This window comes from Linepithema humile, chromosome 1, assembly GCF_040581485.1.
Source record: "Linepithema humile isolate Giens D197 chromosome 1, Lhum_UNIL_v1.0, whole genome shotgun sequence".
Classification (NCBI taxonomy): Eukaryota; Metazoa; Arthropoda; class Insecta; order Hymenoptera; family Formicidae; genus Linepithema; species Linepithema humile.
In genome coordinates, this window is record NC_090128.1 from 29,214,854 (window position 1) to 30,197,596 (window position 982,743).

The following is a 982,743-nucleotide window of genomic DNA, read 5'->3' on the forward strand; positions in this document are numbered from 1 at the left end:
ATTTGTACATGCCTATTCTGGACAATGATGAGGATAAGTTACGGAATATGATACTAGCATACGTGAACCAAATTCAAGCTTTGTTCCATCATCCAAGTTTCGGTGCTTCTGTTGATATATCGTTGGTACGATGGAAAATTATGGAAAAACAACTGTCAATTTTGTCAAATTTTGTCAGCAAAGAAGATGGATTGTTCTCTTCGTTCTGCGAATACGCGACAAATCAAAATCCTCTAAAAGACAATAATCCCCATCACTGGGACATTGGCCTTTACCTAACCGGAATAGATCTTTATGACATAAAAAACGCACAAAAGTATTATGACACCATAGGAAGAGCTTATGTCAATGACTCGTGTACCCGCTATTTGTCGTGCGCCGTAGTAGAAATCGGTACTACAAATAAGAACACACTCTCGGGTTTTGCGACGTCTCTTACTGCTGCTCACACATGAAATCGGCCATCTGTATGTTTATGTATATTACTTTTACATATAAATTAAGTACATAATATTTATTTAAAAAATTTTCTTGTTAGTGCAACTAAAAGATAAAAACTATATAAGAAATTTTTAAGATTTTTATTTTTTAAGTATAAAACTTCTTAGAAACTACAATGTTTATAACATTATTGTAAATGAAGCATATTTCTCTGTAAAAATAATTTATTTGTTCTAAAGATTAGGAATGGATCACGATAATGACTCTTTTGATTCGACGTGTGCGAAAGGCAAATACATGATGGCAGATTTGCAATACCGTCGGGGCCAGATAGCATGGTCCGAGTGTAGTCGTAACATTGCGAAAGAACTGTGGAAAGTACAATCGTGTCTTCGCGATCACACAAGACAAGAAAGTCTCGAAGATGGATTGGACCATTCACGTTATCACAATTTACCCGGAAGAGACTGGACTGCCAAAGCACAATGTCAATTATTTTTGCGAGACAAAGATGCAAACGTAGTCACGTTGCATGATATTTGTCAAGTCTTACAATGCGAAACGCCTCACGAGAATAAATATTTTTTCGCAGGACCAGCGCTAGATGGTATGTTTTTTTATCAAATTAGATACTTTAGTTTTTAATTTATTGAATTTTTCAGGAACTAATTGTGCACTCGAGAAAGAATGTCGCAGCGGAGAATGCGTGCCCGTAATCGAACCACCTCTCCCATATTGTGAAGAAGATAACTGGAGTGAATGGAAGGAAGACTCCTATAAAAGCGATTGCTTGACAAAATCGAAAGGCGTGGTAATCAAACGACGTTCTTGCAAACATGGTTTTAATAAAACGGCTAGTTGTAATGGGCCATATTACGACGTGGTTCTGTGCAATGACTCCAGACTTTGCACTGAAGAACGCAAAACGATTGACGAATATACTGCTTCAAAATGCACTGAGTTCAGCTTGAAATTGAAAACAAAGTACAAAGTATATTTTAACTACATACCGGAAATTGGGCCAGGACAGCAAAACTCTCATGACGCTGGGAAACCGTGGATAGCCTGCACCATATACTGTCAACGAGAAGAAAAAATATCTGCTAAATATAGTATATTCTATTTCTACACACCACGTCAGGAATTGCTCGAATTAGGTGTCGATCCATACTTTCCAGATGGAACGTGGTGTCACGAGAAGAATGGGCAAGATTATTACTGCCGTCAGCATTATTGTCTGCCGGAAAATTACTCAATCGAAGAATAATTACCGAAAACTTCTTGATTTGTGAGAACAAGGATTTAAGAGAAAATAAAATTGCAAAACGCGCATAAGTCAATTTAAATCTGATTACTATTTGTTTAGTATGAAACCAAGGATCCATTGAGTTATCATTGTTACTTTTTATTTTACGCAGTAAATAAATTTTTTGTTAGCAAAAGACAAATTTATATGTGGAAAAATACGTAGAATTATCGACATTAGAAACAAATTCCATTCAAAATTCAGAAAGTTGTTAGTAACTGTAGAGAGAAAAAGAAATTAATATTACATAATTGACATGGATCTGAAAAAAGAACATAATTAAATTAAATTAGTGCTCAGAATTAATTCAGCATCTCAATCGACTTTTGTCATTTGTAACCTGCTTTTCTTTCTTCATCACGCGCGCCGTTACAGCTATAACCAATGCATTAAAAGTTGCGCTATCGAAGTAATAAGTGGGTTCTTCTGCAATAAGAATATCGATTACTTAATGTTCAAATGAATTTTATAATGAACTATTGAAATATATATTTATTACTTATACAAAATATTTTTTTCTCTATATTTATGGGTATTGTATTGAATTACGTATCACATGATTGGATATTTCTCAAATTATTTATTGCCAATAAAATATTTCTTGCTGAATTTACGAGCGTGTCACATAGCAAGATTTGCATTACGTTAGAATGATGTTAGAAGTGAATGATTTCTTATATATTTATTAACTCAATGTTTCTACTCAATATATATTTTTTAATAACAAATTTTATTTGACAGAATAAAGGTGAATGAAATAATAATTTAATGTCTGTCACATATGTATAATTTTTTTTAACTGTTCTTTTTCTTCGTTTAATTTCTATTGACTCTGAATTTTATTGCAACTCACAAGACATAACAGATATGCATAAACGACAAATTTTCATACTAACTTCAATTATCAACTTTTAGAAATCAAATTATTCACAATAAAACTTTTACGTTTTCGAATAATGTTACATATTATACATATTAGTGATAAATTACATTTGATAAATCTATTCCCAATCGTTAATATCGCAAATATTACTTCTGAACTTTAGGTTTCAAAAATATAAATATTTATACATATACATATAGCAAGGAGAGAATATACAATAGGTGTCGCACCACACGAAAGATATTCCTCATACGCCAGTTCGTGTTTCTTTCGTGATCATAACAAATATAACGAACGCGACAGTGCTTGTGCGTGTATATAAATTATTTGATTAATAGTTTATTAGTTTGAAATTGAACAAAAACTTAAAAAAATAAAATGTTTTCTTTATTGAAATTGATGATAATAATCTTACTGAATGAAACGTACGCGCATATTACACATAATATTGAAACAATATTACTGTCGGCATTGAATCCGACGGGCGCAATAAAGGTACGTGCGTTTTACAGTATAATTCTATTTGTTGCTCGTTATTCGAGAATTATCAAGTTTTTTCTCTAAATTGTCATACAATTTACAGATACCAATAACACTGAAAGTTTTCGGACGATTGATTCAACTGAATCTGCGTAGAAGTGATCGAATTGTATTGCCTGCGTTCGGAAAATGGAAATATAATGCGAAAAGCGTTACAGAGAAATTGTTTGAATTGAACGTATCAAGTCATTGCTTTTATTATCATGAAGATCACATCAGCTCTGCGGTTATCAACTTTTGTCATGAACATGGATTGGTCAGTAATATTACATGAAAAACAAACAGTTTTAAAATTTTCATGTGTTTACTTGTGACCTGTATTATTTTTCGTCTTATATACAATGACACATAAAAATTAAATATATCTTTTTAAAATCAGGAAGGATTAGTTTTTGTGGAAAACAACACGTTAGAGATACAGCCTTTGCGGAACGATTTCACGCCTATGTGTTTATTCTACGATTTTAAAAGACAATCTAATCTTTCATTTGGCAAACCTCATGTTATTAAAAAATCAATGGAATATTTTGCTGATTCAAATTTTAATCACTGGGACATGTTTAAACTAAAGCGACGTCACGTACGCAATGCGCAACAAAATTTAACTGTGGAACTTGCCGTTTTCTATGACGAAGCAGCATATAATACGTCCATGTCAATTTTGAACAATGATAAGGATAAGTTACACAATATGATATTAGACTATGTGAATCGTATCCAAAATGCTTTCAGTCGTCCGAGTTTGGATGCCTTTTTCAATATTACGTTAATAAGTTTAATATATCTGAAAGAACAGCAGTTAAATTTGCCAATTTCTGATGGCGACGCTAAAGAATTGCTCAATTCTTTTTGCACATACGTGAATTTTCTTAATCCTTCGGACGATAATGATCCGCGTCACTGGGACATTGGCCTTTACTTAACCGGAATAAATCTTTATGAATATATTAACCAGTGGCGTAGCTAGGAAAGAGTTTCGGGGAGGGCTATAGCTTTAATTTGTTACAAATTATCACTATTAATTAGACACATCTGCACGGTATATTACCCACACTTAGCGCGACCCAGAGCCAACGACGGGGACGTGATGGGTTCTGGCTCCATTTTACTTTTTTTTTGTTTTTGAGTAATTTTATTTTTTTTAATTTTTTATTTATTATTTTTATCTTTTTTTTGTTTTATATTTATATATATATATATATATATATATATATATATTTTTTTTTATATAATTTTTATGCTATGTTCACGACTTTATTCATTTGAGTTTGATTTTAAAAACCAAATTTTATATTTAAATTAAAACAAAATTGTAATAGAACTGTGAATGTTTTTTAACATTGAAATTTTTAACATTTAACAAAAAAATTTAAACGTAGAATGCCAATTTTTATATATTATACTCGTGTGAAGTTAATGTTATTACAATCTATAATTGTATTCGACGATTCTTTTTAGTTAAAAATTTATTAAGCAAAATGTCATCATCGACATGTAGTTCCCGATGAATGCTCATTAAAGCAAGACCAGTAAGTCTCGTTTGTCCAGTACTATTTCTTAAATAGGTTTTTAATCTTTTTAATGTTGAGAAGCTGCGTTCGACTGTTGCTGTAGAAATCGCTAAAGTTGCTAATATTTGCAGTAGTGTGTGCAAATTGGGCAAAAGTCATTGTCGGATCTTTATTGTATAAAAATATTAGATTTTATTTCCACGGAAATAAAATAACTATAATAAATAATAGTCGGAAACTATATTAAACTATAATAAAATAAGTCGGAAAAAATATAAACTCGATGAACTGTAAAGGTAGTAAAAGATTTTGACGACTGGACTACGAAGGAAAGCGAGGCATACGTTTCTGAGTGAAGCATATTAAATGCGTGAAACAGCATATATGACAGAAATTCACTTTTGTGATCAGCTATGAAATTATTAAAATTATTAAGAATTTCGGGGGGGGCTGCAGCCCCCACAGCCCCCCCCCCCTGGCTACGCCACTGATATTAACGTATTGCAACCGTATTACAGAACCGAAAAGAATTATGATATTAAAGGAAGAACCTACCAAGATGGCGCATGCAATCCGCTTTTATCTTGCGCAATAGTAGAATTCTATGATTCATCTGAAATCACATAGGGCGGTATTCATAGTCCGTTCTTATATTCAAGATCGTCTTAAGCACGAACTTATATTCGCTCTCTTCGTCAGACACAATCTATGTGTGACGAAGAGAGCGAATATAAGTCCGTGCTTAAGACAATCTTAAATATAAGAACGGACTATGAATACCGACCATAATCTCTTGAAGCTATTTATAAAATCGGAAATCTGTAAGTTTTCGTATATTAGTTTTACATATAAATAAAGAATAAAATACATTTTGTAATAAAATTTATTTAATTGTACAATTGCACAATAAAATCAACAAGTAAACAGTCATTATTAAAAAAAATTTATTCCTTAATTGTTTACCATGTTAACTATTACTAAATCATAAGATAAATAAGAATATTTCAATCAAATAATATAAAATAAAACATATATTTAAGATTAATAATTTATCTGATCAACAGTTTAGGATTAACACAAGAGCGAAGTTCTAGCGATTCGCAAAAGTACGTAACATGGTCCAAGAATAGTAACAAAATTGAAAAACTCTGGGAAACAAAAATGTGTCTTAGAGATCAAGCAAAAACAATGATTTCCAAACCGGAAAACATCGATAATGACAATGCGGGACAGAACTTAACCATAGAACTTGTTTTTTTCGACGAAGCAGCATATAATAAGTCCATGTCTATTTTGGACAATGATGAGGATAAGTTACACAATATTATATTAGCGTACGTGAATCGCATCCAGGCTGCCTTTAATCGTCCGAGTTTGGATGTTTTTATGAATATTACGTTAATACGTTTAATTATGCTGAGAGAACAGCCGTCAAATTTGCCAATTTCTGACGGCAATGCTGGCGAATTGCTCTTTTCGTTCTGCACATACGCGAATTCTCTAAATTCTCCGGACGATAATGATCCGCATCACTAGGATATTGCCCTTTACTTAACCGGAGTAAAACTTTATGAAAATGTTCTGGTAAAATTTAAAACGCATGACAGAGATGAGAAGAATTTTCAAATTACAGGATATACTTACTTCGATAGCGTATGTAAGCCGCTTCTCTCATGCGCGATAGCAGAACTCCGTGACCAATTTGAAGTCGAATACCCTTTTACTGCTATTCAGATAATCGGTGAACTGTAAGTTTTTAAGAACTAGTTTTACGTACAAAGTAAGAATACATAATATTTTATAAAATTTATTTAAATGTACAATTGTATAATTAGTCAACAAGTAAAAAGTCATTTTTTTTTAAATTTTATTCTTTAATTGTTTGTTATGTGAACAATTAATAAATAAAAAAATATTTAAAAATATTTCGATTAAACAATGCAAAGTAAGGCATACATTTAAGATTAATAATTTATCTGTTTTACAGTTTAGGATGAATACCAGAGCGAAATTCTAACGATTTGGAAAGGAATATTACATGGTCCGAGTATAGTCGTCAAATTTCTAAAAAACACTGGAAAAATAAAACGTGTCTTAGAGATGAAGCAAAAACGATGATCTCTAGAAAAGAAAACGTCGATAATACGCAAAAGAAATTAATCATAGAACTTGTCGTTTTCTTCGATGAAGCAGCATATCATATGTACATGCCTATTCTGGACAATGATGAAGATAAGTTACGCAATATGATATTAGCATATGTGAACCAAATTCAAGCTTGCATCATTCAAGTTTGGGTGTTTCTGTTGATATTTCATTAATAAAGTTGGTAATAATGGATAAACAGCTGTCAAATTTGTCTACTTTCGACGATGACCATAAAAAAATGATCAATTCATTCTGCGATTACGTAAATTTTCTGTATCCTAAATACGGGATTGATTCGCTTCAGTGGGACATTGGTCTTTACCTAATCGGAATAAATCTATATGAGTCAGAAAAGGAACGAAAGCATTACAGTGTTGTAGGAAGTTCTTTCGTTAATTTCTCGTGTACCCAGATTTCATCGTGCGCCTTAGTAGAAATCGGTTCTACCGGTCCTAACGCAGTCTCGGGTTTTGCAACGTCTCGTGCTGCTGTTCATGAGATCGGTCATCTGTAAGTTTATGTATACTTTTTTATATAAATTAAGTATATAATATTTATTAGAAGAATTTTCATATTTGTGCAATTAAAAAATAAAACTTCTCAGAGTTTTTAAGAGATTTAGTTTTTTAAAAAGTAAAACTTCTTAGTAAGTACAAAGTATTTAAAAATATTGTAAATAAGGCATATTTTCGAAAGTAATAATTTAATTGTTCAGAAAATTAGGAATGGAACACGATAATGGCTTTATTGATTTGACGTGTCCAAATGGCAAATACATAATGACAGATCTGCTATATCCGCGGGGACAAGTAACATGATCCGAGTGTAGTCGTAACATTACAAAAAATCTCTGGAAAAGAAAACCGTGTCTTCTTGATCACACGAGACGAGAAGAGATCGAAAATCAATATGCATTGGACCATTCGCGTTATCACGATTTGCCGGGAAGAGAATGAACCGCCAAAGCACAATATAAATTATTTTTACGCGACAAAGATGCAAACGTTGTCACATTGCATGATATATGTCAAGTCTTACAATGCGAAACGCCTCACAGGAATAAAAATTTCTTCGCGGGACTTGCGTTGGATTGTATGTATTTTTTGTAATTAAGAAGTTCAATTTAAAATTTTGAACTAAATTTTTTTCAGGAACTGGTTGTGCGCTTGGAAAAGAATGTCGCGGCGGAGAATGCGTGGCCGTTATCAAACCACCACACATTTTTCCATATTGTGAAAACAATAATTGGAGTGAATGGAAAGAAGACTCCTGTAAAAGCGATTGCTTAAAGGTTTCCAAAGGTGCGCGAGTCGAACGACGTTTTTGCAGACATCGGATTCACAAAACAGCAAATTGCAAAGGGCCATATTACGACGTGGTCCTGTGTAATGACTCCAGCCTTTGCACTGAAGAACGCAAAACGGTTTCCGAATATACTGCTTTAAAATGCACTCAACTTAGCGTAAAAGTAAAAAGACAGGGCAAAGAATATTTTAAGTACGAACCGTAAAATGAGCCAGGAAAGCAGGCCTCCCATGTCGTTGAGGAACCGTGGAGAGCCTGTACCATACACTGCCTACGAGAAGAAAAAATATCTGCTCAATACAGTCTATTGCTTTTCTATGCACCACGCCAGGACATGCTCGACTTAAATATCTATCCATACTTTCCAGATGGAACGTGGTGCCACGAGAAAGATGGGCAGGATTATTATTGCCGCCAGCATTATTGTCTGCCGGAAAACTACTCAATCGAAGAATAATTGTCGAGAGATTCTCGACATTATGTACAAAAATCTAACGATAAGATAAAATAAAATTGCAAAACGTGCATAAGTCAATTTAAAACTATTTACGATTTATTTAGTAGCCAACCTAAGTCCTGTTAAATTATCATTATTACTTTTTATTTTATTATGTAGTAAATCCATGTTTTGTTAATAAAGACAAATTTATGAAAAGATACGTAGAATTACCGACATCAAAAACTAATTTCATCGATTAATTAGATAAAAAAATTAATAATTATTAATTGTGATACTTGTGAAAAAAAAAGTATAATGCGGGGTAAGTATAATCGAATTAAATCAGTCCTGAGAGAGAGAGAAAATCAGTTGACCATCTCTCTTGATTTTTATGTTGCTTGCTTTCCTCTCTTTATTGCGCGCACTGTTACAACTAGAGTCAATACAGTCAAACGTTAGAAGTAGTGCTATGAATTAATAAATATAAATTCTTCTCTTCTAAAAACACCGATTATTTAAAGTTAAAAATCCTTGAAATTTTCAAAGAATTGTTGAAATATATTGCTTAAAAAAAAATTTATATTGTATATATATATCAAGTGAGCAACAGTTATGCTCAATTTGATTATTTCGAATAATTCATTCCAAAATAAAATTATTCTATCTTAACAATATGTATAATAAGCCTTCTAGTATTTAAAAGTAACAAATTAAATAAATAAATTAAATATTTTATTAATTTTTTTTAATTTATATATTTTGCGTCATAAATAGATTTTGAAGAAAATAAAAATATACGATTAAGTTTCTAACGTAGACGTCGAATAATTGTAACAGAAATATATTGTTAAATAAAATTTTAGAATAAATTTATCAAAATGTAGCCTTGATGAATGATAGTGACACATTTAATATTATAAATGTTTTAAACAAACAAAAACATTTTCCAACCTAAAACTAATTTTGAAATTGAAGAAAAATTTTTCTTGGAAAAAAACAAAGATTTAGTCTATTTACCTGATACAAAGCATGCGCTTTGCTATTCAAGGAGCGGGTGGGGTTGATCGACTAAAGCGAGACTGCAGGCTGCAGTGGCGCTTCCTTGGCTCAGTTCACTCGCGACGTTCGAGTCGTTCGTGTCGTGGTGTTGTTCGTCGTGATTTGTCTCCTTTCTTTCAAACGTATGGTGCTTTGACTGAAATGTCGAAGGATAGCTTTATTTTGCATGTTGTACGTGTAAAATTATAACCTTACTACGCGAGATACGTATCATAAAGTGTAGTGTTTTTTTTGTCATTTGCACGTAAAGAGCAAAGTGAATATGTGCCGATGAAAGATTCAATCTCACCTGTTGTCAAGAGCAACAAGTGAACGCGTGGTCACATGGAAAATTGCATCATCGAAACGGATTTCGATTTTGTGTACGAACACACGCTGCGGATTCCAATGCGATCACGTGATCAATTCGAGACGCTTACTTCAGATAGTACATATTCTCGTGCGGCAAAAAATAGTGTTGCAGCTCATAAAATATTTACGGAGTGTATTTCGTGAAAAATTCATATTGTGAGATGGTTGCGGCCGAGAAATAATCGCGATTTCGAATTTCCGTGTGAATCGCCTGTATCAATAGTAAACAAATTTACACATGCATGACGCCGGTGTAATGAAAATGTACGTGACATTGTTCTCAGAAAAGCAAAATATCGAAATCGAATATCGAAATAAAAATCGATCGAAATATTGTTTAGGCACTTACAATAATTAGTGACAAATTGTTATCGCGGTGTTCAAGACTTAGTCGATTGCTAACGGTGAAACAAAACAGCGATAAGTACTGCTTTTTACGTGCATCACAAAACAACAACGTGCGACATGGTGTAAACACCATGGTGTATCAGTGAATGACGACGGCTAAAGCGGAGACAATAACGTGCGAAACAATACGGAGTTTTGCTCTGTTTTCCTATTGATGATTTATGGACTGTGTGAGTGTTTTTGTCAATGGTCGCTTTTATTCGCTGGTATCAAGATATTGCGAGAACTCTCGTGGACCATGGCTATGAAGAAGGGGCTCGCGCGCAATGTGACGCCACGACGCCTTCTCATTGTCGTTTTTTCGTTGATCCTGTGCAACCTCAAAAGTATTCAAGCAGCTCACGGATTTAGACACAGCCTCGGTGAGTTTTTTTTTAGCTGCTTTTTCCTGGTTTAGTGTTCTTTTTAATTATGATATCTAAAATGTAGAAACACTATAGAGAGAGAAAATTTGTAGGAAAAGTACGGAAAAATTTGTAGGTTAGTTTGACAAACTCCGACAAATTTTGAAACGACAGATTTTGGAATTTCTTTTATAAATTTAAACTGCAAAATACTAATTTGAGAAAGTATAAATTTTTATTTTATATTAATTTCGGAAACTATTAATTTATATCATTATATGTCAACGAAAAACTTTTTAAAGAATTAAAAAAAACTGATTAAATATCTTATTAAATTTTAATACTATTAAATAATCAATTGATATTTTAATCACATCTAAGAGAGAGAGGGAGGGGGAGAGAGAGGGAGAGAGAGAGAGAAAAAGAAAGAAAGAAAGAAAGAAAGAAAGAGAGTTTCGAAATTAATTACTATAACAATCTTAATTAAATAATAACTAATAATTACTATTATAACAATCTCAAAACTACAAAATAATATTTATATTGTTGTTAAAATGACAATATCTTCAGTAGTTTTCTTGATAATATATTCATTGCTTTTAACATGCCATATCGCTTAGAAGAAAATTTCATTAAAAATTAATTTTATATAATATTTACATTAACTTAAAAATTGAGATATTCTATATATTACAAATCACAAATCACTATTTACGAAGTTATTTTGCTTTTATCTGAAACGAATATGTTCTCTATTATTATGTGAGACAATTCATAGTGTTCTCATTGTGTCTTCTGCTGTTTTGAATTTTTGTAATAGAAGTTGTGTATGTTGAGCAACATCTTTACTTTTTTTTTTAAAATGCAAATTACGGTACCTATATCATCGGTTATTGACGGCACAGATTTGCATAAGATGTAAATATTTTCACGCATACACGCGGAATACAGTCGTTTATCGATAACGTATTGAATATTATGTAAACCGTATGATGTGACAAAGCTTTTCAAAGATATCGCGGCTAAATTTCACTACTGAAAACACATTATCTGCTCTGGATTTTTCGAAAAATTAATTGTCCTATCAGTTGTAATAAAAGTTAATCTTTTTTACGATATATAAATAAATACGAGTAATTACTTTTAATATTATTGTGATATTTATAAACATTTTGCAGTTTGTATTTATTATTTGCGATTGAATCTGTAACTGATATTAGTATCTCACACAATTTTGTAGGCACAGAAATTATTTATCGATATCGCATTATTAATTCTTACACTGCATTGCACTGTCAAGATTACTCATGCGATCCACGAGTATAGCGACGCCCACGCAATGCTGCACAATATACTTATTCTCGACAATATTTCCCCAAGATTAAATCTCATGTGTGCTGCTTCTCGAGTTACCTCTCATGATAACGCGTAATCCTGTTTCTTAAATCTCAACGATGATTTCTGGCGCGATGCGAGACGAAAGCAATGTCGCGTCTCCAGCGTTGTGCGTGTGGTCTTTTAAAATATTGTTAAAAATTCCGACGGATCCCAAGCGACCTCGTAAAATGCGCGTCTGCTCCGAGAATATAAGTGTCAGGACATTCCGTAGCCTCCTCCCTCGGGGGAGGGCACTCGTTGCTTTATATTTAGCGGCACGGCGGCGACCGCGTCGAATCTACGGTACGTAGGGCTCATCGTGAGTGTGAACGCACCCTTTTACTCGTTACTCCAGGACGATCAAAGGCATTTTCCCGGGGATATCGATTCTTTCAAACGGCGATATCGCGTGAAACGTACGCGCTTGAACAGGAAGCAACAAAAATGCCGAGGGATAGGAGAAACGCATGGAAAGAAAGAGAGAGAGAGAGAGAGAGAGAAAACGCGCGAAGAGGGTACTTTTAAAGCGTTTCCGGCCGGAGTAATTTAATATAATTTATGTGCGGTTGTATTTTTCCTGTGGAGTGTTCATTTGCAAACGCGTATAAATAAAGAAAATTAGTACATAATGCGCGATTACATAGCATTATTGAAATATTTTATTTAAACATTTAAAAGCATCATTTAATTGCAGTTAAAGATTTTTAAAGATATAATAACAATTTCTTTCTTAAAAATAATATTTTAACAATTTCAAAAACTTTAAAGAAAGCATAATTTTCTTTTAATTTTTCTGTGAATAATTTTATATCAAATTTTGCAAGTGCTAGTAAAAAAAGTATATCAATCTTCAAAATAATATTGATTATTTGAATTATACAAATTTATAATTGGATTACAGATATATAATTTTTCTTTAAACAAAACATCTCGAAATTATATTAAACAACTTTGACTTTATTATTATAAATATGTATTATTATCAATTTTTTATATAGAAAGAATTCCAGGCATCAAAAACATCATTCATATTAAACTTTTTTGTTTTTTATTGTAACTTTTACTGACTGTATCATTTAAACGAAAATTTAAAAGGCACATTTGAGGTTTCTCGCGACAATGTATCACTCCATTCTAGATCGTCGCGTTTCGATGATGTTCTCTTCGACACTTCGACCGTTCAATAGTTCGTTTACGAGGTAATTAACAGCCGGTTAACGCCCGCGCGCGCGCGACCACAATTTGATCACCGAGAATAATTAACTTCAACGGATGCTTTTGTGTCATTTGTGTCCTCACTCTTTATTTTTCTTGCTGATTTTTCCCTGAACTTTTCCTTTCTCTTTTCGTCCTGCAATTTTCATCCTTTTAGGTTCTTTCCCGAGAGGTAAAGAACCGCATGAGAAACACATTTTTAATGACGCTTACGCGATGACTGCGCGGCTCTCTCGCGGCATCGATAAATAAAAATAACGCGCGATAATTAACGTTTGCCGTCGGCCGCCTCTCCGATACGAGATCGATCGATCGCACACGTAGCCGAGCTCGCCTGCGAGCCGCCTCCGATCCGATCTTCGCGATATCGAGCGGAGCGCTCACACCAATCCGCTCGTGTATCGCTTCCTGTTTCTGCAATCCCGCCGATCGACTCGCTTACCGAGCTAAACGGCAAAAGCAAAATTCCGTTCCGGAATATTATGAAATGTATCTTTGTGTCGCTTATATCAAGCTAGCCATCGCAAAAAAATTTGAATTTACTTCCGCTATTTCCTGCTAAACAGGACAAGAAAATTCAAAATGGAGCAACAAATTAGCACATAAATAGCATTAAATTTTTCCATGAGTCCAAATTTTTTTTGCGATGGTGGGGAGGCTAGCTTGATATTGGGTCTCCTTCTGTCTCGCCACGCGTATAGTATACAATATATAGCATGTAGTGTTTAATGTAAGAGCTATCACGTTACATTTTGTTTTACACTCATACTTAATTGGTGAGCTAAATAAATAAGTTTGTCTTATTTATATTCTTCCATGGGAACAAATTAGACGCGTAAAATATATCTGATAAAAATATAAGGTTTAAAATTTCTCAACAAAGCTTGATAGACAAATATACAAATTATAAAATTGCTACAAATATCATTCTCTTTTGTGTTTTATTTCATATATTCAAAATTTCACATAATCAATCTTTTATCGACATTTTTGTGCAATATATTTTTTTAGGCAAAAAAAGTTATTAAAATAATTAATAATTGGTGGGTAAAATAATTTTTGTTTTAAATTTATTTTGCGATATTTACATCAGTTATTTATTGAATATAATTTACTGATTATTTATATGCGTCCCACTGACAATAGGTAATATCTGTCAGAAAGATGCAATTTTTAACGTGGAAATTAATGCTCACTTTGTCATGTGTTTCTTTATGGGTCTTATATCCTGTTTTTGCGATTCAATCTGACTAATGATTAAACCTCCTGAAGCGATATTGCGTACGCAATCGTTACGAAACTTCCACTTGCGAAAATGCATTTTATTCTACGCACACACCCTATGCACATGTCTAGAACTTTACCTAGAAACCTTTATAATATTGTAATAGTATTATGTATCTATGCAGAAGATCTTACACAATACTTTATAAACTCTTATTTAATTTTTTATTTTTTAAAATATTTTTATAATATCCCAAACAAGCAAAATTTCTTATATCTATCTTTCACAACAAATATTAATTAATATCTTATTACAAGGACATCTTCTATATTGTTATTTCATAAATATCGGAAACAATACTTTGTGCAATCCGTCAGATCCAATTCCGCAATTATATAGCGTGTTCGTGCCATTAATATTGATGACTCAGATACGCGAAATAATGCAATTACTTCTCGTGCGATTTTCGGACAATATTGAGCCACGCGAGAGAAACGATAATGAAGCAACTGGCTGAATCGAATGAAGATAAAGGGATAAAGACGCCGTTGCGGTACCCTCGAGTGTCGAGGCGTGGAAGGCGGTACCCGGACTCTATCTAAACGGCGAAGATTCGCCTGAGGGGGGATCATTAATTTAATTAGTTTCGGGGAACGAGCGGAGTTTAATCGTTCGCTCTGATGGATCGACGTGAATGCTCGTTGTTCGCGAGACTCGAAGAAGCGGGCGTTTCTGCTTTAAGAGCCGCTACATCCGATCAGCGGTTATCTTAAAGAGCAGTTAACGAGGAAGTTTAAAGGAAAATCGATAGAACCTGATCGCATCAAAAATTTGTCTCGATACGTTGCTTCTCCGTGATCATCGGCATGACTCTTTAGAGCTTACAAAGAACAATTTTCTTCATTTAATCTACATTTGCATCTAATTGTTTGCAAAAGATATACGACATTTTTATTTATTTATTAAGCGTATCTCTTCGAAAGCTGTTGTGTTTTGATCAAAATTTCTAAACAATTCAGTTCTTTCGTTCTTTATGCTTGCATTTAGTATCGATCTTTAAAATTGATTTCGAACAACAGGTGTCAATTACTCCGGTGCATTGAGATACGCCAGTAACGACATAAACGATTCGCGATTGACGTTACGCAGCGCACCTGGCGCTTTTTGGGGCCGACACGACGCCCGTCCGAAATCACTGCGCCGTTCTCGAAATAATCTCATTCTCGTTCCGCGCGTGCTTCTCGTTTTGTTCCTGTTTAAATGCCAGACCGAGCTGGGCACGCAAAGTAACACTGTCGGCGTGTACGTGCCCGGAGTACCGAGGGTTTTGTAGGACCACGTGGGCGCACAGTCGAGCCCTTAAGGCAATGCGAGGCCCCGATCGTGACAAGGGCGATCCCCTTGAACCATGAACCGTGACCTTCGGGACTACCAAGATCCGTCGCTATTAATTGCTTGCTCTACATTTCTCAATGAAAGACAATCTCTTTGTCCTTGACAACGAATGACAACTTCAGTCTGTTTGAGAAACTGTTGTGTGAATTATATCTGTCAGAGCTATATTTTTCATTTACAAGAAGAAGCACTTGTTGGAGAAGAGAAATTATTCTATAAAATAGAAAAAATCGGTATTTTTTTATTAATGAAAGATTTTTATATTTAATTAAATCTAATTCAAGTGATATCATCTTTTCACGAGCATCGCAACGTTATTTCTTCGAATATTAATTGAATATCTATATTTTACTGCGAATACTTTAAGATGCTTCCGGCTTCGCGTTGGATATGCTAGACATTTAAGAGATATATCAATTATCAATGATGAGTCGTTGACGTGTTTTGCTGCTCTTAATTAGTCTGGACGAAATTAGTTCAAACGTGTCCGCCGGCAATTCTCTTTCGGTCGTTCGCTACCTAATCGAACGGCGATCGTTTCGAGACGACGAAATTAGCTTGTTTGCACATCTTCTCTTCCGCGATTTAACAAGAGAATATAATAATAATTTCCATATTGATGGCAATTATATTGCGCGAGAATTGATTCTCAAAATGTGGTAAACCAAGCCAAGTAGAATTATTTTTGCGAAGATTTTTAAATAATAATTGTACGAAGAAACTTTGAGAGAGCGAATAATATCCTGATTTGATATGTAATACATGACGCGGTCTTTAATTTAAAAAAGCAGCGGTCTTAAATTTATATTTAAATTATAAGGATGTGTCCAAAGAAAAGTGAAACAAAAGTAATCTAAATTTGGATAATATTGCGATTTTACAATATAAATTTTTCTATACATTAAAAATCCCTATGTTTAACGCAACAGTGATTGATTAAGTTGAAATACCAGTTTAATAAATAAATTGCGAGTAGTCGTATATCGCGATGCGATAAAAATGCAAAGCGAATATGAAATTGCGATCATTACTAATACAACATGATCGTGCCCACGCAGATAAGAATATGAATGGACGTCTACAATGATATAGTATGACTCCGTGCGCTGTGATGTGCAGCATGCATCTAGGAAAACCACGAACTCGTGAAAGACGCCGTTCTATTTTGAACTGCATTCAGCGAATTGATCATTCATTCGGTGGTAATGACCGATGTTCAGAAAAAGCTCACAAATCGATCATTTGAAAAGCCACTTTTATTATTGTAACATTAACGTTTTAATTTAAATTTCATAATATTATTAATACTGAATATAATATTGAATAATTAATAATGTATTATAATAATACGAGGGCACGTAATATTACCAATTTTAATTTCATTAAATATTATTAATAATACCGCGTAGTTTTAATCTTACAGCATTTAAATAGGGAATAATGAGTAAGCGCGAAACAGCTTGTGATAGGTCTTCGCACTCGACGGTATCGACATTTTCACCTACGTCAATCGCGCGCGCGTATTCACATGTATCCCCGGCTGTATTTCAATCAAGCCTTATAGCGCGCATTATGTCGCTTATCGAACCGCGGAGGCGACGCGACCATGAATAAACATGATTAATGAAAAACATTAAAGCGCCGAACGACCACTGGTGATAGTACGGTCTAGCGAGAGACAGAGCGGTTTGTGCGCCTTCGGATGAATGATTAAGTAACACAATACGTTACAAGACGAAGCATTAATGTTGCGTCGGCATGAATGAACGTAGATTTCCTTAGCGCTCTTTTTTTTCTAAAAATATCTTCCGAAGATAAAAAGAAGATGCATAAGTTATCGTTATTCACGACATTCTTTTGTTCACAAACACGTGATAATGTAAAATACATGTTTAGATGGAGTTACAGTTGCTCTCTTGCTTGTCCTTCATACAATATATTAATATCAATATTAAATTTCCGAAATTTTTCAAAAATTGCTGACATATGCATTATAATATGCACATTTATATCGCAAATAAAATATAAAAAGTTACGCAAGAATAAAAGCTAATTTAATCGATAAACGCTTTTATAAAAAATATACAAAGATATAAAACGTAAACAGGCTTTTACTGATATAGCAAAAGAAGTTGTAAAGTATATATACGTCGAGTTCAGGCCGATGGAATACAGTCTTTATATCCTCAGATGATGTATAGAGCGTGTGACCCCCTGGCGAGCTTGTGGGTCGTGTAATTCCTCTTTATAGTGACGAGCGTGACATCTTATTTTTTCCGATCGCAACGCGCGCGGTCGCCTAATGGATTTTATCTCGCCCGCACTTCAAAAGCGAATCGATTTAGAAGCTCGAGGATTATTTCGAGGATCGGTCTCGGTTTGCTGACCATCACGATGCCTCCTATCGTTTTATGATGAGCGTGGTCTTTGTTTATGAGTATAACCGTGATATCTCCATCCATTCTACCACCCGAATTCTTAATCGGGACTTTTATACTCGAGATAACCTTGGAAGTCCTTTTTCAATTTAAGTCATTTCAATATTTAACAAAAATGGTATTCGATTTGCAATAAATTTATATATTTAACTATGTTTATTGTACAAATTAAATTACGATTTTCGTCATTACAGTAAACATATTAATTTATTAATAAAAATACAAAAATTTACATTAATCTTTTAGCTTATAATTTGATTGCAGTTTTGAGTTCAAGTAAAGAATAAGAAATACTGTTTAATATGAAATGTTCATGCATTACAAAAGAGGAATATTGAAAAATACGTAATGATTTGTTGCATCGATTAATTCGATCATCATTCATGGATTAATGTCATGAGTTTCACTTGTCCTATCGGGTTTCATGAAGTCATTTGTCGTCCATCCCTCCGGCAACACAAATATTTTACTTCAAATGATTAACACTTCGTCGAGTATGATTATTTTTGTGAGATTACTAGGTTAATTTCGAATCGTTACACACAGTCATCGCCCAAAAATTGACTTGCGAGTGCCGCAGTAAGATACTTAAAATTTCTTTTTCCAAAATACTGTGATATCATAGTTCTGTTTACTTTATCTACAGTTTGACATTTACGCATTTTTATCGCGCAGTTGAATTTCAGATCTGAATTCATCACACATGAAATTTGTTTTATTTTTGAGAACTTAATATATTTGTGAACTTAAAATTCAAAATTTATTATTAACCTTTTGTTATAATTTTTTTTAATGAAAAGCATCTTCAATTAAAATTAAATTGAGTATTTTTAATTAGCAACAAATCAATTATTAAGTTAATTGTTCTAAAAAGTCGATGCTTTAATGCGAAGGAAAAGTAAGGATTGATTATCTTTGTAATTTTAGAGATTCCGAGATTTGCAGACTTGATCCAGAAATTCATAAAGTATCTTAAAATGGGAGTAGTAATAGGCATGATTCATAGCGCTGGGACTTGACAGCTTCGTCCGGCGACTGCCTCTGATTGCAATGTCGCATTAAGCCGGCAAAATCCGGGTTCGTAAGGAGAGCTATTTATATCTATTCACGACGAGCACAGTGCCGTATACTTATTTACTTCCTACACCATCTGGCTCCGGTAGCATCTTTCGAGTGCGTTTCTAGAAAGAATTAAAATTTGGTATACACAAAGCAGTATTCTCGAAGAATATTTCAGTGATAAATATTCAATTATCAGGACAGATGATTAATATTTATCATCTAAGCTATGTGTATATAGATAAAAGTATTTGTAAACTCTTAGAAAGATCTATTTTCAAAATTCTCAGCGTGTCAATTGCAGTGAAATATACTCCAATGATGATTCGAAATCACGTGTTTTGTTTACTGCACGTCGGAAATGTAAAGTAGTCGAATAATAAAGAGGAGCATCCTTGCACGTAAAATCCTCGCGCGCTGACCCGTTTCGTAAATAAGCTCATATGGCAGGAAGTCAGATAGAGTGCAAGTGACGCCCGTTTCTGCGTCTATATAACATAAAAACTCATTCGTATCTAAATTATTTCGCAATCATTAACGATTCTGTTTGTTTAACCAAATACGAATAAAGCAGTTGCATAATGCATCGCGTATTATCTTTAAACTACGGAATTTTAGAACACAAGCCTCGTGCAATTTTGACGTTAATATGCGAACGATAACAGCCAATAGCAATGGTGGCAATGATGAGGTGAGATAGTTATCTGCTCGTATCCCTCGCAAAACAGCAGTCGCGCTTTGACGGAATACAAATCGTCCCGAGGACACGCGGCAAGCTTGTCGATAGCGATCTACAAGATGCAGGTAACTGGGCGAGTAATCGCTCAAGAATCACCGTAAAAGGATACCCGCGCGTTATTGACGCGAATCGCTCGGAATATAAATTTAGCATCCACGAGATAATAATCACAATTACGATAAGAATGCTAATTTCAAACCAAATTTCCTTATATCTGGCAAATATTGCAGGACAATGTGGCAGGATATTAATTTTGTTGCACACACATAGCTCTCTGCATATAAATGTAAACTTTGCAATGAATAAATTTGCAATTTACTATAAATTTAAGTTTCTTTTGTGATAAATTAAAGTTTTGTGGTAGAAAATTTTTAGGCATAACGTATCTAGTACAATTTTTTTATAGTCAACATTTCCAAAGTTTCTCATGACGAGGTTTATTTTTCATCATTTATCTCTCCAATTGTTTTTCCGTATCGATAAATTTCGCAAAGATGCGTTTTCTGAATTAGCGACATAAACACCGCGAGAACGAACACAGGAATCTCACCAAAGTTCACGTGCGAGGACGCGTAAAATCGATAACCTGAGATGCTAAATTGGATGTTACACACGGCGGTAATAACCATCGAATTATACGAAACGACCGGCAATGGCGGTCGGTGCTCCTTCTCTCGGCTACGAAATTTCTTGCATCTGCAACACGGTCGAGTCTGCTGTGTGTTAACAGACGCGTATTTCACACGCCTTAAGCATTCCGTGCGTATAAATGTTAACTTCCGTGTGCGGCGAGCGCGTAATCGGCTCTCCCGAATCCAACGCGAAATGATCACAAAGCGCGCCAGCCAAAGAATATAATTACATCGTCGTTATAGCAGAAATGTATTTGCATCGCGTATTTTACCGGCGTGAAAAATTTAAGTAGTAGATGTTGAAACGTTTACTAGTTAAATACGTGCTTCGTAAACTCAGCTGGAATTGCGTTTAGATCGATGTTTTGTTACAAAATTATTTATAATTTGTAGAAAAAATTCTTTTTCATGTTCCATTACTTTTTCTCAGATGGAAAAATTTACTATAAATTTACTATAAATTTAAGTTTCTTTTGTGATAAATTAAAGTTTTGTGGTAGAAAATTTTTAGGCATAACGTATCTAGTACAATTTTTTTATAGTCAACATTTCCAAAGTTTCTCATGACGAGGTTTATTTTTCATCATTTATCTGCGAGATGAAATAAGAGTTTGTATTATTCTGATACATAAAAAGATGATAGAAGAAAGGGAATAATTTTCCTCACATTTTAATTAAATAATGTAAGTTGGAAATTTCTCAGAAATATAAGAAGCATAACAAAAGAAATCTTTTTCGCCTTTTTGCTTTTGTGTAATGAAATCCAGTCAATCAACGGTTGTGGAGTCAAACGCGCAAAGGCGAAGCACCTTCTCGCGTGACCATTCGCTCGCTCGCACGATCCTCGAACGAGGAGTCGACGGCGGTAGAATAAAAATGTCCATTCGGTGTGCGTTTCGATCTCTCGTCTCGGTCGTTCAACTTGCTCCTCCGTTTCGCCTTCTTACAGTCTCGCGCACGCGACCGCCCATTCGTCCGAAAATTGCACCTTTCAGATCGAGGGCGCCTACTCGCTCGCGCTCGCCTTTATCGTCCTGTTTTTTCCGCTGCCTCGAGGCGCCGCCGAGAACCGGAAACACGCCGCCGAAAGATAACTATAATAAGAATTGCTTGCACAATACTTCGGAGTACATTGCGGTGGATATCGAAATATCCTGCGTGACTCAACGTTTTATAATTTTATTTTCTTCGAGAGATCCGTTTTTCTCATAGGAAAACAAATAAATTGTCTCGAAACGTGAATTTGAGAAGTAAAAAGATGTAGCTCTGAAAACTTTTTTTTTTCAAAAGAAATTTACAAGACTTTAGAATTATAAATACTTACGGATTTTGAAAATAAATTAAATTTTTTTCGAATATAAGAATGACGATTTGCATTGCGTGGTAAAAGAAACAGATTTCTCACATCTTAAATTCGAAACTTTGAACGTACAAATCTGTATGTAATCTGACCTAACCCACGAAATATAGTCGGGTTTAATCGAAAGCATATTCGGCAGTGTTTTTCATCCTTCGCGTGAGGAATCTCGGCAGGATCTCGCGGACGCATTCTTGCGCACACGGTGATTAATCCAGTACTCTCTTATTAGCGCCACCATGTGCACTCGTTTCATCCCGCTCCGTTACTTGCAAATCGCTTTTTGTCGTTTCGCCAGAAGCGCCGACGTGCTTGCGCGAGTGCCGGCTTGTGTTAAGACGATAGCAGCTGTTTTAAGGCTAAAGCCAAGGTTGTTTAAGGCAGCCACTAGACAGATTAGAGCCTCCTCTCCTGCGTGCCGACTATGCGGTTAGAGAACCGCGATATCTTTTCTCCAATTACTCTTCTACGGTACGCGAGCCAGAAGAACTTTATAAAGAAACTTAATGAGATAAATTTTATTTCTACGAAACTGCGAAGATTAGAACGGATATGCAGGAATATAAAAACGAATCTATAAAAAAAGATTTAACAATCGCGAAGTTAAAAGATTCACACACCGGCGCGCACGCAATGCTACAACACTCAAAAAAATATTTCGCTGATGTAGTTAGATTTCTAGATATCGCAACAAGAATGTATCGCTATTTTTCGTATCTGTGAAAACATTGTTTGTCACATATAGAATTTATAGCAGTAATGTTCTAGCAATAGCTTCTGAAAAATTTAGGTACCATTGCTAAATGTTATTCATTGCATGATCTAACACGTGATTGATCTTATATAGATAGGCGCTTTAGAGAAACTTTCTTTTTAAAGTTCACAAACAATACAGATATATATTCTGTTTCTGTCATCTAAACTGATTAAGTAATTACATATGCAATATCACAACAGTTGCTAATCATTTATCTGTTTTAGTTAATTTTTTACACCTAGAAAATTTTAGCTATTATTGCAAGATCATTTTTTTGAGTGAAGATATATTTTTCTTCAATGTTTTTTATTTATTTTTTGCAAAGTTATTGATTTATTAATAATTAGCACCGAATTCTGATTTTCAGTATTTAACGTTAGTCATACACGTTAAGCAGATAACTGCTAATTTATAATCAATTAATTTTTGTATCCGATAAAATGATTGATGAGGAACAGTGAAATGTTCCAAGTGATTGTGTCAAGTAGAATGTTTGCGCGCCGTCAAGATGCATTCTGGGTACATTTAATGAGTTGACGTACGTCTTGAGTGTAACATCATCAAGACGCAAACCTGCAACTCTTGCCAGAAGCAACATTGTATCGCAAATACATGACGGTTATGCATTTTGAGCAATCAATGCTGCAATAATTATAATTTATTACACTTTAATAGTGAATAGTGCTAATATATACATATTGTAGAGATGTAGTTTATTAAAAAGAAAAGGTTATAATAATGGTTGTAACTCTCGTACTCTTTTGCAGTCTACAGCTCTGGACAGACTGAACTCCTGCGCTTTCGAGTCTTAGGCTTTTATACTAAAATCACACGCATACACACATTCATTCCTCTTTTCGGCAATTCTCAATCATACCGCACTCATGCCGACAATCACGCCGCGCGCTTTTTTCATACGCCGAACGCTTCGGTTATCCGCCGCAGTCGAACCGACAGTCACACCGCACACTTTTGATACATGCCGCAGTTTTGCTCTGATACTATCCGCTCAAACTTCTCGCTCACTCGTTCATTCGCACACATACACTCTTACATACACGCTCACACTCCTACAATATTTATTGGTAACATCATTACCAGAGAGTTTGATCGTAAATTACTCGAAATTACAATTCTTCAGCACGTTATAATCATTGCAAAAGTATAATAAACAGAATAGATAATCATCCTCTCATTTTGATTTAATTATTTTATTGATTGCATTTTTTTTACAAATAACCGTGTTCTGTTTGTATGACAGTTTTGTTTGATAGTAAGCAAAACTGTTATTATAATTCTTCATATTTGAATAATAGAAATCGTTTTATACGCAATAGAGTATGCACGCACCAACTTTGCCATACGATTTGATCTCTGTAGCAAGATATCCTCGAAAAGTATGTTTCCGCTCGATTAGGCTCTTGTTAGATATTGCTACGGTTAATTAGTAGTATCAGTTGTATCGGCCAATGTAAATACGGTGGCAATGATCGTGCAGATAAAATCGATCGTGCAATGTATAACGTAGAATTAGCTCATAAATTGGACACCATTGCTGCAATAAAATCTATTTAGAAATAAGTAAATCGAATGGAAGGAAATTTCAACTTGAGGTCTAAAGACAAAACGAAGACGAAACGAATTTTATTTCTTTCAGTTAGTTTACCTCAAATTTATTTTCTTATATTATATTAGATAAATATCTGGCCTATATGAAGTTAGCCCCCCATTTTTCGATTTTGAATATTTTTTTAGTTGTTCCAGGTTGTTCTACGTTTGTTCTATATTGTTCCAAAGTTATGAGCAAAAAAATCGAAAAACATGACGGGAAAAGCAAAAAAACGATTTATTTTTGTGGCCACCCATTTTTTAAAAAATTCAAATTTTTTTGCTGTTCTGGATTGTTCTAATTGTTCTAAACATTGTTCTAAAATATTAATCCCCCTAAAAAAGAATTTAAAAAGATATAGCAAAAAATAGCATTAAGCGTCCAAATAGTATTTTTACATTTATCGCTATTATTATATTATGTTTTGACACCAAATTACATATTTAAGCTAAAAACGAATAGAACAACCCAGAACAACTCTCAGTTTCACCAGAACAAACATATAAAAGGCACTTTACTCTTGAAGGTAGAGAATTATTTTGTCTTTTTCGACCAATAATGTTACATCAGCGACACTAAAACCTAGAACAATGAGAAATAGACACAGAACAATCCGGAACAACTCTCAGTTTTGTCAGAACAAACGTTTAAAGAGCACTTTACTCTTGAAGGTAGAGAATTATTTTGTCTTTTTCGACCGATAATGTTACATCAGCGACACTAAAACCTAGAACAATGAGAAATAGACACAGAACAATCCGGAACAACTCTTAGTTTTGTCAGAACAAACGTTTAAAGAGCACTTTACTCTTGAAGGTAGAGAATTATTTTGTCTTTTTCGACCGATAATGTTACATCAGCGACACTAAAACCTAGAACAATGAGAAATAGACACAGAACAATCCGGAACAACTCTTAGTTTTGTCAGAACAAACGTTTAAAGAGCACTTTACTCTTGAAGGTAGAGAATTATTTTGTCTTTTTCGACCGATAATGTTACATCAGCGACACTAAAACCTAGAACAATGAGAAATAGACACAGAACAATCCGGAACAACTCTGTTTTGTCAGAACAAACGTATAAGGAGCACTTTACTCTTGGAGATAGTTTTTTTTTTTTTTACTGATAACGTCGCATTAACGACACTAGAAATATATAAAAGACATTCTTGAATATAAATATTTATGACTTTTTTTTTTTTTGTTTTAAAAAACGTATAGTTTCCAAGATATTTTACTTTACATTACTTTAAATTAAATATTTAACTTTTAATTTTATGCGTCTTTAGATCAATGATCCAGATTCTTTTTGGAATGCTTGATTAAAGTGAGTTTTCTTACCTCTCACGCTTAAGGTCTTGTACGTGTATATATAATTAAATTCCAATTCCAATTTTTCTACAATTGATTAAAATTGTAAGATTTTTTTTCTATAAAAATTGTTTTTGTAATTTTTTTGAGTTTTAATATTTTTTATTTTTTTAAATGTTTTTTAATTGTTTTTAATGTTTTCAAACTAAAAAAAATTTTTTTATAGTTTTAAGTTTTATAGTTTTTATAATTTTAAGGTTTTGAAGTTTATATTATCTATAACCGCAAAATTATTATATATATATATTGTATAAATTTTTAAGTTTTTATTTATATACATATACTTCTAGGTTTATTTCTATATTATTCATAATATGTACTGGTTTTTTTACACATAAAAATTTTTTTTGAATTTTTTTATTTTTTTAAATATAAGAGTAAAGTGCTCCTTATACGTTTGTTCTGACAAAACTGAGAGTTGTTCCGGATTGTTCTGTGTCTATTTCTCATTGTTCTAGGTTTTAGTGTCGCTGATGTAACATTATCGGTCAAAAAAGACAAAATAATTCTCTACCTTCAAGAGTAAAGTGCTCTTTAAACGTTTGTTCTGACAAAACTAAGAGTTGTTCCGGATTGTTCTGTGTCTATTTCTCATTGTTCTAGGTTTTAATGTCGCTGATGTAACATTATCGGTCGAAAAAGACAAAATAATTCTCTACCTTCAAGAGTAAAGTGCTCTTTAAACGTTTGTTCTGACAAAACTGAGAGTTGTTCCGGATTGTTCTGTGTCTATTTCTCATTGTTCTAGGTTTTAGTGTCGCTGATGTAACATTATCGGTCGAAAAAGACAAAATAATTCTCTACCTTCAAGAGTAAAGTGCTCTTTAAACGTTTGTTCTGACAAAACTAAGAGTTGTTCCGGATTGTTCTGTGTCTATTTCTCATTGTTCTAGGTTTTAGTGTCGCTGATGTAACATTATCGGTCGAAAAAGACAAAATAATTCTCTACCTTCAAGAGTAAAGTGCTCTTTAAACGTTTGTTCTGACAAAACTGAGAGTTGTTCCGGATTGTTCTGTGTCTATTTCTCATTGTTCTAGGTTTTAGTGTCGCTGATGTAACATTATTGGTCGAAAAAGACAAAATAATTCTCTACCTTCAAGAGTAAAGTGCCTTTTATATGTTTGTTCTGGTGAAACTGAGAGTTGTTCTGGGTTGTTCTATTCGTTTTTAGCTTAAATATGTAATTTGGTGTCAAAACATAATATAATAATAGCGATAAATGTAAAAATACTATTTGGACGCTTAATGCTATTTTTTGCTATATCTTTTTAAATTCTTTTTTAGGGGGATTAATATTTTAGAACAATGTTTAGAACAATTAGAACAATCCAGAACAGCAAAAAAATTTGAATTTTTTAAAAAATGGGTGGCCACAAAAATAAATCGTTTTTTTGCTTTTCCCGTCATGTTTTTCGATTTTTTTGCTCATAACTTTGGAACAATATAGAACAAACGTAGAACAACCTAGAACAACTAAAAAAATATTCAAAATCGAAAAATGGGGGGCTAACTTCATATAGGCAAATATCTGACATGTTTTAAAATAATTACTCGTCTTCTATAATATTTCAGTAATTCTAATAAAATTATATTATAATTGTAATTTTTTTTAGAGATATAATTAAAAAAATATAATATTTATAATAAATATAATTTTTTAAATCATTAATACTAATCAAAACTTTATTTGTTAATAATAATCTAAATTGATTATCAATAAAAGTTTGAGAGTAAGATTTGCGTGGAGGCTGCATTGCGGAATAGGGAATATTTTGTATCGTCGCGCTTGATGCATTCGCAAATCAAAGAGCCTAGGAAGGAGCCTAGACGATTTATCGATCAAGTTGAGCTTGCTGACGCTGCTTCGTTACGTCGCGCTGATAAGATCGACACGCCGCATTCGTGAAATGAATCGTTTGCATTTTCAGAAAGATTTCTCGCTGAAACCGATGAAATATCGTCTCTGAGAACACTCATTTTCATGGAAGACGTAAATTTGCTGCCGCGTAACAAATATTGCAGCGATCTAATTAATCGCAAATTTCACTATTACGAGAAATAGGGAAAATTAGGATGATTTAAAAGATGACTTACGAATCGTAAGTTACGATGAATGTATTCAACGAAATTGTGATTAATCAAATGACAGAACCAATCAAAAGTAATTAATTCAATTGCACTTCACTGTCTATACGCGCGAAAAATGACTATCTACCAACTCTTTTTAACATATTATAATATTATTATTAACATATTATAATATGTTAAAAACTTATATTTACTTATATTTTAATAAATCACATAATGTTAAGGCTCTTAAAAAAAAATTATATAATTTCTTGTTTCAGAGCCTTAACATTACGTGATTTATTACAATGATTTGAATTATGTAGTTTCTTATCTATTTATTGTCCTTTTACTGCTAAGTGAGTTCGGATTTTGTACATTTTTTCTATGTAATAACTGCGCGAAAAGCGTTACGCCTTGATTGGGATCCTAAATAGTTTTACTGTTCAATTACTAGGAAGAAGCTAATATAACTGCTCAATAACCAATCGAAAACTGCATTAAATTTCTACCAGGGAAAATTCCCATCGTTTCATTCATATTTATGAATGCTGAAATCAATATTCGAAAGCCATATAACTCTGTGCGGTGCAAAAATAATGAAATCTGCTGCTTTAATGAGTGCGTGAATTTTATGTAACGCTAGTTTTATTTCACAAAAATAGGATTGTCAGCAATTCCCATTACTTCTGCATCAGAATTAATCTTCTAGTTAATATTCTATTTATTCGATACACATTCTGTGAAGTGTGCTCGATAGCTCGTAACATAGCTCGTTGATAAACAGCGCTTCGAGCCGTGTTTTTCCCATAATGGCTGATTCCGGATAAAATTTATCTGGTGCTTTAACTCACAAACCTGTTCGTTCCGCACTAATCACCATATTGAACATAAATATGATATATCGACTTCACGCCATAAGTTACACTTTAAAAATAAATTTTTTAACGATACGAACACAGCACTTTCACGACGGTAAATGTGAGAACACATTTAACGATTTTATATCAAATATTATTATATATCGGACCTAGATATGAGATTTTCCGGTTATGCTATCTGTTTTCGTCACAAATGTGTATTAGTTAATATATCACATCCGGCTTTTATAATGTAATTATGTGATTTTGAAAATCTGATTGCATAAAAATTATGTAACAGAGTTAAACGTTGAATAATTAATGTCAATTGAAATTAATTGATATTAATGCATAAATTAGAACACGTGTTAATTCTTTTTCGCGTTAAATCATATCGCAATGACACGCAGCCGCATTGTACGAAATCACAGTAAAATGCTGCGCGGTGAGATTTATATCACTTAGAAAGTCAGCGGCGCACTTTTCGCAGAGAATCGGCATTTTCGCCATATAAATCACCCTCGCGAATATGTCGCTTTAGAAAGCGGTAGTAATCACTTAACTTTTTGACAGCGGGTTAAAAGATTCCTTTTTGCACGGGTTAACCTACATTTGCGTGAAACATATACGCGTAAAACACGATTGTATCTCTTGATTGCGTTATTTCATTTGCTTAGATAAAAAAAGATTAGTGATTTACAATTATTCTATTATCATAAAAAATGTTATAAATTAAGTAATACAAGAAACTTGAATGAATTATTAAATTATAAGTGTTTAGCTAATAAATAATACTTGTTAATAATATTTAATTAATAATATTTTATAATTATAATGAAGTAAATAATATTTTTTTAAATAATTATTTCTCACATTAAACAATATTCTTCAAATTTACATTATGAATAATAGAAATAAATTTGAGTAATGTTTTCTTGCATCTCTTGTGATGATTTGGGTGGTCGAAGCATTGTTTAATTGTTGGTCGTTTTTTTCCGTTATATTCAGGGACAAAGGTATTAATTTACAAACAGTTATTTATTAGTACAGTTAGCTGTGTGATGCGGTACGCTATATCATGACGAAAGCCGTCGACGCGGAAGTGGCCGGACGTGAAAATGCGCAGTCGACGGCGAGTTTAATTCAACGATTTGCAACGTGTCTTCTCCGCGTGCGCTTTATATAGTTTGTTGTAAAGACGTCAGCGAGCTGACAGCGCACCAGACACTTGAAAGGGACGAGCCAGTCACGCTCGCAGATCAGATCCTTTGTCGGCCGTGCAATTAAGATAAGGACTCGCAGGAAGAGAGAACGTTTCCTGTCACGGGGTGGCAATGTCGCCTCGCTCCGAGAGAGCCGCGATTATTTGAAAGAAGTCAACGCTTCCAAGAAAGGGATTGATTGGCCGAAGCGCTGTTCAATTTGCATAGCTATCATTCTAAATTGCGGCTTGGGAGGTCCGAATGTGGTTATTAGCGGCGTGAAACTCCGAGCGAAATGATTCAGCGCAATAATACAAAAGTTATTCGAGCATTCGCGAACCTTCCGGAATCGGAAGTCGTGAAGTCTGTTTACAGAGCAAATTTTTAATGAAATTTTAATTTTTAAATTAATTAAGTTAATTTTAAAATATACAATATGAGGGCGTAAAGTGATTACTTTTCTGAAATATGAAGATATTTGTATGATTATTTTTTTTTTTTTTTTTGAAATATGACATTATTTATGTTGATTAGCTAGTTCCTGATTCTTTTTGAAAAACTTGAATGCCAAGAGACGTGGATGAAATCATCTTAAATTCTAACGACTACCTACAGATCTCGACAATGAATAGCAAAAGTTAAGAAGCACTTAGCTCACGTGGGTAGTCGCAAATCGAGTTAATCCCACTCCGTATATGCATGATGCATCTTGTTTAAACTTCGTCATCTGGTACGTCGCGGTAGTTATCAATAACTTATTAACGTGTCGTATCAGAGAAGATTGAATTAAAAGGCTTGTTGGTTGGAATGACGGGATGATTAATAATCCGAACGCGGACGAATATATATTGTGTAGGCGCCGCTGTCACGATTCGATCCATTGAAGGAGAATGCGATCATCCGAGTAGAACATAATGTAAGTCGGCCACCGTTGTGGGCAGCACGTGTCCATTTAATTCGTTGCTACATACGTTTACGAATGAGAGATCGAATCCCGCTGAATTTAATAATCTGATAGACCACATTTAATGCTTACTGCTTACTCATGTTAATTATCTTCGCGATTAACAAATCGCGATCGAGGATAAATGTGATCATTTGCGTTACCTTTTTGTTTTCGTGAGAAATCGTAGAGATGTATCGATCCAAATATCGATCCAGAATCAATTTTGCAGTTATACATTTCTTGCTTAGAAAAAGTTTGTATCTTCATAATTTATTACAGCAATTCTAATTTTCAGTATTACCAATACTTTTCGTCGCGCGAGATAAATTATTAAATTAATATTAAAATTTCAGTTTTCATAAATTTTTATTAAAATGATAGCTATGATATATTTATTTTGCTTTTTATAATCACATACTCCATTACACACTTTGTTATCATCGCTTGTGTTATATGGAATACCAGAATTTACAAGTTCTAGAAGGATCACTTTAATGTGTATCAAAAATATCGCTTCTTAAGTAGCGTATAGTGTTTCGATTTCGGTGGAGACTTGCGCGACACAAAGATTATCGTCCTCTATAACTCTCTCATGGAAAAATCACGGCTTTCGGATAGCTTATCTGTCTGAGAAGCACTTGTTATACTAGTAGAGTGAAACCCACTCTCCTAAGATCCACTGATTCTCAGCTTCGAGCGCGGCACGCATGCACACTTGGACGCACTTCGTGACTGTCGCACAATGCACGTACTCGATTATCTCAGGAATGCAATTACCGTGCGGATTACCTTTTTGTCTCGCCACTTTTCTCATATTATATGTACACTCCGTCTCTTCCTCTGTATCTCTTTGCGCCATAATATCGGGGTATTAACACCGTAACTATGTAATTTCTTTTAAAAATAACCATCGAGGCGTTAGATAAATATTCATAATTTGACGAAGACGCACAAACGCGCATAATTGAAGAAAATAGACACTATTAATATACATAGACGGTAGATTGTTTTATTATTTTATACGACGTAATAATTCAATTTTACTTAATTAAAATTAAAGAACTTATTTTGATTAATTAGAATCAAATTAATTTAATGTTATGTAGTCGTTTGAAACCGCTAAAACACTTCGATTAATTTCCATCGAAGTGTGAAAATCACTGTTGTGCAAACAATAGCACATCGTTTTTATTATTATCGAAGGATATAATGTCCATTTACGAGTGCGCACTATTGTCTGATAGGCGGCAGGGATACGCCCGTCGCAGCAGGAAGCGATTATTGTAGGACGATTCACAATCACTATTATTGTCATCGACGTTCCATTGTGGGGATATTTTACGCGAAGACACAGTTGCACCGTTTAGGAAGAGATTTTACGCGAGACGGTCGCACCGTTTCGAGTTTATTATCGGGCACGGTGGCCACGTGGTAACACGCCGTCCGTCAGTCAGGCATTTAAATTGCACGCGCCACGAAAGCAACTCGCGTGGTCGGTTATTCGCGAGACGGCAGCGATTTACCGCACCCGCAATTGCAGCCCGCTTTGACGTTTACCACGCCAGGTGCGCCGGACGCGTATAAACAGAGAATTGTATCGTGTGTGTGCGCGCGCGCACGCGCGCGTATGACGGTAGTCACTACTTGCACTCTTTCATTGTACTATTTGCATTCTTTGTTACATTCGTAATTGTATTCCTCGCGATGAAGAGCTCACACCGGTGCGTGGGAGAGTTTCTAGGGAACTACTGTATAATTCCCATCACGCGATCGCATATTTTCAGGCAATTGTAAAGGACAAACTTTTGTGTGGAAACAATCATACTTACAGATTTAAAAGTACATTTGAAATTTCACGTATTGTAGAGAAATATAAAGGTGTAGAATTGTAGGAAGCCGAAAAAGTTTTCAGAAACTTCAGAAATTCTTAAAATAATTATATAAAATAAAGATTAAAATTCTATCAGTCCATCGATTAAATTATGATGCAACAATTATAATGGGCTTGACATGCGTTAAGACAATTCGGATCACGTTTAATTACGGCGACTTCAGCGCGGACGAGTGCCAATCGTAATTTCTATTAATCTTATCCCGGCGACGTATCAAATTTTTGACTGGCGCATTCGAGTGGTGTGACCATTAATAATACGTCTCGTTAATCCCACAGAAAGCGAGTCTGATTAATCGATTGAGCCGCATGGCGACCGGCGGACATCAATTACGGCTGCGCCAACAGGTTTTTCGTTTTCAGCCCGATATTCGCCACGGGACGTCACTTATACGATAGCCGGATCGATAATCGATTTCTCGCGGCGCGTAAAACACACCTGTAATTTTCGGCATCCGTGTAAATCAAGTAAACTGCGGCGTTGAAATGTGATGTATAAATAACACAACATCATATGCACATATGATTTCTCGCGATTAATTAATTGGCGCGACATACGTGTTTTTTGATAATAGCGATGATAATCTTGGAAATCAGAAAAAGAAAGAGAAATAATCCGTTATATTCTTGTTTTTAATTAATTTTACAACTAATATAGAGTATTGAAGTTTTGTTAATCTTCGAAATTTTAAAAGTAAGGAATGTTTCTTTTATCACACATTACACATTCTGTTATTAATTTTCGCAAAATTTAAGATTAATTGTATAAATTACGCAGATTAAGAATGACGAAAACAATGCCGCGAGTCGGCCTCGAAACATTAGAGCATTTATCAAACACTTATCGAATTTAAACTCGAATTTCAACAAATGCTTTAATCTGGTACATCCTGTATAAGGTTTAAAGTCCAATCTACAATGTGTTTTTTTTTTATTTTTTTTTTTTTCTTTTTGCCTTTATGTAAAGGCAAAATTTTTCTTCGGAAATTCAGAAAGAAGAAATCACGGTTTCTTGACCCCATGTGACAAATACATAAAGAGAAAAAATACGAAAGGCAGAGAGCAAGAAACACACGCAAGAAGCACGTTGTAAATCAGACCTAAAGCTTATAAACTCAACATTAAAAACTGCTCGGAACATTACCGCATGCAGACGCACTTCAGCTCACTGACAGTATACAACTCCAGGCTGTGCTTTGAATGAAGAAAATCGACATTGTCAGTTTGAAGTGCGGTCACGGGTACTTCTTTTCACCGTTTCAATAGTGTCTACAAAAATACACGGGCCGCCTGAAATGCTCATAATACTTCCTCTCTAATGGCAAGCTCACAATGAAAGGTCAAAAATCCGAATAAGATATTCTGAAACTCGTCACACAATAATACAATGATACACGTGCGATATCTGGGTATTGAAGGACCTAAAATCACAAGAAACCTTTGACATACCATTGTAACTACGCCCTTAGAATTTTATCTTATATTCATTTTCCTTCTTGGAAAAGCCTTTCTTCTAAATTTATCTGAACGGATGTTGTAAATTATGTTAAAAAGCAATTAATCTGAAATATTTTTGAAACTCCGACACTTGTAACAACTGTTTCCTCACTTTCTACCATATACGCGCGCGATGAGTCGCGTTTTACACGCCGATATGTTAATGGAGATGTAGAATAACATGATTCTGATACGCCTTATTGGATAATATATTATAATTATTATCGAGCATCAAATTTCCACTACGTCAAGTGCTAACTCATTGCACGTGTTGCCAACGGGACCTCCGCAATTTCCATTCATATTTCACACATACACTTGAGCACACTTGACGTGTCGTGCCAATCCTTAAAAGCGAGTAGGTCCCACAACGACGTGGAACAATATAACGTCGACCCACCGATTTCTCTCCGCTGAATATTTTATTGCCGATGTAGTCGATACTTGTTTCTGATTTGTAACCTATTGCAGAAACGATAAAATTTGCTAGCTCGTATTATTTCTTTGTAAATACCGTCAACGATCGCGTCAACGATTTACTACATGCATTTTAATAATTATAAAAATGTCGTTGATACATGCATGTTTTTTTTTTTTTTAGTAATAATACATGAGGAATTAAAGTAAAAATTAAGAAATTTAGAATATTAATTTAAGAATGTGTGAAACGAAAATGAAGAACAGTTATATTATTTTTATAGAAATAATTATTCAGAATTAATTTACGATTTCTTTAACAATATTGCACTATCAATAATTATCAATTAATTAAAGCAGAATACATTATCGCTAATAAATTTTACTTTTCTTCAATATTGTTGGAATAATTAATTTTTAATAACTTTTAAATCCGACTCGAGATTGCACGGAACGATTCCATAATTAGTTATCACAATCGTAAAAAAAGAATTCTTGAAAGCCACTTCGGCAGCTCAGGTTACCTCACTTTACATCACGGAGTGAGAGTAGGACTTGAATCCGGCGAGTGGCTCGCTTCGTGGGTACATACGTATTTTTCTTTTGTGCTCTCACGGGAGGATACGATCTTCGAAACATAAGTGAAACACACGGTGGCTGGCTGAACTATTAGTCATAAGGACCACCAAACGCGTTCCTGATGCGGTTCAGTTGCACATGGGCCAAACTACATCGGGATATTTTGTAAACATGTTATCGTGAATACAAGAGTAACGGCCGCCCCTTAAGTGCAGCCTTTCTCGAATTCTCCAAAGGGATACTTTAGATCTGTTAACGGAATGGAAAATTTCTTTCCAGAGAAATTGCTTAGAAGATTCTCGTTCTCAGAGGAAGAAGGAATCGTTCTTCGCGAGACAATGAGCTTGTAATATGTGTAACGAGCCGGAACGAACGAACGACGGTACGCTGTCATTGTTTTTGTGTAACAGTAAATCTGCACTCTATTTGTATAGTTAGCTTTTGACGAGTCATGCGTATCGCTCGAAAGATTGATAATTCTATTATAATAGATCTTTCTATCACATATAGGAAGCAGATGTTATATATATATATACTTTACGTTATATTATATATTATCATATATTATATGATAATTGCTAAAAACATGTGCTACAAGATTTAGTGAGATATTTTTGTCAAATATCCAAGTGGCAGGCAACAAATTTAAACAAATCTATTAATTTTGTTTTTTCTAATTTTTTATTCTAAACTTTAAGCGTGTTTTTATATATATTTTTTTATCACTTAAAATAATTGATTGAACGACAAATCATAAATGGCATTGAGCAGTTATACTTACGGTGCTGTAATTCCAATAATAACAACTTTTTTGCTGATAATTATCTAAAGTCTTTACCGTAATGCCACAAAACTCCGTGGAGCAATGCACCGGCACTGCATCGTTCTCTACACTCCATGCATCTCTCAGTATTGCCGCATGCAAATCACGCGGCGTCTTCCCTCTCGCGCGTGAAGTTGCGTAGGTTTACACACGCACGTGTCCACGTGCATGTCGCCTCGCCGGCCGGCGGAAAGATGGAACAGGGGTTATTTCTGTCGTCATCAGTCACTCGTAGCGGGTTTAAGTCGCACGGTAGTGTGAGAGGAGAAGAGAAAGAGAGGAACACAGAGCAGGAAAGGAGACTCTGATTTTGTGTGCAGACATGATACAATGCCGCGGTCTCTGCTCCTTTTCTGGAATCGTGCAAGGACCCTCGCTCTTGCCATGCTGCGCGATGACTATTACAGAAAAATAATATGTGCGTAAAAGAAAGAATAAAGTATTAAAAGTACTTATTAAAAAAAGAAGAATATAAAATATCACATTGTTGTTCAAAAGCTGGAAATTGATGGAAAAGTATTTTTAAATATTTCAATATTTTTTTGATAAATGTATTTTTGATAAGTACTTGGAAATAAACGGACAACTAATTATAGAATTATTTAAGTTAATTAACTTAGACGAAACAAGTTTCAAGAATGTGAGTGAAAAATATTAAAACGCAAGTTTTTGGCTACGAATATTTGAATAAATGTAATGGATATTCACACATATTAATGTTTTCCAATCTTTTTATATTTACAATTGTTTCTATAATCCCACGGTAACAGATTGTTGTGTTTACAATCGCGTTTCGCTTGAGCTACGCAATTCGATTATGGGACGCGCGCGCTTTGTAACATTAGCGGGTAAGCCAATTCAAGAACGGAAGGATACATCGCTCACGACAAATAGCCGCGCAGTAAACGTTCTCGAACCAAGCCTCGGCCAATTTCCTGATCACTCGTGTCTCCTGTTCCGTGTCAAGGCGGACCACGCCCGCGTTCAACGCTTCGCGCTTACTTATGCGTTGGAGATGCATGTATCGAGTGCTTTAACACAAACACACCTCCTTAGAATTCGCTGAATGATCGTTACAGCAGTAGTTGCAAGGTGTATCGGGAGTGCAATCGACGAGGGGGAGGGAGAAACAGTCGCGATTCACGATAATCGATCGATGCTTCGAGGACAGGGAAGATAGTACGCTCTACCTTGAACTCGATCGTTAGGGTTTAAATCGTTCCTTGAATTTCGAAGAGGGAATGAAGATGGAATGTAGAAATTCTGTGATAGATAAAAATTATTGTCGATAGAAGATGTGCAATGTTAATTAATGTTTTTCGTTAATGTGAAAAATATTGCATTAAAATTTCAGCATAAAAGTATTAATATTTTTTCACAAGCAAAGAACAAACCTAAAAACATTCAATTTATCTCATAAAATGTATTATGTTAAAAAAATTGCATTTTTTGTCAATGATTTTGTCATAGAACATTTGTTTACTTATGTATCTAAAATTAACAATAATTTTTATCTATCACAGATTGTAAAAGATATTTGCATATTGCTTTGAATATACAATATTTAGGACAAGATTATCGTTTCTCTCTATTCAAGCAAGGTTTGGCAGACTGCAGCCCGACACGCGCACAATACGTGTCTGCTCGTTTTCCGACGAACGTCCAGTTGCTTTCTTTCTACGCGCGCATAATGCGCGCAGTTTGGCTCAAGCAGCACGTCCAGCAGATTTCTGCCACGTTGTTCTTGAAATAGGGAGCTACGTGAGCGCGCATGGGGGTTTAGTGGGACTTGTACAGATTCGTCACCGGGCCCAGAACGGCGAGCGAAGCCTTCGCCTTTTACATACGAGCATTTGTTTTGTTAGGGATTTTCTCGTGCGAAGGACGAGACAACTCGGGCGTGGGATGCTTTCGCGCGCTATTTGCATATAACATTGCTTTTGTACAGAGAGAGAGAATGATTTATTAATTTTAAGAATAAAACTGACGCAAAGATGAAATTAAAAATTCTTTTAAAACTAATAAATTAATATTGTACATTGAAATTTCAACAATACTGTTTCTGTTAGAATCTGCCAGAGTTAGATTCTGTTAGCATCAATTTGCTTTTACGCGAGATTGAATCCCAACCAACACATATTTATTAACACTGACAACTGTGCATTCAACAAAGCAAGCCAATCGAAAAAAAAGCAGAAGGCTCGTTGGCGACGTGAAATATTATAGCGCGATTAGTATAGTCTGATTAGCGCATTCCATGTAACGCTCGGTACGTCCTTAACGATCTTTTTTTCGCGATAGCGCCTGTACGAGCGTTAACAGGACTGTTATTAAATACTGTTTAAGTGAACGATACCGAAGGATCATTATTTCCTGCCATACGTTCACGTGACGGCGTATAATCCGCGCAAAGCAAACATTAATCAGCAGTGATGGATTACGAGTCTTTCATCCGCAGCAATAATACTGATTAATAACAGTAACTTTTGGTATAACGCATAATTTCTAACACACATTTTAAATTTCAGACAAACTAAAGTTTAAAAATTTCGATATGTTTTCTACTTAGAAACTTAAAAAAAAGTTACGATATATATTAAATCATAAGGAATTAAATCGAATTATACAAAATCAATTAAATTCAGTAGGAGCGTAAAGAGCCACAATGCTAGTTCTTCGTGCGAAGGTTATGATATATTCGTTAAAATTGTTTACATCAAATCAAACATTTCTGCCTGCCATCAGGCCTTCTTCAGTGTACATTAATAAAAATAAAAATACAAATAAAAGGAAAATTCGCTCGCAAAATTTAACATAAAGTAAAAGATGTGGAAGACGTGTAAATAATCCTTTCCTCCAAATTGTTGTTCGGTAACAAATAAGTTAGGACTGCAATAAATGCAGTAGAATACATTGAGAGTTCAGATTAAAATAAAAGTAAGTGGACCGGAGTGCGTAAACAATTTTAACGAATATATCATAACCTTCGCACGAAGAACTAGCATTGTAGCTCTTTACGCTCCTACTGAATTTAACTGATTTTGTTAATCACTAGAGCCTTATATATTTATTAATTCGAATTATACAACATTGACATTTTTTTATAGTAATGAATTGAGAATTAAAAATAATTGATATATGACATCAATAAAAGAATTCGTCACAACAAATTATTAAAGTCAATCGTCTCTTGAATGAGTCGCGTCGGAAAAAGCTGATGCGGCCGATCATTTCTTCCACTCTGCAATTTCCGCGACACGATGATCAATTCATTATCACCGGCGTGGCGCAAAGTGTCTTTTATCTCTCTGCTTTCTCTCTCTCTCCCTCTTTCTTTCATTCCATCTCTCTTTTGCGGATAGCTCGTCACGTTTCTTACGTGCCGTACGATGTGCACGCGTGTAACCTGTTCAGGTGCTGCGAACAGGAGAACCGGCGCGACGGCGAACCTGTTCGCCGCATCTCCGCACTGACGCAACCTGTTCGCGCGCGTACGACTGGTTTCGCGCTACGCTCTGTCAAAACCTGTCGATGGATGCGTCGTCTAGCAGAAAATGATCGGCCGTATCGTTTTGATTACACATTTCTTTTTTTCTTCTTACTTCTGTGTCCGCAGTTTCCCTTATCGGAAATGTTGCGTCGATCGGATGTTGCATCGTTTGTACACGAAAAATAGTGACTTTTTGGTATTGTAATTACGGCCGTCGATCGTTCTGACGATCAACGATTGTAATTACAATTACACGCGTGCATTTGTAATTGACATCTCTGATCGATCGGAGCTTATATATTCCGGAACGCTGCATGCAACTTGTAAGAGGTTCTTGTAAAACTGGATAATTCAGAAGTCAGAAGTTTATGACATGTGTAAAATTATAATGTGTTAAACGGGAAAATTTATAATATACAGATATTACATATCAGTTTGTAATATTTCATTCAGTTAACAGATTTTTACAATTATTGTCGTAGTTTATAATTTAAAGTAAAACTTCTAATTATTAATGAGAAAGAATGCAGAATTATTTCTCGATAATTATTGATCTGTTATTCATATTACAAATTATAAGTATCGTAATTATGTATGCAGAAATAGAAAACAGTGATTAATGTACCGGTTGTGAGTTTATGAACCTGTCTAATAAAAATCTGAAGAAGAGAGAAACATCTCGGAAGACTAATGTAAAATTAGCTTGTCCTTCGTGAATTTCCCACATCAAACGAATTTATGAGACACTAATATACACCTCCGACCCCACACAGACATTTAGCGAATAAACATAGGAAACGGCTGGAAACTAAGACTCGCGATGATTTATCGACGCTGCGCACCGATTCGTCCAATAAAAGGCACCAGTAATCTCGTAAAACGAATCTAAAAAAAATCAACGGCTAGAACCAAGTTTTAACGACGCGCAGTTTTATTTCGGATTCTGACAGTAGTTTAAATAATAACAAGGTTTTTAGAAAATTAACATTGTGTTTTGACAATAAATCGTAATGACAATTATAGCACTATTTAAGTCTCACACAACTCATAGTATGATATTTAAGATATAAAAATATTTCAAACAAATTATATGGCATGTTATTATGCGGCATATTTTCTTTACTATTATCTCTATCTAATAAGAATTTCTTTTTTTTTTATTCCAGCTCAGAGAGAACAGTACAGTCTGAGCAGAAATTTAAAAAATAGCGGTCTCTTTCCGTCAGTATTCAACGTCGCCGCAAAAGCGGACGTTTCCGTAAACGCGACGTGCGGCGAGGATGGTCCGGAGACTTTTTGCAAGCCCTCGGAGTCATCGAGATGCGCTGTTTGCGATTCTCGAAGTCCAGATCCTGGCAAGAGGCACAACATCAGCAACATTCTCAACTCGAGTCCTGGCAGATGGTGGCAGAGCCCGACATTAGCCAGAAGTGATCACTACGAATACGTGACTATTCTTCTGGATCTCAAGCAGGTAAAACTTTAATTGTTAATAAAAGCCGAAAATTTTTAAACAAGTTTGCCGTAGAAATTACACACGACAATGTGGACACACTGCGAACGCAATTGAACCGTTTTGTGATATGAAACTTTTGTGACCATAATTTAAAGAGATAAGTAAGAAGATGGATATGAAGGTAACAAGATAATAGATAGGAATAAGGGCGTTTTGCAATTATTCTTTCTGTTCACACCTACATTTTGTCTTTGCTGCCTCTCCTGGATGCATCTAGTCGCTTAGATCTTTTTTCAAAATTTCGACTCGCATTACATCACATTAAAGAGCCTTTGTCCTGGTGCATCGAAAAATCGTAAAACCTTTTTCCTCGCGCTAGACTCGTTTCTCTCATTGTGTTTTGATTTCAATTTATGTCGTCCGTTCTGTGCCGACAGAGGCAAAACCGACGGAAAAAGATACGAGAAGTAAGAGAATCAGAGAAAACCGGCAGATTTGCGTAAAATGAGACAGAGAGAGACAACGATAGAACCTGAAGGTTCCAAATAGAGAATCTGGATCCCTTTGGAGGATCCCTTTCCGGAAATTTACGTGTCGGCTCGCAGGTATGCTCCATGACCCTTCGTCCTTTAACAAATTGGTGGAGAAAAACGTTTTAACGAGGCGGCTCTTTTTTTGAGGGTCGTCAGTAATGAGGACGTAGTTCAAGAGCACCGCGAAATCGTTTTGTGGAATGAAGTGCCGACACGACAAGCGCGAGCTAAAAATTTTGACAAGAGGAAATTTTATTATACGTTTATTATACTGAAATATTTCCAAGTAAATTATCGTTGGTAAATTAATTCTTGTGAAAGAATTTTTTCGACTGAAACAAATTCATGGAATCGAATATTTGCAATATCACGAAATTTTGTAAGAAAATTAAAATGAAAATTTAGCAATAATACATTTTTTACGTGTAAAAATCGAAAATTAATGTCCCAAAGCGCCATTTAATGAATTTATTAAAGTTTTTCAATATCTTTTATTTTTCTATTAAAATTCTAATATATACATTTCGAAATTTAATATAATTGTCTGGATTAGAAATTATATTTGTCTATTGAAATATCTTGGAAATACTGGATTTCAACTAAGTATCGAATGTTTTATAGTGAACATGCATGGGCAGTTCGCTAATTGATTCCCCACGGCATACAAAAGCCGTGAAATCTCGAGCATAATTGATACATTCATAATTATATTGGTACCGCAATAGCGAACACGTTGAGATAGGCAAAATCTTGCTGCGTAATTAGGGGTTGGGAACCGCGCAACTTTGCTTCTTAATTGGATGTTGATTGTGAGCCTAATCTTTTCTCCCCCGTGCAGGATATCTTTGGTGCGCGATCGCAGCGTGGGTGCATTGTTCACAAGAGCTGATTCTTCTTTCCATAATGAAAAGGCTTGATTAAGGGGTAGATTAATAACACGTACACATCGTATTTTTTATCTTCTGAAAAATAAACATTTCTAAAGAGATGATCGTTTTTTGATGATTATTGCCGATAAGCTTATAATTGCAATTCCGCGTCGCGACTGTGTAATTATGGCGGTGGCATTTAACTACGAGAGTTTAATATCCATCGAGAAACCGTATTATTAAATACACAATATTGACGACAGAGTATCTTATCAGTGTATAATTAATTAGAGGGCATGGCCAATAAAAAAACACGTGGCTTTAACGTTAAAGACGATAAAGTTAATTTTTATTATTTTGCAATCGGTCTTTACAATTTTGTGATGCGTAGCAATGGACTTAATTACAATATATTACACGAAGAGAGGTATAATTATTTTGAAAGAAAAATAATATACAGTACTTCTTCGCAACATTGAATTTTTAGGATCCATAGTGCGGGATATTTCCTCGGAGTGTTCTTCTTTGTAATAATAATTCTATGGTACCCCGAATCGTGGTACTCTTCATAAAGAGAAGATTCATTGTGACATTTTTAAATTACGGTCTGAGGATATCAAGAATGATTATGCTAATCGGCGAATAAGCGGGACGCACGGGAGAGCGTATTTATGATCCTCGTTAACGTTCATTGCGCTTATTAATTTTACGGCCAGCCGGTACTGCTCGTGATTCTTTAATTTGGCGAACCCGTGTTATATTGATACGCCGCATCGATGTTGTTATTGCCATTATCTTCGCAGTTGCGATTATTGAAATCGGAAGAAGTTTGACAGTTTCTTCGATATCCGTAAAAATTGTGCTGCTTTAATATTAACGTTACATTAATATTTTTAACACTTTAATAATTTTATCAATACTCCTTATTTCTCCAAAATTAATTATAACAATACAAATTGTTTATTAGTTTAATATCTTTTTATAAAAAACAAAAGTTGATAAAATAAGCGAAAGCAAGTTTTATCGCACAATATCAGTACATAAGAAAATTGGAATTTATTTTCTGGTATTTAAACACAAAAATTCCCACGCTTTGATTGATGCCGTTAGCTTATCCCGCGTATAGTGTTTGTGCTACTGATTGACACGACCGGGTGTCAGAATCCTCCCACGCGAAAGCCTTCGGTGAAATAAATTAATTTGTTCATGCCTAAAAAGACGGCTTGATGGACAACTTTTATCTCTGTACATGGCGAAAGGGTCGACACCATGTTGCGCAATAATTAGTAGACAGCTACAAACGATCATCAAACACTATGAAGGAAGCGATCGCCGTCATAATTCTTGCGAGACTTTCTCGCCGACGTGCCTTTCATATTGCAACGGAAGAGGAGGAGTTTGGATGGTTAGTGACTACGGTTGCAGGAAATTCATTTGTATCTTTAATGAAGTCTTGAAAATACATTTAATGTATTTTGCATGCGAAAGAAAATAGAGAATCGATTATCTTGAAAGACGTGATTATCAACAAAGTATCTTCGATTGTAGGATAATAATTCTTGAAAGTTAAATACAAGAAGAGGAGCTAGAATTATCAGTTTTCGTCGTAGCGGAAAACTTATTAACATTTTCAATGAAATCTCAAAGAAGAAGATTAATTTAATATAAATCTTGTATGTAAAAAATTATACATATAAGATAAATTACACAGAAGGATGTGATTGCTAATAAGAATTTTTTGTATATAATTCGAGTAATTATATTCGACAAAAAGTTTGAAGTTGTGTTGAGAGATTTTTTATATGATGAAATATTTGTTAATATTCGTTGCAAAGCAGAATAATTCTTAAAAATTGAACCAGTACATTTTAATAATACAATCAGATATCTATATTTGAATATCAGAATCAGCATATGCGTGATATCATATACCATGCCACCAGCATGGCATCGCCAAAAAAGAAATAATCCTGTCAAAGGATCAGAGTGCGCATCAAACTGGCTTCCTCGAATAGCATCAAGATGAAACGAGCAAGTTATCATCCGTAGATCGACACCACCTCTAACCAGGGGATCGAACGTGAAAAGGAGCAGCAAATGATGCTCAAGTCAAGTGACTGAAGCCAGCCGAATCCTTTATTGTTCACGGATTAACAAGTCGAGTCGCTCGTCGTCCCTCGAACGCTTGTCCGAGGCTCTCGAAATCTGCGCGCGCATGCCATCTTCTGCAGTCCGGTGAATGAATCATCTTTCTTGATCGAGGAGGGCAATTTTTTTTGGCAATGCTTGCATACTTCCAATTAAGTTGATACATTTTCACTTTAGTTCTGATCCTTGAAGATAATTCAACATATTTTTAATCTCGTTTCTACATTTTTGCAAAATATAAGATGATTGCTGTTTTATCGTTTTCTTCGGAGTGTTTTAGTAGTGCATAAATTTTCACATAGTTTTAATTACATTTTTACGATAATTTAAAAAAATATTTGTTTTTTTTTTTCGTGGTCTTAAGTCTTGCAAGACAAAAATGTATATATGTTTTACAACGGAGCGATTGTCACTTTTTGTTTCAATTTTATCGGAGTTATTGAATTATTACAAATCGATTACAAAGTGCTTTTGAACGAAGTTCAATGCAATGTGACATGCCAGACTTTTTTATCCATAAAAATATAAGATAGTAGAAGGAGAAATGCACAAAAAAAAATTTTTTATTTATACTTAAAATTTATTATGAGTATAAATAATCCAAATTTTGGTAGAGTTTTTTTTTGTTCTTATTAATGTCTGCAATCAAATTGACGAGGAGAAGAGAAAAGAAATTAATAATTGGTATTTTTTTTATCTCATGTCTGATAATAAAGAGATATGCATTATGTGTGAATTATGATAATCTCGATCAAGAGGCCATCAAATCTTTTTAAAACGCTCTCTAGACGGCTTTATGGCTTTTGTCGGAACAGCCACCGTTGTGGCATGTCACGAATTTACCTCGTAATTCAATTCCCACGGCCAGTGGCGATAATTACAGGCCGCGGCGCGCGGCCCTTACGTACATTCAAGCCGCGGCCGGCCATCTTTTTGCCTTCTGCTCACAACACACCGTTGATCGTCCGCGCTATACAAGTTTCTCTCGATATAAATCTCGGAGCGATAATCGCATCATCAATCCATGGCCGTCGATAAAAAAAGATTAACAAAATCCATTAGCTAATATAGATCATAATCAAAACTCTTATTAATGATATTACGCATAGTTTAGATAAAATCTTATATCAAAGTGAGAAATCTTCCGAGAGAGAGAGAGAGAGACTCTTACATCCAAATGAAATATTATTATTAAAATAATTATTTGATAATCGAACGCATTACTTCGTATCGTGTATATATTGCAAGTCTTTTAGTTCTCTCTTTGTTCTTCTATTATTATCTCTTGCAATTTTCCACATCAGTTTTATGCAGTTGCGGCCTTATATCGGTCTCAGCAATTCTCAATTCAATAACGTATAATCGCATATACTTTACGCGATCGATCAATTAAGTGCAGCGCTGTATGTAAGATCGTTCCCTCATCTCTTTTCTTGCTCCCATACTTTTTTTTTGTTCCTCCCCGTGGAATCGGCTTACCTGCCGAGTGAATGGCGTGAATTATTATCCGGGGCCGCGTTTCGAACCGACAGGGTCCTGCTTATTAAGATATTTCGGGGTCCGATAATATTATTCCCGGCCTCATTGAAACTTCCTTAGCAACAGAAATGCGCGGCACACGACAGAACTCGCGGCACTCGCGGCGCAAATTGGTTTTCTTTGATTCGCTGAACCCGGCCGATAATTAAAACGTCTTTTTATTTATGACGGAATGAAAGTTTTACAGGATGTTATCTCTACGAGCAAACTCGCGCAGTAAGCGGCTCGCGAGGCGAGAAGATATACGCGCGAATGGCACTCGTGGCGGAAATTGACTTTCGTTAAGTTAAGAAGCGGAAAGAAATTTAAAACGACACTTTATTTATCGAACTGAGAATCTTATTCTACACGATCTTATCGCTAAGCCGCTTGGAAAGATCCGCGGCGGAAGGACTGCGAAATAAAAAGATACACGCACCTTCACACCTTTCGAAAGCGAACGAAGTAAGAACATAATTGAATTACCTACCGATTTGTTTACCGACAAAAGTGTTAGCGTTTCTGGTTTCTTCGAAACGTTATCGGCAATACGTAAATGTGCATATTTACAATTATGTATACAGAAAATTTGCATCACAATTCGTATTTGTTGAAAAAAGATCAACGTGCTCCGTTAAAAGCGCTTGGGTGAAAAAGGAAAAATCAATTTTTGCACTCTCATAAATGTGCAAAACACCTTTAAGGCCCGCAATCAAGACGCCAGTCGTCGCTGATGGAAACTTATGAGCCAACACTCAAACGCGACGACGGCGCGTCGTGGCCGGTCGAGCCGGAACGAAATGTGAGAAAATCGAGGTATAAAAGGAACTGACGATAAATCAATCGAGCCTTATCTTGCTCGCTAACCGAAAGTTGAATGAACGCGGAAGACCGCGACATTTTAGCGAAAGAAAGTTATAGCGCGACGTTCAAATATTAAATGTTCTCTTTAGCCAAATTAACATATCTTAAAACCTTAACAGCGCGCAAGTAGAATTATCTGGTTGTATCTCTTGATTCTAAATTAATATACTTGAAAAGATTGATATTAAAAAAATATTACTCTATCCGCGCATGCTGAAATCATCTAATGAAACTTTATCTTATCTTTATCTTATGTCGACTGCTGATTGAAATGTGCGCAGCACTGTATTTGAAAAAATGTAGCACGTCTCGTTATAAAGAATATCGAGAATCGCCTGCGCGACTCGAACACGGACGGGATGGAGAGCGAGAATAAATCGAGTGCATTTCTTACTTCTGCACCTCGTATCGAAAGCGCGTTAATTGCGTGGTGAAATTTAATTATTCGGAATTATATCTGAAGCGGCAACATCACACGTCCGAGCGAAATATGCGGATCGTTTACATTCGCGCATTACTTCCATTCACTTGGCGCTTCTCGTGCGAGCAACACGTCTCCGTAATTGCGATTGCGCAATTTTATCTCGACGATCGATCGAGCGTACCGAGAGCTCAGGACTGAAAACAATTATTGTCACGACGCCAGATATTTATCACGTAACAGAATGGCGATATCAATTTCGACGACACGAATTTATGCGATTCTTGTAGCGCGCAATGAAAAATTCATCGCGCCATTCATAATTCTGCATTTAGAAGTGACAGCGTTTTCCTCGGGCCACCCTGTATTTAAAGTGATCTCTTGCCGCCACGTCGTTACAGTCTGACAACTTCACGGCAATTAAGCTCGTGCCATACGATGCGCTTTCGGGTTATTTTTAAGCTGTAGAAAGCCTCCCTCCGCGAGGGAGCAGGACGGAAAACGGATATAGACGGATGCGCTTGAATCACCGCGGCACACGCGGGAACTCGTGTGTGGCGAAGGGTTAACGATCGGAAGCTCTCGAGGATTTTTCGTCTGTTTCCTCCCGCCTCACTTTTCTCTCTCGGCGAGGAGACTCACGCTCTCTCTCTCTCTCTCGCAGCCGCGGAAAGAATAAACGCGGCAGACTGGGCCGTTTATGAAAGTCTTGTGTCGCGCCGCAGGTATATCGGAGCGGGTATTTACCCGCGTGCAGATTGTATATGTTACCTGCATACTTTCGGCTTCTCCGGCACCGAGCCAGACGTACGTACAAGTATCGTGGCGCGGTTCTTTAGCCGAGGGAAGAACACGGTAAGAAGGAAAAAAAAAAAAAAAAAGAGGAGACCACGACCGAGAAGGAGAGAACGAGGCCCGCAACTCGAAACTCAGTGGGCTTTTGCCTCGTACCGTACCGCCGATTGGACTGCTTGCGAAATCGAATTACTCGGCCCGATTAACCATCGGTGTTTGTGAACCGAGGGGATTGCGGCTTCGGCTTCGATTCATCGATCCCGATCAATTATCTCTGTTGGTGCGTGTGAGGTTTCTTCCTCATTCGTTCGGCGCCCGAGGAAAGTATTTTTATCATCTAAAATTTGAGCGCGCTACAATATTCGTTAACTCGGCGAGATTCATAAATATTAAAGCCGCTCGAAGTCGAAGTTATTTTATTGATCAAGTTTTTCGTCAACACTGATGTTAATATTGATTCTACACTACAGTTTGTTGCAATACAAAAATTAAAACTGTAGATTTAGGAAAGGTTTCTTGAGACAGAAAACATTTTGTAACAAGGTTTTTATATCCGCTCTAAATTGTAAGAGATTTTCAGAACTCTAAAGATTGTTTATCGGATCGAGGACGAAGGTTATTTAGGAAAATCGTGTTTCTCATGATTTCTAACATTGTTCCTGCGCGCTGATAACCGCGAGACGAAGCATTGGGCGATAAAGGATGTGTGTAGCGTTGCAAAGGGTCTTCCATCACGGCTGACCTCCTTTTTAAAGAAGACTGAGCAATTCTCTCTGAGAGACCGAATCGAGTCGTAAAATCGACGGTCTTGGACCACCCAGGGCCCGCAATAATACGTTTCCTCGAACTTTCTCGGGTAATGAAGGCGATTCTCGCTCGTAACGAGCAGCAGAGTGTCTCGAAAGATGTTATGCCCGCGCTACGCGCATTGGTATAAGTTACCGCGTTCCCTAACGTCACTCTCACAATCACGTTTTTCCCTTTTACGATGGCCCACTTTGCAATTCAGCCGACGGATTGCGGTATGACGCATCTCATTTACGGCTGCATCCTTTGTGTCCTCGCATTCTCGCTTAATGGACGGTTTGGATTTCATGTACATAAATGTCACAATGCACATGTTAAAATTCTATTTAAAATATTACGAAAATCAATTGAGCCATATTAAAAAAGAAGACGTGGCATCTCCTGAAATCGCGTCGTATTAGAACGCTATGCGCGCACTAATTTCGCCGGCGCACCGATAAACGCGCGACGAAAGTAGTCCTCGCACACCGATACTCGCGTGTCCGTCGCACGTGCGCAAATGGCTTTTGGCAACCATCGCGGGGAGTTGAACCGAGATCGGATTGGCAAGAGACCAGGACGTGGAATCCTTCGCAGCAGACCGCGCGGTGTCCACTCGTCTTGTCTCTTTCAACCGCGTCCGAAAATGCGATTCTCCCGCGTAAATTCTCACGTCGAGAACGGAAAAGCGTCGTAATAGTCGTAACTCGCCACACAAATAATTCGCTGCACAAATAATACGGCGTGCGTGTACTCGCTATTACTTCGAGAAGTACGTAAATATACAATATATTATACCAGACTGTGTAAAGACCAAGGCAAGTGTCCAATTAGGTTTAACGAAACAAGAATATGTTATCTTATTACAAATTTAATATGCGCTTTCATCTGACGTTAATGTGAGACTTTTTATAGCGCTTTTAGAAATAATTACAAAATTGCACAGTTCTTCGTACCTTTTTGTCGCTTCATTTTCCATTTACAATATCTCGTGATATAATTACAAAATTTCTCTACAACGGGCAACCAAATTGCAGCTATTTCTTTTATTATAGTCCAGGGATGAGGCTATAGATCGTGAAATTGCTGCTTCGGTAACGATATAAATTGCTGTAACGTAATGTCGCGCGAGGGGTCATTGCACCAACGTACACTTACATGTCTAAATCCAATTTTGCTCAGCTTCCCTCTGTACAGACTTCGACATGCGCGCAATCGAATTTCGGTCTTCGTCAAATAATCATTTCCCCCGACGACGTTTCCCGTAATTCGATTCCGCTCGCGCCGACCGGCCTAAGAACTCAATTTCTAAACGCTGTCATCTGCGGAAATCGTATATTCCTTCTTTGTGTCAATTTTAATTTGCCTCGCATATTAGCAGCAATGAATAATAAACGAGTACGAGAGACAGAGCAAAAAAAAAAGAACAAAGAAATTTTCTTATATCATAGATTTCTTATAAAGCAAAAATTTGCACCAATATTATAAACACATACGGATAATTATAAATGTTATTCTTTATTCGTTTAATTTGATTTTGTAAATAATCATATTGTCCGAGTTTCAATGATACAATGTATGGTTACGTAAACGATAATCGATTATCAATGTTGGCAATCTCGGTTGAAAAATATCAGTTTACGTATGCGCGCGACAGAGAATCATCATCGCGGAAAGGCGCGGAATCCTTCGTTTCCAGACTTTCGTAATCTTATATTCAGCGGAAGAATTTCAGGTCGCCGACGAATCTTCCGCGACGCGAGTCCCGTAATCGGATTATGTCGTCTCGCGTTACCTCAAATCCATCCGCAATTAATACGTCCACCTTCTAGCGGTGGTAACGCGATACTTCCCCGATAAATCTGCCCGTTTCATGCATATATTGCCGGTGCATCGGACCGAGACGTGGTAGCCAGCGACATGACGTGTCATCAAAATACGTCCGTCGGGAATAAGCCGCTAGAGAGATAGGACGAACATACGCGCGGCTATATTTTACACTCCGTACATTGATGGACAGAGCGAAAACACAGTTTGCAGACTGATGAATAATTGACATATTTACGTAAATTGTTGCATGCGATTGCAGAATATTAATACATGATTTTAACGTATGGAAAATTCTGGAATGAAAGTCGGTTATCATTGAGATCATTTTTTGCGTTACTTTTGAATTAAAGATTCGTTAATACCGTTAGGTGTGATTTTTCAACAGTAAATAGTGACGTAAAAGGCAGCACTAGAAGCGCGCGAAACACTGTGAACTGTTATTAATCAAAATACAAATAGCATTTCAACCACAATTCAAGTCCAGTATCGTATCGATCGGTGCTGCTACGGTCAGTAAATCCAGCCTTTGTTCTGTCATTTCTCCGAGTCTTCAACTTTTCGCTCTAGGTTTTCTGTGTAATCTGAACCCTTTTTTCTTTGTCTTTTCTCAGACTGAAGAAGGTTCGAAATTGGAGTCGAAATATTGTTTTTGTATCTTGATTAGTGATAGTTCATAGTTCTTGCGCTCCGATAACCGTGCTTTTGGTTCTCCTTGCTTTCTATATCACTATTATTTTTTATTTTTTAAATTTGCAATTATATTTTCAGCCATAACATTATATCTATTATTATGAGATTATTAACTTCGTATTTTATTTTTCCCCCCAAAAAAGCTGAACAAGTTACACTTCTCAAACGCTTTATTAGCTACCGTGTAAGATTATGTCGAAGATAATTTGTAATAATACCGTTTTCAGTGTGAAAATCCCCCGAAGCTGGAATCCATTAGTCGGTTCGATTCATGTCGACGGATTTGTCGAGTCAATCGAGCCTCTAATTATTATTTCTGCAGAGATTTCTTTTTTAATCGCGCAACTTCCCGCCTGTGTATTATGTTAGCGACCTGATTTGCGCATTCGATCGCGAACGAGTATTAAAATAATAAAAGAATTTTATCCGTCAGACACTCCCCGATTATTTTTACCGGCGTGTTGTTTCTAAGAAAGGTAGCAATAAGCGCCTGATTTAATAACATATCGCGCGCGCATTTGCCACGCAACGCTTTCCCGCGCAATCGATGATAACATGTTAGGGCGACTTATCCGCAGCGACATTTAATTGATTCGTTTATTTAATTATTCTAAGCAATACCTTGAATGAATAATACCGGGCGCTAGCCGTTTAATTGGATATTGCGCGCACCGGTTTTCTATGATGCCTTATCACACTGCCATTAGAATGTGCAGTTTCACCGCAACAATTTTGAATAATTAGCGATGCATGTTTATAAGGCACGCAGAATAAAACATCGCCATCCATCGATAAATAGGAGTAGCTGTTAAGAAATATGTTTTACGTGTTTTACTTAAATTGTATTAACAATTATTTTGTTTATTAATTTTTTATTAACACAGTGATGGACTTTTATTTATATGAAGCTGGTGTTGATACAATAATTAATGATAATGTGGTCTTTGTAATATAATTTAATAATATTTTGTCTTCTTATTTGTTATTCAAATTAATTTTGGCAAATTGTACTTCCTGCAATGGGTGTTTTTGGGGAATTTGCAGCAGTTGTATCAATTTTCGGGTTAGTTCGGTAAGATCAGTATGCTAGCAATGCTAATTAAAACAATGTTTACAACTGTTTATGTTGTCTCGATCGATCGACTCGCGCGGTAGGCGCATTTTGAAGTCTGTCCACGTGGGAGTGGAAAGGCGCCGTCCAGTCCTCCAAGAGAATCGCTTTTGTTCCACATCCATGCTTTACCCTCCTGCTTACTCTTCTACCGGCGCGGGCTCCGTTTGCGTGGGTCGACAATGAAGCGAAACATTAACGACACACGGCGATGCGAAATCGCCTGATAATGCGGCTCTTGCGGCCATTCACGAATCTGTCGGAATTTTTGTACGCTTATCCTTAACGACGTGTTTTATGATACGCCATAAAATTCAATGCACTACGAGATATTTTGGACAAGTGACAATATAAAAATGCAAGAATATAATTTATCAACGTCTATATATGAGTTCATGCATATTCCACAATCTCCATGCATTTGTGTATTTTTTATAAATCTTTACGATGTTTTGCTAAGCCTGTGAAATAATTTGCGTACGTGTCAACGTTTAACACGTCATCCGTTATGCTGTGCTAAACGGCCACGGCTCTTTCGCTTCCTCATTATCTCACTTAACTCGCTGAACAAGGCGAGGTGTGGTTAACAATCGCGTGTGTAAATCATTATTATCGGCGCGCGGTGCTTCCACAAGGAGGGGGGAGGGGGGGACAGAGAAACGGAGAAAGAGTTAGGATTTTCTAATAACAACGGGCCGCTTCTTCGGCTGGCTGCTCACCGGCCCTGAAGAACGAGCCTGTGGATGTCGCGAGGTATCGGGCACTTCGAGCCTTAACTGCTACGGGAACCGGCCGTCCGGTTAAAACTTTCTTGTCGGCGGACTCCACTCTCGGTGCACCCCATTTACGGACCTGGCAAGATAGCGTGCAATGCCAATTTATTAGTGATGCCCCTTAGCCTCGGTCAAGAAGGGGGTCCAAGCGTCGGTCCCCGCGTCGCGCCCATAAAGGGGGAGCTCTTTACTTCGTGAGAATCTTCGCGACGACGACTTTTGTCCGCCACGCTGCAGCGATTCTCTTTGTTCGCCGCTGGATTTACCACGCGCGTAAACTTCCTCGGTGGAAGTTACACCTCTCCCCGACGTATCGCGTATCATATGCCGATCCTGTTTGCAGATAGAGTTCAGCTTACCGCTTAATTTGTTAATATCAAAATTTATATCCGACTGCTTTATCTTTCAGCATCCCTGACGGACGTGCGCGCGCTCGGCCCGTTATCCGCGGTAACAGGACAGGATATCGATAGCTGTTTAGATAAAATCAACGATAAATCACCGGCAATCGCGATCGCGGACTTTCACATTCCCGTTGTCGCTCGTCCGCCGCCGCCGCCGCCGCCTTTAAACGCGATCGATATCGCGAGTCGCTCTTCTGAAACGCGCAGTCATCGGCGCCCGTTCATTATCGCGAATCGCGCGGACCGACGGTTGGCGTGCGCTCATTGTTGCCGGCGAGCGTGAAACTGTAAAACGCGGCTGTAAACGCGCGGCAACGCGCGCACGCGCGTAAGCGCTGAGCATTACTGGCGGAGGTGTCGCTTCTTCTTCGAGATCCTGTCGCGGATAAGAGCCACGAGACGCGAGAGATCTGTTTACGATACCGACTTCCTAGTCTCTTCTGCCGCCGCTTCTTCGCCCTGCCGCTTCCACACCTCGACGAGTTTCTCGCTGCCTCGCGTCCGATGATATCTGTTCTCTCTCGTCCGAGTTAACTGGTCTGGTTAGCAATTCTGGTAAAAGGCTTTCCTTGCGAAGCGAACGAAATTGATCGACGGCACGATTGTGTGAAAGCGTTTCATTCAATCCGGCTGATTTTACAGAAATTGATATTTGAAAGCCTAAATTAAAAAGCATAGCTTTTGTAAAATGATGAAGATTGACGTGCCCTCATTTATTAATTAAATTTTATAATTAAAACAATAATGCAACTTATTTGATGGAATATATAAATAATTAGTTTCTGTCTCAGTATTTTCGAATTTACTAATTGTAAGTACAAATACACGCAAATCTACGCAAAGCATTGCTGTATTAAAAAATTAATGTTTTTTATATTTTTTATATATACAGGGTGATTCAGAACAACCCAGGTGTCCTTGCACAGACGTATTCCTGAGTTAATTCTGAGACGATTTTTCCTTTACAAAAATTTTGTCCGCGGCTTATTTTTCAAGTTATAAAAGAAAAGTTATCAAATCACGGGACGAATACAGAAGATAAGCAGGAGCGGCGCAACTGGGCGCAACTCCATTCGACACGGATGATTACAGGACGCACGTTGCGATCAAACACACGTGATGAAACACGCGCCACACACACACACACACACACACACACACACACACACACACACACACACACACACACACACACACACAACTCTCTCTCGCTTTCTTTCTCTCTCTCGCTCGCTTACTTACTTTTACAAATTCGACGTCTTCATTCTGTTTGACGGATGAATAATTTTACCGGGGATAAGCAATAAAAATTTACACAGCACTTGACATGCAACAAATCCATACCGAGATTTATAAGACATACATTTTTTTTTCGTATCACGTATCGAATTTACTCACGTAAATGAATGATTTATAAATCGATTCATTACTATTAATCACTGCCGAATAATCATATACCGCTTACTTTTATTAAGAAAAAAGTACACACTACATGCAATTACAGTAATCAATACTTTTACAGATTTACACACACTCACACACGAATCTATCGGTTTGTTATTACTACCGATTAATTATTCGGTGACTAAAAATTATTCGAAGGATACGCCTAACGTTTACACAACGCACGTAGCTCGATGCGGAGACAGTACTCGATGTAAACAATGAACCAGATTATGTTTTTATTGAAAAGTATTGTTACGCCTGTGCTTTTCGCCACTGATGCTGTGTGTTACAGCTGACGGACCGATCGATAATATCGATCGGTCACTATAAGTTCAAGCCGTATGGCATTTGTAAATAAACAAGTTGTTGCTAAGAGAATGTAAACAATCGATATTATCGATCGGTCCGTCAGCTGTAACACACAGCATCAGCGGCGAAAAGCACAGGCGTAACAATACTTTTCAATAAAAACATAATCTGGTTCATTGTTTACATCGAGTACTGTCTTCGCATCGAGCTACGTGCGTTGTGTAAACGTTAGGCGTATCCTTCGAATAATTTTTAGTCACCGAATAATTAATCGGTAGTAATAACAAACCGATAGATTCGTGTGTGAGTGTGTGTAAATCTGTAAAAGTATTGATTACTGTAATTGCATGTAGTGTGTACTTTTTTCTTAATAAAAGTAAGCGGTATATGATTATTCGGCAGTGATTAATAGTAATGAATCGATTTATAAATCATTCATTTACGTGAGTAAATTCGATACGTGATACGAAAAAAAAATGTATGTCTTATAAATCTCGGTATGGATTTGTTGCATGTCAAGTGCTGTGTAAATTTTTATTGCTTATCCCCGGTAAAATTATTCATCCGTCAAACAGAATGAAGACGTCGAATTTGTAAAAGTAAGTGAGCGAGCGAGAGAGAGAAAGAGAGCGAGAGAGAGTTGTGTGTGTGTGTGTGCGCGCGCGCGCGCGCGCGCGCGTGTGTGTGTGTGTGTGTGTGGCGCGTGTTTCATCACGTGTGTTTGATCGCAACGTGCGTCCCGTAATCACCCGTGTCGAATAAAGTTGCACCCAGTTGCGCCGCTCTTGCCTATCTTCTGTATTCGTCCCGTGATTTGATAACTTTTTTCTTTTATAACTTGAAAAATAAGCCGCGGACAAAATTTTTGTAAAGGAAAAATCGTCTCAGAATTAACTCAGGAATACGTTTGTGCAAGGACACCTGGGTTGTTCTGAATCACCCTGTATATAATGATAAATTACTCGTGAAAATTAAATACAAGTTTTTTCTGATCGCGCGATAATATTTGTTTCGGTTTAAATATCTGATTGATCTACTAGGTGCGCAATTAAGTTTCCGGGTTTTTTTTTATCAATGCAAAATGGAAAATTTCAAGAGAAATACAAAAAACGGTTTATTCAAAGTATCGTCCCTCGCTAGCTACACATTTTTGCCATCTCTCTGGCAATACATGAATACCGCGACGATAAAACGACGCGTCTTTGCATCGAAACCATTTATCCAATCAGTTTTGCACTTCTTCGAAATTGGCCAAGTGTAGCCCAGCTAAGCCATGTGCCATCGACCGGAACAAGTGATAATTGGAAGGGGCCAGGTCTGGTGAATACAGCGGGTGCGGTAGCAGATCCCATTTCAGCGTTTTCATGGTGTCCTGGACGATGGAAGTGCGATGGCACGGAACGTTGTCGTGCTGCAATATCACTCGTTCGTGTCTCGTGTCCCATTCTGGCCGTTTTTCGAGCAATGCATGGTTCAAATTTATCAGTTGTTGTTGTCTTGTGTTTGCGTATCATTTTCATCCAATAACGCTTGCAGATCGGCGTCCTCAAATGTTTTTGGTCTTCCGGAGCGCTCCTTGTCCTCAGTGTCGAAATCGCCATTTCTAAAGCGTTTAAACCAATCTTCACAAGTAGTTTTCGATTGTGCATGTTCGCCGTAGGCTTTCTCAAGCAAACGGCGTGCTTCAGCTGCATTTTCTTTCAAGTTGAAGCAGAAAAGCAAAGCTTCCCGCAAATGCTGTTTATTTGGCACAAAACTCGACATCTTTATTGTTAGAAAAAATATTTTTGCGTTGCAATATGTGTTGGTATTATGACTGGTTATTGTTGACAGATGTCCAAGTTAATAAAAAAACACAACTTTAGACATGTATATCGACTACATGTATCGTTAGCGCCATTCATGTGTGAAACCCGGAAACTTAGTTGCGCACCTAGTATATCGAGTCGCAGGATGCATCGTCGAAAAAACAGGACAACGATCCTTCAGGCTATCGACTTTTTTCATCTATGCTGTAAAACCATTTTTGTCATCCGATGCTAATATCAGGCGCATCCTTACAAGGCTGTAGATGCATTTAGCGTCGAAAGAAGGCGGCTAGCCGTCGAGTCGTCCAGGATCGTGGGAGCCGTTCGTTGAGTCTCTCTCTCTCTCTCTCGCGCGCGTCGTGTCACGTGGCTGGTGCTTCGAGAATTCCCCGGCTGCTCATTGAGGCAAAACACAATCGTGTTTCTCGAATAACGAGTGCGAGATCGAGCGCGACTCCTCTCCGACCACTTTTCATTTTCGCGGAAGAAATGACGCTGCCTCGCCTAAAATGGCAAACTAAACGCTCCCAGCTTCCACGGTGGTTTTATAGGGAAGAACATGGGAACACACCGTGATTCGATTTAATAGATGGCCAAAGCGAAGTGACAAATATAAAGCATGAACGATTCCGCTGGGGAGAATTTTTATTGAAATATGTGAATGTAAAAGTTTTGCAATTGCGGACGAATTTTCAATTATAAACGATACGAGTCTCTCAGTTATTATTACATACATAATGTTATTGTTATACTGTCTACGCCACTGACACGTCAGAAAGTCGAGCCAGGGCGCGTCAAGCACGGCCCTTGACGTGCCTTCGTACGAGACTATCCAATCCCGTCTAGTATTTACACGCGTTAACTCCACCGAACGTAAACTCTTAAACTAAGTGGTCCACCCTGGAACACCTTAACACTATCGGCCAAGTATCGACACGCTCTCACGCGTAATGTAAGCTCGCAGTAGTACGCAGTAGTGTGCGCTCTCGAAAATAAAATCGTGATTAAAAACTAATTACATCTTATTTGAATACAAATAGTTTCGTGAAACATAAATTTATAGAAAACTGCGAAATAATGCTCTGTGATTTTATCTCCCTCTTCATCTTTCAACGGAAACTTGTGCAGTAGAAAAAGAGAAATGATATCTTCATTAAACATACATTACAGAAGATATCAAAATTCATATTTGTCGATTTTTAGATTTGAAAAAATGTGAGAAAACTCAAGAAGTGTGTAAATACAAGAACACACAGACTGGCGTGTACTCATATTTCCAGAGATAGAAATCTAAACTTTCGATCCTTATTCATTCTCCTGTAATAGCTTGAACGACGTTTGTTTTGCAGTCAAGCGTAGTCACGCCGTCGTTCGTTTAAACACGCAGCTTCACCCTTCGTCGATAATTCTGTCGTGTGCTGGCGATAAACTCTAAACTTCTCGCGTACATCATCCAGATACGGCACACATAACACCCTCGGGGGTCGGAAGGGGGGGGGGGGGGGGACAACCTTGAGCCACTAAATGTATTCGTGGTTTACTTACGACCTACCCCATACGACGAGGCACGCGATGCCGATGGAGCGACTGGAAGCCGGGAGGAGAGCAACGTGCCGGCCAATGTAAATATTTAGCCGGTGTAAAAGGCGTGCACAGCCTCGGGTGGAGGCAGCCTCGTAACGCTTTCCCTTTTCCCTTGCTCCTGTCATAGCTATGTCGATGCGCAAATATATTCTCCTGCAGCCGCCGCCGCCGTGCCGTCGTATATATACACTCGCATGCACGCCCGTGGCGCGTGCATCACGCGCTGATGCAACCGACTGAAAGCGGGTATTCTCTCGTTAATGCTCCGCTGTCATGTCAATATGTCACTATAATGCACAGAGAGGTATCGATCGTGCAAATTGTAGATTACTTATCGACACGTTATCGCCGATATAACGATTTCCCGATGCCCGGAGCTAACTGCGATCGCGCTCCCCGCGCCTTACACTTTGCCGGCCGTGCACGCACGCGTGCTCGTCTACGAGGCAAAGGGCTGGATAATTGAAGTCGGCTTCTCCGCGGACTCGAATCGGTCGTTCCGGACGAAGTCCTTAGAAGGAAACGGAGCCGGTATCGTGGACATGCGATCTGTCTTTATGGTCCGAAAGTGGGCGTCGGTCCGGCCTCACAATGCCGGCGTAACGACGACACAACGAGGACAACGACAGCGACAACGACAAAGACGCGGCCCGACAGCAGGATGAAGGATTCCCGTCTTGTTAAATCGTGACTGTAGCCGGAGATGCATGCGACTGCACATTCTCCGACTTGTGGAACCTTCGGAGAATCTGGTGTTTCGATCAATAAATAGGATGGGAATATTTCTTTAATAAAAAATGAGAGAGAGAAGAAGAATTTGATTTTAATAATCGAATTCATCATTTCATATCTATATTTTTCTTATTTAAATCATCTAAGAAATTGAATTTTACTTAAAGCGACTGAAATAATACCGATATATTGATTACGTTGCAACACGTTTAAAATCATGCACAAGTATTTATCCGAAGAAGTACCCATCTAAAATATCACGTAACGTGTATTACGTGAGATAATAATACACGATATATATACAGTATCTCCCGTTCACATGCCTAGTATTCAACGAAGCGTCCTGTAATGCAATATTCGCCTACGAGAATGGAATAACTCGCCAACGTGCGCGCCGCGTTTACGATTTGTTACGCCAGACTGTATTTGAAAATCCGCATTTGCGCCATTTGCGTCCGATAGCGCGCCTTATGTACTAACTATTTACATAGTTTAGGCGTAGAACGTATCTAACTATCAATTCATAAGCAATTTTAAGAAAACGAACAATGAGGGAGATAATAATGCGACAAGAAGAGAAAGGCGACTAACAGGAAGTAGCAGCTGATTTTCATCACTTGTCCACACGAACTGCGAAATCGCACGTCGCGCATTTCACGCGCAGATATCTAACGGAGGCCTCAACATATTCGCCATTCAACGGAGCGCGGATCCTTTTCTCAGGACGATTGATGATCAAGGGGAGAAGATAGAGAGATTGACACAGTAGCGCATTACAGTGATACCGTGTTCGCCTATTCGTCGCGTCGGCGCGACGGGACACGAGCTAAACGGGCACCAGGTAGTCTCTGCGCGATCTGCGGCTGCTCGGAATTAATTATCCGTCGCGAGATCCCGAACTCGGCGGGGTTCCCAGCGAGCCGCGGGAGATCTGCAAATCCGGGCCCCCGTCATTGACCTCGCGATTTTTATCTCGCTTTATTGCTACAAGATAGATACACAGTCGCGCGTACTAGAGAGAATATCCTTCGCTCATTTTATTTCAAATTTCAAAAATTTTAGATCACTAATCTAATGAAGCAATTGAAGTATCGATCACGTTTAAGCGTATCGTCGCGCTATAATGCTATTTATAATTTTATAATCAATAACTGGACGCGTAAGGTTGTGCTATCGATACCGCATCCAACTAATCTTTTTGCGCTTTGTGTTTCCAGATTTACCAAATAGAGTACGTGATAGTGAAAGCCGCGAATTCGCCGAGACCCGCGGCCTGGATCCTGGAGAAGTCCTTGAACGGGGAGAACTTCCAGCAGTGGCAGTATTACGCGCCGAGCGATGAGGAATGCTGGGCAAGGTATTCGGCACCGCCTGTTGCAGGCAAACCCGTCTACATTGCCGACGACGAAGTCATATGCACCAGCCAGCACTCCAAACAAACCCCCATGGAGAACGGCGAGGTGAGGACGTATTTCTCATTTCGTGAAGCTCAAAAAATGCGGTCGGTCAGCATTGGTTCCTTCCTTCAACGCGTAATTTTTATCGGTTTTTACGACCGCTCTTAAAATTCACAATATCTCGCATTGTGAACTTTATTTTATTTTAGTCATTTCTTTTTTTGCTTCTTTCAAATATTTTACTACGCTCTCTCTCTCTCTCTCTCTCTCTCTCTCTCTCTCTCTCTCTCTCTAATAATAGACGTATAATTAAACCAATCAAGCACACTTTCAAGTTATTACAGCAATTATATCACACTCGGTAACTATAGCTTGCCTTAACTTTGCACAAAGTCGATTAACGTCGTGCAGATCCAGGAAACGCGAGAAAGAAATTATGCAACTGAAACGTAAAAAACTCACTGCCATTAGGTTCCAAATACGCTGGCGCGTACAAATAACATTTCAACGCCCGAGCGTTGCGAGCGCTGAGCGCGCTGAAAACGCGGACAATTAACTCGCACTAAAAACACCTCCGAGATGCATTTTTCGCACAAGCTCTTTAACTGCCAACCATAAACTCGCATAACGACCTATCTCTAATAACCTTGTGCGTACAAATGTCAGGCTGCCTATCGACACACCTCCGTGCTGCCCGATCGACGCTGAAACAAAAAGTCTTCACCTTTTCGCTTATTACAATGATTTAATATTCAAATGTCAGACATCGCCAACATAACTCTTCTAGTTCATCTCTATATTTCATCATATGATAAAACAATTTTATTAGGGCATATTTTGCTTTTTAAATAAAATTAAGTAGAAAGAAATTTATTTTAAAAACATTCTATTAATTTTTTTGGAAAATTTTATTTAAGCGGATATCAACATTATGCTAATCAGACGCGCGATGCAATGAGAAACAGCATTTATGCTCACCGCTGTATTTTTTGCGGAGCTCGTGAGCGTGTCATTATCAATAATCCTTGCGAAAATTCTCGTGGCTGCACTCAGTGCCATTAATTATTGTCGGATTTATGTGGCCAGGCGTATGCAATTATGCAATTGGATGATTAGCGAGCGCGGATTTTACAGGTCGGGTTGTCGGCCCGCTCTTGCTTCCGGTAGATCCCGTTTTTCTCTCTTCATGTTTTTACTTTTTATCGTGAAGCAGTAATACGAAAGTATCATAAGGTCATTAATAAGCAACAACTGTTCCTTGATATGAGACCATATATAGGGTGTCCCGAAATTATTATTCCAACTTTGGCATATTTTCTAAGTTTTTTGTGTTATTTAAAATCATTTTTTTAAATAAAAATACGCTTTACTTACTTTAGTTTTCTTAACGTTAAATATTCAAATAAGTTTAAAATTAAAATGTACTTTTATTATAGACTTTCATTAAACTTTTCCACACTTTAAATTGAATTCATTAATATTTTCAATTGTTAAATTTTATTCTCAAATCACATATAATTTAAATATTATATTAATACTCGAATGCATTTAATTCAAGTTAAAAGCCGATAAGTTGAGGTAAATAAAAGTTCTGAAACATCCTGTATAATTACCGCGGCACGTATGCCGTTAGTTCTCAATTAATTTCTTTTGATGAACCGTTACGGTGAACCGCGACACGCAACGATATCGGAAACATTAAGAGCGAGACTCCTATTATATTAGCGTATTCTGAAGCATTAATGCGCAGGACGTGCGATTCGCACTGTTTTGCGGTGATAACTTTAGATTTGCTTCACAACGCTGCCTCATGCATGACGATAATTTAGCATTCGCCTCGTTATCACCGTGTCGGGAATAAGTTTGCCGCGAGTAATGCGTTTCTTTATCATAGAAATTTGTTAGTCACTTCCTTTATGTTTTTCCGAGCATATCGATTTGCTTTTTCATCAACATGCACTTCTAGCTTTCCGGATGATATTTGCGTGTAATTATGTCTATAAATAACTAACATCATATTTTGCACTTATTCTTAGTGCTATTGTTAGATACTTGGCAGATTAGACGGATAAATCATAATTTATTTACCGATAAAGTAAATTTACCTTGTTTCTAGTTTTAATTTACAAAAATCTAATAATTTATATGTCTTTGCCTATAAGTATATATTATTTGTTTATATATTCTGCTGTTTTTTTTCTTGTTGCAGAAACATAACAACTATATTGTTAACATTATTAACATTATTCAATGCATTCAGCATCTGTATTTTAAGAAATGCAGGCACATCCGACATTATCTGCTCGTTATTCCAACTACTTCTACTTGTCTGAATCTAAAAATGACACTTCTGCGGTCAGGTCAGGGTATAAAAGGTGATCATCACGTGGCGAGAATTGTTTCTCGGGAAGGGGAGAATCTCGCGGCGGAGACCTTTCTTGCGAAATCGTTGCGGATGCAACGAGTTTGCTGGAAGATGCGCTGCGATCCTGCGCCGCCGCCGATCCTTTCCTCCTCCCCGCGTGTACAGCTCGCGTGCAGAAGTGTAAAACTGCCAGGGTTCTCTCCTATGGAAGGTGTGCGTACGCGATACTCCCTTATACGGCCAGGTAGCGCCGTACATGGCCGGAATGTAGGGATCGCCGTTCTTGTATCATCGATTCCCGCTCTCGGTTTCTCTCTCTTTTGTTTCGCTCGTTTTTCCTCGTCGCCGCTTGCACGAAACCGATCGCGCGTGCTGCCATGCTCTCGGGGCATGAGCTTTAATTATTATCAGCCGAGTTACCAAGAATTCGGAGGAAGCTGGTGTCGGCCAACTGTGTATGCGCTCATTGCTGAATCCCTCCGACTCGGCGATTTCCACTGAACGTGTCATTATTTTGGAATCCGCGAATTGCGCACTTGTACGATGCCGCAGTTATGCCGCAGAAATAGAATCCCTCGATGGTAAATGGAAAAATGAAAGATAAATGTTGAAGATAACGAGAAGCGAGGCAAGCTCGGCCGTGTTTATGCGAAAAAGGATCGATATGTGCATAAATAACATTGTTGATTCGTTGGAAGCCCCGAACAAACAATTAAAAACGAACGTTTGGCAATCAGTGAAAGGTTGCGAGGTATCTTAAGTACAAACGATTGTCCCTTATTAGGTACCGCGTGCTCACCATTTACGGAACCCGCCGTTCCCTTCTCAGCACGCGGCGCCATTCGCGGATGATTTACTTCTTTGCCCGCGTCTCTGGAATTTAATAGCTTCGCCCGCCGACGCTAATTGACCGTTGCTGATTGTTCAACAGCCACAAAGTTACGGATATTACATATGATTTTAGTCGATTTCGCATATATCAGCATCCTTGTTTATTTTTACTAGTAAGATAAAATTATTTTTAGAATATTATTTTCTCCTTATTATTGGAAGAATAAAATTACAATATTTTTCACTGGAAATATATCTTTAGGCGATGATCATGTTCTCCCGATGCGGCTTAAAATAATTTTCATGAATAATATTTCTTTAAAAAATCATTTAAGATAGATATATTTATACTGTGCTATAAACCACTCGACGGGAGACAGTTGGGACTAACAGGAATTTTAATTTTGTTGAAAGATCCACACACACCTGGTGAACGGTCGACCCGGGGCTCTAAACCACAGCGCGACTCTACAGGAATTCACTCAGGCCAGATACGTGCGGCTCCGCTTTCAGGGTCTTCGACGCAATGGCGAGGTTTTGACTGACAAAAGACGTGCCTTTTATTCGATAAAAGAAATCAACATCGGAGGACGGTGCTTGTGTTCCGGACACGCGGCTCGATGTCGGTACAGCGTTTCTCACAGGGTAAGTGCGAACAAATTAGCACAAATAAATTGGAACTCAAATTTATTTATTTAATAAATAATGTACCATTGGCAATATATATTTATCGATGATACATTTGCGGCAAATAAAACATATTTTGCTTAATATGGTAAAATAAATCTATATTAATATGCATTTATAGATTTTGCATATTTTAAAAATTAATATAACATTTTGTTATTATGTTAATAGTCGTTAATTTGCGATTGAAATTATACAAATTGATAGCCATCTCGATCTAAAAATTGAGCTAAAATTGTTTTGCAAATCTTTCCGCGTAAAATCATCGAAACTCATTATTTAAAATGTTACTTCTCGTGCAATTCGTAAACAGCATATAATGTTGCGACTTCCGCGACTTCCGAAGTTGCTCGCTCTCGGAAATGGACATCCGGATATTCGACTGCTCGAGAGATAAATCTCTCAAAAGTGCCATAAACTTGTCAGATCTTTGTCCGCCGAATGGCAAAACGATCCTTTTTACTCGAGTCACTGTCTGCTACAAAGCCGCAGAAACCGCTAAGAATTAAGGCCCAGCCACGATCGCTTTGAGTGGGCGCTTTCGAAGACGCCGTTAGTTTTTTCGTCACTATCAATATTGTGGTTTCTAAAGTACGTGTTTGGAGTTCTTTTCGCGAGAATCTTGAAATTGATGGTAGAGCGATGAATCATGATTAGAACCGTGAGAATTTCCTGTTCACGTAACAAAGAGTGACCCAAATCGTACTGCTCGATTGTTATAGGCGTCATTGAGATTCATATTATGTTTACTTATGCCGCATATTATTATGAAACGATCTTGTTTAGAATCAATTTCTCTGTCAATATTCTACTTAATCGATTGAATCATCTGTCCCGCGACTTGGAATTAATTAATTGCAAAAATAACTTATTCAGCTACAATGACTGTCTCCAATATTAAAAATTTTTAACAATATTTTCACTATGATAAAAATAATTTTTAATGTACTCACACATTTTGCCGTAAATGTTACTTAAACATAACACGAAGCGGCTACATTCACCGCTAAACGTGCGGCGCGAATGCGGGTCAATAGCGCACGAGCAGCACGGACTGAATTTACGGCAGTCACGAGACGGAGTGCAAATGCAAGCCCCACCTTTTTTATTCCGCGAGAGGGTGATTCACGTTTAATTACGGACGCCGTGCTGTAGTTTCTCTGGCGGCACAATACGCGGAAAAACAATAGTCAACGCGGGTGATTAATTACTCTCGTCTGCAGTATGTTTCCTCGCGAGGCTGAGATGCTTTCTCTCTTTTTCTCTCGCAGCTGCAGAAACGCGAATCACAACGCATGCTGTTACAAACCGAGAGTGGATATTCGCGGAGTGTATGCAGCTGGCTTTAACAGAAAATAATAGTTCATGGTGTCCCCCAATGCTGTCGCTTGGAATTGCGAAACTCCTCGAGCGGCATTCATTGCGATTACGATTGCCTTATTCCGCAGACAGAATGCAAATTTTTAAAAATTTTCTCTGATGTTCTTGAAGTAGCACCTATTTTCTCACGTTCCACATATCGTTATATTGTTAGAATCATCACTTGTTATATCATGTTAGCCAAATGACAGAATTTTATATTAAAAATAAATAAAAAATAGTATATTGAGTGGAAAAACGCGATTAAAACTTGGTTTGTATAGGTTTTTCTTAATTTTTTTAGTTATTGGATTTGTGCAACAGTGAAAAACGTTACAGTTTGCCTTTTATATTATTGCCATTGCGTTCAACGATCCAAGAATTGAATAAGATTTTCATGAAATGACAACATGTAATGCGATAGAATATTTATCGTGTGCATTTATGATGCAACGCCACGTTCTGCTGCATCCCGTATCACTGCACCACCGTAGAATGGACATTGACCTATGCGTAGTATTTTGCTCGCGGAATTTTCACAGCATTTGTTCACTCAATGCAAGTCGCGTACTTACATGTTCATTCAGCGTACGTTGTTATGAATCGAGGCGAGAATTATCGAGAAAAGTGCAACGATAGGGATACAATGAAACGCAAAAAACGCGCACAGTGATTGAGAATCTACGGGATGTTGATGATTTCCTGTCTCTTTGTAATGTCTCCAGAAGAAAACAGTGTGGAGCATTGTGCTATTATCAATCCCGTTTACAATGTTACGGTCACTTTCGATAGGAACAATTAATTTCAACGCTTTGTCACATCATTTAATTGCGGCAATTACGATTAATTAATTAATCTCTTCACGAATCTTCTTTGAATCTTTATAAAAATGAAAAATAAATAGTAGCAGCAACGCTTTGAGATTATTGAAATTGAGAAGATATTTTTCATAAAATTTTTACTCTTCCTTTTCTATGTAGAAGATTCAGATATTTTTTTATATGTATATAAGCCGAATGCAGTTGAGCGATTAATTTAAATATATTCAGAATTATATCTCTGAATATTTGTTAATTAACTATCTATTTTATTCAATTTTAGGTTTTTTTATTAAGAATATGTGAAAAATATATTGATTTCTCGTAAGAAATATTTTATATACTTTGCCTGCAAAATATTATATTTTATAAATATATCCCGTCTAATGTTTCTTATTGATAGAATTTGCGGATAATTAAAATAAAGTATTTTATAATAGAGATTGACACTCTTTTTACATTTTTATCAAAAATAGAGATAAAAAAATGGATGGAATTGATGTCAAAAAACTTATTTTAGCCGTTAATTTATGAAATAAATATTGTGAATTAGTATTTTAATTTTAATTGATTAAAATTTTGACATATTTCTGGATATATTAATCTTTTAAGTGCACATTTAATACAAATTAGGCTTAATACATATTTTATTAATTGGATATTAAAAGTCTTTGTGTAGATTTTTAATATTCTGAAACGTTAAATATATTATTTATAAAAACTTGAACTATTTGCTCCAACTATTCAAAAAATATTTGCTGCACGCTTTGAAATTTTTATTCATCTTTTAAACAACTCTTTTTATTTAAAACTTTTACTTAATTTTTAAGCAAAATTTTTTATACTTATAAACTTTAAAATATTTGATTAATCAGGATCGAATTTTTTTACAATTATTAAAAGTAATTGTAAATCTTAAACACGGTGTGTTTAGATCGACTTAATTTGTTTATAATTTACATTAATAATAAAATTGTGACATCTAGCAATTTGATATTTTTCACAGTTTAAGATTTAAAATTCATTAGTTATATTATTCGTTGTCCAAGTCGTTTTGTTTAGTATTTATCTTATCTCGTTGTATGTAACATTATTATTGCCGTTGACTTTACCAAAACCTTGATACGCGGCCTCGATTGTTAACATCGTATGTTGCTCGTTTCGAAAACTCGAAATTTCTTTCTGGAAGCTTCGACCTAAAAGGGAATATAAACTGAAACGTGACCCAAACGTCGCGCAGTCTTGTTACAGCTCTTGCTCTGTCTCGATCGCCGTACGCATCATTGTCTAACGTTGGCCGTTATTCGTGATATAATCTTTGCGTTTGAGATCGCGTTTCTAAAGTCTTTGCCGCGCGCGTTCGATAATGTGATGAATCAACTTGTACGGTTGACAAAATTCGTATTTCATCAATTGTACAAGTCAATTTATCGCATTATCAAACGCTTCGAGACAATCGGTGGAACATTACGAAAAGCGCATCCGCGAAATACAGTTATGTTGTAATAGACGAGACATTGGACAGAGCATTATCCGAGTGGACGCTAGTGTGACTAAGGTAACTGATTTTTCATTTATTTATTATTTGTCATTTGTGAAATATATTTTATTCCTACAAAACCCTTCGAATCTTCTGTCTGAGCTCTAATTGAAACAACTGTTTTTTTATACGTAGTATTCACTTATAATCGAAAACTATCAGTTCTAAAATCGTGATATTTTAAATGAGAGATAAAGATGTAATCTAAGAACCTGTCGTTAAAATTAAGATCAGATCCGGAGCACAATGTGAAAGCGAGGATTTTTATTTTTCGGACAGCTCATCGTGATTCGAGAATAACGGTTTTGCAGTGAGAGAGAAAGAGAGAGAGAGAACATTATGACTTTCATGCTTCTGCTGAAATATAATTCAGGTTTGTTAAATGCTTCCGCGGTGAAGAATAATTGTAGAAACTGGGGTTTGATTGCTGATCGCGAACGGGGTAGCCAGTTTATCACTGGCAATAAATAATATCGAGCGTGTGTTAACGGGCGGATATTGCAATTGACCGAACTGATCCATTTGTTTGTCACATCAATGATAAGGCCACACGCATCGCGTTGACCCTTGGCTCTTTCGTGTGCGTTTCTTAATTATTGCGCACGCAATTTGATATTTACGGTGAAATTGAAGCTCATTAATCCCAATTTATTTTCGGCGATTTAATTTTTTGTGCGATTTCTTCGACCCAATTTAATGTGTGCTGCGATAATTGCCGGATCAATCGAAGCGATTCTAATAAAAATGTGTTAATGTGTTAATTGACAATACTAACGCTCATTTTTTATGACTTTACGATAATTGTTAATTTTATTATAGCAAGCTTTTAGCAGTGTGATAATTAATTATGAAATTTTTCTTGCGTTGGATATGTTAGTTTTGATTTTAGTTTAAATTACATTACATTTTAATTTAAATATTTTTATTATATATATATATATATATATATATATATATATATATATATATATTTTATTATCATATATATTTTTATTTAAAGAACTGTGGGAAAAAATACAATTGTGTAGAATTGATATGATGTGAATCGATTGGAAATAATAATTTGAGAGTTTTTGTTACAGTATTTAATTGAGAAAAGAAAGAAATAACGATTAATTAATATAATAAAGATATAATATTTCGATAAATGTATCATGTAACCGCGATGACTTTCCGGACTCTCGCTCGTCTACCAAATTTTACTTGTTTATTTTTGCCCGAATCAAACCTTGAGTTCCGTTCGATGGTTACAATTGATCTATTTACAATCGAAAGAAGAATATATATAACACTTATTGAAATTTCTGGCTAACGGAAAACGCGCTCCTACAATTGCTGCGTTAAATTTTTAGTTTTTAAGGATTTCAAGAAGAAGATTTTATGAATTAGCTGAAGCTTGCTTAAATATATAAATATACTGCGATTGCAATTGTTACGTATCGTAAAATATATATTTATATTAGATGTGAATAATACACTAAAATTATTAATAGTAGAATTAATTATGTTTATTACTAATAATTAAATTGTTTCTCCAAATTTGTTAATAACATTAATAAAAAATAAACACAATATTAAAACTTAAGAAGACAAGTTGTATTGCAGAGTAAAAATTATACAGAATTTAAAAAGCAATAATATAAATATTAAGTTATTCTGCTAAGAAAATGTTCAAAAATTTTTTTTTCAAAAATGAATAAAATTTTACAAAATTTTTGTAGCGCATCTGGCAAATGTCTCTTCATGTGGTTTTATCCGCACTAGATTACGCACATTTGCCGTACGATTTAACATACACGCGATTCAAGAGTACGGACCTTTTGCGGCATCTGATAAGCGTATTCCTTGTTATCCTTCAGCATCAGGAATGCGAATGCGAGCGCCACACGTGCGGCGAAAGATGCGAAAAATGCTGCCCCATGTACAATCAGATCCCGTGGAAGCCTGGCACAGCTGGCAAGGGCTTTCACTGCGAGAGGTGCAACTGCAATGGACATGCAACGTCCTGCATATACGATCAGGAAATGGCCGAGAGAAGAATGTCCATGGATATTCGTGGGAAATACAGAGGCGGTGGCGTGTGCGTCAATTGTACGGTAAGATAATGACAAATGAAATGAAGCATGAATTATTTATTTTGAATACGTCTTCCAATTATCGCATGTGCCTTGGAATAATGGTTTCTCTACTTATGAAAATAATTACATAAAAATTAATTGTATATTGTTCTTTTCTTCTGTTCATTTTTAAAATCTAGTATTTTTCTAAGAAAACTATAACATGTAAAAATAATTCAGATTCTAATTATAATAATAATATATAGATCTAAATAATTATACAGGTGTATTTAATCTACATTTTTAAGAAGACATCCGTAATTACTTTAAGTATTGCCTGTAAAATTCTCACTATTTGGTACTGAAATTACTAGATACAGGAACAACGAAATCTTGTAAAAATATTGAAAATATATCGACATTCTGGAATAATAATTAGTTGCAAAATAATTGCAGGAGCATACAGCTGGTATTAACTGCGAGAAATGTCAGATCGGCTACTACAGGCCGAACGGCATTGCACCTGATGCGTCAGAACCCTGTCTGCCCTGCGACTGTAACGTTCGTGGTAGTACAGGCTATTGCACTCCCGACGATTCCTTCACTCGCATGGGAAAGGTAAGAGGTTTTTTACTAACATTATCTGATAAATAATTTATCTAAAATAAATCTAAATAAAAAAGAAAAATTTTTAAACAGATTTGTGAAAATAAAATTTCTCCTTCTGTAAAAGCGTTTGCTTCTTTTTTTATTTTTTTATTCAAATTATTTCATCAATAATATGAATTTTTAGAATTACTCTTAATACCATAAATCTTATAAATAAAAACACCCCTCTTTTATTTATCTATTTAAGATTGATAATTAAACTAAAAATTCTCTCATTTCAATTTTGAATGCCTTTAATATCAATATATTTATTTTGAGGTATATTATTCTTCTTATTAACATTCCATCTTTTGAATAAACGAAAAAATCTTCAAGACGTAAAAACATTTTAAGCATCATTTATTTTCTTATCGTTCAACATAAATTTACCGCTGCTACTTTCGCTAAATCTCGGATCTCCATCGGCCGCGCGTGATAATCGCTTGCGCGAGCATGATTTACGCGCGCATCGATTATCCGTCCCGGTGATTTCCGTGATCGGCTACGGTGAGGCCGTTCTCACGATCGATCTTCTAATCGATCGGTTTAAATGATGATTTAGGTAGCAGGTGCCTGCGAATGCAAGCCCGGATATTCAGGATACAAGTGTGACCAGTGTGCCGCCGGTTATCGACAGTTTCCCGATTGCATGCCGTGTCCCTGCGATTCCCGCGGGATTCTACCATCCCACGATTGCGAGGGCGATTGTTTGTGCAAGGCGAACGTCGCTGGGGATTTCTGCGATCGATGCAAACCGGGATACTTCGCGCTCACGAAGGACAATCTAGATGGATGTTTGCCGTGCTATTGCTTCGGCACGACGAATAGCTGCACCACTGCAAGATTATCGTACAGCATGGTAAACTTTTTTTTTATATATAGAAAAAAAGCTTTTTTAACATGTGACAGTTTTGTTAAAATTCGAAAATTTTTGTAATGCTGGATTTTTAATTCTGTTGTTTGTATTTAAAGCTTTTGCAATCTGTTTCAATCTTTTTTTTGCGTAATTTTCTTATTATTGTTTATTGTAATTTATTTGTGAATTGTGTTATGTATCTAATTTTAAAATTGAATTAACGAAGTTATAAAAATTGAATAATTATTATAAAGAAGGATACAGTAAAATTATTTTACAATCATTTATCGCTTATTGAGACATTTTGTTGCCAGTTAGTCTTAAGTAATTCTATCTATATTGGAAAAGATTTATCCTCATTTATGAAGGAAAACCTCGTTTGTCACGCGTGGTTGACAGGTGCAACCTGATTGGAACATTGACGTTTTCCTGCGGGCATGTTCGTTCTATGACGTTAGTCTTAGGCGACGTCCTTGTCGCGCGATAAATTGGATAAAGGGACAATTATAGTTTATCGGTCCCGCAATTACGTTGACGCAGACCCGCAATTACGTTGACGGTAATAGCGTTGAAGTGGAACGAGCAAAAACGTAAACTATGCTGTAATAAGCATAAGACTTATTGACGCGTAACTTCAAATCAAAACAAATTTAATCACTAACAAAATATATTTTATTAATATTATAATATAATATTAATTCTTGCAAATTTAATAAAATATATTAAATTAAAAACAAAACAAGATTACTATTTTCAATTAAATTTATATTAATATCTGCATGAATAACCGTTAATCATGTGTTTAACTTATATTAAAAAATTTACTGCGGTTCGACAAATTAAAATAAAAGTAACAGAATAAATATATATGTAGAAATAACGATAAATCATGTGACTTATTTTGATCTCAGATTTCTACGCTGGAGGACTGGTTAGTGACCGACGTGAACGCATCTCGAGCAATCGTTCCCACTGTGGACACGGACAGCGGATGGTTAACCGTGGCGGCATTCGAGGTCGAGTACGACAGCCCTTTCTGGTTGGCGCCACAGATCTACACGGGGAATCGCGTATCCTCGTACGGCAGCAATCTCACATTCTCCGTTACGTGGGTTGTCATGCGAGGCGACACCAGTGGCAAACCGACCACGGAACCCAACATCATCTTAGTTGTAAATATCTTGGCACATTTCTGTACATTGATTCAACAGCAGAAAATAAATGTGTATAATGATATCTAATTTATCTCTTACTAAGGGTAACAATGGAATGCGCATAGCGTATGGCGAAGAACAGTACAATGGCCAAGAAGCTGAAATCGTGGTGCCTCTACGAGAACACGGCTGGTATCACATAAGGAGCGAAATTCGAGACATCGCGGTTAGATTGAGAAGGACAGAGTTTCGCGGTGATCCTGTGACGAGGTCGCAAATGATGCGCGTTCTTGCTGATCTCAAGTACCTGCTGATAAGAGCGCGATATCATTCGGAGCAAATCGAAGGAAGGTACGTAAATTTTTTTCTAACATACAGTTTGAAAAAAAATTTTAATTTTATGAAATAAAGTAAGTTTTATTTATTTCTAGTCTTCAATCTGCCATATTGACGGTGAGCGAATTATCATCGAATGGCGAAACGGACAATCTAGTCGAATTGTGCGAGTGTCCCGAGGGATATACGGGAACATCCTGCGAAAAATGCGCTTGGGGATACGTGAAGATAGCCGCTAACGGTTCCAATCATCAGGATCATCATATATGCGTGAAATGCGATTGTAACGGCCATGCGGGCTCCTGCGATCTCGTGATGGGTGAATGTAAGGTATGATCAATTTATCATAATTTTTAAAATTAAAACAAAAATATTACATAATATGTGAAAGAAATATTTACTTGATTATTTTGTTATCCACAATTAAAATATTGAAATATTATAAATATTATAAATATTATAAATAAAATATTAATCAATGTAGGTAATAGCTTTATGAGAAAATGGTTACAATAAGTGTAAATTATTTTCTAGTATTTTAAATAGATTAATTTATATTAAAACAGAAAGTATTATAAGTAAAATTTTTTATGATAAAAATCTGTTCTAATGTATAACTTGGCTTTAGCACGGACATAAATTTTGAAAGAAAATAAATCTTATTATCTTTCTAAAGTTATCTTCAGCCGATATAGCAGAATACTTAGTATGCGATTGCAGATTATAAGGATCTCAAACTATTTTATCGACTCAACATTCTAAAAAATCTTTACTTACCTGTTAATACTTGCATTGTACCAATAGAGAGCGCAACAAATATTACAGTAAAGGTGGCAGATTGACTATATTTGATTAAATGTTGCTGTCAATTTACCAAACATTTTTAATGCTTAATGTTCTAATTTTGTGGTGTATTGTTTGTATAATTTCTAGACTTGCGAACATCACACAGTCGGCCCAAAGTGCGATCGCTGCAATACGGGATATTATGGTATTGCAACGAGAGGCACCAGTGAAGATTGTAAAAAATGCGCTTGTCCACTTTCAGTCGACTCCAATAACTTCAGTCCGAGTTGTCAGCTTGATGATCCTATTGATATTAGCAGCGGATATGTGTGTACGCAATGTCCCGAAGGATACACAGGAGATCATTGCGAAAGGTAAAGAGAAGATATATGCTGAATAAAGATTTTTAAAGTTTTGAAACACAGCTACTGCATTGAACATTAATTCGCTTTTAATTTGCTTTAATTAAATTACTCGAATCTTAAATCTTAAAAAAAAAGACATAATTTTAAAAAATAACACAGTACTGATTATAACAATTTTTTTTTTAAACTAGTTGTAGTTTTTCAAAATATAGTAAATAAATATAGTAATAAATAATAAATGTAAATAGATAAATGTAATTTAATTAACAATTATTAGTAAGATGTTAATGAATCGAAAAGCTTTAATTTCAATTTCTCTTGGTCAAAAGTTGTGATATAGGCTTCTACGGCAATCCTCTGACACTTGGTGGCACGTGCCAGCGATGTTCTTGCAACGGCGGTGCCTGCGATCAGGAAACGGGTCGCTGTCTTGAATGTCGCGGCAATACCGAAGGTTGGAAGTGTGAAAGATGCAAAGAAGCGCATTTTGGAAATCCTCTGGAACAGAATTGCACGCGTGAGTACACAAGGAATTATACATACATGTTTTATACTTTACAACGGTGCATATATGTATTACAATGTGAATCACATGTTATGAAAATTCAAGAATCTGTAGACTTTAGTATTTTGTTGTTAATAATCATTGGCTCTTTAATATAAAAGATAAAATTTAGATGTTAAGTTCACTAGAAAATATTATAATCTTTTTTGTTTCTCTAATAACAAATTTGAATATTAATTATTATAAATCTAATTTGAATTTTTGTTTACATTTCAGCATGCAACTGCTCTCCTCTCGGTAGCAATGCAATCCAATGCGAACCGACGACCGGTCAGTGTCCCTGCGGATCTTTGTTCACCGGTCGTGACTGTTCCTCCTGTATCGAGGGATACGGGAACGTGACCGCAGGTTGTCAAGAATGCGACTGCGACGTGGGTGCCATCAACGGACTCTGCGATCCTGTAAGCGGTGTATGCAGGTGCGCATCGGGTGTCATCGGCTTTCGATGCGACCACTGTGAGGTGGACCACTACGGTTTGTCGGCGGTTGGCTGCAAAGGTAAGTACTCCATGTATATTCTATTATCGGGACTCGACGCTCTTTTGTCGTGATACAAAGTAAACCTGCCAAGTTTCATCGCACATTGTAATGAGGATCGGGAAAACATACAATTGTAGGAAGCTTATTTTTCTCGTCTGAAAGAGAGTTGGAAAGAAAATAATTTATTTATATTTATGAATAATAATACAATATTTCTGCGTGTAATTTTTATTGATTATAATTAGAAGATAGACTGCGCATTCTTTAAAAATATTTTAGAAAGATTTTATTTTGAGAATTAATCATACGTTTACTGAGAAAAAAATGTGTGATATCTGAGACTATAATTATAGTTAGAACACTCACTTTTATAGGAATTGTTACTATAATGTTGGGAATAATAACCCTAAGTATAGTACTGCCAATCATATAACCAACCATATAGTTAGACTACCTACAAAAATATATGGTAGGCGCCAAAAAACATTATAAATTACGGTTACTGCAATTATTCTTTTCTCTCAGTGTCTAATTTACACTGTTATTAAAATAAAAAGTTGCGTGAAAACTTATTGAAATTAAAATAATCGTTCACGTTTCTCGTTGGCCATCAAGCCACAAATAACAATTACGGACACGTCTAATTCCGACTTTTAAGTGAAAATTATATTATGTTTGCACAACTTGTGCATTTGTTTAGCCGCAAATTTTGCCGTAAATTAAGAAGGTACCCTGTTTTTAGAGTTGTATTAATAGTCAAAACGAAAATACGGGCGCAAGTTAACTAAATATATAATAAATTAATAAATTCTCATAAAATAATTAAGTTATCAATTTAAAAAAGTGCCATCCAATACTTTAATACAGCGCTCGGAATTAGTTGCACATTTCGGGCCGATTTCCGAGACGACGCCTTCTGTTCCCCCACTACCGCCCGGCCGCTGGCGGCCGAGCCGCCGATAGCTCTGGCGCAGAAGCGTTTTATATAAGAAATAGGCTGGGTTGTTGAGGTACCTCTTAGAAAATAGTAATATTTTCTTTGTTACATAAATAATGTTTATTTTCATTAATAATTAAATATATATATATTATGTATTAATAAAAATAAACATTATTTAGGTAGTGAAGAAAATGTTACGATTTCCTGAAAGATGCCTAAACAATCCAGCCTATTTTTAATATAAAACGCTCCTGAGCCAGAGCTATCGGCGGCTCGGCCGCCAGCGGCCGGGCGGTAGTGGGGAAACAGTAGGCGTCGTCTCGGAAATCGGCCCGAAATGTGCAACTAATTCCGAGCGCTGCTTTAATAAAACAATCGAATATCTGATTATATTTTCATAATTATCTTAATCAATCATATTATACAATTATTAATTTAAATTATTTAAAATGATAGTAAAAATTAACTTTGAACCGTATACACATGCTCAATATACATAAAGATCTCGATATTATTGGAGGTTCTAAGAAAGGCTTTGCGTGTGTACAGTATAAAGGCAACCTTATGCTTACCTACGTTCCAAGATGCGAGCATCAAAAGTAATGCGCGGCTCTTCGTCTTGCTCTAACTGCAAACTCAAGATATTTATCCCAAGCACTCTAAGTACGCTGTACTTATCCGACATGACAAGAGCCATGAGTTCAGAACATTGTCTGTGATTTATGGGTGCTTTTTTCATTGCGCAAACACGGTTCGCGTAATCGACTTAGGCTAATTTTATTTTACAGTCACATTTGCGAAAGTGTACAGTTTCGCGCTCATCTTTCTCGTGTCGAACATTTTCTCTCGGATTATTAAAGAAAATGTAAAATTTCAAAAGAAACTGCTATTGATATTTGTTTATTATAATTATATTTATTTACAAGATTTATAAAATAGTACTGAATACAAGAACCTAACAATAATTGACATCGCGCTCTACTGATTCCACAAATTACTTTTTAACACATTTATTTTTAACATGAAAAATAAGCGATTCCGATCGAATTGAATATGCACGGCTTAGACAGATGCGGGCGATTAAACGAAGTGTCGAACAACTTTAGCTTCGAACTGGCCGCAAAGGCGAGGCAAAAAGCGACACTACCGTGTAAATTAGATTCAACAGACAGAAACGATGAGGAGCACCAAAAGCAAAGCTCATCGTGCAAGATAACTCGAGCGTAACACGGCGTAATAGTCTGGTCGTATTAAAGCGTTATGAAGACGTTTACAAACAGGTAAGAGCGGCGACGAGATGCCGTGGCGAGCCGAGAAAACTTCGATATGATGTCAGAATTTAATGTCCCCGAAGAACGAGGCGAACGGGAGAGAATGATCCTGTAAAAGCCACGCGTAAAATCCAGATACGCTTCGTTGTGGCGGCACCTTTACGATCGGCCAGCAAATTCCGCGAGAACTATTGAGATCGATCCACCGAATCGCCGTTTGCTGCGAGAAATCCCATAAATCGCAATCATCGTCAATATCTCGCGCACTCGAGACGCGCTTTCGTCATCGTGCAGACAATCGAGGTCAGCGCTAAAATGACCGATTTGCGTGTCATGATTTTCTCAGCAGTAACATTTATAATTCTTTCTGTAATTTATTATTTTCAAGCTACTTGAAACAAAAAAACTATTAAGAAATATTTATATTAAGAAATATTTAATTTTTCATATCGTCTCTTTTCTTCGACATTCCGTGTAGAATACATAATTCTTAATTCGGGTGAATTCCAAAAAACTTTGTTTTGATTAACGTACACTCGCAGCGGAATTTTCGCGTGGAATTATTTGCACAGTGCGAAGATTCGAATGTTATTTTCTCGCAGCAAGGACGACGTAAAGGAATGATGAATTTTACCAGTAATGAGGATTGACTGGAAGATCGACTATTCGTAAGCAATGAGCGTTCGTTTAAGCATACGTCATAAGTGCCTTCAGACACGTAGACAGATACACCGCGAGATACGGCGCGCCGTTCACGAGTTTCTGGTTTATTTAGATCTAGTTCGCTTCACCTGAGGCTCGAGAGGCCTGTCCGTGATGTTAATTAACTTCCTGCGGTGGGACGCCACCTACTTCTTTCTCTCGTCCGCGAATGATACGCTTCGTTTAACGTGGACCGCCTTAACCGGCGGCACAAACGACGTTGATGCACCTGCCAGATTATTGCTATCAGTCGCGGAAACTTGGCCACTTCAAACATTGCATTTGCACATACTGCACTTACGCACGGATTTTATCTCGTGTGATATTTTAAGGTAACACGCAAAAAAACATTCAATGTTTTAACTGTGCAAAGAGTTTTAGTTTGAAAGATATTCTTATTTAATAATATTTGATAATGTTTTTCAAGATTTGAATTATTTTAAAAATATTATTTTTTTCCTAGTAATATAATTATTTATATATATAAGATAAAGTTTTAGTGGTAATATATCTTTTTTTAATTCCTCAATTTTTTTTGCTCTTTTTCTATCAATATAATTTGTTTCCGAGAGGTTTTAAAGCAAGTCTTATCGTGTACATTTCAATGAGTGATATTAACAACGAGAAACAGCATTACATATTCGCGATTTCGATATCGCGATATTGCGAGATAAACTGAGGCCGGGTATGTGTGTTTTTCCACGCTGACCGGGAAATTAATTCGATGTGCATAGGACTATCGATAATGGCTCGTAAAGGTTGCGTCGCGGATGTTCATGATTAAACGGCGGCGGAATCGCCAAGATAGTTTCGCGATCGCAGTCAGCGAAAGTTTAGAAATATGCAAATCGAACGCGAGCTGTCAGAGCGAGACCGTAAAGTACAAGATGCATCGTATTGAATGCTAATCAGGAAGTCGAAGCTCGTGAAAAAGCATTAATCAATTATTATAATCTTAGTTGTGTTTGTTGGATTTAATTAAATTTCATCACATTTTAGTATTTACGCTCTTTCTTTTCTTTTAAATAGATTTAGCAGCGATATTAATATAGCTACTAATTGGAACCTTCCGTTAATAACCTTATAATCTTGTTCAAGAAGCTAAATATATCTTCCACTATCACTATTTTTCTACTCTCTTATCCTTAGTTGCGCAAAAGGGGACTGCTCATGCGTAAATAACGTAGGCGGGCGGCCGAGACGCGAATTATAAATTTTAAGTCGTGCCAGCGTCGCCTGCGTCAAAGAACTCGAGACTTCCGAGAGGTATCGGTCGGTCGAACAATTCTGCGATATTTGCAAAATCATCTCAACCGTATTGTTGCACCAGAAAAGAAGGCGGGTGTCAAATGGCAGTGACCCGGAATAAATTACATAGCGTCGAAGAATTGCATATCTACGTTCGACGCATACATTTTTACACACTCAAAGAATCAAAAAAGATATATATTATCACTAATAATTTATTTTAAATAATTGTGTTACCAACTACTGATTTATAAGTGTAATAAGTAATGATTATTTTTTTACTACTGATAAAAATGAAATTTTTTTTTAATAATTAAATCATTTATTGTATCACTCAATTCAATTACTCAAATTTCACAAACTTAGAGTTACTCTAAATTTAATAAACAGATTTTAATTATCATGCTAATTTGCATTAGCAAACTAATGATTAGTCATTATTAATTATAAAAATATTTTTTTTAAACATAAAGAAACATAATAAAAAGTTGTGTGTACATTCGAATTTACGATTTACCGCGGATATAAATTATTTCGAGAGATTTTCATACGCAACAGAAAGAAATGTGTATTTAGATGTTTTTTTGGCGATTATTCGCTGTATTCTTTCTATTCGAAACTACTAATATTACAACACATTTATTGCAACTACGAGATTCCCTGAGAACTTCTCGACAACTCTAAACTCCGGATTGCTAGCTTGTTAGTAACTTTCGATGTTATTAAGTTTCGTTAATAATACTTACGCAATCAAATCCAACGCACTAATTTAATGCACATGTCTCGAGGTAGAATTGAATGGGCATGCGAATATTAAACGGCGCCGTTAGGTAAATCAAGTAGTCGGCGCAAAAAAGAAAAAGAGAAAAGTTATGTGCTTATGCGCAGCGAATCCTTCCGAAGGCAAAGGCAGCCTTATTCTAACTTAAACGGTATAATCAACGTAGCTGTCTTGCTTAAAGCGCGACTCTACGCGATACTCTACGATAGAGCACCTTAATAAGGTCGTATTTTCCATCGAAGACTGGAATCGTGTCTCCAGCGCAGCTTCTCACATGCGTGCCTCGCAAAGTCGCTCCACTCGTCGCATTCAAACACATTGCGATGCAATGTAATCTCGCTTATCAGACGACAAATAAGGCGGTTTATAGATTTTTTAGATTGAGAAATAGCGGGGGGGGGGATATATTTATCTACGTCAGCGCTCGGAATTAGTTGCACATTTCGGGCCGATTTCCGAGACGACGCCTACTGTTTCCCCACTACCGCCCGGCCGCTGGCGGCCGAGCCGCCGATAGCTCTGGCTCAGGAGCGTTTTATATTAAAAATAGGCTGGATTGTTTAGGCATCTTTCAGGAAATCGTAACATTTTCTTCACTACCTAAATAATGTTTATTTTTATTAATACATAATATATATATATTTAATTATTAATGAAAATAAACATTATTTATGTAACAAAGAAAATATTACTATTTTCTAAGAGGTACCTCAACAACCCAGCCTATTTCTTATATAAAACGCTTCTGCGCCAGAGCTATCGGCGGCTCGGCCGCCAGCGGCCGGGCGGTAGTGGGGGAACAGAAGGCGTCGTCTCGGAAATCGGCCCGAAATGTGCAACTAATTCCGAGCGCTGATCTACGTTAAGAAAAATTGTTTACCTGAGTATTTTTTAATAAAAACTGGGACATACATGCGCGCGCTACACGCGCGCCTTTTTTATAATCAGAAATTCCGTAAAAATTAGTAATATAATCAAATATTTGTAGAAATAAGCATCAAGGTGATTAAGCAAAAAATATTCTAGAATTTATAAAAAATTTATAAAATTAGAATTTGCCACATGGAACACTTGGTTTAGGATTAACAATTTATGAAAAATTTATAAATCTTAAGTCAGACTGAGAGAGAAAGACTCGAAATTACAATGCAATCCAGAGTTTATCTTTTATTGACAACTTTGAGTTCGAAACTACTGTAACACAGGATAGTCAGATAAATAGTGTCGTACCGTTCATCTGGACGTACCGAAATAACTGCTGCCACGCAGGCTGCTGATGCGGCCGGGACACAATTAGCGGCACAATCTTAATCGAGACACATGCCAAAATGAACTACCGTCTTTATTTAAGCAAGCGAGAAGGTCGGCAAAAAGGAAGGATTGCGAATGCCACGTAGGCGAGTCATTGCTGGTGTCGCTTAGCAGATGTGTTTCCGAATTTGTCATATTTTATTTTAGCTTTTAAAATGACAATATATTTTATATTTTTGAGGCACTCAAGTTCAAAAATTATTAGAGCATTGTATACAACATTGCACTAATTATTGTTTCCAATATTAAATTTTTAAACTGTCTTTGTGCGATTACTCATCTAAGAAATATTACTGAAATTATAGGAAAATATATCTTGCCAAATATTCTAAGTAAATTCGAAAGTTATTTCACGAATTATTGTCCACATAAATCTTTCCAGTTGCGCGTAATTGCTGACAATAAAACGTAACAGCACGTAAGATATTTTCTCGGCGATCATCCTTTCATTACTTGGCAAATTGTAGACCATTTTCAAGACCGTTTTGCACTCTTCACGCCGCAATATATCCGGCTGTTTGCAATAATGGACGGACATTTTCCTCGTCCATTGTTGCGGACGCGTTCGACAATAGAATTCGTGCGTTTTAATCATTGCTGCTTTTACCAAAGTTTCGCTTCGTGAAACGCCGGAGTACCCCTTTTTTTCCCTCTTTTCGCTACCGGGACGGCAGTTCCTCTCGCGAGAGCATTCTCGGCTGCGCCTCCACCTGCCTACAATACCCAACAATGACAATGTAACACGCATACCCCGGCCAGATAATATATACGCATTACGCGTGAATAATGATCGGTAAACGGAAGTTGGCAGGCATAATTTTAAGCGTTAATTTCTATCTGTGCGATGCGTTTGTTATCATGAAAAAAATTCGCAAATTGCTTGCTTGAATTTTTCATCCAATTCTACAGCTCTGATAATGAGATTTATACATCTTTCATATTTTATTTTATTTTTCAAAGATTTTTTCTTGTTAATTAAATTTAGTGCTTTTTACGTGGAATTTTAGGCTGTGGTCTGACATTTTTGTACAATATCTCAATGCACTTAAGTGACACTTTATTATTATGTTATATGAGATTATTTTTCCGCGAAACATCCGTGAATTTTATTTTTACAGAAACCAAAGCTAATTGTAAGTCGATTAGACCGGCGCGTCGGTTTTGCATACAGCTATACGGCCGTCTCGCATTTCACGTAAAATGCTTTGCCCGTTTACGGTGGTAACGATAAGTACACAATACGTCTCGCACGAATATTACGATGGCGTAACGCGGCGTAATATTGTACGGCACGTAAATGTAAAACGACTCGCAGAAGAAACGTTCTTAGCGCGCATTAGTATTCGTGTGAATGAGCAGAATTGGCGTCGTTCGTGTCGCTAACTACACGTAGATCGCATCGGGAAACGCTGCATACTACGCAGCGCATACGCATGCAGCAGCTATGAGATATTGGACGACCGTTTCTGCAAAGTACTGTTACCTCGGAGACATCTGCATTTTTAGGAAAGAAATTTATGCCAACACAATCTGTGTTTTGCATAGATAAGTCGCTGGTACTTTATTGTCCACTTTCTTCTAGGCCGCCAGTGACATTTTATCTTCGCTTGAACGAATGACTGAATGTATTGTAGAGAAAAACAACTTGTTGTCGAAACGGATCGCGCTATTTTTTTCCTAACTGATTAATATTTTTAATTAAGCGACTGCCCGACCAAAACAGTTACGTCACATCCATGTCGAATCCACGTAATTTACGCGGACTACGCGGATGTAGATTTATCCACGAATTATTTATATGGATGCAACGTTCTTTTTTCACTATATCGAAATGCTTTATTATATCAATAATAAAACAACGTTTATTATTCACTCAAATATCCACGATACTGATCCACGTGGCAATAACGTGGATTTCACGTACTGTTTTTGCCGAGTGTCGTCTTAATTAGCTCTTTAATTATTACTTTAGTAAGTTTTAAGATATGTGAAGTTAGTCAAATGGAAAATTAGGAGACAAATATTCTTTGTCTTTTAAAGAAGTTTAATATCTTTTGATTGCCTATTTTGCAGTGTTATCTATGTCACCATTTCTTTTGTTTTTTTTCATATCCAATATTTAGTGTGAAGTCGTGGAAAGTTTAATCATTAATAAATGAAATTTATACCGCGGCACTCGCTGCTCGGTTCACGTGAACTATTACGATCGCAACCAGAAATAATTATTTCGCCGCATTTCCCGGAGGCCCTCGTTCGGCATTTTTCGCCGGTCGCCAGAAGCAATCCTCGACGTGTATATACGTCGCTCGCGGTTCTCGGGTTTCCGTTCGGATAAGCCGATCTCCCAGGGCGAGAGACTCGCAGTCCGCCCACGTGTGCGCGATATCGCGGCCGCGGATCTGCATAAGCAGATATAGATGCACGTCCGCGGATAGCGTTGAAAAATAAAGAGCGCGGTTTTACAGCCAAAGCCGGACGGACTTGAAGAATCGAGGCTGGAGCGGCTCGTTAGATTCCTTCCGCGTCTTAAAAACGACGTAAATGCGAGTACCGCGATTTCTCGGGAGCCATCCCGATCCCGCATAAGACGTAATTTCTTCTGGCTTGTGGCTTCAAAATAAGGTGCTCGGCTATTTATTAAAGCTATTCAGAAGAGAGTAACAGAAGAGAGTGATGAAAATAAAAGCCGTAGAAATTTAAGAAGGAATAATAAAAAAAAGGAACAGATAAAACGAATTCTAAAGCAAATCCTTATCGTACATAAATTCTGCCGTTTATCTTGTTCCGTTTAAAGAGATTAGTTTTCCATAAAATATTTTTTTAGATATTTTACTGTGAAGGAAACACAGAATTTCCTTCAATTTCACGTCTCTATTGGCAAAAAAAATTTAGAACCTATTGTTGGAATACTAAAATATCGAATCGAGACAAACACAATTTACATGAATTTGATTTACATTTGAATTACATTGATAAGAAACGGTGCCTATCTCTATGCCCATCTTCTGCAGCACATATCACAGAAATTTATGTTTTATCTTCAGTTTGTGTCAAAGCATTATTCGATAACTGAAAATTCATGAGTATGGAGTTTTACTGCCGAACTTAAAAAAATAGAACTCTTATTTTTTTAACGCATTCTATAGCTTCGTTTTTATTAACACATGCACAGATTGCTCTGCAATCTTTTCTTTATTTTAGCGATAAATACTTTGATTAAATCTAATATATTTTAAATGTAATAATTACATATTAAATAAGGTAAATGTGTGAATAAATCGAATTGGCAGACAAATTGCTTTTAAATATTCGATAACTTTAGAAATTAATCTTATTTATTCGCACTTAATTTATTAAAAAATAAAATAAGCGTTGATGAATCAAATCGATTCTCGAAAATGTTATAAAATATTTAAAAACGATTTTCATCGCCTGTAAATTCGATTCATCCGCATTTCTCTTATATTTCTGGAGAATAATTTTAAAAAATCTTCAATCTTTTGATTGTTTAATTTTTTCCGCAGCTATTAAGACTTTATGAAGCAAGATATTTATTTAAATCTTTCGTATTGAAACATAAACTATTATCGCGTGTATAAGCCGAAGTGGTTAAAGCTCACATACTCGTCTTTTAAATCCGCTCAATCCCTTACGCCGGAATGCGCCGTTTATCAGCGCCTGGCACGATATAACATAGAGATGTTAGATCACCGCGACACATACGTACTTACGACCACCTCTTGATAGCTTGGTCATTCAGTATGAGTGACGCTTAATATCTCGTCGGGCACGGCGCTCCATTTCTTACGCGCCGAGCCGTGAAGAGCAAACCTGCAGCCTCCATTCCGGAATAATGCCTTATCGATCACGCGGCGCGATAAGACGTCGTTTCCTTTTTAAATCGCCGCGGATATACGAAGTGCGGCCGATCCGTAGGTCCGATAAGACCCCGCCGTGTACGCAGGCTTGCCACCGGGTGACACGAACGGAAACATTTCGCGAGCCTCCCTTCCTCCGTCTCTTCTTCTTCTTCTTTGTCGTCGTCGTGTGGTTTCCCTCGCCGTCTCTCTCCTTTCCTTTCAGCGCGCAAAAACTCGACGAAACCGCGGAATGCTGTTCCATTGTGATCCCATCGGGTATTTTTGATAGCGGGAAACCATCTTGTTTACCATTGTTGCTATGATCGTTTTATCGAGATATTTGCATTTTACTATTTTTATCATCATTTGTTCAAATTGACTTTGTACGAAAGGTTTGGTATCGGTATTTTGCATTTTCAGTAGAAGGATTAAGTTAATGTTTACGTTAATCCCGTCGCAAATACACCCGCCGCGTGTAATAACACGCATTAAAGACCACCAACAGCTGCCTATCGACGAGCATTCGCCTACGTGGCTCATTACCGAGGCACGGAGGATCGACACCCCGCGGATCCTTCGATTTCTGTTGATTCCGCGCGGAATCGAAGTTCTACATCATTTCCGTCGAATGTCGAAAAGTCACCGCTATCAGATTTAATTGGTGCTCGCCGATCGGCCGGCTAGCTCTGCCCGGCCGGCTTCCCTAGCGAGCACGTACGCTCGCTAATGATGCAATCGGCCCATCAGATACTCCTGCACAGCCAGCTCCTGCTTCTTCTTCTTCTTCCACTCACCTCCTTATTCCGTCCCTCTCGCGCGCGCCTGGTCCTTAACTCCTTATATACCCACCTGACCATACAACGAGTCTGCACGTCTCGTCCAGCGCGCGTGGGCCGCACCTCTAACGGGTGACCATTTGCTCCCGCTGTATGTCGCCCGTTGGTTTTAATTATCATGAGATAAAGTGAGCATTCACTGTATACGTATCGTCGAGTTGGTGTCTCTAATTACCGCAGCGATCGCCGTTTACTGCCGGGTGCTCGAATAAATTCGAGATGTCCTCGTTTTAGCGCGGAGCGGCGCGGATATTGCTACATTCGCGGCGCGATATGTAGTCGCGATAAATTGAAAAACAAATTGCTAAGAAATTGGAAAATATTTGAATTCCGAGATATATGATTAAAAAGTAATGTTATATTTTTCAGTCTACGTGAATTACATTAGCAAAGTTTCTTCTGGAAATAGTGCACATATTATGAACGCTATCTCCCGATATTGAAATTATATTTACAATTGTTAAGAATGCGATAACTAACAAACGAGCAACATCGCGAAACATGACGTTCAAAACGTGAAGATGCAGAACTATTTTCGGAATTTAACAAGCTCTTTCGCACTTGCTAACGCAATATAACGCAAAGGAATGTGATGGGTTATGAGTAAGTTCGACGTGTCTTTTATCCACCCGTTAGATAAGCAGTATCTCAACACCTGGCTGCAGCATGTCCAGGATTCCTGGTAAAGAACTCGGGTCTGGCCGGTAACGCTAATGTATCGCTGCACGTCGGACGATCTCGAGATTTCATTCATGAAACCGCCGAGGCTGCTGCACGCCGTTACAGAATCCGTCGGCGATGAAATATCAGAAGCATGAAACCTCTAGTTTGCGCGCGCTCACGAATTTTTATCCACATCGGCGGGCGGTCACCTGTTCCTTAATTAATTTTATAAGTAATGGAGAGTAATTAAAGATTAAGTTGCACGTCGAATTTCTTGCTTTGCATACTTCCAGCTTTGCAGCGATTTTCAATTACATTGATTGAATATATAAGTAGCACGCAAATGAACATTTATATCTATCGTGCTGAAGACCAGCGTAATTTAAACTATCTTCAAGCTTCTTTTATGTTATTCATGCAAGAGAAATCAGAATTATCACTCGCGTTAAGTAAGTTTTTAAATAGTTTTTATTGTTAAACAAAACCGAAATAATATTCATTTAAATAAGTACATTTACTAGGATCGAAGCAAGGAAGGTTTTAGATTTTTAATGGGAAAGAATTCGTTCTTTTCGTTCTGTCGAGTAGATTTTGAGGAGAACTAGAACGCGTTTCGAGAAAGAGTGCGCGAATCGAGGCCTCGATTGCACTCGACGATAGGCGAGCAATTGCGATTGTGCCAAGGGCTAAGATCACGAGCTTCGCTCGGCGAGTCCATATATCTCTTCTATCTCGATCGGGACAACGTATACTCTGCGGCCCTCGTCTAGGGTCTATCCACTCTCGGGCTGGAGCAACCGGTGCTTTTCATCCGCGAGACTTCGATTGAGGCCTTCGTGGAATGCTATGCGGAACGCACATTTTCTCGACATCCGCAAACATGCTGCTCTTACGTTACTTTGTTCGTGCATCGTAATCAGCGAACCACTTATCAAACAAATTTGCTATCATCAGTCGTTTTAAAAATGATTGTTATTGCAATAGCCGCGCGGAGACTGTTTATTTCTTTCACTTTAAAATCGCCAAACAAGCCTGCCCAAGTTTTTTTCAAACTTGTCTATATCTTGTCAAAGATATTATTCATCGAGCGAAAGAGCCCGTATGTTCGCTCGCGCAATTATTTAACACAGCCCTCAGCGCGTTTATTCTCTTTTATTTAATAATTCTATAAAGAAAGTGTCGTTGGATTTATATTGCCTAAACTTGGACAAACCTGCGTTAATAAAGTAAACTGATGATAATTTATTTTTTTGAGTTAAAGTATATCGATTACAATATTTAATAATTATATATTTCATAATATCTTTGAATGAGAACTTATTTAATTATTTCACGATAATTGTTTCTAAGAATGTAAGAATAACGATTCTTCAAAGACTAGTAGAAGCACACGTTAAATTATTTCCGAGTTAAATGTCGTGCAGAGCTATCAGGCTTAATGCGATCAAATAAACAGCTTGTAATGCAGCGAGCTATATTACAGAGCATTCCGAGATGCATCGTGCAGGTGTACATTGAAGATGCCGCGTGCGTCATACATCCTGCACTTAACCTCTCGAGACCTCGAGGGAGTGGTTGAGATATCTCGACGAGCTACGAAATATAATCAATATCGCATCCCGGCAAAATAAATCACGAGAAACAATGCGATAATTAACTCCCTCGCTCGTTTATCTCCAACTTTCGCGCGAGGTTTGTTGATTTACCCCTCTCTCCCTTTTTCTTCTTTGTTGATTTATTCGTCCCCTATTCTCTCTCTCTCTCTCTCTCTCTCTCTCTCTCTCTCACTCTCACTCTCACTCTCTCTCTCTTTGGCTTGTTTGATCGACATTGCCGCGCGTGAGAAAATTAAGAAACGCTCTGATTTTTTGCGATCATATCTTTCAGACATCAACGCGAATAATCATAAAAAATTCATAAAACGTCACACATTGAAATTAACATAAACGATTTTAAATAATACAATTATTTAACTTAATTCTGCTTTTCGAATCTTTTCATTATTTAAATTTGAGAAGTTGATATCTTGCAAAATTCCAAAGAGTTACGTAATTTGACGAGAGAAAGATAGAGAAATCGCGACGGAATCCCAGCATGTTATTAGTCTCTTGATTATCGGAACGTCCAAGGACGAATACTTGTCTATCAGTTTTCTGTAAGATATCGTCACGAAGTTGGCGATGCACTCTGTATCTCTAGCATAATTTGTCCCTATGAAAACCCAGCCCCGTGCTGCCCCATTAGCAATTACTTACCCGAAGATTTAAACTCCATTAGCGAGTTATCTGCCTGGCGTCGTTCAAGTGACTTTGCCACCCGTGCGTGCACGCAACTAATATGCATTTACGCGCAGGTTCAATCGAGTTCAATCTTTGTAGCGCATCTTTGCTTTCCCCAATTAAATCGCTATTATTGAGTATAAGTGCGCCACCAGCATATTATTTAGTAATTAAAAGATAATTATAGCCGCTGTAGCACATTTTTGCATTTAATATCAAGCAAATGAAAAATTATTAAACTTCTGAAAAAAAAAAGTTGCAGTTTCGATGTGTAATCTAAATAACTTAACGGCATAGAATTGCGCGAAGTTTGAATATGCCCCGTTAAAGATTGTCTGCGTAATATAAGTATCTATTTGCTCTTACATTAGTCACATTTCATTTACGTTGTTGCTCGCAGGCACATATCTACGTGTTCAATTTCTAACGTGTAATCCTAATTCATTTGCATAATATGAAATCAGAAAATACACATCTCATATTATCTATCGAACTATGCAGTCTCGTCACCAAATAATCAAATTGTTTGAAAATTATGAAAAGTAATTCATTGAGATGTTAATCTTTTGAATCTTCTAATATTAAAATTTTCCAATCCTGTATTCTTATCAAACAATTTCAGCGAGTTTCTCAGTGAGTTTCCAACTTTTCTTGTCAGAAAATCAATACGATGATTTTTTTGTTTTCCGAATTAAATTATACCTCCGCAGATTACAGCTATAGCTCACAATGCTTGCGAAACATGTGTCATCATGAGCCACACGCTAGACCACCATCGTTCGCAATTTTCTCGCTCTAATGTCGCAATTACTCGGCCGGCGCGTGTTCCGGCGCGTAAGTAAAATAATTTCGCCGAATAAATCATTCTTGGGAAATAACTCCGCGAGATCCCCAACCTGCGAGGTCGAACGAGCACGCCGCGGCGATGCATCGCACCCTTCATCATGCATCGGAACTATTCTGACGACTGCGGGAGGTCTCCCGCATGCGTCGCGAGCTTGTAGGCAATCAATTTCCATGCATCGCGTTAATTTCCATAAGATAGCCGCGGGCTTTTACGACGAAGGAGAACTCGCCGGACTGCATGCGATTCGACATCTTGCATGTATCGTCGGGTAGGGGATGCTCGAGTATGGTTTGTAAATGTAAATATACGTGCATACGTAAGCGCGATAATACGCATTTTCCTACTTTTATATTAGATATAATCATGTATTCTAATGGCTTAAGAAAAATTTACGCTTCATTTTGAGCAACATCTTGACGATAAAATTCCGAATTTGATTAAACCGAAATATCGAGAATAATATATTATTTTTTTTCAAAATAGATTTTAAAATGAAATTTTTATTATATTATATTATATAAGCAATGCATATCTCCAGCATTGTTCCCAGACTTTCCTACTAGATTGTTTGTATGTATATCGAATTTATATGCAACGGCCTAGCAACTAGCCGATGAACACCTGGCCACAAATAAATATGAGTCTTTCCTTGGTTTAACACGACAAACGCCGACACGAGAAGATGCGCTTTACATAATGAGCATTTAAAAACATTCGAACAACTGAAGTTAAGACTGAAGACTATCTTGAAAAAACTTAGGCGCGATCTTTAACGTAAATACGTGAAGTCAGGTATCATCAAAGTGAAATCTTTGCTACTAATTCGTGGAAGTACCGTATCCGATACTTGACGCTCAGTAGTTATGCGCCTTTAAGCCGCACCACGTCACATTTATAATCGCGTAGAACGATTGAAAGCCCAACGGCGTTCCAGCGAGATTATCACGAATAAAATAGTATTTACGCGGCGGTCGGCAAAATATTATCCACTCTCCAGCCCGATAGCATACTGATGCGATTTCGCATGCTGATATTCGACTTGTCACTGCATAAAGCTCGTCTCATATTTCCGTGGATTTATTTACACTGGTTGTGGAGCTTATAAGCAACCAGTTCGCGCTCTTACAGACTCTTCGTGAATAAAGTCATTGAGCAGCGCAACAAAATCTTATATATTTGTAGGGAGAACAAATGTACGTTAGAAATTCACACGCTTTAAATCGAATAAAGATATCATTTTATTTTTGCAAACTAGAATAAATTTGTAGATTGTGTAAAAATTACACTAACATAATTTGCAAAGAAATTTATGTGGAATCAGTAGGATGTGAATTGATTGGATAAATAACGTGAGAGCTGTTTGGTATAATATTTAATTGAAGAAAGAAATATTAATACAATATATTAATAAGAATTTAATAGTTCCGATAAAGATATTATACGCAATAGCGCGCCATGTCTGTTTCATTCGTTCACTTGCGATGACTTTCAGACTGTCATTCTGTCGATCGACTAACAATTACACGGCTTGTTCGTGACTTTTTGCCCGATCGAACCTTGAGTTCAATACGATGATCTGCCCGTAGTCTATGAAAATAAAAATATATAGACACTAGTGGCGCCCCATGAGGGGAGGGGGTTAACCTTCCCCCCCCCCCAAATTTAATTAATATACCTTATTTTTTTATTAACTTAAGAGCAAAAAGTTTTTTCTATTTTCTTATGCATATTTAATGTATATTTATATTTGATAGCTTGGCTCAATTATTTCTCTTATTATTTGCAATATGAAATACGTATTTTAATATTACATACATGCTTTTAAACGCTTTTCCACAACATCTTCGTCCCGTTAACAATTCCGAGAATCGCATTATAAAGTAGAGCGAAACGTTGCTGTATAATATCTATTCAAGCATGATAAAAGCTTCTTACCGTCAGCACAAATCGACAATCAATTATAAATTGACATAAGATATACGATTTATTGCACATGTCAAGCAAGAGCTATCGCTTTCTCGAGTCCGTTAACGGGAAAACGATCTATCCATCGATGAAATGAACGACGACTCACGGTGCGTCGATGGGCTGCGAGAAATAGTATTGCCTTCTAAATCGATACCATCCCCGCGAAAGATACCGCTCGATCTGTTACTCTGATTGGCCAGTTTATCGTACAAGAGCCACGCTGTGGTGTGGCTAATGAGAGATAAGTTTGATAGCGTGAGTAATAAGCGATCAGGGCATAGCGAGGTTAATAATTTAACGGGCGCGTCGATTGGCGTAAACTACAGATCGACGGTAAGATTACTCGCGTTACGGTAATTCCACCGCCGCCGCAATAAGATCAATTTGTTTTTTTAACAATTAGTGTGAATGTCGTTTACGCGCTAGTCGGGCGTAAACAGATGTGACAATTCACGATAAATAGATACGCTTAAACATGCATATGAATTAATATTGATTTATCAATGAAAAAAAAAGCACTAATCAGAGTTTGATTATGAAAGATAAAAATTACTTTAACACGAATAACAGCGCACGCAGTTTTGATAGATTTATTTTAAATATTCTATAAAATAGTAATGCTAGAACTGCAGAGCTAACATTATTGTATAACAACGTGTTAAACAAATGTATGCAAAGTAGAGATAAAACGGTTATCGAAAATTGATGAAAATTGATAGTTTCAATTATGTTAAAATTCTGAATGTAGGTAATATAAATGTGTAATATTTTTTTTATTTTCTATAGCTCTGATGTTTTTCATTTCTTTTTCTAGATATTCACATCAATTTTTTAATGATTGTTTTATTTCTATTTTACACATTATACATTTGTTTAACATGTTGGTATACGATAATGTTGGCTATATAGTTCTAGCATTACTATTTTATGGAATATTTAAAATAAGTCTATCAAAACTGCGTGCGCTGTTATTCGTGTTAAAGTAATTTTTATTTTTTTCAATAGGTTTATATGTGGTGAACTTTATTGAACTATTACTTTCGCATTAAGGCGATTTCAACATGACTCGTGATAGGCACGTTGGCATTAACGTAAATTCGTCGGCGCGCCTGTTATCTTTATTACGATAATTTTACTATTCCCATAAGTACATAGTTTCCGATGATTTCGTTAATAAGAAAATCGTACGAACGATTGGGGTCGTTTCAGTCAATACTTTCACTAATTTCGATTACGTGAACGATCGAAGGAAAAATTATTTTTTCGCTTTTCAACGATCTCAAATTTGAAAAAAAAAACAAAATTATTTATCTATAAGTTATAATTTTTCATTTGTTATGTTTGTATATGATAAAATAATATTCATGTAGTATTGGAGGCACATTATTCTTAATGCATTGTGTTTCGATTATGTTACTACATTAAAATATAACACTAACAGATTTATACCCTAAAAATGCAAATCTCATGAAATTTCGAGCTCGTTCGATAATTAAATCGATCAATAACACGATAAAAGCGATAAATCACAAGGTACACGTACACCGGAGCGGAAAATAAAACCCACGGAAATAGAACGCATCGATCGAAACCAGTATCGCGAATCGAACAACGATAAATGTACTGGACCATCGATCCGCCTGATTTAATATCATTAGACTCATAAATTTTATATAGATTTACATATTATTATCCAATATATTGTGTAATACTTTACATGTGCCACATTTATTGTGTAAATGCTTTAATATTTAAGTGAACTTAAAAATAATATTAGCACTTGTAAGATACAAAAATTGAGGTAAAAAAGGTTATTTTGTCCAAAATAAGACAATTGAGTGGTTCCAATTTTTTTAATGCAAAAAACAATTACGTAATTTTGTACACAGAAAAAACTACTGTTTCAGATCCTGCACATGGCATCTTACTTTTGAGTATTTCACAGTCAAAAGATTAAATACTCAAAGCATCAAAAATATGGAATCGGAGTTAATGATTGATACGTAAATTGAATATTATTTATTAAGTCCGAAAAAACAGAAAAAAGTGCCCGCTAACTATACTTACCAAAAATTTATGAAAGACTGTCCTCATTGTTAGCACATGGCGGTCGATTTCCTAGAAGACAGAATTCGAACTGTAATCAGTTGATTGATTAAATGGAGTTATTAAAATGATAGGTATTGCGGTGCGTGAGATGAGCGACAAACGAAAGCCACAAACAAAATGTAAACATGTCAGTGAAAGAGTTTTTGCAAAACTGATAAACAAGTTCGGGAAAAATATTAATGCTTACATATATTTTTTTCGTATCCTCTAAAAAGCGTTAATTATTTTGATTAAAATGTAAGTTTATACATTAATGTAAAGTGTTAAAATATGTAAGCATTGATTGATTTTTCAGCTATCATTTGCATCTCTCTTGTTCCTATAAATAGACTTTACCTCTCAGTTACCTGAAATAAATGTCATAATAATCCTTACTCGGTGATTAGAATACCGAGTAAAATTACCTCTTGGTAATAACAATTTAACCCGTACGTAAATTTTATCAAGATAGAACAGCAGTTACCGATATTTACTGATATTTAATTTAGGTAACTGAGAGGTAAAGTCTATCAAATAGTTGAAACACAACCGACCCTCAGTGGTCGCGCTATCGATACAAAGACAAATAAAAGAAAGAATGGAACATCGGCGACGCATTCTCTCTTAGCTACTTGATATACGCTTATAGCCCGGAACCGGAGTTTTGCATTACGCGATCGCCGCGTCGGCAAGACGCGCGTGGGCGGAATTATTTTCCAGTACAACGTTAACGCGGTACGTTACCACCCTGTAAATTAACTATATCGCCTGCCTATACGCACCGCGTCCCGAGCAGCGCGTTGCTACCCGGGCGTGGGCGACGCCGTCCGTTCACGTTATTATATTTCGCAGTTATAAATCAGACAAAACAGCATAGTTAATATTTCCTTCGAGTCCACGCTCAATCGGTCCGCGATACCTACTGGTTCCAGTCTTAACATGTTCTTAACATGTTCTTTACTGCACTGTTTGCTTGTCGATTACGGAAATTGGTGGAGAATTCGGGGGGATTCCACGTGCTACGCATACCTAATCTAATTGAAAAAAAAAAAAAATACGATCACGAAGTTATCCAATTTTGGTTGTCAGTTTATCGACAATTCGTTTATCAGCTTTGCGACACAGGGCGCAGTATGAATGCGGCTTAAACAGCCTGAGGCAGCCCAAGGCACTCGCAACGCGGCAGTGCAAAATCGAAGAATGCTCGATTTTCTCGGCAGAGATTCTCATTAATCACACGCATGGGGCCCTCACATAGGAATGTTTATAAAAACACTGGTAGGGGATGAGGCTAGATCGATTTCTTAATTTTTTTTTGTCGGTCGAATCTTTTGACAGCCATTGCATCGCGTCTTTTTTTTCACTCTCATAGCTTTGTCGACACCTTAATGGGATACGACGAGATTTAGAGCAGCGTCAGAAATATGATGATAATATGCAGATCCGCGCATCACCTCGTAATCATTGCCACCGTGCGTGTAACGTTCATCTTATTTTGACGATAGGCCTTACAACACGACATGTAATTTATTGGCAATAATTTTCAGAAGCGAAGCGATTATAAGACCCTAGTGTTATCGTCATAATTTAATAATAATATCCAATTAATAATCAGATAGATTTTTACGTTTTTATGAAATATCAGAAACAATTGAAAAGTTTACCTTTTAATTAAAAGGTGGAGCGAAACCTCTGGTTTGATTTACTATGAAACTTTAAGCATTGAAGAATTTTTTTAAAATTTTTTTTATTGGCACTATTGAGACATTACTAGTCTCGCGAACGAGGATTGAATCTGTCTCTAAAGCCCGCGGCACACGGTATTATTTTCTCTGCTGGATTGCTAACTAGATACAATTAAAAATATATAAACAGTATAAAAAATAAATAATTGCTCGTTTTTAAATAAAAGCATTTGAATAAAATTTTAATAGTTTAGACAAAAATTTGTAATAATTCGTAAATTATTTAACTTTTAATTTAAAAAATCATTACATTTTACCTGAGTGGAAGTCAATAGATTTTTTGCAGAATTTTTCTCTATAGAATTCCTGCTTTTCCGAGGTGTAAAATAATTTGCTAAGTATTTCAAATGATTAAAGTACCAGAGATTTGGTTTGTATACCTGTAAATATTTTTTAAAAAATCTTGCACATAAAACAATAAAAAATATTTATACAAAATAATTATACAAAATATTAGAAAAGGTTAAAGTTGCTAAAGGTTAAAATTTCATATTTACATCATCAGTGCCAGTTCCAGATTTCATTGATGCTTTCACTTTAGTATTTTCAATATTGAATTGGTTTCGTAAATTATAAAATTTTGCTGCACATTCATTTTCTGTAATTCCGGGTCTAAACACTGAGACAGCGGCACACACTTTTTTCAATGCTTCATTTCGGACAGGTTTATTATGATAATTGGGCGTATTTACCGCATATAAGCATATTTCTTCTTTATAGGCCTCTATTAGGCTTACAATAGTATCCTTTGTCCATTTTTGTTTATTTTTTGCTTTGCAATTTGCTATGGACATCATAGTTAATGTATAACAATACTAATATCAATCAAGAAAATACTTTCATGTTTAACTTAACCTAACTAATGAGGTTGTGTCGTGATTGGCTGTTGCAATGAGACAGCACAGAACCACGCAAGAAAAATAGCACCTGTTCTATTATGGAAATCCAGCATATCAATCAGTAGGGTGACCAGTAGACACACAATTTTCAGTCTAGCAGACAGCAAGATTGCCAGCACAAGCGCACGTAAGCAATCCAGCAGAGAAAATAGTATCGTGTGCCGCGGGTTTAAGACTTGCTTTCGGTTCTCGGAAATCGGCTACTTCTCCGAAATCCATGAGTCATAATCCCTCTCTCTATGATTAGTGTCCCCATCTTTAGAGTATTGATATCAATATCAGCAATGACAGGTGCTTACAATATCTTCAATACTAGGTATTTTATGAATATTTTTAAGAAAGGGCGACGTACTAAGCTTGACGATGCCGCGATCGAGAAGATCGTCTATAATCTGACGGATTTGAATCCGTTCCGACCAGGCAAAACGTCTAGGAGCAAACGCGTGCGTGGAGTCGTCCTTTAATGCCACCTTGACGAGGTAGTCATCCTCGTTGGCTGGCTCGAATGGCGTATCAGCTACCCTCTGCAAGAACCTGTGCTAAAGCTAGTGTAATAGTAGTAGTAGTATTTTATTGTTTTCCCTTGGGGTTAACTCTCATACATTTTACTTACAAGTAACTTACGTCTATTCTTAAGATTATCCTTAAAACTAACTAACTTAAATCTATCCTTATACTAGCTTATATCTACGCTTAATCTATATTGCCCTAACTGAGGGATTCGGGTTCATAAAAGCTAGTTTATGTTTGAGGTCAAAATCAATGTCGATTTCTGATAAGGAGATTTCGGAATCCTTAGTGAAAGATTCGACGACTTCGGTTGAATCTTTGCGCAGGATATGTAGCTTCAAGATACGAATTAGTTTTATGTTGAATCTTAAGATCTCTTCTTGATGAATCGTTATGGACTATTTGTAGAAATTTAGCTTTGTTTTCTATTGTCTCTTCTGTTTCTGTATAAATATATTTTTCTGGTATAGATAGAAATATAGATTTTCGGCAAATCCACGCGGTTTCCGCACTACAGAGAGGCGGACAAGAGCTTCGCCCTTTATAGGTTTAATAGTCTAATATAATATAATATAATATAGGTCTAATGGTCTTAAAATAGGTCTTAAACCACCCCTCACGGTTTTTGGCGAGGATCTTAGTTAGATTCATTCTTTGCTTTCATTAAATTTTCCTTTGCGGTTAGATAGTTGCGGTTAGATCTTTAGATAATTTAATTTGTCCATAAGATCTACGAGAAACTCTTTATGAGTAATTTCTTGCCGTGATTCTATGAATACAGAAGGTAATTGCGGTCTTTTTCCGAATATTAATTCATATGGAGATATTTCAGTTCCTTTATGATACACGGTATTGTACGAAAACATGGCGGCTAGAAACGAATCCCAATGTCTTGATTGGTTTTGATTGATATACGGTTTTAAATATTCAGCCGATACGTGGATGTGAACGTTCCAATGCCCCGTTTGATTGAAGATGGTAAACGCTCGTTTTTATTTGTTTTATTTTGAAAATTTTTGCAACTTTTTTCATTAATTCTTCCGAAATGTTACTACCCTAGTAGTACAGCAATTCTTTAGGAGAGCCAAAAGTGTATTTATTGGCGATTGTGTCAGAGCTATTGTTGTACTATTATTGCAGCCATTGCATAAATAGTTTAATAAAGCAAAAGAACTTGAAGTTCACAATAACGGTATGTCCGTTATTAAACTTGCAAATTTATTTCTTACTGCAATAAAAAATGGGTAAAGAATTACTTACTGTAATAGGAAATTTCTAGCGTTATTTATTATATTCATGATATAAATTCGGTGATTAGCGAATTTGTTGGAAAATAACGTTGAGCAGTGTGCCTTCTTTATATAGATTAAACGCAGGCAGGGAACTGGAGAACACAAATAATGAGAACAGAAATACAATTATAATTATTTAATATGAAGCGAAAAGACAACGTGGATACAGCGTTCGTTTCCTCTCTTCTTATATATACATATATATATGAATGTTTTCGGTGTTCAGCGCCACACAGCGCCACGTAGCTCCGTGAATCGCCAATCACAATGCTCCAACACTCCTTCTCACCGACAACATTATTTACTCCAATCCTTTAAACCGCTGAGTTCTGCAAGCTTTTTCAATTTGATACCATGTAATGGTTTCGTTAGCATATCTGCTAACATCTCTGATGTCTGACAGTATACAAAATCTATTATGTTCCTTTCCTTTAGTTGTCTTACAAAACAAAAATTTTCTTCTGTTATTAAAACTTTTTGCGGATAGTAATTTTAAGCAACTCTGATTATCTTCATAGATTTTTATTGGTACCGCCGCGATTATTCTAAATTCTTCTAATAATCTTTTAATTCAAATTGCTTCTTGACAAGCCTCGGCAAGTGCGATGTACTCAGCTTCTGTTGTAGAGAGCGCAACGCAAGTCTGCTTTTGTCATGCCCAGCTTATTGCACCTTTATTTAACATAAGGATAAATTCGCTGTTAGATTTGCGGTCCATCTTGCTCTGTGCTCAATCAGCATCTGCATATCCAACTAGTGTTGTTTCATCTTCTTCCACATCACTTCCGAGTTTGAGTTTTCAGTTAATTGTTCTCTTTAAGTATCTTACTATTCTTTTAGCTTCTGTCCAATCTGAATATTTGGCGCATTTTATTCTTCGACTTAAAATTGAAACACTCGCTGCTATATCTGGTCGTGAATGTATAGCAATGTAAAGTAATTCTCCAATTAGCTTTTGATATTTTGTACTATCCTTCATTGTTTCATTTGGGTTTTCTGTTTTTTCATATCCCGGATCTAATGGATAGCTCGAAGTCTTTGCATCTTGAAGCCCAACTGAATCCACTATTTTTCTTATATACTTTGGTTGACTTATATAAAATATTCCTTTATTATCTCGTTCAATCAACATTCCTATCGCATTTTCTTGGTGTAAAAATGTAGATGATTTTGGTACTACCCGTAACGGTTATGTGGCGAGTTATATATGGTGAGATAAATGGTTGAATGATATTTTGTTCTAATAGTTTATCGACTTGATTTTTAATTTTATTTTTATAAATGAAGATTCTACCATTTAATGTCGAAATAATTGGTATCTGTATTTCTTCTTATTATTTCTGATAACTAAACTTTCTTTAGCTTGTTGTAAATTATTTCAAATGTGCACAAACACGGTGATTAAGCACATATATGTAAGATTAATTAATATATGTATTAAGGGGTTAGGCCACCCCTGAGGCCTTAAAATCATGCATAAGTTTAGGAATTTTTTTTGGGTAAATGAATGACTTTATTAAAAATCTGTTTAAAGGGCTTTATTGTACATATAAAACATAGTAAAAAAATATTTTTTTAATATTTTTAATATTGAAAATGGCGGTACACTAGCTCACTTGCAAAATCCTGTTTTTCTGCAACTTGAAATCGGTGTACAGGATTTCAGACACACGGTTTGACCTGGAACAAAAAACGAAAGATTTTCATAATCTACATATCAAAAACTAAAGAAGTACGTAGGGATTTTTCAAAATATTGATTTTTCTCAAAATGGCAACTATTTTACTAAAAACTTGCATTTTTGTCCTAAAATTTACATATAAAAATGTTAATTGCAAAAAGAGTTTTCAATATTTTGGAAAAAGCCTACGTACTTCTTTGCAGAATACATTGAAGAATATACTATTAAAATTTCAAGTAAATCGGATAAAAACTGTAAAAGTTATATTGTACACCGATTTTAAAAATGCTGTTTTGAGAAAAACACGTTTAAAGTTTTTCAAGAGGATTTTTTGTCTATAAAAATAAAAATTTTAATTTTACCTTTAGTCTGCGATGCCTGCCCCATAAAGCTGCCCTTCCACCTCTGTATCAGCTTCATCAGCTTTCTTTTTAGTGGATAATAACGATTTTCTGGCCTCTTTTGCTGCGTCGGTCAGACTGTGCTCAGCCGCTTTAATGCGCCGCGCGTCCGCTTCCTCACAAAAATTGTAACAATTGGGGCCCACACAAAGATTTAAAACTTCCATAATTTCCATTATGCTCCTGAATCCATCGTTGAAATTACAAACAGCAATATTTGTTGCAATGTCAATTATTTTTTTTCCACTTGCATAAGATTTTGGTGCCAGTGCCCACACAGTCGCGTTAAAACTTTCATTGCTGTTTTGCGTGAAGCCTCCTAAACATCTTAATAAAAGTTCGTCTTTACTTAATTCTTCATAAATCGGTTTAACAGCATCGAAAACAACATATTTCATTGGTGTTTTATGCTTGTATTCTGAAAGTTTGTTAGTTGCCTTCGCTTTTTGGTAGGAACACCAAGAGTTTTCGCCGGCAGAGCAAAAGTCGTGCTGTGGTTTTTCGTCAGTCGATATTTTATGATACAATGTTGCCCAGATTTCTTTCTTCATTTTTTCGACTGAATCGACATTACGCCTGATTGCCAAGCCATAATAAATTGTCAATTCATCTATTAATTTACCGGTAAGCTTACCCTTTCCACCCAGACCTTTACTGTTTTTTTTTAAATTTCTAAGCCGAGTACCCATGCGTTTTTGCACATGGCCTACACACTCCTTTTTGCACACAGTAAAATTGTCGTAAGGCTCACAATCTAATATGCCTTTAAATGTTTTGCTGTCTCCGTCACCCACGTAGTTAGAATATTTAACACCATGTAATTCTTCAGATCGGCAAAACATTTCCACAATAGCGTCCACTTCCATCTTAACGGACGAACCTTCGTGGTTTGCTTGGCATTGATTATGATGATTTTTTGCCCACTCTTCGTATTCAGCAGAGTCTGTTTTCTTCTCCCAGAACTCACACATTTTGCAATATTTGGATTTCACAATAATATCTAACTTTATTAATTTTAATTCTTTTTTGGCTTTTTCTAAGTTTAATTGTAAAATTTCTTTTTGAAGATTCTTATTTTCTTCTTTTGCTTGGATGTCTATTTTTAATTGCGTTATTTGTAATGTTAATTTTTATAGTTCTATTAAGTCTTTGTTTGCTTTAGGAATTTTTTCATTACTTTCAAAAGATAATCGCTTTCTATTTGAAGTACTTGGAGATTTACTTATAGCGATTTCGGCTGGTCGAGTGCAGTCCCTCACTGGAGCTTCGTCTGGGCTCAGTACACCGCACAGGTGCAAGTTGGGTGTACACAAAGTGTTGGAGCCAGTTGGTGTAATCGGTATTATATTCTCCTCTTCTATCCTCATCTCCGCCGAAGAAATTTTGCTGACGTTTTGTTCGTCTAAAACATATTAATATAAAATATATATTAACATTATAATAATAACAAAAGCTATAAATTATTAAAAATTATATACATAAATTAATTTGTACGCACAATCAAAAACAGAAGGGTATCCTTGTATGGGTGAAGTCAAAAAAGATACAAGAATTTCTTCCGCAGGAGTAAATATTTTTGTAGGTACTCCGTCAATTGTTTTTATTTTATTTTTAATTTTTTCCTTTATATTTTTTTTTATATCTTTATATTTTGACTTTAAGTGTTCTTTTTTTAACGACTTTTCACGAACAACAGTAGTAGCGGTAAATATATTTTTAATAACAGTGTCGTAGAAAGAATGAAAAATTGGGTGTGGTAAATCCATAAAAGCGCAGAATTTTGTTATGCCATGAAGACCGATGCCGAGCAATCTCATGGCAAAAATAATACGGCAATTTATATCGTATGCATTTTTTTCAATAACTGGAACAGCATTGATGACAGTTGGTTCGCATTTGTCACATTTCACCACGATTTTGTAACCTAAGCCTCGCTTACTTTTGTCATTAATATATGTAAGATTAATTAATCGAAATATAACTTGTGTTGATGTCAAAGAAGACAAGTTACGTGCACGAACAATAGTAACAAGTGTTCCTGAGGGGTCAGTTTCTGCTGGTATCTATATTGCTTTACGCATATTGGAATATATTTAGTTGTGTTTATGGAATGTGCAATTTTGTTTGTTCCTTTCAGTTTATTTCCCGGTAAATAAAATATGTCATTAAAGTTTTCAATTTCGGTTGTATTGGTTGTCTGTCTTTTTTATTTAGATGGTCTAGCCTTAAGTTTTATTTTAATAAATCTTTGCGTTAGGTTTTTTGAAATTACCGAATCTATTTGATATGTAGGACTGTTCCTCGGGCTTGTGGTAATATCCATTGGTTTTACATCGATTATAGGTATTGTATTCTTTAATTTGAATCACCACGGCGCAAATGCTTCGGCAACGCTACCCGATTACTAAGTTCCAAAGAAAATTATTTGTTATTACTAATCGTTACCGTTCACATTTCAAATTCAATTTTCGCATTTTCTTGGTGTAAAAATGTAGATGATTTCGGTACTACCCGTAACGGTTATGTAGCGAGTTATATATGGTGAGATAAATGGTTGAATGATATTTTGTTCTAATAGTTTATCGACTTGATTTTTAATTTTATTTTTATAAATGAAGATTCTACCATTTAATGTTGAAATAATTGGTATCTGTATTTCTTCTTATTATTTTTGATAACTAAACTTTCTTTAGCTTGTTGTAAATTATTTCAAATGTGCACAAACACACGGTGATTAAGCACATATATGTAAGATTAATTAATTGAAATATAACTTGTGTTGATGTCAAAGAAGACAAGTTATGTGCACGAACACTAGTAACAAGTGTTCCTGGGGTGCGTTCATAAAGTTTACTCTTTAACTTAGAGTTAACTAGAGTTAACTCTATAGCGTTTAGAAACTACGAATATGACCGGAAGTACGTTCAGAGTAAAGTGTTCATAAATTTGACAGAGTTAACTCTAGAGTTAACTTTTTTAACTCATGTCAAGAAGGTGGGTCAAAATAACTCGACATGCGCAATAATGATCTACTTATTTTAAAAGGTTATAATCAAGTGATAATGGTGTGGTGGAACCTACATAACCTAAACGCTGTCTACGCTAAACATACTTTTGGGGGCATTTTTTCTATTTTTAAAATTATTAAATATTATTTCAAAAATGGAAAACTATATAATATTAACAGACGAAACAGGAAAAAGAATTATGAACGAAAATGGTCTTACATTAGTACAAAATGTTGCAGGTAATTTATTTTCAATTATTTATTATTTTTTATTATTTTTTTTAATGCAAAAATTTGTAATCAATTGTTATTTTACCTTTCATAGTTTGTAGATAAATAAATTAAAGATTAATAATAATTTTAGATAGATGCAATTAGAAACAGAAAAAACCGTGACAAAAACATACAATATAGATAGAATCTCTCTGTATCATATGTATTCTTCTCTATTTCTAATTCTATCCATAGTTTTTGTAATTTTTATTAGGACGATGGTAGCACACAATGTAAAGCGTAAATGTAACGCGTGCAATGTAAAATTGTGCCAATGACGTATTTTATTTAATTTTATTTTTAATGTTGTTGAAACTCTTTATTTGTATAGTTTGCTACAACATTTTCTATGTATCCAACAATACGATTAGGCTTTTCTTTTAAATGTGTTTCAATTAATAACATTGCATAGTCTTCATCGTCAGATTCTTCCTAAAAATACGTATAGAATATAAGTGTTACGTCCTAACCTGGAGGGAAAGGGGTAGAGTCAGGCATACGGGCGGACGCAACCATAAAAGTATTTTATGGTGTTTGCTCGCTGGTCGGTATGAGGAGAGGCGACCGCGCGAGCCGAACGATTTTCTTTGGCTGAGAACAGGTCAACGATCGTAATGATCGATATTACCATGATGTAAGAAGATAGGTGTACCATTGCGCATAATGGCAGCCGTATGACGTCAGCATGATAGGACAGCCAATCAAACGTGGTCCAAAATGCATCCGCGAAATTCTAATATAGAATTATCATATTATTAAAATGTAATTAAAATTTATAAAAATATCTTATGAAAATAATAAATTTGCAATATAAAATACAGTAGCAATAAATGACAATTACCCACAATAATAAATAATATCAATTAATAAATATTATATAGAAAATTAAGTGTTTCCAACACAAATGTGTGAATACATATATTTAATATCTCTTATGATATCTCGTATGATCAGTACGACTTATACAATTCTTTACACAACACGTTGGCATAGTTTTTAAATATCTTTTAATATTATTATATTTAATAACCTTCGGTGTCAACCGTGTCAACATATTTTGGCAGCCATATTACTTTTTAGCATTTTGGACCAATTCCTGATTGGTCGAAGAGCGATCATTACTTTGGACGACTGCGCATTCACGGCAATGGTACACCTATCTTCTTACATCATGGATATTACCCTGTTAGAGGCCTCAACCAATCGTTTGTGGTTCCCTTTTCTGGTCAAGAGAATTAACTCCTTTTACCAAGGGCGGAACCTCGTGCAAATTTTCAAAAGGAGAGGGGGGGTAGAAGAGGAAGGCGAGAGGTCTTACAACTAATTTAATTATGAAGGTTTTGACTTACTACTTGGATGTCCTGGAAATATATCTGGATCCTCTTGGGTCGTTCAGTGGTCCGTATTCACGTCGATGTATAATGAATATTGCTCGGAGGTTGGTTTAATATGTTGGAGAAGCAATTGCCGCGCGCGGTACTTCACTCCTCCGCGACGAGTTTTGGATTTCGGGATAAGAAAGAAATTTTATGTTAGTCCAGAAATTCCAGGCGTAAAGCGTGCGGTGGGCCGCACCACGATACGCGGGGATACAGAAATCGATACCACGTGCGGTGGTCCGCACCGAAAATATCGATACTGAGTGCTGATCTGAAGAAACAATTAGGAATAAGGCGGGGGTAGGTTGAATGTGTGAGAAATGGTTTTAGTCGAAATATTGTTTAACAAACACGTTTACTATAATTATTGATATACAAGCACTTTGAGATACAATCGGTTTTTCTAATATTTTAAGGTATGAACTAAGATTCGATTGAGCTGGATTCAGAGATGTTGAGAGAACTATATTAACTGCTTAACTGCTGCCTTCACGGGTGGGTGTCTTCTTTTTTATACTCGAAATTTTGGGTTTTGGAAGGGAGACATTCCTTCCGAGGGGTTGTTAATAAAAATAAGATAAAAAAGGTTGTTTGAAGATTAATAGATGGATTGCTCGAATGACATGTATATCGTTCCGTCGGCTTTTCTGTCGGCGAAAATTCAAAGTCTACTATCGCGGTCGCGTGTCTTATCTCGACAAATTTTCGATTGAAGGCCTAAAAGATTATTATGGTACATTCAGGATCTTAAATCATTAAAATAATATTCTCGGAACGTTTTTTTGAATTTTCCCGACTGGTCGTGAGAAACTTGTGCAAAGGAAAGGTCCGTACAGGACGTAACATAAATATAAACAATATTTTTAAATAAGTTAAGATATTTATGGAACATTTTGTAAAGATTCTTGTTAATAATAATGACTAATTGTATAAATAACTAGATATACATGCAACTTTTTTTGAAAGGTTTTTTATTTAAACTTGGCGTCATTTGTAGTTCAGTGTTGCAAAATAGTTGTAATTTGGCGGTACATTATTAAAATATATATTTGAAACGGAAGTGGCGTTGGATGTTACTCACATCGATGACTGCGTTGTATTGTTTAATTGGTGGGCAGTGTTCAAAGCGTAAGGCGGTGTTGTCATAATGCTGGATTCGGCCGATCTGGTAGTAGATTGATCTTTTCCAGCTTCTTTCCTCTGCTTTGTTCGTCGGTTTTGAAACCAGACTTTAATTATTTATAAACATTATTTATAAAACATTATTTATATAAACATTATTTAATTTTAAAATTTAAACAATACTGGCGCGTGGTATCAACATTTAAATGTTGATTATTTGCATTATTATTATGTCGATAATAAGATTAATTAGGTTGATTATTAGGTTGGTAATTTGCTTTATTAAAAAAATTTTTGTTATTAAATCTATTTCTGCTTGAATTATTATTATAGTTTCGTGAAAAATTTTGCTCGCGTCCAGCGTCGCGATATTGATTATTTTGTCGAAAATTTGAATTATCATAGGAGGTATTTTGATTTTATGCTTGGAAGCAAATTGGATATTTTTTTCTTTCTAATTTTAAAATGCAATCCTTACAACAGCATAAGTAATCACATGGTATAAATCTATAATTAGCTTCTTGTGCTAGGCACACAGTGCAGCAGCCAAATGTATGTTCGTCAGATATAAGATGGACTGGAATATCCTCGGTTTCAGGAATATAGTTATCAGCAGGAATCGAATCAATGTTGTCATTATCTGCGATAACAGAAAATAATGATTTTAAGATACAATATATGTGTATTTTTTAAAAATTAATAGGTTTCAAGCTTTCTTTACTGATTTGAACAATTAGCTGTAGCAGACGATTCATTTGCTTCTTTCGTAGCTGCTGCACTGCTGCACTGTCGCACTATAGGTATATTTGCAGGCCGCTCAGGTGGATGATTATGCTCGCATAATAAATTGTATATACCGTTGCCTGTTTTTTGCAGCCTTCCGGAGCATTGAAAATTTCGTCTTTTCTTACATCTGTATATATTGTTACACCGTTTATCTTTATGATAAATAAATTCTTGGTATATATATATATTGTAGTATTTGCCCTTTTAGATTGTTTTTGTATTTTAAGTGCAAAGATTTCACTTTGCAACAACTTAACTGTTGTTTCAAGATTCTTCCTTGCATTTTCTGATTGGAACCACGCATTGTACAATGCTTGTTCATTTTGAGATCTCTGTGCATTTTCAGCAAAGAGGTTTTGGTCGGCATGGTCAGAAGTTCGTCTGCGAATCTTTTTTTTTCTTCTTTGCTAAATATTGTACGTTTCAAGCCAAACAGTTGTTTACAGGTGTAATCGAGAGGCATCAAACTTTCGAGCGTATCCCGCTGCATCGTGAAAAACCCAAACCAACCGTCGACGGTCATCGCGATCGCTGTCGCTTTCGCCCTCGAAAGACGACAAACGACGGCAACAATGACGACACGATCGCGCGCGGATACAAATCGAAACGCTTGTTTGCCTTCGTTTTGGTGCATTAGCTCAACTAAAGTTGTCGATGTCAAGAACTGCGTCATCCTTTTTTGAGATGTTGTCTTACCGTTAACATTGTCCATAACACGTATTAATTTACACCACACGCTGTACGTAAGATACACATACACACGCGGTGTGAATGTTTTCCTTTTTACTCTGTTATTTACTTTTAATGATGTTATCTATCATTACGCACTTATTATATGATGCAAAATATCTGGGCAGTGATACATAATAACATCATTCAAAATTACAGAAGCCCTTTAGTTAGTTGTAAGTCTAATTGCAAGAGGAATCCCAAGGGAAACAATAAAGGAATACTACCATTATTACATAAAGAAAGAGATAATTATTGTCGTTTTCAAGAGAGATATTTTGTCTTATGAGACTCTTGTTACGCTGCTCTAGCTCTAGGATAATCTGCCGCTTTTTCATGATAAATTTTCTTGATTCTCTCAGGATATCTGTCTGACTTGCAACTTTTTTTGCTGTCAGCGTTGGTACGGTCCTCCTGTTATCTAGCGGAACAGAGCGGAGCACGTCCTTACTCGACAATATCCAAACGAGTACATTTTCTTATATGTGGAGTTAAAATTTTTATTTGTTTCACACAAAACCTTATAATTTTGTTTTCAGTAGGTCAAAAATATGCTTCTATCTCCAATTAGAGGTATTAAATCTCTCTCTCTTTAATTAGTTGTTCATCCACATGTTGCAGTATTTCTTTGGTAATTTTATGTCTTTTGAAGACATCCTCAAGATGTTCTAGATGTAGGTTCCTTAATATATTCTTAATTTCATCGTCTGCCACGTTGTCCGTGTGTGTTTCTTGTCGAGCAAGAATAAAACGATACTTTCTGCGCAGATACTTCTTTCACTAATAACTAATACTTTTTTCATTAATATTTCTTCGAATACTGGTTAACCAAGGACTTTTTTCCAATAAAAAAATTGCTATTTATAAAAGGCAAGCATAAAAGGCAAGCATAAAAAACAAGCATAAAAGACAAGCATAGCATTGACTACGAAGGCAGTGACGCTGAGGATTAGAACAAATGACGATCACAGTAATGCGATGTTTTCGGAGCGGACTCCCGATTTTAGAGTCCCACACAAGTAATGTTAAAAAAGGTAAAAATGTTTTGGTTGTTGAATTAATGATCCATAATCAAACTGTTTGCTTTTTACAATGAATGATGCTGGATAAAAATACTAGACTTGAAAATGTCTTCAAATTTGATATTTGTAAATATATACGATCTTTATTCGTCATGATATAATTTTTGTTATGAAGTATATACTACCTCCACTCCGATTTTGATTTAATTACGTTTATTCGACACGTCAATATGTACGTATAATTGTCAGATGAAAACTGGAATTTTATAACTCACGCAAAAGCTTAATTTAATTTTTAAAGCCTTGCACTTCTTTTAGGCTTTGTTACTTTTTATTCGCGTCGGAAGTTGTTTAATCTACAATCTGATCCCTGATTAATAATCCTTGTAAAACGGAATATTGTTTTTTTTCCCGCGCGATTGTGTTATAACCAAATTTTACATACATTTCAAAATACAAAGGAAAATTGTTTTGATTAAAAAAGGAGAAAAGGGGTTGGTTTTTAATATAAAATTTCTTCAGTTGTGACGGTGAATCAGAGAAATATAGTTTCAAAAATGGTCACTGGGCCCAGGAAAGGGTAGGGGTGATCTGGGACATAAACGATGACGTGGGAAAGGTGGGGAAACCGGGAGAGGGTTTGACGGACTTCTTCGGGAATGAACGGGCCCGGCTCGATAGTAAAATAATTAGGGATGACCGTGCCCCTGATTTTGAAAATTGGTTAAAAAATTCTAAATAATCGAAACGAGAAAATTTATTTGGATGTTATTCTGAATCATTGGTTTCTGGTGGGAGGAAGGGGGCGGCTTTCTGAAGGGTACTCAGCTATTAATTCTATTGAGGGGGCAGGAGATGGAGAGGAACTGTCTTCGGATTCATAAATAGGAAAATAACTAGGGGAGGTAATTGGTCTCATGCGCCATTCGAAGGAAGGGGAAGGGAGAGGGTTAGGATATAAATGAAGAGAGATCAAATTTTTATCGAACACGTTGCCATCGTTATTATTATTAATAGGCGAAGGAGTGGGAGGTTGCGGAAGAGTGGTGGTTGAAGTGGACGCAATTGGTTGTTGAAAATAATTATTGAAGGTCTATTGGAAAATTTCTGAGCTAGGATTTTGAAACAGTGGAGATTCTGGGCGGAGAGGAATAGGAGAATAATTAGGAGGAGATTGGTTTGTATCAGCATTACTGGTATTGTTCTGATCTAATGTACTGCCGTTATTCTTTCCGGCTACCTTTCACAAACGCTGATTTTGCCCATTTTGCGACCAACGCGCAGCCCGACGCGATTTCAAATGAAGGGGGGTCAGTTCAGCAGAGCCGGTGCATTGCGGCAATTCCCCCTGTCTCCTAAGTTGTCTATTCCAGCGGTTCCGGCGATAGGCGGTCGTTCATTTCGACGATTTGCAGGTTTGTTGGATAGATCCATACTTATTGAGATTGAAGGTGTAGGAGTTGCGACACTTTTTCCCGTCTCGGTAAATGCACAAAATCCGGGAAGCGTGCAAAACTTCGTTGCTCTCGTTACTCACTAATAATCACACGACACTAGAAAGAATTGAACGCCAGGCGCGGAGTTACGCGCCACACAAATGAATACGCCAGAACACATACATAAATAATAAAGAACAACGGCGATAACTTTGACTAGTCCGCTCACACCAAATAGCAGAGGAGCGGAGTTCTTTGGAGATTCTAAAAGATGTGATTCTAAAACTGTTTAGAGAGATACGCGAAATTCCGGCACTGGCGACGTCGAAATATCCCGAGATAGGAAGGTGATTAGAGGGGAACTTTTCGTGTAAATTGATTTATTTCGTTCGAACGCTGAGAGGCGACTGCTTCCGTCTGCAGACGGCAAGCCGTGAATTTTGACAAAACAGATATAAGGAGGGGGAACAGTTTCGATAGATTTATGATATCTCAAGTACAGATCAAGCGAGAGTATACATATAAATATAGAGGACATCTGAGTCCTTTGTAATGCGAACTCGAAGTCGGCGCGAAAACAACAAAAAAAGCGCGCAAATAAATACGCGAGAACGATGTTTATTGAATTTAGCGCGATAACATTTACAAATAATGCTTGCTAGTGATTCGACTTTTCACACCGACCGTTCTCGATGAATTTAAGAAAATTTACCAAGAATATTATTAACTATGATTTTATTACTTTATTTTGTCGAAACATTCCGCCCGCCTTGTCTACTCGTAGTAGACGAAATATCGAGATAATATATGAGAGCGGGTAGCGTAAAGTCCCCCCCCCCCCTTTTTTTTTATTTATTGATTTTTGATCGGCAGCAAACACAACTTCACTATTGGTCTCTGGAAACTGGAGGTAGCTGTCTTCACTGTGGCGACTCGAATAAGTCCGTCGACTCCAGGGTGCACGTCAGTAATGCGTGCTAGAGGCCACTTAGATGGAGGGAACCGTTCGTCCTTGATTAGAACGAGCGCGCCTTTCTGAAAGGCATCTTGAGGTCGATATTGTTTCGAGGTAGTCTGTAGCTGTTGCAGATATTCTGTCGACCATCGTTGCCAGAATGATTCCTTCATGCGTTGCAATAGTTGCCAACGCGACAACCGATTTTGAGGCACTTCTTGAAGTGATGGTTCCGGCACGGTGGCGAGAGTTGAGCCGACGAGAAAGTGTCCAGGCGTTAGAGCGGTAGGGTCCGACGGATCATCTGAGAGAGCAGTTAGCGGGCGCGAATTCAGAATCGCCTCGATTTGCACCAAGAGCGTTGTGAGTTCCTCGTAGGTGAGGAGAGCGTCGCCGAGAACGCGCCGCAAGTGAAATTTTACGGATTTTACCCCAGCTTCCCACTTTCCTCCAAAATGGGGGGCGGAGGGTGGATTGAATTTCCGCCTCACTCCGTCATTGGCGAGAACGTTAGCGATGTGAGCCCACTCGCGAGAAGAGGCCGTGAACATTCGTTTAAGTTCTGCGTCGGCCCCGATCAAGTTCGTGCCGCAATCACTAGTCAGAGTAGAGCAGATGCCTCGTCGTCCGGTGAATCGCCTGAATGCCGCCAGAAAACCGTCTGTAGAATAGTCTGTAGCGACTTCTAGATGTATCGCAGACGAGCTGAAACAAACGAAAATGACGAAATATCCCTTGTACGTTTTGCAGCCTCGTCCGCGAAAGGTTTTGAGAGTAAATGGGCCGGCATAATCGACTCCAGAGTTTAAGAACGGTCGGCACGGGACGACACGTGATGCTGGGAGCTGTCCGACAGCTTGTTGACCAGTAGTAGCACGATGACGAGCACAGATTACGCACTTGTGGATGAAAGCTCTGACAGGAACGCGACCTCCGATGATCCAGAACTTTTGACGAATCGATGATAACGTTAATTGCGGTCCGCCATGTAGAGTCTTTCGATGATGATGATCCATCACGAGAATTGATAATCGACATTCTCGAGGTAGGATCAGAGGATGTTTTTCTGCTGGATTGAGTTGTGACCGGAGTAAACGTCCGCGTAAACGCAAAAGTCCATCGTTGTCGAGGAATGGCGTTAGACGATGGAGAGAGCTCGAGGTTGAGAGTGATCGTTGGTTCTTCAAGGTTTTGATTTCGGCTGAGAAGTAAATTTTTTGCGTGAGTTTGACCCACAGCATTAGAGCTGATTCTAGCTCTTCGACAGTGAGAGGCTCGAGAGATGAGCGTGATGCGACAGATTTCCGGAAGAGTTGAAGAGCACGCTGGACCCATGCGGTAATTCTGAGGAGGGTCGTCAATGATGAATATCGATCGAGCATCGAGAGATTATGTTCATGATTTTCAATTGCGGTTGTACACTGCGGAGACCGTTCTTCGAGGTTATCCGTAGACTCGAGAATCGGAGTTGAAGACGGCCAAGATGTCGAATGCCTTTGAAGCCAATGAGGGCCGGCCCACCAGAGTTCTTCTTGTTGAAGACGTTGAGGAGTCACGCCTCGTGATGCGAGATCGGCGGGATTCTCCTTCCCGGAGACGTGATGCCATCTAGAGTTTGAGAGCTCTTGAATAAAAGAGACGCGATTCCGTACGAAGTCTTTCCACCGGGATGGATGACTTTTGATCCACGTAAGAGCGACCGTCGAATCGGTCCAGAGATGGATCGGTGCGGTTTGTAGTTCGAGCACTTCGCGAATTTTGAGGGCTTGACGCACGAGCAGCACGGCAGCTGAGAGTTCGAGACGCGGTATTGTCATTCGTTTAAGAGGAGCAACTTTAGTCTTTGAGCAAATGAGTTGAATTTGAGCGTCGTCAATGTCACTATGAACGCGGAGATAAACGACAGCGGCGATTGCACTTTGAGATGCGTCCGCGAAACCGTGCACTTCCACTGCGAGATTCGAAGCACTTGTTCCAAACCAACGTGGAATAGAGAGATGAGAGACGTATTCGAGTTGAGCGACGTAGTTTGTCCATCGTGACTTTAAGTTTTCCGGGAGCTCGTCATCCCAGTCGAGCCGTATAGCCCACAGCTCTTGCATGAGCATCTTCGCGGTAACTGTGACAGGTGTAATCCACCCGAGTGGATCAAACATGCGCGCAATGAGCGATAGCACTGAGCGTTTTGTAATGCAATTTTTCGAGATCGTGAGCGACGGCGGAGAAAACACGAAACTGTCTGATTGGCGTTCCCAAAGCACACCGAGAGTATGATGTATCGCACTGTCGTTGACCGAGAGCGTCGAAGATGTTTCGCGATCACAAGCAGGAATATCGTCGAGCAGATTAGAGTCGTTAGCGATCCATTTTCTGAGAGTAAATCCGCCCGCCGTGAGGGTATCTTTTAGTTGCGAGATTTTTTTCTTCACCCGAGAGATGCTTTCTTCGCCGGAGAGAACATCGTCGACGTATGTGTCGCGACGAAGAATTTCGGCAGCGTGCGGGCGAGTCGAGTCGGAATCGAGAGCGAGTTGCCGTAAACAGCGTAGCGCGAGATATGGAGCACACGCGAGACCGTACGTTACGGTACACAATGCATAGTCTTGAGGCTTTTCATCGAGAGTGTCTCGCCAAAGAATTTTTTGTAACGGCCAATCTTCTTCGTGTACGCGGATCTGCCGATACATTTTCTCGATATCGGCCGCGAACACGTATCGATGCCGTCGCCAACGGAGGAGAATGTCCGCGAGGTCCGTTTGCAGTTTCGGCCCGATAAGGAGACACTCATTTAACGAAAAACCGCGATTTGTTTTTTGCGATCCGTTAAACACAACGCGCAGTTTTGTGGTTGTGCTGGTTTCACGCGTAACACCGTGATGCGGGAGAAAAAACTCGCGAGATTGAGCGCGGTCTGATGCGATGGGACGCATGTGATCGAGAGAACGATACTCACGTAAGAAGTCGATATACTGTTTTTTGAGCGATGGAATCGATTCGAATCGTCTTTCCATGCGATGCCACGCTTTGAGTGCGATAGAGCGAGAGTCACCAAAATCGCTCACATCTTTTTTGAGCGGCAAGCGTACAACAAATCGTCCGTTGACGTCGCGAGAATGAGTCACTTTGAAATGTTCTTCGCACTGAGATTCTTCTGGAGACATCGAGACTTGAGAGACAGGCGTGATTTCTTCTTGTGTCCAGAAGCGTTGGAGGAGCTCAAGGAGCTCAGAGTCGAGAGAGCACTGAAGACCGCTGATTGAGTTTCGTTCCATGGCGTTGGTCTTCGGATTATCGTTTGAGAGGGGCCCTGATAGCACCCATCCGAGAGTCGTGTTTTGAGCGATGGGTTCGCCGATATTTCCTCGACGAATGCCGTCTTTGAGTATTAGAGCGTGCACATTCACTCCGAGTATTAGATCGATTTTTCCGGGCGTGGCAAAGTTTGGATCCGCGAGATTGAGACCTTGAATGTGCGGCCATTGAGTATATTCGACACGCGCGGGAGGTAGATAGGACGTTAATTTTGGCAGTACAAGAGCATCGATTTCGAAAGAGATTTCTTTATGCACTTGAGAGATAACTTTGAGAGAAACGAGTCCGTTTGATACGCTTGAGCTTTGAGCACCGATGCCGAGAATCGGAATAGCCGCGGCGCGACGCGAGAGTTTTAATAATTGCGCGACTGATTCCGAGAGAAACGAGACTTCCGATCCTTGGTCGAGAAGCGCTCGCACTTGATAATGATCTCCGGTTGATGAAACGACGTTCACGAGAGCTGTCGCTAAGAGACCCGGAGTGCGACGGATTACCCGCGATTGAGCGATGTGACTTGATGTCGCGGAGTTTGAGATTTGTTCGGTATTCCGTTGAGGAGCAGCTGATTCTGGGAGATGAATACCTGCTGTATGAGTGGCCGGCGGAGATGATGTGATCGGCTTGGCGACTGACGTCGACGAGGCTGAGGGTGCAGCTGATGCACCGATCGATGTGTTACTAGCCTGATAATGTAACGTGGAGTGATGTTGCTTGTGGCAGAGACGACAGCGCTTTGTTGAACGGCATGATTTCATTTGATGAGGTCCAAGACAATTAAAGCAGAAATTTTTCGAGATGATAACTTCTTTTCGTTGCGCTGGTGTCTTTTCGAGATACTTTGGACACGAGGAGATGTAATGAGTCGATGAGCACAACGCACACTTTTGCTCGATCACAGCAGCGGTATATGCACGAGCGTTAGCTGAAGATCGTGACGAATTTGCGTGCTGCTTCCGAGAATTCGTTGTTCGTTCGAAGGCTTCGAGAGTGAGAATACGACCGAGAAGAAATTTCTCGAAGTCGGCGAACGATGGTGCTTGTGATGTGGCTTCGAGTGACTTTTCCCACTCCTTTACAGATTCGACATCTAATTTGCGAACTGTCATAAAGATGAGAATAGTATCCCAGTGATGAACTGGGCAGCCCAATGTTTCGAGGGCTCCGATTGATTCCTTCAGCTCGCAGAGAAGGCGTTTTACTTCCGATGCACATTCGGATTTTGCTTTGCGAATCGAAAACAGAGCGGAGAGCTGAGCATCCATGAGGATACGCGTATTGTCATATCGAGCGACGAGGGTATCCCATGCGCGATTAAATCCTTCACTCGAGATTTCTACGCTTTTCAGGAGAGTAGCCGGTTCATCCGATAAGCTCATCTTCAAATAATGAAGTTTCTCGACCGCTGAGAGATCAGTATTCGCGTTGATCATTGAAGCAAAGAGATCTCGAAAATGATTCCACTGCGAATAATCACCGTTGAATTTCGGTAGATCAATGCGAGGCAAACGTCGAGAATGCGATGCGGACGATGAGTTCATGGAAGTTTCGGCTGTATTTTGTTGAGCTGGCGGTTCAAAACTGTCGAGGATAGTGAGCATAGTGCCCTGAGCTTCGGCAAATTTTTCTTCACATTGCTCGTAGATGTGATCGACAATGTAATCCAGCTTTTTCAATTCTGGCGATTTCAGCTTGTATAGGTTTTCGTGTTGGGCCTGAAATTTCTCCCAGTTTGATTTTAAAATCGCTAGGCGACTTTGAACAGCACCGCGAGTGGTCTTCGAAGGACCGAGCTTTTGTAGATTCTCGCAAGCGTGAGCGATGAGGCCGAAAAGTTCATACTGGCGATCGAGAAGGGCTTCGAGAGTCATTCTGCCGATTCTTGATAATGAGAAGTTCGAGAGTCAATACACACAATCACATTTGAACGATGAACGAAATGGAGATGTCACTTATTTTGACCGCGGTGAGAGATGTTCAACACTATTTTCACACGCGGGATAGAGAGATGCGATTAGCCTTGAGATATAGATGAATCGATAAACTAGACAAGCACTTTCCGAGAAATACGTAAATCTCGAGAATTTCGGTAACGAGAGAGCGCGAACTACGCTCGCGATCCGCGAATCCGGCTCGAAGGACCAAAAAATGTTTAGAGAGATACGCGAAATTCCGGCACTGGCGACGTCGAAATATCCCGAGATAGGAAGGTGATTAGAGGAGAACTTTTCGTGTAAATTGATTTATTTCGTTCGAACGCTGAGAGGCGACTGCTTCCGTCTGCAGACGGCAAGCCGTGAATTTTGACAAAACAGATATAAGGAGGGGGAACAGTTTCGATAGATTTATGATATCTCAAGTACAGATCAAGCGAGAGTATACATATAAATATAGAGGACATCTGAGTCCTTTGTAATGCGAACTCGAAGTCGGCGCGAAAACAACAAAAAAAGCGCGCAAATAAATACGCGAGAACGATGTTTATTGAATTTAGCGCGATAACATTTACAAATAATGCTTGCTAGTGATTCGACTTTTCACACCGACCGTTCTCGATGAATTTAAGAAAATTTACCAAGAATATTATTAACTATGATTTTATTACTTTATTTTGTCGAAACAAAAACATGTGCGTAGAAATTTACATTATAAAGAGCGTACTTACGACATTGGAGTAATCATTGTCGTCAATATTTTCAAAAGTATCCATCTCTGTTAGGGATGAAATTGGAAGGATGCCTGGTTTCCGTGGTACACGCTGTTTATCTTATACGCATTTTAATATATTTTCCAACAGCGGATGCATTCTTCTGTAAATGAAAAGTGTGTAAGTAAAAAAATTAATATTATGGAAATATTGTGTATCAATAAATACGGCACATTTAAAACTTACTTCAGCTCTGTCTCCAAACGATCTATACGTTTGTGTATTCTTCAACAAAAATAATTAATATTTAGTAAGAAGTAATATTTTTATTGCTCTGATAAATATATTTCCACAAGTACATTTCTCTATCGATATAACATTTTTTATTAGGTACATACGTGTGAACTTACCGATTGTCTGTCTTCCCTGATTGTGTTGGAATGTCCTGTCGACATGAAATAGTGACCAATCTAGTTTCTTCAGCAGGGCGATTGAAATTTTCCTTGGTACATCTTGCTCCAGAAATACTCTGAAACTCGGTACTTTTATTAATATTTTTATATATACATATTGTGTATATATATATATGTATAATTTGTAGAAATAAATAAAGGTATAATTAAATGGCCTTTTAAATACCAATTTGGCCGAACTGCAAGTCTTGCTCGGTTTTTGCTCTCATTTTGCTGTCGGACTGTGTCGCGCAGATCTTGCTTTGTATTTGGCATCTATTTGGCATCAGATTATTACTTTTCAGCAGTATATTTTAACTTTTTTTATATTTCGCAGCAATACATTAAATTTTCATACAAAAAATTATGATTTATTTTGAAATAGATTCTCAGTAATTTTTCAAAAACTTTACTTTACTTTTCCATGACTTTGAACATTGCTCGTAACTAACAAATAACTTAGCTGAGCCGCGTAATAATCGTTTAGCATATACGACTTTTTGAATCTCGGTCCAATCGCATAAAGTACTCATCTCTTCAAATTCGTCGGCCCATTTGATAACATTCGTCTTGTCATCCCCGCTGAACGTGGACATCGATTCCTCTACATCTTTAAAAGTTAATACCGACGTAGCGCGTCGTTGATCGCGTTGATCCGTGTGTCGCGCGCCCCGATATACGTCTCCGTTCTCGGCATCACTTACGTCATTCGCGTTTTCCTCGTCGTTTTCGCTTTCGCTATCATTTTCAACGTCAGTTGTTTCGTCTTCTTCGCCGTCTTCTTTGTCGTCCTCAAATCTTAATGCAATCCTGAGTCGTTCCGCCAGTTCGTCTTTATTTCCCGTTGTTTTGAGCTTTCGTCTTTTCAATTCTTCTCTCAACTCGGACAATTTCATTCTTTCGACTTCCGGCTTGCTCGTCTTTCCGTCGTTTTTGGCACTATTACCCGTCTTTTCTCTCGTTCCAATAGTGTCGTCTTTTTGATTAGCACGTTTGCTCGCCAGATTCTCGGTCGAATGACACAATCTCGTCAACATCGTCACAATTCACAATTACTCGCGTATGACACCTTTGTTACTCTATTATCTTACTATCCTATTATCTTATTATCCTATTATTCTATTATCTTATAATCGCGGACGAGCCCCCAAAATTTGTAGGATGTTAAAATGATAATATAAGTTTAATAGATAAAAGACTAAGAATACAAAGATAACGTGCGCTTCGATACTTCTTTTCAATTCGGCGGTTACGTGGCTAATGCTCAACGGCTAATAATGTGCCGCGCCGCTCTCGGCAAGGACAGAACGCGTATACAAGTCGCTCAAGGCGGACACGCACAATATATTTACCTTAAACCTAATGAATCGTTACTACATTGATTTTATAGTACTTTTAGCAAAATATTTCCATCAGGGTAATTACAAGTTTTCATTTAATAATCTTTTAAATTCGAGTTTTTTTTCTAATTCTAATTCCTTTAATTGTACATCTAACTTTATTAATTTTAATTCTTTTTTGGCTTTTTCTAAGTTTAATTGTAAAATTTCTTTTTGAAGATTCTTATTTTCTTCTTTTGTTTGGATGTCTATTTTTAATTGCGTTATTCGTAATGTTAATTTTTGTAGTTCTATTAAGTCTTTGTTTGCTTTAGGAATTTTTTCATTACTTTCAAAAGATAATCGCTTTCTATTTGAAGTACTTGGAGATTTTCTTATAGCGATTTCGGCTGGTCGAGTGCAGTCCCTCACTGGAGCTTTGTCTGGGCTCAGTACACCGCACAGGTGCAAGTTGGGTGTACACAAAGTGTTGGAGCCAGTTGGTGTAATCGGTATTATATTCTCCTCTTCTACCCTCATCTCCGCCGAAGAAATTTTGCTGACGTTTTGTTCGTCTAAAACATATTAATATAAAATATATATTAACATTATAATAATAACAAAAGCTATAAATTATTAAAAATTATATTGTTACGTCCTAACCTGGAGAGAAAGGAGCGGGTCAGGTATACGGATGGACGCAACAATAAAAGTATAAATTTGTGGTGTTTGCTCGCTGGTCGGTATGAGGAGAGGCGACCGCGCGAGCCGAACGATTTTTCTTGGCTGAGAACAGGTCAACGATCGTAAAGACCGATATTACCCTGTTAGAGGCCTCAACCAATCGTTCGTGGTTCTTTTTCTGGTCAAGAGAATTAACTCCTTTTACCAAGGGCGGAACCTCGTGCAATTTTCAAAAGGAGAGGTGTTTGAGAGAGAGAGAGGTGAGAGAGAGAGAGAGATGATTGTGAAAATTAGACTTACTACTTGGATGTCTTCGAAATGTATTTAGATCTCCAATCCTAAAGTCTAGGTGTAGTCGGCCTTGAGGTGTACTTGATCCTCCTGGGGTCAGTTAGTGGTATCCGCACTGGGTCGATCGGAGACTGATTGCAGCTGAGGGGGATGAGAGTGAAGGGCCACGGCCGATGAGCGTTATATCCTTCGCGCCGGGAAAACTGATCAGAGGCGTTGCACAGATCCTCGTATTCGTAGTCAAAATAATTTCTTTGAACACCGATGTATTCTGAATTGTCTTCCGTAACCGGTCTCGTGTACTGGAGAAGTAATTGGCGCGCACGGTATTTTACTTTCCCACGTCGCGTCTTAGATTTGGGCATGAAGAATAATGTCGTCAATCTGAAAATTCCAGGCTAAAAGCGTGCGGTGGTCCGCACCACGATTAGCGGGGATACAGAAACCAAGTACAACGTGCGGTGGTCCGCACCGGAGCAAATAGTTCTGAGTGCTGATTCAGAGAGATAACTGGGTGGTTGGGTGTTAGGTAGGGTGTAGGTTGTACACGAGAAAAGAGATCGAATAGTTTTAACAGACACTTTACTGAATCTATTTTATTACAAACTCTTACAGTCACTTAAAAATGTTGCGAATTGTTTCTAAGTCCCAATATTCAAACTGTTCGGGTAATACTAAAAGCCTCTCTCTACTAACTGGCTGACTCTCTAACTAAAAACTGCTGCTTTCACGGGTGGGTGTCTTCCTTTTATACTCGAAATTTTTGGTTCTGGAAGGGAGACATTCCTTCCGAGGGATTGTTAATAAAAATAAGATAAAAAAGGTTGTTTGAAGATTAATAAATGGATTGCTCGAATGACATGTATATCGTTCCGTCGGCTTTTCTGTCGGCGAAAATTCAAAGTCTACTATCGCGGTCGCGTGTCTTATCTCGACAAATTTTCGATTGAAGGCCTAAAAGATTATTATGGTACATTCGGGATCTTAAATCATTAAAATAATATTTTCGGAACGTTTCTTTGAATTTTCCCGACTGGTCGTGAGAAACTTGTGCAAGGGAAAGGTCCGTACAGGACGTAACAATATACATAAATTAATTTGTACGCACAATCAAAAACAGAAGGGTATCCTTGTATGGGTGAAGTCAAAAAAGATACAAGAATTTCTTCCGCAGGAGTAAATATTTTTGTAGGTATTCCGTCAATTGTTTTTATTTTATTTTTAATTTTTCCCTTTATATTTTTTTTCATATCTTTATATTTTGACTTTAAGTGTTCTTTTTTTTCGGTGAGTCACTCCACAGCGAGAATTAAACTCATTAGTTATTTTACTCCAACACTCGTCTTTTTTTTGCCATGTAGGTTCATTGGTTATTTTACATTCTACGATGTCTTTGTATTTTTTTATTATTTCTATTAAAATTAATATTTCCTCCGAAGTAAAATTAATATTTCTTTCCCTTTGCAATCCTGCCATTTTTAGTATAACTGCAAAGATAATTATTATTATACTTGAAGTTCAGGCTCGCAAATTTTTAATCGATGAAATAGCAGGAGGATCTCAAGCCAAGAAGATAGTAGTTCTTAAAATCTTTTATTGTACCAATGTATTTCGTAAGTAGCAAACTTTTCGGCTAATTATTTAGCTATCTTCAGTGCTACCTTAACAAATCTAAATAATTATATATAAATCTAAATAATTATATATGTTAGAAATTTGTTTCCCGTAATTGAGGTCAAGTTAATAAAAATTTTTATTTTTTTATAATTTATGTACTTAACAAATAACTAAATTTCTTAGTCGCATACCTGTTAATCAGATGTCTGCTGAATCGAAGCGAATTCACATTGAGAGAAATTCTTACATACGTAGGTGTTATTCAAATGTCACCATGTTCTCTACTGTGAGTTAATGATAATTCTCAAATACCCAGAAGGCATGTAGGAAGGAAGGAAATAAGGAAGGGGGAAAGGGAATTTAAGGAGAAGGAGTAATGTACGGACAGCAAGGAGAAAAATATTATTTTCCTACATCTATAACATAGGCAATAATTTGAGAATCGGAATATAAGAATCAGAGAGCAACTCAGTGTCACTTTGTTTGTTTAATCCGTGTGACTGTCTTTTTATGTTTATCATTTCAGAGGTTAGTCTTCTGAAGTAAGATCTTTCATTATCAACAATACTAACTCCTTTCGAATTCATTTGGTGATTTAATTCCAATCGATGTTGAGAGATAACCGAAGAAGAAGCGCTTTTTTAAAATCGTTTTTATGCTCCCTGATCCTCGTTTTCAACCTTCTCTTAGTCTGGCCTATGTAAGTTGCCTCACAATTAGCACAATCAATCTTGTATACTACACCACTATGCAAAAATTTTTCTAATTTGTCTTTATACCTCTTTATGAAATACCTTAAGTCACATTTCCTTGTAAAAGACAACTTATACCCATGTTTTTTATTTTAAGTAAACAAAATAAACATTACCTTACAACCCGGTCAAAACACTACAACGTTAATAGCAAACAATTAAATTTAAACTCAGTGAAAGTGAAAGAAACATCTGTGGTAATTTTTTTGGAACATATAATAGTTCAATCATAAGAACGTTCTATATGTTCCAAAAAATTATCGCAGATACTTTTTAAATATATTTACAGATATTTCTTATCCGGAAGTAGTTTTGTGTCCTTTTTAATTTGCTATAGGAAAGTACATTCTAAATTTTGCAAAAGTAGAATTAAAAACGATATTTCAAATTAAAATATTTTAATACAAATGTTGGAATGTATTGAGCTATGATTCCTATGTAAGTTAAACAAAAAAATTATTAATGTTACAAATATCCACTCAATAAAATATATATATATATGAATGTGTGTGTGTGTTGTGTATATGTGAGTGTGTGTGTGTGTGCGCGCGCGCGTGTGTGTGTGTGTTGTGTGTGTGTAAATTATATTTGATAAAATCTTTCTATAAACAAGAAATGAATGAACTTTTTAAACATTTAGTTGTGAATTGTTTTGTGTGAATTGAATTGTTCATAAGAATTAAATACAACTCCTTAATATAATCTCCTTTAAAACTTAATTTATTATTATTATGTTTTCAGAATCTCCAGCATTTGTATAAATCTAATATAATCTTATAACAATATATTAATTTTCTTTGGCTTCAATTACGTATATAATTGAAAACAAATGAAACAAGATAATTTCGCTATTCCAACATATATCCAGGGGGTCGATTGTGTATCTTTGTCGACTTTCCTCGCCTCTCGTATTTTCATCTCACATGAAAAAATACGCGCGATTGGCTATAAGCGTAGTGAAAATGCGATATCCCTAGGCTCACGAGAGTGAAAATCACAGATGTGAGATGTGAGTGCGAGCAATAGTCGAATGTTTGTATATCATATTGTATTATCATATATAACCAAGTACAATCGGCTGTGTTCCAATATTATTTTTATCATTATAATTCATTATAATTTGAAAATAATGAACGTTACTGAGAAACAAAGACTTAATGATCCGTTTCATGCAACAACACCCCGATTTTGGACGGATAATGTAGATACAAATAAGATATAAAATATAAATGTGTCATATGAATTTATATCCATTGTGCGTTACGTTTGATATCTATATATACCAACTTTTTTTATTTCTCTAAAATATTTAATATTTATTTTGTTCATAATATTTTTTTATATTGTCTAATTCTAAATCGAAAATAAAATATAATTTATTTGTATCTATATATCTGTACAATTTGAGAAATGTATTATCCGAGATATCAAATGGATCTTGTGTATCCCTCAATCTTCTCCTTATTATATTTAAATTTCTTTGCTGCCTTTTATTCCTATCTCTCTCATTTTCTTCTATCATCAGCAACATAACCAAATCCATTTTTTATACGCTGGCTCCGTGAGACTGCACAATACGATGCAAATTCGACACAATTTGACTGAATTCGACATCTAAATACTTGTCGAATAATCTCACGTGAAATAATTCGCATTTTCACTATAGTGAAATTTACATAATCAAGTGAATGTTCACTTTTGTTATTTTCACTAGGTTTTGAAATACACAATCGACCCCCAGATTCATATTAATATTTATAAAAGAAAATTTAAAACATGTAAATTTTAATTAATTTATCACAAAATATCTAAAATTATTTTAATGTATACTCATCAAAATTCAAATTAGCAATGATTATATTAATAAAATATTGGAAATTTTAGTTTTTCTTCAAAAATTGTTTCATATTTCTTCAAATGTGTTTCATATTTTCACTACTTAAAGTATTTTCTTGAAAAATTATCTCTAAGATGTCGAATTTGTTTCTAGCATAATTCGCTTACTTTCTTCATTCCAATCTGTCTATCTCATCAATATTTTCAGTTTTCATTCGAAATTTCAACCTACAGTGTTCTTACACGTCTTAGAGCCGCAACGTCTAACAACTTCTCCATTTTAGATGAGTGCTAACATGTGTTTAAATCCACCACAGGCTACCTTAACTGTGACGTCCATTTGTTTAACAACTTTTTGATTAACATTAAATTCTTAAATTAATTAATAACAAAATTTAAGAAGACTTTAGAAGAGACAAATACCTATTGTTGCCAAGATAATAATTCTTTGCATGCAATAGTCACTCGAATATTGTGTGAAGGTAATTCTATTCATTTCTAAATTGGAGTTACAATTAACATCGTTATTCGAATGTTGCTGTTTTGATATATCGTCTAATGTGAACAACTTAACTGTATACTTTGCCATGCACTGTGACTATTATACTATTAGACATGCCACAAGCAATGCAGACCATTTTCTCTAATTGGCAGTTTACTTCTTTTGGTGTTTGCTTTTCAATGATGAGATTACCAGTCAAATCGAAGACGTCCATTCTCCAAGTATATACCTGAATCAAAGAAATGTCTCACTTGTAATAATATCATTACAATAATATCGTTGTCTCATCTCAACAATTACTTACTATTCCATTAGCAGTCAGAGCAAGAATATGTTTTTTACCACACACAATGTCCACAATGTTCCTATCGTGTAAGTGTAATCTAGTCACAATATCTCTGAAACTTGACTTAGGATATTCATCATTATGTTCATCTATATAGTATTTATAGTCACCCCATAACATACTTTTAAAAAATATTTTTTATATATTTTAATATATTATTTCTCATTACGCACGAATATTAGCAAGTTTGAATATAAAAACGCTAAAATTTAGACAAAAAGTAAACTAAATGTATCTTAACATTACCACTATTATATTTATATCAGACATTAAATACTTTGAAATTACTAATTACTTATATATAAAATAAATATATAATACTAGAGCACTAAAGATACAGGTATTTTCGCCATTTTTCTCCCATTCCCCCACTCTTTGCCCTCTTGTCTGCTAATCTGCTTAGAAGACATAAATTAATAATCGTCATAAACTTCTCAGCTCAGCGAAAAAGGGGTGAGAGTAATTATATATTTGGTTTTCAAATAATTTTGCACGTAGACTTGACATCAACTTTTGTTCCGGATTTAATTTTACCGAAGTAGTCGGATGGTCCTAAACGGCCAATTTCCGCGGGCTCATCCTTCCGAGGACCACCGCCGTTCTTTCAACGATTATATAAAAGTCTTCGCCCGGTTCACCCTGTCGGACTATCGTTTCTCCGTCGTCGAATGCTACAGGTTCTAGAGCGTCCGCCACCGTGAGTCTTTCCCATTTATCCAATGACTCTGTAAAAAAGATGCGTCGAAAAAATTTACTTTTTCTCTTTTTCTGTAAGTGTTAACTGGTTATCTATTAATTAGAAATCCATTTGTAAAAGTTACAAATTCTTATGCAACACGACTTCTTTAATTAGGATAATTAATTCAGGGTATCAATCACAAGGTACTGAAAGTAAGTTCAGGGGCAGTCGTGAGAATTCTTTTTACAATGCATTATTTTGGTGATATTATTTGTTTCTCGAATACACAATTCTTGATTAAATAATCTGACAGTCCTACATTTACTTTCACCTCTTAATGAATTGTATTGCAATGATCTCGATGAGTATATAATTATATTATACTTTTTATTAATACAATTTTTTTTCGCATATCTTCATAAAAATTATTTTTTTTTTATTATTCTAGCAAAAATCTTATGTACAAAATGAGAGAACAGTTGTCTTCAGAAGTTTTATAAAAGCTACTTTATTTGCAAGGAAACGACAAATGGAGAGAAAGTGAACTCACCCAATATTGAGACTCTGGAGAGAAATTCTTCGTACATTTTCCGCTTTCTTATGGTGGAGCTTATGAGAATTCTGCGATAGGAGTTTCTGTCGATGCCCCAGAGCTTCACATCGGTTTTCGCTCTGACCGTCGCGGAGGAGCCATAGCTCCTTGTTGTGCAATGTTGGCTTGTGCGGATAGTCGTGTTGGCTTGTTAATAGTAGCCGGCAGTCTTCTCTTGACTCGAGGAACTGGTTTATCTGCAGGTGATCCAGCCGGAGCTGGGGGTTTACCATCTGCTACAGCCTGATTCGGAAGAAAAGTGCAGTACACCCACGCAAATGATGTACTTACAGCCTTTCAGTCTTCACAAATATACAATATTTACGCGAGTTGAGGAGGGCGAATTAGCTTTTCACTAAATTATAATATAAGGGGCTATAACAACGATATAATAATCATATAATAATCAAAGAGAAAGAACTGCATTTGGATCCTTTTGATTTTGAGGTTTACCTAAGTGAATCTTCTTACCATTCATCGCTGTTGTTGTTGTTTATTAGATAAAATATATTGAAGATAATCTAACAATATACTATCTGTAAATTTTCCTGTATATAGTGCGAACTTCGCTCCACAGTAAAATTGGGGCACGCGGAGTTCCGTAAATTAACGCGAGCTCACCGAAGCTGCCACCTTCGCCGATCGTCGTCGCCAGCTCGCCGTTGACAAATATCTTCACTTCTCTTTGGTCGATCACGTAGAAGTTGTCACTCTCGTTGCCTTGAAGCAAACGTGCGGCTCATTCATTCTGCGCGCTAATTGCAAATCGATAAAGTAGAAATGCAAACCGCTGGCACGTACCTTGACGAATAATCGCCTCGCCAGGCAGAAAGGTCACAGGGAACATCGCGTCGAATATGTCGAAACGTTCGTTCTCGTCCAGATGCGCGAACAGCACGTTCTTGGCGATGGCCTTGCTTAGGGCAGCCATCGTTTTGTAATCTTTGGGTACGATTTTCTTCACGTAGCTGGTGGCGTCTTCCTCGGAGACCGGCTCCGCCGAGATTCCGCCCCGCCGTCGCGGCACCTGCGGGCCCTGCTGGCCCGCAGGCATGTCCTCTGTATCCTCGGGACTTGTGGCGATCTGCTGTTTGGTATCGTGAGCTTGTTCCTGTTGAGCATGAATGAGACAGAGCTTTTAGCCGAGAGCGCAAATCGCTGCAGGATTAAATGCTTTAATGCAATGAGTCAGAGTCAGAACTCTCGAATTATCTGTTTTATAATTTTACTGGCAAAGATTCTCAGTCGAAATACCAACGTTAATTCCAATTACTAAATTTAACATTAATAGTTTCCGAGCCAAGTAATTGAAAAGTGAGAATTAATAAGCAACCGATTAAAGCAATTAAAGTTTCAATTCTTTATTATTTACTCAAATTCAAGGTTTAATTAGGAAATATTTAGCGGTGGAAAAATTGAAAATTATAAAATTTGGTCATCTTGACGAATAAAATGTAATTCATTCGAAAAAGCGCTATTTATTTTTATGGCAATTTTTATGCGATATTTTTTTTTTCTTTTTTTTTTTTTTAATGTGGCGTGTTCGGGCGTACCATTAATAATTTATATCATCCTACATTACTTACTACTGCGTATCATTACTTAATTTGAATTTAATGTGGCTGATTATAAAGAAAGGAAATTTTAAGCCTGAAAAAAGAACCTAAAAAAAATCTAAAATTTAGAAATGTTAAGGATCGTATTGCATTATAAAAATAAAAGCAAAATGAACCTAATACATAGTTTTGGTTAGTAGGACTGCCTAATACAATAGTGCAAATTTATTCAATTCTTTCATTGAAAAAAAAAAAAGAAACTACTCTTACGAAATACTATTATATAACAATTGTGGTCACTAATATACGCATTTAGCGTACTAGTTTCCTTAGTCTAATTCGTTTCGGTCTAATTAATCTAAGAGGTTCCTCAAATCTGATACATGAATCCTATGGAAAGTTCCTCTGTTCTGATTATTATAGCTGATCAACTTACAAAAAATGGTGTTTCACAAGAATCGTTTATCGATCTGAATAAAAATTTATCTCGACAGCGTGGAATACTATAATAAATCACTGCTACGTGCATTCTAAAAATCGTTTAGAGGTCATGACGGGTATTTTTCAAGTGTTTTTTAATGTATGCAGCGCATACTTTTAACCACGTGCAAAAAAATTAATTGCAGAAGAGCTGTCGCTGTCACGCAAGAATCGGAGCAATGCGTGGCAGCAGCATGTTAAGGTCATCGTGTTAACGCACACTCGAGTTTCGCTGATGCTCGCGCTGAAGCGGTAATTGTTAAAAAAGAACGTAAATTAATAATTCACTGATTTTATACGCGCAATTTCCAAACTTGCCTCGTGTTTGTCCCGCAAAATTACCGTGAAATTATAAATTATGTAGGTCTTTACATAAAATCTCATTTTGTACGAGCGATGCACATGTACGCACTTCTTGCTTGTGTGGGGCTCGGAAGCCGGAAGCCCGATAGGAAATATCGCATCCCTGGCCCGAAATGTGCAACTAATTCCGAGCGCTGGTCAAGAATAATAAAATTTCTTTAACTAAAATTCAAAGTACATAACTATAAGATATTACCGAAATTGGCCGACAGTCGGCGCCGGTTTCTGGTTGCCCGAAATACGATAAAATCGATTACTATTGATTATGCGCGAGGATCTGCGTGATCCGCGCAACGTATGCGAATACTTCTTGAGAACAGGCTAGAACGTTCGCTCGAAGCACATTCCGACGGACCGTTTGAACAGATACACTCTAACGAGCCATCTTGCGAGACAGTCCAAATTCTAAACCAGGGAGTCAGTATCGTCGAATCGTGTGCCGAGTGATTGAGTAAAGCAAATCTTGTATCAAGTATAAACCAGTATCGATATTATACATAGTCATTACTTTCTAACGAGGTTTACCATATTAATTATTCTCAAGCTATCGATCCTATCAATAATTCCAGTCGAGATTATTGTCGATTATACACGGGTACATGTGGAAAGTCGTGTCGAGGACATTATTTATTTATTATTATTTATTTATTTATTTATTTATTTATTATTTGATCGAATAATATCTGTAACTACACTTTCCAGAAGGATTCTAGTATCACACAACACGTGATTTTAAAATGCATATAATATCGTACTCAATTTTGAATTGCATTAAATTTTGACAATAATACAAAATAAATATCGTTTTGAAAAGATCAAGTAAAAAATAAAATTTTATAAAATTTTGAAGAGAATAAGATCGATGATCAGAAAAAAATCTATTCTTTGACAATACATACATTTTTTGGAATCTAGTAAATGTAACTTTACAAGAACGTAAGTTTAATTTCTTGCCAAAACAATATTATTACATTATCTTCAAGAGATTATATTTTTCAGAAATTATTATAATATGTCGTGAATACTACTCAGGCTGTATGGGAATGGTTAGAGCAAGCTCTTATAAGAAGCAATTTAAAATCATTTAATAATGCATTATCATGTTGCACTATCTACTTACTTAGATATTATTTATTTATTTATTTATTTATTTATTTATTTATTTATTTATTTATTTATTTATTTATTTATTTCTAGTCGTCATTTCGGGAATCGGCCCGAAATGTACAACTAATTCCGAACACTGTATTAATGAATAGTTAATATCATAATTAATATCTACATAAATAATGTTTATGTTCATTAATATATAATATATGTATTTAATTATTAATGAAAATAAACATTATTTATGTAGCGAAGAAAATGTTACAATTTTCTGAAAGATGTCTAAACAACTCAGCCTATTCCTTATATAAAACTTTCCTGAGCCAGAGCTATCGGCGGCTCGGCCGCCAGCGGCCGGGTGGTAGTGGGAGAACAGGAGGCGTCATCTCGGGAATCCCGAAGGAGACCCGAAATATGCAACTAATTCCGAGCGCTGTTCTAAATTAGCGCTCGGAATTAGTTGCACATTTCGGGTAATTATAATAATTAAATATATATATATATATTATGTATTAATAAAAATAAACATTATTTATGTAGTGAAGAAAATGTTACGATTTCCCGAAAGATGCCTAAACAATCCAGCCTATTTCTAATATAAAACACTCTTGAGCCAGAGCTATCGGCGGCTCGGCCGCCAGCGGCCGGGTGGTAGTGAGAGAACAGGAGGCGTCATCTCGGGAATCCCGAAGGAGGCCCGAAATGTGCAACTAATTCCGAGCGCTGTTCTAAATCATTGGTTTCTGGGGGCGGGGGGGGGGGGAGATGACTTTCTGAAGGGAACTCAGCTATTAATTTTATTGAGGGGGCAGGAATAGGAGAGAGACTGTCTTCGAGTTCATAAATAGGAAAATAACTAGGGGAGATAATTGGTTTCATGCGTCATTTAAAAGAAGGGGGGGGGGGGGTAAGGATATAAATGAAGAGGGATCAAATTCTTATCGAACACGTTGCCATCGTTATTATTAATAGGCGGCGGAGTGGGAGGTTGCGGAAGAGTGGAGGTTGAAGTGGGCGCAATTAATTGTTGAAAATAATTACTGAAGGTCTGTTGGAAAATTTCTGAGCTAGGATTTTGAAACGGTGGAGATTCTGGGGGCGGAAAGGAATAGGAGAATAATTAGGAGGAGATTGGTTTGTATCAGCGCTACTGGTATTGTTCTGATCCAATGCTCTTAAGTGTTCTTTCCGTGTACATTTTTGACATGCGTGAAGAAACTTTTTCTAATACAGCGGTATTCAATTAAATGCGATAACAACGCTCATTAACAATTTAGATATTATTTCAGATCCGCGTGCTATCTAAAGCACACCTTTCTGCGTATCGCGCTACCACCCACGTTTGATCGCTGCGTTTCGTGTTCTGTACGCATTCGCCCCGCATGTACTAAATATTACCGCACATACGCTTTTTGTAACTCTCGCATCTATCATACACTATCGCTCGCACAAAATGTAACTCGCACACTCACTGCACACTGTACGCTTTTACACATTGTAACTCACGCATCCGCTATACATTAAACACGCACTTTGCAACTCACATATCTGTTGTTATTACCGCACATACATATACATTGTAACACATCCGTGCACACGCACATTGTGACTCGCAAATTTGCTGTATATAATTACACACACACACACACGCGCGCGCGCGCGCGCGCACACACATCACACAATAAAGTCATCTTTGACATTCACAACAGTTTACACTTATTTTACACCTGCATTTTCTTTTACACCTGCATGCTTTTTCTTTCTTTTCGTCCAAATCCTTGCTTGTCCTTCAACAAGCTAATCCAGAACAAGAAAGACCGATCTTGATTGATATTTATATAATAAATATTTTTTTAAAATAAATTTTTATTGTAATTATTATAATTATTTAAACAATAAGTAACTTGATTAAAACGTTAAATCTCATTTTTTTAAAAGAAATATTTTTCTATAAAATTTTTTGATTACAAATACAATAATAAAATACAAATAAAAAATATATTAATTTAATCTTTTAGTGATTTATTTTACTCGAAAAGTAAATTTGTGGAACGTAAAATAAATAGTTATTTGCAAATATTTTTTTATGAAAATAAAAATTTAATCTTGGCTCGTTCTCGCTAAACGACAACATCGCAATATTATAGGTATATTAGAAAAAAAGAAAAACTGTTATTTTTAAATGCCACAGATATCACTGTTAATGACTGATCGTAAAGACTTACGAGTTTTACAATTTATGACAATAGTTTTTAAATAGTTTTAGTTAAAAAGTTCTAATTATTTACCAAAGTCAAAACATTATTTTATGAATACCATTTTCTTTCTTGCTTCTTCAAACAACAATCGAAGATAAATTTCAGGCGAAATCTGCACAGGATCTATTAGGTGAAAGTTTCCTACTAGCAGGACAATCTAGGAATGCGGCATACAAAGCCGGCAGTATTAAACACAAATAGGAACAGGTAGAGCAAGCTGTAGATAGATCCTCTCCACGGTAATCACCTTCTGGGTGGTCTTGCGATCGCCATAGGCCATCGCTAGCGTTCTTATAACTTCATATTAAGTCATTTCCCCGCGCGCGTTCCCCTGCCCACCCTCGCGGTAATCTTCCGCTACGTCAATGAATCCCCGAGGGTGGAACCTGTTCCATCAACGGTATCCAGCCACCGGCTGTACTGGACGTGTCAACATACTCGCGGATTTCTCCTCCTGTTTATGGTGGACGTATGGTGGTACGAGCAAACATGAGCGACGTGCTGGCTGGCAGGTGACGAAGAGCTAGTCATCGAGTTAGCGACATAAAGAGAGATAACTACGCGTCTTCTTAACTGAATAATAATGTGAAAGATAGTATCACACGATCGAGGCTGTTATGATTGAGAAAAGATCATCAAGATAGCAATTTTACTATGAATCGGAAGTAGGGAAAGTATAATTTGCGATAACCCGAGTTATCTTATTTCAAGAATATTTGTAATCTTAATAATTATTAATTATCTCAAACGTTTGATAATTCTATTAGCTCTTAAATATATTCAATATACTCGATTGAGTGATTTTGCGCGTACACGAAACTAATTTTATTTTTTACAATTATATCTATTGTGTAATTGTTATAACTGGAAATAAATGGACATTTGCAATACCTTACGCGCAAAAACCAGAGGATACAGAAGCGCGGAGTTCTTTAATGGAGTCATATACGTGAGTATTCGCTAACAGGCTATATTTTATCTAAACTCGCCACAGATAAGGGCGAGTGGTATTTTTCGATATCGAATGGACAGTATTTACGAGATATTAGACCGGGTACCGCGCTCTGCCGAGTTATGATTTAGCGAACGACTGCAGGGCATAAGGGTGTCAGACGCTATGTAATGGAGTCAAATGCGTGCTTTTAGAGCCTGTCTGATGAAAAAGCGGAGCTGATTTAATATTGACTTCGGTGTTCGGGATCATCGACGGCTTGTTAACGAAAGGGAAGCGTAACCCGGCGTGACGGACAGAAAAAGGAGGTAGTCCTAAAAAACGGTATCTAAGAATCGCCATCACTTCTCGATCACTTCATCATTGTGAGCCGTGAAAGCGGTGGTCAATTTTCAGAAAATAATGCATCTCGGAGCATTCAATCGCGCTTGACCTCGATCGATGAAATCCAAATCAACTTAAAATATCTTGATCTCATTTCAGATACTCTTGAAAGATTATCAAAATTTTTATATTGCCAAACAAACATTTTCGTGTGTAAACGTAAAAGCAATAATCTGTAATTTTCTCATAAATATGAATATCTTGCGAGAAATTATTTTTCAATTTATCAGTATGCGCATCTGAAGAATAATTGTTGGTAACAGAAACAAATTTAGCATTACATAACAATCAAGGACCGAATATTTCAATTTTGCCGTAATCTCGTTGAAAAGCATTTTCATTGTCGACCCACGTGAATTATAACAGAACAGGATGAAACTAGAAATGTCCGTACGTGTCTAGAGACAAAAGCGCGTCAAAACCGATTATCGATTATCGATCGTCGATTTATGCAAACGTCTCTGTTAATAATGATGACGTTTAGTCGGGGTAATTACTTGCATTATCGTTGGTACATTCGGTTGTACGCAGCGGCGCAACGGGAATGCAGACGCACGTGGGCGACGAACAGGCACATGAACGAAGCGGGAATGGAGAAAAGACAAGCAGAAAACGAAAGAGACGATACAGATAAGCGCATGACGTACTTATCAATAAGTTCTTATTAACGACGCCGCAAGCGCGATACAAATTTATTGCTTATTCGGACAAATTCTGCAAAACTAACTGATTTGATGCACCGATCACTTACATCTAACATTTCAAAAACCGTGTTGTTTTTGATACGTGTTTAAAAATTTTTCTTAAACTCTAACTCCTTTTAAAGTAATCATTTTTAAACTATTTAGCTTTCGATTCTTTCACCCAAACAACAATAGTGATCTAAAGAAAAGAGATATCTGGAAAGATTTTAGTAAATTTTATTATGTATTTAATCAGATATATATGACACTTAAATATTAATCAGTTTTTACTTTACTATGACGACGGTTTCTTTTATTGCAAGCGAGATTAAAGGCATTATTTTCTGTTTATTGTTAAACCGGTACTTTTAACAAATTAGATGGATAATGAATCGTTAAAACCATTCACGCCGCAAGCCGCATGCGACTGTGTTGCCACTCAATTGAAAACTGGGCAACCTACAGTATGCGATCGTGCCGCATGCGGCATGATTGCATATGGTTGTCTCAGTGTAAAACCAGCTTAAGAACCTGTAAGCGATTGTTAGGGTTAATCTCAGATAAAATACTTTAAAGTAATATCATTTAAATCTTAATCACAATTGTTATAATGGATTTCTCGGCGAAAAATATTTTTCAACAAAATTGCTCGCTACGAATTCAAAAAGTCGCCGATTGCAAATTGGCCGTATATTTTCCGCGATGACGGTTGGGAAGATAAGGATGTCAGGCGGCAACATATATATTCGCCGTAATATGAGTCCAGACCGCATGTACAGTAGGAGAGAAGAAGGCATGACCGTTACGATTGGAGCAGAGACCCGTTAGAGAGGTCGAAGCCAATGAATTCGATCGTAAATCTTTTCCTCGTGGATCCTCATTACGTACCGCGGACACGATTTACACACTCGCGCGCGGGATTTAAGAACAGTTGCGAACTGAATTCGCGAATGCGAAAATGAAAGTTAAGCGTACCAAGCCTCCGTTTGTTCGTGTGTCTAACAGAGAACCATCCAGGAATAATCTTGTCTCTAAATCAATCAGCGTCGTCAATCCACCAACCATTAAAAAGTTACGAAGAGCTAGATAGCTTAAGCTTAAGCTACCGAAGTAAAAATAGCGTATACGTACGTCAGAACAAGCGATTAATAATACTCAAATTTTTTGCTATTTTTTGCTACATTTTACTTACAAGAATATTCTTTTTGCTCCAACCATTAAGTTAGGAAGAGCTAGATAGCTTGAGCTTAAGCTACCGAAGCCATTATAAAAATAGCGTATCTCCTGCCGAAAGAGCAGTCCGGAAGTTGCCTCGTGTTTCGAAATCGTCCTCGTCGATGCTCGCAGAACCTGTTAGTGGCCCTTGGGTGCATCCGATCGTCAATCATCGCGTCGCGCCTCTCATTATGTTTTACGAGCCGGATTTATATTTATATCAGAGTGATGTTTGGGCGCTTCCGACACGGACGGGCCGCACCTGGCCGCCGGTGAAGCGATCGCGACGCTTATGCATGCACCTACCACGAGCGCGATTTATTGAGGGATTTGCGAATCGTCACTCGGGAAGGCTCGTTCATCACTGTGTCAAACGTGATGTATCTTACTGCTGCTTACATCGGGATCGTTGCGTTGGCCTCGTAAAATTATGTCTACGAGATGTTACGTCTTGTTGATGTGATGTTTACACGGACTCTGCTTCGTGTAGACCGCAAAACACGTAAACCGTGTACAAAATAAATTATTTCCTGTTTCCGTAATTTATCGTTCTTTAAGTGAGAAAACATGCGTCAAAATTAATAACGGAACGGATATTTCGAGTAAAATAAAGGAGGATAAAATTGTCATATTTGACGTTAAAATAATTGCATATGTTAACTCATTTTTTTACTTCTGAAAAAAATGGCACAACAGAAAAATGGCAAATATTGATTGTATAAATTAATAGTTAAATTTTTAGATTTGATACTTTATTAAATAATAATATATTCATCTTAATAAATATTTTATTATAAAAAAGATAGTTTGTAACTGTTGAAGACTACGATAATGTAACACGAAGCATATGAGATCTTTTTTTGCCAATACTGCGGCATTGCAATAAATCCCTCAGCACAATTATGTAGCAGATCGAGAGGAGAGGACGAGAGAGGTCTATCTGCGTGCCATGTGTGAAGACTTTGTTTGAAAAAATTTGCAGAAAGTTGGCTAATATTTAATACCGATCGTAAGCACTGCTTCAGGATATCCATTGCGTCGCATGAGTGTGCGAAAAACACGACATTTTACATGAGAATGAAACGCTACCAGCGATTATTGTTTTATTATTAATCGTTACACGTTGATTAAACGGAGTCGCCGCGCCGCACCGACCCAGACCGCTAATCTCCGGATCGCGTGAGATTAATCTTACTGTGAGTGAAAATGAAAAAGCGAAATTGCGATATCAAGTGAGTTATCTTTTTCGAATAGTCGGTATGATCACTGAACTTGTCATTATGATTATGAAGAGGTATGTTCCTGTCTCGTTGATGGCGAAGATTATCAATCATTACGATGGCGTGGTAAAGGGAATTTAGAATTTTTACTGTCGGCAGTTATTATGAAAGGGCATGTGATACAGCAATAATTTATAGATAAATGTTGCGCGTTTGCAGTTAGAATTTATTTATAAAATTGCACGATCATTAAGGGTATTTAACGTATTACTGCTGAACATATTTTTCGTTCTAAACTAAATTTAAGCATAACAATGACATAACTCATTTACATTTATTATGACTACAATTTTTTTAACGGACTCGATCAAAGAACTTGCTAGCTTACTTATTCTTAAATTCGATAAATTCCTTTCTTGTGCATCGAAATACGCGTGACGTTCAATTCCGTTGGAAACGTGCGAGATCGCTCGCACGTTTACACGTGTGGAAACAGTGCTAGTTAACGCCGTGAGAAGAGAGTCGAGTTTGTCGTGAGCAAACTGAGATCGATGACATCGTGCTCTGAAGGACTCTCGCGACAGTGAGACTCACGAAAGAATCCGTTTCCTATAAAGGCACCGTGAATTCACGACTCACGATTCGACACGATTGCGCGCGTGTGCGGGCACAAACACACACATTCTGTGATCGCATACCTCTCTCTAATCCACCGTAAAAATAGCTTTCTCATAATAAAGCGACGTTGCGCAACGTCGGGCGTGTGATAGCGAGCATCATACGAGGCTACGAAAGAACATGTATGTTCGGCGAGTGGCCTAAATCATTTTCATATGTTCGAACAGCAATAAAATAAAAGAAACATTAGGTGTGGTAACACGTAGTTATTAATAGTTGCGCAAGAAATAAGAAGGTGTAAATATGGAAATGACGCGAAAGATACTCGAGACATTGAACACAAATATTGTATAATGCAACGGATCAGTTGTTTTAATTTTAATAAAGTGAATATTGACAGCAGGCGTAAAAACTTAAGCTAATCATTTTTATACACTATTCGGACATCTAGTGTTTAAACTTACATTACATACATTTCTTAAATTATTTACTTTTTAAATACTTTTGAACTATCTATCTATTTTACATATAATATACTTTCACTTTAAAAAGCTTTTAATCTATCTATCTAGGTCATTCAATTCTAAACTTTTTTATCTCAAGTTTGTTTAATGATTTTGATCGAATATGATGAACTAATCTTTGCAAGCTTCATCGAGGCACGTGCCTCATAAGTATCTGCTTATAAATACACTTGGGACGGACATGCGTGCCGAAGGGGCCACCCGTGATAAGTTCATAAAGCTCGTACTCACAATGAAACATCTACGGCGTACTTGTATGCACGGCGCGCGGCTTTCCGTATTCAATCAACGAGAAGAGCGGCCGCTTTGTATCACCCGCGATGTGCAGGGAAATGACAGGTGCATGGCACGTGTGCGGCCCGGAAAGGGCCTGTTTATATATCGTACAGGGTGGCCATTGTGGCAAGTAAATATCTGGTTGAATTAATCGCATTGTTACCGTAATCTGTGGCCGATGCGATAAACCACAATCTTTATTATTAATTATTTAAGTTTTATATTAGCACATATAGAAATTTTATACGAAATTGACTAAAATGTGATTTTTTTATAATTTTAATTAATATTTTATTTACATATTTGTGTTATTACGACGTTTATATATTTTAATGACTTAATTTACATATAAGATTTAATGCATTTAATTTGACTAAGCAAATATTGCGAGTATACATATTTCTGGACTTATTTGGCTTCGTAAAATAAAATACCTTTGGCAATCTTCGACTATTGCGTCATGCAATAGTCGCAATTTGCATGCATTTTTAATGCTATTTACTATTTGTTATTTACTAAAAGGGTAATGCTAATAGACGTTTCTCAGTCTGTAAAATTGCATAACACAAATGACATATTCGATTATAAAACATGTGCAATCTTTATAGATACCAAGCATGAATGTGTTACAACTTTTAACAAAAGTTATTTTTCTTCGACTAGTTTTTCAGCTTATAAATAAAAAAAAAGGATATTTTTATCCTTAAAGCATCTTTTAAATCTTGCGTATGTCCGATGGATTATAAATTTTCGCGATATTTGCATAATCCTGTAACATCGAGAATTTGACATTTTAATTTTTTTTTTGTCGCGAACATATATTACAGTGTCATCAAAATTGCGCATTGTTTCCTTAGCGATAATGCGTATATTGTCATCTTTCTTGCAACAAGAAACGCAGCAGCTCCCGTCATTTAAATCACTCGAATATAAGCATATAAATATTTTAAACATCGCTAGCTCGTAATTGTCCAATTCTTTTGTAAAATTAATTTATGCATATTCTAACTGTGTCTTCGTGAGAATTATGTAGCAATTTCCAGGTGGGAAAAACCTGCGAATATTAATCGTGCGAGATATTCGAACGGCAAAGAGGACAGATGATAATAGCGAGATATTCTTATCGATGTGGGTCTAGATAACGCATATGGCACTAATGAAAAAAACGTTATCACTTGTGCGCTCAGCGGTTTTGTGCAAAACTATCCAAACTATGTAGTGTCGAAGAATTCCTTGAATCGATTGACGTTTGCGGCGAACATTCTGAATCAATCGAATTTATCAGAAAAACTGCAGTTAAAAGAATTATCCACAGTTGCGGGACGTGCTATAAAATATTCGTAGAATTTTACGTTATCGAAAAGTTATTTGAACGATGCGAAGTCGCAGTGTCACTCATATAGCACTTATATCAATGAACTGAAGGATCCGATGAGGAGCTCTCTGCCGGTATCAGCGCTTCGAACCCGCTCGAATGTCCGCACACCCACGTGCGCGGCATAGTAAACACGGAGATTCGGCCCTCCCCTCCCGGGGAGGAGGACGTGAATGCCGGCATGGAAGAAGAAGTAGAAGAAGAAGAGGCCGCGGAGAGAAGCGCGGGGAGAGAGAGAGAGCCACAGACTGCTAATGGTAATGGTATCAAGCCAGTGTCTCGCGAGCCGCGCTCGGGGCCGGTACACGTTCCCTCTTTGTGGTCCACGTGCGATCGTTCTCCGGTCCTCTCTTTCAGCTAGGTTCGGCGAAATAAGAAAACCGCGAAGTAGATCCTTGGGAAAATTTTCCACGATCGCAGAAAAGTTTCACAAATAGGTTTCTTCGAAGTTTCGTGATTGTTTTTCTTATTGTCAGGCAATTGAAATTTATGATTTGCGACAAGCAAATTGTTTAGTGAATATTTTTAGTGACGTGACCTTGAAGATTTAAGAGAATTGTTCGCAAATTGGAGGCGAAGAGATTAGACAAATGTTTTCTGAGAGCGTTCGATTTTCAGTTGACGAGAGTGATATAGCGAGGAAAGAGTCTGCGAAATTTTTTGGACATTGCGGTACGCAAAATACATTGGCGAGACCAAGTGTCTGTCAATAATGTGGATGATTCATTGAAAGTTTCGCGAGTTTTGTCACCGACTTTCTCCAAAGACGAATCGCAAACTCGAACAGTCTGCTTCAAAGTTTGCTTATTCTCGTGCAAATAATTTGCGATTAATCATTGCTCTGATTGCCAAGTTTAAACTATTTAAATTTGATGCTGACAAATCTGACCGTAAATAAGTCTCTTATCTGAAAACCTAAAAAAAATTCTAATATTTTACAATTCAAAGTGTAAAAATAATACAAAAATATTATTAGAGTCTTGACGACATGAGTCATAAAAAGTTACGTCGTTATTACGTCGCATGAGAAATATTTAAGAATCATCCTGGGCGGTACCAGTGCTCCAATTCTTTCAGTGCTCCATCTTTCAGTCTTAAGAATCGAGATTACATAACAGCAAACTTTTAAAACGTCGTAAAAATTACACTGCTACATTTCAGCGACGCTAAAATTAGCCGATCTTTCATCTCCTTTGAACCGTCAACATTTGGAGTTAGTAAAAGTCTGTTAAAAATAATTAACATTAATTGCCAACTGGAATGAAAGGATCGCAAAGGAAGAATATGCGATTATCATGACAGGTGTCGTTGTGAGGCAAGACGCGGTTTTCTTTCTGACTATGGGGTAGAAATGTACCCCGGAAGATCAATCTGGGTCCGGGGCGTGCTGGCCCTCGGGGCGGGGACTCTTGTACTGTCGGGTCTGCAATGGTGGATCGAGCCGACGATCTGGACGGAAGGCGACAGCGACAGCGCGAGATCAGCTCGGACCGACAGATCGAAAAGCGACGGGTCTTACGTCCTCAAGCGATCGGGAACGAAGGAAGGTGCAAGTTTCACTGCGGCGGATGTCGACGAGATCTTCCTCGGATCGCGGGCGATCGGAAGTGACAGGCGATGGAAACAGAGTGCGCGATCGGATCGACGCAACAGCGGATCAATGATCGAGGACATGTCGATCGAGGACATGAGTGTGATCTATAACGGACAGCGTGTGTCGCCATCGATCGGCGTCGGCGGGCGGGAAATCGACGACGACCGACTGTCACGACGGAGCTTCCGCATGAACGAAGACGACGGTGCGTTGGGTGAATCCTCGGTGCGGGATCAACACCCTGTTGTTATGCGAACCGACGCGTTCTCGAATATCGAAACACGGATATCGTACGAAAATAAACTGAGGAAACTCACCGAACAGGAAGAAGGATCGCGCGATAAAAAGGATGATCGGGCAGTGATCGACGTCGTGGCTACTTCGACATTACGTAACGATAGATCCGACGAAGATATCGTAGAAGAGACGGAATCGAGATCAAAGATCCGATCGTCTGATCAACGGGAATCAAAGATCGATGCCGTGAGTTGGTATGCGCGAGTTCTTAGATCGCAGGAGCTGAGTATCAATGCCGATAACGATGTTCGGTCTTCAAGCCTTCGTCATATCCAGGACTCGAAGGATGCTGATAATAATCACGATGTTTTAAACAGTCCTCCGGCAACATCGAAATCAGATGATCTGAAGGCCGGAATCGTCGATACTGACGGAAAAAGTGCGCAATCGGATCATCGATACGAATCAACGTTTCTCAATCAAGATCCGCGTATCTTGCAGGCTGCGGGCGCAGTTGTGGAAAATGAAGAAGGAATTTCTATCGCGCTTTCTCGATCAGCAATAGATAGAGAAGTCCGAGAGTCGAACGATGAAGCTGAAGAAAGCTACAGATCTTCGGCCGAAAAGCGAGCGGAGGTCTTTAAATCTGTGGAACGAAATACCGCGGAAGGACATGCGCAACGATTCGCTGCAGGAATGCAGGAGGACCAGCTCCTTTTTTTTCGCACTGATCGCGAGCGAGCTCAATCTTCCGCGACGAGCACCGCGGAGGCGATCGATGATCATAAAGGTCGACCAGAAGAACGGGATCCTGAACGATGGCGCGAAACGAGCCATGATTGGTTTACGCGATTTTCGAATCAATTGCAAAATTTTCGAGATTATGATGATAGTATTCGTCATAAAAAAGTTCTTGAAGAATCTGCAAGAATTGCAGAAAGCGAAGAGACAGAAGGATTCAAGGACCCAATTATCAATCGAGATGAACAAAACGATGAAAATAATAATAAATATAACGATCGAAAAACTGCTCTTCCGATTAATAAGAAAGGCAGATTACGGGATACTTTCTCACAGGATTTAAATAACAGTGTTGAGACTCGAGATCAGAATAACAATGAGGAATCTCCGGACAACGCAAACGCCTTCCAAATTTTGGATTCCATTATTCCGCCAGATAACAAAAGACGTAAAGTGACACGCGGCGAGGATTCGAAAGATCTGATGGTTTCGAGCAATTTCGTGTGGACGAGTCAGGATCGAGGAATCAATAATAGAGCTCTAATTTCGGAATATCGGCCAATTTTCTCGGCGAACAGACGTAAAACATCACGCAACAGTTTATTGAAAAAGAGAAAATCATCGATCGATCGGCAGAAGAGCGTGCGGGAATATAAAAAAGGGACCGAACAGGCGGGATCCGCGATTCAGAAAGCGAATCGACACGAGACGGTAATCGGTGATCGGCGAAAGCGATACGCGAATTATTATTCCGCGCAATCGGCCACCCCCATGGCCTACGTGCACATTCAACCGGCGCATCCGGTGACTCCACCCACGAATCGGAAGTGCGTACGGTGCATGGTTGTTTACAAGCCGTGTCCTTCGCAGCCACGGCCGCCGCCCAGGATCGTGCTTCCTAGTTACAGATACCACGAGCCGGCCACCAAATGGCGAGGACTCAAGTACGGTGAGTGACGTGCTTTGCAACGCAGCGTCGCCGATTTTCTTGGCAAGCAGTTTTAATTAGCTCTGAGCAATTGAACGAATTGTTTCTGAAATTTATCAGATCATTTTCAGCCGAATACAGAAGCTTTCTGTTCGCGCGCTAATCGACAACAGAACGGTTATTAAATTCTTGATCGCGGTTTAATAAATATTTTAAAGGAAATGAATGAGCGGACCTTTCGACGTTCGTAAGAAGAATCGATTCTGTAATAGCTAAGCTTTGCCGCCATAAATAACCGACAGCATCGCAGCATAGAGATTCTCTGACTAATTTCCCGGTAGAGCACATTAATCATTTGCATCGTAATGCAATATCGTTAAGCGTTTCCACGCCCCTGATTCGTCATTCAGTTCGGACTATCTCGCGCCGAGGTCATCGCAATTAACAGAATCGATCGGGATTCATCGATGAAGCATAAGAGAGCAAAATCCGTGAGTGATTCAACTTTCCGAAAGTGTAATATTACAATTCTCTTCAATTATTCAGTCGTATGATTTGCAATGCGAACTTGTTGGCAGCCACATTAGTTATCCGTTCCGACTTCCGAGTGCGGAATGTTTCCTCCTTCGCTGTTGCCTCTTCAGACACTTGACCTTCGACCTTCAATGAGATCAGGAACTCGAAGAGCACGGATGTGGCTCATTAACTGAGCATCGCTCGAAGTTTCGCGCGGCATAAACAGCGACGTAATAAATCGTAATCAACGCAAGAGGAAAGATAGGTTGGGAAGAGATGGTGATATACTAGTGCAATGCATTGCTACAACACTGGGACGCCGTGTCTCTATTTGCGATCGCAAATCTGGAAACGTGTATTGATCAATAATACAAAATTTTGTAGAAATTATACGTAAAATCCGATCGTATGTATTTGTGCATCAAAGTAACAATAAAGGATTTGTAAAATGTCATTATATTTGCATGTAGAAAAATGTGCACTGTCGGCACAAAAGTTCTCCAACGCGAGAGAAGATCTCTTCTGTTTGGAGACTTATCAGGACAGATATCTCGTAAGAAAGGCATTTTACAGTTTACACAAACGTTTCGTGTTAACATTTACACTGATAAATACTGCAAATATTGAATCACGTAGGAAGACATTTCCATGCGGAGTGTATTTGCGCGTTTTACTTTTGCACATTTCTGCTCCATTTTAGCAATCTTACAAGCGAACTCGTAACTATAACTTTCGAGATAACTATTCCTTCCGAGGGCTATCCGAGAGAAGACATTTGCAAGTCAACGGTTCATATTTAACATTTATCTTTTTGTTACGTAATAAAAAAATACAATAACTTTTACATTTAAAAAAACATTGGTAAAACTTTTCTTGTGCATGCGGCAAAAATTTATTGATCATTTAAAAGATATCTACAGATGTAGAGCTCTATGCGAAATGCATCTCCCCTTCCAAAATGTACAAACTGATTAATTTCAGATTGACACGGTAAATTGCTCGATATAAACGCGCATGAATAAATATCCGCGGGGTGACGCTCGATAATCAAGCTCGATTACACACATGCGAGATTAATCAATTTTATTACGGAAGGCATGAATCGTGTCCTGTGACATTGGGCGTCGTTACAAAGTTACGAGCCACGTTCAACTCCGGGGTTCGACGCATCCCGGCGACGGTGCAAAAACGATGGTGCTTAAACCGGCCCCGATGCTCTCGCGACGATCCTGTAATCGCGCGTGGAAATGCTCGCTCGCAGGGTGGCCTGAACGTAGATCTCGGTGTCGACGCGCGCCAGATCGCGCGGTGCGCGCGTTTTAATCACCGTCATCCTCGTCCAATATCCATTAAATTTCTCGGTCGAATTGCACGATCCCACCGTCGTATCGCGTGAATATTTCATCGGACGACGCGGCGACTTTTCCCGCGATTTTATTGCTCAGAATACAAAACGCTGAAGGAGCACAATTAAGGCGGTTGAATCTAAAATCTTTATATTTATCGGTACTATATATTTATAAATTTTTATTACACTTCATAAATTGTAGAATTTTTTTATTTACGGAATAGACAATGTTTTATCGCAAAAGTTAAAATTTTATATGTACATACAATCCATGTAGAAAATATGAGTAACGAATTTTTGCATAACACTGTCAAAGAATTAATAAATTCATTAATGTCATTTTATTCCACATTAACAGCCACGTCGGAGACAGAAAAAAGAACTGTCGTGCGCGTAGCTGCGAATTTTTTATCATGGCGTGAAATTTCAATTTTACTCTGTCGTTCACCTTAGATTAGCGATTTTGCTCGCAGTTCGTCTGCGCAAATCTGGGGCGTGTGTGCGTGAAGATCGGTAATCGTGCGTGGAAAAGTGCGCCAGGGTGGGCGCGAGAGCACACCAACGCGATCGGCCTTCGTGTGACGGCGCCATAAACGCACACTTCCTCGCGCGAACATGTTCGCACATTTTATTAGCATTCTGATTAATATTCTGAATCGGAATCTCTTTCCATTATGTATGTGCATTTAATACGGCGATTCAGAAAATTCTCGGAAATCACAAGAAATAACATGTTTTTAGAAAACAAAATTGATTTCTTTAATCTAATCTGTACATAGAAATTCTAAAAAATTAATAAAAAAGTGCCGTTTAGTTTTATTATATATTTATTTATCGAAATAATATTAAGATACGACAAGGATTTCAGATTAAATTCTAACATACAATTAATTTTTAAATAATAACGCTCGAGAGCTCGTGGTTTGTAGAGCGTTTCGTACGTAAATCAATCGGCGAAAAATGTTTCCTCTTATTGAGTCCCATAAGAATGATTACGTAACACCACAGGAACACTAAGCCTGTAACACATATCGGCACCGCTCAAGCAGATTAATGTCATTGCAATGTGTCAACTACACCCGTTCGCCCTCGAGCAAAAATAAGACGGTTTTAATGCGACAATCGCGAAGGTGTTCTCTCTCTCTCGGTCTAATCTCTTTCGTCACGGGGATTACATTTAATTAACAGGAGTTACATTGCATCTTTACGAACGTAAAATCACGTAACTATCGTATATGCAAATCTAACATTATGTCGCAAGGTACAGTTTCATAGAGTCGATCAATTATTTTTAAGGATCAAATAAGCAGAGTGCAGAACACACACATGTTATACAAACACTTTTGACTGACGTAACGCGCGCAACACTTCATGAATTCTGTCTCTTTCTTTGCTGAAGAAAATTACCGAGCAAATTTCCTGAGGGAGATTGAGAAGATTTATCAACCCCCCCCCCGCCGCCGCTCCCCCCTCTTCGTCTTTCTCTTTATCTAGAAATATCATCTCACATATCGACCGGAACTCATACAAATCGCCATAGCTGCGATAAAGAAGCGTAAGGGACGTTTCAATCCGGCGGCACCGCGTTCCTTCTCTCGTTGCCCGGCCGTCAGGACGTCAACCGCGCGAGACGCGCGCGATAAGAGTAATTTACAACGAGATATAGCAACCCCCTGCAGCTCCCCGCCGAGAAGTTGCTTCTCGCCCTTATTTACTCTTATTTTCGTGCGCTGTAACTCATCGCATGGGTTTACTTAAACGCGCGCGCGCAGCACGCATGCACGCACGCATGCATGCATGCATGCACGCACGCACGCGGATCAAAGGTCTGAAGACGCGTCTTACTCCTGCTCGTTCCCGCGATGATCCTTCGTGGTGATGCTTCGCCTAAGCGAGATTGCCTTTGTACCCTTTCGAGCGAAACGACTCGCGCGATACAGTGCTTCCCAGTGGAGATAAAATTTTTCGAGTAGAGCAGTGCTTCGGGTTATATATATGCGGAATGCACATTCGGGAAAGAAACGTATAACAATGACGCCGTTGTGTTCGCGAAAGGATTCGCATCGCCGACTCACCTTTAAGGATGGTTTAGTTACTAAGAATTATTGAAAAGAGATTGTATAAAGGGACCACGTTTCTAAAATTATAATAGGAAATTTAAATTCAATGCTGTGTGCCAGTTTTTATTCGATAAATATTTCTCTTGGAAATTTTCTGACAAAGAGAATTTCATGTATTCTTTGACATCCATCAAGAGTGAGCCGTCCACGTTCTACATTTTCGTGTGCGCTTGTGCACATCTTCAACTTCATCATCGTCATCTTCGTACTGCAGACAACGGTTTTTGCTTTGCAGCGATCTCATCCCTTTATGTCATAATACAATATCGTTTGGTAACATCATTTTTGTTACCGTTCGATCTCGCATAAAAAAATTGCGGAAGAGTTTGCAATTAGTCGCAGATGTTTTTACCTGGCCAAGAATTTCAGCGAAAAGTTTTACGGGATCACCGTAAATGGGTGGTCCAACTCGAAACTTTTAAATCGAAGTCGATAAAAATAAAAATTTTTAAAAAACAAGAAAACTAAAAATTAAAGTCTGTAAATTACAAGCCGATATTCTGAGAAACCAAAATTCTACAAATTGATAGATTGAATGTCTATAAACTTGTGAGATTATAAGTAATCGGCTAACTATAAAATAGAATTCACGGGATTCACAAAGAATTTATATGATTAAACATTGATAAATTCGTATAAAAAACCGATAATATATTTTATTATCAGTTTATACGCGAAAAGTCAATCGTCACGATGGCTCTCAGTCCTGGCGAACACTTGGTGTAAATTCAATTCGGTACTCCAGTAAAGTAGCGTGCTAAACCGCATTTTCCTCGGATTAATCATCTATTACCGTATCTCGCGTATCGAAGTCTGCTCATCGCGGCTCGTAAATCCTCTTTCTCTCGATTCATTTTTAACTCATTACAACACCCTCTAATCTCGTTCCGAACACGAGACAAGAATAAAGCGAATTAAGACAAGCGTCGTTAAATACTTTAAGCCGGGCAAGTGCGACATCTTAATAATCGTTATTATGACGCCGATATTTGATCGAATCTAATTAACCTTGCAAGATTGGATGTGTGTGTGTGTGTGTGTGTGTGTGATACCGTGTTTCTACCACGCTGTTAGGATAACAATTGCTGACGTCAAACATCGTATTGAATCTCGAAATTGACATTAATAAAAACACCAAATTAAAAATTTACACATTTTGCACGTTTTGTAAGACAAATATTAAGTCGCGATAATATTAATTAGCCGAGTATCTGGCGATATCCTCGAAGGCTTGAAACCCTTGGCGAGGAAGAACAATCGAATCACATGCACGAAAGTCGTGCGAAGAGGCAAGAAAAGAGGCGGGATGTGTCTTCTCGTTTTCTGTCTCTTCCTCCCCTCGCCGGCACCGAGATACAATGCATCGCGAGTAGGGTGATGCAGCGCGCCCGCGGCGATGCACCGCGCGCTCGGCTCGGTCGCGCGCGCGCACGCGGCAGCTTTGAACTGTATCCCGCGCGCCGGCCGGAGCGTGTAGGCATATATCTCGCGATATCTCGCCGGCAGTCGTGTCCGGCCAAACACGAGAAGGCGAACTTCCTTCCTGCTCGAGCCGGCCTCCGCCGCGTGGCATTCTGCATCGTGCTCGTTACAGCGCGCTGTTTGCGCTACGTGATTCCTGATCGACTCGTTTACAAGACCTCGTAGTCTATACAATTTTACATCGTACCACCCCCCCGCCCGCCCTATGTTTATCAGATCGCAACGTGACTGACGTTGAGCGACGTAATTATAAATAATAGTCGCATTGCTTATCGCGTCTTGCAGATAGCTTCGTGTGCAAACGCGCGAAAGGGCGATTTTTAACCGATATTGGAAAGGAATTTAGATCACAATCGTACACATCGAAAACTACATGATACACTAGGAAAAACAGAAATATGTCGCACAACTTATCAAATAGTAGATGCTCGTCCCAGAAGTATATTTATATCGTCATATATGTAAATCTAATATTAAATTATCATTAAATTAATTCAAATTTTGTTATTTTAGTATTATGTACATTTCTGAAAGCTAGCTAAAATTTCAAAAATAACAAAGAAGAGTTTGTAACTATTACTGTACGTATTTGTAATTATTATTCGGTTATTATATCTAAATGAAAGGGTGAGAAATTTTAATTCTGTCAACTGAGATAGCGCACTAAAGGTTAACGATTCTGTACAGTTAAAGTGCGTGCGTGAAATTGTTTTCGCGAGCGGAAGCAATTTTACTAGCCGTCGGCGAAATGCGAATTGATATGTTTAACGCGGAATAAAAAATACCATTATCTCGTGAATTATACGTATTGCTTTAAATTCTGCGGTGAAACTGATACCGATATCAACAAAACGGCGTCGTGCTCTAATCGCCGTATCGTATTTTGCTTGTGATGTCCATGATAGTTGACAAGTAAATTACGGTTTTACTTGGGGTTTATAATAATTGATGAGGCAAGAGCTAATAAAGACGCTGTCATGTTTTTTTCGATCTTCGCGGAAACTGTAATAAGTAACAGCGTTGAGCGTAAAATTGCCGACAGTAGCGTGTCCTACGGCAACAGCTCGTGTTACCGCAGCGCTAAATTCCTTCGCTTTATTACTATATTTGCGCGGAACGATTAATTGTATCATTTCCATTTTCGTACTGTTACACACTATTCCGGTGGTCATTGCAATTTTCTATACGCGCAAAACAGGAAGCGCATCCGAACAAATCATTTTTATTTTGAATACAAATAAACGCGTGTCCAGAGAACGAGTGCTTCCGGTATTATTGTCTCAATTTTTTCGTCATTTTCCGTCGATATGCGATAATTATATCTCGGCGTAGCGGCAGCGGCGAAGAACTCGCTTCGCTCCGCGTAGCGATTTTCTACAACGAGCGCAGTAATCCGTCTGTGTACATAACGACCGATCAGCAGGTTCGTGCGCATCCCTACGTGATGCCTCGTCGGTTGGGTCCCGATCGGAGGATCCGCTGGCCATACGTGGTTATTATTCAATAACAGGTGTAGCGCGAAAGGGCCGATGGGGTCTCTAATCCGCCTGCGCGCGAAGCAAACAAAACGGATAGATGCACCACCGGATACTGCGCGGCCGGGTATTACCGGGTTTGATACATACGTGAGCTCGTAACTACGTCGTTATGCGGCTTGAGTTGTACTCGCTATTGCGCCCGCGAGAGAGACGCATGTCGGGCGTAGGCGCACGATCGGACCGGACTTGGCGTGTGATAACGAATGGCTAAGGTGCGCGTGCATTCGCGCCAACTCCTCTTGCATCATTGTTCGCGATAAGGCAGAACCTTATCGGAGAATAATTGCGTGCGCGACGATAAATAAGTAGTGGATTAAAAAAGTGCTAACGAAAAGAGGAATAATTGTACTCGCTACAATCTATTTAAAGGATTAATTCGCGTTCCTTTTACTAATAGCCACGTGAATGCGATTAAAATTATTCGCCCTTCTACATTTATAATAATTTCTTTGCCACAACTAAAAATAAATTCTAGGGTGGGATAATTATAACTTAAAGCGGCTGTTTCGTACGTATAAATAATGTCTCCGGAATATATAGACGCGGACTTATAATTCCTACGAGCTTCCTACTGCGTTTGAACGCAGCAAATCGCCGTGAGTAAACGTAATTAAACGTTCGCGATTAAATAATATTGCGTACGAGCGCAGCGTGAACGCGTTAAAGTAATTTCGAAATGGCGCGGATAGACAGCGAACTAGTGGTCGCCAATTAATTATCTTATCGGCGATTCACACGTTGATGGAAAATCGAGCCAGCTCGCGCAGCCGCGCGATATCTGATCGCGACGACTGTCATTAGGTGAGTGCGTTCCTCATTTATAAGAAAACCGCACCGACTCAGCGCGCTCGCTCGTCCCTTTTCTCTCCCGTTAACGTAATTTTTGTTGACGCGCACGTAAGATAAGATATACTGCGACATTTAATGAAGCGCATTCAATGCGAATTTACTCCGCGACTTCGACATTCACAGATTAATCGTACCGGAATTTTTTTTTTTATTATCGTAAACGTGACTGATTTCGAAACTGATATCATCGGCGCGAGAGACACGGGCCTCCTTCCGAGAAGAACGGAAGTAGATTGCAATATTATCTTTAGACGGAAGAAAATTGTAATATTATCTTATCTTTTGGTTCAACGTTACACACCGCGGAATTGATATCAGTGCTAAATTTATCTCTTTTCCAGCATTTAATATGATTGCACGGCACTTTTCAAATCTTCCCAACTCATTAAAATCGCTCCTTCGTGCCGCATTCCTCGGCGTGCGGCCGCGGCGTAGACAAACGGATCGCGCAATTGCCTTGCGGTATTTAATCGGCCCGAGCGAAGCGGCGAACCTTGACCCTTCACAATGCAGAAAGTCGGGAAGGGAAGCCCCTCTGGTCGCGCGAAGCGAGAGAAGAGACCGGGCTTCGCGATGGGAAACGGCGAGCGTCTCTTTACGCTCGTCGGGCTACCCACGCGGCGGTGTTTTCTCATAAATCGCAATTTAGGCAGCGGTCTCGTGGAAACCCGCACGTCCGGTTAGGCGTATAATGCGAAACGGTGACTCTCCGGTAATAACACGGTGCGGACAGGTGTGCGGTGCATTATGAGATTATGAGAAATTACATTTGTACCTGAGCGCGCGCACCCTCGACCGTGTAATTATCGAGGAATGCTATTTCGAGGAGGCACCGCCGCGATAAGCGCGCGCGCGGATGTTCTCTCCTCCAATTGACATTATAATAAGCATTCTGCAAAGCGCGCCTCCGATCCAACACTTTTTCTTAAACTAAGTTCGTGATTAATTTGCGGGCGGATGTGCGGTTGTAAAATTATTCTGCGTTTATGCGCAATCATTCGCAAGGATATTTGCGAGTGCACTTTTTGAAGAAATATCGTAACACTTATTGCTTGTGTAATGTAATAATTCGATACCTCTCGTACTATCTTAATCGATCTGTTTAAAAATGTGTGTAATAATGCATTTCAAGATAATGCTATTGCAAAATCATAATGATCAGATTATACAGATACGTATAAGTATCCAAATCCAACTCTTTAATTACACACAATCGCGGCATATATACACATGCCGATCTCATGCAAATCAATAAATGTTACGGGACGTAACTTTCCCTGATTACGCGTGTCTACGAGATCCATTATCGATACTCGGCAACCCGCGTTTAACCCGCGCTGACGAAACCATCACACGAATTCTTACTCACGCTTTCAATTTTCCGCGTCTATATTTTAGTAGGGGAAAAGTCACGACCTGTGATCCGCCGTGACTTCCAATAGGCCGTAATTATTTTTCCTGAATACACTTTTGAATAATCTAGAAACATTCACTGATGCAATTAACTGCGAAGAAGTTGAACATTCCGTCGTAAATAGAACCGTAATCGCCCTAATGTGGCATATGTAATACACTGCCCTCGCACGGCGAGTGTAGTAACGCAATTATCTCTCGTTTTCGCACATTACGAATATTCGTAGCGCACGTGCAACGTTTACATACCGGCCATTTTTTCGGAGCCCGCTTATCCGCGATCTTCGCCGTGCGCCCTGCGTACATCGATCGCCGTAATTCGAAATTACAGGCGGTTAAAATACCTACATGCAGCGCGCGCATGCATAATCACGGCAGCGGTCGTCGGGATGCAATCCGCCGCGGGTACGAGTAGAGAGCGCACCTCTGCCGCACACCTTCATTAAATCTCTCGTTGCACGAATTTCGGGGATTTCCGTTTCCACAGGCGGTTCCCCCAATTCACGTATCTGCTCTGCGGATAATCGTCCCTTCTCGAAGGGTATTCGGTGTAAATCAAATTGAACACGCGGCGCTCATAAATTATACTCGGAATGTCGATTAAATAATCTCCCGTTCGGCCGATTATCTCTTGCCATTCTCATGTATTATCACGTTTAACGGCAAGTCGAACAATTTGCACCCGATATAAGTTTTCGCCGTTGTTTATTCCGGGAGATGCACTGATAACGTTGCGCGATCATTGCGTTGTCGATTGTAAATTGTCTAAAGTGGTCTTGACGATAATTGACACGTAGAAGTCGTATTTAACGCCGTTACAAAATACAAAGGCAGAACGTAAATATAGAAGGATAACTGGACTGAGCGAAATTAACGATCAAATACTTTGTTAGCGCAATGATAAGTAATGATCTTTTTCCGCGAAAGCACGTCGATTATATCGCTAAGATGGTGTCTTGGCACTTCGAGGCTAAATGGATTCGCGGTAGTTTGCCGAAGCGTAACACCATAGCTGTCAGTTCGACCGAATATAAATTTAATAAAGTTGTATATTAACGAGATGCAGAAAGAGGTGGAGGAGGAGGAGGAGGGGAAGTTATTGGGATTGCGAACTTAAATTACGGGCGGAACCACAGCGGCTTAAAGTTACAACAGCGTCTCGTAAATCGACCGCGACCACGAGGAATTAAATTACCCATTACGACTAGAGTCGTAATTTCTTCTCGCTCGGTGAAATTGATCCGATTGCGAGCAAGCGTGACCATTTCTGTTTGCGAAGTGACGAAGGATGTGTGGAAATGTATTGTATAATTAATGAGAACCCGAGACTTGTCAATTTCCGTCGTTCTTTATCGCGAAATTGCATCTGCGAAAGGCAAGTATACTTTTCAGCGCATTAATCGGCGCTAAGAATAAAAATATCGCTCGACAAATGTAGCGCAGATTAAAATTACACCTCACCAAGATGATAAATCACACTTCAATCCGAATATGTAAAATTTGCGCGATTTTGTTGAATGAAACCTACTATTTTTAGCAACAGTTTGCGATGTCTGTCCTTCGTGGAATTCCATTTTACCTGGAATCCCGGTTCTCTACGCGGCGACATTCCAGAACACGTCGCGTATAAAGTTTACGCTGACGCGCGACGAAGCTTATCGGCGGTTACGTGACTTTTTCGCGAAACGCAGGCGACGACCACCCTTAAATCGCGCGGCGCCGGCAAATGTCGCGCTTTTAAATTGATTAAGGAGTCGGCACGCGCTCGATCGCGGTGCATCTATCACGTCGTCAAAGTGCACGCGCATGAGTCACGAGTTCAAACGGTTCGCGAGGATCTCCGATTCTCGCAATTGGGTCATCAGATGCAATTACATGCGATAAACAACGGCAAGAGACGGGCGGCGCGCGGCGCACATTTGCGCCAACTGCGAGAGATGCATCTTTCGCGTATTCGAGATGCAATTATTCATCGCGTATCGTAAATCCCGACGACGCGAGCGCGTATGTACATACGCGAGAGCGAAAGCGGTACGCTTTTGATGAATATTGACGCCGACAGTTGATTATGATGAAACACGTCGGTAGCAAATTACGTCTCAATGTATAAACATAAAACTGGCAAACACTTTATGAAAATGTTTCCTTCTAAACAAAATGATTTATTTGCGAATCGTAAAAAACGAATCAATTAATATCTGACAGAGAGCTTGAGTCTAAAATAAAAATTGGAAATATATGATATCTGGAAAATTTTAATAAATTTTTGTGAATTTTTTCTGCGATTTTTTACGAATAAGAACTGAATTCTGTAATTTGAAAGTAAAAAAGTAAATATTCTAAACTATAAAAATCTGCATAATAAATATTTGAAAAGAAAATTTGAGTTCAAAAATGTTCTCCTAAAAATCGAAGTAGTAATAAATACACAGCACACCTTTGCCTTTCCACGTATTATTCTAGCGCTTTGAGGATTGCGTCATCAAAGAGTCCAACATTCAAATCTCCTTGCTTAATCTTCTATTTCAAACGGTGCGGATTAGCTCGGTAGGCCGTTAAATCAGATTCTCTTTGGACAGTTATGTTTATCAACACAGATTTATCAAACAGATTTATCGCAGAGCCCCACAGGCGTAAAAAGAGCTCACAATTAACCGTGCATGAGGGGATTTTTGAAATCTTGTTGCGAGAACGTCCAAATAAATAAATAATCATTACGAAAATATTACTTTCATTCATACTTTTTGCTGTATCAACAGCACAGCGCCGCTGGAAGGAATTCTGCTTAAGAAATCAGCGACATTTGAAGCGTGTCTTAATTAGAACCGCGCGGTGTCCTTCTGCGAGCACAGAATAGCACCGCGTTCTTTTTTAATCGCACTCCGGCTAAATAGCTGATTCACGGCCGACCATCCTTATCCCGACGTAAGACGCAAGCGCTCGCTAAAAGAGTGAGGCCGGCCTGTGGCTAATAAGCGGCTGAAATTAATTAAGATTAGAGGAAGGGATAAAAGTGCGGCACGGCAAATCGCTAAGAATTACTGCGCGCGAGGATCACGTATATAAACTACGCGTACGTATATCGCATGAAAACGATGCCACGTAACGATACGGTGAGCGTAGGATAGCAGGCGGGGGGGGGGGGGTGCAGTATCGGACGGGCGCGAGAAAGGATCTCCGCGTCATTCCCGCAGGATAAATGCAGGGAATCGGCCAATTAGGAATGATGTATTACAGCCAACTCCGATAATTATGGCGCCACGGCTCAGATCGCGCGATTCATTTTAATTCAATCATATCGAGAGCGCGCTTCCAGACGCCTCGAGGTATATTTAACGCGTGCGCGAGCCTATGTCGAAGAGGCTAGTTTCATTCGAGCTGTATGAAACTATTTGTTCAAGGCCGCGGACACGGAACGTTCTCAGTAATAGCATTAAGACATTTGAATTCATGATCTCAGCTCTATATATATATATATATATATATCTCTTCGCGAGCAATAAAAATATACGTATTATTAAAATTATTTTGATCATTAATTATAAGATGTAGATGTGAAATTATTATTTAAGCACAAGATTACAAGATATGAAATAATAAAGTGGAATAGTTTTCAGAAAAATTAGTGTTTCTTGTTTTGAGATCGTTTGCATGTTTTTCTGGATTTATACTTTCCACATTTGCATCTTTCACTTCAATCTTATTTCGGAGAATCCAATCTGCATTCGAAAATCGTAAACCATGTATGTTTACTCGCATCGAAATTATCCCACACTCGAGAATGTTTTCCAAAGTGCTCGAATATCGATTGAGTTATAGCATGCGAGCCGGAGATACAACCAGATCGGACGGGAGTGATAGCGACCAATCATACAACGCGCGTCGATAGATGACAGTCGATAGAAATAATTGTCATCAATTCGAAGATTTCAGCTAAGTCGATCTAACATTTACGAGCACGAATGATACGGATTATGTCTCTCGTCCTCGACATGATTGTTACAATTTTCTGATTTGATTTTTCATCAAATACTTCGAAACACTATGAATCTCGGCTGTGCTCCAATTTATTTCTTCAATTTTTTATATTATTACGTACAAAGATTTTGAACTCAATTATATAAGCATTGTTTTATTTAAAAAAATAATAATAAATTGCAAATATAGATTAGTATGTCACTGAAGTGGGAGCGTGATTTATTTAACGACATTTCAGTCGTCAAAAATTGATAAATGTGAAATAGTCTTTTAATCAACTACCGTTACAGAGATTGCAATCGAGAGTTACGACATTACAATCAATTCTCTCCGTATAGCTTCGGTCCGATAAGCGATGAAAGCGAATGCGACCTATATCGCATAAAGGCGCGTAACACGAGGGGTGAAATCCTTTCAAGTATCGAATTACCAAGAATTGCGGGCAAAGAATTCGCTACACCTTGTGCTGCACAGCGAAGTGTTAGATACCTAAACCAGTTAGAGGAACCCGTAATCGCTGGCGAATTGCACTCGTCGTAAACATTCATCGCGCACCTTTGAGATAGCCCATCGAAAACGCCATTCGCTAACCGCTTGTTAAGGCGTTTTCCGCGTTACGAGCGTGTAAAATACGCTTGTGGCATTATTGCCCCGACGACGAATGCATTTTGAGCCGCGCGAGGATAGTCGACTCGCATGTAAGCGCGAGTAGGATTGATACACTGATTACTCGCCCCGTTTACAGCTAGTACGGCTATAACGGCGCTATAACTCGCCGGAATTCTCGTTCGAGTGTAATTTACGCCACAAATTTGTCCTGCAAGAAAGTCAGCTCGTGCTTGTTGAACAATTAAAATTTTATGTGACGTTTTATGGATCAAAAATTGGAAGCACGTAAGTATCTATAAACTCTACTTACGTTAAAAATTATAATCTTGAGAAAAATACTCGGTCCGCTTATCAATTAATTATCCACATTGCAATATCTAATATTTCGAATATTTGTTACTCAGATAAAAGCACATGTTCCATTTGCAGTATGGAAAACAGGCAGTACAGACTATTAAGATAACAGATCGCATACAAATAGAGACTAACGCGGCCACCCACATAGTAATTATTATCAATCGCTGCATTCGGTCTCGATGTAACATGCGCATGCATAAGCATTCAACTATCAATGAAAGCCGATCGCGAGAACACGATCTACGATCGTTCGTTTTCCAGGATAAATTGTGTTTCTTCGATACTATCTCAGCGTGGAACACGTTCGTTCCACGCCGCCTCGATACAGAATGCAATTGCAGTGATATTCGATGGAAAAGAGACAGAAATTTATGAGCGCACTGTGCAAAATTGTTTGCCGATTTACCGGCCAGAGAGAAATGTCTGAAATTTGTAAACAAAAGATCGCATTAAAATATCATTGCGATATCATTTCTTAAACAGAAACTAATATATTTTCGCTACTTTTATAGTGACTTAACAAATTGTTGTTTAAGCAATCACAATAATATTATTTAAAGAAAAAATATTAAATGTATAATATATCATCTTGACTATCTTAACAAATATAATTCAATTAGAAAGAACGATAGAATTAATATCAGTCGACTCTCATAAATATCTTCGTAGAAATCTGTTATCCTTTTCAGCTTAGCGAGCAATCTAGGGACAGGATCAAGAGGGTTCAATCACTCGCCTTTCTCAATTGTCAGCTGTAGTTGAACGTGACTGCTTGTTCTCTCTCCGATCTGATTGTTACCGAGGCAAAATACACACAAACTATAAGTGTCTGAAACAAAAGGTCAGGATTTAACGGCCAGCACGAGGCGTAAATATGAGCGCAGAACGGGTTCGAAAGTGCGATATGCAATTCACCGTTGAAATCGCATCGGGTATTAAGTTACCCGTGAATCGATGGAAAAAAGGATCGCGATACTTGTGCGAGCCCGCACAGCGGAAATTACGTGTGCATAAGGTGTTCCATAACATGTGGGACCTACTTCAGAGATAGGCCCATCGAAGCCGATTATTCCTTGGCAAAAAAATTTCATCAAACATTATTTCTGCCTTCTTTGCACACTTTTTAACCTTTAATATGAAAATTGTCATTTTCCTTAAGATTCTTTTAAAATTAAAAAAAAATTTTACGGAATAAAATTTTGTCAGTTATTTGTTAAAAATTATTTATTTATTATAATAAAAAAATGATCGATGTCATGTGGCATTTTTGTTGTAGAAAAATTACTCACAAATTTATCCAGAAATCCATTTCTGAAGTGGATGTTGCGATGCAGCTCGTACACATTTGAACCAATTGCGCATAGACCATTTTCGTAATCAACACGCGTTCGCACTTTTACCCGATAAATCGTTATCCGTCGGAATGAGGGATGCCGCCGGACGACAAACACGCTGGCACGGAAGCATCCCAGTTGCTAACTGATATACCATGCATTAATATCCGTTTTAATTGATACGTCAGAGTGACGAGTAGTCAAGGCGGCAAAAGGAAAGAAAAGCTCAAATTAAAGTTACACATGTTGGAGAGAAATCTATTTACAGTGAAATTTGATTATGTAAAACATTGATCAATCTCGCGCATAATTCTTTGCGGACGGCAATAAATATTTATCAGATTTTAATGTTATCAATTTGTCATTATTTTCAATTGAATTTATTATTTGGAACTAAATTATACAAATATCGATTGTTTGTAGTCGGAAAAGTGCTTTTATAAATTTACAGCGACATACGTACGCTTCGAAACGTATGTCTTGCGAGCAGTCCGGCACTGCGATATACTATCTTGATTATTTCACTATGATTACTTAACCATATATTATTTTAATTATAGCGATCATTTACTGGAAAATCTTACAATTAGTAGCACATGTAATGACTTTGCAACTCTCTCTAAAAAATTAACCGCTTGCTTTTCACAAAATAACAAACTCGTTCCACTCTCTGCGGATTTAACTACTTGTGTATTTTATAAAAGCGCACTGTTATCGTCCAACAATCTCCACGCAGATATCAAAGTGCATACCTGCGAAGGCGGCCGAGCCAGCAGAGACCAAAAAGTGCGATCGGAGTACTGCTCTCTTCACTATGCAGTAAACAGATCAGTCTTGCGAAGATATCCGCGAGTGCATAGAGTGGTACGCGGACTCATTAAGGTTGAAAGAGATCAACGCGCGCGAAACGGCAACGTTCCGGTTTTCTTTCGCGATCGAGGAGGCAGGCGGCCGCGAGAGAGATGCGGTATCCGTGATTAATCGCGCGCGTCAATTTGCCGCCAACGACAGACGAGTTCTCAAACGAACGTGACTCTCGAGCGAGCGCGCAGCGTTTGCAAATGAAATGCAAACTGCGCCTGGCGATTTCAAGACGCCGACGATTGCAATTGTAAATCTACAGAATGCTCTATGCCTACCAGATAAAATTTTTCTTTTATTATTTTTAATGTGCCTGAAATCAATTTTATGTCGGTGAAAATTAAAAAAAAAATGATCAGAAAAAATAATTTTCTATAGATATTATATCAGTGTTCTATTTTTAGTATTATTAGTTTTTTTAATTGTTTTATTGTTAATTAATTAAGTCTTTGAATGACGTGTTTGTTAAAGATATCTGTGAGGATAATTAAATTACAAAGTTAGCGCGCACACTCTGTGTGTTTCGTGCTTTTTTCCGACGCTGCGAACTTACGATCATCTATAGGGTTGTATATTTAGCGCGATTGATAGATAATGATAGACAGTAAAACATGCACATGATGTGGTCGAAAGGCATCACACCAGTATGATAATATTAATAAGATTTCTTATCGTCGAGAAATTTTAATTGATATGTCAAGGTGACAAGTAGCTAATGCATATCAGCAGATTCTATTTATCGCTGCCGGGAACAGCGATAGTTTCTCAGAAGTGGATTTCTATTATCAAAAAATTCTGACGAATCTCGCGATATGTCAGAAGACACTAGAATTGATGAAACGATACGAAATCTTGTAGTAGAATCACTTTTTTCTTTCACTTTCTTTTAAATCGATTGACAATTATCGAGAATGATACAACATAAAATTTAGAAAGTTAGATAAAGTAGCTTTTATGTAATACTTAAAGTTGTAATATGGATTTTCGGGCTACATTGAATTTTGAATTAAAATTTATTCCAAATGTTTTTACTAATTATTCTCATAAAACATATTTTTCTTATCTTCGATCGCTATTTTATTCTGAAACGTAAATTACTACGTGTAATGCATTGTAATGCTGTGTACAGCCCCATTCATCGGCCGCTATAATTACTCTACTGGCTAATAAGAATAGAATAATAACAACACAGTTAGTTCATTGCACTCATGCCATTCATTTTACTGCGAGTGCTTCGCCAGGTAGAACACTTGACGGCGATTCTTATTGGCAGAATCGCGCCTAAGGCTAACGATCGCCAGGCTTAGAAGTCTTCGGGGTGTTCTTCGTGGTGTTGCCAAACTTAAATTACGAGCGTATAATTCTTCTGCATCGCCTTTTCCGCTCGTCGTGCTTCGCTCGACTGCGAGTTATTATCTAGCTCGCAGAGTACAGCGATGTGCAGAGACGCAGATGAGAGAGAAAAAAAAATAAAAGTTGCGGATTTATGCCGAAAACTAGAGGATCGGAGAAATGAATTCGTTAAAAATAATCTGATAATGAGTGAAGCGCGACTAGTTGATGCTATTGAACAAAAAATAAAAAAACGAAAATTGGAATACAGTAGATAAGTCAATATTTACGGGATGCACTTAACATATAAACATGTAATGCAATATAAAAAGTAAAACGCTAAACATTTGAATTGAAGGAAGATAATAATTTTACTTGTTGCTCACATGCATTCATATATTAATCATTTTTATAATTCTTTTGTTATTATTGTATTAAATATTACTTCTCAATTTGTTCTATTTTGGTTTCAATTATTTTTCATATTTTATTTATCTAATATTTAACATTAATTAATATTTATATATATAACTGTAAGTATTTTATTTATTTATTATCTCTAGTATTGTAAATTTTTGTTATATTTATTATTCCTTTATTTGGCTCTTTCTTTATACATTAAAATTTTATAATATTTTATTTTTTTAAACATTTTATAACATCTTTTATAATAAAACTTAATAACTAATTTTTTGACGATTAATTCTCTCCTTTTATTTAAAGCAATACATAAAAATTTATATCAATAAATTTATAATTTAATACAATTTGATTATGTCCGAAAAATTATTAAATTTGTGTTTCGACATTTGTGTTAAAAATATAATAATATAAGGATGATCGAACAAATGACATTCTTTATTACATTTGTAGTACAGACATAAATTAGTTAACATTAATTCATTTAATTTATAATATGAGTAAATTAATTGTGGTATGTAAACGAGTGTAATTATTACGCTTGAACTATAAATCTTCGGACGAGTCTGGAAAACTTGAAGGATTTTTTTATCCAATAACAAATTGCCGTTAAATTTTCCGGGCCGGATGGAGGCTTTTTTTCTCACGATAGCGTATTACTCCATTAATATATCGGCAGTGAAAAATTAATTAAAGCTTAATTGTGGACGAGAAAGTAGCGCGCGAGACACGGAAGATCGATCGACCGATCGTGACTTAATCGAAACATAGCGAGGCCACCTAGTTGCGCTGTTCTTTAGATAAGGATCGACCATCAACGATGATATCATCTTAATCGATCCAGATCTTTACGCATTTTCTTCCCTCGCATAATTTCGCCCCGATTATTCGCTCTGGCCACGCCTCTAGTCGTGAGAGATTATTCATAGACCTCACGTTTGCGAAACATTTTTCACAGCGTACATTTTTAACTTCACTAATTCCTATAGTTTTACGTAATTATAGCTTTTACGTAATTATTAAATTACGACACAACGTGTTTATTCACTTACTTTGTGTATCAACGATTTTTACAGCTTTTCGCGGTATGAAAGATTGAATTTTTTTTTTTAAATAATGCAACATACAGAATGTCGAGAACATTCTATTCGAAAACTGGAAATGAAGGACAAATGAGTTGTGAAGCATGAGACGGATCGGTTTTTCAAGTCGATCTTGTAACTGCTGCTCTGAGGCATACCTATCGTTATCGGATAATGAGCTGTCAGCAAAGATAAATTCGCAGAAAGCACTAGTGCTCACTTTGTTACGTCGTGTAGGACACGCCTTAAGCACGCACGTCTCTATTTGTAATGCACGAACGTGCCTGCGCGTGCAGTACGAAAAATACAGCAATGCCGCGCGCGATAAATTCCGACGAATCAGTCGTGCAAACGAAGAAATTATTCTCATGCAATTAGCATACGTTCTTTACTTTGTTTCAAACTCGTATATTGATATGCACTTGATCTTTTCTCATTTTAAACTTGATGAATATAGAGAGGTTGACTTTCTTGAAGAAAATTTAACTCTTTAAAGTAGCAGTTCTGCGGGTCAATCTTCCAATTTCTGTTAATTGCGGATGAAAAATTTCTTCTCTCTCATAAGGATTTAATACAATTTGGTGAGTACGATAATCACGATGCAACGACAACCGATCCGATCGATAATGGTGATGAGGATAATCACATACGAGCCGAGCGATGTCGGCAATGCGGCAATCCTGCCAATTATGACACGCCTTTATTAACCGCGCTCGCTTCTCGGAATAGAGCGTAGTACTTCGTTTATTTCGTAATTGCCTCTCGCGATAATCATTCTTTGGCGTATAACAGTCCTCTTGAATGTCCTCATCATTATGTACGGACAGACATGCCCACAAAGTATTCATTTTAATTTCCGTAAACTAAATGTATTTAATAAAACTTGCTGAATAATTTAATGCCACTTACGCGTGCACGTCGTTCTCTCATTCATTCTCTTCGCATCGCGCGCATATTTAATGAGATTAAAAATGGCAGTGCCCATTGACTATTCAGCGCTTTCACGACCGCCATCTCAAATCGACCTCGGAATTTATTATCACGTCACAGTGTCGTAGTTTTCAACACTTCGCAGACGCGCGATGACGCAACCGCAGCGTAATCGCACAAAGCGGTCTAATAAATTAAGCGAGCCACGTGCGAAGGGATTGGCGAAGCGATCTCCTTCGACATTACAATTACGAAACGTACGCCAGATAGAGACTAACGATCTCCCCTGCGGGGACTCAACGCCCTCGCTCGCAAAAGGACCCCCGGAGGCCCTCGCGCGCGAATAAAAAGAGCGAGGAGAGAGTCGTATTAGTTAACGCCCGCTCGTAAATATATTCGTGTGACTGTTAATTCTGCACGCGCGCTAAGATATGAAATAAAGACAGCGGGATCGCTAATTTAGTCGTAAACGTACATTCGCAATTAACGCGTGTTTCGCCGGATGCAGTAAATCCCGCGGCTACGCTGACGATCCATCGATATCTCCTCATTTGCGCTTGCGGAATATTAACGCGAAATGAATTAAAAGGTGTTGAAACTCCTTTTGCATTTGTTAGCTCTTCATTTTGCTTATAACTTTTCGTTCCCACAGAATGCAGCGCAAACGGGGTGCAAATTGCAAGACAAATTCTTAAAATAATATAATAAATTTAAAAAATTACGTAAAACGGTAAGAAAAATGTAAAGCAGAAAAACAAGATGAAGTGATTATTTATTTAACACTGTATATCGAATCAAATGCACATATCGATTCACTAGAATAAGCGTAGCAAGTTATTCTACTATTGTTATATTTTTAAAAGGTATCTACTGAACAAAATCTTAGCTCATTGAAATGAACGAAGTAGAAGATTTCAAATCACTCGTGGCCGTCGACAGGACGAAGGAAAGATTTATGTTCGCATCGATGCAGCGGTCGTATTTCTGCGAGGAGCACCCACTGCGGTGCTTCGACAGTCAAATGGAGAACGACTGCATCACTGGTGAACCATGATGGTTAGAGCGTAAGGTCCGACCACAGGCTTTAACGGCGCGATTCTTCGCGGCGTGTTATTCTTCTGAGTGCGTGGGCGTACCGGAAGTCTTACTCCGCCAGACTCCCTCTTCGGTCCCGATGATAAGAAGCACTTCTTCGCGGATATCCGAGTTGTCTATGCATCCTGGCTCTTTGCCGGAATAATCCAGCAGTTTTCGCCGAGATAGCCGAGGCGTGATTACAACAATAATATATCGCTGTAATATGAAAAATGTTACAATAATCACGATCGTGCGAAATTATTATATAGATAGAAGTGTACTGATGAGATTAATAATTAATGGTTACGATGTTTTCCGAAGAAAGCGCTGCAATTATAATATACACAAAGATATGATTACTAACGCAGTGTTTGATAAATGCGTGTGTTTTCCTACTTAAAAAGGCTCGTGAGATTTATTGAAGCCACATTTCATTAAAGCCATTAGCGTTTCGATAAAACGCTATTTTTTAAAATTGATTTTCTATAGCAAAACTACGGCTTATGAATTCATTAAATCCGATCGTACGTTTTTTTGCATCCCGGACTCGATAGTGGAGCTAATGAGCGTAGGTGGTGCGGAAAACATTTTTTCGGCCGCTCGGAACCCACACGGATAGATTGCCCAATCGAAAGTAGCGCAACAAAGTTTTTCAGGGTGAAACGAACGATTTTGCGCGATTCGAACGACACGTTCGCGATACCATGCCGACGCGTGGGCGTACGCATGGGCGTGCGAGAGGAAGTCTTCCTCCGCAGGGATCCTCAATCAGCTCCTTCAACACCGTGTGAAAATTCACACACGATGCGGCCTAGCAAATTATTATCACATTTCTCACATTTTTCGAGAGGGGAAAAAGACAATTAAAACAGCACTGCTTAAAATATTTAGGAAAATAATCATTAAGTTTTATAGTATTATTGATTTTTACGCTTAGACCACTGCTTCTATTCTGCTTTTGACATTTTAAATGTGAAATATGAACTGTACTTAATAGATACGCACAGGCGTTTTTAATGAAAAATGATTTTCCGAAAATGCATACGTCACTTTCAGTACTTTATATGCTAAACTTTCAATTCCATGTCATTTATCAAAGTTACGCGTATATGTTCTCTTGCGCAAATAGTTTCGAATATTTTTATACTGTCCGGCTGTTTATTATCATAGCTTTGCTGCGCGCGTGCTAGGATTGATGAATCAAATTTACTACGCGACATCTTGCATTTTGCACGCATAGATCATACGCAATAACGTGTACGTGTATTTCTCGACTCGCCAGTTGGAATCACCAGGATCCATAGATCACCTTAATGCTGTCGCTACGGCGGCTCGTAAATCATGATGATCCACCCACGCGATCAAATCGATAAGAAATCTTCGCGAGAGTGGTAGACGATCTGAAACACGGCTACCTAGCCATGTCGTCGGGAATAATAGCGCCTTGAGATTTCTTATAACGTTTCTACGCAATGTATTAACCTTATAAATCCCCGCTTTATTCATTCGAAATGTTGCTTTAAACTTTGTCAATTGGGAAATCGTTTGGAAAAAGGTATAAGAATATCTTTTTCCATATTATTTTTATCTGTCAGTCTTTACCTATTTTATAATAGCTGTTAATTCTCGATATATCGTCAATTCGCGTCAAATGATACTAAGCGTTCTCGCTCCGTCGCGTAATGTTAAACACAAACATTTACGCAACAGCATTATGTAAACCGACTACTTGAAAGCTATTCGTAGTATATTTTTTCGGCGCGCGCTCTGAAGAGACTCGAGAGCGAGTCTGGAGACCACCGATCTGGTCCATCGACCGGGCCGATTTTTTTCTTGTAATCGAAACACTTGCGTCACAACCGTTTAGGCTCTCTCGCGCGCGTCGAAAGGCTGTCATTAAAAACAAATTTTCGACACCCTTGCTCGGGTGGCTCGGACTAAAATAGAAGAATTTTCTGTTTGATCATTGAACATGCGCGAACATCTGCCAGTGTGACTCGAGGTGATGTGCCGATAGAACTTGCGCAGACAACGATCATGTCATAAATTAATTCATCGGCGATAAAAAGACGGCACTCAACTGTTTGCAATCATTCGTGAGTAATTCTCGAATCCAGCGGAACAATTGATTAAACGTCAATTCGAAGAACTGTATTTTGACAAACAAAATTGTAAAACATGAATGGTATATTAATTTATTAAACAAGATAAAAAATAAAGAAAAATATTTTCATTTCTTATCTACTGACTAGAAATTATTTGAATATCACATTTTTTTTAAGATTCTTTCAATTTTGTCAGATATGTTGGCATTGGAATATAAAAAAAGTTCTTAAATCGGAAATTTTTAGACGTCCTATATATTACTTATTGCATTATTATTACAAATAAAAAATCTGAAGTGGCAAATAAAATATCAAAAACTTGAAAAATTTAAAGGTTTCTCTTCAATTTCCCACATTTATGTGGGAAAAATAAGAGCGCGCAGCCCGAGGACACACTTTGTCCGTAATGGTACCGACGGTAATCATTGCGTTCGTTATGTCGCATGTGTATAATTTCGCCGACTGTGCATCCTATGAGCATGTTTTTGCGGAGGAGTCCTACCTGCCTCTCTTAACAAAGCTATATGCTGTCCTGCACGCAGCGCATCCTATTGCTTCTTGCCTCGCAACGTTCGTGACATCTTTTGCAAATCGATCCTATTAACGTTATGTCAATCATGCCATACAAGCCATGCAGATTGAAGAGAGAGGATCTGTGTAACATAATAAATTTTCTGTCGATATTATTATTCAGAAATGAAGAAACACGTACAAATTATCAATATTGTGAATAGAAAATCTACACGATATTAAAGATTTACTCCAATCAATGATTGAGAAAAATATTGGTGTAATAAAAGATGCCATTCTGTTATTCATCATTTTTATATCAATTATTTATTCGATTTTATTATTATATAAATTTGCGATATTTTGTGTAGCACTGACTTCAGAAATTTAAATATGTAAAGTATAAGGAAAAGAGAAAAATCGTCTACTACGATTGTAATGAATTCTATCTACTGAACACGCGAAAAGCATATTCTGTCGACTAGCGAGATACGTATGTATGTCGATTGGTCTAATCGCAGCGAAATGCTTCGTTATAAATAATTAGTGCTTTTAGCGACGACCGCAATGCCGGTAGCGCAGATTGGCGAAAGGAGATAGAAAGAGAAAAGTCCTGCCGAGAAGATCGATTAGTGGGTGGCTGACTGGTCCGGGAAGAAGGAGGATGAAAGGAGAGTGAGCTGAAATTGTGTGTGTGTGTGTGTGTGTGTGTGTGTGTGTGTGTGTGTGTGTATCGCCATGAAATTATCTGCCAGTTAACCGCGGGCTCGTTTTACCGAGCCGATATCCTCTCGATGAGAGGCCAATACACGCTGTCCGAGCCTCTCGGGTTTCAGCACGTAATGCACGCAAGATCCATGTCGACGTTTCCTTTACGTAACTAGCAAATTGCGAAGCCATTCCAGGAATGCGATACATTTTTTTTAGGATCGATCGCGCGAGTCGACAACTCGAGAATATGACGGCAGAAAGCGTGTAAGTGCAAAGTGCAATTGCGAGATCGCCGATCTCGGCCGGAAATGTACGCGATTCATTTTGCATCTTCAAAGAGGAAAAACAAGCATATGTTTTTTATATCTATTTATGGTGCAAATAACAGAAAAAACTTATTCCGGAAAGAAGAAAAAATATCCTAATATTTGCAAAAATTTACAAAAGAGATCAAACATTTATATTTCACATCAAACAAAGTTTGGCTTTACTTAACCGTCTGGAATTAATGAGTTAATTAGAGAAATTCGGATTCAGGAAGAACCTTGGGAACAGTAAACGATGAGAAGGATTATCAAGTTAAACGCTCAGATAAACGGCATTCTCAAGAGGGACTTTATATCGGCATTAAAGGCGATGCCGATGGAGTTCAAGTGGATGGATTTGGGTCGAGAAGGTATCTTCTACGCGGCGCGCCAAAGAATAAACATTGGAGTGGCACAAAAAGGATACTTGTGATGTCTCAAGATTAATATAATCTGACCAATCTTTTAATATAGCGATTATTATCGAAATTTATCCTACACAAATTATTTTAATTAATGGTAAAAACAAATTTGGGATTGTTATTACGTACAAAATGAAAAAAGATATAACGAAACACTGATGTAAACTTTTGGCGATGAATGAGCAAATGAAATACGATTGAAACAATATTCGATTCGATTGATGTAAACCGAAATACGCCATTAATTCTGCGATAAACAAGCAATTCCTTCGCAGTGTATCTTATCCGTTATAATCGATCAAACTGTAAAGCGCGATAAACACGTGACAGTGCTGATGTGACACGAAAAGCTGTGCCAATCATCGGCGTGTGACGCCTCATAAATCATTCAGCACCGTTGCTGCACTATCACGTCGATTATCCCGCCATGTCCTCGTCGCGTCGGCATCCTTTGTAGCATTCGCCGATTATTTCTCCGCGCGTTTATTACGAATGACTGAATTAATATCCCCCATTCATATTTTACTTTTGATTCTAATTAATATTCCCAATTGAATTAATATTCCACGTTGCTCTTTTATGAATGCGTAATTTCCGATCCTGTCTGCGATTGTACGGGGATCCTCGAGATCCCGAGGATTGCTTCTTCCGCAGGCAGGTATCTAATTCCATAAATCCTTCACTCTCTCCGGGGATTCCGGGGATCCCATCGTACCAGCGCTCAGATTCCAAAGAACCTCGTAATGTATGAGCCGTCCATAGTGTTGCGAGGATCTCAAGATCTCTCTCCGCGTTCGAGGATCGTCGTATACGCAGCAGCCGGTTTTATTCGCGCCTTAACCGTCGCGGCTGCGATATGATGGGTATGCATTTTCGAGCACTACCGCGCACTTATAGGAGGACGCGCCTCGAACGCGCGTTACTTCGCCACTCGCAATATCTTTACGAGTCGAAGTGAAACGACAGCCGGGGAAAAAAAAAAAAGAGATTCTCGCGCGCGATCGAATTCTGTCCGCTCGTTTCGCCATCGCGATACACTTTCGCGAGAATAGCGTGGGTCATATCTGTCGGCGCGCAGAAAAAGCGTCTTCGAGACGCGCCTTGCGAAATGCGCCTCGCGACAAACGCCACTTTCTCGCGGCGCTTATTTTTTCCTCGCGCATTCGCGCTTTTCGACAATGGTCGCGTTCATAAAACGCGACGCGTTCAAAAGGCGGCGCGAGTCCCTTTCTCGCGCGATGACGTTTCATTCGCTTTGCACATTGTGCATTGCCGCATTGCCGGCTATATTTTGCAACACAATCAATTCGATTGTTATATGATGGTTCGAAGATTTAGATAAATGTCCGCGGAGTGTACTCAATGCTGCGGAGTTGCTTTCGAATGCACATTTTTGTTTCTCTTTTCAGGTCGAGAATAAATTTTCTAACACAGTGCATATTTTAGACTAAGCAAGCCACGCACTCTCTGATGGCTTAAGAGTTTTGAATACAGATTTATTATGCGGTGAAACAAGGGGAACATTGACGTATCGAGAAAATTCTTCTCCTTTTATCACGGGCAGCTATCGCGAAAAAGATATACGCAAGATAAAAGGCCGCGTCACGGATGAATCGATGAATAAAATTTGCATTAGCGAGCATGAAATAGATTCCGTATAAATTTACCGCACTAAGATTGATAAACCTGACTGAACTTTAAAAGAACACATTGAAAATTAAGCATAGCTTTATAGTGGATTAACATTTATCCGCAGGAAGCGAGATTTCTTGCGCGGAATTGTTGCACAAACGTGCTCATTATCATCATTGGTGAAGGTGTAACGAGACACACATTGATGCCGCCGTCAGTGATTAAAATCTGACTCCGTTGATTGCGTTGAAAGTGCACGTGGATGGAAAGAAATCTATCGCGCAACGATTCAGGCGCGGTAACATTGCGGGTAAAAACGCTTTATTATGTCGTTTCAATGATTGTAATTGCCGTAATAATCGCGCGATTACCTCTCACGATAATCATCGAAGATCATAAACTGCATCTTTCGCGAAATCTGCAATATTTCCATGTTGCAATCCTAGTAGACTCTTGCACAATAATGTCACGCTGAACGAATACTTTACGCCGCGTTAAAATTTTTATTGATATTCATTAAACTGCCAATGCGATGGAAAATGATATAAAAATTGCGCGGTAATTTATTTTCGAGAAAAATTTTTAATGATGCTGCGGGAAAAATTTATTTATTTTGCTTGAAAGTGTCAGACGTATTGCTCGTAACATATTTTATTCATAATAATATAAAAATTTTTTATTTGGTTTAAGATTTTTAAAAAATCGACGAATACACGACTTGTCTCGTGTCTGGCATCCCTCCAAGTATTCGTTTATGCTCGGTATTTTCTCGGGGATTGTTTAAAAAGGCGCTGCGCCGCAATATAAAACACCTTTTACAACGCCGCCAACATCAGGGCACTTTCAGCAGCCGCAGTAAAATCGCCGCGGGCAACGCGTCAGAGTATGTACAAATGGCTACTTAAATTCTAAAGCAGATTTACCGTCGATCACCGTAAAGATTGCCCCGATTTGCATGAGAAGTGACGTGTAAACGGCGCGCACTGTTGCATGGCATTTCTGGCCGAACGTAATTGCGGCTGTCCACAGTATACACATATAAACATGATTCTTGATGCATGCTTTTAGGCACGCAATATTATTGCGATTCTTATCACTGCCTCTGTAAAATTGTATATCATTTTTCGTAGCGTTTCAAAATTTATTTCATCAAACGTTTTATGAACTTTGAGTGTGCAGCGTAATGTTTCGATTATTAATATTTACATATAATTATCTAAATATAATATAATAATAATGTAGACGTCTGTAGAAAATAATGCGGCGACCACGTGCAACAATTCCACACGTAAGTTTAATGAATAAATAAAAAACTTTTTATTATTTTACATATTTTCCTGCTTTGTTTATATAGAAATAGCGGTGATTACGCGCACTATTTGTTTATTTTAAATTCGACAAAAGTGCAACGCGCTCGTCTTCTAAAGTTCTGCTATTCCAAATTGCGGCGATCTACATAACAAGATGCAGAGATGCCACTGCACATGAGTAAAAATCGCATGAGATATACAAACAGGTACTTAAATACTAAAACGCCGTTTATTATGGATCGCCGCATAAGCTTCCTCGATTTGCATGACAAGTATCCCAATAAAAGCACACCGACAGGCGAACCGAAAGCGACAAGTTGACAAGCGAGACTTGTTCGCTATGACATTATCACACTTGTTCGCGGCAAAATTATGCTATGCTGCGCCTTAGAAACGCCAAAGAGCGTAAAATAACGAGTACTAAAATTTTGTTCCACGTCAAACGGGAACATTTATATATCCGCATCAAGAACGGAGCGCATTTAATAATCTAGATGCCGCGGCAATTAAAGAGAAAAGCGCGCTCGCTTGATGGCTCTCGAGTGATCCTGATTTGATAATTCGTTCTAAAGTTGAAGTGCTGAAAATCTTTTCTGTTTACAATTTAAATACGTTCTACGTGACATAAATTTACGATATCTCAGGAATTTTTTCACGATTTTCTCTCTTGCCGAAATATTGACTTTAAATTCGGCAGAATGTATCGTTAAAATTACGATCGGAAACGGCCTGTGTATCAGCCTCAGCCTCTCAATTATAATGTTAATGCTGAGATCTTTTTCTCGCGGTAGATACGAGAAATTCCATTAAAATTGAAAAGCACGTTTCCCGCGTTTCGCGAATCGGCAGCGCGACGACCGCGATCTTTAACGAGCGTCCACGCCGGTAATAGCGTGCAATTTATTGGCCAATAAATCGGCAACTGGTCAAGTATCACTTACTGCGTAATGCTACCTTCGAAACGGGACGCGCGGTCGTAGCTCAAAGAAAGAGAGCTCAAACGTTTCGTTTATAAACGGCGAGATTACAGGCTCGATGGCAGTGCGTTGCTCATTACCGCGGCGATAGCGATTGCTATTGCCACCGCAATTTCTGCGCGATCATGCTCGCGATCTTACGCATATCATCAGCTACCGCATCTCGCGAGATGCGGAACATCGCGAACCGAACGATCGTCTCATTCTTATTATCCACACGAATCATAGAAATTCGAATCGTCAAAAACATTCGATTACATACTTTGCAAAAGCTCTGTAAGAATTTTTTTTTATTTTTACAGCGACTTGTAAATTATCATATTCTCCTTCTCACATTTGGTCAAATAAAATATATTCTACAGACTCTTTGAAAATTGTGAATTTTTTATAATTGGAAGCAGAACTTTACTTGATTCGTTATTAATAACGAATTATAAATCTCTTTGCAATTTACTAATTGCTAATGTCACTCTTAATGCATCTTTAAGAGCATTAGTCTATCATTTATGTCGCGCTTCGCATATATATATAATTATCTACATGATTGTAGGGATGTACCTTTGCCTTGATAATCGGATAAATTTACTTCTCACGCGCAGATTTCATTCTTGAATCGCGAATAAAGCCGAGCCGACATTACGACTTGAATCGGTTCGCTACAATTAATAAACCTTATTGCAGCCGCAACTCTCGACGGCATTAAAGAATGACGCGTATTTGTCACGATTAGCGATCGCCCTCCCACTCGATCTCGCCGCTTTTGTACAACGAGAACGGATATTTATTGACCCGCGAATGCGATTCTGAATGCCTGGCGGGATTAGAGACGCGAAATCATTATTTATGCGCGCGATAGCCGTCGCTCGCGCTTTACGGCTGCCTGAATTAATCATGCGTCACGCCGCCACTATATTTGCGCTAACGAGCCTTTAATCCCTGCCAGCGTGAATTTGTTTCTATTATAAACGAAAATTTCTCTCGTCGCGAAGATTGTATATATATCTTATATCATGAAAAAGACTTTGAAAATACCTTGACAAGGATAAGAAAAGTGTGTTAGATAAAATAATATGTAGATTAATAACGTAGCAAAAAGTACATGTTTCATAATATAAAAAAAATTAATTATTTATTGATATTGATTATTATTAACTCTTGAAATTGAAAACCTTTTTGCGGAATGTCGAGTAATGAATGGAATGCCACTATAATTTTAATAATTTATATGGTAATATATGATAATCATAATAGTATAAATGTTATTTTTAGAACGTTATGGAACTTTTTTTTAGCACGGCTATTAAATTCTAAACACGCGGAATAACTCGATGCTAATGTAATCATATCTGATTAAAGCGGCTCGTTAGTGCCACTACCGCTATTTTTCTAATGTGCAACGCGCGGTGTGAAAGTCCACGATGACACGCGTGTAATGTAACTTAGTACGCAAAATTAATACGTGCCACGTATGACAGCTCCCAACACGTTCGCGGTGAACACTTGGCGTCTTATTAAATAACATAAATCTACGTTACACTTATATATACATGGGATAATAATTATTTAAATCGTACCCCATTTGAGGTGGGATGTTAATAGATAATTCCGCGAATAATAACATCGCCGCTCGTTAAACTAATACACTTAGTGTGCGTGATGCGACGAGATGCGCTGTAATTACGGATACTTGTCACCTCGTCATCACACCTAAGCATAAAATGCTAAAATTTTCATATCAAGTAATCGTATCAAGTAACCATGCCTGGTGAAATGGTAAATTTAAATTCTTACTAGAACAATACAGGCGCGCGCTACGCGCGCGCACTTATTATGATAATTTAATAATTATGTAATCTAAATAATTTAATAAAATTTTTTTTATTTTAAATACCGTCAAAATAACCTTCGCTCTCAAACTATCAAACTGTTAGAATAATCGAAATAACTAATCAGCGTCGCGAAAAAGCGTTAACAATAGTCACTTCGAGACTTTCGATACATTATATATCATGTACATATTTTTCAAACAAATACAATTTTAAAATTTAAATTGATATATTTCGTCGACAATTAATATGTATATTACATTTGGGAGATTTTCACAGAAGTTATAATAACAAATTTGTTTTATATGAAGCATAAAAAGTAATGAAAATACATAAAAACATAAAAACATAACATATAAACATAAAAATATATTGTAAATTATGTAAAAATTAAATATATGAAATTAAATTGTTGTATTAATTATTTATTATTTTGCCTTTAGAGAGAAGTGGATGATTATTTTACTAAAATCGTTTTAGTTTACAAATTTAAGACACAGTACATAAGTAAAGTTTTTAATTATAATTATAATATATAAAAATTAAATTTACTAAATTTGTAAAATTAAATTTATAAAGTAGAATTTCTCAAATTATAAAAATTATAATTATAATTAATAAATTTAAAAAATGTAATTTTGTTTTCTATAACATAGGTCATATAACATTATACTCTTAACTTTATAAACATAAAACAAAAAATTATAGATCAGATATATGTATGCCACTTTTCTTGTGTATATCTTATAGTAAATTATAATTGTCAAAATCAAGACTGTCATTATTGCTGGTTGTGATGCTACTTGGATCATCATTTCCATTGTCAACTTCTGGATAAATCTGTACAGATAATTATAATATTTACATGATAAATAATCATTTTGTTTTTGGTACGATCGTTATATTGTATATTTTTAATAAATTAAACACGATTTGAAAAAGATGAAAAATTATTTACTTGTAATGATGTTAATAATAATATCAATAAAACTTACTGTTTTTTTTTTATTTAGTTTAGTTGGCTTGCTAAATGATGTTCATCTTTAAAATGGTGATTTAAATGAGTTGTAATAGCAATAGATATGTTTCTGTGTAACAAATGTTATGTTCTACTTCAAAATCATCACTTTTGGTGCATATTCCCATAGCCAACTCTGAGATGTATGTCTTTTTAATTGCTGTTAGAATTGAAGCGTAAATATTCTTCTAATCTTTTAGATAAAAATAAAACGTTCTCATTACAAATAATGCATTTCAGGCCAATGGGTTGAATGATTTAAAATAATCTTTTAGTGATCCAGACATTGTGTCCGTTTCAAGTGATGAAACGCGTTCTGACGAACAAGCTGTGTTGTATGCTTCTTGCGTATTTTTTAATTTCTCCGGATGATTCCGCGTTAGATGAAGTTTCAGAGAAGCGGGCACAAAAAGAGATATATTTTTATGACAAATATTACACTCAACCACAAAATCATCTCTTTTTGTCCAATATTTCTGTGCCCAACCTTGATATTTACATTGACATATATATTTCTCATGCTTTTCATAATGCCAATTTAAGTGTATTTCTACAGATTCCAATGTAGACAGAACATTTACATCATAAATAATACATTGTGAATTTAATTCGTCTGAATACTTGAAATACATCCATGGCAATTTTGTTGATTCTTTCTCTTCTTCGTATTGGCAAATTTCTTTGTGACATTTTGTAATATGTTGTTTGAAGTCTGAAACTTTTATATAAGTATATTCAATTTTGCAAGACATGCACTTCGCTTTAAAATCCGGCAATTTTATATAATATTTCCACAGATTCTTTTTAGATAGTGACATTGTGTCCGTTTGAAGTGATGAAACGCGTTCTGACGAACCAACTGTATCGTATGCTTCTTGCGTATTTTTCAATTTATCCAAATGTTTCGTTATTGTATGATAATTCAAATACTTGGAAATAGAAAGAGATATATCTTTATGACAAATATTACATTTCACTACATTATCATTTTTTTCTGTCCAAAATCTCCATGCCCAATCTGTTACATATGTATAATTCTTTTGTTGTTCTTCAGAATGCAAATTTAAATGATGTTTTACAGATTCAGTTGTAGACGGAACATTTGTATTACAGATAACACATTGTGAAGAGTATTTGTTTAAATATTTGAAATACTTCCATCGTATTAGTTTCTTCTTTTCTTCGTCTTCCGAAATTTCTTTATGTCGTCGTTGAATATGTCTTTTGAAGCTTATTGAGTCTTTATAATTATATGTATTTTTGCAAGACTTGCATTTTACTTCGTAATCCGACACTTTTGTATAATATTCCCACACAGACTTATTAGTTATAATTTTTGGAGACATTCTGTCCGTTTAAAGTGACTGGTAACTAAATACAATACACAGTAATGGCAGAAGTGTACACTGCGGTTTCTACACACCAACAGAGAGAACCGTTTACATGTATAGCGCAGAGCGTTTCGGTCAAACCTAGTTAACAATTATCAAAACAGGCGGTAATATCTCATCCCAAGTATTATTGTCAGTAAAAGAGACGTTACAATGTATTTTTTACACGAATATATTTTGTGAAAAATAATGCACAAATAATATATTATATATGTATTTTTATTATGCATTTTATTATGCAATTTTTATTATGCATCGAGTAAAATTTCTCAAATTAGGAGGGCTATGTATATAAAAAAAATCTATGTATTTTTTCGAACTTATATATACTGTTCTAAATGCAATTGTTATATCGATTGCAGAAATAAATAAATATAATTGACTGATTGCATTAAAAAATTATTATTACAATACATTTATCCATTTGATTTATTTTCAAATATGGCATTATCAATGTCGATGTTTTTTGTTCAAGAGGCCCCGGATTATTGGTTTGCATTTTGTATTACATCGCTCTATTAATTGCTCAATAACAACAGTTTTTAATGTTTTAAATTTAATCTTGATGGTTCGTAAAATAGAGAATATTTTAATATTTTATAATATTTTTGTTAAAAAGCACACTTTAACAGTTATTTGTCTGCGTGTAAAAATAATTTTGGCATTTTTTAACAATACTAAAACAATACAGGTTTGCGCTACGCGCGCGTACTTATTATGGTAATTTAATAATTATAAAATCTAGATATTTTAATAAAATTTTTTTTATTTTACTTAACTTTGGCTGTCATACTATCAAACTGTCAGAATAATCGAGACACTCAATCAGCGTCGCGGAAAAACGTCATACACTTCCAGATTTTCGAGACTTCGATACATTTGAGTATCGACTTCTCTTGCATTTATACATATACTAGAACAATAGCGCACTTGTTATATTTGTTTAATAAGTATGAAATCTAAATATTTTAATAAAATTTTTTTTATTTTAAATAACCATCAAAATAACCCTCGCTCTCAAACTATCAAACTGTCAGAATAATCGAGATAACCAATCAGCGGAAAAGCGTCAACAGTACACTTCGAGACTTTCAAGACTTCGATGCATTCGAGTTTCGACTTCTCATGCCTTTATAAAAAATTTACGCCATCAGACACGACGCATATTGATTTTTATATTTCTACCATATGAGAAATCTCAAAAATTTACTAATAATGGTAAAGATATAAAACGCAAATTTGCGACGTGTCTGAGCGCGTAAATTTTTGACAATCTATTCCAAATCTAAAAAGTTGTCAACTTTAAACACTTCCCATTTAAAAATTATTTTATTTTTTAAATTTTTGTATAGACTTTTTTTCGTCTCTAAGTAACTTCAGAGATTTACTATTAATGAGTGATGCGATAATGATACACCTTGCTATTTTACGTTATTTTTAAATCTATTCTCTGAATGATATTATAATATAACAAATTGGATTGACTTATCGGCACAATGCACAGCAGCGGAGTTTACAAGTTGATCTGCGACATACAAAATACATTCAAATTATAGCAGCGTTTAAAATAATTCCTTCTCAAAGAGAGAATTATTGCGTACATTTAACTTTTTCTTATTTTTTATGCTAATATTTAATACAAGATTAATGTGTTTATATCTGATAATTAAAATCTTTAACTATTAAAAATTGCAAATAGTTTATTGAATATGTGCGTTACATTGCATAATATTTTACGTGCAATATTTTGTAAATAATAGATAACAAACAAATGATTACTTATTTTAAAGTTGCTCCGCCGGAGTTGCATCCAATGTTTTTTCTGAATTCCTCGCTTTACTCTGTTCTTTTTGCAAGTCCTTCAAGACATTCACACGTGTACGCAACTCGAATTCGAAAATTGCACGATGCTTTAAACAGCACTTTCGACTACTTTGTCACGTTAGGTCGAAGTTAAAATTTGCATGAATTACACGTTTGACACTTTGCTGCATCCGGAACAAGTAACGACAAAAAAGGTGAGATCAAAACTGCAGAAAATAATAAGAATGGCACTATTGAAGAGGATAACGTGTTGATATGGAACGATCTGCTCTGCATGAAGTAGGGGAAGGTGGGGTAAGACGGACCCCCTAAGCGAAAATGGCTATATTTTTTATATTAATGACAAAAAATAACTGAAATTTAGCATGAAGAAACTGTAGAATGTTTATTATAAGATTATAATGTTAAATTTTCAAAATTTGCAAAAGTTTGAATTATTATTAAGATTTTTAAAAACTTAACTTTTGTCCGTTTTACCCCATGGGTGGGGTAAAATGGACCATCCCATGGGGTAAAACGGACCAAGCCGAGATAATATGGATCAAGAAATAATTTAACTGATTAACTCAAAATCAAAACTATATATTATTTATTAAATATTTTTGAATAAGAATAGAAATTAATTTAACATTAATCATTTTATTATACACACAAATCTTTAAAATAATTATAATCTTTATAATTTTTAACGTTTATATTAAATATAACATTAAATATAACATTTTAAAATAAAGCATGTAAATAAAATAAATAATTATTATAAAATCTGTTTTTATTTGGAGACATTATTTTCAATAAATTTCAAGTTTCTTCTACTTTTAACAGTGCGTTTTTTATTTTTCATAGCTTTTTCCAGTAAAAAAAAATGAAATATAAAATATTTCTCAAATCAGAGCAAATATATAAGCAGAAAACTATAAGTAGAAAGTATAAGTAGAAAATATAAGTAGAACAAATATATAAATTGGTCCGTTTTACCCCATTTAAATTGGTCCATTTTACCCCACATAACAACATTAATATTATTTTATTTTTATTTACCTGTATCAAAATTATTTTTTAAATGTAACTGATGAAATATTACTTCTAAATAACCAGAAATATGGAACTTGTAAAAAAATTTAAAAATTTTAAGTTTTGCAATTTTAGTCACTTAAAATGTAATACTAAAATGTAATAAGAAATTAGATCACGAGATCTATTTGCAAGAATTTGACGTTTCTTTATAAATAACTTACGATAGTCTTATGATATAATGCCGTAATTTTTAAACAGTTAAAAAGCATCAAAAAGGAAATTAATTTTATGTTTATCCAGCAGATAGAGGTACGTACTGCGACGACTTTTCCGTCGGGCAGAAGTACACCCGCCGGTAAGCGTGTCAAACCTCGTTGCTCTATTTTATAGATCTTAGTAATTATCGCGAAACTTATAGTTGGGCGCCAGGCGCGGATTAACGCGCCACACGAACAAATTACGTTAGAGTCAAATTTTTGCTTTAAAGAGCAACGGCAATAAGCGCGACTAGCCCACTCTACAAATGGCAGAGGGGCGAGGTTCTTTAGAGATGCTAACCTGGTTTGGAGAGAGGAGTCTGAAATAAACGGTTATTAAGAACACACTAATCAGTAACAAATAACATTTAATTATAAATTAGATTAAGTGAGATTGACGCCGGGTGACGGGCGTCTTAACAATTCCGCGGAGTGGAGACATGTTTTATTTCAGTGAGAGGCGTTATGATTTCACTGTTCAACTCGCGGAAATCCGCGTACTTCCGCCTCACGCGGTATAAGATTCGGCGTACAAATTCAGTAACTTTCATTCGGTGCGGTTGTTACAATTAGCTCTACTTCAATCTTTCTTCATAACGGTTAGCCTACAATACGAACTCTATCTCAGTATTATTCTGACGGTTCTGAATGTAAACGCTCGACCGAAGGCCGAGGCGAGAGATACGCGATAGGCTAACTCCACAATTCTAACACTCGGTACAGCAATACATCAATAGACGCGAAATTATCATTCATGAACGAGAGACATTAATTAATGCAAAACGACTGTCGGCTCGGCAGCCCCGAGGGGGATAGCATGGTGAAATCTTATTCTATAGAAGCGGTAGTCAGCGGGGCCCGGCCTAAATCTAACCTCGCAACATATCGCGAGACATTTCGGTACTCTTAATACACTTTCACGAAAACCAGGCGGGTTCTTATTTCCGCGAGGCTCGGGCCGCCTACTGATACCGCTCTTACCGCGAAGTCGAAGTGGTGGCTTTACAAATCGCTGGTACGCCCGTGGTAGTCCTCGAGGTTTCGCCCAGGTTGCCGACTCGCCGAACAGTGACGACAGCGAGGCTCGCCGGACAGCGGTGACCTTCCGCGCATCGTCCTGCGCATGTAGATCCGCGCTATCGATTAGCGCTACTTGATCCTTCGATATCTCTAGCGATCTCGATCCTCGCGTCGCTCCTCGATTTTTCGGTCCTCGGTGACGCTTTTCCGAGGTGACCCCGGTCTCTCTCTTTTGGCAGCTGCCGTTAACGCCCTTCGTGGCCTTCTCCGTTTCCAGATCCGAGCCTTCTTTGAATCGGTCGTGAACTGGCCAGGTTCCGACCGGATTCCTCTTTTCTGGCTCGTTACAACAGCTCCTTGTTCGGGTACTCCACCCCGGGTCTTCGGCGTGTGAGAGCGCGCTTCCCTCTCGGGCGTCATCTCTCTCGGTGCGTTCACCGGCCTCGATATGCTCCGTATCTGAAATCGTAACTGCGGTAGCGACTGTGTCTGGAATCGAATGATATTGGCAAGGGTGTTTTTACTTGCCCTTATCCTGGATCCGTCTGCACGCCGTCCGGGCCTCCGTCGTCCTGCCTGCTGAGTCCCTCGCAGGTCCCACGAAGGCTGCTCCACGGTAATTCACAATATGGGAGTTTGGCCACTCACCACGACTCGCTTAATTCGCTACAACGCAAAATCTAAAATCTCCAAAAAAAGGAATTAAGAGGGAGAGGTCGTCGCCCCCCCCCCCCCCGCGGTGGGGTCTCCGACCTCAAATTTCCCTCCTCGATCGGGCTTTCTCGCCCTTGTGACGGACGTCAAAAAAAGTCACGTCACAACTCCCCCTTCCCAGGAGAGGACCGAGGAGGTCTTGGACATCGACGGGCGTCGATGACCACCAATCCGACACACTAAATGCATTACGAGAAAGTCACCAAAGTCTTATGATCCTTAAAAGGACCCACAAACAGATTCCACCAGCCTGGGGGGTTTTAAAGCCACCCTCTCTCGGGTTTTGCCGCCTTGTCGTTTTTCTTATTGGATTTCTATCGAATGTGGATCGAAGGAGGATTGAAAAGGGGAAGTATTCGTAATGACTGTCTTTCGGTCATACCCTTTATTTTTGGGGCTCTTTCCCCCTTCCTCTTTAATCTTATAGTGGTACAAGAAAAAAACAATAACAAAAGAAAACGAAATCAACAGACAAAACAACAAAACAAAAAAAAAACTCCATATTCGGTACATACAAAAAAAAACGTCGGTAAGACTAGAAACTTGTACGAAAAGAAATTAACGGCTCTCGGTATTATGGCCGAGCCGGCACCAGGATAGAAAAAAAACATTAGGGGGGGGGGGGAAAGGAGACGTCGAATCTCCATGGCGGGGTTCTTCGGCCTCGGAGTGAGGTCTCTCAGGCCCTTCCGATGCTCCTCATCTGGGCTGAGACTCGGCCTCGGCCTCTTCCCCTCCTCGGGAGATCGATGTCTCGGGCTGGAACCCTGCCCCGGCCTCTGCCTCTCCTCGGGAGATCGCCGTTCCTCTTGCCCGGCGTCTCTTCTTCCGAGCTTGGCGGCTCCCAGTCCTCCATGACAAAGTAGACGGTCTCGGCTTCGGAGTCACTGATGGAGTCGCTGGTGGAGGCCGTTGCGGTCGTCGCCTCGACGGTGGGGCCCCGGGTGGCTCTGCGTGGCCCCTTCTGTGATTGGTGCGGGGCCTCCGGATCGTAAGTAGGGCCGCAGTTTTCGCAGGTTCTTACTGTTGCGCCCCTTGTCCCACAACCGTAACAGAACCTGGGTTTCCCAACAGCGGGCGCACCTATGGGGGCCCCCGCAGTTCCAACACCCGGTTGGAAATCGGGGTTCCACCCCTGCCCTCGGTATGGGCTGTTGCCGGCTTCGTTCCTCCGTCTCGACCGTCTGGCCGGTTCGAGTTTCCGGGACGTCCGGCTCCCTTGCCTCTGGTGCGGTGGTGTTCGGCGTGACCGGCCTCCCCAAAGCCGCGGCCAGATCATCCCAGAAGTCCGGGAATCGGCGGGAGATCCAGGCCGCCAGGTTCCAATACCTGTCTATGAATTGCTTCGTTGCTTCCTCCATTCTGCCTCTTCTCGGTACCCCAAGATGTTCGGGTTTCTTCTCTTGAGCGTTGAGCTATATAGGGTCAGGAGGGTGATAAGGTTTTAATTCCTGTACATGTATTTTTCCGACAGAGGATCCGTCAAGACGGGTTAATTCATAAACTACGGAGGATAATTTCCTCCCAATCCGGAAGGGACCGTGGAATTTTGGTGCCAACTTAGCTGCGAAATTCTGTGCGGCGGACGACAATGTGTGTTGTCGTTTTAATACAAGTTCCCCGGGGCTGAAGGCACGGTGTCTTCGCCGTAGGTTGTACCCGGTCGCCTGCTTCTGATAGGCTTTTTCCAAATTCTCCGTTACCCATGCCCTGATCGTTTCTAACTTTTTCATCCGATTTGACCAGCTGTTTCGGTCTCCCGGTTCTACCTCGGTAACCTTACCTCCCTTCTCTTTTAAGGATCTTGTCGATCTTAGTTCCCGACCTAAATTTAGGAAAGCCGGTGAGGTGCCTAACGACGAATGGGCCGCGGTATTATAAGCTAATCGGAAATCCGCGAGATGCTTATCCCAGTCTCTATGATCTTTACCAATATACGCGATAATCATTGTTTTGAGAATCCTATTTACGCGTTCGACCGGGTTAGCCTGTGGATGATACGGTGGCACGGTAGTATGAGTGATTTTATTTTCCTCCGCGAAGTCCGTCATCACGCGATTCACGAACTCGGTACCATTGTCGGTGAGGAGGAATTTGGGTGTGCCCCAACGCGTTATGACTAGATCTTCCAATGCTTCCTTGATTTTTGGACCTTTAGCCGCTCGAAGGGCCTTACATTCGATCCATTTCGTAAATAAGTCTTGTATGACTAATAAGTATTGGAAGCCATTTTTGCTACGCGGCAACGGACCGACAATGTCCGCGGCGACCACCGTCCACGGGCCCTCCACTACGCGGCGACCCATTAATCCTGCCGGACTTGCTTGTTCTACCTTCGTCCTCTGGCAGATATCGCACGACTTCAAATATTTCACAACATCTCTAAACATATTAGGCCAAAAATACGTGACAGCTAATCTCTGATAAGTCTTATCTATTCCTAAATGACCGGCCTGCGGCTCGTCGTGTGATTCGCGCAGGGCCTCTTTACGTAATTCGTACGGTAACACTAATTTCCATCTATCCAAATCTTCTACTATCTCGGATATGATCGGTTTCGGCCTTAAAAAATACATCTGTCCCTCTATTATTTTCCAATGGGCGTACCGTTTCGGGTCCGTTTCGACTTGCGCGTATCGTTTCCTATACCATAGATCTGTGGTATCAATGTCGACGGTATCTCGATTATCTGTCCCAGCGGCAGCCATTATAGTCGTATCCGTATCTTTCTCGAACATACGCGACAACGCGTCGGGAACGTGGTGTAAGGCCCCTTTTCTATGTATTACCTTGTAGTCGTATTCGAGTAACTCTAGGGCCCACCGGGCTAATCTACCGGTCGGATTCTTTAAATTGTGTAACCACCTCAGACTACTATGATCGGTAATCACCGTAAATTGATAGCCCTCCAGATACGGTCGAAATTTCTTTATGGCCCATACCACCGCCAGACATTCTTGCTCGGTAACCGAGTACCGTTTTTCCGGATCCGTTAAAGCACGTGACGCGAACGCGATCACTCTCTCCTCCCCCCCTAAGAATTGTGTTAACACAGCGCCTAACCCTACCGAACTAGCGTCCGTCTGTAAGGCAAATGGCTGCTCGAAATTAGGGCATGCTAATGTTGGGGCGGTGGTGAGGTGTTCCTTGATGCGTTCAAAGGCTAATTCCTGCTCTTCTCCCCAATCCCATCGCTTATTCTTTTTCAAGAGTCTCGTTAGTGGTTCACTCAAAGTTGCGAATTGGGGAATGAAACGACGGTACCACGACGCCATACCTAACAATCGACGCAGCTGCTTAATGTTTCGCGGAGCCGGATATTCCATAATAGGTTGTGTTTTCTCTGGATCGACGGCGAGTCCTTCTTTTTGTACTACAAAACCTAAATATCTTACTTGCTTTTTACAAAACTCGCATTTTTCCGGGTTAATTGTAAGCCCTGCGGTGGTGATTTTTGCGAGGACTCGTTCTAACCACTGTAGGTGCTCCTCAAAAGTGGGTGTCGCTATAACAATGTCGTCCAAATACGCAAACGCGAACGGTTCCATTTCCGGTCCGATTAATTTATCTAATAGCCGTTGAAAGGTAGCTGGGGCTCCGGTTAATCCGTATGGCATGCGGGTAAAATGATATAGCCCTTTTCCTGGTACGCTGAAGGCGGTAATTTCTCGGCTTTCTCTCGCTAGCGGTATCTGAAAGTAAGCTTGACTTAGGTCGATCGTTGATATGTAACTAGCCGAACGTAATTTATCCAAGATATTGTTCATATTAGGCAGTGGATACGCGTCCTTTTTCGAGATACTATTCACTTTACGGAAATCTAGACAGAACCGATATTTTCCCGTAGGTTTCTTTACCATTACAATGGGGTTCGACCATTCACTGTAGGAAGGTTCGATTACCCCCGCGGCTAACATTTTGTCTACCTCCTCTCTGATCGCTTCCTGTACTCGCGGCGAAACCACGTAGCAACGCTGTTTTATGGGCCGGTTTTGTCCTACGTCTATACGATGTTCCGTAAGGGACGTGACTCCCGGGTTCTCGGTAGCTTTCGGTACCTTATTCAAAAAGAAATTCTCAAGCCTTTGTTGCTGTTTATCTGTAAGCTCCGGTAGCCCGCTACATATGCGCTTTGCGTCATCCGCGGCATCAAAACAAGACCTAATTTCCGGCCTATCTGCGAAGTACCACTCAGAGGTAGCAAAATCCATGCCTAATCTAAATTCGTGGAGAAAGTCCACTCCAACGATGCACGGGACAGCTAATTCCTTAAGGAGTCCGACGGAAAGAGTACGTGTAGCGCCCCTAAGTCGAAGCGGTAGGTCGGCCCTTTGGCCGATTGTCGCGATTTGTCCGTTCGCCGTCCTGATATGGCTTGTTTCGTCCCGTACTATCGGTATTCCTAAGGCGCGAATTATCTTAATACCTTCGTTTCCCATTAAGGTACGGCTCGATCCGGAATCCACTAACGCAGCTAAAGGTCGCCCCTGAATATAAATAGTAAGATATTGTAAAGAGGGTTTCTTTATTGGGTTTAAGGTAACGTACGAGTGGGCGGTATGCGTGAAAAAATTTTTCTCGCGGGTCTCGGTAGCGGTGTTCAGAGTCGCTAGTGCCCGCCCTACCGACTCTCGGTCTCGTTTCCCGAACACGTGGGACACGTCCGAACCGTATGTTTCGGTTTTCCGCAACGGTAACAGTGCATTCTCCGCTCCTCCGTGCAATCTCGCGAGCGATGTCCCTTTTTCTCGCAATTCCAACATTTAAGGTCGGACTCTCTACTCGGGTATTCAGCGGCGTCCTTGGATCTTGACGAGCTTCCCGTTTTGTCTCTAGTTCCCGCCGCCTTTGGCGATTTTGCTCTATCTTTTACCGGGGCTTCTCGCGTTCACGCCTTTCCTCCTTACCGCTTCTCCCGGTAAGGTAAGTCCCGCGGCACTGACCGAGGTTGCCGATTTAGAGACGCCTTTAGGCGGGCGGTAAGCTAACTCGGGAAACATGGAGCGATCCGGAGCCGAAGGGGCTCTAAAATTCTTCGCTACGCTATAACTACGCTCTACTCGCGCTGCCCAGTTTTCTAAGGACGGAAAATCGTCAATAGTTTCGCGGTGCACTGCCACCTGCAACCGCGGCAACATATTCCTATGCGCGTAATTGAGCTGCTCTTGTAGAGGCCATTGCGGGTCTAAACGATTAAACAAAGCCTGTAAGCACGTGAGATAGTCGGCTACCGATTCATTCTCACCCTGCGTTCTTCGCAATATCTCATCCCTAAGCGCAAACTGGAAATCCGGGTCGCCGAATCGAGAACGCCATGCCTCTTCGAAGGCCTTCCACGTCCGCCACCTACCCCTATTCGTTCGGAACCAGTGGAGGGCGATTCCCGTTAGGAAGAAGGGCAGACACTTAAAAATATCTTCGTCCCCTACGGGGACTAATTCACGCCCTTCCTCTATACGGATCAGAAATGCTTCCGCGTCGCCCCCGCGGGCCCCTGAGAAACTGAGGTTCCATCTCCTCATTATATTATAGACGTCGGTAGCGGAGTTATTATTATTACGGTTTCTAGTCCCGCGACTAGCTATTGGTCCTAAGCGTGACGTAGGCGGAAGTGAGATTAGGCTTTCCTTCATCTCGGTAGCCTCCTCCGCTTCGTCCCCGGACGAGGCGGTGAGTTCTGGTGTCCGGATGGGATCACGCCCGATTCGTACCGCCTCCTCGTAACGGAGCAAACGTTCGCGAAGCGTGGGCACTATTCCCTTAATCGACAGACCCCTTTCTTTAAGCTGTTCTTTAAGAGCGTCCTGAGTAAGCGCATTAATCCAACTAAAGGAGGTATTGGGTTCGGTCATCTTGCCGATATAGTTTTATGCAACACGGAAAAAAAACTATTCTTTACACACAACAAAAAAAAATTCCGACTGTATCGCTATAATTACTGAAGAGCACCACAGAGCTCACGGTACGGGGAAGGTAGATTAGGCCCAACGCAAAAAAAAAATCCTCACGAACGCAAGAGAGATTCCAGCAAAAGCAAAAAAATCCTCACAAAGTAGAAGAAAGAAAAAAAAAAAATTTTCTCTCACTAAGCGAACGAATCCTACGCGAGAAGAGATCTGGTCAATTTAAAAGTTTATTTGCCTTTATTAAGGTAACTATTATCTAGACTCTTCACGAAGGCCAAACAATATAGGAACGAAACGGTAAACACGCGCTCTAATGTACTCAATCACAACTTACTAATAAGCGTGTTATCGTATCGCGAACTTCCCGAATATTTATTTTGAGGCTTATACGCGGCTACTAAGAAGCCATCAAGGTCTCGCTCGGAATATCGGCCCTTATTTAGCGCGATTATTACTGGCGAACCCTCAAGCTACTCTATTCACCGCGAAAAACGCACAAAACGTCGTCGATAAGGAGAATATACACGAAATCACCAAAAAGCTACACCAAAAGTTCCCCCCCTATCTATTCGACGTACTTCGGTAAGGATCGCGACACGTTACTCGTAATCTCTATTCAATGGTCATAACACGAACGAACTCAGATTCGCGTCGTCTTATTATGAACGGACTTTATTCATCCGCGCGCGATGTTTACATCAGCGCGCCGCTACACACGCACAACACAATAGCGCGGCAGAAAAACAGCTGTGTGGAATTCCGACGCGAGCGGCTACCCCGCGCGACGCGCTATACACACGGTAGCACCAAAATTCACGATTCCCTCGGGATCGCGCTCATTCACTAGGGGTCGGTGGAAATGCGTTAATTTCGGACCGCTGTATACGTTATCTTAATATTTTTCCCACCCACAATACACAAATAAATCAATCAGAAAAAAAAACAATAAATAAAAAGAATATATCCTGAAAGAAACGGATTACACAAAATAGCGACATACAGCAATATACATATAACACAAATATCCACATATAATCATTGATATTCAATATTATTCTTTATTTCAACTCATTTTCTTTCTCTCTCTCTCCAAAATCTCAAAATTATCTTTAAATTTATTACGACTTCTTAATCTCGGGCCCCACGTTGGGCGCCAAAAATTTGCGACGACTTTTCCGTCGGGCAGAAGTACACCCGCCGGTAAGCGTGTCAAACCTCGTTGCTCTATTTTATAGATCTTAGTAATTATCGCGAAACTTATAGTTGGGCGCCAGGCGCGGATTAACGCGCCACACGAACAAATTACGTTAGAGTCAAATTTTTGCTTTAAAGAGCAACGGCAATAAGCGCGACTAGCCCACTCTACAAATGGCAGAGGGGCGAGGTTCTTTAGAGATGCTAACCTGGTTTGGAGAGAGGAGTCTGAAATAAACGGTTATTAAGAACACACTAATCAGTAACAAATAACATTTAATTATAAATTAGATTAAATGAGATTGACGCCGGGTGACGGGCGTCTTAACAATTCCGCGGAGTGGAGACATGTTTTATTTCAGTGAGAGGCGTTATGATTTCACTGTTCAACTCGCGGAAATCCGCGTACTTCCGCCTCACGCGGTATAAGATTCGGCGTACAAATTCAGTAACTTTCATTCGGTGCGGTTGTTACAATTAGCTCTACTTCAATCTTTCTTCATAACGGTTAGCCTACAATACGAACTCTATCTCAGTATTATTCTGACGGTTCTGAATGTAAACGCTCGACCGAAAGCCGAGGCGAGAGATACGCGATAGGCTAACTCCACAATTCTAACACTCGGTACAGCAATACATCAATAGACGCGAAATTATCATTCATGAACGAGAGACATTAATTAATGCAAAACGACTGTCGGCTCGGCAGCCCCGAGGGGGATAGCATGGTGAAATCTTATTCTATAGAAGCGGTAGTCAGCGGGGCCCGGCCTAAATCTAACCTCGCAACATATCGCGAGACATTTCGGTACTCTTAATACACTTTCACGCAACGCAGGCGGGTTCTTATTTCCGCGAGGCTCGGGCCGCCTACTGATACCGCTCTTACCGCGAAGTCGAAGTGGTGGCCTTACAAATCGCTGGTACGCCCGTGGTAGTCCTCGAGGTTTCGCCCAGGTTGCCGACTCGCCGAACAGTGACGACAGCGAGGCTCGCCGGACAGCGGTGACCTTCCGCGCATCGTCCTGCGCATGTAGATCCGCGCTATCGATTAGCGCTACTTGATCCTTCGATATCTCTAGCGATCTCGATCCTCGCGTCGCTCCTCGATTTTTCGGTCCTCGGTGACGCTTTTCCGAGGTGACCCCGGTCTCTCTCTTTTGGCAGCTGCCGTTAACGCCCTTCGTGGCCTTCTCCGTTTCCAGATCCGAGCCTTCTTTGAATCGGTCGTGAACTGGCCAGGTTCCGACCGGATTCCTCTTTTCTGGCTCGTTACAACAGCTCCTTGTTCGGGTACTCCACCCCGGGTCTTCGGCGTGTGAGAGCGCGCTTCCCTCTCGGGCGTCATCTCTCTCGGTGCGTTCACCGGCCTCGATATGCTCCGTATCTGAAATCGTAACTGCGGTAGCGACTGTGTCTGGAATCGAATGATATTGGCAAGGGTGTTTTTACTTGCCCTTATCCTGGATCCGTCTGCACGCCGTCCGGGCCTCCGTCGTCCTGCCTGCTGAGTCCCTCGCAGGTCCCACGAAGGCTGCTCCACGGTAATTCACAATATGGGAGTTTGGCCACTCACCACGACTCGCTTAATTCGCTACAACGCAAAATCTAAAATCTCCAAAAAAAGGAATTAAGAGGGAGAGGTCGTCGCCCCCCCCCCCCGCGGTGGGGTCTCCGACCTCAAATTTCCCTCCTCGATCGGGCTTTCTCGCCCTTGTGACGGACGTCAAAAAAAGTCACGTCACAGTACTAATAAGATCTAGCAAATGGACCATTTTACCCCGCGGTCCGTCTTACCCCACCTTCCCCTATCGTCGTGCACTTAATAAGAGATAAACATATCAAGAACAATTCGACTTTATCTCTAATATGTTCATTGCACTCTTATTATTCGTACGGTAGTACTTCGTACAAGATACATCATTCTGCATCGGCACGTTGTCCTCTTCAAAAGTGCTCTGCTTATTATTTTCCGTAGTTTTCAATCTTACTCTTTCCGTCGTTACTTGTTACGGAAGAGGCAGAATGTCGAAAGTGCAATCAGTGTGACAATATTTCGTGCGAGTTAGTTTTGTTCTATTATGAGAAAGTACAAGTCGTGAGTGCTGTTTAAAACATTGTGCGATTTTTGTATTTGCGTTGTTAATGCGTGTGAGTGCCTTGAAGGCCTTTAAAAAGAACAGAAAGAAGAGGGAGATTCAGAAAGAGCATTGGACACAGGTGGAGCAACTTTGCGGTAAGTATATATACAATCATTTATTTGTTATCTATTATTTATAAGATATTGCACGTAAAGTGATACGTAATGTAAACGCACATAGTAACTTTGAAATATTTAGTAAAAAACTTGCAATTTTAAATATTTTGATTATTGGACAAAAATATATAATTCTGTTATTAGATATTTGCATTAAAGAAAGATGAGTAAAAGTTTAGTGTGTATAATAATTATTTGTCAAATAATTATTTTAAACGCTGTTATAATTTAGATGCACTTTTGTATATTATAGATCCACTTGTATACGACTCCGCTGCCGCTCATTGTGAATTATAAAAATGATGCAAAATGCCATGATTGATGCAAGAATAAACAATTCCTACAGTATTCTATCTCCAAATAATGAAATGACACTTTTTTATAATGAATTTATTTGTAATTATGATGAATACATTATATTTCATATAAACATTTTTGAATAAATACAATTTTGAAATTTAAATTGATATATTTTATCGACAATTAATATGTATATTATGATACATTTGGGAGATTTTCACAGAAGTTATAATAATAAATTTATTTTATATAAAGCATAAAAAGTAATGAAAATACATAAACATAAAAATATATTGAAAATGATGTTAAAATTAAATATTTGAAATTAAATTGTTATATTAATTATTGATAATTTTGTCTTTACAGAGAAGTCGATGATTATTTTACTAAAATTGTTTCAGTTTACAAATTTAAAACAGAGCACATAAGTAAAATTTTTAATTATAATTATAATACATAAAATTAAATTTACTAAATTTATAAAATTAAATTTATAAAGTAGAATTTCTGAAATTATAAAAATTATAATTATAATTATAATTAATAAATTTAAAAAATGTAATTTTGTTTTCTATAACATAGGTCATTATACTCTTAACTTTATAAACATAAAACAAAAAATTATAGGTCAGATATATGTATGCCACTTTTCTTGTGTATATCTTATAGTAAATTATAATTGTCAAAATCAAGAATGTCATTATTGCTGGTTGTGATGCTACTTGGATCATCATTTCCATTGTCAACTTCTGGATAAATCTGTACAGATAATTATAATATTTACATGATAAATAATCATTTTGTTTTTGGTACGATCGTTATATTGTATATTTTTAATAAATTAAGCGCGATTTGAAAAAGATGAAAAATTATTTACTTATAATGATGTTAATAATAATATCAATAAAACTTACTGTTTTTTTTTTATTTAGTTTAGTTGGCTTGCTAAATGATGTTCATCTTTAATATGGTGATTGAAATGAGTTGTAATAGCAATAGATATGTTTCTGTGTAACAAATGTTATGTTTTACTTCAAAATCATCACTTTTGGTGCATATTTTTATAGCCAACTCTGAGATGTATGTCTTTTTAATTGCTGTCAGATTTGAAGCGTAAATATTCTTCTAATCTTTTAGATAAAAATAAAACGTTCTCATTACAAATAATGCATTTTACGTCAATGAGTGGAATGATTTAAAATAATTTTTTAGTGACTCAAACATTGTGTCCGTTTCAAGCGATGTAACACGTTCTGACGAACAAGCTGTGTCGTATGCTTTTTGCGTATATTTCACTTCGTCCAAATGGTTCATTCTTGTATGATCATCCAAAGAATTGGAAAGAGAAAGAGATACATCTTTATAACAGATATGACATTCCACTACATTATCATTTTTTTCTGTCCAAAATCTCCATGTCCAATCTGTTCCATATATATAATTGTTTCGTTGTTCTTCAGAATGCAACTTTAAATGATGTTCTACGCATTCGTATGTAGGTATAACATATGTATTACAGATAACACAATGTAAAGAGTATCTCTCTAAATTTTTGCAATACTTCCATCGTACTAGTTTCTTCTTTTCTATGTCTTCCGAAATTTCTTGGTCTTCCGAAATTTCTTTATGTTGACTTTTTATATGTGCTTTGAAGTTTTCCGTGTTTTTATAATAATATCTTTGTTCGCAAAATGTGCATTTTGCTATATAATCCGTCTCTTTTGTATAATATTTCTACACAGTCTTATCAGTTATAATTGGTAGAGACATTCTGTCCGTTTAAAGTGACTGGACTAGTGTAACTAAATACAATACTCAGTGATGGCAGAAGTGTACACTGCGGTTTCTACACACCAACAGAGAGAACCGTTTACATGTATAGCGCAGAACGTTTCGGTCAAACCTAGCTAACAATTATCAAAACACGTGGTAATATCTCATCCCAAGTATTATTGTCAGTAAAAGAGACGTTACAATGTATTCTTTACACGAATATATTTTATGAGAAATAATGCACAAATAATATATTTATGTATTTTTATTATGCATCGAGTAAAATTTCTCAAATTAGGAGGGCTATGTATATAAAAAAAATCTATGTATTTTTTCGAATTTATATATCTGTCCTAAATGCAATTGTTATACCGATTGCAAAAAGAAATAGATTTAATTGACTGATTGCATTAAAAAATTATTATTACAGTGCACTTATCCATCTGATTTATTTTCAAATATGGCATAATCAATGTCGATTTTTTTTGTTTAAGAGACCCCGGATTATTGGTTTGCATTTTGTATTGCTCAATAACAACAGTTTTTAATGTTTTAAATTTAATCTTGAAGATTCGTAAAATAGAGAATATTTTAATATTTTATAATATTTTTGTAAACATTATTTTTAAAAGCACACTTTAACAGTTATTTGTCTGCGTATAAAAATAATTTCGGCATTTTTTAACAATACTAGAACAATACAGGCTCGCGCCACGCGCATGTACTTATTATAATAATTTAATAATTATGAAATCTAGATATTTTAATAAAATATTTTTTATTTTAAATAACTTTTACTGTTAAACTATTAAACTGTCAGAATAATCGAGATAACCAATCAGCGTCGCGGAAAACAATACACTTCGAGACTTTCGATACATTCAAGTATTGACTTCTCATGCTTTTTTTAATGAATTGGATAGAGATATCACATATTTGCAATTGACACGAATAAATAAAACACAACACAAAAATTTCTACCACGCATGTATGCAAAAAGGTTTTTTCATTTTTGTATTAAATTATTATAATTTTTATATTGTACACGAATAAATATAGAAAGTGAGAATTATTTTAGAAAGTTAGATAATAAGAATTTAATCGTATATCAAATAAAATATTTTGCTTCTTAGCACTGATGGTCTTATAAGTATTTCTATTTGCACCTCAAAGTGCATTTTAATTAGAAACTTGTGATATCTTCTCTAAAGTAATTGATAAGATGGCAGTATAATCTTGAAATTTACAATATATAATGTGCAGCAAAGAAGTCTTTGCAACATCTTAACTGGCTTCTTGATTATTGAATCATTAATTAATTGTCAGAATTGCTAATTTTATTCAACTCTCGATCAAGAGTGAGTCAATGAAATATTGTATGTTATCAACGCATTACTGCATGTAATGCGTTTGCACATGTTTTCATATGATATCAACAATAGCTACCAGTCTTTGGTCTTATGTGCACTTTGATTGACGAATTTCTTTCATATAATTTACTTATTTACTTAAAAATTATTTACATATAAATTGAATTTCATAATATAAAAATTTTTGTTTGCACATAATCGTGCGAATAATTATTTTTATTTAATATTTGATGACTTGTAATTTGATTGGATTTAATGATGCGGTATTATAATATTGTCGAGACTTTGATTTTTTTTTCTCGTACAAGATAATTATTATTCAATTATGCAACAGAATTATTCACACAACAGAATTGTGCACATAATCATTTAGGAATAATGCTTTATGTGACATGATTAATAGAGAAACAAACGTGAATTATTCATTTCACTCGAATATTTATGTTGTAGATACATTGTATAATGTCTTGTAACAAGATTGATAGAGTCCTCAGTGTTAAATGCGTGAATTAATAACATTTATAATCATTAAAAGCCATATTTGCATTCTTCAAAGAACTTAATTGAATTCGTGACAACTTTTTTGAATTCTTAAAAAAGGATTTAATTCTTTGAGAAATATTATACAGATAAATAACTTGTATTTTTCACTGTATACATCGTACGGCTCTTACAGGTATTATTCATTTTTTATTATTCATGATAATCACGTATGAATGTCTCTCGGCATTCAATCAAACTACAGCGGCGTGTAAACATGCAATTGCGTCATCGAATCAATTCTCGCGCGCAATCCCTTTGCAAGGGCCATCGTTAATAGGAAATCAATAGGAGGCAACCACGATACTCGATGCGACCATGCATAATTTATAATTTCCGCGGCATTACGGGGCGACAGTCCCTCTTGTGCGAGAACGACAGCCGTCGTCTGCGGCATTTGAATACAATGCGGCGCTCGCAGCGACGGCATCGCTAATTGCAAAATCCGCTCGATACTGCATAAACAAGCCGCTCACGCGTGACCACGCGCCGAACGAAATCGACGAGCCGCGCGTATACGCGCGAGCATCGTCGATCATGCCGCGGATTTATTACACGGCACCCGAAAAAGAATTCGTGCCGCATAAATCGATTGGAAACGGCATAAGCGTTCATCAGTTATGCGCAATTAGCGCGAAAGCGAGAATAATGCTGTATGAATTATTGATGAGACCGCTGTCGACGCTTGTCAATGCCTGCTCGGTGATCGTCTAATTAAGGCTTTCGTCGCTTCAAAAATTTTGCAGCTCCTTTATCATCCCTTCTATTGAAAAATCTCATATTGAGAGTGAAACAATAGAAATCATTGACACTTGAAAATTATTAGCGTTGTCGTCTTCGAATAAATGCAGTCATTTTAACTTAATATCATTCATTTTTAAAAGAGCAATATTTTAAATGTCTGCGTATTTTTATATTTGCTTAGAGTTTATTAATTATTAAGATACGGCCGTTTTTAAAATTAATAAATTATTATTTTTAAGACGTAATTTTCGTATGATTGCAGGATGTGGTTGCAACAACTTGGGTTCCATGAGCTCTGTCTGCGATATTGTGTCCGGACAATGTCAATGCAAACCCCAGGTAGTCGGCAGGCAGTGCAACGAATGCATGGTAAGACTTTTTTTTATCGTATAATGTAATATATACATTCCACAACAAAATAAAGGGATTTTTTTGCTTCCCAAATCAATTAAAAACAAATCAATTAAAAAGTTTCTTTACTTTTCTTCGCACTTTTATCTCTATAAATTACGATAGATTTATATGTTTAAGTCAAGCGAGACAATTGGTGATAGTAAGATGCAGGTCGGAAAGAGAGAGTCAAGTTTACGATACAATATTAAATGTCGATTGAGATAAACTCAGTCATCTGTAACGTTGCTACATTATCTAGGCAGGTATCTAATAACGAAGACAAATGTACTACTCCATAACTGCACACAACCACGGATATAAAATATCGGGAAAGAAAAAAAACTCAGTAATGCAACAGTGATACCGCCACGCATAAGTCAGCCGTAATAAATCATATTGTCTGTCGTAATCGGTGGTCACGTCAAATCGCAGAATTGATACATTCTTTGCGATAATCGTAGATACTATATTTTAACCTGACTTGTGATATAAGACAGTTTTGTTCTCCAACTTACGATCGACATTTAGAATGTTCCATTTATTATTTATTAATAGTGTAACTTTTAGAAGAATATTAATCAATTCTGCGATGATCTGTACATCTTGCATTTGTATTTCGAATGCGATGAGTGTTCACTAAGTTTAATAAAATTTATTTAGAGTGGTTACTGGGGATTGGCATCGGGAGCAGGTTGTGCGCCTTGCGGCTGCGATCCTATGGGATCCTACAACGCATCCTGCCTCGGCGACACAGGACAATGCCATTGCAAGCCGGGTGTAGGCGGTTCACGTTGTGACATTTGTCTGTCTGGATATTACGGATTTTCATCGCATGGTTGTCAAGGTGAGCTAAATCACTATCTTACAGACATTTATAATACTTGATAATGTTATTAAATATTTTGCAATTCTTTTCATTCACGCAACAAATTTTATGTACAAATCATATTTTCTTTATTAAATTTCACATTAGACAATAAGTAGTACTTTGCTATTTTTACTCGCGCATCTTCGAGACTTTGCAAATAATTTGTTTTTTTAATAATGAGCTGCTATATTATATTTTGCGAATTGTTTTAAAATTGTACAAAGAGCGATATTGGACGATTCATTCCTTTCAATCAATTTTCAACCTGCGTTCTTTATTACCTCCATAAAATCTCGACGAACTGAGCAGCAAACGAGAGAACTTTCATTCATTCCCCGCAGTGTGCGATTCATGTGTGCGACCCGGTCACGTGTGTGACCCCGACACCGGTCGTTGCGTGTGTCCCCGCTTGACCTACGGCGAGCACTGCGACCGATGCATGCCTGATGCGTGGGACCTCGTGCCGCGTGTCGGCTGCAAACCCTGCGCCTGTACTCTGGGTGCCACACGGACTCAGTGCGACCGTCAAGGCCAGTGTCCGTGCAGAATCGGCTACGACGGGCTCAGGTGCGAGAGATGTGCCAAGGGTTACTACGGATATCCACGGTGTCGACCCTGCGGTTGCAATATCGCCGGCACAACGCAGTGCCGAGACGGTGTCTGCGAATGCAACGACAAAGGACAGTGTCCTTGCAAGGTGAGACGGAGATAACTTGTTGAAAATGTATTAATATAAAAAAAAAAAAAATATGAAAAATTCATGAAGAAGTAAGAAATGAAATTAAGAGAGAAGCTTTTAATCCGTTATAATTGTACAATAAATTATGAAAGATGTAAAATGAATTTTTCAAATCGATACTTTTCTCTGCATAAGATTTTGATTAAAAATTATACAACCGAAGAATTTGTGGGAATTATTTTCGAATTTGCGACTTTTCTTCGAAAATTGATATAGTTAACTTTTGAAATTATATGTCTATTTACTTTTTGGCATTAACTGAAAAATAATTTTTGAGGAATTGGTGCTCGGACGACAGTGCAATCAATGCAAGGAAGGTACATTCGGTCTCGCGGCGGATAACATCAAAGGATGTACTGAGTGCTTCTGCTTCGGTAGAAGTACACTGTGTCAGCAGGCTGGACTCAGTTGGGGTCAACACAGATTGACACGTCCTCGTGTTCTTTATATCAATGATACAGCCAGAGATGTAACGGTAAGATCTGTTTCAGCTGACAAATTTTAACGAAAATTGATGAATTTTATCGAGCAATATTTAATACACGTTACCATCATCTAATTGCCATATTATTAAGCAGATAATGAACTTTAACTCCACGATTATACTATCAACGGTGAACGGTGGCTTGAACGTGACAAACGGGCTCTCCGTAATCTCCGAGTCCGATGGTGACGTCACATTGCCCTTCAACCTTTATTACAATTATCCTTTATATTGGAAACTGCCAGATTCTTTTCTGGGCGATAAGGTAATTTTTCAGTTTGATCGGCACAAATGTTCTAAATATTCTTTAAAAAGTAACTCTAGATGCATTTTAATATAACATTACATTTAAGTTTAATATTAAAACATTATTTATGTACATGAATCTTTTAAGGTCGTCTCTTATGGAGGATTCTTACGCTTTAAAACCTTAACGGAAGGTGGAATACCTCTGAGATCGAATCTTCGATATCCCGTGGTGCAGTTACAAGGCAACAATAAGATTGTCTTGGAATATTATTTGCATCTGCCGGTGAACGATAATCGCTACGAAGTCAGGTATTCGTAGTTTCGAAATAGTTAATAATTGTAGTGGTTTATATAATGCAATTAATTGAAAACAGAGAAAAGAAGTATGCAGTTCTATATCACATAAGAATTAAATAAACTTAATGAATGATTTGTTGCATTACAGAATTTTTGAAACAATTTATTGAAACTTTTCTCGTTACACTGTGCAATTAAAATATACGCTTAACATAATTTTAGGTTCCACGAGTCACTGTGGCAATTACAAAATAGGCCAGATTACAAAGTTTCCAGGGAAGTACTGATGGTGGCATTGCAGAATCTGCAGTACATTCTTGTGAAAGCCTCGGACAACGCCGAGTTTACGAAAACCACGTATGTGACGAATACATCGTACAAAATAAAATTGATTCGAATATATTTATTTTTTAATATTCACTTTTACACACACAATTTTTGATAAAGAAATAATTTGCGAAAATAAAAATTTCTCTCATTCGACGTGCAAATCTATATAAATCTTATCAAAAATAGACACTTTTAACAATATTTTGCTCAATTGATGCGTCTTGTCTAGGCTTCTGGAGGCATCTCTCGACGCCGCCGTCCTGACGCCCACGCACTCACCATCGCTGGCGACTGGAGTGGAGATCTGCCAATGTCCGCAGGAATACAACGGCACGTCCTGCCAGGACCCCAGTGTCGGCTTCTACAGGTGGTACAAGAACACCACCGCCACGTCCACCATCGTGATCGATCTTGTCGGACAAGCTAAGCGCTGCCAGTGCAACAGCAGATCCGAGGTGTGCGACAGGGAGACAGGATATTGCTTGGTAAGCATTACGCAAACATTTTCTTACAAGTGTACACTATTCATGCAGATGATAACGCGACAGGAAGTGTGCTAGGAGACAAGTGTGCAAGATGGGTTGAAGTTGAAACAAGATAAATTTTTTTACTTTGAATCTGCATTATGCAGATTTATACATTTTTTTATTTACAATATGCAATTTTTAGGAATAACTGTTGCAGAAATGATAACTGAAACATTTTTTAATAGAAGTTAAAGAAAAGAAATAAATTAGTTTTGTAAATAATTTTTTTTAGTAGTGTAAAGATAAAACAAAATAATATAGATTTATTGGAAAAAGTGTTAATGTTTGAACAATTTTTAATATCGAAAACCGATGTGTTGCAGAACTGCAGAGAGAACTCGATTGGTGCACACTGCAACGTTTGCGCTGAAAGTTTCTACGGTCATCCGGATTTCGGAGGCTGTAAGCCGTGTCCTTGCCCGCAAGTCGATAAAAGGTTTTCCAGTACTTGCGTGGTTCGCGCGGACAATGAACCCATTTGTCATTGCAAGCCAGGTATATGAAAAGAGATAATACAAAATTTACAAAAGAAACATATACTTTATTAATTTCTTTTAATATCCTAAATCTTAATTTATCTCTCAACAATTCTTCATAGATAATAGAAACATTAAATTTTTAATTTGTATGTGATTTCTAATTTTATGATATATATACATTCCATGTAATTTACTTGAATATTTTTTGATCTTAGAATATCGAAAATATCCAACAAATAGCAATACGTCAATTTCGTTTGTAATATCGAAATTGTATGTTATTTAAAATTCTCGACATTAATTGCCCGCATCCGTTTATTTTATTTTTTTTTTTTATTTTTTCTGTACATCCGCCGTCTACTTGCCGCAGGTTACGTCGGTGGAAAATGCGAACACTGCGCCTACGGTTATTACGGCTCTCCTGGTCTTCCGGACGGTAAATGCGTTCCGTGCAACTGCAACTTGGCAGGAAGTTTGAGCGACGCTTGCGACAGCAAAACGGGACAGTGCAAATGCAGGCCTAACTCTACCGGCAGGGATTGCTCTCAGTGCACAGCGTATCGTCATGTTTACATAAACGATGTTTGCACTTGTAAGTTTATTCGCATATTTAACTTGTATGCCATATTGATTCAAATTATGTTGGATTTCCATGTCAACACGTTTATAATTTTAAGTGTATTCACAATTAATTTAATTCCCTATTTGTTACATAAATATTATTTTATATAATTGTTTATTTTTTTACTTATAAAATTAAAGAATTTAATAACAAAATTGACTTTCTTAATTGACATAGCATCTAGCACGTTGTTTATTTTATTAATCTTTGATTGTAACTGCTGCAAACTGTTTTATCATATTATTCGACGTTATTTGTTAGCGTGCAATGACAATTGCACGGGGATTCTACTCGACACCACCGCAATGCTGTCTGAGGATTTGGCCGCGAGAACCAGCCATATAGCAGACGGATACATTCCACCTCCGTGGCAAGAACTGACGTATATCGACACCAATGCGACTTTATATTTCGAGGAGTTGGAGCTGCGAACTCGTCTACAGCAAAGAATGAAGAAAGTACCTTGGCACGAATACAGGAAATTCATGGAAGATGTCGAAGTTATGTTGAGAAGTGTATGTTATTCTAATATAAATGCTAAATATTATAATATAAATTAATATTCAAGAAAATTAACGAATTATATGGTTTTTTTAAACAATTCTTTTTTATCTTTTGTTTTATTTTAATTTGTAGGTAAACCAGCATGCGAAGTATGCCGATACGTCGAGAATCAAGAGCAACGACTTGAAAAATAATATTTTTACCGCAAAAATCGAGTTGAATAAATTGAGAAGAGATATAGACGGTATTGCGATGCTCTTTGTCAAAATAATTATATAACAGTATAAATCTTTTACTTTACATTATCTTTGAATTTCAGATACGATTTCGCAACTCAATCAATACACCAATAACAATAGAAAAATAGAAATCAAGAAAGCTTTAAAAACTGCGAAAATAATCTTAAATCATTTGAAGTCTGTCGACATAACTAAAAAGACCATGGAAGTCGAAGACTTTCTTGAGTGAGTATTTCCTCAATTAAAGAGAAACTTTTAATAAAAATTGGAACACCGGGAAAAACATTTCTTTTAAATCTAATAAGTTTTTAGTGAACATATAATTTTTCCTAAATCATTGTTTATAAATAATTCTTCTGAATTAACCAGTGAATTTGCCAAGTATACATCATGGCTGAACTCGCTTTACAACGCGACCGAGCCGTTGGCAGCTGCCCAAGATGACGCTGAAGATTATGCGGTAAAGCTAAAGGATATGAGAAGAATCATAGAAAACACCATGGAAACGCTGTTCAACTATGACAATTTATACAACAATATCAACAGCACACTTGCCGAGACCAAAAATCAATGTGTTCGTATCGAGATGTTGCGCGACGAGACGAACGAATCACTCACCGACGGAGAAAAACTTGTTGACGAGGCTCGCGGTTTGCTCATAGATGCGGAAAATAATATTCAAGTATGATATTTTTATATCTTAAAAAAGATACACTTTTATAGCTTGAAAATAATAATTGTAAATGAATAATATAGAAGAAATAAAATTAATTATCACTCCTAATATAGTAATAAATGGCTATAAATGCTTAATCTGTATCTGTTCTTAATTACGAATTTCCAGGACCTTCCGGACTCACGAAACAAACTGGCGCATTGGACCGAGAAGCTGAGTATGAAGGAGGAGCATTTGGAACGACTGAATTATGAATATACTGAGAAATATGTTATGCCGGCAGTGCAACATGCGAAAAATCTGGCCAGTGCTGTCGACCAATATGTTGGGTGAGATTAGCATAATTAATTAAATCGGCAATCGCGTTAAGTTCAAAACGGCTGATAACGTTATTGTCGCTATGAATAATGTCATTATCAAAACCAAACACAACTTGTCATTTTTATTAAACAGTCTATTCGCTGAGACACGCGATATCGCAGCCAGTCCTCTAAAAGCCAGCCAGGTCTACAAGAACATCGTCGATGACCTACAATCGGCGAAGATTATTGCGCAGGCAGCCAACGAAATTGTTGAAGAAGTGCACGGAAAGGTAAAAAATGATCATATTTCCTTAGAATTCTAGCTGTAGTTTTTTATAATACTTTACAATGTAATATTATAACATTTGGTAGGCCTAAAACATTAGAATGTACATTTTCTTTAGTGCGATGCGTTATGAAAAGCAATTTAAAAAATAATATAAATAATTCTTTCTCAAGGTTTTTCCTCCATCTGGAGAAAAATCCCTGTTGGATGACGCCAAGGAAGCATTGACAAAGTCTTCGCAGCAGTGGGAAACAGCGAAAGAGCACGATAAACTAGTCAAAAACGCGAACACCGAATTAGAGGCTCAGAAGCAAGCTGTATTCAAGCTGAAGAACACCTTAAACAGCACTGGAATAAGAGACAATGAGATAAACGTGAAATTGCGAGAACTGCAAAACAATAATAAAAAACGTAAGTTTATGTTACAAACTATGCAGCACTCCCAGTAAGCAAAATGTTAGCAATATTGACAGATTGACAGCAATTTTGATCAAATTGATCAAATGTAATCAACACTGTTAACGTTTGGTTATCAGGGATTGTTAAAAATTTTAAACGATGCGTCCACAGAATAAATAAAACATTAGATAGCAATATTGACATATTCTTTTTTATCAGTACATGAAGATCTGTTGGATATCCTGGACGAAAACAATGAAGTGTCAGAATCAGTAAGCAACACGCAACGACTGATCGACGATTACAAGCAAGGCATTACCGATAGGCTAAAGTCAAAGTTAAACGAATTGAAACGTGATGGCGATTCAAAGATCGGACTGGCCAGCGAAAAATGTAACATTTTTTATTGATATTTAACATTTAGCAACGATTATTAAAGAGTTCCAGATTAAAGCGATGAGATGATATTAAGATTATCAGCGCTTAATAGAAATATGTTGATTTCAGTGTCAGAAGCGCTAAGCAATATTAAGAAAGCAGACACGAAGCTAATAAGTTTGTCAAACATTGCGATGAAGCGGAAGGCTGCTTTTGACAAGTGGAATGACACATTAGCCGCAAAGCTGCAAAGTCTTAAAGATAAAATCGCCGAGGCACGCAATACCGCCGACGGGGTAACGACAATTCAAATTCCAATATTCTGACATAAATTTTTGAATAAAATTGATTCCATATAAATTCTTTATTGCCAAGAATCAATTACTAGAAATGATGCTTGCATTGCGTCTTTAATTTGTCAACTATTAAATCTAATAACAAATAATTCCACCTGAAATTCTCTAGATTCGCGTTTCTGTGAGATCGGTGGAGGGTAAGGAATGCATACGTTCGTACAGACCGGCGACACTGCAGTCCTCTTCGACGACTTCAATTGTGATGACATTTGCGCTTCCGACATCGCGCAAAGATGGTTCCTTATTTTATCTGCCAAGTGGAATTAATGTATGTTCTGTAATAATAATATGAATTTAAAAAATACAATGAGTTGCTTATAAGTAAAGTAATATTTTGACTTTTAGGACGATTTTGTTGCATTAGAGATAATCGACAGAAAAGTGCGATTTCTGTGGAATGTCGGCGGTGGTACGGGCGTCCTGACGCATCCTGAAATCCTCGAAAGTGGCGATCTGCAGAACGACAAATTCTGGTATCGGGTCGAAGCTGAAAGGTAAGATAATATTGTGGGCTTGCAAACAAAAAGCACTAAGTCTAAAAATTAGATTCAGAGTTATTTGCAATTTAAGGTTTAAACAGATTTTTAATTTTTCTATAAATTATATTTGGCTTTTCAGATACTTTCAAATAAAAATACATCTCTTAAGCTAATCATGCTTTGTTTATACGTAATGATACGTAAAAACAGTTTTTTAAACAATTAAAATTCAATAAAAAGGACGACTTAGTGCTTGTAAGTTCACGATATGTGAATATAGAATGTGAATCTCATTAATTAATATAAATAAATTGTCAATTGAAATGTAACATTAAGAAAAAAAATATTTTTACAAAATCTTTAATGTGTTAAATATGTCTTGATTAATTTCAAATAATCGATATTTCTGGAAAACCTCAGAACTCGACACACAGGCAAGCTGAGCGTGCGCAAGCAGACTTCCACATCCGGGAAGTATCTCCCTGTCATTAATTCGACGAACTCCGAGTATGGTCGCTTCGACGTTCTGCCTACAGACCGAGTATGGATAGGAGGTATTCCCAAGTCGCAAAGAAGGCCGCCGGAATTGATAGCGACTAATGGCCTTCCGGGCTGCATTCATCAAGTGGTCCTCGACGGAAGTCAGATCGGCCTTTGGAATTTTATCACAACCGCGCCGGATATGGCTTGCAAAGCCTGCGTGGAAGGGTAATTTGCTAAGAGCTATTAACTAAATTTTTCTTCAACGTTGCGCTTATCTCTAGTGCAGTAAATCTTGCGTTATTATTTCAAGATTCCTGATAATTTAATGCAAACGCATCGCATGTATTTTATTTATTTATTTAATTTCAATAATATCAATTCTACAGAGCGGAAGATGCCAGAGATGACATAGCTTACAGTTTCAACGGCGAGGGCTATGCTGTAAGGAACAGAGTCTCGTCGGGTCCATACAATAAATATATGTTTGGAGTCTCGATCAATTTTCGAACATACGACGAGAACGCATTGCTATTTTTGGCCATCAACAAAGATAATGTACGAATTTATTTAAATCTTCTCTCAATATTTTCTCAATACTTTTTTCATATTTATTAAACTTCTTTCATAGTAAACATTTTACGTTATATTTTGAATAATAATTCACGCTTAAAAAACAATAACATAGTTTTATATACAGTTCACATTTAAATCAAAATATCAAATTAACTTGATAATTATACATTTTAATACAACTTCCTCATTTTTACAATAATTGTATTATTTATGACAAACAGAACCAGCATATCATGATCTTCCTACGAGAGGGCAAAGTGATTCTCCATGTCGGTTATGGCGGAAACGTCAGTATGGAGATGTCCTCGACTCACAAGTACAATACCGGTAACTGGACAAAGGTAGACGCTTTCCGGCAATATCAAGTTCGCAAGAACATTGAGAAGTGCAGCCTGAGCATCGGCGGGGACAACGACAAGCGGATCGGTGCGCCTACGCCGCAGCCTAAGAAAGAAGACATTCCGGATTTGGCGCAGGCCAAATATTATATCGGCGGACTGCCACCAAGCTTCCGTGCCGAGAAGTTGATGTTACCTTCGCAAGTGTCGTTCCTCGGATGCATGGCCAATATCATAGTGCAAGAAGGCTACGACCCGATGGCCGAGCAATATTACGGGGTGGAACCCAGTTGTGGCAATAAGGTGAGTCGTCAAACTATTCTTCTATCGGTGTAAAAATAAAATTAAAAGAAATCGGTATTCGTAATCTGTCAAAAGTAATAAATTAAATTTTTAATTAAATTTTTTAAGATATAATATTTTCTAAATGATAAACTGCATCTTGCAAATGATTATAACATATTGTGGCGTCACATAGATTAGTTATTAATTTAGCCAATAAAGTAAAAAGTAAATTTACTTGTGAAAGTATCTCTATTGTGTAAAGCATCAAATATTTGGAAATCGATATCGAGTTCTTATGCGATGTCATGAATTACGCGAAGAGTCGTGAAGAAGCTCCGAGAAAGTATAGACGTGACGAGAGATTGCTAAGTAATTATTTAGAGTAAATTGGCCTTAGTATGAATCGAAAAGAATTTGCAATAAACTATACCGAATTTTTATAACTTAACGATTTGATTCTGATAAAGTCGATTTTTTCTATACCGTAAGAATTCTAACATTTATTTTGTTTTGTATTCTTGTTTTATTTTTAATAAACAGTTAGATATTTCTCAAATTATTCTATATATTCTTCTGCCGCAGCCGTTGAGGATAATCGGATTTTACGGCGACGGATATCTCGAACATCCTGCGTATACTTTGCGAAAGATCCATTCCGTTCTCAGCTTCTCCTTCAGAACCATGCAAGAAGTAGCTATGCTACTTCTCTCCACATTCGAGGGTCAAGAAGACAGACTGAGCGGGACTACGAATGCAGAAACAAATGTAAGGATATTAATAAACAAAATATTAAGAATTAAATAATAGAACTAAAAGTAGATCGAAAAAAAAGAGAACTTTTACATCAAAATATTATTCGCATATATATGATTTATTTATTATACGATAAAATTTATTTGCGTGTTACAATTATCAAGAAACCATTAAACTTTTTTTTTTTTTTTTCAGAAAAACAGCTATTATTCCGTGTGCATTTTTAACGGACAAGTGCAAGTCCGCTTGAGCGCCGGCAAAGGCGAGCTGCTTCTCCAATCGAACAACACCTTCAACGACGGCAGATATCATTCGATTACTGTTATTAAGAAAAGAAAAGAGGTGGAACTGAGGATTGATGATGCGTATCAAGCCACGGGAAAATTGCCTACAAGCGTCGCAATCAAAGCTCCTGATTCGAACGGAGGGTTGTTCTTCGGTGGATTGCCAGCTCTCATCAATAACACGAAGATGATCTCCACTAATACACCGCTGTACGGCGCTATCAAAGATGTGATTTTCAATGACGAGTAAGTAGGAAGCTTAATCCTCAAAACTAATTGTCTTTTCCGTCAACGTAAACCGGACTCACGGCTCTATTTTATCAAATGACGTTAATGTACTCAAAAATTCTCAAAAGATTCGCACAAGTTCATCGAAGCGTTAATTAAATGTCTAAGGCCGGTATTCATAGTCCGTTCTTATATTCCAAATCGTCTTAAGCACGGACTTATATTCGCTCTCTTCGTCACACATAGATTGTGTCTGACGAAGAGAGCGAATATAAGTTCGTGCTTAAGACGATCTTGAATATAAGAACAGACTATGAATACCGGCCTAAATTATAAAATTAGATAATAATTTATTTTGAATATTTATAATTGTCTCAAGATCTCAATCGAAGTCTCGATGCAGTTTTAATAATTACAGCAAACGTGATTTTATTGTTTTCCAGAATCATTCGATTCGACGATGTCGTTAACTTCGATCACGCTTTAATCGGTCGTTCCGGACCAAGCATGGGAAAAGAGGCGCCGAGCCTCGCGCCCTCAGCATCGCTGTCACGAGGAATGTCCACGCAGCCTGAAGGATGCCAAAAGGTGCCTTATTACTCGCTGGAACCGGGCGCGCTGAAATTCGGCGACAAGCCGCACAGTCACACGCAGCTCTATCTCAACTTTAAAAAATTTTGGGAGAAAAAGTACGCGATAGAGTTCGATTTTAGGACCTACTATCCTAATGGACTACTCTTCATCACTCCGGTGAGAAAATTGCATCGCTATTCGATCACGTTTTCATTAATCAACAAATTCGTTAAAAAATTGTATTGAAGTATGATTTATGAATTCTCCGAATTTGACAAGTTTGCTTCATTAACGTTATAATTATTGTTACTAATGCACATCTTACAGGGTCTCAGATTGAAGCACTATCTAATGGTGGTCATCCGCGACGGGCAGCTTCTTCTGCTGGTGAAGAGCAAACAGAGGAAAGAGATATTGTTTAAGACGCCGTTCAACGACGGCAATTGGCATCACGTCGTCATCAGCCACGACGAGAGGAGGCTCACTTTGCTGGTGGACACGCAGACACCGCGCACCCTTAAAGTGCCGAAGAGAATAGGTCTGGCATCCATGATGTACATCGGCGGTCTTCCGGAGAGCGGAACGCCCATCCCGGAACAAGTGGTCGTTAAACTTGAAACGCTCAAAGGATGTATCAGAGGCCTGAAGGTCAACGGAAACATCTACGACATGGTGGGCTCCACCAGCAGAGCCTACAACGTCGGCCAGTGCTTCCCGAGCGTAGAGAGCGGAGCTTACTTCCAGGACGAGGCGTACGCTGTTTATCGTAAGTAACAGAATTATCGCCAAACGCGCGGCAAAACTTATGAAGGGTTGACACTTATCTCTTAGATATTAAAAAATTATTTTAATCAAGTTAAATTTCAACTTTAGATCAACGCGATGTTTCGATTGTTACAAAAAAATTCACTTTTTATCTTCTGAAACTTTTGCCTCGAGTTTTACGAGAACCAAGACGTCACGTTCTTTCAGAGAAGAACTTCGAGCTGGGTGCCGTACTTGAGCTCCAACTGGAGTTCAGAACATCGGAATTGTCCGGCGTGCTGCTGTCGATCAGTGCACCCGGTGGGTCGCCGTCTCTGTCGCTGGAGCTCAACAACGGCAGGGTGATCATGTCGGGCGATCTGGGCGATAACAATCCGCTGTACGTGGAGCAGCGGTTTGCTAGTCCGTACGCGATCTGCGACAATCGATGGCACAGGATCCAGGCCGTGTATAATGACGAGGAGCTGGCGCTCAAGGTGGACGAACTAGACCAGAAATACGGCTTGCCCACGAACGTCAATTATCACATCATGGGTTCCACTGCTTCCGGTCCGTTGTACATAGGCGGTATACCAGGTAAACAATATGGATGAACAATTTAATACGAATTATATTATTCAAAATCTCACGCTTAATTAAAACTAATTGAGTTTTGTTTTGCATGTAAGAGAATGTACGACGGAATTTCTTAATATTAAAACGAAAATGCGTACAATTTAAGAACAAGTGCTAATAGAATCTTTCCTTCCGACATTTTTGTACGTTAAATTTCGAAAAATGATGTCCACATTTCATAAAACACTTTATATAATAAAGAAAAGAAGAAAATACGGGAGAATCTTGAACGTTGATTCGTTGCTTTCAGCGACAGCGCAAAAAGGCTCGCTGATAACGCGGGACCACTTCAACGGGTGCATCAGGAACGTGATGATAGCAGGGGAGAGGCGAGACTGGACTGACATGGCGGAGCTGCACAACATCCACCTGAGCTCCTGCCCGGTTCAATGACGACGGAGTGCGGAAAAAGACTATTACTATGGCACAGCGGAAGGCCGAGCGCCCGGTTCGCTCGACAAGATCACCCTGCCTCTTAGTTCCAAAGACTGTTCGCGTTAGGTTCGCAATCGCACTAGGATTAACGTGCCATATATTTGCAGGCGACGAGTTTTTTCTTTTCTCTTCTTCTTTCGTTTTCTAACACGTAAGACTTAACAAAGCCAAAAGATGCTAAAACCGTAGACCGTTTTGTTAGTCGTGACTCTCGGAGAGAGAGAAAAAGAGAGACCGTGCGCGTCGGTCTCGCCGCGATGAATGATGGCACGGACAAATATTCGTCATACACGTCGCCACGTACGTAGACACGGTGACTACTTACGCGGACGCGTAAGTAACGATACCACTGCCATATAGTTTAATTGCTCGCCGGAAGACTCAGACAATTTGTACATCAGTATTTAAAAGCCATTATTTATTATCGTTAATCGTAGAATCGATCTTGCGATCGTCGCGTCAACGAGACGACGAGTAGAGTAGAACACGCGCGCGCAATCACGTTTTGTACTTTTATAGCAGTAGACTTCTAGTAAAGTATGTACATTTCGAAAATCGACTTCCCAATCGAGAGACGTCGAGAAATGCGTGCAAGTGCCCTATAAAAGTGAAGTGTCCCTTAATCGCGCGCACAGAAAGATGATCTGCGGAAGATATTTTTAATATTTATATGTACTCTCGATACTCTCGTTGAACTGTAATATATTATAAATATGCAAAAAAAAAAAATTAACAAATAACGCATCCGCTGTTATGCATAAAACACATATAATAAAAGAAAGCACGTCTGTTGCTCTTTCTTCACCCCATTTTGATTTCTCTACAAAACATTTATCTCATTCCTTTGTTTACCTTACGCGACGTTAACGAATTTGTAATTTGAGGACTGTTTATAGTTATTTTACGTTAAAATTTTAAATATCTGGCAAGAGAAGAATCTATATATTTCTCAGAAAACATTTCATTGAGATTCAATCGATGATAGGCCACGCTGCGTACATCCGTTCGCGGAAGAATAAAAGTCCATTACAAATGGGTTATTAAATTTTATTCATGACATTCGCTGCGAAGATGCTAACAGTAAATTATGACCCAAATCTTACATGACGTACTGAATAAATATACATATTCGTCGAGTAGGTATACGTTTTTCGTTTACGTGTATATAAAAACATAATATTTACAGAGACACGGATAAAGTCCGAGAAATGATTTCGCCCTGATGTTGAAATTTTTGCGACAATAAAAATCGGCAATTATTACGTAACGAATAATCGTTTATTATTATTATTATTATTATTATCATTATCATTATCATTATCATTATCATTATCATTATCATTATCATTATTATTATCATTATTATTATTATTATTATTATTATTATTATTATTATTAGTAAGCGCGATTCCACTGCGGCGTGTGAATTGCGTCGCGCCGCAATTATTTTCAAATTGTATTTCTCAATTTTCTATTTCCCTTCCACTCTGTTTTCTCCTCATCACGGCTCACTCGCTTTTGTCTTCGCTCAGTTATCGTATTTATCGCCTCACGTTTTTCCTCTGCTCATTAATAACATCTATTTTTCAAAAAATATAAATATCAAGCATAAGCGACCACCATCGAGAGATTTCTCTTAACGTCATAACTTTGTAATCAATCCCATCTCCATAAGCCATAATTCTCGCTGGTTCTTAACATTAGTGACTATGTATATATTTATATATATATATATAGATATATATATGTATATATAACCGCAATCAATCTATCTCTTTCTCTCCCTCCCTTTCTCTCAAACCATGGACTTACCGCGACTTGCACTTTACCTCAAGGATTTCGTATTCTCTTTTTCTTTTTTATGGCGCATACCTTACGTTCGATATTGTCAACTCGGACTGTTTCTGTACTTAAGAGTCTCTATTTTATCGTTCTCGCTTTCTCTCTCTCTCTCTCTCTCTCTCTCTCTCTCTCTCTCTCTCTCTCTCTCTCTCTCTCTCTCTCTCTCTCTCTCTCTCTCTCTCTCTCTCTCTCTCTCTCTCTCTCTCTCTCTCTCTCTCTCTCTCTCTCTCTCTCTCTCTCTCTCTCTCTCTCTCTCTCTCTCTCTCTCTCTCTCTCTCTCTCTCTCTCTCTCTCTCTCTCTCTCTCTCTCTCTCTCTCTCTCTCTCTCTCTCTCTCTCTCTCTCTCTCTCTCTCTCTCTCTCTCTCTCTCTCTCTCTCTCTCTCTCTCTCTCTCTCTCTCTCTCTCTCTCTCTCTCTCTCTCTCTCTCTCTCTCTCTCTCTCTCTCTCTCTCTCTCTCTCTCTCTCTCTCTCTCTCTCTCTCTCTCTCTCTCTCTCTCTCTCTCTCTCTCTCTCTCTCTCTCTCTCTCTCTCTCTCTCTCTCTCTCTCTCTCTCTCTCTCTCTCTCTCTCTCTCTCTCTCTCTCTCTCTCTCTCTCTCTCTCTCTCTCTCTCTCTCTCTCTCACCACATTAAAGTATTCGGATAGATTTACAATAGACAGGAATATAGAGCAGTGAACTTCTTTCTCGGTTATCTGTATAATCTCGACGGAGCTTTTAATCTCTCAAATCCCTCATTACACGTGATTAAACGACGAAACGTGGTACGATAAAGTCACGTTGATCGACAATCCCATGCGAATTGAAAATATATACTCTTCCGCGTTTTTACTGCTGGAGAACATTGAAGTTCGATATGTCGGGTAATTGTGTCCTGTGTACGTTTGTGTTATGTCGTCGCGCAATATGGAGGGTCTACCTATGCTATCGCGGGACGACTGCCAAAGTCGAAGACTTATCGTACAAAAATGATCGGAGAATGACTTATCGTACAAAAATGATCGGAGAATGATCCTCGAGAGAACGTCGCTTATCGACGATCGTCATCGCGGATAAGACCCAGGATCGGAGAGAGAAAATAAATCGTGGAAACGATAAACCCTCAATATTGTCGTATAAAATGTCTATTTTAAGTCTACCTATCCTTAGCCCCCTCTCTTATCTCGTGTTTCTACAAACAATGTCGTGACGAAGGAAATACATGCAGTCGAAAGACCTATTCAGCGAAACAGGAAGCCGATGTCAGCCCCGCGCAAAAAGCGAACGTCGAATTTATGGCACAATAAATATAATTAGTTACCCCGATAAATTACATTATCCGCATACACACAGGTCGCCACGCTCTGTTCGCTTGGACTGACTGAGGGTTTCGCTGAGAAAACGTACGGCCGAATGTGCCGTTTCACTGGTGAATCGGGAAAAAGCAATATATATATATATATATATATATATGCGATAGAAAAAGCAATGTGCAAGAAAAGTCAGACTGTCAATTCGTTAAATGTTTTTACGCACTCAATCCAATATTACACAGTTTCTCAACATAATGCTTCATTTTTGTTCTCTTCTTCTCGTTTTTATTTCTGGTAAACAGAATGTAATCCAGAGACGATGAACTTTCGCGGGATGACGTAGAGTTTCATTCGAAAAAGCGCAAGTTTCTATTGTTTAAAGTTCGCAGTTTCAACGGCGTCCGTCCTCCACCTTCCTTTCGCACGTAAAAGCACGGACGATATGAAGAACGGTCGAAGCGCGCTCGGAAGGAAGCGTCGCGGAACGCTCGCGTTTTCCGAGGGCACTTCGATCCTGTCCGGCGAGGCAACGATATTCACGCAAACATCCACTTTCTGTACACAATGATAACTATCTAATCTCCCAATCAGAATTCACGCATCGCTCGCGGTAAGATGGCAATTTTCGCGTCTAGTGCATGCGTGCCTTCCAACGTTCGTTGGTTATAGATCGAAAGGATATCGTCGTAAATCAAACAATCGTCACTAGCGTCCCAAGGAAACAGATTCGCGTGCAACATACGCAAGTGGCGCCTTGATCGTAAGGCTGGTTTTTTACTCTTGCTTCGCTAATCGCGCAATAAACTTATTTATTTATTTACAACATGAGCTGTCGTCCGGCACTCGCCGCCACCCGGTGTCGTGAATCTCTTCTCAAAAGGGAGGCACCGCAAAAATCGTGCTGCGCGTCACAATTGTCAACAGCCACGAAAAACATACGCGCTAGGTATGAGAAATCATTGACTCAATTCCGTCCGTTCGAACCGCGACGAACACTCTGCCGATGCGTATCTCAAGCGATAAAATATAATGAGCGAGTATCAAAAAACAACGTTTCCCGATAAAAAAAAAGGGCTGATATATAAAAAGAAAAAGAAACGACATTCTTCGGCGAGATTGCATTACATGCTATTTATACAAAAGGGCGGGAAAAAAATAAAAACGAGTTTAAAGTCAACGATTTGGGCACGAGACACATCTAAAATTAATGATCCCTCACATTCGCGTTGTTACCTTACAATCTTTAAAAACTTTCAATCGCTCTACAGAATAATCGTTCAAAAATTTAGATCCCTAGTATACAAAGAACGGAGAAAGACCTGCGCGAATCGCGTACATGAACAGATTACACCGTCGCCATCGTCTTCTCCTCTTTGAAGAGTGAATTTAAGAAAAATCAACCTTTCGCGCACACATCCACACAGCCGCGCGCGTTCACGTAGTCGTAACACAGCGATTTACACGATTACAAGGCGGTTACATGTCGAGAGTTAGTCCGCAAAAAAGAGGGAAGGGTGTATTTAAGGGGGGAACCCCAATCGACGGGACCCAAAAATCGAAATTCCAATGAATCGACAGTTTAGCATTTCGAAAATATGTTTCCAAAGCTTTAATTCGGAACTCGAACGTTAAATGGAGCTACAGTCCGTTAGAATGTAGCGCGTCTCTCTCTCAAAATCACTTTTTTTTCAAATTGGCGTGCAACATAACTAGAAAAATATTTAACCGACCCATTTCTACTAATGCACACATTTACATAAATATTTTCTTCAGGTAATAAATCTCCAAAAATAATAAAATTGTTTAATTTAATTTGTTTAATTGTATAATAAAATGACGAAAAAAAATACCTTTTTTCAAACTGCCACCATTTTGTCAATTTTGCACTTTTTCCATCGAATCAAGGTTCACTACCTGCGCAATTTCTTAAAAAAGAAAAATCTTCTTTGTTTTTTCACTTCAAATAAGTAGAACAGTCGCTATGCTGGACGTCGCACGGCAACTTTTGAAACAGAGAACCTCACAATTGTTTAAATAATTTCTTCAATAATTTTTTTTTTTTTTTTGTTAACTAATGATTTTTTCTTTTGTTCATAAGTATATAAAAATACCCTCAAAATTGAAATTAATTCCAGTGCATAATTCTCGAAAAAAAGAAAAGGTTACAAAGTTACATATGAATTTGCGCTCGTCGATTGGGATTCCCCCCTCAAGAGAGTGTATTGACAACAAACCATTCCTATAAATAGATACTGGTAATCTTATGACACAGTGATTGATGCTGACGCTCTCAACGAAAAATGGAAAACGCAAGAAAAAAAAAATGAAAAAAACATACTTCCTGGTAACAACGCTTCTCTCTTCCGGTTTTCACCCCTTTCGAAAGCCGCGAGAATCGCGCACCAGCACTAATTATCCCATAACGGGGGTCAGCACCGATCAGTTTGTCCTTATAAAATTGACTAAGAACGCAACGTACTCGCATTAATTTAATATGGGCCTGTATTAAAATAGTAACTATGAACAACAGAGGGCACGGTAGCGTAATGTTAAGTGTGTGACCACTTGTGTAAAACTATATGACGAGCGGTATGTCCTTCTTGTTCGGTAAGTTCACCTTTTTACCTTGCCAGAGGCTGTTGTGTATCGTAAAGGCATCTATGGTCACAGTCAGATGCTTCGTGTGAACTTGCGAAAAGCACTTCCCGCTGGAATTGTATCTGGAAAAAGGAGGATAAAGAGAATTTCAAGCGTCGTGACGTCGAGCGGTTCGTAAACGCAGAATTAAGCTCGATAGGTAACGATCGATATAAATATTTGGAGAATTCCCATTTCTGATTTTGCTCACTTGAAAAACTTGTCGAACATATTATCGATGACTTGCTTGGGCCCAGTACCGTAGAGCTTGGCTACTTCCTCCCTCTCGGGACAGTACGAGTAGAGAGCGCGAAATTGGCAGCCGGCGTCCCGGAACAGGATGAGGAAGTGTTTGCTTTCGGACCGACCAATCTCCTCCAGGACCCTCGACTTGGCCTCCCTGTTCACCGTGCCGGGGAAGACGCAGTACTCCACCGCGTTTAGCATAATATTGCGGTTCGACTTGGCTATCGGCAGTTTATACAGTCTCGGTCCTGTCGCACAAGACATTCCACTGAATCAATTCTTCAATTTCTTCTTTTCGATCCAAACATTCGAATTTTAAAGTAGAACATTATTATCATATACTGACACTTTCGCGACCGTGTGTTCGGCTCTACTTCAACGCCCGCTTTATTATATTGAACTGATGGAAAATCCGAGATTTCATATTACACGACGTTATACAATCATGCAAAAAACAGTAAACGTAAAAATACGCGAGCGGCCGCGAAAATTGTTAATATTGTAGTCAAGAGCCTGACATTTTCTATTCTTTATCAATATAAAGATATATTTTACATCTTAAAAATATATCTGATATTTATTTAATCAAATTTCTTTTCCTCTCTTAGAGTGTTTTCTCTTTTTGCGTATATCACAAGAACCGTTCCGTGTTACATTTTTTATTTTAATTGGCTGATCTTGAATGCCGAATTGAAAAAAAAGATATATTAAAAAATTGTTCATGCTTTAGAATCTTATATCATAACATTCGGTAGACCTAGCATTTTAGAACTCACATTTTCTTTCTTGCTTAACTTTGGAAACTTACATTTTAAACAAAAAAGTGGTCTAGAATGTTAGAATGCATATTTCATTAATTTTTATGCTTTAGAATCTTGTATCACATTATTTGGCCTGGAATTGCGATTATTCAAGAATTCTAAACCATTTCTTTCTTCAAAATATAGAATGTCAATGCATCGCAGTAAAGTTCTAAGGCGTAAACATAATGTTAAAATTCAAGATAATCTTTCATTTAAAGCTGATGAAATAGTGAGCGCCTTTTGCAAGATTCGCCGCCGTCACTCACCATTGTAGTCCATCATAGAACTGGGCGTGCTGCTGATGTCGCTGCTGCCGTCGTCGTAGACTCTCTTCTTCGACGTCATTAGAGCGGGTGGTAGCGAGCCGGGGCCCGAGGGTGACGTCAGGTGCCTCATGCTGCCTATACCCGGACTGGCAGCTCGTCTCGGCGGCGTTGATCTGCCCAGGCCGCTGTCCGAATCTGTATGTCGACACACCATACCATCTCGATCACTATTCACACCTGCGAGCGCACGCTCCGCACATAGAAGATAGAAATCTCAACGGAGAGGCGATCGTGTACCCGTTTTATTAAAACAATGAGAATTTCCTCGCGATTGTGTATACCTTTTCCCTTTCCTCGTCCAAACAATAATAAATCGCCGAATAAACACCGATTTATTATTATTTTTCGATTGTTAACAATGGTTAGCCAGAATGAAAGATATTAGTCACTTGTTATAGGTGCACAAGGCATCTCGCTTGCTCTTTAAGAAATGTCTCGTATGAATGTAAAAATATAATTTTGCATTTCCTCTACAAAATTTTTCATCCAAACAATTCTTTCCAGTGCGTTTGATGCATTTTATCGTTCGACATTTCTATCTATCGACTCGTTAAACTGCTGACTCTATATATGTATACTAAAAATGATCTAATAAATGTGACAATTCTCTAGCATGTCATCGAAATTGGAAACAATATTAATGCAATAATTCAACTGACTATTCATTCTAATGATTCAACTCCGCGCAATACGAAATATTCGATATTACTGATATTAAATAACGGACATATAGCAAGTTCATCTACACAGAGCGTAAGAGACGGGACGTCGCGGATTGCACATTGCGCGGCCACGTGTTCACGATGAACTTGCTACATCTCGTCGCCGTAATACCTGGAAATAAAAAACAGTGAGGGGATACAGAGCGGGGGTGATGGGATAAAAACCGGGACACACCTAGGGACACGAGTCGGTAAATCGGGAGGGTTATTCATAAGTGGATACCACAGCCACCGACATAATAAATCTGAAAGAAACACCGATTGACAAGATATACCTTGTACCCACAACCAGTGCTGTACAACAACAAGCCCAAACAAGCCTTGAAAATCCAGCTTTCTCTACGCAGCAGCGACAGCAGCGGAAATGAGTCGCCCTAAGAGAGTGACAGGACAAAGTTCCGCCTCGACGTAGCTGTCAGGAAACGGGGAAGCGAATCGCTTGCAAATCATAAAGAATTGTGCATCGCTCGCGAGAGACAGCGAAAATAAAAGGAAAACAAGACAAAAGAAAAAGAGAAATCCTCACGTCGTGAAGCCGCGTCGGGGGGAACTTTGCGCTAAAGTACACAAAAGGAAAAAATGCGTATACAGTTTCGACGTGCGTATGTATGAGTTGTTAGGTACCACTGCCACCTGTGCTGTCCAAACTTGCCACCATGCCACTACGTATGTGTGTGCGTGTGAGTGCGCATATACGTGTGCTATTCTGGCTACAAAAAATATCCGGACGGTGAGAGATGAGACATATCATATATAATAAATATATATACACGGGACACATTGAGATTGCTTGTACGAGATAGAAGGGGAAATCGAACGTATTTCCAAGTCACTGTGGTGCTTCTTACCGCACAAATTCATCAGGGAATTAGACTTTCTCCCCTTAAAGTTTTGGTAAGTCTGGTATTTAGGCCTGCCTCTAACTTGTTGCTGAGACTCCTGCGCATCTGCAATAACGCAACGTTTGCCTTGTTACACTCAAAACGCCATGTACGATCAGAGAGATTAAATAAATTGGGCGGGAAAGAGATGCTTCAATCGTATGCATCATCAGGGAGGGGGGAGGGGGAACGAGCGGGTGTGGTCGAGCAGGAAAGACTTGGGGAAAACAAAAGGGGGGGGGGGCGGCCGAATCTAACTACGAGCTATGTCCGGGGATACATCGAGAACTGAGGTGACCGGTGCAGTTTCTGGTGCAGAACAACGTTGCGTTCCAACCGAAAAATGTCCACTACGAGGCGCTACTTAAATTCAAAAAGAAAAGTTTAAAAAAAATCGCAATAAAACCTAAAGGGAAAACACAGTCATGTCCGCAAAGTGCCGTGACCTCGCTCGGTCGCTCGCACGGGAATAATCAAAGACTAATGCTCGTGACATTCGTAAAATTCTGATAAGATTATATAGCTGCCCATACCAGTGTGATAACATCCTGCAACGAGTCTACTTTCGTCAAGCCAAACGTTTAAAAAACGAACAATCGTACAGAATCTGCGGCATTCCCGCGATAATTATAAGCAACATCGAACCCACCTCTTGAGGTCTTGTAGGAGCCGCGTCGACCGAGCTGGTTCACGCTGCGACAAGGTGAAGAGCCCCTGCCGTCGTCGGGCGAATCTACGGAAGATACTAAAAAAAGGGGGTATTTCTATTACAATCAATTTGAATACAATGCAGGTTTTATGTTACTTAAATATAGTACACATAGATATATATATATATATATATCAAGTGATTCAGCTGCCATACATTATACATCGAGTTACAAGGTATCGAAAATCAAGTTACATGGCATGCCAAATCGAACGGAAAGAAGTGCAATACAATTAATATGTCACAAGCTGTGAGAAAACATTAAAAACTATATAAATATAAATTTGAAAAGTTTACTCATAAATAACCACTTCCCTTCTGCAAAAAAGTTTTGTAGTAAATTTATAGATTGAACTTTGTACAAGCTACTTTGATACAAATTAATACCTTTCAGTTCTTTTCTGTATTCTAATATTTTATTATTTGCAATTAGTTCTGCATTTATATTTATTCACAAAATATTCTTGTCTTTTCTTATAAAGTGTGGAAACATTGGAGCTCAAATTAATGCACCGATATTGCTCTGCCTAGAAATTTGGAGAAAAAAAAAGAGAAAAAAAAAACTTGCAAACGTGTATTGTATTGGATATAAACGTGATGAGAGAGTGTGTGTAGTGCATACCCCTGAGACTGCCGCCCCGATAAAGAGGGCCGGAACAACGTCGGTCGTCGAGATGGGCAGTAGTGAGACTGTCCTGCGAGCCCCGGTAGTAGTCTCGCCTCATCGTCGGAGAAGTCAGCGACGCTACAGTAAGTGTGTTAGTGCAAAACAATCGGCTCGGCATTTTCTGTGCTACTCTAGTTTCGCGTCAAGTATCGCGATCGGCGATCGGCGCACATCGAGCGATCTACAAATTTAGCCGTTGACGCGGCGATAAACTAGCATAGACGAGAAAATCTGGAGCTTCGTGAACATGTGGTTGGGTGAGAATTCATTAAAAAAAAAAAAAAAAAAAAAAAAAAAAAAAAAAAACCAATTGTAACAAAAAGAAAGAACAATACAGAAAGAGTGGTGTCGAACTAAGATTACGACGGAAAAAAACGGCTCTGATCGTAAATATCTTCGCCATGCAATGAATAAGTGCAAATTACGGTACAACATCGAGAAGACTGTTGCTATTAGAGTATTATAACTGGGGAATGCGATTGTGACACAACAACTTGTAAAAAGATCTATCTTTTTGGAGATTAATCTAGAGATACGAATTCATGAACGAGAGTACTTGTAATATTTTTTCCACGCTATTCCTTTTTTTTTTTTCGTGAAAAAATTCTATCAATGTAGAGAATCTTAATTTTTTCGACAAATTTGATCCCCAAAAAGTATCGATCGTTGCAACAGATCATTTGCAAGTGCAATGGAATGGAAGTCTTACCTGTACTCAAGTTGGAAGAAGAACCCTTCTTCCCGCGACTAGGTGTAAGAGCTCCGGAATCCAACACTGCGCCAGCGTCGCCGTGAATCGTTTTCGGCCGTGGTCGAGCGGTTGCAGTCTTGTTTCGTAATTTTGCTGGATTTATCGCATTCAGGAGCTCCTTATCGATTACTTTACCCTAGAGAGAAAGAGAGAGAGAGAGAGCGATAGAGACATTTATATTATACAATAATATTATAATAATAGTACACAATGAATTTATGTATAATTTGCGTGTGTATAGATTTCTAAAATATAGTTTAATGAAATATAGAATATAATTATGTAATTAGAAACATCAGTTAAAAACATTAAATTTAATAATAATGCTATTATTTAAAGACAATTTATATTTCTATAATATTTATTTTAGAATTTACTTCTCTCTCCGCTTCTTCTATCGCCTTCTTCACTTTGTGATGTTCCAAGATTGCGGCTCTTCTTTGTCGTTCCTCCTCTTTCTTGCGAGCTCTTTCCTCCGCTTTCAATTTCTCTTTTTCTCTTTGCGCCTGGGCCTCAGCTTCCTTCCTTTCCTTCATTTCTTCCTGCCTCTGTCTTCTCTGCAGCGACATCAGCATTATCCTCTCCTTCTTCTTCTCCATTTCATCCATAGAATTCTGCAAAAAATTTAATTAAAATATCTGATATACGATTTAATTTGAAATCTATTTTAAATAAATCTGCAATTTGAGAAACTTATTTCGAATAAAATTAACATGGAAACAAACGACGCGCAATTAGACACAGAGTTTACTTTACTGTCGTCTGAACAGTCAATATTATTAGGACCTTGAATAAGTTCTCGCTGTTTTTTTTGTTAAAAAAAAACATTAATTTAAAATATAAGGCTTACAATAACTTTACTCAAAGTATTGTCCATCATTAGAGACCACTTTCTCCCATCTTTCTGGCAGTAATTGAATCCCCCGTCGAAAAAACGATTCATCTTTTGACGCAATCCATGAATCGACCCATTTTTCGGTTTCTTCGAAAGAATGGAAGCGCTGCTCGCTCAAACCATGCGCCATCGACCGAAACAAGTGGTAATCCGAGGGGGCTATGTCCGGTGAATACAGCGGGTGAGGTAGAACTTCCCATTGAAGCGTTTCCAGGTAAGTTTTGACTGGTTTTGCCACATGTGGCCGAGCATTGTCATGTAACAAAATGACTTTGTCGTGTCTCTGCCCGTATAGTGGCCGCTTTTCTTTTAGAGCTCGACTCAAACGCATCATCTGAAGTCGATAGCGAGCTCCCGTGATAGTTTCATTAGGTTTAAGCAGCTCATAATAAATTACGCCCTGCTGATCCCACCAAATGCAGAGCAGAAGTTTCGAACCATGGATATTCGGCTTTGCCGACGATGTTGATGCATGGCCGGGCTTACCCCACGATTTTCTACGCTTAGGATTATCGTAGTGTATCCACTTTTCATCTCCAGTGATGATACGGTGCAGAAAACCTTTTCTTTTATGCCGTTGAAGCAGCAATTCACACATGAGAAAACGTCGTTCAACGTCTCTCGGCTTCAACTCATACGGCACCCAATGTCCTTGCTTTTGGATCATTCCTAACGCTTTTAAACGTTTTGAAACTGTTGACGCATCTACTTGCAATGTTTTCCCGAGCTCTACTAGCGTCTGACATGGATCTAGATCAAGCAATGCCTCCAATTCTTCGTCTTCAAACTTTGTCGGTGCTCCAGAACGTTCTTTATCTTCAAGGTCAAAGTCATTATTTTTAAAGCGCCTAAACCAGTCTCTGCATGTCGTATTCGACAGAGCATTGTCACCATATGTTTCAACAAGAATTCTGTGTGCTTCAGCTGCAGATTTCTTTTGAATAAAGCAGTGCAATAAAATTCCCCGCAAAAACACTTTATTTGGCACAAAAGTAGACATTTTCGCAATAGGTAATTAAACACGTGGTTGACACTGTGGTAAACTGTATCTACTAGAATTTGAGGTTACATATAGTACTACTTAGCTGATGCGTTTCCGTACGAAATTCCATGCACAGAGTGCCGCTACGCCATCTTTTAAGAAACAGCGAGAACTTATTCAAGGACCTAATACTACTTACTGGATCAGGATTCGTGAGTTGGTTCCCAATCATCAAACCAACTCCGGAAGCGTGTCGGCTGTCCGTGCTGCCGTCGCGCTGTTTTTCCCTCTGCCGTTCCCTCTCCATTTCTCTCTTGAGTTCTCTATCCCTCATTTCTTGCCTCTGCTGTTCTCTCTCCTCAGCTTGTCGCAATCTCTCCCGCTCCAATTCTCTCTGAGCTTCCATTTGTTTCTGCCTTTCAATTGTGTTAGCAGGAGGCGATTCAGGACGCACCGTAAAGTCTTCATGCTCGATATAAGATGATACACTCCGTTCCTGAAGAATCAATTGTTTTTAAATATATATATATTTAACACACAGCACGATATACTACTCTTTTGCATCAAAGTTTAACTGTAAACTTTTTGAAAAATTGCAATTTTTCATGAGAACGGAAGCATTTACCTTCTTCGGGGACGTCCTCTTCACTCTGAGAGTCGGTTTTGGCTTCTTAGGAGCGTCATTGTCGAAGGAGATGTAGAACCCTTTCTCACCCGCATCTGTATGATCAAGAGGCGTGACATCCGGAGTGGCCGAACGCGACGAAGCCGTCTCTCTCAACGACGGATGAGGTTGGAAGGAATTTTGTGATATCGTAGGTCTGGTTGGCGAAGGTATTCTATACGTACGACTGCCCGACGTGATGTTCAAGTTGCGAATACCTTGCGCGAGATCGTCATCGTTACCTTCGTAGAATAAAAGAACAAGTTTAAGAAAAGACATCTCTGTAATTCTTTATACCTTAGATTAATATAAAAAAATTTTTCATTTAACATTAACAAGTCTAAGTACTAATTTCCTCGTCATATGTCGTATATAATTCGTAATAATCGTAAGAAATAATGTTACGAAATAGTTAAATTACCAATGAAAGATATATTTTGGGGCTTCATATCATCGACAGGCGGAGCTGGCACTGGAGTGTGCAAAGCGACCTGCCTCTTTTCCGTCGGACTTTCACATGAGATCGGGATATGATGTACAGTTGTTCTTTTAGGCTCGGGGCTTTCGCTAATTAACTGACTTATTCGATGAACCTGAAAAAACAAAATGTAGTCGTAAGAAATAGGGTAAATATATATTCTATTTCTTCATGAATTATATAAAATAAATGAGAAAGTGATAAATCCAGTGATTTGATTTTTCCAAACATCTCCTCTTATTAAATACTAGAATAAATCCCGCACGACTGAGTTACGTTGTTTGTCAATTTACGAGATTTTTCGTTAAAACACTTATTTAAAAAAAACTGATAATAATGAAACTCAAATTTAGACACAGATCTAAAATAGCGTTGATAAAAACACTATCACAATATCACTATAAAATGAATTTCTCGCGCACGATCCAACGATCGTCTCCTTCCGCGTGTCAAGAGCGAGACGCAAACACATAAAAATAAACGAATCAAGGCAAACCTCAGCGAAGTAATCGCGCGAAGTCGCAACGGTCGACGACGAGCAGAGGAAATACATGTTATTCAAATTAACAAATCACTTGGAGAAGACTAAAGGTGTGAATCCGAGCCGGAGCGCGACCGCCCAGGCGCCTAGTCTCTGCCAGTGTGGGCAGTGTCTGCCATGTTGGGTGTCAAGAACGGGTGTCTATAAACGTGCATTACATCACCAACTGGTTCCCATGCATATACGTACGCACTCGTGCCGATCCTTCGTATTGAAGTGACCAAATCGAGTTGATGATCAGCACACACATCAGCGCAAACACTCGGCTATACCTTTTCACTCACACACCAGCTGCCGCTGGGCGCAGCATTCGGTCTCGCCCGTCTTTTTGTCTTTCGTAACAAAGTGATGCAGTCATGTGTGTGCGTATTGTGTGCAGAAAAGCTATTAGTGTAAGACAGTATGAATAAAAGTGTGACGTGTGAGTGAGAAAGAGAGGGACGATGGAGCTTATGATAAAAGGCGATGCAACATTTATGCCCGGTCTGCGTTTCGTACTAGCGAGCGTGTAAAGAAAACACGGATGAAACGGGAATGAATGCGGAAATAAAATTACGGGAACACTTACGGCGTTACGATGCTGTGGACTAGCAGACGGGGCTTGTGTTTGGTTGAAAATCGACGAAGACGCTGGATACGTGGGGCCGGGATGGCTCATTTGATTATTACAAAGACTATGATCCCCACCGTTGAGGTACCTTGGTTCCTGAGTATCGTGCAGGACAAATCCTTTTTGCGCCGGGTGCGGCGCGGCCCAAGTCCTCGTGGGATCCGCATACATGCGCATGTCCTGCTGATAAGCTAAGGAAAGACATTCGAGAAATAATCTACTGAAGCATGTGTATCGAAATTAAAGCGCGAAAGAAAAATATATCGTTAATCGTTATCACGATTTCTGAGAACTAATTTTGCGAGCAAGCTTTCTGAGTGGCTGGTCGAGGGAAGTCACTCTCGAGATACGTGCAGTTTTTCCGTATAAGACGTCGATAATATTGGCTGTAAAATATTCTTCCCTTTTTAGACACTTTATTCCGCAAAAACGAATTAATCGCGAAGTTTATCACAGTATTGCGGGGCGCTTGTTCTAAATAAACTCGATGATGTACCGGCGGGTTGAGGGCTAAACCGTGAATCCATCGGCTGCTGGTAGCCCACCGCGGCCATTTCGTTAGCCAGACTCTGAGCGGGCGCCGGCTGACCCCACATTCTCCTCTGCACCTGCGGCTGGTCGTGCAAATAGAACTGCGACTCCTGCAGTCTGGGCGTTAGCGGATTCATCGGCGGCATTCCATAAGTCTGCAAGATGAGAATGATTGAGATGCAATTAAAAGTATAACGTGCCCGCGGCTGCGCGATATACTTCTAAGAACGCACTTGCATATGCTGCTGACTAAGACTATGCAGTTGCTGAAGCTGCTGCTGCATCTGTTTCTGATGTTGTATCAGGTGTTGCTGCTGAATCTGATTCTGCTGGTCCGACAGACGCTGTATGTCCGCTTGAATCTCGCTCAAGCTATTATTCATTCTGCGACAAACGACGAGTTTTACATGCACGCGTAACTCGAAAAGCGCTCGCACATCGCGAAAATATATAATCGCATTCGCCGATGCTATCTTCCTCGTTTTTTTTTTTTTTTTTTTATATATATAAGCGTGAAGGCGGATACTAACTGCGATATAGATTGACGATACTGCTCGGGATCCATGTTCTCGATATCTGGAGTGCGTCTGGTTTCGATGAATGGCGCATTGCCGTCGTGCTCCAACCACTTGTGCTCGACATCCCGCACATCCTCACTAATTTCCTATATTCGTTATCACAGAAACGGAATGCCTCAGAAAGAGATTATGGAGCTATAAGTGTACTTGTGTATAATAACTGTACCGTAGCATAACCGTCCGATATTTTTGTTTTTCAATAAAGCTTATGCGTGACAGTGTGAATTGTACATTTTAGATTGTGAAAAAAAAAGAAAATGTTCGAGATATACGGGCGCGTGCTTTGTTGACTCGCAGTGTGTTCTGCACAAATGAAAAGTAATCCAAAAAGAGTTATAGTGAACAAAATATATGAACCATGTCACTGGTCTGCACTTGCGCTTTCAAATGATGCAAAATATCATGTTGTTTATGAATAACGCTACGCGAATATTTACCCGAGGTAAATACGAGTAAAACATCGACGAAGCGCGAATTTAATTCCTCGCACACACTTGAAATAATTGAGAATTCAACGGATAGATTACGCTTGATCCAGTTATAATCCGGAAACTTGGTGACACGATCTATAGACGGCATTTATCCGCCTGTTTGATCAATATCTTATGTGACTGCGAATGATGTCAAGGCCCGCTTCTCAAATTTCTACAAGTTCGCAGTGTAAGTTTAATTGAAGGAGCGTGGTAATTATACGTGTCGCATTTGCACGACTCGCCACCGAATTCGTAATTAATAACATAATTAGAGATGGAAACTTAAATTAAATTTTCAAAACAGCTAATTAGCTAATTAGAAACTTATTAGAAAAACATACATATATACATATTAAAATATAAAGTTTATTTCTGTTAATGCGTGTAAGAGAGATCGTATGAAGTATTGAATCGTTTGAGCAACCATCACCCGATAATAAATGCAAGTAAATAGATCGCTACTCTTTTCCAGGGAGTGTTTAGTATCGTATCCATGCATGCCAGGGACATTGTAGCTCAAGTGGATGTGCACATCATTTCAAAATAATTATACAATTATCTTGGTAATATTCCGTTTTTCTCTACAAAAAGCACCAAGAAGCATGAGAATAATTGTCTGTTGTCGAAAATATATTCTACTAAAAGGGTAAAGCGGTTGTTCACACGTAGTGCTTTTAAAACTGCCCGTTTCGAAATCTGTAAAAACATCAAGAGGGAAAATAATCACGTTAAATTCTTTACTTTGTTCTCTCGCTGCACATCAAAAATGAAGGGGGAAAAAAACAAATTTAACCGACGTTCAAAAGCCATTCATAGAAGCGCGTATAATAACGTTCTATAAAGAATATTAAAAATAATTAGTTTCGGAATCTCTTGTCTACGTAGAACGCTTGCACTGCTCGTAATATCGTACCTTGAGCGAGAAGGGTCTCTGTGGTTTTTCTTGAGGGGGTTGTTGGGGTACAGAGGACGCCTCGGAAACGCTCGTCGGGGTCGCCCCGGAAGATCCGGAGGTTACAGGAGTGGGGGGACCGATTGTCTCGGCCGGACTGTCCCCCCCGGACGTTGACGAAGAAGGAGATTTAACCTTACCCTGCAACCAGCCCAACCAGCGTGCCTTGTTAAGTACTCAGAGTCCGCCACCAAATCACCATCAAACACCATGGTGTCGAATGTCTGCTCACGGCCAAAGTTCAAGTTACACTCAAGCGAAATTAAGTGCCAAAGCCCATCCAGAGAGCTCGCAAAATCATATTTAATTCAACAACTGACTCTTAAACTAGGAGCACGCAATATTTATATCTTACTCGAAATGGTAGAAGAAATTAATCATGTATGTGCATAGAAATATATAAAAAATTAAAATCAGAGATTTGTATCTCGATTCTAAATATTAATATAAACGATGATATGTGTATACTCTAAATTCTAAACATAATAATATGATAATTGTACGAGATTAGTACTTTGACTAATAGATTAGGTACATCTAAAACTTTTCGATTTCAACTCTTCTGTTGTATCTCATACGTAAACTCTCCACTTTCATAAAAAATTATAAATATATGTTGTTTATAAAACAGCATGCAGTGCTTTAAACACGACAAAATTTGTCTACTTGTTTTCAAACATTACATGCTTTCACGATTCTATCAATACGTTGGAACTAAAACACGAATTGAGAAACTAAAATCACATACATATAATCATTTATAGTAATTAAAGAAAAAAGTATTATAATTAAAGAAGAAAAAAGACGCAAACGAGTGTATTCTGAAATATTAATTGCTCTAGTTCCAAAACATTGAGGCCGTTTTCAGTAAGAAAAAATCTGTCAAGCGCTAAGTTAAAATCTGTCAAACTCACACGATTTCTGCTTCAACAGAAACGTATTTTCATTAGAAATATATTCAACCCTGTTGTAAATACAGAAATTTAGTGCATTAGCATGCGCTTACCATCAAGTATAGCTGAAATGTCAGAAAGAGAATTATGTTAGGACAGTATGGCTGGCAACCGAGATTATTTACGGCGCAAACAAAGAGGAGATTATGTACAACCAAAGCGAACCAATAACCAATCTACATGGAGCTATTAAAATAAAAAGAAGACGAGTTATAAACTAAAATTCAATTATAACTTGAAATATGAGGACAGTCATATATTTTACATCTACTTTGCAAATAATACTGTAACTTTAACTGATACTTTTATGCCTTTGAACAAGCGATATCGAACAATCGAGATGTATTTTTGCACAACTAACGATATACGATGTAGAACATATGAATAAAAAGCGGGAGAAAAGAAACACTTTGTACTTTCTGAGATAGATTTTTACGTTACTCTATACTAAACACCCGTGCCCAGATTCGAAAAGTAGCTGTCACACAGCATGGCAGACCTTAATGTTGCGTTTCGACGAAACACTCAATATTCCGCAATTCGTACCGATTTATATCGATTTTACTTATTTTATGCCTGCATTTTTTTCTATCAAAGAAACAAACCATTTTTTAATTTTGATCGTGACAAAAATCAGTGAAAAACTGATACGTACAATTAATCATGATAACGACGTGGTACGTAAACATTTTGTAGTGTGTATTAGTTTTTTTTTTTTCTAAAAAAATTATGGTTGATATAATCCCGTGTTTTACCTTCGTGACCGCTTGCAGGAACGCCGCCTTGCCCACTTTCTGCCGTTGCTTCGACATAACAACCTCCATCCTTCGCTTCTCATTCTCTATATGCCGTCGTTTCTCTTCAAGCTTCAGTCGTATATTATTCAACTGCGAGGCCATTATGGTATTACCGCCATTCTCGTCTAACATCACAGAGACATTTTTAGAAACAAGAATAGCAAGTAATGTCCATAAAATTAAGTGACTCATCCTCGTACTGCAAAATCTTCATTCACTTTTACATTAATAAACGAGATTTGTTCTTGGTATCATAATCAACTTTCTTGATAAGTTTATATTTGACATTTATATAAATAAAAATATAAAATATAAAAAAATCTAAATAAGAAAGTTTATAAAAACACTTCTGCTTTTACAAAAATTTGTATCATTCAAAATGAAATAAATGTCTAAATCTTTCCAAAAATACGTCTGAATCCAATGCGTTTGAATATCTTTTACCGATAGAATGTTGCTCCATTTGTTGCGACTGCTGACTGCTCTGCTGTTGCCACGTGGTAGTGTTGGGCAGAGTGGCGAACGTCGTTTTCTTCTCGCCGTTTCCGTTGCCGTTGCTCTGACCGTGCTTTCTGTTCAACTTAGCGTCGTCCAATCGCTCCTGTTCCATGTACGTAAAATTGATCCCTTTCTCAGAGCTCTGCCTGCTCAGATTCGCAAAACTAGCAAACTTCGTGGCCGAAATAGCGTCGCCGCCACCGCCGCCAATATCCGCACCGCCGTCGTTCTCTGCGCTGGAATGTAAGATGTGCCGAAGAGCAACGGTGTCCAGGCTGGAGTTGGACGCCTGTCGCCGCAACCTCGGCGGCTCCTCGCCGCCGCCGTAGCCGTTGTCCGCAATTATATGCTGAACACCGCTGCCGTATACATCCTGAACACTGGATCGCGCCGGCAACGTCGGCTCGGTCGTGCTGCGCTTACCGATGTGCGCGCCTACCTCTTTATCCGGATTTCTACCAAAATTGTGTAAATTATCCTGGATAAAAGAAATCACTCGATTATATCGCTTGTCCTCTCGAGACAATCCCCTTATCTTTTTTCACGCAACGAATGAATGAACACAAGACGCGTCGTACGTCCATCACGTACCTGAGAACCGCCAAAGTTCTCGATGGTCAGCTGAGAATCGTCCGTGATGCTGTTCCGTCTCGACCGACGTCCGGCATAAGAGCTTCGTCGTTGGTCCTCCCAGTTGCTCGGCCGACCAGCGGCTTCGGTTCTGGCTGCGGATTTGTCATCGGCTACGGAGCTTAGCGTGGGAATGCCCTTGCCACGGTGCACTACGAAGCTTTCCTCGCTGCCTGCGCGCCTACAAGAATGATTAAAGTAAATTAGATATAATCGTGTGTGTGACAAGTTTTATGGAAATACACTTTTATAAATATGTAAGTATATAGCCAACAATTTAATTATTTAAGCTTGTTTCATTTTTACATGATATTAAATACGATAGCATACCTGTCGTCGTATGGATGACTCTCGGTAGTTTGTTGCAAAGATTGTGACTTTTTCACAGAAGTGCTTGAAGTCGACTTCGTAACTAGAAAGATATTTTAACGATCGATCGGTCGCTTTTCTACGTTTATATTTAATTGAATGAAAAAGTTCATTCATCACTCAAACTATATTCAAGAAGAAATAGTAAAATGCTCAACAGATAATAAATTTACATTTTTTGTCACATTAAATAAAGCTTACGCAACAGATCACTTAAGAACACAATGTGAAATTCCCGTGCTTTATTTTGTACTGTCAACAAGCTAGATATTGATATAAAAGTACACAACGACGGAAGCCGACAAAATAAAGCACGGGAATTTCCATTTTGTGCAAATTCCAAGGGCCGAAACGGAAAAGCTTCATGTCAAACATTTTGAGAGAAAACACCGTACAAATGTACACATCGAGTCACGCTACAAACTAATGTCTAGCGCTCTAATTCTCATCGCAGAGTGTCAGACAAATCTGAAAATGAACATAATACGAAACGAACAGCCCGGTACGTGATAACCCATAAACCAAACGAGACACCATAAACAATACGAATAAATACATCGTCGCAACGTAATCGTACTAACTAAACATGGAGTGGACCTTAATGAACGACGTAGTCCTCATCTTTCTCGTTGCACCGTGACAATGACTGATAGCAGCGCTGATAGACTCAAATCGCATGCAAAAGAAACGTAATGTGAAGCCAATGTCCAATGCAAGCGTCAAGCAGCCAGTGATCGTGTACGCAAAAGTACGCGACTCGCATGCAAATCTATATTCTCGGGAGATGTATTTATCACTCTATGTTCTCACGATAAATGATCAGATGAAATGCAAACAATATGTGATTAGTAACAAGCAAGTGCTCCTCACAATTCACGAACTTCACTAAGAGATTAGTCCAACGGGATCATGATCACTTTAAATACAGATCGTACGCAAATTATTGCCAAAACACATGGTCTTTTTCTTGTTCTAGAAGGAATTTTACATTTCAAAACTTTAGCAATACTAAAAAATTATTTTTCATTATTTATAGCGACATTGTTGCAGACTTGAAACGTCAAAATTGAAGCACCGCGTAACTGTACTTTATCATTATGTTATTAAATAACTAGTATTAAGTTTATTGTCTAAAGCAATTTATAAAATGCTGTAATATTGAAATACTATAACACATTTTATTCGACTGTAACGGCTATGACCAGACAAGTGTGCGTTGCATTTAAATGTGGATGACCTGGCACATCTACACATACGAGGATAAAATGACAGATATAACCGCTGATCCCTTTGAGACACTCTGAAAAACGGTAATCCGTGAAAACGCGACTCGTAAGGGCAAGACGACCACCTAGTAGAGAGTTCATGAGATTGGCTTTTTCTGTGGTAACGTGTGGATACCTGTGAAGCCTGGCGCGGATACGGAGAGGTTGCTTCTCAGATCAGGTATCGGAGCTATAGACTGTGGCAGGCTTCTCTTATGAGCTACGCCATGACTATTGCGCGGGCAGGCTGCACGCCGTCGCCACGCCGTATCATGTGGTTCACGGGCAACCGGAAGTTGACGAAAGAAGAAGGCGAGGATAGCGTTGTCGTGTCAAGCGTCAAGAAGAGGTTACGCCATAGAAATATATGGAAATATTACAGTTGTAGATTAAGTGCTTCGTGTAGAGATGGTGAGTTTCGTAGTAGGTACAATCATATCTCTCTTTGCCCGTTTCCAACGGCGATCTCACTGTCCGTATTTCGCAAAGGCCAATTCATATCAAACAGAGATAGCGTAGTTAAATCGCTGCTCTCGGCAAGAATCTGGATCGAGAGGCTGGGATATCGAGTGTGTGTATCGACACTGATAAAAAGCGTGATACCATTACAATTGCAGGCAACATTCACTCCTCGCCTCATTCTTGCTGATTTATTTATCTCTATTATATAGATTAATTTAGAGTATATATATATATTTAATCAGAGGTAAGACTCGACATTGCCTGCAATAGCAGTGGGATTTTATGGAGAAAATATATAATAAAATAAATCATAGAACGGGTATAAAGTCCAATACAGCGTACGGCCTCCACCAATCACATTTATCCACCACCAATTTTCACGATTCCTCTCTCTCTCTCTCTCTTTCTCTCCCTCTCTCTCTCATCGAGATATTAAAGTGCCACAAGTCGTCGCACAAGTCTGTTTCTAATCGACAAACTTGTTCTCGATCAAAGAACGTCTACGTACCATCTAAGTATTGCATCGCCCGTTCCTCTCCGGGATAACGCACGCATTTCGCCGGATGAATTTCTAGAACGTTGTACATATCCGCCAGGAAAACAACTAGATTCTGCTTCATGGACCTAAAAATTAAAATGAAAGTTATTAAAAGAGCTTTCTTTGGTTAATTGGCCTTTTCTTCTAAAAGTACGATACATAAAAAGTTCCCGACTCAAATTAGGCTAACACACACCCTCTCATATACGTGACATCCTCGGGCTGCATGTGGAAAATCGAGTAGGGCAAGCATTTGATGCAAAACGCGTGCACCAAAGAAAGATTGTGCAGCGCGTCGGCCACCGATGGTCTCTTTGACACTCTGATCTCCATCCAGCTGAGCTCGCCGGGACAGTAGAACGCGACGACAGCTGCCAGACCGACGCCGTCGCACAGGGACTGGAAGTCCTTGGCGGCGGGCAATTCGGGTAGCCGCGTTTTATCGCCGGCGCCCTCCTCGCTCTGTATCTTGGCGATTAATGCACGCGACGCGTGATTGATCCAGAGCAGGAGGCCCTTCTCGTGATCCGATGGTACGTCAACTTCGGCCTGTGGGTCGAATCGCCGTATCGCCGAGACCACCCGGTCCCCCGTCACCACCTCCTTCGCGTACAAGACCATCAGGCCTTCTATCACAGCCATATGCGCAGACTGCAACGAGATTAAAAGTCATTAAAATAATTTCGAGCCTGGAAAAAACCAGTTGTCGTCAAATTTTTGCGACTTCCAAAGGAATCGTGATGGGGTTACACTAATAAGTTCCAATCACTTAAGATTGCCATTTCTATGAATTCTGAAGGCATTCGAACGAGAAAGCATGACTACAAGTTGCCTTCTGCACCGGCAACAGAGAGCTTACCATCTTGAGTGGTGAATTTTGAATGAGGATCGTTTCGGTGAGTTGAGTATTGTTTTGCTCCGTGACGTAGACGCCTTTCCTGGCCAGGGCTTGCAAGATCCCGTAGTGATTCTGATTGTGATAGTTGGGATCCGAGTATATGTTGGCCAGGGCGAGACAATAGAGCTCCGCATTTGAAAGCGCGTGCACGATCTGCGGTTTAAGGTGTTCTTGCTCCTGTAAACATTAAGATCGTCTTTGATTAAAATCACCTTTCAAATAAAGATAGTGAATTATTATACTATGTATAACTCGGCCCAACATCATTATACACACTTCGGTAGCTTAAGCTATCTAGCTCTTCGTAACTTTTTAATGGTTGGAGCGAAAAAAATATTCTTGTAGGTAAAACGTAACAAAAAAATAGCACAAAATTTTGGTATTATTGATCGTTTGTTCTGACATACATATACGCTATTTTTACTTCGGTAGCTTGAGATAGCTAGAACTCTTCGGGGGACATCCAGAACTCTAATCATTTTGTTCAGATTTAAAAAATGGGGGGCCAACTTCAGAGAAATATTATACACTTCCGCTCGAATAATTAATACGAATTAGAACTAAATTATTCTGCTACACTTCGGCATATTTTACGAGTTTTTTTTATATGCGTCCAAGCAAAACAAATTTTCGTTCAATAAATTTTTCAAATTTACGCCGTAATAATTTCGTTTTTCAGTCATTCAAACGATTATTTTAAAAATGACATTATTTAGATGATAGATTATATGAGATTTTCCTCTCTAAAGATCTAAGCATAGTGAAAGTGCCATAGATGATTCAGGGGGGGGGGGGCGGTCTTGTCTTCACAAGAATGTTCTGCACGTTTCCCTACGCCGACTTCATGATTGGTCGTGTCGAAGGACACGGAAGCTTTGTTTCGACGAGTATCCGAGGTGATACAAGATAGCCGACAAGGTCGAACAGCTCGAGTAACCACGGAAACCATTTATAAATGCTACCGATACATATCATGTATAACATGTCCTGTAAGGTTTCTTTGGAAGACGAATGGTTTAGAGCAAGAGCAAAAAAGCAAATAATCAGTGCCAAACTGATTCAATCAAAGCAATTTGTCAAACAAAATTGTAGATTTCTAATCTTGATACAAAAGACTGATTGTTTTATTGTTAACTGTTATCTATTATATTAACAAAATAGGGAAGATATTCTTATAAAAGATAATTTACCTTTATAGTTTAATATTCATCATTATATATTACAATATATCTAAAACGTAATCGGTATTTCCTTTGTTAAATTGATTTCATGCCCTGTCTAGACCGGAGGATGATCCTATTTGTGACTCGTCCGAGTAAATAGTTTGACGGCTGAAAATTATACTGAAGCTTTCAATCGTACCAACCTAAATCATTTTTTTATGATCAACTTTTTATCATAATAGCCTGACATCTCCGTACAATAGTAGATTCGTGCTACGGAAATTCATGCCAGACTATTATTGACAACAATGACAACTTACTGATGTGGTTGCATATTCATTTGTAAGTAAATGTGTAACTTTTTTCAATTTATTGAAATAAATTTTATAAAAGAAATGCCGGTCACGTTTTTTAGATACATTGTATACAGTATTATAATTTATAATTGCAGTAATGTTAATCAAAACAACATAACACTGATAAAAATAGACATCGCAATATTTTATATCCTGAAGATTGGAAAAAGAAATAAGATTCTATTGCGTATTTCTCTCCTTAAGTTTGTTCAATTAAAATTAATTAACTTTCAAGATTACGTAAATCTAAAATTAAATCCTCGATCAAATCGATTTCGACTTTGTGAAATATTGCCATCGATATAATAGTTGAACTCTACATCGAAGTACGGAGAATGGTCTCTTCGTTAAAGTTTCGTGCAGCAGACTGTAATGTGGGCGAAATATCAAAGGTAGAATCTCGAAAAGTTTTTACGTAAAGTTGTTGGGTGAACGTTATAGAATAGGCGAAGCAGAGATAATTGAAAGATAATAAGTGAAATAGAATTACTAGTGTAGAGTAATGGTATAAATAGAATTATATATGGGTTTTATATAAAAAAAAAGAAACAATAACAAAAATATTCGGTGCTGTCGGTGATTGTTAGTCACTATGTAAAAGGAAACATTGCTCTTCGAAAGTAAACGCATGATCTACACAAGTTTCTTAGCTACTTCTGACAAGTTTTCTTTCTGAATCATTTAATATTTATGATCTGTAAACTATATAACTGTATAAATTCGCATCTACTTATCTTCCTCGTCTTTATTTCAAGCTTCCTCATTTTGTGAACACACATATTCTCGAAAAATACTTTTATAACTTCGATTTCAACCATTGTTCTTGGAAATTACATCATCGTTTTGTAATAATTTTTTAGCTGTCTCACGTAAAAAAAACACATTTTCTCTTTTGTCAGAATACAGAAGAATAAAAATAAAGTTATGTAAAAATATAAGCAAAAAATAAAATTATACGAGAAGATTCTAACTCGGCGTATCTGCCAGAAGAACATATTTTTAGTAGAAAATATTTCAATGTAATTCTCGCGTGTGCATTTCGAGGTAAAAGAGAGCTTTTTCATAAATCGTCTCGGCACTTACTCTACGAGGACATTCGACCTCTTTCGTTTCACGCTGACCCATATTCTCAAAAAGCAAGTCCTTAGCAAATCCTGACCGAATCGAAAGGAAGAGAAACGAACGTCCGATAGGCAAGTTTCTCGGTTCACTGACGACTTATAAGGGAGAATCGTATAGTAGGACAGCAGTCCGGTAATGTAATTACTTTAATTGGATCGATGGTGATGACGAATTGCGATAATACGAAGAATGCGGGAAATTTAGTCTCGATTACGTCAAATGTTCATTGCATAAATACTTCTAGTAAATGCGGAAGTTTACAGTGTTAAATGTATTACATACATTAAGTCATTTTAACATTTGTTTCTCATTAAAATGTATTAAAAATGTTTTGCTCGAGTAAACTTACAAATAATGAGTAAAAGCAAAAAGCTTACATCATATTTTTTACAAATAAGATACTCTTTTATTTCCGAGCATGTTTCATATAAAGAGATACTATTAGATTCTGTTCGCGAAGGAAGCACATAGTGAAATTTCTGTAAAGTTTCCTGAAACTTTGTGAAAATCTTGGTTACATTTTCTCGTAGACTTCTGGGACAGCATAAAGCCTATCGACAACATAATTTGTGACGCAACTTTTGTTTCCCTCATCACAGAGTTCGATACGAGATTATATTTGAAGAACATTATTAGCGTCTCTCACTGCATAGATGCTTCGGCATCTTTACAGCACCGCCTTTCTCGACGGAGACCCGTTTTCTCCGGAATAATGACATGTCCCACAAAAAAGAGATTTTCAGGACACCCTCAAAGCTTGGAAAGACGGCGACTTTTAATGAGGAAACATTCATCTCACATTATAGAAAGAAGCTATCGATGACAAGAAGTCAATGAGAATAAAAAGAACCGTAATACATTTTGAAAAATAATCCATTTTCTCAAATAAAATAGTATAAAAAGATTCTGTTAAAAATACAGGTGGTTTGTGAAACTATTAATTTTTTAAAAGTAATATTTAATTACAATTTTATTAATTAAAATTATTTTTAATTTTTAGTAATTGCAGCAAGATTAAATTTCGTTAATTATAGATTACATCTCCGTGACACCTTTGAAGGTCGTAAAAGCTAATTACTTAGACGAAGCTGTTAATAAAAAAATCATTAAATTCAAGCTCACCTCATGATCACGATAATACGGCTCGCGGAGCTTTTCTGGCACTCGATTGTTGTATGCCTTCGATAAGAGCCATTTTACGGAGGCACGTTGTTTGGCCTGAAACACAAAAAGAATAGGATATAAGATAAGATATTCTTAAAGCATCGATTTCGCGATAGGTAAGACTAGCATTTTAATGAATGTCCCAATTATTTTTCTTTGATTGATATTTCTCTTTCACGCAAGAAGAAAATTTTATATAAAAAATTACTGTGTACGACAATAGCCGCGGACCATAAAAAAATTATAAAAATGTTCACTACGTTTTTTACATAATGGCCGTAGTATTTAAACTTATAATTCCTTTTATGGTCCTCAACTCTACTGCTGTATAGTAATTTTTGATATAAAATTTTCTCCATGCAGAAACCAGAGATCAAAGTATCATATTTTTTATTTCCTAAACAAAATGGATATATATGTGCGTAAAATATAAATTAAAATTTATTAATACTAAGTTATAGTGTTAAGTCAGTTTCAATCATGAATCTGTGTCATATTAATATTTCTTTCTCATCAAAGGCCTTGTGATAATTAGACTAAGAGAAGATCGTTAATGATTACTTTCTAGTCACCGCGGAAGTTTTATCTTGGGAGATCGACAAGATGGTGAATTTCAACATCGCACAAGGCCTTAGTGTGAAAAATATCACTTACTAAAACATTAAATATTGCAATGTATTGTGTTTGCAACGGAAGTAAAATAATTGATAATCGATTATTGAGTATGACGGTATCTTCATACTCCACGCCTATATGAAGTTAGCCCCCCATTTTTCGATTTTGAATATTTTTTTAGTTGTTCCAGGTTGTTCTATATTGTTCCAAAGTTATGAACAAAAAAATCGAAAAACATGACGGGAAAAGCAAAAAAACGATTTATTTTTGTGGCCACCCATTTTTTTTTAAATTCAAATTTTTTTGCTGTTCTGGATTGTTCTAATTGTTCTAAACATTGTTCTAAAATATTAATCCCCCTAAAAAAGAATTTAAAAAGATATAGCAAAAAATAGCATTAAGCGTCCAAATAGTATTTTTACATTTATCGCTATTATTATATTATGTTTTGACACCAAATTACATATTTAAGCTAAAAACGAATAGAACAACCCAGAACAACTCTCAGTTTCACCAGAACAAACATATAAAAGGCACTTTACTCTTGAAGGTAGAGAATTATTTTGTCTTTTTCGACCGATAATGTTACATCAGCGACACTAAAACCTGGAACAATGAGAAATAGACACAGAACAATCCGGAACAACTCTCAGTTTTGTCAGAACAAACGTTTAAAGAGCACTTTACTCTTGAAGGTAGAGAATTATTTTGTCTTTTTCGACCGATAATGTTACACCAGCGACACTAAAACCTGGAACAATGAGAAATAGACACAGAACAATCCGGAACAACTCTCAGTTTTGTCAGAACAAACGTTTAAAGAGCACTTTACTCTTGAAGGTAGAGAATTATTTTGTCTTTTTCGACCGATAATGTTACACCAGCGACACTAAAACCTAGAACAATGAGAAATAGACACAGAACAATCCGGAACAATTCTCAGTTTTGTCAGAACAAACGTATAAGGAGCACTTTACTCTTATATTTAAAAAAATAAAAAAATTCAAAAAAAATTTTTATGTGTAAAAAAACCAGTACATATTATGAATAATATAGAAATAAACCTAAAAGTATATGTATATAAATAAAAACTTAAAAATTTATACAATATATATATATATATAATAATTTTGTGGTTATAGATAATATAAACTCCAAAACCTTAAAATTATAAAAACTATAAAACTTAAAACTATAAAAAAATTTTTTTTAATTTGAAAACATTAAAAACAATTAAAAAACATTTTAAAAAATAAAAAATATTAAAACTCAAAAAAATTACAAAAACAATTTTTATAGAAAAAAAATCTTACAATTTTAATCAATTGTAGAAAGATTGGAATTGGAATTTAATTATATATACACGTACAAGACCTTAAGCGTGAGAGGTAAGAAAACTCACTTTAATCAAGCATTCCAAAAAGAATCTGGATCATTGATCTAAAGACGCATAAAATTAAAAGTTAAATATTTAATTTAAAGTAATGTAAAGTAAAATATCTTGGAAACTATACGTTTTTTAAAACAAAAAAAAGAAAAAATGTCATAAATATTTATATTCAAGAATGTCTTTTATATATTTTTAGTGTCGTTAATGCGACGTTATCAGTAAAAAAAAAAAAACTATCTCTAAGAGTAAAGTGCTCCTTATACGTTTGTTCTGACAAAACTGAGAGTTGTTCCGGATTGTTCTGTGTCTATTTCTCATTGTTCTAGGTTTTAGTGTCGCTGATGTAACATTATCGGTCGAAAAAGACAAAATAATTCTCTATCTTCAAGAGTAAAGTGCTCTTTAAACGTTTGTTCTGACAAAACTGAGAGTTGTTCCGGATTGTTCTGTGTCTATTTCTCATTGTTCTAGGTTTTAGTGTCGCTGATGTAACATTATCGGTCGAAAAAGACAAAATAATTCTCTACTTTCAAGAGTAAAGTGCCTTTTATATGTTTGTTCTGGTGAAACTGAGAGTTGTTCTGGGTTGTTCTATTCGTTTTTAGCTTAAATATGTAATTTGGTGTCAAAACATAATATAATAATAGCGATAACTGTAAAAATACTATTTGGACGCTTAATGCTATTTTTTGCTATATCTTTTTAAATTCTTTTTTAGGGGGATTAATATTTTAGAACAATGTTTAGAACAATTAGAACAATCCAGAACAGCAAAAAAATTTGAATTTAAAAAAAAATGGGTGGCCACAAAAATAAACTGTTTTTTTGCTTTTCCCGTCATGTTTTTCGATTTTTTTGTTCATAACTTTGGAACAATATAGAACAAACGTAGAACAACCTGGAACAACTAAAAAAATATTCAAAATCGAAAAATGGGGGGCTAACTTCATATAGGCAAGTTTAATATGTGTGAAAAATTAAATACATAATGTTAAAATATTAACAATAAGTTAAGCGATTATATTAGGAATAATCCATACTAGTAAAGTAAATCACTGACGGAAAGCTCATTTTCTAGAATAATATTTTCTTGAATAGATTTTTCGGTTCCATTAGTCTTATAAATTCTTGGTGCCTTTTTATTAAAAAAACTTTTCACCTCATAATGGTCCAAGTTTGCAAATTATAGTTTCATAAATTGGTGTCATAAGGTCCAACGTAATTATAATTACTGTACATTCTTCAGTTTAAAAATCCTCAACTTCTTTAACTGAAAAATATCCAAGTTCAAAGAAGTTTCTAAATTTATATTTCCTCATATTCATTATCTCTACAACATTTTTAAACTTTTTCCGCCTGTAAAATTATCTGCAGTCTCGTGTTTTCAATAGACGAATTTCCTTTTCTCCTTTTAATTATCTGACATTTACGCTGCTGCATTCTATTACGCATTACGAGAGCTGTTTTGCGAATGTAAGCTTCTTTTCATTTAATTATGCCACAGCAAACTGTTGGAGCAAGTATTTACAAATTAAGTGCAAACGCATCCGCGGAATACATTACGTTGTCGCATTATTTCAGATACGTGAAAAAAGTACGCCGTATGTTTATGAAATGTAAGTTTTTGTCTTGTGTTTTCAGATTTCACACTGATTTCGCTAGACGCGAGATAATCTTGCGTTTTTTACTTCCCATAATGTACGGTTGAATGAGAAGAAAAGCCAAAAACGGTATTAATGCTTTCGACTTTTGAAAAACTTTTAAGCTTTCACGTCACATTAGCTTCGAATTTCAAAATTCACATAAACATCATTATTTAACACAACTCAAAACATTTTAATTCGTGTAAAATAAAAAGTTGTCTACTTCATTACATAAATGTACGTGAAAAAACAATCTATATAGGATTTACGTATCAATAAGCACTAAAATTGCCAGCGGTTGTATCATAATTTTCGTCTCGCACGACCCGCTAAATTCCTTGCCGAAAATTTTCCTGGGTAGGCTGGGACGCGAAATTGCACGCCTAATCAATTTGTCGAGTAGCTTCGAACGAAGAAGAGGAACGAAGAGAGCGCCGGGGAAACCTGGAAGGTTAAGGAGGATGGGAGTGGCCGTCATATGAGGTCACGCCACACGGCTATGTGTTATGAAGATTAAAGTGGCACGAAGAAGTTTCCGACGCTCCTGTAAAAACGCTGCTGCGTTAAGTGATGATTGTTCAACCGTCAGATTGATAAGCGATTGAAATTATTTGATCTGCGCCCACATGAAACAGTTTTCGAAAACTTTATTCTTTTTCTCTGTCAATCATTTCAACGGAGCAATTTTTTTTAGCAGGTAAATACGTTTCTAATTAATTTGAGTGCTTGATGGTGTACAGTAAGCATGAAAGAAATTTTAGAACGCTCTTTCTGCAGACTAGAAATAGCAGCAAAACAAAAATATATCTATTTGAAAATGTATTACGAATGTTACGTAAAAATAAATTCTGCAAAAGTATCTATAAAGTTTATTTTGTTTTTTGTTTGTACGGTGTATGTAATAACATACGTAATCGCGCAATTTTACATGTAATTATTGAAACATATTTTTGTTGCGTAATTAAGATACAAACGTCAAAACAGAATTCATAGCAAAATAAAAATATTTTCTATTGCACAGAGTAAACGAAATTAATTCTGCTATCACTGATATCTGCATCAGACGAACGCGACTCACGAATGACACACTGTATCTCATTAATCCATTTTAATAATAATAATAATAATAATAATAATAATAATAATAATAAAAAAAAAAAAAAAAAAGAAGAAGAAGAAGAAGAAGAAGAAGAGCAGGTCACCGTACCGGGACATCGATTATCGATTGCTACCTCGGTAATAGTGTCATCCTAATGCGTTATCTACAGTCCACATGGGAGCGGCACGACCGTTCGCCGCCATGAGATAATTTCGCACGTTTCGCGGAAAATATTTAACTATCAATTTCCAGTTTGATGCAACGAGCTGTATTTCTGAACGTAAACAGCGCCGAAGGGATGAAAAGGCGCATCACTTCGACGAATTTCACGAGCCGTGAAATTGAAATAAGATAGGGATTGCGGTGATATATGCGAAAGGAGATGAAACGGAGATGTTATCTGACCCGCGGAAAATTCGATAAATAAGATTTCCACGAGGCGCCGTTAAATTTCAGGAAGTAGACGGCTGCAGTTTCGCAAATAAAGATGTCAGCAAAGTTTTAACTACTTTAAAAATAAAGAAAGTTGTAAAAATAGAATAAAAAGTATTGTTTAAAAAAATTTGTTTTTAATTTTCAAACGTTGCAAAAAAATGATTTATTGTTTCAGTATTTGCAATCCGCTTTTACAAGCATAAATTACATTCTTTGTTCGTTATGCGACAGACAAACAGTTTCATAAACAAAATTGTTTAGGAAACAAGAAGGAATTTCATCAGATTAGCTTAATAATAATGTGTCCTATTATAATGTAGAAAATATTTTATAGAAAATATAAAAAATATTCAAAGTGTGTTCTTCAAATCTTGATACATTTCCGAATTCTTTGTTCAAATCCTTCTCTGTCAAAGACGCAACTCTGTTGATTTAATATACATAAATGCGTGTCGCGCGCCGGTGTATCTAGTATTTAATTAAAGGTTTGTGTAATACTAATTTCACGACGGTAGCGTGAATGCTACCTGATGGAATCTTTCGTTTCTTGTTACATAATCCAATCCAGTGTTTGATGGACAATCGATTGGAATAATGATCCGCGTAATCGTCCCTTGTAGATCAACGCCGCGAATGGATTATTCCGCTCTCTGTCTACCAACGGTCGCTCGGTCCAATAACGAATCATAATTACCAGCTATTAACATGATTCTAGCTTTCACTCAACATCATGAGCGCAACTTGCGAAGAGATAAAGAAATCATTTTGGAATCGATCATCGTGATCGGCAAGTCGTCTAACAAAATTCTAACGCACTACATTTTTGTCACAGTTTAATTGCGTTGCATTTTCTCTTCGACAATAATGTGTTGCAATCCGGTTGATGTTGCATGTAACGTAAATGTGTTGCGTAATTTCTTTTAATTATAGATGTGTCCTTAACTCAAATTAAAAATATATATATATTTTTAATTTTGATGCATGCTATTTTCTCTGTCGTAACTTTTCAAATTAAAATCCTATTAAAGTTTATTCAAAATTAAACAAATATTACAATGTTTGTATCTGTTTATATTCTCAAAAATAAATTTCTGGAAAAAAAATTATCTTTACAAATTTCTGCGAAACTTTGGATACCTCGAGAGATTCCTTTGTTATTAAAAAGTCGACTTTGAAGTTGACTTGGTCAAAGTGTCACTACTTCGGGTCACCCTGTATACGGCTTCGCCGTATGTAAACTATACACACGTGTCTGACAGGGAACCGACTCACCGAAGCAATACACGCACGCACGTGCGCGTGCATGACGTTTACGTTCGTCTATAAAAAGAAGTCGTCTCATCACTAACAACTGGTTGCGATGACACGACACGGAATGCTACACTATGGACACAGAAGGCGATTCAGATTCGATCGATTCGATCGATTCGATCAACCGTAGGGAAGAGAGAACGGACAATCTCGGCTCAGTGATCCACAACCGTCAGCCGCGTCATCGATCTTTATTAACTCGTTCAAGAACCGGCGCCGATACTAGTTGCGATTCAAATTCGTGTTCCGCGATAAAAACGAAAGAAAAATAGTTGTCGGTTTCCATTTAACGGTAAATGAATTGTGTTTCGGGATAATGGTACACTGGTTCCTTACGAAGCAAGTACAAGAAGAGTTATTGTTGGAAAATGTATCATTTATCTCAAGAAATGTAGCTGACATTGAGCCACTCTGTTATTCATTCAAGTTGTACGCCAACTTTTCGTTGTACGAATAATGCAGCTTATTAATTCAATTATATGCTAAACTTTCGTTTTACGTTTTACGTAATTCATAAATTCAAAATAGATTTATTGTTACCTTTCGACTGCGAGATTTAATTAAAGATGTAAATAAAATAGTAATAATTATCTTTGTTATTAAAATCTTTGTCGGAATAATGTATTGTGTCAAAAGCCTGAAGTAAAACATCATGAAATTAATGTATCATTTCTCGACAAAATAATAATGAGACCGCTATTTTTGGAAAACGAGCAAAAATGTTAGAAACAGAGACACAATAATGTGAATCAAGAAGATAGTAATCGTTGTCCAGAAATAATCCACAGTCTAGTAATCAGGTAGCAGAAAGTTTAAGCTTTGTTGGCTAAGTATTTCAGTCATATGAATCCGCTCGTTAGCCACTTGAATTATTCTTAAATCATACTGCGTTTACTGCCTTCCTTTTCAGGATTAATTGCTAATACATGGCGTGCAAATTAAATATTGTATTAACGTACTCTATAGCTAGCATAGATATACTACAAAATAATATTCTATAAATTTCTATCAATATAGTACAAAGTTCCAAAATTTCAAGAATACACGTAATGCAAAAAAAATTATAGATTATTTAAAATGTATTTTTCGCAACGTCGAGTACCGCATTGAATAAATTATGTTATATATGAATTATAAAATTTTTGCCCAACAGATTTGTAAATCTGGTGTTTAAATTAATACAGTTATTGTCAAAGAAATAACAGAGTGAAAGTGGTAATATTGGAAGTTTTTAATATGGATTCCGGCCATGGGCATTGCCCACGCGATGTCGCATGCCCAAGGAAAATACATATCTTACCGCACTCAAACGCGAGAGAAATATAAAGTGGACGAATATAATTGTGTAATGGATAAACGTGTAAGGCACCGTAAATACGGAATGATAAGGTAAATAACAAATAAATTTTTTTGTTACGCAACAACAAACTCTACTCGGTTAATAAAATGTACAAAAAAATATTGCTTTTTAACATCAGTAATTGCCAATCTTTTAACGAAAACATTTTGCAACAAAAATACAAATTTGTAGAAAAATAATAAACAAAAAGATCGATCAAAATAAAACCAGTGTAGTGCTTCTTCTATATTTTAAAAATTATTAATTAATGCTAAACAATTTTTAGGCACTAATATTGCATATTCTATTATATATTCTTCATTTTTTTAGCGCAATAAAAATTACAAAATCGCCAGAAATACTAGAATGCAAGATTTAATAATGCTTTAAATTTTCTCTCTCCTTGTTATTTCCGAAAATAAAAGCGTTCATAGAGCGTGATTGCTCGTGCCGATAAGCTTTAAATATCCGATCGAATCTACCAGTCATCCTGGCATGCGTTGACTGCAGTTTGCTGCAGCCACCTGCAACGGCCTTTCTTTCGATGTATTTCTCGAGTGTGTGTATTCCGTGGAATTTATCGGACTACTTGCGTGGCGCGTGAACGCGCGCCTAGGTGCGGTTTAGGTCGGGCAATAAGGCCGCGGCAGATATATACATAACTCTACCCGCGATGCGAGCACACAGTGAAAGACGACGGGCCCGGATTACCGGCGGCATCATGTTTCGCGATTAGAAACCAATGGCGTAACCAACGTGTATGCCAAGGAAAATCGAATATTCAATGCGTCAGAAGGATTATTAAAAACCCCAGGAAAAATAAATACCACGTAAAGATGCCGGCATAAATAAGTAGATAAAAAAAGTTCAAAAACTATATAATATTATAGTTTATGCGGGAATAGAAATTTTTTCTTCTCAAGCTTTTTCTAGCATCCACGATTTTCAAGTTACGAAAAATGCAATGTATTCATAGATCCTTAAATTGCCATAGATTAATCATAATAAAAATTATAATATCAAAATGACTGAAAGTTAACTGAAATTATATTGATCTCAAGTGTCGTTATAAATCCGTTAGTTAATTAGAATGCGTCCTAACTTTGCGTGAAGGATATTCTGCTTTACAGAAGTGCGAATTAAAATGCTCCGTTAATACACTGTAATCGTGTAAGCGGAATGCACCGCGTATGCCGGCAGTTGCCTTATTCATTAGGGTCACTTCGCGAAAGGAGATGCAGAGGCGAGGAAATAGGTTCCCGCGCGGCTTCTTCCTCCGGTTAAGACGGCATTCTGTTTACCAATGCATAATTAGACGCTTCCCGTCGATCATTGTAAAATTGTTAAACCGGTATCTACCAATTTACTGTTATATAAAAGCGTTGGAAAGGTAAGAAATCTTAATGTCATCAAATATTTCAAATAATCTTGCACTATAATTTTTTTCCTCTTTCGTTAGGCAACGTTTTCGTGCACTTGAAAGTGTTTCAAAGAATTTAGCTTATCTGATTTTAGAAAAAAATTAATCGCATTACAATGCCGATGTTATTTATACGATAAAGTGAGATGCGTTTTCCTAGCCTCAAACGACTTCCAATCCTGTCTGCAGTTACGAGTAGGTTGGTAGGTTCGCAGCAAGTGGTAAGATAAGGTGGTACCCACACGACCAGATAAACGCTCAGAGCTATTATAGAAACCCACGGGTCTCTCCATCTTTGGAAACTGCTTGTTCGAGACGAGTATGAGCCTTTCGACGATGTCATCGAGATTTCTCCGAAGATATCGAATTCCCCGTGTCATTCAGAAGGAAAAAATATCGTGGTAAAATTAAATGAATTGACTAAATCAACTAAATCGACAGCTTTGTTCGAAATATTGCTCATCTGTTTTTCTTTTCTCCAAGAGAAGATCGTATTCGTCCGCTTGAAATACTTTAAAAACAAGCGAGTGGAAGAAGTTGGAGCTCTTTACCTTAAAAATACATAGGTTAATCGTAGATTAAGATAAAATCGTTGGACAATTCATAAACTGTTATTCAGCAGCTGCAATAATTTTGCTTCTGCAAAATATTCCAACGCGTATAAGAAAATAAAAGTTAATGAGGAAGTAAAAACAAACAGTAGCTCTGTCTCATTTGATTCTTTCCCCTCTCTATCTATTCGAGAATTATTTTCAGTTTACGTTAAAATCTTGTATTAAAAATCCAGAGAATTGAAGAAAAAATTTACTAACAACGAAAACGTAAATTGATATTAAAAGAAAAATTTAAAAAAATTATTGCAAAGACAAACAAAATTAATCTATGTATGCATCCGTAAAACATTTGTACTTTTATGTGACGTATTTATATGCTTTTGTTGCGTTATAAAAGTTTATATAGTAATTTATTACATTTGTTTATTGCAAAATCGTTTAATTGCAAAAGGATATTATGTTAGAAAAACGAAGCAGGATTCAGTGGCGAAGAATATGAAAACATATGTTCATTGCTATTGCATATGAACTTTATGATCCTATATATTCATTCATCAGATCAGTATATAAAGAAAAAGGTGTCTACGACATTGGCGTCGGCTATGAGACAAAAAGAGATATCCGCGAATTGTTCGTATACGCGTTCAGATTTTCACAATCGCGGATTTGTCGAGAGAAGCATCGCGAAGAAAGAAAAGCAAAAGAAAATAGAACCGCCGCCGGATGCTGTGCTTCTAGTAAAGTGCTTGCCGTGCAGTCAAACAAACCGTTTCCGGCTTTCCGTTTTCAGCGACGTCTACATTTCTTTTTTTCTTTTTTTTTTTTCTTTTTTTGAATAAAATTTCAAGCCAAAGTAAATCCCGCATTTATACAAATCATCTGCAAAAATAAAGGAACTAATATTTGGACTAATATTTGTTTTTACCACAAAAATTTTAAATTGCTTAATTATATTTAATGTAATAAGTAGTTTTAATTCGCAGCAAAATAAACAATTTGAGCGTATTTATTATAAAATTTTATTTTTGCGCTAATTTTTTATATTTCCTATATTTAATCAAATTTTTTATATTACGAAATTAAATGTAATATAATTAAATTAAATGCATTGTTGTTACATCTGTAACTTTATTAATAATATTGCTAATTATTAAAACCACTATTATTTCGGCAAATAAGTTACGCTGCGTTTTAATGAAACACTAATATGCTTCAATAAATCGTAGCAAAGCTATGTTTCAACTCTTTGAATATAATATAATTTATTCGCTTCGTTAACTTTCGAGAGAGAGAGAGGGAGAGAGAGAAGAAGACAAGCTTGGCTCGTGTTCATATTATCTCGCACGAAATACTCCCTTGATAACAACGTTTCGTGCATAAAATACTGCGTTTATTTGCTCGCTAAATGGCTTAAAACCACATTTCAAATAGCACACACTGTTAAATTCATCTGCTACATCTCGGTATAAATACATATAGAGTTTTATGAAAATGTGCTAGCCAAGAGTTCCCACGTGATACTGAAAAAGAAATAGGGGAAGCGTTATCGATTTTTCGATAGTGTCGTCGACGATTCGCTCAACCGTGTCGTTCGCTTCTCACCGCGAAGAATGGAGCAGATGCTGTTCGAAATGAAACACGTCATTGACGCAGTATATGGTCAGAAGTTATTTATTTATACGCTCCATTTCAACGGATAGGAAGAATAAAATGTTGATAATCGCATAGAAATAGTTAAAATAATATTTATCTTTAATTAATATGTTCAATTATGTCTCAAGTTATTATTTTCAATATTTAAAATTTTCATTGTATAACTATCGCTATATTCTTGTAAAGTTGTTTTTATATTTAAGGTTGAAAATAAGAAAACATGATATTGTATCGTTAATGTTTGAATCTGAGCTTAGAATCTGGCCCGCACTGACATCGAAATTACAACTACACATCGCGTGTCAGTCAATCGAAAAAAGCGACAGCTACTCTTTGTTTCCTTTAACGCGATTTCTCAGCTCTAGCATGCTGGGATGAGTTATCGGCCGGAATCAAAAGCCGTGAGAAATCGAACGTGGCAGACAATTGTGCGAAAGCTGATAAGGCCAACTCGAAGGAACGAAGTTCGATCAGCGAAAGTAAGCTTGAGAAGTTTCTCAAATGCAAGATGCTAATAGTAAGATATGTGAGAATAAAAAATATATATAAATTCTTAAAAAATAAAATACTTGGATAATAATTATACTTATATTTTTTTTTGCACTTTTAACACATCGATTTATATAATCTTCTAAATCAGATACTAATTATCACAATGATTAAATGTAAATTAACTCGATTTGAAGGAGCGCTTTCACTTCCTGCGCCGCCATTAACCAAGCCATTGACTAGTCAATGGTATGGTTCGATTGTCCGTGCAGGTGCGATAATTCACTCTCGTGGTTTGACCCATTTTCATCCTGTGTCTATCTATTATGAAAACATGATTCCGCATCGAGTCCCAGTACTACACCAATAAATTCCCACAACGCACGTCTAAGCTGCTACATAATTCAATCAGGTTTAGTGAAATCTCAGTTTATTTTTCAAAAAAATCAGATAATGATCTTAAAATAATATATGTATTTGAAATGCAATTTATATTTATCTTGAGATAAATAAATTATGGATCAAATAATTTAATGATCTATAAATGAGCCGCTCATTTCAATCAAGCCAAATTGATTAACCTTACTTTTTGCAATTTTTCCAATTTGAGTACCAAAGCACACGTTTGGTATTTAACTTTATATAAATAAAATAAGGTGATAAGGTTTTGTTTGATGGAATTAGTCAGTTTAGCTTTAGAGCGGCTTAAATGTTGCGCAAAAAAAATACAAATATATCGTACAACAATATCTATTTTATCAGTAAAATGAAAAAAATTTTAATTCTATGTGAAAAAAATTAATAGAAATTCTAATAAAAAATTACTATATATATATATCCGCTCTTTTATCACAAAGGAAAAGAATTTATATTTAGAGAAATGCATCATAGACCTCCGACAAATAAGAAACAAAGGCGACGAACGATCCAATCGCATTCGAGCTCATAACAGCGGCAGCTGGAGAAAGATCGATGTCTAAAACGAAGAAGCGGAGTCTACGAGCAAATATAAAACAGCATCCATTTGCAAACTGCAAACTCAGAAAAACACGAATACAAAAAAAACTTTAGAAAAATATTCTACTATAATAAAAGAACGATTCAAATTGACCGTAAAACCCAATTTCTAAAAATATCACGAGATAAATAACAAATATTAATTCAACGTTGTGTTTTTGTTGATCGACTTTTTTGCAAAAACAACGGATTAAAAGGAATTTAAATATTTTAAAACTATTACGGTTTCCGCGGATGCTTTTTTCCGCTCCGCCCTTCCGAACCACACTACGTTACGAAGCACGATAAAAATCGCTCGGTAAATCGTCTGGATAGATAGATTGAGAGTCGGTGCAATTTTCTCGTAATTCTCTCGGGGCACTATTTCGCAAATGTGCACATGTATAAATATGTGAGAAAAATGCCACGAATGTCGAATATAAATATATCGGATTAATCAATAAACATGATTCTTTATTTTAGACACACTTATTGACAAGTTATACAGGAAACGAAATGACAATGTTGAAATACATTATTTCGGATTATTTTTCAAGACAGCTTCCATAGCACTTATGCATTTGTCGCGTCTTGATATGACTTATCCCTTATCTTGATAACAGATAAGTCCCTTGTCCCTTATCTTGATAAGGGATTAAAAATTTCTGTGTGATACTGGCTCTTATGAAACACTGAATCTTCTGCCGTCTTTTCAATGGCAAATTCTAAATTATCTCTCTTGCAGCTCAAATCCCGCTCTTTCAAATTTTCACTTATTGTGATCATTCAAGAAAAATTTTAAAGAACGACAACTGCTATAACAAATGCTATCTACGAATAATTAAACAAATCAAAAGAGCTAGATTTATGTTACAAAGAAATTTTTAATCCCTTATCAAGATAAGACAAATGCATAAACGTTCAAAAAACTATGTTATAAAATAATTAGACTTACCTATTTATCATTTTAATTGTTATTAAACTTATATATAAAAGTGTGTATAAAATAGAGAACCTTACTTATTGATCAATCGAGTGTATATTAAACAACATATAATACAAAAAAGAATGTATTTCGTAACAAACCATTGAAATTATTGAGATATAGTATTTAAAGTTGACCATTTAGCAACCGGAAATGGTGCGGACAACTATAATTTTCCTGCAATAGGAAAACCACGAGTACATACGTATGTTGACCGCGCATAGCTCTCGCGCTGTAATATAGCGAGTCCGTTACACCAGCTTTCCATGTTACACGCACTAACCGGTACAAGCAGCATGTATCTAATGCGAAGGTATTGCGGACGTACATCGATCCTTCCAATGTATTCCTGCTCTTATTGCATAATAATCTTACAGTTAAGAATAATTCATAATGCCGACCTTATTGCATGCTATTACACGAAATAGCTTTTATCCGCACATTACTTCCGAAATTAATAAAACTTTGCTTTTATAATATGCAGGATGACCGTTGGAAAGATGTCTAAAGTAAATTGCTAATATAACTTTGCAACAAATAGACAGAATAATATGAACTAAATGTCATTTTGTAGAGAAAACTTGTCAATTTTATTACATATAGTATAATAATTAAGTAACTAAAATAAACATTAGAAAAAAATGTCACAAATCTGTCTGGGCGTTCAGTGATAAACATTTTCGAAGTGTTGTCTATTGGAATCGGCACTAAAACTCAATAAATTTTTTAAAACTGTTAGATATACTTTTTAACAACTAAGAAAATATCCTGAATGCATTTTCGAATACTCTGTTTCAGCTTATCATTGTTTTTCAATGGACAACATTTTAAAAATATCACTGAGCGCCCAAACAAATTTGTAGCATTTTTTATCTTGTTTATTTTAATTACTTCTTTCATATTATATGAAATAAAATTGGGTTTCCTCTAGAAAATAATGCTCAATTAATTTTATTTTGTCCATTATCGTTGCAAAGTAATAACAATTCACTTTAGACATCTTTCCAATAATCATCCTGTACTGCTGTAATATCTTTCACTGTTTAGATAAATAATTAAAGTAAATTGTCAACGGCCATTTGGAAAAATATCTTTGACAATATCGTGCATCAATCGTTGACAGTTCGAGTCGATCACTTATTCGCACACATTAAAAAAAAAAGAAACAGCAAATTTGTATTTCTGAATCATTCTATATATAAACGAATGTATCCTTAATTTATTTTTTATGAAGGAGAGAATTTGGCAGGATTTTGTAGCATTCATGATAACATGTTCATAACAGGGGGACGCGCGAGCCGAATTTTAATCGCAAATGCGGCTATACATCGACGGGCACCAAATGTTCCAACGAATCGCGCTGATTTGAGGATGCGGACGTCGGTAAAATGCGATAGCGCAATTTGCATAAGGACCTGATTCTGTTGCCAAAATCGATGGCTGGACGAGTCCGTCGAAAAATCGTCCTGCGAAGCACGTCATCGCTCCTTTTACGTAGTGCGCACAATGTGTTGCCGAAGGAGAGAAAAAAAAAGGAACAGTATGAGTGGGAAAGTACAGCCGTTGAATATTAATTATTCCCGTGAAAAGCATGCGGGATCTGTAATCGACAGCGAAACAAGTTGGAACATTGTCGACATCGTCGCGACTGATTGTTCAATTCTATTGCGTAATGAGATTTAGCTGCATTGTCTGCTTTACAACAAGATCCGCGATTAATGTCGGAAATGTCAACGATAGCATCTTCCTTTATGCAAATGTAAGAGAATAAGGTTTATGAAAGAGAAGCAAAGCATCAATAGTTTTTGAGGTGCGAGAGTATTCGTGAGAAGAATAAATACTTTCGTAAAGTTTAAATAGTTTCTATTTTAATATCAAAATTTTAAACTTTAATAGAATTTTAATGACTCCCCCGAAGTTTGTCCGTAAAAACTTTCGCCTTAAGTTTAAGCATAAAAATTTCGGCCGCACAATAAAGAAGTAGATTGCCAAAATATGTTCCTTCAGTCACTCCAAATTTGGGATCAAGGCGATCGCCCGAGTTCACGCATGTGCGTTGACGGTGCGACAACGAGTTCTTACCGAAAACAACCGCGGTATCCAGATCATTCAGACGAGAGATCTTCCCGCGTACGAAGAGTCTTATCCCGAATGACTCCCGTGCTCATTATCTCCGCACTCTTTCTTATACTTCCATTATGTTCGGAACGGAAGCGCGCGCGCGAACGTCGCGAGGAAAGATCGCGAAAGAACTGTCTGCCGGCTTCGTCTGGCGCTTAGCGGAGGCAAAAGAGAGAACTTCGCACTGTTTCGTATGTGGATCGCGGTCCACGCGCCGATGGTCACGTTAACTGTTTCGAGCTTGACCAACGTGCAATGCAGTCACCGGGCGTCGACGTTACACAACCGAGGAAACGCGCTCGAGGCGAACGGCTTGGCCGGTCGCGACTAGGATGCATCGATACTGCAGCAGAAGCGTTGATATTCCACCTTCGATATATAATGCATTTTTTAGACACGATAACACAACTGATCAGCCAATAATATAAACTGTGTTATTTTAAGAAATTATATAAAAGAAAATATATAAAATAAAGTACAATACGCATAAAAGTCGCGATAAAACATATATAAAAAATTATGTAAACTTGTTACATTTATAATAATTTAATTATAATCGCATAAAAATAACTGCATAAAAATTTGCATTATTATTTGCTAAACCACGCACTGTCAATCATTTAATATAGAATTGTGATGGGCATTGCGGAAAAAGAATTGAAAGAATTAAAAACATTAATTAATTTAAAAGCGATGAATGAGCTATTTCTTTATACATTTTATATTCTACATTAATATATTTTGTATTCTACAAATATATATGTATATCATTGTATCATAATATATTCGAGCTGCATGTACAGTTGCTATCCCGCTTAAGTTAACTGTACCGCGACGTACTTATGTAATCATCATTTTCGTCCGTAATTAACGCGGCAAATTATGATGGACTTCGTTAGACTTTGCGCGCGGGCGTTGCATTAAAAATTTCCAGCTGATGATTTCTGCGCATCGACAATCCATTTTTCTTTATTTCAGCCTCGCGCTCGCGGAAGAGAAAAATCGTCGGCGATCGCGCCACGCATCGAGGATGCCGATCGACCTGAATTCCGGTGACGGCCGATTTGACCGAAGAAGGTTGAACGGAGTAGGGAAGTTATTACCGATTGATCATTCCGCGACGCGAGAAAGGCGAGCCTCCAGTCGCCACGGTCACGATCATTCTATCAAGACTATATATTGCACGGTGCGGCGAGTTTTTGCCTTGTCGATTTCATGCGTGGAAATAATTAACGAGTAATACGTAATTAACGGTATTACGTAACTACATTACTCCGGGAAATTTTTCTCATCCTCGTGATTCCTTCTTTCGTGAGAAGAACGCGATCTCAGACTCTTAGCCGCGAGTTTATTGAAACTGAAACAATCCGCGGCTTGTTAATTTTACGAATTTCTCCATTTCGAAAATTAATGCCGCGGAATGTAACATATAAAATTGAACTTAATAAGAGATTTGTAAAAGATTAAGAATTATTCTGCAAGCGCAAATTCACTTTCACGCCTGACATGCGCCGATGAATTTATAATAAGTAGCGACATTAAAGGGTCCAACTATCCTTGCGAAAACAACTGTAATGTTTGATTCATGCGGCTAATTACGAACGAGCGCGGTGGCAACTCTCGCGAGAACGCCCACGCGTCGCAAAAGTCATTTGTAGTCGTCGTGGGTATCGTCGACGATAAACTCGTGCAACAATCGCGTCTACGAGAGCGCATCTCATCCCACGAAACTCGTTAAAGCCACTTCGCGTTTAGGCGCGATATCTCTCATGTTTGACTTTGCTAAACGTAAAAGTGATTATTCGCGCCCGCTGGCGATACTTGCACGATCAAAGATATATTGATTCCAGCATGAACATTCAATTTTTTTCTGTATATTTATCGGATCGAGAAAAACAATCAATTAAAATATACATTCGTGCAAAGAAAGCAATATATTCGTTCTAGAATATAAATGTTTTTGTCAAATATATGCAATAATATATGCAATTCATCTGGTATGCTCTATATATGCCCGAAATGGAATTCGTTTTATTGAATGAAAGTACATTCATCGTAACTTTTTCACACTGAGCTTAACAAAAAGGGCGGGGTCAGCTGTAAGCTTGTTCCAGTATAAGTAGGTCACAGTTTAACGGCAGACTCTTTGTTTAACTTATAATCAGACGTTGTAAATTGCAAAATTACATATTATCGCGCGCGTTATTTTCCTAGAATATTTATTACTTAATACGTCTAAAACATCTTTTCAAAAATTTATCAGTATGATTACACAACTTTGCATTCTGTGTAATTGCATTTTATTAAACAGATAATTTATAATAGCCAATAAAATACAAGCTTTAAATTTATTAATTAACTAAATAAAATTTATATTAACAAAATAAAATTGATATTAATTAGCTAAATAAAATTTATATATTTATAATTCGAGTAAACGAAATATGGAAAGAGCAATTCCGAGCAGAGACAGCGGATTATGTCACAAACGAGATATCGGGTGCGAGAAAATTACTCGATGTCACTTGTAAAGGGAGCAGAAGGCGTGTGCTCTAACTTTGTAACGAGATCACGAGGAATATCGGAATCACCGTGAGATCCAACTAATTCTATAATACAATAATGACTAATTAACAAAGTGCGTTGAATGATAATTTGTTAACAAGTGCAAACTGCATTGTATGCTGATTGGACTAATTTCAGAAAACAAAGTTAATACAATAATAACAATTTAGTTACAAAAAATACAATAAATGTACACTGTTGTATTTTTATAGTTTTATAATTATCATTAAATTGCAATCATTTATTAATTATATAATGTCCTCTTCGTAACTTTGTCATGAAAAAAATATATTACTTTAGAAATTGTTATCTTGATATCCAACGATAGGAAAACAAATATTTAAAACTTGTATGTACTTCTTTTACACGGATTTTCAAAATATCTTATCTATATTTAGATGCAATCGTACACACTTGTACATCTAAATTTCCACGACTTGTATGATGTCAGTTGCAAATATACAACGAATAACTTTCTAAATTCCACGATGATCGTATAAAGCGCACGCTATCTAATCGCGACAGCGTTGCTTACGATCGATAAGATGTTTATAAGCGTCTGGATCGAATTCATTCCGAGCAATACTCAAAACCGTGATGAAATAAGACGCCGCGGCCGATAATAACAGTGCTACTGTTGATGATCAAGTTCGTGGATGCGGGCTTCTCAGGAATCAAAGCGGAGGAACTATCATCTTACGGATAAATTGATAAAATCGGCGCTACTACAATCTTGTCTGGATGATACGCCAATGTTTAGACACTAGTTTGATAAACGCATAAAATACGTTAATAGAAATTCCGGCCAAAACGCTTTCCACGAAATGCGCACACCGGCTAAATTGGAAATGATGACATTTCACGCCGCAGTGCTGCAGCTGTGTTCTGCAAAGCTTATTTATCTCGGAACCACTAATCGCGAATTTAATTCAAGTGCCATATAATTGAGATATATGTATAAAGTTGAAGAGAAATTTATTATTTTTTCAATGTAAAAAATTATTTATATTACTTTAGCATTTCTTTATTCCATTTTCACGAAACTTTGAACAATACAACCGCAATACTTCTTTAAATTCATTTACCGATCACCGTTATTTAATAAACTCGGTTTAATCGTGCAAATTATTGTAACGCGGCGAAAACATTGTAGCAAAGCGAAAAAATTCTAGCAGTCTTAAATTTCCCAGATTTTCTCCGACTCGTTTATTCAAATTGCAGCGAAGAATGTTTTCGTGAAGTGAAGAATCTCGTGTTTAAGGAGGGCCGTTAACGAAGGCCTCATTCGGAACGATCGACTTTTCGCGAAATAAGCGCGTGAATCGCGTGTATGCCCATGCGTTTCACGTCCGATTAACGCGAATACAGGTAAAACCTGTAAACATGTGCGACTTTCTACTTTCCTCCGGCAGCAAGATTGTCGAACGACTGGCATACATCCCGCCGATTGTACGTCGCAGCTGCGCCGGAGTGACTTTCGATGCAACGATATATCGCCGAGGAGGAACAAGGCGGTTCATTAAAACCAGGCAAAAGTGACAGCGCGTAACCAGTCGATGCTCTTTTGCGCCGATTAATCCTTTCAACCTCCGTACTGCTTATGAAGACGTTCATACATCCGAGGCTCGGATGCAATAAAAGCAGCTAAACGACATCTTTTGTACAACAGTGATACGCAAAAGAGCGCGATGCTTACGGAAACGCTTGTCAAAAATTACGCTGAGTCAAGAATCGCAAATTTATTCTCATAAAACTCACTGCAAGGGCGGAATAAAAATTATCATGTTTAAACCTCTTAAAGAAAACTCCAAGAAAAATTCATAAAAATGTTTATAAAAATAAATACTTTTTATTTGTTTTATTTTCTTCTCGCGGACATGCAAATTGATTCAACCCTTCTATTTTACACAGACATAAAATTATAATTTTATAATTTTAGAAAATTGGCATAGGACGTAAAAAATGTTCACAAAAAATGCGGCACTTTAATCCAAATCAGAAACGTAAAAAAGCACAACAAATAAAAACAGAAAGAGCGAAGATCATTTTCAAAGATAAATGCTCGATTGATATACAAAAAAAAAAAAATTGAAGATGCGATTCGAATGGTGATTCCAGAAGGAAGACCAGGATGTGAAGAAGAAAAAAATAGCAAGCGATCGCGCAGACGTGCGGCCGGAAATTCTAGTCGATCTTATCTGTGATTCTCATTTTCCTTCTTCTTCGTTGAACGCAATGATCGTTTAAAGCCAGGACCGTCTGAGCATGTCCACTTCGTTAATTGCGTGGGGGTTAACGACCCGAATACTGTGCGATGTGCACGCCACAATATCGAGGCAGAAGTATCGAATACGAAATGTCGTCTTTTATAATCAGTTCTTTTTTTTTTCCGCATGGCTCGGGCTCGAAAACTGCTCAGCCTTCTTTGATGTTTATCGTCCGCGCGTAAACGGTGACGCAACGTGACTACCTGACAAGATGCTATCATCATTAAATATAAAATGAGCCGATAAATTTAACAGGAGGAGAATTAGGCGCATTATATTAAACGGAGAGAATATATCTGAGAAACTCTGAGAAATTTTAAAGTAACTTTCTTCTCAATTTTTCGTACAAATTTACATATTTGCTTTTCAAGATCGTATTCATAAGTCGCTCATAAGGCATTGAGATGATTAATTACAAGAACTATTTAATTATCTATTTGTCTTCCCAAAAATTAACCTGTCGCATTAATTTCTCTTAATCTTCAGTGTTAAGTAACTTTTTAATCAACTCTTCATTTTAATTACCACCACTTTCTGAAATGCTTACACCATCGTTTGGCCTACTTGACCTGAAACAAGACTAATTTATCTCCCTCTCTCTCTCTCTCTCACTCCACCTTAATAGCGCCACTTTACTATCATACAGATATTCTGGCAAGTGTGCTCCGTTATTTGTCGCACCTTCTCGAAAAATACAGGCAATTTATTTCTCAATTCCAAGAATGTGCTACTTTACTATTGTTCTGAACCAATTTCTGCGTTGTACCTTCCCAAAATACAAATGTAACAAATTTGTTTCTCTCTCCCACACCCTCTCTCGACGACGTCCAACAAATATTCTCGTCGATGAGTCAATGACCTGAATTGCCGCTCGGCGAAATGAAACTGCACTTCTTCCCGTGCGTGCGTGCGTGCGTGCGTGCGTGCGTGCGTGCGTGCGTGCGTGCGTGCGTGCGTGCGTGCGTGCGTGCGTGCGTGCGCGCTTACGATATAAACGGCATATACGCCTCGCGCATATATCTCTCTCTCTTTCTCATTATGCATACACCGCACGAATATTTCTACATTGTGCACCATAAAGATTTGTTACGCCCAGCGCATGACTTCCTTTCCTCGCAGGACGATAATTAGCAGCGTCCAGTCGCTCGTTCGCTCGCATTCTTGCTCGATAATGATTATGCTGGACGCGAAAAGCGTCTTCGCAGGTATCGTATCAGAGGTAAACCCGACAGTACTTTCAGGTACGTTCAAATGTGTCCTCAATTGAGGTTCTTAAGCGACATTCTACGCTATTATTAATTTTTAACTATATCTCTATATTAATCTGTGCCATTTTGAATTGCTTAAAATAGAAATAAAATTAATACTCTCTGCTATATTTATCTGAGGAATATTTTCCTTGAATGTTCAACAGTGATTAATTATTCAGTATCAAGTTACTGGCTAGCAATTTAACTTCCTCAACAATATAAATGCGGCATCTTACTAAATAAATTGCAAGTTTAAGTTTTTATAGAACATGATTACACTCTGCTTTGTATATTTTTCAACCATGTAACAGTATCGCACAAAAACTGAATATACGAAAGTCTGTGATTATATTTTTGATTTAAAAAGATGCGAAAAACATTGAATATGTCACGTGTAATAAAAATCGTGTTTACAAATATAATCGCGCGCCAATGACAATCGAAATGCCGAAAGAGGAAAAAGAGAAGGACGCACACCGCCATTCATTTCGTGGTAAAATCTCCACACCGTTTTGTGTGCTATATTTACGCTTCAAAGAGTTAGTTCGACGATGACTATTCGCGCCGCGTAAAGTAGACCTCGCATTTGCACGCGACGTGTGGTATATTTAAGGTTTGTTTGGACTGCTTCCGCAATTTCTGCGACGACGGCCAGCACGTTGTTTTGCTTACTGAATACTGGGAAGTACTCGATTGCCTAGTTAACCCTTCAATAAATATATATATATATACATAGTATCCCAGAATGCACGTGACGTTTTAATTAAAAATGTTGTTGACGGATTTAAAGATAATTACTAAAATGCCAAAATATTAGTAATTCAATTTTCAAGTTAAAAAATGACTGACAATGAAAATGTTTTCAAGAACCGAACTTCTCTACAATAAACTAACAAGAAATTTGTATCAAATATGAAGAGACTTTAGTTTTTTTATAAATATTTAATAAAAAAATTATAATATATTGATATATAAAATTAAGTAAATAATATTAACCTTAAAAAATTCTATAATCATAATATTTGTCGCTGTTAATAAAAGAAGATGAAATCGCAATCGTTCGAAATTAACCGATTATTTTCCATACTCTTACACGTAAATTTCGCTATTGTAGCAAATTTCACAAACAAATTAGATTCACTTGTGATTTCACAAATTAAGCCCGGCCTCTTTATGATTTATGTGAGATCTCTGCTACTTTCACGCTCGCAACATTCACGGGTATTCCTTGTAAACTAATTATAGGGTACTGACCGAAATCTGTCGAGTCATTCAGCAGCCGATTAATCTACAATGCGATTCTAATCAATCTCGCGGCGTAGCAACCATAACTCTCACAAAAATTTAACATGGTGTATTTAACTTGCGGGTGCAAAATGCGTGTGCAATCACGAGAGTATATAAACACGAGTCAACAAGAAAAGCAAACTAACATGATTATTATGCTCTGCGCAAGCGCAAATATTTCTGTTGAATCAAAAACCAAAGCAACAAAACTTATCAGACATTGTACATTTAAATTCAACATTTTATTTATTCACCTTTTCTGACTATACGTTTCATCCTTTTGTTCGCATTGAGTGTAGATCCTAGGAATTGTTTAAATACAAATTCAAACAGAGACGCGATGTCTGAAGATGTTTTGAAAATTTACTGAATAGTATCTCATTGCCGACGTTGAGTCACGGAACACCTTGTACTTCCGTCGTCGTACGGTTGCACCTATTTACATTTGCATCACGTTTTCTGCGGAGTTCTCTCTTCCTGCTGCAGTGCAGCTGCATTGATCGTACTTTTGTTAATTATTTTTGTCAAAAATGTACATATACAAACGCACAAGTATTGCTCTTTTATAGGATCAATTAACTGCGTCGAGTTATACTTCCTTTTTATTTTTTCAAAACGGAATTCTATATGTTTATATTTAGTGGAATATTATTTATAAAAATCATTATTTGCTTCAAACGGTAAAAATCCAGAGAGCAAAGTGTGCATTACACGATAAAATATCACATTTCATGCGAGACAATAGCGTGGTCGGTGTTATAATCACGCCGCCCTCTGAAAGGATATGCAAATCCACTGTGACGTGGCCTGCTTTGGAACACTCGCTGCAGACGACAGTGATAAGCCCGTGCAAACACCGCAACACGCGGTAGATAGACGTGGTCTCGCTTTCGGGACGATTTATACACTTCTTCTAGACACGACAGGACAGAGATAAGATTATCTCGCAGACGATTAACTAAACTTCCGAAACTATGCATTTCACGCACTTTGTTCATCACGTGTCGATAAGATATCTCTCTCGAATATTTTCCAAATGTTCTAAGCGCGTGAAAGATACGATGCAGAAATTATTCTCAGCTGTTAAGTGTAAAAAATTTTACACAATTGAATATAAATCTTTTACAAACGTCTCTAATCTCTGGAGAATGCAAGCTTACTTCGTATCTCGGGGACTGTCGATCATGCGGAAAAATCATTTCTCTGCATTATACACCTTAAGCTAAATGCAAACGTGATCAGAATCAAATGTTACGATAATGTTATTAGAAGCGGAAAGACTAGAGTGCTGAGAAATAACCTAGACGCCCCCTCAGAAAATTCACCGTCTTCACAAGGATAAAAACAGCATGCTGAGCCGATCGCGAACCGGTGTTGCACACCCACACGCACCCACGCGTGCGCAGGTATGCGCAACATGCAGGCAAACTTAAAAGCAGATATTAAACGTTCACCCCATTGCAATCGACAAACTGCCGGCGGATAAACACGCCGCTTTAAACTCATTCGAAAAGAGATTATATAAAAAATAACATCTTGAATGGAAGTTTGATATGCCGTGTAATATAGAAAACCTTTGTGAATTCAGGCAAAATTGAAATATATTTTTTCTTTATACGGACGAAAACTGCGCAGTTACAAAAAAGTGTCGTCTAAATGGGATCTATGTAGGATTATGCAATTCATCGTGTCGAGGTAGAAACCGTTCCGCGTGAAATGCAGCGCATTTATTTCTGTCACAGTTATTTCCTGACCGAGTGTCAGAAAGCGCTATCAATTGGTGAATGATGATACTGTATAACCGACGAATTATTCCAAAACGATGTCAATCGCAGCTGATTTTTGTTGTTTCAAATAAGACGCGAAAGCTCAATTTGTGACTTTTATTAACGGAAGTTTCACAATACGTTTTCAATCATTTCTTTCGCCAAAATGACAAAATGTCAAATTAATTAAAATAACTCCGATAGAAATTAAAGAGTTGCTGGTCTTTTCACGAGAAAATAATTCCGACAACCTTCGCACCGACTGCACTGACAATTGCAGTATCTTAACGGTTTCCACGTGCACAACTTGCAGGTACATTAACGGGCTCGGGAAATGATTTAACGCGCTGCTGAATTACTGATTACTTTTCGAGTGAAGCACTACTGTACGTTCACGTCGCCGTGCAAAGTGGCGTTGTCAAGGGGAACACAAGAGTGTGACTCGAGCAAAGTTAGAAGTTTTAAGAACCCAATGGAGGTGCCGGAAAAAGATCTCTCATGCCGCTGAAGTGTGCGCCGACGAGATGGAAATTGCGCCTGATTTATTTCTTTTTTTCTTCTCTCTTTTTCGACTCCCAGCCGAAGCACTTTCTCTTTGATCCGTCGGTCGTAACATTACGTTTGCTACATTTGCTAACGATAATCGTGCACGTTGATTTGACATTTGATTTTCGCGAATTCCAAGGAATTTCCGCACGAACAAAACATGATGCGATATATATCGAAGAATCACACAACAGCACTATCACCAAATATGGAATCGTTCGCTTTTCATGTTTCGGCCCGCCCACAATGTCATAAAGCCGACAGAGAGGATAAGAGAAAGGCACTTTTTGTGCAGTCCGTTTTTTGCTAATCACCATGTCGTCTTTAACGTTTGGAAATTCTGTTTCTAATATATGTATCTCTGTAAATATTTTAATTTTTTAATTTAACTCTTTTACTTCATTCTTTTATTAAATTGCACAAGTCATTTGTATTCGTTACCATCGCATAAATTGTACTAGAAAAATGAGAAAGCATTCCAATTTGCGAGAAGAGCAATTTTCTATGGTAATTTCTGCGCCGAGTTCTGAGTGGGAATCTTAAACTGCAGTAAGAAACTTTGAAAGGGAATTAAAAGTTCACGTTAATGCGACTTGACACACGAAAACGCATGCAAAGCCGACCTCGTCGATAGGAACTTGATATACTTTGACCTCAACAAGTTATATCTACGATGTGCAATCGCAATCGCAATCGCAATCGCGATCTAATTTCGAACAACAAATATTTAGTCGGCAGAAGCACTTAAAAGAATTGCCCCACTTATATACATTACACAGAACCCGCGTACATCATTTCATCTCACCGTATTGCATATAAAAATTTTGATAAGTATAAAACTCATATTCCATTGAAAAATAAAATCTCCTTTAAAATAACAGAGGAATAAAATCTGTTGATTTAATCATTTGCGGTTTGAATTAATTTTAAGGAATATTAAATATTTTGTCCTTATTTTAAGAAGAAAATTTTGTAAGTGAAATAATAATTGTTCTTATTTTAAGGTTCTTATTTTAATAACGATTGTTCTTATTTTAAGGACTTTTTAATTATTACGTTAGAATAAATATATGACGAAAACATAGTTTTTATTCAACATATAGTATTTCAATAAAATAATTAAATTAAATTCTGTATATTTGAAGGCTCTTGAAATTTAAAAATGTATTAATCTTCGAAGATTCAAAGCCAGATGTCGTTTGCTTGTTAATATCGTTTATTCTTAACTTGTAATTGTAATACAAGTTAAGAATAAATGATATTAACAAGCAAACGACATCTGGCTTTGGATCCTCGAAGATTAATACATTTTTTAAATAATTTAATATATTTAATAGTTGCAATCTGAAGAATTATCGTTCGCAATGTCGCAAAGCACCAAGTCCAGTTCATAGGATCGCGAAAGATTAAAATTAATGAAAGAATTGGGGACAAAGCAATTTATATACACGCTATATATTACAATTTACGCAAACATGAGACAGTTTCACGACCAGAGATCGATTCAGAACATCGCAATCGCTCGCTGTTTCAAACAGCGAGTATTACGAGTGGGCAGCCGAGTGTCATTCCATGGCAGCCTACGCGATTTCGACAATCCACGCCCGACACGAATCGAAAGTGTGAATCGAACGGAAGGACGTCTATTTGGTTCACAAATTAGGCTTTTAGCCTAATAAGGCAAAATTTGTTAAATTCCCAGAAAAAAAATAATAAACAGAAAATTATTCGACACTATCTACAAATTAACAAATTACGAATTTTATACGAATAATTTCCTACAAATTACAAGTTACATCCTGCAATAACAGCAATTATGAATGCGACATAAGCAAAATGGCATCCGAAAAACATGTTTAAAAAAATTTTGCACAATTGTAAATTGCTGTTAGCGATCGACTCGCACGATTTTAACACTTGCATGTAAATATATTACTATAAAATCTGATCTGGCGCGCGAGCGAACGGCTTCGCATACGCGATCGACTTATTAATTAGTTGCGCAACGAGTCGACAACACTTCCAGCGTGTTAAAAAGTCGCCGAAGCGTATCACAAATTGCGATCCGCGGAAGCCGCATCGGTATAACACCATCATTCTTCCGCAATTCGATTGGAGAAATGGACAGGATACACGATATTCATAAAGGAGCGGCGCTTTGCTGTTGATATAATTACGCGCCGCATTTTTTCTAAACAAAAATGTAATCCGTTCAACCTGTACACGAAAGAGATTAAAATCGGGACGATGTTTCGTCCCAGGAATTGAAAGTCCGCCGCGGATTCCGAGCGACGGCTCGTTTTTCCTCTCCGTCGCTGTTCACCGGCCGTGACGATCATTGGATAATTCGAGAGTGAAATCTTGTCCCTGGCACTATTATCCTTTGTCACGCCGAAAGCGTATAATGATGCGTGATGCCGAATCAAGCGGATTATTGCCGTCTTGTGTTTAACTCAACGTGAATTGCTTGTGATATTCCTGCACACGTGCTGCTACAAGACCGTAAATCTTCGATAAAGCAGCATGTGAAAAGTCAAGTTTTCTAACGGCACGTTCAGAAATGGAAAGCGATGCAATGCTGTGAAAATGCATCGTCGAATCGCAAAGTCTAGCATTTCCAATGCTTCTACAAAAATGGATTCAGAAAAGACAGATCGCCTGTTAAATAAAATTCTAATTTTTCACGCGTAATATTTATTTTACCGGATAAAAGTTTTGAACGTTTAATATAAAAACTCCATTAGAATTTAACCACAATTTGCATCGTAAATTGAGAAAAATCGAACAGCACTATTCTCGATAATCTCGCGCATGAGACAACACGACGCAATACATATGCAAAGAGCGACTTACGTAAATCGTGGTGACGGTTGCATTTCTAACCATATCCCTGACATCGTCCATCTCCCGAATGGACGCCGGCGTAGGCGCCAGCATCACCTCACTCGCCATCCTCGCGTTTTTGCCGCGATTGTCTTCTACTCAAGAACGCGCGTCGCGATTCTTGTACGCCAAATTCGGTCTGCGCCCGGAATTCGAAATGTAAAAAGGCCACGACAAGCTGCACCGCCAATTTTTAATGCAGAAATATCGATCTGAACTCAGTGCAGAATTAATCATTCAAATTCAATCCGAATAATGCGGCGCTTTCTAATGAAGCATTCCGTACAAGTGGCACAGATCGCGGCGCTTTGTGTATCGTCACATTTTCAGGGATTATTTGCTCGCTTAATTGACGCAACCTCGAAGTAGTCTCGCACGTTACTCCTCGCGGCGTCCTTTCTCGCGAAACCTCGTCTTCGGTATGCACGGCGTCCGCTTCCGGGAGAGAGGCGGCGCGCGTCCAACGGAGAGAAGAGCGGCGACCGAATTTAATTTCGGCGACCGACTTCGCGGAGCGACATTATTAACTAAACACACTCGCGTCGCGACGCCTGGCGAGTTTCGCTACATGTTACGCGCGTTTTCACCCCGTTCCTCGATATTTCCCTCTTCCTCGTGAATAATCCAGAACGCAGGAGAGACAACGATCAGCGACTGCATGGCAGCAGCCGCATGTATCACGATCTTCTTCCCGAAAACGCGGATTCTCTCGTGGCACGGAGCCAACATCTGTCTTCGATCGGCTCAGCGATGCAATCCCAATCACGTTCGTGGCGAGTTTGAGTCTTTTTGTTTTCGGGTAATCTAGTCGAACCTTTTCAGAACGTTGTGGAGAAATTGTAGCGTCGATGCAGTGCAGCGCATTCAGTGCAGCGGACGTTTTGTGACTTGCACTATGCGTTGCGACTATAGAGATAGCATAAGAATCGCGATCGATACGCACTTCCGAGATGATGAATCACTTCGCGAACGTGTACACGATAACTCAAGTGAAAAAAAAGATAATACGCAATCATCTGAGTGTGTCAACAAATCTGTCGACACGGAAAACTATTAATTGTTGCGTTTAAATATAATTGATTTTCCCACCATCTTTGAAAATATATTTTCAAACCACTACTTTTCACGATTTATATCTCGGTAAAAAATGATTTGTCTACTCAGACTTCACTCGAAATAACTCGTGTTGGTCGATTTTTTTCCGACGCCGCACGTCACCGTCAATCACTTCGCCACCGCGTCTCCGAATTCGGGGAACAATACGGGCCGCGGTGCGCCAAGTGTGATTGCGGTAATTGATTTTGATGTCCACTCTTCGGGGAACACAGTTACAGCAACACACACTGCCAGTTCCGAGCGCGAAACCGCACTACGAGCGAATCGCGCGCGGGCTTTTGATTCCGCCGAGCGCGGAGACGGCACTCTGCGGCCGCGTGAGTGAGTCAGTGCTGTTTCATACCCACGACGCCTACACACACACACGCACGCAGTGGCGAATCAAGATGTATCGAGGCCCTAAGCGTAATATAATTAGCTCTCACCCCGCGCATCACAGAGGGTTCCGCAGATAAAAGAAGATATTTTTCCCCTCCAAATAATTATATAGCTTTCAAGCAGATGCAACATAAAATTATATTCCAATTGTGGAGATAATATTTCGCTAATTTCATTAATTTTAAATAATAAATTCAACACGACGCAAAAACAAAAATTATTTATGCTTTATCATTGCGTTACTTTTGAGATTTTTTAAATTCTGAATGAACCTGATATATCATTGACTGTTCCGATGGAAAGAATGGCTTATGTTGGTGTGAATAATTACTTTCGCCTTGGAAACCGCGCTCTCAACGAAACAATAACCACGATAATTAGAAATATTTACATCTTCAACAAAAGATGCGCTGTAAAAGCAGCGAGCATAAATACCTCGTGTAAAGTAGCACGTTGTGAATACAGCGGAATCTATCGTTGCATTTTTAAAAAATTGCACAAAGCAGTTTAATTAAATAAACAATTACCTAGATAACATTTGGACAAGTGTAACTTGAGAAAGGCGTAGAAATTTTCATAAATACGTAAATTGAATCGCAAAACTTTCCAGATCCTCCAGACAGTTTTCCGAAAACGGTGCAATGAGAGCTAGTTAAGAACAAGAATTGATCGTGGAAAGTGACCAACAAACGTTTCCTTTCGTGAAAAGCATCTAACAATGAAACGCCAAACAATGCACCACTGTCGCATAACGCGGATTCATTTTCTCACGCTATATTGGATTACTCGCGAAGGACGTTGCAAGTGTGTAAAAGCAGAGACGCAGTGACAACCTATCTCATGCTCCCGGGACGCCTCCGCTTTTTGCGGGTCTCTTGCGGCCAGGGCCGGTTAACCAGCAGACAGTCCTGTGCACGCACAGGATGCTCTAAAGTTACAGAAAAAAACCCCACGAGATTTGCTGATATTTAAGAAATTTTTGCAATAATGACATAAATTTGCGGAATGTGCTGAAATTTTACAGAATTATTTAACGATAAGATAAAAAGCATTAAATTTCTGTAATGATCAAATAATGAGTACGTTTTACTTGTAAATGATCTTATTTACAAGGTCAAAATTATCACTTTTAATTAGCCACCCACACCAGCTATTTCCTTATTCGCACGGTTTCGAAACTTTAAACGATTTCGATTATCTGCTTCGAGAAGCCAGGTGCAAACGTGACTTTCACCGATTAACTTTTTAAAAGTGAGCGTTTGAACATGGAATATCCTACATTATTATTACATAAAATGCATGCAAGTCATACTGTTTTTTCTTTTCACGAGAAATAAAAACTAAAAAAAATGGTGATGCTATAGAAATTATAATTTTTAACAATTTTCATTAAATATAATAATCAGTTTAATAGTTTAGTTAGTAAATTAAACAATTTGATAATTAATAGTTACGTTTATAACTAATAATTTTATATATTTAACCATTTGTATACCAATTTATTAAAGATATTAATAGATTTCGCATTCAAATTAAACACTTAAGATTCCAATCGTTAAGTTTTGAAGTATAAATAACCTTTTAAATTTATTAAAAATATTTTTATGCGACAAAACAGTAAATTACTGACTCGTGAAAAACAAAAATAATTTTAGAGTAAAGTGAGATGTTTATCTAAAACGATAATATATGTACATAAGAAAACATTCGAGTTATCTTACGCGCGGAATGCATAAGCGAGACTCCACTAAACACACTTTGTTCGCAACATTAATCGTTTCCGAGTATGTGTCATGGTCGTCTTAATTACTTTAAAAGGAGTCATCAAGGCTCGCGTAGTGAGAGCTGAGTCCTCGTCTTTTCTCATCGCAAAGTTAATGCAGGTGTAGCGGAAAATCCTCGAGCTATGTCGTCTTAATCAAACACGATCAATCGATCGATATTTCAAGAGCAGTAGTACGAGTGGTTTAATTATATGTAAAGAGTATCGATGATAATTTTATATAAAAATAGTGCACAGATACATTATTTTTAAACCTTTGTAAATAAAAGTTACTTTATTCCTATTAAATTACTTCATTGAAATTATTCGCACAAACTAATGATTATTTGATATGAATATTAAACACTCATCATTCTTTTACAATTAAATTTAAATCTAGTTATCAGAAATGCTACAGGCAGAGCCGTTACTTTTATGGCGAGATCGTGACACGTGTAAAATCTTAGAAGCTCACATTTTTGTGAACGTTTTTGAGATTCAAAGAAGACATAGAAATCAGAGCACGTAATGCACGAGAAATCACGGCGGCTAATTGCACGGCTTGCACGCGCGTTGCATAGCTTTTCAATGCACGTTTGATAATTGCGCCGCTTATTACATGCGGAATGCACTCGTCCGTTCCTGCGCGCTAGAAAAGGAGGAGCTCCAAACGACACGCCTTAAATTAGGCGCTTAGTTTCCAGTACATTAATCGACGGAAACGATCGAGACAAGATCCTTCGCGAACACGCACGATAGAATCGCTTTTTTTTTTTTTTAACCAGGCATTGTTTTACCAAGCAACGTAGGTAAGTAAACACCGCCAATGTATTTACTTTCAGTACGATCGGTCTTCAGTGATGTCGATGACTTCAAAAATAAATAAGTAATGACGGCATAAATAAAGCCGCTTGCACGCAATAAGAATAACCTTGCTTTCCAGTAACGAGAAAACGAAACCAGTTTACACGGTATAGTGCGTTGTAGCAATAAATCTGTCTTTAGGCTAGTCTTAGGCTATCATCCTACAATCAAATTCTTATAAGCTTTATAGCAATAATCATACACTATTATCATAAAAACTTGAAAATTATAAAGTTAATCGAAAACGTGAAAAGTAACGAATTGCAATAATGAGATAAGTGCAGAATGATTGATACATTTTTCATATTAAAGTTAAAATAAGTAATCAAATATGTAACGCTGAACAGATTAAAGAAATAAACGCCGCGATAAAGAGAATCCATATAATTAGATTCTCGACTTTGAAAATAAAATCACGCGAGTTTTGTGCTTCAAGAAGTAACTAATGTTATTTACGTGTTAGAAATGTTTTCGTTGAATTTTTGTGGAAAGAAAACTACTTGACGGGTTTACGCCTGCTACTCGTAAATGCACAGCTTACGTACTTTCTTATTGTTAGTGGCTTTCTTGCAATACTATCGACAATGCGTTTTTCTCTAAGAGGCCAAACCGACCGAATGACACTCGTTGGACGTGTGCCAAATGTGATCGTCGATAACGAGGACTCTAGCGTGTCCGCATATCGATTGTTCATCGGTGCAGATTTGCGCAAGCCACTGGATTGTAAAGGAAAACAATGTTAAATGGCATGACAACAAGAGATTAACAATAAATATGCAATTTGCACGAGAATGTGCAAAAGTTTTACGATATCCTGCACGATGTTAATATCGAGGAGTTTTAAACACGCGATAGACAGATTAAATTGTTAATGCAGAAAAATAATTCCACTCTGTTTAATAAGAATACAATATCGAAGGGCAAAGAGAGTGAATACATTCCTGCGTTTTTCAGAAATAATAGGAGAATAAAAGAGTCTTTTTATAAACCATCAAAATATAGATAATACTGATCGATTCAGACTTAAAAATTGATCAAAATAGAATTATTAATCGCAGAATAAGAGAGCCTTTCATGCAGAACGGGTCAATAAACGAAGGGGTATTAATAGACGATCGATATAATTCCTTGAAAGCCGATATGATTCGGGCAAAACCTCAGCCGGGCGAATTTACGAGCGTCGGTAGTGGAGTTCTCGAGACGCGCGGCTCATTCGGAATTAGCAGCGCAATTAAAGGGATAATTAAGGTGAGAGTGTACGATTCGCCGAAGACGCGAGGGAGGCAGCCGCATTCGGTGATCCGCGTCCGTGGGCGCGCGGGCAAGGCAAGTTTACGCGGCGCGTTTTATCGTGCAATAAATAACCTTGTGCACAGGAAACGAACGCCATATTCGTCATAGCGTCAGAGCTCGGGAACAGCCTTACTGCTTGGACAGCTATCCATCTACAACGTGTCTCGCAAGTACGTGTGACAAATATCTCCATTCGCTAACGAGGATACGAATAGAGAAGTGTCCTACTGCAAATATCTCCCTAAAGAGAAACATATTTATCGCAGACGTCAAGTTCTTCATTCGATTCAGCGCTAAAGTATTCCTTCATCTTTCTCGAACATCCAGCATATAATTATTTGTACCTAAAATCTCCTTCCTAATTTTGATATTCTAACTTTCACGTGTTTCGTAAAGTCTAAACAAGAATCCCTTTTCCCGGAGAATTGATTTCAGAACAGAATAAGCTTCTCTTTAGGTCTCAACTTTCATCAGTGTCACATTCCTTCTATCGCCCGACTTCGCGCTGATCCCGGCGAAGGAGAAGAGAAACGACTTACCTGGCGGGAGTCGTAGGCGTCGGGGAAGTGCTCGGAGTCGCCCCCGCCGGACTGCTGATCGGCTGCTGTCGCCGCGGCACCGGCTGCGACGGCGGAGGCGGCGGCAGGCCTGCGTCGATCGTCTGCACTCGCGCCGCGATCCATCGTCGCGTCGTAGAACACATGTGCGGCGTTCGTACCGTCGCCGGGCGCGTCGTCGTCGGCGACGCCGTTGCACAAGCGCTGCTGCTGCTGCTGCTGCTCGTCCTTTGCCGCTGTCGTTGTCGTCGTCGATGGCGGCAGCGGCGGCGCGGCTGTTTCCTGCACCACCGCGGTCTTGTTGCCCTTAGCGAAGAGCCGCGAGATCGTGTTCCACATTCAACGGGATGATAGCGATCGCGCCGGCACCCGTGGTTTCAATCAACGACGACCGATCCGCGCGACTTCCTGTCCTCGTCATAGCCAAGACGACTTCGCGAAGGATCCTGCCTGTTGTCCGTTGCTTCCTTTCGACCTGCCTTTTTTTTGCCGAGGAAAAGGTCCTCTATGGTTGTCCTTTTAAGCTCACTTTTGCTCGTGTCGTTTCAGAATCCTTCGGAAAAAAAGATTATTCTCTTAATCTCCAGCCGCGTCGGGTGCGTTCCGTTTTCTTCCGTTTATCCTTGTCCTTCGCACACATACACCACACATATGCACTGTACACACTTCAATAATACGTACTCTTCCGTCGACACGCGAGATTGGTTTCTGCAACGATAAACGGAGCACGGGATTAGAGAAGGATACACTCTGAGGAGCTCGTATTCGCAGAATTTCATTCTCCCATGCCATGCGCACGTGCGCCGAGAAAACGTGTGTCTCCGCCGTCGACACGAGAAGAATGCACGTACCTGCGTCCTGAATAACTCTAAACCCTCAACATTAGTATATGAAACCGCCGATCAGTTAACTTTACGCAATTTCTGCCCTACTATCGGTCTCTAAGAATTAAAAAGCGATTACTGTAAGTTAAAAGTAAAGATGACAAATTTGGACATGTTGTCTTTCGACGAATATGACGCACGGATGCCGATATGGTTGCGAAGCTCGACGAGACTTTCTCGAGGTAAAGTTAGACTTTATTTTTGCAGCAAGTTCTACGAAAAGTAGATCTGGTATTCGTTTGAGAATATAAGGATGACGTAGCAGTGTAATTATGGATTTCAACAATAATAACTCACTAATAAATGTATATCAATAATTATGATTTTCACAAAATGCATCAGGAATAAACTTTCGACATAAATGTTCGTCAATTTAAGAGATTGCAGTAAAAATAATTCGTAAATGAACATTTATTTGAAACAAGATCACTGTCAGTTGATATTTAAACATCCTTATCAAAGAGCTTTGAATTAAACAATCACAACAGTTGGAGCTAACCATAAATAATTATATTTCACTCTTGTTACACAATAAAGTATTCAAAAATAAATTAAGTTTGCGAAAATATTAATATATTTTAAATGGATAAACAAACTAATTTTGTGTGATATTGAAAATATAATTAAAATTATACTGAGAATAGATTTAAAATATAGATTTAAATTATACATTTTCTTCACATACATCAAAGTTGAACTTTGTGCAAAATGTACTTAGATAACCTCAAAATCAATGAAAACAAAACCTGGCACGCCAGGCGATCAGGTGGAATGTGTTGTCAAAGTTTACACCGCTACCTATCCCAGCCAACGCTTGCTCGACATCGCGAATGTCGTGGACGGCGAGAATCCGTTCCCAAGATCCTTGCCGATGATGCTATCGGCCCGCGAAACGTCCTCGATCGAACGCACCTCGCTCCCTCCCTCTCGTTCCGTTTCGCGGCGCCCGCGACTTGTCAGCGTAAAATAATGCCGGACGAAACACAGCCAAAGGACATCGTCGCGAAAGAGCGAGTCGGGAGGACTCGTCCGCTATTTTGGTCGGACAGCGGTGAGCTGTTCTCGGAAGAGCCTCGACGACGCGACGCGTATCGATCTTCGCGCGGGGAACAACCAGACGACGACGGGGAACGACGAGAGCGAGAGGAAGCGACACGATCGAAACCGTCGACCGACCGTCGTCGTCGTCGCCCTACGGTTGATTCACGTATCATTCACACAGTAGTTTCTCGAGTTATATAGATCCCATTACACACATGTGCGCGTAATAAAGACCTCGCATTCATACCCGTATGCGTGTTTGTAATCTGGATCGCGTGTATGAATAAGAGATTCAGGTAGGGATCCGAACGTGTATACGAACGCGACCCTAAACCCATCGGCGGAGAGGCGTACCTCTTGCTTCTGCTGTTCCTCTCACGAGTTTGGCTCGGCCCTCGTCTCTCTCGCTCCGTCCGTCTTTCCGTCTCCTTCTCTCTCACGGGACCTTCCGAGGCCTCGCGGCAAACGAACTCCTCGAGTGTATCCGGCTGTCGCGTACGTTGACAGCCGTCTCTAGGTTCCGGCACGCGAGAACAAAGCACACACACCACACGCGCGAGATATTCGCCGAGACTTCACGTAGCACAGAGATCACACGAGCCAAGATTCTCCACCGCGCGCGAAGTCCCGATTATTCGCACTCACTCGGCCCCCGAACCGTTCAATCGACCGACCGACCGTTGCGGAGCGATCGCGCCCGACTTCGCTCCGCTTCGCCTAGAAGTTCGTCGCGAGGCGAGGCGACGAGGCACACCAACAAGATCCGCGAGTTTCCGTGTACACCACACAGCCTCTCTCCCTCTCAGCGCGGAGATTCGCCCGTTCGCAGGCAGCAGTACGCCGCACGCAGCACCTTGCCGTCCATCGCGATATGCGAGAGCGAGAGGGTCGCTGCGCGAGATATATCGCGAGACAACTAATCGCGATAGGCGCGGCTGCTCGACTAATCGCGATTCGATTTATCGCGCTAGAGATATCGAAACTTGAGAATTGATCTATGCGCACGCGCACTCATAGTGCAAAGATTTTTATACGTGATTATTAAATTCAGATAAATATTTCTAACCTAATATTTTCTTAATTTATTTTATCTAAATTATCTTTACTTGATATATTTATGTAAATTACAAGATTATAATTTATTCCTAATTAAATTATTATTTTTCTTTTTCAGGATTATTGTACCTTGTGATTTACACAGATTAATTTATATAAATTATAATAAACCGATTATACCTAACATAAATTTAATTTCAGTTAAATAAATTTTTAAACTTTACAAGAATGTATTATTAATACATTCAATTTTTCATGCAATTTTTTGCATGCAATAAAAATTCTATGCGATTAATACGTAATGTAGGAATCTTTGCGCATCAATAGTATTAGAATTTAAGGTTACAAAAATGATATCGGAAACTGAATATCCGCTTAGCTTTGAACGATATATTCCACAATATTAAATTTAAATTAGTTTTGATATTTAGAACACACAAAAAAATCTCACGCTGATCGTCGTGTGCGCCTTGCAATGAATAAACGCAGTAGTAGGCCTCGGCATCGAAATCTCATCGGTCCCACTCCTTATTTCCAAAACAAGATTGTGCTGTCGCGCGCGAACGAGCGAGTCGGTAGGGTTGCCTCGCATTCTCCGCGCGTTGGAAGCACATATATCGCCGATAAAGCGGCGCGCCGTGCATCATCAATATGGCGGCGAATCTCGAGGAGGAGCAGAGCTTACGCGAGTGCGAGGAATACGTGCAGAGACACAATATCCAACAAGTCCTAAAAGACTGTATAGTGCAGCTGTGCGTGGGCCGGCCCGAGAACCCTATCTCCTTCCTGCGGGAGTACTTCCAGAAGCTGGAAAGGGTACGTACACCGAGTAACCTCGATGAGCGTTCGCCTCCAATTAACCTGACTCCGAAGAATCCGACTTATTCCCGCGATTCTCTTCGTCTGAAAGAAAATCGCGATCCTGCGCCGCATTCCTTCGATCTCGGCGGAATTCCGAAATGCTTAACATTGCCAATGACAGCTATGAGCATTCGTGTCAACACGACATGACAACTGTATCAATCGTGTGCTCGATAACAGATGCAGATAAGACGCATTTTAGTTTTCTATTCGTTACTCGACGCATGCATCAGCTTTGCTCTTTACGATTTAATCATATACATTTACACGCTGTAAAAATTTATTTAACTACCCACGTACTATCCACGGTGTGAACATATTCTGAAGGAAATATCGTTATCAGGACTACGCTTCTTGCTTAGGTAAACATTGTAGTTTACAGAAACATTTTTCTCCGTGGAGAACATCGCGTTATCTCAACGTCATATAGATAACAATTGTGATAAAAACAGAGGAGAGTTCTTTCATAACATTTTAGCGAATCAATCGTGAAAAATTTGGTTATTATTTTGCAAGAGTTTGACATATTAAAGAATGCTAGTTTAACGACAGGCGATAATATAATACAAAATATTTACATGACAAGTGCTGCCATCGCTAACTACTAACAATTGCTTGTAATCGTGTGATAGTACAGATACCTGATATGCGTATGCGACAAATTAAGTTCACGATTGTCCAATTTATACTTTTTTTCTCGTTTCCCCAAAGTATTTTTTTAATGGAATTATTGAAGCGAAAACTATTTTAAGTTAAGAAAGAAAAGTTAAAATTTATACGAGAATTGCTGCTGTAAACATTTTTAGGCAGTTTTTTTAGGCAAGAAACAAAACTGAATACAATACACGTGTTTAAACAGTTTTAAGAAATCCAAGATTGATTGCTATATTAATCATATATTATCGTATATTATTTAAAAAAATTCTAGACTCTAAAAAATCAGTCTTCAAGTTTCTGCTCGTAATTTAAACGACGTTAATCATCCTACACGCATTAGTGTATTCTGAGCTCATCTGTGACTAGATAAACGCAATTGCAATGCAATGCAGATACAATTACAAAAGTTCACGAAAGTTTGCGAATGCTGGACGTTATATGTCAATCAATTTTAGAAATATATTTGGAACTGCAACCTTCTCCTTCTCTAATGCGGTGTTGTGATCCTTGATTTAATTTCCGTAGGCCTCGAGACCTTTCGCAGCCGCTACCTTTCCCATTTAATGTTACGTAGTGACGGCAGTTTACCGCGGCGTTCCACCACCCACGCGAGAGTGCTGCGCGTGTACTCGCGGAAATCGAAGGCTTTCCAAGCGGCCAAAATCGACGCGCGCGTGCGAAGAAGAGACGGCAGCCAAAAATAAGCGACACTTGACAGTCACTGACGCAAAACTTTCGCCATTAAAAGCGCGCAAAAATGAATCCGATAGTCCGCGTATATGTAACAAGTTGCAAATTAGCTTGGCTGATCGGATCGCCGCGCAGAGCTCATCACTTCCGCAAGGAAAGAAAAAAAAATTGGTGTTTTAATTAGCGAAAATTGATCTTGGAGCTAGCAACATTATATGCCTTGTAAATTTTTTTGCTAAACATTTATTTATTGAAAGTAATTAAGATAAAAAATAGTTATCTATCTTTTAACCTACGGAAAATCGATTAAATACAGCATAATAATGTATTCCATATTTGCTCTTTGCAAAGTAATGATTTACCAGCCCATGTATATACATAATTGCGTAGGCTGAAGGCCATTTCGGAGGCAAGAAGAAAAACAACATACGAGATATATTGCCTTTGCGAAAAGAATCAATAAAGGATCCAAAGTTATTCATCAAACTAACATTAATTTTCTTTAGTCTCAATTTTGTCGATACCAAACACGCATTTCGTGAAAAATATTTTATTTTTCACTTATTTTTATTCGTATATTTCTTTCTTCTCTCTATAACAAGAAATAAAGATTTATCGATCTGCTTTGGAAAACTTGCAGATGCCCTAGTTTCCTCCGTAAAAAATGTTGCTTGTTCCGTCTCCGTCCAAATATATACGCTCGGGAATGACTATTTTCATTTATATAATGCGGAGGAGATTTAGGATTGCATGAGGTCTTGTCTTGAACTGTTATCGCGCGCGTCCATACGTGTGTCAGTCAGTGTCAGTACGTTAGCGGCGTGGTGCATCGAGCGAAAGACGACGTGAATATAAGATATGAAATATGTATATCCATCAAAGGAAAGAGAATGAGAAGTAAACAAGCGCACAAAAACCGACTTGCGACGTTAAATGTCCTTATAATTAATTCGCGGATAAGAAACATGATTGAGCAAAATCTATATCTCATTATCCGCATGCAAAAGTCTCTCTTGCAAAAACGTTTAAAGAAATATTATTTTAGTAAAGAGAAGATCGATTTCTTCTCCAGAATTTATCAATATTTCACAATTGAGATGATAACGATGCATTCTACGGTAAAAATTATTTTACCCGAAATAAAACCACACACGAATTTTTTGCATGAGGTTTGCGTGCTCATAATCCTCCACTTTATTGTGCCTCGGCTCTAGGAAGGGCGTAATAAGAGAAAGAGCGGGCAGAAAAGAAGGAGAAAGATCCCACGCGGCGGGAATGAAAGAGTGCTTGTATCGTGCGTGTGTGCGCAAAAGAGAGAGAGAAAGAGAGCGCGATGTAGGGGCAGTAGATCTAAACATAGAGTACGCTCGAAATATAACAAGGCGCAACCTTATAGTCGAGAAAGAGAGAGAGGGAGAGAAAGAACACGAGAGTGACGCGTTAAAAGCAGTCCACAAAAATGTGGAAGGCCGCGACCGAGTAAATCCAGTCGTTCTTCCTACGTGACTCGACGTTCGCGCCAGGAGTTGGCCGCCGAAAATAATGATAGTAAAATATGCGAGCCTCCATTTGATAATACTGCCAGGCTCGTAAATGTTATGCGCGCGAGGCGCAAATTGATGTTCCACGTCAATACAAATGGTAATAACGGAAATAAGTTCTAAAATTCAGTAATATGAACAATAAAATAATACTGAAAGTAAAAAATAATCTTTAATTAAATCAACGAATTAACACTAATACGAAGAAAGAGATGATCGACTTGATAAAAAATATTTTAATCTCCAGTTTTTTTTAATTACAGCTATAAACGACACATCCATAAATTAAATAAGTAATAATATGAAGTGAAAACTTATGCTAAACATGTTTTCTACTAGTCTATATTACAAATCGTCTATAGCAGAAGTCTTGAAAAATGCCGTCGCCGCAGATCGATTTGCCATCGCCGCCGCCACCGCCGCCGCCGTCGCCGCCGGCGCCGCCGCCGCCGCTGCCGCCGCCGCTGCCGCCGCCGCTGCGCGTCAACGCAAACGGAAGACCTTACTTACCGACCATCACGAGACAACATCTCGGCAGCACATCCATCCCATCCAGGGATCCTCGAGCGCGCGCCGAGTCCGACAGTGAGGCGAGCGCGAGCGGCGGCAGTAAGAGTACCGACGCTGTCGCGCCGACGAACGGATGGACGAAGTCGCGCGCGCGTGCTAGATCGTTTCCGACCTCTAATTGGATTCCGTCCGAGGCCTTATAAAATCACGAAGCGCGGTTGAGAGGAGGAAGAAACGACGGTGGAGACGGAGAAGGACAACGACGACGGAGACGCGAAATCGCGAGTGCGACAGCGACGACGGCGACGAATCTCCTTTTCCGTGCATTCGCGAGATCGCCGACCTACGACACGCGCTGCTGTGAAAGGCGGCCGTTTCATAAGTGCTAGCACATTCGTGGAAAGTAGAAGACGGGAGGACCGAGAAAGAGATAGAAAGTGTGAGAAGAAGGGAGAGAAATCGAGGAGGATCGAGAGGAATGATGAACGAGGTACGCGAGAGGATGTGTGCGCCGGCCATAATCGCTTAAGTTATGCGCGCGTATAATTGATCTCGACCAATAGATCGTGTTGATTGTCGGTGGAGTTTTGTGTTTGAAAATCCTCTCGACAACTCCCTTACGCGAATCTCATTCTTGCAATTGCGTTTTAAGAAAGTTACGTGATTGCGATTTCGAAGAATCTGTGATTTCAAAGTGAAATGAACAAGATTCTCACAATCTCGTGAAATTTTTGCTAGCACTCCCATTTCAAATTGGAAAGCTTTTTACTTTTTCAATCGTAAAAGGGGATTATGTGATCGGATTCTCTATTGAAAGTCGATTGTACAATTGTTGGTAAACTTTTTTACTTTTCATCTTTTCAATTTTCGGCGTGGATTTTATCCAATATTCTACTGTTTTGTGATAAGAACAATAGGATATTGTTCTGTATGTGTTCGACAAATTCTTGTAAAAATTACTACATTTATACTTCTACAAAAGAATTATATGATTGATTCTGCTCGTTTATTATTCAAAAAAAAGGTGAAAGCCTTGACACTAAAGAATTGTAGATAAAAACACAAAATGGCAAAATATCAAGGAAAACTACTTTTATTTTAAAAATTTGCATATTCTTTAATTTCGTTTCGTGTCTTAAACAGATTCTCACAAATGCTATTTAACGTTTCATAATGTTGTTTGCTTTGGTACAATCTTTTTCAACGAAAAGTAATTTTCTAAAAATATCTGGTATTTACAGTCCTTTAGATCATTTTTAAATAAAGAACTACAGAAAAAGAAAAGCACAAAAAAATTGTAAAACACTTTAAAGAGAAAAGAAAAATCGATGTGAAAAATGTTCGTCAATCAGACGCGCGTGTAACTTATGTTAGAGATTATCACGGTACAATTATCTCTCATTACTTTTGCAAAACTTTAGATTCCATCTAAATCTTTTCAAGTTTGAAGATTAAAACGTGAATAAATAACGTATCTCAGACCTGAAATTTACTCAATTTACTGTAAGAGAAAAAAAAAAACATTCTGCGAATCCAAAATATGCTTCATACTAAATTTTCAAAAAAATATTTATTTATTATATAAATACTTTTCTTTATACTTTACTCATCTCGGATTGTATTCGCGCGGCGTGCGCCGCGTGAAAAAGATCTAAGCTTGAAAAACACTACTTGCACCGAGATGAGAACCGAGATTCTATGTCACGAGTGTGCTCAAGGATGTGGGACGTGTGTATGTGTAACGCTTATGGGTCGCAGCCGGTAGCTATATATCATCATTGACTACAGAGATTGTATAAGAGCGTACGTCTTCGTTAATTCCGTCGACTTCGAACTGGAATCTAATACAATGTGTTGCATGTAGCCGTGTGTGCACGGCTACGCACGGTTCACACGGTTGTTTACACCCGCAAGCACGCATCTCCGATTGTTCATCACTGCGAGATTTCAATTTCATTTTAAAACTGATTTTAAACAGTCAATAATTCGTGACAGCTGTGGGGCGAAGAATCTAGCGCGATTTTGATAGCTCGTAATACGCGGAATAAAATTGGAACGTGTTCTATTTTCGTGTGCCGAAAGCGCGCGGGCCAGGTATGCGTAGTAAACTGACAGATTTAATAATCACGATCCACGATTCAAAGCTTCACTTATACATGTTGTTTGCGATAGCAATGTGACATAATGCACCTTTATTAAATTACTGCGTACAAACGCACGTAGTCCAAGAATAATAAGCTGCGACAGTGGTAATTGGTGATCGGTATACGATATAATTGCGCATTTATGTAGTTATAATTTGGATTTGCAAGTAAAATAATATTAATACACCTTTATCCGTAATGATATTTTCAATTGAATGAATAAAGATGTATATAGAATTCCGTTTCGAATTATCGATCGTCAAAATAAACTTGAACGCAGCAATTACAAATGTCCGATAGCAATTTTGAAAAATAGGTATTTATTTAGCGTATTTGCTGGATAATTCCGATAAATAGACTTCTGGCCTTCTATTTTTAATGCATAACAAGCGCATGTCAGGCGCCTAGACGCGTCTTTGCAAGCAGAGAGAGACGATTTATCGGATCGTTAACTTTTATCGACTCATTAAGAGCCACATTTCATTATGTCGGACGATCATTAACGAATCGTGATCTGGAGTGTCCTGTGTCAATAATTGCCATTCGCGAAGTGAACTGAATCTCTCGGTAAATAATTTATTTAGACATTTAGTGTAGAAGCTTAATCGGATGTATCGATTTTTCTTTAACGAAATACTATCTAAATATTTTAATACTGATTCTTTTGCAAAAAAGTAAATAGACCAAAAGAAATTGAAGACAATTTATTTCAAAGAAAATTTATCTTCTTAAAGTCGGAGATAGATTTCAAAATATAGCAACTTTCTATTTTGCTTTGTTCTCGATTCTAACATTACTTCGCATATCTTCCAAGCGACTGAATAATCGTAACAAATAACAGGCGATTATTTTCAGTTAAATTATATTTTAACCGCGATATAACTTAGTTTTTATCAACCAAAGAGATTCTGTTGAAAAAAGTAAAGAGAAACGCGAAAAAAGATCCCAAACGCAATAAATTAAATATGTCTGTGAAAATTAGGAATTCACAGCGTTGCGAGATGAAGCTTCATTAATCTCTTTAATTCATCTATTTATTACAATGTCAAATATAGTCAGCGGCGATTTGCGTGATTTATAAATGTCGCGCTCGGAATATTCCGGAATCTTCCGAATAAGTGATCGTGATACTAACTCGTCATTAGCATGTATGCAGGCAATTAAAATAGAGAATACGCGCTGATTTGAATATCTGTTAGCGCGGTGTAAGCCGACGACGACGACGCCGACGACGCCCGGCGTCGTTGTCGCCGCGAGGAGAGGAGGGGGGCGTTCGTGCGTGAAAACGCCAACTGACCTATGGCATTATTCGCTCACCTCTCTTGCCCCGACGATGTGCATCGCTCGTACAAAGCGATGGTAATATGAGATTTTATGTAAAGACCTACATAATTTATAATTTCACGGTAATTTTGCGGGACAAACACGAGGCAAGTTTGGAAGTTGCGCGTATAAAATTAGTGAATTATTAATTTACGTTCTTTTTTAACAATTACCGCTTCAGCGCGAGCATCAGCGAAACTCGAGTGTGCGTTAACACGATGACCTTAACACGCTGCTGCCACGCATTGCTCCGATTCTTGCGTGACAGCGACAGCTCTTCTGCAATTAATTTTTTTGCACGTGGTTAAAAGTATGCGCTGCATACATTAAAGAACACTTGAAAAATACCCGTTATGACCTCTAAACGATTTTTAGAATGCACGTAGCAGTGATTTATTATAGTATTCCACGCTGTCGAGATAAATTTTTATTCAGATCGATAAACGATTCTTATGAAACACCATTTTTTGTAAGTTGATCAGCTGTATTAATCAGAACAGAGGAACTTTCCATAGGATTCATGTATCAGATTTGAGGAACCTCTTAAATTAATTAGACCGAAACGAATTAGACTAAGGAAACTAATGTACGCTAAATGCGTATATTAGTGACCACAATTGTTATATAATTGTATTTCGTGAGAGTAGTTTCTGTACGGTACCACATTGAATTCAAATTAAGTAATGATACACGGTAGTAAGTAATGTAGGATGATATAAATTATTAATGGTACGCCCGAACACGCCACATTTAAAAAAAAAAAAAAAAAAATATCGCATAAAAATTGCCATAAAAATAAATAGCGCTTTTCCGAATGAATTACATTTTATTCATCAAGATGACCTAATTTTATGATTTTCAACTTTTTCGCCGCTAAATATTTCCTAATTAAACCTTGAATTTGAGTAAATAATAAAGAATTGAAACTTTAATTGCTTTAATCGGCTTATTAATTCTCACTTTTCAATTACTTGGCTCGGAAACTATTGATGTTAAATTTAGTAATTGGAATTAACGTTGGTATTTCGATTGAGAATCTTTGCCAGTAAAATTATAAAACAGATAATTCGAGAGTTCCGACTCTGACTCATCGCATTAAAGCATTTAATCCTGCAACGATTTGCGCTCTCGACTAAAAGCTCTGTCTCATTCATGCTCAACAGGAACAAGCTCACGATGCCAAACAGCAGATCGCCACAAGTCCCGAGGATACAGAGGACATGCCTGCGGGCCAGCAGGGCCCGCAGGTGCCGCGACGGCGGGGCGGAATCTCGGCGGAGCCGGTCTCCGAGGAAGACGCCACCAGCTACGTGAAGAAAGTCGTACCCAAAGATTACAAAACGATGGCTGCCCTGAGCAAGGCCATCGCCAAGAACGTGCTGTTCGCGCATCTGGACGAGAACGAACGTTCCGACATATTCGACGCGATGTTTCCTGTGACCTTTCTGCCTGGCGAGGCGATTATTCGTCAAGGTACGTGCCAGCGGTTTGCATTTCTACTTTATCGATTTGCAATTAGCGCGCAGAATGAATGAGCCGCGCGTTTTCTTCAAGGCGACGAGGGTGACAACTTCTACGTGATCGACCAAGGAGAAGTGGAGATATTTGTCAACGGCGAGCTGGCGACGACGATCGGCGAAGGTGGCAGCTTCGGTGAGCTCGCGTTAATTTACGGAACTCCGCGTGCCGCGACGGTCAGAGCGAAGACCGATGTGAAGCTCTGGGGCATCGACAGGGACTCCTATCGCAGAATTCTTATGGGCTCCACCATAAGAAAGCGGAAAATGTACGAAGAATTTCTCTCCAGAGTCTCAATATTGGGTGAGTTTACTTTCTCTCCATTTGTCGTTTCCTTTTGCAAATAAAGTAGCTTTTAGAAAACTTCTGAAGACAACTGTCCTCCCATTTTGCACATAGGATCTTTGCTAGAATAATAAAAAAAAGTGATTTTTACGAAGATGTGCGAAAAAAAATTGTATTAAGGATTTTTTCGACGCATCTTTTTTACAGAATCATTGGATAAATGGGAAAGACTCACGGTGGCGGACGCTCTAGAACCTGTAGCATTCGACGACGGAGAAACGATAGTCCGACAGGGTGAACCGGGCGAAGACTTTTATATAATCGTTGAAGGAACGGCGGTGGTCCTTCAACAACGCTCGGAAGGAGATGAGCCCGCGGAAGTTGGCCGTTTAGGACCATCCGACTACTTCGGTAAGATCAAATCCGGAGCAAAAGTTGATGTCAAGTCTACGTGCAAAATTACTTGAAAGCCAAACATATAATTACTCCAACAAAGTTAATATCTATCCACACAGAAAAATATCCATTTATCAACATTTACACTTTTTCCAATAATTAAAGAATAGTAAATTAATATTGAATATGTCAAAATATCAAATAGCAAATTTTTACTATTTAAAATTTCAATTCAATATAAATAGTATAATAATTGGTGAAGGCAGAATTATATCATATTTAAAGCCGCAATTTAATTAACCGTAGAATGTAAATAATTTTGTACGAGTTTATACGATCCGCTGCATAATTAATGTTTCACGAAAGTAAATTGAAACAGCTCGTTCATTGATTGCTTTTCTGATGCAGGGGAAATAGCGCTATTGTTGGACAGGCCCCGAGCAGCGACTGTGGTGGCAAGAGGTCCGTTGAAGTGCGTGAAACTGGATCGGGCACGGTTCGAGCGGGTCTTAGGCCCGTGCGCCGATATCCTGAAACGCAACATCACCCAGTATAACAGCTTCGTGTCCCTCTCCGTTTAAACGGACTCTACCTCTCCTCCTCCCTCTCCGATCCCGTCATCGCGGTCAGCGCCTGCCGATCATCCCCCCAACTTCATTTCCACCAGGAGCTACGTTATTTCGCCGTACCATAGTTAACACTTTTTTTATTTTATTAATATTTAAGTGAATTAATGTATTACGTCAGCTATCAATCAGATGTGTACACACATACACACGGTATCGTTAGAGACGCTGTTAATAATACTACGGTAAGGCTATTTACGCACTGTGTAGCTCGCGACTCGACGCCGATGCGCACGTAAATTTATATTGACGTTGATCTCTTCCGCGCGATCTGTTCCTATTCGTGTGAGAATTGTCACGTGTACGAAAATTTATTAATCGAGCGTGAACGTGTTCCGAATTTCTCAAAGTGAAAATTTCATTTTTTAACTGATTTGCAATGGAATCTCTTGGGCAGATAAAGCCGCCAAACGCACACATCAAAGCCTTAACGAACACTGGTAGTGCGTAATTGGATTGCCCGACTTGGAGAATGAATTTCTTGTCAGAATATGTCCCTTCTCGTTTGAGGACGCTGAGCGTTAACGAGTTAACCCGATTAATGGCACATCGTGTCTCGAGTGTATTATAAAGATCTTTGAGTAAAGCTGGTCATGTATCGACGTGATTTGTAATTGTTTCAATATAAAATTGCAGTTCTGCGTCGAAGACGCATATGTTATACATATATATATATATATATATGCAGGGTCGTGCAAAGAGTTTTTGGGGCCCCCTACCTGTTCATAAATTTCGTATTAAAAAAGCTTTAAGGAGTTTAGAAAATATAAAAAAACAGTATAATTAAAATTATATTTATTTATAAACGTGTACATTAAAAAAAAAGTAGAATTTAATCAAATTGTACAAAACATAAACAGTTCTATAAAATGTAAATATATACAACATGTATAAATTTATAATTTATAAATATAAATGAATATCATTTGCATGTGCAAATTAAATTGGATAGAGATTAATTGGGTAGAAACAATAAAAAATAGATATATTTAAGTGAAACTTTGGGGCTCCTTAGCACTGGGGGCCCTGGTGCGGTGCATGCTGTGCACCCCCTCCCCCCTTTCTTTGCACGGCCCTGTATATATGTATAACAGTAAACAAGAAAACATTACTTTCAATGTCGATCGAATATTTAAGGCTTTTGGCTCGTCGCTGCAGCCGCATATTACTATGTCAGAAGCGAGAATTCTTCCATGTGATTTATACTTGCAGTATGTATTGAAATAAATTGATCTTTACACCACTGCCTATATTTTACAAAATAGGTTTATAAAATACGTAGATCGTTTTGGTTCATAAATAGATCAGGCTACGGATCTTGATCAAGTGAGATTCATCTGCACTTAGAATATTTAAGTGTAAAATGTATGAACCAACATACCACCATTCATGAATGCGGAAAAACCAACAAGAAAGTCTTTGATTTATTTTTTTATGATCTATCGAATGGAGATAATGGATAATGGAACATGAATGAAGATAATCTGTGCAATTTTTCGCTTCTGACATCATAAGAGCCTTAGTTTTCGAATAATTTAACGTCACGGATACGGATTTATTCGCTTCATCTAATAATGCAAGTATAACGTTTTTTGTTTTGATTACTACTTGTGCGTCTTCGTGGATTGTTAAATTATTTATAACATTTAACTTATTTTATCGACCAATAGCGAATCGATGTATAATTAGCAATGACAGTGCAAATGTCGCGGTTTGTAATTGCAGAATATGGAGAATCTGTCAAACGAGATAATTACTAAGCAAAGCATCGTCGAGGCAAAATCGAAGCAAAACGAGTCGCAATCTATGTCTCCTCTAAAAGTGCGCTAGGTTTATAGAGTACGACGCGACAAAAAATGAGGTACAACGTCAGAAAATTAAATAATTTATTATGCACAACATCGTAAGAGTAAATATTGTACAATGGATTTATCCCCCTTTCCAAATTCGTATGATAACGCAATGATGCATCATTTCCATGCGCGCACGGAAATGAAGAACGGCCACCTGGAAAGTCCAACGAGAAAAAGACGACTCCAAAGTGGACGAGTATCTACAGCTCGCGCATGGATATTTAATAAAAAAAAAATTACGCGAATAAAATTAATTACAAAATTAATCACTCAACACGTGTTGGAGAACTAACGATGAAGCGCCGCTCATCGCGTCCGGCAGAAATAATGCTCTCCCAAATCTTCGGTCTTCCTGCCTTCGTTCCCAACCCAGAGACGCTTTCTCTTAAATTGACACGTAGTTCAGCACCAAATAACGATGTTCCGATAAAACGAGCCGAAAAACGATGTCCCGGGAAACAAGTCTGCTACTTTTTCTTCCTCCTCTCAGTCTGATTTCCTACCGGTTTTCTTCGGGTTGTCCAAGAAATAGCATTTTGTCACTTAACCGGAAATCCTGTGTTCCTCATTGACTAAGAAGAGAGTCTCTCACGAATACAAGTTGCGTGTCGTATAGTCATCTCGCTATCTTCCTCTCAGACGCGAATCGAATCTCCGAATCCGTGGAACAAAATCCTCATTAGAGTCCTCTTCTCTTCAAAGGGAAAAAGATTTGTGTTGTAGATCAGTCGGGATATTAGCTACAGCTTGTTCGTGTGGTAATACTTAAAAGAATACTTGGAACATCGATAGATCACTGTGGCAGTGATGCGTGTGTGCGCGCGTCACGCTAACAATGATTGGAAAGAAGAGAGAGGTTCGTTTCTCCTGTCGACAATCGGTCCTGTCGACAAATCGTCCCGAGAATATACGAAAAATGGCCTTTGTTTTTCTTTTGCAAAGACTGCAGGTTCTACCATTTGCGTTATGATAATCCTTATAAGGAGTTTTTTTTTTCATTTAATCTTTTTACTGAGGTAGCGCCGGATGAATGGAAATTAATCCATCCCAATTTTTGTACAATTCCACGGCCCCCCGACGAAGAATCCAATATATAAGTCCTCTTGCGAGTACAAGTGTGCGCGGGGAAACCGAACGAAGGGTGGTTTATGTACAAATGCACGATCGGAGTTGCGAAGACGAAGTTCCAGGCTTTCGACTTTGTGCCTGACAGTTGTAAAATTGTGGCACCGCCGTGGGATGATGACGATCGTTTGCGAGAGACGGAATCAACACCGTGCGGCTTCCGAGAGCGAGGAGAATTTATAGTGACACGCGTAACAGTGAAATAGAATATCCGTCAAATATATATATGCATATGCGTCGTACACGCGCACGTAACATGCCGGAAACATATGCATATAAACATATGATGCACATTTATTGTGCATGTATATGCATGTGTATGTGTGAAGGACTTTTTTTTCTTTCGCGTGTTACGTTATTTTTCGCCACGAGGGGTAAAGGTAGGAGAGTAGAGCGGCGTTGCCTTCTACCAACCACCTAGACTACCACTGCTCGCCTTGCAGTCGATTTGCTGTCGAATGAGATCAGCGTAAACCAAGCCGAACTCACTGACAAATTCATAAAACTTGTCTGAAGACTCAAAGGCCAATTCCGCTACGACGAAATGAACCGCCAAATTTTGCCGGTAGCTAAACAGCACAAGAAATGCAAGCGTTAGATAACGGCCGCAGATATTGTTGCGGTGAGTACATAAAACAGACAAAAACAATTAAATACAATTATCATAAACATTCCGCTACGATGTCCTGTAACAGAAATCTGCAATTATAATTCATGGACCATGTTCATGAATCACAGATATCATTAAAATATGGCGCTGAAATTTAATTAAATGTTTAGAGAAATTAATATCAAATTAATAATATACAAGTATATCAATTAAGATTCGATATACTTTTCAATTACATCTTTTGATAAATTATCCATATAATAAAACACGAAAAAAATTTTGTTATAAAACGAAAATATTGAAAAAAATCTTAATCTTAGCATTTGTTAATAAAAAACACAAAACATTATGTTTTTAAACATGTAAAAACAAGATTTCTGAAAATTAATTAAGGAATATTGTACAATTTCTATTAAATTATTTTTATAAAATATAATTAGATATTACAACTCTACTCTTTTAATGTCTTTATAAATGGATAGTAAAATTGAAATTGGAATACTGTTATTTTGCAAATTATTTCCTAATTGAAAAAAAAAATGAAAAAAATCTAGAAATTTATAAAAAATCGCATTATATAAAATTTAATCCAAAATTAAAATAATTAAAATAATTTTAAAAAATTTGTACCAAATTTGAAAGTAATTTTTACAAAAAAAATAATTAAATTTAAACATACTTGGACAATTGTTCAATAATAAAATATAAATAAGATTTAATACGTACGACTTTATCATGAATTTCAATGCCTTCTTCCGTTCTCTCGCGACAAACCAATCCATTAAAAAGGCGGACATTCGTGGTGCCGTTCTATATAGTTTGAAGAAAGCATGGAAGTTACCCAACCACCACGCCGAGCGTATTTTCAATGCATGCTTTATACACTCATCGTTCTTGTCCTCTGCCGTAAGTGCTGCTAAAATTGTCGTCATGTCTAAAATGAAAAACATTACCGCAACATTAACAGAAAATTTAATAATTATATCGCGCCGTTGGATTTTAGCTACTAATTTAGGACTTTTTTTTGTTTTTACATTGTCAATTTCATTACCAACCTTGAGTATTTTTTGTGAAGATGTAATAGAGTATGCGATACGCGACGAACTCGCATCGGTTTTCGCCCCCAAGATCCTGATACAACATCTTCAGCTGTGTTTGACATTGATTGAATTCTTCATGATCGCCGCGTTCTAAAGCTACACGAGCGTGAGTTTCGTATACATGAACTGTAAACGCGTCCCGGATACCTTGCACGGTAAGATCTTGCCGAATGGATTTCAGTTGATCGCAAGCATATCTGTAGTCCTGGTCGGCTAACCAACGTTTCTTGACATGGGCCAAAGAATTTTGAAGTACACTTACCGGTCGAACTGCAGAAGGAGCAGGAGCCTGTAATGATATCATAAAAGTGTAAAATTATGCACTGCAGTAAAATTCAATGTGTTGCAAATACAGCATAATAAAATTTTATCGAAATTTTGTAAATTACAGAATAAAATTTATATTATTTTATGGAATAAAATATTTTAAATATATGTTTTTAGGCTCTTATATTAACGATAAATTGTGAAATGAGGATTTCGTGCCGATGCCGGATGTCGTTATGCAATTAACAACTTCTTAAATTCATACAAAAATTATATAAACGTTTCGGTTCTGTATCTGATCATCTTCAGTATAATATTGAGTGCGCAATTATGTATTTTAATGATTGAGGTCAAAAACTTTGAGATTGTGAAAATGAAAATATTGAGTATGACATTGCGTGTGTAAATTAGTTGTATTCCATTCAATAGACAGTGAGCGACTGAATAAAATATTTCATATTTACTATAAAGATAGGACAATATAAATAAAGTGTTTACGTACCGATGTGAGACGCAAATAAGGCTTCTCTAGATCCTTGCACGTGCCGACGATGTGGAGTCCGGTAAAGTCGAAGTCGACCGAGTTCGGATCGTCTCTAACGCTGACACTGCTGGCCACCGTCCTGGAAACGCCGTCGTTGAATCTGGCAGCGCGTTGCTGCAGCTTCTCCTTGGTGCCCAACTCGTCCGCATTGCCTGTAGCTAAACCAAACTCGGAATAGAAATGTGACTTATTCTGCTTAATCTTCTTTGTCTTCTTGTTGTTGTGATTCGCTTTGTTGTTGTTGCGCGCGGATTTTTTCACTTTGACTGCCTTGTAATCGTGTTCCCGATCGCTAATGTTCGACGACGAAGATGTGCTGCGCCTGTTGTATCTGCGCGATGGCGGGCTACGTGTGCGCGAACGCGTCGACCTTGATCTCGAGCGTGACCGCGAACGGGATCGCGACCTCGACTTGGATCTTGATCTTGACCTCGACCTAGATCTCGACCTCGACCTCGACCGCCTGCTGTGTGTCACAGAGAGACGCGCGCCAAGCCGAGCCCCGAGAGAGCTGGAGAGGCCGGGCTTGCGCAGGCCTCCCTGTGCATTGACCAGTGGGCTGGCCAGAGGATTCGCCAACTTTAACGCCGGCTTCTGAGGTTTGATTATCATAGTCATGCGTTCGCTGTGGATGCTGGGCAGAGGTTCCTTATCCCAGTCTTTCACCCAGAGCGAACCGTCGTTCGCAGCGCGCGTGATTTTTCCCTTCAATATGATCTCGACTTGATCCTTATCGACCGCCGTCTTACATTTCTCGTAACATCGGTTCACGTAATTCTTCAAACTGTCAGGCCAGTCTCCCACCGGACTGGGAGTGGTCGTGATAGAAGAAGCGACGCTGGCACTGGAAACCGCGTTCTTGGACGCCTTGGTGACAGGCACGACGGCACTAGGCGGTGGTTCCTCACTCGGAGGCGGAGGAGCTGCCACCTCACACTGCGCGGGCGGCAACGGCGGCAGTTCCACTGACTTCGCGTTGGGCCCATTAGGCATGAAGGGGCCGATTGTTGGAGTGTTTTCCTGAAAGCTATTGTTGAATTGAGCTGCTAAATTTTTGTTCCGCTTACGCTTTTTCTTCGCGGCACCACTATTGCCGGATGGCGTATATCCAAGACCTGTTTTCTTGTTCGGCAGATTGAAACGGATCTGTCCGTTGTATTCTGTAAAGTATACCTCATATTAATTACATGCTCGAACAAATATGTTATGGGCAAAGTATGAATTTCATGAAAAATAAACGATTCTTTCGTGTTATAAAAGTACATAATTTTCACAAAAAAAGTAAACTCAGAAAGATTTATCACTTTCTAATAACAGTAAATATTCAGAAGTCACATTTCAGACAAAGGTAATTCTTCAGAAATTTTTTAGTTATAAGCGCATCATTCGTCGGTACTTAATTTATGAATCCAAATTTTCTGAATAATTTCTTTCCTAAAAATCATATAGAATCTCAGTTACTTTTACTAAAAAAGATTAGCATGTTACACACAATAACAATTTTTTTCAATAAAATTATTTGACATAATTAACTTTTTTCTTGTTAATGTAAATTGCCAATTTTAACAGTCATTCCTTCGTCCATTTGAATTTATCGTCAAAAAGAAAAAAAATGAGTAATAATACTAACGAGAAGTATTGTGCATTGCATTCCAATTATTGTAGGGGAACGAGTTGTACATAAGTCCCGGATAAGACATCTGCTGTTGTTGCATGTGATTGTTATGTTGTGGAGTCTGTTGAACCGCTGGCGGTGGACCTGGTGGCAGCGGAGGAAGATCTGAATCCTCATCCAGTGCCATCGGAGTTCCAGGTATAGGAGGTTGTTGATGTAACTGCTGTTTTGTTTGATTGTTCCCCTGCTGTTGCTGCTGCTGCTGCTGCTGTTGCTGCTGCTGCTGCTGCTGTTGTTGTTGCTGCTGCTGCTGTTGCTGTTGTTGTTGCTGCTGCATTTGCTGTGGATTAAAAGTCTGACCATATCCAGGCATCATCGTTTGATAATAGTTAAACATCTGTCCCTGGTGCGGCACACCTTGATATCCTGGGCCTGCATACATTTGCCTGAAAAAAATTTACATTTTATAACATTAATTTCTCTCCAAATACAACTCTGAGATTTATAATCAATTTTATAGCAAATTCTGTCTACTTTTAAACTTTGAAATACTATGAAATAATATTGAATACAAAATTCCCGAAATAATTGTAAGTACCCTTCAAATAACATCAACAAAAGCAGTCGATGAAGCATAATAATGTGATAACAATCAAACTTTCAGGCAAGGACACGAGCTCGGATTGAGTATATGTATATATGTATATAAACACTACATATATATAGTATCAGATTTCTTATTTCTATGTTATATTCGCCGTAAATACTGATGTATAAAATCCAATTAGAAAATTTCCAGTTAACAAAGTTTTAAAAGAAAATCCAATATTTTGCTCATTATTCTACTTCTACGCTCGTTACGCGACACTCTACATCTTTTTTTTTTTTTTTTTTTATTACTTTTGGAGCGCCTTCAACTTAGCTCCTTTTTTAAAGCAAGGTAAGGTTTTTTTAGCACGATATTCTACATCTGCGCAGCAAACGCAAATTTTGACATTAACGGTCAGGGGGCTGTCATATCGACGAAATGGTCGATTCATTGCCGAATCCCCTGAATACGCAACACTGTCGACCGACGCAGTGTTTAACGTCGTAACTCACCCTGGGAAAGGAGGAAACATGTTGTGCATATTATTCGTAGGATATTGCCACGCCATATTCGCCATCGGGCCTGCTCCGATTTGCTGCTGTTGCTGCGAGTGAAATGGTTGCTGCTTCTTCTGCGACAAAGCCTCGCCCTCTGACATACCGTGGAAGAAAAAATATCAGAATCGCTTATGAAAATGGCCGCCCCCCCCCCTTCCCACGCGAGACGCGTTGCTGTCGAATTACCGCGAGTAGAGCCGTGCGTGAAACTCGATAACAATATGATTAATTTCTGATAGAATCCGTCACTTCTATTTTCAACTTTGACACTGCGCTCTATATACATATATATGTATAACAATGCACGACATAACGCACACAACTTCACCCGTCAAAAGCACAAAAGCTAATGGCGAAAGATGACGACTAGGGAGATATCGTTTCCTTTCCAGAATAGCCAATACACAATTCAAAGTGAAGTGTAGTTAAACTGCCTACACTGTTTACCGAAGAGCGCATGCGCGTCGTATTCACCGCAAATTTTAAAATACGTAATTGATTTGTCACAATCAGACGAAGATTGCAACATTTCTTCTTTCGGTAAGTTATGAGAATGCACAAAAATCATTAATTTATTCTTGAAAATTTTGTATATTTCAAAACTCATCGAAAGAAAGCATTTTTAGTTAAATCCATTAATAATATTTAAATTGTAAACTCTTAAAAATAAAGATTTGGTGGTAATAATTGAATTAATATAAAAGTTATCAATTATATTGTTAAATAATAATTGTATTAACTGACAAAAATTCATGTCTTTACTTTATAAATTATAAGTACATCTACATTAATATTATGCAATAAAAGATTCTCCTTCCCTTTATAGGCAATTAAGGATGCATCAGATTTGTAACTTCTAACAATGATATATTTTGGAACATATTGTCAATGGGGGGATAGACATTATAACAGATAAACTATATTTCGAAATGTAAGATTCCGATATCAATGTTAGCCGGCGTCGCAAGTTCGCTCTTGCATCTCATTTCTTATACCATCCAGTATAAGCATACGAACCGCAAAGAGAAGAAGATGAATCTAACGAGTAAATTTGAATACAAAACATAAAGACAGAATTTAGAATCTTGTTAAAATTAATCAGTTGAATATCTTCAACTGAATTAGTAGGCAAAGTATCGTATGCTATTTACAATTATTCTATTACACAACTTATGGAATGAGCTGAATTTGGAAAATCATACGAGCACATAGATTTGAGGAAAAATGTACTTTCAAGTTTATAAATACAAACAAAATTCACAATATTTACTTATATGCAGGGATCGGCATCAACAAATATATTTAATGTGAATGAAAAAGTCTGCGTTTATTTAAAAAAATATTTCGCAAGATTCGGTAATTGCTTCTCTCAATGCAATATCTAAAGTAAATATTTAATAAATGATATATAAAGAAATATTACCAAATTGATGATTATTACGCTGATTATTAATTAACTGAAATAATCAAGAAATATCAGACCTTGATTATTGAGTAATCAAGTAATTACAATTATTTCATTCTGATTACCGATTAATCAACTAACGAAAATTTTTTCAATTCTGATTAATGATTGATAAAGTAATTTAAATTATTTTATTTGCTTTGATTATTAGTTAATTGAGTAATCAAATAATTTTTCATTTTGATTACTGATTAATCGATTAAACGGAAAATATTCTTCTGTGATAATTAATTAAATAATTAAATAATATTAATTTATTATAAATTTTTTGCCGCTCCCTGCTTATATGTATAATGTATAATGTAATACAAATTAAACCATTTTTAGTTTGATAAATATAAAATGTTCAATTTATAAATAAATTTAATCAATTCGTGAAGTTAGTAAAATATACAAAATGTTAGATATTCTTCAACAATACACTACGTAGAACAATATTTGTAGTTTTAATAAATAACTATAATCTAGACCTAATTGTTTTAGATTTTTCCAGCTTCATTCCATTCTTCTTAACTTACTTATATAATTGTGCAGTTCTTGATTCTCTTGATTTTGAGTACAAAGAATATGCAATGAGTTTAACAAAATATTTAAGAAAAATTAATAATACAAAACATCTTAGAATAAAGAATGATCGAAAAAAATAACGCGAACTGTTCAACGTTAAAACTAAAAATTAATTAAAAATAAAATTTAAAATAAAATAAAACACTCGAAATAAAAATAATATTAAATAATAAAAATTTTAATATATTAAATATCGAGAATATTAAAACAATTAAACTTCGCTTTTCAATTAATTTTAATATTATTTTAATAGAAATTTAAATTAAATCAACTTTTAAAATATTGCTATCTCTCTGTACTTAAATTCAAGATCACATATTGTTTAATTCTTATACTATTATAATATATATACCTAATATGTCCATCATGAATAATGTTCAGAAATATGTAGATGAAAGTACCCTTTTATATGATAAATGTCTGTACGACGACGAAAAAAAATGATGATATTCTTTTTCCCAATGCTTCTGAATTTCGAGAAATAAACAATATTAAAAACATATTGTATGTGTGACTACGAGTACCGCACCCTGACATTTTACAGACTAGAAAAGTACAGTCGGCATTAAAGAGATATGCTATGATATAACAGAAGTGGACTTTCTTACATTTTCTCTATGTTACTTTGTAGGCACTTTCTACGAGTAACCGGAGACACCCAAAACACGTGATGGAAATAAAAATCCACGACAGTCTCCTGAATATTAAAAGTAGTTTTACATCATGTATGATGTAATGTACGTGATCGCTTACACGTAAAAAAACTAAAACATGATTAGGCGTATAATGGAAAATGTGCAACAATCTCGCAGATGCTATTGATAATGATACTTTTTTTTCTTGCATTATAATTATTATGCAGTTTTCTTATCATATATACAGAATATATCCGAAATTATAGTACAACCAAAGAAAATAATTTCTCTTATAAAAATAAAAATAAAAAAAAGAAAAAGAAAATGCAGAACAAAATTTTATAAGACTTCGTTTTTGAAAATTGAAAAAATTGGTCTTTATATATATTATTAATAATATAATGAAGAAGGAAGATCAATTTTCTCAAAAATAAAGCGTAAAAAAATTTTATTCTAAATTTTCGACTTATTTTTGCATAAGAGATCACTGCTTTCTCGATTATACCACGATTTTGGATACATTTTGCACGTGATATATATCCTACTCTCTATCGTATATTTCTCTAATTGTTCGTTTGTTATAGATTTATTGCTTTAAATATAATTGCGAACTGATAAGATACTCACATAATATACAATATTAACTCTATATCGCTATAGCTAGTGATATTGGAAAGAGATAATTGATATATTTAAAGACACTATAGATCTGTCGAGTTGTTTAAACATGACATTCATATATTTATTACGTATCAAATAAGCTTTCAGCACGTACGACATTCTTTCACAATTGAGAATTATGGATATAGACGAATTTTCGTGAATTGTAAGTTAAACGATTAGTAAAACGTAATTATTGCGCTTAGTATAGAGAAATACAATTACAAGTGTGTTAATAACTCGATGATATTCATGCTTAATTTGTAGAACTTATTGCCCCCATCGATAATACTGCATCGATAAATAAACTATTCCAATATTCGACATTCGAGTGTGAGCCATCTAATAATAGATTATAATTTATTGCTATAGGGCTGTAATAGAGTTACTTTGACGTTTTATTGTATTGGACGAATCAATACTGTTTATCAATTCAATCACACTCTTCAAAGCATTTTTTTAAGATTGCAAATTATTTGCAAAACTTTCTCTACTGTCAAATGCAACAATTTTTGTTTTTTGTCAATACCCTAAATATATGAATGCGTGGTGAATCTTCTCATTGACGAGAAACGAAAATTTGATGCCTCCTTTAATTTAGCTACTCCTTGTTCATGGTTTTTAAGGCACCTGATATATGTATGGTATGCAATATAATCTATAAATGTATGAGTAATCTATTATAAGTAAAGAAATATTATATTCTCGCCATTGTAACTCTTAAAAATCATGAACCGGTGTGTTGGTATCTGTAAATTTTAATTTAACGCCGTTCCGATAATTTTAGACATATAACATCAACGAAAGCAACGTTTACAAACAACACGTTTACAAAAAGAGCATTTCGTATTAAAATATAATAAAAACGTATTCGTAAAAATGCTATCTAAAAAATATATATAGTCATGTATATATAAGATTATTTTTCAAAAAATTCCAAGCACGTTAAATGTGTGCCACAAAAGCAGATAACATAAATCGCATCGTAGTCGAACAATCATTCGTAAATGCTAGAAATGTACGGATACTCGAAAATAACAGATTATATAGTATCGGGAATCTTTTTCAAGATTAGATCTTAAAGATTTCTTGTCATGTATTCTTGAGAGTTCAAGAACCCGATAGAATTCGATATACAGATGTTAGAAAGTCGAATCAGATTGAAACAAGATCCCAAGAGTTATTTACTGCATAAATGTACCATACTTATTTTTATAAAAAATATTTAAAATGTAGAAGAAAAAAATATCTAAAATTTAATGAAATATATTAATATTTATTAAAGAATATCTAAGTTACCTAAATATTTGTCGAAATCTTTTATAGATTTTTAAAAACACTCGTTGTAATCCGACAGAAATAAATTTATATTACATTACAGCAAGTATTATCAGAGTTTTTAAAAAATTTCGATAGATATCAAAATAGTTTTAAAAGATAATCAAAGACATTAATTTCTCATATTTTAGTCTCAATTATATTACTGAGCTATTTAATAAACACAATAACTTTTTTTTTCAGATCTGACAAATTTATTGTATTTAACTTAGATTTACATGACACACTGACATCCAAAATAAACTTATTTAAAAATTCTCTTTTTTTTTCAAAACATATACTTTTCATTCTAGTAGATTTCTTGTGTTTAAGATAGATTTGCTTAAAAAAATTTTGTTTTAAGAAAAGATATATTTTCCAGTTTGTCAAATTAATTGTGTGTAAGATACATTTGCATAAAAAATTATAAAATACTATGCAAATAACAATTAAATACGTTATTATACATTTGTCCGATCTGTCTCGATTCGATACACAATGTCTACATTCGAATATTCGAAATTATAGTTATCAAGTATACAATAAGAAACTTTCAAAATCTCTTGATCAAAAGTTTCGACCCAATTCGAGCAATTTCGGAACCTGTGATTTCGGATATCCAAACACCCTTAGTAAATATATGCTGTCGCTCCTGGACACGCACGGGAATTCTTATCTAGATGCGTACAATACTGTAATAGCCGTTAGGTTCATATACGTACTAGTGAAATTGGCTTGGTAGGATGAGTAGTAGTAGTACCGCTTTGTGATCTTTATACGTGAACAATAAAAATACCTTTTGGATATATTGACTAGTTTCTGTCGCTTTCCTTTTCCTTCTCTTCTTTTTTTTTCTCTCTTTTTTTCCTCTTCTTCCCAGTAAATTTTCAGCGCATACGCTCTATCTAATCCGTTTAACGACAACAGAACACAAAAGTGATCCACTTGGTGATTCGTCGGCAATAACGTTTAATATTATATTTATATTACATCTCTTTACGGAGTGGTCGACGTTAAAAATGTGGGGTCTACCGCGGCTACCTTCGCGGTAAGAAACGCATGCATACAGAACAACAAGTTTTGCAACTGGGAACACTCCAATTCCTGTCGAAACGTACGCAAAACGTAAATACACAGCTCCTTATACATGTAGGAGAAAGAAAAATTGAAGGGTTGTATGCAACACAGATTTTTAATATACCTTTTTAAGAATTCGATAAAACCAATCTTTAATGTCAACGTTGAAGACATTGAAAATCAATTTCTCGCGATAGAAAAAAATTATATTTAATTTAAAAAGCTTGAAAAAAAGATTGAATTGGAACACTGTGTTGCAACACACCTTTTCAGTTTTACTACAAGATTTGCATTTACCTTTGTTTCGATAGCAATACTATCCGGTTCTTGGAAGTGCAATTTGAGCCTACTCTTGCCATCATCGCTTGATCCTCTTAATTGAGAAAATTTGTAACGCCACGCGATCTCACCGATTCCTTCATATGACAACGTGAATCCTTGAGTCCACTCTAACGTTAGGCCCGCGCTTCTACTATTGAAGGTTACCGGAAAAGTTTTACTCTGCAATAAGGAGAGAAACAATGTGAGACGGGGCAACGGCGTTAAAAATATTTCGTAAAAATATACGCGAATGCGTTCACCTTTAAATACGTAACAGCTGAACATATAGCGGTATGCCATGCTGCCTCGACTCGCAGGAGTTCTTGCCTGGTCTCGACGCTCAAATAACGCGGCGGTTTTCCTGGACTCTGCGCCAAGAAGCAATGCTGCCGCTCGTCCACGTTCTCCGACTCGCGCATCACGCGGAACATTGTCTGGTAGACTTTGAAAGTCAATGCGCAGCGTGACCAATCGCCAATATTGCACTGAAAACAATAAGAATTTGATTTGAACACACGTGATATGTGGAACAAATCCATAATGACTTTAAAAATCCAAAATGAGACGAAAAGCACAGACTAATACGTACAGGAGGCGTTTCGAATAACAATAGGTCTGGTCCTTTTAAAGCTAGGAATCTCGGTCTGTAGCTCTGCCACGGTTGATTGCTATTGCTCACTGCCTCGTTCACCCAACCCATATACTCTATTCGCTCGCCGACTCCAAAATTACGATTGTACAGTTTCATCTGAAATTGAATTCAAGCTTAATCTATTTATATAACGAGCGCGTAATTAATGAATAATAGAATTACTGAAGCAATTTGAAATGCGATAAATAGAAAGATATGCCAATATTATGATCAACTGCGTTATTAGTATCACCTGCAAATGCGTCAATCCCGTGATATTATCGGTTATATATTTCAACCACTGACTGAGAATAGCGCTGTCATCGCAATGTATCACTCCTGTGCGCGCCCCGTTAAGTCCTCTCACTTCAAACGCGTTTCTCCTTAATTTATCGGTACCGAATATATACCTCGTCACGTATGCCATCATTAACGGGACTGAAAAAGTGTCGCATTAATTATCATGTGCCGCAAGCAACGCTCACGTATTCATATTTCGCTTCAACTGCAAACGCTCGGATTTTCCATCCGAGAAATAATATAAACTGTTGCATATAAATTACGTGTCTATTTATACATGTCACATATGGTAATGCTTTATTAAAAATAACTTCCTAGACAATGGCAATCTTTTTTTACCGTCGCACTGAAACGCTTTGTGTACATGAGATAAAAATAGAATCGGATTCAAATGGCGCATTCGGCGCTAAATGCGGAATATAAAAATAGATGGAATTTTAAATATTAAAACTTGATCGGAAGTACAGTTACCCGTAATGACGTCCACCCATCTTTTGTATTGCATTGAACTGGAAGATGCGTTGGAGCTTTGTCGACTGTGGCTGCATCTGGGACTGCTACTCTGTCTGTTAGGCGATATCCATCCGTCCTCCGCTGTACCATTGGCAACATTATCCAACCTCTCTTCTTTCTCTGTCGATGCAGATTAAATTTAAACGTCAATGTACAAAATGTCATATCGATTGCGTTAATTTTGTTGCCAGTTGTTATCGCGATAATATTTAACGTTACAGTACCGTTCTTCTGCAGAAATGGCTTGGCCGCTCGATAATGCTTGACCGTTAGAACCACTATATCACCGGCGTTCCTCAAAATATTCACCGCATCATCGTGATTACAGGCCGTAATATATTCTCCGTTCACTGTAGAATCATAGAGCACGAATTATGTAATTCAATAAATTCTCAACATTGTCGTATACAAAGAGCTGTAACGCAAGCAGAGCTTGATTCGGGTGTAACACGGAATCGTGTCGATGTCAACTCTCTGTTTCAATAGGAGCGAGCATTGACAGAAGTAAGAATCAAAATCAATACTCATTAATTGTATACGCTACTGCTCAACTATTGCTGAACTGTCAACGTCATATCATTACAACCGGTGCGAATAAAGAGAAAATGAATATTATCGAAATATCAGAGTTTTAAATTGAAATAATTTAATTTAAATAGCATTAAATGCAAAGCTGAATGTAATATTAATGTTGCAACAGCATAGAGTGTCATTAATAATTTTCATTAAATACTTATTGTTATTATAAATTGAAAAAGACATATTTTACGCAATTTATAGAAAAAAAATGTAAAATACATATTACAATGTATAAAATATACTCCCATTGTATTAATAATTTCGATATAATTTATACATGATATTAATGTTGAAGCGTGTGTACAATTTTCGATACCTTTAATAATTGCGTCTCCTACAAAGAGCTGGCCGCACTGATCGGCGGCCTGACCCTTATAGATTCTCGATATGAGTACTGGAAGTTTGTGTTCCGCGCCACCCTTTATGCTCAGCCCCAAACCACCGACCTTTTGCCTGGTGATTTGCACCATGCGCTCTTTAGCGTCCAGAGGTGGCTTATTGTGATTCGCTGCCTGCTAAAATACATCCTTGTCTTTAACATATCTCACCGTGCTTGTGTTCGATAAGGCGCCAGATTGGTGCGACGGTCGAGCATCATTCATTCAAAGAACAAACAGTGTGATTATCGAAAGGCACTTTACCTCGAGATCCTCTCGCTGAAGCTTCAATACCTCCATAGACAAGTGCAAACGCATCGGCACGGGCTTGCTTTTCCCATCGCTAACCGTCACCATCCCCGTCCGTACCTATCAATAATAAATTCAAATTGATAAAAAGTATTCTCTATCCAAGTGTCATTTTATTCGCTCGAAATAAGCGAAATATATTCACGCGCGTGTCGAAATGAAGATAAAGAGCTCGAAAACTTCGATAAATCCATAAACTGACGGTCTCAAATAATAAACCGAATAATTCGACTTATCACAATTCGTTAAAGACGCTCCATATTTTTATGATTTGCGCCGCATCTAATATCCGCTATTTTCTATGTTTTCACAACCAACACAAAGTAGTTTGCATTCGCTACTCGGAATTGAGATAGGAAAGGCAAGATAAAAGCCCGCGGGGGATTGAAGAGAGGGAATAAAAGTTATTTTAGTTCTCAAAAGCGATGCTCTTCAAAGGCACGGAAGTAAGCGAAAGATTAAAAGAGAAGAGAAGACGCGCTGCCGTTAGACTGATGCGGATACAAATGAGCTCTGCATATTGATTGATTGAACCGAACAAAGTCGTTGCATGAATTTATGCATAAGGCTTCGGAGTCGTTTCGCTACATTCTTAATTGAATGTCAGCGTTCTATTGCGTTACAGCGATCGCTCCTAATTATTTTAAACGGAATCGTTATTGCATTACTTCCCGTTCGTTGGCGGCCGGCGATACGACACGAATCCACCCGTTACATTTAACCAGCGAGAGACCGCAATAGGTCGGTTCAAATTAATTCATATCTGTTAATTTGTCACGCGGCTTGACGACGGCCACGTTATCCACACGATTTGCAAATATCCATTATATCATTTTTTCGGCGTAAAGGCGGAGGGGGCGTGCAGGGGTTGGTGTAGTTTCGTTTAATTAATCGATCGTTCTCCTTCTCAATATGAAGACTCTCTAAATTATTCGACAATGGTCTAATTCTGGCATTTCTTTCTCGGCGATGACAGCTCTAAGTGCGCAGTAATAGAGAAAAATAAGTAAATAATAAAATAATAACCATTCGGTAATTAGAGATTGTGAGCTGTTTTTCATCAATTTTTTTATCTATTTTTTTGTCAATAAAAATGAGAGATAATTTATCATGAAAGTTGTTCATTTTCCACATTAAGCGGAAAACTGTTGCAGTGCACTTTAGGTAAAAATTGGGATACAGCAAATCAAATATAAAATATCAAAGAGATTTATAGAGTGAATTCATTTTTACGCCCATTCAATTTATATGCCACGCATATGAAAATCTGATCTCGACATTCATAAAAAAAAAATTAATCTATGTCCGCTTCTATGCAGTGGCGAACAAATCGATTCCGCGTGTGTCAAAGAAAATTACACTCGATTGGTCGCGAAAGCCGCTAAATTGGTCGGTTCGACATACATAATATACGTATATATTAATTGCAAGTGACAATCAAAACTGTGCTCGATAAATGAGATTTTCGGGTCGTTAAATCGGTAAAATGGGACACGGCGAATTTTCCAGAATGCACTCCGTACACATTTAACACTATATTTTTAGTAAACCAACCGGCAGTACTCTCATTTGTACGCGTCGCCATCCATCCGCGTTCCAATTAATTCGATATCAATTAATTATTATTAGAACGTTGAACTGCTCTCGAAGTTCTCTCCAAATATGCAAACCAGTTTTCAAAGTATCGATTAACGTCACGCCAAATTGGGATCAATTTGCCTCAAACGAAATATATCTTTTCTGAAATTTTCTAGGATAAATTGTAATTATATATTTTATAGTTTTAAAGCATCCGCTAACTTCGTTTAGACGTTCGACTATTTATATATTTCATATTTGGAAAATAAATGTACGTTTAAATGCTGGTCGAAAATGACAGCTCGATGCTTTTCTAATCTCGCAACAATACTCTTTCATTCTTTTTGTATTGGTTATCATTGCACGTATTAATTTTCCGGGACGTCCCGCAAATTTGCAGAATATTATCGAGTTACGCGGTTTTCTCATTTTTTGCAGCTTTTTTCATAATAATCCTCAATGTCCGGGAAGCGCAACGCGGAAATGATCGATGTCGTTCGCACCCTTTCTGTTTTTGCACAGAAAAGCGAACATAGAGCAGCCGTTACGCGGTTACGGGATGAGAACTTTATTGCGCCGTAACAAACTATTGTTGTGCTCATAAAACCGTGTGCGCGATAACATCACAAATTTTACGGCGACGTAAAAATGAACTCTGCAACGCTGTTTAACATCGTTGGATGTACCAATTCGTCAGTGTAATATTACACGTTATTAATAAAAAGATAATCAAATATTGCCCGTGCTGCTCTACGCGAATATATATATTGATTTTTCCATAGTTATAATAGCAGATACTAAACCCATCGATTTGGAGCACAAACAGACATTTGTCAACGCAAATAATACGGCTTGTTTCCGCGGAGGCATCAATTAGATGCTGTTTGTGCTGTTTTCAAGGCTGCAAAGCTTGGCGCATCCAGCGGCAAATAGGTAATTTCAACATGTAAAAGCTCCTTCTTACAAGCATTCAAAATTAGTCAAGATTTATAATTGATTTTCCTATTTTCAATCGTATGTCTAAAAAGGAGGACGCAGAAAATCGCTGAAACTTCGATTATCTTTAACTGACGTTTATGGGAACGGTCGATTCTACCGATATCGGTCAGAGTTGATCCTACTGTACTATAGTTCACTCGCTATCTGTTCGTTATCGTGGCCAGTGCTACGATTTGCAAGGAAACAAGAAATCGATTAGGTTACGATTGATTCGAAAGAGGACATCGCGAAAACAAGGCGGCGAAACGTGGCGCCGAAAACTTTTCTCACTAGTTTCCGACTATCGGCGAATTGTCGGTCGTTTACGGGAAATTAATGACGTTACCGTTGTTCGATCGAAAAGCTACACCTGTCGCGCCGAGTATTTTATCGGGATTATAAAACGCGCCAACGAATCGGAATGCGCATGCAAAGAGAACAATTGCACGTGATGCATCGACTGAAGATGAGTGCTGATCCAGAAAATTTCACATCCGAGGTGTAAAATCCCGATTGTGCGTTGATTAAATTTTCTAAACGCACCCAAAGGGCGCCCTATTATTTACTTTTACTTCAAATTACTAGAGGCACCTTTTCCCGCTTGTATATAGAATGACAGACAAGAAAAGCTGCACAACAAAAGAGAATAATTTTATTTTAACAATTAATTTCGTTTTAGAAAACGGCTCGAAATAATGCAGCCAGCGTGTCTTTCAAATATTCATCAAATTCTTCTGTGTTTTTTAACGTCAATAAAAGTTAACGAGCTTAAATGTATCTTTTCTAACGATGAAGCATTCTCCCAACGTTACTTCATCTGTATATCTATTCGGAGCGGACGGTAGTAATGAGTAGACCGTCGCAAATTACGTGCAACGCGACCCGGCTAAAATGCACCCACAGTCGCATACACGGCTCTTTTGACCTTTCATTCGTTCTTATCGTATGCAAAAACACGAGGCCGTATTCACATACCGTATCTAGCGGTAAATGCTGCCGTGACTTAATTTATGATTACGATACGTTGAATGAAACGTTAATGTTGGACAAACGTGACTCGAAAGGAGACACCTTGTATTCAGGATTGAATAGAACAAAACCGCATTATTTGATTAGTGATAGATAATAACAATATAATAATTGCAGTATCTTCTTCCTAAACACTATAGTGTCCGATCACATTATTTATTTTGAAAACAATATTTTCACAATAAAATATTCAGATTAATGCTAAATATTCGATCGTTATTCCATCCATTATATAAAATAGTATTTTAAACGCGTTTTCTAATGAATTAATGAACAACTTTGCCTTGTCACGACATTTTTTAAATATCAGTTTAAGAGATCTTAAATTAACCTTCAAAGGTGGTTTTTAATTCCCAAATTCAAATTTTAATCGGGACTCGGCTCAAAGCACCAAACGGACACCCAGGAATATCTGCCGCATATCTGTGCTACATAGCAAATTCATCGAGACGCGTGCCAGGATTATTGCACGCACGCTGCATCGCGAGTATCCCAAGCACGTAACTAAGTGCGAGTACAAGTACAGGTGCATTATTGATTACCGAAGATTGACGGGCAACAAAAGAGATCGGTCTTGGCCCTTTTTTTCTAACCTTTCGGGTACGTGTACGTGTATGTGTGTGTGTGTATATGTGTAATATGTGTATATGTACACGTACCTTCAGCTTCTGGTCAATCTTCTCCTCGATCGGAGTGCTCATCTTCGTCGCGTTGATTCTCATTATTCTCGTGAACGATTAGTGAGGTGACAGCACCCTAGCGTATTCTCGAGAGCTCGCGCTGTTGCTGCTGCTGCTGCTGCTAGCCTCGGCGACGAGGCACGCGACGATCACCACCGCTGGCGACATTGGTGGATATCACACTATCACGGCTCCCACGATCCCGGCAGCGGGCTGTTTCTCGCAACGGCGACGGCAGCGCGGTGACCGCGATGGCCCTTCATAGCACTCTCCCTGCGCGAAAAGCAGTCGCACCAAGTTAGATTCGAGAAAGAGAGAGAGAGAGAAAGAGGGAGATGGCAATCGCGACGAAATCGCGCGGCTAAATTCGCGGCGATGCGCTACTGGAAGGGAGATTGATGCCGGTGCGTTTTCAATTTCTGCAACGCAAATAATGCTTATATTCGTAACAATGGATCCTAATTGCAAGGACTTTTTTTTGTGTATTTAAAGCGGTTTATGAATTCAAGTTGCAACACGATATTCATCCGTGACAATTCGCGTTAAGTGAATAAAGTGCTTTTTACAATCGTCTTCCCTCGAAAGACTTGAATACAAACTTGTACTTGCTTCAACGCGAAAAGTCCTTTTCACGATGCTCAGTGTAAAGTAGTTTTTTTTTTTAACATGTTCACACGATTTAGGGACAGAACTCACCAAAATTGAGACCACCGGTTTCAATCCCTCAACTAGACTCGAAGCGAACTTGAAGGAAAATCGAAGCGAAGCAAAGCAAGATTCTGGATCAGAAATTGTCATGCTCGATCAAATTATAACCCTACCTATGTAGTCGTAGGATGGTAAATTCGATTAGACTAAATTGGCGTTGAACAACGACGTCAGTACGATTGTAAAGACGCGACAAAACGCTTCCAGGCGCCGGAAAGCAAGACAACAGGAACGAGCCGAGTATCACTGGCTATGTAAGTCGACCGGCGTATGACATGTATTGTACGGTCTGAAAGCCACGGCGCATCGATTTACGGCAAGCGTCGCGCATAAGCGGCGTTTGCTCAGGTGTGGATCGAAAGACCGTCGCCCCCGTGACCGATTTGATACGCCATTTTACCTATTTTTACGTTGACCCTCTACAAAGTGCAACATTGTTAAAATTAAGTTTGCCTTAATATTTTTAAATAATTTAATTCTACAATAAATTATAATTTTTCCGTTACTTTGTGTAAACTGATTTATTAAATAATACAATTAACAATATATTCCTTGTGACATCTCATTGAATGCTTTTTACATGTCGTAAAATCTTACATATTTTTCACTAAATAAAAATTAATTCCTATACATATATTACAATGATACATAAATTTCACAAGTCATTTAAATAATGAACTTTTTCCTATATTATTTTATACAAAAGAAGTCTTTGTAACATTTTGTATTACACAATATCACAATGAAAATTGTATTTATATCAAATATTTTCTATTTTTTTATTATACGAATATTTTCTAATAATGCGACAATGATTATAAGCCATGTCATTGAATTTCAATGATCATTTCAATGATATATTTTTCCAATTATTGAATATAGAAAATTTTCATGCAGCATTTTAGCATAATTTGGTTATATATAATTTTTGAAGAATAAATAGATGACTTTGATCAACCATATGATGATTAAGTAGTACTTTGTATTTATAATTCAGAGTAAACTCTGTTTATCTAAATTTATTCATTTATAATTTGTTCATTTATTTATAATTGTTTCGTTAAATATGTATATTGAAAATATTTACATTTAAAATCATACAATTTTCACAGATTTGAAAAAATGAAATTATCAAAAACTTGTATAAAATTATTAATTATATATGTTAGAAATTACAATATATAATATGTATCTGATTATATGTATAAATCATACAATCTCTATAAAAAAATTGTTTTAATTCTGGTTAATCCTGAAAAATATGCTAATTAGTGATTGGTATTTGCAAATATTTTTAGAGCTTTATATATATATATATATATATATGTATATATATATATATATATAAAGCTATATGTATATATATGCTTTTATACACAATACATTTTTTTCCTATGTGCAATCCTGCATATTTATAACAGGAAGAATGTGCGATTGCAATATTCATCACTTATAAAAAATACAATTTCCTATTATCATCTAAAATACCTAGTATATACAACAGAGTATTAAACGCAAGTCTTAAATAAATCCCTATTAAAAAATTTAAAAAAGAATGCTTTTCAAGAAATCATACGCCGCGTTTATCACACCCCAACTAATAAAGGATCTCATATAATTCAAGTGCACACCCTTGTAAAAAGAAGTTATACTTTGATTTCTGGAGATGTATACTTCGCGAGTCACAGCCAGAAATTTCTCAAAATTGCCGCCTATCTTTGTCTGCATGTGTATCTTGATCACGTTCATTGGATAAAATATTGTGCTGGTAAAGCCACCGATCAAGGCACCGCAAACGAAATTCGTCAGCAGCGATTCATGCTCACCCATCAATATCTTTGATTGATCGCGTAATGTAAAGAACATCAGATTGGACAAGCCATTTCTGTATATAATAGGAACCATGCCACGATAACACTCAGTTATTCCGTGATTCGCCAACAGATATCTGAATGCATGGGACGTGTTCTTGAACTTCCCATGATATCGCCAATCTTGCAACAATGTTTGCACTCTTTCAAGGGGCATCAGAAGAGCTTCCGACGTACCAGCTATATTCGCTGCCAGTACCTTACCCAGTACATCGCTTCCAGTTAACAGATAGATCCTTTGCTTGCTTCCTTCATATACACTGAACATTAGGCTCAAAGACAAAGTCTTCTGGCACAGAGGTGGCAAAATTCCACGATACAGCAATCGTATTCCCTCTCGTGATATCTGTCCAACTGCAGCACCCACTGGTATTCCTTCCAAAATCTGTGACAAAAATCATTTTCACACCGACATTTAAATATTGTCATACTGTAAAAATATTTATTAATGTTACTTATGTTGCATATATACCTGTCTGAATATGACTTTATTAATCGGAAAAGTAACAGTGACATTGATGACAGCAGCCCCCCAACCGCAAATAAATTCCTTGAAGTCATTGCTGTTGAGTTTCAGAACTGATTGTAATGGAAACTTCTGTGATGTAATGTTACTCATATTAGTATAATTTTTAGCAGTACTAGATCCAGTATCCAAGCAGAAAAGTGTTCAATTGTTCTAATTTTAAATATATTTTAATCTTCAAAAACATATGTGGCTGTTGCATAGTGAATTATGTATCTTCTATCTGAAAGATAAAAAATAAAGATAAGTTGATCTAATTTTCATATTTGTAATTATGCATTATCATGCAAGATGGAATACATTATAATAAATCCATTTAATTTTGCTCTTATCGTTTTATAAATCCATTTATTCATACCATCTTACACCTCATATATTAACATTATCTCACGCAAATGATATCACATGACAATTTTACTCAAATAAATTTATGATCAATCGATATGCGATTCGCATGTAGAGGCTCAAAAATAAGTGTTTAACGTCCAAAATAAAAAAAAGCCGCGAAAATTGCAATTACATTACATAACCTAATCTAATCATATCACGTGTGGAAATTTCTGTGCCTTTTCTCGACTTACGTATTTATGCTCGTTTTTCTTTATTCAACCCATAGCTGTGGGGTACCTGCGTCAACCGGAACTTCAGGTATCGTCGTAACGATACCGAAGATTATCCTCGGCACTCGTTACTTTACACGATTATTGTTACTTGCAATGTCAATCGTCGCCATATTATTTACAGCTGATTGATGATTGATCATGATTGATGTTCACCATGTATACCTATTCTTTTATTGAATTTTATTGTACTTTCTATACGTAGAATCCATAGAAAAAAATATATATATAAATTTAAAAAAAATATTTTCATAAACTTAAAAACTTAAAATAAAAAACATATAATTAAAAAATACGCTTTTTATTTTTTATATCTTTTTATTTTTGTTTGCATTATATTTTATTGCACGCTAATTTTGATTTAATGTAATCTTATAAAAGATTCATACTGTTGTATCCAATTAAAATTTTTCATTTTATCAACAAATATGACATTAATAAAATCTCTAAAGAATACATTTTTCTATTGGATCAGAATATTGAACTCTATAACATGCTGAACATCGATTATGTAATTTTTCCCTAGAAACGGAAACATGAAAAATGAAAACTTTTATGTGAATTTGACAATTTTATTCGGCGAATTCAAAAAATGAAATAAAATTTCGTGAAATTTTCACTTTTCACTTTTCAGTGTGCGGTCGGTTACTCGTTGCTCGTGTCTTGAATCTGGCAACTCTGACTTGAAATCGTTGATATGCGTTGGTCAACATGTGCGTTCGACGATGTGTCGCTCTTTCGCGCCAGTTTCAACCAATTTCATATTTTACTGATATTAGTTTTTATTTTTAATAATATTAGTATAAAAAATATACGATTTAATTAAAAATGAAGTTCAAATGCAGAATGATGGACGCAGGTGTCATGCGGGATTTTACAAGTAAAATTAGAATTTTATGTTCTAACCTTTTTAGATATTTTGGAAATGTTGATCTTGATATTTTGTTTATTATCTATTTAGCTTCATTAAATATAATCTGTTATTTTAGATATTGTTAACACTATATCACAAATGGCGAAATATTGTGTTCTGCGATTGACACCAGATGAATTATGTTTCAATGTCGGTGACGAACGAACACCTGTGCTATGGGCTGTATTTTCTCAACAATATTTCTTCACAGAGTATGTTATGAGTGGAGTGTCGGAGGAAGAAAATGTAATTTACCTGGAATTTGAGGCTTCAATGTTTGCTAGAAGTTTAAACAGCCTAAAAGCGACAGCAAAAAGTGTTAAAATTAAGTTAACAAATAAGCGGCAACCTTGCCTGACATTTGATATTGATTTATCTTCCCTGTCTATTGACTCTCGACAATGTACACACGACGTGCCTGTGAAACTCATATCGCGCAAGGAATGGCCAGAACACAAAATGCCAGATATTTTAGAGTTTGATGTATATATATGATAATAATATACTTCATAAATATGTGTACCCAATGTAGTAATTATCTAATAAGACTAAAATTTTATTTTAGATATCAATAGAAATACCACAGCTAAAGCGTCTACGACATATTGTAGATAGAATGAAAAATATGAGTTCACAATTGATTATAAGTGCCAATAAACGTGGTGAATTGACATTAAAGATTGAAGTGGATTTTGCTACTGTAACTACTTACTTTAAAAACTTACAAGTGTTGGAAAACAGACTAGAAGAGGCTAGTGATATCTGTGCGATTGTAAGTGTAAAGAAATTGGCAATGTTTTTGAATTGGGACATTCTCCATCCAGACAGTGTTAAATGTAATATACTGCAAGAGAAGATGGTAAAATTAACTTTGGATGCAGGAGATTATATTAAGATACATTACTTTATACCAGCCATTATTTCTTAAGCAATGAGAAAAATGTGTCAATCATGTATAATATTATTTAATTACAAAATATATGTACATATTTTTCACCTTTTCATTCGTACATTTATCAATTCACACTTTCTACTTTTTGTTAAATATTTAATTTTATTATACATTCACAAAAAATAATTCCTACAGTTTACATATAAAATAATTATAAGCTAAATGTAAATTCTGTTCACTCTCTTGCTCAAATGCTCTATTATTTCCTTCAAATCCTCCTACATACATTTTAATTGCATATCGAGATTCTCTGACAAACAACACGCGTATTCTCGATCAGAATCCGAGACAGAAAGAGACGCTAAATTCTTTTTCTAATGTACTAGACATTCTTGTATATCTTTTTGCTGCGCAATCTGAACAGTATATTTCATATAATTAAAATGGGCTAATTAATGTTATGTTAATTAAGATAATTTATTAATTTATACGCTATCAATAAAACTTACGACATAGTTTAAGTCATAATTTCATAGTCTAATTGTTGTTGTTCAATTTTCACTCTTTCAATCTCTCACCTCTTGATTCAATGTCACTATTTTCTCTCCGTTTGTTATCAACAATTTATCCCAAGCATTAACCTATGTTGCTTGATTCACAAATCCTTTTTCTTGTTCCTCTAAAGTCCATTTATTAATCGATTCCTCCAGTTGATTGAAATTAGTCCCTGGTTGAATGCCAGTTGCAGAACTAACACTGCAATACAATATAGCAAAAGTTTCATAATTTTTAAATTAATGATAAATAATAACGGTTGGAAATCTTAACAGATTAATTGTAATCAGCATATTAAAAATTAAAAAAAAATTAAAATTTTTTTTTTAATTTGTATAATTAAACTTATTGTTACTTGAAAATGTTAAGAACTATTATTGCAAAAATTTTATGATCAAGTAAATTTTTACTTACGTAGTTGTGGTTTTCAATGAAGTACGAGTAGAGGGTGCTATTAAACTTGCTGAAGTAGTAACCGAAGTTGTTTTGCTCAAAGAAAATCCTGTAGTAGTACTAGTAGTAGTTGTTCCACCTCCAAAACTACAATCTGGCGTTGTGGTTGTTGCAAGAGAAAATCCCATAGTTGCAGGTGTAGATATTTTTGCAAGATCAAAAGAGAGTCTTGAAACTGTTGCACTGTTTGTCAGAGTTGTAAAACTTGCCAGACTATTTGCTGTAGATATGGATGTTGTTGTCGCTGTTATGCTAGTGCCAAGACTAAATCCAGTTCCAGTAGTCATGATAGTTGGAGTACCAAATATCAAACCAGTAAGTCCTTGCAGATATAAAAGTTATATCACTATATTAAAATGCAGATGGGTAAAGACTAAAAAAGGGCGATTTCGACTAAATTAATTTAACCAACAAAACTGCCAATAACAAAATTTTTAACCAATTATAATTCATTGTTTCTAATAAAAATCCTCTCTCCATTGTGCAATGCTAAGTGAAGCAACATACATACATTAATTATTGATCAAGTTAATTTTGGTCATAATCACGTAAAATCGAGACACAACCAAGTAATTCGATTCAACAAGTGATTCGACGAGGAAAAAATGCAGAGACTCAACTCTACTGAATAATTTCTTCTGAATTAAAAGTGTGAAAAAGGGAAATGTTTCCTATTTTTTAACGTACCCTGTTGTAGATTTTAGGATTCCAGATAGTCCAGTATCTTACTACATCGTATACTCGACGTTATTATTGGTATTCACCCATTGAACTCTAGATGGCGTTGTTTCGCTTTTTTTAATAATAGCGTTTTCGATTATACAGGATTTGAACGACCCAGGGTTGGTTAATGACGTCATTGCAACCTCTCCACCAATGAGGGTACCGTCACATACAGCCCGTAATCCGTAATCCGCACCGGAAGTCCGCAAAAGTTACTAGGTATTTCGTCCGTAACACGGACTAAGGCCGGCGTCACATAGAACCCGTAATCCGTAATCCGCACCGGAAGTCCGCAAAAGTTACTAAGGATTGCGTCCGTAACGTTACGTGTGTTTTTTCTCCTTGTGTCCCATGGAGCCGTAAATACACACGTAACGGTATTACTATTTTTTATTTAACAGATTATAAGTATTTATTTGTATTTTATTCATAAGAAAACTACAGAATATATTATAATTTTAACAAAAATTTTAATTAAATCGTCAAATTTAGTTAAATAAATAAAATTAAAAAAAGCATTACTAGTAATAACTAGTAACTTTTAGTAACTTTTACGGAAATTTCATGGAATTACGGCTCCATGGGACACAAGGAGATAAAACACACGTAACGTTACGGACGCAATTCTTAGTAACTTTTGCGGACTTCCGGTGCGGATTACGGATTACGGGTTCTATGTGACGCCGGCCTAAGGGTGCCGTCACATACAGCCCGTAATCCGTAATCCGCACCGAAAGTCTGCAAAAGTTACTAGGTATTTCGTCCGTAACGTTACGTGTGTTTTTATCTCCTTGTGTCCCATGGAGCCGTAATTCCATGAAATTTCCGTAAAAGTTACTACAAGTTACTAGTTATTACTAGTAATGCTTTTTCTAATTTTATTTATTTAACTAAATTTGACGATTTAATTAAAACTTTTGTTAAAATCATAATATATTCTGTAGTTTTCTTATGAATAAAATACAAATAAACAATTATAATCTGTTAAATAAAAAATAGTACTACCGTTACGTCTGTATTTACGGCTCCATGGGACACAAGGAGATAAAAACACACGTAACGTTACGGACGAAATACCTAGTAACTTTTGCGGACTTCCGGTGCGGATTACGGATTACGGACTATATGTGACGGCACCCTAAGGCCGGCGTCACATAGAACCCGTAATCCGTAATCCGCACCGAAAGTCCGCAAAAGTTACTAGGGATTGCGTCCGTAACGTTACGTGTGTTTTATCTCCTTGTGTCCCATGGAGCCGTAATTCCATGAAATTTCCGTAAAAGTTACTAAAAGTTACTAGTTATTACTAGTAATGCTTTTTTTAATTTTATTTATTTAACTAAATTTGACGATTTAATTAAAATTTTTGTTAAAATTATAATATATTCTGTAGTTTTCTTATGAATAAAATACAAATAAACAATTATAATTTGTTAAATAAAAAATAGTAATACCGTTACGTGTGTATTTACGGCTCCATGGGACACAAGGAGAAAAAACACACGTAACGTTACGCCTTAGGCCTTAGGCCGGCGTCACATAGAACCCGTAATCCGTAATCCGCACCGGAAGTCCGCAAAAGTTACTAGGGATTGCGTCCGTAACGTTACGTGTGTTTTATCTCCTTGTGTCCCATGGAGCCGTAATTCCATGAAATTTCCGTAAAAGTTACTAAAAGTTACTAGTTATTACTAGTAATGCTTTTTTTAATTTTATTTATTTAACTAAATTTGACGATTTAATTAAAATTTTTGTTAAAATTATAATATATTCTGTAGTTTTCTTATGAATAAAATACAAATAAACAATTATAATTTGTTAAATAAAAAATAGTAATACCGTTACGTGTGTATTTACGGCTCCATGGGACACAAGGAGAAAAAACACACGTAACGTTACGGACGCAATCCCTAGTAACTTTTGCGGACTTCCGGTGCGGATTACGGATTATGGGTTCTATGTGACGCCAGCCTAATAGCGTTTTCGATTATACAGGATTTGAACGACCCAGGGTTGATTAATCACTATTTTACTATAAATGCAAGTCTTTCATTGGTGGAGAGGTTGCAATGACGTCATTAACCAACCCTGGGTCGTTCAAATCCTGTATAATCGAAAACGCTATGGGTGCATTTGTTTATGCAGCGGTTAGCGCATTCACTGCGTTTATCATCTGCTAGTCACGTTACTTAATTTACCGAACGCACACCTGCGTGAATGGCTGCGTGAATGGATTTAAAAGCATTGGCGAAGTTGCATTACGTTGTGTATGTACAAAATTTTGCGAAAATAATAAAGACTGAATCAAAACATTCTTAAATTGAGAGTTCTCTGATCCTTTTTCTATATCAGCTGTAGACGAAGTCATTACATGGTTAGGAACTATTGCAGCAGAACTTGTACCTGAGATACATTTATAAAAACAAATCCCAAAACATTACAAAATTTGTTTATAGAAAATTCAGACAGTTTAGAATTTTATGTGTTTAGATTTTCAATCTACATTCAATACGTGTGCATTTTTAGGTTAATTTGATTGTAAATACGAATATTGTAAACTTTAAAAAATTTTTCCATTATATAATACTTACCTTGGATTATTTTTACTTTTGCGGGATCGATTTCGAGGAGTTGTTCTACCCCTTTTTGATTTTTTACTTTAATAAAATTTATTTTCACATTTTAATTAATCAATGTGGATGCGGATAATTAAGCTAGATTTGCAATGGGTGTATTCGTTTACGCAGTACTGCAAGCAGAGCATCCAGAGCAGGACCTCCGAAGTACCTGCGCAGATGAGATACATCCCTGCGTAAACGAACGACAAACTGCGCTGCAGTCGTTTTTGCAGGCGGAGTAAACAAACGACATCTGCGGCAGTAACTGCATAAACGAATGCACCCTATAAGAGTTTTCACTTCTAATAGCGTTTTCGATTATACAGGATTTGAACGACCCAGGGTTGATCAATCACTATTTTACTATAAATGCAAGTCTTTCATTGGTGGAGAGGTTGCAATGACGTCATTAACCAACCCTGGGTCGTTCAAATCCTGTATAATTGAAAACGCTATAAGTTTGTTTCAATTCAGTTCCACGACGACAGACGGCGTTACGGTGCACAAGTGTCCACTTACAACTGTATCCAACTTTCTGTGTCTTGTATTTTAATATTTGTGTTTGATATCTGAAAGATTAAACGTAAGGTTAAAAAAATAGATAACATGTTATAATGATATTAAACGGAGCGCCAGCTAAGTTCTTTTCTAGGAAATCAGTATATAACACTAATTATACGATAATATAACTCGAGTATACCAATGCCTATGAAAACTATGCACCAGACGTAAATAGAACCAACGTTCGTTACTTGAATGACGAACTTATGCATTTTGCACCTCAGAATACTTGCTGAGTAAAAAGAGAGGATTACAAGGATGTCAAGTGCGGCAGAGAGATTACAAGATACTTATTTTAATGTAATTTTGCTCTGAATCAAGTAGTCCAGTTTTGACGCGCACAGAAATGGCGGATGCTATATTTGTCACGCATTTTGTACTCTTGTTGATATTCGAATCATGTCCAGGTATGAAGATGAACTATTGTAAATTATAAGCTATATTCTTCATATAATGTGTAATTCTAAATGGGATATTTATCTCTTCTCTTGCTCGAATATATGGTTTTAGATATTTGTGTTGTCTACTTCTGACAAAGATTGATAAAGTTTTTGCCACGTAAATTTATGACACGTAAAAATCTGAATAGTTTAGAGTGTGTTTTAAAACTGATTCGTGATTCTTTTTATCAATTTCTGTTATTATTTTTATTATTAGTATAAATATATTGTACGTTATTTTTTTATATTTTTTACTTACACTATCATTCATATTTTTTAGCACAAATTGCAGTAGAGGAAGAAGATGTTACTCTTTTTCCGGAAAAATCCTCTTTATCTGAGCCATTAGATAGTTTTGATAGCCATGTACTTGGCCAAAAACATTTAAAGTGCTATATATGTGAAGATGCCGAGTGTTCATCGTCTAACGATGTCTGCTATAATGCAATTACTGTAAGAATTTTTATATTGTTTTATACTTTATTTTTTTAAATTTAAATTAAATTTTCTTTATATAATATACGTACAAATTTGCATTTTGATTGTATTCTATAGTGCTGGAAATCCAGGGTGAAACAAATCGATGGAAAAGAGTACGTTAGCCGTGGCTGTTTTAAATCAGAGGAGCATAAGTTGTTTATGTGCAATAAACGAGGAGTTCAAAATGGAACCTCTAAAGAAAATTATATTAGAGGAGAATCGGGTATTGTTCAATATTCTATACAATGTTGTCAAGAAGATTTTTGTAATATTGGACCATATCCTACACTGCAAGATTATTCAACCAGTAAGATGTTTATATTTTAGGAGGGAATAGATATAAATCTTAGAGATAAATAAATATCTCGTGAGAAATTTTATATTTATATAAATGTTTATATATAAAATATGTAAGTTGATTTATAATAAAATGATAGATTTTATTAAAAGCAATTTACATTTCTAAATTATTTTTAGATGCCGACAAGGGAAATTATATAGTAAAATTAACATTTGCAATTCTTGGACCAATAATTGGGCTGCTCATCATAGGAGGAATTCTATTCCGTCTGTTGGTGCATCGAACTCTGAAAAAACGGTCAATGGCGCCACGTCGGAATAAACTTATTTTAGATTCTGAAGTTGAACCTTCTGTGCTACATTTCTCTTTCTCTTCGCCTACATCATCCGCCACTTATCATTCACACGAGCTTAGAGCGACGGCTGCTGGTGACAGTACACTCAAAGTACATAAAACTACTTTTTTATATCTATCATATAATAATTATATGTCTTATGTATGTTAATTAACGCTGAAAATGTTTTGTAGGAATATTTAGACGGCCGAAGCTTGACTAGTGGATCCGGCTCTGGATTACCCTTATTAGTACAAAGAACTTTAGCTAAGCAAGTAGCTTTAGTAGAATGTCTCGGCAATGGAAGTGGAGGATTTGGCGGAGAAGTGTGGAGGGGAGTCTGGCATGGCGAGAATGTAGCAGTAAAAATTTATTTCTCACGTGACGAAGCCGCATGGGCTCGAGAGACTGAGGTTTATTCCCAGCTGTTGCCATCCAGACACGACAATATTCTAGGATATGTTGGCAGCGATATGACCAGTAGAGCCAGTTGCACCCAACTCTGGCTGGTGACGCAGTACCATCCGCTCGGTTCGCTCTTTGATCATCTCAACCGATCACCGCATCCATTGACACATCATCAAACACTCAATATATGTCTGAGCATCGCCAACGGCTTGCTTTATCTGCATACGGAGATTCACGGCACTAGAGGCAAACCAGCTATGGCCCATCGCAATCTCAAATCGAAGAATATCCTGGTCAAAACTAATGGCGGTTGCGTTATTGCCGATTTTGCATTAGCAGCTACACAAGATCGTCTTACGGCAGACAGAATTGACTTGCGACAAGGAACAAAACGTTATATGAGCCCTGAAATTCTCGAACAAATGTTAGTAAAATGCTTCTCTTATATTTGCTACAAATTAACCGAATCTCAACGTCTATTCTACATTTTCAGGTTAAACATTGAATGTTTAGAGAGCTTCAGACAAGCTGATATCTATAGTTTAGGACTGATATTATGGGAAGTCTGTCGCAGATGCATAAGCAATGGTGTAGCCCTAGAATATACAATGCCATACAGTGAATGGTTACCAAGCAGTAATCAAGAACCTTCTGTAGAAGAAATGCGTAAATTAGTTTCGCTTGACCAGCGACGGCCGCCACTTCCTAATAGGTGGCATTCTGATCCGGTAAATCATTTTTTTTAAATATTAACATCTATCAAAACTTAACTTAACTCACATGTAGATTACTATTTTGTCTATTTATTTGTGTCATATATTAATATGTGAATAATTGAAATCATTACTCCTTTGACAGACATTGGCTGGGATGGGAAAGTTAATGCGAGAGTGCTGGCATGGGAAACCAGCAGCCAGATTGCCTATTCTTAGGGTAAAGAAGACACTCGTTAAATTAGCAGCTAATGATTCTCGTGTTCATTTACCCCTTGACTGACCAGCGTTCACTTTACTGAGCTCTCTTTCATCTATATATTTATTACTGTTGCTGCGTCAACCTATCATGCACATAATAAGTTCAATCATTGTCATTAGCATTCATGCGTTATCAAACCGTTATATCAAAAAGATAACAAAATATCGTATATTGACATATCGAAGTAACTTTGTTAATGTTTGGCGTATGGGTTTTGTCATTTTATGTTCTATTACTGTTATCATCTCGGAACAATGATAATTAAGTCGAATCCCTCTAATCTTAATACTTCGCAATCGCTCGTTACATCTAACAAGGGAATATGCAGATATCTCCCTCCGATTTTGACGGGCTTTGAATATGTTGTAAAAATAAGAGATACGTATTTTTTATCTGCGTTTTCGCACGTTTAAAAGTTGAAACAACCCCGCACAAATTCAGTGGCCTAGTTTATATTTTACGTCTTATCCATACTATATCGTTTACATTACCATATTAAGCTGTTTAATACGAATTTAGTACGAATATAGTTTTTTACGCGTATCGAGTGATCGGTATAAATTAGTAATCAATAACACGTATTTTCAATTCAGAAAATTACTAATTAAAAATTAATTAATATTCTAAATAATCTCACGCTTTATCGATGCAAGTTCTTTTAAATTGGAAGTTTTTTATTTCAAATATAAAGAAGTAGATCTGTTTATTCAGTTATTTAGTGATACATCATGAAATGTGTAAATCTATCCCATCAATCGGCAATTAATGCATCGAGACTGCAAATTCTTTATTCTAAATTTTTTATATTGCAGAACGAAAAATCTTGTATTTGCAATCATTTAAGAGCGAAAAAAGATATTATTAAGATATTATTAAGATATTATTAAGATATTCTTTAGATATTCTTTCACATGCTTTCTCATTCTGACATGATCACACAATCGCCATGCAAATGTGAGAAACAATAGAAAAATACCTAACATAAGAAATTAAGATTATTATAAGATACACTAGCCTATTCAAAATAAAAAGGAGTTAAATATAGAGGGATTCGACTGTATTAAATATATAAACTTCGTCAAACCAAATCACTAGAGAAATATCGTAAATTCTACAGAGAAACAATTGTTCGAAATTATTTATTAAGATAAATATAGAAATTTTATTCTGTTCACAATCTGTAGCGAACGATCATAGCCATATAACTTTTTTAACCATGATTAATTTTAATAATTAATTTTAATAATGATTGAATGAAATCACATTATTTTAAGTGCTTTTCTAAGTAATTTTAAACAAGATTAGCTCGGCTGGCTTTTCTATACTAAGCCCTATTTGTAATAACGCCAAAAGTATGAACTTATTTCCACATAAATTTTGCGGAAAATTCTTTTATATTAAAAATCTTTTGAATATTGGGCCTAGTATCAACAACTCAAACAAATAATCAAAAGATATTTGTAAATAATATGTATTGATAATTATCATTACATGTCTTTCTTATCATAGAATCATAATCATCAGTGAATTATAAATGAAAATAAGTGGTACGAAAGTAAGCAGATTGTCATGGCAAACATTTCTGTACAATACTTTGAACATAATTTCATGAACTGCTTTCGTACTCGATGTTTATATATAAATAGTTAATGCACTACTAAAAACATATAGTAGTACGTAGTATAATTAGATGTAATACAATTATTGTACAAAGATTTTTATGTAACAAACACTATACATTGACTTAACACGAATATGTCAACATGATGTGATAGACTGTCTCAAAATCAATTATTCCTTAAGAGGTAATAATAGTAATCTTTTTAACAATGTGCTGTTATTTGAACTATGACTACCTATGCATTGCTCTAAGAATTGACGGAGATGTGATGATTCATTCGTGTGCAATAAGATTATAAATACGTATCTCCATATTAAAGGCTCTAATTCAACAGGGCATTCAAGAAGTTTAGGAAATAAGTGTGTTGCGTGTCTCCAATCTTGACGAGCAATATAAGATTGCATCTCCGACAATACTAAACTCTTTGAGAAAACCGTTCTATTTTTCTTATCACCTTCGCAATTTTTGCAATAATGAGCAATCTTGTCCTTTGGAATTTCCTTATTCCCGCTTCTTTTTCTCTCAATGTTATGTTGCTGTATAAGCTTTACAGCTTTATCCTAAACAGATATAATATTTGATATAGCATTTGATTATGTTATTTAAAATATATTATCAGCATTGCTGTAATAAATTACATACCACACTAGATTTTGTAATTTTGCGGGGCGATGTTAAATCTTGTGACATGGTTTCAATGTATGCAGTACATAAATATCGTTTCTTCTTATCCTTGTTCGATATCTTGGTATGTATACGATAATTACATTAGCGTGAATAATTTAAATAGTATGTATGTAATTCTGCGTATATAATTCGGACGTATGATCACATGTCCTTCAAACAACGTTAGTAAAACAAACACTGTAATTTAAAATTAGGTTAGGTATAATTATGTTTGAGAATATTGATTCATCTTTTCCCTTCTTTTTAAAATATTACATACATTACGTGTAGAAAAATTCACATTTTTAATGACTTAAAAACACTTTTTTAATATACTATCGTTTCCGTACTTTATGATTTTAATTTTCTCATTTCACGCATCTTACAGAAGTTTGTTCTTTGTCGCTACACTTTTTGTACTAGTGCAAGAAGTGTACACTGATAAATTCATATTTATTTTAGCTTCGAAATATCCTTTTTAAAAAATATAGGTTTTTAAATCTTTTTAAAATAAAATAGTAAATTATTAATCAAAATTAAAACTCTGAACGCCAAAGAATATCTTATAATGTGGAAAATATATATCATATTTGGAATTTCTTTCACTCACGGCAAGGGAAGGTTTAGGGCCACTTTGGGCCACTTTTTCCAACGTCGGTTAAGCCTAACCGTCCGTTAACTTTTCAGAATAGCCAACTTCGAAACTTGTAACTAAAATACACGTCATCGATTCTAACTGATCCTAACCTGTAATCTTTTAGCACGGTGACGGCACGTTAAATACACAATAAAAAGAAAGTGATATAAAAGTGAAAGAGTATATAAATATATTAACAATTAAAAATAGATAACAATGCAACGATCAAGAAACTTCACAACTAGTGATAAAAATAGTTTATTAGACATTATTTTTTTATATCGACACATAATAGAAAATAAAGAATGCAATAATAATGGGCTTGTTCGTTTTAGCTACACTGGGGCTGCTCTGGGTCTGCTCTACACAGGATAATACAGAACAGATAAATAGTTTGTCCTGTATTATCTTGTTTAGAGCAGACCCAGAGCTGCCCCAGTGCAGCTAAAACGAACAAGCCCAATATAATTTTAAAAAAAGATGAAACGTGGGCAAATGTTACAAAGGAATTTAATGCACGTAATACGATACAACGAACAGAAAAAAATTTAAAATATTTATGGGATAATATAAAAAAAGAAACAAGAAAATATTGCGCTACATTTAAGCGAGAAATTTATAAAACAGGTATAAATGTTATATCGTGCCTTTTATGTCAAAACCACGAATGTGCAAATTTTAATCTCAAACGACAAATGCATTATATTAAAAAAATAATATAAAGGTGCTGTATTTTTTATTGTATTTAATGTTATTACTATTATAAATACATCTAAAATGTCATTATTTTTTGTAAAAGGTTATTAATAATAACAATTTCTTTCTTTAAGTTGATAATCTGTTTTTATTTATTTATATTTAAAAAATTAATAAAATATATTATTGTTGCCTTTAATGTTTTTTTGAAGTTTCTTTGACATGCTTCAAAGTAACCTGCAATTATTAAATTTGTAGATACATAATTTCATATTATATCTTATTTGTAATAATTTCATATATATATATATATATATATATATATATAATATATATAATTCATTTCAATATTACCTTTTAAAATATTCTAAAATTAATTTTTCTCGTTCATTATTATTATTTCTAGAATTTAAATCAGCATTTTGTATTTGTATAATAGTATTATCACATTGTTCAGAATTACTAATTAAGTTTGAATTATGTTCCTGTTGGGCAATATTATGCAAAACGGCTGTTGCTATTATAATAGGAAATGTATTTTCAACTGTGCGACATCGCATTCCAATTGATAAAATAGCAAATCTTCTTTTCCAAATGCCAAAACATCTTTCAATTCTTGTACGTGTTCGAATTTGAGCTTCATTATATAAATGTTCTTCTGGTGTTGTGGGATGTAACAACGGTGTCATTAAATATGGTAGATTTGGATACCCAGAATCTGCAAGAAGTAAACTGTCACCAAATGTATGTGCATCAAATAAGGTTTTAATTCTAGAATGATTAAAAATTGTAGAATCATGTGTTGATCCTGGCCAACGTGCTACAATATCAATTATTTCTAATTTGGCATTTATTATGACTTGCACATTTATAGAAAAAAAGCCTTTTCTATTGCGATATAATTCGCAATTTTCTCCTCCTAAAATACAAATATATTATTTGTTAATTACAAATATATAATTTTGTAAGCTAAGAATAAGTTCAAGTATTACATACCAAATGATTCCACTTTAATATGTGTGCAATCCATACAACCAATAACACGAATAAATTTGGCTACTTTGAAAAATTTTTGTTCATTTTCTCGAATTTCCTCAGATAAAAGAGGTAATTTTATAAAATCGTTTCGTAATGCAGCAATCTCAGGAGATACTCTATGAATAATTTTGTGAGCGCTTGTTTCACTAATTCCACAAAAATCAGCAGCTGTTATTAAAAAGCATCCAGTTGCATAAAATCTGAGTGCAACCAATAATTGAATGACTGGTGGAATAGCAGCATTACTGAAATAACACATAAAATGATATTAAAATATTGTTCATAGAAACGTAATTGTGTACACTTCTTTTTTGGAAAATTTATTTTATACTACTTGGTTTTGTATTTATAAATATTATTATTTATACCGATTAGTATTATATTGTATTTTATTTTCGATTTTTTGTAATAACATTTCAAAACTTTTTTTTGATATTACAAATCTTCTTTGAAAATCTTTTTCTTCACAAATATTAAAATAATTGTTGCGTAATTTTATAATATGTAATTTTTTGAAATTTTTTTTATTTAAATTATCACACTCATCACTTTCATCATTATAAAAATTGTCATATTCCGAAAACCAATTATCATTAATAATATCCATGACAGCAGCTCAACAGTTGTTTAGGTTATGAGAGAAATTTTCTCTTTCTACTACAATATTTTGTTCTTCATGTTGGCAATCCTGTAACAGTCGGTTAAAGTTAACCGACGTTGGAAAAAGTGGCCCTAAGGGCCACTTTTTCCAACGTCGGTTAACTTTAACCGACTGGTAACTTTTCAGAATAGCCAACTAAAAACTCGAAATTTGTATATGTATATGTATATACAAGTTTCGAGTTTTTAGTTGGCTATTCTGAAAAGTTACCAGTCGGTTAAAGTTAACCGATGTTGGAAAAAGTGGCCCTTAGGGCCACTTTTTCCAACGTCGGTTAACTTTAACCGACTGTTACAGGATTGCCAACATGAAGAACAAAATATTGTAGTAGAAAGAGAAAATTTCTCTCATAACCTAAACAACTGTTGAGCTGCTGTCATGGATATTATTAATGATAATTGGTTTTCGGAATATGACAATTTTTATAATGATGAAAGTGATGAGTGTGATAATTTAAATAAAAAAAATTTCAAAAAATTACATATTATAAAATTACGCAACAATTATTTTAATATTTGTGAAGAAAAAGATTTTCAAAGAAGATTTGTAATATCAAAAAAAAGTTTTGAAATGTTATTACAAAAAATCGAAAATAAAATACAATATAATACTAATCGGTATAAATAATAATATTTATAAATACAAAACCAAGTAGTATAAAATAAATTTTCCAAAAAAGAAGTGTACACAATTACGTTTCTATGAACAATATTTTAATATCATTTTATGTGTTATTTCAGTAATGCTGCTATTCCACCAGTCATTCAATTATTGGTTGCACTCAGATTTTATGCAACTGGATGCTTTTTAATAACAGCTGCTGATTTTTGTGGAATTAGTGAAACAAGCGCTCACAAAATTATTCATAGAGTATCTCCTGAGATTGCTGCATTACGAAACGATTTTATAAAATTACCTCTTTTATCTGAGGAAATTCGAGAAAATGAACAAAAATTTTTCAAAGTAGCCAAATTTATTCGTGTTATTGGTTGTATGGATTGCACACATATTAAAGTGGAATCATTTGGTATGTAATACTTGAACTTATTCTTAGCTTACAAAATTATATATTTGTAATTAACAAATAATATATTTGTATTTTAGGAGGAGAAAATTGCGAATTATATCGCAATAGAAAAGGCTTTTTTTCTATAAATGTGCAAGTCATAATAAATGCCAAATTAGAAATAATTGATATTGTAGCACGTTGGCCAGGATCAACACATGATTCTACAATTTTTAATCATTCTAGAATTAAAACCTTATTTGATGCACATACATTTGGTGACAGTTTACTTCTTGCAGATTCTGGGTATCCAAATCTACCATATTTAATGACACCGTTGTTACATCCCACAACACCAGAAGAACATTTATATAATGAAGCTCAAATTCGAACACGTACAAGAATTGAAAGATGTTTTGGCATTTGGAAAAGAAGATTTGCTATTTTATCAATTGGAATGCGATGTCGCACAGTTGAAAATACATTTCCTATTATAATAGCAACAGCCGTTTTGCATAATATTGCCCAACAGGAACATAATTCAAACTTAATTAGTAATTCTGAACAATGTGATAATACTATTATACAAATACAAAATGCTGATTTAAATTCTAGAAATAATAATAATGAACGAGAAAAATTAATTTTAGAATATTTTAAAAGGTAATATTGAAATGAATTATATATATATATATATATATATATATATATATATATATATGAAATTATTACAAATAAGATATAATATGAAATTATGTATCTACAAATTTAATAATTGCAGGTTACTTTGAAGCATGTCAAAGAAACTTCAAAAAAACATTAAAGGCAACAATAATATATTTTATTAATTTTTTAAATATAAATAAATAAAAACAGATTATCAACTTAAAGAAAGAAATTGTTATTATTAATAACCTTTTACAAAAAATAATGACATTTTAGATGTATTTATAATAGTAATAACATTAAATACAATAAAAAATACAGCACCTTTATATTATTTTTTTAATATAATGCATTTGTCGTTTGAGATTAAAATTTGCACATTCGTGGTTTTGACATAAAAGGCACGATATAACATTTATACCTGTTTTATAAATTTCTCGCTTAAATGTAGCGCAATATTTTCTTGTTTCTTTTTTTATATTATCCCATAAATATTTTAAATTTTTTTCTGTTTGTTGTATCGTATTACGTGCATTAAATTCCTTTGTAACATTTGCCCACGTTTCATCTTTTTTTAAAATTATATTATTATTGCATTCTTTATTTTCTATTATGTGTCGATATAAAAAAATAATGTCTAATAAACTATTTTTATCACTAGTTGTGAAGTTTCTTGATCGTTGCATTGTTATCTATTTTTAATTGTTAATATATTTATATACTCTTTCACTTTTATATCACTTTCTTTTTATTGTGTATTTAACGTGCCGTCACCGTGCTAAAAGATTACAGGTTAGGATCAGTTAGAATCGATGACGTGTATTTTAGTTACAAGTTTCGAAGTTGGCTATTCTGAAAAGTTAACGGACGGTTAGGCTTAACCGACGTTGGAAAAAGTGGCCCTTAGTGGGGTTGTTTACATACGCTTTGTAGCCTACGTGCTCTATGTCCTCTCTCCCTCACTTCCACGCTTTCTCTCTCGCACGCGTTATCGGCACGCACATTCCTTTCCCCTACTCCTAAATCACACTTGAATCCTTCGACACGACCAGTGATGCCAATTCGAGCTCGCTGGTACCATGGGTACCGTAGTGGAGGGGATACCCACCGTGTGCTCGCCGAGCCACACGTACGTGTGACGTAAGCGATTCTCGCTTGTGTGCACGCTTCCCCTACCACGGAGCTCTGGTGCTGGCCGGCTCGAGTTTGCATCACTGCTCCTGAGTTGTTACTATTCGCACGGCGGCACTTGAGCGAGACAGACCGTTCGCGTATCGGCGCGTTATTCCCCTCCCCCTAACTACCCCCAATTCTTATTACTTCTCAGTTTTTCACCTTCCTTCCCCTTTCTACCATTACCTGTTGCGTACATGGCAGCGTGTCGAACGCGTATTCCGTGCGATGAGCGATATTCGAGTTTAACTTTCATTCTAATATGAGAAAATACGCGTCGGGAGTGTCGGCTAAAATATCGTATGATTATTGTAACATCGTTCCGCTGTAATTTCACAGTAATATAAAACGCGGAGTGCCGTTTAAAGTGCCGTGCGCTTTTCATATTTGCGTCGCGATCGCGTGTAAATACTTTATAGACAACTGAGAGGAGGAGGAGTTATACCGAGAGTTATAGCGAATCTATAGATGAACGTATTTTTGCTGTATAACAAATATTGGGACACGATTTTTTTTTACTTTAGGCTTGGCTCGGGGGAGGGAAAGGTCGGTTTCAATCATAAAATCTCCACTACGGCAGGGCAATCTTCGGTTCTACGTGCAGCGCGCTAGTTGTACAGATAGCCGGACTGTCGAAGGTAGTCGAGGACGGCTACCGGAGTTAGTCAAACGCTACCGATTGCTTTTCAGATGTCTTGTATCTAGTCGGTTGATTGGATGACTAATCACCTCATCTTCTTCGAGCTTATCTTTGCCTTCTGTTTTGAGAGAATCGTGCCCCAATTGGTAAATGTGGTCGTCTGAAACGCGGACGGAATTCGCGCGTAACGTCACAGCTTGGACAATTCGATTCGATTCGCCTGTGATGTCGGGAGTGCCGTTTTAAGTATCGCGCGATTTTCGTATTCAGGTACGCATGCGAGCAATGCATGCGCCGCGAACGCGTGAGATTCAATGTGAGTGCTTCGAAGGACCACTGAAAGGAGGAGGAGGCTCAGGAGGAGCATCGGGCGCCGGCGGAGCAACTTTACGGTAAGCAGTAATTCATTTATTTGTTGAAAATATTGTACATTAAAATATTTGAAAGACAAAATATTTACATTAGTTAATATTTATCATTATTAGAATTTATTCGCATATTTTTTACTTTTTATTTAAATAATTAAACTTTTTTAATAATTCTTTTATTACATATGTTGTGTGTCGAAAGACCACAACGTAATAATTATAGGTTAATTAGGCAATAACAATAATAAACATTTAGAAGGCCATTAATCGAGGCCACTTCTCGAGAATCCTGTGACAAAAGTTATTTAATTATTAAACAATTAGGCGCTGACGCGAGCACTCGTTCTTAGAAGCCCGAGTGTCACTTGCGTCTAAAGTAGGTTAAACAGATCAGCATTTTGGTAACACAATGGATCGATATAGTTCAAGTCTCATTGTGTTCCGAATACTGATCCGTATAAATTAAGGCGGCACACAAGGCGCCGCGGGGTTTTTATCAGCAAAGTTCCGGACGAAGCACGACACGTCGCGTACACGCGTAACCACGGTAGTACGGTCGCCGAATAAGTGAGGTGACAAGTGTAATAAGAAGATACCAAATAAAAGCTATTCTATATATATTCAGAAGTGCCTAATTATTCTACACTCTCCGAGCCAAAGCCCCCTTGACCAGCACGGCGAATCCCGAATCTTTACGCAGCGCCTACCGCCACCAAAGTAGGCGCAACAAATTGGTGGCAGCGGTGGGATTCGCCATCTTTACCGTTTACCTGGATGTTCTGAATACCCTGATGACCTGGGCACGGCTGCAGCTGGACCAAGAAGCCTAACTCGAAGAGTTAGAAGCGCAGGCGCCAGAGCTAAAAACAACGCAAAACGAAAGTTAAAGTGTTGAAACTGGTGACCAAGAAAGTGACAAGGCCGAAGCAACCCGCAGCAGCAAACAGCAGAGGGACAGCGTGAGCCTAGCAGAACGCCGCAGGAGCTGAATCAGCGCAACCTGAGCAGAGCGGCCTTATCGCAGAGACGAACCGCGACCTGCCTCAACAGCCGACAGCCGGACGCAGAAGACAGCCCGACGCAACGGCACGAGCAGCGATTCAACATGCGAGCGATAATAATTCTGTAAGTTACTGACAAAAAAATTGTACACCAAAAAGTAAGCGGCGTTAATGTCCGAAGAACGCGATAACCCCAACGTGCAACTTAATCGATCCTGGCTATTCAGCAGCCAAGGCCAACGAGCGATAAGCGCACTTATAAACCCGAGTCAGGGAACACAGCGTGCGACACACGGAAATCGCGAACTCGAAACACAGAGTTCTAGTACCGAAAACGCGAGCGAGAATCCGGAAGTCCACGAGAATATAGAAGTAAATCGACACTACTCTTTCGGGGAAATAGATACTAGTCTAATACCCAAAAGCGAGGATAGGGAAACGCGTCGAAACAGACAAATAGGCAGTAGAACACCGAGTCGCGCGTCAGCAAATAGCGAGTCCGAACTGACCTCATACGATAGCAGTATATTCGATCCGCGCGAGATAAGATACCGGAGCACGATGGCCCAAGCACCGCGCAACATAACTGCCAGCGAGGTAGACGAGGATATAGAATCGTTACGCGAACAACTAAGTAACGAGGGCGAAGAGACCGTAATAGAGGCTGGAACGCATAGAAATCGCGAAACTGAGCAGATGGAAATAATGGTCGAATTTATGAGCGACATGCGAGTTCAACTACAAGGGATACAGGAACACTTCCACACGCAAATACTACGCTTACAAGAGCAGTTCGTCGATCTACAAGAACAGCAACGCGATATAAGAAACACGATCCGACCAGTCGCGTTCGGGCCTGATAATAGGGCACAGGTTTCACCACGACGTGTAACAGAGACGAACGTGACATACGGACGTGGCCCATCCGATATACGAAGTAGGTCCCTACCCGCGACCAGCTACATGCAATTAAAAGAGGCGCGGAGTATAATACCGGAAATTGACGGTACCTCGCAGCACAAAATTCAAGAATTTTTAAGCGCAAGCACATATGCAATGGAAAGCATAAATCCTACAGAAGAGTCACAGTTACTCAAGGCCATATTGTGCACTAAGCTAAAGGGAAAGGTCATGCTCGATTTCCAGACGCGAAACATACAAACGTTCGCGGAACTGAAGCAAGAACTCGAGGTATGCTATACGACCCGTAAAAGCATTGCTCACCTGCAGTTAGAGTTTAACACACTCAAGCAAAAGCAGGGGGAGGGCGCTCAAGCATATGGCCTGCGAGTGGATCAGCTCGCAATGAAACTCTATGAGTCAACGATTGAAGGCAAGGGACACACCGTGGCCGAAAAGAACACGATTAAGGGAACAATACAAGGCCAGGCCCTGCAAAATTTTCAATTAGGATTGCAGGAGGACATAAAAATAATAGTCCGATCGCGGAACTACAGCAATCTGCAAGAGGCGATAGCAGTGGCTGCCTCAGAAGAAAAAATGAGAGGCCCAAACGCAATGAATAAGCCTAATTACAAAGCGGTAGGTACCACGCGAGAAAAACCACCGCAATGTGCAAAATGTGGCAAATGGGGCCACCACGGACGCGAATGCCGCACAAGTCGCTTCGCTAACCGATTCAACTTACCCAAGGCGGATGGACAAAGAGTAAACGCTCTTGAAAAATATTGCAAGCATTGCAAAAAGACAGGACACTTGCGCGACGAGTGTTGGCTGCTAAACGGCCGACCCGAAAAGGGGGCCAACTCAAACGATAATGTACGCCCAAGAGCCATTAAATACACTAAAAGTGATAAGGGCAAGGGCGACGATAGCGACAACGAGAGCGAGGTCACTGCCAAGAGAACAGCTCGACCAGCAAAAACTCTACAAGTCGCACATACTGATAAAATAGCGCAAACAAACACGGATTTGGATCTAATTAAAATCCCTGTTAAAGAAATAAAAGGAGAAATATCTACCATGCTAGTGGATACCGGCGCTACATTAACATTAATAAAGTTAAAACATCTGAAGGGAGAAACGCTAATCTATGACGAAAAAATTACATTAATTGGCGCCACCGGAAGAAAAACGGAAACTTTGGGGATAATTGAAGCCAATATACCCATGCGCAACAAGCGCATAAGACACAAGATACATGTAGTGGGAGATGATTTCCCCATAACACATGAAGGAATTCTGGGCGCAGATTTTTTGAAACGGCATGTGACGCATTGGGAGTACCCCACTAAGCGATTAACCATAGGAGAAACTACATTCAAGCTGTTTCCTTATAAGAAAATAACATTGGCACCACGAAGTGAAACAGTCGTGCAGGCCACGACAAGCGAAAACGCTCTAGGAGTCGTGCACGTATTGGAGACACGACCAGGGGTGATCATCGGCGGTTGTTTAGTAAACGCCAGTGACTATAGCTGTCCCATAAGCGTAATAAACACCACCGACGAAGAGATCGAAATACAAGCCCCACACGTCGATATTGAGCCCATAGAAAATAAGGTGGAAGCACAAATCTTAACCACCGGAAAATGCAAAGAGGAAGATACAGTACCTTTATCGCGTATTGGAAAAATAAAGAAGTCAATAAGGACCGAGCATATGAATTGCGAAGAAGAAAAAGCAATATTGGCAATCTGCGAAAAATACAGTGACATATTTCATTTGGACGGAGAACCCCTGACCTGCACCGAGGCACTGCAACACGAGATCGTAACTCGAGCCGGTACGGCACCCGCGAATACGCGACCGTATAGATTACCGGAGAAGCATAAGGCCGAAGTAAATAGACAGGTACAGGAAATGCTAAGAAACGATATCGTACGTCCAAGCTCGAGTCAATGGAACGCACCACTTTTGGTGGTACCGAAGAAAACAGACGCTTCGGGAAAACCTAAAATGCGAGTCGTGGTCGATTTCCGAAAATTAAACGACTTAACAGTCGAAGACTCTTTTCCACTGCCAAATATAACAGATATTTTGGACCAACTAGGGAATTCGAAATATTTTACAACATTAGATCTGGCATCGGGCTATCATCAAATACCCATGGCAGACGGAGATAAGCAAAAAACGGCTTTTTCAACGCCCTACGGGCATTATGAATTTAATCGGATGCCGTTCGGGCTAAAGAATGCCCCGGCAACGTTTCAAAGATTAATGAATACTATTCTGGCGGGCATACAAGGAATACGGTGTCTGGTCTATTTAGACGACATCGTGATATACGGCGCTAGTTTAGAAGACCACAACCGACGACTATTAGAAGTATTACAAAAAATACGCGACAATAATCTGAAATTACAGCCGGACAAGTGTGAATTTCTTAGAAAAGAAGTGGCATATTTAGGACACATAATTACCGAACACGGAATTATGCCTGACCCTGGAAAAATCCAGGCAGTAAAGAATTTCCCTACGCCAAAACGAGTCAAGGATGTGCAATCATTCATAGGACTGGCGGGCTATTATAGACGATTTATCGAAAATTTTTCGAAAATAGTCAAACCACTCACGAAATTGATTAGAAAGGGAGTAAAATTCGAGTGGACACAAGAGCAGCAAGGAGCTTTTGACAATCTAAAGGAGAAATTAATTACCGCTCCCGTCTTGCAGTATCCAAATTTTAACGATGAATTTATACTGACTACCGACGCATCGGATTTCGCGATAGGAGGTATCTTGTCACAAGGAGTGATAGGACAAGACCGACCAATAGCTTATGCTAGTAGAATTCTTTCTCGTGCAGAACAAAATTATAACACGACGGAAAAAGAATTACTCGCGATTGTGTGGGCGGTCAAACATTTTCGACCGTACCTATACGGGACCAAATTTAAAATTGTCACCGACCATAAACCGCTAATTTGGTTGTTTAACGTGACAGATCCAGGATCTCGTCTAATTAGATGGAGACTGAAATTGGAAGAGTACGACTATGAAATCGTACACAAAGCCGGAAAGTACAATACAAATGCTGACGCACTAAGTCGCAACGTCGCTCACGATATACATATAATCGACAAGGAGAAAGAGAGTGACGAAGAGGAAGAAGAAAGAGATAGCGAAAAAGAGATAAAAAGGTACACGGAGGAAGAGAAACAGCAAATATTGTATGAGTATCATGATGCACCGATAGGCGGGCATCAAGGCGTGCAACGCACCATAAATCGAATCCGTTTGACTCACAATTGGAGAGGGTTAACAAAAGACGTAGAACGATACATTGCCAAATGCGAGCATTGCCAAAAGAATAAATTAAAACGGCGAAGTAAAGCGCCAATGATTATTACCGATACTCCGGATAGGCCATTCGAAAAATGCGCACTAGATATAGTAGGACCGTTAACCGTAACTCTAACCGGAAACAAATACGTACTAACATTCCAAGATCATTTCACGAAACTGAGCAAGGCAATGCCCATCGAAAATCAGGAAGCTGGTACAGTAGCGAAGGCATTCGTTACAAAAATAATTTTGGAATACGGAGTGCCTGATAAAATTCTCACCGACCAAGGAACGAATTTTATGAGCGAAGTGTTTAAGAGCACTTGCAAACTGTTAAAAATTGAGAAGATTCGTACAAGCGCGTACCACCCGGAAAGTAACGGCGCGCTCGAAAGATCGCACAGGACACTAGCAGAGTACTTGCGACACTACATAAACGGAGATCAGACCGATTGGGACGAATGGCTGCCCTACGCGATGTTCACATACAATACTACACCACATACAGCGACAGGCTATACGCCATTTGAACTGTTGTACGGACACCAAGTTACGCTCCCTACGGCCCTGACATGTCCTCCGAAATTAACGTATACGTATGATGACTACGTATCCGAGTTCAAAGAAAGATTGCGCGCAGCACACCAGGTAGCGAAAGCGAACATGCAAGAGGAGAAAGCAAAATCAAAAGAATGCTACGACAAAAAGGCTAATATAAGCACGTTTAGAGCAGGCGACAAGGTATTGCTATACGATGAAACACTGCGCCGTGGACGCTCTAAGAAATTAGAATCTTTATGGAGAGGACCGCATACAATAATTAAACAAAATTCTGACGTGAATTACACTATAAAAGCGGGGAGGAAAAGCATGGTCGTTCATGCGAATCGTTTAAAATTATTTGTGGAACAATAAACACTTACCTCTCCGCCTCTCCTTGTTTCTCCATGCACTTTATCATATGCGCTACCGGCACGCCAAACCGGAAAAACCCCCGGAGAAAACTTGGGGGCAACTCTCCCTCGAACTTCGCCGTCACGTCTATTAAATCCTTGCGAAGCGGGAAAGGCTTCCGCGGTAGACGGAGGCGAAACACGCGCCGCGTTCCCGCGATCGTATCAGACTCAACGATTATACTAATATTATACGAATATTATACTATTATTAATAAAATGTTAACCGATTTACAACGTGACGTACAGAACGTATATGACTACTTGTCCTACGCTACACACGGAATTATACACCCTAGGTTAGTTCCGGTAGAGCAAATTTTTAGCGAATTGCGAGCGATAACGCCACACTTGCCTCAAGGGACGCACTTCCCCTTTGCCCTCGAAAATAGTGGATGGCCGTTACTAGAGAAATTGACCACTGTTAACGCATATTATGCGAACGACACTGTGTACACTATATTAAGATTTCCACTTGTATCTTATCCTAAATATAAGTTAATAAAGATAATTCCTCTACCTGTCCATAACCATGGCGAACTATTTACCTTTACGGAAATAAACCAACATGTAATTGCCGTTAATCTGGAATTACCCTCCTATGTAACCATGACGGTAGAAAATTTAAGTCGTAAATCAGTATATTTGTAAACCAGACAGTCCAGTATATTCTATAAATCCGAGAGCACTCTGTGAAGTACAGTTGTACGCGGGACTAGCGAAAGAATGCGTGCGACGTTAGATATATTAAATCTAACCAAACGATTTGGATAGCTCTAAGCAAAGAAAATTCATGGCTGTATTCGACTAATAAAGAACAGGAAATAATTATACAGTGCAAAAATAAAAGAGATATGCGAATCAAAATCGAACGCACCGGTAGAATTACATTAGTAAATAATTGTAAAATAATTACGACGGACATGACCATCAGGACTTTAACGTCAACAAGTGACACTAGCATTCAAGCCTTTTTGCCGAAATTTAATTTAACTCTAATAAAAGAGACGGTCATAAATAAGCCAGAGGAGGCAATCAGACCAATAAAATTAAAGAAAATCATCCAGAGCCCTAAGGAACTCATGGATTTAGGAAGAGAAATAAAAGAAATTAACAAGGAATTAGAAGAAAGTAATGTTGTGCAATTCAAAAAGCCAATATTTATTTATCCTATGGTCACTAGTTCTGTAGCCATCGTAGTTATTGTGTTAACTCTATTAATAGGAATGGTAATTGTTCTAGCAAAAAGAAAAAGGGAAACTCGAGAACTCTCGCAACCCCGGAATGCGTAAAATTGTAAATCATTATAACATGCACTACTCAGGCTACTACTGTGAGACAACTGCACTAAACAAACGAAAACTTCGTACCTCCGTTTTCTTCTTTTAACGGGGGAGGGATGTTGTGTGTCGAAAGACCACAACGTAATAATTATAGGTTAATTAGGCAATAACAATAATAAACATTTAGAAGGCCATTAATCGAGGCCACTTCTCGAGAATCCTGTGACAAAAGTTATTTAATTATTAAACAATTAGGCGCTGACGCGAGCACTCGTTCTTAGAAGCCCGAGTGTCACTTGCGTCTAAAGTAGGTTAAACAGATCAGCATTTTGGTAACACAATGGATCGATATAGTTCAAGTCTCATTGTGTTCCGAATACTGATCCGTATAAATTAAGGCGGCACACAAGGCGCCGCGGGGTTTTTATCAGCAAAGTTCCGGACGAAGCACGACACGTCGCGTACACGCGTAACCACGATAGTACGGTCGCCGAATAAGTGAGGTGACAAGTGTAATAAGAAGATACCAAATAAAAGCTATTCTATATATATTCAGAAGTGCCTAATTATTCTACACTCTCCGAGCCAAAGCCCCCTTGACCAGCACGGCGAATCCCGAATCTTTACGCAGCGCCTACCGCCACCAAAGTAGGCGCAACACATATTTGCTTAGAAAACGAATTAAAAGTTCAATGTACTCTCAATATTTTTTATGATTTCACAAATATTTCACATATTGTGAACGCTGCTATAATTTTGATTTATTTCGTGTTTTACAGATCAACTATGCAGATCAACAGAACGACAACTCCGCTGCTGCGCATCGATCGGTGAGTTAGTTTAATTTGTTTTTTATTATTAAGATAATGGATCGAATAATAGTGTGAAAATATATAGACGCTTGCAGGTCGTATAATTTTTATTGTCTTATAGTAATTCTATCAAAATTTTATTCTCTCGTATTTTTTAAAAGTGTTTTGAGTTGTACGTGCATTTGTTTTTAAAAGAACGAAGTACTTATTTTTTTAGTTAATTTATATTAAATTTAATTATGTGTTACCAATATTATTATATATATCTAGAAAAGATACATGTTATATATATTAGATTATAATTATAAAAATTATTAAAAAATATGTAACCTGCAAAATGCGTTGTACATTAAAAAAAAGCAAAGTGTTTCTAATTTTGATTTTGATTAAGCCCGAAGTTGAAACAACTTTCATCAGCCTAATTGAATCCATATATTTGAATGCATATATATTAAATATTAATCATATAATATTAAAAATATAATTATACACCAGAATACTTTGAATAAAATTATGTAAAGTACATTATTTTTTCGATTCATTATCTTAAAATGGATAGGCTAGGACTTAGATGCGTTGATGAATATTTAATCCTGGAATATTTCCTAAATGTATTTCATGATTGACAGATCAGAACAAAATATATTGAATAATTAACAGAGAGTTTGTAGAATTTTTTTATGACAATTGAAAACAATTTTTATATGTTTATATATCTTTATTTAATAATGTATGCACAAGTTGTTAAAGATGGCCAAAAATTGTCGAAAACAACGGTGCATATATAATATTACTGAACAAAGATGACTCTAAGCATATAAAAATTGTTTTTAATTTTATTATAAAAATTATTACAAATTGTCTAAATAATCCAATACATTTTTATTCTAAATAATGTACTTATGTTTGTTTATATATTTATTTATATTTTTTTTATATGAGAAAAAATATAAGAAAAAAATATTGAAAAAAAGATTATATATAAAATAAAAGAAAAAACTTGTTAATACATGGAAAAAAAGTATTTGCTGCCGCAGTAAATTTTATATAAGCTATCGTAGCAAAATTTCTTACAGTTAATTATTATTTGAACAGCAAAAAGATTTGTTATAGATAATAATTTTATTTATCGAAATTAGTTTTGTTAAATCTGCAAATTATATTGCTAATATATAATAAGAAATTTATTTTTATCTTATTATTAAAGTTTGTATTAATGGCGACAATTCATTGCAATAGTAAAATAAATTTATTAAAAATAATTTATTTTGTTGTAACAGCGAATTTTAACTTGTTTTCTCATCTCAAAATTTGTCGATTTTTTGAACAAACCAGATTTGTTGCATATTGAATAACCTGTAAAAGTAGTTACAATAGCGAAATTTTATCGCTAACATATTTAACATGCAATAGCAACGATTATTTTATTGCGGCTAGCAAAATTCCTTTTCTGTGTGTAAATGTGTACTCTTTCATTTCTTCCTTCCCTACGGTAAGTGGTTTATTTTTTTATATCTTTCCAGGATTAAATATTATAAATTGGCGTTGAAAAGCAAAAGTAAGAAAATTTTTAAATACATATGTACCATAAATGTATCACAGATGTAAATTAAAAATGAAAAAGAAAATTCTTTTACACAAACGTAAATTTATTAATGAATTATGATATATTTGAAATAATTTATTTAATAAAAAAGGAGTGCATTTTTTATTAACAATTTATTTACAATTTTGAAATATATATTTATTCTTGCTGTACGTTAATTTCTTCGCAATCTTTCGTAGCCTACCCATGCATCCGTGGTCCTATGGCTTAACACTAAAACTACCAAAGCGGTCAAAATGACCGGTTTATTCTTTTTAGAATAATTATTTAAATTTATAATGTATTTGTTGTGAGATTTTTTTCTGTGACTTGTTGCATTGTGTTAAATAATTTAATTGATTAATGTACTTTTTCTCTTTATCACTTTTTATAAAAAAAAAAAAAGAAATAGAAGTTGGTATATGTTAATCGTCGGTAGTTCCAGTGTTGATCCCATGGTTGAGCATGGACTTTCGAAATTCGTGGTCCCATTGATGATGGTCGAGCACGGATCTCGAAACATTGATATGATCGAACATTGAACAATGGTCGACTATCAATACAAATTTCGGACGCAACTAGCGGAAACTGAGCCGAGCTCTGCGCTAGCGTCCTGCGAGAAACATCGAGACAATCGCTCTCGAATTTTCGATGCAAATAGCGGAAACTGAGCCGAGCTCTGCGCTAGCGTCCTGCGAGAAACATCGAGACAATCGCTCTCGAATTTTCGATGCAAATAGCGGTAACTGAGCTGAGCTCTGCGCTAAGCATCACTCGAAAAACGCCGAGGTCGTTATTCTCGGAATTCTCTCAAGTGAGAGATGTCATTTGCGTACACGAAAATGCGTATAACGTGATATTAAATCGATACTTATAAATTAAATCGTTAATCGTTAAATCATTATCTCTATCCGCGTTTCTCGGTTTATCAAGAGACACGGTAGTGTCTCGCGCCAAGTTCACGCGTAGCGCATAAAACGCAAAGCGACATGACGCGAGACCGAAAGTTGAGACGAGCCGAGATTATTGGATCTCAATAATGACTGGGCCGATTGATTTTAAAGTAGGCTCAATCGATAGCGCGTACCCGAATTATGTTATTAAAGTGTGCTTGTTTTTGCTGTGCGTGGTGTACATAAAAAGATATTAATTTTTAAAGTTGAAAAGTCTAAATTTTCATCTATTTTCATGTCAGTCGTCGTCGACGGATGTACGGCTGAAGCGTACAGTTTGGAATTTTTGGCGTTAGGTGCGCTGGTGGCGGTGATAGATATAGTGGCGGTGTATTCAATTCAATGTCAACAAGACACACACACGATGTCTCGCCTCGCGCTATTATTTTATTATATTTAATCAAGTATGTATATATGTATGATGAAAATATATATACTAGAATAAGTAATAATATGAAAATAAATCTTGATGTTATAAGTGAAAGGTTATGAGTGAATTGTGTTTGTGATTTCGCTTCTTCGCAACATCGTTTTGATATTTTGATTGCGTTAAACTTTAATCAGTAAACTTTGGATCCTACGGAGATCATACATTTTCTATAAATTCAAAGCTATAATATTAGGTCCTTGAATAAGTTCTCGCTGTTTCTTAAAAGATGGCGTAGCGGCACTCTGTGCATGGAATTTCGTACGGAAACGCATCAGCTAAGTAGTACTATATGTAACCTCAAATTCTAGTAGATACAGTTTACCACAGTGTCAACCACGTGTTTAATTACCTATTGCGAAAATGTCTACTTTTGTGCCAAATAAAGTGTTTTTGCGGGGAATTTTATTGCACTGCTTTATTCAAAAGAAATCTGCAGCTGAAGCACACAGAATTCTTGTTGAAACATATGGTGACAATGCTCTGTCGAATACGACATGCAGAGACTGGTTTAGGCGCTTTAAAAATAATGACTTTGACCTTGAAGATAAAGAACGTTCTGGAGCACCGACAAAGTTTGAAGACGAAGAATTGGAGGCATTGCTTGATCTAGATCCATGTCAGACGCTAGTAGAGCTCGGGAAAACATTGCAAGTAGATGCGTCAACAGTTTCAAAACGTTTAAAAGCGTTAGGAATGATCCAAAAGCAAGGACATTGGGTGCCGTATGAGTTGAAGCCGAGAGACGTTGAACGACGTTTTCTCATGTGTGAATTGCTGCTTCAACGGCATAAAAGAAAAGGTTTTCTGCACCGTATCATCACTGGAAATGAAAAGTGGATACACTACGATAATCCTAAGCGTAGAAAATCGTGGGGTAAGCCCGGCCATGCATCAACATCGTCGGCAAAGCCGAATATCCATGGTTCGAAACTTCTGCTCTGCATTTGGTGGGATCAGCAGGGCGTAATTTATTATGAGCTGCTTAAACCTAATGAAACTATCACGGGAGCTCGCTATCGACTTCAGATGATGCGTTTGAGTCGAGCTCTAAAAGAAAAGCGGCCACTATACGGGCAGAGACACGACAAAGTCATTTTGTTACATGACAATGCTCGGCCACATGTGGCAAAACCAGTCAAAACTTACCTGGAAACGCTTCAATGGGAAGTTCTACCTCACCCGCCGTATTCACCGGACATAGCCCCCTCGGATTACCACTTGTTTCGGTCGATGGCGCATGGTTTGAGCGAGCAGCGCTTCCATTCTTTCGAAGAAACCGAAAAATGGGTCGATTCATGGATTGCGTCAAAAGATGAATCGTTTTTTCGACGGGGGATTCAATTACTGCCAGAAAGATGGGAGAAAGTGGTCTCTAATGATGGACAATACTTTGAGTAAAGTTATTGTAAGCCTTATATTTTAAATTAATGTTTTTTTTTAACAAAAAAAACAGCGAGAACTTATTCAAGGTCCTAATACAATTGTTTATTTTTAACTGTTATTTATTGAAAATGTATGATTTCCGTAGGATCCAAAGAGAGAATTGAGAGAAAATATCTGTTAATGACAACGACACTTGTAACTTGTGGTATGTAATGTAATTTCAAATAAGGTTAGAAAAATACAAAGTATTTATTATCTATTTATTCAAATTATAATTTGCTTTTCTGTGATAAATTACAATTTTGTTTACAGAAGCAATACCATATTCTGCTAGCAACAACGGGATAATGGTTTCAAAAGAGCGACCAGAGATTGATTTAAATGCTATTAGAAAACAAATATTTGATTATGATAAATCAAATGTCTTAGATACATTAATGCATCAATATGAAAACAAATTGCCTAATTTAAATATATACGTAATACGGCAATGTTTAGGAGATTTTTTTTCAAAAAGCGTTAAACGGGATGCATGTGAATTTCTTACAGCTCTTTGTACAAAATATGATTATATAAAAAGTTTAATCGAGCATCAAGTCACTTCTGTTAAACGATGCAAAAGTTGTAATAATACAACGACTATTGTTAAAAATAATATCCTTCTTTCAATTCCTGTAAATAAATGAAAGAAAAAAAGTTTAGATCTTAATGAATTATTTAATGCAACGTTTTCTCATTATCAATTACAGAACGAATCATGCAAAAATTGCACAGGAAATGACATATTATGTAAAAGTGAATTTACATTAATCGGAGATATAATGGTCATTCATTTAATATCAGTTCAAGACGGTATACAATCAAAAACAGATAAATTTACTTTGCGTGCTGTCCCAACAACTAAAATAAACATTGTTGGACAATTCTACAAAGTAATGAGTGCTATATTCCATCATGGATCATGTATCGAAAAAGGTCACTACACAAGTATATGTAGAGAAGCAATATCTAACACTTGGATTGAAGCTGACGATGCGCAAATTAGAAATAGACAATGGCCTAGAGGCGCTAAAGATATCTGTATTATTTTCTTACAGAAGATTGATAAGTAATTGTTGATATTTCTTGTTGAATTGAAATTGATGATTAAATTAGAAAAACGCAATGGCCTTAAAACGATATAACTTTTATATAATTTTGTATTTATTTTTATAACATAATCAATCAAAGAAGACCGTCGTATCTTGCATACTGAAAATACGACGGGGGTGGTGGTGGGCTCTTTGCAGCAAAATCTAATTAATATTGTATTAGATAAACTTTTCAAAGAAAGCTGATTATTTTAAAAAAAACAAGTGATATCTAGGAAAAATTACCTTTTTAAAAAAAGGTAAAAAAATGGCGCCAAGTACACGTCCTTTTAAAAAAAAACCTGTCCTATATTAAAATAAACTTTTCAAAAAAAGCTGATTATTTAAAAAAAAACAAGTGATATCTAGGAAAAATTACCTTTTTAAAAAAAGGTAAAAAAATGGCGCCAAGTACACGTCCTTTCAAAAAAACCTGTCCTATATTAAAAAACCTATTAAAAAAATGTCGAATATGTTAAAAACCTTTCCAAAAAAATGTCGTATATATTAGTAAAAACCTTTCAAAAAAACTGTCTTATATATTAACCCTTTCAAAAAAACCTATCCTACATTAAAAAAATCTTTCAAAAAAAAGATGTTATAAATATTTAAACTTTTCAAAAAAAGCTAACTACAAATATGAAAAATACAAAATATGAAACTTTTTACAAAAAAATGTGATATCAGAAAATGACGCCAAGTAGGACTAAAGAACTATAGAAAAAGTTGTAAACTATTTTTATAAAGACTCTTGTATATAAAGCTGTCATATATATTAATGTTAAATAACTAAATATTTAATTTACTTCTTTGATTAGAGTGTAGATTTTATCCTAAATAGTTTAAACCAATCGGAGAAGCAGATTTAGTTTTCTGATTAATATTAGATAACTTTTGTTTAGTACGCGTACCAAATATTTAATCTACTTCCTTGATTGGTGTACATTTTACCCTAAACAGTTTAAACCAATCGGAGAAGCAGATTTAGTTCTGGTTAACGTTAGATAGCTTAAACCAATCGGAGAAGTAGATTTAGTTCTGGTTAACATTAAATAGTTTAAATCAATCGGAGATTATAAAAATAAATAAGTTAATACGTAAAAAACAAAAAAATAGAAAATAAAAATATTTAATTAAGAAATGAAAAAAATATATTAAAAAAATTAAAATAAAAAGATTTTTTTCAAAATGCAAAAAAAAACTTGGCGCTGCTACATTGAACTAGATTGTTAACTTACATGATGTCAACTTATTATTACATGATGTCAGTACACTGAATTACGTTGCTAACTTACATGATTAACTTATTTGTCAATTACATGTGTCAATTACATGATGTCAATTTATTACATTATTATTCCTTTTTATTCCTTTATAATATTTTGAGGTTGTAGCAGAGAGCGCCAAGTTTTTTTTTGCATTTTGAAAAAAATCTTTTTATTTTAATTTTTTTAATATATTTTTTTCATTTCTTAATTAAATATTTTTATTTTCTATTTTTTTGTTTTTTACGTATTAACTTATTTATTTTTATAATCTCCGATTGATTTAAACTATTTAATGTTAACCAGAACTAAATCTGCTTCTCCGATTGGTTTAAGCTATCTAACGTTAACCAGAACTAAATCTGCTTCTCCGATTGGTTTAAACTATTTAGGATAAAATCTACACTCTAATCAAAGAAGTAAATTAAATATTTAGTTATTTAACATTAATATATATGACAGCTTTATATACAAGAGTCTTTATAAAAATAGTTTACAACTTTTTCTATAGTTCTTTAGTCCTACTTGGCGTCATTTTCTGATATCACATTTTTTTGTAAAAAGTTTCATATTTTGTATTTTTCATATTTGTAGTTAGCTTTTTTTGAAAAGTTTAAATATTTATAACATCTTTTTTTTGAAAGATTTTTTTAATGTAGGATAGGTTTTTTTGAAAGGGTTAATATATAAGACAGTTTTTTTGAAAGGTTTTTACTAATATATACGACATTTTTTTGGAAAGGTTTTTAACATATTCGACATTTTTTTTATAGGTTTTTTAATATTTGATTTACACGAGCTTTCAGATATCTACATCTTTTATTATGTAGGATTTTCTATTAGATAAAATTGTTTTATTAGGTAGGATTTTTGTTAGGCAGGATTAAACAATTTTGTATAAATTTTGTATTTTTTTTATTTCTGTGCATCGATAAATATTGAAACTTCTGCTTTGACAGTGAGTTTGCAGTTTGTCGATGACAAAGAAAATGACAAAACTTTGGGTGGGCAAACAGCAAGATTTTCTTTCGAAAAACGAAAGAAATTTCTTCCGCAAATAAAGCATTATATTGAAAGTAAGGCGTTTAGATGTTTAAATATATAGAAAATAACTTTCACGATAGGAAAGTTTTCTACAGTTTTATAAGATACTTTGCTCTTTTCAAATAAAATTTTTTAAATTTTCCATAAATCTTTTAACGTTTAAACGTCTTTATTGACATCTTGATAGCAAATAAACTATTATATTAATTTTTATAATTGAAATATCGAGTTCAAAGGAATGATGAGGGTACATCTTCCTTTTATTTAATATTATTTCTGTTTTATGTTATTTTGTGTATTATTTCGGTGAAAAATTAAGAGGGCAATATATATAAGAAAATATATAAAAAGGTAATATAAAACAAATTATTGTTAATTCTATTTTAAATTATTTTGTTATATATTGTTACATATATTTTTCTCTATTTATTTTTCGATAAAAAAATGTTTTGTTTATTTGAAAATTTCATTTGTATTCTTTTGCGATTATCTACTTATCACTTAAGAGATATGAATGTTTTTTCAATTTCTTACATAATTGCGATTACCGTCATAGTCGATCTCTTATATGTAAAACGATGCAAATGGAATCTTCAATGAATGTACAACATAAATATAAACGTACAAAATAAAATTTTCAATTCGACAATATTCACGTTTATTTGTTTTAGGTTATCGAACAATGATATATTATGACAATGAAAAATTTTTATTCGTATATTTATTCATTTGTGTTACAATACGAAATAGAAAAACGCTCAAAGAGCTTTAAAACGTGGAATTTTAATCAAGTAAAATTAATTTTTATATTGGATTACGTTGACAAATCTACAGATAAAAATTTTAAAAATACGATACGATACAAAATACGATAGAAGGCAAAAAATAAAATAGTAAATTATTAATCAAAATTAAAACTCTGAACGCCAAAGAATATCTTATAATGTGGAAAATATATATCATATTAGGAATTTCTTTCACTCACGGCAAGGGAAGGTTTGGTAGGGTTGTTTACATACGCTCTGTAGCCTACGTGCTCTATGTCCTCTCTCCCTCACTTCCACGCTTTCTCTCTCGCACGCGTTATCGGTACGCACATTCTTTTCCCCTACTCCTAAATCACACTTGAATCCTTCGACACGACCAGTGATGCCAATTCGAGCTCGCTGGTACCATGGGTTCCGTAGTGGAGGGGATACTCACACAAGCGAAATCGCTGACGTCACATGTTTGTGTGTGCTGGCCGAGTCTACATGATAATGCAGACAATCGCGATTATCGAGAAAGGTTCAGGAAGAGATCTCCAACTGCGATCTCGATCGCGTTCAAGATCAATTGAGCGGGAAAAGATTGATTATATATTATGAATGCGTATGTAATTATGTATTAACTTTTTAATAAAAAATGAGATAACCATATTCGTAAAAAATAAAAAAAATTTTGTTTATTCCGACGTCGAAGACAGTCGCAATCAGGTGTTGAAACATTTAACACACATTATATGAAATGTCATGGTAACATAATAAATATTATAACAAATAACATCAATACCGAAACGAAGACGGACAAGAAGTTATATAAAGGCAAAAATAAATCGAGATAACATATTTTCAAATTTATCAACGTCAGACAGAGGCAGAATAGTGGGATTACATCAAGCAGGACACAACAAATCAGAAATTGCACGCGTTGTGGGATGCAGCTGTCAAACAGTTGCTTTATGAATAAAAAAGCATGAAGAAGAAAAAATGGAAAATCTTCAAGATCATCGAAAAAATAATAGAAATCCACAGAAAACTACTCCGGAACAAAAATGAAGAAATAATAAGAGCTGTCGATGAAAATCCTTTTGATCCAGTTGCAAACATTTTAAGGAACAGGGAATTAAATATTTCTGCAGGAACAGTTAGACGTCGGCCACGTGCTGCAGGTATACACTCACATCCTGCAGCAAAGAAAAGAGCTCAAGCCAGAACATAGGATGGAAAGAATACAATTCGCGAGAGTATTTGAATACACCTCAAGAAGAATGAAATGCCGTCATTTGGATGGACGAAAAAGTCTTCTCATCCGCAGAAGAAGGGCGACGTAAAGTCCGGCGATCAAATTGATTGCAATTAAATCCAAAATACGTTTTCTCATCAGAAAATACCTGCAGAACCACAATAGGATTCTGGGGAAGCATGACTTCAAGTGGATTGGCAAATCTTCAAGAGATATCTCCAAGAATGTATGCTGGAGAATACGTGGAAATTCTGCAAGAAGTGTTGAAACTTGGCATCAGAAGAATTTATCTAGAAGAACAGCATCCAGTTGTTGAAGTAATGCAACACAATAGTGCCATCCATATTTCAAGATTAGTGCAAGCATGGTTTGATGAAAATCCAAATATTCAACAAATTCGATAGCCAGCAAAGTTTCCTGTACATATTGAAAATGTTTGAAGTCAAATAACATTATCATGGAGAGCTGGCGAACAAGAGAAGCCTTACGGAACCATGTGCATCAAGTTTGGCAGCAATTATCACAGCGACAAGAGTACATGCAAAATTTAATCAATTTGATGCGGAGAAGATCGCAACAAGTTATAAAAAATGAAGAATACTGGATACCTAGTGCTCTCTATACTTCTGGTGCGAACTGAATTCAGTCACGTGAGAATAAAAAGTTCGCGCTACATTGTAAATGGCTCTATTTTAAACAAAAACATAAATTGTAAATACCATCTGTATACTGAGGGTTGATATTTAAACAATTAAAATTTTATAAAAATTTAATTCTTTATTTATAGAGAGATCACATATTTATCACATCAAATATTTAAGATAGTTATAATATTTTAGAAAATAAGAATGACACATCAAACTTGATTTCGAGTTTAAAAATATTTCTATTATATCATTCTTGTTATTATAACAATCTTAAATACATAAACGCAGATGTACAATATATACACATTTTTATAACATTTTCTCGAGTAAAGAAAGCAAAATTTGACATCTCTCTTTCACCTAAAACAGGATTTCATCATTATAAATATATATTATATATAAAATGTATGAATTTCCAGAGGTAATAAAAAAATTACCTGATTAACCGTGCGATTTTTTAATTGTTCACTAATGAGTAGAAATGAATTTTCAGAATATTCCTTCTTGATACTTTGTAGTAGAAACATATCTTCCTGACGTGTCCATGGTTTACTGTTCATTAAATGAGACTTTGATTGCACGCTATCTTCGATTGCCGTTGTCGTAACTACCGTTTCTATACCTGCATTTCTATTATCTAAAGTAAAATATATAACCTCTGAATTACAATTACTTCTGCTTGCATTAATAATAGCCTTTTATTAAAAATAATATTTAAATGACTTACTTGGATTACGATCTGTGCTGTTGTTTACACCTAAAGCAACTTGTGTATTGATTTCGGAATCTAATGTATTATCTTGCATTGATAATTGCGTACAATTCTTGGTTTCTATTTCAGTAAACTCATTTGGTTTTTCTTGCTCCGTAATATCAAGTTCATTGCTTTCTGTTTCTAACAAAGTGTCTGTTTCTTCAGTCTTCTTTTCTCGTTTATTCTTGCATTGAGTCATACGCATTTTTTTATTCGCAATTGCATCATCCGCAGTGCTCCTCCTTTTTAAAACTTTTCTTTGATCTTGATCTACTTTAAGTGCAAATTTGACATTCTTCTTAGATTTTGCTATTGTTTTTTCATTATCTTCATTTTCTTTTAGTGGCAAGTACTTTGTCACGCATTGCTTCTGGCAAATATCTTCGTGATTAGGATTATTTTTGGATGGTTTTCGTCGTTTTTTAGATGAAATTGGCGGAACACCTTTGTCAGCAACTTTCAACGATACGCGTGCGATATTTTCCAATTTTTCCTGATCTTCGCCAGGAAACGTAATTTTCGCTGGTCGTAATCCTTCAGGAGTTTGGAGATAAATCCTTCCATTAAGAAACTGTATATTAAGAAAGAAAAAAATATAAATATAAATTAGATTAAATCTTTGTAACGGAAAAAAAACACATGCGTGAGTAATGCGCATGTTGAAGAAATAAAAAAGTTTTTAATTAAATATTGGTCGAGCGAATACATACCCGTGTACCACAGGAGACACAATGCTCTGAATTATTTTTAAGATTTGCATCGTCCATGTGACAATCACACTTACAATTCTCCCCACCGTATGGATCATCCTGATAAGCTATTGTAGGTAATTCTATATTCTCATATAACTCTGGTGCGTTTTCAGTATAAGTTATATTTTTATCATAAGGTCCTAATGGACATGTCAAGTTTTCAAACATGTGAGGTGCAAATAAGCTGGTAAATATCAAATACATTATGTTGATAATATTATGATTCTATGATTTATAAATAATATTAATAGACTTAATTAATTAGCATTTTATTTTAAAATGTTATTTTTATATAAATATTGTATATGTAAACGATATATATTTTCAAATATCGAATAAGTGCACTGACACGAGAAAAAATCGATTCAGAGAATCTTTTACTAAAATTATAATTACAAGTTTATGTCATATGCCATGCTATATAATACTTGCAAAATTAATTTTGTTTAATGTTATTTATGTCAAAATAATTCTTATTCTTACCTTTCAGGAGGTTTTGCAGTCGGCAGGACTTGCAAGAATAAATCCATAACGAATGGATGGCCTTTAAAAACAGGACTCATAACAGCATGAACATTTTCCAAAGTTGTGTGCGGATCAGATGAAAGTTGTGTAATGGCTTGCATCATTTTTGCTATCCGTGACGGTTGTTTAGCAAAATATATTTGTGCAACATGAACAAAATCTTTCATTTTTTGTAACATCATATATTCTATGGATTTACCAATCATTGCGGCTTGATGTGGCTTTAAAAATAACAGAAAATCTGAACACATTTCTGGATAATTCTGCAACTTTTTGCAGATATCTTGATACAATTGAACTGTTAGTATGTCTTTTTTTATTGCATTATTTTGTGACGTTTCCGTTGAAAGTTCTTCAGGAAACGATGCATCAACAACTGCTTGGTTAATATTTTCTAATTTCTCACTGTAGTCTAAATACAATTGTATCACGGCTTTAAATGTTTCTGGATTATTAGATTGAACTGTCAAATGCAGTTTTTGAAGATACGATGCTGCAAATTCTATAAAGATAAATAATAGATTAGAAAAGTAAGCAAGTTTTATTTTATATTATTTATCTAATCATTATAATTGCTCACTCACTTGCTTCACGTTCTTCTTCAGTTAATGGGTCTTCAGCTTTCAGTAATCTTTTAATAATTTCCAATTCTCTAGTTTGTTTAGCCTTTTTCCTACTCACAGGATCTTTTATTATTGTGGTACTGGCCAGCATTAATTCTGCTATTTCTTCTTCATTGTCCTGTATAAAAGAATCATGATTTAGCTAGATATTATTCAAAAGTATTTTTTCTAATCTAACAAACTAAAACTTACAACTTTTGACACAGCACAATGTTCATCGTTGTTTTTATCAGCGTTATCCTTTTCTTTAGATTTTAAGGTACCAGAAGTAGATGAACTTTTTGAACCTAAAGCTTGTGCCATCAGTTTCATATTTTGAGCACTTTTCATTTTTGCTAATCGGGGCGTAGTCTTACGTATTTGTGGTGACGCTGCTGACATTTGTGATAAATTTTCAGATACTTTTGAGCTTCTAGTTACTATAGTATCATTTTTGTCTAGCAATTTATCTGTCTGCTTTGCCTTTACATCTGCATTATTCCTTTTTGAAGAGCTACGGAGACTTATGTGCGTTTTATTCGTTTCTACATGCACCTCAGGGCTCTGAACATTATCAAATGTGTTTTTCTCGTTGCCATCGTTGTTATCGTTGAGTTTAGAATTTCTTTTAATGGAAGTATCAACCTTATCCGAAGTTGAAGTAGCTCTGGGGTTTAAAGTTGCAGGTAATATTTTTGGCAACATATTTACAACTGGATTTCGCAAGGGATGATTATTAGAAACACTGGGATATGATCTCACGATTGAATTCATGTTTATCGCTTTCCCAAGATTACCATTTGAATCAAGTATATATGTACTTTTTACCAAATTGTTTTTATAATTGTTTTGCTGCAATAATAAATAGATAGCTAATATTATTAATAAATATTGTGCAAAGTAAATTACTGTTACAATTATTGCATATATCTTACAAAAAGCATAAGTAAACTTGTTATATAATTTCTTTCAGTTAGATATACGTAATATTTTAATATTGCTATACTTACATTACTGAGATATGTTTGCCATCTTAGAGGTAGAAACTCCATTGGTTGATCTTTTGGAGCTTTTGGAGTATTTTCCGTTGTTATGTAATGTATTATAGTAGGAGCGCGTGTTTTTTCAAAATAATGCTGTAATAAAATTTTAATTACAATTATAAAACATTACAAAAATTTCGCATACTGTCGTGCATACTATGAAATCCCTCCAATCTTGCTCAGAAAATTAATTTAGAATGCAAAAACAAGCAAGAGATAGAACTATCATGCATATTCTTAGCGTCACCTATCAATGAAAGAGAATTACAAGAAAAAAATTAAGTCTGTCGGATTTCAGCTTGTTATGAATAAAATGTAAATAAAAATAGAAATATTAAATTTCCAGAAATTAAATTATATACATACTTTAATTGGATTGGAATCTTTAGCAACACGACGTTTTTTAATATGATATAATACTCCTTGCGCATCTCTGCATGGTAACATATAATGGCAAATAAGTTGAACTGCATCACTTAATTGCATTTGTTTACTTTTAAATTTTTTTGGTTTAGATGCAACAAACGGTAAAAACTGTTCTATACCCAACGCAATTAAGCTGAAAATATCAAAAATATGAAATATAATAAAATAATATGCTTTAATATTAAGTTTGAGATTTGAAGCTTCAGTTTGAACATACTTACGTTTCTTCCGATTTGAAATATTTGGCACTTTTGACATGACTTTTAAATCCATTTATAAAAGGCATATGTGGTAGAAGTTGCGGGTACATAAGAGCCTTACTTTCAACAAATAATTTCTCTAACTCAGGATGAAATGGATCAATATCTCTGTACTTATTTACACGATACGATTTAGTTTTATGAATGTCCATTGTTGTATTCTTTTTCAAGTTTATATAGAATTTAACATCAGAAAAGTTGTGCTCCCAAGTTGACACTAGTTTTAAAGCTTCTTCTAAATTTTCCACGTTAAATGCAGAATTAGGCCCAGTACCTAAATGTCTAATGAGTTTCAATAATAATTCTGATTAGAATTCATTATTCTGATTAGATTCATTATTTCCTAACACATTATCTTTATCTTTATCATACCTCAAGCCAATTAAGTTCTGCTTGCATATTTCTGATAGGTAATGATATTCCGGATGCATAAAAGTCATAGCAAAGTGTTGTGTCATTAATTGTACATGTTGCCGAAATTGTGTAGCTAATAAAAGATGCTGTTCAGGTTTCATTAAGTATGGCTGTTCAGGTTCTGCAAGTGCTGGTAACAGTTCCGCCATAGAACAATCCTTAAAATATGAAAATAAGAGTATGAGCATTGCTATTCTGACATGATAAATTATTTTTTCTTACCATAGTATTATTATCAATTGGCGGAGTTATGTTATATGGAGTTTTCTTTTTTCTAGATATTTCTTGCTCTTCTTCTTGTGTTAAAAACATAGGAGTTAATTCGAGCAATTCTGCAATTAAATCATATGGTTCTTCACGAGGAACTTCTACTGCTTTATCTGTCCTGAGCTCTTCCTTGTCCACTAATAATAATTTATTAAGGTTAAAAACATATTTCGTACACAGGTTATATCAAGAAAAGCTAAAAAATAATTTTAAAAATCATATATTATAGAAATACACACATAAATCTGTTTCCTCATCCTCCAAGATGTTATATTCTGGATCTGCTTCTGGATCATCTTCTATAATTGGTTCTTGTCTCAAGGGTTTAGTAAATTCTTTTAAGAAATTATCCCAGTCTTCATCAAGATCGCAATCCCAATCAGTCATATCAGCAGTTATATCAGGTGGTATAAATGCTTGTTCTATTTCCTCTAAAGAAGTTTCGCTTAAGGATAATTTAGAACGTGTTCTTTGACCAATACTCTCTTCTACCGTCGAAACAGGTGGTACACTGGAAAAAAATATTTGGCAATTATTATTAAAATAAATTACAATATTAAAAAGTTTCATAATTAAAGAACATTAAAAAAAAATCAGTTATAATCACAGAAAGTTGCATTACAATTAAACATTGCAATAGATGTGAATAAATCTGTCTCACATACACTGGTATCTTGAAAATTCCTTCAGGATCATATTGTACGTGTGATGATGTTTGTGATTCAGAAGTTGTATCTTTATTATTCTTTGACATTGATGTTTGTGACTCTACATCGCTACTTGATGTATTCTCTACATGTTCTATATATTCTTCTCTATCATCATCACTCTGTTTATCATGCTCAGGATTATATTCTTCATCAGACGAATCTTCTGGTAATTCCTCTTGAATTAACACTTGTACTTCTGAAGAAGTTTTTTGTGCTGTAGTAATAGGCCATGGTATATTGAGTTTTTCAGCTGCTAATTTTCTATAACAAGTTAATAACATATTATATGCACATTGTAAATTAACATTATACATATAAATAATAAAATTAACAATTTGTACAATATAACAACACATACTTGGCTTTAGCTCTTGTCAGTTTAGGTCCAAAGTTGTCGTTCACTGTATCTTGAAGCCATTTTTGTATCATTGTCATTAAATGCTCATAAGGGATTACATGTTTCAATATATTCTTAACATTAGTGGCAGTTAAATTAGTTTTGGCAGCTTTAGCATCAAGTTGTCTTTCAATCTCTTCTTCCATTTCATTAAGTACCGATGCTTCGTCAATAGCTTCTCTTTTATGCTTGCTAGATAAATCATAGTTATCTACTTCAGATATATCTATTTGTAAATCGGCATTTTCGGAATCAGTAGAATTTTCGCTATTGACATCATTAAAGTCAAAGTTGATTGAAAAAGACAAATTGCAAATTGATTTTTTAACAATGTATTTCGATTCCTCCGATTCGATATGAATACGTGAAAGAGACGAATACATGGGAGTTGTCAACGTATCAGTTTCATTTTGCGTAGATTTACTCGTGGATTTCTCCATTTTAAAGAAAATAAGATTTGTCAAATTTGCAGATAACTATAAACTCCGACTCCGATTTTACTCTCTTAAAAAATCTCGCTATTTTGATTGTACATACCAAAATAGTATAACATAATTTTAATTCTCATCATATAACTGTTGCCACACATTGTTGATCAGTATATAAAGGTTATGTTTGTGTATCTTGTGCATCGTAATAGCGCAAGCGCCAGCAGACGCTTTTATTGGCTTTTAAGGCCATCACACACAAAATGACATAACTGCATATGCATAGCATAATGGCCGGAGCACAGACTTTTGCATAAAGCATAACGCATAAGCATAAGGAAATTGATTGGTCCATTTCCTTATGCATTTGCTTATGCTTATATATAGACCAATCAATTTCCTTATGCTTATGCGTTATGCTTTATGTAAAAGCTTGTGCTCTCGGCTTAAGACCGTCTCGATCAATGAGCATGCTATGTAAATCAATATGGCGCCTTTATGCTAGATGTTCATTGGTCGAGACGGTCTTATGCTATGCATATGCAGTTATGTCATTTTTATGGCCGGAGCACAGACTTTTGCATAAAGCATAACGCATAAGCATAAGGAAATTGATTGGTCCATTTCCTTATGCATTTGCTTATGCTTATATATAGACCAATCAATTTCCTTATGCTTATGCGTTATGCTTTATGTAAAAGCTTGTGCTCTCGGCTTTAGCGTTTTCGATTATACAGGATTTGAACGACCCAGGGTTGATCAATCACTATTTTACTATAAATGCAAGTCTTTCATTGGTGGAGAGGTTGCAATGACGTCATTAACCAACCCTGGGTCGTTCAAATCCTGTATAATCGAAAACGCTATTTGTGTGTGATGGCCTTTAGGGCCATTCTACGTTTTACTAGAAATAACTAGAAATAGCACTTTTTAATTATAGTAGTTGCCATCCTAAGCGACTGGTGGCCGGTTTATGCTTCGGTCTTAATCTTATAGCGTTTTCGATTATACAGGATTTGAACGACCCAGGGTTGATCAATCACTATTTTACTATAAATGCAAGTCTTTCATTGGTGGAGAGGTTGCAATGACGTCATTAACCAACCCTGGGTCGTTCAAATCCTGTATAATCGAAAACGCTATTAATCTTAAGAGTTGATAACGTAGAATGCCATAAGGGCGTTTATACTTCCCTAGTCTTAATCTTATAGCGTTTTCGATTATACAGGATTTGAACGACCCAGGGTTGATCAATCACTATTTTACTATAAATGCAAGTCTTTCATTGGTGGAGAGGTTGCAATGACGTCATTAACCAACCCTGGGTCGTTCAAATCCTGTATAATCGAAAACGCTATTAGTCTTAATCTTAATCTTGGAAAGATCCCATCTTTTAACTTTAGTCCCTAATGTCCTAAGGCCGGGCCAATGAGGTCTGACGTCCGACGCAGCACGAAACCGCGCGAAATAATGGTTTTCGATTCTTGTAAAATGAGTGATGCTGATTTAATTGAATGTGTCCAACAATTCGATGTTGTTTGGAATAAAAAAAATCCAAATTATAAAAATAAATTAGTGGTGAAGAATAGTTGGAACGCTATTGGAGAAGCGCTAAATTTAAGTGGTAAGTTAGTATGTAGAATCTAACCTCTTAAATTGAAAGAACAAAAACTGTGTAAGAGTTTTTATAGTTTTTCGGAATTATTTTACATTTCTCTTGAGATTGTAATAAAACGTGGGTATTTTTATTGATTTTCAGCTGAAGTGTGTGAACAACGATTTGCAAATATTAGACACCGATATGCAAAAGAGCGTCGAACATTACTCGACAATACACACTCTGGTGCTGGAGCTTATGTGTCCAAATGGCCACATTTTGAAGCATGCAGCTTTTTAAATAACGTTATTGCAACAAGGTATATATGTACAATTATTATCAAAAAAATATTTACATTAAGTATAATCAAAATTCGTTTTATATACTGCTTATTATTTTTCAGAGCGACAAGAACCAATTTTCAAAAAGCCACTTCAACTGATTCAAGTGCGAATAATTTGAGAGTCAGCGCAACTGCAAAGTTCTCTATGAGAAGTTGTGAAACTCGTGAAGCAGCTAGTAAGTGCTCTAACGAAGCAACAATGGACGTCATGCCAGAAGATGCTTTGCAATCAAAATATGACAAAGTAATAAGCGTGCCAAACACAGAGAACACATTTTTGGATGTTGACCTAGATGATTCCGAGCTTACTTTACATGATGTATTCCTAATGCGACATAGCGGTAACTATGAAACGGAATCGCGTTCAACATCGCGCATGTCATCCGCATCACAGGCAACATCTACTTCTCAACATACAGAACACAAAAAAAGGAATTCGAAAGGAGCAGATCAAGATCTGATTGAACTGACAAATACGATATCTGGTACATTCAATAAATTTGAAAACTTGATGAAATCCAGTCAACAGTGTGACGAACTTCCTGCAGAGCTGTCTGATGAGGATTTTGCTTTCGGTAGGACAGTCGCTTTAGCATTGAAAAATATTTCTTCTAATAAGAAAAAACTAATCTTAAAAGCTAAGATTTTAAATGACATCGCAAATGCGACAGATGATTAATTAACAATTTTTTTAAATAATGCATTTTTAAACTTTTTGTTCATTTTATTATTATTATAAAAATCTATCTTAAAAAACGTACAGATTTATATATATATACATAGATAATATATATATTATATAAATATATATATGTATATATGTATTTTATTACATATTTGCATGTGCTTTAAATAATTGCAAAAATAATTTTATTTGTAGTTTTGTATTTAATATAATCTGTCATTTATACCTATGTAATGTATAAAGCTAATGTACAATGAAAAAGAGTGTAAAGAATTTTACATCGAGTTTTAGAATACTTCTTAAATAAGAACGTTAAAATGAAACTGTCATTGTTTTCATTCTTATCACAATCCATTTCCTTCCTTCTTTTTCTTTCATTCCTGACATACAATTGATTTCTTAGATTTTGATAATGCATTTCGTGTATGTGGATGATTTGTTTTGAGTTTTTGTAATGTATGCTTGTCCATTGTACAAAGTATACTTCTACATTTAATATAATTGTATTTGCTCTTTAAATTTCAGTAATAAAATATTTTGTATATATATTTAACGATCGGGAGAATCATTAGTATGATAGCGGAGATTACAATAAAATTCTTCAGAATGTATAAGATTAAAAAGTGCTTCAAGTTGATCGAAACTCAAGCAAGTTACAATCATCTATGATAGTAACAATTTGTTCCACAGCAAAAGAAGAGTTGATATGATGGTGAATATAAAATTAAATATTCTGATGGACATGCACATTTATATTCGAGAACATGAATTTGTTGATGTGGATTTGACATGTTAAATATAATTAAAGACTCGTTGCTATTATTGTCAAGAAGGAATTTATGTGCTAATTGATTTTCCAAAACCTGGACAGCCTAATCAAGTTGATTCACCGAAATCTGGACAGCCACGTTACGTTGATTCACCAAAGTCTGAATGGCGACATCGACCTGTTGATTGTCTATCAGGCCAGCTTGAACAACCATGTCAACATCTGATTCGTCTGACATTGTTCACACCTGTATGATACATATTTCTTTAAAAACATAATTTAAGTTATATGATTATAGATAGATTATTATAAAAACCATTTTATTTAAAATACATACGGTTATGGTACATTTCCTTGTCTGACATATTCCCACTGCCAAGGCACGGAACCTTCTACGCTTATGAGGTAGTCAGCTAATTTATCTCGGGCCTCTTTAGCAGTTCTTGATGGATTGTTTGATCCCAATCGACCAACGGAACGTAAATCACATGGTATTTTGTTGCACAGATCTGATTGAAATACTCCATTTTCATTTATATATTCACGAACTCCCGTTTCAACATATCTTCTTTCATGTTCTGGAATATCCTTTGCACTTTTTTGTAGAAAATTATGTAGGACAATTGCTGCCATAACTATTTCTTCGCAAGTTTCTACAGAACTGATTATTTCCTTCCGCAGAATTCTCCATCGTTGCACTAAAATGCCAAATGCATTTTCAATCGTTCGCCTAGCTCTTGAGAGTCTATAATTAAAAATATTTTTTTCTTCTCCCAAGTTATTGCCTGGGTATGGTCGCATTATGTGCTTGTCAAGGGGAAATGCTTGATCTGCTACTATGTAATGATTAAATTTAATATTTGATCCAGGGAGATCGCATGGTTCTGGAATTTGCAAAGTGCGATTTTGTAAGGCTTTACCAAATGTACATTCCTTGAATATTATAGAATCGTGATTAGAACCAGCTGCTCCAATGTCGACAAATATAAATCGATAATAAGCATCGCAAATGGCCATTAATACAATGCTGAAAGACTTCTTATAGTTGAAGAATTCCGTTCCAGTGTTCTTTGGAGCTATAACATTGATGTGTTTACCATCTATAGCTCCAATGCAATTAGGCATATTCCATCGACGATAAAACTCCTGAGCGATGTTCTTCCAATCATCAGCTTCCGGGCGTTTTAACACACTTGGCTGCAAAACATTCCATAGAATTTGACATGTTTCTTTAATAATAACATGTGCAGTTGTTTTTCCGATACGAAAATTCCTTGCAATCTCTTGCATTGAACAGCCTTCGGCTAGGTAGCTGTAAGCGAAAAAGAGTATAAAAATGGATTTCAATATTTTCATAATACAATCAAATTAAAATATTGTACTTTACTATATATGTATGACTTACTGCAATGTTAACGTCAATCGATGTGCAGGTGATAATGTAAAAGGATTTCTTCGAATATCCTTCTGCAGTTTAGGTCCAACTAATTGGAGTAACTCATTGAACTGGCTCGGAGAACACCGTGTATATTTAAAAAATTGTTCCTGATCGTATTCAATATTCAGCATATCTTTCATTAAAGAAAAGAAATGACCAGTTTCGTGTCTTTTTCGATTCAGTGGCCGAACAGCGTATCTCCGTGGTTTTCTTTTATTTTTTTTTTTATTTCTTAATAATACACATGCTGCATAGGCATTTGATAACAAAAGTGCCATTCCAAACATTAAAGTTTTTTGCCGCTGACGATTCATTTTAACATTCACTATAATCTGCAGCACCGGGGTCTATTACAATTTGTGGTTAGGTTTTGTTACATTTGCACATGCGTAGTTCGAATTTCCAGGGAAGCATAAACGAGTCCTTAAGATTAAGTTAAGATTAAAGGCCGGAGCACAGACTTTTACATAAAGCATAACGCATAAGCATAAGGAAATTGATTGGTCTATATATAAGCATAAGCAAATGCATAAGGAAACGGACCAATCAATTTCCTTATGCTTATGCGTTATGCTTTATGCAAAAGTCTGTGCTCCCGCCTTAAGACTAAGATTAATGGCCGGAGCACAGACTTTTGCATAAAGCATAACGCATAAGCATAAGGAAATTGATTGGTCCATTTCCTTATGCATTTGCTTATGCTTATATATAGACCAATCAATTTCCTTATGCTTATGCGTTATGCTTTATGTAAAAGCTTGTGCTCTCGGCTTAAGATTAAGACCGAAGCATAAACCAGCCATGGGACATTTGCGAAGCATTGTAAAATGATCCTTAAGCCGAGAGCACAAGCTTTTACATAAAGCATAACGCATAAGCATAAGGAAATTGATTGGTCTATATATAAGCATAAGCAAATGCATAAGGAAATGGACCAATCAATTTCCTTATGTTTATGCGTTATGCTTTATGCAAAAGTCTGTGCTCCGGCCATATGCCTCAATCGCATATATATGAAAATATATATGGAGCATCTTTAGGCACAATAGAGAAAATATTAGGAGTAAGAATAAATATTAGAAAGAGCAATTTGGAATTATTTTACTTTAAACAAGGGAATGGAATGGATGAATTATTTTTTATTTCTTAATTCATGATACGTTAATCCATTCCATTTTCTTCTTTTGAAATGAAATAATATCAATTTCCTACTTCTAATATTTAATACTTATATTCCTATTTATTTCGTAATATTAATTTTTATATTAATATTTCTTATTTATATTAATTTATATTAAAAATTACCCAAAAGTAGTACGTCTCTATCTACTCTGTTACACAGCAATGTTTATTATAGAAAATGGATTTCTCTTTTATACAAATAATATTCTAGCACGCATATATATTAGTATGCAATTATGATACATTTAATCTCAATAAAGATTATCAATAAATCGAGAAAACACTATTGATACAACTTATTTACAACAACAAAAATTACATTTTCCAAGAATTACTGTTGAGTATCAGTCTTTTTTTGTTTAATTGCATGAAGTGCATAATTAATTGCTGTACATGATGTCCAAGACCATCGATTTGTAAGTAGATTAATCATTGCTCCATGAATTAATTTTGTTTTGCATCCATCTATAAAAAGAAAAGATTAAATCAAAATTTTTATAGAATATAAGAACATTCACATAGCAATTTTTATAAACTTATTTATTCAAATAATTTTTATGCAAAATGCAAAATGTAATTTTTTTAACTGACATACATAAAACTTACATTTCTCTAATATACGTTGTACTTCATGTGGAGCAATAAATTTATCCCATGTATGAGTACCACGAGGTACAATATTAATAATATATTCAGCTACTATAATACCACCGAACCAAGATGCTGGAGTTTTATTTATTGTTGTTATAAAAATTGATCCTCCAGGTTTTAAAATTTTCACAGATTCCTGTACAGAATAGTTATAGAGCAATTTGTTTAGCGTTTATATTTAATTATTATAACTTTTCTTATAATATAATACCTTTAAAAATAATTCCGGATTTACTAGATGCTCTAAGACCTCAGAAGCCACAACAACATCATATAATTCCTCATTTTTTTCGGAAAACTCTTCTATAGTTGTTTGAATGTAATTCACTCTATCTGATATATCAGAATCCAATTGTACATGCTGCTTAGCAATATCTATCAATTCTACTGATGGGTCAATTCCAGTTACTTGTGCTCCTATTCTAGCCAAACGTTCAGTCAATATACCTCCACCACAGCCAATATCTGCAATCTTTACTCCTTCCAATGGAAGAGTTAGACTTTTTGTTTTAAGTCCAGTATTAGCCAAACCTTTTCTTATAAACTGTACTCTCAATGGTGCAAATATATGAAGACCGCTCATCTTGCCATTCAAATCCCACCAGTCATTTTTAAAACTAGAATGATGTTCAATCTGTTTGTGATCTATTGTTGACATTGGTCTAGCTATTCTATTGGTATATTGTATCATTCTGTAAAAAAAAGACAAAGATTATATCAATTCTTATTTGTAACAGACACTTTTTTCAATAACTTGTATAACTAATAAAAATAAGGTCAATCAAGATAAATAAGGCTCAAGTATAAAGAATAAATATAGATTAAATTTACATAAGAATGAAGAAATAAAATTGCTTGTTGTGGTTATAATACAAAATATTAAAAAGACTAAATATACCTGTTCCAAAGAATGAGTTTTAACAGTTTATTTGGATACGTGAGAACTTTTAAGGCACTCATTTTATTCAATCGCAATTGTGTTTACAATTATAACTTAAAATATTGCTGGAATAACACATCATTAGAATGACACTCCACACTCAATATGCCGCAAGTCGCGATTGTATTATCGATACGGTTAAAGTTGGTTATAAATATTTTTAAATCACTTATAATTTATAGATATTTAATTTTTTATTTTAGTCATAATATTAATGAAGATATACATTATAAGTTATACATTTTTTTAAAAATATACACGCAAGAAACGAAATATTGTGGAATAATTATCTCAGGTTACGTTAGGTACAGTTAGGTACATCTCTGCCGCTGATAGAGAGTTTCGCATATATTGTTATTAAAATTTTACTGAGTGCTTTCGTGTTGCCGAGAAAAACAAAAGTACGAAAATGAGTAATTCAACTATTTCGGATCAATCGCTAATGGACAAGTCCATGCGAAGTGTTTTTGGTGAGTAATTTAGCATACAAGTTGTGACATTATATTTTACTACCAGCGTTGTAATGATGATGCTTTCGATTGTCCTTTTAGTCGGGAATATCCCGTACGAGGCTACAGAGGAGAATCTGAAGGATATTTTCAGTGAAGTTGGACCAGTGCTTTCCTTCAAGTAAGTCTATATTTTTTGTTGGTTGAATTTCTAAGTCAAATTAAAATCCATAACCTTTGAATTTTCACATATGCAATTCTCCAAATGTTTTAAACAGATTGGTATTTGATCGCGAGACAGGCAAACCTAAAGGATATGGGTTCTGTGAATACAAAGATCAGGAAACAGCCTTAAGTGCAATGAGAAACTTAAATGGATATGAAATTGGTGGAAGAACATTGCGCGTGGACAATGCGTGCACAGAAAAAAGTCGAATGGAGATGCAGAGTCTCCTACAAGGACAAAACACTGAGAATCCATATGGGGAGGCTGTTCAATCGGATAAAGCGCCAGAAGCAATAAGCAAAGCTGTAGCATCTCTACCGCCAGAGCAAATGTTTGAGTTAATGAAGCAAATGAAGCTTTGTGTACAAAATAATCCAAATGAAGCACGTCAAATGCTTCTGCAAAATCCTCAGTTGGCTTATGCATTGCTTCAAGCACAAGTGGTTATGAGAATAGTAGATCCTCATACAGCAGTCAGTATGTTACACAAAGCTAATCCTATCCCGAATGTATTGACATCATCAGAGAAACCAATTCAGCAAGTCCAACCACGAATCGAGGAACCATGGGCTCCTCCGCGGCCTGCACCGGCTGTTAATGCTCCAGCGCCCATTTTCGCAAGTACGAGAAAGAAATAATCTCGTTTTTACGTTAATTGTTATTTTAATTATTAAAATTAAATTAAAACTTCAAAGAATTTATCAAAATTTCATACAATTTATTCACACATGCATTCAGAAGTAAATCATTAATAAATTAACTTATTTTTGTTTGATTTATTATTTGCTTTACTGTATATATCACATGAACTCACAACCATTGTATTAGAAGGGACAAGAAATATCTAAAATTCAATGCAAACAGGTCAAGATGTAGATCTTCGATTGGATAGGCAAATAGATCCACGTTTAGCAAGGATGGATCAGGATTTGAGAGGACCCCCTCAAACGCAACCCACGTCAGTTGCCGCACCAGTGATACCAGCTACCACTGATCCGAGAGGGTCCAATACATTTAATATTACAGACAAGTAAGTGCATTTTGCATCGTTAAAAGATTGATTGTAAATTGCGTAATTGAAAATATTGCTCTTTTTTACAGCACTCTTCCTGTGGAAGGAGTCGAGAGGTCTCATATATATATATCTCTCTCTCTCTCAAATAAGCTTTAATCGCTTTTTATTCTTGTACTAAATAAATATTATTTTCAGCTTTTGTCGTGATCCGAGGGCTGATAGATTTGGTAGAGATCCAAGAGACCCGAGAGATCCAAGAATGCCCATTGATCCTAGGATTACCAAAGCTAATCGTATGTTTTTATATTGCATATATGCATTTGACATAAATCAATTGTTCATAAAAAAAATATCTAGTTTTTTGCAAGAATTAGATATCTTAATGAACTAATGATATCTCTGAACGTTAATGGTCCTTTATTTTCTAATCTTATGATGAAATTTGGTCATTCGCCATTAGCGGTTCCTGTTGCACCGCCAATTGTACCAAGACCAGTTGCTGCACCAACAGTGCCAGTACCAAGCGCCGTAACTAGTAACGCAACTAGCTCTACCGCTGCGCTTTCGCAATCGGCAAGTTCCGCGACCTCAAGACTTATGGCCGGAATGTCTCCGGCGGGAAATATTCCTAGCGGCGCATCTGACCAGGAAAAGGTATGTTACATTAAAATATTTCTAGCATGTTTATTTCACAAAATATATTTTTATTTTTAATCATTCTCTTGCGAACAATAAGATATAAAAAGAGTACAAAAATTCAATACAAAACCTATGTTAGTAATAATAGTATGTAATAATGACTACAAATCATCCGTCTTTTGACAAAATAAAACATAATAAAAACTTGAAGAGTTGTGAAAAGTTATAATGAATTTGACTGAGTGCAATGCGTAATAGTAATTTAATTGAATTCTATAATACTGATAAGCAGATAAAATATTATTTTAAGTAAATTGTATATCATTATTTTGTTTTGTTCACAGGCGGCTTTAATAATGCAAGTGTTGCAATTATCAGATGAGCAAATTGCAATGCTTCCACCTGAGCAGAGGCAAAGTATTTTAGTGCTAAAGGAACAAATCGCAAAGAGTACTCAACGCTAATATAAGTCAACTTAAATTCGAATGTCTCAACAATCCAAAATGTGTGATATACAATCAATACATTTTTACTAAATATAATATTTGTTTTTATTTTTTAAACAGTAACTAAATTTATACCTATTTATACATCAAAAAGAAACATTCTTTGGTCAACTTCCTTATTTTTTAATTGACTTATTATTTATTCATTAATAATTCATTAATAATTCATTAATATTAAAGATTTATCATCGGAAAGCTGTTTTTCAATCTTCTTTAGATTTTTTAAATTGATATAAACCTTCTTTTATCAAGTGAGCGTAAAGTAGTTCTTTACATGTTTTGTCCTTGAACATGTCCACCACCAAATCAGTTTCATTGTTAATTTCCTACGATAATTCATATAAATTTTAGAATTTTTATATAAACTTTAAATAAATGTATTCTAAAAAGATTTACCTTAATTCGAGCCACAACTGGCTGATTGAATATTTGATTTAATTTTGATGCTAATAATTTTATGTCATTAGCGATGAAGTTTAGTCCCCAAAATGTGCATTTAATAGCCATGGCAGGTAATTCCAGCCATTCTTGTTTCGGTACACGTAAATCGTGGTTCCTGAAACACATTTTATGAAACGTTATAAATGGCTCATGATTCTACTAGTAGTTTATCAAAAGATCTTAATATTTTGCTCACTTGGAGAATACATCTACATCTCTGCATTCATTATTGCCATAATCAACAAAAACTAATAAAATCCGTATACATTGAGTGTCTGGAATTTTTTCACTATCTGTGATGATGCACCTATACCACATGTTGTCAGAAAACTTTGTTATGCATGGAGTATCTGAAAAAAAAAATTAATAAACATGTGTTATTAACAATTTTGCTGAGCGTTTGCTGATATTTTTGTATATTAATGCCATCTTTTGTATGTGTAATTATTTATTTTATCAAAGATTACAACTTACTTTTTTCAAAAGACTCGATTAACGGTTGATGACAAGCATCGCTTTGCAAATCAGACATCATGGATTTATACTGCAGATAATACTCATGAAATATCTGAAAGAATACAAATTCAAGAGACTGATGCTTCACATATATTAATTTAAAAATACATTCGCGTATGCTCACATTAGGGAATATAGCGTCCTTGTTTTCTGCCAATTGTGCGAATGAGGTAATAGGATTGTCGTTACAACATAATATTAATTCGATATATTTCGTCTCTTGCGGAATGGTCAACTGTTTATATACGCCAAAAAACTCCTCCAATTCTTGTTGCGGCGTTGAGCATTTAAGTTGGTCGTCCAAAAAAAGCGCCTCTAACGAGATATCTGACATACTTTCAATATCGGATATCTCTTTATCATTATTGTATTTAGATAATTTATCATTATTGTATTTAGATGACTCCGCTAAATTGCCACTGATCACATGCTCATTAAACGTAGCATCTTGGGGAAGTATTTCGAAAGTTCTCTCTGAAGGGATTTTCTCCACCTCTTCGATATCAATGTCCTGAATAGCGTCCAAAGTTCCATCTTTGCTTACATCGTTCCAATCCTTACGTTCAATCTTGATATTCATGTCCATATGATTTGCCAAGTACAATAGGAGGTCGCATTTCCATGGTTGTAACAATGTTATTGATACCTGCAAATACCAAGGATATCGCTATTGCGCGAGTGCAAAAAATTTACAACGATAATTTTCATAAGAAATTTCACAGACTAAAGTTTATAATCATAAATTGCTCTCTCGCATGGATATAACTTACGATCAAGTGCGTAGGTAGTCGCTCTAAAACGGACACTTTGCATACTTTATCAACAAGTAGCGCATGTATTCGATCTAAATCGTGCAAAAGCCATTTACCACTCTCAGTCGCCTGTTGTACGTACAAAAGAAGAGAGATTTATAAAATCATTACAAACGCAAATATCAATAACAAAATCATTATAAATTAGCATCGCCCAAAATATGATTCAATGAAGATAAGATTACCGGTCCCAAGCCACTGATGACGCATTTTGTGCATTGAATAGGAATGTAATTCAATCTGATGTAATCCGTCACATGTTCTATTTCGCATTCTTCCACATTGCCATAATCAACAAATTCCACCTAGATACAAAACACATGATGATTAAAATGATACTGTGAAGATGATAATTATAAATAATAAGAAGACAATTATTATTTACCTTCAGTATATTACCTAAAATTCGAACAATTCTACCTCTGTACCATTTCATATCATGATGATATTGAGCAATACACAAATCTCCCTCTTTCCATTTCTTGTCTTTCTTTATATGCCGCTTTGCTTTTTTGTAACAAACTTGCAACTCAGATTCGATATAATTAATTACGTCAGCACCTACAGCGAAACAAACATGTAATAAGAGATAAAATCTAAATAGTATCATTCTTTAAATATTATATCGTAACAATCTATATGATAATATAAATATAAATTATCGAAGATTATCGAAATTACGTAGATTATCGAAAAATTGATTATTCGTAAGATTTTTGTATTTCTCTTAAGTATACTATTTCTATCACTTCTACTTATTGTTAGAGGATTATGTAAATAGAAAAGAAATTAATATGATAAGTAGAGGAGTGACAAATTTAAGAAAAATACAGAAGTAAGTTGTATAAAGACTCGATCATATTTAAGCCAAGGCAACATACTACTTTTTTTAGGATGCAAGTACACAGCGCAGTTGTTATCCACGTATGTCGGTATGGCGTGGAATACTTCCTCCGTTATTTCAGACGGCGGTAGCCACTGGGATATCTCCGTTGCACAATCTTGATTTGTCTTATCGCAAACCTGATATTTGTTGATTAAATCATTAAAGGTATCAACGCTAGAGATGCGGCTTGATGAATCAAGTGACAGTATCGTGTCATTTATTTCCTTGCAATCAGTGCTAACTTTGTTAAGCCATTTCACTTCTTCTTCCTCTTTTTCTTCAATTAGCATAGACTGATGATTAGACTCTAATTGTCGTTTAAATTCTGTAGCAAGCGTTACATCTGCTTTTGCAAAATAGCTGTTGAATTAAAAATCATGATTCAAAATTACATGGAAACTTTTTGTTTCGTAAAAATAAAATTAAATAATGAATTGTGATTTTTAACATACTTTTTAATAGGTAACGCAACTCCCTTATCCACCAACATTCTGTTGATAGAATTAATCTCTATTTGAGATGGAGCTAACGGTCCTGGTATTTTAGTCTGCTTTACCCAAAGTTCGACAGGTACTACATCATCGCCAACTTCTTCTTGAACCTAACAAATATACAAATATAAAAACATTTACATCTTTAGATTTTCGTGATCTTTATTGCATTTTTTTTGCATTCGATTATTGTAATTAATAGCATTTCTGATCCAGAAAATTTTCAAATATCTCAAAACTTTTGCATGGAAATACTTCACATTTCATTACATAATTTAAGATTATTAAAATTGACTACGTGATTATTTTATTGTAATTTTAAAAATATCGTTAAGAGAGTATTATTGTCAACATTTAAATATTAATTAAGACTTATATCGTAAAGATTATTATATAACATATGTATATTATTATACAAGTCAAATTAAAATAATTATTATCCATCAATGTCAGATAATCGTTAAGGTATCAATCACAATTTATCGAATGCATAAGTTGACGCAAATATTCATAAAAAGGACAAACACTCACGGGTTTAGTGATGTAAAATTTGCAGAACGCATTTTCTCGTATAATATCAGACAGCGTTATGCAAGACAGAGATGGCCACGTGTATGATCCGCCGCACGGCCAGATGCCAGCCAGTTTGATTTTAAAGCAATACGCCGCTTCCTTTGCGAATTGCTGATGCAAAATCTGTATGTCCTTTAACATTACTGTCTCTTCAATGCCCATGTCGTAGAAAAACACCAGCACCTCCTTCAGGGATTTTATTTTTAAAATTTTCGCACGGAAATAAGATTTATCTTTTGCGGAGTATACAACGCATAGCGCACCCTCGCTCCAATTATCTCGCAATTCGGAGCAATAGGAATTGTAGAATTTTTGCATCGCCGACATCATTTCTCCGTTGGATTTCTCGCGCTCCGTTTGCGCAACGTAGATGCAGTCCGGTGTGATCACCTGTTGTACACGCACTTCCATTTTGAAAGGATCCTTAGTTATTTCATTCTTTTCAACGGGTTTGTCCGCATTCGTCGTATTGTTCGATGAATCGTCTTTGACGATACTATTCACATTCTTCAATGACGGAAGAGTATGGTCAAGAGACAATTGGAGACGTTGTTTTCTTTTTGGAAATTTCCTGTTTTAGAAGAGGGAGAATAATAATTTTGATAAGTTAAGCCTTTCGAACATAAAGTCTTTACATAAAAAGTTTTGCATAAAACACTTACACTGCATTTCTATTGACGACACCTGCACTTTTTAATAACCGACTTATATCTGAATTATCGCAGAAAATTAAACCTTTATATATATTCTCTACTTTTGCTTGAGGAAACGCTGAAACATGTTTTGCACGGGAGAAGATACTCTTCAACATTGAGAAAGCGTTTGATTTCCAGCTTCCATCGACTTCAGGATATATATACATTAATGACATTCTGATGGCCTAAATTAAAAAAATAAAACGACAAATTTATAGTCATCTCTACAATTTGCTATCATTTCGAGGCTCTTTTTCGACCTGTTCTTACATTGAAACATGATCGACTTACTTGTGCGTTATACATAGTGTATTTATGTGGAATTTCTCTTAAGCAATCACGATTTAAAATCAAATTACAGCCCCAGTCCACACAAAACACTTGAACTGTATCTGCACTAATTACATTAATGATTTCACCACGTTGCCAAGTACCATCTTCTAATTGCACAGCACATGGTAAACCTATAAATGTAATTTTTCAGACTGAAACTTTTCCAAGTAAAATATTTTAGTAGAGGATTTACATTAGATATGACATTTATAACAGTAGAAAACAAATTATTAAATATTTTTATTCTAGATTTTTAATAACCTTTTTTTCTAATATTCAATATTTAACATATTTTTTTAATATTTAATAAAACTTTTTCCAATTTTGATCATCAAATAGAAGTTTGGACACATTATTTAAAGTACCTTTTTTTTCAAAGTTTCTTTTATAATACAATAAGTATTAATAAACATTGCGACCATAGCAATGCCTATATATTATTAAAAAAATATTTGCATTGTAGATCGGCTACATACGCAAATATCATATCTATTTCGTCAATATATATTTGTAATTTGGTAACCAACCTTTCTGAAGGGTATCAATCGTTTTCGTTGAAGTGTCTTTTTCATAATGCTCCTTTAACTGGCCGATAACTTTTGATAACTTATCTTTCCGTTGTCCTAACTGTACACAAACAGAGAGAAAGAGAGAAAGAGAGAAAGGGAGAGGGAGAGAGAGAGAGAGAGAGAGAGAGAGAGAGAGAGAGAGAGAGAGAGAAAGGAGGGGAGGGGAGGAAGAGATTTATAAAAATAAAATAATAAAAAAATAATCCATTTTATAAAATGTTTTTCTTTCTGAAGAGATCATAGTAATATGAAAAATTTTGTGATAATATATAATTGTAATCGCTTTACCTTCGTGACATAAATTTCATCTGGTGATTCAATCCAGCTAATAGCAACCGATGTTCCCTTATTTAACGGAAGTTCTTCTTTGGTGTACATAAAAGTGGTGTTCAATATCTAAGACAAGAAATATATGATTAATTATATTGCTAACATACATTGCGAATAGATTAAATTAGATTATTTCATGTATTACAAAATCGAACTCTACAATGATAAAGGGCTTAGATCAATACTAGATAATCGTGCTAATATTTATATTTGGAGTTGGCATACATTTCGGTTACAAACATGGCCCTTTTTAGTGCACATGATATTCAAAGGTGAAATCTTTTCAAGGATAAGGTTAGAAGATACGTAAAACAAGTGATAGCAATATCTCTTTGGTATAAATACTAGACATTAGTGTTTATTGTTATGTTATTTTCTGATTAAATACTTTCAAACATTCCTGCATCATGGCTCATAATAGATTCTTGATAGTCTTACACATCTATCTGAGATACAAGATTCAAAATTCAACAACGGATTATACAACATTAAATTAACAAAAATAGAATTTATTTTTTAATTAATAGAACATGATAAACTGCGCGCGCGTAGCGCGCAATTTAATATTTAAAAAATATAAAATGTAATATAAAAAAATACGACTAATTAAAATAAAATTTAAAATTTACATTTCCTTATATTTAATTTAATAAAATAATTTGATTAAAATATTTAGACGTGATGTGATCAATCGAAACATATCAAGTTTGGCGATGAAAGGCTTTAATGAGGCTTAGTATATATGTAATTGTGATTAAGTAAAAAATAAAAATGTGACAGAACAAAATTATTGAAGTAAAAAAACCTTTGAAAAAAAATATAAAGTAAAAATCTTTATATCTTATAATGATCGTAAAAATCTGAATTAAAGGATTCCCATACAATTTAAATACAGAAAAAAATATTATAATTGAACGACACACGCAAAACGTATATAATTTTAATAACAGTTTGCATACCGTTTGCGAATTGTCCAAACGTGCGTAATCCATGACTTTCATTGTGTTACACATCGATTGCGGACCCATTTTATTATCCTTTGAAGAAACACAAAGATCTACATACAGCATGTCAGGAGTAGACTCAATTACAAACATAGTAACCGTACTGAAACATAAAATGTTTATGAACATAAGTAGATGAGATAGTTAAGTTTCTCTCAAATACGATAAGAATGATATTCATAAGATCAGTTAATTACTTACGATTCTCTCGTCAGCTTCAAAAAATCATTAATGCTTTTATTCGTCCAACGATTATTTTTGGACACTATACCGTGTAAACAGCATTTAATCGCGTACGGTGGTGATTCCCGCAAATGTTCAGCGATGCCTCGTACGTGCGAAGATGGTATATTGCGTTCCTCGTAGCCGTAATCAATATAAAATACACAGTACTTTGTTTCATTGTCAATCTTCAACGTCGAAGTCACGCGTCCTCGACGCCATTTTATCTCTTTCTTTTTTTCTTTCTTGACGATGCACATGTCGTCTACAATACAAATTTGGTGAATATGTGCACGAATAATGTTGAGAGTGATTAACTTGTTTTTACCCTTTTCGATAGTGATCGGCGATTCTACGCTTTCTTTTCCGTACTTTATCAAATCTGTTTCCAATTTCATAAATTCCGATTTTGACGCCACTTTTTGAACATAGAAAAGTGATGGATTAATAACGCAAGTCACCTCTACCAAGTTCGCCAAAGTATCTTAAAAAAAAGAACTCGTTAAATTAAAAATTAAGACAAAATTATCGAGGTCCAATCAAAGGTCTCAATGTATAAAAATCACAAAATTAAGTAAATAGCCAAAAGCCAATGCTGGGTGGTCGTGCGTATATATTAGATAAACATTTATAAAACAAACCAACACTTCAATCTGTTATCAGGTTTTTTTCAACGTTACCATCAATATAAGTCATACATTACAAATTTTTAAAACTGCATTTGAACCAATTTACAATTTTTATCATCACTAGGATTATTACATTTGAGATGTTAATTGTCGCACGCAATTTTTTTATTTAAGTCGCATACTGATTTAAGATGTAGTTGACAGGAAACAATTTTGATATCTTAAAGCTCGCGAGTCACTCTCATAGTTAACACACAACGGTGTGTTAAAATGCAACTGACTGTATGATTAAAATACAATGGAGTTGAATTTAATGACTTAAATAAATAAAATAGAAGACCTCCACGATTACTTCAAATACAAAAATAAAATAAACTAAATATAGTACATACATTTTTTGGAAATGCTCGTTGATTCGCAAAGAGAGAAAGATAAGCCTTTTGAAGAAGTCGGAAATACAGAGTCCATGTTTAAAATAATGAAACTTTTTTGTTGTGTCTGCGGTTAAAATGCAACTGACCGTATGACGAGCGAAATTCAATCCAGAACGTTAAAATGAAGTAAGGGAAGGGGAAGTGTGGATGTAAAGGAGAGGGAAAAATGGAAAAGAGAGGAACTGTCATACGGGAGAAAATGGATTTAAGACAGGAAGGTATTTATTAGGTAACGACTCCGCGTCATTTTGTAGATTTAACCCTTTCTTTTTGTTTTTAATATAAAGCATTTTTGAAATAAAATTGTTCCTCATCTAGTATTTGAATATTATCCCAATCGACTTCATGCGAAGAATCTAAATCTGTGTAGTGAAATGACAGAAGGAGATCCGCTTATTTTTATTTATGTCAGATCTATGTTCCTTAATCCTAGTAATAAGTTTTCTCTTTGTTTGGCCCACATAGGTAGCCTCACAATCGCGACATGAAATCTTATATACTATTCCGCAATGAGAAAGTGCATCCAATTGATCTCTACCTGTTTTAATAAACCGTTTGAGTCATTTTACTACATAGATTAGATTCTTCGCATGAAGATTGGGATAATATTCAAATACTAGATGAGGAACAATCATATAGTAAGAGGCTAATTTCAGAAATGCTTTATATTAAGACACAAAAAGGAAGATTAAATCTACAAAATAACGCGAAGTTACCTAATGAATACCTTCCTGCCTTAAATCTATCTTCCTCCTGTATGACAGTTCCTCTCTTTTCCATTTTTTCTTCTCCTTTACATCCAGACTTCCCCTTCTTTTATCTTATCTTAGCACTCCGGATTAAATTTCGCTATCGCTCGTCATACGATCACTTGTGTATTTTAAGCGCAGACATAATAAAAAAGTTTCATTATTTTAAACATGGACTCTGCATCTCCGACTTCTTCAAAAGGCTTATCTTTCTCTCTTTGCGAATCAACGAGTATTTCCAAAAAATGTATGTACTTTATTTAGTTTATTTTATTTTTGTATTTGAAGTAATCGTAGAGGTCTTCTATTTTATTTATTTAAGTCATTAAATTCAATGCCATCGTATTTTAGTATTAATCATGAGAATGACTCACGAGCTTTAAAATATCAAAATTGTTTCCTGTCAACTACATCTCAAATCAGTATGCGGCTTATATATAAAAAAATTACGTACGACAATTAACATCTCAAATGTAATAATCTAGCAATGATAAAAATTGTAAATTGGTTCGAATGCGGTTTTAAAAATTTGTAATGTATATTGATGTAATTGAAGAAAACTTGATAGCAGGTTGAAACGTTTGTTTGTTTTATAAATGTTTATCTAATATACAGGGTGTTTCATAATGTCCGTGCCAACGCTCGTGTGCGAATAAAGTGCGGTAAACTGAATAGAAAAGTCCTTCACTGTTTTGCAATTTTTGCAATAGTAATTGAGATATTAATTAAAAGGGATTGACGAATAATCGCGCGTTGCGCGTAGCTAGATCGTGGGCTGTACACTCTAAATGTGATAACAACGAGGATCGCATGGCAACGAAAAATAAGACGTAGCGAGAGCAGGAGTGATATGCGTTGTTATTTTTCGTTGCCATGCGATTCTCATTGCTGTCACGCCTAGAGCGTACAGCCTACGATCTAGCCGCGATCAACGCGCGATTATTCGTCAATCCCTTTTAATTAATATCTCAATTACTATTGCGAAAATTGCAAAACGGTAAAGAACTTTTCTATTCAGTTTACCGCACTCTATTCGCATACGAGCGTTGGCGCGGACATTATGAAACACCCTGTATACGCACGGCCACCCAACATTGGCTTTCGGCCATTTACTTGTGAAAATTAAGAATTAGAAAGATTAACTTACCTTCTTGTTCTTTATTTTCTTTATTTTCTTTATTTTCTGTATTTTCTGATTTGATCGATGCTGTCGATGCATTACTTATTTTCGTTACTGGTGGAATCAATAATTCGCTTAAGATCTCTGTCAGGAACATTTTATGATTAAAATTAATTGTCGATTTAATTTTTTATTAATCAATAAAGATAGTCAAAATAATAAAAATGTATCACAAATATTGGCTTTTATTAATTAAATATGAAAACTGAAGATTTTTCAAGAAAAATTATTCAAACCGCAATTATATAATAAGATTAATGTTCTTACTTGAGACTTCCGGCTTTTTCTTTAAAGGCGATATTATGTAATTCTTCGGTAACTCATCCGTTGCCACGAGACTGTAGGATTTTGCGGGTGGTACTTGAATTGTACAGTGATTTTTTATGTACGTAACTATCGAATTATCGACGGTGAACCTATTAACAAAAACACTTTATTGCACTAGCAAATAAAATCATTTAATGATTGTGTTTTGAACGTTTATATAAGAGTAACGTTTCAGAAAAAATATTAAAGAATGGGCTGCAGTTTAGATATTAGTCATGAATTTCAATACTGATTGAGAGGCATTCAGAAAAGATGAAAATAACAAAGTGCGATATACGAAAAATTTCGACTTGTGTCACTTTTCTTGCGGGTGTGCGATATGTATTTATATCGATACTCGCCATGTAAACATTTTCTTGATCATTTGCGTAAACAGCGTTGACTGTTGATTACTTACATTGCTTTATCGTTATCGCCTGTATCCTTGTGCAGCAAGTGACAAGGGAGATCCGTACTTTCTTTCAAAATCTGTATTGTATTTTGTACGTCCACCTTATCGTAGATCTGTTTTGCGTAAGAGGCCATCTAAACAAGACAATATCATCAAATTTGAATAAGTTATAATAAAAATATGCGATCAATGTGAAATGAGAAAAGTTGCCGTAATATATTTAAATATTGTATCGTTTCAGCTCACTCTCTCTTTCTCTTTCTCTCTTCTAATCTGTTTATTAAATTATTACTAATCACTTCTGGCAATAGTCACTTATTTTCCTATACTTTATTATTCCGAGAAGAATTAATTATTAATCACCGAAGCAAACAGATAAAGTAGAATTATTGTAAGCGTAAATGTGTTAATTTTCGATAAGGCAAGTAGGCAAATTTATTAATGACTGTGCTTTTGAGGGCAAACGAGACTGGAGAATGGGTCCCAAGGAAATGTATACCAATGCTTAATGACAGTATAGAGACAGAGTTCACTAAATCTCGAGAAATATTCTCCTGCGAAGCAAGCTCTGTCAGCAAATCTGAATTCCTACTTTCTCGTGGTGACCCTTGGGTGCGCTTCATGGTGACAAGGAATGTAGCAGACGGAAATGAGATAGAGAGCGAGTGCACGACGTCCTAAAACACAGCTTTTTCTCTCTTTCTTTCCTTCTTCTCTTTGACTAACGTAAGAGAATAAATCCCCTGACAGAAAATCTCCCAGCATTTTGACTCGTACTGAGCATGAGAGATTAAGAATATCATTCTGCAAAGATAGTTTGTGCCGAGACATTTCTAAAATGCCTTTGATAATGCGAATTCGTAAATAGCGACGGTTACGGAAAAACAACGAAAAACAAAATAAGTCAAAACAACAAAGCAAGCAAAAATAAAGGCAAACCGTTTGCACATGTGTTCAGCTTGTGAGGTCCGTTTCAGAATTGCTTGACTGAAATTTTCAAGCATAATCGCTATTTATAACGTGAATACCTTCAACATCACTCCCAACGATTCTTCCTGCGATTGAAGTTGTGTTTGAATGTCTTTTAAATTATTCTTGATATTTTCAGTCCGCTGATGCAGCTGGCTCATCAATCTCATTTCCATGCTTTGAAGAACGCCGTGTAGATATGCGAAATGTTGGCTGATTTTCGCCTCCACGGCATCGCTATTTTCCAGTTCGTGTACATTAGACGTCAAGGCTGATTTTACTTTCTGAAACATACAACATTGCACACAATTGAATGACAATACATTATTATAAGACCGAGATTTAATTAGTAAATTTTGCAAGAAAGCCAATAAAAAAAAGTGTAAATCTGCTAGCTATTAAAAAAAATCCAAGTTTTGTTTTGCTACAAATAAGACAATGTATTTTTCCGTTTTAAAAAGCATGTGAGAAAGAAAGATCGGACACGTGAACGTTATACTCGCCAATACATACGTACGTCCATTTGCGCAAATGGTTCGACATAGAAAAATATTATTACGTGGCTAGATTGCAGAATCGCGAAAGAGCTTCGTCGCCGATTCCATTTGCCTCGCAAGTTTCATTCAAATTCGTGCAAGTCGTGTTGCCTCAGCAACTTTTAGGTTGCTGCTCCGCTCTCACGTGGATGCAAAATAAATCGGAAATTTCGCGTTCACGAAATCAACAAAATGTACAATATTACGCATTATTGCGTCGCTTTGTAATTTGTCTCTGAAAAATCTCCACTCGCCATTGCGAAAATTCGCGATCTCTTCGCCACCTAATCGCTTATTTTTGCCTGACATTTGCACAATTTTTCAATGATAAAATAATTGATTCCTCGAATAACTGCATTTTCGTATATATATATTTCAATACAAAATGTTTACACGAGCAAACCACCTTCCATTCGTAAATTCTGCTAATTTTAAATCGAATTTCCTTTATAGAAAGTGTAATGACTTGAGTATCTCGTATGCAAAAGCAGCCATATCCAAAAATATAAAAAAAATTAGATATCGGTACCTTTAGCTTCTTGGTTACGAATTGAACGTTTTAAAAATGTAAAAACAATTACAAACTCTATAAAATCGAGGGAAAAAAATGGGTCAAGTTGCAAAAGAAGTTAAATCTCTACTCCGTACTGTTGCAAATGCAATTATGTTCATCAGTCATATTTCCAATTGCAAAAGCAATTAAATCATTATGGCAAAATGGCAACCTCAAACTTCAAGTTGCAAAAGTAGATATGTACATTTCTTTCTGTACAAGGAACTATTTTTATCAATAATTTATTTTAAAAAATTAGACTAAAAGATGAAAAGACATTCTCTTCTTCAAGATGTGATTAGATGTAGGGTGATGAATACCAACAAGCTACAGAAAGCTAAAAGAAAGTCATGTCAAAATTCTTTGCCATAAAAATTATGACTAGGTTTACTAATTTTTTAAATTTTATTTATTATTATTTTTTTATGAAATTTGATTTATCAATTTTTCCTCTATGTTTAGTACTTTATTTTTATTTGAATTTGACATGAAGATAAAAGAGGAAAATATTGTATTTTTCCAATAAATAACTAAATGTGGTATTTTGTAATATAGAATGTGATCTTTTTTATATTATTAGAGTAATAAAAATGCTTCAAAATTAGAAAAATACTGTTTAATTTTTAATAATCTATACTAAAACTTTAACTGTTTTTGCACTGTTTCTGTACAGAAAATAAAAATAGCGGACACTTTAGTTCCAAAATCAGCTAAATCCTTTGTCCAGCTGCAAAACCAGTCAAGTGAATTGTATTTTAATAAATAGAAATTGTATTTTTCATGCCGTATTATATACGTTTTGTTAACTAATTCTTTTAGTTAACAAAACAGATCTTGTTTATAGCTTGAATAAAAAATAGTATGCAAGTTTTTTCGCTCTCGCCAAAAAAAAATTTCAAATAAATTTGAAATTGATTTATTTTATTTATTTCGCCAATCTACTCACTTCGTAGATTTGAAATATGTATTTTGCATAGCGCGATGAATTTACAGTCGATTGTTACATCAATATAATATTAAGCGAATTATCTCGACGTCAAAAAACCGATTTATACACTTTCAAGTTGTATGCACTACCAAAAGAAGCACCGTCGAATCTGTTTTTTCGATCACTATGTATGTGAAAATTGAGTGTTATTGAGTGACGAGAGTGTAACTCGGTCCGATGGCAATTGAACTGAACGACTAGACAAAGAGACACGCTCGAAATCGGTAGAGAAAGCGCGAATCTTTGTCCCATAAATGCGCGACACAATTGATTCGCTCGCAGCGATCTGCACCGTCAGGACCGGCTATTCACACGGAGACTGTTAAGTTTAAGCTTTGCACAGCAGCAAAATTGTTCAGATAATGTAATTTTGTGAAGAAATATTCGACAACTTTTAAAGTTACACATTGCGTAAAATTGGAGCCGAGTTTTCCTTTAAAACTTTTCGATATAATTATGCTCTCAAAAATAATAACCTGCAAATTTTGAATAATTAAAATTTATACCCTATATGCAATTTTCTGTAAGATAATTATCGTTCTAGGACGATTGTTAATTAAATGGAAAAGTAATATAATACATATCTTTGTCGTAAATATTTTATAGTACAAAAAATAAAATAAGACAACTATTCCTTGACAAAAGGATTACGAAAAAAAGAAAACTAATCTGCATAAGATTTGTCATTCGCGACTCGCATCGTTGTTTCGCTGAACGAAATTCGCTCGTCCGTTTATCGGACGAGGACGATCTCGTTTCGACGTGTCAAAAAAGGTTTAGCATTCAGCGAATGCGAGGACATCGCACACCGTCCATCGTTATTGCGAATCGACTGAAGCATAAGGTCGCCTCGCGAGTCGCCTCGAGGAGGATTCCACACCGCAGAGGGAAAGAGACTGGCATCTCTCTCGCCGGAGATTGGGGACGGCAGGGAGCGTACACGAGGTGGGCTGCCGAGGTTGATACTACTCGGCCACGAGTGAACGAGCCTTTCTTCAGTCTTTCACATCCCGAGCGACCGGTCGCACAGTCGACAAAAGACGCACGTTTCGTTCGCCGGCGCGAGTGTAGACGCGTTATCGTGCCTTTTTCCCGTTTCGCCTCGAAGCGAGTTGACTTGGGGTACTCGCGCTTCGACGATGCCACCGCGATCGTAGGTTTCTCCCCGGTGCTAGCACGGAGGCGCAGGTCGTGGGTGGCGCGCTGACCCGCCGAGGAAGAGGGTAGAAGCGGACGAGCGGAGGAGAAGAGGAATAATATGAGGCTCCTCTGCGTGGCGTTTGTCATCGCGAGTGCAGCGTTTCTCTTGACAATCGTCGGTGAGTCTTCCGCTTGTGGCCGCTCCCGAACTCCCAAGTAACATTGTGGTATGAAAGGCGACGAAAGACCAACCGAGCGTCGGAACTTCAGGACTGTTCGGAATTGTTCATGTCATTTGACTCTTTTCACTTTACAGCGTTATTTATTTTCTTCTCTTCGGCCATTTAATTTTCCTTTTAATTCATCGCCGATGCAAGGCTCACGTCCGTGTGAATCGTTTGAATTCCGCATCGTAGTCTGCGTGCTTGTATTCCTTTGAGCGTGAATTATTACAGCGCTGCTCGAGTGAATGGAGCGCACGCGATATCGAAGACGCTCGCGAAGGCCATCGGGCCCCTCTGGCTCTAATTAAATGCGCGTAAACTGTTGATCGATTCATAGACGACGATTCACGCATGCGTTTTCATCCAGCCAACCTAATTTGCCTACGTTCGAGCAAACCATAGCAACATCCGCTCGTTTAACCGCCTTCCTTCCGGACCATACTTTGACTATTTACGCAGTATAATTAACGCTGCACCGCGTTAAAGGGAGTTTCTCCACGGCTGATTTATCGGGTTAAACTATATCGCGTCGACTCTTCGTGCCAGGTGGTTTGGGTGGGGCAACGAATTATAGATCGCGGTAAACCGAGGATGGTTTTCTTGTTTGCTTCCGTTATATATTTTTTGGTCTATTTATCGTGCGATTCTCTTAACCAAAAAAGTAAAGCGAATAAAATAATTCAACTTTTCAATACATTTGAAAGTGAATATCCCGTTAAAGATTAACATTTAAGATAAAAATAAATGAACCTAGATTATTTAGAGAAAAACATTCAAACTACTATTATAAATAATAATAAGTTTATAACTTTTTTTTCTATGAAAATTAGCTTTTCTGTTTTAATAAACTAGACGCACTATGCGCGCTATTTACTCTTTTATATCTTTAATAAAAATAATAATATAATATCGATAATAATAGCATAAAATAATATTACTATGTTATTAAATCACTATTATTATCGCAATTTATAACACTATACACAACATTATTCAACACAAGTCCTGTTATTCACGTGTAAAAATATGTAAAAATTAATTAAATTTATGATTAAGTTATTACATAAATGTAATAGAAGAGAATAATTCGAAAATAAATAATTGAGCCGCCCTTCAAGCGAGCATTTCTATTAAACCAATAGAGTCTTTGACATACTTCAGAAAAGATTTAAATAAAGAATTCGAAAATGTATCAAGATTCAAAGAAGACACTTTGAATATTTTCTATAAAACAATATCTGCGCTAACCGCAAGCCGAGAAGATATCAGAAATACATATAAATTATATGTAAAAATTAATATTTAAGCAAAAGGATCTACGTCGTTTGCTTTCTCTTTTAAATGTAATTTAACTACTAATCTTCTCAAGGTATGAACTGTCAAGCTATGCAACTTTCGCAATGACAACCGCTCGATAGTACGAAAGTAACGCATAGCGCGCATCGAGATAACCAATTAATATCGCGGAAAAAAGGCAACAATGGAAATCTTCCATTTTTTTCAGATAGAATTCATATCGTTTCAATTATTGTTAAAGGAATAAAATTATCTGTAAAAGATTTAAAATAATTAAAAATTGACTTCAATTATGGATTTATCATTTTTAGAAGATTATATTTGTGGGAAAAGAAGAGAGAATCGATGATAAATAATAATCGACGATAAAAATAGTGGATTCAATCAATAGCGAGTCAGAAGTTGCCTACGAGAGCACTGTCACTCTTCAATCTCTTTGTCGCTTTTATTTCCGTTATTCGCGACGGAAATGTCTATGTATCGCGATCTCTTTCTGCCTCCTTCGCTCAGATCTATTTATTTGTCTATCCAACTAACTCATCCTTTTCTCGATATTCCACTACAATGAACAATGAAACATGCCGCGCGCTGAAAAACAACAGCTGCAGAAGGCGCGTATCGCAAAAAAATCGGCGGGTTGGCGGGAAAGGTAATGCGTGGTTTTACGCGCAGCTTCTTCCTATTTTTCCCCTCTGTCTCGCTCTCTTTATTTTTGTCATCCGTCGAGCACGACATCGATCGTACGAACGACGCAAAAGGACGGCAAAAGGAAAAAGGGAAGAGTCGCGCGAATAAGACCGAAACATATCGACGGATAGGGGATGGATGGGAAAATAACACGGCGGGCTTTTTCTGAAAACCCCCGCCGGACATAGTCTCAATTACCGCTCGAACATCCCTCTTCAAAAGTGAATCTGAAGAATTTTCTTCTCCCTCTGTTTCGCGAGCGCGTTGTGCTCGTTTTCGTGCGTTTTTGACAAGAATCAGACGAGATGGAGAAACTGATAGCGATATCGATTGCCAATTGTCAAATTTTCTATCGAAATATTTAGACCTTGGACGAGATATTATTCAAAGTTTCCAAGGAGTCCAAATAAAAAGAATGGAAAATAAAGTTGTTTGTCTCATATTTATTTTGTTGTTTACGGAAAGTGTAACACTCAGACACGACTCTGCCTAGTTTGCTTCGTTAGACGAGGCAATGGATGCAGCTACTTTTGCGATAAAGAAAGGGCGGGAGATTCGCCTCATAATCAATTCGAAAGGCGTTCCGCCTCGAACTATTTACGCAGACGATCTAGATAAAGAAGTGCCATTCAAGGATCTCCCAGCCTCGTTCCCTTTAAGGATGATTAAGCAAATTCTGCGTGCGTTGCAGGATTATCGAGAGGATAATAATTAATTAAAGCTCGCAGCACGTGCGCAAAAAAGGTTTTCGACCGTCGTCGACTTCCAGCCACATCTATAAATCTCTCGGAATCGCAGCCGCGTTGTCGTCGCGCAACTGCGCACCATTTGCATTCTCACTTCGCGCTACTAGCTCGCGCTCGTTAGCTCGCACGTGGCTCGCTATAAAATATAATTTTTGAGCCTTTCCGGTCGAGTAAATCTGCGCGCTTTAAATCACCACGTTATATAGCGTAAACCATAGCGTAAACCATAGCGTTAAAAGCGTGCGCGACGTAATACGACTGAATTTTTCGGGTGTACAAATATAGTGTACAGCTTTGACTCGGCTATGAACGTTTACCGGCGAAACCGGCTTTAGAATATATCAAGGTATGTCCTCATTTATCTGGTTCGCATCGCTTTGTTTGTCTCGTTGATAACGGGTTGCGTTTTCGCGCGAACACCGGCAGGATTAACTTCTCACGGAAATATTTTGCCGATGCGGAAGAAGCCGATCGTACACTCCGAGAAAGCGGACTTGGCGATTATCCGATTCGTACAATTTCCTTTGTGATAATGACACGTTTGTATCCAGCACTAGCTGGAAACTTTAGCAAAACTTGGATCAAAAATAATTTGCCGAATGATCATTTTTCCTTTTCGTTCATTGTATATTTCAGCATCTGTTTATATGAGCACCTCAGCGATGTACTATGTTGAGTCACATTGTTTCGAAAATTGAGCTATTATCATCACAAGACTGTAGTCTAATTTTTACCCAACAACAAATGTTTTCAATAAAAATAGAGACGTTGACTGTACAAAGTTAAGTCAAAATGTGATGACACATTCACCAATTCAACATTATTAAATCACATTAAAATTATATTTCGTAATTACACAACTTTATTTTCCGAAACATAAAGTTTGATATTATATCTACAAATACAAAAAAAAATCTGCAAAGCATTGTAAGTATTTTACTGAAAGCGTATCAAAATCTCTAGATTTTTTTCCTGAAAAGTTATGTTTATGCGACTCGTATAGTTTGTTGGTCGCGTGAGTTTTGGAATGTCTATGAATCTCTCTGTTTTGTCGTCATTTAATCCAAATTAGTATATAAAATTACTCAACTGTTTATTATGTATGTCTGTATAATAATCGTGCTGCTCTGCATAATGCGAGCTCCGCATAGCGAAAACGTAATGTCTTCCGCTGCGTGAAATACCCGCTGACGATAATGAATAGGTGCACACCGCGTAAGAATAATGTATTCGGCGAATGCGACTCACATTTCGCTTATAAATTATTCATCTGCCGAACACGATCAACGGAAAATGATTAAATTTCGACAAATAATCGTGTATTTTCAAGAAAGTTCTCAATATTTTTTCAACAAACAAGAAATCCAAGTTTTCCCTGGACAAACTGTGGAAAGTTAGTGCTCGTTGCAATGCTTCAATTAACTTCCGTGATATATATATATATATATATATATATATATATATATATATATATATATATATATATAGCTGACAGTAAATTGGCGTAAAACGTATCGTGGTTAAATAAGTCGCTCGTCCAAGTAATTCCACTGGCACGATATATCGCGACCATCAATTACATTTCGACATCGTTAGCGATGACAATAACGTGCGTAGACGCATAATCTAGGACCCGCTTATTCAGCACGCGAGCGCAATACGTGCGTATGTGAACGTATACCTACGTATTAATGACGACGTCGCTCGCTTGCGTCACGCCCTGGTCGCGAGATCGAGCATGACAATAAACCCGCGGGGAAACTCGAAGTCGTGAGTCGAGTTATGAATTAAGTTCCCCCTCCACGTTTTACGGCACGCAGGTGGAAAAAAAAGGCGACCGCAGCCTCCTTGCCGCGGACTCGTGAGAGAGTTTTCTACTCTACGTACGAGCACGACGCAGAATCCGTGCCCCGTGTCGGTGTGTTTACAAGTCGGTTGTGTCACGGTAATAGCCGTGTAATTTCATCGAGAAAACACAAACGGAACATTATGTTTAAAGAATCCCTTTCTCGTTAAATTATATCTTTTTTTTCGCAGCGCGTCTCTTTTTTCTTTACAAAGGTAAACAAATTTTTAATTCATCTCCACCGAAACGCACACGCGCACAGAGCGGACTCACGTACGAAACATAAAGAGCGGGTATCGCTTTGATTTTTTTTTTTTTTTCCCCGGTGTTACTTTTTCTCGCCCGCGAATTTCATTATAGTAATTCGTAACGTGGTATTAACGTGCTGGTACGTAAAAAGAATGCGCTCCAATTATATCGCCGGGATCTCCGTTTGTCGACGCCGCAAAGAGAAATCTATTTCCATTACACACAGTCCTACTACATACATATTTCATCTTCTCGTCTATCACAGTGAATGCAGAGCAGTCTTTTGAGGTGTGCGTATGTGTGTATGCATATACATGTATTTTATATATATATACATATAAAACGGTCGATGACGCTGTTGCAAATATTATTTTATGGGCGTCGACCGGGACGCGCGCGCGCGCGCGCGGTAGCGAGCAGTTTTCCCGAGGCGTCAATTGACGAGATCGATGCCGGGCTCGTGATTGCTGTCGAAATCAGTTAGAGCAGTTATTTATATTATGCCAGAGCACGCCTAATCAACATATTCACGACGACTTGCCGGCCACCATTGTGAATATGAATAAGTGACTCCCCGCGCGCGACGTGTATTATTCATGATAATTATTAGCAATAATTAATCTGTAATCATAATAGATAATGTTGGGCATTATTATTACCGATAACCAATTCAGAATTTATAATTATAAACTTTTTCAGCGACGCACACATTCGTGTCACGCTTCCGACGGGCCGGGAATGATTAATTGGAATCATGTTGGGCGTCATTTGATGACGATGATGACGATAATGAATAAATTTTGAAATGTTTCCACCGCGAAAGATTAGCACCGTGCTCGACGAAGTAATCTACGGTTTGCTACACCCCATTATTTGTAATCCCGCATTTTGTTCGGCCGGAGAAGTACGAGGTGGTTTGCTTAAATCCCGCTTACGTACCGCGGAAATAGCTAGCTTTCCTAAAGACGACGCAGGCGCCCGAGCAACAATTCACGGATGCAGAACAAATGGAATTAGTAAAAATGCCGCAGTTCTCATCCGCTGAATTGCATTACAAAATTACATTGTTATAATTGGAGCTATCAAGTCGGAGTGTGCAAAAATTATATAATTACTATACTACTTATAAACGAACGTATCTACGCAACGGCATATTTTTTAAGAATAAAATTCTGAAAAAATTAAACATTTAAATCATATTAATATTGTCATTCTTACTGCATTGATTTCGTCTGAAAATAATAAAATGCTCGATTCAATATAATAAATTTGATATTAATATTGTTGAACAAAATTTCACGTTTTCGAATTCAATGGCGAACTTGCTTTATTACATCGCGAAATGTTATTATTTTATGAAACGTTTATAGCAACGAAAAGCGATGTTTGGTCTTTCCAATCAACCGGATTCAGGAAGGATCGGAAAAATCTCGTAGAAACGAAGTTTTCTTTTTTCATTACTGTCTTCATCTTGTCTGTCTAGCGTCCAATTTTGGTTGTCGGTCACGTAACCATAAAAAAAAACCCTTGTCCTGGCTGTCAATGACCTTGCTTTCTGCATTGTGATTTGCATTGGAAAATGTCTGTGCGAAGGTCACGCGTTCCGGAAAATCAGGTTTGCGCGACGGGCATCGGCAAAAGTCTCCCGGCATTGACAAATCCGCGAAAGTGTCTAGTTCCTGGAGGATCTTAATCGCAATACCCGCGGCACAAAGCGAAGTAAATTACGCGTGCATAAACGGAATGAGTCGGCGAAGGAGCACAACCTCTCGAACTGCACGAGAGAACTTAACAACTCTTGCGGCGAGCGAGCCCGAGGAGCGTCGATCGACATTCTGAGTCATAATTTTAATGGAGCAGCGCAGCGGGCAGAGGCAAATAACGCTGTAATAATAACCCGAGGCTGTGGTGAGCTTTGCCTTTTTAAAATTTCGCCTTGCAACTAGCCTAGATACCGGGGAGACACGCCGCGCCGTTTTCCACATCTTAGATCGCGCGCCACGGATGAACGCGCGCTTTAGCCGGGGCTCGCGATCACGCGTTATACACGGTGAAAGGAAAAATGCATTATTTCCCCTCCCACACGGGCGGCATATTTTTCTGATTACATCAAGAGGTCGCGCGCGTTACATTACACTATGCAGATACGGTGCATTTTTAGCAGCGGGAGCAGTCGAAGAGAGGAAAAACATCCGCGGACAAAGAAACACATCCGGTCAGCTGCAATGAAAAGCGATCACGCCGAGAGCATTAAAAGAGCGGGTCGTTCGTTCGGCCAAGCTTCTAATCACTTTTATTAATCTGTCAATCGCATCGGATCGATCAAAGCTCGTCGAGGAAATGCTCACACAAATGTACGAGACTTCAGGCAAGTGAAATCAGGCAGTGCGCGCAGAAAAGTTAAATTTTCCGTTTCCCGTATTTTGGATTCTGTCCAGCCAACAGGATGCATGAGAGCTAGATATTGTCTGCTTTTCAAGTTCTGCGAATCAACTCGCTCTCACTAGTCATTGTTCATTGTTTTATGATGTTATTTACCACGATCGCGTCTGCGCAACTTCCCTTTCATCTCTTTCGTCTGACTTTGCTGGCTCTTACTACTCAACACGGCCAAATGCAACAACGCCGTGTTGCTCCAAAAGTAACACAAGACCGATTTGCGGCTGCAGTTGTACATTAATTATCCAAACTTAAGAACCGTTTATCAATAACTCGGCAAATATTCTTACCCAACTGTTCCTCGCTCCTTTTTTTTTCACAAGTTCCGTAATTGCGAATGTTTACGAGTGCAAAATGTTCCAAATTAATGGTAATTACTTTTTTTTTTGCAATTTCCGGTATTTCTTGCGACATATTGCCACGGGAACTGTTAATAAAGGTAATTAAAGATTGGGTTTACCCTACAATGTAGAAGGTGTCTAAAACTCGTTTGCTAAGCCTGTGAAAGTTCGCCATGACTCACGACTATCCTGGATTATTTGTTATGTGACATTCTTTGCCACAAGCTTCGTCGCAGAGATCAAGTTTTAAGAAAGTTTCGGCGTTACACAATTTTCTTGTTGCGGGCGAGTCTCAGAAACGCGTCGCGGACTCTCGCGCGAAAATTCACCATACGCGCCGCTGATTTTCGCAAAACTATACTCGCGGGAGGTGACTCACGCCCGCAGGTTGAGGATACGAGAATTTATCCTCGCATTCGCGGTCTTAACGCGATGCGAAAGCACGTCGAGTCACTTTACATCGCGTCCCCGCGCAGAAAAGGCAAAGGGTTAACGTACGCGCAAGAGCCCAGGCTCTTTCGTTAACTCGCTTCCAGTCCCGCAGGGCTTGCCGCGCTCGTCCCTTCTTTTCGCTTCTTTCCATTTCCTGGCCCATCCAGGTGTATCTTTTCCTTCTTCCGTATTTTCCGGCGTTCCTCCGCGCTTTCTTTCCAACCCGCGCGTTCGCTTCCTCTTGTCCCCTTTGTCTCCTTCTCCGCTTCGTTTCGAACATAGTAAGCTCTGACAAATTTCATAAAAGACAGAGCCGTTCTCGCGCCAAGACTCGACGAGATTATCCACCGTAGAACGTGCACTCGCAAAATTATCCCTGGCACCGGGCGCGCCAGTCTCACCTTCATCACGCGCTGTTCTTTATCATTGGATTTTCAAAATCTTGATTTCGTAAATTCATCAACTCGCGAAATTTCTTTAAAGCCTTGAAAGGCATAAATAAAATTGGACACTTTTGAAAGGACAAGGACATTATCACCGCTATAATTATGAATCGTTCGGAGAATAAACCACGGCAATTGGGGATTTTAAAAGTTGTTCAACTAAGGCTAATTCTATAACAAACTTGCAGGTATGAAATGTTATTTCTGCAAGGCTGGCATCCGTGTCAAGTTTCCGCGATGATACACTCAGATTACCAAGGCGACCGGGGAGTGTATTTCTGTTTGTAAGTAATCCGATTAAAGCTCCTTTCAGGTAGCCTGCCCCGCGGATGTTCTTAATAATCTTATAAAACTGAAACACGTGTAACGAGCGCGCAAACTTGGAGAAATTAATATTACTGACGAGGGGACGCGCAATAAATCAACTTTTATGAGAGAACTCAAATAAACGTCGGGTAAACTTAAAATTAAAACTTGTGTAACTGTGGGTCGCCTCGAGAGCTGTTTCTCTCCTCGCGCGACGGCTTTGCTTTTTGCAAATGTTAATCGATACTTTTTTCATCCTTTAATTGAGCCTCGACAGATTGTCTTGTCCTCGCGGAGCGTAAAAAGAAAGACTGGTATCGTTGCGGGAATAAATCGAGAATAAAAAAGCGGAATAGCATACCAGCGTCCCGATGTTCCCGAAGACGCATTAAGAGATTCAGGCGGTATAACGAAGACGTCGTCCTTGATTGCGCGATCTGCCCATCCTCGGACTCATCTCGCGGCTAACCGTGAAAGAAATCGCGCCATGGCCTTTGAAGCACGCTCTCGTCGACAAAAATTGATCGTTACCAAACTTCGCAAGGCGATTACTCAATGCCGCGGCACTCAAGATACGCGGCCAAGAAAGTCGATTTGTTCGATTACGATCTACACGCTGAGCGATCGCACTCATTGTACGGAGCCAGCTAGTTCCGCTAGAAATAAGTATCGCGCCTTAAAGAGCCATAAATACATCCGGACTGGGCCAATTTAATATCTAGAGCGTGTAAACTGCACATTCGCGTCGGGCATAAAGTTGCGCTGGAACCTCGCCCGTGCACAGACTTTTCGTTTCAAACTAAAACTGCAAACAATCACAAATTCTTCACGCCGCGCGGGCCTAAAATGCAAAGATAAATTGGAAACTTGACGGATGAAGCAAGTCAAAGCGCCAGTGCAAGAAGCTCATTTAGAATTGGCTCAATTAATGACTTAATTCATTTTAATGAGCACGATTAATTCACACTTTAATTTTCACGTTGCCCTTTTTCAAATTTTCAACGCGTCACCGCGCGTGAATTATTTAATGTATGTATTGGCAAACTGTTGTCGCGGAAGGGTACACGTCCATTATTATTTCGCGAACGTGCTCAAACAGAGGCAACAACATATTGTGTGTTAGCGGCCAATTATAGAGTTGGAGTATCGTTCGATAATATCCTCCGTATCGACGAAGCGCTGCGCATTATGCGGCTGACGTACGGCCAGTAACTTGTAAGTAGTAACTGTCAAAGTTATAACGCCAAAATTTACAATTCTCATGGTATGCGGCTCATATGTGCAGCGGTACGTAACATGTATTATTATTAATTGGCAAGCTCGATTGCGCGCTCTTATAATTTCTGTTGCGCAACTGTACACATTTTCATTTGCAGAAACGTTTCTGTTTAGATAGATAGATAATTTCTTTAAAAAAGTGCATTATAATTAGCTTTTAATTTATATGTGCAGCATCGTTTTGAAAGCATTCTCTAATTCCTACCATTTTCTTCTTAATTCCTTCATTTCGCAATCGAGTATCTTAGAATTCTCTTAACGCTTTTTTAGGCGTATATACATTTGTGTTTGTGCTGTTCTTAAAGTCATTTGTATTTTATAAAATCGCACCCTCGCAAAAAAAGTGACGCAAGTCGAAATTTTCCGAATTATCTGCGAATTGTGTTCTAAATATATCGGCCTTCAATCAGGAAAAGTTATACAAGTTGAATTCAAATACTTTCCGCGTGAGTCCGTTATGTTTAATATAAAAATTATTGTTTAACCAAACATAGACACGTGAAATTATCTTCCGTAAGATCAAGCTTGCTTCAGACGATTTATAATTTGTGACAAAATTTGAGATAAAACTCTATTTATAATTATTATTAATAGGAAACGTTATTATTAGCGCAATTTTCTTTCCTTTTCCCCGAACAATTTTATATTTTTGACTTGTGTCACTTTTCTTGCGCCGGTGCGAAATGTTGGTCGTAAATTTTCCTCGGTTTTTAACACAATTTCGGCGAGCGTGCGGATTACAGATATTGCGAAAGCGATCAACCTTATCCTACGTACGCCACGAAAGGAGCATTGCGCTTGAATCGATCAGCAAGAATCGAGAGATCGTGAGATCGGAGAGCGCTGGTATCCCCCAATTCGCCTTGAATCGCAGAGACAAGCCTTAATGATTTCAAACGACAGACCCCGCTAATCGAAACGATTCGTTTCGCTGATTCGGATTGCGAGAGCCAATACGAGAAACCGTGCAACGATCCTTCGTTGGATTGATTTATACGAGAACTAAAATTAATAACGATATATTTCCCTCCGAAAAAAGAAACTAAAGAAATTTGCATCGGCTTCTCCGAGCATCTCCACCGTCGCTTCATTCCGTCTGTCCTTATTTACAAAATCACTTTAAGAGTCACGTCGTAGAAAGCTCGGCGCATCAGCTAGGAAATATATTAGCCATCGTATCGACGTGTATCGAAAGTCGATAAACGAATTTCGCAGTGCGCGGATGCGCGAATCGAAAATTTCCCGTTCGAAACACAACGTCCGCCGTCCCAATCCGCGCCGTCATCCCTGTCTGAACACCCCCGCGGCTACTTCGTAGCCTTTCTCGATCGTGTTGATTCCGACGTGGAGCAACATCCTCTATAAATATATAGCGCCCGCGCGAAGCCGGATGATGGAGCGGGCGCGATAAGCGCGGCAGGCAGAGAACCTCGTGCATTCGTTGAAATAACGTTAATTCCGGCACCGACTGACCAGGCACGTGCAACTAGGCAAAGCTCGGGAATCGGCGTTTTTCACACCGGGAAACGCGAAGGTGCAAACACACTTCTTTCTGTCTCAATTTACCCCTCCCCCCTCCCCCCTCCTCCCATATCCACCGCTTCGATCGCGCCACTCCGTCCGGCTGTACATTGCCACCCTTCCTTCCTTTCACGCGATTTCTTTTGCTCTCTCTCTCTCTCTCTCTCTCTCTCTCTCTCTCTCTCTCTCTCTCTGATCGCTTCAATACTTGAATGCTAAGAAAACATTTAAAAAGAATTTAATCTGCCAGCATCAAAATTGTTAACAATTCACGAGTCTTCCGCGCACTTAATTGAAATTAGGCAAATGGTTAGCGATTTAGCATTTTAGTGATTTAGTGAAGCGCGATTTAAAATCAGCGGTGATGCATTTTGAAACGTCACGCGATAATCCGCGAGATCGCAATGACTTGTAAATTTCAGGACGCTGGATATTGCGTAACATCCTGCTACATTAATCTATAATTCTGCTAAATTTAATCTATTATTTTACGCGATACGCCTGACAGAACCGGTTTATTTCAGGTCACTTGCCTTTACGATACAAGCGAGCAAAAATGATCCGCATGGCGAGTGACGGACGCGATTAAACGCGTGATTCATTTTTACGTCCAGGCAACAAGGAAATACGCATAGGCTAGAAGCAAACGGGTTAACGAGATTGTGCAAGTCGCAAGACTGCTTATCGATGAATTTTAAAAGTATCAACGCCTTTGTCTTTTGCTTCATCAGCTCGGACAATACTGTACAAAATTGAACAATCTAACGTATTAAAAAATAAATATCAAAATCAAGATTTATAAACTTTTACCTTGAAATTATACTCCTATTATACGTCGTAAATTTGCCTGTTTCACATGTTGCCCTGAAGCGACATGTGGTAATTTTTTTTTTATATTATGTTTGGTCGTGCAATTATATTAACCAATAATGTGCAAGCAAATAGATAAAGTATCGGAATGTAAAGGAAGGCAATTTAAGCCGATAAGCGCGATCGAGTTGTCTAATAAAATATCAACGAGCGTAGTTAGCGAACGCAGTTAAAAAGAAAATTCTAGAAAAGCTGGACAAAAATCCCATTTCACTGAAGCGATCGTTCCACTTCATATCGTAAATGCAAAACGTCGTTCAACATAGTCAATATCCGCGAGCATAGAGAATGCGTTGCATCTGCATAGCCGGAATATTTTCCGCCAATCGGTTTCTCATTCGCCGCCTCGCCCATTATCGTGAAAACTTGATTCCGTAGTGCGTAAAGTTCGATAAATTTCTTGTCTATGCAAACTGACATATTTCCTCTTAATTGCTCGACGTTGGATATTATTAGCTCCTCTCTTATCTCATATCCACATCTTACAATTTCAATTTACATTTCGCAGACGATCATGTCTGCGAAGTATTTTGCCCGAGGAGACTCGAACACTGCAAAAAGTAAGAAGATTAAACCTTGCACAATCGTCTTTCAATTATAAAATAAATTTCTATCACTCGAATTATCAAGTACGGAATTTACGTCGAGTGCCTATATCGCGCCGGCTATATAATACATTGAGATTATTAAACTGCGATTATTACAGTCTTCAATTTCAGCGGATTCCGCGCGCTTCTATGCAACACGATGGGGCGTATTACGTATCGCAGCCCGGCTAGCTGGCGGAGGAGCTCTCTTCTCGCTCTCTTCGCAGACTGCAGTACTTTCGCGTCGGTATAAACGAAAGGCCATAAAGCGAAGCTTTCCATCGGCAACTTCGAGTCCAGGGGCGTACCTCGTCTGTCTCTCTTGGCGTTCGGAAATAACGTGTGCCCCTCCTGGACGTACTTTCATACTCTGAGACTGGCGCAGGCATTGTACGTGCACCGATGGTTTTATAGTATTAACTGAAATTGCAACAGTCCCCGTAAAGTAGGAGGCTTTAGTAGGACGGCCAGGGATACGTGTGCACGTGTATATACAAGGTGGCCCGAAAAGTAAAGGCGCCTCCTCCGCATTTCGATGAGAAAATCGATGACTTTCTCTTCACCGCTCAGCATCTGCTAGTTGCGACCTTTGTCGCGATTGCTCTGGTAATTGTTTCGTGTATGATATCTCGAAATTATCTTCTTCATTTCTAAAATCGATCGTTATAACGATTAATTCAGAAGCGTTTTAAGTGATTAAAATTTAAGATTGCAAGACCCGAAAAATTTGAGAAATAAAATATCGAAGAAAATTTTTTTCACAATTTCGTTCAGTGTTACACAAATTTTGACTTCGCGTTTTATTTAATTTGTCCGCTAAAGTTTTCTTGGTTCTCCGAGAAAAAGGTGGTAATTCGACTGTGATAAGATCACAGTCGGCACACGAAATCCGCTTCTCGCTTATTATCGAATAAACGTAATCGATTTTTCGATCGCGCAAGTAAACACTTATCTGTTTACATCTCGCCTATTTCGCCGCCGCTCACCAGCGACGATTGAATGCGAATGAGCCACCCTGAACATGAGTATCCACGTCGCTGGCGAGGCGTCCGAGCTTTTTCCAAGTGACGAGAGGGGATCAGGGACGCGCGACAGTAAAATCGAAATTGTCAGAGCTGCCGCTTTAGTTTTAGAGCCCTGGGTTACTGCCGTCGAATCCCGCCGCTTCCAAGCCCCCGCGCGCTCGTCCCGCCACCCTTCACGCCCTTTTCGCTCTCCTCACGGAAGTAATAAGTATCGCCGGGACGTATAACTTCCTCGGACCTGCCGGAATTCAATCAGGAACTTTCGACGTCGAGAGCAGGGGAACTCGATCGTGCGAAAACGCGGGATGACTTATTCTCAATCCGCATTGATCTAATTTTTATGCCGGAGGGCGGCGTCGCAAGGGGGGGGGGGAAGGGCGCGGTAAGATTCAGCGGGGTAACCCGGGCTCTCGAGCGCGCTTCTTCTTATAACTGCGTTTTATTGGGCCGTTACGTTTCACGAACGGGAAATTTAAATGCGACGTTTAAACTCGCGCACGGAAAATCCCGAAGAGTGATCTGCCGCTACCTGATCTCCGCTCCGCGCGTACTTCCGGCGAAACCGGGAGCGACGGCGCAGCGAATCTCTCTCGAACTTGCCGGCGATTAAAGCGACGTGTGTTACGTCGAGAGTTAAAGACGGATCTCGCCGTTTCTATTTCGAGGCCGTCGTTTTTCCTTTCGTTTCATCGGACTATTCGGAGTTTTTCAAACTTTCGTGAGCTGAATAAAATTTCGCCCATCTTCCGGACGATCTCTCGATAATACGCCGGTAATGAGCAATACGGGGGAGCTCGTTAGAAGGTGAAAAAAATAGAACGACTCATCTAGCTCCGGGGGAAATCAAGCAATTAATTTGCATTAATTAAACTGCAGCGAGCGTCGATCGTTAACACAATGCGTACTGGGAGGGCCACTAAAAATTAATATAATTGAACGTCCCAAAGCAGGTACAGGTGTAGATCGCTCCCGAAGTGTTAAATCCGATTATGTCGCACGGTTAACAAAACTGGAAATCTTTTGTCACGATTCGGTAAGCCGATTAAAACTTAATGCGCGAAAAGTACTTGTGTAATCAATCTCCTCGAGTACGACAAATTATCCGGGAAATGCGACGATGGATTTATCTACTCGCGCATTCCATCCGCGACTTAATGAAAATTGTAAGCTTACGCAACATTGTCGGCCGTGTGGTGTTCGGCCGGTGTGCGAACAACTCACTTTGTTATCGCTCTATTACTGCGGTCTTGGCAATCACGCTAATAACAGTAAACACTATGATTTCGATTAATTTACGAAATTTTCTCAGCGGTTTTCTAACAATTTATCGCGCGTAATTTGCCATTTTCCATAGTATCATTACATCGTTCCAGCCGCGTAAATTTGCATCCAAATTGCAATCTATTTACAAGCGCGTCGAGTGCGTCGGATCAATTTTTGATTTCTCTCCTCTTTACTCATCTATTACTGAAAAAATAACATCATTATGCTCGTGCAAACAATTTCCATTGTCGTTTCACGTATTGATCGCTCATCATTGTGACCGGTTTATTTTATCAGAAAATATTTCTGAACATAACGATCGGCCATTACTGTTCGAATACTTTCACAATAAATTTAATCAACCGTATTTTTCTAATGCGATCCTATCGCACGCATTTTCCTAATAAATTAAAGATCAATATCGATGGCTGGCTGACTCGTCAGGTGTGCATATTGAATTGTAACGAGAGCGACAGGTACGAGAGCGAGCTCCTCTCGCGCTGTAGCGTATCCTGATTGCGTAATTTCTGAATGCCTTCAGTGTTCGAGTAGAAAGAACGAGAAAACGCTCGAGCGACATTGACCTCGTTGCCGAATGCTTTGAGCCGCCGGCATGTAGATGCTATCGCCGTCGGATTTGTTCATTCATACAAGTCGACGTATATATAAGAGATGAAGGCGTGGGCGTGCGATATTTCGCGCTTGCACGCCACGACGCGATATAAAAGATGGATTATTAGGGCTCCTTCTCATCAGCCGAGTACGCTCGCCGATGTCTAGCGCGGGCTTCGCAAATTACGAGTATACTTCACTTTCATTCCGAATCCTTTGGACGAAACAATACTCGAGCACGACTCAAGTCGCGTTGAAGGCAAAGTAATAATATGATTACAGGTATTTACAAGGCCTACAAATGCGTCGAGAGGCAGAATGTCGCACGCTCAACCGAGCACCCGACACAGATAACTCGGAGTACGAAGAACTAGACGGCGCGCCGATTATTTCGCAAGGAGAGACTTTCGTGCGCATTATACGCGAAGACGAGCGACGAGGGATTTTCGAGTGCACTTGAAACGCCGAGATAAAAATCCACCGCGTTCCCCTTGGCGATTAAGCGTGGCGAATGGTACGGATTTACGCGAGTGGGTGCTCACGCGCAAACGCGCCGGCGTGCAGCTACACGGCCGCGCTGCTGCTACACGCCTGTTTGACGCTCCTCGACATTATGAGAGCGCGATATCGTTCATCAGCCTCGAACTTTCACTTCTGCATGCGCGGCCGGCGACGTGATGTATATGTACATGAGGACTTTTGCCGGCGTTCGCCTCCTCGTCGCTTTGAGATCTCGTTTCACCGAGAAGAAACACGGCCAATTATGCCGCGGCAGAAGTGGTTGAACGTCACGCGCTGCGCCGTTTCATTTTGAGAGCAATCGACTTGCTCAATTAGCGACTCGATTTCTTTCTCTCTCTCTCTCTCTCTCTCTCTCTCTCTCTCTCTTTTATCTTCTACTTGTAAGAAACTTGTAAGTGCTTTTTATATCTATTCTCTGAATCAGTCGTCGCACATCGTTAACTTGTGGCCTAATTGCATCTTAATTTTTTTAGCATATAACTTTTTTTTTATACTATTCTACAAATGCTTGTCATATATTTTAAAATTCTACGCGGGGAAAAGAATAAAATTATTATATTATAATATAAAAGATAATTAAAAGGATTGAGCCTCCGTGCAATTAGTTTGCGAATGACTTTCAATAAGATCCAATTTGCTTTTTCGCGCAATTTTTTTCATTAATATTGTCTGCTATTGCCTGCGCTGTGCATCCGAAGAAATCTTGCGGGGCATTCCATTTGCAGTTTGCACGCAAATCCCGTTTTCCATTTGGAGTCGCAAGGCGCAAACTCAGGAAACAAATTATAAATAGCTAAATTGCAAAAGTAGTAATGCGGGAAGCTGAGGACGCGGGAACAAATTAAAGATAGAAACACGGATAATGACGACACGGAATATGCGAGCACGCTCGACACATCGTTATCAGAGTTACCGCATTATAAAGTTAACGAACTAAACGTGTCTTTCGTCTAAACTTGTTAATTTCAAATGCACTGTTTGTTTCAATGCCGGAACCTCTACGTCGTTTGCGATATACGCAACAATAGAATGTATCAACCAGACCTTATCGAAACGGTGGAAAATGTCAATATTGATCAAACCATTTGAAATTACTAAAATCTGAGAAAAATCAGCCGTCACAGATAGAATAGCGACAATATTGGAAGAAAATAAAATAATATTACACACTAAAATAAATAATAAAATACGACGGCAAAGCAGAACAGTGCGATACTCACTCAACTCGCGCAACGTCAGACAGATCGAAGAACGCAGATCGCAATCTGATGGCTTTTACGCAAGTTTCTCCGTAGCGATTCATTTTTCACAGCGAAACTGATCGTCCGTTCTCTTTTTGGCTCCCCCCTTATTTTCCATTCCACTATGTTTATCCCGTCCGAATAAAAGATCGCGGAGGCAGTGCGCCAAACAAATATAGGAGAGACGTCGACGACAACGACATCAGAGGCCACGTCCTCGTCACCGCCCTCCTCCTCGACGTCCGCAATGAACATTTCTCTCGCAGAACGGCTGTGCCTGTAACCTGTTGCTCCGTTCTTGAATTTGTCTATGTTAAGCCTCTCATCGGCGACGTACACAGGCCACGTACGCGTATATAAGTTCCTCACTAATTCATTTCCAAGGATTCGGAAATCACCGGGAATCCGATTAGCGCCGCAATCGCGACCGCGCGCACCTCAAGCTCTCCTTCACCATCCCCCCCCCCCCACCCACCCGCAACTCCGCTTTATATTCTCCTCCCATCCGCAAATGCGTCTTGGCGGTTTTGCGCTATTGTGTACTCGATACCGCACCGTCGCACAAAGACCGAAGAACGAACAATATGAAAATCGCGTGGCGGGTCGTCCTGGCCGCCAGTGTCCGCGTAAACTTCTCGAAATTCGCGACACTCGTGAAAGAGATTGGGAATTACCGTTGCGGAATCCGATTGGCATTGTGGACCAATCTCCCTCGGTCCTCTTCCTTCCTTTTCAACTCCCCTTTAGACGCTTGATTCTCTCTTGAAGTCGTCTTCGCGAATCGCACGGCTCAATTATTCCGTAAGTAATGCGCAGAGTATAAAAATATATATAAGAAATATATATATAAAAAAAAGCGTTTTTGCAACTGCGGCTAATTTTTCATAATTTAGCGAAATAGATATTTACGTAATGTCGTGCGTTTCGTCGTAATTTCGAAAGCAGAGCGCGGCTTAAATTGCGACTTCAATATGCAAAGGAGGTCCTGACTTTAATAGCGCAGCCAGCCGCCGCCGCAAAAAGGTTTCCGTCGCGTTTCGCAGGGCCGTATTGCGTGTTTTTCGCTCGTCAGCCTTTTTGGGATATTAGTCGGCGCGCGCGTTGCAGCGCAACGCGAAATTTCGTCGGAAGCAAAGTCGACTGTGCAAGAAGCCGCCGGATAACATTGTGAAACGCGGTGTCATGTCAAGCAGGAATTTCGATGCGCGGCAACTCTCTCTCTCTCTCTCTCTCTCTCTCTCTCTCTCTCTCTCTCTCTCTCTCTCTCTCTCTCTCTCTCCGCGTGAGTACGCTTCGTAAACGTAGTCGAACGAGTCACGCTTCTTGTCGCCTTCGAGAAAGAAGACGAAAGAGCAGAAGAGATGCCGGAAAGCCGGAGAGTTACGAGCCGAACGCTTCGTCCGCAGCTGTATGTTTCGATCAAGACTTATTGGAATTGAATTTATGTCTTCCCATATCGATTGCGCGGATTACCAGTTTAATGTTGAACCCCTCTCGTTATTGAAAAATATCGACATAAATTTATAACGATACATCGCAACGATGCCAAGCGAATAAAATTATTAAGCATTTTTTGATCATGTCGATAAATCTTGCGTTCTCCGAAACCACTGAAATGTCGCAAAAATTATAGTTGGCTAAAAAAATATAAAAGGATTTTAAATCACCAGCTGCTCGCATTTAGTAAGAGGAATATTTTCTTACGTCAGACAGCGAGAGCGGGATCACAAGTCAGGCGGTAATTGGTTAAACAATCCCAATCTTACGTGCGTCTACGAAAAGAGGTTCTTATTAGTAGATTTCTACCCGAGTCCCCATAAATCACCCGCGTGATTACTCTCAGTCCGGCGGGAGGAACGATGCGCAGTTTGACCAGTACGTAGAGTTCCGGGCGTTGAACTAAAAACTCTGGCAATTTATCACTTACGCGACAAAATAACTAATCGCTCTTCACTCTCGCCCGACGCGGCGCAAAATCTTATCTCCACAGTGTGATTAGGCTCCAATCTACAGACGCATCTCCGTCGTAATGCATAAATCAGGGAAACCGGATACTAGAAAGATAATGCAGACATTTTCTCAAATAAATATTCTTCCCGCAGTTTCGTTATTCAAGCGAATGAAGAACCGAGCGAATCGCTCTCGCCGGGCGCCGAAGCAAAAATCTAGAATCGAAAGCACACCTTACGTTTATCGCACGACATTTCCGTCCGCTGCTCGTTTCATTGTAGCGTAAGACTCCGGAGAAACTCTTTAGTCGCCGTCAATGCTAGAATTTCAAACACGCTCGCAGCATGATCCGCGCCGGAGGCTATTGGGAATCGACACCTTTACCGCGGACAGACGGCAATTATGTGGCTCGCGTTTGCCCGGGTGGTCTCGAGACGAGAATGTCCGGCAACGTTCCGACCGTATCTACTCTACGTGGCGGTTAGCGATGCAGCGACGCGTTGCACGTGCATGCACATCGTTTCACGGTGCCATGCGGTGACTTCGAAATCTCCTTTTTAGCCCAGAAAGTCATTAAAGGCCGGCTACGTGCGCGGAAGGGAAGGGGCGTTACGACTCTTATATCATCTCGCGATTCTTATGACTTCCACGAACTTACGTCGTTTCCTTCGTGGCTGCGGGGGATTAGGAGAGCTCGCGCGCGGCCGATTGTATGTACAACGGGTGTTCGGAAAGTGCCGAGCGATAATGAAACTTGGCGAATGTCCGATAATAAAATGACGCGGAAACTTGGGTCGTTTGCGAGACAGACTGATCTTTGGTGATGCATGCTTCGGAAAATTATATTTTTTTCCCCGGTATATTTCTTATGCAGATTCGGACGTGCGTTTCAGTTAAAACAATATATACCGCGATATTTTGTACAGTCATCCGAATTTACGTTCGACAAATATCTTGCGCAAATCCCTTGGTAAAGACAAACGAGGTCGATATCTCTCGACACCGCTATTCGATATTTAACAAACGCGCGTTTCCTGCGGAGGTTGCCCTTCGCGTAACTTGTTTCCATCAAGGCTGACAAATTGTTATCCGATCGCGGGAAATTCACGAACAAATTACTCGCGTCTCGGTTGGGATAATCAGTACGCCTATTAAATGCAACAATAGGACCATGGTCCGAATAATTATCCTCCCGTCACTATCCGCAGTTTTGTGACTGCTACCGATTATCAGTCGATAATTCAAGCCATTACCGTTGCCTTTATGCGTCTAATTAAAATGTCAGAAAAAAAAGGATCCGGCAATTAATCCGTCGTAATTGCTCAGGCTGCCCTCATGCCTGGATAATATCCGGTTACTATTTGGCTAGCTATTTACATAATACCTGCTAAATTCGGCCGAATAGCCGACCCGCTGCAGTCTCTAATTGGCGGTGTAAGCGAAAGTACTTAATGCAGCTGAAGTACTCGAGACTATTACCCTCGTTAACATTCATCGTTTGCGAGCCGAACGCGCAGCTAAGTCGGTGTAAACGTGTAATAAACGCCCATTATGATTCGCGAAAATCACTGCCACGCGTTTGTTTGCTCGGAGTTTGAGAAAAAAAAAAAAAAAGTTAGAAAGCGTAGCTGAAAGCGCAATTCTTTGCGCAAATTCCTTCGCACACCTTTTTTTACGATATATTTTTCTATTAAAAAATTGAAGATTAATGGCGTTTATAAGAACGTTGTGGCGAAACGTAAGATAAACAAAACTTCGCCCGCATTAAAATTTCGCGCGCGCCAACTGCAGCGGATCATTTGAAGCGCCGTATAACGCGAAAATACATTCCCGGCGAACGTGGCGTCGTCCACTCGAAGTTTTTCTTTGTTATGCACATAGAGATATAAGACTAGAGAGAGCGAGTCGTATGCTAGCACGTAAGAGGCCGCGATATAGCGATAGAAAGAGAACGCTGCATAAGGGCCCCTCTGTCTTTGTCTATACGCGCATGCGCTTTTGCGCTGCTCATTGTCTATATGAAGCATTTTTTTGTCATCTTAGTAATCAATCAAGAGACACTAGTGTCTCGCGCTAATTGTAAAAGTTATGTAATTATCTAGAAAATAACATACAGAACCAAATACAAGCAGAGATACACAATTTTCCACGATCTACTACATATGCGCACGCTCCGCACGCATATATTCCATGATCTGCACATGCGCACATAAACAAAGACAGAGGGGCCCTTTTGCAGCGTTCTCTTTCTATCGCTATATCGCTCTTTCAGCTCGTTCGCTCCCTCTAGTCTTATATCTATATGGTTATGCATATACGGCATAATAAGCACGTCAACTAGCGGTGCGCGAGCGTGGTTGCATTATGCACATATCGCATGTAAGATAAAAAAAATACCGGAGTGCCCTGCAATTAAATAAAGTCGTGACCTCGGCTCGTAACCGGGTCGTTTCTCTCTCTCTCTCTCTTTCTCGGCCCTTTCCTCTAATCTGCACAATTGCCATGCCACACAGGTTCTCGGTTTCCGTAGCTTGCATACCGCTCGCACGGAAAGCACTCTTATGTGTACCATTTCGCTTACGTCGCGACTCTTTCGCCCGGCAATTCGAGAGAAACCTCATAGAGAAACCCGCCTTGAAGTCTTTCGCGAGAAGCTGCCAACGCGAGATCCCGTTTCGTTTGCTCCACGTGTTATCATCTGAATACGAAACGTGAGAGAAAGAAAGGAAAGCAGTTATATGTGTAATAAGCAGCGGTCGGAGCCGTAATAGAAAAAATAAAACAATAAAATAGAATATCGTTGCGCGATATGATCTGCGGTTTTCATCTTCTTCTTTCATACTATTTTTAAAGTAAAAAATTACTCTTTCAATTTTTAGCGCATTTACATGAAACACGTATATTGTTATCGAAATCTTCTATACAATTTATGCGTGTGAACGAGTTAACCTTTCTTGCCAACGCCTATCTTGATGCGAGCAAGTCGCACCGGTAAATAACAATTGCTGTTTAAAGTACCTTATTAACGCGCAAAGAGTAATTAGACGGAAATCTCTACAGAATGCTACAATTTAATTTTATGGCAAATAACTTCAGGAAGCTTCGATAGACGCGATAGCAATTAATCACAGAGTTGCGCGTTAATGAAACGAATAAAACGGGCGGGAAGAATCAAATTTTAATGGACAAAAGGTAGAGGAATGTTCTCATTGAGAGAGAAAGAGAACGAGAGAGAGAGAGAGAGAGAGAGAGAGAGAGAGAGAGAGAGAGAGAGAGAGAGAGAGAGAGAGAGAGAGAGAGAGAGAGAGAGAGAGAGAGAGAGAGAGACGCCGCAGTTGCGCTCTTGCTATGTTAAGATCTTTCACCGCCGCGTCTAACTCCAACGTAGATCGCGGATTACGTAACACGTCTGCGGGTTTATGTAAGGTCTTACTCGCGCTGTTCTCTGTCAATATACTGGCTCATCTGCCTCTCCTCACGCGTGTAGGTACCCGGATCTGTTGATCGCAAAGCAAAAATCACGTATTACGGAAATACGTTCCGAGGAACTTGTCGAAAAAAGCGATGCGTCCTCTATGCGTCGATTTTATTTACGAGATCTGCAAATTTTGTTCTTCAAACAACGCTTTAAAGGTCATCTTCAGCTTAGCAGCGGCAGCTTGACATAACGCAGCGCTGATATTATTAATTATTATTAACTTTTGGAATTTATATCTTATTGTCCTCTAATTTCACACGCTAGTTGCGTGAAACGTTGATTGAGTCGGTGCTCTCGCCTATCGCCTACAGTTGCCGGCAACGTATGTTTGGAACTCTTCCGGGAATAAGACTAAATAGCGAGAAGCTATTTCCCGTGTTGCTGCTACCGAGCTTCATTTCCCCGGGTGCCATTTGGCCCCCAAAACGGCGGTTAACGTCCTGTTTAGAACGACTGTTGCCGAAACGAGCTTACAGCGCGTTCTCTCAGCCGAGAGAAATACTTGTTCGCGCGCACTTAGATAATGCGGTCTAAGAGTTGCAGCGCGATGTTTACATCAGCACAAACTTGACAGACAAAATTTGAAAATTGAAGAACAAAACACGCGCGAGCTCGTCAAAGAAACGGCGCATTTTTCAATGGAAATTTTAACGACCAACTTTTTGTAACGTATGATCAAACAATGCAAACGTGTCAACAAATGTTGAATATGTGCGTGTCGTCGCATGACTATGTATGCATCGCTGGAGGATAAATCGAGATAGTTTGCATTTCTACAAAAACAGGAAAAAAAAGGGGGAAAAAATTCAGCATGCGAGAGAATGTGCGGTGGCGAAAACGAAAAACAGAGATTTGCATTACACCTCGTTACCGCGTGACGAGCTACCTTTGAATTCCGCAGCGCAATTCCATTTGGGACGTCGGTCGCCCTGTTTTTTTTTTTCCTCTTTTTTTTCCCCTCCCGGCGAGGGCACGCGCGCTTCGCTAATGCACCTCGCGCGCGGCATTGCATTCGATGCGTCGCACGCCGTCTGGCCGCATTGTTTCTTTTATGACACTCATTATACTGTGTATATGCGTAAGCCGCGCTACATCATGTACTTAATAACGGCGAGCGAAGTACATTATACAAAACAGCGGCGGCTATAAGGGAACAGTCTGCCTCTTTAAATAATTTATACGCGGCCTTTAGAAATTTATCACCGCTTGACAAATAGATATTTCTCGCTTGCAAAAAAACACGGTGCTTTATTTCAGTGTGCCGTGCGAGCGTTTAGAATCGATTATTTACTTACAAATATTATAAAATCGGCAAGAGGAACGTTTTAACGCTTTCGAGGTGACATTTTGCAAGCTTTACATCCTCTGTGAGCGGTGGTAAATTTTTCGTGGCAAAACTTCTAAAGGCTTGGTTTATTCGTCGCCGCGCCGAATTGTGCCGATAATCGATTTGATAAATTAGATTAATGTCGCGATCCGATCACATCGGGCTAAATAAAAATGCTATTATCGCGGAACCTATCTCCCCCCCCCCTCCCCCTCCGATCGACAAAAGCCACGTGAGATCTTTTACAGCGAGTTTTCGAGCTCCATTACCCGACGGCGAGGCACGAGCCGGGCATTTCCTGCACTCGAGAATGGAACCGTTTCCACCCGTAAGCGAGAGACGCATTTCCGTCGCGGCGTGTCCTTTGTCCACTCGTTCTCATTTCGCGGATACGTGGTGGACTCCGTATATCGCGCGTTACCCCTCACGATTGCGCGACACTAGTGGAAAATTTGCCGGCTTCGATTCCGCAGTAATGACAATTACTCTCGCCGGATGCTGGCGACGGCATGCGTCTCTATCGACTCTGTCTCCCTTGGCGCTGCCGCGGGAGAAAGTGCCATAATTCGGCAGCCGATATTAGGTCTCATTGTTACCGAATTCGATACGCGCGCAAACGGATTCGCGCACACAAGCTGATGAAACGTGTCGATAGAGCGAGGAACATCCGATACGGGGAGAACGTAGTTGAATCGCACGCCGGAGAAAGGAAGGAAGGAAGGAAGGAAGGAAGAGAGGGAGAAAGGAAGGAAAGAAGGAAGGAAGGAAGGAAGGAAGGAAGGAAGGAAGGAAGGAAGAAAGAAAGGAAGGAAGGAAAGAAGGAAGGAAGGAAGCTGAGAAGGAGAGTAGCGGCTCGAGAGGTGGAAATGACATTTGTATGCATTGCGGCTCGTATTACAGTACGATCAACTCGATCCAGCACCTCCTCTGTCGCTGTGCCTCGAGTTCTCACCTTCGAGTTATTCCATGATTACTGTTTTCCTATGCCGCGGCGCGCTGCCTCGGCTGCTCCCACAGGAGAAACCGCACACGCCGCGCCGCGTCCTCGTTCACGTCCGCGCGGAGGATGACGGACACGTGGAGCTGACCTCGCAACCATCAACCAGTTCGATGAACATTGTGCAAAAGAGATAGCTAAGACGAAACGCGAGCCACCTTTTTTCACGAAGAGTCTTGATTCAAGACAAGAAAAAAGCTGTTCTCTCTGCCGCGCAATTATTTTTTTTCCCTCCCCCTTAATTAATAGATATTTACGCAGTCCATTTGTGTCAGAATAAAGTGAAGTCGAGTAATTGCGTCGGTTATAAATTTTAGAGAGCACATTTAGTGTTTTAGAAAGCTCGCACAAGTTTGTATCATCAGAGAGTCGATAATATCTGGATTCAGTACTCTGTCGCATCTATAAAATGGCATTGAAGTATCGGTTTCCACGGTATCGCATCTAATACATCACTCGCTTTCGCCACTACGTACTTTCCTCGTTTTCCACGTCGCGAGCTCTCGTCGGAGCTCCAAAAGGTCCGCGGAGGCGCCAAAAGAGACGCACGAGAGTGTTTGATCCTTAAACTTCTCTCCAAGGCACGCAAGAAGGAAACCGTCGGGACAAATAAGTATGCCGTATTCACGCGAGCTTATGTGCGTCCTCCAAAAGATCTGAGTTCTAGATCCTAAGATTCTGCGGAAACTTGTGAAAACCCACACAGCGGATACAAAAATAAAGTTCTCAAGTAAAAAAAAAAAAAAAGAAAGCAGTAATGTTTTTCATAAATTAGCAATTTGTAAAAATGTTTTTAAAGAGACGTTGCCTCCGCAAAGTGTCAAACTGTAATTAAAAGAAATAGCTTGAAATGATAAAAAATTAACGGGAAGTAGAACGAGATAATCAACACGCATTAGTTAGGGTATAAATTTTCGCGGGAGATAAATGGATATTCTTTTGCTAGCTGACTTTCCGCAAAAACGACGCCGCGTTATGAATCAATTTCTTTTTTTACCGAAGAGTGTCAAGAAGAAAAACTTGCAATTTGCTGCGAAAGGAACTACGGCGTGTTGCCGGTTGTATTACAAGCGCGAACTCGTTACAGGAATATCATCCATCACACGATGATGTCCAGCTTGCAAAGATTCTCTCGATTATCCGAGGATAAATCTTCGTTACCTTCGTTTTCGCGGCGCCAAGGTAGCCAGACACCCCAAGGCTAGGCGCCGCGCTTATTTTCGTTTCCTTTTCGGCGTCTTCGTTCTTGCTGCGTGTACGAGATAGGATAGATTTTAGAAAGGTGACGCAGCTCGGAATTAATGACCCGACGTGCCGAGTCACCGACAATCGTTAGGAGAGTTGCCGGCCATTATTCGCGAGAGATCGTTCTTGCGGGAGATTGAGGTACGCCCGTAACAGCTCTAAGATTGCAGGAGTGGAATCGATTTCACGAAGAAGTTCTCTATCTATTTATTTAGCTCACGATTAAGCGCGAGGTCATGCGTATAAACGCAATACAGTCCGCGTGAAGCCCACGTAATCATCGATGAAGTGAGTACGTGAAGAGACTGATGACGTCTCTGGCAATCGACGTTTCTAAATAGCATGAGGCTATTTATAAATCTAAGTATGAAGAATACTCGAGTGAAATTGCTGTATAAATACACGTGTCAACGTTACTGAATAATAATTAGACTAAGATTGAACCAACTATTGGAATTTTTTGAGACATTTATACTACGTTACGTCACATTTTTTCAAAAATTGAGTAACTATCATCACAAGTCTCTATATTCCAATTTTTATCCAGTGGCAAATGTTTTCAATGAAAATAAAGATGTTGACTGTATAAAGTTAAGTCACAATGTGATGACACATTCATCAGGCAAACAATATTAAGTCACATGAAAATCATATTCCGTAATCACACGACTTCATTTTCTGAAACATCGAAGTTTGATATCTGCGAATGCAAAACATTATAAGTACTTTACTGAAAGTATATCAAAAAATTAACTTAACATAGTATGCTTGCGAGGTGCTCATTTATAAAGTTCACATCTAAACAATGATTTTCAGAGAACGTTATGCAATTGATCGAAGAACGACATATTTTGTGCTTAAAATCCACATTTGAAATATATATGTCTATCCGGAAAATTGCGATAAAAATTAAATTTCGCTTTTTCACCATCGGAATTCGTTTATAGCGATAGCAAACATTCATAGCACGTCCGCCTGTGGCGTGATGCCGAAGAAGACGCCGTGCCTAAGCGTTCATGTTTTTAACGATGCCACTCTTAACGAATCGAACGGCGATACTCTTGCGAAACTGTGCGAGTAGTGTCTGCAATTCGCCCGGATGACGCTCGTCATTATAAATGGATTCTTGCTGTTGCCTGCGAGCGCTGTCTTAAAATGTAATCTTCTTTATATAATAGATAGAATTTTTATTGGAATATAATTGGATGACGTTGTTCGTACGGGACGTTCTGCCTAAACAAATAATTACTATCGTAGAATGTTTGCACTACTCTCTCTCTTCATATTCGCGAGCCTAACGAAAGTAATATAAATACACAGCCAAATCTTCGCGTTTATCGATCCTAATCTCGACGAATCCAAGCTCTAACGAATTTGCACACCATTCTGAAATTGTTCAAGGTTTGATTTTCGTATACTCGCGATCGGTTTTGAATGCCGTCGAAAGTTGGCGTCACGATCGCGTTATACATCTTGTAACAGAAAATAGGTCAGATGTGTAGATAAATCGTTAAAGAGAAAACAAGGGCTGTACTGGCTCCGCCGAAGCTTTGTGCAAAACCGCTCGTACATGTGTGTGAATATGTGTGGGCGGCTTTGCGCGAGATGACTCGTCACTGGCAATGTAAATCAAGCTCCCGACGTTGGCACTCTTCATTTCGTTTTATTTTCGCCGTTTTCGCCAGACATTTCGCTTTCGCGCGCGCGCACATCTGGGCGTGTTCACATCTCTATCTCATTCTCTCTATCTCTTCCTTTTTTTTTTTACAAATTCGGCCTTATTGATTTCTACATCAAACGGCTTATTCTCTCTTTTTATCATCTCTCGTTCCGCGCGCGTGCGTCCCTGCTCACCGCATGCACTCGCAGACTCGTTGCATCTCCATGGAAACTGCAAATTAAGCGTGTGGCGTAGAGTAACGACAGGTGAATCGGTCCAAAGAGTGAATCGGATTTTAAATTAAAAGCTCGCACGCCGCTAACTCCTGCCAGCTTAACATACCGCGTTCGCCGATAACAAAATGCTAACTCTTTCTCATGTATCATCATTTTGTCAACCTTACGTGCAGCCCGATTCACCTTAATTATTAGGCAATTGCTTCCTGTAATAGACAGCCCTATTTTCAATTACGCAAATTTGCCGCTGCACCTTGAAGTATCGTTTAAAGACATTATTAAGCGTGGATCTAATCCCAGCGCGGACTATCCCGCAGTTTCTAACTGACTGACGAAAAATGAGACGAGGCCGCGCGTTACAAGTTCATCGCGACAGAAATTATGCGCGAATTTACAGGGAATAAAATTTCTTACCCGGAATTTTCGTGTATTTATGATGCAAAATAAAAATGTTAAATGTAATTATTAAAAAAAAGTAATCTATATATATATATTTTGTTAATTATATCAAGTTTTTATTAAAAATAAACAATACATAAACAATAATTACGTATAAAAGTGAACGATCTAGAATGAATAAAAAATGATAGAGAACACCAAAAAGTTTCTGAAGATAAACGACGCGTCGTACGTACGAAATTGTTCAAACAGTCGCACTTTAACGTCCGCTATTTTTTTACAAAAATTTCACTAATTATGGTGGCACCGCGAAAACTTTTTCCCCATAGAAAGTGGCGTATCCGCGCTCCTGTGTACGCAAGTTAGAGTTCGAAATCGTTGAATTGACGTAACTCGGAAACTCCGCGAGCAACCTCAAGTCACGACGCGTCACTCTTTTCTTTGTGGAATAATTAGCGAAACTTTCGAAGCTTTCCTGCGCCCGACAGGGCATCCACCTTGTCATGTTTAGCCGACATGTACGTTTTTGCTGTCCACGTCGGGTCTACATATTCCTCACTGAAAATCAGAGCACCAGACGTCGAGATATTTTCAGCAAAAATGTTAAATTCGCGCGGAGGCCAGGATTTACGGAAAGATGTGCTAATTTTAAAAATGCAACGAAAGTATTACGCGAATCTGCTTAATGCGAAAAAAAGCACGATTTACTTATTCAAATCATCGCAATAATTATTAAGACATCAAATATTACATGTTAAAGTTATTTAAAAGTATAGAATATTATCAATTACACGTTACAGGTGCATTTTCTTTACTGAAAATTCAGCAAAGATTTTTCTAGTATCGTACAAGTTCATATTTCTCGGTATTTGTACAAACAAGATTATGCAGCTGCACGTATGTTTGTAAAATACTGCAGCCAAATAACGACTGCAATTACGCTGAGCAATACATTTTTATTCAGAAATTTTTGGGAAAAAAGAACTGCGAAAGAAGAATTTTCACTTGTGAATTCGACACGTGGACTTACAACGGCGCATGCGAGATGCGCTTGTTTTAGAAATGCAGCGCGCGCTCACTTATTTATCGCGTCGGGCGATTAATTATACGGCGCATAATACACAACAGCAATTAAAAATTAAAATATTGTAATAACTCCTAGAGAGCGCAATGGATGTCGACACAAACCGCGGAACGTGCCTATTGCGTTATTCACGATACGCTTGTACATGCAGTTAATGCGGTTCGGTCATATTATGCTACCGGCTACCGTCGTGTATTTTAGCGAGTTTAATGAGTCCAAAATATGAAAGTTATTAATATCAGATAGACTATGTGCGCGATACCACAGTTAAGCGATTTTTTTCTCCCTAGCATATCCATAAACGTCATTACGTATTTATTATAATAGTAACGCATCATCATTGTGATGTATCATACGTCGTAAACCGTCCGCGCCGAGCAAAATTAATGCAAGAGTGAAGAGGACCGGAAGAAGCTAAATGTCAACTGTAATCACTCGAAGGTCCAAAAGTTCTACAGTTTTAATTATAAGAATCAAAAAATTCCTAATAACACGCGAAAAAATCCAACTTTTCATGATTATGACGTAAGGATACAAAAATATAAAAATTCGCAATCTGAGAGAGCCGACAAACCATTAGTCATCTCTTTGATCGCTATTCTTCCGTTATATTTCACTCGGCGGAAAAATGCATTCAGCGAATTCGATGCATAAAAGCCACCCACTCGCGCCCGTCGTCCCGCTCGGCCGGAAAACCTCAGAAAACGCATCGTTTGTGCGGAACCAGGAAGAGGAAGGAATCCTCGGCAGTCGGGCGGTTCGGATCGATTAATTATTTAACGAAGCCCCTTCCTCCGCACAGCCCCCTTCCCCCTCTCGCCCGCGCCTCCCGCCGCTCCGCCGGCGTGTTTAGCCCCGAAGCATCGCCCGCTCGTTCCGTCTATGTTTCCATCCCCCTGCAAAATCCACCCCCCCCCCCCCCCCCCCCGCTTGCCTTTCTCCTTCTGTGCGTCGGCCCCGCCGCTCCCGCCTGCCGCACCCCGGTCTGAAATTTCATCGTGAACGCGAGAATCGTAACTTCGATCGCGCGCAGAGCGACTGCCCTGGACTGCCGGTGCGCCCGGGGTGTTGGTACAACGGATACCTGCGTAATTACTTCCCCTTTGATGGGAAAACTCGCGATGTTATGTACGTGCGTACGCAAACGTGCCGCGCGTAGAAGATGACGGGCCGCGACGTGGAAGTAAGGAGTAGAATCAAGGAGAGAGATCGCGGCCACACAGCCTGCGTTTGGGCTTAAGCCGAGCGATGCGAGTTTTGAAAACGTAGCCGAAGGTGCGTCTGGTGAAGAAAAATTGAAATTATTGATACAAGAAACTTGTTCACGAAGCGCGCCGCCGATATCTCGGGTAGTCTCCGAGCACGGGTGTGCCGGAAGCACCGTTGTTGCACGGAAATATACGAAACGCGCGAAGGGTCAGATGCGCGGAGGAACGACGGAGAACGCGAGGGCAGTCAACGAAGGGTGGGAGGGGGGATGGTCGAGCGCGATAAAGTAGGGGCGCAGGATGCACAGACGCACACAGTTAAATGGCTCGACGGCTGGTGGACGAAGCGAGGGAGCACAAAGGCGGCGGATCGTTCTTTGCGTCGTTAAAAGGCCCTCCTTCTAAACGACCATAGCGAAAAGGTTCTTCTTCCTCGTCGTCGTAAACACCGCGTGGCGATCTCACTCGCTCATTCTCGTTCTCTCTCTCTCTCTCTCTCTCTCTCTCTCTCTCTCTCTCTCTCTCTCTCTCTCTTCATCTTTCCTTCTCATCCCTTTATCGCCCGGCTGCACGTCGCTCCAGCTCGCTCGCTCGCGCCCGTTCGCTAGGTAGAGCGAGAGAAAAAGAGGAAGCGACTCCCCCCCCCCCCCACGGCTGCCTCTCTTCTTCTATCGAGCTCGTCGCCTCGACCGCCCCGTGAATTTCTTTGCGTACCGGGGAAACGGCGCTCCACCTTTCACGGTGTCTCGTTTCCGGGGTGACGTCTTTTAGCGGAGTCAGCGGCGAAGTTGCGCCCGACGACGCGAACGCCTACGCCGATACACGCGGGATCATTTCTTCGGTCAGGCCGAGGATACCAGAGGTTTCACGGCGCGCCCGATCGCCGGGAAGATTGGATCGAGCTTTGAGGATACTTAAAGAGACGCGAAAGGGCGGACGGGCACGTCGGTGGCACACGACTATCGGTTAAACGATACCCCCCCCCCCTCCTTCCTCCTATCCACGGCTCCTCCACCTCCTCGTATTTCCTTTGCAGGTTTACCGCCGCTTACTCTGTTTACCGCGGTATCATATTTATCGCGATTTATTTTCGGGCGTTATTACACCTGTGGTTCCATCCTCCTTCCGAGTAGCAACTAGATATCTTATGATAACGATTTTTCATCCCGGCTAATGCGAAGAGAGAGAAATAGAGTACAAATAAATTGGCTTTGGCTTACTGATAAACATTCATTAAAATGATTGTAATATGAAATATAGAAAAATTGTTGCGATTCAGAATTTGAATTGAAATAACAAAACTATCGAATTTCGTGTTTATTTATCTCGTTTAAATAGATATTTGAACATTTTCTATGTAATGTAAAGAAATGATTATAAAGATCTTTATTTAAATCGTTCAATTTACGTGCGCAGGTAATTCTCGTCTCTATCGTCAATCACAATTTGCGAAAACCATGGTCGATCATTTTTATCGCGTAGGCAAAAGCCTCTAAGAAGCGAAATGTTCTCTCTTGATCCGCGCTGATGTACAAGAATTTGTGCAAGAACTCTTTTTTCGTCGTTATCGAAACAAGATCTCGCCAACGAATCCTTTTTTCCCCGACATTATTAAACTAAAATATAAACTATAATTATGAAAATATCGTAAATTAAAAAAATCTTGTAACAAACGAATGCAGCTTTGAGATTTTCGTAGAAATGTTTGCGATGCAGTTGTCGGTCCACAACTTCGTTTTTAATTGCGTCGATCGCAGAGTCTCCTCCGGCGCGAGAGAACAAGGGAATAATTAGGCCACCGAAAATGCGGCAACTAATGGAGAAGCGGGCCCGATCGATAGTTAATTATCACACGCAGACAGCTGGACTGCGTTGTACCGGCGCAGCGGCAGCATCATATCCCGATTTGTCTTTCGGAAATAGAAACTTTTTTGTATTCGTGTCGGCTGTCCTCGGGGCAGCGCCGGCAAATCGATTCGCGGTGTCCGTCCATGCGTTATTACACACCCCGCCGCAGTAATTTAGTTCAGGTCGAATACGTTTAATACCTACTTTTGCCGCCGGTGCGCATTTAATAATTATTCGGCATTCGAGCAGATCGGGTCGAATAATTACACCTGTTTGTACATGGAATTTAATATAACAAATGTTATTTGATCCCGCGGTCCTATATTTCTATGGGCGCGCGTGTTTTATCGCTATACTAACTGCACTAACGCTCATCCGATATCAGGCAGCGCGGCGCGTTACTGTCATAAATTCGCAAAAATCCAAAAAAATTGTGTATTTTAAAAGTGGAAAATGGTTCGTTCACTTTTATTCGCGAGTATTTTTTTTTATTTTTTTTTTTTTTTAACTGCAACAATGCTTTCGGCTCCTCGCACTTGCATGCGCGTGATAACTGTATGTCGGAGAAATTGTACATTCTTCTGCACATATCTGCAGGATAAAATTACCTGCCTCGGACTCTGGCATTTCGACAGTTCTCAGAGCTGCGTGTGACGTTGTCGAAACTATTGTGTAAAAGTAAACGCGATGAGCCTCGCCGGCAGGTAACAAATTAATGGAAAGATTCGCGAGCCGACATTATTCGACTGTCATGCATATTTAACGTCCTGGCGAGCTTCATTTCCCGTGCAAGAAAATACGGCGTTCGGATAATAGGCATGCATCTCGCCGCATCGCATCGCGCGCACAAATCGCTTGACCCATTCCGAGAGCTGCGTTTCGATGCACGCTCATGCATAATCGCGCATCACGCGCGGATAAATACGAATTAGCGAGATCGTATTTGTACATCGGCACTTTTTCTGTCGCCGGCCATGAATGATCCGCGATATGCGACTAGCGTTTTCCCACGCGGGGCACATACGAACGCACCGGAAGAGCGCGGTTGTACTTTATCCATCCCTCTTTCCCTCCCGCCTCCATCTTTTTTGTCAATCCTTTTGCAGCTCCAACCTATCTATTTCCGTATATATCTCTTTCTTTGTACTTTCTCTCTCTCTCTCTCTCTCTCCTCCTTTCGCCCGTCCGTTAGTGAATTTTCATGCAGCAGTGCGATATTAAAGCGCCGTTTCCTTGGGATATTTGCGCGTCGTGAAATGCAGAAAATAGTTACGTCGCGCGCGACTCTTTTTCTTTCGCGTTCCTCTCTGCTACTTTAATGGAAAACGGCGGACGGATGGATAGACAATATTTATTATACTCCGGAACTCGAACCGCCTTTGGGAGCGGCATAACGTAAATACGTAGCGGAATAAAGCTATGGACGACACGGGAGCAATTGTAAAACTAGCTGAAGAAGTAACGATAGCTCAAACGCGAAATATTCTCGACGCGGATATCGCAATAATTTCAGCGACCCCGCAATAAAGAATATCGAATAAACGCTTGAAGGAAGCGGAAAAAAATGGCCAAATTAACGTTACCGTGCCATTCGTCAAACTATGTGGAGACAGTATTTCAGTGCAGCATTTAGTAAACAACGAATACGATAAAGAATGGGCTGTCACTTTTGGCGCGTAAATTTCCACCATCGTGACGATTATTCAGCATTATAGACGTAAGCGCGGTATTATTCGGGGGAAAAAAAGGGGGCTTCCTCCCCCCTCCCAAAAAAAACGAGAATATTTTATTACAAACGCTGAAGCGCATTAAACAGCATTCAACTAGCGCGTGCGCGGTAATATTTTGTGATATTTAATAGTATTTGCTGCGAGCGTTTTCGGATCCCGCACGTAACATTAAAATCGCGTTTCACGCGCGAACAGCGGCGAGATTCACGAGGTGGGAAAAAACAACAACAGCAACACACACCGGGCCCCGCGTCACGTCAGTGTGTCTGATTGCAAATCCCGCGTGCGGATGCATTGTCCCCGCGCGAATTAATCCGCGGCGTTTTGACGCATAAAGTTCGCTTCGTCGATGAGCCATTAATTAGCTTCCGCGGCACGGACGCAGCAGCCAGCATCAAATAGGATGAATATGGGATTCCGCTCAGCTTTCGTAAACCGGAGTAACACAGGCTTCGACGTAAATACACCCTACTAAGGATTCATAGCGTGATTACGCGTGATCGAATTTACCGCGCTGATCACCCTCATACGTCGATTCTCCCGTACGTTTCACACAATTGCTAGGCTCGACTATTTTTCGCATCTGTAAAAATCACTATGATACTGTGAAACACTGGACTTCTTTCGGCCTAATTTCCGCGCCGTCGGAAAAAATTTCTCCAATTTTTCCAGGAAGGTTTCTTACCTTCTCTGATTGCTACAATCATATTTTCTTATTTACCTTACGTTTGAAGAAGCTGCCTGCAATACTTTCTCTTCGACCACTTCAGCGAAGCTGTTACAAGCAGATGTATGTGTATGTTGTATGGCTGGATGTGCGGATGAGCAAATGTGGCGAGCAAAATCCATTTTTGTTGCGCGGTTAAGATTTAAGTAAAACAATTTATCAGCGAAACGAAACAGTTTACTGTTCTCGTATATCACGTTATTTAGAGATCAAATGCTTACGAAAGTTATCGCACACACCAATGTAATACTACATTATTTTACTAACACAAGCTTTGCACACGTTTAAATATGTCACCAGGCGGTAGATTAAAATAAACGGAACGCTGTCATTTCCTAATCGTTGTTAAGCTCGCCGATCTAATCTTTTTCCGCCGACTTTCACAAAAATAACGATTGCGAATTGAAAGAACAATAAGACCGTATTTTGCAATCGTGTTCTCAGAATTCAATTCGAAACATTTTCATGTTCGACTACCACTTTGTTTCTCCCTGAAGGGAATCAGCATGAAGCGTGGACAACATTGATTAAACGTTTCCGCGCGTTTATTAAAAGGACTGTAAAATGTGTTCACCTTTGGGAGTCACTCGACGATCGCATTTTCAAATCTTATTTTTAAAAAAGCATGTAAAATCGATACTCGCATTCATTGATGCTGCTTTCCCGCGACGCCGACTGGCCGATTATCTCGATGCGCATTGTGCGTCACTTCGAGCGGTTACCATTGCGAAAGTTGTTATTTTGAGGTTAGCGCGGGTATTATTTTTGTTTTATAGAAAATATTCAAAGTGTCTTCTTAGATAGAATTATGATACATATTTCGTTGTAATTAAATGAATAAATAGCGCACGTGCAGCGCGCGCTTGTGTACGTTGAGCGATTTAAATTTCAGATTGCTCAATTGACCCTGAAGTCCCTGAAGGCTGCAGAATACTTCCTTCGTCTCTCTTTTCTGATCAACCATTTTCCTCCTCGCGGACGGACAAAATTCATCAGGAGAGAAATAACAGTAGAAACGCGATGGAACTTCAATCATGCGTATTATTAGAAGGGAAGAAGCGCGCGGACAGCGCAATTAAAAGAATAATGGAACCATTACTCTCATAGCACAACAGAGTGACTCGGGTCTCTATGAATTAAACGCTGAGTGTTTAAATATTCGGAATCCAGACTGCTCTTTAATTACCCAAAGAATCTTTAACCACGAGAAAAATTAATCTTCGAAAACTTTGGAGTTCTGCAAATTTAATCGCAGAAGCTTCTAGCGCGCCACGTGCTGCGAATTGTCTGAAATATTAGAATAATATTCAAATCAATTTCGAAATCTTTCAGATTTTCACCGATCACTGGGCGCATTTCACGGCTGGAAGTTGCTTTTACAGGTGGTGCGCGCGGCGGCCGAGGCAGCAAGGTGTCGAAGCGGGCGAAGCCGCTCGATCCCGACGAGGACGACTATTACTACGATGATCCGGTGGACGAAAGGAACAATCCGACGAACGAGGCACCGTCCGTGCCGCCTGGATTCCTGAGCCCGTCTGTGCGGGAGTACCTCGATCTCGGTAAATCGATACCCGGTACGTAAACAAGATCATCTCGCGCAAAGTTGTCGCTTTGTGAGCTGCTTGCCCGACCGGCTTGATCCGGTCAACGCAACAGCGCCTTTCTCCACCCTCCTTTCTCCAACCGCCCACAGCTTCTGGAGTCCGTCCCCACCCTTCTTCCCCATTTTATCCACCCTCTTTCCCCATTTCTCGTCGGACCGACGCCTCTCTTCGTTCTCCTCGCCGAGCGTCATTCTTTTGAAATCGAGTGGATCGTGTGACGTGAAAGCCGGTCGATCGTGTTGTGTGCGAGAAATAAACAAAACGGAGGACAAGGACTTTGCGAGAGACGGGTTAGGCTTGCGGGGGGGGGGGGGGGGGGAAATAATGAGGAAATGGAGAAAGCCGGAGATGACGAAACAGGCAGAGGAGACAAGTCGATTGCGTAGACTCTCCGCCGAACGCGTCTTCCGTATTCTCAAACAGAAAATATTTCACGCTCGACGGTGCCAGACTGTGAGAAACGCCAGGAACGCGGAAGCTATGCGAACTGATCCTTTTCCTTAAAACACCATCTACGGCTACCATCCCTTTATCCGTGCGGATGAAAAATGCTGCCGAATCCACGAAAAATATGTTTAATTACATTCGTGGTATCTTTGAGTAAAATTTCACGCGGAAAGATGCGTATCGCGTACAGAAGATTTCATTAATCCCAATCTCGCGCAACAATCTTGATGTAAGTCTACAGAGTGTTTCGAAATATGCGAATAGTATTTTAAAAAATAGATTCTTCAACAACTGTGAAGCCAATTTTTTCTTTAATAAAAATATTCAGACACTAATAGCTCTTTTCACCATCAACAATTGATTTTACTTTAACAAAACTTAATTTACCTTCTTTATCTATAAAGATCAATTACAAAAGCATCCAACGTTAAAAAACGAAAAAAAAACGGGGTTTAACTTTGCTAAAAAAGATTGCAATTTTAACGTTGATCATTTCAAATCTTTCCGTGCAGCTTAACGCAGTCCTAAAGTAGCGACCGCTCGGACATGTGTGTGTACATACAAAGGTGTCTTATGCGAATGAAACGTCAGGTCGGGTGATATGTTTTACCGGTTGCGATTATATAAGATTCGCCGGTCGTAAATAGATGAGATTTAAACCTAGACGGACGACGCAATATCGTCGCATTCATGAACACCCTTTAGCAGGTAATTCTGCCGACAATAGGAGCCGGGAATGAGGAGGAAGATGCCGGGCGCTGGCGGAAGTATAAGGAAATATACATAGCCGCATACCTCGGCGAGCAATAACTTATCTTCTATCCACTTCTTACCTTTTTCCTCCTCGTTTCCGCAATCGCATAAAGCGCGCTCAAACCGAGGAACTCTCGTCGAATACGCCCCGTCGGAGATTCCAACAATTTCACTGATACTCCGCAGCTTTCTTCCCGCATGAAACAAGAATGGACCACGTAACGCATGTTTGTTAGGTTCTGTCAATTTCTCCAACGCGTGTCTCCTAGAAAATACCTTTCGGTTGATTTACGCGCTTATCGATGCGAGATTTTCGATGTCTGGTGAAAGTCCATCAGTATTTTTATAGTCTCTCGTCTCTGCTCTCGACAGATCAACCTGTTAAAACTCGCAGACTTTAACTTTATTATTTTTGCCGCTAGTGGCTCCGTTCAAAAAATATTGTCGGGATTAATTGTTATTATCACTATTCGGAGTACTTGTGAGTTAGGACAACATAATCTCGTCAACAAGTTTCAGGAGATTAGCAGATTTAATGGGTTAACTTTGAATTAGGCAAAAAACAGGTGGATTAAAGCCGATAAGCGCTTTAAGAAGTTGCTTGGAGCCTCAAAATTGTTCCACAAATTTATAATTTTATCTTCAAAGTTTTTATTAAACTGTACATTGACGTAATAATTGTTTAAAAAATATTTTGCTGCGAGAATAATTTGAATTGTTTAAAAGATAATGTGACATTTTTGACTGATATTTTTTGCAATTAATAATCTTAAACGATAACGTGCTTGCGAATGAAACTTGAGCGTCGCGTGAATTGAATAATCGCGCAATGAACAGCTCTGTTATCTTTTATTAATTTTCAGTATGCAACGAGGAACGATCGCGTCTCTTTGGTTTTAAAAATCATTACTTTAAAGTAACTACATTAGCAGCCCCGTAAATTCACGTCAGAATAATTGAACGCGAAACGCTATTAATCTCGACTTTGCCTGTGATACTAGCTTCTTCCGTTGTTCTCCTTTTTTGGAAAAAAAAAAAACATTGCAAAATCATGAAAAATAAATAGGCTCGATGGATGCGCAGTAAACAATTCTCTTCTGATCAATCAAAAAAAGCAACTTGAAAAATATGTCATGCAAATAAAGCACGCAAAATTCACGGCGTTCAGTTGAAAAATAATAAAAAGCTCCTCATAAATCACAAAGCAGATACGCTCGACAAGGAATGGCTAAAATTAACGGCGCATTTTTAAGTGGAGCTTATTTTTCAAGTTACCGCGATAACCTTGTTGCCATTAAATGCGCGCGGTCATACCGCATTAAACGGGATTTATGTCACTTTGTGCCTGGCTAATGGGTTCTTTGAAGGTTCGCAGTTTCAACACTGACCTATCGTAATGCGAGCGGGCAGGCGGCATCCGCTTCGATTTTCCTCGGTCGCCTTTCGAAGGGCGACGTCGGTCGACGAGAGTCTCTCTCTCCCTTTAGTCGATCGATCGTAAAATATTTGCAGCCTTCACGTTCGGAGGGAAAATTTCTATAATAGATTTGCACATCGCGCCATCGGAGGGTAGAAGACTGCACACGGTAGCCCCTGCGTATGCACGTTACACGCGATAGAAAATGTCGGCCGAGCTGATTTATACAAGTGCGCGTATAATGCGGGGGGTGCGCATAAAATTCATGCACTAAATTAAATACGATCGTAAGTATCCTCGTGCAGGACTCGTGAAACTTTACGGGACGGAGGGCTCATTATTTATCTTCGGCTCCGCCGAGGATTTGCGCCGTGGAAACGCGAATAATATATGCGGTTAATCCATCGACCATTGTTCCGCGAGATCTGATTATTTGATAATGCATTAAACGTATTCCGTCGCGCGATTAAATCGATCGGCCGCCTAAAACGCGCTTTCGTGTAACGTTGCGTTTAAATTATAAGCTCGAGAACCGACAGTGATAATCGCTGCGCGACGATAAATATGCTGATTTTAAATTAAGTCACATCAACTTAAATTATAATGTATGCAAATATTGCAATATAAATCAAGGATTTGGTATTTTAAAAAATTGCTTTCGAAATATATGATCTAGCTTTAACACGAAGAGAGGATCTAGTGAAATTCCTCCGATATTAGAAAGTAAATTAGGGATAGATTATCGGCAGGTTATAGAAGTTCGTCGAGTGATCCGATAAATGTGCAGCTTGACGATCGGCCGCGAATTTGAGAAATTTGCCAAAGCGCCAGAAATTCCGTGAATATCTATCGAGGGACGGGACCTTCGTCGACATTGACGTCAATCTTGAAGCGGTGAGCGACAACGAGATGACGGCGACGACGTCGACGACGCGCCTTTCGTCGATGTGACGAGGACCGATTAGCGTTCGCAAATTCTCAAACAATGCACGAGGAATTTACGACGGCGCCGCTCTATCGTAAACTCCGGTGTGTCGGCTAACTACCGTGACACCCTTCCGACAAGGGCTGATTATACGCGGCTGAGTCGTTGCAGGGCGCAAAGAGAAGCGAATTCGAGATGGGGAAGATCGTGTAGCAAGAATGGAGGAAGGTAATAACGGGAGAAAAACAGTGAGACGGAAAACAAGAAAAAAAAAGAAAACAAGAGAAAAAACAAGAGAAAAATAGCAATCAAATAAAAGCAGAAAAGATTTTTAAATAAAATAGAAAATAGAGAGACACCGAGTTGAAGTGTTTTGAGAAAAATATCAAAATTTCACGCGCACATTGCACAATAATTTGGATATATCGTTAAAATGTACAGAAAATAAAGGCTGTTATAAAAAAATCAAAAAACACGCAATAGATGTCACACATCTCTATAATTTGTCTTCCATATTGTAAAAATTTCTAGATTCATAAATTATTCACTCGTTGAAGATGACACTCTATTTTCTGCTCGATATATAACGAAAGATTTCAGTTAATAAATTTAAAAAGTGACTTATACAGCTCGCGAATGAGCGTCATTTATTTCCAATGTAAGATAGATGCGGTCAAATCGTCCCTGCATAAGCGGAGAAGGAAAAACAACGGCGAGTCGATATGATAGCATAAACTTATCTCATTGATTTAACGGTTCTCAATCTCCCGAAGGGTCGCGCGGAAACGATCCTCATTTCTTCGGCGTGCCACTTGGACAGGATAATGAAATAGTCCGAACCCGGGACGAACTCCGCATTAACGTGGCTCCCTGCCGCGGTAGTTCGTGCGGGAGCGAGCAGAGGGAAGCAGGAGAAGTGAAGATCCGCGCTATGCGCGTCTCTCTCGGCTGTCTCTTCCTCATTTTTTTCCGCTCGCGTCTTCTTCCAGCTGCGCGCGAACCTAACTGGATCGTCTTTACGCGCATCTCACGACATACGAATGGACGATGGAGGGCAAGCGGGAGGTAACGCGCAAGGAAGATACAGAGGATCGTGTATCGAGGATGAAAAGACGGGAACAGCGAAGCGCGAGTGCCTCAGAGAAAGATGGATGGAGGAACAATGAGGGGTGAAGAATAGTTGCAGCAAAGTTCGTCCCGCGCGCTTGGCTGACTTTATGACGATGGCTGGCAGTGGTGAGACGTAAAAGAGAGGAAGACGGATGCTGTTGGCGCAAGACGAAAGAGGATCCGTGCACGATCATGGATGCAGACGTCAAAGCTTCGCCCTTCATTTAGAAAATGTGGATACGGAAACGTTCGCGAGTTTACTAAAAATTCTACTAACAACAAATAACGTATAATATTTATAATCAATTTATAGAGTGATTAAACAATATTTCTCTGTTTGGAATTGCCTTTAAGAGTTCTTTACATTCTTCCTGGTTTCGTACAATTTACAATTATGTTTATCAAGCGATCTATCAAACTCGTTCGTAAAGAAAAAGTGAATTTTGAACGATACGATGTGATATTTGAATATAATTTTAAAAAAGTTGGCGAATATTATCGTCTCTCGATTTATGAGACACGTATTAGACGACAAACTCCGTTAATCTTCGTATGTGTAATTAACACTGCGATGCGCCATTCACGTCGCTGGAAGGATTAATATCCCCCTCGCAGGATAACCGTGTCCAAAGTGTAAACAAACAGCTGGATAATCACAGGAAACGGCTGCTTAATCACTTTGATACGATTCGAAGCCCATGTGCGTTTTCTGCTCTCCGCCTCATTACGCGGCTCAGCTCGAAGCGCTTTCGCTGCGTAAGATATCGCGTAATATCCCGTCCGTGTTCCGAAAGCGATTCGCTTCCAGCCGCGCGAGTACGTTCGCACGCATACGCGCGATAGCTGCGCGGAGAGAATCCGGATATATTTCAAATTAATCGGCGAAAATGCCGAGAGACGTTCTCGCAGAAGCGCAGCTCTCTCGTGTTCTCTCACCTGACACCTCCCCCATGTTATTGCCCGCACAAAGCGAATCGTGTGCCGGATATTGACGCCCGTCGTAGCCTGCCAGGCGCACAAGATGCGCCCTGCATTCAAGTATGTGCACTTTATGCAAGAAGAGCGACGCAGCGCCGAGTTTCATCGCGCAACTTTGAATTAACAATCACGTTATCTTGGAGAAGTCGTGAAATAATTATACGCCTCTCAGTTTCACAAAAGGGTTCGTTAGCCTAATGGGCGCTTCAGCGTACGTCCTGCGTGGATTTATTTAATACGCGTGACCGAGCGCTAGCGACGTCCTTTTTCCCGTTATTCTTGCTCAGTACGCCTTAAAAAAAAAAAAAACAAGGCCTTCTTTGCAAATTTCGTTTGCGTATTCTAATATCTTTACGCTTTTGGAGAAAGGGAAGAGGATAATTTTGAAAAAGTGAGATGCTAAATAAATATGACATAACTTCGCGAATAGCTGATTTATATATAGCTCGATATATATAAGAGAGTAAGAAAGAGAGGGATAGAATTTTGTATTCGATACGCCGTAATTGTCGGTAATAATAATAACGTCAACGAGACGAACGATTGGAGGCAAAGGGGAATGTTTCTTATCGTTGACACTCGTTAGGAGTTCTTACTGTAAAAGGAAAAAAGGCGGAGCCGGAGATAAAAGAGAAAGGAAGGAGGATCCTCTGATTCCTGTACACCCCGTTTTGCTTATTTATTCTGCCTCAATAATTCGAGACAAAAGTTTCCCGGCGCGATCCAAGTCTTCACGTGAACTTTTCTCCCGATACGTCCGAGAAAGCTCACGATTCGAACCAGAAGGAATATTGGCCTCGCGATGCGTGCTCACGCAACTCCAATCGTGAAAGGAGCTTGCGCTATTAAATAAAGCGACATACTTTCGTCTAAAACGTGACAATGCAAAATGATTGTTTGCGCGAGTAAAAACATTATTTTGCAAACAAATAACGTATATACACTGTAAAAAATTCAGTAAATTTACACAATAGATGTAAAAATTGTATAATTAATACTGTAAATATAAAAAAAATCACATAATTTTACAAAAATTGTGTAGTTTTGTCTTTTATTGTGTAAATATCTTATTTCATATGGAAAATTACATAAGTGATACAATGTTTTAAAAATCTTATGTAATTATGCAAATTTTTGTAATATTAGGCAGCATAATATTCAATTATGTTTAATCGAATGTTTAATAATATAATTACACAAAGTATTATTAAATTACTATTTCTATAATTTTACATTCTATTGTAAATTTATTTTTGTAAGTTGTTTAATTACAACATAAAAAATTAATTTTACAAACGCGTGGAAATTCACAATTATTATAATGGATTTCAAAATCACTCATTATAATAGTTGTGAAATAGACGCAAAATTTTTTACAGCGCAACGCTAGTTATTCTTGTTCAATATCAAAAATATTTTATTAAACGGATCATAGACTTTGTCGGAAAAATAGAATTTTCGCGATTCAGCTTGGTTATTGTTCAGCCAACTGAAAAGTCCCGACGTAAAGTTAAGTAAAACGCGAGACTAGGAAAACTGCCAAGAATTTTCGGAAGCGACATTTAACTTCGCGGTAGAGTAGCGAGCCTTGATTTTGAAGATTCGTGTTTTACTTGCGAAAGGGAAATGTAGGATTTTATAAGATTACACGCGAGAGAAGAGTATGCCCTCGATAAAAAAGATAACAAGACTGGTTTCGACGTCGTGCGAAGAGGGAGAGACTTTGGTCGCGTGCCAATGCGTAAAATTCGCAAGAATGGAGCTGCCGAGTCTGCACGGTTCCCTTAAAATAATGTTAGGAAATACTCGACCGATCGTGTCATGAATCAGTATTTTCTCCGATTGGCGAAGAGAGTTGAAAAGCAGGTCGACGTTTATTGAGAAAGTTTTTTTCGTTAGTTAGCTTTGCCAGTGGAACCGCAGTCTTAAACGCGCACATATACACAAAATAGTGTCACTTTCTGAATTTTAAATCGCGTTTCACGTAAAACATTTTAAAGCAGGCTTGTAAAAGCAGTTTAACGTTAAGATCGCCAATTGCCGAAGAGCTCCGCGGAATAATTTCGGGTTAAAGATACAAGATCAATTACTGTGCTTATTTCCAACATTTCATTAGCAGCGTTTTGATAAACGGCGACATTACAAGCACCATCGTCGTCTGTATGCACGGTCGTTCTGCAATTTCAGTGGCACCAAAGATCTGCAGTAATTACCGTGTGGAGAGATCGCTTGGTTTTGTTACGGGCATTTCCGCAACAATTTTGCGCCGATATAACATCTCGTCTTGTTCGCCAACAACCCCAATCGTCTACCCTTTCCGCTCCCCTCATACCTCTCCCACCATATCACTGTCTTCTATCTATCCACTCGCATTTCGGTCTGACCAGCTATTCGAATCTCATCGAGCAACAAGCTTAATTTCGCCAGGCTGTCGTTCGCGAGAAGACGAAGAAGAATGAAACATTTTTGAATAAATTTTAAGAAACATGAATGCACGCCCGGCATCGTTCTAAAGAATGTGTTTTAATAAAAATCATGAAGAATCTGTGAAGTTCAACACGACACTTTAATATCTCCGTTGCTCTAGTTATCTGCAATAAGTTAAGTTATTCTGAACTTTGTCAATATTAGTCAAAGATAATCAGGATAATTAATTCTGAAAAAAGAATAAAGCTCTGCTAAACAATTAGCAGTACGTTAAATTCGTATGTGGAACTAATGTATAAAAATTCTCTTTTCACGATATTCATTATTCGTTAACCCTTCATTTCGTGCCGTTTAGCTTTTTTACCGCTCGAGAAATTTTCACGTTAATTTCACTCAACGGGAAGTTGTTGAAGCCAGCTGAAAACAACGAATTGGCCAGACTCCACTCGGATGTCTGCAGGAATACCGATGCGACGCGAAATAGACCGGCCTTGTACGCATGCACAACACCTCGGCAACGTACATATATACGGGACGTACGCCTTCCAACGCCGTCGCACAAACTCGACCGTATCGCACCGACATCCATACGAAATTCGCACCTTGCACCGCTTGTCCGACCTGTTTTGTCAGCGGAAGAGATTCCGTGTGCCCGCACGGAATAAACGCTCGCCGTCTCGCCTCTCCCCCCCTCCTCCCCCCTCGCTATCCCGTCCCGCTCCATCCCTCCCTTCGTCGTCCTTTCTCCGTTTCTCCCGTTCTCTCGTCCCCTCGCCAGATTCGCGGTTGGGTCCGCGTAATTATAACTTCGGCGGAATCCACGACGACAACACCATTGAACGTATTCTCGTTCTCGAGTTATTCACCTCTTTTGGTGCTGTGCTCGCGCACCGTGTCGGTCTAATTATTTCGTTTTCTACCAAGTTCCGGAACGAGGGACGAGGGAGGGCAGAAAAGTGGGGGGGGGGGGGGGGGAGGACCCCGAGGGCGCTTTCTTCAGCTCTTTTAAGCGGCGCTTTAATGCGAGTCTCTTTCAGCCGCGACGCGGACCGCTTCAAGTTGTCTACCTTTTGTTTGCGCCCCTTTTGATCGCGATCCTAGAATCACTTGCTTACGCTCGCCGCTATTAAATTAGAGGTGTTTCGGTTCTTGATCGCGGAAAATCATGCAAATTATCAGATATTCGAAGTCCTTGCATTCTGAGGCCAAATCTAAAATCTCTTCGGGAAAAGAATTCTCTGAATTTTTTTCTTTACTTCGCTTTTAACATTTTACTTAGATAAAATACTTGATTTTCTCACAAGTTCACGACTGCACTATTGTATTATTGTTTGATAAAAGCTGTGCGAGAATCTTCCGGGATTCAATTGAATCCAGTTGCGAAAGTAGCAAAAGGATAAAAGTGGAAATAGAAAAAAGGCAAAGAACTGTAACTGCACGGACGAGTCGTTTAACCTCTCCGCGTCCGTTCATTTAAGTAGCTAACTCATCCGAATCGCCTGCTGCTTTATATACATTCGCGGATTTCACGCAAAAGGAATCTATGAGTTGAAATTATAGCCGGAATAATCCGTGAATTATTTAAGATCGTGAATATGGGATCAAATCATATCAAAGGGGATAGCGAAGCGCATTTAAATGTTCGAAAATTGCAATTATACGTTAAAATATTGGTTTTCTTGGATTTATCAAGTATCCTTAAAATAAAACAATATTAGATGAAAATATATATTAAACAAATTAATGTAATTATTAGCATTAAAAGTAATATAAATTATCAATTTGCTCGCTTCGACTTGAATTCGAATGCTGTTACGATTTTTGGTTTTCAATACAGAATGATTTACGGTGTTCGTTGCAATTGCAGGTCGGCCTGGCACGGACTATCCGGTGCTGGGAAAGGTGCCCTACACGAACTTCTACTGCGACGATCAGTCCTTCCCCGGCTTCTTCGCTGACGTAGAAACGAGATGCCAGGCGTGGCATTATTGCGACATAGACGGCCGGCAGGCAACGTTTCTCTGTCCGAACGGCACGCAATTCAGTCAAGTGGTCTTCGTTTGCGACTGGTGGTTCAACGTGAGGTGCGAGCTCAGCCCGAAACTTTACGCCATCAACAGCCGACTTTACGGTACGCCCACGGAAAGTCCGACCAGACCTCACCGACTGATCACGAAGGAGCTTCTGGAGAATATCTTCGTGCGTAGGAAATGAAGGAGAGGCGGCACGCGATCGCAACGAAAAGGGAAAGGGAGAGAAATTTATCGCGTTAGATGGAAAGTATTTTTCTCACAATATAAAAATCATAAAAAGCGTTGCGTGACCACAAACGCTTCGAAAAAAAAAAAAAATATTGCAAATTTTCACATGCAGAATATCTTTTCTTTCTTAAGTAAATTGTTACAAGTCATATTGCTTAGCGAGCCTGAAGATTTCTCAGGTCTTTGCGCTTTTAAACGCGGAACCAATCGCGATCACTTAACTATTCCATTACCGACGAAGAAGAAGAAGCTTCGGCGCGAGACTTATGTCCGGGCCCTATCACGACTGCGGAATTCACGAGGGAAACGAAGAGACGCTTCGAGGGTATCCGACGATAGTCGGCGCGATTATCTAGGACAATCGTGGATCTCGATGAATACCGGTGAAGGATCAGCACGAGCGTCGTCGGCGCACGCGACACAACACGTCGGCGTACAAAGTCGCTCGAGAGCGCACTCGTGCCGCTAAATCGCAGGAAGGCCGAGGGACTGCCGGAGAATAAATCTTTGTCCAATGAATATCGAAGCGCGATTGGGCGAAGGCTTGAGAATCGACCGACGAATGAGTAAGGACGCTCGTCGAATGAGCACCGCTGCCGCAATAAAAGAGGAGCCGAGGGTGGAGTTTCCGTCTGCGATCGGCCTTCTCCCTTCTGGCGGCGGCCGCCCGGCGCGGAACAGCATCCTGCACTCTCGATGCGGTTCTTAATCGTTGATGAAGCTCTTTCCCGCGTCTCTTCTTTCGCCGCCGTGCCTTTATCGCGCTTCTCATCAGGGGATAAGCGAGTCTCGGGAGTTGATCGTCACGGTGGAAGTACGAGAGGTCCGGGCAATAGGTACATGCCGCTGACACGACAGTGCGAAAATCAATCGAGTGTTCCGTAATCGATCATCAAACCCGAACACGACATGTCGGACGGGGCGATGCTCCGATTATAATCACGATCCGGCGGGTATCGCGATTTCCGTTATACCTTCTGCAGCGGCTCTTTGTACGCTAAATTATGTTTATCAACTAAAAAACAAAAAAAAAAGAACAAAAAAAAAGAACAAAAGCTAATACTGGCAAAGTACTGTAAAAGGTTCCGCTGCGCTTTAATCAATCTTGCGGCTGTCAATTATAGTTCTCGTTGTATTTCTGTTGTACTTTCAAAAGCGAGTCTTTATAAATTTGTATCTAAATTAGATTTCATCAAAATATGGTCGACGCGTTGAAAAAATAATACAAACAAATTGCAAGCAGATAAAAGACTAGCTGATTGAAAATATTATTGCTTATTATTATTATTATATTTGTTGGACGAAATAATGGTATAAAACGCGGTTAAACGAAAACAAAGTGATATTTTTACAATACTTTTCGTGCAAAGTTCTAGCGTAACGTGTTAGAGAGTTTGGTTTTTATAGATCCACAGAAAAATATGCCACAATCTGCTTGAATATGTTTATATCGTTGTTTCTTCCAACAACTCATACACGAAAATTGCAATAAAATATTGTTAAGACGTATATATAAATAAGACAAAAAGCTATTTAATCCGAGAAATTATTGGACGTAGGAATTAGTGCACATTGCTAATCATCATTCTTTCGCCGAACCGAGCCGAAAGAAAGGAAGAATCGGTGCATTTCACGCACGGCCGGCACTGACAAACGCAAAAGTCAATGCCTCCTGAAATCAATAACCGATAATACGATTGTGCACGGCCGATTGTGATGCCGGAACGAAGTACGACAACGGCAGAGCTTGCCGGCAATTAGTAATGGCGTGTCGTGCGATCGCGCGATATATTGTTGCGGTCCGCGCCGCGCTGAAAAGCGATCGTCACGCGACGAATTCTTGCCACGCCAATAAACGCACGACACACACCGTCGAATCCCGAATCAAGATCGCGGTATCGCGATTTTTTATCAGATTGAAAAAAAAAAAGTAGATAGCACTAATAATCACACTCGAGGCGTGCAGCCTCTCGAGCGCATTTAAGTTCGTAGCGTTAATTAGTGAGTAATGGAAATTGTGAATGAGCAAACGTATGATCTTGTGTAAGTGTCGTCCGTAGACGTTTGCAAGCGACTTCTGCAACGGAATGAACATGTGCCTTTACCTAATACTTTTTGCGCCTTGTATATAATAGAGATAAACCCCGTAGATGTACCGAGCCATTTCATGCTGTTTATCACACAGTGCTATGAAACATGTAGCGATCTTATGACAAAAATAAATAAACAAGTGTTCGAACAGCTCGGAATAATAAATTCGGCATCTCGCAATCAGTGTTTGAAGAAACGCACGACGATGATGAAGCGGAATGAAGATACGCCATTAAAAGAGTATCGCGAAGCTTCATGAATTAGCTCTCTTCGATCCTTTAGTGGTATCTGGCGTGGAATGTAATTTTCGCAAATTGGACGCTGTACAAGAATGTCACTGAAATTTTTATTTAACATAAGGGAGGAAGCTTTTACGAGCGGAAGTTACGGTAAATTAGTTCGAAAACTTTTCGGCATGGTATATCTTTAATGAGAGATGCCGATCTTTGCTAGCCAATTTGCTAGCGAAGAACAGTTAACGGAGACAATTTCAGTGAAACTAAAGATTACTTTTAAAGTAACTAGCGGGATTTAAGCCGAAGTTGAAGAATCTTAATTCGATTATACTGTAAAAAGGAAAACTTTGGATAAATCATTTCGCTCGCGGTTTCTACACAGCATTAAGTATCGCTTATTCATCGACAGCAGTGTTTGCTCACCGTAGTAATCGCGATTTTAAATATTGCGCTCTCTCCGCGTTTAACTTAATTCGAGCATCGCGACAAATAATTAGTAATGCAGAAATATAACAATAATAATCTAATTTTAGGTAAAACTCCATCGACTCGTTTTAAATATTTTCCGCGCAAGTCTGAAAAATATTTTACAGACGAATAAGATATTAATATTAGCAGTTGTGTGTATGATTCTAATAGATTGCTTCATTTCTGATACGCTCGAAGAAAGTATTTCTTCAAATTTTGTAAAAAAAAAACAAGATTACGCGGCTAATGAAACAATTATTATTACTTCTGTTTAAACTAAAATTTAGACAAAGGAATAAAGGAAAGAAGCGTATTTGACGGCGGTGCAATACGTAATACGATAGGTTATCATTAATCAAAACCCGAAATATTCTTTTGCGTAACACGAGAATTGTTAAAAAAGTCGCGAACATTGTTGATGGGATGGAGTGTGCGGTGGCGAGTGCGGTCACTGCGGCAGCAACTGATTCAACCCTCCGCATACTGGTCGATGCTTTTATATAAAATATCAGGTATCCACGTTGCGTTAAATGAACCGCAAGTTGGATTCCGCGAAATAATTGGTTTTGCCAGCGTATCAGAATTTTTTTTCCGCAAGTTGAGTTAGTGCGACGCGCTAGTTTTGAGGTTTGCCTCTGGTTTCTGTTTTAATTTTTTTTTTTTTTTTTTTTATTCCAATTGCTACATTTAGATTTGTTTCGAACTGTGTGGCCGGCATTCGTCTGCAACCTATTCCATCTATTTATAAACAGCCCCACAATCGTGCAATTATTACACCGCCCGAATTTCTGACGTCGGTTATGTTGATATCGCGCACTTTTTAATCTGACAAAAATTAAATTTTTTGAAAAAATTCCGCGGAACATCTAAAAATCACTCGTGAAACATGAGTTGAAAATTAGTTAAAAAGCACCGACTGCATTTAAATTGCTATGCACGAATCTCTATTCCGCGGAATACAACTCAATATATAGAAAAGTTTTCTATTTATTCAAAATGACCATAAAGCACGATTGGTCGTTTTCGCAGAACGCTTAGAGCGATTGTCAGCAAGGGTGGATGCGGATAAAGCGAGAGAATGACGAGGACCGCGCGGAGCTCGCCGAAGAGGTCTAAAGAATCCATCAGCGAAACTGGTAATCAGGTGGGGTTAACTCGAATTACATTCAGGAATCCAATCTCGCCGGGAGTTTTGCCTCCTCCGCTTCGTCTCTTTTCCCGCACTTCTTCTCTCTCCTCATTTTGTGCAAGTGCAGTACGCGGCGCAGCCGTTGTGTCCACCTCTTCTAAGTCTGGACAATTACACGGACACACTCAATTCACATATTTTAAATCGCGCTAAACGTCTCGAATTTGAAATCTTTTCTGCACTGTTAAAAGAAGCGTCACACCGGCGGAACGTGATGTGAGTTGAATGTCGCGCAAATAATATGCAAAAAAAAAAAAAAAAAATAGTTAAAGCGTCGAAACAAAAAGGTAAAAATTTTTTAGACAACTCTCGTAACTTTGAGAGCAACGGTTAGAAATTATGGAAATTGACGCTGCCGAAAAACGACAGTCGGGTGATATCCGCGGAGATACGCCGTGCCTTTAATTGCAAGACTCTGGGCGGCACTTTTAAAGCCGGATGCAAATGGACCATAAAACGGACATCCAGCGAACTGGCTCTCATTTACGAGTGCGAAAAGTTTTTAGGTCCGTCGAGTTAAGTTGAGTTGAGTCGAGTCGAGTCGAGTCGCACGTCGGCGAATGAGAGGGCCTGTTTTATCGGTCTGCGAGTTCGAAAGTAATTCTCTGACTTGATAGTAAGACCGACAGGCCGCGCGACTCGGGACTAACTTCGCAGAGAAGAGAAACGCCCGTTCCCGGCTTCCTTACCGATTGCTTTGCTCGAAGGTAATTTCACTTTGTGGCGCGTTGCGTTCGACGTGTGAGATCGATAATACTTTTATTCGTGCCTTTTCCGCGATCTCGTTCAGGCTAAACAGTTCAGGAAAATTCGAATAAGTAAATTTTCACTGTACGTTGCACGGTTTTGCAAAATTGCATTAAAGATTAATCGTATTTCTATTGCACTGCCGCCGAAAGAGGAACCTATGCATTTTTCCGGTCATCGTTGAAAACAGATTCATATTATTCAAGTTAATTTTCGAAGGTTTACTTTTGCACGCAACTCTCTATACGACATTAAATATGGATCAATTTTTCCGCCGGGCTTGCATGATGCTATAGTCGCGGTTGGTCTGTTAATTCGCGCGCGCGCGTGCATTCGGTTATTTTCGCGCCGTGCATCGGCGAGAAACAGATACGCGGACGAATTATTTTCGTTCGCATAAACAAAGTCGCGACTTGAAAGAGGAGTTTAAATTGTTTGCTAGTTTTATGCGCCCGTGGCGCTCTCGCTATCCCTCTCGCTCTCATCCCCGCTCTCATCTCTAGCCAACTGTCTTTTCTCTTCATCTAACTCGCTCGCTATACCTTCGCTCTTCCCTCATTTCTCTTTCTCTCTCTTGTCCTCCCTTCCACCGCTCGCCGGAGGGTGCGTATTGTTGCTACTGTTGCCGCTGTCCATCAGGAAAGATCCCAGGATGCGAGCCTGCGCTTGAAGCCCATTGATTAACCGTTGTCTGTTGCATGTTGCGAGCGAGAGAGGAAGCGGAAGAGCGGGCGCTCCGGCGCCCGCGCAAGATGGGAGGGGAGAGGCGCGGAGCGTTCAACGTTTGCCCACGAGCAACGTTTATGAAAACTTTGTGCATCGACTGCACCGCAGCAACGAATAAAATAACACCCTGGATTATTCCGCTCTCGCTTCGACTCTCTCTCTATCCCCGACCCCGCGCCCCGATCGGCCCCGCGGAGGATCCCCCGCTTAAATTATCAGCGTTTTCCATTTTGTATCGCCGATTACTTGCCCCGAAGCTCGCTCGCCGGCGATAAGCAACGTCAAAGAGTTGGCTACAATCAAACGCTATGTGCTCTCTTCGCATTGTTAATGAAGCATTTTCCGGTTTTCTCTGTGCATGATCATTATTAATATAATATACTCCAGCCATGGCGAGATAACGTTAAACATGTTTGCGTTTAGGCAAAGTAAGCATGTGCGTAGGATTAATGAATACTTTTCGGATCGAATGCTGCGAATAAATATTTTCGTGCAAAAAAACAGCATGGACTTTCCAAAGCTTTTCTGTCATGATATAGTATTTTATACATGTATGTGCATGGTATTTAGTTTTTTCGAGTAATATATATGCGCACACATACACAGTGTTTAGCTGTGCAGTGATGCTTTCGCTCGTCACGAGATTTTTATTCAATCGCGCATGTTACGTGTAATATGCTAGGCTTACGTGGATTGCGACAAGTAAATCCCAATAATCGATTTCCACGCAACTTTGTCAATGTAGATTAGAATAATTCTATACTGTATTTTTTAACGTAATTATGTAAAGAAATAGAAAAAGATGGAAAATATAATTAAATATATCACTCACCGCATGAAGACAGCGATTGAATTAAATTATCGACAACTTACCTGAAACAGAAAATACAATGATACTTCAAGTATTTGAATTAAAAAAGAATGTCGAAAACATTATTATTTGTAGATAAAAAAAATAGGGAAGCTTGTTTAATACAAGAGATTGAGAACTGACGATTACAGAAAAATAATGGCAAAGATATAAAATGCGCGAGAAACATATCGCGCAGTTAAAACGAGTTACGCGAATTTCCGGTACAGATTCCGCGCATAAGTAGAAATCTTGCAACGGCAGCGGATGATCGACGTGATTTTGCGTGCAAAAAAAAAACGGACGAACGAGCTACAGAGAGGCAAATACAGAAGAGTCAGCAGCCTCTAGAACCGAGCGGGGAGGAGAAAAGCGTAACGCACGAAGGCACACCCTCCGATTTTTATTCTCGCTCCCCGTCCGTCCATTTTCTCCTCATTTCGTCCGGTTTTTTAATTCGCGCGATATTTCCTGGTCGTTTGCATGTTAATTTTCGACGACCAATGACGCGGCAGGTTCGCGGGGTACAGACGTCGATGATATTTCGCGTGTTTCGAGAGCGGGTCGAGAGAGCAACATTCCCGACGCACAACCAATCCCTCCATACTTTGCTATAGCGCCGCCACCCCCTTTTCTCGTCGATATCGATACGAGCAAACGTTATGTGCCTTATCGCGATGGTGGGGCATCGCAGAATAATATACAATATAAATGAGGAATGAAAAGATGAGACGGGGCTAAGGCGCAATTGACGAAAAGTCCATCGAACAGTTGTGTAAAGGATCTTCGATCGTACAGCGATATGTTATAACGTATACAATGTTTTCAAAACGCAAATACCGGTATTAACACGAATTTCGCTCTCCCGCATGTATTCCACAATTAGTTATAAAATAAACAATGGTTTCATAAACATAAAATTGTTACGTGTCAATAGTTCATGCAACCGACATTGGGTCAAAGTAAATGCAAATTTAATTTTACCTGTTCGATTGTTCAATTATTCACGCAGATTCGCATATTGGTTTTCGTTTCATTAATTAAATAATTAATTAACCGTTTATTAAACATCGATTGCTTACCGAGCAAAGAATTGGCGCGTGCTGATTTGTCTTATCTAATTATTTTTCTGTGCAATCATCAATTTTCAATATATAAATATTGATAGAATTCTAGTTCCACCGGCGATTTCATAATGAATAATGGCCTGACATTTGATCGAGGAATGTATTCAAGGCGAGTGAACGCGCGATATTAAATAGGGCCTTACCGTTTTAATTACCGTATCGTTAAATGTCTTTCTGTCCGTATTATGCAATAGTCTCTGATGTAATAAATTATCAACATAGTGTCTACATTTTTACGGATGTAATAATACAAAAATCTATAAATTATAATTTCGAAATATGATGCGATATTATGTGATTATGTCAATTGAAAAATTAATAGCAATCTATTAATACTACTTAGGGTTTTGTAACGTTAGCGTAAATTTGAAAAAAAGTTATCTTTAGAAGAGAGTTTAAACGCAAGATTGTGTGTGTACATGAAATAAGTTTCTTATAAAAGAATCTGAAATGTCAGTGAAAGAAACAGAATAGACTTAGCTTTGTTGACAATTCGAGAAGAGAGCAACATGACATTTAAACTAGTGTTGGAGATTTCGATGCCCAAGTATAATTCGTGGTGGACCTTTGACGTCCAGGCATTGGAGTCGCTCGTTTCAACAATTTACATCGATTCTCCTTCTCCAGAATTCATTAAGGTCTGACAATAAGTTATTTCTAATATAAATGTATACTGCACACATACTTAATGGTGCAATGTCTAATGTAAAATTTAAAAAACATGTCAATGTAGATCATCATTATTATTATAAAAATCTTGTAAAATTGTTATGATATAACAGATTGTGAAGATATTTCCTTCAATTCAATCCGTAGCAATAAAGATGAAAATATAAAAATTATAAAATAACTGACAACAATTTTTAGCTTGATTAAAAATTGTAAATAGAGTTGCATGAAAAATATTTGACATACAAAATGTTATATAAAATTAAACTTTTAGAGAATGCTGTTTCAGATAGCTTCCAATTTAATTTTGTCTACAATTTTTCAATAATTTTATATAACAAACAACAAATATTTGATATTGTACATCAGTTGTCCGTCAAACAAACATCCATCTCTGAGAATCATACTTGAGCATGCTATAAACAATCCGTGCAGCTAAAAATCAGCATGGTTTATGGTTAATCCGGCAGTATTTTTTCTCACTGATATATTGCGCTTCGGCAAAACACACAATGCGGCTGTACGAGCTGCAACTCCGCGAAATGGCCGCGTATACCCGCGTGCTTGATTATTCACAGTTATTTTAATGGGTTTTGGCTTTTTCGATTTGGCTTTCGAAATTCCATTTTTTATATGTCACTGTCCGTCCGTCGCTCTCTTGCACTTTCATAGAAAATTTACGGTGACAATATGTAAAAAAAAACTGTCCTTTTTTAGCGTACGGTAAATATGTGATGAGACAGATTTCATTACATTTGCATTAATATCATTTTAGAATCGTTTTCGAATTCGTTTTCAAGAAAATCTTTCACACTAATTCATTTTTTACTAAAGAAACAACGTTAATTTATATAAATACATGCATGACATTTTTGAACAAAGATCCGGAAATCCTTGAATCGTTTTTTGTTATAATTTCAGATATCTTTTCATCGCTGTATATATAAATACGTGATGACAAATATGATGTGTTAAATGTGTTAAATGCGCCAACTCGCGAGAGTAGCGAGAAAAAGTTCTTCGGCATTTGCAATTCAAATATATAGTTTATAGCCGATGTGGAGTAACGGCCTTGGCCGAAAGGAACAAAAGTAAAAATAGTGGTGGGACCTTGAAAGAAGGAACACTTGGATAAGAGAGACTGTTCGTCACCTGTGCGTGGTCATCGAATTCTCGCGGCACAGGAAGAGAAAGCTCGTCGGACAAGGTTGGCGATCGAATTGCTTTTTCTTTGTAACATATGAATACAATATGTCCAAATATCCCATAAGAAGAAGGATACGTGACTGCGTCACGAGTAAAAATAAATACGGTGAAAGTGGAAGAGTAAGAGCGCGGATGTGTCGAACATTACACTCTTCCGCGGATTTCCAAGTTTAACGAAGAGACAAGTACAAAGAAAACGTGAAACGACATTCGTCTTGTCGACGCCTTGCTGTTTTTACACAGAAACGAAGCGAATTTAAAAGCCATGGCAAATGTGAAAATTATTGAGAACTAGATCGGGAAACACGAGGATCGGGAGAGGAGCGGAAACGGGGGGGGAGAGAGAGAGAGAGAGAGAGAGAGAGAGAGAGAGAAAGAGAGAACATGCGCGAAAAGTGGAAGAGAAACGACGGAGTCGTTGTCGGTTGCTGTTACCGTTGCTGCTCTACCGGCTTAATCGCATTCAAACGCCTGTGAGCACGTCGGAGCGTTTCCCCTTCGGCCGAACACGTGTTTCTCTGATTTCATCCGATGTTACCGCTCCCCGCGCCCTCCGCACCCGGCCGCCGCTTCTAGCTCGCGCGTACACGCTTCGCGGGAACGCATCGAGTGCATCTATCTCTCTCTCGCTCTCACGCGCGCGATACGCGCCGTTTGTACACGGTGCACACGGCCGGAGAGAGGAGAGCCCTGTTCTGGATCGCTGGATGCCTCCTACTTGCTTGCTTATCAAAGGGTATCCAATCGTGGCAGTCCGCCGCTCGGTTCGCGCTCTCACACACTGCGCCGCGCCGCGCTCTCGCCCACCCCCTGGCTGCGCGTTTTCCGCAGCCTCCCGGTCTCTTTTTTTTTTTCCTCTCCTTCTCGAGTCCTTTCTCTTTGCGATCGCGTTGATATGAAGATCGCCGCGAATCCGCCGATTACCAATGCGATCGATGTCGCGCCATAGCCGCGATGTGCCGCTGTTTACAAGTCGGCGGCTACGTTGTGCCTGCGCAATTATCTAACCGGAAATAAATCCGACTCAAGTTCGGTGAAACGCAAAATGATATAATAATCGCTTCAAAGCGGCGAAGCAGCGGTCTGCAGCACGTAAATAACTCGCCGCATACGATGAGTGCGAATTTAATAATCCCGCTGTAAGGAGATTATGTGATAAACAGAGATTCACGGTAACTAATAACCAAAATATCCAGCGATTATAATTGTTAAAAATAGCGAACATCATCTGTCGTCAACACGGAAGACGTTTTTCGTGCACGGTGTGGCACAACCGATTCTCCAAGTGTTCGTACAAAGTTTCGCAATCGCTTACGCATCAGCGAACTAATTTCTAAACACGAAGACGCACTTGTAATCGAACGAGATTACGTCTCGTCTACCTGAGAGTCCGGACAAGTAACGACTTTGCCAGCCGACCAATCAGTTAAGAGAGCAATCGTGTTAAAATCTGCATAACCAAGGTCCCATGTGGGTAAACACTCCCGTGTCCATTGCAAGAAGTTTCGAACCCGTGTGATCTAAGTGCGGGTCCTCGGAGTCCGTAGCCACTTGGATATTCGAGAACTTCAGCGAAAGGGGAGAATACGGAAGTCTATCGCCGGAGCCGATACCGTTTTGAGTATTTGAAGAGTAAACGCTGAAGTCTTTTTAAGCGAGGATCCAAGAACATAATCTATACAAAATACAGAATAAATAGCGTGCAGATTGCTAAATGTTGAAAGCTTTCAACTTTGAACATTCGCATGTGCAGTTGGAATTCTCTCCAGGATCGCTACATGCGTTATAAATAATAATTAAGTTATAATTATTTGCATTCATGAATCCGCTTATTGCCCACACACGCCATTTTGAAAGCGCTGTTAAAAGCGGTGAAGCACACTTGCCTTTTCTCGGTTTTAGCATAACGATTATCTTCAAAGTTCGCGAATTTTTCACACTTTCGCACTTTAGCCTTCACCCGTTTTTCTTCTATTATCATCCTTTTTCACGCGAAGCAACGGTGGCGGGCAGGTATATCGAACACATGTCGCATGGGAGCATTAAATGTGTGACGGGCACACGGCTTTTCCGCGGCGGATAGTTATTATTTCGTTACATTGCCCGCGCGATGCACGCAGCAAAGGATTATTTTATCGCGCAATGTCGCTCCATCGCACTTGGCTGTGATCGACATAGGCAGCGCGGAATATTAATTTTTCCGACGGTCTAATTGATTGCATGCTCCGCGCGATAGAAGAGGAAAATATTCGCCGCTATTACTTCGACACCATTTCTTTAAAAAAAAAATAAAAAAAAAAAAAAAAAAAAAAAAATAAAAAAAAAAAGATGGATTAAAACAAACGGACAGTTTAATCCATGAAAATAAATCCTGATTTTTAAAATTGGCGATCAGTTTTTAAAAATGTCTTTTATTATTGATTTCCTTTTTTACTTTAAATATGTTTATATTTTGCATTTCTTCAAAGACAAATATTCTTTTTAGCTTTTTATGGTACAAAAAGTGTAAATATTGGAAACTCGCAATCTTACAGAAAAAACTTCTGCAAATGTCATTTAATTCCATCTCTTACAGAGCGGCACTATTGATTTTAGCGCCGATACGACCACGCGTGGATCTGATAACCTTTCATTATCTTTGTTGTCCACCGCAAATCTGTCGCTGAGTTACTTGTAATTTTAATGACTAGCGCTCGTTGTCGACGACGAACACAAATGATGTTTGATACTCGACGCTTGATAATTGCAAATACTCGTGTGTAAGATCGAGACGTTATTTTAAATTTGCGTGGTAAAAAATAAATAGTTAAACAAAATAGCTTTCCCCAACAAGTAGAGAGACATAAATTTAACACGTATTTTTCCCCCATACAGATTATATGCTTTCATCACATTGCAAGCACTCAGCCGCGTGTCGATAGAAAACATAAATCCATATTCATCCAGATTACACACGCGGCTCTCGTTTATACATTTGCGACTGGGAGAGATATAATTCTGCGTATTCCATCCTGTCTCCTCCATTAAGTCTCTCCTTTTTCCATTTTTAATCCTACGGTTCGTAACGTATTTATGCGCAGACGAAAAAAAGAATGGCAAAAAATAGTTTGCACAAAAAGCAAAGAAGCATATTCGATTCTCTCCACAAGATCTTTAAACTTTCAAAAGCTCTTATTATTCTCCAACAAAATCTATCTAATTTATCTTGTTTTATGCATTTATTTAATCTCTTCGACAAACTCTTCGCCGCACGAAAATCCGCAGATTTTCAAATTTATCGGATCGTAGCTTACGGGACGATTCTATGCAAAAGCACATGCATAATATTTATTTGCGCGTTATTGCACTTTAGTAAATATTTGCACGAATGCTGTGCCTTTTGGAAACAACGTTATTTAATAAAATTCTATACGTCGAATCGCGCATCATGATTTCCAAAACGTAGCTTCTATCATTGTTTTTTATTAAGTTAATCTTATTTGGTCTTTATTTCATCATTTTTCTGTCCCGTTTCAGTTCCATTGCATATATTGGCGTGTATTGCAGTCGCATTTCGAAAAACATTCTGTTTTCTGCGTCGCGTGTATCATATTCTGTTGATAAATACAATCGTTTATTTAGTTTATTATATTGTGCAAAAGTATCTTGCATTAAGAAAAGAGTATCACAATAAACAAAAGAATCTGTTAAATGTCAAGAAAGAAAGAAAAAAAAGCTACGATAATAGATTTATATCTTTCGTTGTGATGCAAATAAAAATCATGTTCTGTGAAATTAATGCAAGTAACGCCATTAATCCGATAGCGTGTCTATGATATGCGAAGTACAATCAAGTCTTGTGCAATAATAAGACATAAATAGACATTACATTGCACATTTGTAGTTTTTATGCTTCGAACAATATACAAAAGACGGAATTGTAATGTTTCCGATGTAGGAAAAACAAAGATGCGCGCAGCTGGATCTCGTAGATCAGACTTTCAAAGAGTTAATCGACCTCATGATGGTAAGAATCTATAAATTACGATAAAGTGTAGGCTCAAAAATTGTAGTAACGGTTACGGACGAAGTGTTTTACCGTTGCTGCACACGTATATGCGTGAATGCAAGTCCCTCTTATGTGCGCAGCTACGCACACATGGTTGGTTTCAATTGCACGAATCGCATGCTGAATGAAGCGATAGCGAACAAGCGCCGCGCGCGAAAGGGAGAGAAGAACGGAATTAAAAAGAAAATACAATAAGCGCGACGCACTATGTCGCTACGTAGACGCATTGTTATATGGATCTCCCTTAAAATACACGGAATACACAAGACAAGAGAAAGGGAAAGAGAGAGAGAGAGAGAGAGAGAGAGAGAAAGAGGGAAAAAGCAATTCAGAAGTAATTCTTATTTCCGCCTTCCATGTCGCGCTACACCTTTGAATTTCAAGCGAGTACAGCGCACTGTGTACCGAGAATGTCGCACAAAAGATACAAAGCATCGACCATATTCGATATATTATGTATGTACATGCTGAAGATATCATTGGAAATTTTTTGATCGATCAATCACGTGTTTTTACAACTGTAAATCTTTGAATTTAAAACGAAATATAGTAAACACGTTTGTATGAATTTACGTTTCGGCGCAAATTTAGAAATGTCTTGCATCCAGAATCTCACATTTGCATAAAATGTGGAGAGTATATTTGTACATATAGGGTGACCATTGGAAAGGTGTAAATTGCTATAAAAGGTGTAAATTGCTATAACACTTTGCAACAAATAGATGGAATAATGTGAACTAAATGTCATTTTGTAGAACTTGAAACTTGTCAATTTTATTACATGTAGGTGTGAAAAAAGTATGAAAAAAGTACATAATAATGAAGTAATCAAAACAAACATAAAAAAAAATGCTACAAATTTGTCTGAGCGTTCAGTGATCAATATTTTCAAAGTGTTGTCTATTGGAATCGGCACTGACACTCAATAAATTTTTAAAAACTGTTAAATATACAACTTTAACAACTAAAAAAATACCCTGAATGCATCTTCGAACACTCTGTTTCAGCTTATCATTATTTTTCAATGGACATTTTGAAAATATTTATCACCCAAACAAGTTTGTAGCATTTCTGTCTTGTTTATTTTAATTCCTTAATTATTGTACACTTCCCTATATGAAACAAAATTGACAGGTTTCCTCTACAAAATAACGTTTCATTTATTTCATTTCGTCCATTCGTTGCAAAGCGATAATAATTTACTTTGTTTATTTACACCCTGTATACGTATACACAGTTTAAAATCGCGGCAGTATCATAGAGTACAAGTGGCAGTGTTTCTCCCTGTTGCGCGCGAGCCGGAACGGTCGAAAGTGACGGACGGCTAATTAGAGGGCGCGAGCTAAGGTTGCAAGATACCCGGGGGTTTGGCCGAGCGGCGGCTGCTCCGGAAAAGTCGCGATTATCGTCGAATGAACGCGGTGCTTGTAAGTGAGATCCCCGCCAAATCGAACCCACTCGAATGCGCCCGACGCGAGCGAATTTGCGATTCAGCCGTCACCCTTTTTCCGCCGTGAGGTCAACGACATTATCACGCCGTTACGACTCATCACCCCGGATTCCAGAAAATGAGATTTCAGAAACATTGAGCCACGTTAGTGGGATCGCGAATTTCAATTTTCCCAGATTATTCCCGTCCCCCTTCATTTTTTTTTCCTTTTCGCGAATTACTTTTCAGTCTTTCCTCGTAGTTGGAATAATAACATTTCCGAGTCTCTTATAATTTTACATCCGCAGTGAGAAAGTTTGCGCGCCAGAGCACCGGTCGGCTTTGATCTCCTCCGATTTTACATTACGCACTTTTACAAACTCTCTCGATCGGTAAAAAATGTTATGTTGCAGAAAATCCCTCCAGCTGATAAATATCTGGGACAATTTTCTTTTACCGGAACAATGCGCGAAAATGAGATTTGGTTGAAAGTAGCAGTAACCACGGCGCCGGCGGAGGCTGTCGCTGAGACGGCGTCTGCTTGTGTTATAAACGCAGAAAAGTCGCAGCAGCTTCGAGGAATTCTTGTACGTTCTCGGCTCCTTTGTCGCCGAGCACGATAAGTGGCTATCGCGCAGGAATTCCTTTTCGCCAACGAGCGCCGATATATCGTTATCGTCGAGTTTCGCGTCGCGCCAACGAATACTGTCGCGGGAACGCGTCTCTTAATAATCAGTAATTGCTATAAACGGCTTGCTGTCAAGGCGGGGAAACCAGCGGGGGAGAATGGGAGGCAAGAATATTACAGGCTCGGCAGGGTTTGTTGAGAAATTAGCCGGTTTGGGTCATAAGATCGCACCGCCGTCTCGGAGGGGCGACAGCCAGTTAATTAGAGACACCGTGTCTCTGGGTGGCGCGAAATCCCCGAGATTTCGGCCGAAATGCTGCCCGTCTAATGTAATCTTAATGCGTATAAATACTCCCGCAATTTCGCCGCGCGGCGGAGAGATGCGTTCAGCTCGCGGACAAATGTCGCTTGGCTCCGAGAAGACAACGTAAGAGAATGGCCGCTCATGCGTCACCAATCTCTTCTCCCCCCCCCCCCCCCGCGATCTTTCATAATCCTTCCCGGAATTTGAAGAACGTCCTCGAGAAACATCGTTTCGTCAATTTGCTCTCGAGACAAGACAAACGCGCGGCGATTTCGCAGCGCGTTACACGCGTGTTAAATCTTCGTGTCGCTATTTTCATCGTGCACACAGGATACGTGCGCGTCTTTTTAGGACAAGAGGTAATTGTGCGCACGACTGCTGGCGGCTGAGTCCTCTTCTCTCCGCGCGCGCTTCCGCTTCAATAAACTCTCTCGGTGCATTCTAAATGTGCGTTTACGGCGGAATTTGCAGCGAGTCGTTCACATTATGCTCAATGCGTTTGACTGTAAAGGCGGAGAGGACGCTTGAAAGGTCGTATAAGCTTGTATCAAACTGTGTGTATTTTTAAATCCTTTGATTCCTTCAACCTACAAAAGCGCTCTGACATTTAATTGATATTTAAAGCCGGCGCAGCGGCCCTCTGCGCAGCAGTCGGATACCACATATCTATTCCTCATTTATTTAATTAACGGGAAAATAATAACCCACGTGGAGATAGTTTCTTCACAATTTACGCGGACTTAAGCCGGTTAATTCGCGTTTAAAATGTCATCAATAATGCGTGACGCAATCGCTCAAGAAGGCACACGTTCGTTTTAATGACGAGAAATATTACGAGGCACGCTCGCGTCGAAATGACGCTCATTATGATGCGGGCGGGCGCAGAAGACTGGAGACGCGCGTTCATCACCATATTTTTCAGGCTGAGATAACATCTAATGGAGAACATTAATAATTGCTGCGAGTTTCTAAAGCGGATTTGCCCCTCCCGAGCGATTCGGCGCACGGAACGAGAAAGGGAGCAACCAAATGCTCGAAATATTCAAGCGAAATATCTGCGCCAATGCCGATCAATGGCTAAACTATTCCAAAAATCCAGAAATACGAGGAAATAATTCGTTGTCCGGCAGACGACAGGCCTTCTGATTTTTAATAATTTATTTCACTCACGCCGCTATATATGTATAGCATATTGATGCGGTCCAGACATCTTCCATTTGCTCGCGACTGCTTTTTAATGAATTTTTTCGGCAATGCTGTGCGACGAAAGGAAAGTTTCGGAAATATATTCACACCGCGAGAAACTGCGCATTGCTTTTAACATGCGATGCCCAACGTGTCTCGTTAATATTCCGCGATATCAGATTAAGTAGGTAAGCGTATCGTGTTTCTTTTTTTTTCATCGATTAGCTGTATGTGCGAAATCAGTAGCAAGGCTCGACGATGACGATGTAGGAAAAGCTTCATTTTCGTAACTCCGGATGTGGAAATCGATGAATCGTGCCCGCAATAAAGCCACCGTTATCGGCCGCGCTCGCCCAGATCTGCTGTTTATCGTACATTTAACGGATAAACAATGCATTGAAGCAAATACACGAGGCAGTGGGTGCGTGGGGGTGACGAGAGAGGGGGGAGGGGGAGAAAACCCGCCAGGGTTTGCCGATGAGGCGCGGAGCGTGGAAACGGCCGTTAAATAGAGACCGAAGCCGCGAACGAGAAGAGACAGATAAATGCCGCGCGCGGTATCGCCGATATCGCCGCACGTCGCAAAATCGTGCTGTACAGCAAATCCTATGCATATTTAATCAGTCAGAATTATGGCTCGTCATGTAGCAGTTTTAACAGATCATCCGTTGCTACGCAATCGCCCGCGCTTTTCGCTCTTCTCGCCGATCTGCGCGGACGCACGCGGTACGCGTATATCGCTCGCACCGTCTCGCTTCGCCGGAGAGAACGCCGGAAAGAACGCCGGAAAGAAAGAAAGAAAGAAAGAAAGAAAGAAAAAAAAGGGTAGTGGAGTGGAATCGTTTTTCCGCCGGAAAAAACGCCGAAAAACGGTACAGCGCGAGATATTTTCGTTTCCGGAAACTTCATATATGCGGATTCAGGACTCCTCGGAACCGTGAGCCGTCAACGTTTCCTTAGGCACAGAGTGCAACGCTCCCCGAAGTTTCATCGAGCGCTCCATTAAAGCGACAGCGTAAGAAGATTAAGATAGTCGAGAGCCCCGTGAAGCCGCGACGAGTATTTGGATCCGCGCGCGGATAAGTCAGGCGGAAATAATTTATTCGCGCATTTATGGTTACATCAATATGTATAGCGCTGAAGGATGCGCGCGTCGACCGATTACATTACATGCCTCTCTATTTGAGGCTCACGGCGCGACTCAACCCTTCCCGAAAGGACGATGTACTTCCTCGTGTACTTAATTTCGCGGCAAGACCAGAATGGATATATAACCGCGCGCGGAGCTCTCGTAACCCGCGGGTTATCCAGCTCGCCCGCGCACTATTTTTAGACCGGCTCTTTCTCTCTCTCTCTCTCTCTCTCTCTCTCTCTCTCTCTCTCTCTCTCTCTCTCTCTCTCTCTCTCGGCGGACTCTCCCCGTCGAGTCTTTTAATTTCCATTTTTAATTAGTAAATCCAGCGGACCGTTTACCCCGTTTCTCATTCGCCGTTGGCCTTTTTTCGCTCGTTCGCCTTCCGGTGTTTTGACGTTTGCCGCGAAAACGAGAGTATCGCGCCCGGCGGCTTCGAAAAACATACTGCTTGTATCGGCGTATCATTTTATCAGAGATGAAAAAAAAACAAAAAAAGAGTAAACAAACAGCGGATAGCGCGGGACCGATAAAATATGATTTTTCCCGTGCGATGTCTCTGGTAAACGCACCAGAAACTGCTGGATTTTTGGCGAATATTTTTTTGCGCCTGGGATTCTCATAAAGTCCAACGATTCTGGCTTAACGATATATTTCTGCAAAAACAGAGCGCGATCGCAACAAACCATTTCGAGAAATTGATTACTCTTGAATCTAGACGTTTCTTTGAATATCCAAGCGAATTGATGGTAGCGCATTTATTATTTCTAGTTTAGCAATATGATTATTGCTATTATTATTATTGCCAAGCAAGAACTAGAAAAAATGAATGTGCTACTATGAATTCGATTGGATTGTGCAAGTTGGTGAAAATTTAATCGATATATCGTCTGACGTGTAAGAGTATTTAGCATTTGAACTTTTCAAACAAAATATTTATGTGTGTGTGTGAGACAGATTTACGAAGATCCACGATAAATTTCTAATTCATTGAGGATTTTCTCTAAACTTCATATGTAATATTACAAAACATAGTGTTTAACGTAATTCCAGTGCCTTCGATATCTAAGCTTTGCAGAAAATTTCAGTCACAGATCTTTAATTTGCTTCGATACGCTCCGGTGACTACAAACTAATCGAGGAATAACATATACCGCGGTTGATATAAACTCTTGAGAAATATTTTATATAATCATGAGAAGTGATGTTTGCCTATACGTAAAGAGAATAAGAATTATACAATACTTATATAAATCTCCTTGTCGCTGATATAGCGAAAGATGTTATTTCGCCGATATTTCTTCGCAATCTCATTCGCTAAAATTTATGAAGCCTGCAAAAAGTGTAAGGCGATGACATGTACAACGAAGGAAGAGAAATACCACCGAGACACGTAATACTGTTTGACATTTCGCCTACTGGCGCCACGCGATTCTTCGTACACGAATGAAATTCTCGCCGAAAACAGCCGGGCTCGCCTGTTGTTTCCGAGAAATTTCCAGATTTCTCGACACGGCGATGATTAATTTTTATTCACGCCTCAAGAAATTTCCAAATAAGTAAAACTTTCAACGCGAAATTCTGAACGCGAGCATGATTCGTCCGGGGAAAAGCGGAATATACACCTCGATATCTGTGATCGGATATCCGCGGCGCTCCGGTGTCAAGGAAAAAGTTCCGCCGTGTCATCTGATAACTCTCTGTAAGCGAGAAGTTAAAGAAGGAGCACGCTCCGGTGGCGCGTCAAACAAAAATGCTGAAACTTTTAATTAGCCGGCGAGAGGAGACGCGAGACGCTGGCTGATAAGCATACGTGCACCGCGACGCATGGCGGCGCATCGTTTTCATCATCCGTCACACGTTGAGAAGTGAACGGATGGCTGAACGCACGGCGTGTCGAACATCGCGAAAAAAAGTGCGACGCACGTAACGAGAGTATATACAGCGATGCATGCGCCTTCACTTTCGCATACGCTCGACGATGACTTTCAAGCGGATCGTCCGGCGATTGCACAAGTGGCCGATGGGATCGTGAGCCGGCGTAAAAAACTTGATCGGCCGTAACGCGAACGGATATTTTTGCGCTTTCACAGTAACAAGAATCAGACGCGAAAGGATGCGTTACGTCAGTGGAAACAAACTCGAGTGGTCAGACGTGATGAGAGCACTTGGGTCACATCGATAGTCCTAACAGAGCGCGATTCACTAACGCGCTGCTCCTTTCTAAATCACAAATATGGCGACTGCTTTACAAAAATTCCAGATTATAACGGCTTAAAATACAACTTTGTGACGTAAGTAGAAAAAAAAACCAAGTGATATATAACTTTCGTAATTTTTCAGAATTTTTTAGACCACACTTGACAGATCGAACACGAATTAGGAAACTGTAGATCGCGTCCGAAAGTGAGAGGCGGAAGGAGTGATATAGTTTACTTGCAGTTACATTCACATCGGCGCCCGGTGATCGGACAGCCCGTGCCGCGGCGATTAAATTAGGTCTCGGAGTTGCTGCGAGAGCGGTGCTGCTCCTCAAGGCTGTTGTCTAGCATCTTCTTCGGCAGCCAAACTTCGTTCAACCGCAGAGATGAAGTAACGCTGATTAGACGCATACTCCGTGGAGTATGGCGCATAAGTAAATTTCAAGTTAAATACACGGTTATGCGCAACGCAGACGGATGTAAACGGATATGCTTCCGCCGCCGGGTTGAAATCTTTATGAGCGTGGTTTATTCAGCATCTAGAGAGCTGCGTGCAGTTGTAATTTTCCTGATTTCTTCATTTCCACCGCGCTCCTTCTAAATTCCAATAATTTATTAAAATTACCGCGCTGCCATCGGAAGAGGAACTCTTTGATTTCCCGCTTTTTTTCGCAAGCGAGTCGCGAAAAACTTTTTAATCCGAGTAAAATGAAAAAGCTCGTACGTTTTCACAGCGAAATTCGATTCTCTCGTGAGTTCGTGACTTTTTTACAAGGCAGTAGGGTGCTGCCGCTCTGCCTGTAAGCGAATCAACGCCGCGATCGGATTTGCTCGTCGCAGCAAGATCGTCTCGAGGCTGCGGCGGTTTTTCACGCAAGGCGCATAAGCGAGAGAGGACTCTCTCGCGGAAACGGTCGGTGTTGCTGACAGCCCGCCGGCAATTTAGTCGATCAAACTCCTCACCGCAGGGTTATCGAAGGTAGAGAAGGTGGATTAGTGCGGTGAGACGGGCGAGTGCGCCGGGTTACCCTACGAACCTACGCTCCGGCAAAGTAAGTTCCTTTCCCACGAGCTATATGCGTCAGCGTATTTCGTTTGCACGAGAGCTGCGACTACGAGGACAGATTAATTAAGGTCGCAGCGACGACGGCAAAGCAAACGTGTTTCTATCATGAAATACGGCGAAACATCATTTTTTTTTTGCTACGGTTCGCGCGGTACTTTTTGCACGGCCGTTAAATCACTCATCAGTTTGATCCCGACAAAGTTATAAAAACTGCAACAACTAGACCGCTGATTTTCGTGAATAATCTGCGAAAGTTATTTCTGTACCGACCTCACCTTATTTAATGATCCCTCAATGAGTCCTTAAATCCCGATAAAGTCAAATGTATTTTATATCGCGTAAACTCTTCAGCATTCAAAAGTACATGCGAGCTACTTTTTTTAACAGAGCGATCTCGTATTCCACACAAAAATTAAAAAATGTGATTTCAATATTACTAAAATTTACATCAGAGACAAACTAAGTGTCAAAATATAAAAAAATTAATGAAAACAAAATAGATATTAAAATTAGAAACATAAATTTCAAAGTCAAAAAACACGTTGCGATCGACTTTGAGCACTTTTACTTTAAACTATCGACATGAACCGGCAAATATTTTAACTATCCAGATCGTTTCGTCGCGAGTCTCGCCAACCATTAATTTCACGACGGTAAAAAAAAAACACGTCGTCGATAGATTTCTGATAGATTTCAGATAATTAGAGGAGCATGCGACCGTTCGATACATTATTCATTCCTTTTCGTCCCGCTTTAGAAGGTACACGGCCGCTTACTCTTGGCAAAGACACAATATTCCTTTTCTGGCCTTCGATCTCCTCCCACCTGCCGTCTGCTTACTTCATTTTATGCTTTCTCTACGTTGCGCTTCTTACGAAAACTCCACCTTACAACGTGAATTAACTCAATCACCGCACTGCATCTGTTATCGTTTCTGCATTCCCCTTCTTTCACGCCTATTTCGCAGTTTTTCTTTACGCAGTTAGAATCGAATCCGAGATCCCTGATAGTTTTCCAAGTGAAAAAATTTTTAATCGCTCGCTACATCAAATTGCGTATAGTTTTAATATTCTTCTCATTTCCCTCTCCGCTGACTTGTCATTGCTAAATATAATTCTGATACCGCAAACTCAACTGAATTATTGCGATATGCGCAATCACGATCTGATGTTTCCCTTTTTATGCACCTTCTAAATCGCTTTCAGAACGTTTACCTTCGTCCTAAGGAGAGAATAAACATTCTACTCTCTCTCTCTCTCTCTCTCTCTCTCTCTCTCTCTCTCTCTCTCTCTCTCTCTCTCTCTCTCCCTCCCTCCCTCTTTCTCCCCGTCTTCCCGCGTTCGTGCAGTAAACCACCTTAATCGTTCGCTCGTGCAGGTCGACTCTCGATCGACCGGCGTGTCTCGGCGACGCGCCTCGTAAATAGAACGCCGTCACTTTCCACGGACCGGTCGCCTTTACATCGGCGTGCGCAGCGTGCACATCCGTCCGTATGCACCTTATCTCGTCGATGAGCGCGTACGTTCACCGGGTGCGCCTCCGTGACGCGCATACACACGGACGGCTTTTCTCGCGCTCCGCAAAAAGGGAGGAAACTGATAGCGCGCGGTTACATTATGCGCGGCTGACCTATAAGGCGAACGTACGCCGGATGAGAGGAGAGCTACGAGAGACACGAGAGTGTAACACCGACGCAATACTCTTTCCCCGTATTTATTCCGTCATTGTGTGGTCGCGATGGCGCCGTGCCTCGGCGATACAAGCGGATTCTTGTAAAGCCGAGCGGTGGAACGCGCAGTGTCCACTGTTCATCGTTGAACGTGAATACTGCATCTCCGCCTTCTTACACTCGAGAAGTTTCTTAAATCGGTTCGCCGGGAGCGCAGCCAAGTTTTTCGCACACGAGTGCACACACACACGCGCGCGCGCGCACACACGCGCTGCATGTTTACACCGTGTTTGCGCGATCTATCATAAAGATACATATCGAAAGCAGATATGCACTCTTTAAATATCGCCGAGTATTTTATGCTCGACGCCCTTAAAAGTATGAAATTTACTTTGCTTCACGGCCGTGCAATCGAGTTTGGCGTGGAGCATGCTTCAACACGGGATATTAAAGGTGGAAACAACGGAGCTAACTATGGTTTATGCACGTATCACGGCGAGCGCTCTCTTTCGCTTCGCTGCGCTCGGAAAATACCATCGTGAAAATTAACACGACATAAAAATTAATGCGACCCACACCACCTTTTCATCTCGCTCTCGCGTACATCGCGATTCAAGCGAATATTTAAGAATAAAAAGAAATATATATTAAAATTTGAATGGCGTACGTGAACGAAATTTTATCCGATGGAATGGTATGAAACGTATGTAATGCATTTTCACGAGTGCTATTTTAAAAGTCGTCTCATCGAGCGAGCCATTAAAAATCGGTATCGAGCGACGCAATGTGACGCTCTTGCCTGCAGAAATTCCTGCATATTTATTTATCCACGGTTTAATAAATGTATGGATTATGGAAAACAATACAGAGCAGAAAGGCAAACTGCAATATTCTGTTAAAAATATAATTTTTATCGCAATTATTTCTGACATTTATATCAAAAAACGAAATACTGACAAGCTGTCAAATATGTAAAAAAAACGAACATAACCAAACAATTCTTTAGAAAATACCAAAAATTATTTGCTGAATAAAATTTCGCTCTTTGTATTAATGAGATGAATAAATCGAAAAAGTGACGCGCGCGGAACGAAAAACAAAGAATGAAGAGTAATCTATCTGATGATTGGTTGGCAAGTGGACAATGCGACCCAATTTTCTTTCCTGCGACTCAATTATGAAACGTAGAAACGTAATCGGATGATGATAAAACGGGGCGGGTAAGGGCGCAGAGAAGTTCGACGGAAGAATAAAACAAAACGTAAAAAAAAAAGAGAGCAGAATAAAAGAGAGAAAAATAAACGGAACAATAAACGGAGATGAATGTCAGCCGAAGGCAGAATGATTGAAAACGGAACGAAGCGTGGAATTCTCTCGCGGGTCGCTTGCCCACGCACGTTTATCCGACATACGTATGTCCATTTGGACTAGTCTCCCGTACGAGCGTGTAAATTTATGTACGGTCACGCAAATATTCGCAACGATTCGCTTGGTCAAAAGCGAAAATCAAATCGGCCGGCGCTTCGTCATTGCATTAAAAGTCGAATAAACGCCGGGGTATCGCAACCGCATGCGTTTTGAGCGGCAGTCGCGCAAACAGCACGCTAAGCTCGTGCAGTAACGCGCTTTTCACACAAGCATCCCGATGGCGTAAATCTTGTCGTACCACCTTCGACGCTAATTTTCGCATGCCGAGAGCTCTCCCGTCGTGCATCTGACCGTGTCTGACCGTGCATCTGACAACGCAGCGCATAAATATGCGATTACGTTCGGGAAAAGCCATGCTCCGATGCGTTTTAATACACTGCTCACTCACGAACAAAGTACACAGACTGTAATTTCTTTTTGAAGAACATGAGAAAGGCTGTATGTATCCCGCGACTTGTTTGACGAGTCGCAGCTATTTGCAATAATCTGAATTCTTCAAATAACAACAAAAAAAAGGTGTAAGTTTCTCTTGTCATCGAATTTGCAGAATTTACAAAACAATATTCTCACATATCGGTTAATTATTCATACTACAATAAGAGGAATACTTATAAAATATGACGCGTTACTAAATGCGGCGACTATTCAATTACCCGCTATACGTGTGGACCAATCGTAATAATTGTGAGACTTAATTGACAACAAGATATGTTACGGCTAATTGATTTTGGCATTTGATTTTTGGCGACAGTGCGCAGTGACAATAATACGCGCTGAAACATTGAACGCGGAGCGTTCGTTTAAGCGAGGCGATAACGCGGACGGCATTAATTTTGCGCCGTGACTCAACGATTGACTTTTCCACTCCTGAATCATAGAAGAGTAAGCTATTACGAACGCGATGCTGTCTCATGCCACGGATATTTCGTCGTGTAACGGTAATCGCGCTCGATTCCGGCACTCATTCCACGTAATAGACAACTCTTTCATTCGTTTGCGCGTCTTTTTACATGAGAATTTAACACGCCGCAATTATACACGTACGAGCAGTGATACTCGAATAATAACTGACGATTGAACACAAAGTCACGTTATAATCGTCTACGCGCACGCAAAGTCCTGCAGCGGTCCCGCTACGTAGCGCCCAGGCGCGTTGAGCACCGGTTATCATGCCGAGTTACCGGTAAATAATAGGCCGGCATTACAGACAGAAATAACGTGTAACGGCCGCGACATTCACGCGTTTCCTGATTACCTTAACGCAATGTTACGTGACGGGTATTCCGTAACTCATCGAAACCTTATTCAACGGGTGAAACGCTTATCGCGAGCGCGCTATTAATCAAAAGATTGCGACCTTTTTCTTCTCGAAGAAAATTTGTGGCAGTAATTTTGCACAAAGAGTGACAATAGGTAATTCGTAATCGAAACGTCTCGCGAAAGCTCCAAAATTCCGTATCCCGATTCGTTATCATTCTCGATCAAACCCCCCCCCCCCAAAAAAAAAAAAAAAAAACGAAAAGAGGAGGGACGGGCTGAATTATAGCGATCTTTTTACGCGTCGCGTTTATATCGCGTTGGCTGAAGGTGCGCACCGTCGCCAGGCCGTATTCCACGTCGTACGAAGTACAGATTTCCCGAGGATTGTAAACAAAAATACGATCTTGGCAACCCTCCCCCGTGGCAAACGGAGGCCGCCGTCAACCCCCCCCCCCCCCGCACGCGTCGATGCAAATCCCCGCGCGGGGATCGGAGGGATACTACGCTTTGCGCGGAATTGCGGGAGGGAGCGCCTCCGCCATTAACTTTGATGCGCTTATAAAACGCAGTAGGTTTGAGCCGCGCGGAGCCGTGTCGACGCGACGCGGCAGGACGAAGCGCCAGCGAGCGGGCGCGGCACGTACGTGTGTACGTGAGCGGCGGCGGCCGGAGGTATAGAGTTTCCAAATTTAATAGCCCTGTGTCGAGCGGACAGAGGGAAGAGAGAGGGAGAGCAGAGAGGAGAGAACACAGGAATGAGAAATGGGTACACACCAGGTACGGCGGATGGCTCTCGACCATAAATACGGGAGCTGGTTTGATTATATGGAGCCCCATGTCAAACCGACCGCCCACCCCGTCCGCTTCCACCTACGCCGCGCGCTCCACCCGTCCTCGCCGAACCCCGTGCGTCGCGCGTACGTGGCTGCGTTTTATCCCCCGTGCCACCCCCTCCCACCCTTATTCCGAGATGAGACCTCCCCCCCCCCCTCCTTCCCTCGCAACCAAGTTCCACCGTTTTTGCGCATTCCGTCATTTTTCGTGACGTATAAAATAACTAACAAAGCTATCGCGTGTGATGCATCGACTTAAGTTCGCCCGCAACGTACGTGCGTGCACGATTCACTCTCAAGCACTGAAAATTGGACGTGCGAAATTTTTGTTTCTCAAAAATTCTTGTGAAAGACAATGCATTTCTGTTTTTTTTAAACAAATTTTGATTTGAATATTTTACTCGGATTTGATTTGAATTTAATTCCGATGTATAACTCCGCGAATTTGCCAAAAATCTATTGATACTGGCATCGGTAAAAAAAATAAGCGTGCACGGTTTTGTGCGAGGAGCATATATGCGTCATTATATCGTAAACGATGCGTACATCTACTTGTAAGCTGCGTAAATATGCGGCGTTTCTTGTTGTGTGTTGCGGCGAGAAGCGGAGCAAAGTGCACGATTACACGAATCGCGATGGTGTTAGATGCTGAAAAAGAGGCCGGTTGGCAAGCAATTTCATGCGCCGAGCGTTTGCAAGCTTTTCTCCCAACTCCTATTCCGAGCAGCAAACGCGCTTCTCGCGCCCATCGTCTACTATTGCCGCGCAATATACTTGACGATAACGTCATCCTAATTTTTGCAATATTTTCAAATTCCAAGCACAGACTTTTGCGGCGCGTGAGCACAAGAAAAACGATGTTCGGAGAAGCAAAAGTATCTAATCGTTCTTAATTTATTTCTGGCACATCAAACCCAAATCATTATTTTCACATGATTAAGTCCTGAAATTGTAAAGAGATTTTAAATTTTCTATGCAAAAAGAGAGACGTAGTTAAAATGGCGAGGCTCGAAGTGCTGATTCTGCAAGTAACGGAAGAGCAATTGCTCCGACTTTACTGTCCACGTATTAAACCTGAGCAGGGAAATCGCCTCGGCGGATTCCACCCTCGAATTGAACAGGCGGAGAATCCCGGTCAATTTATGCCCCATAATTTTCACGGAGAAACAACCGTTGTTGTTTCGTTCATGGCGCGCGCGCGCGCATCGCCACGACGCCTCGCCCGATCCACGGAAAATCGAGCGAGCTCTTGAATGTGCAACGCAGCGTCGTTACACGAATAGCTCGACGCAAAATTAGAAAACGGCGCAAGGGTTTAATCCGACGTCGAGGGTGCAACCGACAAAATACATTGCAAACACCCGACTGAATTTAGCGGCAACAATCCGGCCGAGCTGGTGGGCGTGACGCAACAATGACGTGCTCCCATAGAAATAAACCCTATACCGCTGTTAATGATCTGCTATTATTGTTCCCATTTTCGCGGCGTACTCCCGCGACTGTCGTCCAATCAGCACTGGGCTTATTGGCTTTTAATTGATTACAAATGACGGTTTGATTGGCCCTCTCGCTCGGCCGTTCTTCTCGCTCTAATGGCCGTGCGAGCGTTTCGAAAAATCGATCGAGCATGCTTACGTTTCCGCCTGCTTTCCTACACATTAGTTTGGAAAAAGCTGCCGCGTTCCGTGACATATTCGCATTAGCGAACATGCTGTGGAGATCAGTCGCATAATCGAAATTTAATACAATTTAATCACTCGCGTGGCGTATGATCGCGATTTCGAGGATTGCTAATTGAAACGGTGTCGAGAATTCCATCCTGCATGCTTTTAGAGAATAATTTAGCTAGAGAAAAATGCACGAGAGCTCTATTGTGCCCGATACATTATACGCGTGGGTGCCGCGCTTTCATATCGCCGGGTATCGAGTATCTGCTCGATATCTGCTCTGGCTTTGCCATTCGCTAATTACGAGTTAACCCCTTACCTCATCGTGGGTCGCGCGCACCGCCGTTCTCGCAAAGCCGAAATTTACAATCCCGTTAATGCGATGCGTTAAATCGAGATCAATTATTCGAGTTATCTCTATAGGACTATATTTAATTGTACCTTTGCTATCGATCGCAGCGACGCGTGTACTGATACAGCAGCAAGCGAAGCTTTTGCCGTCGGCGTCGACGCGGAAACACGTAAGTGTTCGGATAACTGAATTAATAGAAGATGAAGAAACAAATTAGCGTGGGCAAATAATTTTTACAAAATGTAAAAAGAGGTGTATAATTTATAGAGAAACGTATTAAATGAAAATTATAACGTTTGCGCGATAGCTCTCGTGTAATAGCCGTTGCGCCGGCACCAATAATTCACGATCGCGTGTATAAACGCACCTTAATCCAAATGAAATCTCACAGTCTGTTTATTAGCGCCGATTCGTCATAATCTAATCGCACGATAAAAACCTTACGGAAATGGAGGACGCGCGTGACTTCGGCGAAAGTAGAATTTCATGCGCGAAGATGTATCCGTGATGATAGAGACCTAATCGAAATTCCTCGCCGGGATATATCCGCGGAGAAAGTGCCGCGACCAATGAGAGAAGGCGAGCTGCCGCCACTTGTATTCGCTGCCTCGCGAAATCGTATACGCGAAACCAGACATTACAGAATTAATCCAGACACGCGTGCCTCTCAGGAAATTGCGGCGGTTTCGCGTATAATGTCGTCGCTGCGTGCAGCGATGCCGATTGTAACAGTAAGACGTAACCGCAAAGTATTACGCGTGCGTGGAAATGAGTGGCGCCAAATTATCATTGGCGAAGTCGTCTAATCATAGACGAACCACGGCGGTCTGCGGCTGTCTAAGGATTACGAACTTTTTCACTTCCACTTTTCATGATTCGTGCGCCACATCACTTTTAAACTGGCCACATAAAACTTGAACGCGCAAATTGAAATATACTTTCGAATTAGAAAACCAGCTAAATAATTTCTTCATTGATTTAATTAAGATACGATTCCTTTTAGAGTTACACTGACTTTCTTATATTTTGTTTACCTTCTATAATTTTTGTTTACCCATTTTTTACGATCCAACTTAAATTTCATTCGATTTAATTAGAAACTTTATTCGATAAAAGAAATACGTATACCTTAAATGTATCGTGTACTACTATTTATATGGCTGGGTGCAGCTCACAATTAGAAAACTAACTTCATTCAAAAGGGATAACAAGATAAAACAAAGCGACGCAAACCCTTTAAGAACCTGATGGTAGTCAGGACAAGATAAATGGACTCTATTTTGTCACGGCGGCCTTACGGCGTGTCACGTGGCTTTTCCACTCGCGCAACCTTAATCCTCTTATTCATCGTTCCGACGTTGTTCCTAAAAGCGTGTAAACCTGCGCCGCGATGCAATAAGTGTCGCGTTAGCGGACGATAAAACAAATTATCCAGTCGCAGTCGGTTTCGAAATCTGCGACGATCAATTCGGAAGAGCCGATTAAATTTCATTTAAGTCCAGAGCGAACGCGGAAAATGCAGCGACGTGAGTGCACGCGCGCGCGCGCAATCGAAACCGCGAAGCGATTGTGGATTGTGTATACCATAAAATTACATGATTACCGAGTCGGAGTCGATTATAAATTTAATCTTCGTAATTTTAACTCTTCGGCTACGTAAAGTTAAACCGCTTGTTCTGAAATTACAGACAAACAAGATAGAAGCTAACTGCAATTACGGCACTTTAAAAATTGCTGCTTGCGTTATAAATTAATAAACAAAGAGTCTTAATCAGAGACTACTTAATCTTGTGTTTCAAAATTCTATTTTTCCACATTCTGAATCCTGCTGTTGTGGCAAAATTCACTCCATTGAAGGATATGTGCGACCACGCACAGCCAAAGAATTAGTATACGACAATTAGTAGTGTAATGCGATGCAGTGACGCACATATAATAATGAAATGTCACGTGTAATTATGAAAGTTATGCCACAACGGTGCGAATATTGCGTCGGCCGTGTAATATTTTACGCTCGCGTTGCACATCCATCCCTCGCGAAAAGAGAACGGTCAGCCATGACGAGATAATCGAGGATTGGTCGATATCTGGTTTCGACAGCAGTTACTACAAAGCGAACACACATCCGTAAGCATCTGTGAAATTGTCGTTATATAATATTTTCGATCGATTAGCAGAATTTCAAACAATATCAACGACGCAAACACTCTGCGCGCGAGCTTCATCGATTAAATCGGAAGCGCGTCACCAACTATCGATTTCAAAACTCCAATATCGCACAGCTCCGGCTCATCCTGCGCTTCGCTATCTCGCTCTTTCATTCTCTCCCATTTCAAGCTCTATCCATTTTCGTTCATATTACGTTTCCATACCTCGATTCCCCTCCCCCCCCTCTCTCTCTCTCTCTCGGTACAGAGCTATTTGTCTTGTGAACAAAAATGAACGACGTGTGTGAAGCTCGGGCGACTCAATTTTATCCCAAGTTAATTTCATTAGTTTAATGGCCGCAACTACTTGTTTAATCTATCGAGGTGTGTCGAATTATTAAAAATAAAGTTAGAACTCTCGGTAGTTTGACTTTTTCCACGAAATGATACGCCGCCTTTACACACATAAATGAACGGCCGCCATTTCGCGGCAATGTTGGTGATGCCAGGGTTGAAATGAGAGCGTCGTTCCGAAGAGGGATGGAAAGCTGACGGGTGGAGAAGAGGGATGGAAAATGAGAGAAAGAGAAAAACACAGAGAGAGAGAGAGAGAGAGAGAGAGAGAAAGCAAGAAAAGGAAGAAAGGGGGGGGGGGGTTTAACGCCAAATTCAGGTCCAAACCATCCAACCGCTTCCTCTCTTCAGTCCCTCTCGAGCTCTCGAGCTACCCTCTCGTCAAGTTTTACGTCACTCGATATATGCACGCGAGTTTATGCCGGCGAGTCGGTAATTCCGGCACGGGGCAAGAGTTTCACGTGAGCCACCACCTGGACCCGGGGGTGAGGCGGTGGAGGCGGCAACGAGCAGATGAAAAGCAGCAGCGGGGCGGGAGATGGCGGTGGAGCGGGGCGAGAGAGAGAGAGAGAGAGAGAGAGAGAGAGAGAGAGAGAGAGAGAGCGATATCTGCCTTAAAAATTTCTGAAACGTCACTCGCGCGCGTAACTTCGCGGCCGTTTCGAAGGAAATTTAAGTTTCATAGGATCGAGGCGGTGCCTGCCTCGCGAGCGCGAGCCCGGTATATGTAAACGGTCGTTCGTATGCGCGCTGAACGAGCAGACGGATGGCGCGTGATACGCGCGACGCAGGGTAGGCGGATAGTACGTACGTATGAACGATACGTCCCTAGACGCGGCGGAACGAGACCCCGAGAACTTGGATCTCGCGAGAAGAGGAGAGGCTTGTGCGCCGCCACACGACGCGGTTATTAAAAATGAGTGACCGCGGTCGGAGGCAACGTGCAAAAATTGTGCGCGCACTCTATTTGAATAATGCTGCCAGCTCGGAATCGCGCCGAGGCAAAATGGGTGACTGCGCCCGCGCTTGCGGCCTCGCCGCTACTCACAGACTGAGCGAGAGAGAGAGAGAGAAAGAGAAATATCGAGCAAATAATCGGTCGCGGACTGCGAAAATAAGAGTGAACGCAGGAGCGGCAAGGAGGCTGCTTTCGTTTGCATCTTGCATCGCGCGGATTCCTCGCTACTTGCGCTCACGCGAACGAGGAAATTACTATCTCTATTCTAACAGCGTCGTGATGCTGAAAATTGTCTTGTGTCTTGGAACAGAAGTTATGGTGACTTCAGTTCCTGCAAAATTATCCTGCTGTCGCGAGACGCTCGACGAAACAACAAGAAGTCGAATTAATCGTTAAATTCGAATGAGACACAATAATTATAATTACGTAGCATGTGGCAATAAAAATGCAGGCGCGATGTTAGTTCTAAGACATATTGCGACACAACTTCGCAATATATAATATTCTACAATTCTAAAGTAATGTCAGTCAAACACTTATTTGAAGTACCAAACGTTCAAATGTAGTACACGGTAATAATTATTCTCACAAAGACAATATTGAAGCTAAGAAAACGAAAAAGAAAAGAACTCTTTCGCGTGCTCATCTTCCGGTGCAGTCGTGCGTCGAAGGACGCGATTGAAATTAAAATGCAACAAACAAAACGGTTTCATTCGACAAAAGCAAATTACTTGCCGTATCGCAGTCGCCGGTAAAAAAGAACACGCGCGTGACGGCCATGTAAACAAAATGTTATGTAAAATTGTTTGGCGGATGGCGTAACGCTGGGTCGGCGAAGGGAGGCAGAACGCGCGCACCGGCAACATGCACGGACAATTCTCGACCGCGCGTCGGCCCGTGGTGTGTTTATCTGGCGAATGATTAATGCGCGTCTCGCGATTCGTCGGGCGGGGAAAAAAGCGACACGTGTACATACCGTGGCCGCTAATAAAACTTTCAATTGCGTTTCTCTCGCAAAACGCGATAATTTTCATACGGCGGGTGCCCGTCACCTTCGTTCGCGGCCAGCTCGATGATTATTACACTTGCGCTTGCCGCCAGCGCGTGTTGCAAACGAGAGAGAGAGAGAGAGAGAGAGAGAGAGAGAGAGAGAGAGAGAGAGAAGAAATAATTATAAAATAAGGAGAGAAAAAAATATTGCGGCGCTGAAAGGTCTGTCGCCAAAAGCGAGCACCGTAGCGTAACTTTTAATTACATTTATCTGCCGGAGATGACGCGTTCTGCCCTTTTTATCCCGCGGTTACTCTCACCGACCGAGCTTGAGAGCTCGCCGACACTCAATTACAGAGATACATGCGCCACTCGCATCTTCTCTGCCACTCTTGCTCTTTCCCTCCCTATTGAGCTTTCTACACACGTGTAACGACTACTGAAAAGCGGTGTTCTACACGTGTAAATGTCTCGTGTCAAGCTAAAAATCGCAAATAGGCTACGCCTATACATCTCAAAGTTCGTCAAATTTTTCAGGTTTTCGAATATGAAAATTCCATGAATACTAATATATGAATTTTAATCCTTCTAAATAATTGCAGTAAAGATTGAATTTCTAAATAAATAAGCAATAAGCGAAATAACGACAAAACACGAATGAAAATGAGTGAAAAGGAAGAAAAATAACAAGAAACGCTCTTGTTAAATTTCGTCGAGGAATGTATAAATGAAGCAATTAATTGATAGTCTCAATTGACACATGTGCACGACAGAAGCGTGCGGATAAACGACAAAAAGGGACCGAGGTTGACAACAAGAGTGACGAGAAACCCCTGCGTGCATAGAACATGTCCATTCGTGGTCTCGTTATTACGTTTCGCGGTTGTCTGTACTGGTTCGACGATGACAAAACATCGCGGTGCTGAACATAATGCGCACACCAGTGCGTACAGATAGGATTCGCTTGGTACACTTCGCGAAAAGTGGTCTGTCATTGACGCCAACCTTTCGAACATTGACAAAACATTGGCCAGCCGACGCGGTTAAATGTCATTTCCGTAGTGCGATTCCGAATTTTCCGTCGGGCACTTTCGGTGACTTGTGTGTGAAAAGCTATTGTCATCGCGGATTCGACTGCTAATTAACCAGATCTCAATAGCGTGCGTTCCAAAAGCGCGTTGTTACCTATTTGTGTATTCTCGCACGTCCCAACTTTGATGATTAAAATGTTCAACATTGATCGCGTGTTTTTCCACCGACGCATTTAATAACGTATTCATATGATTTGTAGAGCTGCAAATGTTTAATCAAAAGAAGAATTACCGTTCACTGCTTAAGCGATTTTTCTGTCTATTCTCTTATTTAAAACACTTTACATTGTGCATTAATTTCTAACCTTTCTTCCCATAATTGTTTATAGCCATACATAATATTACGTGATCAGTCGCAAAGTTAAGAAAAATACCCACGTTAGAATTCTTCTAATAATTTCATCTTCCGACGTCGTTAAATTAGTAATTATCGCGTGCATGAAAACTTCGCAATCAACAATAACGAAACAACCTCAAGGGAAATTGATAAATAGAGTGGCTGCAGCGCTTGCACGTCTGGTGTTGTCGGCCGCTGAAATTTTGATCAAGCGACTTATGGCGTGTTCGCCCGTTATGGAACATCGAAGGCAACGCGCTTAATCCTAAGAAGCGTCATAAGCGGATTCGGCTTGCGCCGGTGTTGAAAAGAGAGAAAATGAAATTTCCGACTACATCGATCTCGCTTTGAATGACTGAACGCCGTCGGGCTGAAGACGGAAAATCCCTCGAGAGAGTAAATGTTAGGGATAATACGCTAGCAAAAAAAATTCGTTTTCTATATATCTCTGAATGTAATTTTGCAAGTTTTTTTTCCTCTCTATTTATACAATAAAATTGAACGATCAACCGAGCCCGCCGAAGGCGGGCTCGGTTGATCGTTCAATTATACTTAGTGTCTCGCCCTTCAAGATTACGAAGGTAAATTTTTAGAGCTAGTACAAATTTTTTTTTTTTTTTTTTTTTTTAAATTAATTAATTTAATTTAATCAATTTATTTATTTAGTTTGTAGCTAGATATCCAAGAAATACTTTAAGATAATAAAAAAATTTTTATAGATTATATGTCTTATGGAAGCAGTATTGTGGATACAATTAATTATCATAAACATAGAATTAATAAATAAAAAGTATGAATTATATGTCTAATGGAAGCAGTACTGTAGATGCAAAGTTATTGTCATGAGTAATAATTGGTCTACAATAGAAATTAGCAAAGACTTTTGAAGTTTGAGACCATCCTGCTACTCTTCTTATTTCCTGAATACTGACACCTTTCTGTGCTGCTTTCGAAGTTGAAGCGTGTCTTGTACTATGTGCAGTGTATTTTTTGTCTACTCCAAGGTCTTGTAATGTTGTTTTTATCCAACGAGCAAGTGTGTCTTGTTTAACTCTACAGTGTGGTTTATTGAAGGAGATTAAAATTCTTTGCTCGCTACCTCTGATTTCTTTCGTTCTGTCTAAGTAATGAAGTAAAGTACTAGCAATGCATAGTTCAGGCTTGCTCCTGAAGAATGGTAATCTTAGGGTCGGTTGTATTTTACCACTTTTTGAAGTTTTAATATGGTCCGAAATGTTAATTTCAATGCCTTCTGTTGAACGTATAATGTCTTTTAGTTTCATCAAGGAAATGTCTGGAGCCGATGAGCAGTTCCTAGTGCTAATAATATTATTAGTTTATAAGAGAGGGTCTTTAAGGTTAAAGACTGTATAGGATGCCATGCTGCTAACTGTCTTAGGACCGGATCCACATCCCAGGTGGTATCATACCTCGGTCTACTTGGTCTTTGTTTTGAGCATCCTTTTACGAATCTGGAGATTATTGGATCTTTGGAAATATCGTCTGACGAAATCAGCGCCAATGCCGCTCGCGCAGAATTTATTGTTCCATGTTTTACTCCGTCTTCAAATCTTGAAGTTAAAAAAGTTAATACTTTGAATGATGAGACATCTAAAAAGCTTTGATTTCGTTCTTGATTAAATTTCCACCACAACTTAAAGGTACTGTCATATTGTTTTAATGTTGACTCTTCTAAAAAAGAAATCAGAACTGCGATGGCTTCTTTTGGAACTGTTTTTTTTAGAAACGCTTGGCGGATAATTTCGCGGCAACCAGGGTAAGTTTTCTCGCAAGTGGGTGTGGAAGATTCCTGAAAGAGGATGATAATAAGTATTGATTAGGTTCAAAACACAACCAGTCGCCTTGACTCATTTTTTTTTTTTTTTAAATAGTGGAAACCAAGTTTGACTAGTCCACAGTGGCACTACTACAATGCCTGATGCTTTATTATTTCTTATTTTTTTTTTTTTTGTAACACTTTTTCAATGATAGAAAAAGGTGGAAATGCGTAAAATTTTAGATTTTCCCAATTTATTGTAAAGGCGTCTGAAACCACTGCTTCTGGATCTCTATCCCAAGCGCAGAATTTTTTGCATTTTGTGTTGATTCTAGAGGCAAACAGATCAATTTCTGGAAATCCAAAAACTTTAGTGATCTGTTGGAAAGCGTAATCAGCCAGAGTCCACTCTGTGTCTTCGTTAATTTGTCTAGATAATATGTCAGCTTTCTTATTTTCTTTTGAAGCTATATAAGCCGCGACAACCCAGAGATCACGGTCTTCACACCATTTCCAAAATTCTGTAGCGAGTTCATGGAGGGTTGTAGACTTTACACTACCCATTCTATTGATGTATGCAAGAGCTGTCGTATTATCGATCCTTAAGAGAATTTGTTGATTCGTAAGGTCACTCGCAAAGGATTTTAGAGCTAGTAGTGCCGCTCTGAGCTCTAAATGGTTGATGTCTAAAGATTGTTCTTTGATGCTCCAATTTCCATGAGCTCCCGTTCCATTACAAAAGGCTCCTCAACCTGTGAGACATGCATCTAAGAAGATTTCGATATCAAAGGTAAGTTTTCGGATTTGTCTACGTGCTAGTGGAATGGTTTTTTTTTTTTTTTCCACCAATTCAGATCTTTTCTCACAAAACTAGGGATTTTCATTTTGTTATCAAAATTCATCTGTTTGGCTTGTAATGCTTCTATTTTTGCTCTTTCCAGAGATTTGCAATATAGCGTTCGTTCCATATTCTACGCTCGGGCAGATAGCAACGAGAGTGCCTATTAGTTGAGCAAAGTCCTTTATTTTACATACTGTTTTATTTTGAAATTTGTATAAAAGAGTTAATATCGATTCTTTTTTCTTTTCAGGTAAAGTAATGGTCATGTCCACTGAATTTAATATAAATCCCAGTTATTTACATGATGTATTAGGAATTAGACTCGATTTTTCCCAATTTATAATTAATCCTAATAATTGGAAGAATTTGCAAGATACTTGTAAATTTTGTTCGCATAGCTCTGAAGATTCTTCTAAGCATAATAAATCATCGAGATAAATTACTGACATGTATCCCCTAGTGGTGGGCGATGCTCACTCGATGTTTAGAAAATCGATGCTTTTTATTACAGCATCGATTATTTTAATCGATGTTTTTGCTGATCGATACATCGAGTAACAATCGATTATTAAAATATAACATCAAAGTTTCCTTCACTTCGTGAAATACAGATGTCGCCCACTCGAAACACGGTATAAGGCATAAGGTATAAGTACAAGGTATAAGGTATAAGCACGCGGCACGTGTATAGTGTATGTACGCAGACTACGCAATACGCAGTTACGCAGTACGCAGTATGCACTGCATCTATTACGAGTGTTTTTTATGTGTGTTTTGTTAATTCCATCTGTACATGAAGACATGAATTCTTTATTAGAGAAGCCTCAGGAGGTTAGACTTAATCGTCCGTACTTGGTTCATTTTCGCGTGGGGTCGAACAAGCAATCGCGAAAGTAAAGTCTATTGTCACGATAACAAAACGCAGCGTCGCCGTTTCGGACGAATTGCGGCGTCTGCAAAAACGAGACGGAAAAACGGAAGCAACACTTCTCAAGTTTAAACAAGACGTTCCCACGAGGTGGAATTCTACTTTAATTATGATCGAGCGATTTCTTGAACTCCACGAGTATGTATATCCGATCTCTCTTAAGTGCAAAGGGCCCGTAGAAATGCTTACGCGTGAAGAACTCGATTTATTGCAGGATATAGTATTACTTTTAAAACCTGTGGAAAATGTAATAACCGAATGCAGCGGGGACACATACGTCACATCGAGTTTGATCATTCCGATTATTCGTTGTATGATAATTGTTATTAGAACACGCAATCCGTGCACTGAAATAGGACAACAGTTTCAAGAGAAACTTTTAGCGAAATCACATCGTCGGTTTAAAGATTATGAGTCTCGCGAGCTGCTCGCGATATCAACCATTCTTGATCCGCGGTTTAAAAGGCTGCATTTTCAAAAGCCTCTTCTCGCTGCGAGTGCAGTCGCGAAAATTAATACGATTGTTAAAACGGCTCTACATCAAAACGTAAGTCCTATTACGTTGGCGATGGACGACGAAAATAATCCGCAGATAGCAAATAGTGTATGGAGTTTTCATGATAAACTAATCGTTTCCGAGAATTCGATGGTATTTTCCGATGGCGATGATCTCGTTCTCGAACTCAGACAGTATCTGAATCAGCCAGTTATTTCGCGATTTGAAAACCCCATTGAGTACTGGGACAAGTTGAAAGTTGCGTATCCGACACTACACTCATGCGCTCTAAAATATTTAAGTGTTGTTGCTACATCCGTACCGTCAGAGAGATTGTTTTCAAAAGCCGGCGCGATTAAGGCTGAACGTCGTAGTCGACTTACGGCAGGTAGACTTAATGTATTAGTGTTTCTTAGTTCCCTCAACAAAGAATATTGGCACATTTCATAAACGTTGTTTAGAACTATAAATTGCTTTGTGCACTTTTATTTACGGTGATCTTATTATTTAAGCTTATTGTTTAAATGCTAATTTAAGAAGCATGTGTTCTTACTGTACATAAAATTATGTACAAGATGTGTAATATGTTTACAGGAATTAATAATATAGCATAATATATCAAATTTCTTGGGTTTTTAAAAATTATAACGTGTTTCTCAAGCTTCTACCTTTACTCTCATTGTACTATTTTTATTCGGTTATCTTTTTTATGAACATAGAACTAATAAATATTTTCTTTGTATAGGTATGTATTTGAAGGAGGCAGATACACAACTCTGGAATCATAAGAGAAACAAGATAAAATTATAAATCATACAGCATTCAAACCATTACCAGGAACATCAATATTCCATGCTCAATTTTGTATCTACATAAATAAAAAGTAAAATAATAAAAAATAGGGATATTAATAAAAGCAAAATAATACTTTACTTAATTTTTTATTAATTTTTTGCCGGTTTTTTTTCTCCTTTTAGTTGCAGCTATTTAAATTAGGCGCGCATTGTCCCGATAAAAAAGAATCGATTAAAATCGATTTATTTGGCAAAATATCGATTTTGAAACATCGATTTTATTTTATATCGATTATTTCCAAATCGATGCTTTTTTTTAACATCGCCCACCACTAGTATCCCCTTGATCTAAGCCAATTCACTACCGGCTTCATTAGTTTTGTAAAAATGAATGGACTGGTTGAAAGGCCAAAAGGTAAACATGTAAATTCGTAAATTATATTGTTGAAAATAAAACGCAGATATTTTCTACTGCTTTTATGTACTGGGATAAGGAGATAAGCATCTTTCAGATCGACTGTGCTCATGAACATTCCGGAATCCAATAATTTACATGCTGATCTCAAATCTTCCAATTTAAAATGATCTGTCTTGATAAATTTATTAAGCTCTTTGAGGTTAAGTATGAATCTTGATTTATTTCCTGGTTTAGGAATTAAAAAATAGCTAGATATAAATTGATTAGCTACTGGAGAGCATATCTCAATTGCTCCCAGGTCGTGCAACCTTAAGATTTCTTCTTCGAGATCTTTTGTTTCCTTAGATGACCAACTCTGCTTTGGAATATAGTTTTGAAAGGGTATGTTTTCAAACTGTATAATATAACCCTTTATACAATGTAGAATGAACTTGTCAGACGTGATTTCTTTCCATTTTTCATAAAAATGCGCCAACATGCCTGCAATTCGCGTTACCTGTGTTGATGTGGTAATATCTACGAGCGACGTCTGAAACGGTAGTCCCTGTAGCGATAATGACTGGACCGAGGGTACGAGAGATTCTGTCTCGATGAAGTCTTGTGTGCCGACGATTTCTGAGGGGATTTGGACTTGTAGCCCGTCTGGGGAGTCGGCTTCTGGTTCTGTGACACCGACGGGCTCTTCCAGTTTAACTGCTTTGTTTGAGGCGTAGGCTTTTTAGGGAATTGTAATTTTATTTCCCGGCCGAGTTTATCTACTGATTTTAGTTGATTTATTTTTTTCTCCAAGCTTTTCTCCGAACAGGAAGGTATCTGCTTCTCTTTTTTCCAAAGCTTCTGCAAAAGGTTTTGAAAGGCTTGGGAGAATACAGGCTCTCCGAGCTATTGTCTGCGAGCGATGTATTTCTACTAAAATTCGGGCTGAATTCCAAGCATCAGTTAAAGCTTTTTTAGAATCCTCCGTATTTGATGCAATTAAGGTAGTAATAGTCGGAACCAAGGCTGCTAGAGCTGTGCCCACTAGGTTTTGTGTGATGCTGAAATACTTGTCTCGTTTGAGAGCACTTTCTTTGAGACATCTTGTGAGTTCCTCGTTAAGGATAGGAGCTTCGAGAGAGAAGGAACCAGCTCTAGGATATTTTTTACAAAGTTCCTCTTTTTTTTTTTTATGGAAGTTTTGAACCAAGGACCCCAACGTTTGGCGATGCTTGAATGTACTTTTAATTCCTCTTTGGAAGCTGGAGGTTCATCGCCCATAATTAATAAGAGTGATTCATCTAAATCTAACTGGGGTTCTTCCGTTACTTTTCCTGAGTCTGGTTTGTCTAGTGTTTTTGATGCTTCGGCGATTTCCACACTTTTTATTACGTTTGTGTCCTTTTCAGTGTATGTCAATTTTTTCAGATCATTACCTGAAAGATATAAGAAGGACCTGATAGTGGGAAGAACGCCTTTCTTTGGCCCTGCCTTACCTCTCGTGTAAGATAGGCCATAGTTTCTTCGGAACATGGCTTATCTCACGTATAAGCTCGTCCGTGTGTCTTTTTTTTTTTTTTTTTGGTCTCTCGTACAAGATTGATATTAATACATTTCGTCTCTGATACAGATTAGTTTAAGAACATCTTGTCTCCCGTACAAGAGTGATCTGTAAATAAAGATTTGCCTTTAGAGTTTGCCGTGTCCGTGTTGAGGTTAGTTTCCCGAAGAGGTTGCGATGACGGGATGCGTTCCACGATTAACTCCTCCAATCTTTTCATTCTTTTCCAGATTTTATCGTTTTCTTTATCTCTACTGCGAGATCTCTTGTGTTTTCCCATTGTTGTTGTTGATGAACTACTTTCCCGATAAGTTTACAAAGAAAAAACGTGCGATCCACATGGCACAAGAAAAACGAATGACAAAAGTGAACGTGGGGCGGCGCAACGAGCGCAACGAGCGCAACCGCGGGCCTCTCAAAAATTTGTGTATATTAGCTCTAAAATGTGTGATCAGTTAGGCATAAGTAGCGATACTACCTTCGTAATCTCGAAGGGCGAGACACTAAGTATAATGGATTCTCGTCGTCACAAACGTGACAAACCGCACATTATTTTTGAGCGATAAAGTACTTTAATCAGAAAGAAAATTCACATCGTGGAAAATATATTTATAAAACTTATACCAGTGCGTTTTATGGAGGGATCTACTTGATTTACATTTCTTATGAAACAAAAGTGAAGGACTCGCGCGGAAACAAACACCGCAATGCCATTTTGATGGATTCGCACAAATGCAAACACGATTGATAAAAAGAGATCCAACTTATTCGAACGAAAAACTCAGGTAAATATTACAAAAAAAAAAATGTAAATACTGCCGCAACCGTACGTTGGCCGCCATAGTAAACACACAATCAAACGTTATATAAACTACAATATTAAGTTTTATTTAGCAATTTGTTTAAAATAATAATTAAAAAATTAAAATAAAATAAAATATAAAAATCATACATTGAAAAAGTAAAAGATAAAATTACATGTAAACGTTATTATTGTATGTTTATTATTTGATGAGCGGTTTTCGAGAACAGATTTCACTAGAATAAGTAAAAATTTTTGTATCTGTCGTACATTTCTTTATAGCATGAAACACGACAAATATCACTCGCGAATCGACAACGACGAATGTTGATTATGAATAGAGTCGAATTGCGCGATTAAAAATTCCAGCCGTGAGAAAAACTGTATGAAGTGCGGAAATTGTATTCGGTTATCGTAAAAGGGCCCTTCGTACTCGTATAATTAAGACCTTTTCACTCGCTCTAGTTTTCCGCCATTCTGCCGGGTCCGCCAATGCAGACGCGAAACCGGAGATGGAAATGAGTCTGACCGGAATAAACACTTCGGGAATGGACTTTCTACCATCTTTGTGCGTGCCTTTTTCGCCGAGATTTTGTGGGTCAGTATTACTTTGACCGCGCAGCTACATGTGTGCGTCTCGAGGCATGAAAGCGGGATCATCGTTGAAGATTTCATTCGACAAAAACGTGCAGTTCGTGATGATCCATTCCATTCTTAGATTTTCACGCTTAGCTGTTAAAATGTAAATATCGAGAATAAAAAAAGCTAGAAAGTATGTACGTTTAAATAAAAAAATACAGAAACCACAAAAATACATCAAAAAACTCTGCCTCGTTCATTAATTAGCACCTAATTGCACAGCTGCAAATTAATCACTTAACAAATAATTGTAAAATAATGATCGCGATGCGTACAACAGATGTAGCCTTTCAACGGAAACAAACGGAAATCGACGCACGCGGCGATTATAATTCTAATGCGATTCCAGTGAGATTCATGTAAATTTCAGGAAGATTTTCGAGCGAATATTTCGCGTGATGGTGTCGTTGGGAGAAAATCTAGCCGTCGCTGCCAGATAATTCGCTGATGGCTAATGGCCGTCCAACCGAAGCGGTGCATGTGCAATGCGAATTTAATCCGGTACACCTAGATATTGCGGCGGCTGGCGGCAACGCGTCAATATCGCCATTCTGAAGAGCGTGTCTCACATACAAAAAAACATGTTTTTTAATTATTAATTAAAAAAAACATTAATAATGTAAAACAGAGACGTATCTGTTTTACCTTCGACTTTTCGTAAAATTCGTTTTTTTTTTGGCTGCGTGGCTTGAAAAATCCTTTCAAATCGACCGTCCGTATGTTAGCATATGTACTTTAATTACAGAAAAGGATTTTTCATTCTACACAGCCAAAGGCTGTGTTAGAATCCCTTTAATTATATTCCCACAAGTTTTTACGCGTCAAACAAACAAATTCCTAATTAAATTTAAAAAGATATAGATACAGAATTTGCCTGATTCATAAAATTTTCAGCGAATACACATCAACTTTTTCGTAAATTTACATGATTTTTCAATCACTGTATCCGCTATCTAACGTGGCTTAATTAAACCGCCGGATATAAAAATGAAGGTAGAAATAGCGAAATAGCATCGTTCCAAAACATGTGGGATAGACGCAATCTTTTGAGGGGAAAACGTAATAAATGACCAACTTAATGTATGTACATACAATCTGTTTATACCTCGTTCGCGATACGATGTTCGCAACGGGAAGTACGCAATATTGATCATCAAACATGGCAAAAGTGAGGTAAACAGATAAATGAAAATGAGGAATAATTGCTCGATCAAATGGAAACGGTATTAATGATATTTAGTCGACAATGCCGATTGAAGTGGCGCAGATTTTGTTTCCGAAATGATACAGAATGTTCCGACAAGATGTACAACAATGGCGGAAGATATTTCCCGCGTATAATTTGCATGCTATCATTTTCTCTCTCACGACTGTGCGAAAGGTCGCCTTTAAATATTCCCCGGGCAGAACGGTCGGGCGTGATACACATCGTTTTGGGAAACCTCGTATATAACCGGAAAGTTTCGCGAATTTTTCCCGCTCGTGAAACGCTCTGTGCCGCTGAAAATACTCGCGACAGTTTCGCGCGAGTTCTTTTTATTATGAAAAGATGGAAAGCGAGATCCCGCTGGGAAAATAAAGAGCGGCTCCACGCTTTTCCCGTGCGAAAAAAGAGTCTCGCGTGAAACTGCCGATCGTTATCTCGCGCAGAAAATTCAGAATTCACGCGAATTAGCATGAATTCAATTAAAGTCTCGTTCGTTACGGAGAGAAAATTCGATCAAAGTGCGGGCGACGTCTTCAACCGAAATGGATCGCGTTCGGTCCGCCACGGCGGCCGACAGACACGTTTTCTATTTCGAAAGTGCGATCCTTCGTCTCAGGTTGATGTGAGTCTCAAAAGAACGTATCAATAGCCATAATGTACCGGCCAGAGTGTCTGCATGGTTTGTCAAACTTGTCCGTCGAGTAGAAAGTGATGGATTCGGTTATTGATTGTATGATGGACTCGTCCTAGCCTTGAAACCGAAATAATTGGAAGCTAGTGAAAGCAATGTGCAAAATAAATAACGGCGGGTATAATAAATGTAGTGTAACATTTTTTGGAAAGTATCAGACGCTAAGGAAAATTTCTTGATTACAAATTACTTTCATCTTTAATGTTATTTTTCATAACGGAAAATATTCATAATAATAAGCTCTAAAAAACCTGAAATAGCGCGAAAGGCGCTTGTTACTGATAATGCGTGTTTCCGTGCTCGAAAATAAATTGAACTGATAAATCTGCAATTATAAATGTCTGTAAAAAAGAGAAAATGTAGGAAGTATTTAAATCTCATCCAAATGTACCGCGAAAGTATCGTGTACACGCAGCAAGTCTGAGCGATCGTTATGTCATGCTCGAGTTCATATCGGAGTAATATTACGATAAATGGAAAAGCTCCTGTATCATGTTAATGTAAAACACATATTCTCGACAAAATGCATCAAGATTGATTCGAGGTATTCTCTGCGTTAAGAGCGATCCAAATTACATCAACGCAAAAGCAAAATAAACTTGATAAATATAAGATAAAGCAATGTATGTCGAAGCAATTTAGGATAGCAGTCAGGACTAAATATATCTCGACGCCTTGGGCAATTGTCTGTCCGGGTTTTATGTTAATTTGGCCTTGAACTTCGCCGAGCGTCGCTCGAAGTGACATATGAATTGGAGTTGCCAAAGTTGCGTGTCACGAAGTGACAAATGTATTGTATAATTATTGTGCATCCAATTGCAATTAATCGCGCATGCATATTCTAAATTAAATTTAGGCAAGTATTAAAATGAAAACGTATAAAAAAATGTGACAGATCTCGAAGATTTATATGACAAGTGAAAAGAGAGTAATTTCTCAATGATAACAAAGACGATGCAATTAAGCGCACTGCTATGCCTGCAATAAATTGATGATAAATGTATTTTGTCTAATAAGAGTTTGATTAATGTTCGAAGAACAGGATAAAGTTTCGCGCTCGTGCCGCGCTCAGTTTATCATGTCTCTTCTGGAACGAGAGAGTGGCCGCGACATGGGCCGAAATTAACAATGCGCGGGTTATTAAGCGAAGAGGACTTTGATGTACAACGTCGTGTCTTTTATGAAAACGTTGGAGAAAGTCAGTAAAATGTTTTCCTCGTCTAGGTCGCGCGGTGGAAACACAACGGAGCACAGCGGAGGTTAAAATTTGATGCAACCTCGCCTAGGTTACACGTGGGAAGCCGCGCTCGGAAACAAAAGCGACGTGACGTAAGCAATTGCGAGCGCGTGCCGTTCCGACCTCGCGTTCTCCACCGCGGAGATGCATTGTATCATGATAATGAAAGTGAATTGTAATAATTCTGCAACAGTTCTCGCAAAGCGACTCTGAGAAACGTGTAAAAACAGTGAGAGATCCGTTCCTAAGCGGGACCCGTTGTCGAAATCGTGTCGTTTCCCAAATTTCGCGAGCGTCGTTATTAATTATCGTCGAAATAAAAATTCAAGCCGCCGGAAAAGACGATGGCTTTTACTTCTGCCATCAAAATGTACTGCTGCTTGCAAAATGCATTTCGCACAATGCGAGACTCACGTCGTGAATTCGACGCTTTCCCCGAAGAACGTCTCATGTCTCGCAATACGCTAACTAGTATTTAGATGTAAATGTACGCTCATTTGCATATTAGACCCGTAACCTTTTCTCTTTTCGCGGACACTAGACGTCTCGATACAGTTTCTTCCCGCGAGATATCTATCTTTCGCTTGAAATAGCGTGAGTATTCGTAATTTGCTTCGGACGATTGTATATAATATTATATATATTAGCCGGCAGGAGCAACGCGCTATTAGCGTGAGTACGCATATCCCGTTTCTTGAAACATCGCTCCCTGAAAGAATAATAAATGCTTCTCTTGCTTTTTCTCTTGCGTAGCGCGAGCTTCGAATTTCATCAGGAGATACGCCCCGCGATAATGCCGCTAAGCAGCGGCATGTAAACCGAGACTTTCGTAATGCAAGATCGCGCGCGGTGCATCGCGGTATTCGCCGCTCGCGCCCTTTTGCCGGCGACTGGATCGCTCCGACTGGCAAGTTCCAAGTGTCGCTGCCGCGACGCGGGAGAATGTGCTCGTTGTTTTTCTCCGTCCTTCTCCGACCGCCCTCGCCAACGTTTCGAAACAGAAGAGACAAAGAGCCCGAAGTCGCGGAACAATGAGACCTGATATCGCTCGGTTGAACTAAGCACACTACCTCTCCATTCCTCGGCGTTTTCACGCCGACATCGCCGACGTCGCCTCGCGTTATTGTGCGGAAGACGCTTACCTAAAGGCGTACAATTATCGTCCCTGAAAAACTCGCTCGCCAGACGGGGTCCCTTTTTCCCTACTTTGTGGAATCAACGTGTTAGCGCGCTCGCGCTCCGAAATGTAATTAATCCTCGACGCGCTCAACCGCTGAAGATGAATGCCGCGCGTGTTTACGCGTGAATTTCATTCCTTTTCTTGTAGCGCTATGACGGATGAAATTTCGCTTTTATTCGCGCGACGGAAAAACGCGCGACGTAACGCAGATCCCGGGATCGTCGCATGAATTCGCGCGTTTCAGATTCCCATTTTCTCGCCACTTATCGTTAAGACAAACGACAAAATTTTCACGGTGTGGACACGTCGCGGAAATTACCAAAATTCCAACGGATTGTACAAGAGCGCCTTAATTGTTCGAAATGCGTGTGTACTCGTTATGCGAAAGCGAGACAATTTCGCGGCTACATCGCAACCAACATTTTCGGAGGGGGACGATTAATTTTGCAAGCGGCCACGCCCGAGCGCGCTCGCGATTTTTGCGCTTTCGTTACGAATGGAAATTTTTGTTTAATTTGACCACGAGCCACGCCTGAAAAAATAGCGCCGATAACGGCCATATCAGCAACCGTGGCGGCAATTGTCAGTCGCAACCGGAGCCGCGAAACTGTTGTCCGTCTCCGGCGAAATATTTTTCTCCCGTTCCACCGTCGCTCTTTTCCCGGCTTTTACGTGCCGCCACCCCTCCGTTACACGCCGATAGGAAGTCGCCGAGTCGCACATTACTCGCGGCACTCGCGAAACGGCTATTTACGGCGAAACATCCACCGCTTCGGTTTTAATGATCTGCAGTGAAAGAACGCAATTCTTTTCTACGTGGAAAGTCTAATTGTTGCATTCATAACACAGACTTCTTTCTCTTAAACTGCGCTCTTAGACATCAGTTTCCCAACACTCGTGCTCTTTCCTGCTGGATACAATGTCGCTAATATCTAGACGTAAGTTTCAAATGTCCGAAGAAGGCAAGAACAATCTTTGCCATTATCTTTAAATCTAATGATCCAAAGAAGTGTTTAATTAATTATTCATTTAATATCTCTCCATCATACTTTTCTTCTTAATCATATCGCTTTCGCAATTAATCTCGCAAATAATGATCGATTTAATGGAAAACCGAGACTTATGATCCGCTTAAAAATTTCCCTCGGAAAGTAGTTAGCTTAATCAGAAATAGACAATTACGTGCAATTACACCGGGAACGGTAATTTCTCCTTTCGACCCACGCAATGCTCTCTTTACGAGGTAACGCGTTCAGCGCTAGCGAGAGTCAACACGAGCGAAAAAACCGAAATCGGTGGCGCGGAAACAACGGTCATTGTCAGACTGGAGTAAGAGACAGCCGGCTGTCGCTTTCATGCGTCCGTTATCTTAATATTTCGCGCGAAAGCCAATGAAACTTAAACGACTCGCAGACTCGACTGTGTTTCGTGTCCTTTATAAGAGATAGCAGGCTAACTTCGTTCCTTTACGCACGCCACTTGCGGCGCCTTTCCCCGATAAAGCGAGCAGATGCGTTAAATCTTATGCGTTCGGAGTAATTAGTATTTGCTCATTCAGACTTTACGCGGACTTAGTTTTACGTCGCTCTCGTTTAAACGCATGGGCCATAAAGATTAGAGAAGATAAGTTCCAATAAATTCTACACTGGAAAAAAAGTTTTGTTGTATTATAAGAAATTCTGGTTGATTCTACTAGTACGTTTGTTCAAAAATGGACGAAACAAATTTGTTGTTGAAATTACCAGAAGATTCTGTTAAATTTCATCCTGTTTAAATCTATCAGAATTTCTTGTAAACCTTACTACATCGTGTTGTTAGATTTACAAAACTCTACCAGAATTTCTTGTAAACCTTACTACATTGTGTTGTTAGATTTACAAAACTCTACCAGAATTTCTTGTTAACTTTACTATATCGTTTTGTTAGGTTAACACAACTTTGTAGTTAAAAAACAAGTTCGGATAGGTGTGGTTTTTGTAAAATACTAACAATATATTTTGGTTTAAAGTATACTCAGTGATGTGATGTTTCTTACCGGGCTCCCGGCTCCCGAGCCCGGTAGGAAACATTACATCACTGGTATACATATATTTTATTAAAAAAAAAAAAAAAAAACACCACGTGATCATAAAACTTTTCGGATGTAAGGCTGATGGCAGAGACCGAGACGTAAAAACTTATGTATGTCGTAGTCGTTTCCACACGGATCCAATAACCTTTCACGACTTACGTTTTTCTCTGCCTTACCATACGTCCACGACAGACGTCTACGACAGACATAAGTGCTTACTTCTCGTTCTCTGCCATCGGCCTAACTAATATTCCGTAATAGATTCTACGACGCGACGTAAAACTTTAGCGAGCTCAGTTGAGACTGTTCCGACTACTTAACGCCATTGCTTCGCGAAAGATCTAATGCGCGCGATACACGCCGCGAGTAGCGAGGGCGCAGTAGCAGTGTAACAAATGAATGCGGCGAACAGTTGATCAACCGTTTAGTGAGTGATAACAAAACTGTTGCAGAGCGCTGCGATTTATGTAAATATAACAAGAAGTTTTGTAGATCCAACAAGAAAACTTATTCAAATCCTTATAGTAAAGTTAACCAAACGGTATTGATATAAGGTGTAAAATTTTGTGACAATAACCAGAAATTCTGTTTCGTTCGACTAAAATACGGTCAACCAGAAGAATTTTGTTAATATAATAAAACCATTTTTCTCAGTGTATAATTTCCGCAAAATTATGCAGATTAAGCACGAGTCGTGCTCCGCGAAATCGTATTCTCACGTACTCCAATTAATATTAAAAATAAAAAAAAAAGTCAATTACACTTCTCGAGAGAATTACAATATTAATTACTTTCATTAAAGCAGGATGTAGAGATGGATATTTCGGTAATGGCACTCATCGCTCGTACTACTTTTCCCCGAGTATCCTCAATCAAGTCGAGTCCGATCATTTTCGAGATCTCGAAGCGTATCGGCTCGTCTCGACGCTCTCCGCTTGTCTGGGAACGAGTCACGCGGTCGGCCGAGAGCGTACGTACAACAGCGGGCGCTATCTTTCTTCCTTCCCACCACGGCGAAAGGCGACCGCCACCGGCAGGCAAAAGCAAAAGTCAACGTACGTACGCTCGGTTCCGCTCCGCGGCGGCGAGGATACCACTGACAGTGTGCCATCGAAAGGAGTCAGTTTCCGCGTAGTCTTTTGGCGCATCGGTCACGCCAGGTGTTTTGTCCTCCACCTGTCCGCTCTCTTCGCGTGTCTACCTTAGTGAATATACGTGAACGCGCGGCGAGTTCGAATAGAGAGATGCGCCCGCCGCTCCGCGATGCTCATCGCGCCCAAGTCGCGCTGCTTTCGCTGGGTGAGTACGAGATTCGTGCCGCAAGTTCGCGGCGCAATCCGGACGGATTAGTTGTAGGAAGTTGTACGCGAGTCAATCGGCGAATTTACGCTTCGAAAGACATCGGTTTTGGCAATCCTAGAGACGCGACGCGAACGTCTGGCCGTCGACGCGCGAATCTAACTATCATCGTGAGAAGAAAGGATGCGGATATGGCAATTGCTCAATCGACGTAACGTTTGATATTGTATATAATATGGCGAAAATGTAATCTATGTCGATCGTCCGAACCTCTGAACAAACGGACATTTAAAAATTAAAACAGTTATTTAGCGCCGGTAAAGAGATAAAAGTTGCTTAACCCTTTCATTTCCAAATTGTTTAATAGCGATAACAAAATATTTGTTCGTATTCTCGTGCACATTCATCAAAAAATTGTAAATCTATTTAAAATGTTTCAAGGAAATTATTATTTTTAAATATTAATTGTATTTAAAATAACTCTTGTCGTCGAATTGTGACGGCCAAAAATAAAAGATGATATTCTAATATTTCGTTGCAAAATTTGTAAATATAACGCAAGACTAGAAACAACCAGTGCACATTCACAGATATGAAAATATAGATGTCTATATTTTATTTCATAATTTGAAATAAAGCAGCCGTACGACTGCAGTGGGAACGAAAGGATTAAAATTGAGCGCAATGTATAAAATTGATATGAATTAATAATATTTATTAATGCAATAATAATGAGAAATCAGAGAGAAGCCGTTCGAATGTCAAAGCCGGAAAGCGGTTTCGGCCGGCTTTCGCATCGTCATTATAGCGATCGTGAGATACATTCTCGATGCGGAATGTATGCTCGCTCGGTGTAAAGCGCACATCCCATAGCGCGGTGTAAACACGGGTTTCCCCGACACGTGCCCGAGCTCCCCGGGGAATATCTCGCAAATCGAGGGTGACTGGTTAGTAGCAACTATGATATTCTATATATACATCCGTTTCCGCAGCCCGCAAACCCGTCGGAATCGTATCTCCGGTTGATGTTAGGCATCGTCCTCGCCGTCGACAACAGAGACGGCGGAGAGTCGGCAGAGTCGGAACACCATGGGGAAATCAAGCGTTCTCCGCTTTTATTTGCATAAAATGATGAGACTGACCATGTCACGTTCGAAACGCCGGCTCCGCTGATTTTCCCTGCGAATTTCATTATTCTCCGAAGCGGCACCTTCCGCGCGCCACCCGTCCGCACTTCGATTTCGCGGAAACAACAAGCAACGGCGATCATTAAGCCGCAAATGGAAATGCAAATGCGTGAGCGCGTGCAAAGAAATTTCCCGCGCGAATCTTTTCTCTCGGCGTGCCGCGCGAGATTGAGCGGAATCGCAAATGAGAAAAACCGAATTGAAACGCGGAATATAATTGCGAAAGGATGTCACGTGCACGCGCAAGATCTTCCCATCGTAAATCTTTTGTCTTAATGTACCGCGTTAACTAGAATTGTTCGCGTAAATGTGAAAATTATACTCGCGAGTTTGTTGAAAATAAAGAGAGAAGCTTTGGAAAGCAGAGAGTTTCGCTTGGAAGACCCGAAAACTTGCAGTTTCGCGGACACAAAGTGCAACATGTCCGTGCACTCGAACAATGTCAAGGCAAGTGTCTTTTCGCTCGCCGTTTACGAAATCACGCACGAATTCGCCGCTCTCGTTTACGAAATCATTTCGCACGAATTCGCCGCTCTCGTTTTTTCGCTCCACAAGCAACGTATCACACAATCCAGGATGGTTGAAATAGTGTCACATCGCGCCGCGAAATGGGATTATATCGAATTCTGCGGTAAAGCTCGACAGTACAAACTAATTCGCCGTCCGGATATTTTTAATTCGCGCGCGAAGGTGCGCGAGAATGGAAGTGAAAAAAAAAATCGTTTTTACCAGCGATTGTAACGGCCGAGTCTGCAGCCGTACGTTCGCCTGTACAAACATTATTGGACCGATGACTCGGAATCCCCAGCCGTCACTATCATCCGAGCGGCACTTAATCTCGGCAAATATAGTCGGAATTCCGCAGTATTGTTGCGCGTACGACGAGCAGATTTGAATATTACCGTTGCGCGCGCGTCGTACTAATCGCTCTGTCGTTCGGCTATACTGCGATTAATTATCGGCTGAGCGCGTAATCCGGCTCGCGCACGAGTGAAACTTGGGACAAAATCAATTTTCGAATTGAAATCCTTTCTGCTAGAAGCGTTATCCGGTAATCGTCGGCGTGTCATATTTTCGTTTGGACGATCGGAAACGTCATTGTGCAAATCCCGCAAAATGTTATCGCTACGCGGGCGCGGTAAGTGCATCCGAATTTCAGCGTGATCGGCGTAGTGTAAACATTTTTCACAGTGCAAAATCAAGATTTCAACTTGATTAAATCAAGATTTGAAGAGTCCAGTAAGACCGTTAACATGAATGAAACGCGCTTAAAAGATAATGTCTGTTCCCGAAAAGTGCATCTTACGAAAACTACAGACTAAATTAAGGGGATACGAGAGATTGTCCCGACAGTTAATTTTGGAAGCTCGCCAGTGGTTGATATAAATCTGCAAGTGAGCGACCAAAATCAAGTGGTTGAAATATTTACGCGAGAGTCTAGACAGCAAATCACGCAAATAGTGGAATTAACGGATTCGGGGATCATTCGATAATTCCTGGATCTCCGAAGAAGATCCTTATTTAAAGTGTCACGCAGAATGTGGATTGATGCGAATAACAAAAGCTCCTGGAATCCCGCGCAACCTTTACCGATACACGTGCCCTTTTGCGGAAATCAGACGTCGACAGAACGGCGGCGGGATCAGCACTGAATTTTTCAGCGTGCTTAAACCAGAAATCCCTGGCTCGTCGAGCACCGAGTCAGTCGCGAGCTAGTAGCTCGATATCGATGCGCTCAGGCGTATCCATTAAATGGGTCGATATCGGCGGCAGCGCGCCATTGTAAATACGATACGTGAGCCACGAATCCTTACGATCGTCCGTACGCCAAACGCTGACAAAGGTCTTCAGAAAGCTCCTTCGTGCACTCCTCCTCTTTCCTCACCGCGATCCTTTCTACCTTTGCTACAGGAACGACTATCCCCCCCCCGCGCGCGCACACACACAGACGTCTCACCCGATCGTGAAACTCCGCGACGGTGTTTCATCGTGTTACGTGCTGATCTCGGTCGTTTTTCTTCTTACAACGGAATCAGTTTCCGCCGACAAGGCGACCGTAAAATTTAACGACGTTAATTCGGGACCTCGCCGGAATTCGTACCGCTATGAAACAGTCGTGTTCAAGTGTGTCGAGTATCCCATTCGGTTAAGTCGTACTTGCTAATTTGTCCGGTTTAGTTTTGGAATAGAATTTTAGCTGAAGTATCAAGAGTTCGATTTTAAGAGAAAAAAAGTCACACATTTAGAGCGTGCAATGTAAGAAATAATCTTTTACAACGGTCAATGTTCAGTACGTAAGTGTGCAGCGTAGGCACGCGCGCAGCGTAGGCGTCCATGGGAGATGAGTGTTCGTTTGAGAGCGGAGCTTTCGTCCTTCTCAGTGGGGGCAAAGTTCACGCTTCTCTTAGAACCTGACCTTCAGCCCATTGGAGATAGAATCTTAAAGGCGTGACTTTTTTCACGTTCTCAAGTGACAGATTTCCATTAAAAAGGAGCATTTTAGCCTCTGAACTTTTCAGAGCTCCAGACTGTGACGATTATTGCAAAAAATCTAGAAAGCAATTTAGACTTGAAACAATCGGAACTGCGCGCGACCTTTTCGACACGTTATTTGCCACATTTGAGATCGCGGCTCGAAACTCCCAATGAATGCAGCCGCACAAATGGTTTTCACACCGCCACACTTACTTGGAACAAATTGAGGAGATTCGGACGACGAAACGGACGAAAGTTTATTAGTTGCAACGGCGGGTTCGGGTTTGAATCCCGCGCGACAAGTAGTAATTTGTATTCGCAACAAGTTTCTCACGCCGGTAACGAAATATCGGGCACACACGCGCCTTTCGGCCGTGGCCCTAACAAGTTTACTTGTGCTCGCAGAATCGCGCTGAAATACGTTAATGACGAGGTAGCGAAAAAAAAAAAAAAAAACGCCGGCGGGGAGGAGAGAAAAAAAGAAAGAGAGCCTAAGGACGCGCCGTGCGCGCGGCTGTTTCGCTCAACGGGACGCGTCGCGCCATGACGTCGTGTGCAATTTGTACACAAAAGCAGCACGCGATATCTCAGAAATCGTGATAAAGCACGCCAATTTCGCTCGCGTGTTCGTTACGGGGTGCGAACACATGGGAAGCCCAAACGCGTCCCCAGGCACATACGTGGGAAGTCCTCGTTAACGCGGCGCGGTCGTTGCGTCGCGATGATTTTCATGTGTTTTTACTTTTGCCGCGTGATACGCGGACAGCGCCCGTAAAATTTGTAAGCCGGCAATTCCGTCTTATCAACGCCATCGGCATCTAATCATCGTATTTTCTGTTTCGCTTGTCTCGCTTAAAACAAAAGAAAGCGGCGAAATGAATAACCTGGATATATGTAATTGATAAAATACGGAAACTCTCTTCGCTTTCATTCGATATAGATAAAGCTCGGATAATTCTTTTAAATCACTACATTTGCCTGGATGTTTCTATTGCGTTGTTCCTCAAGCGAAACTCCAGCGTGGAAACCCGCGAACTGCTGGCACAACGAAATATGTCGGAACGGGCGGCGGAAGTACGTGTAAAGCGACGTGTTTGGCGCGAATCGAAATTGCGCGATTCGCGTTGCAGCGGAGTTTTCCTTTTTCTATCGGCCCGGCTGCAGTTCGCGTTTCCGCGCATATAAGGTTTCGCATGGCAATCGCGGGACGTATTATTATCCGTACACAAGTACGCTTTTTCCGCGCGAGTGTATGGCGGCACATTCAGCGCCCGCCCGCGCTCCGAAGAAATGTCTCCTTCAGCGATCGCGTTTTCTGCATGGCAACCACGCGTTGTGATTTCTATTTCCCGTATTTGATTTCTGTTTCTCCCGTTATTCGGTCGCCTCCTCCGCCCTCGCGACCTCCGTCCGCCGTCTCTTGCCGGGGCGCCGCGGCTCTCCGCGCGCCAGTGATCCGTAATATAAACTGATACTCGGTTGCTTTCACTCGCTCAACCGTCGGTTTAACTCGGTAATACAAGCCGTCGCTAATACCCGTTGTAATTAATGCAGCCCAATTCGCTGCTTCGCTATCCCGTTACGCTGGCCGCATTAACGCGCGGAATTTACATAACGCCTGTAAGAAGGTAATGTTACGAGGAGCGCAACATGCGAGAAACGACGCCGCGCTCGTTCGAAACTGCAAGTTTCGCGCCGCTGTGTGCACACCCTCCTCCTCCTCTCTCTCTCTCTCTCTCTCTCTCTCTCTCTCTCTCTCTCTCTCTCTCTCTCTCTCTCTCTCTCTCTCTCTCTCTTTGAAATCGGCTATATACTTAATAGAAATTCTCTCGGTTTTCCCGAACGCGGTGGAATGAAAGCGGCGAGAGGAACGGGAGCGGAGGAACGGGCAACGGTACGCATTTGATAATAGAATTTACGGCCGCGGACGATGGCATATAAATTTTTATGGTGATCAGGTAGCAGCGGCGTTTGATATAGCCATACACGGCCCGACAACATCGCAGGATGCTCTCGCCGCCGGGATACAACGTGAATTGTACGAAGGGCGACACTGAGGGGCGGCACCGGGGGGAAATGTAGATGCTCAATGACGACGTCGGTGATGGACGTGGCTTGAATCGAGCGAACAATCTCCGGGCACTACAAGCTCGTACCGGGTGACGTTAACCCGGTTTAATCACTCGCGGACTAGGCGCGAAAATGAAATTTAACCCGGGGCGTCAATGAAATTACACGCGGACGCCTCTTGTGCGAGATATTGGTCTAGTTTTGTCGGAAGAGTGTCTCTCGGAAAACGTGCTTTGACTTTGCAAACACGCACGCTCGCTTCGGCAAAAAAAAAAAGCCAATCAGTATTCCGGGAAGAAGCTGGAATCCTATCATCGTTTTAACACAGCGCTCGGAATTAGTTGCACATTTCGGGCCGATTTCCGAGACGACGCCTACTGTTTCCCCACTACCGCCCGGCCGCTGGCGGCCGAGCCGCCGATAGCTCTGGCTCAGGAGCGTTTTATATTAAAAATAGGCTGGATTGTTTAGGCATCTTTCAGGAAATCGTAACATTTTCTTCACTACCTAAATAATGTTTATTTTTATTAATACATAATATATATATATTTAATTATTAATGAAAATAAACATTATTTATGTAACAAAGAAAATATTACTATTTTCTAAGAGGTACCTCAACAACCCAGCCTATTTCTTATATAAAACGCTTCTGCGCCAGAGCTATCGGCGGCTCGGCCGCCAGCGGCCGGGCGGTAGTGGGGGAACAGAAGGCGTCGTCTCGGAAATCGGCCCGAAATGTGCAACTAATTCCGAGCGCTGAGGTAGATAAAAGATTAAATTCTAACAAATCGATATTCTCACAATGTCGTTGCGAATAATAGTCGGACTTTTTCCGTGGCAGTTTTTTCAATATCCTTGTAACTCTTAACACGGAAGTACCTGCAATCGTTATTGTGAAATGAAATCCCGCTTTCATGGTTTACAAGAAATCGTTGGATAATCGACGTCTATTACTGACGAAGCCACATCAAAATTACGTACTCATGATCGCATCCAGGCTCTTACATCGCGCATTTGTGTCACGTTCGATCAGCGCAGACGTATCGAAAGGACGTATTGATTGATTGCAGATGCTAGTTTTAAATCTACCTTGAGTGAGACTCGTGGAATATTCCAATAAATGTGGGAATTCTCAACTTTTTAGTTTTTAATCACTGATTTTTTTCTTCTTTTACGTGTATTTAATCTTTTTCTAAAATCTTTATTTTTTTTTTCTTCAAATTTTAGAACTTGTAGAATTTCTATATTATTTCCGAAGCATTCTAGATTGTTTTTTGAGTTTTATAAATGCTATTAAATAGCGGATATGGCGTGTGTCCATAAAGAGAGCAACACTAGGCAGTAAGCAAGTTACTAAGTAAACTTTGAGAGTTATTTGGATGCTGGGAAAATATATTTGTCCGGATATCAATATCGCGCACTCTCACAAACGTCGGCAAGTAGTGTAGCTTTACCAGCGAATGACGGTTCGTTATTGCGACGCTCGTCGAGAGTAATACTCGGGGATGCGCCGCGCGTTTGCCGCTCGTCGTAATAAATATGATGTCAACGATTTCCTCTCGGTTCTCCGACGGCGGTTTTGAGGCACTATGAAGGCTCCGAATGCGGGGAAAAAAAGAGGGAGAAAAAAGACATTATTGCAGCGCTTACATGAGCGACCCCCTAATTAACCAACGTAGTCCTGCGCGTTTGATTAACATCGATTGACTGTGGCGCGAGATGAAACGAGTTTAATCCTTCCGTCATCGATGACTTGCAAAAGCGCTGACACTCCGGATCATCGAGCTTTAACTTTCAAACGAGTGCCAATCTCGCGTCAGGCGTAAATAATCCGGTAATTGAATTGATTTTGAGAGCAAGACAAGCTTGGAATATCTGAAATTTCATTCGGTTAAAAATAAAATCTATTATTCTCCAAGCAGAGCGCTGTCCAGTTGACAGCGTCGCACTGCGGATGTTACATTCGACTTGTTGCTACATCGAATTGTTCGTTAATTTGCGCGCGGGCAACAATACGCTCGGCCATAATTCTTATTTTTATACACTCGTAAATTTCGCGTAGGAATATTATGTCAAGCATTTGAAGATAAATCAAGGTTTTAAAATGATGACGACTGTTCCAGCATACGTCCGTGTGCAATGCATTACGCTTGCGTTGACAATGATTTTTATGAGTGCGATCAGTGGACCGTTTTACCGTTGACTAATAGCGCGCCGATGTTTCCGCGGGTTGGAGAGCGCTCGTCGATAACTATCGCGTTCCCGCGTTTCCACCTTCGTAGGTATCGATCGTACGCCGCGTCCAGGAATTCTATTTATTAACGAGCGAGTAACGGCCGACGGGGAAGCGGACTTACGGCAGCCGTGCACACGCCGGTCGGATTTCTCAATCGGCCGATACTTCCTGCAGGAAGTTACACGAGAAACGTAATTTTGTCGACGAAATAGGAATGCGCGAAATTTGCATGCAGGTAAGCGCGCTTCCGCGGCTTGATTTGTTCGACCGGCGTGGGAACGCGAAGTGGAGTTGTTTTCTCTCGACTACCTCATCCTGCGTTAACCCTCCCCCCGCGTCCCGCAACAATGGCTTCCAAAGATTCCGCGGCGGACATTATCTCTAAATCTGTTAAAACAGCGCTCGGAATTAGTTGCACATTTCGGGCCGATTTCCGAGACGACGCCTTCTGTTCCCCCACTACCGCCCGGCCGCTGGCGGCCGAGCCGCCGATAGCTCTGGCGCAGAAGCGTTTTATATAAGAAATAGGCTGGGTTGTTGAGGTACCTCTTAGAAAATAGTAATATTTTCTTTGTTACATAAATAATGTTTATTTTCATTAATAATTAAATATATATATATTATGTATTAATAAAAATAAACATTATTTAGGTAGTGAAGAAAATGTTACGATTTCCTGAAAGATGCCTAAACAATCCAGCCTATTTTTAATATAAAACGCTCCTGAGCCAGAGCTATCGGCGGCTCGGCCGCCAGCGGCCGGGCGGTAGTGGGGAAACAGTAGGCGTCGTCTCGGAAATCGGCCCGAAATGTGCAACTAATTCCGAGCGCTGATCTACCTGATCGTCGTAATTGCTAGTAGAGTTTTGTCGCGAGTATATCTCTCGCATGCTTGCGTGAACCGAAGTTATATATGAAATGCTTTCGAAGAAAACAGTAATTTACGAATACTTTCTAATATTTTTTATCTGCATTCCGTGAAATTTCCAATTTTAATCGCTTTAATACAAACCAATTTTAATTATTGTATTTAAATTATAATGTTAAGTTGATTTGCAATAATATGAAAATGTGTTATGTAGATTTACAAATAGCTATAAAATGTGCGAAAGAAGAAACTGGACGATATTCATAATCTAAAAAAATCAAGTGTAATCTCGCGGCTCAACTATAAAATGTGAAGGAATAACTAAAATATCGAACCAAACTTGTTGAAAATTGTTGATAAATACGAACAAACTTTTAACAATAAATACTTCTTCTTGGCGCTGATACACCATTAATATTAATTGGAATTCGCTATATCTGACATATGATAGAAGTCCATCGCGCAGTCGAAAACATTTGTCACAATTATCTGTATATCGGGAGAAAAATAAAAAAGCACGCTCATAGTTTTTTTTTTTTTTTTTACACTACGTTCCTGCACTTTCATTCGCGTGCCTACGTCAACGCCGCGTGTAAAAGTACAACGAATTCCCATGATAGATATTTGTTCCGATTTTAGGTATCGCTCGGTTATACGTTTTTCCGTCATCGGACAGCGCGCTTTTACGTGTTCTGACAGCTTTTCAAATACGTTTATTTCGGCGGAATGTCGCGCTGCAAACTGCAACGGGAACGTATTGAGCCTCGCCTTTTTAACAGAATTAATTAATTGCATAAATGCACACGCACGTTTAGCGTACACTTTGCGTATGTTTTTCACGAATCCAAATCGGAATTAATTATTTCGGAACAATTTAAATGTGCATCGCGACTTTTCGGTCATTCCGCATAAATACAAATTTATATAAAATTGTGCGCGCGCGAGATAGAAGAACTTTTCATATTTCCGAAAGTCACGCAGCTCGCATTAAAAATTCGATCGCGTCCGAATAATTAAACTAATTTTCAACGTTTGGCAATAAAAGTCGTGTGATCCCGTATTTCTGAAAAGATAAATTTCAAACATGAAACATCGTGAACATCACATGGCCTGCACAGTCGAGATAAAGTGTGTCATAAATTCTCGTATTTTTATTTTTCCGGTCGACTGTTTTTATTAAAATGCATTCAACGCAAATATCGCGATACAATCCTTCATCAACAATGAGTCATCTCTCAGAAGTTTCCGCATCTCTTTGTGCTAAACGTAGCGAGACAAACAATTTTCCGTTTCTTATGTTTTCTCTCCGACCGTCTAGTCGGAACTTAAAAACTAGAGATTCAATATTACTCCGAAATGTGTGTGCGTTGCGCTCGCGTATGTAGCTTTCCAGCGCACGATCAGCCCGGCTACGGGCGTAATATTTCGGATAAAGAATATCGCGTATCATAAAGCGGTGTAGTCGTCAAACGAAGCGATGACGTCGCAAAGCGACGAACGAGCGAAACAAGGGAAAAGAGGAACGAAGAACGCGGCATAGAAAAAGAATAAGAGAGGCAGGCGGAGAGACGCGGCGGTGGTGACGGTGATGATGGCGCTTTGCCACAACGAATTCATAACTTTGTAGCGTAGAAAATTTTACCACAGCTCGTAAAGGAGGCACGCCATATACGACGCCGGCCAATCGGCAGCGGGCAAATAGCGGCGAGGACGAGCACGTCGTTCCGATGCAAGCGCGTATTTACGGCGGACGCGGCGGCGGCAGGACGATGGATCCGCGATGATCGAGAGCCTAAGCCCGGTGTCTCGTTCCGAGCGGGGTTACGATCGGCCGCAGCCCCAGGGACGAAGACACGCCGATGAATTGCGACGAAACAATTTTCGTCTTCGTATTCGATCGATTTGGACGAATAAACGCGAGATTAGCAAAAGCGGCGATCCGCAGAATCGGTGCAAAAAACAGCGCGCCGTGAATAAATGGAAATTTGTAACATATTTACAAAGACGATATTGCTTCACTAAGATATTAAAGAGTAAAATAATGGAACAAGTTTGACCTGTCAAGCTTGCGACAAATGTGACTACTGAAAAACATATCGGATAAAATATTTAATTAATTTCTCGAACGCTATAATTCTTCGGAAAGAGGAGAAATAATCGTTTTGGCTGTTTATATATAAAGGTAACAGAGCAGAATCTATTCTTGCAAAGAAGATATGTAAGCAATCTCTTCCGAGAATCGATTTATCTCTCGAGAAAAATAAACGCAGGGGAATGAATCAAACTATTATGGAAATTTGCGAAAACAGATACGATACCTGTTGCTTTTGTCGTGAAAGATTATAAGAACGAAGGACATCTTCCTCGTAGCGCGATGTTCTTAAAAATAGCGAAGAACGCAACTTCCTCTGCCGTTTAGAATTGCAAATTATAACTCGGATCTTGCAATCTTCATATTTCAACATTTGAAATGTCAAAGCTGTAAGTGTATTAGAATCCCAAATCTGCATATTTTTAATTAGTATACTAGTTTTGCAATTTTGTGTTTTTGGATCATCAAAGTCTTAATCTTTAAATATCATTAACGGATCATGGTTCATCAGCTTACAACAAAATGAGTAATACAAAATTCTGAATATGCCTATACGTGGAACTTGTCGAAACAAAATATTTCTCGCTGAATACGCCGTGTATTTTTCCAAAGTATCTATTCAAACCTTGAGTAAAAATATTCTCCAATTTAAATTTTTAATACGGCAGCAAAGAAAGTTAAGAACCAAGCCAATCTAATTTTTTTATTTCTTTGAATAAAAAAATTTTTGAAGATTTTCGAACGGCAGATACTCTGACATTGGCAATAACTTAATTTTTGGCAACTCTGCGCTTTTATCAATTTTGACCTAATGTGTTTATCGCATAAACAATATTTCGCGTGAACCGTAAAAGGCGGGATACCAGGTGCTTGGATCGACCGAGAAACGGCCGTAAAAGTCCATTGCTACTGCTCGAAATTATGGTAATCCGGTGATATACGAGACGTCCCTGTAACGATCTCTAAACGGAACCATAGACGTCCATATTGAACGTAGTGAAAACGCACAGCGGTGTTACGTTTCGTTAATGTCCGCGACGCACGATCGGTTTTTCAATCAACCGCTCGGCGAACCCGTTATTATGCAAACACGTCGCGCAAAACTCCCGTTTGTGTTTTTATAGTCGCGCGACCGTTGTAATTTTATGATCGCGCAAACGATCGGACGGTCAAACGCTTCGAGCGTATTGCACCGGAAGCAGTTTCCGAAACTACAATCAGCGTGTGCCTCGCGTCTTTCTTGCTCAGGAACGACGTTTATCGATCAGTCGAGGAAAGCGGTTTACAAGCGGAGAAGCAGCGTATTGAAATCGTTAACTCTAGTTCAGTTTCTATCGCAGCAACTCGGCTGCCGCATTCACTTTGCTCCATTGAGCGTTTCGTCGGTTGCAATATAATGGCTCGAGTAAAAATTTACCTTAGACACAACGACGTCGTGTCCGAGGAGTTTTCACGAAGCAAAATTTAATAACAAAATTATTGTCAGAAGCAGGAGACGTCCGCCGTGGCAGTAATCTCCCCCTCTAGAGCGCAATTTTCCAAGAAAACCGAGTCTCGCATTTCCCGCAGTCGCGTCGCGCGAAATCGATCGACCGACAGCGCGATGCGTGGAGTACGCGCGCGGATATAAACGGAAGCCAAACGTTGAATTCGATTAATGTCCTGCGGACAGGCGAGCAGATGAGGTTGCCCTGACGTTGATAGGTTCGAGAAGAGGAAGGGAGGGAGAGGAAGACCGGCGAGATACCGCGAAGGTGAGGAGCGACGTGGAGGATAGGGCGGGTTTACAGGCGAGGGGACTGTAAAGTGGTAACCACAGAGCTCGGTGCGGGAGCCATCGGGAACAGATTGCAACTCCCCACCTGCATCAACTATCTCGTCTCTTCCTTCTACCTCCCCCCCGCTGCGTCGTTGTCCGTGTTTATAGATGTCTCTCTTCCTCCCGCCGATTTCCTCTCTTATCCTACATACTCCCTCGTCCGTTGTTCCTGCTATCCGACGCGTCCCTCTTCCTCCTTCTCTCTCTCTCTCTCGCACATGCTCGTCGCGTATACGCCCTGACACCATCGTCTGCTACAGCACCTCCGACCACGCCGTGTGCAAACGACGCTGCTTACCTCGCGGACACAAAATACCTGACAGCCCCATTGCCAGTCCTATTAACAGGTGTTAGAGCGCGCAATTAACTCGGAATCCCGGGACCGCTTTCGGTCTGAGGATCGATCAGACGTCTGGTTGTTTGTCTTTCCGAGGCGACACCGGCAAAAAAAGGGGGAGAGAGTCGCGCACCGCGCGTGCGAACGGAATCTAATAACGAAATCTCATCACTCTCGGCTTGGCTTTTGCAAAACCTCGACGTGCGGATTTATTGCGTATTATTTGCATCGAACAGAGCCGTCGCGAATTCCCGCTGGCATTAAGTTTTTCTCACGCATCATACTTTAGGTATGAATAAATCATTTAATTCAAAACAATACGTTTCTTCCAAGTCTCTTACTTACGACGGACGATGCTTCGGAAGGTCCGATACGTCTCGCGCGAGATTCTTAATTTTCATTTTCGCTCTCACTCGTAAAAGTTTGCCGAGTTAATGTGTGTGAAACAAAATTCTTCGTATTTCGCGACTACATTTTTTAAGCGAATATTTGTTATTCAGCCTTTACGTCTCTTCTATTGATCGCTACATACCGGCGTATATACCGTTGATTCTTTGATCACTACTGTATCGGAGTGACGTTGCATTGCAGCGCGGCGCACGTATACCACGGATTCCACATTTCTCGCAATTCGCGCGCTATACAAAGCGGATACGAAAGGAACAAGAAGGAACAGGTGCAAGGTAAAAAACGAACGGGAAATAGAGAGAATGTCGCGCGACATAGCGGCAAATAAAGAAGAGCAAGTGGTGCAGTGCTTTCCAACCTGTAGCCTGTGAAGTGTATTCCACTTTCCACAATATAATATAATGTCTCGTGCACACAAATCAATAGTGTTTATCTCTCAAAACGTAACTAAACTGGAAATGCATTTAAACTTCCGGTCAAGAATTCCCACTGTCCGTTTTCACGTCGAGTAAATAAATTTGCTGAAGGTATCCTTTGGAATTCTTAATTTCCATCGCGCGTTATTCGATCACTAAAATTACATATCCGTGTTTCCATCAATTTTCGCGCACAAAATCTGTCTCTCAGACGTCTATCCATCCCGGCGCGCTGTAAAAGGGAAAAGGGATAAACAGGCTGCGCGCGTTGCTGCAGTTATCCCCTAGCCGGCTTTACGACTGGCACTCACCGCGTTCGAAACAGGCGTCTCTCTCCCCGGATGCACGCCCGTAAAACTTAATTGCCGCTGCAATCCGTATATATCGGCGAAAGCTGGTGGCCGCCCTGGGCGTCATGTACCGCGTCCTATGTACGTTTATATACGCATCCATCGCGTGTATATCGCATACCTATTCCTCTCATCAGCCCCCGTCGCACTTATCCTCTTTATTCGGATCTCCCGCTCCCTCTGTGCGTATCCGCCTCATCTTTATTTCTCGTTCACCCGTGAGAATTTTCCCCATCCACCCTTATATCCGTTTGCACCCCTTCCACCCTTCTCTTAATCGTTTCAATATTTCCCCACCGACGTATTGTATTCAACTTTGAAGAGTGCAATTATGACCCTTTATTCGAATTTCGCAACATTTTCTTTTTTATTCGTTGTTCGCATAATGCAAAAAGTTTTGAAAAAATTGCCTGGAAATAATTTACTCGCAATCAACATTTCTTTGACGACTGAAAGTAATGGAAAATATAATACCAAATCAGGACAAGAGAATCAATGGGCGCGGACAAGTTCCATTGACTTCCATTGCCGTCATTTCACATCGTACTTCAACCGTGACATCGACGATGAATCGACGGACGCATTATTATATCTGAAATGCACTAGAATCCATCGATGACATTTGATTGACGACGAGACATATCAAAGTGCGCGTTATACTATAGAGATTCCTTTTGACGGCTTCGAAAAGGTGAGAAGGAGAGCGGAAAAGTAGATGAAAAGTGAGGTGGACGCAGTATGAAAAGAAGATCAGCAAGTAGAACGTAAAAAGAGATAAAGAGAAAAAAGGTACGCGTCCAATGCAAATTTGTTAAATGACAATGTTAAAAACTCAAATATCGAGCAAGAATTCTAGTGACAAAACATTCTAGAGACTTGAGACAGCAAGCTAACCTTAATATTCGAATTCTAATCTGCGAATCCTCGAATTATAAACTCACGTGGATTCCGCGGAGATAATTCGCTCTCATCCGGCGAACGGAAGAAGTTGCTAACAAAAGACGAAACAGCGCGGAGGTGCAGAACATTCGATTGCTAAGGGAGAGTCTTTCACTACTCTTTCCACCCTCGAGCAATTATGCATAATGAGGGGTAGCAGCTGGCCCGTAGCCACATCTACCTGTTGCACGGAGGAGAGCCGAATCGCTCGTCGGCGCGAAACTACGGCACCGTTCAAGAGGCCGTTCCCGAGGGTAGGAGGCAGCACGACATTGTGAAAGAAAGGGGCCACGCGTCGATTTAGGGGTGGATTTCCGGCATCCCTGACGTGGGGAAACGCGAACTCACGTCGGGAGAGGGTAACTGAGATCGGATTTCAGTTTCGCTCGTTCGCTCGCGGTCGTGAAGGTCTATCGAGCGCCGAGGTGGAGTCTTAAGTGTGAGCACTGCACCAGGATATATACACCTTGCCCGAGAAGCGGCTCTAGAGAGAAAATCCAAGGGCTACTTCGAACAAATCGATGCGCTTAATAGCGCGAGGATTTCAATTAACTTTGCGGAAATCTAACTAAAAATCTAAGAAGTAAATGCAGGTTGTTACGCGCTTAATTGTTATCTCATTTAATTCGTTCCTTCTTTTGTCGACGATACGCAATTTTTTACCAAGCTTTGGATGTGTATTGAAAATGTTATGATTAAACACTTATTAATGCATTATGGTTTTTAACGCGATTTATCCGAGTGTTTTTGAAAAAGCGAGCACTTAAAATTCAAGCGTACGGAGATTCCATGTATTTAGAAATTCTAAAATCTCTCAAGACTTGTAGTCCTCTAATTAAACTCACTAATAGCATTACAAATCTGTAAAAATCAAAGTAATTGCACATAATTACTGTTATCGAAGGCAATCCAATATTAATTCACCTAAGCGATATTTAACGCTGGTTAACATTTTCCATGACATGTTTAATGTCGCTTAGATTTCACACATAAGTCAAGCAGACGCATTTCAAAGCGAAGGTGAACGAGTCGTGGGAGAAATCGAGGCTGATGTTAACGAGAACTAACGAGTTTTCGTGACGTGTTTCCAAGTCGTAGTAAAATTTATAATCCACTAAGTGCAGTGTTTTGCAAGCTAGTACTTTCTAACGTGTGAGCTCTTTTCCCAACATTCGATTAATATTCCATCTATCTTACATAATATGAGACTTTTTGCGATACGCGATAACAAGTTTAGAACTTGAATTTTACAACATTAATTATATTCAAGTCTCATAAATGTGAATAAATTCTTTTATAATTCTATAATTTTCTATCGATATCTGCGATACTTAACACTTTAATTTTGCGAAATTCGCTTTGCTTCGCACAATGAATTGTTTCCTGGCAAATCGCGATTTGTGTTACGATTCGAGTGCACTGGCGCGATTTAACGGATCTCGTTAGCGATTCAAATGCCAATCTAATTTGCTGTCGTTGACATTAGAAATTAAATTGTTAATCGCAGTCTATTATCGCGCCGCGAGTCTACAAAGCACAAAACAATATTTTAATAAAGATAGTAACAGAAATTGCCTTTCGCGCCGTAAGTAAACAAGTTTAATATTGTCGGCTGGATTAGCGTGTGGCAAATTCCTAATACAAAGCGGACGGTATAATTAATTGCCGTTGTGTACCGTTTTAATATAATTATGCGTGGCCACCAATGTTACTGCTAGCTGCGAAAGTTTCCGCAGCGCGACGTTTTGTTGATAAAATCAGCCGGCGCGGAAATTCGGTCTGACGCTAATATTTTCCGCGTTTTCTTTTCCCCGTGGCTCACAATTACGCAAATGCATTACAGCGGACTCGTGATACCTCTGCCACGCGGTGTATCAACTCCGATTCCGAGTTCATATTTCATTACGCTTTCCTGCCGCAGGCTCAGTTCCGCAAAACTTTCCGACTATACAACCCGTCCTTGTTGCGAATAACACAGAGACAGAGGGGGAAAAAAAAATGTAATGTGTATTGCATTGTACACATTTTCACAGAGCAAGTGAAATTCGTATCTACATTAATTCATAATTGTAAAAATCTTGCAATTATTCCTTAGATGCGAAGAGATCTAAGATCTAAAAATTACTAGAAACACACAACTCCCCAAGCTTGTCGCAATTCAATTAAATTCTTTTGCGTTATAAAGACGTAAATTCCCTGAAACTCGCGATGAAAGAGTTAAGTAATTAATGCTCAGCCACTTCCCCCGATTACGTAATGCTGCTCGATTTCTCGACCCTATTCAACTTTCGCGGTAATTAAACATGCGCCCGATAATGCTGCTCTCATTTTTCCCTCCTCGTAATTATCCGCAAGATAAATACTTTGGCGATCGAGTTCGTGCGATTTTCTCGCAGCCGGCGCGCGATGTGATCGCGAATACGAGAGAGATTTCCGCGTCTGCCCGCCCTCTTCCCCTCCCGCCAGCAATTCTCGGACTTTCCGCACAAAGTTCGAGCAAGCTACCTGATTTCTCGGGTCTGATCTGTCGGAGAAGAGTGCGAAATCTTTCACGATTTTCCAGCGCGCTAAACAGCTTTTCCATCTGCGCGCGCCAGACGGACGGAAGTCTACTTCGAGATTTTCTCCGTCGCGCGCATAGCGCCATTGAAAGTCTTCTCGTGCTCGAGAAGAGGCATGATGTTTGCTTAGACGACACGGTCCACGGCGACACGTACGCATTCTTCAGTCTGTTTGCACCCCACGCGTTCCGCTGCCGAGAAAGGGATGGGCTGCTTTCGAACGAGACGAGTTAAGTTCTCGTTCTGGAAAATTTCGATTATTTACGCGATCTAACTATTCTCCACTCTTCGACGTTGTTCCTTCGCAAGTACTGAGACAGCTACGCCAACATTTTTATGTTTACCGTTCATAAAAATTTCATTTAAAAAATTTGTCGATTCGACAAATTATCCTTTTTTTTCAAATTATATTTTCTCTCTTCCCATTCACAAAATAAACATCGGACAAATGAAAAATTCAATTTCTAACGTACAAAAGCGGAATCCAGTCTAAAACTTATATTCCGCAGAGTGTACGAAGAGGAATGCTAATTCCATCAAGACACATGTGTTGTCGAACAGATGCGTAACATAATTTTTCGTGCGTTCAATCTGCCGTCGAATGGATATGCACTCGGCGCGGCGAGGCGCGTATTTTTCCCGCGACGTGTGCCAGCTCGGCTACGTGATTTTCATATCGTACTCTGTGCGCCCCGATTCGATTCATTACGGCGGAACAAGCAAGACCCATACTTTTATCGAGAGTATTTTATAACAACTTCATCGAAGACGCGGAAACAGAAATGTAAACATTTTATTAATAAGAGAGACAAATTGCGGAGAAGGCGACTCCTTCGGAACTGCGCGTTGCAAGGTAAAGGTTTTAAACGTACGTGGAGCTCGTCCGAGCGCCGTCCCTTCCCGGCGAGTGAATCAAATTTATCGGCAAAGTAAACGACGCGCGACGACAAAGCACCAACAGGATTTATCGAAGAACGAAGCGTGTCCATTAGTACACCGCAAAGCTCTTTTAAAAAGATTTGAGCAAAAAAATTGTAAATGTGTTTCCCATTTTCCGCAATTTTTTGTTTTATTCATTTCATTTTCTTTTACGAGGACAGGGACATTTTTAAACGGAAACGTTAATGCATTCAGGGATGAAATTAGTAAAACTATTCGTACTGCAAGGGAAAATAATAAGGAACAACTCGAGGGGTTTCGAAAGTGGATAACAGGCTAAGAGATAGCGAAGAGAGGTTTAGCGGTAGTCGTGGAAGACGCTAATTAGCGACTCCTAACAGGTATATGAGTATAATTAATTGGCAATCCGAACAAAGCTGCGTGCGTAGAAAGTGTTTGCGCAAAGGAAATAATTTAGCGGCGAGGTGTACCTTTGCATTCTCAACTATTTTGATGTTTCAATCTCTTCGAGACGTTTAACCTCGATTCGTCCATTTCTCAAATGTTTTCTAAAAAATCGTAAATCAGAAAATCTAAACATCTGTAACTTTGCGTTAAAAGTACAAGCAAATCGTGCATCTAAAATTGCGCTGATACATCGTTGGACGGTACGGCGGTATTATGTCGCATGGAAAAAATGAGGAAATGACGTAATCGAACGCTCGCAGCTGATTGCTATCGTAAAAATCGGGCGGTCCGGGGCGAAAAAACACAGGCCGCTTGAAAAGCCAGCGATCCGCCGTAAAATCTACGAACCAAGACGGTACACAAACTGGTCATCGCTTTCTCCATAGCTTGTGTGCTACACCCATAAATGATAAAGTAGCGAGGCGACGCGAGCGTTTCGACTTTCTCGACAGACGCGCGTGCGATACTCGCGCCGGGCAAATCTTATTCGATTAACGTGTGTGACAGCTGAAGAAAAAAAGATTTATAAAGCCCAATAATTTACTCGTCCAAACGAAACAAATAGAAATTTTATGGATTTGTGAAGAGAAAATATAATTCGAAAAAAATTATAATTTTTCAGCGTTTAGACGAAAAAGATTTCCGATTTGTCTCGTAAAATCGGTTCATCAAAATATTGATTACGTATTTAACAGCGTTTACTGACGCAGGCGAAATTTCAGATAAATTGATAACACAATAAACAGGGGGCTTCAAATCAGATTTTACCGTGAACAGTTGACGCGTTATATAATCAAAATCATCATCCACATTATTCGCATAACCCGAGTCGAAATTTAGCACCTATATTGAACCTTAATCTTTTATTTTGAGGTAGGCATAAGAGAGTCAAAGTAGATGTTATGCATTGTATCGTATGTATATAATAGCACCTACTTTGGCGCTACAATATGTCCGAAATTTCCTTTTTTCCTGCTAAAGCTTCAAAGTAGGGTTTAGTTAAAACCCTCCGTTGACCCGCTTTAGACCCTGAAAATATATAGATTCCTTTTTGCCAGCACTACTTTTATGATATTATCAAGAAATTCTAATGATTGCAAATGTTCACAATAAAAAAAAATACTAACTATAATTTTGATTAACGATAATTTTTAATAGCATACAATTTAAAAATATCATCAATCAATACCATTTAGTTGAATTTTATTATCTTTTGAAAATTTGTAATTATTAGAAATTTCTTGATAATATCAAAATATAATATCAAAATTCAACTAGTATTGATTTCAGTCTCAACTCAGTACTCAACTTGAGTATTGATTTCTGATATTTTTAAAAATTGTATGCTATTAAAATTATCATCAATTAAAATTATATAGTTAGTAATTTTCTTTATTATTGTGAAGATTTTTGCAATCATTAGAATTTCTTGATAATATCATAAAACTAGTACTGAAAATCCATATACCTTTGTGATTATATTAAAAATATTAAATTAAGATATTAAATATAAAATAAGATATTAAAAACATTACATAATATTTATTGAATTAAATATTATTTATTAAGTATATGTAATACATATAGTTAAGAGTATATTATTAAGTATAGTTAACATGCGTTAAAACAAGTTCAGACAGAAATACTTATACAGAAAAAGGTCCAAATTAAGACTGAAACGTTTGATAATATTGTATCACTTAATAAAGCAATAATCAAAATACAACCACATTATGCATATTGCTCGTATAGTTTTTTATTTTTATTTGAATTTTAACGAGTACATCTAAAATAGTTAACATTTAATAAAAAAATTAATTTAAAAAAATTTTTTTGCGTTGAATTTTTTTCAGATATCATATCACTATTTTGAAGAAAAAAACGGAAAGGTATCAATATTAATGAAAGTTGGAAATGCAACGAATCAAATATTTTCCTTTATGATTAAACATTATAATAACTTTTATAGGTCGAATTTATCTAGTATATATATATATATACTAGATAAAAGTTCGAGGTTTAATGGAGGAGTTCTCGCAGTAATACAATCTATTTTGTGAGGCTCTATAGGTTTAAAGTAGTATTTCAACGTCAAATTATAGGAAATCAAGTTTTAAAAGAGGAGTTCTAGGTTCTAATTCCGTAAAAATAGGTTCATATAGGCTGTATGAGCATTAAAAGAGACGCTAAATTTCGACTCGGGAATTCCTATGTATAATTAATATCCTGGCTGAGTGAAGTTCTGGCAAAGACCAAAGACTACGCGGAACGTTTAATGGTATTATGAATCATTAAAGACAGGTCCCATAATTGGTCACTGCTCATACAATTTGCATGCTCCCACGCTGAGTTGCGCTCACGCGTACTAATTATTGCATTGGCCCCGTATCTTTATAATTAAAAACCTTCTCTTATCTATTGTCTCTCTTCCGTATGGATGGACCGATCGAAAGGATGAAGCTGCACAAAAGCAGCAGCGGGTCGAGGTGCAACGAGAGAAGCTCGGGAGTGAAAAATGAAGCAGTCGGAGCGAAAGGAGTGGCAGCAGTTTCGTTCTAACTGTTAATTAGAAGTCGTTCAAAATGCTAGTCATCGATGCGAACGGAGAACAGAACTATCCCCGCGATTCTCGTACTTTGCGAACTTAATTGCGAACCTTTATTAGACATGCAGGATCTATTTTCTAACGCAGAGAATTAACGTTCTATTATAATTCTGATAATAATAATACACGGATGTTTGAATAGCATTTATTTTTTCACTCATGCTCTGTTCGAAATTACGTAATTTCTTCTGCTGTTAACGTTTCGTCGCCGGCAACACGAGCACTGCAGTGCGGGAATCGGCAAATTTGCATAGATTGTCGCGAAGACGTGTAGCGTTACCGCGGGTTATTTCTCGCACAGTAATATAAACGAGAAACACGGCCCGGCACGTAGGTCGACCGGAAGAATCGTCGACGATGCTGTCGCGAAACGTTACAATAACTATGTTTCTCTTTCTCCCTCTCTCTCGTCTTCTTCGTCATTCATTATCGCGCTCGGTTTGTACCGTCGTCTTCGCGACGCGGCTTTTATCTCCAGCACGCCGTAACCGGTACATACGAGCGTCGGAGGAACGAAGTTCGCATAATCACAACAGAGAGGCGACGACTAATGTGCTTAGCGTAATACCCGCCCAGGGATTTCGAGCGCGCAACTGAGGCGAGCACGAAGCGTAGGTTGGGTGTTGCGACGCATCGGGAACGCGTAACCGGGACCTCGAGATGCAACGGGAGGATAAGTAAAGGAAGCGCGGGAGAGCGAGGGGGATCGAAGACGAGCGAGCGAGACGCAATGCGATGCGAACCGAAGAGACGGAGAAGGAGGGGCGTGCAGGCAACTATTCGTGACTCCGAATTAATAATCAATGCGTGCAAGAGTGGCGTACAAATACACGTAGAAGCTTCTTGGCGCGAAGCGGCAAGTCCCGAAGGTGAGAGAAAGAGAGAGAAAGAGAGAAAGAGGCGAAGCTACGCGGTACATGTATCTAACACGTGAACTAAGTTAGTCAATTCCCTATGGTCACTCTCGCCTATCGAGTTTCGAGCAGATGTCGACCGAGCTTTCGTTATTCCATGTTGCGAGGAGAGGCTCTCCGCGGAGCTTTCTACACCGTCATGAATATCGGTCGCCAGGTAAATGTGTGATCGGCACGCACGTGTTCCGCTTCTTTCGTTGTTTCGTCGCGGAGCAAATTGATCGAACCGGCTTTCGACAAGAGCCGACTCCAAGTGCGACGAGTAATATGGAATGCAATCGTGAATATAGATCAAAAGTTTGATGAACAAAACGAATAACTAATTTGCCTTCCGCGTAATCAGTTTTTTACACAAAAATTTTTTCCAGACAAAATTGCAAAACGCGCGATAGCCGCGCGGAAAACGCAGGAGAACGGCAGAACAGAGCTTAACGACGGAATGTAATTAAAAAATGGTTTGTTTGCCTAAAAAGTCGCGTATTTAATTTCCTCGTTTTCGTATTTTCTTATCTAACAGCGCGCAAATGCTTCGTAGTCGCTTTTAAAACGCGGGGAGCTTCGAATTAATTACTGCAATAAATCGGAGCGATATGTGTCGAATAATCACATAATCGCATAATCAAGAAAGTTGGTCCCATTATGTGTACATTTTTCACTCTTGTAATTGTGCCGGCCATTTAACTATCCTTTCGTCTCGCACGCCTGCGAAAGAAACGCCTCGCAAAATGCGTTGATGTAATTACAGCGGCTGGCGGATTTATCACGAAAGGGGCTGGACGCATTAATACAGATTAATCAATGGGCTTTTACTATACGTTCAATTTAGGACGACGTTTCGGAACACCTAAAAATACGTATTGCGCACGTGGACTACTCTCGCACTGCTATCGCTACATTGCGCTCTATTCGCTCGCCGATGCACAGAACGTCCAAAAGATTTATAAAGCCACTCAATAAACTCTGAAAAAATTTTTCTATGCATGCTTGAGCGGCCGTTATGCAGGCGGTTTAATATTCTAATACTGATATCTATGGATATAACATGTCTGAAAAACATTATCGCAGAAGAGTAAACAACATTTCAAAAATTCAAGTTGACTAAAAAATTGAAAATTAAATAATAGAAGCGCTCGATAATAAAAATATTAATCCATTTACTCATTTATCCCATAATTTTTCTAAACAAAATCAATAATATACAAGATTATTCCAGACCAACAATATCAATCATTAATAGCAGATTCTTGAGGACATTTGAAAACGAAAATCTTTATACCAAAATGCTAAGACTAGAATAGTTTTTAAATAGATAATCTTTATCGTATGAAAAACTTTAGAAACAATTTGCTTTATTTTAATAACATTGAGAGAGAATAGATTTAAAGATGATGTAAAATATACAAGGTATCTCAGACTAACCATGTCAACCGTTAACAGCAGATTTTTGACATGGTTTTTCATATAATAAAAATATAAAAATCAATATGCGATGCAAATTTTTGACATTTCTGAAATTGGTCAACTTTAAACACCACTTGTTTAAAAACTATTCTAGTCTCAACATTTTGGTATAAAAATTTTCGTTTCCAAATGACTTAAGAGGAATCTCCTATTAACGCGGATGATACAGTTGGACACCCCGTTCAATTCATTCCAATTCATGCACAGTCTAACGCAACTTTTACTCGGGAACGCTTACTTCAGTCTTGACATCGACGCAAGCAGAATGAGAAACGGATACTTTCGTCACTCGTGACTGAAAACAGATACGCGAGCAGCATCGCGCGTGTTAACGTCGTTAAATGCGACTTGCGAGTCGTCTGCGAGGCGCGAAAGTTGTCCCAAAGATCGTAACAAGAGCAGACAAGCCGTCGTCGTTGCGTTTGTAATTTCAACGCCCGAGACGACGATGTCGGACATCCTGCCCAGTCAGAGTTGGAAATGCTCGTTCAAGTGTAAGGAGTTTCCGGTGAAATGTTGCTGGATGCTGGTTACCGATACCGAGGGACATGTTTCTGTATACGACGTTGCGAATATGGGAATATCCAGAACGCAATGTTATGCATCGAGCGACGATGATTACTCAGAATGCCTGATTTAAGCGGCAAGACAGCTCCTTACGTCTCTGTCCTAATGGGAATATCGCATGTTCATCAAACACGAACGTCTTTCGATGCATCCGATCATGTCGATTAAGCACTTTCAGACGAAGTAAACAAGACGGATACGCTAAGATGTCGTAAATTATAGGAGACGATGTTGCGTAAATAAATGTTACTAATTCGTTAATATTTCAATTAAATAAACGAGTCATTATCTGGCGAAATAAAACGGAAGAAAAAATACGTGCTAGAATTTACAGCAAGTATATCGATAAAGATACGAATTAAAAGGCATGTGGCTTTCTGCGGAAATTACACAGCAAAATATTAATTATCGTAATTTTTCGATTAAACGAAAGATCTGTTGCTGACAGAATAAAAAAAGGGGAAATAGCGTGCTAGCGTTTACACTAGATGTCGATAAAAATATATTATACATAAATATATAGAATTAAGGCTGTCAGCTTTCTGCGGAAATTACACGGTAAAACTTCAATCATTCCTTTCTCATTTTTCGTCAGCAAATTTCGCAAAACCTTTTTCACGTCAATCGAGTCCTTTTATTGTCAAAGTAGTAAAACTATCTCCGCTCTATATATCGCCTCTGTACAGCGCAAGTTCTTTAGCGAACGCGATGTGGAGATGACTTTCAAAGCATTTTGGCAGACGAGGGATATCATGGTCTGCTCGGCGTGTCAAAGGACGGAGTGGAATTGTCGAAGCAACGTGACCAGGAAGGGTTAAGAGAACAGGGCGTGTGCCGTAAATGCGAATTGGAAATACTTGCCAGTACGGAAAATCGCGCACGTAAGCTTAATACGATTTATAGGGGCTTTACCACAAATTTAATTTGATTTCTGGAAAGAGTGATATCTGCGCGGCTTGATGATGTATACTGTTAATTAAATAGGTATTATCCGAATGACTGGCCTTCCTATTCCCCGTTATTCCTCCGCACAGATTCTCCCTCGAGAAATAATTATATCAACTGCGATAATGAAAGACAATCAGTATTTGCTAATTAATATTTGTTTATTAAACTGCCGACTATCCTGCGAATTTTCCCATGAAACGTCCGCATTAAGTGTAATGCAAACGTGCGTGCATTCGCGAAAAAAAAAGCGAACCGTCCGAAATTTCGTCGCAAACAGTAAAAAATATGATTTTAAAAGAACCTCTCGTACGCTGCTTTATTGCGGAAATTTTATATGAATAATGCGGCCTGCGACCAATAAGACTGAACGGAATCGATTTAAATTTACGGAATACTTGGACCGAATAGTTGAAATTATCCGACCAAATGAACGAGTTGGCCGAAAATCCGAATAATTGCGGCGATGGATACGGTGGGCGATTCTACGTTTCAATGAGCTCAAACAATATTACGAGTCGTCGATTTTTCTAACTATCTACAGTGCAAATGCGAAACTAATAGCATTCTTCATAGTTAAATGTTGAAGCATTTTGCGGGAGAAAATAATTTCTAATCGTAAAATTGGATAAAACTTTCGAGTTTTGTATTTCTGTACAAAGATAGCAAAATTATCATTTCAAAACCTTCGAGTTTTTACACTTTAAATTTACAAAATCTTTACAGATTACAATTTTTAATGCAAAACCTAAATAATCTTTGAACTCTTTTATTTTCAGATTCTTTAAATAAACGCGTTATTTTCGTTCGATTTTACACTGAAAAACGATTTTTGAAACTCTACTGGATTTCGACACCGAATTGAATCTTTTCACACAATAAAATGCAACATAGACAATCTCCATATATTTGGTCTCTTTTCCATCTTCTTTAGCAAACGCGATGTGGAGATGACTTTCAAAGCATTTTGGCAGACGAGGGATATCATGGTCTGCTCGGCGTGTCAAAGGACGGAGTGGAATTGTCGAGGCAACGTGACCAGGAAGGGTTAAGAGAACAGGGCGTGTGCCGTAAATGCGAATTGGAAATACTTGCCAGTACGGAAAATCGCGCACGTAAGCTTAATAGAAGTGTGTGTAAAGCTGGTGTATCATATCGTGGAAACGTATAAACGTATTGCTTCACAAACGCTCACTGTTGCGAGAGCTTTGCAAAATTTTATGGAAAAATGTAATTGCACCGCTACTTACAAAAGTTTTTGTAACAGCGAAACAACGAATACACACGTGTGAAAGTGTATTCGTGAAAATTTCAAATATTAAACAAATTTTTAGCTATATTTCTAATAATTATATCACATATGTACACATTTCTATAACACAGCGAAACCGCTGGTCATTGAATTTCCCTCTGCGGGAACGCCGCAATAAACATTGCGACGTATCCTTTGTGCCACGGCAAACACGAAGATTTTCAGATCGACTTGAATCAACGAATTTAATGGACCGCCCTGCCGTTCACGTATCCCTTGTTGCGGTTTACGGTATACAATGTAAATGTGTACACAGCTCAGCTCCGGTTCATTAGCGACACATTACTATTCTTTGAGGTTGCTGCATTTGTAACGCTACAATAAGCCGGTCTTTGAGCGCAGCGCGAACCTCGAGGGGAATACACAGCGTTTCCCTCAGATCGATTGATTTCGTTCAATTGTGCTGACGGACAATGCGCGTTCGAAAGGCGGACAAACGAAGATTAATACAATGTACCGGAGACGATATGAGCGATAGCGCGCGTACTTGCCTCCCCCCCCCTCTCTCTCTCTCTCTCTCTCTCTCTCTCTCTCTCTCTCTCTCTCTCTCTCTCTCTCTCTCTCTCTCTCTCTCTCTCTCTCTCTCTCTCCTTCAACGCCCCCTCTCATTACGCGCACTTTTCTCACGACGGTTTCACATTCGGATGCCTTTTCTTTTTCATCAGAGCCATAAATTCGCCTCGTCCGAGGCGAAAGCAAATTTTGAGTTTTACGATGTTGTTTCGTGCCTCGCAAACAGTTGATTTCAAGATATTTAAGTATTTCTCGAATTAATGAACCGTAAAATTCTCGCGATACGTTCGAGATATAATTTCGCATCTTCCTAACGTGAAAGGGAGAAAGTTGTCCAAATTACGGAAAGTTTAAATTGGCTGTAAGCGCGACTTAAAATCGAAGTCAACAGGGAAGGAACAGGAAGTGTCGTTGTTAGATCGATTGATCGCGCGAGTACGCCGTGGGCAGTTTACCCAAGCAAACTAGTTATCTGTTGACATTTGAACGTTTACACATTTTCCGCTAAGCTATTGAACCATGAGCGTTTATTGACCATCATTTCGATGAAAAGCTCCGATTTCTATTTAATCGGGCGTCTGCATGATTTGATTTGACTAAGCTAATCGAGCCGCCGATCGCAGTACGTCAAAGAGGCACACGAATACGATAAATCAAATGGTAATGGCGAGAGAGCCGAATAATAATGCGACGTCACATGCTTGTAGCCTTTTGCAATCGTATCATTTGCTCAAAGCTGAAACTACCGTTATTTTCAAAATTCTGATTTCAAAGAAGCATAAAGGCCTGAAATTCAAAGAATTTATCGAAACCTTCTCTTGATATAAAATAAAAATCTTTTAAGACGATAAAATAACTTGGAAAACGGAACTTGGCATTTCAACGTTCTCGAAATTTTTCCGTCTCTCGCTGCTAATGACACCCACGAGTGTATTCCACGGCGAAGATCGTTCTCTCTCGGTGTCTAGCGAAGCCAGACTTTCACGTTGCGCGCCGCAAGGCATCGGAATGATATACAGCGCCTCCCATCTTAACTTACATCCCCGTTCCGGCCAATTTTGCAGCTTTGTATCCCCATAAGGTCCGATGTATCGGTTACAACCAACCGCAGTATATCGCGATACTAGATAGCCCGACGCGCATTTGCATCCGCAGAACTCTCCGGATCACTCGCTCCGCGCCCCGCCCATGCCACGGGCAACGGCGGGCTGCGCCCGCGGCGTCGAAACGCGACGAGCCCTCGGCGCGCGCGCGCGAGTGTCATTACGCGGCTCGTTTTCCGACTTTAATTAAATGACGTGCAAAACGTGCGCAGCACGCCCTCGCTTTTCCGGATTTCCGCATGCTGAGACGGGACAACCGTAAACCAGAAACGCGTGTGTCCGCACACGCTACCAGCGGCGCGTACTAATGCGGTTGGCAGCCAACAGCGTACGACAAATTGCTCTGTTCATCGGCCCGGCGACCGCGTATACGCGTGAATATCAAATACGTGGTATTCCAAAGGACTTCTCCGGCGCGACGTCGCTCGTCCTTGAGGCAACTTGCTCCCGCAAGATACGACTGTACGGAAAACATTCCGCCGCAAGAAAACGCTGCTCCCGCAGCGAAAAGTGTGCCATATTATATCGTGCTATACAACGTTTTACGTTGAAAATTGAAAACTAAGTTCTGTGGCACTAATTTATCTAAAATTTAAATTCAGAGATTTAAAGTTGTCTGCTTTGCCAATGTTACACATCTTGTCGCAATACTTTGTCTATATCAGCATTTAACATAATTTAAAGATATTTGCGATTTTTCTTAAGATTAATTTCTTGAAAATCGGTATCAAAGTCAGTTTCGAAAAATAGAACTCTTAGCGGCTAAAGGACTGTTTGCCATTGGATAAAAATTAGAATCTTGTGATAACTGAATTTTCGACAAAATGTGATTTAACACAGTATATTTTTGAGATGCTGATATTTATTCTTTGCTGTAAAATCTTCACAAATATAAAAAATTTACTTGTACAAAGGATTTAAAAGAAAAATTCATCCTTTGACGGTTTCATCCGTTGCGATCTACTCATCGATACACACGATTGTCTTTAAAAGGGCATCATTTGACGGACTTTTCTCTCATCTGTTCCGCGTTTATGGATCGACGTTCCGTGATACGTGTGTTCCTCCTTTTCGCTCGCCTCGATGCACACGCGCATGTTCGGCTCGCAATTACGATTATTGACGATTTCGCGAGATGAGCCGGGAGATCGGAGGCGACCGACCGAGCTATCGCGATTTCGCTTCGGTATCGCGTGCGTATAATTACCTTCGTTACGTGCGTACACGTCCGTATCACGGGAATAAAACGAATGTTTCCTTTCGCTTCGCTTCGAAACGAGACATTCACTCATAATCTTCATAGTATAAAGAATAATCAAAAGTATGCATCGATAAAAACGACGGATTCGATGTTAAGATAATAAATGATACAGGAATTATACACGCAATCATGTCGCAATCTTGTACGATTCTGTTGGAGAAAAGAGGAATGTGTTAAAGCGCGATTTTTAAAAACGCGAGATTCTCCGCAAAGAAAATTATAAATTATAAATCGTTATAGAGCTCAAAACACAAACGTGGTCTCTAAATAAAAGATCAAATTTTATGGATAATAAAATAGACCGTTTTTTTTTCTCTATATATTCAGATCACAATTCAGCTGTTACACCAAATTGTTCTAATAAACTACACGGCTATAAATTCAGTAATACCAGCGCAAGTCTCGAAGCTGTGTATTTCGATTCCGAGCCTTTCGCGTAACACCATGCTTCTCCGGCGTCGAGTGGGAGTCGCGATATTTCACTCATTAAAAATTTTCGTCCTCGCGGCCAAGAATGAAAAATGGCTTTATTTTTCGGCGCATGTCGTGCCCCTCGTCGCGACGGGCCCTTTGTCTCGCGCATATGCAATAAATAAAGTGACGGGTCACAGTAATTTCAGCCACGCACGATTAGGAACTCCGACGATTCCACGCCCGCGCTGTCGAGCATCAATTATTCGTAGCAGTTATTTTTTGCTGAACACGGTGTTCCACATTACGGGTGTCGCATGCTGCAGAGACGAGCGAGGGAGCGCGTATGTCCGTTAGGCGGCATGCCGCGGAAATAGACTCGCTTCGCCCCGCTTCGACATACATATATACGCAATTCATTGAAAATTAATTAAACTTCGCGTATTCAAAATTGCGCGAATTCTTGTGTAATTAATTTCTAGAATTTTTTGATATTCGAGCAACAAAAGGACATTGATAGCGTTCACCGAAAGCGAATACGCCCGTATTCTGGGCGCATCTATATTTCGTAGTTCTCTCTCTCTCTCTTTTTTGTCGCGTCTGTCAAACTTCCAGGTCACGCGCGTTCAAAATAACGTAATTCGGGAAACCAATACCTGCCAATTAATATTCCGTATCGGGTTACCGATGGACCAATACAGGATGGATCCTACTGCTGAGGCATCGCACTTTGGCATAGTACATTGGGCACTACGCAACGCGGCTCCAGTTAGAATCCGAGTTAGAATTTCGCCAGTCGAGCAGACGCCGCGGCGACACAAGGGAGGGCAGAGCGAGAGAGAGGAAGAGAGAAAGACAAACGGAGAAAGAGAGAGAGAGAGAGACTATCGACAATGACTGGGAAGAAGGAAGCAGTCTCATCGTTTCCGTCTGGCTGAGATCCAATTCGAGATATAATTGTTTTTTGTTGTGGCAGACAGTAGAAGTGAAAGGTCCTTCGCGTCGTTCGATTCCTTCGACCCGTGTTGGGAGGCAAGAATTAATCTCTAAAGCAATGTCAGACGTTGTTCATTCATCTTTGCATTATGATTATTAGCTCTGATGTAATCGACGCAGTTCTTCAGCGATGATGCTCTTTTTAAAGTTAAGCATTCGACATAACAACGTGAAATCGTGCTCCCCCAACACAAGCGATTCAATTTGCGAAACGTAAACGAGATTCCCTTTGATTCGCGACTTAGACGCGGCGCGTCCCGGAGCGGAGTCGCGCGAAAAATCGAAACGGCACCGGAGAAGCGTCCGCACTCGTATCTCTTTGTATGCAGACACGGAAAATGCATTCTACGAATGATGTGATGCGCTTTGAAAATTTTCAAGACGAGCGCCTCTTAGAGACCCGCGCGTACGCGCTTTGCGAATTTTTCAATCACGTTTCGCGCTGACAGGATTAATAAAGCGCGCCGGGCCGCGCCCCGTCGCACCGCAATGCGAGCAGAGTTTCCAGACTCATTTCATGCAGAATCGAATTGAATTTCCAGGTCGGTGCCGGTGTGTATAACTGTATGTAACCCACGAGGGAGACGGAGAGAGAGAGAGAGAGAGATAGAAATATGGGGTCGGGATATGCGTCCCTTTGATGTGCGCCGCTGGGTCGGTGCGCCGCGACGCTCTTTCAGCGGGCGCGCTGCACTTTGTTACATCGACGCTAAATAATCGGTTTATAAAAATTCATGGCGAGTCTAGTGAGGCGGGTTTATATCCGGCACCACTCGGACCACACGTTTCTCTCCACTATTCCACACCCTCGCATCCCTTTCGCGACCGTAATAGCCAGACGACGGTATAACGAGATCTCGCAAATTAAAAAGTGTCCCAAGATATATTTGCAAAGCAAATATCTGTAAGGTGTAACAAAAACGGACGTCACTCAAGTAAGTCGTGTAACGTGCGATTCGTTCATTCGTTTTCCTATCGTTCAGCAATTAATTCAAAGTTTCTCGGAGGGGAAAAAAAATAAAACTGACTTCAAAAACAATCTGCGTGCATCAGAAAAATATAATAATTTTAAAATACAGATAATGAATAAATATTGTCGTTAAAAAATTCGATGTCATTACTTCTTTAATGTTGCTAAATACATTCGTAGATTGAACCGTGATAAAATTATCGAAACAGAAACAATATATACGTAATACGTTATAAACTAAGATAGCGATATCACATAGACCAATTGTTCCCACGGGTGAACGGGCAACGCGCTGTACGGTAGATAAATGGCCCCTATTGTTAGCTTTGATAATGTACGCGTTTTTAGAATGCTTCATATATAAAGTTCAATATTTCATAAATTATTATTCAGTAAATAAAAATAATAGGGAATAATCCTATCTATTAACGTCGCGGATTTTAAGACTTTCAAACGACTTTATCGCTGCTGAATGGATTGTCTAGCGGAAGGCGCGTAGAAAAAATGGGGAAAGAATCCCTCTCTACGACGTTTATATATAAAATTTAACTGCTATATAAACGGAATAATTTATTTATTCGCAAATAAATGTAAGAAAAGAGATGCGAGAAATCCTATAGACTATAATCCTATGGACATCGCGGATTTTAGATTCCAAGGGGATTTCACTGCCGCTGGACGAGTTGTCTACAGGAAGGCGCGCGAGACAGACATAATTCCCCTCTATGAATCCCAGCGCTTCACGTAAAATACACTTTTAATCGACCTCTCAAAAAGCCACCGCGTATCGTTATAGTCGCGCGCATACACGAGCATGATACACCCGCATCTCAATCTCCCGCCTCCGCGAGATATACAAGATAACGCGTATGTACTGCGCTCCGCGTATTGGACGAAATTAAATTAGAAGGAAAATATTCGGAGAGCCGGTCAGCTCTTTTGTACGTGCAGCGAGATAGCAGGAATAAAGGCTGCGTGCGTGTGGCAAAGGGTATGTTTGCGCTGGCACGTTCGGGCGGTGCAGTCACTAAAAACGTACCAATCCACTCCGCCGCAAACCCTATCCTCGACTCAACCTTCAACCATCGTGCCGTTCCATCTACCCACGATTCGTCTTTGTCGACCGTACGGAACGTTTCAGACATATCGCGTTATCATTCTCTCCTCGCATTCTTCCGCGCCTCTTCCTCTCCTCATGCAACTGCGACCGCAAGATAAAAATCTCGAGAATTCGTAATCGCGGATCTAATTTTGAATGGTCCTAATTAATTAGCACCATATCTTTTTTCGATAAAAATCTAGTATCGCGTGTATACTAGCAGGGTCGTGCAAAGAGTTTTTGGGGCCCTAGTGCAAAGGTAAAGATGCCCCCCTCCTACTTGTTCATAAATTTCGTACTAAAAAAGCTTTAAGAGATTTAGAAAATATAACAAAACAGTATAATTAAAATTAAATTTATTTATAAACGTGTACATTTAAAAAAAAAGTAGAATTTAATCAAATTGTACAAAACAAACAGTTCTGTAAAATGTAAATATATACAACATATATAAATTTATAATTTATAAATATAAATGAACATCATTTGCACGTGCAAATTAAATTGGATAGAGATTAATTTAGATAAAAACAATAAAAAATAGATATATTTAAGTGAAACTTCGAGGCCTCTGGTGCGGTGCATGCTGTGCACCCCCCCTCCCCCCTCTTTGCACGGTCCTGTATACTAGGCACATTCATTTTACAAAATTATTCCTAGTACATTGTAAAATAACAGTGACAATAAAATCAATTCTTTCCGATTGCAGTTCTTTTGACGCAAAGTTTCGGAGTATCGGAGCCGGCAGAGACAAACGAGAGCGGCGCTACGTTGGAAGACAATGGGGAAGAGCTACTAACGAGCATGAATCTGACGACATTCAAGGAGAGATATCGCAGATTGATACCCTACATGAATCTCTACGTGGCCAACAACTACTTGTCCACTCAGACTGCGTTGTCACAAAACTACGCGGGTGAACTATCGGGCGTTCTGCTGCAGAAACCCGCGCCGCAGCAGCACACTTTGATCCGGCTCAGTGGCGCACCGAGGCGAGGTAACGGCAAACACCGAATCAATTCGCCCGGCCAGGACAAGAAGTTCATTCCATCCGTGCAATATGATCCTAAAAACATCGGCGGCGACAATGAATATTTCACACCGATCAAATATAACACCAAGATCAATTACGCCGACTATTCCGCACCACCCTACGAGCTCTATCGGGAGCAAAAAATCTATCCCGAGATCACCACGGCTCCCAGTCAAATCCTGCATAAGGAAAATCGATTCTTCGCCGGTTCGAGACCGCTGCGACCTTCCACATTCATGAGGGAGCAGCATTTGATCAAAAAGCCGTTGGCTGGCAACCCGCAGGACGATTACGATCAGGATTACGCGGCGAGACCGCCAAACGCCGTCGTTAACTACTCTAATAAAGAATTCTCGGGTCTAAGATACATTCCGTCGCCGAATGTGCAACACCAGTCGGTGAAACAGTCCACCATCTCGCAGATCTATCGAAAGCCAAATGTAAATCTGAACAATATAATTGAGAGCTTTCAGCTATCCGAACGACTGCCGGAAATGCTGAACAAAGATAACATTGACAGCAGCATAAAAATGCTCGTGGAGATCCTCAACATTCTGCACAATTCGCGACAGGAGGACTTTCCGCAGTCGCAAAGGTTGCCGTCGGTGCCGCCGTCCAGATTAGCCGGTTACGACGGCTACAAACCGAAAACGTATACGCAGCCGAAAGTAGTCACCGAGACGAGATTCCAGGCGACGCCAAACCCTTTAATATTCACCGATGATCCTGAACGACACAAAGCGACGCATGACAATATTCAAATCAAAGTACCGTTACAATCGGATTACAATGCAAACCAAGTGAAAAATGAAAAAGTGGAGTATTACATTCCCTACATTCAGGACATCTCGAACAGCCCCAAGCAAGAATTTAGACCAACCTCCATACCTGACAAAGCCACTGGACACTCCTACCAGATCACGGAGGATCTTAGCGACGACATCCTACACGACGAACGATATACCTTGCCCATTTCTACCGAGGCATCCATAAGTCACGAATACGTTGCACCGAACGAGCTTACGCACCCGGACACAAAAACGCCGCAATCGTCCTTAAAATACGGTGCTACGCGCGGGAAACCTAACGTGGACTATCCGGCGTATGCGATTATACCGGAAACCGATTTTAGTTGCAAAAATCAAAGATACAAAGGATTCTTCGGCGATCCAGCGACTAGATGCCAAGTGAGTATAACGAAAATATTATAGTTTATATATTTTTTAAATTTTTGTGAATTTTCCCGCGTTCTGAAAGCAATCTAGTGGAACAATAAGTTTGGTGTTTCTTTTCTTCATGATTCTTCATTCTTTTCTTATACAAACTGATATAAAACATACGTTCTAATGCACATAATTTTGTATTATCCAAAAAAAAAAAAAAAGATTTTTTAATCGATAACGATAATTTCATTCTCAGGTATGGCATTATTGCGATCTCAATGGTGGCAAATCGTCGTTCTTATGTCCAAACGGCACGATATTTAGTCAGATAGCATTGACCTGCGATTGGTGGTTCAATGTAAAGTGCGAAACGACTACTCAGCTATACGTGTTAAACGAACGGCTGTACAAATACATCTTGCCGATTATGCCAAAGTTTCCCGAGGATTTTACCGGCCCGGAAGTGGATCGATACTTAGAACTCAAATTTAAAGAGATGGAGGCAAAACTTAAGGAAAAAAAACTGAAGAAACAGCAAGAGGGAAAAGACAAGCACAAGGGCAAGTCTCAAACGGAGGACGATGAAGAATAAAAGTATAATTAAAGCGTTGTGTTAAGAAACTTAGTCATAACGTAAAATATGCTATAAGTGATTCGTTGCCATTATATAAACAGCAAGAATCTATCGTGGGTTGTAAGATGCAATATGCAAAAAACTTTGCAATCTCGGGAAAGTGCAATATGTATATGATAGAGTAATACGTGATTCAACGATAGAGAAGATCAAATAAGTATAAGTTAGATTATATCACGGTCTATTTACGGGTATAAAATGGCTGATGATGTTTAGTATTTTTTGTACTCTCTCTAGTCATATATATGCCTATTATATACTATTTATAACCAAAAATGCTCGTCCACTTCACAGAGCATTATCTTTTTCTGTTTATTTGACAAAATCGTTTAGATATAGTCTGGTTAAATTATATATAACTTTTGATGCATATGACAAGCACTTATTAATCTTATAAATGCCTTAGTCCCACTAATAATGAGTCTTTAAGTCATAGAATCCTTAGTGCGGGATTTAGGATATTCAACAAAAAATAAGCATTTGTCATCTGCAATGATAGTTATTTATGATGCTAAATTCAATATTTCCATAACTATGTGCAATGTCAAACTGCGCAACTTTTATACATCAAACCGAAAATAACAGAAATAATATTTATAAAAGTACTATGCGCTGAGAAATATAATTAATATTATCACTCATACCTTGTGCTCAAATCGTAGAAAAATCGACTAAGTTTCGCCATTTGTTCGTAAATAACCATTCTATTTCAAACGTTATGTGAAATATGCATACTGATAAAATATTTAATGTTTTTTTACATTTAAAATACTATTATATATGTGCGACAATATAACCAGAATAATTTGCTGATATTTCATTAAAAATCGTTAAAAGATCATGCGATATATTCAAACTAGATATCGCTAAATGCGTTATTTTTTCTATATGTACTTAATATTTTGTTAATAATGTTAATAAATTTATTTATTTATCATTTCCCAATATATCCACTTTGTGGTGTAATTGCAACAAATAAGTTCCTCGCCAGTAAAAATGTTTAATAGGAATACACACTTACCTCACTTGTCTGGGCAACTCGCAGCAGAGTATCTTCAATGTGCTTGCAGACCTCGTTGAACTCGGGTAACAGAGTCTCATTCTGTAAATAATACCCATCAATATAAGTTTCTTGTGGTAATGTGGTAATCAATTTTTCTTACATGAAACAAAAACTCAAACATACATTATAAAAATTCAATATCTGCACATAACGTTGTTAATAATTAGATATCTCGTAAAGATAGATGTTTGTAAAATACTTTATGTAATTATAAAAATTCTATAGATTAATCGACATTGCGTTCAGTGTGAATCATAATCTAATGCTACTAACCTTTTCTGATAAAGGCACAAATTTATGCACTTTGTGGAAGCGTAAAATGCAAGTTGAACAAGATGCCACGTTACAGTTATTACAAAAATAGCTTAATGTTTCAGTACATGTGGGTGAACAGCTATTTAACATGGCAGCTGGACTATTGGGATCACCATCAAATATTGGAATTTGTATGTGATTTTGTAATGCCCTTCCATGAATCTACAAAATAAAGAACAGAAGCATATAACATATTATAAATACAATTCACTAAGTTATAAACATTTCTGTATAAAATATTAATTTACTTTTGCGTAGCAGTAATGGCAATAGAGAGCCGTACATTGAATACATTTCACATTGACTTTGTTTCCACATTCGTAGCAACATCCTAAAAGCATTAAACATTAAGTCTTTATTTCATTTACAAAAATCAATGTATTTCGTCTAACAATGTGCTGGTTTTCTAACCTTGTTTTATTATATTACGCATCTGTGCAGATAATTTATGACAGAATTGAAACTCTTCATCTTCATTTTCTAACAGATTATGATAAGAAGAAACAATACGACCCAGTGTATACAAATTCAATGGAAACAAGGATTTCTGATTGTTATCATGGTTAACTATGGCTTCATTACAATCAGGACAATTTACAAGTTTCGCAGTTTGGATACATTTATTACATATTGGATGTCCGCAGTCCAATAACAGAGGTATGTTATGTCCTTTTAGTATTAAGCCATTTAGATTCAATATATCTGTAACAATTTTAATAAAATCTATTTTGATCTAATAAGTTATTTACAATAGAATTTCTCTCGTTTTAATTCATTAAGATTAAGCACATCATCTATTCCTTTCCTCAATCTTCACTTTTATTCTAATGATTCATGTGCAAAATAAAAATTTTATACAGTTTTACAACTAATTTAGAGTGAGAAAACAAATAAAAGGTTATAATGTGGCATGTTTCAATATATTTTATCAATTTAACAAATGCAAATAGTAGAATATGAGAAAATTAATTCATTTTAATATATACAATGAAGAGCTTTCATTTCTCACTTTATAATTTAATATCACTGCAGTGAAAAGTCAAAAGTAGTAACTCTACAGTGTATCTTATTAAAAGTAGAAAAGAAAGATTTAAAAAATTTTAGTTTATTAAGATATAAGCTAAGATAAAAATTATAAAATATAAAATTTTCCAAATATTCTGTGTAATATTTATTTCAGTCAATTCTCTTCTTGGCAATAGCTGACGTAATAAAGATTATATATTTATTTCAGTCAAAATTTCATTATTTGCACAAATAATCCCTATATATCCTGCAAGACACAGTTTATATTGAAACATAAAAAATGTTGAATAAGTTCAAAAGATATAAAAATAAGTGAATTACTAGCATCTCTTCATAAAATTTATAAGCTGTATATGAGTGACAAAAAGATACATGAATGCTGCATCTAAACAGTCTATAAATGTAAATCTACTCTACTATTTCTTGTACTTTTCCTATTTTTTTCAACATTTTATTGTACATTAATTTTGTTTTCAGCATAGAAAGTACAATATACTGCAGCTAATAAAAAATTTTATACAGCACATGTATTTGCGATGATCTATATAAGGTTGTCACATAAACATATCGATTCATTATCATTTATACTTAAATATATATCACAATGATGCAGTATACTTTATTCATCTACAACCGGCCGGGTTAGGAATCCTAACCTCTCTTTTGCGACCGTTCTTTGTTTACAGTATATTTTCGAATAAAATACTGTCGAGTTTTTTATATGTCCGGTCACGTTTATACATATTGATAAAAGAATAATTTGATCATATTATACTGATGTGATGAATACTTTTAGTGTAATGTCAATATTTTAATTGATGCCGGTGTGTGTGATAGCAGCGAATATTCATGCATACGATATCATTGTTATAAAAAGCTGTGCTTATGAATTACCTGGTATACGAAACATGTTTTTGCAAGCGACACATATCACATTCTTTAGTTTTGTACTCGGTACACTGTAGCATGGCAATTTGCTGTTGTTCATCATCGTTTTACTGCTGCGCGGCATTGTCCCAATGTGTTTACTTATCCTTTAGACTGTTAGTGATTTACCACCACGATCTCAGAATGTTCGGCGAATTATTCATCTTATACACTCAGGCAATAATAAAGAAGCGACACATTCAAACACGTTTAAACTGACAACTAACGCCACTATCCATCCTTGAGAGCACTTGCCAACATAACCCCATGTATCTTTGGGCTAATCGATTCTTTTATATATATATATATATATACTTCGCTCAACTAGAGAGAGAGAATTTTTTAATTTTAGCGGATCATTACTAGAGCCAATCTGCAATCAACAATTAAACGATAGTACATATTCTTTATGGTTTTATATTAAGAATATTATAAATTTAAAAATTACAATAAATAATCATGAAGTGAATCTTTAGACTTCCATTATTATTTATCGCGCATATATATTTTAGATGTTTATTTGGTGAAAATAGAAATATATTTTTAATCTGTTGTTTTTATCTTTAAAATTCAAAGAGAGCTGCACAAATTAAATTTACCTCTATACTTTTACCTCGCTATTCGCCTCAATATTTTTAGCAAGATATCATTTAGCAATTTCATTAGTGCGTATAAAATAAACAATCACTATGTCGGTCGATCGATAAGAATTATAAGAAATTCTATAAGTTTAATTCTGCACTTATCGCGATTAATTATAAAAATCTAGATTATAAATACCTGAATTTCGAAATCAGATTTTTACTTTGATACATTCATAACTACTTTGTGATATCATAGAATATAAAATAGTGTAGGCAGTGAAATAGAAAACAATAAGCTGAAATAAAAATTTTCAAGAATGCTCGGCTATGATTGGTCGATTTGCATACAGTATATACGTAAGCAGAAGTAATTAACATACTTACTCGTAATAATAAAAATTTATATAATATACATTTCAAATCCGATTTGGCTGATTGTGAGAGATTATTCACATTTTTGTAAAATAGTTCGTTTCTTTTATGCTAGTTGTAGGACCTCATCTCCTATATATCTTTTCTATGATTCATTCTCTCAATCATTTTGAAATAACCTGGCGGATCAGTTTCCGATTCCAATAGAGTTTCGACAATCAAGACGACTGCTGCTGCCTGGCGAGCGATTGAAGCAATTCACTTCGTTTCGCGCGAACCAAGCGAACGCATACATACCGTGTCGGAAGACAATCGTGCGACTGAACTACACGATAGTCCGGGCACACAGATGCCGCTGCGATTCAGTCGCCACTGTTGCCGTGGGTGTTGCGTGACTTTGCCAAAAATGTAAAAAGATAGGTAGGTAGATAGATAAAGAGCGAGCTATGCACTATGTCGGCTATATCCGCCTGGTCTAGGCGCGGCCCGGTCGGCGGCCTGGAGGTCCGTTATGATCCCACCCGTCGGGCAATCGCTCCAGCGAACAGCAGATTCGCGAAGTCGCGCCGGGATGCTTTCCGCCTTCTTCTTCTTCTTCTTCTTCTTCCGCGATATCGGTTCGGCCTCAACTCTCTGCCACGCAACGTTGCGCTTTTGCCGCGTGTCGATCGAAATTAACGTCGGTATGCCGGATAGAAATGTGCAGTCAAGACATTTCGCACTCTAAAAACCGCAGAATGTATGTATGAATTTTTGCGTCATTAATATCGCAGTGACCAAATACTCGATTTTTTACCTATTGATTGCATCTCACCGTTATTGATCGATTTCACGTTATTGGCGCATTCCGCGCGAACTTCAGTCGCTTTCGCTGCCTTCAAGGCGTGTTCCGTTTCGCAATTCTGAAGAAACTTTTAGATTGAATTTACGATCAACGGCTATTGCTAGCGAATCAATTTTCTCCGGACAAGATCTATCTTTGAAAGCAGGTGCGAATTATCATAAAATACTAAAAAATTGTTATCGAATCGTCATTTATGAAACAATATCTGAAATAAATCTTACGGGCGCGGTACTCTATAGAGATTTGTTTCGTCATAAAGTAATGCAAAGAGACAATGTGTGCATTCCGCTCGCTAGTTGGTGCCGTTTTACCATTCGTATAATCTGCGCTTTGATAATTATGGATAGTGAAGAACACAGATCCAGCCTGGTGTCCTTTGAACGCCAGTAAACGAAGGCCTGCACCGTTCTGCTGCGATCTCTTTACGTAATCGAAACGCGGAAGAGCGAGACGGCGAAGGCCGCGATCGCAAGCAAGCGAGAGGTTCCATCTCGAGCTGTGTTGTTTAAAACAACAGCCGCATGGCCTTTCTGGACTAGGAGTAAGCGAACGAACGAACAGGCGAGTGAGCGAGTGAGCGAGTGAAAGAGCAAAGGCAAGGTCTAGGCTGGCTGGCATTCAAGGTCGCGTGAAGAGCGCAAAAGCCCGGATCTATCCCCGCCCCAGATTTCTAGCGCCCTTTGCTCCTCTTGTCTCACTGTTTCTCTCTCTCCTTCCTCCTCCCTAGAAGACTCTCTCTTTCTCTCTCTCTCATTCTCCGTCTTCTACTACTCGCTCCTTATAACGCGACGTTCTTTATCGCTCTCGCGAGCCGCGACCCGCGCCGCGCGTGCAACATCGATTTAGCCATAAAAATTCCCTGCGCTCGACTCTATCACTCGACTATTATTTCCTGCCCGGGCTGCCGACGTGGAGAGCGTTACGCTCCCGGAATTCTCTGCTCTGTAAATGCGCGAAGAAGGAAGATGTGTCGAGCTCGGCTCGGCCTGCGCTATCATCGCACGGGGGAACGAGGAAGTGTACGTCGGACGCGCGTACATTGTATACGTCTTTGCGTATGCGGGAATGTTACGAGCGGAAAGGAGAGAGGCGATAAAGAGAAAAAGAGGGAGGGAAAGAGAGCGAGAAGGATCGCGATTTTACACTGTGTGTGTGTGTGTGTGTGTGTGTGTCGAGTTCTCATAAGGAAACGAACGGAAGCGAGACAAGCAAGATGCTAGCTCCGTCGTGAAGATGATTCTCGCGCTCGCTCGCTCGCTCGCTTGCTCGTTTACTCGCTTCGAAGATAAAGGGCGTATCAGCTCTTAAGTCCCGTTACGTACCACTACATCGGCGAGATATTAGCGGTATTAGTCTCGTTCTACTCTCTTTCTGCTGTAGACCGTTCGATTTTATGGTTATAAGGTCTGCAGAATTTAGTATAAATTTAGTTTCGGATAAGTCTAAAAATAAAGATAGGAGTGTAAGATAAGATGCCGTGTAACTGTGTTTTGCTTGTTTTTTTTTTTAGAAAAATATAATAATTATAAATATACGTAATAATATTGAGATTTAATCCAAAAATACGACAAAAACATCAAATTTTATTTAATCTTCAGCATTATTTAATATTGTGTGTTTTATGATTTATTTATAATAATATAATAACGGCTGTTATACAAGATTGTTTCGTATAATATCAGAGCAATAGTAAACAAAGTATTACGGTAACAATAAGACAGTATTAATGGTAGTAGTATTAGTGTGCTATTTATCCTTGGACTCAACGGATATTCGTGGACATGTATCCACTATCACGCATGGCTGGGTCACACGTATTACGCTTTTCCGCGTAAACAATTATACAGTTAATTTAAAGCGGGAAATTCTCTCGTTTTCTGGTCCAACCGCGACCTAGCAGATCCAAGACAGACCGCATCTTTCTCGCCGTGAACCCGGAAACGTTGCGCGACAAAGAGGCGGCGCTGAACCTACAGAACGGTGTATAACTACGGTAACTGGCTGGGTTCTAAATTCAATTCCGTTGACCTAGATTAGGTGCTACGTGACACGATGGAAATTCGCAGTCGGCTCTCTCCCCCGTTCTCTTCTGTCCTTATCTTGCTTTCACTGGGCTTTCTCTCGCACACTCTCTCGAATAAGCGCCTGCTAGATTTGTCATTTCCCGATGCACACGTAAGTAAATTAAATTGTGAAGGAAAATTATTCTTCAACAACTGGAATGTTTATTGTATCGTAAGTTTGCATATATTGTGTTGTATTTTATTCTTCAAAAATTATTGTACAATATTTCGAAAAGAACTGCGTCGAGAAATCAAGGAACCAAGAGATTTAAGACCTTTTTCAATATTCAAGGAACCGAATAAAGCCTTCATCGACGTTTCCTCGTCTAGAATTGTATGACTCTTTTTTTTGTAACACGTTTAAACAATAGAGAGGGATTTCTTCTGTTGGAAGCATCATTGTCGGGAGTATCGTGACGCGGAAAAGATCGGAGGAGAGGGGACGCAGGTTAGAGCGGACGATCAATGAATAATTTTGAAGTAGTGGACGGGTGAAAAGCCATCGATTGAAATTTTCATCAGTCTTTCGCGCGCACGCTCGCTCGATTATTTATTCACGAAATAACGAATGGACGAGCGAACGGCCGCGACGAGCGGGCGAGCGAGCAGAATAACAAGAGGACCGGGAGATAAAAGGCGATGTCTAGAATCGTTTGAGACATTATGGACTGTTTACACACCTTCGCTGTGAAATTTTAAAACGCATTTAAACCTCGGCACGCTTGGACACGAATCGAAAACCGGGAGAGAGAGACGAGTAATCCACCATGTAGACCGCGCGACTCTTTTTTTTTTTTTTTAATACGCGCTCTTTCACCTTTATTTTTCATGCAAAAACGCCGCGGGCGCAGTCGCGAAATATCTTTAATAATTAAAAGAAAGAACAACCAGCGTGCGGTTGACGTTAATTCACATCGTGCACTTTCCGCCATGCAATATTTACCGCGCTTGAATATTACCTCGGCGTTCCGATAGCGACGACCGTGCGGGAGCGCGCTTTAAATTCATGCGGTAAAGCGCGAGGAAGGGCCGTTGCATTTTGTACGCGGCGTTTCGAACGACGGAATCGCTCGAGTTGCACGTTATGTACGGGATTCGTTTTTGGCGAGCGGTCTCCAGACTCCTCCGAGGCGAAAGAGCGAGAGAGGAACGGCGGCCGCTAGATCCTGCCGACGAACGGTTTTGCGCAATCCCTGGCCTTGCCGTCCTCCTTTTCAGCACAAATAGCTAACCGGCAAGAAACTTGCAACTCCGGATGCTGCGACCGTATGGCGAACATTATATCTATGTGCACCGCGACTAACAATAAGTAGCAGCTTTCATCGGGGAAGACAGATTAAATCTATACAACTTTATCGAGCTGACAGCCAGAGTATATCTATAATTTCGCGTTTGGAGATTATTTCGTGTTAACACGCCAAAATATTGGCAGAGATGTGTGATAATTCACAAGTTAAATAGTGACCAAGAGAGAGAGAGAGAGAGAGAGAGAGAGAGAGAGAGAGAGAGAGAGAGAGAGAGAGTTTAATGGACAGTAGCCATCAAAACGCAGAGATTCTTCAGCCAAGAAACCATCTTAATAAAATGCTATCTTGCAGATGGCACGTGAGAATCTAGTTATAAATACGCGTTATAGAAGCCCACTGTATCCAGAAACGCTGTAGAATCTTATCGTTAAATATTGTTTTGTTCGGGAGCTTTGAATCTATCAATCTTACGCTCTTAAAGGGCAACGATATCGGTCAGACCGAACTCTCGGCTCATTTAAGCGACAAGCACTCAACGTATGCGGCAGATGTTCCTCTCGTCGTCGTGAGGTCACACACGTGCGCTTGCACACACGCGCGCGGTTCGCACACGGTAACCTACCCCACTATATCTAAACCCGTCCCTCGGCTCGCTATAACCGAGCTGTGAGCGTTTCCGGGGTAGGCGGCGGGCGTCGGTCGGAACCGGCTGAAAATAAGGGGCCGGCGGGGGTGCGGGTGGCGTACACGTGTCGTGGCGGGGTGGTTCAAGAGCGAGACAGACGCCGTAACGTTGAATACATCCCTTTCGCGCGCATGAGCTCCGAGGGTGTTGAGTAGGGGGTGGCGGGGAGGGGGGGGATGGGCGCGCGGGTGGTCAGGTCAGGGATGGAGCTACAAGTGGTGATAAACGAGGCCGAATCCTCGTTATTACCCATTGGGGAAGAGACTCCGGGAATTCCTGCGGAATTCTGAACGTGCCGACTACTTGCCACGCTGTTTTTCCGAGCCGGCGATCCCAGTCGAACTTGTTGTTATGATCTCTCTCTCTCTCTCTCTCTCTCTCTCTCTCTCTCTCTCTCTCTCTCTCTCTTTTTCTCTCTCTCTCGCACACACACATGACCACGTTGTATATTCTCACATTAGTGGCTGATATTATCGAAACAATCAATGTGTCGTGCGTGTATTTTTCTATTCAACCAATGTGCGAATCAAAGAATTGTAAAAACGAAGAAAATGGAGAACCTTTTGTATGACAGGTGTTTTATATACATCCAACTATATCTTTTACGTGTTTATTGCGCTTAAAACGAGTGTGAATTTAAAATGCACAGGAAAAAAAAGCAGATCGTACAATCGAAATGAATCCTGTAACGCTTGTTATATTTTTATTTCTGCAATGTGACTTTTAATTTTGTACCCTTTAAAGATCTTTTAAAATTCTTGAAGTACTATACATTATTGTTTGCCGCGGAAATTTATAAAGAGATTAAAGCTTCAAAAATTGCTATCTTTGGTATTTCAGAAAGCACGGCAAGTTTCTCTTCTCCGATGATCTTTGATGTCCCAAAACGTTTGCTACTAATTTCCTGACGCATTCAACGGAACTACGAGTCCGAACTTTTCCAACGGCGACCTTCGTTTTGTAAGTAATGAAGGCGACTGAATGCCAAGTAGAATTAAGTGATGATTATTAGTACCAGACTTTTCTTCATGAATAACGAATGGTATGAATAATTGATAAATCACTCGATGGGCCGGTATGATGAATGGAGTGTATAAAAGTTCAAAGACGAAGATAAAAGATTTTACGAAATATAAGAAGGTTGAGGACTCTTGGCACTTTTGCTTTTCTTATTTAATTATTTTATAAAAATTTTAATATCATTTTTTATAATATAAAAGCGCATAAAAACACAGCGAGGTTCACAAAGCTTTTAACTTGTTCTGAAAAGTTGTTACATAGATGAACACGAAGTGGGAGGGATTAATCTTTTTAACTTTGCATAAAATCAGAAGTCGGCAACTCCGGGCCATATACATATATATATATATATATATATATATATATATATATATATGTTTATATATATATATGTTTATATATACACACGGTATCCGGTCGTAAGGGGTTAAACCTGCCAGAATATTTTGCGCGATATTATCCTGACAGTCGACAGCTCGCACGTCGCTGAAAGACTATGTTTCCAAGATATTATTTCTGTGTCCACTTTTCTCTTTTATATCTCTTTAACTGTACCTCTGCGTTTATTACCTACATTTATTTCCCTTTCTTTCTGGTCACTCGAGCTTCGAACTGCAGAATTATTCCGCAAAACTTGCGTGTAATGCGCACGTGACATTATTTATCGACCGTCCGACTGGCAGCGCCCGGGATGGAAAGGGTAGGAAAGTTTATCATAACGAGCAGCGATCAGCACTCGTAATCAATATTTGCGCATTCTTGTTGGAAACTTCTATTTATAGACTCTTTCTTCATATCTTACATAAGATTTGACTGATACATTTAAATTTAGTCACATTAACGTCAAGAGCAGTTTTATATACATGCGCTTACGCATGTTTTCTGCAAATGTAATCACAAATCGCAACGATATGATATAACTTTGAGTATTTTTGTTAAGCGTTAGATATTTAAAATCAAACTCCACTTTTTGTTTACTCGCGTCTTCTCGATTTTTTCGAATGCTCGGATTTGAGCGGCGGAAACGCGGTATTCCGACACGCTGTCACAAATCAAAGAGTGGTCGATCAACATTCTTGTGACGGATACTTCGTCGCTTTGTCACTTCGACGTCTTGAAAGTACGAAATGACGAAAAGCAAGGAAAAAAGGCTGGAAAGATCGGCCGAGCGGCAGCATGTAGCAAACAAACAAACAAAGGCTACGCGGGGTGGAAGAGGGGGGGGGGTGATGGCGGCAAGGGAGGCATAAAGAGAGAGGTACAGCCGTCATTGCCGTTATCGACGATGTTGTCGTGTGAGTGCACCGTATAATGGGTATTGCCGCGAAGTCGTACGGGCGTCGTGTTAAAGTACGAGAATTGAAGAAAAGGAATCGCGGGACCGTGTATTCGCATGGAAACACGAGTGAGAAGAAATGGTAGAGGATGAGTGTCTGAGAATATGTGAGCGCGATAAAGTTAGCAGCGTTGGGAAGTGAAAGAGAAAAGGAGAGATGACAGAGAGAGCAAGAAGCAGGAAAGAGAGAATGAGAGAAAGAGAGAGAGAGAGAGAGGGAGAAAGAGGAATATAGTTGTGCAGTTATCGACTACGCTTACTTTGCCTTCTCGTCATCTCATATCTCGTCATACCTTTGGGGTAGCTTCGCCAGGTCTTTGGTAATCAAGAGAACCGACATTCGCTATCTAGAAGCAAGATGGATCTGCTTGTGAAGAGCCGGGAAGTCGCAATAAAATTAACGTCGAAAAAGAAAGGAGACGGAGTCGTTAATTTCCTCTCCAGCCTCCTCGCTCAGTTCAGCATGCTCTCTTTCTGTCACCCTTTAGGGGTGCATATTGCAAACTGACTATACTCTCGAGTCGATGAAACCCGTTTCACACCGCTCTTTCCTTTCGTTCTCGCGCCGGAAACGACATTACACGCTCGACTTTAAAGATCGTCATATAACAATTCTCGAGATTGAACGTCGGAGAGAAACGCGCTGAAGATTTGTATAATCCGTTTTCCAGATGCATCGCAACTAATCCTTTGCTTTTCAAATACGAATTAATTAACTTTATCATATATTGTATAAAAATTTTTGCGAATGTATAGATACGCATGTTTCTCCGCTTGAAATTCACGATGTTGATTTAAAGGTTCAATTTAGCAGTGCAAGGTTGATATAATGACGAAAACTTCTATCGTTGGATTAAACGAACCGTTGCGTTCAACAGAACTCGACGCGGAGCGGCGACGTTTACCTTACGAGCATTAATTATTACGTGCTATAAAGTTGCCGCGTTTAAAATAAGAAACTGTTTACGATGTTGCTTGCGTTTACATTTCATCATTCGCGAGAATATCTTGCAGGTCCCAAAACACTCGCTGCTAATTAACAAGCGCCGTTCGCTGGATTCAAAAAAGATTGAACTTAACGAAACCGCGTCAGATTAATTATTATCTGGAAAAGACGGAGCATCGTTATGATAAAATTTGCAAATAAAATTGTCAAAGTCTGAAGTTTATGTATACGCCTCTGCGATTGACTATAAAAGTTTACAAATTTTTTGACACACAATTGAAAGATTGATTTCAATCGAATCGGATCGGATTTGCTATTTATCTTGAATCACTCAAAAAAATATTTCGCTGATGTAGTTAGATTTCAAGATATCGCAACAAGAATGTATCGCTATTTTTCGTATCTGTGAAAACATTGTTTGTCACATATGTGACAAAACATTACTGCTATAAATTCTATATATATAGAATTTATAGCAGTAATGTTCTAGCAATAGCTTCTGAAAAATTTAGGTACCATTGCTAAATGTTATTCATTGCATGATCTAACACGTGATTGATTTTATATAGATAGGCGTTTTAGAGAAACTTTCTTTTTAAAGTTCACAAACAATACAGATATATATTCTGTTTCTGTCATCTAAACTGATTAAGTAATTACATATGCAATATCACAACAGTTGCTAATCATTTATCTGTTTTAGTTAATTTTTTACACCTAGAAAATTTTAGCTATTATTGCAAGATCATTTTTTTGAGTGATTATAAAAAATTCGTGGTCTTTGCAGAAATTCAGGTTTTCAAGAATATTAAAAAATAAAGCCAGTCTGGATACTTTTTGAATAAACTTTATATGTATTTCTTTGGAAGCAATTTACAGCCGCAATGGAATCCACAATCACATCGTTATATTTACGGTGCCACGAGGCCAATGTTTGTGTTCACGTGGACACCGAATTGAGCAATCAGCGAATGTTTGCGAGCCCTTTCGAAATTCATTAGCGTGCGCTTTTCGTGCGGGATGAATGCTTCCGTATTTCGATGACAAAGTACGACAGCTGTGCGACGCGATTTTCACCGCAGTCGAGTAAGAATGGCGACGGTGGGTAAATGTGGCGGTTTCCGGAAGACGTCTCTCCCGCCGGGAAGAACCTCTCGCGCTCCCGGAGAGTAAATGACGTACGAACGAGGAGGAATTGGATCGTGTAATTCCGGCAGGAAACGAGGACAGAGATGGTGGTCGTGGTGTCGAGCGTGAAATCTCTTCTGCCGCAGCGGCGACGACCGGCAGTGCGCTCATTACGAACTTTGATGATTCGTTAATTTCGTGTAATTTCGTATAATTTTGTTATGCGGAATCGCAGAATATTCTTAGTGGATAAACGGGCATCAAACTCGGCAGGTATAAAATGGGAGCGCGATATCGATCATGCGGACGCGATGCGACCTGACGCGCTTTCCGCGTCTGTCGTCGCGGAACAGACGGAATTGTCACGAACTCGCTCTGCTTTCTTTACTAAGTCGTCGTGTGTATCGTTCACGCGAGTTCACGTCGATTCTTTGATGCGGTGTCGCGTTTTTGCCGAAATTGTTCCGATTCCTATAACAAAGCGGCCGCAGCAGGTTTACAATACGCGCGCGATCTGCTCTCGCGCAGCGTGTGTACCCGTTGTTTCGAATCGCCGCAGGGAAGGGACGAGCAGGGAGGCTCGCGAAACGACAGTTTTATATAGAAACATCGAACGAATCACGGCTGCATAAATTCATCGCGGAATCGCAATTTCGTGCTGGCCGACCAGTTAGCAAACCGACGGGAACAAATCGATGCCCTCTGGGCCCAACAGCGGTAAATTAATATAGCTACCGTCAGGCTCCATCGATGATACGCAACAAATTAATGAAATAATTATTGCGCGGACCGATATTATTAGGCGCTCGGGAAAAACTCTTTCACGTGAAATTTCACAGTTATTTGTGAGAAATTGTTATATATTTTTTAAACTTTATAAATTACATTTTTTTCACATTCGTTTTCTTCATATAAACAAACAATATGTATAATAATATGTATGTTTAATATGCTAGAATATTTTTGGAGAAAATTATTAGCATAGTGTTTTAAATTCCTGACCATTTCACTCTTCTATTCTCTCTGATATATTTATTGCTATTGTTTCTAGTTGATATTTTCGAAACGCGATTGGGAACATAATTTACAAAAAAATCAAAAATACCTGTTTATTATGTATGTACAATGCTTTGTCTGATATTGCCCGGTTTTTGGTTGAATCTTAACAGCGATTTGTCACCGAGTCAAGCCAAATGGCTCCAGTCTTTCTTTGATATTCCGTGATTATCGCGGGGATTCATTTGCAAAACCGAGTCGGTTCATTGCTCATCGTCAGCAGAGTCCGGTTCCATTTTACGCTTCGATGACGACGTCGAGAGAAGGCTACTAGGTGTCGGGGTTAGCATTTTTTATTTTTTCTCCATGTATGACTTGCCCTTTTTTCTCTCTCGCCCTCGCTATCTAGGTAGCAGCGAACCGTGCTGTTGCCGGCAGGTTGGATCGCGGAATCACACGATTGTTGTCGCGAGGAAAAAAAGGAACACAGCTAGAAGGGTGGCAGCGGAGGCGGAAGGTGCACCCTGTTGAGAGCGAAGGGTACAAACACGACGATTAACTGAAAAACTCGTGCTCAATTTGCGGAAGCCCAGTGCACCCTCTCTTGTTGCCTGGCACTAACTTTCCTTCAGTATACACAGGGTGCTCTGTATCACAGCCCTTCTTGTATACCCGTCATTACGTTAGATACATATATGTCCACCATAATAAAATATTTCAATCACATAATCAATCCTCTCAATACGCTAATATCCTTGGCCGTGATTTTACGAACCTCGAACGGCGCATCGTTAGCCCTTCTAGATGCTTGAACTTGGCAAATTTCAATTTTTTTTATCATCACTCTTTCCGAAGCGTTGGAACTTTCTAGATCCGTGGAATTTAGATTCCTTAAACCCTTAGTATCTTTGGATTATTAGGTACTTCCGTCGCTACACGAAATCGTTGTTAAGTGAAAGCTACTCCGACGCCCGGATCACCCTATACTCGTCCTTCTCTTTCGCTCCAAACCGCGCGTTCCCGTCTTCTCCTCTTTCCTCCTTTCGCGTGCACCTCCACTACTTCCGTCCTGGTTTACACGTACTTACGAGCTGCTAAGCCTCTAAGCCTGCACTTGACGGCTGATACGTAGTAGGTACTCGACCGCTGTACGGAAAAGCTTGCGAAGTTTATTAAAGCTCGACTCCCGACGGCCAAACGAAAGATTTCATCTGAATATATGTTATCAGCTTGTGCCGCTTAAACCGACTCTCTCTCTCTCTCTCTCTCTCTCTCTCTCTCTCTCTCTCTCTCTCTCTCTCTCTCTCTCTCTCTCTCTCTCTATCTTTCATTAAAGAGTTACCCTCCTCTTTTTGACTGTGCTGTGTGGTTTCTTTCTTCTTCCGGCGGCTGCAATATAACCCGACTACTTAGCGATCTCATTGCAAATGCATCTTAAATAAGTCATCCGACGTTGTGAGAGTCTTACTAAAAAATTTAGATGCTAGTATTGTCGCGAAACGAGGAAAATATTATAAAACATAATTAAATATGGCTCTAGCAACTGGAGTCTTGAGTTACAACGTTCTTTATCATTTTTTTCAGTTTACCACTCCAATTCCACTTTTATAGAAGACTTAAAAGTCTTTTTTAATCAAATTTTGATAATAATCGATAGAAGGCAATTTGGCCTCACCATCTTTAGAATTTTACAATATTTGTTGCATTCTCCTAAGTGATTTTTCAATTCTGTTGAAATGTATATATTTGAAGAATTTTACAAAAGCTATCAAGAGAGAGACTTAACGCAAAAGGAATGAAATTAACGCAACTAAAATATCTTTTCTATATATTTTAACTTATTTTATCAATCTTACATTACGATATATTAATTTATTTTGTTAAATTAGAAAGTGTCAGCACTATTCTATATTTTGCAGTATGTTTTTACTTTGAGAATTTTTATCTTAGATAAAGATCTGCAAATATGAACGTGTAAAGAGCACCTAATCAATGATAGATGGAAGTATGCGTGACTGTTTTGTAATATTAATGTCGCATAGGGAATTGCCATGCCTTGTTAACACCAACTTTGCCGCTAGGCACGTCGTCGCCGTTTCACGACAACGACGACGTAGCTGCGACGAGGCGGTGTATAAGATCTAAGTTAAATAACAATGTAAAAAGATACTCTGCTGCGACAAGTTATTATGCGGCAAGTATTTCGCAGCGTGAGTATGGAAGCACGGAATTACTGGCAATCAAGTAGTTACCGTGAAACGAGGGTGGTATTACATAATGCAATTATAGACGTAAGCTAAGTCTTAAGCTCAGGATAATTGCGGCGCGCTTCGGCGTACAGCCTCGTTTTTTTCTTTTTCCCCGCAGATCTCTCATTGCGAAGAGGCACGATGATTGTAGAAAGACGTCTGAATTAGGCGAATGTTAATGTAAAAATTTACATTTTTCATTACTTGAACTTTTCACTTTGAAGTGTGTCTTCTCAGTTGACACGAAACATATGAATTCCGATTTGTATTTATTTTCCGAATAGGTAATCTCGTATCGGCTTTTGAGCTTTGAGAGAAAATGTTGATGCTATGAAAACCACCGCTTTTCTTATAATCGCATAAACGGTTTGAGCACGCAGCAAAAATGTTTGATGCGAAAAGTACATTTGTCCGTTCGTTGTACAATGTGCTAAGTTGTCTGCGGGTAAGTGAATTTGTTGCCAGGATGGTGAGCTGAGTAGCTCAGAGCACAAAGCGTCTCAGGGTAACGGAATTACACTCGAAATTAGCGATGCATTACGCTCGAAAGACTAAAACGTGTATCGAATTTTCGATGCAACTCCACGCCTCTCGGTTGATCTTTATGTAATTAATGCTGCAAACTCTATCTTGCGGGTTGGAAGCAATTTATTCCCAGGCAAGAAACGTTGTTATGGAGAAAAAATCATGCTTGACTGAAAATTGGAAGAAGCCGCGGCGTCGAAAAGAATGACTCGATCGTTGCATAAGGCGAGCTCGCTTCCGAGCCAGCAATACGATCGCGTCGCAGGATCTATTTATCGATCGTCCGTCGGGGAATGCCGCGATGTGGAACGATGCGAAATATCTCCTTTGCTCCTTACGGCCGCGGACGTGCTAGGAACTCGGGGACGAAAACCGCCGGCGAACCTCGATGACGTTCCCGGCGGTCGGGTGCAGGATATGCGGCTGTACGGGTGCGACGGCCGGACGGTTGGGTATCGAGAGCACGGCGCGGGTCGACGAAGATAAACGCGCGGACCAAACGGCGAAGACCGAGAAACCTCGGCGGGAGCAGGAGCGAGCAGGAAGTTGAGAGAGGCGGCGCGCGTGAACGCGAGAGGGATAGACGGCGGACACAGTCTGGGGGGGGATATAGAAGTTCGAGGAAGGACGAGGGTGTTGCGTTTTCGCGGGGCGACGCGAGGAGGGCGGGAGGGTGGGCGGGAGGGAGGGAGAGGGGCAGCAGGGACGGGGAAGAGCGCGCGGGTGAGCGGTCGTGTTGCAGGTGCACACAGGAGAGGATCCGCGTACGGGCGGGTGAGTTGTGCGTACCAATCGGCGGGTGCAGAGTACGTCCGCAAGCACGCAGGAGGAGGCGAAAACCGGGCACAACCCCAGGAACGGCGGCGGAGGCTTCCGCCATACGGGGCAAAACCGCCCCACGCCGGGACCCGGGAACCGGCGCGCGTCTGGTTGCGCTGGATGGCGCGGGTGCACTATCGGGTGGCGCGCGAAAAGGGGGTTCAACCCGACTCGGGGTTGTGCGCCGAGAGGGCGACGGAGAACGAGAGAGAGAGAGAGAGAAGGAGGGCGGAGGAGCGAGAGGGAGAAACGGGCAAGAGGGAGAGGAATCGCGAGGGTGGCGAGGCGGAGGACACGTCGGTCGGGGGGTGGCGAGCGAAGAGAGAGAGAGAGAGAGAGAGAGAGAGAGAGAGAGAGAGAGAGAGAGAGAGTGGGAGGGAAAGCTGGAGGGCGGCGGGGGCGGCGGTCCTCGGGTGGTGCCGGTAGTGGAGGTAGACGGAGGCAAGGCGGCGGTGCGGCGGCGGCGGCGGCGGTGGCGAACATAAAATCCCTCGCACATGCCTGGTGCATTCATTACGGGGGGATGTGCCCGTGCAGCGTACACGTCGACCTGCATCCACGCCACCCTCTCGCGCTCTGTCGGTGCCACCCCTGGCCTCAGTCGCGCTCCGCAGCCAACTTAGTGCACACGCCACTCTCCGTTGGTCCTTCCTGAAACGGACTTATTCGCGCCGTTCCTCACTGCGCCGCGACCGCCTGTGATCGGCGCGTACGATTAACGTGCGTGCGTTACGCACCATCCCTCGAATCTCGATCTCGTTGATCTCGCAAATCGCAATACGCGCAAGCCGTATTCGCGAGAGTACGAGTAACGAGTATACATACGAGTGCGAGTTGCATCTGTAATCCGAGTGCGCGAACGTAAACATTCGCACACGCCGCGGAGGACTTGCCGTCGATAAGAGAGCGGTGGCCCGTGGCCGCTCGCCGGAAGCGGAACGGCGTTACGTCAGCGTCTTCGTGGAAGATCGTCGGCGGAAGATCGTCCACCCACCTTCAGCAGCAGCGCCCGAAGAGGATCGCGTACGACGACGACACGGCTCCACACGCTGCCGAAGGCTGCAGGAAGCCGACGGGATTTCATGTTCACGAATTTCAGTAAACCAGGTAACAATGCGCCTGAGAGCCGCCGGCGATGTCGAAAGCTGCACGGCGGAAACGGCGCGGCGACTTCGCGATCGCGTCTTGCCGTGGCGGGACGCGCCGCGCTTTCGCGTCGCTGCTTACCGCGAGAGATCGGAAAAGGGCGGGAACGCCGCTACTCCGGCAGGATTTATCGATCGCGCGATCGACGGCACGCGCGTTTCCGCCGCCCGACTCCCCCTGCGGGTGACAGGAGGTGGAACGGACGACGGGACGGTGGCCGTGGCGTCGTGCGTCACGACGTCGCGTCACATCACTTCGCCCGAAATTGCTCGCCGTGAAGCGCTGTCACACGCGCTCGTTTCCCGTCCGCTATCTTCGAGACTTCGGAGCGCTGCGAATAAATTTGCACGGACGAAAAGCGGCGCGCATGTAACGTAATACATTCTCCGGACGGCGCTCGTCCGCGCTCTATGTAAATAAACAGAATCGACCGCGAATAGAAAATTCGGCGCGTCGACGAAATCGCCAACGTAATCGTCAACTCGGAGAAGCTCGCTGTCGCGCGGAGTAGCGGATGATCGTATTGGAAAATGCGACGCAAATTTTTATTCGCCGAGTGTCGATGGAGCGGCCGCGGATAATTGTCGAATATCAATATCATAATTGCACTCGATTGTCGACTCGGAATTGAAGCAAACAGCAACGAGCTTATCAGCGGGAAAAATGCGCGCTAACGCATGCGAATTTTGCACTTGCTCGGAAAATAATGGAAAATTGCATAGGCAGGTGCAAGAATGTAGTTTGAGGACGGACGAGTTCAGCGGTTGGATTCAAATTTCCATATTTTCGCTATTCGTTTGCGCGAGTATTATTACTGGTCTGCACGTAAAGTAAAAAGCGCATGGTATTTTCGATGAAATATGCCGTACTTTCGAGGAACGTGCCTTGCAAAGAGGTTTTATCTCGTGTTTTCTCTTTTTCGTTCGTGCGGGAACGATTGATAAAGTTGAATTTCACATAGCGATAGGAGGACACAACCGCTGAAAAATTTAATATCTCAAACATAAATTTTATTTCTCCGTCTCCATCGTGGCGAATGACCGGTATTTCCGATAAAATATCTCGCGCTTTTGAGAAATTTGTCTCAGAAATATCTTATTTCGTTATTTTTTATTTTAAAGAGAAAAAATTAATAAAATAGCTCTAAATCGATCAATGTCTCGGCTTTTATGATGCATCGTCTATGAAAAAGAAAATAATCTTTTCTCGAAAAATTGTCAAGGACGAGACATCAAGACTTGCACGCGTATTAATTTTTACGGGAAAGTAGAAAATTGGCACCTCTTAATGCAACGTCGAAAGATAAAATTGAAATATCGGTAAAATGTTCTTAATGTAAATTACATTAGCAGATCGACTTTTATTTCGAATAATTCGACGATTAGAGCTACCCTTTTAGCGGAAAATACAATATTTGACGATTAGCTCGCACGAATTATCGTCATCATCGCAATTAATTTCCGTGCGAATGTGTCCTCGCGTAGAAATAGTTACGATTCGTAGCGCGTTAAATACGAATGCGGCTGGCCGTTACGAATGCTGACCAACTAATTTCAACATCGTATTTCAGCGTTAATGTTAGCTGCATTTTTCCCGCGCATCGTGGCGGCGACGGCAACGGCGACTACACGCGTGTCTCTCGTACATACACGTGGGTGGCCGCCGCTCTACGTCAAGCTTAATTTTTAATCTGCCGCGTAGCGCCGTGGAGAAATAATCCTGCCGCTTATTATGCAAATTTAATCGCGCGTTTATCGCGAGGCGCGCTAATCGCAGATAACTTTTCCCGCTTAACTTCACCCGTTGCAGCGCACTCATTTGTTCCTTTTTATTCCGCCGCAACAAAGAGCGTCCGGGCGGGCTTTGTTTTCCCGGTAGCGGATACATTCGCGTTTAATCCCTCTCTGCGATCCTTCTCAACGCGACTATTATGTCGTCGCCGTCGCCGTAGTCGTCGTCGTGGTCGCGCGCGGGCTTTTAGCTTCGGGCACCAATTCAAGTCTCGACTGTCGCTGCCAAACACATTCATTTGATCATTGGAAAAAAACATCAGCGTTTTCCTTTCAATATACGGCGGAAAACAAGATGCGGAGAGACAGAAGAAAGAAAGAAAAAAAAAAAAAGAGAAAAGAAGAATCGCCCTGAATCGGCGAACTTTTTCACGAAAGTCTCGCAAGCTAGCTTGCCTAAGCATAAGGGTGTCAGAAAAATTACTCAGAGATTCTAGGTCGATCCGAGAAGTGGATACCTCGCCGAACGAGTCGAGTAACTCTCCGTGATGGTTCTGAGAGACAGGTATTCCCGGGCGAGCTTAGTTCTCCAAAGTTTTCCGACTCCCATCACCTTCTCGAGGGCAGTTACTCGGGACGTCTCAAAGCGTTTCTATTATTCGCAGCGCCGCTCGGTCTCTCGGGTCGTTTCGGGGATATTTTGGAGCGCGGTCCCGAGTACGTTCTCCGTTTCACTGCGAGCGCGCACTCATTTGCACCCGCTGCGACGTCAAAACACATTCGGGTACGAGCGCGACGTCGCTGACGTAATGAAGTATGTCGATGGCATTTGTTTGCGGAAAACGTTGAGTTTGTTTGAAGATCCCGTGCTCAAAGCGTCTGTTCCGCCGCCCTTTGTCCCGCGACCGCGCTTCGATTGCATTGTGTCGGGAAAATGCATGCCTGAGTGCAGCGGCGCGTCCTTTATCGGCGCGAGCGTTCTATATAGAGCGCTTTTCCGAGCGCTTCCACCTTATCGCTCGTGTTTGCGTCATGGACTCGAACTTCCAATTCCTAATCGATCCGCGGTGTCGGGCGGGAATCTTGGAGAGAGAAGGAGAAAGAGACGCTGGTGTCTCTTCAGCGTTACGCGTTTACGAGGAAGAATAAAAAAAAAAAAAAGAGAGAAAGAGAGAGTCGAGAGTTGCTTCTATTTTTCTACGCTCGCCGCTTCAAGCTAAAAAATATATTTTTTTACGTCCCGTAAAACGAAACTTTGCTCAAGGAGAATCCGAATGGTTCGGTTAAATAGTCAGTATAAAAAAAAAAAAAAAAAAAAACCGGGAATGCGCTGGTGTTAGCTGCCGATCCGTCAATGGAATCGAAATCGAGTACGCGCGTATACAGCGCGCGAAGATCCGCACGTTGAAGATCAGTTACGATTCGTCCGGAAGATAAACGCGGCGATACGCCGCACTCTTGCGTGGGAAGCGGCGTTTCCCAGCGCGCATCGATCGCCGATGCATTTCGACGGCTCGGACACGATTCCGGCGTCAAAGGTCCAAGGTCGGCCTTGCTTAATAGCGAGGACGGTCGCGGCACTACCTGCCGACATCTTACCGCCACACAGGATATACAGGTCTGTTTCCTAAAAAAAAGATTTTTATTGTCTTTTTCTTGAGAAGGAATTGTTTTTGAAAGCATACTAGCCAGGCCAGATACACAGCATGATTTACGATATATGATGTTAATGCATTTTTAGATGCACACACACACACATTTTTAGATACGCACACACACATATATATATATTGCGCACACACACAGATTGAAAAAAGTTTCGCAGCTTTAAGAGTGCAGATAAGAGAAAGCAATTTTTAAGTTAACGACACTGCTCCGATAAACTCAAACATGATGTTAAGTCGAAATTACTTTGAGAAGTTCTTCAAGTTCTTGATTATTATCTTTATGTAGATAACTTTTGCTCTATCTCGTACTGATTATCACAAAATGCGAGTGACCTGACCTGAAAAATTGGTTATTTTGCTAATATCGTATAATCTAGCTGGATAGTTCGCTAAAAAACGGAAGACTTGTGGATTTGTTTAGGCAAACGTATGGATAGGAAGAAACTAAATCATTTCTGTTAAATTGCGTACATTGTCATTAAGAAGCCATAGAGAATCTTTCTGTCGGAGTTTCTTCGGCACGCGCGCTCAGTTTAATGAATGCAGAGGGAAGGAACTGCGAGATATAATTAAAAGATTTCTCGAGCTATGAACTCTAATCGAGTTTATAGCTGGGATAGTAATGAATCGCCACTAGATTCAGTCGAACTATTTGTATTAAAGTAGAGTTTGCGTTTTGAATATCAAATTTTCTAAAAATAACTAGTAGCTCTATCAGTTTAATAATAATTAAGAATATACATATATATATAAAACTTGCGGGACTTTATAATTATAGACTCTTGAATAGAGAAATTGTTTTGAAACTGCAATAATATTCCTTCTCTCTTTCTTTTCTGCGAATTTCCTCACTCTTGACCTTTCTTAATTCAGATTCGAATACTCACAGAAGTCGTTGGAAGATTTCCAGAAACAACAAATAATGTTTCCACCTAATTCGCAGCTATTTAATCGCTTAACTCATAAAAGTTCACTACCAGATTCTGTTGTGACTTAAAATTATCGCTAATAAAACTGTATTTATCTTTTAATGTATCAATACTACATAATATTGAATATAAATTTTGGATCTTTAAATTTTTTAATATAGTATTAAAAAATAATAAAATATGAAATATAGGAACAAAAAATAAAATCGCGGATCGCGCTTACTGTCAGTTTTTGGACTCGTCGCGATTGTCAGTAATTTTTTAATTGGAAACGAAAAAGCGACATATTGCTTTCTTTAGTAATCAAATAATTAAATATTCGAAAACATAGTATGCAGTTTTAACATAATTAAATATTCGAAAACATAGTGTACAGTTTTACTCTGTATATATGTATATATGTACATAGTTACGTGTAGATGTTCTAGGAGCTTTTTAAACGTGATATTATTCCGTGCTTTTTGAAGCGTACGAATAAATGTAGTGTTTCGTGTTTCATATTCCACGATTAATGTCTCATTTAAGGGAAAGCGGGAAATTACGACACGGAAGTAGACACAATTAGGACATATCCGTGATGAAAATGAATGAAATGAATCCTATTTCTGTCAGAGGAGCTCCTAGTCGGCGTATTTCAAAATGGATTGGAAACACGAGATTAAATTGAAGTGATAGATACTACGCTGCACATCACAACAATCGCTAATGTGATTAATTAAACATACTTTTTTACACTGCATTACATGATATTATTCTACTGAAAAAAAGGAGAGAAGAAAGATACGCGGAAATGTTAAATGTTTTATTCACATGACATATTATTGTATTATCGTCGCGACATACACGCATTTTATTTACCACATTTCTATCTTTGAGCTCGTAATGTGCTTGTGAATTGTAATTTGAAGCGATACCGATGAAAGCGCGGATTAAATCTGTTAACAGCCGTTCACAGCTTGTAAATCCGCGTTTGAAAACCTCGATTGAGGAGATTTTCCAATTTTCCCGGTACCTATTGATTTCGCGTGGGTAACACGATTGTCGTTTGGAGAGGGAATGGGGGAGGAAGGTCAAATTAATATCAGAAGCTCCTCGATTTGCGTGGATTACCGTTTATTACCTCCAAATGAAGCTAAAAGGTCTTCATGTGCATTGCAATTTTCCGCGAAATAAAACTGTGAAATTGAACTCGCGTGGAAAATACGTTTTTACAAATTCTTGATTTTTTTATGTATCAAATTTTATTTGGCTGATTACACGGCTTTTTTGACGATTATTACGATGCTGAGTGGAAAAATGTGTAGGGCCGAAACGCGCGCGTACGATTTTTTTCGCACTGTTAAGCTCTGCGTTTAAGCAAAGGGATGAGAAACCGTGAGAATATCCTTTTTTTACGCGATGCGTTATACCTTGCGGTGGTTTTGTATCTATGCTTTTGAAAACCTCGTGAATTTAATTCGTATTTTTAACTGTGACGAACGTTTATAAAGCTTAGCCATTGACAGAAACGATAAATAATGTTTTTTTATCTTTGTTGTATTAACTTTATATAAAATATTGTTTTTATATGTGTTATAAAATAAATAAGTAAAATGGAGTAAAAAAGTAAAAAAAAAAAACAAATTATATAAATTTTTTCCAAAATTATTAGTTTTTTTTTTGAGTAAATGCGTGAAGAGAAATGTACACATTGGTCAAGAAAACACTGTATAAAAATTTTCATAATAATAGTTTATTTTGATATCATGAGAATATTCTTTTTACTATCTTAAAAGATAAAAAAATATATTTACTTAAGTATTTTTAAATGAGCTTTATTATCCAGTTTTAAAATTTAGTTTATATATCTATTTCTTAAAAAGAATCTTAACACATGTGTAATAAAGAAAATTATTAAGTGTTTATAAAGATATGGTAATAGTTAATTTTTTATAAACAAAGAATATTTAAAATTTAAGAAAAACAAAAGTTACAATATTTAATTAAATAAATTAATTTAATTAATAATCGAATTACAAGAGAAATTATAATATTATAATAAAAGGATATCATAATATTATCAGACAAAAAAAATTTTTTTTTAGTACTATTTCAATGTACATTCACCAACTTTTCACCGCAAACTAAGCATTGTAATGAATGTATGTGTTAAATTGAGTGCCGGACTGCGGCGAGAGAATAGGTAAATTAAGTTACTACATTGAGGAAACCGCTCGAAAACGTACCAACTTGCTTTGAAGAAACAAATGTTTCTAAATGCAACGGCTTTATTTGTCTTCCAAGATTGCGCATTACTAAAATTTTATTCGCTTTATTTGTTTTTATGTTGATTTGAAAAAATATAATTTTTATTATCTATAAAATAATTAATCTTAATTTAGTTACCAAAACTTACAATGCTTATTAATTTATTTTTGTACTGAACAATGATTGTTGACAATAAAAAATAATTATCTTTCAAAAATCATAATTAATACTTAAAAATTTTACATTAACAAATAATATATAAATAGATATTTGATTCAACATTATAAAATATTATTTTGAATTATACAGTTTAATAATTTTTAATAAGAATAGTATATTACAAAATAATCAAAAATATTTTCTATTATTTTTAATTATAATAGACGAAATATATATTAAATAAAATTAAATATAATTTTTGATTATACATAAATATTTTTGATGTTTATCTTTTTTTACAAAAATTAAATAATTATAATAACAATGAAAAATATTGAAATATAATGCGCGATGCATTCGATATCGTTTAAATTGAGCGCTTTGTGCGCTACATTGTGTGGCTATGAAAGTATGCATTATTTATAAAATAAGAACGTCAACATTGTAGATAGATACGAGCGTTGCGTTAATTCTTGATATCTTACGATATATTTATTTTAGATATATCGCGGAATCGTGCACGCCGTAGTCGCGAAATCTTATTCGCAATCGAATAGAACAGACAATGTTCGCTTAACCGCGTTTGAATTCGAGCGCCCTTCGCGCCATTCCCCGGGCAGATGCACGAAGGTCAAAAGTATTTTAAAAATAAGGCCGTAGGCATTGGCAGATTGGTATGGCAGTGGACGTTAAGGGTCGGGTGGCGTTGTAATGGCAAAAAGTTTGCGAAAGGTGAGTAATCGACGTGCACGATGGGCAAAATATATTTGACGGTGCGTGGTGTGCGGCGCGTAACCTGCGGCGGGTTCGTGTAAATAAAGCGGTACGCGTAGCTAGCATGAGTGGTTAGAAATCAGGCGTCAACAAATCGAGTTTCCGCGAGGAGGCTCGTGGAGGCTAGATCAGCGCGACCGACAATGGCACCCAAGCGCGAATATTGACATTGCCAAAAACATTACCTCCGAATATATCGGATTATTATCGTATACGTGGGTGGCACGTACTGCGTCGCAATTAGTAATCTACCTCGCGGCTGCCTGTGTCATAGTTTATCGCGTAGAAATCCGGCGCGGGCTAGTTCGATCGGGCGCTAAGGTTATGCGAAAAATGTTTTCTGCACGTATAGTAGCGCGGCGTGAACCCTGAAGGGTTTTACAGTTATACTGCAATGTGGCACATTTGCAGAAGCACGGAGGACGTTGTGTTCGTCTAGAGCCGCGATTTAATCTGCGCGGAGATATTGTCAGGGCGATAGGAGAGAGTGCGTGGAGAAAGTGTGTGAGTTAGCGTTTTAAGGGTTAGGGAGGCATTCAGTAGCCAGGGTGAGCATAGATTTATGTAGACAGTTCAGGGCAACTAGTTTGGTTGTAGGGTCGGGATTGGAGATAGACAAGATGGACCAGCAGTATTGTCTACGGTGGAACAATCATCCAGCCAACCTCACAGACGTTCTCAGCTCGCTGCTTGCCAGAGAGGCACTTTGTGACGTGACCCTGGCCTGTGTTGGAGAGACATTCAAGGCGCATCAGACCATACTTTCCGCATGCAGTCCATATTTTGAGAGCATTTTCCTACAAAACACCCACCCCCATCCAATTATATTCCTCAAGGATGTCAATGATACGGAGATGAAAGCTTTGCTGCACTTTATGTATAAGGGCGAAGTAAATGTTAGTCAGCATCTGCTACCGATGTTCCTTAAAACTGCAGAGGCATTACAGATCAGAGGCCTCACTGATAATAGTGTAAATAACAAGACGGAGGAAAAAAGTCCTTCGCCAGAGCCAGAAACACAAACTGGAGTCAGACATACTGATTCACCTAACCTCCAGTCTCATTCTGAGAAAAGGAAAAGAAAGCATTCAGGCAGCTACGATGTTTCTCTCTCTGGTCCACCTAGCGAAAGATTCTTATCCGATTCTCAGGTATGTCAATATAATTTGCTTATTCTTTTTTGTAATTATATCATAAATTAATTAAGTGGCATATATTTCACTTTTATCTATTTTCTAGGTTACTTTTAATATACATATATTTTTATCATGAGCTATTTATGTTATATTATACGTTGTATCTTAATCCAAGATTAAAAGGAATTATATACAAGTTTTTTATTAGAACTTTGTTGAAGTTTGAATATAATTATTCCAATAATATTAGATATAGATGTTAATTCTCTGATTATATGTTGGTATTTCTATTATAATTTTTATATCAGGATACGATGACATGCAAATAATATCATGTTATATATGCAGAGTTTATACAAACGCTGTTTCTATAAATAATATAATGCTGTTTCAAACGTTGATTTCTATTTATATATCAGCAGACACACTGCTGCTTAAAATTTGGTTTGATTGTGATCTCACAATATTATCAATGAAATACATATGTGTATGTGATTGCACAGCTTTCCAAATAAGTTTACTTGCAACCTTGGAGAGTTTAGGCCAAAAGCTGATATCAGCTGTACAATTTATGAGACATTATCATAAAGCTCTTTCTATACATTTTTTAAAAATATGTTTACATTAAAAAATATGTATTATTTAATTACAAATTTGTTATTATCTTTGTAGATATTATTATTTGACAGAAATTTTATTGTGATGAATATATTTGTTATGACAAATGCGCTTATTGCTTTTAAGCAAAAGAATCAATTGATGAGTTTTATTTATTTGTGTTTTTCTTTTAAGGAAAATCTTTTTGCAGTCAAACTTTACATAACTATCAAGAGATGGGGGATATAGTATTTTAAAAAGAACTAAAGAAAAATTTTAATTGATTGTTTCAGACATCCTCGCAGTGTAGTTACAAATCAAGTCCTCCTGTGATTCCAAAGTTAAATAATGCTCTGGGAGTTGAAATGGAAGATGGTGGTCGACCCATGTCTCCTGCATCACAACCGCAGACTATAAAACAAGAGGTGGATCACCATTTGCCCGACTTTCATGACAATATTTCTCTACCTGTAAGTAATTTTCCATGCTTATGTATTGACTGTTTTTACTTGGTTTAACCATTTCTTTTTATATCTTGCACTTATAAGTTATAACCTTACACATATGTAGTTTGCTTTTCTACAAGCACTTAAGAATGTAAGATATTAACTTTCTTTAAATTTGTCAAACTTTGCATGACGTATATTATTATATGTATTAATGTGTGTATTTATGTTTTTTTTGCTGATGAGCTGATTCTAAATATTCGATATTTGGAGTTCCTGTTGATACAGTTGAAAGAAATGTATTATTTTTTGATACATTTATCATGATAGCATAAAAGATAAAAAAAGATAAGAACCGAGGTTATGGTCATGTTTCTTTATCTGAAGTTACTTAGATTATAAAAATGATTAAAAGTAAAGTTCCATTGCTTGACATTTCACCATATTTGTCTATATCTTTGTCATATTTGTATATAACCATATAATTTTAAAGTAATAATGAATATATGCTTATATATATATATATATATATATATATATATATATGTATATATACATATATGCATAATTATTGGTTATTTATATAATTTATTAAAAGAAAAATTACATGTTAAAAATGAATGTAGTACAATGAATTTATCAAGCTGTAAAATAATGCACATGTTAAATGCTTAAATATTTTGTGTTGTTTATGTAATCATGTTTATGTAACAAGGCGTTTTAGTATACTTATTCCAGCATGGAATCCTGATCCTTTGTGTTGATTAAGATATTTTTATTTTGTTGTAAAGTTTTGTTCTCGAAGATGCTACATGCTTCTTCTCACGTAAAATGCTTTGCACATTCGTGAACGAGGTGCAAAGTTTTCGTAGTATATGCGTGGAAATAATTTTCCCTATAACAAAGTTTCGTTACTGTTCCCACGATTGATGACGATTACTTACAATCGTCCTACAACTACTCAGTCAAAACAGACATGGGAAGGAAGGGATTTTCTGATTAGAGATTACAGAATTGGCTTTTCACATGCTAAAAAAAAAAAAAAAAAAATTGGTCGAGATGTGTTCATTAAGCACATATCCTTTCCTTCTCTGTTGACAGACTAGTATGGAGTGGGAGGTTCAAAGAGATGGGAAGAGTGACGAAACTAAGGATGTACAGAACATGACTCCCAATCATCCAGATTCGGCTGTGGTGCAAGTTTCTCGCGAAAGTGCCATCATGGCTGGAAGTTCTCTCTGTGCCAATATGTCAGGGACTGCGTCTGAATTCTGTGGAAAATCACATAATCCACTAAGTCAAATCGTATCTATAAACTCGCACCATCCATATAAAAATAATAATATTGATCCGATGCAGTCTTACGAATCGTTAGCTGATTGTTGTCCGAAAGTTAAAATACCAGAAAGTGATATGCATAGGTCATTACGAGTAAATCAAGAACCGGGAATGTCTGTAATTCAGTCGACTTTGTGCGCAAACTTGCAACGTCCTACTTCGCAAAGTAGAAAGGCCGGTAGATTTAAACCCGGGTGGCTAGATATATATTCCTGGTTACAATATGATGAACGATTAAATCTTATGTTCTGCAAATATTGTAGAAAATGGAGCGAATCAATGCCAGATATTCGCACTTCGTTCGCAGCAGGAAACGGGAATTTTAGACTTGAGATCGTGAACCATCATGATAAGTGCAAAGCGCATAATTTATGCGTGACTAAAGAAAACGAAGCAAGAAAAAGTTACATTTACACGACAGACTGCTAGCTCAGTTATAATCCACTTGTGCCTATTTGTGATCAGTTTTCGCTCAATTAATTTAAAAGAAATTACTATTTATAAATGCAATATTTACATTATACATAATATATACACAATTTCACAAGATATTGACGCGAGATTCCAATAAACTCTCGAAAGTTTAAATAAACTCGATACTGTAACAAAACATATAAAGCATACTCGAACTTATAACAAAGTATATCGCAAGCACATTGTTATCTTCAAACTTTTTCTAATTCTTAAAGTAATTATTAAATAATATATATTATATTATTGTTAAACTATGTATACACTATGAAATGGATATATTAATGTTTTTATCTTATAAAGAATATATATATATATATATTTCTTGCTGCGATCGACAATATAAATACATATACTCTGTAACATTTATTTCACAATATTTATAAATATCACAATATTTATAAATGGTATAAAGAAATTAATGAAGTTTTTATAATATCCAAAATTGCATAAGCAATTTTAATAAATGAAAGAATAAAATATATAAATATAATTTATCTTATTAAAAATGTTTACATAATTACTTAAAAAAAGACGAAATATTTTTAGATTGTTACAAACTGTGGACAAAAATAACTTGCATTTCTTAAAAAATTATATATATATATATAATTATATACGTGTTATTAGGTATATAATTATTCCAACTAGTAGTATATTAATAGATTTTTAATGTATAATGAAAAGGGATACCAAAGCAAATATTTTGAATGTTCTGTGATGGATCCTTATATTTTAAGAAGGAATAAATCAATTATTTTAAACAATGCTTTTTTCAACTTACACTAATTAGAATACATCACCTTTTAAAAATTAAGAATTATCGTTAAATAGTGTGATCCAAAAACATTTAAAAAATAGACACATTTATCATAAAATATAAAACAAACTCCAATTCTTCCTTAATTATTATATAAAGTTTAGTTCTAAAATATAAATACTATATACATATAAATCTAAATATGAACATTACATGTTAATTGATATATAAATTTTCTGTACGTTATTTAAATTTTATTTTATATTGCGCTGGATGTGTGGGAAATCATGTTAGTACTTGAAAATTTTTTAATCCTAAAGTTTGACGATTTAAAAATCTTATCCTCACGTATTTAATAATCTGAAAAATACGGATTTGTGGGTCCAAAGAGTTTGTGTATAATTCAAAGGGTCTTATAAAAAATGATGATATATTTTTATGATGTATATTATGAATTTACATTTATATTATTGTTAGTTATTTATTTACAAATATGCGACCGTCTTGTGCGTAGGGTCATCCAGTTGGATTGATGGGAGAGGATGGTGGGACCACAACAGGAGCGCTCAGTGACGGTGTTCAGGGAATCGAATCATCTGAGCACCATAATCCCCCGGAAATGCTCGACGGACTTGACGGTAAGATACATATATTCAATTTTATAACCAAAATTTCATTTAGATTTAACATATTTCCTTTTGCTTCCTACGCCATCATTTTAACGCGAATAACGCGTACTTATATCGTGTACATATGAAGATGGCATTCGGTATTATCTCAAACGTACGATTAAACAGTCAAACATGATTAAATATTGCGTTTGTCACAGACAAACTGCGATAAAAGATTTAACAACACGTTAATCCATGGTTCGCTATAAAATTAGTTTACGACTCTCTCATTGTTTTGAATATTTGATTTATTTGCGCACCAGATAAGAGCGATCTCTTTGTCGATCAGTGTTTGGGGAAATATGTTACATCTAAGAAATCGAGGGAAATCTGCATGCACGTTTGCAAGAATTTAACACGAGTCGAGTCGTACGTAGGTGTCGTACGAAGCGAGCATCCCTCTATTTCCAAATCTGGCAAATGTAGTGAGTGTAACTTTAGAAAGTGAAAGACCTTCTCTCTCTCTCTCTATATATATATATATATATATATATATATATATATACATATATATACATACATATATATATGTAATATGTACATGTATATGTGTACGTACGTATATATATGCATACATACTGAAACAAATGTCCTGTGTGTATATATATCTAACTACATATGTATATTACATGAATCCTTGGTGTTGTGGTGATGGTATCGTGCATTTGCTACGTTATTGTGGTAGTTTTAATTATGTGTGTTAATATATACAGAAAAACACATAACAAACTTTCGTTGGTTTGGGACATGGTGCATATATCAGCAAATGGACTGTACTCTTATTCTTTTTTTTTTTTTTGTGTCCGAGATTGCGATGGTGTGTGGGTTGCGTGTGCGATTGATTGAGTTCATCTCGCTATTCTTATACGTATGCGTGCGCGTCTGCGTGCGTATGCGTAATGCGTGATGTCCACTAACGAACTCCATTTGCGCGAATGCGTGTAAATGTGTGTCGTGTGTACGAGATGACGTGTATATACATATGTCATATATATATTACATATATATGCCATATATATATTATATGTAGCCATATATATATACGGCATATATACGTATACTGCGGACGCAGACGTACGCATATATGCAACTTCCACAGCGGGACTTTCTGTGCATGTCTTTACGCTGTTTTTTTTTTTTTTTTTTTCCTATTCTCTTATATACCTTTTGCCGTATCTTGCGTCACCGTGCCTAGCGATCTTGATCTTATATTCTCACGTCTCTCTTGCGCTGTTCGATCTATACGAGTGAACGAGAATATTAGCAACAAAATATGCAGTCGGCGCATCTCGTTGCGCAATCCGTCGTTGGCGTTAATAAAGTTGCCGGCCGCGGGAAAAACTCGTTATGTAAGATGTTTCCCATATACGTTGCTTTTGGTATCACAATACTGAATGTAAAGGCCACCGGGATTATTAAGAAGAATCGAAGAGAATCTATCAATCTCCAAATTTACATTGAAATCGGATATCAGGATGCTTCACGAGATTGTGAGAGGTTTTAAAATTCATAGATTCTCAAAGTTGAGGCTTTTCTGAATTTCGAATTAGGGATTGGAAGATTTATTTGCAATTTATTTTCGCAAAAAGTACAGATAAATTATGAAAAATATATAAAGAGACTTTTAACGAAAAATATTCTCCGTTGTTTGTCCGCATTAATACGTCATGCTTATTTATAATCACACGACTCTTATCCGCTGCATCGTCGATGCATTAATAATAGTCCTCTACAGCAGCAGGAAAACTCGTAACTCTGGGTATCATTTTTCCTTCTAACGACTATTCCCGCAGCTACAAAATATACGCGACTAGACGGCTCATTAAATCAATTTTGTTGCTAACGCGTTTTATCGACTTCGCAGCGATCTCCTTGTCGTCGTCGTCGTCGTCGTTTTCGCTTTCGTCGTCATCGTCGTTGTTGTTGATGATGATAGCCAGTCGATTATATATCCTTTGATTACATATCCATATTACTTATGTATTACCGACTAAAATGTTGCACGTGTAACGATATCGTTGCCAATAGACGTGAGATGCGCGCGTTGATCTTTGACGGATCAATTTATGTATATATGGGTGATATTTAAGAGCTGGGGACAAAGTCGAGAGTTCGTATCGCGATCTTTGCAGAACCAAACCGTTGTCGGCGAGATGTCGGTGAATTTTCTGTCTGAGGTGTTTATATTGAAAATTTATTTTTCCATTTAGTTTTATTTTGTATGTTGATTTGACGTCTCTTTCCTGTTTTCTTTCTCTTCTGTACTGTGAAGGTATCTTTAGTCTCTTGGAACGCGATGAGATGACAGTAGAATTGCACTTTTTACTTAGTATTTACATTTGCTACGAGTAGGTAATTAGAGATGAAAGAGAGCATAGGGCAAGGTTCTTGGTGGAATTAGCCGATTTTCTATCTTGTTTCGCAAAAGTCTTGATTTTATTTTTTTTTTTTCCTCAAGTTTGTTACGATCTTTTTGTTTCTATCTTTATCTTTACGTCTGCGTTTTTTCTGCAGCAAATGATTTTTTTTATATTCATTTTCAGTGCTTATAAAAACGAGAAAGAAAATCAAGCAATTCCATTTAAGTACATTACCCTGTATAAATACGAATGTGCTGTTCGTTATAATAGCCTCGTTGACTTTGAACGTAATTGAGAGAATCTTTTCTTCTCTGCAACTATTTGACGTAGAGTATGACTTATGAAGGGTGCTCTATTTAACGTTAACATTTAAAGTATTTTTTCGCAATGTTTACTTATATTACAATGTATTTTTTAAAATATTTTGACGGACATTTCTAGAAATATACCGAAATATAGAGAGATAAGTAAGCAAAGAGAATTCATTGAAAACTTAGTATAAATTCCAATTTTTTGTAGAATAAAATAATGTATAGTTATTATTTGTCTTTATTTTTTTTTAAATATTTATTTTTGTTAAATGACAGATAGTAAAATAGTATTTAGACTCGAACAGAATATTTGAAAATGTATGTTTAAATATTTGTATAACCTTTGCACACTGCGATAACAAAAGATAAAGCCTTTGATGAAATATTTCAATTTTATAAATTTCATTAAAAAATGCTATTAATACTGAGTTAGCGATTATAAAGGCGGTCAACTTTAGAAGGATAGTATAATATTTATTTTAAACAATTTTTATTTCGCAACTTTGCGTGTTTATGTTTCATCTTTTATGTTTTTGTAGATTTGATTATTGGATTAGACAGATGTTTACTGGATGAGCATTTTTTTTAATCAATTAAAGAATCCAAGGCATTAATCGCAGGCATTGCGAAAAAATGAATATGATAACGTTGAATCGACTATCCCCTCACGTTTTGGGATGATTGTAGACAAAGTTGGCATTATCAGCGGATTATGATAAAATTGAAATCAGGAACTTGTATTCCAGGAACGACAAGGACTTACAAAAAAGAAAAGGATAAAGACATAAATAAAGACAATAAGTTAGAGTACTCGCAGAGTATTGGTATGGATTGCTGTAAGATCTGTGGCAAGAGCGTAGCCAACATAAAAAAGCACATGAAATCGCACTATCCCGATAAACATACTTGTCACATCTGTAGGATATCGTTGACTAGATCTGACAACTTGAAAAGGCACATCAAATTGAAACATGGAGGGCACATACGCGACGAGATTTCCTTTATATCGTCATTTACGCGCATGGAGCCCAAGCATTTCTTAGCAAAAACGGAGTCTGGTTATCTGACCTAGTGACTCTTTCGTCGCATAATGACGTACAGTGCGTATACGTGCAAAATATACTAACCGGGTGGATTTTCCAGTCGGTATAAAGCTGACATTGTAGGAACTCGGTTCGCGCGTTATTAAGAAATAATTTAAAGTACTCAGACGATTTCGTATACAGATACACGATCCGTATTTCATTATTTGCGTCTACTCTAGCGCGAGACACGATCGTGTCTTTTGATTGTGAGTTTTACTCACTCTGGCATTTACAATGCTTGGAATCTCCCGAGCCTTAAGTCCTATTTTACATACATAATTTATTTTTCTATTATAAAGTATAATTCTGTAGATTCACGCGCATATTTGCGGAGAACACCGGCTTGAAATTGACATACGTATAACTTGTGCCTGTGTCATTTCACACGCAATTAGCATTAATCGCCGTGGTCAACATGTTGCACAACTGTATACGTCACGACTGTCGCAGAACGATGCACCGTTACGCGCGTTCTTTTCTTATTTAAATATTATTGGAACTAAATCTTAAATTTTTAACCTATTTATTCTTGTGCATTAAATCCTAAGTATTTAATGTCTAATTAATAAGACGCAGGAGATCTGGTTTTTGCTTGAGAGAACTTTCTTAGTTGTAGCAGAGTGTTCGTAGAATTTATAGCCGGAGATCTCAATGAAAGTAATATCGAGTACAAAACTTTCGTGTTCTACCTCCCGCTGATTGTCCGATATTGTAGTTCCGGAATATCCGGCGTCGAGATGAAATAACGTTCCTTTATTGTTACGGATCATTTCTTGATTTCGTAATCCTTCCGCTCGTATCCTCGTATCACCGAGGACTCACGAGCTCGCCGATCCCAATGCTTTCAGAAAACTTTTACGGTTTTCGGATTCCCGGACTTCAGCATCTTTGGCTATCGTCTCTGCAGTTGCGGCAGAGATATTAAATAATATTAAGGAGTGTTTTATACACATGTCGCGAATAGTTTTGCACCACTTTTACTCTGAGATCTTTCCTTTGATCTTGTCTGCGGGACGAGAAATGCGAAAGTATATTTGGTGTTGCATGCAAAATATGAATACACATATTTTGCGCAATGTAATAATGCGTAATGAACAACGATATTGCTTTTCACGCTCAAATCGCGCGGTCTGTCTGCGCGCACAAGAGAAAAGTGGTGCAAAACGTTCATCGATGCGCGTAATAAATATATTATATTTATATATGATAGGTTGTGAATCACGTCGAAGACTGATTTCTGTGTGAGCCGCCGTGGCTCAAGAATAGTCATGAAACTAGTCTCGCAGGCTCATAGACTGTTACGAAAAAGGACAGGCTTCTTACGAGCTCGCTTGTGGTGCCTTTCGTTTAAGTACAATGATAAATTGCTAATCAGTACGATAAATAGTAATTATACGTAGTAAGCGACGCGGTACCTCTCTTAGGCAGTGCATGGTCACACGTTCATAGCCCTCGTCGTTATACAAACACGCACCCTTTTCTCTCCGTCCGCGTCGTTCCTACCCGCCGTGATTCTGGGAAGGAATGGCGTCGAGCCAATTTTTTTTTACCTACGTTCTTTCTCTATTTGCAATACGACACTTTTAGTTCTTCGAGCCATTAAATCCGCGCCAATATCGGGCGTAGATCAAGTAATATGTCGGACTTTTTCAGAAAGGGATCATATAAATACAGATACTAGCGATACGTTCGCGCACAGGTTTTAGTTGACCAGTTAACTTCTCACCTTCTCAACACGATTACCGATGCGATGCTCGTTGTGTGGCAATTTGAAAATTTTAATCCGTTTTGAATTGCGAACATTGCACAGGAGTTATACACGACTCTACGAGGTTAGATCAACTGCAAAACGATTCCTTTTCATACTTGCGCCAACTAAAATTGAAATTCTCTCTCATTGGCGTGAAGGGAATTCCGCACAACGTTCTCGCGATTTTTCGAGACATTCTCGTGCGACCGGTGGCCAACTTTTGCTATCTATTCGTCGCATAAAGCCGCACCGCAGTTTTCACGAGAATGCATGCTGCTGCGTGGTTTGTTTCTCTTTCTTCACTCGACAAGCGTCATGCAGTAATGATGCTCCGTTTTGTCTCCCGCCAAGCGGATGTGTTCTGGCAGTGTCATGTTTTCCGGAACCGGTAAAAAATGGACGCGTAAAACTCTCGGGAACATGAAATCCGATTATCTTACCACTTACTTTGATTGTGAACAGTAGTCACAAAATATGCTTCGTTGAAAGATTTCTTTGTCTTCTCCTATTTTTATTTCACTTTAGTTATGAAGTTACCTTCCTTTTCTTTGCCGATATTTTTGTGATTGCGTATTTTAACACGGGAAATTCAAAGTAATACAGAAATTTGAGCGTAAAATTCCGAAAAAAAATTTCACCATTTTTTCAAGCGTTTGAATTCTTATTTCTCTCGTAAAGTGCGGTAAACATTTTTCGCGAGATAAAACTGCGATACATCTTGCATCGATTGCGCCGAACGATAGTAAAAATTTCACGAGTTTGGAGCCACATAGCTCTGTCAATGACACACGTGTATCGACTCTTCTTCCGGCGTGGCGGCCAGACAAACAAGTACTATTCCATGAGCACGACACGATATGAACGATGTCCCGTTCTTGAGCAAATTGGAAACTCTATTGTAGTGCCTGTTTACCGAGTAATAACGGGCGATATATCGACATACATAATATGTCTGTATCGAGGGCATTCATTCTTTTAAATTAAAATTTATACGGCTGTATGACGGTTGAGCATTAAATTGCCAATCTGCAGAAATGTTTTACAAATATTAAAGCTCGCGCTCGCTCCACGTGTATTTATTACACGGTGGCGCAATTTACTGCGAGATTCTCAGACGTTTGTACGTGGAATTTGGAATTTCTCGAGCGCGGGATCTCCGGATAGCCCGAATTCTTGAATCTCTGAACTCTGTCTCTTCGTTTGTAACAAGGAGGACACGTAGCCGGGGCGACAATTCGGATCCGGTAATATTAATGTCGCGAGTCGGTCGTGACATGCAGCCGTAACGGTGCCTGCCTGCTGTATTATATCTCTCGTCATCGCGCGAGAGACGTTGTCGCGTCTCTCGGCGAGGGCGACGAGGCACTTTGGTGTCGTAACTTTTCGACCTAACAGTGAGAAAATCGTCTATCTCTTTCAGCGACACGGTAGAGCGATGGGCGGATGGTGCATTAGCGGCAGCAGGGCCCAAATGGAAATTAGTATCATGCGAGACTCCCTGTTGCAGTACAGTCAAAGGGCTCTCTCTCTCTCTCTCTCTCTCTCACTCTCTCCCTTCGTGATTGAGCGATAAAAAGCTCAACAACATTCTTCATTTTCCCTCTCAGCGGCTCGGTTTATCGATCCATCGTTGCATCTAATTATATCGCTCGCCCTTCATTACCCTAATTACCTCTCGCAGCGTGCTATCTTCTGTCCTTGAGCCATCGATTTTCTCCATGGATATTCTTTGCGGCCCTTCGATCGCGCTTGTGTATTTTTATAAACTCGCAGATTTACCTGCCACTCTGCTTCACGTGGATATTTCGATCGATAAATTTCAAAATCGTTTAATCGTCACTTTCAAACATCTTATTGACATTTGCATTGCATTCTGAGATTCATGTTTCTCACCGTCTTTTTAAAAGTCTACTATATTTTGAGGAAATATTTTTTAGATCGATATTATTTGCCTATAACAAATATGTCCATTTTTCTAGCAAATCCGCAAACTTTGCATTATACTTGTCGACTTGCGAAATTCTTATTGATCTCAATAATACATCCTTTTTCTTACGTTAAGCTTCCTTTCCTTTCGCTCGTTCTTCTATCATTTCTCGATCCCCGTCGCCTATAAAATCGCCTATAAAAAAAACTTCTTTACGAGTGATACTTATTCTCGATATCGATCGATTTCTGAACAAAGCGGCTTCGCGAAACGACGTATTATAGCTTTCTTTGCTCTCGAGACGCATCGGTTGTTTAATATTCTCATGCACTGCTAAAGTAGCGGGCGCAATCCAAGGAGCGACGGGGTCCTTTCTCGACGATAAGCTCCTTACCGGCATATCTTCTCGCGCTTATTACACGGACGGATGTAGTCGTCGGGTTTGAGAGTAAGGCGGGTGGGGAGGGGTGTTCTCAATAAGAGGATCACTGAATGGAAGTGCACCCCGAGTAGTATCGCGGCCGCAAAGAGTTTCGTTTCTCGACCGTACGACAAGAGGCTTTCGTCTTTCGCGCTCGTGCCTGCTTACTTTAAACTCGGTGGTTGGCTTAATCAATGGAGGAGAAACCGGAGTCGCTGTGCTGGCTTCCTCTGATACGTCCTCGAGTGTTCACTCGAAAGAGCAGAAACTTCGTCTAGTGCGAAACTGCGGATTGCACCGAGCCATTAACCATTTAACCGCTGATTTTTGGTACGATCGCACTGATCTTTTATAGATATTTCTATCGAACGACTGCAGTTTTTTTACAGTCTATAATTACATATATATAATATATTATTATATTATATATATTAATTATAATTATAATTATATATATATATAATTTTTTTCTTAATCTTGTGTAATAAAAATATTCAGAAAATAGTGAAAATCCCTTTCTAGATTTTGCTCGTTTTCCTTGTTGAGAAGATTTAGATGTTTCTTCTCATAGTAACCGCTTCTCTCTATTTGCATATAGCAGCGCGGTCCTGCTATTCTATTAGACATGGATCTTCTCGTGCATTCAAATCTTTATTATTATTTCTCAGAATCGTTCTTGTCAATATTTGACTGTGCCGTTAAATAATCTAGATGATCTTTAGCATTCGGCTATTACTAGCATCGAATGCTCCAATTCCGGCACAGAGACGCGGTTCTCTTCGTATATCGCGATGTCCTTGTTATCGTCACCAAGCGGTTCAATCAACCCTCGTTCCTCTTGTGTCTTGGATGGTTACATGTTTGAGGAACGCTGCGGTATTGTCTCCGAACAGGCATACTACTGAGATGTTGGGCAAAGTGCTCTGTCGTCTATTGACAGAAATACTTGAAATGAAGTTCCAACGTTTCGGCTTTACAAGTAGCTCTCTGGAAACCAACTGCATCGGGAAAGTTTGCGCGACGAAATTACGTTGCTTCTCGAAACTCAGCCGATTCGCACAAACGATTTCTTTGACCAATTACGATTGATCGTGCATTTATACAGCCATTTTTGTTCCGATTACGAATTTTCGAAAGACAAATGATTTGTAGATAATTTAAATATTTCATATGATAATTCTTGAATTTCACAATTAAAGATTTCTGAAATTTTTGAATTTTGCATAGAATGTTATTTAAATTAATGTAAAATTTATCCAGATTATAGAAAAATTATATTGCGTGATTGGCATATTGTTCCGCGCTTTTAGCCCACGTTCAAGCGCTGATACCGCAATTTTGTTCGGGATTTCGGGATAGTTCCTCGTTCGGCGGAAGTATATTCAACTGCGGTGTAACTGCCTGCAGCAGCAGCAGCAGATACTTTCTCAGCGGCCACGTGTGAATTTAGTGCGGCACCTGGTTTGAGGGAAAATAAAAAGAGAGGAGAGACGGAAAAGTGTGTATGGCGGAACGTTTCCCGCGTCGCCGTACGATCGTCATTCGCCGAGGGAGAGACGGCGAAATCCTGTAACAGCGCTGTACCGCGCCGTATGGGCCGCCTGCGTGTTGAATCCAACGTACATAGATCATGCGACTGCACTCCTAGGCATATATGCAGTTAAGTCGAATGTACTGGGAGGAGACGCGCACAATGGAGGGTGTGCGGGAAATATACTGTGTGCTCTCTCTCCTCGTCGCCCCTTCGCCGCCGCTCCCCCATCGTCGTCCTCTACGGACCGCCGCGTCTCCGTGTCTCCGTCCCTTTTGCATCCCTCTCCCTTAACGGCTCTTTCCGGCACAGCGGCATAGCGCGCGGTGATCGATGTCGAGGGGATATCGGATTCCGCGATGTCGGGCGTTGTTAGCGTGAACAATTTTTAGACACTGCATCTTGAATATCTACATTTGCGACGTGTGCGTCTCGACGACATCCGCGTTCTCGGTCGGTGAGAGCCCGAGTTGCGTCTTCTGACGGAACGGTGTCTTTAATTATAAATTCGCGTCGCCGCGCCTCTTTCCGCGATTTGAAAAATAGCCAGATACATTCCGCATTATCGTGCAAAAATTTGAATAATGAGCGAAAGAGATGAGGAAGGCTTTGCCGAGGAAAATTCGGATGCATTATTCAGAATATAAACCGCCACCGTATACTCTTCGCGCGTATATCAGCGTTCCGGACCGAAAAATAGAGACAGCTTATGTGCGCAACGCCCGGTACAAAGTGTGTTAAGCTCCGTAAGGGCTCGTACGTTTCTCTCTCACTCTCCCTCTGCATAATAAATCTTCCAGAGCGTCCCCTCTGCTATTCTATCCTCCCCTCAGTTCCAATTTTCTTTCTCCTTCTGTTCACGGACCTCTCCCTCCCTTCTCTCTCTCTCTCTCTCTCTCTCTCTCTCTCTCTCTCTCTCCCTTCATCACAGCATTAGTCAGTGATGTTTCATCAGAGGGAGAGAGGGTTGTCCCGCAGGATCAAGTTAGCAGCTGGATGCCGCGTCGGCCGCCTCCCCTCCGCCCGTGCATCTCTCCGAGTTTGAAGGATGCTTGGGTAGGGGTGACGTGGCGACGGTGACAGCGGTGCTGGCAACAGCTGTCCGTCCGTTTCCCGATTGTAAAACGATTATAAATGTAATTAAAAATGATGACGCGGCAGAATGCAATTCTCCTACTGTAATCCACGTTTTGCGCACCATCTAGATGATGCGCATCGGAAATAAACGTTGAACACTCAACGAGTGGAGGGCCCTCTTCTTTGACTAGCGCAGACTTGGAGTGCGACGTTAATCCTTTGGCGAATCTTGTCGAGTCCTGTTAACCAGGTAGATTGGAAGATTTGAGAGGGAGGGAGGGAGAGAGAGAGAGAGTTAACTGGCTTTAGCTAAGCTATACGGGATAGTGTGCGTTCCGGATCGATGTGGAACGAGCACTAGACGACACGAAGCGCGCGTGGAGCACCCACTCGTAAAGTTTTGGAACGCTTTGAAACGGTTCCGGTGAGTGACTCCAGGGCGCATCGGAGTGGCTTCCTTATTCATAAATTTCCGCTCGTCTCGATATACGATTTTCCGCAGCAGCTCTTCGGTGCCTCTCGTCGCGCCTCTCGTCGCACCTCTCGTTCTCTCGTCCGTGCGATACGAGAGATGGGGTTAGCTCTTCGTAATTCCGCCTCATTTATCCGAGGCCGAGAAAATTGGCGTCTCATTTGCAGAAGGCTCTGCGTCGCTGTGCAAACAACATCGGGGGCCCCGTAATTTCCAGCGGATCCCACACATCCGCCTCATTCGTCTCTGTCTTGACGCTGCAGGAATACTTCCTCACTTCCGACTGGCTCTCCGCTTCCGTGCCGACGCCCACCGCTCGGCCCGCCGAGCATTTGAATACGTTCGTGCCTCGCGATTCCGATATAAATCATCATGCGAACGCCTGGGCGCGAGAGCGAGCGCGGCGTCCGCCGGTGATTGTAAGGGTCGTGTTACCGTCCATGATAAAATCGCAGTTTTGAAGTCTCGGAAATAATCACGCTAGCGAATGGACTTGCTTGTTACATTAATACGTGCCGCCGTCCATCTTCTCCGATCCGTTTCTCGTATCTGGCTCTTTGCACACGTACCGGCGCTTTCGTTCGAAAAGCACGCGGGCTCAATCGCGGCGTGAGATCACGAGAAGCAAGTTTTATCAAATTGGACGTTTTATAATGACTAGCATTTGTTACAAATGTTCCATTGTTTATTCTGAGGCTGTTCATCTCTCTCTCTCTCTTGCGATTCTATTATATATTTCTATGTTCAAAGAATTTTAAACACGTGACATGTAACACACAAGCCATTTTTCTAGAACTTGTTTTCAGATATTAAATTTTGTGTAACACGCTAAAACTGAGGAGTGGACATTCCAAGAGTGTCGCAATACGCTCAACTTTGTTCGGTACTTGAGTCTTTTTCTCCTTACGATTCCCACACGAAATATCAGACTGCGACATGAGTTGCAAAAGAGGATCAGAAATCGCACGTATCTCTTAGAAATATCGGCACGCATGTCTGGCGTGTGCTTTTACGTATTTTTTACATATTGCGCAACAAAAAATATCAGATGTATGTTGGATACATACTGGTTGGAAACTTTAGCTCTAAAAGTGGAAGCAACGCAAAAGTGTCGATGAGAAGCGATTTGATTCCGTGAAAAATCGGCTAATGCGTTGAAAAATGGAAGAAACCTCTAAATCCGACATGAATACGATATTCTTCGACTTTCCACAAAGAGCTGTCGATATTCGCTAAAATGTGATGCCGTTTATGACAAAGGTTATTTCAGCGACCTTGGGTCGAGCTATTTTCGGCACAGCTTATTCAATCGTCCGTCCGATCGGTGCTCTTGTTTCTCAATTGACGCGTTGCAAAATTTTCAGCTAATTAACACTTTGTGAATAGCAACGGCGAGCGTTGCGGTTCACATATGCTATAACGGCAAATTCTTCCTACATAATTTCGCGCGAATCTCTTATCACATTAAGTATAAAAGAATAGCATCGCGTAATACGTCGTGCGATAAAGCGTTGTATTTCGTACTGTCGGTCAACGTCACGTCATCGTTCGAATCGACTTGCCGATGGTCGAAATCAAGATTGCGCCATCGAACTTCATTTCCGAACGTTAATTTCGCAGCCGTAGAATAGTTTGCGGTTATTTCGCAAGGAGAAATATTGGCATTGTCGGCGGTATATCGATTCTTTGCTCGATAACTAAAATATAACCGGTGTCACGCTACCTGCAAACATGTTGCCGCGCATAGCCTAGCACGCGGCATGTCCGTGATAGTTCGCTGAATATTTTTCGCTATGCTAATCTCGCGGCGTTGATCACGCGAAAAGACCGCGGATTTTATCGTAGTTGACATATTTCTAGAGAATCGTACATAATAATGTGTACACCTTGCTATTTTAATTATTACAAGCGAGCAAATGAGAAAAGAAAAGTTCATTAGATACCAGGATTCACGGATTTTCCGATTGCATAGTTCTCGTCACGCTCTCGTTAGAATAGGATTCGAAAACCAAGCGTTTAATCTCTAAATCATTAGCTCCTTGAACCCTTTGACACTCTGAATTTTAATCCTTTAGTGAGCTTTGCGAACGGTTTGAAAAAAATTTGAGGTTGAAAATTACGTAGGTGAGAATTTAAATGGTGCCCGATGAATTGAGTCAAGAGTGCATCTATATATTTGATGTGCGTTGAAAAACAAATGCTCTGCCGATATCGATTGAAATCGTTTGCGTATGCTGCGAATGCGTGAACGATTCTTTCCTGAGATCGCCCATTTTTCACTACATCAGATTCCGCATTTTGCACTTTGACGTGCTTCAGGAAGAAAGTACGATTTATAACGATGCTGTTAGGGCCTGCTGCGTTGACCATTGCGCTTATCCTAAACCTTCATCCTTCCTTTTTATTCACAAACGATCGTGCCATAATAAATGCCTGCCTATGCGTAGATTAATGCAACTATCATAAGTATTTAATTGCTTTCGAGTCTAAGGTTTTGTGTATCTAGAGATTAGGATTCCCGTATGCGCGCGCCAAACAAAATTCTCTGCGCCACTTTGCTGACTAATTGAAAGTTTATGACGAATCAAAATGTTATTGGAACAATGAATTCGTAGATTGAAGTATTCAAACGCATTAATATTTTTACATCTTGCGAATTTTTCAATATTTTGTGTCTGAAGCTGCATTGCAGAAAACTCGAGTCTAGTTTCTTAAATTATTCGCATCTGCAGGATCAATAAATTCCCTAGTTTGAAACTTGATGCTTCCGGAGCGTAGCACATCTCGCTATTCAAACAATCACTTGACACAAAAGTGTCGTAAAAATTTTGCTGGCGCGCGCATCAGCTAGTAAGAGGTAAGCGAATAAACAAAGGTAACGATGTTACCAAATAAAATATTGTAATATTTTTGTATTAAGAAGAGATTTGTGAAATAATAAACATTATTCAATCTAACCCACCGTCGACCACGGGGTGTGTATTTTGCTTTATCGTTTCGCCGCAACCACTGGACAACGATACTCTTGCGATTCAATACTCGAATCTGTTTGTTTTTCGGAGGGGTAAAAAAAGAGGAGGGCTCCGTTCTGCCGGAAAACAGAAAGAGAGAATGTGTGCTTTGCGATGAACGCGAGACTCGCTTTATTTTTTGTTGTCTGGCCACATGGTAAAACAGTCGCGTAACGGTGTGTACAAAAAAAAAAGCCATGTTTTATTCTTTCTCTGCACCAAAAAGGCAGATTCTCGTTTACTTGGAGTTCATCCTTGGAGTTATATCGTCTTCCGACACACAGGTGCTTTGCCTTCGCCATTTTCGCTCCTTTTTTTTCTCCATCTTTTCTCACACACTTTGCCATTTCTTTATCTTCTTCTTTCTCTCTGTTACTTCTTGTTTTCCACTCTCTTCTGTCTTTTTGTTCCAACATTCTTACATCGGTCTCACCTGAATTTATACGAGCCGCAAGACGTAATTGTAACAGCCACTGATATCCTTCCGCTCTTCGCAAGTGACGTGCTCTAATCCGGTGTTTTTCAACCTCTGTTCCGTGTTAGACATTTCGCAACAAGTCCGGAAAAAAAAAACGATCAAATTGTCTTTCTAGAACTTTTTACGAAGCACTTTTCTCTCACTTTTATTACTGAAATGAATCTCACGCAAGTAGTAACATCACAAGGTGTTCGAGAAAGGGATTTTCGAGTAGCAGAACTCGTCTCTAGCGTTCTATGAGATGACTGCGGGATACCTAATCTCGCGTCATATACCGCGAGAGTCTGTAAAGTACCTGTTATATCACATGTCTATCTTATCGAAATCAAGATCAAAGGGACTACAGTGTACCGTGATATTGCGGAAGAGACATATTGATAGCAGCGCCGTGTAATGAAAATTTGAAGTCGACATTTTTTTATCCTTCACAACTCGCCTTTATGTCTAGTTGTGTCTAGAGCTTTAATTATATTTTTAAATCTACGGCAAGTCTGCTATCGGTATGCGACTTCTGGTGAGCGCACAATTGCATTTCTCCGTGACGCATCATCGCGCAGTTGTTTCCAGTTGCGTTTCTTAGCACGAAATGATGAAAATTTAATATCGACGATATTACTTATTTCCTTTAAAAATATTGTTTTTCCGAGCGAACATGGTACATTATTCTCAATTTTTCTCGCGACATTCTTTCGACACCGTTAAGGGCGAAAAAGCCCCAATTTTTCATTTCGTGCCACGAAATTAATCTAGAAACTGTACGCCGATTCCCCGCGCATCTCAAGGTATTTCTATCACGCAGAAAGGGTTGAAAAACACTGTTCTAACCGAATCTAACCGAAGCTACTCCACTAACCAGAGATGAAAGGTACTCACACACATTTATATATACGTATATATGTATATATATATATATATATATATATATATATATAAAAACATCGCTCTCTACCTTGTGTATATGTATAATAAAAAGCGACAGTGTACAAAGTCTTTTTTTACAGCGTCGACGGGGCGTCGTATCCACGACTGCATTCTCTCGCGCTCGTCGCGACTCGACTCGCGCGTCGAAACTCGCGGAAAAGTGGAAATGAAAAAGTAGCGGGGGGGTGGGAGGGGGTCAATCGGGTTTCATTGAAAATCGAACTGCGCGGGCGGAACGACGAAAGTTTTTAACTTGTCCGTCTTTTTCTGCCCGACTCTTTCCGCTTTCGTCTTTCGCGAATGCTCTTTTGGCGCCGGTCCTGCCATCGATCGGAAGCGCACCAAGTGACCTTTCACCTTCTTTCTTTACCGCCCCCGCGCCGTCACGCGAATATTATTTAAATCGCGCATTAGCGGAGAACGGTGGCTAGCGTGAATGCAGTCGATCGATACGACGATACACCGGCGGCGGCAATCAGCTCGTCGAGTGAACAGTAGACAACGATTTTAACCCTTTGCGGCATACGTCTTTTCGCGAGGGCTGCATAAAGTGACGCTTGCATATACAGGATGGTCGAAGAACGTGACCGAATAGTAGTTTCGTGCAATATCGTACGTGAATATTTTTTGTTATTCCATTGTTGTGTTGCGTCGGTGTGACAATTTTCCTTCATACAATTAATCTCATTGTTTAGCAATAAGAGATAATACGGAATCTATAATGTAATTTTCTAAAATACCTAATTAAAGCAGTTCATGAAAGTTGTCCTTTGATACTTTTTAATAGAATACAGCAATTTGTAAGATGTATAAAAATTTATTGATTGTGTAAATTGTATGCGATTGATACTTGTGCAAGCATTACCATTGCCACGCGTTTTCTTGCTAAAATTTTTGTTCTTGGTTTCCTTATACGTTAAAATGCGCTTCATGTTGCTGACTTCGCGGCAATATAAAATGGCACGTGGCAGGTAACCATCGTGAAAATAAGGCGATTCGCAAGGGGTTAACACGCGATATCATGCTTGGGGTATCGCCGGAATGGAGTCTCTTGCGAAAGTTCAGCCAGCCTATTCGCAATCCGAGATTTTCGTACCGACAAGAGTAAAAAGCATTCTATAGGGTGTTCTGCAACAATGTATGTGATTTATATTATTTTTGCAATAATTAGAGCAAATAATTTTGCAGTAAAAACTTGCCGAGAAAAAATGGTGTAATATGGTCAGATGTAAATATATATAATTAGTTATGAAAAAATCTAATAACATATGTAATTTTATATGATCATATAAAATTCGGATCTTTTCATAACTAATTGTATATATTTACATCTGACTATTTATACCATTTTTTCTCGGGTTGAGCTTTACTTTTGCTTTCTTAAACACGAAAGTCTCGAGCATTTCAATATTTTCAACGTGATAAACGAGTGCGTAGAAAATTAAAAAAATGAGAATTTACAATTAATTTCCATAAAATTTCGATCTAATCAAGATAAATTGTTATAAAGTTTTACCGAAAACTTTTTGTCACACCTTATATTTCCATTATGATTGTCGGCAGATATCCTTGGATAACTACGCGTTTATATATGTACAGTATAACATATAACATTGATCAGTTTGAATGGCAGCGCAGGCTTTCAAGGACTCCATTTTTCCAGATCGTAGAGCACCTCGAGTGTCATTTCCTTGTCGCGCGAAATTCATTAAAAAGTCAATTACAGTTCAGTTCACAGCGTTTCTCCATAAAGATAGATTAAAGTAACTTTATGAAACTTTATGAAATGCTTTGTAATGCACATCATTCTTTCAAGTGAGTCTTGTCACATATTGCTCAAAATGTTTTGCACTATTTTGATTGTGTATGCATTTTCCTCAAACTATGCTTTTCTTTACTTCAAAGATCTTGAAATTATAAATATTGTATCTCTGTTTAACGAATTCAATGGAGACAGTTATTTTTTATTTATTATTGAATGTAAAATTTGTGCGTACAGAGCGCGCGTTTTCTAGCGGAAGATAAATCATACGAAAGAGATTGCGGATTTAACCGCAAGTATCGGCTCTGAGGTGTTCTATGCGTCTCGGCAGCGGGAATTTCACGACAACATTAACGGGTTTATGCACGGCACAATGCAACGCGCATATTCACGCGTATGTGAGCACTCCGCTAACGCATTCGTGCCGCTTAGAGAGTGCTCCATTACGTTTTCGACCCATCTCTTCCGTTTGAGATTTCAGGCATTTGTGCCTCGAGACAGACAGAACCATTTGGCGTCCTTGAATAATATATCAACCTCGTTTCTCTCGCGCATTAGGATATGGGAATATAATTGTTTCGGCCGTCTCGCATACGTATCGTTTGAATAGTTAATTTCCGCCGACTGGTATAACGTCGGACATTGCGGCGCACCGCATAACGCGCTTCGCAGATTATAACTTAACTACCTCGAGTGCTGATCATATTTAGGATACTTGCTAGATACAACACCGTGTATAAGATGAAAAGATGCACGGCCCAATTAGTTTCTTAAGCCGGCTCCGGATGATTGGTCCATGCGCGCCAACGTTCGTGAATAGATTGGCGACCAATGTTGGACTAACAATCGACACGTGAGAAAATGTTGGTACAAGCGATACGGCCATTGTTGGACGGGAGAATGTGGACTAATACTTAATCAGTGTTGAAAGGGATGGCGGAGTGAAGAAAGTAATTGTTGTAGATACTGCTGGAGCATTATTTCCTGAAAAAAGAATCAATTTACTTTATTTGGTTTCACTTATTTTTTCTAAAAACTTTTTACTTGTATATTTGAAAGTAAAATCAATCAGTTGCAAAATTATTGTAGTGAATGATAAGTAAACCCACTGCAAACTGCTCGGCAAAATGGGTCTGAATCACATTTATTTTCTTGGATACAATAGATCTACATTGATCACGTCGTCCGGAGCCCGCTTTAATAGCAAATGTTCGATGTTGGTTTTTTGGCTTGCGAGATTGACATATTGTTTCACACTTGTAGCACTTTGTTCATTAATACCAAGCACTCGAGGACTCGACGCGATACTAAGAGAACGAGAAAAATCCTTACGATCAGCTCGCTTTGCCTACGCACAAAACTTGTACGGCCATTACGCATTTTCTTTGATTAATCGCACTGGTTTGGAGTTTGATCGATGTTTAAAGAGAACTTACGTGTACTACGCTTTGATCGCACGTGTACCTCAAGTATCTCGCGTTGTGGAACAAAAGTTTGTACTTCTTTCAAAGATGCGGTGTATCTCTCACACAATGTCCGTATTTTGTGCTTTTTTTACATTAAAGTAACGACAATATCACTTATCGGAAAGTTAAATAAACTTTTGTCAATCAGTGATAACACAATTGTTAAAAGAAAAAACAATTTTTGGGGGAGTAAAATTCGTGGAAGAAAAACGGAAAATGGAATTGTATAATTACCATGTGTTATTTTTAAAATTTTTTTCGGGCGAATTTCTCAGTTGAAACTCAGTTCAAATATGTATGATAAAAACTGAGAGAAGCTTTTTCCATTTTTCGGCGTGACGTAAGCTATTATTTGTATTATGAAAGAGGTGCAAAATTTTTTGTCGGATACGTGTTTTCCGAGAGCGACGGCGTTGCTCGTTTAACTCATTGGCCTGAAGCGCTGCTTGATTTAATATTTATTCCTTCGTTACGGCCGCGTTTTTCATATCGGGTATTTGCGAAAATGGTCCGTAAGAGCTCGCGCCCCTCACAAAGCGAAATTCCATGTTTTTAAATACGGAATTATTAAGCACGCTTCTCTCATACAGCGAGCGCGGTCTCGAGCAACGAGATTATTCAGGATATGAGCTCGTGGCTCAGTTTATTTAAATTTATTTAAACGATACTACGTCTTTTGTAACCGCCGCAAAGAGCAACGGCGCCTCAAGGGAACGCGCGCGGCGGTAACGAGCGGTCGATTTTTAATCGAGGTTCACGTACTTTCTCGGTTTATCGTGAAGAGTAACGACATTCGCGAACGAGTCCGTTTTGGTGCTTATTTTAAAAATGATATACGAGTTGCTTCATACCTTTTGCCAGAAATACGTTAATTTTCGCGATTTAGTACATCCAATCGCAACGAGATCGGTATTTCCAAATTGAGATATCACTGAAAAAGGGAAAAACTTCTCTTTTCTATATTTCGTTTCAAGTGTTTGTCTGCCGCTCGTTCTGTCTGTCTCTAGCGATTAAATTAATCGCGCGTTCAGGGTGTGTAACACATAACATAGTATACATACACAGTACATTTGACGAGAAGAAGGGGAGGACTTTTGAGGAAAGGAAAGAGACGTAGAGAGGTAGGGAAGCAAGCGACTAAAAGAACTCGGGGATGATGAACACGCGAAATTAACGAGAGTGAGATCAGGATCGGAGGATCCAAGGATACAGAGAAAGATCTTATTTGCATCCACGAGGAGTTAAATGTCCGACGACCCCAGGGACTCAAGACCTCGGGGATCTTAGAATCCAAGGATTCGAGAAGCCGAGTATCTATAGGTTCAAGATTCCGAAGATCGAATGTCTCAAGATCCTAGGACTCGGTTGATCTAAAGATCTCAGAATCCAAGATTTCGAGAATCCAAAGATTCAAAGACCCAACCGGGATCTGTCCACAGTTCTGGTCCGAGGATTCAAGGATTCGACGATCCTGGAATCCGAGAGACTTCCACGAAGTCGTATTGCCTAGCCAAGTATCCAAGGATCCAGCGACCCTCGAAAAGCCGCTCTAGAACCAAAAAAAAAAAAAAAAAAAAAAGTAACGAGCTTAAATCGAGAAAAACGTATCGAAGTAAAGTATCACAAAAGCGAAAGCAGCACAGAAACGGCATCGAAGTAACGTAATCAGAATAACATGACAAAAAAAAGTGTGTAACAAAAGAAAAAGAAATAAGAAAGAAAAGAAAAAAAAAAAAAAAACGAGCCGCCCGATGTCGTCGGCGGCTCGCCGCGTTAGTTCGTGTTGGGAGGCCAACAGCTGAAAGTGACTTGTCTTGTGTTGATGTTGCAGGTTCAAAAGCCTGGCACATGCGGCTGACCTTTGACCGGGTGCCAGGCGGCTGCAACCTTCACAGGTGCAAGCTGTGCGGCAAGGTCGTGACGCACATCAGGAACCACTACCACGTCCACTTCCCCGGCAGGTTTGAGTGTCCTCTCTGTCGTGCCACGTACACACGTAGCGACAACCTGCGCACGCACTTTAAATTCAAACACCCCGAAGCAAGAAAGATCGATCTTAACGATTTCATGGCGGGCTCGTTGGCGCTCTCAACGAGCAACGACACCATGAACACGCTATCCTAAGACGTCGGAAGAGGGGAGGAAAAAAAAAAAGATAACAAATGAGAGATATATATATTTAATATATATTTAAATATATATTTAATATATATTTAACGTATGTATTGAGTATATATTTAAATATGCATATACATATATATTGAATCATAATATATATTTAACATACGCGCCCTAAAAAAATTATATATACCTATATATAAATATAAACACGACGAAAAAAACACACTGAGAGCGCGGGTGGCCGCAGCCGCAGGGGGGTATTTCGCACACACGGCGAAGATACGGCTCTGATGTTACGGCCATTTGGGGGAAAAGGGCCGGTTTTTCTCTCGGCTTTTCTTCTTTCTCGAACACCAAATCTTTTTGTAGGTTCTACGCTTAAGGGATCGAGAAATTCTCCTGTAAGGGTCTTTTTTAACAAACGAAAATCGTAAAAAACAAAAAAAAGAAACAGAAAGAATTAATATACAGCGATGTGTACAGTTTAGTGTGCGGTGACTTTTTGGGAGTGGGCTTGTTTGTAGCTAAAAAACGTCGTCGGAAGCTGTGAGAGAGCTGAGTGTTTTTTTTTTTAGGAGTCGCCGAGAAGCGGGTGTACGCGAGCGCGAAGCACGCCAAGTCGTGGGCCGCGAAAACGACGCTGCGCGTCGCGAGGGCGTTTCTTTTTTGCGACGAACGATAGAGGCTCCGCGATGAAATTTATTACAGTACGATTTGTCTCGCTAGATGAAGTCATTGCGCGCGACGGCAACGACGGTGAGCAGCGACGAGGGTACGTTCGCTCTTCTTCGGTTCTTCTGGACGTCGTATTACTGATTTACCCGAAAGCGGGTTACGCAAGATAAGATCGTTCCTCCTGTTCTTTCGCCTTGATAATATCTTGAATCCTTGGCTGCGATGATGTAATGAGGACTGGTGCTTCCAACACAAGACGACGACCACGAATCCTTCGGAGAGACACTTAGATCTTTTTGAATCTCGAACTTCGTATCGGAGAATCGAGACAGAGCCCGCGTCCTCGATCGCAAGCACCGTCGACCGATAAGTCGATCCGAGATGAGCCGTATTGCTTAGCGCAGGTCGCTTTAAACGGAGCCTTTCTCTCGCGGAAGAAACGCGTTCGCGGAAGAGAAGTTATCACTTTGTTCTTTGCGCGCAGCGTCGTTTTTCTTTATTTTTATTTTTCTTTTCACTCTCGTCGATCACCAATTTATAGCGACTGATCGCGATCCACACTGTCCACGACGCTCGCGTGCGTCGTCCTCGTCCGCATCGCGACGATGTCCAAAGACCGGGCAGCTTTATTTTTTTTTTTTTTTTTCCGTGATGAGAAAACGAGCGCTGCGCCGATCACCGATACTTCTCCTAGTATTTCACGGAGAAGTCGCGCGATTTGAAGCGATATGAATACGTTCGCGTACGGCTAGTGTGCGCGTGGATTTAATTACATATAATTAATATAAATACATATAAATATATGTAAAATGGGGAGCAAACGTGGTGCCAATTTCCTCCCGTAGATTACGCTGCTGCCGACCGGTCGAGACGGCGTGACGGCAGCCGGAAAGAATATTAATATGAATCAATTAATTAATTATAATTATCTATCTATTAATTAAAGCTGAGTCGCTGGGAGTAATTCATTCGATACGCAGGGTGAGTCGTATAGTTGTTGAAGAGTTTATAGTTGGACTTCATATTAGATTGTAATCGTAATATATTGTCAGTCTTCGGGAACCAGTAGCAATATTACATATGCGTGCACATCTACGCACACACCTGTCCCGGAGTAACATCACACGCAAAACACACACACACACACACACACACACACACACACACACACACACACACACACACATGCCGATACAGACTTTCACGAATTGTCGGCACGCGCGCGCGCGTGGCCAAACAGGAACACACAACGCAAATCGAGCACAACGAAATTTCTGTCCTTACGCATACTTTCGTAAAGTTTTGATAATGTTGCGTAGCGCGCTCTGCAGTCCTAATATGAACTTTGACTATAAAACGCACGTTATTTGTTAATTAACACCTAAAGTCTATAATATTAACGTTTAAGCTGCACGCCGCGTTAATTATAATGCGACCGCGGGGTGAATGGTGGAAATCACGGAGACATTCCACGATTCGGGACTTAAGTGCGTAGGCAACAAATAAGGTTTTATTGTATTGGATGATTTATAGTACTATATTTTATACTTTATAACCTACCACACACTAATAATCTACCATTGGTTGGAGATATTTACGTTAAAGAGTAATTTTATTCATGGGATGGTCACGATACTTGTATCGTCGTTGCACATTGATATTTAATTGGTTGGGGTGCAATCTGTTTGTTCTTCTTTTTTCTTTGTTTTTTTTTTCATTACATCATGAAATTTATTTGTATATTATAATGGTTTTGAAAGGAATACGATAAATATACGCCGCTCGAAAGTAACTGAGAAATTGTTCGATCAAATGCCGCAATCGTGTGATAATAATCGCCCGATGTTTGAAGTGTATATCCTTTAGCGTCCGAGATTCGGCTTCGCGTGGAGACAATAGTTTAATTATTTCAACGACACCTTGGTACGCTACAGACTGTCCTTTCTGCAAAATTGTTCGGAGATGATTTTCCAATCATTTATTTTGAGCGGTGTATATTCTAATATATCACACATGCACACGAGATGAAGGAGGAGAAGCGCCTCGCCGCTAACTTGGCGCGAGATACACAACAATGATAGGAAGCTTCCGTTAAACAGAAGCGTAGCGACGCCTATAGTGTCTAAGTTATTAGACAAATGTGAACACCTTGAAAATGATCCATTTTGCAATGTGAAATCAATTGCTAATTCGAAGTTGATATCATCCGTGGCCAAAATCGCAAGACTCTGCATTCGAACGAACTATAATTATGACATTTGATAATAAAAGTAAAAGCGATCTTCCTAGTGATTTCCGGATTTTTCTTGAATTCCAAAATTAAAGTTGAAATTTGTCCGCGTTTATCAACATTCATATTCTCTCAAGCTGTAGACACACGTGGCGTAACAATAATCGCCTATTTCGGGGCTCGCTAGAATACATACATACACACACGTGCAAGAAACACATATATGAGACGCGTACGTAGCATACGCCGAGTCCGCTAGCTATTCAAAGAGCCAAACCGCAATATTGTGATGCAATGATATTACCGTCGATCTTCTCTCTTTTTGCAAAAAGGGGCACTTTGCATAGTTAAGGCTAACCGAACACGCATACCTATAATTTAATAATATATAACCAGAATATTAATATATTATTGCAGATTTATTAAGTATATATATATATATATTAATATATTGGATAATTTATTTTATTTTGTTTTATCGTTTTATGATTTTATATATATGTTATTCACTGTTTATATATACACGCAACATTATATTGCAATATGCGACACACGCAAGGTTTATTTATTGACAGGGCAGGTTGAATCGTGTTAAGGTGCACTTTGCAGGCCTACCTCCTTGGCTGACAGATCACATCACACGCCAATCAACTTCTCTTCTTTCTCTCTTTGCCTTGCTTTTTGTTCTTCTTTTCGTCTTTTCCGCGCGACGCGTCGTACGACAAGTGGTATATGGTATCGATGTGTGCGTCGTAATTGCAACATTTATCGATTGTCGCCGCTTAATGTTCCGTAAAAGTTGTCATAAAAGTTAATAGCAGCCCTCCAACTTTGATTCATAAGTTGAACCGAGATATCGGGGATTTTTTATACGAATGTTTGTCGAATGTTGACAACAATTTTTGTCTCCGAATTAAAATTATAATTTCCATAAATCGGTTTTCTACAAGATAAAGAATTTAATTCTGCGATCAGAGATATGGAAATCGATACAAAGTGTTATTATTACGGTGATTTAGCGGTAAATACCTGTATCGGGCTTGAAAGAATTGATAACATAAACGAGAGTCGATTCTTCCGCATGTAAAGCGAGAGACCAATGAGAAAAATAATTAAAATGCAAAAAGGCAGAGTTTAGCAAAGGACAAGAGGAAAACAACTTTTACGAGCAATGACGATTTTTCTGACGATTCCGTCCTCTGCTAAAACAGGGGTTCTCAAATTTCGCGCAATATTGTTGTTCTATTAAAATCATTGAATTTATGCTATCATATACTAAATTGATGATTGAAAAATGTTAATATTTTTCCAATCACGCATCAAATTAATTATTAAAATTCAAAATTTTAATATTCTTCCGATATAAAGGAAGAATTTGTTGTCATCTTTAACCGAAAAAATTGTTAACATTTATGAACTTTTAATATTAAGAAATTAACGAGTCAATGATTACGAGAGTATTATAATTCGCACATTCTTTCGATCTTGCGATCGAAGGATCTTTGCGCCGTTTGAGAGCCCCTGCGTTCAAAAACATCAACGCAATATTTTTCCGCGTGTTTCCACGATGCTCTCGATACGTCAGACTCGAATGAACGATGTGCGACGGTTATAGACGGCGGTGCGGCGCTGATTTTGGTCGTGTGTGCACGTCCGCATATGTGACTTTCCCAGTCGAAGTCTCTCTTTCTCTCTCGCGATCCCGCCGCCCTGCGCTACAGGGCTCGAGGGGAACGAGCGAGAGCAAGAGGAGCACTTCAGAATCGATGTTCCATCGTGCGCGAGAAATTATAGCCCGGCCTGTAGTCGGGACGCGGTTGTACTTAATTGGTTGACCGCGACAAAGTTTAACGCCGCAGTTTGCTTTTCATCTTTCATCCTAATATTACGAAAGTCAACTCTGTCGCTGCCGCTGTCGCTCCACCGTCATTAGAATGCAGTCGCTGTTGGCCAATCGACGCGGAGAAGAACTCCATCCTGAAGAAACTTTCGTTTTTGCCACTCGCCCGCGCGCGGGTAAACGTCGCCTAGTGAGCGAAATTGTGCCCGAGGCACATCCGTGTATCTTCAATTTTTTAAATTAAACGTTGAGAGCTCGCATGCGATTATGGATGGATGGAAAAATCACGCGACACCTTTCGCAAGGATTTTTCAATTGTCACGTAAAAATTTTATTCTCAAACGCATAGTAATTGCGACTTTCTGCTATCTCGACATCTTAAGGGCCGTTAAAATCGTCGCGATTATAGATGCTCTTACAGATTTGATTTTATTGCGAGTGAAATGATTGCGCGTAACCAATCGTTTCTCGCAAAATCCGCAAGTTTTATGCTACGACGCAAGCAACGTGTAATATTGAAGCAACATTTGATTTTTCGTCGCACGATATTTGCGCAAACAGTAGTAATGTATTTACGCGGTTGTGCGATTATTATTCAACAACGCTCGGAACGCGTGACTTTTCGCCCATTCTGTATTTACACGTGCGGCTGGACATTCGTACTGGACTGCATATGACCACTGTCAATTTCCGGAATTATCCATATACAAACTGTCAAATGGCCACAATCGTACAAAGCATCCGACAGCCACTGCATAACGGCACACACGCGCCAATGTATACATACGCGCGCGTAGTGTTACGATATAGAAAGGCATATATCGCGTCGAATTCGCTGAAACGATTTTCTCGGTGTACCTCAACGCGAGAAAAAAAAACTACATTTTAGGCCGAGGACTTCAGCGCAATCATTTTCACGGAAGTCGAATTAAAATTCGCAAAGATTACAAGTGAAATCTTCAGGTCTTAGATTTCAAAATCATTTCACGTTGTTGAGTCTCTAAAATCTCTTTCCAATTTTCGATTCTTGAAACTGTTACATTTTGAACATTGAAAAATTATTCTCCACTCTCGGGGCTTTGCACATCAATAGCGGAAGCCGCGTAATTTCATGTTTCATTACTGCATATCCGACAAAGCATCCGCACGTCCATATCGATCGTCTCGCGTTCATGATGATCAGATGCTCGCCGATTATGCGCATGCATGCGGAGTATGACGTTTGGCATGTTATGCATTTCAAACATTCGCGGATAAATAGCTGAGCAAATGCGAGGGCGGAGCCAAGAGAGAGGCAATTTCGACAGAGAGAGCATTGTGAAAGCACACGAACCAGTGTTTTTCGAACTTTTGCAGAAAATTCCGGAAAATAAATTGATCTGATATTTAAATATTTGTATTTATCATAACGCACGATTCTAATTATCTTTTCCGAACTTTCACAAATCTCAAAATGTTACATATAAATTATTATTCTTGTGAGAAAAGTCCTGCGAAAATTATATCGCAAATTAAAGGTACAACAACAAAATCGACCTTTAAAAATATTTGCAATCGATGGCATAATAACACATTAATGAATCGAGCTAATATAAATGAGAACTTTTAATTAACTTTAAATAATACGTATATAATTGTTCAATAGCGATACGACTTTATTTATTTCGTCGGAGCGGAATATGTTTTTCGGATCTTTTCAAGCTAAATATCCCCCCCGCATTGAGAGAGATATTCGCTTACCATTGTTTTCTACACTGTACTTCGGAATTTTTGTTTTCCCACGCTATATGGATCTTGCAAGAGAGAAACAGTCGCGTGAAACGCGGTCTGAAAAACACTGGTGGAGGAACCGCGATCCGCCGAGGACGCGAATACGTGCGCAAAATCGGGAAATGACCGCGAATAAAGTCGCCGCCGTCCCGCGTCGACGTAATCGACGCCGACTGTTCCGTCTGTGCGTCGAAACCAGATGAATGAACCTTCCGCCATCGTTCGCGCCGTCCGATCCGCCTGTATGCGGACGACAGTGTACACATACGCGCAATACACCGCGGGCGTTTTTTACGCCGTCGCTTTTTGTTACTACCATCGTGCTTTTCTTCTCCCGCGCTGCATTATCGCGCGCGTGTTCGCATAGCAGCGCAGACTAATTTATTCGCGGCGCTTTATATCCGGCGTTCGCGGCGCCGACGCGCGATTTGCTTTATGATTCCACTTTCCCCTTTGCTCGCTTTCGCTCCTATCCTCCATCCGTGCCGCGGATCTTCTTTCGCGACTTTGCATTTTACCGCACGCGAATTTGAATATATGACGGGGTCAACGCGCGCGTCAGTCCGGTCAAATTTTTAAAATCTACGAAGAAATTTAAATATGGAATTCCTCTCGAGGGAATATCGCATGGGGTTTCCGTGCAATTTTACTCGCGGATCGTTCGGAGCGCAAAGTGCCGACAGATCACAGTGCCTTTGAACCGAGTGACGGATTATTGTCAAGTTTCATTTAATTCTACACTTTGGTAGGTTTTTAAAAAATGGAGAAACGCGCGAATAAGAAATGTCTCACTTTTTGGCGCGGCACGCGTCGCGCGTTTTCTCTCGCTTTTATTCGAATTGGCAATCGCGCACCATGGTATCGTCTCAAAAGGCCATTAGAAAATTAAAGCGCGAGCAAGAAACGAAACGCGCCGCGAACTCGTCGCCAAGTATAGCGATGTATGTGAAAGACGACGGGAAAACTACACAACACGGTTGCAGCTACGAGCCGGACAATAGAAGCTGCAGAAGTGCTGTCAGAGAATGTCGGCACTGAATAAAACGAATTCTCGATAAAAAGCTAACTCGAAGCGTACTATCCAATACAAACGACCCGTCAAATCTTTGGACTAAGTGTTGCAAGCATTGTGACGCCCGCATTGTAAAAAGAACTCGATAAATTCACACAAATAACAGACACAAGAATTACATGATAAATAACAAAAATAGACTAAATAAATTTTGTGAATCCGCATGACTTTATTTTGCGTTAATTATTCAGTATATCGTCATTATTTATCGTGCAATTTTTATGTTATTTGTATAAATTTATCGACTTTTGTGTAGAAACACTATCGCGAAAAATCGAGAACTCGTTACGAACGCGAATTAAAGCATATGAAAGTTATTAATAGATTCTAAATTCAATTCCGATTTGCGCTGCTCATTTTAGAAGTACTTTGCAATCAGTTACTCTATTTTTGCGCTCTGAATTATTCGTCGTTATAACACGTTCGCAAATTCAAGTATTTTAGAATTCTAAAGATAATTTACTATAATTTTTGTTAATAAATAACTCCGTTATTGAAAGTGTGTCGCCGCTGTTGAACGTCGCCGAGGCAACGTCGTATTTCGAACGATCCTCGGAAAACGCAAAGCTTCGATGTTCCCGCTGCTATTGGTAGTCGAGTATCGACATGTGATTTTCGAAAAGGTCGGGAAAGTCCGTCGTGACGATAACGGCGTTATGGAAGCGCGAGGCAATAACCTTTGGCGGAAAGTTTATTTTTCTAGGGGCGGCGTCGTGACGCGCGAGAAAACGAACAAGACAGATTTCTATAAAAGGTCTTCTTTTTCTAAATCCTGTGACTTTTGTACGCCCGTTCGCAGAATTCCTTTTTATCTGTGAACTATACGTGCCGAAACTTCTCGCTTTTCGTTTTTCTGCGGACGGAGAGCATCGGAGCGAACGAAATCACAAGAGTGGAACTTGTACACAGGGTGTCCCGAAATGACATATATATCACTAGCACGGGCGTGTACCTTGGCGATGTGTCTCTCTTTTTCGTCCGCCTGAGGAGTAATCTTAAGGAGTTTAAGAACCTTAAAGGTAAAATTAATAACAAATAATTCTTAACGTTCAACCATCCAAGTGTCAAGTTTTATGAATGTACATGTTCTATATATAATGTAAAGGACTCGAGAAACTTCAGGCTCTAGATGTGCGAAGCTCTATGTAATCAATCTCTAGAATAAACGATAGTTAAGAACGCGGTTATAAACGATTCGAGGGAGGAAAATCCTGTTAGTGATTTATATTTCTTAGGACGCCCGATATCTTTACACGCGTGAAATATCTCGTGCGCGATACACGCCCAATTATAGATATACATGTGTCTGCGGACAAAGTGCGCGTGCACCGACACGCAAAATGTCGAAGGAGAGGAGCGTACGCAGGGAGGGGGGGGGGGGCGGGGGAAAAAAAAAAGAGGGAAATACTCGGCACACACCATTTCACAAAATGTTGAATCGACCTACGCGCCCGTCGTTTAACTCGGCCGTGGGTCGCCTGGCTGTTATATCGAAATCTTTATTAATTAAACGGAAATTAATACGATATACTACTATTACTACCACTACTACTGCTACTACTACTACTACTATTTACTATTACTACTACTACCACTACTACTATTACTACTATTACTACTACCACTATTACTATTATTACTACGTATAGGTATTTATATATTTACAATTGCGTGGTGTGGAGTGGAACATTGTGATATAATAGATTGGTGCTAACACCTTATTGAAATTGAGATGAATTTAATGAAAAAAAAAAAAAAATCGTGCAATATTGCGATAGTAAAAATGCGGGGCATGGCGCTGTCGCGCGACGGACGTTGCGTTCTCCGGGTACTTTCAGTGGCGGGGACGAGAGGATATGGCGAACGAGTGGATAATGTTTCTCTTGAATTTCTGAAATCCCCGTCGCGCCTGGGCAGATTCACTCGATTCAAGCACGGCGTGTGAACGCGCGTAATTGAGCGACGATCGAATTTCGGTTGCGCGATCCGCGGAATGCGATGACTCGACAGCGACGTGCAAATCGCCGGAGTCAATTGTTCGAGTGCGCGAGCACTTTCACGCGCGTATGAGAGCGAAGCGAGATCGGTTTGCACTCTTTGCTCGCGTCGACATCAAGTACTTAAGAAAATTTCATTGTTTCTGGAGATTCCGGCGCGAAATTGGGCGACATCTCAAAATTTTCAAATAAGTTGGATCTCTTTCATTCGATCGGTTTATTGTTCCGTTTAACGATTGCTCTCGTGCTCCTTTGACTCAACTATTGCGTGTTACACAATTTGCCTCAACCTCAGCTGCGCCGGCAGCGAGGCGCGAATGAACCTGAACGAGGATCGCGTGAATCGGGCCGACGAGGAGACGTTTTAAGACGATCGAGGATTGAGTGCGAGAAAAGCGAAGAAAAAAACTATGGCTGTGCAAGTGAACATTATGAGTGTAGTTAAATAGGCGTTACCTAGGGATTAGGCTTAGCTGATAGGATAAGGAGCGCGTTTAAGCGTTTTGTTGTTTTTTTTTCGCCACCGAGCGACAGCCTCCTGCCCCCTTTGTACATTATTAAACTAAATAAAAAAAAGTACTATTATATTAATATCTCTTTATATAATAATATATACAAATTACGGATTAACTATGGATATATATGTATATACACACACACACGATATATGTATATATATCTATCTTCATATATATATAAATATATATATATAAATATATATATGTATATATATATATACATTTTGTTATTTTTCTCGGGGGATGAATAAACTGTAATAATTGTAAATCGTAACTAAATATAGGGGATCAGTGTTCCCCGCGAGAATACTGAGCGTGTTCTACTCATCATTTAAAGAAGAAAAATTAAAGTAAAATAAATTAAAATATGAATCGGCGCGACTGTCAGACTGAAAGTTGTGATTTTACACGGCGCGTGTAAATATAGAAAACGAGCCTCTAAAAATAGATTCGACGTTATGAACGAACGGCGAGAGGAAGAAAATCGTTATCCGTTGCATTTTCCGTGTGCTGTATGATAATGTGAGAGCGAGCGAGAGATCGAAAATAAAAGAAAGTGAAAGAGAGGAAGAGAATGCGTGCGTGTGTGCGTGCGTGCGTGTGTGTGTGTAAGAAGAAACCAAATCGCGATTAATGTCTTTCCTTTTTTTCCGACATGTCGTCTCGCTCCTCTTTCGACACACGTCGAAGAAACATTTGCGTCGCCGTTCCGTTGCGCTCAACACATCACAAAGGCTCAAAGCGTCCGTACGTTCTGTCGAAGGCACGATTCAGCGATCAAGCCTATTTGATCGATCAAGTCGTAATCAACGTGATCGCAAATCTTTCGTCAGCGTGTGTTAATATATTGCACTTTGTTCGTATCTTCCTTTCTGTTTTTATCCGTCGTCGAACCTGCCCCCTGCCTTCCCCTTTCAATCACCTCTTTTCGCCGAACTACAGTTTCGACTCCTTATTTCCGATCTTTTCTTTCCTTTCACCGTTGTTACTCGTTTCGATGGTTCGTTACACTTTTCGACAGTGCAGTTACTTACGGGGACACTATATATTACTATATAAAAGCGATCGATTAAACAGTTGAACAAAAAAAAAAAAAAAAAAAAAAAAGAAGTCAAACCCGCCGGGCTTCAGGTATTGGTGTTTACAAATAAAGTTCGCGAACGAAGGCAAACAAGCGCTTCGATTTGTATCCGCGCGCGATCGTGTCGTCATCGTTGCCGTCGTTTGTCGTCTTTCGAGGGCGAAAGCGAGAGCGATCGCGATGACCGTCGACGGTTGGTTTGGGTTTTTTCACGATGCAGCGGGATACGCTCGAAAGTTTGATGCCTCTCGATTACACCTGTAAACAACTGTTTGGCTTGAAACGTACAATATTTAGCAAAGGAGAAAAAGAAAGATTCGCAGAGGAACTTCTGACCATGCCGATCAAGGGAATGAAATAGTTAAGGCGTTAATCGGTTTTACTACGAGAATTTATTCTTATTATTACTTCTTATTGTTATTACGATTATATTCTTATCCTTATGATTATTCTAACATAAAGTCTCTTATGTTTACAATTGCATTATTATATACATCTTTAATTGTAGTGTAGATAATACGGATGATGATGATGATAATGATGATAATGATGATAAACAAGAAAATGGAGAATTAATCACATGTGCATTTAATGTATTTCATACTAATTTTTTGATTAAACATAATTGTGTGTTAACCGAGCCGTCTATCTTTCTTTTTTTTTTCCAGATCATTTTTCTCCCTTTTCGACCTTCGCACGGTGTTCGCCGATTGTGTTTTCCGCTCATTTTTTTTTCCAATTTTTATACTCGCTGCATTTTGCATTTTTGTGGAATCATAATTTGCAAAATTCCAAATGCAACGATACGTTGTCGAACACCGTGAGAAAGTTACAACTTTTATCTACGATTCGAGATGAAGCTAGCGATTTATGAACGAATACTATTAATATTAGATGTTAAGCGACGATATCTCAGTGAGATTTTCACATATGCACGAAGTAATTCAAACCTCACCCGTTTCGACTGTGACAGCTCTTTAGTCGTAGCTGGCAAGTGATGGAACGTTTCAGGATTGTTTAATTTTAACATCGGAAGGACCACGACGATACGGTGTATCAAAGCTACGCTGAATTATTTCGACCAGCTCGTGCGATAATACCCTTATTAGCGCGAAATAATACAACGGTTGCCGCAAAATTAGCTTTCGTCGTTGCGGCGAATATTCTCCTTGTTCTGTAGATGGATTACTTCATCGTATGACGATAATAATAACTCGTTACTTCAAACGTGTGTGATGTTTCATGAATTTTGGAAGACTCGGTTGCGTCTGAGCGTAAACATTATTTACCGCGCAACTTACACTGCAATATTTATCGATCGAAATAGCTTTTGGAACGATCTCGGGACTCTAAATCCTCGGATTTGACATACACAGATTTTTGATTCTGTCGGATTATGTGGCTGATTGGATCCTTCGCTGCCGTAAATCCGCGGATTCATTGTTCATTATACCATAAGATCTTCGGTCTTCTTCGGTTTAGCACTGAGCGCAGGTCGTATCGTTGGAGTGAAACTCGCCGGGGCGAAAGAAAGCGGCACTATGCAGTCAGGCTTGCTTACATTTTCGAGTCACGTGTACACAATCTTATCGGAACTAGGATTTTACGTCAGCGTGTCGATACATAGTCGATACGTATGTTGTTATATGGCGACGCGTTTCGCGATATGTATCGGGAATGTATTCTTCGCGACGACGCCGCCGTCTTTTTCGTCATCGCTCTTCGCCTTCTACACGGCGGACTGCAGAATTTTACAGTTCCCGCAGTTCGTGTCACGATTATGCTTCTTGAGACGATGTTCTTGAAGATTCGCCCGGATCTTCGAGAACATCTTCCGCAAGAATGTGTCACTGCGCCCTCGGCGTTTCTCGGATGCGCGGGAAGCAATATGGATCTGAATTGGAAACAAAGTCACGGCTTTATAAAATCCCACGGATGTTCTTTTTTTTTTTTTTTTTTTTTTTAGCAGATAGCTGGTGCTCCACGATATTTGACGCTATGTAAAGTCTCTTTTAATCTCGTGACGTTTGAAGGGGATGTTTCCGCTCTTAGATGTCTGAATCCTCACTTTCTGAGATGTTCAGCGCGCGTTCAAATCCCTCATGTTTTCGAATTATCGGATATTTCAGCCTCTCGGTTCGCTGAACATTTTGAATTATTCCAGTGTCCTTTGATCTCGCGCCCCACACAAACGCGCAGTTCGATCTCGTCCCAAACCGCACACACCTATCAATGTCTATCAGTGGCCATTGTATCGCAATCAGGCTTGCCAAGATTGTCATGTATCCTTATACGCACACGCACACGCCAGGGGAGCGACGAAATAAATAAGAGGAATAATGACGGTTCCAATTTTCCACAATCACGAAGTTCAATTCGGGAGATTTTTGCGGGAGATAAAAAAGAAAATTGCGACAAAGAAAGTGACACGCGCGCGCGCGCGCGCGCGAGGAGATAACAGAGCCGGAAATAGAGCGATGACACGCTGCGAAGCGAGGAAGGGCGTCTCGCGGCGGGGCGCGCCCTCCCCCCCGTGCTCGCGGCTAATTCGGTGCTTTGCTGACACTGTGGTTTCTGTTGTTGTGTTGCAGAGCTGAAAAATTGGCGGATATCACAGATATTTGAGAGACAGAGTAACAGCGACGAGAGGAGGCGGTGCTCGTTGTGCGGTAAGGTCGTGACGAACGTCCGCAATCACTATTACGTGCATTTCCCCGGCAAGTACGCCTGTCCGCTCTGCCCGGCGGTGTACACGCGCAGCGACACCCTGCTCACGCACACGCGTACCAAGCACGCGTACGCGCAATAGCGCGTACACGCCTCGCAGTGTCACGCCGCGTACTTTAAGCTGCGGATCTCCAGCGCCGCGGATCGCGAAGGGCCGCCTCGTCTTCTCTCTCTCCCTCCGCAGCGACTCCGACCCTTGCCGCCAGATAATCTCGAACCCGACTCGTGAATTATTTGCGATACCCGGCGTGCTGCACACGTTGGGTAAATCTTCCCCCCCCCCCCCCCTCCGTCGTTCTCCCGTTAGATAAACAAGATTGCGGCGAAAGGATTCGTCGCGAGTGCGAAAGAATCTTGGCGTTTAAAAAGATGGGAGGATTTGAGGACCGATAGATAGCGAAGGGTCGCGCGAGACGCTCGGACGTGAAGCCGCGAATCGAGGCGTCTGGAATCTTGGATTCCGATATTCGGAGAAGCTGGTTCGCACGCTCGAGATGCTCCGAGTTAGAAACGCTGCGAGGGATGTTGGTGCGATTTGCATTCGCGACGAAGAGCTCAGGAATCGCTCTGCGCCCTTTCTCTCTTCCTTTTCGAACGATCCACGTTGTGTTTAGCAACTAAAGGGTCCTTTCAAGCGTGTTCGGGCGATTATAAGGATCTGTGATGATTCCATCATCATGTAAATATTGGTCCTCGTCTCCGCTTCCACCTCGCTGCCCTTCTCCCGCCTTCCTCTCCCCCTCCCCTCTTCCCTTCCCCTTTCTCGTTTGCAGACAACGGATGGCGCTCCGACGAGCTCAGCATTCGAATTTCGGGGCCAAGGCTCTTAAATCTACGCCGGTATTTACACGACCACGCGCCTTTAAATTTCTAGACTTATTCGTGCGAGTGCGAATATCGACCGAGGGGACTCGACGCGCGAATGAGACGATTTCAGAAGAAGTAGATGAGAACGGCGACGTCGAGTCTTCGTTCCGTCTCCTCCCCCTTCCCCTCCCGTGGTCACAATTATTCTTCTGGAGTTTTGCATGCGTTGAGAAGGGTATCGTGTAAAATTAAAGACGAAGACTGCACGTTTATTCGGTGTTAATTTGGCTCTGACTGATTTCCTCTCGAGAAGCAATTAAACTTCAATTAGGTTTTATTACGGGCTAATAATTTTAATTAATATTAATAACTATCGGTTTTGAGTGTAACGATTCACATATAGAGACGGGTATTTTGCACATCGGTTACAGGTACATCGGCCTGCGGCTGGATACGCAGGACGTTATTAGTTTTATGCAGGGAGCAATGCACGGATAATTACTGCGTTTTGGCTCACGTGGCGATATATTTTGTCGAAAAACGAATTGTAATTCCGCGAGTGCTCTTTGAGTGGTCGGGCAAACGATCGGATAATTTTGGAATCGTGAGCAATCGAAAAAGACGACGCTTAATATCGAGATGCTTTGTTGTGCCGAAAAGCAGGGCATCGTCGGCAAAGATATGCGGCGCGTTCAAATAAAATAATTATCGTTCGACTATTATTCAAACGTACCTGTCGCCGGATTATCCAGTATATTCACGGTCGCTCGATAGGCCGCCAAACTCACGACTCCGCACAAACGCACACATAATGTATAACATGACATGTAAACACGTATGCATCTGTAAATCCGCAGCTTCGTATATAGAAACGTATATCGAGTGCGCCTGTTCTTCCGTAAAAATGCCAAAGACACGTGGAAGAAAAGTGCGTTACGTAGTTTGTAAGTGAGCGCCGACGGTGCAACACCTCTGTCGCGCGTGTTAAGTTTTCCAAAGTGTAGTTTAAATTCGCTTTTCTACTACTTGTGTACCTTCAACCTCTCCGATCGTCGCCGGCGAAGCCGGCTCGTTGGGGATTCTCCGTTATATCGAGTTGTCTTTCATTTCTGGAACTGAGAACAAGAATTTGCATCGTCTTTCCGTGAGAAGAGCGCGACAAAGCCGTTGTTTTTTTTTTCCAAGATCTGCAAATTGCAGAAAGATCGATACTTAGAGACCAGCAGGTCGCTTTTCGACGACCGTAACGAATAATTATTCTCGTTCCGACGGGAGCACATGATTGAAATCAGCTTTAGCGCGCACGTACGTACAGTTTAGACTGTACACGACTAATGGCCAATTACGGTTAAGAAGAATCGACGAGTGTTCTTTGAGAAATGTAGACGCTTTACGAGACTATCCATTAAGAGATGTAATATATTATATGTTGTGTGTATAAAAATAAAGGAACCACCATCGCAATAATTTCAAAGATCTGGCAACGATACGGACATTTGTCTTGGCTTGAAAGTGACTGTTTTGTTGTTTTTACATGCAGTGTGCATTATCGAATGCTGTGTTCGCAGACAGTACATTTCAGTAATCGATACGTGACGTGCCTTGGGGAGGGTAAGCTGGTATTTGACGCCACCGCAATGCCTTAATCAACTATCCCCGATCATCTTGAAATGCATTCGAGAACAGTGCCAATGAATAAAAGCTGATCTATATGCAAATTAGTAAAATTTAAATTTCTCTCAGTTTTTTAAGGAATAATTCCGTAGAATAATTTTATTTGCAAATGTTTGACATTTCTCTTAAGTTTAGATTAGAAAGGATTGTCTCGTTTAAATTTCCCGCTCGACGATGTAAAAGTTAATAACTTTGGAAAAGTTATATCTTTTATATAAGCGCCTCGGACTATGTCAGGTCACATTTTTTTTCGAAAAAATTGAGTTATTATTATCACAAGACTCCAATTTTTGCCCAATGGCAAATGTTTTCAATAGACATGTTGACTGTATAAAGTTAAGTTACAATGTGACCAGGTAAACAATATTAAATCTTACAACTTCATTTTCTGAAACATATCAAAGTTTGATATTATATCTGCAAAAAAATCTGCAAGACATTACGAGTATTTTACCGAGCGCATAAAAGCGGAAATCTCTCTTTAGATTCTTCTTCTGAAAAATTATGTTCATGTGACTTAACGTGGCTCTGAGGCTCGTATAGAATTTATGTCAATATTTATATGGAAATTATTTTTATGACTACTGCTTCTAAAAATCGATAAAATTTTGTACTGTCTTTTTCCCAAATTTTTAACGTCGAAGATATCAACAGTTACAATGTTTGCATAAAATTCACGTAGTGTAAATTGTGATTTTTCGATCACTCTGTACGTGATGCGCGTGAAGTACATAAATTTCTCTCGCCGACGATAAGAATCTAAGAGAAACGTGCGAACTTCCTGCATCTTCCAGCACGGATTATCGAAGACGACGGGCTTCGTCCTAGATAATCCCGAAATAACATGAGCAAATATTCGGTTAGAAAAGTATTTTCCCTCCTTGTTTCCTGCATTACGTATACCTTTAAAGCTTGAGCGTATCTCTTGAAGGTTTTGAAAGCTTTTAAGAAAAGTTTTCAAGAGAATCGGCGATTTCGCGAGCTTTAACACACGATTCATAAATCCGAGGATGCATATATTCTCGAGTTCAAAGATCTAAATATCTTGAAATACTCGGGCGTCTCAAGGCGTAGAGGCGCGCACTATTTTTACCCCTCAACATATTCTTCGTGCTTCCATAGCGGCATCAAGAACGTGAGTATATATATATATATATCTCGGAACGCTTGTGGAATATCTATGCTTCTGAAAACTGTGAAAGTGTAGGTGAATGATGACCGTGTGTGTGGATGCATTCACAGATGATTGGACACACGATTCGGTTCATTGAATGCCTTGTGACGTCTCTTCTCATTTTTTGTGCGTCTGAACGATTTTTCGAAAAATAACGTTTACGTCTGTTGAGTTTTTATGCGCTTGGAAAAGTTAATTTATGTTGAAACGAAAATTTAAATTATTATTCTTATCTTGCTCGCGAAACCATCTCGATATCCTGCCTGTCGCTTTGGTTGTTTATGTTTTCTCATTATTCTTTGCACAATCGTTTTTCGCCCATCGAGATCACGTGACAATTTGACATTGTATAACGTCGTGAGAGTCACCAGTCTGCAAACACTAGATTGTTCAAGGACACTGACACTCGAACACCGCACCAAACGAAATATACCTATACAATTTACCCACCGCACCGAAGGATTTCAAGATCGATCTCGCAAATCGGAAATTTCAGAATCCGAAGGCTCGGGGTCCTGAAATCGAAAGATCGAGATGATCGTACAATCCGACGATTCAAAGGAGTTCAGGAACCAAGCTTTGGATGTTTGAAAAATTCAGAGATTCGGCGAGCCGAGGATTTTAGCTTTAATCGCGAAGATTCGTGGATTCCAGGCTCGTGGAATCTTTGGATCCGAAAGGTCTGCCAGGAGATCTAAAGCGTTCGCGCGCGTTCGCCGAACACAATCGCACAAAAGGGCATGTAGACGCTGTTGGGTTTTGCAGGTTCGATGTCGAGCGTGCCAGTCGGCCTCTCTTATCACGAGATGTTCGCCGTGTCGCTTAACAGCCCGGCGTTGTGGAGATGCCGCGCCTGCGGGAAGCAGGTGACCAATCGTTGGCACCACTTCCACATACACACGGCGCAGCGCTCGCTGTGCCCTTATTGCCCGGCCACCTACAGCAGGATCGACACTCTGCGCTCGCACATACGCACCAAGCACAGGGAGGTACTGTTCGCCGGGAAGGGGTCCTTGTAGAGGACGGTGATTGCCCCGCGGAGGAAGCGGCCGCTGCCGCTTCCGCTGCCGCGCCTGTTCCACGAGCGCCCGGTCGCGCCCTTCTTCGGCTTCGGGCTGCCCTGACTGTCCCTCGAGTCGCCAGGGTGTCGAGGACCGCCCACGTGGTGAAGCGTCTTCGAGAGGGGGAGCGCCACAGCAGGCTTGTACAGGCGGCGAAATGCTTCGCGCGCGATCGTCCTGGGATTAATGCGACGACCTGGACATTTGTAGATGTCTGCAATCTGCGAATAGTGTCGAGTATTCCAGAGAGTCAGAGACTACGAAAAAGTAATTCCGAGATTCGACAGGCTCGAAATTATCGTCCGATTGACGGATTCTAGAGTCTAAGGGTTTAGAACTTTCCAAGATCCTAGGATAATGCATCGTTTTTCCGGGGGGGAGCGGAAGAGTGTCGGGAAAAAGAAGAACTTCCCTCCCCCCCTCCACCGGCGAGTACCGGCGAAAACCGGACCAGCGATCGGCGCGCGATGGTATCGATTCGCGGGGCGAATCCGTTCGACCAATGGCCTCATTAGCGATAATTATCCGTCAGTTAATCCGTTTGTCGCGTCTACGGACGAGCTGTCGTAACGCTAAAAGCGGGGGCGAGGAGAGACGAGGAAGAAGGACGGTTATCGATCACCGCGCCCTCGAAACTTCCGTTACATCTCGCGTAGCGGCGGAAGGGCGACGCGGCGGGCGGGCAAATAAATAGGGCAATGGGATCTATCGACGACGTGCTCACGCGCTGACGGTCGAGCGGCGTATAGCTGGCGTGAAGTCAGAATTTTGCGAGGACAATCGATCGATAGTAATGCTTCGAATAGTTTTCGCGAAGACGATGAGCAAAAGAGCGTCTTGTTTGGTTCCCTCTCGTCTGGGCGGACCGCGAGAAACCAGATCTTTCAATATTGTGTCTGAGAATATTGCGTATCGAACTGTATTTGCGACGTATTTTTCTAAATTTTACACGAAAACTTGTTACTTTTTAATATCCATATTTATTTACTCCCGTAAGAAGGCTTTTCCGCGCAGTATTTATTTGATCTCCTATTTTGTAAGTTATTATTTAAGCCGTTATTTCATATGTTACTTCGCAACATAGCGTTGAGCGCCGGTACATTTCTTTTCTTTTCTTTTTACGTCCGCGCGTTCGTCACATAGTTGCCGTTGCGAAGCAATTCTGCGGAGCAAAGCAATGTTTTCGCGTTTCAGAACTGCTTCGCAACAACACCGCAATCAGCACAAATAACGATTACGACAGGAAGATAGATGCCTTTCGATGAATTGCGGTAGATTTGAAAAATTGAAAATGATTCGTAGTGTCATCGTGACGAATTGACGGAAACACGCGCTTGATAACGATCAACACACACAAACGAATGCATTCTACATTTATCAAAATCGCATATAGAATGCATTTCTGGCGGTCCGCTCCCGAAGACGTTGCGCAACATATTGCGCGCGCACGTCACATCGTCATTGAATTCGTTCTGATTTCGTTAACTGATTTCGATCGAGCCGTCTCTCTACGTTTGTCGATGATTCGATGAGGATGAGAAGGAGCTGAGAAGCGGAAACGAAGATGCACGACAGAACGCGAGGTGGCACGCGAAAGCCCGCGCTTCTAAATGAACGGTCTAATTAATTATGCAATGGAAGGCTGAAACGCGCGCTGTGATTTTCGAACACCGAAAAAAAAAAAAAAAAAAATTTTTTCTCAAAGGTTACTATGAATTATCGTGATAGCGACCATTGTTATCATTGTTAACAAAGAGAATATCCTATTAATCTTAATATTATTTCGCCACGCGCGACTATCAACCATCATTTCTCTCAGTTAATTCGCGTTACAGACGCAAACGGTCTATGTGTGAGAGTGAACGAGAATGAGAGGAAGAAAGAGAGAGAAAGATGTGAGTAAATTACACCGCCAGTCCTCGGTGTACGAAGCTGAATATTGCCAAATTTCACTTTATTCTTCATTATTTCATTACATCTACATAATCCAAAATTATTCATGATTTTAGTATTTTAATTCGACGGAAGTTTTCGAGATACGCGCATTTCTAATTTTCTTTGCCTTTCTCTTAAATCTAATGAGTTTTAGTGTCAAATATAATATACTAGTATCTAAATATTCAGCAAATAAAGATCCAATTAATTATTTTATTAATACGTTTTAAGTTGCGAGCCTGCGCGTTTTCGTAGATCGAGGACGGCAACGGATGGAAATGCGCGACAGACGTTTCGTACGTCCGTAGCAGTATTACGCACGTATTCAACGATTTCGTATATATATATACTTGGGCGGTGTGGTCAACCGCCATGTAGGACACGAGTGTCCTGCGGAAAGTTCGCGCGTCTCGCGACGGAGGATGTTGGAGGACTGACGGCGGCCGCCGGTTATCGACCCATTCAGTTTCCGGCGAAGTGAGTAAGTACCGAGTTGTTTGAGAAATCCATTACTTTATCTGTTACGCGACTACGAAACGGACAGCACCCAAATGTATTATACGCGTTGGTACATTGATAAGAGAGCGACCTCGATCGAAGATGATACCGAGTGCTCCGAGCTTCCACGAGGCGCTGCCTGATTTATTCTCCTCTCTATTGGAGGCGCGCTATCAGATCAGGCGCGCCAATACGGAACAGGAATAAATCGAAGGCGCCTCGAAATATTGCAATACGATGCCCAAACACACGGGAAACTTAAAATAACCGATTTTCTTCTTCGATTTATGCTCCTTCGAATATTTGAATCCACACGAGTCCCCGAGTGACTTTGTTACTCGCCGTTTTTTCAAATCAGTTTGTCGCCTTCGGACGCTTCGTAACTCGACGGTTTCGGATCCCGTGATTTCTCACGCTTTACGGAGCGAAAGGGAGCATGTGGGTCAATGCGGAAGATAAATTAAGCACAAAAGTTTGCGACGCGCTCTTCGCGAGTCGCGCGCGAATCCTTTTGGGAATAATGCTGTTTGAAAAGAAAAAGAAGTCCTATCGCTGTGTAGATCGCCATCCGCAACGAAATGGCGTCTCGGATCCCGTCAGATATTTACCCGAACATTTCTCTTTGGACCAATACTCTTCGTGTAATGAACGGTTGTAATCGCTGTCGAGGCTCGTAAAGTACCTAAGCAAACCTCACGCTGAGATGAGGGTTTTTGACCGTGTGGTTCCTAAGTTTTACTCATAGCAAGCCAAGTCACAATGGAGAAGTTATGTGATATATTAGAGACGGTATACTCTAAGGCTAATAATTATCATTTACAGGGACGGACTGGCCCGATATCTCTCGGTAAATGAAAACAGTATTCATTCGAATTGATGGTCGATTGAGAGGATCGTTAAGTGCGAGATTCGAACATTTTGCGGAGAGAGTCACGCCATCAGCCTCGTGAAATAGCGATCGTTGGCGTGAATGTTGAAGATTACATGACAAGGGTCAAATTTGAGTATCTCTCACACACACACACACACACACATACGCGCGCACACACACAAATACAGCAGATATTTTATGTTATCTTGTCGAAACTTTGTTCGATACTTTAATGACTAAGTTTTTCATCAGTTTATTGTACATTAGACCTAGCCCTGTCAGCCAGTCCGTCCATGTCAATTTACGTGTTGCGTGTAAAAACTAATATTTGCGAATGCGAGTCCGGATGGATCGCGCAGGCAGCGTCGGCGATCCTTTTTAACTTTATCGTCGTAATTCTGATCGTGAACAATGTACATCGCCGCGACAAATCACTCCAGTCTCCGATCTTTGTTGTAAAATTAAGTGTAAATATCGGAAAAATGGCCGGGAATCGATTCTATTTGCCAATTTTTTTTTTATATAATAACGTGATTGCGCGCGTAACGAAATGTTTGCTTCGGGATTTTTTGGCGAATACGTAAGCGCGCGTAGGGGTGAATCGAGCCGTCTGATTAAACTTCAGCAGTCGCGTGGGGATTCGTGTGTCTCCTTGTCGGACACATGTTTAGTAATCATAGTGGTTTAGCGATAAGACTTGGAATGTTTTTATCGCTCTTCTTTTTATCTTCGTTTTATCTTTATCTTTCGAGAAAATAATATTTCCGAGTTTCAAAGGACGATCATCCAGAGCGATAAAAACGGACACGTTGAAACGTGTTTTTAGAGAACCGATTAGGCTCTGAAACTGACTCATCGTTGCCGTCATTGTCATCGACCCCACGCGGCTGTTTGAAGGTTGAATCAAGTTTCGCGTGATTTGAAACGCGCTTTCCTCGCCGGACGCAGCAGCGAACGGTTCCGCACGATAACGAAATCCGCGGATATCCGCGGTCACGGTCGCATTTGCCGTAAGGCGCATTAGGCGCCGGCTGGGGCCTCATTTTCAAACCTTACTCCTCACAAATAACAATATAAAAAGCAATCTAGTTATAATCGCAAGATAAAATACTCAATTTTAAATATTAAATTTATAATATAAAAACTAGAGGCCGCTGAAAAATTTGTAAGCGGCAATTGTTCATTAAATTTCGCCCTTTTGCGTTATGCATATCGAATTTTATTTTCAATGAACTTGAAAAAAAAATGCGCACGAACTTGATTAACTTAACTGAAACTTGTTCTTTTGAGGTCTCATAATGATGTCGCGCCTCCAAAAGTGTAAATGCGACTTTGTCCGCGGAACGTACACTTTTTCAATCGCGGCTTCGACGGTTCGCGCTCGATTTAAAAAGTTCCGTGTCCGACGAAATTATCGGGTCTGAACTGTTCGAGACGGGATCGCCCGCTTCGCTCGCCTCGTCGCGACGCGACGGGGCGCGGATGAAAAGGGACACACGCCCCTCCCCACTCCTCCGTGCTATTGTAAATAGGGGAACCGCGGTCGCGAGACTGGAGTGGTGTCATCTCGGTGATACGTCCAAATGGAATTGTGACGTTTCCTCGATCAGCGCAGATACACCGTGTGTACGTCGATCCCATCGGAATCCTCCACACAACCAAAATGGAGCTAGATATATACATATGCATAAGCATACATACATAATTATGCTACATAATACACGTATACATAGGTAGTTATATATACATAAACTACGTACGGGGCGCATGTCTCAAAAAGTGTGTACCGATGGGGATTTTTTCTCCGCGAAACACCTCAGATTCGTTGCGGAGAAAATTTCTGTCTTTCGTCATTTCTATTTTAAATATACGTTTTATACGAGTATAATCGGATTTTATTACTAAATAATCTCTCAATTGGACTTCACGTGTTTACGGTTTTCCAATTTTTAAAATTAAAAATTGTTGTTTTCTCGAATTGTCGAAGTACTTCAGACAATTTCCAATTTTTAGCTGTCCTGAGGAGTCTCGCACGAGGATAGCAATCGATACACACTCTTTGTGAAACATTCTGTGCACGCATCTTTGTGCTGGTGGTCCGGTGTCGCGGAAATCGAGACTTCGAGCACGAGCCATTTAATTTGCTCAGGCTGCTACGACTTTTCGGTCGATCAATCCGCTGTGCGAGGTGTTGCGAGGCAAATATTGGCTTCATCAAATATGCAGCGACAGTTGCAGCCGGATGCGTCTCCGGCATAGCTTCTCGCTTCCTTCCGATGCAGCAGCAGCAGCGGCGGCAGCAGCAGCAACAGCAGCAGCAGCAGCAGCAGCAGTCGATGTTGAACTGCGGCGAGTTGCTTTCTGTCTTCCGTGTTTACGCACCGATTTCTTTTAGTTAGACAGAGATTCGAGCGTCCAAAAGAGAAGAGAGAGAGAGAAAGATCTTTGATTTCTCGATTCAGAAATTTCGCAACTATGGAAACTGCGGGTCGCCTCCTGCAACTTTGAACGGTGAATTGCGGAATCCTCCGGTCTGGAGACAAAGGTTTTCTCACCAGGACACTTGGAAGGCATGCCTGGTTTTAAATCTCTCTGGGGAGACGTGCGAGTCCTTGGCCCGGTTGCACCGACGTTAACTTTATACTAGTGTTAACTTTTGATTCCTTCAATCGTCCCTCTCTTTCTATATCATAGATACAATTAGAGATCAGAGACAATTGTTAAGCTAGGATTAATCGACGCACATTGTCGGTGCAACCGACGGCTTTAGCACTTATCGACATTTCTATCTCCGCGCGGACTCTCGAGTCGTCAGGGCTGGCAAAGTCTTTTGCGAGATCACAAATCGCCTTTACTTTTGCATTGCACAAAGAGATTCTACGAGTCCGAGTCTTACGCTCACGTCTGTAATCGGCAACGGCCATCGTTGCAAAGGCCCGTTTCCTCTCAACGACTACTTGCAATAAACGCTACAGTTCCTAAACGCCGAAAGAACGATTTCTCGCACCTGGCCACCGATATTCGACCGAATTATCGCCCACGATACCAAATGTTCCTTAAGTTGTTTTTTCTGCGAAAATACTCTTGTAAATAGTCAACTTCTACATAACTGAAGTGAATTGTATGCGAGGAAGATCGAATTAAAATGTGATAAGATGTTCGAAATAAAGAATGCGCGCAGCGAGTTCTATCGATCACCCGAGATGAGATTCCAAAGTATACTAAGTTGAATACACCAACGATAAAGTGATCATTTTCGGAAGATGCTTTAAACGTAGATCTTATTTATCGACAAATGTATTCCATGAGCTTAGCTTTCGTCATTGATTCGAGAGAAAAGATTCATGAAAAAAATACTGTTTTACAAATAAATGTAATATCCTACTCTGTTGAGCCTTTTTAGTTCCTGTAATCCTAAGATGTTGAAGTCCTATTTTTTTCAAGTTCAACTATTAAAAGCTATTAAAAGTATTATCTTACCCATTGCGTGTGTAAATTAAATGAAATGCGACTCGTGCGACTAGCTTGGTAAACTTTGGAACCCATGTGGTCAACGCATATTCTCGTCACGACGATTAGGATCGAATGCCAGTTATTGCACACACTCGATGTAACTATATAAATATCGATATCAATCTATCAGTCTCATGTCTGTTTGATGGTACTTAAACGAAACGGTCCTTCGGGCTGTTCCCTCTGCATTCAGCGGCGCAGTGTCGATAATGTTCTTTAAGCGAAGTATATAAGTTACTAAACAATAACAATAATAATAAACAGATAAATAAATAATTCTCTTCTCGTAGCACCGTTCCTTTTTTTGGCCCGACGTGCGACCCGAGCACGAATCTTTTGTATATAAAAGTACCGCGAATCGCGCAGGTGCGAGACGCGAAAGGTAATAATTAATTAATTAATTGACGCTCTATCTGGTCGCAAGTTGCGTGAGCCAACCTTGCGTATAAACTCATTGCTCGTTATATGCGATGTATTTTTGTGAACAGTATTGAAAGTGCTACCGTTGTACAGTTATCATATGGTAAATGTACTATATATAATGATGTATCTATATGTACATAGATATATTTAATTAAAGTGAATATGAATTTGTGTACTTCTTGAGTGCTCATTATCCATTCCCTTCTTCACGCCGTTACTTCCGGTCCGAAGGTCTGAATATTCCACAACTTCGCGAAATACTCTCCGCTCCCGGACGCGCGACTCGCGCTGATTAATGTCATTTGTCTCGCCCTCGCCACGTTAACTTAACGGTAATTCAGACCTGAGACGCAAAGCAAATTCGCCGCCATTAACTTACCGAAAGTTTAGATCCGGTCTATATGCAAGGTAAATGCGAATTAAATTCCTAAAGGCGAAACTTGCCTAATTAATTCGTCTGGTTATGTTATCTCGATACGTTGCAGCGAAACGTGAGGTCAGCTTTATACGAGATATGCATAATAGTTTTTACACTATCGTGCGATAACGTTATCGGTGATGGATACGAACATAATTATTATCTCTCGCAAATATTCCAGGCGTATTTAATGCCGCTATTTGCATTATCGCTCTAGTTGTTCAAAGAAATATGCTAACAGATAAAACGTACAAAATGCAGCTGATACAAGTATAGTAAGATTGTTGGAAGAATTGTATTGTGATTGTGTCTTTTCCTTCAAACTACAAGAAAATCTCGAGACAATCCTCCCTAATTGATAAGAGCTGATAAGAACTCATTTTCTAAAGTCAAAAAAGATAAGAACAGCAAAAAGGAATTTAAATGTTTCCAAATTGCTTTCTTTATCTTCTTCTGTCTTTCGTTAATCTAATCGTTATTGTAGAATAACATAGAAAGATCGTAATTTAATTATATCTGTGTTGATAACTTTTAAACAAATATTTGAGTATGGATAGAACTGACATTTTACTGCTATTGTTTAGAAAAACCGAGTCTAAACTATGCTACGTTTCTCGATATGACGAGACTGTACCACAGTGCGTTACTTGGTATTTGAAATTCCATCGCGTGGTGGTAGATAGAATTATGTCAGAACGATTTCTCTGAAAAGTTTGAACGCGTTTCGTTTCACCGTGGTAAAACACATGCGCATCCCTTGTACATGTGCATCTTCGCAGACCACCTTACATCGAACATTCGCGCGAGCTTGCATCTTCGCTATCTCTTCTCCAGGCGTTAAGGCGTACGTGACTCGAAAGTAAAACGTGGACCATCGGATATGCCACGAAAACGGCGCCGTTCTACATGCGTTACACGCAAATTTGCAATTTTTCACGAAAATAATAGTGAAAATATATTGCGAATGCTCTGCGCGACAATTTGACTCTCAAATTGCTGTTTAAGAACCGTTTGACTGAATTATCTGAAATGGTGACAATATTAAATTGTTGTAACATGTGAGATTATTCTCTCGTCTTCAACAATTTAAAAAGATTGAAATTTCTCTTTCGTTGCTTTCACTAATTTTATAAATTTATTCGTATTTTTTGGCCAATAAGTATTGATTAAATATACTCGAATTTTCAAGAGAAAAATGTGATCTAAATAAAAATTAACGCACTATTTTTAATGTTTGAAACATAGATATGTAACTATTGAAACTTATATTGCTGAAATGCATTCTTGTTAAAAAATTCGAGTATATAATAGTCTTCGATGAAAAAGAAAAAAATCAAATCAGATCTATAAACGTACATAGAAAAATATTTGCTTATCAATGGAACCAAGTTCGACTAAATGGAACACGATTGCTTAACAGCAATTTATTAACTCTGCAATTTTATTAAGAAAGTTCAACATAGTTATTTTAATTCAAATCTAATCACATTTCAAACCGTTCCTGGATAATTCTGATCTCAGGCCACGTTCGATTGCTTCGCAGCTATTTCGCGCTGCACTAGACCTTCGAAACAGATGTGCTGTTGAGCTGACGATCGTTTCTCGTTCCTATCAGTAATATTATGCAACAGCTCGGAGATAACGTTATACATCTTGGCGTGCGGACGGACGATGCTACGGACGGGGAAGGGATGACTAGAAGAGAAGGGGAAGGCAAACATTGCAACCTTCGTCACCAGATGGCACCTCGTTACTAGACTCGCATTCAGCTTCCGACCGCTTCAATCTGTTTCACTTTGCGCCAGTCAAAGCCGGCTCTCATTGCGACTCGTTTATTCAATAAATTCAAGGCTGTTGTCAGTTGCTCACGCAATCATTCTCGATCATCGGCCCGTGATGACACTACAGGCGATAAAATGGAACAAGGCGGATGGCAAGCTGGAAATCCTGGACCAGACACTGTTACCGGTGATCACCCGCTATGTTCAAGTCAAAGGCGTAGAGGACGGTTGGAAGGTGATTAATAAAATGCAGGTAAGCCTGTGATCAAGCCAAGGATGCTTTGTAGTGTGTCAATAATGTCTGTTATATTAGTATCAAAAATGCCATTTCTTTTTAATATGTTTACTTGGTCTGTCACTGTATACCAATGTTGTAATTTATTTTTGTGGCAAAAGGATTATTTTATTCATATTAGCACATATTATTTCATATTTACACATATTATGTTTCTATAGATTGCCTAAATATGATTTAGAATGCACAGCATTGGAATCTATCTAAAGTCTCTCATGTTACAAGTACACATGCTGAAATGTTATTGCTTACATTTTATGATTAACATAATTTTGTTTTGTAGGTACGTGGTGCACCAGCTATAGCAATTGTGGGCTGTCTTAGTTTAGCAACTGAGATCATTCATCATCCAGAATACGAACATAAGACAGCTTTTCGTCAAGATGTTGAAGGTAAATTGAATTACCTGGTATCAGCACGTCCTACTGCTGTTAACATGAAGACAGCAGCCAACGAATTCATAAACTTGGCAAATAATCTTAGTAAGGATGCCCAATACACGCTATCCCAGATGAAAGACAAGTATATTCTTGTAGCTCTATATTTTTGAAGAAAAAAAACCAAACAGTGCGTTTCATATTGTTTTGCAACTGTGTTACAGATTCATAAATGAGATAGATGAAATGCTGCGAAAGGATGTGGAAGACAATAAAGCGATTGGAGATTGGGGTGCGCGTGAAATTCTACTGAATGTGCCTAAGGACAGTTTTATTAGGATCCTTACACACTGCAACACTGGAAGTCTTGCCACTGCGGAATATGGCACAGCTTTGGGTATTATCAGATCTCTTTACGAGAAGGGGAAGCTTGGTAAATATGCTTGTTTTTGAATACGTTATCTTGGGTGATTAAGATGTGTTTCCCAATCGTTATCTGTTTCCAGAAAAGGTTTTCTGCACCGAAACCAGACCGTACAATCAAGGCGCTCGTTTGACCGCTTATGAATTAGTGCATGACAAAATACCTGGAACTCTAATATGCGATGACATGGTTGCAGCGGCATTAAAAACAAAACAGATCACGGCAGTTGTCGTGGGCGCGGACAGAATTGCCGCAAACGGCGATACCGCCAACAAAATTGGAACTTATCAGGTAATAAACATGATATATCTTGATTTATGATTATTACGGACAGAGTAATAAATGACAATGATAATGGCCTAAAATATTCACATTGTTATCTTTATTAATTATAGATTGCAATCCTCGCCAAGCACCATAATGTTCCTTTCTACGTGGCTGCACCAAGAACCTCTATAGACTTTCACATATCGAGCGGTGATCACATAATCATTGAAGAGCGACCTGAACGAGAAATGACTCACATAAATGATCAGAGAGTCGCAGCAGACGGCATAAAATGTTGGAATCCGGCATTTGACGTGACACCGGCAAGTTTAATCACTGCCATAATTACAGAAACTGGTGTCTTTAAACCAGCAGACTTAATAAAAGCGAAGGAGTAACGCGAATTGATGCGTCATTGTTTCATACAACAAGTATAAAGACTTTCAAATTTAATTTAACATTTTAAGCACGGTGCTATTCTAAAAAACAGAATGATTGTATGATATAAGATCTCAGGGAAGTCAATTATTGACCGTACTTAATCGGTTAAATTAAAATTAAAAAGAGGCTAACATCAAAAAACTGTTACAGCGTTTTAAAAACACGATTTCAATATTTGCTAATACTATATAATTTTGTATTACAATTTTTTAAATTTCTAAGAATATTACTTTGTTACACTATTGTTATACTATGATGTATTGCTATACCGTTATTGCATTAAGAGATTTTCAGAAATTTGTATCTGATTGAATAAACATATTAAATAAACAGATTTTATTGTTTACATACTGCAACATTTAAAGTTTAACATATTATAAATTGTGAAGTTTATAATATTTTGATTCTAAACTAACTTTAGCTTTTAACTATACTTGCTTTAGTGTATATTTAAAAGTTCTAATAAATTCAAAAACTGAAGAGAGGCCAAATATAATATAGCTCACTCGGTTGCTGAACACTAAATAGTTTAAATTTCTTGCGAATTAATATATATGTGCAAAATTATAAATTTTTTTAATTCAACCTTTGAATTGTCAAGTATTTAGATTTTTAGTTTTAACCACTCTGCATTTTTAAAGATGTTTAAATCCTTTCCAGCTTAATTCTTACGAATGCTGTCCATTCTTGAAGGATATATAAATTTATTTATTCTAAAATTCTTGAAACATATAAATCTCAAAATTGCATTGTATTAAAAATCATCTATATCTGTGATCTACAATATTAATGAATCTGTGATCTACAATATTATCGAAATATTATCGATATCGACATCGACTTTGAGTGAAATCGACTCTAAATCGATATCGATATGTTGATACGTTCACTCTTGAACCGCGCTATTCCCGTGGGAGAACGTTAGATTCTATTTTCGCCGTTGAAAAGCGCGCGCGGGTTTTCGTCCGTTGCGGGTTTCCGCGGCCGCGATGCTTTAGTACTGCCAGCCTCGTCGCTTCGTACGGAACTTGGACGCCCGGAATAGTTTTGTTACACTGTAAAAGTTTTTCGCCGCGCGCCGAAATCGGACGGCTGGTGTCCGCGTAGTGGTTAGACCCGCAAATCGTGGTGTGCGTCGCGCTCTTTCGCAGCCACTTACACAGCGAGACCGAGCGAGATCCGGCCGCAAGCAACATTTTCGGATTCCTTCATAGAAGTGGACACGGAGAACGTCAGAATGGACGAGGTGGATACCCTGGTAAAGAACGATGACGACGGCGTCGTCAACAACGACGACGATGATGCGCCCACCGTCGAGGAGACGTATGAGATTACCACCACCAGGCGCAAGACCATCCGCACCAGCTATAAAATTCAAGAAGTAAGTCGTTGATTAATAATTCTATGCACAATATACAGGATTATTATGACTACGAATTGTAAGATTCCATTGGCGCCATAGCGTGGGCGTTAATATTGAATAATCGTATTTCAGAGATTTTAGAGTGATATGAGAGATAAGGTTAGCTCGTTCAAAAATGTGGATTTATCTCTAGTAACTATATAGAAATTAATTAATAAAATTGGACAGAATTACTGATTTTTCACATAATGGAAGTCCAATCTCTAATTCGGTTCAATGTTTATTTAAAAAAAAACATGTATATTTTTTTAAGACGAAGCATTAAGGCTTTAAGAATGATAGAAAAAAATCTCAGGTTTTAATAACAAGCTTGAACAAAGCTGAAAATTTCTCAAATTTTTTTGCGAACTTTTGAGGAATTATTTTTATAAATAAATTAAGATGTGAGGGACGGCTGCAATATTCGTTTCTTTCATATTAATTGCGTTTTATTTCGGTGCTCTGGATATAACCGATGTTTGATTTCCACGTATTAGGAATTGTCTCAGATAGGTCGCGAGTCAGTAAACTATTCCGTCGGTGTTTATTATTCATGTATCCACCGAAACGCGATGCAGTTGCAGACGCAAAATTCATCGAGCAAGTGCGTAAGACTTGCTGTATACGTAATACTATTTGCCAAACATTCGGTCGACTATTGTTTATTTATCACCTACACGGTGGCATGAATCAGTGATATACTCGCTTAACCACGCGTTACGCAAAGCTCGAGAATCGGCTTCGCTTTGCGATTTTTCCACGATCACGCATTCGGCGTGTATTTTCCGCTCGTCGAAGCATCGAAAGAGACGATCCGCCATCGCGATCGCCGGCCCTCGTGAAACAAACGGCTGCGATCCTACGTCATTGTCAGGACGACGATTTTAGAACTGGCAACGAACTCTTTTCGAACGCAGAAACGACATGCGGCACGTAAATTCGGCAAATGAGCGGCTGACGACCGACCATTCGCGATCGGGACTTCCGATGAACGATCATACGCGAGAGTGATTTGCATTTTCCTGTTCCACGGGTGTTACGCGATTTCGTAACTTCTCTGCCAAATCGACGTTAAAAATGTTTCCGCTTCGAGCAAGCGGGAGTCTTTAAATTAGTTGTGCGAAAAAACTTTGAACCTTATGAAAGCTCATAAAAAGTTGACATCAATTGAATAGAAGTTGTTTGTATTAGCGGACTTCTGCAAATAAACATCTTGATTTATTTAATCAAACAAGATTTTATACAGCAAGTAGATTTTATAATACTAACAAAAAGGAATAGCTTTTTTATAATTCTGATAAAAATCAACTTATAAGAAAAAAAGCCGATTACTGCTATCGTTGAAAAATAAATCACAAACAAATGCAAGCATTCAAGAGCTGTCTGCGTGCCGATGCAAAATTGCAAAATTCTTGGCTTAAATCTGAATGTCACTTCAACGGTGTTCCGCCGAATTAACGAAAGGACTCGTTAAGTGTAAAATATGAGCGTTAAGCAGGTCGGAATTTTCTAAGTAAATAAAGGGAGAAAATATATGAACGACAATCGGGAGTTTTATCCGTGAAGCGGTTTTTAAATAAAAGGGATTGCTCGGCAAGAGAGTTCGGCGAAAAAAACTCCACAGAATCATCGAACGAGCGCGATCGCGCCGTAAACTCCACGATCGCTTTCCGCTTGTAACGCAATTAGCGGCCACAAAGCTGTTACCGCGATTCTACATTTAAACGAGAACCGGCGCTTCGTTAAAGCGGAGCGGGCTAAATTGCAGTCCACTTTGTCGCGGACGGCACGTGACAGCATAAATTTCACCGGCGATCTGCTTTCGTGAAAGCGGCGATCTGTTTCCTCCGCCGCTTGATGAAGATACTCGCTTTTCGAACATCCTGTCGCAACACGGCCGAAGAAATTTAATCCGCGCAGCTAATTTTGAATTAGTATCGTGTCCTGCCAACTGTGTTGCGTTTGCATGATTTATAATATCAAATTTGGAAATGGGAGCTAAGAACCGGCAAATGAACGATATAAACCGTACATACGCTAAAGAATAACTTGCACTAAATATTCTATAACGATTCTTGAATAATTTTTACTATCGGGATATTTAAAACAGCACACATATTCGAAAGAATGTCCAGAAGACATTCCGAAGATATCTTTGAGAGATACGATATCTTCGGGATGTCCTCTGAACGGACATGCATGCTGTGTGGGTTAGATATTTCGGTATTTAATCTAATCTACACGACACTCAATGGAAAATCTTGCGTTCTGTGCATATTTCCAAACTGAGTTTCCAGACCAAGGCGATCTAGCAATAGTTTTCCGCGAACGATCCACTATGATTCTCCGATGATCGTCGTTCGCGAAACGAACGATCGTCGAAGTCACGTCCCGACCTCAGCGCTATTTTAAAAGTACGTCGGTGTAAAAGAGAGCCTGCTTAGTCGTCCTATCCTGCGAAACCTGCAAAAGTGACGGCGGCCAACGATTTATCGAACAAGTGGCTGGATCTGAATCCATGCGCTACTTTTAAATTACGGACGCTGGCGCCGAGTCTCGTCTACCTTTATAAATACGAGAAGATCGATGTGTATTTTCTTGTTACAAAACTGAGCGATTTCCGGACGTATGTTGAACGGATACAAGTATATTTGGATAAGCAGGTAAATATAATGTAATGATAGACAGATGAATCCAGTTTTCTCGACGAAGCGCGTAAGGTGACGTGAGTGGACTAGTTTTTGCTAACTAAATGAATGAAGACTAAATTCCACAACCAGAGCTTGATGAATGTACGCGCGATTTCGGGGCGCGATTATTTGAGGCTAACGTTTAATAATAAAAGACCAGCAGCGGTATTTCACTCAACAGCTTGACGACATATTATAGAAGTAGCAGACGTTTTAACCGGTGCGCTGAAAGCAGACGAAAAGTGAATCAATAAGCAGGGAAATTAGACGAGTTTCTCCGTAGCAGCTGTCGCGTATAACGTAGAGAAACGTTAGCAAATCATTCGGGTCGTAAACGGAAAAGAGAAATCAATTTAAAGCGCCAACGAGCGCGTCGCCGAACTTTGGAGATGTTTGTTACTGCAATTAACATTCGAAGCCGAAGTTATTTTGGCCGCGTGACGATTATTTCACTTTATAACTGCTGGTGAAATATTCTGGAACGTTACATAACAATTTGCTAGATGAATATAAATTTATTATTATTGGGCCAATATAACTATACAAATTTGATGTTTTTTTCAAACTTTTTATGTGCGCTTTATATAACTTATTTAAGATACTTGAGTCACTTGAGTTTTCTGTGGATTTTATCTGTGTTATTTAAATCTTCTAGATTGTGTCTGTAGTTTGTCAAGAAAAATTTATTTTAAATGAACCGCAGAACTTATTAACAAAAATTAAAAACGAGAAGATCTGACATTAACAAAAAAAGTGGCTCACCTTCCGTCATCTCGCGACATAGATTGGACTTTTCACATAAGTTTGATTAAGAGGATGTTAAAATAATTGAAGAACATTCTTATAATAAAAGACTCATATTAGAAATGCTTTTTATAGACAAAACGGCAAAAAAGGCCTTAAATCAACAAAGTGATACAGAGTTTTTGCCGAACGAATATTTGTCAGTATAGAACTTATTTCCTAATGTATGGTTGCTTTTCTCTTCTTCCTTGCTATCGCTTCTTTCCCTCTCCTCCTTTTCAAAATTTCCCACTTTAGGCCCAGGCGTTTTCTCTACCTGACAACAGCTCTCTAGTTGTCTCACTAAACATACTGGTCAGTTCTATTTTAATCGTTGACTTCTCAAGTTCAATATACTTTATTTTACTAAATCAACGTACAGTTTGAGTCGTCGAGAAGAGCTCACTATTCTTCTCTCCAATTATTGGAAGCATTGAACACATCAAGAAAATGTATGTATTTTTTTCTCTTTAAATTTATTAACTCCTTTTATATTTACTCGGTTTTTTAGTTTTATTTGCCGGTCAATTTTATTTTACTTTAGTAAGTCTTGAACAATCGGAACTAACTAACATGGCATCCAAAGTTGAAAATTATTATTGCGACTCTCATAATAGCTAAATGATTCTTAACATGACGCCTAGCGAATGACAAATTTAATAACATGCAAAGCAGCGATTAAAATTTTGTATCTTTGGTAAAACAACACTGATGAAGGCCTGATGTAGGTCGAAACGTTTGTTAATATTCTGATTTGAAATAGAAATTGCACGTCCATCCAGCATAGGCTTTCCGCTCCTTTATATATTATTGTTTTAAAAACGAGAAGTTTGGGTCTTGTGTATCAGATTAATTAATTAATTCATCATATTCTGTGCATCATTAATTCGTTTGTTCACGAATTAACGAAAGAGATAGATAACGTGGAAGCCAGATAGGGATGTGGAAGAAATAGAAGGGAGAAGAGTTGGCGTGTGGCGAGAAAGAGAAAACGGCAACGTGCTTTCGTAGTCGGCGAATTTGTCCCGTAAATTACTCGCCGTGCTTCTGACGTTCAATTAATCATCGTAATTCTAAGTTACCTGCTTGTGCTCAACGATACCGGTATACTGGCAGCTGTTGAATTATTTTCGAGTTGTAGCTCCGCCTGATCTGAATAAGTTTTCCGCCTCCCATATTTCACGGGAAAGTCGTGGAAAAGAATATGAACGTCCGCGTGTTTCCGAGAATATCGGTTGGACTTTAAATGTCTATTCTTTCGGCGAAAACGCGTTTAACGCTAATAAAAGTCTGCACAGTTTGAAAATAACGGAACTCTTTTTCCACGTTGAATGTCATATAATTAACAAAAATTATGAATTACGCTATAATTTTTCTTTCGTTGTACGACATTAATTGGAATAATATATAATTTGTGTAGGCATTCAATACATTTACTTGCGTAAGTAGCGATATATGCGATACAAAGTCCAAATCGTTCGACTAAAAGTATTCAATTGTATGCGAAATGCCGCGAAAAGTAGCCAGAAAGCCAGGCGCGATAAGGAATAAATTGTTGCACCGCGTTAGGGGACCGGCATTGGCACTTAACGCGATTTACCGATCCAGAACGCAATCTGGCGCTCTCTAATATCTTTGCCTTTATCAGCCAAGTGCTTGCCGATAATGAAACACGACTTCGGCCGGCATCCCATTGTGATTCTGTCTAGCATTGGAGATTACTACGGATACCTGTTGAATTTCATTCAACGAGTGAACTCGCATTCACAGTTACACGCGACCCGCTCTGTTCTCTGCGCTAACGAACACACGAGCGACTTCGCCCACAAGCCCGACCCGCTATTGTTAAACGTTCCTGCAATCGCACGAGTGCGAACCGAGCGCGCACCGCAGGTGTAAATGGAAGCAGAGTGTTTCACGCGGCGGATATCGGTGTTTCATCGCAATGAACATCGTTTACATGCGTTAAATGCCGCGAAGCGATTGTGTAGCGGAATATCACACGGCAAATGTGTCTCAAATTTCAATTTTGGGTAATGTATAATGAGAAAAATACTTGCATTGTGCTGGAACACACAAACTGTTTCAGTGCAGCGGAAAACATAAACTGCAGAATGCGACAGATCGGTGAAATGACTTCGTTCTTGAACAAAAACACTTGGAAATGATTTGTCTACCGCTTTTTTATTTATTTTAATTACCGATTGCAATATAAAACGTACGATTGAGATGTCTCGAAGAAGATTGGGAAAAATTTATAAAATAACTCACGCCGCTCGCGTAGAGATGAGAATGAAGGGGATAAGAAAACGCGCTGTGTAACTCGAAGCACTCTTGGCACGTGCGGCGAGACCTGACAAAAATTCCTCCTCGCCTTGGGTCATCCGACCTTGCGCCTGTGAGGTCGTAGGTGAGGATGCTACGGTCTGCAATTAAACGTCGCCGATAAAATTCTGAGCATCCGCGCTATTCCGTGGACCGGCGCGGCGGAAAAGTATGCAGGCGCCGTCCGATATATTCCCGGCATGGCCGAGATGTTATTCGTCGTTTAACGAAAATTAATCACAAACGATTATTAATGATGAAAGAAGATGCGACGTATCGATGACGGAATGTATCGACTTTTGAAAGTGGTGGAGTCGCGAAACGTGCAGCCGCCGGCAGAGCGTTCCTCCCGTCGCGACGCCGCCAGAATCTATTTATCGAGTTCGCCTTGATGTACGATGCAGCTGACACCTCGTTTTCTCGCGTTTGCAACTGACGGTGAGTGCTTCCGAAAATATTTCACTCGGTCGACCCGTCGGGCCGACGGCCGTCGTCGTCCGGCCGCGTCGGCTTTTCAACGTTGCACTTAAATTTCGCGTCGTTTATGCGCAATGAAGTATCGGCGCGCATTCGGTTCCGGGTGCAACAGGTCGAAGCGATGCGAGGCGTCGAATGAAATCTCGTCGCAGCTTATAAATAACCTGGACGGTGACGTAGAGTCCGCGGCACATTTGGCGATCGACGTCAGAGTTGCCGCGATTGCACACATACGCACGGTGGGTGGTGGTTATAAATTGGGTTTACACTTTACGGTCTAAATATTTTTAAATTGCGCCCGACGCGATCGCGGAGCGCTAGAGCGGACAGGTGAATTGATGATAATGGCGTGAATTTTTGAACACATTCTCATTGTAGCATAGATTTTTTTCGATTCGCAAAAAGTTATGGGTCGCTTCTTGCTTCTCGAAACTTTTCAGAAAATGTTCTCCTGTAGTTTATTTCGTTTTTCAGTGCTGTATAGATTTTGATATTTTTGTTATTGTCAAATCTTCGAGATTAAAATGCTTCTCCCCGCGGCAAAGATAAATTCGTTGAACTCGTATAAAGGAGATTCATTCTGAATGAAGTCGCCACTTGGCAAAACTGTTCACGTTGCTAAACGGATACGTGTGCGAACATCATATGCAGAGTTGTAACGGCGTAATATAATGTGACACATCGTAACGTTAACGCCAAGAATCAAGTTAACTCGGTTCACTCGCGTTTGTGAATACTTTGTGTTCATTAAAAGCATGTCTCTGCATATTTCGTTATGTCATGTTTATATATGCAATTTTACAACCTTGCCAATCAACTAGATATTATTTACGCTAAAGCTATGAAGCGATGGAATTTCTACATTTTTGCTTTGTAAATCTTGAATCTTCAATATGTCGAAAGTTTGTATTTTTGTAATTTATTTTACATCTTAAATGCTCTCTGGTATCCTTTAATCGTGGAAATTTTGGTTCTTTGAAATCTTTGAATATTAGATTTTAAAAAATCAGAGTGTTTTTAGCTCATCAATTATTATCAGTGCCGGTTTTATCACTAATATCATAAGCAATTGCCTGGGGCGCCCATCCGCTAAAAACAATGAACGATTTAAACAATTGCGAAATGAAACAAGTTTTTTTTATGTGGGAATTGATCAAACAGTTTTTACAAAAACCGTCGAAGAAACACATGTTGAAAGTGACAAGTAAAGTAAAAATAATTTCCAAATTGAAAATGAGATCAATGTATGTAATTTTCGTACACTTTAGTATCTCGAATGCGAGATTAGTGTACACTTTAATAATGTCTCTAGTAGACAAATTAAGTTTCTATGTGAAAACATTAATAACTTTGCACTAACATCCAGCGATGGCTCGAGATGCCTTTTAATACATATTAATTTAATATTATTTTATTGATTTGAACTTACATTTTATTTCTTTGCTCTTGTTTTGTTTATGAAGTGAATAAAAATTTTAAAAATTCAACACGATTTTCACTTATTTGACACCTTCCCATTTTAAATTAAAAAACGCAGGGGGCGCACCGAAATATTGCCTAGGGGCGAACTGATTCTAAAACCGGCACTGATTATTATATTAACGTTCAACGGTAATACGTTCCTTTCAATCTTGCAAACAGATGCTTGTCAAACCCGTCGTTCGGCGAGCGCTGTTGAATATTTTCTGGCAATGAGACACGTACGATGGACGCGCACTTTAGCGGGATCTTCGGTGACGAGCGTCAATTCTGTCCGCGCTGTTTGATCGAGAACCGAGATCGCGCAGAATCGCACAGCCACGGCCGGTTCGCTTAGGCCGCTTCCATTTTGTTTTCTCAGGTCGATGTCTCCGGCGATTTAATTAACGAAGGCACAGGTCCACCATCGGTCGATGGGCCGCTCTCCGTCACGCTTCCTCGTCGTCGGTCGTCCCGATCTCGAAATAGATCGAGTTCTCGCCCGTCGTCTGTCCTCGGATTACCCCGCGATGCTGACCCTTCGCTACCCGTTTTCACGCCCGTGCGATTATCCCGCCGGCTTTGTTACGCCGTTCGATGGCGCGATTTTGGGCGAGCTTTGGAGATGAGCTTCAGCCGCTCGTGAATCTTTACCCTGAAAGTGCCGAACTTCAGGTCGTCCGTCGAGCTGATCGAGCCGAGCGCTAGCTTGAGAATTTATTTTGAAAGGTACGAATAATTTTTAACTTGAAAGAATCTGCATTTAATATTTTTAATTGAATAATCTGTATTGAATTTTCTAGTTTTGTTTCTGTCAGCATAAAAGCAATAATAGTTAATATAATAGTATTTCGCACTTACGGCGTTTCAGCCATGCATTTAACATTTCTAATTCGAGAATGCCATCGAGATTTAAAGTGCGATCGATTGCAGAAGGATTTTTTCCTCTTAAATGTATCTAGAAAACAATTATACAGCACGAATAGGTGAAAGAGGAAGCGTATGTGTGCGGCGCTAAATAATTCGCGTGAAAAGAATTGAATGTCGGAACAATTTTGCGGTAATCGAAATTCGAGACGGCATAATTCAAACGTAATTAGCCAAATGGACCGTTATTTTTTATTACCTGCATCGTCCGGCACTTCATTTAGGAATGACAAACCACTTTATTTGACTGAGTACCGTTCTGCTACAGACGTGGAAATTGAAAGAAAAATCGATATGTTATTATCGGCCCAGAGTAATTCTTGTCTGCTGAGGTGAACAAACTCACTGCACATTGACGAAAAATCAATCCAGATGCGAATATGAAGATTTCTCGCTGCGTTCATTTATGCACATATTGCGTAGTTTTATCAAACAAATTTATGAATAATTATTCGTACGATTTGTGAGGAACTGTAAAAGAAATATGGAGTCCCGGCAGAACAAGGATGATTTCGAAAGATGCGAAATTACTGTCTGTTCTCACATCGTCATTTTCTTAAAATAAAAAAATATATTTTTCGCTTGCTTATAAATTTTCTACACTGGAAGGTGTGTAGTCAAGCAGCAGCCTCCCAATAATATCTTTCCGCCTTGGCGTAACTTCGTGTTTACCAGACACGATAAACGAGAACACGGCTCGTGCAATGATACGTTAGCGTCTGGATCGAAAATCATCTGGATCGTCGATGCTCATTGTAATTTACGGCTTGTACAAGACGCAATTTTTCAAGCACGCGCACTTTTCGATCAGCCGGGCTGATCGGTGTTATTTCCACAAGATGAACGATAGTTTTCCGCGAGAAAGGTCAGGCCGCGATTGGGCAAGATGTGAAAGGTCAGTTGAGGAAGGTCCGCGTTCTCCGGAATACACAGTTTTCTTCGTTATAACGAAAGGGAAACACATTGGGTTCATCGTGTTGTCGCTGACGTAAAGACGCCCGGCGTCGAACGGAGAGAGGCGGTGGAGCGGACTTAAAAATAACGCGCCACTCTTGAAACGGTTGCGTCGATGGAAAATTTCTCGATGCCTGTCGATTTCGGGATACAAAACAGCATCCGGCTCGCGGACGTATCTCGTCCGATTAATTTAAGACAAGGACGCTCTGTACAGGGCGCGCCAAAAAATGTTATATTATCGGCGAAACTTTGCGGAAAAGAGTAGAGTCTGATCGATTCCAATACATTCTTGTTACATAATTTTAATATTTGAGTCTTGGTAATTTTTTCAATATTTTTTTATAGTTTATTTTTTTTTAATGTATTAGTATATTTCAGTTTTTTATTTTTTTTGTGATATCTATGTTGCGTCTAAGAAGGAAAGAATGTAAAATTTATATTAAACAGATAATTGAAATTTTGGTATAAAGCGTTCGCAAAGCGCAAATAGCGGTTTGATATTGCGCACAAAGGATAACGCAATTAGTAGCGTAAATTGTTGTCTCGCATGAGGCTTGACAAGGCAGAAGTATTATTTTGCGCTAATAATAGCATTTTATCGTCTTTAGTGGCGCTGTACTAGTAGTATCAAACGATTCGGTTGCGCTGGTTGTTATTTGCTCGACGTCCGTTCCGGAATAATTAATTATATTTCCTAATTAGTGTCGCATTCTCTGAATTGTCGCTGCTGTTCCAGATGCTCGAAGAGCCAGACACGGTCAACGAGCATTTTACGTCGACAGTTCCAACTAGTTTTCAAGCACGTTGCTCTCCGCGCTTTCTTTGTAGTTTATATCTCAAAACGTACAATTTCTTTTTCAATTACGTTTTCATTTATCTCCCAATAATAGGTATATATATTTCACGAAGAGAAACCTTCCTTAAAATTAGGCTGCCACGCGGAAGCAAGGTTTCAGCCGGACGTTTATTTTTAGGATTAACAGATGAGCCGATCAATCGTTCGTGTTATAATGAAAATATCCAGTGAATAATTTTACGCATTGATCTCGTATTTTTGTCTGCGACGTTTTGAATACAATTGCGATCTATCACTCATTCAACTCCGGTAATGTCTGTCTGTCTTCATCTTTTCGTGGAAACGTAAATGTGCCGATTCGTGTGGCACTTGTGTCTTTCTAATGCTAGATTAATGTCCAATTCTCACTATAAATCTTTTTTCACGGTATAATTAAAATTCTTTTTCACACAAAATGATTATGCAATATAAACTGTATAAAAATATAGCAATCAAATACAATTAATTGTATTGTAAAATAATAATTGAGAGTAGCATTTGAAGAAATTTGCTTTGAAAGATCTAAAAAGCAATCTATATTTCTTTTGTTATAAAACTTTGTGTTGTAAAACTGAAAGAATTGATTCGCATAGGATGAATTTTTAATCACTCTGTATTCATTTTACGCTTGCATCGCGCGGCGACAGTTTGAAGGATAATTCGATTTTTTCGGCACAAAAAGGAGACGATTCCAGACGGAATTGCTTGTTCTCTATCTGCAATTGTTGTTTGGCGGCGCATATTGAAACTGGAAAATTCGCGCGAACGGTCATCGGACAATCGACGTGCGAAATTAGCTTTTTAATCGCGCAGGTGATATCCCTGCGGCGCCAGAGGGAAACGTTTAATCTCCGCTGCGCATAAATTATTTTTCAAAATAGAAACGATTAATTTAACTTTCATGTTGTGCGTGGCTGGTGGTGGTCTCTAAATGCAAGCAAAATCTACATAATGTACACGGCATCTAAATGATGCCTCTGTCGATTTAATTATGCACCATTTGTGTCGGCAAAATGTTGCTGGAAGGAACATAAAATGCAAGAGAAAGATGTGTGGAAACATTCTTTATTTTAATATATGTAATAATAATATTTTACCGAAAAGTTCCGTGACATTTAATTTACAAATCTTTAAATTCTATTATATTTGAGCATTTTTAGTACATAAAAACATCAATCTTCTATTAATTAATAATCTTTGAACTCTTGTAATTACATTATATTATCAAACACTAACATTTCTATCTTTGAGCTCCAGAAAGCTTTTCTCGGGTCGAGAGCTTTTCTGGCAGCTTGATGATCAAGAGTAAAATCGACCACAGTGTCTTCTTTGTAACGATACGAGCTTGGCAAGCTTTTGCACCATCTGACGGCTCTTCCGGAAGAGTTTTCGCACGGAAAATTTTCAAGCTCTCACGAAAGCTTTCAAATAGTGTCGCCATCTATCCACAATGCAGAGAAGCAACAACTATTGCTTTTATAAATAATTTCTAAAACAAAGAGCTTGCACGCATTATCTCCGCTATCAATCATAGCAATTAATTAGATTCAATTAAGGGTGATTATTATAATTATTATTGTTCTTTATTGTGTAAATATACGATGTTAATGTGAATATTCTACATTTCCTCATAATTAATTACACAATTAAAAAAAATAATTATTTATAATTAAATTAATTTGGTGAGGAAATTATGCAATAAATCAAAATAGAGAAAACATTAATAAAACAATAACAAAAATTAATATAAATTAGATTAGATTAAATTTTAATAATTGAATGGAAAATTCAAATCAGAAAATTTTGTATTGCAAGTAAAAGAAAATTTTGCATCGTAGTAAAAGTAAATATATCACATCAAGCTATTTTCTACGGCCTTGCGTCTGCAGTTCAGAAAATACTCTTCAAATTATAGTTTCATATCTGTCACTTTTGCGTCGAAATAACTCGAGTAGCATGCAAATGTCATCAAGCGATCCGGCTTCACTCATGTTTGCGCTAAATACTGAATTATGCGCCGAATGCAGCAACCGGTATAGCGTGGCGCGTGGCATGGCGCGTACATATCATCGCGTGTAAACGCTGCCAAAGAAATTCCGGGCGATTTAGCAAAAGGATTTGCATTGAAACAACGGCGAAAATGATTGCGGTCAAGACATCACCAGTTTGTCTCTTCGCGTGAAAACATTGCTTCCGTTATTTTATACTGCAAAATTCGCAAACTGACTCGTCGCGAAAGAGAATAGAGAGAGAAAGAGAGATACTCACGAAATCTCAACTTTCGCAATCGGTTTTGTGCAGCTTTCATCATAGACACGCTTCTCTAATAGCGCAACAAATCATTTTTTACATATATTGTCGTTTTGATTGATGAAACAATTATATTCGTTCTGAATAAACATGCATAAATTGTGAAAAAAAAACGAAGCACGATTACGTATTCGTTTAAATATTTTTATAATTTGGGAAACATTTACTTGACAAAATCAACTTTCAGTTTGTCATTTCATCTTTTTTTAACTTTTCCTTTCCTTCCTGAATCTTATGTTTGTGAAAAATAAGGATTATTGATCATTATTTATTTCGCAACAAAGTATTAATTTAAATGTAATTTAATTGAATCTAAAAGTATATTTTTATTAATTAATTCAACAATTTTATGCAAAATGTACTGCTTGTCTTTAACTTTATCGACATGTCAAATGTGCAACTGTCAAGCTGTCAAATCAGTTACTTTGAGATATTTTCATCGTTTTCTCGGGCGAGCAATCATGATGCATGAATATTTAACACAATATGTATGTCCTGAGTACGCTCGAACTTTAAGTGTTAAGACATTTCTGACGTTGAGTGCGCAACATTCTTGCTACCCAGGCAGACTTCCGGTTTCTTCTATTCCTGACGTTTGTTTTCGAGTAAAATAGTCGATCGCGACGGCAAACGACAGATTTTGATACTTATATGTTCCACTTCTTGCGTCTGTTTCACTAATGCATCGTTTGCGACACACAGAGTTTACGGAGTCGACTTTAGAAGCGGCAGAAAGCAAGTGGTTACCTATATAACATAGACACGAATTATATGTAAAACGTCCCAAAATTTTAAAATTAGTTTACGACGCACAACCGCTTTGCACAATACAATACCGTCTTTTCCGAATCAAAGGATCAAAAAAATGAATCCATCGACGTGCAAAAATTTGTCCATTACTTTTCTCCAAGGATGCAATATTACACAATTGAGGGATTAATGAATTTTTAAGGAAATTTGAAGATTTAGAAATCTAAATTTATAAATTCTTACTGGTTACACAAATGTATTAACTTTTAAGAACTTGATATCACGAAAGAAAGGATCCGGTCGAAAGGACCACTTCGGCGTGGCGACGTGGCATTTCGCACTATGCGCTTTTTCCCAAAGGTGCGGCACCGCGTGCGTCGTCGTAGCGGGTGGCGGCCTAATTATACGTGTTTCTCCGTATTTCTGGAAGCGGTCCGCGGATGGGGCGCGTAGCGGTCCGCTGCGGTACAGTAGAGATGTTTCCTGCCTTCAGTCGTGCGTGGTCCACCTCGAATCGCGCATATCTCGAGTTACTTCACGAGTGCTGTAATCCTCACTTCAGCGACATCGAAGATTGTTTTTAGTCTTTTTAGTATCCACTCGCTGACAACCAGCTCGCTCATGAAGCGAGCACGCAGATGTAGAAAGAGCGAGAGGTGCACGGATCGATCATCTTCGTCTCGCTTAAATGTATCCGCTGCAAGTTCTTTTTTTTTTTTATTTAAAATTATTTGCTTCTCTATGAAGACTCGAAATATCTGCTAGAATTGATCGAGAACCATGGAAAAAATTATCTGTAACATTTTTGTAGGAAATATTATGAAACGCCGTTCTTGCAATATCGCGAATATTAAAGGAACGAAAGATTAGCGGAGAATCAGAATTTCGTGTCGACATTTCGGATCGTATAATTCATTGCACATGACAGTCGATCTGCTTTTCGGCAATCGGGAATTAGGAGGCTATGATCATGTACGAACTTGCAGAGTCTTTTTTGACGTGACGAAGGATTACCGAAAGGATTTTTTCAAGTGCCTGCTGTGCGAAGGATTTAGGAAAGACGTTTAAATTGTGCAAAGCGGGAGGTCGCGACGACAATTATGGCGACAACGGAAGTCTTCCAGGACTGGGACTCTCCTTACGAGAGTCTCAACACGATGAGGAAGAGCACCACCAGAAAGACCACCACAACTACTACTACGAGGATGGAGGTAAGACTCGAGGATCGACGAAACTTCAGATGCTTAGAGGATTTAATATTGTATTTGTTGTAAGAATTCGATGTACATATTGTCTCGATTTTTTTATCTTCTTCAGTTTCTCTACATTGCTTGAAATTCTTAGATTCTTCGGATCTAATTTTTCGCAAGTTCTCGAATTGATCGACACTCTTCGTATCGCCATTAAGCAATTACTTCTGGAATTAAATCTGATGATCTTGCCAGAATCCGTCGCGCGGTTTCGCTGCATCATACATCACGATGATCGCGTATCTCCACGCTTGTCAAGCGGATCGTGAAGACACGAGCGGAAGATTTAGACCGTCCGGGACAGGGAAGTCGCTCGAGTTCGCGTCAGAGGATTAGGCCGGGAATGGAAAAGCCAAGAAAAAGTTCTTTTTCTTGGCGCGCGTCGGTGGAGTGTACAAAGTAGCCGTCGCCGCGCACGATTACTCATCGAAAGCGGTTTACAATTTTCCGACTGTTTATCCATGAATCAGATTCGTGAAGTAATAGCAGCCTTGAGTTCTGGCAGACTTCCTGTAAACGCAGGAAAAGCTCTACGTTTTGAAGACACAGCTGTATTTTCAAGAGAGCAATAGATTTTTTTAAATAACAAAACAAAGGAGGATCAAGAACCAAAGCAGGGTTTTGGTAGCAATGTTAAAATCTTCTTTTATTCATTAAGTTGAAAGGTGCACGTTTCGGTCGAACTTTCGACCATCTTCAGTACATTTAAGTCTTAATACGTAACAGAATAAAGTCTTTACAAGGTAGCTTCAATAACGCAGTCAAACAAAATAGGCGGAATAGATTTTTTATTTTACTGCCTAAATAGAAAAACGTTTAATTACAATTTATAATTAATCAGATTAACATTTGATATTTTAATTCTTAGGATTGAAAGGCAGATTAAGAATGTTTGTACTTTCAAATATTTATTCGGATTTATTCTGTGCGCTGTAGCAAGTGAGTCAAATGCAGAGTGCAATAAGAGTGAGATTAAATAAGTGTCTGAATTTCCGACCTTGTTAGCGTCAATTTCGCAGCGACAATGACATATGACAGATGTTGCAGCTCGCACTCGTAGACAATCGCGCGCGGTATGTTGGCATTGAAATCTCGGAACCGATATGTGCATCCGGTCGGGCCGCGTAAAAATACATCCGATGTAAATAGGGCTGAAGCGACGATAAATAATAGCGGCACGCGCAAGATTCGGAAGGACTAGCTGCATCGCTTGTTTTCAACGGCTCTTTTTCTATCAATAAAAATAATTCTCGGTGTCTTTTTGTGTCGCCGTTGCAGGCCGCTGGCCATTCGCCAAATGGCGGAATAAAATCGGTAATAAAAAAAGAGCATTGCGTAATTCCCGATGATTTGATATTCGTGGTCGCGCGTCTGTTTCCGAATTTATATTATTTATCGCTCGAAAGACCTCGTGTTTTTGCACGAAGCTGTCGAAAGGGGCGCGATGTTTCATTCAGTATCTGAGTGGATAATTGAAAACGTCACATTTAGCTTCTGATTTTCCTACCCGTCTGACTGCGCGCCGGAATATTACGTGCGAATAAAGATCGAATCGAATAAAGTGCGCTGTGCTCGCGTTAATTTAGCTTTGGATTCAGTCTTGAAAGTTCGAATTCGCAACTTCGCGTGGGTATTATAAATTTCATTGACGTTATATTCACGGAAATTCCTCGAACCGTCGATCTTTTCGGCTCTCCTTGAGAGCAACAATGTGTTTGTCTTTTGGCGTATCGACACCTGGCTCAGTTTCTTTGGCGATGATCAAACGGCCTCAAGCGCGAAGCGGCGATTAATCGCGGCCGCAAACGGTTTTCCGCGCGTTTTCACCGCTGATATTTCGGAAACCGCGTCGTTCTTGAAATACCGGACGTCTCGATTCGTTCTTGAGATTCCATCAGCAGCGGAATGTTTCTTAAAATTTCATTGATATATATTTTGCGCTTATTTCGCCGACCTTACGTCTGTTTGACGTCCGTAGATTGTATTTTCGAAACGATCGGCGGCTCATTGGTGGAGTGCGAAAAGTGGAGGCGAAGGCTCCCTTCGCAGAAGTTTTCTCGCGAAAATGCCAGCGAACGGCGTGATCGCGATGAGAACTTTTGATCGCCTGTTAAAGTTGCTGCCAAGACGGCGACGGCGGCGGCGGCGGCGGCAGCTTATAAATTATCTACGAGAGATTAACGCGCGTAGCGTGAAGAATTATAGCGCACGATACAAATCGCAATGTCCTTCCTTGTGAAGTTGCTTTGGCCGAGGCTCGGCTGCTTTCAGCCGAGAATATGCACTTGGGAAATGCAAGCGTGAATACAATGATAATTGACGGAGCGACAGGTATCTGTGACGGCATCTTTCGCAACGAGATACAATGACGAAAGTGACTGGGAAAGCGCGTGAGAGCGCGTAGACGTGTCACGCGCGTATGCGCAGTATATGCGTGCGCGAACGGGCGCAAAGATAATCGCGGCCAGGCAAGCCCTTGCGATTTTACGCTTTAAGAACAGCTTAAAGCGCTCTTGCGGTTCAGCGCGCAAAGTGAGTTACGAGAACGGGCGTAACTTGGGGACGCGCACATTTTGGCAGACATTTTGCACACGGTAGACGGTGCAACCCCGAATTATTTACGACGGATCTAATCATCCCGTCGCGTCGCCACCCTCGCCGCTCTCGCGTCCGATTCCACAATGCGCTTGCACTCGACGATGCGGCCGGCCAGGGCGATCTCGCGAGGCGCGCGCGTGGGTCTCGCTAAATCGGATATCGTAAAACCGAGATTGTCGGGCCGGCGCTCACAATAGTATACGTCGTACACAATTGGCAGTTTCGATGTCGTTTACCCCGCCGCTTCCCGTGGATTTTGTTAAAGGCCGTTTCGTCGCCCCCGATTGCGCGATTTCCACCGCCTAATTATAAACTTCGCGCTTCTTGTACATTCGCTGTCCGAAAATAGGATCGACTTCTGTTTCTCGGTACTCCGATTTTCTTTCTCTTGGACTTTTCCAATTATAGCCCGCAAACTCTTTGTACGTCGCTGAAAATAGTGTCTAACCGCTCGACGGTAAATAACGAGTTCCGAGGGTTTTTGACCTCGAGCGCGGTCGTTATTCTTCCGCGAGGCGTGAAAAAAATAATGTACACGTGAATCTGCAACCCCGGTCGCTGCTAAACGACCCGAACCGCGGTCGGAACGCGGCGATTGGACACATACCAGGAGTGTAAGTTGAAGTTTGCCGGTTTTTACAGTAGGTGTTGCTAGCAGGATGTAGGCATTTCTGATTTGTTATATACACGATTGTTTTCTATTGACATTAACCTCCAAAAACACCTAAGTCTCATTCTGTCAAAATAATAGCGTCATAGTCGTTTAAATCAATGAATATGTCGAGTTTCGTTCCAAATAAAGAGCATTTGCGGCATTCGTTGCTTTTCTTATTTCATCAAAAGAAAAAAGCAGCTGAAGCACATCGTTTGCTAGTAGAAACTTATGGTGAACATGCTCCAGTGATTAGAACATGTGAGACATGGTTTCGTCAATTTAAAAGTGGAGATTTCGATTTGAAAGACAATGAACATCCTGGTGCAGTGAAAAGGTTTGAAGACGAGGATTTGCAGGTGTTGTTGGATGAAGACCCAACCCAATCACAACAAATATTGGCAGAAAAACTTAATGTGTCCCGAGTAGCAATTTGCCAACGTTTAAAAGCCATGGGAAAAATTCAGAAGTATGGAAAATGGGTGCCACACGCATTGAACGACAGGCAAATGGAACATCGAAAAACCATTTGTGAAATGCTGCTTCAACGGTTCGAAAGGAAGTCTTTTTTGCATCGGATTGTCACGGGTGACGAGAAGTGGATTTTTTTTGAGAACCCGAAGCGAAAAAGATCATGGCTTTTACCTGGTGAAGCCGCTCCATCCACAGCAAAGCCCAATCGCTTTGGCCGTAAGACAATGCTCTGTGTTTGGTGGGACCAGGATGGTGTGGTGTACCACGACCTATTAAAACCTGGTGAAACGGTAAATACGGATCGCTACCGACAACAAATGATCAATTTGAATCATGCATTGATCGTTAAACGACCGGAATGGGCCCGAAGACATGGCAAAGTTATTTTGCAACATGACAACGCACCGTCTCATACCGCTAGATCCGTGAAGGACACATTAAAAGCACTTAATTGGGAAATGTTATCGCACCCGCCGTACTCTCCAGACCTCGCCCCGTCCGACTTCCACCTTTTCGCATCGATGGGGCACTCACTTGCAGAGCAGCACTTCGTCAATTTTGAAGAAGTTGAAAAATGGCTCGTCGAATGGTTTTCCTCGAAAGAGAAAAAATTTTTTTGGAATGGTATCCATAATTTGCCTGAAAGATGGACGAAATGTGTAGAATCAAATGGTCAATACTTTGAATAAAAATATTTTGAGATTCCCTTGAAAATTATGTGTTTTTTTTAACGAAAAAACCGGCAAACTTCAACTTACACTCCTGGTATCTTCGCCCGGCGCGGATCTTTTGCGTTCGCGAATCGCGAATTAGCCAATGAAAATATTGACGCTACCGACATTGATAAATAAACCAGATGCTCGCGGCCGGAAAGAGTTTTTGCGAGCGAGCATTGATTTATTCAAAGTGTTTCCCACGAAATTGCACCACGCTTTCCCATCGCACTTCTGACCGCGAGATTGTTTCTTCGGGATAACTTGAAACGTGTGCGTCTCTTGGTTTCTTTTGGGAAACTGTTGAAAATTGTGCGAATAGGGCTTCTTAAAAAGAATAAATTATATTTTTTCACATAAAAGAACTCAATCTAAACGAATAAAACTAGTGTAGCATTTTTAAAATTTAAACAAATTAGATGGCGTTATAGATGACTACAATGAAGACTTAGATTCTTACAGCGTCACGTTCTGGAATGCATAAATCGTCGGAATTGCGGATGTCTAATGCAAGATGATAGCTCTTGAAGAGAAAGTTTGTATATTCATGCACGACGCACTATGGCACAAGAAAATTTGCTTAATACGAATATCGCAGCGTTTCATTTAGCGAATGAAATCTCACCGTGCTGGAAAGTGTGTTGCAAAAATATTGCGGCGAACAATTGGATTTAATTGTGCGAACGGAGCTGCCTGCTTGCGCCTAATTGGCTAAAGAAGAAAAATGTGCATGGTTTAAAAAAAATGAAAGTAAATCGCCGAAGCTATTGTTCTCATCTCGAGCTGTCGGACAGTTTAGATTCGCCACGATTTCATGCGGCAATCGGCTTTTCTTTCTCGCAACGAGCAAAGGTCATTGCCTTCGATGTTTTCCTTTGCGATCATCCTGTGACATTTGCCGTCGCATCTTGCGTGAATCATCATCAGCAACCTTGCCCAGAGGCGCATATTTATGATTTGCTTTTGTAATTAAATCCGCAACGTGAGGCGTCGATTGTAAGAGCTGCTTGTTGTTGCAAATGTCGCGAGTCTCTTTTCACTACCTTCGAATACGTGAATCGATTATGACACGGGAAGGCGGCTTTCATTGCGGCGCACGTAACGGCGCATAAGTGTACACGACTGACCTTTTCGTCAGCCATTGTGAAGGGTTCCCACGCGTGTGCGGGTGGGCTGTGGTCAACCGATCGTGACTAAGCGGGAGCTGTTAAATGCACGACGGCTACGAGATCATTCGAAGGGGACAAAGACGTTGTCTGCTGGCAGCAGGTTTTTGTAACGTCGTCGATAGAATGCTTGTATGTGCGAGTTGAAGTGTTTTCTCAACTCGGTGTTCTAATACACGCAACACGTAAGTCGAGATTCCTTTCGCATTAATCATTCTAGCGTCGACGATTAAAGGCTCTTGCGTCGTTTCTGATATTTCAACGATTCTTTTTTTGTAAATATTGCGAGAGACATAAATATAAATTGTTGCAAGGCGCGAAACTGCGTACACGATTTCGCGACTCCGATGACGCGAGTTCGCAGGCGCGGGATCATGCTCGGCCGCGCTCGGTCGTACCTGTCAGGTTAAATACTCTCGTGATAAATTGAAAGAGTTCCCGAAACAGCGCGGAAATTCATAAACCGTCCCGAAATACGCGCGCGAAGCGTTTTCCCCCTGGCTGTGATCGATTTGCGCGTGCACTCGAAAGCGGAACCGCGCCGGCCGGCCGGCTTTACGAGCCCGCTAAACTTAGGCCGCATTGACACCCGCGATTATTTACACGCTTGTATGGAGATTGGAAGAGCAGCCCGGGTGCGCACACCCGGGTATATATATTCCGCATCGCGGTTGACGGCTGTGTCAGCGATCCCCAACGACAGTTTCTCATCACCGTTGTTTCCGATCGATCACGCGACGAGATTGATAGCACCCTTATTTGTCGTCCGCCGACAGCGCAATCCCGCCGATCTCTATTTATTCGTAGGTGCGCGCGCGCAAGTATTTATCCATCGTCGAATGCACCGAGCAACAATCCCGAACGTCATGCGCGCGCGCGCATAATTTACGAAACAATGGCCGGTGACGCTGGCGAAAGTAACGGGCGGGAGATCCTCGACAGATTTGCGAGGGTCATCATTTTTTCATCGCGAGATTGATCAATAGGGAAATGGGAACAGATTCATGCGCGAGGAAGTGTAGGCGATATCGATCAAGGTCGGCCGCACTCTCGAAATACATCGGTGAATCGATCGGACGATTCGAAATAGAGTCGCTTCTTCGCAGTTGTATTTTTGTGGTTGATGATGCGTGGCGAGAAGAGTAATGATGTCCCTCCGACTTTCCGCGGAGTTAGGATCAAGGACCCGTTGTTCCGTGAAAATAACGTTCCCGGCTACGTGTCCACGATTTATGTCGCGTTATTTCAAGATTACTCTCGGCGTTGCTGATTACTCTCGGCATTGAAAGACGGAAGATTTCCGCCAGTCTCCGCGAAAGAACGTTGCGAGTCTTTTTGTGAAAAAACAAAGGAAATTTTAGCTTGTAACATTACTATTTATAACATACAATATTACTGTCTTGAACTTTAAAGATGCAAACAAATATTATATTTCGCGAATAATGAGTTATTTTTTAACAAAGTTGTAACCGCTGTTTGCCAATTCTTCTTTTAGAAGTGCCAAGAATAGTGGATTATTTTTAAACAGCTAATAAACGTTAAACATCATTATTTACAACTATAAAAAAAAATTCTTTTGAGATTGCATGAGGTTTTTAGAATTGATTGAAGATAAATTTATATTGTGGTATTTGGACATCCATTCATATCCAAACAACATAAAAGTTTAAAAGATACTGTAAAGATACCTCGATCTGAAAGATTAAGCTCCATTAGACGTTTTTACGGTACTTTTATGACGTTTCCAGACGTTTGTGTAGTCTGGGAACAGTTTGGCCACTGGATATGTGATCACGTGGGTATGTTGCGGGATATTAAATTATATTCATTATTACCGCGGTGCAAGGCTCTCATAGCGGCAATAACTGGACAATAGCGCCTCCTGTTATTCAAAATAGGAAATTTTATTCGTGGGAATTTTATGAAATATTCTATGGCGAAGACGCGCGACGTTCCTGATCTCATCTGTCCAACAGGGGATATGTAGGTGTGATGAGGTCATCCGGCGCGTCCATCACGATGATATCACGACGATCTCAAGCAGCAATGGGTTGTTTACTCGGACAGGGAGCCGCCTTGAAAATGAAAATGCCATTTAAGCAAGCTAATAAATTGATCAAACGTCAGATGATATCTTAGTGTGTCTATTACAACAGAGGATAGATGAAGCGTTTGGATGCGTCGCGAACTACTTTTACGTGAAGCAAACGATAGATAAAATCAATGTTTAAAATTATTCACTCGCAACGTATCCGCGTAAAGTTTTATATTTTAATTGAGAAGAGACCCACAATAATTTTATATTTTATATTTTAATTTTTTTGAATTATGTATTTAGAAAGTTTTGTATAAAAGTTTTTCATCTTCTTGGGTGGATGAACTCTCGTACTTCTCTTTTCACGTACTTCTTTTTTCAAGCGTTCAAGTTCTAATATTGTCGGATTTTATCTTTTCGCAATCGTTACTTTCGAAAATTATTAGATTTCTAACATTTTTTTAAATTTTCTTAAATAATCTAACAGACGCGCCGCATTTTAGGCACAAGAAATAAGAGAGATACATAATAGAGTTAACTTTCGTCGTCATTGATGTCATAACCGACATCATCGTCGTCTGTAATCCGTTACCGAATTGCGTTTCTCAGCGGAAAGTCGGGAAAACTGGATCCTCCATCTATGGAAGCGGCTCCGGGGGCCGAAGTGAAAGTCGTTTGAACGCAATTGCCACCAGCTTACAGACATCGCTACTCGCGCACAATACCACTCTACTCACCTCGGTACTCTGATCGAGGTTCCAGCATAAAACTCACAGTTGTTTAGTAGTACTCCGGCTCCAGGCGACTCTCGTCTTGACTCACGTGGCGCTCCTTACTCGCCCGGTCCGTCTTACCTGAACGCTGCCGCAAATCCAAAGTCTCGCAGTCAGTTCTCTCGCGAGTCCGCGTCTTGTGTCACACTTGTGATTATCTTCAGATCACTTGTTTCTGCGGCCTTCGTTGCGTAAGTAACGTCTCCATTTGTGGTATTCGCTGAAATTCGCCCGACAAATCGCCGCGGCGACTGTTATGGCAATGCAAACTCTCGTTCTGTACGATAAAGGCCTCGTTTAAGGGCTTGATTTTATCGAGATTTAAGCGCCAGATAATTAGAAGATTTGATAAAACAATTGCTTTTTTTGAAATTTTTAAGAAATTTTAGAATACGCGCTTCAATTTACAAAAATACGTTGAATTAAATTTTTCAAATGTTTTGAATTCTTTCGCGTAATTTTCGAATGACTTCGTATCTCGGTTTCGACAATATCGCGCGATCCATTGCGGCCGCAAACAATTAGCGAGCATTCGAGTAATGCGCGTTATTCGGTATATATGCGGTATTCGGAGAAAATGAGTGAGTGCCACTAATTAACGATCGGCCAACATTTGATCAGCTTGCTATTGGTGATTCCTAGGCACTCCATTATTCTAGTAAGTAATTGTAGCGATATAATATCGCGCACGATCGATTGTTCGACCAAACACCTGCGTTTGCTAATCATGTTTCCGTTCAGCAAATCACAGTTCTTTTCGCTAAAATTGATTTAAGCGCTCTATATCGGTTCGTATATCAAATTGCGAAGTAAATTTCAGTCATACGTGCTGAATAAAGGCTCATTTATGAATTTAATTTGCAAAACGCTAGAAAAATCTTTATTCCTATTTTCTTTCAAATTTTCTGTAAGATAAAAATTAAAAAGTTTACACATGAAAACTGAAAGATTTAATTAATTTAGTACTTAAGGTTAAAAGATGAGAATTGATGAAATGAAAGTTTTATGAATCTAATAATGCGTCATGTCGTCATCGAAGAAGAGCAAATAGTATAAAGTGCTTTCGTACACAACTGCAGATCGAAAATAACTGGAAATTATTCCTGCGATCACTGACCTACGTTACCACGAACGAACGTTTCCGTCGTCGCACGTGCCCATTGATAGATTCGCTCGATTTAGCGATTGATTCATCAGGCTATCGACGTGCATCAAAATTCTGACGCTCCGTCGCCAATATTCATAACTATTTCAGAAAAGTTTTCAACGGAAAGTCTGTTGATCAATGTTGTCAAAGCTGATGAATATTCATGTTTCGTCGAACGTCATAATGCAGCTATAAATTTATGTACCTGTATTTTGATTAAATGTGAAAGCAGCTTTGCTAAGAATAAGCACATCGAAATGATTAATCGAACGTTTCACAAGCAACGTCATTACTCCAGATAAAAAGTGTCATAAATCTGGGTGGGAAGCACATTGGTTTCATCAAAAAGACACACATTCCGCTTTTGAATTTAATTCGGGTTTGCATAATATCGCGATAATTTATTTCTACATAAACGCTCGTCTAATATTCGTGCATATTTAGCACCGATTTAGATTCCAATTAATCTTAATTTAATTTTGATCTAATTGTAATTAATTCTAATTGTTAATTATACATCCGTCCGAATTAAATGCGTTTACTTGGATTCACAATTAGTCGTCTTTGATTTATGAACGCGCGACGTCGGTCTAATTACTAATTGGAGTTTCACATCCGCTGGTTTGTCGCCGGCTAACTAAAAAGTTGACACGATAACCCGAGATTGCGGGGCTTATATCGATACACTTTCACAATTGCGGGACCTTTGCGCTTTCCGCGACCGGGCGATTTTATTAATTCCCGGCGGGGCTACTTGGCGCGCCGCCAACAGAAATCCGCTTCTACACAGGCAGATCGGAAAGCTTCGCGATCGAAGAGCGGCTGCGTATCGAAGACGGCGCAGAAAATAATCCGGCGCAACGAAGGAGGAATGTGGCGCGAATGTGCAGATCGATTACGACGGCTTGATGAATCGCGGTACATTGTGTAACGCGCGCTTGGCACGCGCGCGCTTTCCGCCGCGAGCGCAAAACGTCGCCGAAGATCGTAAAGCCGCGCCAGATAAATCGTCCCGAGAGTTATGATTTACATCGCGATCGTCGCGAGCCGCCTTAGCGAGAGGACGCGGCGGTTATTGCTGTTATTATGCACGCCGGTCGCCGCGCAATTACGCGGTTTCTCGGAAGAGTTTGCTCCCGTACTTGCCGGGCTGAGAAGCCGTGCGACCGGTAATGGAGCGGTGTCGGCGGTGATTATTGCCACTTGATCGCGTCATGCTCGATCGCGTCGCGCTTGATCCGCAACGCCTGACGATTCCGAAGACGCTCCAGGTCATTGAACAATATCTCCCGATGCTATTCGCCAGCTGGTGGACGCGCGCAAACGCCGGTACAACGCCGTGGAAACCGTTGCGGCGGTACGTTACGCCGCATAAAATGATGTTTAACGACCGTTACGCCGCAAACGAACCTTAAAGATCGCTTGACTTAAGTACACACAGAGTACGTTGAACGAAGTCGAGCAGAGGAAACGGTGCTCGAAAACTAAGACAGGTCAACGCTTCTCGCGCGGTAGCGCAAATTTCGAGAATCAAGAAGCAATTAGCGAGCGAAATTTTTATATCCTTTCTTATATGAATTATGAATTTCTTTTTGCAACGTTATACTTTTATAATCGCGAATTGAGGTATCGAAAGCCTCATCGTCGTGTTCGGCGATGTGAGTCTCGCAGCTCTCACTTCTCGCATCTGCTGGCTGATGAACCGCCGTTAGAAATTAACTTCGCACGCGTCGCTATTCCATCTCTGCCCGCGAATGAGCGTGGTGCGTGCGCGATATTCGCTTTCCCATCAACTGAAAGGAAAAAAAAACTGGTTGCGTTTTCCATCGCGCCGCCTCGTCACGGCAGCATTTTCGTCCTACTTCCTCGTAACGGACTCGCGGATTCTTGCTGGCAAGCCTATAAATTAAACAAGCGGCGAGTCAGAAATTTGATAGGAATCCAGTAAAATCATTGTAGACAGCTAGAGAATAATTTCAGCTTCCTCGGCGAGGTTGATGCGTGCTCATATTCTGCGCACAGTGTCTCTCGAACTTTAAATATCACCTTACATTGAGAATACATCAGAGATTGGGATAAAAATATCTCGGATAGATGTGGTTTAGTAGGTGACTTTTATATCGCCGACTTTTTTCACGATGGTCGTCTGGTCGATTGAGCAAGCGAGGAAAGTATGAAGAACGCAGTGTCCCGCGTGAAAGATCGTGTATTTTTAGTAGCTCATTCAAATTGCACATCTGGCCCGTCTTCTTCGGACTTTTTTCCTCTCAGACTTGTCGTCGATTTTATAATCTACTAGTTTCCGCTTCTGAGAAAACAATCGTACGCTACAGCCGTTGAGAAATGAAATTTGCCGTTCAAAATTAAAAAGTTCCAAGATCCACATAATTAAGAACATAAAAACCAACGGGCGTAAAATTTAAAATTTCAGATCTAGAACCGATTATCATAAGGGAAATTTTCACACTCAATTCTTGACGCGATCAAACTGTAATGTAGGATCTCCAAGGATCTCGGCGAGCCGAAAGTGTCGAAAGATTTAAAAGGCAGCCGACAGCCCCGGAAACGCGCGGAGGAGCGCGAGGGGGGCGGGCGGGAGGGCGCGAAGGCGTTGATGCGGCTAGCGTCTGCTTAGCGGCGAGTGCAAAGTGCTAAGTTCCTCGCGATGCAAGGGTGGAGTCGTTATTAATGCAGGCCTAGGTCACGGGCGGCGGAGTCTCCTCTCGGCCGGTGCCGCGGCTAGTTAGTTCGTAAGAAGGCCAGTGGCCGCGCTCTCGCGCTTACTATAAATAATCCCGCGCGCGGGTATGTCCAAGTATAGCCCGTTGGGAGTGTGCCAGCCTCAGCGAGAAGGCCTCAGCTATTTTTGAGGGCTGTCGCTGCGGCTAGCACGCGCCGCGACGCGCGACGGACACTCCGATCGAAACTGTCGACGGAGATGGCCCCCGCTGTTCTTTTCTTTGGACTGGACCGAACGGGATGGTGGGAGGGGGGGGGGGAGAGACTCGTCTTCGCCCTCCTCCCTCCCGCCGATATCGGCCTCTCATCTCGCGCGAGAACTTCCTCCGGCCGACCTTGAGCGACGCCGAGCTGCTAGATCGATTATGTCAATGCAAGGGACTTCGCGAATTACGTGATCGCGAGTGGAACAGGACGGACGAGATAAGTCTGCGAGGGGGGGGGGGGGGAAGGAATTGCCGGTTTTGGCAACTTGAATTCACGTGCTGGTTTCACGGTCAGCCGAGAAACGAGGACTTCGTGGCTCGATTAATATGCGGATGACTCGTGCTGCGTGGTTTTACGCGATACTCGATGCACACGGTTGCGCAAATAAATGTGCGCCAGTTCCTGATGCGTATCGATGAATCTTAAACGGCGAATAATGCCGAGAACGATGGGTTTAACAGCGTTGGAGCTGAATCTAATAAGGAGGCGTGTTAGAAACCAGTTATCAGCAGAGTCTCATTCAAGAAGTAAAAGTAAAAGGAATGATACTGCAGTTATGAAGCTCGGTGGCTGTCTAATAGAGCCATATTTTACATTATTATATAATTTTTATTATTTCCAATGCAATCGCATAATCACAATGTAGCTTTGGAGTCGGCGACGTCTTAAAGATCTTTACCGTAAATTAGCAGAAAGATTAAGTGCATTGCGAAAGACCTTCGCACGAAAGTGAGAGGTTTCAATCGAAGATGATTGGATGCCGCGTATAATGCAATGTCATATCAATATTATCTTTAATGAACTATCTACGCGTCTCAATAAAATTTCTCAAGAATCTAAGTCGTGTTAGAGGCTACTGATATCGAATTTATGCTCAGGGACGTACGATGATCTTTCAGGATCTAACGCTAATTTTTCATGATTCCCTGTCGAAGAACACAAACCAACTTCAAAAGTAATTGTCATATATTTTCAAAGTAAAGTATTATGCCGAGTTTTTCGTCGTTTGGTATCTAAAGTATAAATTTAGTTGGAAAAGTTCCGTATAATTTACACCTAATAATTGTTATAATTATATTATATTATAATTACTATAAATAAATGATAATTAACGAAATAATAATAATTATGCTTATTATACTTGTACGCCTTTAGCTGTACTACAAATTTAACACTTTTGAAATGTAATCTATATTCGTGCAACGCGATGTCGTTTCAAATCTCCCGCCTTCGCTTCGACGTATACCCTATTCGGCGTAACATCTTCCAGTGCCTTATGCAGTTATCTAAGCGACACGCCTCGTGTTTCTATAATCGCTGCGAAAGAAGCTGCGATTTCAATCGGCCTCGGCTCGTTTACAAAGAAATATAAGAATCGAGGTGTCCCATTCGAAAATCCCGATATCTGGACAAATCGCCGGGGCGCGGGATCGACGCGATCTTCATGCAATCGTGTTGTCAACGTCAAAGGGCGCTGTCGCGATCTGGTGAGCTGGTCAGTGAAGCGTGCGCGTCCGTACGTCGTCGGAGCGGAATTGTGCGTGAGGATTGTGCGGGTTTGGAGCTGGCGTTCGAGGGCCTTTAATTTTGAAATCCGCACCCCGGCGGCGGCACGCATACGTCCATCCGTGGGGACGTCGTGACGCCTCCTGTCTGTCGAGTAAGTCCCAAAACAGACCCGTCCGTCAGCCGGGCGGCGGCGGCGGTGGCAGCGGCAGCGGCGTCGATCGCAGCGGGGTCGCCCCGTCCGCTGCCGCTGTCGATTTGGCACACAAATTGTCAATGAAAATCGATCCTGAATTATCTGGGTCAGAGGGCATCAGCCGTCTTGGATGCTCGCCGAGTTTAAACGCGGCACATGTCGATGCGATCGAATTAGTCGATCGCCGCCGAATCGCCCGTCGACACTCGCATTGTGCGATAACACTTCCGTGATAAAAGAAGTCGGTCGCGGCCGCGAGTCAGCGCCTTCGCGGAGCAAGCGTATTCCCGTATCGACGTTCTTTTGTCTTCGGCCAGCGCGCCCTTTGAATAATTGATCCGAGCCGGCCGACAGGCGCCGCGATAATTAGACGCCGAGACGTCAATAATACGAGAGACGGTCTTTCCTTTGTTTACAGTGACAAAAACGCTATTTATAAACACGTCTTTTTGCAATCTACACGCGATTGCATAATCTGGAACATGACGCCGATATATAATTATTTCAATTGAATGATTTTTTGTCAGATACATATTGGAATCGGTCGAATGCAATTTTTACGTTGATTGTGTATTGTGTGAGAGTACATTAGAATCTTGCAAAATGTCGAGGAAACATTCGATTGTTGACCAACAACCATGGGACGATTTGCAGACTTCCTCGTCAACCAAGACAACCACCATGACGACGGCGGCCAAGCTGTACGGCAAGGATTTGAGCGAGTACGATGACATTGACGTGGATAAATTGTTGGCAGAACTCACGCCAGAGGAACTCAATATACTGGCCAAAGAAGTGGACCCTGACGTAAGATTGATTATTTTAAAAATAAGCAATGCCACCGCACTGTTGTACTTTGGGATACTGAATTTAGCATTATGTTCACAGGATAGCTTTATGCCACCCTCGCAACGTTGCAGTTATGAATGCAACAAGAGTCCCACAGGGCCGCTGAATCGCAAGAAACTCATCGAACACATCAATAAGCAAGCTCTGGAGACACCTGATATTCCAGAATTAAAACCATATGTACCTGGTGTAATCAGAGGCAAGAAAGTGAGTACGAATTACCGTAATAGCAGTTTAATATCAGTTCTGCACAGTGGAAGTAAACAGTCGTAATTCCAAAAGTTATGCCTGGATAGAGTTTGTTATATAATAAAAATTGAATCAATTTATTCATGTATCTTTTCTTAAACAATATTTGATACCATTATTTTGGCTAACGTTTTCCCCAATTTTGAACCAAAGGCACTTACGATTGTTTCCCTCCACAGTACAGATATAGAAATCTAAAAAAATTTGAAGTTATAATTGCGAAAGATTAAAGTTAATGTTTGTATGCTTTGTGTCATGGAATAAAAGCAAATATGACTTGCACCAATACTACTGCATTCGTTGAATTCTTTCAGTGGGTACCTCCGCCGCAAGAGTCTGTGAAGGAGAAGGAGGCAGAGGAACAGATCGCGATAGATCTTGGAGAAGAATATGAACAAGCGCTCTCGGCCGCCACCCAAGAAGAAATCATTGATCTTGCTGGTAAAATGCATAGTTTCTCAAAGCCTTGCGTTTTAAGGTGGCAAGATAAGCAATTACGACCAACTCCTACTTCCAGCTATTCTTGGATTCCATTCCATGATGAATCAAGATCAGTATCACGCGTCTTTATTGAATTCTGGACAGCCAGTCGGTCTCGGATGGGATGGAGTGACGAAAGCTAGTCAACCGAAAGTTTATCCGATGGACCCGCCAAACGATACAGACGTTGACGCCACCATCAAGCAAGTGCGAGACGATGAATCATCTCTGACTGACTTGAATTGGAACAATATTAAAGTAAGTATTGCTGAAACACTTTTGCAGAGAAAACGATATATTACTAAACGAACAATTTACTTTATTGCAGAATATTTCGGACGAAAAGTTCATACAACTGTTTGAAGGTTTGGAAGTGAACACACATCTTGAATCGCTAAGTCTAACCAACGTTGGACTCAACGACAAGACCGCACAACGGCTGGCCGATGCTTTAGAGAAGAATTCGACGCTAAGAGTGCTCAAGTGCGCGCTTTACATATACACGCTTATTCGCAAAATCTGAATATTAATTTTTCATTACTTCAATGTATTGAATTTTTAATTTTCAGCGTGGAGACGAACTTTATAAGCCCACCTGTGATAGTAAGGTTGATCAGGTCCCTTCTTAAAGCAAAGTCCATCGAAGAATTTCGATGTTCGAACCAGGTAAGTCATAAAATTACATACGTTTTGTACAAAAGCAGTGATAAAAAGAAATCTTAGTTTGTACATCATCTTTCAGAGGTCACAAGTATTGGGTAACAAGATCGAGATGGAAATCACGCAGCTGGTAGAACAAAATCCGACGTTGCTACGACTCGGGCTACACTTGGAATTCAACGATGCTAGACATCGCGTGGCTGCACATCTGCAACGCAACATTGACAGGAGTAAGTACATAAAAGGCGTCGCGTTGCCAACGATTAGTAGTATATTTAGAATATTGTAATTGACAGAAAACATATATATGATAGGTATAATGATAAATATGTGATGTATCATCTTTAAGAATGAAAAGGTATTTTTCCTAAAGATGATTTACATCAAAAATATAATTAATGTTGACTCCGATGTTTACATAAAGTTTAATGACGGTTTAGCACAAATCACGAAAACTCTTCTTCCAGGAATATTATTTCAAAAATAGTTATATGTTTATTTTAGAAGGCTATGTTTTATAGAAAATTATGTTTTACACTTTAGAATAAGTATTAATTCCACTTTTTCGAATACGACGCTTTTTTCACAGGTCAGCGCGCAATAATTTTGAGCAGGCGGCATAAATTGCGTTAGCAGCGCAACGAGGCATTATGTAGATATTGTTCCTACCTCGATGGATAATTGCACTATTAATTTTCCGTTTAGATGGGAGCAATTGTATGGGGGACTATGGAGACCACGTGACGAAATGCTTCTAACCCTTCCGAACTTGCTTCGTAGTCTCACGTAGCGCTTTACTGTAGCTCATCATTCATCCATTCATCCCGCTGTTACATTTATTATTTTTTTAGCTAGTGACATATAGAGGTAATTATGAAGTCCCTGGCTCGTTTTCTGTGCAACCGAAACTTAAATTTTCCTTCAGTTTCTAACACGTCGTTTCGTCAGTTCTCATCTTAAGCCCTCAGTTGTTAGTTTAGTTATCCAAAATATTTGAGAAATTATTTATGAAGATTTGTGAATAATCATGAGAAATGGTAATTTTTTAAATTTAAATTTTACTTTCAAACATCATAAGTACCTCGCACGCATCATGTCTCCTTCTTTTTAGTACCTGGTTTTTATTGCTCCGCTAAATTCACTTGACCTCATCCGCTTTTATCAAAAATAAGGAAGCAGCGCAAATGCCAGACTATGACTTGTCTGTTTTGAATTTTCAGCGAAACACAGAGAAACGAAAATTAGAGTAGTTTAATTTGGTATGAATTATTCACTGGTATATTTTTCATTAAACGCTTCGTAATTCGATTAACGAACGCGCGTTTAGTCGACGTTAAGCACAGCACAGCTTTTTCAAGATCTTGATTATTTAACAAGACGAAGTATTCAAGACGCTTTCACGATTGATACGCTTAGGTTGTACTGATAATTTATTTATATATACATCTAGCTTGTTACCAAATACATTACATATTACAAAGTAACATTAACAAACGGTATCAGGATTATCTTATCGCGTTAAAGTCAATTTAGTTACGTAAATTCAACGTTCAAGTCTTTCAAGATTATTTTTCTTTCACTCTCCCATTATGGCATGCATTACTGCATTATTTCGCAGAGACCGATGAAAACAATCTCGTACATTTTGACTAAAATTTCCAAGTTCTCCAAAATCTCAGAAACTAAAAATTACGAAATCTCCCCGCATTGTTCTGTTGAGTCTCCGTTAAAAAATTCAGCCCAATCGAACGATTTCGATTATTGCGATTTTAATTGACTCTTATATCCGGCCAGTTTGTCGTATGGAACCCATGGAACGAGCTAAGCTTGTAGCGATCGCTGCTGGCCCCGCAAACTTCAGCGTTCTTCCCGCAGATGACTTAAAAAATAGAGCGTAGCGCTGTTGCAGCGCAGTGAGTAGCTTTATTATCAAAAGTGAGCTCATCTTTTACTTACAATTAATAACTCGTTTCTAATACTTAGAGTGACCCTTTACGCTCGCACTCATTCGTAACTCATTCATTATTTTAATGTCATTTTAACGTTGAGATGTTGGAATGCTGTCTTAAAAAAAAAAAAAAGTCTGAATTTTCCAATAGATTTAACAATACTGTTTAATATTCTCCGAAAACGAGTGCAAAGAGATGCATCACGAGATCCGGTATTCGTAGTTGTCTCAATAATCCCGAATGTGTCCTCTCGGTCTCAGCACTCGACTGATATTAGAATTGAAACTATAATTTTGCATCCTACGTGCATTGTGATCTAAAATTTCTCTCGCGAGAAAAAGATACGTGTAACAATAATGTGCCTTCTGAATCATCGTTGAGCGAATTCGTTCCTGTGTTTCTTGGAAACAGGATTTCTTTAACATTCCACCTTTACAAATTGCATGATTTCACTTTGCATCGTTGATATTTTCATCTCTGTTCTATTCTTTTGCACGCCGTTCGACTTTCTTTTTTTACGTTTCGACTCTTTCATTCCTAACACTTCAATACTGCCACAGTAAATGTGACGTATGAATGACGAGGGTCTAGTTTTTACGAGCGCGACATAGTGAGATTGTATTTTGCAGGCAGGACCGGTGGACCGCCAGCCCCCCATTCTATGTTACATCCTGTTTATGCACATGTAGATATTCGTCACGACGCGTCCGCGTCCCCTTTTTAACAAGCGGTGTCGATATTGCGATGAAGAGTCGCAGCGGCGCATCTCGGCTCGCATCAAGCTCGACTGAAACACGCGTGTCGACGCCAAAAGATTTTCCAACAACATTTGCATTTTTTTCATCCTTAAGGCACTTTTGAAAGGCACTTCCTTCGAACATCTTGGCGGATGATCGTTGGTGTCGCTGAAAAATTAATTGGGAATCAAACAGCACTCATCGTTAACGGTCGAAGTTTGATCTTGCTAATCGAGAGTCACGCTGCGATTTCTTTTTCATCGCGAATGTTTACGATTGATATCGACGATAGACTCTGCGAGTCCAAGCTGCGATATGTACTTACGACACCTATTCTTTCCCAACAGTACGGAAAGATCTAACGCTGCGGCTACAGTTCCGATTCTTTAACATGAACCACAGGAAACCTGCCTTGATTCAATGAAAGGTAGCTACCCCGTTGTGTGGTAGACCGTCAGCAAAATGCGGCCACATCTTTCCCTCCGCGGGAAGACTTAACCAACGCTATTTTTACAGCTTCACTAACACGGCTTTTTTTCAATAAATTGCGTCGCGAATGAAAGTCCCTAGTGTTGTGCAAACGCGATCGAGGCTAGAATATTCGTCGAATGGTTTTGTTGGGATAAAGCGCGATGGACCACCGCTTCCGTATTTTCGAGTCGATCGTTTCCGCGGATACTTCATATTTTCAGAAATTTGCGATATATATTATTTGTCTGCCGGACTTTTGATTTTGAGATATTGTTTTCTCTATAAACGGTATTTTTCGTGTTTTTTTTCAGAGATGAGATTAACGGACAGAGATTGTCTTAATCGTTGCCGAATAATGTTGAATCGAATGTCAAGTTTTGTAAAATCGCAAAGAGTTGCGTGACTTTTCGAGCATTTTGACGTACGTACACCGTTACTATTATCAACACTGTTGCACCTTCCTCGACGGTGCAATGAAGTTTGGCCGCATCCTATCAAACTCGATGAAGCCGTGACGCGTTAATTTCCACGGGAGCAGAGCTCCTAGGAGCTTTGTTCGCCTCGCGTGACGTCCCGCCGACGTTAACTCGTCAACTCGAAGACAGCTTAACACACGCCGACGGTCGGTGCTACCGAATCTGACTGACGTCTTACACCGAGCGAATCGCGTCTCAGCCATTTGCACGCGCGTTTTTCCTTTCTCTCTCAGTATCGCTCAATTATATACGCTCATCCCACAGAAAATCCGACTAATAAGTCTCACCGAGCCGTCCTGCGAAAGGCACGAATGGTCGCACTTTTTTTTTCCGAGTAATTGGTATGCGTACGTCGAAAAAATCTCGCGAATAGCTTTGCGAAAATATAAAAGCACACTCGGTCTTTGAATATTTGAATTTTCTCGAAAAAAATTGCATTTTCTTTTTCATTGCAGTGAAATATTAAGATTTTCAATTTCCGAAATTTTCTCAAACTCGATGTCATTCATTCGCGGACATTAAAATTGTCCGAAATTGTAAGCTCGTGATTTTAGGATTTTCGAGTGCTCTTTTTTTATTCGATAAGTGTATTTTTCGAATTTTTTGGCTGTGGACGAGTTCGGGTTGCGCGCAAATTACCGGGTTTTACTTCCTGCGGAATTTTATGAGGTGCTAATGCAGATCGAGCCCGGGTGTCATAACGATGACAAAACGCCGCGGAGTGCAGCGGTGTTATTTTTAAAATGCAAATCGCCGGGAGAATAATTCACTCTTTCATCGGGAATTAACGACGCGGGCCGCGTTAATGAGCCCGCGGACGCTCGCGCAGCCGGCGCAAAATTGCTAATATTTATCCGCGGATTTGCGCGGTCTTTTAAAATAATATCTCGCGCCGGGCTCTCGCGTATCTCGAAATGTTAATTGTCGATGATCGCGGGGTTGGGTTACATTGCCCGGGATTTATAGGGTGACGTGAAAATCTCGCCCGTAACTCGTATCCTTTAGAGATCACGCGGAAACTGAAATAAAGCGTAAATAATCGCGGTTATTGCACGCCGAATTTTATGAGCTCTTAATTAAAGCCATTGTGTTATGCTGTTCTGTTGTTCTCCAATGATTGCCCATTCTTTGCATTTTCAAAGGAAGATATAGATTGGTCCGGATAATTGATTTTTAAAAGTAGCTATTAATCGTATATTGTTATCCATTTGAACGGGGAAAACCAATTTAAAAACGATTTATAAGCATTGCTTCCATTTTATATTCCAGAAATAAAACTTCCGATAAAAATGGTACACAGCCGGGATAGAAATGACAGTTTATCTCTTATTTAAATTTTATACAATTTTATGTATTATACAGTTCGCACACAAAAGAAAATACATATCGTTATCAATATCGCGTTTGCTGCATGCTGAAATCGTATGACTCTCCGATTACCGCGCGGCGTAGGTTATTCGGGATCGATTTAGCGGCGCAGAACAATTGCGATAATTTGCACGATTTTCATTCAACCCATTTACATGTTTATCGATTATGAAAACCTTGCGGGTGTCCGCATTGTTCATTCGCGCGACGTCTTCTGTCTTTCCGGGAGCGAAATACATTCGTGTCGACGAGTTTTGACTTCTGATGCTTCTAAGAGATCTTTTTTTCGCAGTTGTTGAATCGCAAGTTTCTCTCGTTGCGATTTTTCTCCATCTCGTGGCGTGCGCTAAAAATATTCCTCCGGGAACAGAGTCTACGAAGTACACATGTGCATTAGATTAATGATTCTCGCATCTGTCCGATGACTAACAGCAACGCTGCGCCGTTGTGTCTGTCTTTGCCAGTTTCGCCGAGATTTTCTCACTAACCAGAGAGACGTAAAATTTACGACTCGAGCTGCTTTTTGTATTTCCGCACGAGTCCGTCGCCTGTGTTTCGTTCGTAATGCATATTAAATCTTTAGATACGACGGTGATACTTTGAATCCTTTTGTCGAAGGCCGTCCGCAAAGGCGCGTCGAGCAAAAAATTTAATGGAATCCAAATGGCTGTGCTTCTCGCTTGTCGATGAATTACCGGGCTTTTAAATTGTTCGCTCGATGTTGCCGGACACGCGAAAATAATCACGGGTTGGCGGATTATCGGTCACAAAAATTACTTGACAAAGGATTAAATCACGGAAATTTCCTCTTCGTGTTTTTCGCCCGCGGAACATGATCGTAATATTGCACGCGGAACTTGAGGACTCTCTATGCGGATGCAAGAGCAGCTCGCGAGACTATGCATATTGCGTTTCGAAGCATGCCACATTGCTCGGCCGAAATGCGAACACGAAAGGTGCGTGCGAAACGGAAATACGATATTTTCGATTCATTATTATCGTTTTTTGATGAAACGTGCGCAAAATTGAAGTGGGCTTGAAAAATCGTGTATTTTAATTATAATATAATTGAATAAAAAGTTTTTCCGATCGTTGTATAAAATATTTAAATTTCGGGAAAATTCGCCAAGTTTTGAACGAGCCTTCTGATTTAACAGCAACGGGATTGATAAAATTGACAGTCGTTTAATCACGAGCGGTGTAAAAAGAAAATTGCGGCGATGAAATCTGTCGTTTTGCTCGATAGAACGGAACAATTTGGCGAAACCAGCGCGCGAACGAAAGAATTAAAAAGCGACACGCGCTCGGCGATACGCGAGGATGTTTTACGTCTCCGCCGCGTTAGTGCCGCACACAGCGGGATTACTATTTTACGGGGCGGATTACAGTTACGCAGCGCAGCACGCATCGCGTTACGGAGCTCCTTTAATCGTGTAATGTGCTTTTTGTTCGCCAACGATAGCGATCGATCGCTCCACCATCGCTCGTTGCGGATAAACTGAACATTGTTCGACAATTGTTTCACGAAGATTGCGCGATATCGTATCCTTTTTTTTTTGGCCGCGCGCGACACTCGAAAATAATTTTGCGACTGTCAAAAAGAGATTTAATATAGCAATTTTGACCAACCGCAATTTCGGATAAAAGATAAAAGAAAAAAATTACTAAAACAAAGCGTTTTTTTTCTCTCTCGACAATTAGAAGGCTCGAAAAGGATGAAGAATAAAAATCGCACTTCTCGCATGCGTCGCAGATCGAGCGGGAGACGTTTGTTACGTTTTTATTTCTGTTTTTCTTGCATATACTCTTTACCGGCATGCGTCGGATCGGTAAAGCACCTTCTCTTTTAGTTGCTAAACGCATATGATGACAGTGTTTCGGGTGTCTGTTGCAGTACGGCAGTCCCGGCTCGGGGTGGCGACATCTTAACGCGAAGTGGCGTTCGCCTAGGTATTATTTGTATATATCTACATATATATTTACTACACGCCATATGCTATATTATAAATATCACACACACACACACACACACGTACACACTCCTTTCACACATCAACCGATCTCGCTACTGTCAACCGCTTGGAGAGGCTTAACCCACTTATCCCGCTGTTTGGCGCGGCTGCCAAGAAAATTGTCGCGTCTCTCGCGAGGAAATGCGAACGAAAGCGGGATGGCGAGATGCGACATTTGACTCACCACTTCTCGCATGCAACGTTATATGACGGCGATTGTGCGCGTTTAAATCCGAGAATTTCTGTTTCCGGGGCTTTCGACACGCGACTCTCGAGTCTAAAATCATCAGGACGTTAAGATTCGCGAGTGTTCGCAAAATAAACGGGGACGGAATGCAGAGAAAGAGTATTAGCGTAAATCGATAGACTTAGCGGAAACGTGTCTGGGATTGCTGCGCGCCCCCTTCGAATTCACGTCGCTCCCTTCATTCTCGTCGGATCAAGTTTCACACATCCGCGACAGCGGTCGAACAACGGTCGATTCTTAGTGGCCATTCCATTTACGACGCTGTGCCGCGCGATTGACCGCTGAGTGTTTCCCTGAGTATAATCGCGCCGCGCTGATTCCGGGAGTGAAATTTGCATAGGATCGACAACTGTGGGAGGAGGGAGGGGGGGGGAGGGGGACATTGCCGTTGATATAGAGACTTGCCACGCGTGGCAATCGCTGAGATCGGAACACGCAATATACCGCCGACTACTGTCGCTTAATCGCATTTCTCCGTTTCTCGTTTGCTTGCCGGTTTCTCTCCCCCCCCCCCCCCCCCTTCCCTTCCCCTCCCGCCGCCGTTTTACATCACCCCCGCGATGCTGTACATATTCGCCATCCATGTTGCATGAGCATCGTCCGTAGAGCGCGGCGCATATATTTATGCAATATAGATACTACTCTCTCTCTCTCTCTCTCTCTCTCTCTCTCTTTCTCTCTCTCTCTCTCTCTCTCTCTCTCTCTCTCTCTCTCTCGTCCTTACGTCGCGCCGCGGTGGCTCGATTACATTGCAGCGCGATGCACGATTCTCGAAATTGGACGGCGGGACAATTTCGACGATGCCACAGCTCGCGTGACGATGCCGAATTAATTGCTGCGCGGAACGGCGCATTTGCAAAAGCGCGAGCCCTGCTTCCGATTCTTCTTGGCTCTACGACACAGCTTTCCCGGGAGAAATAAATTTGCGAGTATTATTAAGCGTGCGCGTTCCATCTTGTTACGCGTTTTTTTTTTGTTTTTATTCAGAAAATTCGAAAGCGCCGAGTTTGATTTTTCGGTGCGGATATTTTTTCCCGAGAAAAATTTCAAACGAACGCCACCGTTCGTTCTAATTGTTCGCGTTCGGTGATTAAATATCTTGGTAATTAAAACTTAAATTGCGCTGCGAGAAGTGCGCCGTTGTGAGAAAAAAATCGACCGTAAATTGGCAAAAGGGCTTGTGATTAAAATTAATGCCGGCAATTCTGGCAATCTCGCGCTCGCTCGCTAAATATTACATTCTGCGAACTAGAAGGCACGCGCTATAATATCAGATTGTTTGTTATCTTCGCATCACTTGCCGGCTAATGGAGTTTCGACAGTAAATTGCATTTGATGCGTACCGTCCGAGATCTCTCTCTCTCGTTGCGCACACCCCGAGCAGCGCTGCAGAATGTGAAATATTCCACGCGGATTCGCGAATCGCAACTTCGCGCTGCCGAACGTGAATTGTTTCGAGCTGGCGTATCGAGCGGGGGGACGCCCGCTCGCGATGGGCGCCGCGTCGCCCGAGCTACATCTCGCTGCAGCTCTTTCCGCTTCCCGGCGATAACGGCGCCCCGGCGATATCTCCCGGGCGCGGTAAACGCTCGATGCATATTTTTTTCACGAGGTCCGAGAACTCTTTTTTCCCCACACCGCGCGTGCTTCCGTGCCGGGCGATTCCGCCGCGATTGCGCCGGCCGGAGCAGTTAAGCGCATGCAAGCTTGTATCGCGCGACGGCCGCATGTTATCCGACATAATGGCACGCTTAGCGCACCGTGACTTTTTCAAAGCGCCACATCTCGGAGCCTGCTTGGCTCGCTTGTTCGCAGCTACTCGTTCGCTTCGGGCCATCCGAAGCGGTTCCCGCCGTGCAAATGTAGATCAATCAAGAAACCTTCGGTCCTCTAAAGTGTACTTTAATTTCAGCATCGACGCACGGATTAACTGTGCACCAACGTTGAGACCTTAGAACCGCTCGATTTGAAGGAAATAATTAGCGAACGTGTTGGAATTTGACGATGGATCGTTGTGTTTTTTTTTTTTTTTATTCCAAACACTTGTATTCATGTGCTTTTCATTCGGAAAATGCGCGCCATCTGTATTAACGTTTCGTCAGCATTTCGTTCCATTTTGATCCTGTATCTAATTTACACGTTTGCAATTCCGAGGCGTAGGCGCAACTGCATCCCGTAACGAAGTATAATTAACACGATCGCTATCTATATGTCCCGTATATCAAATTGGTAGAATACCGTACGTGCGGAATGCGTTAACGATATGTGTTAACCAATAGCATTACACACGATTAGTACGTAAATGGAATTGGTTCTATGTAATAATAGTAATTAATGGATTAATGCACTGTAAAAGCATGGAAAACCGTACTATTACTGAAGTTCAAGTGGACTAATTTATTGTGATTAAACGGAAAAAAAAAAAAATTATCCCCGGAAGATCGGACGGGACGATACTGCGCGGCGAGATGTGTGATATGAAAAACACATCGAAAATATTACACGTCGCGAAATGAAAATATTATTCGTTGCGTAATGCCGCGCGGCGTGATATTATTACGAAAATCGTAACGAGATTACAGGATTTTCCAATTTAAATTGTTATGTCGCGGAAACGTTTGTCGTTGATTTTTCTTTCTCGGCGAAGAACCGCGTTTTCTCGGACAGCACAGTTTCAAAAAACATTGACCTAGATAGAAAAATATAGTGGAATTACGAAACGCGGAGAAACGCGGAAAACCAGAGAATCGACGAAAAGAGTTTGGTTGTACGCAGTTTTGCCAAAAAAATAATGGAAGCTTTAATTACCGAATAGATTGCCTCGAATTTCTATCGCCGGGTGCTATTCTTCCATTTTACCCTTTCTTTCTTTTCGCTCACTCCCTCCCTCTCTTCCACCCCTTCTTTTTTGTTGTTTTAGTATCTGTCTGCCAATTTTTCGAAACAAAGTAGCGCGCGATCCGTCATACGCGCGAATTGCGAACTTTTTTTCCGATATGCATTCGGTCAGACGTATGAATTCACACCTGCGCATGAGCACGGCGAAACAAAACGGTTTTTTTTTTTGCTTTCTTTATAATTGGATCTGTGCGTTTGCACATTCTAATAATTAATTGAGGTCTAGCTTTGAGTTTTATTCATCGGATATATAAATTTAGAGCGCGATACGAGATGTCCCGCACTTATCAGCATATTTTAAACAAAAATGATAACTTTTTTCATCATTATATTTGCGTGGATTTTTGGTAGACTTTGAAACGAACTCTTTTTTTTTCCGCCGAAAATTCCTCCGAATTTGTAACGATAACGGTGGGCAGAAGTTCCTGGTCGAGATCGCACGGTGATGCATTTGGTTCGTAAAACTCTCGTCATTGGACGGAAGTGCGGCTTCCATCAAGCGGGTTCAAGGCTTTCGCCGGCTTCACTTATCTCGGCCGCATCCCGCGAGCGGATTTCTTCAGGGACGGGAGTTTGCCGAAATCGCGCGCAACTGCGGTGGTAATGATAAAGCGGGCTAAGTCGCGACTTTGGAAGTACGGAGACACGAAGACAGAGCGCGGCGTCGGGGAGGGAGTTTCGTTTTACGGAGCATTAAATTCTGACGAAGTGGCTCGTCTTGTGCCGGGAAGGGGGAATTCCGAATTATCCTGAAACGGATAAGCAGACCGCCGACAGGAAGGAAAAACATCGAAGGGACGCGGAAAGGGCAAGCGGGACAGCGACATTTCTAAGGAGGTTGTAGCGTGGCGTTTCGCGATCGAGAGAGGCCACGGAAAAAGGGCGAGTCGGGCGGGGAGGAGAAACAGTAAGAAAGTATGATGGAAGTACTTTAGGATTTTCGTGGGGGGGGGGGAAGATGAAATCTAGGGGGGCGTCAATCGAGCGTGAAAAACTCGACGGCGGCCGTCTCGGGCAGCTCCGCAAGTTTCCTCGTCTACTTTTTTCCATAGAAAAGCTGTCATCGCCGGGATTGCCGAGTGGTCTGTTTTTCCCGCCGATAGTTTAGCTCCGTTTCGTATCCTCGTTCGATCGCGATTATCGGGACTCATGTGCCGCAATTACATCGCGATAAACAATCCGCCCGAGAATCGCAGCTCCGCATGCGACGGAAATGGGGTTGTTTTTCTTGCCGCGTGGAGAAAAACATATATATATATATATATATATATATCTGGCGCGATTTCAAATTGTAATTCCAACTTATCATTCACGCATAAATCGCGCGCAAACATTCGGGAAAAATTATATCAAGCGCGTATGATTTGAAAAAAAATTCGGTGAATTAAAACTGCAAACCTCGGGCGCTGCACGCTTCAATTGCACGGTTGATTAGTGGCATAATTAACCGATATTTACCGTATTCGTTTTTAATTACGTGCTCGGCAGGTCATCGGGGGGAGGGAGAAGTGTGTGTGAAACCGCCGAAAAATCGACGAGCTTGACGATGTAATCGGCGCGAGCGCGCCGGAAGGGAATACGCGACGGCTAAACTAATTACGGCGGCGCATTACTGGCGCAACGGTCCGCGCTCGGCCGCGAGACGCCGCCACGGTAATAACGAATTACAACCCGGGCTCGTCGTCGCTTTCATTGCGACGCGACGGGACTCGCGTTACAACGCTCCGCGTCCTCGCGGGTCCCCGCACGTACGCGCCGCGATAATTAATTCCCCATTAAACGCGGCGCCGCGGTGACTTAACACGCGTCGTCGTGCACCGGCGCCTGGCAAAAGCCGGGGCTGATGCTGGGTTATTAACGATCCGGCCGCGCCGCTGTGTGTGTGTGCGAGTCACGTATACACGGCACGGCGTTATCAGTGCTCCGATAACGAATAACGTGCTTCGGCACTTTGCGCGAGGCCGCGCGCGCGCCGGATGCGACGCGCGCGCGCCGGATGCGACGCGCGAGCGACGACGATTAGGTTTCCCGTTGAGAGAAGCGGCGAATAAATATAGCGCGTGGACATCGTTTGTCGTTCCGCTCCTATTCGAATTTCTCAGCTTTTCCTCCACGCGAATCGTTTATCTCCAGTATGGCAGACGCAGCCGGTCTCCTAATCGGCAAAAAATTGCCGAACATGCTGCGCCAATAAATCTGATTTCTATCGAAGCTACCGGCGGCCGCGACTTTGTGCGCGAGTACGCGAGATTTATCGGGAAGGGCGCGTGCTTGTTTTATCAGCGTTGAATAAAATATCGCTATGAATGCGCGGCGTTCGGCGAAAAATTATTAATTCTTATTGGCAAATGCGTGCGATGCACGACGCGTAAAGGAAAGCGTTCGCGTTGCGCGAGCGCTCGGGACAGAATTTCAACCGACTGTTAAAACAGTCGTGAAGCCCATAAATGCCGTAATATTTACCGTAATTACAACGGCGAAAAATAAGATGCAAAGAGAGCGTGACAATATATAATGTTAGAAACGTTACAATTTTCCTCTTTTCTTTTCACTTTGAAATTAACACCGGCGCGGAACTCGCTGGCTTTATGGCAGCAGCTACGAACAATCTCGTTACTGATCACACATCGAAGTTGCGTGTATATATACATACATATGTATGTACACAGCATCCGTGCGATTACGCGCACCAGGCCGAGGTGTAATGCATTATATACATCTTCGTGCGAATTAACGTGCGGCTTGCTATATACATGTATACATATAAGCGCGTCTGGCGCGTAAAGTGTTTTATCGCCACTGCAATGGTTTGACGTAGCGCGCGCGTTAATTACTTTTGCTTTACGACTGACGTGAGAGGCGTAACGAAAAAAAAAAAGGAAATCCGGGGAAAGTAACGGTGCTGCGAATTACTCCCATCCGAAGGATCCTCGCGATGCAAATTATCCCGCGCTTTTTATCCTTATTTTCCGAGAGCTTTAGCAGTTGGCTCTACGACGATGTTTTACGATCAAGCTTTTACATTAAGCCATTAGGATTTACGCGCGTCTTGGGACATCTTGAATTGTCGGTTTAGATTCTCCGTTCGTCAAGCGTCGCGCCGAATTCTTTCGACTGGCATTATATCGGAAAATTCAAATTCGCAAATTGTGCGGAAAAAGTGGATTTTGTCAATCCAAGCGATTCGGAATTGAAGTTAATTAAATTTGATAAAATAATCTCGCTGCAGTATCGACCTATTCGATTGTATCTGGATGATCTGCGTATCCGAGGATCTATGAAAATTCAAAGAGCTTGATCAATGATTTTGAGACTTTTAACCTTTTTGTTCTCATCGTAGCCATTTAAAATTATGAAATAAAATATTATTGCCATCTATATTTCCATATCTGTGAAAATGTTCTTTTTACTCTTGCGTACATGATTCTAACACATATTTTGATATGTATTTATAAATCTTGCAATAAATTATTAGAATATTATCATCAATTTTTCACCGTCACAGTTCGATGACGATTTAAATGCAATTAACACTTAATAAAGAGATTTGTCAAGATGAGAAAAAAGATTTTTCTTACGTACAACTTTACGATGCAAATTATGGTTGCGATAAAAATAAAATTTGCTGTTAAACAGTAGCGAACAAGTCCTCGAACGTTTTCAAAACGTCAACATTTTTTAATGAATAATTGATCTCTTATGCAATATTTTTGCGCAGCTATTAAACAATTTGAGAACGAAGGGGTTAATTTGCGTTAACTTTCGGGAATCATTGCTTCGAGTATCTGCGGAGGATCCACGGGTTTGCCGGTTTGTTCCGAGTTTCAAAATCTCCCAAATCGATGCTTGGGGAATCCTCGCGTCGATCATCAAAATCCCTGGAATATCTCCCACCGTAATAGCTCCCTCGAGCGTGTTTCTTTCGGCAGATCGCCTACGCCGCATGGGAAGAGCTTCCCGCAACTACACCATCGGCTGGGCAATGCACTGATGATGATCGCCACGATGATGGCAGCAACGACGATGACGACGACGAGGATGATGACGACGACGACGACGACGACGACGACGACGACGACGACGACGACGACGACAATAACACGCCGATGATCGCGATTCCCTCGCTGCATCAAGCGCACCGCGCCGCAAAAATGGCCCGCACACCTACGCAAAACACATATACGGATACTCACATATTACACGCAGTATCGTATGCGCAGCGCGATCGAGCCCTTCGATCTTTCGAAAGCGTAGGATCGTCACTTGGATCGCGAGGCTCTCTCTCGGCTTCTCACAGATCGCCGCGGACGATTCGGATCGTTTGAAACGATTGCGCGGAGAAAACGCACCGGTCGCGGCGCGGCCAGATTGGAAGCTTCGCGTAACAAATTATTATGTGGATGTCTCGTCTTTGTTATTCTAAATAAATATATATATATATACGAACATTTATATAAATATATATTCCTGTGCACCAGAGTTATATCGCGAAGGATACTCTAATGACGCGTTCTCGTGGCGCTCATGATGTAATAAATTTAAGCTACCGTACGAACGTGACAAGTATCGATTATGTTAATTAATATATATATATGTACGTTGCGAGACGTATATCGTCCTAATTGTGTTAAGTCGTCGGAGATAAGTGGAGGGAGAACGATGAGAAGTGTAACGCGAAAGGAGCCGGAAGGATGTTTTTAACACGATACAGAGAGATTCCCGTTTACCGCTTTAACGGCTACTTAACTGGATTTATTTAAATATTTATACACGGAGAAGGAGTTCTTTAATTAATTCGACCAAACTTTTGCCCGAGTGCACGCTGAGCGATCGGGTGTAAATTCTATTCTGCGTGTTTTATTTCTCTCTTTTTATCTCACGAAACTGTCTTGCCGTTTCACACACTCTCTCTCTCTCTCTCTCTTTTCTCGCTACTGCCCGGTCGTTGCAGGATGACGCTTTTACGCTGCAGAACAAATAGAATCGATTGATTCGAATGCGTCGCTCTGCCGCGAAAACAAGTATTAGAGGACTTAGAAACACAAGGATTTTTTAGAAATTGAAATTTTCTCATTTTTTATCGAAAAGGTGCGTTCAATGCGCACTGGTTATTCCTCTAACGACACTGACATTGCTGTTTTTTTAATATTATTCATATCATTTTAGCGGTATTTACGTCCCAGCACAATGCAGACAGGTCATGGCGACGCATTGAAATCAATGAATGAATTAGCTGTCTCGTCACACAAAGGTTTTATTTATTTTAAAAAAAAAGGTAAATAAACAAGCGATTTGCACCACCGACCCGATCGTTCCGCTCGGCGTATAACGTTACTGTAATATTTGCTAAGGTACTAACTCGTTTAAATTAATAATTATTTTAGCATATAAATATATATGTATACAAATCAGTCTGTACATATTGTCTTCGATGTCGTTTCTAATCGATCGATGTGACCTACGTGTTGTAACGAGAGAGAATAGATTATTAACGCGCGAGAGAGGGTGGCATAATTGTCGTGTGCATGCGCGCGCGGATGAGAGGGAGAGAAAGGGACGGGAGTGTGCGTGGGTGAAGATAATTACGCGGAAGAAAAAGAGTCTTACTAAAATATATCACGCCGATTGTCACCGTCGTATTCGAGATGTTGAATTTCACGAAAATGCGCGGATCAAAAGTACTTTTGCGCTATTGAATAGAATTGTTAAAAGTATCGTGAAGACTATAAAAGAATCATTAATTATAAATATTAGAATTTATCAAATTCGCAATCTTCGGATTCGTTACATTTGCGAGCATTTTTGAATACGTGCCGATTTTTAGACCCTCTGTCTTCTTAAATTCTTCGATGAATTTTCGAGTCCTTTTGTAAATAATTTACAAACTTCTTTTTTAGTAAGTGACGTGCAAAATTTTTTTTGGTAAGCGTAGTTGTGTATCGTAGAGGTGACGAAAGAAAGAAAAAAAAAAGAGCTAATAACAAAAAGAGTATTGTAACCATTTGTTTCGCTCGCGGTCTTCTGGGCGCATTCTTTATTGCAAACGTATTCGCATAATGCACTCTGTCACACGGAACACGCATCACATTATGTACACATACAACACATGAAACTGAAATGCACGCGCCTTGCTGCTAGCCTTATCTTGTAACACGAGGTTTAAATAAATTGCTGAAAAAACGTATCCCGCCTTTGCGTTATTTATTGCATTACCTTTGAAAATTCGTCGAGTCGACGCTGCGCAAACGTACAATAAAATTCAAGATTATTATCTCCAACTGCTGTTCATGCAAATGACGGAATCGATTGAATTCGTTTCATATCGAGTTCCGAGATCATCACGTATCGACAAGCTCGACTCGATTTCTCCATCGCAGATGCGTAGAAAGCATAGCTACATTTTGCGTAAAGCTAGAAACGACAGAATAGCAAGACTTTCCTTCGCAAATCGATGTAAATCTTGTCATATATACGTGCTTTTCGTCCTGTCAGGGATGGTAATGGGTTGTTCAATAAACTTCTTCCGATCTGTGTCTTTGTAGGTGTTCTTTATTCCTTGTAAAATCATACAGCAAAAGCGATCGGATCTACACAGTGTAGTAAAGCGAGATACAAGTGAAGTGAATGTTCGCCGGACGAACGACGGCCAAATCGGATTTCGAAAAATCCCCTAAAATGAGAAAAATTTACAAACATTTTTTGTCGTTATATTACAGTAAATTACGAAAGAGGAATATTCGAGATTGAAAAAAATGTCGGATTTCACTTTCATGAAAAATCTCTTAATTTTTGAACGGATATATTTTCTTCTCTTTTTGAATCCTTTATTTTCACAATTTTCGACTCTCGTGCCGGGCGAGAGATTTTATGCGCCGTTGATTCGTCCGCAAACTCAGAGATACATCCTTTTCATCTTACTTTCTTCTTTTTTTTCTCTGCAAATTCGATTGGCCCGAAGAGCGCAAGGTCCTCTCGTAAAAATCGTTCGCGGTCCCCGTCGCGGGGACAAGCGCGCGCGCGCGTGACTTAGAAACTTAATAACTAATTCTGATGAAATACAGGCAATGCAAATATACGTGTACCTAAGTCCTAATAAAAACTAGAAGTTCTCTCGTGATTAATTATCCAAAATATATGTTACCTAAAGTTATCGTCGGCTGGTGACGGCGGTCGACGGTTAGTGGCAATCAAATGACCAGCGATGTCAATTCATGATTTGTATGATGAAACAAATGCCTTTTATACAAATAGCTCTGTGGTACATAAAATTTGATTTCCCCTACTACAGTATCGGTATATATATATATATATATATATATATATATATAATATACATATATTTTTATATTATATACTTTTATAATAGCTAATAAATAATAATCCTTAATAGTTCGTCAATTAACTTCTGTGAAACCCGCCTATCCGGCGCTTAAAATACGAAAATCGCTTACACGTTATAATACGCTCTTCGCATTCGGAATTTTAAAAACCACGATCTCTCTCGCTCGCTCCTAATCGCGCCTCCCCCTCCCTCCTTTTATGCCACTTTTACGTATTCTATATTCTTACATATTAATGATTTACCGTAATGGTATGTGGCGTGCTTAAGTTACTGGTTGCACTTACCGGTATCACCTGCCGCCTGCGGGAAATTGCGTTCCCCGTGGCCGTAACTTTTAAAAAGCTTAAAAACCCCGTACTTAGGCTAACGAACGTTAACGTCGTGGCGCGTGGCGCCGTTTCATCGAGCCCGCTCTAAAAAAAAAAGCGCGTCGCCCGGCCGACATTCGGATGCCGTCCTAAGCTGGGCGCGTAAATGCAATCAGTAGCGCGTATCCTTGTGTCTTTGAAATCGTCGGCTCCTGCAATCCCGAGGCGGCCAGAATCGCGAGAGACCTCGACTTCACGGATTTCACTAGAAATTTTGAACTCGCGGGAGGCTCGCGGATTTCTGCGAGCTTCGAGATTCTGGGAACCTCGGATCGTCGAGTCTTTACGTAGCTGGATACGAGTGTGAAACATGTTAAAACATGTGGCTCGAAATGATCGTGCGACGACGAGGACAGAGGGAACGTCTGCCTTCGTGAGAAACTTCTCTAAATGCGCGCGCGTGTGTGTGTGTGTGTGTGTGTACCTGTGTGTTTCATTCGTGTGAAATATGTCTGTGTACAGGAAACTTGCGTAATGCGAAACGTCGGTGCTGGGCATTCGCGTTCATTTTCGCCAGTGTTCTCGCGAGACAGAACGGTAGAAGGATTTGTAACAATGGCGATAATAAAAATGACAGCAAGGACCGTGAGATGATTTTAAGAGTCGCAATCAACGTCGCGTTCGTTGGCGATGGCGTGTCAACAGTTTTTTTTTTCTTTCTTTCTTTCTTTTTTTTCCTTAACAATTAGCGCTTTTTTCAACGGAACAGAGTTTTCTAGAGTTGGAATGCGTACGATAGTTTGAGGATTTTGATCTTAATAAATGCCGCCGAAACCTGAACACCCGCAGACCCGTAGATCCACGTCACCCTAAATTTATTTTATTTTCTATATTTATACCCACCCTTCGCTCGCGTCTTTAAGATCCAGGAGTCGCACGCGCAGGATCGATTACAGGGACCTTCAGATATCCAGATCCAGCAAACGTTCCACGCAACATCTACCGAGGATTACGGCTAGTTCTATTCGTAACCCGACATAGTTAATAATAATCCGTAAGGATAGCTAAACTTAGCTGCATTCAGCCGTCCGCTTACAAATTTGGAAACGAAAATCATCAAATGCACTTTCTTCTTCTAAATTTTTTTCTTTTTTCCCTGTAGGACCAATCGACTACCGCTCGCGTGGCAAAGACGTCCCATACAGCACAGAACATTGCAATTACATTGTAGCAATGTTACAATCTTGCAAGTTGCAATGTAATATTGTTGAGACATTATTGCAACCTGTAATTGTAATATTTCATGAGAATGTGACAGCAACATTCCAATAACATGGCAATAGCAATATTCGGTAATCGCTAGCTTGTTCGTTTACCGCTATGCGACGCGCGTTGCAAAATCTATCTCGTATTTAAGTTTTAGTCATGATGATTATATGAAACTTGCAAAGAGTGGCTAGTAAGATTAAAGACATAGTAATTATTTTTATCAGTTTAATTTGTCTGATACGACCTCAACAGTGGGAATTCAGATATTGAACTGATTGTTCAAAAATCGGACAGATAAATGTCCGAATAAATAAAAATATATGCAACATTATTCTAAGATTGCAATAACAATGCATTATTGCAAATTCATTACATTGCAATATTACTGTAATATTTCGTTACAATCTTCCTAAAAGCGGACATTTTAACGTTGCTGCAATCCCACAGCAATGATGCAACAACATTTTGCAGTGAATTTGCAATATTGCAACATTGCGATGAAAGATTGATGCAATGTGTATGCAATCTTTGTGTGCTGTATGGGGTCTTTAGCGAACGAAGAAGAGAAAAAAAGATTTACAGAACTCTGCTTCGAAATTTGTGAATGCAGAATTGTTTAACGGTGACGTACAAACGTTCCTCGTCGATAAACTTGCGTTTTTTCTCTACAAATGGCAATGTACAGTGCAATAGTATTCGTAATTCCGATGTAAGAGCACGACCTCTCCGATTCGCCGGAGACGATAGTCGATTTTTCACCCAACAATTTACGGATCTTTTTGTCAACGTGGTAACAACCGACGGCGTGTGCGTATCTTTCTCCCCGCACGACGTTCACTTACGGGCGTGAAAATTTAAGTCTCGCGCGGCAGTCCGTTTGATCTCGTCTCCCGCATGTCGACTCGACCCCCCCCCTCCCCCCTTCGATTTATGGCAGCCCCGAATCCAGCTCCCTTACTGTCGGCTGCGCGGCTGCCGAACAAGCTGAACATTAAGACACATCTACACGGAGAAATAGAGTTTCGCTATTATTTTTTTTTTCTTTTTCTGGTTCATCTAACGAGCAAACAGTGTTAATTAGAGTTTATGTATATTTTATATAGGTAATAATTGTAATAATAATAATAATAATTCGTAATATCAATTCATCCCAACAACAAGTTTAAGTTATCATTTGATAGTATTTTGTTTCTCTTCTCTCTCTCTCTCTCATTTTGTTTTCCCTCTCCGTCTCGGCTTGCCTTTCGATCGATACTTTCTTCCTCATTAATATATATCTCTGTTTATTATATATATCTTTATTTTTTATCTGTTTTTTTTATATATATGTATAGACTGATATCAACACGTATAACATCGACACTTTTTTTCTTGTTTAAATCAAGTTTTTTTTTTTCGTGGAGAAGGTTGCTTCGATTATCGCGTCCGCTAATTACAAACTCCCACTTTATACGTGACTAAAATGCAAACAAGTTACCGGACCGCGTTGGAAAATTTAACGGCGGCCCGATCAGTCAATTGTCTTTCATTTAGGTTTCGGCGTTTTATCAGTTAAACGTGAACTATCCTGCACCTCCGACTTATCCTCGAGGATAAACGTGAAATTTCGAGGTTCTAATCCCCCCATCGGGCTCCGAACTTGCTCCACGCCGAGTACTCGTTTTCCTTTTTGTCTAATGCCAACCCCTTCGCTGCAGGAAGATGCATGTCCGCAAGCAGGATTTCATTCGCGAGAGAGTGTGAAATCTATTTTTCCTTAGCGACGGCTAATTGAAAGTCTTCGTTAGTTCTTTAATATTCAATATCCTTTAATATTCAGCTCCTCGGTGGGCAAACTCGCGCGGGAGGATTGTTCGCTAAGGAAATGCTCGATTAATCGACGAATAAAATCCTGCTTCCCTCCTGTCCCCCTCCTCTCATATTAAATCGTTCAAAATCTGCGAGTATCTAAAGATTCATTAATCTAAGGATCAATCTTAAGCGTGTTACATCCAGGAAATATTTGCACTATCAAAGATTAATATATATATATATATATATATATATATATATATATATATGTATATATATATATATATATTTATTTATATGTCGTGTCTATTAAAAGTTTCCAAAATGCACACTTACCTTCCCGCCGACGGAACTTGAGCCCGGGAAGATTTTGGGCAGCGAAGGGGCTAAGTCAATTTCTCGCTCTTCGATGCGCGAATCGCGTTTGATTTTCGTTTCTATAAGCCTACAGCCGGTTCTTCGCTCAGCTGCGTCCCTCGAAACATTCCTTTCGGGACGGGTCGCGCGTATTGCTCGCACGCGCACAGCTAAGTGAGTTCGCTATTCGACGGAAGGATGTACGTGTGTATGTTAATAATGCGGTGAGCGGGTTGCGGAGGGAAAAGAAAGTTTATCGGGATACAGTTATTACGATAGCGCGTGCTATGCGCCGAAAGTAGACGTAGTCACGGAATGTCTTCCCGTTCCCGTAAAAAAATAGGCGCATTAGAAGGAAACAACGCTCTCTCATTCTGCAGACTTGTGAATTTCTCGTGACGTCCGCGCTTGATTTCACGTTGAATCCTTTTTTTTTCCACTCCCCTTCAATTTCCCTAAACAGAACGGAATGCTTTGTTTCTTTAATAAGAATTAAGGATGCGGCGAACCTTTTCATTTTGCAGGTTGCCTGCCATCGATTCTTTTCAGAAAGTTGCCGAGTCCTGGGAGACGAAAATAGCTAAGGTAGTTTTAATTACGATTTTACGAGACTGAGAGAAGATGAAAGGGTCTTTTCCCGTCCTTACGCATCCGCACTCATTAAAGATACATTGTTCTTCGTTTTTCCTAGATTCGAATGCCTTAACACACCTATTTTCTTTCGAGGAATCGCCGCTTTCTCCTCCTCTTCGCTCTCTTTCATAATAATAGTCGTACAAAAAATTTGTTCGCAAGCCCGGTATGCGCAACGTGCATGGCAGTATTCTCAGTAAGTAGACAGTGTACATACGATATGATACATAGCAGTGTGTTGTTCGGGGCCGTCCCTGAGCGGCCGCGGCGATCCTTCCGGCCCTTTTGCAGCGACGAAAGGGCCGAGGATTGCGGTGTCTCGGAGGGAACGACGCGTTACCGGAAAACGTCGGGGGATTAAACAGGGGGCAAACGTGCAGCCCGTTCGCGCTCCGAGACACCGCTCGTCGCGCATAAGCGATACTGAGCTGACACTGATGTGTTTGCGCGTCTATCTGCCGGCGTCGATTCGATTTCGCCGGAGGCTGCCGCGAATCGATACGGACGACGCTAATGATGCGGCGGCAATTAAACCAAACCGATCCGAGAATCCGAGGGCCGGGGATTTCGGAAGCGTGACAAGTCCGAGGAAGCCCCCGAGCATCCTTGCGATCCTCCCGTCGAAAACGCCGAAGAACCGAAAGTCCGTGGGACTTTTGCGGATTCGAGGATCCACGAGCGTCTTCCGAGGCCCAACGCACGTCCGACGACTCAGCACCCGAGAATTCAAGGATCGTGGAGACACGAGGATCTCTCGAGAAATCGATGAATTTCCAAACGGATCCTCGTTCTCTCCGATAAGTGCTTCACTTATTCGCCTCTCTAATTAATCGAAAGGATGATCGATATTGCATTCGGTTTTTATTACTGTCGCTTTATTGAAAAGGGCGGTCGATATTGAGCTTAGCTTTATTACTGTCGTCGCTTTAGGGGGAAAGGACTTCCGGGTTTACGATTAGCGTAGTATAAAATCGTAGGAATACGCGAAGAGAAATCGCGCAGTCTCGTTTCAAATGTTATTACGAAGCTTAAGTTCTTAACGGCACTACACGCGTGAGATTGAAGTCAAATTGCGGCATAATTACCGATCGATTATCGTTAACATGCATAATTGGTTTATATATAGTTGAAAAGAGTCGTCGAATTCCTTCGCTAGCTCGTGAAAACAAAATCACACTTATCGAGTTTAGTATTTAGATTAATTGTGGACAGAGAAAGTGGCACAATCGATAATTCAACTGCGATTTTACCCGCATCTCTCTATGTAGCATCCAGTCGCTCGCTGAACAATTGCACGATCCGCGGGACGCAATTCGTCGTCGTTTTCGCCCTTTGCACTCGAAACAGGTTCCTCGAAATCTCCATTTCTTTCCGCCTCTCTCCACGCCTCCCCCCGCCCCCTCCGTCTCTCAATAAATTTATTTAGATTACTTGGTACGATTAACCATTTATTTGGTACGATTAACGCTTCTAACCCGTAAAATTGTCCCGCTACGTCCACGGACGATTTATACTCAATAAATAATAGGCTATCCTGGTATTTTGAGGCCGTGCGATCGTGAGCGCCCCGGTCGTCTTCCCGTCGTTCTTCCCTTCGGTGAGAGCTCCCTTCGTTTCCCGCGCGATCGCTAAATGCAGCCGGTCGGACACCTTCTTTGCCCCTCCCCTTCCCCTTCACATTTCCCACCCCCCATCCGATTTTAGAGCCACGATACTCGCGAACGAATCCTCAGATCGTCGGATTCCACTGTGTCCACGCTATCCTCGAAATCTTTGGTTTCATGGATTCCCGGGCCTCCGGATCTTCGGATTCTCGCGAGCCCCTCCCCCTCCCTCCCTCCCCCTTCGCACTTGCCCTCTCGCCCCTCCCAATTCACTCCGTAACGAGCGTCCATCCACAGGATGCGATCGAACGGGATGATCGACCGTGCCGACACCCGCCGTGCCTTCTCGCGTTGCGTTGTCATCGTCGTCGTCGTCGTCGTCGTCGTCGTCGTCGTCGTCGTCGTCGTCGTCGTCGTCGTCGTCGTCTTCGTCGTCTTCGTCGTCTTCGTCGTCTTCGTCGTCTTCGTCGTCGTCGTCGTCGTCGTCGTCGTCGTCGTCGTCGTCGCCATTGTTGTTGCCGCTGCTGTTTCTCGCGCGAGGACAATCGCGAGACGGCCCCGAGGACATTTCCTACAGACGCACCTGTGCGAACGCGAGACGATGCGCGAGGCGGCGAGGTTTTTACAGCTGCCACTTGGCTATCAGTATCATGATTAGGTGGGGCGCGAGGGTGGCTAGCGACGCGCCGCCCGTCACCCGCACGTCGCTGTCCTTGAGAAACACGGTGTCGATCACGTGGATGATGCCGTTGGTGCACTCGACGTCCGGACGGAAGATCTGGACCCACTTGCCGTCCCACTGCACCTGGTAGTCTGAAACGAGAGAAGGATCGGCGATGATCAATGGGATAAGCTGAGAAACGGCGGATGAAGAGAGTATGAACGGAAGCGCACTGCGATGCGAAATGCAAAGCAACGGATCGCTCGAGTTGAGAACTCGAATAATCAGAAGGATGAGAGAAAACCTTAAAGTAATAACGTCGCTTGAGACGCTAGAAATAAAAGTCAACGGATTAAAGAGTCGGAAAAATTCAAAGATACTCGATAAACAGCTCTAACAGTGTGTTCGGTGAGCTAGGAGTTAGCGGTATCTACTTGTGTGTGACGTAACGGCGCCGCAAAGCTGTAAAAAACAAAGTTCTCGCCGCTGTCAACGACGTGGAAATAACGCGTTCGTTATTCTTTCAACAGCACTTTCCATACTTGAGTGTCTCCGCCGCGGTTAACGAAGAGTCCGCCGAACTCAATCTTTTTCCCGCCCGTGATTGCCGTCGTCGGGGTCTCCGTTGTAAAACCGAGCCGCGGTTGAAAAGCGGCGGTCACGAGCTGGAAAACGCTTCGAAAATTCGCTCATAGGCGAGAGCGAATGACCGGGGCGGGCGCACGGCAATTAGCGCCGCGGGTAATCAAGGAATTTGCATTTAAATGGCGGTCGAAAGGCGCATAATAAATCGCCCTGAGCTTTCGGTCCGGTAATGGCGCGCGCGCGCCATTCGTTTCCGGTTGCCGCGCGTCCAGTGGTGTCAAGATCGCCGCGCCGCGCGGTATCGATATACGGTACTTCTTTCACGGCGAATCGCCGCGGCGTTCCGTTTTCGATATTGCGAAAAACTTCCCACCGCGCGATACATTCGTCACGCTTCGCGACGCGGGCGTGAAAGGGGGAAGGGAGCTGTTTACGAGGGTGTGCTGCATCCGCTTGAGAATTTCCTGGACTCGGCGCGGCGGCGGAAGTGGACGCTGCCTTTCACAGCAGCCCGCCCGGAAACGAGGTCCTTTCCGCAGTCCGCGCGCGTCGCTCTTTACGCGAAAAGTTCGCGCCGGAGTAAGCGCGTCTCCCGACCGATCGTTACAAAGTCGGTTGCCGCCTGAATAATTTTCCAAGCCGAACCGAAATATCGCACTGCCGTTTGTCGAAATCGCGCCGAGTATTTCGGTCACTTCGGTCGCTTAATTAATACACGCGAGCGACGGGTTTTCCCCTCCTCGCGGACAAATTTGTCGAAACAACGCACAATCGAATCACCGGCAAAGTAATTAGTATCGACTTACAAATCACTTCGTTCTGCGCTAATACGATACGTGGGCGGCTGATTTTCCACGGTTTAACGAAATTAACGGTGTAACGGGATTACGCGTTAACAGGATTAACGTAATCAAAGATTAATATCGCGTAATGGCGAATATAATCCCTCCTTTTTCCCGTCAAAACGGTTTCGCGCGCCAAATTGCGGAAGGAGCGAATTTCCGCCGCCGATCAACGTCTCTTTCTCGAAATCCCCCCCCCCCCCCGAATCCTTCCGCGCGTGTATGCGCTTGTTTCGTGGCATGCGATAAATGGTAACCGACGAAAGGAAGGTGGTTCCGCGTTCTCCCCACGACAAAGGTAATGATATCCTATTGCCGCTGTTGTCGCAATTAATTTACGCGCAACAATGAGCGTACTGCTCGTCGTAATTAATTCCGCCGTTCACAATGAGTATTGTTGCTCTCACCGCAATTAATACGCTTTTGTTTCTCGCGCACCGCGCGCTTCGCTCTCCGCGTCGTCGGTCTCTCTATCTATCCGTCTCTCTCTCTCTCTCTCTCTCTCGCGCGCGCGCGCTCTCTATCCTTCGCCGTCTTCTTTTTCTCTCGATTCAGTGACTTTTGACCCCGCGTTAAACCTCCCCTCGGGTGGCCCCCGTGACTGCAACGAAAATTGCCGCCCGCGGTGCGAATGCGTCCCGCGGGATTGAGAATCCCGGCTCCAATTGGTCGTGAAAATCGATAGCGGGGTTTTCGGTTTTCTCGATCGAATACGATTGCGCGCGCGTTATTTAACAGCTCGGATTAAAGATCGTGCTGCTGTTGAATAAACTGCGATGCAATAATCCAAATAATACAAAAATAATGAAACGAAGCGTCGACGGCTCATGGCTTGTCGCTAATCTCAGTGCGAACGCGAGGTTTCTACGCAGTTCTCGCGCCGAGCGACGTCCGTTTTCGCCGAAGAATATTAACTTCCACGCTGGATCCTGCTCATAGATCTTTGGTATGCATAAGCGTAAGCGTCAGCGCAAGCCTGTAGAAAATAAATTATAATCGTTTGCACGAAGGCAGCCGCCGAGGATCTAAAGATTCCAGGATCCAGCGAGCTTGAGATTTCGGGATCCGAGGATCTAGGGATTCTGCATTTTTGCTGAGAAACTCAGCCGAGACGCCGTGCAAAAATTCTCGAGATATTTGATAAAAAAATCCCGCGAATCATATTTAAGTTATTAAATTTGAGAAAGGACGGGAATTGTGAAGATCTGAGGAGAAACGACGGGAAACGCGTTACTTAGACTAAAATGCAGCCCAGCGTCCAAGGATCTCCGACGATCGGGAGAGAAACGAACGTCGCCGGCGCGAGTTTACGCACCAAGGTTCATCCTCTCGCGCACACTGTGGTGACACGACATGTACGCGGGAATGTAAACGCGGTGCGTAAAGAAGGGTGCACTCCTTCATACTCAGTAAGTGCTGCTCGTACAAAGCGCTCGTGTCGTCGCTCGTCGGCGACGATTTAAACACACTTAGCTCACTCACCGAATGTTTCTGGATTGCGGATTGCGTTTTCGTCGTACTTCTCATCTACATGTAATCAGACAGCACCAGGTTTGAGAGTGTCGGTGACAAGGCGCGGATGATAATGCGACGTGGCGGTTCCCGCGTCTCGCTCGCGAGAACAATCGCGAGCGCGTCGCGAAGGCAGACGCGACAGTTAAAGCGCTCTCGATAGTTAGCGTTTAAACGAGAGCGTTTTCGGCGAGAGAAGCGGCAACGCCGGCGGGAAAACTTTCCCTCCTCCCTAATGTACTTCGAATTTACACGTCTAGTTTACACTCGAACGGGATTTCGCCGCCGTCTTCCGCGTCAGACGAATGAAAATTTGCAAGACGACACCGACACCTTGAGGTGGCGTTAGGATGTCGGCTGTGTGTAGGCGAAAGCTGGTTACACGCCAAGTTCGCTACGAGACGAGTATACTCACTTTCGCCCTGCTCCCTCACGCGCAGCTTCAAGTTATCTCTGGCCGCCGGAAGGTAAAGGGTATCGTTGCTCATCTCTTTCAGCTTCGCCATTGTGTACGCCTGCTCCGCTATCACGAGGTGTCGCTCCAAGATCTGTTTCGTCTGCGAAAGTAAATTATTTATTTTCATAATTAAAGTCGTATTTTTCTCGATATAATTAACGCGCGATTCGCCATTAGCGAATAATTAACAGCGCTGGCCTGGATTTTATTTATAAATTCGAAAACTCTGGAATATACGAGCGTTTCAAAATTTTTAAAAGTTAAAATTAATTACTCTATTGTCGTAGAAATTTCGAGAATCAAGAGGGAAATTTCAGCGCAACGAAGAAGAGTGCCAACGACGTGGCGGAATACAAATCCCGCGATTACCGCGATAAGTATGCGTTTAGGGAAGATCACTCACGTGGTAACTGTATTCAGGCATAAAGAGCTTCTTAGTGGTTGATGGAAAGCTAATCCCCGCGTTCTTCCAGGCGAAGTCGCGCGGGGCGAAGTATGTGAACCGCTTCGTCGTGTCGTTCAGCTGATCGTTGAACCCGCGTCGCTGGCCCAGGAAGTAGGTCGAGCTGAAAAAGACGGCAAGCGCGGGGCGATCGGCGATTAATCTCGGGCCGATAGCCGGAAGTGAGAAATCCCGGTTTTTTTTTAGGAACAACGATCTCGGACTCGGACTCGGTGAGTAACGTTACGAGCGCTTCATCCGCGCCGCTTAAATCAGGTTTAATTGAACGAAGGGCGTGCGGGGTTAAGCGCTGCGGGAATTTTTCCGACGCGGGGGATTCCGGGCGGAGAGGTTGGTAACATCGCGATGTTTACTCTATCCGCTTGCCGGGGAAGCTCACCTTCGCGCGCCTCTTACGGGACTTAATCCGTTCTCTGCTACGAGGGTTGATCTCTCCGCTCTTTATAAAGCCGCCGACCCCTCCTTCCCCCCCCCCCCCTTTACACTCGCCGTCCCCGCGAGTCTACCTGCCGGGAAATCCACCTACCGCGCGCGCGTATCAATTATAATTTTAAATCAGGAGATAATCCGCAGCTTTCTTCGCGCGGAAAGCTGCCGACGGTATGACGGAGCACGGATTGTTGGCCAGCTATTCGGATCAGCGTACATAAACAATCTTTCGCCCGCCCACTTCCGCTGCTGCATCTCTGACTTCGCGAATCCCCCCCCCCCCACCTGCCGAGGAAACCCCCCGTCGGGTCGTTGAATTCACGAGAGTTCGCGCTTCCGCGAATCTGTCGGTCGCGTTAAACGCGTGTAATCCGCAAACTGTTGAGATTTTTTTCGAATTCTTATTTTTTTTTTTTTTTTTTTTTGTCCCGATCGCAAGGATCCGCGAACTTTTGGAACGGATTCGCACATGGTTCTCGGAACTCTTGGAACCAACTCGCTTCCGGTGCGGACCTCTTGGTCACCGCGAGATATCCGAACGTCGAAGTGATCTTCAAGCACGCTCGATCGCGCGTACTCGACCTTCCGGATTCCGACAACGACAATGTCGGAAGTTAAACCGGGACGCAGTCTGGATGCAGTCGGGGGGGGGGGGAGGGGGAGGGGCACGGCGAATCCGGTATGTTCCGGTAATCTCGCCGAGCGAGTTTATTTGCTTTTTGCACGGCGCTTCGAGTGCCGACCGTTAAATTGGACAAGGAGGCGATATGGGCGCGCGCGGCCAACTACGAATTTAATAGGTCCGACGTTGGCGCCCTGCGGAACCGTGCAATTCCGGGCGCAAGACTCCAACGGTTATAGTTTTTACGTCGACGACCGGGTCGGCGGGGGGGGGGGGGAGGGAGGTCCGCGGTAATTGGAATGGGGATTTGTTGCGTTATTTTAATTAAATTCGAACGAGAGAGAGCGGCGGCCGAGCGTCGGGGACGGGAGCGAGTGACGCGGGAGGAAAGTTCGTCGGGATCACGAGCGGATAAGATTCCCTTTCCGAAGGTGGATAAGGCGCGATCGTATCTAAGCTTGTAGCCGCGCCCACGTGTACTGAAGAACGTCCTCGCGATTATCGACGAGAGCGATATTCCGCTCGCGGAGGAAGGATCGCATTCGCCGCGCGGCTAGAATCCGAATTCGGAGTATTTGATTCCGACGGGAGAAGGGAATACGTAGCGACGATTTACATAATTTCTCCTCACATTGTCGGAATGCACGTGGAAACGAGAAACTCGAACGCATTAAACGCGCCTCGAGCAATGAAATAAAATCTATATTTGTAGGTAAAAAGGGGTGCGCATCTCATTCTAGCGTGCGCTTCTGCTCTTTTTTCCTTCCGACGTAACGAGATGCGATGTCCGGGGTCTCTCGCGAAGAGGCCGGCGATCGGAGCCGCTTTGCATAAAGATGAATAAAGATGAAGAAGGGAAGAACTCACTTAAGCATCGGGTCGGATCTGAGTTTGTCGAGCACGGTGGTGTACGGCACCCCGAGAACCCTGTTGATTATGTGAACGTATCCGTTGGTGGCGGCGATGTTGTCGGTGACGATGGTGGCGTTCACGCCGCCGCCCTCCACGGTGACGATCTGCTCGCCGTTCGGCCCCTGCGCCACGTTGAAGTAGAGCTTCTTCTTCTGGGCCACGGTCTGTACCTGTAAGAATTCGGGCCAAGATCCGAAGGAATGTTTGCTATACGGTACTTGAACGTGCGCGCTAGCCACCAGTCTCCGCCTTAAAAGCTTTAAAAGAGTTACATTATGTGTTAAAATTGCCGCGCGAGCGGCGACAGATGATACAACAGAGACGAGTAAGAATGCGAGTAACTCTTTTTCTTTGAGCAGAAGAAGGGATGCTGCACACGCGAGCCAATCCTTCGAAGACACGCGTCGAATCGAGCAGTTTTTTCGAGCTCGAAGAATAATTTGTCGAGAAAGATTGTCAATAATTCGCACAACCTTTAGAAAATGAATTTAAAACAAAATAGCGAGACTCGCACTCGCCTTCGAAGGATTGCAAGTTGATTTCATGCACAAACACGGAAAAGTTATCACATCACACACATATTTTAAAGTACTTAGTCACAGTCGAAGGAAGGGATTAATAGTTACGAAAATTAAAAGTTACGTGCGTTCCCGCGTGCTCGAAAGTTCTCCATACAAGCGGAAATAGAATGAAGAAGCAAAGTTCCGACATTAGATTAAGCGCAAGTTTGTCGCGCGGCGAGTTACGATTTTTGTGTGCGCACTACATCTCGCGTTGATAAACATCGCGGGACGTCGAGGATCCGAATAATCCGAAACCCTGTAAAGGACATTCGAGTCACGTTTCGGACCGTCGCTTAGGCTAATCGCGTTCCCACTATTGTGGCCCGCCTTATCTCGATGAAATAATTTGCCGCAGTCATCGCGGAATAAAGGCCGCGACGCGTCCGCCTTTGAAGACCCGCGGAAAAAATGGACACGCGTGAGAAATGAACCGTCTTTTCAAAGTAACATGTTGATTATTTCGCAATTACGACGCGACGTCAAAGGAAAACCATTAGCGCGGCAATTTCCGGGAGAAGATTGCATAATCGCGCGGCCGGAGCGGCGCGTGAACGCTCGGCGGACGACCGACCGCCTGAAGTTTTTAAGAGACAGCCGGGACGGGATTTCGGCGCGCGATCACGCCGAGCGAAACGGATCCCTTCGATCCAGGATTATCCAGACGATGCGGTGTGCGTCGCGCTCCTGCCGACAGTGCGAGCTTTTAACTTGCAAATATCGTCCGGATTGCAAATCGGCGCCCTCTACGCCATCCCCCCCTCGCCTATCTTTCTCTCCTCTCATTCGCTTCGTCGCTGATGTCGGGATGGAAAGCTCGGCACGGAGAGCGCCGACGATTCCTTTTCCGGGGCTGATCCAGCTCTCATGAATTTCCCGGCGTGCACTCAGAGCCACTTCCGGTTACTTTCCTGACGTTTATTCGCGCCCGGAATCCCCCGCCGAGAGGCTAAGATAGTGCGCACGGGGTGTCGCGAAAAAATGTGTGTACCGCAGGAGTGCACGTTGAATTTGACGGCGATTTTGTCTCGGCGACATTTCGATGTAAAGCCTGGGAGAGATTCGGAAGAGTATCTCGGAATAAAAAGATCCGAGGAACGCAGAGAACGCATCTTTAGATTTCGAATTCTTGGAATCTAAATACCCGATTGAACCTTCGTACGCTATAATTTTTCGAAACCGAAAATATATTCAAGTTTCACCGATCCGCTTTGACTCTGAAAGTATTCATAAAAATTTATTTCACGAATTACCTCGCAGTTTTAGCAGAAATATTCCGCAGACAAATGAAAGACGCTCTCTGCTCCTCGTTAATCAATTAGAGTTTTAAGCTGTTTTCCGGTTTAAGGTAAAACGCTTTTAATTTTATTGAGGAATAAGGAGACTTTTAAGTATTCCATGATCGCTCTTGATAGCCGCCCGGTTCTTCCGATACGCCTGAGCAATTAATTTCTTATCCGCGGTCGTTCGACCTTTTCGACGTTCGCCGTTATCAATTAGCCGTCCGTAAAATTACGACGGAAGTTTTATTTGCGCGGGGAAAGATGTCGAATAAATTAATTATGAATGTATGGGGCCGTAACGGAATAAATCGCGGCACTCAAATAGAAAAAGAAAAGCGGACGCGGCGAGGGAGATTGAAGTTGATTTAACTTTCTAGACTCGCTCTAAATCCGCGCAAAACTTATATATGTATTTCATTAATGTCGGATCTCGGCGAGTTAAATTTCTCAAGGAATCTGAATAGAAAACTGATTATTTTGCGATTACGTAATTAAAGCGCGAATGCAAATCTGGAATTTCAAGTCCGAAAAGTCGCATGCGCAAAATTGCGGAGCGGCTTCGCTCCAAAAATATTTACCAGTTCTTTAACGACGACTAGACTCGCAATGATTTTTTAAGCGACATTCGTCTGCGAATACGTCGGATCAATGACCCGCATGCCGGGACAATATTTAAACTAATACTTTAAATAATGCAAAGCTAAACTATGAATATGGAGCGGAAGCTGCGCAGAAAGAGGTGGAAGGATACGTGGAAGAGGAGTAGTTCCGCAGCGATATCGCGAATAAAATTGAATTTTACGCCCGTGGCGCGCCCGACACGTTTCGCGGTGCCCGTCTCTTTCGGGAGTGCTTTATCATTTCATCAGTGTACGAGTGGCTCTTTCGAGGCGTGCACACAGGCAGGGGGGATATAAAGCATGAAAGCGGTGTAAAACATATCTCGGCGATAAATTAGTAGCGAAGGGTACGCCGGTGCGTGCGGTGCTTAATGCAAATCAGACTGGACAAAAAAAAAAAAAAATAATACAGGAAGAAACGCGCGTATGTCTGGCGCAACGTGCGGGTGGCATCGCGCGGTGCGGCGTGCGTGTGATGATGCACGGCATATTTTTCCGTGGGGAGTGTTCGCTTATCGTATTCTCGGACGCGGGTTATTAATTATTTTCTCTTTCGACCCGGACGCGCGTGGCTTAATGCAAATTGGTCTTGTCGCGAGTATAAGGTATTACTTTTTTCCTCTCTCGTCGGAAGCGATCGCAATAGACGCCGGTGATACGTCTCGTTATTTTTTTTATAAAAAATTGGTTCGACCGAAATGGTTTCGAAGAAGCAACCAAGTATCGGCACGACGCACGGACGAAGGGCTCGAAACATTCTGATCAACGTTCGGTCACGCGGTGGCGGCCATGCGAAAATGTCACGCCGCGCAGAAACTGCGTTGTTCTCGATTAAGGGCGATTTACCCTTTGTTTACCATGATTAATATATACACCATTGCGTACTGCATGAGGCTCGACCGAGTCAATATTGGTACGCACGTCCGTGCAGCGTGCGCGCAGTAAATAACGGCGATATTACCGATCGATGCGCCGTAACTACCAGCAATTAGCGAATCGGTATTAGCGCACCTGTTCGTAAGGCGCTTTTATGATAATCCATTCGTAAATTAATTAACAATGCCGCCTCGACCTATCGCACTCTCCGCGCGCCATCGGAAGCGAAACGGATATTAAATCGAATCGTTTCGTCGCGATTTCTCACCTCCTTTTTTCCGCGGAGACTCGCGCGCGGATTCGAAAGAACCGGAACGCACGTCCGTCAGAATGCTGACTTCTCGATCACTTTACGCGGTGAAAACGCGGCAGCGATTTGCGTGACGTTTACCAGCCGTCATCGTGTCTTTTTACCGTTCGTCCGGCCGAATGTTTATTTATACTGATCAAACGTTAATTTATTAACGAGACGAAGTAATTAAAGCCAACATCCTGTATCGGCGCTGCTGAATGATTGAAGCCGCTCGATGGATATTGAAGTGTAATTAGCTGTATCGGAGATTTCGCGTAATTGCGTTCATGGCTCGGGAAATTGACGATGCGAGCGTGCGCGCGGCGCGATCGAGATACTCCGGTGAGTGGTAGCGCATGATAGCGAGATAGATTTGTAGTCGTCGCGTTAGTTGCAATTATTAATTTTGCCGAAACGACCGCGCGCTCTGGCACTCTCGCCGGCCATCGTCGAGCTCGTAAGTCACCGCGCGCGGTGCTTTCCCACGAATTCGATTCGACTGGAAAATTAATGCGCGCGCGTTACCGCGTTGAAAACGCTAGTTTCGTCCGATCATTCATTGGAGCGTTCCAGCGGCTGGGTTTCCGGCGGTATCCGCAGACCCGAAGCCGCGATCGATCGACCGAGACCGACGATCGGCGGGAACAATTGCGCAATTTAGAAAGGAAATGTCCGCAATGTTTCCCGCTTGTCTTTAATGCGAACATATTTTTTGCCCGCGATCGCAAGCTCGTTGCACATCGCGGAGAGTTTCTCGCGATGTGAACTTCCTCCCGCGAAGACGCAGCGTGTCTGCGTGACGCGTCGCGAACTTTATCCCATCGATTCACATTTCGCGAGCCGAGCGCATTAATATTCATTGTTATTTCAAGCTCGGAAACGGAGAAACGAATTAGATTGCCCTCGCAATCGATTGATCCGGCAGCGTTTCCGGAGAAAAGAATCCTCTCTCTCAGTCGTCGCCAGGGTTTGTGCGTCGAAATCGAATTCTCGCGACCATCTGGATGCAAGTTCCGGAAACTTGAACCGAAAAGAACCGCGGCGCGACGCGAGAGAGTTTCGAGATAATACATATTACAGCGGAAATGTAACCGGCTGTGAATTCCGTGGTCGATCGCGCAGACGTATACGTAGAAATGTAGGAAGTGAAGACCGTTGGGCGTCGGAAGGGAAACGTTTGGAAAACATAGGACGCGTTTCTTCCGTCCCGCGTAGTTTTCCCGCCGGATATTAAACATTATCAGTTTCCAGGCATTCGCACAAGTTTCGCGGAGTCCGAGTGACGCTACGTTATTCTGCCCGACAGTCTCTTTGTACCGTTGTTTAAGATCATTATAATTACAGCAGAATTAATTTGAATTTAAAAAATCGCAAAAATACTTTACAGGAGCAAATTTGCGACGAGATATATTCACGGAAAGCTTAACGATCAAATTTAGCAATCGCTGAATTAATTTTAATGATAAGTTCTTCAATTAATTCGGAGATTTTTTCTTTTTTCGAGAAAATTTCGATCACGGATTAAAAGCTGTTTAGTCGGAGAACTGGCGGCGCTTTTTTACAATATCGCATGAATATTAGGGGCAAGAATTAATATATCCGATACCGATATTACGTTCGCTTGTTTGAAAATTGCAACCTGATACCGCGCGAGAATTTCCATCGCAATTCCACGCCGGCGTATTTTCCGACCGAACATTTGCGTGATGCGATTTGCCTGGGATTCTCTCTCTCTCTCTCTCTCTCTCTCCCCACTTTTGTTTCACCTGTTTTTTTTTTGTATACACGTGTGTGTATGTACAATCCCGTAGGCGCAATCGGCCGGGTATGATTTTTCACCGCGGATTTGCGAGATGCGTCGCACCGGCGACACCCTATAAATTCGGCAGTGCGTATAGATAACGGGCAAATCTGCAAACAATGTTGCAAAGCCAATAAACTTGTTCGCATCCATTCGAGAGCGTTTCAGGAAGGAATTTATCGGCTTTGCGCGAGAATTATTCCAGCTGTCCTTCTCTTTCTGCCGCGCGCGCTCCAAAAATTCATGCGTACCGCAAAAAGAGCGCGCGCCGCACGCGCCTCTTTTTCGCTTCACGCCCGCCCGCCGGATATTTCTCCATTACGCACGAACGCGGCAGTGGATGCCGCTAATAACAATAAGATTAATATAATGAATTGCGCGCGTCACGTCGGTGCGGCACGATCAAGCGTGAGCGATTGCGTCTCTCTGTTGATTTTACCGGCGCATCGCGATTATGATATTTGCTGATTCTTGCTGTAATTGAGTTCTCGCGTGCGCTAACGAGACGCTTTCGGCCGCGCGGAAAATGCTCTGCGACGAATATGATTGATAAAGAGGATAACGACATTGTACATGCAATTTCCCACTCTTAAAAAAGGGACGTAAAATCGAATCGAGTTTCATTGTTGCTCTTTTTTTTCGCAATACCGATTAGTTCTCGCGATATTCACTTCCAAATTGTGAGTTTTATTTGGCATTCATTGCGGAAACTGCGCGTATTTACATAATGTAGTTTGCGTTTAAAAAAGAGTTAATAGCTGTGCGAGTAACTTTAATAGAAAATTTTATATCGACGTTTGATCTCAAAAATTGAAAAAAATTGTTTCAATTTTACATCAAACGATATTAATTATTTATATGAGAGATAAACATTCCATACATTTTGTGATAAAAATGTATGATATTTCCAAGGATAAATAATGCACGGTTTGATATTTATAAAATGTCGGTGTAAAAAGAACGAGTAAAAGTTTCGCTCAAGACGTTCAAGTAATTACAAACATGTAATTGGCGATGTACTGAGTCAATAAATAATTAGCAACAACGATTTATTTAGCCAACGGGGAAATAAAAACTCACGCACGATTGCGGCAAATATGAAGCAACATTTAAAATGAAGGAAAAATTGCAGTGCTCGCAATTTCGCTGAATAAAGACGTTCTCGACGTTGTAAAAATAAGCGGAAGGCAAATGCGAGAGGGAAAGAGGGGAGGGGAAAGCGGGAGTCGGCGGAAAATTGCCGAGAGCTTTTTGTTATTCCGACGAAAAGTTCCGCCATGCTGATTGGATGATAATGAGCCTCGAAAAGTGCGAAAACGAACCGGCGTGCCGGTCGACTTCGAGCAAAGTTTAAGAGCGGAACAGCTCTGGCGCGTTGTTATGACGTCAGACGTCTCCTCCCGTGAAACTTTTTATCTTCCAATCCACTTAATCCGGAGGAAGCCCAAGTTTCCTTATCGCGCCGGCCCAGGTGAGTTCGCTTTCGTTTCGCCGTCCGCGTGGGAAGGAAGCTCGGCGTCCCCGCGAAAATATGCAATTATCGTTACATCGGGCCGCCGACGAAACGGCAGAAATCCATTTCGCAGGCCGTCGAATCTTTCCGCAATTTTATTCGGATCGCGCGAACATCGGCACACGCGGTGACGAAAAAGTCAAACTTCTTATCGAGTGTACGAGTGTCGCGCGACATCTGTGTAATCGGAGAACGTTCCAAAGAGAGAGAGAGAGAGAGAGAGAGAGAGAGAGAGAGAAAGTTTAAAAAGAGACGGAATTGGGCGAAATAAAAATTGCCAATCGCCGCCAAGTGCCGGCGCGTCAAATGTCGCTTGTTAGATTTCACTGCGACTTTCCGATCACCTCGTATATCGTGTATTGCGGCAAGAATAGAAATCTCTTTGGCGTTCGATTACTAAAGCTATTGGCGGCGCGAGATTTATTGACGCTATCGATTGCCGAATGCCCGGCGCGGCCGCGTTAGCGTTGGAAATGTTAGCTCCGCATTCGCGCCCGTAATACGTTGAACGCGTCGAAAAACGCATGAAAGCGGACAGTGCAAATGGATGCAGATGGAGAGTTTTGCGAACAGTTTTACGCACAAAACACTGAAAAGCTGTATGAATCTGTAATTACCCCGAGCTGTTGCTTCCCGCTTGCAGATGATTTCTTTGGTGAAACAAAAAAAAGAGGAACGTTGGGTTAATTAGTGCGATAATATACCCGTGCAATTGACGTGCGCGCTACGTTTTCAGCGAGAATACGCCGGAGACGTATTCTTTTAAAGTGAACCAATATTACTTTTACATCCACGTCTGTTATTCATTTGTCCGTCAAAAAGATGGAAGAGAAAATCGCGCTGTCAAATCGAAGCTTGCAACATTATTAGCAATTCAGTGATATAAATATTACACCGGTATTGTTATTCGCTAATTTTCTCGTCGTAGACGAAGGGAGGGATAAACTTACCAGGCTGATGCTCCTGTTCTTGATCATGTCGAGGGACAGCTTCTCCCTGACGAAGTGCAGCTCGAGGATCTCCTTGATGCGCCTTTTGTCCTGCAGAATCTGCTTCACGCTCATCTGCTCGAGCGCCTCGTTGTTGGGCGCGAAGAGGGTGACGCCGTGATCCACGCTGCCGTATTGCGGCCGATTCGCGTTCATGCTCATGATGTTCATGATGTTCTCCCCGTAATCGCGGATGAGCTCGTAAAACTTGAACACCGGCCCGTCCTCCTTCTCCTACACGAAGAGAAAAGATTTCTGTCGATTGGTTACACAGCGCTCGCCGCGCCTCGATTCTACCGAGGAGCCGGTGTTTCGGAGGGGGGGAGAAACAAAACACAAATGAGAGTAGCGCGAGGAGTGAGAGGGGAAAGAAACGACGCCGAGATTAGTTATGAGGGGTGGAAGGGTCCGTCCAACTTCGGCCCAAAGTTATCAACGTTCCATTACGCCGTTAATCAGGCGGGAGAGGAAAGAGAGCGGCTTTCTTTACAGACTGAAGCGTAACGGAATTTACATGAACCGTGCCGAAATCTGGACGACGTTAACTCTCTGCAGAAGGAAACACGGAAAGCGGGAAAAATAAGGAAAGTTCCGGAAAAGTTGGACGGTAAGAGAGAGAGAGAGAGAGAGCGAGCGGCGCGGATCTCACGAAACAAACTTTCAAGTTCTCGTTACGCACTCGGGTGTCTCCATGAATTTCCGCAGATTGATTCTCGTACGTTTGACCGCTTGTCATTTTCTGCGAACCGCACCGAAATTCTTGAACAGAGCTTGCAGAATTGATTAACACTGAACGCTCTGTAGGCGCGCGTCTAATATGACAAAAACATCCGCAAATACGATCCCGGAAAAATATGAAACTTTTCGCGGAGGCAAGGATCGCGTTGGAAGAACGCCGAGGGATGCCAGAGGGATCATTTAAAAGAGAAAGATACTTGAAATTCAAAGGGTCGGTCGCGAGAATGGAACCGTCGCAATTAGCCCGGCGTAACGAACTTGAAGCTCTGTGCGACTCGCGCCGCGAGGAAGAGACAAAATGAATTACTTATGGGGGAGGAGACAAGTTATAAAGAAAAAGAAAGCCAGTGACTAGGACGTGACTGTTAGCGGTTCATGGAAGTGGCAACATTACGTGACACACATAATTTATGCTCCCCGTCCGAATCACTCGGAGTGCCGAATGCACTTCTCGTACGGACCGGCGGAAAATCATGCGACCAAATTTTGGGAGTTGTTTGAAAAAAAACCGAAAAAGTAAATAATATTCAAATAATTACAGAACAACTCAAAAGAGAGGCAACGGAACGTGTAAATAATTAATAGAAGGTGAGCAGATAAATTTGGACTCGTGTCGCGTGATTTTGCGATTTTTCCATACAAGAAGGCCCAGATAACGATATCCGTTGATGCGTTGTGTAGTGCGACGTGTCAATACCGAGCACATCATAATCACGATGAAAATACGCACACCGAGATACCAGCGTCCTTATTTAGAAATGTTGAAGCGAACACATCGCATCGTGTTAATGCTATCCTACAAAATGTCATCGGGAATTGTTAATTCGCCTCTGTTTGCATCATCTAATAATCCCATTAAAAATAAGTCTCGAAGATGTGGAAAAATAGAAGTAAGCGAAACGGAAGATAACTTGACAAGTGATCGTTTTAATAATAAATGCGCTATTTTCTTTTTGGTTTTTAATCTGGAATTTTTCACTCTCAGACTTGACTTTTTTTAACGCAGAATGTACATTATGAAGTAATATATTGAAAAAAATCTGTAATTCGACAGGAAATGCTTTGAAAATAGATACCACCTTTTTAAAGCTGCAAAAGATGAGAGAATCGCAAAAAGTGTTATCGAAAAAGATACAGTTTATGAAATATCGCAAAAAAATTCAAAGATTTCAAAAATGTCGAGGTTGAAAAATAACAAGAGCCAACACGGACACCTTTGTTTTCCCGTATAACTCCTGTCGAATCGGATTACACCATAAGTGAAAAAAACGGAAAGGTAATTAACGAGGCAGCAGTTAGCTATTCACGACGCCCGCAGTTTCGACGTGGTTCTCGGTGGTTCATCGACGAGTTTAATGAGAGAGAATGGCCGAAAAAGAGGGCAAAAAGGAGCATTTTCGGCGAAGGACGAGTTGGAAAAAAAAAAAAAAAAAAAAAACAATAGATTACGCGAAATCCGATCGTCGTGTCGGCAAATTATTTTTAAATGCTCTTGATTTCGACAAACAAAAGGGAGAAGTTGGTATATCCGTGGATCTTTCTGTATTTGAACAAGTATTACAGCTCCTGCGTGTTGAACGAATACTCATTATAATATTAAAATCAAAAAGTGGAGTGGGAAAATTCCGAGGGAAATATTTGAAAACCCGCGTGTTTGCCCGGGAAAAATTCTCGACTTCAATAATCGTACTTTCCTCGGCACGTGCGAAATTGCACAATTCTCACTAGTCATGTAATATTACTAAAAGGATGGGGAATTTACGCAGCCGTGGGTTAGAACAACATGGACTCTCGCATGGGAAAAATCGACGGAAGTCATTTCTCCCCTCGCCCGCGTCTGCCGGAATGCCGTCGGCATTTCACTCGCGGCACAAACTCTCTCCCACCCGTCCTCCTTCTTATTTATTTCGCCTTCCTTTTCACTCTCTCTCGTTTCTTTTTTGCTCGTCCCTCGTTAATCTCTCTTTTGCAGGTTCGAGGTTTGAGGCTGGTGCAAAGCCAGAAGGAAGTAACGAAAGGGAGGATTAACCAGGGGCCTTGCGGGAGAAAAATATTGACAGGGAGGTAGAAAGGAAGGATAAAAAAAATATTACCGATAGAAAAAAAGAGATAGAAAGAGGGGGCGGAGAGGGCGTGCAAAAGGGGAGAAAAAATCGTAAAGGAAATCGATCGGCGGTCGTTAGCCAAGCTATCTATCCGAACGAGTGAGTTTAATAACGATACATCGCTACTGCTAGGGCTTCCTACGCAGGGATAAATTAATAAAAATGTAAGGGGGCGAGAAGCGCGCGACGAAGCTCGCCCGTGAGGCGAAAGATTAAGAGGAGAGGAAGAGAGCTCTCTCTTCATTATCTTGAAATCGTATCGATCGGCGAAGGCTCGTTCCTCTGCTTTTTCTCGTCGCTCCGTTCTTTTATATTCAGAGCATCGAACCGTGAAGCTGTATACGTATGTCGGCAAAGTTGTGCTTGTTGACCAGAAATACATCTCAAGACAGAGCTATTTCGAGGGTGGACGTGAAACTTTCTGTGAGATATTTTTGCGGATTCTTAATTATTTTGGGGTCAGATAATTCCGTTTCTCGACAGATTAAAAGATTCGGCGAGTATTGTGTTTCTAAAATGTTAGAATTTTCTTCACCTACTACTTTGTATATTTTTGCCACCGATTAGGTTTCGCTCTATCCTTCTTTATCATTTTGTTCCCTTTTATCTGGCGTCCTTAGCTTTATCGAGGCAATATCGGGTTTATTTCACTTGGACGTATCACGTTTTCAGAGCGGATCAGCGGAACGAGATTCCTCGATCGCATTTTTATGTAAATGGCCAGACGTCGTCGTGGAGAGACGATCGTAGATCATTCTACTATTTGTGTACAAGGATCTAAATATTTAAGGATCAAAACGATCCGCGGTATCCCTGGATGTCGGAGAATTCAAGAATTCTCGATCTCGTTCGTCCAAGGAGCCGGAGATCTGGCGATTCCGAAATCCGAGGATTTTCGAGGCTTCGAGAGAGTCTTTCGCTCGGAAAAATCGAAACATCCAGGAATCGGGCGATCCACGAATCCAGGGACTCAAGACGCCGGTATTTCGAGGATTCCGAGGCTCCGGGAAGCCGAGCGTGCGAGAGTCCGATGGATTCGCGAATCCGTTCGGCGCCCCACCGGCGCACGAAAAATTCGAGTCTGAAAAGTGTCGTGTGTATTCGTAGTCTCATGATGAGTTCATTTAAGTAAGTACTTACGATGCCCTATACGACATGCAGAGTCCAATAGAGACATGCAAAGCACCACAGAATAACATCATTGAGTCAATATAAAAATATTAAACACATGTACACAGTTGATTACAGAAAAAAAGGAATAAAAAAAGAAACAGAGAAAGATCGCTCGACAGCAAGAGAGGAGATCACGCGCGGGACTCTTTTTTTTTTTTTTTTTTATTTCGAGGCACACGCGGCTCCGCGAGACTCCTCTCTCGAGACGAGAGAAGAGAGATCGATCCTCCGATCTTTTTACTCGTTTCTCCCGAGGACGTAAAACAGTTCGAGGCGCACGTTCTCCGTCAGCGAAAAAGATTGATCACGCTATCGCTACTCTCTTTTTGCCGCCATCCATTATTAACATCGTCGATGCTCGGGAATTAAAATGTTGCAAATTGATCGAGCAACCCGTTCGAGAAGGCGAGCCGCCTCCTCCGCGACGCGACCGGTTAATTAGTCACCGATTACGGCGATCATCAGTCATTTGCGATCGCGACGATTAATCGTGCGCGATTCATCCGCGGTCGAATTGCCCCGTCGCGCTCGACGAGAGAACGCGATTTTTCGACGGAGGGTCGCGTCCTCCGGCGTATTGTAAATTACAAGTCGAGATTATCAGCCGGTAATTAATAGCGGGCCGCGCGCGCCGCGCAAATTTAGTGCGTTCAATGCGCCCGGACGGGCAATTAGGATAAACGTCATTTCGCATGAAAACGACGGTATCGCCGCGCCGCCGCGATATCATCGTGAATAATGGCAAGACGACGACGACGCCGCCGCGAGCCCCCCGCGTATTTCGCGCCGCGGAAAATTTCGGTCCGCCCCCCCCCCTTTCCCACGTTCGCTAATTGTGATCTATGGACCCTCGAGGATTCCTATCGAGACGCTCTCGGACGTACGCGGCTACGTCCCTTGCGCGAGAGACAAAAAGGCTGCAGCGGACAAACAAATATTTCCACAACCGCTCAACCATTTGGGATCAAATGGATTTGACCACGGACTAAGGAATAGAGGGACTGAGTCTAAAGTCCTAGTTTAGGCGAGAGGGGATGGTAACTCAAGCGTGCGGGGGGGACTGCTTTCCGCCATATTGATGTAGCGATTCTCACACAGAGATTCTGTGTCTGTGACATGGTTACACTCGTGTAGTGGTGCCACTAGACATAACGAGTGACAAGCATAAAGAGATTAGGCGATTTTATTATTGTTGTATTATAAATTTTATAAAATACTTTAACTTTTATTACTCTGAGGCTCTGCATACAGTAGACAAAATATTAGAAATAGCAATAAACATTTAATATTAAAAAGAGAAATTATTTTACATCTAACAAGAGAATAAAATATATTAATTAGTTCCAATTCTTATTTCTTAATTTATGCATTAATTTTTTCTATTCTTTTTATTTTTAAAATAAATAATTCCAATTTCTTATTTCTAATATTTAATAATTATTTCTATTTCTATTTCCTATTTTGTTTATTGTGCGCAGGATCTGACTTTCATTTCTCACATATACGCAAATAGTGAGTTCTATGTGTGGTGATTACTAAACGAATATGGCGCCCCCCCCCCCGCCGCAAACGTGCTCCCCCGGTACAGCTTGTGCACCGTCCCTCTATTCCTTAGTCCGTGGATTCGACGATTTTCTGAAATTTGAACATCGCGACATCCATAAATGTATGTCTTGAAAAAACGCCGGATCCGCAGAATCCAAACATGGTTTATATTTCACTTTTATAGTTAAACTATGCATTAATTGTAATTGCGGGTGTCCTGAGAGAGAGAGAGAGAGAGAGAGAGAGAGAGAGAGAGAGAGAGAGATGTGTACATATATATTTATATATATATACATATATATGTGCACGAGCGGGAGTTATTTTCTCAAGGAATTTAGCGTCGACTTTTCTTTAGCACGAATTTAATACGCGAGCGCGCTCACCGAGACTCTTTAATTTTCATTTTTGCGAATAGCTCGGAAATTAAATCTGAGATTACGCGCACTTGCTAAAGAAAGACAGACTCGAAATTACTTGCGATGATAATACTCTCTCAGAGCGCCCTGTAACGTACAGCGATAAAGTTGAGGCGTGATGAGGTGATTCAAAAAAGGGGAGATGAATGGTAACAGCGTTCATGATCGAATGCACTGATAAATATGTCACATGTGAGATCGTGGCTATGCCGATAATGTAAATGTTGCCCGTATCGTGATCTGTGAGAATCATGGGAAACGCGGCTTCCCCCCAAAGTTATATATCTTTCCGCACACGTCGAAGAAAGTTTTGCCCCATCTCGCTTATAAATCTTCAATATCGCACGCGACAAAGTAAGCGAGGCGGAATAATCTGTCCATAAATAATGGCGGAGGATCTCTCGCGGTTTTTTTCAAGCCTTGTATCGCGGCGCGGACGTTAAAGCTTAAAACTAAACTCTCTTCGGAGACTTCTCGTGTGTTTTCAAAAGTTTTGCGAGGACGACGCCTTTGTACGCCGGCAGCCTGAATTTCGCGACCGTTGCACACACTTGTTTCGGCCATTATGTATCTGAATTTTACCGCTTCTCATATTTTTCACACCCTCCGCTCGTCGCGGTCGTAAATCTTCCGCGTTCCTCCTGATAAGAAGATGATGCAAAACTCGGCTGACGTGTGCATTCGTCGTGTATCGGTGCTCCCATTTTGGATAGCATGCGACATTCGTGAGGCTATCAATGCTAGGCGGTGCAACGTGCAGTCGCGCTAAACACCGTCCTGTTATTTTTCACAAGGAAGACTTTATTCGGCCGTCCCGCCAGACGTAATCAACGTTCCGCCGTAAAATGCGGCGTAAAGTAGTCGTCGTAACTGTAAAACTGCGCTCTTATAGTGTCGCGCGTGTATCGCGTGTAATCGCGCCGCGTCAGCCTCCCGCGTCGGATAATACACTTTGAAAATGAAATTTTTACAGCGCATCCGAAGCACTAACTTCTCAGGCGGCAAAAGCGTCGCGCGTGAAAAATGTCTGTGAACGACGACGAAGGCTGAAGATGCGATCGACTTTGTCGCGAAGAAGAGAGAGAGAGAAAAAAAAAAGAAGAGAAACAACGCTCCGCTGTGCGCGACTCAAAATTGATGCTATTCACAAAGCGTGTAAAGGCAACGTTGAAACATGATAGCCTGTCTTTCGACAAAGCGAGTGCGCTGTTAAATGTGTTTAGCTTTAATCGCGATAATTATACGGAATTTCGAGTGCATCCGTATGTTTGTTATTAATCTTCCTTGCGAAGCAATAACGGTGCATTCTCTAGGCGGCAGCTGGTAATTCGTACGAGCGCTGTTTCCAAGTCATCAGTGTCGGAACATAAGAAAGTGACTTAACACCATACATCTCGTCTTCCGAACATTCATCGCTCCCCTTTAAACTTCTCCGCGGTCTTCTCGACTCGGAAAAACTCACCTCAGACTTCGCGCGCGCGCGGTCGTCGACAAATTAAAAATGATCCACACGCGCGATTCTCGCTATTTTGTCTGATATAAGAGAAAAGAGAAAAAAATAGAGGGAAAGAAATAAAACCGGCGGTTCATTCCCGGGAAACGCCGGGAGGCCCGAATTCAATCTTCATCAGAAAACCCATTACAACCGCGGGGGAACAAAATTCCACTCGTAAATCCTTTATCGTCGCCGCAACGCCGGACGGAAGAGATCCTACCTAAATCCCACTCGATCTCGCGTTAGAAATCTAAACTCGATATATCACTGCGGCCCCCCCGTACATTATTAGACGCGTCGGGGGTCAGCGCGCGGCTTGGCGGTTACATCGATTTACGGGATCCAATTGCGCGCGTGCGCGCACGACGGTCTTATCGGACCGGCGTCGGGGGTAAAGTTCGTCGTAACGTCGGGCTGAAAATTTACGCACTACATTCGGAGCAGTGATAGAAGCGCGCCGGACGAGCATTTAAGTTTCGCTTTTAAGGGCCTCGTAAAAGCCGCGCGCACGGACGCGCGCCCGACCGCGTTACTCCGTTGCCGGCCGAATGACTGAATTATAGCTTGATAGTCGGTTATCCGCGCGAGATACACCCGCGCCGCCAACGCCCACCGGCGTCGCGACAGCCGCGTTTTACGACGCGGTCCCTTCTTCACTTCGTATTCCCGAGCGCGTCCCAACGCGCGCGTCACGAATTCTCCTCGGAACTTTTGCCTGTTTCGTCGCGCCGCAAGCGGAAGTGCATCGGGAATTTCGCGGGGCAATTTCTCGTTTGACTGGCATTAGAATTGTACTTTCGCAAGCTCGCAGAAGTTATCGTTAAAAAAATGACACATTAGTTAACAAAAGTTTCGTCTCGGCGTCGAGAAAGATAATAATACGATATTGCGGAATCGATTTTCAGCGTTTCAAGTTTGAGCAAAATTTTTTATCGTTGCTACGCACGTTAAAATCATGAGTAATATTTAAAATGGCGGTGAAAAGCTGTTTCGATAAAAAGCTAATAAAGATAATAGTTTGGCGTTTGCTAAAATGAGGATTCATCGATTTGCACGTCGTTTGACTAAACGTGACTAATGTGTCACGCTTCCTCAATTTTTCCTAGCGTAAAAATAGCTCTCTAAAACCCACGGATATATTTACGTCAGCACTTTTCTAGATTATTAACGCGTCATTAGTGGCGATATTCATTATCCGAACGACACGGAAGACACGCATTTACGATAAAAACGAGCGTGAACTTTAGATTGGTTGTGTGATTGATCGCGAATAAAGTTATTAATGACATGGCCGATTGTCGAGCGTTTATGTCACCGAGACGAGATGCGTTATTTTATTTAGCCAGCATGCCGATTTAATGGCTCGCGCGTTTACGCCGCCGTTCGTATAAATTGCGAGCCCAGCAGAAAACTGAAAAATTCCAAAGCGGAATAAAACAATGGCGAATAAAAGTATTAATATAATCTATATAGTCGCAAAAATTTTAACACAAGCTGCGTGACTTTTTAGCCGTTTCGCGTTTGCGCGTAATCGAAATACGCGGATAATTTCGCGGATTGATATCGGTGATTTTTAAAAAGTCCGGGCAAAAGTATCACCGCGATTCCGCTTCCGTCACGAAGGCGGCGAAGAACATTCCGGAACTTGGTCGCAAACTTTCTTACATTCGACCGGACGCCTTTCTTCCGAGATAAAGCCACTGTCGACACGCAGTTGCAAGAAGGTAGCGCGCGCGCTTGCATTCCCTTTCTCGATGAGATACGATTCTCTCGAGAAGGGACCTGAAATTTACGACGCTTGTTTGGCGCGAGCGAGCGAGCGAGCCCGCGCCGCGCCTTGTCTTCGCCGTCCGTGGAAAGCTCGCGAGAAAGAGAGAGAGGGAGTGAGCGAGCTTTCCGCGGACTTTTTTTCGCCGCGGCATATTTCATTTCCCCGAGACTTCCCGCTTCTTCCGCGCGGCGCGTCGGAACCCGAGCTTCCTTTCCTTAGGATTGTAAATGGCGAACGACCGCGTTGAGTAATGAATCCAGGAGGATCCTTGTTTCGGCTGGCAGACAATCACTCAGCTACGGAAGACGAACTTGGAAATCTCGAAATGCGAATGCCGGAGTGTCCGAAACTTGCGAAAAAACCGAAAGATTTCGCATTCCGCGCATTCGTTGCTCGGACGAACGTTGGACGAAAGCAAAAGTCTGCAATCGACAGTTTCATCCTTAATCCGACCGTACCATCTAAATACTTGGCTTCTCTTTCCCTTTCGACTATCGCGCATTGGGGGAGCTGGGATTCTATCAACAATAGAGAACTGCTGACATGCTATGTTTGTACATGTGTGTACATGTTGTGTGTGTGTGTGTATATATATATATATAGATATTCGTGTATGTGAGAGCGTCCAAACTATGTCCTCGTTAACACCCGCATACACATATCAGTCAATCCAGCATGCGTTTCTATCACGAAAACTAAATCGGAAGTTCTCTTTGTGAAGCTCGCAGCGTGCGTGCGTTCCGGGTGCAATTGTATGCAAGGTGCGATTTTCTTCCTTTGGATCTTCAGTAGGGATCGGTTATAGGGCTTGGTGTGTTTCGGGGTTGTCGTCCGCGAGAGTATCGCGATCGATAATGCGCGATGTTCATAATAGTTGCTTTTATTGGCTAACTATACGCGGTTAAATAAATTCTTCTTTCAGCCATAAAGGTATTTATAGCCTCAAATATTTTCCGATATTTATGTCGCAACAAAAATACTACGTTATTAAAAATAAAACGTTCAAAATGTGCGATATAGAGTGTCGCATTAGTCGGGCGCTTTTTTCTAGTTATAAATATTTTTATGCGGCAAAAATGGTATCAATTGCTTGCGCAAATGTTGAGCTTTCAGCATCACAAATATGTTAATAATTGAACCTTAAAATTCAAATTTTGCCGAATCAATTACAACTAATCAAAGATTAATATTTAATTTCTATACACACGTTATTTTCATTTCTAATTAAATCGATACATCTCATTAATGATACATTAGCATAATTATATTTGCTATTGCTTTTAGATTGCTCCTGTAAATCTGACAATTACGGCTCTAGAAAAGTGTGCAATTTTATGAGGAACACGCCGTGTAATAACCAGATAAATGTGGTCACAATTACTGATCGTTAAGAAAATCCCATTAAAATGTGTCGCGCCGTCATTCTCAAGCTGGCCCTCGTTACTCTTCCATTTTATTCGCTTTTAAAACTTGCACGAGAGTGACCCGTGCACGAGTATTAACCCAAGTTCATCGCCCATCAAACTGCACATAAAAAAGTCGCGATTGAGCAATATTTGCACGTTTCAACTTGGCACACTGCGAAATCGGCCGTAGTCGATTTTTTACTCGCCAACAAAATTAAAGATCTATTAAATGCAAATAGTTTTAAAAAATTCACCGAGGAATGCAATTAATAATTATACAGAAATAAAAATTGTACTCCTGATAAATATTTAGAATTTATTGTAGTTAAATAGTAAATAAATAATGGCCAGTAAAAACTTTGCGCCTTTTCATTTTATAATTTTATTCGCTTATTGAGGGAAAATCAATGAGAGAAATGAAAAAATTTAGTAAAAATATACAAAAGTAAAAAAAAAAAAATGCACTAGAAGCGGCGCGTGGAAAAATTTAATTTACTTCTATTCTTGAAAATTTAAATATTCTCATTGATTATCGTTTGAGATTTTGAATAATAACTAAATATTTTAACAATCTTACTAGAATTGAACGCAAATTTATTATTCAACTGTTAAATATTGCGGACAATAGCGGAGTTTCGCTCAGACACTTGGTCCTCGAATAAAGTCTTCCGGAGAAGCGTCTACGTTTTTATAATAAATCTCGTTAAAATGCAGAGCTGAAGGGTCAGCGCCCCGATTTCCAAATAAAATTCGTCAATTGGTCGCGGCGCAGGGTGGCGCCATAAAAATAAAAAAAAAAAAAAGAAACGAAAGGACCCCGCTTTGATTTGCATCGTAAATAGCGGTAGTGTACAATCCCGGAGGAGAGAAAAGACCTCAAAAATCACGCGGCATAGTGGTATCGTGCGAAAGAGTAGGGAAAAAAAATGCACGTTTTTACCGGGCGCGTCAAGCGTGAGAAGGGTGAGGCGTGCGGGCGAGGTGGGAGGGGAGGGGAGGGGGGGGGGGGAAAGAGTGCTGAAAAAGAGAGGCAATAGGACGCATAAAAAACACTGACTACAAAATGCAAAGTCAGCGACCGCTCTACGCTCGCGAGTGCGTGCGCGTGTACACGCGATGCGCGCGAGCGTTTCGCATTTCTCTCTTTTTGCGTTCGCTTGTTCCTTTGCGCGCGCGACGCGTACACGTCGTACGTACACGCTCTTTGCTCGCTCGTGCTGCTCTACTTGCTCGGTGTATGACGGACGCAGAAAAGGCGCGCATTAAGCTCTCACGGTGGTTCATAGTTTGCATAGCTTGGCGATGTCATGTAATGCGCGCCGGTGTCCGCATTTATAGGCGACGCTGCTCGCAAACGCGGATCGATGGGGTACGCGAGGGCGCTCTTCCTTTTTTAGCAAGATGCGCGCGCGGATGGCAAAAAATTTGGCATCATCTTCCGCCGGTGGGATGAGTAAAGGCTTTCGTACAACGATCCAAGATAACAGTATCCGAGGGGATTCGAGAGAGCGAGAGAGAGAGAGCAACGTTCTTTACTTCCGCAAGCCAATACTTTTTTCGCTGCCATCGATTCGCCCCCCCCCCCCCCCGCAAAAATGTTTTCGCCAATAAGATCGGACACCGACACGCAGTAAAGATATCGACGATGAGCGAAAAGACATGACGACACGTGAAAAAGAGAAAACAAAAACGAAACCATTAAAGAGAGACATGAAGTGCTCGTGGAGAGAGAAATGCCAAATATACAGAGAACAAAAGATGATAGAAGGAAAGCGGAAATAAGATCAGAATGTATTACGAAAAAATGAAGGAGACTTGTATGTGTGAATAATGTATGTGATGTTCATGTGATATTGTCACCATAAAGAATAATCATGAAAAATGTGCAATTTATCTCGCAGACATTTTCACTTTTCCAAATAAACATACATAAAAGAGAGTTTGAGCTGAAAGAGAATTTCATCGGAGACGATAAAGCGCCGATATGATATGACAAACCTAAATCTCCACACTCTAATTATTCCAAATGCACTGATCTCGGCGAGATCTCTCACTTCCGTACAATTATGGTGACAGAGTGACGGTGAATCCGAATGAATATATCAGAGCGGAAAGAAAAGTAGAGGCGAAAATATAAAGAGAGAGTTTAGAGAAAAAGGCGGTGGCGAATTACCTTGAAGGACTGCACAGAGAAACCAGAAACCAGGGTGTTCGGTCCATAACATAAGAAGCGAACAGAAAACAGAAAAGGTAAACTTGTAATTAGGTCGTTCGCTGTAAGAGATACTGTAAGCGTTTCGCATGTCATCTCCTGCCCAGAAGGGTGGGCCGGCGTGTAAATTGAGGAGGGAAGGATGGATAGAGTCCTATCGTGTCATTCTGTCGATCGATGGATCCAACGTGTGCTACCGAGTGCTGGAAGAACTTATGCTGCAGAATGGCACAAGCGTCGCATAACGCATCGAGTCGAGTTCGAAAAGCGGTGCGCGATCCGACGCTCGAGTATTGCGAGATGTTAACGCTCGAATGGAATTATGCGACCGATGTGATCATTCTGTAAGTTAGAAGGGTATATGTAAGTCGTTCTATATACAAAAGTATTAGATTCACGAAATCGAGAGAAATCGGCGAGGCGCGCATTTAAACTTCCGGCGCCGATTCGACGCCGCGAATTGAGACGCTTAGAGCGATATTGAATTTCGCCGCAAAGCGGCTTTAAATTTGTGGAAAGTTTCTTCGATAATCACGATGTGATGCGACTATTCGCGTGACCACCGGTGAATCGAGGGCGCCATCTGTTCCCGATTCTGTCGCCATTTGCACAATCGAGTTTTATTATTAGCACCGCGGCGAGTGTCGCGCCGATGTTAACTTATTATTGAACGTCCTGGCAGCCAATTAACTCGCGGAGCGCGCCGTTGTTTCGCGTATGACGCGCAAATATTTACCACACAATTTCTCTCGATTATACAACCGCAAGTACTGGCGTAATTTCGGGTACGCGCGCGCGGCGAGCTCGTCAGACATTGTCGTTACCGCGGTATTCGGCGACGATTATGTCACAGGATTCAACCGAACGCGATAAACACGGACACGATGGACTCGTCGCTAATTAGCAATTGTCCGGGCTTAATTACGCCAATACGATGCGTCGTTGCATATTTTCCACAGGCTCCGCGAGTGTTTTCCCGCGATTTAGCTTCCGGCTCGATAAAAGTGCAATGCGGAAAATGTGTCGGCGCACACGAACGCGCGTTGTTGGTTGGCGTTTTTGGGTGAAAGCGTGTCGGTCAACGTTACACGAGCGACGATCTTTACAAAATGTAGGACTTTTAAGTCTCGTAACCGCATCGATCGATCGCGATTCTGTTACCGTCAAAGAACGGGATCGCGTAACCTGTGGAATGTGAGACATGAGAGAGTATAGGGAGGCAGTATCGATGATAGTATACTGTAAAAGAGTGCGATCTCTGCAGATGGCTGAGCATCAATCGTAAGGCATATCTTTCAATTTTTTTATGATCTTCATAAAATCGTATCGTATGCAGTTTGCGCAGTCTGCTACGATGATGATAAAATACGTAAATACACGCTTTATACGTATTCAGCGTTACGCGATAAGACGAAAACTTGTTTTCTGTCTGAAAATATTACAAAAATATCGCACAAATATGTATTACTTATAAATCTTCGTCTCTGATTTTGTTTCTCGAGAAGAATAATCGGCGTCGCGATTTAATAGATATATACATACTTAAAATGCGTTCCAGAAAAATAAGTCAAGTCGGTCGACGCGGAGGTGCGATCGATTTCTAATTTCTGCCGAAGACAGGACTTCGCGCGTCATCACAGGCCAGGCACGCAAAATTTTGCTCGAGTGCGCGGCTGTCTATTTTCGTCGCGATCAACCGATAATTAATTACGACACAAGGGCCCGGAAAATACGAAAATGTCAACTGGTCGGTCGGCTGCGCTTCGATTGTCATAGCCGCGTAGACACGTTCTCGGCGGCGCGCATCTCGTGTGTCAGATGCACCGTACACTGCATATAATATGCACACACAGAATGTCCCGGTTTAACTTTTCAAGGGAATTACGCGTGAAATGCGCCACGGCGAGGCGGCGTTATCCCATTTGAAATGCAAGGTTCTCGGACGCATCGCTACTCGACGATTCCTGTACGGTTTAAATCCATAGCGCTAAGGGCGTGATGCGGATCAAAGTGACATTCCAAGTACGCGGATGTTGAAACATCCGAAATGTCTGATCATTCGGAATATTTATGATATCGCGCGATTCAAAGCGTGAAATTATTTCGATTTTGTACAACAGTTTTTTTTTATACAAAAGTATATCAAACATTTTGAATACGTATTTCCGATTGTTACTAGAACAATTGTATTTTTTTTTTTTTGTGCAATACAATTTCCACTCCTCGCGCGCATCAACTTTTTCATTCGTAATGTGCTTCATTTACATTTGGAGCGCTATTTTCGATGCCAACGAGCGGTCAATTAGCGGACATACCGCAAATGTCGATTTTCGCTTTTCGTATCGATTGTTTGGCATCGTTTGGCTTTTAGTCCGCTCATCGTGAAATGGCGCGGAACATAGGCACGATATATTCGACCGATGTAATTCGATTTCGAGCGTGGTCGGATTAAACAATAATACGCGAAAGGATCGCTTGTGCCGGCACGTGTTGTGTCGAGCATACAGCGATTTTTATGTTATTTTTTTTTTTTACCGATCTCTCATCGACAGGCGGTCACATCAAAAGTAGAATCAATGGTCCTCGTTGACCGCGTCAAAATACCATTCTGAATTTTCGGACAAACATTTTGCCATTTTTTTTCTGGAAAAACATAAAACATTTTCGACTGCGCGAGAAATCAATATTTCCTTTCGTTCCGGCTTGTAATATGATTTTTGTTCACTTTGAGTCAAGAGCCAAATGTTTTTTTGTGATATTTTTTCCACTGTGACGGTTATCTAAAAAGCTTGCATGACACAATAAAGGTTCCACCGCATTGGTTATTCGATTTTGCATAGTATTGCATTAGTTACATGGCGCGTGGAATGTAATCATAAATTCTGATTACAGTCGTCAGTGTCGAGTGCACAAGTATGAAAAAAATGATAACGAGTGCTTAAAAAAAAAAACACACAAAAAATACGCAGTACTTAATCGTGCGCGATGGCACGTTTTAATCTGCGATATGGCCGAATCAAACAATAACGGCTGGCCGGAAATCGTTTATGTTCACACCTGACTGTCATCAAGCCCGATCAATTTTCCATTACTTTCACTTTCGTCAATAACGCTTTGTGGTCCATTTTGTGGCGATCAACCGCTTCATTCGCACAGAACCTGTCGCGTCGCGCGCTGAGATGTATTGTCCGGCTTTTTTATTACGTTCGCGTTTAGAATGTGGCGTGCATTTTATGGACATATTAATTTCCTTTTATCGCATTGGCAAGATAAATGACCCGTTTCACATTCGCCCTTCAACGCCGCATTTGTTATCGGCTAAATTTTTATTCAGAAAAGAGTGGAGATTCGCAGCTTTATCACCGATAATTATCTACATTCCCGGAAGATTAGAAAGGCGATTTCGTGACTCCAATCGTTTATTCACACGGAAACGTCGCATAATATCGTGATATTATTACGCGTGAATTTTGCGCTTTTTAGATAATAAATAATTAATTCGCTTTCTCGCATTAGCGAGAGATACCGCATCCGTTATCACGCGTTTATTCGTCATTTTCATTTTTCTACACAAACGAAGAGGACAAGTGCTTACAATTTTCTTCCACAGAAAATTACACGCGCTTCGCGGAGAGATTAGAGAAATAATCCTGTGATTTAAAAGGAGACTGTTTCGTCGGGCGGAATAATTTCCCGACGTTATCACGCGTGCGTTATTCGATCTCAGATGGAAAATATATGAAATTGCACGGAGGATTACCGAGCGAGTACACGTCCGTTCAGCGAATTTTCCGCGCGATCGTGCTGAGACTGCGAGTCTCGGCGAATTTATACGCGGCAAGTGACCCGAAGCGGCTGCGCGATTCCGAGTACATACATGTCTTCCTGTCGAATCGTTATTATTCACGGAACAGAAGTCACAATTTTCTTGGCGAATTTTGCTGCCCCTGAGAAATCCGACAGCTGCGCGACCCAGTTTCGCAGCAATCGCTGATAACGCGGCTGACGAGTTGGCAGATCGAGGGCATCGTCGAAACACTTAACGGAAAGATGTGTAATAGCAGGCACAACCGATCGATATCTGTTACACAGTCTCTCGATATAGACTTTGATTACTTGGACGGAATATTATATAGACACAGATGACAGCCAATTACGTTCGACTCGATTATTTCGATGGAGCAATCGCGTGTCGAATTCATCGATTGAGAATTTGCGACGATCTGCGAATCTTTCCGGTTTCAGGAATTTTCCTAGATTCGCGAAGCTCGCCGATTATCCGGCCGCATCCTTTGAGATCGCATTAGTGCCACTTGGAATTTTGAGATGAATGTTGAACGCTTTACGCACTGATTTACGCGTGTGCGAATCGTTACATCAGCTTTAACACAATTATTCGCGTAGCACATTTTACGCGGTGGATAACTACTTTCCCTCTTCCTAATGAAAACTTTTTCCGACATGCGCGAACTCGGGAATTCGATTTCACTTCATCTTTAATTCCGACTGCCTCTCCGCCTTCGACGACGTTAAAGCGGCGTTACCGCCACGTAGCTTTTGCGCGTTACGCTCGTTTGCTGCAAACTAAACTGATCTCATGCGCTAACTGTGTACGCAACCACGGGAGCGCAATAATTCAATGAGCAAGTACGGGTGCCTAAGACCCGTCGTCAGCGAGCAAGTAGGCCGTTTTGAAGTGGATCGTTGTACCGGAAGGCCATAATGAAACCACCCGCACATACTACACCGCGGTGGAGAAATCTTTAACCGCCGAATTAACGCTGCGAGGGATGCACACGTGCGTTACGACGCGACGGACTCGCGATGAGGAAGGTTTCGCAACGCTTCAATTACGAGGCTCTTTTGCGCGAAGAAACGAACAAGGGAAAAATTATGGACGAAAATCGCGGACCAACGCACTCATTTTTCCATTTTTCGCGTTTAAACTTGATAATTTGAAAAATTCATCGTTCGTTGATGTATCGTGCAATTTTTTAAATTATCGGACATTACAATTTGCATCTGTGAACGGAGCTTTTCACAATTTGACCTTCTCGCTCACTCGATTATTAGATCCCCAAAATGGCGTCTCGATCGATTCTCGACGGATTCTCGCACTCCGATATTTGAAATTTTCTGGATATTCGGATATCCTGGATGGATGCGGCTTCGGCGCGGTAGATGCAGTACATTGAGCATGGCACTTTCGCGAGAGAGAGAGAGAGAGAGAGAGAGAGAGGCCGATTCGCGCGTCTCGCTCTATTTCAATTTTTCGACGGAAGAATTTGACTTGCCGCTCGGAAGGGATTGACATCGCGGCCGGAGGATTGCGACGACAGCGTTGGAAGAAGTGCAAAGGCCGGAAAGGGCGGAGGCCGCGTCTCGGCGCGGGAATCGAAGCGGTGCTCGAATGCCCGTATCCATGAAACTCGAATTGTTCTGCATAATTTCCGATTAGCGTCTCGTTCCGAGGAATTACAGTTACTAAGCTCTTCCGCTCTCCGTGGAATTTCGCTGACTCCTCTCGCCACTCGCGAACGCCGCGCTTGCCGAACTTCCCGCGGCGTCGATCGCATTCTCTTAAGGGCGAATTCCGTTCCGCGCGAATCCTTAAAGGCTCTCTTCTCGAGCGGCGCCCGCCTCACACTACTCGCGCCGGTAATCTCAAAGTGCATAGCGAGCTTTTCGCCAGCGTTTACAACGCGATTCCCTTTGTTTAGCTCCGCGAGAGAAATGAAATTATTCGTAACGTCGAAGTTGTGACGATCTCGCAGTCTTCGAGAACGTTTCAACGCGCTAAAAGCTAGCGGGAGCGTCTTGCGCCAGTAAAGTCAATTCCTTATGCAATTATCGCGAAAATTTAAATCCGCGAGTGTTGATGCGGCAAACAGATAACAATAAAACTGTCGGGCGTCGCGCCCGGATAAATGTATCGTTTCATTTTTCAGGCAAAACTCAAAGAGCTTCGGGAAAGTTATTCCGTCGCATGAAAAAATTCTCCCTTCCAAGAGGGCGCAGATATCCGCGCGGGATCGAAGTAGGTTCGAAAGTTTCCGTAATCACTCGAGAACATTATTTTTTCTTTTTTTCACGTGTTCCATAAGCTAGGACATTGCTTAGCGCTCGAATGGTTAAAGTTGTATCTCCGTCCCGACGAAAGCTTTCGGTCTCGGCGGCCCTCGAGGGAGAGAGAGAGCCGTTGGCGACCGCGGTATAACGCGCCGCAAACACGTCCGACGTAAAACTTTCCGACACCTCGTAGCGCGTTTTTCTCCTTCCGAGCACAGTTCCTTTTTCGGGAAAACGCGGGAGAGAGCTTAAAGATTTAACGCTCGGGAAAAAGTTGTCGGCCGGCTCGACCGTGTGCAGCACGCGGCTCATAAACGACCAACTTCGCCGGGCGTCGCGATGCTCTTTTCCGAGACTTCGCGAGATTTTCCTTTCTTTTTCAGCGCGGAGAACTCCGCGGGGCAAACGGGTCGACGGCTCTCTTACTTTTGCGTCGCGATGACTCGTGAACGATCGCCGAGAACGTTTGTATTATCGCGGCGGCTAGATGGTGAAAACAGCGCCGCAAGCATAAAGATTCGCTCTTCGGCTGCGAATTTGTGAAAAGTTCACGTTTGTTTTCAACGAACATTCGGATTTATATAGCAATTAAATGTCGTTTTTAATCTGTGTAATTATATTTTTCAATGTTGAAAATACATATTTGCGCATAATTCGACAGAGTTTCTCCGTTTCTCAAGCGTCGAATTTGAAAAATGCCTTACGATTGATGCTGTGTTAACTGTCGCTGCTCAATAATTCGTTATGTACGTACTAGACGATCGATAATTAGTGTTGTGCAGTTGCTAATCGATATTAATAAATTAGTGCCATTATAAGTTTCGCGCAATCTTCTTGACGTTCTTTGGGAAAATCAGCGAACTTTTCGCGAGGTTTATTATTTATAGGAAATACTGAAAGGGAAAGTTTGCGAGAGCAGGCTAAAAATAACTTTATAATTAAAGATTATCGAGGCTCTTTTGATCCATCACGAAGAAGCTTCAAGACATTCTTCACGTCGCGAGAGAGAAAGCACACATTTCGCCGAGAGCGTATTTTCTAATAATTAATATGAATAAACAGCGCTCTCTCGGGGGGGAAAAAAAATGAAATTAGTTCTTTGCCATCGCACACTCACATCTATTCGATCGTCTTGCACACGTGTATATACAAATATGTGTGCGCGAAAGAGCGCGTAACTTCGTGAACAATGCAAAAGGGAGGGGGAAGGGGGCTAGAATGATTTGAGAGGGGGGACTACTCGTAACTCGACAAAGTACTCGGAGCGAATGGACTCTGAAATTCTACGAGTACAAGATGCTTGCCAAAGTAGCAAGGTGAGCAAGTTTCGCTGTGTGGATACAGGCGAGAGAGAAGGGGGTTGCAACGAGATTCAAAGCGCGAGATAACGCCGGAGCGGAGCATTTCCTATATATATATATACATACATATATATATATATATATATATATTTGCTCATATGTATTCATTATATACAGATGTGCTGTTGTATGTGAGAACTGGCGGGTGTCATTATTACTATGAGCGGGAAACGGAACGATGAACGATCAACTCCGTTTTCGCGCGGGCGAAACACGAAGTGGGCGGATAAACGAAATAATAGTGTATTCGTGTGAAACCGATGTCGCGCGAGTCGAGCGTTGTTTGCGCGCGCATCTGTTAAAGTTCCGACCGGCCCGCCCGCGCTCGCGGCAAACCTATCATAAATACCGCACACAAAATTATTCGACGCAACAATCTCGTTTACTCACATTTGTTTGATTACCGCGGGGGATTCTATTCATCATTAAAATTTCATTGGCCATGCATACGCCGACAATTAGTCAAATATGTGCGATTCAAAATGTCACGCGATCGTCGTTCGTTTCCCGCTTCCGGCGATGATGCAACGGCCAGGATATCAAATCGCGAAATTGTGTATGTTTCGGTTTGATTAATCTTAGCAGCGGATGGAATCGCGTCAAAGGAAGTTCCAGAGGGGGGGAAGGGTTATCCAGTGATTCCAAAGCACGTCGGATCGATTCCAATATAGTCGGAATCCAAATAAGTTTTTTTTTTTTTTTTCAAAACTTTCGAATTGACTTGGAACTCCGATTCGATGTCCCGGCGACGGGCGCAGCGATGCTTAATTATGATCTGGCACGTGTGAGACGTGTTGTCCCTCTTTCGCAGAGTAGTGTAAATCAAAAGGCAAGAGAGCACAGTCGAGGGCGAAAGATCAAAGACAGGGGGAGTCTGCGGGTAGAGGCGGCGAGAGATCTGCAATGTGAGACACACGAGGCGCGCGGTGCAGTGATGGCAAAACATGGAATTCTGTGCTCTCCTACACACCAATTGGTACTTTGTCTTTGCTGTCTTTCATTTATCGAGTTTTCCTGCTTGTCTCGTTCTCAGTGTCTATGCGAGTGAACCTGGAAGTAAGTGATTAGTACCTTCGCGTACCATCGCCGACCGTCGATGACGGCTCCCTTCGCTACGATCGTCGCGCCAATGTGTGAAATTCATTTTCATATTCATTCCTCGAGCTCGAAAAAGTACGCAATTATGAATTTCAAAGATTCAACACGCTCCAATTTTATCGATTAAATTCGAAAGATATCCTTGATTAATTCATAATTCCGTCGCATCGACGGTCGTCGACGATCGGGACGGCTTTTGAGCACAAATACACAACATACACGGGCTCATTGGATCAAAGGTGATCGCGATTAAAAAATTCTCCCGCTCGGAGAAAAGTCCCGTCGCCTTTGATCCAAACCGCGAGCCGAAAGGGTCTGGTGCAGACAGTAGGCGAGACGTGCCGAGGATCATTGCTGAAAAACAGTCGATATCGCATGTGACGACAGCTGTCACGTGAACATTCCATTCCTGTCCTGTGTGTAAAACGTTCGTATATATATATATATATATTATACATATGTGACACATACAGAGCATACACAGGGTGGTCCGCGCGATCGTGCCGATCTTCCGACTCCGGCGACGACTTCGTTACTGTTAAAAGGATCGGAGGCGAGATGAAAAGAGAAAATTGTATTCGTTTTGTTCGAGATATCTTGCGTATGATATTGCGATGCAAAAACACATGTTAGACTGCGTGTTTTTTAATCATATCGCTGCACAAATAGATGCGTCAATCGTGACATGTAATATAAACTGCATGCAAGCGTGTAATTTCAATTTTCCTTCGATCTTTCCGTTGTCCTCCGCGCTTCAACGAAGCTGCAATTACGCCGCGCGAAGCGAGCGCGTTCGTGCACGTCACCCTGTATACACGCACATAGATAATGTGGCACGTATTGCAAGAGGCGAGGCCGCGGGATGGATGCGCATGTCGGTAGAACGGAGTCGTGTGTCCCGATCGTTCGTGTAGGCATACGTGTGACAGTATATATCGTGGAGTGAAATAATGTTTCAGCGACGTTTTTCTCGAATTTCCGCCGAGAAGTGGAACAGCTGTCCGATGGTGAATGAGAAGCGTCTCGAGGGATAGTCGGCAGACGAGTCGATGCGTTTCCATCGTCGGAAAAGATGGAACTACATCGAGAACATCTTTGGGACGATGCTAAAAGCTAGTCGTACAAACTGTCGACTGTGTCGAATTAGAATGCAAAGATGTTAAGTTGAACAAATTTCACTGCACATAAATGTATCGTGGAATCCGTTGTTCCTGAAATATTTACGATTCAAGATTTTCCATGGCTTGTTTGAGCGTTTGAGAGAATTTGGCAAGTATAATCTACGTTTTGTTGCCGAAAATGTAAATTTGGAAAAAATCAAGCCGATGTCAAATGTAATTGGACAATTTTTCGTTAACGTCGTCCCGGTGGTGCCGCGATCAATATCGAGACGTCGTGAATAAAACAGTTTGATGTAAATATTGGATAGACTGTTCTTGATATTCTCGTAAAGAGTGATTTTGTGACCTAGTTGTAGTAGAGTTGTGCTTGACAGGTGCTTGATAGGTGCCACCTGTATGAGTAATGAAATTGTTATTGACTTATATAAAGTAGAGAACTAGCTTGGAACTAGCAGCTTGTTGTTCTACCTGCGATTAACAGATTTCCTGCCATCCGAGCGATGACGAAGCGCTGTCATCGAAGTAGAGTAACTGTACTTAAGTATATCAAGTATATCAATTATATGTTATACGTGTGGCGCGCGTGAATGCGGACGAGTGTGTTTCCTGTGAATGGCGGTGTTTCGGCTCGTGTTGCTGTTCAATGTAAAAAATGGTTAGCAGGAAATATTATACAAGAGATCACTTTTCCATCGAGGAATATTTGTTACGCGTAGCGTACGGCCTCGTCGAAAGACGCGCTGTTGATAATTTCATTCAATCTTCCTCACTTCATCTTTCTTCACGATTGACTTATTTGTATTTTATCGGGCTGCATTTCGTATAAAATATTAATTAAAGATTAATCATTCAGATACACTTTTTTTGAAGCTCCAATGATCTTCAGATTGCTATCTAAGAGTCTTCAATTCTGATTTTTAAACCCGAACGTGTCAAAAGTACATTCAGGCTTCGAAAATCAATCTATCGCCGGAAGACGCGTATACCGTTATCGGAATGTTACATTGATACGAGGTGTTTCGAGTGCCCGCACGTGCGTGCTCTGTGCCGACCTGTGCAGCACGAAGCGGCTGCGAACCTGCCGAGATTAGAATCATTACGATACACGGGGGCGGCGCTACAGCCGGATAGAATCTTTACGATCGCCGTAAAGCTCGTTCTCTTTCTCACTTCCGCCCGATTTCTGGCTCTGCGAGTGTGTATCCGGTGTTACTTATCTCGCGATGCACTTGCCAGCCGTACAAATTGCCCGCTACGGACACCTTTCTGCACGTTCTTAAACGGTTAATATCGCGGCGATCGTCAAACGGCATTCCTGCGAGTCCCCTACAACTGTTATAGCGCATCAAGGACGAAAGTATCTATTTGTCAGTTCGACAAGAAGCAAAAACGCCAAGGACGGATAAAGCATCTCCGACTTGACTCTCGTGTCGCTAAAATTTCATTTCGCTTCGCTCGAAGTTAATAAAATAAATTGCAAATAAAATTGTGGAATATCGTCGACTTTAAACTCGAATACTCTATATTGCCGTTCTACGCAGCTCGATTTGTTACAGAGCGGAAGCGCGCGTCCTTGGTGGCTACAATTACCTCGTTTAGCCTGACTCTCGCTCGCGTGTCAAGCTGCGTGTCAAAATGTACGCCCACGCTCTCAGTCGACGATGCAAACGGCAACGATTTGATGCGACGGCGGTGTGGCGACGGTGTTGCTATCCGCGCCGCCGTACAATGCCGGGTTCTTTGAGGTCGGCGTTACGGATTCCGCGAAACACGTCACGTCGGGATACGCGTATCGGGACTGCGAATACTAATGCCTCTCTAATGCATCGCGCGGCTTGAATTCATAATAGACAACGGGCGTCGCGTCGCCTCGCCTCGCCTCGCGCGCCGGCGAGATGAGGCACCCGCGCAGAAATTTCCCCGGAATCGAGTTTGTACGCGGCTTTCGCTCGGACTCCGCGATTTATCGCGAGCGCGCGATACACCGCGGGATCTGCATTTCCACGGAAGCGCATCGGCGCCTTTTGTTTTCGAAAGAGGCAGATTGTTATGCGGCGCTCTGCTGCGCGGAATATCCGAAGCTTTCACTTTGCAAGCAATCTGCCGTAGCCGACACGTGCTAAAAAATAATCGCCTCTCTCCTCACGTTCGTTTTGGAATCGCGCGTGCAAGAAGGCCCACGCAAGAGTCGTGTTTGCTCGAGAATGCTATCTTGGTCGAAAATTGAATAAATCTTCCCTCTATTAATATTCAATCTCGTGCGCTTTGTTTTCTCACAGTCTTCAAAGTTTGAACATGTATAACTTGGCAGCCAAGATCTCAAAGATTGAACAAACTTCTGGAATAATAGTTCCATTATAATATTCGCGCGTTTCATCACGCTTTATATCCTTCATTATTATCGCAATGCTTCCTCTCTGCGGGCGATATATCGCGCGGCATTCAAAAGGTTAAGAAAGACGAGCGATGGAGAGATGGAGGGCCCGTTCTCGTCGACGAAATCGAGACGGAAAATCACTCACCGGCTGTGTGAAAGCTTTCACACTTGGATATCAAACGCGGCTCGGCGGAAAAACGGAAAATCCAACAATAGTGCCTCGGTGGTCGCGTCTTTATAGCCGGCGTGAATGAGGCACCTAGAGAATCAGCGCGAAACAAAGATCCGCGTTCAATTTCGCAGAGAGCTCGAACGGTAAAGAGGTTTAAACAAAGTTATAAATTTCGACTTTTTCTTCGGCTTTCGACCCGTATAAACCGGACCGGTCACAATGCTTTTACGAGTAGACGACTTTCCGGGTCAATTGCAATCGCTTTTTCGCCGCACGTACGTGTCGTTTGCATTAGCCGGGCTATACGGCATGATTGAAGACTCGTGGAGAGCTCAGTGAATTTTAGCGAGCGGATTTCATAGGTTTAACGTATTATAGCGTTTTCCAATTCAATACCATATGGCGCGATGCATTTGTATATCTGTAAATAATTTTTTTTTCCAATAATCCTGTTTATTTCGACTTTTAAACGAATTTTTATCCTTTTTTTTTCGCCGAAAGATATGAAGATAATACATAAAAAAAATTCAATCAAATAATACGCTTATGCATTTTTAAAAAATAAATATGCTGCTGTTCGAAATGCAAATGCGGCTATATTTGCATTGCGAAATATGAAGATAGTATTGCGTTTTTCTAAATGCAAATCTGTTTACATCTGCATCGCAAAACACTAAAATAATATTCCTACGCGTTATATCTCGAAATTATGTTTGAAAATGGCAGCGCGATTATATTTGATGTATAAGATGGAATTATTAATGTTAGCCGAGAATGAATTACAATTGAGAGATAATTGCGAGAAGGAGGATAAAACATGTTATTTGACACTTCAATTTTAAACGCAAGAAGAAATTTGCTAGCTTCATGTTTGTTGTATACTGTTTTTTCTAACACGGCGAGAAATTTAAATGTTTGAAGCATTATGAGGCTCCTTGCGGTATTCGACAATTTATTCTAACGAAATGCAGCCACGTTTTCCAACGTAATCATTTTAATGAATACAAACAAAATGACGCCGATGACGAGGCCGCGCGAGCCAAATGCGATGCGAATCGTGACGCATCATGCATGTTATAATTCATTATATTTGCTCTCTATTAAGCCAACCAGCATTATTTTCATTATTCTCAACGTATCCTCAAACAATATTATCGATTAACACGCTGATTACTGCGAAATACATTTCACCGCGGAACGATCCCGCAAATAAATCGATAAAATTAATGCAATATTTGTGATCAAAGAGCGTAACTTTAATATTTGTTAATCGACCATCAACGTTTCGCGGAACACTGTATCGGCGCAATTGGCTGTGAGCGCTATATTAACGCACCGATACGATTCCCGAATAACATTAATGGATGATCCGGGCACTGACCTCTAGAAAGTCCTTTATGGTGCTGTCGATGACCATGAGCGGTCGTTGTATGAGATGTACGACGCCGTTTCTCACCGGGATGTTCGCCTTCACTATTTCCGCCAACACCGCGCCGGTGGGATGATTCGTGTCGCCCGTTATTGTGTTCGATTTCACGTAGACTGAAAATCAGACTATCGATTAGGCATCGGAATATCCACGCTCGTTCACTGTCAAACTCGCGGAAGCGAGTCCTAATGATCGAAACACATGATCGTTTTATTAAACATAAAACCCTTTCGCGATGAATCGATAGCAGCGATAGATTTGTCTTTAGTGAATGTCGTCTTATTAATTACTGATTGTATCTTTGTCGGCTGGATTAAATTATATCAATAATAAAATTTAGTCTCTTCGAATTATTCAACATACGGAATGTTAAAGTAGCTATTTTAATTACATCGAAACCTGCTTACATGTATAATAGATTCTGCAGCAGATGATACATGTACATTTAATAATAACTGTTTCATTAAAATTTTTAATTAAATTATATTTATATATTCATTCCGCCTTGGTAAATGGCGAATGAACTTAAATTGTACCGGCGTTATAATTTAATCTTTTCGGATTATTACATTATACAGAATATATCCGAACAACCATCACCTTTGTTGCGCTTCTTTGAAAAGCTGACGGTGACTTTCAGATTATCAGAGAACGCGAGGGTCGGGTATTGAATCTCTTCTGGCGTAGGTGCAGTGAAGAGGACCTCGCCGGGTATAACATGCCCGTCGATCACTTGAGAGTCAATCTTCTGCGGCCTCGGTACCGGCTGTAACAAGAAGATAAAGATTGCCTTTTGTAAAAACTCCGTCGCGGTAAAAAGAACAGAATATAGATTACAAAATTATCGCTCTCATTATCGAGATAATGATACAACATTTTCTCCGATTTATTTCGAAATCTCGTGCGCGACAAATCAGTACATTTTCCTACGAAATACATAAAATCCGTAATTTATATATAAATTTTCTTCTCTAGAAAAAAAGCATTTCCCAGACTTGATACCTAGATCGCTTTTATTTTGCAGTCGGTACATACATCGCACTTTCTTTCCACTGGATATACGCATCCTTTCATGCGACATCTCAGCTTGGCACAAAAGCACGGCGGCCCGCGTCGTCATGGCAACTCGATTTCTGCGGACCGCAAACTTTAAATCCTATCCTTACGCGGGAGGACCGACTTCGCGGAAAGTCGTCGACGGAAGGTGACGAAGGCGCGGAAGGTGCCGAAAGTCTCGATATCGGCCGCGCCGAGTTCTCGGCGAAGTGATGACCTCGTCGAGAAAGGAACTTCTCGAGATCGAGTTGTACACCGTCGTTATACGCCCCTTCGCACTCCTCCCGACAGTCTCTATTTTCTCCGCTTTCGTTGTTGGGTTTTTTTTTCTTTTTGTATTCTTTCTTTTTTTTTTTTGCCGAGTCCATCGTATGTACAGGCGTGAAACTTTCGGTGATTTCTGACGGGATGGTTCGTTTAACTCCAGCTCGTTTTTACGCTCCAAGTTGGATTACATACGCGTGAACGTTCATTGTGTACGAGTTCGGCGTTGAAAATTAGAGAAAAAGCGGAATTCCACGCCGAAGTGTAGCGATGCGAGCATAATGAAATCCGGAGAAGTGGTGAGAGGCACACGTGGATTTATGCAACGCAAAATTCATAATTTTTAATTATCTTTATTTTCGCTACAAATTAATGGATGGTTCTTGAAATTACGTAAAAAAAAGGAATTAAAAATTTCAATGCGTAAAATTTGTAACACATGTGTCGAAAAACATCGTCAAAAAAATAGATACTTATGACAATCTAATAATAATAATGCTAGAAATTAAATAAATTTGTACGAGATAAGTGCGTTTAAAATATTTATTATAATTCATAAATGTTTATTGTTTTATAAATTTTATAGCAATAAGAAGACGTTAAGTGCTTTATAAATATATCTATTGCAAGAGTTAGTAAATAATTAAAATAATAATTAAAATAAATAAAATATTTATATGTAGATTATGCAATTTGCTCAACAACATTTTTTATGTCAATGTGGACGTGCAACTGTAAAAATGCGAAAATTTTGATATCACCATGCAACAAAGTAACGTGATACATAACGAGTGAATCGAGGAACATCAATAAACATCAAAAGATTATCCTAATGAATTAATTGACAGAACTGGAGAGACTGGGCTCGCAGCTCGTCTGTGATGTTTGAGTAAGCGTTAATATTTATTTCTGCATTAATTCCCTTGAATTTTTTCATCGCACAATGTAGAATTTTCCCAACATAAAATAGTTGACATGAATAAAAACTTTTTTACATTTTTAATCGTGGAAAAATTTGACATGCGACAATATTTACGTCTACACGAGAAACGATAATAATTAGTTATGTTTACAGTTTCTACGAAATATACGAATTAGATAATGCTGCGATTTAATGATAATATTAAGGATTTTTGCCAGGCGATGCTAAATAAAAAATATCGCACGGTGTTTCTTCAACGTTAAAATAAATTTATACGCGATGTCTGGATGTCGCACTTGTAACCCGACGTTTGAAACATCTAAATGCCACACGTATACGTATCTGTATCTAGAATAATTTACACCCGCTAGTAAAACGTCACATCGTGTAGCGCCGTTCCGTGCAGGATATTTTGAGTGTGCTCGTAAATTCTACCACCCAGGACTGTATCACGTAATTACTCGGAGGTGTGTTCCAGTCACTTCAAAGTCAAGTCTTTAATCTTAAAGACGCTGTCCCATCGAATTTTAAAGTAACTTTATTCTCCACTTAATTCCAAGTCGCAAAATCTCTTTAAATAATCTCCATGAATTATTCAATGTCACTTTTGGCGATCTTTCGGTACAATTGCAATACGTACATCGGAGAATCTTGTGTCTTTTCGATTACTTTATTCCGAACGAGGCGTAACAAATGCGATTGCCTTCGAATCTTCTGAAGGTAGTCAGCCACGGGAAAAGATATTAAAATCATCCCCCGGATGATCAATTCACGAAGGTCGCTAAGGCGCTTACCTTGAAACCCTCGTCAACGGGGATGAAAAAGGTATAACGACCCTCGATCTTGTAGATACTCTCTTTCTTCTCGATGATGATCCGCTGTCGGAAGGTACTAGGAAAAAAAAGGAACGGTTAATTATGACGAGACGTAGTGCAGAAGAGGTGCACCGATTTAATAAGACAAACGAGAAAAGTTTGTGCATTTATTTACGTTATTTAAATGATCCTCCACGCCAAGTTTTTGTATTTATATTTAAATCAGGAACTGACAGACTGCCGTGATAATACTTTAAGATTGCCCGTGAAATTATCCGAGAATATAATAATAATTAACATAAGATATTTAAATCGGAAGCAGTGGATTTTTTTTGTGCTAGATTATCATTAATCAAATTTACAATCAAATATCTGCAAAATTCATCCAGAGACGAGAGGTACGAAAGATACACGCGCGAGGATGTGACAGCATAAAAGTTAAAAGTTCAACAGTGATAACAATCTGTAGAGAGCCAAAGAGATTTAAGAATCTACGAAATAGTTCCCGAAAACGCTTTCAGAATGCAATATACATAGAAAAGTGAATTATTACACTGGAATTCAAGGGCGTAAAAAGCTTTCTCTTTCGAGTGCCATAAATGTCCTCGTTGTACGTTTATTCCTGTCTTTAGACACTCCCACTTTTGAAAACTATCGACTTAACGTCGTATATATAGAGTAGCTCTCGAGCTCGATGTTGATTTACCGCACAGTTTACTTACCGTACGCGATGGTCGCCTAAATTGAGGTGCTCGCTCTGATTCAGAAACATCAGTGCATCCGGATTGTAGATCGGTGACTCAACCGAAGTAGAATAGACTGGTTCCAGTACTTCATTTATAATATGCAGAACCTGAAACGCACAAAAAGATATAGAAGATTATTATTTAAAAAAAAACGTAAGAATATTAAAGAAAAGCAATTTTCTTCAAGAATCGTGTATTATAATTTTATAGAATATTTTATTTATTTAAACAGCTGATGTTAAAATGATTAATGCATTTTAACTTAAAAATTAAGATTTTAAATAAGAGATGAATAAAAAATTACGCATTACATCTAAGAATAAAGATATGAAACGCTGCATAAAATACGCTGCATAAACTACATATAAATAAAATAATGTTTAAATAATAGATAAAAAATATTCAGGAATTTTTCTTATTATATTTTCCTTGCATAAAAGTGGCGTAAGAAGGAAACTGGGAAATTATTTTTAAAAATACTGAAAGAGGATTACAGCGAAACTTTTGTCGCAGATCTTGTATTACTGACGTAAAGCGTAAATATTAAATCGAGAAGATCCTTTGAGAATTATAATAAAAATTGTCGCGAATTTTGTGAGCCTGTGAACCGCGCGTAAGGGGCCAAGTTAATCTCGCCAAGTCGAACCGATCCGTGAATCCGGTCGCGTCGAGGAAGACGAAGTGAGACAAACCGACGTCAAGCTCGCGGCGCAAACTCGGCGGGAAACGGGGACACGAAGAGAGACACGAAGATAAACCTTCGAAGTGGAGGAAACGGAAGCGGATAAGCGGGGCCAGAAAGAGAACGGGGGTGGTGCACGTCGCAAGTATTTATCCTGCGGCGACGAGCGCCCGGTTATATCGGTCTGTCAGAAACAACTGACGCGCGCTTTAATGGTAAACTCATGAAGGAGAGAAAAACATATTTATTTATTTGTGTGTGTGTGTGTGTGTGTGTGTGTGTGTGTGTGTGTGTGTGTGTGTGTGTGTGTGTGTCTTCCAGGTAATGCGCTATAAAATTTTCTGCAGCAAGAGACAGACCTCTCTTCCTCCCGAAAGCAATCTCGGACAAGCTACGCGAAACCTTTCATCAAGTCGAGCGGCGTTTCTTCAGCTTTATTTATCGCGGTAAATTCAATTGTTTCGCCGGAGACTCGTATAAGGGTTTGCCCGTGCGATTGCCCGCGTCGTGTATAAATACGAAGAGACTAGAAAATAAACTTCATAAGGTCTTACGACCGCCGAGCGAGACGCGAGACGTGGTGGCTCTCTTTCACGCACTCCGTATAAGCTATTTCACGGATGTCGAGTCGCTGGAAAGTGAGAAGATGTAGAAACTGTTTACTCCTCCCGCGTCTCTCCGCTGGGATCGTGCGGGAGGCGCCATCACTTACCATTCCGAAAGAGAAAAAGTTCGCGACTAAAACGTTGCCGCCGCTATTTATTCGCTCTCCCCCGCGATCGTCCTGACTCTCTTATCTCGCCAGGGATATTCCTTTTCTATAGTTGTTTGCCTTTCTCCAGTCAAGAAAGAAGAGAACGGCGGGGGCGGAACAAGGGCTTGGGGAACATAAGCGTCGAAGTTGCAACATCTCAGGAGATTCCGCTCGTGGAATATCGCTCAAGACGTGTTTTCCTTTCTTTTTATTATTAATAGCACAATGCATTTACCATGATTTCACTCAACTGTCCACAAGTATATTTACTACAATATTTGTGTGCGATACATACAATTGAATTCAGACTACACGAAGAAAGGGGGGGAAAAATGAATGGAAATTCTTTTAACAAACGACATTGAAAATGAAATAAATCTGAAATAATAATTCGGCTTGAGTCGTAATACATTCACACAAGACAAATTAAAATTCCCAAAGATCCAGAAACTCGTACATCTGATACGAGCGTTTGTGAAAGCGTATAATTAAATATCCGCGCGATCCATCGTGGCCGCGCCGACAGTTTTAATACGAAACATCCATCACGGTGTCTGTAAAGATGAAGAGAGGGAGAAAAAAAAGCTGGTCGCGCGTGGTCGTACGGAAAGTTGGCGCCTATGAGCTTTCCGAGAGGAGGAAGAGGAACGGGAAAACGCGGAAGATCGTATGATAAGAGGAGAAAAAAGAAGACGGGGAAGGAGCGTGTCCCATTTATTCCGCGTAGTCGCAGAAAAAGACAGCGACAACGACGGGGGTGACGGCGGGGACCGCGATGGTGTGGTTGGCTAGAAATGAATCGTTTTACTCACCGAGAATGAGAGAGGAGAGCGAAGTTTGTGTGTTCCTTACGGGATAAGACGGGCCGAGCCGGGACGGCCATTTATCTTGCTCGCGACCACGAGTCATTGGGAAAAGAAGATCGAACGTTCTCGCGACGAATTCTTAATTTTTCGCGCGGTTACCTGCGCGTCTGGTTATTCGTGCAACAACTAAATGCGCGGGATTGCGATATCGTCGAAAGTACTTGGCGAACGAGTGCGCACAGAACGCGTAAGATTCTGACTTGTCGAAAGTCAACTGTTTTCAAATAACGAATACATTTACAGCGATATATTTTATTTCATAAGATAAGAAAGACGCTAGAATCATGCGATACTAAAATTAATCTCGAAAACCGATCAGTTCTTAATTAATTTGCAGGGTCGCACAATCGCGACAGAGAGCACCGTATCGATTTCCACGAGCTATTGTTCGCTCGTATTAATTTTACTCGGGTCTCTTTGTTACGTTCGCGCAAGCGGAAAGTGTGGCGACGATGTCGGCCTACCGCGGAGTATCATAAAGTTAACGCTAATTAAACTTTACCGATAGTTGCGCCGGCCCATTCGCGACCTCTCCGAAGCGGGCAGCTTCTTAATCAGCCGGCTACCCATATTCGCGGTCGGGGATGGTACACGGGGGTACGAGTTATCATCTCGATACACAAGCGCAGCCCGTGCTCGCTTATTTCTCCCGGACGCCCCGCCGCGAGATAATTACGATTCGCGCGTGGTTAACGATGAATTACCGTACGCATCTACCTTTACGACAAAATCGCGCGAATATGCTCTTCGAAACGGAGATTAAAATCGGCGCCGTTTGTCCGTCATAAAGACATCGTAAAAATATCGCCATTTTAGTTTTACATAATTCCCCAGGTAGCACATGTTCATTACAGAAACGTTTCATAACGATTCTTAAAAACGTTTCTTGTTGGTTAAAATGTTAATCTGAAAAACGTTAAGAGAAATTTTGCCGACAAAAAACGTTTAAAAAACGATCAAAAAAACATTTTTTCTAATCTACGCGCAAAAAAAATGTATTTTTTCTCACGGAATTAATAAAATAATGCATTCATATACAGGGTGAGTCATTTTAATCTATGGATCCGAATATCTTCCAAATTACGGTATCTACAAAAAAATGGTTTAGATAAAAGTTGACCAGGACAGAGGGAGTCATTTAATTGTACCATTGGTTTTGACCTTGAGGTCAATTTTGAAGGTTATTTCCGCACCGCATTATGCACTCATTGTACGTGCCTTTTTAAATGCCAGTTACAATGACAGATGGATTGGACGAAGGGGTCCAGTTGAATGGCCTCCTTGCTCACCAGATCTGACGTCGCCTGATTTCTTTTTATGGGGATACTTGAAAAATGTTGTTTTTGCTGAACGACCAAACACAAGAGATGATTTTATGGACCGCATTCGTAGAGCTTGTGCAGCCATTCCTAGAGCTACCCTGCTTAGAACTGTGGATAGTTTTCAAAACAAATTGCAGTTATGCCTCGAAGCCAACGGAGGTAATTTTGAACAATTACTCCGTGGGTAATTCATTTAAATTACAGTGTCAGTGAGAGGCAAGGGGACTCACGATAATCAAGCACCCTAAAGGAAACAGAACTTACTATGTCCACGTCGTTGTTTCCGGGTAACGCTAAAAGTAAGATGAAAGTGCTTTTGATCTTGATATGACTTCAAAAGGTCAGGTCGAAAAACTAAAAAATTCCTATGCTTATGTAAAAAGTGCCATTGTTTAAGAGCCCATTGTCAAGAAACAGGTTCAGCGGTCAAAAATAGGGTTTACTAATCAAAAAATGCGTTATGAGCCTCAAACAACCTTGAAAATTGACCTCAAGGTCAAGCTAGTCAAAGTGATTTACACTTTTACAATTCATTGACTTTGTTTAAGCATTATGCACATTTGTGTTACCCAGAAAACCACGTCATTTCAGAAAAACTACACCAGATCGTTTTTCAGGCATTTCACCTTCATTTTTTACCTTTCCAAGGTCGCAAAAACAATTTTTTCATAAGACAAGTTTGATGTAAAATTTTCCGCTCTTTCGAAATCCGCAGTCAAAAATAAGGTGTCCCATTTAAAAAAACCATCGTGACCTTGAAATAACCTTCAAAATTGACCTCAAGGTCAAAACCAATGGTACAATTAAATGACCCCCTCTGTCCTGGTCAACTTTTATCTAAACCATTTTTTTGTAGATACCGTAATTTGGAAGATATTCGGATCCATAGATTAAAATGACTCACCCTGTATATAAATTTATTATATATTGTATATATACAATAATATATTTATATATATTGTATGAATGCATTATTTTATTAATTCCGTGAGAAAAAATACATTTTTTGTCGCGCGTGGATTAAAAAAAATGTTTTTTTGATTATTTTTATATTTATATATACAGGGTATCCTATTTTAACTTAGACAACATAATATCTCGAAAACTGCGTTATAAAAAAAAGAGGTGCTTCGGAGATTTCATCTTCGGTTATCTTCATTTTTTTAAATAGAACTATCTTAATTTTTTTATATAAGTCTATTTCTCGCAATACTCATCGTAAAAAGTGATAAGGGTAGAGTAGTCAAAAATTGAATAGTTTACGAGATATTTTATACTTTAATTTGACGTAATTTTACATAAACTATGAAATATCTCGTTAAATATTCATTTTTCAATTATCTCACCTCAATACTTTTATGCACAAAATAATGAGAGGAATCAATTAGTGTAAAAAGAAACGCATAGTTATTTTTGAGAAAAAATATGATATCTCATTTCAGCTACATATTTTTTCTTCAAGACAACCATGTGTTTTTTTAATAACAAATAAAATTTAAAAAAATTTTCCTGTTATTATTCTTGTAAAAATTAAAAATGTTTTAAAAATGTGGAAAAAACGTTTCTTAAATTATACACTCACCCGAAAAAAAGCGGTACACTGAAAATGTGGGAAAAATTCATCAAATTTCAACTGACGATAACTTCGTAAATAATAAAGATAGAAAGTTCTATAAAATATGGAAATGAAGCTAAAAATCTCTACTTTAAGAATCAATTTATTTCAATGTTGCAAAATAAATTTATTGAAAATGGCGGATGACAAAGCGCGAGCATGCAAAATTGAAAAATAATGGTTCGAGTTTGCGACGGTGCACGGTATAAACAAAAAATTGTAGCTTATTGGGATCAAAAGCGTACGAAAGTACAGAGTCTCCTCTTTAAAATGCTTTTTTATGCATCTCGATACGATGATTTTTCGCCGAGAGATTCGCATTTGAAGAAAAAGGCAGATTCTTACTTCAAATGCGAATCTCTCAGCGAAAAATCATCGTATCGAGATGCATAAAAAAGCATTTTAAAGAGGAGACTCTGTACTTTCGTACGCTTTTGATCCCAATAAGCTACAATTTTTTGTTTATACCGTGCACCGTCGCAAACTCGAACCATTATTTTTCAATCAATTGTTTTGCATCCGAAGGAGATGTCTGCAGATCTTTTGTGATTTCTCCGCCCTGACTTTTGTTTATGCTCGACCGCACATTGCGAGAAGAGTGTTTGATTTCTCTTGATCTTTTTCTTTCGAGACGCGTTACTTATTCGTACGACTTCGTCAAAGTAAACAATAATTAATCTTTTCGCATTGAAATTATTGGTCAATTATGGCGACGATAAGTCCTGAAAAAGCTGCTCAAGTTGTAGCGTTAATTGAAGATGAGAGAAGTCGAAGGTACGTTGCTGAGGCACTTGATTTATCAGTGTCAACCGTGCAACGTGCTTATGCTAGGTACTTGGAGACTAATTCTGTCCAAAGAAGACCTGGTTCGGGACGTCCTCGTTGTACGAATGAAAACGATGACCGATTTATTGTTTTAAATTCATTAAGAGACAGACATCGAACGGCTGTTCAAATTCGAAACAATTTAAGAGATGTCCGCGAATGTAATGTATCCGTTGACACTATTTGAAACAGATTAGCGGAACACGGTCTTTTTCCGCGCAGGCCAGCAAATGTACCTTCGCTTATGCGTCGCCATCGCGTAACTCGACTCAATTTTGCTGTCGAGCATGCAGGCTGGACATATGCAGAATGGAGTACCGTTCTTTTTAGCGACGAATCTCGTTTTTGTCTGTATTCTTCAGACGGACGAGAACGAGTATACCGTCGCGTTGGAGAACGATTTGCAGACTGTACTGTAAGTGAGAGGCCTAGAAGTAAGAATCTGCCTTTTTCTTCAAATGCGAATCTCTCGGCGAAAAATCATCGTATCGAGATGCATAAAAAAGCATTTTAAAGAGGAGACTCTGTACTTTCGTACGCTTTTGATCCCAATAAGCTACAATTTTTTGTTTATACCGTGCACCGTCGCAAACTCGAACCATTATTTTTCAATTTTGCATGCTCGCGCTTTGTCATCCGCCATTTTCAATAAATTTATTTTGCAACATTGAAATAAATTGATTCTTAAAGTAGAGATTTTTAGCTTCATTTCCATATTTTATAGAACTTTCTATCTTTATTATTTACGAAGTTATCGTCAGTTGAAATTTGATGAATTTTTCCCACATTTTCAGTGTACCGCTTTTTTTTCGGGTGAGTGTAGTTTCAAGAACGTTTCTTATTGTTGCTTGACGGTTAAAAAACATTAGATACATATAGAAAACGTATATAAAACGAGCGTGTGCTACCTGTGTTCTTTGTTATGCATATAACTATGTTATCTTGAAATGCGACACTTTTCCGAGCGCCGTATTTAACATTCGGCGCTTGTCGTATTTTCCAAAATAGGTTCTCTAATTGAGTATTTTCCACTTTGTATAAATTTAGAAAATAATGAACCCTGTCCCCGTTTAAAACGTCCCTACCCTTCAATTAGCGGCGTAGAAAGGTGCAAGAAGAGAATGAAGAACGGTAGGGAACAGTAGCGTAGTTTAAGTTTGCAGTTGACGTACGTTAATAATTTTATACGCGCAGCGAGTCGTGGCTATTAAGTAATCAAATGCATTCTTTCCGCATGAATATTCAAGGCAAGGAGAGAGCGCGAAGGTAATTCCATGCAAAGTGGGGAATTCCGAATCCGAATTAGCTCCCTGCGATGCGAGTCATCGTCGCGGTATAGAAATCGCGCTAATTTTCGTCCTCGGTTCCTTGAGAGAAACCGCCGTACTTCCGCCGTTCAATTATCATCGAGATTTATGACAAAGAAATGTAAAAGCACGGTGCGGGAGGAATCACGACCGCTTCTCGACTTGCAAATGTTGTTCTCAATGGAAATTAATAGACGGCCGATGTACGTCGATGCAGATTGCCGCGCACACAGATTTATCAGAAACTGAATATATTATGAATCTTCGAGTCGCGAAATTCCGACCGCTGAATTCCAATCGGTATCTGCTAATTAATCCGCCGGATCAATCGATGACTGAGCGGAGAAGTCGCGGGCGGAAACTGGATTATCTCCTTTAAGGTCACTCTGAGATTCATTGAATCGCGCAGGAGGGAAAAGAGGAACGATCGTGAGGTTGGCTCTTTCCTACCAAGTGACAAGATCTTTCTGTTACATCTTTTCTTCCCAGCAATTTTTATTTTTACTCTTAACTTTCCGCGTTGGATGTCCTTTCATCTTTTTTTTTTTATTATGTCACAATGCTTTCTCTTTTCCGATACAGACGATTCTTTCGACCGTATTCATCCCAAACGCTGATCCCACGTTAATTTTTAATTCACGGTGTACAGGTGGTTGCTCAGCTTCACCTTGTTCTAACAAAATAAATTATTTACGGGAACATTATACGTGCCGGATTTCAATTCTCCTACGAGGGATATTAATTTTGCACAAATCGCACTCCGCTCTACACTTTGTTTCAAATGTTATATTAATTCAGCTTGTGCCAATCATTATTCCAAACGAGCAGCGAGCTTGAAATCTCTTCGAAGATGTATTTTATCGCCTCCAACGTGATCTTCGTTTCCGACGCATTTTTACGTCCCTTCTATCGGTCGATTTACGAGCATTTCTTCTCCTTCTTGACAGGCGCAACATGAACTTCCCAACCAAGCGACTAGCATCTTTATTTCCTGCAAAGTCCGATACGAAACACGGTTCCAGCCCTCCTCCTCCTCCTCCTCCCGCGCTTCATCCCGCCCCACCGCTCGCGAAAAACTTCATCCCTTTCTCGCAACTATTCCAAGAGTCCGCCTCTCGCGGTGGCTGATTTTCAATTCTCCTCTCCGCGGACAAACCGCTCGTCCTCCACCGCGGCGCAGTCGAGCGCCCCCCCCCTCCCCCCCTCGCGGCAACCCCTTCCGTCATTCCACCCCGGTATTTTTCCCCTCCATTAACCGTAACTCTTTAGGCGATCCCGCCGGCGTCGGTGTAGTTATTCGGACTGGAATTTCTTTAGATTGTTAGAAAACAGGAGCGCGGGGCTGGCTCGAAGGCGCGGCCGCGTTCCAGGCACGTATAATGAGATCAAAACCCTCACGATCTTTTGAGATTAAAAACACCGCCTCTCCGTTCCCCTGTCTTCCCCCTCACTCTCTCTCTCTCTCTCTCTCTCTCTCTCTCTCTTTCTCTCTCTCTCTCTCTCTCTCTCGCTCTCTCTTACTGCCTTCCGCCTTTCCGCGCTATGCAGTGCGCCTCCTTTCCTTTGCAGCGCGCGCTGAACTTGGCTAAAATTCGAGCTTTACCGGTTACAATCTGCGAATCTTTTATTTTATAGAATGGAATGGAACGAATTATGGAATAAGTTTCAGGATTAAGTAAGTGTGAAGAGAATCGAAAGAAAATTAACATAAGAGAACATACTTTATTTCAATCGAGATGGAGAAGTGAAGTGGAAAAAGAATTCCGCAAGAAACGGTCTCATAAACTTTATTTCAATACAAATAGAAAAAAAAGAAATAAAATAAACTGACTTAGTACGGCGAGGAACTCGACAATTAAACTCTTTCTCTCCGTCTCTCTCTCTCTCTCTCTGCATTATCCGAAATTCTTTTTTGGCCAATAGAATACAAACTTCACTGACCCGGAAGAGAAATGAACACTCGTCAGCAAATTAAATTAACTCTCAGATAAAAGTAAAAGACTAAAATTAAACAACAAAACAAACATCGGTGTAATCGCAAAAGACTTACTCGACTCGTCGCTGACAACGAGACAACCGCCGCGATAAATTTCTATTTCTACTTTGTGATTTTTTTCCATAAACATTTGAAGACACGAGCTTCAAAACATAACGTCAAATTCTTGCTTTATTACATGTTTACGCATATTCTGAAAGAAAATGTCTATCTTTACATACAATAAAAAAGAAAATAATCTTCAAGCAAGGTCTTTCCAAACATAACAACGTTACGGGGCGCAACAATTTTTTGTATCTCCGGAAAAAAGAATTTGATAACGAAATTCGTGTCGAGATTGCAGAAGTGAATTCTGTGCTTACAAGAAAGTAAAACATCATTTGAGTGACAGGAAATAAATACGTATTTTATCTTCCGGAGACAGTTCAGAGGTGGGGAGAAAAGAGGGGAGCGACAACAAATCTGCGAATATATTCCTAAATTGGATTGGAACATTTCGAATTCCTCTCGTTCTTACGAGCAGACGTAATAAAACTGGCCATAAGTTCAGGGATGAAGAGGCTCTCCTTCTTTTATTTCGATTTCCCGCGCGATCTATCAGGAGATCGAAGGAGAGGATCCACCAGGACGTCGTAAAATCTATATTTCAGAAAGAACGGAGTGAAATAAAAAAACACATCGGTCGAAAGTCTACGAATATCTCGCTATGAATTGAAATTGGCTTCCTCGAACGTCCTAGTGTATCTTAAACGGTAATGATGAGAAAAGTGGAGCGGCAATCGAGCAGTTTTAATAATAAATCGCTTGAATAATATATCCGCTTCAACGAAGCCGCGCTTTTGCTAATGAAACATTAAATTCGATACATAAAAGACGGGATGATGAACTGTATAAGTTAAAACTGACTTAAAATGTGCGCATCGCGTGTCGAACTATATTTCTAATCCGGCGTATCGTAAATACATGGTGTCCATAATCATAAAATGCCGAGAAATAGACAGTTACGAGAAAGCCATTCGCCAAATTGCGAACCACCTATCGACGGTTACATAGTTTTTCGCGAGAGACTCGCGATATCCGAAAGATAATACGCCATGACAAGGGTTTGCCGAGTTCAAATTGAAGAAAATACTCGACATATATATATATATATATATATATATATATATATATATTGCGCCGATATCGAGTAATTCCTCGATATGCGCCACGGTAAAAAGCGCATCCCGGCAAAGAATAAGATCCCGCTATCGGCGGAATATTTCTCTCCGTCGAATAAAACTCTTTGCCCACGTCTGAGAATGCCGTATAATGGAATACGTATGTCTATCGGCTGTACGTACGGGGACAATGCGCATAAATCCATTCTCGAATTGATAGATATGCAACGTGCTCGCGGGACGGGCCGGCTGAAAAAGGATCGCTGACCCGTTCTATTGTTGAGACAGTTCCTATTATATCCGATGCGTAGAAAGCGAGAGAGCGAGAGACATCTTCATTTTTGCTCGCGGATTTAGTCTACAAGATAAAAGTATGACGCATATGATTCCATTAAATATTAATAATTAACAGTTTTGGAGAAAAAGGGATAATAAAAATTCACATTGCTCGCAAAGAAAAGTCGAGGGAGCCTGTTTTGGAGAAAATTCTTTTTCAATGATATATGTGTATCTTCTACGGTTTGAAATCTTTGCTTATTCGATGCCGTAATTATCGCGTCTATTGATCGCCATTATTTCACTTTCGTCTAGCTGTCCCTATCAATCATGCGTTATTGAATTGATACTCTGCAATTAATAATTACGGATGATTAATGTAAGTTATTGCATCCCGGTGGTCAGCCGATGGCTAATTAGCGCACTCGTAATTATTAACGATAATGTTACAATCAATCATTATCACTAATTCTCACAGAATGCGCAACACGGAAATTATAGTTTTTACGTCGAATTCACAAAACAATAATCAGCTGCTCCGCGCAGATCTTGTTATGGTTATTTATGTATAATAAATACATCGATATATAAAGTAATTTTAACTCTATTAAATCTATATTAAACCGGACGATGAGCTATAATTATCTGATTCAAAGTTGAATTACATATGCATGTATCGCATCTCTATAGTCAATATAATGATAAATTTGCAGAAACGTTTAATTATATATTAATTTCCACGCACATTATATATAACTTCTTGCGAAGGTAAAAATGTTTTTCGATTTAATTAGAACTTATGTCTCCGTGAAAAAAGTAAGGCGGAAGACGCGATTTATGGACCGATATTTTCATGCACTGGTAACGAGCAGGAAGTAGCTGAGGCAATGGAACTTCCGGGTTAAGTGGATGAGAAAAGTTTCCCTAATATTACCGGGAGGCAAGAGAGAGAGAGATTGATCTGCAGGCGAGCTCGTCGAAGGGATTAGTCGTAGCCCAGCTAGTCCCGTGCGATTTTCATCAGGTGATGGTACTTTAACTATAGATTAAAGGATTCGTCTGGCAACCTGAAATGAGATCTACCTTCCCTGCGAGACCAAAAACCCAAATCAGCCAAGAGATGCGTTGAAAAGAGAAGACCGCTATTGGCGACGAATTTACAGGATATTCGAAAAAGATCCCAGCTTGATAGAGTCCTCGAAAATCTTCAGCAATTTAACGATCTGGCTGCATTTGCGCAAAACATGGTACGCCGAATCGTTAAATCCCGTTCAAAATCCTTACAAAAAGAGAATTTATTATACGAGATTTCGAGAATTTCTATAAATTGTGTAGCACTTGAATTGAAATTGCTTTAGGATTTCGGAATCATCAGCTAGATTATGTTTCCTCGAAGCAGTAGTTACATGTAATCGCGCTATCTCCTCTCAATATTCACGTTTCATTGGCATAAGCTTGCTCTCGAAATAGCTTACAGTTCGACGGGTTGATTATTATAAATCGGACCTTAACACCGGGTTTAATTCGCAAGGAGCGCCGGATGCTCCATCGATAACCAAGCTGATGGCCCTCGCGAGAGTGCGAATGCCAGGAAGCGCCGTTCGACATTATCGAGGCGCGCGATATCCATCAACCTAATGGTCTCGCGGCTAAGGCGAGCGTGTAAAGCTCATTAAAAGCTCGTTAGAAAGCCGCCATCGGCACGCCGGGACGGTCGAAGTGACGCGGTGTTGCTGCCGGGAAATCGGTTAGAAAAGTATAGGCCGAACGCGAAGGGGATAAAAGCGATCGCTCGCCAAGATAAACTCGCGATTAACCGAAGCTGAATCTCTCGGCGCCCTCTCGCGAAACGAGCATCCATTCTTAGGTGAGTAAGCTTCGTTTCTAGATTTATATCCAGCTCTAAAACCTTCTCGCTCGTCTTGTAAATTCGTTAAAAAATGATAAATCGACATTTGAGAATTAGCATTTTGCAAATGCCGCAAGCAAGCAGTGTCTACAGCAATGTTTACGCGAATAAAAGTAGGGAAACACTCTCTCTTATTCAGAAGTTTTCTCACCTGAATCATAACGTCGCCGTTTTGGGACCTCAGCTTCGATACAAAGTTGCTGTACTCCATGAGAATCTTTGCATTGTTAATGTACACTTCTGTGCCGTCCTTGGTCTTGGTGATCCATAGGGGTGGGTTGCCCTCCAGCTCGGAGGATATCGAAGGCGGTAGAACCTCAATTTTCAAAGGCCGGTTCGCTGAAATTTGCAAAGATAATATTTTATTAACACTTTGTAAAACGTATTTTGCATGTTCAAATATTTGTTTTTGTCTGTTGCGCAAATAAACGCGTTTCGAAGAAGCACTCGCGAAAACTGCGCAAAAAAATCGCGATTCAGTTCTTCGAGACTGCAAAGTTTTTAGATCCGGAAGATTTTTATTCTGGGCAAGAAGAGACAAAGCGGGAAATAGTAGAAAAGGGTGGAAAGGGAGACATGCGACGAAAAATGTTGAAAATAACGTAAATGGCTAGTGAGATAGAAGCCGGAGATAGAGCAAACTTCAAAAAGTCTGCGGCGAGCTACAATGCTCGTCGCTTTATTATCCCGTTACCGGGAGAACGTCCTCGTAATCTTGAGGTTTTTTCCTCTTACAGGCATCTAGTTGAAGGTGGAGAGTAGGACGCTCTTCCTGCTATTGTTATTTGATATCGCATAAAAGTCATAGTTATAAAACTTAAACAATCGAATGTTTAACTGAGGTGAAATATTTCCTTACATTCTTAAATTTTTAATTTCTTTCGCTCATACTTTTGCAATTTTCATAAGCTTTTTTACGATTTACAATAATTTTAAATATAATTTTTCTCAGATGCATCTTATATACAAATGAATTTCCCGAATGCATGAATTACGATAAAGAATAAAATAGAAATGTAATATATAAAATAATATTTTCAAGTTTAACAGACAAGTAAAGTTTATAAAATTAAATACTTCCCGAGTCGAAATTTAGCGTCTCTTTTAATGCTCATACAGCCTATATGAACCTATTTTTACGGAATTAGAACCTAGAACTCCTCTTTTAAAACTTGATCTCCTATAATTTGACGTTGAAATACTACTTTAAATCTATAGAGCCTCACAAAATAGATTGTATTACTGCGAGAACTCCTCCATTAAACCTCGAACTTTTATCTAGTATATATATATATATACTAGATAAATTCGACCTATAAAAGTTATTATAATGTTTAATCATAAAGGAAAATATTTGATTCGTTGCATTTCCAACTTTTATTAATATTGATACCTTTCCGTTTTCTTCTTCAAAATAGTGATATGATATCTGAAAAAAATTCAACGCAAAAAAATTTTTTTAAATTAATTTTTTTATTAAATGTTAACTATTTTAGATGTACTCGTTAAAATTCAAATAAAAATGAAAAACTATACGAGCAATATGCATAATGTGGTTGTATTTTGATTATTGCTTTATTAAGTGATACAATATTATCAAACGTTTCAGTCTTAATTTGGACCTTTTTCTGTATAAGTATTTCTGTCTGAACTTGTTTTAACGCATGTTAACTATACTTAATAATATACTCTTAACTATATGTATTACATATACTTAATAAATAATATTTAATTCAATAACTATTATGTAATGTTTTTAATATTTTATTTTATATTTAATATCTTAATTTAATATTTTTAATATAATCACAAAGGTATATGGATTTTCAGTACTAGTTTTATGATATTATCAAGAAATTCTAATGATTGCAAAAATCTTCACAATAATAAAGAAAATTACTAATTATATAATTTTAATTGATGATAATTTTAATAGCATACAATTTTTAAAAATATCAGAAATCAATACTCAATAGTTGAATTTTGATATTATATTTTGATATTATCAAGAAATTTCTAATAATTACAAATTTTCAAAAGATAATAAAATTCAACTAAATGGTATTGATTGATGATATTTTTAAATTGTATGCTACTAAAAATTATCGTTAATCAAAATTATAATTAGTATTTTTTTTTATTGTGAACATTTGCAATCATTAGAATTTCTTGATAATATCATAAAAGTAGTGCTGGCAAAAAGGAATCTATATATTTTCAGGGTCTAAAGCGGGTCAACGGAGGGTTTTAACTAAACCCTACTTTGAAGCTTTAGCAGGAAAAAAGGAAATTTCGGACATATTGTAGCGCCAAAGTAGATGCTATTATATACATACGATACAATGCATAACATCTACTTTGACTCTCTTATGCCTACCTCAAAATAAAAGATTAAGGTTCAATATAGGTGCTAAATTTCGACTCGGGTTTCTCAGCGAGATGGACAATTTTGTTTGCATTTTATGTAAACGCCAATTTCAGATAAATTACTGCACATTCTAAATTTTTATACTTTTTTTTTTTTTCTTTCAAATAAAGTCAGACTTATACACGTGAATGCGTTTTTTTTTTGTTTTATCTCCTCTGATCTTAGCATATAAGAATCTAAGCGCCTTTCAAGCGCAATCTATCGAATATCACGGCAAGAGCATTATAGTTCCCAAGAACAGCCGGTGTTCACGACATGAGTGGCTGCAAGTTCCTATCGTTCCTCGCTCGGAAGGTCCAATTTCTGTGAGGCAGAAAAAGCGGGCGGACGGCAGTACCGCCAACAATGACGCTCATTATGAAACGCTAGGAATTGAGTCGCGTTTCGTAAACCACCGGCCGTTTTACCGTGGAAATTTTCAGGACAAGAAGGCGGCCGACAGAATCTCGTTTTCCCGGTGCCGTGGCTACGACGTTCTCTCGGAAAATAATTCTCCTCATTCGCGAACTTCCCGCTCGCTTTCGCTCCCGAATTGCACGGCGGCGAGATTTATCTGCCGGACCAGAAATGTTTATCGCATTCACGTCTCACGACAGTAGACTCATTGTCAGCGAAACATTCGCGGCTGTTTCCTCCATTCTTTCGTCTTTATATCCTCGTTTGCGCTTAGGATGCTTTTTCCAAATTTTTAACAACCGTGTGAACAATCGTCGTTTGCACACAGACCGGAAAGTGCGAAAGCTCTCTCTAACCACGGCAATTCACATACAAAGAAGTCCGACAATTCGCTGAGGCGCGCAATACTAAAGCTCGCACAGTACGATAATCGTAAAATTTATGATCGTTGCGATATACATGCGCATATATGTTGCCAGAATACTTACTACGTCTGTGCTCTTACTTCATGCGTGGAGCTACGCACACGTCAAGTTCAGCCATGTTACTAATTAGTTGCAACAACGGCCGCTAGACTGCGTAAATAATACTTTCCGAAAAATACGATCGTACGATTTACAACGACACGTGGAAAAGAGTCACTCGTTCTATATTGCGAAAGGTAACATTTATAGACGGTTCGAGACGTAAAAATCGAAGTCAGTTGGCATTTACAATATTCTGTGATATATATAATGCAGTTACGCGATTTATAGGGTCGTTAATTTGTTAAAGGCGAAATTTTATTCGCTTCCTCATTTATTCTTTTCTTGTATTTTTATATCCTCGATAAGATTAAAATAAATAAATTTTATGATTGCTGTGCATCGCAAAAGAGGCAATAACTTTTGAATGATACCTTACTAAAATAATATTTTTATGTTATTCTTTCGCTATAAAACAACTTTTGCTTCATGTCTTATGTATACAGGGTGTCTGGCAATAATCGCCCCACCAGTCATATACAGGTAGAGGAGGTCAAATCGAGTAGAAAAGTCCTTTACCATTTTTTAATTTTCATAATAAGTACTGAGTAATTAACGAAAAAAGATCGGCGAATCCGCGCGAGTAAAGCGTGCGCGGTGAGAAGGACGTCCCACTGCTACGCGATCACTAGGACACAAGGATCTAGCGTTACGCGCCGCTCGTATGTTGCCATTGTCATTTGTAGAGCGCTCCTCCCAACGCTTCATCGCGCGCCTAGTGATCGCATAGCAGTGGGATGTCCTTCTCGCTGCGCGCGCTTTACTTGCACGGATTCACCAATCTTTTTTCGTTAATTACTTAGTACTTATTACAAAAATCAAAAAATGGTAAAGGACTTTTCTACTCGATTTGACCTCCTCTACCTGTACATGACCGGTGGGGCGATTATTGCCAGACACCCTGTATATGTACATATATACAGAAATTCACTGATCAAAGGTCGTGTTATACCGCGCTATATAATGCTTTTGTATCTCCGTGACACTTCGTCAATAATCCCGAATAAATACATGCTTGATCTCCCTTTCGGTAGAGGCGCTCGAAAAGAAATGTGCGAAACGTAAAGCGTATATGCGAAGAAAAAAGAAACGTTAGATATCTTCAAAATATCACAAAATGTTACGTATAAATTTGAATAAAAATAAAATTTGTTCCCACTTTTTGAATGAAATATTTTTATGCCATTTTAAATAATAAATTGAGTTTTAATATTTTACTATGAAAAACATCGTTATATTCATGTGTTTAGTTATTGAAAATTTTATAATATCTATTATTACCACAAATATTTTGTATAAAATATTTACAATAATAATAAATAACGTAGTAAAATGTATATAATATGATAATAATAAACATTCTGTATAAAATATTTACTGATATCTTGAATAATTTAGCCTGCAGCGGAAAATTACTAAATTCATCTGGTTCATCCTGGATATGTGGGGAATTTCATATGAAAGCAGAATTTTTGCGGATCGCCGAGATTCCGCTGTAAGTCGGCGTAGAAATGCGTGGCACGTTCGAAAACTGGTTAGGCGTCGACGAGGCAGCGATCGCATTATCGATCGGATCGGTTTATCGCAGATCGACGAATAGAGCTTTATTCGCGCCGACTGAATTTTTATAGCGCGTTCTCCCGGCGCATTTTTCTTGTTGCGCCAGAGTGCTTTATGCGACGTGATCGAGTCGCGGGGACGAATGTACGCTTTTCAGGGGGCAATATCTCTGGCTCTCGGGCTCGGGGGCTCGTGAGCGTTTTGTCCCTAGCAGCCGAAGTCTCTCCGCTCTTTCAACGGGAGCCGAATGATTAAGCTGCCGATCGATTCGCATTTATTTTCTCCCCGCGAACCCCGCCCGCGGCGCCGATGCGGGACACAGGTGCTACGGCCGACCGCAAAACGAGAACAACCCCATGCAAAGCTGCTTGCGCATCGATTTATATCTCTCTCCTCCCAATCTCCGTCCCTACTAGAAGTGACGTCTCTACTCGTCTCTTCTGTTCGTTCTCGACGTAGCCGAAATCCGACTTTCAAACACGTATATCGATTCCGTCTGATGAGAACCAACTGTGTGTCGCTTTATCGGACATATATTTAGACTACGGTGAATGGTGGTAAAATGTTTTAACATATTTTTCTAAAATGTGTTACATTTTATCACCACTGTTAGACATACAGATGATGGGAAAATTGAAAGCGGTATTAATAAAATATTAAAAAAGTATAAATATATGAACTAGTTTGAAAATAAATAACTAAATTATTCCTGTACTAATTTTTATATCTCCATATTTTTAATTTAAAAAATTTTTAAGTTATCGATTTCCTTAATTCTTGAATCTATAAATTTATGAAATCTTGAATTTATAAAAATTTGCATAAATTATGTTATAAATATTAAAAAGTACAATTTTAGCACTTATTTCTATTATAGAAATACAACAGAATTTTGTATTCTATTAAATAAAATTAATTTACATAGAATAAATTTAGTTTTTTTTTCTATTATTTTATTATTATTTTATTCAACAATTTATCTCTTTGATTTTAAAAACGAAAAATACAATTTATCTCTTTGTATTTAGCAAAAAAATTAGCTAGTCGACTGAATATCGCTAAACACATTCATTCAGATTCATTGTCAGAAGTTTAGCAGATGCTGAGCACATGGCGCCAACTATCGGCGCAAGAATCTTCTCTTCTTTCAATGCCAGCTGACAGCTGCCGCGTACCGGCAGTCTGCGTGTAACTGCGCGTAACTGTGTCGTGTGTTTGTTGTGAATAGTTCGTTCTTTTTATCTATCCATTGAGACGAGTATTTAAGACGAATACATTCGGCATCTTGGCAGAAACGACGCCGGTCGCAGAATGGAGAACGTTTCCGTGTCCAAGGTAAGCGATACGAGGCATGCAACCTGTTGCTTTTACCAGCTTAACCTCAAAATGTAAACCTGGTATGCAGAAAACGCGGACAATAACAGGCCATGTATTACCGTCTTTTTCGTACGTCTTAAAAGTTGCTTCAAAATTGCTAATACATTCGACAAGAACTGCATTTTTTGCACAACATATTTTTATTTTTATAATTAAAATAACTTTTTTATAAATTTTGTTCTTAATTTTTTTTAAATAGAGTATTTAATTTTTTCAACAGGTGATGGCAAAATTTGACAAAATTTAGAGTTGAATATTAATATGTCCGCATATATTATAAGCATTGCATGTATATAGATTTTTAATTATTTATAATCGATTATGATCAGTTTGGTCAAATTATGCGTTGTATATAATTTTATTTATGTATGCGAGATGCAAATTGCAAGAAAAATGTTGGTTTTTGAGTCGTTCTTTAGTCGGTATAATTCGATGTGTAGTAATTTGTATAATGAATATTAATGTGTAATTTAATTACATTAAATTCTAAAGCGTAACAAAAGGTAATAATTCATCGCTAGTTTAGTGCTGATGAGCCAGAAAAGCGATAATTAGAACATTGCAGCATTGATCGTGATTTTTAGGGAATTTTTGCTTACAAAGGAAGTTACAAAATCGGCAAAAAGAAAAACAAAGTTCCATGCCCGGAATATTTCAACGAGCCCTGGTATACAGCGTATAATGAAACGTGGAGATATATCGAACAAGCTGCAGAGGTACACTGTGCATTTAAATTCATCTATAAAATCTCTGTTTAACCAGAAACCTCGGCTAAACCAGAAATCGGAAAACTTAACGGCAGAATATGTTGATATTTCAGAATGTAAGGTCGAAAATGTTTCAAGAAGTGATGTCCAATTTGGAGTTTTTTGTGTCAAAAGTAAAAGCGACTCCTTTGAATACGACGTCACACGAAATAAACACGGCTATTTTATTAACAGGTGAAAATAAACGTTGAACTTGCTGTATTTCTTACAAGCGATCGTATTGGTCATCTTATATATAGTATTGTCAATACATAATTTGCAGCGTTTAAAATTGGTTTCATTACAGTTTTCTCGAAATAATTTTTTACTACAGAAGTATTTTTAAAATCTCAATAAATTGCGCGGTTTTCAAGTAAATTAAAATTGTAGGAGTTAATGTTCCCGATCACACGACACTTTTCGATGCAGCAGTAGCCAAACTTAGCAAGATAACGTCGCACATAGCAGTATTGTGGAGCAGAAGTTGTAACGGTGTGAAAGGCATAATTGAGGACACTGTATATCAATTTGTCCACAAATCGGAATTGGTTAGTTTGCAATAACAGCATTATCGGGAAAATCTTTTGCGATCTTCAAACACAAGTCATCATTTGCAGGATGATGTTTCCGAAGTGCGTAAGAGTCAGTGCACTTTGCGCGTCTTGAAAGAATGGTTTGCGGAACATCATGACAAAGAGGATCCCTTAATCGTAATTTTACCGGATTTTGAAAGCTTTTCCACTAATGTTCTACACGATTTCATCCTGGTGTTGAGGTATTTTAATGACAATGTCTCGGTGCATGAATGAATCAGCGGACAGCGAATAAAGATATCTTGCATAATCAATAAATTATTTAAATTCATGTATAATATAAATTTATGATTAACACAGAATATTCTCTCACAAAATAATTTTCAGTTCGTACAGAAATACATTGAAGTTCGTACTTATATTTGGTGTCGCAACCTCGTTGCACGTCGTACACAGATCGCTAACGTATGATGTCACGTCAAAGTTGATAGTGCAGGCAAGTTAGACTATAAACTGTATGACGCGAATTACAAGTATTTTTATAATGATTTTAAATAGGTTCACATTAATTTTTTAGGTATTTTATACGCAAACACAAGTCAAAACACTAGCCGACGTGCTGGAGAACACTGTTTTCTCCTCAAAAATTCCATTCAAATTAATTGGCCGCGCGTTTCAATTGTTGACCGATATTTTTTTGTTCTACGATTTTTCGGTAGATAATTTTTTACAAAATTACAAGGTATGGAAAAGTCGACGAAGTAGAATTAATCGCAGTCAATGATTATTATAATAAACTATGATGATTTTAGATATGTATGATACAACACTTTTACGACAATAATACCACTTTCCTTTGTTGTAAACCGAAAAACATCAAGAAGAGAATATCGACACTTACTGACGAAAATATCGCGGACATTAAAAATTTACCATCTATCGCTAAATATTTAAAGATGTCTGGCGAAGTAAAGAATGAAAATAATACACTCAGCAATGTGGAATTCAAGGTTTGCACATTATTCATTTACAGTTAAAAAAAAGATACCAAAAATTGTGGACAGAAATATCTTTTAAATAATTGATGCTCGATTTTATTCCATTGAAATTTCATTCTGACGGCTAATTATCAAGCTGTTTAATATTGAAAATGAAATGATCGAAAAAAGATTTTTAATTGAATGAAAATTAAATTTTTATGATAAATGCGCTGCAATTCTAGCCAAAGCTTTCCTCGAATGGAACTCATTGACACACAATTTTTGGTTATTTTACACATTTCCGAATCTCCGAATAAGAGCATTTTTTATAGGAATTACTGGAAACGTTGTTGAACAAATTTCACAAATTTATGGATCAGTTTTTAATTATTTTAAGATGTTTACACTGCATGGTTGCATCATTGCCAGGCTCACCAATGGGCAAACAGGTAATATTGACAAATAAAATATTATATTATTGCAAAAAGACAGAAGAAAATATATACCGATCAAAAATTGGAATTGGTAGAGAATTAACGGCAATCTTTTCAGTTGCGGGAAGTTTACACGAAAGCGGTTTACACGAGTAATCTCACCGAGTCTTCAGAATATAAAGAATGTATAAAATTACTGGGATTTTTGTCGAAAGAGGAACTTCTCTTGAAACTCGAATCTATCTCAAAGATTCTCGAGGATTCCCAAGATTCGATCATCAAAAAGATTAAAACCGACCTGGACGCTCACATTAAGACGATCAAAGAAGCCAGTTTAGATACGCAGAAAGCTTCTTCCGAAATCGTTAGTGTGAATGAGAAACTTAGTCGTCTGCAACTAAAAGAGGTGTGTGTCAATTTTACTTCCATTAATTTTCTTTGCATTCGAAAAGTAGCTTCAAACGATTGCACAGTGTTACATTATTTTATGCTGCAAATTAATATGTTTTTATATTAAATTGAATTTAGCGCGGTAAAACTTGATAATTATTCCTCTTATTTAATTGTATTAATTTTTTGCATTCGAAAGGGTGCAAACGATTGTATAGTGTTATATTATTTTATGCCGCGAATTAATATGTTTTGATACTAATAAATTAAATTTAGCGTGATAAAACTTGATAATTATTTCTCGTAATATGCAAATTTACATACCATTAACGAGATTATATTATTTTACGTAAAACCGAAAGTTCTTTTTCTCTTTATATTTCCGCGAATGATTAAAATCCCATTATTCAGAAGTGAAGATCGTTGACAGGAGCAGAAAAACGTGATGATTAGTGGTTATCGCTCAATACTCTACGCACCCCTCGTTTCAGAAATTGCTTAGAATGAGTCAGCAACAGTCGCGCTCCGCCTACAAGCAGGCGCAGCACGATTTAATCGATTACCTTGATCGAGAGGTATTCTCCGCGCAGCTGATTGACCCGAGTCGCGTGACAGCCCACGAGATATTCTGCTACAGCGACGGGAACCAGGCGAAGCATCACATCCGCGGCTCTTTGAGAGCCGCCGTACACACGGGATTGAGCGATCCGCAGATGTATCTAGACGTGAGTGGGGCATTTCCGCACGAACGGACCGTGCACGCGATTTCGTTAGCCGGCTCTCTTGTCAGCTCACGTCGCCGCACAGCGGAAACGTGCCCGAAAAATTGTTCACGGTTAACTTGAAATCGTGAAATTGAATCCTTAAATAATACAAACGGACGGTCTACAAGCACGGTATTGTAGTTTCAGATTAATACGACGAGAGGAGATTATGTTGAACCTTTGCCTCTTTTAAATCTTTTAATCACGATTTGTGACTGTGAACTCAAATCCTGCATTTAGTTTTTCTAGTTCCCGGCGCGCTCTCTCGGCCATCTTTCATTTTATATCTTTCCAACATAGTCTTGGTTATTAATATCACAATCCGTTTTTTAAGAACTCGCCGAGCGGTCCTGCCGCTCGCGCCGTCGCGGCATTTAATCTTCTTTTATATGAGCGATTCATATCGGCGACCGCTGAAAAATCGCGCTTAACCGATTTCTCCGACGGCCGCGGCGTCCCCGCGGCGCAGTTAATTGGAAATGCATATTTCAGTGCGACTGCTGCAAATTGGAGAACGACGACGACATTCCGCGCACGCTCCCCGACCTGAGTATAATTTATAAGCTGCACTTGGAGTCCAGGAAGCTGATCAATATGTACGACTGGCTGCAGGTAACAATCCGGCTCGTGCTCATGTTTACAGGTTAATCCCTGTTACACTTACGATCACGCACCTTGGCCAACCGTCTCGTGATTTTAATCGTCGCCGCCGCCGCCGAAGCGGCGGTGATTCACGCGAGCACGCCATTGTATGCAAGGGGTGCCGAGTGCTTTATCGCCGGCTAGTAGTTGGGAAGCCGGTAAAATGTTTCTCGTGAAAATTACGCCGGCGAAAGTGCGCCCTTCGCCGCATGGTGCAACGACACCGATCGGCAATCGCGGGGATTACTGAATGTTTGATATAAAGAGGGTTTTATCACATTTTTTATTGGGCTTTAAAACTTTGCTGTTAAATCTCGTTCGATAAGAAGCTTTAACGTCTTTTATGTTTTTACATTTTTACTTGGCAGATTTTTTTTACTTCCAAATATCCGTGCATTGATATTCTTCCAATCGCTCCACATTAATTAGAAGTATCTGTAAAGTTTTTAATTGTTGGAAAACTCGAGCGAAGGAGACTGACGGATTTTTTTTTTTCCCCCAGGCGTTCCTAACGATTGCGGATCCGGAAACTCAGTCGACGGAGCAGCGCGACGTGGATCCGCGACTACAGTATCCTTTACAAAAGTTTTCGCGCGTAACAGTTTCCCCCATCACGTTTCATCGTGATCGGCCCTCGTCGAGATTTGTCTTACCCGCGTTGCCTTTGAAATTCATATCACACGCCTCCTAACGCGAGGATCGTACCTCGTAGACGTAACTTTCACGAACTAGATACCTCCTAGTTTGAATAATTCGCACGTGTTATCTCGCATTTCATCACGTAGTAACTTATCCTTAACGGGAGATTCAGAGCTCGGTTTACTCAAGCGGTCGCCGCCCTGCAGTTCCTCGGCTTCATCAAGACTTCTCGAAGGAAAACGGATCACGTAAAGCGCCTTACGTAACAACAATATCGCGCGTTTGATTGTTTGCCTTGTTTGCTCGTATGCAACTTGTTATGCATGCGTCATGCCTGAACGTGTACTTTCCAGTTATTTTGTTTTGTACCGTTTATACGGATTTGTACTATTTATATGAATAAAACAATACATCACGAATGAATAAAACAATATGAAAATGAGTATTATTTGTCGTATCGGAAACCTAAGAATCCGAGTGCGCCCGCGCCTTGCAATTTAAATATTTATTTTCTAATTATCGAAATCGGGAGGAGCTGTGAAAACTGCTTGCTCCACAGCGATCTGATAAGAATGCATTGGTGTAAATTGATTACGAATTGAGAAAGTTGAGAGCTCACATCGGACTCGCAGATCGAATCCAGCGCTCCAAATTACGCATACATCTTTTATTTGGCGGGATGTTTTTTTTTTTTTATTCCTTTTACGACTCCTGGTTGCCGGGCACGATCAAGGATACGTGCCCTGCGTATTTATTTTTCCACCACATCGTCTCTCAGGATTCACAGCGGAAGTTATTATGCTGAATCCGCTGCGGAATAATTTAACGGCTTGCACGCATATTGATGACGCGCGTTTTGCGTTTGCATAAGTTTCTCACAATCGCCACAGTCCTGAAATACTTAAATCCACGGGCCAAACCGATACGCAATTACTCTTTCGCCGCCCCTCCCCGGCTTCTCCAGGCTTTTGAAAATCCGCAATATCGATTACACCGTCTTTGTGGCGGCGCCGGGCGTGCCGCGCGTTCCATAACGTCGCACAGAAAAAAATTCGGCCGTGAGCACACAGCAATCGTTTTCGCATTTTAACCCGGACGAATATCGATTAATTGGATTCTCGCGACGATCCTTCTCTCGTCAGGCGACACGGACAAAAACTGATACTCCGCGCGGCGATTTTCAATCTTTCGACGGACAAGATTTATTCATGCCGAAATTTAGCCGCGGAAGATCTCGCGATGTCGCGAGCGGAAGTCGCACGACCTGTGGAAATAACACTGTGCGACACGAATTTTGGCACTTGAGCAATAAAAATGGATTTCGATAGGTTTTTTCCCGTAGAATTCGGATCCGAAAAGAAAATTAACGAATTGGCTCTAGTTTTTGCAAAAAACGGTGTCAAATGTGCAAAAAAACGTGTTTTTGGCCATTTTTGAGTACCTGTAGGAAAATAACGCGAGCTAATAGAACCTTCTAAGTGGGATGAAATTAAAGCTTGAACCTTGGCCTTTTAAACTAAAAAAGAAAAAATCAGGTATCATAACCTTGGGGTACTCGGGAAGAGAAAAGGTATCAGGGCAAATCTACGGTGAATATGCTAGCCGATTATTGTTGGATGCTCATTCGTGATTCTTCTCAAACTACCTATAAACGGAAAGCACAACGATCCGTGAAAATACAGGGGAATCACATTCCAAAAAGCACATAGAGAAAAACGTTTCTTTGCATTTAATATATATGTATTTGTTTGACTTGTATCTGTTTCACTGAAAATAAATAATATTTTACACGAATATTATTTTATTGTTGAATATTATTATAAAATTATTCTTTTATTATATATAATCCCGATTCGGAAGAGACAATAGTATTTATATAAAAGCACCCAGATTAATAAGTTAGAGAACGTAGAGAATAATGCGCGCGGAGAGGAAACCATGTACTGAAATTGGTGCGCGCTCGTATAGAAAAGCTGTTCCCGAGTACCCCAAGGTCATGATACCTGATTTTTTCTTTTTTAGTTTAAAAGGCCAAGGTTCAAGCTTTAATTTCATCCTACTTAGAAGGTTCTATTAGCTTGCGTTATTTTTCTACAGGTACTCAAAAATGGCCAAAAACACGTTTTTTTGCACATTTGACACCGTTTTTTGCAAAAACTAGAGCCAATTCGCTAATTTTCTTTTCGGATCCGAATTCTACGGGAAAAAACCTATCGAAATCCGTTTTCATTGTTTAAGTGCCTGAAAAAAAGTTCAAAAATGTCGGACAGTGTAATCAATCGGCGGAAATAATGAACGAGAAACCTTTCGACGGCGACTCGTGCTCGACGAAGACCGCAGCCACGCGTAATAATATCGTCGGTTTATCTATAATGTCTATCGAGCCCACATCAAAGTCCCCTATTTTCTATACGTACGCGAACACACAGCATTATCAGTCCTCGTTGCACGTCACATGTCCCCCCGAGCGCCCGTTACGATCCATTGTCACGAGTATCATGACGTAGCACATCCGCGGCGCAGATCTACTAGGGATAATGTCCGGACAAAGCCAGACGGAAATCTCCCCTGCGTCGCGGCCAATCGTAGAACAATCCCGCGCTCAAAGGGGGAGCGAGCGCACAGCGGAGGATTCGGCAAAGGTTAACGTCTGCGCTTCAAGACGGGGGATTCTCTTGGCAGGGTACGTTAACCCTCTCGGCTTTGACCCCGCACGAGAAGAAAGGAAAGAGAGGTAAGACTCGTGCGTCCGACAGCGTCCGCCGCATTGAGGCAAGCAGCCTCAAGGATATAAGGGTGACTCCAGTGTCAAAGGAGCAAGAGGCGCCGCGACCTTTCGAGATTTCCTGGGAGGCCTTCGCGCGGACACCGATATTTGATTTTCAGAATGCGGAGAATTTGCAGGGGGAATTTACGCGCAATTAAATTTGTGTGAAATTTGAAAAACATGGATTTTTAGAGTTGGAAATATTTTTTAAAGGAAAATCAAGAATTTATATCTAGAATCTAAAACAATACAAGCGCGCACTTATTGTAATAATTTAATAATTATGAAATCTAAATATTTTAATAAAATTTTTTAAATTTTAAGTAACCGTCAAAATAACCTTCGTTCTCAAACTACCAAACTGTCAGAATAATCGAGATAACCAATCAGCGTCGCGGAAAAGCGTCAACAATACTTTCGAGTATCGATCTTTCATGCCTTTTTTAAGAGTGGAAAATCCAAAGGAGCGAAAAAGATTTGCAAATGTTTCACGTAATTTAGGCGATTTGGAAACACAAAAGCTAAAAAAATTGGGAAAGAGCTAAAGGATTGGAGGCTATAGAATTCAAGGATCCGCACTGCAGCGCATCGGAATACAATAATCCCGATGTCAAAGGACCGAGAGTCTTACGAGTCGACAGAGGACACTCTATTGCCTTCCGCAGAGGACTTTGGCTCGTATGCAGATAAATGGAGATACGACGCAGCCGCCCGTTTGCATATGCACTTTGCCTTTTGGGTCGAGCTCGACGGCCGATGGTATCGATCCGGCGCGTTCCCGAAGGTCTCTCTCGGATCGACGGCTGTCTTACTTCAAACGGGACGGTGCACACTTGGAAAATTATAATGTAAATTCGCGATTTTACGATCCGTGCGAAACCTTTTGCTCGGATCGACAACTGTTCCGATTTCGGAGATTGCTTCAATCAAAATCGAAACCGTGAAAGAGAAATCTGTCGTTAAAATCGAGCTCGAGATTTCCGGGCCACGCGACTTACGTCGTGGAAGAGAAGCGCGGTATGAATTCTAGCCGAGAGAGATAAATCCTCAAAGAAAAAGTTTTGTTTCAATAACGCCAAATGCGCCGAGATCTGTTCGTCCTTTCTCGCGCCGATCTTATCCGCGTTCCTTTTCTCGCCGCTATCGATCCCCGCGCGCGAGAGCCGCCCCGGCGAAAATCCATTTGCAAGAAAAATCTATGAGAAGTCCACTTCTCCGACTCGACCGAACTACCGATACCGGAGGGCGAGAATCAGTTTTCCGGCTCGGGAAGCTGCCCAACCTTCTCGTAACCTTCGTGCTCAATCGACGGCGCGACCCCCCGATATCCTTTCGGCATCCTCTTTAACTTGTCGCTATCGTTATATCGGATCTGCCCGGCGACGGCCGACGGAGAAACGAAGTCTATTCTTTATCCCGGCTGCGCGAATCGGGGTGTATATATTTCCCGGGTAACGTCGCAACGATTTCTCTCGGCGGAGCGCGCAGAGCCCTTCCGGCAGGATGAAGCGGGGCGAAACTTTATGTTCCGCTTCGCGCTGCGAAAAGCCCTTTTCTATCATTCTTGAAAAATTGCTCGGTCTCTCCTCTTTATCATTCTGCTTTATAAAGTTAAGTAAATTAAGCTGACGGATATTCATTACGCATAATTGAATTATTTTTCTTTGAGATAAAAGACCGGCCTGGAAGTACAGGCCGCTCTCAGCTATTCGCACTACTATTTCTCGCCAGACTCGGCGAGTTTTCGACTCATACGTTTGATCTTCTCTTTTTCAATCAACAATTCCTCTCGCTTCTCGCGATTCTTTACGGCCAGCAGGAATTTGGCCAACGACAGGCCACTTGGACAGCGCGCGCGAACAATTCTATTTCGACGTGATGTAATTTAAAATTAACAGTGACATACGATGTGTGCGGGGCGATTCGCGGACGGACGACGAGAGCAGAGTCGCGTTGGGGACGATTGCGGTGTCGTGGCCGGCGCGGTTCGCGGACGCACCTGCAATTACCAATTATAATTACGCGCGGGCTAATTGGTAAACAGTAGTAATAACAACGCGCGTTCATCGATCAGCGGCCTGGGAGCCGGCCGCATCGCTCGCCAATAATCGTTCCCGTACGCCATCCGCTCGTTTCACCGCTGGCAAATGTCTCTCGTCATGTACGCTTGTTAAGTGTAACGTATTTTTAATTTCTCACCGCCGCTGAATGTGGCAAACATTTCGGATCTCGTAAACTTTCCCAATCAAATGCGACTTACGGATATCCACACGTCGATTCGGCGTAATATTTTTGGAGGTGGATAAAAATATTTCTGTATAGACAATCACACTTTCCTACACTTTCGAGATTTCGGGCGGAAGAAAAATAGAATATTGATCGAGGGAGACACTTTTTTGCGAACAAATGTTGATTTATAAAATATATTCCAACAATTTTATTTCACTTACCTTTTTTCTTTCGCACAGTTAGTGTATAATATTATTTCAGTAAAGTTCGAACATGTACGGATCAATACACGCGTCTTCTGCAAGGCAAAATATCTACGCCATTACACGTGCTTTTTTTCCCCAAACGCCGCGATAGGATGATTCCGAATCTCCTCGGAGATCCGAGAGTACCGTGGAAAACTACCCTTGGGTACTGTGGAATTTCTCGGCGCAGATGACTACATTTCCCATGGGAGGCGGTCCTCCTTCTCGGACTTATTTTCGTCGAAAATGAAAGGAAGCTTGCGGTGGTCATAGAGCGTCGCGCGAGAGGAGAGACGTGCGTTCGACCGGGCCCTTAGAGGACTCTCCGGTCTCTCCATTCTCCGTCGCGCCGAAATCAATCTCGAACAGCTTCTCGTATCAATCTCGCATCGCACCTGGAAGCGCCCAATCACGTCCGTCCGGTGTTCTCCGTCCATTTGGGAGGAAGTCCTGCTTTGAAAATCTTGGCGCGGCGCGAGAGAACAGCCGACTGGGAGGATGAAGGACGACGTCTTCGTCTGGATCGAATGAGGGCGCATTGCCTTCCACTTGAGTGGACTTGCGGCTATTGCGAGAGAATTTTTCACCTTAAGAAAACCGTCGCAAATGTTGTTGAGAGAGGCTTCCGTTCTATAAAATATCGATCTTACAGCATTCTCTCTCTCTCTTGGGAGATTATGAAAATATTTGCGAATTTAATACAGAGTCTTTCTCCATTGAGATTGATAAAAAAATCGATGAATACAAAGTAAGCGAATGCAAATTAGTGCGCTCGCAAGGGAAAGATCGAGCCCAATCCGTTGAGCCCGCGCTCGATAATTATCGGTTACGGAATGAGACTGAATGAGACGATCAAGGAAATTGAATATGATTTTTGATGGAGCGCCATAATCGCGTGGTAAGAGGATCGGAAGTTCATTCTGCGGCGAGCTTTGCCAGCCCCATCAAGGCAATCGTATGATAGTATTTATCATGAATAGCCCATCAAAGGCAGCTGCGAAAATCATTTGTAGTATGCGCCCGGCATTCGGCAACGAGACCACGTATGTCTGATTAATGAATATGATATTAACTTGCATTAATAAATGCAATACATTAACGGGTGTAATATTAAATTATCGTGAATAAATAATTAATAAATGCGTAAAAACGAATATATAATAATGTCGCGTAATTAATGGTTTTATTCGATTTTACACTTGCGTTTCGCGATATCTTGCTTCATCGCAGCCTGTCACATCTAATTGCGTATAAAGCAGCGAGATAAAACCGAACCGGCGATATTAATGGCAGTTATGAATGTGTCCCACTTTGATAAAGTCGCTAATCAATCTGCTAATCCGCTATGTAAAATTAATAAATCTCTATGGGGACGGCGTATGCAAATGAATGGAGCATCGTAATTAAAAATCGATACTGTCATCAAAGCTCGCGGGTCAAAATAGATTCGTAACATTACCAACCGCCGCAATTAATGTCAACCGACCGTAAATTGTGTCGCGTTTTATCGCGACTCCTCGCAACGCTCAATTAAATTTTCGCGGATGCGCGAATAAATTGTTGGCAGCGTAAAAATATACGTATGTACGACGGAATGCACGCTATAATTCGCGACGAGCGTATGTTTTCCCATACCTCCCCCTCCCCCCTCCCCCTCTTCCCAGCCGCACGCGCGCCAATTCATATTTAAATATTAAAAAACATTCGCGCGTGGAAACTTTCATATTGTACGCACCCGAAAAATGCCGCTGGATCCTTTATTCATATATATATATTTTTCGCCGAAATATGGTCGAATGAATCGCAGTTTTCCACGATAAGCGCGATATTTCTTTAATAATCGCAATTTATACAACACGGGCACGTGTTTGCACGGAAGGGTTGAATCCGACGGCACTCCGCACGAGGAATAAACATATGTCATGACGATTACGCGTTATCTCGCGGCAGGAAAAGAGGGGGGGAGGAGGTGGAGGGGGCGTTTCACGAGCGTAAATCCTGATAGAAGCCCTTGCGCGCCCGAGCCTGCCCCCTCGCTTGTCGCCACCGACGTCACCCCCGACGCGTCACCCTTCCGCAAACGCGTTATTGCGATTGAGTGCCGGCCAACTACACTCGTGCCGATCATCGAGCGTGTCAGAAGCTCCGACATTAATGCACGTTGTCGCGCGTAATTGTGAGTCAGAGTAATCGCGCGTAATGCGGCGCGGGTCGCGCGGGGAAAAATAAACGAAGGAGGGAGGGTCGCTTCGGAGAAGGAAAGGGACGAGCAAGGAATTATCAGCGGGATGTCATCGGGAGGGGGGGGGGGAGGAAAGCGAAATCAGCGAAGGACAATGATATTTCAGCAAAATTCAAGCGGCGCAAATAGCGTTCTGAAACAATTTCGGTTTATTGTGCGAGCGCGCTCGAACGTTTATCGCGCAAGTAGAATAATTTCCCATTTAATTTCGGACGGATTTACGAACGTGTCAAGGTGGGAGCGTTTATCATAGTCGCTCGCGTATGCGCTGATGAGATTCCGTGAATTCTGTCATGCGATAATTCTCGCGAAACAATAATATACAGAGGTATTCGAGCCCCCAATGTAAAATAGAGAGATAATCCTTACTATACATTATAATGCAGATATTATCATCGTTTATTTGCACCGGGTTATTTTCAAACAGAGTCGCTTTGTTACCCGCACAGAATCTCCAACAGAACGCGTGATGTGAAATATGTTCATCCGGCTTCCGCGTGTAATAATTGTGAATGTTAATTAACTATATATTACATGTAACTACACTCTCGAATAGAAATTACAACTGCTGATATGATAATTATGGATGAATTATTACACCATGATTCTCGGATCTTTTTCATCCTTCAATCCTTCCGAGTCTTCGGTGCTCACACAATTCACACATCTGGCTAATCTTCTTTCATTTATTTCTCCGTTTGTATACACTTTTACACGGTTTAAGTATTCAGAGAATGATAGAAAAAATAAACTTTTTATAAAGAATGTTTTTTTTACACTCTGTGTTGTCACACATATTTGTATAATACGCGCGAAGATCTGGGCTGATCTTTCGTTTGAGGAATCTTATCTCGTCTCCAATCACGAGTGGACCAAGTTTCCTCCTGCTGTGCGCAAGTAATTCACAATTGGCTCGGCTAATTTCAATTAGAGATAATTGATCGCTTTACACCCATCGTCCGTACTCGATTCATCCTCTTTGTCCACTCGACAGAGGACCATTTTGTGGATGGGCACAGTTGTTGAAATCGGAAGACGAAGCGAGAGAGAGAGAGAGAGCGAGAGAATGCAATAGGAGAAGTAGAAATAGGTCCGAGCGGACGAGGAACATCGGAGGGGAGGAAGAGGGGACTTAATCGCACGCGGTCCATTCAACCATCCGATTCAACTACCATTGCAGTCAGCCCACCGTGAAGGATATCGCTCCTCTAATTGTTGGCCATCGATCACCCGATGATTGAGCACTCGCCGGAGAGGGGCGCGGGATTAAGAATGCTCTTTAATGAATTCGGAACTCTTGTGGCGCGCATCGTGGAAAGGGCGCGGTTTCGAAGAATCCGGAGCCTCCGCGAGTGGGAACGTGAAGAATTCGGGATATTGCGAGCGTCCAAATAAACCACCCCGCCAGTCAGACGTCGTCGTGCCGTGACGAGTTTCTATATCCGGCCGCGGCGCCCCTTCTCGTCAATGCGCCCCGCGGCGGTGTCGCGATTGCGAATGAAGAAAATGTTTGCGCGAAGGAAACAAGGAATTAAGAGGGGCGTCGTCGCTTTATGCGAAAACCCCTCCCTCCCCCTGCGCACGTCGCCCTAGGGGTTTAGAGGGGGAGAGAAAAGGGAGGGGGGGAGACCGCTGCGACTCGGGACAATCTTCCGTCCCGATAAAAGATTTTGCGAAAAATTTGTAATATCCTCCCGCCATCCGGATTATCGCAAATTAGAGAAATTTTTCTCCCTCGGCGTCCCTTGATTACTTCTACGATAACACTAGACCTCTCTTTGGCACTTTTATGTTATCTTCTTAGATATTTCTTTCATTAATCCTCCGCCTCCCTTAATCCCCTCTTCCTCTTCCGAAACGTTTTATTTATATTGCCGCCCGTTATTGCCGCTTCGCGCCACAGGGACGCGCGGAAGAGGTCTTCATTAGGTCTTCTTCCCATTTAATCCAGCTTGAATGCCGGGCACTCGCGGAAGCGAGACGCCCCCCGAAGTATTTTGTAGCTGTCCGAGCCGCGCCGGCAACTCGAGTCGCCGACGGATAATCGTCGTTCGCGCGGTTTTCGCGCCTGATTAATTAAATAGGCGGCCGGCCTATTTCGACCGCTGCTCAGCGCGCGGGAGGTTGTCGAAAGCGAAATACTTTAGCGAGAATAATGGCCGCGCGAGTTATCGGCGAACGCCGGTATCAGCGCCGGCGATAATGAATGCGCGAGCAGATTTCTGTCGCACGAAAATGTAGCCAATTTATTCTGGTCGCGGTACGAATGCGGGCGCCGCGGCCTCCGCGCGCGATGATATCGCTCGCCTCCCGGGCGCACTTGGAAAAAAGAAGTTTTAGCATAATTACGCCGTTCCGAGCGCGAGTCGTCGCGGCACGCGGACAAAGGTGCAATGAAACGCCAACTGTTCCCTCGCGCAGTCACGAACGCGGCGCCGGACACGTTACCTGAATTATTCGCTTTCATTAAGACAATTGCTCTAGTTTTTAAAGTTTCTCTATTTCTTCGGGCGCTCATTAGTGCGCGCGAGCGATGCAGTTGAGAAAAATAGTACACTGCAGCTGGAATTTATTACGCACGCCGGCGAATTAAGATCGGATCTACAGACGATCAAAGCTATTACCATCTAAATCTTGTTAAGTGCAGTGAGAAATAATGGCGCTTCTATGAGCGCGCCGTGATACATCGCGAGCGTAAATTATGAACAAAGATGAATTTTTCTCCGCAAAGACGCCGCTCTCTCTTTCGTCCGGCGGGTCGGTTAGTTTGTTGTAGTGTAAAGCACACGCCGCCTGTAACAACCGACGTTTGATGCGGAAGCAATTAGGAAGAAGTTTATGAGTGGCGGAGCGCCCGGCGGCGCGCGTTCTTTAAAAAGATTTTAATTATAACCCATAAATGCGAGCGCGCAAGTTGTATTTAAGTCTCGTTTCATTATCGCGCAAGCCTCGAATGCAACCCTTTAATCACGCTGGCATTTATGTGACATAATTAAGATTTTTCCGACGACACCGGGAAAGGTCTCGAGAACTGCCATATTCTTCCGGCGTCTCTCGCATCGCGCGAGACGAGTCGCCCTCGTTTTTACTCGACGACGAGAACGTGTTCCCATTTTATTTGTGCGCGAAAATTCAGACGGTTGAAAAATTATTACATGAGATGATTCATCTTGCGGTCTTATCTTAATTGGTTTAACTCAACGGGGAGAGAAAGAGAGAGAGCGCTGCCACCGCGCGAGGAGCAGATTGGAATTTCTGGTGGCGCATGCACGATTATGCCGGAAGCGTACACGCGATAAAACGTTGCGGAATTAAACGAGATTAAAATCTGTAGGATTACTCGCCGCGCATCAAAGCGGGCGGTCTTTTCTTTTTGCACGACCCGTATATACATTGAAATCTGTCGCGGCTTTAATCTCTCTCTCTCTCGCTTTCTCCGACGAGAATATGCAGAAAAAGCGGTATAATACACTTGCTAATATTGTAACAAGCATAATAACATAATTATGCAGTTATGATATCGTTATGTCTCGTATAACATTACGAGAAGCGGTAACCGTGAAATATCAGATGTGCCAGGAAACGTGTTCCGCGTAACAGCTTCCCAGAGAGAACCCCGAATCAAGAGATGGGGATTAAAAATGCAAGGCTTCATGAATCCGGAAGTAAATTTCGACCTGAAAGTCTAATTGAGATCGATCGGCGGCGCGGCGAGGGAGAAATACATTTCGCTAATTTCGCCCGACAGTTTCGCGCCCAAAACCAATTGCTGCATTTCTTCGGAAATCGGAGTCGAGAGAGAGAGAGTCTCTTCGGCGCCGCCTCTCCGCTAATTCTCATCATAACCGAGACACACTCCGTCGTAATAATTCAATAACAGGTCGATAATAAACTCGATCACCAGGGAGGAAGCGGCCGCGGTCTCGCTCTCATCCCCGAGACTCGCGCGAATTCCGCATTCTCCGGCAAGACAAACGAACCCCCCGCCTCTCCGCCTCATTTCCCCCCCCCCCCCCGGCCTTGCGGCTGCGGGATGTGTCGCAGACGCCCGAGCGGCTTGCTCCCCGGCACGTAGTGCACAGTGTAACCAACCCTCCCTCCCCCTTCCCCCCCCCGCCTCTTCGCTTCGTGAAGCTCAAAGTCGCCAGGAGCGCACACACAATCCCGACCTCGCCTCGCCCGCCGTGCGCTATCGCCTGCCCCGAACTATACGGCGTCTTTAAGTTTCGCACAAAGACCAGGAGGAGCAGTTAAGTTACCTAGAAGCCAGAGTTCGCACCGTCCTCCTTTGTCATGCCCTTCCCCTGACCATCTTCGAGCAGCCGTCGCCCGCCCGCCCGCCCGTCCGTCCGTCGCCGAGTCTCACCGGGTTCTCTCCCGCTCGTTCCTCGCGTCCCTCTCCTTCTCTCCCCCCCTCGCTCTTTCGAACCCCGGTTCCCAAGACGACGGAGTCTTTAACTTTGCGCGACTAAATTTACCGGCAGTCGAAATACCCCGCCATTGTCACCGCCGTGTCACGGCGTCGGTCGACACAGCGCGAATCTTTCGTCTGGCTTAATTGTCGCGCAGATTTGCCGCATCCTCGACTGTTTACAGCCGCGTGCTCTTGATGAGAAAACTCGCGATAGAATTCGTGCTCCAGCGGAAGTAGACGATGCTTGCGCGAAGAGTCACCTGGATGCTGCTCCGTGCCTCGTCAGATCTCAATTTCTTTCTTACAGATCCGTCCGGATCGCTGAAAAATTCACGAATGAAATCGCGTGCAGCGCGCAGAAATGTCTCCTGTCGACCCCGCGCGATTTCGGCCGCACCGGCGCGCCGCTTCGCAGAACATTATCCCGCCGCAATGTAACTTTACGACGGCGGGCGAATGGCGGAGAGAGCGCTGGGCACGACCGTGGCGCGACTGCGGCTGACCTCCACCCCTTCACTCTTTGTTCGACCGACGTATTTAATAGGATAATACCCGGCGGTTGCCTGGCGGCCGCGAGTTTCTGTAGCCGTGTCCGTACACCTGTCACTGCATCCGTCTGGCATTCCCTCGCGCGCATTTACCGCAAAGTCTCTCTCTTCCGCTTAAATGAGCCTGATATGGAATTCAACTTACATAATTCGCGTCGCTCCGAGTAAGATTAAACCCGCATTCTGTGATTTCGCTCGAAATACACGTACGATCCCGTCTACGCGACTCCGGAAGTTGTTTTTTCGTTTTTTTTTTTTTTTAAATTAAAAACATCGAACAAAACTCGCGCGGAGGATTTGCTGATAATAAGCTCCACGAAAATAACCGCACGCTAACCACACGAACCTGCTTGGTTATTTATGATATTTAACGATCGCATGAGAGACACGCGGATTACTTTCGTCCCGAAGAATTTCCTTCCAATCTCTAATCGGAGAAAGAAATCTCATTAAAACGCTCCGCCTTCGAGATTCGGCTCAAAGTGAGAAATTGCGCGGGACGAACAGGAGCGAACGAGGACGATGGAGCACGTTCAGGGGGGGGGGAAGAGGGGGGGGGGGAGGTGTGAGCCGAGGAAAAGTCGGAATGGCCGGGCGAGAGGTGAAATGATAAATTAAACCGACCGCGGTAACGCTCGGCCGCAAAACAAGGCGGGTTAAGCTACGGAATTATGAAAGTTCCAAGACTAATTGTGAAACTTTTCGCGATGTACAAAATTGCTGCAGACTCGCGCGGGACAACGAGAGAGAAAGAGAGAAAGGCGCGTGAGGGGGTCAGTCCTCTCTCGTTGCCGCTCGAGGCGGAAGCGTTGCGAGATGGGCGCCGACTTGACGAGATAAAGAGAGCTTTTCCCCGCTGCGAGAAACGAGAAAGGGGACCCCGGGCGCACTCGAGGGGACGCAGTCGTAGTTTCGACCTCTTGAGTTCTCCATTCGTCTGGATTCCGAGCGAAAGACGGCGACTGAATCGCGCGTTTGTCTCAAGTTACGGCGGAATAAGTTCCACTTAAGCGATTCGCCGTAACTCCGTCCAAGTTTATTACTGCAAATTGTTATGGTAAAAAGTGTCGAAAATATACGGGGATTAAAGTGAAGCTTTGAAAAAACCAAGAACTTGACTCGCCCGAGAAGTTACGCAAATATTTGAAAGGGGGCGATCTTTTTAACGCGAATAAAATCTAAAGTGAAACGTTGTTTCTGCACAATGCAGTTATCGCAAGTAATTCGGTGGTGAAAACGTCCGAGTCGTTACGAGATTATTCGCGTGTCTCTCCCGCTCATCATTCCCGGGTAAATAATTTCAAAGCTTACGCTTTGAGCTGTAAATCGATGCAGCGTCACGCAAGCATAACTATTCCCGTGCTTTCTCGAGGGCATCACAAGCCGACGTCCTTTATTTACCCCACATCACGGCGGCAGTTGATGGGAGCGGTGGGGGGCGCGTGCGCGGGGGGAGGATAATGTAATTCTTGACAATCTCTTTCAAGACGCGTCTCGTAAAAAGTCTTTTGCACGCGGTAATCTCGTTCGAGCTGTTTGCTCTCCAATACGTCGTCCCGGCGTAGACAGAAAAGGACAACGCGAAAACGCGTTCGACGAGCAGTCGACGAGGAATGGAAGCAGCGGCCCGTCGACGAACGTCACTGACAACGCTCCTTCCATCGCCCCCCCCCCCCCCCGCTCTCCCGCGTCGCCGTCGTCGTCGTAACTTGACGGAAAAAAACGCCGCGGGCCGAATAACATTGATCCAGCCCATTCGTGTCACCCGAGTCGACGACCTTACGACCTTTGATTATTTAGTTCGAACGGTTTCCGCGGTGGTCTCGGGGGTAATTCGTCCGGGTAACTCGCGACGGTATCCCCCCGTGGGAGGGCAAACTTAAAGAACAAGTACGCAAGAATATATCGCCGGCAGTTGGCGAAAAGCTCGCCTCGACGCTTTTATCGCGAGTTTGAAAGAGAAATTTTTCCGAGATTAAACAGATTACTTCTTTTTTCCGAAAGTGAAATCAAGAAAATTTCTGTTTCGCGCGAAGTAAACTGCACAATCGCTTTTCATCGCGATTTGCAGTCGATCAACATTTTCAGTCAATTATTTTTTTATCGAGCGCAACCCCTTTCTTTCGGGCGTCGCGCTTCCCCAAATTCTCACTGCGCCGAGCGTCCGAGTATTACCGTCACTCGGCGGGCTCGCCGCAAGACTCGCATAATACTCGCCACCCCCGTCGTCAGCTTGCTCCATGAAACGCTCGTTTTCCGCTACGACGCTCGCCGGAGGGGGAGGGGGTTGAGCGCGTCCGCGCGCCCGGCTAAGCTGCGCAAATCGGATTAATTATTTCGCAGCGTGGCCGGTTGCGGCCGAAGGCGCGGTCCTTTCTTATCGCCGGGTTTAACGTGAAACACGGAGGGTGCACACGGTGCGAGGCGCCCTTTATGGATGTGTTTGCCTTTGGGTCTCCGTCAAGATCGATGGCGCCATGTCACGCGGCGCGGCGCCGCGCCGCGCCGATGCCGCTATCCGTGTAAGCGTCGCGCCGTGCCATCCCGCGCGCGCGGCAACACAAACATTGCACGCCAAAATTACACGCCGCGCGACATCACAAACACGGACGCGAAGACGAGACGGCGCGAGGCGAGGCGAGGCGAGGCGAGGCGAGGCGAGGCGAGGCGAGGCGAGGCGAGGCGAGGCGAGGCGAGGCGAGGCGAGGCGAGGCGAGGCGAGGCGAGGCGAGGCGACGCGTGGCGAGGCGTGGCGCGGCGGGGCGAAGCGGAGCGAGGGTGCGCCTAACGAGGCCCGTCGTCGCGTTTACCATAGCCCGCTAAGGATAATAAGGATTTTGATTGAGCAGGTTGTTTGCCGCGTCTCTATTGATTAACAACGATCTTGCGATACACCGCTTACGACCGGTGCGACGTAACGATGTGCGCGTCAAGCTCTATCTAGTCGCGATCGCAGCCGAGTTTTATCAAATTTTCCCGTCCTGAAAATTTTTTTCATCAAAACAAAATGACAGCGCAAGCTTTCCGGCAAGTTTGTTCACCTCGCCGCGAGAAATTTGTCACCTAGCTGCTTAAAAACTCGATGCGAATTCCGACAATTGTGTACTTTCGCTGGAAAATGTTGAAAAGAGAAACCGTCTTTACGATCCTCCGGAATGAGAACAATTTCACGAGAATGTGACCGTTCTGCGCGCGCGAAATTCGCTTCGATTTCCGCTCGGCGCACAATAAAGTGCAACAGGATGCATTAACGACGACGGATTCTGACGCGTTGGCTCGCTGACGCCGCGCGATATTATTCAGCTACGCTCAATCGCAATAACGTCCACTCCTCCCCGCCGTGCCCTTTCTATCGGGATCTACATCGATGAATGCCCGACGGAATGCCGTAAACGCGAATACGTCGATAACGGATCGCCGCCGCGGCACTCGGCTGTTATATTCGCAGCCATCGAAGAAGCTCTGAATTACGAAAGTGCGTAAACGTCCGGTGCATATCGAATACACCTTCCGACCGAGCCGAGGGCTTTGCAGCTCGACGGATGCATTACGGATGCCACGCAAGCGCGCGCGCGCGCGCGGCTGTTGAGATCAAAGGGCGAAATACCGAAACCCGACTCGGCAGAGCTAATGCACTCCGGTGCGCGAAAACCGGATGAAGAAAGGAAATAATGCGGACATGAGAAAGGCAGGCCGAGGGCCTTGCAAACCGTGGAAATTGAGTTCCTGGCCGTGTCGAGAATTTTCCCGCGCCGCGACGGAAAATACCGTGTGATGCAATAGCGAAGAGCGAAATTTTCTCGATTGTTTTGCTGATTTTACGCGTGCTTTCCGAGAAAAATAAAGATTTAAATATCGTATCGCGAGATTTTTCCTCCCTTTCGTATTATTAAAGAATAGTTTCCGAAGTTTGCTTACCTCCGGCTTTATCACATTTTTTCACATTGTGCAATTTGTTATCTTCACAATTGTCTGTGTGCTTGTGAAAATGTTCTATTAAAAGATATGTACTCACATATATGATACAAAACCAGATTCTTCGTATTCCCGCTGTACTTTTGGAACGCTCGATTAGTGGGCGCAAATACAGTCACGTGGCGATACGAGAGGGTGGTGTTGGCCACTTGATTGCCTTCCAGGAGCTGGTAAAACTGCAACAAAAAAGCGATATATGGTTTCAGAGTCTGCTCGATACAGTTATTTTTGTTATCGTCGATCGTACCGCCGATTGACAAATGCGCGGCCAAAAAAAAAAAAAAAAAAAAAAAAACGCTCACGGCATTATACCTTGTGCGCGCGCTTTCGATCGTGTTCCCAGCACAAAATCAAACAGTCTCTGGCTCCGCCGCGCTCAAAGGGACCGGCTTATACGAGGTCGTTAAATTAATCATCGACCCCCGCATGATAAAGCAGGAAACGAGCCCGAAACGAACGATCGATCCCGCTCTTTTGACGTCGGCTCTTACGCGAAACCCTTCTCCTCCGTAGGAGAGAAAAAAATTCACCCGCGGGAACACGCCTCGAGCAATTCGCATCACCGAGGATTAAAGTCGCGCCGGCTCGAGCGAGCCGGCGCGGATTCGACGCGAGCACGCGCGCTAAAGCATTTAATCCGACGTGTCGGTTGAAATTTTCCGAGAACTTTTATCCCCCCGACAGGCGGTGGCGGCCGCGGCACAAAGGAACCTCGTTAGTTATCAATGCTTAATTAGCCGGATGCAAAGTCCGATCTGCCAACGGGTATTACGAGTCGCCCTTCCCGCTATACCAGTTTCCTCCCCTTTCTGTCGGCCATCTCGCCGCTTGGGAGTTGAACAGAAACACATGTCGAAAAGTTATTAAACCCTTTAGAACGTTGAATATTTCAATGGCTGATTTGTGAAAGACACGATTTTGGGAATTTTTAATTTCCAGACCACCTCGTTTCTCAATTTCCATTCACTCCCGCGAAATTCATCATCGTAAAATTATTACAACGCTCATTTTGTTGATTTGATATTGCAATTATCATATTACAGCGATGATAACGAGTATAGAACATTTTAATGAGATTCAATTCAGCGCCGGCAGTATATTTCGCGACATTTACGCGTGACATTTATGCATTGGAACGCGTGTAACTTGAAACTCTGAAACGCAGAAAAACGACCTCGGACGCGAAAAGTGTGTCGACTGATATGATGAAAGTAGCATCGTCGCTGGCTCGCTTTGTCGATTTTATGACGCGTGCGGCATTCGCGCAAGTTTTGCCCGCGCAAAAGCGTCGCCGAGGCTTCCGATCCTCGTAAAACTCGGCCCGAGTATCGTAAAAACGCGATTATTTCGTCTCATTGCTCGAAACTGCCGTGCATTGCGCTGAGAGGGAGAACTATGCTCTCCGCTAGAGTATAATAAACTGCTAAAGTTCCGTACGCAGGAGGCGTATATCTCGGTCGGTGATTTTTCCACATCGCGATAGCATTCCGCTCTAACACGCGAAACGATCTTGGCCTCTCGGTTTCGCCGGAGTTGATAGAGCAATATCCCCTTTTATATTTCCCAATTTCCACGATTCGCACTCTGTATTTAGCATCGAGTAAACTTTTTTATTTAACGTTGTTTGCAATATTTTTACACGGACGAGGAAGAGAAAAAATATGGCGGCCGATCTGTCTATTTAACGCTGATATCGACAAATCAACGCGAAATCGCATTTCGATTATAAATCGGACGGCGGATGTACGGTTTATTAAAGGTGTAAGTTTCCGCAAGGCCGTGGCATTGTCGGGGGCGGGAAACTTTGTTACCGCGGTCATATATGCTAATTAGTACACGGCGGGATAATTGGCAGGGAGAATTCGGAGCAAGGTCTATTAGCTGCATCGGTCGGTCGGCGGCGTCGGCAGGAAATTTCTGATTAATTAGTGGAAGCTGTACGAGGATGCGGACCTATTTAGTCGCTTCTATAATCCACGATAATCGAGACTCCGCAATTAAATTTAAATCTTAAAGTTAAAAGCGACGTAATATTTCGGGATGCCGTTTACGATCGAGAAGCGACGGGGAGGAGGTCTCGCGAACGAGCAAAGTTCGCAAGGACGGCGAACGAGAAATTTTCTGTCGTTGCGGGGGGGAGGAGGGGCCAGTTCAATTCTCATTAAGCGACGGATAACGGCGACGCCGGGCCCAATTTGTGAAAAATAATGGTGAGACATGGCTGCGACCTCTTTTATCTTGCTCGCCCCTTATCCTTCCAGGCGCTCTCTTATCCCCTTTACCTCCCTTTAACGAAGCTCTTGAGTAATGGAGACATGTCGTGACTCCCGGCAATTAATGCGAGTTGGTTCGTCGAGACGAGAGCGACGGGATTGGTCAGAGGCGAGCGGACAAAAGGAGAAAGGGACAGAGCGAAAACAACTCTGCGGATAGGAGAAGGTTTCAGCCGGGGTAATCGAGACGTCGCGTTTCGCATGTCGATTGTCTCGGTAGAGACGGAAGTTTTATCAAATCTCGCGTAATATCAGTCACTCCGAGCTTTCCGTATCGCGGAAAAACCTGGGGATATTTAAAGTCATTTTAATTCCTCGAAGCTCTGCCGCCGCACGAGCGAGTCGAAAAAGATTAAAAGATTCTAGAGAGAGATTTGAACGCCATGATGTGTTTTCCAGTTCGCGCCGATTCGGAAACAGGTTTCTCGCTGTCGGAAATTCAATCGCAAGATTATCGGCCTCGGCTTTAAATTCTTCGAGCGCCAAAATGAGTAAACTGTTTGAAAATTTGCATATGGATTCGCGCTCGATTGTACCTATCAATTTTGCTAACGAGACCGCCGGGGTGGATCGTAAAAGCGGCGTTTAACGAGCGCGCCGGACGCCTGACAGGATATTATGTATTATTAATGCGGGCAAATATTCACGTTTGTAAATGTTCCAACATTTTCTGCTCGGCGAATAAAAACAATCGTGTCGATGGGCTAAAAAGGAATAAACGAATCAGGATGTTGCTGTGAAGCGCCAAATTGGAAATCCGGAGCCCCGCGACCAGCCGACTATGAAAATTAAATTAAATCGTGCACCAAGATATATTTTCTATTTATTCTCCCCCTCCTTCGCTGGCACAATTTCAACACATTACACGCATTCAAAATATACAAATAATTCTGCAGTTAAGGTTGTTGTTCCGAAATAACTATTGTTTGCGCGCTTTATTTTTAGAATTTACATTAATTATAAAATTTAAGAGAATAAAATTTAAGAGAGGAATTCTCGTGCTCGTAAATTAGACGTTTATTTTTAATTAGAGACAATTAATTTTTAAAGAATCTAAAAGAATTTTAAAAGAATCTTTTGCTAAAAATTTATATTAAAATAAAACGCGTATAAATACGAAACAAGTCTTAATTTCGCGCGTTTTACATCTTAATTCATATCTACGTTGCAGCCCGAGACATTTTATCTCACGACATATATCAATGGCGTTGTATGACAGATTATATTCATTTAAATTCATGCTTTCACGTTACACAATATTATTAAAAAATATATTTAATGAAAGCTTAACATCCTATTTGCATTTTACTGCGCTGCATTTATCACTGTACATGCTAATTCAATGCAACAAAGAGAATAATAATTATTTTAACTTTCGTATATTTAATATTTCCGCATAAATTTCATACAAAAAACGTCATTCGGTAATCCGATAATCAATCGGATATCGCGCGGTAAAATTAATGACTGCAATTGGATTATTCGCGCCATTTTCGCGAGTTTTATATTTTTTTATAGGATTTGCTGCCTCGCGCACAGCCCGGCGCTATTTCCCGCCGTGTTTTACAGCCACGGTTCTCGTTTTAGAAACATCGTGTGCCCCTTGGGTTTCAACTTGTAATCACACACTGCATCGTGTCTTCGTTGCGGACGAAATACGAGCAGCTCGCTCGAGTAATCACATTTAATTACAATCAAGATAAAACGAAAAGGCGGAAAAGGAAAAAAAAAGAGGGAAAAGCAGACGAAGAACACGGGTTCGCGTTTTCACGACCGCGCGCTCGCGAAACTTTAATACGAGACGAACCGAGCAGCGTCCGCTGTAAGATGGAGGGAAAAATTTAATTAACGTGAGCATACGAAAGTTTCGCTGGTCCGTTTCGTGGATGTGGCGGCTTAAAGTTTTTTACGATTGCGGTAATAAAGACATTCGATTCGGTTCGGTCGCCTCGTTTCGTTCGTGCTCGTCTTGAGAAGATGACGCGAAGCGTGCAAGCGCGCGTCGTCCCGTCTCTCTTTTACGCATGCGAGCGACAAAAAAAAAATGAAATTTGTTATTTAAAAAGTACTGCGAAGGCCGTTAATGGGATATTTGATAAACGAGGATCGTGCATCATCTTTAAGTCCATTACATTAGCGTGATGTATCGCACATTGGGGGACGTCCTTAAACTTTTCTGATCACATGGGTTGTTTATTGTCACTTCTCTCCCCTTTATTGTCTCCTACACGCTCTAACGATCCCTGCGTCCTCGCCGACGGATGCGGACGTTCATGCGAACGACTGAACTTTCATTCAGCGCCGGGGCGAAGATACGCCTTGTTCGCTTATGAGTCAACGATATCATCGCTCAGCCGAAAGCGTCACAAATTACACTCGCGCGTCGAAGAGCTGCGATTAATCTGCATATTATTACGTCAGTTCGTCCGTACCAGCGCACTTTAGTGCCTTTATAAGTTCACTGACATTGGGAGTTAGAACACTTTGAATATATTACCATAAAACGGAATGGGAATCAGTGCGACTAGAATTTTGCGACTGTCCCGAAGAAAATTTTCCGACGCACTTTTCAAAATGTTGCATAATTTTCGACGTCGCGCGAATTGAAGAATTATTCAAGAACACTGACGCGATCACTCACCTCCTAGAAAAATTCGGCAACAATAATCCGCGCGATCGGATGACTCATCCATTCGCGGCGTGATCGCGCGAGCGGATGCGCACGCGCACCTCTTCCGTCCCCTTTAAAATATTCAATCTAAAATCATTGGACGCGCATTACGAAGCAGACTTGTGAAACGAGCGTGCTCGAGGACGACCGCACTAGCATCGATACGGTGCATCAACGATCGGGGACCAATATCGTCTCGGCAAAGTGGTCGGGGAGAGCGTCATCTCGATGGCGACGGCAATGAAAAGCGACGTCGTATCGACGGAACCGTCGTACGGCGATGTTGCGAAGCCAAGAACAACACCTTAGCAGCCGTGTTGCAGCCCTCCCTTTGACACAACCGACGCCATTACTACGTGCAAATTACTTCTCCATTCGATTCGATACTAGGGAGGGGGGAGGGGGGAGCATAAAGCGCTCCTGGCCTGCGCCCGATAACGCCTTTGTTACTATGCATTGTGCACATGTGCACGCGTTTACATTTCCAGATATATCGGGTGTCTCGGATTACCGCTCTTATCATTATCGATTGTGCGTTCCTCGATAAATATGGATTCCTCATTTGTGCGCGCCGCGATTAAGGTTTAGAGTGATTGGAAAGGATCCGTGATACGAGTATAATTGAGTTTGAGTTGGGTAACAAAAGTTCGACTATCATGTATTTCAAAGTTCTCGCCATGATACGACTCTGCGGTGTTAAATCCTGAACAGTTTCGTATATATAAAGTTTATTTAATGGAGTATTAGCTGCCACTTCGGAACATAAAAGTTTTCAGCGGTGGATCAGAAAATAGTTATCTAACAAGTGTAGAGTAGCTTATTTATTCGTAAATTTTATTCCCGTTTGATTTGCGGAAATTCAGGATTATCAGAACTTTTTCGAGCATCGATGTTAAACATCTGAATATTTTTGGACCTTGCTACTTATTCAGCGTTAAACATTAATGTGATTGACAATGTTGAAGATTGGAAGGAAAATAGAACGGGAAATTGGTTTGGATTTAACGAGAAAAGTTCTCGTAAAAGAGATCTCGCCGTGTTTTGGAACACCTTACGTACAATGCGCGATGCGCCCCGCATATCTAAAGTTGCGCATAGATGTATTATTGGGCGCATTATATTACAGCACGAGCCGTCGAAGCAATTCCATTGTAAATTGACCAAGTGCGCATTTGGTACGAAATCGCGCGCTAGCCGACCAGAAGGAGGGCGCGCCTCGCTACAGGCGACGAAAAGGATACCGGGAAGACCGCAGGCGACACGGTTGTTCGCGCCAGAAGCGTGAGCCGGTAAAAGCCCTTATATTGAATACGTGGGTCACATCTCAATATCTCGATGCACTTACTCGCGCCACCGATATTTCGCCGTCGGGGATTCGCCCGAGAGCATGACGCGTGCTGTCGAAAGGTTGGCGGCGATAAGTTAGGCGATATTTCGGATTGGGACACATGGGCCGTAAAATAACATGGTAAAAGTGGCAAAAAATCGGAAACAATCTAATTTGCGTCACTCGAAATTTTAAGCTCCACAAAAGTTTGTATAGCAATTTTTTCCTCCGAATTTATAATTATCTCCGCAGGCAGTTGTGAAGCAATAATGGCTCGCCAAAGCTGAATATAGGTCTGCTTAGAATATCTTTACGCTTTGAATGCAATATTAATTCGAAACGCGAGCATCCAAAATGCACGAGTAATTTCGGCCGAATCAATTATTTCGCCGATCGGCAAGCATCTTTTAATATAACGGACAATCTATCATTGCGCGGTGGCCATACGTAAAAGAATATGTGGATCTCAATATGGATGGCTCGCGGATGCCGCAACGCTAAAATATTAACCGCCATTTATTAAATTTTCATATGGCTCGCGTGATTCTGCGATCGTCGGGCATTTCTTGGTCATAATTTTCCACGAACGGCCAGGAAATTTACTCCACGTACTTGTGACTCATCGCCGTGGCATCGTCCCCTTATAAACAATCCGGAGAAATAAATTTCGAGAGAATACGAGGGAGAGGCCGACTGGCGCCATCGAAACGACCCTTTAAATCCGACCCCATCGCAGGCATCACGGATCTTCGTGGTCGCCACGCGTTATAATGCCGAATACAGTTTCGTGTTTCCACTTTTTGTTTAACTTATCTGCGTCTCCGTCGTTGAGTCACAATCGAGCAACAAAAGTACGATTCGGAACGGGGACGCGTTTGAGTGGCAAAGTAGAATAGCAGAAAAAAATTTATTCGATAGAGCAGAGGCAGTGTTGTGTTTAATCGAACAGATAATGCCGAGAAATCGATCCAACAGCTGCGTACAGGAGAGTCGATGGAAATAAAGACGGACGATATCGATTTATAAATATTTCATGCCACGGCGATGAACATTCATCACGGGCCGCCCCGTTGGTAATGTTATTTATGTTACATGCCGAAACGGATAGCGGGCTTGGTTACTTAGCGATATGAAAATTCTCAAATTACCATCGCCGTCGAGTCACCCGAGTCTCCTGCGACTTTCCGTCTTCGACGATCGATCATCCGCCGTCCCTCGTATTCGAGGTGCTTTTTGCACGGAGGACCGCAACGGAAGCACGATGATGTAAGATGATCGTCTATTCATCTTGCCGTGACTTGACCGAAAATCGAATTCTTGAATAATCGTTTAACATTTAAGATTCTTCGGGCGGCTAACGACGCTTGACTTTGGAATTAAATGTCGCGAAAGTTCGCGGACAATTAACGCAACGAGAGATTACGAGGAATTTTAGAGTTTTTATGTATAAATGTATAACAATTTGAATATACAAAATGCCAGAGCGATAAAATTGGAAAATTTATAGAAAAATATCAGGTATCTTGTATAATTCACATAAAACAATGTAGCATTTTGATGAATTTTCCAGTTTTATGCAATTAGCTAAATTCTGTATAAATTAATTCCCCTGTTATTTGCAACAATAAATGGTTGAAAAATGTAGTCAAACGTAGCACGATAATTAACTACCAATATTGTGCACGGCGACTGTATTAACAATATATTCTCGATAGAATCATTGATTGGCGATGGCCTCCAGAGGATTTCAGCGAATTCGCGACGTATGTCCTTAAGGGGTTTAACGGGGTAATTAATGGCACGATCGAATGCCATCGGAACGGAAGCGTGCACGTAGATCGCCAAATAATTTAGCGAATATCCCGTGACGACGCGCACATCACAGGAAGCTAAAAACAAGGAAGCGGTTGTTAATCGAACCGGACATTACCTCTGCTGGAGTGTTATCGTCCCCCGCTGCACGCGTTCGCACGCTGCGGTCCCAGACCTCATTAACAATTAGAATCCGCGGTGATTATGCCGCTAATTGGTAATCAATATTCAGTATAACCGTTAAAGGCCGGCCCCGGCAACTGAATATCGATAGGGTCGACCGCCACCGCCGAATCCGCAGTCGGCTAATGTAAACGATACAACGGAAGGGGCCAACTGAATCGGCAAGTGGCATCCGGTAGCGTCGAATAAGCGAGGACTTGGCGAGCAAATTCTTCGCGGCTTCGTATTAATTTATGGACAAGAATAAACCGAGAGAACCGAGAGAGAGAGAGAGAGAGAGAGAGAGAGAGAGAGAGAGAGAGAGAGAGAGAGAGAGAGAGAGAGAGAGAGAGAGAGAGAGAGAGAGAGAGAGACAGACAGAGAGAGAGTTTCGTGGAACGCGCTTATTGGCATCTGCGCGCTCGCGCGCGCGCGACAATATGAGAGTACATTAAATTCGCGCGGGCTATGCAAATCCACTCGAGTTCACAAACAAATCCGCAAGAGGATTTAAGAACTTAATTACGAATTAAAACATTCGTTTCGTCGTTCGCGTCGCTGTTCGCGCAGGCTTCTCTCCCCGGGAACTTTGATTGAGTGAGTTTACTACAAAGTTAGTCTATAACTCGCCTACTTTTTGGACGTCCACCGAGCGAGAGGAGGAGGCGAGTCGAGTGGGAAAGAGAGAGACGGGGGGGGGGGGACATCACCTATCTTTCACCCCCGCCTCGCGCCCTCGATCAATTAAAACTTCACCGAGTTTGATTTATCGAACGACTTTGATTGCAGCTCCGTTAAAAAAGAGGGTACGCTCGCGCCAGCCACAAATTCCTTCCATGCCTCTCCAACGGCTCCGAAAAACTTTTCAAGACGGTTTCTAATCGCTTTATTTAATTATGACACATATTACATTCCTCAATTATTTATTTCCCCCTCTCTCTCTCTCTCTCTCTTCTCGGATCAGACGTCAATCCGTGCGCTCGAGTCAACAGTCTTGAATTTCGGGGCGCGTCGCCGAACTAGTTTCGGCTAAAGTAGGTTGGTAATTTCATGGCTGGAGTTACAGCGCTGCCACACATTCGATTCACTCTGGCCGAACGAGCGGTATCGGGCGCGATCTGCTATTCCCACGAGGAACTTCGCTCCTCGTTTATCTTCATTATCGTCGTCTCTGTCCTCGGCCAGCGGCAAACGGCCGCGGTAACGCGACGCGACGCGACTCCAACGTCCGCCGGACCGGCCGCGCCCGGCGCGCGAGTATAAACATTTGAATATTTATGAAACGTTTATCGGAGAGAACGCGGTCACAGGGTTATCGGGGTTCCGTTTTGCCGGATCGCATTTTCGAAAACGCGGTTTGACTTCGGGGCCCCCGAATCGAGGGCGATGTCGATGTGACGTCGGTATCGGCTTCCGGCCGGTCGCTCGCCCCGTCGCGTACAACGTTTTTCCATTTAGCCGCGATACCGGTGTTTACTATAAACGCGGCGCGCTACGCACCGGCGCTCTATTTTTCCGCTATTTCTCTCCTTTGGCCGGCGATGAGGCGCATAAACGGACCGGCTCTGTCTCATTCCGCCGCGAGTTTGTTCCCGCTTTTGTTTTTTCACCCGCTCCTCTTTGTTTCTTTGCCTCTCTGTTGCGCTCTCCACTTCGCTTTCATTCGCCGCGAGTTTGTTCTGCCTCTCGATGCTTCTCGGCAAACGAAAGGTATCCCTTTAAATTGAGTTAAAATATAAACGACAGTTGATTTTTGTCTGTATAAACCAGGTATTTCAAAGATTTTTTTTCCCCCGTTGGTTACTGATACAATGTTTCGCTCGATTTTTATTGATTTGGATAGGTAAGGCGAGCAGAAGATAACCAATGTTTTTATCAATGTATACATGTTTATGCTGTTAGAAGTACTTTGTCAGAAATGTTTCGAGCTGGCCCGTTTTTTTCTGTCTGAGAGAGAGAGAGTCTCGTTTTGCAATTCTTAACATTTTATACTGTTCTGAAAATTGTCGCATCCTCAGAATCCGATTTTATTACGATTCCGACGATAGGGATCACATTTTGTCGTTCGATTACAACCGTTTCGGTGCGACAACAACTTTTCCAAAGCAAGCGACAGCGATGATTTTTAACAAATACACTTTTCCGCTTACAGCGTTAAACTAATTTCTAGAAGCTCACAGAATCGTCGAACAAATTGATACTTGTCGAATATTCAGAATTTGCCACTTGAAATAAAGTGGCACTTTAATCAACTTTATCAATATCACTTGCAAATAGAACGTCGTTCTTCTCTCCGCTTTGCGGGGATCAAGAGCTGTAGGTTTGAAGATATCGAAAATTTGCAGTGTTTCAATTTGCACGGCGTGCCATTCCGATGTCTGATAATCGTGATGGACGGCTGGGGGCGATAAAAAGCGCGCGGCACTTCGAGCTTTCGGCATATTTACGACGGAATTGATTTAGTAGGCCGATGCCCGAATGTGTCGGGCGCGCGAGTGCTATTGCGTGGTCCGTTTAAAAGCCGGGCAAATAAATATAGACGTTCGTGTACGTAACGACACCACGAGTCCACGAAAGGGTCGTGGGGGAAAACACGCCAGGGTTTGAAACCTCTCAACAGGATGAAACTTGATTTACTTCGAAGCCGGCGATGGACGGGGGGAGGGGGTGAATCCTTAGGAGCGGTAAACAAGGGGCATCGAAGCCTGCGCGAAAGCCTGCGGCGTTAAAGTCTATCATATTCAGCGCATTATTTCTGTCGCGAACAATATAATTTCTAAAGAGGCAGATGTGATGAGAAAAAATATTTGAAGCACTAAACCCGAGTGTTAAAGAGTTAGAAAATTCGAACCACTTTACGCAGTTATCTTTCGGACGAGAAAAATGAGGCGTTAATTATTCGAAGGGAATAAGCTCTCTGCTAACAATACACGTACAATCATATAACCGGCGATATTGTAGGCGGAGAGCGCGCGGCGGAGAGGGAAAATAACGAAATAAACTGTGAGCGATAAAGCGATGCGCGCGGAACGCGTAATTTAGCGCTGTGTAATTAAACAAAAGCACCGTTTCAAAAGGCACCCACCGGGGAGACGATTAGGATTCCAATACGACCGCATTCCGTGCAATTCGAGAAACGCGCCGGCAAAAAGCGCATTTGCAATCCAAAGTGCACAGTCCGAATTCGCGCGCGAAATAATTCCATAAATTGGTACAAGATAATTAGATTAAACGATACGTTCGCGATCCATTAGCTAATTAAATCGCGAGATTACGTTTATGGTAATTAACAAACGCGGAATAACACAGCGCGGCCGTTTGTCCGCTCGACAGGGCACAGCGGCGATAAGAATGGCATTCGCCATCGATCGCGGAATAATAAACAATTAGCGCGCGACTCTCGTCCGCTTCGAGTTTAGGAGCGCCGCGGACTTGATTTATAGTCTCGTTTACGTCGAATGGAAATCTCTCTCCGACAACCCTCTTCGCGTCTTTAACGGCGAAAGGGCATGGGATCTCACGCTGAAAGGTTGCTTTACCCTTTTCAGAGGCGTCGTTGCGCAACAGTGAGAGAGAGAGAGAGAAACTATGGTAACAATACCCTCGCTTTTCCCCCCTCGAAAGCTCTCGCTCTTTTCGTCCGGTCGACACGCACGAATTATTTCGTTCTCTTAGAGAAGCGGCTCTTCGGATGATTTGATAATTCTGTAGAAAGCACGTCGCGCGCACGGACGACCGGCATAAGAGCAATCTGTTCGCTTAATGGAACAACACGTTTCGCTAGGAAAAAAAAGCGATTATAATTACGGATTAGCGAAATTGAGAAAGAAACACCCTTGGATTTTATTAGTTGAAATTAATTTAAGGAAAATGTAAAGATTAAAGAAGAATTGTTTTTCGGGGCAACTTGAAATAACGGTTTTAACTTTTAACCCCCCAGTTGATAAGCGCGACAAGAACAAAGAAACAATATCATTTTGGTTTGCTCTGAAAACCCAGCGAGTTTCATCAAAAACGAAGCGGAGACTGTTTGTAAACGTTTCTTGCAAAGCAAAGCTATTTCCTTGTACTCTTCGCAAAGTGTTTGGTTACGGTGACGCTTGTCGTCAAAAGGCACCCTAAAGAACCGGAATATGGGAGGTCTGTAGGTCGCGATAAAATAAAACTCTAACAGGAACTTCAAGCAACTTTCCGGCGCGGAGGGAGGAGGGGGGAGGAAATTGATGGCCGACAACATAGCGTATCGCGAAATCTACCCCCCCATTTTCGCGCGCGAGGGTGCAGCGCATCGGAACGGACGAGGCGCGCACTTTGCCCGATTCACTTCGCGTCTTCTTTGTGCGAAAGCTATCGGCAACGAGGCGTGTCGGAGTGGCTGTTTGTAGCGTCAAAACGTTGAACGGAATCGACGCTCGGGGAAGATCGGCGAGCCGTCGGGATGTTTTTGGACGTCGAGCCGGATCTGCACGGCGGCTTTGCGCGAATGGCGCACACTGGCGTCTTCGAGTCCGACATGCACGTACATTTCGACTTCTTGACCGAACGATTCAAAGTTTGGGGGAAAAAACGATTCTCGTCGTCTTTCACAGATCGACTTAATATCGGAATGACGATAAAGTTCCCTGCAGAGTTCTTGTATTTTTTTTTTTTTTTTTTTTTTAAGCTGTTGCAAGCTTGGAAACATTGCACTTTTCAGCACATGTGCGAGTGTAAAATAATATAATATTAAATTTCACTGCAATAAAATATCAGAATATAATTGATGCATTTATTAATAAATTTATGCTAAAAGAAATAAAGTCACTTCTGAAATAAATAAACATTCATTTCTCGCGACGTGCGTTTACTGCAACAACGGCTCAATTAACATCGCAACTACTCGTCTGTTACCAACTTCATCCCGGAATCAACCAGGCATCTCGGGCATCGCGTGACAGTCGGCTGTCTAGCCGACGGGCTCTCAGTAATCGTAAAGCTCCGAAATCATTAACGAGTTTGGCGCACCCCATCACGCCGGGAATAAAACTGTTGATTTCTGAACCGGCGTTAGGGTCGGACATTAAACAAATGTAGCACTTGCGCGATAATTCGTAAAAATCTGCAGACCCCCTCCGCGTCGTCGTTAGACGGCGGGGGGGCGATCATTTGGAATATTCCCGATACCCGGCGGCGATTAAACGACAACTGTCAAAAACAGGAGCATTCCCCGAGCTCCGTCGCATCGCATCTGTACGCCCTTCACATTTCCCGAACGGACCTCGCGCTCGATAAAACCGTTTTCCCCTTTTTACGCCTTGGCGACAGTCGACGACGAAAGCCGGCACGACGGACAGATTATGATTCAATAATCTCGGAAAAACAGCTTCCGGGATTCTGTTGACCCCGTTTTAACGTCAGACTCAGCTGGTGAGTCGGAATGTCACTTGAGGATGTTTTGCCGTGCAGTCCCTTAAGGACTGAAGGATTCCTCGAAGAAAAATCGTTAGCGAAACCTCGAAGAGGTAATAAAATCAGGCGGTGGAGAGAAATATACAGTGGCCGGGACTTTGTTTTCCGCCGCATTGATTTTTCCTCAGCGAACATTTCCCCCAAATTGTCCAAAAATTGCTGATTCAAGAAATTATGAGTGTAAAACTAAAGTGTAATGCTTTGGTTGTATTTGTTTGGGTATAAAAACAATCGTAAAAATATCCAACGGTAAAAATTTGTTATTTAAAAATGTTTGAATCCTGTATTTATATTGCGATGATACAAATACACAAGCAAGTTATACAAACCATCAAATGCTCCAAATTTTTATATTTTTTCTACAAAAAATATATTGTGGAAAAACTGCGGCTAGGTATTCCGAATTTTATCCTACATTATATCTACATTTTATCTTTCCCTTCATATTTTCTATACGCACGAATTTGTATGCGAAAAAAATATTAATCTTGGAAATTGTTCAGAAAATTTAATTAAGGGAAAAGCACGAGTCCGGTCGAGCCTAGTAATTAGGCATTCAAAGTCTATGCGTCTATGCGAAGCGCAGGCGACGAGGCGCGCCGGCAAGAAATTATCTCTCGAAAAAAATTCATGAAATATGTGCATTACGCATCGCGGCAGAGAGTCTCTTCTATATACCGCATTCCCGTGGATATTTATTTGTTCGCGTAACGGCGCTTTGTCGCGCAGAGTGGAATCGCCCCTTGGCGACGTACTTTGCTGACAAATATTCTTCCCGGGAGTCGACAATGATACCGACAGTTGGGCAGCAACGGCAAATGCTGCCGGCGCCGAATTTCAAAGGCGGAAAAAGCTTGCGCGCAGAGCACAATCCTTTACCGGCATGTTTCCGACCCCGCATCGCGACGACTGTACCCGAAGCGGCGCGTCGCATCTGTTCTCTTTTGAAACGCGATATAAAATAGGGACTCGCGTTCCTTTTCCCCGAATCCATATATTTAGTCGACGCGCGGCAAACTCGCCGTTGAACAAGAAAAAAAGAACGAAAGTCACGAGAATAGACCTTGCAATCCTGCTCCTAGACGCGGAACAGCAGCGGCGGCGGTGTACCTAGCGCGCGTCCTTTCATAATTTTCCTCCGGCGCGTGAATCTTCCATGTGACCTGCGTTGGCCGAGTTGTAAATTTTTGGGAGCACGCGGAGGAGCTTAAAAAGAACTTTAAAGAACGACGTTGCGAAATGACCTTATAAATGGGTCTCAAAAAAAAAAGAGTAGAAAATTTTAAAAGCTAAATAACACTAAAGCTTGGAAAAGAGAGAAGAAAAAGATAATCTCGTTATTTCAATTGCAAATTACGTTGTTGAAATAATCGCGAATATATTTTAACGATAATTAATCATGCAGTAACACAGAGACTCATCGGGGATTTATTCGCGGCAAACGGGCGGACAAACGGACGGGCAAACGGACGGCTACTACATTTTCTAATGCGCACAGGGAGAGGCTAATGAAACGTGTCTATTAATTAGTAACTAAGTGTTACGCGACATATCCATTAGTGATAATCATGTTAACTAAAATCAGAGAATCAGCGATCAACCGGCCAATAGCGTTTAATGTGGGCGGGATAAATTATTGGACGTCTCTGGTAATTAGGTAAATATTACACGTATCCATTAGCAATCGACCATCATGTCCACCAGTTAGATCCGATATTCATAAATCGACGACGGTGCACGCATTAATTCGCTATAAACAAACAAAATCCATAAGCCGCTGAACTGCCGGTCATTTACAGATGTTCGCTTGATGTTAATGAGATGCGCGCGTGTGTGTGTGTGTTTTCGTGCGCTGTGTAACATCGCGTTTGAAATCCGCGGCACGCGAAATCCCCGGTTTCGTTCGCCACCCTTCTTGCGGGCTGCCGTGCGTGCGGTTTACAGTCAGCTCACCGTTCTGTGTAATATTCTTTTTTTTTTTTTATTTGTTTCCGATGATAAATCCTGTTGAATTTTTCAGATAATTCTGTCGTATGCAACTAGCGCGAATAAAGCGACATACGAGTTCTCTTCTGTTTGCGCTCGCGTTCCGAGCGCCGCGCGCGTGCACCGGCGATTTTCGTCCCGCGTGTTGCCGCAAGTTTTGCAATAAAATAATTACACGATCAACACTCGAGCATTGGTCGCTTTTATCTCGCGACACACTCTCTTCTATCACGTACCTTCGCAGATTTCATTCCACGCTGAACAACAGACGGCGCCGCCGCCGCCGCCGCCGCCGCCAGGCGAGAACGGTTGGAAGGACGAAAGAACGGAAACGTAATAAAGCCGATATGGCCCGAGAACGGCGGGGACAGATTGGAAAGTAACCGAACGGCTGCCCCGCCGAAAGGAATCGAACAACACGGAAGGGGATGAAAGGAAACGAATGAACGGAAAGAGAAACGGACAGCGAGGCGGGGGAGGCGATGAGAGAGAGAGAAAGAGAGGGAGGGAGAGAGAGAGAGAGAGGGAGGGAGAGAGAGAGAGAGAGAGGGAGAGAGAGAGAGAGAGAGGGAGAGGGAGAGGGAGAGGGAGAGGGAGAGGGAGAGAGAGAGAGAGAGAGAGAGAGAGAGAGAGAGAGAGAGAGAGAGAGAGAGAGAGAGAGAGAGAGAGAGAGAGAGAGAGAGAGAGAGAGAGAGAGAGAGAGAGAGAGAGAGAGAGAGAGAGAGAGAGAGAGAGAGAGAGAGAGAGAGAGAGAGAGAGAGAGAGAGAGAGAGAGAGAGAGAGAGAGAGAGAGAGAGAGAGAGAGAGAGAGAGAGAGAGAGAGAGAGAGAGAGAGAGAGAGAGAGAGAGAGAGAGAGAGAGAGAGAGAGAGAGAGAGAGAGAGAGAGAGAGAGAGAGAGAGAGAGAGAGAGAGAGAGAGAGAGAGTGTGTGTAACGCGAAGGCGGCAAATTGAAGCTCGCGTAAGTGGAAAGCCAATTTGAAGTTTCTTGTTGTGAAAATAAGATCATGGAAAATTATTGGGTGTCGTAACGGTCGCGCGGCACGTTTCTATCTCGCGCGAGCCGAGAAAGCCGCGCGCGCTCGCGCGGATGGATAGAATCTTTCGTAACGAGAAAATTGGAAACCGCTTTGTTGACGTATTACGCGCGGGGGATCCGAGATGTTTCCGGCGCAGTGTGTCAATACGGTGACTCGTTCGATTTTCGAGAGGGGATCGACGACGCGGAAAATTCGCAGCAGTTTCCGCTTTGGCAAGCGCAAAATAATTTATGCGCGCGAATTGTAATTGCGGATATAGTATCACGTTACGAAGGCACATTATTTCATTTGCATACGACACAAATAAAACGTCCCGCAAATACATTTCGGAAATATTTTTCGCGTGCGAAATAATCGAGATTTTTGATTATCATATAATAATATCGAATTCGAATTCGCAAACTGCACGGGGCGGCCCGGCTGTCCGGCACGTTTTTAATTAAAACACGACGCTTAATGAAGATTTCGGTGTACGCAGGCGAACGATTATACTCATCGATTATCCGCGGACAAATGATAGGCCAGCGCGCATTTATATAGCCCGCGGGTACGTATTTTGTAGTCGCCGTGGCCGTTTTATTTATTTTCTTCCGTTACAGCCGCGGCGCAAAATTAAATTTCGGCATTTGTTTATACGCGCGCGGCGTACCGCGCGCGACGAGATTATCGGCCGTCGATGTCAACCCGCCCGTTGAAAATGCCGAACCGCGAAAATGAAAGCAGACGTGTCGCGTTTTTAGACATTTTTTTTTTCCGAAATTCGCGGTTGCGCGTGCGTTCAAATTAAATGAACTAATTTCATTCGCCGCCCGGCGGCGATCCGCCCCCGTGTAGACGCAGCGATACGAAAATAATAATCGGCGAGGGGGAACAGTCGACCCGAACAGAAACCTTCCCTCCTTGAACTAACGCCACAATCCTTCAACGATGACGATCAATTTGCCGCCCCGGCGACATTAATAATGTCAACATCTTGGTTCACACTCCCGAAGAATAATATTGTCCCGCCATTACTTCCCAGTCCGTGGACAGCGCAGCTGGACGGAGATGGCTAAATTGTGCAGTGGCTCTAGGGTTTCTAAGCGCTTGTACACACGGAACGATAAATTTCTGTCACTTCTCAACCGCTCGCGAAAGTAACGCGGACGGAAATGCAAATATGGGCGCCCGCTGGAAGCGCGTAAAAATAATCGCGTTGAAAAAAAAAAAAAAATAAAAATACGACACGTCTCGATGCTTGCGCGTTTGTAAAAATTTGCAGTGTCTCGTATTTTGATTCCACACTCGTCGCTCCGTGGAAACTCGTGGGAACTCCCGGAGAGGATTGCGCCATCTTTTCCAGAATTTACCGACGGTGCCCTCTTAATCGTCGAAGACAAGAAGGCACTCGATGCCGGTCCATCGACGATCGTATATCAAATATCTTATATGCGCGCGCGCGCGCTCTCGTGTTTGAACTGCGAGCACAAATACGAGCGCAAAAGCGTACAGCGTGCGCGCCTGTCGCACGGAAGTACGGTTCCACGTTCGTTACCGACCCGAACGCCGACAGTTGAAGTAACTTTGTTCGCGGGATGTTTGCTGGTTAATTTTCCGAGTCGCGTTACATGTCACGCGAAATCGTGCAAAACAACGTGGAAAATGTCGCTCGACGCTCGCACATGCGTTCGGATCTCTTCACGCACTTTCGAATCTTGCGCCACTTTCGGGCTCGCCGGTGCCCCGCGCGCGGAAATTTTCCGCACGCGAAAATAACGCGGGGTGCGCGAGATTTTCGCGACAAATTCATTAAGCGCGTAATAAACTTTGGCAACTTTATGTTGCAATTATCATAGCGAGTTCTCGGATCGCATGATGGGTTTTTAGTTAACATCATCGCAGTGTAGAATGGCTTCCGTGTAGACGGCGGAGACCATAATAGACCGTAATTGCCCCTAATGAAATATAATCATTGTTTCCACGCTGCTACCAGCGTTCCGTATTAAAGCGATCCCGAAACTTTGTTTTTGAGTTATTTATGAGATTAGCGTATAATGAAATATAGTCTCGTTTATGGCAAATATGCCCGCCGGCACTAACGGATATATACAGCGGAAGTTTATACTCGTATAAATTCCACCGCCGAGCGAATTAATTACTATTTCGAATCGCAAGTATTACGAGTCGGTCATTGGGCGCGGAGAATCGTACATATCGCGTGATAAATAACGCCCGGATCGATATGCGAAAATTTATCAGTTTTCTCTCCCCCTTTTTTTTCCCCTCCCCTCCCCTGTTCATTGGATTCCGCACACGAACGCAGGGCTCTCATCGGGGAAAACGCCTGACAAATTTATCTGCCACTACTGCCGCTCTAAAGGACAGCCGCGCGTACGTGGTACACGTACGCTACCTATCGATCCTGTCCAGTATGTGAGGACACGTTTCTGCTCTTGGGTATAGCATCGAACGAAAATACACGTTCGCGTAATCGCCGGCCGAGCGAATGGCGAGTAAAAATCGGTTCGGTCGTAAAAATGTTAATGCACAGAGAGAGAGAGAGAGAGAGAGAGAGAGAGAGAGAGAGAGAGAGAGAGAGAGAGAGAGAGAGAGAGAGAGAGGGAAAAAAAGTCACGAGTGAAATATAGCGAAAAAAATTAAAATCTTGTTCTTACATTTCATTACTGTCTAATGCATCGCCAGATATATCTCGAGTCTCCGAAGCGGATAAGACAAGAGTAAGTAAGGGCTGAATTAATTCCGAAATTATGCGATTCTTAATCAGCCCCTGTCTTTCCGTTACTATCCGCGCGTATACGATTAATCTCCTCGAATCTCTCGTTTCGTATCTGTTTAATTATCCTCCACCACCGTCTACCGTAATTATTCCGGTGGGATTCGCGTTTATTTAATTATCGGCTCGACGCGCGTCCCGCTCGACACTCGCTTCGATTTTCCGCGGTGGCCGCGCCGTCGCTCCGTCACTCGGCCGGTGCCGACGCAAATCCTAATTCGATCCTGATAATCGTTCTTTGGCGCCGGGGATCGAGAGCGCGCGCGCACGCGCGCACACACGAAGAATCCGCACGCCGAGGATCCGGCTTATCGGATAAACCGTAACAAATCGTTCCTGTCGTTCCCCGTTTCTTTCACCGTCGCTCGAGAATCGTCGAAGCTGATGCAAAAGAGCTCGCGGCCGGAGTGCCGGAAAAGAGCGAATGAATGCGTCTGTTATCATTCACAACAGATGAGTTCGAGGACTTTCGGAGGGAAAATCTTCAAATCCGCGCGCGGGCGAAACTTTTCGAAACCGCGGATCGCCGTGATTTTTGCGGTTAATACGAATCGGAATGCAAGCGCGAGTGGGAAATTCCGCTCAGCCGCGAATGTCCTTTGATCATTCGGTAACTACGGTTAACTCGGAATAATGAAACTGGCGTTCACGCTTACTTCGGTTCGCCTTAATTAGTGCCGTAATTAAATGGAAGTTTGAGCAGCGAAACGGGGCTCGCCCGCCGCTGCTTAGTCCGTGCAAACCTTCGACCCCGAAGTCTTCCTCCGGTTGCTTCTTACACGCACGACTTCATTCCCCATCCAACTTTCCTGCACTGTATTAGATGCCGCTACGTAGCTCTTTATATCCGCCGACTGCAACCCTGCATTCGTAAATAGATCGTTTGAAAGCATCGGGACTTTTCTGAATTCCCGGGATATTTCGTCGCATCTCTAATCTTTGAATCCATGCATTTTTTAATCTAGCGGAAAAAAAAATGAAAAGAACGTCGACTGGAATTTCGTTAAGTCACGTAAGATTCTAAATATTTGAAATGAATGCAAAGCGATCTCGATGTATATCGAGGGAGGAATCCAAACATTGTTCCATTAATTAAAGAGGTCTCGGAAATCAGGGATTCAATTTCATAGAATAAATTCTCGCCGGTCCCTCCCGCCCTTCCGTTCCGCGCCGGGCTAAAATGTAGATGAGTCTTGAATATGTGCATCACGCGCGGGTAAATATGAAGAATACCTACGAGCGTGTATATGCATTTCATACGAGTTACAGTCTGAGTAGCTTTTGTTATTCCCTCGCTCTTGCCCGTAAAGTCAACATTATACACGCGTGTAATGTTGATCGCCTGCATGTTCCTCGCGCTGAAACATACACCTGGCGCGGCTCTCTCTTCTCCGATCCCGCCGCCGTCGAGCGGCAGCGCCCCCAAAACGCGCTAACAAATGCTCCCCCTCATTGTGCTCACGTTCTCGGTTTTGTTCACGGGCAAAGTTCCCTCGGATCGAACAAATCGCGCAGGCCATCTGAGAGAACGTGTCGACCGGCGGTAGCCGGAACGGTGTCGCGCGGGCAGAAGTAGCTCGTTAATGGCGAAAGTTCCGTCCGAGCGGATCGATCGTTTCGAGAAAACAGCCGTCCGCCGTCGCCGATAGCGCCGTCGGACGGAGAAACGTGACGAGGGTGGAAGGCGTCGATGAGTCGCGGCCGAACGACGACCCGTAATGCCCTTTTGATATTCTACGAGTGGCTACGTGATCGGCGAGCGAGCGATTGATCGATACTCGATACGCGGGCTGACCGGCCGCGGTAAAGGGCAACGTCAAGCCGTAAGTTTTACTGCAATTTATAGCCGGACGCGAAGCCGTTCGTAAAATTTCGCGCATCGAAACGCCGGGCGTCCAAACTTCTTCCAGATTCTTGAATCGCAATTTCGCAATTACGATTACAAATTCAGAAATGTAAATCGGGGCGTTAAATCTTTTTTTATTACACGCCAAATGAGCCCCCGCGGAATACATTTCCCAACTTTAAATGTCGAGCGGATAATCTTCATTACTCCGCTGTACATTACTTTCATGTCCGCGTTACGTTTCCCGGATAATTTCATTACCCGTTGCGGAAGAATCGAGTGAGAAGACCTACAAGTGCGAAGACCGAAGGGGGGATAAATTTCCGACCCGCGCCACCTCCTTGTCTCGTCCGCGGAGGAACGCCGTAACGGGGGGGGGGGGGGGGGAAGAAACTTTTCTGATACGCGTAGATCGCAACGCGCATTAGGTTGCCTCTCGTCGAAGAGGCTCGAAACGAACGGGGGGCGCATTGTGACGAGGAACGAGCTGTTGCGCCGTTGCGCACGTAACGTCCTTTTGATATTCTCCTTACAAGCGTCTACGTGATCGCTCGTGATCGAAGGCTGACGCGAAACTGCGCGCGCTACCATCCGCCGCGCGCTATTACATCCCTCACACGAGGAGGGCCGGGGGATCTCCGGGGAGAGGCCGCCGCCGTGCCGCTCGATTTCCACCATCGTCTCGTGAAAACGACTCCGGGCCGCCTCCGCCCGCCTCCTTTACGTCGCCGCGGCGTTCCTTACGGCGCTCTCCTCGTCGGCGGGAGTATCGCAACCTCGGAACGACGATTTCCCGACGCCGCTCTCGTTCCCCATCGAGCGCTATATCTGGCGAGTGCTTTCTTTCCCCCCCCCCCCCCTCGCTCCATCTCGCCCCTTCTCGCCGAGTAAATAACCTCCGAAGCACCCGGCTTTGCCGAGAATTGCCGCCCCCGGAAGAACAGTTACGATCTCAAGCTTCGATCCGTTGATAATTCCACCTAATCGTGAATGGGCGCGCAGGACCCCGGAAACTGCGGGCGTAAAACTGCAACGATACCGCGGCGAATGGAGCGCATCGCCGCGCGAGGACGTGTGTCTCAGGACCGGGCGTGCAGACTATGATGTAGATACCCCTCTCTCTCTCTCTCTCTTTCTTGAACATTTAGATTTCCCCGGCTCGTAAAATCCTTACGTACCCGAATCCTTGGGATCCTTCAATCTTTATACATCAGAATCCCCGACGTCCCGAGATCTCAGCTTTGTCTCCTCGAAATCCCGGGATTTTTCGCTACTCGACGATCGCGCGCGAAATGTATTGTTTTTTTTCCTTCGCCTGTCGAATCTCATGTAAATCAGAGTAACAACCCGAGTTGAAATTTAGCACCTATATTGAACCTTAATCTTTTATTTTGAGATAGGCATAAGAGAGTCAAAGTAGATGTTATGCATTGTATCGTATGTATATAATAGCACCTACTTTGGCGCTACAATATGTCCGAAATTTCCTTTTTTCCTGCTAAAGCTTCAAAGTAGAGTTTAGTTAAAACCCTCCGTTGACCCGCTTTAGACCCTGAAAATATATAGATTCCTTTTTGCCAGCACTACTTTTATGATATTATCAAGAAATTCTAATGATTGCAAATGTTCACAATAAAAAAAAATACTAACTATAATTTTGATTAACGATAATTTTTAATAACATACAATTTAAAAATATCATCAATCAATACCATTTAGTTGAATTTTATTATCTTTTGAAAATTTGTAATTATTAGAAATTTCTTGATAATATCAAAATATAATATCAAAATTCAACTAGTATTGATTTCAGTCTCAACTCAGTACTCAACTTGAGTATTGATTTCTGATATTTTTAAAAATTGTATGCTATTAAAATTATCATCAATTAAAATTATATAGTTAGTAATTTTCTTTATTATTGTGAAGATTTTTGCAATCATTAGAATTTCTTGATAATATCATAAAACTAGTACTGAAAATCCATATACCTTTGTGATTATATTAAAAATATTAAATTAAGATATTAAATATAAAATAAGATATTAAAAACATTACATAATATTTATTGAATTAAATATTATTTATTAAGTATATGTAATACATATAGTTAAGAGTATATTATTAAGTATAGTTAACATGCGTTAAAACAAGTTCAGACAGAAATACTTATACAGAAAAAGGTTCAAATTAAGACTGAAACGTTTGATAATATTGTATCACTTAATAAAGCAATAATCAAAATACAACCACATTATGCATATTGCTCGTATAGTTTTTCATTCTTATTTGAATTTTAACGAGTACATCTAAAATAGTTAACATTTAATAAAAACATTAATTTAAAAAAATTTTTTTGCGTTGAATTTTTTTCAGATATCATATCACTATTTTGAAGAAGGAAACGGAAAGGTATCAATATTAATAAAAGTTGGAAATGCAACGAATCAAATATTTTCCTTTATGATTAAACATTATAATAACTTTTATAGGTCGAATTTATCTAGTATATATATATATATATATACTAGATAAAAGTTCGAGGTTTAATGGAGGAGTTCTCGCAGTAATACAATCTATTTTGTGAGGCTCTATAGGTTTAAAGTAGCATTTCAACGTCAAATTATAGGAAATCAAGTTTTAAAAAAGGAGTTCTAGGTTCTAATTCCGTAAAAATAGGTTCATATAGGCTGTATGAGCATTAAAAGAGACGCTAAATTTCGACTCGGGAAAGCGTGCAATTTTTAATGAAATTTTTAATGCTTCGACTCGACAAGGCCACTTGTGTGCGATTTTCATTCCGGACGGCGAAGAGAAAAGAGAAAAATGAATCGTCGCACGGAGAATCGCGAGAATATCGAGACGCTTTTCAAACGCAATTCCACGTCTCAACGCAGCAACAGCCGCGCGCAACTGCTAATTGTAGACCGGGCGAATAACTATTATTCCAGTAAGTGGTGCGCTAGAACTTTCAGCATTAACGATCCACCGGCGCGGGACGGCGGGGGAGGGCTGTAGTTGCTGCATTTCAATGCATCGGTTTCAGCGTCACGGTTTCCGCAATCGAAAAACTTCGCCATTAGCAAAATCGATCCGGCCCGCTTTGACTGTAGCGAAGTTGTCCGAGTGAGGGCCAATTGTGAGTAACAATACTACGGAGATAGAAGTGCTGTACAAGGGATCCAGTAAACATTGCGAAATACAAAGTTAGTTTAGCACTATCTATAGAATTTCGACAAGATCTAATGAATTATGCATCCGCAAGAATTTATACCATACATCAAGCTAAGCTAAATATAGTTTAACAGCTCGCAGAGAAATTTATTGAAAATCGCACGACGGTGTACGAAATGGAGACGCTCGAACGAATATATTCGTTTTTGTACATCGCCGCGCGATCTTAAATAGCGGCCGTAAATTTCCAATTTTGCGAGAAAATCGCGCGAAATAATCGCATTTCACAAGCGTTTGACTGGCGGAGCGTGCGCGTGCGCGGACGGCAGCTCATATTTCATCGGTGCGTACTGCAAACGTGATTGGAGATGAATAAAAAATGGTATAGCGCGCGAACGCGAATGATCGCGCGAGGATGGAGCTTGCCGCGTCGCAGTATATTTTTGCGCGAGGAAAAAAAATGTGTGACGTTATGTATTCTGGATAATCGCTATCTCGTTTTTATCGAATTAGTTGCGCGAGTTCGTATTTCATGCGACATACGTACGCACGCGCTTTTTCCATCATTTTTTTCCCCGAGCACCGCGAGTTTTTACGGACTTTTAGCATTTGTTTATTTGAAGCTCCGTGATATAGTATGCCCGGCGTGCAACAACGTTGAAAGAATATTTGTCCCATCTGTATTTTCAATGATAAAATAAAAAACATTTGTAGTTTAGTTGCCTCATCAATGGAGCCTTCTATCTTTTTCAAGTTTCCTTTATAAATAGTGAAAAGATGTATTTTCTAAAAATTAAGCATTTCACGGATCACTCAATGTCAATTTATCAAGTATTTCTATTAAGGCTAACAAATCTTGTTAGCATCAGGAAATTTCGGAAAATGTCGAAATATATGGTAAAAATAATTTTATTGAAAAATTATTTAAGCGTGCCCTGCTTTCAAAGAATTATTATAGCTCATAGCTCTTGTTAAGAGCGAACTAAATTTATATTATATTTTAGCGTTCATGTTTTATTTTTATAATCAATACTGGCTGGTCTGCGCGCTTCATTTTATAATCCCTATTCACTTGTTAATTGTTAAATAACTTGTCGATTCCTCTTGAGAAACTTTTTCAGAAATAGACTATCAATTTGCTATTATTAATTTTATTAAATCAGATACCTATTTAGTGCTTGAAAAATATATCCAAGTACACTCGGTTCCGTCGCTGAAAATTGTACGTAATATCGCGCGCGTTTGCGTGACGAACACACTTCATATTTCATCTAGCACGCTCTTAAATAATGATGCGATGTTCTCAAGCATTCACAGCGTTGCATCCTGGACGTTGAAAAATCTTGCGAAATAATCGCGTGGCACGCTCGTTGCAGCTATCATGAACCAGAGAAGTAGATCGTATTTCATCACACGCAACAAACCTATTTAATGTGATAAATTACCGCCGCATCATATATTCCCGATATCGAGCGCTCTCCGTAATGAATTGACATGTTAGTCGTATTTTATCGCCCCAACGCGCAAATCGCGAACAAATAAAAGAACTGTGGGCGCGCCGTGTCGTGTTAGAGAAAAACTGACCGAAATGAAAGGTGCTTCTATAAATTTCCGAATTAACACGTCGTTTTCACGAGCGCATTGTATTTAAAAAAAAAAATAAAATCAGTCGCGTCGCATATATTTATATTACACGTCAAGCGTCGCGCCGCTATTGTTCCGCTTTCAATAAAAACGTGCCGCGGAATTAATAAAGCGTGTTATTAATGCTGCGAGATGTGATATTCTCAGATAAACAAGCGTTTGACGCGAGTGTATAGACGAGGAGTGCAGTGGATTGCACATGATCAACAGAGTGTGATGTGTATATATATCCGGGGGGAAGGGGGGGTGTTTCGCGTCGTAAATTATATTTAACCTCGGTCAATCGTGGACGATCGCTCCACAAAATTATCATTTTCTAATATTGGCTAACGATAATATGGATAATCGTAACACGTTCAATGTTTTACACAGAAACATTATTACTTCAACGCATAAATATCGACACGCATATATTAACATTTGAATATTTAAGCTTCCCCGTGTTTGAATTCGGGATTCGGAAAGCCAGACGCGAAAATTCATGGATTCGAGGGACTAGACAGACGGATTTTTCTCCGATCTTTCGATCGGTTCACCGCTGCGGCAAGAAAATTGCATCTTTCACTGCTGGCAGTCGCGCGCGGCAACATCGTTGGCAAGCACCGAACGCAAGCTTCGATAAATTGTGGCGATATACATTTACCGCAAAAAAAAAAAAAAAAGCCGGGCGCATGCCGAGGAAACCGGTCGCGCCGTTGCCGAATTGCAAATTCGTTTACGTACGCATCGTCGAAAATTGTTTTTACCGCGTGGTACGCGGACGAAATGCAGCGCACGTAATTGTATATTGTGTCCGGTAATAGTAGCGAGGCGGATTTGAAAATTATAGAATCATCCTCGCATCGTCGCGAGACGGCCCGTTGTATAGCGCGTGCGGAAAGAGCTCGCTGGCGAGCCCGCGGAACGTCTGCTTTATTTCGACGACGGAAAAAGACTGAAATTATCGCGGCAACAAATTTCTTGCACCATTTTTAAAAGCTCAACTCGCGAACATTATTTACGTAATCTTTTTTCGATAATTTCGTCCCGATGAAGCAATTTGTTGCACGTTCTACATTTATTGCGCTTGCAATGCAATTTCTGCACTCTTAAGAGAATATATTCCGTGATCCGATTATTTATTCCGTTAGTTGCATAATTATCTCTCTCGAAATTAAATTTGCAAAATCACTTCAATTCTCGTAAAAGCAAATTACATATATTTTTATCTAACAAGGAAAGGGACCCAAGTGTCCCCCTCCAATTTTGACGAGCTTTAAATATGTTGTAAAGTAGTTCAAAATAAGAGACATGTATTTTTTTTTATGTGCTTTCTCGCACGTTTAGGGTTGAAACAACCCCTACAAGCTAAAACGGTTTTTTTGGTTTTGACTGAATATCGTCAAAACTGTAAAAGGTATCAAAAAATGTTTCGAATAAAAGTTGCATGGTCTTTTATGAGCTTTATAACCGCGTAAGTCGATTTTTAAAAAAATTTATATTTTTTAATTTACCCTCACCCCTTTTTATTATTTTTTCAAATTTCAAAATTTTTGTGATGACAAAAGTTGTAGCATTTTTTACGCTGAATTCAACCATATATAATTTTATTATGTTCCGAAATCGCATCTTTTAAAAATGAGTCATCAGTATCACATTATATGCGTCGCGCTGCATGACGCATTGTTTATACCGCACTTGTGTTGTGCATAGTCGCAAAATAAATATAAAAATGACATGTTATTACATATTTGAAAAAGAACAGTTAACTAAAATTGTTGCTAAAGCATCCCTTCCACATTACACTCTTATAGATAATCGCTGCATTTCGTGCGCAGCGCGTTGTCATATGCAAGTTAGCTATCAACGCATATTACACTTTGAAGTTTTGCTTGTAGTGACCACGGGAAAATAATTTATGAAACGAAAACAGTGAATGAATCAATCTATTCAACATATGACTCTACCTTCTTGGCCCGACTTGACTGACAATGAAATAAAATATAAAATTTTGTACAGTTTACTGTTTTTCAATAATTTTAATATACTGCGATTCTACATACTATTACATTCCACTAAATTACTATGATACTTATAAACTATAAGGTATATAAAATGTATATCATAAGTATAATATAATATATTCAATAAATAATTTTTTATATATATATAAGCTTATTTATATATATTATAATTATACTTATAATATACATTTTATATACTTTATAGTTTAAAAGTAATGATAGTAATTATAGTAATTTAGTGGAATGTAATAGTATGTAGAATCGCAGTATATTAAAATTATTGAAAAACAGTAAACTGTACAAAATTTTATATTTTATTTCATTGTCAGTCAAGTCGGGCCAAGAAGGTAGAGTCAGGATAGATATATGTTGAATAGATTAATTCATTCACTGTTTTTGTTTCATAAATTATTTTCCCGTGATCACTACAAGCAAAACTTCAAAGTGTAATATGCGCTGATAGCTAACTTGCATATGACAACGCGCTGCGCACGAAATGCAGCGATTATCTATAAGAGTGTAATGTGGAAGGGATGCTTTAGCAACAATTTTAGTTAACTGTTCTTTTTCAAATATGTAATAACATGTCATTTTTATATTTATTTTGCGACTATGCACAACACAAGTGCGGTATAAACAATGCGTCATGCAGCGCGACGCATATAATGTGATACTGATGACTCATTTTTAAAAGATGCGATTTCGGAACATAATAAAATCATATATGGTTGAATTCAGCGTAAAAAATGCTACAACTTTTGTCATTACAAAAATTTTGAAATTTGAAAAAATAATAAAAAGGGATGAGAATAAATTAAAAAATATAAATTTTTTTAAAAATCGACTTACGCGGTTATAAAGCTCATAAAAGACCATGCAACTTTTATTCGAAACATTTTTTGATACCTCTTACAGTTTTGACGATATTCAGTCAAAACCAAAAAAACCGTTTTAGCTTGTAGGGGTTGTTTCAACCCTAAACGTGCGAGAAAGCACATAAAAAAAATACGTGTCTCTTATTTTGAACTACTTTACAACATATTTAAAGCTCGTCAAAATCGGAGGGGGACACTTAGGTCCCTTTCCTTGTAAGTATAAAACTCTATCAAATTTTAGAAAATATTCGCAGATGCCCTCGCATCCTTTTATTTCTAGGAAGAGAGAATATATTTTTGGACGGTTAATAATTAATCGCGCTTAAAGACAGGATTAATATTGAATTGTGTAAATTTTGAATTTCCACAAATTTCGCAGAATCGCACAGATGGAACGATCGAACATTCGCCCACCTGTAGAATCGTTTTTGCGCGAGAATCACGAGCTTCTTACGTTCATTGGTTTACGTACGAATTCGCAGCGGTGCAGCAGGCGTTTTTACGATGATATCTCGCAAGTAACGTTATGTGATTCGAGTCACAATGCAGCTGATCCGAGTCACAATGCATCTGATTGCTTAAACTGGATCGAATCTGCATGTCCAGAAAAGTAAGCATGGAAGAGATCAAAAGTTTCATCCACCAAATAACACAATAGTGAGAGGAGAATTTTTGCAATTCGTAGAGTCCATGATTAAAACTGATAAATGTAGTTTAACTAAGTCAATGATTAAAATGATATTCAATTATTATAAAAATTTGAGAACAAATAGAGGTGACGGAGAAGACTATTTATGTCGATAATGATAATATTAATAACAACAATAATAAAATCTAATAACAAAAATAATAAGAATAGAACGGCTATACTGATTTTTTCTTTAAAGTTCTGTAATAAATAATGTTACAATTGGTTTTCTTATAATAAATGATGTTGTAATGATTTTTAATGGTTAAATTCAATGGTATTCATTTTTTTCTAATTTCCAGATTTTCAGTTGCCAAATAAATTAACCAAGTTTATATATTTGTTTATATATTTTCTAGTGTAACATAAAAGCTGCATGTTTAATAATACATTTTGTAATATTTGTTGGTGTATATATTTTAAACAAAATTTAAAAAAAGTGTTCTCAAATTTATAAATTTTCTCTACTTTTTGTTTGACGGAGTTAGTCAATTTGGCTTCTGAGCGGTTCATATTTAATTACTAATTATTGCGATTAACTATCAATTACCGAAAATTTTATCTTCTTTGTTGAAATAAAATAGATGACGCAATGGTATCGTTTAAAATAATTTCACATAATGCTTCAATTTAATCACAAAAGTAAAAAGATAGAAAAGCGATAAGAGACAAAAAAGTAGAGATACACAAATTATTGAGCTGCACGCATAAAATCAGTTTGACAAAGTTCTGTCCCGACACAATCGCAAGTCGGAAGATAAGCTTTCTTAGCAAACGAAAGACTTGGCGCGGAGAGGAATTTCAACAAAGGTGCAGAATCGCGAGATACACACGTGAGAGTTCTTCGCAAACACATGGGTTCGCATAATCCGCGTCCGCGAGCGTTTATCACGGCGACACAGGATTTTCGTGGGGATTAATACGATTTCGCGGTAATTGGAAGCGCGAGCGTGCCGGACGGAATTGCATTCCTCCGCCGTGGAAGCCGTACGCGTCGCGCACGGGCCAACCCGAAGGCGCCGACGTCCGAGAATTCGCCGCCTCGTATAAATTGTATCGCTAACGTTTCGCGTTAATTATCGGAAAGGATAAGCCACTGCGTCGTCAGAGAATGGAGTTGGCCGGATAAATCGGGTGTCGCGAACATGCGGCGCAACCTGGAAATCGAAGATCTTTGCCCGATAGTTTCGCGAACAATCCAATGCACTTCGTTAAGTTTATCCTGCGAGTCGAAACGACCGAAAAACTTACGACCGCACATTTTAATGGCTTTTAGAAGAACGCGGCTGTAATCTTTGACCTATCGACAATTTTCGCATAATCCCGAGACTTTCATCGCGTTATCGTTGAAAATTGTGTAGATGCGCATTACATAATAGAGCGTTTTACGCTCCGTAATCTGAAAGATTGACGTTCGCATTACGCGAAATCCCGGCCGGTGAATCATCTTAAGAGCGTAAAGGCGGGATGGAGGCAAAAATTGAATCACTTACCGTCGCTATTAGTCACCGCTAACTCAACCATCGCGCGGCGGTTTAATATACCGGGGCAACGAGGCGGAGAGAGGCAAACAAATTAATATCTCGCCCGTGGCGCTGTACCTGTCTTATCTTTTCCGCAACGGTACGGCGACCATCCCGATACTCCGCTCTCCCGCCCGTATCGTTTCCCCGCCGCCGCCTCCGAGTAATTTGCTAAGGGCTGAGACACCTGTCGACCCTCCGGCAACCCTCCCCTTCTATTCCCGAGCTATCCTCTTTGGCATATTACTTTCCGTTTTATCCGGCGAGACGGAAACGAGCGCGTTCCATCCCCCCCCCCCTCCCCTCGTTTGTAACAGGAGACGCTCGGGGCGTTCGAGAGAAGCGGACACAACTTCCGCAGTTTGACGTCGGCTCTTACCTTCGGGAAACCGCGACTTCAAGAATTGCGCGTCCGACGAGCTACGTGCTAAGCGCCAAACGTCAAGAGGGCATTTTGCCGTTCCTCCGCGCGAAATTAATCCGCCGTCGCGGCGCGGGAATCGTCGGTACCCATCGATACCAAAGGACAAGCGGAATCACGGTTCGCTTCCGACCGTATGAAACGTCGCTTTATCCGAGCGCCCGATCGTTTGTCTCGCTCTCATCAATTATTCCGGCCGATGAATTTTACGCTCGTTAAACCGACACCCTACCGACGGTTCTCTTGGCGCTCGAGCACCATTAAAAAGTTCACACTGTCGACGGTGTCCCGTGGAGCGATCACTTATCGACACTTATGTCGACGTCGTTTCCCCGGCCGGCTGAAGAACGCGCGCGCACGCGCAAAGCGGCCGTCCGTTCCTCGGATTTAAGGCGGCGCAAAATGAAGTTAAAGACTGAAAGACTGTTCCGCGGGAGATCAAGAAACTTACCGTTGAATTAGAATTAAAAGGCGAGTATCCGGAAAGCTAAAGTTCCGAGACTGTAAGGGCCCTCTCGTGTCTAAAAGCGTCGAAAAGTTTTTCCAAAGGGAGAAGTAACGTTAAAGAGTCGTGCGAGACGGCGAACTCGGGACGATTCAAGCATCCCGAAATGCAGAGCTTTCAATCTTCCTGGATTCGAAGCGAGCCGACAACCTACAAAGTTTGTGACACAATTAACAGATTCGAGAGCATTGACTTGTACAAAGAGCAGGGAAGAAAAAAAAAAAATTTATTTTCAGATATTTCCGGAATTTTTGGATCGTTCTATCAGCTCGGCGAAGAGTGCAATTAAAACTTGACGAAAATCGAGGGAGTCTGTAGCGAGAAAGGCGATGATCGCTTAATAACTTTGCCGGCGAAAGGAAGTTAGTCGCGCGCAAGGACTGTGCAAGAAGTGGAGTCCTCTCTTAGGACTCGCGCGCCAAACGTCGACTTTTAATTCACTTCGCAATTTGTCTTTAATTAACTCTAAGTTTGTAATGCATATTAATCGGTCGGCTTTAGCAGTTAGATCACGTCACGGCGTCTCGCGAACTTGCGTCTTGTCCGGATGCGGATAAAGGTAATACGACGGGTTGCCGCATGTAAATGAGCTTATTCGAAACATCAGCCACATCGGCAGAGTCTTGGCTTTTTGTATTTGCGGAATAATCTCCTCGTCCGCGGCATTATTTCGAGAAATGGTAAAGCGAAAGTGCCGAATTCCCGAAACATTTTGATTTCGCGTCCATAAGCTCTTAACAATGCCGTGGAGACGTTTCGCGGGAAATCATTACTTGGTGATTTCGCCCCGGTTCGACAATTTGCAATCCAAATATGAGGACGAGCCAGCGTGTCGCGCCAGCCGCGCCGCGCGATACACCAAGCAGAAATAACACTTGGCTGGAAGCTGTGTCTGAGGACGGGAAGGGACGGGAGTCTAACGGATTGCTCGCAGAAGGGGCGCGGCAAATTGTGACCGCTGGACGAGCGGTCGTCGGCGTGGCCGTAGGCGCGCTCGGGCTTTCTCGATTGTGCGCGGCTCTCCGATGGGGAGGCTGCGAAATATCCACGATACCCTCGGAAGGCGCTGCGGGGGCCCGCAGGGGGATACGAATTACGAGACGGGGGATGATTTCTCTGACGTGCGATTAAAGTGACGAACCTTCTCGCGTGCTCCATGACGAGACTCGCGCGCCCTCGCGCGATCGATATCCGCCGTCGGATTAAGCGCCGTGTTTTATTTATAAAATTGCCGTCAGTGTAACAGAATAATTACATCATCCCGGCCGTTTATATTTTGCGCCAGGAGAGCTTGCAGCGTTGTAACGCCGCGCGATGTTTCTTTATTTCGACAGAATGTCAATTAGAGAGTGTCAACGTAAGAAATTTTACGCGATACATCTTTAAGACCATAAATCATTTGTCGGTCTCAGGATCATTAAGGAAGACAAGTTAGACGGCGCTCAACGCTTATGCTCGAATTCCGTAGCGATTGTTCTCAACAATTCACGTCAAGCGAAAGCGAGAGAATCGAACAAAGAAAGAAGGGTGGGAAGAGGGAAGCGGGTGGGTGGACGAAAGAACACGACGCGAGAGGACAGAGGAAACCTAAAGAGAGAGAGAGAGAGAGAGAGTGTGCGAAGACCGTCGAGGATAGCTTCCTTGGAAAGCCGGGGTTTCCCGTAATTTCCCGAGGGTAAAGCCATAGGAACGTGCTGGTTTCGTCGTCGACGAACGTCGTCTTCGTCGCCGGAGACGACGAGGCCGCTAATCTCTCGAGTTGCAGCGCGAGAAATCCAGACCGAGAAAGGGGAAATGAGAAACCACGTCGATGGACAGCGGGGTCCGGGCGAAAGGCAGGCAAGTGGAATCCTCTCGAGATACCGATAATTTCCGCATAAAGCGTTCGGATAGTTGAAGCTTCCAATTCTTATACTTCAAGCTGCCGTTTAGATCACTTCAATCCGTGAATCGCCGGAGTAACGTCCATCAACGCGCGTGGATATTTTTAACTACACGCAACTTTTTCTCCTCTTTTCTCCCACTAAATTGATTTTTGACTTGCATTTTGGATATTTTTGGTGATATAGAACGAAATAAAGAAGTTGAGAGATTAAAGCGTGACATATTTCAACGCCGGATCGGGCGTTTAGTCGAGAGACTCTCGTCCCACACTCAGTCCCGTTTGTCCCTCCTTCTTTCCGTTGTCCTCAGACGACAGCATGGCGCCACTTCCATTTCGCGAGTAACGACGCTCCGAATATCCACGGCGCGGCCTCGTTCCGCGCGCCTAATTTAACCCTCGGCTGTGTGTGCCTCGACCTTCCATCCGATTTCTCTCGAATGGGAGAGAGCCGGGCTGCTCGCGACAGTTCACCGGAGGAGAATAACCGCAGGCTTCGACCGTGTTAAGGCGGGAGATACCGGATATGCCCGAGTCATCTGCCGCGAGTAAATTTTGCGGCGTCTCCCGGCTCCGGCCGGGAGAACAGACATTGGCTGTAGGGTATAGCAGTCACGGATCCGCTTTTGCGGTTGACCGAATTGTACGGCAAGATGGCAAGATATTGGATCGCGTCCAACGCAATTTTCGGCTTCTTATTCTTTTCGTTGCTTTGCACTCGGTGTAAACAGCGAGAAGCGCGGGATCGTTTACGCTTTTATCGAAGAATCGGGCTGACGCTCGTCGACGGAATATCGATCTCGCGACATTTTCAAGGCTTAAGGTTGAAAAATCCGAGGTTCGAAGTAGCCTTTCGAATAGCGCGGGAGACAAACTATCGCGAAAATAGCGTCCGCGCTGTCGAGATTTCCAAAGATTTTCGCACATTTTAGAAAATCAAAAATGTGACGTCAAGAATTAGAAACTTCTTCGGGTCCTCGTAGATTCTAAAATTCCAGAAATCGAGGTGCCGAGCGTTTAAAGATCCTGGAACACAGACGTCTGTAGACGTCTCAAAGAATCCTAGCGCTCGTTTCCATTCACACGAGGTTTATCCTGCTCGGATAAGCCGGGGCAATGTGGGTAATTTCAGTCGGGTCAGATTTTCAAATGGATTCCACGAGATCGGTTAGCGCCGAGGCAGCCATCGCGGGTCCACGGAATCGCAGGAATTACCTGGTCGGCTAAGCCCGCCGAGATTGCTTCCTGTTTCCCCAGCGACACGTACTTATTTCTTAAAAAGAGAACAAATGTCGCGATAAACCTCGACGAGCAGCGAAATGCCACGTGACTCCTCGGGCGGAAGCGCAGAGGCGAGAAGGTAAAAGAGCGCAATTCGCAATTGAGCGAGAGCAGTCCTTCAGGAATGCTCGTATTCTGAAATATTTAAATCCCGGGATCCCAATCCTCGAACCACGGATTCCTCTTGAAACTTTAGATCCTAGTTTCGCTTGGCGACTCGCGAGGCAATAAAGGACGCTTTTCGCGTGACGGAAGAACGGTCGTTCCGTCGGAGAAGCGAAACAGTGAGCGCGTCAGTAAATTAAATTTATTTGACGCAGTAAAGCAAAGCCTGATACATTGGCTCGTCATAATGGATACAGCAAAACGTTGTACAAAATGGCGACATCGTGTCGGCGAAAAGCTGCCTCGTCGCCTCGGCGGTCTTAAGTTCAATTGCGAGAGAATGGTCGCGCCGGCAGCTGTATTAAAGAGATTACCGAAGAAAATAGGAAGAGTCATACGGAATACTGGAAGCACGCTTGTACAAATAAGACATAATTGCGATCTTCAATTGCCATTTTGCCGTTTTGTGTTATCGATTGGAAGATAAAAGCGGCGCAAGTCCTTAATTTGTTTAAACTTATTTTTCAAATTTGTATTTCGAAATACTGCTCAAGAATTGTTTAAATTATAAAAAATCTAATTTAAATATGAAATTGTATTTGAAATTAATCACGGACTTATTCTTTTGCTCCGTTGATTCATTATACAATACAAAGAGCTTCTGAGAAATATTTTTAATGCTCAACATTTGTGCGCTCGTTACGGCTCGTTTCACAGCGACTGTAACCTTCGCCGTCGCGCCGTATGAATTTCTATTGTGCATTACCCATATGAGTTAAGTGCTGTTTGAATCGCGCCGATAAAAAGTTACTCGTTCACAAGAGGAAATCGAGCGACCCGGCTGGAAAAGCGCCAAATGCAGACATTGTTTCATGACCCGGAATTTCCGGAACTATTTCGCGCTGCGACATCGTCCTGGATCGCAGATCGTCAGGATTTTGAATTCCTTAGATCTTTCGCCGACTTTCGAAAACTCTTACATCTTCGGTTTTCAAATATTTAAACAAAACACAACTCTTATGGAAATTACGATATTCAAACATCTCAAGGCTACTTTGAATTAAAATATGCGGAAATTGTTATAAATTAAAACTAACAACAATCACAAATCTGTTAATGTGACATAACTGTGGGATCTATTGATCCACTGCCGACAGATCGATCCGCCGTCTAATGTTTTATTTCATTTATTTCTTTTATGTTTCCGGTCGCGGCGTCTACGACTCTTTTGGCGGCCCGCGACAAATAACGTCAGTTTTCTTTTTTATGTTTTCGATCGCAGCGTCTATTGACATAATTATAAGTAAACCCTTTTGGCGGTCCGCGATAAACAATGTCGGTTTTCTTTTATGTTACCACTCTTTAGAGTATAAAAGTGCGTAGAGAAACGAGCGAAAAGTCAGTCTCGAGCGAACTTCTACACGGAAAAGATCGCGACGATTAGTTGTGAACTCTATATTGTTAACTGTACTCTATATTATTAAATAAACCTATGTATAATCCTACATAACAATAACTGTTCCCCAGATTTTCAGATTTTTTAGTTTCCGCATTGTTGGGTTTCGCCAACACGCGCGTGTTTTTAGAAAATTGCATTTTTTTTTTACACGCCGAGTTTAATGGTCAAACAAGTGCGCGGAATTACGCACGAAGAATAAATTGAACGTATTGAATGCGCTCTCTCGCGTCGCACTTCGCGCCATTAATAGGTATATAAAGCGGAATCGCCGGAACCGTAAGTGTGCCACTGTGCCAGAGAGATACGGTCGATATGCGGGCCGCCGCGGAGGGGGGGGGGAATACAGCGGGGAGTTACATCGGGAATCTCGTCGCAGCTTTATGGACGTCGAACGACGATTGCCGGGGGGGTTGGATTTTAAGTTCCGGATGATTCGACACAGCTCGTAAGCCAATTTGAATTTTCCCGAGACCGCCGTTGACGCAGCCGGCATCGCGGAAGCTCGTTATATATCGAACATATTCTTCTCTTTTTTTTTTTTTTTTTGTGTTCAATTCCCGGCAAATGGATGCCGCGTTTGCTGTGTGTATCGTTCGTTATTTTTGTGAAACAACACTTCGTTATCGCTGCTCGGCTGCATGTACCCGCCATGTATCCCCCGCCGGTTTCCCATCCAGAGACCCGTCATCGACGTACAACATCGACGTACTCTGCATTCTCGATGTACCTTTTTGCCATACGTCTCTCTTTCCCGAGCGCACTCCATTAAAATCTTCATTACATTTCCGTGCGTACAAACGAGCTTGGAAGGAACTCGGATATCTGAGAGTTCCGCGACGGCGGAATCGAGGATCCAATTTCAGAGATACACCGCGCTTCGAGGAGATCTGAGCGCCACGCGCGAATAATCCTCCTCGTAGAAGGCTTAAAAAGGAAGTTGCCTCGTAGCACCTCCTTCCGGCCGCAGCCATCACGTAAATATCCGTATCCATTTACATCGTACCGTTCCGACGATTTACACCGTCGTTTTCTACCATCCAGCGCAACAATTATCGCCGGTCTAAATTACACGGCGAAGCCAAGATCGATCGGACCATCCTCGGCGTTCTCAACGATCCGCCATTCCGACGTGCACGAGCGAGAAGCAGCGCCGCCGCCGCCGCCGCCGCGCCGTTACGCTACGCGATAAAGTATCCACGGATGCGGTTCGCTCAGATCTCGTTGACCCCGTTCGATCTTAGGTCGCAATTAATCCGGGGGAGGGCCAGCGTGCCCGGTTTTAAACGTGAACGAAACTAGGCCGACAATTGAACCCCCTCGGCATCCTCGTAGCGTAACATCGTTTCGCGATTCGACTCGCAATTACGCCGCCTGTTTCGTCTGGCCATCGGTACACGGCTCGGTAATTGCTGGTTACAACAACCCGTCGGATCTGAAACCTGAAACATCGAGAGCCGTATCGCTGCCGCACGCGATCAAGTAGGCTTCGAAAAGGCTTTACTTTAGGGAAGCAACTTCGAGACTAGTTGTATTAACCTTGAATTTTCGGGATTTTTACAGCCTAAAAACTCTCTTCGAAATTATCGTTCAACTTTTAATCGTTAAAACTCTCTTCAGAATTACATTATTCGTATTCGTTGAACTTTTAACCTTTTAACCCTGTTGTGCTAATTTCAAACTATTTGATAACCGAAAATTCACTACTTATTTCTATTTTTGCGAGAAAAAACGTTATCATTCACTGAAGGACTTGTGTGAAATTTCAAGACAATAATCAAATAATATAAAATATACTTCGGAGTCGGATATTCGGTTGTTTAATTAATAATTTTCAAGCATTTGAAATTGATCGCCCGGAAATAATTCCACTAAAAGCCACTGTCTTAAAACGCGCTGGAAATTGTCTAATTAGTCTCGCCGAGATTTAGTGGCGATTGGCGGGCTGGTTAGTGCGAAGATAATTACGCTAATTGCAGACAACCGCGAAGTCGGTGCACGTTTCGACGACTTCGTGACCGTGTGGGACCCACTTGAACAACAGTTGACAGGAAAGCCCCGGTGCTTTACCGCAGTGTTGACTATAGGCGAGCTCGACGAAGAGGAGGCGGTAACTAGGTTGCCGCAGAGTGACGTCACAATCGCTCCTACCTAACCCACTTCGAGTGCGATGCCGTGGCCCACCCCGTATTGCGCAAATATTGCCCGAAATTACGTTTCTCTCTACATTTGACTCTTCTCGTTGCAATTCTCGCGCTGACCTTGCAGCGTCGCAGCGTAACGCCACGAGGAACAGTGCATCCCATTTTCGCGTAACGAGAAATGGAATATCCAAGGACGCAAGAATCTGGGGGGGGGGGGGTTTCCTGATATACTCGAGCATCCTAGAAATTTCAAGGACCAGAGATCACGTGTACGTTGAAAGTTTCGTCGACGAACGTGATTAAAAGCGCTGGCGAAGCACTGTCATGTGTAAAAAAAAATACGTGACCGATAAAAAATCAGAGAACAACACCGTTACAATAATCGCGCAAAATATCCCGCGACGACTATTTCCATAAATACAGCGACACATTTACACGCGCATTAAGTAAACGAAGAAAAGGGAGAGACAGTAACGGGACGTAAACGCCGTCATTACGCCACATCGCAACGCCAAGCCGTATCGAGACGTAGTCGGGAAGGCAAACACAATTACAGGATAATACGATGTGTAACGAGGTGACTGGAGCTTGCGTCGGGGGCGGCCTCGACCCGACCCATTGTTCCGGGTTTCTTCTCACCGCAAAAGACATGTAGGTCATCGTAACGGCCGCTCGCGTGCGCCTCCGCAGTTCTCGGCGGGGCTAATCGTGCCGGCCGGCCGCCTGCACTCCGTCCTTCGTGCGCGACTTCGCTCCCTTAACTTTAACGACGATCTTCCGCAAGCCTCGCCTCGGATTAAAAGCGAGGCACGGCGTCTTAACCGAGGCATTTTCGTCGCGCAGGCCTTCAACCGGGACGATGTACGGCGCAAATCGCGGAACTACGTCCGGCGCCAGGAAAATCCGTATAAGGGCGTCTCGCAATTTCCGCGGCACGCGATCGACCGGTGCGCCTCGCGCGCGCCCGAGTTAGTTGATCCTTCCGACGGCGAACATGTGTTCCGCACGCTGGATATTTCCGTGGATCGTTTTATTCGCCTCCTAACGATCCGTCAAAAGGAATATCGGGACTACAAAGAGCGCGCAATAATTGTATCCATGTGAAATGAATTCATATGGAATGGATTAGCGATATGGAGTTAACGAAATATAATATCGCAAATGTAAATCTTTTCACAGGATTTTACAACGTTGAGCTGCACAACGGCGTCTTTTTTTTTTTTTTTTTTCATTACTCACTCATTTTTACAAAGTTGCAGCTCAAGCGTTTAACAATATCTGCCAATAAAAATGTCAAAAGTGGAGAGACGAGAGCGTTTATCTCGAACGTTCACATCGTCGAATCGAGTTTGCCGTACGATCGGTAACACCCGGATAACATACACACCCGCAGCGAGCGGCAAAATAAATACGCGGAAATCCACCCGGCAACGCTTCGCCGGAGAGGTGAAGGATTTGTCGCCGGGGATTAAGCGAAATTTATAAAGTTCGCGTTGCGCTAAATACCGTTATTAAGTCGCCTGCGTCCCTCCGCCCTCCGGCCTCCACGCACCCGCTTTGAGCTCAGACTTGCCTTTCACGTCAACCCCTGCGTACCGTTTCATCCTTTCAACCCGGCCGCCTTTCGAGCGCCGGTAAACTGCGGATAAAGCGAAAGCAACTTGTTTCTCCCTCCCTCTTCGTCCATTTGGCACTCGCTATCTTGATTCATCGGGCCGCCGAAGGCGAGACATCTATTTCAAAGTTGATTGGGACTCGTTCCAGGGTGGCGAGCGCAAAGCTCTTGCGCGATCACGAAATTTATTAGATCATAAAATAACGTAAAATTTTTTTCATTGTAAAAATATGGAAAAATCGATGACGGCGCCAGACAGATGTAGACATTAATCGTAATGCAGTTTTGCAATGTCTATTTTTTTTTACTTTTTCCGCTAAAATATTTAACATTGTCAATGCGCGTTAGTAATGTTTTAAATAAATAACAAAGTTCCCATTACTTTGTTTGCGTACGTCAGAAAAAAAAAAAAGTAATATCGCATCAGCAGTATTTATCCAACTTATCGTTTGAATTAATTCTATTGTTTCAATAACGGTATTAATCAAATAAATGTCTTGTGCTCGTGCTTTAATTTCTACCGTTGTTGAACTAATAAAACGTATTTCGTTCTAATTGAACGAAAGCTCGATGCATCATATTATCTGTTATCACTTAGTGCTGGCATACAGCTCTCTTAACGCATTTGTGTGATTCGTATCGACCTCATTAATTCTAATGTCCTTAATTACGTTCATAATTTTCAAAAAAAAAAAAGAAATTTATCCAACACGTTTCTGCATGGAAAAATTACAAACACGTCATTTAACGAGCCGGTCTTATCGTGTCCGTATCGGTGAAACGCGTCGGACGCGGCGCGAATGGCCGACCGCGCTCTTGTCGGCCGTATTAATTACACGCGCGATACGTATCGCCCGAAGGTGTTGAACCCCCGTCGGGTGACACCCCCGTCGCCGGCGGGGCTTAGGTCGCGTTAACACGCGAGATAACGGCGCGGCGCGCGTCGTCGCTTCTGAGAAGGCAGGTAGATGCCCGGCCCGACGGCCGTAACGAACACTGTAAAAAATTACTGACTGACAATTCAGACAAAAGTGTTTGAAGTTTTCTTACAGTCACATTGTCTGAATTTTCGGACAAAATATTGTCTGAATTTCTAGCCACAGTTGTCTGAATTTCTAGTCACAGTTGTCTAAATTTCTAGCCACAGTTGTCTGAATTTTTAGCCACAATTGTCTGAATTTCTGATCACAGTTGTCTGAATTTCTAGCTACAGTTGTCTAAATTTCTAGCTACAGTTGTCTGAATTTCTAGCTACAGTTGTCTGAATTTCTAGCTACAGTTGTCTGAATATTTCTGATCTCAATGCCTGAATATTCAAACACTTTTGTCAGAATTTAGATGTGGTTTTTTTAAAATACTAACAATATATTTTGGTTTAAAGTATACTCAATGATGCTATGTTTCCTACCGAGCTCCCGACTCCCGAGCCCCACGCAAGCGAGAAGCGCGTACATGTTCTCGCTTGCGTGGGGCTCGGGAGTCGGGAGCTCGGTAGGAAACATAGCATCATTGAGTATACTTTAAACCAAAATATATTGTTAGTATTTTAAAAAAATCATACTTATTCAAACTTGTTTCTTACTGGTATACATATATTTCATTAAAAAACACAAACACCACGTAATCATAAAACTTTTCGGATGTAAGACTAATGACAGAAAACGAGATGTAAGTCGTAGTCGTGGATGATGTATGGTAAGGCAGAGAAAAACGTAAGTCGTGAAACGTATCCACACAATAACTTTTCACGACTTACGTTTTTCTCTGCCTTACCATACGTCCACGACTACGACTTACATCTCGTTCTCTGCTATCAACCTAACTAATATTCCGTAATGGATTCCACGACGCGATGTCAGTTGAGACTGCTTCAACTGCATTTGTTACACTGCTACTGCGTCTTCGCTACTGCGCGAACATCCACGCATCGGGTTATAAAACCACAGGACGTCTGAAATTTTAGACAGATGCTGCTTTCAAATATGTTGTCTAATTTTTTGGACACCAATTCTAAATTTTTCGGACAGACGCGCCACTATTCTGAACTTTCAGAGAAACTACTCTGATAATTAAGACAAATTATCTGAAATTACTTTCAGGCACCCAGATCTGAAAATTCAGACAAAAATATGTCTGAATTTTTAGGCAATTTTTTACAGTAAAGTCACGCGCGCGGTGTGTCAATTCGGCGCAGTCGTTGCGCCGCCGGCTGCACCGAACGGGCGTGCATGCGGCGACGCGTATGCGGCCGCGCGCGGGCCATTACACGCCGTAATACAGTTCGGGCCGTAATGCGAGATATCCTGCGAAATTGTACGCGACTGTGTTCCACGCCGGCGGTCGGGGCGTGTAGCCTCGCCATTAAGCCGCCGGACACGCTCCGCGCGCGCGCGCGCGCGCTCACATCGATGGAGCCTTGATCATAATTCTCGAGTATCGCGTCCAGTTCGTTGCGCGACCCGCTCGATTAATACCGCTACCGCGGCAACGAAGAAACTCGAACTGGAGTTTCTGGAATCCGAGGGCACTCGAGGAAACCAAGCATCCGTTGATTACGAATTGCTGGTATCCAGAGTTGCGATATCAGAAAAGTTGAGAGCGCACGATATTCATGCTCTCGATAACCGAAGAGACTCGAGGAGTTGGGAGTCCACTAATCTCGCGTTTTTCCAATCTTAAGAAAGCTCAGGAGCCTCGCTAAGGTATTTCGCGTACAGAACAACGGGCGAGAAGATTTATCTAACATTCCTAATGAAATGTAAATGAGAAATCCGCCGCGGAGAAACTTGGGATGCACTTTCGGTCAAGGTTACAGATACTATTTACACGTCGGGACGTCGATACGTCGAAGGTCGGGAAAGCACTCGAAGCTTCGCGCATCTCGAATTGCCGCCTACACTTCCTGTCTTGAACCGAGATGAGGAGAAAGAGAGAGAGAGAGTGCTTTCTACTTTGTTACTCTGTACAATCAAGCGCGAGAGCGTACGCCCGGCGGTGCGCCGTGGGTAACTGCGCGACCATTGCGCGTCACGACGCGCCCTCCATTTTCCCTCCTCAACCCCGGAACGTTCCGTTCCAGCGGCAAATTTCCGTTCCAATTTACCGGGACGGCGTCCGCCGGTGACGATGACCCGCAATAGCGGCGCCGCGTCGTTCCTTCCCCGCGACAGAAATGGATACTTGAACCTTTCGATCCCGCATTCTCGGCATTCTTGCCTTTTGAAATCAGTATTTGTGCAGCTGCGTGGATAATTTCGCCGCAATCATCGGGGATAAGCAAAGAGTTTTTAGTTTCACAATTAAATATTCTACAATACGAGAATTCTGAAGAAGCCGTACTTCGTAAAGCTCTGGAATACTTCGAATATTATCTGTAAATAGTGGGAACTGGCTTATTCAATTCGTATAAAAAGTAACAGATAACTTTAGAACTTTAGAAAAAAAATACCAACTGCAGATCTACAAATATTTGCAATATTGCTTATCGAAAGAGAAATTGGGGCAACGATTTTGAAACTATTTTTCGTATTTTCGTTTCCTAACTTTTCAATGTGCCTCGCGATGAAACACGAGGAATCTAAAAAGTGGAAACATCTACGAGTCGGAGTGAGCACTCGCGCTGCCGGCAATGTTCTTCAAGTGCTCGCGTTAAAATTTATTCATAGCCGTAGCTCATCGTCTCATTCGTTCCGCTTGCGATTAGTTCGCCCTCTGCTGCTCCGCTCCTCTTTTTTTTTCCGTGCCAATGTCCCGAGGGATGACTAAATAATAAACGGGTAGCAACATCGCGAGCGCGACGCGCCGCACGGCGTACGCTTCAGAATGAAACGACACAGAATTATGAATAGATGACGCTGCTACTAAGTAATCTTTTCTGATGCTCACAAAGGTGTGGAGAGCTTTAAGCAGCATTGCAAATTTATACACGCCTGCAAGCAGTCTGTCGAGATAATAATCCTGCAATGCAACCGAGTTCGCTCGGAAGATTTGTTATTTGTCAATTATTGATGAGAAAATCACGCCGCCAAATGAATTATCGCACGCGTAAACACAATGCCGCGTAATTTCTATTAATATACGATAAGCTCGAGTGCTCTTGTCTAAACTTCATGAATGTATAAAGTCTTAAACTTCTCTTTTAATTAGTTAATTTGTTTATTACGAAGCGCAGCGCCAGCTATAAGGCTGTAATTAAACAAATATATACGCCACACGTAAGAGAAACAATGTTTGATTGGCATTCATTAAACTAAAAGCATAGACAATATTTGTAATGCACTGACAATATTTGCATTATAGCGCATAGCCAATGTTTATGCACCTAGATTACATGTAATTCGTGGATTTGTGCTGCGCTTTCCGTTTATTTCAGTACAGTCGACGCACGCCAACTTAAGATCTCGGACAGCTGACACGGATAGCAAAAGTTCAAGATATCGCAGAGAACGTGGATCGTAAAAATTTCTTATTCGCTAATCCATAAAATCTTCGACCTTGTTAGACCCACTAACTTCAGAATCGCGTAGAGTTCTCAACGATCGTCAACTAATATATCTGTCGCAAATAAAAAAAAAGATATGAGATATCGTAAAATAATATTTTGCCAGCTGCAAAACACACGACTATAATAAAAATTTTAGCTGGAAAAATATCGTCGATGTTAGCTGATATTTTATATCACGTAAATGACTGCATAAAAAATTTAACTTGATTAACAATTCTACTAATTAAAAAGAGATAAATTTTTATAAATTTCCTTTCAGTAAACATAATTATTTCTGTCGAGAATTAATTGATTTATTCAATATTAGCGTAATAGAAGCAGAGAAGATAAAGTATAATTCAGTTTCTCAATCCATTTAAGATGGCTTGACGGCTGCTTTCAAGATTCAGTAAAATTTATTATGCAGCTCGTAAGATTTCGCGATTGCTCGAACAACATTTTTGAAGGAATATGCGATAAAATGCGATTGATAAAACTCTACGCTGTTTTTTCACAAATAACCGTCTTTGCGCAAAATCTGCGATGTATCCAGCGATTTTTCATATACGCGCATATACATATGCGATAGATTTCATGGATTTGCGATAGCGTGTGTCTAAACGGATATGAAAAAGCATTAAATTTATTCATACAGCGCGAAAACTAAGGCAACAAATTCGTCGCGCGCTATGTATTATTCATGGGTCTGACATTCCGTTGGATCCCGCGGGATCTTTGCGTGGATTTCGCGCGAGGGGAAGGGGGGGGGGGTTTCACTGCCATATGCGAGTCAAAGGAAGCCTCCCTAATGAGAAGTGATTCTTGTATCGTTTCGCACGCCCGCGCGCCACGACGTGCTAATATCATTTATGTACGGCGGCTGCGCGTAATTATCTCGCACACGAGTCTCGATCTAAATAAATCCCTTAAGAAAGCACTTCCGCGTAAAGTAACTTTTTCTGTTGCGCGCGTTCGCCGTAGAATTATCACCAATCTGGGGCACTTAAGCAATTTACGTGCGTGTAAAATGTAATATCCCGAAACAAAATGCGGACGTATAATCCTCGAGGAATAATACATTGGACGTGAATTATTTTCCAGACACGCCGGACGATATTTTTCCGCCGCTTGTAAGAAGCGCAAGAGCGCTCGGATATTTTCGATAAGAAAAGATCTATTTCAGATTGCTCGCGCGGACGAAGGACCTCATCTACGCGAGCCTGGAGTATCGCGCGTATATATTTTCATAACGTTCTTATCTGCGCGAATTTCTGCCAGAACAATTATTATTCTTTCTCGTGCTCCTCTCTTCTTTTTTTTTTTTCCTCCTCGAGCTAACGACGTGAATTAACATCCGCGCTAAGGAGGATCCACGGCCTCTATGACCCGCAGGCTCCTGACTCACTCCGCAGGATGGGACAATTAACTCGACTGAATTGTCCGTTAAAAGGTCTCGACACTGACGGCTCAAGACGATCTCCCTTTTAACGAACACAAAGCCCGTCCCCTCCCGCTCTAGGCGTCGGTGCTTAAAGCGACTCTCGCTCGAATATCGACGTAGTCAAATAACGGCGCTGCTCGAAGAAAGTTAAATAACGGCGCCCCGATCGCGCACGGGGGATCGCACGTTCGATTCCGGGGGAATCCGTGAAAATGCGACTGTTTCGCGCGCAACCGCGCCGAAGTGGACGCGATTCAATAATCCCGTTGTGCAGCCTCGCCCGACGAAGAATGTATATTTGAAGAAATTTTCGCGCACGATGACACCCCCGGCGCTAATGAAGATCGCGCTTCTTCCTCGCGGCGCGCACAAATCGATAATGGAGTTTTCGTCTCTGAGATGTCGAGGCAAAAAAGGGACGTTAACGCGCTGCAATAAGAGCGATGGCTTGTATCAATCTTGCAAATCATACCGGAACGAGTGTCTGTCGTGTGAGAAATTGTGAAAATCCCTTTACTTTTTGCCGGCGCCCGCTAACGAGGAAATATCCGAGCCACTCGAATTAAATGCAAAATTAACGCGGCGACTCGACTCTAATTGCGAGGAGCAGCGATTTCGAGTGCGCCTCGTCCAAGCGAGCGAGCGAGCATCTACTAATTATCTCCGCGACACTTATCCGACAAGAAAATAAGCAAACCACTCTCTCCTCCTCTCCGCTCCTCTCTCTCTCTCTCTCTCTCTCTCTCTCTCTCTCTCTCTCTTTCTTCTCCCAGTTACGTTAATGCGTTTCTTCGCGAGGATTTTTGCCCGTCGCTCGCAACAAATACTCGAAGACGAGTAATTTCCGTCGCTGTCCCGGTTTTCCCTTTAAGCCCGGGCGCCGCCTCCGAGTCTCGAGCAGACGCGATGACGCTTCCGCGCTCGCTGCGAGCTCGCAAACGTCACAGAAGACCGATCCGAGGGAAGAGCATAGGAGCCCGGATCCCCTCGAACTCCATATATCTTGTTGATGGATGTTGTTAGGGTCCGGCGATTGCGCGCCGTCTCTCTCTCTCTATCGCGCGGCACCGCGCGCGTCTTTCTCATCTTAATCTCACAGCGTCGGGTCCTTTAGCAGCTGAGTTTGCATTTCTGTCGCCCGTAATTGCGCCGGAGACGGCTGGAGAGCGTTTCCCAAGACGGGAGGGGCGGTCCAGCGACGAGCTGTGGGCTTTCGGGTGAAACGTCGATGCGCTGGATATCAAGAGCCGGATTAGCGCGCGGCGTGTTCGCGGCGTCTCCCGCAGCATTTTGATCCGTACGTGCGGCATATTTGATTCATGCTACATCCCGGGGTCTTTAGGTCTTGTAATCTTAATAGTCGGGAGAGTTTTGGATCACAAGATCCTCGGAACTTTGCGCCGTTAAATATTAAGTTGCCGTAAGATGGAATTAGATCCGCACCGACGGGCGAAACTTTATATCACGGCCTTCAGCATTTATCAATAATACTCGATATTCGAAAAATTAATTTCCACTCGCTTCGTTCTCTCTTCGTTTTTTTTTCTCCCCCCCGAGACGCTCTGTTTGCGTCTCGAATATTTGATGATTCGGCGCGGTTCGAAAAGCCGCCTTTGTTTGCGCAATTTAAGCCGATCTTAGGGCGAGCTAAGTTCCCAGATGCTAGAATATTCGCGCAAGTTCCTGGACAAGCGGGCTCAGAGCTCGGCCTTTACGTCCGACCGATCAATCGGCGGAGATCGATGACCGCGAGAGCATCGGCCACCGGCTCGCTCCGTAGATAGCGGAAAATTCACGCGGGGATTTCGTGATTTTCGAGGGTACGGCTCGTCCCCGAGGCTCGTTGCCCCCCCCCCCCCCCCCGCCCCTCCCCTCGTATCTTTATCCCTGCGGGTTTCGCCAAAAAGTAACGTCGTAAAAATCGAGATAATCCGAAGCACTACGTTTCCTCGGTAACCCGCTTGCGCCCCGTGATATCCCATCCGCACAACCCGAGTCGAAATTTAGCACCTATATTGAACCTTAATCTTTTATTTTGAGGTAGGCATAAGAGAGTCAAAGTAGATGTTATGCATTGTATCGTATGTATATAATAGCACCTACTTTGGCGCTACAATATGTCCAAAATTTCCTTTTTTCCTGCTAAAGCTTCAAAGTAGGGTTTAGTTAAAACCCTCCGTTGACCCGCTTTAGACCCTGAAAATATATAGATTCCTTTTTGCCAGCACTACTTTTATGATATTATCAAGAAATTCTAATGATTGCAAATGTTCACAATAAAGAAAAATACTAACTATAATTTTGATTAACGATAATTTTTAATAGCATACAATTTAAAAATATCATTAATCAATACCATTTAGTTGAATTTTATTATCTTTTGAAAATTTGTAATTATTAGAAATTTCTTGATAATATCAAAGTATAATATCAAAATTCAACTATTGAGTATTAATTTCTAATATTTTTAAAAATTCTATGTTATTAAAAAGTATCATCAATTAAAATTATATAGTTAGTAATTTTTTTTATTATTGTGAAGATTTTTGCAATCATTAGAATTTCTTGATAATATCATAAAACTAGTGCTGAAAATCCATATACCTTTGTGATTATATTAAAAATATTAAATTAAGATATTAAATATAAAATAAGATACTAAAAACATTACATAATATTTATTGAATTAAATATTATTTATTAAGTATATGTAATACATATAGTTAAGAGTATATTATTAAGCATAGTTAACATGCGTTAAAACAAGTTCAGACAGAAATATTTATACAGAAAAAGGTCCAAATTAAGACTGAAACGTTTGATAATATTGTATCACTTAATAAAGCAATAATCAAAATACAACCATATTATGCATATTGCTCGTATAGTTTTTCATTCTTATTTGAATTTTAACGAGTACATCTAAAATAGTTAACATTTAATAAAAAAATTAATTTAAAAAAATTTTTTTGCGCTGAATCTTTTTCAGATATCATATCACTATTTTGAAGAAGGAAACGGAAAGGTATCAATATTAATAAAAGTTGGAAATGCAACGAATTAAATATTTTTCTTTATGATTAAACATTATAATAACTTTTATAGGTCGAATTTATCTAGTATATATATATATATACTAGATAAAAGTTCGAGGTTTAATGGAGGAGTTCTCGCAGTAATACAATCTATTTTGTGAGGCTCTATAGGTTTAAAGTAGTATTTCAACATCAAATTATAGGAGATCAAGTTTTAAAAGAGGAGTTCTAGGTTCTAATTCCGTAAAAATAGGTTCATATAGGCTGTATGAGCATTAAAAGAGACGCTAAATTTCGACTCGGGAATCCCGGAACGTCCGCAACCGGTAAATATCCCCCGCTGTCGTATGCCGCGGTGAGAAAGCGGAAGCGGGAGGGAGAAGCGGAGAGAGTCGGCTTACATCGACCCTCTCTTTGCGCCGCCGTCGAGTTTTGTCGCGCTATCTCGCGCGCCAGCGGTCCATCCGCTAAAGTCGAAACCCGTCTCACGGATTCGGGACGACCGCCCCCGGAAGCCGCCCGATACGCTACGTGCCCCGAAAGGAGTAATTTTCGAAACCGACGGCTAGGAGCTCGCGTATCTATAAGTGCTCGCGCAAGTTTACGATTTAATTTCGGCGTCACGCGCCGGCACTCTTTACTACGTGCCACGCGGAATCTTCGAATCCACCAAGTTCCGGAAACCTCTCGACTTTATCGCGGCCACTTTGCGGATCGACGTATTAGAAATGATTACGCCGACGCCTAGGCGGCGAGGCTCGAAATTTGTCAACGCTGATTAGAATCGGCAGCCGCGCTGAGAGATTTCTTCATTTTTGTTTCCAATTGATTGCCCTTCGCCGCTCGCACCGGCGGCAACAATGATCCCGCGTCTCGGGAAGAGGCTTCCACGCCGGATACCATCGAATGCCGGTGATTTACGAGGCCGGCGAGGCGCAATAAGTTCCCGCGCCAATAAATCCAGGCCGAAATGGAAGGCGATAACTTGTTTTGGCGCTTTCCTTTCGTCGAAACTCCGGGGCTCGGCGGCTCTGCGATTTCGCCTGGTAATGCCGCGTCCGGGAGAGAAATCAGCCCCCGGCTCTCAACGTCGCTTCTAATGACGCGGCACATTTACGAGACTTTAATCTTGCACGTTTAATCCGCGTCCGCCGTGATCGACGGGTTCCGGCAAACCGCTCGATTACGCAGATCAGACTTGAGAAGTCGAGAAATCAAAAATGCCAGGCCAGTTAGGCGGCCGCTCGGCATAAAATCCATTGTTAAAAGCGCTCGACTTTCCCTTTTTTCACATCGCGTATCGCGCGAGTAATTTAATAAAAGTTACCGAGGAGTTTGCGGGACCATTAAATTCCTTCGAACCACCAAATTAATTCCCCGGGTTCTCGCCCGGGCTCGCGCCGTGACTGCCGCGAATTAAGCTTCTCTTCAGCACGGCGGGAACGTTCGGGCTGAACAAACGGCCGGCCAATTATGAATTCTCTCTTTTGGCGCAACGCGCTACTCGCGGCACTATTTTAGTGGAGCCCGAACCCCGGGCTCGACCCTTTTCCCGACCGCTATCTAGTTAACTTGACCCTGCGCATGGCCGCCCTCGACAGAATAGCTAATTAGCATGAGAAATTTGCATCTGCGGCAAGAAGCCATCCGTGCGCCGCGGCAAATCGCCGAAAACGACGGCGCTTCCCTTCGACAAGCGAAGCAGCTATACACGGTCCGAGATCCGATTACGCTCGAAGAACGGAACGAAAAATCCGCTTGCGCGTTAACAATCGCAGACGTTACAGACGGCAAAAGTAATATAACGGAAGTGATATAATCGTGCCTCTCGAACAGTCGTGGATTTACAACCGGTTATGCACTCTGATATATGGATCGTCTCTGCGAGCGCGCGAGATTGCAGATTTTTTGCTTCGTATGATTGCGAGTTTTGCAATCGTAAAACTCGCTCGTCAAGTGGATTTGCTCTCCTATAAATCTCTCGCTCTATGGATTTATATCTTTGCGAGTGCGCCAAGTACGTATCGCGACTTTCGAAGAGTACGAATACGGACGTTTCAGTGGACAGATGGCAACGGTACTCGCTCGCAGATCCAAACGCGAACAATGGAAACCACGTTCCAAAGCGTTTCGGTCCTACGAGCGAGCTTTTCTCCGAAACGCTCCCGCTGTGCATTCGAGCTGTCGCCGCTGTCTTTTGCATCGCGGGCGCGGTTAATCCGGAAACGATCGGCCGCGCGTGACGCAGATTTAAAATTCATAATCCGCGAAACGTAAGCCGCCGGCGGACAATTTCATCGCCGCAAAACTGTGCGCGGGCCCCGCGTCACGCCGCGCATTACGTAACGACGCCACCGTAATCTTCTTCTTAGCGGGCGCTCTCGTGAACGCGTCCATATGCCGCGCCTCGCCTCGGGTAATGTTTAACAAAATGGTCCCACCGCCCGGGGGTGAAATGCAAATTTATCGCCACCTGGCGAAAAGGAAAATAAAAAAAAAAAAAAAAAAAAAAAAGCACGAGCGGACGGAAAATAAAAAAGCCGGTCCTCCCGCTGTGCGCTCGCCCGGAGGTCGACAGCCGGGGAGAATTGGGAGAGAAGAGGAGAAAAAGGCGGAGAAGGAAGATGAGCGAGAACAGTACCGGATGCAAAGGTGGCTTATGATGCTGAGACTGGACTGCGAAGCGGCGCGGAAAACGTATGTGAAAAATTTGAGAGAAAAAAATTAAAGCCTGTGCGCGCTGCGTCGAAAATACGCGACTATATCAAACAAAGTTTCCGCGTTCAGCATGAATTTCTAATACAATAAAACGGAAGCATAATGGAAAACCTTATCGAGTGTGTTTGATTTAAAAGTCGCGTGTTGACGCCGATGAAGAACTGAAAAATCGATTCACTCCCGTGAATTTATGCGGCCCATTAAAAATTTGCCTCGCGCCGTCAATAGCAAGTTGCGAAGGGAAAATATTAGCCCAAGGCTTTTGGAACTCCCGCGCGCCCGCCCGCTGAATGTTGGGGAAGTTAATGCCTGAATATTAATTATGGCGGTCCAGCTGGCTGCGCGTTGGCCAATGTTTTGTTTCCGTCTCGTTGTTTTGTTCGGTTGCGCGCGGCGCGGCGCGGCGGCTTCGGAGCGCCGTATGGCCGTTTTCCCTGCCGGCTCCAGCCGGTAAAGCGTGAAACTCGTCCATTGTTTCATCCGCGTATGCGTGAACCAGAAACGCGGCTTTTCCCAACCCACGCCAGCCGATCTTATGCTCAAACCTCGCGTTTCTCCGATAATAAGGGCGGTCCGCAGCATGGCACCGACTTGTCGACCGCGAGGAAACAAGAACGTTCACAGATGCATCGAGATAATATTACATGCGACTCGTAAGTCCTGCGTTGATAATTTCCAGCGAAAAAAAAAAACGAGAAAACCGGAAGAAACACTCAAGGCGTACAAGTCTCCGCGAACGTGTCGCGTCGTCAACAGCGTGAAAATGTTGAAATACCGGAATTTTTGCGTTTGCGGAACAGTAAAGATCTGCCAACCGCGATGGCCGCCTCCGCATCACCGCGTCGTCATTTATTACTGATTGTCTTTACGAGGCAACAACGTAATAGCAACGTCGTACGTAATATCACGGTCGGAGTGCGCCTAAGACGTAAAAAAAACTTTATTGACCATTTACACGCGCGGACGCGGCGGGGCCGTGCGTCGTCCGCGATTTCCTTTACGGAGACGATCGCGGATCTCATCTCGCGCGGCGGACGAGGACGGGAAATTTCCCCGAGATTTCCACGGGATAATGCGCCCGGGAGAGACGGGAAGGGCGCGATTACCCGTTGCTTTTCCTTCCTACCGAGTGTCGCGGAGTTACTCGGGACGGGATTTACGAAGCAGCTCGTAAAACAACCGATAAAATTTGAATTTTTGCCCCGCTCGCTGTACGGCTGCGCCCGTCAAGTGCCGGGGACGCGCGGCAAACGTTAGAATTAATACCATCATCCGGGAATAAATACTGCGAATAAACAGTATACCGATTTCTCGTCTCGCTGGTAACGAGAGTTTAACCTCATTTGCGACTGCGGACTGCAAGCGGCCAATGGAATTTAATTCTCGCCCAGTGAAAGAATTCAATTTTCCTGTCTCGCTGATCGATTTAAAAGACACGGAGAAGCGGCGAAGCAGGCTGGGACAGACGAGATAAATAAGATCAATCTCGTGGAGCTATAAATTTTTACAAATTTGGTTTTACGCCAACAGGTTTACCACGCTTGGCAATTTAAATCGCATCGCCGGAGATTAAATCGCGATTCCCGCGGGTCGCATTATTCACGGACGGTGGATGGCGGCATTAAAAATTGGCACTCGGCTGTGATTAAACGTGCCGGTTAAGTGGGCCCGAAATATCCGGACGGCTCGTCAAACTTTATGCAAATGTTGGCGTAATTTCGGCGGCGTAATCGGCCGGCGCCCCGGCGCGGCTCGGCAAATTGACGCATTTGTCGAATCAACGCGAAGCGGAAGCGGACGCATTTCCGCCGCCCGTAAAATCGCCGCCGCGCAAATGGCCGCCTTCGCGCGAGCTTTTTACCAGAATGTTCCGGGCGTAAGGACGGGTGGGAAATTGCGCCCGGCGCGCTTTGTGCAACGTGCTATTAGCACCGACTTTTCATTACTTCTTTCGTTGAAAGTCGCGGATGCGTCACAACATTCGCGGCGGGATGTTACTTTAAACCTTCGTCACATGTCGGAATTATGTTAAAAGTCTACCATCACTCTGTCCTCTATACACGAGCGAGGTCTAAACTTATGCAAATTGAATTACAAGGAAATGTGCAATAGAATAAAACCTTAGAATAGAAGCAAATTACAAATAAAATAACTGCCGCGTGTGTATGCAATTTTGTGCCAATTGTATTTTGGCGCGTTGTGTGATGTTTCTGCATGAAAGTCGAATTATATTACTCATTAATTAAATACAAATTAAATAAAATTTTTATTGTTAAATATTACTGTAGATAAATGTATTTATATTTTTCTTTGTATTTTATTTTCTGTATATATATTTTTATTATTTATAAATACATATATTATGTTTTTGTTTACAAGAGCAGAAATATAAAGTAACCAATGCCACACAAATCTGTGATACGCGAGATCGGAATGAATACATGGTAACGTTATTACAAACGAATTGACAACATGACGCAGTTTGAAACGCAATAAAGTCAAACAGTACAGTGAATCGTTTATTTCAATATGTTTTCAATGTTTTCTCGCGTTTATTAACTTGCCTGTTTGTCCTAATTTATTGATGCTTTTGGCGTTAAGATAAATCGAATAAAACGCGTGTCTCGCCGCTAAAAGACGACAGTAGGGATAACAAATTGCACGCAAATATTTACAGCTCCTCCGATCAACGAAATGTTACGAAAACATCGTAAGGTCGCGCACTGTTATTTCAAACCCCGATTTTAAAAAAAAAAAAAAAAAAAAATATTGTAATTGTAGAATTAAAAATACGTGCAGATTAAAGTAAGAAAACAATTAGTTGGGAAACAGTCAGCCAAGACGTGAATTTCAATGCCGGTAATCTCAAGTTGGAAAAGTCGCTTCGCCTTTATTTATTTTTCCATTTTCCGCGTCATCGAGAACCGCGTCACCGAGATGCAGGCAGTTCGATTTTTCTCCCTCCCTTCGTCCGTTCTTCCGCAGCCGGGGGACAGGAGGGACGGACGACGCCAAAGAAACGCGATTGTTACACTCATTTGCATGACAGAAGAGTAAACAGGGGTAACGAGATTTGCGGGGTGGCGACGTTCGTACACAAAACAACCGCGGTCGGGATGTCGACCAAACACCGAGCGCTAATATGATCTCGTGTATACGCCGGCACACACAAGGGTTGGGTATGGATCAGCGCTGACGAGTGGGTTTCTTTTTGAGTGACAATGGGCGAAAAACTGGGCGTTTCCCTCCACCCACTGTTGCATATACGCGGTTATTGATATACAAGATGATTGAAATGTTAGGCAGTTCGCGCTAAAATAATATCTCAATTTCTAATAAAACTATTTCGCAGAACGACATCGATCACTTTTGGTAATAAAATAACTTGATAGTAAATTTATTTATCGCATCTCTCCGGATCTTACAGAGTTACTTAATGTCATTAAAAAGTTATTCTAACACAATGAAACTGAAGTCTAAAATCTTTAGAATTCTAAACACTTGTATTCACTTTGCAATTTTTGAAAGGATTTCGAGAAAATCTTAAAGAAGAAAGAGTGTTCGACGAAATCGAGCAGCTACATATAAATCGTCATACTGACAAAGCGTTGAAGAGGGTCGGCACGAAAACTCGCCGCTTCAATGATCCGCTGATGGATAGAGCTGATGGATTTTAATACATGCGCTGAATTCATTAAAGTAACGACGGTTGACGGGGTGTTGCCTAAACACGGCGTGGCAATGTATACTTACACGGGGAGATTAAGGGTTAAGGGACACGAGGGGCTGTTACTGAATGACAGAAAAACTGGTCCCCGCCGGCGGCCTGCCATCGTCGCTCATGTTTTCACCAGCTAATACCGGTAGCTGCTATTCGGCAAAACACTTGGGAAAAGTGGTAAAAGGGACTCTCGGATTAAAGTCCATATAGTCTCCATGCACTTTTCCATGCGATAAGGGAAGTGCTTCAAAACTATATCATAACAGCAAGGTGTAATCTTTAATTTAAAATCACTTCTCCGAATATAAAATTTCGAAAAACAACAAACCTAAGAATATATTGTAGACAATATCGTATGAAATTCGCATTAAGTTTTTCCAACTTATTGATCATCAAAAGCTCGACGTTCTTCAAGACCTAAAGACATAAATAATTATGTAATTAAATGAATAAATTGTAGTTTAAGTCTCATTCTACTTGTTTACACTGCTGACCCACTAAGTGACGCTTACAAAGATTCAGAAAAAGAAAAAAACACGCATAAGCTGCAAAGATCACTGCTCTTTACTAATTCCGGATGCTGCACCTATTGTGACCGCCAAACAAAGCGCGGCAGGAAAGGGGTGTCGTGGATTAAATTTCATCCCTGCGTACTTAAGCGTGAGCCTTTGTGCACGCGGCAAACCGCAACGCGGAATCGAAATGTTGCGCTCACGTTCGATTGGCTGCGGTCTCGAGGGGAGACGACACCATTCCCTTTTGCGCCCTCATGGGGTGTGCACGCCGCAGAACCGCCTCTTTTTTTGCAAAGATCGAGATAGGGGCGCGAGATAGGACGAGGTGAAATCGTTTGTTATTATGCGCGCCGCACGATACATCCTGCTTTAGCGGCCATATTTCAAATCGAGCGCGGTGTGTCGATCAGTGAATATTTTTACATCTAATATATTTGCTTAAATATTTAATACTGCTTTCATCCTCGACGATGTATTTTATAGATACTGAAATATTTAAATTATAAAAAAAAACTCTACATTTGACAAGACATGTGTGAAGAAAATATAGAAAGCTGAATCGAAATGTTTCTTTTAAATAATAAAACTTGAGAATCGCACGCACTGCATTACTCTTATGTCAGTTTTTACGACTTTAAACACATTTATTTTCTTCCATTAAAACTTTAAATATAGTGTTCTCTATACACAAGCTTTCGCGAAACCTCTCGTCAAGAGAAATACTTGGATAGTTTCTAAACTCGGAAATGGATAGAGTAAAAAGGTGGCAGCAGACCCGCCTAGTCGCAGTTAGTCAGCCAAGTTGTGTGTGGGAAAGCTCTTTTTCGCAGCAAACCTGCAACGCCTTGACGAAAGGAACACGAAGATCGAGAGGCCTCGCATTGGGCGAGGGCGAAAAACTAGTCGTCAAGATGAAAGCTGCCTCCATCACCCCAGAGATTTTTCTCTCTCTTACTTAAGGACGCCGCGATATGTATTCGCGCACGCTTTGTACGTTCGCCAACGTTCTTGCACTTTTCATATTAAAAGATATTTCCGACGTGACTTTATTCTACTAAAAATCTTGCTCCTAATCCACTTATCGTAAAATTGAAAAAAAAAAGAACTTTTTTGAAGAAAAAAGATATGTAATAATTTATTTTAAAAAATTAATCAAGTATTGTACGACAAATTCAACAATTTGTCACTAAAAAGTAAAAATTACTAGATTCAAAATTAAATTATAAAATACAACGCTGTAAATCACAGAGATAGAAATATATGCGTATAAAATTCTACAGAAGCAAATGTTTGTAGTCGCAAATGAAATTTTCATCAGAAGTAAATCGATTTCTGCAAAAAAAAAAAAAAAAAAGGAAGACACGCTGAAGATGGAAGCGCAAAGGGGTTAAAACAAAGTCGTTGACTGGAAAAGAGGGGTGCAAGTTTTCATGGATGTAGCGGAATTTAGCGGACGATGTGGTAAAAGCGAAACGCGTCCCGCTCGAATGCGTTATTATCGTCACACGCATATGCACACTAATGCGTAATCACGCGTGAGAGCATGCGTAGCGTAGCGTAAAACGAGGGGGTGAGCTCCTGTTTAAGCAATTCCCGAGCATAACGCGGCGGCGCTCCCGGGCATTTGGCCAGCTTCATGAACTTTACATTTTCCGTTTACCTTCGCTGAAGGGTGTCCTGAGTTCGCAGATTTTCCCATTTTCCGACGTCGAAATTGTTTACCGCCCTACTTCGCCCGGCAACAAATAAGCGGCCCGTCTCGCCGTACTTTTAACCGCGAATAAATAACACAACATTATTTCAGATATAACGAAGCAAAGAGATTGAAACTCGCGCAATTCGTATTTCACGTCAAGTTTCATTCATCCTGTTCAAACAACAATGTTTTATATTCATTAAGCGTTATGCTGTCTTATCGAACAATACATTTAATTAAATGTAATGCTGCGGTGATTGCAGTCGCATTTACGAAAGTGTCCTTCTTTTCCTTTTATCGGCTTAACAAAAACTCAATTGCTGTTGAAGGAACGATATTGTGACAAATTATTGTGAATGAATGCTACTTTAATTCTCAATAAAGCGTATATTGATGCGGAATGTATCCTCTTTCGCACTTTTTCCATTTACTTTTCATCGGTATAAAGAATAATCGTAACTCCGTCAACGTCCACTTGTCAGAGCCACATCCACAAGAAGTCTCGCTTTCTCTTCCGCTCGACAAAGACGACGGTGCTTTATCGCCCCGAGATCTTTTTTATCCTCCATTCTTAGACATCGTCGTTCGATAATTTCCGCGCAAGAACGGAATCTAGCTGTTCCACGCCGGATGGAGTCGCCCCCTCTCGAACCGGGCTCATTGTTCGAAACAAAGAAAAGAATAATGGCGCCTCGACTTCGCCGGGGCCAGTTTTATTCGTCCAGGCGCCGCGGATTCTTGTTCGCTCATGGCGAATAAAGACGTAATGAATAGACATGTTTACACGCTGCTGATGATGGAAATTCTTTACCGGTTGTATGAAAAATTATGAACTTTGCAAAAACATGTCAGTGCAAATATCTACGCACACCATTTAAACGCTGACTAATGCCCGAGTAAATTTCCTGAATAATTATCAGACGCGTCAGTGCGCCTTTGAAACAAAACCGGGGGGGGGGGGGGGGGCGGGCAAAAAAAAATATTCATAGGAACGTTTCCGTAGCGACTTCCTTTTAAATTATTATCGGAAAACGTATCCTGAATCGCTCCGATGGACAAGACGGATAGGATGATTCATCGTCGTCCGATACATTCCGCGCAAAAAAGCAGCTTCCGGACGAAACGCAGTCACCATTCGTCGACTGTCACGTGGGATGCGAATTGATCGAGACGCGGAGCGATTCGTTTCAGCATTCGTTACGAATATGATTCATCGAGATTAAAAATTGCGGCGCCGTCTATCGCGGTGAAGTCGGTTCTTTTTGCCTTAGACTCGCGCGCCGGCGAGTCACTCGCTCGCGGTTTTAAATGCATTCACCGGCTCCCGCCGTGGCCAATGCAATATGCATGCGTCGCGTTGATATGCGGATCTTTTAAATGCGCAAAGGGACATCCGATTTGTTTCAGAGCTTTACAACGACTCGAAAATTGAATAATTCAGATATCCAAAGTTTCCAAGATCCGGGGGGGGGGGGGGATTCAGCGATTCTAAAATCTGATAAACCCCAAGTCCGGAGAACTCCCGATGATCCCGCAGATTTAAGGAACTTTCGCGAGCTCAAATATATGCGGCGTATCAGATTTTCGCGGCCTCGAGAAATCTAATGATTCGGAAAGTCGGAAACCCCGTTGCGGTCCGACGAGCCGTCTCGCTGTCCGACGGGGAACCCCCGGCCCTCATTTACATCGCAATTATCGTCTTCTTGCGGAAGCAGCGCCGATGCTGCAACGACGCCGACGTCGTTTGTCTGGATCTCGGGGCGAACTTGGAGATCGGCGTGCATGGAGGGGAAAATTTATTAGCTATTGCAGGAAGGCTCGGGTGATCGATAGTCTAGGGTGCTTGACGACCTTGGAGATCCGGCACGGATAGATTGATGGATGCACCGATGGATATGCGCTCGCACGGCTCTGTTCTCCACCGCCGCCACTCGTGCTCGCAGAAATTTACGGATAATCATCGGCGAAACGGGATATCTCGACGCGCGCATAATCGCCGAAAGCTTGGAAAATGGATGAAAGCGCAAGCAGAGTGATATATTTGAGAACTGGACTTTAGACCACCACGCTTGTCACGCGTCCAAATGTAAGCAACGGAAAATTAAAGCCTCACTCGATATTCCGTATTTTCGGTTACACGAGCACGGATTATGTGATTTCGATTTTTGAGCATCGTAATCATATATTGGCGCCGATGATATCGCATCGCGCTCTAAATTGACGCCAACGAGCCGGTCTTCTCACGATTTCAGCTAATTGTTATGATTCCCGATTTACATCGTATTATCATTACAAACATTACAATATTACTAGCGTATCATTCAGCGTGTAATATTATTACTCGGTGCAAAATTGATGCGATAAAATGATGCCGGGCGCTCCGTTCCGCCTTTATTCTTTCCGCTGACCGAGCCGCGCTCGTTTAACGTCTTGTAACTTCATAATCGATATTTCAATTAACGCGCGCGCGCGCGAGGGACGGGACAGGACACTAAGAGGAAGTAACGAGCCTGATTGTAAATGCACACGATGCGTCCCAGACGATGGAAGGTCTTTACACGGTCGGCGGCGGGAGGGAAACTGCCGGCCGCCTATGCCGAGGCAGACAGGTACGCCGGTACCTGCACCTACTTTAGTCGATCTCCGCGTAATTAATGTCCTCGCTTGTCGAGGCTAATGACGTTTAACACGTGTCTGATGGAAGTAAATGTCGATCGCCCCCGATGTACGTCGACGTAATAAGCACGACGCGCCTATCGGCGACGGCGGCACACTGGATTAATTAAACCGGATCAAGAATGTTCATCGTCGATGTTATCACACGCAAATGTCGAAGTGCGGCTATGTGCAAAATGTCTGTTGATTCGTAATCGAGTAATCATACGCTCGTCTAAAGAATCTTTTTTTTTTTTTTTTCTTTCTTTTCTTTTCACTCCGCGAAACCGCGGCTTCAATGTAGACGCACTTTCGCGAGATCTTCCAATTTTCTGCCGCCAATAAGCGCGAGCGCGCGCTATACGCGCGCGTGTGTAAAATTTAATCTGCCTCCGGCCGTCCGGAGATTTTCTTTTCCCTATCGTATGTATATACAATGTACATATATTTAACATTCCGGTAGCGGAAGGATGTTGGAACGGAGAATTAATTAAAGGCCCGCGAGTAATTCCGTGGATTAAGTACGCGCGGCTATTCTCTGGGAAAGACCGTTACACGCCGTCGTCGTTCTTTTCTTCTCCTTTTTCGCGTGCTTCCGAGTGTTTTAAAGGGGGAAAAAAAGGAATTCAGCGATCCGGCGTCGATGCGCGTCTTTAAGGCGCGGAGAATCATCTCCTCCCCGCTCGCTCGCGACCGAGCCGTCCGCTTGTTCAGACTCCATAAATCTCCCCCTCGGACAGACACTCTCCGGTTACACGGTAGCGAGAACGATCGATAAATCATGGCCGGCCTCTCGAAAACTCGACGGCCGGCGGGATGTATCGATGGGCTATCGCGTCACGTTCCCCGAGTAAATGCCCTTTGGCGTTGCGTACGCCCGGGGTTAATGAAGGCACGTACCTAGGCAGGGCCTAGCCGTTTGTGTGCAGCCGGCGACCTTATGTGGCGTGTCATGCCGGTCGTCACGGGCGCGTTTAATTCGTTCAATCGCGTTAGCCGTGCGCGATAAGCAGCCAAACCGCGCGCAGGCTGAATCATCCATCGCCGCGGTCGGCGCGCTCCGCGCTGAATCATCGCCAGATCGAGAGATCACGCCAAAGAGGCCCCGGCGGCCTTTTGACGGCCGCCCGATCAATTAGCGTGCGAACGGCGATGGTATTACGCGGAAATTGCATTCGGGGATAAAGCCATCAATGTGTAGCCGTTGCCGTACAGATCGCTGCCGTCTTTCGATGCAACGGATATTTCGCATCGATGTTAATTAGTTATTCAAAGCGTCCCCCGCAACACTCAAATCCCCCAATTACTCAACTGCCTGAAAGGTTACTGAATTGAGATTAGATCTTGTCGCGAGTGCTCGGGAATAACTAGAAATATCCATCTCATAATTCCGCGCCCGCTTGTTTCTCCGCCCGCTCCAATTTTTTTTTTCTCCTACTCGCAGGAATATTTGCTCGCTCATCTTGCCACGAGCGCGTTTGATCATTGATGCCCGGAAATAATTTTCCTTCGCCTCTCCTCGTAATCAGACCGAGCGAACGTAAAAGACAATTGCGCCGTTTATCCGCGGGGCTAATTTGCAAAAGTCTGCTCGCGCGCGCGCGCGCGGGGGCTCGGCGTTATTAACATTCACCCGCGGAGGCGTGCAGAGAGCCTGCGAATTTCCTTTATTCCGCGCAACACTCGTTCCCGCGACGATACCGGGGGATCATGCAGGCGCGTCTCTAGTCGAGCGAGCGCAGGAGCCCGGCGCGGAAGGAGCGAGCCGGCGGGAAAGCGAGGTAAAACGCGCTCTTTTGTGCTCCCTTTGAGTTAACAATTATCCAAGCATGAAGGGGGCGTCGTTCCATGCCAAAAAGACGGCTTTTCCCCGAGAGACAGAATCGCGTGTCTCTCTGTGCCGGCCCGCAAGGAACAAGAGTGGACCCGGTTGAATAGACGGTGATAGGAGGGCATAGAGTTGGTCCCTTTCATCAGATTCTACGTCGACCCTTTTCCTGTTTCTCTCTCTCTCTCGCTCTATATATATATATATATATATATATATATATATATATATATATATATATATTTCCTTCCTCTTTCTCCGAGCTCCGCGACAAGAACTTCTTCCTGTCCGCGTCCTCTCGGCCTCCGTACAATGGGAATCGTGAGTTTCAGATGGCAATATACGCTTCATTAGTTCCTCGACTATCGCGCTCCACCGCTGCTGTGTGTCTCCCGGGGTTGCGAAAGAGCCCGATCCTTTCAAACAGGGACCAAACCCATCGAATGATTAGTCCGCCTACGCAATCTCGGTAATCGAGATTCATGATTCATTCATAAAGTGGAACACTTAATCTTGATTACAGACAAATCTATTTTACTCGTCCGAGGATACTTTGGGATATAACGTGTTTAGCATCGGAAATCGCAACGTACTGTACGAGTTTTTCGTATTTCTACCTTCTTCTAGTGATGTTTCCTTGTTCACGGCAGCGGCCATTGCCGATAGTGTTTTTTGTTTTAAACAATAGATAAGCGTCCCATCTCGAGAGCGTTGTTTTCGGCAAGCGGCGAGAGACCGGTCTAGCTTTAGTTGCGAGCGTGTATTTTCTTTCAGTTTTTGTAATCTTTATATTATCCTTAATTATAGTTCTTACAAAAGTACTGCGTCTGTTTTCTGACCTGTAATCTTTACAGTGTTTTCAGCAATGGCTCGAAGAATCCATCGGATTGTTACTTTGACAAGAAGAGAATGAAAGAAATCTTGAAAATATGTTTTAATACAGAAACTGTGTGACAAATGTGCAGAAATAAATGTAAAATATAGAGAATAATATTAAAACATATTATTAAACTGCATTTTAATATTTAGTTCTGATAATAATTTCACGTTTTAATTTTGGTCTAATTAATAGACAAATGCAATAAATATTAAATACAAATTATTTAACAATATAGGTAGCGTTCATAAATTAATGACAATGTTGACAAGAAGAATCGAGCCAACGCCAGTTGATGTTCGCTGTATTCTCCGATTTGATTGATTCCTTTGATCAACATTGGCAATAAAGATTTTTATGCATCTTAGAATTAAGAATAAAAAATAATAATGTTCTCTCTTTCATGTGGAGAAATATTTTCGTTCAATTCCAAGTTATTGCTAACGATTGCCATGATATTTAATATAAAATGTAATTTTGAGGATGCAGAAAAGACGCGTCAGTCTCAAACAGTCTCAAACAAGATATATTGTTTTCATATTTCCAAAATACCGTAAAACTTAAGAATATTTCAGATATCTCGGCGTAATAACGCGCTCTACATTTACGATTGAAATATCCTATTCCAACCCCGAACGTTATTCGCCAGATTGTGTAAAGTTGCGCGGGCACGCGTCCCTTTCGCATACGTCGATTGTCTTTGGGGCTGCACGTCGCGCAGCCGATTTCCGCCCCGCGATTTTTCCTGCTTCAGCCAGGCTTCCACGATGTATGCTCCTTGCGATTTCCGCACGCGCACTTGCTATTTCTCACGCCGGGTTAAACCGCGCGTCGCCGCGCGAAACCGTGATTCGATTTACGCAGGACATGCGCGCGAAGCTGTCTTAATGATTTTACGAGCGGGCGTTTGCGCGTAAGTCGACCGCCCGTTTACTTCTCCGCTCGGGCATAATAGTGTTTCGGCAAACTTGAAAAACCAACAACTTTCCCTTTTTAAGGCGGCTGTTCGAGAAAGAAAAGCGAAAAAAGAAAGAAAGCCGGTCTTCGACATTTTCGCATTGTTTACGCTGCCGCAGTTTGAAGCGGCTTAAATTCGGAAATCGAAAACATACATCCGAAATTCCATGCGCTTGTACACTCGCGGATGCGGAAGCGGTAATAACAGCGAAATCTAGCGAGACTATTCGGAATTCGGCCCGATGCCGCACCCGATATTTCACGCAAATAAATCCGAACTCTCATATCCAGACGCGGCGGCGGTCGCGTTCGTTTGTCGTGGGACCTTAAATTTCCTTAACGCGCCGTATGTAGGTATATTACTGGGTTCCGATAGCAATAGGAGCTCGACGGAGGGTGACTTTTGTGCCCACACGGAGATACCCGAACGTGCGCTTCGTTGCTGCAGACATACAGAGAGCACGTATCCACAATTTATCCAGGTATCTAAGGATTCGGCAGCTCAAAATATTCGAAACCGAACGGAGAAATATTCGACGGAGAGAGAAATCCTTGCGTCCTCGAATTCGAGAATTTCGAAAGATAGGGAGATCGAAAAACTTGACGCCAAAAATCCGAATAAAATCGTACGATTTAAAGAGAGAGATTCAAAAAAGATAAATATACAGTAATTAATTTTTAACTATTAGAAGTGCAGAAACGCGCCTGAATAATAAACTGTTTAAATTGTCCGATCGAGTCAAAGCTCTTGAATTAAAATATTCGGGAGTTTCGCAAGAATCCGAGGGTGCGCTTCAAATATAAAAATCTTAAGAACCGGCGGCATGCAGCGAAACGCATTCGTCTTTCGTAACGCCGAAGCCAAGCTCGGCCAATCCTAGAAAAGAGAGATATTGAATCGATAAAAGCCACCCCCGCAGAATTTTACGGTCCGATCTTCCTCCCCGAGGCGATTTACGACCGCCACCTTTTTCCGTCGCTCCCGCGGCTTTCTCGCGCGCGGACGCGCACGTGTCTTCTTTATTAACCCTCTGCAGTCGGCACGATTTCCCGTCGTAAAATTAGTACGCGCATTATCTCCGCGCCGAATGGCGGGCAATTTCGATATCGGCTAATGCACTCTGCCGATCGCGCAACGATCGACCGACGAGGCGTATACGAATAAGCGCGCCATCGGATCGTTACTTCCCGAAGTATCTCGATAAACACGCGGCTCGTGTAATTTTAACGCAAGGGGATTAGCGGCGATGCTGTGGACAAACCGATTACTCATGCTTCCCCGATAAGGGACTTATCGCTTAATGCACAGAGAACGTCGGATTACACCGGTGGCCCGGCGCTGGCCCGGGCAGAAGACAACGTCGATGCGCCGACGGGCGGCAACGCGAGAACCTAATTGAAGTGGGCGCGGACGATAACAGGCCCGAGCCACGCAAACTTCTCGTTCGCGGCGAATCCGCCTGTCCAGGGAGATTAATTCGATACACGGATATGAGCGTTCCAAAAATTTCAGGCTCCGCCAAGCGGAGAGAGATGATGCTTATCCGAGGATCCCCGGAATGCGCATTCGAGAATTTCGAGACGCGAAGGTTTGCTGAAAGAAAGAATCAACGGGAATAAAAAAAAATCCAAAATGTCACGGGAATCGAAATCCAGAAGATTTCCCAGAGCGCGAGAATCGAGCGACGAAATGACCTCTCAGAATTCAAAGATCCGTAATGTTTGCGAACTTAACGGAAGCGAAGAATGCAAATAACCACGAGCTTGAAGGCTTACGCCGTTGAAGGATTGCGCCAGGCTGGCTCCGCCGGCAGATGTATTTCACACGATAACGACTTTAGTCACGGTGTCACTCCTCGGTAACCCCCGTGACATCTGGTAGACCGTTCGCATAATGGAACCCTCAGAGCGTTCACGGTGCGACGCTGCGGTGTGCAGAGGGGGGGGGGGGGAGGCTTTGAGAGACGTCGACGGGAAATCGTCGTCGCGGCCGGCCTGGGGCGGATCATGCGAAACCGAGATGAGCGTGTAATTTTTGTTGCGCACGGTATTGTCCGCGTTTCGTGAATAGCGGGGCCCCGGGGATATCGATGTCTCCGAGAGAGCCCGGCACGCCGCGGCCGCCGAGGGGCATTCATCAAACCGTAATTCCTTTCCGCTTTTGTCGCGTGGCAGGCAGCTCACACGTGATGAAAAGTCGAATTGCTTTTCCATCGGTCGACCCCACCGGCTGCGGGAGTCGCGCGAAAACAGTGTTATTTTTCCCGCGACACACCTGACGGGGCGTGCGGGAAAGAAGACTTTGAACGATTAACGGAACCTTTGAGCGCACGAAAATTTTGCGGAATTAAATAAGACCAAAGTTACAGATTAATCCGCGCCACCGACGGCGGCGCGCCGTCGTTCCTTTTCTTTCTTTTTTTTTCCCTGATAATTTTCTCCCGTGATTGCTTTAGATTTAAGCGTTAAAGTAGAAGACGAGATAACTCCGTCGCTACTTCCGGCAAGAAAGTCCGAAGTCGTCCTCCCGCGGGGAATCCTATCCCGCTTCAACCTCGGTACTTATGGGAGTCGTTAAGAGGCGGATTCAATGGGAAAGTCCCTCAGTTTGTTCATTACGGCCACAAGAGGCCAGCCCTTGCGGATTACGTCGCCACTTTGGCCCTTTCGCGGGAGACGTTCGCAGTCGACAGGACGGGCAAACCGAACGGGAACAATAAAGATTTTCTAAAGCGGCTGCAAAGTGAGCGGGAATCTCACCGGCAAAGTACGTTTCTTTGTACGCGCATTATAAAGATACTCGCCGCTGCAATTAATTCGAAATGAGCTATAGAAATTTTATTCGAAATAAACATAAAAGCGTGAAGGTAGTTCGCATCGAGATATTTCTCGGCGCACGTAGCGACCGATATTCCGCGCTACTTTAAAATTCAATATCAATGCGAAACGATATGATATAAGTATATACATCGATCGGAAAAAATTCTCGCATAATGCATCGTCAGGTATGAACACCCGTCAACCAGCTCGTCTTTTTTCCATTCGCACAAAATGTTTTATACATGACGAAATGGCATGTCGTTTGTCGCTATTGCGGACGTATTATTAGGTCTTTTTCTGCAAAAGGAAGAGGGAGGAGTCATTTTTCTGTGACGCATTGTTCCTATCGTTTCTTTTCCGACCGACTGTCGCGCGTACTCCATATGTCGCAAAAAGATAAGAGGACGCGATTTCAAACCGGTTTATTGATTTCGCGCGGGAAAATAAGAGAGAAATTCTAAAAAGTCTGACACGCTAAAAATGGCCCAAAAATATAGACAATCTATTTTCAGATCAAAGATTTACATAATACGCATTATATAACGAATGAGATATATATAAGATTTATTTTATTCTTGCGAACGTTTTAGGTATATACGTTTTATACCGCTAATTACCTTGCGGCTAAAATTGAATTTTAATTCCAATCGATAGATCGTTTAGAATCGGAAAAGAGCGGATTGAGGGGAGAAAATAGATCCCGCTCGCGTAAGCCCGCTCGAGAGGTCGGCAAACAAATCTCTGGACTCGTGTGCAAGAAGAGAAGAAAATCATCAAATGATAAACGATAATGATGCGCCTTTGAAAAATCACCCTTTCCGTTTCTTGCGGCAAAGCCAATGGCGCATTCGCCAAGAGTGACAGATGGTGAGTCATTCGTCCACACACAGACCGCTGCAGAGAGTGAGGGCGAAGGAGCAAAGAAAACGGGTTGCGAAAGCACTCTTTGACTCCGTTCCCTGCAAATATAAATCAGTTTCGTGCTCGCCTCCGCCGTTACGACGTCTCATTCTTACGTGATGCGCCTGTAAGGTATCGAATGCGCGCCATCGACTTGTCGAAGGGTATGTCGTATTTCTATCGTGTCGCATCACGTCGCGACGTCGATTTTCTATTTCCTTTATGTGTTTCTACGACTCGGAAAATTATCATTTCACGAACGATGAAACATGATATGAACGTTCGGCTTGAATTCCATTCTCTCTTTTTGCGCGACTTTCTCACGATTCTTCGCTTAAAAACATTCTAAATTTATATTATCGTAAAATAAGAAAGGAAGACAAATATAACGCGACTTTGAAAGTGATAATAAAATATTTACGATTATACAATTCAGATAAAAGTTGGCCGATATCGTAAAACGCCTCCTCGCGGAGAGACTCTTCTTCTAAAAAGGATGCGCACACGCGAAACGCAATATTCCCGGAGAAATTCCGAAGAATCCCAGAACTACCTTCCTATTCCGGTTCGAGTTACGTACACTTCAAATAATTCATTCGTCATCTCAGCTTGACGGCGCAGGTACTCGACGTTCATCGTGCGACGCGCGCTCGTGTATTCGAAAAAGGACTCGCGCGGAGAGCCCGCGATCGACTCGAATCCAGCTTGTTCTCGGATTCTTCCAACAATGTCGCGCTCGGCAAATAATACGGAGCTCACGTGCGGAGACACCTGGAAATGTGTACTCGAATTCAAAGCCGCCCTCCCTCCGCCGGATTTGCGGGGCTTCCCCGCGCAGACATCTCGGTGTGCACGCACGGACCCGCGAGCGAATGTGTGGAGGCTTGCATCGTGGCGAGCGGAGAAGAGATTCTGATGTATCCGCTCGCACGCGACATTTTTACACGCGGCGCGTCTTTGTCATGCGAAATACTATTGCGAATTAAATCACGCACTTTTCTCTCCGCGGAATAACTGGATGTCACTGAATTTTTTCGCTGGAAAAGCTTTGATTTTAACGGGCGCTTCTTACTCTCGCACTGAGAATTATTCCTCGAGGGAAATGCAATTACCGCTGTCACCGAGCTGCTCCGAATTAATTATTCAATGGAGCCAGACACGATTATTAAACGACGACGAGCGGGGCCACGGTCTGTCTGATCCCATATTTTCCACGTCGATAATTCGGCTTTGCCGAAATATTGGCCCCGAGCGATGTTTCAATCCGGGAGAGAGCGCCGGGGCAGAGCGCAAGAACTCCGCGCACGCGGTAAAGGGTTCATTTAGTATGCGGCTTTTCGATTAAGTGGCGCGGCGCGCCGCCCATGAAATGCGTATCGAAGACGCGCGGAATGCGGTGCACCGGCGACGACAAAACGAGCTCAGCCTGAAATCCACAACAAGGATATCCATGTTGGCGGCGCGCGCTGTTTGCGCTGGATATATTCGCGAGCGGGCATCCAGCCGCATACGTGAAATGCCTGGCGCGCCGAAAGCCTGGCACGGGCGAAAGGGGCTCTGCAAACGATCCATGTAAACGTTGCCGGTAAATGGAACTGATTGCTTCTCCCGGGGCCCTACGTACATTTGCGGGGCAAACGTCGCGTACGAGCGCCGGCATGTGTGGCGGTGTGCGGACGACATGAACGTCCCTGGCGAGGGATTCCGGACGCTAGGAGATTAGCTCGCTCGGGCGGAAGAGCGACCGGATTCTTCTTCGATTAGTCCAAGTGAGATGAAAATATGTGCTCGCCTCCGCGACAGCGAAATATTTGCCGTGCGAATCATTTCGGACTATCCTCGTGGATTCCCGCCGCTCTCCGATTGCTCACACATTCTTCCTCCCAAATTTTTCGTATATTTATTCATCGCGACGAGCCGTCGTGTCGCCCGATAATTAAACTCTCGAATTTTTCAAGCTTATAATCTCCAAGATTTCATACCTCCCGACGCGCACAGTCGAGTGTTTAACTTTCGAAACTTTGTATATTAAATTTGTCGTATTTTTGAGAAATAAACGAGAGGTCTCCGACACTTTCCGTGTCCTTAAAATTTCCGTCGAGTTCCCCATCCAAGAATACGAAAATTGGTTTAAGAGTAGTTTTGCTACTTTAATTGAACGCAAGATGAAATTTCAAGTGTCACGCCAAGCACAAGTACGCGTTTTTATGCTATTAAGATGGGACACGAATTCGCTTATTTGGTAAGCTGACGTCAACGTTCTCGACATGATGATAAATCGCCACGCGACGCCACCGGCGGCAAATGTTTTTCCTCTGCGCGTTGCATTATCGGGAAACAATTTAAGAGCAGCAACATTTATGTAGAGAGCAATAAGTGCATCGCCTAATGCGGTTTAATGCTTCCGCGTGGAATGTGTCGCCGCAACGTACGCCATTTTTCTCGCTTAATATAAAATTTTTTCTGGACCGTGGAAACGTATAACGTATTTTAGGTAAAAATGTATGTGACAAATTTAATGTTGAGTTTTCTCTCAGCAAATTAAATGAGCCAAGTATAAATAACTTTCTAACAAAGTTTTTTAAACGCTGTGAAAGTTACGCGACACAATTTATTTTATCTACCCGCGCGCGATATCCATCGGTTACAATTTTCGTAATAAATTTTTTGAAAAATTTGCGAAAGATAGATTTTAAGTTCAACAAAAAATAGAACTCAAACTTTTCGGATATTCTATACGTAAATGCAATAATCGTTAAACAAATTCAGTGAGTAATTTTATTTTAAATTAAAACGAAATTATATTCAAAGGCCACAAATAAATTAAAATCAAAAGATGAAATAAAAAGCCAACAGCCAATGCCAGGTGGTCGTGCCGTATTAGAATAACATTTACAATAACAAAAGAATAAAAATAAATTGAAGAATCTATGCCATTGCATTAAACACAAAGAATAACAAAAAATAAAAAATACATACATTTTCCAAGAAGTTTTCGTTGATTCGCAACAGAGAAAGTAATATTCCTCCGGAGATTTTATTTAATTTTACTTAATCACACATATTTACATACATATTCGAATCCAGATGTATTATTGGCCATTTCATTTAAGTGTATTCTACTCGTACAAAGACTGACGAAAAATGAGATGAACAGGAAAGATGAGGTAGACGGGAATAGTTGGACAGCACAATACTCGGCAATACAGGACTATTGTCAACTTTGCCGACGGATAATCGACAATAATTGGCCCGCGATCGAACCGATGATAAATTTCCTATTACCCGAAGTTCCCGATGTTACTGGGAAAGTAAAATATCGATCTCGTGGCGGCAATAGGGAACAAAATAATCAGCAACAAGGGACAATGCTTTTAAAAAATTGTCCTGTCGTACCTTTCTTTTTTTTTTTTGCCGAAAATTCGGAACATCGGGATGACAGATGGATAAGTTGCTAGGATACGCGAGGGGAGAATTTGCCAGGACTCGTTAAGCGCGCTCGACCTTACTTATGTACTTTAGGGTAGTAATCTGCTGCGGATTAAATATCAAAGTGATTCGATCGAGAGTTGAGAAGAATTTAAATCCCGAGGTGTCACAATCGCGATGTCGAACCTCAATATTTCCCTCTGCTCGAAGGTCCGACATACGCGAGGTAACGCGAATTTATTACTGTCACGAGGTTCATGCGATTCGAAAATTGTAATCCGCGTGGATCTAAAGAGATTTGAAACGCCAAGAGTACAAGGATTTCGATACTTTTAAGTTTGCGCGATGTTCGCGCGATGTTCGCGCAAAGTTTCCCGCAAAGTCTGAATTGAATTTGCCTTTTGCGGGCGAGAGTTTACGTAGCCGTTCGCGTTATGCGCGGCATATTGATAGACCGCGGCCTGGTACATGCAATCCACGTAGTGCTGCTATTCGGACCGGTGGCGGCAGACGCCAACGCTAAATAACCGCGGTAGCGCGCGGCACCCAACTGTCTCGAGAGCTGCACGGCGTTTAATTACGACGGCAAGTAATTGTTAGTTCGAGAGCGAGAGTCGAGTCGTGCATACGCGACGAGAAGATGACCGTATCTATATTTGAAGAATGACTGTCTTGTCGGTCTTATACGTATAATAACGATAATTCATTCCATTAAAATCATCGAGCCGCACAAGTGTACTCAGCGTACACAGCATACGTCGAATTTGACGGAGTGTTTGTCCTGCGATGAAATCTAACCAATGTAGACGTTTTATATAAAAAAAAAGACTTTTATCCAAAACATTGCTGTTTTTTTGTCATTTTATTATTTCTCCAACGTCTTATTTATTATAAAGACAAGTTATGAAAATAGAGCCAACTCTGAATTTGTTAACGTAAAATGTAAAGCTGCAACGCGATTGCATTATTCAAATTTAATTGTAGCAGTGGAGGCTTAATAAAGTAGAATACCCGATGAAATATTTATCGAATAATATAATTCTCATGTCAAATATTTCAACGACTATGTAACGCACCTTGCTGTGTTGTAATAAACAATGTATACGATTAAGTTTTCCATTTACACAGCGACGCAATTCGAGCAGATGAAAAATTCAACGCTCACAATTTTCAGGATCCTTCCGCGCTTCAATTACTGTCTATCTTTCTCTCGTATTAATACATGCAAATGAAAGCGCCATTTTGCATTACCGTTTTGTGTCGCGTGAATGGCTTAACATAAATTTGATAGAATTTTTCACTGAACCTGAAACACGGACACGCCATCCACTTCCTACGCGCCACCTCGCGATAATTAATACGCTGAATAAATAAATACGCTCATTTCAATCAAGATTCGCCGATACTTCCAATTTGCGAATAATATCATTATTTAATCGCGCTTTTGTTCAAACGCGCATTCAATTATGTAAGCCCGAAAAGCTATTTAAAATGGAACTCAATTAGGGACTCGATATATCGATCGCTTTCCGATATCCACCCGACACAGCGCATCTCTGAAGACGCGTTCCTCGCGCCGGAGTATCGATCGTCACCAGGTGACGCGGAGGAACGGTTTAATCGCATCGATGATGCGTCGTCTGCTCGGCACGGCAGAAGCACCGGGTGCAGCGGTGCGTCGCGGCCACGAGCGCGTTCCACGACGGCGCGCACACGCCCGGCTTGCGGATGTGTATTCATCACGTGCATTATTGCCCACGTGGGTAGGGCAACGACGTGGCTATGAATAGGGAGCAAGTTTAAGGCTACGACGTGTGTGCCGTTGGGTGCACGCATGCCAACGGCGGCGGGCTCTGCGGGTCTCCTTGGCAGATTTACGCGCGAGCGCGTCCGCGATATTTCGTCGAAAGCATCGGGGAAACGCGCGCGCGCTGCAACCGAGGCTTCCCATTTCGGGGCGAGGCCGCGAGGAATTCGCTCGTTTCGCCAGTCCGATCGATCGCAGTGACATTGATCGAAATGCGGAAGGCGAAGGCTTAAACACGCGCAGATTGATGCATTAATAGTACTTCACGGTTTTTATTAATTGCTGATTGACAAATAAATGAACTTTTAATCATTATTTTGCATTGATGTATCGGAAAATTTCGATTTGCATTTTATTTGATTTCAATTTATTTCATACCTTTTGAAATTAATATGAAAAGCATTTTTATTATTGTTCTCTATTATTTTATACAGAATATTTATAGTAATATCATAATAATCTTGCGAAAAGGACGTTGCAGCTACGGAAACAATGATTTATATGTTTCAAATAAAATTGTTATCTCAAATGATAATAATATCGATGAAACACCTACGTGTATTTTTTTCCACATTTATCAATGCCGCGATAAGTGCAGTTGATTCAAGAAACATAAATATGCGTTTGTATTTCTCCACCCGATTAATGTTCAAACACCGCATGTTCGATATTGTCGTCGTCGATTTTTCTTTTGCAAGATGCTCCGGATTGTTGATTTAAATTTTATATTGCATTACTCTGTTTCAATTACTCAATAATTGCAACTTTTAATGTTTTTATTTGGATAATTATAAATACTCATATTAAAATAAAGCATATATTTTAATATTTCAAATCTGCTACAATCTATTATGTATTTGCTTTTCGAATTCTATTAGTACTTATTTCTTGCCAATGTTTGTTTTGCTTCGATGTTATTTCTAAGGCCTCTTTTACAATGAGTCGTATGTTATTGTCATCTAAAAATGTTAAAGTATCTTTTGTGAGAGGCTTTGAAATCCGTACAAATGTGATCTAACATTATTTTTTTCTCCTATTATTAGATTTAAAAAAATGGAAAAATACTAAATAAATTAACCAATTATAATACTAAACGTTGTCTTAAATCTTTTTAAATTAAATAAAGAAATCGTATTACATTTATTTAAAAATGTTGTTCCAATTTTGCACAAGTTTTATTATAATAAATGCCACATCAATTTTTATACAAATATAAATTTAAAATTTAAATAGACATATTTTACACTTTTATTTAGTGTATACAAATAGTGTATTATATTTAGAAAATCTATACAGAAGTTATAACAATAAATTCAAGTTACAGAAAGAGTAACTAAAAGTAGAGTAAGTAAGTAAAGCAAAGTAAGTGAGTAAAAGTAAGTACAAAAATACATAAGATAATGGAGGTAGATATAAAAGTATACGAAATTAAATCCAAATTTGAAACTGTTAATTAATAAATGACAAATTTTATCATTGTAGGAACTCAATTTACTTTACGAATTATTATTATTAACTTCATAAACAGAAAACCGTTAATTGTGCGTGAAATAAGTCAAATAATATGCCAGATTTCCCATGTATTTCAGAACCGTCTGTTTATTTGAATCGTCCAAGTTGTCTAAGACTGCTGTCACCGCTAGTTATAATGCTACTTGAGTGCTATAATCTTCATTGTCCAACTCTGATTTGATAAATCTATACCCAACATATATATATTATATATAATACGTATTAAAACCAAATATTAATTATTTGACTCGTTATCTTTATTTTATATATATTAAATATTACTCAAAAATAGTAAAAAATTAATGATAATAATTAAATATGATGTAAGTTAAGCACTAAATAATAATATTAATAATAATAAATTTATTACCGCTTTTTTTTCAATTTTTTGGCTTCTTTATTGCTCAGTTGTGTTGTCTGCTTATATTCTCGTCGAAAACTTTGAATGTTTATTTAATATGTGACAATGCGCGGTAAGTGAAATATAAAGATTTATGATTTTATCACAAATCTTACATTTTGCAACCAAATCATAGTTTTTCTTAAAATATTTCAGTGGCCAGGGAATTGTTGACCACTTTTGCTGATCTTCTTCGGAATGCTTGGATATGTGATCATTTAAAATATAACCTTCGCGAATCGCAAGATTAATATCACATATAACACATTTTACAAAATTATTGTTTAATATTTGGAAATATTGCCACTCCAAATTTTTAAATGCAGTTTCTTCGAACAGACTAATTGGCTTATGCTGAGTATCTATATGATTCTTAAACAACGAAATATCGATGTAATAATGGTTATATGTACAAGCTTTACATTGCACTCTAAAATTCGGCAATTCAGTATAATATTGCCACAACCAACTGCTACTTTCAACTGCTATCGTGCCACCGACAATCGATTGCACGGACGTTTCTGTTTCAAGTGATAGCTTTTTGTTCCCGATATTTGACGGCATAGACATCGCGACTGTTTCAAGTGACGAAACGCATTCTGACGACTGAGATGTCTCGTATATTTTTTGCTCATTCCTCAAAATGTCCGAATGTTCTCTTCTTATGTGATAATCCAAAGTCCCTTTAATACTAATAATTGAATTCTTGTTACAAGAGTTGCACTCTACTTCAAAATTTCCCGTTCTTGTACAATATTTCCACGCCCAACTGCGAAATGTATGATCCTCCAGTTGTTTCATAGAGTGTTGGCACAAGTGATTTGATAACAGTTCATAATCAGACTCAAAAGATAGACTACATATAATACATTGCAAAGATCCTTCGTTGAAATACTTGAAAAATCTCCACGGCAATTGTTCCAGTTGTCTTTCTTCGTATTCGAAAATTTCCTTATGCAAATTTTTAACGTGCATCTTGAAGTGTGCAACGCAGATGTAACTGTATTCTTTTTCGCAAAACTTACATTTTACTAGAAAATCCGACAACTTTTCGTAATATTGCCACACCTTCTCTTTAGTTACGATTCGATTATTAAATGGTATACACATTGTGTCCGATTTAAATGAAAAAACGCCGTCTGACGACCGAGGTGTCTCGTGTGCTTTTTGCTCATTTCTCAAAATAATTTCCGAATGTTCTCTTTTTACGTGACAATTCAAAGTATTTTTAATATAAAGATCTACATTCCTGTTGCAAGACTTACACTTCACTTTAAAATCTTCCGTTCTTGTACAATATTTGTATGCCCAACTGCGAAATGTATGATCCTCCAGTTGTTTCATAGAATGTTGGCGCAAGTGATTTGATAACAGTTCATAATTAAACTCAAAAGTTAGACTACATATAACGCATTGTAAGGACGATCCTTTGTCGACGCACTTGAAAAATCTCCACGGCAATTTTTCCAAATATTCCTCTTCGTATTCAAAAATTTCTTTATGCACTTTTTTAACATGGCTTTTAAAGTACTCAATCGTAATGTAACAATATTCCTTTCTGCAAAATCTGCATTTTACTAGGAAATCCGACAATTTTTCATAATACTGCCATATTTTCTCTTTAGTTATTACGATGTCAGACGATGCAGACATTGCGTCCATTTCAAGTAACAGACCGCGTGTAACTGAATGAAATGTAAGAATCTTTATGTCGAGCAGTGTTTAGTAAGAGAACGAAGAAAGACGTGTAGTCTTCGATGTAAATATTGATACATTGAGCAAGCCTATCCAGTTTGGAAACCTAACCTAAGCAGTTTATATTGTGAAATATTATTGAGCTTAAAGAAAAATTCGCTACTACTAAATTCGGCCTTTGCCGACCTTACTTTTTCTTTCAGCTTTCCACTCCTTATTGGTCAAAGTGTGAGCGTGGGCATCGTACAATGTTTTTGACGCGTTAAAACAAACTGAAACTATATCCACACACGCGCATCCACTCAGCATTGAATTTGGAAGAGAAAAAGCACGTAACGCGGTAAAAAGTGTACACAGTCCTTTTCCCTATGTATTTATCGTAGCACGCCGAATAAACGAGTGCTGTCCGTTTGTAATTTACAACAAACATATGTATCTCGCTCGAGTGCATCTCACATTGCGGTGATCCTATTTACGCGTCGCTCTCCGTTCACGCCGGCGTAGCGGTAGCCTCTTTTTGCGCGAGCACCGCGGTCGCTCCGGGAAAAAATTTCGCGTCGAAAACAAACGAAGCGAGAACTTCGGTCGCGCGACGGGTATCGCGAGATATCGCGAGCAAGAGCCCGTGCGTCGATGCGTCTGCGTGTGATTGCGCGCAGCGAAATGTAATAAAAAAAGAGTAGCCATCATTTTTGTACGAGCTGCCCTGTCCGCCACAGCTTCCATTCTTTTAGAACTAGCAACGTTTTTTCCCCCTACAGCCGATCGATCTCGCCGGCAAACGTCAGCTGTCTTCTTTGCTAAATCGATAATTCAATTGATCGGATGTAATTTTGAGACAAAAAAAGGATCAAAGCGATAAGATGCTAAATTGCAGAGTTGACCTGCTTTTGTAAGTAAATTATAAATTTTCTGTAATATGACATATTTGGAACAAAGTATATTGTCAGATCGCATATTAATTCGTGTGTATGTGTAATCGTCAATATCGACAGTTTAAAAATATTATGCAAATGCGATTTACTGCCGTTGTACACTAATTGGTTAAAAGTAATCTTCTCTCGTTGACGAAGAAAATCTATTAAAAATCGGAAAAGAGGAAAAGTCCCCAAATAGAAGATTAAATTATCTCGGATTTTAAAAGTTTAAAAACCTGTACGACCGCAATTTTTTCCGAAAGACGTCATAAACGGATCGCGAGTGGACGAGAAACTTCGCAGAAGAAAAAAAGAAGAAAGGGAAAGAGACAGAGAGAGAGAGAGAGAGAGAGAGAGAGAGAGAGAGACAGAGACAGAAAGAGAGAGACAGAGTAAGGCAGAATTAAGCACCACGGTTGGGTCATTTCGGGGTTAAGAGCGTCCAGAATGTCGAGGGTGTCCTAAGGGTTTCAGAAATTCGAAAGTGTCGAAGTTGGTCCCTCCGCTGCGACTCGGTAATGGCAACCCCTCGAGGCTACTCCGAAGGTTGTTTGAAAGTTTAACCAGTTTCCGGGTGGGTCGTGGTCAAACTCGTAACCTTGTAAAGTGAGATTTAAATCTGCCGAGGAGGCATTTTTCTGAAAGTTAAGCGGCATCCGCTATTCCGATATTTATCGTTGCGCAGAGAGGCACTGGACTGCGGTCCGCGTCGTTAAACGCTATAATAATCGCTAAAAATTCCCTCTCATTCACTCCGCACATTCGATTTTCTTTCGCTCTCCGCTTTACACATGTGCGCTCTAAGTGTTTCGAGGATTGCTGTCAACCCGATTCACATGTGTACAATACTCTTGCCTCTCTTTTATGTTTTCTAAAATATGGAGCACAACACGCTGTAAAAACCATTGTCCCGTAATCTCGCTGTCCGAGCTCTTGTGTTTCTCGATTAGCGCGAATAATAGCAGCTTCGTTGTGTAAGCCGTGAGAGCTTAAGTGCCGAGTCTGATTCGGTCGCGGGGAGGAGCTGAAGTAAACCGGTATTGTGCGCGATTGTCGCGTCCAAACGATTTCTGCCTCGATCGCGCGCGCGGTGACGCGACGATTCACAAAGGCGATACAAACGCACACAATGGCAGTCACCCACGCGTTTTAACGGCGCTTCAACGGATACTACGAGAAGGGGGGGGGGGATCTGCGTCTATTTTCCGTGCCGGGCGCTTTCGCTACGAGGCGCCGAGAGCGCGTAGCCGACGAAGGGAAAGTTTCATTCGCTTTCACCGCACCCTCGGGATTTCATTAAGCGCGTCCGCGAGTATGGGAGCTACATCGCCGTTGATTAGAGTTACATCAGCCGAACCGGTTCTATATTACTCCGACGCTAAACTTTGATTTGAAAAAAAATGCAAAGAAAATGCCGCGGAAATGGGAAAAACGACTCTTTTTCCGATCCGCCGGCATCTCGGCAAATTTTTTCCAAGAATTAAAGCTAAAGTAACTGGATATTCAAGAGAAACTTGATAAATGGTTACACGAGAAATACCTGGAATAATGTTCCTCCTACTGGACGCAGATGTAATCGCAGTTTGCTCGGCTGCGGCGCATCGCAAATTTATTCTGCAAGTTACATACCTGAAACAGAAAAATACGCACGAGCAATTATTATTTATTCCCCAAATAATGAGCGAACGTAGCTTTATCGCTTAATCTACATCGACGATCAGCGACTAAAACAATACGTAAAATAAAGTTTGAAAACTTGGAATTCAAACGACAAACGATCGTTTGTGACGTCAGATTCTTTGCGCTTTAACGTAATTTTAATCACACGCGTCTTAAACACTGTACATTTTTGCGACACGCACATCCCCGCCGCTATTGTACGGCTGTCCGAATGACTTACACCACTCTGGTTTTGAACAGCCATGTGTTATCCTGTCAAAAGCAATGAACCGGCTGCGGAATTCCGCCGACTACGCGGCGCTCCTTCGCGAAACAATGACGTTTCGCCATAAATAGCGCTATGCACGGTTCGTGCAATTGTGAACCGCGTTAACGGCTGTACGTCTGCGCATTTACATTTCCCCCCCGGTGTAAAGTGAACGCGCGAGTTTCCCTTTTACGACGACGATATGTCCCGTGTTATTTTCTCGCACGCAGGTAAAACTGCGGGGTGAGAGCCTGGTGTGTGAGTCGGCTAAAAAGACTGTAAATTCTTAATGTACGCTCAAATTGGCTCAGGTGCAACCGCGCGACTACAAACGCGCGATACATCGTAACGACGTCTGCAACATTTTCCTATTTTTTTTACACGCCGTTTTTGCACTCCGGGCAATAGCACGTGATTCTCCGCGTGAGAATTTAAAGATGTAATATTCTTGGACGTATATTTTCGTATCGATTTAATTTCAAGTTTAATAAAATATTATACCCAATATATATGTAAATTACACAAGAAGATATCAAAATAGAAGCCGACAGAAATAAAAACAATATCTAAGAATTTTAAAATCTCGTTTATTCTACCTTCTATCCGATTCCGTCCCTCGGACTGGAAAAATGTTTTTACACCGGTTTTAAATTTTAAACGTGCTCTTTCGCGCGAAAGCTGATAGCGTCGACAGGTATCTATACAGTTGCGTGACATTTCAAGCATCTCCGTAATTCCACAAATCGATACGCAGCATTGTACGATGCGTCGCGCGCGCTCGATAAAAATAAGTTGACATTTCGCTAGTCCGCGTGTCGATCTTCAACAAAGGCGGGGAACGAAAGCAATTCCCATCGCGCGCAGAGTTGCATTCGTTTCCCGGGGCCGCGCCTCGACCAGACGTGCGGAAAACTTTGTATTCTTACGGGACACCGCGAAACAAGATTTGCCGCGGCTTTGTCGGCGCCTGTCCGCCAGAAATTCGCCAGAAGTCTACGAATAAACGCGCGACATCCGCCGCAGAATATATTTTTGCCGGCCAGACGGGCCTCCTTTTTGCACGCTCAGCTCGGAGATCGCGGCGCATATGCGCGCAGTGACGCGAGAGCCGGTGTGCTCGAAGAGGCAGGAAGAGGATCCTTCAGAGTGATAATTCGCATGTGTGCTATATATCGCCGCGCGGTAATATCAAGCGAATTTGTGCATCGTACAAGCGATTTAACGCAACAGCCGCTCGCGTTCATAAATTTCTTGCGAGATATTAAATATACGCTAATGGATTTTAAGCTTTTTAACATCGTACGACTGCTGTTTTTGAGATTTCTGCAAATGTATTTAACATTTAAAAACGCCTATTGAATTGAAATACATGGTAAAAAGCGAGCTTGTTACATTTTTTTAAAGGCCAACATTAAATCATTTTTAAAAGCTTTTATAACCATGCCGGATCCACCGTTAAGGATTGTGAATTAACTGAATTTTTTATTATTCGAAATAATGGACTGCGCACATACGCAGTATTCATTATTCAAATTGCTTAGTAAAGGAAAAGTTAAATGTCGGTAGCTTGCTCCTATTCATGTATATTCATTCACAACTTCCGTGTAATGTAACTGCGAGTAATCTCTATCTGCTTAATTTAAGTGAGCACGTGTTATCGAAATAAACCACTTGTCAGCAAGCCTTTATTTAATTCACATCACGATATGATATAGAATTTTGACGCATCGCCGGCGAAATGCAGCGGGTAACTTTCGCGCGGCCGCGAGCATAGCTCTCGCTTCATTCACTTTAACTGATACACCGATGCGCCGCTTATTCGAAGCTGGCGATGAGCCAGATGGACGATATTAATGTACATCGCGCACGTACTTCGTAACGGCGCGCCGACAAACACTATTTTAACGGTGATCACGTTGCCTATACGATATCAGCTTTCTGTTTGCCGGTGGTTGATGGTTTTTCGCTTTTTTTTTTTTTTTCTTTACTCCTTCCGCCGAGCCTGACCTCGGCGATTAATGGAACCTGAAAATTGGAGAGGCGAACGAAACGAGCTCGAGGACTATCCACGATTATTAACGCCGCGGATCGTCGCCCACCGAAGATGAAATTTTCATGAAAAAGAGTTGGGTGGATGGATTTCCCGTCTTTTGTAGAGTTGACGAGATTATTGTGCTGCTCGCGAAGATACTTGAAGACATAAACGATTTTGATGTAAATTGTGTAGCGTATTTTTCGGAATATTTTCATGGGAATCTTCATCAAGTGACTTTGGCACGCCTTTCACAATGCAAAAACAATTTCTATATAACGCTGACAGCCTCTCCGTGACGAAAAAATGATTTAAATTTTTCCACAAAAAGAGAATAGGGCGGTCGCGTTTGCGGCCTACGGATGAAACGTCACGACTACGTTCAGCTCACCGACTGTATTTCATTCGGCAACCGGGGATAACAAATGGCACGGCGGAGACCGCTACAATGGCGGCTGAATATCACGGTATTTTTCTCGACCCGTCCCGCGCTCCCGTTTCGTCGGGGCAGCAGAGGGGGGGTGGGGCGGGGTGAATTTATTCGATCGTCGCATCGATGGACATCCCGCCTTTCCGGGAATAGTGGAAACATGGCGCATAGGTCTCCGCACAATTCGCCGTTAGATTTAAACGACATCGAGAGCCCGGCGACAATAGCGATGATTACCGAAATTCGCTCGCGCACGACAATGCTTTCTCTCCTGCAGGCCCGCGAAGAGTGAAGTCGGCTGCGAAACGTGCGAACAGTTGGGCAGAGAACAGCGCTCGGCCGGGCGGGAGAAAGAGACGACGCCGCGCCGCGCGGCGAGAGCGAAACACATGAAGAGAGGGCGAATTGCTAGCACGCCTTCCACATGGCGTACGGATCGCGGAGACAATTGCGACTTCCTCTCGCTGCAGCATAGGCGCTGTATCAGTAACGCGAATGCCACGCTGCACGCCCGCCGCTGCAAATCACTTTAATTCCCGACCCGGCCGGCGTCTGACTGTGCTCGTTAGCGCGAACAGCTCTGTTTCGCCAGAAGAAAAAAAAAAACTGAACGACCAGATTATTTGCGATAGCCTGAATGGGAACCGACTTGGAATTCCGAAATAAACATTCCGCGTGTGTTAACAACGCGGATAAATTTAAGAGTCTTGAAGGACTCTGAAAATAGCGTTGAGTAAGTAAAAGTGTGGGCATTTAATGCTAGAGCATTCCGAAATTTTAATGCGATTTACGGCAATATGGGGGAGGGTCGTGAGGAATTAAATGTGGCGGAATTCCATAGATAGCGGTCTAGCGTTGAGGGAATAATACCGGGAGTCCAGTGCTCATCCCAAGGCCAGGTTAATACAATTAATTTAATCCAGCAATGTTTCACGTTCGCGCCCTTTTGAATTCCAAGTAGCCATTCCAACAGGTAGGAATTCAAGCAGGTATTCATTTACAACCGGCAGTTTTATTTCAACCTGCGCTTCCCGAAGGGAAAGTCCCGCGGAATATATTAAGGCTCGTCCTTAGCGTTACACGCAGAAGGCGTCCTTACCCGCGCAATTTCCAGACGACTTCTTTTTAACGGCTCTGGGCGTAAAAAACTTTTTCTCCACCGCTCGTGTTGCGCCGTTACGGAAGTTTGTCTTTACATAATTGCATTCTACGCTGCCATCGCTCTGCCTTGCTACCAAGTCCAAGCAATCCATACCATTAAAGGTGGCAGAGGATGCGTCTCGCGATTTTTTCGTTGCAGCAGGAACAATGTCGGAAATTAAGCTTAACAACTCCTCGCGACGCAAAAATATAAAGGAAAAATACTAAATACAAGACTTCTCATATTATGTTTAAATTACAATTTGCTATGGCTGCTCGTTAAAATTTTAAAATTCTAGACTTCTCAGATTTCTTATTCTAACCTTAAAATTTCTGATTAATGGCATTAATTTTGAGTGTAGTAAATACTACGCGTAACCTCATCGGCGGTGCGAGATCTTTGGAGATTCGCTTAATAATTTCGTCGCGCCTTATAAATATCCATAAAATGAAATGCTGCCGGGGCCTACCGTCTTTATGGCGCGGAAGAAGTCATATAGCGGTAGATATGGGTTACGGCTATTTTTCTTGCGCGTTGAATATTCCAAGCTTCATGGACGACCGTATCATTTTTACTTGGAAGATCTAAGCCACGGCAAACGCGGCGCTATGCCAGAATGTTAAATCTCTCGCTCGCTCATATAAGCGAGTGTGCGGCTCCACTAGAGTGTAGTAGAATCGACCGGTTGCATTAAAGCGAGGGGAGAATCAATAAACGTTAACTGCGATATGAAACGAGGGAAGCGTGGCATGGCGCGACGTGTGTTCGACATGCTTGCGTGGTCGATTAATAAACGGGACAACTTCACTCGCTTAAATTTCTGAAATATAAAACTCCAATAGGTTTCATAAAAACGCAGTGAATTTTTCGCTATTTAAAATTACGCGAATTGAATTGCAGACAAATGAAACGGGAAACTAGCGAAGCGAATGTATTTAATTTGGAGAAATTTATTTCAATCGTGATATTCCCGCTTTCTGCTTCTAAGAATTTGCTCAACGCACGATTAATTTCGTTGTCAAGATACAAGTCGATCGTTCGCCACGCGATAACGTGAGAAAGCGGCATAAAACCTAACCATGCACACGATGCACTTTGGTCGTATTGTTCTGCGAACATCGGCTATAAATATCCGACTGTAGACACGCTAACGCGTGTTCCCTTCACGATCGCGGGGAGTCGCGCGCGTGCTTCGTAGGAAATCGTGAAAAACAGCGACGTCGCATATTTTTCAAGTGATACCCGCCTCTTCGGATTAGGATCAAAAATTAAGAGCGCCCGTGCGCGCGGCACGACACTTTAATGGAAGGGAGGATTGTTAATTATTAACCTCAGTCGTTAATCAGTCCGCTCATGAAAGCTCATTTGTCCGCTCTCTCCTCTCGCGTAGCGCGCCAGCGCGGAAATAAAAACAGCAGAGGGGTTTTTGATGGTCGGATGGAAGGAAAGAAGAGACGGGACGATCAAAGGGAAGGATCAGCGTGTATTTCATAACGAAGTGTACGTACAGGTAGTATCTTTGCGATGAAATACTGCATTGCGGTAGAACGAATGGAAAAACAAGTCAAATGAGAAAAACTACGAACGGAATACGGCCAAGTTGCACGATGATTATTGCTTCGCATAAATTGGAACCGCCTGAGACAACTCGGGAAAATTTGATTTTAAGGGGGAGATAACACCGCGTTTCTTGCTCGTCTCGCGCAAATGCGACCTTTGAGAATTAATCAGAGGAGGATGTTCATTTTCAAAGGGAAGAAGCTGACGATAACTTTATGCGACATCGTATAGTTTTTAGACTCAATCCTTTCAAGTTCTTTTTTTTTTTTCAACCGCGAGTCCTTTAGGTACTCGGACTCGGATGTATGGAGTTATATAAATCTAAAACTCCGTGCCGCTTTCCGTCTTTATTCTTTAAAAATATTAAATTATCTTCTTGTTAAATAATTCTATTTAAATATTGGATTATTACATCAGAGACTTTTCAATCCACGAGAGAAATGCCACGCATTTCAGATCGTCCCAACTTTCTGATCCGACTTGAACTTCTTAACAGATGACCTTGCTTGTCCAACGCGGGCTGACAAGTTCGGTGTCGCAAGTTCACCCTCCGTAAGAGGGCGTTATCTTTGGAAAATGATAGAGCAGACTGTCGAGAAATGAACACATCACTGCCGGTGAGAGCGAATTTTCCTCGTGGCATACAAAGTAGCCCGCGGGATGTCAGTTATACGAAGAAAGTCGTAAGCGGGGCGCTTCCTTCTCTGTCCTTTCACCCCGCCCGTCCTGCGGCGAGCGCCTTCTTGCCCCCCCTTCCTTCCCCCCCTTCCTTTCCCCCCCCCGCGACCCCGCAAAACCCTCACCCTTTTTCTATGCACAGCCATCAGCAACCGGGACGCTCGCCAAGGCGAGGTCCACGCCGAATACGAATGACCCGGACAAATTAGGTCTCCTCTAAAGCAGTCCCGTCTATGTACGGACGTGCTCGTCCTGCGACTCGAACGAGCATCCCGACGCTCGTCCACGGTGCAACCGAGTTAATTAAAAAGTCACTCGTGCAACATAAAAAGCGCGGTATTTAAAGGTAACTCCTGCCGTTTTTATTGCAAAAACAGACCGCAAGTCGCAATGGTGTAATGTGTTTTGTGTAATTGAAAACTTGCGAATATAAAAAATGCTGACAAATCTGAAAGTGCAGAGCACCTTTGAGAAACACATTCAATCGTGTCGATGAGTCAGAAATCTGAGAATGCTGAACGCGTTTCTGCCATTAAACGCCCGACGCGGTTGTTGCGCAAATGTCAACGTAGAGCGATCGATGAATCCGACATGCTCGATCAAGATGTAACGCGTAGGGACCGAGTGTTTCCCTCGGAACACGTCGGTGAGTGGCTTTGGGATTTGACGTGAGAGACAACCTCGTTCCTCTAAGTAGGCGTGAGTGCACTCTGGGGGCGAAAGTACGCGGGAGCGAAGAGAACGGCGGCAACGGCGGGGAAGGAGGAGCCGCAGCGCCGTGTCAACGGTAAAGACAGCCACGACGCAGCCGGAAGAGGTTTAGAGACGCGTCGGTGCTTTGCTTGACGGAAACGAAACCTCGGTGGGAACAGCGGGAGATCGAGCAGAATTTTTAAACAGCCGTTTACCGTCGAGCGATTGCGTCTTCTGGTCAAACAAATTTGCACTCGTGCAAATGAAGATATTGTGCGGAATATTGCTTCGCGGGTTGTTTTGTCAATTGCATCACAGATGCTGATATATAAATGCGAATGCTTTTTTAATTATTTCAATTAAGAATAATAATAGTGGATTAATTTGTATCGTCTGAGCTAAATCGTGCTTCTCTTTTCATCCCTCTTGTATATTTCTTTTGCATAATTTGGGGTTATCGGACAAATTGATCGGGATCCTTAAATATTTAGGTCTTCATAAGTTGGATTCATGAAAATTTGAACTATTATCTTAGGCATTCTATTCCCTTTCATTATTAAACACATAATTGCTTCCCCTCTTTGACGTAAGAAATTAAACTTAATATTTAAAATTCCTAGAAGAAAAGTATACTGAGCTAACATTTGCCAGACTTCGAGGCGCCCTTTAAGTCATGAATATTCATACCAGCACGTTTCTAACACTCGGCAAAAAAAAGCGGGAAAGATGAGAAGTCAAAGAGCTCGTGTCAGCGAAATAACCGAGTAGGAACCTGCGGGGAGAAACGCCTCTTAGAAAAACACCCCCTAGAGCAACGAGAAACCCGGGCCCCGAGCGGACAGCTCAGCGTCACGAACTGGTATTATCTCGTTCCGATAAGTTCGCAAAGGTACGAGTTTTCCCCGCGGCGTAGGCTGATTAACAGCACTGCTCGAAACTTAACAAGCACGCTTTTGCTCGCGCGTGATGAACGAAAGGACTAAACGCAACGCGCGTCCAGAATAACCGAGGGACTCGTTTCGAGAACGCTTAAATCCGGCTTTCGCGAAATTCGAGAGCGTTTTATAATTCTCAAGACCAACACCGCGAGGGAGGCGCAAGGAGATCTGGGATAAGCAAGGCGCTAAGGATCCGAGTGCCTACAAATGTATCATCCCTTGGACAGTTAGATACTCGGAGCTGGGATTTTTATATCCCCCGGATTTTTACAACTGCGCATCCCCGGCGATGCATGGACGCCCGAAACTTATACACGGTACCCAAGGCGCTTCCATTACATTAGAGGCGCGCATTTTTCTGATTTACGAGTGCGAGCGGCGGCGGGGGAGGGAAGCGAGTTTCCAGACTTATAGCTCACTATCTGGCTAACACGGGTCGCTTCGACTTCCCCGGTTTCTTACATTCTCCCCGGAGCTACCGCTCATCCTTTCTCCCTTTTTTTTTTCCACCTCTTTCGTCCCTCCCGTGTCGGACGCGTCGCACGAATATCCTCGGGAACTATAGTCGCCGCTGAAATGCTTCTCGCCTCGGACATCGTCCTTCCACCGGCATATCTGTATAATCCGGGGAATGCTATTTTCCCTCGCGGACGTCGATGCTTCCACCCCTTTCTCTCTCTCTTTCTCTCTTTCTTTCCTCGCTCCTTCTTGCCATTCTATCATACGTACGTACAGGATAAAGCGAAGGGTGCGTCAGTCGATGGTGATGGTGGATCCCTCCGCGCTCCTGCCGGTCGTTTCCGGAGCTTTATCGAAAAATCCGTCGAGAAACGGAAAGCTCTCGTGGACGTCGTCGTCTCTTGCGGGACGTTGGAGGGTCGGAAAAAGACCCGGCAAGATGGCGCACTCAAAGGGAGGGGGGGGGGGGGACGAGGGAGGCTATCTACCGATTCCTTCCCCGGAAAAGAGAAGCCCTCTATCTCGCCGAGCAAGATGACCATTAGACGAAGGTGGCTTGGCAAGCGTCTTTTTATTGCAGACATCCAAAGGAGTCCCGACATTGTGCCTCGTCTGTGCGCCGTACTGAATTCGACAAAACAAACACAACAACTTACGTGGACATATCTTTTAACAAAAATTGTACCACATATTCGAGCGTGTCTTTCTCGGAATTCTGTTATAACTCACGTTCTTGAATTCGGATCATCAGAGATGGCGGCGTAAGTAATCGCCATTCGTCTAATGCGAGGATCATGCGATATTTAAAGAAAAGTTCTAGTTCAAAACATATCTAAATAAGAAGTGTGATACTTTCAAAATCATAAATTGGCATCCCTGTCGTCAATTTGAAACAGCCGTTTGACAACTATTTCAGTATACATAACTTCCATCACTCGTTCAACAATGACAAGTCCTCTCGAAAAGTGCACTTTTGAAGAATAGCGTTTTCAGTGATGAGATTTCTGGTTTCTGAGGGTGTAAAACTATTTACTTTCAAATGCTTAAGCAATACGGCACAAGTTGTCTGAGTCTGAGTGCAAATTTTTACAAGTGGATTGATCAGTTCAAAAGTAGCCGAACAAGTGTTATGATGCGCGGGACAATTGAGGTTTCAACTCCAGCTCTGGAGTTTCGCATTGATGAACTTATTGAAGGAGACAGGCGAATTACAGTGTACAATTGCAACAAAAGATTGTGTCGAAAAATGGATAAATTGTGAGATTCATTGAATAAATTATATTAAAACAACAGTCGTTTGTCTCTTTACTTATTGAATGACCCTCGTAGAAAGAAGCGACAAATCTTATACACGTCTTTCTAGAAATCCGACCCTCGATGCTCTCTGACACGAGATAAATCTCTTAAAGAGGGTGGATTTGTCAGCCTGGCGTATATCAATATAGCAACGGAATACAAATAAGCGAGGAAGACGGGCGATGCGTACCGCGTCGTACAAAGCGGAGCGACAAACAAGGAAAAAAGGGCCGCCTAAGAGTGCATCAAGTTCATTGTGCCGCTTCTATCTCTCCCTACTTTCTAATTCGACCACGCAGAAAACGTCATGGGGATAATAAATTCAAGTGTCCCCTCGCGTCGCGTCGCAACCCGCCACGCTGGTGTCATCCGCTACTCCGATATCCAAAACCGAATTGAGGAAATTTATTGTCACCGGGGCGAAATCAGGGGAGCGCCGTAAAGTTTTACATAAAATCGCGTACGTGCCCGCGTTATCGAATCCACGGTGAACCGCACTTATCTGCTTTGTCGAATCGCTCACCTCGTTTCTCGTCAGGAATGCGCCGAGCAACCGGAGTGGATCGGAATTACGCGGAAATATTTTCCGCAAACGAAAACCGTCACGACGATACCGAGCCCGGTAAAATGAGGTAAATGATTGTAATGCATCTCGCCAAGAATTTATGTGCGTCGCGAAAGTTTCGTATCCGCTCTCTCTCTCTCTCTCTCTCTCTCTCTCTCTCTCTCTCTCTCTCTCTCTCTCTCTCTCTGCGGAACAAACGGCAAATATTCCTTTGGTTGCCGACGAGCGGAGAATGTAACGAGCCGGGCATTCATTGTGTAAAGAAGTCGGAGATTCGAGAAGTCGGAAAATCTTTTCCAAGAACCCGTTACAACGCTATTGTGACTTAAAGATTCATAGTTGACAGAATCTGTTTACAAAAAAATTCAGGAGAAATGTATCTCGTAATGGATGTCATCGAGATTTTATACACGTAACAATTTTCTATTTGTTGTAGAAGAAACAACAAATATTTCTTAGCAAAAAGCGAAGAATCTGAGATAAAAAAAGTTTACTAGAGCCTCATAAGAGTCGTTAAAAATTCATAGCTCACAAAATTTGACGAAACCTTCAAATTCGAGAGTGTAAAAGTTTAGAGGGAAAATTTAAGGATATCTCTCTTTATATTTTATATCGATACGTATATATTCAATATTGTGGCGGTGAAAATAAATCTCTGTTATAACAATAATCGGCTGAATCGATCAAGTGCGTAAACAGTTTAAGACATTGTCGGGCGCGCAAACAGGTGTGCAAAGATTAATCATGCTTTCATTTTTCCAGGTTACGGTTGATTAAAAAGATCTTCGGTCGATCGGTTTCGCGCACAAAGCCGCCTGCGTACGCGCAGTTCAATTCGCGGATTTCACGTTATTTCAATTAAAACGATCGAGTGGCACGCAACGAGACGAAACGATCACACGTAATTGAAAACGAACTGCATCGATTTCAGCATCAATCGCTCTGGGATACAACACCGCAACACATGAATGTTCATCAACTCTCATCATACTGGCAAATACCTCGCTTCATCCAGGCTCTATTGCGATTGAAGCTAAGTCGAGTGTCTCCAGTAACCAAAGTGACAATGTATCAAACATGTACAATTATCTTCAATTCAAATCCCTTTTTCTTCGATTTTTAGAACGCTGGAAATAAGTTTTATAAATAAATAAGTGAAATCAGAGAAAGAAAGACGGCGCTTTGATCAGCTTAAAAATTGATTTGTACTAGATTTTCTCTTTAATAAATAGTCTTCTTAAAATCTTTTCAGAATTTTCCCAGCTTGACTGAACGTAATTTTTTAAAGCATTCCAAAAATATTACCATTCGCTAGACACGTTACTGGAGCAAATTTAACATCCATGCTCGCGCTACCGATATACCGATGTTTAGTAGGTCGAGATGTTTCTAGCAGAAACTTCGACACACGAAGCAAATTCGAAATCCGGAGATAACGAGATTTCATCGCGGTATTTGTCCGGCGAGTGTCCGGCACCTGAGAACATTTCGGTTTCTGTAACTACATCGTAAGGTCGTAAGTGCTGCGACCTTTCTTGCCATCGGGTCGCTCTACACGATATTGCACTCTGGGCGCGACCTCCTCCGGCGTCTCCAGCGCCAACGCTTGGTATCGAAGACACCCTTGAAAACGATCAGACGACACCTCTCTCTTCGAAAATCCACGGTACCTGTGATCTACATTGCAACAGCGCAAATCCGGCGAGGATCTTTTAAAATTCGCTTTACCTATCACGGGAATGAATTGCGAACTCAGTTACACTTTCCGCCGCTAAAATGATCGAATTGTCCCAATGAGTTTTGTATAATTCACAAACAATTGAATTATACACTCATGATCAAATTCTCTGGTTTTCACTTTAATGAGATTCTTTCTAATGAGACGTCGGTTAAATTATTCAATCTTGAGTTCTTAAACAAGTCTCTCATATTCACCACATGTTTCTCGTCAACCAGCGTGTCGACGTTGGCGGAAGTAGCGCGGCAAACTCTTCGCGTCCTCTTCGCCTCGTCTTGCGTGACGTTCGTAAGGGCATCGATCGACCATTTCAATAAGGAAGCCCGTTGTTTATCGCACTCGGCCGAGTTCAACAGCGAGAAACGAGGTGCTTCAACGGTTTCCAGATTATTTTACCACGCGATCAATTCTTTCTCAACACACGTCGTGAGCTGCAGCTGTAATGGAAACATTTGTCGCAGCGCCGCGGCGCCGCTTGTTCTTCAACCGTGAAAATCGTTTACCGGCGTTTACCATAGCGCGAGCAAACGAGAGGCGGCCACGTTTACAACCGTGTTTCTCGAAGGTTTTAGAAATTTGCGCACGTCGATCCCCTCATTGTTCGAGAACGGCTGACTCACCGGGATTCAATTTCACCAAGTAGTCAATCTACACGCAAATACAGCTTCCAGATATATAAAATTCTACAGACAAAATATTTATCATAATAGAGTCGTTGTATGAGAAAGCCATGTGTCCTATATTGATATTATCCGCGGCAGTCTTCACACTTCAAATCTCATTATTATTTAATCACCATTCGTAAATTCAAAACTGCTTGATCTTTCAAGCAACTCCACGAATTATTCAAAAATTGACTTATCGCGCTCAAAGTTCTCGCAACATTCCTGAAACCTCGGCAACAAAATGCATCAATCAGAGATCTAAAAAAAAACAAAAAAAAAAAACGTATAATCCCCCATTACGGTAACTCGTGGAGCAACTGTGAGACAATGGCGCCACGGCTCTCCGCCTAAAGATGTGATTGTCGAGCGTAAAAAATGAGTCGATAAAACCAGATTGGATAACCGCATTTATCAGACGCGCGTCGATGTATCCTCTACGGGGGGGAAAAGGGGGGAGGGGGCCGAGAGAACCAGAAAATACGGAGGAGATCAGCAGATTCCTGCTGCGATCATCATTCCTCCTCGCGGGCGTTTTCTCGCCCCGGGGAAACTGTCCGCGGGAGATCGGGAAAGCTTTCGTCGGCGGCGCGCGGACGGCAAAAACAGAGGACGATCAATTATCCTTTCGAAGTTTTCTGGCCGCGGCTAACCTCGCGCGCGCGCGCGCACCCTGAGTGGATTAAGCGATCGTCCGTTGGATCGCTGGCGGCTTAGAGGAAAGGAAGAAGTGGAAGAAGCTCACGAGCGCGGCGGGCAGGCGGGTGGATCCATTCTCTCGCTTCCGGGATCGTCTCGCGAGAGCGAGCACGGGCCCGAACTTCGATTCGAGGCAAGCGGGAGCTTAATCGAGTGAAGTTAATTCTGAGAAAGTACGGGGCGACGGCGTCTCCGGTTTCTCCACGAGCGAAAGACTGAAAGTGCAATAAGCGGCAAAGACATTATATGCGCCCTCGGTCTTCGGATACTTTACATATATTCTTGTAGTCCTCGGTTCCTTTGAATTCTCAAAACTTTTAACCATGTAATGTTTCAGTTTGCCAATTCGTCGAACTTTGATAATATAAATATGCTTTAATTTTTTCAATTCTGTCATAATCATTCAATTGATACAATAATGATGTATTTTTGTAAAAAAACTTTAGATTCTTCTGATATACGTCGTGCGAATAAATGCACTGCTAAATTAAATTTATGCAATTCAATCACGGCAACTAATTAATTTCTATTTAAAACACGGCGCTGTTTGTACACAAAGGCATTCACGTCCCAGAAATACCGAATGCAGGGACACTGCCCGGTTTCTGCGAGAAAATGCGGAGAAGAAACGGGATTTCACAATTGCAAGCGTAAAAGCGTTCTCGAGCATTTATTCCCGGACAAGGTACGTTAGAGTAATACGTTTTCCCTGTCCATAGAAATGGCTGTCAACTCAGCACATCCGCCGTTCCATTGTTCGCGAATTGAGACCCCTTGCGAGTACAGCGGGTGTCGATGTAGCCAAGATGAACGATCCGCCGTTTTTCAAAAAGGGCCCGCAACGGGACCCCGCGCTCGCAGGGAGGGCAGGCTGCGCCAGTGTGTCGTTGATCTATGCGACCTGTAGTTAACAGAATGTACCGGCACAATGATCCCACTCAACGACCCTAACCGCCGTCGCATTCACAAAATAAGTACAACAAAGGCGATCGTAAAAGTAGGTAAGTAAATACTTTTATACGCCATTCTATATGGACACTATTATTTCATAAATCTCCCCTCTCACGTCTCATTAAAATGAAAAAGTTATCAATATATCAATCTAAATCTGTATACTTTGTTGAACAAAACTTCTACGCGGTCTTTTTCCATTCTTTTATCGAACTTGCGCTGGATATCGACGGATTTTGATTTCCGACGTGAGAAACGTCGTCTGAAGTGCGATAATTTGTTTCCCGCATAAAGCGCGAGGTGATCCTATATCGATCTCGCAGCTTTGCAGAAATGTAGCGTCGTTAAAAGCGCCCTATCCTCCACCCGTGCTCGCAATCAGGACGGGCGTCAGGCGGTGTGGCGGCGTCGCTCCGCGTCGCGACACGAACGTGACGTGAATCCGTCCGTTTCGCGGCGTGTCGCGACGGCGGGAAAAAAGCACCGCCGCGTACGGCCCGACTGGCCGCGACGGCGTATAAAAGCCGGGTACGCCGCAGAGTGGGTCGCTGCACAGCCCCCCCCCCTCCCCCCCGCGGACCCGATATTCCCGACCGCCATGGTAAACCGCTCGCGCGTATATACGAGCTCGTATCTGATCGGGTCGCTCGCGCACAATCATCCCTCTCCGTCCGCGAAACACGCGTCAGTGGCCGGCCGTGTAACGCGCGGCGCAGCGGCGGCATGGTTTTGCGGCGAGTTAACGCGGGGCACTGTAGATTTCCGACCGCGACGTCGGGCTCGCAGCCGCCGGCGTTCGCGCGACCCCGCGAAATGACGGCGTGATTTATTCGATTCGCCCGTGATTTACCGACTGCCGCCGTTTGGTTCGCGGTGCTCTCGAATGCCTCCCCCCCCCCCTCTCTCGAACCTTCTCACACGGCGGACAGCATTGTTCGCTCGTGGATGAAAAGGAGGATGTGACGTAACCTTTACGCGTTTTTGATCCTAAATTTAACAAAATGGACGCATTTCAAAATATAAAATGTTTATTTTTTTCACAGATAGTGAATTCCACCGCGCGATGTCGTCGCGGAGTGGAAGTCGGGCGGTTGTTTGAACAAATGCAGCAAATTTTTCGGACAACAATGTAAAATGGTTTCTGTTTCGCAAACATCGCGGCAACTTTTTCGTCGGTATTGTGTTGCCCTCCGATTCGATACACATGCGGCGCTTTCCCCCTCGTAGAACTATCAAGCGCGCTACAAGTGCGATTCACGCGAGGCGGATTACGCGCGTTTGCGGACGAATAACCGCGCGGGGCCCCGTCTCGTGGGTTCTCGTCGCTCGTGAATAAGACATTTATGATAATGCCGGCCCCGTGCAGAGCTTGCGGAAAATTTAGCAACAGCCGCGAGGAGAATTCCTCGCATGTCTCTTGTCGTCTTCCCTCCCCCCCCCCAGAATTTCTATTTCCTCGAAATTCTCCACTTCTCTTTACGGTCCTCTTGCCTTTGCGAGAGTTCCCGCCGCAACTTCCTCTCGTTCGGCCTTGTTTTCTCCGCCGTAAGAAATGGGAAATAAGGTTTATTTGGGTCAAATCTACGCGGACATCGTCCCACGGTCCCGGAACTTGAAATGGCTCTCGTACCTTCGTCCCATTCGGCCACAGAATTCTAAACACTCCCCAATAATTACTCTCTCGCGAATAACGCCGGTCGTAAGTTTAAAATATTCAAAAAAAAAAGAAGAGAAAAAGCAAGACACTTCTCTACTTTATCGCACGCATCCTAGAATGGTAAATAAGTCCATAGATGTGAAGATATGTGATAATTGAATGTTGAAGCAAATTGTTGCGTCGTTTTCAAGTTGCTCTTACTTTATTTCGCGTCGCCATCTGATTTTCCGGTTACAGGTGGTTTACGAAAGTCTTAATAATTCGAGAACTTTAAAATCGAATTGTCCCACTAGAGAACTCCCGCCTGAAGTGTTGGCACCTTTATACTTATTTAAATTCCTCCCACTCGACCTTTTCCACGGCACAATTATAAGCGGTAATTTAATTCCATTCAAAATCACTTGACTTTGCAAATTTATCCGTCGCAAACTTCGAAAATCGATATGCGCGCGCGCGAATCCGTTAATCAACTTTGGCCGGTAAAAGTGGGATTAAAATAAAGTTTCGCAAAAAAAATGCGTTAACGCAAAGTGTTTCAAACCGCGTCGACAATACGTTGAAGTAGCTCATTTGATGGCGTTAAATTTTCGCGGTGTTGTGTAACGCGCGACTCGGCACGGCATGGCGTATAAATTTTAATGGACGACAAACGTAGCCACCGGAATGAAAAGCGTAATCGCCATGGATATACGTTCGCCGCGTTTAACGGTCGCGTTTTAGCGTTATACGGACCGCGAATGTTTTTATTTTCGGAGGCGCACGTTACGCGAACAATTCCTAATGGGGAAACGATAATTAATAGCTGACGCGCAAATTATAAAATCACTCGGCGGCAACGGCGGCCGCGTTCCGCAGCCGGTCGATCGAAAATAATTAACCGCGATTAATTTCGCACCGGTGGCGCCGGGGCGCGCCGCCATTTCTCGCTCCGTTTGGAAAATAATGAAATTACAGACGCGACAAGCGAGCGTCTCGTTTCTCGGCGGTGATAAATCTTCGGCCGCGGGAAAGGAAAGTAAAAGTTATAGAACACGCGGCAGCGGGAGAGGCTGCGGGGGATTGATTTACGCGCTGTTTGAGAATACTCGTTCGTTCGCCGTTTGAAGGCCTCGCGAGAATTCCGCGACGCCGAATCGATCCGTGCGTCGTGAAGTTGGCAATTGTCTTTCGACAAAATCAGCCTGACAAATTGCTCCGCACGTTTCAATTTTCGAGAACTTGGGACGTTCGCTTGATCGCGTACCACTTAAACTTGAAAAAAATTTTCAACATTCTTTTACGACTCTAAAGAAACGTTTGCTCGCAGGATCTTAGTTTGAAAATTGTCGGAATTTCTGTAAATTGCCCGTAGCCGAGAACTCATTTTTCGAAACAGACACTTCGGAGAATGAAAACGCGGGAGAAAAGGTGAAACGCCTCCGAGATTCCTTATCCTTAAAATACGCCGTTCTTTCAGATGGTTTGTCATACGCGCGAAAGTAAATCTGACTACGTTTTCCATTCAGGTGCGGCACGTGAAAAGAAAAGCGCTCCCTCGCTCGCGGATGGAGTTGCGCTTGTCGAGAAAAGAAATTTCACCCGGTAGATCCACTGTTTCTCACGTACATTCGGCACTTGGTCTTTTTTGGTTTCATATCACACAAACGAAAAATCTATTGAAATTATTAGGCACGCTTGGAATTCGCAATTTTACTTTTAATACCTCGTTTAACATTTGTCCATTATACACAGAATTAAAAGTTCAAGAAGACAAAGCCCGTTTAAATTTAAATAAACAATCGTGTTTTATAACTTAATTAAATCACAAACTACAAAAAGCCCTTTATTTTCAGTTGCTTGTAATTGAGAAGCTTACTTTCGCGGCACTTTAATTAAGAAAAGATCGATTTTGAATTAATCAGAGAATCTCTTTGTGAGATCAAATTTAAAGACACCGAAACATCCTCCATAAATTTTAAGATTTTTACAAATTGCTCAATTTATGGAAAATATTTTAATCGTGCAAGATGCTTTTCCGCTTCGAAGAACAAGGCGTTCTTAAACATGTCGAAAATACTCGAGAGAAAGCGACGTCCAAGGATTTAATGGATTTAATGATCGACACGGACATGAAATGTGAGGGAGAGACGCTTTCGCAGGGACACTTTTTATCGGGTCTTCCCTTGCGCATGGATACTTGGTTAATAAAAATACAGATTAAGGGAGCACGCTGAATAGCTCGGGGACTGCAGCATCCCCTCGCGTGTCGCGTCACGTGAGCGTATTTTTTACAACTAATCGGCTAAACGAAAAACGCACGACTCGTGAGTGCAGGCGAGCGACTAACGAGAGCTCGCGTAAGGGCGACTTTTACGAGCAACCGCCATTATTTTGCCTCTCCTTGATACAAAGAAGAGATCTCGCACCGCGTTGCTACGTTCGCACCTGTGCGCTTTCAGCAATCCCTCGGAGAGAGCTCGGAATTAGAAATCTCCTTTCCTATACAATGCTGCTTCATAGCGATTCACCGCTTTGCATATGAATTGCAGCGCGTCATTAAAAAACACGCGTAGATGAAAATCTAAAGATTCATGAAATCTGAATCGGAACGTTCAGATAATTCGAGTTTCAATACGACCATAAATTTAACACATGCGCAATGCCTGGTATTCGAAAAATGTTAGAGTTCACATATATTGAGATATATAAAGATTCGCATATCTGTAGAATCTTGCATTTGTGCAATGCACAATCGCTGCAACTAATGATGAAAAATGTTGAGAAAAAAATGTTGAAGCTTGCTTGTATAAAAAGAGAAAATGAAGAAACTCACAAAGCAGCAGAGGGAAGGTTGGAAAAAAGATGTACAGGTATATTTATGAACATGCCGCGACTCTGCTTTTGACAGGCATTGAATATCGCGATTTACACACTCGCGGAGGATCTCGAGTGCATAACATACATGTGATAATCACAAAATCCTGTCGCTACAGAAAATTTGGCCACATTTTTGTCACATTATTAAAGCAACATGTTTTCGTACACATTGATAAACATCCGGATAAGAAAGTAATTAAGAGAAAACAATAAGAATTCTCTTCCTTTTCCCAGGAAGAGAATCTGCAGTATTCAGGGGACAAACAGCACCGAATGAGAATGCCAATAAATATTTTGTAGAAATCCAACTGCGCCCCCACTGCGATCCCGCTACTTCCAAACGTTGCAAGTTGAGCGACAATCGCCTCGTATTTATTGCCTCGCCTATGCGCGTGAACACGTTTAAAGCGGGTATGGGTGAAGGGAAGCCTGCGGGGGGAGGGGGGGGATGAATCGCGAGAGGTATTCCAGGCGACACGGAAACCTCCATCGATTCCCCCGCGCCGACGATTTTCCGACGGTTTCTCAACGAGTTACCCCCTTCGACACCTCGGACAAGCTGCACGTACACACTATCGTCACGGTCAGGATGACACGAAATTTCCTCTATGGAAATCAACTTTCGTTCGACAGGTGCAACCGCGCGCTCGTTTGTGCACCGTGTGTCAACGTGGCGCGCCGAGCACTTCCGATCGCACGCTCCGATAGCTGCAGAGACGCGGTAAATATGCTGATTTATTGACGAAAGGTAAGGTTGAATACACAGGTGCACGTATGATTTCACCGAGATTCGCTGAATGCCTGGTATATCTGTCAATTGTTGTTGCCGAGCTGAATATTGATTTCCACCGTCGAAAAAAATAAAAAAATAAATTTTTCGACACACAGAAGGTGGAGAATTGAAAGTGTTTTACATTTTTGGCCTCCTTAATTTGGCATTTAAGGGTGTCAAGATATCGTTGAGCTTGCACTGATTCTTCTCTTTTCTCAAATTTCACAGAGATTAATCACTTGAATTGTTAGACGCGCGGATAAATATGCATGTATTATCCGCAAGAGGAGCTCTTGTATAAATGACGCTGTACATAATTAAATAAAATCGTTTTTAAATTGCAGCTTACGGAACCTGCTCTTCAAATCCACGCAGATTGATATTGATGATAGTCACGTGCCAGGCAGAATGTAATTTCCACGTCTTTAACGCGAATCCTGTCACGGGAATATTAAGGCTGCCAGGGAAATTAGAGTGCCGTGGAATTCGAATCGCGCCGAAGGACGCTCGTCAATTTCTCCCGAGATTGTGAAATCTGTAAATCGAGAAACTTTTGACGCGTCATTAAATCCTGGATGACGACTTCGCTTCGATATGCAGTTAGAGATTCTGTTGGAACTTTGTAACGCTCTGTGCAAAGGTTCTTAATAGCTTTATGAAATAATAATTCATATCGGCCAAACTGTTTTATTCAATCACAAAAATATTCGTCTCTAGATTCTCGGGCGTAATTAATTTAAGAATTTCAAAATCTAAAAGCGTGAAAAAATAATCAGCTCTGAAACCGTAAGAGCCGCTACAAAAGAGCCATACCTAAAATTTCCAGGATTCAAGGACTTGGAAGATTTTAAATACCATAGACCGAACAATTTCCGACTTTTATAATTAAAATCTAAAAATTTACTGAAAAATTCAGAGAATTCGAGCTTTAAGAATATAAGCGCACATTAAAGTATTTCGCAGTAATTCTAAAATTCGCGAACAAAACTTGAACGATACACCGCACACATATTCGAGAGACGTTAACTCCGTCTTGATGTCCGCTACGTGTGTGCGGCCGTGCGTATTTCTACACGTCTGTGTCTACTTGGCGCACACCAGGTATGCACAATCGAAAATCCGCTTAGCGAAATGCGTGGCGGTAGGTTTCGGACGTTTCGCCGGGGCTGATCGTAACGTCCTAATTTGGAACACTCGGTTCTACGGTATTACCGCGAAAGGAGGAAACGGCCACGCGGCTATAGCTATAACGGACCGGGTGTGTTCGCAAAGCGTTATGTTTGCTGAAGTGCCAGCTGGCACGTCTGGCAAAAGTAAATAAATGAACGCGTAAAATTTGACTAAATTTCAAAGTTCCTGCTCGACTCGCGCGCGCAACGCCTCGTCCGACTGTCGAAACGGCGAGACCCGCCCTGAAATATACGTTCTATCGCGCTGGCGAGAGAGTTACAACTGCAATAATAAGCTGCAGCTTTCGCGTGCCGCGCGTGGCTTTTCTCGGACTAAAACGGCGGGACATCTAAATTTGTCGAACGGTTATCGCGGTTTTGAAGGTTTATTATCTCGCGCGGCAATATGCGCGATATTGAGTCTATCTCATCTTAACGCACAAAGCATCGGCAATCGTGAAGAGCAGAAGAACGTCCGCCTCTCGCGCTCGCATTCGATTTCCAATGCGGCATGTTCGCTATGTTCCCTTTACCAAAGGCTTCATCATACGCCCGGGGCTCCTTTGATACCCTCTTTATGTACTCGCGAGGACAACACGGCGAGTCGGCGGAAACCCCCCCCCCCCCCAGCGGAAGCCGCGACGAGCTTTTTCCGATCCGGTTCGTATAAAGGATCCTATGTTTACGCGCACCTGGAGTTCAGAAACTCTCCACCGCGATGCACAATGCCCGCAACAATGGAGACTGCACTAGCAAACCCCTTCGCCGCTCCCTCCCGCATCCCTGTCGCGCCAACGAGCCACCGCGAGCGTGCAGTTTTATGCAAATGATATAAATGTACTCGGCGTTATGATGGTGAAATAATTTGCTCGGCAAGAAACCCAGCGCCTTCTTTAACAACACAAGCGAAATCTGATATTTTCGTATCCATGTAAACTTTAGAGTGAAACTGACATTTTTTGAGTAATTTTATATTTTAAAATAATTATCCCGCTAGCTTTTTTTTTTCTTTTTTTGACATACAGTTAAGACCCTTCGCGTCGTGAAATGTTGCAATTTTCCGATTCGTGAATTCCCAGCTTTCGGGTGAAAATATTTCATTTTTTCGAAAATATTAAATTTCGGACTTTCATTCAGTTTTATTCGGGTCCTTGCAATTTAGGATCTTTGAATCCTTTGGTGCACAATAGTCGACCGGCGGCAAGAACAGAGGATTTTATTGAAACGAAATATACGATGCGAATGCGGACAAAGTAATAAAAGAAAAATATCGCTTGCTCGGCGCGCGCAATTAAACGCGGAATTAGTCCGCGGACGAGGAAGAAAAAAAATACACCAGGTGGCGGGGAGAGTTGGGCGGGCATGCCGGTTGGAAACACACGCGCGCACGTAAAGTTCTCGCATCGTTGCAACGTTCGCGCTATCCGCGGGGACACTGCAAATCCGGTTAAGCTTGCTTCTGATTTTACTGTGTATCCCGTGTGTCGCACTCCCTCATGATCTCTCTCTTCCCATCTCTCTCTCTTTCTGTCTCGTTCCCGCATCTCTTTGTCCGCTTACACTTCTTTACTTTCTCTGCCTTTCCGTTTCCCTCTGTTCCAGACCGCTAGTAGCGAATATTCTCTCTCGTAGCCAAATAAGTTCACGTATGAATGATTTTAAAACCCAAAGAAGGATATCTCTTTGATTCAATTGTGGCGCGCTTCTCCACCGATTCTCGTCAAATGTTATCCAATGCACCTCGCGTAATATATGTCGAAATAAATGTCGGTCATACGAAAATCCTGCGCACTTCCCTTCGTCGATTTATCGCGGTACGCTTCGGCGCTTGTCACGATTTCGCTAGGCACGCGAAATCGGGGATGCTGCTGGAAACTTTTTGCTCTTTAACGAGGGATAAGCAAAGTCGGGCGACGTCGATGTTCCTCGATGTTACAACTTTTTATTCCGTCGCATACCAAGAAGCGTTACTCGCCGGAGGCGAGGAAGGACCGCGGAATGCCATTAGCGAGCGGACGCAATACCGCCGCAAGTAATATCGGAAATATCGATAGACAGACTTCGTTCCGCTGCTGTCCGGTGGGCCGATAACTCTCATAGAAAATGCCGAGATAACGGCGAAAGCTTAATTAAAAAATACTTGCAGTCCGCTGTAATTACGCGACGGACTCTTCGCGCGCGTGCGCGAGAGAAACCGGAAGAACGACGAGATGGAAAGACGCTCGCACAGATTTTGTCGAGTCTGTCAGCTATCCGTGCCGGGCGCGTCGTTCTCTTTCTCTCCTTCACTTTTCCTCTCCTTTTCCCTCATTCTCCGCGTTTCTTTTTCCCTCCTCTTCCGCGCCTCTCGTCGACCGACGGCTCTTGTCGTCTAAAGCACGAGCGCCATAAACAAGTAGACGCGACGGAAAAGTAATTAACGTATGTGCGTTTGAAACACGAATGCGGGTGAAAATGAAAAACCGCACGTTATCCGACGCCGGCGGAAGGAGAGGAGAGGAGAAACGCGGGAGATCGGAGACGGAGGCGAGCGAGATACGTAACTCGATCTCGTTGGCGGTTTATGCATTTTTTAGCTCCGACTGCCCGGTTAATTCCCGAAGAGACTCGTGCCGGCGAGATGGGTTTTTATATCGCGCGCCCTCTCGCCGGCGGTGCTAATGCGATAAAAAGACGAGCTGAAGGAAGCGAGAATCCGAATTAAACGAAAGTTTTCAGACCGCCGAGATCTAAGCTCGCGCGACACCCGCGTCGCGGCGTCAACTCCGACGGCCGCAGACGGATTTTCTGAGAACTCTCGGCGAGCGAGCGCGCTGACATCTGTCGCGTCGATGATCGCGGTCATTAGACATTTCGCTCTCGCGAATGTCGGTGGCTGGCTGCAACTTTGCGGACCGTCGTCGTCCCCGACAGACGGAGAGCAGAAGAGCGTTCGCGATAGACGAGTATCCGTCACGAGCAGCGCCCAAGTTCGCCACCTCGGGTCGCAGTCGTCGTCGTCGTCGTCGTCGTCGTCGTCGTCGTCGTCGGGCTCGAGGAAGTTATGATTAACGCAAATTTGCGGAAGCGGACAAACGAGCGCGCCTAAGTCGGGACCGCGCGCGATCCGCGCGCACCGCTCCGCCCCCGCTCGTTCGCGAAACACCCGGCATTCGGCTGTCCCATAGATATTTCATGCGCTGCCTCTCGCCCCTCGTATATCATTCGCGTAACACATGGCGCCATCCCCGGAGGGAGTGTAGCTGCACGGAGCCCTCCCCCCCCCCCGCCGCCGCGGGGGTGAAGCGTCGCAGACGGGCGGAGTGTCTCGTCCCGAAAGCGAAGGCGAAGGAAGGCAGGCGGGACGGCGTGTGTGCTCTGCACGGCTGGCTGGCTTGGCTGGAAGAAGGGACGGGTTGATGCCTTAATTTATCACCGTGACCCACGTCTTCTGGAGACGTCGCCGCGAGGAGACGTCCATCCCCCGTTGTCCGCCCTCCCCCTCCGTTCCGTTCCATCCCCTCGTCGCTTGTCCACCAGAATGGCTCTTAATCAGCCCCGATACAGCCGTCTGTTGTCGGTAAACGGCGGTCTATTGTAAAGCGGATCCCGTGCCGGGAGCTGCGCCAGGGTGAGATTCGCCGTTGAGGAACGTCGCTTAGCGTCGGGTCTGTCTGTCTGTCTGGCTCAAGATACTTTTACGATCGCCGTTTTCGTTGTGGTGCCAGTCGGCGGACGACGGCGCTCGACGGATCTTTCGTCGGCAATCGGCCGAATTGACAGGTTAGGTTAGCGCGCGGATATTAATTTTGCGAAATCAACCGAGAGTGGCTAGAGTTAATTCGCGGAAGTTGGTTCGCTCACCGACATCATCTCCGCGTACTTTAATATTATTTATGCGAATTTTTTGCAGACATCCGAGTTAACGCATAAATTAGATATTAAATTAACCCGCAACAGGCCAAGTTAGCGGCACGTTTACAGAAGAGGGTGTATAAATCAAATATTCTCTCAGCTGATAGAGGAAAAATGAACTGACCGCGGCAGGAGTAATGAGTAACTCAAGCCGGCGCGTAATAAGCGGCAGAGGTGATGTTTACTCTGCCGCGCTACGGCGGACGCTTGCCATCGGAAAAGGATGCTTTCTAGGCGCAGTCTGCCGCTAATTGCTGATGCATTTACTCGTATTCACGCAGAGATCGCGTTGCGCCCGACATAATATAATAATTGAATAAACAAATAAAGAAACCGGTTATATGTGTGTGTGTGTGTGTGTGTGTGTCGCAGTCGCGATTTTGCGACTCCGATTTGTCATTTAAGATCGCGCCGATGTAGATCCATCCGCAAAATCCTATTTGATTCCGAAAGCATGCGGCTTTGTCGGTCGAGAGCTCTCTCGTTCGATTACGGCGGCCAATCGACCGTGAACAGTTCCTCGATTGTGTTTCAGGTAACGAGAAAAACAGCCGGCCGTTCCTTCCTCGAACACATGTTAAGCGATCGGCTCTAGCCGAGCGTGAAGAAGAAACCGTACAATTACGAGTAACCGGGCGGACGATAACGAGATTCGACTACTAAGAACAAGCTTTGTTTCTTAGACCGCAAACCTCCACCCGTTTGCGTAACTACGCGGAGCGCCGCGCAATAGACGTCTGAGGTTGCGAGGTATAAAGAGAAAAGACTCCAATATCCTAAGGGTATAAAGATTTAAGGAAAAGTAGAAATCTAAAAATCCAAGATCACGAGAAAATAGAACTTCAAGCAACCCCGAGAAGCGCCGGGGGAAAAAAAAAAGAGTTACGATCTTAAAGCCCGATAGCGCCGACTGTATCGGCTGTACTTCAAACGACGCGATAAATAAAGATCGAATGCGGACTATCGCATATGCATGTATAAGCGGGTTCAGCGCCGTTTGTGGCTGCCGGTAATTCCGGTCGCGAGCGAGAACTTTTGCCGTAAAATATCATCAAAGCCGTATACATGAGCGGGGAAATCAAGTGGAAGGCGCCGTCGCCGGAAGTGCCCCCAGGTATTTCCACATTCACCGTGCGAGGCGGATAACGCTAACTCGGCGCGAAAGAGGTAATCCGCATGACTGGTAACAAATTCACGCGTTCCCCTTCTCTCCGCCTTGCCGCCGTTACGCCCGAATGCCTGCCAACTCCTTAAGAATACCTAATCGTCTGGATTCGCGAATTCAAACACGCAGGAATAAATCGGTGAAAAATAAACATACCGCGACGTAACCTGAAAATGTGGAAAATCGAGAAATTCAATCGGTCATAAGTTCCGAGTTGATTCGGGACTTGGGCGAGGCAGGACGACGGCGGAGGATCCGAGGAATCTAATCTTCGAAAAATCCGTAAAGAATTCGGGGATTCTAGACGTAACATCCGAGGATTCGAGCATTGAAGAATGCGGATCCCCGGTCCACCGGCTCGCGGCGAAAGATCCCGGTATTCTCGCCAGCCAATACACGACTACCGGCAGCCCCGAAATGCGAGACGGGGCAAAGTTGTTGGCGAACGAGGTAATCCGCGCGACTGGTAACAAATCCGCGCATCCCCTTTCTCCGTCTTCTCGTTACGCCCGAGAGCCCGCGACGGGCTTCCCCCTTTGCTCGTACGTACGGCGCGCTTGCTCGGTCACATTTACATAACGAAATAACAAACAGCGAACATAGTCAGTTTTAAGCATTATTAACTCTTAATCTGGAGAAACGCGAAACTACTCCGGTTAAGTCCGTCGCAGATTTCCACGATGTCGGCGGTAAATGCTGATTTCTTCGCTTAACGTTCGCTAAAGTTGTCAGCGGCAGCACGCATTTGATTTATCATGAAAGACCAAAAATTGCATTTGACTTCCTTGGCAGATCATTGCATAATATCGCGGATAAGGTCAGACTTGCGCGTTATTGATCCGAAAAAACTAGCTGGATCGTCCATTCATTAATGTGATTCAATCACTATTTTGTTTTGCACGGAAAAAACCGTGTATTTGACCTCTTTTACATCAAATTCCGACTATTTTCTAAAATATCTGAAAAGATTATTTTTGATAGAAAACGTAAAACTTTAATCATTTATTTCACCGAGTATCCCGATTATTTTCTAAAAATAAAAAGATTATTTTCGATACGTAACGCGAAGCACTTTGATAATCTATACCAATTGGCCGCGCAGCTTTTAAGTTCAACAGTAATTTCCAACGTAAATTAGCTGCGTAATTAAAGCTCCGGATAAAATTTTCCTCGAGGAAAAGTGTAATGCAAATTACTTCAAAAAGAGATTCCCACCACCGCTGGGCGGGGCGGGGGTCCTCTTTGAAACTGCCGGTACTTTGAGTCACTTGGCGAGTCCTTTGCCAATCCGACAAGACGAACGTTCTGTCTTGCCGACAGAATTCCCCTAAGCACTATTCGCGCGTACCTATCCGGCGGACAAATTTCGCATAAAATTACCGGGAACGAAGATTCAGGGCCATCCGAGCCACCGCGAGGTAATATTTTTAAAGTACGCGCGTCGCGCGAGAGGCACCCCAGCCAGAGAGAGAGAGAGAGAGAGAGAGAGAGAGAGAGAGAGAGAGAGAGAGAGAGAGAGAGAGAGAGAGAGAGAGAGAGAGAGAGAGAGAGAGAGAGAGAGAGAGAGAGAGAGAGAGAGAGAGAGAGAGAGAGAGAGAGAGAGAGAGAGAGAGAGAGAGAGAGAGAGAGAGAGAGAGAGAGAGAGAGAGAGAGAGAGAGAGAGAGAGAGAGAGAGAGAGAGAGAGAGAGAGAGAGAGAGAGAGAGAGAGAGAGAGAGAGAGAGAGAGAGAGAGAGAGAGAGAGAGAGAGAGAGAGAGAGAGAGAGAGAGAGAGAGAGAGAGAGAGAGAGAGAGAGAGAGAGAGAGAGAGAGAGAGAGAGAGAGAGAGAGAGAGAGAGAGAGAGAGAGAGAGAGAGAGAGAGAGAGAGAGAGAGAGAGAGAGAGAGAGAGAGAGAGAGAGAGAGAGAGAGAGAGAGAGAGAGAGAGAGAGAGAGAGAGAGAGAGAGAGAGAGAGAGAGAGAGAGAGAGAGAGAGAGAGAGAGAGAGAGAGAGAGAGAGAGAGAGAGAGAGAGAGAGAGAGAGAGAGAGAGAGAGAGAGAGAGAGAGAGAGAGAGAGAGAGAGAGAGAGAGAGAGAGAGAGAGAGAGAGAGAGAGAGAGAGAGAGAGAGAGAGAGAGAGAGAGAGAGAGAGAGAGAGAGAGAGAGAGAGAGAGAGAGAGAGAGAGAGAGAGAGAGAGAGAGAGAGAGAGAGAGAGAGAGAGAGAGAGAGAGAGAGAGAGAGAGAGAGAGAGAGAGAGAGAGAGAGAGAGAGAGAGAGAGAGAGAGAGAGAGAGAGAGAGAGAGAGAGAGAGAGAGAGAGAGAGAGAGAGAGAGAGAGAGAGAGAGAGAGAGAGAGAGAGAGAGAGAGTGTGTGTGTGTGTGTGTGTGTGTGTGTGTGTGTGTGTGTGTGTGTGTGTGTGTGTGTGTGTGTGTGTGTGTGTGTGTGTGTGTGTGTGTGTCGGCGAGGGAAAACCCCGTTCGTGGAAAGCAGTAACATAATCCCCGGTAATTTGTCATTCTCCGTATACGCCGCTTCTTATTTTACTCGGGCGGTGGACACGACGCTGGCGTGCACCAGCCAGCGCCCCTCGCGGGAGAGTAAATTATGCGTGGGGGTAGCTTTGGTGGTTGGCGATGGGCTTGGCGGCGACGGCAAAGTCCGCGTAAGACGAGACGGCCGCGATAAAGGCGTGCAAGAAAGGACTCGCCGAAGGGAACAACTTGGAACAACATTTGCAGCAACGATTTGTAAATGTCACGCTGGAAATATAATATTGGATTCGAATATTTTAAACAAGTAGGAATTTGAGATATTTGCTTGATGTAATGTTAGATAAGTGTTGAGTTTTGCAATTTTTTGGAATCTGAATTCTTTTACGAGTTTTAGGACTCTTTAAATTAGTTTATTCGAATATTTTAAACTTATTCTCTCGATTCTTCACAAACTACGAGCTTTAATTTCAGCAAATTTCACGATTTTTTCAATCCGCAAGAGATCTCAGCTTCGACAACTCGCGCTTGATCCAGATATCCATCTTCATCAGGAAATAATATTCGTGAAAAGTGAAGGAAAGAAAAAAAAGGGAAGAGCGTTTCCTTCGCGTTCGTCCTTCCAATCTTTTACACGGGAAGCAGCCTGCCTACTTTCCGCCGTGTCACTCTGACAAGTATAATCCGAGGAGAGAGCGCGCGAGAGAGCTCGACGGCGGAACATCGACGTCTCGGCGTCGGCGCACGTCTTCATTATAAAGGCGCCACCTCGCCCGCCGGTGATTCCGCCGGCGTGGAACGTCACTTGTGTCCGACTGGCTGAAGCACGTTCGCGTGACGTCGGGCGTGCGATATGATAGATCGTGCCTTCGAGATGCATAAGTAGGTAGCCGGGAGGAGAGTGGCGCGCATACATTTAGGAGTGATGCACCAACGCCGCGCCGCGTCCGCAGCCCGCTCACAATGCGCCTGCGGGATCAAGCGGCATTCGGTGTCCTCGCCGTGGCATGAACCCGTCCCACGAACCCATTCCAGCTGGAAGCGATAAAGTTAGCCGCCCGAGCATGTAGCTCGCCGAACACCAAACGTAATCCCTTACGATCTGCGCGCGATCGATTCTCGTCACCGGCGCCGGAGTCTGTATCGATCACGATACGCTAAGCCACACCGGGCCTGGCAGCGCTGTGATGGACCGTTGCGCAGATAATTCCGGTATATATCGCGTGGCTGTACAAACATCTCTGTGCAGATCCCCGCGTGATGCCACACACGAGGCCTATCGCACGGCGCGTGTAATACGGTCGAAAGTGAGAAAAATAGCGGCCTCTTCGAAATCGTGGCGGAAAGTCGCATTATAATAATGAAAATTTATCTCGCGGCTCAATTACGAAGACGCGATGGGGAGAATTAAATAATCGCGACGATAACTCTCCATAAAGTTCTCGGGAGAAAAATCAGTGTCCGGGTTCATCAACGAAAAAATACGCACATCTCATTTACGCTTTTCGCGCGTTACAGCCTAACGCTTCCTCCGCGTGGACCAGTTTTACGCCCGCCACTTATCACGACCTTCGAATATTAAAAAAGCGATGCGGTTCGTCACACGCTCGCGAAAAGAGCGACTCGAATGCGCTCGGGCTGAGAAGAAGGCGGACGCGCGAACATATTCCGGGGCGGGCAGATGGTAGACCGTAAACAACGTTCAACGATCATCGCCGAACCCCGACCACGGCAGCTCGGGATGCTCGTTTCAACCCTTCGTCACCGCGCTCTCCGCGCGCGCACCGACGCTCTACGGCCGGCATAAATCACCACGCAAAGTTATATTAACGGTATTTCACATCGCGGCGTTTCGCGGCTCCGCACACGCTACACCTACACTCGCGCGCCCGAGAAAAGTAAGTGGTACGTTGTGCTAGATCGTGGTGCTTACCGCGACGAGATAGGGAGTTGCCCGGGTGGGTTTCGTACGAAGATTGCGTCTCACTTTACGGAATCACCCGCGCGCTATCTTTTCGCGCGCCCAAAGCCACCCTGCATATAATTTACTTTCCGAGCAGAAAGGAAGAGAGAGAGAGAGAGAGAGAGAGAGAAGGAAAATAAGAATGTTCAAAATGGGGCCAAAATGAGGGGACGTTTTAGCGCCTCCGGCAATTAATAAGATAAAACGCGAAAAATCTTTAATCGTCGTCGGCTGCTAAACGTCCCAAGTGACGTGCTCGGCGGAAGAAAAATGGGATGCAAGTTACTCGAAGATAAAGTTGCCACTACTTGTACATGCTTTTCTCGGGGCACTTTGTAGAACGACACTTCCGTAACCGTTTTACGAGAGGGAATATTTTAAGTGACATCAAAGAATTCAGCCCTGGAGGATTGGAACTTTTCCGTTGATCGACCAAGTTCCGTAAATCGTCCTATAAATGTAAGATAAATGCCGTTTAAAGCGAAAAATTCTTACGGCCGTGCGCGACAGTGAGAACCAAATTTCGGCCATTCTCATGCAAAGTGCAGCTTAGAGCGAAATTCGCTGAGCTAAAATGCCGCCTGGACGATCTCGCAAAATAATTGAAATATGGTCAGCTTTGTCGGATTCTTTTCGCCAAAATTTCACATTTTCCGCATAAATCGTGTAAAGTTTCATAATTGAATTAAACGTTAAAATATCACATTCGCAGCCAATATAAATAAAGACGTAAAAATATTGAAGCGCGCAATCAATTTAACACATACATCATAATGTTTTAATAATTTAATCCGAAATGCGGACTAACTGCCATTCGATGTTAATCGGTCAGCTTAATTTTGTTAAATTTAATTAAAAGGGCTGATGAAGAGGCCGCGTTCAATGTTTGCGCGTTGAAATATTAATTTAAATTTATTAGGTCTAGCCAGGTCGAATAGAAATCGATAGAAGCAGAGACACATCGCGCTAATTGTCGCCGGACGATCGAATTTTCAGCCGACGAAAGAAACTCCCTCGATAACTCGGCGTGTAAACCACGCGATTTTCCGTCTGTCGCGGTCACGGCAGGTGGCTAGTAACAACTTCATGAAACACAAAGTTAGTTGCAGCTTTGCGCGGTATTTGCGTCAGACTATCTAACGTCGGGGCAAAACATTCTGCCCGGCTTGTTTTAGACGTTACGCCAACTCCATCCCCCTCCCTGCGAGCAGTCCAACTTTCGCGGCTCCGTTACAATTTCGGAATCACAACGAATAATTTTGCGCCACGGCAAAATTACGCCGTGCACGTGGGCGCGGAAAGTAACTCGCTTTAATCGCGTGATCCGCGGGACCCGTCCCGTTTCTAATTTCAAAGTTGCGCGCGATCCGGTTACACCAAAATCATTCGCGCAGCTTCCTCGCGACAAGATTATCCTGTTTACGATAAATTGCTAACTAATTGATGCACCGTTATCCGATTTGGCTGGCGCGGATAGAACAAGCGCGCCGAAACTGCGAGCAGCGTGATGGGGAAATCCCGCGTGTATCGATTAAGACTCGGCTCGGTTAATCGACTTCTTAATCTCCGGGCGGAATCTTGAGGAGGAAAATTGCATAGCCGGCGCGCGGGTTTTGTTGTAGATTGCACGCGCCGCGGATTATCGTTTAACCGGATACACGACACCGAGGAAAATCGAGAGTTATAAATTACGTGCTGTTACTTTATAGTTTTTTCAATCCCCCGCACGGCGAGAGCCACGCGATCGTATAACTCCCGCGAGACGTACGAACGACCTGCTGGCGTCGCTTGTTATTTTTAGATAATATCACCGGGACACGCGTGCGTGCGTGCTGCGTGAGTACGTACACCTGCTAAGTACACAAGTCTGCGTGTCGAGAGGGAAAGAATAGACTGGCTACGCCAGACTCGGACGCTCGCCATGCGGCGGGGAATAAAAGCCACATAAATTCTTGATCGAAATGCAAACTGAGACGCTAACGAGCTTCCAAAAGTTCGAGCCAAAATTACGCCATTACGCTTCTTAAACACCTAAATTCTGCCCTCCTCGACCCGATGACTCCCCTGCTTTTAAAATATGTATCGTTGGATATTTTCGAATATATTTCTTTCACAAGTGTGCAACAGTTATTCTTAATTCTCAAAGAGCTTAGCTTCTTTCGCTACGCGTTACAAGTTTCGCTGCGAGACAAAGGGAGATTTGATAAACTTAACCCCCGACTGCGCGAATAAAGTTGGCGTCCGAAGCGGAAAGAATAACGAGAAAATCTAACACATCGATCCGGCTACGGGAATGGCAATTACAGGCTTCATTTCGCTGCAACTTCAATTATCGTCACCATTCTTTGTTCGATGGACCGTCAATTCCGTTGCGATGGACACACCGGGCCCGGACGAATAGATGCATCTCTCTCTTCTCGTTCCCGTCGATCGTTTAATTAAATTTACCGAAGACTGCCGTTCTCGTTAGGATGAAAAATTCTGTTTCGCGCCTGTGGAGCGGGTCGAAGTCCCGTTGTCTCGGCGCCGCGCGCTAATGTGATAATTAAAATTACTTTATCGCCGTGCCTCGCGCGCGAAAGACGACAAGGCGACGTTGGATGAAGAGAGAGCGACGACGGCGGACGGACTCTGCGCGATCGATGAAAGGGCGACATTCGATTAAAGCAATTATCCCTATTAACGCGCACTTTCAGCATTCATAATCATTCGGCTGGATGAAGGGGTTCTTGTGATGCGCGATTCGACCCTTAGATTTTAAAAACTTCACGTGCTCGGCGATTTCTCGAGATTTTCTATGTTTTCGAATTTTTTGAAAAATCAATAAGCGTGGAAGATAAGCGAAAGCGCTTTGTCGCGTTCTTCGTTACGCTCAAATTTCTTGGTGCAATCTTCGGATTTTAATTGTATATTGATGTTTTCCCCGCTACATTTTAATGAATTTTACCGATTCAGTTCATTTTTCCGATCTATAATAAAGTACCTATCGATCCGTCTGTCTCCCTCTCTCCCTTCCCCCCTCTCTCTCTCTCTTTTTAATTTCCATCAGAGTTTCCTGCGCCACGCCGTTGACTCGAGGAAAGACAGCGACGGCTGTTATTGCGTTTGAAGCGCGCCAGCTTGATTGATGGATTGATCGGTAAACGGAAACGACTCTACTGAATTTTATGCCGCACCCGGGACAAAAAACCGATCGCTCGTTCCGCACTGAACTCGGCGGCGGGAACAGTGCTGCGTTTATCGAAATGTCTTTTATAAAAAATGGAAAATCGAAGATTAGACCGGTTGATATAAAATCGTTTTTTTCAATTATTCCATCGGAAGCTTCGAGACGCATAGAAATTTTTTACTTTACCGCTCTGTGTGCAAGTGTCAAAATGTAATTTGCACATCTTAAATATGTATTTCTTATCAATATTTATTTTTGGCATACTTCTAAAAGTTTTTCCACGCATATGCAGTGCATGGAACAAAGAACAGAGGCGTACGAAATAGTGGAGAGGAGCGGAAAAACAATCAAGCCTCGTCCGACGAATCATCCACAGCGCCCATAGGCGGAGAACAGTAATAATAATCACCGGTTGCATCGACGACGCCCGATAACAAATCCCGAAGAGACGACGGCAGAGAGACAATCGTTGATAATAAAAATAAAATTGGCGCTGCCTCGACGAGAATCGGGCGATTTTTCGCTCTTTCCCCGAATCGCTCGTCGTCCGCGGCCCCGCGTTCTTTTTGTTCCGTTCTATTTTCCGACGCGCCGCGTCGGTTGCTCATCTGTCAACGAATCGAAGAGAAGGCGCGTTGACACGCCGACGCGTCGACGGAAACGGTAAAGCTTCCGGCTTTATTTTTGACTTTTCGCCCGTTTTCGCCGAGCCGTAAATCAGCGTCGGGCGCTCCGGCGCTCACGGTTCTTCTAAAATTCATCCAAATCCTCGACGCCGCTGTGTGAAAAAAAGCCCCGAAGGATACAACGGAAGTATCGCGATGCGCTCCTCGCTCGTCGACCTACCACGCTCTTTAAATTCGAATAGCGGAATTTTCGCGCATGTTTATTGCGCGCAACTAATGAGATTTCCGATGCAAAAAGCATAATACGCGCGCGTGCGAGCTGACCCGAAACAGCCGCGGTTTGATATTCGATTATTACAAGTTTCCGTCGGCCCGTTACACTCTCGATTGAATTAATTCGAGCCACTCATACAATTACAGGCATGGGCGTTCGATTAAACCGCGAAAGCCACGCACGAATAAACCGTAAATGCGTAATTAATCACCCTCGTATTCGTCGCGATTCCACGGCCGACTGATCTCTTACAAAGGGTGTCGCGAGTTAATCATTATTATTCAAGAGGAAGTGTCGCCCGCCCGCATCCCGCCGGCCAAGACCCGTCGAAACCACCCCGGGATGGTGAATTTATAACGAGTTACATCGTAAAATGTTCCGAATCTGGTAATTTAATTTGGAAAACTGCGACGGAGCAAGAAAATTTGACGTTTCAATAAAATGATCCTCGCCAATATATTGTGACAATGTGTTCTAGTGTAAAAATAAAGCTTTGTACAAGATTTTAAAATTAAAAATATTTACAATAATCGTGCAAATTTTTAAGAAATATAATAGTAAACTAATAATCACAATGACAGATTGCTAATTTTTTATTTCTTGTTTTATCGTCAAGCGTTCTCGTTCTTGCTCAAAATATCATACAAACGCTTTTCGACGTGATAAACGTGCAAAACAAACATCACGATGCATTCCGCTGGAGTTAATAATTCAAGCGGTGAAACCGAGGCGTCTAGTAAAATCACAACGATTCAATATTTCTTTCCGCCCGGAACCTCGCTGATTCGCTCTTGTTTCTGTCCTTTATGCCTCCACGTAGCTCCAAGATTTTTACGGAGTATCTCATAAAAAAAGAGCGAGGAGATGAAATGTGGGGGAAAAGGCGAGTGGGAGGAGAGACTTGCTGCAAACGCGAGCAAAGAGGTATGAAATTGAACCGCGCGCTTGCAACTTGCGCCCTTTGAACCGGGGTTAATTAGCTGGACTGCCTTCCACAAGGTCAAACGGCGAAAACGATGTACAAGGGTTTAGGTACTTTTGAGGTTAATTCAAGGCTGTGCGCCGGTAAGCAGCGACTACGGCCCGCGCGAATGCAATTTCTGCTTTATTTTCTGGAGAATGGAAGCGACGCTCTGCATGTCGCCACGCGAGCTTCTGACGGCGAATGAGTGTTTGCAGCGTGGACGTGTTTACTGTCTAGAAAACGCTTCGTTTAAATCCTTTTTTGCAAGACTCGCACGTACGGAGCGCTCCGTAAAACTACTATGTATTTTTAGAATAAATTTCTTTAATAAAACAGACGTGGAAAATTTTTAAGTAGAAAAGCAGATAGATGAGTAAGAATGTTATGTAAAATAAATAAAATGTTAAAGTGCATTTTGCAAAGTAATATTAAAATTCTTTGCCATTTCCTGAAATAGAACTCGGAGAGAAGCCACAAAGGGAAGAGTCATCGTCGCAACTATGCGGAATAAAATTAGCGGATATGAAATGATTCAGGAGTCTCCCAAATTCCAACATCGGAAACCTGAGAACACAGTTCGAACCATTTCGAACGCTTAATTTTTCATTACCTGGATTTTTAACGACACGGCTAGAACAGAACCCGAATAGAATATTTGCGTCACCGGATCCCGGGATCTTTAGGTATACCGGAATAGTTCGTCCGTAAATGAACCTCGACGGTGTCCTTGCCACGTATTCCAGAGTGAAACCGCACGTGCCCGCGGCAGTGCCCCGTAACAAGCATTTCCCTGGGGCCATCCGAGCTTACTCTCCGCAGCATCCGCAGGAGGGAAGCCGATTGCTCACAGTGAATCCCAATATTTATGCGGGCAATGAGACGCGCCGCCATAAATATTTTATGCTCCGCCACTTTTCGAATTCAGCGCGCACCCGAGTGAGAAATATACGGGGAAAAGAGAGAAATATACAATGGAACACAATCTTAGAAAGCTCATTCGTCTTCGTCCCGTCTCAGCCGATACCTTTTTCCCTTCCAGAATCGATGGCCCTTAGATCTGCAGGTATATCTACAAAGATCCCCCTTCAATAGACTCATAAAATATTACGGGGACTACGAAATACTCTAATCTCCGGATATTGTTGTATGCTTTGTAAAATTTTCACGTTCCTAAATCTTCAATCAAATTTCCTGAAATGTTCGGCTGATTGTAATAAAGGTCTCTCGAAAAAGCTTGGAGCGCCTTAATGCGAGTAGTTTCTGATAAATATAATATACATCCGCATTAAACAATTCACGTTATAATACCGAATTATCAAACTTGTATTTAGTTTCTGGGTGGGAAACGAGCGTGAGTTTTAAGCGGCGCGAGCGTGGGACGTAAAACACGACACGGATTATTGCGAAAAGTGCCAACTTCACTTTTGCCTGTGACATTGTTGGAGGATCATTACTTCTGAATTGCTTGTACCAACTACGATCACTTGCGACCGCGCGTATAACGCACGGAACGTGTAACTGGGTTACAGAGCGCTGACAGCTACCGCTGATTTGATTGGGCAATTACTCGAGTTTGCCCGTTACGAAGTAACAGCTCGGGCCGGATGATTTACGGAAATGATGGCTGAAAGCGTTTTAAAAAAGCGTTACGAAATAATAATCTTCCATTCGTTCTCGTATATACCCTTTAAAAAAAATAACTTTACCGACAATGTATTACTCGTGATGCTAACCATGTTATTTTTCTAGTAAATCGAGTAGAACGGAGAAAGAGGAAAAAATGTTGCATGTGAAATGTAGCCAAGACGAGAAAAAAAAATCTACATCAAGTAGTTATAATTATATTAATAAAAATTTATATACGAATATCTTTTTCCAGATGAAAAATGAAAATCAATGGAATTTTTTCGAGCTTGACAAAATTTCGATATTCACAATAATTTCAATATTTAAAACTTGAAACATTCAATAATGATAAAAATTACTGGAAGACTGAAATAGACTCCATCAATCTTCGATATGATAATGACAGAAATATCATTAATAATGCGATGCACAATTATTATCATAACAAACTAATTACTTGCGTCAAGCAATATTGATGTGAACCACTTTATTTGCAATCCACATGTTACACTCGCGTTATTATAACTCGGCGATGAAGAGGAGCATTTAGTATCTAGTAACCCTGTTACACATTCATGTGAACAAGCGGATTAATAAAGCGGATGGTTTACATCAAATATCGATCCCGCCGCCGTCTAATTTTTTCAGTGCATTTTAAAGCATTTACAATCGATGAATGAATAAACTAGAGCTTCAAATGTTCAAGCTCCAGCGCTTAGCACGAGATAAAATTTTTAGATCGCAAATGTGAATCTTTAAATGTTGGAATTGAGATTCTTGCTGTATAAACTGTCCCGCGATATCCGCGATAATTCGCGATCAATTGCTTAAACTACGAAGAGCTCTGTTTTCAATGCATCAAGCCGCGGAGACTTAATACTGGGATGTACGTGCGCGCGAGTCCTTTAAATCCACGGATTATCGTGCACCTTTACTCGGCTGGAATTTCTCATTTTAAATATGCTTTGCACGTCGGACACCGTGAGATACTCGCGTCAATATATCCTAGTGGCGGGACGGCAAGATGGTACTCGAGTTTGGCGCAGAGTCCATGATTCATCGAGCGGTGAGGCAGTCCATCGGTTATGCCAATGCCGCAGTCCTTCATCCGCGGCTTACCCTTTCCCTCGCGTCCGCCTCTAGCCGCCGTTTAACCGCCCCCCCTCCCCCCTCACCCCCCCTCGTGTTCGGACAAAACGTGCCACCCTCCGCGACATATTGCGTATGATCCCGACCGAACGGCCGGGAAGACAAATGGCCGGGATGCTAAGACATCTTCGAGCCACTCCGGCCGGGATTATTTCGAGACGAAGACAGCGCCGAGGCTTCCTGAATCCAGAAAGCGGTGCAGTTTCGCGAAGACTGGAGAAATATGAAGTTAACTTGCGGAAGTCGCGGGCGGACTTGAAGTACTATTTGCCAGGTGAAACTTATATTTTAAAACTATATAGCTCACTGGCAAACAAACTTCACGCGAAAATGTCTTTCTGTGTAATACTGAGTGCACAAGGTATAATAATAAATATAAAATGTTACGCAACTATATTTGCGGAGAGAGCGTGAATTTTCGCGTTATAATTAACTGCACTTTTGAACGGAGTAAATTTCGTGAGAAAATTTGAAAAATACACCTATTGCACAAGTTCCGAATTTTTTATCCTCCTCGACTTGTTCATTATTCAAGATTCTAAAATTTTTAGATTCCCTAGTTTCTGAAATTCCAGTTCCTCTAACTTTCAACAGTCTCGCCGATGCTAATACGCGCCGCCGTTATTTCCATAATTCCGGTATTATTAGGCGCCGGGACGGCGTGGCGCCGGAAATTTTTAACAAGGTCGCGGCGAGGACTGCAGCAGAATCGCCGCGGGCTCCGCGACGGAGAATATAACGGGTGAGCTTAAAATGGCTCAAGGTCAGTCGGTATCGATTCCAAGACCACCGGGGGTTCACGGGGTCGGTACCGACTTGCGTCAGCGCCGTCCTATAGTGGCAGTTGGCCTCGACACGAAAACGTTCCAAATCCTTAAAGGATAGCGCCTGGATGCGATTGCTTTTCTCCCACCCACCCGCCTACGACAGACCGGCGGTGCATAGCGCAGGTGCGACTAGAAGGTGACCCACTTTTCCAAGCAAATCACGTCCGTGCATATGTAACTTCCATTCCGTTACTCGCGAGAGACCGAAGGAAAATGTATGCGATTCTCTTCCCGCGGTATAGACGGAGTTTCGAGTTTAATAACGTGGGAGTTTGTTGGTTGACGACGACGGATCGTAAGTTCTATGAATAGGAATCGAGCAACCTGCCGCGCGTTTGTCGATTTACTCTTTAAATATTCTCTGAGTAATGTAAGTTAAACTTGTATCGAGGTCGAAATTCCACCTGGCTCTCTTTGAATCCGCGAAATCTAAAGGTGTTGGGGGGACTTTGCGACTCTGAGACCCCGATAATCTGCAGACCACTGAAATCTTATTGGAGTGCAACATCTTCGGATTCTCGGAGATTCTTGCACTTCCGAATATTGGTAGCGTCAAGCCCGATCCTTCAATTTCAAACAGTTTCATAAATAATGGTCGTCGATAATGCGAAAGAATGATGTAACCCATGCTGTGTTTTTCGTGCTGGAGAACGGGTTATGTGCGACGACTATGCGCGCGGTCCCCAAAGGGGGAAGCACTTTAAGTTCTCTCCGTAGGACGTAACTCGATATTGCATTAATGCGATATACGGAGGATTTTGATGGCGGACGAAGGCCAAGTCGGTCGCAATATTTCGTCGTTCCGGTGTCACATGGTGAGGCACCCAGGGGTATTGCGTTTCCGCCAAGGGTTAGTGGTGGATTAAAGGGGATACGTTATTAAGAAATGGCCGCGGTATCGTCTTTCGCGAAACCGCCTTGGACCCGTCTTGCGAGGAGCGTGGCAAAGTAGGCCCGCGCGTAATTATCCTTCAAGACCGGTGATTTCTCGCGTCCTGGGAATATTTTGACGCCGTGGAACCTTTGACCTCGCAACTTTCTCGATGTTTGAGTTCACAAAGCTTTGATTAAAGGCGCAATTAATTTTTAATGCGATGGAAAACAGTGCGACATCTGCAAGCGACGAGCCCTTCCCGAGAATATTTTCAAGATTCTACAAGATATTCCTGCTTTTAATGGCTAAGGGGATTTTAATTCACGAATTCCCGAAGCCACGAATCCGCATGAGGAATAGCTGCGCACTAAATTCTCGTACAGGGTATAAAAGCGGCAAATGCGGTGTGCATAACGTGGACACCAATCGAGCGCGCGGGGGTTTAATAATTCATACCGCACGCCTCGTACCTCGCATCAAAACGTGATCCATCGGCAAGTCGACCGCATGACTACTTCATTACTGCAGCGTAACAAGCACACAGCTCGGTCGATGCTCTACTAAACCAGAACCAGAAACAGTGAACTCGAACGGAGTGCAGTCGATACGCGGAGCGCTGCGGCAAACGAGCAATGGGATGAGTTCGGGCGTGGGACCGCATAAAGGATGAAAGGACGACTCTCCGAAACTCCGAAGCGCCGCTCGTATAAGCCTCAGCCGCATTGTGTCTTTGCCGGCAGCAATGTTATTGGCACCGGCATTAGCGTATTGGGCCAACTTTGACGACCTGTATCAGTGTCGGTGAAGCCGATCGCTGTAGCATCGGCGACAAATTGGTTTACTTGTTCTTAGAGCGAGACAGACATCACGTCTGCCATTTGTAGTGGCTTGTCATTTCCAGTCGATCAAGTCAATTTTGATTTTACGATCGTTAGACGCGCGAGGGAACAATTTTCAAAGAATTTTTGAGCAATGATTTTTTTGGGTAATTGCAAATTTTGTTGGAAACAATAAAGTCGTAAGACTGCTTACACAATTGTCTTGCGAAAATCTGTCCTTCTCGAGAGAAATCTGTGTCGTGTCGTTGGTATTAAAATTTCGCACGGCACGAAATCGCAGTATAATTATACCCCGTTTATGCAACGGAACATGTCGTCAGAAATGCACTCTCCCAGCAATTATAAAAAATTGAAAGTATCTTATATTATACGAGTGAACAGCTTAAGATACTAAGACGCGCTGCGAAAAATATTTGACAATTTTACGATCTTCCGTTTATTTTCCAGAGGACAGGCGACGTGTTTCAGGGCTAAATTTAAACGAAGTGAGATATAATTGGAGCGGAACGATTGATCGATGACGGCCATTTCGTGCAATCGGCTAATGATATATCTCGCACAGGCACGGTCATTGATCTAATTAATACCGTTCGCCGGACGAGGGGGGGGGGGGGAGGGGGCGGCGCAATCGAACGCAGGTCGAATCAGCGAACGTCTGCGCAATGACGCGGATCCGACGTGGCGCTAATTGAGATGACGCTCGCTGGCAGTCGCGCGCTGAGAAACAGGAAATTCCCATTCTTCGGGCCGATGGAAGTTTGAAGATAAATAATGAAGTACGGCGCGCGGAAAGAAAGAAGTGTTATACCACACTCCGAGATACATCTTACCCTCGCACGAAGAAAACGCACAGTTAGTCCACGCGAAGTTTTATTATACGCGGAAGAGTAATGTCGACAGCCAACACCGACGAGGCGGTAATAAGATATATTTTTCAGCGTGCGCTCTCTCGTGCAGGTTTCGGCGGCGCCGAGTGCTAGCGATTTTATTTATGACGGGTGTCTAGCCAGCCCTAGCAGATACTGCCATGCACGTGCCCTCCGAGACTATCTATATAACGTAGTTACGTATGACCGTTCGTAAATCATAAATACGGGGGAATCTGTGGATATACGAACTTCCAAGATTCACGAATTCACCGAGTCACGGATCGACGAACGTACTTCGCGCCACGGAAGGGTCTACGCTTTTCAAAATTCAGCGGCCGACTCCACGAATGTGTCCAATTATTTGTCTAAAATTAACAATTTCCTGTATAAATATTAGCTACTTATGTAAAAATACAGTTTCACACAAATTTAGAAAAAGATTCAGAAATATCTTGCGGTTGTCACTCATCGAGCGCAAAGTTCGGAGCCTCTTAAGAATATTTTTACTTTCAAGATGGGAAATCTTCTGAGATGGATCTAAAAACTGTTTGCTCACCAAAAAGTGCAATTATACGGACGTTTTGAGATTAATCTGGGGATTTATTTGGGACACGAAGCTTTTAGTAGCAGAAGCGTTTACATACCGGGCAAGCCAGTAAATCTAGAGACCGACTAGCTAGACAGCCGGCCGAAAGCAAAGCTGTTAGTAAAGCAAACTTCACCGGCTTGAATTAAATTAATGCGCAGCACGCCGTTATGCATGCCGGGAGTATACTGCAGTAACGAGCGTACCCAAAACGTTGCGATTATGTGTAAAACTTCGGATTAAGATGTAACACTGCGCTAAGGGACCATCTTCCTAGTCATCTCCCGTTTTTAAAGCATGAATAATTACTCGAATAACTCCGCAAGTAGCTGCTTAACGCGAAACAACGAGTTGCGTCGGTAATATTCTTCCCTCCTCGCGCTAATCTACGAGGCATGATAAATGTATCGATGACGGAAATGAGTTTGCCGATAGCAAAAAGCGGATTCATTTTAAATATTCGCCTGGCCGATCGCTCAGAGCTCCTCATTTTTCTCATCCTCCTCGCAACAGTGTCGCCAGTCTCTCTCTCTCTCTCTCTCTCTCTCTCTCTCTCTCTCTCTCTCTCTCTCTCTCTCTCTCTCTCTCTCTCTCTCTCTCTCTCTCTCTCTCTCTCTCTCTCTCTCTCTCTCTCTCTCTCTCTCTCTCTCTCTCTCTCTCTCTCTCTCTCTCTCTCTCTCTCTCTCTCTCTCTCTCTCGCTCTCGTCCTGCTCTCCTAATATCCTAGATATTAAATACCCCTGCCTGAGTGGATAACGCATCGCCCCGAAATTCCCCAGCAAGGCGAAATTCCTTGCTCAACCCGGCCGGGAAAGAGGCTGCAAAGTGAGAAAGGATCGAGGCTAATGAAAACGAAAGAACTAACTAATCTTTCTCTTCTCGATTGCTGTTTCCCCCGTAATTACATTTTGATTGAAGCAAAGTGTCATTAAATTGACAGATATTGAATTTGCACAATATCGAAGTAGAAATGACGGATTCGATGATGAACGATCTGATCAAGTTAGCTGTCCCTTCATAATGCACCCGATATACGCGATATGCAACATAAAGTTACGCAAAGTTACGTTAAATGACTCACGCTGTCGTTACTTCGAAGAGCAACTTCGTGACTTTTACAACTTCGAAGCTGCAAGCGACGTATATCACTAACGGGCAAAGTAGAATAGATCACGCACTTAACACGACCTTCTACTATCATAAAAACACAGTGCTAATATTCTTATTGATAACACGCGATAAGATTTAACGTTGCTCTGCTGACCTTAATTACGTTTAAGCATTGGGTAACGCATATGGCATTTCACGCGACGCAAGCTGTTTTAAAACAAAGAAATCGCGAAATTCCGCAATCAATCGTTACGTAAGCGTAACTCAAGCTGCATCGATTCCGTATATCGCCTGTCGATATGTTGCAACACAACTAATCTCGATAACTCAAGACTTAAGAAAAGGATTAAGACAAAATTAGATATTTTTCAACTTGGAAGAAAAATGTTGTTAATGTAAAAAGTTTTTAATTCCTAAAGTAAGCTGCGAAGTCACATTCTGCGAATATAAAAATAATTAATTGCTTTAATGAAGAACGGCCACACGCGCGTATTGACGAGAACAATTAACGAAAGGAAATGGAACGGAAATTTGGTGGTTAAAAGGCCACGGAGGATAGAGGCTAAAAAAGAATTCATTCGCTCTACCTCGGCATTCATCGTCTACTTTTAGCGCTCGGTTCCAGTGGGAACTCTCGAGTCACGTTCCCTGTTGCTGGAGACGGAAATCTTCTCGAGCACTAGACACGTACAATGTATAGCCGGCGTTGCACCGGTCCGAACTTTGAGAAACTGTACGAACGCACGGATCACGTGAGAGCTAGGCCATAACCGGACGGGTGTATCCTTGACGCGACCGTGGAAAGGAGGCCGGGGAAATCCTCTTTTCTTTCGACAGACAAGAAAATATTTGCAGACTCTTCGCGTTTCCTCGTAACTCTGTATACCTCCCTGCCGTCATTACGACGCATTGCGGTTGCTAGCCTCTTCCGGAACGTCAAGTCGCATTTGTTTCTTCGTGCAAGTTGCAGCGGCGTCTTTCTTCGGCGCATCTCGCCGGAAGTCAGAAGTTAAGCGCCATTTGCATTCGTTCATCGTGTTTGTTTTGATTGTTTTATTTATGATCTTCATCTTCCGAAGTATTTGAAATTCAAATAATTTATTTCCGCTATGTACAAGTATGCGTTCTCGTACTACGGTAAAAGTGTTCCGTCTGATAACGGAATTGTTTAAAAATAGAGACGGAGGGTTTCTCCATTGTTCCGATACGTTTTAACTTCTCCGGGGCATACGATATGCAGACTTTGACGAAATTGTTTCTTCCGTTTCTTTCGGTCGGATGCGCGATGCAATTTACACAGAAAATGCGTGGCATGCTGACGGTACATGACGAATGCGCTACACGGCTTCGGCAAAGTGATCGTTGTACGCCTTGTACTGTCGGGAATATTCATTCGCGAAACGTTCACCGCAACGTATTTTCAAAGTGTTTTCAAGGAAAACAATTACGTTCCAGACACTACTTGACTTTTCGCTCTCGAGCGAACGCGTCGTAACTGTATCACGAGAATTTTAAATTGCCGCAGGTAAATGCTTACATTGAAAATGTCTTTGCGAAAATTACGGTGCACGGATTTGCGGATGTGTCACGATATCCTTCAATCTTTTAATTCCCGAACCATTTTCGGAACCACTGGGATCATTCCAGTCTCAAGATTCACAAATTTTTTTATTCATCAGCTTCGCGGCGCCCACGAATCTTCGTAGAATGCTTCGATTGTACGCAGTTGCGGTGGGTGTCGCATTCTCGCAAAATTGCGGATCGCTTAATCTTGCAGACGTACGAGGAGCGAAGAAAGATGGAGGAGAGCACGGCGGGAGGACGTGAAATCCTATTAAGCGATCCCAGCCTCTATCTTCATCCAGCACGTCTGATGCGGCTGACGTCTCGAAGCGGCCAGGAAATGGAACGGATGCATAGGAGCAACAGCGACGATGCGCCGCGGAAACAGAAAAGAAGCGATGGGCAAGAGGGAATAAGGAGTGCAGAAGTCGCGGAAGTAAAAGGGCTCCAAAATTGAACCAACCGAAAACGTCTGTCGGGGACTGAATTCCCCCGTCGAATGGAGGATCATCGTTACCGGAAGCCTTCGACCGGAAATCTCGCTCGGAAGGGTTTCCACCCTTTTATTTCGCTTTTCCTCCCCCCCGATGTGTTTCGGTCATTCAATTTACACTTTTCTTTAGTTTGCTCGGTTAAAGTAAACATGACTGCGCGCTGTAGATTGTTCAAAGAAAGGTGAAAGCAAATGGTTGAATACAAATTTTGCAAAGAAGAAAACCAGCATAAATTTTGATTCTGACTTTACTAAGTTGACCGAGAAAGCCAATGTGACAGCCGTTTCTCAATTATCACCGCGTATTTTGTAAACGATATTTAAAGAGATTTCTTTTCTATTTATGTAGATACAAAAATGCTCACATGAATAAATTCTCCATGTCGATTTATTTTTAAGCGCAGACACACATCATGTTTCCAGCGCGTCGATATTCGCGCGAATCAAAACAAAACGGTTGAACGTCCTCAATCTAAACATATCGAATGTGCGACATTTTAAATCCGACTCTAAGCGCGAAGTTACACATGTACCATAAACCTTCGGCGAGATTAACGCTTTTTCTGAGGCTACTTCGGCCGGTCGTGGTGCGATTCGACAGCCGATAAGGAATATGTGTTTGCACAGCACACATCACCGGTTTGCGGATGCTTTATGGTGTTTGCATTGATTTCCATCGATGACAGAGCTACAGTAAATATTATCGGAGACAACTACACTGAGAAGAGAATTGTGAATTTTAGACGCGGTTTATTTTCACGGTGTACGCAGACGTACGAGCTCGAGGACGGAATAATAAACCGCTTCCATCCCTGTCTGCTCCTGGAGCGACAGGCAGGATGTACAGACTACGGAGAGAGAGAGAGAGAGAGAGAGAGAGAGGGAGAGAGAGGGGGATAGAGGGGAGAGAGAGAAAGAGAGAGAGAGAGAGAGAGAGAGAGAGAGAGAGAGAGAGAGAGAGAGAGAGAGAGAGAGAGAGAGAGAGAGAGAGAGAGAGAGAGAGAGAGAGAGAGAGAGAGAGAGAGAGAGAGAGAGAGAGAGAGAGAGAGAGAGAGAGAGAGAGAGAGAGAGAGAGAGAGAGAGAGAGAGAGAGAGAGAGAGAGAGAGAGAGAGAGAGAGAGAGAGAGAGAGAGAGAGAGAGAGAGAGAGAGAGAGAGAGAGAGAGAGAGAGAGAGAGAGATCCGCTATTTATGTATAAAAAGAAATATAATCATACCGCGCTGTTACTTCAGCCACATAGTTTCTACTATGGTCGAACGCCTTCATATCGTGAACAATTAACACTTTAACCGACAGACTGATTCATAATAAATCGCGATAAAAATTTTTCTTCTTTTAATTTTAAACTGTACGTGCGTGCAAACAAAATATTATTTCTCAATTAACTCGCTCTTCGATTTTTCTCCGCTTGAATTTATTACAAAAAATATTCAGCATTAAAAATGCAAATTTAACGAATTAAACATTTACGTCAATAATAAGAAAATGTTTTCTTTTTTAATTTATTCCTATTCAAAATTTTGTCCCAAAATTTTTGTTTCATCTTCCGTGTTTATTATACTTCGCTTTCCTTGATAAGTCTAAATTTGACAGTTTTAAAAAACCGCAACTTTCTGTTCACATTTTTCATTAATATTTTTAACAGAAAAAATGGGAAGACATCTTGAAACAATATTACACGTCGTTGACCTCACTTGAAAAGAGGAAGTCGTAAGTATTCAATTTCTGCTCTATTCGAAATCATCTGGCAAGTAGCCACAGCGGAAGCAAACGGGGATTCTTTTGTGACCGTTGATCTCTCTAAAGATATTTGACCTCTAAAAAGATATTTGTTAGACGCCTCGGTCAGCGCTGTCTGAATTATACTTGATTCTAACCACTAAGAAATTGATCTCTGTCCGAATCTGTTTTCTCTTTCAACGTATATGCTATTCTAAGTCAAACACCAAAACAATATAATATACAAATATAACATAATATACACATGTAAGGTATAAATTATAAAGCTTAGGCGTGTGTAACACGAGTACAGAAAGCATAAAACATGGAAAATGGAAAATTACAAAACACGGAAAATGATACAAAAATAAAAAAAAAACAAATATTTTAAAACTTTGAAGTAAAAATTGTTTAAAGATTCAAGTACGTGTCTAAATGTTCAGAGACTCATTAAAAGCACGTTTACATTTGCATTTGTGCGAGTAAATACGAAAATAAACGTAAATACACGAAACGTAATGTTTCACACGGGAAAAAGGCGGACAAACTCCCACAAAATAATATTTCTGTTTCACCGAACGTCACTTTTTGTTGAACTACCGTTGCGCGGACAACGTAACGATAACTTGAGAGAAAAGTTCAGGCGGATCCCCCCCCCGAGGGAGGCCAAAAGGAAGCACGTTGAATGCGCGCCTTCTTTTAAGCGTCTCGTAGATTCTGCCGCGCGCCCCTGCACCGTCCGCAGATGTCCGCAATTTTCAAGCTGATGTAACCGCAAGGGCGACCACGACGGCCGGTCGAGATTACCGCGCTTCTATCTTCATAGGCCCTTTGACAGAATTACGAAAATCAACCACGGGTATTTGGTTTCTCAGATCTGCAGACTTTTTCCGAAAATCTTCTTGTAAATTGTATTAATAACGAAATGATTGGGCTCACGCCAATCTATGAATTTGTAATTTTTTCGCAGCGATATTAAAGAGCTGCAATTTGAATAAATACTTCTTTCGTTATTGAATATTTTCGAAATCATTAAGATTTTTAGTGTAACGTTCCAATCGAAGAATGTATAATGAAATTGTTTGCAATTTTCGAGTCGATGCAATCAGAAGAGCAGCTTTGCTTCTACTCACTTAAGTCCGTTTAGCAGAATCACCAGAGTCGGCGATTGGCCAGTTTGGCTTGTTAAACGATCGGCGTAATGGACAATCGGGAATCCAGTTTAATCCCAGAATGCCGAAGCTCTCTCTCTCCGGCTTCGCTTGCGAAAGCTGGCTTACTTAATTGCTGGCTTTTCTCCGCCAGTGGACTCTTTGTAGCATCGTGATAATTTCCTCGGAACACCGCTTATCTCAGTCTCTTGTCGTAGACGCGTTTAATTGTAACGTGTATAGAAAAGTGATCGCGCCGTCCAATATCCTTTCGCGACTCGCTTAATCCGAATAAAATCGTGTCTCTTTGTTAGGATAACGTGCGAGTCACACAGTATTTCATTGTTGTATACGACACTCTACAGTACGATATTCCCATGCGCGTTGGTCGTGACAAATAATAGCACTTTCGGCCACTTTCGGGTAAAAAAATAAAAAAGTCCCTCGATCACTTCCATGCAAGTACACTTAATATAATTCTATCGCGCGCTACGCCGCTCGAGTTATTAATATCTCTCTATTCTCACCGTAATCACGATATACATACAAATATATATATTTGTGTGCGTGCGCGCGCGCGCGCGTGTGTGTGTGTGTGTGTGTGTGTCCCCCTGCGTTACACGCAATTATCGAGAAATTATATCGCAGTAGAGATCCGCGTCAATTTTTATTTGATCTCTTTATGGTTCTATTTCGATGCATTCTGCGAGAAGAGCACGGTAAATTCCGCACGTCGCCAAGCCGCACGCGCCGTTTTTCATTAAATGAGGTCGTTGCCCTCTGGTTTCGGACGAGGTTAATGACTGGAGGGTTAATGAGTTTACATTAATGAGTGTGATGCGCGCGCGAACGCAATATGGTCCATCTACTACTACGGTGCAGAATTTTGTTTTCACATTTCACGTTCTCCATGCGCGTTCTAACGATGATCACTCCTTCGGTGTTGCCACTATCGAGCCTCTCATTATTTTCGAGCGCGAGCGTTCCACTGAATTCGAATATCGGGAAATGCCGCGTTTCTCTATTTTGCCAAATGCGAATTCCCTCATGTCTCGTTATGTGCCATTTTGAATCTTTAATCGAATAATTAATTATACAGGCAGAATGATTGAAATTTTATTACATTCTAATGAAAATTTATTTTGTTCGCATTAATAAATATTCTAGAAATTTAAAACGTTTCACCTATATTTAAATTATTTACTTTTCCCATTTCGGCCTTCCTCGAATACGTCGAACATCTACTTCCGGATTTCTCGTGTCGTAAATTTTCAGGACACACAGAAGATGTGCAAGTTGATCAGACAGATCGCGACAAGTCGGGGTTGCGCGTTAGTATCGTGAATGCCAGGAAAATCTATCGATTAGCATATAAGACCGTGGCTTTTTTTTGACGCTGAGCAAAACGCGAGCGCTACGGCGCCAAGCTGCTGCGCGACGCGACGTGCGCCACGCACGCTATTGCACATGGCTTTTTCTTCGCACAGGATGTTGCGTATCGATCACCCTTCTAGCCTTCCATAGTGTCTCACATGACAATATGTCGCGTGACAGTGATCAAGGGAGGAGGCGCGCGCGCGCGCGCGAAAGAGAGAGAGAGAGAAAGAGAGAGAGAGAGAGAGAGAGAGAGAGAGAGAGAGAGAGAGAGAGAGAGAGAGAGAGAGAGAGAGAGAGAGAGAGAGAAAGAGGAGGAAAACAAATATATCGGGCCATAAATTGTGGTTCCGGCGCCAGCCATTATTTACAATCCTCCATATCGAATTACTTTTCAGGGTATTATTTATGGCGAATCCAAACTTATACAAGGTTTTTTCCGAGCTTTGCTTTGTTGCAAGTCTCCATCGAACGCGAGACGCGTGATCGATGCCAAGTACGGCATTGTGGAGATTGTTATAGGAGAAAGATTCGCGTGGAAACTTCGCGCGCGTTCTTCACGGTAACGACTAAACTATCGCGGATAACAAAAGTTGGATGCGAATCAGAAATTCTTGAAATTTCGTATCTATCCTGATTTAAAATCCTAAACACATATATTTTATTGAGGCTTCAATTCTCAAATAATCGAATAAATGTACTTTCGCACGTTTAGGTCGCGCTTTATTCGCAACGATTGACTGAACTTGTTATAAGCGGATCAACCATATTTTCACACCAAAAATTATTGAAACCACATTGCGGTAATAATCCACGGTGCGCAATCGGATTGAAGTTTCAAACCAATTATTTACTGTTCGGTAAAGGTACAAGTAAAAGAGAGCTTGCAATCGTGCGAATGTAATTGCGAGTATAAACTCGCCCGACTGCATTGATTAATGACGATAACACATGTTATAGGCGTTATTAAGACGATAACGCATCATCGTAAATCAACATTCCACTGTAATACATCGGAAAATTAATGCCGCGACGCGACTCGGTGGAGAAAAAGAATACCGCGGAAATGTGCATCACGGACAGAAGCGTGCCGCCATTTACTATGGAAATGTATTCCATGGCCGTACAGTAGATCACCGGTAATTCTACAAGAGTCGCGGCGCTTGATAAGTAAACGAAATTATTTTTGCACTTAAACATTAATCAAAGGTGCATTCATTTATAAAGTCACCTGGTAGCGCTATTTTCCGTGGAATATTCTGGTAATCGAAAAACTTTATCTGAAGCATATGACAAACCATGTTCAAGCAAAAAAATAGCGAAAAAACAAACAAATATAATTGAAATTGAAAACGCTGAAAATTAAATTACCAAAGAAATAAATAGTTAATTACTGCTATTATTTTCAAGTTAATTGGAATCTCAGTCATGAAATCTCTAACAATAAAAATTTGGACAAAATAGCGCGTAAAAAATAACGCTCGCAAGTAACATTTTTCGTAAAAGAATGTAGAGTCAAGCACACAACTTACGAAGTACGGCGGTAATCGTATATAACTTTTGGATATGAAAGTGTTTTGATATTTCTCATGAAATTCAACTGCGCATGAATGTAATTACATCTGTACAGTTTCCTATCGACTTTGCCCATCGAAAACTCCTAACTGCATCTATTTACTTTACCACTACACTTTTACCGGTTGCAGTTTCGACTGCAACTAGTTACTTTTTTCCTCTGTGTGCTTTAATATTCGATACTTCGTGGTTTTACGTGAAACCAGAACTATCGCTCGTACTATCGCTATCGAGCGCGGCGTTTCTCATAAAAAAAGAGGTACGCATAGCTTTCGGCGTGATATCTGATACCGCACGGCGCGAGATTGGATTTAATGTATATTTTTTTCGCGTTTCAGTAGAGAGAGAAAAAAAAAGTCGAAGCCACCCCGACATTCGAGAGCGCGACGTCGAACAGGTTTTTCTCGACAGCTGTTTTCCATGCCATCGAAATTCTGCTGTATCGATCACTGGCGAGGTTGCAAAATTTCCCCGAGGTCCCGTTTTTTTTTCCATCTCTTCTTTTTTAATCGCCGCCGCGCACGCTTTGTGCTACGAAAATTTGATATTGCACAACGGCTGATGTGTGCGCGTACCTGCCTTTGCCAGTTAACGTACGCGTTTGCCCATCGAAGTAGTCACTGTTTTAATTAAAACAATAACGCGCATCGTACGTCCCTTCCCCCCCCCCCTCTTGTCGCGCAAAACGTCTCGCAAAGTTTCGTATGCATCGCAAGAAAGTCTTATCTGTCACGTATTGTCATATTTTGTTTAAAATTTTCTATTAACAAAGAAGTGAACATTGTAAAAGGCAGATAAATTGATCGGTGTACGCGAGCCAGCCGAGAACCGCGAGAAAGTTCGGAGAAAGAAATCCTAGTAATGCTGCCTGTTAATTCGGTGGACTTTGAAAATTGCAAGTGATAGCGCGAGATAAATTTTGCAAGACGGATTCAAGTAAATAGAAATCGCGTGTATGTTGATTTCCCGGCAAGCAATTACAAGCCACGCGTCAAATTGTTTACTTATTCGACCAATTCTGTTGCCGCAGCCGAAATTGAGATAATTGAATATAATTATGTTGCTTAAACCAGATCTTAATTAATCTTCAAACCTTCAAACCAGGTCGGAAATCCTACAACATCGTATAACAACAATATTTTTTATAGTTGTAAAATCAAGAATTCAAAGGCGGAATAAATCCGGAGCGGAATAAAGTGAAAACGCACTTCTTCGGTAATTAATATAAAGTAGTCAAGCAGAGAGAGAGAGAAGGTCCGTGCAAACCGCGTGCTATTTTTCACATTTCTTACGTTACATGTGCAAAAGGTGAGAAATGCCCTTCGTACCCTTCCTCATTCAACCGTCTCAAACAAGGTCTTTAATTAACTTCGCTCTGTCCGGGTCAATTGCTTCCCGCAAAGTAGAAAGAAATGGCGCGTGTTTTTGTGCACATTGGCTCTGGCATGATCAACGAGATATCATAAAATTATTTAACATAAATTACCCTATATTTACCGATTATTTGCGCGAGGAACCAAACTAGAGATAGAGATAGAAATATGTATAATATATATAAATTCGTTAAATACCTATAGATTATACGATATTATGCAATATAATATACACATATCACATTACAGTATTTTATATGTATATTATGTCAAATCGCATTACAGTATATAATAATACAATAATAATTTACCTTTTGAGATTCCTAATCAAATCAATGATCAATTTCATAAAAATCCACCGCTATTGATTGTTAATGTTGTAACCGCGAAAAGCTTTGTGTGACAATTCTATACGGGTACATTATAGTAGAACCGAAAAGCATTAAACCGTCAAATATCCTAAATGCTATTTTAAATATGATTTATTCGAACCACGCTGTTAGATTACTTGTTAAACGCAATTTAAAAGATATTTGGTTCGCAACGTGTTACGAACGCGAATGAATCGCGTGACTTTTCCAGTCACTCCACGGCTGCCGGTACGTCGAAAGAATTATAGGCGCTTTAATAGCAACGACCACAAAGACTCCCATCCGTTTTTCTTATCCGCGGGGAGTTTAGGAGAGAGAAAGTCTCGTAACGAGTTCCGCGGCCAGCGGTCGATGCGTTTAATTAACGCGAGACTCGCGTGAAATAGATTCAACTTCGCGGCTCGTTTGCAGCCCATTCTTTGTAGATTATTCGAATCTGACATCGATATTTCATAGCTTGAAGTGGATACACCATTCGATACCACTTCGAAACAAAGAAAATGCATTTAATAAGGTTTTCGCGAAAATCAAATATTACGTGTAAAATGTATATTATATCGAGAAAAAAAAACGGCTCGATTGCACGCTCGATTTTTACAACGCTTCGTACGAAGATTCGATCAATGGAGGTAAATGCACTCTAAACAAGGCATGAGATAGATCGCACTGCTATCATGGCATACTTAAGTCCAGACTAAATAATTCAGAAATCATTATTTCCTATTGCACGCACATCCTACCCTCACCAATTCGCCGCGTATCGTGTACGACACAACGGGTGTCCCGACAACAACGTAACGTGTAATCACCGGTTTTTGATCAACGTACTTTAGCTGCATATTAAACGCGTTTTTGTTACTGACCCGTAATAAACTTCAATCCAATTGCTCGTTTATATTACGCAATTCCTCCCATTTTTATTTTTTTTTTACTTAATCCTTCGTAAATTCACGGCGCGTTATTTTATCGCATGCAAATTGGAAATTTATATTCTTTTTGTTTATAAAATATTTATGCATATACATGACGCGATCTATTGTTTATTGCCCTTTCTACATCAGAGATTAAAATATTATAGAACGAGTGTCTATTCCGGGAGCGACTTCCTCGAAAATTATGTCAACGTTTTTCCCGCTGACGCATAAATTTCTTCGCGTCAACGAAAAATTGCATGTCGTAAGTTTAATTGGTGGGAACGAACTGTGAACTATGCACACAGGGACACACGGCTGTACGACATCGTGCGGAGCGATGCTGAGGTGTGGGTGAGGATGAGACATGATTACCTCCTCAATTACCGCTCAATGCTGTCCTCTCCACATAATTCATAACGTTACATACACCATGGGTGAAATTCACTCGTACGTACTCTCGACCGTGGAGTCAAATTCCGCCGATGTCGAACTCGGGATTAATGCGATTAATGCGAGGAGAAATCCGTGGTGGACGTTCGCATTGCATAAATTATTTCTGCTAACGCAGTTTCACTCCGAACTCCCTCTTCCAGAGAAAATTATTACGTTCAAATGCACGAAATTTGTCGTGAATTTTTCTTACTGGCAAATTATTTGGAAAATATTCAAGTCTAGAACCTTTTAAAATCTGAATCAATAAAAGATTTGGGTGGAGTTCCGAGAGAGTCAACCCTCCGATTTTGCTGTTGTTTGGTATACTACTGTATTTTGGTGCGCTGATTACGAAAATGATAATGAAAATTACCGACAAGGTCATTTTCAAGGTCAAAATTTAAAAAAATTTAAAAATTATCGTTTTTTTTACATTATTTTGATAAATATTAATGTAACAAAAAAATATTTCAAATTAAAGTTGTAGCTCTTGAAAAAATACATCATTTATGTCCTATGCATTTTTTACATAGAACCAATATTTTTCGAGAAAAAAATGAGATAATAGGAAAAACACTCCCCCCACACTATGCAGTGGGTTCCGCCCCCCTCGAGGGGGGGGGGAGGGGGCACTGCATCCACGCATACACTGTACAACGCAAAGCGAGGTTTCAACCCTAACCTGTGTGTATAGTTTTCTGATGATGGAACCCCCCGCAGGGGGGACACACTGCATAGTGCGGGGGAAGTGTCTTTCCTATTATCTCATTTTTTTTTCGAAAAATATTGGTTTTATGCAAAAAATGCATTTTTTCAAGAGCTACAATTTTTATTTGAAACATTTCTTTGTTACATCAATATTTATCAAGATAATGTTAAAAGGAACGATGATTTTTGAGTTTTTCTAAGTAGTTTTGACTTTGAAAATGACCTTGTCGGCAATTTTCATGATCATATTCATAATCAGTGCACTAAAATACAATAGTATACCAATGGACAGCAAAATCGGAGGGTTGACTCTTTCGGAACTTTATCCAAAGATTTTTAAACATTTTGATTTCGAAGATCAAAACTAAGAATTCTAGTATTCTTAGACTCAAAATAGGCTGAAAAGAAGAATCGACTGATCCAAAAGTGTCGTAATTTTCCGATTCAAAGATCGGATTCAGAAGCAATCCGTCGGCTAAAAATGTTATAAATCAAAATTTCATAATTTAATAAAAACTAAGTAGACTGAATAAAAAAATAATAGAAGAAAGCTGTTATTAAAATCCATGTTGCGTACCGACTCGGATAAGTAGACGATAGCTCTGACTAATATGTAACCAGTTGTAACCGCAAATTACGTGTCTTCCTTTCCGTCTATTCACATGCCAAGTACACGATGAGTGGCTTTGCGTTCCCCCGCGATGACTCCATCCCGCGGCATTCGTCGTCAGAGGATTGCTTAAGTGTTATAATTAGTCGAACGTATAAAGTGTGCCATTAAGCAGTGCGGCGTGAAAAGTCCACGCCAGAAACGGTCGTCGACCATAAAACCTTCTACAGCGAACAGCGATTTTCGCAAACTGTCGCATCCTTAATAGCGCCATCGCCGACGATGACTCTGGCTTCGCTTAAAAGTCCGAATGAGGGGTTCGATATTTCACTGCTTCATAATTAGGTACTTATTTTCTTAAACGCCTTTTATTCCAGCATAACAAATAGCAAAGTAATAAAGATGAATAATCATCGAAACGAGGACAATGGACAATGTTGGTTTAAATAATACTCCCCGGCAATAAATGCAGATATCGCAATAATTGACATGTTGTTTTCGCGGATATTATTTCACGAATGTTATTTCAAATGTGATACGTTTGCGTCGATACTCAAACAATATAGTGGGATACCACTTGTTTTTGCTCATATTGGTCGTGTCAATTTAGATTCATCGATGTGTATTTATGTGTACGCACATCCGGAATAATCTCGGTAAAAATATGCAAATCACCGCGATTACGCTCGTTCTAAAATAAAGCCCCGGAGCAAATTGCCGCGCAAAGAAATAATTAAAATTCAACGCCGCGTAAGAGTGGAACGCAGCTGTTCACGCACAGCTGGCGTTTGAAAGGTCACATTGTGACGTCGTATGATCAGGATGATCATCAGCGTGACCGCATCTCCGATGAAAATTACGTGACGAGACCTTCGGCGCGGAGTTGGCACGAAACTTTTGCGTACAAAGGCGCGAATGCGCTTCACTGCATTTTCAAGTGAAAGAGCAGCGGATGTGGCTCGCCACGGTGCACGCAATTTGTCGATTATCATTTAACTCTAATTGTGACCGAAATTTTAAACATAATTTCTCAGTTTATTTTCACTTCACGATATTATAGAACTTGAAGATTTGCAAAATTAAATTTTTAAACTATTAAATTAATTTTACACTCCTCGATTTTTTAAATTTTATAGATACTCGAATCTACAAATCGTTAAACTGTCGAATTTTTACATTTTTAAACGGTTTCAGCTTTTAAAAATTTTCCATTCCTGGAATCTAAAGTGGATCTCCAGTTAACTGAATCTTTGTGGGATCTCTGTATGTCTAGTCTTTGACCTTTTGCATTTCTCGATCTTCGAACGTTTAGATAACGTTGTGCGGTCTCAAGTTGCTTGTTCTACCCCTTTCAAACAGCCCGCAACGTCTCCCCAGACGGAACGGCGCTTCACGATATAACGAGAGGAATCCTTCCGAGACCGTAATTTAAAAAAAAAAAAAGAAAAAAAAAAGAATAAAATAGGCTCTTAATACCTCCAGGCTCAAATCCGGCTCCGTTCAAACCGCGTTTCGTTTCTCCAGCCGCGATCCCCCCGTCTTTGCTACTTTTGTGCATCGTATACCCGCGTAATTTATATACCGCGCTCGTCTCAGAGCCCGTAACGAGCCCGCAAGCCGCGCTCGAAAACTAAAGCAAATATTTTTCCGAGGAAAACCCCGTGATTCTCGCGCACTCACTAGTTAGCTCGTACGCCTTCCAGGCAAAGAAGGGAATCGAATACGATGACTCCGGCGCATCCCACAAAGGTGAACGAACACTTGGTGCGGTGTGTGGTCTCTCTCTCCCCCCGTCTCCTTCCTCTCTCTCTCTCTCTCTCTCTCTCTCTCTCTCTCTCTCTCTCTCTCTCTCTCTCTTTCGTCGTTCTCTTCCTTAAACACCGACCGGATATTTTTAACAAGCGGTTCGTGCCGAGACAAAACAATGCGCTGTGTGCGCGACGCCTATACCCACCCGCGCTCGCGATAACGCGCATCGTTGCGGGAAATGCGCTTTCCCACGAAGCACCCGCCGGGCGCGGGGAGGGGAAACACGTTTCTCTCCGGGCCACCGTAAGATCCTCTTACAGCGTTGGAACGTCACGCTGACAATTCGCGTTTTCCCCGGCTATCCCGCGCCGAAAAGACAATCGCGCGAGATTCTTTTCACTTTTTCCCCCGAGCGACGAAATTTTTTCCCGGAATGTGATTCCGGAATCCGCCAGGAATATGGAAACGACGCGCGACGTCGCGACGCTTACGCCGGTATGTCGGATTGCGCGGGCGAAATAAAACCGACGCGATAGCGGCGGCGGCGGCGGCGGCGGCGGCGGCGCGACGAAAATCACATCGCCCGGCAGAGATCCAGCATAAAGGCACCCCAGAGCCGATCTATCACTCCGCTGCGTCGGGATTCCGATGCATCCGGGATCTAGATGCAGCTGCGAGAGACACGGAGGAGAGAGAGAGAGAAGCGAAGCGAGGAAAAGAGGAGAAGACGGAAGGAGGAAAGATGCCGTAAACGCGGTCGCGCTTCGACGGAATCCGTCGGCGGGATTGGGAGCGATAGCGCCGTTTTCTCGAAAACCGGAACAATACGTCGCGCAGACGCCTCCGGGGCCGGCGCGGAGAAAAAGCTACGGGCGGTGTGTGTTACTCGTAAAATATGGAATCCCATAAAGATCAGAGCCGTGTGCCACGTCGGCGAAAAGGCGCCGGCGACGATCGTGACTCGGGAATTTCCTCTATCGCGCGCTCCTTTCCTTCGCCGGTTCGCGCGCGACTACCTCCGCTCGGTGTCTCTATCGCTTTTATAATTCACGATGGGGGTTTTTCATCTGCGAAATAAATATTTTATTCGACACGCGCGGACCCGATCCAACCGATCGAGTTTAACGCGCGCGCTTCAACAGTCGTGAATTCATTTATTATCCTTTCACAATCGATGACGTGCGAGCGCGTATGCGAGACCATGAACGTCATCGCGAATCATTCTAAACGAATGGCCTTCGGCCGACCGAGTCGCGGCCCGAGCTTTGAGCAGCGAACCGACGAGAATCGGGCACGCGCGACATTCGGCGTGAAGTGCGGAAGCGCGGCCGCCGAGTTTCGAGCGCTGGCCAAGTTCTTGCTTGAATCCTTTCGGACCGATTCTCATCTCGTCTCAATTTCCAGCGAGAATCGAACTTAAGCCGCCGAAATTCCTGGGATATCTGACCAATTTCCGACGAGCGCCGCGGGCTAAAGGACACGATCGTCCTTTCCGAAGCACAGAGCGTGGTCAGACGCATTGGCAGTTTAAGATAGTTAGGCTACCACGTCGAAAGTAGCGGTAGTTTGAGATAGTTACCGACCGCGATGAATTTCCGTGCCGAGCCAATAGCTATATAGACGTACATGGGAACGACACTCCTCGGAGAGGGAAAGTTCAGGCGTGCTTGAGACATTTTGAGACAGTCTGCGGTCCGATGAGGTGTCCAATTGTGACACCGCGCAGAACGATGAAATACAATTTAAAAATGCGAAAAGGATCGCTCGAAGATAATTTACTCGGCAAAATTTTACACGTTGGAAAACTAGCGATTGTCGAATCTCAAAAATCAATGATTGGAGACTGTTAAAAGTCCGCGAATCGCCCGAAGATTGCGCAAAGAAGAGGCGAATAACGGGATGAGTAATGCGATCTTCTCGCATCGACTGCGCGCTCTGAATGACTTACTAAGCCATCGATCTAATTGCACGAGTCGCTTTCAACATAATCCGTCCGCCAGTAGCGAGAACCTGCATCGTGCATAATTGAATGCGATACATCACACGGGGCGACATGATGCGTGGGCGGTGGTGCCGAAACGCCGCCGCGGATATAGTCGGTAATAATCTATCGCCCGCATAGAGATCAGCGTGTCATGCGAGCTGTTTTCGCGATTATCTGGGGACACGCTCAGTTGCCTGGAAGGCGACAAGAAACCTGCGCCGCGTGTAATTGAATTCGATACAACGCGGCCTACTGCCGGGCCAACTCGAGGTTGTCTTGTTCGCGCACGCGACATCCACCGCTGCGGATTAATTTCGCCCTGTTAATGAGAATTGATCGTCGCGCGCGGCTATTATCAACTTTTCCCGTAGCAAGGAGACGCCTATGGATTGCTCGAAATGTTATATAACGAAAATGCAGAATTTATACACATCCGGAAATATAATACATTGTGTTATGCATCATATGTTATTATGTACAATTAAATATAATCACAATCGTATATCAATAATTAATTTAATATTTTAACAATTAAATTGTGTTATTATCTCCGAAAATTCAATATCCGCGGAAAGCCAAATATTTTTCTGTTCCACGGAACAATTTCCGAATATCCAAAAGTTAAATATTCCACATTTCAGAGTCCTGAGGGAGACAACGGCTGCGAAACACTTTTAAACACCGCTTCATATTTATTCAATATCGCGGTGACTGCGTATACGTGCACAGCAGTCTACTAGTTCTATCGATGTGTTATGCGAACTGTTTTCGAGGTTATCTAAAGTCATGCTAGTCGCGAGTACAGATTTGCATCGAGCGTAATTGGATCCTATACACCGCGGCCTGCTAAGGCTAACAGACTACCAGTGTTGGTGTTCGTAAACACGGCCGAACCGAGCTATCACCGCGACCTTCGGCACTTAGATCGATACGCATTACCACCCTCCGCCTATCTCGTCGCGGAGACCTAGATACGGCCGTATCCGTGAGAAAGGTGTAACTAGGTGTTGGCAAAATAAAACCTGAAAATATCAAGTTCCAAAAAATTCATAAAAATAACATTTTACCCAAGGTATGCAATTATATGTGCGCAATGTATGCAATTATATTATTAATCATGCTGCAAAGTTTTATTTTTTAATTAATTCTACATTTACTGATAAAAATTTAATTAGAACTTTTCTATTGACGTAACATTAAAAATGCGCAGTTGCAATGCGTGTTACAACTCTGTCAGAGAAATATTTTTGCTAAAAAAAGTAACTGTTAATTCCAAAAATACTTCCGTTCGCATAAAACACCTGTTTTTTGCGAGAATGTGTGTGTTCAGAAATCCAAATTTATGAGAATCCATCTATTTCGAAACGGAATCATTAATAATTAGAAAAATATTGATTCGGATCTAGCAAGATTCAAACTCATCTAGAAGCAAGATTATGTCCATAAGAGAGATAATGAAGATTCAGAGAAGCGTCTCGTTGAGAAAGAAAAACCGAACGCCGATTACACATGAAAAATGAGCTTCTGCGCTATTATAAACCTTTGCGATGCTCTCGGCGAGCAAGCAGTCGAGGCCTAGTATTTGTCAAGCAACAACCATTACGAAGATTATCGGTAAATATTTTCTCGAGAGTTCTGAAACCCCGCTTCCCATTAGCCCCCGTTTTTCGGTCCATCGGCACGCTGAAATTGAAAATGGTCGGCGGTACCAAACAACTCTCTTAATTCCCGGATCTTCCGCCTTTCTGGCACAGAAGAGAAGCGAAAGCTGGTTATTTGCAGCCGTCGTTTGACCGTAGCGCAAATACGTATCTGCGCGTAATGTCGATTTTCGATGATTTCCAGGAGGAGGTTCGATTACGCGATTCGTGGGGCTGAATATTTTCAGAAAAGGCCGAAGGCAAAATATGAAACCGTTATTTTCTCCCGTTATTTTATCCCTGCGCTTTTTTTCTTCATTTTCTTTTGCCGCGGCTTATGCAAGTCTCTTGCTCGTTTTTTATTTCCGCATGCTTTTAACTGGAGATGGCCTTCTATACGCCGCCGAGATTTCACATTTGTAAATCTTACTAATATCGGGATTACGGAAGTAAAGTTACATTACTGTTAACTATATGTTGTATTCCTTTAACTAAGAGAAGATGTCAAATATCGATATTTTCCACAGCATTTTTCGCCGACCATTCGTACACGTTGCAGCATACGGACGACATCCGCTTTTATAAAATTTATTAGCGAATCCGAGAGAACGGAATGGCCATACGCTAGATTATGGATACAACGTAATCCGTATTATCGCATTGATCCGCGAATCGTAAATTTTTATTTCGGCGCACCGAGCCGCGCGTAAAAAAGGCGATCGGGAACAATCGGTCAACTAAATAAAGTCCACGAAAATCAGTCTCGATATCTCCATGTTTGGGAATAGTTTGCCGAATCGATCGGGACTAAAACTAACCCCCCGGCGAGAACCGTCCGGACGATTTTTGTCGCAGCAACAAGTTGCCGTGCGGAATCGTTCGCCCCGCCGAGCTGGAGAGAGAGAAGCAAGAAACGCATTATTGTAATGTCGTCGACGGGACGAGCGCCAGCTTTCATTCAATACTGACATCGGAAAGTCTATACGCGAGCTAATGTCCCCTGCGAGCAATTTTTTCGCGGCGCTATGCATAGGAAATAATACACGGTGCAAAATCAGCCGATTGACGGATTTCACTGCTAATATATCATGCTTGATAAAAACATGTACATCGCTAAGTAAGCTTCAAATATATTCTCCAAAAAAGAAACAAAATATCTTTAATTATCGAATGTTGATTGAGGAAATTTCTTTTCGTAAAAACCTATGCAAACCTATCTCGCTTTTTAAAATTTCAGAAAAATGATTATACTTTTTATCGCACATTGTAAAAGATCTCTGAAGGATATATTATAGCAAAGACTTGAACAGCACTTGATATCCTTATAATGAGAGAGAGAGAGAGAGAGAGAGAGAGAGAGAGAGAGGGAGGGAGAGAGAGGGATGGAAAGGGCTCCTTTGATAGACGTAGAATATGCGAGTAATGCGGGTATTGCTGATCATGCGCCGCCTGCAACGCGATAAGTACAATTGACCGAACGGAATGCAAGCCGATCGGGACCATTGACAACGTTCACGTGCCGGTTCGATAATAATCTCGGCGTCGCACGCGAGTCTCCATGGACGGCGGGCGGCCACCACGTTATTCAGTGTCAAAGGCAAACGGCATCGTTTCCCGGCGCCCGCGGCTCTCACGCTCGGCTTCTTCCGCGTGGCAGGCCGCGGCCTTGCCAGGCGCCTTTCACTCTTTTTTTTTTTCGTGCAATATTTACGCTAAGTCCCGTTAAGCTCCATTCATACCGCCGTGCGACAGCGGCGGGCTGTCGCCGGCGTGGCGAGTATAAATACGGATCACTCGCACGTAGGTATCGCACTCGGCAGCTCTTAACCTATGGATTATGACCCACGACCGTGGGTCGACACGATCTTTTAATAGAGTGGAATTTCCTCCTACACATCGTCGTGATTCAGCGCATCGGCCAGTTGACGTAATGAAAAATGCTGACCTGGCCGACTCGCCTCGAAAGTCCTAATCCACCGCACTTCCGCGTCTGATCTAGCGCAAATCGAAAAAGGATCGGTAAATCGCGAAATCGTCTGAAGAGAGAGAGAGAGAGAGAGAGAGAGAGAGAGAGAGAGAGAGAGACAGAGAGATGAGCCGGTAGGAATAAACGACGATATTGAAAATCTGATCGCGCAAACGATTGGAAAGGCTTTAGGGCCTGAGAAAATCTTCGGATGCGACTTTCATGAATTCGGGGATGTGCTGAATTTCTGATTTGGGATTAGACGTAATTTATGAACTTTTTTCGAGTAAATATAAAAATTTCTATCTCCGCGCGCTTCGCCGAGCAGTTTAATCGACCAGAATGCGCTGATTGAGCCGAATCGTCGTCACGGAGAACTCATGTCTGAACTTTGTGTGCGGCAGAAAAAGGCTAAGAACCGCCGGAGCAGTAGACAAAGGAGTACCTCGGGGCTGTGTAACTGAAATCACGTCATTGACCGGAGAGAGGAGTACTGCTGTTTCTGCTGCATACGTACTCTGCACGCACGCGTATGGGTGCACGCCTCCCATGCGTGTGCGTGAGAGTCGTCTTCATGGCGTAGACGTCGCGCCGGACTGCACAGTTCCCTCGCATAAACGGAGGCGAATTAATGAGAAAGAACCAGCATGTGTGTGGATGAAAGACGTGGCGCGCGCGTCATACCGCGTTTAAGCTAACTCTGCTCCGAAATATCCCGTGTTGTGAAAACAATACGTATAATTTTTTAATATTGCAAAAAAAAAAATTAATTTCGTTTTGAAATGGCTGTCAATTCACCGCCCACGAGCATCTATGTAAAAAATGTTCAAAGTATCGTAGTAATGATTGTCGCCGTGATTCACAGAGATCGATCCATCATCGCTCCGGCGACTGTTTAGCCATTAACTCGCGCTTTACTATTAAGTTACGAGTGAATGAGAACAATGAGCCCCTTCTTATTTTACGCAGGATGTTAAATTTAAATAGCCTTTTGCCCCGTCATGGCGTTTACAGCTAAATTTACGCGGCGGTATTGGATTATCGCGTTAATTAATGACGCCGTAAAAAATGCAACAATGCAACGGCACTACATTCGCTCCAGCGATTTCCGTCCACTACGTTTTATTATTTGAAATTTAAGTGTCCGAGCGTTATTCGACAATCACTTAAACCGCGTGTATTGATTTCCGTATAATCGTCCGCGTCATTAGCCTCTCGCGTATAAAATCGGCGCGGCAATTAAAATTCGAAATAGCAATTAGAAGATCTTGACATCGCCATTCTTACCGTTTCAAAAGTTTATCAATTTATCAGACAACGTGACGAAACTTCGGAAAACGCCATGAATTTCGGATAAACGTAGAAAAAAATACGGGCTAATGAGAGTTAGGCGCCGTTCGCGAAACTTTCCGTTCGCGCAATTTAATTACGGCCACGTGGAAAAAGTTAATGAAGTAAATAACCGCTGGTTTCATACATTATTCAACCAAGTTAGAAACATCTCGCACGCCCGATTTACGAACTTTTCTGCCCTCCTCCCCCCCCCCTCCTTCCCCCTCAACCCAACCATCCTGTTCCCGTGCAGAAAAGTTCCCACGACTGCATACATCGCTTGAGCCGGACGATCGGTTTACCACTTGGGCGAAATGCAGCTCGCCCGTGCGCGCTGACCACCCACGCAAATCGCTCTGAAATTTCGAGCCGTTCGCAACAAGAAAAGAACAGAAGCTCCACTCGAAATTCTTAAACTTTCAGTTGTCCGAGAGCCGTTCTATTTACGAAACTGTGGAAGATAAAACCAAACTCGAGTCTTATAATCTTTCATTTTTCTTTATCTTAAGTCTCCTCGAACTTTTTCGATAAGAAGAACACTTTGCTTTTTTTAAATCATCCGCATTGGAATTTTTTTTTCCCGTCTATCGCTGCAATTGTAAGTACTATATAGTTCTTTTCAAACTCTGGCCAAATAAAAGATAAAAAGTGAACGTAAAAATAAATAATCAAAAGCAAATTTATCCGCTTTGATGCAAAAAAAAATTATTCGCAGTCATTGCTGATCTCATGTCGATATGGAAGGATTAAACGACGTTGAAATGAACAAGTTTTGCTGAGTGTGTAGATCCAGCGATCAGACCGAATCGTGAATCTGATGCGGAAAAAATCGGGCGACGTGACGTATGACAGAAGTGTCATTGTGAAACATAATCGATCTCCTATGGCTCTCTAAAAAACTGTGCAAGCGACAGTTCTAACAATGGAGTAGATGCAAAATTTTGAAAATGTAAAAAAACTTGAGTTTTAAAGTTTGAAAAATGATTAAAATAATAAAAATATCGAATAACGTGCATAATGACAATAAAGACCTAAATAATAATAGAAGTCTAACAATGTCCGGTTTCTGTTTGAAATTCTTGTACATCGATCACACTGATACAAATTATGAAAAAATTCGATCACCATCTGACGTTATCGACAATTTTAATGGTAACACGATTTACGAGTATTCGCTTGAATCTCAGAAACGATCGACATCAATGTACTACAGTTTGTTAGGTTTTGTTATGCAATTCAACGACACTGATCCAATTCAATTTGTGCATTTTCACGAAATTCGCTTTCTCGTGACATTTATCGAAAATTTCTCTGTCGAAATAATATGCAATTTGGAAAGAAAGTGTCGAAAATCAAGAAAACATCAAGAACTCAACGCCAAACGCATTCAGCAAGATCTTTACGTCCTCCGGGACAAGGACTCAAGCGCAGGAAATTGTTTGCATTTTATGATGCACGGTTGCACAATCATCGCGACTACGACAAACATTCGCTGCATTGAAATTCCCCGTCAGGCTACACTCGGTGTTGGCATTACGGTGATGTAGCACACATGATACATTCGTTTAGCACATCTAGCGCGCGCGGTTTCTACGTGAAAGTCCAAGGACACACGAGGTCGCGGCGCATATCCATGACGTCACGTCGCCGAATCGCCAATACGCGGACAACCGATGCACGGTGAAAACACTAACCTGAGACAAGTTGGAGTCGTCGCGTATCTTGGCGTCCATCGACACATGAGTGGCGTGGATTTTTGCGACAACGAGTGCCGCGGCGAGCAGGAACGTCAGCATCGTCTCCTCCGGCGTCCTCCGATAGGCACACGAGAGATAATTTCACCAAATTTCACTCGCGTTCACCACGCGAACGATTCTCGGATGATCTACGGATCGATCACCGGTGAATCATCAACGGCAACGTCACCGTGTACGAAGCGAAAGTCAGTTAACGCGGCACTAACCGGCCTTTCGCGAAAACTATACTTCGGTATCGTGGACCGGAAGTTCTCCACGAACGGGGACACCGCAAAGGGGATAATTATCCGCGCGCGCGTCAATAACGCGAATGCCGATTGACAAGCGAGCGCGAGGATCGCGCGGCCGTCCCTTCTCTATCTTTATCTCCCTGATCCCGTCCTCTCTTTACGCACTCTTTCCGCTCGACGTGTCAACTATACGAAGGATAGCGCGATACTGCGCCCTCTCCATGCCTGGACCCCTCTTACCCCCCACCACCCGGTGTCGGTACGAGTCTTCGGCGTGCCCGCAGCCGAGTTTCCCCCTCCAGTGTCGCACCCCTCCCGCGTTGCGAATGCCGCGAGCACGTGACGTCACCCACCTTTTCCTACGCCGCGATCGCGCCACTCGTGGATCATGATACTTTAATTCGAATTGATATAACTGTTCCTGTTTTCACTATGATAAAATTCTAAACGGAAATTGAATATCAAATAGACTGTGCGATAATAGGCACATTTGTTACACGTGATGATACTACGAGTCCAAAGTTTTTACTTACATCCGCAGCTAGAATTTGAGATAAGGTTCTCGGCTTGTAATTTAAAGCGGAGTAAAGTTGAATCACACTTTTCACCGATACAAATAAGTAACAACTTATTCTCAAGCTAATTTTGTAATAGATGAACTGTATTTTAATCAAGTCTTGTCTCGAAATATAGGTATCAAGATATTTAATGTTCAAATTTATTAACTGCGAGAAATCATAACCTTCAAATACTGATAGGAGAATATTGTCGACTATTTTTCAACTTTAAGCTATTGCCGAGCGTATACTGAAAACTGTACTTGCAAATAATAAACAAAGGAAAAGAAGGAATCGAGTTATAAGAAATGCAAAGTTTGTGATTGCAATTCAAAAGATTTTATGTTAATTTGTGAACCGACGACGGTCAAACAAAAGATTTTTCGCAATCATCGACGAGAATGCCTTTCTTCGAGATACTAGCGACTAAAACGTGGCCATATTCCTCAGTCCGGACGAGTTAAGTAACTGAATTGAATTATCTTTTTCAGAGTGTAAGCTGAGCTGTAAGCTCTATAACTTACAATTTAAAGGGATACGGCTACAAGATAGAATGGTTAGCTGGATTGTACTCTATGTTCTCGGATAAAGTTCCCACTTTTTACACTTTCAAGAAAATTCTATGCATAATTCTGTAATCCTGTAATTCCGCAATTCTGCGATATAAATAAATTTGTGCTACGGTAAAAATGCAGATGCACGTTAAGATTGTTGTAAATTCAGAATTATATTCGCAAGACAACTTGCGCTCTCGTAACTGAAAACGGACTTATCGCGCGGTTATTAGTTAATAATTTAGCGCAGCTAACTATGGATGCTTCGCGCGCGTTATATATTGGCCTTGTGTTGCGGGAGGAGAGAGAAAGATAGTAGGAGATATGAAGCACGCGATCGAATTTGGAGCGATATAATTGCCAACTCCAACAGAAGTTCATGGGGTATTTACTAACTCGAGTGGACTTGGACCGATTCTCGAAACCACTTGAGGCAGCGTGGATTAAGGAAAGATCCTGATCACGAATATAAACGCGAAGGTCTCCGCCTGGAGAACTTCTGTATTGTCCCGTTCTCCGCTTGTATACACAAACCGACTCACGTTAAGTTCGTTTGAATCCGCCCCGGTAATTAGAGCAGTCTAGGTACGCCCTCTTTCACCCCACGACTAGTATACCAACTTAAGCTCATTGGAACACATGCATTTTCGTCGGTGGCAAACATGGCGTTGCTGTCATCGCGAAATATATTTTCGAGAGGCGGTGTCGCGCTTGGTGTCGGAGTTCAACAAATTTCATCGACGATGCAGAATTAATCGGTGGGAAATATGTTTTCCTGCTCGTAGTTCGGCAAATGTTTGACTAACGAATAACAATTTGTATGTACGAGAGAGAGGAATATTTAGTTATTAATACGCAAATGCACGCTTCGCGTTTTCTATCGAGACAACAATATACGTAACAAAAGTGTCGCGCGGAAAACAAATCGTATTATTACTTTCAGCGAAACGCGATATCCATTCTCTGTTACGACAAATTTACTCTAGTGATGAAAAAGTTTCTTCAGAAATGGAAAATTCCCAGCACAAATGATCCCCGAATGCAAATAGAAATTCTAACGTCACGATTTGTGGATCTCGTGATTGAAGAATCGTGCAATTTGAAGCGTCGAGCGTGCGAAAGCTCCTGCGAGATCTCGAATGCCCTAAGGACATCGACCCCTCAATTACAAATCCTCACTCACCCTCTCGGACTTCTCGCAGCCGGCTATCATCCAGAAAGCTCGCTGCTCGCCGCTTAAAGACGAAACAAACTCGGCCATGAAAAGAAAAGTTAAGTGCTCGTGACACTCCCCACGACGGCATCTCACGTCCACCATTTTTCTCCACCGACCACTACGAGCGGGCGTAATCCTCTACGAGCGGGCGTAATTTTTAATTACTTCCCAGCGAGCCGCTCGCACACGACATTTTCTTGCGCGTCGATTCTCCTCGTCTTTCTCCTTTTCTCCTTTCATCCTCTACCTGATAATGGAATTAGTTAACCGACAAACTGAGTTTATTTTCTAGGAATTATTTCACACTTTGCTACATTGGTCAATTTATGAATGTAAAAAAACAATTTGGCTGCTTAAAAAGAGTACTTTTTTTTTAATTCAAGACTTTAAATGAAGATTCCTTCAATCCAGAGTGCAAGCATAAAATCTATGAAGCAAAATTTTCTAATATTTAAAGCGACACGAATTTATGTATCAGAAATGTGCTTGAATAGCAGATTGCTATGCTGCGAGAGCTTATTTGATTATTCGCCGTAATAAAATCGTTCGTGCGCGCGTGAATAATTCGGCGTCAAATCGCGCGCTAATACCTATCCCCGTGTCATTTCCGCTTCCGATTTCGACCATGTGGCGCGACTATATACGCGGCTATATAGGAATCGCAAACGCGTCAAACGTTTTATCACCGTTGCAACGGACTGTTATTTTTTCAGAGTTGGGTCTTCCGCTTTTGTTTTTGCCAACTGGAGCGGCCCGTCCGATTAACTGTCATCCAGCGATTCCGAGTTCGTTAAACGAAAAAAAAAAAAAAAAAAAAAAAACAGTTGGATCTCATTCTCCTCTCTTTCAGTCTCTCTCTTGACGCGAGCAAATTTACGGAGGCGCGTAACCGCAACGCGTAAAACGAACGACAATGGCGCGCTAAATTGTGACGAATATTTTAACGCGATGCTTGCGAGTACCGCGAGTTTTACGTTTCTCGGAGAGCGTGATGGGTATTTTCTACTCGCCACAATCTTTTGCATAGATAATAACAATACAAATTATTAAGAACGATACTTCAGCTGCAGATTATTGCAGTGTATTTTTAAATGTGTGTAGTTTTTTTCCCGTGACTTCTACGATTAAATTTTCAAATCCTCGAATTCATGCATTTTTGACTACGTAAACCGTTCTACGGTAGATTGTCGGGTTTAAATTTTCTCTCCCTTTCTAATTTTCTTTAAATTTTCGAGATTTTTAGATTCCAGTTTCATAAAACTTTCTATTCGTCTTTCAATTCTAAAACCATCCACTCGATGATGTACAACGAGCCCCAACGTCACCAACATCTCGAGTAGCTAATCCGGCATCGCATGTGCGAGAAGCTGAGCGGCCCAAGTGGTGCAAAACTATCCCTGACGTGCACCTCGCACACCTTCCGACACATTAACGACCACATAACCGTTTCCAGCGCACCGGAAGTCAGGCCTGAGTCCACAAGACGCGAGTAGTCCAAGTTTGCCCGTTCGCCACTTCCGGCGACGAGAGCCGTCCCGCCACCGCGCGCGAAAGGGTGAAACGCGCGTTAACGGGGGAACGCGAACAGATGCGCGGCAAGAAGCGCGGGGGCGATGGCGCGCGCTGAGAAACATATTTGTAAACATACATCCTACCCACGAGCAGCCGTGTCGCAGTAAATCCCGGTACATTAATATTAATGCGTCTTCGGCATGTACCGGGCCGCGTTGCCTCCCGCCTTGCTTGCCCCTCGACGTCGGTCCTTCACGTCGCAGAAAGCGGGGGAGTTCGGCGGAGTTTACAACGCGAAGTGCATACAGAACCTAGGGCTCTTTACAATACCCAGGCGCCACCCACTCGCTCGTTTTCCCTCCGCGTGTCTGTCTCTCGTTCCTTTTCTTTTGCCCTCCTTCCCCCCCCCCCCCCCCCGTGCAGTTTCTCTCGGCTTGCGCGTACGCTGCACTATGGTATAAGTAGATACGTGCATTTTACGGAATTTCAGGATCTCCCTCTCCGATCTTTGATCCCGCACTCAGACTGCGCGTTGCATAACTGTAAAAATAAATCTTTTAACGGAGATTTATGTTTATAAAGTCTTCGAACGCTGGCATCTTCTTGTAATCTGAAGATTTCTTAAATACGAGAGAAAGTAACTTACAATTAGCTTCAATCTTCTAGAGCCACGATTTCATCAGTTATTATCGTAACATTAAACCACTAATTAGTTGCTAAGTCAAATAATGTATATCGGACTGTTATATAAATTGCTCACGATCGTAGCGCGAAACTGCAAAAGCCGATTGATTATCGCGAGGGACAGATCGCCGCCTTTTCCGCAGCTCCGCGGTCGGCTATAACGATCTCTCGTTAGCGCGGCTAATTACTTTGATAGTGCGCAGTGGACCGTGAAAGGTCGTTAGTCAGTACCGTGGGTTAGCACACGTAAAGAGATAAGATTCTCTCCTCTCTGTCTGTCTGTCTCTCTTTTGTTTTCTACAATGTCTGACATTGTCCCGCGGAACTTCGTCGCGAGTGACATTCTTGATTAGCGACCATTCTAGGACCTACGAATTCTCGCGCGGACTTGGATCCGGAGTGTCTAGAATTCTCGAATACTCGAATTCGATAATTTCCGAATTATCGAATCTTTGACTAGAATATATGTATCTCTTGGACTCTTGAAACTGTTGGGACACGGAATCTGTAAAGTTTTTTCAAGCGCCGGGAACTAAGTTACAAACATTTCTGAATTCTTGCGAGTCGAGTACATAACTCGCTTTTGCGGAGTATATTTAACCTTCTTGCAGTTACTGAAAGGAGCACCGAACGCAAGCTGGAATATCGGAGAAGGTTTTTGTGAGAAAAGGGAGGAGAGGCGGGAAGGAAGAGGGTAGTAGGGCTGTGCTCCGGATCCTGCATGCTCGTAAATAGTCCCAATAAACGTGCCTCTTACGCGGGATACCTCGATATTCAACAGCGCTGTTTATTGAATTCGACCATGAAGAGAGTGGCTGGCGTCGCGGTTCTCCTTTCTGGCTTTTAAATGAACGCCAACGGATTTTTTTGCGCATCTTCCATTCGGAAACGTTGCTCTCGCCGAATCCTCATACCTCCCTATTTCGCTCGTCTCACGGAAACGGATTACGAAACATCTTTTCATTACGCTTCTCGACGAATTCATAATTCTCCGACCTCAATGACTGCGTAATTGCTCGGATGAGATCGGGAGATAAATTTCTGCGAGCAGAGTACAATGATTTTGTAATTAAAGCAAATGTCTGCAATCAGAGCGCGGAATAAGATTACCAAACAATGCGGCGAATTAGCGGGCATTTGTATCGCGGCACCACACTCGGATTTCTGAATTTTATCTCGCGTTTGTTTGCGCGGATGAAAGAAGAGATGAGATACGCGTGCGACAGAAAGACATAACGATGGGGAGGCGCGGACAGAGAATGACGATTAATAGCGGCTCGCAGTTTGAATTTGATGATTTCGCGTTTGTTGCAAAGCAGGGGGATTGAGTATCGCCGGTAACACATTTCAGTCGAATAAATTGCCCGCGGAAAGTGCATTTGATTATACTAATATTATTCCGAAAGAGTATCTTTAAACGGGATATTTGCGGACAATCTGTTTGAAGTGGAAAATTATTAGCTGCGCGCGGTGCCCCGCGCAAGATTGAAACTTTATATTCACCGTGCAATATCAAAAACAACGCGCGTACATGAATATTCCACGTACTCCGGGCATATTACGAGGACGTCTCGTTTTGCAACGCATAACTCCTACAAACTGCGATATATTTACTCTGCAAGATATGCACCCTGAGCGTATGCATAATACTGTGCATTTCGACTATATACACACAAATGTCTTATTTTAATTATTACGAAGATAATGAGTTCAACGAATTATTAACTATTTTACGACACAGTAACTTGCAGTAATTAATGTATCATGCTTTCATTTTGCAAGGCAAAGTGGAACTTTGTTGAAAAGTTTTTAGAAATTCCCACAGTTAATGTATTTTAATTGATTGTTATGTGATATTTCAAGTAATTACTCTTCGAAAGTTTTATGTTAAAAGAAAGATATTATTATTACTAATTGTAAATCTCTTACTACTACATGAGATAACTCAGTTTAGCGCCAAGATACACCTACTTTTGTGTCTTCCGGTTAAATTTATTCTAGTTGAGGCGTAATTTTGTGCTTCGTGCTCAAACGTGCATACACGCATCTCACGGAGGTCTCGCTAATTTGTACCGAGATAATGTCAGCATGTACGCTCCACACTCCTACCATTGATGATGCGTGTATTCGCCGGTACTATTATTAATACAAAGTAGACAGCGATGCGTACACAACCCGGCACAGAGTCCGCTCTTGCTTTGAAACGTGCGAGGATCGTTTCAACGCGAAATAACGCATTTCTGTCGTCGCGAAATTATGCGCAACATTAGCGAATAATTTCATCAGCGTCACTTTATTTCAATAATTGCATAATTTCATGAGATAGTGAACACCAAATGTCGAGACAGTTGTTAAAAATTAACGGAGATTATTATTTAATGAAGCGCGCAACTTTTCGTTATTGAATAATCTACGTTTTCGGAAGTTTTCATCGAGCAAACAACTATTAAAAAATTTCATAAAAACTCTAAAAAGTTCCAAAGATATTAAAATTCAAAAATTAACATTACACAATATTTTATCTTTCGTTGAACCAAATATTTAAAGAGGCGAGGATCCCAAAATGTCCATGCAAAAGAATCAAAACTTTTACTAGAGTTTACTTACAATTAGATTACAAAACATTTTTATCTTAGCCATTGCATGCGCTTTTTTGTTGTAAAGTGCTTAAGTTATTGATAAGTATTTTGCTCAATCTTTTTAAATTTATAATTGCATTATAAGTAAAGTTATATAAAATAATATCTTCGTCAAAATACTTATGTGCGCTACTGCATTACGAAGATCCCAGTATCCATCGATGTGACCCAATCTTCGATACGCAATGACTCGCAGTTTAATATCCCGCCCGAGTATTTTTCTTGTTCCGAGTATAAGCGGCGCGTTTGCTGACCGGAAATATTGTCCCTCTTATTAAGATGACGTCAGGATTGGAAACGGGCAGCTCTTTCGGTTGACGGATGTGCAAATCGCGTGCGGCGCCTGCGTAAATCGCATTCTCAGTACAAGAGGGGCATAAGCGAGCGGAAATCGCGTGTCACGGCAAAACGCTCTGCTTTATTCGAGCTCGCTCAGCTCTTCATAAATTTTGATTTTTCTCCGATACGTTGTATTGCTTCATTAATCCCTTGACGCGATCATCATAACGCCGGCAAATACGCTGCAAATTCACTCTTTCTGTATTGTCTAAATCGCTCGAATTCGCGCTTTTACGCCGCCAGAAAGAAATTAGTGCTGAATCTTTGAATTTTTCCTACGAATAAACTATTGATTTTATCTATAAATGAATAAACTCGCCCGTGTTAGTCTACGATTTGATTGAACTATAGTTTAAATGTGATAGACTTTGCAAAAATCCATATCCGCCAGATCTCTACAATATTTCAAATCGCTGGAAAATTACTATCACGTTCAAAAAATTAAAAGGGGTTGGTGGTCGGAGCAAATCAGTTTACCGGGAGCTTTTACTGGCGCTTTTATCGTAAGCGGCAGATGAAAATTGAACTAACCGTAAAATTCGCACGAGGACAAATGGATCTGCCGCGCTGTGTAGGTCCCCGCATGTCGTCGTACATTTATGAATGTGTCCTTCGATTCTTATAATCTTTAGCTACTTAAGCTTACGATCTTTTAAATTTTGAATATTCAGTATTCCATATAAATTGTTGTTAAATTTCATTACAATTTTATTTTCGTCACAAGTCAATTTTTACACCCGCAAAGCTGCTACATAATTTGCAAAATCTTAACTTCCTTGACCCTACATACTTTCAGACTATTAGACTGTTCATTTTCCGAATCTTAAGATTCGTTAACCCTTATCTATTCAATTCACATTCTCATACAGTCGTGTTTGATTATGTGTTGTTTGTCGATAAACTCAACTTTCCGTAAATAATCCCTGAATGATGCTTTGGTGCATCGCACGATCGGGTGATTGATGCAACGCCAAATGAGCCTACTCTTAAATAATTGAGACGCTTCATTTGAATAATTGATTGATGGTAATTGCAAGAACGACATTGTTCGTACTGCACCGCCAGCGGTCGACACACTAGCGCGTCCGCCAGTTTAATAATTTATTGTCGTTAATAATTGGCGAATAATTAGTGTGCCGTGCTGACGTAATGTTTATTCATGGAGCATCGTGTCGAAGGTAAAATTTAACGGGCAGAAACGAATGGGTGCTCCTCTTTTTGATCGACGACTCGTTCGTGACGATGCGGAATATCGATGACGATCCGCGGATATCGATTCTCTCGAAGGTCTCACGCTTAGAATAGACATGACAAAGTCTACCTTATATATTTAATTTCAGTTTATTTAAATTTAACTCATTAATATTTTCTTCACAAATTATACAGCAGGATTAAAAGCTACATAGTTTAAATTATTGAATAAAAATTTTAAAATTTGTGTAAACTCTTAAGAAATTATTTCTTTGAGATATTTAACGCTTTAAAGGGGAACAGCACTCTTGAGGCTTCAAAAAATGGAAAAAAAATTTTTTTTGCTTAAATTTATAGTTTATAGTCTTAAAAATAATATGTACAAAGTTTTATGTTGATACCTTAACGGGAAAAGTCTGTTAGAGCCGATGTTTTGCGAAGCGGAACCTGCCACTAACCTGCTCCGAGCGGCGCGCCGCCGCGCTGCCGCGCAACAAATAGCGTTTTCGATTATACAGGATTTGAACGACCCAGGGTTGGTTAATGACGTCATTGCAACCTCTCCACCAATGAAAGACTTGCATTTATAGTAAAATAGTGATTGATCAACCCTGGGTCGTTCAAATCCTGTATAATCAAAAACGCTAAAAGATTCGCAAGTAAAAGGGACCAAAGAATTAGGTTCTGGCAAATAACTATAGATGATGCCACTTGTATTATACTAGTATATAGCTTATGCCCTATCTACATCGAAGGATGATCCTACTTGTGGCTCATCCGAGCGAGTAATGTAGACGCATTGAAACACATTGAAAATCATACTGAAGACAAAAGTGATCAGATGAGCCACAAGCAGGATCATCCTTCGGTGTAGATAGGGCATTAGGTAGCATAAGTTTTAATGGTTACATAACGTCATTAGTATTGCTTTGAAAACCACGTGCAGCGCAGTGTTCTCATGTTTGTGAGTAATTTTGACGAGTTTCTGCAATTATGGAGCGTAAAAAGAAAGTGTACAGTACTAAAAAGGATCTCGAGGTATATCTGGACGACCTAGCAGAAGCAACATTAAAAATAGGAAGCCAATGAATCGTTATTCCATGGAAAAGGAATCGGAGAGCGTAAGCACCTCAGCCAAGAAGCTAAAAACGTCGGAAAATAACTATGACATACCAGTGCATTCCACATTTGGCTATCGTTTTATTGACTTTGTGACAGTTTTTACAACAATTTCTCAATTGGTAATGTGCAAAACATGTGGTTCAGATGTCAGTTTTATGGAAGCAAGTAATCGAGGATTAGGATATAAAATAATTGTGCAATGTAATAAATGCTCACCAAGGACGATTAATGCTGTTCCAGTTATAGCAAATCAGGTGTATGAAATTAATCGTCGTATTATATTTACTATGAGATTACTTGGTATCGGTTTACAAGGCGTAATAAAGTTCTGCGCTTTCATGGATCTATCTCGACCGATCTTTCAATTCTTTTGACAAAATTGTTCAAAGCATTTCCATCGCTACTACAACTGTTCGTGAAATATCAATAAAAAATGCAGCTATTGAAGAAAAAAGAATTTACGAGGAAAATAGACAGACCGATGATATTACAGTATCCGATGATGGGTCATGGCACAAGAGAGGATTTTCTTCTTTGTACGGCATCGCTACACTAATCGGATGCAACACGAGTAAAGTCGTGGATGCAATAGTAAAATCAAAATATTGCAAAAGTTGCGAGTTCTGGCAAAATCAAGAAAGAACTGCTGAGTATGAAGAGTGGGCACAATCTCATGTAAATGAATGCAACATAAATTACGAAGGCTCGTCCGGTAAAATGGAAGTCGATGCGATCGTGGAAATGTTTTCGCGCTCCGAAGAATTACATGGCATTAAATACTCCAATTACATAGGCGACGGAGATAGTAAAACTTTTAAGGGTATAGTAGATTCAAACTCTTATAAAGATCTTACTGTACGTAAAAAAGAGTGCATCGACCACGTGCAAAAGCGTATGGGCAAGCAGTTTCGAGATTTAAAAAAAACAACTAAAGGTTTAGACGGAAAGGGCAAATTGACGGCATCATTGATTGATGAATTGACTATTTATTATGGTTTGGCTATTAGAAGGAACCACGATTCTGTACAAAAAATGAGAGATGCAATTTGGGCGACGTTGTACCACAAGATTTCAACTGACAAAAACTCGCAGCACGATAATTGTCCCCAAGGTGCAGATTCTTGGTGCTCATGGCAAAAGGCTAAAGCTGCAAGTAAACTCCACGAGTATACGTATAAAGAACCTTTGAGCGATATTGTATATCAGGCTATAAAACCAATATACGAAAATTTAAGTACTGACGATCTGTTGACACGTTGCTTAGGAGGATATACTCAAAATAACAACGAAAGTTTGAATGCTCTTGTATGGTCGATCGCGCCAAAAAGAAACTCTGCTGGCAAAATAATAACAGATATAGCTACAGACGTGGCTATATGTTCCTTCAATGATGGTTATACAAGTTTAATGCAAATTATGCAGGTGATGAACATCATTGTAGGAACTAATTGTAACAATTATTGTGTGGAAGCAGATGAGCATCGTATCAAGAAGGCCAAACACTCGCTGACAGATGCCGCAAAAGAGGCTCGAAAGGATTTAAAACATGCTAGAAAAAAATCTGACGAAGCTGACGAGGAAGCTGAAGGACAGCTTTATGGCGCAGGAATTGCAGATTAAAGGTATAATTTTGATTTTTAATTTTATTGACAAAAAATCAATACTAAAAACTTTAAACGCGTTTTCTTCAAAACTACATTTTCAAAGTCGGTGTACACGATAACTTTTACAATTCTTAATCGATTCACTTGAAATTTACACAGATTACTCTAGAATGCTAAATTTATGCTACTCAAATATTTATACCTTAATCTGTCTTTCCTTTTGTTTTAATATAAATTGAAGGTGTCTTTTCTTTTAAGACAAAGTGAAAGACAGACTTGCTACGACATCTATGATCATCCGCATTTTAGTGCGTTTTGGAGACATATTAAAAAAGTTGCGTATCTTTTTGTACATCTCTGAGATACATTTCATATAAATAGAACTTGGATAAAAGATTTAAATATTTTATATATTTTAACTGTTTCAATAATTCAAAACAAAAAAGATGAACATCAAATTTGGAGCAACATCTCGTCCAAATCTCAACGGTTTGAATCCCAACAGTTCGAACATAAGCAGTGGTCAATCTATAATGTCAACGCATATAATAGAATATAATAAATAAATAATAAATTACTTATCTTAAAGTTCTATCCATGTTTAATGTCCCCTTGGACTTCCTTCTTCTCCATCGATCATTGCTCCTTATAAAACACTTAACAGAACAATTATGATCGCGCGACATGTTGTGCGACACTAATCAATATTAATTGTTTTTCCAAGGCGAATTTTGTCATATCGTGACGAAGAAGAAATTCGAGAAACACACGAATCGCAGAAAATTATGACCAGTTTGATACTCACTGCGTCGAAAGCAGACAATGATGGTGCAGGGAAATCGAAAATTGCCTAGCTAATTTTGCGTGTTATCTGCTGCGACTATGTTAAACATAAAATGGCGCAAATAATAGTATACGTACATCATGACGTTATAAAAAAAGCAATTACCGATATTTGCGTTTAAGTATTTTGGTACTAGCTCGTAACGTCGATGGATGTTTTATGTTTTTATAATCTAAGACGCGACGTACGCGCGCTGCGCGTTCTCACCTTCCTGCTTTATCATTCACACGACACTCAAGCGAAAAAAACAGTGAAGAGAATTGTTCCGTATTTTTACTTCTCATATCGCAATCATGACAAATATTATAAAATTGTTTTCTACAAATACAAATAGTTTACTGTAAAAAATTGCCTAAAAATTCAGACATATTTTTGTCTGAATTTTCAAATCTGAGTGCCTGAAAGTAATTTCAGACAATCTGTCTTAATTATCAGAGTAGTTTCTCTAAAAATTCAGAATAGTGGCGCGTCTGTCCTAAATATTTAGAATTGATATCCAAAAAATTAGACAACATATTTGAAAGCAGCAACTGTTGACAGTTACAAAGTTTTAGTTAATCATCTTAAAAAGCATATGATTAATGGATTAGAAGTAACTTGCCCTTACAATACTTGCAACAAGAAGTATGAGAGTAAATTTATTTTCAGGACATTTAACGAAATATCATAAATGTCAGATTTTAGTTCCAACTACATCAGTTGACATAAACATTGACGATGGGTTAGAAGTAAATTCTGAAAACACAGATCATAGAGAGAAAGATGAAGATTTCACAAGACCCAAAAATACTAGCAATAAGGATGATAATGATGAAGATGATGATAATCGCGATTCACTCATTAACGCTTTGGCTACCTTCTATCTCAAACTTGAATGTGAATACTTTATTCCGGAAAGTACTATTCAATATATTGTTGAAGAGCTAAAGACTTTAACTGTATATGAGCAGGAAAGGGTTAAAAGGAGATTAAAAAGGCATTTGCAAGAGGAAGGCATATCTTTCTCACAGGTGAATAAAATTCTAAAAGATTTATTTTTTAGATAATTCATGCTCTACTAACTTTAAAGAACTGCAAACTATTTACTCGCGAAAAGAGTTTCACAAGTCACATTTTCATTTTGTGTGGCTTAAAAAGAAGCCCCTATCAAAAGGTGAATTCTTCCATTTTGTGTCTATTTCAGAGACTTTAGGCATTATTTCATGATAAGTCTCTACATTTCAATATCAGTGCACCTGTACAATATAAGGATGGTCTGTTTAAAGACTTTACAGATGGCAGTGCTTTCAGAACTAGTAACACAAAAAAAAAATAAACTCTGAACGTCTGAACTAGTGTAGCAGTTCAGCAATAAAAAGATAGACCTAATAACAGATGGATAGAAATTCAAATTTAAGTGTCCAAATATTTAGACATTTAAAACAGATATATTTAGACTATTAACTAGAAATTAAGACAAAAATAATTGAATATATAGACGAGATCAAAAAATATTTATACAACTGATTAGAAATTCAGACAAAAGTGTCTAAATGGTCAGATATTAAAATTAGAAATATTCAGACAACTGACTAGAAATTCTGACAAAAGTGTCTGAATATTCAAGCATTGAGATCAGAAATATTCAGACAACTGTGGCTAGAAATTCAGACAACTGTAGCCAGAAATTCAGACAATTGTGGCTAGAAATTCAGACAACTGTGGCTAGAAATCAGACAATATTCTGTCCGAAAATTCAGACAACGTGACTGTAAGAAAATTTCAAACACTTTCGTCTGAATTGTCAGTCAGTAATTTTTTACAGTTATCGATTTATTGTTCGCATGATTAATTAATTGCCGCAATTAATTAGCATCTCAAAACTTTTTATTCCATACAAAAATATATATATATCTTCAATTATAACTAGTACATTTTATTCGTTTATTATGAGATAAAACATTTTAAATACTTTGAAACGCAGATATTGCCTTATTTTTTATATCCGGAAAGCGTGGAAAAGTTTATAAAAATATTTTATCTTTAGTGTGATTGCGCAATGGGTAGCATGCAAAATTCAATTATGCAATTTTCGATTTTTGCCTTTGTTTTCAACGCAGTGAGTGTCAAACAAATAATAACTCCGTGCAATTTCATGCTTTTATGAGTTTTTTTTTTTATGATGTGACAAAATTCGCGTCAGATAATCAATTAATATTACGCAAAATATTGCGCGATTGTAATTGTTCTCGCGAACACTAAAAAATTACTGACTGACTATTCAGACAAAAATGTTTTCTTACAGTCACATTGTCTGAATTTTTAGCCACAGTTATCTAAATTTCTAGCCACAGTTGTCTAAATTTCTGGCCACAGTTGTCCGAATTTTCAGTCACAGTTGTTTGAATATTTCTGATCTCAATGCCTGAATATTCAGACACTTTTGTCTGAATTTCTAGAAAAACATAAACATGGCTCACTTAAACATGGCTCCACCACTAACTTAACAGAAAGTGTTAAGTGAAAAAGTAATTTATTTTATAAACATTGTAACGTTGCCGTTTCTTGGGCCCGAAGAACGGGCGGAACGCAGCAACCAAAATCTTCTATCCCGTAAATAGAGTGCTACCGAGCGCCGAAATTTTCCCGGGTGGTCAATAAAAAATTGTAGGAATTTATGATTAATTCGCGTAATTTTTAATATTATGTTGGCACTTCATCGCACGGAAGCGAGCTATATGGAAGATCAAATAGCGACAAGGTCACAGCAGAGCGAGGCAGAGGACATGTAAGCAGCGATAGAACATTCGGCAAAACAACGGCTGATTCCGGGTCTGGACGGAGCAAAGGGATGTTGAAATAAACGGGCGTAGGAAGGAACCCGCCAGAGGATCAAGGCAGGGTCGAGGATCCGAACGAGCCAAAGTCGGAGAGCAGGAGCCTCGGGAGAGTCCCGACTGCACCGGCCGCCGGGAGAAACAGTTGGATTTGGCAGCAAACCCCGATAGCTTACGTAGACTCGGGACATCGTAGGGCAGAGGGTGAATGAGACCCTTATAGTCGATTCTGGATTTTGCGTCAGCGTACAGCACGCTAATTGGTCACGCAACCAGCGTCGCGTGTGCGGTCACCACTGAAATATAATATAAGTGGAACGCGCACGACCTCTCTACGATGTGTCCGCGAAAGAGAGCACCACAACAAGGATTTCTGTCTTTGTTTCGTTGACGCTTATTGGTTGAAATTTATGTGAGTATAGTCTAAGACAAAAGAACAAGAAAAGTGTTGAAAAGCAGTTTATCCATTAATATTATTTGTGAAGTGTTAATACTTAAATTAAAAAATGGTTTTTAATTGTTGTGTGAAAGGGTGTAAAACTGTTTGGAGTCCAATTAGAGATGTGTCTTTCTTCAGGTAAATACAATAGCCAATTTATACATTTTTTAACCTATAATGCTATATACTTCTAAATACTTAATGATAAAAATGATCAAAAAAAACTATTTTTTTAAGCTTTCCACTGAAAGATCAAGAATTATTTAAAAAGTGGCAAGCTGTTATACAAACAAATAATAACATATCAAAAAATTCACGGATCTGCAGCAATCACTTCAATACGTCTTCATATCGTTTGATTTCTGGCAAAAGATTATTGAATAAAAATGCTGTCCCTTCAATATTCGACTATGATATTTCTGAAAATGTAAGTAATAAATTAATAATATATTGAGAGAAAGAGAGAAAGAGAGAGAGAGAGAGAGAGAGAGAGAGAGAGAGAGAGAATTGTGTATTTTAAATAAACCATAAAAATATTGATATATTTTTAATACAGATTCAATTTCAATCGTATGATGTTGAAACACCTTCTTGTTCTATGGAAATTAAAGAGCAAATAAGTTCAAAATCTTCAGATCTTTCAAATGTGGAAAGTCATCCATTTTCAGTTGATGAAAGGATTCAATGCCAAAGTCCTCCACCTAAAATATGTGTTAGTATTTGAATTTTTTAAATAATTATACACACTTTTATAAATAATTATATACACATAATTAGCTTTCAATTATTTTAAAATATTCTTTATTTTAGAGAAATAATGCAAGCACTCAAACTTCTCCTCGGCGTGTACTTTTATCTATAAAAGAACAACAACTAAGAAGAAAGCTCACTATTTGTCAACGTCAAAATCGTCGTCAGAAACAAAAGCTCACAACTGTTATGCAACTGCTAAAACAACTTAAGAAAGAAGGTATTCAAACTTCCGATACACTTGAAGACATTCTACTCAAGAAATTTTCTGGATTTAATTTGGATCTGTTTAAAAACTATATAAATAACGCTGCAACTTCAAAAAATACGAGAAAATATTCAGAAAAAATGAAAGAATTCGCTTCGACATTATATTTTTATTCGCCGAAAGCGTATAATTTTGTGCGACAGAAGTTAGAATATTTACCTCATGAAGCAACTTTGAGAAGATGGATAGGTGATTTATCATGTAAGGCGGGTTTCATAACAGAAGTATTTGATTTTTTAAAAAACGAGCGTTACCGTTTAGATTATATTAATAATGTAGCTTTAATTTTCGATGCAATGTCTATTCGTGCCCAGGAAATGGTGGATAATAAAGAAAATACGGTGAAAGGTTACGTAGACTATGGACAAGAAGCAGAAAAATTTAATTTAGAATTTGATCCTTCAAAATTGGCATCAGAAGTGTTAGCTTTTCAAATTGTTTCCTATACAACAAGTTTCAAAATTCCAATTGCTCATTTTTTTATAAAAGGTATAACTGCTGACAACCAAAGTAAATTAATAAATGCTGCAATTCAAAAGCTTTACGATATAAATATAATTGTTAGGTCTATAACATGCGATGGAACACAAACAAATTTTTCTTCTTTAGAGCTACTAGGCTGTGATTTTAATATTAATCAAATGAAGACTGCGTTTAAACATCCTAGTCATAGTTCTGATATTTATATTATAATGGATCCATGTCATATGTTAAAACTTTGTCGAAATACTTTTCATGATATGATTATAAAATCATCCGATGGAATAGTTGATTTTAACTATGTGCGAAAGCTACATGACGTACAAACAAAGGAAAGATTTAAATTTGCTAACAAATTATCAGCGACACACATCAAATATAAAAACAAAAAAATGAAAGTTTCCTTAGCTAGTCAAACTATTAGCAGTGGTGTTGCTGATGGAATCGAATTTTTACGAGCTTGTGGATTAAGAGAATTTAATAACAGTGAAGCAACGTGCAAATTTATAAGAGTGTTTGATCGGATTTTTGATATAATGAATAGCAGGAATGCTTACGGTACTTCTTATAAATCGCCACTTTCTATGTCTAATTTTAAATATTGGAATCAAATTTTTTTAGATTCAGAAAATTATATTCAACAGTTAACCATAGGAGAACAAAATTTATTGAAACATAAAAGAAAAACTTTTGCTTTGGGTTTTATAATTAATTTTGAAAGTTTCAGAAACTTAACAATTGATCTTCTTACTAAACTTGACAATCCTTTAAAGTACTTTCTCACTTATAAATGTTCCCAAGACCATATAGAATTATATTTCTGTTGTCTTCGATCTCGCGGAGGGTTTAACAATAATCCTAATGTTTTACAAATATTGTGGGCAGTACGACGACTTCTTTATCGCAATTCGATAAAGCCAAGTATTAATGCAAACTGTTTATCGGATGATTTTGAAATGTCATCAATATTAGAATTTCGCTCAAAGAAACGAACCATTAATGATTTGTATGATGAAAAGAAAAATGAAGAAAAACAGGAAAATGAACAATTTGACCAATTAATGGCATCCTTAGAAAATCAAGAATTATCGTTTTTCCAAAAAAATATTCTGTATTATATTGCAGGATATATAATACGAAAGTTTATTAAAAAATGTACTTGTTTTCACTGTTATCAAATTGTGACAAAATTAAATATTATCAAACATCATAACTATAATAAAATTGATTTTACATGTTATTCTGCATTTCTATCATTCGTTGACAGAGGTAAATTAATAGAGCCATCAAAAGCAGTTTTTGATATTGTTCAATTTTGCGAAAAAGTCTTTAAAGCAGAGATCACGATTGGTTTCTATGGAAATATTAATTTAAAAGACAGAATAACTTCTGCAGCTATTACATATTTTTTACCTTTGATGAAATCGCTTTTTAAACCAGAACATCCTGTTGTACAGACTGTCAATGTGTGTCAAGCGTCACATGAAATAAACATTATTAAGTTTGTAATTGATTCTTATCTTAGAACAAGGCTTTGTGCTTATACGAAACAAAACACATTAGAATATCTCGGCGAAAAAGCGACAATGCGTACTAAATTAAGTAAAACTATTTTATTTTATCATATTTAAAGAAAGATATGTTTGAGTATATTTTGTTTTCACTGCATATATTTTATAAGATATGTTTATGTTTTATATATTGATATAAGATATGCATGTGTTTTATATAACTGTAATGTTTCTTTTCATTCTTTATATAAGAATTATATATTATTACTTATATATATCTTATATTTTCGTTACTTTGTTACACATTTATTTCATATTTTGCTTTCCTTTTTTGCATTTGGTATAATTCTTTTAATCCTTTATTCTTTTACTTCTCTTCCTTTATTTAAATGTAATATATATATAAAGCATCATTAATCTTTTAATATTTTTATAGAACAAATTTTATTATTAATCACAATTATTAATATTTTATTAATTTTTTCAGATCAAAATATAATTTGTGGCTTCATGGTACCATCAAGTTAAGCCATACTATTTGAATCTTTTTCGTATGCTGCAACAAGGTATAATGATAAAAAGCAAAAATTGTATATATTTTCTCTATATTCACACACATATGTATAATAAATAAATAAATAGAATTATAATAGAAATATAGTAGAATTAATATAATAGAAATATAATAGAATAAATAGAATAAAAATAGAAATAGAAATATTAGAATTAACTTATTTGTCAATTTTTAACATTTTAAACTTGTGTTAAACGTGTGATTAATATTAAAACTATTTTACTTGGAATAAGGCAAATAAAATGTAAGAATAATAAAAAATATTATTTTATATACTATTTATATTTTAAATTACATATTTTATAAATCTTTAATTTTGTTTAATTTGCATAAATATTTTATTAATTTATATGTATATTCATATATTAATTAAAACTAAAAAACAAAGTACAATTTCTCTTTTCTGAAGAATAGAATTAATTGGTTATAAAGCGCGTTCGAGGAGCACGCTGTCAATGTTATTCAGTATTACTTAATTTTTTTATTGTTTATTATACGTAAGAATAGAACAATGGCATCCTTTCCGTGCGCGCCCGAGCGCGCCTATAATCTTTATGAAAAGAATTTTTGATGGGACTGTACAAACAAAGACAGAAATCCTTGTTGTGGCGCTCTCTCTCGCGGACATCTATCGTAGGGCGGTATTCATAGTCCGTTCTTATATTCAAGATCGTCTTAAGCACGAACTTATATTCGCTCTCTTCGTCAGACACAATCTATGTGTGACGAAGAGAGCGAATATAAGTCCGTGCTTAAGACGATTTTAAATATAAGAACGGACTATGAATACCGCCCGTAGAGAGGTCGTGCGCGTTCCACTTATATTATATTTCAGTGGCGGTCACGGCCGCGCATTTTAATATCGACGCGTAATCGATTGAAATCCAGGGTTTGTCCTGTTGCGTTCCGGCCGCCGTCGCGTGAAGAACAGCTGCCTCCTGCCTGCACCACGTTAGAGAGACCGAAAGAGACAAAGAGAGCGAGAAGCAGAGCCGCGAGGCAGATTATCGGTGAGGGTGCCACATTTTTACGTAAACCACGAAATTCGCGAAGATCCCGTGCCGTCGCGAGGTCGTTCGATCGGTGATTAGTGTTTAGCGTTTGTTTGGTGGGCCCTTTTGGCCAAAGGTCGTGGCGAATAGGTTAGCGCCGTCGACCGCATCCGTTAGTGACATCTCGCGTTTAGCGAGAATAAACCGAGCGATCAAAATCAGGCGAGTGCGAATACTTATAGGGCGGTATTCATAGTCCGTTCTTATATTTAAAATCGTCTTAAGCACGGACTTATATTCGCTCTCTTCGTCACACATAGATTGTGTCTGACGAAGAGAGCGAATATAAGTTCGTGCTTAAGACGATCTTGAATATAAGAACGGACTATGAATACCGCCCATAATCCGGAATTCATAGGTAGGCTAGAAGTGTGTAGTCTGCGTATGTAAAGCACCGGAAAGATCGCCGCCGTGAACGCGGTCAGCTGTTCGTGCCGTCTGCGCGTGTAGCGTGTGTGTGTGTGAGAGAGAGATAGAGTGTAACAATTGTCTCGCGATATTAGATTCACCGCAGCGTGTGTGAATGCCGATTTGAGTGCGTGGAATTTCGTGTTGTGCTGTCCGTCTCATTCGTGTTAGAGTTCGCGTTAGCGTATCGCGTCCGATATCTATAGCATTTCTTAGAGTCCATTTTCGTTAGTTATTAATTAAAGCCGTGTTGACCTAATACGTTTTCGTGCTCGATAGCCCCGCTACATTATAAGTTGTGCGTGCCAAATATGGATTAATTTGTATTATTTTCTTTTATATTTTGAGCAGTTATATTTATTGTAAAGTGCCGTAGATTATTTCCGCCGCTAGGCGTCGGCTCTTCAATTTTGTTTCGTTTAATTGATCTATTCGAGCCGCTTTAGATTGTGTAACATTTCTCGACTGTGAATGGTAATTTCCGTTTATCTCTTTCGTTATCAATTACTAAATTTCCCTATTCAATCTGTTATTTCCTTTCTTTTTTTATATTTTTTTTTATTATTATTATCATCGAGCATTTCTAATAAATCTGCCATTATTTATTTTTATGTTGCAAACGCTAGTATATTATTTCTTTCGCGTACTCCGTTGTGTTCGTTTAACCTTAACTCGTTATCTCGCGTATTCAGCTTTCCCTGCTACTCTACCGTTAAGTTGAGCTTACCGAGCCGTCGCTGCCGAATCCGACTTTTGGTGCCGTGAGAATTTTGGATTTCGCGATCGGAAAGACTCTGCGTGGGGTAGAATTGACGCTTCTGCGTCTGGCGCCCAACTTTGTGTCGCGTTTTTGCATATTTCGGCCAGCAGCAGCAATAGCTCTCTTATTATTCACATCCGAACAATTGCTTCGCGTTTTCATCTATCAGCGGCGTTTGCGTCGCTCGTGGTCGGGTCGGTTTCACCCTTGCGAACCCGGGCTACCCGGCTCCCGGTGGAGTGGCGGCGAAAAACGTCGCATAGAGAAAATTTGGCGCCCAACGTGGGGCCACGCTGGAAAAAGGAGTGTTTACGAAATTCTATTCGAAAATTTGTTTTGCGAGACGTGTGTTTGTGGCATTTTAGTTATAAGTTGTGTTAGTAATTTTGTCCTCGGAGTGCCTCCATTCTGTCCGTTTGTTGAAGAGTTTGTGCCAATTAAGTTTTACATCTGAATTTGGTGATAGTTGTTTTTCTTTCAGCATAATACTACTTTCGCGGAATTACTACGTGTAAAACGCGGTAGTGTTGAAAGTATTTCGGGAGGTATTAATTGGTGATTCGCCGACGAAATTTCCGTGTGTCTTCGCGTGTGGTAACACGAATTGAGAGAACTCGGAATTTTTGTTCGCGATACTTTAGTGGCAAGTTGTCCTTCGGGACGGCTTGGAAAAATTTTGTAGAAAGAGTCCGATTTGTCGAGATTCGGGCTGACTAAGTGAGTTAGTCTTTCTTTTGAGAATTTTAGCGGAGTACATCTCCTTGCGTTTGTTAATTGGGGAAATTAGTGACCCGGCTTTACTAGTTAACCGGAATTGGTTGATTCGTCTCTTATCGTTAGCGTAATGGTCGTAACAATCAATTAGTGGGATTTGTGAGAAAATTTAGCGATTCGTGTCGGAATTTTCCATTGTAAATACCATTCGAGAAATTGTTTATTATTTCGAGATCGGACGACTTAGTTGTGGGTTTAGAATTGAGTTTTTGCGATTGCGACCGAGCAAGTGCGTCGTTAGCCTTTGTATTAAAACGAGGCTTATTTTTATTTCATTATTTTTGTTTTCGGGTTTAGAGATTTGAGATCGTACGTGTTTACCGAGGTACAGTCGACCGTAAACACAATGAGTCAGCACAGCGAAATGGAAACCTCGTGGATTTTCGCGCTTTCTGCTGACGAATTGGCCGCGGAATTACAATCACGCGGATTATCGTTGGAAGGACGCGAATCGGTATTGGCTGTTCGATTATGGCGTCATGTTCACGAACTGCGGACGACTAGCGTTTTGCAGGGCAGCCTGTTCGAGGGGATGACCGAGCGGGAATAATTACAGATACCCGTCGCGGAGACCGCCCGGGCGGATAGCCTTTTGGAAGATGGGCCCAGGGCGACGCCGCGGGACTCGTTCGCGAATCAGCGTGACTTAGCGGGGGGAACGACTCCGCGATCGCGCATTTCGCAGGAAGATATGGCTCATAGCGTTTCCAGAGAGAGCGCGTCCACATCCGCCGTGTGTAATACCATGAGGAAGTGGAATTTGCACTTCTCAGGCGCGCACGGAGAGGACGCGGAAACCTTTCTCCTACGAATTGAGAAAGGTCGCGATTTGATTTATCCCTATTTCGGATGCGGATGTTTTTTCTTTTTGTCGGGATTTGTCCTGCATTGGTTTCGCGAGAAACGTGATCGGCTTACTTCGTGGGCGAGCTTTAAATCGGCGTGGCGGAGACGATTCGGCGATCCGGAATATCAGTTCACGTTGAAAGACGAGATTATGCGTCGGACGCAAGGCGAGTACGAGTCCGTATCGAATTATTTTACTTGTATGAGCGCGCGTTTTGATCGATAATCGCCACCATGGTCGGAGGAGGAAAAAGTCAATTACGCGCATCGCAATTTACATCCGCGGATACAAAGGAACGTTCGATGCGAGGACGCCGATGATTTAGATGGATTGGAAATGCTCGCGAGAAGTTCGGAGAGGCAATACGCCGCCGGACAACGATATCGCGCGCCACCGACGCCAGAGAAATCACTTTTTCCGGATCTCGTATACCGTCCGCCCTCGAAATCGCGCACAAGAGACGCATTGGCCGCACTTAACCTGCATGGAGCCCCGTCGAAAGACAAGACGCCGCGAGCGAAGAAACCGGCTAAGCGGGATAAGACGCCGAAGGCTAAAGTCACGACAGGGGCGAAAACGGCCTCTGCAACTGCGTCGACCGCTCCTTCGACATCGACGCCGAGAAACGCACGCGCGAAAGCGGTAAAATATTGGAATTGTGAAAAAGTCGACCATGTAGCGCATGATTGTATCGAAACACCGCGCCTACACTGCTATAGGCGCGATAAGGTCGAAGTAACTGTACGCATTTGCCCGGATTGCTCGGGAAAAGAATAGGGGAGTCAAATAGGAGGGGCGACTCTGCTCCTAACTCACGGATAGCCCCTATACGTTTGTCAAAGTTAGAGAATTGTGCCGTGTCGTACAGCACTTTTGGGAATTGTGACATTCCGTCACTCTTGTATCTGCGAGTAGAAATTTTGGGCCAGGAAATTATGGCATTGGTCGACTCAAGTTCGAGACGTGCGTTTTTAGAATCGAAGATGTTAGAATTATTAGAGGACAATCTTTTGTTTAAGTTTACCGGGGGTAGACGCGTGATTACCGCAACTGGTCAGATTACCAAAATTCGTGTCGAATTTAATCTTCCGTGCACTGTGCGGAATAGGATGAAAACCGTGTGTGCTTTCGCCCTTTCATCGTTAGCTTTGCCTTGCATATTAGGGATGGACTTTTTGTCAACTTTCGGTATTGTTGTCGATTTTTCGAGTCGAACTTGGCGCTTTGCGGACGGTTTGTTGCAGGAATTCGAGTTTGAGATACCGAAATCGGAACTGTTTTGCCATTTGCGGGACGTCGACTTGCACCTTACGCCGCCGACAGGAGATAAAAGGTTCGCGTCGGCCGAAGCGAATGTGGCCACGGCGTCAAGAGAAAAATTGGACGCACGATCGGCGGAACCGCGCAGAACAAAAATGCGAAAAAAACGCTCGAATAATAAAATACGACAACCAAGTAATACGTTTTGTTGCGGGTTTAGCGAATTATCGTCGGACGAAGAGCATCGGTTGCAAAGTTTTTAGAAGCCGAAATTTCGATGGAAATGGATAGACCAGGAATTACATCGTTGACCAAACATAGAATTGACGTCGGAGATAACGCACCAATTAAACAACGGTACTATATTGTATCGCCGAAAATCCAAGAGGCGATTAATGAGGAGATCGAGAAAATGCTAGAAATAGACGTGATAGAGCCGTCTAAGAGTCAGTGATCTAGCCCAATCGTTATGGTTAAAAAGCTGAACGAAAAATATCGTTTTTGCCTTGATTTTTGGAAGTTAAACAGCGTTTCTAAGAAGGATGCTTATCCACTGCCGTATATGAACGCGATATTAGACAAATTATGCTCCGCGCGATATATTTCCACGCTTGATTTGAATCAGACGTATTTCCAGATTTCGCTGGAAAAGAATAGCCGCGAATTGACAGCTTTTACGGTACCGGGAAGAGAGTTATTCCACTTTACACGAATGCCTTATAGTTTGACGGGAGCGCCGGCTACGTTCCAACGTCTTTTAGATCGCTTAATAGGACCGGAAATGGAACCTCACGCGTTTAGTCATACTTAGACGACATCGTGATCGTGACGCGTACGTTTAACGAACATTTAACGTGGCTCAAGCGTGTATTAGATCGAATTAAAAGCGCCGGTTTAATGATTAACGCGGAAAAGAGTAAATTCTGCCGCGCCCAAGTAAAATATCTCGATTTTCTCGTGCAAAAAGAAGGATTGAGAGTAGTTCCGGATAAGACCGCGCCTATCGTTGAATATGCGCCACCGCGTGATGTAAAACAATTACGTCGTTTTATTAGAATGGCTTCGTGGTATAGACGGTTTATTTCGCGCTACGGTATTAAAACCTTTGACGCGTCTTTTGAAAAAGTCACAATCTTGGGAAGGGGGGGAGGGGGGTGACCAAAAACGCGCGTTTGAGACATTAAAAACTTGCATTACATCCCCACCTACGTTATCGTGTCCAAATTTTGACGTTCCATTCATCCTACAAACTGACGTAAGCGCTGTAGGCTTAGGCGCCGTTCTAGCCCAAAAGATAGACGGGAGAGAACACGTGATAACTTTCGCTAGTAGAGCGCTTTCGGATGCGAAAAAAAAGTACTCGACAACCGAATTAGAATTTAGCGGTAATTTGGTCCATTAAAAAGTTTTGACCGTACCTAGAAGGTTATAAATTTACGGTAATCACGGATCACAGCAGTTTCCGATGGCTGCACAACCTTAAGAATCCGACCGGACGTTTAGCGCGATGGACACTGGAGCTCTTAGAATACGATCGAGCATAGGAAAGGCGCGATGCATCGTGTACCTGATGCACTATCGAGAATATACGAACAAGTAGAAGATTTGCTGGAAGAATTAGTGGCCGCGTTGAATACCGACGACGAATGGTATAACAACCGCGTGAAAGACGTACAGGAAACATCTAATAGATACGCGGGATGGAAAAATAGAGAACGATAACTTATACGTGCGTAAGCCGAATCGAGCACTATTACGATTAGTTGACGATTTAGATCATGGAAGCTTGTTATTCCAAAAGAAATTCGGGTTGAAGTTCTTCAGGAAGTGCATGATACGCCTCAAGCAGGGCACCTTAGAGTGGAAAAGACGTACCAACGAATCGCTTTTAGATATTTTTGGCTGAAATTGTTTCATGACGTGGTCAATTATATTAGGTGTTGCGAGACATGTCCGAAAATCAAAATCGAACAAAATGTTCCAGCGGAATTAATGGGCCATAGGATAATAGAGACTCCGTGAACGGTAGTTGCGGCAGATATTATGGGACCGCTCACATCCAGTAATCAGGTCATTCGTACATCCTCGTACTGCAGGATCTATTTATCAAATGGATAGAATGCCGCCCTCTGCGAAAGGCTACCGGAAAAGCGATTAGCGAAGCAATAGTGGACTTAGTTGTTTTTTGATGGGGAGCCCCGCGAGTACTATTGACTGATAACGGCACGGAGTTTGTTAATAAAGACATTAGGCAGTTAGCGGAAGAATACGGCACATTCTACAGTACCACCCTACCAGCCACAAGCGAATCCGGTAGAAAGAGTGAATCGAGTAGTCAAAACGATGATCACAGCGTTCGTAAAGAAAGATCATAGGGAGTGGGATAGATACTTCAATGAGTTTCGTTTCGCGTACAATACGACCCACCATACTTCGTTGAAAACGTCGCTTGCTTTCATGAATTTTGGTAGGAATCCGAATCCGACGAACTTTGTCAGGAATCAAAACAAACCGATAAATGAAATCGAGGAATCGCGTCCGGTGGAATCGCGTCCGGTGGAATCGAGGAATCGCGACAGATGGAAAGAGCGTATGGAAAGATGCGGTTACTGCAGGCGTGGGTGATCGAGAATTTTGATACCGTTCATCAACGACAGGCGAAGTATTATAATTTACGTCACCGTGACAATACGCAATTGGCGATAAAGTTTTGAAGCGACAGCATGTCTTGTCCTCGGCAGCACAACACGTATCGGCGAAATTAGCAACAAAATTTCACGGTCCGTTTACCATTACTTGAATGTTGTCACCGGTAGTCTACGAATTACATGACAGCGGAGGTAGACCGATAGGAAAAGTACACGTGAAAGATCTTAAGAGATATCATGGTGATTCCCCACATTAGGAGATTCAGGTACGACAGTGCAGGAGCGATGGACTTCCTACCACCGGAATTCTGCCAACGGCACGTCATCCTGCTGTTGTTCCTCATGAGGTACCACCCGGACTACCTCGAGGATTTAGAGGAGGAGTTCGCCCAAGCGCGGCTGGCTGCCACCGTCGGAGTCACAGCAGCAACGCGGGCACCACAGCGGGACGCGAGCACGCAGGTCAACGCGCACTCGCCGTTACGCCGACGAGGGGTTGACGTGGGCGTCCAGGTATCCGTAGAAATGACCCATAGAGGTACGGACACGGAGGGCTTGAACCCCTTGCCTGCACGGGAGGAGGAGGACGAGTTAGCATCATTGGAGGAGCCACGACCAGCGCCATCAGCGGAGCAGGACCTCGGCAGCCACGCTGCGGCCAAAGACGGGCGCAGGACGGACCAGAAAGAGCTGGATCAGCTCGCCAACGTGTCCGAGGTGAAACGCTGTTGGAACTGCGGTTCCTCCCGTCATTTTCTGGACCAGTGCGAAGCCCCTAGATTGCGCACTTTCTGCTACCGCTGTGGCCGCCCCGGATACACTGTAATGTCATGCCCGAGATGCGGCAAAGAATGGCAGGCGCAGGGCTCCTACCGGCGGGATGACGGATACGTGGGAGGTCACGGACCTCAGTGCACCGGAAAACCACCGGGAGTCCTAAAGTCTCCCATACGCGCGCGGGGCGGCTCCCCGAGATAAGGGCCGAAAGGAGGCTGGTGTTCCTCCCTCACCTACGTTTGGGCCTTGGTGCCTTTCGTTCTCTTGTTTTTTTTCTCGGTACAGAGTCCGGGATATTATTTTCTTTTCTCGCATTTCTTAGAGTCCATTTTCGTTAGTTATTAATTAAAGTCGTGTTGGCCTAATGCGTTTTCGTGCTTGGTAGCCCCGCTACATTATAAGTTGTGCGTGCCGAATATGGATTAATTCGTATTATTTTCTTTTGTATTCTAAGCAGCTACATTTATTGTAAAGTGCCGTAGATTATTTTCGCTCGAGATCCGCCGCTAGGCGTCGGCTCTTCAATTTTGTTTTGTTTAATTGATCTATTCGAGCCGCTTTAAATTGTGTAACATTTCTCTATCACTACCGACTACCAACTACCGACTACCAACGATAATTTCCGTTTATCTCTTTCGTTATCAATTACTAAATTTCCCTACTCAATTTGTTATTTCCTTTATTTTTTTGATATTTCTTTTTATTATTATTATTATCGAGCATTTTTAATAAATCTTCCATTATTTATTTTTATGTTGCAAATGCTAGTATATTATTTCTTTCGCGTATTCCGTTGTGTCCGTTTAACCTTAACTCGTTATCTCGCGTATTCAGCTTTCCGCCCTGCCTTTCTTCCGTAGGTTGAGCTTGCCGAGCCCGTCGCCGAATCAGACTTTTGGTGCCGTGAGAAGTTGGATTTCGCGATTGGAAAGACTCTGCGTGGGGCAGAGTTGACGCTTCTGGCGCCCAACTTTGTGTTGCGTTTTCGCATATTTTGGCCAAAAGCGGCTGTAGCTCTTATTATTCGTGTCCGAACAACCAACGCTTCACGTTTTCATCTATCAGCGGCGTCTTCGTTGCTCGTGGTCGGGTCGGTTCCGCTCTTCCGAACCCGGGCTTATCCGGCTTCCGGTGGAGCGGCGGCGAAAAACGTCGCAACATATAGTTCAATCAGTCAATCTCATTTACAATAAGAAATTCTACTCACCAGTGAAATAATAATTTGATTAGTTTGCCAAGAGGCAAGGCTCTATTATAATTCCGACAGGATGTTATACAGCTGATCATTTATGCAATATCTGAGCATTTATATGAAACATCGCTATAAAAATTTAAAAAAAGCAGAGAAATTGCAGAGAACATCCACGCATCGGGTTATAAAATCACGGCATGTCTGAAATTTTAGACAGTTGTTGCTTTTAAATATGTTGTCTAATTTTTTGGACACGAATTCTAAATATTTTGGACAGATGCGCCACTATTCTAAACTTTCAGAGAAACTATTCTGATAATTAATACAAATTGTCTGAAATTATTTTCTGGCACCCAGATCTGAAAATTCAGACAAAAATGTGTCTGAATTTTTAGGCAATTTTTTACATTGAATGCTTTGTAAGGAACAATCATCGATGGATTACTGAGAGGAGGAAAAGGCTTTGAAGAGCATCGGACATCGACAAACTTCTTTAAGGTAAATAATTTATTTATTATTTATCTCTGCCATGATCACATTTAACCTTTGCGGACGATTAACCCATATATGCGTTCAGCGTAAAGCATCAGCGTAATTGATAAACTCGTATAAAAGAATGTGACCGATGCGCTCATATATGCATTCGGCAAAGAAGGATGTTACAAATAGGTCGATTTTGGCCCATGATGTGGAACCAAAACTACAAATGGTTTTTTATAGATTTTATACCGTAGAATCACGTAGTAAAGTCCGTTTTTCTCTAGACAGCGGGGAAAGTACGGAAAAATTGAAAAAGACCATGAAATGCAATTTCCCGAGCTGGTTGAAGTTTGAAACGTTCCTGGAGCGATTTTTTAAAAATAATTTGTCGCTTTTGTCCTTTTGCAGGGAGGAAGTTTCGAGACTAACAAACAAAGTACAAAAGAGACCAATCCGATACATGTGTCGGAAGACACCCTTACACTCGAAAAACCACCCCTAAAATTACTTGAACGATTCTCGCCAAGCTAAGGGTGTCTTCCGACGCATGTATTGGATCGTACTTTTTTGCATGTCGTATGAGGGCCTTAAAACTTTCTCTATGCAAAAGGTGAAGAGCGACAAGTCATTTTTAGCTTGGCGAGAATCGTTTAAGTGATTTTGGGGGTGGTTTTTCGGGTATAAGGGAGTCTTCCAACGCATGTATCGGATCGGTCTCTTTTGTACTTTGTTTGTTAGTCTCGAAACTTCCTCCCTGCAAAAGAACAAGAGCGACAAATCATTTTTAAAAAATCGCTCCAGGAACGTTTTAAACTTCAACCAACTCAGGAAATTGCATTTTTTATGGTCTTTTTCAATTTTTCCGTACTTTCCCCGCTGTCTAGAGAAAAACGGACTTTATTACGTGATTCTACGGTATAAAATTTATAAGAAACCATTTGTAGTTTTGGTTCCACACCATGGGCCAAAATCGACCTATTTTTAACATCCTCCTTTTTTACTTACGCTTTTTGACACAAGAAAAATTTCTAATGTCTACGATAGATACATATATACTGGATATAAAGTAATGGCAACACCTGTTTCCACTTTGCGTATGAACAAGTGAGGGCAATTCTGTTCTTAGTATTTACACTAACATTATATTATTATACATATTATATACTTTACTCACTAGTGCATTTGTAATATCTTCAATAATTTCACTTATTTAATTATTTCTGCAACTTTTATATATGCAAAAGGTTTTTAGGTTTTAAATATAACTTAATCCCGTTTTCACAAAATTATGACTTATCACCTTTTTCACCCTCACCATCTAATGGTGATATAATAATAAGTAAGTAATGGTAATATTATAACATTATTTTTATTAAAGATATAGTTATCATATATATTTCGTTGTAACTAAAGAATAAATAGCGTGCTTAGCGCGCGCTTGTGTCTAGTTTAATAAAAAATTACTTTTATATATATATATATATATATATATATATATATATTATATATATACACACAGGGTGTCCCAGACTTATCGTAACATCCGTTAATAACAGATTCCTGTGATCATTTGGAGACGAAAATGTTAATGCCAAAATGTCGAGGCTGCTAGTTTTTGAACAGGAAAGGTTTAAAATTCACCAACCAGCTTGTCAAAATTTCGCACTCTCAGGAACATCTCATATCGAAAGAGCCCTTCCACAACACTTTACTCAGCTTGATAGAAATAATAATACCTGACATATCGTTCACTTTATTTCTTTGTACACTATTGGCAAAACTGAAGAATTTTGGGATGATAATAGTTTCTAAATTGTCGTATAAAAACGCGATGCATGTCGAACTGTCAAAGCATTCGTGTGAAACGTGCTATTGACAAATGACATTTCTCTTGTGATGAGAGAAAATCAATATCAATCGGTACGAAGTATGGTTTATTGCATGAAATGTCAATAAGAAAGATCGGTAAGAAAAGAAAATACTAACATGTTTGGAAATATATTTTTATTTATTTACTTGAAGGAACACGAACAAAATATTCGCTTTTTTTTCATGCAGTAGATCATACTTTATACCGACTGTATTAATTTTCTCTCATTACATGAGAAACGTCATTTGTCAATGGCACGTTTCATAAGAATGCTTTGACAATTCGACGCGCATCGCGTTTTCATACAATTACTATTATCATCCCGAAATTCGTCAATCTTGCAAACAAAGAAATAAAGTGAACAATAATTTCAAGTATTATTATTTTGATCAAGCTAAGTAAAGTGTTGTGGAAGAGCCTTCTCGATATGTAACGTCCCTGAGCGCGACAAGCTGATTGGTGAACTTCAAACCGAATTTGCCATTAAATGTTACGGTAAGTCTGGGACACCCTGTTATATATATATATATATATTTTTTTTTTAGTATTTTGCTCTCTAATTATATTGTACATTTAAAAGGATAATAATTAAATTGGAGTTGCTATGATTTTAAGATTTTTATTTGTCTGCAATGTATGCTTTTCCTTGTCGTTGAAAAAGGGATCTTGACAGTTTAAAATGTTATCTTGATTTTGTTCTTTAAATAAACCATTAAATGTGATCAATAATTATTATATCCACATTTTACTACATAAATTGCAATAATAACATAAAGAAAGAGACACTTATTAAGTAATTTTAGTGATATTTGACCCATCATTTTATAATATTATGAACAAGCATTATATATATAAAATGCAAAACTTTTCAAAAAGATTTTTACAAAAAGATCCAGAACATAAATATGATTATGACAAAAGAAGTTGCTTATACACTTCTATCACAGGATTTTCGATAAAAAGCACGGTTGTCTCGGGCGTCACGAGAAAACCCCCTACGGCTCGATCGCGCATCGAGGGATGCGCGTCTGTATTTCCCTCGCAATACCGTTACATCTCTCCCGCCGTCACGATATCTAGAACGAAGATGGACCGCGGCACGTGAAATATGGTAATTCGCTTGATAATGCACTCCATCTCCCCGGCGTCCGTCTGTGCATCGCGCGGTGCTCACCGCGTTCGCTCATAGCAATACGATCAAACCGGCACTGAAATTTGAAGAGGGTATCCGTGTTTCGCGAGGCATTTTGTTATGTCGTGACGGTTTGTCGCCCGTAGCAAGTACTGCCGTGTTTTTCGCGACTGTCAGTCGTCCCTCAAGAGACCTGAACCTCTGAAGATGCAGAGTATCATATTTTTAAGAAAAATCCCACAAAACAGTTGAAATTGTCTTAAAGGAGTTATATAATTATATTACATCACATTAATTATAATACCGTTAAAAAAGCGGTTTAAAAAATATAATATACAAATTTTTAAAAATTTCTATAAAATCTCTTGGCTGTTATTATTTCTTTACAATCTTTGTATTACTAGATTATCGTCTTTTTAAAATTTACATTTATCGCGATTTTATTTTTTCTAATTATTGCCCGTTCAACAAGAAGATTAAAAAATTTTCCAATATGATTGCACATTCAAGCGAAATGATGATTGCGCGGGGTGAATAGCAGTTTCATTATCAACACATCGGCGCGTCAAGAAGGATCTCGATCGGTTCGGTATCGGCTACGTCCCGGTTCGAGAGACGAGAGAAGGGCGCTAACGATAGCCGCTCGACGTGATTGGAATTGAGAAAGTTCCGGTCAACCGCGGCCGCACCGTCTCGAAAGTCGAAATACCGACTATGAACTCGGAAATCGATTCCTGCCCGGAATATATATCGTCAACGTGTCACCGCGTAACGAGGAGCTTTCGACGGAATAATGAAGTTTCCCCGGGAAAAATTGGGTCGTGCGCGCGAGTTCTTTTCCTTTCATCGGGCCGCGCTTTCGATCGATACTTTTATCTGATCACGCCGATGCAATCGCGCTATGAGCGCGAACCGACGAACAGCACGCCGGCGAAAGAAATACTCCACGCACGTCAAAGCAAATTTTGCGCCAAGCTCGCCGGTGCATCTCTCACCCCGCGATTGTAAACTTATCCCGAGAAACTCCAACTCGCTGGGCTGTTCGGCGATGACTACACGCTCCACTTCCGCTACCGTGTGAATGCCGCGGCCGACTGCGTTACGAGAAAGATACACTGAGAAAAATATCCAGCGACTTTAATCGGAAAAAACCGTTTGAACATCTTATCCGATTGATTTTGATTGGATTTGGGGCTATCCGATGAAATGATGGATGCCTTTATCCGATGAAATAAAATTTCCAATAAAATATGAACGAATAATGAGCTGCGATTTACTTATCCGTTTAAATTGATATATAATATGATCGGACATTGCACTTGATCGGATAAAAATAAGGTATTTTTTCCGATCAAGCTGAATGTCCGATCTAATGTACTACATTCGATTAAAATATTATCCGATAAAGTGTAATATCCGATGAAATACAATTTATCCGTTCAGAAGTCCGATGAAATACATGTGTACACATTTCGAAGTCGCACTGGTAACTCGATTGTGATTGGTCGTGCTAACAGTCGTACCGATGGGCCCAGCGTGCATGAGCCTGTACTCTATTGTCTCGTGTTCGTCATCGAAGCAGCGTGAAGGCAGTGTGACGCAATATTGTGTGCAATATTTTGTATATAATAGTGTATTACGTGTCAATTATTAAGAAGTGAAAGAAATGAATTGTAATACAGTTAGAACTGTTCTTGAAGAACTCAAAGTAGAAGAAGAAGTGATACAAATTAATATTAATATTAATATGTATATTTAAGGGGAAAATTCCGATTAGATTCCGATCAGATTCCGATTAGATCTATTGATCGGACATAATATAATCGGACTATTCGTTCAAAAAGTAACAACCGGATATTTTCTAATCGGATATTTTTGATTGGTTATTTCAGTCTTCATCGGTTATTTTTTCCGATTGAAGGGATCGATAATATCCGTTTGTTACTTTTTGAATGGATTTTCCGATCAATTTTAACCGGATTTTTCTCTCAGTGTATTTATTACGCTAATAAAGGTATATCATAATGATGCGTGTAACGTTTATTTACGCTGCGGTGTTATCATACACGCGGAAACTTTCGTACGGCGTGGGTGAACGTCAGGTGTTCCGTTGGAATTGTTTGAGATTGCCGTGTAGCTAGTTCAATTTCAATGGAAGAAGTTACGCGCCCATGAGCCCGATGTAATCAAAATTTATGCGCGCTGCCCGCAGAACTGTGAAGCACCATGTACGTCACATATATTTCCGATATTCAACTAGATACTTAGACTCTCTCCCAACTTTTAATATCGTAAAACTTTCCGAACTTTAGAAATTATACAAAAAAATATATTTCTTTAATATAATATTAAGTACGCTAAATTAAAATGTGGATGAAAAGCGGTCAACGAAGTTTTACTTTTCATTAAAGCACGTTTCATTCATTCCATTCCTTTTAAACTTAACGCGGGACAAAACTCCAAAAAGACCATCAGTTCTTTTTTCCAATTTCAACTGACCGTAGAAATTTGTATTCGTCCTTCCCAACTCGTGTTCCCGGGGCGGAAAAAAACAATCATTGAGAGAAGTTGACGGTCCGAGATAAACCACCGTGCGGTCTCTCGACTCTTGCAAGCGCGTGTACGCGCCACAAAATATGCGTCACATAGATAAGTCCTCCCCTCGTCAATTCGCACTTTTTCAACAACACTGCAACATTTTAGCAACATCGTCGCCGTGTCCGCCGGGTCACGCGTGCGCTGCGAATTTTTCTCTTGTAAGCGAAAAGCTACGCCGGGACGGATGAAATTGCATTCTCCTCGATGGAGTAGCGGCCGCCGCAGTCAGCAGGAATGAGAAACGCGTTTCAACGACCGGCGATCGAGACGCCGCGAATAAATTCAAACGGGCTTGGTCGATCCTGGCACGCTCGAATTTCGACTCCACTCCGATACCCGTTGTTCGCCATCGTAAGCATCTAGTTTAATTACAGAGCTATTTGGTGTTGAACACGAGGGGGTTTCGGGAGCGTGAGTTGGCAAATGCTTAAATGTGTAACAGCTGTTAGAAGCAATATCCCGTATTGGTAACTTTTTTAAACATTTTACTTAAAGCTAAAATATTTCTTCCTTTTACACCTTTGAATCGTGTGCATTTTACTTTTTTTTCTTTTCACCGCGGTTTCCACGGTGTTAAATTCTAACCGAATCCTTCTAGTATCTTTTCATCGCTGAAAATCTAAAATTCTCAAGATTTGCAAATTCGGAACAGGTGCCAGCGACCTTACACTACGTGCGGAAAGGCGGCGCCCAGAACGGCGCCGGGAAGCGCCGTCACGCTTTTGTTCGTCCTTTTTGGATTCCGAGAGTTCCGGCAGAATTCTTCGGCAAATTCCTGCCTTTTGACGGCGACCGCTCTCCTGCGATGACGGGATGGACAACGTACGTAGCGCAGGACGGCAGAGGACTGATTATGTACTTTTCGCAGAGAGTAATAAAAGAGCGTAAGGATAACAGTGCTTTTTTCACGGTTAATTACTAGCGTCCTCGAAAATATTGAGATTGTCCTGTGCGGTGGAATTACGGTCGCGCGTGTAATAAACCATAGTGTCGGCCATTCCTGCGAAATGGCCGACGATACTTGTGCGACTACTGAAACTGAAGTGCCAGAATTAACGTCGTGTGAGGGGCGTCGTCACGGAGACCGATTACTCGCGCGCGAAACGAGTTTTCGAGACGAACAAGGCCGATGAACTCGAAAAAATCTTCTACGTTATTTTGAAATATATTGACAAATTCGATTGTTTGCCAACGCTATTGTTACTATTATTAAGAAACAATATCATCATTTTTCAAATAAGGGGAGTCCAGGTTAATATATGTTATTATTTGCCATTTTCTTTAATATTTGCGCTGGCAAATATATTTTTGATATATATAATGGATTATTACCAAATGCATCATTTATAAATCTCTATTTGATTTATTCCGCTATTGTAATATGAATTCAATATTTATTATTCACGATCGAGAATGATCATTATTTTATATTATGATGAAAACGCTTTAGTTAAAAATCGCGCCGTTCAGACGCGATAACGGATTTGTATCATTGGGCGAATGAACTCACGGAGTATTATGATGTACATAGCTCGTACTTGTGTGTCAAGCATGCCCATCAACCTTGCACATCGGTCGACAATGCACTGTTATATCACGGTAACGTTGGTTGTAAAACAAATCCTCGATGGGGTCGGCTGGGCAGCGGTTTGCGTATTATTGCGTCTCGTGGCGCGTTCTGCGCCGCGTTGTAACAACAAATATGGTACAACAAGGTCCAGGCATCCGCACCGAAGCCCACCGCTTCCTCTTGGGAGCTCCAATTACGCGGCTATTACTTCGGTAATTAATAACCGATATCCCTTGATATCCAAACCCCGTCCAGCCGGCATCCGGATAACCGGAATTTCCGTGAGGCGGCGAATTATGTCCCGCGACCAATCGGCGTTGAATTACACGCGGAGAGTACAGCATAAAAAAAAACAAGAAAAAAAGATAAGAAGTATGAATTAAATAAAATATCTCGTACGAGCATAATTATATAAATACAAAAATAGAAAAAAAAAGAATACATTTGAAATATTTGAAAGAGCGACGCAAGCAAAAATATGTTCAAAATTAAAAAATTAAAAACTGGTAAAAGTCAAAGATCTATGCGATAATTAAAAATCCGCTAATCTAAATAATTTTTTAACATATATAATAACAATTATTTAACCGTGTGTATAAGCGCATAATAAGCAAAATTTAATCGTATCGCAGCATGAGATACGCGATAGCCGACAGAAAATATCATATTAATTAAAAGCATGGCGTGCTTAATCCCATTAATGTTAGATCAATGTTCTGTATATCGCGTTTCAATCGAGTAGCTTAAGTCCTTACGGACCATTATCTAACAAGTGTGACGCTTGTGTAACTCCGCGGGGGCAATAAGACACCGACTGTAGAATGAAAGGGGAGAAACAGGAAGAGAGCCGGGAAAGAGTACAACAGCGGCGACAAGTCGCGGGAACCTAATAAAGCCAATATCGGGTTGCCGGATGCCAGATTGGAAAATAACCGTTCGGCGACACGCCATAAAAGAACAATGGCTTATTGCGGGCGGGAGAAGCGGGGAGGGGGATGGCTTTGCAAAAAGGAGCATAATAAAGGGATTTGCGCGGCTGCACCGCACCGTAGAGATGATCGCGAAACGCTTTCGAGGTTTCGCCAAACGCGATGCTATTGATCATTCGTGCGTGGCATTGAAATTCAAAGGGAGAATAATGGAACAATGTCCACGTATGAATAAATACAAGGGAATTCGTGCCTCTATATTTTAGAGACCAATCGCTACCATCAACGTGACAGTCATAATTGCGCAGGTACACGCCGTTTGATAAAAACTTAACTGCAAGAGCTGACGATTTGAATATCAATGAGATTCAAATGAGATTCGTTGAATATAACATTTCGCAAAAGTTGACACGAAAATTCAAGTATGATACCCCGCGCCGTACTATCAAAACACTTAAACGCGAAAGACACGCTATTTTCGTACTGAACTTTATTAAAATTAAATTAACCAAAAATATCGGACGAAAGGTTGCAGCAATGCATTAACTTTTCCAGAGTCTAAACAAATTTCGGTCAGAGTAGACAGTGATAAAATATTTTTAAAGTTTTTTTAGGGTACGACAAAAAGTTGATTCTTATTTATTTGACCGACGTCTGTACAATTTGAATTTAAAAAAAATTCGTATTACCCATAATACGTTTCGCGACCGTGGCGTTTGGATCAAAGCGGAAACATCAGTCGCATTACTTTCAAAGCAAAGGCGAGTCTGCGAATGGGTCCTCTTATGGTCGTTTTTCATGCTTACTGACCTCCGTTCCGCTATCTTCATCTCCATTTTCGAGTTGGAAACTACATAGTCACATTCTTCGACATTGCTGTTTGGTATATATTTGTGCTAATCTACAAAGTATGCATCACAAAAATATGTCGCACACACAGATATGCACCGGTATTGAAAAAACAGATGTTGTAATGTCAGCTCGAAAGAGAGATGCGGTATTACACAAAGATCGATAAAACGGAAAATGTCAGAAGGATCGTTCTAAGACTTCCCCCTGATTCAAAATAAGACCTTGTAACTTTGTTACCACGGACATCGATATAAGCAAACGGAATTGCACGATGTGTACCCACACAACACGTGTGCTTAACGACGTTCTGTAGGCGTCTTTTTTATTACGTCTTTAAGACATTACCTAAAGACGATATACAGACGTCTGACGGATCTTTTGTAAGATGTCACTAAAAAGCCTTATAAAGTCGTCTGCTATAGCAATTCTGGGAGAGATACATAACCTACAATTTTATTCAGTTATGCCTAATCTAGACCGCAGGATGATCCTACTTGTGGAGTTGATAGTTTGACCCAAATAATTTTTTTTTAATTGTAGAGTGCTTGAATAAGATTGTAAAACGAAGGACTTCAAGTAATCCAAGTTGATGAGGCGATGGACTGATGAGGTAATAATAATAAGGTAATATAAGGTAGTTTGAAACTATAGTTTATATTCTATAATAATAATTTTTTAACCAATATATGTCTTATGCTCTGTTTGACGTTGCTAGATTAGATTAACCATTTTACTCAACCGGGTCAAAAATAACATTTTTAATTCAAGGTAATTATTTTTTTTTAAATTCAGAGATGGGAATTAGTTGCAACTTTCGGCTCGATTTCCCGATTGACGCTTACTGTCCCCTTCTTGCCGCTCGCATGCTTGCAGCAACGAGGGGGCAGGAGGGGCGTCAATCAGAAAATCGAGCCGAAAGTTGCAACCAATTCCCATCTCTGTTTTAATTAATTACTATTTTAATATATAAAATATATAAAATTATAAATAAGGGTAAATTGAAATCAAAATTTATACTTTTTAATGGTAATAATAATTTTGTAATCTATAATTTTATTGCAGTATGCTTGAACCCAGTGAGCAAAATATTAGTAATATGCCAGCAGTGCGGCAGCAGAAACGCAGCGAACAAGCAGAAACGAAATCGAGCATGATCTGTGACGATGTGAAAAAATTTGTACTACGAAAATGCAAAAAAAACCCGATAATTATTTCATTCTTAATACATATCTGTGGCTTGATGCAAGAAGTGACAATGTCAATATTCATCAACTTGAGATATGTGAGACATCTCAAAGACGTTTCTAAATCGTCGATAATTGTTGCATAAGACGTCTCATAGACGTTTTAAATACGTCTCTTTGACAGCTTCGTAAGACGTCTGAGTAATTTTAAGATGTCTTTCAGACAAATATAATATAATATATAAGACGACGTAATTTCTACGTCACACAACGTGTGACGTAGAAATCTACTGAAAATTTACGAAGCCACCTCTGCGCGTTGCAACTGAAGTTTCGATTCCTGTTCTGATATGATTGCTGTCATAACGGTATTCGGACTCTTACGATCTTTATGATCTATTGAGGCTCTTCTGTTTTTCGAAATTTTACACAGTAATTAACTTTGTTTCTCCGATCGCCGAGGATACAAATTTTCAAGCATTCATTTATCATCGAGCGGTAAAATCTGTAATCTTTAAATTGAGATTTCCCACTGAAACTTTGTTTCAACAGCGAAGTTATACGATACGCTCGAGTTCTTCGGGATGAATTCTCGCGAGTAGAGTCGCGTTGTCGAGAAGCAACGTTTTCCACAATTAATCGGCAGCCGCAAGTTCGCAAGAGCACTTGCACCCACCGTAGCAATCCGCGAGAATGAGTGGCTTTCGTCTATATGACGATAGAACGACGCCTGATGTCACGGTGGTGGTAGTAGTGGTTCCTATTCCGCGAGTCGTTCCTCAGGGGCAAAATACCGCTGACGTCAGCAAGTATTGTTCACCGGAATTCTCGCCGCGGCGTATAATTTCCCGTGTTTGTTCAGGACCGTGTCCCTTCCTTCAACGGTAGCGATGCCCCTCTTTCCAGGCATTGCAAAACTTTCAGATAGTTTGTCTCGAGCGTTTGCCCTCCCCCTCCGTTTATCTCGCGGGACCCTTGATTGCAAAGCTTTCTAGCGACAATCGCGTATACGAACGTTGAAAGTAAAGGATCTTTCGATTCATGTATGACTACAGATATAAATATCAGCAAGAGTTTACGCTCGAAATGTGTGTCAAATGTTCGAGACTGCAAAAGCGCTTAAAGTGGATACAGAAGAAAATATACATATCAAAGTACACATCAAGTATGCAATATTCAAAGAGTAAATAAATAAGTATCTAATCTCTTCTTTTTTAATCACCAAGGATTTAAATTTCAAAGAAGTTAAAAATGCATATAATTGATTAATAGCAATCATACCGCGCGTATTAATTGATTATGTCTCACTTTTTAAAACCTTTTTATCCTCGATGAAGATTCTATCAGCTAAAATCGGTCAGAGCATGCCTTCCCATCTTCGATCTAGTTGAGGATAAGTGCTCTTGCGAACTTGCAATAGTTGAGTAATCGTGGAAAGCGTGGCTTGCCAGCAACGCGATTTCGCTTCAAGAGCGCAACCGATTAATATTTTTAATAGCCCTGTCGGAGATTGGCGGTTTGTAAACCGTAATTGGTTTCAATTTCGCCGTCACTTGATTCCGTGGAATCGCGGCAGGTTATCGGATCGCTCCGACAGGTCACTATTAATCTTCCTTGTTAATAAAACGTGCTTTTATCCCTGCCACGTTGCCGGGAATGCGCAGCGCATGAAATTGTTATTTTACGAGGCCCTCCCGAATAGTCAAAGCCGATCGTGTCGATAGCCACGATTATCTGTTACACTTTTCCACGTGATTATGTGACCGAGCTACCAATATTTTAAACTTCAACTCCGCAGAAGATATATTATAATAAGATATTGATTTTATTGGTTTTCTGTACAAATGTTTCAAAGATTTCCTGACCGAATGTAAAATTAAATATGTCTAAATTGAGTAATTTTTGGACTTTGTAACTCGAATTTCATCGGTTTTAATTAAAGAATCAATAATAATTTTAAAATAAGTAAAAAAGGACATTGATAATAAACATTTACAAGGTTTGCAAATGTGAAAAAACAAGAAGCATTCTAATATATTTAGTCACTCACTTCGTTTGCAAAAGCGATATCGACAATCTTCACTCGGTGTTTCCAATCATTGGTTTACTTTAATCAGAGTCCACACGAGTATACCGGGACATTCGATCGAGAGTAATTGCAAGCAAACACTGGAGTACAAAAAGCGTATTGATAGCATCTTTTGCAGAGTGAATTGTAAAATAAACAGAAAGCGCGATAATTTGATGCAAAAAATGCATAGCTCATCGTAGCATAATGCCATATTTTTTAGTTCACAATTTATAATTACTTTGTATTTGCTTCCTTTTTCTATGATCTCTTTCCAATCAATATACTTTCAATTTTATATATCTATCTCGTCTTAATCCGTCTATAACTGCAAAATTCAATCTTGCTCTTACAATTTTAACCACACGCGAGTTAAGTAGAAGAACCAAATTTTACTTGTTAAAATAAATTATTAACAACAAGCTACAAAGCCCAAGCTGGATTTTCGTGCTTAATTTATTAATATATTATAACAATGTTTAGGTCAATCTAGCAAACTGACTCGTTACACCGAATAGTTTTGGTTCTTAGTTTTTTTAAAATAAGAAAGTTTACACGAAAACACAACATGACGGTACTGCTATGCATTGAGAATAATTGCAATCAACCACAATTCAAATCTTAAAAAGGACATCGTGTATGTTTAATGTAAAACATGATTTCCTTCCTGATGATCTTAAGATTGGTGTTATTAGAAGAGGCATGACTTTCAAGATGTGTTGTCCTTCTAAACAATTTTTAAATGTAACGAATATAAGAAGATTGTAATATCCGAATTAGTTTTATAAGTAACGATTGTTTATTAATATGTTCCGAATTTTATAATAACTAACTACTGAAGATGACCACAACCAGATGGTCGAAACGTCTAGATTGACCTAAACATTGTTATAATATATTAATAAATTAAGCACGAAAATCCAGCTTGGGCTCTGTAGCTTGTTGTTAATAATTTATTTGAATAATTTGAGCCAATATTATATTTTTAATTTACTTGTTAAGTTTAAGAGAAAGACTTATAAATATAAATTTAATTATTTAATCATGAAAACATCTATATTCTTTTATAAATATATAATTTCATACGTATTCCTAGATTAATATACTGAAAATTTAGGTGATAACAATTTTGAATGTGTAAAATCCGCGAAATAGCTGCAATAATTTAATAATATATATTAAAAATATTTTTTTAAATCAATCCAAAATTGATAATATATATATATATATATATATATATATATATCTAAAATATACATTTCATAAATACTAAAGATGGAAGTCTGTTTGTATAAATTAACGAAAGTCGAATAATGAATTTATGCGACAAGTGTGATTTCTCTCGACAAAGATTAACCTTTTATCGATCCAGAGCTTGCTGATCCGATAGCATTTGAGCTCACCGTGACTCGGCAAGCTCGTAATTAATATCAGTCTTCTGGCTGCTGGGACTGCATAATACACAACCAAAGCGCATCCACCTTCGGAGAGGCGTATTGCGATATTAGTCGCGTCAAATTTGCGGTATTAGGAATCCTGATGCTCATGCGAGTATGTAAATTCATTAAGTACATGCATGCATTTAGCGATGCGGATGCGTGAATTCACGGGAGATCTTCGCGTGTTACGTTTAAGGCACGGTAACAGTTTATACGCGCGTTATGCACGCACGATCAACTCCTCGGAAATTGGACTAATACCGTACGATAATATTAAACTCCGACGGACGGACTTCATTGGGCGCCTGATGAGATAACATCGAGGTAAGAGATAATATCGAGATCTTCGGAGTTCGGAAGCTGTGAAATCTCGTTGAATCGTTATACGCGCCGAGCTGTGAATTCCCTGAGTTTGACGACCACGAAGCTTCTCGGACCTTTAACGCTCCGTGCTTGAATTTCCGCGTATTTTTCTAGCGCAATCTTCTTCACGATTGCACATATTACGATAATGCTAATGAGAAGTCAAATTTATTTGGATTCTTGAATGTGTTGCACTTTAAATGCTCGAATCTTTTAATTTTAAAGTTCTAAATCTTTGATCTTCCCGTCGTCAAATTCTGGGCATTTTTCGGCAAGCTTTTTCTTTAACGATTTGCCAAACAAGTTGCCGCTGGTATTTTAACGTTAAGCCTTTCTTCCCTTTTTCGCGGCATTCTCCCGTCGACAATGCGGAACGCTCGCGGAAAATACGCTCACGCGTATCTGCAAAATGCTTTGACATACGCCTCGCCGAGTACATTCTTCGTCCTCCGCGACGACAAGTTGCAGACACGCTTAAACGAGCGCACGTTGCCCTGTTCCAACAGCCGGCACCCGAAACTATTTCCCACATTATGCTCGCGGTAGTCACGGAAGGATGACTAAGGAAGCGCAAGGCTGGCGAAGTAAGGAAGAGAACGAGCGCGGAAGACAGTGCAGGAAGTTGCAGACTTCCTTCCAAAATCCAGTCGTAATTCACCTGCTCGTTACACGCGCCTTTAAGGCGCGCATTTCGGCCTTCTTTTTACAATGAATAATTCCGCGGCGGTAAATTAAATCCCGTTTTTTTCTCTTTTCGTTTTAATTATGCAGCGGTGCGGGTAAATGACGGACTTGAGCGTGCATCTCTATGCGTTAATTCACGCGCGCGGTAACGAGAAGGCGACGGGCGAAAAAAAAAAAGAAAGAGGGCGTGTTGACAATAATGGAGCACATTTAAGGAGAAAAAGGAGCGATTACGGCGGCACGGGACATACTTCCTCGTCCCGAGGCACTTTGTAACTGGAATGGATGCGGGCGGGCCGGGAACACGACGTCGCTTAAAGTTGAAACAAAGTTCCGCCGCGGTGGAAGGAACTGACTCCGGAACGTACGGGGTGATCCATAATTCCCGGACATTGTTGTAGCTATCTTGCAACGCCAGAGAGCGCACGCCGACTCTTTGTGCTGCTCTCCGTTCGCGTGATGTCGCGCAATACGTAATATTCGCACGAAGACCCGAAATATTCGAAAATCTGTACGTAAAATTGAATGCGTAATCGGAAGCGCGCGCGCGCGGGCGCGCATTCAAAGATTTACACGCATAAAAATCTAAGAATCGAAATTTTGCATCCGAATCAGGCGGGATCGTGAAAGAGCATTGCAGAAATTCCGCATGCGGCGCGAGCAAACCGCATTCAGGATGCCGATAACTGCAGTTTTCCTGTGCGAAATCATTGAATACGCCGCGGCGAGAGCGCGCGGAATAGGGAATATCGGGTAAAATGAGGATGCGTTGAAATTTTATCTTGTAGCGCGTCGCGCCGCGGCAAGGAAGGGCGCGGGACGCGGGGGTGGAAATTGCGAGAAGCGTGTAACTCGGCTAACTTTTCGGGATTTTCCACGGAGTGTGACCGCCGAAGTAAAATCGAGCGGCAATTGCCTCCGTAGAAGACAGCAAATTCCGTTTTCAACTTTTGTTTAAGCAGCGCTCCACTCGACAGAAATTATAATAACTTCCCATTATGTTTGTACTCTACTTTTCCAGCCTCGCCGCAAATTCTTCTCTTTGAGCCATTAGATCCTGGAATTCCCTTTATTTGAAAGGAATTAAGATGCTCGCAGTGTTCTTGTATTATTATTATTATTATACCTCTAAAAATGAAGATGTGGCAAAAACCCATTCAATTTGACGCTACAATAGAAAATTTCTAGCGTCCTTTTTTCAAGTTTATTAAAACAGTCTCCGAGAAGGAAACAAAAAAGTTAAAAAGCCTCCGTTGTATGGCGTATTATTTAATTATATGTTTTTTTTCACAAATATGTAATTCTTGCTGCTTATTATGTCTCGTTACATGCTAGTATTTAATTTCGTATCATATTTTCCAATTTCAGGTAACGAAGTCAGACTTATCAGAAAGCGATGTGGCGTGCGTCGAAAGGAACACCAGATCCTCGGCGGATGTTTCGCGATGTATAATGTTGTTAAGGTTTGTTCATCTTTTGTCGAGCCAGAGCTCAGGCAAGGTGTGCAACAAGCCGTCGCCGAATAACGAGGTATGTATGCAATAACAGCAAACTGCCGGGCGCACAACTGCGCTCGCCGCGCTTGTTTCGAATGCAGATCACCGGAAAGTGACGTCGCGCTTTCATTTCCGGTGGTCCGCCCCCTCCGGCCAATTCGGCGCTAAAACCAACACCGGCGACACGTACGCGGTATCGCGCTCGCCTTTATAGAGAGCGACATTTTAAATGGAAATGCGAACGAGTGGCAAGCAAGCGACGCGAGCTGCCAGCGAGAACTTCGAAAAAGCATGATCCGTCCCGGAAAGCTCCACCTGAGTCCACGAGAGTCGCCGGCATTCAATTTATTCGCGCTTAAGAGTGTCTCTTTGAGTACGTGCTCGGTGCACAGAAAACTTAACTTAACGATATCTTTCAGAGATAGTAATGCGAGAAACGAAGACCGTAAGATGTCGAGAAGAGTTGCAGCGTGTAAGTGGGATTTTTTATTATTTTTATCATCAGATAATCCTTCGCCCGAAGATTAATTAAAAATTCAGACAGTTAGGAATACGTGCACTTTTTCATAATAATTCGAAAAATTCAGCAAAGCGGATGTATTATTATTTTTCCTCGATCGAGGCAGCTTATTTCGCATTGTCCGAGTTTATTTTATTCTCGGCGTGAAAGGGGAGTTTATCGCGGAACGATCGGCGTTAGTTTGATGACCGCGATGAATAGAAATCGATAGCGTCTAGCCGAAGGCCACGCTTTGCTACCCTTGTACCTTATATTTGTACGTGTGTATATGTTATCACATTTTCGCCGTCGGTAGCTTAGTCAGGCTGTCGACGTCGCCTTGGTTGCCGCGTTTTCCAGCAAAAGGAAACCGTGGCTCCATTTGTGTAGTCTTCTTTCAGCAGGAAACTAGATCGGCAGAAACTACTGTGCGTTCGAACGGCGCCGAGGAATGGATTTCAGGTCACGCTCGACGTTCCGCCAGTAAGAACGCAGATACGAATATTTAAAGACCGCGAACTTCCAGCGCTGCCGGTAGCGCGCCACGAACCGAGAGAATCTGGGACAAAGTCGGGCTGCAATCGAAATCGGGTATAGCTGACCCTCTCCCTGCGGTGCCGTAACTCGACTCTGCATTCAGTTGCAGAACTCTGCAGCGATCCATTTTTCCGCGAATAATTCTCTTTTCATCGGGTAATTTCTATATTTCAGATATTTGTTCGCGATGTGCGCCAAGTTATATTGTTACGAATTGAAATAAAATTCGTATTATAAATTTTTATTATTAAAAAATGTAAAAATGGCGCACACGCACACACACACACACACACACATGCAATGAAATACTTCCAGAAGCGTAGATTTGCAACTTTGCGTAAAGTTAACGAACAATTCTATGGAATGTAAAACACGTGCGGATACCGACGGCAAGATTAAAATTGCAAGTGGCCGGGAATTTCAATCAAAAATTTATCCATCTTACCACCGACATTCCGTTAGATCGCGGTAAGCGCGCGCTATTACGTGAGTGATTCCGAACAAGAGGAACCGATAAAACGACTATTAATAATCTCATCCGCCCTCTCTATAAGATCTCGCGATTTTTCGTATCAACGATCAAAGGAAAGAAGAACCCATTTCCTTGCTCGCCAGGAGCAAGAATATCGATATATCCGGTGTCGATGGGGCATCGATATATCGCGGACATATGCTCCAAATACTTGGAAATATAAACAGTTCCGAACGCTCAAGAATGTACGCGTGCAAAAATTAAGATTGCTCTTCGACGCGCATTAATGCTTTTTAATTTTAGGAATGTAAAAATTTATATGTCCATAAAAGTTTTAAATAAATTGATTCAAAATACTGCTATTTCTAACATTAAAAAATGGTACATTTTCAAAGATTACGAATTCTAAATATATTAGAAATATTGCAAGTTTTGAAAGTTTCAACAATTATTAGTATATCTAAAAGTCAATTTATCATATCTAAAATTCAAAATATTATAGTAATACTCAAAGTATCGTAAAGCCAATGGATTAAAAATCCATATCCATTAACTAACAAGCTTACATTTTTAACAAAAATACGTGGAAAATATTAGTTTAACGGTGAAAAAAACAAATTTAGTAGCAAAAAAGCTGTTGCTCGACATCTAAGTTATCGTGTAATCAACGTCTCCCGGACTACGAAGAAGTTGCGATGACGGAGAGCGTCAGGGATCGTTAAGGAAATTACTTAATTCATTGTGAGCATCCCCAAAGGTACACAAAGCTGGATGTAGTCGGATATAGCGCGAGAGTCAATAAATCCCCACGGTTCAAAGCGAAAACGCTGAGTCTCTAAGGCTAATAAATTCTAAGACCAATTTAACAGATGACATTCATATTTTACAATAAAATTTTTCATCCCGTATCTCGCAAAATTTATCTCGAAAAGCGCATTTGTTAATATTTTTTGACCTTTTTTCCGTTAAAAAGTCAATCCTTTATTGCCTGATAAAATAGAAAAGAAATTCTCGAATAAATTACCATTCGACATAGCTGAATCCTTAATGGTTCGGACATTAAACCAAAAAACCTTGAACTGCACGTATCGGATATCTTAGGATTGCAGGACCAGCGAATTTAATAATGTGGATACACGTGATGACGAAGCATTCAAGGCGAACCCACGTGTCTGGCACTAAGCTTTATTTCCTAGCGAGTTCGTAACCCTTGAAAGGAAAAGCGGTGAAAGTCGACTGATTATCGTCAGATCTTCACGCAACTTTTGCGATTGCGATCGGCACCGATCAGCTCTCGCTCGAGACGGAGTTATAAATGAAGCCGAAATCAGATTGAATCACATTTCGGGGCCGTATCATATTGGCCGCCTTCCAATGGCAGTAACGCACGTACAATCCGGCTCGACGGGGCAAATCCAATCCATTTGGCTTGACCCAGAATTCTCCACTCGCATCTATAGGCGGATTCATACAAATGTCTCCCTTGAATGCCCAAACGCGGCATGCGCGAACCGAACAAATTACTGGCAAGTGCGAATTAACAATTTACATTGCAGATGTTGAAACTTATGCGACAAAATTTACTAATTAAAATCAGCTTTCGTACAGTCAATTGTTAATTAAAATTAATTACTCTATTAAGCTCTTAATTAAAATTAATTGCTAATTACTCCTAAATGATATTAAATGCTATTCTATTTTTATAAAGTCAATATAATATTTTTCTTCTTTTTTAATTATGAATAAATTAATCGTAATTTTATAATTAATTAAAAGTTAAGTATTTTTATACTTTTTGCTGCTTGATATAATAATTTACTTGCTTGCTGATTTTAAAATAATTTATATTTGTTTTCTTCAACAATGACTTTAACAATTTCTAATTTATGTGTATCAAGCTACTCAATAATACGTTGAATGTTAAAAATCAAAACAATGCAATGTATATATGAAAATATGTAACAAAAGTCGCGACTATCGATTCGAATGGATAAGCAGGTAGAGCCGCGTATAACATTGTTTCTAAATAATAAATATACGAAAAGAAGACAAAGGCAGCGCATAATAAAACGAGAAGTCTGAACGGCGACTACTTTAAGTTTAAAGGCGGGATACACAGCAGCTTTCAAGAGTCATTTTCAGCGCATAATTCGACGCTTTTACTCGATAAAATCTCAGACGGTAGCCTGCCTGCCGTCGCGCGTTGTCTACTCTCTCTCTCTCTTTCTCTCTCTCTCTCTCTCTCTCTCTCTCTCTCTCTCTCTCTTTTACGACGCCACAAAACTTTGACTGCAGCTTTTAATGATTAAAATATTCCGGACAATTGACTTTGTATTATTATGTTAAGCATTAATAAAGCGAGAAAAGTGCTTTATCGAACGGGGCACATGATAATGATCAGTGACAGTATTCGCTGCCAGGATAATTGATTCCATTCAGAGTCTAGAAAGTCTAAGAATTTGTCGGATGTTTTACAAAAGCGTAGTAACTCGACTCAATTTGAACGCCTGAAATCGGCATAAAATACACCGTGCTTGTTATTAACTGACGCTCAAATCCTGGAGCCATAAATAATACTTTAATGATTAAAAAAGAGCATTGAATCACACATTGATATCAGACCTCATTATATGATATAATATGATTAAAATATTGCTTTGCAAAGTAAACATTAATCAGAGAGAGATAACGATAACGAGCGAGATGAGCGCAATAGTTTTAATTGCTCGTAGATCGTACTAAGTAACGTTACGCGCGAACTTTTCCCGGTAAACTCGTTTAAAAACAAATTAACTCGCGGAATGTTCATGTATGTTTATGTTCAACCGAGGTACATTAACACGAGCGAGTCTAATCGGAACGACATTACGTCGTAAAATTCCACTTTGCGAATCTAAACGTCGCGGCGCAACGTACGTACTTCTGAAATTTTCCGCGTACACACCGAGTGTGTCGAAGCTCGAACGTTCGGTCGAGCTCCTAAATTTCGGCCACTCCGACGATAAATTAATTTGCCGTCAATCAAATTGGAAACTTTGAATGATTGAATACAATAATTCAATTACCCGAAGTCAAAAGGAAGCAATTTGTCGGTAATTGAAAATTCACGAAAACTATATTCTAACGGAGAGACGGTTCAACGCTCTCGTTATTTTCAGATCGATAGATAATTGGTAAAATGTCTGAATGAACAAAATATATTTCAACGGTCGCGGACTGACTTAGCATAATAATGAAATGCCGTGAAAGTGCTGGCGCCGGCGTTGAATTAATTTGTCCACAATGGAACCGCGACGGTAGGCAGACCGACTGTTAGCATAGGTCCTGAAATAATAATTCTCGTCGGCTGTTTGCTAACGAGGTTACCGCGGCCGAGATTATTCCTCGAGGAGACGCTCCTCGGGCGGCGCGTTCGGGCCTGAGAGCACGGCCGAGGAGAGACAATAGGATGGATAGCGCTATGATGAAAGGAAGCGTAGGATCAAGTAGGATGCAAAGCGGTCGCAGCGGCGACCGGCGCTAGATATAGAATGCCGGAGCGCCGTGAGCGAAATTACCGAAGCGTGAATGCGGCATATGCAAACCGCAGCAGACCTCGGGACGTCTCTAAAAATCTGGTGCGAGTCTCTTTGGGGGATCGAAATAATTCGAAAACCCACGGTCGCTTCGAGTGATAACCTAAATCTCTATCTCCGCGCAACGCCGGCGAATCCCCAATTACATCTTCCCTTGTTACACTAATCTACAAGTAGGACGGGCGTGCCTGGAAGCACAAAACGCGCGCGCCCGACTGCCGGGATAAATAATTATTATTATAGCGTGGCTATAATACGAATCTCCTACCGTTATACGCGCACTAATGCGGTAGTCATGCGTTAGGTAACGTTATGTATGTACGTTCGTATTCCGACTATGAATTATTTCGTCCGACCGCTCTCTCGCTCGTGACGGCGCGGGGCGAATCGTACAGATTTATCCGGATCTGACTTCCGGCCGGCCGTCTTTACGTCGCCTAGCGGTGGCGGCCTAGACTCGAGTCGGACATCCTCGGTCGTTCCCGCCTTACGCTGTAACGCCAGGACGGAGGTAATAAAGAGTGTCATCGTTTAGCGAAGCCGCTGGGGAAGGTCGGCGATAAAGCCACGCTGACTCTGTAAACGTAACTCAAGGCAGACGGGCGTTAAACCGCGGGTAGAAGTGCCCCGGCGATAAAAGCATCCAGGGTACAGCCTGCTGCAGGATTATTCCAGGATGCAATGTGCAGCGGGCGTATAGCAGGCGCTACGTCAAATACAGTGAAGAACGACTCGCGCGACCGGCTCTTTGCGATTTTTTTAGCGCGGCATACGTGACAATTTTCGACGCGCGCGGGTGAAAATTGACATTCCGGTGTCAACACCGTCAAAAATAAAACAGGTTCTTTAGAAATTATTTTTATCACATTTTTTATATAAAATATTTCTCGATATTGCCATAAATAAACCGAACATACGCGCGGTACATGTAATATTTTACAAAACTGAAACGCATCTCTTTCACGTAAAAATAAATCTGCGCATTTATATTATTCTTTAAAAAATGTAAAATTAAAGACTACAATAAATTTGCCCAAAAAATGAAGTACGACAAACAAAGGAGAGAAGGAACAAATATCTTGAAATATCACGAATGAATAAAGATCGAGCTTCCTCTTCAGAGAGACACGTTGCGAGTAAATTATCAAAGACGTGTTAAATTACGTTTTAAAAATTGACTCAATTCGCACGATCGCACGCGCGCGGGCAAAATTTCCCTCTCTCGTTGCCGATTTTGCATGGTATGATAACTCCGGATTGCTACGCGGAAAGAATTTATTGCGCTTCACTTCTGCTACTATTTTTGACATCTCGTTAATTTCAGTGAGAGACAGCTAAAGGACAGAAGTGTAATGTCCTATCGAGCATTTTCGCGCTTAAGCTATCCGTAATATTATATTGCACCATTGATTGCGCGCTAAATTGTTAATACAATTGCGTTAGGAAACTCACGATAATTATCGATTTGCCTGAGAGTGGAGCTGCCTGTAGAAAACAGATAACTCTCACGGATAATCCTTGTATCTTGACACGAATTCATACTTCTTTGGATGACGTCGCAAATTATCTGATATTCACGACTATTTGTACGAAGTTCTGCAATGAAAAGTTGGCGCATTAAGCATCGCCGCTATATGCATGCAGATCCTCTAATGCGCACTTATGCTTATTTATGCTCGGGGCTAAATCACCCGACCTATTATAACGGGTTAGGCGTTCGTGTTCGCAAACGGACGAAGTTTAAACTCGCTCCTATCATGCGGGAAATCCTACTGAAACGGATAGAAATTTCAGATATCTGAGTCAACGAGATGATTGATGTCCGGCTGCTGCAAAATAATCGACACAAGCTTTCTTCTCACATTTTATAATTCCATAATCAGATACTGAACTCGCGCGTGAATAGTAATTATTTGAAAATATGCATTTACCGGATGCAGATACGTGGCAATGAACGGATATCTAGTTCGACGCGGAGATAGATATGACTAGATAATTGGGAGAGTAAATAGGCATAGACAATCAGTGCGCACAGATAGCTAGCGACATAAATAATTGGATACGTGGATTATTAGATCGGAAATGTCAGTGATTAAATGCAGAATATCACGGATATCAATAATTAAACGCATAGTTAATTGTCAATAGATGATTACAGATTCACAAATTATAAATATTAGACATGTTGGCTAAAGATATATCGTAAGATGCTTCAACGAGGCGAAATCGGGGGACCATTAGCTCGCGACGATGGAAAAATAGCAACGTTACATTCGCTGCGTGCAAGCTTATGGCATTGTTCCTGCGAAAGAACGACATAACGTATTTTCCCGAGCTTTTACTTACGTTTCCGCGACCCGTAAAGACCAGTTATCCTTTATGATAACGGTGAACATTGCCGTTCGCGACGATTACTATTTCCATCCACCACGCTCTAGCTTCTGACATTTTTAAGCGATTCACAGGCCATTGACATAATATGTTATATATTTATCGTAGTATTTATCGTATTTATTTCTACGTCGATAAAGATAATAATCAATTTTGTAGATAAATTTAAAAGTATAGAAATTGAGAAAATAATAATAATCTTAATCAAATAATATTAGTAATTTAAGCAGTGATGCAGTAAAATATTTATCACATGCGATAGAAATAGATGTGCCCACTTTCTCAAAATATATGAGCGGAAATTTGGATTTATAACCAGCTTCAAATTTAAAAAACTATAAAAATATTGGCACGCGCTCTAGCCGCGCGACAGCAAAACTTGGCAGTATTTTCATATTTTCATCACTTTACCAATGTTTTCGTTCAGTTACAACTCGATTATAAATTCGAAAATAAATTACTGTCCTCCACAATAGTGTGTGACATAAAGAAAATAAAATTTTGGGAATAATGAATAAGAATAATTTGTTCGAGCAGAATTCAAATGTATATGTAACTAACTTAATATTGATAATTGAAAAGTTTAACAAAAAATTTTTATATTTTAAAATATAAAATTAATTAAAATAGTTTTTAATAGTAAATTTTGAAAAAAAAGAACAAGACAGATTTTTTAAAATAATAATCTCAATAATAATTTGCTAACAAAAGAATTAATAATCCGAACAATAAGTTTTATTGCACTAAATATAATATAAATATATATTAATTTATAAACAAATTTTCGTGCATTCATCTCTGAAAATTTAGTTGTAGAAATTTAAAGACTGCGATCACCGTTCCGCATCGTAGAAGAAGAAACATGAACAACCTTTCATCTGACGAACATCGATCAGACAGCGCTAATTAAGGTAACTCTCGAAAAAAAAAAAACAAGCACTGCTTGAATGCCAGCGGCGGAACAATACAAAAAATACGACTCTCGACACAGAATCGCTTTAACGAATTAAAAATAAAATAGGAAGAACAAAGACATGTTCTCCCAAAAAGTTCACCGTAAAAAAAAAAAATAAAATAGACACCCCCCACGTTTCGGGCATCGGTCTGCCGAAAGGCAAAATAGAACCTTGTAAATTAGAAATTTTTGCTCTTTGAAATTTCTAGTCAATTTGCAATTCAATTTCTGCATGTCTCTGATGATACACTTTTTTTCATTCTCTGATGAGAGATTTACTGTATTTACTCAAAATCTGTATTTTTCAGTGGCAAAAAGCTAAATATTCAACAGTTCACCTAAAACTTTTAAATATTCGAAATATAAAAGGAGACTATTTATGGGGTGAAAAAACTTAAGTACGTACGTAAATAAAATTAAATTGAAATTAAATTTTAAGTTTCAGTATATTTTCAAAAAATCTTGAAAAACTTTTCGTTTTTAAGGGCGCATTTTGCGATACACGGTGTACAATTTAATCCATCGCGCGTTCATTGTGTGCTTCAAATTATAGTAGGTGTTGATGTCTTGATTGCATTAGAAATTTGGATACGCTCGTAAATTGGAGCTTTATTGGTCAAAGATCAAGAGATGCAACGGTAACGTCAGGAAATGCGCCTGGACCTCTCAACGGGATAATAGATGCAAATATAATCTGGCGGGCTTTCACGGTGCATTTAATGTTTCACGAGCGTACAAAATAGATACTGTATGCCGCTGCAGTTGCGTTACTGCAAAGTTTTGTATCCTGTGTGACGATAAAAATATTGAAAATTGAAAGTAAAATTTACAAATATCGAATGTTACACACAAATTTTTTTTAAATTTATAAAGTTAATTATGGCAACAATTTTATAAGTTTACTATATTTGAGTCTTTTCAATTTTCAATATTATTGCTTTCATAAATATTTATAATTAAAAACATATACTCTTAGTAATGTATTTGAATTTAAATAATTACTACAACTCTTTAAGATAATTGTCGATTTTTTTGAAATGCTATTACATTAATAGCGCAATATAACACACGTTCTCTGCTTAAACATCTCGGAATCTTCAAGAATAATATCGTTTAATTCAAACGGTAGCTCGTTGCAACGAATCCATTTAATATCTCTCTCTCGTAAGGCAGCGAACGCGTGTGCGGAACAATTTTATTTCTTACATTTCCCTCATTGCTACCTTCTTTTGCGATTTTTCGCGTTGCGTGCGTTTCTTTTCCGCGAACATCAGACGCATATACATGTGCAAGTATATAAATACAAATCCGGTCCATTGCGTACTGAGATTAAATTTCCTGAAAGCGAAACGGGCTGAGGAACAGTCAAGGTAAAATACAGCCGCAAGAAAGCCGGATGCAAAGTTAATCTCGCGATAGTGAACAGCAACTCGTACATTTCTCCATGCAGATAAACAAGAAATAAAGAATCGTAAAATCGATAAAAGTGCTTGGCATAAATTGCTGAGTATTTTCAAGACGCTAAACACATTTATGCATTGCAGCTATTAGATAAATCAATTTGTTCGCTAACTCGACTACAAATAATTCAAAATTTGTTTCGATTAAATAAGAATTTATATCACAGGAAATTTAATCTGAAAAATTAATATTTCCTCCGTAAAATTATAAATCACTATAAATAGTCGGAGTCTCATATGTGAAGTAATCAGATTTCGCGATTAAAATGGCATTCAATTTTAAACTGGATTCACATTCAAGCAGAGCGCGACGATAAAGTAAATGCTTGAACTATAATATTATATCGGTGATTATCGATCGCGACCAGTTACTTGTCTGCGGCAGTAAACGGTATAGCAAGAAAACTTCGGCATTCCGTTACTGTACGATATTACAGCGCCGAACAATAAACCGCGTCATGTATTATTTGGCGGAGACTGCGACTATGAATCTTTCATGATATCGTCGGGAACGAGTGGAGAGAGTAACAGAGTATGGCAGCGGAGGATAAAAAGGAATTTTAGAACGCACCTTAACAAACATACATTTACATATTGATTTATTCATTTAAAATGGTTTCCCGGATACTCTGATCTGGCAACCGAGAGTCTTGTGGAACTTGGAGGTCCGAAAATTTTGGAACTTGGAGCAACGATATGCCAAACCACACGAGATGAAGTCTTAAGGGATTCCTACATTTATTTACAGATATTTGCGTATCTTCTCCTTGAAAATCATATCAAGGACAATTATTTGAAAGCTACAGAGATATATATTACATATCATTCAAAATTATTTAGACACTGCATAATTTCTTCCCTTCGATAATTTAAATATTTATTTCAAAGTTTATGTAAAATTTATTATGTATGAGCAAAAAATTTATTAACACCAAGACAGCGGAAACTAATTGCAAGTTCACAAAATTGAAACCGAGTATCAAAAAATTAAAAAATGCTCTAATTTCAAGAGAAAAAAACGTTAAAAAATTTACAGAGCTATTAGAATTGTACGATCTCGGAAAAAGATGACAAAAATGTTGCAACCAATCCACAAGTCGAGCGTGAATTACATGAATATAAGATAACCGAGATGCTGTCGGGACGCGCAGTAGAGATAGTACGGCACTGGTCGGACGTGGCGTCGCTACAGCGCGAGCAAATTTCAACGTGGAAGCGGCGGAACGAGGGTCGACGTGCTATCGCCGCCAAAAGTCAGAGCCCGGGGATTAGTACGTACACAGGCGAAGAGCCCACATGGTCGAGAGATAATGGATATCAGCCAGCGAAATTAGTAAGTGGCTTTGTCGTAATTGCGCGAAAGCCGTCCCCGGCCGACCGGCCAGTCGCGTCGCGTCGCGTTTGTCAGCAGCCGATTTCTTTTAATGCCGCAAGAACTCCGGCAGGACGATCACTCGCGGAAACCGTGATACGGCGCGTTTCTGGCAGCGAGTGGGTGAAAAATCGTCCTTTTCCTAGTTGTAAAAACATTACGCCGGATAACGAGAAGAAACGGCCCGACAAGCGTTACACACTCGCGCCAACACGCTGTTAACACATGTTTGCACTAACCCTCCGCATAGTTATGATTATATACTGCACTGCTCGAAATTACACGATGTCGGGCGCACGAAGTAATTCCGAATTCGTGTATACGCGCGCTCTTAATTGAGCAAATATAACACCGCGATGTTTAACGAAGGGATCCGAGGACACGAAGGATACATTGCGGATCTACCTACCTACGAATTTCGTCCTTGTGTGCCTGTGCGAAACACAGCCATTGATTTTAACTCGCGGTTCAGTTCTCGAAATTTGCGAATTTCGACATCGTCGAAATTTCCTTGTCGGATTATCGAGACTCTCGTGTCCTTATTTTTATTCGGTTAATTCCTTCTTTTTTTTTGCTGACAATGCATTTACCGTGAAGCCGGCGTTCTTTCAGGACGATGACAAAGATATCGGGGATCTGCAGAATCTTTAATGCAGCCCCGGAGTGCAGCGGTGGATGACGGCGGCGACGGTAGTTCCGCCATAATCTGGCATGCTATCGGAAAATCCAGTACTAACCTTCGACAAGCTTATCTGCCTCGTTAGCACGCGGGGCTGCTGGAATAATTTTTCTTCCTTCGAAGAGGAAGAAGATCCGGCGATGCAAATTCGTTATCCGCGCGATACCTGAGGCAATTAAAGTAAAAGCGATTCGAGTTAATGATGCTAACCCGATTATGTCGGCGCGAAGTTAGCACTCACAGCGGCAGCACGCTACTCTCGTGCCGACTTCTTAACATCGCGACGATCAGCTTTAATTCCGTCGAGGCAGAAGCTGTTAATTGAATTTGGAAGTTTTTTTGCAACCAGTTTTATTTATTTTTTTTTTTCGGAATGCTCAAACAGTCGCGAGTGCTCGTTTACTCGAGTTCTCTCATCTATTTATTCCGTTTCCGCTGGATTATTGATATTTTCCAAAGTACGAAGCTTAAAAGACGCGAAGTGAAATTGTTGAACCGCGTGAAATATATTATTATGTTGAGTGAGCGCTATTTTTGCGAGGAAAACGCAGAAAATCTGTTATCTAAAATCGAAGAAGTGACGCGAATAAAACAGCGGGGACGCGGCACTGCGACGTCGCTGATGGCGTGTCCCTCTTCTCTAAAAATTATATCGAGCACTTATGCCCGCAGTAAAGCCTGGAGACATACACTTGGGGTGCAGTGGATAAATCCGCAGTGTCCTCGAGGACATAATGCAACATAAAGTTGCTCCCGCATCGTCACATTGTTTTCCATGCTTTTACTGCTCTCGTCTGCGCGCCTGCTCTTTCTCCCGCGTGCAGTTACTTCTTTGCGCTCTTCATGCCGAGCGAGTGTTTCATAAAAAAAATCAGCTTGACCGGGCGGTATCTCTCGATTCAGTCTCATCACGGGAGTTCGTGAATATAAAATATTCGCCTCGCCGGGTAGTTTACCATCAATGTGCCCTATACTTCACCGAACATTATCATTAAGATAAAAATGTCTGCGATAAGAGCGGGAGACGGGTGGTCGGGGAATAACCGTCGAACGATAACCTTTGGCCCGCGTTAGTGTAGTGCGCCTGAAGGTTACAAAGACGGGGGGAGGGGGAGGGTAAAATCAATAACGCAGCTAATAATAAGCACTGAATCCCCTAAAGTGATGACGTTACATCCAATTTGTACCCCATTCTCCCGGCGAGACCTACAGGCTTCGGCTTTGTGGATTTTAAAGCTGATCACCCGGAAATAAGAGCTCGCGATAGTCGGCGGAACGAGCTGCTTTTATTTTTAACCTCACTTTTTATTTACAGCCGCGTCTCTCTTTCTCCCCCTTTCTCGACTTTCCCCGCAAAAATCTATTTTGGCAGTCGCGATGCGTTAATCAATTTTTTAAACGAATTCCTGCACATCGAAAATCTGTATCACAGCGAAATACATAATCCATCCGCTGTGTAGGTTTTTAATTGACTGCCGACGCGAGTGATCGCGCCAATATACACTTAACAACTTTCACGCTTAGCTGCCGACCTAAACAAATGACTGGAAGCGCGAGCGAGTGATAGTTTTCGCCGTTCGCATAGTTTTGCGCTCGCATACCGGCGGCGGACCGAAATTTTAGGCTTCCCGAAATCGTTTAGAATCTCGCGATCGCCCGTACATCTTGACGCGTGTGCCAGCACAAAAGCTCCCGCTGCTTTCCTTTGACAACTTTTCACCGCGCGTATCCCTTGGGATGAGATTAGAAATTGTTGTCCTCCAAGAACGGAGAATTCCAAAAGCGATAGAAAGGTTTCTTTCGCGTTCGAGGAAGTCGACGGGCAACCGTGAGAAAAGCAAAAATAACGCTCTTCTGAAATTCGTGACGCGCAGTTTACATCGATTAAGCGCGCATTTAGGATTTCTAGATCACTTCAGTATTAAAATGCTCGACACTTGTTGTTCCTTGAAACTTCAAATATTTTCATTATTGAATTTTTGTGCGATTACGTTATATTTATAAACTCCGCGTATTCTTCGCAATGTAACTACCACATTTTATGATTGGTAAGTTTTTTTCTTAGACATGTCTCCGTAAGAGGAACCATCTTTTCAAGTCTCGTAAAGAAGTTTCGGCACGCGGAAAAACAGAAATAGATGCCGGGCGATACTCCGAAGACTTCTGATAAAAGTTCTTCTGGCTGGAATAAAACTTACGGTCACTGTGTAGATTTAAAAAATTTCGAATCGAGCGGAAGAGGTCGTGACTTATTTGCTCCTTACTCTCGGAGGATGAAAGAGCAGTAAATTAGTAAGCGCGGCTGCTGAGAAAGTCAAATATGATTATCGAAACGAACGTCGCGGCGTAATTGCAATTCAATATTTGAATTAATTCGTCTTTGCGAAATATTACGCCAAGGACACTCGGGTTACTGTTTTATTCCGCACACATAACGGACTACATATAATCGTTTATATAAAATCGTAGAAGAAATTCGCGCTCGTACCATCGACGCGCTAACTTTTTGCCGGTAATTTCTTAACCAATATTAAACCTCTTAATAAATCAAGTTATAAATTTCAATCAAGAATTTCTTGGAAACTTCCGTTTTCCTACTCTAGAAGCTGCTTTCATCAGTCAAAGAATTTAACGTCGATTAACTACGCTACTAGTAATTAGTGTCAATATATCGACAGAGATGAATCCGAAGAGTGCAGGGAAAATCTCAACTTTGACAGAGACCGAGCGGAAACTTCGGACTTTTTGATCTCGGTTTAGATCTTAAAAATTGCAAGAAACTCTGCAGAGGGAAATATCCCTCGAGGACTTCTTTCTCACCGATTTCTTTCTCCTTTCTGTTTCCGCTTTTCGACTTTCTGCGAGAAGAAAGAAAAAGGTAACGAACAAATGGACAGAAAAATAGTTTGCTACATCACTGATGTATAAACGTTGTAGAATTGGAAAGAAATATAAAACTAATCGAGTAAAACGATAAAAGAATACAATATTATGCGGCGTCTCTTTGACAAAAGAATCCAATTAATTAATTCATTACGCACCATATCAGCTTTTTGACAAATATTATTAATATAAAGAAATCTCTTTGTGTACCATGCTTCAATATCACATTCAATATAAAATATTAATTTTCCGAAATAACAAGAATCGCGATAATTATATGATTTTGTGTGACTTTTTAAATCGTATTTTAATGTTAAAGTGCTGTTTTTATCCGGACGTGCATTTGATTCATACAAAATTGTCATTGTCCAAAAAAAATATCTTTCCATAAAAGTGCTTTGTAAATTATTTTATAATATAAAATCTGTAATATATAACTTAATAAAAATATCTCTTTTTTCCTGTACAAATCGCAGCGCAGAGTCGACGACGCGGCTATTCGAGAGAGCGTCGGCCCTTTAAATCAAAAGTTCTTCATCGACATTCCGATCGAGTGGACACGAAAGCGCGGAAAGAGCTGCTCGATTATTCTCATTTCGTTCCGCCATCACTTTAATGGCGTTGTTTCGTATCGGACGTAGGCCTTTGTGCGGAATATCGAATAGCAGTGCTTTGAGTCTCTCCTAAAAAGTTTCTCATCGACATAACGTTTCGGAATATCGACGATAATTTTTTCTCAGCGTTGTCGATAAGATGTATTCTTGCATCAGATATTATAAATGTTTTTCCTCCCTAATAAAACATTTGATTTTATTCACGATATTATATTTAATTAAATTTAACTTTATTAACAGCCTATTGTTAGAATTTCAATATAATTGATAGAATTTTAGCAGTTCGGCAAATTTCTAGAGCATCTTACATACTTAAAGAAAAATCTAAATTTAAATAAAATTGAATATGAAAAGTAGAAGTCTAAAGATTAGAGTGCCACTTTATATTTTTGTATACAAAAATTGATCATTTTTAATTAGAATTACAGTTAATATTATAACTCTAATCAATTTGAGAATCATAATAATCAGTATTATAGTGTTATGGTTCTCTTCTCTTTTTCCTACTTTCTCTATTCCACAGCCCATCCTCTTTATATTTATGAAATTTATTTCCATAAATATTAAGAAGATAAATTGTATTTATCGAGTATACGGGTGTTGCTATGTAAAATGATTTCCGTCGAAACTGCCATTCGTGTATTGGACACGTTGCGAAAATTGCTCAAAAGCCTGTGTTTTGTGGTTGGAAAAGTTATCCATCACCACACACTAAAAACTATAAATTCTGTTTCGATGGGCGACCATTGAAATTGTAGCGCATTCGAGCGATGTCGCCTGTAGCGTTGTGTTTACATGCGCAACGACGATTCTAAACGGCCAAAAAACACATTGCCTCTGTCTATTTGAAATATTTTAATCGGGTGGTGGCGAAGACAAAGGGTCTACGCGTCAAAAAATCATTTTTTCAATTTGTTCATCTCAAAACGAACGTCCAACCGCCGTTGCGAGAAATATCGGCCATCGTTTTTTCGCGGCACCGTATCAGCTTTTGTGAGTTAGCTGGAACCGTCAATTCACAGACAAATTTGGTGTAAAAAGCTCTCAATCCTCGTTATAATATTTTTCAATAATCAAAAAGTTTGTAATATTCGAGATTAAAGACCCGCTACATTTTTCACAGACTGCGAAGTAACGATTCGTCCAGTGATAAATATGTTAATATGAGATTATAAAAAAAGTGAACAAAAACCAATATTTTAGAATTTATAAGGATTAAATAAATAAATTTTTGACTTTTTTATACCGTTTTTTTTTTGTTTTCTATACTTTTTATTTTTCTCGATCACACATGTCTCTTTATCGATCCCGTGAATTATTATTATTATTATTTATTTGATGAATATGCATAGTCGGAAAAGTTTGCAACTTGTAGTATTTTTAGAATATTGATTTATTAATACAGCGAGATGTTGAAAGAGCTAAGAGGAAAGGAATCTAGCAAATTTCCTGACATAGCTCATAATAAACTCTTATAGTTTCCATATAAAACTAATGAATGTTCTCCGCCGAAGGCTCAAAGGCGCCGTCCATAAACCACCCTTGAAAGTTATCAACGTTGTTTCCAACAAGAATGCAATAACCATGTAATATAAATTATCTCACGAAGGTGAGAGAACAATAGTAGCTATCTATTGACACAAGCGAGACGATCTCGTCGGATACTTTTGTACGACAAGCCAATGCAACGTCGTGATTACAAATTGCATCGAATGTGTGAGAATATAAATAAGTTTTCTTTTAAAAAAAGAGAGCACGTATCGCGTGCTTTTAAATTAATAATCGCGATCGTGATACCTGCGTCGATCAAAGTTTGACTTTCGCTTCCTCCGAGCATGATCTGACACGTATGGACCTCGCGGAGAGTCCACTTCGCAATTAACGAACTTATAATTAGCGCACGACGCTGACAACTTTCCTCAGTTCGGATTACGGTCCTTCCTGTCAGCGACAAACGCGTGTTACCATGTTACTTTGTCGGCAGTGTCGGATAATAATTGTTATGTACTTTCGCGTACAACGCTTATACAATATGTACTTGGTCAAACTCTCCCGGTGCCCGCCGTAGCGTTAACGGAAGACGAATGGATCGATAAACGTATTTTCGTTTGTCAAACGTGTCGTTCTTTTATATAAATATAAATATAAATGCGGCAATCGGAAAGCGATGCAACGCATATTTATCGAACAACGAAACGTTTTGCGAACCAGCGCCATTCAGTACAATAAAATATCGGTATAAGAATTACGAGCTGTACCCAGAATATATATCAAACGGAATAAAATAATTATTTGTTTAAAGCAAAAAATAAAAATTGAGTTTGTTTCTATCTATTTTAATGAGAATGCACGTATCGATGAAGACTTTAGATAAAATACTGCAACCGAAAATTTTTTATTGATAAAATACTCATACAAATTTGATACTTTTTTAACTTTATATTTAATTCAACATTTATTTTAAACGCTTAGATTTTTCTTAAGTCTTGAATAATTATTTTTAACCGGTAACTCTAAAAAAATTGCCATTATTTAGAAACATTGCTACGTTATTGATATATTATGTATCTTATATAACTGTCTACTTTTTTGTCAAAATGCATGCAGCAGTTTCCGTATACTTTCGTGAAGAATAAGCGTTTTTTTACCCCGATAAAATATTACTATTATTTTGTTATAGAGAACATTACATACACGCACGCACGCACGCACGCACGCACGCAACACATGCCACAGCAAAATAATAGAAATACATATATGTGAAAGCCATAAAACACACTCTAAACAAAGTGCACTACCATACGTTGTAACAACACGGCATTATTTCCAGAGCAGTTAAAATCTAACGACTCATTCTTTTTTTCCTACCTTCAAACAGACCGATATGTAGCGACCTGAGAGTAAGTTGTAATAAATCAGATAATGGAAAAGCACTTTCACGAAAATATCAAAGTTAATTTGAAAAAGAAACTCACTTGCGCTTTGTTATTTTTTTCAATATATTAAACGCTAATCCGAATAAAAAACGCTTATTCTTCATGAAAATATACGGAAACTACTGCATACGATTTGACGAAAAAGTAGACGGTTATATAAGATAAAATATGTAACATTAATAATGTAGCAATGTTCTTAAATAATAACAATTTTTGTATAGTAACAAATAATTATTTGCATATTCAAGAATTTAAGAAAAATCTAAGCGTTTAAAATAAACATTGGATTAAATATTGATAAAGAATATATAAAGTTATATATGAGAGAAGTATTAAATTTGTATGAGTTATAAAATTCTATTGTAGATATACGTTTTTCTATCGATATATCCAATATTTTGTTACGCAGCCACGACTATAACGGATCGTAACCGTTATCGTAACATTGCACGCCGAAAATCGTCATTTTTTTTCATTTTATAAGTTGTACTCTAATATTTCTAATCGTAACATCGATTAGAAATATTGGAATGGCCGGCTGTACACACAGCAAAATTTTTCAAAACTGTTACATCATGTAAAGTGATTTTTAACGACACTCGTAAAGAATAAAATATCGAACTTTTTATTTATTATCAGTTCTTATTTGTGCTTCTTTGCATACTTTTCAAATTTTATATTAAGTATAAATTTTCAATAATTATATATAATAATATCAAATACATAACAATACAGAACGTCCCAAACCAGCCGCCAATAGCATATTTCTGAGGTCTGAAGTTCTGAGTTTGAAAACGAATGTTTGTAACAAAATGTCGAGGCTACAGTAAGTTTTAAATGCAAAGTGTTTAATTACTTGTGTAGAATTATTGTTAAATAATAAAATATTTTAAAACAATAGTATCAATTCTCTCTTATTTTTTTACTCCTAATCTTTTTTTTTTTATTCCTTACTCTTTCTACTTCATTTTCTGCAAATTTTTTTCAATTTTTATATTTTCTGTTATTCTGTTTTTTATTTTCTCCAAATCTCTCGACATATCGTATATTCGCGTATATACTGCGTATATTTGAGTAAAGTTAGTTTAAAATAAAAGACTTCAAAAGGCTATTCGCTTTTTCTTTGCAATTGCCCATATCTTCTTTACTGTCCGAATTTTCAGCGTAACAAAATTGACATTACGGATCGATCACGATTTAAGTTCAAACTACCTGAAAAGTTCAAACATTTCTTTTTTATTTGAACTGTCCAAACGGATCAAACATACAATGTGTTCGAATCTGAGCCCAATTTTAAACGTTAACTGTAATTTGGATGTACTTCGTACGTTACAGATCAACTTGTGAATAATTTCGCTGCTGCGCACGCTAGTAAGTCAATTCAAATTGTTTTATTTTAATATCATTAAAGGAATAAATTTAAAAATAGTGTAAAATATACAAGATATTTTAGACTAACAGTATCACTTATTAATAGCAGATTTCTGAGGTTTCTCGTATAATAAGAATATAAAAAAATCAATATGCGACATGCCTGAGAGTGCGTAAATTTTTGACACTCTGATTGATCAACTTTAAACACGTCGCATTTAAAACTTACTGTAGCCTCGACATTTTGTTATAAATACATTTTCGTCTCCAAACGATCTCAGGAATCTGCTATTAATGGATGATACGGTTGGTCTGGGACATCCTGTATATTCAATAAAGGATGAAATAATGTAAAGTTTCAGAAATAAAAAATGTAAAATTATAAATTAATAAAAATATGAATATAAATTATAGAAATGATAGATATTTTTAAATGTAAAATTTAATTAATGTTACTTGAGTTTAGAGTTAAAATTCAGATATGCTAAGATCTAGATTCTCCGATTTTTTAATTATTTGAAAATTTCGAAGTTCCTCGACAGGGCCTCCCGCCCGTGAAACGACTGGCGCCGCCGTCGAAACAAATTACGAAATAATTTCGCTGCCGAAGTTCAGCTAGCGGTAAGTCCATTTGCTACAGCGGCGCCGAGCGTTTCGATCTCGAGCAAAACTAAGGCGCAGCTTGGCCATTCTTTCTCATTTCATCTTGGCGACGGCAAAGTCAGCGCATTCGTTAAGACGGCCGGCAGAAATCTCAGCGCAGTCGTCGCTGATTGCGCAGTCTAATTATAATTTCCGGAGGGCTCAAGCAATTAGCATCCAGCAGCTGCAACGGGCAACGTTGCACGGCTGCGCATCTTATTATATCGTCTTTTGTTTTGCTAGCGAGTGACTCAAAACTGCCGGACGTACGTTCGAACGACGTGACGGCACCAAGATACGATCATACTCGTGTATTCTCCAACGCTCACTATGAGCGGCTCATAGACCTATTCTTATCATAACCGATAATTATTATAAAGCGGCGGGTCAAGTCAGAAATATAAAAAAAAAAAAAAAACTATTTGAAGAAATGTATTTCATTAAGCATAATTATCGGATTTTTATGATTGTAAATTTAATTAAAATAAAAATATCCAGAATATGTTAATTTGATCAAGTCAAGCTGTTTAGCATGAAAGCAGCTCTAAAGTTTTATAAAAATTTTTTCCAACGAAAAGTGTACAATTATCACAATTATCGCATAAAAACAGATAAAGTTTATTTCATATGATAATGATATATGTATTACGTGTTTCAATATAATTTGTGAATTAAAGTTTCTTGTACACAGAACTTAAATATTACGGCAGTAAAAAATTGCATAATGTTATCGTAACTAATGCACTAATTCGATCTCCAAACTTTTTTATTTGAGTTGTTTTTTACCAAACAGCAATATTTTCTCTGCCGTAAAATATCGTGAAATATTCAACTTCGTATGAAATTCGATGAGTATAATCTCGATTACGGCATCCTAATGCAACGGCGTAATCGAAAAACTAAATGAAAGCTGCTTAGTTAATTACTTCACTTGATTATTCGTTAATCCAATCAATTATTTTTTCTATAAATTGAATCAATTATATTTTCTGTTTACATATCGTATTTATAAAAATGTTACTTTGACACAAATTAATTATAATTTCAAGGATTTAAAATAAAGAATTATAAATGTAATAAGTTTTTATAAGTATGATTATTTATCTTTCTACATACTTGAAGATTCTTGGATCCTTCATTTAAAATTTCTAATTCTAAATTTTTACAATAGCTGCACGCACAGTATATCTTAAAATTTTTTTTCCCACATTTACGACTGTTATAATCTTTTTATGCGTTCTAATAAATTTTCATGAATTTTTTATGTTTTGAAAATTAGATTGTAGTGCTGAAACTTAAAAAAATTGTTTTGAAACTTTAAAGCTGCTTTCATGCTAAACAGACTTGATGAAATTAACATATTCTGGATATTTTTATTTTAATTAAATTTACAACCATAAATCTCTCTCTCTCTCTCTCTCTCTCTCTCTCTCTCTCTCTCTGTTCTCCTCATTTTATCTCTATATCTTAAGATCTAATTTATCACATATATTAACCGAATAAGCTCTTAGCAATAGTTGAGTAATAGTATCGCCTAAAATCAGTACCAAGCTTCCTCTCCCAAGGGGCGAATGTGTGCGTGTGTGTACATATTTGACTGTACTAAGGAAGGAATTGATCTTGCAAAGCGCTCCATTAGCAGCCCATTAGACTCGCGATATACGTCGATTGCTGCTTGTTCTCGTGAAAATTGTGTAACCGGCGATACAAACGCGACGCATCGATTTCTTTTACAACATTCGCGATGTCTTTAATCGGGCATTAAAATCGCAACGTGAAAATCAACCGGTAAAACTGCGTCCGACGATAGGCGCCCCTATGAAACATTCATAACTTCCGACGCTGGTTGCGGTTGACGTCCTGCGGCAAGGCGCGATCGCGCGTGTGCGCGATGTGTTCGATAGTGTCGGTGAACGTTATACTGGAGGCTGTCACCGGTTCCGAGCTAACATCAATTTCAATCTAGGATTACTTCACTCGAGGCCCTCGCAATGAAATCGAATGTACCGGTTTTATGAGATCGTTCGAGTATACTGGGGGTCGCAGCGTCAAGTTATGTGTTCAAAGGTAACATCGATGTAATGCACCAATATATATTCTACGCGCGTATGAATTTGACTATGTGAACTCGAATATGTAAATGTGAATTATTATTAAATTTGAGGAATAATATAACTGTTAACATTTGGCAACGGAAATTCAAGAATCAAAAATCTGAAAATAATATCTAAAGATAGATAATAGATAGATTTGTATTAATTAAAGCAAAGATATATATGTGGATATATATGGATCAAAAAATCGAATAATTTATTACAAAACTAAATTTCCAACTTGAGCAATTAATCTTGCATTATACACAAAATACCGCTTTCAAACCATTTCAATAATTGATTCCTGCCATGCTGATCTATTTCGCTAACCCCTGATAGCAAAGCACCCCTTTCGTCTTCTCGGTAACTTAATGAAGGGTCGATTATTTCCCAATAATTCACTATCCCTAAAGCGCACACCCTTGATGGTTGACGTAGCAATAAAATTACGTTTCACCTTCTTGGAAATCTGATGAGGGAGCGATTACTTTTTAGGCTGACCCTAAACCCGAATACACTTCCCTCCATACGTTTCACGATAATAAAATTACGTTTCACCTTCTCGCAAATACTGAGAAACTGGGAGTGAAGGAGCGATTACTTCCAAACGATCCGTTAGCGGTTGTGAATATTGACGGGATATCCCGCAAACACCGAGATACCGGGGAGTCCGAGAAACTCGATAATCAATTTGCATTCAATAATCCACGATCGTTAAGACGGATGTATTCGGCGGAGCCTGCGTCTCGAGGACCAGAACTACCGGCCCGGAAATCGACATGCGGATTAGACGCTTTGTCGTCGCCACGGCGGCGAGCGTGGCCTCGATCTATGCCGGTTCTAGGATTCCGGTTTGCTTATGAATGGTTCATGCTGAGTTAACGTATACCCACGTACATACGTATCTGCGCTTCGCGCATTCAACCGCGCATGAATGTTTTACCCGACTGCGGAAATTACGGGAACGCCCTGACGCGATCGAGTACGAGCGTGCAAGGTTCAGGAGATCTTACTATATTAAGACCTAATGAAAGAGAGAAAGCGAGACAAGAATCTTAAATATCCAAGAGTTTCAAAGACCTTATTATTAGTTTGCAAATCACATAGAGATACGAAAGTATGAGTATTGCATATAGTGATTTGATGATAAGAAATATTCAGAATATAAACAATAAAAAATTAAATATTTAGATGTATAAGAATCCGATAATATATTTCTCATGATTAAAATATTAATTATTAATTAATAAGTAAATATTTTATATTAAAATTTTCGTGTATTACTCTTGTGTGTAGAGTTGCACGAGATACCAAGACTAGTCTTGATATTGGGCGGTATTCATAGTCCGTTCTTATATTCAAAATCGTCTTAAGCACGGACTTATATTCGCTCTTTTCGTCACACATAGATTGTGTCTGACGAAGAGAGCGAATATAAGTTCGTGCTTAAGACGATCTTGAATATAAGAACGGACTATGAATACCGGCCATTATCTTGTCTCGAAATTCGAGACAAGATCAAAACAAGATTTTGAGCTTAAAATGTCTTAAGCCATTTTTGATAATGTTGGATAAATATGAGCGTGACTTTTCCACCTTTCTAAAATATTTACATCAGCACATTTCCTCGGAGCCTACAGATAATTATTGATTTCTGTTTTTCATGAAATAGTTGATGGTTTTTTATGTAAATAGATGGCACTTATATCTATTATATCTTTATCTTCATCATGTTTTAATATATTTTGCTGAATTTTATTTAGCTGTTTTATTTAAATTTTCTAAATAATAATTATTTTTATAAATATCCTCAAATTTTAAAATCAAACACTCTTTAAGATCTTTGCCTTATGCTGTTACATCAAACCCTTCAATTTTATGTCTTGGATCTAAAATTAAAAAAATGCAATAAATCTAATTGCATTGCGATAATGTTTTGTTAATTTATCTCGTCCAGCTTGAAATGCAAGAAGTAGAATCTGATCTTGTGTATTTCTATTAAACTTATTATTTAAATTGAATGTTATTGATTCAATTTTATCAACAAGCATATTGAATGCTAAAACAACAGTAGGTAATGTCACGTCTAAATCACTTGATAAAATTTAAAAAAATATTTAAATTATTTTTGTAGAGTTGGCGCGATCCTTTAACGTGGACTGGGCAGAAACAATAAAAACGAGTGATCAGCTTGATTTGTGATAACTTTATTTAATATTACTTAATACTTTAATTTTACTTGAATACTCTTTGGAAAAATTATATTGCGCAGAAAAAGCACCGGGACACGTGATGCCCTATCTACACCGAAGGATAATCCTACTTGTGGCTCATCCGACCACTTTTGCTCGTCTACACTAAGTACAATTTTAGTGTTGTTATATTGGTACCGTTGACTTTAAAACCGGTAATAATTTCAGTACCTAGCCTATAAAACAAACTTTCATCCGATCTGAGGTAACCCGAATTGTTATTCTGTTCGACAAAAAATTATTTTTTATAGAAATATCTTTGCTTTTTATATGCAAATATTCTGATGAGTGATTTGCTTTTTTGAGTTGGTACGATTGGAAACCAACTTTAGTATGATTTTCGGTCGTCTACATTACTCGCTCGGATGAGCCACAAGTAGGATTATCCTTCGGTGTAGATAGAGCATGAGAGCACATCGAGTCGTACGGTGTTACATGAAAATTTTATTCTTAAGAAGTTATTCCCAAAAAGTATAGATGGCGACACGGTGATCTAATAAAGCACGAGTTGCTAGAGAATATACGAGATTACTTCCAACAGTTTTAAAAACTACGATTTTTTCCAAAATAGTTCATTCTGTTTCAGCAACTTTTAAATTTCTTAAGTCGGAATTATCCCATATGATAATCAATGCTGGTTTTAATATTATAGCTGTGTGTAGCATATCATGAGTGCTATCCCATGTTTTTACGTCTAACACAGGCTTTATAAATTTAATATATTGGCAGTTTCACAAAATAATTTCAACCGAATAGTAAATTGTTCAGACTGTCATATTTTCTTACAAGTATTTTAAATATTATTTATTAAAATCAATATAAGAGAATTTCCATATGAGGAATAGGCTCGTGTGATAAAATCATCCCATACAGCACACAAAGATTACATACACATTGCATCAATCTTTCATCGCAATGTTGCAATATTGCAAATTCACTGCAAAATGTTGTTGCATCATTGCTGTGGGATTGCAGCAACGTTAAAATGTCCGCTTTTAGGAAGATTGTAACGAAATATTACAGTAATATTGCAATAATGCATTGTTATTGCAATCTTAGAATAATGTTGCATATATTTTTATTTATTCGGACATTTATCTGTCCAATTTTTGAACAATCAGTTCAATATCTGAATTCCCAGTGTTGAGGTCGTATCAGAAAAATTAAACTGATAAAAATAATTACTATGTCTTTAATCTTACTAGCCACTCTTTGCAAGTTTCATATAATCATCATGACTAAAACTTAAATACGAGATAGATTTTGCAACGCGCGTCGCAAAGCAGTAAACGAACGAACTAGCGATTACCGAATATTGCTATTGCAATGTTATTGGAATGTTGCTGTCACATTCTCATGAAATATTACAATTACAGGTTGCAATAATGTCTCAACAATATTACATTGCAACTTGCAAGATTGTAACATTGCTGCAATGTAATTGCAATGTTCTGTGCTGTATGGGTATAATACTTCTTTCGACTTCTGTAAAATATAAATATGTTGCTTTTAATGTAGATTTTGATTTAATTCTGTTGTATGTATGCGTATGTAAAAGAAATTACATACATACGTTTCTTGAACTGATTGTGAAAAAGGCAATCTCTCGTGATGATCAGCATTCTCGAATCACATCACAGTTCCGCAGACTTGCCTTTTTGTTTTCTTCAGTTTAAGAATGAATAAAGCGCAAATCGAAAAATATGTTCGCATTTTTGTATCCCCACGTGAGAATTACATACATCAGACTAGTATTAGATACAGGTATTAGATACTGGCAAGATACAGATCCAGTACCGAAAAACGGGTTTTACGTTTCGGTACTGGCATAGTACAAAGCCAGTTTTAAAATAACAATGATTTAGTACTACCCATTATCTAAATCAGTATTGAATAATGGTACTGAAATAGTATACTGCCGGTCAATAATGCAAACTCGAGCCGGCCAGCACCAGAACACCGTACTAGGGGAAACAAGCGAGAACCCTTTACATCACACGTACGCATACGTACGTCAGTGTAGCGGCTACATGCTAAAATCGTCTTAAGCACGGACTTATATTTGCTCTTTTCGTCACACATAGATTGTCTGACGAAGAGAGCGAATATAAGTTCTTGCTTAAGACGATCTTGAATATAAGAACGGACTATGAATACCGGCCCTAATCATCATAAACTTGTCAGCTCAGCGATAGAGGCGAGAGGGCAAGGAGTAGAGGAACGGAACAGAAATGGCGGAGACCAGAGCAGACGGTAGAATACTCACGTTTATAGTGCCTTAGCCCCTTTGTCGCTGAGCTGAGAAGTTTATAATGATTAGGTTATGGCTTAGTTTACACCGATTGCTTAGTACGCGTATCAAGAACAAAAGCTTCTTTGATTGGTGTAAATTTTACACTAAACGATTTATACTTATCGGAGAAGCAGATTTAGTATTTGGTACGCATACTAAACAATTGGTGTAAACTAAGGGCGGTATTCATAGTCTGTTCTTATATTTAAAATCGTCTTAAGCACGGACTTAAATTCACACATAAAGGCCGGTATTCATAGTCCGTTCTTATATTCAAGATCGTCTTAAGTATAAACTTATATTCGCTCTCTTCGTCAGACACAATCTATGTGTGACGAAGAGAGCGAATATAAGTCCGTGCTTAAGACGATTTTGAATATAAGAACGGACTATGAATACCGCCCAAATTGTGTCTGACGAAGAGAGCGAATATAAGTTCGTGTTTAAGACGATTTTGAATATAAGAACGGACTATGAATACCGCCCTAAGCCTATAGCCGAGAGCACAAGCTTTTACATAAAGCATAACGCATAAGCATAAGGAAATTGATTGGTCTATATATAAGCATAAGCAAATGCATAAGGAAATGGACCAATCAATTTCCTTATGCTTATGCGTTATGCTTTATGCAAAAGTCTGTGCTCCGGCCATTAGTCTTCTAAGCTGCTCGAATTTTGTAGGGACCAAGAGGGCAAGGAGTGGGGGAATGGAACGAAAATGGCGCAGACGAGAATACCTGTATCTTTCATTGAGTAAAAAGAAACAGGAGGGAGCGTTTGGTCGTAAAAGTGCGGACGGAAGTGACTATATAAAGTGGTCGCTCAAGATGGCCGCTCAAGGGCGCCAATATTGAATAACTTTGTAAGATAACTTCCAGAATCGAACGCGGGAGAGCGCCACCTTCTGGCAGCTCAGCAGACGCTTGGCGCCTCGAGCGCAATCGATTATCGAAAAGGAACAATCGACCGGATTTAGCGGGTCCTTGGCGGAAATCCACCCCTTAATAGAACATGCTCGAAGGATCGAGAACCTGCGTACAAACGGAATAGTTTCCGTGCGAGACCATGCGAATCACTCATTAAGTAGTCGTCGAAGAGTCGAGTCGAGAAAACCACGGACTAGTCGTTTAACATTAATTCGGAGCGAGTCGAGTCGGGTTGGCTACCGAAAGCGAAGTTGTAATTCGGAGCCAGCAATATTACGTATTTCCTTCTATAAATAAAGTGATTTCTAAAGTACAAGAGTACAGACGATTTATTTCGGCCGGATCAATTCGGAGTCGCTCGCGCACGCGAGACCGGAAACACGCTGTCGTGAAGGACCGTCGACGTGGCGAAGGATCTCTTCGCCACAAGTGAAAAATATACCGAAAGAACACTCGCACCGGGAAAAATTTGAAAAGTTCCCTAGTGCCTTTGTCCAGAACCTTACAGAGAAATAAATTCAGAAGTGGGATTGTGACCGCGTATTCTGACAATTTTCGCGGAGCGTAATCGCGGAAGTGCCTCAAATAAAAAATCGTGAGGACGTCGTACAGTGGAGTTCGTATCGGAGTAATCGCGTAAAACACGTGAGTCATGCCGGCGACACGTGCTATGGATCGTGCCGCGTTGGAGAAAGCCTCGTTAGACGAGCTCCAAAAGATGGCGAAACGATGCGGTCTGCCGACCGCGAGCGATAGGGTAGTGTTACTCGATGCAATCCTGTCGTATGCCGAGAGAAAAGGATCGGCGGATCCATTAAGAGATACGCCATCCACGTCGAAACCAACGGCATCGGAGCCGACGGATACGGAAGCGGGTGCCGAGGAGGAGCCGCTCACTCCAGGCACATTTCGGGAGGCGCTATCGGCGCTGACGGAAAATTTTACGCGCCAGCAGCTGGAATTCCAAAGACAGCAGCAAGAGATGTTGGCGCAAAATCAAGAAATCATGCTCCGAATGCTGCAGCAGATTGCCGGAAGCGGACACGCTGCTCCGAATGGCGCAGAGGCGCCGGTAGTTCCGGAGCCAAACGGGACTTCCGTTCAGGCGGCGCCTGCGCACGAGACGCGTTCGGAACGGAGCGTAGATTTTATGCCGACGGGGCATTCTATTAACTGGATGGCCTCGCAAATCCCCGAATTCAAAGGGGGAGAAGACGAAAATGTGCACGCGTGGGTGCGCCGAGTCGACCGGGTCGCCACGATACACGGGGCATCAGACGGAATTATTTTACTGGCCGCGTCCAGTAAATTGGCTAAGTTCGCGAAACAGTGGTACGAGATTCAAACGGGTTCGGTAATCGAGTCCTGGTCAAGCCTAAAAAACGAACTGATAAAGATTTTCGAACGTAAAGTGCCCTTCTATAAGTCGCTGCAACGGGCCGAAGCGCGCAAGTGGATTCAATCAAAAGAATCATTCGATCAGTATGCTATCGCAAAACTCGCACTGATTCATCAATTAGATCTTCCGGTAAGAGACACAATACATCTGTTAATTAGTGGCGTGTCGCAAAGTGCAGTGAAGGCCACCGCGCTCTCGATGGCAAATGAATCGTTGGACAGCTTCTTAGAAAAAATGCGTCAAGTGACCGAGGGCGTGACGGAAAGTGAAAAGCGTTTTCCCGTGGCGACCGGCAGAACAGACACTCGAGTGAGTAAGTCGACTCGTGATAATTCTTGTCGAAATTGTGGTAAATCGGGACATAATCACAAAGACTGCAGAGCCGATATAATTTGTTTTTATTGCAAGTCGAAGGGTCATAGGCAATTTGATTGTCCGACCCTTAAAAACAAAGGAACACAACCGAATACAACACGTGCGGCAGTATCATCGACGGCGGCGGCGGTTTCAACGGAGGAGACTTCTTCAGAGGTGGTAGCTGCGGTACTGGAGGAGGAAGGATCCCTGCTGGAGCTCTCCCGGCCGTTCGTCACGGTAACGAGTCTGTGCAACCGTGTTTGTAAATTGTCCGCACTCGTCGATACAGGCAGTCCTGTTTCTTTTGTTAAACATAGCGTTTATGAGTACGCGATAAAGCCTTTTGTGCCCGCCGTGAAACCTGTAAATAAAAAATTCGTCAATTTATCGAAAGAGCCGCTCAATATTATGGGAATGGTGTCGGTTAGTTTTACAATTGATTCGATGGAACATAGAGTTCTAAATACGGACTTATACATTTTGGGCGAAAAATCTGTTGAGGGCGACATAATTCTGGGGCGCGAATTCTTGCGTGATCAAAAACTTGCCTTATTGTGTAGATTATACGACCAATCGGCGAGCGAGCAAGAAACACATGTTAATTTATTTTCCCAGTTGCCTCTCTGCGTCCAGGAAAGCGAGCCGGAGAATCTGAAAAATAAAATAGAGTCGTTAGATATAGATTTTGATTTAGATATTAAGAAGAAACTCGTCGATTTAATAATACAGGTCGAGTCGGCAGAAATTGAAAAAATAGATGACGATTATTGCGTTACAGTTAAATTGAAAGATACGTCGGTGTACGCTTATGCGCCACGTCGGTTAGCCTATGCGGAACGCATTGAAATTCGAAAAATTACCGATGATTTACTCGAACGGGGTATAATAAAACCCAGTGTCTCGCCGTATTGCGCGAGAGTGATTCCAATTAGAAAAAGAAACGGTCTGATACGGCTTTGCGTCGATTTACGCCCATTGAACAGCCGCGTTGAGAAACAAAAGTATCCATTTCCTTTAATTGAAGAATGTTTAACTAAGTTAAATAATAAAGCAGTATTCACATCGTTAGATTTGAAAGATAGTTTTCATCAAATCCGCGTCGATCCAAATTTTACAAAGTTCTTTTCTTTTGCAACGCCGGACGGGCAGTTTGAATACACGCGTTTGCCTTTTGGTTACTCTGAGGCACCTGCCGAATTTCAAAAGCGTCTTATTCAAATTTTGAACCCGTTGATACGGCAAGATAAGATAATAGTTTATATCGATGATGTTCTTATCGCATCAGTAACGGTGGAACAAAATTTGGAAATATTAAAAGAAACACTGACGTTATTAAGGAAATATGGATTCGAATTAAACTACGATAAGTGTCTCTTTTTGAGAAACCGTGTAGAATTTTTGGGCTACATTATTTCGGAAGAGGGAATCACTCTCAGCGGCAGGCACACTGAATCGATTAAGAATTTTCGGGCACCCTCGAATGTACACGAGGTGCAAAGATTTCTGGGCCTAGCGGGTTATTTCAACACCACCTATATACAAGGCCTCTCCACTGAAGTCATGACGTCATCACTAGTAGGCCATTTGTCGTTCAGTCTTGTAATGTAAAACGCGAATTTTTGAACAGTGTAGTGCGTTTTAGTAATAATTTTTTGTTGTGGATAGTTGCTGAATGCCTGTATTATTGAGGTAAGTCATAATTTTATTAATTTACCGAATTATAAACGTATTTAGAAAACTGACAATAATAGGTTAGATTTGGATCATACTTCTTTATTATTGAAATTATGTATTTCTTTTATAGCAATGCCTTTCAAATGTTGTGTGCCAAATTGTAATGGCAATTACAAAAATGGGCCAAAGGTTGCAACGTTTTCTTTTCCAAAAAATGAAGAAATAAAAAAAAAATGGTTACGTGCTATTTGTCGACAGAATTTTTGTCCTACAAATAGTTCTAAAGTAAGTTAATTCAATATATTTATAAATAAAATTAATATTATAAATAATATGTTAACGATCAATTTGTTAATTTATAAATAATCTCAAGACAAAAATTTATGCATTACACTTGTTTTTACTCATCATCATGTTTTAGGTATGCGAATTACATTTTCACTCTTACGATATTGAACGAGAAACGAGCCATTATAATGAAGCTAATGGGAAATTGTTAACTGCTCCATTGCGACATCCACGTTTAATTAAAAGTAAGTGTTTCAAAATAATTTCAAAAAATTCTACAGCTGCAATATTTTAATATTCTAATTGTATTTATCTCAATTACATGTTTATTGTTTTCATCAAGATAATACTTTAGTACAAGATAGTACTTTAGTTATATTTATGAATTACAAGAATGAAATTACAAATATTAACACTTGGAATTCAATATTCCCCATAACGAGACAATGAAATAGTATTCCTTTTCTCATTGCATTTTTTGTTACAGACGCTGTTCCAAGTCAGTTGCTATACAATCCTCAATACTTAACAGAAAGTGAAGCACCTCATCGAGAAAGCCCAGCAAAGAAACGTTTAAAGATGGAGAATTTTTTGATCGAGCAAGCAATTGCAAGCAGCATAGAATCGAGAAAAACGTTTGATGAAAAAAACGGATTTTCTACGTTAGAAGAGTTGTATGTGAAATTGAAGGATCGCATTGATATACACAAGTGGATAATTTCGCACAAAGACACTACTATTTATTTCTTTCATGTAGAAGATACATCATATCCAAATGTTAAATGTTGTGCACGAGTGTCGGAGAATTTCACCGTCACTTTATTTTATGGATCAAGGGAAGTTAAATATCTGAAGAAACTCAAATTTCCATTGGTAGTAAGCAATATCATTGAAATTGAAGATATTCTCGACCAAGCCTTAATATCATTGGAAGAAAAATATGAAGACTGTTCGGTGAAGGAGAATTTAAATATCTGTATCGATATTTTAAATTCATTGTCAACAACATTATCTGAACAAAAGCCGGTTATAGACTTTTTATTACAACAAATTAAACTGTTAGATATTTCGAAGAAAAATGCATTCAGATATTCATGGGAAACTACTTTGTTTTGTGGATTACTTCATTCAATTTCTCCACATGCTTACAAATTTCTTCGTAACTCTGGGCATTTATTATTACCATCGTCAACTACTATAAAAAGAATTTGTAGTAATTTTTCAACTAATCCTCAATTAGAGCAAGATGAGTCAACTTTTCTGCATTACATTTCATCGAAATTCAAACTACTTAATGCTGAGGATAAAACAGTTACATTGATGATGGACGAAATTCATATAAAACCGTATATGGACTATAAAGGCGGAAATATAGTGGGAAGAGCTTTTAACAGTACAGAGTGTGCAACGAGCGCTCATGTATTTATGATCAATAGTATGTTATCAACCTACAGAGATGTTGTGCATATTTTACCAGTAAAAACGCTCCAAGCATCAACCCTCCATGACTTCATTGCAAAAATTGTCATTGGTTTAGAAAATATTGGTTTTGAAGTATTAGCTGTTGTTTCTGACAATAACGCAATCAATAAAAAGGCAATGTCTTTTTTTAGTAATCCACCGAAAATATCGAATGTGTACCGCAATCCTAAAGATTCCTCAAGACCTCTGTTTTATGTTATTGATTCAGTACACATAATAAAAAACATTCGAAATAATTGGATAAATCAGAAACCACATCAGTATATGCAATATCCAGATTTTAATGAACAGAAAATGAGACTTGCTTCATTCCAAAGTCTTAAAGATATGCACTCTACAGAAAAGGATAATTTGCTGCAATATGGGTACACGCTGTCTTTAAAATCCTTATATCCAACGTCAATCGAACGACAGAATGTCAAGTTGGCTTTACAAATTTTCAATACCAATGTTGTTATAGCGCTGCGTGAACTTGGCCCAAAAAAACATTTTGAATATTTTGAAGATACTGCTGCATATATAGAGTTAATTTCTCAGTGGTGGGATATAGTAAATGTTAAAACCTTGCTAAAAGGAAAAAGACATAGGAATCATTTTGAAGAGCCAATCACCAAAAATTCTGATCACATAAAATTTCTAAAAAATTTTTTGAATTGGTTAAACAGATGGAAAAATTGTGAAGGTGGTGGAAAACTAACAAAAGAAACCCATTTCGCTTTATTTCAAACCACAGATGCTTTGATAAAGTTAGCCACTTACTGCTTGGATGAAAAACATTGGAGTTTTTTTTTGTGTGGAAAAATCCAAACTGATCGATTGGAAGAACGTTTTGGAATATACCGACAACAAGCTGGAGCACAATATCATATATCAGTTCGTCAAGTTTTTGAATCCGAAAGTAAGCTTCGTATGCAGAATACCGTGCCACTTCTTTTAAAGTCCAAAGTATATGGAGATATAGAAATGACTTCGACAGATATCTTGGACTTTGTGGAAAATATCGAAGATGAAGAGGAAGTTCAAAATTCTGGTTTTACATAATTTTCTTTTATATTAAATTTCGTAATATAAAAATTGCATTAAATTCAAAAATATTTTTGGATTTATAGAAATTTGTAAAACAATATTTTTGTAAAAAAAAACTTTCTTTGATTCTATCGTTAAGATAAAAAGTATCGTATTTTGTAGAAAAATTTAGAAATCTTATTTCACAAAAATGATCGTAATAAATAAAAAATAAAATTAATTGAAACTTCGAGCAACTGCATTTTTTATAAACTTTAAACAAATTTGTTTTCCTCATAACTGTATTTTCAAATTTCCTTCCAAGTTCCAATCATTATAATCATTTTTGTTCATTTGTGTATAATCATTTTGTTATTTCATTCTTATTTTCTTAATTCTATTGTTAATCATTATTTTCAAACATTTTAAATAAATCCAAAATATTTCAGAAGCTACCCAGATAGAACATTTTCATAATAATTGTGTTAAGATAATTCTACAATTTGATACTGCAATAGTTTTTATAATAATTACAAAATTAGTTTGTAAAATGTATTCAGCAATAATTGTGTTGGTAATTATGAAAGTGTCTAAGTAACAAAATCTAAAAAAATGAATTAATCACAACACAAAACATGTTTTTACACAAGATATGGATACATTAATTTTTTCAGATTTTTGACCACTTTCATAATTACTGGCACAATTGTGTTAGATGAATCTTACAGTTATTCAAGCATTTACTTTAGGCTTCAATTTTATAAAGATTGCTATATGTTTTAATAATTAATTTTAAAATTAATAACTTCAAAATTTACATTTTGAATTATAACATATTTTATATTTTAAAATGAAACTAAAACTAATATTCTACATGTTTTTCTATCTGGATAGAAAACTATATTAATTTACAACATTTTTTAAAAACATGCATTGACATTTTAAATTGATTTTTTATTAGGAAATATACCCGTATTATTAAGAAATGCATGTGTTATTGATGAAGAGGACCTTAACAATATCGAAGACGATACTTGGCCACTTCTTGTATATGTAGCAGGATACACTTCATATTCAGCGATTAAAAAATTGAAATGCGAATACTGCAAAATTTTTTTAATTGGTGACAACATACATTTTTCAGCTTTAATAGCAGCAAACAATCGAGGAGGTTTATGTAATCCCAACGAAGACGTTATTACGTGTGCAGCATATACTTTCTTAATTGTCCAAAAATTACTAGAAAATGATCACGATTTTCTCGTACAAAAAAATCAACGTCAAATTGTCAAGACTCTAACATTCGAAACTATACGTGATTTGTATTTGGAACTTTTTTCAGGACACTGTTGTTCAAAGCATTCAGCTCAAATCTTAATTATAAAAATTATACATACACTCTGTAACATCTTTTTAAATAATTATACAAAAAGACAAAATGATACCATAAAAAAAAAAACAATGCCAGACTGCAAAAGAATGAAATAAACTAAAGCTGTTAACATTTGGATATGATGTATCTTCTACATGAAAGAAATAAATAGTAGTGTCTTTGTGCGAAATTATCCACTTGTGTATATCAATGCGATCCTTCAATTTCACATACAACTCTTCTAACGTAGAAAATCCGTTTTTTTCATCAAACGTTTTTCTCGATTCTATGCTGCTTGCAATTGCTTGCTCGATCAAAAAATTCTCCATCTTTAAACGTTTCTTTGCTGGGCTTTCTCGATGAGGTGCTTCACTTTCTGTTAAGTATTGAGGATTGTATAGCAACTGACTTGGAACAGCGTCTGTAACAAAAAATGCAATGAGAAAAGGAATACTATTTCATTGTCTCGTTATGGGGAATATTGAATTCCAAGTGTTAATATTTGTAATTTCATTCTTGTAATTCATAAATATAACTAAAGTACTATCTTGTACTAAAGTATTATCTTGATGAAAACAATAAACATGTAATTGAGATAAATACAATTAGAATATTAAAATATTGCAGCTGTAGAATTTTTTGAAATTATTTTGAAACACTTACTTTTAATTAAACGTGGATGTCGCAATGGAGCAGTTAACAATTTCCCATTAGCTTCATTATAATGGCTCGTTTCTCGTTCAATATCGTAAGAGTGAAAATGTAATTCGCATACCTAAAACATGATGATGAGTAAAAACAAGTGTAATGCATAAATTTTTGTCTTGAGATTATTTATAAATTAACAAATTGATCGTTAACATATTATTTATAATATTAATTTTATTTATAAATATATTGAATTAACTTACTTTAGAACTATTTGTAGGACAAAAATTCTGTCGACAAATAGCACGTAACCATTTTTTTTTATTTCTTCATTTTTTGGAAAAGAAAACGTTGCAACCTTTGGCCCATTTTTGTAATTGCCATTACAATTTGGCACACAACATTTGAAAGGCATTGCTATAAAAGAAATACATAATTTCAATAATAAAGAAGTATGATCCAAATCTAACCTATTATTGTCAGTTTTCTAAATACGTTTATAATTCGGTAAATTAATAAAATTATGACTTACCTCAATAATACAGGCATTCAGCAACTATCCACAACAAAAAATTATTACTAAAACGCACTACACTGTTCAAAAATTCGCGTTTTACATTACAAGACTGAACGACAAATGGCCTACTAGTGATGACGTCATGACTTCAGTGGAGAGGCCTTGTATATAGGTGGTGTTGGTTATTTCCGCAGGTTTATAAAAAATTTTGCAACGAAGGCGAAACCTTTACACGAGTTATTGAGAAAGGATCATAAATTTGATTTTAATAAAAATTGCTTACAAGCTGTCGAATTGATGAAGTCGGAACTAACGTCGGCGCCGGTGCTTGCGCTGTATAACCCGGCCGCCGAAACAGAGCTGCACACAGACGCGAGTAGCGTAGGTTTAGGCGCTATTTTGCTGCAAAAACAGAAAAATGGGAGGTGGTCAGCTGTTGCATTTTTCAGCCAGTCAACAAATAAAGCGGAGGCTAACTACCATAGCTTCGAACTAGAAATGCTTGCAATAGTTCGAGCAATTGAACGTTTTCATTTGTACTTATATGGTATGGCATTTACGGTAGTTACAGATTGTAACGCGTTAGTCTATGCCGTGAATAAGGCTAATCTTAATCCACGGATAGCTCGATGGACTTTGACACTTCAAAATTATAATTTTAAAGTGACTCACCGGCCTGGCTGTAGGATGCAACACGTCGATGCATTAAGCCGATGCGTAGGCTTAGTGAGCGAAATGCCGCTCGAGAAACTGCTCGAATTTCGACAGCTAGCTGATCCACGTCTCCAACAAATTAGTGATATACTAGAAAAAAAAGAAGATAATAGATTCGCATTAGTTGACGGTTTAATTTATAAGAAACGTGATAACGGATTGAAATTTGTCGTACCTGATTCAATGATAGTCAGCATAATACGGGCACATCATGACGAAATGGCCCACTGCGGCGTCGAAAAAACTTATCAAGGGATAAGCCAAGATTTTTGGTTCCCTGCAATGCGAAAAAAAAAAATTAATTATGTAGATAATTGCATTACGTGTATTATGGCCAATGATTCCATGAATCGTTTCGAAAGGGAAACTAGCCTATATTCGTCTCCTTCGGCGGCGATGGAAATTATTCACGTCGATCATTTCGGACCATTGCCTGAGACGCCGGAAAAGTTCAGACACATTTTCGTGGTAGTCGATGCGTTTTCTCGTTTCACGTGGCTATGTCCGGTGAAATCTACGTCGTCTAAAGAAACTATCGAAACTCTGAGATATATTTTTGCTACTTTCGATAATCCTAAAGAGATTGTGTCGGATCGTGGAACTGCTTTTACTTCGGCGGAATTCGCGGATTTCATAGAACAAATTGCGGTCAAGCATCGAAAAGTAGCTGTGGCCTCGCCGTGGGCTAACGGCCTAGTTGAACGCGTTAATCGGTTCATTAAGAGTTCTTTGACCAAATTAATTGATTCTCCGTCGGATTGGAAAAATCAATTGTTGAAATTACAGTATATAATTAACAATACGTACCATTCGGTTATTAAAAGTTCTCCGTCGAAATTAACTTTCGGATACGAAAAAAAGAATCACTCCGACCACGCTTTAGCAGAGTTCACGCAAAAATTGATTGGCATCGACAAAAACATTCTTGAAGAAAGAGAATCGGCGCGTAGCAACGCTCATTCGGCTACCGAGTTAATTAAACAATATAATAAGGTTTATCGGGACGAAAGATCCCGCAAGCCTACGACCTATGCCGCCGGTGATTACGTCGCGATTAGGGATACTCGGGTGAAACCGGGGGAAAGCGGAAAGTTTAAATTTAAATATAAGGGTCCTTACGTGATAGATAAGAGTTTGGGTAATAATCGGTATGTGGTTAAAGACGTACCTGGTTTTAACATTGCGTCCCGTCCATTGAACACCATTCTCTCCTCGGACAAATTGAAGTCCTGGTCGTAATTCGATACGGCAATAGTTTATCTGTGATAATACAGAAGATCAGACTTGCTAGTCATTTAAGAATTTATTGAAAATTAGGTTAAGTTACATGGTGATTAGCAAATAAGGAAAGAAAAAAAACTTTATAGTGATAAGGAAATGTTGAATTTAGATATAAGCTATACGTACCGGCATTGTAAGCGATGAATTGTTTGCGATTAAAACGTCATACGTCACGTGGGCATATGTTAACCGCGCATACGCAATACAAGCTTCGAGGACGAAGCTAAGCAGGACGGCCGAAGTTGTAAGATAACTTCCAGAATCGAACGCGGGAGAGCGCCACCTTCTGGCAGCTCAGCAGACGCTTGGCGCCTCGAGCGCAATCGATTATCGAAAAGGAACAATCGACCGGATTTAGCGGGTCCTTGGCGGAAATCCACCCCTTAATAGAACATGCTCGAAGGATCGAGAACCTGCGTACAAACGGAATAGTTTCCGTGCGAGACCATGCGAATCACTCATTAAGTAGTCGTCGAAGAGTCGAGTCGAGAAAACCACGGACTAGTCGTTTAACATTAATTCGGAGCGAGTCGAGTCGGGTTGGCTACCGAAAGCGAAGTTGTAATTCGGAGCCAGCAATATTACGTATTTCCTTCTATAAATAAAGTGATTTCTAAAGTACAAGAGTACAGACGATTTATTTCGGCCGGATCAATTCGGAGTCGCTCGCGCACGCGAGACCGGAAACACGCTGTCGTGAAGGACCGTCGACGTGGCGAAGGATCTCTTCGCCACAAGTGAAAAATATACCGAAAGAACACTCGCACCGGGAAAAATTTGAAAAGTTCCCTAGTGCCTTTGTCCAGAACCTTACAACTTGTTATGTTTAATTAGGAAATAATGTACAATTAAAAGAAAATAACTATAATATGCAACAATAATACCAAATTTTAATGGCGTTTTTCATTGGGATTGCACTCGTGCAGTATTTCCATAAGAGCAATGTTAAAATCTAAAATCTAAATTTATATAAATTCTTCGTCCTTACAAAAATTTATCCATGCATTTCTTTAATCCGGATTTTTCGGAAACCTGTTTGTGAGTGAAAATTATTTAGTAATTATTGTGAATTTACAATTTCGCAATACTATACATATGATTATAATCTCCAAAATAAAAATCTCATTATTGTTGATAATACTAACCGATGAAACGTTATTCCATGATTTCGAGCTGCTGCTGTTATGCCACAAGCTCTACAGTATACCATTTTGATCGTTTATTTTCATACACTGTTGCATAAAAGACTATACACTGCATATTAATGCGTACGGTGTACGGTATGCCGCTTGCTGCTATGCTCAAGCATTCCCTCTCACTTTCAAAAAGTGGTCGCTCAAGATGGCTGCCATAACGTACATCCGTCCGCGGATTTACCTAGTCCTGGCTAGTATATGCTCCCGCCTGTTTCTTTTTACTCAATGGTATCTTTAGTGCTCTAGTCGCGCATGCGCGAAAAACCGGGCCAAAACTGGCTACATACTGACGTACATGTGACGTAGCGGTTCTCGCTTGTGTGCATGCTTCCCCTACCACGGTACTCTGGTGCTGGTAGAGCACTAAAGATACAGGTATTCTCGTCTGCACCATTTTTCTCCCATTCCCCCACTCCTTGCCCTCTCATCCCTTTATCGCTGAGCTGAGAAGTTTATGATGATTAGGTTATGTCTTCTAATGTTGTTTTCCAGCAAGGAAAACAAGTTGACACAAAAGTATTAAGCCGAGAGCACAAGCTTTTACATAAAGCATAACGCATAAGCATAAGGAAATTGATTGGTCTATATATAAGCATAAGCAAATGCATAAGGAAATGGACCAATCAATTTCCTTATGCTTATGCGTTATGCTTTATGCAAAAGTCTGTGCTCCGGCCATTATTCTCTCTGTTGCTCATTGAATATCGAACAAAGACAGAGTGATACTTGTGTCGATTTGTGTCAACCATAGACTTATATGAATAGACGGAGCATTGCCTATCCCCTCCTAAGAAAAACGTGTCCCTGAGCGAGTAATCGGACTGCGATAGAAATAGGGAGTGTACCAGCGTTCTCTCTCTTCTTCGCGCATGCGCTGTTCCGAAAAATGTAGGGAAATAAAGAACTCAAGCAAACATAATTTTTTATGAAACAAAATGCAAATGTGCAAATACATATACACACATATACATTTGCATTTTGTTTAACAATAAATTACATTTACATAAAATTTATCTAAAAAATATTCTTTGTTTTTATATCATTTTATATTTTTATTCAATGTATAGAAATATAATTTATAATTAAAAATTTTATTTTAATAAAACTGCATTAGTTATAAAAATAGTAATTAGTTATAATTAATTATAAAATTACAAATTAAATAAATAATAAATTTACAAATAAAAATCTATTATATAATTAATATATTAATTATAATTTAATTGTAAATTAAATAATTATTTAACTTACAATTAAAATTTTTAAACATAAAATAATTATATATAATAAAACAAAAAATTATTTTTTGCAACAAAATTAAAATACAAAAGCATTTATTTGAAATATATAATTTTCTTACATGTAAAAAAAATTATATTGTATGTAATAAAGAGAAAATATAATTGTACCGAAATTGAAAAATACACAAATTTATTCACAAAATCCAGTCTGATACTTACTTATACATACATATAATAAAAAAACAAAAACTATTTTTTTTCACCAAAATTAAAGATTATAAAATATATAATTTGCTTACATATAATAAAAGAACAAAACTACTTTTGCATCAAAATTAAAGAATACACGCATTCATTTATAAAATAATCTGCTTACATAAAATAAAAGAAACTTTAACTTAAATTTTTGCACCAAAGTTAGAGAATACGCCATTCATTTATAAAATAATCTGTTTATGAATAAATAAATAAAATAATATTGCACCAAAAAGTAAACAATGCACGCATTCATTTATAGAATATACTTGCTTCAATAATAAAAAGAAACTATTATTGTACTAAATTGAAAGAAACGTAATTGTAAAATATAAATTATATATATTAGCTTGCTTGAATATGTGTGTATAATATTAATTTATTTATTGATTCTTAAAAATAATCAGTCTTGAATGCATTGACCTTATTCGTTTTGCGGCATCATTCTTAGTTTTTGCAATATGATTTAATCTTACTATTAAATATTTTTTTATAATTAGTTTTACTAATTGGTGCCGATAATTTTCCAAATAAGTTTGCTCTAAAATATGATTTAAATAATCTTTAGAACTAAAAATACTGGATTTTATATTTTTTAATACTTTTAAGCTTAATATAGAAATTGCATTTTTTTTTGTTAATTTGTTTGTATTAGTTTTTAAAATTTTTTCTGTCGTGATGCATATTTCTATTACATCAGGTGAAGCATTAGTAAGAGCTCCTCTACATTTTAAAATTTGTAATTTAGATAATATCTTTGTGTCTGTTAAATATTTTTTACAATGTTCACATTGCAAATGTTTAGCTATACTTTTTGATACAAAGCCTGCAATATACATAATTACTTCGTAAGCATATTCACTCAAATTAATTTCAAAATTAATACAATAGTTATGTTCCTGAAGAAATAAATTGGTTTCATCAAGAATTTCTTCTGATTGTCCTTCTAATACTTTATCACTCATGACTAGTTTAGTGTCATCTAATATATGGCAATTTGCATTATGCAAAATGCGTATGTCTGCTTTTGCCATCAATCGTTTCAAAGCTGTTTTGAACTCCCATGCAGTAGGGTTGTTATTAAAACCTCCTCGACTACGGATTGCACTAAAAAATGTTTCGAGGTGATCTTGTGACAATTTATATGTCATCAAAAATTTGAAACAATTATCTTCAAATAACATTTCGGCAATACCAATCATACTTTTTAAGCAAATTATCATTCCTAAGAAACCTGTTTTTCGAGATGAGTTTAATATTGATCCTTGTTGATCGCGTAATGAAGACAAATATGTAATAAAATCGTTAACTTGTATTTTGATGTTATCAAGATTTTCTCGAGTGATACATTGTTTTGTAGAAGTTTTACAAAATAAATTTCTGCTGTTTAATAAGTCAAAAATATTATTTATATAGATACAGAAACGGGATGTTGCAGCGGATTCTAAAAACTCTGGATATTTTAACGTTTCTCTGCAAAATATTAATGCATTACCTACACTTAGACTTAATGTTTGGGCAGCAAGTGCAACTTTCATTTTTTCTTGTTGCCACATTATATGACGTTTTCGTATTTTGGTGCCTAAATGCAAACCCTCTTTTTCTTGTAGCTGAACAAGTTTAATAATATATAATCAATTAATAATGTTATTGTCACCATCAATAAGTGTACCTTTAGAAGCCAAACAATTTCTAATTAACTTGAGCATATGACAAGCGTCTAAAAGTATATAAACATTTTTTCTTGTTGACGGATGATTAAAAAATGGTTTAAGATTGTCAATATATCGAGAGAAGCACCAAGTTTTTTAAATGTTGATAAATTACATGCAGCACCATCAGCTGTTATTGAAACAATATTTGCATCGATTGCATGTAATTGTTCTAAACATTGATTAATAATTGCTACGCGTTCATCGCTGCATAAACTATTGATTAAATAATATGCTATAGAAAGCTTCCAGTCATCATTTATACTAACTAACATTGGGTGTTTACGATAATTCAAGTTCGAGTTAGTTTCACTAGGACCGACAATGAGATATACATAACCATCTAGAACCTTTATGATTCATGACAACTCGACGCTGTCTTGTATTGCTTGAGTTAAATTCATTGAATTTGTTGAGTTTAATAAATATAATTATATACATATATATATAATTATATCTATTAAAGAGGTATACCAACATACATACCAACATTATTTGTTTCTTTCATAGACTGATTTGCAGTTGACATTTTTTTATTACAATAAAATTTGCTCTATAAACTCAACAAATTCAATTAATTTAACTCAAGCAATACAAGACAGCGTCGAGTTGTCATAAATCATAAAGGTTCTAGATGGTTATGTCTATCTCATTTTTCGGTCCTAGTGAAACTGATAGCGTTTTCGAATAAACGGGGTTTGAACGATCTAGGGTTGATCAATCACTATTTTACTATAAATGCAAGTCTTTCATTGGTGGAGAGGTTGCAATGACGTCATTAACCAATCTTGGGTCGTTCAAATCCTGTATAATCGAAAACGCTATAACTCGAACTTGAATTATCGTAAACACCCATTATAACCAACGCATAACGTGCTGTAGGTATGTTATTATTATTCTCAATATTAATATCATTATTAATACCAATGTCAACATACCCACAGCATTCTCGACCATGATATTCAATTTTTTCTTTTATAGACATTTCATCCATAGTCATACTAAAATATAATGGTTTATCATTTTCTCTTCTTTTCTTACACTTTACCTTTATCGATTCAATAGCTTGTTCATTGATTCCAGAATCACAATTGATATTTTTATACCATCTTGAAAGTGTTTTTGGGTGAGGAAGACTATTCATAAAATTAGTTCTTATATATTCGTATGCTTTTGCAGAATAAAAATGCAGAGTTACTGCAAACGATTGAAATTCTTCTGAATATTTCTGTTTTGACGATGTTAAAGCTCTGTTAATTAATCTTATGACTGGAGCACTCATTGATCCCTAAGAAACATACGGAAAGTGCAAAATTTATTAAGGACATTCATGTTAAGAATATTATTTTTTTAGAAGTATAATATATTGTAATTTATTATAATTTTTATTTACAAAAATTAATACATAATGTACATGTGTAATATATAGATTCGTTACTTTATAAAGAAATTTTGTTTATATACATACACTGAGTTTTCGTTCTATATCATTTGATATTAAATTTTGTTCTTTCAAATAAAGCAATAGGTTTTTTAAATTTGTTATTTTTTTCTTATATCTTTGACATTTTTTTTCCAATGTACCATTCCGTTGTTTTAATTGTGTAATATGTTTTGTTGTCAATTCCAAATATTGTTTTAATCGTTCAGGATTTTCTAGATTCCATGATTTAATATCCCCAAGATAACGTGGCTTTCCTATTCGAGGACGTCTAATGGGAATGTTGTGTTGCTTTTTTCTATAAATTTATTTTATTATTAATAATTTTATTATTTCTATTAATTATAAAGTAGCAAAGAATAAAAAATAGAACTAGAAAAAATAGAATAAAAAATAAAACTATTATTAATAATAAGTATAATAATATTACCTTTCTTTTTTTAAAGGGTTTTCTTGAAAATTATCAGTTTGTTTTATATTTTGATTTTCAATTTTCAATAAACTTTTACTTGTACAGAGTTGTTCTTGATCAGTATATGTTTGTGAATTTATTTCTTTATGTGTATTATTTTTTTTAAGTAAAGTTTCATTCATTGTATAAAATTGATTTTTAGTAGTATATATCTCTGTTGTACTTATTTCTTTATTATAGTGATCAATATCAAAATTTGTATCAGAATCTATAGCTAATATTGGTACAGCATCTGATTTCAAATATTTCCTGTCTGGATTAGATATTATTGAAGGTTTATATGACGCAGCATCAAAATGTAACTCACAAATAAATATATTTTTAATTTCTCGCCACGCTGTCCCATGTTTAAATTTTATAAAATCTATCCATTTTTTTTTTAATTTCTTCTTTAGTAGGTAATCTGTAATAGAAGAAAAAAAATAATTATAAAAATTCTATTAATGTCCAAGTGATATTAACAAATATATTACATTAAATGTAAGTAACAAATTTAAAATTTCTCTCTTGTATTTACATTAAAGGATTCATTACTTTTTCTGTAATTTTATAATTTTACATAGCAATGTTTTACATAAAATTTGTTTAAAAATATATTTAAAAGTACTTTTATACAATTGTAAAATAAAGGTTAGGATGCCAAAGCTGATATATGAGAGTAGTAAATGTGAATAAATATAAATATGCGTTGGTTAGAATAAATACTTACTTATATGAAAAAGTGGTAATTATGCAGAATAGCCACGTCACCTCCGATTTTGACCCAACTGGTCTCATTCGATGCGTTTTTTTTTTTTAAAAACTTTTTCCTTTTACTAAAATGTCGCTCTGTCCCAGGAGACGAGATATTAAGCGTCAAAGTTGACGACTTTTCAGGTTAGAAAACCTGTCACTTTGACGAATTATAGCGATGTGAGCATACGCTGCGGTCAGGCGCGCATGCGTTGTAACAGAAACGCATGCGCGGTGGACACAATATTTCACGAAATTTAAAACAAATGAAACATGTCAATACATATGTTATACTTGTATAAATGCGCAATTCGACCTCACAATGCAATTATTCGATTTTATACAGTTAATGTCAAAAAAAGATAATTTTGTAGATTTTTTAATAAAACATGGTGTATTGCCATCGGTAATTAATTGTGAGAAATGTGAAAATGAATTATATATCGATAAGGAAACGTTGTTGTTCCGATGCAACAAAAGATATTTTTTATTAAATGCAAAAAAAAAACGAATAAGTAAACAGTGCACTTATATTAAAAGTTCTAAAGTAGGATCTTGGTTTAGTAATAGCAACTTAGAAATAGATCAAATTTGCAAGATTGTAGCATGTTTTTTTATGCTACGTCCTCCTCGACAAGAGTTTCTCCAGGAGGAACTAGGTGTTTCTTCCCACACGATTGTTGATTGGTTCAGTTTTTGTCGCGAGGTAATATATTTTAATATTTTGCATTAATGATATATATATATATGTATATATGTGTACATATAATTAATATTTTGTACATTTACAGGTCTGTGCGTACTGGGCCGACAAGCAAAGCGAGAAACTTGGAGGTCCTGGACATACTGTTGAAATAGACGAGGCAAAAATTGGCCATCGAAAGTATAATCGTGGTCGCCTTGTAAAAGGCAATTGGATCTTTGGAGGATACGAGAGAGAGTCGAAGAAGGTTTTTATTATGCCAGTAGAGGATCGATCAGAAAAGACGCTCCTGGCATGTATTAAACAATGGATCATGCCAGGAACGACAATTATTTCAGATTGTTGGAAGTCCTATGACTGTTTAAACAGTGAAGGCTTCCAACATTTGAATGTTAATCATACATACAATTTCGTCGATCCAGATACTGGTAAGAAATTTTAAAACAAAGTAAAAATGTTAAAATATATCGAAAGTTTTTTGATACGTTTACCAAAGTTAACAATGTATATATTACAATGTATTACAGTATTTTTTTATTTACAGGCGCCCATACACAGCATATTGAGCGTGTTTGGAGAGAAGTTCGCGCGAATATCCCAAGATATGGAACGCGAGAGTCTCATCTTGAGGGATATTTGTGCGAATTTCTATACAAACGCGCTCATGCTTTCAGTGAGCGAATAGAAAACTTCTTCGACTTAATTGCTGAGCTGTATCCTCCATTATCCAGGAAGGAAGAAGCCCCCGCAGGGGGGGCGGAATACCCTGTGTCTACGCAAAGCAAGGTCCATAATTATACTATTTTATATGAGTTTGCGACTTGCAATTTATGATTATCCGCGCACAATTCTGTTACAACGCATGCGCGCCTGACCGCAGCGTATGCTCACATCGCTATAATTCGTCAAAGTGACAGGTTTTCTAACCTGAAAAGTCGTCAACTTTGACGCTTAATATCTCGTCCCCTGGGACAGAGCGACATTTTAGTAAAAGAAAAAAGTTAAAAAAAAAAAAAAAAAAACGCATCGAATGAGACCAGTTAGGTCAAAATCGGAGGTGACGTGGCTATTCTGCATAATTACCGAAAAAGTATTCCTTTATTTTGTTCACAACTGCACACTGCACATTTTCAAGGCATTTTTATAACATATTGAATGAAGAGCAAATATGTTGCTGTGTATTTGATGGAAAAGCTAACACTATAAGCATGCGCGAAGAGAGAGAGAGAGAGCGCTGGTACACTCCCTATTTCTATCGCAGTCCGATTACTCGCTCAGGAACATGCTTTTAGCGGTATGCTCCGTCTATTCATATAAGTCTATGGTGTCAACTTGTGTCCTTTGCTGGAAAACCATGGTGTAAGAAACAAGGGGCTTGTTCGTTTTAGCTGCACTGGGGCAGCTCTGGGTCTGCTCTAAACAAGATAATACAGGACAAACTATTTATCTGTCCTGTATTATCCTGTGTAGAGCAGACCCAGAGCAGCCCCAGTGTAGCTAAAACGAACAAGCCCAAGGTGTGCTCATTCCTCGAATGCATTTTCGTCACGTTCTGCGCAGGGAAAGGAAGGGGAAGCGTGACAAGTTCCGCCACCTTGAAAATCACCAATAGAAACGCGACAGGTTTCGAAGTGCCACGATAAAGAGGTTATACGTGCAGTTTTTGTAGTGCTTTATACCCCTACATTACAAGAACTGACTTTACTAAATCAAGTTGAAGATTTAGGAAATGCTATAGACATAATTCAAGAAGAAGGCCTTAAATATATTGCCGGTTACGCAGCGTTTAGATATAAAAACAAATACAATCATTTAGGTACTTCGACTGAAATGATAGTTAATCCACAAAACGACTGGATTAATTACATTTCAAAAGGAAAATTAATAAGTCCTTCTTCTGAATTGCTGGTAGCTGCAAAAATAATAAATGAAGAATTCCAAAATTACCATGGAAACTTCATTCAGAAGGGTCCTTGGATTTTTAAAACAATAGCAGATATTATAGAAAAAAAAACAAAAATATTAAAATACCACGGGAGGTATTATTATGTTTAATTTGTACGCGCACTTATATTAGAGTGCGAATTATTAATAAACAAATTTCGGCCGAAAATCATAAAAGAAAGTATAATAAAAAAATATCAAAATTTACTAACTGTACAGTTACTAAGTAATTTAAATGTATTAATATTTTTTTGTATTTATTGCCTCTTACATTTGTCATTTAATTTATGTTAAAATATATTTACAATAAATATTTATATTTATATACATTTTTCAAAAACTTGTTCAACTTGCTTCAAATACCATTTAAATTCTACAAGATGGCGGAAACTTGTCACGCTCTTTTATTGGCTAATAAAAATGCCTGCGCACGAGCACACCTTGTTTCTTACACCATGCTGGAAAACAACCTAAGCAGCTTAGCAGACGAGAGGGCAAGGAGTGGGGAAATGGGAGAAAAATGGCGAGAATACTCACGTTTATAGTGCCTTAGTGCTGGCCGGCTCGAGTTTGCATCTGCTGCCGATAAATTTACAGTACTGTATACCTGTATACCTGGTCACAGAAATGTCACACATGAACCATGGACATAGAAATATAGGGACGGAGTGTAACGTTGCGAGGGGAAAACCACTGAAGGAAGAGGACGAGGTAAACTGTGCACATTTTTGATTGGCTACTATTTGACGCAAGTGCAGTTGGTCATTATTCGACGCAAAAATATTATGCAATTTGGGCAGATATAATGAGCATTTGAAGTTATATCAAGAAAAAACATTAATTAAAATTGTTATTTTAAATATATTTTGTGAATATAAAAAATGGTGCAGTGTTTTGTACAGTCTTGTAAAAATAGATCCGACTATTAAAATTGGAAACAAAGTAACAGCGGAAATAATGTAAAAATAACATTTCACAGGTATTGAAATTATTTATTCATATTAAAGTTAATATTATATGTTTAAAGTAATATTATATACTTTATTTTAAGAGTATAAGTTGTTAAAAATATTGTTTTTTTTTCTTAGTTTTTCTAAAGATCCTAAAACTTGTACATTGTGGTTAGATATTTTGGAAATAAGTTCATCATCTATCCCAAGTACAGCTCGTATTTGCTCTGTCCACTTTGAAGAGAAATTCTTTGACAGAACATGTTTGATAACTCGACGAAATGCATTACCTAGGCTGAGTTCCACTTGGTGATCGCAACGCTCGCGAACATTATCTATCTTTCTTTAACTTTCGATGAAAAACAAAGATAAAATAATTCCACAAGCGTTGCGATCGCCAAGTGGAACGTACCTCTAGTGTATAATAACAACAGCATACGTATAACGATAACCAATCAGATTCAGGCACAGAATCATGGCGGACCCCCCCGCATTTTGGCTTCACTCCCCTTGTCTATCAACCAAGTTTATGCTCCGTCCCTATATTCCTATGTCCATGACATGAACTTGCACGTGTGTCAAGTCAAGGTAGTCAAAACCAAGATCTGTAGAGAGAAGGTTACCTCACGCGCAAAGAGGGACGCGCGGCAAGAGGGGCACATGCTGAGCGGGGTGAACGGCAAGAGGGGCAATGATGATCTTATCGGCTAACAGTAGCTGTCTCTCTCGCACGCTTTAGTGTTTTTTCTCTCGCTCCTTTAATATAGTATCCAAAAAAATTTATTTGCGTTAAATTAATTAATACTTTTTTTATATTAACAGATTAATACAACATATATGTATTTTTATTATTATAGATACTTATAAAAATTTTATTATTATACTTATATACCTATTATATTTATTATACTTAATTTTTATTATAGATACTTATAAAATTTTATAATCACAATGTTGCCGCATATTTAATGATCCCTAATATATACCCCATCATATTTGTTTTAAAGAATTATTTTAAGATTTCAACAGAAACATTTCAATAATATTTTATTAGCAAATATTAAAAAATTGTTAACACTTTGTAAATTTTATCATATAAATATTCACATTTGCAATGTTGAAACATATATTACAATTTCATTATTTAAGTTTGTATCATAATAAATTTGTGTATGATGCTTTTTATATTATCCTAGAATTGTACTTACATTTATGAATTTTAGTTACAATTTCTTGACAATTTTTGAGGTTTTCACAATTAAATATAAAAAATAAATTTCTTTATAGTATTTCTTTTGTAAATAATGCATATAAACAGTAAATATTATTTTAAAAATAATTTTTAAATATGTACTATTTTTTCTTTTATTTTACTACTTTACAAATGATGTTTTTTGTGTATATCCCCAAATTATATTTTATTTTTATTAATATTACAGTCTAAATACGAGTACAAAGCAATTTGTATCACAAATGCATCTGTTGCAGCAATATTTAACATTATAAACGTTAAATATCTAGCGCTATAATTTGCAATATATGTAATTTATAGCGCTTTTCTAATTTACTTTTCAATTTTTATTACGCAATTTCCAGTGCTATCAATATTTTACAAAATAAAAGTATTTTTTCGATAAAAACTCAAAGCATTTCTATATTAAAGGAGCGAGAGAAAAAACACTAAAGCGTGCGAGAGAGACAGCTACTGTTAGCCGATAAGATCATCATGCTCTCCCCTTCCTTCGTCGCCCCTCGCCTACAAGCTGTTTCTAGCTCCCCCCTTATTTCATCGTCCCTCGCCTACAAGCTGTTTCTAGCTCCCCCCTTACTTCATCGTCCCTCGCCCACAACCGGTTTGCCTGAGGTAACCTTCTCTCTATAGATCTTGGGTCAAAACATGGGCTTGTTCGTTTTAGTTGCACTGGGGCAGCTCTGGGTCTGCTCTAAACAAGATAATACAGGACAAACTATTTATCTGTCCTGTATTATCCTGTGTAGAGCAGACCCAGAGCAGCCCCAGTGTAGCTAAAACGAACAAGCCCATTGAGTAAAAAGAAACAGGAGGGAGCGTTTAGTCTTAAAAGTGCGGACGGAAGTGACTATATAAAGTGGTCGCTCAAGATGGCCGCTCAAGGACGCCAATATTGAATGACTTGTTATGTTTAATTAGGAAATAATGTACAATTAAAAGAAAATAACTATAATATGCAACAATAATACCAAATTTTAATGGCGTTTTTCATTGAGATTGCACTCGTGCAGTATTTTCATAAGAGCAATGTTAAAATCTAAAATCTAAATTTATATTAAATCTTTCTTCCTTACAAAAATTTATCCATGCATTTCTTTGATCCGGATTTTTCGGAAATCTGTTTGTGAGTGAAAATTATTTAGTAATTATTGTGAATCTACAATTTCGCAATACTATACATATGATTATAATCTCCAAAATAAAAATCTCATTATTGTTGATAATACTAACCGATGAAACGTTATTCCATGATTTCGAGCTGCTGCTGTTATGCCACAAGCTCTACAGTATACTATTTTGATCGTTTATTTCCATACACTGTTGCATAAAAGACAATACACTGCATATTAATGCGTACGGCGTACGGTATGCCGCTTGCCGCAATGCTCGAGCATTCCCTCTCACTTTCAAAAAGTGGTCGCTCAAGATGGCTGCCATGACGTACATCCGTCCGCGGATTTACCTAGTCCTGGCTAGTATATGCTCCCTCCTGTTTCTTTTTACTTAATGGGTCAAAACAGCTTTGCCGCTATGTTCATAACCACAGTCATGATGTAAAAATATGTAGAGTCGGAACACGCCGACTCGATGTGCCTTAACACCCGTGCAAGTTCATGTGTTAAGGCATTTCTGTGACCACGTGTACAATAATTAGTAAAAGAAAATGTCAAATGTCAAGTACTGAGAAGGTATACTGCCGGTAAATTCAAGGTACTAAAATGTAGCACTAAAATTGACAAAAAAAGAACGTCGAATCAAGAGATAAGCCGAGAGCACAAGCTTTTACATAAAGCATAACGCATAAGCATAAGGAAATTGATTGGTCTATATATAAGCATAAGCAAATGCATAAGGAAATGGACCAATCATTTTCCTTATGCTTATGCGTTATGCTTTATGCAAAAGTCTGTGCTCCGGCCAATACGGTAGTGTCTCGCGCTAAATTCATGTGCAACGCGCAACGCAGCGCAAGATCGACTGTGTCTCTTTACGCGAGCCCGAGAACTGAGACGAGCCGAGATTATCGGATCTCAGTAACGCCTAAGCCAATTGATTTAAAAATAGGCTCAATCGATTGTGCATGTCCAAATTATATAATAAAAGTATGTTTGTTTTTACTCTACGTGCTTTGTAAAGATAGATATAAAAATCTAAAGTTCAAGATATTGAAAAACTATTTCAATCAACGTCTCTGTCGTCTGGGATGTTCCATTTTCGCTTTTTATACGCTAGGGGCGCTTACGGCGTTGAGAAGTGTTAGCCGTTACGAATGTGTGAAAAAGTGTTAGTTAGCTTATTACGAATTTACCTAACCTTCTTACTTATAGGGCCACTTTTTCCAACGTCGGTTAACTTTAACCGACTGGTAACTTTTCAGAATAGCCAACTGAAAACTCGAAACTTGTATATGTATATGTATATACAAGTTTCGAGTTTTAAGTTGGCTATTCTGAAAAGTTACCAGTCGGTTAAAGTTAACCGACGTTGGAAAAAGTGGCCCATAAAGACATAATATAATATAATGTTAATATGGTCACGTCACGTTAAATACACAATAAAAAAAAAGACATAAAGGAAGTTGAAATTTCGATATTATCTCAAGGTTATATAGATTTGCCTATTAACTAAAATGTGATTAAAACATTTTAAATATCAAAACTCGCAATTAC

At 40.0% G+C, this 982,743-nt stretch overlaps 27 protein-coding genes, 5 long non-coding RNA genes and 2 pseudogenes across 88 annotated transcripts; 17 read left to right on the forward strand and 17 right to left on the reverse strand.

Annotated features, from left to right (window-relative positions):
* The first annotated feature begins 686 nt into the window (after positions 1–686).
* Positions 687–2,596, forward strand: LOC136999715 (A disintegrin and metalloproteinase with thrombospondin motifs adt-2-like). The gene is made up of 2 exons (XM_067354296.1): positions 687–1,048; positions 1,104–2,596. The coding sequence occupies exons 1-2, from the start codon at positions 688–690 to the stop codon at positions 1,706–1,708; spliced, it is 966 nt and encodes a 321-aa protein (XP_067210397.1). The 5' UTR covers position 687; the 3' UTR covers positions 1,709–2,596.
* Positions 2,597–9,663: 7,067 nt separating this feature from the next.
* Positions 9,664–210,691, forward strand: wb (wing blister). 3 transcript variants are annotated; one of them, XM_067347603.1, is made up of 43 exons: positions 9,664–10,753; positions 40,849–41,156; positions 60,977–61,219; positions 64,767–64,997; positions 70,616–70,852; positions 71,270–71,431; positions 72,024–72,320; positions 73,229–73,489; positions 73,575–73,822; positions 73,903–74,137; positions 74,741–74,967; positions 75,288–75,475; positions 75,740–76,021; positions 196,206–196,312; positions 196,997–197,180; positions 197,546–197,901; positions 198,221–198,418; positions 198,522–198,692; positions 198,822–198,985; positions 199,196–199,330; positions 199,533–199,788; positions 200,154–200,325; positions 200,680–200,901; positions 201,193–201,446; positions 201,568–201,679; positions 201,755–201,899; positions 202,044–202,356; positions 202,519–202,679; positions 202,804–202,942; positions 203,112–203,349; positions 203,557–203,730; positions 203,845–204,011; positions 204,181–204,339; positions 204,417–204,565; positions 204,971–205,258; positions 205,420–205,588; positions 205,828–206,247; positions 206,812–206,994; positions 207,178–207,512; positions 207,938–208,244; positions 208,395–208,833; positions 209,040–209,408; positions 209,698–210,691. In XM_067347603.1, the coding sequence occupies exons 1-43, from the start codon at positions 10,546–10,548 to the stop codon at positions 209,838–209,840; spliced, it is 9,756 nt and encodes a 3,251-aa protein (XP_067203704.1). In that variant the 5' UTR covers positions 9,664–10,545; the 3' UTR covers positions 209,841–210,691. The 3 variants fall into 3 exon arrangements, with proteins under 3 accessions (XP_067203704.1, XP_067203706.1, XP_067203705.1); XM_067347605.1 differs by lacking the exons at positions 9,664–10,753; positions 40,849–41,156; positions 60,977–61,219; positions 64,767–64,997 and adding an exon at positions 68,444–68,774; XM_067347604.1 differs by lacking the exons at positions 9,664–10,753; positions 40,849–41,156; positions 60,977–61,219; ... (8 more) ...; positions 75,288–75,475; positions 75,740–76,021 and adding an exon at positions 140,079–143,595.
* LOC105679567 (uncharacterized) lies at positions 101,052–102,311 on the reverse strand. Its single transcript, XM_012379646.2, has one exon. It carries the CDS (start codon positions 102,294–102,296, stop codon positions 101,289–101,291), a length of 1,008 nt encoding a protein of 335 aa, XP_012235069.2. The 5' UTR covers positions 102,297–102,311; the 3' UTR covers positions 101,052–101,288.
* Positions 126,153–129,096, reverse strand: LOC105679562 (cAMP-dependent protein kinase type I regulatory subunit-like; annotated as a pseudogene).
* A 1,722-nt stretch (positions 210,692–212,413) lies between the features above and the next one.
* On the reverse strand, positions 212,414–275,072 carry Patronin (calmodulin-regulated spectrin-associated protein patronin). 13 transcript variants are annotated; one of them, XM_067347820.1, is made up of 28 exons: positions 274,539–275,071; positions 272,242–272,812; positions 237,634–237,729; positions 233,832–234,047; positions 233,169–233,623; positions 232,943–233,058; positions 232,109–232,219; positions 230,669–230,750; positions 230,300–230,519; positions 229,655–230,186; positions 229,169–229,335; positions 228,467–228,478; positions 227,422–227,601; positions 225,988–226,121; positions 225,691–225,841; positions 225,423–225,612; positions 224,885–225,117; positions 223,719–223,890; positions 223,259–223,539; positions 222,833–223,129; positions 221,134–221,370; positions 220,715–220,892; positions 219,961–220,083; positions 219,279–219,374; positions 218,597–218,695; positions 216,967–217,161; positions 215,863–216,145; positions 212,414–215,734 (listed from the first exon to the last, which is right to left on the reverse strand). In XM_067347820.1, the coding sequence occupies exons 2-28, from the start codon at positions 272,596–272,598 to the stop codon at positions 215,590–215,592; spliced, it is 5,358 nt and encodes a 1,785-aa protein (XP_067203921.1). In that variant the 5' UTR covers positions 272,599–272,812; positions 274,539–275,071; the 3' UTR covers positions 212,414–215,589. The 13 variants fall into 13 exon arrangements, with proteins under 13 accessions (XP_067203921.1, XP_067203918.1, XP_067203919.1 ...); XM_067347817.1 differs by having other exon boundaries at positions 272,242–272,967; XM_067347818.1 differs by having other exon boundaries at positions 272,242–272,967; positions 274,432–275,071.
* Positions 275,073–275,834: 762 nt separating this feature from the next.
* Pka-R1 (protein kinase, cAMP-dependent, regulatory subunit type 1) lies at positions 275,835–287,692 on the forward strand. Of its 2 annotated transcripts, none has more exons than XM_012361411.2 (5): positions 275,835–276,056; positions 284,130–284,439; positions 284,521–284,787; positions 284,977–285,180; positions 285,574–287,692. In XM_012361411.2, exons 1-5 carry the CDS (start codon positions 275,892–275,894, stop codon positions 285,744–285,746), a joined length of 1,119 nt encoding a protein of 372 aa, XP_012216834.1. In that variant the 5' UTR covers positions 275,835–275,891; the 3' UTR covers positions 285,747–287,692. The 2 variants fall into 2 exon arrangements, with proteins under 2 accessions (XP_012216834.1, XP_012216842.1); XM_012361419.2 differs by lacking the exon at positions 275,835–276,056 and adding an exon at positions 279,524–279,989.
* On the reverse strand, positions 287,664–294,612 carry LOC105668796 (leukocyte receptor cluster member 8 homolog). 2 transcript variants are annotated; one of them, XM_012361386.2, is made up of 7 exons: positions 294,238–294,612; positions 294,007–294,145; positions 292,921–293,351; positions 291,249–292,450; positions 290,435–290,768; positions 290,106–290,313; positions 287,664–289,338 (listed from the first exon to the last, which is right to left on the reverse strand). In XM_012361386.2, the coding sequence occupies exons 1-7, from the start codon at positions 294,335–294,337 to the stop codon at positions 289,176–289,178; spliced, it is 2,577 nt and encodes an 858-aa protein (XP_012216809.1). In that variant the 5' UTR covers positions 294,338–294,612; the 3' UTR covers positions 287,664–289,175. The 2 variants fall into 2 exon arrangements, with proteins under 2 accessions (XP_012216809.1, XP_012216819.1); XM_012361396.2 differs by having other exon boundaries at positions 294,007–294,403.
* A 285-nt stretch (positions 294,613–294,897) lies between these two features.
* Positions 294,898–308,068, reverse strand: Syn2 (Syntrophin-like 2). Of its 2 annotated transcripts, none has more exons than XM_012361495.2 (11): positions 307,889–308,068; positions 307,047–307,340; positions 302,758–302,862; positions 302,433–302,628; positions 301,762–301,887; positions 301,496–301,657; positions 300,978–301,162; positions 300,683–300,841; positions 300,354–300,578; positions 300,070–300,273; positions 294,898–299,799 (listed from the first exon to the last, which is right to left on the reverse strand). In XM_012361495.2, the coding sequence occupies exons 2-11, from the start codon at positions 307,107–307,109 to the stop codon at positions 299,692–299,694; spliced, it is 1,533 nt and encodes a 510-aa protein (XP_012216918.1). In that variant the 5' UTR covers positions 307,110–307,340; positions 307,889–308,068; the 3' UTR covers positions 294,898–299,691. The 2 variants fall into 2 exon arrangements, with proteins under 2 accessions (XP_012216918.1, XP_012216900.1); XM_012361477.2 differs by having other exon boundaries at positions 302,433–302,631.
* A 201-nt stretch (positions 308,069–308,269) lies between these two features.
* Positions 308,270–311,717, reverse strand: LOC105668865 (mitochondrial nicotinamide adenine dinucleotide transporter SLC25A51). 3 transcript variants are annotated; one of them, XM_067347617.1, is made up of 3 exons: positions 311,699–311,717; positions 310,119–310,395; positions 308,270–310,031 (listed from the first exon to the last, which is right to left on the reverse strand). In XM_067347617.1, exons 2-3 carry the CDS (start codon positions 310,263–310,265, stop codon positions 309,321–309,323), a joined length of 858 nt encoding a protein of 285 aa, XP_067203718.1. In that variant the 5' UTR covers positions 310,266–310,395; positions 311,699–311,717; the 3' UTR covers positions 308,270–309,320. The 3 variants fall into 3 exon arrangements, with proteins under 3 accessions (XP_067203718.1, XP_012216931.1, XP_012216939.1); XM_012361508.2 differs by lacking the exon at positions 311,699–311,717 and adding an exon at positions 310,754–310,959; XM_012361516.2 differs by lacking the exon at positions 311,699–311,717 and adding an exon at positions 310,531–310,652.
* On the forward strand, positions 311,310–312,709 carry LOC105668879 (checkpoint protein HUS1-like). The gene is made up of 3 exons (XM_012361529.2): positions 311,310–311,672; positions 311,782–312,188; positions 312,271–312,709. Exons 1-3 carry the CDS (start codon positions 311,621–311,623, stop codon positions 312,631–312,633), a joined length of 822 nt encoding a protein of 273 aa, XP_012216952.1. The 5' UTR covers positions 311,310–311,620; the 3' UTR covers positions 312,634–312,709.
* Positions 312,655–317,134, reverse strand: LOC105668885 (nuclear pore glycoprotein p62-like; annotated as a pseudogene).
* Positions 317,135–317,474: 340 nt separating this feature from the next.
* Positions 317,475–322,486, forward strand: LOC105668812 (activin receptor type-1). The gene is made up of 7 exons (XM_012361430.2): positions 317,475–317,914; positions 318,228–318,400; positions 318,503–318,734; positions 318,905–319,173; positions 319,257–319,894; positions 319,964–320,198; positions 320,329–322,486. Exons 1-7 carry the CDS (start codon positions 317,854–317,856, stop codon positions 320,464–320,466), a joined length of 1,746 nt encoding a protein of 581 aa, XP_012216853.1. The 5' UTR covers positions 317,475–317,853; the 3' UTR covers positions 320,467–322,486.
* Positions 322,487–322,786: 300 nt separating this feature from the next.
* LOC105668846 (uncharacterized) lies at positions 322,787–323,336 on the reverse strand. The gene is made up of 2 exons (XR_001100180.2): positions 323,013–323,336; positions 322,787–322,930 (listed from the first exon to the last, which is right to left on the reverse strand). It is a non-coding gene; the product is annotated as an uncharacterized lncRNA (long non-coding RNA).
* An 849-nt stretch (positions 323,337–324,185) lies between these two features.
* Positions 324,186–325,783, reverse strand: LOC136997054 (putative nuclease HARBI1). Its single transcript, XM_067347234.1, has 4 exons — positions 325,472–325,783; positions 325,062–325,348; positions 324,420–324,984; positions 324,186–324,302 (listed from the first exon to the last, which is right to left on the reverse strand). Exons 1-4 carry the CDS (start codon positions 325,708–325,710, stop codon positions 324,293–324,295), a joined length of 1,101 nt encoding a protein of 366 aa, XP_067203335.1. The 5' UTR covers positions 325,711–325,783; the 3' UTR covers positions 324,186–324,292.
* A 282-nt stretch (positions 325,784–326,065) lies between these two features.
* Positions 326,066–327,437, forward strand: LOC136997055 (putative nuclease HARBI1). The gene is made up of 3 exons (XM_067347235.1): positions 326,066–326,381; positions 326,505–326,791; positions 326,869–327,437. The coding sequence occupies exons 1-3, from the start codon at positions 326,143–326,145 to the stop codon at positions 327,435–327,437; spliced, it is 1,095 nt and encodes a 364-aa protein (XP_067203336.1). The 5' UTR covers positions 326,066–326,142.
* Positions 327,438–327,589: 152 nt separating this feature from the next.
* Positions 327,590–328,773, reverse strand: LOC136997059 (uncharacterized). Its single transcript, XR_010887874.1, has 2 exons — positions 328,361–328,773; positions 327,590–328,288 (listed from the first exon to the last, which is right to left on the reverse strand). It is a non-coding gene; the product is annotated as an uncharacterized lncRNA (long non-coding RNA).
* A 17,347-nt stretch (positions 328,774–346,120) lies between these two features.
* LOC136997060 (uncharacterized) lies at positions 346,121–348,362 on the forward strand. The gene is made up of 2 exons (XR_010887875.1): positions 346,121–347,075; positions 347,170–348,362. It is a non-coding gene; the product is annotated as an uncharacterized lncRNA (long non-coding RNA).
* A 103-nt stretch (positions 348,363–348,465) lies between these two features.
* Positions 348,466–355,154, reverse strand: mute (muscle wasted). Of its 3 annotated transcripts, XM_012361740.2 has the most exons (16): positions 355,043–355,154; positions 354,467–354,697; positions 354,064–354,369; positions 353,638–353,909; positions 353,354–353,535; positions 353,090–353,289; positions 352,679–352,999; positions 352,398–352,590; positions 351,999–352,124; positions 351,202–351,840; positions 350,971–351,127; positions 350,345–350,888; positions 349,820–350,045; positions 349,083–349,680; positions 348,793–349,013; positions 348,466–348,715 (listed from the first exon to the last, which is right to left on the reverse strand). In XM_012361740.2, the coding sequence occupies exons 2-16, from the start codon at positions 354,649–354,651 to the stop codon at positions 348,665–348,667; spliced, it is 4,221 nt and encodes a 1,406-aa protein (XP_012217163.1). In that variant the 5' UTR covers positions 354,652–354,697; positions 355,043–355,154; the 3' UTR covers positions 348,466–348,664. The 3 variants fall into 3 exon arrangements, with proteins under 3 accessions (XP_012217163.1, XP_012217161.1, XP_012217162.1); XM_012361738.2 differs by having other exon boundaries at positions 354,467–355,141; XM_012361739.2 differs by having other exon boundaries at positions 348,793–348,992; positions 354,467–355,140.
* A 1,015-nt stretch (positions 355,155–356,169) lies between these two features.
* On the forward strand, positions 356,170–361,739 carry LOC136997056 (uncharacterized). The gene is made up of 3 exons (XM_067347237.1): positions 356,170–356,557; positions 356,693–356,849; positions 356,934–361,739. The coding sequence occupies exons 1-3, from the start codon at positions 356,362–356,364 to the stop codon at positions 357,550–357,552; spliced, it is 972 nt and encodes a 323-aa protein (XP_067203338.1). The 5' UTR covers positions 356,170–356,361; the 3' UTR covers positions 357,553–361,739.
* On the reverse strand, positions 357,913–360,079 carry LOC136997052 (uncharacterized). Of its 2 annotated transcripts, none has more exons than XM_067347228.1 (3): positions 359,733–360,079; positions 358,665–359,639; positions 357,913–358,574 (listed from the first exon to the last, which is right to left on the reverse strand). In XM_067347228.1, exons 1-2 carry the CDS (start codon positions 360,077–360,079, stop codon positions 358,667–358,669), a joined length of 1,320 nt encoding a protein of 439 aa, XP_067203329.1. In that variant the 3' UTR covers positions 357,913–358,574; positions 358,665–358,666. The 2 variants fall into 2 exon arrangements, with proteins under 2 accessions (XP_067203329.1, XP_067203330.1); XM_067347229.1 differs by having other exon boundaries at positions 357,913–358,591.
* On the reverse strand, positions 361,093–362,638 carry Coq3 (ubiquinone biosynthesis protein COQ3, mitochondrial). The gene is made up of 4 exons (XM_012361735.2): positions 362,497–362,638; positions 361,810–362,290; positions 361,554–361,734; positions 361,093–361,412 (listed from the first exon to the last, which is right to left on the reverse strand). The coding sequence occupies exons 1-4, from the start codon at positions 362,556–362,558 to the stop codon at positions 361,279–361,281; spliced, it is 858 nt and encodes a 285-aa protein (XP_012217158.1). The 5' UTR covers positions 362,559–362,638; the 3' UTR covers positions 361,093–361,278.
* A 227-nt stretch (positions 362,639–362,865) lies between these two features.
* CstF64 (cleavage stimulation factor subunit 2 CstF64) lies at positions 362,866–365,409 on the forward strand. 2 transcript variants are annotated; one of them, XM_012361733.2, is made up of 8 exons: positions 362,866–363,008; positions 363,090–363,168; positions 363,266–363,834; positions 364,078–364,243; positions 364,315–364,341; positions 364,424–364,521; positions 364,689–364,882; positions 365,212–365,409. In XM_012361733.2, exons 1-8 carry the CDS (start codon positions 362,948–362,950, stop codon positions 365,329–365,331), a joined length of 1,314 nt encoding a protein of 437 aa, XP_012217156.1. In that variant the 5' UTR covers positions 362,866–362,947; the 3' UTR covers positions 365,332–365,409. The 2 variants fall into 2 exon arrangements, with proteins under 2 accessions (XP_012217156.1, XP_012217157.1); XM_012361734.2 differs by lacking the exon at positions 364,315–364,341.
* qin lies at positions 364,912–517,969 on the reverse strand. 5 transcript variants are annotated; one of them, XM_012361731.2, is made up of 27 exons: positions 517,579–517,969; positions 516,070–516,360; positions 515,907–515,989; positions 515,617–515,820; positions 515,302–515,382; positions 376,984–377,208; positions 375,962–376,089; positions 375,505–375,653; positions 375,205–375,321; positions 372,574–372,729; positions 372,225–372,510; positions 371,979–372,126; positions 370,978–371,085; positions 370,648–370,747; positions 370,079–370,251; positions 369,755–369,972; positions 369,051–369,663; positions 368,481–368,629; positions 368,024–368,388; positions 367,528–367,703; positions 367,328–367,447; positions 367,101–367,211; positions 366,455–366,976; positions 366,289–366,382; positions 366,011–366,164; positions 365,770–365,929; positions 364,912–365,699 (listed from the first exon to the last, which is right to left on the reverse strand). In XM_012361731.2, exons 1-27 carry the CDS (start codon positions 517,694–517,696, stop codon positions 365,577–365,579), a joined length of 5,172 nt encoding a protein of 1,723 aa, XP_012217154.1. In that variant the 5' UTR covers positions 517,697–517,969; the 3' UTR covers positions 364,912–365,576. The 5 variants fall into 5 exon arrangements, with proteins under 5 accessions (XP_012217154.1, XP_067203313.1, XP_067203316.1 ...); XM_067347212.1 differs by lacking the exon at positions 516,070–516,360; XM_067347215.1 differs by lacking the exons at positions 515,302–515,382; positions 515,617–515,820; positions 515,907–515,989; positions 516,070–516,360; positions 517,579–517,969 and adding an exon at positions 506,650–506,844.
* Positions 379,922–430,121, forward strand: LOC105668997 (uncharacterized). The gene is made up of 3 exons (XM_012361736.2): positions 379,922–380,320; positions 417,341–417,532; positions 427,487–430,121. Exons 1-3 carry the CDS (start codon positions 380,260–380,262, stop codon positions 427,831–427,833), a joined length of 600 nt encoding a protein of 199 aa, XP_012217159.1. The 5' UTR covers positions 379,922–380,259; the 3' UTR covers positions 427,834–430,121.
* On the forward strand, positions 477,963–515,174 carry LOC105668994 (uncharacterized). The gene is made up of 3 exons (XM_012361732.2): positions 477,963–478,185; positions 512,160–513,670; positions 513,903–515,174. The coding sequence occupies exons 1-3, from the start codon at positions 478,131–478,133 to the stop codon at positions 514,236–514,238; spliced, it is 1,902 nt and encodes a 633-aa protein (XP_012217155.1). The 5' UTR covers positions 477,963–478,130; the 3' UTR covers positions 514,239–515,174.
* A 14,941-nt stretch (positions 517,970–532,910) lies between the features above and the next one.
* Positions 532,911–593,230, forward strand: LOC105669001 (protein tramtrack, beta isoform). 8 transcript variants are annotated; one of them, XM_067347226.1, is made up of 5 exons: positions 540,885–541,035; positions 541,675–542,228; positions 543,104–543,280; positions 546,340–546,463; positions 585,520–593,230. In XM_067347226.1, the coding sequence occupies exons 1-5, from the start codon at positions 540,924–540,926 to the stop codon at positions 585,771–585,773; spliced, it is 1,221 nt and encodes a 406-aa protein (XP_067203327.1). In that variant the 5' UTR covers positions 540,885–540,923; the 3' UTR covers positions 585,774–593,230. The 8 variants fall into 8 exon arrangements, with proteins under 8 accessions (XP_012217166.1, XP_067203327.1, XP_067203328.1 ...); XM_067347227.1 differs by lacking the exon at positions 585,520–593,230 and adding an exon at positions 580,964–583,373; XM_067347225.1 differs by lacking the exon at positions 585,520–593,230 and adding an exon at positions 566,900–579,008.
* Positions 593,231–595,339: 2,109 nt separating this feature from the next.
* LOC105674285 (methylthioribose-1-phosphate isomerase) lies at positions 595,340–597,392 on the forward strand. The gene is made up of 5 exons (XM_012370483.2): positions 595,340–595,507; positions 595,833–596,071; positions 596,151–596,359; positions 596,433–596,641; positions 596,746–597,392. Exons 1-5 carry the CDS (start codon positions 595,370–595,372, stop codon positions 597,013–597,015), a joined length of 1,065 nt encoding a protein of 354 aa, XP_012225906.2. The 5' UTR covers positions 595,340–595,369; the 3' UTR covers positions 597,016–597,392.
* Positions 597,393–598,046: 654 nt separating this feature from the next.
* tmod (tropomodulin) lies at positions 598,047–646,008 on the forward strand. 16 transcript variants are annotated; one of them, XR_010887865.1, is made up of 12 exons: positions 612,456–612,768; positions 612,959–613,183; positions 628,083–628,235; positions 628,317–628,484; positions 628,841–628,967; positions 629,044–629,264; positions 629,335–629,489; positions 629,576–629,672; positions 629,749–629,896; positions 631,461–631,579; positions 636,562–636,617; positions 643,754–646,008. XR_010887865.1 is itself a non-coding variant. In XM_067347230.1 (10 exons), exons 1-9 carry the CDS (start codon positions 598,296–598,298, stop codon positions 631,562–631,564), a joined length of 1,317 nt encoding a protein of 438 aa, XP_067203331.1. In that variant the 5' UTR covers positions 598,047–598,295; the 3' UTR covers positions 631,565–631,579; positions 643,754–646,008. The 16 variants fall into 16 exon arrangements, 5 of the variants coding, with proteins under 5 accessions (XP_067203331.1, XP_067203333.1, XP_012225925.1 ...); XR_010887867.1 differs by having other exon boundaries at positions 612,456–612,671; XR_010887866.1 differs by having other exon boundaries at positions 612,456–612,662.
* Positions 611,524–612,416, reverse strand: LOC136997057 (uncharacterized). The gene is made up of 2 exons (XR_010887873.1): positions 612,059–612,416; positions 611,524–611,969 (listed from the first exon to the last, which is right to left on the reverse strand). It is a non-coding gene; the product is annotated as an uncharacterized lncRNA (long non-coding RNA).
* Positions 646,009–646,353: 345 nt separating the features above from the next.
* On the reverse strand, positions 646,354–884,247 carry Fas1 (fasciclin 1). Of its 5 annotated transcripts, none has more exons than XM_067347218.1 (15): positions 883,714–884,247; positions 738,422–738,557; positions 710,700–710,887; positions 697,813–697,943; positions 697,070–697,166; positions 694,634–694,799; positions 693,986–694,146; positions 680,368–680,376; positions 667,507–667,779; positions 667,174–667,206; positions 659,567–659,868; positions 657,589–657,751; positions 657,144–657,285; positions 656,699–656,743; positions 646,354–653,941 (listed from the first exon to the last, which is right to left on the reverse strand). In XM_067347218.1, exons 1-15 carry the CDS (start codon positions 883,813–883,815, stop codon positions 653,751–653,753), a joined length of 2,139 nt encoding a protein of 712 aa, XP_067203319.1. In that variant the 5' UTR covers positions 883,816–884,247; the 3' UTR covers positions 646,354–653,750. The 5 variants fall into 5 exon arrangements, with proteins under 5 accessions (XP_067203319.1, XP_012225910.1, XP_067203320.1 ...); XM_012370487.2 differs by having other exon boundaries at positions 659,567–659,781; positions 883,714–884,246; XM_067347219.1 differs by lacking the exon at positions 680,368–680,376 and having other exon boundaries at positions 883,714–884,246.
* Positions 716,544–722,392, forward strand: Orc3 (origin recognition complex subunit 3). Of its 2 annotated transcripts, XM_012370492.2 has the most exons (14): positions 716,557–716,791; positions 717,418–717,549; positions 717,654–717,774; positions 717,970–718,127; positions 718,197–718,354; positions 718,500–718,608; positions 718,690–718,854; positions 718,925–719,122; positions 719,425–719,541; positions 719,645–719,932; positions 720,408–720,641; positions 721,173–721,292; positions 721,825–721,892; positions 722,134–722,392. In XM_012370492.2, the coding sequence occupies exons 1-14, from the start codon at positions 716,768–716,770 to the stop codon at positions 722,225–722,227; spliced, it is 1,986 nt and encodes a 661-aa protein (XP_012225915.1). In that variant the 5' UTR covers positions 716,557–716,767; the 3' UTR covers positions 722,228–722,392. The 2 variants fall into 2 exon arrangements, with proteins under 2 accessions (XP_012225916.1, XP_012225915.1); XM_012370493.2 differs by lacking the exon at positions 720,408–720,641 and having other exon boundaries at positions 716,544–716,791.
* Positions 884,248–894,145: 9,898 nt separating the features above from the next.
* LOC136998916 (uncharacterized) lies at positions 894,146–903,377 on the forward strand. The gene is made up of 6 exons (XM_067352298.1): positions 894,146–895,442; positions 895,871–899,661; positions 899,761–899,950; positions 900,080–900,235; positions 900,334–900,493; positions 903,020–903,377. Exon 1 carries the CDS (start codon positions 894,538–894,540, stop codon positions 895,438–895,440), a length of 903 nt encoding a protein of 300 aa, XP_067208399.1. The 5' UTR covers positions 894,146–894,537; the 3' UTR covers positions 895,441–895,442; positions 895,871–899,661; positions 899,761–899,950; positions 900,080–900,235; positions 900,334–900,493; positions 903,020–903,377.
* Positions 903,378–903,858: 481 nt separating this feature from the next.
* Positions 903,859–912,394, forward strand: LOC105674286 (uncharacterized). 2 transcript variants are annotated; one of them, XM_012370485.2, is made up of 2 exons: positions 903,859–904,116; positions 911,113–912,394. In XM_012370485.2, the coding sequence occupies exon 2, from the start codon at positions 911,141–911,143 to the stop codon at positions 911,831–911,833; it is 693 nt and encodes a 230-aa protein (XP_012225908.1). In that variant the 5' UTR covers positions 903,859–904,116; positions 911,113–911,140; the 3' UTR covers positions 911,834–912,394. The 2 variants fall into 2 exon arrangements, with proteins under 2 accessions (XP_012225908.1, XP_067208387.1); XM_067352286.1 differs by lacking the exon at positions 903,859–904,116 and having other exon boundaries at positions 910,980–912,394.
* A 61,053-nt stretch (positions 912,395–973,447) lies between these two features.
* LOC136997321 (uncharacterized) lies at positions 973,448–975,731 on the reverse strand. Of its 2 annotated transcripts, XR_010888121.1 has the most exons (4): positions 975,203–975,710; positions 974,452–974,896; positions 974,049–974,319; positions 973,448–973,868 (listed from the first exon to the last, which is right to left on the reverse strand). It is a non-coding gene; the product is annotated as an uncharacterized lncRNA (long non-coding RNA). The 2 variants fall into 2 exon arrangements; XR_010888120.1 differs by lacking the exon at positions 973,448–973,868 and having other exon boundaries at positions 973,923–974,319; positions 975,203–975,731.
* Positions 975,732–982,743: the final 7,012 nt, after the last annotated feature.

Bases quoted from the DNA above. Each gene is read 5' to 3' on its own strand.
- LOC136999715 (XM_067354296.1), top strand. From the start codon at position 688: ATGGATCACGATAATGACTCTTTTGATTCGACGTGTGCGAAAGGCAAA. The intron at 1,049-1,103 runs GTATGTTTTTTT...TGAATTTTTCAG, and splicing joins CGCAGGACCAGCGCTAGATG to GAACTAATTGTGCACTCGAG.
- wb (XM_067347603.1), top strand. From the start codon at position 10,546: ATGATTTATGGACTGTGTGAGTGTTTTTGTCAATGGTCGCTTTTATTC. The intron at 70,853-71,269 runs GTAAGATAATGA...AAATAATTGCAG, and splicing joins GCGTGTGCGTCAATTGTACG to GAGCATACAGCTGGTATTAA. The intron at 199,331-199,532 runs GTATGTGACGAA...CGTCTTGTCTAG, and splicing joins GCCGAGTTTACGAAAACCAC to GCTTCTGGAGGCATCTCTCG.
- LOC105679567 (XM_012379646.2), bottom strand. From the start codon at position 102,296: ATGTGTGAGTTCTGGGAGAAGAAAACAGACTCTGCTGAATACGAAGAG.
- Patronin (XM_067347820.1), bottom strand. From the start codon at position 272,598: ATGTGGAACACGATCTCGCGGCTCTTCGCTAAGGGCAACAAGACCGCG. The intron at 232,220-232,942 runs GTACGTAGACGT...GACGGCGTGCAG, and splicing joins GGCGATGCAATACTTAGATG to CCTGCCCGCGCAATAGTCAT. The intron at 223,130-223,258 runs GTAAATGCTTCC...TTGATTCTTCAG, and splicing joins AGAGGACGTCCCCGAAGAAG to GAACGGAGTGTATCATCTTA.
- Pka-R1 (XM_012361411.2), top strand. From the start codon at position 275,892: ATGGCGGCGAATCTCGAGGAGGAGCAGAGCTTACGCGAGTGCGAGGAA. The intron at 284,440-284,520 runs GTACGTGCCAGC...GTTTTCTTCAAG, and splicing joins CGAGGCGATTATTCGTCAAG to GCGACGAGGGTGACAACTTC. The intron at 284,788-284,976 runs GTGAGTTTACTT...TCTTTTTTACAG, and splicing joins CTCCAGAGTCTCAATATTGG to AATCATTGGATAAATGGGAA.
- LOC105668796 (XM_012361386.2), bottom strand. From the start codon at position 294,337: ATGTATATAGAGCGCAGTGTCAAAGTTGAAAATAGAAGTGACGGATTC. The intron at 293,352-294,006 runs GTGAGTTACGAC...AATTTTTTTCAG, and splicing joins ATGTTTCCTCCTTTCCCAGG to GCAAATGTATGCAGGCCCAG. The intron at 292,451-292,920 runs GTTAGTATTATT...TATACTTTACAG, and splicing joins TGCAATGCACAATACTTCTC to AATACAACGGACAGATCCGT.
- Syn2 (XM_012361477.2), bottom strand. From the start codon at position 307,109: ATGAGAATCAACGCGACGAAGATGAGCACTCCGATCGAGGAGAAGATT. The intron at 300,579-300,682 runs GTACGTATTAGT...TATTGTTTTCAG, and splicing joins TGTTATTCGAAACGCCTCCT to TGCAATATTGGCGATTGGTC. The intron at 300,274-300,353 runs GTGAACGCATTC...TCCTTATTGCAG, and splicing joins CAGCTGTTACGTATTTAAAG to AGTAAAACTTTTCCGGTAAC.
- LOC105668865 (XM_067347617.1), bottom strand. From the start codon at position 310,265: ATGAGTAACATTACATCACAGAAGTTTCCATTACAATCAGTTCTGAAA. The intron at 310,032-310,118 runs GTATATATGCAA...TTTTTGTCACAG, and splicing joins ATAAAGTCATATTCAGACAG to ATTTTGGAAGGAATACCAGT.
- LOC105668879 (XM_012361529.2), top strand. From the start codon at position 311,621: ATGAAGTTCAAATGCAGAATGATGGACGCAGGTGTCATGCGGGATTTT. The intron at 311,673-311,781 runs GTAAAATTAGAA...CTGTTATTTTAG, and splicing joins TGTCATGCGGGATTTTACAA to ATATTGTTAACACTATATCA. The intron at 312,189-312,270 runs GTATATATATGA...ATTTTATTTTAG, and splicing joins CAGATATTTTAGAGTTTGAT to ATATCAATAGAAATACCACA.
- LOC105668812 (XM_012361430.2), top strand. From the start codon at position 317,854: ATGGCGGATGCTATATTTGTCACGCATTTTGTACTCTTGTTGATATTC. The intron at 317,915-318,227 runs GTATGAAGATGA...CATATTTTTTAG, and splicing joins GATATTCGAATCATGTCCAG to CACAAATTGCAGTAGAGGAA. The intron at 319,895-319,963 runs GTTAGTAAAATG...CTACATTTTCAG, and splicing joins CCTGAAATTCTCGAACAAAT to GTTAAACATTGAATGTTTAG.
- LOC136997054 (XM_067347234.1), bottom strand. From the start codon at position 325,710: ATGGATATTATTAATGATAATTGGTTTTCGGAATATGACAATTTTTAT. The intron at 325,349-325,471 runs GTATAAATAATA...GTGTTATTTCAG, and splicing joins ATACAATATAATACTAATCG to TAATGCTGCTATTCCACCAG. The intron at 324,985-325,061 runs GTATGTAATACT...TTTGTATTTTAG, and splicing joins TATTAAAGTGGAATCATTTG to GAGGAGAAAATTGCGAATTA.
- LOC136997055 (XM_067347235.1), top strand. From the start codon at position 326,143: ATGGATATTATTAATGATAATTGGTTTTCGGAATATGACAATTTTTAT. The intron at 326,382-326,504 runs GTATAAATAATA...GTGTTATTTCAG, and splicing joins ATACAATATAATACTAATCG to TAATGCTGCTATTCCACCAG. The intron at 326,792-326,868 runs GTATGTAATACT...TTTGTATTTTAG, and splicing joins TATTAAAGTGGAATCATTTG to GAGGAGAAAATTGCGAATTA.
- mute (XM_012361738.2), bottom strand. From the start codon at position 354,945: ATGGAGAAATCCACGAGTAAATCTACGCAAAATGAAACTGATACGTTG. The intron at 353,000-353,089 runs GTATGATAAAGA...GAAACTCATTAG, and splicing joins CAGAACTTAATTGGCTTGAG to ACATTTAGGTACTGGGCCTA. The intron at 351,841-351,998 runs GTAAGTATAGCA...TTATTATTGCAG, and splicing joins GGCAAACATATCTCAGTAAT to CAAAACAATTATAAAAACAA.
- LOC136997056 (XM_067347237.1), top strand. From the start codon at position 356,362: ATGAGGTCTGACGTCCGACGCAGCACGAAACCGCGCGAAATAATGGTT. The intron at 356,558-356,692 runs GTAAGTTAGTAT...ATTGATTTTCAG, and splicing joins AGAAGCGCTAAATTTAAGTG to CTGAAGTGTGTGAACAACGA. The intron at 356,850-356,933 runs GTATATATGTAC...ATTATTTTTCAG, and splicing joins AATAACGTTATTGCAACAAG to AGCGACAAGAACCAATTTTC.
- LOC136997052 (XM_067347228.1), bottom strand. From the start codon at position 360,079: ATGAATCGTCAGCGGCAAAAAACTTTAATGTTTGGAATGGCACTTTTG. The intron at 359,640-359,732 runs GTAAGTCATACA...TTTCGCTTACAG, and splicing joins CGATTGACGTTAACATTGCA to CTACCTAGCCGAAGGCTGTT.
- Coq3 (XM_012361735.2), bottom strand. From the start codon at position 362,558: ATGAGTGCCTTAAAAGTTCTCACGTATCCAAATAAACTGTTAAAACTC. The intron at 362,291-362,496 runs GTATATTTAGTC...TTTTTTTTACAG, and splicing joins AAACTCATTCTTTGGAACAG to AATGATACAATATACCAATA. The intron at 361,735-361,809 runs GTATTATATTAT...TATTCTGTACAG, and splicing joins ATCCGGAATTATTTTTAAAG to GAATCTGTGAAAATTTTAAA.
- CstF64 (XM_012361733.2), top strand. From the start codon at position 362,948: ATGAGTAATTCAACTATTTCGGATCAATCGCTAATGGACAAGTCCATG. The intron at 363,169-363,265 runs GTAAGTCTATAT...TGTTTTAAACAG, and splicing joins GGACCAGTGCTTTCCTTCAA to ATTGGTATTTGATCGCGAGA. The intron at 364,522-364,688 runs GTATGTTTTTAT...ATTCGCCATTAG, and splicing joins TAGGATTACCAAAGCTAATC to CGGTTCCTGTTGCACCGCCA.
- LOC105668997 (XM_012361736.2), top strand. From the start codon at position 380,260: ATGAGGCTCCTCTGCGTGGCGTTTGTCATCGCGAGTGCAGCGTTTCTC. The intron at 380,321-417,340 runs GTGAGTCTTCCG...TTGCTTTTACAG, and splicing joins GTTTCTCTTGACAATCGTCG to GTGGTGCGCGCGGCGGCCGA. The intron at 417,533-427,486 runs GTACGTAAACAA...TTGCAATTGCAG, and splicing joins TCTCGGTAAATCGATACCCG to GTCGGCCTGGCACGGACTAT.
- LOC105668994 (XM_012361732.2), top strand. From the start codon at position 478,131: ATGCGCCCGCCGCTCCGCGATGCTCATCGCGCCCAAGTCGCGCTGCTT. The intron at 478,186-512,159 runs GTGAGTACGAGA...TTCCGATTGCAG, and splicing joins AGTCGCGCTGCTTTCGCTGG to TTCTTTTGACGCAAAGTTTC. The intron at 513,671-513,902 runs GTGAGTATAACG...TTTCATTCTCAG, and splicing joins ATCCAGCGACTAGATGCCAA to GTATGGCATTATTGCGATCT.
- qin (XM_012361731.2), bottom strand. From the start codon at position 517,696: ATGCCGCGCAGCAGTAAAACGATGATGAACAACAGCAAATTGCCATGC. The intron at 376,090-376,983 runs GTATTCACGTTA...TGTCTTGTTTAG, and splicing joins CGTTGGGAGTGATGTTGAAG to ATGGCCTCTTACGCAAAACA. The intron at 370,252-370,647 runs GTTGGTTACCAA...TTACATTTATAG, and splicing joins GATTGATACCCTTCAGAAAG to GTTTACCATGTGCTGTGCAA.
- LOC105669001 (XM_012361741.2), top strand. From the start codon at position 540,924: ATGCACGAAGGTCAAAAGTATTTTAAAAATAAGGCCGTAGGCATTGGC. The intron at 541,036-541,674 runs GTGAGTAATCGA...GTTTGGTTGTAG, and splicing joins TGGCAAAAAGTTTGCGAAAG to GGTCGGGATTGGAGATAGAC. The intron at 542,229-543,103 runs GTATGTCAATAT...TGATTGTTTCAG, and splicing joins GATTCTTATCCGATTCTCAG to ACATCCTCGCAGTGTAGTTA.
- LOC105674285 (XM_012370483.2), top strand. From the start codon at position 595,370: ATGACACTACAGGCGATAAAATGGAACAAGGCGGATGGCAAGCTGGAA. The intron at 596,072-596,150 runs GTATATTCTTGT...ACTGTGTTACAG, and splicing joins CTATCCCAGATGAAAGACAA to ATTCATAAATGAGATAGATG. The intron at 596,360-596,432 runs GTAAATATGCTT...ATCTGTTTCCAG, and splicing joins TTACGAGAAGGGGAAGCTTG to AAAAGGTTTTCTGCACCGAA.
- tmod (XM_067347230.1), top strand. From the start codon at position 598,296: ATGGACGAGGTGGATACCCTGGTAAAGAACGATGACGACGGCGTCGTC. The intron at 629,265-629,334 runs GTAAGTATTGCT...ACTTTATTGCAG, and splicing joins TGAATTGGAACAATATTAAA to AATATTTCGGACGAAAAGTT. The intron at 629,897-631,460 runs GTAAGTACATAA...ATATCCGGCCAG, and splicing joins GCAACGCAACATTGACAGGA to TTTGTCGTATGGAACCCATG.
- Orc3 (XM_012370492.2), top strand. From the start codon at position 716,768: ATGGAGAACGTTTCCGTGTCCAAG. The intron at 717,775-717,969 runs GTGAAAATAAAC...TTAAAATTGTAG, and splicing joins CACGGCTATTTTATTAACAG to GAGTTAATGTTCCCGATCAC. The intron at 718,128-718,196 runs GTTAGTTTGCAA...CATCATTTGCAG, and splicing joins TTGTCCACAAATCGGAATTG to GATGATGTTTCCGAAGTGCG.
- Fas1 (XM_067347218.1), bottom strand. From the start codon at position 883,815: ATGCTGACGTTCCTGCTCGCCGCGGCACTCGTTGTCGCAAAAATCCAC. The intron at 738,558-883,713 runs GTTAGTGTTTTC...TTTTTGTTGCAG, and splicing joins ACGACTCCAACTTGTCTCAG to TTTTACCAGCTCCTGGAAGG. The intron at 697,944-710,699 runs GTGAGAAAACTT...TGTGCGTTTCAG, and splicing joins ACGGCGACGTTATGATTCAG to GTTCTGCATATTATAAATGA.
- LOC136998916 (XM_067352298.1), top strand. From the start codon at position 894,538: ATGGAAGTCGATGCGATCGTGGAAATGTTTTCGCGCTCCGAAGAATTA.
- LOC105674286 (XM_067352286.1), top strand. From the start codon at position 911,093: ATGGTGATTCCCCACATTAGGAGATTCAGGTACGACAGTGCAGGAGCG.